Source organism: Peromyscus eremicus, chromosome 3 (genome assembly GCF_949786415.1).
Source record: "Peromyscus eremicus chromosome 3, PerEre_H2_v1, whole genome shotgun sequence".
Taxonomy (NCBI): domain Eukaryota; kingdom Metazoa; phylum Chordata; class Mammalia; order Rodentia; family Cricetidae; genus Peromyscus; species Peromyscus eremicus.
In genome coordinates, this window is record NC_081418.1 from 129,607,768 (window position 1) to 130,761,200 (window position 1,153,433).

The following is a 1,153,433-nucleotide window of genomic DNA, read 5'->3' on the forward strand; positions in this document are numbered from 1 at the left end:
AGCTACATAGAGAGACCCTGTCTCAAAAACACCAAAAACAAAACAAAAGCACTTACTTTATCTAGCTATTGTGTTAACCCATAAAACAAGACATGAAAAACCCACTAGGAACAGCGATGAAAGAGATAAAAAAAAAAAAAAAAATCAAAAAAAGATTGCTAAAACAATGCACCCTTCATACAAAATCCAAAAGCTTGAGTTAATATTTTTTCTCCCTAGGAATCTCATGAACACAGTAGAGTAAGCAGTTATTTATAAGCAAACTGTCATGTATTCACCCCCAAATAAATCACTAGGCCAAAATTAATGGGAAAATAGTTTAATAATTTTATAGCACAAAATAAACCGAGACAGGGAGAAGCAATGAGCTAATTCACAGACCCTGCTGTGACCTGTCTCACAAGCACACATCCCTCCAGCAGGCTCTACAGTCCTCCTCAAGGCACAGTCTCCTCGGGCTCTCACCCTGACTTGTCATAAGCACCGAAGCATCATGGCTGCAGCTCTAGAGGATAGCCCCTCCGTTCTGGAGACACTTCAGCTCTCCTCGGCTCCTCTCAGACTGGACTTCTGACTTCGTTTCTGCTTCTGACCCTGGATCCGGAAGAGCTTCTTCCTCAGGTCCTTCTGCCGCCTCAGCTTCTCCTCTTCCTCCTTCTGCTTCATCTTCACATGCTCCTTGTTGTGCAGGTGTCTCTGCTCTTTGGCCTTTTTCATTTTCTGACTGTGTATTGTGCTCAGAGCATCGAGCAGAGCCAGGACCTGACAAGACAGGAAGTGGTGAGCACAAGCCAGCCGGAGCCTGCCCAAAACCTACGTAGTCAGGACCTCACCACACTGACTGCTGCTATCAAATGAGATTCAATCCCAAGTGGAAATTAATTGAGTGAAAATTCGTCACAACTTGCATGGGGATGTAGGTATGTATGCAGTTTACCTCTATGATAAAGACCCATATTTATCACTATATGGAACCATATATAACTAGCTGAGTGGTTCACCAGATAGGGGTCCCTTACTCCCTATCCAAATATAGGAGGACTATGAGTAACCAAGGATGTCAAGTTGCCTCTGGTTCTTCCTCCAACTTCCAGGTCAAGGGCCCTGCATCAGTCTGGCCCTTGTGCTCCCGATGAACTCAGAATACAGCAGACATGACAAGTGTGCTGCTGGAAGCACTGTTTCCACATCTAAATGCAATGAGAAATAAGTCACTCTCAGACAGTACCTTCCTCTCATGAGGTTCACGTATGACAGCCGGTCTCTGCCTGTCCTTTGGTACTCTGCCTGCCTTTGCTTGGATCTTGGGCTTGTTCTTAAATGGCAGAGCTTTCTGCAAGGCTTTTGGAATGTGCAGTGAATTAAAATGTTTCTTTTGTCTCAGGATTGGCTGAAAAGGAAAAAATAAAACAGAGACTATGTTTAAAGTAAAATTTACATGTACTTAAAACCATTATGTAAGATCTTCTCATGGATTGACTCTTCTACAAACTCAGTCACACCAGCATCTGCTGACTACCAGAAATCAGGATTCAATCACCCATCCGATGTGGGCTGCCTCAGTGGGCATCTATACAGCTAGACAAAACAGTGTACACAGGACATTCACAGGTCTTCTGAAAATTCAGCTGGGCCTACTTGAACAGAGTGGAGCTATACGTCTTAAACAGAACAGAGAAGAGATTCAAAGTAGCTCAGGAGAGAACTTGGGTTTTATCTTTGAGACTCTAGGGTGGTTCTCTTCTAGCATAACAAGGATAGTCTGGCTTCTCATTGTGACTGTCAACCTCTTTTCCCTAACAGTAAGTTTAACTCTGATTCTGACTGAAGGATGGCAGAATAAGAATTAATCAGCACATAATTCTGTGTTCAAATTAAATATTTTGACTTGGATATTTAACCACTCCAGTGATTACTATAAAACAGAGTTCTGCAGGAGCCAAGCCACTGGAGAAAAGCAAGTGTGCAGAGAGCATCTCTGCTGGGTTTCTATTTCTCTAAAGATATCACCCATTATCTTGGTTAAAGAACTCAAACTTTCTGATTAAAAGAACTCAGATAAACCTTCTCCAAAAAGGAGGTAGTGCCTCACTGGAGGTGGGTCCCTGGAGACAGGTCTGGAGGGTCTATGGCCTGGACCCACATTCTATACACTCTGCTTCCTGACTGTGGATGCAATGTGACAAGCCTCTTCTTGGTCTTGCCACCATGCCTTCTTCAGCACGATGGACCATCTCTTCCTAAAATGTGAGCAAACCCTCCCTCCCTCCCTCCCTCCTTCCCTACGCTCTTTCTTACCAGGTATGTGGTCATAGCAATGAGTTAAGTAAATAATGGACCTTGCTGATAACTTCAGAACACACTGCGGACTCTACACTGAAACTGGGCACATGTGCAACTGTAGCCCACGCTATACCTGTCTGACTTTAGAACATTCCAGATGCCCAGAAAAAGAAAGAAACATGGATTTAAAAAAAGAAAGGGGGGGGATTAAAAAGCAATTAACAAAACAGCAGAAATAAATCTTTCCCTAATGTACACAGAGTAGAAAGATGAATTTTAAAAAAGACAGTCCTATTACATGCTGCCTAGCAGAAATACAGTTTGGTGTTAAGTACACCTAAGTTAAAAGTGAAGAGACAGAAGATATCCAATGCCATTAGTAACACAAAACTAACAGAACTCATACTCTTTATATGCTCTGGATCTATTATCCACAGTCTAAACGTCAAGATAATGGAAAAACAGGAAACAATAAAAACTCTTCCATTAATATCATCTTCCCTAATTATTGGCATCTTCACATTAACTAGAATACCATTTCTTATAGGATTCTACTCAAAAGACCTGATTGTTGAAGCCGTTAATACATCCTGTGCCAATGAGTGAGCCCTTTTAATTACATTAATTACCACATCACTAACAACTGTCTACAGCACCTGAATTATCCTTTATCTGCTTACGTCAGAGAAAACAGGTTAAGTCAAAAACTGTTACAAGGGGGGCTGGAGAGATGGTTCACTTGCTGCTTTTCCAGAAGAGCCAGGTTCAGTTCCCAACACTACAACCATCCATAACTCCAGTTCCAGGAAATCCAATGCCCTCTTCTGGCCTCTGCAGGCACCAGGTGTACACATGGCACACATAGGCAAAACACCATACACATAAAAATAATAAAATCATTTTTTAAGGAAAAAACTTGTTATAAGAGACAAAGATATGAATGATAAAAGTTCAACTGACTGTGATGACATAACTGTAAACACACATGTTCCCCACATCTATGCACCTAAATATACACACATGCTACAGACAAAGAGATGGGCAAAGCTCTTAGCCTAAGACCTGAAACTCTCAAGCAGCTACAGGGAAATAACACACTGGCACAGGTAAGTCACTCAGGAAACAAGATGGGTGACTGACAAATGGGGCCTTGTGAAATTCAAAGAAACCTGCTAACCACGTGAGAAAACAGGCTATAGAATGCAAGAGAATCTTGGCCATCTATACATCTAGCAGGTGACTATAAACTATAAACAAACACTATAAACAAAAAAGCAAATAGTCCTACCCCATGAAAAGAAGCTAAATACAGACTTCCACAAGGAAGAAATACAATGACTAATAAATTATTTTTAACACTGTTCAACATCCTTAGCCACCAGGGAAATGCAAATTATAACTACTCTGAGATTCTCTATCACCCCACTCAGAATGCTATCATCAAGATGACCAATGACAACAAATGATACAAAGTGTGTGCAGAAAGAGGAAGATTCATTTACTGATGACAGAGTGCAAATAAACTGTTCAGCCATTATGGAAATCAGTGTGAAATTTTTTCAAAAAGCTAACCAATAGGTCTTCCATATATATGAGCCAACTATACCCCTCATGGACAAACACTCGAAGAGATCTACATCTAACTACAGAGGTACCTGTGTTTATGTTTACTGCAGATCTCTTCACAACACCAAAAAAGGAAACCATAGGACAACATCTATGATGGACACTGATGTGAATTCTCAAAAGTATTAGAAGAAATGGAATCCAGAACTAAAAAGAATTTACATGATTACATGTAGGATTTATCCCTACGATGCAAGGAAAATGAAACAGATGCAAATCAATTAATGTGACTGGTTAAAAAGCCGCTCACAGAAAAATGTTTATTTGGCTCACAATTATTGTGGGATGGCTAGGTGGTCAGAACTTCAAAGAGCCACTACCCAGTCAAAAGCAGAGAACAATGGAACACAGTACAGTGTTCAGCGGGCTTTTTCCGTTCTTATACAATCCAGGATCACCATCTCTCCAGCCCCTCTTGTAACAGTTTTTGACTTAACCTGTTTTCTCTGACAATTTACATATTTGATGCAAACCCTATCAAAATTCCATAGAAATATAAAAACAATCCTAAAATGTGTATGCAAATATAAAAAAACAAAACAATAACAAAAATCAAATGCCCAAGGCAATATTAAGAACAAGTAGAACAAGGTATCCCATTTTTTGATTTAGGAAGGACCACTGTGAAACGCTATCTTCTGGACACGACAGACTGTACTCATGAGCCTACAGTGGCTGTGATCATCTGCACAGGCCTGCACAGGAGCAAGCCAGTCAACATTCCAGCACTGCGGATGGGTTTGGGGGTGTGAGGTTGAGGAGCTACTGGTGTTTGATGGCTACTGGAGAAATAATTCTTCTGGGGGTACAGGCAATGGTAGGGGACGGCCTACTGCCTAGACCCAAGTGGATTCAGTAGATTGTTCTTTAAAAATAAAGAAGAGGACATAAAGGTGTAAGGGAGGACTTGGGAGGTCCAGGGGTATCTGGGGGTGGATATGATCAAGACACACATATACATATATGCCTATTGTGAAATATTTGTTTAACTATGAAAAGATGTGCTGCATTTATTTAATTAGGTAAAGATGTGTTGCTGTTTTATTTTGCCTGCCTATTAGTCTAGGCACATTACTGGTCTAATAAAAAGCTGAATGGCCAATAGTGAGGGAGGAGGTATAGGCGGGACTTCCAGAAGGGAGAGTGAGTAGGAGAAATTTAGAGAAAAAGAGACACCAAGGAGACACCAGGAACTAGCCAGCCAAACACAGAGGAAGCAGGAAAGGTCACAAAGAATGAAAGAAAGGTAAAAAGCCCTGAGGCAAAACGTAGATGAATGGAAACAGGTTAATTTAAGTTATAAGAGTTAGTGGGACAAGCATAAGATAAGGCCAAGCATTCAGTTAATAAGTCTCTGTGTCTTTATTGGGAGCTGGGAGCAGCCCAAAGAAAATTCTAAGTACAGCATATACTCACATACATGATTATATATTATATAATTTATATAATATAAATATATGGCCAAAGAATAAATAAAATAGTCTTTAGAAACTTGAATTACTAGGCTGTAATAATGAAAATCGCAACACAGACCATTAGTATGGAAGGAGAGCCCAGAAATGACTCCAGACCCACGTGGTCAGCTAACTACATGCAAGGGCAAGCAAGAGGACACAGGATGACCCTGTCCATCAACATGTGAAAACTGTCTTGTTAAAAGTACGAAAGTAGCTGGGCAGTGGTGGCGCATGCCTTTAATCCCAGCACTCGGGAGGCAGAGGCAGGTGGATCTCTGTGAGTTCGAGGCCAGCCTGGTCTACAAAGTAAGTTCCAGGAAAGGCGCAAAACTACACAGAGAAACCCTGTCTCGAAAAACCTAAAAAAAAAAAAAGTACGAAAGTAAACTCTTAATCATACAGCTAAATCAACTCAAAATGGCTCAATGTTAGACCTGAACCCTAAATGTTTTCCAGGAGAAAAGTGCCTAGATTATTTTGGATACCACACCAAAACCCCCCCAAACCCCAAGGGAAATGACATTAGAGTGAAAAGCTTCGGCACTGCCCACAGAACAATCAACAAAAGGCAAAGGCAAATGCTAAACAGGAAAAGAGTATTGGTGAGCTGCCCACCTCACAGGGCTTAGTAACCAGAGCTTAAAAGGGGCTCCCAAGCAAATCACACAGCAACAAGTAAGCAGAGCCGGGAACTAGCTCAGTCTAACAATGAGAGTGTCAATGTCTGAAGCCTGGGAGCAATTTCCGTAAGCTCCTCCAAAACAACCTGTCTAGAGCAATGGGCAAAGCTCCCAGCAAGCATTTCTCCAAAGAAAACAAAATGAGTGATGAGAACAGGGGGACAGAGGTCAAAGGATATAAAAAACGGCAGAAATGCAGGATGAATGTGACAATACCCAGAGCAGGAGAGATATGATACACACAAGAACCATAGCTTACACAAATGTTTTGTGTTTGGGACTTTTGAGTGAGGGGGTGAAATGGCAGAAATGCTCAGTTGCTTCACCCACAGTATGTATGTAACCAACCACCTTACCAAATCCATACATATTACAATGTCACTAGTAACCCTCAAATATGACATTATGATTCTGCAAAGCGTTTTAATTTCATTTCCAACTCTGAGAAAACCACTGTCACCATTTTTCTGTTCCGTCTTCAAAACAGCAAATATACAATTGTTCAGATCAAACTCAGCACCAGACTTCACACTTGAAAATACAAGTCACATAAACAAGACATTATAGGGTTGGTGGGTTCGCTCAGAGGTACAGCACTTGCTTAACATATGTGAAGCACTAGGTTTGATCTCTAGCGCCACAAAAACTAAAAATATTGCAAATAAAGCAGCTGTGTGATGCTGTCTAGAAACACAGACACATGAGGCCTGTACCTTGTACAACGAGTCCTTGTTTGGCTTTAATTTGATGCCATGGGCAAGCCTCAGCTGATGCGTTGTCCGCATTCCTGACCAGGTGTCTTTCTCACCCACTGGTTTCAACAAAGACGTTACGGGGTTATAGAAGGCCGGGATGGAGACAGGATACCAAGTTCGCATGAAAACAATATCTAGAAGAAGAGGTTTCGAAAGAAGCTCTGTATCCATTTCAAGCCATACACAGACATGTGCACACCCCAAGTCACCCCAACATCTCTACCTGGTTGAACAGTATTGGAAAGAGAACTTAACCAATTAAACTACTGCTAACTATTGCAGAGCTCCGGGTGTGAGCCCAGCATGTACAGTGTGAACCAGCTGAGTACAAGATACTCCTACTGGACAGGGCTGGAGCTGACCCGCCTTCTGAAGAGCAGACTCCTTCAACCAACACCAGTGAGAATCAGTAACGAATGGTAACACAGTGTCCTCAACACATCACAAGGGAGTCTTACCACTCATTAGCAACTTGTCTTCAAAGCTGGCCCGGAATGCTCCTTCTGGAGCCCGGAGTGCTTTCTTGATCTGTCCCCTTATGCCACTGACAGTTCGAATGACAGCACCTTCAAATTTGGCTACTTCCAAGGCAGAATTAAACATCCCCTACAGGCAGCAAAATAAAAACACTCACATACATACATCATCACTTACAGCACTGGTTACAAAACAAAAAGCAATTCACTAAAGTGAAATACTAACATCAAGAAGTATACCACTCAACTTTACGTTCAGTGAAATAACCTCTTTACAAGAGGAAAGAGGTATTAATGGGTGTGAACTGGCCTAGACCGCCTTGGCATCCTCTTTTTTGCAGTGCTGAGAACCAAATTCTAGGCCTTACAAGCACTCTATCACGGAGTACTACCACTCTCCTTATACAAGCACTCTATCACGGAGTACTACCTCCCTCCTTTGTATATAAACACTATCACGGAGTACTATCGCCCTCCTTATGTAAGCACTCTATTACTGCATACTACCTCCCTCCTTTGCATATAAGCACTCTATCACTGAGTACTACCTCCCTCCATATACAAGTACTCTATTACTGAGCTCCATCGCCTGTCTTATGATCTTTACTCTCTTTAATAGAGACTCCTTCCTGAATGAAATTTTCAAACTACCATCTGTAAACACTGTGTAGTCTGCTGGAATCTTGCCGTTTGTTGCAAACTGCTTTGTCTACTTTCCACTTAACAATCAGACAAATTTAGGATTTTTCCCCTCACTAACACAGCTTTAAAGTAATACAACCCAGTGGATGAGTCTGTGTTGTCTCTGGAATAGTCTCATGTAGACATCACAGCTGTAGATACTAAGTATCTCTGACTTTAAATACAGAACAAATCAATATAAATAAAACAAAAAATATCAAAGGTCAAGATTTCAAATACTTTTCTAAAAACTCTAAACTTGTCCTTTAGAAATACAGGAAAACCTGCTACCTAACCTCATTTGATGATTCCCAGTCAAAACAAAGTCCTACTTGGAACACTGTATAACAGGACCTTCATGCTTGTGGGTGATGTGTATATGACACACAAATCTAAGTTTCTATCCCAAAGACAGGCCACTACAAACATACAAATATTTCAAAACCTGAGAGGAAAATCCACATTGGAAATACTGCTAGTGCTAAATATTTCAGGTAAATAAAGAGTATTCTACTCTTTCTTTAACAATATATAATTTATAACATGAATATATGGATATACAGACCTTAATAAATGAAGTATTCTTGAATATTTTATAAGGAAAACCAGTTAGTTTTAATTTCTTCACAATTTTTATGGATTTATCCAGGTCAAGGACAACTCCAGTGGCAGCAATCCGAAATTCAGGCTAAAAAGAACCACAAAAATTTGAAAATAAGAGTAACAGGAAAAGAAAAATTACAGTTCTCTGTGATACAATGCCAAAATTCCATTCACTTAAACAGCTAGCTACAAAAGACAGAATTTCTTTTATTTCCTTAGTAGGTACTTACTTATAATTTTGTTTGCTTGAGAAATGGTTTAACGTAGCCCAGGCTCACCAACTATGTGGCAGAGGATGCCTTAGAAGGCTGCCTCCTGGGAGATTTTAAGTATGTTAAGCCACTGCAGCTGACTTCAACATTCTTCTGAGAGTGATTTAATGGTAACAGTTTCATAACGATCAATTCGAACCAAAGGAAAAGGCAAATTCAGTTGCAACATTTAAAAATGAGACTTTGGACTTCTGGTGGGCTATTTTTCTTTTTTCTCATATGTTATGTATAGCCAATAATAAAGCTTGCTTTGTCCAGTCAAAGACTATTACGAACATACTTTGTCCACAAAATGTACTACAATAATTAGTATCCAGTGAACACTGCTTAAATACTTTTTAAATAAGTCCAAACAAGGCATAAAAATATACAATGCCATCATTGTCATTATAATTCTCTCTTTCTTATGACTCCCACACTCAAGCCGGGTGGCGGTGGAGCACGCCTTTAATCCCAGCACTCAGGAGGCAGAGCCAGGCTATCTCTGTGAGTTCAAGGTCAGCCTGGTCTACAGAGGCCAGCCTGGTCTACAGAGTGAGATCCAGGGCAGGCACCAAAACTACACAGAGAAACCCTGTCTTGAAAAAACCAAAAAAAAAAAAAAAAAAAAAAACAAAAACCAAAAAAAAAAAAGACTCCCACACTCTACTTAGGAAAGCCAGGCAGGGCAATTCTGACATTCAGATGGCTGAGACAGGAAGATTGTGAGTTCTAGGCCAGCCTGGGTTATACATCAAGACCTTGTTAGAAAGAACAGGAAAGGAAGGAAGGAATGGAGGAAGGAGGGAGGGAGGGAAGGAGGGTAAAGGCTGCAGGAAGACTCAAAGCAAGGAGAAACTAAGTACTACATATTAAAGGTAGCTGATTTTCAACTTAGCTTCACGAATTCAGTTCAGTCTCTAGTTCATTTGAATAATTGATAAAGAATGCATCTCTGATATTTACCATCACACCACTGACAGACTGTATCGCCAAAAATCCAGTTCCTTGTGGGGTGATAGGACCTTAAAGAAAACAGAAAAGAAAAAATAGTAAACCACATATTTTACTCTAACCCCTTTTCTCAAAGAAACAAATCTTTCAAGTTGGGGTTTCATGACAGGAAAAGAACTATAACGACATAAGCCTAAATGGTATAAACCGATCTTATAATTATTATAATCACAATTTACCCCAAAAAGTTGCTCCACAATGCATGTGCTGTGGGGTGTACTTTAGAAGCCTCTGCCTGCCATTGTGGTCTTCAATATAGTACAGTGGGATTGTCTGAAACCTCCTCCATCCTACAGAAAAAATAATTGGGTCTCGAGACTTGAGGATTTTCTTATACCAACGATGTTTCTTGAGGCGCATCTGGAGATATAAACAGTCAATAAAACACTGCGCATGCAAATAACCTGTCTCCAAGCATGCAGCAAAGGGTACCTACCTGCACATATCCCACAGTGCCCTCACTATTGCCCAAACCACCCAGAATAATCGGGTAGTGTGGGTCAAAGTTCTGCACGAATTCACAGGGGATGTTTTCAATCTCAATTCGGACATACATTCCAGGTCGAAAACCCTCATACTGAACTCTGGTTTCATCTTCTTGATCTTCAAATTCAGCATGGTTAAGCTACAGATGAGATAAGGGGACAAAAACAGAAGCACAATAAACCCACGGTATTCTTAATCAACATTAAGATTAAATTTTAAAACATACAAAGGAACCATGGACACAACAATTTCGGTTTTATTGTAATAAAAAGTTATATATATCCTCTTCACCTCTGTACTTCAAGACATGTACCAACAGTGTTTTCTGTTGTTCCAAGTCACAGCCACTAACTCCAACCAAAGGATGTTGCTTAGCGAAGGTGCCTGGGAATACTCTAACTCCCTGTCAATCATTTTATATAACTCTGCTCATCCTTGGTCTTAGAACAGCCTGTCTACCCTCCCTGCCCCTCACTCTCAGCTGATGGCTATTCCTCCTTCCAGTCAGCTGTGTTCTGGTGTTTGTACCCACACAACCTTTCACTATAGCTCTGCACTGTAGGTTAAGGACAAGCAACTACTTGGTAAAAACATTTTTTGGAAACAAGATCTATGTAGTCCAGGCTAGCCTTGAGCTTCAAATCCTCCTGCCTCAGTCTTCTGAGTACATGAATTACACTTGCTCACCACCATGCTAGGCCATAAATTAAGATTAAATAACATTTAAATACAGTTCTTCCATTGCACTTGTATGTGGCAGGTGGCTGGGATGCTGAGCAGCACAGAGGCATCTACAGATTATTTAACCACACCTCTATTCAATGCCAAACTTCTGGCTCCCAAAAGATCTTCCTTCTATTATTTTTCTCATCTTTTCAAAACCTTTTGAGTTCTCTTTCTTTACCAACTACTGTCCTATAGAAATAGAACTGCTTCACTTTGAACAAAACTCCACGTTTCCTAAGAGTCAGTCTCCAGAGCTTTTCTCACCTAGCACTGCATGAAAGCGCTTGTCAGTCACCACAGACCTTCCATGCGGTACCCAGTGGTGGCTTGCCCCAAGAAGAGCTTCTAGAGCAGGAAGATCTGAAGTATAGACTGCTGGCTTCTGGCACACCTGCCCTTGGAAATTTATCTCTTGGCCACTCTTAGCCCTACGCCTCATCTCCACTCACACACACTCCTGTTTCCCTCTGTGCTAACTTCCCAAGCTACCTTACGGCTTAAAGGAGCCTTTCCTTTTCAGGGACCTCCACTTAGGTAAGCCAGACCCATTAGAAGTTCAGGGCAATTAGAGAGAGGTTAAGTTAGAGTGATTTAGCTATTAAGAGAGACAGGCAGTGTGCAGCTACAAGTCAGGGTGTGGACGTCCTACTTAGCTGTCCTTACAATGGTAGACAACTTTCTGCATCTATGTAAGGCACAGTTTTTCAAAGCATGTAAAGTCTATTTAAGTGAGACTCTACACAAGCTGGTTCACTTACTTATCTTACAGCACCTTCTTCAGTGAGTAAGAGTGCTTGTTGTGTGTATAAAAACACACATAAAAAGTCAGGCATGGCTGTGCATGTCTACAACCTCAGCTCTGTGGAGGGTGGAGATGGAGGACTGATGGGGCTTTGGAGGCTACCAGCAGACCTTTGGCAGGGTCTGTCTCAAAGGACCATGGCAGAGAGTGACAGAGCAGGACACGTGTTCTCTCAGCTGTGTACATGCACACAGATGCATTCGCTCACGTGCACACACACAGGGAAACAATTTTCCTGTGTAAATGAAATTTTAAGGTTGTTTCCATGTGATGCACTGTTTAGATTTAGAATGCATTCAGAGGGAAGTGCTAACACATTTAAACTCAAGGCCACCCACAAACATTCTAGGTAGTTTTGATTTTTTTCAATTGTGTTAATGTTTCTTGACTCTCAGTACAAAATATAAACTGGATCTCAGGCCAAGTCCTTCTCTTCCTACATTCTCTTATTTTCTGTCCTTCTAGACTGCCTCAACTGCATGAGTTCCTCAGAGGCAGAGACCACATCTCAGTCATTACTGCTTCTTGAGCATGTGGAGCCCGGTACAAAAGTGGTGCTGACGCCTCCCAATGAGAAGAAAAGGCAATCGCGGTCTGAAGAATCCCACCACACAATTTCCACCCGGGGCTCACAGGAAAGCGGGGAGCCGGCCAGCAGGTAGCGCTGCCTCAGCAGCAGCCAAGGACTGCTTTCTTACCTGTGCTTGCCTCTGCATCTCACCCTTAAGATCATCGAAATACGTGCTTTCTCCTCCGTCATACTCCGCGTCAAACAGCTCCTTCAACTTTCTCTTCTTACTCAGATGCTTTTTCTTAGCACTTTCCTCCTCAGTTGGGTCAGTTTCTTCCTTAACGTCTTCTTCTGTATCTTCAATCTTAAGTTTCCAGAATAAAAAGTATTGAGAAGTTTATGGAGAACGTTCTTTAAATAAATAAAGCAGATTTTTATACAGCGTTTGAGCTTAAGAATTCTTTCTTATGATCATCATGAACAAACAGACTTTGGTGCTGCTCCACTCTTCATCTGGCTGGGCGTGGCAACAGGCATGAAACAAGTGTCTCTCACTTAGATGCTCCAGACACTGTTCAAAGTATATCAGGAAGAATAAGGAATCTTTCTATGGTGCTTTTAAATTCCATCATTAAATAATAGCAAAAGAAAGACAAATAAAAAGCATGAACTTGACAAATGATTACAGCAGAGGTGGGAGGGATAGTGGGTCTCATCCATGAACTGTACAAATCAACTGTTGCCACTCTTCAGGAAGCTATCTATCCATCTGACAGGGAAGTCAAGATCTCTCAGGACATACTGACTGGATCAAGCTGGCAGAGCCACAGCAAAGCCATACCTGAGTATCCGGGCCCGGTTGTCCCTTGTGCACGTCCCCCGTTTCTAGGTCTTCAAAGTCACCGTAGAGCTCCTCTGAAAAAGAGCATTTAAATGTCTGTTCTGTGACACTAGCACGGGCCAGCCTAGTCAACCCTGTGCTCTGCCTTCCAAACTTCATCTCTGTTTCCATCACTCTACGTGCCAGGAGTCCTAAACTTACACAGCTTAAAAACAAAAGCAGTTCACTATTTGCTTAGGAAAAGTAAACCGGCCCAGGACTTGGAACCTCACCTCCTGATGATCATCTTTCACATCTAAGTACTGGACACTGTATGAGAGACCCAAGTGTAGCCTTGAAGGTCAACTCCAAAACAACATCTCAAAGAGTAAGTGAAAAGACACAGCCTGATGACAGCCCATGTGAAGTGTCTGCCAACACAGCACATCGTTCCTGTCCTTGGGGAAAGTGAGACTATGTATGTATAGAGCCTGAAACAAAATTAGGGCTCAAAATAATGCTGAGCTCATAGGAAGAGGTCATTATTTCATCTACTTGTTCACTCTTAGAGCTCTGGGTTCAGTTACAGGCTGTCCTCTTTAAAACAGACAAGTTAAGAAAGAATGCCTTTGGGAGGGCGACATTTACTGTTATTAAGACATATTCACATAACAGATAGGAAGCTCTTGTTTATAACAAAAACTATAAAATATAAGCATATACCTAGAACTGTGTTAGAAATTTACACACTAAATAAATGAAATATAACAGGGCTAGTGTCAGAGCTCATAAGCAGAGGTGCCTGCTGCCAAGCCTGAGGACCTGAGGTCAGGCCCCAGGACCCTCTGACTCCCGAAGGCTGTCTTCTGTCCTCCACACACATGCTAGCCGCACAAGCGCTTTATTCTGTCACCAAGGGGCATAAAAGGAGCAGCATCAGACACTGCGAACAGTATTCTTTAACACTAGGTCCAGCACACCTGACACCCTCTTCTGGCCTTCAGGGGCACCCGGCACACATACATACATGCATGCAAAATATTTATACAAGGAAAACTACCAATACATTTACAAAAGTTGAGAAATGAAACCTAAACCCTACCCAAGGTTTATCTATAGTAATCAATGCTGAATGAAAGCAATAAAGTAGATGTTTAGCGTCCCTCCTTATGGGCACATAAAGAAAATGACCTTCAGAAAAAAATTTGGTAATTGTGAACTGCAAAAAGTGACCAAAGAGTTATCTCAAAATCATACTGTGTGTGTGTGTGTGTGTGTGTGTGTGTGTGTGTGTGTGTGTGTGTTACCGGGAATGAACTCTTCAAGGCCTCTGTACATGTTAGATGAGTACTCTATTACTGAGATGCATTCCAAGCCTTTTCCATTACGAGACAGGGTCTTATTCAGTTGCCTAGGAAGGATGTCCTTGAATTTTCTACGTAACAGTGCTCTCTAACATAGACAAAATACAAAACTTGACATCAGATCCTGTCTCCAGGTTCCTGACTTGAGTTCCTCTCTGATGTCCTTGTAAGCTGAAATAAACCCTTTCCTCCCCAAGTTGTTTTTGGTCATGGTGTTTCATCACAGCAGGGGACACCCTAAGAAAACAAGTAAACTTTTATACATACAGTTTTAAATGAGTAGGAGGAAAGATCTCAAAATGTTAACGGGTCTTTCACATGTAGCAGAATTTTAGTATTATATGTTCTTTCTAAAATTCTCTGCTATGGATATGTACCTTTGCTTTAAATTTTCCAGGACTTTTACTTTCATTAAAACAAACATGCTGAGGATAACCCACACACAGTATCTACTTGTAACTATAGGAGGTTTCTCACTTTCTTTAAAGTCCCCAAATAGCATATAGGTCAGCTAAGGGCAGAAAACAGGATATTATTTGTCAATTCCCCAAAGCATTCACAACTGCCCAATTTTCAACTTGACTGTAAGACGTTAAAGAAAATATGAAGGGTAGGAGAATGGCTGTTGGTAAAGTGCTTGTACTTGCAAGCTCAGAGACCTCAGTTCTCTCCCTAGAATTCACGTCAACAAAAGCTAAGTGATTTGCAATCCTGGTTAGGGAGGCCAATCCCTAGATCTTGCTGGGCAACCCGCCTACCATACTTAGTGAGTTCAGGAAAATAAGAGACCAGGCCTAAACATAAATATATAAATGGGTAGGCAGTGTCTGAGGAAGGAACACCACACCACCCGAGAAATAACAGCTAAGGCTGTCTGCCCCTTGCTTCCAGAGGCATGTGCACACTCAAACACACAAAGAAAATGTGCAGCCCTGACTTACCATCTTCTGCTAAGATCTTGGCTGCATCTTTCTCATCTTCCCACTTCCCCGTCACAAAGCAATCTCTGATACTGTTCATAACCTTACACAGAAAAACCAGCACTTAGTACATTTATATAAAACAACTATTTTTCAGAAATGGTAACAGACAACAATTTGCCTCTAAATATTTTTCAGGACACTTCAAACTGGCCCTGTAATCCTAGTACACACCTATAATCCTAGTACCAGGGTTGTTGAGACAGAAGAATATTCATGCTCAGTCTAGATCACACAGTGAGCCAACTTAGAATACAGAGACTGTCTCAAAAATATTAATAAGAAAGCAAATACACACTTCTGTGGATACATTCATTCCACATAAGTGTGTGAGATATTCTTACAGAATAGCAGAAAAAATCTGCAAGTATATAGAAGGGACATATTCCCAGAACATATAAACTGATGAGGGGTATGTTCTCAGAATAAACAACTCTATAACTAAATGCCTACATTTTAAAAATTGGCAAACAGTATGTACAGGTATATAATAAATAGATAGCAATCACCTGAAATGATGCTTGACAACACTAGCTATCTGAGAAATGCAAATCAGTATCATGATATGACACATTTCACACCTTCTAGTGTGGCTAAAAAAAGATAGATACAAAAAACTCTTGAAGATGTAAATAAACTAGAGCCCACAAATATTGCTGGTGGGAATGAAAACTGCACAGCTGTTTTTTAAAAGAATGGAGAATATATGAGGGAAAAACTTGTTTTCTCTAATCTTATCAACAGTAACTAACATACTGTTCTGATATAGTTTTGTATATAACACTGAGATAAATGAGATGAGCAATTACATGATTTTTCTAATTTTACTCCTTCAATTCAACCAAGGGCTAATTCTCTAGAAGGAATGTACTTAAAGATATAAATAGATAAATAAAGAACATGAAATTGAGGAGAGGCAGTGCAGGGTGGATATGATCAATATACATGTATGTATGTATGTGTGTGTATATATATATATGAAATTATCAAAGAATATTATATTAGGTTCCCTAGCCACCTTTCGAGAGAAAATGACTTCTTCCCCTTCCCCGCCTTTCTGCCAACTAGCAGCCATCTACCAAAGAACAAGCCTAGTTCTAGACCTGAACCCTCTTCCCCTGAACCACCTCCACCTGATAAGTCTATTCTTCCCTTTGCCAATTGTGCAGACTAGTTCTGTGTCAACTGGACACAAATCATTTGGGAAGTGGGAGCATCAGTGGAGAAAATGCCCCTACTGGATCAGCCTATGGGCAAGACAGTGCTGCATTTTCTGGACTGATAATTGATACGCGATAGCCCAACTCACTGCGGCAGTGCCACCTCTGGGCTGGGGGTCCTGGGTACTATAAGAAAGAATGCGGAGCAAGCCATGAGGGGCACCAGTTCCTGCTAACATGTTCCTGCTTTGAGTTCTTGCCCTGACGTGTCTGGATGACGGACTGTGAACTCTAAGGGGAAACCAATCCTTCTTCCCCAAGTTGCTTTTGGTTATGGTGTTTTATCCCAGCAATAGAAACCCTAAGTAAGACACCACCACCCTTACTCTCCTGTCACCATCTGCAAACACCAAGGCTACTTCTAGACCAAGGTCCACAAACCCTCTTGGTTCCTGAGACACCACTGCTGGGTAAGTCACCTCCTCCCTCTCCCACCCCCTGCATTCCTTCCCAGTTACCACCTCCACACCCACAAGTCCAGCTCCAGATTCACGGCCTGTGAATCTGCTTTCTTCAAGAGCCATCCCCTTTCCTATACGCCCACTGCCATCTCTGCACCCACAGGCCTAGCTAGACCAGGGGTTGGGAGCCATCTTTCCCTGGGCCAATTACACAGCTCATCCACTAATTTTATATGACCCACCTCAGGTCATACATCTACACTGGCCCAATCCAAGGAAGGCCAGGTTTTCACTTTCACACATAAAGCCAAAAAAAGAAGTCCACATACCCAGGTCAAATCACCAAAACAAAAACTAACATGAATGGCCATGACAGCATGTTTCCCATCAAACCCAGCAGTCTTACAGAAGTGTTCTCTATTGAGAACTACCTAGGTGAACCACAGCACACAATTTAAAAGCACAATCATAAACTTTATCAAAGAATTCAAGGAATTTAACGAAGGCATAAACAAATACTTCACTAAACTCCATGAGGGTAATGTAAACACCTGAGAGATGTCCAAGAAAATACAAACACATGGCTGAATGAAATGATGAAGATAATTCACAATTTGAAACAAACTGAAGTGAAGATGGAATGAGAAAACGCCAACATCCTGATTAGAAACCTACAGGAAAGCCTGGCCAGCAGAATGAACGAGTCAAGCAGAAGACAGGACACCAGGACTGGAAGATAGAGCAGAGGCTCTGGACTGAAGCAAGGACTATGAAATAATGTTAAAGCACAGGAAAGGAAGATTTGGAAATGTGGGACACCATCAAAAGACCAAATCTCATTACAGGCATAACTGAGGGAGAAGAACCCCAGATCAATGGCATAGACCAGATCTTCAACAAGATCACAGAGGCACGCTTTCCCCCAAATTAAGGAAAGACACATCCATACAGATACAGGAAGCACACAGAACACCAAACAAGGCCGGAAAACAAACACCCCACAGCACATCATAGTCAAAACACTAAGGACACAGAACAAATCAAACAAACCAAATTAGAGCCCAGCAGATGGCAGGCAAGAAATAATAAAAATAAATTAATAAAATGGAGCAAAAAACAAACAAAAACCAATACAATCAATGACTCTAAGGCTGGTTCTCCGAGAAAAGCAAGTACTGGTTAAACTCAGAACCTGTTACTGCTTGTACGCCGGAAACACTGACATGGGGAAATGATCTGTTAGAGAACAAGAAGCCAGTGACAAATATGCAATCCTGAAGTCAGAAAATGTTCTTCTAAAGTAAGTCTTTAATCATTTCACTGCATTTCAATGTGTGTGTGAGGGAGGTGAGAGGTGGTAGGGACTGTGTGTCCAGATGCTAGGTAAGCATTCTGCCAATGATATACTTCCAGCCCCAAGACTTTCCAAAGCACACAGACCGCTCAGCATTACCTCCTCTAAATCCCAATCATGAGGCGCCTCCACAAGAAATCTAGAGCAGTCCAGAGAGTCAGCCTTGTGCTTACACCCTCTGTCCGGCTGGCTGACACGGAACAGCCCTCCAAGCTCTTCTAGGGTGTCTCCATCTTCGTCTTCATTATCCTCTGTCACTAAAGAGACCACCATAAAAGAAAGATGAAAATAAAAACTTCAATCTTAGAGGACTCCTTGCCCTGAACTAGTTAAACCACACATCTTAGAATTTAAGGAACTGTGGTCCCCGTTCATTATAGACATGTTGTGTCCCTGGGCCACTCACTCACAAAGAGCCAAAGGGCCAAAAAGCTATCACTTAATGTGTCTGGAAGACGTGAGTACTGGAGGCTGGGGAAGGGAAGCATTTAAAGGAAAAGATCTTCCAGAAGATCGTCTATGCAGAGCTCCCTTAGAACTTCTGTCAGTAAGTGTCTGAGGTAAAATCTAATGAAGAGCAGTACAGATCACTCTCCAGTTTCCTCTCATGGGGCAACTTATTTCTGCATTTTTTTTCCTAAAAAGAACTGATTAACAAGCTTAACAAACTATAAAAATTAGTGAACATGGGCAAAGAGAACACAGGGCTCTCATTCTTAAAGGAAGGGGGGGTGACTTTCACAGGCAAAAATATGTTCTTAACATTAAATTTAACAAAACAAAACACATTCCATGAAGGACTTTATAAAATGATACAACGGACAATATTCTCATTAAAACTTTCATGCCAAATGAACAATATATTATTATAAGACCAATTTATGGTCCCTATGACATGATTATAAACATCTGCCAAGGCCAGCAAAAGGCTCAGCAGGTGAGGATGCTTGGCATGCAAGCCTGGTGGCCTGAGTTGGAACCTGGAAACCCATAAAAGAGTGGAGAGAACCAACTCCACACATGTGTCCTGTAACCTCCACACATACCCTCGGCATCAGTACTCTCCCACACCATAAATGTGCGCACGCGCACGCACATACATACACACACACACACACACACACACACACACACACACACACACACAGAGTAAGTAAATTTAAAATCTGTTTTTAAAATGTCTGGTAAATATATAAAAGCTGATAGCCAGAAATAATGGATGTCAAAAGTATAATTCCAATCCTATTGTCTACCTCATTTCCTTTTCAGAAAACAATCTAAGAACATAAAACATTTTGAGCTCTGAACAGAGTTCTTTACCTGTCCCGTAAATCAGCTTTCGAAGATTTGGAGCTGCTTGTTGCTGCCTCAGAAAGGCCTCTGCTGCCTTCCTGGAAAGGTCTTCCTTCCATTTGAGGGCACCTGAAAGACCAACACCCACTTACACCTGCTCACTGGCCTCTGCCTCCAACTCCAAAGTTCACCCACCCTAAAACGTGCTCACGACATGTTTAAGTAGTTAACAAACCCAAAGAGCAGACTCGAAAATGTAAACATCCTACTGATACCAACAGTGTGAGATGCCTGGCATTTCTGGAGTATTTACCTGACGTTTCTACGGAGCTGCTAGTCTCTTCCTTGTGCTCTTCTTCCTCTTTGAGTAAAGTTTCAATGTCACTGGTCTCATCAACTATGTTCTCTGACTCGAGTTTCTGCCCACTGCCCCCCTGAGGACTTGCAAACTTTCCCCTGACAAGCCCTTTGTGCTCCGAGTCTTCATCCGAACTGAGCTCCGAGTCTCCAGACTCCTCCTCAGATGGGAATGCCTCTTCGGCGGTACAATGGCCGGAATCAGAAGTGGTGAGGGCCGCTTTTCTCACTGGGGAAGGCTTCTCTGCATCCAGACGGTCCCTCCACTCACGAGCTGCTGACAACCTTGCCCCACTCTCTCCTCCAGCAGACATGGAGTCCCCGATGTCTCTCTCTCCTGCAGCAGAGTCGCCGCCATCATCTTCGCTGCTTTCGTCCGCTTCCTCTGCCGCCTCCTCTTCCCCAGAGCTCCTCTCAAGATCGTCATCGCTATCAGCGAACGCTGGCAGGTCTGCCTCACTGTCATCTTCCTGCTCCTCAAGCTTTGGTCGCTTGCTTCCCCTGCCCGACCCGTATTTACAGCTGGTGGCTTTAGCACCTTCCTCTTCCTCTTCCTCATCACTGGAGCCACTTTCCGTCCTGTCACCTTCAGACATTTCTTCATCATCTCCACTGTCTTCATCTCCAGACTCATCTTCTGTGTCTCCAAAAACGGCTTTCCGACGCACTCGACCAGTCTTCACATCCAGCTGCTTTTCCTCTTTCGGCATCCACAGCCTGTATTTCAAACAAATAAAAACGAGCTCAAACTGTACAGCAGTTAGCTACTCTAGAAATGTCAACCACTATGCCGAGAAAAGGGAGGCTGAGGCAGCAGGGGTCAAGGTTCTAGCCAGCCTGAGCTCCCAGGAAGGTAAGTTTACAAGGGTAACTTATAACTTAGTGAGACCCTGTCCCCCAACAGAAATTTATTTCTGTGGGGTAGAGTTGCTGGTAGACTCTGACCCGGCCTGTGCAGAGCCCTGTGTTCACCTAGCACTACTAAAGAAACAGCACTATCACACTCCCAAAATGACAGCACAAAAAATGACAAGTAACTAAGAAGCAAACTCACACAGCTGCCTAATGACACGCTTGCAAGGCACCAACAGAACAAGGAGACTCTTGTTAGAAACAAACAAAGCGCCGGGCGTTGGTGGCGCATGCCTTTGATCCCAGCACTCAGGAGGCAGAGCCAGGTGGATCTCTATGAGTTCAAGGCCAGCCTGGTCTACAGAGTGAGATCCAGGACAGGCTCCAAAACTACAGAGAAACCCTGTCTTGAAAAATCAAAAAAAAAAAAAAAAAAGAAAAAGAAAGAAAGAAAGCAACTTCTATTTTAGGAAATCTAGTCAAAAGGGAAGCTAGTATTTAGTAAATCTTTAAAAACTGACTCCAGGTCCAAAGGACAATGGAAGCCTGGGTCACCTGTTGTCAGAAAATACTCTACCCATGCTTACAGATGAATGGGGTGTGCCTAGAAGACATGAGACTCGACACTGAGGGTCACAGCCGGGACCATGCAGGCATCAGAGAAAACAGTAATGGGATGGTAACACACAAAATAAAACCAAGTCCAGAGTCAGCAGTGATACAGAAAGCAAGCGGGAAGGGAAAGCTCTTGGTTAAAGAATGCCAGCTGGCCAGAGCTCTGAACAGTGCTCTGTGGGTTGGTGACTCATTTTTGGGGCGCTGCTGAGTTTGTAGAGTATGATGACACAGGCTGAGGAAATGCCTCAGCAGTTCAGAGCACTCGCTGATCTTACAGAAGACCTGGGTTCCATTAAGTGGTACAGAATTATTGAGTTGGTAAAGTTATGAGATAAAATTAAAACTAAACAAAGCTATTCAATGTAGTGCTACATATAAAATGATGAGACCATCAATTATAAAAAAAAAAACCAAAACTGCAATATACCAAAAGACAGTTCCTAGGTCAGAAACACAAATAACAAAACAATGACTATATAAAAAGATTATATATAAAGAATACATAGACAAAGAAAATGCTCAGGATATTTAAATTATAAAGTTATTAATTATGTGTATGTATGTGTGTGCCTACAGAGTTTATGTGGACCATGAGCATGTAGGTGGTCAAAGCAGTCAGAGGGTGTCAGAGTCCCTAAAACTGGAGTTACAGGCATTTGTAAGGCAATAAATGTGAGTGCTGGGTACTAAATCCGAGTCCTCTGCAGAAGTAGGATGTGCTCTTAACCACTGAGCAATCTCTCAAGCCCCGGGAATAATGACTCTTAAATGAACTCTTTAATTTTTCAAGTTACCACGGTAGCCAATAATGCACACTATAATAAATAATACTATACATAGTCTATCATTTTCAGAATGATTATGAGGCGTGAGTAGAACAAAAATCAATGTGTAACAATGGCATATAAGCATACAAGCTCCCAACCCGGGTTGAAAACTGAGCCACGTTAGTGATACCTACCATGGCGACAAAGCAATGTATGGAAGACTTTCAGAGACAAGGCATGTGCCTTTGGACAAGACCTGAGTAAGCAGCTACATACTACTCTGGAATTTTGGTCGCTAAACAATATCCAAGCTTTCCTAGAAAACTAAAAGCAATCAGTAGAAAAGTTTGTGTAGTACTTGAGCAATAATATGAATACTTCTGTTGAAAACAAGTCTATTTTATCGTGAGAAAATATAATATTACGTAATGCTACATAAGTGAAAAACTGTCAAGAAGCACATGAATATACACAGTAAACCAAAAAACCTGGAGTCAAATTCCATGAAAATAAAAACTGTGATGGTAGAATGGTAGGTAATGTAATTTTTACTTTAATTTTTTTTAAATTAAAAATTAGGAGAGAGCCAGTAACATGGGTCATTGAGTAAAGGCACTTGTTACCAAACCTGACTTCCTGAGTTTGATTCCTGGACAGATACAGTAAACAGAGAACCAATTCTAACAATCTGTACGCAAGCACTCACACACTCTCTCTCTCTCTCTCTCTCTCTCTCTCTCTCTCTCTCTCTCACACACACACACACACACACACACACACACACACACACACACACACAAAATGCTAATAAATAAATAAATAAATAAATAAATAAATAAATAAATAAATAAATAAATAATAAATAGCTTAGGAAAACGGTAGACTTACCCTTGATTATCTATATCTTCTGACCCCAGCGGTTTGGAATCAGAAAAAAGTGTCACTCTGCTTGAAGCCATCTTGGCATCAATACTGGCATGGGTGGAGATGAGACTCTGGACCAGTTCATGTGTAGGGCCTGGTTCCTCCTGCCAAAGCCAGGAAAAACGTGCAAGTGAGGAGCACAAGGATTCTGGTGACATGCTGGCTGCATCACTTCTCAAAACTACCCTAAACTTGGGCTAGATACGACTCAGCAGTTCCGACTGCATACTGCTCATGCAGAAGACCTGTGAGCTCATTTTCTAGCACAGCGCCCACGCCAGGAGGCTCACAGCTGCCTGAAACCCCAGCACCATCTGACAGGTCTGCCTCTGTGGCCACCTGAACACACATACGTGCATGCATGTATACAGACGAACAGAGAGACACAGACACATACACAAAAATAATAAATCTTTTAAAAATTACCATATAGTTCTAAAAACCTTTCTCACTGTCTCAAGAAAGAGAAGAAAATTCTTGCAACAAAGCTTAAACTTGATCCCCAACACCGTAAACACCTCTCAATTCACACAGTACATAATCTGGTAACCTAAGCCCTTAGCTAGGAAAACTCCAGATCTCTACACTACAGCCAAGAACAATTTTAACCCAGTAAGATTACCTTTCAAAACCTAACAAAAATCTAAGTTCCCATCACTCCCAAGGCAAAGGGAACACCTTGGAATACGGAATGGAAAGACGTAAGCTGGAGGACAGGAATAATGCTGTGTGACACTGTCCTCTGCATGAGGCCTGGCCACTGTACTCATGAATGGACAGCAGCTGTGCTGAGCTACACAAGGCAGAGCCTGTCAACATTGTCACTTGGGTTGGGGAGGGGTTCATAAGGCACCATCTCTCCCTGAGGAGCAACTGACAGTTAATGGCTGCTGAGGGGGAATCTCTGTTGTTGGTGTGTTTTAACGTGTTAGCATGTAATGTGTTTTGTCCACACATTTTCATCTGTGCACCACTTGCATGCCTTTATGCCTGCAGAGGCCAGCAGAGGGTGTCGGTTTCCCTGGAACTGGAGTACAAGTCAGTTGTGAGCCAACACGTAGATGCTGGAAAGGTCCCAGGTCCTCGGCAAGAGCAGATAGTGCTCTTAACCTCTATAGTCCACATCCAGTAAATAACTCCAAACCTATTCTCATGTAAACACCCTAATTGAACTCAGTGAGTCACTATAAAAAAATGACATGCTGTTGGGTGTTGGTGGTGCATGCCTTTAATCTCATCACTCAGGAGGCAGAGGCAGGCAGATCTCTGTGAGTTTGAGGCCAATCTGGTCTATAGAGTGAGTTCCAGGACAGCCAGGGCTGTTTCACAGAGAAACCTTTTTGAAAAAAAAAAAAAAAAGGACATGCTGAGAAGCTTCAGCAGGAAAGACGAGGGGCGACAAGGAGGGAAGCAAGTATGGAAACTGCTCAACTCCATCCCATGTACATGCTGGAACTAGTCAGAGTGAGTCTGACAGGAGGAGGAGCACTTACTGAAGGTGGCCAGAAGTGTGAGGGAAGGAGAGGGTAATTGGGGTGACAATGATCAAAACATAATATACACATAGAGAAAATTGTCAAAGAAATCTTTCCAAAAGAACCTCAAATTTCTTACACTTACACACACACACACACACACACACACACACACACACACACACACACACACGGCTCTAACTGAGGGAAGAGAAAGTTCAACAGGAAAAGCAAGGAGGACAAACAACACAGAATGTTTAATAAAACCTCAAGAAATCACTATTTTATATTCACATAACATTATATATAACGCATACAGGCACAGGTGTACATATCTTAAATGTACACACGTACACGTACACACACACACACACACACACACACACACACGATAAGAGATCCTAAATGAAGTATGCCATTTAGACTGACAATGTTCTTCACAAGGGCCACAGACTATCTAACAAAAACCCAGGATGAAAAACTTCATGTGAGGGGACGGTCACGGGAGTCCAAGTGACTCCCAGAACAATTCAAGCTATTGCAGTTGTCCTTCATTGCTTCTCAGAGGTTGAAGATAAGTTCCTATTGCTGAAGACACCACGTACTTAGGACACAGAACCTAGAGTCAAGATGGATCCAACCTGAAAGCTCCTTCCTGAGGTCTACTGATCATACTACCAGAAAATACTAAGCAAGCCACCAAGGGAAGGAAGCAATGAATAGTCCTACCCAACTGTGATGCCTATGAACCACAACAACGGCCGATGTGGCAAGATGTCCCTAAAGGTGTAATACTGGCACTCACATCTGGGTGATAACCACCAGCTGTCCACAGGAAGGAAACCAACGAGGGGCTAGTGAAGTCATGGATCTTACAGGACTTACGACCACCACTTTATGAGACAAGCTTAATTCCCAACTGCATTCTAAAACATATCCATATACCCACACAGAAGTGTAGCTATCACCCCTCAAAAAAGTGTAGCTATCACCTCTATAAAGAGCTTCTCTTTATAGCAAATAGAGAACATTATAGGGAACTATAACTGGTCACAATGCAGAGATCAACATACAGTGGGGAGCCCAGTCTCAATGGACATACTACAACACAACTCCTGACCTAAGCTTCAGAGAACAAAGAGGGGCAGAAAGACTTAAGAGCCAGAGGAGCAGCAGGTCTGTGGTTAAGACTGTGTTTCCTAGAAATGGCAGGGCAGCTACACCCTTGACATCTCAACAGAATGGCTGCATAGACAAGACTATGACAACACCAATAGTCATGCTAATGCGACAGGGGGAACTTTCACAAGATCCCACCCACAAAGAGCTATGACAACTAGAACGCCTGCTGAGGGAGAGAGTTAGTCTTTCCCAGGGATGAATCCCCTGATTAATTAATTATCCAATACAAACTGGTCAGCCCTGAAATCAAATACATACAAATACCATCAAACGGACTCAGTGATAGTTACATATTTATAATTACACATGTGAATATCTTTATAAATAACAATAATAATCAAAGAAAAAGAGGCCATCAGCTTGAGGGGGGAGGTCACAGAAGGGGTTGGAGAAAAGGGAAGGGGAAATATGATTTAATTAATTTTGATTTTAGAAGTTGTAAATTAGAAAGAATAAAAGAATAAAAATACCACTAATTACTTACACACACACAAAACACATACCAGCCAGGGCTATGTAGAGAGAACCCTGTCTCAAAAAAAAAAAAAAAAAAAAAAAAAAAAAAAGACAAGAAAGAAAAGCAAAGCCAGAATAAGAGCACTCTGGACCTAGAGAACACTAGTTTTCTAGAAAAATGATGAGCATGGCAGTGGTGCTAACAACTGGGGGCTTCAAATCTGAAGAGCAGGAAGGACACGATTTTTATTTTTTGCTTGCTTCAATGAAAACCATCCTTTATAATCAACTCTTTTTATCATAACTTGGATTAAAAGAAATAAAGCTTTGGCTGGGCGGTGGTGGCGCACGCCTTTAATCCCAGCACTCGGGAGGCAGAGCCAGGTGGATCTCCGTGAGTTCGAGGCCAGCCTGGGCTACCAAGTGAGTTCCAGGAAAGGCGCAAAGCTACACAGAGAAACCCTGTCTCGAAAAACCAAAAAAAAAAAGAAAAAAAGAAATAAAGCTTTAATAACTAGAAGATGAGCGCAATAGTTGACAAAAAGATTTGCAAAGAACAATTCAGAAAAGAGACCCTTTCTTACCATTGCCTGAAAGCCATGGCTACCACCGAGGTCGACGTAGACAGCATCTTTGTCATAGAGCACACCCCCAACTCCAGATAGAGGCGCATAGACCAGCTTCTCCTTCTCATTCAAACAGCGCTTCTTTTGCTGTTCCGGGAGAGCACAGGGGTCTGGGAGAAAACTGACATCACTGACAGCAAAATCCCCTACGCCTGGAAGACAGAACCCAGGAAGCAATTTGACAAGAAGTCAAATATTCACAAAGCAACTGTCAAACGTTGGGAAAACACATGCCTGCATCTGCAGGCTTGAGGCGTGACCCGGAAAAGGCACTGAGGCAGTAGACCTTGCTAGCTGGACAGTATGTGCATCCACTCAACATTTTGGCAGATGATACACAACTGGGTTATTTCTAAAACCTCCAGACCATGGTTCTGCCTTCTTTGGTCATTTCTCAATGTTCTGGAGGAACGAAACCACCCCAAGAGGTTGACAAATACAGTGTGCTTTACAGTAAGAGAATACCTGGCATGTGAATCTGGCTGTTATTTTTCAGGTAGGCCCCTCGTAAATAACCATAAAGAGACACCTTTCGGTCACACTTGATGTTTGTGCGGATGTCCTCAGGGTTTGTCAAATCTTCCATCCTAGAAAAATAAATACAATCACACTGCAGGAAAAAATGTAAAAAGTACTTACACTTCTCGTCACTGACCACTCTTGTTCATGGGCTGGGAGCACAGCTCAGTGGTTCAACACTGCCCAGCACATGAGGCTTGGAGCTCAATCTTGAGCACCACAAGATCAAGACTCACTCCTTAAGCACATCATTTAGAAAACTATAAGATACAGAAATACAGAAGCATGGTTCACCATGTTCCAGAGGACAAGGAGAAAACCATGACTGCCTCCAACCGGCTCCATATGGTAATGCACTCCACAAGACACTGGGTCAGGAAAGAGCACAGAACATGTTTAGAAAAACCCTTTATGGAAGAATTAAGATTAAACGGCTGGCTGAGGTTTTGCTTTATCTTGGATTCCTCTAAGGACGGGATTAGAGGCTGAGAAAACAAAACACAAGTAAAGCAGAGGTACCGAGCAACTGGTGCTCTAGGCCCAAGGACTTCATCACCGTTGCCTCAAAAGTTTCCCATTTTTCTGTTAACCAGTTGGTTTGGTTTTGTTGTTATTGGTCGTTTGTTTTTTTTGTTTTTCGAAACAAGGTTTCTCTGTGTGTAGCTCTGGCTGTCCTGAAATTGCTCTGTAGACCAGGCTGGCCTCAAACTCAGAACTCAAGCGATCTGCTTCTCTCTGCCTCCTGAGTGCTGGGATAAAAGGTGTGTGCCACCTAGCTTTGAGAGAGAGAGAGAGAGAGAGAGAGACAGAGACAGAGACAGAGACAGAGACAGAGGCAGTAGTAGTACATGTCTTTAATCCCAGCACTCCAAGACAGATGTAGGCCAGCCTGGTCTACAGAGTGAGTTCCAAGACAGCCAGGACTACACAGAGAAATCCTGTCTCGAAAACAAAACAAACAACAACAACAACAACAACAACAACAACAAAAACCCACACAAACAAAAAAGGAGAAAAAGGAAAAAAAAATGCTAGGAATCAGCCAGAGGCTTTGCGAAAGCCCTCTAATGCACTGAGCTACATCCCCAGCCCTTAGCTTCACTGGAAATGTTTATAATCGTTCGCCTTAGAAAGCACAGTATCTTCCAGTGACTGCACGTTCTCGAGCCTTAAAAAAGTTAAAATGAAATATACAGACCTGGAAGAAAAGAAACTCACACTTATATTTTACCTGTCTGCCAGGATGTAAGGATGAGAAGTTTGCCATGTGAGAGGCCTAAACTTCATAACTGTGATAAATCGGCCCAGGTTGTGAATCTCTTGGTTCTGATATTCTCCATGTACCATTCCAGAAAGGTAGAACAACTTGGCACCCTAAATATTAAAAAGAAAAAAAGAAGTAAAAATGAAAGTCAATTACATGCATGTCAACCCCATAAGAAGCAGGGTCATTAGGAGCCAATGTCTCAGTGTTTTCAAAGCTGGCTGCTTTCTTCAGGGCTTGTCATGTGAGGGTCTCACCAAAGCAAGCTCCTCTCAGTTAAACACCGGCATCTGTGGAGAAGGCACTGAGGTTCCTAAGCAGAGAAAGGACTTTGTGACCAATGGGCCACAGCAGTACGAGGAGGAGAAATGGCAGGTCCTGGTCCTGAACTAGCAGAAACTTCGGAAGCACTGCATCAAACCAGACCAGTAGAGGATACACTCTGACGGATGTGTACAGAAGAAGTGTGATACATCAAGAGACACGGATAAAGACCATGTGGGGAAACAGGCCAAGGACTAGAAATACACGCATACAGGAAAACTCCAGAGATTTATGAAGAGCTCTTCATTCTGGCTGCTTGAAAGGGTCACAAGTGACAGGACTCAATAATAGCTTTTCTTCCTACCGGGTAGACTTCTGTCCAGAACCTATGCTTTAATCGCTTCTTGGTCTTCTTGAGTTGCTTGTTATGCTTGAAGGAGTCGAGATGGGTGAGAACGCCCATGATTTTAGGGAAGCCGTGTACTTGACAGATGTTTAGAAACTCAAATGTCTCCATTTCAAACCCGAAGCTGGCATCTATAAGCATTAGCACCTAAAAACAGAACACAATTTCTCACAGAAGCCACGACAATCCTCCACCCAGACCAAGAGTCAGCAAGTTACAGCCCATGGGTCAAATCAAGCCACTCACTTGTTTGCTTAAATATTCAAAAGAACGACACAAAAGGTATCTCCACTAATATTCATGCTCTCAAAGCTACAGAATCATTAGTATTTCAGTAATTTTAAAAATATAAGGCTTACCAAGTTTATACTAGTTGTACTCTGAGTAACATTATTAATAAACCCCAAGTTAAAAAATATGTATCTTTAATATCAATATAGTTTGATGGGACTAGAGAGAGGTGGTTCAACAGAGCACTTGTTCTTGCAGAGGACCCAGGTTCAATTCCCAGCACCCATATGGCAGCTCACAACTGTCTGTAACTCCAGTTCCAAGGGATCAGACATCCTCTTCTGACCACTACAGGCACCAGGCATGCACATGGTACACAGACTCACACGCAAGCAAACCATTCATATACATATAATAAAATTAATGAATCCTAAAAAATTTTTAATCAGGACAGACTGGTAACTTTTATATTTTTAGAGTCTTTCTGGTCCAAAGGATAAAAATCTGTAGCTCTTTGACATCTGGTTAAATTAAATACACACACACACACACACACACACACACACACACAAAATCCAGGACATCTGTTATCCTGTCATGCTAGGTTAAGACACAACTAAAAAAAAGAAAAAGTAATGATCACCACCAGTTCCCAAATTCAATTCAGGCTCCATCTTTTTCTTGTGCTTAGTACTATATAGATTTTCCATTGATAAAGCCTGACTGCTTCACCCTATCATAACCATTAAGAATGGAATTTTATGGAATATACAAACTGTTGGGGGTGGGGTCATCAAGCATCTTTCCCAGCTGTGAACCCCATGAGCAACAACAAAGACGACCTGCCAATCTAGTTATGTTCACCACTCAAATGACCACTATGGTGGTAACCAACTGCCTTTTGATTGAATTTGAGGCCTGCTCCACAGAACTCGTGTCTAGCACTGTAAACCTGGTCTAGAGCCCATGACTGGGGAGGTCATAGGCTCTAAAGGAGTCTACTACTGGCGTTTTGTTAAAAGGACACAGTGTCAGACTGCCTTCTAAATGGCTATGTTTAGCCAGTTATGGTGATGCACACCTTTAATCCCAGCACCTGGGAGACAGGGAGAGGCAGATCTCTGAGTTTGAGGCTAGACTGGTTTACATGAGGAGTTCTAGGCCATAGTAAGATCATAGTAAGATCCTGTATCAGAAGTAAAAAACAATACAGATTGGATTAGTCCAACTCTAGGCCTTTTCCAGAGATTCTTTTTGCAATGGGTGGCAGTTAACAGATTCACTGTTGGTCAAAGTGCTAAGAATAATGACTGTAGAGTGCTTGGCCCTAAACAGGACATTGGTTCCACTGTATCATGGCTCAGCAATACTGCAGAAGACAGGGTGAAAAGAACTGTTAAAGCCAGAAGATGGGGAAGAGTGTACTCAAGAACTCACTGTATCTGTAATTACCTGGACACGACTGAGCCCATCACCATTCTCTCATGCATGAGCCTGAGACTCCATGCAGTCAATAGATTCTGGGAGGGGCATTGGTGATAAATTGCCAGTGTTCTAATAAATAACCAAACTCAAATCACTAACTAAATAAATATAAAGACATCAGCCAAGCATGGTGGAACACACCTTTAACTCCAACACTCAGGAGACAGAGGCAGGTGGATCTGTGAATCTAAGGCCAACTTGGTCTACAGAGTAAGTTTCAGGACAGCCAGGACTACACAGAGAAATCTTGTCTCAGGGAAAAAAAATACGAACGAATGAGAGAGAGAGAGAGAGAGAGAGAGAGAGAGAGAGAGAGAGAGAGAAGAAAAGGAAGGAAGGAAGGAAGGAAGGAAGGAAGGAAGGAAGGAAGGAAGGAAGGAAGGAAGGAAGGAAGAGGGTTCATTCCAAGACAAAATACTTAGCTGATGGGAGCCTTGATTTCATCGTATGTAAAGTACACATAATATCTGAATGAGCACATTGGTGGTAATATGAGCTAAGTTTACAGAAAGCTATTAGTATAGTGCCTAGGGAGAGTTCAAGAAATGGCAGGCAATGTGCAAGCAAGTGTGTGTATGTGTATGTGTCTATGCATGTGTATACTGATACAATCTTGCCGTGTGTGCCTGTGTATATCCATATATTAATCTTGCCTGTTATTTTCTCACCCCTATGGTTTCATTTGGTTTTAGAATGCATTCATCATGCACATTCCATTTTTATGATATTAACAATATCATAATTTCAACCACTTCTACTCTACCTGTCCTTAATAACCAGCAGTGTTCCCCTGCAATGAGATACAGAGACCATCACACTGTCACACTCTCCGTCGTGATCCCAGGCCACCTTACTGACTTACCAGATCTGCTACTTTTGCCAGATCGATCATCACATTGATGTCACACCCACACTCAATAATGGTAAGTCTGCGCTTTTTACCTGTAAGGACAAGATGAAAGTTTACCTTTCAAAATCTTGAAAACACTCTGTCATTAACTCTATAATAATTATGTTTCTAACTGTACCCAGTAAAACACCATATACCTCTATAGGAATGTGATAGTTGTATCAATTCCATCCTGGTTTCCTTGCATTGGTCTCGCCTTAATTTTAAAATACAACAACTGCACCCAAATAAATAAAGGTATTAAAAAAGTTACAATCCTAGACGGGGTTTCTAAGGACCATGATCCTACTGAGCCACAGGTCATTCTTTATCTCCATCAAACTTTTCTATACTCTCAATATGGCTAAAAATATCATCAAACATAATGTAACAGGATGTTCATGGGAAAGTCATATGTTCCTGTTCTACTACTATAAATAGAAATATCCCCAAACTAATAAGCCAAAACGTTCATGGAACAGTAACTTTCCCAGTTAAAATATAATGATTAAGGATATCCCAAAGACAAAGAAATGTCTACTCCACGGCTACTATAACAAGGCCCTTCTTTTTCTACCATTACCATTTGGGGAACTGACTTCACTTTCCCTCATTTAATAACAGAAATCAGAAACCCAGTGCTTGGGAGCCAGAGATAGGTGCATCTCTGTGAGTTCAAGTCCAGCTTGGTCTACATAGCAAGTTCCAGGGGTACCAGAGCTACACAGAGAGACCCTGATTCAAAAACAGGAACAACAAAAAAAAAAGAACATACAAATTCTCAGAAGAGTAGCTTTGAGAAGCAAAGCAGATGTCTGTGGTACACGGGAGCTAACTTATTATGAAATGCACATGCTCACAATGACAGGACCAGTGCTAAGTCTTTCAAGAAGCACACTTGACAAAGTCAACCAGTCAGACTAAGGTGGTATACATCAACACTGTTATGTCTAAGAAGTTACCTTTGAAGTTACAGGCAACTCAGTAAAAGCAAATATGTGGTTATACGATGTAACAGCATTAGCATTATATTTTCTGTTTGGGCAAACAAAACTCAGGTTTGTTGGCCCTCAGGCACAATACTTGCCACACCAGCTCCAAGGCAGCACTCCCTACCTGACACAATTGTCACAGGGCCTCTGATCTCAGTCAATTTCTGTCTGGTAAAATTCCGAATGAGGCACCGTATCAAAGTGCTCTTTCCAACTTTTGGAGGTCCCATCACCACTACCACTATTGGTGGAGGTTCTAGTGGAGTTCGGTCAACCACTGGAATGTGATGCTTTTTTGTCTTTAAATCCTGAGTCCTAACGGTTTTGAGGGGAAAAAAAAATAGTTTACTTCCAGAACACAAAAGACCTTAACATGTTAAAGTTAGATTTTATAGAGAAAAGATAATACGATTAACTTTAACTGGCTAATTTCTTTTCTTTTCTTTTTTTTTTTCTTTTTTTTTGGGGGGGGGTTTTTCGAGACAGGGTTTCTCTGTGTAGCTTTGCACCTCTCCTAGAACTCACTCGGTAGCCCAGGCTGGCCTCAAACTCACAGAGATTCGCCTGGCTCTGCCTCCCGAGTGCTGGGATTAAAGGCGTGTGCCACCACCGCCCGGCTTAACTGGCTAATTTCTAACTGTCGCCCCCCGCACCCGTCCAAAATCTATTCTTCACTAAAGATAAAACAGATGACTAAAAAAAATAAAGCTAATAATCATCAAACACACAGTAAATCAGACTGATTTGACTTTAATGTTTAAGAGACTAATATAGGCCAAGACGGAGACAGTCTATAACACAAGCAGAGGTACAGGAGATAAAGTGTTCTATCAATCTACCGGCTATTGAATTTGTGCCCGGGACCTGTTCTCTTATCCACAGAACTGGGATGAGAATAACTCCTAACCTCTTAATGCAGTTAAAGAACTGAATTAAGACTGGGCAGCAGTCGCACAAGCCTTTAGTCCCAGCACTCAGGAGGCAGAGGCAGGGTAATCTCTGTGAGTTCGAGGCCAGCCTGGTCTACAGAGTGAATTCCAAGAAAGCAGACTACATAGAGAAACCCTGTCTTGAAAAAGCAAAAACAAACAAAAGAACTTAATTCAGTAATGTTTAAAAGAAACTGCTGGATATATAGAATGTCTCCCTAAATACAATTATTTTAATACTTTACATTAAATGAAGGATGGGGGGGCACTTTTACCATGGAGATAGTTAAAGTTTACAAAATTTTTCCGTGAACTAACATAAATTCTTTTCTCTTGGGGGGAAAAAAGGCAAAGGACAGATGTTGGAGGCAAAATGCTTCTTTGGCTGGAGTTCTAAAATGTGAGGGAAAGCAATATAGCATTGCCTATGTCCTTCAGATCTTAACTAGACTCACAAAGGCAAATGCCATCTGAGAGAGGCTCCTACTACTTAATGAGATGGAAGAACCACCAACCCCAGCTAAACACACCTGTGAAAGGACCGAGCCATCCGTACAGCAGACTGGACCGCAAAAGCTTTAGGGTTTCTCTTCCGGGCATCCTCTTCATCTCCGAGCTGGAGATCCTGCAGGTACCGTTTCTTTTTCTTCTCAGCTTTAGGCCCGCTGTGCTTCTTTCTGTGTTTCTTGTGATCCTTGGCCTCCATGGTGGCTGTTTATCAACTATAAATAAGTCTTAACCTATATGGAACAGGGTGGCATGGGGTGGGAATATATTATAATCAGGGCAACATGGGGGGGGAGCAAATTTCATTTGTTTATGAAGTAATGATTTATTTGTTCTCCGAACAGAGGTAGAAACTGCTTAGCTATCTTCAAATTCATTTCTTTCTTATGCCATAAAGTAGAAGGGTTACCGGTACCAATATTATCCTTTTATTATGTTTTACATATCTTAAAACCATCAGCAGTGTGCATTTTTGTGATGACAGAAACATACTCTATCTGCGGCTCTCAATACAATGGCCACTAACTACACGTGGTTACAGAGAATTTCAAATGTACCTTGGGAAACTGAAAAACAATCTTAAATTTTAAACTGAAACGGCCATATGTGGCAAGTGCCTACTATCCTGGACAACTCAGGCCTAGCCACTCACTGAACTAATGAAGTGGCTTTCTAATTTAAACGAAAACATACAAGTTTAAAACACCACAACAGTGCTGGCCAGAGCCGTCTCGCAGCAACTGGAGGAAGCACATTTTTCCCTACCTGTGCTCTCCTCTTTTTGCTCCGAAAAACACACCCAACGGAGCTGGGTACCTAGGTCACCTGCTGGAAGATCCCCTCCCCGCCCCATCTCCTCAGGGTCGGGCACCCTCGCACTCCCCGGAGCACCTCTCCGGCAGTTGGGAAACTTGCCTTCCAGCCCAGACGCGCGGCTTGGGAGCAGCCTGTCGGAGGCTTGAGCACCGACCTCACTGGGAACCAGACTGACGGCCCGCACCTACGGGGCTCGCAGATTCGCCCAACCTCACAGCCGCAACTGCTCCGGCCCGCAAGCACGACGCCGGAAGCGGAAGTTGTCCTTCGCACGCACCCGCCGGAGGGAAACGAGAAACGGGAGAGAGAGACCCGCGGACGGACGGCTTTCCAGGGGAAAGCCGGAAGTGAGCTCTTGATTGGCTGAGCGTGTGCGCAGGCGTGTCTGCCGCTTTCGCCCTGGCTCCATGCTCCTCCAAGTCCCTCAGGGAAACCTTCATCTCTCCTGTCCAAGACAGTCTAGACTCGTGGTCCTCAGCCAGAGCGACCCAGCTGCAGGACTCCGGCAGAGGAGAGCTGCGCACGCTGACTCCACGCCAGGGATCCGGGCGGCCCTGTAGCCTCGCCCGCTTGAATACCCGAGGAAAGCCAGAGGGCTCTACCAGTCACAACTTGAAAACTCAGAACCCCACCGCAGTCCAACAGGCTACGGCTCACTGTCTGTCATAAATGCCATCACTGAGAGTGCTTCGATTCTTCAGCTCTCTAGTGCCTTCTCGTGCCAGGACCGACGGGCCGAGGGCAGGGACAAACCGTGCTTCTTGTTCCTGGGCGTTTTCTCAAGAAACATAGCCGCTGAGCATTTTCTATGTGTCAGCCTTGTGTTCCCAGGACTCCTTCCAGTCCCAGTTAATTTGCTACAACTATGCCGGACTCAAAACGCAGCCCCTATCTCAAGAAGAATAAAAAACAGGTTATTGCACCAAATATGAGTGACTGTGGCCTGGGAATATGGATTCAGGTTCCCACCAAATAACATGTCCATGCAAAACATAGCTCTCAGGTCAAAGGCAGCAAGAGCTTATTGTTCAACTGAATAGTAGCGATAATGGGTTAAGAACACGGGTTCATGTTGCCTCAAACTACCTTGTTTTGTACCTTTTCATAGCATATCAACACAAAACAGATGTAAAAATTTATATGGAAATCATGAAACAAAATCAAAGGTTTAGCAATTTACAGTCTGTAAGATCTGCATTCCTCTCTCTCTTCCCATCCTATGACCATCTTTCCAGCGATCATCATTCCAACCTTCCTGCCCTCCTCCCCCAACAAATGCCCCTATTTCAGCAGAAAGTAGTTATAGGAAAGACTACGTTGCTCTTTACAGTCAACAAAAAAGCTAAGATGTAAGAAGATCTCAAACTCAAGACAAATGGCTAAAATGCCTATTTAACGAAGTGGACTCTAGCAGCCAGCCTCCCTCAGTCCCAACCTGTTGCAGAGTCATCCTGGCTGACATACCAGACCCCCTACTCAACTGTCCAGACCACGCTGGGCTTTCCTTTCTCTGTTTCTCTTCCCTATATAACTCAGGCATTTTGGCTAAGCCGGCCTCTTGGTTTCTTAGTCTCCTGGCTTGCTCCTAGCCTCCTAACTCCTGATTCCTCTCTCTTCCTCTTCTCACATGGCCCAGTTTAATTTGCCGGTCATAGTCAGTCTGGACCCTTCCTGACTATGCTCCTCCTTATAGCTATACTAAAAGCCTCAATCCTTTAAAAGCAGCCATGTCTTTTTATTTCTTTTTTGTTCATGGTTTAGTCAATTTCACTATGTATATCTTTCTATTAGGACTTTCACAGTAACCGATATTCATTCCATTTACCTATTACAGTGCACTACTTGGAATGTAAAGTGCTTGGAAACATTTGATATTTGTACTAAAAAAAGTTGATCATAATATAGTGTCACAGCCATATATGAATGGAATGGCAGAAGTCATAAAGCCAGCACAGCTGTTTGACAAAGATCCAGCAAAGCTGACCCACATGATGGCTGCCATGCCACCTTTGGTTTTCATCTCTACCTGTTACACTTTTAATGGGGCACTTTTAATATTTGTACAATCTGAGGATATTGGATTGATGGAAAACTCTTTATGAATCATTTATGCCTTCTCCCAGGAATGCTGCTTCTAAGCTTACCCAGGAAAGTCCTGAACACACTATCCCCCCCCCCCCCGCTTTTAGGGAGATATCCTTATCTACTTGAAGGTCTTCCTTATGCCTTAGAGGTTGTGACACATAAAGAAGCCAGAGGTCTCTTCATGAGGCTATTAGATATTCTTGAAACATCTGTACTTGTACTTACATAGGAACAAGAGAATCAAAACAAAGTAAAATTAAAAAGGTCAACAAGATCCGGTGGGCTAGAGGAGTTGGCCACAGTTCAGATTACAAGGCTCTTCCCACTGTACACTCAGACAATTACGTAGCATACAACTCTGCCCTACATAGAGACATACTGATTAGCAAAGTGTGGAGTGGAAAGATGATGAAAGTATGAGATGTTAGAACCTCCCTCCCTCAGAAGTTAGCTCAATGTGGAGCCACTACAATGTCATATGGCCAAGGAACAACAGAATGCCAGGATTAGACATATAGACAAATTCTATAAGGATATAAATGTGAACATTGATTATATTATGTCAGAATTTGAATAATAACTGCAGTGGCTTTGGCCTGAGGATTTTTCCTGTGCACTCTGACCACTAAGAGTTAATAATACACTGTTTGGGACATGGCAAAATGCCCAGGGTGGTTGAAGATTTTTTGTTTTGGTCTAGTGTCCTTGAAGCAACCAAAGCAACCAGCCTGAGCACAGGCTGTCATATGCCTCTAGATTCTCAAAAATTGGGTTATGGGGTTAATGAGTAAGAATGATAACTCTGTTTATTAATGATGTCAAAACTTGAGGGAAAATGATTGGAAATGATAACTCTGTTCTGTCTTAGTTTATTAATGATGACTAAAAGATGAGCAAAAGAACATGAAACACATGTCCAAAACCAAAAATGATATGATCTATGTTTTGGAACATCATGAATGTATCCCTGCTAACTAAATTCTGTATAAATAAACACTCTGGCTGCTAGTCAGTCAGGCTGCAAGATTCTCCCGACCACCATGGCCTGGCTCACTTCCTTCCCCGCTGACTCCTCATACCCTCTGTAGGACCCATCCACAGCCAGGGATGGCTCCCTGCAATATAGTTATCAATGTACATCTAAAAAGATTGTCAGTGTAAACAGTTGTTTGTATGACAACAGCCTAATGAAGCACTTTAAGCTTTAATTTTTAGAAGGCATACTCTGAAAGATTATAGACACATAAAGCAACCATCCCCATAGCTACTGAAGTGGTTATTTTTGAAACAATTTAGAATCTTTAAAGATTTTAGGCTTCTTAGGATACTTTAAAGTTAATATCAATGGCCATAATTGGACTTATCTGGTGTCATATATGTGGCTTGTTTAGTTAACCAGAGATAACTGTTAACTGTTGTGGGATAATCTTTTTGTACACTGTGAAGATTTTTTATTTGGATAAAAACGCTGAACAGCCAATAGCTAAGCAGGATTTTCAGAGCAGAGAGAATGCTGGGAAGAAGAAGGGCAGGGCTACAGGAGTCACCAGGAGATGCAGAGGGAGCAAGACGTGATAGAGGACAGGTAAGACCACAAGCCACATGGCACACTTAGATTGATAGAAATGGCTTAACATTAGTTGTAAGAGATAGTAAGTAATAAGCTTAAGCTATTTCCTGAGCTTTCATAATTAATAAGAAGTCTCCCTGTGGTTATTTGGGAGCTAGCTGGTAAGACAGAAAAATCTGCCTACAGTTAACTCAAAAAAATTTTATTGAGGATTACCTGGAACACAATCCCCAAGTCAGAGGCCACATCTGTCTGGCTTGCCAAGCCCCAGCCTTCCCAAATGTCAGAGGTCACACCTCACACCCTCAGGCATCTTAACTCCATTGTTTCAGAATGAATTTGAATATCATCTCCGATGTCAGAGGCCACATCTTTCATCCTCTGGCACCCTAACTCCTAGCACCTTTGGGCATCTGCCTTGTAAAAAATAATGTTCTGGAGTTCCATGTCTTATCCATTGGGCTCTGTAGAGCCATTTGTGATAAAGAAATAAGCATGCTAAAATGTCTTTAGTGTGTCTAACTGTGAAAAAAATGTGCTTACTATTTTAGTGCCTTTAGGGGAAGTCCTAACTGACCAGTCATCCTAGTTACCTTTCACTGTCAACCTGACACAGCCTAGAGTCATATGATCACCCAAGACATGAGTCTCAATCAGGGACTTGCCCAGATCCGATTGGCCTGTAGGCATGATTATGAGGTGTGGGTAGAGTATTGCTTGTTAACTGATTTAGGATAGCCAGGACCACTATGGGCAGCACCATTCCCTGGGCAAGTGGTCCTGTGCTATATAAGAAAACAAGGTAAGCATAAGTGTAGTGAGTGAGCCAGCAAGTGCCATATCTCCATGGTGTCTACTTCAAGTTCCTGCTTGAGTCCCTGCCGCAACTTCCTCTCATGATGGACTGTAGTCTGAAGTGTAAGCCAAACAAAAAAAATTCTGTCCTCCCCTAAATTGGTTATGGTCAGTGTTTTGTCACAGCAGAATGAAATGTGAACACTGGTCTTTTGCAAATTTATAATAGTTTTAAAGACATCAATAATGCAAAATCAATGTGCCCATGATACTTCTGAAAATAACTAATTAAAACCTCTATCCAGACAGTGATTCATGCCTTTAATCCCAGCACTGGGGAGGTAGAGGCAGGCAGATCTCTGAGTTCAAGACCAGCCTGGTCTACATAGTGAATTCCAGGACAGCCAGAGCTACACAAAGAAATCCTCAAAATGTCTCAAAAAAAACCAAAACAAAAACAAAAGAAAGGAAGGAAGGAAGGAAGGAAGGAAGGAAGGAAGGAAGGAAGGAAGGAAAGAAAAGAAAAAGGAAACCAAACAACACCAAAACCCTCTGGACACTTCATCTATTTTTCCATTTTGCAGAGCCCTTTAAAAGTCATTGTGCACTAAAACTGTGACTTATCCATATTCTTTCCAGGGTTTTTTTTTTTATCATGAATGGGCTTTGGATGTTGTCAAAGGCTGTTTTGGTATCCATTGAGATGATCATGTTATTTCTGTCTTTGGGATCATTTATATGTGGAATTACATTCATCAATTTGTGTATACTGAACCATGTCAGCATCTCTGAAATTGTTCCTAGTGAATGATCTGGCTTTGGGAGGTAGTTTCGTGTTTGTATAACTTGGCAATTTCATATTTGTATACAATGTACTCTGATTGTGTGCACCATCCATGATCTTCTGTTGTCCCCCTCCCGCTCCTGCTGACTCCCTTCTTCTTCACAACTCCTCCTCTTCCCTTTATGGTGTTTTTGTGAAGGACTTACAAAAGTGGTCACAGCTCCCATGCATTTATCCTTCTCTTTGGTCCATAGTACTCCTTCCGTATCGTCTATAGTAACAGCTGCTGATTATATGACTAGAGCAGTGGAGGGAGGTTCATCCCAAGCTGGCAGCCAAACTTGGCAGTTTCCTCCTCATGTACTCTGGCTTTGGAAGTATGCAGAGTGCAGCACTGACATGGTTGTGGATTCTTCCTCTAGAGAGCCACTCGGGCAAGGCAATGTACGGCAGAGTTAAGAGTCCCTGGAGGGGCACCGAGAGACCACCACATGAAGGAGGTAAAGCTGGATCATGGTGGAGACTCCAAGATATTGGGCATGTCAAAGCCGTAAGACATCTGCCAAGAAGAACTGTATACAGGGAAGGCAGCCAGCCCAAGAGAGAGATACCATGTTGAAAGCAACAAGGCAAGAGTAGTGAGCTGTCCAAATCCTTTAAAACTGAAGTCACAGATGTTGGTTTTTTTGTGGCACTCTTACCCCTCGAGGAAACGTCACGAAACATGACAGAATCCACTAACAAGAGTTTTATTAAGATAAGGGAGAGGGACAGATGTGCAGAGGCCTGTGGAAAGACACATGAGTGAAGTGGGGCCGGGAATCATGGCCCCGGCTTATAAAGGCTGGGTGGCGCCTGCACACAAAGGGCCATGTGGCTACTCCACACATGTGCGCAGATCACATGGTTGCACTGTGCACTTTACGCAACCATGCAAAGCCACAGGGTCCTGGTCATGCGAGACGTTTTGACCCAGAAATGATTAGGTCCCGCCGGGCATGCGTGACCATGCCCAACCATGGGGGCGTGTTGTGAATCCATATCAGCAGATACTGGACACACAGAGCTATAGATAGGATTTGGGGTTTTCCCTACTTGTTTCGGTTTTGCTTTGGTCCAGTATTTCCTCCCTATGCTCCCCATTCCTCACTTCTGGAAGGGAATGTACATTCTGTGTCATTATAGGGTGGAAGATGTTTCCATCACTTGGCAACAAGCCAAGAAAATTATGAGGAAATGTCCTACTTGTCTTTTGTATAACCAAACTCCACTACCTGCAGAAAGTAACCCAAAGGGTACTGGAAGAAATGAAATTTGACAAATGGGTGTGTTTCATTTTGCAGAGTTTGGAAAACTAAAATACATACACCATACCATACATACATATTCAGGATTTCAATGGGCAACTGCTTTGAGTTCTGAAAAGGCTGATTCTATAATTACACATTTATTAGAAGTTATGGCCATCATGGGGATACCTGTACAAATTAAGACTGACAATGCTCCAGCCTATGTCTCCAGTAAAATGAAACCTTTTTTGCATATTACATCATAAAAATATGTTACAGGTATACCACACAATCCTACAGGGCAAGTAAATATAGAAAGATCTAATCACACTTTAAAAGATATGCTAAATAAACAGAAAGGGGTAATAAAGACCCCCAGAGATAAATTGCACAATGCTTTATTAACTTGAAAATTTTTAAATGCTAATGAGAAAGAAATGACAGCTGCAAAGAGATAATGGATAATAGAAAAAACTGCTGAATTAAATCAGCCTATATACTTTAAAGATGTGCTGACCTCAGAATGGAAACCAGGATATGTGTTACATTGTGGAATAGGTTTTGCTTTTGTTTCCACAGAAGAAAAAATATAGATACCACCAAAACTGATAAAAATTAGATTTGAACATGAGAGACCTCTTGATTAGATAGTTCATCAAACAGTGTGACCATTCAATCTAAACTGCCTTATAAGACTAACAGATGCTTTCCATTTGATCAGATATAACCTGTCAGAAAGGAAACTCCCCAAAGTTAGGGTTGGGGCAAGGTTTTGTTTTTGTCTTTCCAGGAGAATGAAGGCATCCAACTAAGAAATCTAAAGAGCACTGGACAAATGAAACATCTGAAGAAAAAGGACAAATCATTCACACAAAAAAAGTCCCAGAAAAAGAGTTAATTGGCCTAATGGTATAGCACATTTCCAACAGGATAAAATTCATAAATCTTCCCAAGTGTTTGTTTCTGTTGTGCTGTACAGACATAGAAGTCAAATGGTCTTTTTGTAGTCCCAGTTCAGTTAAAAATTAAAGCTGGCTTTGGAGTTGGAGTGTAGCTCTCTCCTTCCCTGATCCAAGCATGCTTGTTATAGGAAAATCCAAAATCTCTGTCTCATGTCAGAGGAGCCACCTGATATGGGACAGAAGAAAAACAAAAATTAGGGGACTATTCTCTTACCACCAATCTCATAATTCTTTGGTTTTATTTTGACTCTTTAAAAATTTTCTTAAGATTTTATTCCAGAATGCAGAGTTGGTCAGCATACATGTCAATAAATATAATAAATCAAATAATTAGACTTACAGAATCACATGATCATCTCAGTAGATGCAGAAAAAGCCTTTGATAAAATTCAACATGCCTCATGATAAAAGTCATAGACAATAGGACTAGAGTGAACATACTTCAACCTAATAAAGGACATATATGAGAAATCCACAGCCAAAATCATCCTAAGTGGAGGGATGTAAACAATCTCATTAGAATCAGGAGCGAGACAGGGCTGTCCTCTGTCCCTACTTCTTTTCAATATTAGGCTTGAAGCACTAACTGGGTGAACAAGAAAAGAGAAGGAAACTAAAGGAATACAAAAAGGAAAAAGGAAATCAATTTCTCCCTATTTACAGATGATATGATTTACAGAAGAGTTTCCAAAAATCCCACCAGGAAACTTCTAGAAATGGTCAACAATAATAGCCTCTCCCCAAAGAGAAAGAAAAAGAAAAGAAATAAATTCACTCCTCCATCTTTCCTGGCTCTCCATCATATATTGTTTTGTCATAGTGGCCTTGGGAGCTGCTGTGTGTCAAGCAGTTTACCATTTTGACCAAACAGCTTTATTTGCAAAGTTCATTGCAATGGTTTGTTGATCTGGTTCAAGGCCTCTGGCTTCTGCTACACCACCAATACTGGGCCCTCACTGAAACTTCTCTCAGGTATCCTGCTGTTGCCCCAGTCACAACGCTCCTGTGGCTATGGTTCCTCAGGACTCCTCCCTTCAGGTGATCCAGGAGGTCATAGATGGGGTAGATGCTGGGGTGGGCCAATTCAAAGCCCTGGACATGGGCCTGGGTGGTAGCTGAGTTGGTCAGTTTGGGCCTCCACCAGGACTGCCCCCCCCCCCCTCAGGCAAGAGTCAGGGCCAGCTCTCCTTTGTCCATGCTATAGGAGCCAACTTTCCCTTTTCAGTGGCCTGTGGCAGAGAGGGAGTAATTTTCCCAGGGCTGTCAAAGGTTGGGGCCAGTTCTTCTGTGCCCATGAAACTGGGACCAGTTCTGGGAGAGGGTTTGCTCTCCTGATGAGGCAGCCAGTGAGGGGCAGGACAAGTTCTCTAGTGCCCAGGCCACCAGGGCCAGCTCTCCCATGGCCCCCAGTGGTAACACAGTCATGGGCATCAACACAGAGCAGGTTATGGTAGGACCACAGACCCAGACATCACCATGGCCCTGGGTGGCTGCACAGGTCACTCAGATCGGTATGGACCCCGACAACTGTGTGGACCTCAGACACCAACATGGCCTCTGGTGGCAGCCTAGACCCCAGGCATCTGCATGGCCCTTGGAAGTAACATGGGTCAGGGACATCAACACAGACCCCAGCTTGAATAGGGCCATGGAACCAGACATGATCCTGGGTGGCATTATAGACCCAGACATCATATGCCCAGGTGGCAGAGTAGTCTACCACCTTCAGTTCCCCTTCTCTCCACAGTGCACAAACCACTCAGCTTCTCCTTCTCTCCAATTTCTCCACCACACACCTGTTCATCGTGGTGACACCTGACCGCCCAGGTGGGCACGTAGCTATCTTCCTGCCCACCTGGGGCCAAGGGGCACCGGGAAGGCCTCTCTGTTTGCAAATATTTTATTGAAAATTTTTCAATTCATGTTCTTCAGGGATATTGGCCTTAGGTTTATTATTATTATTATTATTATTATTATTATTATTATTTGGTTTTATCTTTTCCTAGTATGGGTATTAGAGTAATACTGGCTTCATAAAAGGAATTTTTGGATGCTCCTTCTATTTCTGCTTTTTTGAATAATATAGTTATGTATTAGTTATGGGTCTTCCAAGAAAGTCTGGTAGCGTTCTACTGTAAAGCCATGTAGGCCTGGGATTCTTTTAGTCATAGACCTTCCATTACTGTTTCGGTCTCCTTGTGTTACAGGTCTGTTGAGATTGTTGATCACTTCTTGGTTTACCTTTGATAGTTTATCCATTTCTTTTAGATGTTCCAACTTAATGGAGAACAAGTTTTTCTAGTATTTTCTTTTTCTTTTTGTATTTTCTTATAATACAATGAATTTCTCTGGAGTCTGTTGTAATGTTTCCCTATTCATTTCTGATTGTTAATTTGGGTCTTTCTTTCTTTTTTTTTTTTTTTGGTTTTTTGAGACAGGGTTTCTCTGTGTAGCTTTGTGCCTTTCCTGGATCTCGCTCTGTAGACCAGACTGGCCTCGAACTCACAAAGATCTGTAGCATGAATCTTAAAGAGTCTTATTAATAAAATCAAACCTGGAGCAAGGTATTGGGGTGAATGCTGGAAGGTCAGAGAAGCAGAACAAGCCACAGCTACCTCACCTTGCCAATTCCTCAGCCGATCCTGTTTCCTCAGACTGGAAACCTCTTGAGTCCTCATCCAGAATGAACGGCTGCTCAAAAGCCTAGAAGCTTAACCAGCCAAAAGCTTCTAGTTTCTGGTCCTCATGCCTTATATATCTTTCTGCTTTCTGCCATCACTCCCTGGGATTAAAGGCGTGAGTCACCATTTCAGGCTGTTTCCAATGTGGCTTTGAACTCACAGAGATCCAGAGGGATTTCTGCCTCTGGAATGCTAGGATTAAAGGCGTGTGCTACCACTGCCTATCCTCTATGTTTAATATTGTGACTGTTCTGTTCTCTGACCCCAGATAAGTTTATTAGGGTGCACAATATTTTTGGGAACACAATACCACCACAAAAATCTGCCTGGCTCTGCCTCCCGAGTGCTGGGATTAAAGGTGTGTGCCACTACCGCCCTAATATTAATTTATTTAATTTGTATAGATGTTTTTGTCTGCATCTGTGTTAGTGCAGCAAGTGTTTGCCTGGTACCCTCACAGGCCAGGAGAGGGACGTTACATCCCCTGAGACTGGAGTTACAGATGGTTTTGAGCTGCCATGTGGGTGCTGGGAATCGAACCCAGGTCCCCTGGAAGAGCAGCCCATGCTCTTAACCACTGAACCACATCTCCAGTGCCCTATCTCTTTCTTTTTGTTAGGGCCAAAGTTCTATTGACTTTGTTTATTTTACTTAAGAACTAGCTCTTAGAATTGTTAATTCTTTGTATTGGGGGGCAGGTTGAGACAGGGTTTCTCTATGTAGAATTGGCTGTCCTGGAACTTACTCTGTAGACCAAGCTGGCCTTGAACTCACATTGATCTGCCTGCCTCTGCCTCCTGAGTGCTGGAATTAAAGGTGTGTGCCACCACCACCCAGCAATTCTTTGTATTTTTTTGTTTCTGTTTCATTAATTTCTGCATTAAAAAAACATAAGGTCTCACTATGTAACCCTAACTGGCCTAGAATCCTCAATGTGTACCAGGCTTTCCTCGAATTCACAGAGATCCGCCTGCCTCTGCCTTCCAAGTGCTGGGGTTAAAGGTGTGTGCCACCATGCCTGCCTCTGCGCTGATTTCATTATTGGTCTTGCTGTCTACTAAATTTGGGTTTGATTTGTTCTTGTTTTTCAATTTTTCTGAGTGCGTCATTAAGTCATTTATATTTGTTATTTTTCTGGCTTATTTTTCTTTTTCTTTTTTATTTTTCTAGACAAGGTTTCTCTGTGTAGCCTTGGCTGTTCTGGAACTTGCTCTGTAGACCAGGATGACCTTGAACTCACAGAGATTCGCCTGCCTCTGCCTCCCAAGCACTGGGATTAAAGGCATGCACCACCACCTCCTGGCTTTCTGTTTCTTAATCTAGGCACTTGGAGTTATGAATTTCCCTTGCAGGATGTTTTTAATGTGTCCCAGAGGTTTTGTTGCATTTTGTTCCTATTTTCATTTAGTCCCAAGATTTGTTATTTCTTCATTTCTTTTTCAGCCCATTCACCATTCAATAAAGAGTTGTTTAATCTCCATTGGTTTTTTTTTTACTTACTAGAGATTTGTCTGCTGTCTATTTTAAGTGTTACTGCATTATGGACATATAGGATGCATAGTTATTTCAGATTTTCTGAATTTGTTAACCTTTGTTTTGTCTTATAGCAGGTATGCCTATCTTTTGATGTGTTTGAAGGAGACATTACGTTAAAATGCATTATTTACAATGTATCTCTGTGATGTTCCTTGTCATATGTTGTGTGAAGTAAGCCCCTTTGCATTTTCCCCTAAAAAAATTGGTGATGTGTCTGCACTGTTTAGCTGATTGACCCTTTGTCTTGTTGGTTAGCTATGACATTATCATCATGTCCTCAGATACAATGTGGTGTCGCTATTGTTTTGCTGTGTTCCATGCAACTTTTCAACATTTTGGTCCTTGTTTTTCTATTGCTGTGATAAAATACTATGACAAGAAGCAACTTGGGGAGGAAAGGATTTATTTGGCTGACACATCTCAATTATAGTCTAAGGGAAGTCAGATCAGGAAGTTGAGGCAGGAACTAAAGCAGAGGCCATGGAGGAGTGTTGCTTTCTGGCTTGCTCCCCATGGCTTGCTCAGCGTGCTTTCTTATATACCCCACTCACAATGAGCTGGGCCTCCCACACCAATCATTAACCAAGAAAGCGTCAGTTTGACGGAGGCATTTTCTCAGTTGAAGTTCCCTCTTCCCAGATGACTCTTGCTTTTATCAAGTTGAACAACCCCTCCCCCACCCAAATAATTAGCACATTAGTTATAGACTTTATCCCTGTGATCACAGAGTAGGCCTTTATCCCAACTGGAAGTATTAGAGTGTTCATTTGTTCCAAAGTAAGCCAGTTAGATCTCATCATAGAGGGCTTTGAGTGGTCTCAATAGATCAAGTTTATGTTGTTTCTTCCCAGAGCTGTGTCAAGAAAATCCATTTGTACTTCAGTCTATTCAAAGTCAGCTCTTCACACACACAGTACATTTGCAAAAGATATGGTGATTTTAAATGCTACAAAGAAAAATTAAAATAGGAAAAGTTATCAGAAGGATGGTTTGATCTTGGGGGAAAGAAATGGACCTCAGTGAAAATGGCTTCACTGAAGGATGAGGAAAAGTGGGTAACGTCAACCCATTAGTAGTAGGTGATTTCAAAAGGAATTTATTCATATCAAATTTTACTCATATGAAAGCACGACACAGAGAAAAATAATTGTTTCAATTAGTACAATAGCTTTATTTCCAATGCTGAGAGTTTAGGAATTTACAGAAATGAAAACCAATAAGCTGCTTATTCTACATTTTTGCTACCTAGACTCTCCCTCCACTCTTCTCTGGGCTCACCTGCAGTTGCATCTGGCTGAGTTCTTCAAAATAAGGTACAAGCAATTTGGTGCCATAATTTTTGTAATAAGAGTATCTCCTCAATGACATTAGCTTGAACCGGGATATACTAATTCAGTTTACATTCTTGTCAGAATGAAAATGGCTACTTGTAGGCACTAGTCTAGGTGTGTTTCAACATCCCTTGTTCCTGGACCACATTACTAGAGTTAGTCTACCATTAGTATCTTTTTTATTTGAGGCATTCTATTTTCCACCAAAAAGAGCTGTGGCTTTAAAAAGCATCCATCCGTGCATCAAATGATGAAAAGAGATTTTTCCCACAAACCACTGTACAGAATGTTAGCACTTAGAAAAATGACCTCTGTTATTAGCTGGAATGCCTTCAACTCTAAGTATCAGACAGACCTAATACTAAACAAGTAACAGGTACTGTTGAAAATAATACAAAGTCCCAGAAGAAAGTAGTGTAGAGGGCTAAACAGCGCAGCGACATCATATCAGGTCAGCTTTTTACGCTGTGTGCACTGCCATCCTTGGGTCACTGCCCTTCCAGACCAGACTATATGCCAGCGTCATATACAGGTGTAGATAAATGCATCCAAAAGGTATGATCCCTTTTCATGTCTCTTATATTCTCATTTTATAACTTCATCACCGAGATCGATTCCAGTGTTACATAGAATTCTCTAACTTCAACAAAATTGTCAAAATGGAGTTGTCATGATTAGCTCTGACTAATCTGGATTTACTCCCCAAACCATCTGGGGAGGAGGAAAAAGAAATAAAACTCAGCTCAGCAAAGAAGGTAAGTAGTATTTCTTAAAAGTACTGATCAATGTGTTTCCAGGAGGTATTGGGAATAGAACAAAGGAGGTAGAGACACTATACAGGAGTCTATAGTTCTAAATACAAGTATATAGTTACTGAATTACACAGAACTATGGTTACATGCCTCAATAGCTACACACTGAATATATCAGGGTATGAAATGAGCATTTTATTATACACTACCATATTTTTTTAGAGTGCAACATTACCATTGACAACTCATGTTAAGTTATGTAAATACCATTTTTTAATTAACAGCATTTATACAATCGACACAGAGGTAGCTAAGAAAAACCCTTAGAAATATGTATGATTTCTTCACCATTTGGGTAGTTTGGTAATAATGGCCATACTTATTTATGGTCCAGAATAGTGAAAAAATATGTGATAATGTTTTGTATGTGTATGTATGTGTGTGTGTGTGTGTGTGTGTGTGTGTGTGTGAGAGAGAGAGAGAGAGAGAGAGAGAGAGAGAGACAGAGAGAGAGAGAGAGAGAGACAGAGAGAGAATGACATTTGAAATACATACTGACCAACCTATCAAGAAAATGGAAATATTTAGAACTGGACAATTCTGAGGTAATTAAAAGGCTCAATAAACCATCTTGTGGTTTCTTTACTACAGAGGCAGTTTGGTAATGATGGCCATAGCCACTTACTTGTTTTAGGAAATGGAAAGATGGCTGGCTTATACTTTAAATCTGCCTTAGAGTTCATATACACACAGCTTCTCAGAGAGAATCAATGCCCTGACACACGCTCTGCCAGTTTCCCCAGTGTAAATGTTCTAAGGCCAAGCTACCACCATGGGAGTGGGATGGATGTGGTGGAGTCCGGGAGAGATGAGCAGTGGTACCCATCCTACAGCGCTCTCAGCATGAAGGCCAATGGTAGCAGCAAAGAACAGTGAAAGACAGCAAATCATTAGGAACGGTGAGTGCTATTTATTTCCTTTGCTCTTGATATAATTTACCTGTAACTTCACTAATTTTAAACAATGTATTCACAAAATTCCTGAAATTTTAACAATTATCAGCACTTTTAAGTTGGTGTGAGCTGCCTTACGACATCACCATTTGTGTAGAGGTACATGCATATAAACATTTTTACATATGCAAACATATAGACTCACATTCACACATATGTCCATAAACATACATAATCTTATCAACCTACAAAGACACTGGTGGTACTTAGTATATGGAAAGTATACTATTATAAGTTATTACACTAAGGGTTCATATTTTTTCCTCACATCCTTACTGGGTTCCAATACATAAATCAAGCACTTCCTAATTTACATAAATGTTACATTAGCATACTCACACAAGGTCTATAAACATCAGATGTTCTTTACATATATGTTTAATGTTATTGTTACTCACTTTTAAGTTTCATACACTCTTATGAATACAAGTAAAATTAATATTACCCATTATATTTAAAATACATTTTGAAACACATTTGGAAGACACTACACAATTTAAACTCTATAGATTTTTTAACCATATTGTTTATATGAATGATTTCCCTTCAGTACAATCTTTCTAATGAAAGTTTTTATTTTCTTAAAAGCTTTCATATATTTCAACAAAATGGCATTTTCTGGTACTCTGTGGCATTCTTTGGCAGTCTCTAAGCTCATTTTAAAAACTGTACAACTGACTTGACAGGCATAAGCAAGGTGAACATTCAGGATGCTGAAAGAGCCTTCATCCTCGTGTGAATTCTCTGATGCTTGGTGAGCACTGACCTCTGACTGAAGGTCTTCCCACACACATTACACTCATAGGGCTTCTCCCCTGTGTGAGTCCTCTGGTGTTTGGTAAGAGCTGATTTTTCACAGAACATTTTCCCACATTCATTACATTTGTAGGGTTTCTCCCCTGTGTGAGTTCTTTGATGTACAATCAGGTTTGACTTCACACAAAATGACTTCCCACACTCATTGCATATAAATGGTTTCTCCCCTGTATGTGTTCTCTGATGGACAGTGAGGGCTGACCTGTGGCAGAAGGATTTCCGACACGCATTACATTCATAAGGCTTCTCCCCTGTGTGTGTTCTTTGATGTTCAGTAAGGTTTGACTTGACGCAGAATGTTTTCCCACACTGCTTACATTCATAGGGTTTTTCTCCCGTATGTGTTCGCTGGTGGTTGGTAAGGTGTGGTTTTTGGCAAAAGGCTTTCCCACATTCAGTGCATTCATATGGTTTCTCTCCTGTGTGTGTTCTCTGGTGTTGGGTAAGGTTTGATTTCTCCCAAAACATTTTACCACACTCACCACATTCAAAGGTTTTTTCTCCCAAGTGAGCTCTTCGAGACTGGGTGGGATGTGATTTCTTGCTGAAAATTTTCCCATTTTCATGGTATTCATAGGGTTTTCCCCCCATCGGTACTATCTGATGTCTGAAGAGAGCTGACTTTCCCCAAGTTTTGCTACTCACTTTGTACTCTGGGGCAATCTTTCTTGGGTAAGCTTCCTGATGAACAATGTGAGCTGAACCATCACGGAAGAGTTCCTCATATTCATGACGCTCACAAGGATTGTTTCTCGGAAGAAGAGCTCTCTGATGTCCAAACTGTAGATCCACATAAAAGGACTTTCTACAAATACTGCATTCATGTGGCTCCACATGCAAATGAGGTTTCGGAGACACACTGAGCTTCAGACCATCAACGAAAGCTCTTCCACATTCAGTGTGTTTATAAAGCATCTCCCTTAGCTGAGAGTGCTGATTGGTACAAACGGCCACTTCCTCACTGAAGCCTTGTCCATCTTCATTGTACTCAAAAGGCTGATCAGAAACCGGCTGAGTGAGAGCCTGGCAAAGGCTGAGGCCATTTGGTTTCTCATTATATTTATAGGATTTTGCTCCTACAGGAATTTTCTCATACCTGTTATTAGGGAGTGATTTCTCCCCTACATTAAACTCATTCAGCTTCTTTCTGGAATAGTTCTTTTTACTAATAATTACACCTGAAATATTCTTTAAATTCATTTCACACGAGTCGCATATTTTGAGCAGGAAACTTCTTGAAGAAACAGGGTCCATTTCTAGACTGGAAGTTTTTCTTGTGGTACCGCCACCTTCTACGTGTATGATCTTGTTGGTGAGCATGAACGGCCAAAAATGTTCATCTTGATTTTCCTGGCTGCTCTCTAATAGGTCATCCACTTTCCATTTCCTTTCTACAAATGAGAAAAAAAAATCACCACACCTTATGAATCTTAATACTTGTCTTTCTTTTTTAAGAAAGGTTTTTGCAAGGGGTGAGAAAACACACAGAGGGAAAGTCTCTCCACAAAGCAGAGGAGGGACTTGGGAAGCTGAAATATCTTAACACATTTCTGATGGATGTGTGGATTTTACAGAAATTTTCTACTCTATGGTTAAGTGTTTTGTTTTAGATTCAGTTTCCTGGGACTGGAGAGATGGCTCAGTGGTTAAGAGCACTGGCTGCTCTTCTAGAGAACCTGGGTTCAATTCCCAGGATCCGCATGGCAGCTCACACCTGTCTATAACTCCAAGATCTGATACTCTCACACAACCATACATGCAGGCAAAATAACAATGCACATAAAATAAAAATAAATTATTTTTTTTAAAAAGTAGATTATTTCCTGGTAAAAATTGAATCCAACATATTTTCTTTAGCATCCGGGTTTGAGGATAAAAACAAATATGCTGCTGTGGAAGCAGGGATGGGGAACTGGTTATAATATTTAAAACACTATAAATATAAACTTCAAAACCAGACACAAAAAGCTTGGAGTAAAATGCAATTCATAGGGAACTAGAGTGGCGGATTCAGAAGTCACACTATTGAAAAGCTGAGCCCAACAAACAATGAAAACAAGCAAAGTGGCAGCAAAGACCAGCCGCCAAGGGCTTTCAGAGGGTGAACTGCACTGGGTGGGAACGAGACACAGTGAGCCTGATGCCTCACTCAGCACCGGAGGAGGTCCCCATCAGACGCCAAACAAATGAGAGTTCTAGAAACACCCACTACTTCAGGTCCGAAAGGACAGTCTGAAAGGCCAGGTTCTAGAAGTTCTTTTCTTCCCCTTTATTTACAGGAATAGTTTTCAGAAATGCTGTGGGAAAGCATGCTGGAAAAGGTGAAATACACTCCAAACATGCTGTAATACTGGCAGGTGGAAGTTATCTGAGTTGCTATCCAAGGAACAGAAAATTCACCCAGGAGCAGTTGAATGGTTTAAATACGCAGACTATCTGAGAACTGTAGCAAAGGAAGAAGCAGAGTCCAAACGTGGCTGACACCGAGCTCTTCGTATATTCTGCCTCATATGCCATCTGGTCACATCCTGGTTACTCGGAAGCCCTCAGTGTACGTATTTTTCTATACTGTGTGTTTAAGCCTGTCTTTATTTCTAGGTGTTTCATTTACACATAGGTTTTCTGCTTTAACATCTAATATCACCTGTGTTTTATATTTATATGTTGGACCCCTAACAATCATATTTCTATATCTCTCACTGAGACTTTCAGTACACTTTATCACAAAAATCTTGGCTATTCTTAACTGTTGGTACTCAATGCAAGAATGTTAATCATATGCTTAATTAAAAAAAAACTATGGCAGTCTACTGTCCTAAAGACCAACAATTAAAGTTATGATCCTAGCAAAAATAATTCAAAACAAAATAAGCAAACAAATAAAACCTTATATCAATTGATCCACACTTAATGTTTAAATCTACACTCAATATACCCATTAAAAATCTGTATATAGAGGGATGAAAAAAACCTCTCTATAGTGCTAACTCCATATCTGACAGGTAACTGCTCATCACCAGCAATGTTCCTTTCTCAACCAGGCACATTTCAGCCGTGGTTCTCTTGAGAACCTACACATCCTTCAATAAAATGCTACCTTAATTGAAAAATGACGAAAAACAATTAAGAGAATGAAAACCAAACTCTCCTACAACATCCACACCACCTTCAGACTCCACTTGCTCTATCCATTACACGTAGTGTCCACACGGCTCACTGCAACATGAAATAAGTCCTCTGCTTGATGCTGCATCTCTTGCCAGAACCCGAGCCTGGCTCTTGGCAGCCATTACTAGTCTGTTTCCTTTGCATCCTCTGAGGAAATGTCAAGTAGTGATTCTAGACAGCAATGTAAGCATGGATTATCCTTGACTTCTCCCTGATGAGTTGGAATATACAGGAGACTGTGGGAATGTTTACTAAGCACAGGTAGGAAACTTGCTGCAGAACACTTCCTAAATGTACCAAGAGGATGACTCCTCTGAAGCCTGGATCCATAGCTAACCTGACCAGCAGCATCCAATAGACCAGAAGAGGACAACTAAGAGATCCTTCTTTTTGGAAGAAAATCTCAGTGGGAAAGAAATCCTATGCAACCTGGATGATCAGATCTGAGTTCTGGGCCTATAGCCACTGGAGGGTTGTAGAAATAAAATATATGCTAGTAATAGCAAAAATGTGCTCCGACTTAATGGATATAGTAAGCACACAATGTCTAAACACCTCACAGACACAGTATTACTTATTTGAAAAACTATTAAAAGGAGATGAAAATTTAGACAAAGGAGAGACTACAGACATACTTCAGGCACAGAAAAGTGTGCTGGCTGGTTTTCTGTCAACTTGACAAGCAATAGTCATCTGAGGGGAGGGAAACTCAATTGAAAAATTGCCTCCATAAGATCCCACTGTAGGCAAGCTGTAGGGCATTTGCTAATTACTGATGGGGTGCTACCCCTGGGCTGGTGGTCCTGGGTGCTGTAAGAAAGCAGGATGAGCAAGCCAGTAAGCAGCACTCCTCCACGGCCTCTACATCCGCTCCTGCCTCCAGGTTCCCACCTGTTCTGAGTTCCCGCCTTGGCTTCCCTCAGTGGACTACAGCAGGAATTACACCAGGGTAAGAAAGAAACAGACATAAGGGCTTTTTGCGTGTGCTCAGTGAAAAGAATCATGATTCAAGATACATACACCAAATAAACCCTTTCCTCCCCAAGTTGCTTTTGGTCATGATGTTTTATCACAGCTAAATAAACCCTAACTAAGATAGAAATTATGAGGCTTAGTATAAATTTTAGAGAACAAAAAGAAATATAAGGCAAGTAGAACAGAATCATGTAATAGTTGGAATACTTTATTTCTATGGTCTACCATCAGGCTAGTGAAGAAAAAAAAACAAACCGGATGCTTCATGTGAAAAGGGGTGGGGCAACAACAGCCGAGCATGGTGGCACACACCTTTGATCCCAGCACTCATGAGGCAGAGGCAGGCGGATCTCTGTGAGTTCAACACCAGCCTGGTCTACAGAGTGAGTTCCAGGACAGCTAGGGCTGTAACACAGAGGAACCCTGTCTTGAAAAACCAAAAAGAAAGAAAAGGAGAGAGAGAGGAAAGAGGGGGAGGAGGAGGAGGAGGAGGAGGAGGAGGAGGAGGAGGAGGAGGAGGAGGAGGAGGAGGAGGAGAAGAAGAAGAAGAAGAAGAAGAAGAAGAAGAAGAAGAAGAAGAAGAAGAAGAAGAAGAAGAAGAAGAAGAAGAATGGGGCTGGAAACTATGGCATGAGGCACTTCCTTACAACTGAAGTATCTTTTATGTTTTAAAGGGGAAACAGAGAGGAAGCAATATGGATGGGGGCGGAGGCAAGAGGGGCATAAAGACCAAACAGAAAGAGAGAAGAGCAGCAGCAGCCGCAGCCAAGATGCACCAAAGATTTTCACTGTCTGGTCTTTTAAAAGGACATCTACCTATCTCGACTCCACATTTCATCTAACCACACACCATAATACCACCTAAAATTGATGCCTTCAAATAGATACATCTAGTTCCAGCCTCAGCAAGGCATTCCATTCTTGGAAAACTCCAACCTTAAAGTGAACTCCAGGCCAGATTTGAACAGTTACCTCCAACTTTTTCCATTTAAAACTGAATCTATAACAATCCTTTCTCAATCATGTTTGTTCTGTGTTTTCTCTGTCTCAGTAAGTGGCTTCCTAACTTGTCCAGATGGTTGAGATAAAAAATTCAAGTCATGTTTGACTCTCTTGTACTCTTTCTCCAACAGCAATCTCGTGGCTCTATCTTCAGGATATCCGTACAAACCCAGCACTTCTCAGTGCCTCTGAGATGGTCTTGGCTACTACCCTTTCTTCTGGAGTACACAGGAGTTTCTTAGCTGGTGTCCCTTCCTAGCTCATGTCCACTAAACACATCCCCACAACTACTGCACAAGCTAGACAAATCCTTTGAAGCTGAAAATAAGTCTGATGATTCAGTCTGATCTACATTAACTCAAAACAGGGTTTCTTGCATCCCTCAGGATAAAATTACTGTCTCTTCCATGAACCATGGGGATACTACTCACAACACCATTCCACCTGTCTTTCCCATATACCTTACTTTCCAGCCATGATGGTCTGTCCACTACTGTTCAAACAGAACAAACCTGTCCTAGAGGCCTGGAACCTCTAATTCTCTCTGTCTACAATACTTTCAGTCCAGATGGTTCATTCTTACTCCCTTAAAGTATTATATGTAACACAGGCCTCATTTAAGTTTTCTCTAACCTCTGTGCCAAATAGCATAACATCGTCATACTTTAGTCTCCCTTCCGGTGTGTGGGCTCTCCTTATCATACTTACCACCAACCAATACCTGTGTGTGTATACACAAATATGTGTATGTACTCAGGTGTATATGAAAATAAATAATTGTATCTACATGATTTTGCTCTTCACTGTAGAATATATTCTATAATATCTGCTACATTATTTTCTCAGTTACCTAGAACATGACTGTACCACAGTGAATGTTCACCATTATATATCTGTTAAGTGGAATATATGGAAGTACATGGGTATATGCTAACGAAAGGTATCCAAAGAAAATAGAGAGAAGGTGCATAATTTGTAAGATAAAGAGAAATTAACCAAGAAAAAAAATCTAAGATGAAGTCAACTGACTTTGGATTTATGGTAAAAATAAAACACTCTAAAATGTCCAAGCAAAAGAAAAAGTATTGGGCTGGAGAGATAGCTCAGAGGTTAAGAGCACTGGCTGCTCTTCCAGAGGTCCTGAGTTCAATTCCCAGCAACCACATGGTGGCTCACAACCATCTGTAATGAGATCTGGTGCCCTCTTCTGGCTTGAGACATTCATGCAGACAGAATACTGTATACATAATAAATAAAATAAAAAAAAAAGAAAAAGAAAAAAGAAAGAAAGAAAAGAAAAAGTGTTTATGAACAAGAGACAGACGGAGGAATCATTAAGGCAACAGGATGTGGGAAGCTGTCCTTGGTCATTTCCAGAGGTCTGGAGTAAAATAGAACATTTCTGAAAAAATATTCCAGAGGTAATTGTGGTAGTTTGAATAGGATGGCCCCCATAGGCTCATAGAGTTTAATGTCTGGTCACCAGAGAGTAGCACCACTTGAGAGGAATTAGGAGGTGTGCTGTGGGATGTATGGCAAATGTGTTGCTGATTAATCAATAAAACACTGATTGGCCGTTGGCTAGGCAGGAAGTATAGGCGGGGCAAGGAGGAGAATAAAGCTGGGAAGTGGAAGGCTGAGTCAGAGAGACACTGCCAGCTGCCACGATGAGAAACAGCATATGAAGATGCCGGTAAGCCACGAGCCATGTGGCAAGGTATAGATTAATGGAAATGGATTAATTTAAGCTGTAAGAACAGTTAGCAAGAAGCCTGCCACGGCCATACAGTTTGTAACCAATATAAGTCTCTGTGTTTACTTGGTTGGGTCTGAGCGGCTGTGGGACTGGCAGGTGAGAGAGATTTGCCCTGACTGTGGGCCAGTCAGGAAAACTTTAGCTACAGAGGTGTGTCCTTGTTGGAGGAAGTGTTGTCACTGGGGAGTGGGCTTTGAGGTTTCAGAACCTCAAGCCAGGCCTAATGGCTCACTGTCTCTTCCTGCTACCTGTGAATCCAGATGCATACTCTCAGCTACCTCTCCAGCACCATGTCTGCCTGTATGCCACCATACTTCCCACCATGATGATGATGAACTAAACCTCTGAAACGTAAGCCAGCCTCAATCTTTTCCTTTGTAAGAGTTGCTGTAGTCATGGTGTCTCTTCACAGCAATAGAAACCCTAAGGCAGTAACCTACCTTACCCAATGATACAAGGCTACTTTCTCTTGCCAGTGAACTCACTACTGTACCTGGGTGGCATTGGAATCTGTTTTCTGGTATCCAGGGATCTTCTCCTTGCTCTATCTTGAAGATCACATCTGGCTTAGTCACACAATGCCCTGTTAAGACAAAATAACCCAGGCTGGGTGCTCAATAGCTTAGCTTTGTGAACTGAAAAAAATGAAGGAAAATAAAGGCACAGCTTCAGCTAGGGTTCAGGAAGGCCCTCAACATCCTGTAGAGAGGTGAGAATACACCATTGTCACAGCAAAGAGAGATAGATCATCTCAGACCCTAAAGCCTTAAGACTCCTAAGCCTCAAATTGGACATTACAAACATTCCCTCCCAATCTTGGAAATGTGTGTGACTGGTAGCCACTGAGGAAAAACCCTTACCTACTGAGACAAAGTTGCTATAGTTCTCCAGGATCACATCTCTGTAAAGCACTTTCTGAGCAGGGTCCAGCAAATACCACTCTTCCTTCGTGAAATCCACACACACATCCTTGAATGACACGTGCTCCTGTAACAAAGGACTCTTTTCTTGTATGAGGTCATCAGGACTGGGCAACATAAAGAAGATTTAGCAGACCGAGTTTCTTTAGAGTTTACTGAAAAATAATGAACAGCATTACCCGCCCCCTTTATTGCTACACTATGTAGAATAAAAGAAAATAGCTTATACAAACTGAGATTCTGCTAAAGTCTAGGAGTGTTTTAGTTGCTATGAATATGCTGAGGCAAGCAAAAAACACAGTTCCTATTTTCAAAGTGCCTATATGACCTGGTAAGAACACATAAATGTACATTTATTAAATGGACATTGCAAACCTGGGAGTAGATTTCACTTTTTATTGGAAAGTAAAACTTGAAATGGTTAAATAAATGATAGTGATAAACAAGGGACAGGCTCCCACTAAAAAAAGTCCATGGCGATTAAAGTGCTTGCCCTGCAGTCTAACCCCACAGGACAGGATCAATCCTCTCTGCCTCCTGAGGACATCATTTTCTAGAGTCTCATGGACATTTTTTTAAGCACAGTGGTTTTATTAAATATAATAGACAGTTTCATGGTATTTGAACCAATAGTGAACAAGGAGTAAAATAAGCAATATAAGCAGACCCATGGTGACTCAGTTACTGAAACGATTAAATATAAACTTCAAAATAAATTGTGGCTAATATGTTCAATAAAACAGGAAATTAAGAAAAAAATAATGAAAGGATGGGAGAACTCAACAGATACATGAAGGGAGTGATATGTGTGTGTTGTTGGAAAAGGTTAAGATAGCAGACCAAAGGCTATTGTCTTCTGAATAGTTTTCTACTCTGTTTCCTGGTTCTTTACCCACTCACACAAGTGATTACAGATTAGTACACAAAAAACTATTATTAGTAGCCCTATATTCTCTAAAGCTGCTACTCAGAGGTGATGATTACAAAGATGGTGGTTAGCTCTGTCTCCACAGTGTCATCACCCCTGAACGGTGACTGGACTGTGAACAATCCCCTGGGGAGGGCTAGGAACAGATCCCGCAGGCTGCAACTTCACTTGAATGACAATGTCTTCTGCTGTACAGTTTCACAAGGTCCCATTTATCAGCTTTTGGTTGACTATGCTATCAGAACACTATTCAGAAAGCCTCACGTGTGCCTGTTAGCTGAAAAGTACTACCTTTTTCCTCTAATAGGTTCTGGGTATCAAGTCTTAGGTTGAGGTCCTATAACCATTTTTTATTTTGGACTTTTATTAGAAGTGAGAGGGAAGGACGTTGTTTCATTCTTTGACATGCAGCTATTCAATGAGACCACTACTTGTTGAAGAGGCTGTCTTCTCCAATATATATTTTGGGCCTCTTTTTCAAAATTCACATGGATGTAAGATTATGAGGTTTATCTGGGTCCTCAATTCCATTCCATTAATCAATGTGTTTATTTTAAAGACGCCATTATATGACTTTTATTACTACAGTTCTATATTATAACTTAAAACTGGTGATTCCTCTGGCAGTGTATTTTATTGTTTGGGGGGGGATGTGGGTTGTCCTGGGTCTTCTGTTTTTTATATGAATTTTGAAAGTTTTTTTTTTCAATTTCTGTGAAGAATTGTGTTGAGATTTTTCTTTTTTTTTTATTTATTTATTTTTTTTTTGAGACAGGGTTTCTCTGTGTAGCTTTGCGCCTTTCCTGGGACTCACTTGGTAGCCCAGGCTGGCCTCGAACTCACAGAGATCCGCCTGGCTCTGCCTCCCAGTGCTGGGATTAAAGGCGTGTGCCACCACTGCCCGGCTTTTCTTTTTTTTTTTTTTAAGGTTTATTTATTATGTATACAGTGTTCTGTCTGCATGTATGCCTGCATGCCAGAAGAGGGAGCCAGATCTCATTACAGATGGCTGCAAGCCACCATGTGGTTGCTGGGAATTGAACTCAGGACCTTTAGAAAGAGTAGCCAGTGCCCTTAACCACTGAGCCATCTCTCCAGCCCGTGTTGAGATTTTTCATGGGAACTGTACTGGATTGCTTTGAGTAGGGTGGCTAGTTCACAATATTAATACTATCAGTATACGAAAATGGGAGGTCTTCCCACCTTCCTGAATTGTGGTGATATATTGTGTACCCCAATAAAACTTATGTGGGGATCAGAGGGCAGAGCCAGCCCTATATTAGACAAAGAGGCCAGACAGTGATGGCACACACCCTTAATCCTATCACTCAGGAGACAGAGATCTCTGTGAGTTCAAGGCCACACTGGGAACAGAGCCAGGCGTGGTAGCACACACCTTTAATCTCAGCATTTGAGATCTCATGCCTTTGCTTGGGAAGTACACACACCTTTAATCCCAGGAAGTAGGATGGCAGGGCAGAAAAGGGTATATAAGGTGTGAGGAAACAGGAACTCACTCTTGAGGCTGAGGATTTCGTAGAGGTAAGAGCATGGCTGGCTTGTTCTGTTTCTCTGATCTTTCAGCTTTCACCCCAATATTTGGCTCCAGGTTTTTTGTTATAAAACCTTTTAAGATTCATGTTACACTGCATCTGCACTAATTTCTTTCTTCAGTATCTTAAAGTTTTCATTGTAGAGGTCTTTCAATTCCTTAGTTGAATTTATCTTTTTAAAAAGGTGGCATGTAAGAAGGCTCCTGACTTTTTGTGTGTTACATTGTATCCTGATACTCTGCTGGGTTTATCAGCTTTAGGAGACTTCTGTCGGAGTCTTTACCTTCTCTTATGTATAGAATTGTATCATCTGCAAATATTGGTACTTTTGAGTTTGTCCTTTCCTATTTGTATCCTCTTGTCTCCTCCTGGTGTCTTGCTGCTCTCAGGGAGACTTCAAGTGCTATGTTGGACAGGAGTGGATAATCTTAACCCTAAGTAGATATGCTTCAAAGTTTTCTCCACTCAGTATGATGATGGCTCTGGGCTTACTGCACTGTCTTTACGTTAGCATATGTCCCCTGCATCCTTAGATTCTCCAGGACTTTTATCATGAAAGGAAGTTGGATTTTATCAAAGGCTTTTTTCTGCACCTAATGAGATGACCATGTGGTTTCTGTCCTTGAAACTATTTATGTGGTAGATTGTATTTATTGATTTATACATGTTGAACTATCCCTGTCATTGAGATGAAGCTTACTTGATCACGGTAGATGATCTTTTTAAAATGTTCTTGAATTTGATTTGTAAGTTCTTTATAGAAAGCTCTTTTATGTCTGCGTTCATCAGATTGGTCCTATAATTCTCTTTGTTGGGTCTTTGCCTGGTGTTGGTATCACAACAATGTTGGCTTCACAAAAAGAATTTGGGCAAAGCATGGTGGTGCACAACTTTAATCACAGATTTGGAAGTAGAGGCAGGTGGGTCTCTGTGAGTTTGAGGTCAGCCTGGTCTACATAGTGAATTTCATGACAGCAAGGATAACACAGTGAGACCTTATCTTAAAATAATAATAATAATAATAATAATAATAATAATAATAATAATAATAACAGAAGGGTTCCATCCTTTTTATTTTATGGAATAATTTGACATTAATTTTCTTCTTTGAAAATCTGTCAGAACTCTGTTCTGAACCTATCTGATCCTGTTTTCAGTTGGAGATTTTAAATTAATACGTCTACCTTATTGGTTCTTAGGGTCTATTATTATTTATCTCATTCTGATTTAACCTTCTGGATTATACACATTTAGAAATTCATCTGTTTCTTTTGGATTTTCGAGTTTAGTGGAATATAAGTTTTTAAAGTATATTCTTAATGAATCTCTTAATTTCCTCAGTATTTTTTCTAATGTCTCCCCTTTCATCTGTAATTTTATTAATGAATCTTTTCTTGTGGAGGGGGAGTTTAATTTGTTTAATGGCTTGTCTGTGGGAGGCCAGCTCCCACCATTTAAAAGGGTTCCTATGAGGAGGAAAGAAGGATAATAAATTTTTAGATAGAAAGATAGAGAAGAGGAGACAGAAACACAGGATAGCTTTGGGAAGATCTGGATCAAAACCCAGTGGCCCTTCTGCCTCTTCAAAGGGGCTTTTTACAACAATGCCAACAGCCGGGGCAAAAGACCTCCCCCTTGCTAGATCAAAGCACACTGCACAGCCAAGTGTAGACCCTTCCAAACACCTGGTAACCATGCCCATGTCATCCCTTTATGCAGCCCTACTAGGTAAAGCAAGCTCAGATTCTCGGACCCTGAGTAAGTTCTCACTAGGAAACCTCTGTGGGTCTCTACCCTTGTCAATCATCAATTCTTTTTCAAAGAATCAACTCTTTATTTTCTGTTTGTTTGTAATTTTGTTTCTATTTTATTAATTACAGCCCTGGTTATGATTACCTCTTTCCTTCTAGTGTTTTGGGATGTTGTCTATTCTTATTTTTTCCAAGGTTTGTAGGTGCATCATCAAGTTATTTAGATCTCTCAAATGTAATGATGTAGTCACAAAGAGCTAAAAACTTTCTTCTTAGGATTACCTCCACTATGTTCCATAGATTTTAGTACGTTATTTTCATTTTCACTCAATTTTAAGATTTTTATATTTTCCTTGTAGCTAGAGTTTTCCTGCCTGGCCCACAGTGAGGACAAATCTCTGTCACCTGCCAGTCCCACAGCCGCTCAGACCCAATCAAGTAAACACAGAGACTTATATTGGTTACAAACTGTATGGCCGTGGCAGACTTCTTACTAACTGTTCTTATATCTTAAATTAATCCATTTCTATAGATCTATACCTGGCCATGTGGCTCGTGGCTTACCGGCATCTTCACATGCTGCTTGTCATGGCGGCGGCGGCGGCTGGCAGTGTCTCCTCCCACCTTCCTGTTCTCTCAATTCTCCTCTCTGTTAGTCCTGCCTATACTTCCTGTCTGGCTACTGGCCAATCAGTGTTTTATTTATTGACCAATCAGCAACACATTTGACATACAGACCATCCCACAGCATTTCCTTGTTTCTTCCTTGACTCTATTACCATAAAATTCTGTGTTTAGTCTCTGTGAGTTTGTATATTTCCCTTACTTTCTGTCCTAGTTAGAAATCTTATTGCTATGATGAAACAACATGACCAAAAGCAAGCTGACTTACACTTCCACACCATAATTTATCACTGAAGGAAGTCATTAAAGTCAAACAGGGTTTGAAACCTGGAGGCAGGAGTTGATGCAGAGGCCATGGAAGGATGCTGCTTACTGGCTTGCTCCCCATGACTTGCTCAGCTTGCTTTCTTATAGAACCCAGGACCACCAGCCCAGAACCTCCCCTATCGATCACTAATTAGGAAAACTGCCCACAGCCAGATTTTTGTGGAAGCATTTTCTCAATTTGAGGTTCCCTCCTGTCAGATGACTTCAGTTTGTGTCAAGCTGACATAAAACTAGTCAGCACTTTCTATTGCTCTTGCTATCTAGCCCATTCCATTGTGGCCAGATAGAATACAGATGTCCTTTTCAATTTTATTATATTCATTAAATCCTGCTTTGTGTTTATTTGTTTACTTATTTATTTAGTTAGTTTGTTTGTTTTTCTATTATCAGCTTGATACAGTATAAATTCTTATCTGATTAGTGAAATGTTTCATTGAGGTTTGCCCAGTAATTGAGTAAAACCAAAACTTATTATAAGCCACAGTCTTATAATAGGGTCCCCCCTGCTATATAGCCTCCCAGGTTCTGTGGGTGGCAGTCTGATTGTTCTTTGCTTTATATCTAGTATCCACTTATGAGTGAGTACATACCATGTTTGTCCTTCTGGGTTTGAGTTACCTCACTCAGGATGATTTTTTTCTAGTTCCATCCATTTGCCTGCAAATTTCATGCTGTCATTGTTTTTCTCTGCTGAGTAGTACTCCATTGTGTATATGTACCACATTTTCTTAATCCATTCTTCAGTTGATGGGCATCTAAGTTGTTTCCAGGTTCTGGCTATTACAAATAGTGCTGCTATGAACATAGTTGAGCATGTATCTTTGTGGTATGATTGAGCATTCCTTGGGTAAATGCCCAAGAGTGGTATGGCTGGGTCTTGAGGTAGATCAATTCCCAATTTTATGAGAAACCGCCATACTGATTTGCACAGTGGTTGTACAAGTTTGCATTCCCACCAACAGTGGAGGAGTGTTCCCTTTGCTCTGCATCCTCTCCAACATAGACTGTCATTAGTGTCTTTGATCATAGCCATTCTGACAGGTGTAAGGTAGTATCTCAGAGTCATTTTGATTTGCATTTCTCTGATGATTAAGGATGTTGAACATTTCTTTAAATGTCTTTCAGCCATTTGTGATTCTTCTTTTGAGAATTCTCTGTTTAGCTCTTTAGCCCATTTTTTAATTGGATTGTTCAGTATTTTGATATCTAGTTTCTTGAGTTCTTTATATACTTTGGAGATCAGTCCTCTGTCAGATGTGGGGTTGGTGAAGATCTTTCCCATTCTGTAGGCTGTCTTTTTGTCTTATTGACCGTGTCTTTTGCCCTACAAAAGCTTCTCAGTTTCAAGAGGTCCCATTTATTAATTGTTGTGCTCAGTGTCTGTGCTGCTAGTGTTATATTTAGGAAGTGATCTCCTGTGCCAATGCGTTCAAGAGTACTTCCTACTTTCTCTTCTATTAAATTTAGTGTAACTGAATTTATGTTAAGGTCTTTGATCCACTTGGACTTGAATTTTGTGCATGGTGACAGATATGGATCTACTTGTAATCTTTTACATAATGACATCCAGTTATGCCAGCACCATTTGTTGAAGATACTTTGTTTTTTCCATTGTATAGTTTTGGCTTCTTTGTGAAAAATCATGTATTCATATGTGCATGGATTAATGTCAGGGTCTTCAATTCGATTCCATTGGTCTGTATGTCAGTTTTTATGCCAGTACCAAGCTCTTTTTATTACTATAGCTCTATAGTAGAGCTTGAGGTCAGGGATGATGATGCCTCCAGAGGTTGTTTTATTGTACAGGATTCTTTTGGCTATCCTGGGTCTTTTGTTTTTCCATATGAAGTTGAGTATTTTTCTTTCCAAGTCTGTGAAGAATTGTTGGGATTTTGATAGGGATTGCATTGAATCTGTAGATTGCTTTTGGTAAGATTGCCATTTTTACTATGTTAATCCTACCTATCCATGAGCATGAGAGATCCTTCCATTTTCTGATATCTTCTTCAATTTTTTTCTTTAGAGATTTAAAGTTCTTATCAAAAGGTCCTTCACTTGCTTAATTAGTGTTAACCCAAGGTATTTTATATTATTTGTGGCTATTGTAAAGGGTGATGTTTCTATGACTTCTTTCTCAGCCCTTTTATCATTTGTATATAGGAGGGCTACTGATTTTTTTGAGTTGATCTTGTATCCTGCCACTTTACTGAAGGGGTTTATCAGCTGTAGGACTTTCTTGGTAGATTTTTTGGGGTCACTTATGTATACTATCATATCATCTGCAAATAGTGAAAGTTTGACTTCTTCCTTTCCAATTTGTATCCCTTTGATCTCCTTTTGTTGTCTTATTGTTCTAGCTAGAATTTCAAGTACTACATTGAATAAGTATGGGGAGAGTGGACAGCCTTGTCTTGTTCCTGATTTTAGTGGAATGGCTTTGAGTTTCTCTCCATTTAATTTGATAGTGGCTGTTGGCTTGCTGTAAATTGCCTTTATTATGTTTAGGTATGTTCCTTTTATTTCTGATCTCTTTAGGACTTTTATCATGAAGGGGTGTTGGACTTTGTCAAATGCCTTTTCAGCATCTAATGAGATAATCATGTGGATTTTTTCTTTCAGTTTGTTTATATGATGTATTACATTGACAGATTTTCTTATGTTGAACCATCCTTGCATCCCTGGGATGAAGATCATGGTGGATAATTTTTTTGATGTGTTCTTGGATTCAGTTTGCCAATATTTTATTGAGTATTTTTGCATCAATGTTCATAAGGGAGATTTGTCTGTAATTCTCTTTCTTTTTTGCATCTTTGTGTGGTTTGGGTATCAGGGTAAATGTAGCCTCATAAAAAGAGTTTGGTAATGTTCCTTCTGTTTCTATTGTGTAGAACAATTTGAAGAGTACTGGAATTAGTTTTTCTTTGAAAATCTGGTAGAATTCTGCACTGAAACCATCTGGTCTTGGGCTTTTTTTGGTTGGGAGACTTTTGATGACTGTTTCTATTTCTTTAGGGGTTATTGGTCTATTTAAATAGTTTATCCAGTCTTGATTTAGCTTTGGTATGTGGTCTCTATCCAGAAAATTGTTCATTTCTTCCAGATTTTCCAATTTTGTGGAGTACAGGGTTTTGAAGTATGACCTGATGATTCTCTGGATTTCCTCATTGTTGGTTGTTATGTCTCCCTTTTCATTTCCGATTTTGTTAATTTGGGTGTTCTCTCTTTGCCTTTTGGTTAATTTGGCTAGGGGTTTGTCTATCTTGTTGATTTTTTCAAAGAACCAACTCTTTGTTTCATTGATTCTTTGTATTGTTCTCTTGGTTTCTATTTCATTGATTTCAATTTGATTATTTCCTGGCATCTATTTCTCCTGGGTGAGTTTGTTTCTTTTTGTTCTAGAGCTTTCAGTTGTGCTGTTAAGTCATTGGTATGAGATTTCTCCATCTTCTTTATGTGTGCATTTAGAGCTATGAATTTTCCTCTTAGCACTGCTTTCATAGTGCCCCATAAGTTTGGGTATGTTGTACTTTCATTTTCATTGAATTCTAGGAAATCTTTGATTTCTTTCTTTATTTCTTCCTTGACCCATTGGTGTTTCAGGTGGGTATCCAGTTTCCATGAGATTGTAGGCTTTCTATAATTTTTGTTTGTGTTGAAGTCTAACTTTAAGGCATGGTGGTCCGATAAGATACAGGAGGTTATTCCAATGTTTTTGTAGCTGTTGAGGTTTGCTTTGTGACCAAGCATGTGGTCAATTTTTGAGAAGGTTCCATAGGGTGCTGAGAAGAAGGTATATTCTTTTGTGTTAGGATGGAATGTTCTGTAGATATCTATCAAGTCCATTTCAGTCATAACATCTGTTAGGTCCTTTATTTCTTTGTTAAGTTTCAGTCTGGTAGATCTGTCTTTTGGTGAGAGTGGTGTATTGAAATCTCCCACTACTAATGTGTGGGGTTTGATGTGTGACTTAAGCTTTAGTAATGTTTCTTTTATAAATGTGGGTGCCTTTGTATTTGGGGCATAAATGTTCAGAATCGAGACTTCATCTTGGTGGATTTTTCCTGTGATAAATATGTAATGTCCATCCTCATATCTTTCGATTGATTTTAGTTTGAAATCTATTTTATTAGATATTAGGATAGCTACACCAGCTTGCTTCTTAGGTCCATTTGATTGGAAAGCCTTTTCCCAGCCCTTTACTCTGAGGTAGTGTCTGTCTTTGAAGTTAAGTTGTGTTTCTTGTATGCAGCAGAAGGATGGATCCTGTTTTCTTATCCATTCTGTTAGTCTGTGTCTTTTTATAGGTGAGTTGAGACCATTGATATTGATGGATGTTAATGACCAGTGATTGTTAATTCCTGTTATTTTTTTGTGGTAGTGTTACGTTTTCCTTCTTTGATATTTGTTGGTGTGGGATTATCTATTGCCTGAGTTTTCATGGGTGTGTTTAGCTTCTTTAGGTTGGATTTTTCCTTCTAGTGCTTTCTGTAGGGCTGTACTGTTTAAATCTGGTTTGCTGGATATAATAGTCTGGGTTGGCATCCGTGGTCTCTTAGTGTCTGCATAACATTTGTCCAGGACCTTCTAGCTTTCATAGTCTCTATTGAGAATTCTGGTGTTATTCTGATGGGTCTGCCTTTATATGTTACTTGGTCTTTTTCCTTTGCAGCTCTTAATATTTTCTCTTTGTTCTATATGTTTAGTGTTTTGATTATTATGTGGTGAGGGGACTTTTTTTTTTTTTTTTTTTTGGATCCAGCCTATTCAGTGTTCTGTAAGCTTCATGTATCTTCATAGGTATTTCTTTCTTTAGGTTAGGAAAGTTTTCTTCTATGATTTTGTTGAATATATTTTCTGTGCCTTTGAGCTGTTATTCTTCTCCTTCTTCTATCCCTATTATTCTTAGGTTTGGTCTTTTCATGGTGTCCTAAATTTCTTGGATGTTTTGTGTTATGACTTTTTTGTCTTTAGTGTTTTCTTTGACTGACAAATCTATTTTCTCTATTGTGTCTTCAATGTCAGAGATTCTCTGTTCCATCTCTTGCATTTGGTTGGTTATGCTTGTTTCTGTAGTTCCTGTTCGTCTAGTCAGGATTTCTATTTCCAGCATTCCCTCAGTTTGTGTTTTCTTTATTATATCAATTTCAATTTTCAAATCTTGAACTGTTTCCTTCATCTGTTTAATTACTTTTTCTTGGCTTTCTTTGATTTCTTCTAATTTTTGGTTTGTTTTTTCTTCCATTTCTTTAAGGGAATTTTTTATTTCTTCTTTAAGGGAATTTTTAATTTTCTCTTTAAGGGCCTCTATCATCTTCTTAAGGTCATTTTTAGGATTGATTTTTTTCTGCTTCTTCTACCTTGGTATGTTCAGGTCTTGCAGGTGTAGAATTGCTAGGTTCTGATGGTGTCATATAGGTCTTTATGTTGTTGCCTGTATTTTTGCACTGGCATCTACTCATCTCTTCCTCTGCTCAGTGTAGGCGGTGTCTGTGTCTGAAGGTGCCTCTCTTGTTCTAATTGTTAGTCTTGGTCCACTAGGAATTCTTGGTCAAATTGGTGCTGTTGGGCTCTGTTTTTTCGGGAACAGCTTAGTCCAATCAGTGTTAGTGGGTTCTGTCTCAGGGAGCAGTTGTTCCCAATTGGTGCAGAGTATGCTTATGGTTCATAGGGGTTGGTTTTATTTGGGGGGGGGGCAGGGAAACGTAGCTGTCTGGTCCCTGGGAGTCCGATGGGTAGGGCTAGGGGCTAGAGACCTGATCTGCTTGTCCAGAGATGGGGGCTTACCTGTTCCAAGTCAGTGTAGGGTAGGCTTATGATTCTGGTGATCTGGTTCGTTGGCTGGGCGGCACCTTCTTTTGTGTTCTCAGGTCACATTTTGCTTTATTCATCAACTCCTCAGCTGATCTTGTTTCCTCAGACTGCAGACTGTAGGATTCTGAAACCTCTCCCGAATGGATCTCAGTTGAGCAGGTTGTTCAGTAGGGCAATCTCACCAACACCTCCAAGTTGTTGGGTTTTGCAGGATTTGCAGTTTGGCCCTGGGTTGGCCTCAGGCAGAGTGTTCAGATCTGTTCTGGTCCCATGGAGATGGCTCCTTCCCCGTGTGCTGGGATTAAATGTATTCCTGTTCCAAGCTCTTAATCTCCTTGTTTTCACTGACTCCTCAGCGGGTAAAAGCTCAGTTTCTGGCATCTCTGCTGCCGCTCTGCCAAGGGGGTTTGTCTCTTTGTCTTCAGTTGGAGGTGTTTTCCTAGCCTCCTCTTCAGTTTTCACCAACTCCTCAGCCTGAAAGAGGTCCAGCCCAAAGGTCCAGCCAAAACAGCTTCCTCAGCCTAAAAGACCCCTGTTTTGTGTTTTAATTTGTGGAGTTGTGGAGAGAATTACATGTGCTGCTGAAAAGATAGTATATTTAGTGTTTTTGTAGAATGTTCTATAGAACCCCGAGAGACCCATTTGTTATGTGATTTAACTCTAATGTCTGTTTAGTTTTTGTCCACCTCAACCATCCCTTGGTGAGGGTGGAGTATTAAAGTCGTGCATTATTAATGTATTGGGGTTAATCTGTGGTGTTAAATCTAATAGTATTTCTTTTATGAAATTGGGTCCAATGTGTTTGGTACATATGTGTTAAGAATTATAAAGTCTTCTTAGTGAATTGTTCCTCTGATGAGTATGGAGCCTCACTAACTCTTCTAACTAGTTTTGGCTTGCAGTCTATTTTGTTGGCTATTAGAACACCTGTGCTGCCTGTTTCCTGGTTCTGGTTACTAGGAACAGCTTTGTCATCTTTTTACCCTAAGGTAGGGTCTATTGGTGGTGGTGAGGCATGTTTCTTGAAGATATCAAAAAGATGAATACTGTTTTCTAATCCAAACTGTGTCTCTTCATTGGAGAATTGAGACTATTAAAGAGTTATTATTGAACAATGTGTATGAATGTCTGCCATATTGTTGGGGTATTTTTAGGCCTCATTTCTTCTTTTTAATTAACTGTTCTGAAGCAAAGGTGAACTCTTTGGTGTGTTTACCCTTGTCTTCAGACTGAAGTATTCCTTCCTGTAGAGTACTCTCTGTAGAGTTAGCTTAGCAGACACAAATTCTTTTAATCTGTTTTTATCATGGGAAGTTATTTCTTCTTCACTTTGAATAGTTTTGCTGGGTGTAAGAGTATGGTGGACAGTTAATGGCCTTTCAGAACTCTGAATACATCTTTCCAGACCCTTCTTACTTTAAAAGTCTCTTCTGAATAATCAAGTGTTATTTTGATGGGTCTGATTTCTAGGTGACTTAACTTTTATCTCTTGTAGCTTTTGATATCCTTTCTTTATTCTGTCATTCTAATATGTCGTAGGGAGTTTCTTTTCTGGCCCTATTTGGGAGTTCTGTAGGTCTCTTATGTCTAGGTGAGCATCTTTTTCTCTAGTTTTGGGAATTTTCCTATAATTATATTGAAAATATTCTTATTTCCTATCTATAGTGCTTTTATCTTTTTATGCTCGTAATCTGAATGTTAGATCTTTTCATGGTGTCCCAATACTCTCCCACTTTCTGTTTAAATTTATTACTGTCTATGACTGAATGATCCAGTTCCTTTACCTTGTTGTCCATCCTTGATTCTCCGTTTCCCATAGGATTCATTCTGCTGGTGAGACTTTCCACTTGTGTTTTTATATGGCTTATCGATTTTGTCATTTCCAGCATTCAAGTTTGGGTTTTCTTCTGCAATCTTATTTTCATAACTGAGACTGACTTCCTTTTCATCCATCTTTTTGATTTTGTACTCCTGGAGTGTACCCATGTACTCCTTAAATTGTTTGGGATTACAATTGTTGTTTGAATACACTTATTCTTTTTAATTGTCTGAAAATTCTCCCAAGTCATTGTCCCAATGCTTCCCCTGTGCTTTTATGTCAACTTGACACAAGGTGGAGTCACTTGAGAAGAGAAAACTTTCTGAGAAAATGCCTCCATAAGATCAGGCCATAGACAAGCTGGTACTCTATATCGTGGGTGGTGCCACCCCTTGGCTGGTGGTCCTGGGTGTTATAAGAAAGCAGGCTGAGCAAGTCATAAGGAGCAAGCCAGTAAGCAGTGCCCCTCCATGGCCTTTGCTTCAATTCCCACCTCTGGGTTCCTGCCTTGAGTACCTACCTGACTTCCTTTGATGACGATGGACTGTGGTGTAGAAGTGTAAGGGAAACAAATCTTTCTTCCTCAAGTTGTTTTTAGCCATGGCTTTTCACCACAGCTATAAAAACCCAAACTAAGATAGTACCAACTTAGGGTTGGTTATTTGTTAAGGAAACATGTTGTCTTGGTATTTTATGTTGTTTTGGTTTCTGTGCTGGGAATTGTGCATCTGGAGTTTGATTGTTGGTCCAGTTTCTTTTTTTTTTTTTCATTTTTAGTCTTTAAACTTAAGTCACCTTCTTTCTCTCAGCAGTGATTGTCTCCAGTGTTCAGGAGAGGAGTAAGTCCTAGCAGGATTGAGATGTCATTCTCTTTGTAGGACTGGCATTTAGGACTGGAAGTTAATCTCAAATATTCCTCCAAAGGTCAAGTATTGTCCTGTGTCAAATAGGGCCTCCTGCATGGATCTGCAGCTTCAGCTGGGAGTTGTGTAACTCTCCGTGTTTGTGGGTCTCACCCAGAGTCAAATCTGGTCCCTCCCTGGGTCTGAAGTTTCACCTCAAGACATTTGGAGGAGTGGAACTTCAGACAAGCTTGTGGGCAGAGTTAAATCCAGTTCCCCATCCTATGACCAAAGTTTCCTCTGAAGCCACTGAGAGATATGGAATCCGAAAAGCACCAATAGTCAGTTCAGGACTTGTCCCCACCCTGCATCCACAGCTTCTATTGGAGCTGCTGGAAGATGCAGAATTTCTTAATCCCTTGCAGTCTAACCCAGAGTCAGATCTGCTCACTACCCCGGGTCTGCACCTTCTCCTGAAACTTCTGGAAGGTGTGGACCTCCCTGAACACCAACAGGCCTAACCCTGGTTCAGGACCAGACCATACCCTGCATCTGCTGGGCGAAAGCCTATTCTTATACATCTGACAGAGAATTAGCATCTAGAATATACAAGGAACTAAAAAAAACTAAATATCAAGCAAAGAAATTACACAATTAAAAGATGTGTGTAGGACTAAACAGAGTTCACAAAAGAATACAAATGGCTAGTAAACATTTTTTTTTTTAAACACTAAAATCCTTCGCCACCAGGGAAAAGAGGATTCTACCTTACCCTGGTCAGAATCATCAAGAATGCAAATGCTAACAAATGCTGGCATGGGTTTAGAAAAAGGGGAACCCTTGTACACTGTGAGCAGATTGTAAACTAAGGCAGCCACTTTGGATATAAGTCTGGTGATTTAAAAAAAAAAAAGCCTAAAAGTAGAACTCCACTGACCCCAATATACCACTTGTAAACATGCACCTGAAGGATTCTAAACCCTGCTGTAGAGACATTTTACACAGTCTGCTTCATTGTTCTATTCACAACAGGTAAGATATGGAATCTGTTCAAATGACAACCAGCTGAAGAACAGACAATGAAAATGTGGGACATAGACACATTGGAAATTTATTCAGCTGTAAATAAAAATAAAATTATGACATTTGTAGAAAAAATGGGTGAAACTGAAAAATATTACACCGTGTGAGGGAATCCAGGTCCACAATGTCAAAAGCCAAATGTTCTCTCTTATTTGCGGATCACAGCTTCAAATTCTTCCATGTGTATCTTTAACTTGATATGTTTATAGAGACTTGGAAGTGAGAAAGGGGCCTTGGTGGAGGCAGAAGGGAAGAGGGATAGAAGAACACATGCTGTGTGAAAATGGCGGACAGGAATACTGGAGAGGAAAGATACAAACAGGAACAGGGCACAGCAGAGACAGAGTGCTGGAGGAGGAGTAACCAAGACCAAATATGGATGAAAAAGCCACACTGAAAACTACTACTTTATACGCTAATTTATAACCTTTTGTCTTCTATTTTTATGCATTGTTAATATGGGGGTGTGTGGTGTTGAAAGAAAATGGCCCCCAAAGGGAGTGGCACTATTAGGAGGTATGGCTTTGTTGGAGTGGGTGTGGCCCTGTTGGAGGAAGTGTGGCACTGTGGAGGCAGACTTTGAGGTCTCATATATGCTCAAGCCACACTCAGTGTCTCAGTTCACTTCCTGTTGCCTGTGAGTCAAGATGTTCAGTACCTCTTATTCTATGAAAATCAATTCAAAATGGACCAAAGATCTTAATTTAAGACTGACATAAGACCTGCAGTGTAAGAGAAAGCACTTCAAATTAGACACACTAGTCAGAATTTCTTAGAGGACTCTGATGGCTTAGGAAATAATACCAAGATCTGAAATATAGCATTTTACCAAAATTACGAAGTTTAGCCACAGCAAATCAGGGGTGTGTGTGGGGGGGGGAGACAAGAAAAGGGACAACATACAGAATGAGGAAAAAATAAACTTTGCTAGCTATACATATGACAGAGGATTTATACACAGAATACATAAAGAACTCAAAATAACCCAACCAATAAATGAGCTAATGAAATGAATACACTGCTTTCAAAAGCTGAAATACAAATGGCCAATGAACATGAAAAGTTTTCAAAATCTCTAGACATCAGGGACATGAAAATCAAACTGCTTTATGACTTAGAATGTTATGTGAGTTCATCTGATTGGTTATCACCAATAAAATAAAGAACAACAAATGGCAGGCAGAATGCCCTTACTCACTGCTGGCAGCAATATAAATTGGACCAGTCTTGATGGGAATCAGGACAGAAGCTCCTCAAAAGACTAAATCAAGAGACTGGAGAAGTGGCTCAATGGATAAAATGTTTTCTGACAAGCACGAGGACTTGAGTTCAAATCCCAAGAAAACATGTAAAGGTCAGGCATGCTAGTATATGTTTGTAACCCTAGTACTCCTTCAGTGAGATGGGTGGCAGAGACAGAATTTCTGAAAGTTCAAGGGCCAGCTAGAAAAGAGACTCTATTTCAAACAAGGTGGAAGATGAGGGCTGGCACTCAAGGTTGTCCTCTACCTCCACACTCCCACTGTAGCACATGAGCAACTGCACACACACACACACACACACACACACACAGGATAATAAATTGATTTTTTAAATAAAACTAAAAATAGATCTAATACTGACCCAGCTATACCATTTCTGAATATATACCCAAAGAGTTCTATATTGGTTAGGTTTTTTTCAACTTAACATAGCCAGGGTAATCTAGATAAAGGAAACGTCAATTGAGAAAATGCCCCCATCAGACTGACCTGTAGACAAACATGTTCTTAATTAGTGATTGATGAAGAAGGGCATGGTCCACTGTGGGCTATACCACCCCTGGGCAAGTAGTCCTGGGGTGTAGAAGATGTTGCTTCAAGTTCCTACTTTGGCTTACTTCAATGATGAACTATGATTGGGACATATAAACAAATAAACCCTCTCCTCCCCAAAATGCTTTTTGTCATGGTCTTTATCACAACAGAGAGAAAACTAATATAGGCTTTAAGTCAAGAGACCACAGAAGTATTTCCACATTTATATTACCATAGTACTACCAAAAGAGTGAAGTTATAGATCATAATCTAGGTGTCCATCAACAGATGAATACTGAAGAAAATTACATATGCACAATTAAATTTTATACAACCTTAAACGAGGATGAAATTATGCTATGTGCTGAAAAAAGGATACAATATCAGATCACCATAACAAATCAGACTCAGAAGACACACACCACATTTTCTCTCACTAATGGATCTTAGAGTTTCTTTAGATAATGTCTTTTGTGCCATTGATAGTAACTTTTTTTTTTTTTTTTTTTTCCAGAGCTGAGGACCGAACCCAGGGCCTTGCGCTTGCTAGGCAAGCGCTCTACCACTGAGCTAAATCCCCAACCCCGATAGTAACTTTTATTAGATGTACTCAGCTCAACACCCACAGTCTGCTGGATAATGCCACATTTACACATGTGACGTGAGATGACATGAAAGCAGAAGGGAGATGGGGGTGGGGAGTGTGGAAACACATTAGCAGATGAGGCCAGGGATAGAGAGGAAGAAATGGGGGGTGAATATGTTCAATGTGCACCATCAACGTAAAAGAAATGACCTATATGAAATCCAGCACAATACACAATAAATCTATAGCAGCAAGCATGTTAAACAATAAAAGAATATATTTGAAAGGGCTGAAACCCTGACTAATATACCACTCTTGGGCATATGCCCAAATGAAATTGTATCCTACCACAAGAACACTTGCATAACCATATTCACTGTGGCTCTATTCATAATAGCCAGAAACTGGAAACAACCTAGATGTCCCTTAACTGAAGAATGGAAAAAGAAAATGCACATTTACACAAAAGAGTATTACTCAGCTGTTAAAAAAACATAACATCATGAAATTTGCATGCAAGTGGATGGAACTAGAAAAAAATCATCCTGAGTGAGGTAACTCAGAAAGATAAATATGGTTGGTATATATCCACTTATATGTGGATATTAGCTGTTAAGTAAATGATAAAAAAAAAGCTACAATTTGTAGGCCCAGAGAGGTTACGTACAGAGAAAGGGGCTGAGGTATATGGAGAATGACACACATGGATCTCCATGGGAGGAGAAAATAGATTTTATGGGTGGACTGCAAGTAGGGTAGGGGGACAGGAATGGAGGATCAGGAAGGGAGAGGGAGGGGAGATGGGGTTGAGGGAAAGGATGTGGAGAAAGATTGCTAGAACTGAGGGGCACTGAGGAGTGGTATGGAAACCTAATACAGTAGAAACTTCCTAAAATATGTGAAGGGATCCTAATAATAATCTCCAAATAATAGGGTAGATAAAATCCCACCTGGCCATCTCTTGTCACCAAATGAAGCTTCCAGTAATGGGACTAGGTTACATCCAATTGAGCTGTTGACCAAAGGGGTCCCATGGAAACCCTAAACAACCCAGGCTGTTGCCAAGACAATAGGTTACGCTCCAAAAACTGATAGCAAAGCCCCACTGCTGAAGACAATACCCACACAACTCACTGAACATTAGGAGGTCAAGCTGGTGCCTACATAGAACCTTCACCCTTATGTTCTAGTGTGTATAGTGTGGCAGGTACTCTGCAGGCTACCGAAAGAGGAACATAAACACCAACCCAGCCACAAACCCTTTGGTCTACAATCTGTCCTGTCTGCAAAATATGCTAGGGCAATGGTGGCACAAAGCTTGTGGGAGTAACCAACCAATGTCTGATTTGAGTAAGGCCCACTCCATGAGATGGAACCCATACCCAACAATGCTTGGGTGGCCAAGAACCAGAGATTAAATAGCCCAGAGACCTAGGGTAAAATCAAATACTACTGGTCTTTAAAAAAAGTAGTGATAAAATGATTCCTAATGATACTTTGCTATATTCATAGATCAACGCCTTATACAGCCGTCATCAGAGAAGCCTCCTCTTGCAGCAGATGGGAACAAATACAGAGACCCACAGCCAGACTTTATGCAGAGAGAGAGAGAGAGAGAGAGAGAGAATCATTAGAACACACAGCTCAAAATAGGATGTCTCCCTCAAATCCCTTCCCTCAGAGCTCACGGAACCCCAAGGAAGAGGAGGAAAGAGTGTAAGAGCCAGAGGGGATGGAGGATACCAGGAGAACAAGCCCCTCTAAATCAACTGAGCAAAGCTCATATGAACTCACAGAGACTGAAGTATCATGCACAAGGTATGCACGGGTCTGCACCAGGTCCTCTGCACATATATTATGACTTCCTATTTAGTATTTTTGTAGGCCTCTTTAATGTGAACGAGTGGGTCTCTGATTCTTGTGACTTCTCTTGGGCTCCTTTCCTTCTGCTGGTTTGCCAAGTCCAGTTGATGTGATGGTCTTTGATTTATCTTATTTTATGTTATTTTGTTACATTTTTGTTGTTATTTCTTAGCAGCCTGTTCTTTTTCATGAGAGACAGAAATGCAATGGATCTGGAGGGGTGGGGGAGACGGAAGGAACTGTGATCAAGACATATTGTATAAGGTAAGATATGCAGGGATCTGATGGAACTAAGAGTGTAATTGGAATCCCACAAGTAAAGAGTATTTGAAGAAAAAGAATGGCTGAAAATTTCTCCAAAGTGAGAGGCATTACACTTCAAAATCGAAATCCCCTAGAAATATAAGAAAAAGACCTACACCAAACCAAACTAAGTGGTATCAAGTAGTGGCCACTGAGAGAGCCAGTGTCTGGATGCTTTTACTTTAAACGTTAAGGGACAAAGGCAAAGGGCCACAGCTGAGGCACAAAACTGGTAGAAGGCAAGGCGGCACAGGGAAAAACAAACATTTCATGAACTACAGAGCACGGTGACTCTCTGAGTCCTAACACCAAAGACACACTGTAGGGTTGGCCCACAGGAAGGAGAAAACAGGACGATAACACACATAAAGTAGAAAGGTGACCAGAAGGATGCTGCTATAATTTAGCTGGGAAGTTTCTACATCTAATGTAAACTCCAAGTCAATCAAACACTTAAACAAAAAATGAATAGAAGGATGAAAAGACATGAGAACTAGCAGAACAAGATGGCCTACAAGTCACATAATCCACAAGCATTCCTGTCCCTCTCGACAGTAGGTAGAGGAAAGCCAGAAGCCTAAGAGGAAAATGGCCAAAAGAGAGCACACACAGACAGTTCACACAAAAAGTGAACCAACACCCGTGCTGGCTAATTTTATGTCACCTTGACACAGGCTAGAATCACCTGAAAGGACGGAACCCCAGCTGAGAAAATGCCTCCATAAGATGGGGCTGTAGGCCAGCCCGTAGAGCATTTTCTTAATTAGTGATTGATGGTGAGGGCTCAGCCCAAGGTGGGTGGTGCCATCCCTGGACTGGTGGTCCTGGGTTCTAAAGAAAGCAGGCTGAGCGAGCCAGTAGGCAGCACCTTCCATGGCCTCTGCATCGGCTCCTGTACCCAGGTTCCTGCCCTGACTTCCATGAGTGACAGACTATGTGGAGGTGTAAGCTGAATAAACCCTCTCTTCTCCTTCTTACTTTTGGTCCTGGTGTTTTATCACAGCAGTGGTAACCCTCACAAAGATAACACCATTAGACACATGAAAAGATAATGAACTTCACTCAGAGTAAAGAAAACTGCAGGAGAAACAGTATCACTTTTTACTCACAGTCACCCCAAATCCAAAAACTTAACCACACAGTCTACAGGAAAAGCTGAGGAAAAATAAGGATTCTCATGTGCCTGCCGCCACTGAGATTATAAATGGTCACTCCAAAACAGGTATTCCCATGATGGCGATCAAGTTCTGGGAATTCATGAACATAATTACACAAATAACATGATACACACTAGTGCACACACACGTGTTTACACAGTTTAGTCTTTCAACATGGTTTGTAACCAGGAAAGAACAGCAGTAGTTTTTGTTGTTGTTTTTCAAGATGGTTTCTCTGGGTAGCCTTGGAACTCACTCTGTAGACCATGCTGGCCTCGAACTCATAGAGATCCACCTGCCTCTGCCTCCCAAGTAATGGGATTAAAGGCGTGCGCCACCACCGCCCGGCCAGAACATCAGTAGTTTAATAAACTTACTCTTCAACTGTCATGGGATTGTGATGAAAAGAAAGAGAGAGAGAAAGAAAGAGGGAAGGCAGGAAGGAAGGACAGTCGGACAGATAGATGGACAAATGAATGGCAGCAGCTATCTGCGTTGTCAGGGAAACCTGATGCACGCTTGTGAAGTGAAAAAGAATGGCAAATACCGTATACAGGCTTGCCACGCAAAAGGTGGTCCCTGAATGGCAAGAGGTCCCTGAATTTCTAATGGCTGTGAGCTCATTAGAAATTCAGAATTCAGAGGGCACAGCTCAGTGATGAAGCACTTGACTGCAGAACTTCAGAATCCAGCTGGGCTTGTGGTCTACCTCATCCCAGCATCAGGACCACAGAGGCAGGTCATGAGTTAATGGCCATCCTGGGCCACACAGCAAGACCCTGCCTTCAAAGCTCAGGAGCAGAGTACTTGTTGAGTGTATTCAAGGCCCTGGAGTTCATCTCCAAGGGAAAGAAGAAAAAGACGAGGGAGGAGAGGAAGGGGAGAAGGGGGAAGAGAGGAAGGGGAGAAGGGAGGGAGGGAGGAAGGGGAGAAGGGAGGGAGGGAGGAAGGGGAGAAGGGAGGGAGGGAGGAAGGGTTGAGGGAGAAGAGGAAGGAGGAATCCATCTCCATCCATCTCCATCCATCATCTCAGAACACATGTTCAAATGATGTTGCAGGCTCACAGGTGCATCTGAGTTTGAGAAGCCCTTAAGATCAGGTTTGTAAATAAAAAGGAAAAGGATATATAAGAACAGTCATGAATATTTTTTAATTGATTAACTGGAAAATAATTAAGTAGCCATTAACTATGGTAGGATGACAATACATTTAGGTCTGGAACTGCCCCCAAATTTGCCAACTGACCTAGCATAATTATCTATAGAATCCGTTTCATGCTCAGTGAAAATATCTCAAGAGGATAAACATCATCCGTCTACAGGGAAGAGAAAGTGTGGAGTGGGAAGGAGTACATATTTTTGTGTCTTTTGTATTAGTCTCCATCCCCACCCCCAGATTTTAAAATTTTATTAGCACATTATTTTAAATGTTAGTATATTACTAATTCAAAAACATTAAGAAAAAAACATGACACCTGAAGCCCATCAGCAAAACGAAGATCAGAGGATGGGGGCTGAAAGTTGTGTCTGGGGCAAAAAGAGCGAGCTGGTGAGAAATGAGTCACAAAGGAGAGTGTAGAGCATGGTGTTCCACAACAGAAAGCACTTTCAAAATAAGTCTCTCTCTCTCGTGTGTGTGTGTGTGTGTGTGTGTGTGTGTGTGTGTGTGTGTGTGTGTGTTTTAGTTTGTCTGTTTTGGTTTTTGCTTTTTGTTGTTTTTCTTAAATTTTTTTGGGGGGGAAGGCAGGGGAGAAAGAACATGAAGTTGGTGGGGAGGATCTGGAAGGAGTTGAGGGAGGGGAAAGAATATAAAAGAAATACATTGTATGAAGAACATTTTTAAATAAAAAATTTTTTTTTAAGAAATCCATTGTCAACACTACCAAACGATGCTGACAGTCAAGAGAGGCAGAGACTAGACTATTCACTGGCTGGCCTTGAAATGATTTGTTGGCCCTTTGAAGGACTGACTCAGGTGGATGGTGGTGAGGGGATAAGGCCTTATTTTTCAGGTTGGATGTAAATGAGAAATGTATAAACACAAGCTGCCTGCATGCACATTTACCTAGAAGCACAAATGAGCTGCCTGGACATTTAGAGAGCTGCTGTGAGAATACATGGGATGGCGATTCCTCCACCTACTTTAGCGTTTGTCCCTGGACAAATTAGGAGCCCCAGAGCAGTCTACTCCAGCCTCAGTGTGGGGACTGACCCCGGACACACACAGGCTCTGCTCTCGCAGGAATGGTTACAGGAAACATATCACATTCACCTCAGTGTGACTACCAGAAAACACAGAAACACTTCTATAACCTGAATACTCCCGTAAGTTTAAAAATCCTCCATCTAATTCTGTCATCTCTCCTAATTCAAATGTTTCTGTGGCTGTAAAATTTTGCCTGTTTTTACTGTTTCATTGAAAAAGAAATACAAATTCTTAAAACAAAATGGGAATAAAAAAGCCAAAAACTCACCTGGGATTTGTTCATTTTCTGCTCTGAGTGGAGGAGGGAAGAGCTGAGGGAAAAGGAAGACGGATGTCAGGAGAGATTTGGCCTGCCCTGCAGTTCCTGGATTCACCTGTGCATCCCATTCCATGCAAGGTGTTTACTTCAAGTGTGGCCCTAACATACCTCAAGTGTAGATAATTTTCACTGAAGGAATACAAACGCCTGTTTCTTATTATCGCTCAACTTACAGAAAAATTAAAAAGATGAGAAGATATTTTTAATTCACCAAATAATAATCTGATAATCAAGGGGAGGAGGGAAGAAATCAGGACATACTGTTTATCTGACACCATTAATTCCTTGAAGTCAGATAATTCAAGAAAACTTGAGAAAAGGAATGGGCTTTTTAAGGCAAGATAAAAATTTCAAAACGTGTCCCAAGTTGCTTGCTTACAATTCTCTTGATAGCTCTTGATAAGAAACTTTGACAGAAAAGTGACAAATGTACAACCATCTGCAGGACTTGGTTGTGTCACTAAAAACTTGGAAGATATTCTTAGATACTCAGGCTTAATGTAAAAAACCAAAAAGCAAGAAACAAAAAAACTAAAACTGGTTAACTCAAGGACCCACCTACACTGTCCCATGGACATTGATGGCCAGAAAAGCACATCCCTCAGCATCTCCCTCCAAGTCACCTTTGGATGAGTCGGTGTCTAGAGACCACCCCTCCACAGTTAACAAGGGAAGAGGGTGACAGCAATTCCGGACCTGTGGCTGGTGAGCCTTTCACCCCCAAGCGGCATTGTCTGTGCAACCTGCGTGCACCCATCTCTCTCAACTCCAGCTCACCTCTCTCTCCTTAAACTTGTCCCAGACTTTCGGCGGGCACACAGTCCTCCATGGTTTCAGGATATTGTGTCATTACACGCAACAATTGAGCGAATATCAAAGTCAGAACGGGGATCCCGAGTGTGTGAGGGGCAGGAGGCTTGGTGGCTAGCTAGGCCGGCTCTTTTCCTCTTCCACTCCAAACACTGCGCCCTAGGGACCAGTCCAAAGGCCCGCGGCAAGGGTGGGCTCCCTGCGACCCTCACAGGGTATTCCCTGCACAAGAAGTAGTAACAGCTTAAAAAAAAATAAAGAAAAAGAAAAGAAAGAAAGGAAGAAAAAAAAAAAAAAAAGCAAGTATTCGTAATAGTCACATTGTGCAGAAAGGAAACCCGAGTCTCGATTGGGTTATTCTGTCCCAGTAATTCATTCACTCGGGATCAGGCTTGCCCGCTCGCCCCCATATCCCAGCATCTGGCCCCAGGAGACAGAGAACGCACGCGTCACAGCGTCACGCTCACGCCACGCATGCGTAACTCCTCAGGTCCCTCCCTACAGCCCCGCACCGTCCCTGCCTAGTGCACAAAACGCGCACGCACAGCACGAGCTAGCGGCCCTAGGTTTGCGCTGCAGAGGTGCAGGACCATCTGGACCCCGGCAACCCGAGCGCCGGCGCCCGACGCACCCCAGCATTTTCCCAGACGGGTCTCCCGCTGGCCCCTGTTCGCTGGCCGGATGGCCCCGAGCTCCCAGATCCCTCCACCCTTGCCGCCATCTAAGGCTCACCCGCCGCTCTAGCAGTGCGTGGAGCCGAAGGCCAAGAAATGTTTCCCTGGAGGGACGCGGGACCAGGGAAGGACCAGGAGCAGAAATGCAGCATGCGCATGCGCAGGGGAAGGGGCGGTGCGCCCTTCTGTGCTGAGAGTGGGGTCCCTCTGTCCAGTGTTGGAAGGAATGTTGCCTGGAGAACAGAGTCAGCTCTTGTCTCACCCTCTATTGTAAAATGATGCTATTGACAGCGTCTAGGAACCAGGGTTTCCGGACCCTGTAACCAGGCGTTTACAGTGCAAACACAACCTTGCCCGACTCATTTCTCAGGACGGGACTCTTCTGGTACACCATGCCAGTTTTTGTACCTTTATTACTCCTATCTAGAGCCAAAGTTCTGTCAGTACCCTGGGGGTAGGGGGAATCCAATTAGTATACTTTTTACACTCAAAAAGAAGGAAAGATGTTTTTAAATTTATGTTGGAATGTCAACCGGTGTTGGAATTGTTCAGGTCTTGGACATGTTGAGATTTCGTGGGTGTGGCTTCCCTATCACAACTAGAAGACGCAGTCTCACATCAGGCTTCATGGGCCTCAGGCCTAAAAATCTCTGCCAGGTCTTCTACAATGTTGCCTGAGCGTTAGGTGCAGGTGTCCTGTATCAGTTGGGGCTGGGAACTCCACCTTCAGTTGGTCTCTGTAATTTGATAAGTTGATAAGTTGTGGCCTTCAGTAATGGTCTCCTGCTGCTGTAGAAGAAGCTTCTTTGATAAGGGGTGAGCTCTACACTTAACCTGTGGGTATAATGACAAGTTTTGGGAATGCAGTTAGGAATTATACTAATTTAGGAAAGAGGCAGTTGTAGGTTCCATAAGATCCATGCCCTCACCAGCTACATGCTGTCGGCTAGACTTACAGTATCGGGCATAGTTATTCTCCTGTCATCCCTAGATGAAGAATTACAAGCAGTTAACTGCTGAGAGAGGGAAACTTAGTCCTCCCTAGAGATGAGCCTCTGATCGTTTATCCAATACCAGTGGTCAGTATAGAAGAATATACATGTAGGCTACACTGAAGGACTCCGCAGGTTGTATCTATATGTCTATTTATGTATACGCATAGGTAAGAACAATAGTTAAAAGAAGAGAAGCTGTGGATGAAGGGGGGCTAGATATGGAAGAGGTAGAAAGAAGCAGGGAGCGGGAATAGGAGAATTAAGTACAATTTTAATTCAATCAAAATTTATTTATGAATCTGAAACAAATTTATCTAAAATCCTGGTAAATAATCTAAACTGAAAAATCATCTAGCATCCACATGATTATTTCTGGAATAAGAAGAGAGACAAGCCACCAACTTAGTGCTAAATAACACTAAAAGGATAGGTTTCCAATCCCCAAGAAGATCAAGAATTAAGAAATAAGTAGCAACATAGCCAAGTCAAGGCCTGCCTGGGCTACGTGAATCTCAAATCTTAAGAAAATAAATAACAGATAATTGTAGATTTCACCCACATTTAACTCATGTTAGCAGATGATGTTTCTGGGAAATATTTAATATGAAAAGAAATAACATGGGAATAATGTTACCAACTAAACTGTAGGATTTATTTAAATTTCACTTCTTTCCACTAATTTTCTTGCTTCAGGAACAAATCCAGACTACCAGAAGTCCCTGAAGTCAGTCATCAAGTCTTCTTGGTCTCTGTCAGTTCATACTAGTTTCTGGGTCTTGTCTTCCATTACCTTGAGATGTTTGAGAGGAAATATTTCATTGCTCCCATTTCCTTACCCAGTGTCATTCACATTAGCATGGACTGTGTATCTGTTCTGTTCACAGTTATTATTATTATTATTATTATTATTATTATTATTATTATTATTATTATTCCACCTCCCTCCTTACCCTTCTACTCTTTAGGCTGATTTGTTCTATGGGCTGTAATTGTACCTTTCCCAGAATCCCAAATAAATGCAGTTAGGTACCTTCTGAATTTGGCTTCTATTACATAGCAAAATTCAATTTTAATGTAGCTTCTGAGTTTGGCTTCTTTTATATACCAAACTTGATTTTGGATCCATTTGTGTTGTTATTTGGTGTTTTAGGTCAGGGCTTTTCCCTCTTACACTTTTTATTTTGTAATATCATCCAACAATAGTATATTATTCTGACCCTCAATATTCGAATGTTAGACTTTGGGAGCTCTTAGATTCTTTAAATATATCCCTATCACTTTTAAAAAGCATCTCCTGACTTTCTGATACCACAAGATGTACAGACTCAATCTGAATTTTCACTACAGAAACCAAGAACCAGCCATTTCTCAAAGACCTATTATTAGAGTCTTTGAGATCTTAGCTCTCTAATTGTGCTCAGTGCTGTGGGGTATAAGTGTATTTAAACTTCTCAGCAGATAGAAGTAAGAAATATGTATTTACTGACCCAAGTTAGAAATCTGTGTGTGGGTTACAACCCAGTATTGGGGAATCATGAGATATTTGGCAACAGCAAAATGTTTATTGATGTGCAATGACCAAAAGTTCATTCAAGGTCATCTAGAAACACTTGCCCATCCTGTGTCAATAAAACCTCACCCATGCCCTTGGTGGTTGGTTGCAACCACCACAGCCAGCAGAGTAGTGATCCACGGGATTGGCAAGAAAGCAGTTCTGGTCAACCTAAGTAGCTGGTGTTGGTTCAAACTGTCTTGGTGGGATGAGCTTAATTTTGACTAGCACACATACTTACATCATTTCACTGTTCATGGTTTAGCCAGAGAAGAGCCCCTCTTTTCTTTTAGGGGACACTCTCTGAAGCATTGTGGAAATTCCCAGTTAAAGACCCATTCCCTTTCTTGTCTCTCAGTTGCACCCTTCTACACACATTGGCCCCTGGCGCAACAAAGCTACTCTGGGAGAGTAGGTTAGAGGTCTGCTCTCTGGTAGCTTCTGTGTGATTAGCATGGTTGCTGACCAGATCTTACTAATCTCCCTCTCTCTCTCTCTCTCTCTCTCTCTCTCTCTCTCTCTCTCTCTCTCTCTTTTGCTATGGCAAGAGCTTAATAGAGTACCATGAAGTAGAACCATAATTATGGGTGGGCTTTATAGAACATCTACATTGCCTGGTCTAAGAAGTATTAAAGGAATTGGAGCTTTTGATGGTTGAAAGAATTGCAGAGTGGTGGTGGTGGTGCACACCAGCACTCAGAAAGCAGACCCAAGCAGATCTCTGTAAGTTCGAGGCCAGCCTGGTCTACAGAGCGAGTTCCAGAATAGGTTCCAAAGCTATACAAAGAAACCTTGTCTCGAAAAAAAAAAAAAAACAAAACAACAACAATAACAACAAAGAATTGCAGAGCATCATCTGGAGTTGGAACTGTTGAACACTACAAGAAGTAAACTTGACCTGTAGGTTAAAAACGCAGGAACCAAGTGGAAGAAACAGATGAATGAGTACGAATAGTCCCTGAGAGGAAAGTAACCAGGCAAGATGACCAGCCATTTGCTTCAAATTCTGTGAACTAAATCCTCTTTTTGTTTCTTGTTCTCAAAAATCACTGGCATGTTTGATGTTTTAGAGATTTTGTTGTATTTGTGAAGACTTGTTAGTATAAGACAACATGTTTTTCCTTTATCATACCTCCCACTTAAGCAGTGGTCAATAAACCTAGAGTCCAACAGTTCCAGACTATAACTATTGCATGCCAATTTTATGTTCCTGTATTATCAAAAGTCTGTGAGTTGGTGTAGTTAGTTATGAGTTTTATGGATAGTTTCTGGGCAGTGAAAATAGAATTCATGAAACCCTCCAATACTCTTATACTCATGACGAGAGTAAGGCCTGGAACCTAACAATTTACTTTGGACCAGAGAGATATATTATGGTAGTGGAATGCACTTCTCATTAAATGTGACTTTTGGAAGGGTATGTAATTCTGATCAGTTGATTGGGAGGCAAAGCTAGGCTTGCCAGGGTTATATAAGCAAAATATGTATGGTCATTAGGATCCAAGTGGTCAGTAAAGGAAAGAGTGAACTTTGGAATGGTTCCAATAGTGCACATACAAAATGGAGGTCATGGATGCACTTATTAGTGGGATAAGGCACCCTGTCCAAAAGGAGGATATAGGCAAGGACAGGGGTGAGAGATGAGGTTCTGGGTTGGCCTTTGGGGCTGAGGAAGAGGGATCATGTAGAGTAGATGTAGCTATAATTTTCCTGCCTGGCCCACAGTCAGGACAAATCTCTCTTACCCGTCAGTCCCACAGCCGCTCAGACCCAACCAAGTAAACACAGAGACTTATATTGCTTACAAACTATATGGCTGTACCAGGCTTCTTGCTAACTGTTCTTATATCTTAAATTAATCCATTTCTATAAATCTATACCTTGCCATGTGGCTCGTGGCTTACCGGCATCTTCACATGCTGTTTGTCATGGCGGCGGCTGGCAGTGTCTCTGACTCAGCCTTCCACTTCCCAGAATTCTTCTCCTCCTTGTCCCACCTATACTTCCTCCTGCCTGATTACTGGCCAATCAGTGTTTTATTTACTAACCAATCAGAGCAACACATTTGCCATACAGAACATCCCACAGCAAGTAGAGGTTGAGGGAGAGAAAGAAGGCAATGGTGGGAAGACTGAATGGTCAGGAGTATGAGGGAGGGAAGGCAGAGTTAAGAGATATGGTTCAGAGGGGTGCTTTGAGGCCAAGGATGAGCTATTATGTGGGCTAAAAGAAGAGGGTGTGTAGGCAGAGTTTTCTTGTTCCACAGACACTCTCAAATAATCACTCAGGGGCTTAATATTGATTACAAATGCTTGGTAGATAGCTCAGGCTTGTTACTAGCTGGCTCTTTTACTTTAAATTAACCCATATTTCTTATCTATGCTTTGCCACATGGCTCATGGCTTGTTAACTCATTTTCTACATATCCTGCTTCCTCAGGGGCTGGCTGGTGTCTCCTGACTCCACCCTTCTTCCTCCCATCATTCTCAGCTTGGCTTTCCCGTCTAACTTTATCCTGTGCAGCTACTGGCCAGTCAGCTTGTTTATTAAACCAATTGCAGTGACATATATTCACACAGTGTACAGAAGGATTATTCTACAGCATTTTCCCCTTTTGTCTAAAAGGAGGTCTTTTTAACATAGTAAAATTATATACAACAAAAACAGTTATCAAGGAAGAATTATAGTTACAATATCCAGTCTATTTGTATTTGGCAAAATTAGAGAAAATATTGTCTATCTTATCTTGGAAGGCTAAAGTTTTATACCTAATTTGCTTCTATCATAACTAAGGAAAACTATAAGTTTGATTATTTAGTCTTTAACTCCATCAAAGACCCCAGAAAGATGAAATGTTACCTAATGACAGGGATATCAGGTTGCCTGGGCAGTCACTCACAGTTCCTCTGTAACATTGGGGCATCCAACTCTGGCCTACAGGCCTAGCATATCAAAGACTTTCCTGTGAAGCACAGAATTTTGAGGACTGTCCTACCTTGGCTTGGCAAAGTTTGGCAGTTGCCTTTCTTGCATCTTGCTGGTCCAGTTTGGACAGTATATTGTCAGCAATTGAGGCAAGGGCAGTTTCTTTGCCCACATAGCTAGCTTTTGCCATAAAGAAAACAAACTTCATATGGAGTTCCTTTGATTCCCATCATCTTCTCTGAAGTATATTGGTGCTGCCAGGAGCAGATATGTTTCACTGTCAGGGAAAGCCTTAGGTTATTAAATATATTAAATGCCATATTCTATAGGTTTTTGAAGTATTTGCAGACCATCTATCTATCTAAATATATCTGTGTATGACCTTAAAAACATACCTAACATGACTACAAGTTTGACTATTATAGATGACTATTAATCTATTAATCTGTATTTCTTTTTTTGAAAAGATTTATTTATTTATTATGTACACAGAAGAGGACACTATATCTCATTATAGATGGTTGTGAGCCACCATGTGGGTGCTGGGAATTGAACTCAGGACCTCTGGAAGAGCAGTCAGTACTCTTAACCTCAGAGACATCTCTCCAGCCCCTAATCTGTATTTTTTAATTATACATTTTTAAGTGAGCTGCATAAACACTAACTTAAACAAGAGTAGAAATATACAGTATAACTAAATTAACTTAACTTTAAATTTGTCCCAATAAGCTAAAATCCATAACAGTGTAAAATATTTAAGATTAATAGTTGTTTTTTGGATTAAAGTATATTCAATAATCCACCCCTTTATCCTATCATTTCCATATCCCCATTTTTCTTTTTAAAACAAGATCCCTGAATCTAATCTCCTTTGTTCAGCTTTTTTCCTGACAATTACCAATAACAACTTGTAACCAACCCTCCTTAAATGATAATAAATATTTATAATCCATCTTTTGGGAATGTGGGCGTAGTTCTCTAGACTGCTTCCTGTTTTTTGTGGGCACTGTTATTTTTGGGGGACCCTGAGAAAATTTAAGATTATGGTCAAGTCCTGACTGGAGTATCCTGTGAGGCTGTATCATCTCAGCCAGCAGCCTTGAAGCTGTTTTGGGTGCTGAATTTTGAGGAGACTGTAACACAGGCATTTTGAAATGTTGGATCACCTGGGCCATCCATTTTCATTGATGTTTGGTTCCATCACTCTGAAAATACACAAACTGTTAAAAATAACATACATATCTGCATTAATATAAGTATAGACTGTTCATTGTACACAAGTCTGCCAAAGATTGTAGTGGGTAGCTGTTGTGGGTGGGTAAAAGGCCACAGATGACCTACCCATGCCCCACATTGTGTGCCAGATAATGTGAGAAATCCATGGAGTCTATTTAATAAGTAAAGGAATTTATTTGGGAGTTAACTCATTACCATGGGAGATTTATCCTAGGGTCTGAGAAAGCTGAGCTATGTCTCACACTGATTTGTCTGGGCCAAGATCTCAGCATCCAAGGAGGTGAAAAGAGAGCATATGTTCACCCCAGGTCTTAAGGGTCCAGAGCAGATGCTCTTAAACACTGAGCCATCTCTCCAGGCCCTTGCTTGAAAGTTTTTAGGAGGCAAGTGGTCTTAGTTTTCTATTACTGTGACAAAACACTATGACCATCGCTTTTTCATTTCTTTATAGAAAAAAAGGGTTTAATTAGGTATACAGTTTCAGAGTGTTGAGTCCATAATGGTAGAGCAAAGGCATAGTGGCAGGAACAGTTGATCCACAAATAGGAGGCAGAGAGACACAATTGGAATGGTGCCAGTCTTTTGAAAACTCAAAGCCCACCTCCAATGACACACCTGCCTCCAGCAAGATCTTGCCAATTGTTGAATCTTTTAGATAAAATCTACCCCCAGGTATTATTTTTAATTAAAATTGTTTGAAATTTTGATACATATATACAACATACCTTTATCATATATACCCCCCTCCCTTCCTCCAACTCTCCTTGCTGCCTTCTAATACATCTCCCTCCAAACTTTTTAATTATTTTAGACAATAATCTGTTGAATCTAATTAATGCTGTCCATGTGCAGATGGGTGTGGGAACATCCTCTGGGACATGGACAAACTACCAGTGGCTACCCCCTCAAAAGAAAAGTGACTTTTACTTTAAAATTCTGGACATTTGGGGGGTTTATTTTTGCTATATAACTTCAAGACCTAGACATAGGCAGGGGTGATAATATAACTTGAACAATACTGCTCTTCATTCATGAGGTTACACTTGAGGAAGCTCTTCTTATAAATCAGAATCAACAGTCAGCATAGATTCTAATAAACTCCTGAGTGCCAGATACCCCAGACCATCCCTGTGAAGCAAGAGACTTGTCATCCAACAAAAACATGATTCATGGCTTCCTTCATGTTTCAGTTCTACATACTCAAAACTTAACACGTTAAATTAATATTTTATTTCCTTGTGCATAAACCGAGCTATTTCTTCCATGGGCCCTGGCACTGGCTAGAGTCTGTCATTCAGCTGGCTTCATCCAGTCAGTGGTGGGATGAGGAAATCTCATACACACAAATATATATACATATGCTAATAGTAATAAATTATATCGATGGCATGTTATTACGAGATAGTTAGAAAATTATAAATGATATAAGAAAAACTTGTCATTGACTCAGAAGAAAATAGATGAATATTATGGGAAATGATCAATTGAAAATTCAATTCAATTTAATTGAGGCAATGTTTATTTCATATATTTATTACACTCCAAGAAATTTGTTTTAATGTAACAATTCAGTAAGTAAAAAAACACATTTCTTTGGGAAAAATAATTCTAAGCCTAGGCTTTTTCCACATATAAATACAATACACAAAATAAATATACTGCACAGAAATCACCCACCCATATACTGCTGCATCATGTTTGGTAAACAGAACATTTATAAGATTGGGCTCAGGACCGGCTGCAGTGTGTGCAGCTCTGAGTAACGGAGACCTATGTGGTAAAGTGCTGGGTCATCAATGTCTTAGGCTCTCTTAGCCATGTGGTCTGCCTCTATTACTTAGCTCTGCTAGCACAATGTGAGGGCTGCCACAGGCACCATATAAACAAATGGGTTTGGATTAGTGTTCTCAAAGTGCTTTATGTATAGACACTGGAATTTGGTTTCATACAACCTTCATGTGTCAGAAAATATTTAATTTTTGCAATAATTGAGTAATATAAAACTAATCTCACCTAACAGGCTACAAAAATGGGCTGTGAATCTGGCAGATGGACTGTGATTCACCAACCTCTGGCCTTGCCTACTCAGGATCTGCTCCTGAGCCACTATGGGTAGATACACAACCAAATCAAATCAAGGCACTAACAGCAATAAGGTGGGAGCTAAGTAGTGGCTTGCCAACCTTTTTACTGTATGATTCAGGAAATATGAATTAATGAGAATAATATCTAATGTCGAGTTTTTATGTTTTACAGACACTGTTCTAAGTGCTTTAAAATATTAACCTATTTTGACCTCGACAATTCTAGGATGCTGCTATCATTGCTCTCACAGTAAGGGAAGCTGAGGCACAGTGAAGCTGCATGGCATGCCCATGCTGGGTCTGGGGCAAGGTAGCAGGAGCCTAGAATCTCACTTTTAGCCACTGGCCATGGTGCCTCCGCTACCCAGAAAAGGAAGGAAAAACCATGAGGTATTTTTCATACAAAATACAAACACAGATACCACTGCTACACAACATCTACAGTAAGATAAGTAAATACTGCTGCTTTAGAGGCTGTTCAGACTGCTACAAATGCATCTCCAACCCAAAGTTCAGCTGATTAGGATATAGCTGAAAAAATTACAAAAGGATTTAAGTTTCTTCTGAAGAGTTCATTTAGTAACAATGTCTGAACCCATTTGTAAGTGCCAGGAAGTAGATGAAAAGATACACTATGTTTTTAAAGTATACACCAACATATGTTATAGTAACAACACTATCAATGGAAATCACTGTTGATGTGCAAGTGTCCTCACACATTACAGCTATTGAGTTTAGGCACAATGACAGATGAGTCCCATGTGCAAATCACACACTTACAAATATTTTGTAGATACCCATGTACATACCTACATCCTACATATCAAAAACACTTCTTTGTTTAATGGTGTTTCCTGATTATTTTTGCTCTTTAAATAGCTTGATATACGTGATATTTGATGGTTTCTGTTTTTGTTGTTTGTTTCTTTAGGAAGTAAAATCAATCTTGGGATTGGCAACATGACTTACAGTGTGACTGCTGCCTTCAGTATAAATTCTTATAATTTTTGTTAAAAATATTTCAAATATTGATAATGCCTCCATAGGTATGATTAAAATATTAATATAGCCAACTTTCAGTGATGGATGTGTTCTTGATAAACTTCCAAATCTGTTGCAATCTGTGTACTAAGTCCCCTCAATCTTTTTAAGATGAGTGCCTCTGTGTGAAGAGACTTGTGAGTGCTGGGATACCCACGGGAGGTCCTCACTGCGTCCTCTGGATGGTAGTGCTAGATGATACTACAGAAACTTCTGGACATTCATTTGCTGCATTTCTGCCCCATTTTATCTTTCATGTTTTACAGTTTCTGCCACCTGATATTTATAAAAGTTGGCCATATTGTAAAGTTCTTCCTAATAACATCATATAATTTCCTTCTGTATATGTGCTGATAATCCTTAAGAAAAAAATAGCTGACAATTTTTTTCTCGATACTTAGAAGGTTCTCCTTCTGTGTGTACTACATCAGAAGGATGAATTATGGCAGGGATTCTGAACGCATGCTATTTGCTAGTTTTCCCCTTCTTGGCATGTGCCTTCTGATGTGTGGTGAGTTGTGACCTCTGGATGAAGTTTTCCCCACACTCCTGGCACTCATAGGGTTTCTCCCCTGTATGCTTTCTCTGATGTATGACAAAATGTGACTTCTGAGAGAAGGATTTCCCACATATCTCACAGTCATAGGGCTTCTCCCCTGTGTGAGTCCTTTCATGTAATCTGAGGACTGAGTTCACAGAGAAAGATTTGCCACACTCGGTACATTCATAGGGCTTCTCCCCTGTGTGTTTTCTCTCATGTTTGGTGAGGTCTGATTTATAGTAAAAGTTTTTTCCACACTTACTACATTCAAAAGGTTTCTCCCCAGTGTGAGTTCGCTGGTGCACAGTGAGGGCTGACTTCTGGTAGAAGCAGTTTCCACATTCCTTACATTTATAGGGTTTCTCTCCTGTGTGAGTTCTCTGGTGTGTTTTGAGGTGTGAGTTCCTAGAGAAGAGTTTCCCACATTCCTTACATTTATAGGGTTTCTCCCCTGTGTGTGTTCTCTGATGGACTGTGAGGTGTGACTTTTGAGAAAAGAATTTCCCACATTCCTTACACTCAAAAGGTTTCTCTCCTGTGTGTGTCTTCTGATGCACCAGGAGGTATGCCTTCACATAGAAGAACTTCCCACACTCCTTACACTCAAAAGGTTTCTCCCCCGTGTGTGTTTTCTGATGTTCTGTGAGGTGTGGCTTCTGGTAGAATGATTTCTCACACTGGCTACATTCATAGGGTTTCTCCCCTGCGTGGATTCTCAGATGTCTAGTGAGGGATGACAGGTGGTAGAAAATTTTGTTACATTCTTTGCATGGGTAGGTTTTATCTCTGGTATGAACTTTCTGATGGATTGTGAGGTCTTCATTTTTATAGAAAGATTGCCCACATTTGTCACACTTATAGGACTTCTTGGTATGTGTTTCCTGGTGCACAATGAGGGAAGACTTCTGGCAGAAGGACTTTCCACACTCACTACAGTCGTAGCTTTCATGTTGGGTAGTTTTCCGACGTCTGCTGAGTTCTCCTTTCCTAGAGAGAAAGTTCCAAATTCATCAATAGGACTTACAAAGCTTTTTGGTGCTGTACCTTCTCTGAATAACTTTGATGATGACTTTGATAATCCTGTTTGTCAGGTTCATCAGAGCTACACTGTGACTTAATACTGTACTGAATGAGGCTTCTCCTGAAGTCTTAGGGTTTCTTAGTGGCCAGACTGTACTTTTAGTAATGAAGCCTTCCTTACTGCATAGTTCAGAAGAAGGAAAAGATAACTACAAAGTTTGACTCTCTTGATCCTAAATCATGTCCCTCAGGAAGGCATATTTGTTTGGGTCACATTCTTTGGGATTCACTCCAGTGCTAGTTTAACCACATTTCATATTAATTAACAATTTCTCTCCTACTTCCAGCATTTCAAACAAGACTATTCTTCCTCACAGAGCTTCTATCCTACACATTAATTCTTGAACTTGCCTTGCATTTCCAGCCTGGTGTTTGGCTCTGGGGTCAGGAACATTCCGTCTTCTGTCTACAAAGGAATCAAGATTTTAACACCATTATGGTCAAAGGCTGATCTTAGTCTCCAGACAAGTCTGTCAAGATGAAAGCACTCTCGAGTGAAATTTTCCTCTATACCATTAGTGACTGTTTTCATTGTTATTCTAGAGGGTTTCGAGGGGGGAATCATCTAGATCTGTGGGCATGTGTTGATTATATTAATTGATGTGGGAAGAAGCAATGTAAAAGAGAGAGACACTGCCCCCTGGGTTCAGGTCTTGAATTGTGTAAGAACAGAGAAATCCAGAAGAGTGAGCCATAGACATGCACACTGCATTCGCTCTCTCCCAACACCGATATTTCCTGGATATAGTTGCCCACTATTATTTCTTATTCAACTTACTGTTCACTGTCTTTAATAAGATAATAGCATTCTTTGATTCCATGTTCCTAATCAGCAACATATTTTTTTTCTGATCCATGTTCTTTACTTTTTGTCTCGACTTTCACCTCCAGGTTTTTAGAGTTACACTGTCAGAAACGTCAGAGGTGTCTGGATTTATAATCAGGCTCCTCCAGTGCCTGCTGAGTGAGTTTCAGTCTTCATTAGATTTTTCTTAAGATTTACTTATTTTGTATGCATTGGTGTTTTGCCTGCATGTGTGTCTGTACGAGGGTGTCAGATCTTCTGGAACTGGAGCCCACAGGCAGTTGTGAGTTGCCATGTGGGGGCTGAGAATTGAACTCGGGTCCTTTGGAAGAGCAGCCAGTGCTCTTAACCACTGAGCCATCTCTCCAGCCCCTAGACTTCTGTTTTTGACCTAAGAATGCCCTAGTTTCACTTCTGCTTCAGTCGTAAAATGACAGGGCAGAAGCACTTGCAGGGGGACAGGGTTTATTCCATTTACAGTTCAGGCTTGGAGTCCATCACCGCAGGGAAGTCAAGGCAGAAACCTGAAGCAGCTAGTGATACCCATAGTCAAGAGCAGAGAGTAATTGAATGGAGGAACTAATGGACTCACATACAAGTCTTCACACCTACAAACATAGATTACTGTTTAATAGTATTCCTAGCAGATGCCTGAAACCACAGGCTTTTCTATGGCTTTCCTCTAATTTCCTACGATATACTTTCTTCCTCATTAGTAAAAACAAGTACTTTAAGGTTTCATTTTGGCATAGCTGAATTTCCAGGATTGCTGCTCTTGTGCTTTGCAACTGTTAATAAGTAAAATAAGAATCATATGAGCATAAGCAGTATGGTCTTTCCATAATTGATCTGAAACCTAGATGGCTACCAAGTGACTAATGCAAGCAACACACAGTGTGGCTACAGTGGAGAAAAAGATTTTTCATGTTAGCGATGAACAGCAAGGCTACCCAAGAATTCACCATGCTGCTCAGAATGGCATGTGGTTTAAGTTTTATGAACTATTGATTTCTGGAATTTTCCATGTAATATCTCCAGATTGCAGTTGACCACAAATGAAATTGCAAGTGGACTAGCATTATTCTAGCTAGCAGACCACAACCTTGTATTATACTTCATCTGTCCAGAGCAACCTGGATATCAACAATAAAGTGAATTTCTCAGAATATCAATCTCCTCATGTGTTGAGGAATATCCCTGTTGCTTGGGCATTTGCTTTCCATATATTGTCTTAATTTTCACCTGAACAAGAGGACCTAGGATTTCCATGGAGAGAAGAAAAATTGATGTGACTTAAGATTCAAACATATGTAGACAGTATCTTTAACCATTTCTAGAACTACAGCAAACTTTAGAGAGACTACCTTAAAGGGCATTCTTGACAAGTATTTCGAAGGGTCACATGCAACATGATTTTTTCAAACGCACCAGCACGGTTCCGATTTGGAAGTTCTTTTTCTAATATCCATGGCTCTTTTCCTTGCTTCAACTTGGAGATCACACTGCGCTTAACCACTCGATAACCTATTAAAGATAAAGGATATGGCATGGATTCCTTAGAAGTGAGATACAGTTTCAGGAAAACACCTGTGCTTCACAGATTCATTCTTTAAATGAAGAGGTAGGATACATATATTTTTTTAGGAATTCCCAAACAGATTAACTTTGAATCATGAAACAAAGTATCACCTTACTTTACAGAGACCTTACATGTTCCAGCAGACTGGAGAAGAAATGGAAAAGCCTGGAGTTTCAGATGAGGAAAACTGTCTTACCCACAGCGACCAGGTGTCTGTAATTCTCCAGCATCACATTCTTGTAAAGGGCCTTCTGTTCAGGGGTCAGCAACTTCCATTCTGCCTTGGTGAACTCCACGGTGACATCCCTTAATGTCACGGGTCCCTGAAACAACAATTCCAGTTCAGCCTGAAGTGACCCCAGGAGGAAGGCACAAAGGTGGGGAGGTAGAGCAACAGCAGCACGCTTGCTTAGCACCCCTAAGGTCCTGAGTTCAACCCCAGGACAAAGAGAACAGAAGAAAAGGCTAGGACATTAAACCGCCTCGGAGTGGCCTGTTACAGTCGCTCTGGATAGCTACGATAAAGCAATTACACAATTTTGTCAAGGAATTTCTCTTTTGACAAGAGGCAAAGATACAGATCCTTAATGTCCCTATGTGCAGCAGATGCTATGGCAGAAGTATGTTCAAGACACAAGGTGTTCAGATGATGACAATGATTAGCATTGTGTAATAGCTGTTAGATTTTATAAGGTGGTCTAGAAATAAAGAGTTCATAATTGGCAATGATATAGAAGTATGAGGAACAACAACTTTAGGGAAATGTAAATGACATAGAATGAGAATGGTGTGGAACTGGGTTAATTAACTTATGAAGCCAGGTAAGAGAACACAAAGAATGTTTGGTGCTTTTCCTCTGTCCCAACAAAACATATTTTGCACATACATGTAACAGACCTCATGTCATATATGTATTTACATCTATTGCATGAACTTTTCTAGGGGAGACACTAACAAATATCTCCTCACCACAGATAGGACGCCAATGACAGACCAAAGTACAACTTTAACAAAGTTCAACTTGGTAAATCAAAGAGTTTACAGCTCTTTTCAAATTTAAGTTCAAAAAGAGAAAAAAATGTGAGTAGATATTCCTCAATTTCACACCATGTGAACTGCCTTAGACATTTTGGTGGTGCTCACCCACTTTGCAGAAGCAAATGCAGACAACAGGAGCCACTGATGAGACAGGAGTGTGCCATGGAGTTACAGGAGTAGACTAGTGATTTATAGAGAAAACTAAAACAGACCGAGCACACGGCACACAACAGTGATAAGGGCAATACACACAGTATCGCAGACACAGTGAAACCAAGAAGTATGATACAGCTTTTGTGTTCCCGTATTTGTGTGCAGAGGTACATGTGCACATGCACGTGTGGAGGCCAGAGGCTGAAACTGCGTCTCTTGCTCTGTTATCCTCCTTGTGGTAGTTTGATAGGCGCTGGCATTTGAATATGTGGTCCCCAGTTGGTGGTGCGGCTTCGGGAGGACTAGGAGGTGTGGCCTTGCAGGAGGAGGTGTGTCACTGGGGTTAGGCTTCAAGGGTCATGTGCACATGTGTCCATCTTGTTTCTGTTTTACTTGGGATTTTTGTTTTTATGAGACAGGGTTTCTTACTTGGGCCTGAGGTTCACTAAACATGGCTCCCAGTTGGTGTTGCTGCTTGGGGAGGTTTCAGTGGTATGGTACTCCTGAAGGATGCACAGCTTCACCTACTTCCATTTCACACTCTGTTTCACGCTTGTGTTTGATGATGGGAACTCTCAGCATCCTGCTCCAGCCACCATGCATGCTGCTTGCTTGCATGCCTCTCCACCATCATGGACTCTTATTCCTCTGTAGCTATACGCCCAAATAAACTCTCTCTTCCATAGGTTGCTTTTGGTTATGGTGCTTTATCACAGGAACAGAAAAGTTACTAATATACCCAGCTTTTGATGTGGGTGCTGGGGATAAATTTAACTTCTCATACATGCCTAGCAAATGCTTTACCAACTAAACTATCTCCCTAGCTTCTAGGAATTTATTTTATTCATGATCAAATCACAATAAAAGTTGATTTTATTATGATGAGGTATGAGAATGTTGCTCAAGTGTTGGTTCAAAATTCTATTCGTCGGTTAGCAAAGTTATACATTCCTAAAAACCCCTCAGAAGGTGGTCCTGGGGTGTATAAAAAAGCCAACTGAGCAAGCCAGGAAGAACAAGCCAGGAAGCTGTATTCTCCCAGGGCCTCCTCTTCAGGTCCCTGTGCTGACTTCCCTCAATGCTGGACTGTGGCATGGGAGTGTAAGCCAAACAAACCCTTTCCTCTTCAAGTTCGTTTTGGCCAGTGTCTTTACCACAGTGACAGAAAATAAGCTATGCCATTAGTTTACAATGTTTATCCATGTGTTGTGTATGTGAGTATGAGTGCGGGTGTAGGCCTTGAAGCCAGAAAAGAGACTAAGTGAGGGAGAGAAAGTGTTTAGAAGTGGAGAGACTGGGACACACACCCTGAGAGCAGAAAGGAAGCTGTGGGGATGGGTGGAGTGGTGCATGCTGGGAAGTCATAGGGGACAGGGTGGGGTGGGGTGGGGGACGAGTCGTGGGATCAACCGAACAATTTTTGCTTGAAAATGACAAACGAAACCTAATACTGCATATACTTTTCAAACATTTAAAAACAAGGAACAGAATTCACTAGAGAAAATCCACATCAGGTTTGAGCGGCCAAATACAGAATCTGTAAAGCTGACCGGGTCCGAACACAGCAAGGCTGGCTCAGCACTCTAGTGTCCATGTAATGCATTACCTGTCACTGCAGACTCAGAAAGAGAAGTGACACCATCATCTCAACAGATCCCTGCATGCGGCAGGCAGAGGCAGGCGGATCTCCGTGAATTCGAGGCCAGCCTGGTCTACAGAGCGAGATCCAGGACAAGAACCAAAACTACACAGGGAAACCCTGTCTCAAAAAAAAAAAAAAAAAAAAAGAAGAGAAGAGGAAGAGGAGGAGGAGGAGAAGAAATAAATAACCTCAACTCATAATTTAAAACTTTATACAAAAATCAACTCAAGATAGAGCTAAACAAAAAAAAAAGGTAAATCTAGGGCCTGGAGAGATGGCTCAGCAGTTAAGGGCACTGGCTCCTCTTCCAGAGGTTCTGGGTTCAATTCCCAGCACCCACATGGCAGCTCACAACAATCCAAAACTTTAGTCCCATGGGATCCGATGCCATCTTCTGGTGTGCAGACATAGATGACGGCTAAGACAATTTTGAAAAGGAAAAGATTCATGCTATCTGGTTTCAAGTTTTCAGTTTGTCACATCTACCACAGTCTTTCCTTGATTTTCAGTTGTTTAACTTTTACTTAGTTTTGAAATGTTGAAGAGGAACAAGGAACCTCACACATGCTATGGAAGCACCGATTAGTGCCACAGCCCCTTTCTTGACGTTGATAACGATTCTGATGAGTACCAGTCAGAACTGCATTAGTTACTTTGCTGTGATTAAAATATCTGAAAAAAAAAAAACTCAAAGAAGGGAGAGTTTACTGTGGTTCAAAGTTTGAGGGTGTACAGTGTAGTGATATATTGTGTACCCCAATAAAGCCTCCCTGAGGATCAGAGGACAGAGCCAGCCACTAAATTAGACATGGAGGTCAGGCAGTGGTGGAACACACCTATCACTCAGGAGACAGAGATCCGTCTGTATCTCTGTGAGTTCAAGGCCACCCTGGACTACAGGAGAGAAACAGAACCAGACATGGTGACACACACTTTTAATCCCAGGAAGTAATATGGCAGGGCAGAGAAAGGTATATAAGGCCCGAGGAAACAGGAACTTGCTCTCTTTAGGCTGAGGATTTCATGGAGGTAAGAACTAGTGGCTGGCTGCTCTGCTTCCCTGATCTTTCAGCTTTCATCCTGATATCTGGCTCTGGGCTTTTTATTATAAGACCTTTTAAGATTCGTGTTACAGCACGGTCTATCACGGCAGCAAGGTCACGGCAGCAGGAGCTTGAGCAGCGGCTCTCACTGTCTGACGCCCAGACTCAGAGAATAATGAAAGCTCATCTTCACTCTCTTGTTTGCGTTCTGCCCAAGGCTGCAGCCCATGGGTGGTACCACACACAATCAAGGTTGGTCTTCCCACTGGCATTAGCCTGATCTTAAAGTCCTTCACAGACACGAGGAGAGGCACGTTTCCATGGAACTTGACATTCAAACATATCACCTTAAATGACATGAAACTCATAACCATCCACACCTCGTGATCTTAGAATGCAAAATGCATCCAGTCCCAACAATATTCAAAAGTTCAAAGTCTCCTTCGAGACTCAAGCTAATCCTGTGAGACCTTCCAACACCAAAAAAGAGTACATACTTCCAACATACAGTGGTACAGGGTAAACATTCCTATTCCAGAATGTAGGGAGGAAGGGATAGCAAGGAAAGAGATAGAAGCAAGACAGAAACCTAGCAGGGAAAACACCGAATCCTTCAGCTCCATGTCCAGGACCCAGGATGCATGATGGACCCGATGGGCCCCCTGAAGGCTTGGGTAGTCCTGCCCTTCCAGCTCTGCTGCCTGAAGCACACATAAACTCTCTCTTGAGTTGGCTCCAACATATATTTAGAGTTTTTCTCAGCAGATATGCCACAGCCCTAGCATCTCCAGCATCCTAGGGTCTCCATTATAACCTGGGCTTCATCTTCATAGCTTCATGGGCTTAGAGATGAACCCCCTTCATCACATTCTCACAGCAGAGACATGGCAGCGCTGGTCATGCTTACTTCACTCACTTGAGAGTGTCTGCCGGTTTTTCCCTTTGTAGCTCTTTCTCTTTATCATACACTCTTACTTGACAGCAAACCAAAGTCTAGTCTAGTCTTCTCAAGAGGGGAGGAAATATCTTCTAGAGGGGACAGTGTCCATATATACTATTTGGACTGTTTTATGAAGAAGAATGAGCTCTTCTCATTTGCTTATTCAATAATTTATATTAAAATGGCCTCATACACTTATTTTATGCTTTCAGTTAAAATCAAACATTATGGTATTTTTAAAATTATTTATTTATTTATTTATCTATCTATCTATTTATTTATTTATTTATTTCATGTGCATTGGTGTTTTGCCTGTACATATGTCTGTGTAAGGGTGTTGGATCCTCTGGAACTTGAGTTACAGACAGTTGTGAGCTGCCATGTTAGGTGCTGGGAATTAAACCTGGGTCCATCTGGAAGAGCAGCTGGGGCTCTAAACCGCTGAGCCATCTTTCCAGCCCTGCATTATGGTATTTTTAGTGCTTAATACTGTTCCAGCTTTTCCAATGAGGAGCGGTTTCAGGTTTGCCCCCATAGCCATTTACTCCAGTTATTCGGTTACATCATTTCCATACTTTCTGACAATATGGGATCATCTGAGCTTATTTAATGTATACCTTGCCCACTATTAGAATCAATGAAGTCTCGAAAGAGTTTTAGTTACTTTTATCCAAAAAATGACTCAGAAGCTGGGTGTGGTGGTGCATGCCTTTAATTCCAGCACTCAGGAGGCAGAGGCAGGTAGATCCTGGTCTATGCTATACAGTGAGACTTTGTCTTAAAAATACAAAACAAAAAACAAAAACAAAAAAATTCTTACACAACACAAAAACTACTCTGTATGCACTTCTATAACTATTAATTCAGAAATTTCAGAAGAAAACGACAATGATGGTGAGGATATGGAGAACTGGATCCCATGCATTGTTAACTGGGCTGTAAAAGGACACAGCCACCATGGAAAGCTGTTGGGCAGTTCCTCAGAAAATTAATTTAGCAATAAACTCAGTTCACCAACTGGAACTTTGGTAGTATCCTTACTTAAGCTGTCTTTGGTTCCTTTCCTGGGGTGAGTAGACATTTGCTCGTGTGCCCTCATGTCACACAACAAAATGATATGATTAAAAGCCCTAAAATAGGCCAGGCGGTGGTGGCGCACGCCTTTAATCCCAGCACTCGGGAGGCAGAGCCAGGCGGATCTCTGTGAGTTCGAGGCCAGCCTGGGCTACCAAGTGAGTTCCAGGAGAGGCGCAAAGCTACACAGAGAAACCCTGTCTCGAAAAACCAAAAAAAAAAAAAAGCCCTAAAATACTACCAAAAAACTTTCACAGCTGATAAATGCATTCATCAAAGTATCGGAATGCAAAATTAAGACACAAAAATCTTATATACAAATGACCAGCATACTGAGAAAGAGGTCAGGGAAACAATCCCATTCCAAATAGCCTTACAAAGAATATCTCAGAATAAATCTCAATAAGGTAGTAAAGACTTGTATAATAAAAACACTAGCACACTGAAGAAAGGACTTGAAGAAGACACCAGGAGATGGGAAGACATCCCAGACTCAGGGATTGACAGGATTAACATGTGAAAATGGCCACCCTGACAGAAGTAATTGACAGATTTGATGCAATCTCCATCAAAATTCCAACACAATTATTCACAAAAAATTAAAGAATAATCTCAAATTTCACTTGGAAACAAACAAACAAAATCCCAGGATGCCAAAACAACCCTGAACAGTAAAAGAACTTTTATAGGTATCATCATTTCTGATTTTAAGTTATACTACAGAGTTATAGTCACTAAAACAGCATGGCACTGGCATAAAAACAGACGTGCTGATCAGTGGAATAGAACTGAGGACCCAAATATAAGTCTGTACACCTAGCATCACCTAATTTTTGACAAAGGAGCCAAAAATATACACTAGAGAAAAGACAGCATCTTCAACAAATGATACTGGTCTAATAGGGAAGAGTGAAACCAGATTCCTATTTCTCATCCTGCACAAAACTCAACTCCAAATGGACCAAGGACCCCATTTTAAGACCTAAATCTTATTAAAGAGAAAGTATGGAAAATACTTCACCTTATAGGCACAGGAAAATACTTTTTCCACAGGACTCTGATAGCACAAGCATTAATACTAACAAATGACAAATGGGGCCACAGTAAACTCAAACACTTCTTAAGGCAAAGGACAGTGCCATCCAAGTAAAGAGGCAGCCTAGGGAGTGAGAAAAAGCCCTTGCTACTTATGCATCTGACAGGGGATTAGTGTATACAAAGAACAACAACAAAACACACACCACACACACACACACACACACACACACACACACACACACACAACCCCCTAAATACCAAGGAAACAAAAAACTTGATATTAAAAACGGGGCACAGAATTAAAAAAAAAAATCTCAAAAGATGAAATACAAATGACTGAGAAATACTTTAAAAAAATGTTCATCATCCTTAGCCATCAGGGAAATACAAATTAAAATGACTTTGAGATTTCATCTTGTCCCAGTCAGAATGGGTAAGATCAAAGAAACAAATGACAATAAATACTGCATGGATATGTGGAAAGGGGACCACTCATTCACTGCTGGTGGGAGTAAGGACTGATGTATCCATTATGGAAATCAGCATGGAGGTGCATCAAAAAGCTAGAACTAGATCTACCATGTGCTCCAGCTATGCCATTCCTGGGCATACAACCAAAGGATTCTATGTCTTACTATAGAGATACTTGCTCATTCGTGCTCACTGCTGCTGTATTCACAATGGAAACAGCCTGGATGTCCATCATATGATGAGTGGGAAATGAAAATGTGGCACATATATACAATGGAATATTATTCAGCTGCAAAAAAAAAAAAGAAATTTGAAGATAAATAAATAGAGCTGGAAATAATCATTCCAAGTGAGGTAACCTACACCAAAAAGGGCAAATGTCACACATTTTTTTTTTCTCATAATGTGCAGGTTAGCTTTGACTCCTTAGATATGTGCTCAAATCCCGATAGAAAGCAGGAAACTAGTAAGAGGCCACACGGTGGTTCGAGAGAAGGGGATAGAACACAAGTGGTATGAAGGAAGAAAGGAATAATGGAACAGGAAGAGTTAAGTTGGGTGGGGAACAGGAGGGCAGGGTAGAGGAGGGCATATGGAGAGAGAGAACATACACTAAATGCCTTTGAAAAGCAATATGTAACCACTACAGACGCTTCTTAAAATATATACATATAAATCATATATGAAAGGAGTTTAAATGGAGTCATTCTGTATTAGGTCCAATACCTCTCCCAGATACACTGGGCTATTGAATAATAATCCTAGTACTAGGCTTTTTGTCCACTGTGGTCAGTGGAGTCTCACAGACAACCCAAATATTACAGGCTACTGCCATGACTCCTAGTTCCCCATAGAACTTGATGGTAAGACCCTATTGCTGAAGGTCTCATATACTTGAGTCATAAGACATGGATAAATCAAGCTGGGTACCAACGCAGAAGCTGCACCCCTACTGGCTAGCTTTCACAGAGCTGGAAGGTTCTATGTACATCGAAAAATCACTAGCCATCTTACTGAGCTCCAGTAATGACTGTCCTGGCAAGATATGCCGACTGGTACAGTAGCAGCAGAGATACTATGGGGGAACCAACTAGCTTCAAGGCCTGCTTCACAGTAAGAACCTACCCCTGAGTTTTTATCACTGAACCCACAGAATAAGGAATCTGTCAACCCTCATCAGAGAAGCTTCTTTTTGTAGTCCATGGTGATTAACACAGACCCATAATAGGAGATTGCAGCATGCTCAGACCTAACTGGGACAGGTCTTTCACATCCTTTTCTCCCAAATCTCAGGGGTCAGGGAAGAGACTGTAGTGCCAGAGGCAGTGGATAAAAATTACAATTAAAGGGTGTTTTTCAGACGCATTGGGACAACTCATGAATTCACAGTAGTTATGACAGCATGCACAAGACCTGTGCAAACTCATGACAGATGAAATTCCAAAATGAGGAGGGGAGGGGCGTCTGAAGCCACACTCCTAGCTGAGGCGCCACCGACAACTAATAGCTGCTGGGAGAGGAGGAACAGGGTCTTTTGGCATGGGGTGTTTCTAGACAGTTTCTTTGTGTAGCCCTGACTGTCCTGGAACTAGCTCTGTAGACCAGGCTGGACTTGAACTCACAGAGATCCTCCTGCCTCTGCCTCCCGAGTGCTGGGATTAAAGGTGTGTGCCAACACTGAAGAACATTTTTTTTAAAGATGTGGCTCCTTATAGGGAATCAGCTCCAGTGGAAGGTGACATATATCAAAGTATATTGGACTTAATGTTCTTTTTTTTTTCTTTTTAATGAGGACACAAAGTTGGGTGGGCAGGGAAGTGCAGGTGGATCTGGGAGGAGTTGGGGACTAGGTGAACCTGATCAAAATATACTGTATCAAATTCTCAAGGAATTTTGAAAAATACTTTTGAAATGTTAAGATACAACAAATTGAAGGCTCTGACAAGCTCTCTGACACACTCAGACTTCTGTCTCAAAGTAACTTTAACTCCATTCACCTCATAAGGAAATCCAGAGACTCAGGGTCACGCTTCGTAACCAAATTACACAGTAACAATCAGCACCAAACGGCAGCAACATTCATGATACATACATCCTAAGAGCCTGTGTTTCTCGATTAAATGGGCATTTAAGGTGACCTATAGTATAGCTAGCCGAGATTAAAAAGTATATTAAATACCCATAGTTTGCTAATGAGCAGATAATATTACAAAACAATTCCCACTGCAATCCCCTTTCCTTTTCTGATGATAAAATAAGACAGTAAGACTTCAATCAAGACATCGTGAAGATACTTGCACATCACTGTTTACTGTAGCACTGTTCATAACAGCTACGTTATAAAACTAACCTGTATCCAACAAGAGAAAACGGATAAAGAAAATGTGGCGTATACACACAAAGGAATTTCTGCCTTAAGGCATAAAGAAGTCACGTGTTTCGCAGGTAAATAGATTAACAGCAGATAATCACATTAACTGAGTCCAGCCATTCTCAGTGTGACAGATACAGGATGCTTTCACTCATTTGAAAGTCCTACATTATATAGATACACAAAGTCACACATGTATGTATGACACAAAAATAAAAGTGACACTGCATAGGGACAGAGGGGACTAAAGTAAGGGAGGGGAAAGGGATGCCAGAGATGTGAATAGAAATATGGAGTCATTCTGTAACCCGGGTTCCATTATATGCTTGTATGAAACCTTAAGACAATGCTTGCAGTGTTTCCCAATATAATTTAAGATGTTTATCATTGTTATCGGCTTTTTTTTAATTAAAAATTTCACACAGTACATTTTGATCATATTGTTTCCCCTCTTCTAACTTCTTGATCCTTCTCATCTCCTATCCACCCAACTTCATGTTCACTCGCTCTCTCCTCAAATGAAAATCAAAACAAAGCAAAAACAAAACCAATATGACAAAAAACGTACCAAAACAAAACAAAAAAATCATACAAAAACCTTGGCTTGGAATCAGTTTTGTGTTGGCCAACTACTCCAGGTCATGGGGCCTGCCCTGGAGTGTGGACAGAATACCCAGCAGGTATCAAATGCAAATAGCTTCTCGGTTAGGGGTGGGACTTTGAGCCCATTTCCCTTTCTCTGTGCTGGCACTTTGTTTTTCTTCTTCTGGTTTGAGCTTATGTAGTGCAGTCACAGTTTCTGTGAGTTCATACATCAACTCTGTCCCAGAGAGGGAGCTAAAGGTGGCATGGCCTGATTGCTAGGAGCACAGCTAAGGTGTGTAATGTAACAAGGCCATACTGTGTTCTTGATCATTTTAAATCTAGGTATAATGTTCTTATTACATGTCACAAGCAAATGGTATGTGAGAAGCGGGGGGGGGGGGGGGGGGGGGGGGGGGGGGGGGGGGAGGAAGAAGTCAGGTCCAGGTCATGGTGGCTGATTTGACCAGGGATTGCTTTGATGACTTTACTAACTAGTTCTCTCTCCTGAAGACTGCATCCCCGCCTACTGAGTCTTATCTGTATCAGATCTTAGGAATGAGTCTCTTTGCCATCATGAGACATCAAGCAATAGTTGTCTCTACAAGCACAGAATGTGATGCTTAACCAACAAGGAGAACTATGATCTAAAGTGCCCAGAAACAGGGCCGTACCCATGTTAAAGATTCTATTGACTGAATGATTACATCTTCTGTGGTTATGGAGCCCTAGGACATCACTAATGCAAAGCCAAATTACCTTGGTCTATCTTCAGCCTTCCTAATAGCCATTCATCTCCCACCTTTGTGTGTGACCTAACATCTCTCCTTGTTAAAACTCCCTTTTGGAACATACAAACAGACCCCCAGCTTCCATCAATCAATGACCAACAATGTCATCAGGTAGTGTTTGAGGCCTACACCAGCCTTGCTTCACTGTAACCTGCCTCCTGAGACTTTCACTAATGTATTTTTAAGGGACTTGATTTATAACTTTCTTCTGCTATTACAAAAACTTCATTAAATTGTTACCAACTTGGGACATGGTGTTTGAGATAACTGGAGTCTGTGTTCCTGAGCCACAGTCGGTCATATTTTGCTCTAAAATAAACTACCTCTCACACCCCTTCTGACTTGAGTGCTGTGGTTTTGCAATGACATTCTTGATTTCCAACTAGTTCCCTCTTATTCAACTCAGGAGTCTCCTTAATTATTACCTTTGAGAACAGCATTCTTTAATAAACACATGATCTGTTTTTCACTTCTTTGCTTCCAAATTGCTTGACTACACTGCTAAACATAAATCAGAAATGCCAGTCAAATATTGATAAATTTTACATTTATTTTTAAAACCATATTTGTTAATATCATCAGAGACCTAGTCAGAAAATTCCTCAGGTAGTCACGTTCAGTTCATTAGGAAGATCATATGTTTTTCCCAAATCCTAATTCTCACATTAATCAAATTTTAAAATTAGCAAAAAGAAGAAACAAAAAATACTAACAGTTCCTTTTCCTGGAAGTGACAGACTCATTTTATAAAATTAAAAAAAAAGTTTGTTTCTGGGCTTGGAGTGGCCTACACCTTTAATCCTAGCACTTCCAGGGCAGAGGCAGGAGGATCTCTGTGAGTTCCAGTCAAGCTAGAGCCACAGAGTGAGAATCTGTTAATTCTGAATAACCAGTTTTTCTGCCAGTTCTTTCAAATATAAAAGATATTCCAAGATATTTGCATAAAAATCACACAAGTGCTTGTCCTATGGGCACCAACGGCCACAGTTTAGGCTCAGTAGAAGGATCTTATGTGAACATCCCATTCCATCACACAATACATTACAAAGATGTGCACTTAACGGTCACAGGCTAACATAATTAATAATTTCTAGAGTAGCATTAAGGATGAATGTGATGCTCAACTATGTTCATAGCAGCATTATTCGTAACAGCCAGAACCTGGAAACAACCTAGATGCCCGTCAACTGAAGAATGGATAAAGAAAATGTGGTACATATATGTAATGGAGTACTACTCAGCAGAGAAAAACAATGACAGCATGAAATTTGCAGGCAAATGGATGGAACTAGAAAATATCACCCTGAGTGAGGTAACCCAGAACCAGAAGGACAAACATGGTATTTACTCACTCATAAGTGAGTACTAGATGTAAAGCAAAGGATAACCAGACTGCAGCCCACAGCTCCAGGGAGGCTAGCTAGTAAGGAAGACCCTAGGAAGGACACATGGATTGCCCAGTGATGGAGAAATAGATGAGATCTAAATGAATAAACTGGGGGTGTAGGGGGGTAATGGAGGGCAAGGGTTGGGGGATGAGAACATAGGGGAACGGAGGTTTGAGCTGGAATAGGGACAGATTGGGAGAGCAAGGAAAGAGATACCATGATAAATGAAGACATCATGGGAACAGGGAGAAGCAGAGTGCTAGGGAAGGTCCCAGGAATCCACAAGGATGACCCCACCTTAGACTACTGGCAATAGTTGAGAAAGTGCCTGAACTGTCCTACTCTGGTGATCAGATGGCTGAATATCCTGTCATGATAGAGCCCTCATCCAGTGACTGATGGAAGCAGATGCAGAGATCCATGGCCATGTGCCAGGCCGAGCTCCAGAAGTCCAATCGTTGGGAGAGAGGAGGGATTCTGTGAGCAAGGGACATCAAGGCCATGATGGGAAAAGGTATAGAGACAACTAGTCAAACTAGTGGAAACACACGAACTGTGGACCAATAGCTGAGGAGCCCTAATAACTTGGACCTGCCTCAACTGAAAGTACCAGGCTCTGCTGACTCCCCATGGGAGACCTTGCTTTGGAGGAGGTGGGAATGGGAGGTGGGTTGTGGGGGAAAGGCTGGGGGGCAGGAGGAGGGAGGAGAGGGGAATCTGTGGTTGGTATGTAAAGTGAATAGAAAAATCTCTTAATAAAAAAATAAATAAAAACAAAACAACAACAACAACAACAACAAGGATGAATGTGAATGTAAAGTATGACAAGGAATCAGGAAAGGTGAACCACTATTACAAGTGTGTTTTCATTATTTCTTAATCATCAAAAGGTAAGTTTTTGCCGTTCCTTTGAAGACATCCTTCAGGAAACTAGAAGTCTTTTACTTAGCTCTTTGCAAAAATCCAATGATAATAAATTTGGTGTCACTGTCACTATTTTATTTGCAAGCTCTTCACTTTCATGCTACGTTGAAAGTTAAATATGAATCAGTCACCTTATATCTTTAAAGCAGTGGTTCTCAACCTGTGGGTTGTGACCCCTTGGGGGGGGTCAAACAACCCTTTCATTGGGGTCACCTAAGACCACTAGAAAATACAGATATTTACATTATGATTCATAACAGTAGCAAAATTACAGCTATAACGTAGCAACGAAAATAATTTTATGGTTTGGGGTCACCATAACATGAGGAACTGTATTAAAGGGTCACAGAGTTAGGAAGGTTGAGAACCAGTGCTTGAAAGAATTGTTCTTAGAGGGGCTGGAGAGATGGCTCAGAGGTTAAGAGCATTGACGGTTCTTCAAAAGGTCCTGAGTTCAGTTCCCAGCAACCCCATACATGGTGGCTCACAAGCATCTATAATAAGATCTGATGCTGTCTTCTAGAATGAAGGCAAACATGCAGACAGAACACTGTATACATAATAAATAAAATTTAAAAAAAAGGATTGTTCTTAGTTTGGAGCAGAATGCTGACTTACTGTGACACAAATGTTTTATGAAGTGTATCTGGGATGAAATTTCAGCAAGGAAATAAAAAATAGCTTCACTCTCCCACGATACATTTAATTTAATATATAAACACTGTACAATAATATGTACCAAAAATGTACAGCAATGCATTTCATATGTCAACATAACTCACAACTTCTGCTACTCAACTGGTTCACTCTTTCCTCAGCTGCTCCCTACCATCAGTCTCACTGTTTAAAGTCATGTAGGACAGTCATCAACCTATCACAGCTTTCCCCCCATCAGTACAAATGCAATTTGCTCATTAATACTATGACCTTTGACATTACCGAATCCCTTGAAAGGGTCTGAGGGCAGTTGGGACTCTGTAGACCATACTTTAAGAGCAACTGTGTTATTTAACCCTGAAGGTGATTTTAAACCAATCATACTTTCTAATTTAATACAGAGACTCTCTTTCTTTTTTTAGATTTATTTATTTTATTATTTTATGTGTATCAGTGGTTTGCCTACAGGTATGTATATATGTGCACCATGTAAATGTCTGGTACCCGTGGAGGTCAGAAGAGGGTATTGAATCCTCTGGGACTGGAGTTACAGATGGTTTTGAGACACCACGTGGGTGCTGGCAATCAAACCTGGGTCCTCTGCAAGAGCAACAACTGATCTTAACCACTGAGTCAAATGAGTCAATTCTCCAACCCCAGAGATTCTCTTTCGAGAAACCTCACTGAACATATATGTGCACACACAGAGTTAAACAAATTAAGTTACTCACCTTGAACTTGTTCATTTTCTGTTGTGTTTTTAGAAAGGGTTTCTACCCTTTAAAGTTGGGAGAGTGAAGTCATAAGAAACCTTGTCACCACAGCTCCAGGTCTCCTGTGAGAAATTTGCATACAACATTTTAGTACTATCTACAGAGAAGTTTTTTGATCCAATCAGGACTACGATGAAGTAATACTCACCTATCTATTGATAGTTCTAATATAATCTCAATGAGCCTGAGACATTTTTTCTTTTACTAAATCTAAACATTTCAACTGTCTGTTTGAAAAGCATGTGTCCGCTTACCGACTAACACAAAAGTCAGTAAACACTGAATAACAGATTAGTTTCAAAGGGGTATAACATATACAAACTGAGAACCTTATATGTTTACATTGGAGATAACACTTTTTCTGTCAATACTACAACTCCCCAAAAGTTAGAAAGTCATTTCAAAGCTTTCAAACATGACACATATCTTCTCCCTAAATTACATTGTCTCAAAGCAAAAAGAAACTAAAACACTATTTCAAGAACCTTATATATGATACATTTTCACTTACATATGATACATTTTGACTTTGGTTCTGTTGCACAGCCTGCTGCTAACACAGGGACTTAGTTTCAATGCTCTTATCTTTAAAGTGAACGGAACTAGGTAATAGTGAATAACCCTTCATGAATCCTTTAGTCAAGTCTTGACAGCAACACAACAAATCGAGATCCCTGTAATTGACTATCCTCTCAAAACAGGCTAAATCTGGGGTAAAATTTAATTAAGTCTTCATGAACTTTGGCATGACTCCCAAGTCTAGTTTTGAAACAAGTCTACCCCAAAAATAGCGATTTGAAGCGAGATGTGGTGATGCACACCTTTAATGTCCCCCCACCCCACCCCAATGGAAAGGCTGAGGCAGGAGGACAGCAAGATCAAGGCCAGCTAAAGCTACACGGTGAGAGCTAAACCAGCTTGGAATACATAGTGAGACCTTTTTTTTTTTTTTTTTTTTTTAAGTTACTGATTAGTTAGACAACAGTTTTAGTACCATATTCCCTAAACAGGCATATCGTGTATACAGTTAAAGAAAGTAAACGTTCAAATCCAGCCAGCAGGGTGCTTACAAAATGCCTACTATGTAAGTGTAGGGTAAAAGGCAATAAGGCCAGATACAAATGAGCCAATCATCAGCATTAGGAAATCGCCTTCACAACAGAGAACATATATGAACTACGGTTTTCATCTTTTAAAGAAACAAATCTGTCTCTGCCAGTAGACGTGGTGGCACACACCTGTAAACCCAGTATTCAACACCAGGCTCAACAGCTCCAAACTAGTCTGGAGCTACATGACCAGACTGTGCACCCCTCACCCTCCCCAATCTGTCTCATTTCTATTCCCTTTGAGGATGATTACGACATTCAGCTTCTCCGTGAAATTTAATACTGAAAGGTATTTTAAAAAGTAATACTGTTCTTCCAAATAACTGCTCAACAGTCTAACAAAGGCTGGTTGAGGGAATGTAGGGAGAGCCTTAATTAATCGTTCACACTAAGGGATCCAGGGGAGGCTCAGTAATTTTTAGAAAGAGAAGACTCCAGGTATGATCACGTATGCTTCATTGCTATGTTCTCAGCCGCAGCGCAGAAAGCAGACGCAGACAGGACTGCCAGGGACAGGCGGCAACCACCGAGTAGAACAATAGCGGATTAGGGCCACCCTCAGGCACTGGGTAAACAGCCCCTGGGAACGCGACTTCAGGGCCGAGATGAAAGGACCCAGCGCGGGTGATCGGGAAGCATCGGGCGCTGCTGCTTCCCGGGTACTCTGCACGACTGCCCTGCTCCGTGCGCCCAGGGCGAGCCTCACCTCGGTGACAGCGGTGTCAGGGAGTCCCGCGGCCTCCGCTGCAGACGCTCGCTCGGGGGTGGCTGAGAAGCCGGCGGACGCCGACGTGGCGGGCTGACAAGGGAGCGGCCAGTGGGCGCCACGTCACCCGGGCGGCGGCTCAGACCAGCCTCCTCGCCGCGGCCCTCTCCTCCCCTTCCCTCCCCTCCGCGGCCCGCCCCGCGCCCCTCCCCTCCCGCCGCCGCCGCCTCGCGGGGTCCCGCGCTCGCCCGCCGCGCCCGTCGCTCTCCGAGGCCCCCAGGCCAGGGTGGACGCTGCAGTGCTCGGTTACTCTCCCCCCCCTACCCCCGCCAGGCGAAGGACAAAACTTCCGCGGGTGACATGCGCCGAACAGCCCTCCGCGGCGAACTACGCTTTCCAGAAGCCTCCGCGACGACTCCATTTTTGATCACGTTATGAAGTGTCGCCTCACGGATGGGTGCTGCACTGCTTCCCCGCGGGCCTGGTCTTTAAGGGGATGCATGAGCTAGCAATGGGCACCCTGGGCGGGAAGACAGAGGCTGACTGAGCTTGGGCAGTGTGTATTAGGGGAGTAGCTTAAGTACTTGGAAACAAGTGCGATTGCACACCCAAAGACCTCACAGTTTTGTTCTAGGGTTGCTAGCTTTCAAAATTATGTAAATACGAAGCGTGAGAAACTAAAAAAAAATTGTGTGTGTGTGTGTGTGTGTGTGTGTGTGTGTGTGTGTGTGTAGTATATATAAATAAAAAGAGCAGACACCAAGTGTCATACATGTTAATTCCCAAAGAATTGTAAAGCCTTATCCTACTAATACAGATATCATTATCACCATCTCACTAAGAGTGATATACTGACTATGTCAAACAACTTGTGTATGTCCCTGTCGATAACTTCATATTGCAATGTACTAACTTCAGAAATATGGAAATATTAAATCTTTCATAAGAAAATTACAATTAATACACATAAAATGTATACATTATATGTATGTATGGCGCCAGAGCTTTTAGGATCAAAGGCTGAGCCCCGGCAGCCCTAAGAAGCTCACCCACGGGTCCTCAAAGGGCCAATTTAAGAAACAGTGGCACTGCCAGGCAGCAGTGGGACTTTAATCCAAGCACAGAAAGGCGGATCTCTGAGTTTGAGGCCAGCCTGGTTTCCAGAGCAAGTTCCAGGACAGCTGACACTACACAGAGAAACCCTGTCTTGAAAAACAAACAAAAAGAGACAATGGTATCATGGGAACAAACAGCCTGTAAGATTCAGGGTATTGTTGACACAGAAACACAGCTCTCACCTCAAAGGGGATAAGAAACAGTTGACTTTGGAACCAAATTCAGTGACCATGGTCCTGGAACAGAGATTTAGGCTACCCCAAGCTTCATGTTCCAACATGGAAGCAGCTTCATGGAGCTATTTTATTTTATGTACATGGGTGTTTTGCCTGAATGCATGTTTGTGTACCATCCATGTGCCATGTATGATGAGGCCAGAAGGGGGCATCATGATCAGCTGTGAGCTATCGTGTGGTGCTGAGAACTGAACCCTGGTCCTCTGGAAGGGCACCCAATGTTGTTGGATTGTCTTTTACTTTAGCCCCACATTGGGCACCAAAATGTGGTTGTCTGTGTTTGCTCTTTTGGGGGGCCTGCCACCCAGCTCCTAAATAAAACACACACGGAGGCTTATTATTACTTATGAATGCCTGGCCTTAGCTTGTTTCTAGCCAGCTTTTCTTAACTTTAAATTATCCCCATCTATCTTTTGCTGGATCGTTATTTCTGTACACTTTTTCTTTCCTTCTCCTTCTTACTCTGTGTCTGTGTCTGGCCCCTGAAGCCCTCCTCCTTCCTTCCTCGTTCCTTCTCCTTTCTCCCAGATTTCTCCCTCTATTTATTCTCTCTCCTGCCTCGCTATTGGCCATTCAGCTCTTTATTAAACCATCAGGTGTTTAGACAGACACAGTAACACACTTCACAGAGTTAAACAAACGCAACATAAGCAAAAGTAACACACCTTAAAATAAAATTCCCCAACAACCCAATGCTCTTTACCTCTGATCCATCTCCTAGTCACGCCTTTATAGTAACAGAAGTCTAAGTCAGGACACTTAAATACAGTAGTGAAAACATTAATAGATTAAAATCAAGAGGGAAAACCTTTGCTATAAGCCTTGGGTACTATCTTGATGACACTCATAGCCTTTTGGTTGGCGGGGACTAGATGTCTGTGAACTCCAAAGATGTTAGCTTACTCACAGAAGAGGGCAACACAGAATGGCTCTTAAAAGGGCTAAGGTTGCAGGGGTAAGGTAGCACGTGCCTTTAATGCCAGCACTCAAGAGGCCGGCAGAGCAAGTTCTATGTAGCAAGTTCCAGGACTGCCAGGGCTGCGTAGTGAGACCCTGTTTGTCAGGGGTGTGCGTGTGCTCTCACTAAAGATGGTCCACAATGACTTGGCGCTGGACTTGCAGCATTCCAAGCTCTCCAGAATCATTGAAGTTCTAATTAGTTCTTGTCTCTACGAGTAATAGTGACAAAGCAAAGAAAGGAACTTCATTCAGTGTGGCCACATTGGGAAGAGGCACAAAGAGGGCCCTTGTCCAGCCTTCTCAAGGTCCACTTTCAGAATACCGACATGAGGTTTGGTTTAGACAGAGTAGACGAGGTATGCAAAGCTAAGCAATCGTGTTCCAAGTGTGGTCCTGCATGTTGAACCTGTATCGTCTCTGCTCCTGGCCAGGGCTCCAAGTGGGTCACCTAAGTTGTGAGTACTGTGTGATGTTTTTCTCCTGGTTGGCACAAAGGTCCCAGCCTTTTCCTTTCCCTGGAAAAATTCCAACTCATTAAGGTTTATTCTGTGGAGAGTCTGATGGCCTAAGGGAGGGGCACAAGTGTCTCTTTAGAACAGCTTCATTTCTGGCAGGATAGTTACACATATACCCAGTTAGGTAAGAAAGCTAAAAGTAAAAACAAAAATCTCCGCATTTTAACAAGCAAACTCTGACTTCCTGGAGCCTACCCCAAATATGTGGATATCCAGTATACCAGAACTATTCTTTGAAAAGCCTATCTTGTCAATGTACAATTTTGGCATTTGTATTAGTTATTTTTGGTTGCTGGGGTAAAACCTTGTAACCAAGGCAACTTATAGAAGAAATAGTTTATTTTGGCTTATGGTTCCCAAGTGTTAGAGTTCAGACAGTATGAACATCAATAGAAACATTAACTAAGACAAAGGGAATAAAATGCCATTTATTCTGGAGCCAAATATGGCCACCCATGTTGATTGACGTCTTTTAAAATAGTCTTTTCTTTTCCTCTTAATGATCATTTTTATTTTAGCATTACAAAGATTGGTCAATTTGAGTGCCAAGATAAAAGCCTTAGAAAAACCTGTTAAAATGAATTATGGAGAAATTCAGACTCAAACAGATCCCTGTCTCCTGAGTGATAGGATTGAAGGAGTGTGCTACCATTGCCTGACCTCTATGTCTAATATAATGGCTGGCTTTTTCTTCTGATCTCCAGGCAAGCTTTATTTATTAGAGCACAAATAAAATATCACCACAGGAGGGGAACCATGGAGTGTGGGGAGCCTTTTTATCTTCTAGCATCTTCTTCAGTTTCTTTCCCCAGTACCTTAAAGTCTTTATTAGTGGTTAGGTTAGTTCAAGTTTTTGTTTGTTTGTCTGTTATGGCAGTTATGAGGTTTCCTGATCTCTTTTTCAGCTTGTTTGTTGTTTATGTATAGGGAGGTGTAATGGTTTGAATAGAAATGGCCTCCATAGATTCATGTGTTTGAATGCTTGGCCCATAGGGAGTGGCACTATTAGGAGGTATGTCCTTATTTGAGGAAGTGTGTTAGTGTGGGGCAGACTTGAGGTTTCATATGTTCAAGCTATGCCCAGTGTGGCACACAGTCTCCTTCTGCTGCCTAAGGATCCAGATATAGATCTCTTAGCTCATTCTCCAGCACCAAGTCTGCCTGCATGCCACCATGCTTCCCAACACAATGATAATGGACTAAACCTCTGAAACTGTAAGCCAGCCCCAATTAAATGTTTTCCTGGATAAGAGTTGTAATGGTCATGGCGTCTCTTCACAGCAGTAGAAACCCTAAGACAGAGGCTATTTGAATTCAGTGTTAGTTAGTGTCCTGCCACTTTTTGAAAGGAAGAAAGATCTAAGAGCTAGGAGCCAGAGAAGGAAGACTCTAGAGGCTAGCCACCCAGATACACAGCAAGCCCTGGAGTAAGAGTAAGATTTACAGAAGTAAGAGAACCAGAAAAGCCCGGAGGCAAAAGGTAGATGGGCTAAGTTTAAGTTAAAGAAAGCTGACGAGAAACTAAGCCAAGCTAAGGGCAGACATTCATAATTAAGAATAAGCACCCATGTGTGATTTTTTTGGAAGCTGGGTGGCAGGCCCTCCCAAAAAGAGCAAAAACCTTTAACAATTTAATGGTGCCCAATGTGGGGCCCTTAATTCCATGCAGGTCTTAAGAAAGCTGAGTTTTAAAGAAAAAAGGGGGTGGTGGTGGGATACGCTCCTTTAAGAGTTTCAGCCAAACAGTTTCTGCTGGTCAATAAGCTCTTGAGCAGCCAGTACATAAACTAGGAACAAAAAACTAAGTAAAAATGCCTGCCACAGTGCAAGCATTGGCATTCTAGAGCTCTGGGAAGGCGGAATGCAGTTCCTGGTCAGACAAATCTCTGACTGGCCGCAAGCTTCCTCTTGGCTTTCACAACCTGAGAAGTGGGAGGAGCCAGCAGAGAGCCCTGAGAGTGGAGAATCCAGGTGTTCCTTATCAGTCTAAAGTTTACTCGCATGGTTAAAAAAGGCAGGAGATTCACAATAAAGGAGATCCAGACGAAAAACCTCTAAGCAGGTTACAGTATGTTTAACAATGTGCATAGGCTTACAAAAAAAGGGGGAGGGGTACAGTCATAGAAAAAATAATTTAAAAATAATAAAATCTTTAAAGAGAAAAATGAACGGAATTGCTGTGGATATCGCTCTGTATAAATAAACACTGATTGGCCGGTAGCCAGACAGGAAGTCTAGGTGGGACTAACAGAGAGGAGAATCGAGGGAAGAGGAAGGCGGAGGAGGGGACCGCCTGGAGCCGCCTCCAGGACAAGAAAGATGTAAAGTGCCGGTGAGCCATGAGCCATGTGACAAAGTAAAGATTAATAGAAATGGGCTAAATATAAGAGTAAGAGCTAGACAATGATAAGCCTGAGCTAATGGCCAAGCAATTTAAATAATGTAAGAGTCTGTGTGTTTATTTTATAAGTGGGCTCTGGGACTGGCGGGACTTAGAGGGAGCTGGAGAGAAATTCTACAGCTACAAGGAATATTTAAAAAAATCCATGTAAGATGGGAAATACACAGATTCTGTATACTAATGTGTTGATTTTGAATTTTTTGATTGTTAAAAAGCAAAAGATAGCTACAAAGAGACCTGAAATTAAAGACAGACTGTTAAAATAAATCAACCTATATACTTTAAAAATGCCTTAACTTTTAAAAAGTCAAAAAATATATTTGTTAAATGGAAATCAAAAATACTTTGGAGTTTTGTTTCCACAGGAGATGAGAGGCTATGGATTCCTTAAGGGTTAATATGGGTCAGGTTTGATCAGGCGAGACCTCCTGAAACTTGACAGATGATATCTATCAGCAAAGGTTAATGCTGGTCTTCCCAGAACTTGGTCATTATCTCAAAATTTTCTCTCTGGAACCCTAAAGATACTTCATTCACAGACAACAACAACAAAAAAATATAAAAAAACTACACCCACATTCCCAAAAGTTGGGTGTGTGTATAGGGGTGGCTTTTGGTTATTTGATGGGTTATGGATATTTATTATCATTTAGAGTAATATAGAATATTAATACAAACTTAAAATTATTTTTGTTACATTGTATATGTTTCTACTCGTCTAAAGGGTTTTTGTATATCAATGCAAATTTAAAGTTATTTTTGTTACCACATATTATATATGTTTCTACTCTTCGTTAAGGTATTGTACCTATGCAATTTATTTATTAACTTTTCATGACAATGAGACACATCTGCTCCTGGCAATACTAATTCCCTTCAGAGAGATGATAGGCATTGAAGAAACTCCTTAAGAAATTTGCTTTCATTATGGCAAGGTTAGACACTAGGCAAAGAAACTGTTCTTGCCTTTGACTGCTGACAACATGCTATGCAGACTGGACATGCAAGACACAGAGAAAAATGACTGCTGAACTTTGCCAAAACAAGGCAGGATAGTCACAAAATTCCTGCTTCACAGAAGAGTCTGCCAAATATTCTACAGAACACAGAGGAAAGTGACTGATAAACACTGCCACAAGGCAGGACAGTTCAAAATTCCTGCTTCATAGAAAAGGCTGCCAGACACTCTAGACCTATAGGTTAAAGATGGATGCCCCAACATTGCAGAAGAACTTTGGGTGACTTTTCAGGCAGCCAAATGTCTCTGCTGTTAGACAATATTATATCTTTCTGGGTCTTTGATGGAATTAAAGACTAAATAGTTATAGTTACAATTTTTCTTAATTATGATAAAAATGTTAGATATAAAATTTTGGATTCACTAAGATAGGATAGATAATGCATTATTTTCTTTAAATATGCTAACTACACATGGATTAAATATTGTAAATTAATTCTTACTTGATAACTGTTTTTGTTCTATGTAGTTATATTATGTTAAAATTAAAACCTTTATTTTTATTTAGAAAAATGGGGAAATTTAGTAGAATGTTTTAAGGTGTGTTATTTTTGTTCATGTTGTATTTGTTTAACTCTGTGAAGCTGTGTTACTGTGCCTGTCTAAAACACCTGATGGTCTCATAAAGAACTGGTCAATAACAAGGAAGGAGAAAGGATAGGTAAGGCTGGCAGGCAGAAAGTATATATAGATAAAAAAAACTGGGAGGAAAGATCTAAGAGATAGGAGCCAGAGAAGAGGAAGGACTCTAAGGGCCAGCCATCCTGTCAGGCTGTGTACAGCAAGCCACAGAGTAAGAATAAAACTTACAAGAGTAAGAGAGCTGGAAAAGTCCAGAGACAAAAGGTAGATGGGATAAATTAAGTTAAGAAAAGCTGACAAGATACCAAGCCAAGTATCTTGGCTGGGTACTCATAATTGAGTACAAGCCTCTGTGTGTGATTTATTTGGGAGATGGGTGGCAGGCCCCCCAAGAAAAGAGCAAAAAACTCAGACAACAAGCCTGGTCTTCAGAGAGAGTTCCAAAGCAGCCAGGGCTACATGGAGAAACTTTGTCTCAAAACAATAACAACAACAACAAAAACACCACAAACAAAAACAAAACAACAACAACAAAAAAGAATCTGTGTGCCTGTGTACCACATGAATGCAATATCCATGGAAACCAGAAGAGGATGTTGGATCACTTGTAGCTAGATTTACAGGCAGCTGTAAGTTACCTGATTAGGTGAGGAGAATCAAACCCTTTTCCTCTAGATTATAAATACTACAGAGCTATCACAATTATTTTGAAACAGAATCAAGGAGCCAAATGTAAGTGCACACACCTACAGCCATCTTATTTTTAATGAAAAGCTGTAAATACACACTGGCAAAAAGACAGCATCTTCAGTACGTGGTGCTGTCACACTGGAGAGCTACATGTAGAAGAATGAAACCAGATCCTTACTGCTCACACTACACAAAAACCCAAATAGATTAAGAAACTCAATATAAGCCTGGTCCTCTGAATCTGACAGAGGAGAAAGTAGAGACTATGCTTCAAGTTCCAGGCACAGGAAAGGGCTTTCAAGACCAACAATCAACAAATGGGACCACAGGAAACTAAAAGGCTTCTGTAAAGCCAAGGACACCATCATTAGAGTGAAAAGAAAGTGTAGGGAGTGGAAACAAGACTCTGTTAACTGTGTACCTGATAGAGGAGTCTAGAATACACAGAACAACAAAGAGCCCAAAATACTCCAATGGAACTAAACAGAGAGCTCTCAAAGAAGAGAAATGGCTGGGAAATATCTATTAACTGTGTATCTGATAGAGGTGTCTAGAATACACAGAACAACAAAGAGCCCCAAATACTCCAGTGGAACTAAACAGAGCGCTCTCAAAGAAGAGAAATGGCTGGGAAATATCTAAACACACATACATTTGGTTTTTCGAGACAGAGTTTCTCTGTGTAACAGCTTTGGCTGTCCTAGAATTATCTCTGTGTACCAGGCTGGCCTTAAACTCACAGAAATCTGCCTGTCTCTGCCTCCGGAGTGCCGGGATTAAAGGTGTGCACCACCACTGCTCGGCTGAGAAATATTTTTTAAGTGTTCAACATCCTTAGCCATCTGGGAAATACAAATTAAAAACTTTAAAATTTCATCTTACAGTCAGAATGGTTAAGAGAAAAAAAGATGATAAATGCTGGTGTGTTCTTGGGGAATGGAACCACATATTCTCACTGTTGCTGGGAGTGAAAATGCTATAACCACCATGGAGATATCAGTATATCTATCACATGACCCAGCTATACCACTCTTAGACATACACCCAAAGGCCTCTGTGTCTTACTACAGAGATACTCAACCTTGTTCATTGATGCTCTATTAACAATAGCCAGGAAATGGAAGCAGCAGAGATGTCCATCAATGGACTATGAAAATGTGGTGCATTTATACAATAGAATGTTATTCAGCTGTTAAAAATGGAATTGTGAAATTTGCAAGTGAAAGGATGAAGTTAGAAACAATCATTTTGAGTGAGGTAACTCAGACATAGAAAGACAAAATTCTGTGTTTTTTCTCATTAGTGGATATTACCTTTGAATCTTCTAATATGTGCATCCCATTTGGAACACCCATAGAGGTTAAGAATTTAGTAAGGGGCCAGTGATGGGGACAGGCCTTCAAGGAAGAGATAGAACACAGTGTTAGAAAGGGAAATAATGGAATGGGAAGTGTTAAATTAGGGTAGAGGGGTAGGAGAACAGGGTAGAGAATGGAATATGGAGAAGGATAACTAACGCTAAGGTCTTCTGAAAAAGCCATGTGGAAGTCCACTACCATCTGAGTCACCTGAAATCATGGTAGCAAATAAAATCTCCAGTCCCAGTAAGGATTACCTCTTTTTGAGCTGTTGGCCAATGGGTCCCATGACCTACTGGGTAAGCATTACAGGCTACTGCCAATACTCTCAGCTGTCCTCCAGAAGTTGACAGTAAGACCCTGTTGCTGAAGACGCCACGTATTTGACGCACTGGAAGTGAGGAAATCAAGTTGGTACTCATATGCAAGCTTCATCCTTGATGGTTAGAAGGTGCTACGTCTTCTACCGGAGGAGAATAGTAACTATAATGACTGGCCTGACAAGACATGCCCACTGGGGCAATACTGGCACAAATGTCATGCGAGTAACATTTTGATTGGATCTAAGGCCCACTTCATGGGACAGAACCCATACCTGGCACTGTTAGAGGGGCCCAAACCCTGCAACCAGGTAAGTCATAGAGTGAACTCTCACCAGAGAAGCTTCTCTTTGCTGTAGACAGCAATTAACACAGAAACCCTCAACTGGTCAGTGTACAGATAAGTGGATGTGGAATGCTAAGCCCTAAGTGGGGCAGTAATCTTCATGGAAGAGGGGGCAGAAAGACTGTAAGAGCCAGAGATGGTGGATAACACTAGAAAGTGTTTTCCCAACACAACAGGGCAGGTGAACACGTGAACTCACTACAATTGTGCCAGCATGCTACAAGACCTTTGTAAGCAGAAGCCGGACAAAAATCCCAGCATAGAGAGAAGGTGGGCACAAAAATCCCATCTTGAATTTTCTGACTATAAAAAGTTATTGAGATAACTGTTAAAGTTGAAATAATGTTCGCAGATTAAATACTGAACTTCCTGACTCTGATTATTCCACTACAGGTATGTATGATAACTCCTTGTTTTTAAAAGACACGTATTTAGGAATAAATGTGTCATGTTTACAATTCACAAGGGAAAAATGCTCTTTTATACCCCCTTATTTGCATTTATTTTGAAAGAGGAAGAGAAGGGGAAGGATAAAAACAAATGTTTACATTTGGGTAATGAATGGTAATAACCAAGATTTCTTTGTATTATTCTTAAAAAAATTCTACAGTACTCCAATCAACGAAATAGGACATTTACAAGCTCCTGAACGTATGTACAAAGGAATAATACTAAATGGACTCAACAGGGTGTGCATGTGTGGTGCATTTATACATGTGTATATGTATATAAAAATAACAAAGAGGCCGTGAATCTGAGAGGAACTTGGGAAGGACATAGGAGGAGCTGGAGGGAGAGAAGGAAGGATAGAAATGATGTAAATATAGCACTCATGTATGAAATTCTCAAAAATTTAATTTATTAAAATATAAAAATAATTTAAAATGTTATCAACAACTTCTGACTCATTAAGTAAAATAAAGAACCATTAATCCACATGGATACTAGCAAATGAATATATTTTAAGTTTGACGAGGAACAGGTATTTACAGTCACAAATTACCTCCTCACAAAACATTTATTGCAGAAGTAAATATACAGGGGAAAAACAGAGCAGATAATTGCTCTAGTGATCAATATCAAAATCATAATAGTAGAGAAAAATCTAAATTAGAGATCACATAATAGGATAAAATGAGAAAAATCACATCTTGTAATAACTCTTGTCAAAAATGACATGATTTAATAATAATACAACAGAAAATTCAATTCAAGGGCACTCTACATGAATTCTACCCTGAAGATTTAAGGTCATGAAAATCAAGGAAAGACTGAGCAATGTTCCAAACTGAAGGAGTCTAAGGAATGTAAGTAACTGGAATCCCTGAGTCTGAATGGGACCAGTTTTTGTTAAAGGACACTGTAGGCAAGAGTCAACTGGAAAAGGACCTGAGGCTGAAATCCAGGGTGCATTAGTGGTAGCCTTCCGATTACAAAGTGACACCAGTTACTCAGGGTGTTGTTAATTACCAAAAATACTAAAACAGTCCAGGATGGTGGCAGATGGCAGCAAGGCTCTCTGAGATGGTTCGGAGTGGGGGAGGGCACAATTCTTTGAACTTTTGTCTAATTTTAAGACTTAAAAAAAACCCATCAAAGATGAACAAGCAAATGAATAAACAGAACAGGTGCAAAGTCTCATATAACTGCTTTCCTGTAGGATCAACAACTACATATCAGTGCTTAAAAGATTAGGTTTGATGGTGATACTGTGGCTGTAATAGGCTAAAATGTTAAAAATGGCTGCAGTAGCAGCATACTGAAGTGATGTCTGGCTAAATCTTCTGGCCCACAGACAGTGATAAAAACAGAAAAGTATAAATACAAAGATGGTATTTCATCCTATCAAAGTACCCATGAGAAACAGTTTTGGGTGTCTTCGTATGTAAAACTTGGTAATACTGGTTTAATAATACTTGCAAAATGTGCTTAAAACCACCAAAACCCCCCAGGTAAACATATTAATTTTCTAATACATATGACAAAAAAGTTTCCTTCACTTCTGTTTTCAAGTCATACATTTACTAGGAAACAATTAAAATACATAGTCTAATAAATATATTTTAGACCATATATTAATATGTATTATTTGCACAAAATAGTAGGTTTCATGATAACCTTGTTTTTCTGTGTGAGACATGTAGCCCTAGCTGTCCTTGAACTGAGGAGATCTACTTGCCTCTGCTTCCCAAGGGCTGGGGTCGAAGCTGTGCGCCACCACACCAGTTCACTGCGACATTTAAGACACACGCAGTGCACGTCCCTTCATTGTCTCTGGTGCTCTGTTCCTTTGGTCCTCCTCCCAAACAGTCCCTCTTCTATTATCACGCCTTTTCTTCCTTTCCTTCCTTCTTTTTTTCTTTCTTCCTTTCAATTCAGCAGATCCTGTATTTTTTCTTTAAATTGTCTATATATTCTTGCGTTTCTTCTGAGACTAGATCTTGACCTGATTTAGAAGCAGATTCAAGGGGAAAAACTCTGCAGAACTCAGATTCAAGTTCAGCTGCAGCTGGAAAGAAAGGAATATATATATACATATCAAAGACTTCACAGTTAACTAAGCAAATGTCAGTCAAAGAGATGAAACTGAACTGGTAAAGTGTATGTGTAACTATAGTGCACAATCATAACTAAATTGAACTTGCTCATAGGTGTGTACTTAATTACCATTGTGAATATCAAAGTGTTTGAGTTGACTCTTTTACTCAACAGTCATGGACAAAGCTACTGTAACAAGCACAGGAATGACAAGCTGAAATGATATGGTCTACTCCCGACAATCACGTACAGATTACATCACAGAGCCATAGTGCTGAGAACAGCATGGCACAGCACACAGAGAGGCATGTGGACCAGTGCAGCAGAAGGCCACTGAAACCAAGTTGTAATATTTGAGTCCAAAACTACACACTGGAGGGAAGAAAATATCTTTAACAAATGGTGCTGGGAAACTGGATGTCCACACGTAGAAAAATGAAACTAGATCATTCTCTATCACATTGCACAACAACAACTCCAAATGGGTAAAAGACTTCAATGTAAAACCTGAAAGTGTTGGAAGAAAACACAGGCAGTACCCTACAAGATACACACGTGCAGGAAAGGACTTCTGAATAGGATTTGGTTTGCTCAGGAACAACTGACAAACTGGGCCTCCTCCATACAGCACTGGAAACGATGAAGTAAAGAGGAACCCACGGAACAGAGAGAATCTTAACAGACAGCTGACGAGGATTAATATTCAGAATATTCAAATACTGAAGAGTCAAGAAAACCAATAATCCAATTAAAAATGGGCTATGGATATGAACAGAGTTCTCAAAAAGGGAACCAAAAACCAGGAAGTATAAAGGGACCACATGTTGGTGTGGGGAAGGTTGAGAGGAGAATAGCAGGACACAGGTGACAGGAAGTGGGAAATGGAATATCGGGGAGGGGCTCCAACAGGGAGGAGGAAGAAGGTTAATTCAAAAGGAGAGGGACAAACACCAGGTTGTTTGATAAAGCCTCAAGGAAGCATATTTATATTTACCAAAGTGTGTGTGTGTAAAATCGTAAAGGAGGCTGACAGCACTTCGCACAAGCACCACAGATTAACAAAAACTCCAATAACAGGCATGAGAAAGCTCCTTTGGAATGGTTGCTCAATGTAGTCATGGTGACTCCTACAACAAGAGAGACCTTTGATGTGGTCCTTGGTTACCTCCTGGAGGTTCAGCTAAACCCACATTGCCAAAGACACTGGAAACTTAGGACAGAGGACTAGCTGAATTGAGCTGGATCCGACTGGAAAGCTTCCTACCTGAGGGCTTCTCCTAGTGTCAGAAGGTACTATGTAAGCTGCCAAAGGAGACAGCTGTCAGCATCCCTGCCAAAGGAGACAGCTGTCAGCATCCCTGCCAAAGAAGACAGCTGTCAGCATCCCTGCCAAAGGAGACAGCTGTCAGCATCCCTGCCAAAGGAGACAGCTGTCAGCATCCCTGCCAAAGGAGACAGCTGTCAGCATCCCTGCCAAAGGAGACAGCTGTCAGCATCCCTGCCAAAGGAGACAGCTGTCAGCATCCCTGCCAAAGGAGACAGCTGTCAGCATCCCTGCCAAAGGAGACAGCTGTCAGCATCCCTGCCAAAGGAGACAGCTGTCAGCATCCCTGCCAAAGGAGACAGCTGTCAGCATCCCTGCCTGGCTGGAAAGCCCGAGGACCACAACAGCTGCACAGGCAAGACAGCCCAACAGTGCAACAGTGGCATTTGTATCGGGGGGCAACCAACAGTGTCTGCTTGAACCTAGAGCCACTCAACTGGAGGGAATTCCTGCCTGGTACTGTGAACCTAGCCAAGAACCTGTGGCTGGACAGGTCACAGGCTTCAGAGAACCCACTACTACTATGTTATTAAAGTACTACAGATTCCACATGCCTTGTAGACTTCTGACTCCTTATGCTCACAGACATGTGTAGCTCTCATCTGTCACCAGAGAAGCCTCTCTTTGCAGCACATGGAGGCTATTACAGAGACCCACAACTGGTCAAAATATAGAGAATAAGGGGCTATGTGGTGCCTTATCTCCAAACGGAACATCTATATCACAACTCTGACACCTGGCGCTCAGGGAGTATCATGGAAGAGAAGGTAGTAAGGCCTGAGGTCCTGACACCTGCCCTGACACAGTGACTTCTAGACAGGATGAGGATGCTGCATCCATAAACTACCAACAATATGGCTACCATCATAGTATCTGCAAAGACTCCATCAGTTGGCATGCTACCAGGATGGAGGGGAAAACCCACACAAAGCCCCTGACCTTATTTATTTATTTTTTTTTCTGGTCCAATTGACACAATTTATCTGGGAAGAAGGAACTTCAACTGAGAAAATGCCCCTATCACGCTGCCTGTAGTCAAATCTGATAGGGGCATTTTCTTGATTAACGACGGGCGTGGGAGGGCCCCACTCACTGTGGGCGATGCCAACCTTGGGCAAGTGGCTCTGAGTTGTATAAGAAAGAAGGATGGTCAGTAAGCAGCCTTCCTCCATGGCTTCTGCTTCAGTTTCTGACCCCAGGTTCCTGACTAGCCTCAGTGATGGAAGTGTGAGATGAAAACAACCCTTTCCTCCCCAAGTTGCTTTTGGTCATAGTCTTTTCACAGCAATAGAAACCTAAGACAGCCCGATCCTGAGATGAAGAGCGATAGGCAGTCACTGGCTGCTCAGAAGGAGAACCAGTCTTTTCCAAGGATGAGACCTCATTCTAAGTGGTTAGTCCTAAAAACAGGCAAATAAGGCAGCACTAACTGGGCCTACAGGCTGCCTACATTAGAAGAGGAGGCCATGAATCTGAGAAGGGGGGGCATGGGTGGAGTTAGAGCGGGCAAAGGTGGAAATGATGCAGTGACTTATACAGGAAATTCTCAAACATGGAAGGAATAAACATTTGCTGCATTAAACCATGAAAGAAATACCTTCACATCTTTAATTTTGTGTAAGACAATGATTAATTAAAAATCTATTCAATAAACAAGAAAAATCATGTCATTTAATATTGATAATTCATTTCAGAAATTAGTCAATCTAAACTTAATAAATTTTGGTACATACCTTCACTAAGTTTTCTATTTATACTTTTTTCCAACTCCTGATGCATCTGAAATGAGTTGAATATTTGTAATGTTTAAGAAAGTGAAACATTTTTAACTTAGAAATTAATCTTATTCAATGTTACACATTTATTTAATTAATAAGTAGTATCTGCATCAGATTCCTTTTAATCATAAATATCCACATATATGAATTTGGATGGCACCCATTCTCTTGGCATTTGAATAGAAACTTAGAATGTTGTAGGAAAATTGTCATTAGGTGTGTGGTAACATGTCAAACTATACCTATTGCTGTGGGATAGTCTGTATGTCGAATTGCTCTGATTGGTCAATAAATAAAACACTGATTGGCCAGTGGTCAGGCAGGAAGTATAGGTGGGACTAACAGAGAGAACAGGAAGGCAGAAGGAGTCACTGCCAGCTTCCGCCATGACAAACAGCATGTGAAGATGCCGGTAAGCCACAAGCCACGTGGCAAGGTATAGATTTATGGAAATGGATTAATTTAAGCTATAAGAACAGTTAGCAAGAAGCCTGCCATGGCTATATAGTTTGTATGCAATATAAGTCTCTGTGTTTACTTGGTTGGGTCTGAGCGGCTGTGGGACTGGCAGGTGAGAGAGATTTGTCCTGACTGTGGACAAGGCAGGAAAACTCTAGCTACAAATGGCGCCCAACGTGGGGCAAGAGTTTCCACCTAAAACCCGAGAAAAGATTCTAAAACAGAGCTAAAAACAGCTTCCTAATTGTCTCTCTCAAATGAGCAGCAGCTGCCGGTCTGAGCTACTGGTGGGTTCCTAGCATGCATGCGCGCTCGACCTGCAGTATGGCGGGAATTAGGCCTCTGCAAGTGGCACATTAAGCTGTGTGGTGGATTTAGCCTTTGCTAGAATAAAACAAAAAAAGAGGTTTCTGGGCTACATGCTGCTTGGATAAAAGCATAGAGACCCACAATAGCTCCCAGAGCTGGTGGAAAACGTACCACCGCCATGTTGGGAAGCTGAGGTGGGCAGAGCCAGCAGCCACAGCTGCTGCAGTTTAAAACAATAGATTCACAATAAGACAGATTCAGATGAAACAAGACTTTAAGTGCTTTACAATGTGCGTAAAATATATGTAGGCTTGAAAGAGACAAAAAAGGTGATATATACAATTATATAAACAAATACATAGTTTTAAAAAATAAAGTCTTTAAAGAGACAATAAAATTAATATAAAAAATAAGCCACGTAAAGATGAATATTACACAGAGAATCTGGATTGTGTTGTCTTTGGGATTTTTAACTGCAGAAAAACATTTGATTGTAAAAGCTGTTGAGTTATGCCAAAATGTATATTTTAAAGATACCTTGACTTCAAAATTTGGATGTGAGGATGTGTTGCTTTGGAAAGGAGACTCTGCTTTTGTTTCTACAGAAAGCCAGAGGCTATGGATTTGTTCCAGATTAAGATACATCAGGTTTGACCAGCCAAGACCACCTGAAAGGTCTCTGATGACACCATGGCCCAGATGATCCAACATCTAGAATCGTTTCAAGGCAACTGGCTCAGACGATACAGCCTCACGGACTATTCCATGATCCTAAAATTTTCTTTATGTCCCCATAAGATACAGTGCCCCCCTCCAGCAGGAAGTAGTAAGAGAAGCTACGCCCAAATTCCCAAATTATATGTAATTTTACTTTGTTAAGGTTAAAACCTTCCTTTTTGAAAAAAAAAAAAAAGAAAAAAGAAAAAAAAAAAGAAAAGGGGAAGTGCTGTGGGATGGTCTATATATCAAGTGTGTTGCTGATTGGTCAATAAATAAATCACTGATTGGCCAGTGGCCAGGCAGGAAGTATAGGCGGGACAAGGAGGAGAATAAAACTCGGAAGTGGAAGGCTGAGAGAGAGACACTGCCAGCCGCCACGATGACAAACAGCATGTGAAGATGCCGGTAAGCCACGAGCCATGTGGCAAGGTATAGATTTATAGAAATGGATTAATTTAAGCTATAAGAACAGTCAGCAAGAAGCCTGCCACGGCCATACAGTTTGTATGCAATATAAGTCTCTGTGTTTACTTGGTTGGGTCTGAGCGGCTGTGGGACTGGCAGGTGACAAAGATTTGTTCTGACTCTGGGCAAGGCAGGAAAACTCTAGCTACAATCTGTAGTCACAAGCATATTTAATTTCCAGAACCTAACTTAAGCACAACTTTATTTTTGGTTTTTCGAGACAGAGTTTCTTTATATAGCTCTGGCTGTCCTAGAACTCACTCTGTAGACCAGGCTGCCTCGAACTCACAGATATCCACCTGTCTCTGCCTTCCTAGTGCTGGGATTAAAGGTGTGTGCCACCACACCTGGCTTCAGTATAACTTTTAAAGAAATGTACTGGCTTAGCTACAATCCCTGAACCAAGTAACAGTGAGCACCTGTTGAAATGAGAACTCTGGGAACTTTAACAATTTTTCTCCTTTAGCATAAATTACTATGACATTAGTATGCACAGGCCAACAAAACATCTCAGTATTGTGTATTAAATTAAAAGTAAGAATTTTATCAGAAAGTTGAACCCAAAGGAAAAAAGCTATATACTAACCTCGGTCAGGTAGATTTCCATTCTTTTATTTGATGGCTGAAGGCCTGAGGTAGGAATCACTATGTTTTCTCTTGGAATAAGAGTCCTATTGAATACCAAACTATTATGAAGGCCTCCGAGGCAAGGACACTCTACAACAGGCCGTGTACTAAGAGAGCTTAGCAACGATCTATTCTGCTGTTCCTCCAGGAGCAGTTTAGTGCTGGTCTCCTCCAGTCTCTCGTTAGTCCTGTGAAGACCACAAAAGACAAATACGTAATGTCTCAAGGTCCCAAGTGAGTCCCGAGTAAGGGCTGTTTAAAAAGCTGCCATGTGAATACATGGAATTTGCAACTCAACAGTGACTCAGCATGGAAACCCTGTCAGAACTAACTACTGAGTATGACAGGTTTAAATGATTCTAAAAGTGCAGGTATGTTTAGAGGGACTCTTAACTAACAAGTAATTCCAACGAAGTGGGAGGGAGAGACATGGTTGTTGAGATGTACTGCTTAACCAGCAACATTGTTGCCTTCTGAAAGGGCTCGGCTTCCGGCTTCCGGCTTCCTTCCGGAGGGTGTCATCAGAAACAGTGCTAACTGGGGGAGGACTGGTAAACTGTTTGTCTCACTATAACAGATATGTGGCTGGATAATTAAAACATGTTTCACTCCCTGGAGAGATCTAAGTGGAAACTTCCCTCAAGAGAAGTTTTAAGCATTTGCTCCCATTATTCAGGATAAATTAAACATCTGACACCAAGGACCAACTCAGAGCAAGACCAGGAATGAGGCGCTGGGCTGACGCTTCTGTCCTACGCTAACACTTCCCAGTATCACATGTAAACTTTACACAGATCAGAAATCCTGTCGATTATAGTTTGTTTATAGGAACCTCTAACAGAAATACTAAAGATGACTAAATACTAAAGGAAATTAAAATACCAAATGCTGAAAGTGCCCAGAAGAGGAATATCAGCAGTACCTGATCCTTGGGACTAAGTTGTCTTGTTTCCTAAACAAAACACAAGCAAGCCTGTTAACAGTCCTCTTTAAAGGAACGTGGATGAGCAATTGTATAACAATATAAATGTCTTAACTATAAAGCTTCAAAATATCTATGTGAAAGCCTGACAGACCATATAAATAAGACAAAATGACAAAAAAGAATATAAACTATCCCCGAGCCACATTTGGAGGGTCACTTAGAGTATTATTTCTAAACTTGTACTGTCTAGTCACCTTCCCAGCCTCCCGGTCTCACTGAAAATGCTGCTGCAGAGACACATCGGGATCATATTGTCTGAGACTCAATGCCGTGCCTTACTTGTTCAGTTTGCTTGACAGTGATTTTCTAATTCGGAATTCTTCTTGGTAGAGCTGCTTATATTTTTCTAGTTCTATTTTATCGAAGTCTTCCTGAGTCTTCTTTCTGGAGAGCTGGGATTCCAAGTCTTTAATCCGGAGCTCCAGCTGACTCCTCACTGAAGCGTTACTGTTCTCTCTCAGCTGCTCCAGGTTTTCCTGAGAGGCTGCCTGTGCCTACAGCAAATCCAGAGACCATTCTTCAGGAGAAATTACAACCAATCAGCAGTCACTTGTTTTCTTTTAAGTCAAATGTGTGAAAACAGATGCTGATGCTGAGATTCAAACACTTATCAACTACTAGACTTGAATTACAAAAAAACTGAATCTTCTTCATCTTGTTTTTTATTTTGGTCCTGGGAGTCAAATCTAACTGAGCACTTTCCCACTGCAGTGTATCCCAGTTCTGAATGACTTGTACATTAGCACACAAGTAATCTGATGATTCAAAGAACAATAGAATCAGCTCCAAAGTTCAAAGCTTGAACTAGACGACTTAAGAATAACTCAAGAGTTTGGTACATTTTATACATCAATTTGTTTTCCTTCTAGCAATCTTATTTTATGCAAAGTAGCTTTGAAAGACAAATGACTCTCTAAAGAAAGGTCAATGGAGTGAGTTATAATAACGAAGAACACTGGAACACAGGAAGACGACATGTCCTCTTCTAAAACTCTGGGAAACAAACCAGAGCAAACACACACTATGCACGCAGCCAGCTCATATCTGTAGTGAGATGAACCGCATGTATCACAGAAACAGAAACTAACCTGCAAGAAGAGGTTGACCTGTTTTAACTTTTCCACCAGGTCTTGCCTCGCTCGCTCCTCCACCTCCCGCTTATACTGCTGCAGCTCACTCTGCTCCACCAGGTTCTTTTCCATGTGACTTCGGAGGCTGACCACTTCTTGTTCCAGTTTCTTCTTATTCTTCTCTAGTTTCACACACTTCTTCTGTACAGCTTTCATCAATAGCAATTCCTGCTGAAGATACTGATTTTTTTTATCCAGATGTAGACATTTTGAAGATACGGATTCCAATTTTGATGTAAGATCATCAATCTGTAGGAATAAAATACTACAGTTTGGTAATGAAGAAGGCTGAGAACAGAGCAGTATAAAACCAATCACAAATTTTACCTGAGTTCAGTTATAATTTAATATAACCTGCAATGATTCTTAGAATGAGGTCTCTTCTTTCTTTTTGGTCTTTTGAGACAGGGTTTCTCTGTGTAGTCCTGGCTGTCCTGGAACTCCCTCTCTAGACCAGGCTGGCCTTGAACTCACAGAGATCCATCTGCCTCTGCCTCCCAAGTGCTGGGATTAAAGGCGTGCATCACCATGTCCAGCTCATAATGAGGTTGCTAATTACTCAGAAAATAAAGTCAGAAGTAGTAGCAGTCATAAAACATATTCTTTATGATCATTATTTTGTTACACACCAGAGCACACATGTTAGATTTGTTTTTATGGGACTGTCTCCAATCTTTCCTTCTCAAAATGACTCTAAGTCATTTCAGAAAATTGCATGGTGGCACACTCCTTTACTCTGGCACTCACTGGGAGGCAGAGGCAGGCGATCTCTGTGAGCTCAAGGACAACTTAGGACAATCAGGGCTATGTATAGAAACCATATCTCAAAAATGCAAACAAAAAATAACCATTTCCCCCATCTTCACGAGAGAAATTTTAGGGATATACTGAGTTACTCAGGCATCTGCGGCTTCAGTGACTCTTGGTGAGGAACAGTGACATCCTGCAGCATAAAGTTATCGACACGGGCAACCCTCTTTTGAACAACAATTCAGCAGTCCTAAACAAGAATTAGGATTGCAACAGAACTGATCACTTAGGGAATCCCTCTGTAGGTGGTAGAGCGGACTATCCCTCCTAAAGCTCCAAAGGTCAGCTTCAGCTGGCAGCCACGAGAATGAAGTCCCTTATACTGGTCCCAGCTTCAGGTCATCCAGATGAAGCCAAATGGTGGAGAAACGACCTGACTCAATGAGCCTTACCTAAACCAGACTGTAAACCAAAATACATGTTGCTTTGAGATGCTAAATTTTGAAGTGGCTTATTATATATCACTGAGTGGAATTGATAATGGTACTAAATATCTTTTTAAAAACCCTTAAAGATGCAGGGCACCTTTAGATCAGATAGTAAGGAGCAGCAGAAAGGACCTAGAGAAAGAGACCCAAAGGGCTACAGGGATGGACTCTTAGGGAAGCCTGGTGTTCCTTACAGAGACTGACAAGAAGGGCTTCAAGGCCTGTGAAGAAAATGACACCGTAACCTGGACTACTACTCCTTTACAGCAAGTGATGGAGCCGAGAAGAGATACACATGTATACACGGGGGACTTACAGCAAGTGATGGAGCTGAGAAGAGATACACATGTATACACAGGAGACTTACATCAAGTGATGGAGCCGAGAAGAGATACACATGTACACACAGGGGACTTACAGCAAGTGATGGAGCCGACAGGAGATACATATATATATACACAGGGGACTTACATCAAGTGATGGAGCCGAGAAGAGATACACATGTATACATGGGGGACTTACAGCAAGTGATGGAGCCGAGAAGAGATACACATGTATACACAGGGGACTTACAGCAAGTGATGGAGGCGACAAGAGGTACACACGTATACAAGGGGGATTTAACAAAGAACTAAGATTTACTGAGTTCAAATGCCTTTTCCCAACTGTCGACTTTTCACATGTCAAACTGCCAAATGATGTTAAATTTCTGAGATAAGAAATCCTGACACACATGGTCTAAAAATGGAGCCAAGACCGTGACTATAAAACTATTTGGAATGATGTAGGGCAGAGCCTCCAATTCTCTTAAAGTGTACCAAGGGCACTGTCTCAAAAGGCTCATCTCAAAGTTCTGTAGAAGTGGTTCTTCTATGGAAGGACTCCCAACAGAATACACAGGCGCTTCACAGTTCTTGGGAGAAACACAGAAATACGAACAGTTTGCAAGCTTAGACAAAGACCAGGACAGTAGAACTGAAAAGTGCCTCTGGCTCTTGGATAACCTAAGGAAAGGACATGGCGGTAAACACAGGCTACTTCACGGGAAAAGAAGAAAACAAATAGCCGGGCAGGTAGAGCAGGGTCAGGACGGGTTCCTGAACAAGTGGCAGCATGCACCAGAGTCTCCCATTTCCCTCCTTTAAACAGGAGGCTCTTCAGAAATTTAGCAGGATGTTGGGTTTACGGATGGAGATATAACTTGTCTCTTTAGTTCTGGTCTTCACATTAGGAGGAAATTTGTTTAGTTATTCTAATAGGGGCCACCTACTTGTCACATGCTCACCCATGTCCAATAGAAACGGTAAGATCTTACATTTCAAGCCTGAGCCTGATGCCATGTTACTGAGTTCCACATGGCACTGAGAAAGAATAAGTGTTATTTTCAAGTGGGAAAACAGAAACACTGTGGCCCCAAAGCACAGCCACTGGTTTTAAAACATACCCCCCTCCAATTACAAAAAGGAAGAATCCACGCCATATCTGACTTGCTTCTAATGACCAGAGTGATACAAAAGGAAAGCCACATGCTGCCAGTGTGGGGTTAGAGAAGTCACCTCACACTGATGCCGCTGTGCTGGCAGAACCCTATACCACCAACAGCTCAGGCAGTGCTGTATAGGTGTGCCAGCTGCCTGCCCCAGGTGAAGTTCTAGCCAACAACTAGATAATAATCTAATGTGTGTTCTACCATTCGATAGGGCATTACTCAGCAACAAGAAGACATTATGTACAGATGCTTGCTACAACACAGTGTTAAGTCAAAGGAGCCAAAACACACACTGTGATTCCACTGACATGGAACACCAGAACAGGGACCTATAGGGACAAAGCAGACTCGGTGGATCCTTAAGGCTGTGCTGAGAAGGGGACACATGATAGATAGAAGGCATTATTTTAGGGTAGCAAGACATATTCTGAAGTGGTAAAGATTGCACAATTCTATGAGTATAATATGGGGGGATATGCTAACTATATCCCAATAAAGCTGCTACCAACAAATAAATAAACCAATAAAAAAGACTTGGGACTCATGATTTAGGATCATATAATGATGGATTGCAGCTTGGGTTCAAGATTTAAGATCAACAGTATGATTTTTTAATAGAAATTAACACAATTTTCATTGACATCAAGTCCATAAAATGAAACAATTAAAAAACTTCAAAGCATCCAGAGAGTTATAGTACTTAAAATTGAGTTGTTTGGGGCCCCAAAACTGATTAAAAATTACCTTTTTTATTAGTTTATTAACTGGGATATCCATTTCAAATTGACTGTTTTTTATATCTTGATGGAGATTAAGTTCTCTGTTTTCCTGTTCATTTAATTCTTTTTTGGTCATTTTAAAGAGTTCCTTAAACCTGCAAAAGTGCACAGAATAAGTGAAGCCATAAAGAGTACATTCAATAGTTATTTAAACAGATACTAAATTCTATCATATGAAAGAGATAAATTTGTAAATTGTGATCCTCTCTCATTTATAAACCTAAAATCTAAGCCTTCTAATGAAATTAAAATCTTAGGTAAACAATATGAAGAAAAATTTATGCTATGTATGGGAGATAGAACTAATATTGTAAGTGCGTACAGAATACCTGTAATTATTTATATCCATTTTAGTACATTAATATAAAATATCTTTATGTATAAACTGTAACCCTGATATCAGTAGCCAAGGAAAAGATACATGAATACACTTTGTTGCCCTGTTAGCCTCTTCTCCAAGGCAAAGCACACAGAAATCAGCACAGAAGATGTAGTAGAGAGTGAATGCTCAGCATCCAGTCCCAACAAGTATCAAGGAGATTATCCAAAGCAGAAAAAGGGGAAAGGAAAAAACAGTCTTTGCAGTTTGAGTGGAGGGGGGAAACAAAATAGAACTTCAAAAGAAATGAAAGAGAAAAATAGCATATGAAGTCTTAGAGAGAAAAGAAATCTCGAAGTCTTTGGTAGGAATAGCAACAAAATCCAAAAGACGCAAAACTACATACAAAGCACAGGGCTGCACACGTGTGTCACTCAGAGATGGAACTCTAGTGGATAGTGTATGCAAGGCCCTGGGTTCCCTCTCCAGCACCCCCATCCTTCCACACAATCAGTGCACACAAGATAGTTAAATAAGAAAAATGCATTGATTAGAATCAGAGAGAAAACTCAAAATCTCAGCAACAAGCAGAAAAGCAGTCATGTTGGGGGCTGCAAACACTGGAAAACACTCCCCTCGACCAGCCTGCTGACGTGGGAATGAAGCGGTAAGCACAGGGCCTGCATGGCTCTGCACCAGGTCCTCTGAGTAAGTATCACAGCTTTCAGCGGAATATGTTTATGGGAATCCTGAGTGGGGGAAAGAGTGGTCTCTGATTCTTATGCCTTCTCTTGGGCTCTTGTCCAACCTCGATGTGATGGTCTTTGTCTTATATTTTACTAATATGCTTTGTTGTTATTTCTTAGAGCCTGTTCTCTAACGAGACAAAAAGGGAGTGGATCCAGATGGGAAGGGAAGGTAGGGAGGAGCTGGGAGGAGCAGAGGGTGGGAAACTGTGATCAGGAAATGAATTTGTATTGAGGCAGTGGTGAGATCAGGGTTAAATCAGTAAAGAAGGCTGGGACTGAAACGGTAAAACCTTACTCGGTCAGTTCTTTTTCTAACGCACAGTTTTTCTTCTGTTCTTGGTCCAAAGCATATTCCAGAGAGTCTTTCAGCTTAGCAAGTTTCTTCAGTTTTTCTTTATCTTCTTCAGACTTTGAAAGTAATTTTTAAAGGAAATAATTATTAAAAATTATTTATTTTGTGTCTGTTGGGGGCAGTGTGTGTGTGTGTGTGTGTGTGTGTGTGTGTGTGTGTGTGCGCGCGTCCCACCATGTAGGCTCCAGGGATCCTCTCAGGTTGTCTAGCTACCTGGACAAGTGCCTTTTTCTCATGAGCCATCTCACTGGCCCCAAGAAAATAATTTTAAAATCAAAAGCCCAATTATTTAGAAAAGTACAGTATTTTGCAGGAGTTCATGCATATTGTGTTTATATAGATCTATAAACCTGATGCCAGCCAATGTGGACTACATTGGTTAATTTTGACTGTCAACTGGATAAAGAACCCAGTAGGGGATTAGTGAATCTGGGTGTATCTGTGATGATCTGCCAGAGACAATTAGATTATTAGGGTTCTGTCTTAAATGATTCAAAATCTGATGGCACTATCAGGTGGGTATAAAAAGGGAGGAAGTGAGGCCTGGGTGGAAGAAGTGGGTCAGGAGAGGTCTGTCTCTGGAGGCTCTGTCTTGTCGTGACCTGTTCTCATCTGCCCTTTCCTCTGTTTTCACTCTGCTCACAACAGGCCCAGAAACATGGAGCCACGTGACCACAGACTGCGCTCTCTGAATCGGAGTCAAAAGAGCAATGCCACTCTTTCAGGCTGGTTGTGGTGCCAGACATCTGGCAGCAGAAGTCACAGGGAACACAAGGACAGACGCTTGAGACAGCTCAAACCAAGTCAGACTTCCATTGTTGTCTTCTCTGGAATTTAAACTGCCAATTATTTCCAATTAAAGTTTACACATAAACGTACTATGAATATCTAGAGAAGTTAGAGGCTACTGTCTCTCAGCAATTTCTGTTTGCATTTATTTATTTGGTATGAGTGTGTGTGTGTGTGTGTGTGTGTGTGGACAGCTCTTAGGAGTTAGTTCTCTCCTTTTATCATGCCGATTCCAGGGAGCAAACCTAGCTCAGACTTGGTGGCAAGAGCTTTTATCTGCCTGATCCATCATGCCAGTGCTTAGGTTTTGTTTGTTTGATGTTGTTTTGCTTTATTTTGCTTTGTTTTAAAGTTTTTCAGATGCCGGGCGGTGGTGGCACACGCCTTTAATCCCAGCACTCGGGAGGCAGAGCCAGGCGGATCTCTGTGAGTTCAAGGCCAGCCTGGTCTCCAAAGCGAGTTCCAGGAAAGGTGCAAAGCTACACAGAGAAACCCTGTCTTGAAAAACCAAAAAGTTTTTCAGAGAAATCAACTGTTAGCCCAGGCTAGCTTGAAACTGACTATGCAGCCCAAGCTGGTCTTAAACTTTTGGCAATCCTCAACCTTCAGTCTCCCAAATGCTGAGATTACATGTCTCTCCCTCCATCAAAAATAATAATAATAAAGAAAACATAAGCTAGGCATAGTGGTGCTCACCTTTAGTCCCAGCACTCGGGAGGCAGAGGCAGGCAGATCTCTGAGTTCAAGACCAGCTTGGTCTACATAGTGAGTTCCAGGACAGCCAGAGCTACATAGTCAGGCTCTGTCTCAAAAAAAAAAAAAAAAAAAAAAAAGAAAGAAAGAAGAAAGGAAGAAAAGAAAGAAAAAAAACCCCACAAAATGTAAATTTAAATTTGGATTCTTTTAAAAATTTGTATTCTTTTTTTTTTTTAATTTGTATTCTTAACACATTCCTTTAAGACTTCTATATATCAGGGCACCTTTCAACAGTCTCATTTACAGAAGGTTCCTCATTAACATATTATCATGTTAAGAAATATCAAAGTAGGAAATAAAATTGTACAGTTTATATGAAATCTAGATAGAAACTACTCTTTAATGTGTCTTTGGCCACAGAAAAGAATAATCAACATAAGATATTCTAGACAATCGGGTAGATGTGCCTTTGGAATGGACCACACACTGTGGCTTTGGTGGCTGAAGTCAGTAGTGAGAACAACTCTATTTGGTGTCCAATGCATCTATCTTGTGATCTTTTCTAGCATTAACTCTGTTTCTGTTTTTGTTTTGTTTTAATTCAAATTGAAAAACAGTTCACAGAGGGGAAAACACTTGTATTATGATTTGGTATCCATTCTTTTTTTTTTTTTTAAATGGTATCTATTCTTGATGAATACAAATTATAAGCAATTCATTCTCCAAATCTTAGTGAAAGTCTTTGATTACTAAAAAAAATTCAGAAGTCTAAATCAAATAACTTAAATTTCTTACAATTTAAAAATTACTGTAAAGTACTAGTGGGACAATATTGTACTATTGTAAAGTACTAGTATGGACAATGTCCATAGTAACATTACATCTATTAACCAAAAGGCAAAGGTAATTCTCAAGTCCACCAATGGATAGATGTGTAAACAAGATGTGGTATGTATAACACAACAGACTATCACAGTCCTTTTATTAAAATGTTTAGTACTGAAATCATTAATTTACGAACTCAGCCCACTTCTCTAGAGAGGACTTGTGTCGTGAGGACAAACTGTGAAGAGAACACAACACTGAGACTTTGCACACTGCCCACCATGTTCAGGATTACTACAGAGGACTGCTCACTGTGTCCCCATAGTACACCTGTAGGGTAGACCCTCCCTCTCAGCATCAAAGAATCCAGGAAGAGGACCACTTACCAAATTCACACTTGATAGGTTTTCCTGAAGTTGCTCAATTTCCTCTGATTGCTTTTTTATTGTAATTTTAAACTTGGAGTTTTCAAGTTCAAGCCTAAAATTATATTTTAAAATAATTATATTTACAAAGCAATTTAAAAACTACCATATAGTTTCTGAAAATCAACTGAGTTACTACATAAATTCTTAATGGTCTGAAACGCAGATGACTGGGTAACTATAATTTCTCTAGCTGTGTTTTGTGGGTCAGGAGTCAAAGCTGGATCTTCATGCACAGGCTGCACCCTAACTGCATCCCTACTCAAAGGTATGCGCTTCAAGAAACTTAGAGGTGAGGTTCTGCCCTGGCTTCAGAGAGACTACTATCAGGACTGACAGAGTTGCCACAATGTACTGCTTATCTGCTTTATAAACACTGGGACACAGAGCTGCCACACTGTACTGCTTATCTGCTTTATAAACACTGGGACACAGAGCTGCCACACTGTACTGCTTATCTGCTTTATAAACACTGGGACACAGAGCTGCCATACTGTATTGTTTATTTGCTTTATAAACACTGGGTCACAGAGCTGCCACACCGTATTGTTTATTTGCTTTATAAACACTGGGGTCACACTGTTTAAACTGTACTTTTGTAGGTGGTCTTGCATCTTCTCAGCACGCTGTACAGCCTCTCTGTGTTGATCCTGTGCTTCCTGCAACTGGAATAAAGAATAAAACAAACCTTTACTAGTAAGCTACTCTAAGTCTGCACACCTCATTCCCTGACCTGCAGTGTTCAAGTGCACTTCTCTACAGTGAGAGCAAATTTAACTGAGTTGCTGCAACAGGGAGCTTACACTCTCAAAAACTAAAATATTACCTGTCCCTTTACAGAAAAGTTTACTGACGTCAGTTCTGTGACTGACAGTCCATTTGTAAATCATAATCTGCTGTTGCCTGGCTAGCTCAGCCAGCAAGTCTTCAACTGTACTCCACCAGATGCAAACTGACAACACGGGGAAAACCAAGAAAAGAGGGGATTTCTGACAGCAAGCATTTGCACTTCTGTATTCCACCTAATTTTCTGTCAACTGCCATTTTAAAAGTTCTTATGCATATGTGCTATGTATCTATGTATTTATAAATTGCCACAGCTCTGCCAGTTATGATGAACATGGCATTTTAATGATAGGTGGCTGTCTTATGAAATAGTATCAGCGGAGGTATATCCACACAGAAGCCAGAACATTGTTGCAGGACATTTGATCACACTGTGAACCCCAAGATTGTGTTATTTACTGGAAAAACCTTTTTCTAGCTGTGGTGTGGCTTAGCCATAGCACATACCGTTAACCCAAGAGTTTTCTGCTTGAATACTGTAAACCATAAGTCAAGAGGCAGAGCAAGCAACAGGAAGCAGAGACAGGATTTTTAGGAAAAGATAATAGAGTAAGAGGGACTCAGGACAAGAGAGAGAGAGATGTACAGGAGTATAAGGGAGGGACATTGAGTCTGAGGTTTGTTGTTATTGTTGTTTGAGACAACAGAAGAGAAATGGGGTCTTTCTGGGGACTGTTGGCTGAGGAAGGAAGGTCACCGGGACACTTTCTCTGCCTCTCTGAGCTTTCACCCCAGCATCTGGCTCCCAAGTCTTTATTGGTAAAATTGAATGATTGAGATTTTGATAAAAACAACAGAATGCTTGGGTCCAACGCTTCTTCCCACTAGCTACTAGATGTATAGATTCTGAGCAAATGAACTTTCTGTATCTTAGTTTCTTCAACTTTGAAGTGGAAATAATCCTATTCACATTAATGGACTAATGAAAAGATTAATTGGGGAATATAAATAAAGTACTTGAACTGTACATGGCAGTGAGTGAGACTTTAGGTGGGTACTACGGCAACCATAAAAGAGGTCCTTTATGCAAACTGCAGTGGCTCATTCCTCATGTAACTGAATATGGCAGGAATGAGGAAAGTGAGGCCCATACTATATCCCTAGTAACTCCTGCAACTTCCAGAAATTTCACTAGCCACCAGTAACTTTGTCCATGTGGAATGCTTTTTTGGTTTTTGAGACAGGGTTTCTCTATGTAGTCCTGGCTGTCCTGGAACTCACAAGAGATTTGCCTGCCTCTGCCTCCCAAGTGCCGGGATTAAAGGCACACACCACCAAGTCCAGCTTGGTAGAATACTTTTTAGCTCCTTTTTATTCCATACTACTTCAGCTGGCAAGGGTCATATAGTGCAGTGCAAACAGTGTTGACAATCAGAGGCTGAAAATATGGGGCTCTATTGATAAATTGAGGTTCCTAAATTAATTCACTCCTCCAAAGTATGTTGGATTGCTTTATCTTGTACTCTGATGATACATAAAGGTTCTGTAGTATGTAATACCAGAAAGGCTGTAGACAGAGCTTTGCAGTTGGCCTGCTTCTATAGACATATAGATCCCAATTCTGGCTATACAATGGAAACAGACAAATGCAGTTATTTTTTTTTTCTCATAGTGAGAAAAAAAATGTTCCATAGAACATTTATCCTCTATTAGATTATGTGCTTTCCATTTCATATGCAATTCCTGAAAATATATTTAGAATAAGAGCTTATTATAGGGGCTAGGTGTATGACTCAGTTGGTAAAGTGCTTGCCTGGTATGCATGAAGCCCTGGGTTAGAGCCTCAGCAATACGTAAACCAGGCATGGCAGCATTTGTCTATAACTGTAGCATTTGGGAGCTGGAGGCAGGAGGATCAGAAATTCAAAGCCATCCTCAGTTATGTAACAGTTTGAAGCCATGGTTTGAGACCATGTCTCAAAAAAAAAAAAAAAAAAGTCATCACCTTAATGCTTCAAAAGAAGTAATTACTGGAATGGTATAAAACACTTAATTTTATTCTAATGACTACTAATGAAAACATCTTCAGTTTATTCAAGGATATATGCATATCAGACATCAACCCTTTAGGTTAATTTATATCCCAATAAGATCATCTCTCATACAAATAACAAAAGTAAAAGAAACCAACCAAAGAAGCAAAAGCCAATTAAGAGTAATGGAAAATCAGGATGTTAGAGTGAAGTAAATGGAGTCAGAGGAGCCAGGGATGCTTCATGAAAATGTTAATTGTGAGTCAGTTCTAAATTAAATGAGGCAAAAAGAATAAAAACTTTCAGAACAAAAGGCAGCATGAGTGAAGACAGAGGGGTGCAGTCAGCCTAGTTAACTAAGATGATAAAACCCACAGCAGCGAAGGGCAATATAACAAACGGTAAAGTACCCTGTAGATGACGGTTCACGAGCAGGTACTATAGCAACAGCAACTTACAGGAAGATAGGAAGGGCTGACAACATCCTGCTTAGGGAGCAGGGCCATTCAAAAGGACTAAATACCGACCGTATGATATAAAATGCTCAGGAAGAAGAAACTATATATAGACACAGAGACAGACTGGTAGGCCTGGGGAAGATGGGAGGCCTAGGGTGACGACAAGAAGCTCATGGCTAAATCAAGATGATGAAAACGTTCTAATTGACTGTGATGACTATGAAAATCTGTGACTACCCTGAGAGTTGCTGATTTTTTACTTTAAGTAGTGAGCTATGTGCTATATGTTCATTATAGCTCAATTGTGTTCTGTTAAAAAAAATCCAATGGGGTACTGGGGCCTGCTTATAATTTCAGCACTGGAGAAGAGGAGGCAGGGGGATGGCTGGCTGTAAACTGGAGGAGAGCCTGCTCTACGCAGTTACTTCTAAACCAGCTGGAGCTATAGACAGATTCTAAAACAAACAAATACATAAAAAACAGATGGCAGGATCTAGGTACTATTTTTCATTCTGTTTTGGATATGAATACTATATATGATCTGAATATTTCCATGTGGTTATATTTCTAAATGAAAGAAATGCCTAGCTTTGGAGACAGGTTTTAAATTACCTGTAAACATTTGCTCTCTGTTTCTGGCGCAAGGGATTGAACATAAGGATTCCCACGTTCGAGGCAAACACTTCGCCCCTGAGCATACTTCTCAGCCCTTTTCAAAGTTTTACAGGCTAGCCTCAAATTCTTGCCTTGGTCTCCCAAGTAGCTTAGATTACAGGTGTGCTACCACACCTGGCTAACATCTGCATTTTAAGCAACATATATAGCCTTTATGTACAAATTAACTTGAAATCCATTAACTAACTTATCAACGACGCTGTATCCATTCACAAAAGTGAAGATAAGAAGGAAGTCAATTTTCTGAATTTTCCATAAATACCATCTCTGGTTTAACCTACTCTGCCTCAACTGCAATAGAAATTTCTCTGATGAAAGATATATAGTTCTCAATTTTCCCTGGGATAAATATTTTTTAAAAAGGCTTACAAACTTATAAAAAAAAAAAAAGGAGCCAGTGAGATGGGTCTGGGGGTTTGAAGGCACCAGCGGCCACCCTGATGATCTAAGCTGATCTCCTGAGGCCATGTAGTGAAAGGAGGCAGATACTGCCCCTAACACACACACACACACACACACACACACACACACACACACACACACACACACACACACAAAGTTGGTCTCTGACCTCCACTGGAATGAGCCGGCATGCTTGGCCTGTTGCCTCACAAGAAATAAATGCATTTTTTAAGTTAAAGAAAAAATAAATATCAGAATAAAACTGAAGTTTAAGAAATAAGTTCATCATGTGCTGGGCGGTGGTGGTGCACACCTTTAATCCCAGCACTCGGGAGGCAGAGCCAGGCGGATCTCTGTGAGTTCGAGGCCAGCCTGGGCTACCAAGTGAGTTCCAGGAAAGACACAAAGCTACGTAGAGAAACCCTGTCTCGAAAAACCAAAAAAAAAAAAAAAAAAAAAAAAAGAAAGTTCATCATAAAGGTAATGACAAATTATAATAAAAATATAAAAGAAAGCTATTTACTGAAATTATCCTAAAACTATATTATTCAATAAGCTGTACACGAGCAGTTGACCCATTAAATTTCATACGTACTTGACTTCTGATTTCACCTAATTTCTTCTTTAAATCTCGTGTCTCGTCTTCTAAATTACTGCGGTAACGTGAGGACACTTCCAGCGAGGCCTCTGACATCGACTGCTTTTTCAGGGTGTCAGCCAGTTCCTGTTGAAGCTGCCTCACAACCACCTGGGACGATAATTGTTACTGATTTTATAAATCATATTACATATATTAGCACCATTTAGCTCTTCCATATGCTCTGAAGAACATCATCGCACATAGTAGTGTGTGTGTCAGTAAGGCTGGCGGGGATGAATTCTACACTGTGGAACTTTTTTACATATTTAATTTTAATTTACTCATATTTTAAATATTCACTTTTTAACTGACAAGTAAAAACATAAAACTGTACATACTAGCAAGGTACCACATGATATTTTGATACACACATTAATGCTTCAATCAAGTTAGACATAATTATGTTTCCTAACCCTGATCATTTCTTTATGGTGAAATCCTTTCTTCTAGCTGTTTGAAATATACAGTTATGTTCAGTAGCTCCGTGGTTCCCGCTCTTAACTGTAACTGAGCACCCACTGACAGACTGCTTCCCATCACTCTTCCTCTTCTTCTTACTCCAAACTCTGGGATCCACTATTGTCCACTGGAGCTTTTAAGACACCAGCCCTTTAAGATTCGCTACTGTAAGTGAGATCACGAGATCCTTATGTTCCTGTGCCTGGTCTTCAGTATCGTCCTCTGGTCAAGACTACAGGATTTTGTCCAGCTTTGGGCAGAGCCAATGTGGATGGATTACCCCACTCCCCTGTAGCATCTGAGGCCACCAATGGATTGAGGCCCATACAGCTATACACTGTTGCTAATTCATATTCAACAGTAGCCATGAGTGTGGGGTAGTGTTCATGAAGCTAGATCCTTGGCTATTTGGGCTGATGCTAAGTTGGGATGTGTGTGACACCCACAGCCACTAAGGCCCATGTCACAGGGTGACCCAGGACCAAACAGGTATCCATCCCTACATACAAGTCTGTGCCTGTTGCCAGGGCAATATCCACATCCTGCCTTGCTAGGTATCAAGGTGAGACTGTAAGTCTATGTAGCTCAGAATGGTCTCAGATTTGAAGCATCCTGCTTCTGCCTCCTGATTGTTGGATTTAGTTTGCATCATCATGTACATGCACACAGAGACTCAAGGTCTCCAACTTTCTCATAATTCAATCCCCTTCTCAAATCCTTCCGATAGATTCCTACTTCAGAATGAAGGCGAGGCCCTAGGTAAGCTGCTCCAGCACCCACAGCTCTCTCTCCTGCTCACTGCATCTCTGCTACACATGAATCTCGACACTCTTGGTTTTTCATTAGTTTGGAAATGCAGATTCAATGACAAATTAACAAAGTACAGGTAACTACGATTATTTCTGTACTGAACAAAGCTGCATCCTTTACAATCATGATTGAGCCCTAAAATGGAAACAGGATCATGCTATTTATTAAAATGTGAAAATACTACAAATGCTGATATGAAGTACTAACATTTTTAACTTTGTTAAAGTTCACACATCTGTTCCAACTTAGGACTCAACAGAAAGCAGATGCTGTTAGAGATATGGTCCAAAGAATATATAATTTGGGACAAGTATTATCTGACTTAAATACAAGTAACATAGGACAAAATTATATCAACAAGAATATATATGAAGCTACTAAAGGGGAAAAAAACACTCCAAAATACAGTATCTGTATTTCAGTTCCCTGATGAAACCCAGAATGAACAATCAACCGCCTATTTTATGGAATCATAACTGCCAACTACTCATTCAGTCATGAAAGTTTCCACTTACCTGCTTCATCGTGGTCCTAAAACTTGCCAACATAAAAACACTGAAGTTATTGCAGGGCTGGGGTGTGTAGGGCAGTAGTACAGTGTATGCTTAGCATGCTCAAGGCCTAAGGTTTAGTTCCCAGCACCAAAAATCACAATTTAAAAGCTCACACCCTCCCAATTACTATTTCAGCAGCATAAAACCGTATTATTAATATCAATATATAGCGAGCAAAACTTGTAACATAATCTCCTACAATTCTAAAGGTGCTTACTCAAAGTAACACATCTGTCAGGTCTAATTTAAAAAAAAAAAGAATTGTCCCTTCTTTTTGGATTTCAAATTTAGTGCTATGTATGTAATTATGACAATTTCAAAAATTTAAACATAATGGTGGTATTAGGTAGAGTGTGATTTCAAAGCATGTATACAATGTGTAACAGTCAATTCTGAGAGTAACCAACACACTTACCACATCAAATGAAGATCATCTTTGTTTGGGAAATAAGATCTAAGTCGTACTTTGCTGACACAGGTTATGTTTTTTTTTTTTTGGTTTTTTTTTTTTTTTTTTTTTTTAAAGATTTTTATTTATTTATTATGTATACAGAAGAGGGCGCCAGATCTCATTACAGATGGTTGTGAGCCACCATGTGGGTGCTGGGAATTGAACTCAGGACCTCTGGAAGAGCAGTCAGTGCTCTTAACCTCTGAGCCATCTCTCCAGCCCCCAGGTTATGTTTTTAAGGTAATAATAAATACAATCAATAGATTTTTATATTCAGCTAGATTCAACACTTAGTACTAATGAACAGTATTTTGAATTTCCCTGTGGGATGTTTTAAAAATATTTCTCTTTCTTCGGTTTGGAGAGATGGCTCAGCAGTTAAGAGCTCTTCCAGAGAACTTGGCATTCATAGCACCCACATGGCAGCCCACAACCATCTATAGCTCCCATTCCAGGGGATCTGATGCCCTTACCTGGCCTCTGTGAGCACCAGGCACGCACATGGAGCACAGACATACACCCACACCCACTAAGACAGAAACGAAAGTTTAAAATCTACTTCTCTTTTGGTACTCACTTCTCTTTCTGCTTTCTCGTTTTCATACTGACACATTCTCTCTTTTAAGTGACTGCACTCACTGACTAACTCCTTGTTTCTGTCTTCCAGCATCAGTCTGTGCTTCTGGCTCTCAGCTTGGAGTCTGCTTAGCATATCATGAAACTGGTCCTGGATATTCACTATTGTCTTGTCTTTGCAATCAGCTTTGTTGGAAGCATCGTCTAACTGCTGCCGGAGCAGCATGTTCTCACTCTGGAGCTGGGACAGCCTCTCCTCTATGGACTCCTGCTTGCCCATGTATTTATTCACCTTCCCTTGCTCATCTTGATACATATGCTCAACTTCCTTCATCTGGCACTGCGTCTGGTTGAGGTCTCTTTGTACACATTTCAAAGACAAAGTCTTTTCTCTAAGTGCATCTTTTGTATGATGAAACTCAATTTCTAGGCTATTCAATTTTCTTTCAGTTTTCGAAAGCTGTTGGGAAAGAATCTCATTGTTATCTCTTAGGTTAGACATATCAAAATTCATCTTGTCTTGCAAACGAACCCACTCATCTCTTGCTTTCTGGAAAGCAATTTCTAGGTCTCTTTTTGATGTCTGAATTTCAGCATGGTCATGCACAGCAGAAGCCAGTCTAGATCGGAATGATTCGACCTCTGTTTCCAGTCTTTCTTTATTTTGTTTTTCATTCTCCAGCTTAGAACTCAGCATTGTGTTCTCAGTTGTAAGACTATTAATCTGTGCATTATACTGGAATATTGTTTTTGTAAATGTTTCTTCATTCAGTTTTATCATCCTTTGAAGCTTATCACTCTGTTCATGTGCAGTCTTAATATCCTCCAGGTACTTCTTCTCCTTTTCCTGGCTGTGGGTTTTTACTGTATCCAGCTCCAGTCTTAACATGGCAATTTCATCCTGCAACGTTTGGTTTTTATGCAATAGATCTTTTTCTTTTTTATGACTAACAGAAACCTAAGTAAGGAAAAAACATTGTTAGCACAATTTCTTATGGAATTCAAGAACAGCATATGAAATTTTGCAATCTAAGAACTGAAATACATATATGCAACTAAAAAAAAAATCTAATTTCTGAGCTTACAGAAGTACAAATTGCCAAAAGTCCATAAATGTAACTGAAGACAATGACTTTATGAAATTTAGAGAGAAATGATACTTTTTAGAAACTCAGCACTGAGACAGCCTTTCTCTGGATCACAACAGGCTTAAGGCGCAAAGCGAAGATTAGTAAACAGGTTCACACTTCACATTAGGAGATGGCTTAATGCCAGTGAGTGGACCAGAATATGGCTCCTAGCACCCATGTCAATGCCGGGGCTTGTGCAGTCTGCCTGCAGCCCCAGCACACGACAAGTAGAGATGGGAGATCCCGGGGGCAAGCTGGGGCTAGATGTAGTCACGTAGGCCCAGAGAGAGTACCTGCATCAATACGTGACATGCAGAGTGGTCAAAAAGACACTTAACATCAACCTCTGGCCTCTACATGCATGCACATATGTGTACTCCCAAACAGACATGAAACATAGTCACACTACACACACACACACACACACACACACACACACACACACACAGGCGTACGCGGTTTACACTTTAATATCTAACATATACAACCAGTCCAAAGTAAGAGCCTTAGTTCTTTCATTTGGACGAAGAAACTTCCCAAAGTTCTTTTAATTCCCCTTTTTCAGAAAGTTTCTCTAACACTTCTTTTAGTCTGTCATAGGAACTACATTTATTAATAAATGCTTAAATAAGCACCATACAAATAAGTATGCTTGGACACGAGTGAACTAGTCACCACCACTCTGAAAAGGAGAGATTAAAAATGCAGCAAGCTGCAGAAACCCAGTGTCCCGTCTCGTGTGTCCCCCTCCCCCCGCCCCTCCGCTGCCAGTGCTCCTTCGCCAAAGCACTTACTCCTTTACGTCAGACAGTGGGAGAAAGCTTCTGCCTTCTACTCCCGAAACATGTGTATTATGTATATACACACATGGTTCAAAATCCTCTATACTTTCCATGGTGCATAAGGGCGGTTCTGAAAGTATGGAAACATGTAAATGCACACATATTTAGAAAACTAAAAAAAAAAAATACCTCAGAAGTCATTTTCTTCTGCACCATTTCTATCTCCTTTTGTTTACAAAGGTGATTTGCAAGAATCCCATCCTGTAACGCTCTGGCATTCTGTTCTTGGGAAAGTTGTCTCTGAATTTCATTTCGTTCCTCTGAAATCTAGAAATACATTTCATGAAGTTTTCAGTCTCATACTATTGTGATAGTATGACTGCTGTGGATGGGATATCTAAAAGCTTATTTAAGAGTAGAACATTAAAAACAAACCGGAAGCAGCCTATGAAAACATGAGGAACTCTATCCCACACGAAACACTCAAATTTGTACTCCATATTATAGTTAAATTGCTTACAAAGCAAAAACAGCTCTTACATGCGGAAAGAGTATTGTAAACTAGCTTGTTACAAACATTTAACTAGTTTTAACATAATTTCAAAGTCTGCATTTTAAGAGGGCTAGACTAGCACTTAATTTTTCAGAGTAAACTTAATTTACTTTCTATTACCTCACTCAGAAAAGATGTCTGCAGTACCTATCAGTTTCCAAGAGTCATAATAAATAATGTCAGCTATCCATGTTAAAATTGACTCTTAGCATGAGGCACCATCAGTCAACAATGGACTGCATATTCCTGGCAGCCTGACACAATTATATGAACTGGTGATGAGGTTGATGTCTGACATGCTCATGACGTTTGTACAATAATGAAACCAACAGATATTTTCATTAAGTGGTACATGGAGATATATATGTGATGTGTGTGCAGAAATATAATATGCAATTAAAGTGACTTTAAAAGTACAACAAATAAAGGTAGGAATACGAAATTTGCATCAGCCAGAAACGCCTTTAATCCCAGCACTTGGGAGGCAGTGGACAGCCTGGTCTACACAGACTGCCAAGGTTATACGGAGAAACCCTGTCTCGAAAAAACTAACCCCCTCATGCCATCCCCCCAAAACCAACCAAACAAAAATGTCCCCCAAAATAAATTTTTATAGAAGATAAACTTACCTGGTTCAAATGATTTTTCACTGTCTTCAACTCCATATCCAATGTTCTGAGAGAAACTTCAAGCTGCTGCTTCCCTTCAAGCTCATTCTGATACTGCTCATCTTTTCTCCTAAGCTGCTCCATCGTTCTCTCAGAAAGCTGATCCGCGCTTCTCCGCTTCTCTTCCTCTTGTTTCAGTGAAAATCTGAAATTAAACGTGTTTATTTTAAAATCAATCCGATTATACAAACTGAAGTTCACTTTGTGACCTGGACCTCAAGACGGTTGTTAAAGAATTGTTCCTTTTTATGACTCATGAGTTTAATTTCTCACTTCAATCTCTTCTAAAGCCCATATGTTCTTGACGACAACAAGGATGAATAACAACTTCGTTGAATTTCTAGAAGTCTGGTAAATATTACTGGAAAGCAATTTTGAATTTATTCAGTAAAGTTACAAGTTGAAAACTGTCTTCTGTAGGGATAGAAAGATGGCTCAGTAGTTAGAGCACTGGCTGCTCTTCCAGAGGACCAGGCTCAGTTCCCAGCATCCACATGGTGTCTCCAACCGTCTATAGCAACAATTCTAGGGGACCTGATATCCTTCTCTGGCCTCAGCAGGCACTGCACACATGCATGTCTGCATACATGTGGACATACATGTGGACAAAACTCCCACACACACGAAATAAAATTAATTAAAATTTTAAAAACGGAATGTATCTTTTTTACACAGTTGCAATTACTCTCTAATCAAAATAGACTACTTAAAGTTAGCTAATTGTTTAAAAGATGTACCATTTTAAATTCACACCACGTACCGGAAGTAGAATTTTATCTTTATGAAACAGTTCAGGCCTCCCTAAGTACTTGCAGCTTAGGAAGCGCCTTCCGATGTTGCCCACAGCACACACTGACACCACCACAGCCAGTGCAGGCGGAGGTGGTGACCGCTGCAGCAACCTTGGAGGAATGGCTTTTCTGGAACACCTTTGAGAAATCTTGGGGTTTTGTTGTTGTTGTTGTTGTTATTTGTTTTGTAGTAAGATAAAACAAATTAAAAATCCCTTTAAGTAATTAAAACTTCCCTAGAATTAAATGAAACAAAAGCACAGCGTATCGACATCTACAGGACACAGTGAGGCAGTCCTGAGGGGGAAGCTTATGGCTCTCAGTGATTCCATAACAAACAGTAAAACAACGGAAGACAAATAATACACAATGATGTGCCTTAGCAGCTTGGAAATAGAAAGACAAAAGCATCCCAGAACACTAGATGGAGAGAAATAGTCAAGATCAAGGGCAGAAATTAATGAAATAGAAACACAATCCTAATACAAAGAACCAATGAAACAAAAAGCTGGGTCTCTGAAATGCTTAACAAGATTGAGAAAGCTTTAGCCAAGTTAACCAAAAGAAGACCGGAATTAATGAAACTAGAGACAAAAATGGATATTTTACAACAGACGAAAATGAAATTCAGAGGGTTGTAAGGATACGTTTTCAAAATCATTAACCACCAATTGGGAAAGCTATAAGAAATGGATGAATTTCATAATGTATATGACATACTCATGTTAAACCAAAAAGAGATTTTAAAACATAAAAAGATCTACCACAAGCAATGAGACCAAACAACAATAAAATCCAGGTCCAGATGAATCCACTGCAAAATTCCCCCAGAACTTTAAACTAAACTTTAGACTAAAACTGACGTTCCTCAACCGATTCCATAACAGGAAAAGAAATTTCCTTCCAAATTCTCCTTATGAAGCTAGCGCTGTGTTGATACCTAAATCAGATAAAGAAACACAAAAGGAAACATATTCATCAATCCACCTGATGAACATAGATGCAAAACTTCTTATTAAGGTATGCAAATCAAATTCAAAAACACATCAAAAAGCTCATCCACCATGATTAAGCTGGCTTCATCCCAGAGATTTAGGGATGGTTCAACCTCAGTGTAATCTCCTCTCATGACCTGCAAAACAGGCCTCTGAAAAGGCTCTAACATCCTTTCATGATAAAAAGTCCTGGAGAATCTAGGAATACAGAGGCTATATCTCAACACAGCAAGGCAATACACATCAAGCCCACAACTAACATGCAAACAAAGAAAAGTGAAGCTTTTCCACTAAAATCAGGAAGAAGACAAAGAGATCCCCTCTCTCCATACGGATTCACTGTAGTGCTGGAAGTCAGAACAACTAACTGAAGGAGGGAAATAGGATACAAGTGACCAAGGAAGAATTGACAGATAGTATTCTCGACATGAAAGACTCTAAAGTCTGCACCAGGAAACTCCTCCAGCTTATAAAGATGCTCATCAAAGTAGCAAGGTACAAAATCAATAGACAAAACACCAGTCCCCTTCTCATACAGTGACAAACCTACCAAGAAAGAAGTCAGGGAAACAGCCCCATTCACAACAGCCTAAACACACAGACTAAACCTCACAACACAAGTGAAAGATCTGTACAATGAGCAACTGAAGACCCTGAAGAGAGAAATTCAACAAGCAGCAGACAGTGGAAAGACCAACGCCCCTGAACTTGAATCAGTAGGACCAATGTTGGAAAAGGACCATCCTACCAAAGGCAATCTAAACATTCAATGCAACCTCTCCAAATTCCAATGCAATTCACAGAAAATGAAAAAAAAAATCTTAACGTCCACACGGAAACTCGAAAGACCCTGGAGAGCCAAACAACCCTGAACATTTGCACTGTTCTCGCTTTCAAGGCACTCTACGGAGCCACAGTAGACACACACAGTGAACAATGGAGTAGAAATGAGGACCAGATACAAGCTCACACTCCTACAGCTACCTGACTGTTTACAAAGATGTCACAAATACACAATGCAGAAATAACAGCATCATCAACAAATGCTGCTGGTCAAACTGGATACCTACATGCAGAAAAACCTAGATCCTTCTCTCACTCTTGTGGTGGTACTGTGTTCCCCAAAATATTGTGTACCTTAATAAACTTATCTGGGGTCAGAGAACAGAAAAGCCACAAAATACTTAGGCTAGAAAATGTTAGCACACGCCTTTAATCCTAGCATTCCAGAGACAGCAATCCCTCTGGATCTCTGTGAGTTCAAGGCCGCATTGGAAACAGCCAGGCATGGTGACTCACGCCTTTAATCCCAGGGAGTGGTGGTAGAAAGCAGAAAGGTTTATAAGGCGTGAGGACCAGAAACTAGAAGCTTTTGGCTGGTTAAGCATTTGGCTGGTTAAGCTTTCAGGCTTTCTAGCAGCAGTTCAGCTGAGAGCCATTCGGATATGAGGGCACAGAGGCTTCCAGTCTGAGGAAACAAGACCAGCCGAGAAGTTGGCCAGGTGAGGTTAGCTGTGGTTTGTTCTGTCTCTCTGACCTTCCAGTGTTCACCCCAATACCTGGCTCAGGTTTGATTTATTAATAAGACTCTCTAAGATTCCTGCTACACACCCTACACAAAACTCAATTCCAAATGGGCCAGGAATCTCAACATGCATCTAGACCTGGTACCTGAATTAGACAGAGTAGAAAACACGGAGCATGTGTCCTCTGATCTGGAGAGTAAGTGGGCATTCTGTAGTGGATTGAGACTTGGTGAAAACTGGGGCTTAAAGGCCCATATAGTTGTGGGCACTTGTCCAGCAGGAGGGTGTTTCAGGGGGTGCTCAGTGAGACAGCAGAGTTATGATGGCTGGTGTAGCAAAGATGTGGCCTTGTATTGGGGGAGCTGGGAGGGTCCTAGTATGTGGTGGTTTGATTCCAATAGGCAGAGCTATGGCCTCTCATCTCGGGGTGATGATTAACACATGCCATGCCATGACAGGCTTAAGCGAGTTATGAGGGACCTTAAGCAAGACAACGGGGGAAACATCTTCTGTGGCATGAACAGATGCTCCTGGCAGGTCTCTGGGTGGTAAGATTAGAACACCAGACAACGGAGGGAGTGAAGGCTTTCCATCTGGAGAAAGCAAGCACGCAGACGGCAGAGATGGGTGCTCAAGAGCAGGAGAAGCCGGGACTCTGTTTGCAAGCAAGAACCGCAAAGGGATCCTGGGATGGCCAGTTCTGCGTGCCAGAGGGCACAGTGGGCAATCTCTCTGCAGAGCAAGCAGGAAGTATATGTAGATCTTCAGATGATGGAGGTGGAATGCCCAGGATGGAAGGCTGGGGATCAACCTACCAAGCAAGAGGTAAAGTCCTGCAAAGCAAGTGGCGGGAGCCCAAGAATGGTGGGTTTCTAGTGCCAAAGTAAGGCGAGGGTGAAAGCTGCAAAGTAGATTAGGACTCCGTCTGCAGTGGGTGACTGGAGTCCGGGGAGGTGGGGCCGGGATGCCCAGAGAGGAGAGCGGGCCTTCAAGGTAGAGTCAGGCACAGGTCCAGACGGGGGGTGGGGGGGGGTATTAGGGGAGGGGGGAGGTGGCCTTTACTGGCAGCATGTATGGAGGGAGTCCTGGAAGAGGGCAGGAGTTTGAGGTGGCCAAGGGATGATAAAAGGAATACCTCTAAAGGTAATGGGTCCTCGGAGGCAGGGGGGTTGGGGTACCCCCAGAACATGAAGGAAGGCCCTTTCTAGAGACATATGTGGAGAGGGTTCTGGGAAGGCTGAGTGTCTGGGGTGGCTGAGGGAAGAGGATAATAAGCTAATGCGGGCACCTTGTGTGGCAGTGGGGAGACCTGGGAAGGTGGTGGGGGAGGAGGTGTGGCTGTGAGAGGAGGGAAGGCCTTACTAGGAATTCGTGTAGCAGGGTCCCAGGGGTTCCAGGAGAGTTGTGGGGTAGTTATGGGAGAAGGAGGCCGGCTCTGAAGGGTTAGGGGATTCGTGTAGCAGGGTCCTGGGGGTTCCAGGAGAGTTGTGGGGTAGTTATGGGAGAAGGAGGCCAGCTCTGAAGGCAGCACATTTGGTGTTCCTGGGAAGGCAACAGGGTTTGGGGTAGCTGAGGGAAAAGCTCATCCCTTATTCCTGATACACACTGTCAGCAAAGTAGCTATATATAACAATCAATATATAAAAACTAGCAGTCTGTCTATATGCCAGTAATGGACTTCCTGACACAGAAACTTGGGGGAAATCTCATTCACAATAGCTTCAAAACAAAATAAAACAGCATGATACAACTTAGGAAAAAACGTAGTCAAAAGGTGAAAGACACCCACAGTGAAAACTTTACGACACTGAAGGAGATGCTAGAAAGCAGATAGACCTCCCATGGTCATGGACTGCCAGAATTAATTTAACAGATTAAACACAATCTTCATGACATCTAACGACACATCACTCTCCCTCACTCCCTCTCTCTGTAATTTCTATGTAAATATTATAGAAATCATGAGGTTGTGTGATGAGCTCAAGTGTTCACATTACATTATATACTGAAGATTCTTTAAGAAGTAAACAATTACATAGAAAACAACTTATACCAGTATTATAATATAAAACAAATTTTAAAAGTTATTTGATCAGCTGGACAGTGGTGGCACACACCTTTAATCCCAGCACTTGGGAGGCAGAGACAGGTGAATCTCTGTGAGTTCAAGAACAGCCTGGGTTATAGAGGTAGTTCTAGGACAGACAGGGCAATACAGAGAAACCCTGTCTTGGGGAAAAAAAAAAAATTATTTGATCAATAAATACTGAGGGTTTTTTTTTTTAATTTTAATTTAATTTTATTTTTTATTTTTATTTTTTTAAAGATTTATTTATTTATTATATATACAGCATGTATGACTGCAGGTCAGAAAAGGGCACCAGATCTCATTATGGATGGTTGTGAACCACCATGTGGTTGCTGGGACTTGAACTCAGGACCTCTGGAAGAGCAGTCAGTGCTCTTAACCTCTGAGCCATCTCTCCAGCCCTAATTTTATTTTTTTAATGGCTGCTTTTATACAGCCACTAAAACTATGATTTAGGAATCTACAGTAGAATATTTGTTTAATTCCTAGACTAATTCATAGTTAAGTTCACTATATTATTTGCAAGAATTTCACATTTGAGAAGATTAAGAAATTTTCTGTCTTGCCAACTCCATGACTCGTCAACACAGGCCAAAGTTCAAGTACATCTCTGGATCCTAAACAGTGAAGACGTTCCTTTAAAGCTGGGCTATCACAGCTGGGGATGGCTTGGTGGGGAAAGGAGCCTGCTAAGCCAGACACTTGAGCCGGATCTCAGGGACCCACATGGCAGGAGACTGACTCTCCTGAGTCAGCACACGACTTCCACACACGTCCATGAGCACACTCGCGTGTAAGTGAATGTCAGAGGACATAAAAATTGATAAATAAATAAAACCAAGACAGCATACCTCAAATTGGAGAGTTGTTGTTCCCATTCTACCTTTTCATGCTCTAACTGTGACTTTACTTCTTTTGTTTCTGATACTTCCTTCTGTAATTCCTTAAGTTTATTTTCCATTCTTTTAAGTTTTCCTGTAAGTAGTTCACAGTGGCTTTTTTTAAATTCTATTAATCTTTGATAGGAATAAACTGCATCCCGGATTTTCAAAAGACTAACAATATCTGAATCAGGGGGAAAATAAGAGACAGACAAAATGAGTGAGCACATTAAAATACTGCATTTTTATATTCATTCACTTATACACTGAAGAAATATACAGTAAGTGTTTACAATGTGGAACACATTACACTAAGCTCTGCAAATAACGTAGGTGTGATCCTTGGTCTTTTTCAGCTTAAAAAAAAATATGAAATTACACACCTGGGTCTTTGAATGAAACTGGGTAGACTTGGACGTCTTCATGTTAAGCAAATTGAGCTAAACTCAGTCAAATAGTCCATGTTAGATTTCAAACAGAAAACACAAAGCATTTAGTGAGCCTCTCTTTCAGTCTGCTTTTACCCAAAATGAGGTAACAGCTATGGAGCCATGTTTCCACTTAAAACAACTCAAATGAACACAGTTAAAACCTCTCAAATAATTCTCAAGACAATGATCCTAACAGACGGAGTAAATGAACTCCACGAATGTCCCAGGTCTCTCTCACAGGAGAAGGAACTCAAGTAGAGCTCCCTAGACTTGCTGAGTTGAGGTGATTAAGTTCAGAGTCTGATAAACTAAGACAGCTTGAGATCACAACAGACCAGAGAGGAGAGAGCATCATGGAGAAAGAGCTTGCCAGTCTATAGAGGTCCCTGGAGTACTTAGCCAAGCACTGAATAATGGACGTATAGGAAGAAACCACAGGAACAAGGATAAAACATCTGAAAAGGTTAGATGAAATCTCACCCAGTGTGCCCACAGGACCAAGAAGAATATCTATTCTGCTTAGTCAGGCTGGACAAACACAATTTGCCAGATGATAGATACAGATCAGAAAGGAGTTCATCATAGCAAAGGAAAAGAAATACATGCAAAATCCTCAATATTTATTAGCGGTGTAAGGCACATTAAGACCATAATGAGATACATAGCATACACCTATAAAATAGCTAAGATTTAAAATACTGACAAGCAGTGCTTGTGAAGACAGAGCCACTGGATCTCTCTTGTCCTGTGGGCTGGAAAACAAAACAGGGACATGCTGGGGAACCACCTGTCAGCTTCTTAATAAGGAGCATGGGAGAAATGAGGAGGCTTTGGGGATGGGTTTGTTAGCTATCTTGATTATGGTGGTTAAATATGTTTAATACATATGTTGAAACTAACCAAATAACGTTTATATATCAATATGCCTTGCTGAAGCTGTAAAAAAAAATACTGCAAGAGCAAACTTCTAAGACAATAAGTGGGACACAGAAAAGTCAGGAGAAAACTAAAGGATTGAGAAACTTAACCTCACAGCAAAGGGTTAATATGATCAGATCTGAATCTTTGCAACTACACAATTACCGTTAAAAAAGAGACCACGTTTGCAGAAAGTAGGCTAGCAGGGGAAACAGTTCTCTAGTTTACAGTATTCTAGATAGAGACCAGGTGTCTTAGGGTTACTATTGCTGTGATGAAACACTATGACCAAAGCAACTTGGGGAGGAAAGGGTTTATTTGGCTTATGCTTCCACAGCACTGTTCTTCATCAAAGGCATCAAGACAGGAACACAAATAGAGTAGAAACCTGGAGGAAAGAAGTGATGCAGAGTCCATGGAGGGGTGCTGCTTACTGGCTTGCTCCTCGTGACTTGCTCAGCACAGGACCACCAACCAGCCCAGGGTGGCTTTGTGCCCTCTGCCATCAATCACTAACTAAGACAATGTCCTAGAGGTGAATCTTATGGAAACATTTTCTCAACTGAGGCTCCCACCTCTCCGATGACTCTAGCTTGTGTCCAGTGGACATATAACTAGCTGGCACACCAGGTAACCTCACCAGTGACAGTAAGGCACAGAAGAAAAGCAAGATCAATAAAAAGACTGGATGTGTCAGTCCCGCGAAGAAAAGTCCAGTGAGAATGACTAATAAACAGCTCACATACTATTGTAACATAAAGTATATTTCTGACAAGGCCAGCACTGCCACACATCGGTGTTCTAGGGTCAGTGCTAAGCAAGTGTGCACACATTACCATACACAGGAAAGCTGTCCATTTCTACAGTGATCATACCTCTACACTCCATCCTCAGATGCTCAATTTCACACAAAACGCTCTCATAATTGGGGCACTGGAGCTCACAGTCCTCAGAGGCTGTTTCAGATGACTCACTCCAGGCATCAAGGTCGTCCACAGCAGTTACTTGTTTTCTGGCCTATAAAATAAACACTATTTTAAACTGTTCCTCTAATATTTACATTATGCTTGAAATAATGTTTTATACAAGCAGAAACAGACACTTCTTAAAAGAGCTGACCATTGAGAGAAGGATGCTTTTATTAATGGCTACTATTACTTTCTTTTTTAGGGTAAATGTCTTTCCATAACAAGGTCCTCTATTTTTTCACTTTATCTTTCTTATCTTTTAACTTATATATCATTACTTTTATAACATATTTTAAAACAAAATACCAGTTTTTATTATTTTTACATTACCTTATTTTTATTAGATGTTTTCTTTGTGGGCCTAGAATAAAAAACAAACCAATAAAAATCCTTTAAGACTAATATTATATGAAATACAAAGGATATCTAAGATTATTGACTTTTATATAAAACCTCTACATTTGAAATTTATTTCTCTTACTAATAACATTTACAGGCTATTTAAAATAAAATATTTTTCTATAAGAGGATTTGATTATAAACACAGAAAAAAGATAAAATAATTATTAATATAAAAAGAAGGAATTAAAACATATACATTTTTTATTTAGCTGAGGATGACCTTGAGTCTTCTCCATGGGCCACCAGTGCTGGGGATTTAAGTGTGTGCCACCAATGCCCACAGTGGACTGCCAGCAATCAAATATAGGGTTTTGTGTATTCTAGGCAAGTACTCTGCCAACTGAGCCACATCCCCAGGACAGAAAGAATTAAACTTAGATCAAAGTTCTGATGCTCAAAGAAAAAGGAAAAACATGCTACTTGCTTTATTTGATAGAAAGAAATATATAGTAGTTGGAAGGCTTCTCTGGTCCCGCCTGGCCCCCGGAGGTCCCATAGCCACTTATAAAATAATCACTCGGAGGCTTATTATTATTTACAAACTGTTTGGTCTATGGCAGGCTTCTTGCTAGCTAGTTCTTATATCTTAAATTAACCCATTTCTATTAATCTATGTTTTGCCACATGTTCTGTGACTTACCAGTCTGCTGGCATGTTGTTCCTTTGGTGGGGTTGGCAGTGGTTGGCATCTCCCCTCCCTCTGCCTTTCTTCTTCCTCTCTCTCTTTCCAGTTGGACTGTACCACCTAACCTTATTCTGCCTCACCATTGTCCAAACAGCTTTATTTATCAACCAATCAGAGCAACACATATTCACAGCATACAGAAAGACATCCCACAGCAATGTACCATTAAGTTTTGTTTTTTGTTTTTTTCCGAGACAGGGTTTCTCTGTGTAGTTTTGGTGCCTGTCCTGGATTTTACTCTGTAGACCAGGCTGGCCTCGAACTCACAGAGATCCACCTGGCTCTGCCTCCCGGGTGCTGGGATTAAAGGCATGCGCCACCACTGCCCAAGAAAAGTTCTTTTACATTTCTTTTTAGTGTATGTGTGTGTCCGTGCGTGTGTGTATACATGTATGTTACAGTGCAAGTGAAGAGGTCAGAGAATAGCGTGTATAAGCTGGTTCTCTCCTTTGGTCATGTGTGTTCTGGGTTATCAAATTCAGGTCCTCGGGCTTGGTGGCAAATGCTTTCATCTTCTGAGCTACATTACTGGCTCCTATTTGTTGTTGTTACTGTCATTTGCAATAAAAACGAAAGCTTTTGTGGGCACTACAACCTATCTGGGAAGTGCTTCTGAAGTCCTTACATAAGGAAATCTTTTTTGTTCTGTTTTGTTTTTAAGATGAGATCTAACTCTGTAGCCTAGGTAAGTCTGGAATTCAGTATGTGGTCCAGGCTGGCCTTAAACTCATGGTGGACTTCTTGCCTCAGCTTTCCAAGTGTCGAATTACAAGCATAAACTCCAGGTATGGACTGGAAACATTTTTTTCAAAATGATGACAGGTCTTACTTTTTCTGGACCTACAATCACTGCACATTACTATAAGCACTGTTCATGTGCTCACCTCACTGTAGTCCACAATTCTGCAAGACATCCTAAGATGTAGCAGGCATTTTACAAAGAAGTGAGGCAAAGAAAAGACAGCCAAAGTATCCTAGAACACACAGTTGATCAGTGGCAGACCCAGCACAACCCAGGAGCATACTGTACAGTCTGAAAACTAATCCTACCGATCTTCAAGTGTTTTTCAGTGATACAGCAGTAAATGAATCTGCATTATTACTCTACTTTTAATTGTAATTATTAATAATTTCTGAATCTTATGTATGAATCAAATATTTTCTAAATAAAGATATATCTCTCAGTAATTTGGGGAAATTGCTTTGTATGAATTAATCTATTCTGAATAATCAGGCATCATTAATCTATTCAACTGTTACATTCAGGAAATACTGAGCACATGATACACATAATGACATTTGCTACAAGGAAATGTTTTCATACTTTTTTTTTAACTGAATTTAAAATGTCTATGATAGTTTAACTTTTAGGACATCAGTTTCATGTTTAATTCATATTAGTATGTTCCATTTCTCAAGCTATTTAGAATGAACAGTGAGAGATCTTAACACCAGATATAGATGGGCTGAGAGATGCTCAGTGGCTAAGAGCACTTGTTGCTCTTGCAGAGGACCCAGGTTTGGCTCCCAGTACCAACATGGCTGCTCACAACCATTCATAACTCCAGTTCCAGGAGACCCAATACCTTCTTCTGGTCTCTGTGGACACTGCATGCCCATGGTACACAGACATACGTGAAGGCAAATACTCACACATATAAAACTTTTTTAAATAATTTTTTTTGAGATGAGGTTTCTCTGCGTAGCCCTGACTGTCCTGGAACTCCCTCAGGCTGGCCTCACAGAGATCCGCCTGCCTCTGCCTCCTGAGTCTTGGGAATAAAGGTATGTGCTAAAAAAAATGAATCTTAAAAAATTTTTTGATTAGAAATTCTGAGGACAATTAATAAATCTTCAGGGAAATGTCAAGTTTAATACCTCAGACACACACACCAAAACACACCGAGTAAGCATACACTTCTCTGCTGGATTCTGACATCGTGCAAACATATTCTAAACACCTCTTTTAAAGAAGATTCTTAAAATCGCACAGTTTTCTCCAGTTACTGCCCACTTTTCTATTATCATTCCTAGCATAAAAAGCTGAGGAGTTGTCTACACTTCTGTAATGCAGTCAGACTTCCACGGTGACCCTTTATTGAAACTGCACTTATTGAAGTCACTTGCCCTGTCTTCCCCTTTCAGCAACACTGATACAGGTTAGTTCTTTGCCTGGAACATCCTGTTGTATTTCCACAAGTAAGTAGTCACGGCTAACATTCCTTCTCAGGGAGTAAGGAACTCATGTTTTACCTCGTCTCACTCTGGTCCGTGTCCCTGCGGCTGCAAACATCCTGCGTTTGTAGGGAGCCACCAGGTGGTAAGGCAGCTTTCTCCGTCCTTGGCATCATGACAGATTCTCTGGACACCCACGTGTCATTCTTCCTTTTCTTCGCTTCCTTCCTAGGGAAGACAGGACCTTTAAAACTATCCATTAAAACAGCCGGTGTTTTAAAAATAATTCTACTGATAGAAATTAAAGAAAAGTGATTTTGGTGAAATTCTGACTCTTTTCCATCTTAATGTACTAAAACCAAAACCACTAGCTAAACATATGCTCAGCAAATGCATAAACATACAACAATGGCACCTGTGATGTATCTGAGTTGATATATGAGATGTTTTGTCTGAGTACAAGGAAAGCTTTTCAGAAGAGGTCGAACTAAGCCTGTGCCTACCCGTAAGTGTTCCCAGATAGGCCCTGCCCCTCCCAACTCCATAGGCCACCTGACTACACATCCAGCTCCCCAAGATCTCCTCCCCCAACTGCTCACTGCCCAGAGTTTACTCAAGAAAGAGCAACCACACTTGATGAGACCCACTAGAAGGCAACAGAAGAAAACCAGCAAGGCGTGATGTTGGAAAAAGTCTGTTCATGGAAACGGCAGCCTACTCTCAAACCTGCAAACCATCAACACAAGTTCCACGAAACAACCAAGTCTCAGCTTTCTTACAACTTAGTTCTCCCCTGAACCTCGCACATGCTCACACTGAAGGAAGAAAGGTGAGGTGAACAGAAGGAAGGAAAGACACAAATGACCTCAGGTGTGCAAGTTCCAGGACAGAAACCAACAAAATCCTCCCAGACATGGGCCCCCAAATTACTAGTTCCACAGCAATGAACACCACGGAGAACAACCCAGAAGATCACGTAGACAAAAAATTCACAAGAATGATATAACTGTGCTGGAACAACTCAGAGGAGATGAATGTACCCCAAGAAAACAAAAGCAAAGACCTGAAGGAAACACAGATGGTAATCACAGATATGAAAATGGAATTAATACGGAGACAGAATTGCTGGAGAAAAGCAGACTGGGGTGGTGCTGGAAATGAAAAACTCAGGAAGTCAGGTAAAATCCTCAGCGGAAGGACTCCGACAGAAGGGTCCTGTGGAAGACAGTCAGGACTGGGAGACGAGGGAAGAGAACTGGATCACTCAGTAAAAGTCAGAGAGAAAAAAAAGAATAGAACATGAGTACACTTCGGGATACAATAAACCTTCGGGAACTAACCTTCAAAATATGTGCATCTCAGAGGAAAGAAAATCATACCACAGTGAAGGTGTAAAAGAAAACTCCCTAAATCTAGAGACAGAGATGTCCATCCAAATACAAGAAACTTACAGAACTGAAACAGACAGATTAGAAAAGAAACTCCCCACAACACACTACAGTCAAAACAAAAAAAAAGCTGTGAGAAAGGTCAAGTCACATACAAGGCTGGCCCATCAGAACAACCTGATTATTGATAGAACACTTCTAATCCAGAAGGGACTAAAAGATATATTCTAAGTTCTGGAAAACCAAACTACCAACCAGACAACTATATCCAGCAAAAAATAAAACCGTTGCATGATAAAAAGAAATTAATATCTGACCACTAAAGAAGACCCAGCTTTTTACTGACTTCAAGAGACTCACCATCAATGACAGACACTGTCTTAAGGAACAAGGATAGAAAAAGGTATTCCAAGTAAATGGAACTAAGAAACAAACATCATAGTTATTTTAATGTCTGACAAGATGGACTTCAAACCAAAACTAGTCAGCAGAGTTAAAGAGGGACACTTCATATTCACTAAAGAACAGTCCACTAAGAGGGTAGTACAATTCTAAACATATGTGTACCAACCAGGTGTGCCCAGACAGTCTACTAGATCTAAAACACAGTCACTGTGAGGGACTTCAGTACCCCACTCTACCCAATAGACAGTTTATCTGCACAAAACTAAACAAAGAAACATTGGAGTTAAGTGACTTCATAAATCAAATGGACGTAACAGACACTCACAGAACACTCCATGCAAACAGGAAAGACACATTCTTCTCAACAGCCCATAAAATTTTCTCCAAACCTTATCACATATTAGGGCACAAAACAAATCTCCATCAATATACAAATACTGAAATAATATCCTCTATTCTATCAGACCACAGTGGAATAAAGCTAGGTATCAGTAACAATAAAAACAGGAAGAACACCAACTCATGGGGACTAAACACACCACTGAATGATAATTGGGTCAAGCAAGACAGCAACAGGAAGTTTAAAAATTCTCAAAACTGAATGTAACTGAAAATGCAATATGTATTATAACAAAGTTTTCTTAAACTAAGTCATCAAACTAAAATGTAATAAATATATTTCAACTGTAAAATAATCAGTATGCTATAGAGGTAACATAATTTATAAATGTGGTTATTCATTTTACATTATAATTTTAAAATGATAGCTTAATACTTTCCTTATTGAGAAGCACTTAGATTATCTCCAACTTCAAGATATGGTGATATTAAAATACATGTTCTTAAAATATGCATACATATAACATATTTAGGTAAATATGTGAAACATATATAACATATCCTTAACACACATTATGTTAGTTACTTAATATGTGTAACACAATATACAAATATCCTTAACATATGTATGCAAAATGGGTTTGTAAGTCATGTTCTAGTCCAGAGGACCTGCCCCTAGGAATGAAGCTGCAGGCCACAGAAAGAGTGCATTTCAAATTATGATACATGCTACTAAGCTAACTGCAAAAAGTATTTACCATTTTCACTTGTTAACAGTGCATGAGAATGCCTTTACTTTTGCCAACCATAGTTATTTTTTTAACAAAATATTAATTAGTGTAATTGGAAAAATATGTCCTTTTATGTTTTTCTGACAATCATGTAAGGCTGAATATCTAATATATGCATAATATTTATTTAATAGTGAATAGTAGCCCAAATTAGAATTGGTTTTATAGGACAGTAATAACTATACATACATGGCTAAATATTGCCATAATCTTACCCATCATGTTCCTCATTCCCCTTCATAGGAAACTGTTGGTCGTCAGTGTTTCCACTCTGTTGACTTACTCCATTATCAACATTGTCAGCAGCACCATTGTATGGACTTCCTGATATTTTTATTTCATTATTTTTGTACTTTCTTTTTTCTTCAACCTTTAATGAAAAGTTGACAGTATGGATAACTTGTTTTTTTGTGGGGGAGCTGAAGAAATGTCTCCATGGCTAAGAGCACTGATTTGGTTCCCAGCACTCACATGGCAGCTCACACCCATCTGTAACTCTTGCTCCAGGGGATCCAATGTACTCTTCTGACCTCTGCCTGCACCAAGCATGCACGTAGTGCACACGTATACATGCAGGCCAGACATACCCACACATAAAATAAAAATACACCTTAAGAAAATAAAAGCCATTATTCAATGGAAAAGGAACTCTTCTTTTTAAAAGTTCTTAGTTTTCACTGGTTTTTACTACTTGACAGTTTAACCATGACTTAGCTTTGACACGTGAGTCCTGGGTTTTATATACTGAGAAAGAGGAATGATAAGCAGAATTGTATTCCCAGGAGTACTTCTTTAAGGCTGCAGATTTTAAAAAAAGTTTATTTTTAAATACTAAGAGTATACACAAAAAAAAAATTAAAAAACAATTTAAATTTTCACCAGTAAAAATAATGTTTTAGATATTTCTAAATCACTAGACTATAATTAAGAAGTAAAAACTAATTCATCTCATTCTAAAATAGGATATTATGAACGAGTAGACTGAATGTGTATATTGTTTGTCTGCAGTATACTTAATTATGTGCTACACTTACTGAGAACAAGTTAGGGTTTTTCGTTTGTTTTTGTTTTAGTATTACAAGGCTTACCTCATCATACATTAAAGATACATTGGCCCTTTTCCTAAAGATCAGTGAGTGGAGAGGAAGCACACTGTTAAGTGCCAAAGTCAATAAATACCAATTAGAAAGAAGAGCAACGTCAATGCCAACTATAAACTCTGGCGGTGTATTCACCTCTATTAAGTCCAGTCACTATCGTCTCTACTCGTTAAACACCGTGGCTGAAACCATGTAGAGTAGCTACCAGTTTCTGACAGGGAAATAAAGTTAGAAAGTTACTGCATTTACTCCAATACTACAGGCCTCACTCCAGACCGATGATTCTCTTAACAGCCAATTGAGCTTATTTTATGTGCTGGCTCAGAGAATGGTTTAAAGTTATTTTGAGTGGACTGAGGGTGAGTGAATGATGCATGTACACGAATGCACCTGTGTTTACATGAGTGTGTACGTGTGTGGGGGTCCAGAGGCCAGAGGAGAATGCTGGTGTCTTCTCTAACACTCGGCCTCATTCCACTGACACACGTCTTTCACTGAAGCTCAAACTCTTTATTTTGGTGCTGGCTACTGAGCCCCCAGAATCATCTGTCTCTACACCAGTGCTGGGGTTACCGACACGCATGTCCACATTAGGCTGTTTTTACATTACTATTGGGATTTGAACTCAGGTCTCTAGATTCTTATACAGGAAGCACTCTTACCCAAGGAAGAATCTCCCTAGTCCTATATGGTGATATTTCATTTGTACTGAAATGTGATTTTTATTTGTATGTTAATAAATAAAGTTGCCTGGGGATCAGAGCTAATAGCAACCCATAGCAGAAGCAGGGCAGTGGTGGCGCACACCTTTAATCCCGGTCACATGACAGGCAGATCTCTGTGTGTTCTCAAGGATACAGCCAGCATGAAGACACACACCTTTAATCTCAATACCAACCATAGAGACCTGGAGGTCTGTATAGACAGGCAGTGACGAGGAGGTCATGTGGTTGGGTTTACAACCAATGAGAAGGCAGAACAGAAAGTCAATAAAAAGACAGACACACAGGAAGTAGGTCTCTTTCTGAGGGGAAGGACAACAGCAGCAGCGAAGGGTAAGAAAGGGTTTTTAGTATCAGCTCTTAGCTACTGCTCTGACTTCTTGGGCTTTTAACTCCGCATTTGGCTCTGTGTTTCTTATTTAATAAGACTGTTACATCTACAGTCCTATTTTAAATTCTAGAACTAGTTAAAATGTTTTCAAAATGAAGTATTAGAGGCTGGAGAGATGGTTCAGTGGTTAAGAGCACATTCTCTTACAGAAGACCTGAGCTTGGTTCTCAGGACACTACTGAGCTAGTATCTGCATGTAACTCCAGCTCCAAGGGATCCTGTACCCTCTTCTGCCCTCTGCAGGCATCTGCACACATATGCACTTGTCCCCACACACATACACATAACAATAAAAAAACTAATTAAACATTAAACTATAATATACTGGTCCTAAAGGCCAGTCTGAACGATACTCATCCAACATGCTACATTACTGGAGTGAACAGCACGTCAAACCGGGATCAAGCTTTCGCGTACCTTCTGCTGGCTGTCTTCAATGCTGCTGAGTCGTTTCTGCTCTTCTCTTGATACCACTTCTAAGTCTGGCTCTGCAGACAAACGCACACAGTCAGTTAGAATAAAATTAGCTTTATAACCATAGAAAAATAATAATTTGTTTTTTCATCTAAGAGTTTAGGTTAAGTTTAATCATTAACTACAAAGCTAAATATTTACAGCCTTAGGAGATACTTTGAATTATCCAAAACTTCAACAAATCATTCAGAAACACTATCTAGAACTAAATTCATTACATATAAAAATCTTAAGGATTCATGCACAAATTCATTCAACATAATCCATCCTGGGGAGGGGTACTAAAAATAGCAGAGAAACATAAACTCACAGGGCACACAATTCCATCTCCTAATAGTGACTTTGGGTTCTGGAATTACTCTTAGTTACATCTTACACCTCTGTCACTGAACACTACTACATGTGAAATGTTTCCACCCACTACTCTGGTGGACTTCTTTCATTTCAGGACTCGAGTCCACTCTGCAAAGCTCTGAGTATCGTTCTTTCTCTCGACTAACCCGAGGTACTGCTGCTTCTAACAAGCCAGTTCCACAATTTGTTAATCCAAACATCTGACTGGCTTAAGATCATCAGTATACTACTACTAAGGTGAAATGATTTAAAGGGCAAACATTATTGATGCTAATAAACAAAGCTTTATTCTCAGCAAGTACCAGCATTCTAGTAAGCACATTACTCAGAAGACAGGAACTTGCTAGGGTGTAGAGGGAGTCCCAACCTCCAGAGTTCAAGTGAACCTCGCCACAGCCTCCTAAGTGGCTAGGCCCACAGATATGCAGCGCTGTCCAACTCTCCAACAAGCATTTTCAAAGTTGGGGAGGCTAAAAAAAAAATCTTATAATCTCATGATTAACCTTTATGAATCCCTAGAAAGTATCAGGATTCTGAACTGCACACAAGTTTCTGAAACATTGCAGTAAGGACATCTGAGTTGAAGCTTGCATTTATTCTTGTAAGTACACTTAAAAACTAGACAGTGACAATTATGGGGACATGAGAAAAGAAAGGAGCCACCACTGCAGCATCTGGTTCTGCCCCATGTCAGCTGAGAAGCAAGGAGTCAAGTGCAATTACTACCTGCTTTAGAGCAGTGGTTCTCAACCTGCCAGTTGCGACTTTGGTTTGGAAGCCGCACATTAGATACCTTGCATTATCAGATATTTACATTAAGATTCTTAACAGTAGCATCGAAATAATTTTATGGTTGAGGGTCACCACAGCATGAGGAACTGTATTAAAGCATTAGGAAGGTTGAGGACCACTGCAATAGAGACTTCTCTTTTCTCAGCAGTAAACCTACAGTTTTCTAGGGATCTCACCAGAAACCCATTTACACTAAAAGATAGAACCCCCTTGCACACCCCTGGTTTAACCAGATTATAATCCCATTCAAGGGACCTCTGGAGACACCTAATAATCTCATTAAAACGAGAGACAAACAACCCTTTGCGATGTAACGTGAAAGCCACCCTACGGCTAACAATTAGACACCACGGTCCTCTGAGAAGCCCATACCCACATTTGCGAATGTCACCTCTCCTTGAGTGTCTGTCTCTCTTTTATCTCCTCTGCTTAGGAACTGCGTTAAAAAGGTCTTTTAACACATTATGGCTCAATGAGACATGCATACCCATGCTTAGGTGTGCTTTATTCATTCCTGAAGGTCTTTCTCTCTACTTTTAGTAAAAACCTCAATCCTGCTTCATCATGGCTGGTGCTGAAATGCTTTTTTTGTGTGTCAAAGTCACAAACTCAGAATGTGACTGAGTTGAAGTCTCTAAGCAATTATGGGAACTCCTCTGGCCTCCAAGGGTGACAGTGTGGAACTGTTCCTGTTTCCTCACCACTGATGGATACCAATAATACTGTCCCAGTATTTATTTCCAATCTTTCAGCAAAACTGGGAGTAAACAATGTTTAGGAATCAGAAGACTGAGCAAGTCCAATATTTAATGTACCTTCCCCCAGAGCATTACACAATTTACCTGATTTGAATGTCTGTACATCCTTCATTCCTACTGTTTTGTTGAGAAGAGTATCTGTCTTTTTGATAGTAGGCTGGATGGGTTTGGAAACAGTTAAATTGTTAAAAATAATTTGTTAAATTGTTAAATATACATTTAACTAATGTCTATTTTATAATATGTAGTTAAAATTCATGATGAAAATATTACTATACCTCCATGACTGGATATTTCCTGAGGGCCTCTAAAAAGCAAAAGGCAAATTGTATGTAATTAAAAATATAGCAAACCTATTTATGCAGTTACCATGGAACCGAACCCTCATGCTATATTGAAAACAATCAGCTCTGCTACCCTCCTCTGCTTAGGCCACAACATATCAGAAATATGTTTGATAAAGAACAAGAGGGTAAGTTTGACAAAACATGCAGTTAGGACTCAAAGTGAGGTGTTTCCAATGACTGTAACTAAAATAGAAGCGTGTATTTGCCAATGTAAACATGCTGATGAACAGACAGAAACGTGACCGTTAGTTAGAGGAACAAGTTACGACTGTGAAGGTAAATTTCAGAGACGACGGTAAAAGCATGTCTTTAATGCAGCACACCAGAATGGTTTATCACATTATTCTACAAGCATTTATCATGGTCTTCAATTTGTCCTATAATTTAGAAAGTACAAAGAAGGATGAAGAGTTCAGGTGAATGGACAATTCACTTCTCACCAGAGAAGCTTTTTTTAAATGACTAGGTTGGACACACACTTGTAGAATAACAGTTAATGAGAACACCAGGTTTTCCATACCCTTGTGGGCTACTGGGATGCCTACATTTCTTGACTCCTCTAGCTTAGCCACCTTAGAGTTTCTTGATCCACTCATGCAAGAAGGTATGTAAGTCACATCTGAGAAATAATGTGCATGTTTTTAATATTAAATGATTATCAAAAGGAAAAAGTAAAATTGAGTTGTCAGATACCAGAATCATAGATATTAATAAACCTTTATTTCAAAATTGGTTTAATATTTATTTAAAACAACAGTTAAGAAATGAACCATACATCTGTAACATGAATCTTAAAAGGTCTTATTAATAGTAAAAACGCGGAGCTAGATATTAGGGTGAAAGCTGAAAGATCAGAGCAACAGAACAAGCCAGCCACCACGTTCTTACCTCTGCGAAATCCTCAGCCTCAAGAGCAAGTGTTCCCGTTTTACTCACGCCTTATATATCTTTCTGTGCCCTGCCATCTTACTTCCTTCCTAGTGCTGGGATTAAAGGCGTGTACCATCATCCCTAGCTGTTTCCAGTGTGGCCTTGAACTCACAAAGATCCATATGATCTCTGCCTCCCAGGTGATAGGATTAAGGATGTGTGCCTCCACTGTCTGACCTCTATGTCTAATTTAGTGGCTGGCTTTGTCTGCTGATCCCCAGATAAGTTTATTAGGGTATACAATATATCACCACATATAGCCAGGTGGTGGTGGCACACACGTTTAATCCCAGCATTCAGGAGGCAGAAGCAAGCAGGGCTCTGTAGTTCAAGGCCAGCCTGGTCTACAGAGTGAGTTCCCTAACATCCCTTCTTCATCAACTCCAAAAGAGCCTAGATTCTGCTCCTTCCTCCAGTTCCAGGGATCCAACAACCTTACACACACATACGTGCAGGCAAAATACCAGTGCACATAAAATATTCCTAAGGTCAAAATTCAGTATGTTGATATTAACAATATGCTATTCTTAAAATACTGATCTACTCTTAGTAACATTTATAGAAAACTGGCCTCCATTTACTGACTCAGTCATTTAGGGCTCAGAGATTCAATTTGATCCAAATGCTAAATCTAGATGTTTTCTCACTGGATAAAGCCTTCAGATGCTGGTCAGTAACCAACATAAAAGTAGGAAAATTTCTAATAAGAAAAAAAAAAAAGAAAGAAAACATAGCCTTTCCTATAGACTTAGCACATCCACTTGGTCTACTCCACAGACTCTCAATCACTCACTTCTCCATTAGTCTTATGTGGAACAATTTCCCATTCATATATTTAATGTAGATCCACAAGTATGCTATCTAACACAATTTTCATAAGTAGATTGAGGTCTTTATGTTTATGATTATCTTTTTGTTAATTTTGAGACAAGTTCTCACTATGTAGTTCTAGCTGTTCTAGAACTCACTCTGTAGAACAGGGTAGCCTTGAACTCACAGAGATCAGTCTGCCTCTGCCTCCCAAATGTTGTGATGAAAGCCACACATCATTATGCCCTGCTCTGGGATCTTTAATGGTATTACGAGGCATATATAAGTATTAGAGGAAAACATTTGAACAATACATGTGATTTTAAGTTTCTTCCTAAAAAAAAAAAAAAAAGAATTAGTCCCCCATTCTATGGGCTACCTGCTTGCTGTGTTATTAGATTCTTCTGCTGTGCAGAAGCTTGACTTCATGCAGCCCCTCTGTTGGTATTTGGGGCTTTTTCCTGTGCTATTGAAGCTCTATTCAGAAACTTGTTACTCGATGTCTTGAAAAGTATTCCCCGTGTTTTGTTTCTTTGCTTGGATAGGTTTTGCTTTTGTTTTTTCAAGAGGGGCTCACTGTGTAGCCCTTGTTCTGGAACTCACCATGTAGACCATGCTGGCCTTGAACTCTCAGAGATCTGCCTGCCTCTGCCTCTGAGTACTGAGACTAAAGGTATTGGCCACCATGTTTGGCTTCCCTTGTATTTCCTTCTCTCATTTCATGGTTTATTTTAAGGTCTTTGATACTCATTTCAAACTGACTTTTGTTCAAGGAGAGGCATGGATCTAATTTCACTCTTCCACAGGTAGACAGCCAGTAGTTTTGTCAACATCATTTGTTAAACAGCTTTATTTCCACTGCAACTTTTAGCCTTTGTCAAAAATTAGGTGGCCATAGTCTTGCTGGTCTATTTCTGGGTCTTCTATTCTGTCTGCTGGTCACAGGTTTGTTTTTATGCCAGAAGGTCTGCCTTGAGCATCCTCGCTCTATAGTATAATTTGAAGTCAGATATTGTGATACCTCCAGCTGCATTCTAATTCCTTAGGGTTGTTTTGGCTATGTGTGGTCTTTATGATTCCTTGTGAATTCTTAGATCTTTTTTCTATGTTAGTGAAATATGACATGGGGCTTTTGATGAGTACTGCATTAAATCTGAAGGTTAATTCTGGCCATAGTGCCATTTCACAATATTAATACTGCCAACCCAGGAGCATGGATTTCCATCATCTAGCATCTTCTTGGATTTCCTTTTTCAAAGTCTTGACATTCTCACTGGAAAGGTCTTTCACATCTTCAGTTAGGTATGTTCCATGTATACTTAATGCTGTGGGATGTTCTGTATGGCAAATGTGTTGCTCTGATTGGTCAATAAATAAAACACTGATTGGCCATTGGCTAGGCAGGAAGTATAGGCAGGACAAGGAGGAGAATAAAGCTGGGAAGTGGAAGGCTGAGTCAGAGAGACACTGCCAGCCACCATGATGAGAAACAGCATGTGAAGATGCTGGTAAGCCACGAGCCATGTGGCAAGATATAGATTAATGGAAATGGATTAATTTAAGCTGTAAGAACAGTTAGCAAGAAGCCTGCCACGGCCATACAGTTTGTAACCAATATAAGTCTCTGTGTTTACTTGGTCGGGGCTGAGAGGCTGTGGGACTGGCGGGTGAGAGAGATTTGCCCTGACTTTGGCCAGGCAGGAAAACTCTAGCAACAACTTAACTCTTCTAAGCTATTATAAATGGGATATTTTTCTTAATTTCTTTCTCAGAGAGTATACTGCTGGTATATATGAAGGCTACTTTACCAACTATATTTCAAACAGAGGACTGATAATTTTGAGAATTTACAAAGAACTGCAGAAGTTAAATACTAAAGAAACAAAACTACCAACCAACAAATGGGCTAATGAAATGGACAGCTTTCAAAAGAAACACAAAAGGCCAATAACTATTTTTAAAGTCTTGAATATCCCTAGTCATCAGGGAAATGCAAATTAGAACTACTCTGAGATTCCACTTGACCCCAGTCAGAATGGCTGCCATTAAGAAATCTGAGAGAGGATGGGTACATTGCTGAACCCTCACCAGAGAAGCTTCTCTGTGCAGAAGATGGGAATTAGCAGAGACCTAGACCTGGACAATGTGCAGAGAGTGAGGGGCTTTGGAGCACTCAGCCCTATATGGAATGTCTTTATCAAATCCTTATTCTCAAGGCTCAGAGATCCATGCAGAAGAGGAGGAGGTGGAGCAATTCTAAGGGCCAGAGGTGGTAGATGACTCCAAGGAAATAGCGTCTTCCAGACACAAAGGGCTGACAGACACAGGAACTCACAGAGACTTTGAAAACAGGCATAGGACATGCACATGTGCAAGTCAAAGTCCCAGAACAAAGAAGGGGAAGTGGACAGAAAGTCCCACCCCTGACCAACAAGCTGTTCGCAACTGATACCTGCTGGGAAAGGGAAGCCAGACCAGTTTTCTCCAATGGAGTGACACCAGGGATAAAAACCACACTCCAGGACAGGTCCCATGCTCAGGAGTAGTTGGCCAACACAAAACAGACTCCATGATTTCTGTACTTTTGTTTTGTTTTGCTACTTTTTGGTCTTTCTGCTTGTTGGTTGGCTTTTGTTTAATTTTGTTTCTGTTTTTTTTTTTTTTTTTTAAGAACATGAAGTTGAGTGGGTAGAAAAGGAAGGAAAGGATATGACCAAAAAATATAGTCTATGAAAAAAATTTCAGCCAATAAATAAGATAAACATTCTTAAATTACACTAGGAGATACCATATGCATACAAGAAGAAATTCTCAAAGAATTAAAAAGTATTTAAAAATAAAAATGAAAGAGATAGACACAATTATAAGAGACTTTTATACATGGTAATTAAAAACCCAGAATTGATTAGCATCTTTCCAAAGTGAGTTTCCAGGGGAGAAAAAATTGGTAGAACGAGAGCTAAAATGAAGCGACTACATCGATTGAGAAAGACGTCACATCAAAGACAGAAAAGTGGGTGACACTCACCTTCAACTACACTGGCTACGTCTACCTCAAGTAACTGGACTCAAAACTCTTGTGGCAAAAATTCTCTCATTTTATATGTTTCTTAAATAATTTAATATTTAGGTATTAATTTTTTCATTGATAATATTCCTAAATGACAAAAATGCTAATTTTGGCTTTAGTAAAGCCACCAATGAAGACATTATGTCCTTCCATCAAGCATGGTTTTGTTATGACTGTCTACTTACTCAGACACCCTAAATTACTTAGTCTTACATCTGTAAACATGTAAACTATCTTCTAACAAGAACTCTTGCATTATTTACTATAATTTATAGTTTTTAAATTAAATACTATTCCTATTTCACCAACAAGGAAAGTGGACACTACAAAGTGACTCCTGCTAATGTATCATTTATTTCTCTTCCTACTTATAAAATAAGAAGTAAGATTTGGCTATACCTATAAAACCTATGAAATCTTGATGTATGAGTTCTTCTGTCACACTAATTAGACAATTTTGTTAGAAGGAAATTAAAAGTCAAACTATACTGTTATTTGCTTTCTTTGTAATGTGCCTTTCCACTTGATTACTCAAACTAAAATGTAGTATAATACCATGATAATCAGAAAGACGAAATAATTATCCCTAAATAACTGTATGAGGCAGGAGAGATGACTTAGCAGTTAAGAGCACTTACTCCTCTTCCAAAGGACCCTGTTTTGGTTTTCAGCACCCACATGGCAGTTCATAACCACCTGGTACTACAGGTCCAGGGGATCCAATGCCCTCTCTGGTCTCCATGCAAACTCCAATGTGGTGCATATGAACTCTCACAGGCAAACATACACACAGAAGTTAAATAAATCTTTAAAGAAAGAATTATAGTAATCAGATTTAGACCAATCTTTTCTAAAATCAGAACTAGCCAATCAACATGAGGTTAGGTCTCTGGATTCAAACTGGCCAGAAGAAAAGACAGACTAATAAGTCATTCAAATACTATGAACTTCAAACAAAACAGTTTACAGAGTACAAATGACTATGGGCACAAGAGGGAAATACAGTGAAGCTGGTCAGAGGGTGATTTCTTTATCAGTTAAGAAGGCCTGTGTCCTTTACCTCCAGATTTACTTTTTTAGGCCATAGTACATTTTTATTTATTTATTTATCTATCTATCTATTTATTTATTTATTTTAACTTCAGGGATAATATCCCTATTATACTCGTATGTCACATGGGTGTGTTTTGTAAGATATAGAAGGAAAAATGAAAAACTAGAACTCAGATCATAATGGCTTAGACCTGATATGATTCAGGATATCACCTCCTACAGCTCCACTCACTATTCTCCTGGAGATGCTATTCTGCTACTCATCCTAGTCTTTATCAGATTCTAGAAGGGAGTTTTCCCAGGACCACAGGACATCAAAGCATAATTGACTTTTACATGCAGAAAATGAGATGCTTGGCCAACTGGGAGAACTGTTAACTAATGCTCTGAGGGGGAAAAAAATGCCACATTTGTGTTAAAGACTACAGAGGCTGACAGTCACAACTTCTGTGGCCACAGAGTATTAGAACATCACAGGTCCAGAACCACACTATCTCCAATTACCTTCAGAACATCTCAGGTCCAGAACCATCTTAATCGCCATTCAAATCTCACCTCGGGATGTGACCTGAGTCTTTGGTCAGCATAGGAAAGTATGAATTGAAGTTTAACGAAAAAAAAAAAAAAGCCATGCCTGTGTTAAACATTCCACTAAACACTGCACAAGGCTGACTAAAATGTCAATAATTATAGAGAATTAGAATGATGCAGGGCCAGAGCCAAGTCATTCTGAGCTACCTTTATCCACAAACAGCCAGCTGTTTATTGTCCATCTCTGTATTTGGCCCATCATCTTTGTGACTAACAAGGATAATCCTTTTTGGAATGTACAGACTCCATAGATTCCACCAACTCAAAGGCTGAGAACATTATTAGATATCATCTGATGCCCAGAGCAGAGACTTTCTGTAACCCATTCCCCTAATGTCTCTACCGTTTATTACGGTGGGTGGATGTATGTGTATGTGTATGTGTGGAGGGGTGTGGATGGGTGGGTGGTGTAGAGGGAAGGAAGAGAGGACTGGGTGCATGTGCCTGCAGGTACACGTAGAGGCCATGGCTGTTCAGACCCTGTTTATTGCCCATAGTGTTTTGTTTGGGGTTTTTTTGGTGGTGGTTCTTGGTGTTTTTGAGACAGACTCTCTCATTGGCTTGGTACCTGCTGGGCAGGCTAGGCTGGCTAGTCAGCAAACCCTGGCGACATGGCTGTCTTTGCCTTCCCAGTCCTGCTACCTGTTTTGAGTTTTTTTTTTGGGGGGAGGGGGTTATTACTGTGTGTTGTGGGAAATTAAATGCAGGTGCTCAAGCTTGCACAGTAAACACAGAAACAGAGCCAACATCCATCATGTATTTTTACAGCATGTTGACTTATGATTATTTTTTTCTATTGGTATTAAAACTCCATGAAACTGTTGTCACATTGGAATATAAATGTGGTGATGTTTTGTTTGTCCTCTAACAAATAAAGCTTGAGTGAAGAACAGAAGGTGGAGCTAGCCATTAGCTAACCATTAGAGGTCTGGAGGTCTATACAGACAACGGACAGGAAGTGATACGGCTGGGTGGAGACAGGAGCTCAGCCCCTCTTCGGTCTGAGGATTCTGTACAGGTAAGAAGTCTCTTTAGTGGCTGCTCCTTTACTTTACTTCTCTGATCTTTCAGCATTTACCCTGATACCTGACTCCAGGTTTTTACTATTAAGACCAATTAGAATTCGCACTACACATGAATAAGTTATCAACAATCCTATCTGGCTCCAAAACAACCTCCTATTTCTCTAGCAGTGAGGGTTATATTTTTGCGTCAACACCAGCAATTGATTCATTAAAGTCAGAGAAACTGCTCTGTGATGAGTCTAATTCCAAATCCTATCATTCTATGTAGTTCGGGAAATGAACCTCAAGTTCCTATCATTCCCCAGAGAGGGCTGAGTTCAACCTTCTTGTGGACTTTTGTCAGGACATGGCTTTCCTGAGCTCTTCAAAACCAATCTCACTATTTTATTCTTTCTATTGTTTTGGTGTTCAGAAAATTTTTCTGTGAAGTAGCAACATTTTAGAGGACAACAAATTATACATGTACATGTGGCTACAGTGTGAGACGGTCCACACAAGCTCCTGTGTTGCACTTGGTCCCCAGCCAGTGGTGATTCCTAAAGGCTGTAAAAGCTTTAGGAGGCGGAGCTTTGCTAGAGGCAGAGAGAGGGTCCTGAGTGGGTCCTGAGGTTTTAATGCCTAGCCTCCCGCTTCCTGCCCATTCTCTCCTTCCTAACCTCAGACACTGTGTGACCAGCTATCTGCACTCTCCCACCATGCCACCCTGATGAAAGACTGTAACCCTTGGTAAGCTGTAAACCCAAATCCACCCTAAGCTGTTTCATGCCAGTCCTTTGGTCAGGTGACAAGCAGAGCACGTGATACCCAGGTGCATGTTTGTCTACAGGAAACAGCAATAGCTCTGCATGGTCAGGTACTCTGACCCCAGGTCTTCTCACAGCCAGAAAGCAGGAGTGGAGCTGACTCTGCTCCTCCCGCACTTGGGAATGAAGCTTCCTTCACATCTCCCATATCTCTAATGCAGTGTACTTTCCCACCCATCACGATACGCACCCCCTTCTCGCCCATCACCTGTCCTCTGCGCTCTCTGCCGTCCTTATCTTTAGTGCCCTTTCCCTCAAGCTTCTGAACAGCTTCCCATGAACAAGCAGAGCAGGGCAGCTGCTAATAACACTTGGTTTACTCTGTTGCTGAACCTTGGGAATTCATGCACAACTTACCACTGCTTACTTCTACAAACTCAGCTGACAACCCACATCATATTCTAAATAGACATCTGTCAAGTGACTTTTTAAACATAAAACAGTTCTTACCTTCTACGTGTCCATGCACTCTAGTCTCTCCTGTCCGATCCAGAGTCCCAGATAAAACACCTACACCCTTCAGTGAAACACTGGCAGAGATACTCTGTTGAAACAGACATCAAAATGAGTTACATACGGATTTCTTAATCATTTTCTAAACACTGTTAGAAAAACAGGACAAGCATGCACTGAAAAGAAACATGTCAATAAAGGAACCTACATGTGCTCTCGATCAAACCTATCTCGGCTCTGCATCTGGTTACCAACTATGACAGTGAGCAGGGAAGAACACATTCCTTAAAAGACTAACTTATTCTCATGTTTCAGCAAGCTGCTAAGCTAAGAACACGTAACATTATTTCACCATGCAATGTAAGAGGACAATTAAGAAAACAGACATCTTAAGAAATTCTTGTAAGTTCACTTACTTAAATACAGCATGAAATATTTAAAATATGTCCAATGACAGAAATTTAAAGTCAAAGTAAGAAACCTGGCAAGTATAGTAAGAAACATTTTCTGTTTTCATAAATAAAAGCGCACAAAAATCAAATGTAGAATGTGACCCCTTCCCAATCAAAAAAGAAATTCCAAAATATGCAGTAAGCTTTGATAAGAAAGGACATAAATGTATTTCAGTGTTTAAAATGTGCTATGGAATTATTTTGTATACAGTATATTATACATCTATGAATGAATATTCAACTTGGTGCTTCTGAATCATCTCTGGACATTTAGATCAAAATGAACAAATGTGACTCATTGGAACGTTCTTGACTCTCATGGGGCTGGCTGCTGCTTTCATCCTCTAGTTGGGAGTTTACACATCATTCTCAGAGAGCATGCTAACGCCACCTCCACTTTGTCCGAAATCCAAACTCCCTCCTATTTTCTTTATATAAAGCAGTTAGACTGACTTACAACAAGTTGTTTGGTCTTCTGTTCTATGATTACCCTAACCTTCAGCCCTCATTTGTAATATTCAGCATCTCACTGCCTCAGACGTAATGGTAACTCAGTCACAGAAATTTACTCAGGGGCAAAGCATTTAAGATCTCATTAGGAAGACCTTACACACTGAATCACTATATTCTTCTAGGTTTTTTCAGTCAACGGTTTCTTGAGACTTACCATTTCCACACTGGAAATGTGTTTGCCACGTCTACCTTCCCATTCTTTTCGTGACACTACTTCTCTACTGCCCTCAAGTGTGAAACTGGCCCTCAGTGTTCATTTCATTCTGAAGAGCAGTAGGATCTTGCTGCCACATATTTGTAGACATGCTATACTCACAAAATGTTTTTATCTCCTCGCCACTTATCTTTATGGCATAACAAAGTCACTGATGTTCAGATAGGTTAATTTCCCCCCAAATTCTATGAATGTTAAATGCCAGAACTAAGTATGAACATGTCTCCTGGTTGTGGTGGTTCCAGTATGCACAGTCACTACAATTCCAAGCTGTCCCCTTCTCTTTCTGTGGTGGTGTCATTAAAACTGGTCATCATTATTGCTATTTATGTTACTTCAAGCACGGATCCTACACAGGTAGTCAGCGTACTTCACTTCTGAAAATGATTTCAATCTATTAAAGAAATTAAACGAAGATAAATTTAAACAGGGCTGCTGTAACCCCACAAGGTTACATTCACTCTTTTCCTTCTCCTGACGTTTCCCTCACAGATTTATACTTTACAATCCAGCAGAATGACACTCTCAAGTCTCATTTGCTATCTTTTCAGGTTTCCGAGGTAAAACTATAGATCCCGATTTCCCTCTGACCCCATGGGACCTGCACACACCCATATCTATCACAGAATCTTTCAGGTCAGGGGTTGAAATGGTTTTTTAATTTTTACTTAATCCAAAGTGGTTCCTTCTGATGTCTACCCCATTAACTGAATCACACAACTTAGCAGCACTTGGTAGAGAACTATTATCTGTAGGCTGAAAATGTGAGGACACAGTGAGGTAGAAGTAAAGTAAGTGCCTCCATTTACGGTATTTGTCAGTACCTCAGAATCCCAAGGAGACTCTTCGTCTTCGTCTTCTCCTAATCCTAAGGCAGACATCATTTCTGTAAGACACGGTCACACGTGCATTAATGAGAACGTTTATCACTGAATTTTAAACACATGCATGTTTATCTACATTCACAAAATTACAGTAGAGATAACAGCAAAAAGGAATTTCACTGGGTTGAAGCAGTTTCAGGAAAAACTAGTATCAGAAAAAAAGGGCAAGAGAAAAGTATTTATAAGAAACAGATAGTATTTCTGATCTAGAATTCAGCTTTTTATAACAGTATTCAAACATGGAAGTTATTTCAAGTGTTCACTAACTCACCACTTTTATTACTTTTGCGCCAATGGTCGCCACAGGTTAAACTGTCAGGGTTTGGCTGTTCTTGTGAGGCCCTTCCGACAGCATCAGCACCAATCTCTTCCCTTCCGACAGCATCAGCACCGCTCTCTTCCCTTCCGACAGCATCAGCAGCATCAGCACCGCTTCCTTCTCTTCCAACAGCATCAGCACCGCTGCTTTCTTCTCTTCCAACTGCGGGCTTAGTTGGTCCTTCCTACGGGGAAAGCATCCAACTTCAGTATTTCAGTGCAATTTACAGGGGGCTATTTACTGTTCAGTGAAAATGGGTGACAGTAGGTCACAGTAAGATAAAGGTCAGTGCCTTCAGTCTGCGACATACCAAACCGAGTACAGAGGACCTAGAAGGCAGACCTGAGGAATGTGAAGAGCAGTGTATGGGGCTGGAAAGACGGCTCAGCAGTTAAGAGTACTTGCCGTGTTTCAGAGGACACGACTGTAATTCTCAGCACCCACATGGGAGCTCAGAACCATATGCAAGCCCAGTCCCAGGGCACCTGATGCTTCTGGCCTACAAGTATACATACATGCAGCAAAATACTCATATAAATAAATCTTTTTAAAAGAGAACATGACTTAATATTTACATGAAAGGAGAAAGGACCCCTCTCCCCCCAAAACCCCATCTAATCAAAAGCGATTCCTGAGCTTTAAAGATAAAAGAATTTACAAACCATTGGGTCAGGTGACTGGCAGGATGGAGAAAAGGTCTGGACTCTGGCTGGTGGTCCAGGACCGATTTCAACTCCATCTTCATCTTCACTATTAGAATTACTATTGTCAAACAGGATTCTGCTTCCTAGGTTCTCAGAGCCACATTTTGTTTCTATTACAGAACAAAACAAAACAAGACGACCACATGAGGACATCTGCTTTGAGATCAACGGGCAGCAGAAGAACAGGCCTCTGCAAATGACTTACGGTTTTTCTTGGACTGCTGAGCAGCTGTCCACAGCTCTGTTAAGTTAATTTTGGGGACATTCTAGAAAAACAAAAATAATTTCGAAAATAACATATAATAAAAATAAAACAATTGTATATTCACTCTTATTATCTGATCTAACACGAAGAATGTTTCTGAATCCTTCAGACAGATTCAAATATTAATTCTGTCATGTACTAACCACAGACCTTCACTGCGTAAAGATCATGGGATACGAATATCACCAAAATTTTACTTTCCTTATACCTAATTATTACACAATTTTGTGATATCCTTTAGTGTATTACTTAAATGAAATAACCTACAACAAAAATTAATTCACAATTTAGAGTACTTCTGAAAACACCAACATTTAAGAAATTTAAACTACTCTGAACACACCACCGTGACTTACATTTTCATAAATTACTTTTAGAGGAGAAACTATGAGGACTGATTTTTCTGCAGCTGTGGGAAAACAGTGTAAGTTATTCTACCTTGTGTGCCAAAAAGCAAAAAGTAAACTATTATATATACGTAGCTCTTTCTAGGAGAGAAGGGAAAAAAGAATAAGTATTTTTTACTGTGGGGCAAAGACTGGCAAAGCCACACACAGCAACTAAAGAGAGGATGTGACTAAATATGCCAACAGTGAAGAGAAAAACACTGACACAGGGCACTGAAGACATGGGACATGTATCCTGGAGGGAAAGTGTGGACATTAAAATGGTAAGGGAGGGACAGAAAGAGTGAAGAAGGGAGGAAAATACTGAATGAGTTTAAGTGAAGAAGAAAGGAGAAAACCTGTCCTGGTTAGGGTTACTACTGCTGCGATGAAACACCAGGACCAAAGCAAGTTAGGGAGGAGCGAGTTTGTCTTACACTTCACATCACTGTTCATCATCAGAGGAAGTCAGGACAGGAACTCAAGCAGGGCGGAACTTGGAGGCAGGAGCTGATGCAAAGGCCATGGAGGGGTGCTGCTTAATGGCTTGCTCAGCCTACTTTCTTATAGAACCCAGGACCAGCAGCCCAGGGATGGCCCTACCGACAATGGGCTGGGTCCTACCCCATTGATCACTAATTGAGAAAATGCCTTATACTCCGATCTTATGGAGGCATTTTCTCAATTGAGGTTTTCCCTTTCAGATAACGCTGGTTTGTATCAAGTTGACATAAAAAAATCCAGTACAACATTGAAGCCTAAGATTTGTACAGAAGTATTAGAGCCTTGATTCATAGTACATCCGTAGTAATTATTTGTGGTTATAATTTGTAGATATTACTAAAATGAAAAGTTTAATTCTGTACTATAAAATAATGCTTTATTAGTTAATCATGGTTATCTACCATCATCTGAGAGATATAACACCATTATCAGATGAAGGAAACATTGCAAAAATAATGTTTCATTAATGTCCTACTTGGAGAAGATTTGCTAATCAAAATTCTATGGGTAATATATAAAGCTTCAAAAATATATTATTTAATCCAATATGGGGAGGGTCTCAAGATAAGCTTAAGATATTTTAATCATCTCATTGATAATTGAAAATTCACAGTTTCAGGACAGTAGACATATACTGGTGCCTTCTTCTTTTTCATGATACTTTTCTAATCTGCTTTTGTTTTGTTTTGTTTTTTACATGACATTTGCTCAGTGTAGCTCACATGAGTTTACATCTAAACCTCAAAAGCAAATAAAAAGCAAGCATGTTTTTAGAAATTCAATAGACTTTATGTTTTTTATATGTGATATTTCCTCTACACAATGCACCTGAGTTTACATTAAAAAGGAATATAAAGGTAAGCCATAGTTCTCAAAATTCCAAAGACTTTATTTGGGGGTAGAACACTTACTCTTCAAGTATATAGTTAAAACTGGAGGGAATGATGTGGGAAAACCCTCTCAATATAGACTGTAATAAACAGACTTAAGTTGGAGCATTTTTACAATTTCTGGTATTATGGTAATTTATATGCAGACTAAGGATAGAAATAATAGAAAAAGCTCACCTAAAAACTATATCATACAGCTAGGCAGTGTTGGTGTATGCTTTTAATCCTAGCACTTGGGAGGCAGAGGAAGGTGGATCTCTGTAAGTTCCTGGCCAGCCTGGTCTACAGAGTGAGTTCCAAGACAGCTAGGGTTATACAGAGAAATCCTGAACTGAAAAACAAACAAACAAACAAAAAAACAAAACAAAACAAAAACTATATCATACTAAGAGATGTCCAAGAAAAAAGAGAGACAGAAACTGTATGCTGTATGTTTATAACTTTGAACATAAAGGCACCATGGAGAGTCCATGATTTACTATACTAACTAGGCCCATCAGATATTAATTTGGGTATATTATAAAAGTCATATCCATATAATTTACAAGTGTTAATAAGGTATATTTATTGAAGTAATTTTTGATTCAATCTCATATTTTCTGTATTGTAAGAAGTTTTCCTTGATGGAATTTTCCTGTCACTGTGGATTTTCTGGTTCATTTATTTTTCTAGTTTCTACCTCCCTAAGGAACGATCAGTCTTTGATATTCATCAAAATAAAAAAATTTGATTAGTCACTGTTCTACAAAGTAGTTTTCTCTGATCAATACTCCACATAAAACAGTGATAGACCACCACTAAATCTAAGAGCAAACACCAACAAAACAAAACCATTATTTTCACGAAACTTCATTTTACCTTGCTATCAAAATTGTAGTCATCTTCATCTGATGTAGGCCAGGAATCAGCAGGATCGGGTGTATTAGAAGACCTTAGGACGACAGCCAACAAACATCCTAAGCCGAGTTCTTAAAAGAAATCTAGGAACAACCAGTTACCTCGTGGATGTCTGACATCACTTTTGTCTGCACAGCTGTAGAGAACCTGACGACCTAACACATGGGACAAACCCTGTCAAAGATGGCAGCCTTGTAATCAGTCTGAAAATGACCTGATTAAGACCCTTCAAGCCAGGACTGGTGGCACATGCCTACAATCACAAAGTGGGTCAGACTGCCACAAGTTGAAGGCCAGTCTGTTTACACGAAGTGCTGAAGGCTGGGGAGGGTTATGTAGTAAGACCTAGGACCCTGTAGCTTCCAGGTACCATAAAGCAGTATAGGGAACCCTATGAAATATTTAAAGGGTTTGAAAATTATTTTAAGTATACTTAAGTACAAGTTAATGTTGTTGGAAATACATTTTCTAGATATTAAAATGTTAAAAACTATAAAAATCCAATTAATTTTTCCTAAATAGGTCATGTCTTACTTAAGTACACACAAACTACCACTCCCTTGAAAGTCATCATAGGTACTCGGACCCTGTACCTTTTACCTCCTATGAACAGCTAAATACCTTCATTCCTATAGGTTTCCACTCCCAGGTCCCTTTTCTGCAGGGCTCAATGGCAATTTTCAACCTTTAAACCATCACCTTGTGAAGGCACGGATCCTGAGATAAGGGTGGGATCAAATGATGACAGGAAGCAACTGTATCTTCCTGTGAGTGACATCTCTATCCCCTACCACCCACCTGGAAGCTTGTGACTGACCAGGCTTCTGGCTAACCCTACTGTGGCCTACCCATAAGGACATGAGCCGGGAAGAGGCACAGATGAGGGGACATCTGACACAGGACAGACTCATGCACCTCCAGTCTGCTGGTACGTGAGGGGCTCTATACGACCTCCTGTGAATTGGGGTGACAGCGGATGTGGAGCCACATTCCTGTCTGCTAAAGGACTGCCCAGGAGCTCAAACTATTTTTAACGGTTTTCAGCAGAAACTTTCTAAGTTTCCTTAAAATTCTGAAATTCTAGTGGTTTTCACTTTGTCTAAAGAGTGTCAGGAATACTTAGCTGACAAAAAGAAAATGGGAAAGAATAACTTATTTTAGTTGAGAAAAATCAGTTATGAAAATTAAATAAAGGTAAAAAACGGTTAGAGACGAGAAGTGAGCTGGGAGATGATGCAGCAGTTAAAAGCACTCACTATGCACCAGCAGGGCAAACTCTAGGAGTGTAACTACTTCTAAGGAAGACTTAGATCAAAGGTAGCATAACTGCATTTGACTTTCTAAGTTGTCCTGTCCTAAATCTTATTCAGTGCTGCACAGGCCCTCATCAATCTATGCAGAGGGGCAGCAGACTGGATTGGGAGCTGAAGAGATGGCTCAGCAATTAAGAGCACTGGATGCTCCTCCGAGGACCCAAGTTCGGCTTCCAGCACCCACATGGGCAGCTCACAGCCACCTGTAACTCCAGTTTCAGGGAATCTGACCACCTCCTCTGGTCTCCATGGTACCAGGCACACACATGGGCACAGACTTACATGCAGGCAAAACACTCATAAACATAAAATAATAATTAAAAAAAACTTAGCATGAATAAATAAACCTTTGTTAAAATAGAAAGTCAAATCATAGATAAGGTATCAATTAACCATGGGATCATAGGCTAATTAATCTTTCTGAGTGATTGCTGCTTAATGAGTTGTAAGGAAAGCAGAAGGGGGAGGTGGGTTAACAACAGCAGATGCTTTGCAAAGCCCTGTGGCCACTGTAAGAAATAAATGTTAATCATACCACACAATATCTAGCTCACAGCAGAACACTTAACAAATCTCTGTTTCTATCCCCTGCATTCTCTAATCAGTTAACATTTAATTTTAACAATGTTATATATTCCTACCCACCTGGCTAAAGATTCATCTTCAGAACCATTATCCACTGTTAAAGAAAAATATAAAGTACATTTAAAATTAACACTAGAACAATGTGTTATTATTATTATTAATGCTTCTCTTTGGTACTACACCTAGAGGCTATCCTAGAATGAATGCTAACAATACAGGCATGTAAGGTCCCAGGTTCCATTCTCAGTGCATGCACACACATACACACACACTAACAAAAGAAAAAAAAAGAAGTTATTTATTGTTGGAAAAAATATTTAGTAAGCCTACTATGAAAAGATCAAAGGACAATACTGGTATTCTCTCCTAAACTGAAGTCTCTGAAAACACACAGAACAATTTTAACTCTATACCTAGGGAAGAAATTGATAAAAATTAGTGAAAAAAATATTGTAGCTATTTTTAGTTGCAATACTTTATTAGTGACTCCAACAACTAAAATAACATTCTCTTAATAAGTGTAACCTGCTGTAATGTAGATGAACAAAACATCTACATTAAAATAACTGAAAATAATTTTCTTAATGGATTTCAGGGGCTAAAATTAAATATTTTTTTTCAGGAATATTCTTTTAGTCTGTAAATTTCCTTTAACTAATTTCTTAAATAATCCTCAATTCTAGACTGAGAATAAAGAAAAAGGTACAAATGTCACTTATACAGTGATTTTTGTTATATATTGCTCTTCTGTGATCAAAACTTTCTTAACTTTCCATGTTTACCCAAGGAAGGCCACAAAGAGTGATTCTTCAGGAGGAATCTTACCTGGATTACTATTTTCAGAATATTTTAGTCTCTCTCCATCATATTCAAGTAATTGTCTGTTGCTATGTTACAAAAGAATGACAAAAATTACCATTTTAATCCTGATAACCAAAACAATTACTAAATATATTAATTAACTTCATAACAGAACCACAAATGAAATCAGAGCTAATATCAGAATCATATCCCACATCATTCAAATGTACAGGCTCTCCAAGCTATTGAGTGTGCTTCTGAGGAAAGGAAAACGCAGGTGAGATGGTGAAGAACTGAAGGCGGGTTAACTGGAATGGCGGGTTAACTACAATCGCGGGTTAACTAGAATGGCGGGTTAACTAGAATGGTGGGTTAACTAGAATGGTGGGTTAACTAGAATGGCGGGTTAACTAGAATGGTGGGTTAACTAGAATGGCGGGTTAACTAGAATGGCGGGCAGGATGGAAGGTGTCCTCAACACAGTGCTCCAGCCCTGCAGGCAATGGTTTACTCTTGGGTAGCGCATTTCTCTTAGGGTGAAGACTCTTTTCAAAAAATTATGATTTTAGAACTTTCAGTTACCAAGTTTCTCTGAAGATCCACAGAGAAAATACAAATCCATGCTAAGCTATTTCGGAGTTCCAAGCAGAATCTACATGAGTGTGTGTTCATTCACAGGTTCTAACACTGCTGTAGTTAGTTACAAATACTGAGGCTTACCTTCATTATTAGCACTTCAATTCTTTGTGGCTGTTTGAGCCAAATCAGCTACACAGTAATTTGAACTAAATGTATTGGCAAGCATCTCAATAAATTAGGGAACTGTCTCCTATAACTGAACTAATCAATCACACCAAGGGCAGAAAACATAAAGATTAAGACTTGGCTTGGGCACTATTCCTTGCCTATCCACTCAAGCTCTGAACCAATAGTTCTCTCCTAAAACAATGCTTAACTTCTACATTTATCTCTAATTAGCATGGAAGACAAATTGCTCTGTTATACGTGGTCAGTCATGACGAGGACCTGGGTCTTGTAGGAGTGGAATCTTCCTTGATTTAGAGATGTCTGCTGAAAGGCTTCCTTTTTATCCCTATTTTAAACACTGAAAAGCTAAGGCAGGTCCGGGAGCTTGCTGGCCTGCCTGCCTGGCCCAGAAGGTGAGCTTCTGGTTTACCACCCTCCCCCTACTCCTTTAAAACAGGCCCTTCCACCAAACCAGGAGTGCTTTTGGCTGGTTAGCCAAAACCTTTCAGGCTAGGCAGGCTGGCCAGGAAGCCCCAGGACCTGCCTATCTCTGCCCCCTCGATGTTAGGATTACAGACACACACAGGCTCGCCTGGCTATTTACACAGGGGCTGGAGGTTCGAACTACAGTGCTCCTGCTTGTATGGCGAGCACTCTTACCCACTGAGCCATCCCTCAGCCCTGGTACAACCCAAAGGATAGGTTATCCTCCTTTTCATACCAGGAAGCCGGAAGTCAAGCCTAGTACTATGTGAATCTAAAACTATCTCTTTTCCCATTATTCCCACCAATGACTTAACTTTCATTAAAGGAACAGATTGGCCATTTCAGGCTACCCCTTCCCTTCTGCTCAAGCTAATTAAAAATGTCAGACTATTAGAAACAAAACAGAAAAAAATGAACAGTATGTAATGATGATTAGCCACTTGACAACCTAACATCGACATTCTTCACAAGAGTAATTGAAAACAAAAAGTGGAAGGAAAGAATAAGTTGCAACTTCTACTTAGGCTCAACTTCTACTTAAAAGGAAAAGTATATAAGCAGAGGTTTAAAAGGTTACCAAAAATTTAAGAATTCAATGTTGAGTCAAAACGCAAACTAAAGGTTTATAGAACTAAAGCTAATATGAGATCATAGATCAGGTTACAAATATCACTCATTAAAAGGGAATGTGAATCCAAATACAGGTTGTGTTGCTCAGTCTGAATAACTTCTTATCTACCTACTGTAGGTATTGATGTTTTTCAACATCTCAGTAATTAAGTTAATCTTCTTAATTTATATTTCTCAGTGGTTAACATGCTATAACACCAGTTTTTGTTTGTTTGTTAGATGTGTGTGGTGTATGTGTACGTGTGTGGTGTATGCACACATGTGTGTATGGTGCATGGTGTATGTTGTATGCATACGTGTGTGTGTGTGTGTGTGTGTGTGTGTGTGTGTGTGTGTGTGGTGTATAGTGTATGTGTATGTGTGTGTGGTGCATATTATATGCATACATGTGTGTAGTGTATGCTGTGTGTGTATGTGTGGTATATGCTGTATGCATACATGTGTGTGGTGTATGGTGTGTGTGTGTGTGTGTGTGTGTGTGTGTGTGTGTGTGTATGGTGTACGGTTTATGCGTACAGGTGTATGGTGTATGCGGACCTGTGTGGTGTGTATGTACATGAGCAGGTGTGCACACACGCAAAGGCCAGAGGAGGACATCGGGTGTCTTCCTCTATCATGCACCACTTTTTGTTTTGGGACAAGGTCTCTAACTGAATCTGAAATTCCCCAATCCACCTTGGTTGGTAAGCTTCTCTCCACTCCTCATCATTTGGGTTATAAGCATGCATAGCCATGCATGGTTTATATGAGTGTCCATCATTTGGGTTATAAGCACGCACTGCCATGCCTGGTTTACATGAGTGTTAGGGCTTCACACATGCAGCAAGCACACTTACCCACAGTCATTCCCCAGACCCAAATGTTTCTTGAAAGAACAAACTACTATACCTTCCAAGCTGATCAACTGCATGAATACTTGCTTTCTTCTTTACTAAAAATTCCACAATATGCTGTTTATTTTCCTTTACGGCAAGTAACAGAGGTGTGAGGTCATCCTGTAAGACATTAGAAGCAATCTGTAATTCACAAATTGCTGACTTCTCAACTGAACTGTACTTAGGAATTACGTGGGTGTAATCCAGCCAATCCAGCATCTCTGGAAGACAAGTCATGCTATCTTCTGTTTCAGTAGCTCTAAAAGAACGGTAAACTTTAAGCATCATATTGAATTAATGAGCAAAGTTACCTTTTAATAAACCGTACAACAGTGTGTGACACAGCTAGCAGTAGTAAAGGAAATCGCCAACTTTACTCAATCTTCCTTTGAAAATATTTTTTTTGTGGCAAACGCTAACACTAAAGGAGTAAGTTTCGGGGAAGTGGGTTTGAAGGCTTTGTAAGTGTGGAAGTTCCCACTAGGCCAGTGGTTCTCAACCTGTGGGTCATAACCCTTCGGGGCTGCAAATCAGATATTTACATAATAATTCATAACAGCATCAAAATTACAGTTATAAAGTAGCAATGAAAATAATTTTATGCTTGGGAGTCACCACAACCTGAGGAACTGTATTAAGGGTCGCAGCATTGGAAGCCTGAGAACCACTGCTCTGGACTGTGCAAACTTGCTGCTTCTCATCTATTTACTGTGCCAGGATCCCAGGATCCACTGTCAGACACTCCTGCTCCAAGTGAGTCACCAAGGAAATGGCACGGAATGAAAGTCATAGACACAGATGGACGTTCATTGCTTATTAATACATGGTCTGTGGGTCTTCTCTTATAAAATGAAGGAATGCTGTTTCTGTTGGAAAGCGCAGGAGGAAGAGTTCTAGCTTTTGACGATCCTGGATACCTGTTCACATCCACTGGTTTTCATCTGTTTGTACTCTGGCATCATTTTAACTGAGACTCAGGTTTTTTGTTTTTGTTCTTAATCTTAGACAAAATATAAATCACCAAAACAAACGCAACCCTTACAAACCAGTGGGGTAGACCAAGGTCCTAAGACAACACTAATGGCAAAGAAAACCTGTCCAATGAAATTATAATAGCAACAAAAAGCGTAAGTGTAAAAAAGAAGGATTCCAAAACAAGAGGCACCAATGACATGACAGAGAAGACCCGCCCCATGACATGGAACAGTGAAGATGTCAAAACACAAAGAACACAAACAATATGAAAAGTTGTATGGGAAAAACACCCACGGACTCAAAAGGCAAACACGTCAGATCTGCCATGGGTAATCTTAAGCCAGGAGAGCTGTGTGCACATAGGGAACAATTATTTCCAGCCCTGACAAGTAAGGGCACTGCTAACTAGACTGCTCTACCCAGCAAGGCTATCACTTATAACTGACTGAGAAATAAGAACACTTACGACAAGCACACACTGAGACAATTCACAACAGTCAAGCCACCACTACAAAAGATCCTTACAGGAGGCCAGCATGATGGTTCAGTGGGTAAAGGACTTGCCGTACATGTCTCACAACCTGATCCCACAGTGGAAAAAGAAAACAGACTCCCGAGTTCCACGAGAGGAACAGATGAACAGAGGCACTATCATGTCCAAAGTGGCAGAACAGCGGACCCGTAACATTAAGAGGTGACAAATGAGAAGACAAACAGCAATCCGAAAACAGAAAAACTAACAAATTACAATGGACATAAAAGGTCAGGTTTTAATACAGTAATAGTGGGTGACTTCAGCACCCCATTCTAATCTTTAGATAGTTCACTCAAACCAAAAATCAAGAAGGAAACTTCCGAGTTAAAGTACACCGTAGCTCAAATGCACTTAACTGTTCTCCACAGAGTATGTCCCGCAACAGATAGGGAATACACATTCTTCGAAGAAGCCTATGCAAACTTCTCTAAAACATGCCACATTCTAGACCACAAATCAAGTATAACAGTGAAAAAGAACCAAAATAATTCCTTGTATGATCATAGTGAAGTAAAAGTAGAAATCAAAGGCAAAGAAACTACACAAATATCTGGTGATTGGAGAAATCGAGGTGGAGGGGATTTTAAGTTCCTAGAATCAAATGAAAAAGGACAAACACCTCACCAGAACCTCTGGGACACACTGAAGGAGACTCCAAGAGGAGTGTTACAGCTTTGAGTGCTTACATGAACAACTCAGAGTGCTCTCAAACAACCTAATGATGCACTGCACAGTCTCAGGAAAACAAGAATGACCTAGATGCAAGAGCAGTTAAAGACAAGGAATAAGAGGTGCTGAGTCCCTGGAATAGGAGTTACAGATGATTGTGAGCCACCGTGTGGGTGCTGGGAACAGAACTCTGTTTTTTGTAAGGCAACGACTGCACTTAACCACTGCGCCATCTCTAGAGCCCCTAAAACATCTAATTTTTCTGAGAGGGTAAAAAGGAAACCTTTTAAAAATGCAGTTGGGTAAATGGGTGCGGAGGTAGGGGACGGGGAGGGAGATGGGTCAGCAGGTAACAGTTCTTACTGCCAAGCCTGTCAACCCAAGTTCAACCCTGAGTCCCATACGGTGGAAGGAGAGAAGCAACTCCCTAAAGTTGTCCTCTGATCTCCACATGTCTGCTGTGGCACACACACATGCGTCCTACATCCACAAATAAATAAACAAATGTAGTGAAAAGAAAATAAGGCAATGGTTTAATCTGTGAGTTTCTGATACTGATGTATGGATTCTTTTTATCACAATGAATGTACCTTTAAGGGGTAATTATATTCAAACTTAGATTCCACCAATGGGTTAAAACATTTATTGGATCCAGAGTCCTTGTAATCTAATCATTTCTGAAAATAACCTCACAAAAATACACAGAAGTGTGTTCTCTCAATCCGATCATGGTGACAAGAACAACCGTTATAATATGTCACTGATGAATGTACTTTGGCTATTAGGAAATAAAGTCGTTATTATACCTTGTTTTTGGCTTCTATATTTGCATTGTGTGCGAGCAGTTTGGCTGCTATGGATGTGTTCTCACTGTGGACAGCATAGTGCAGGGCAGTGTTACCACTGCTGTCCACCACGTTCGGATCGGCACCATGCTCCAGCAGTATAGCTGCACATTCTTCTTCCTCGCATTGCACGGCCTGTCGTGATTGCATCAAGAAACAGATAATCAACTTAGGAGTTCAAAATAAGCACAGTTTAGATTTCATTATTACTATATTTAAATGAAATAGATTTCTTCTCCCCTAAGTAGTTAAATCAAATCCATCTCAGTTTGAACCGCTGGTCACTATGTACCTTAATGAGAGCTGTGCTGTTCTCGCCGTCACAGGCATCAATGTCACATTTTCTCTCTACTAAGAGAGTCACCACTTCCGGATGGCCATAAGCACAGGCAAGATGGAGAGCAGTTCTGTGAAAATGAGAGTGCTTTTTAGTAAATTACCGAGCATCATCTAAAAGCATATTTCCTGTAATGTAAACACCAAACAGTACGTAATGTCTCCTCTTTCTTCAGGCAGCAGTACATTCATGGACAACCTTGTAGCTGGAGTTTTCTTGCCTGGCCCACAGTCAGGACAAATCTCTGTCACCCACCAGTCCCACAGCAGCTCAGACACAACCAAGTAAACACAGAGACTTATATTGCTTACAAACTGTTTGGCCATGGCAGGCTTCTTGTTAACTGTTTTTATATATTAAATTAATCCATTTCTATAAATCTATACTTTGCCATGTGGCTCTTGGCTTACTGGCATCTTCACATGCTGCTTGTCATGGTGGCGGCTGGCAGTGTCTCCCACTCAGCCTTCCACTTCTCAGAATTCTCCTCTCTCCTTGTCCCACCTATACTTTCTGCCTGGCCACTGGCCAATCAGTATTTTATTTATTTACCAATCAGAGCAACAGATTTGACATACAGACCATCCCACAGCACAACCTACTAGATGTGTGTGTGGTGCTGCAATGAAGCCCTGACACTCAAGCTAAATAAACCATTAGTTCCTAGCCCAGAGCAGCCAATCTGCAAAGAAGTACAGCCTCTGGATTTATCTTGACTTGGATAGCAACACTCTTTAAGGTCTGCTACTCATAAGCCATCACTTAGCCTTTCTCTGCCTCATTTCCTCATCCATGAAATGGACAAAGGCATTTTGCACAAGAGCTTCACAACCTGAGTACACTCCCTAAATCCCATGTTAAAAGGAGAACTGACTCCTCAAACTTGTCATCTGACCTCCACATGCACAGCATGGCATGCATGCATGCATGTACACACACACACAAAAACAAAAACAAAAATAAAAACAAAAACAAAAAAACAAACCTTAAAAAACAGAATGACAGTCTAGCCAAAGGGCAAGCCTACAGTTCACATATGCTTCAAATCTGTGTGGGAGTAGGCAGAGAGGTATGACATGACTACTCCAGGGTGACAGGCCAGCACTGAAGGAAAAAAAAAAAAAAAAAAGGTGATACAGCTAGGTTTCATCCTGAGTGTGGGCTGATTATTTGAGACTGGGCTACTCTAGTTATCTGAAAACAAGAAGCAATTACAACCCAGGGAGCCTGGGGACATGAAGCTACAGGGTCTGGGTAGCAGACAACCACAGGAGATGGGCATGAAGTGGGAGAGGTTTTCACATGGCCACACTGACAAGCAAAGGCAGCAGTCAGCAAGGGCTGTGAAGGACACAGAAGCTGGTGACCCTGCCTTCTGAGCACAGCATGCTAAAACTGACAACTGACCAGACCCAGCTTCAGCTCAATACAACACCAGCTAAAATAGGGTTGCTGCTATTTTGGTGACTGGTGGTGGTGGTTGCTTGTAGCCTTACTGAGCAGTACTTGGGATTGCGCCCTCAAGAGAAAGCTGCTCAGCAAGACTCCCAACTCAAACCAGAAGAGGCATGTATCACAACAGATGCACAAATGCAACTGAAAAACACAGGCAATATGAAGAGGAAAGACAATGATTCCTCTAACAAGTTCACCAAACCAAGAAGCTGAATGCCAGGTAAGGAACTCAAAAGTCCAGCTTGTAAAACAATGAGTGGTTTAATGATGTTCAAACGAGCAGATAAATGAAATAATTCAATTCAGGAGGTGAAAAAAACCAACAATATGGATAATAAATCATGCAAAGATGTTGAAACAAATTAAATAAATAAAATCCACAGTGGAAAATACCATCAGATGACAACAAACAGAAGAATGTCCGAGACTGACCCGAAGTCAAGGACACCACTTTACTGGTACTTACCAATAAAAGAAAAAGGAAAACCATGATCACAACTTTCATTAACTGTGTCATAATTAAGAAATTAAATACGCTGGGCAGTGGTGGCGCACGCCTTTAATCCCAGCACTCGGGAGGCAGAGCCAGGCAGATCTCTGTGAGTTCGAGGCCATTCTGGTCTACAGAGCAAGTTCCAGGAGAGGCTCCAAAGCTACACAGAGAAACCCTGTCTCGAAAAACCAAAAAAAAAAAAAAAAAAAAAAAAGAAATTAAATACAATTTAATTTAAGGAGCTAAAATACAAACTAAAAGTGTAAAACAAAAAACAAAGGTCAATGAAAGTATAGCTGAGAATTTCCCAAATTTAAGGACATCCAAGTATATGAAGCATTTAGAGCCTCAAAAGCCTCTAACGTGAAAAGAAACTCTTTAGCTCCCAAGAGAGTCAAATGGCAAGGGGCTGGAGAGACGGCTCAGCAGTTAAGAGGACTGGTTGGTCTTCCAGAGGATTCCCAACACCCACATGGCAGCTCACAACTGTCTGTAACTCCTGTTCTAGGATTCCACACCCTCACACCAAACCAGTCTCCGAAGAATAACATGAAGACTTCTCAGCAGAAACCCTAACAGCCAGGAAAATGTAGTACCACATAGCCTAAGCCAGTAAAGCAAACATCTGCCAACAAGGATTACTATATCCAGCAAGGTTAGTCTTTTAAAATCCAAGGCAGGAATAAGGAACATCTAAGTCAAGCACAAACTAAAGGAATTCAGGACCATCAGGCCAGTAGGACGGATGTTACACACAAGGAGGAAGGACACCCATGACACATGGTTCATGACAGGAGCAGATAAACAAATGAGAATTTGGAGGTGGAGGAGGACTAACAGTACACCATTAAACCTCTACACCATGAATACAAAAAAACAAAACAAGACCATATTTGAACCAGTGGGGTGGGGTGGGGGAGACCACAGAAACCAGCAAACCCCACAATAACACTACATAGTCTTATTGGCTGGACTAAAAAGCAACTGTGTTCTAAAGGAAACACATCTCACTGACAAAGCCACACAAACTAAAGGATGGAAGCGGACATACCAAGAAAGTAGAAGCCTCCCGTCCCCCCCACCCCCCACACACAGGAAAAAAGAACAGGATACAAATCAACATAAAAAACAGTAACGCTTGGTTGCCCCCAGAGGCAGAATATTAAGTTCCCATTGGTGAAAACACCATGCACTTCAGACACAGGGCCCAGAGGCTCCTGAGCTGGAACTGACCTGAATATCTCCTCCCTGAGGACCATCTTTTATGGTCCCAGAAGGAGCCATACAAGCTTCCAAAGGAGGGAAGCGACCAACAGTCCTACCCAGTGGACCACGACAACAGCAGCAGCATGGAACTATGACCCAAACAGTTCAGCAGTGGCACACATACCTGGAGGTAACCAACAGCACCCTAACTGGACTTAAGGCCATTCAACAAGAAGGGAAAGCATGCCTGGTACTGGACATCTAGACAACTACCCAGGACTAGTGAAGTCATGGATCTTGGAGAAGACCCTACAACCACTACTTTACTAAACCAGCACAAGCCCTAACTACATCCTGAATATTTGTCCTTACACCACAGGTAAGTGCAGTCCTCACCCCTCATCCAGGAGACTTCTCTTTGCAACACACCATTACAGAAAAACCACAACCAGCCAAACTGCAGAGCTGCGGAGTCCAGCCCCAGCGCATACATCTACAAAACAACCGTTTCACCTAAGGCTCAGGATCATAGCAGAAGATGGGTAAAAAGATTTTAAGAGTCAAGGACAGGGAGCTTACTGTGAGACTGTGTCTCCTAGAAATGTCAGAAGTTATACCCATAGTCTCACCGACATGACTGGCCAATGTGAACTGAACAAGGACAACACCAATGGACATGTCAAAGTGGATGGGAAAAGCCAGTGAGGTTTCAACTCTACACAAAGAACTACAGGCAAACGAGGAAAGCGCAGAGTGGGAGAGGGCGTCTTCCCAAGGAAGAGTACGTGGATTGGTTATCCAATATCAAATGGTCAGCCCTGAAAACACACACATGAGTAACATTACACAGACTGAGCAGGCTACACTTAGAAGTACATAATACAAATACGCATGTAACAATAATTAATGAAAAAGAAGGTCATGAATTTGAAGTAGAGCAAGGGGGCTTATGGGAGCATTTGGAGGGAGGAAAGGGAAAGGGGAAATGATGTAATTATATTATAATCTAAAAAAAGAAATCAGTAACTTTTCTTTTTTCTTTATCACATTTTAAATATATTATGGCTAAGATAGACCATACTTTGTGTATATGTATAATCATAACCACATATGTATATGACCTCTCCTTACTTGATATACCATCTTTCCATGTTAATCCATATCTACACCTATACTACCTTCAGTGGTCATATATTCCATCTTATGGATGGACTGCAATTTATTTATAAAATACATTTTCTAGCTTCTTCTTAATACACTGCTATTTTAAGCAGTGCCAACAAAGAGAAATCGCCTCATTATTTCCTAAATATATTTTAGAGACAGAAACATGTTTAAAGTGCGGTAGAATACTTACTACCAACTTGTCTGTTTGAAAAGTCTTAAGCAATGTAAGCTTCAGCATCGGAAGTCACACTGTTCACCATCCTCATAGAGGGAGGCCCTGAAAAGTGCCATTTCTTTTCTCTCTCAACTTACTTTCCTGCTCTTACCACAGACACAAAATATTGTTCTATTGTCCATAGATTATTATGAATCTACAAAAAAAACTTTATGGAAATTAAATTAAGAGTTCAGGGGCTAGGGATCCAGTTCAGTCCCAGAGAACTTGCCTGGCATTTCCAAGGCCATGTGTTTGATCCACAGCAACAATACACAAATGAGTAAATATAACAATAATAATAATAATAGTTTAGATTCAAGGTTTTCCACACTAACTTAAAAAATTCTCTGTAAAATGATAATGGTTTTTATGTGATATTCATATATATGTAATATGAATACTGTGCAAGTATACAGTTGCTTTATCCTTGGTTTTGCTTAGTCAGGTCTTGAGAATGGTTTGTTTTAGGCTTTTAAAAAGCTCAATGGTAGAATGTATCCTGAGCATACACCACCACCTGCATTCAGTCCCCAACACACAAACACACACATGACACAGTAGTTTTGTAGTCATTCTTAGTCTTATTTGTTTTGATACTTTTCTTATTTTTTTTTTTTGATGTTTAAATTACAATCTATCAGGAATTTAGTTTAGTGACATAAACCTGTAGCTAGTTTTCTCCAAACAAATTAACAAGCTTATGAAGATCAAGTTTCCTACTGACAGGGGTATTACCAGAATCAATATCTAAATTCCTACATATATTTGACTGGGTACTTCTGGGTTTTCATTTCTGCTCTGCTCACTGATGTGTCTCTTGGCTGCTGATAATTGACTGATTGTGAAAACTCATGTTTTGATACTTTAGAAAGGTTTTTCCCAGTGTCATCACAAATCAAAAGCAGCATGAGAAACTCAAACTGTTAAATCGTGATATTCTTATTCGGTTTATGTAAGAGTGGTAAGGATACGTTGTTCACATTCTGGGAATTATCAGTCTTCTACTCGAGAACATAGAACTATTTTCCTACTTCAAAATTCAGCAGAAAACACATTCACACAGGTGTACATTATTATATTATTGAATATTACTGGAAGAATTTTTAACCTTGAACAGAAATATTTCTCCCATTATGTATTTTTACAATGTAAAACGTTTTTAAATGTGAGCAAAAAAAAATTAAATTGTTTAGTTAACTCGCTTTACATAGCCAATAAAGGGAACTGTAAGTGGATCTTACTCGAGCTAGAGTGTTTTCCTGTTGCTGTCTTTGCTACTCATACAGGGGCGCGCTCTAGACCCCACCAAGGCTTAGGCATCCAAGTGCAAGGTGGGAAGTCAAGCTTCCTTAGTGAAAGCCAGCCTCTGGCCCTGCCTTTCAGCCCAGAAGCCAGACAAGGTGCATGCTCCCCCACCAGCCACGTCCCGGCCCGCTAGCTCGCAGACCCTATTTATTACCTGTCCTTCTTATCTCTATCGTTCACGCCACTTTTCCCAAGGATAAGGATATGCTGTACTTTGGCAACATCACCCACGCTTGCAGCCTTGTGGATCTTGCCCATATCCTTGTCGTGAATGTGGTACTTGGGCATGTGGGAGCCACTAGCACTCACACGTCCAAAGCCCACGGAGTTGTTCCGCGGGCGGGCGGAGGGGCCTAACGGCGACGGGCCCTTGCTCCTGAAGCCAAAAATCTTCTTCATGGCAAGAGGGTACGCCCCTCACAGGCACCTTCTCCCCGCGTGGCGTCGGCTGCCACCACAACGCAGCCCTAGCGCCTACTGAAAAGCCAGCCTAGTTTCACGGAGTCCCAACGGCAAAGTCGCTGCATGGCTCGGCAGGGTTTTAAAGCACAATAATCACCAAGCAAAGCTGCAAACTAGCAACCCGCGCCTTCTAGTCCCCGCGCATGCGCACACAGGAAACGCTGTCCAGCACGCATGCGCAGGGGCAAGGCTCCGCCCTCCTCTGTTCCTGGAGGTCAAGTAGCTGCAAAGCGGCATTACTAACCCTGGGCTTTCTCCCGAGCTCTCCTCCCTGGCGGTGCAAGTCTACCCTCAGCTAGTGTGGGGTGCAGGCCAGCCTCGGCTTCCAGGAGATCACCGCAGGGCTCCAGCAGGGACGGGAGCGCTCGGCCCGGTGGAGCGAGGACCCAGCACTCCAAGACTGCCTGCTTTTCCCGGTGCCTGCAGATGAGCCCAGAACCTTATACAGCAACTGGAGCCTGCTTCCCTGCTTAGCTTTGACCTTGGATTTTGGTGGCAGCTATAAGGTTCTCGGGGAGCAAACCTATTGGCCTCTAGGCAGGCGACTCCTTTAACTGGGCCATGGACCAAACTAGAGGCAACGTGGATGGGGTTGTGGCGTGGGAGATGAAGGGAAGAGATTTGTGTCAAACCAGACAGTGTATGAGTTATACAAGTTGATGGAAGGTAAAAATCTCTGCATTTGGGGCCTGAATGAAGCAATGTGACCTTAAGTTTTTGGTTTTGGACTTGGAAAAGGTAATTTGTAGTCAATAGTTTTCCCAGTGAAAATTTAAATTCTTAATAATTTTGTTAGTCTAGAAACACAGTTCACCTCAGAGGGTGTGCTGGCTATTCTAGGACAACTTGATACACAAACTAGAGTTATCGTAACGGAGAGAACCTCAGTGGAGAAAATGCTTCCATAATATAAGGCGTTTTCTTAATTAGTGATTGATGGAGGAGGGCTCAGCCCAGTGTGGGTGGTGCCATCCCTGCACTGGTGGTCCTACGTTCTATAAGAAAGCAGGCTGAGCAAGCCAGTAAGTAAGCAGCACTCCTCCATGGCCTCTGCATCAGTTCCTGCCTCTAGGTTCCTGACCTGTTTGACTTCCTGTGCTGACTTCCTTCAATGATGAACAGCAATATGGAAGCATAAGCCAATAAGCACTTTTCTCCCCAACTAGCTTTTTGGTCATGATGTTTCATTCCAGCAGTAGAAACATTAACTAAGATAAAGGGAATAAAATAACATTTATTCTGGAGCCAAATATGGCCACACAGGTTCACGTTATCCTAAATTCCATTCCATGTTCCAATTTTAAGAAGTTGTATAGAAACAGAACAACAAATCTACATACTTTTAAAATACATTGGTGGGTACATCAGATTGGTAGGATTTTTAGCAACACTGGAGGTGATGGTGACTTTGTTATACTCTTCAGATGCCTTTTGATGGATTTCTTAACCCTTTTGATTGATGGAAACTAGGAGTCTGAACTTTGAACATCCCAAAGATTCTACCTAATGGTACCAAAGAGGTTAGGTCACATGCACAGGAGAATAAGATGTCTCAATATAATAAAGAGGTTAGGTCACATGCACAGGAGAATAACATGTCTTAATATAATAAAGAGGTTAGTTCACATGCACAGGAGAATAACATGTCTCAATATAATTTGGCTCCAGATTTGCAACATTCAAAACTCCATTGCTGTAGTTCTGATCAGTCAGTCTTGTGGTCACTGCTTCTTTCTGGGAATTTTACTACACGGTATGGATCTATTTTACATGCTGTACTCTGTTCATAATGATTTGACTATTGTGGATTTATTATTTTTTTTGTAATAAGAATTGATGTAAGTTCTGAAGCATTAGTCTAATTAATCTTTATCAATAAAAAAATCACAAGTCAAATATTGGGATAAGAACCTGAAAGATCAGAGAACTGGGAGCAGCCACCAGTTGCTTCTTACCTCTCCTGTTTCTCCATCCAAAAGGGCTGAGATAATCTCAACCCTGCCTTACCATTTCCTGTCTCCTCTCTGTCTACAGTCTTCCAGTCTTCCAAACCCCTATGGTCAGCTAGTGGCTAGCTCCACCCTCTGACTCCAAGGAAGCTTTATTTGTCAGAACACAATCAAAATATCACACAACATTCCCCCCTTTTGCCTAAATAAAAAGCATATGTTTTAGCTAACATAGTAAAACTATATATAATAAGTACAATAACTATATACAAATATATATATATATATATATATATATATATATATATATATATATTTAGAGAGAGAGAGAGAGAGAGAGAGAGAGGCAATAAATACATTAACAATGCCTAGTCCATTTGCATTTGGCAAATTCAGAGAAAATAGTCCATTACCTATCCTATCTTGGTGAGTCCAAAAAGTTGTACCTAATTCACTTTTTATCCTAACTTGGATTACCAACCAAAACCTATCCTTTTATGTCTCTCAACCCTATACAGTTTACACCTGTTTCATGAATTTCTTTTAAGAATTTGGTAACAAAGAAAACTATAACTGCCTAGTCTTCGACTCCATCAGAGACCTGAGAAGGATATAATATTACCTAAGTAAACAGGAACTACAGAACAAATAACTTCCAAAACTAAGAGATAGCAGAAACAGTTGGCTGCCTGGACAGTCACCCAAGGTTCCTCTGTAACGTTGGGACATCCATCTTTGGCCTACAGGCCTACAATATCTGACAGACTTTTCTGTGAAGCAGAATTTTTGAAGGACTGTCCTGCCTTGTCTTGGCAAAGTTCTGCAGTCAATTACTTTTGTGTCCTGATTGTCCAGTTTGGACAGCATACTGTCAGCAGTTGAGGCAAGGCCACTTTCTTGCCCAGTGGCTGACTTTTGCCACAAAGAAAGTAAACTGAATACGGAGTTTTTTTAATGCCCATCATCTTCTTTGAAGTAGATTGGTGCTGCCAGGAGCAGATATGTCTCAGTGTCATAAGGGAAAAAAAAAAAAAGGATTTTATGTTCTTAAAACATCTTTTTTTAAAAAAAAAAAAAAGATTTATTTATTTTATGTATATGAGTGTTCTATTTTCATGTACACCTGCATGCCAGAAGAAGGCATCAGATCCCACTATTGACAGTTGTGAGCCACCATGTGGTTGCTGGGAATTGAACTCAACCTCCGGAAGAGCAGCCAGTGCTCTTAACTGCTGAGCCATCTCTCCAGCCCCCATTAAAACATCTTAAATGCCTTATTCTGTAGATCTCTGAAGTGTTTGAAGACCACTTGTCTATCTAAAATATATCTCTGTTTGACCTTAAAAACATAACTAACATGACCAAAAGGGTGATTGTAATAGGTGACTACCTACTAACCTGCAATTTTTTATTATCCTAAATCATTTGTAATAATAGCTTTCAAGGACTAGAAATATATTACATTGTTAAATGAACTGTATAGGTACAATACCTTGAACAAGAATAGAAATGTGTGTATGGTGTGTTCTTACAAAAATAATCTCAAATTTGTATCCATATACAAAAATCCATACCAACATAAAATGTTTAAGACTAGTACTTGCTTTTTGGTTTAAAAGTAGATTTAATAATCTACCCCTTTATCCTTTCATCCCTATTTCTTTTCAAAACAAGATCCCTGAAGCTAATCTCCTTTGTTCAAGTTTTTTCCTATTACCAATGACAACTTGTAACCAACCCTCCCCCCAAACAATGACAAGTATCCATAGCCCACCAAAAAACCCAAAACCGTCCACCCCACCTCTTGAGAATGTGGGTGTCATGTTCTTAAAATTACTTCCTGCTGTCTGGGGGTGATGGCATCTTTAGGAGACCCTGAAAAAAACCTGGGATAATTGCAAATTCCTGAGAGAACCAGCTGTATCATTTGTTGTCTAGTTTCTATGTAATGGGAAAATGCAGAGTTTGTCTCAAATCCTAGATAGAGTAGTCTGTGGGGCTGGACCATCTCAGCTAGCCACCTTGAAATTGTCCTGAGCAGTTTGTAGTCCAAAGCTGACCTTAGGGTGGTGTTTGTCAGCTTAGTACCACAGTTCCAGTGGAATCATTGTTGTAGGGCCCCATCCTTCTTTTGGAGACTTCAAAGATTGCTGTTAGGGCATGGTCATGGATCACTGCAGAAAATGTAAACATTTAAAATGTCATATGCAGCAGATCTTGAAGAGGTTAAAGGACCATAATTTGTTATGTACATTCAGAGTACAAAACTTAATTCCTAGTTACCTGGTAGGGACTCAAATCTGAAATCATGTATAGGAAACTAGATGAAGCCTTTTTCTAGAATTAGTTGGTACACTATATGACCATTAATATCATGACAAAAAATTATAACTATATATATATATATATTATAAATTTGGAGATAATATTTAGAGCTTAAGAAAAGTTTTAAAGAGTCAAAATGGCAATAGAATAGTCACTTAAGAGCCAGGCAGTGGTGGCACACACCTTTAATCCCAGCATTTGGGAGGCAGAACCAGGTGGATCTCTGTGAGTTTGAGGCCAGCCTGGGCTTCAGAGTGAATTCCAGGAAAGGTACTAAAGCTACACAGAGAAACCCTGTCTTGAAAAAAAAATAGTTACTTAATTTTGGATCTTCTGACATGAGACAGAGATTTTGGATTTTTCAATAACAAGCATGCTTGGGTTTAGAGAAGGAGAGAGCCATACTCCAACTCCAAAGCCAGCTTTAAATTTTGATTGAACTGGGACTATAAAAAGATTATTTGCATTATATGTCTGTAGCAAACAGCAGAAACATTTGGGAAGATTTATGAAATTTTATCCTGTTGGAAATGTGATATGTCAATAGGCCAATTTACTCTTTTTCTTGGGACATTTTCTCTGGATAATTTGCCCTTTCTCTTCAGATGTCTAATTTGTCCAGTGGTCTTCAGATTCCTTAGCTGGATGCCTTCGTTGTCCTGGAAAGACAAAAACAAAACCCTGTCCCAACCCTAACTTTGGGGAGTTTCCTGTAGCTGGAGAGCTTCTCTCCAGGTCCTGCTGAGCCCCGGCAGTCCGACAGCCCACTTAGACCCAACCAAGTAAACACAGAGACTTATATTGCTTACAAACTGTATGGCTGTGGCAGGTTTCTTGCTAACTGTTCTTATATCTTAAATTAATCCATTTCTATAAATCTATACCTTGCCACGTGGCTCATGGCTTACTGGCATCTTCACATGTTGCTTGTCATCGCCAAGCTGGCAGTGTCTCCCTCAGCCTTCTGCTTCCCAGAATTCTCCTCTCTCCTTGTCCCGCCTATACTTCGTGCCTGGCCACTGGCCAATCAGTGTTTTAGTTATACAGAGTGATATCCACAGCAGTTTCCCTTTTGGCAAGTTATATCTGATCAAATGAAAAGCATTTTTTAGTCTTATTAAGTTAGTTTAGATTGAATGGTTGCACTGTTTGATGAACTATCACCTCTTCTAATCAAGAGATCTCTCTTCTTCACATCTAATCTTTATTAATTTTGATGGTATCCATAGTTTTTCTTTTCCTATGGAAACAAAGGTAAAACCTCTTCCCCAATGTAACACATATCCTGGTTTCCATTCTGAGGTCAACACATCTTTAAAGTATAGAGACTGATTTAATTCTGTAGTTTTTTTTCTATTATCCAATGTCTATCCACAGCTGTCATTCCTTTCTCATTAGCATTTAGAAAACAAAGTTAATAAAGCATTGTGCAATCTAACTCTGGGGGGTCTTTACTCCCTTTTTTGGTTTATTAAGCATATATTTTAGAGTTCAATTAGATCTTTCTATAACTGCTTGCCCTGTAGAATTGTGTGGTATAGCTGTAATATGCTTTATGTCGTAATAAGCAAAAAACTGTTTCATTTTTTACTAGAGACATATGCTGGAGCATTGTCAGTCCTAATTTCTACAGCTATCCCTATGATGGCCATAACTTCTAACAAATGTGTGATTACAGAATCAGACTTTTTAGAACTCAAAGCAGTTGCCCATTGAAATTCTGAATATGTATCTATGGTATTGTGTACATATTTTAATTTTCCAAATGAAAATGTATTGCACAATGAAATATATCCATTTGCCAAATTTTATTTCTTTGAGCACCCTTTGGGTTACTTCCTGCAGGTAGTGGAGTTTGGTTATACAGAGAACAAGTAGGACATTTCCTTATAATTTCCTTGGCTCATTGCCAAGTGATAGAAAAATCTATTTTCAAATCCTTGCTATTGACATGGTGTTTCTTATGAAATTCTGAGGCTTCTGGCCTACCAATAATTGATCAACTTCATCATTACCATGTGCTAGAGGGCCTGGTAAACCCATATGGGATCTAATATGTGTTATATATAAGGGATAATTTCTATTTCTGATTATTTCTTGTAACTGAATAAATAAGTCAAGTATGAATCATCTAGAATAAATTCAGCAGTTTTGATATGTAAAACAACTCTTTGTGCATATTGAGAGTCAGTAACTATATTAAGAGGTTCTGGAAAATCTAATAATGCCATAAAAATAGCATATAATTCTGACTTTTGAACAGAATCATAAGGGCTTTGAGCCACTTATACCCTGCCTTTCCTGCTTTATGTGCATTAGTATAGAATGTAGGGGCGCCAGAAATTGATGTTCCCCATATAATGTGAGAAAGGATCCAGTTAGTTCTCTTTATAAACTGAAGTCTCTTACTTTTGGGATACTTGTTAATCTCTCCCAAAAAATTACTGCAAGCTCTTTGCCAGTGTTCATTTTCTGCCCATAAAGAGGAAATTTCAGCATTACTAAAAGGTACTACAGTTTCTGCTGGGTCTGTTCCTGCTAATTGATGAATCCTCAATTTTCCTTTTAGAATCAACTCAGAAACCTTTTCTACATAGGTCTTTAATTTCTTACTCTGTTTGTGTGGTAAAAACACACCTTCTCTCTGCATTAAAATTCCAGTAGGGGAATGTGTAGAAAGTAAAATAACCAGAATACAATCAAGCTCTAGATCCAAATGATCCACATGTGCATCCTGTACTTTCTTTTCCACCAAAGCCAATTCTCTCTCATTCTCAACTTATCATTTTCTTGGACTATTTAAGTCCTTATCACCTTGTAAGATTTAAAATAAATTACTTATTTCTTGAGTCTTCAAACCAATTGTGAGCCATAGCCAGTTAATATCTCTCAGCAAATTTTGAAAATCACTAAGAGTTTGTAATTGATCTCTCTTGATTTGTATCTTCTGTGGTTGAATTTTTTGTAAACCTATCTTATAACCTAGGTAATTAATAGAATCTCATCTTTGTATTTTTTTCAGGAGCAATTTGTAATCCCCAAGAAGGTGAAGTTTTCTTTACTTCTTCAAACATTTTTTCTAAGGTATCTACATTTGAATCAGCTAGTAAGATATCACCCATATAATGGTAAATAATAGATTGAAGAAACTGTTTACAAATCATTTCCAACAGCTGTTGTACAAAATATTCACACAGGATGAGGCTGTTGAACATTCCTTGTGGGAGAACTTTCTACTGATATCTTTTAATGGGCTGAGAATTATTGTAAGTAGGCACTGTGAAGACAAATTTTTCTCTATCCTATTCTTATAAAGGTATAGTGAAGAAACAGTTTTTTAAATCAATCACTATAATTAACCATCCTTTAGGTAATAGAGAAGGAAAGGGAATCCCTGGCTGTAAAGAATCCATTGGTTGAATCATCTTATTAATAGCTCTTAGATCTGTTACCATTGTCCATTCTCCAGATTTCTTTTTAATAACAAATACAGGAGAATCCCAAGGACTGGTCAATTCTTCCATATGTTGAGCATTTAGCTACTCCTGTACCAGCTGTTCTAAGACCTGTAATTTTTCTGATATCAAAGGCCATTGTTCCACCCAGACAGGTTTGTCAGTTAACCATTTTAAAGGTAGGGTTGTTGGTACCTTTGAAATATCAGTGGCTGTTGTGCCCTGTTTTGGTTCAACCTGAATGGGGGGCATTTGGAGCCCAGGTGCATGTGGAGTTTGGGGCTTGTAGAGAGGCTGCAATAGGAAAATCCCAGACTTGCTCACAGGGCTTGGGGAAGAAAAGGAAAAACCAGCCATCGTCAATGTGATTCTGGCAGGTGCTGGTGACTGCAAAGCCACAAGCAGCTATTTCATGAATTTATGCCCCAAAATTTGTATGCTAGATGAAGCGTTAATCTAATCCCCCTTTATCAATGAAAAATTGGGAGTCAAATATTTGGGTAAGAACCTGAAAGATCAGAGAACAGGGAGCAGCTGCCAGCTGATTCCTATCTCTTCCATTCCTTCATCCAAAAGGGCCAAAATCCTCTCTCAGCCCCACCTTACCACTTCCTAACTCCTCTCTGTCTACAGACCTCTGAATCTCTATAGTCAGCTAGTGGCTAGCTCCACCCTCTGACTCCAAGAAAGCTTTATTTGCCAGAATGCAATCAAAATATCACACAATAAAGTTCTATTGCTACTTATCTTTTGCAGTAGTTGTGTGTTTGTGGGGGTGTGGGGGAAGGAATGTCTCAATCTAGCCTGAGCTGTCCTTGAACCTACAGTGATTCTCCTGCCTTTGTCCTGGAATGTTGGTAGTATGGGTGTAAACCACTGCTCCTGCCTTCTATTATTCTATTATACTTCTCTGGGCTTTGCTCTGAATCTTTTACTATCTGCTACTTGTTCTCTGCTTTTTGACCAGTTGTGGATCTCTGTAATATCCTCCATGTGCTGCACAAAGAAGCTTCTCAGAGGAGAAGTAAGAGCTACACTCGTCTATGGGTATAAGGGTAAGTATTTACAATACAGGTAGAGGGGGTTAGAGATATGGCTCAGCCAATAAGAGCACTGACTGCTCTTCCAGAGGACCTGCATTCAGTTCTCAGCACCCACATGATGATGGCTAGCAATGGTCTGTAATACCATTTCCAGGGATCTTGTGTCCTCTTCTGTCTTCCATGGTCACTGCACAGACATACATGTGAACAAAACACTCATACACATAAAACAAAAGTCAATCTCAAATATGAAATTAAATTTAAGTTAGAAATAATACTAGGTAAGGAAAGTGAAATAATACTAGTTAAGGAAAGTAGCAATAGAAGACCATAAGGTGTCCAACCCCTGACTGATACATCGACAACAAAACCTCTACTCCTAAGTCTCAGAGAACAGTTTGGAAGAGGGACTGGAATGACTGTTAGAACAAGGGGACCAGCACACCTGCTGCTAATGTCCTCTGTCTATGAGAGGGAAGCTGCACCCTAAAATCTCATCAAGGTACTTGTGGTGATATTTTGTTTATGATCTAACAAATAAGACTTGCCCGAAGATCAGAGTGCAGAGCTAAGCTACTAATTAGCCATAGAGGCCAGGCAGTGGTGGCACACACATCTTTAATCCCAGCACCAGGAAGGTGGAGACAGGAAGTTATATGGCTGGGCAGAGAGAGGAATATAAGGAGGGAGGAGACAGGAGCTCAGGTCTTGTTCAGGCTGAGGATTCGGTAGACGTAAGAAGTTTCTCTAGTGGTTGGTTGCTCTGCTTCTCTGATCTTTCAGCTTTCACCCTGATATTTGACTCAGGGTTTTTATTAAGACCAATTAAGATTCCTGCTACAGGTAGTCTAGACAAGAACTGCATAATGACACCACTAATTGATACACCAATGGGGTAGGGTAAATCCCATAAGGCCCCACGCCTAGGTGAACAGCTATAGGCAATTAACGGCTGCTGAGACAGGAAGAATCCGTCTCTTTCAGGAACAAGCCCTGATAGCTTATCTAATCTCAAGGGGTTAGCCCTAAATACAAGCAGCACCAAATGAACTCATCAGGACATATATATGCATATACATGCATGTGTGTGTATGTAATAATAATAATTAAAGTAGACAAGGTCATGAATTTGGAACAGTGAGGGGGACATGGGAGGAATTGGAGGGAGGAGGGAGGAGGTAAAAATGATGTAATACAGTACAATATGAAATTCTCAAAAAAGATTTAAAATAATAGACTAGTTTGCTAGTTATTAAATTTGTATTGAAGTACAATTATCACGTTGTTGTTGTTGTTGTTGTTGTTGTTGTTGTTGTTAGGTAGAGTCTCCTACCCCAGGCTGGCCATTTAACTAGCTATGTAACTGAGAAAGACCCTGAACTTGTGATCCTCCTGCCTGACCTTCCCAGTGCTAGGATTATAGGCACGAATTACAATGTCCAGCTTACGTTATGTTGGAGGTGGAACCCAGGACAAGCACTCTACCAACTCAGCTACATCCACAGTCCCCAAAATATGTATATATATTTCAAGCCATCAAGTCTTATTCTCCAGGAACATTTTCTATTTGTTGAGACCTTGATTTGTGTTTTTATACTTTTATTTCTTCTAGATGCTGTTTTTACCATTGTTAAAGAAGCCCCCCATTTTTATCAAATTTATTTCTTTACTTTGTGAGCTCAGATCATCATCAGGCTTAGCAGCAAATGCCTTCACTCACTGAGTCATCTCACCAGCCCTTGATTGCCTTTTCTGAGAAATTTTACTAATGTGAATGAAGTTGTTAATTTTATCTTTTACCTATATCCCATTGTAAGCTAAGAATTTTGTGATAACTTTTATAGTAGTCTTGGGTTTTCTAGGTGAATAATTGCATAATTAAGAATAGTAGCTTTTGCCAGGTGGTGGTGGCACATACCTTTAATCCCAGCAATTGGGAGGCAGAAGCAGGTGGATCTCTGTGAGTTTGAGGTCAGCCTGGTCTACAGAGCAAATTCCAGGATAGGCACCAAAACTACACAGAGAAACCCTGACTCGAAAACCAAAAAAAAAAAAAAAAAAAGTAGTTTTACAAAATCTTCAACTGTATATGCTATTAATGTTCTTACTTAATAACCTTAAATACTATTTAAACAAATTAAAATTATTTATATTTACTTAAATTTGTATATTAATTAGAATAATTGTCAAGCTTTTCTTTCCTGATTTTAAATGAAATATTATTTGTGTTTTGCCATTTAAAAGCAATGTCTATTTTTTTTTAAGATATAGTATTTGTTACGTTTGTGTCTTAGGGTTTCTATTGCTATCATGAAACACTATGACCAAATGCAACTTGAGAGGAAAGGGTTTATTCAGCCTTCAGGTTAGAGTCCATTATCTAGGGAAGCCACAGTTGGAACTCAAGGCAGGAACCTGGAGGCAGGAGCTGAAGCAGAAACCATGGAGGAGTGCTGCTTACTGGCTTGATCCTCATGGCTTGCTCAGCCTGCTTTCTTATAGAACCCAGGACCATCTGCCCATGGGTGACACCACTTGCATTGGGCTGTACCCTCCCACATCAACCAACAAGCAAGAGAATGTCCCCACAGACATGCCCAAAGTCCAGTCTGATGGAGGTAATCCCTCAATTGAGATTTCCTCTACCCTTGTATTTCTGGGTTTGTGTCAAATTGGCAAAAACTGTGACATCTACTCCTTTGTCAACTTTGATATGAACACATCACGTGAAGCCAATCCCTTTTCATTTATTGTCGCTGAGATCTAATGTTAACATTACAATATAAGACACACTCCAACTTTTAAAAGCCCCACAGTCTTTAAAAATGTCAACACTTAAATGTCCTGAAGAAAAAGAATAAGAAGGTTACATACTTCCTTATTCTGAGAAGGAAGAACCAGGACGCAGTTAAAATCAAATCGTCACAGAAACAGAAAGCTAACTAGAGTATCAGTATGAAAGCACGTCCTGTAGCTATGTTTTAAATACAATTTGTCTACTCAAATTTGACACGAGTCATTTTAATTTGCATTAAATTTCATTGAAATACAGTCCTTTCTCTTAGTATTTAAATCAATTGCCACATTCTCTTATAATTGTTTTCATTAAATCCCTTCCCTATTTGTAGTTATTTTTGTTTCTTCTTGTTGATATTATAATTTCACTTGGTACCTTTTCCTTTATTAACATTCATAGCAATTTATTTCATTTTAGTTTCAATCAGTTTTTCATATCTTTCTCACAGATTTTCCTATGTAATTTTTCAGTGTTAATGGTTTGTGTTAATTGTATCAGTGTTAATTGCATGTGTATGGATGTTTTGCCTGCCTGTATGTCTGCACCACGTGTGTGCTTGGTGTCTGTGGAAGCCAGAAGAGGATGTTGGATTCCCCTGGAATTGGAGTTACGGTGTGAGGTACCATGTGGGTGCTGGGAATCAAACCCTGGCCTCTGGAAAAGCAACCAGTGTTCTTAACCACCATGCCATCTCTCCAGTTCCCTCAATGATATTTTTAAGACTGGAATGTTTCTTAACTTTTTGCTTACTTCTTGAATACTGTGATCTGTTATTGTGGTCCTGTGGTGGAGTAGTATTCCTCTGCCTCTCTTCTGCTTTGACATGAAGTATTAGAATTTAAAGTTTGGTGTTGTCCTGCACAGTTGGGTATTCAGGGGGATGACTCACTAAATTTACTGGGGCTGCATCTTCAGACTTATGCTTATAACTTTCCAGTTAAGAGCCGTGCCCATTTTTCAGAAGCTCGGAGTCTCTTGCTACTTCCAGTACTGCATGGCTCCCAGTACTCAAGGAGATGAAAGACATGTTTCTGTCCCTGATCTGTGTGCTCTCATGAGGGATTTCTGGAATTGAAAAACTGAAGATGTATCTTGTTTTCTTTAAAAACCACAACTTTCTCTTTATCAAATTTTACATATCAAAGCTCTGAAAATAAGGTAAGAAGTTTTATTTATGAAAGAGGAAATAGACCATGATGGCAAGTTTAGAAAAAATTTCTTTCAAGTAATAGTCAAACTGCTTCTATCCAATTTGTAAGAATGAATAATATAGAAGACTTTAAAATTAGCTATGTACATGCATATCATAAATTTCTTTATTTGTTTATGTGCATTGATGATAAACACATACATATGTGTGTGTGTGTGTGTGTGTGTGTGTGTGTGTGTGTGTGTGTGTATGTGTGTGTGGTCCTCTGGAACTGGAGTCACAGATAGTTGTGAGTTACCATCATCTCATAAAATTCTTGTGTTAATCTCACTGATTGAGAATAAGACCACTACCACAGTTTAAAGCCAAATTTGAAGCAAGCTTTAATTAAATACTGGCCAGGTGGATGGTCTCTGGCCAGGTCCATTCCCAGGTGTAAATAGAGGATGTTTTCTGTCCTGCCTGGTCCCATAGCTGTTTTCAAGTAATTATTCAGAGGCTTATATTACTTATAAATGTTTGGCAGTGGCTCAGGCTATTACTAGTTAGCTCTTATATTTAAATTAACCCATTTCTAATAATCTAATTATTATCAAGTGATCATGGCATTACCGGTCTGCTGGCATGTTGCTCCTTGGGGGCTGGATGGCGTCTCCTGACTCCACCCTTTTTCTCCTGTATTTCTGTTTGGATTTCCCACCTGGCTCTATCCTTCCTTGCCATGCAGCTTTATTTATCAACCAATGAGAGCAACACATATTCACAGCATACAGAAGGACATCCCACATCACCCAGGTTCCTGGGAAATGACCCAGAATCAAGTATGGCAAGGACTTAAGAAGGAAAACCATAATTCACTGAATTTCCCATCAGGTCCAGTCAGGGGCAAGTATACATCCTGACATATTTCCGGCCTACAAACCTCCTACCCACATGTGATCAAGCACATCTGGTGCATATGGGTCAAACAAACTTATTTAGGGGAGTGAAAATATGTAACTTGTTATCTCCCATAAACAATAGCCTCCAGCATTTCAGGAACTATCTGTCCTTGGGCAAGGGGCTTACAGATCAGAGGCATTTTTGTTTCATGGATTTCTTTGGCATAGTAATTAAACTTAAAATGTAACTTTGGCTCTCACACTTGCTCCAGTATTTTTTAATCTTTTGATCAGCAGTCATCAGCATCTATTTCTGATAAGAAAAGGAAAAACATTACATACTCAGTGAGGAAATTGGTTATTTATAATGCCTTAACCCCAGCAGTTGGCTGAGTCTGCATCAGAGTTCAATTTTAATCTGCCAGACTCTTCTTCTCCCCACTTTGTATTTTCACAAGTATTTATACTAAGAAAACAGCCACATGTAGCTAGAGTTTTCCTGCCTGGCCCATAGTCAGGACAAATCTCTCTCACCTGCCAGTCCCACAGCCTCTCAGACCCAACCAAGTAAACACAGAGACTTATATTGGTTACAAACTGTATGGCCGTGGCAGGCTTCTTGCTAACTGTTCTTACAGCTTAAATTAATCCATTTCCATTAATCTATACCTTGCCATGTGGCTCATGGCTTACCAGCATCTTCACATGCTGTTTGTCATCGTGGCGGCTGGCAATGTCTCTCTGACTCAGCCTTCCACTTCCCAGCTTTATTCTCCTCCTTGTCCCGCCTACACTTCCTGCCTAGCCAATGGCCAATCAGTGTTTTATTTATTGACCAATCAGCAACACATTTGCCATACAGAACATCCCACAGCAGCCACAGACTCCTAACAGCTGTGGATGTTCCTTTATCTGTGTACCTTTCAATACCTTAGTAAAGAGAGAGCCTTCTAGGCCTTCCTGGTAATGTGGCCTGGACGCCATGTTCCTTTCTTTCTAAACATCTGGAGTCCTTTCTCCATGTGCCTTGGAAACCCTGGCATCTTATCCCCACTGAATAAAAGGCTATTGAATCCAAGTGTCAGGCAGGTACACCCAGCTACATATTTTAGACCTAGAATCTCTAGTTAGCACTCCATATAAACGAGCTTGCCATGATATAGTGTGATTTCCCACTCTCCTGGGTCTCACTCCTTAAGAATCATACCCACATTCCTTATGTTTCTGCCAATACATATTTTAAAACGTCTTGCAATAATTGTACTGATTAAAATGTGCCCTCCTGGCCAGACTGTGCATCTGAGGTTTTGAAGTACACTGAGGTTTGATTCAAGCTGCACGTTAGTTAGGGCAAGAGAAAGTAATTATGGGTATCTCTTTCCCTAGGCTTCTGATCCAGACATTATCAGAGCACTTTCCAGGAAACGAAGTCCAGGTTTCCCAATCCCAAATATCAGGGTCTCATTTGCTTCCCAATCAAGACTCTGTCTTGTTTCTGCATGAAAAACTTGCAAAGGTCATGAAGTCAACTACTGCCTCATCCAGCCGATTGCATAGTTGATTTTGTGTTTTATTTTCAACAACAGTGGCCTTGTGGTTACCAGAAGTGAAATTCTATTAGGGCTGCCATGGAACCCTCTGATTCTCGTACTGTAAACCAAATGTTTCTTTTTATTTCTTGAAGCGCTACACTGCACTCAGCACATTCAATTACATGCTGTAGGCTTGTTGCAGCACTGTTACTATGACAACCAAGCAGCCCTTTGGCTCTCTAGGGAATTGCTTCAGTTAGCACTTTATCGAAACCAGGTACAGGTGGTGATTTAACTACTTGGAGTGGAATGTATGTAATGCTAACATGTAGTTCCACTGGCAACAACCTTAGCAATACCCTCAAGCCTCAACACATGACTGAGCACTACTAAATCCAACTGATGAGAGTCCATCTCCAGAGACCACACCTACTGCAAATTCTGTATCAGGGACTAATCTGGAAACAACAACAAAAACATGCTAGAAATTTGAACAGGAATTTTTTAATGTAAAGAATTATAACATGAGAAGGTCTTAACTATCAAATCAGAAGTAGTGAATGCAAAATTCAGCTATTGTCTCTGGGGCAGAATGACTTCAGATGGAAACTGGAGTTGTGAGGGACCCTTCACACAGTCTGCCAGGGGGAAAGAATCCTGCCTGGGAGCATGGCCCAGCACTAGGTGGAAGGGGGATGCTGCAGACACTACAGGCTGGAACTGATCAATTGGAGCAACTGAGTTGGGTATGACTGGGACCCTGATATTGTGGTGACCCAGAGCAACCCAAGGCTTTCCTACAGGCCCTCATGAAAAAACAAAGGCTGTGGTTATCAGCTCTTAGGTAGCTGTGGCTAGGTATCCTGTGTTCTCTTTGTCAACATTGTTTGACTTAGCTCTTTGCTGACCTTGGCTGTTTTCCTCCTGAAAATAGTATACACGATGCTGTACTCTTTAATAACTTGCTTGGCATAAGTCATCAGCTTATGCGAGATCTCCTGGTCCCAGCTATTGATTTTTGTCTTCTTTATTTCTTCTCTCTCGTCCTCTCACTTGACACCTTGTCATTCCGGACCCTTACTTCTGCGGATTCAGATCATGACACCAAGGTCCTCCCAAGTTGGAAGGGAAGTCACAATATTCTGAAACAGCCCTACAGTGTCCTTTTATTGACTTCTATTGACAGTACTGCTACTAACAGACAACCAGCTGGCTGACAGAGAAGCAGTAATTATGGGGTCAAGCTCTACATCGTGAAGCAAGGTAAAATGGCACACTTGGAGCTGAGAGAAAACATTAACTGATAAATCTCATGAATGAATAAATTTGGTGTGTAGCTGGAAGTGGGTGGGGTGGGGAACATGGAAAATGAGGTCTGAAAGTCAGAGAAATAGACAGCCTCAACTCACACAAGGCATTACACATTGGTGGCCCAAACTCAACTGTGATCCAAGTGTGAAGGGACAATGAAGCGAAGGGTATGAAGACAGACATCTGACTTATTTTAAAAGGCCAGTCTCTAAGTCATGTGAATATATGACTTAATGGAACCAAAGTAGAGTCAAGGGAGGTTTCTATCTGCCAAATGCTAGTAAAGCTACACTCACTCCATCTTCCCCAGGCTTCATTCTGTGGTTTTTCATTCAGGTCATTCTATTCAAAAGTGTCAGTTGATCTGGGGCCACCAAGGGGCTATGTATTTTTTTTTTAAGATAGGTTTTCTCTGTGTAGCTTTGGAGCCTATTCTGGAATGCACTCTATAGACCAGGCTGGCCTCGAACTCACAGAGATCGACCTGCCTCTGCCTCCTGCATGCTGGGATTAAAGGCATGCATCACAGGGCCACATTCTCAGAACTTGTCTCAAAAGAAAGGAAGAAAGAAAAGAAGAAAAAAGTTCAACCTTAAGATAACCCATTATATGGCCACCCCAGGTGTAGCATGTACTCTGCATGTAGCATGACCTCTTTTTCTTGAAAACCTTCTTGAAACTTCAAGAGTACTAGGTAGAATGCCTGCAAGTGACACCGTGCCCTAGCATTTCATAGTCATGTTTGAATAATGCTGAAGTACAAGGAATGTATTGGAATCTTTTCTGAACCCCTAATATCTGGAAATCTTTCCTTCTACTTCATATTGTCCCTACACATTAGTGTAATTCCTGTAGTGGAGATGACACTCCTTTGGCATGGATGTAGGGAAAAGGGGCCAGGGAAGAACACCCTGCCCCTGACTTGACCCCAAGCCCAAGACTAGGGCCAAGGGAAAAACACCCTGCCCCTGGGATGACCCAGAGCTCCTGAGACTTGGAAATCCCCCCAGCCCCCATTATTCAGCATTAACAGCCAAACAACACTTCCTGCTGTGTACTTGGCCATTAGCTCACTGTGCACGCTCTAAGAGACCTATAAAAGCCCTCCCCTCCGCCCAACCCTTTGCTGTCTCTGTTCCAGGTCAGAGGCAGATGCCATTCTCTCTCTTCCCAACAAATCTCTCGTGTGAGGTTTGTTGCATGGTGTGACTTTGTGGTATTCATTGGCTCCTGACTATGAAGATGCCCTTTCACCAGAAAAACCCTTACAGTAGGTGCCCTGGAGGACAAGATAGGAGTCACATTGACAACTGTGCCATCCTGAAGACCATGAAGCTCTTCAAGGAGTTCCTTCATGTTCCCAGCAAGATGCTCAAGATTGCAGCTGTTGGAAAACCCCACCCGTAAGCCCACTTTCAGTAACCTATGCACGGTAGAGCACATTATCATCAGCTGCCAAAATCTGACATATTTCCCTTGTAGCCGTGAATCTCGCATCCTCCCTATGTGCGTGTGCTATACCTTGTAAAAAGCCAGTGCCTTCTCTTTCCAGCCTCTTTTGCCATCTACCCTCACTCAGAGGCAGCCTCTGCATACCCTCCTCCCCCAACAAACCTCTCATGTGAGATATGCTGCATGACGTGACTATGTGGGGTTCCTTGGCTTGAATCCACCAAGGTATCTTCCGCTGCTTAAACCCTAACAGCAGCCACATGCAGATGGTCACATCATCCACCTCTGATTTCTTTTAAGCTAGAGGCCAGATCACCTGTGTTTGATGACTTATTTCCCCGATTCCATAGCCGAATGAAAATTTCTAGATAGGTGAAACACAAGCTTGTCCCATGATGCCTGTGGCCATCTTCCCCAGCCACTACCCAATCCCCTACACCCTTTGTCACACTTGTCTTCCTTTATCAGTCTCTCTCTCAGGTGTTGACAACTTTTGTCCCACTGTCCACTGAGTTTTTCCCTCACATTTTTGTTTTTAGTATACCCTCAGATCCTCTGTGATTCGATGGAGTGACAGAAACATTGTTTTCTGTCCTATTGACTTTTGCATTTTATCAGGAACCAAAGTCCAATGCTAGTGTTTCCCAACATTTTCTACAGAAGAACTGCCCAGGAACTTGTCTAAAATGCATGTTCGTGGGAATCAACTACTAAGAAGTAGATTCAGTAGAGCTGGGTCCCCAGGTATAGAGGAAGTAGGAGTGGTATGTGTTTGTTGTTGTTGTTGTTGTTGTTTAATAGGGTCTCACTCTGTAGCCCAGGTTGTCATTAAACTTATGGGGCAATTCTGTCTCAGTTTCCTGAGTGCTAGAATTTCAGGCATCCACCACCATACTCAGTCCCTGTGGTGTAGCTGTTTACTAGTAGATCGATACGTTCCATCTTGCAGGGAAGCTCAATAAAACAGGAAGCAAACAACTCAAAAGTTCCTGAAACTGGCAAAATTCACTAGCCCGTCCCTCCCCAAGTGCATACAGACAGAAAAGACTGCTCGGAGTCACAAGCCAAGCTGCAAAGAAGACTCAGCTAAGCCAAGCAGTGACGGTTCTCAGAAAGCCCAGCTACCTGGAAGAAGCAGGGATCAGCTGAACTGCCTAGAACAAAGAGCAGCCTGCTGCCTGGAAGAGGCACCGAGCAGCAGAGGTACCTGGAACTTTCTAACCACTTTGAGTAACCTGCAGGCTGTGCAGTGTGATCCAGGTCCCCAGCTTTTGTGAGCTGTCACTCATGCTGGATGGGCTTTGGTGACACAGTTGTCTCAGAGTTACTTTTGCTCCTGTGTAGCTAGAGTTTTCCTGCCTGGCCCACAGTCAGAGCAAATCTCTTTCACCTGCCAGTCCCACAGCCTCTCAGACCCAACCAAGTAAACACAGAGACTTATGTTGCTTTCAAACTGTATGGCCGTGGCAGGCTTCTTGCTAACTGTTCTTATAGCTTAAATTAATCCATTTCCTTTAATCTATACCTTGCCACATGGCTCGTGGCTTACCGGCATCTTCACAAGCTGTTTCTCATCGTGGCGGCTGGCAGTGTCTCTCTGACTCAGCCTTCCACTTCCCAGCTTTATTCTCCTCCTTGCCCCGCCTATACTTCCTGCCTAGCCAACGGCCAATCAGTGTTTTATTGATTAATAAGCAACACATTTGCCATACATCCCACAGCACTTCCCCCCTTTTTTTTCAAAAAGGAAGGTTTTAACCTTAACAAAGTAAAATTACATATAATTTGGGAATTTGGGCGTAGCTTCTCTTGCTACTTCCTGCTGGAAGGGGGCGCTGTATCTTATGGGGAAACAAAGAAAATTTTAGAATTATGGAATAGTCCATGAGGCTGTATCGTCTGAGCCAGATGCCTTCAAACCATTCTGGATGTTGGATCATCTGGGCCATGGTGTCATCGGAGATCTTTCAGGGGGTCTTGGCTGGTCAAACCTGATGTATCTTAATCTGGAACAAATCCATAACCTTTGCCTTTCTGTGGGAACAAAAGCAGAGTCTCCTTTCCAAAACAACATATCCTTATATTCAAATTTTGAAGTCAAAGTACCTTTAAAATATACATATTGGCATAACTCAACAGCTTTTACAATCAAATGTTTTTCTGCAGTTAAAAATCCCAAAGACAACACAATCCAGATTCTCTGTGTAATATCCATTTTTACGTGGCTTATTTTTTATACTACCTTTACTGTCTCTTTAATGACTTTATTTTTTAAAACTATGTATTTGTTTCTATAACTCTATATATCACCTTTTCTGTCTCTTTCAAGCCTACGTATCTTTTACACACATTGTAAACTATTACATCTGAATCTGTCTTATTGTGAATCTCTTGCCTTAAACTGCAGCAGCTGTGGCTGCTGGCTCCGCCCACCTCAGCTTCCCAACATGGCTACATTTACCGCCAGCTCTGGGAGCTATCGTGGGTCTATGCTTTTATCCAAGCAGCGTGTAGCCCAAAAGCCTTTTTTTTGTTTGTACCTGCAAAGGCTAAATCCACCATGCAGCTTAATGTGCCACTTGCAGAGGCCTGATTCCCGCCATACTGCAGATTGAGCGCACACGCCAGAAACCCACCAGTAGCTCAAACCGGCAGCTGCCGCTCATTTGAGAGAGACAGTTAGGAAGCTGTTTTTAGCTCCGTTTTAGAATCTTTTCTCAAGTTTTAGGTGGAAACTCTTGCCACCACGTTGGACGCCATTTGTTGCTGGAGTTTTCCTGCCTGGCCCACAGTCAGGATATATCTCTTTCACCTGCCAGTCCCACAGCCTCTCAGACCCGACCAAGTAAACACAGAGGCTTATGTTGCTTTCAAACTGTATGGCCGTGGCAGGCTTCTTGCTAACTGTTCTTATAGCTTAAATTAATCCATTTCCTTTAATCTATACCTTGCCACATGGCTCGTGGCTTACCGGCATCTTCACAAGCTGTTTCTCATCGTGGCGGCTGGCAGTGTCTCTCTGACTCAGCCTTCCACTTCCCAGCTTTATTCTCCTCCTTGCCCCGCCTATACTTCCTGCCTAGCCAACGGCCAATCAGTGTTTTATTGATTAATAAGCAACACATTTGCCATACATCCCACAGCACTCCTGTACATAGCTCCTAACTCATATTCCTGTAAGGAACTCCAATGAACTCATTGGTTCACCAAGGAGGACTTTGATGGTATCCATGGGCACCCCAGCTGGAATGAGTAGATGTGTGTGCTTTGTCTCCTCAGGAAACATCTGTCACACATCAGTTTGGAATCACAGGTTGCTTTGCTAGGTGCTTCAGGAGCCGGGTTTTGAGAATAACACCTTATGTTAAATGAAGAAGACATGTGCTGCAATTGTATGTGTCAGCTGTAGGAGGAGATGCTGTATTGAGTATCCAGAACCATGCCACACAGATAATCACATCTGACTATGTTAACAACATGTTCTGACTCCAGCATCCTGTTACAGCGTGTGTCAGTGAGTGTCATTGAAGCAGTCAGCATAGCTGATGGGACTATTTGGATACTGATATATTGAAGCTTCTCAAAAAAGTCAAGTCTTGCCTTCCTTCCCTTCCTGTGGGATTCCATGGGAAATTATATACATGCGATTATGGCCAACTACAAATATAAATATCATTTTATTATGAGATATATCCCAATAATATACACAATAGAGTTTTGTAACGGCTGGATGGTTGATGGTCTTCTACTTGCCACTTTAAAAAAAATATTTATTTATTTGTTTGTTTGTTTTTTTTCTAGGTAGGGTTTCTCTCTGTAGCCCTGGCTATCCTAGAACTCACTCTGTAGACTAGGCTGGCCTTGAACTCACAGAGATCCGCCTGCCTCTGCCTCCCAAGTTCTGGGATTAAAGGTGTGCTCCACCACTGCCTGGCTTACTTTGCCACTCTTTACAGCATCAGTTCTTGGGCACATATGCCTACGAGGAGGAAGGCATGGAGATACTGCTGAGCTCAGTCACCATGGGCCAATGATATGGAATCCATATGATAATAATAGGAGGGAAGAAATGCAGGATAGGAATACATATGTGGAGAGAATGTTTGCTTCAGCTTACTAAACGGAGGAGAGAAGCGGTATGAAAGAATTTCATATGCCATATACATACACTGACTGTTTGCTACACGGTAATCCTGCCCACTAGTAAATGTGGCCTAACTAGTAGTGAATACTCTTACCAGTCAGATCAGTAACCACTGGGGGATATGGGGAGAACTGGACAGAAGTAGAGGTCATACAGGAGCAGGTGGCTGTCTATACATGTCTAACACCCATTATAGAGAAGAGTGACTCTACATGCAGGGTGGGTGGCCTTCACTTTTGTGACATACTTCTACAGTTACACTTAACTTCTGCCACGAGTTTTACTGCTCTTCTTACTCCCACTCAGGAGAGCACACACAAAATACAATTGAGTAATTTTATCTATTCTATCTGAATAAAAAATACACCTAAAACTTTAGTATTTGGCAACTTGCAACTGCTTACAACTGATGGTTCTCCACCTACACGTGGTGATCCTGTAGGTTGGGGCCTGTCGAGCTTACCTCTGCTGTGCCAGTTGCAGAGGCAAGCCACAAATTTAGACGAGGTCAAATCCCTGCTCCTTCCTTTGCCCCGGAAGTGTTTATTACTGAGATCGGTCTGGGCACTGGGGAAGGTTGAGAAGGTTCTGGAGGAGAGAAGACCATTGGCTGATACCTGCAATTCCCCAAATTGTCTCCATGGCCAATAGGAAGAATGGATGGTTTCTTCCATAGTTATAATTATGTTCAAATTATTTCACACATGTATTTATTAGACTGTGGTAAAATAGTCACAGCATCAAATTGACAACTTTAACAATTTTTAGTCAGTTCAATAGTTCTAATACACTCACAGTCTTTACAACCATCACCATGGTCTTGTCCAGAAATCCACAGCTCACAAAACCAAACCTTCATACCTGTCAAACAGAAATCCTCCCCTTGCCTTCCCTTCAGCTCCTGGCAACCATCATCGCCTGCCTCTAACTTTTAGCTACACGAAGTACAGCATGTAAGCGGAACCATACGGTATGTCTTATGACAGCTGATTTCACTTAGCCTCAGATCCTCGAGGTTCTTCAGTTCTGCAGCCTGCGTCAGAATGTCCTTTTTTCTACGGCCAAACGATGCTTTGTGCAGGCACTGGATTTTATGCTTCCATTCCTCTGTTGTCGGTCACTTGGGTTTCCTCCTTGTTTTAGCTGTTAGGAACAACTGAGAATCTACTTTCAATTGGATGTGTCTAGAAATAGAATCAGTTGGTCACATGGAGTTTTGTGTGTAATGGCTTGAGAAATTGTCTTTTTCCACTGCGGTTGCACAGTTTCATCATCCCTTCAACAGTGCGCATGCGCCACAGTTCCTCTGCATCCCAGTACATGCCTGCTACTGCACTTTCAACAGTGCGCATGCGTCACAGTTCCTCTCCATCCCAGTCAACACTCCTACTCCTTCGGTTCCTCCTCCACTGCCGCCTTCTAGCCATCCTAATAGGTGGCTTTAGGTTGTCTTTTCAAAAATGTTTAGTAAATTTGGATTATTTTCTTTTGTGCTTATTGGAAACACACAAATCTGGAAAAAAATTTACGCAAGTTCTTTGCCAACTTTTAGCATTGCTATTAGTTATTTGGTTTTTGGTTGTTGAATATTATCTCCCTCCATATTCTGAATATTAATCACATATCTTTTTGTTGTTGTTGTTGTTGTTGTTGTTGTTGTTTTTGAGACAGGGTTTCTCTGTGTAGCCTTGTCTGTCCTGGAACTCTCTATAGTCCAGATTGGCCTCAAACTCAGAAATCTGCCTGCTTCTGCCTCCCAAATGCTGGGATTACAGGCACGCACCACCACTGCCCAGCTTATTAATTACTTACCAAATATATGATTTACAAATAGTTTTCTTCCACTCTCTAGGCTTCTTTTAATTTTTTTTAAGGCAAGGTCTCAGATGTATCCCTCTGGCTTTAGACTTGGAATCCTGCTACCCCAGTCTTCTGAATCCTGGAGTCACAGACAGGAACCCCACACATGGCAAGGCACCTATGTTTTAAGCTTTCTTGAAGTCCAATGATTAGGCTACCTTTTATTTTGTTATCTGTTCATTTGGTGTCACAAAAAAAAGAATCATTGCCTAATCCACTGCCATAATTATGTTTCCTTATATTTAATTCTAAAATACTTTATAATTTTAGCTTTTACATTTATGCTCTTGATTCAGTTTTTGTATGTTGTATTAGATAAGGATATAACTTCATTCTTTTCCACATGGACATCTGATTTTCTAAGATCTATCGGTTGAAAACAATGACCTTTCCTACAATGAATGGTCTTCAGTCCTCCTCAAAGGTGACTTACCATGTGTATGAGGGATTATTTCTGGGATCTCTATTACTACCCTATTGGTCCATGTCTTAGTTAGAATTTCTGTTGCTGTGATGAAACACCATGACTAACAAGCAAGTTGGGGAGGAAAGGGTTATAACAAGAAATCCATGGAGCCTGTTTAATGGATAAAGGAATTTATTAAGGGAAAAAACTCACTGTATATAACAAAATAGTCACAGGTTCTGGAATGCTGTTCCAGCCACCTGACTCAGTTCTGTCTCCAAACCACCAGTGAGAGAAGAGAGCTACCTACATGCATCTCAGGTCTTAAGGATCCATGAGGCCACGCCTCAGGGCCATGTACTTCAAGGTCATAGGCAGGTGGAGCAGTTACCTGCTGTATCTCTAGGGGTGGTGCTTCAAGGCCATAGACAGAACAAGTATCCATTACATCTCCCTCCTTTGTCTAAATAAGAAGGTTCTAACCTAATACGAAACTAGATATAATAGGAACGATTATCAAGTATTGTTCAGGAGAGGGGGAAGAGTAATAACCTAAACAAAAATAGAATAATAACCAGCAAGAACAACATCAAACAAGAGACACATACTAAAATCCAGAGATGTCCAGAACATAGGTAAATGGCATGTTACAGAGATCATTCCAAAAGCTATCCTATCCTGAAGAATCTGAATCTAGTACTTAATATGTTCTAGCTAAGATATGAGAAGATTGTAACTGTAACTATCTAGTCTTCAACTCCATCAAAGACTTGAGAAGAAATATAATAATACCTGAGAAAACAGAAAATGTAAGCAAGCAATTTCCAAAATTCTGGTGAGAATAAACAGAGACAGCTGGCAACCTGGACGGTCACCTAAAGTTTCTCAGCATTGTTAGGGTATCCAATGTGGCTACAGGCCTAGAATATCTGCAGACCATTTTCAGAAGCAGGAATTTTGAAAGACCATCTTACCTTGTTTTGGCAAGGTTCAGTAGTCACTTTTCCTTGTGTCCTGCTAGTCCAGAAAGGTCAGTGTGCATACTGTCAGAAGTCGAGGCAAGGGTAGTTCTTTGCCCAGTAGGCCATTATGTGCCAAGTAGAAGACAAACTTCTAAATGCTGTGTCTTAGAAGATTCTCTTGGGAGTAGATCAGTGCTACCAGGAGCAATTGTATCTCATGTCAGTAGCAATCTAAGTTAATAATACATTTAAATGCCATATTCTCTAGGTCTATGAAGTGTTTGAAGATTACCTATCCATCTGATATATATTTCTGCATATCTAGAAAACCTAGCTAATGTGACTATAAAGATGACAAGTATGGGTGACTATTAACCTGTAATTCTTATCATCCTAAGTAACTCCAAGACTAAGGCTTCACATTATAGAAACAGTCTATAAACAGATGTACAGTTATGGGACAATGACCTTGAACTTGTGACAGTATACAAAAACATCTTAATCAGAGTTAGAAATGTATACTGCAATATGCAATATGACAACAATATCCTTAATGTATATCAATATACAAAATATTGTAAACAGAAGTAGAACATACACATAGTATGACAAATATAATTTTACATTTGTATCAATATATAAAATATTTCAAACAGGAGTGGGAACATAAGTATAATACAAAAAATACAGTTTTGTATTTGTAAAGGTAAGATACAAATTATCTTAAATAGGAATATAAAAATGGTTTACATTTGTATCAATATACAAGAATCCATAACAGTGCAAATTATCTAAGGCTGATATTTTACTAAATTAGTTTACTAGTATATACAATAATCTGCCTTAATATATTATATCTATCCATTCCCCCTTTTTTTCCTTAAAGAGAATATTGAGTCTAAATTTTATTGTTCCATCCCCAACCCTATAACCATCTATCCATAATACAGAGAAAAATGAAACCTTTGGGAGGGGTGGCGTCATTTTTTTTAGAACTGCTTTCTGCTATTTAGGGGATGATGGTATCTCTGTGGGGTTCTGTAAGAAAGCTTAGATAGTTAGGTCTCAATAAGGCTAGCTGTAGAGTCTGCAGCAAGTCTCAGAGTAATGAGTAAGGTTGTCTGAGATTCTGGCTAGAAATGTAATATGATGGACCATCTCATCTTGAAACTGTCCTGGAGAGTTTTCAGTCCAAAGCTGATCATTGAGTAATGTTTTTAGGTATAATGGCATCATTCTGGATAGAGTTGTTGTTGTGGGGGCCCCATCTTCCTTCTGGAAACTTCAGGGATTGCTATTGGAAAGAATTCTTTTTCATTGTAGAACACTTGAACGTTATTAGTATCAAATGGAAAGGTTGGACTTATGATGAATCGAGAAAGGATTTCTAGAAAGCAAGGACTAGTGTGGAAAAAAATAGAATCTTGACAACAATGGTCCCTAGATTATTGGTTTTCTTTTGTCTCACATCAGTTGACTCTTCCAATATAAGATAGAATCTTCTATTTTTTTCTTTTAGCAATATGCTTGGGTTTAGAGGAGGAGATAGCCATATTTCAACTCCAAAGACAGATTCATTTGTAATTGAATCAGGACCATAACTAATCTAGAGTTAAAGAGATATTGGTATTAGGCAATGAGATATTACATTGTAGAGTATATTGGTACCAATAGGTCCCTTTTCTGTTGTAGACATCTAGGTGTCTGCTGGGAGATGTCTTTCTGTATGCTGTGAAAATATGTTGTTCCCATTCATTAATAAATAAGCTGCTTTGGACTATGGCATGGTAGCTTAGAAGCAGGTAGGAAATCTAAGGAGAGAGACAGGAAAGAGAAAGGCCAAGTCTGCTGCCCAAGGAACAATGTGCTAGTAGACCAGTAAGCCCTGGAACACATGGCAAAACATAGATTAATAGAAATGGGTTAATTTAAGATATAAGAGCTAGCTAGCAAGAGGCCTGCCATAGACCATGCAGTTTGTAAATAATATTAAGCCTCTGAGTGATTATCTTATAAGCAGCTGTGGAACCGCGGGGTTGGGCAGAACCAGAGAAATCTTCTGACTACAGATGTCCAAGGCCTTATGATTTCCTGAAGATGAGTATTTCTATTATCCTGGAAAGACAAAAAACAGAACCTTGCCCCGACCTTTGTTGAGGTTTTTCTTGTAGCGTTATTTTGTAGAGTTATCATATCGGTTTCTCCTGTTCAAATCAATTTTTATTAATTTTTTTGGTATCCATAGCTTTCCTTCTGCAGAAACAAAAGCAAAACCCCTTCCCCAATGTAGGATGTATTCTGGTTTCCATTATGAGGTCAGCACATCTTTGAAGTAAACTGGTTGGTTTAGTTCAGAAGTTTTTTTGTTGTTCAATGTCTCTCCACAGCTGTTGTCCCTTTCTCATCAGCATTGAGAAAATTCAAGGTTAATTAAGCATTATGTAACCTATTATAATGAGAAATCCACAGAGTCTGTTTAATGAATAAAGGAATTTATTAGGGGAAAAATTCACTGTATATAACAGAAAAGTTGCAGGTTCTGGAATGCTGTTCCGGCCACCCGACTCAGTCCCATCTCCAAAACCACCAGTGAGAGAAGAGAGCTGCCTACCTGCATCTCAGGTCTTAAGGGTCCATGAGGCCATGCCCCAGGGGCACGTACTTCAAGGTCATAGGCAGGTGGAGCAGTTACCTGCTGCATCCCTAGGGATAGTGCTTTAAGGTCATAGACAGAACAGCTACCCACCACAAAGGGTTTATTTGCCTTATACTTCAGTGTTGCTGTTCATCACTGAAGGAAGTCAGGACAGGAACTCAAGCAGGGCTGGAGCACAGAGGCAGGAGCTGATACAGAGGCCATGGAGGGTTGCTGCTTATTGGCTTGCTTCCCATCTCTTGCTCAGCCTACTTTCTTATAGAATCCAGGACCAGCAGCCCAGGGATGGCTCCACCCCAATGAGCTGGGCCCTCCCCCACTGATCACTAATTGAGAAAACGCCTTACAGCTGGATCTCATGGAGACATTTCCTCAACTGAGGCTCCTTCCTCTGATGACTCTAGCTTGTGTCAGGTTGACACACAAAACCAGCCAGTACTGTCCTTATATTTGTGTTTAACCTAGTATTCTACAACCTTACTGTTTTCTAGGGTTTGAAATAAGAGAGCATAAGGCTCCAGCTTTGCTCTTATTTTTCAGGATTACGTTGAATATTTGGATATATTCCTTTGTAGTTTCCTATGAATTTTAGAGTGGATTTTCTATTTTGGCAGAAAGCATGATTGAGAGTTTGATAGGAACTGTACAGAGTTTTATGACTGCTTTGAGTAGTTTTGACATCTCATCTATGAATATGAAATGTGTTTCTTCTTATTATGCCTTTTCATTTGGAAATACTTTGTAGTGTCTCTTGTATAAGTTTATTTTTTAACCCCCTGGGTTAAATTAATTCCTAAGTATTTCATTCTTTTTAATACTATCATAGATGGAACTGCTTCCATAATTTCATTTCCATATTGTTCATTGTTAGTGTATAGAAATGTACCTAATGCAGGGATGTAGTTCTGCAGTCCAGAACTTGCCAGGGATGTATAAAGCTGTGGATTTTTATTCCCAACACCAAGGAAACAAGGAAATGCAACTGAGTTTTGTGTGTTTTGTTTTCTGCTCTTTTGCTGAACTCTTTTATTAATCTAGCTTTCTTTGTGTGTGGAATCTTTAAGTGTTCCTACATAGGCCATGAGTGGAAAGAGATGATTTTATGTCATACTGTGCTACTCGATGCTTCCCTCCCCCCCGGAACTTACAGTACTGTTTTGAACAGACATGGCAGAAGTGGACATCCTTGCCTTGCTCCTGATCTCAGAGGAAAGCATTCATCTTTTGCCATTGAGTATGTGATGCTCACTATGGGCTTTTTGTGCAAAGCTTTTTTATTATATCAAGGTAGTTTGTTTTAATAATACAGTATTTTTAATAATTCTTTGAGAATTTCATATATTCACATAATGCATTTTGATCAGATTCACCCCCATTACTCCCCATAACTCTTTCCAATTGGTGTAGTTAAACGTTTTTAAATTTCGAAAGGCTTCTTCCTTTCCTCTGGCGGCAGCCATCAGGTGAGCCAAGATGGGTGCATACAAATACATCCAGGAGCTATGGAGGAAGAAGCAGTCGGACGTGATGCGCTTTCTCCTGAGGGTCCGCTGCTGGCAGTACCGCCAGCTCTCGGGGGTGCACAGGGCTCCCCGCCCCACCCGGCCTGACAAAGAGCGAAGGCTGGGATACAAGGCCAAGCAAGGTTACGTCATATACAGGATTCGTGTCCGCCGTAGTGGCCGCAAACGCGCAGTTCCTAAGGGTGCAACTTATGGCAAGCCTGTCCATCATGGTGTTAACCAGCTAAAGTTTGCCCGAAGCCTTCAGTCTGTTGCTGAGGAGAGAGCTGGACACCATTGTGGGGCTCTGAGAGTCCTGAATTCTTACTGGGTTGGCGATGATTCCGCATATAAATTTTTTGAGGTTATCCTCATTGATCCATTCCATAAAGCTATCAGAAGAAATCCTGACACCCAATGGATCACCAAACCAGTCCACAAGCATAGAGAGACGCGTGGGCTGACATCTGCTGGCCGCAAAAGCCGTGGCCTTGGAAAGGGCCACAAGTTCCACCACACTGTTGGTGGCTCTCGCCGTGCAGCCTGGAGAAGGCGCAATACTCTGCAGTTCCACCGTTACCACTAATACATGTAATGTTTGTAAAATTCATACCCAATAAACAATTTAGGACCATCAAAAAAAAGTTTTTAAATTTCACTGATGTCCTCAGAGAAACATAGTTTGGCTTCGTTTATCATCTTTTCTTTTTTTTTTTTTCTTTCTTTCTTTCTTTTTTTTTCTTTTTCTTTTTTTTTTTTTTGAGATAGGGTCTCACTGTGTAGCTCTGGTTGTCCTGGAACTCACTACCTAGACCAGGCTGGCCTCAGACTCACAGAGATATATGTGCTTTTGCCTTCTAAGTGCTAGGATTAAAGGTGTGCACCGCCATGCCCAGCTGAAAATTTTAAAATCAGTACACACAATTGTAGGCTTCATTTGTTTCTCTCTCTCTCTCTCTCTCTCTCTCTCTCTCTCTCTCTCTCTCTCTCTCTCTCTCTCTTTGGTTTTTCGAGACAGGGTTTCTCTGTGTAGCTTTGCACCTTTCCTGGATCTCGCTTTGTAGACCAGGCTGGCCTCGAACTCACAAAGATCCGCCTGGCTCTGCCTCCCGAGTGCTGGGATTAAAGGTGTGCGCCATCACCACCTGGCACTTCATTTGTCTCTGTTGGTTCTTCCATCCCATAGTCTTCCCCATCCCTTTTCTCTTCCCTCATCACACAGCCCCAGCAGCCTCCTCTCTGCTTTCTGGTCACATATTTCCTGTTGCACACTCTCTGCAAGACCTCTCTTTTCTCCTGCGTATTCTCCTTACTAGTTTCATAGCCTATACCTGCACTCACCCCTCACCCCCTTACACATGTATAATAGACATTATAGGCTAGGATAGTGGTTCTCAACTTGGAGTTGAATGACCCTTTCCCAGGGGTCTCCTAAAACCATCAGAAAACACAGATATTTACATTACAATTCATAACAGCAGTAATTTACAGCTTTGAAGTAGCAATGAAAATAATTTTATGGTTGAGGGAGTCACCACAACATGAAGAACTGTATTAAAGGGTTGTAGCATTAGGACAGTTGAGAACCACTGGGCTAGGATCTGCACAGACAGAACACGTTGTGGGTGGTGGTGGTTATTGTTGTTGTTGTCTTTTTGAGTAGTTAATATAAAACCTTCCAGATCCAGCCCATGAACTGTGGACTGGTGGCTGTGGAGCCCCCATGGGACTAGACTAGGCCCTCTGGATACGGAAGACGGTTGTTTGGCTCGAACTGTTTGGGGGGCACCTAGGCAGGGGAATCGGGATCTGTCCCTGGTGCATGGGCAGGCTTCTGGAATCCAGTGCCTGCGGTGTGACACCTTGCACAGCCTTGGTGCAGTGGGAAGGGGCTTGGATCTGCCTAGGCTCAGTGTGCTGGGCTCTGCTGACTCCCCATGGGAGACCTTGATTTGGGGGATGTGGGAATACCGGGTGGCTTGGAAGAGAGGGCTGGGGGGTGGGAGGAGGGAGGAGGGTGGATCTGTGTATGTGGAGTGAGCAGAAAATTTCTTAATAAAGAAAATTGAAAAAAAAAAGACTTTCCAGATCCATCTATTTCATTGAAATTTTTATAATTTTATTTTTTTTACAGTTGAATAAAATTCCATTGTGTGTATATGTAGCACATTTTCATTATCTACTCATCTGTAGATGGGCATTTAGGCTGATTTCATTTCCTCTTTTATTGTGAATAGTGTAACAATAAACAGGAATGTGCAAGTGTCTGTATAGTAGGACAGACTCATTTCAGTATATGTCCAGGAGTGATATAGCTGGATCAGATGGAAGTCGGTTTTTAATTTTTTGAGAAACTTCCATGTTGGGAGGCCTTGTTGGTCAGATGTTGCAGTCTGTGGCCTGGCAGCTCTCTCCAAGCTTGGTAACATGAAGGACTGATTCCCTCCCCAGCAAGGCTTCCTGCTCTCTAACGGCCCTTATTTGGAGGATATCTCTAGGCTGGGATGTCTGACTTATCTCAAGGATGACCCCTGGCGTAGTTCCCTGCACACACTCTTCCCCTGATGCCCACATGACAATTAAGTTAATGTTCTAGCCATTTTGGTAGGGCCATGCTTCCACTAATGATAGAAGCTATATGATAGGAGCATGCCACTTAATGCAAATTAGGGTTTGTCCCCAGGCTTCCCAATTCTATATCCTTCCTAAAACTCGGGAATGAAGTTGAGTTGTCTCACTAAATTTTCTCCTGGAGGGCTATCTCAGTCATATCCACAGCAATCCAAACCCTATTCCCCACTTCAGCTTCCTCCACCCTCCTGGACCAGTGGCCAATAATCCCGAGGAAGAAGGAGAACCTCCATAGTGACTGTATTAGTTTACACTCCCACCAGTAGAGATTAAGTGGTCATCGTTCCCTACCTCCAAATCAGCATTTTTTTTCTTGTTGGGGATGGGGATGGAATTCCAAAATAGTTTAATTTGCATTTCCTGGATGGCTAAGGATGTTGTACACTTTAAAAATATCTATCTGTGGAGCTGGAGTGATGGCTCAGTGGTTAACAGAACTGACTGTTCTTCCAGAGGACCCGGGTTCAGTTCCCAGCACCCATAGGGCAGCTCCCAACTGTCTGTAACTCCAGTTCCAGGGGACCCAATACCCAGGGCATAACACCAATGCACATAAAAAAATTGTCTGCAGTAGGTGTGGTGATTTACACCTTTACCCCCAGTAGTTGGTACAAGAGGCAGAGGCAGACTGATTGTTGTAAGTTCCATGCCAGCCAGGGCTGTATAGATCTGGTCTCATAACCAAAAAAACGAGAACAAAATAAAACACCAGCCAAAATCTTTTTTTTCCCCAAGCAACATCTTATTTGCCGTTTGTGTTTCTGCATTAGAGAACGGTCTGTTCATTTCACTAGTGTATTTATTGATCAGCAGCTTTGGTGTTTTCTGGGGGGGGGGTGTTAATTTTTGAAATTCTTTGTATAGTCTAAATATTAACCCTCTGTCTGAAAAGGATTTTCTCTCACTCCATGGACTATCTACTCAGTCTGCTAATAGTTTCCTTTGCTATATAGAAACTTTTTACTTCATGTGATTCCAATGTCAGTTCTTGGTGCTGTTTCCTATGCAGAGTCTTGTTCAGAAAGTTCCTGCTTGTATCTATTTTTTTGGAGTGTATTACCTGTTTTCCTTTAGCAGTTTCAGATTTTAAATTATTTCTGTGAAGGGATCCAACTTCATTTTTCCGCAAATGGATACCAGTTTTGCAGCACCATTTCTTGAATGGCTTATCTATATCTATCTATCTATCTATCTATCTATCTATCTATCTATCTATCTATCTATCTATCTATTTATGAGACAGAGTCTCTCTATGGAGTCCTGGCTGTCCTGGATCTCGGTCTGTAAACCAGGCTGGCCTCGAACTCACAGAGATCTGCCTGCCTCTGCCTCCTGAGTGCTGGGAGTAAAGGCGTGCACCACCACCACCACCACACCCAATTGTGCTCTTTCTTCTAAGGATTGCTTTGACTATTTGTGGTATTTTGTGTTTTCATATGAAATTTTGGATTATTTTTCCAAGTTCTATGAAGAACATCATTGTGGTTTTGATGGCAACTTCACTGAATTTACAGATTGCTTTTGGTAATATAGCCATTTTTACGGTATAAAGTCTGCCAATTGGGGAGCACATGCGGTTTCTTTTCAATATGTGGTATCTTCTTCAGTTTCTCTTTTTAGTGTCTTCAGGTTTTCATTTTAAATGGATTTACCTGTCAGCCACAAGGATTACTCCTTGGTACTTTATTTTGCAGGGGGCTATTGTGAATGGAATGGTGTGTGTGTGTGTGTGTGTGTGTGTGTGTGTGTGTGTGTGTGTGTTTGGGGGGGTCTCTGAGTAGCCCTGGCTGTCCTGGGACTCACTTTGTAGATCTTGCTGGCCTCTGCCTTGAGTGATGGGATCAAAGGTATGCACCACCAGGCCTGGTGGTTGGAATGTTTTACTTTTTCTCTTTTCCTTTCTTTCTTCCTTCCTTCCTTCCTTTCTTTCTTTCTTCCTTCCTTCCTTTCTTTCTTTCTTTCTTTCTTTCTTTCTTTCTTTCTTTCTTTTTTGTTTTTTTCGAGACAGAGTTTCTCTGTGTAGCTTTGCGCCTTTCCTGGATCTCACTCTGTAGCCCAGACTGGCCTCAAACTAACAGAGATCCACCTGCCTCTGCCTCCCGAGTGCAGGGGTTAAAGGAGTGAGCCACCACCACCCGGCTGGAATGTTTTTCAATTCCTTTTTAGCATATGTGAATGCTACTGAGTTTTGTATTCTGCAAATTTCCTTCAACTATTTATTAAATATAAAGGATTTCTGGTGGAGCTTATAGGGTCTTTTAAGTACAGAATCATGTCATTTGTGAATAAGGATAATTCAACTCCTTCCTTCCCCAATTTTATCCCTTTTATATCTTTCCCCTTCTTGATTGGCTTAACACTTCTTGAACCATGGTATGTTCTACCTATTCTTAATTTCTCCAAGCCCTTCATCATGTCTGCATGATAAGCTTTGTCAAAAGCTTACTCTGTATCTATTGAGAGAATCATGTGATTTATCTAAGGACTGTAACCTTAAACTAAGCTTTTGAAGATACTTCAGTGAGACTGTATACAGTTGGCTTGTTTCTGAAACAAAGCAAAAACCCAAAGTGTTCTGCCAATCCCTGTCTTTGAATTGGAAATTTTAATTTATTTAATTTAAAAATAATTATTCTTTAGAACAGACTACTGTTAATCTGCTGTTCGTTTGCTATGTCATATGGCACCCTCTGTGTGTTTGTGTGCATGTGTGTGTGTGTGTGTGTGTGTGTGTATGTGTGTGTGTGTGTGCATGTGTGTGTATGTGTCTCACTGACCCTGGAGCTGAGTTAGGCTAGCTGATCAGCAAGCTCCTGGTCTTGTCTCTTCCAGTTCCCACACTAGGATTACAAACTTGCTGTTCTATTTATATACCATTTCCTTGACTTCCTCTACGTTTTTCAATGAACAGTTGAATCTAAAAATGTGGTAACTCTGGAAATCAGATGTCCCCTCCTCCACATTTCTTATGGTTGCTCTTTCTTTGTGGGGCCTGGTTTGCTTGGTGCCTTTCTTTCCTCCTGTGGTTTGCTTTTGTTTTTGTTTTTAGGCAAGGTCTCTCTGTAGCACAGGCTGGGCTGGAACTCATGATGTAGGCCAGGCTAGCCTCAAACTCATAGTTACCCTACTGCTTTAGTCTCACTGAGTGCTGGGATTATGAGCCTACAAGGAAGAAGGGTAAACTCCATATCCAGGATCAGTTTTGATAAGTATAACGTATGAGCTTAGGCTTTCTTGCATATTTTCTGAGCCAAGCTTTCCCTGGATATGCTCAATCACTTTCTAATGTTCTTCATCTAAATATTTGCTTTTGGATGTATTAGCTTTAATGTCTAGTTTCTGAAAGGAGAAAAGGGGGAAAGAGGGATGGGAGAGGGTACTGGCCCTTTAAATCTAGGAAGTCACTTCAGATGGATGGGGAAACAGCTTTCAGTGATGGGGGTACAATAATGACTTCCAGCTTCTGTGTTTGCACTTCTGTGATTAGAAGCAGCGATCTCCGCTGAGTACAGATCTTTGATGTTCAGGACGATTTGCTTTTCCATCTGCTGTGGTCCCCATATGCTCCATGCCAGCTGCTCTGGATGAAGGTTCAGATGCTGCGCCAGGCTGGGTAGGGCATGTGGCTGCTGCTGGGCTAAAAGCTGAACTTGCCAAAGTTAAGTTGGCTGTTCAGGCATTCCTCTTCCGGGATTCCAAGGTATCAACAGACTCCAAGCTCCAGCGGAGTTACAAGAAGCCAGAGTCCAGCAGAGCAGTCTCTCTCTAGGCAGGAGGCAGGTTCTCGAGCTGCCTCCCCTGCCTCCTGGAATCCCTGCAACAATTCTGTTTTTCCTGGGGATTATTCTGGAAGCTTTGTGTGAGCCAGTTTACATCGTCATGGTAACCACAGAACCTTGCATTTGATGGTTGCAATGCACTGCACATCCTGCTTCCTCTCCTCTTCCCTAGTATATCCCCCCCCCACACTTTATCTGAACTCAATTATTTAGGGGACAGTACTTCGATTTTCTGAGTTAACCATTCATTTCTCTTCTTCTGCCTCCTTATTCGCCTTTGACCATTTTTGTTGACCCTTTCATAGATGGAAGAACATCTATGTGAGATCCGCTGTGGTCACAAAGTTAGGGATATGCTGGAGTCACACCCCCTCTGCTCCCCCAATTTGAAGGATCCAATGCAAGTGGGGGTTAAATCTATTTCTGTGAACTGTAGGAACAGGGGAAAAAGAGAGAGATGGAACAGGGGAGATACTGATTAAACCAAGATCGACATTGTTAAGAAATTTATTTGCAATTCTTTTTTGCGTTTTTGTTTGTTTTTTAAATAACATCATTCCTTAGATAAAAATGCAATCTTACAGGAATATACAGTAGCGTCTCACACAGAGATGGACCCTGAAGCTCTCCTTGAAGGTTTTCCCTTCTAGATTCCCTGGCCTTACTCAAGGGGGAGAAGGCGCAGCAGGCAGGGCCATTGACAGCAGTATTATTTGATGATTACAAACTGTACAACAATATTTACAACAGTCAGACTGTGGTGTCGTGGAGCCTGGAGGGGCAGGTGTCGGATGTGCAGGTGTATATGAGTGACACAGAAGCCTGTTCATCTTTCCATGCCTCTCTGGGAACAGGCATGGCACATGACACAGGCTTTCTCGGGGACATAAAAGTGGACTGAGTAGACACATGGAGAGTTGGGGGTAGGAGCAGCTTTATGTGTACCCTTTACACGGAGGGAAGTTTCCTTTAGCAACACTGGCAGATTAAAGTAGAATTGCAGTATTATGAGGGAGGCAGACATTGCAGCATTCACTCCTGGGGATCTGCCACCCTATTTCTATTTCCCAATGACTTCTATTCCAACAGGTTGTTCTTAACTGCTCTCATCACAGATGTGTGTAAACCCAGCTGTTTCCCTGCCATCCAGGCTTTGTTCATGGCAGTGAGCAAATAGCACATGTCCGAGCAGGGCAGACAGATGGGTGCATGGTCTGGTAGGAAGGCTGGGAGGTGCATTTCAAGTCTGGGGGATGGGATGCAGATGTGGATGTATGCTGTGTGGCGAACAGAAAGGTGCCCATAGCTTATGGGTCACTGTGATGCCTTCTAAGGGGCCCTCTGCAGGGATTGCTTGCTTACACATCACCTGTCCTCAATTCCCAAGGGTTCTTCCCTGCTTTTAACTTTGGTGTAGTTCTCCACGCTGGGAAGTCTTAGGAGGCAGAGACTGTCTCGAAATAAAAGCTAAAGTGTTTGCCCAGCATGCACAAGGAAGGCCCTTGGCTCAACCCCCAGTACCTTCAGATTGCTCCCCCAAAAAAGGAAAAGAAAAAAGAAATAACCCTCTGATTTCCTATATCCTCTGCCTCCCCAGACTGTCCCTGTAATGACCCTGCTGAGTGGTCCATGAGCGAAGTTTTAGGTGGCAAATTTGCATTAATTGACTCATTTATGCTGGAGTAAGTGGCATGTCACCCGTTCTGTAACCTTTATACATCAAATCACTTAGATTCTGGGAAACTGGGGTTCACAGAATTTCCCATGGGGATGAGGGGCTACACCTCTAAAGCAATGAACATCTGAGACTCTCGTGATGTGACATTTCACATTTTCATTGCATTTTCCTGGCCTTGCCTTCCTTATTGCTAGCAGAGACCTAAGAGAAACGTAACAGAAAAATCTTAATTCAGACTTTACTCTCAGTACTGAATTGATTTGCAATGCTTGACATATCTAGCTACATTCTTCAACTCCCTTTCAGAGATAGGTTAGCAAGTCTTCCTCACATACCGGGAAGGGCCAGGTCTTTATCATATACTATATGGATCAAACCTCTTAAGATGGTTGGAGGAAAAGGGCAAGTTTAAGAATGGTAGCAGTTCCTCACTGTAGATGAATAGAACTGTCACCGTTTTCACCGTTGGAAATTGTTCTAGTTTCTTCCATGTATTCCTCTTTAAGATGTCCAGTGTTTTTCCCTTATAATAGGAAATCATCTACAAATGTGCTGGGCCACAGTCATAGCTATTCTGGGACACATAGCCACAGATTGAACAGGTTGAACACGCCTACCACAGTCCTCCTTTTCTGTGGAAAAAAATCACAAAGTAGCCATCACCTCAGCACTTATGCCTTAGGTGTGTGTGTGTGTGTGTGTGTGTGTGTGTGTGTGTGTGTGTGTGTGTGGTATTCAACTGCTTCCCTGCAAGGTGAAGACACTGTAAGAACCTGCAAATGGTTCCTTTCACCTCTCTATTCCCTTCACTGGGCTTGTAGAGGAGAAGGAGGGGAGAAGGAGGAAGAGGAGGAAGAGTGAAATGCTAAAGGAGGGGAAGGTGCCTGTTACTGACATCGTAGGTAGGTGCTTTTCCCTCACATCCTCCCAGGATGCCTCTCCCCACAGCAGCTGCTCTAGAACATGGACTTTGGTGAGTGAGACCCAACCTCCCCCAACGACTTTCCCATTGGCAAATTCTTTGGCCAGATGCAGTGAAGGGACCTCACAGGGTCAGGTAAGAACCATATCGCTCTAGCTAGGTTGATTTAGCTGGAAAAACACCCAGGGTAGGTATTTATGTTTCACAACTTCCAAAGCAGATTATGGAGCCACCAGCCTTTGCCAAGGCTGGACAAGACAGAAGCTGCTTTCCACACCATGAGATGGGGTCAGGATGTGCCCTTTCCTCACCTCCACATCCCTCTAGTTCTCTCTGTGTTGACTCTTGATTTAGAGCCAGGGCTTTGTTGAGGAACAGAATCAGCCAGGACACTTACAGCATGTTTTGGCTTTCCTGGGCTTTGTGTAGCTCTTCTGAAGGCCAGACAATCCTTCCTCAGGTCCTTGTTCAGTTGTTTCTAGCTCCTGAATGAGGACATTTCAGTTACTCAAAATCCCAGGATGGAGGGGCCATCCATCCCCTTGACGACATTTGAAATGTGCTACGAGAAGGCTAAAAACCCTGAGTACCAGGTTGGACTCCACGCTTGGTCTGGATCCTTGCTCTCTTGGCCTGCCCTTAGGAGCAGTGGAGTGTGTCTCCTGGCTTCGGGACAACTGCCACTTTCCCTCTACTGACTTCCAGAGTGTTTGCAGAAATGTGCTGGTTTTGGCAAAGGAAGGGCTGCCTACTGTGTTCAGTCAGGGTGTCTGGAGCTCCAGACGGTTGAGAGCTATGAGAAACGAACACAGACCTTCTTTTCATAGTACCCAGAATTTGGAACCAGGGTACCAGAGGAAGGTAAACGACAGAGTTGGGCCTTGGATTCCTAGTCAGGTTAAGAAAGATAGGAACCACAACTAACAGGGAAGACATTTACAAATCAAACAAGGTCTAGGAAAGTCTCTCTCTTTTAACCTGAAGATATGAAGAACCTTTTAGGACCTGGAAGAAAGGAACTAACTGGACTTTGTCTGTATAATATGGTCTCACACATGAAAAGATCAGAAATAAAAGAGACAGAGCTAGTCATAGGACAGATGAAAACACATGGCCTACACTCCTTCATGGCCCTTTGGCCCCCAGCTGCGGGCTAATTTCCCTGCCATTCAGGGACTGTCAGGATTGCAGAAGGCCTGGTAGTTATGTTCAAAACAGTCCTTGGGAAAATTCCATGTTGGGTGGAGAGTAGACAGTCTGGTGTAGATGTTCACTGGCTTTCCTACTCACTGATCCCCTCTGTCCTGGAGACAGGCAGCGTGTGTCAATCTTACTCAGGTGGTCCTGAAGCCAAGCATGAAAACCCCATTGGCCACTGAACCTCTGTTCCTCCTAGCAACAAAGGGCAAGGGGCCCATTGTCCCTGATGATGCCATTCTTGCAGGGTGCAGCGTATGAGTGAAAGGCTGCTCTGGTCTTCTTGGCCATAAGGGAGAAGGCAGCCTGTGGGTATGACTGGTGAAGGGGGGTTTGGGGAGCCACACTGGGCAAAGTGCTGGCAGGAGCTGCAGGAGCTTGGCCTGTAGCTTATGTCATTGGTCAGTAGAATCTGGCAATGCAGATCAAAGCTTCCAAAGGAAAACAAGGCAGCACAGGGACACTGAGTATGCATGTCTGTGTGTAGGATCAATGAAAACACCACATTTCCCTAGGGGTCAGATGTATGCAAGAACCAGACAGCCAGTAAGAAGGGCTCCCCTCTCTATAGTCACTATAGTCACATCAACACAGCTGCAGAACTTTGCAGAAACAAGACAAAGGATGCCATCCAATCCTCACATCTAGAAGCCCTTATGGGTACTGCAAAGGATGCTGGGTTATCGGCACATGGAAGTCCAAGGAGGAGCGCTGTTTTTAGACTCTGGTTAATCTGTGGACACTGGGCACCTCTCTCTGCCTTTTCATGAAAGATCCTTGCTGGAATTTCTAGCAGATTCTCACATAATCTCCAAAATAGGCTGGAAGGACACTGGGACCAGAAGATATTCTGTCCACAGGCAAGTTCTGGGTGAATGGTTGAGCCTTATTTCCCCAGAGCCCTTCTTTTCCAACCATTCTTGTTACGATACAATCGAAAGACCTGGTACTAACCGTAAGAGCTGCTGAAGGCAGACACAGACGAGCCGAAATGAAAGGCCCACACAATCTGTTCCTTCCATCCCTATTGAATCCTGATGCCCCGCCCTCGTCAAGATCCCCTGCTTCTCTGCCTTCCTGCTTTGGAAGAAGGAGAGGATGAGTGGTTTCTAGAAGGACCACAGTTCCATCCAATTACCTTTCTCTAGCCACGGCTATGGCAATCTGTGTTTGGGTAAGTCATGTGTCAAAGATGAATCTGGCCTACCACCGCCTGAGTATGACTGTCACCCCATCCTTTCAGTCCGAGCGCTTGGGAAAGCCAGCCACCTCTCCACGGGAGCATCTTGGACAAGTAAGTATCCACAGAGAATGGCAGAAGGCAGCAAGTGAAGACCTGGATGAAACATGTCCTGATCTTGCAAAGCAAGATGTGGCATGGACTGTCTTACCACCCGGTTTTGGAAAGATCAAGGGAAATGGAAACAAAATACAAGATATGCAAAATGGTACCTCCCAGACCTGCCCGCAGAGAGGAGAGGACTGACACCGGGGATACCTTTGTTCACTTTGCAAATGAAAGAAAACCATCTCCTCCCCAACAACATGTAGAAAAAGCACTTAAGAGTTCGAAGGTAAAGCTTGTCACACTCCAAATACAAAATGATTTACTTTACATGCAGCAAAATATACAAGAAGTGAATTTTAAAACAAACGTAAGTCATTATATTTGCTTGGCACAATTGCAATTCAGTTTTAAAAAAATATTTGAAAAATACTGAAACTGACCTGAATTCAAGTATAACAGTTTCTTCAACAGAAACATTATCAATGCAATAAAACGTTACACAGAATATATCGAAGCAAAATGTCTTCTTGAGTTTTTTCCCTTAAATTTTGTGGTTTTTTTAAAATAGAATTTTAATGCTGACACAACTCACAATCGTATTTTAAAATGGATATTATTGCATTGCTTTTGCATATCTCGTGGGACAGGAAATGCCGTTACCGATTCTCGTTTCAGAAGCAGAAGCGGAGACAGTGATTTGTTTTTGCTTTCGAATCACCCCAGATTCAGAACTCCCTGCAGTCAAACTGGAACCGGGATCTACGGACTTTTGTGCGGGGTTGGGAGTGGGGTGGAGGAGGTGCGCACGCACCATGTGGGTGCACACACGCACAGACGACCCACTATGGACACACGTGTGACACACAGACGCTCATCCATCCTCTCTCTTGAACCTATCCACATGCCCAGCTAAGAAAGGAGCCCAGCTCAACCGCCCAGGCGCGCAACACCTTATCTAACAGCCTGTTACCTGCAGATTGTGACGCTCAACCGAACCAGAAAGAAAGGGGGAAAAAGGTGGTGTTACTTAAGGAAATTGTAACAAGTTACTGGGCATACACAGAGCAGGTAAACCGTCCTGTGGTGATATTGAGCCCGCGCTTCATGGGTGGAAAAAGAGGGGTGGGGGAGAAAACCGCACCATTTAAAGAATATAATAAAACCAAATCTGACTTAAATAACCCAAATGTGGAAACAGTGACTGAGGCTGCGCAACTGTAGACGCTCTTCTTCCTCCCTTCCCCGTGGGAAAGCACAACAAATAAAAAATAATAAAGAAACTAAAACCCAGAAAACCGAAACATGCTAACAAGAACCATCAAACCATGAAACCAAGATTACTAGGCAGAGCCTGTGCCCCCTGGCCTGGCTAGCTGAGGGCAGGTGGTGTGGTCTGCACTGGCTCCCGCCACCTGCACCTCGGCTCCTGCAGAGGAAGAGTCCCAGAAGGGACCAGGCCCAAACTGCTGGGAACCTTGCAGCCCTTTCCCGGGCCCCTACCTGGGGCGCTGGCCTACTCCTGCAATAGATCCCTGGGTCCCTACTCCATAGAGACGGCCAGGCTCAGACAGAACATGTGCAAATGACTGTTTATACAAGCAAGGGGAAAACACCCTTTTGCTTAGGGGTGGGGTGGGGTCCTTTGGGCGGTGCTGCCCCCGGGAAGGCGCTGGAGCCCTGCACCACGGCCTTGGCCTTCTCCCCTGAAAAGCCGACTCCGCAGACCGCCCAGCTCTGAGGCTTGTCCCGACAGCAGTGAATGAAGACGCTGTTCCGGTTACCTCCAGGTCACGAGAACAGTGAGGCACTTCTGAAACGAACCCATTAGGAACATTGAAACGAATAAAAAACACCCGCGTCTCGCCAGCCCTGTGGACTACAGGTTGCTGACGTAGGCCCTGCTGTCCGGGAGCGCCTCCTCGCTCCGGCCTCGCCCCAGGGCATATGCGCAGCTCTCGTCCTCTGGGACCACAGCCCTGTCCGGCCCCGGGTCCCTGCAGTTCACAAAAGGTAAGAGGGTGCCGTTGGGGCTCTGCTGGGCGCCCCCACTGAGGATGTTGTCTGCGGCATTCTCCATCTCCTCTATTGTCATGTCACAGGCATCAGCCAGCTCCTGGGTGGTGACCTCGATGAACTTGGGATCTTGAGCAAACTGTCCCAGTCCTTCTGAAATTAAGACCTGAAAAGGAGGGGCAAAAAGAAGACAGAAGAGGGGCGTGGTCACCGGAGTTCCAAGCTCCCCAAGGATGAAGTCGCAGGCTGCCGCGAAGCAGAGCATCTGTGTGTACCTAACTTGTGCATGTGGGTATGTGTGTTAGGATGTGTGTGTGTATGCATGTGTGAATGTGTACATAAGTGTGCGTGTGTGTGTGTGTGGGGGGGGAGTGTATACACATGTTCGTGTGTCTATTTGTGTGCTACCAGGGACACTCATAGGAAAGCAGAGATGGAGTATGGACCAAAGGAAGTGGGCACGCGCAGATCAGAGGCGAGCGCTTTAGGTTGGAGGATTCAAACACCATCATATGACCAAATGAGGAGAAACTTGCAGAGGGGCTGTGGACTCTGCTCTGCCTTTTCATTTCTCCTCTCTGGCCCCCAAGACATCTTTTATGTTGCTCTTTCCAAGAAGCCTTAGCTTTCAGTGTTTAAGCACTGTCCCCCAACCCCTGGCCAGCTGTTTGCAGCTCTGGGGCTCCTTGTACAGGACACATGCTCTGCTTTTGTTTGGGAGAGCAGCAGGTGACCATCACGGGTCCACCCTTCCTCCTAGCTGCTTTAGTGACTAGTGAGAAGGAAGTTTACTAAGTCTCTGAGCCAAGGGGAAGAAGAATATGGCAGAGTCAGGGCGGGCTCTTTTTCTCCTACGCATCCGTCCCTCCTCTTCTGCCTGAGAATCGCTCTCTCCTTTCCTTGCCTGACTTTTTGACGGATGCCTTGCCTGTTCTGGCCACATAATGCTTACTTTTTAATCTGTTTGTCCTTGCCACCACAGTGGGAACTCATGAGAGCTGAAATCCATTTTCCCAGATGTCTCACTATGCCTATAGTCTCTGCACCTAGTAAGATTCTCAGAGATTTTTGAGATGAGTAAAGGACAAACAGGCTTGAGTGAAGAATTAGTGTTTCAGAGCTGGAAAGGACCAGAGTTACTTAATTGAACTCTATTCTCAGGTCGTCTGACCACAGGACAGATGCAGCCTCTGCTTGGCATGTCCAGTGATGGAGGCTGACTCCTTTACTGTCCTCTTATTGGGGAGAGCTGTGTTGGCAAGGTCTTCCCTCTACCAGTTCTCCTAGGACCTTGCCAATAGTCTAGAAACTCTAATAGTTTTTAAGGACCTTGCCACAGTCTTTGGTGTTTGCTTCAGTTTGCCAAAGGCCCCTAAAATGTGGTGCTAGGATTGGAATAGACGCTCTGCAGGGGCAGAGGACTAGTGACTCTAAAATCTCTCTAAAGGAGGAACAGAAGCCAAGGAGAAAAAGTGCCCTCTTAAACTTGGACACTCGTGTGTTAGAATCACCGGAAGATTGGAAATGCCGGTTTCCCTTGGCAATCTCCCAAAGCTCTGGGGAGTTGTTGTTCTGAGCAGTCAGAATTAAGCACAGTGAACCCTGGCCCTCTTTGTAGGAACAAGCCCCAGTACACGTGTGAACTCTGGGATGCAGCAGAACTTTCCTTGGGGTTCACTGGCCCACACTTTACTAACAGCTTTCTCCCTGCTCATCATAGCCAGTGGCTATCGTCTTGGCTAGTCATAGCTGTAATTTTCTGCAGGCTGGGCCCTCCTTCAGCATTTCTCTAGTTTAAACCCTTGGACACCCAGACTCCTTGGGAAGGAGCCAGGCTTCCTTCTCTGTACAAAAGTCTCCTGTTTTCTGGGGCCTCTCCCTCCCCAAGAGTTTGAATTCACATACCGCTTCCACCAGGCTGCTGGCGCTGCCATGGAACTGTCTCCCTGGAGCTCCAGCCTGGCTGGGCACCGTGAGGGAGACAGGCCGGGCTCTCCGGGCCATGCTGCTGCCGCCACTACAGGCAGTGGTCTCCTCAGACCAGGAGCTGCAGTGGATGGACGGGAAGCTGCTGTTGAGTTTCTCGCTGGACTCAGCCCCCTCCAGCCGTAGGGTGGGGATGGGCTGTGGGGGCCTGCCCCGGCTGCCTGGGGTGACAGGGGGTGTGGGGCATGGCTTGGGGAACGTGGTAGGAGAATGGCTTCTCTGCAGGAGGGGGCTCAAACCTGCCACTGCCAATGCCTGTGAACATAAGAAAAGGAGTTACCAGGAGAGTTCAGCCCTCTGCCTTCTGAGTAACTTTGAAACTAATATTTTCCAGTGAGTTCTGCCTAGAATTCTCAAAGCCCAAATCCTGTCTACCTCACTGAGATCTGGTGTAAGATTCAATAATATCCAGAAATATTTTAATGAGCATTTCCTTCTAGTTTCAGGACCTTACAATTGAGCACACTCTGGATCATCCATGGTTGGGACTGTCTCTGCCATCTGTATTATCTGGATTCAGTCACTCTGGCCTTCCCATTAGAACAGAGAGGACAATGATGACGTGTCCTCCACAGAGCCAGAATTCCCCAGTGCCCTCTCTGTGCACTGACCTGTAGGCCAGTGTGACATTAAGTATAATAAGGCTTTTGAGGTATAGTGTCTATCATAAAGGCCTAGACAAAACCAGTAGTCATTATTTTAACTTTTATAATGAAATAGATCCATTGATAATGCCCTGTCAATCTCAAGCAGAGTGTTTTGGCTTCTGTATAATGATTAACGATTTCCAGGTCTGCTTTCTCTACCCCAAATGCTCCAGAGAATGCTCAGGGTGAGCCTGTGTTCCCACTGTCACTGTGACATGTTTGTTGACACTGTGGTGGGAGCATTCATCTCCGGGATGCTGTGGATATCTTTCTGTATAAATAAAACACTGATTGGCCAGTGGCCAGGCAGGAAGTATAGGCGGGACAAGGAGAGAGGAGAATTCTGGGAAGCAGAAGGCTGAGAGAGACACTGCCAGCCGCTGCCATGACAAGCAGCATGTGAAGATGCTGGTAAGCCACGAGCCATGTGGCAAAGTATAGATTTATAGAAATGGATTAATTTAAGATATAAGAACAGTTAGCAAGAAGCCTGCCATGGCCATACAGTTTGTAAGCAATATAAGTAAGTCTCTGTGTTTACTTGGTTGGGTCTGAGCGGTTGTGGGACTGGTGGGTGAGAGAGATTTGTCCTGACCATGGGCCAGGCAGGAAAACTCTAGCTATACCGGGAGACAGAGAGCAGGTTGGAGGTGGCATAATGATACAAAGAGAAACCTCGTTTCCCACCTCTGGGCATGAGGACAGATGGACAAAACCATTTGGAGAAACCCTTTTAGACAGAGCACACAGCGTCCCTACATCCTGCTTTTTGTCCCTCTCCCCAGCTCATGAGAGCCTTCCAGCTATTAGGTACCTGGAAATCTAAGGGAAGCATGAAGTTATTTCATTATGTTGGCAAGCTCATGACAACAATCCCTATTTAGACTGTGCTTTGGCCTTTGAGCTTAAGTTGTATCCGTTTTTAAAATGCATTTTGTACGCATGTGCCCACATACATAAACATATGCATACATGTACTAACACATGGATATACATGTATACACATACGCAAGCACACACACACACACACACACACACACACACACACACACACACACACACACACACAGAGAGAGAGAGAGAGAGAGAGAGAGAGAGAGAGAGAGAGAGAGAGAGAGAAAGCACAGGCCCCAAAGGGAGTTAGTAATTACAAAGGTAACCTGGGGAGCTCAGGTTTCGATCCCCACTTGCTGCAGGTAATGTATCAGCTGTAGCCTGAAGTTTCTACTTGTTCTAAGTTACCAAGAGTGAGTGTGCCACTGGTGTTTTCACTTTCTCAGCTGCACTACGCTAGGATAGATTTGATCTAATTAGTCTCCCAGGCCTTTTCTCCTTGGAGAACATGCCCTCTTTTTTTTTTCCTCTTCCTTAGTCTCTCGAGTGCTGTGATTAAAATCATGGCCACCATGCCCAGCATTCCCTGCTCTTCACCATGCTGTTGGCAGGTGCTGCCATCATTTCTGCACTGCAGTGGACAGACAGACCGCTGCGAAGTTCATCTCCCAGGTCCCATCAAGCCCTAGGCCTGACTGGATCTACTTCAGAGTGTGCAGCATACGGCAGTGTGTGGGGAGGGATATCTGGCACTGTAAGGAGAAAGCTCGAGAGCCCTGAAGCTTCCAGTTAGAATCAGGAAAGGAATCCTCACCAGGGTGTCACAGGGACCTGCCTTTCAGTGCCACAGACTGTGGTGTCTGCAGAGAAGTGGACGGCCCTCCCCAGGGGGGGCTGATGCACAGAGGTACCAGAAGGGGAGACAGAAGGGATCTGCCACCATCCTCGGGAGATGTGGCTTGTGGCCTGTCCACAGGCGTCAATACCTGGTGATGAACCAGATGCCAGGGCACGGCTGTCTTCTGAGAGATGTCCCCCCCTTGATCCTTCTGTCTCTTCAGACATTCCAGGTGGAAGGAGGCCCTTCGACCTGCAGAAGCAGCAGAAGAACCAGAATAAGGGTACAAGGTGATGGCACCAGCCTGTGACAGTTCTGCCACTGCTGAGATCCACAGCGTCTACCAAGGGCCATGTAGTAAAGGCTTAGTCCCCAGTTCGGTACAGTCGAAAGGCTGGCTGAATGTTTAAAAGGTGGAGCCTTGTGGGAAGTTTTCCACCTTTGGTGATGTGACTTTGAAAGAGATCACGGGACACTGGCTCCTTCCCTCCTTAATATTCCTGGCCAGGAGGCAAAGGGCACATTTGCACCATTATGCGCTACCTTGCCACAGGCCCCAAAGTAATGGGCCGAGCTTCCAAAGCTGTGAGCTCAAAATCGCCTTTCTTGTTTTGAAGCTGGTCATCTCATTTGTTTTATTACAGCGATGGAATGGTGACTGAAAGAGGCTTGTTCTCGGGTGAGGTACGAGGGTCAGTGCTACTGGTCCCCAGCTCATTTTACGCCTCAGCTTATCTCCGAGGCATCTGAGTAGCCAATGTCTAAGTCCCGTCCCAACAAACTGTGTCTTTGGAGATCCATCTTGTCACTTTGCATGCCTACCAGCCCCTCTCTAGAGGCCGCCTAAGCAAGGCCCAGACAGTTTCTCAGTTGTCGCTTGGTGTCTGACCATTGCCATCGTAGAGGTGATTACCGTCTATATCTGCAGAACAAGGTGTGAGTTTACCTAGTGAGGCAGAGCGAAGGAAACCCCTCTTTGGAGACTGCTGGATCTCCCTCTTCTCCTCTGGAGATGTCAACTGTCGGTTTTCATCATCCTGGTAGGAGAGTCTGGAACAGAGAACCCTTAGCACATTAGGCGCCACCCATCAGGACAGCGGCTATCCTTGTTGTATTCCAGCCCTCAGTGGTGCAGATCAGATCACAGACTGCTACCACTAATACCCTTCCATTAAGTTTACTTTTTTGTTTTCTTGCAGCGCCGAGGATGGAACACAGGACCATGCGCATACCATGAAAGCAACCTACCACTGAGCTATGCTGGAAGGCTGACTGCGCAGCCTCTTGCCTCTGACTCCACCCCTGCAACCAAGAATGTATGTACGTGCAGGGGAGTTTGGGACATGAGACTCTCAGACTCTTATGCTGCCAAGCCTACTTCCATCCCCCACTAGCTAAGCCCTCCCCAGGACATTTTCCTTTTACTCGGTTCTCTCCACTCCTGCAGACCTGACTTCTGCTTGGCCCGGTACACAACTCACAGTTCAGCAGCTATGCTGCTGCTGGACTCGGTCTGCACGTCTGTCCCCTTGGCACTGGTACCATTCTGTGGGCAGCTGGTTAGAAAGGTCCACATTTCCTCCCTGATCTGTGATCTCTTAGCTTCCTAACTAGTTAGGAAAATCTCCTGGATTCAAATCCGGCTTCTTCGGAGTTAGGCAAATATTCAATAAGAATCTCTCCATCTGGGCCTTTGTTAACTTTAAGGGTCCGAGAAGCTGGTGCATACCAAAGCACTTTCAGGGAAGTGAAGGGTGTCTGCAGTAGTCATAAATGTTTTACCAGGAGCCTAGAGAGGCACATACTTAAGCACACACTTCATAAACAATATTTACTTTCGCAGTAACTTTCTGTTGTCTTCTGCTGTTCTTCTGTTTTATTTATTAGTATCAATTATTATTAACTTAACTGCATATTTATGAAGCATGGTGTGACCATTTGGCATATGTAGATAATGTGTAGTGACTAAGTCTGGGTAGTTAATGTCCATTTCCTTAAACAGTTAAGTTTGCTGACTGATATGTAATAGCACAGTATTTATCAGGTGCACTGTGATAGTTCAACACGTATGGACAGTACGTAATGAACGCCTCCATCTTTTTACATTACTTTGTGTTTGGCATCTTTGAGGTCCTTCTTTTTAGTTATTCATAAAATATATGTTGACACAACTTTTAAAAGCACTGGTCTTAGCCAGGCAGTGGTGGTGTATGCCCTTAATTCTAGAACTTGGGGGGCAGAGGCAGGTGGATCTCTGTGAGTTTGAGGCCAGCAGTCTGGTCTACAAAGCAAGTTCTAGGACAGCCAGGGCTACATAGAGAAAAACCCTATCTCAAAAAAAAAAAAAAAAAAAAAAAGAAAGAAAGAAAGAAGAAAAGAATACTGGTTCTTCTCACCAGCTGGACATTACAGACGCCCAGTGGATCTAGATGGAAGCTAAATATTCCTAAGGGAACTGAACTAGCATCCCTAGGCATGCCAATTGTGCCTCTTCAGGGCAGACTTAAAATCTTCCATAACAAGTTTATTTAAACATCATATATGTATGCTGACTCACACTAAGAAATGCACCTATTATTGATCACATCATTTAAGAATCGATATTTAAAGGTTTCCTGGAAGTGTTCGGTAGTGAGGCAACCCAAGCTGCTGAGGGAATCCTGGGCAGGTGTTACTGATACGCCATTGTCGGGCCCAGAGGAGGGGTGTCAGTACCGCTCCCGATTCCCCCCCTTTCCTACACATAGGGTGGCCCAGGCTTACATCTCTGTGGAGAGCAGGCTGGGCTCACTGCAGTACTCAGCGTCTTCGCCCATCCTCACACTGCAGGTCTCATCTGGAAACATCTCTTGACTCACCGAGGCCCCCCGGCTCTCTCGGGAGTGGCACCTGCAGCACCCAGAGTGGAGAAAGGCATCAGTTTCCTCCAGCCCTCCTGCCTCTTCCTCAGCAAGGAAGACGACACCGGGCACACGCAGAGACACAGTCCCACGGCTCCTGACGAAGCCAGAGATGCCACAGGCTGTGTCAGGGCTCTGTGTGGGAGATTCAAGGAGGTCTGAATCTGCCCCCAACTCACTTACTCTGGCCCAAGACCTTTAGCTCACCCCAGACCTCAGGTTTCTCCTCTGTAACACTAGAGTAACACATTCCCTGCCTGACGCAGAGGCTTAGTCAGTAAAGTGATTTCCACACAAGCACGATTACCTGAGGGCAGTCCCTAGCGCCCACACAACTGGCTGAACGGGTGAGCTCCAAGCTCAATGAGATCCTGTCTCAGCGGAGAGTAACTGAGGAAGACATCTGACCTCAAGCTCTGGACTGTAAACACACGCACGCATGAGCACATGTACCCCACACAAAGACAAGTGGGGAAGACCTAGTTTTGAAGTAGAGTCCTGGACTGTGCAATCAATACAGACCACCACAGGCTAGCTGTGGACAGCTGACAAGTCCCTGGAATCATATTCTATATGCCTTTGTTCTGACCCTGATAAGGCACGGGGAAGACACTTCACACTGGCTTGTTCTCAGCAGGCAGAATAAGCCCGAGTCTGCGCTGAGCCTGGCTACTTCCCGAGCTAAAGAACCCGCCACACCTGGAAGTGCCTTTGAGTAGAATGCTGTCCCTTCTGAGACAGGGCCTCCTGCCCATTCAGTCATTTCTTCTCCAGCTCTGGTCAAGTGCTCTTCCACTTCCTGTGTGTGGCTCAGGACTTCCCTGCAGTTCTGTTCTCATGGGCCCAGCATGTCAGAGTCCTAGGCCTACAGGGACCGACTACTCTTGTTTACTACATGGGCATGCTGTCAAAATGCCTTCTAAGTATTCATGTTTGTACCCATAGATCAGTGCTCCACTCAGCCTCGGTCAGAGATGCTTCTTTTAGCTGTGAGCAGCAGAGACTCATATGTGGTCCAAGTGCTGAGGATAATTTACTGTTGAGAGCTCAGTCCTAAACAAGTCATCTGCATCACTCCTTCAGAGGCTCAAGGAACATCTGGGGAGAGCTGGAGGACTCCACTGTTTGCTGCCTTCTCACAAGACTGGGCCTATCAACACGCCATCATGGCGGGGGCAGGGCTCAGGAGGCTCCACCCCTCCATGAGGAGCTATTGGCTGAGGGGAGGAGAATGGGGGCTCATCTTCAGTGTGTAACCTTCTACCCATCCATATCCAAGCAACCCTAACTAAACTCAGTGGGCCACATACAAAAGAAAGGCAAAGAAGTAGGAAGGAGACTAGCAGGTGTAGAAGGAGATAAGAGAGGGTGATGGGGGTGAATATGATGAAAATAAATTCCATATGTATATGAAACTGTCAAAGAAAAAAACTAAATAAAATGAAGGCTTAAAAAAGACAGTCAGAGATTTTCACAAGGAATGGCAGGGAAGAGCTAGTACTCGGGCTGAGTCCTCAAAGGTGGTGGGACAAGTGTAGTATTGCAGAAAAGGGTAGGGCCACCAGAACAGGCATGGGACAACCGCTTCCTCTTAATAACCTCCTAGGTGGAGCCAGCACACACTCCCTGGGTCCAAGGGCTCAGCCAGCACTGCTGTGGGGTGGTTAAAGCAGCCGGAGTCCCAGAGTACACAGTAGGCAGGATGGATGCCATGGCAACACCCTTCAAATGCACGGGCCATGGAGACTTGCATATGGCCACCTGGAAATGGGACTGTGTGAAAACCAGTGAGCAGGTATGTTGCTTCATGGATCAGGACACTTGGGATTCAGAAGAGATGTCTGAAATTCTTGCTTATATTCTAGGTCAGAGGGCAAGAAAAAGGACAGTCACACCAAGAACCCATGGGCTGGAAGGGCAGCCAGTTAAGAGTGATGAACAAGACACAGAGGGAGGCCCCTCCTCAGGAGCCTACAGCTATGAAGCAGATGAAGAGGGGACCTGCCGAAGCCCAGGGCACGCTTCCTTAAGGCCTCAAGCAGTTATAGCACCCACCATACCTGTGTCTCATAGTGGTGTGTCCTACAGCACAGGTAAGGGGGGAAAGGGTGGGCCGGGGTGGGAGACATGGTCAAGACCCCAGGACCTACTCTGCACTACTGCTACAGAGGTGGACACTCTGGCCAATCGCAACGAGGTGAAAAGCCAGGCTTAGGGATCTGGGAAAGGGCAGGGGCTGGTTGTGTTGTGCAGGCCCAAGTCACACATCTTGGAGGGTCACAGGTCAATATCCTGAGGGGGAATGAGAGGGAAAGGACTGTCATAGGTAAGGCATCTCGGGAGACACCTGGGAACAGCAATGTCCTCATTGTCATGTGTGAGCAGGAGCAGATGTGGGTGGCAAGCTGGCTCCAACCTCTAGTTCAGGGCAGCGGCCTCCACTGGAGACTGGAGGCCGCGGAGAAGGCTGCGGGGTCTAAGTCTGTCTTTCCTGGTGTCCACTGGCTAGGGTGTGCGAACCCTCACGCTCAGGCCTACCCTCCTGCTTACCTCTTAGAGCTGAGCTTCCATGCTGCCTCCTGTACCCGGACAGCAGGGGACAAGGGGGGCCCGTGGCCCTCCACAGTGCTGACTGTGCTGGAGTAGCCAGTGGGATGGGGGAAGCGGCCCAGGGCAGTGTTGTTGGCATTGTTGATGTTGGCGTTGGAGCCCGTGGAGGAGTAGCTGCTGGGAGTGAAAGTGGAGTCCACCAGCTTCTCGTGGGACGGTGACTCCGTGTCACCTTGGTTGTTTCCCGTCTTGTTGATGTGCAGGGGGCGCTGGGTAGTGAAGGTCTGAGGAAAGTTGCTCCTGCTGTCACTTGGATAGTAGCTGACATGGTTACCAAACAGGCCTCCAGCCCTCTGTAGACAAGACAGAGGGGTAGGTGGAGAAGGCTTCTCTCTCCTCCTCCTTCTCTACACCCCCTCCCCACTCCTTGTATGGCAGTGGTTAAGAAGCACGGGGCATGGGAAGTCATCTTGCCCTCCAGAGAGGCACGCACTCTGGGCACATGGGAGAGGGACTTAGATGCTCATGGCTCCACAATCCCCCTGCACGTAGCACCAGGACAGGAATTCCCTCATGGGCCTGGGCAGGCAGGAGGTTGCTGGTCTAGAAGCCTCCCTGGACGTTTGTTCACAAAAGACTGAGGCTGGGTGTCAAGGACAGTCCAAGATGGCGGTCCTTCAGAGAAACCAGCTGCTTAGCTTGGTGGAGCTCGCTGTGAGTGCTGAGGGGTGGGAAGAAGGAATGGAAGATGTGAACCAGATTGTTTTAGTGGACATACCAGCGGCTCGTGGAGCGACAAGCTGTACGGGCCAAATTGAAACTAAGTGTGAAGAGTCTACTATATCGATTATATCACGGCTTCCTTTCCTGTAGGGGCTCTTTGAGATTCAAAGTCAGGAACAAGTATTTTTCTCCACTATTCCTTCTTTGTCCCGGAGCGAGGGATGGGGGAGTAGTGGTTAGGGGCGGGGGGGGGGGGAGGGATAGTGGTTTGCAAGGCTTGTCTAGTTTGATATCTGAAGGTCCTTGGGTCCTGGTGACAGGCCTTAGCGTCTAGGTCTTGTAAGGGTGGTGTTACCATGGTTCTGTATCTCTGAGGCCATTCACTGATGGTATCTCAATGATGGCAGTAAGGATGGGGATGCAAGGCTGGTCATGGCAGGGTGGGCTGGGCTTGGCTCTCTGTGTGCATTACAGCCTGGGAGCCAGACCTGGGGACAGGGATTGGCAAGAAGCAGAAGTGAGGGTGCCAGATGGGAGACTGCAGGCGTATGGCACAGCAGTGTGTGGTTTTTCCCACTGCCTTAATATTACTCCAGGAAAAGAGGAGGAGGAGGCCTAGAGGGTATCACTGTGACTTGGATATTACATGCTCCACCTTAATAAGGCAACCACTGCTTGTCTGGCTACCACATAAGAACCTACACATAATGTGGCCACTCAACCTGATTTTTCTCTCCGACAAAAGCCAGAAGTTTGTATTTTTACTTAGATATGCCAGATATTCAAATACTGGTGAATAAAACAGGTTTCCAGATTAGATGTGGCCCAGGAGTTCCTACTCCACACCTTCTGATGAGAAACTTCTTTAAGAAAATTTCTTTACAGAAACAGGCTCCCCCTGTTCTCTGAGAGCAGGCTGTATTTTGAGCTGCTGTGTCCTAGGAGGATAGCATGGCATGGAGTTGGCTTGGAAAGGAGGTAGGGAATCAGGAGACAGCTGATCAGGAGGAATGTGGCACCCCTCAGAGAGATCAGGCAAACACCAATTTTGCACAGCAGCATCACTGTTCCAAACTGAACTTTGTGAAGACACTAGTCATAGCACTTACCCTGAAGATGTCGTCTTCAGAGGCAGCAGATACAGCCTCCTTCATAGCCTTGTCTAACTCTTCCTCAGCGGTAAGATCCCCAGAGATGGCTCGTCGGATCTCAGGCCCAATGTCATGCAACGTGCGTAAGCCAGCCTGGAACCCAGAGGGATGCGTGAAGACTTTCTACTGATGTTTAGTCAGCCAGGACCCAGTTGCTCCTCCCCAAACCCCTGCCTCTCTGCTTCTCTGCCAGGCAGCTGGGCATCTACACCAGGAGATGGGCTTCTCTGGAAAATCTCCCACCCCAACTACTCTAGGAGACATGAAGGCATATTACAGGACCACCAAGAATCTGCTGTCTCGGGAGCAGATGTGGTAAGGGGACTGGGGGCTGGGGGAAGCTGGCAGGATGGCTGAGGGAAGTATGTGGGCAAGAATGCAAGAGAGGAAGAGCACTGCCCTCTCACAGCCACCTTCAGGAAGATTCGGAGTGCTTATGAGCTTTCTTGGGATGGGACCTGGCCTCTAGGCAGGAAGCGAGACTTGGACCCTGGCTAGGGTCAGGGGAGGTGACCAGGACTTCTGTGTGTGGGCACCTCCCTCCAGCCCCTCACCTGCAGGGACAGTGCGTTCCTCTGCGAAGGCTTGCCCACCAGCCCCTGCTCTTTCCGCTTCTTGAATTTTCGGAAGTACTCTTGGATCAGGAAGGTGGCATAGAACTTGCCTACTGTGACCTCGTCATCTAAGGCGCACAGAGAGGACGGGATGAGTGATTCCACCAGAACTCCTTGATTTTTTTCAGCACCTAAAACTTCTTTAACGTATTAGCTTTAATTTTTTAGTACAAAAGAGAACATGTAAAAAGGCACATGGTTAAAAAGTCACCATATTCCTGTCTGCTTGTCAGGAATATCAGAAATGTGACAGCTCATCACATCACTGGTCTCTTGAGTTATTTTCCAGGAATAAGCAAGCATGTTCTTTTTTTTTTTTTTTTTGCAAGCATGTTCTTATCCTCTTTTTTTTTTTCAAAATTTATTCTTTGCCCATATATTACATCCCAACCTCAGTTTCCTCTCCCTCCATTCCTCACCTCCTCTTTCTCTCAGATCCACTCCTCCTCCCGTTTCCCTTCAGAAAAGGGCAGGCCTCCCAGGGATATCAACTGAACACGGCATACATGTTACAATAAGACTAGGTACATACCCTCATATTAAGGCTGGATGAGGCAAGCCAGAAGGAGGAAAAAGGTCCCAAGAGCAGGCAAAAGAGTCAGGGACAGCCCCTAAACCCAGTTAGGAGACCAACAAGAGAAACAAGCCACACAACCATAACATATATGTAGAGGACCTAACTCAGAACCATACAGGCTCCCTGATGGTCACTTCAGTCTCTGAGCCCCTATGATCCTTTTAGCTGATTCTGTGTGCTGTGTTCTTGTGGTATCCTCAATACCTCTGGCTCCTACAATCCTTCCTCCCCCTCTTCCTTTTAAATTGAGACAAGATCTCCTTATCTTGTCCAAATGGCCTCCAATTCCTGGGATCAAGTGACCTATTCCCTGCTGAGTAGCTGGGACCAGAAGCATGTGCTGATGTCTGTGCCTGGCTGATTGTTTTTTTTTCTTTTCATTTTTCCCCTTACAAAAAAGGTAGGATATTATTAAGGTTACTTCACACCTTGTTTTTCTACCTTCCTGAATGGACATTACTAAGTCTTGTTTGATTCCATTTACCATCAAATGACCAGTCTCTTAATTGTCAACACAATTCTAGTTGGGTGAGAGGGGCTAGTGATAGTGGTGGGGTGCTTCCTTCTTTAAGGCTGGTGACTTCCCTTCCAGCCAGCTAGACTGGCTTAGACCATGGATCCCTGCTGGGCTGGGCACACAAGACCACACATGACATAGTCTTGGTGTTAGGAGTTGGTAGGGAAGCTGTAAATCCCCAAGGGAAGTGTTTCATGAAAAGCAAGTGGTCCCTTTGTCTTGTCCCCTGTTCTGTGTGAGAGGTTGGGCTGGGCCTTAGGACCTGCAATGGCTTTCCAAATCCTCATTGTTCCTTCAGAGTAGCCAACCCTACAGAAGTTCTGGGATTACCATGGGGCATTTCTACTCAGAAGGGACAACGCTAGATATAGAAACCCTGGAGGGAAATTGGGAATGAACTTGAAGTCCTAAGTTCCCTCAGACCTGAGCTGGACATCTGAGTCTACACTGTACACACTTGGAAGCCTACATAGCTTCTAAGAACATCATTGCCTGGAGTGAACTTCATAGAGATGCTTCGGACAGTAAATGAAATGAAGCAGCAGAGCATTAGGTGGCACATGGTGACTCCCAGTACACCTTGCTTTCCCCATTGGAAGTGGGTCTCAGACAGGAAGTCTCACCACTTAAGGACGTTTCCGGAATGTGTGGGCTCAACTAACATGCTAATATGATATACCTGACAAATGAACAGTGTTCACAGCATTTAATGCTATCTTGTTTACTTTCAACAATGTTTCATTCTAAGTGTTTCATGTGAAGATTTCATCAGTTATAGCTTTCTGTACAGGTGTATTGAGCATTTTTATATTGAATGCATTTGCTTTTAACATCCCTCATTGTAAAGCATTCTACTAGTGCTGTGGAAATGACAAGTGTGGGCAGATTATCTACAATTTCGATTTGGGATTGTAATAGGAATAGTATGAAGTACTTGCTATGAAAGGGGGCTTGTGGTTTGGCAGGCATGAGAAATGCTACTCTGGGGGGAAAAATGAGCTTTTAAAAAGATGTGGTAAATCTCAGGCAACTTTCCTTCAGAGCTCTAGAGCAAATCTAGAGAAGTCAGCCCGGTGGCTTATGGGTAAGTCTATACCCATATATTGTAGCGTTCCCACGAAAGTTCTGGCAAACCCCTAAGCATGGAAGGGCTTGCCTGTCCCCACATGTGAATGTGGGATTACAGCAAGTTTCCAACTGGATAGTTCGCATCCAAGCTTGTGCAGGACATGACAACCAAGTAGGTCCTCGGAGCCCACAGAGGGTCCAGAGAAAGAAGGATCCAGAAGCACAGTGGACTCAAGCATGGTAGTCTCAAGGGCTGTGCCTGCACTGCCAATGAAAGCACAGCTGGAGGACAGGAAGGTGGAGAAATCCAACTGGCTGGGCCAGTAGCCCTGGTCTGGGAATGCAGAGAACACTCACCACCTGCAGGGGGTACCACTTGGTCCAACAGCTTCATGCTGGTCCTCTTCCAGATTTTCTTGATGATGGCCCGCAACTCCTCATTGGCTTGTTCTAGGTTCCCTGATAGAAGGAAGTGCAGACTGAAAACATCCCTGATGTGCTGAGAAGGCCCACAAGTCACACTGAGGCATCACATAGTTTCTAGTTCATTCCACTTCCCCCTTCCCTCTCTTTACTTTCTTTCCTTGGGACTGTCCTCTCTTGCCCTGTCCAATGCCATTCTCCTTTCTTTCTGACTCCATTGCAAGCTAGCCGAAAGTCCCCCTGAACGAAAGCCACGTTCCCTTTTGGTTAGTGCTAAAGAGCCTGATGGCACCTGCAGACACTCACGTCTCAGCCTCGACACTGTCTGCCCTGCAGGGCAGCATCCAGGCTGATCCTGAGGTTGACATTTCACAATGACCTCTGTGGTTGTTGGAAAGAAAATGGCCCCCAAAGGGAGTGGCACTATTAGGAGGTGTGGCTTTGTTGGAGGAAGTGTGTCACTGTGAGGGTGAGCTTTGAGGTCTTTTTCTCAAGCTTCACTCAGTATGACAGTCAGTTGACTTCCTGTTGCCTGCAAGATGTAGCACTCTCAGCTTCAGCACCACATCTGCGTGCACACCATCATGCTCCCCTTCATGATCATAATGGACTGAACCTCTGAAACTGTAAGCAAGCCACCCTCAATTAAGTGTTTTCTTTTTAAGAGTTGCCGTGATCATGGTGTCTCTTCACAGTAATAGTAAATCCTAACTAAGATAACCTCCTTGTGCAGCTGCAGGAAATGGAGAGGTTTTGCAGTAAGGACGATCCACTCCTCCTGCACACATACACAACACAGGGGGCACATATGTGTCCAAAGGATCTCTGATGAGTCCCCCAGGGAAGGAAGTGGAGAAATCTAACAGTGGAGGCAGAAACCTGAAGGCCTCTGCTCTGGTAGTTTGGACTTCATTAGATGCATGCTGCCTGAGACACTCATACTGGTGGAGAAGCAAAGCTAAAAAGCAATTGCAAGAGGGGATGTGCTAGTTCTAGGGTCCTCCCAAGGATACCTGCCCTTCACTACCAGTGTGCATGCACTGTGAAATCCCATGGAGTGAGAATATGATACATGGTATGCCTGTGATTGATTATGTCACACAGCACCTACAACCTGACCAAAGGGCAACGATGCCTATGACCTAACCATAGGAGCCCATTAAAAGTCCAGAATTCACATGTATATGTAACTATACTTTGTTCACTGTATATGTACTAAAAAGATTATTTTACAAGAAGTCTAGTACGTTCTCTGGCTAAGAGCAGAAGAGTAAGTAGGACATGTGGGCCCTGACGGGCCCAGATGAATGAATACTGTGTACTGAGCAAAGGTAGCAGTCTCTGGGGGCTAAGAGTCATCCCCAGCTGACTGGGAGCTCGCAGGGAAGGAGGGACCATACACCAACAGTAGTGGGAGAAGAATTTCAGTCACAGTCTGAGTGTGCTTGGGGGTGGCATCTTCCCCTGGCTTAATTAGTGGACTGAGTTTGACCTTGGGAGTCCCTGAGCAGATTGCCCCACGTCTCCATAGCTGGACTTCTGATAGAACTGTGAGCTAGCAACTGGGTGCTCTTTGGAGCTGTGAAGTTTATGGGGTTTGCTTCATAGCACTGGGAAGAGGATATGGCTGGAAGTAACATTTATCGTATGGGAAGTGATGGTGAACAGCATGAGCTACAGGGTCAGACTGCCTGAGTTCAAACCCAGCTCTGGATTGGTACATGGGAGCAAGCAGAGGGACTCAGGAGGAGTGAGTGATGGCTCCTGAACATGTTGAGCATCAAATTTAAACTGAAGCTAAAGCCAGTCCTGGGCTTTGTTCAACTCCCGGGCAGTCCAACATACTTTCAGTTCCCTTCACTGGAGGTTGTTCATAGCTTCCTTTTTGTTTGTTTTCTGAAACAAGAGCTTATTATGTATCCCTGATTTGCCTCAAACACATAATCTTCCTGCATTGGGCTTTCAAATGCTGGGATTACAGATATGTACCACCATTCTGGACTTAGTGGTTTCTGACACATGCAGTTAAAGAATCCTGACTATAACAAAGTGCAAATGAACTTATCTTTTATATTGGGTTGAAAGGAGTACCCCAAACTCATATCTACTTGAAAACTCAGAAGGTGAATTTATTTAGTGTGGTAGTTTGAGTGTAATTGGCCCTCATAATCTTATAGGGAGCAGCACTATTAGTAGGTGTGGCCTTGCTGGAGAAAGTGTGTCACTGTGGGGGTGGGCTTTGAGGTCTCCTTTGCTCAAGTTTCACTCAGTGTGACACTCAGTTCACTTCCTGTTACCTGCAGATCAAGATGTATTACTCTCAGTTCCTTCTCCAGCACCATGTCTACCTACCTGCAGGCCACCATGTTTCACCATGATGCTAGTGGACTAAACTTCTGGAACTGTAAGCCATCACCTCAATTAAATGTTTTCTTTGTAAGAGTTGCTGTAGTCATGGTGTCTCTTCACAGCAATAGAAACCCTAGCTAAGACAGAAGTTGGTACTGGGAGTAGGGTATTGTTGTAATAGGCCTGACCATGTTTTTGTTTAAGGGAATATAGACATTGGGATTGTGGACTAGAAAAGCAGCTGAATGCTTTAAGTGCTTTAAGTACTACTTAGTGGGTCATCCTAGTAGGAGCACGGAAGACAGTGGTGCTGAATGAAGTTTGATGAACTGTTGGGGCCTGGCTCAAGAAGTTTCAGAGGAGAAGAATTTTAGTACGTTGGCTAAAGATTGTTCTTGTGATATTTTGGTGAAGAATGTGGCTGTTTTTTGCCCTTGTCAAAAAAGTCTGCCTGCAGCTAAATTGAAAAGTTTTGGATTAATTCCCTTGGCAGAGGAAATCTTGAAACAGCCTAATATAGATTCTGTAATGTGGTTATTAGTGTGAACTCTAGTGAAGATTTATAATGAAAAGGAACAAGCTGAGCAAGTAAAAACATAAAGTGTACAATTTGAGGAGAAAAAGAGCACCAGGGAGTAGAACAGAACCAAGTCTTAAGTTCAAGGAGACAAACAGATTAAATAATGGAATAAAGGGAGTGGTAACCTCAGGGCAAGATTCCACCCAGCTAAGTTTCCAACTTGTGAAAAGGAATTAAAGAAAAGCTTAGATTCAGGTGTGGTGGTGCATGCCTTTAATGTCAATACTCAGAAGGCAGAGGCTGGAGGATCTCTAAGTTTGAGGCCAGCCTTGTCTACAGACCAAGTTCCAGAATAGCCAAGTTCAGGCAGTGAAGGAAACCATGGAAAACAGAAAGCTGATGAAGATGTAATTGAACAAGGGGGCCATGTTCCAGCCCATGTAAGCAGCAGAACTTGGCAGCTTCAGCCACATGGTTCTGGCTTTAGAGTCAAGGAGCAACTAAGGAAAGCCACTGAGACCAGGCACGTGTCAGGGGTGTCCCTGAATGGAGGCCTAGAGAGGCCATTGTGTGAAGCTTTGAAGAAGCAGCAGCCTGGATTGCCTTGGAGACCCCAAGATATTAGAGATGCCAGAGCTGTGGGGTACCTGCTGAGGAAAGCTGCTAACAGGGAGTGGTACCAGCCCAAGAGAGAGAAGTGTGTTGCAGTCAACAAAACTGAAAGGAGTTGGAGATCTGAAGAGCACTTTGACATCTGACATAGAGATGCAAAGTTTGGAGTTTGCCCAGCTGGCTTTTGGTCTTGTTTTGGTCCAGTATTTCCTCACTATGCTCCCTTCCCTATGTTTTGGAATGGTAATGTATATCCTGTGCCATTATGTTGGAAGTAATGTGATCTGTTTTTTTTTATTTTGATTTTATAGGGGATTATAGTTAAGAGAATGCATGACTCTCAGAAGAGATTTTGAACTTTAAAACACTGTTGAGACTATGATTATACTATGGGGACTTTTGAAGTTGGACTAAATGTATTTTGCATTATGATATGGTTACAAGTTTATGGGGCCAGGGAGTGGAATATGGTAGTTTGAATGTTATTGGCCCCCATAAGTTCATAGGGAGAGGGACTATTAGTAGGTGTGGCCTTGTTGGAGGATGTGTGTCACTGTGGGGGTGGGTGTTGAGGTTTCCTTTGGTCAAGCTTTGCTCAGTGTGAAACTTGGCCCATTTCTTGTTACCTTTGGATCAAGATGTAGAATTCTCAGCTCCTTCTCCAGAACCATGTCTGCCTGCATGCTGCCATGTCCCACCATGATGATAATGGACTGAACCTCTGATCTATAAGCCACTCCAATTAAATGTTTTCCTTTTTAGGAGTTGCTGTGGTCATGGTGTATCTTCACAATAGAAGACCTAACTAAGATATCTAGAAACAGGGTCTTCACAGAGTTAACTAGTGAAGTCATGACGTGTTAGGGTAGACCACCTATCCAATGTGATTGGTGACATTAAGGCAAGAAGAAAAGACCAGAGGCACACAGACTAGGTCATACTGTGAAGAGTGGTAGAGACTGAGGGATGGAGTGAGGTACTTGAGACCACCTGAAAACAGAGAGAGACGTGGAACCCATTCTCTCCCAAGGCCTCCAGAAAGAACCAGCCTGCTAACACCTTACTTTGGATGGTTCCTCTCTTAAATTGTGAGAGGAACCAAATTTGTAATCATTTAGTCAGACCTATGGAACAAATGTATATTTCAAAGGATCCTACACATTTTTAGGTCTGAATCTTGGACCTTGTGCATGCTAGACACCTTCTCTACAACTATACTCCAAGCCCTAATTTAAATTTAATATCTTTTTCTTTTAGTGTTCCAATAGAAAATCTTATTCAGCTTGATACTTGGCTTGGGATGAGGTTTCTGGTTCTCAAGGTACATGTTAATTTTTTTTCTAGTTACTTCCATTTTTTTACAAATGCTTGAAGGGCAAGTGAAGACTGATCAGTCTTATCACGATAAATGTTGGTGTTTTCCCCCATTTCTTGTCTGAGTGTGGTGTTGACTCTGTTCTTACGTAACAAGTTCATAGAAGGCCTGTTTTGGATGAAGGCTCTGCCTCGAATACTGGGGAATTAAATGCCCTTGGTGGCTATTCCCAAGAGCCTTTATATTTAAGAGTTTATCTTTAATTCTTAATTAACTGTATGTCCCACTGGCTGGCTTCTCTCCCCAGGAATTCCCATTTGCTAACAGCGGTTCTCTGTGATTGAGTGTTTGGCAGCCCCTCAGGTGCTGGCATTATTTCACTGAGATCTGGTTTGCCTGCATAGTGCATCTTCAGCACCGCTAAATCTTGGCTTCCATGCACAAGTGCTTTTTAGTCCTTCCTGGAGCCAAAACCTGCATTATTAATTTATAGTAAGCTTTAAGTATCACAACACATCCCTTCTAGTAGTCATTCCATCTTTTCTCCTTGGAAAAGGAAGCCCTTCCCTTGGAAGAGAAAGGAAATAATATTTACTATAGAAAATTTGGAAAGGCCGGAGCTGAAAAAAGGCTCCGTTTCACAGTGATATTCAATATTAATATTAGTGTGTCAGCAGACATTCTTCTAGTTTTGTCTGTTATGTACACACGTGCATTAAGTGTGTATTGAATTCTCTCTCATCAAAATCTCTCATTAGGCTTATTTATACCTACCCTAGATTCAAGTTTTGCACTAACTACTAATGGCATTCCCCCCCCCCTTCCTTTCTTTTTAGTTTACCAGGAGAATTTGATCCATTTTTATTTTGCAAAGGTTGGCTGACCTGTCTCCCTGCCCTGTCTCTTGCAGGATTGGTTCTTGGTTCTCTCATGTCTGTTACTTTCTGGAAGAACGCAACTAAAGAAGGCAGCTCTCTGGGAGACCCTGTGAAGTAAATGCCAGATGCCACCGACTCTCATTATTTCACAAGATGGAAAGTGAAGCAGGACCGTAAGTAGTTACACATGCTGTGCCCCATCGTGTGTGATGCCCAGTGCCCTTCCACCGCACCAAGGACACTGGCTGGAAGCCTGGGGCTCTCAGGTTGTCCTCGTGGTGTCAAACTTTAGTTCTGACATGAGAAGTCTATGAAGCTATCTCTAAGTGCAGGTTCCCAAGCTCAGACACGTGGAGTCACAGATGCAGTGTGTGCTTAGAGTTAGCCTTTCCAGCAGCTCACGGTTCTGAGGCTTGTTCTCTGACCACACTCTTAAGAGGCACTTAAGCTGGGCCTTGGGGAGCAGCAGCGTCTTCTGGGGTGTGTCCACGAAGCCTATCCCAGAGCAGTTCAAAGTACTTCTCAGTGACCTGACAACAGACGCCTTCACCAGGACTGCTTCTAACCCACAGGGCAGCTCTTGGCCCTTCTATTGTGAGCAGACTGAGGGGGTACAGCCTGAGTAGTGTAGCATACATGGGATCGTAACCCTTAGCAACTGCAGGTAATGACCTCTATTTACCACAGTCACTGCTTGTCACTGTCACCTTCCCAACACAGGTCCTTTTAACTTCAAAAGAGAACTGAATATTTGGGAGACATGCCTGTTGCTAATACAAGTCCATCGGTATGGGGCTTGTCCTGTTCTGCGTAACAACCACCTCTTCCGTGTTTTGCATTAAACATTCAGTCCTCAGGAGGCTACCAGGGCAATTTCTAGGGTTTGATGGAAAAGAAAAGTTCAAAATAAATAAGCTATGGCAAGGGGGCCATTTAGGAACCAAAGAAAATGTAAGTGTGATGCACCTCTTGGAGAGTCAGAGTGCAGGCTGTCCATGTTACTCTGCACTGATGCTGTGTAGGCAGAAACATCCTTCCGGTGGGGATGCTAGACCTTCCTCGGCACCCTCCCACCAGCGGTCTATGAGAGCCATTACCTTCTGTTTTGATCCTCAGGGCTGTTCTGACTAGGGCAAACAGGGTAGCATTGAACATGACCGTCCCATCGCTGTTCAGAGGCATATTCATGGACACCAGGCGCTGGAGGGAAAAGGAGACTAAATCAGTGACAAGGACAGGCGGTTCTTAGAGACTCTGCACAACCACTGTGGCAGGAAGGGCCCTAGAAACCTGGATGGGTGCTGCTGGGAATGGGAGGGGTTTGCATGTGGTCACCACAGTGTTTTCAAAGCTTTTCCAGGGAGCAACAGGGCTTTGTGGTAAATACTCCCGGGCCTCCACCTTCCTTAGACCCTTGCTTTCACAAGGGCTCTTTCCTGCCCTGTGCTCAGGACTACAGACACAGTTATGCTCTCTATGAGCAGCAAGAACAGCCACCTGCCTACCAGACAGAATTATCCAACTCCGAAGAAAAGGACTACGAGGCAGCTCTATGGGGAGAGAGTACCCTTTCTCTGCATATAGACACATTTATCTCTACTTCAGTCCTAATCCCAAATTCACTCACCCAAACAGGGTTTTGTTGCTCTCCACCCCCAAAACATGCTCCCTTGGTCTTCTTCTTCCTTGGTGAGCCAGCAGCACCCAGGGGCCATCGGAAGAAAGAGTGCTATAATGCCCATTGTGGATGGCAGTGATGTCACCCCTCAGACCACATGGGGTCTTCCTGGGGATATTTTGCCAAGGGCTGTACTTCTCCAGAGTGAATGCATCATTTTGAATCTTGTAGACACCAAGTTAGAAAGCTTCAGTCCTGGCTCTTGGCCCTAACAGGCCCATGTGGAGGTCATGACCTGTATACTCCAGTTCCCTCTAGGCTGTTTGATCTTACATTTGATTGGTACTTCTTACAGCTTGAATCTGAAATGTCACCCAAAGGCCATGCCATAAAGGCTCAGTTTCCAGCCTCAGCACTCTTGGGAAGTGGTAGACCCTTCGGTAAGTGGGGCTTAGTAGGAAGAAGCTATAGGAAACCATGCCCTTGAGGAGGGTATTGCGATCTTTGTCTCTCTCCCTCTCTGCTTCTGAAGTAAAGAGGCCCTGAGGTGAGTGGGCCTCTTCCACAACTGCAAAGTTCCAAAGCTGCTACAGACCCAAAGCACAGACCTGAGTGATCATAGATTGAAGCCTCCAAAACTGTGAGCCAAAAGAAACTTGCTTACAGGTTTAGCAACTCAGGTATTTGTTACAGCACCAGAAAGCAGAATGACAGAAGGTTCCCATTTCTCATATTTTCAGGATCACTGGAAATCTCCTGAAGTTCTTTTTGGAATAAAGTGGGGGTACTGATGAGGGAAATCTGACTACCACAGAGCATGAATAAAAGTTCCAGGCTTCCTAAACTCTGTTGTCCATGAATGGATTATCCGAGGAGTTCAATCATTGGCTGTTCGTGTTTCTTCCTCTATATGGCCAGGCTCTCTGCTATTGCTTTGCCCAGCTCTTTCTGAGCTCGTCAGGATTCTCTCTGGAAGCACAGATGGGGAAAATGGGGGCGGATGGTGACTGAATGAGGGGGTGCTTCTCAGCAGTTACTTGGCCACATGGCAGGATCTAGAGCAGGCTTTAAGGGTCCCTACTCTCAAGGTCAGTCAGAGGCTGTGTTTATCAGAGCCCAATGTGTTTGTCCCAACCGGTTTTGGATCACAGATTTACTTAGGAATTTGATAAAAAATGGCAGATCCTTGTCTGGGTATTTTGTACTTTGGTAGTTTGTATTTTGGTGATGAGACATCAGTTGTGTCTGCCCTAACGGTTTTCAAACTTCACGTCAAAGTTTCTAACCCATCACCCTAGGTGAGGAGGGTCACCTGATACCTGGGCTGTACGTACAGCCTGATGGCTGAATAAACCTTTTATTCAGATAGAATGCCTGTTTCCCTCACTAGGACACAAGACATTCACTGTGATGTTGTTCTTTTATAGCCTTGGGACTTTGGATCTTGAAGGGTCCTTAAAAATAGAAACTGGCTCACATTTGTTTCTTTAAATACCTAAAATATCTTTATTCCCTTAATAATCACAAAGACAAACAGCTATCTAGCATTCCATATTTATCCTTTCCCCCCAAGGAACCCAGATCATTTCTTACTTTGCAGGCTACACGGTGAGGACACAACTTCCCAAAACCCAAGGGGGGCTGAATTCGACGGAGGAGGGTCACCACATCCAAGTGTTTGATCCGACCCCTAGAGAAGGAAGGAGAGAAGGAATGGCCATCAGAAGGCCAGGACTCATGTACTGGGGTGGGGCCAGGTGAAGGGGCATTCCCTGCAGGGCTGCCCGAAGGCCCTGAGCAGTGCAGAGAGATACACGATATCACTGCAAACCCAGGACGCTTGTTACAGTTTTCATCACAGAAGAAGTTTGCTAGCGTTGTGCTCCAGGTAGAAGGGATTCTGGAAGTGCAATTAAATCCCAGTATGCATTTGTTGCTCAATCGACTAACCATTTGGCCAGAAGGCATTTAGGGATAGTCAGATAACAGTTACGGGTAAATGAGAATTTCCATAAACCTGAGGTCAAGGTGGAGCTGAAGTCTACCTAACCCTAAATGACCCAATGTAAGTGTTACTAGTCTCATCTGACACTAGAGTCTTACTTTTCCATTCAACTGATATGTTCCCCAGCTTTGTGAATGGTACTTGGTCTCCTCTTGCTGGCCCTTGACCCTTCACCCTGGGTCTGATACATTTCAGGGTTTTCAGTTAGTACACGCAATGTTGACTCGTCTTGGGTCTCTTCTACAGGTCATTCAACCCCCTCTCAGCTTGGAGGGTTGGGGGTCTCCCTCTAGGAACTTACTTGGCTTCAGGGTCATACTCGGCCCAGATCCTTTTGAATTCATCCAGATGATGGGGACCAAGGATAGACCAATCCCTCGTCAGGTAGTCAAAGTTGTCCATGATAACGGCTACGAAGAGGTTGATGATCTGCAGGAAACAGTTGGTACTCTAAGAGGCCTGCCAAAACTTACACATTTGCTGTCCAAGCCTACTTCACCAGTCAGTGCCCAGGCAAGTCATAAGCTAACGTTTCTACGTATCAGCAATATGTTAGCATTTAGGATGCCAACTGCTAGAATTTGGGTCTCTCAGACATGAGTTCAACACTATTCCCCTGAGCATTGTGAGGGATGAATCCTACATGTAGATAGAATAGCTACCTTTGTACCAAGTTACTAGGGACAGAGAGGGGCTTTGTCTGGTCACCTTTCCCTCACTCATGAGCAAGGTATCAGAGACATACAAGTTCATGCAGAGCTTCCATACACCTCTGTCTTCTAGAACAATGCTACTGAGACAAGAGCCATGAATGGACCAGATGGAGTCTGGCTGAGTTGCTCTGCACCAAGGCTTCTGGTCCTTCTCAGGGGTGAGATATCTCTACTAATTCAGTCTTCCCAAGTCAGCTCTTTTGCTGGGATTGCCCTGACACCACACTGCCCCGAAACTGCGCCCCCATCTCTGTGCTGTTGAGTCCCACCTCAGCTTACCAGGAAGGCACAGAGCATGTAGAAGCTGATGAAGTAGAAGACAGCAAAGCTGCTGCCACAGGGTGTCTCTCCCTCCGTGCTGTTGCTGGGCTCAGACTCTGGGGCACACTTCTTGCCGGGCATACAGGCCAGCATGATATCCTGCCAGGCTTCCCCGGTGGCACACCTAGACAAGAGAGGTGAGAGAGTCCACCCTCAGCTGGCCACTCTTACCTACACAGGCAAGGCTCCCTCAGCCTCACCTTCCAGGAGGAATTGCTAAAAAGGAATTGAGCATTCGGTGTTCACTGGAAGCTGATGATGTTCATTAAATATGGTAATATAGAGCAGTGTTTTAATTTTTATTAAAACACACAGGAAGTTTCTGAAAATTTGTTCTTTTATCTATATAAAGTTTTTAGATGCAGCCATGTAGACATATTTCAGCTGTAGATCATTTTCACTGCTACACAGGAGTACTCTCCACGAGTGCTTTAAAACACCCGCCCTTGCTACGGGAGTGGGTTTTTCAGAAAGACTGTTTTTGCTGTCACAGTTAACACTGCAGTAAGCATGCAGGTCCATGTCTTGGGTGTCTGCTTAGGAATGGAACGACCAAGTGGAGATGCTTCATGTCTTCACGTTTACCAGGTAGCACTTGTCCGGTTTAGACTAGTGCCATCTGGTCACTGCAGACATATCAGCTCTGGGAGTTAGTGAATTGCGAAGAATGCTCCTTAGATGATGCTGTGGAATGATATTTCAATTTGGCTTTTCTAGGCCAGCCTGGGCTACATGAGGTCCTATCTCAAAAAGAAATAAAATAAATATCTTTCTTAAAAAATGGCTTTAAAATGCTTAGTGGGTTGAGAGTTTTGATTTTGTCTCCTCTTGACTGGATGCTCACAGCTTTGCTCCGCTGACTCATGAGTTGTGTATCTTCTTGTTTATTCAAGTAATTCTTGGTATTTTTTACATTAATTCCTTTGTTAGTTACAGTCACTACAAATGTCTCATTCTAGATATGGCTTGTCTCTAACTTAATTCATTTGAATTGTAACACATTCAAATTTTTATATATATTTGCTCTCTTTTGAGCACACGACACCTGCCGAGTCTCTAAACCCAGGTCCGCATACTCTCAAGGCAGAGCCTTTACCCACTGAGCCATTGCCCCAGCCCAGCCTTCTCATATTATTGCACTGGATAGAACTTTCAACAAAATATTGACTAGAAAAAGTGATAGCATAATATGTCCATTGTATTTACTAACTGGTTATCTCAAGCTGGCCATTTTCTTGGTGTCTTTCCCACCTCACTGATCCTACCCACTGTCATAAAACTGATTTGCTTGCATTTTCTACCTGAATTAGCCTTTGTCTTCAGATGGCAGCACCCCACATTGTAGTGTTTGTGACTTCTTGCTTCTGTTTTTAAAAAAATCGGTACTAGTTCATCTTCTCGGCTGAGTGGAGGTAGAGGGCGAGGGTTCCCGCCTCTTTCTATTCCTGAGAGTTTGGGTGACTCACAATGATTTAGCCCTCGATCACAGATGAAAACACATCAGCGTGGGCCTTGCAGAGGCTGTGATTTTTGACAACTTTTTCAATATCTATTGTAGCTAATGCTACTCATTTATTGAGAGCATTTCAGTGTTAAAATTAGCACTAATCTGCACCTGGCAGGGAAGGCTGCCCCCTCTGATACGCCAGAACTGAAGGGCTGTGCTCACTTTGATTTATGTGAGTGGCAGTCCAGAAAACTACACTCAGGGACATTTTTTCAAAGAATAATTTGTTCTTTAAATTTGTAGTTTCTTGATTTATCAATGTTTTTACAGTTAATACTTGTTTTTTCTAAAAAAAAAAAAACAAAACTATCAAGATCAATTTCTTGCTGCCCAGCTATTCTTGGATGTATGTATGGTCTTCTACTGTTGCTAACTTTTTTCTCTTAACAAAATTTTTATAATCCATATTTTCCTAGATAAAAAAAGCATGTCCTTCGGCTGGGTGTGGTGGCACATACCTTTAATCCCAGCACTTTTGAGACAGAGTCTGAGGCCAGGCTAGTTTCCATAATGAGTTCCAGGCCAGGCAGGAATAGGCATAGAGACCCTGACTTAAAACACTAAGAACAATAATAAAGCACCCACTTCATTTAGATTCCCGTAAAGATTGGCTGACGTTTGTTCACAGCAATTTCTGTGTCAGTGTCCACCTTTGTCATCACTTGCTTCTTTCTAAAGGTCTGACCTTATTTTGCAAACTCTCATTTTGACGGGCTTTGGTCAGCAGCAGAAATAGAAGGATGGTCTCAGGGAGAACAGCTCCATCACTTGGCAACTGATTCCTGGCTCCCCTGGCCTTATTCCTTTTCTGGTGCGGTTTGGCACCTTGCTTTTTTCCTTTGTTTTTAGTACATGATTTCCCCTGGAGCAATAGGCCAGTGTTAGTGTTGCAGGACACCTGAGGGAGGCAGGATTCAGAGTCCTGGGTGCTCTGGTCCTGCGTATCTTCACATTCTTTGTGGGCCTTTTCACAAAATATTGGTGGAAATCATCTTTAAGAGACAGGAAGGTTTGGGTATCTTGCCAGCTTTTTTTGGGGGGGGGGGGTCAGGTAATGAGACAGTCAGGAATATCCTTCTGCCTTTTCCCCAAAGCAACCACATGCTAACATACAAGCAACTCAGAGTAGGATTTGCTTCTGCTTTTCTCCGGTGCCCATGGGTCCATAGTAACAGGGAGGCCCATTCCTCAGTGGAGGCAAACAGCCCGCTTGGGCATGCCATTCTTGCATTTACTCAGCGCACACAGCCCTCCCATCCTTCACCTGAGAGCCAGGGACCACTTCTCAGGCTACATGCTTCTCATAGGAGTTAAAAAGTTTGTGTTCACTGCTTGCTTTAAAGAATGTCTGGCAGCCAGTGGCCAGAAAGGTGTGTAGCTGCATTCTAAAGTAGCTGACCACCTCAGAGATGAGGCAAAATGGGGCATGGAATTCACTCACCTCTAAAAATCATTTCCACATCCATAGTTATGCTACATTCCCATGCTTGGTGTTGTGCTTTTGTTTTATTAGTGTTTATATTTAATCAATGCGTATTTACTTATTAGTATTTTCAAAGAATCAACTTCTAAGGATTAAAAATCTAGTTTTGTTTTTTATTTTGGCAACTTACACTTTTATTTTCACGAGTGAACTCCTTCATCATTTGGGATTATTTTGATGTTCATTTGCCCATCTGTTTATCTCATATAACCTCCTAAGTAAGGACACTTGGGCTCTCATTTTCTCTGGCATCGACCAGTCATCTCATCCTGGCTCCTGCTCCCATTGCTGAGAAGCTGTACTTCCAGCTCAGGCTGAGTAGCGGAGCACCTTAACATTTTACGTGGGGAGACTTTAAAGGGGCTGTTTCTGTGCATAATTTCTAGCCTGCTGTATTAATGTTGGGGAAGCTTTAGAACTTGTTCAATTCTTTATGATTTAAATTGTGGGGGGTGCTTTTGGGGGGGATGTTTCTGAGTGCTCAAAGAGCATGTGTCTTTTTGCCACTTATTGAGGACAGGTCTACAAATGACACCTCTTAACAATTTAGATGGTCTTTCAGCTATGTCAAACTATTATTTTTTTATGGACTGTATATTCAGCACTCACTGTTAGGTGTTCATTTTTGGCTTCTGTCCTATTATTATACATATTTCCAAACAATATTGTTAAGTTTATATTGTTTGTGATCATTATATATTATTGTTTGATTAAACCTTTTCTCAGTATCAAATCCTCCCCTTGGTTTGGTTTAATGCTTCTTACCTGGAATTTTACCTCTACAGATGCTGTGACTGCTGCACACACATGGCAAGCATTGCTGGTATTTCCATCCCCATCTCTTTCCCTTCACTCTCTTTGGGTCATTTTGTCTTACTGTATCTATCACAAACATTCTAGAGTTAGAATTCTTTTTGGAGACAGGGTTTCTCTGTGTAACAGCCCTAGAACTCCTGGAACTCGCTTTATAGACCAGGCTAGCCTCCAACTCACAGAGATCCGCCTGCCTCTGCCTCCTGAGTGCTGGGACTAAAAGCATGTGCCACCATGCCTGGCTAGAATTCTTAGCATCAACAGTAGACTCTCAATCTTAAAAAACTGTGATCATTCAATTGTATTAACTGTACAAAGTAATAGGTTTCACTGTGAAATTCCTACATATGTGTGCATCATGCCCAATCTTTATTTTTAAAGAATTTAAAAATTATTTTTGGGTATGTGTGTGTCACAGCACATGTGTGGTGGTCAAAGAACAACCTGTAAGGGTCAATTTCCCCTTCTACTTCGTGGGTCCTGGGGGATTAAGCTCAGGTTGTCAGTCTTGCCAGCAAGCACAATTACCCCCTGAGTCTTTCTGCTGATCCTAATGCTTGGCTTTTAATGGAAAAATTTAACAAGCTTAATTTTTGTTATCTTTGTTTATATTATCTTTCTTCTTCTCTTTTACTTTATTCCTCTAATTGCTTCTTTATGTAAGTACCACTTTTGCCCCTCCTTTTGATAAACCATTGAAGTTTCCCCTGTCCAGGGTTTTATCTAGTGGTTTGCTTGCAGGCAGTGCTGGGAATCCAATCCAGGGCTTTGTGTTTGTCAGACAAGCACTGTACCACTGAGCTACAGGTGCTCCCCCTCCCCTGCCCCCCGCCGCTCTGGAATGTCAACATTCAATTTCTATGTGTCTAGTTGCTGACTTTCAATAGTTAACATCTATGCTTACAAGCCCTTTCCTCCTGGTCATATAGATGAGTCATTTCAATAGTTAACATCTATGCTTACAAGCCCTTTCCTCCTAGTCATATAGATAAGTCATTTCAATAGTTAACATCTATGCTTACAAAGCCCTTTCCTCCTGGTCATACAGACGAGTCACACAGTCTCATCTACTGACACAGCCTCATGGTTTTTGTCCTTCATTCTGTTCATGTGTTGCACCACACTTCTTGATTTGCATACAGAGAACCACACTTGCATTCAGGTTTAAATTCCACCTGTACACAATGACCAATGCTTTCATTGTACTGTTCAATTCAGTCTGCTAGTTTTCTGTTGTGGATTTTTTTTTTTGCATTTGTGTTAATTAAGGATATTTGTCTACAGCACCAGTTCTCAACCTGGGGGTCGTGACCCCTACAGGGGTTTGAATGACCTTTCACAAGGGTCACCTAAGACCATCAGAAAACACAGATATTTACATTATGATTCATAACAGTAGCAAAATTACAGTTTTGAAGTAGCAATGAAAGTAATTTTATGGTTGGGAGTCACCACAACACGAGGAACTGTATTAAAGGGTCGCAGCATTAGGAAAGTTGAGAATCACTGGTCTATAGTTTCCTTTTCTTGGAGTGTCTTTGTACAGCTGGCCTAAACAAACAAACAAACAAACAAAGTGGCTTGGAAGATTTTCCCTGTCTTCAATGTTTGGGAGGTTTTATACTTTGGAAACCTTTAAGAATTTTTTTAATTGCTCGCATTCTAAAAGGTGAGTATAAATAAACAGTCAAGGATATTTGGAGATAAGACTGGGAGAGGATATTGCCATGCAACCCAAACTAGCTTTGAACTCATGATTCCCCTGCTCCAGCCTTCTGAGTTCTGAGTGTATAGGCATGAGCCACCACCCCTGGTAGGTTAAGGAGTCTCTTGTTAACCTTTTCTGCACTTAGTAGGGCCATTTCAAACTTAAGGCTTACTTCTGGTTTGAAGTTTTGTTGGATCAGCTCATTGTTTTACTCTCTTCATTTCTTCTGTTCTTGTCTGGAATTTCTATTATATGATAAGATTTTTCTATCTCTGCTCTCTTTGTCTTAATCTTTATTTCATATTTGATTTTTCTTTGCACTTTGGTTATACAGTAAGTGAACCTCAGTTGATATTCCAGCTCATCAATACAGTTTTAGATGAATCCTTTCTGTGATACGTCTCATCTATTTAAAAATATTTTAGAAAGGAAAACACAAATATCTCACTTTCGCATTTTCTCTTCCTTCTTTGCTCTGTTTAGTAATGGCTGTTGCTGATTTTCTACTTTAGCAGGAGTGTTAGTCTTTAGTCACCCTCACAATGTGAGGTGCATTTCACTTGAAACCTTTTGGGTCTGTTCCCTCCTTTTTCCTCCCTTTCCATCCTTCCTGATCTTGGCTTCCTCAAATCTTTCGGGATTATTGTCAGCTGCTCTTTGCGACTGAGAACCCAGCTGTCTGAATAAAGTCCTTTTGTGAGCTCTCTGGGGATCACAGACCAAAGGCAAGATGGGCTGAGGGGTGTAGCTGGAGAATTTCTCTCCAGCTCCTGCCATCAAGTCCCGCCAGTCCCAGAGCCCACTTATGAAATAAACATACAGACTCTTACATTATTTAAACTGCTTGGCCATTAGCTCAGGCCTGTTATTGTCTAGCTCTTACTCTTATATTTAGCCCATTTCTATTAATCTTTATTTTGCCACATGGCTCATGGCTTACTGGTACCTTACATCTTTTTTGTCCTGGCGGCGGCTCCAGACAGTCTCTCTCTTCCCTTCCTGTTCCCTCAATTCTCTTCTCTGTTAGTCCCGCCTATACTTCCTGTCTGGCTATTGGCCAATCAGAGTTTATTTATATATAGCGATATCCACAGCAGAGGGGCCTGGTGGATAGCTTCTCTCTGAGGTTAGGTTCCCTGAGAGGGAGCACTTTGCTGGGTCTTTCAGACTCCAAAGCCCTGGGGTGAGATGTCAAATGCTGCTGTCACAGCTTATGAACATAGCAGAACTTCCCCAGAATGCAAGTCCCAGAGGGGTCAGTTCAAGCAGTGGCCCAGGAGCGGTGACCCAGATCTCCCCTGTCCCTTGTATCTGTTGACACTTGGATTGGAGAAGCTCCAGGCTGCTCTCACACCCTCCCTGGTTTCAAACTGTCTGGAAATGTGCTATTCTTGTCTCTTTCTTTTGTGAACTGAACCTCATCTTCTTTAGAAGTCCCCCAACACTTCTAGTTCACCTGTAACACTCTCTCATCCTTTTCTTTTCCATCTTTAATGGTGTTACGGGTTTGTTCTTCGAAAAGGTATTTTCTGCCATTAAGAACTTTAGAAAGGAGGGAGAGACCAGTGGCCAGTCTGAGGTCTGTGACCATCCCCTGCATTTACGTGTGGCATAAGCTTGCCATTGTGGAATAGCAGATTTACAGTAAATAGCTTTGTGTTCTGATGGCCTGTGGTTTGGGCGGCAGTGATGTCAGGCTGATATTAAGGAGACTCATCATTTTGATAAATGCATGTTGAGCTGTAATAAACTTGGGTGTGGGATCAGGTTCTGTAGGGGATGGTGGAGGTGGCATCAGCTGACAGCTTCCCCACCCTCGGCCCCATACGTTCTGGAAAAGGACCTCAAGGACCTGGAAAGCATTTGCCTCAGAGACTAGACAAATAGTCTCATCTATCAGCCTGGGACTAGATGGAGGCTTAGAGGAGGACATCATGCAAAGCAGAAAGGTGGGAAGATGGAGGCAGATAAGGGGATCATGGTGAGCCAAGAGAACAAGAAGATGGTGGTGTAAGACATGAACTCTGGGCAGTGTAAGAAAATGACCTTCTCAGCCACACCCATGGTGGCAGAGCTCTAAGAAGTATGGTGTCTAAAGGATGACTTGGTAAACAGATTGTAAGAGAAAGTAGACACGTTACTCAAGGTCAGTGTGTTGAGGCTTGCCTATGCCCCAGTTCAGAGGCCAAGCCAACATGCTTTTGGTGTTTAACTTTGACCCTCTAATGGCTGGGACAGGAGACTCCCAGAAGATGTGAGTGGTGCCTTGTGAATGCACATGGAAAGTTAGTAAATGACAATGTGACTTCCTGGGAAGGAAGGGAGAAGAGGCCATTCTTTTCCTGCTCCCTTGGCTCTCCCAGGGATGGGCTATCATCCTGTAAGTGTGCGCATGTGCACCTACATCATCAGAGACCCACCTGAAGAGCAGTAGCACAGCCTGGGGGAACGTCTGGAAGTTGTTGTTCCGATTGATCTCTGTGGTGTCGTTTAGGGCGATCTTCCCGAACACCTGAAGAAAGAGGAATTCAGGGTCCAGAGAAGGACAGCATGCTCATCTCCAGACACTGTCTAACAGCCCCTCCGGGACTATCTAGCCAAGCAGTCTCTGATGTGATCCAGCAGACACCTGCTGTCCCCTGATCCCTGGACCCTAGTTCCAGCATGGAAAACTTCAGGAAGAAACGTGCCCTCAGCCCACGGGAAAGGTCTCCCACCCAGGGGAAGCTGGGGCTGAAGGTGGTAAATGGATGCTGAGGTCAGGGTGCTCACTGTAGGAACCAGGGCTCACTGCCTTCTCGCCCTTGCGTCTCCAGGTCCCAAATACACAGGAGACCCTTGGATTTTGCAGTGATATGGAATGGAGGGCCCAGAGCTTGGACAAGCTTTCTTCATTCCCAATGTCAGGGGCCTGCTTGTGTCTTCCCCGGCCCTCTGAACCTATCCTCTGAAAAGCTGCCAATGCTGTCTCCCTGTATCTGATGTCAAGGTAGATCCTTTTTTCCTTTAAAGCGCAAAAGTTTGTCTTCCCTCAGGAACTTTTAGGGATATTATATAGGGAGCTGTTAAGGGAAGATCCTGTCTAGTATACATGCTTGGCTGGGGAGACAGTGCCTCATAGAACCTGCACTCACCTGGAGCCCTGAAGGGGTGGGGGGACTCTGGGTGAGGGAACAGAGAAAGTACAACAGACCCCTGGGAGGCTCCTGAAAATGGCTGCATGTTTGGTGGGCAGTGCTTTCTCTTCTCTCCCCACCCCAAATCAGGCACATCAAATGTGGACAAAGCAGAGGATGCTGGTGGCACACACCCACTTTTTGCATCTCTCTGATGAGACTGTTCTCTCCCGAGTCCCACTGCTTAATTTATGAGTGTCTTCCCACTGCAGAACCCAAGCCTGCTACTGTAAGAAAGGAGGGATCCCTGTGCTGTCTCTTGCCCACGGCCTATAGCATATCCTATTGGGGAAGTTTCAGCTCTTTGGACATTGAGTGACAGGCAGGAACAAACGTCAGAAGAGAGGAAGGACGTGGGAAGGGGCTGCAGTGCTGGGGAATGGGAAGAGACCAAGGAGGCAGAGGTTCTCATACCTGCATCCCAATCACTGCATAAATAAAGAACAGCATCACGATCAGAAGGGCCACATAGGGCAGGGCCTAGAAGGAAGCACAGAGGGGCCATGAGACCCAGGGGTACAGACCAGCAGGATCCTTTCCCAGAAAGCATTGCATTCCCAGTTCCACAGTGGTCAGCTGCTGTTTGTCTTAGGAGGACTGAGCACCAGGGAGAGAATCTGAGAGGTGGGCTCTGGTTTCCCATTTCAGCTGTCTGTCTATCTATCTATCTATCTATCTATCTATCTATCTATCTATCTATCACTCAATCAATCATCTATCTATCCATCTGTCTGCTGGGAATGGAGCTGAGGGCCTCTACCACTGAGCCCCAGTCCCAGTCCATAGTCTGGTTTTAAAAGCACGCTTCAGAATAATGGAGGCAGCATCATATTGTTTACTGAGAACCATCAAGGAGCAGCCCCCTCAGACTACAGTTGTGCATTTGCATAGAGAAGGAAGGGGTGATGGAAATTCCACAACAAGACCACTGTAGTCACCAGGAAAAAGTGGGAAGGAGGCAGCTTATGCCCTGTCTTTATCCAGTTACTTTTACAGAAATGAGCAGTGAGCACTATTATGAAAACAGTTAACAAGGAGAAATGTAAAAAAAAAACATTCTGGGCTTTAATGTTGCTCCCCCACTTTCCAGCAGTTTCTTGATCTGAATGATAACCCTTACACCTGGCAGGGGGATGTGACATTTAAAGGATCCAAGTCTCGTGACATACACGACACAATAGCGTATACAATTAGGTTCCACATATTTTACTCATTCAGAATATCCCCTAAACAGAGCCAGGGCCACTTCTGAGGAGGCACTGTGGGGGTCTCAACACCTTTTGTGGGATTATAGAAACCTGGCTTTCTGGTTTAGGAACTATGTTGCCCATGTACCACTAGATGGCACCAAGAGATCACACAATTTTTTAATGTATGGTGGGCTCTCTTGCTCCCTGATCAAGTTCCATTCTTCAAGGTCACCCCAGCTACTGCCCAATACAAAGAAATGTTGGGGTGTCTCAGGAACCAAGGCAGAATCAGCCTCTCATCTTGAGCCCATTGGGGCCATTCAAATCCTTAGAATCCTTCCTTCACCTTGACCTGGGAAGGGTCTTGGGGTGGGGGAGACCCAGCTTCTTATTAGGGGTTGAGAGGCCAGCAGGGTGGGTCACAGCTGGAAGAACACTGGATCTGTGTGCAGCTGGACTGGATCTCGAGGTCTTCCATCAGAGAGCTTTGGGTGGCGCTGTCCACAGAGCTGTGAGTTTGGAAGGGGACTTCAAATAGGACAGGGAGGTCACCACCCCAGGACAACTGTCCTCTGGGTACAATCAGAACTGTGAGTACATCTGGATGGAGACAGACTCCATGCCCTATTTGAACTTGACTGTTCAGGGCAGGAAACATGAAGACCTAGATGCAGGGTCTAGGGAAGTCTCAGAGTGGGTGTGTGGGAAGAGAAGCTGACTTGTGGGTGGTGTCTGGGAAGCAGAGTCAGGAATTTCTACAGACTTTTCCCAGGAGTCCAAGTGCCCTATCAGCTTTGCTTCTCATGAACTTGACACTTACAAGTAGCATTCTTCAGGACTAGTCCTACAATCCTTCTTTCTAATAAATTCTTAGGAGTGTGTTGAGCCCTGGATTTTGGAATCACAGGTCTACACGCATCCTCTCTTCATTGAGAACGAGGAAAGCCAGGTGCTATCACATGGCATCATACACTCACATAGCCAGGAAGACCAGCATGAGAATCAGCTCCAGCCAGACCTGGGCCCTGTATGCTGGGCTGGAGCTGTTTCTTTCCTGGTTTGCCCTTGGTGAGGAACCCTAGCCAAAGTGACAGTGGAGCACGATGTCCTTCCATCTCCTGGGGCAGTGGAGGTCGTCTCCCTACCGGCTTTACAGGGGGAGGTGGTGTGGCTACCTGGAAGGACTTGATGAAGGTCCACAGCAGGGTCCGGATGCCTTCCCCACGGCTCAGCAGCTTCACCAGGCGCATGACCCGGAAGAGGCGGAAGAAGGTGATGGAGATTCGGGAGTTCTCCTCTGCGCTCTAGAACCCGTTGGCAATAGGGGGTGCGGTTAACACAGCAAGAAGGCAGGGCAGGAAGGGATCCTCTGAGAAACAGCCATTGGTTGAGAGGAGGCAGGCCAGGGTGGGGTCAGCTGCACTAGACATGTCCCTTAGGCCCCACGTCCCTGTTTTTCGAGGTGGGAGGCCAGCACCTTCCTTTCCAGGTCCAAGGTGCCTGCTAAGACACAGCCCTGGGCCCATGGCCTTGTTTCCCTACCCTCCTCTTTCCCATAATTCCTAGTTCTTCAACTATTACAAGCTGTGGAATCTGGGCCCAGAGCCACTGTCCTGGAGGCTCCGGCCCTCCTGTGACGGGAGAACGCAGCCCAGCCACTCCTATCTCATCAGTCGGGAGTTCCACCTTGGGACTGGAACTCTGCTATATCTAGAGGCTTCCCTTTCAGCTGTCTGAAGTTACCTCTGAGCATGCCTTGGACGCTCATCTCACTTCTCTCTGTCGCCACCCTCTACTTCCCACGGCCCTTCTCTAAATGGCTGCTGGGGGATGGTGGTAGTGGGTTGCTGTGTTACACTGGGGAGCCACAGTCCCGTGCCTCACTGCAGCCTCTGGAGTTGCTGCCCTTTCATGGCCCTCAACACATGGCCTCAGAGGCTGTGACCTTCCCTAGAGGTCCACAGTCTGAAAGGACCGTGGATGCCAGCAGGACCAGACAGGAGAGACATCCTGTGGGCGGAGTCCTAGAAAAGGCTGAGCCAACCACTATGGGGTGCCACTCAGGGTACCTGCTCTGTGGTCTTGGACAGAGAGAAGGAGACAGTGACATCATTGAGGTCAGGGGGAGCTGAGGTGGGATTAGAACTCCTGGGCTGCCGGGAATCTATGGCCAAAGGTTCACCACTGGCTTCTTAGTCTGGAGGAGCCTGAGGGTGTGGACACGTGCCTAGCCAGGTCTCTGGGGCACAAGTGTTGCTTTTTGCCCCCATACCTGAGAACAAGAAGTGGCTATGCCCTTGGCGCTCCTGCTCATGTGAGCAACTGGCTGCGTTCCAAAGCTCTGAGAGCTGCTGGGAGCCCGTCCATCTTCCCCAAAGCTAGTGCAGCCTACCCAGCCCTGCCGACAGCAGCACCCGGAGAGAAAGGACCCTAGAATTTCCTGTTATGGCTCCCATCTCAGGCACCCCTTGAAGGAGGGCTCTTACGCTGTCTGTCCTCCTGTCCCGTCCCTTTAACTTGTCCTCTTACAGTGTCCTCTTGGCAGTGTTTCCACACCAGGGTCTCTCTCACAGCATCAGGCCTGGAATATTCCTTAGCACTAAAGCCCCAGGGCTGGCTCCACAAGCCCTCCAATTCTTCCTCTATGGTCTTCTGGACCATCCCTAAGGTTGGGATGGCTTTATCTCATTTCTATCTGCAGGGGTATATGTGATGGACTTTAGGAATATGCAAGGGCCAACAGGCTGGAGCGATGAGCTATTCAACCTCCATGTCAATGCTCCCCGCCAATGGAGGTAGGATTGTTTGGGGTAGATTTTCCAGATCAGCCCCATCCTCTATACTCGGAGTAAAGAAAGGAAGCCAAAGGGTTCTGGTTTTCAGACCCTCCAGATAGGACAAGAGTCAAAACATTTCTTACATTTTAAAATTGGAGCTACCCCAATTGCTACTAAGACCCTAGCCCTGCCAGGCAGTGGACAGACTCACAGGTATGGGGAACTTCTAAGGCCTGCAATGTGGCCGCTGGTCCTACCCAGAAGTCTTTGGCTCCATTAACTGTTTGCTTCTTCTAAGTTCTATTTTCTGTCCTTAGAAGGAGGTTTGCTCCTCAGAGGAACGTACAGGGAGTGCAGAGCTTTTTCTACCTGTCAGTTCTATCATGTTCAAGAAAGGGAAGAAAAATACCCACAACAAAACAAAACAACAGGACAAGCTTCAGTGGGGGACTTCCGCTGTGGGTGTCAAGCATTTGTCAAGCTGGTGTCGCTGGGACATCTAGGTCTGATGAGTTATAAAACAAAACAAAACAAAAATTTCCGAGGCAGCCTTTTGGCCAGCATGGGCTGTGATGGGGATCACCACTACATCTCTCAATCTATCATTCTGGGGTTTGGGGGTCATTAGCCTGGTTTGAAAGGTGTGATGGAACTCTTAGGGGAAGCTATTCCAAGGAGCTCCAAGGTCATATGGTGAGGCATGTCTACCACGCAGACAAAAGGAAGGTATATACCCCTCCACCAGGAGTGGTCCAGTCAGGTTGTTTTCCTGCTTCCCACATGTTACGGAAAAGTGACTTGGTGCAAACGTAACAGACCCGAGGAACTTGGAAAGATGTAAGACTAAGGCTTAGGGTTACAGTAGAGAGACTAGCGGGCCAAACCTGTGCCATAGCAAATCCCAGCTTGTGCCTCTCACACAGCCTTCCACACGAAGCCCAGGGGAGGCTGGTAGTTACAGAGTTGTTAGAACTGCCTTCCCTTCTAGCTGAACCTCACCCCCGCTTGTGTTTTTTCCCTGGAGTCCCCATCACAGTTCCCAAAAGCATCCTTCACAAATTCCCACATTAGCTGAAACGCAGAGTCCTTGGGATGTTTAACAGGAAATAGCATGGGTCCAGTTCTCTCCCAGTGGGTCACGGTGACTCACCACCCAAAGGAAGCTTGGGGAAGTAGAGGAACACCACTGTACACACACCCTTGGACAGCTCGCGTGAGCACAGGCAGGTAAGGCACACAATGGACATGGTGGCCACATGCAATGGGAGCTGGGCTGGGCTCCCAGGGCTCTGGAAGTCGGGGTGGGTAAGAAGTGGTGGCTAGAGGGGGCCACAGAAGCTGGGAACGTGGTCTGGAGGGTTGTTCTTACCATAGAGGGAGAGCATTGGGTATGTTCAGCTGGCTTTAAAGAAAGGCAGACAGAGATAAGCTGTAATGAGTCTCCAACGAAGAGCCTGGTATTCTAGGTCTTGGCTAACAGAGGAACAACACAGTGGTAGGAGAGGGCATAAGGAAACAGTGAAAGAAATACACAAGCGTGGGCCTGGCGGGGTGAGGGGTGCCAGTGAGAACACAAGCTGTGTGTCAGTAGGCCACGTGGTCAACAAGGACCCACGAGATTCTCCTATCCTATTCAGTGACCACCTCTGGATGTGAGTGAAAAATCTCAGCCCCCGTACAGAGGAGGGAGCGAGGCCTTCCAGATCTGCGGGTGGGCCTCAGTTTTTGTTTATTTTTTGTTTTCAGTTAGTCTGTTTCAAGCTAACCTTTTAGGACTTCCACTTTCTACACTCTAGCCTTCTCTATGAAGTAAGGGCTGGCCAAAGGACAAACCCTGCTTCACGTGTGCCCATCATTATGCACATACACAGTGTTGAGCAAAAGAGCTCCAGGGTGACAGCGCCCCCAGGTTAGAGAAAGCTGAACTCTAACTATGACTAAGGAAGAGCTAAGGAGGTAGCCCTCAAGCTTCTCCAGAGGGAGTTTTCTCTACAAGATAAGGCTCAGGCTGGGCATGGCCATGCTTAGAGCTTAGTTCAGACTAGCGATGTGGGAGCCCTTGGCCACTGACACAGGGGTAGATTGAACTTTTTAATCTGGAAGTCCTTGTACACAATTTGGGATCTCATCAATAGTGCCCCAAGAAGTTGTTTTCTGGGGTTAGATTGCTGAACTTGTTTGGGGGCAGGAGCTCATAGGAACAACTCAAGGCCCTTCCTCTCCCAGTTTCCCTAGTAATTTTCCTGGGGAAATACCCCAACACCGGGTTCTAGCATACAACACTCATCCCTGACTGACCTCACCCATTGGTGCTGGAGCCTCGGCCTTCACTTCCTACTTTCAGATGTTGCCCGTGTTTGTTTTGAAGGTGCAAACAATGAAACATGTAATGCGCGGTTTGAAGGAAAGGACTGTTCATAATTAGATATTTTCTTGAAGTCTGAAAGTAACTTCTTGGTAACATAGTTCTTAGCAATTAATTTTTAAAAAAAATTCCCATAGAGTTGGTTTTGATGTTTTTGGGGATGGTAGAGAGAGTGAGTGGGGGAGGAGGATGGAAGGGCTTTCTCTAGTCATTTATAGAACACGTTCTGTGTCTGTGTGGATTGGCAGCTGCCCGGCCAGTCTACATTTCCATTGGGGATGGGTCAGTAGGATTTGTCTACTGGGTTGATAGGAAACACAGAAACAGATGGACAGACACACACACTCACACACACAGGACATTTCTTGTCCAAGCACCCAAGTCCCTGTTCCACCAGCATGAGGCAGATGCCATGATGGTCAAGCCTATGTCTCCTGGTGTATCTTGTTGCTCCACCCCCACCCCTGGTTGGACTAGGGCTTTTCTCATGGATTGCCAGATAAAAGAGTTCCATGTCTCTGGTGATTCAGCAGTGGAATGGGAGAGCCGCATGGAGGCGATCTGCTCTGTAGACATGTCAGGGGCTCTGAAGTGAGCTTGTTCTGGGTTGCTGCTTTGCTCTGAGGAACACCTTAATGTCATCACAGCTACCCATCACTTTCAAGGACCTTGGGTCAGCCCTTAAAGGACTTCTCGACCAATCTCATCCTAAATAAGACCAAAATTGAGGCAATTTGGAAAATTCACCAGCTCAGCTGGCCCCACTAAACCAGCCTCTAGCCAGTACAAATGAATAAAATAGTTCATTTCACCACTTGAACACTGGGGATCCCACATTGGAGGGCTTTAAAGATTCATTCACCATGGCCATCTTCTCTCCTGATGCTATTTTACTTGGCCTTTTTTTGCTTGGATTAAGATATCATCTACTTAAGTTACATTTTACTTCAAAATTTAGGCTTAGGTCTGATTACTTCTCTGGTATTTTATTGTTTTAATTGTAGTGGTATTTGCTCCGCCCATGGCCCTGGACTATACAGCCCAAAGGAGGCGGTACTTCCTGCCGGTGTACAGGACCTCTTATAAGGGGTTGGAGAAGAGTCACATGCCCTTCTCCCTGCTCCCTGCTCCTGCTTGAGAGGTGGATTCACTCCCAGTCAGATCAGAGGACGACTTCTGCTGTCTACTCCGTTCTGTAATTGTGAGTGTATTTCCTCAATTTATATGTTAATAAATTCTGTTACCCATTTAATAGACTCACGTGGATTGATCATAATATTTAATATCATGCCCTAGCTTGATAGTCCTTAGGTCAAGTCTTCACAGCAGGAGACAAGATTTCAGAGCAGCTTGGGGATGAGAGGGCTCTCTGAGAGCTGTCTTAGGCTCCCCAGCCCAGGTAATGACAACTTTGTAAAAAAAAAAAAAAGCTGAGGAACTCTGGGGCAACTTTTTCTTGAGCCTTAAGGCCACACCACCCAGAAAGCTTTTGTTTGGCTAGAATAGTGTCTCCCTAGCATCCCACACACACTGTGCTCACAGTCTCAGAAACAAGCATTCACAACAGAGTCAGGACGCATTCACGGAGTAAGTTCTGTGTGGGAAGAAGCCTAGGCAGGCCGGATGGTGATCCCTAGACAACCTCATGTGATCATCCAGGTCTTCAGTACCTTCCTAGCTGCAAGTGAAAAACCCTGCTGTGCTGTATGGGGGCCTGGAATCATTGACACTGGATCCGTGATGCCCCAAGCTAAGCACTTTAAGCCTATGGTCATGTCTGTCTTGTTCGCTACTTTTTGAGTTCCTCATATCTGTGGGGGTGGACACATAGCAGGCAGCGGTCTCCATGCCCAGCCTTTTCTCCATTGAAGGAAGGAACTGGAGCCAGGGAAGGAGCTGACAGGCTTCATTCTTGGGGATCCAGGAAGGAACAACTGATAACTGGAAGCTGGGCCTGTGGGTCTGTGGTGGGGAGATGCTGAGGGCGAAAGGCAGCACCAGGGAGGGCAGTGAGGGAAACCTGGAGCTGGCACCATAACCTACCCTTTCCTGAAACTGACCCCAACCCGTGTCCTTCTCCTCCTGTTCGCTTTCTTCATCTCTTGTTCCTGTTGATTTGGCCAATGGATATGATGTGAATTCCATCTCCATGCCTGTTCTCCCTAGAGTCTCTCTCCTGCTTCTGCCCCTGTGAGGTCCCCACACAACGCTCTGTGTGAGCATTCCAGGAGTATCCAGCATCCTTTGGCTGAGCATCGGCACAGGGAAGGTGGAAAGCAGGTCTGTATAGGTCAGTTGCAGTAAGTACCAGATGAGGGCCCATGAATGGCAGAAGCCACCAATCCCTACTTTCAGTGATGCTATGCTGATGCCATCTCAATACATGGCTGCAGCCCTGTGGGAGTGTAAGAGTTGATTGATAGGAATGGCTTGAATCATAGACTTGTCACTAGTTAGCTATAAGACTTTGGACAGATTGCTTGCCTTGTCTGTGCCTAGATTTCACATGTGCAGGGGGTCCCTGAGGTCTTGATTCAATCATGAGTCTTATAGTGGTCCTGATGACTGACATGCCAAGGACTAGATCTCATGTTGTCCCTTTTTCCTTTTCCTCCTAACCAGCCAAGATCACAGAAAATGACATCAATCCTTAGTTTATTTTCTTGCTCTGGTCATTTCTGTGGTCCAATACATTGTATCTAGTAACTTCTGTATTGCCTCCCCTTAACTTGCCTAGAATCCCCCGAGGGTTGGTGTTCTTCCCCTGATACTATTCCAGTGCCTGCAGCTCTCCCTGGGGGTGGTCTTGTCCCTGTCTCTGCATAGTCCTCACACGAACCACACCAGAGTCCAGATAGAGTTGAGTACACTGAGGATCTGGGAACCCTAAGAAAGCAACAAGGAACTCTTATCTCACCATACTGGAATTACAGAGGCCAGGAGCTACAAGAGACTCTCAGCCCCCCCACCCCCATCCAACTCCCACCACATTTAAAATTAATTGAGGCCTAGGGACCTGGACTAATTGCTCTAAGGCACCTGGTTCCTGGGGTGCTAGGCTGGAAACATAATCATGGCTTCCTAATGTACAATTTGAAAATGGTTCTCCATACCCATAATGTAAGAAATGAGGTCTTCTAGCACTTTCTATAGTTTAAAACCCTTTCTGAGGCATCACGAAAAAGTGCGCAGAGAGGCTGTTGGCCACATCCTCAAACTGATTCCCATTTGGGATATCAGGGAGCACTCTGGGGGGGATGCTATCAGAACTTCCATGGACAGTCATGGAACACTTCTAGAAGGTGTGATTTCATAAACCAGGACTGGAGAAGACTCAAGGCTCCACCAGAGTGGAGTAATGCCACACTGTGACTGGGTTCACAAAGGAAGAAAAGGGCAGAGTCAGACAGGGTGATGCACTGGGGTGTAGGGCCGAGGCATGGCTCTAAGACAGCCTTATATGGCAGAGTCGGGGCTTAGCGTGGTACTGGGAAACAGCGCTGGTCACGTGGCTGTTGATGGCCTGCACTTTCTCTGACGGCTGCATCTGCTGGTCACCTCCATGAGTCACATTAACAACAGCTGGACAAAGGGGCACTACTGGTGTGCGTGGGCTCTAAGTTACGGGCATACCAAGGAGATGGTCTAGTTAGAGGCAGGGGTTTTGATGTGACTTGCTTGGATGCTGTAGATTTTACTTCATAGAGCTTTACAGTTGACATAGGGCTTTTAAATAGGTGCTGTTACATGAGCAAACATCTGTACACACGGATTTTATATAGGGAACTGTATATTTGCTTTGTCATTGTTTTCACTGAAAACGGAAATAGAGATGCTATGGCAGAATGAGAGCTTTTGCCAGCAGTACGAGAACCAAGAGGAACTCCTGGGGCTGCAATGGGTCTTCTGCCATCATGGGAAGCAGCCGGCTGTCCTTCCTTGTGTTTTCCACTGCAGAGCTCTGCATTGATTCCTGTACCAGTCTGCACTACTATCTACATAAGGATGGCGGAGCCCATGCCTCAGTCTTCCTTTTTACTGCTCTCCCCACAGGACCCTCAGGGCAGCACAGTGCATGTCATCTGTGCTAAGCAGAGTCTGAGACTTAAATAACAACAGGAATATAACTTAGGGTTCACAGACTGCATGCTGGAAGTCTACGCAGAAAGGAAGTTAGCGGCAGTTGTGGAAGACTGATTTTGTTTTTAATTATCTGAGGGTTTACTGGAAGGAGTCAAGCCTAAGGGTTTACATGCATGCATATGCATATGTGCGTGCGCGCGCACACACATGCACACACACTCACACACACACACACACACACACACACACACACACACACACACACACACTGAGACAAAGACAAACTCAAGTTCTCAGAGACAGAGGGGCAACTGAGGTTGGAGCTATAGGATAAGCAAGGGTACAGGCAAGGGGACAAAAGAAGGAATGTATGGAGAATGGAAGCTCCTTCTTCCCAAACCCAGTGGCTACACCGAGGAGAATCAAATCAGTGGAAGAACACGTCAGGTCAGTGTTTTGGGAATGGGCCAGGCTGCATGGAAGGTAGTGGGATGTGTGGAGAACAGCAAGAGAATTCCAAACATCTAGGATCAAGTCCCCAAATCAGGTGCTCTGTGCTGTTATTCAATGGTTTCTATCCACCAAAGGTTTATGCAAACATTATCAAGTCTCTTACTTATGGAAAAATAATGACAAAAACTAAATGGTACGTGTTAAGGACTAACAGCAAGAAGACTTGCTTATAGATAAAGAGAGGATACTCAAACATGCCAGGTAACAAGAAGACATGTGCAAGAACTGTATAGAAGGAGGCAGCTCTGGGGAGGAGAGGGCAACAAGGCCGTGGCTGTGGGGCCTGCCTGAGGCCAGGGAGCCAGGGGCAGGTTATGAAGGGCAAGGGGAGAGAGAGAGCAGGTAGGTGCATAGTCCACTCTCTATGATGGGTTCATGGATATGAGGCTCTTACATGGACCCTATTTCCATGGCAATGGGAAGACAAAACCCACTCAGAAAGCTCAGTAAACTGCCCAGCCACCAGGCTTTTTACTGTTTCTAGAGAGGGAGGACAAGCAAATCCCAAACACCATCAGTACTTCTGTCCCTCAAAGTGCTGGGCGTGTGATACTGATGTTTAGTTAAAGCAGACAGAGTTTGTTCAATGTGAAGACAATCAAGTAGTTTTTGGGAGAGGGTAGGCCATGGCTGACAATGCAGGCAAATTCCTAGCCTCAACTCTGGGTGTTCTGCTCTGAGGGCACACCTTTTTAGGATGTCATGGGGATGGAAAGCCAACAGGAGGAGAGGCAGTATCTGCAGGTGAAGTTTTGGGTTAGGAAAGGTTTGGGTCCCAGCTCCATTGGTTGCCCAGAACTTGTAAAGAACCCTTCATTTTCTCACTCCATAATTCACATAGCTGCACCCTCCTATACAGTATGAGTCATGCCAGGCTGATTATAAGGGAGAGAGAAAAAGATGCGGCAACCAACACATAAAAGGATGTCTTAGTGCAGTTCCAAAGATTAAAAAAAAAAATTAAAAAGAAATCTCCAAACAAAGCAATAAGAAAAAAAATGGAACCAATTTAAACAAATGTAAAAAAATGAAATAAAAATAAGGAGGTGGGGCACAGAAAATAAAAATGATAGACAAAAATAAAGCAGGGAGAAACAAATGGATGTTAGAGCAGGCGGGGTCAGCTGGGTCACAGACACCATGTACTTACGTGTACCTCGGTGATTGCTATATCAACAATGCTACCCACAACAATCAAGGCATCAAATGTATTCCATGCATCACAGAAATAGTGCTGCATGGGGCAGAAAAGCCAGGAAAGAGAGAAGGGGACAAACCAACAAAAGAGGAGAGAAAAAAAAAAAACAAAGGGAGGGAAATGAAAAAAAAAGAGGCATGAAAGAAAGGAGAGAAGAGAAAAAAATGAGAAAAGAAAGAGGTTACGTGGGTATATTAAATACTCTTACCACTCTACAGTTCTGGCGGCTCAAACCTGGGCAACCTGGTTTTCGCAGGATCGAGAGGGAGGCCTGACAAAAGCTAGGTTAGTTCTGAGGCGGGTGGGCCGCCGCCGCCACCCGGAAGGCAGCCAGTGCTGGCCCAACCGGTGCAGCCTGTTCCCTCCGCTCAGCTCTGCGCCCTTGGGCCCAGCGTAGCCAGGACAAGTGGGAAAAAAAGGAGAACAGCTTTCTGCTTTTTTCCCCCACAAGACGACGGCAGGTTCAATAAAAAGCATGACTGGAGGTGGGTAAAATCAGAAATTAAAAAACATAAAAAGAGGTAAACAAAGAGTGTGAGGAGAGAGAGAAGAGTGGAGAGGCAGAAGAGGTGGAAGGAAGGACTGGGGTCCCTGGGGAGGGCAGAGCGATACTCACATTAGTTTCACTGAGAATGACATCAATTATGCTCCCAATCACGATGAGGAAGTCAAAAACATTCCAGGGATCACTAAAGTAACCCTACATGAGGGAGGGGCAGGCAGGATGGGGATTAAAAAGGAATATTAGACAGACAAGAACAGAGCAACATCACCATTAGAATCACTGTCCAGGCATCTGAGTGTTGCTGTTGGGAGTTTGAAACATCAGCATCTCGCCAGGAGCTTGGTTGGGTTAGGAGCAGCAGAGAGGCATTCAGTTCAGCCCTCCTGTCCTGCCATTCATGGGTCACATGATCCGCATTTTCTCTACCGCCTCCACAGAGGACCCTTCTACTTCCTCAGGGCAGAAGCGGCCATGGGTATAGGGACAAGTGTAAGAAAGATACAGCGGTGCTGGGTGTGGCTGTATTCTACTGTTCGTGTATCATCTCCTATAGTACTATAGTTAATATGCAGTATAGCGCATACAGCATTAGTAAAGGACCTATACCCTCTAGTTCCCTCTACTAGAAGGACCTATCAGGAGGGAGGGAAGTCAGTGGCTGATGTCTTGTGGTTGACAGGACTGGAATGCAAGTTCAGAGACAACCAAAGGACCAAATCACTCCAAGTGTCCACAGTAAGCTGGACTCTGTGTAGACAGAATGGGGTTTAGCCTCTCTTTCCTGCACTGGACATGCCCTTTCGCCCCAGGCCAAATTTGCCTTGTAAAATCTTTCTTAATGGATAGATGGGTCTCCTGGTCTAGGAGGCCTTTCTAGACAGTACTCTCAGGGGCATCTCTTAAGTACCATCGAGGGCTCCATGATATAAAGTCTCAGTAAAATGAAAATGTTACCAAAAGTGATGGACATTATAAAGGACTTCCCTGGGCCAGGTTGGTAGAGGTGGGATTGGTTGATGGGTGGAGCTACTGCCTTCCTATAAAGTGAATAAAGGTAATAGAGCTTTGTGGAAGAGAGTTAGGCTCAAAAGGGAAAGACCAGGGTCCCAACTTTACTGCTGTTGCCTGTATACAGGGTTTCATTGATTTTCCATGTACTCACAAGGGGGAAGAGATGGGCATCCACGGAAGACTTTTTGAGGTACACAGACAACTGTGTGGCCAGGAATCCAGAATGCCCAGAGGGCTGGGGACTTCTGGGTAGGCAGCCACCTTCCAAAGAGCAAGTAGCATTTTCAGGTCTTGATTATTGCCTCTGTGGCAGGAGTGCCTTCTTAAAGGGCCATGTCCCAAGACCCTACAGAGCCTAGAGCCACAGCCCAGGAAACCCCAATAGCAGGACAGTCATGTGCCCCTTGGCAGAATGTAGAGAACCTGGGACCAAGGAGACCTGTTTTCTTACAAAAACGACATTTGCTTCTTTTGTTTCCCAGACAATGCTCTCCAACGGGGGCAATTAGCACTGTCCGTGTTTGCTCAGCCAGCCCAGGGCCACTGCTTCCATGTCTGGACCTCTCTGGAGATGGGTGTCTGGAGGTTGGCAAGAGACTTTGGAAGCAGGAAGAGTGCTCAGAGAGGTTCTCAGCTCTTTGCTCTCAAAGGCTGCCAGCTCTCTTTCACATGTTTTACTCAGCAGAGCTGAGCCTATTTCTTCCATCCTCCTCCCGTTGTCCAGCTCCCTAAACTGCCTAGCTTCCCAGCCATCTCCTTCTAGAGTAAACTACCAGACAGGCTGTCCTCAGGCTATTATTCTTAGAAGAGGAGGTCAGGCCCCAGGGAAAGGGGACTCTACATTCCCAGGCATTTCTGCCCAAAGAAAACCTATGCTGCCCCAGGAGGCTTGGGACAGCCAGACTGGGGCTGAGGTTGTCTGGGTCACAGGTCAGATGAGGGTCAGCCTGTGCCAGGGCTCTTTTGCTGGCTTCCTGGAGCAACACCCTGAATATCTCAGGCAGGAACTCCTCTCTTCCAGTTAAGTCAATGCTCTAAGCAGGATACAACCAGTGCACTCCCAGGTTCTTACACACCACTCAGGGTGGAAAGGGGGCACTAACTTGGGGAGGGAGGGCAGGAGTGAATCTCTCAAATGGATCCTACATATGTATGTGCTTTAAAGCTGGAGCTTGGAACATGCTGGAGTCTATCTCTAAATGTGAGTTGTTTGTTTGGGAATAGAGCTATTTCAGAAGGAATATGGAGGAGAAGTCAGAGAAGAGAAGGGAGAGAAACAGGGCCCAAAGCGACACCGCAGGATGTCCAGCACCAACCTAGGAAATGTGGCAAGCAAACGTTATTGGGGTACGGAGCAGGAGGAGAGAGGAGGGCCGGAGTCACGGGTTTCGCGCGAGGCAGTGGAGCTGGAGTCTCTCCATCCAGCGAAGACCTGAAACAAACGGGTGGATTGGCCATGTCTGCAATACCTCTGAGGGAGAAGAGTGGAGAAGGAAGAAGGTGAAGAGTGGGCTACATGGGGAAAAGCCGATCCACACACCGTTATCTGCTAGTACGCACCAGGGGGAAGGGCTGAGCTTTAAAGGGACTCTGTCAGCCTCCAGCTGTGCATCTCTGCTCACCCCTTCTTTTGGATTTATTTTTTATGGGCAGAGAGTAAGAAACGACCCTTCGTCGTCACCTTCTCCCAGCCATAGCTGCATATCACTGGACTGGCTAGGCCTGTTGGGATTAATCACACCTCCTGGTTGCCTGTCCCAGGCTGTGTTACTGGGGCCTTTGCTTGGCTTCTCTGTCCTCTGGCAAATTACCTTGAGGAAACCACTGGGTGCAGAAACCAACTAGTTCCCTTGTTGCCCAAGGCTCCGGTGGACCCAGTATTGGCAGACACATGCACAGCTGGAATGCAGAGGGGCCAGAGCAACTCTAAGAGTGGAGAATCCCTTTAAGAGACAGCTTTTCACCACGACCTATAGACCCACCTTCCCATCCCTCTGTCCCTTGGCCTGTTAGTCCTCCCAGCAGGATCTTGAAGATGTCTTCAGACCCAGCTTCCGGGTCTCCATTCCCTTGGTTGGTTTCTTCTTCCCACTGTTTCAAGAACCATGACCTCCTACTTGCCCCACACCAGTTCCAGAAACAAAGCCCAGGCCCCCCAATTTGGTAATAAATAGGTTGTCCAAGGGAGACACCTGGCCAAGTCCTTCTATGAGGGGCCTGGAAGAAGGTTTCTTCTATATGCTCTGGCATGTAAGAGTTAGGTGTTTTCTTTCATATGCACACACATGCATGCACATGCACCTACTCCCCCCACCTTTCATTTTCCCATGAGTAATTGGGGCTTGGAGATATAACAGAGGGAGGTGGGGGAAATCACAGACCTTCTCTTTTATAGAATCCATTGACTAGGGCCAGCTTATACTTGCCACCAACCTTTTTTTCTGGTGAGCAGGTTTGTATAGTTGGAACATCAGGGCTAGGGAGCATTGTGCTGGCTCTCTTAGAAGTGGCAAACCAAACCTCTGAGTGCCCAACTCCTCAGAGCCAGTGAAGGTGGTGCATACATAAAAGATGGCGCTTGTACAACTAGAAGACTTCTCTTGCTACCTGCAACATTCCACATGCTGAGTGGCCTCCTCTCTCAAATTACTGGCCTTTTAAGATGAAGTCAGAACAGGGGCCTCCCCTCTGGACTAGCTAAGGAAGGTTGGCATGGACCCCAGTGCCAGAGTCTGATTATCATCGCTGCTTAACCTCCTCCCACTGGGCGAAGCTGCTGAGTAATGGCCAGCTAATTGACATATGCTTCAGCAAATCATTTTCAGGAAGGAAAAATAAATAGATCCTCTAAGCTTTTTACAAAAGCTTCATGCTATACATTTCATATGCACAAGGATTTTGGATTCTCTTCTCTTTTGGATTAGCTATATCTCTATTCAGCGATGTCACGGGAGACCTACCATTTTGACAGAAGCAGTGGTAGTAACAGTGTGATCTCTGGAGACAGTGGGTTTAAATCCTATTCTGCCACTTACTAGCTAGGTAGCTGTGTGTGTGAGAGTTTTTTTTTATTATCATGACAAAATATATGTGGGGATCGGTAAGAGAGAAAGTTGATTTTGGCTCATGGTTTTAGTTCATGGCATTGTTCCTGCTGCTTTGGGTCTCTGGTGAGGCAGCTCACAGTGGTAGAATAGGTCTGTTCATCGATGGTGGTTGTGGAGGTTTGGAAAAAAATGGTCCCCAAAGGGAGTGGCACTATTGGGAGTTGTGGTTTTGTTGGAGTAGGTGTGGCCTTGTTGAAGGAAATGTGTCACCGTTGGGGCAGACTTTGAGGTCTCATATGCTCAAGCTTTGCTCAGTGTGATACTCAGACTACTTCCTGTTGTCTGCAAGATGTAGGACTCTCAGCTACTTCTCCAGCACCATGTCTGCCTGCATATTCCACCATGATGATAATGGACTGAACCTCTGAAACTGTAAGCCAGCCACTCAATTAAATGTTTTCCTTTGTAAGAATTGCCATAGTCATGGTGTCTCTTCATGGCAATAGAAACCATAAGTAAGACATTGGTCAAGCAAAGGAAAAGAGGAAGGGTCTCTACACTTCAAAGACACTCCTTCAAGGACCTACCTTCTACTAGGCCTCTACTTCTAAATGTCCAACTGTATCTCAACAGTCAAGATCCCAACCATAGCATTAAGAGTGAACAAATCCCTTAAACATCCTGTGCCTGTTTCCCTCTGGAGGGAGCTCACAATTCACATTAGCTATGGTCATCATTAGCTAGAGTCAACCTGCCTGCCTCATTGTTAAGCAGCATCTACAAGCTCAGCTTTCTTGTGGGACTGAGCAAAGGGGAAATTGAAACCAGGCATCAAGAAGCAAAGTATGCAGAAGAGGAGGGAGGAAGCGGAAGGTTCTGGGCTCGTCAAGGCCCTTCCTGCTCACCATCTGGTCACTAGTCTTGAGATGCTCTTGAGTGCAGTCAGGCTGCCACTGTTGACACTGTGACAGCATGCAGGTTATTATGGCTTAATTTTATACAGATAGCTCATATAGATAGCTCACTGTTAAGTTGTTTAAAAGAAACTATTCAAACCAGAGGAGACATGGGTCTTCCTTGGGCTAGAAGGCTGGATGGGAAGAGTGCTGGGCTGTTAGGTGGGCCTCTGTCTCTGACACAGAGAGTAAGATCATCGCAGAAGAGGTTGTAGGTACACACCTTTGCAGAATTCTGGATTCTGTTTCTCCTCTGCCCAGACCAGAAACCTCCTCTGTCAGGAGCACAAACTTCTCAACAGGTGGTGTACATGAGAAGCCACAAAAACTCTGTACATACTTTTATTGGTATGTCAGCATTATATTACTCGTGCTTAGGAATTTTAAGGTAAAAATTATGTCCTGGCTATTATTTGTTATTTTTGGTCTTCTATGATCCTTCCTGTCTACCTTCATCATCTACCTTACATGGCTCTGGCAAAACCAAGCAAAGAAGCAAAGAGGAAGCCAGGACCTTCTTGGTACCTGATATGGAAGTTGATACAGTTTCAGTCTCTCCAGGGGCACTGGCCCAGGACTGCCCCACTCCTCAGGCCACTAAGGCACAGGAGAGCCAGGGGGGATCTGAGCTGAGATTAGAAGTAAGACTGCTGACAAAGAGAGGTGAAAAGTTAAAAAAAAAAACCCACAAACAAAAACTCGATGCTATGGGATGGAGATGACAGACACATCCAGGAATCAAAGAAATAATGTGAAAAGCAAGAGATGGGGATGGTGTTGATGAAAAAGGTCACTTACGGTAGGTGGGAAAGGGGGAGACTGTGGAGGAAGGGGAGACACAGAACACATAGACGGCAGGGAACAGGGATACTGAGAACAGGGAAAATGCAAAAAAGAAAGGCAGAAAAGAGGGAAGAAGGAAGAGAAAGAGCAGGAAGAGGGAGGGAGTGGGGCTGGATGTGAAGTACCCGAAGTTGGGTGCCAGAACTCTGGACTGACCACGCAGTTCTGAAAGGGAAAAGAAACATCAGGCAACATGAACCAGAGGGAGTGGCCAAACCCTCCTTGCAGAGCAGGGTCTAAAATGAGAGGGACAAAAGATGGCCTATATCCAATCTAGGACATGGGGTCCCAAGAGAGCAGAGGTTCCTAACTTGGGGGAATCAAATGTCTGAAGAAAGATGTGAGGCCTGAGGCTGAGCAGGGCAGGTTGTGAGTTGGTCTGGAGGGGACAGGCACAGTGGAAGGCTGAACCTAGTTCCTAGAAGGAATGATTTTTCTGGGTCCTGGGTTGTAGAGTCAAGACGTGGTGGCGAATTGGGGAGAGGTGCTGAATCCAGCCAGAAACAGCAGTGACTGTGGCAAAGCCTCATTATGTCTGTGAAGAGATGATATTATGGAATATCATGGAATCAATGGTTAACTGACACCAAGCAGAGATAATATAAATTGTATTACATTAGGGTGCCACTTAGATATAACTAATCATGGAGATTAGTGGAGTCTAGTGGAGAAGGCATAACAGAGCACACAGCTGCTCATGGCCTACAGCCTGAGAGGCGGCGAGGATTTCTGCTTTCCCGTCAGGCCGATCCTGTGGTCTGCTAATTCAGAAGCTCTGGACAGCTTCCCACAGAAAGCTGGTTACTGTAGGACAATGGGCAAGAGCAGGCCAGGGTTGGGTCCTTGCCCTGAAGATGTCCTCACTGGGACAGTGATGTGGTACTCCCAGGATGGATGGAGGAATATAGACCTAGGAATGCATGCTTTGCATAGACATCTTCTGCTCTGGATGGAGTTCCACTGGAACAAACTGAAGGCATTCATTCACTCATCTCATTAATACACAATGAGGGCTACTAGGAGCATAGAAATATGCAAGGCTGGAGTCCATAGACCTGAATCTAACCCCCAAAGTTGGTAGTCTGTTCCCTGAAGCCGAGAGAATTGGAGGCTATGGGTTAAGCTCCTTTTGGGGTTTCAGGAGCTTGTTCTTCCTTAGTTGCGCCTGGGTAGACTGGAGGATCCCATAGCTGCTTCTCCCTACTCACATTAGAAGAACTGAACAGATTTATACGAAAGACTCCTCTCAGAGCAGGGTGCTGGAGGCTGGAACCCTGGAGCTAGGCATTGCAAACACCTTCAGGTTCAAGTGCACATTGCCCTACAGTCCATGGATAAGAGGCCCCGGCAGCAATGGGGGTGGTGTGACAGGGAAGAGCAGGCTGCCCTTTCTGAGAGGGGAGGAGCTTGGTCCTGCTACAACTCACTAAACAGTGTGATGGAACGGGCCCTGGGGAAGCTTCCAAAACCCAGTCAGGACACGCTCCTTCCTCCTTAATACCCTTCCTCAGCCCCCACCCTCACTATCACCCCTTGATCCCAGGCCCCACGTCTGCCTGATTTCACAGGTATGATTCAACAGAGGTCATTGGATTCAGCCCCCTGCACCACCTCTGTGATAAGACATTAATGAAATGGTGGGCCGCTCTCACTCTCAGAGATGAGTCCTGAGAGCTACGAGCAAGCTGTCCAGTGTCTCTGTGCCCCGGCTTCCTTCCGTGGGGCATGGCAATCATAACTGCGCGTGGCTCTGCGGGTGTGTGAGGTTTGTGCGACGTCATGCATGGGAAGTACCTCCCAGGTCTGCCTCTGAGGAAGTGCTCAATGCCCACTGTTGCTGTCATTATTGTCTCTTCCTGGTGCCTCCTGCATCATAGAAGGCCCTTCCTGCCCAGGAGGATCCGGTGTTCTATGGCCACCCAGTCAGGGCCACTGTGTTGTGTGGGCTGAGTTCATGCCTTAGCACCTTCTGGTCTTGGGAATCCCTCTCCTCATGTGTTCGGTTTCTTTTCCAGTGGCAGGATCAGAGACAGGGAACCACAGTGTACTTTCCCACTGGGCTTTTACACAGTGTGAATACTTTCCCACATTAAATAATTAAATGTAATAGCTAATACTTCCCTTCCCACACTAAGGCTTTATGTAAGTCATATAATTATTTTTTATCATTCATGGTAAAAGCACCATGCAGGAAAGAAACCTGTCACAATGTTGCAACAATATGCAAATCTCTGAGTACAAGAGCTGTGGCGAGGAGGCCCCTCCCGAGGAGCGCATTTGTGCCTGTCTGCTGGGCACTGTGCACATCAGGCGTCCGTGGGTACACCATAAATAAACAATAATCAGGGGAATGCCTGCTTACCAATCAGCCGCTAAAAAGCAAGCAGGGACTGGCTGTACACCCACAGGTCCCTGGGCTCTCCTAATGAGGTCAGGGGAGTAGAAGGGTGGTGGCATGTCATACCCAGTACCCTCCCTCCCTCCCTCCCTCCCTCCCTCCCTCCTCCACTTTTCTATTTCTATTCCTTTAGGTGACATGTGTGGCGAGTCTGTGGGCCCATGGGTTCCACTGACAGCGAAAGACACTGTGATTCTTAGTAGCTAGGGTGAACAGATTTCAACTAAATTCAGTTAAGAGGCCGTAAGAAGTCCTACCTTGCTTTGTCCCACACATTGGCCTCCAGGGGGCACTGTGGAACTGGGTAGAGCTACAGAGTAGGTCCTGGAAGCCAAAGCCAGCTTTCTGGATTTAGTGGGTGGGAACAGGGACACCGAATATCCTGCTGTGTGGGACAGCTGGGCCTTAAGAGTGACATAGCCACAGGACTTCTGAGAGACATGAGTGTAGGTAAACTGGCCCTGTTGCAACTCCAGTTTTTATTCTAAGGTCTCATATTCGCTCTTCAGCTGTCTTCAGCTTTTGTGAGGACTGAATCTTTTACCATACGCACGCAACCTTTTCCACTTACATTACGGCTAAGAGACTCAGTCCTTCCGACATGTTATGTATAGGTGTGAATGCTTGGGAATTAAAAAGACATTACAGAATGTTTATCATGAAGTGGGGGCTTGTTGGTCTAGAAATGATTCAAGGTCATTAGCCTAAAAATGATGGCTAAGTTCTCACACAAGTTTTAAGAGACAATATTTTTACTTACTCTTGAAGTTGTTTAAAGTGAATTTTCCAGATCAGTGTGGCTTTGAAGAAATACAGTCCTCTGCACCACTCACAGAGGGGGACTAGTACATCAAGGGTCCCCTCCTGCCTCCCTGGACAAGCAGGGCAGCCTCCAGGCTCTCTGTTCATCCTCCCTTTCTTCTCTGTGGCTCGCTTCACTCCCCTAGCACTTTAGCCTGAGAAACGCTGGTTCTTCTTGATCTCCTGTCTGGACCATCCGGGCTCTTGGCCTCCAGACCTCCATTCACGTCTTCCTTCCCCCCAGGGCTGCACCTGTTAGCTCATTCTGGGACGAGGAGGCTCCGGGACAGCTCTCTTGGAACTTCTACTTAGGAGGGCCATATGTAGTACTGACTCTTAAAATAGTTCTCTTGCCCAGACTGCCCACTCCAGATTTTAACAGCTTTAAAAAACCCAATACCACTCCAGATCCCCTTCAGGCTGGCTTCTCCCCACTGTCCTCAATTTCAATGAATTGTAGCATCGGTCCATTCCCTGAGGGACAGGCAGGAAACTTTGAGCCTTCTTTCATTCCTTGTCTTCATCCTCACAGCTATTCACCATCAGGTGATGTCAGCACAATGCGGCCACTACTCCATGCTGCTGTGTTTCCAGCAGGTTCTAGTGGACAGCTCATCCCCCGAGCCTGCACCAGCCTAGTCCCCACTAAGGAACCAACACACTAGTCCCAAGTCCCCTACTCAGTGCTTCAGGGGCTTTCCAGAAGACAGCAGTTCCCACAGGGATTCTCTAGTCATGGAGGGTAAAGTGAGTTTCAGTCCTACTGGGAACCCTATGAAGCAGAGAGGTTAAAGGCCTTTCATTAGGACACCCCTGATGTCCTAGACCTCCTGTGCTGGCAGGCTCATCGACTCAAGTCTTCACTTAGTTGTTCTTGCTGAACCTTCGTCAACAGCAAAGCCGAGGCATTTAAGTGACGACATTATCCGACACTCAGTCTTCTTGCTGAGAGTGGAATGTCTGTGGCCACACCACTCCTTACCAGGCCCTGCTCTGCCCTCCCCAGTCAGATCAGAGCTGCCAACCAGAGCAGAAACCTTGAACTCCAAGGCTTCTCCTACTAACTCCATGGAGTCTGCTGTGTGGCTCCCTCCCTTCAGCTTTTCTTGCTGGTGTAGGGTTCGTTAAGGATTTTAATTGGGATTGTGCTGGATCTATAGAACGAGTTGAGAGGAAATAATGTTTTATCAATGGAGAGTTTTCCAGTCTGGGAATTCATCTCTTCAGTTATTAGTTTCTCTTTAATCCTTGCTATAATTTTTTACTTTTCTTTTTGTTATATTTATTTTTAGACACTGGACATTTTTTAGCACCTATCATAAAAGCTTTCTTAATTTTTTATAATTATTGACATATTTCAGGTCATGATAGAAATATAATCTATCATATAATTAAACGACTGTTTAGTTACCCTTTGAACACTTCAACCAAACCTTTCCCCCAACTTGCATCTGCATATTCATGCAGAACCAAGTATCATCCAGGTCTCTTTAGCCTGTTTTCCCTATATCTAAGGACAGAACTCCTTTGGCATTCACGTATCCTTTTCCACAGATCACCTCTGCATTCTCCAGGTTGTCTGAGAGACAGAGGTCTTTAAACTTGTTTAGATTAACATCTCATATTTCTGTGAATATTTTTGTATGAACGAAGTATGGATTTAGGGAGTTAGGCAGTTGGATTCAAGGCGGAGATTTTCCTTGAGTAAACTTACTTTACATTGAGTAGTGAGGAAAACAGATATGGATGAAAAGATTACAAGCATCAATCACTGTGGGGACAATGGAAGAAAGAAACAGAGCCAACTGGTAGATCAGCCCATCAACCAATCAGATATGGAGAGGATATGGCAAGGCAAACTCAATCAGGGACACCTCCAGATGAGACGGCCCTGGCTATGGGTGGTGCCAATTGCTGTGGTTTGGATACGAAGTGTTCAGCAAAGGACCATGTGTTAACAGCTTGCTCCCCACAGTGGTGCTACTGGGGGAAGGTGTGAACTTTCAGAAAATGGAGCCTAGTGGATGGAAGGAAAGAAGAGGAAGGGGAAAAGGGGAAAAGGAAGGGGAAAAGGAAGGGGTAAAGGAAGGGGGAAAGGGAGAGGAAGGGAAAGGAAGGGAGGTCACTGAGGGCCCGCTCTTTGAGGATTGTGGGATTCCAGCCTGCATTCTTGCTCTGATTCCAGGTTACAGATGTGACTGAATTGCTCCTCTACACAACCCTGCTATGACGTGCCACCACCTACCACCCTCCCTGGAATGTATTGACGGAAGCATCTTGCACTCAAACCTTCAAAACTATGTTAGTTGCTCTGGGCATTTTATAATTATAATGCTAGGATGACTAACACATCCACCTTTTCCATTCTTGCTAACTATCCTTTCACAGGGAACTCGTACCATACATGAGCAGTTGGTGAAAATGAAAGTCCAGAAGCCATCGGTATTCCAGGTCTGTCAGAAGCTACTCTATTGTTCTTGGGCAAACTCTACATAGATATTTCTACCAGTTATGAGGGTTTCTGCCTGAAAATTCAAGGGCACAGTTTCTAGTCTGTTTATCAGTGAAGAATAGAGTTAATGAGGGTGTAGAGGGACCAGGATCTCCAGCATCTTCTTCTCAATTAACTAGTCAACTGTCTTTGGTCACCCACACTAATAGTATTTACTTCTCCACTGTCAGGGGTCCCTTTTGAGGAATTAACAGAAGAGACCCCCTTGCTGTCCTCTGAAGTTAAAGACCAACTCTTGCCATGTGAGACGCCTCTCTTCTGCACCCAGGAAAAGTTTTTATATTTTACCCTGTCTTCTCATTATTGAAAACCAGGTATTGAAGAAAATAAGAAACTCTTTATGGTTTAGGCCATCCTAATTGGTTATGTCTTATGACTTTTCATATGTAGGATATACCAAATGTGTGTTTCAGGCCAAGGCCCCTGAAGATGTCAATCTCATAGACTTCTCAGGGCATGTGGCTTGATGCTAGAGAAACATGATTCAGAAAGTGCATGGCAAGCTCTGGAGATTGCCTCACACACCAGGATCATATCTGTCCACTGTGGGATTATTGAAGACTAAATATTTAAGCCATGTGTTTCATGACATAGGGTGAAGGTGATGACAGCTTCCTGAGAGGTTGAAAACTGAGGGTGAAGCCCAGCCGTCCTGCTCTCCTGGCCTGGCTCAGGATAATACGGGTGATGCTTCTGTATTCTAAGGCATGGAATCTGGCATAGGGCAACATGTGGGTGGCAATGCTTGTGGGCCCCATAGAAGGTAGCCACAACAACTTGGTGCTCTTTTCCAGGCCAGGACACAAACTATCCCTTACTGGGTCTGAACTTGGAAAGAAATATGACAAAGAACATATTTCCTTCTTGGAGGTAGGGAAACACCATTATTATGGTTGTACCAAATGAGGCTCATGAGGAGCCTTTGAAAAGTATTCAAGATCCCTAGGTGTCCTGTGGTTGAAAGGAAGAAGCAGTATTTATGAATACTGTATGGTCTATCTCTAAATGACCCAAAGGTTGTTTCTATCTTTCTGAAAAGTACCCAGCGGAGTCTATGCCAAGGAAGCACCACTGTGAACAGCTCCATGTAGCAGAGAACACACCAGCTCCTTCCCTTAATAACTGTAGTTGATTCTGGACATGTCAAAATTTAAACATGATATAGCTGGAGACTTGTCTTCTTGCCCTCTGCTGTTCTGTGTTACATCTGGTAAAGCTGGTGAAGGAGGGGGAGAGGAAGCTTGGAAAACTGGTTCATGTTTCAAATCTCTAAGTGTGATTCTCCAGCCATGTCCTTTCACCACTCTCCAAGAAAACGTTGGGGCAGCCACAGTAGCTCCTGAGGTGGTGTTTCAGCTGCCTCTGAAGTAGCTGTCAGTCACAGGCCAGTGAGTATCAGAGATTCTGGCCTTCTATGAAGGTCAAGGACTGTAGTGGGCACTACTTCTACTAGCCTGCTCTGCTGTCACCTGGGACAACGGTCAAGGCTGGTGAGGAAGAGTGACAGGCAGTCAGCTTTGTCAGCTCCACCTCATTCAGACACTGCTAGCCCCTTCTTTTTGACGAGGTGCTGTTTGCAAGAAGTGACGTAGGGAAATCTGAAGGCACCTGTTCTTCCTGTGCTGGCGGACAAAGGGGGCAACGGCAATGTCTCTGAGCATGTGTCCATGGCATGGAGTGCTGGGCCCTGAGCAAACATAGCTCAGCCTGGACTTCACACACTCAATTGTTCTGCATGACACATGAAAGGGAGAGGGGTCTATCAGGGACCTTCCTAGATCTGGGGGGCTGGGCCAGGAGAAGTTTGGCTTGCCAGGTGGTGGGAAATGGGAGGAGAAGGATTGTGGCTTAGCTCATGCAAAGACCACAGCTCAACTCATGGAGGAATCTACTTCCTGTTCAACCCAGTCATGGACAAGACTGCGAGGTAAGGTTATGTTTCAAGGAGTTGGCCTGGTTCACCTCCTGGCCAGTGTAGATTTTAGAGCACTCTTCAGAGAAGGGATGGCCCTTTACTGCCAAGTTCTCCCTTCGCATCCCTCGTCCTGTGGACGCATACCCACCCCCATACCGTCAAACAGCTTTTTCTCAGAGGCCTACCTTGGGTTTGAAGGCAATGAGCTTCAGGATCATCTCCACCGTGAAGAGGCCAGTGAAAAGCATGTTGAGTATATTCATGGCAATTTTGAAGAGGCAGCTCTGGCCGTAATGCTAAGTTGGAGGGAAGGGGAAGACCATGAACATGAGGCTGAAGTCCTCTGGCTCTTTATCACCTTTGTCCAGCTTTCTCATGTCTACACATCGAGCCCCCATGTCTACAGGGATCCTCCCTGAGCCATCCTCAGAAGGCTGCCCACCATGCCTTGGGCAGGCAGGTGGACTCTGGAGACACTGCAAGCTCTTGCCTTTCCTCCCATCTCTGATAACTGGGGTGGCAGAGATCTGAGTTCCTGATGATTAGGCATGATGACTTCTGGATGTTTCTGGTACTTGAGAGCCTTGGCACAAACTGACTTCCTTGTAGGTAGGAGTATTGAACCCACTTCTATACCTCATGCCTTATGATGATGACCCCAGGCTTACTCTCTTGGTTCTCCACCTCCTCTATTCTGTTATCAATCCAGGGCCCCAGGGATTCTTCCATAAGGTCTCAGAGGAGCCTCATCCCTGAGAAGGGATACCTGTCTTTCTCTCACTCTCTGTCTCTCTGACTTTCCCAGCTGCAGGCAGATGACCACTTGACCTGGTCTTGCAGTTCCTTCTATTACATCGTTCCCCAGCATTTTCCCTAGGCTAGCCCCCACCCATAGACTGACCTGCATGGCCAGGCAGATGGTGTTGAGCAGGATAAGGACGAACATCAGATACTCGAAGTAGGTAGAGTTGACCACGTACCACACTTTATACTGGTGCTGGTTCTTGGGGATGTACCTTCGCAAGGGCCGGGCCTTGAGGGCATATTCCACACACTGTCTCTGGAGGGGAAGTAGGAGAAGTGAAGGCACATGAGGGAAGAGTAGGGATGACGAAGGGTGCGTGGCAGTAAAAGGTAGGATGCATGTGAAACCACAACCTGGGAAGGTGTTCTCGGGCTCTAGCTCACAGATGTGGCATTGTAATGTCAAGCATGCTTTTCATTTTTCTGGCATCCTTTATCAAGGACAGAGGCTCAAGGACAGAGGCCCCGTCCATCAAATCTTATCCAGTTTGTAAGCAAGGAGCTCAGCTCCTTTTCTCCAACTGGTAATGACTGGTGCATTGCTCAGCAGGTGCGTGGCGCCTGATAAATATTGATTGGCTCATAGCTCTCATTGGTTATGTTCCATACCAGGTTCTCCATGGGGGTATCTCTTGCCTAATTTATTTTTTCTATCCTAAATTCTTCTTCCTTATTGTCCAGTATCTACAAGATCAGAAGACACAGAACTGTCAAGAGAGGAACTCTTGTTCTAACTAGAGTCTTGGGAATATAGAAAATGTCAGGCAATAGCAATGCACAGCACCCAAATCTCTAAATCAGGAAGTAAAAAGCCACTCCAGCCTGCTTGACCCTTGACCTCCATGCTTAATCCCCAAGCCTTGCCGATCTGACCTCCTGCTTTTACATCTTTACTACAATGAACTGCTGTTAGGTCAGGCTCTCTATACCCTCATCTACACTTCCCAACTGACTTCCCCCCTTGCCTTTCTTTCCACACTAAGTCTACACAGCAGCCCAGATGCTGACTCTAAAGTTAAGTAGCAGATATCTAAGCCCACAAAGGGTCCAGCTTTTCTGCCATACACAGAGTTGGGTAGACTGGGCTGTGTCCTCAGGAGCTGGCTTTATTCAGAACATGTTTCTTTTTTTTTTTTAATTTTTATTTTGCAATACAATTCAGTTCTACATATCAGCCATGGATTCCCTTGTTCTCCCCCCTCCCGCCCCCCTTACCTTCCCCCCAGCCCGCCCCCCATTCCCATCTTCTCCAGGGCAAAGCCTTCCCTGCAGACTGAGATCAACCTGGTAGACTCAGTCCAGGTAGGTCCAGTCCCCTCCTCCCAGAGCATTTGACTGCAGAACATGTTTCTACTGGGAGTGCAAAGGGGGCTGAGGTTCCACACCTCTGTCCAACCCCAACAGCACATTAGTCACTGAGGGAGCTGCTAGCACTTTCCTGCAAGCTAACATAACGTATTCTAGACCTTGGTGTCACCATGTCACCCCCTCTTCAGACTCTCTTCTCCCCACCCCTGCTCAGACCTCTGTTTTGCTTGAGAAGCCATCTAAGTGGTTTCTCTTGGCCATCCCAAGCTCTCGTTCCCACATTACTCTCTCTCCTTTGTCAATGGTGCCAACACACCTGGGCATAGAGTAACTTTCCCATTTTTGGATATGACATAAATTTCTTTTTTCCATGTTGCCTGAAACAAACTGCCGCTACATGGAAGCTTAACAAATATTTGCTGATTGAACACATTGTCCTGACCTGGGATTTGTGAGGATTTAATGTCTGTTGGGTCTATGAAATGCTGGATCCATATTTCTGCTGCAGGAATTTGGAACAAACCCCTGTTCTGTCGGATGACAGGACAGAGGACCTTGATATCCACACACGTCTCTCTAAATACCCTAGGCTCCCTTCTGAGTGGATCTTGGACAGCCAACCTCTGCATTTTCTTATGTGGGCCCCACTTTCCTCCTGTCCTTCCCGGAAGGCTACCTGGTTCTTGTCCAGCTCACAGTTCTTGTACTCTTGCTCCCCCTGCTCCTGGAAGGTGACAATGACGAAACCCACGAAGATGTTCATCATGAAGAAGGCAATGATGATGATGTAGATGATGAAGAAGATGGAGATCTCCACACGGTAGTTGTAGATGGGGCCCTTGTCTTCTGTGTGGGAGTCGATGGAGCGGTACAGCAGCCTACAGGAGGAGACAGGCTCACAGAGTGAACTGGAGAAGCAGTGTCACCTCCATGAGATGATAGCACCACTGCTCCCAGGGATCCCTGCAATCAAAGGAAACAGCTCCAGGCTGGGGCCAGAGGGTCTGGGCTCAAGTCCCATCCGGGCAAACCAATGAATCTCTTTGGCACTGAGTCCACAACTGTCAAGTGGAAATGATAATTCCCTATTTTCCTATCTTACAGAACAGCTGGTAAAATATACACACCGTGTCTTGAAACTGTCAAGAGCTGTTGAACTGCAACATTCGTCACTAACATCAATTCCAAATACAGAAATATCAGTAAATATTGAAACAGCTTTGTAAACTGGCATGGGCCCAAGGAGGTGAGGCCAAACAAAAAGTAAGTCTGAGAAAAAATTCATTTAGATAAAATAAAACGAGCATGATCCTAGATCATTCACATCATCTACAGTGGTTTAGATTACACTTATACGTAAGTCTGCCATTCATTACACTCTGGACAATGGGACCAATTGAGCTTGTTCTTCATGGACCAGGATGATTTCCTCTTCTTCTATTGTAATTTCCCCAGTATATGCCTATTCTCTGAGCGTCACTTATATATTGCTATATAGTAATGGCAAATTCCATCCATGCACTGTTGGATGGGGGCATAGCTGTTTAAACCAAGATACAAAGAGCACTAGATGGCCCAGACTGCTACCAGCAATGCTGAGGGGAGACCAATGGGCTGGTCCAGTAGGGAAAATGTCACATCTGCAGAGGTCTGGACGGGACACCTGGCTTTTGTTTCTTTTTTACTCAACAGTGTCAGTGTAGACAAAGCTTTCTCCAAGGAGATGAATACACAGTCTAATCAGACAGACCTCTCAGCCACCTTCACCCATGTCAGCTACACGTGGGGAGTGGTAAACTGGAACTCGGTGGTGATCAAAGGTTTACACCAGAGAAATGCTTTCTGTACTTGACTCTGAAATGCCATAAAGATAATGGCAGGGACTCCCAATCTTGTGACTCATACTGAGCTTGGGAAAAGGAGTTAAGAGGCATCCGTTTTTGGTTGAGGTTTCTAAAATGCTGCGGATGCATTGAGTTGTACAGCACTTGTATAACATACACAAGGCCCTCAGTGAAATCCTCTGCACCCTCCATCTCCAATAATATCTTCATAAGATTTTTTGTTTTTGTGACAGGGTCTCGCTCTCTAGCTTTAGCTGGCCTGGCACTCACTAGGCTGGCATCAAGCCTCTGGCTCCCCAGTGCTGGGGTTAAAGGCATGCACTACCATGCCCAGCTAAAAGTCTATGTTCCTGCAGTGATCATGTTCTAGGGAACTTTTAGAAACAATCTCACTGCCCAAGGACAACACAAGTATGACCTCTGGGTTGTAAATTCAGAGAAGTTGTAAGACCTTGGGTAATAACTGGACAGCCAGTGTCTCGACTCTCTAACGTCAGGGTTGTGAGCCTGGATAATCATACTCACTCTGGCCATCCTTCAAAGGTGGAGACAGTGAAGAGGGCCATCATGGCTGCCAGAACATTGTCAAAGTCAAACTTGCTGTTCTCCCAGCTTCGAGGCTGGATAATGGGGTGGTCAACCTCTCCATCTTTGTACGTGATATAGTTACCCCTGAGAAAGGAAGAGAAAGGTAATCATAGGGTGTCCCACATCTCTACCATCAATGATTCCTGGCATGCTGGGTGGGATGCGACCATGTTGCCCCAGCAATCAGAAAAATCAGTGGCTTGACCTTTGGGGAATGAAGTCACACGTCACAAAAATGAGGTCAGATATTGAGATGGGTGAGAGGACAGTCTTCACTCCTCTCTAACCAAGCCACCAACCTCCCCCGAGTTAATCACTTCTGGCTCGGGTAGCCCGCCAGCTTAAACTCACTTGCATTCTGCCTCCGTCTGTTTGGAACTATCCGAGCAGGTATAGAGCTTTCCCTGGAAGAGAAGAACAATGGGATTAGAGATGCTCCTCCAGGGATGGATTCAGCAGAAGATGATCAATCAGTATGTCCGGAGCACAGTCCTGAGTTCGAGCTTCGGGGACAACAGGTGAACGATGAACAGAGTCCAGATGCAGAGGACACAACCCCCCATTCAGCTGAGAGCGCACTCAAACTCAAAAGCAGGAGCACCAACCTTGGAAGGCTCTGCTCTCTAGGAAGGTCTTGAGAGAAAGAAAGAGGGGATCTGGGCTTGGAGGGAGTTTATGGGAGGAAGTCAGTGGAAATTTACACAGCGGGGGTGATGGGCAGGGAAAGAGCGCTGAGGTGATGGTGAGGGACTAGCAGAACTAAAGAGATGGAAGCTGAAGAGAAGACAGCAGCCAGGCCTCTGGCCTCAGGCTGGGTGCTGTAGCACGGGCATGGTGCTGTTACGAGTCAGTAACTGCTGTGGGCTTTAAGCCAAGGACGGACAGATGGGTACCAGAGGATAAAAGTGATCTGGAAAGAAGGGCAGCTAATCAAAGGGTGGTACACAACAGAGAGCACAGAGGCCGTTAGCTGGGAGAGGCAGAGCAGACTTCCCTCTACTCTCTCGGTCTGGAAAGCGCAAGTAGGTTGTGGTCTGAGACTACACTGCCTCAGGTCTGATTGACAGGTTGTGGTCAGAGGTCACACTGCCTCTCAGTCTGATTGACAGGTTGTGGTCAGAGGTCACACTGCCTCAGGCTGATTGACAGGTTGTGGTCTGAGGTCACACTGCCTCAGGTCTGATAGGCTGTAGTCAGAGGTCACACTGCCTCAGTCTGATTGACAGGTTGTGATCAGAGGTCACACTGCCTCAGTCTGATTGACAGGTTGTGGTCTGAGGTCACACTGCCTCAGTCTGATTGACAGGTTGTGGTCTGAGGTCACACTGCCTCAGGTCTGATAGGCTGTAGTCAGAGGTCACACTGCTTTTCTGCACACTTGACTTAGACTGCTGCCCCCTCTGGGATCTGTTGGCTCCCTTCCCTGGGAATGCTGATGAGAGGGGAAGGAGGCGGGACTTACCTTGAAGAGCTGGACCCCAATGCAGGCGAACATGAACTGCAGCAGAGTGGTGACAATTACAATGTTCCCAATGGTCCGGATGGCCACAAACACGCACTGAACCACATGCTGCAACGGGAAGAGGGAATGGGAAGCAGATAAGGTTTCAGCCTAAGCAGCCTTGAGCTAGTCCCTGGGCCCGTCCACACAGGCAGGCAGATCCTATGCTCCAAGTGAGAGGAAACAGGCCCCCAGACGCCAGACAACCTTTCCAGTCACACTGATAGAACTCATACAATGCAAAGGGCCCCTTGGACTCTGGGTGGTGACAGAGGTACAAGTTCTTCCAAACTCCTGTCTGAGTGGTGAAAAGACCAAACAATGTTAACTCAAAAATGGCTTCTCCCTTGCTTTAACCCTACCTTTGAATCCTACCTAAGTGGAAGGGCACTATGTGGGCTCTGTTTGTCTGCCAAGCCAGCTAAGGAGCAAATGAGGGAAATCCAACTGCCCCGAAGACCGCTCCTTGCAGCCAGTCCTGACTGTTGGTGGGAGAGAAAAGATTTCACGGTTTCAGATGGGAAGTTCCTTCTCAGCTCTCACTTGGTGTGCACTTGTGCAAGGTCTACCCGCTCCTTCAGTGTGTCAGAGACAGCTCTGAGAACCTCTTCAGGTACAGTCTTCCCTTTCAGAAAGACTCCGATGGAATAGGGACACCCCTCTCTGTTCTCCTTTTACCAGTCAGGGTTTACCCCTCTCCTTGGGGTGCTGGGGAAGGTGTCCCCTTCATCTGCCTTATGCTGCCCTTTTCACTCCTCACAACCATTTTTCTCTTCCCTGTATCTGATGGTTAATGTTAATTATCACTTGACAGGTTCTGGAATCACCTAGGAGACATCCTCCAGGCCCAACTATGAGGGATTAATTAGATTCTGTGTGTGCCTGTGAAAGGTTATGTTGATTAGGTTACTTGAGGTGGGAAGCCCTATACTAAAATTTGGGCAGTAACATTCCCTGGGCTTGGGTCCTGGTCCGCATAAAAAAAGAGGAAGCTAGCTGAACACAGGCATTCATCACCCTCCGATTTCTTATCGTCATGTGACCAGCAGCATCAAGCTTCTGCTGGTTGACTTTGATGCCATATGTACTGTACCCTTGAACTGTGAACTGAAGTAAATCATTTCTCCCTTGATCTACTTTAGTCAGAGTACATATTTTATCACAATAGTAACAGGAAAAGAAGCTAAGACACCATAGGTGCTACCATGGGAAATGCTCAACTGATCTCTCTAAAGAGTCCCCTTTGGGTTGTCTACTTTACTTCATAGATAGGGAACATGTGGCTAAAATGTTGACATATGTGCCTGTGATTTTCCTTCCTGGCCAGAATTTCTGATCTGAGAAGCCAGACTTTAAAGTTTCCCCAGGATAATGAAGTTCCCTTCTCAAATTGCTGATAGTTAAATCTTGATTATTCCAAAGACATTCATGTCACTATCTGCACCAGTGGGCTAATCCTGCCAGGACACTCATCATCTTACCACATAGAGTTTATAGCTTGGAAAGATCGATGATTACTTCTCTCCTCTGATAGCATGTATAGCACTTTCCAGCACCATGAAAACTAGCCAGTAGGGATAACGCTTCCAGGTCAGTTTGATTTCTCCATGTTACATGACTCAAGTATGTGGTACCTTCAACAGTAGGGTCTTAGCATTAAGCTCTGGAGGGTAACCAAGAATAATGGCAATAGCCTATAATGTTTGGGGGTTTATAGTACTCCACTGGCCAACAAGTCCAAAAGAGGTAACCTATTCCTGGTACTAGATTCTTTATTTGCTGTCCTGTGGTATCTAGTAGGAGCATTGTTCCTGTCCCTGTTATAGGGTAATCCATTTAAACTGTTTTCATATGTGTATATAATATATCTTAGGAATCTTCTACAGTAGTAGGCTTCCATATGACTTCTTCAAAAGGCCTTTAATGTTAGTTCTCCCATCTCCATAATCCCTCTTAGATCCTGCCAATGTCCCTGACCCATTTAATCATTCCTGTTTCCATAACACATTCTTCCAAGGCTCAGGGGGTGAACCTAGAAGAGGGGGCAGAAAGACTGTAAGAGAGGCAGTGGATGGCTGCAACAAAACTGTTTTATGAACACAACGGGGCAGTTGTACATCTTAACTCACAGAAGTTATGACAACCTGTCCAGGACCTGCAAAAGTTCAAGCCAGAAAAACTCCAGCATGGAGGAGAGAGGTTGGCACAAAGTTCCTTCCTCCAGCCGAGGAACTATTGGCAACTGATGGCTGTTGGGAGGAGGAGAGCCCATTTACCTTAAGGGTATGACTCCTGTAAATCAGCCACGATCCAGGGGATGGCCACATACTCAAGAGTATTTGGGCAGCACGAATCAAGACTCATAGGTTACAAAAAACAGGAGGACATGAAGTTGGGTGGGCAGGGAGGTGGGGGTGGATCTAGGAGACATAAGGGGAGCAGGCATGAATAGGATCAAAATATATTGGATGAGATTCTCAAAGAATTAATGAAAATATTATTAAAATATTTTCAATAAAAAGGTTGTAAAGCTTAAAATATAAAAAAAGAGATGACACTGGTATGACTAAATTGGATATAATGAAAGGTTATTAAAAATTCTTAAGGTCAAAATTCAATACCCTGAGATAAAATTGATGGCTGAGTAGAATTAAAAAAGAAAAGGCCCAGCGAACAAGGCTATTCTATTCTATCCTTTTATCATCAAATAAACCATTTAAAACTTAGTGATTAGATTTCATACAAATGTTAAAATACTAAGACTGTGTGTTTACCAATGGGGTAAAGCCTTTAGCTGGATGGCTACCACCTCAATAACAGAGAAAGCTTATTAAAAATAATTACTTGAAAAAATTATTCCTACTTGGGGGACATGTTTGTTAAATAATGACAAAACTTAGTTTAGTAGACAACATTTAAATCTATTTTAAAAGTTTGATCTATTATACACAATTCTATCCCCCTGCGTATGATCTTCAATCTCCTACCTTGGTGGGTAAGTAACCACACTGCACTAGCTGTTAAAAACTAAAGCTTTTGCTTCCTTAGCAAAAAATGACATTCTTGTTGGCTCTGTGAAATCTAAGATCTACTTATCCTTTTGGAAAACATTTATTATTTCTTTATAAAATAATTATTGGGTGTCCCATTAAAACTAAGTTAATCAACAAATCATCTTGTCCTTTTTTTTTTTTTTTAATTTGACCCAAGCTAGACTTATCTGGAAAGGTGAACCTCAACTGAGAAAATGCTTCCATCAGATTACTTATAATGTGGAATTAATGATTTGTTTGGGAAGGCCCAGCCCACTGGGGGCAGTGCCACTTGCAGATAGTTCTGAGTTGTATAAGAAAGCAGGCTGAGCAAGCTATGAAAAGCAAGCCAATAAGCAGCACTCCTCCATGGCCTCTGCCTCAGTTCCTGCTTTCTGGTTCCTGCCCTGACTTCCCTGTATGATGGACTACAACTGTGAGCTGAAATAAACCCGAGTTGGTTTTGGTCATTATTATAGCTAACTTGGTTGTTAACTTGACTATATTTGGAATCAATGAAAACCCAAACAACCTGGGCATGTCTACGAAGAATTTTCTTGATTGGATTATTTGAAGTGGGAAGATCTCCCTAAATCTGGGCCACACCTTCTTGTGGCAGCCCACATAAAATGACAAGGAAGAGGAAACTTTTGCCTTTTGTCTGCTTGCACCCTCTTTCACTGGCAAGTGCATCTATCCTGTGCTGAGGCATTCCTTTGCTGGTGACAGAACCTACTTCTTTAGGATTCCAATGTAAAACCAACAGCAGCATCTCTCTAGGACTCCCCTGGGACTCCAGCATGAGACTGAGACTGCTGAGACATTCAGGCTCCTGGACTGAACAGCTACAGAATCCTTGACCTTTACATTGTAAGACAGCTATTGTTGGACCACTTAGACCACAGAGCATAAGCCACTCTAAGAAATTCCATACACATAACTCTACCACACTGCTCCTTTAGAGAACCCTGACTAATACAGTCATAGAGTTTATCATAGCAATAGAAAACTAAATAGGACAAAAATTTTTACCAGGTACACAGGCTATTGCTGTGACAACCTGACCATGTGGTTTGTAGAAAGACTTTGAAACCTTGGACTGGAAACACCATTTAGTGCCCATAGCTTTACTAGGATGTTATAGGAGCTTGGATGACAGGAATGCTGTCAGGGATGCAGATGATAGAGAGGCCTGGATTGTGATGTTTCAAAGGGAAGCAAAGACTACCAGGGATGTTTGAGTGACACTTTGAATCAAGAATCTATAGTTCCGGTTAGCTGGAGCTGAAAAATCAGCTGTGTTTAACGAGAGACCGTTAAAGTGAAACCTTTGTTTTGATGGGACAATCAATGCTGGTTATCTGGAGCTGAGAAATTAGCAGTAATTAAGAAGAGACTGGCATCACTGAGGTGAGTCTCCTGGGAGTATTTTCTCAGGGTCAGCACACAGAAGCTGTGGTCCAAAGAGGGCCAAGGCTGCATCTCAGGTTGGCAGCTGAAGGTGGTAGTGGTTTTGGAGGCATGAAGGGGTCATGGAGAGTAGCTGAGGCCTGGCACTGGGTAGAAGGGCTGGAGTCCCTGAAGAGAGGTTTGGAAAGGCCATTGGTGAAGGTGTAGGTGTAGGTGTAGCTGCAGTGAAGACCACATAATACTGAAGATAACAATACCATGGGGTGACCGCCAAGGACCAGCCTAAGCCTATGAGATGAGCTGGAGCTCAGAAGATCCTGAGTGAAGCCCAGATGTTAAAGCATTTGACTTTTCACACTGCTTATTTTTGATTTTGCTTTTATTTGATTGTGACTGTGCCCTGGTTCTTCCCCCTTGGAATATGAAAGTATCTAACTTAGTTTGAATTTTATAGGAGCCCACAGTTAAAAGATGGAACTTTTAAAGAAATACTGGATTTTTAGAGCCTTTGGACTTTCAAATGCTGAAAAATTTAAAGACCACGAGACTTATAAAGTAATACTATGTTTTACATTGTGATATTGATATTAATATGACATCTTAGGGATAAATGAGAAAGGAAACTTCATGGTTTAATAGCATTACGTTTGTGTGTCAAATTAACAAGGAGCCAATTGTCCTGGGTGGTTTGTCAACTTGACATAAGCTAGAGTTATCTGGGAAGAGGAACCTCAATTGAGAAAATGCTTCCATCAGATTTCTGTAGGCAAGTCTATGGGACACTTTTTTGGAATAATGACTGATGTGGAAGGGCACAGCCCACTGGAGGTGGTGCCACCCCTGTATGCATAATCCTCAGTTGAATAAGAAAGCAGGTTGAGCAAGCCACGAAGAGTAAGCCAGAAGGCAGTATTCCTCCATGGTTTCTGCTTCAGTTCCTCCATTGAGTTCCTTCCCTAACTTCTCTTTATGATGGGCAACAACTGTAAGCTTAAATAAACTCTTTCTCAGGTTGCCTTTGGTCATGGTGTTCATCATGGCAAAAGAAACCCAACCAAGATGCATCTTTGTTAAAGAGAGACATAATCTGTAAAGAAAATGAAATTACAAAATTCATAGAAAAATGGATGTATCTGGAAAGTATTACACCAAATGAGGTAGCCCCAACTCAGAAGGACAAAAATTGTATGTTTTCTCTCCTATGTTGGTTGTTAGCTTCAAATATTGTGTTATGTGTATTTATCCTGGAGCACTTATGGAAGTCTGGGAACTAGCAATGGCCTAGTGGATGGGGAATACACTAATGAAGAGAGGATAGACTATAGAATTAAAGTAGAGAAGGGAGACAGTGGGGACAGAAAAGTTTAAGCAGGTATTGCAGTGATGGGGCTGAAGAAACAAGGGGTTGGAGAAAGGGTGAAGCAAAATGAAGTGTGCATGAAGAATCCACATGGGAACTATGACCTTGACACCAAAGCACACATTATAACAAAATGGGAGAGTAGAACACATGTGAAAGAATGGGGTCATGGATCCTGAGAGACGGAGATGGGAACAAGGAGGTTGGGAAAACCAGAGGTAGAGTGGGCTAACCAAAATTAAGGCCATACAAAGAAGTCTTATGAAATTCCACTAGTTTTATCAAAAGAGTTATGAATTCCAGCATGGAGGAGGAGGGGCTCCTGATGCCTGACCCTAGCTGAGGAGCTAATGGCTCTTGATGGCTGCTGAGGGACAGGACAGAGAGTCATTTTTCTTTGAAGAGTGGGGGCTGGCGCTTGGTAGACAGCCAACACCCCAATAGTTACCCCTCTTCCACATGCCCGTATGAGCAGCATTAATTGGACTTAATTTATGAGTTGAGAAGAAGACAAGAAATTGGGAGGAAGATGGGAGATATTGGCAGCAGGTAGTGGAGAGGGAGTAGGAAAGGAGGGGGATGGATAAGGCTGAGATACATTGTATATATGTCTATAAATTTTTCAAAAGAAAACAACTGGTACCACATGAAAACATGGTCTTTGCAGATGAGTGGATAATACATATGTGGTACATATACACGGTGGAATTATTTTCATCATAAAGAAAAATTAATGAAATTTGTAGGAAAATGAATAGAACCGGAGACCACTGTATTATGTAAGGTGATCCGGGCACAGAAAGATAGCAACTGCACATTCTCTCATTTGGACCGTGGCTTCTAATGAAGTCTGCGTATTTAGGTGGGAGCAAATGTGGGCAATCTCCAGGAAACGAGAAAGGAGACAATGAGATGGGAAGACAGAGGCTTCAAGGAAGGGATAGCAGAAGGCGTGAGGTACGAAAGTGGAAGCAGGTACTGAGGGCAGAGAGACACAACGGGGAAGCGGGCAGGATGTGATGGGGGAGAAGTGAGAAGAGGGGAGCTAATCAATTAGAGTGAAGTATGACAGTTCCATAAGGAGAAAACCTGCTACGCTGTAGACCAATTCAAATAATAAGTGAATAAGTAATTAAACACCAACAAAAACATGGTATTTGAAGCACCCAGATTACGATTACTCATATTTGGATCCAAAATAAACTACCTCTTGTTCTCTTTAAGGGAAAATCTGTGGGGTTTTGTTTGTTTGTTTGTTTGTTTGTTTATTCGTTGTGTTGACAAGAGTTTGGAAGACCAAACGGTATGATAGTTAACTCAAAAATGGCTCCTCCCTTGTCTTAGTCCTACCTATCTGAATGCTACCTAAGTGGAAGAGTACTGTGAGTGCCTTGTGACATCTGTCTGCTGAGCCAGGTAAGGAACAAATGAGGGAAATGCTATTGCTCTGAAGGCCAATCCCTGGAGCCAGCCCTATGACTGCCCTGTAGATGCCTCCTAGGAACCAGTTAGGAGAACCATTCAACACTACATGGACGCTAAAACCTGGGAAGGGAGGGCCAGTGGCTTCCTAGTATCTTGGCCCCTCTCTGTCTATATCAAGTCAGTCAACTTCTTTGCTTATGCTCTCTTGATGCAAATTAGACACCTGGCACCCCAGCCTCAGTGTCTACCTTGCCAAGAATCAGGTACACAGATACGGACTCATCACCTGAGGTATCTGCGGGAGGGGGCAGCCCCTTGAAACATTTTGCTTAAGACAGTCAGTCACTCTACCATGGTTGACACTCATCTACCCGTCCTGTAGCCCATCCATCACCTCCGCTGCCACCAGCTAGAGGGAAAGCTAATGTTTACTTCATTGATGGCTGCCCACGCAGACCTTCTCACTTTACCTTTAGCCCCTTGGCCCTGTTGATGGCCCTCAGGGGCCTGAGGACCCGCAGCACTCGTAAAATCTTCACAACATTGATTGCGCTGGACCTGGGAGAGAAACAGGGTGGGCGGTCAGTTCCCCTACCTGGGTTAGAGCAGAGAATGGTCTGGGCAGATGCCGTTCTGACTGACTGGTCTTAGATGGACACTAGATAGATAGATAGATAGGTAGGTAGGTAGGTAGATAGATAGATAGATAGATAGGTAGATAGATAGATAGATAGATAGATAGATAGGTAGGTAGACAGATAGATAGGTAGATAGATAGATAGATAGATAGATAGATAGATAGATAGGTAGATAGATAGATAGATAGATAGGTAGGTAGGTAGATAGATAGATAGGTAGGTAGGTAGGTAGGTAGATAGATAGATAGATAGATAGGTAGGTAGGTAGGTAGGTAGGTAGATAGATAGATAGGTAGGTAGGTAGGTAGGTAGGTAGGTAGATAGATAGATAGATAGATAGATAGATAGATAGATAGATAGATAGAGTAGACTCTGTTTTGGGGACTGAGAACTTCTATCACTCACTGCTAAAAACCTGTGGCCTCTTTGTGACCCTGGGACTTTTCTGATAGTAAAGACACAGAAGGAGGAGAGGGGACAGATCAGGGCTTGCCTGGCATGATTGAGGCCTTCTTTTGACCTCCAGCCCTGGTATAGAAAAGGTTGGGGTACAAAAACCAAGTCATTGGCAATAAAATATGTGAGTTAAGAGGTATCTACAGTGTCAAAAAAGACCTGCATGCAGTCCCCACTGCTGTGACCTGACACCTGAATCACTCAGAACACATTTCTTAATTTGCTGTACCCTGTTTTTTCATCTGGAAAATGGGGCAGTGGTTAGCTCCAAGGATTGTTTCAGGGATTGAAGGAGAATTTACGGACATCAGTAGTAGGGACTTGGCACATATTATAAATCTAGCAAGTAAAATGGCAGTTTTCACTATCTTGCCTGCTGAAGACATCACCACATTATATACCAATTAAATGCACATTGATGGTGAAACTTCAGACCTTGTGATTAGAGGTGGTAGACATGGGGAAGGAATCCTGGAATATTTCCAAACACAATGCCTGGGTCATTGCCCACTACAATATATAAATTCTACCATGGTTCAGGACATGCTTAGACTTTTATGAGGCAGTGGTGTGCCAGAAAAAATTTCAAAGTGGTGTCCCAAGAAACACAGAATGCCAAGGTCATGCCAGAATATCTGGGTGCCTTGGGCTACATCCTGGTGAGGAGAGGTGACAGGTAACCCCATAAGCCCTTCATCGAGATGGCTAGATGGTTTCCATCTGTCCAACCCAAGTAGAAGTCATTAACCACACTCAGCTGTTGAGCAGCATCTGAAGTGTATTCTGACCTGAGGTGCTGTCTAATTAAGACATCTTCTCCAGCATTTGACAAGATGACTCAACCTTGCCTGGGAACCAAAAAGAGGGTCTGATGTGTTGGCAAGTGCTGATTTTCTTCTTCCTATGTCAAGAGGGAGCTAGTACAAGAATTCAATTTCTCTGGTTCCATGGGTCTTTATTTCAAAAGACACAAAGGAAGTTCCTCTCTGTCGCTGTTCCCACAGCATCCCTGGGAGGCAGGCAGTTTGCACCGCATCACAAGGGAAATAATTTAAAGGACAGATTTGAAAACAAAACGAAACAAAACAAAAATCAAAACAACCAAGAGGAATTGTTGGTTCAAAGTGAAACAGTGATCTTGGTAGCACTGAGGTGGGAATCTAGATGTCCAGGCTCCCAGGGAGAAATTTTAGGTAACATAATTGATGACCAAAGAAAAGGGTCTCACTTCCGTGGCCCCCATATCACAACAGAGGCTAACCATGAACCAACCTTGGGAAGGGAGACCCAAGATGCCTGGAGTACAGCCTTTCTTGGCTTAGTCTCCTAATGCCCTGAACACCAAATTTTATAATAGAATTTCCTTGCCTACCTTATAGGTAGGAGTGTGTGTGTGTGTGTGTGTGTGTGTGTGTGTGTGTGTGTGTGTACACACCATGGAAGAACAGATATGTGAAAATGTTTTAAAACTCAAAAGTGCAGGATAAAAAGCACAGCTGTTAGAATAGGTAGAAACTCAGAATCAAATTTCTTTCAAACCTGAGCAAGGTTTGCAACTTGACCTTAGAGGGACTCAAGCTAGAGAGTTTTATAACTCATACCCTGTCCTTGTGCATCTGAACCTCCAGGGGTAAGATCTAGGAAAAAGGCATTCTTTTTAACTTGCCCAGAAGGTTCCTCTGTGCAGCTAAGATTAAGAATCAGTGCTCCCCACTCTCCTCCTTCTTAATCTCTCTCTTCCTCTTCTCTCTCTATAACAGAAGTGCATACCCCCCCACCCGTGTGTGTGTGTGTGGGGGGGGGCTTTGACTGAAGACGGAAGTGGGAATCAGAGAAAGAGGCTGAGCTAGGCCAGGGTAGGTCAGAGCAATGGCAGGTTTTGTCAGCTCTAGTGCAGCCCCAGGCCTTATTGACAATGAAAGAGACTCAGGGAGAGGAAGGTACCGCAGATGTCTGTTTGTTTATAATGGGGCCTGAACCTGCCATGACAAAAATCTAGACATTTAAACAAATTCTTGTGGATCAATACACCCCAGGTATCAGACCATGAAAGATATAGATACAAGAAATTAAGTAGGACCTGGTGGTGCAGGCCTATAATCCTTGCTACTTAGGAGGCTAGAGCAGGGAGAGTTATAAGTTCAAGGTCAGCCTGGGTAAACTTAGTGTGATCTATGCCAAATAAAAAGTAAAAAGAGTGGTAGCTGTTGTTTAGTGGTGGAGCACTTGCCTGGCAAGTTAGGTCCTGTGTTCAATCTCAAGTACCACAAGGAAAGAAGGGAAGAGGGGGAAGAAGAGGAGGAGGAAGGGGAGGAGGGGGAGGAGATAGAATCAAAACAAACATTGTGTGCTATTTGAGGCCCCACCCCATTCCAATCATAGTCACACTGTGAGAGTCCAGCAAGGAGGCCCTCCGGGGCTTGGCTAACTTCTTTGACACCCACTCCTAACTGCTTGCCCACATCTTGGGTTGAGGGACTCACTGGATGCCAAAGGAGATGAGGGACACGCTAACCACCAGCAGGTCCAAGATATTGAAGTAGTTTCGGCAGAAAGAGCCCTTGTGCAGGAAAGCCCCATAAGCAGTCATCTGCAGGAAGGGAGAGAGCATGAGTGAGTGACCTGCCCAGATGCCACGCTTCCTGCCTACAGCATCAGCATCCCATCCCCGGGGAAGAGCCCAAGCACTGCACAGGGACAGCAGGAAGAATCAAAGGTGACACAGTGCCAGGAAACTCCTCCACCATTCATTCAACTCCCAAGGAACTTCCCCAGTTCAGGACATTAAGTAGTTCTGACAAACCCAAACCCTTTCAGATCGGCACCATGACACCTCTCTAACACTCCACTGTCCTTCATCCCAGGCCAACATGGCTTCACCCTGCAGGGTCCTTTGCTGCTTCTGTCTAGGTTATGTTCCCACTGTGTGCAGGCCTCCTAACTTCTTTTCCACATCTCACCCTCCGGGCCAGCTGAGACACTAGGCATCAATGGAAGAATGAGACATGCCCAGATGGGTGTCCAGCCATCCTGATTTGTCCAGGATTTAATTGGATTCACCATAAAAAAAATCCCATACGCTAGAAAACCTCTGTCGTACCAATAGCTGTAGTTAGCCTCTCTCTACACATTGGTCTTGGTAGTGCTTAGGATCTCTGTCAAATGTATAAGCTCAATGCTACTGTCTGGCTTCTGGACTATATATGGAGTCTTTTAAAGAGTAGGAACTATGTTCAGAGGGGCAAGGTGGTACAGTGGTATAAAATACAGGTTCTGAAGCCAGATGACCTGGATTCAAAGCCCAACTCTACTATATTTCATGTGCCCCATGAGAAAAATTAACTTTTCTGTGACTCATTTTCTTCATCTGCCTATTAGGATAATAGTAACACTTGCCCCATGGGTTATGAATATCCATGGAGTAATTATACATAAAGTACTTAGGACATGTTTCTGCACATGACAAGCTCCACCTAGGTGTTCTCTTTCACTATAACTTGGATTTGAAATCTATACTCTTCCCGTACAAGAGAAGTTGTGTGAGTGATATTTCATGTTTTTGCGTGGGTCAGACAGTAAAACAAAGGGAACATTCTCTGAAAATGTTCAGAACGAGAACATGTAAGCTCATGATTGTTGTTTTAGGGTCTCACTAACATTGTCTCCTGAGCTGACGATGCTTGTAAGAAACTGTACCCTGTACACTCCCACTTTGCTGACTGAGGTAAAGGCTCACAGATACCCAGGAGGAGCCTGTATAGAGCTACAGGCCATGAAGCATTTGCCCAAGAAAAAATTTGGAACGGATGGTTGAGAGACCAAGAGCAGTTTCCTGGTCATCTGGAGCCCAGTTTTTCTCTTTGGAATCAGAGCATGTCCAGGGTGGTACACCAAAAGACCAATACAAAAGCCAACATGGGAAAATTGGCAAAAATAGCTCTTGTGACCTAATTCTTTCCATTTATCTCCAGCAGCAGGAGATCACAGGGGACTTGGGAATCTGTGTTCTGCAGCAGTTTTTAGAAGTGCAGAGATTATATAAAGGGTTCCGGGTTAACATGGCTACAGATCCCTCCCAAGGACTACAATCTGGAGGGCTCACTGTCCTACGTCTCTGTGAAGACCTGGGCCCCAGACAGTGGAGTTAAGTGGCTGCCACAGTTCATATTCACCAGAAAGTTTTGGACAGGGGGACAATGTGGCTCATAGCACAACTTCTGTCTCTTGACTTTGGGCTTGTTTTGTCTGGGACCCTAGAAGTAGAACAGCCCTTTAGAATGCATGAGAATGTTGGGTGGGAGCAATGGACATGTGCCCAGGTAAGATCAGAGTAAGAATGGGGTGAGAAAGGGCAAGTAGATACTTGGAAGAGAGAACATTTATTTGAAGTCTATGTGCATTCAAGGCGCCAGAAAAAGCCAGGTCCAGATACCTGTGCAAGTGACCTTCTTCTACCCTGTGTTACTGATTGTCGCCCACCTGGTCCCTGCTTCCTGAAAACTTAAAGCCATTTCCCAGGAAAGACCTGGGCCTAAGCGTCTATATACTGAGGAAGGACTGGAACGAGACAAAAACTTCCAAGTTCTTTGGGCTGTGGGTGAAGTTGTCTCCTACATCCAACCCAGACCAAGGTGAACCTCTAGGGACAAGTCACCCGTCACTTCTGTCACTTCCCTGGCCGGTTCTGACTCTACTTTCCTTCTCTTCTACAGAACAGCCCTTTCCATGATTTGGACTAACTGGTATGCTCCTACCTGTCCTGTTCTTTTAAAGACAAATGGCCCCAGACCCTTCAACAGTCCCTTAGGGCAAATGATGCTCTGGGCACCGTCACAATCAGTGCCGTGGCATGATACAGGGCCTCCCAACTGGGAGGTGTGGGAAGTGGGCTGAGAATGCAGGGAGGAGTATTCAGAAGCACAGTGAGCGGAAAAGAGACTGGAAGCCAAAGGAAGAAGTGGGGGAGGGCTTGCCATGGCAATGCTTGCAGAGATTCTCACTTCCGCTTGCATGGCAATCTTAAGGAGAAAGCACCATTGAAATCCTCAAGTGAAGCTCGGCTTGGGGTCCTGAGAACTGGGTCTCAGAGATTTTCCTGTCCTGGGAAAGATCTGCCAGCACCTGCATGCGACCTCGAGTCTAGGGTGCAGCAGCAAAGGGGCTCACCATGGAAAGGGAGTCCTTTCCAGGAGGAATCTGAATGTCGGCTCTGGGTACCCACTTCCAGAAATCTGTCCCCCGTCTACTCTCTCTGAGCAGGAAAGAAAAATCTGAGCCACACAGGTGGTGAGCAAGGGAAGCTAAGGGCCAGTACCACTGAGCCTCTGAGATATAAGGACATCCTGGTAGGCACACAGATACTGCCCAACTCAAGTCGTATCTGGATGACTCAGAAATGCCAAGCCCACTAAACGGCTGGCCATGATCTGAGGCTTTCGTCAGGAAAAGAAAGGTCTGTGGCTGGCACTGGTGCACACTCAGAGTGGACAGCAGCTTGTATCTACCCAAAGGATGAGCTAAAAGAGAGGCCTGAGATTTTTGGGAGAGGGTTTCCCAGGCAAGCAAGCGTCCCAGGAAGATGCTTAAGCTGAAGCCTGTGCTCAGAGACTATGGCTCATCTGTTCTCTTCAAGAGTAAACCCTCCCCCTTGCTCAGAGGAAGCCGATATTACCCAAGGTCCTACAGCTCAGACAGACCACCAAGGCCATGCCTTGTTTAACAGGTGCAGACGTAAAAGTAATGACCTGTAAAAAGACCTCTCTCATCTGAGCTGCAGGTTACCAGGGAGCTAGAGCAACGGGTTACCAAGGGGTTAGAAACAACCTCTAGTTGCCTGCTATACGACTCAGCTGGGATGTTGGTTCCCAATCCTGCTTCAGGTCCACCATTACTATTACACGGCCCCAACTTCTGCTAGGCCCTCATGTTTGCCTTGGTACTGAGGAAGGTGTTGATGACAAGTCTCCCAAGAGAGGGGCCAAAGTGACTCCTTCATGCTCCAGAGGTTTTGCCTTTCTAGAGCCTGTGTGGCATTTCCTCTATGCAGGAGGAGGGAGAGAGAATTTCAAGTAGGGCTCAGCCCCCGACTGGCTGGAGAAGGTACATGCAAACGTGTGTACCGAGCACCACTGACAGCCAGCATGCGCAGTCAGTGACGGGACAGCACCCAGGGTGACACAGCCAGGGCGTGACTTGTCTAGGCCTAGAACTGCTGCTAAGGGAGCAAAAGGGAGCAGTGTGGTAGAGTAGATTTCTCCTGGCATCTGAGCTGAGGGCGAAGTGACAGCATGAAGTGAGGACACCGGAGTCAGAGAGTGAAGGGAACAGAAGAGTCACCAGACAGAGCAGAGACACAGAGAGACGGAGACACATGGCTCAGGGGGCATTACCTTAAGGATAATTTCTAATGTAAAGATACTAGTGAAGACATAGTCTGCATTGCCTAGGATCTGAAAAATAAGCAGAATTGGATTAGTGGCTCTGAGAGTGCACCCACCACCACCAGGAGCATGTGTTAGCAACAAGACAGACAGCAGCAGAGAGCTGGGACTGGCGGACGGAGGAAGGAAGAGAGAGGGAGATGGGGCTTTACCTTCAGAGCAATTTCAATGGTGAAAATGGTAGTGAAAACAATGTCAAAATAAAACAGAATCTGCAAAACAAAAACAAACAGGATGGGGAGGGGGGGCAGGACACAAGCAGGAAAGGGGAGAGGTCAGTGGATGTTCACCAGAAAAGGAAAAGCACTTCAAAACAAGGTGCATCCCCTGCACACCACCAGAGCCTTTCCACGTGGAGACAGGCGAGGAGACAGACAGGAAAGACTTCCCAACATGAGTTCCCACTCAGGGCTAGCGCAGGTGGCTCTGGCTCGGGATGGCTTCTGCGGGCAGGTAGGGGGAGCTTCCAGGGCAGGCCTCAACAGGATCCATCCTGTCTGGATGCTTCTGTCATCCACCCAATTTACTTATAAACCCAGAGTAGACCATGGGATGTTGGTCAAGAGAGCAGAGAATGGGTTTGTTTTTGCAGGGCCACTTGAGTGCTCAGCTCTCACATGGCTGTGGCATCCCATGTCAGAAGAGGACATTTACACTGCTGTTATGGCCTTGGGCCCTAGGAAGGAGGTCCTCCAGGTCAGCCCAGGCTGAAGACAGGCTATAGCACTGATATTTGATTTCATCTTGGGAGATGGACCAGGTCTGAGGCTACTCCTGCTGACTCAGCAAGATAGCCTGGAGCGGGCAGAATCCCAGAGCTGAGAACTTCGTTTATAGACACGGCTTTAGAGAGTGGCTTTTTTCTCCATGCCTGTGTGGCTGAGATTTAATAAAGCTTTGGGATTTTGAAGCAAATTCTTATTTTATATTTAATACATAGCAATTCTTATTTTAGTATTTCATGTTGATTACTAGAGCCTTGGATAGCTCCCAACAGATTTACTCTTGAAGACTGTCACAGTCCTTATTTTTCTTATAAGGTTAGCCTCACCATTGGCACCTAATTGCCAATGCTCCTTCTTAGTCAGAGGGAATGGGAGCAGGGCATGAAACCAGTGGCCACATTGTTGACTTACAGGCAACTTGAGCTTCCTGGGGAACATCCACAGGCAACAAGATGCCTGACCACTGTCCATTATCAACTAGCCAGATGCATTGGGTACATGCTCACTTGCTCAGTGAAAACTCCCAGGCTGGGTTTTCTAAAAAGTCCTAATCTCTGAAAGGACTCTTCGCTGTATACGGATTCTGAGATTCAGAACAGGCCTCCTAACTGAGCAATGAAGTCAGCAGCAGAAGCCATGGGCCCGTTCCACTCTCAGAAGGACAGGGTACAGAGAACAAAACAGAGTGCATACATGGTTCCTGAAGGAGGTGTGCTGGACGGGGTCCTCAGCAGCCAGCGAGATGCTGCTGAGCAGAATGAAGAAGAGGATCAGGTTGGTGAAGATGGTGTCATTGACGATGCGGTGGCACTGGAGGCGGAACCTGTGTGTGAAGGAGGGAGAGGAAAGAGATGTCACGAAAGGTGGGGCACTAGCTGAGCCTCAGGAGCCTGTCTCTGGGTCCTTCTAATATACAGACAGGACAATTTCAGTACTGCTGAGCCCCAGTGTCTTAAGGTAAACGGACTTAGTGAAGTATCAGAGGAAACCACTGGCTGACACACATGAATTCACACATGAAATCCTGGGGGAGGAAGTAATCGCAGACCAACTGATTAGCAATCCAGGACTCTCCTAATTTGGTGTCTCCACATAAGTCGTGGGGAGCTGGAAGGACCTAGGCTTCTCCTGTAGGTTGGATACAGTCTTATGCTAGGTTCGGATGCAGGAAGAAGCAGTTTCCTTTCCTCGTCATTCTTACACACCTGTTGTTTGGGCTGAAGATGAAAAACGCACTGGCTTCTGGCATGGGTACTGCCTTTTCCTTAAGGTGCAGTTCAGACAGGGGCCGGGGGCGTGGCCCCACAGGCATCTCAGGCTCCTCCTCATCCTCTTCGCCTGTAAGAAAGAGCAAAAGCTCCATTCTCACCTGTGCCTCCTTCCAGACACATCTTACTGCAGGATCAAGACATCACTGGTGCCTCTGAGCAGTAGAATGCTAACCCAGGCAGATGTTCTGCCCTGCTCCATGAGGCTATCAGAGGCTTTGCTGGAAGTATATAGTATTAGGGGCTGTAAGTAGGATGAACAGTATGTTCTAGTTTGTCTAAACTGTTCTGGTTTTCAAACTAAAAATCCCATATGCTGGAAAATCCCCTAATACTGAAAAAAAAAAAGATGTTTGGTTGCCTTGGTTGAAAGGTGCTAGAGTGCAGGCTGGGATGAAGCCCAGGCACTGCCCAGTGTCACCCATTCATCTGAGATGCAGGTGAAAAAGGGGATGGCTCAGTTGACTTGTGAAATCCCTCTGGCCAAGTCTATTCTTGAAACTCCATTGATCAAATGAGGAAACTTATTATTGTTTGGTATCTAAATTTACATGGCCACAAACTGCCTTCTAAATATTGATCTTTATGCCCATAGACAAATGCTACTTTTAGCTGTAATCAGAAAATCTTCCGGTCGCAATGGGTGGTAGTAAACATAGAGGCTCATGGTTGTCGTTGGTGCTGAGAATAATCGGCAGTTGCATGCTTAGTCTTAACTAGGACCTTTATATCTAAGACTCAGGGAACATGATAAAAGAATGGATGGAAGGAATATGTGAGCCTGAAGGTAGGAATAAGGGTTGCAAAACTCCATTGCAGGTATGATCCCACAGCAGCTGAGGTTGCCTCTACTGGGCTATCATTAGTCAATCACGGATGGGAAGAAGAGACTCATGGGGCCCTACTTCTCCATGCTGAATTATTGGCTTCATTGGCTTCTGGGGGAGGGGCAGTCATTGCCATCAGCTGAATATCCATGGAAGAGCCCCCCCCCCCAATGGACAGTTCCAATACCACACTCACACAGACAGCTCTGATTAAACTCAGTGTGTCACAGAACCACACAAAAAGACATGAATGTAGGGAAGGGGGTATGTACGGCAGGGGTGGAAGGGAGATGGGAGAGGTGGGTGTGGCAATCAGAGTAACCAGAACGCACTATATGTTATAAAGATATAAAACTGTCAAAGAGCTAATTTAATTAAAATTCATTTTTTAAAAAAAACTGAACAAATGATACTTCAAAATCCCTGTATGTTCCTATGATTTCCCAGAAAACGAGGCAGGGATAGCAGAGCTCACGCGATGACAGGAGATCTTTGATCATGATTTGGACAATGACATCAAGTGAAGGGCTTCCTTTGCTCTTCCGGCCAGTGGCCAGAGCTTAGGGAAATTAAAGTCGGACAGTTCCTTCTTAGCTTGCCTCACAGCATCTATGGGGGAGGGTACTTCTGGTCAAATGTTCTTGGAAATGCACAGCCTGGGAAAGGTAGTTTGCAATGGCTGTCATACCCATAAATGCCCCAGAAAATGCCTTCATCTAAATCATGAGTCTGCTGCTTTCTGAATAATTCTTCCATTGAGTCTCCCAGTGCTCAACTTCTCCTCCGATGGAATAATAGTAATAGTACACAGGTATTTCAGAACTCTGTCTGGCATGTAGCTGAAGTTACGGAAGTGGCAGCTCTCACACTACCATCTCCACCCATAGGACAGATGCAGAGCAAATGAAATTAGTGTTCAACATCTTTCCCAGTCTCATCCTGCCTGCTCTGAATTCCTAACAAACCATCTGTTCAAATCCAATCATTTCCTGGCCAGTAACTTCAGGGAGTTGTCTAGTATTCTCCAAAAGTCATGCTCACCTAGAATTTCAGAGTGTGACCTTAGAAACAGGGTCTTTGCAGATGTAATTAGTTATGCTGGACTCTATTGGGCCATACATCTAACAATAGTTGTTCTTACAAGAAGGTCTAAAGACACACACAGGTTAGAAGGCCACGTGAATGAAGACAGAGGCAGAGATTAGCATGGTAGGTCTACAAGCTGAGCATTTCTGGCTACCAAAAGGAATTAGGAAGAGGCAAGCAAGGATTCTTTCCTTGCAGAAGAAAAACGGCTCTGCTAACATTTTGATGTCAGACATATGCCAAAGTGTGACAGAATCAACTTCGTTTATTTAAGGTACCCGATGTGTGGTTATTTCTCAGGTTCCAGGAAGCTATAATACTATGTGCTTTGGCCTAGGCTAAGGTCCTCCTTCTTTGAGCTCCCCTCATTGCCTTCTCTGCAGAGCTGACAAGAATGTCAGCGCAGAGACATGAATATGAGACTTGGAGGGGAAAGGGAGAGGGGACTCATTGGGGTAGGAGGGAAACAGGAGAGGGCAGGCAGGGAGATGAGAGTAACCAGAATGCATTATATATGTTATGAAACTATCAAGGAATAAATTTTATAAGAATATTCCTTTAAAAAGAACAAATTATACTTAAAATTAAAAACTAAAACAAAGCCCAAACACCTGCCAGCACTCATGAGGTACAGGCAGGTAGCTCTCCATGTGAGTTTGAGGCCAGTCTGGTTTATACACTAAATTTCAGGCCAGCCGGAATTACTCAATGAGACCTGTCTCAAAACAAAAAGCAGAAAACAAAAAATTCACTAAAATTCTAACCAACTGAACAAACAAACAAACAAAAACTCAAAACCAACCAACCAAACAAACAAAAACACCCACCCCTATTTTCCCATTGGATCCCCAGAAAACATATGCTGCAGAGAGTAGTGTTGGGGAATATTATTTTAAGATGTGTTACATTTGTTTATGTTGTGGAACATTTTTTTTTTAATGATGCAAAGATGTGTTGCATTCTTTTATGTTGCATTTGTTTAACTCTGTGAAGCTGTGTTACTTTGCTTATCTAAAACACACGATTGGTCTAATAAAGAACTGAACAGCCAATAGCAAGGCAGGAGAAAGGAAAGGCGGGTCTGGATGGCAGAGAGGATAAATAGAAGGAGAAAAAGAGGGACTGAGGCCGGATGGCGGTAGCGCACACCTTTAATCCCAGCACTCGGGAGGCAGAGCCAGGCAGATCTCTGTGAGTTCGAGGCCAGCCTGGTCTACAGAGTAAGATCCAGGACAGGCACCAAAGCTACACAGAGAAACTCTGTCTCGAAAAACAAAAAACAAAAACAAAAAAAGAGGGATTGCGGAGAAATCTGGGAATAAAAGAACTAGGATCAAGAGAAGGAGGAGGACTCCAGGGGCCGCCACCCAGCCATACAGCAAGCTATGGAGTAAGAAGTAAAGAAAGGTACATGGGATAAAGATAAAAGCCCAGAGGCAAAAGGTAGATGGGATGATTTAAGTTAAGGAAAGCTGGCTAGAAACAAGCCAAGCAAAGGCCAGGCATTCTTAAGTAATAATAAGTCTCCATGTGTATTTATTTGGGAGCTGGGTGGCAGGTCCCCCAAAAGAGCCAAAGAGCCAAAAGAGTTAAAAAACAAAAAAACTACAGAGTAGCCTTCCCCTCAGTGTCCTGAGTAGCTGTGCTTCAAGGAATGACCTCCCCATCCATCCCTCTGTTATATCCCAAGTGCTGGGGTTATATGTGTGTGTTACCACATCGGTTTTATGTGGTGCCCACGCAGTCTATGGTTAGATAGGGCTTTGTGATTAAAGACAAGCATTCTACCATCTGAGCTACACCCCTAGCCCAGGAGCCTTTAGTTTTGATGATGATTAAACTCCCACACTTTCTTAAGAAACCGAACTACACACACCCACCCTTGACCTATGGAGCCTTGCCAAAGGCCCATGTGACTCTGCCAAATGACTTTGGACTTCAACCTCTGAAACTGTGAATGAGTCAGAGCCTTTCAGCCTTACAGATTCACTGTTTCTGATATTTCATCACTGACAGTAAGCTGACCAACATAAGAACGAAAGAAGTAAAAGGACCATGAAAAGTGTCTACCAGAGACTGAAAAAAGCCAACACTCTATATTCTGCTCAGAACAATACAGCTCAAGATCATTGCCACAGACATAGGAGGTCAAGCTTGGCTCAGGTGAGTATGGGTGTGAAAAGACTCAAATGCAGCATACAGTGTACGCGGGTGGGGCTGCCTCCTACAGGCTATACGAGCTTGGGATGGGCTCTTTTCAGGGTCCAGAGTGGTGTGTTCTTTCACTGTCATTTCATTTCAACTGTAAAAACATACGCAGGAGTAGACAGACTTGTAGAGTGACTCTTTATGTCTGCTTCCAACATCCACTGACATTTGGCTGAGGTAGCTTTACTTATCTTTTCTGCTCTCACTTTAGGAGATTGTTGAAATGTTTTTAAAGCAACTTCCAAACACTCCAGACTCTAGACATAAACACTGTAGTATTTTAGAAATAGGATTACCACCTTATTATGCTAACATGATTAACAAAAATCTACTTAAAATAATTTACTTCCTAGTCCATATTCAATTTTCTCCCAATTATCTCAAAAACATCATTTTAAAATAGAATTAATTTATTGGGGACATAGACAAAATCTTTCCATTGCATTGAGTCAATGCTTCTAGCAAGTCTTTAATATTCTATGCAGCCTTCTCCATAAGCCTTTAGGGTTTTCAGACATCAAACCCTGGACACACTTTGCTCTTCATTGTGTGAGCCACAGACACCAAATCTTACTTCCCTTGCAGGGAAAAGAGAGCAGATGGATGGAGGAGAAAGGGAGCTGCTTCCAGGGAGGAGGCCTAGAGCATCTTTGGAGACCTAGCAGAGAACCAGAGGAGGGAAGGCAACATGGAGTCATAGCTTTACTTAACAACATGGCTTTCTGCCGCCTCCCTGGGTTACCAGCCCAATGCAGTCTGACCTGGCTGGAGAAGAAAGGTCATTACAATCCTCAGTCATTTGCTGTGTGTTGGCTTCAAGCTTGGAGTTTGTGACAAATTGGCGGCTTCAGGAAGCAAGCCTAGGGCTCATGTTGGGATGGGGCTTCCAGAAGCTGGGATGTATATTGGGGGGGGGGGCAGCCAGAGCCTCCGACCTTAAAATCCTCTGAAAGGAGACTGCCTGTCAAGTCACGCATCAGACAGATGCACAGAATCTTGTCAGCAAGAGTTCCTTTTGCGACGAGAGACCTGAAAGCACTTTATGGAGCCACAAATGGGACATCTGTGATGGCAGCTGTCCTCATAGTGAGCAATGCCTTCTGAGTAATGACAAGATGGATTCTGGACTGACTATTATTAGGTGAGCATAATGCAGCAACATATGTGATACTAAAGTTGACAGTGACAGCAGCACACACGGCGGAGTGAAACCTTAAACACAACAGTGGCGTAGGAGCCCGGCTTCTTAAACTACGGGTCGTGGCCCCATAAGGGGACTTGTAGCTGAATCTGGGGGGGGAGTTTACAAAAACTTTGCCCATAGTGAAAGGCTTATGAAACCACCAACATTTAATTCAGAAGCAAAGGCGAGATGAACTGAAGTTGCTTCCGGCAGCACCTGCTCGCGTTTCACACAGCTTTAGTGCGGCCTAGGTTCTGAACACCCAGCAGGCACTTCCACGGGGCATGCTACCACCCCACGCTAGGCCAGCGGACACTGCCCGAGACATTGCCACTCAGATTTAAAACCATTGCTTATCATAAAGTACATACCGAATCTTCTGCTGTTGAGGATACACAATGGTTCGATTGTGGGGAACAGGCAATATTTTACTATCATTCCTCAAATGTAAGAATCAAATTATCTCTCGATTTTAAAAATTACTGTTTGAGCTGCTGACCTGAGTGTCATTAAGAAAAATCACGAAATGAATTTTGGCTTGGGATTAGAATGACATTTCTAGCAATTTCTATATCTGGCCCTAGACAAAGGTTATTGTTTAATACTGTTTATGTGAGATAGTATTCTTAGCACTGACAATTATAAAATAAAAATATTGATCAACTTTGAAAAATGTTGAAGATGCTCTGTGACCTGCAACATCAAATATTCAGCTAAGATTTGTTTCTTTATATAAAAATAAGTCCATCTATCTCATTAGTATGAAAATTTGCATTAGTCTTTAATAACTGGTAAAACAATATGTATATGAAAGAATTACTTTATGATAAATTTTTTCCATGAAAGTTACTACTATTAGAAAATATTCAATTTGTATCCTGCATATTGTCCCACCTTTTCTTAAACAATAAAACAGTAATTTAAAAAAGGATAAGTCAAAGTAATTATAATTCATAAAGTCTTCCTCAAATAAGATATTATCTTAATATTATTATGAGGACACCAGGAAGAGCATTTCCCATAGATGGCAACTTGGATCCAGACGGGAGATGCTTAGCGGTGAAGGTGTTCATTGACACTGAAGAAACTTGTCCCACGGTCCCCAGTGTTTGGCCACTCCCACCCAGCTGAGTCTCCACCCACAGCCTTTCAGTCTCAGAGTCAGGTAGTGCAATGGTACCTGCGGTGTCAGGGTTGGAGTGGGGACTCTTATCCTCATTTTCACTGGGCTGGAGGTCATCCATGTTGATCTAGGCAGTCAAGGGAAGGAAGAAAAATTCAGTTAGATGACTGCCAGGGTTTTCGGGCTGAGAGAAGCCTTGGAATTACATCAAAGTCAGGCGCTGAGCTTAAAAAAAATGCATGTTTGTCCCCGTGGCTTTCAGCTCCCTTTGGAACATCAGAAAGGCCAAGGTCCACCAGTGTGTCTTTTCCTCCCTTTCTATTCCATCTGCCACTCTCTTCCTCCCTCATCCTTTCCTTCTTTCCTTTTCCTTCAGGTAAAGAACGGGAAGACCTCACTTAGTGATGGTCCTTGACTCCTAAAAAAGCCCCTCACCTTGGTAGTGGGTGGGGACTCTCCATCTGCAGTGATGGACTTCAGCTCAATTCGCTCCTCTTTGGTCTCCTCCACCGCTGGCTTCTCCATCACCTCCTGTTTCTTTTCTGGGCTGGCAGTCCTGGCCGGTCAGCAGGAAAAAAACCCAGAAATGGATGTTTACTGGAATGATAGTGGACAGTATAGACAGGAACTGCTTTGTGGTCTTCTGGGGGCAGCATGATCAGCCCTGGGTCTACATGTATAGATCTTTGCTCAAGGAAACACCACACTTGCAGCTCCATTGTAAGTATCACAGGGCTGGGGCACCCCCTCGCTCTGTCTGGCACACATTTGACTTCTTCTAGCCACTTAGTGGCTCCCCTTTTAAATCAGAGGATTCTGGGTCTCACTTAGGATTCTTAGAGGACCTCAGTTCGGGGTCCAGCAGAGGCATGGCATATGACAGTCCTAGCTAGATAATTATGGGATGGAATATAGAACCTTATGTTGTCTTCTTAATACCCCAATGGTACAAAAATAGTGAGAAAACATCATTTTCTGAGCTGGAGTTGTCTTTTCTTCTGAAGGCAGCTTCCCCCTATCTCCTCCTTGTGTTTCCATGACTTCTCTTCCCAAAGGATGGCCTCTCACTTCCTGGACTGGTAGGGGAAATGCAATGTCTTTGCAGAGACTATATATAGCAATGACTAGGAGCTATGGGAGAAGCCACGTTACTGTAGAAGCTTCACTACGGTCTGTTTCAGCCAAGATGGCCACTGGGTGAGCACCATCCCCTTCTCCCACCAGTGGGGATGACATTCTAAGCTTAGAGGGTTACCTGGCCAGCTTCTTTCTCTCCTTCTCTTCTTCTTCCTCCTTTTGGGCAGAGGTGAGGCTCTCAGCATCAGCCAGGTTGTCCACCGCAATGGCCAAGAACACATTCAGTAGGATATCTGTTTGTGTCCGTTCTTAAAGAAAATGACCCTTGGTTTTGGGAAGCATGATGCCCACAGGAGGCAGGGAGAATACAAAGCATGCAGAAGTAACAGTTCCCCAGGAGAAACCCACTTTGAGGGGTAGAGACCAGCCACATGCCTTCTCCTCTTTCCCTATCAGCCTACTTTCTGTTTGGAGTTTTCTAAGTGGGCTGAGACCAGGTGGGCTTTGCAAACGGGAGCAGAGCAGGTCTGAGGTATCAGGCCCCACTTTGCTCTTTAGTTGCTAGGTTTCATTACTCATTTTACCACTGGCTTTGACAGGCAGCAGCAGCATCTCTAGCAGATTGCTCTTAAGACCCACTCACATAACAGGGCACTGAAGAGGTGGCTTGGAACCCCTATAGGTCTGTATATACAGACACCGTTAGAGGGCCTGACGAGAGCTGGATAGACTTCAGAATTCTTACTGAAGTGGTCATCTGTCTGTCTCTCTCAACCTGCCAAGCCCTGCTTTTCCACCAACAGAAACACTATGGACAAGAGAACCACAGAACTAAGAAAGCATGGCTGGAAAGGTCTTGTTTGTTAAACCCAATACCCAGTCCTGGGCACCCATAAATTCATACCACTTCCTACACTGAGCTACACAGAGAGGGGTTTTCTCTAGAAGACTATTGGCTTTTGGCCCTTGAATCTGGAGCACAGGAAGGCCCTTGTGTGCATTTCCCCAGCCAACTCACAGAGACCCTTTAAGCTTGCTTCCTATTATCCCAGTGCAAGCTCAGAATCCTTTATCAGAATGCTTGCAGCAAGATCTGGATTTCAATTTATTTTTCAAATTTTGAAATACACATGATAGGATTTATCCTGGGGATAGGGCCCCAAATATATTTGTTTTCTATACATCTTTTATACATACTTTGACATCAACTTTATACAAACCTTTAATACTTTTGTACATGAGATAATCATGTGGTTTTGTTACCTAATGCAATCTGTAGGCATTAAAAGGTTCTAGATACTGGGTTATTGGATCACGGATTCTCAGCCTGTCTTGCCCTGTAGGTACACAGAGGAAGAAGGCCTTTGATGTGCCAGAGGCCATCCAGCTGATAGAATGCCAATTTTGTCTTCAGTTAGCATAGTGTTCTTGATTTCTGAACTACCCAAACTAAGGGTTTCACTTAAGTTTTGTGCTAGAGGTGTTTCTATCTTATCACCAAGCTCTAGACTCCACTCTCACAGGCTCAACCAGTGGGAGAGAAGAAAAGCCTAGGGCTGGAGGCCCTGGGGTCCTGTTCCTGCCTCTGATCAGGAAGGAGCTATCAGGAAGGACTTGGTAGTTTGTTCAGCTCTGCCTACAACTTTAGCCCCAAGAACACCTTCAAAGGGAGGAAACTGATCAACGCACAGGGTGGAGCTCTCAAGTGAAGTAGCTCTGGAGTAGCCAGGGCACACATCTTCAGACATAGTACATCTTAGTCTGTGTGAGTTTGGCTGCAGAGGCCACGGTGCTTGGGGGCCTCATTTCACGTCATGACCAGAGCATACTTTCTAGTGAGGATGACCCTGAAGTGTGAGTGAGTTCAGGAGTGTGTAGTGCACTGTCCTGTGTCCCAGCTGCAGCATGCACCCAGACCCACACCATGACTGAAATGGTTCTAGGCCAGGACACATTCCCTTCCAAGAGTGGTCTTGCCCAGCTAGCCTGTGGATGGGCAGCCACAGCACAGAGCCCCAGCCAGGGCCTTGGAGCACATATATGACACTGTGGGATAGCAGGGTTGGGGCAGCATCAGCATCAAAGGATACAATTTCCACAGATGAAGAGGATGATGAAGTAAATACAGACTAACATCCCTGGAAAAGAGGGGCCGCCATAAGCCATGATCCCATCATACATCACCGAATTCCAGTCCTCCCCGGTCAGGATCTGAATGACACATTCCCACCAATAAGGGACACAGCGTTAGACCAACAGCAAACCCCCAAACTCCCCTGCCCTGCCCTGCCCTGCCTGCCCTGCCCTGTCCCACTTTGTTAACAGAAATGTCCCGAATCTCATTTTGACTTTTCTTCCCTTATTCTGGCTCCCAATTATTCTTGGGGACTACAGGCCTGGGCTAGTTAACCCCTACCCACAGACAAAGTGCATGGCCATCAGCATATAAAAAAAGCTTTGTGATCAACACATTATGTTGCTCTTCACATACAGTATAAGAGACGGCTGCCATTAGTTCCCTGGGTGGCAGTACCAGGCAAATATGATCACGAGGACAGTGACTGGCTATACCCACGTCTGTTAAACATAACCATTTGGCACCATCATTGAGATTTAAGCAATATAAAATATACACAGATTGTTCCCCTTTATCTATAAATAAGTTTATTTTGAAACTCAAATACATGTTATTCTAGCTGTCATATGCTGAAACATTCATGAAAGCACAACCCTAGACCAGCTGTAATCCATCCAGTGGCAAGGATGCTTGGGCAAGGATGCTGGAGAGTAAAGGCAGGTCCTCCACCTCCCCACAAGGTCAGTCTACTTTTCTTTCTGTTTTGTGTGTTCATACAGGTTTTGTTTGTTTGTTTTGGCTAATGGGTGCCATGGCCACACAAACATTTTTAAACCCATCAATTAGATTGTTACATCCTTAGTCTACCCATCTACGCAGCTCCCTGGAAGGTTGAGAGACAAGAAGCAATAGAAAGACCTCCCAGGGATGACCTAGGCTGGCATTACGGCCAGTGAGAGGGTCCTGCTTTCACCACCCCACCTTTTCAAGGCTCCTTCTTGCCCACCTCCCACTTCACTACTGAACTCCCCCCACCACCACCCCACAGTGAGAAGGGCAGCAGCGTGTCCTACCTGAAACACAGTGAGAAGTGACTGCGGGAAGTTGTCAAATGTGCTCCTACGGGTCTGCATCTCATCAAAGTTGAACTTCCCTCCAAACAGCTGCATCCCCAGGAGGGAGAAGATGATGATGAAGAGGAAGAGGAGCAGCAGCAGGGAGGCGATGGAGCGCACTGAGTTCAGCAAGGACGCCACGAGGTTGCTCAAGGAATTCCAGTACCTGGGGACAGACATGGAGTTCAGCTGCCTGTCCTCTGCTGCCCTCCATTAGCCCTCACCTGTGTGCCCCTGCTGGCTCTAACGCACAGCTCCATTCTCTGCCATCCCTCCGCTCCCTTTTCTGGGTTGGGTAGTGGTGTGAATGGACTCACAATTAAGATGAGGAGTTACAAATTCAGCATCAGTAAGAGGCAACAGTAAGGAGAGAGGGCTCAGAGGCCAGACATTCCCACCCACTCTACCAGCTGCTGAAGACCTGGGACAAGTCATTTGCCCCTCCCCGCTCTCCTGCCTTCCTGTCTGGAAAGAAATGGAGATAACAGGAGTGGGTACATCCTCATTAGGTAACCCGGAAGATAATTCCCTCTCTCTCCACAAGACAGTGCCCAGTATTCTATCTGTCACACAGTTAATTTAAGTTTATGATCATCATAGACCCTTGTGGTTTTTAACAGAGAAAAAACTCCCATCTCCAAGAATGCCAGTCTGACCAGATTGCAGGGGCAGCTACCTGGGGAGATAGGAAGAGTATTACTCATGGAAGGAGTGGGCAGAGCTTAGTGATGGCCTCACCTTCCCTGTCATGGTGGTCAGCTTTTAAAAGTCATGTCTTTGGAAATTCTGATCCTCTGTCTGGGCCCAGATAGCTTTAGTTTCAGTAAGAACCCACAGGATTCTGATAATTTTAGATTACAGCTAACCCATCACTCTACTGTGGACAGCTCCAGGCAAGAGTTCTCCAGGCAGTCCTCAGTTTATTAGCTCAGTGACCGTAGGGAGTAAGCATTTCTTCAAGAGCCCACCAGAATGATACCTTCTGATGGCAGAGCTCCCCACCCACAACCCAGATTATTGATTCAACTTCACACGACTATGACCATCTCGAGTCTTATTCACTATAATTATCCCAGAGTAACCCTTGCTGTTTCTTTTTCTTGCATAATTTGGCAGTAAACTACAGAGATAAAACCATTAGAATGGCATGCTGGGCTTTACAGTCAGACCTTGGCTCTGGAGATGCCTCTGGTTCTTTGATACTGTCTTAAGATAACAGGTCCATTACATCAAGGATGTAGTAACTTTTGTCCTAACCCATAAACTCAGCTCTTTTTTCTGAATCAAATTATAGGCTCCAACTGGCCTGGCTTCCCCTCCAGACCACCCTTCCATCAGCAAAGTCACTCCCAAAACTGAACTGTGTGTAACCATAATCTATTTCCCTCAGCCTCACAGTAACTTGGTGTCAGTTCTTTACGCTAGAATTGGTTGTTCTGAAAAGCCCTGATGTGTGATAGGCTCCCTGGAGTCCCTAGAGGTCAGAGTTGGTGCTGATCTGCTTAATGCAAGAAGTTAGAGAAAGATTTGGGCTTGGAACACCTTTCCCGTTTACACCTGAAACACAGCTCTTCCAAAGCTGCTGGAGAGCAAACGCTGCTCAGATGTTAACCATGTCCTAAATGCTTCTTCTCAGGTCCCACAGGTACCATGAAGTCACACTCTCCGACGCTAGGGCTTGAGAAATTCAAAAGCAGTCGATGCAGTGCTTGTCAACAAACTGGTATTCAGAAACCAGCAACTTTGGAGCCTATTAAATGTCCAATTATACAAGGTGGAGAGCGTCTGTATGCAGACCGAGTTCAACTGTCACGGAAGGTCATAACAGTCAAGGAAAGTCGTGAAGTACACAGGGGTGAGGGAATAGCATCCTGGGCTTGAACTGAGGTTCAGCTATATCTGGGAGCCATGGGGTCATCAGGGAAGACAGTCAAGGAGTCTCTGAACCCCAGAGGGTAAGTGGATCTGGGAGGAGTTAGGAGAGGAGAAGGAGGTAATTATGATCCAAATATATTCGATACGTGAACGAAATTCTCAAAGAATTAATAAAATATTATATTAAACTGTGATTTAGAAAACAGAACACTAGTGTGGTTCTGAGGTGAGGAAGCTGGCTGTGTGAGCCCAGCAGACCACAGCTGACGATGGGGCACGTGGGGGTTGGTTTCCACCATGGGCAACATGATGAGATCTGTAGGTACTAGTCAGTGGCGCTGGCAATACAGGTGAAGCCCTCAGGCGGGCCAACCCTCTCAATCTACGTCTCGAGGTTACAACTGCTGAACACAGGATGACGACGACGACCCCCCCCACTCCAGAACCACAGTCCTTTTTAGGAAGCTAGCTGGTGCTAAGCCTGAAGGTTTAATGACATATCAACTTTTAGCCTAACTGATCAAAACCATGAACTACACAGACCCACATACCAACCAAGAGAACTTTGGAGAACAAATACTTAGGTCTCCAGCTGCAGATCTCATAGAAAACCTGGGAGACATAAACATCTGTGGTCAGGAGTCCACACACAGCACAGCTGGGACCTCCAGGCCCTCTGTGTAGTGGGTAGCTATTCCAGTTTTGACCTTGAAACACTGCCCCTGGTGTGACAGCAGGTAACTGCCATACCTGCCTGTGACCTGCCCCTGGGGCGTGGCTGAGAGGGAGCCCTTTAAGACTCGAGGTGCGTATGTGCTTGCCCCTTCTGGATACCTCGTGGTCCTGGAAGCTGGATGGCAGACCAAGCCAGGTTTCTTCACTGAATGGTACCTCATCTCTCCTGGATCCTGTAACCAACCCCTATTGGCTGTAAGTTACCCCAGAAATAAACCTCTCTTGATTACCAGATAAATTATGTGGAATTGCCTCATTAATTACAGTTATGCCTCTGCCTCATCACTGGACACCTGTGTTTCTCCCACTGCATCATCCTCTCCAATGTGTGTTTCTGTCTACCTGTCCCCATCCACCGGCTCATTGCTTTTTCCTGAACTGTGGTACACTTGAGGGGGTCTGAGCTGGTCCAGTTCCCTTCTCCCTAAACCTTCCCCTCCTCTCCTCTTCACTCTGCCTCACTGGCCTTCTTCAGTTTTTTTGCTCACTGGTCATTCATTCTTTATTGTTAACCTTTTCCCTCAGTCTCCAGGGTTGACTCAATGCTCTCTGTTCAGGGACACTTTGTCAACATCTCTTTCCCCTCTGGACATCTGTTTTGGGATTTGGGCCTCTGTAGAATTCTCCTTTCTCTTCTATAATGATCTGAGACTCTCTAGAACCTTTCAGCTCAGAAATCTTTTGCTTCAAAGAGCTGGGGGCCAGCCCTTTACCTTCATGCTGGTGTCGAACGGTGCTGAGCTTGCTATAAATAAAAGATGGTGGAAACAACAGGACTAACTGCTGAGGAGGCTTGGCAGTGTTCCACCGTATTCCTCTGTTCCAGGGAGGGTCACCACTGAAGGTAGCCTGCCAACCATTCTTATGCTGAGCAGTGGAAATGTTCTCTTAGTTTTGGTGGCAAGTTACCTATTGCTGGAAGAGTGTTTTAAAGAGTGTAACATGGTGCTTTGTGACAGAAGAACAGAAAGGAAGGGATGAGAATCAAGTAAGGCAATATGCAGTAGGCAAGTACAGCTTCTCTCTTCTCCTTTGACCTGCTACAGGGGCCCCAGCAGTGGACATCCTTGGACCAAAACTGCAGTGAACTTAAGCCTTGGTCCTTGAGGATGCATCAGACTCTGGAGGTATGACAGGAGCATAAAGTGGTATCTGATTGGTCAGAAGGAGCCATAAGGAATTCTAGTCTGTCTTGGTTAGGGTCTAGGACAGTTTGGGCTCAAGGCACAGTTCCTGCTGGTACCCATCTCTGTCCTCTCCATCCTGCATGGAGAAGAAGACTTGGTCAGGATACCACAACTGCCTGGTCTTGACCTTGGGATGGCTTTGGGAAGGTGTTTCTTTGAGGTTCTAGACCAGAAGTGCTCAGCATTACCTGACTGACCCCCCAAAATCATAAATGTGATAGGGTTTGAGAGGAGGTACATTCAAGTAACCTTTACTGCATCTTCTTAAGCTCCTATAGGTGACAGTTACCACCCAAGGGAGTAACTTCCCTTCCTCCCCCAAATGAAAGCATGTGGCTCTTGGGTCTGAGCATGTTCTCCATAGACTCTTGCCTAGGAACTTCACAAAGACCAGATTCCTGTTTATTGGTGGTCTTAAAGGAAGTGAGAGGCTCCATGGGCTCCTGAGCAGAGGACTTTAGAAGGTAGTAAAGAAAGCTGGAAGGATTGGGGGGGTCTGGTGGGAGGGGTTGGTAAAGACTCTGGGCAAGGACTTGGAGATCTTTACAGCATGGAAGATTTGCAAATGACACTCACATAAGGCTTTGTGCACCCCATATGTGGTCATGATTTAGGGTGAATGTGTCTTCCTAAGTCAGCCTAATGACACATTTGAGAGTGTGGGAGGCAGCTGTAGGGGAAGAACAGGGGACTAGAAGAGTATTTTGGTTTATAACAAATGCAGTAGAAACACTAACAGTAACAGATGCTAACATGCACTAAAGCACTCTGTGTGTTAGATAGGGTAGTCCCAATGCTGGCATCCTTTAGAGCAACTCAGCCTCAATGACCTAAAACGGGATGAGCAGAGGAATGACTACAGATGAGCTGACTGAGTATAGAGAGTTAAGTCATTTGTCCAAGGTTGCACTGCTTAAGTATCACACTGGTGACAGCTAATGGCAGGTCCATCTCTCAGAACATCCTCTGGAGCTGATGTGCCAGGCTGTCTTGTTGTCTGAGTCCCGAGATAGGACCTAAAGGATTGCGTTCATACGCTGCTTGTTAGATGGTGCTGACCGTGTTTGCTTTTCCTGAGGTCTGACAAACACTATTTTAACTTTCAAGTTTTCACTGCCTCTTCAGCAATTCTCACATGGCCCATGTTTGAGGTTGGGTTTTGTTTTTTCAGCTTTGTTTAGGAAAGGAGTTTCATTGCTAGATACTGTCATAACATCTTGGAGCAACTGCCCATTGATTTCCTTTTAATTAGTTTGTGTATTCTCATTGTGAAAATACCAACAAGAAACAACTTTTTAAAGTTTGGCTTGACCAGAGGGCATCCCATAGCCCCCATGCAAGAAGAACTAGCAGTATTTTCAGGCCTCAAAGAGTCCAGAAACAGAATAATTCCATTGTCTAAGTGGGGCTTCCTTCTTCAGGTCTCAAATCATCTGGAGATGCGTACATTCAGATGTTCACATCTGAACAGTGGTAAGGTAATGAAAGACAGGCTATTCGTGCAGAGTGCAGATTGCTGGGGAACACTTGCTCCCTGTGAACCTGTCTCCAACCTTAGATTTGAAACGCATACAACATGGGCTGGGTGTGGGCACTGTGATCCTGCCAGCCTTGCTTGGAGATGGGGCATCTGTGTGCCGTCCTTCCATTAAGCAAGTATATTTCTCCTTCTCAATTCTCTAGGAGTTTACCTCACAAAGTCTTACTACTAGTCACACTTTTTTCCCTAACAGTGCAGTGTGAGCAGTGTCTCGTTAGAGCTGCTAAAATCCTTAGGAATGGCCAGAGTTCCTGGTCCATGCTTGAGTTCTCATGACCTCACTAACCTCCCCTAATAACAGTAACAACACTGGCTGAACTGAAGACAAAAGCCTCTGGTTGGCATCGCTGAACTTAAATCCAAGTGCCTCTCACTGGAGTCTCAACAATACTGTGCACTCAGATGGCCGCCCAGAGAATAATGACAAGAATAGTGACAGCTAGGATGCCTCATAGGGCCTGGTGACTCACTCAAAGGAACACCCTGTGTGAGTTGTGACACACTTGTCCTTGACCTGGAGGCACAAGTCTCCATTCTCATTTCCTAACACAATCCAAGAGAGGGGTTCAATGCTCTTATTTCCAAAGATTGCTCAGAAATCAGATTCCTAAGGGATCTGGGGACTTATATCTGGAGAAGTTTTGAAAGACTCCTTCCAGCTAGCCCTATCTAAATTTGTTTTTGTAAGTAGACCACTTCACACATATGTATTATGTATTACTGACAACCAGATACGTATCTCAAAGGTTCTTATGAAATGATGCTCATGGGGTTGTGAGGCCCTCAGGTGTTTTCCCAGTCAATCTCATCCTTTTATTAAAAGCAATGGTCATAACAAGGAAGAACAGAACTGTGTCATCTGCAGTATTGTGGAGGGAGCTGGAGGATATTACAGTATGTCAGGCATGGAAGAAAAGTGCCACGTGGTTCACTTGTAGGTCGGGCCTGAAACACTGATCTCAATGACACAAAGAACAGGGCAGTGAGGCAGCAGCCAGGGTAGAGGGGGAAATTGAAAGAGAACAGATCACAGCAGGCAGTGTAAGGTACAGTCACCTCTGATGCTTCTAACACGCAGCAGAACAACTGCCAACAACAGTGAACTGCACATTTCCAAGTGTTTAGTAGAGAGGATTTTGAACGTTTTTAGCAGAAAGACTTAAGTATTTAAAGTAAGATGATGTGCTCCATTCCGTCATCCGATCATTACATGTTGTACACCCATACTGGAATGTTACTCTGTGCTCCATAAATATGTAAACTACCATCTTCTTTAAGAAGAAAATAGGTAAAAAGTAGAAAGCCCCAAATAAACCAAAAAGTACACCAAACAAACAAATAAACCAAGAACAATTAATATGAGTAGTGGTGAAACTGGAACCCTTAAGTCGTACATCACTGGTGGAATGTAAAATGGTCTGGTCTCTTTGAAAGACAATTTTATCATTCCTTAAAATCTTAAAGGGTTTATTGAATAATGCAGAGGTTGCATTCCTAGATATATATCCAAAAGAAATGAACATTATACAGCTCTATAAAAACCTGGACACAAATGTTAATATGGGCATCATAAGTAGGTAACTAAACTCAATGCCCATCACTGAGGAATGACTATGATGAACGTGAGATAGCCATACAGTGGGATATTATCCACCAAGAACAGGTGTGAAGCTCCGATCCATGCTAAAACCTGGATGTAACTTGAAGACACTAAGTTAAGTGAAAGAAGCTAGACACAAATGACCACATCTTTCATTATTACATTTAGAATGTAATAATGTCCACAATAGGCTACTGTTGCCCTTATTTATTTTTCAGGATGTTTCTGATGGATAAATCTGAACAGTGAGGAGTGGCTACCTAGGGCTAGCATGGAGTCAGGGTTGAGAAATGTGTATCAAGTTTATTTGGGGAATGATGATGAAAATAAAACCAGAATGTGGTAATGGTTGCAAAACTCTGAATCCACACACAGAGAAATGAAGTGTACTTTTGAAAGTGGTGAGTTTATGGCATATAAGTTAAATCTTCACAAAATGGTTTAAAAATGATGATGTCAGCCCGTAAATTGATTTCACCAGGCCAGAGTGAGCTCTGACCTGGAACAGGCTGCCCACTCCCTGGATTCCTGCTATACCCTCTTCCTGAGGCTCTGCCTGCCCTGTAGTGAGAACGGTGACAGTCTGTGGATGGGCCAATGGACAGACAGTATGTGTGTGGATGGACAGATCAAAGACTTCTGAGGTATAGTTCCTACCCTCTTGACTCAGAGTTGGCCATCTCTGCTGCATTTGTAGCGACCCATGCCTGTCAGAGAGACCTATTTCTCAGCCATTCCTAACAGCAAGAACAGCCAATGAGACCAGAAAAGCCCTTGATGAGATTTCTGGAAGAGATTTTTTTTTTCCATTTTAAAAAGTATACGTATTTATTTATTTTGTGGCGGGGAAGGCGAACATGTGGAGGTCAAAGGCCAACCTTCCAGTGTCAGTTCTCTTCCTCTACTACGTGGTTTATAAAGATCGAACTCAGGTCTTCAGGCTTGGTGCCAGGCCTTTACCTTCTGGACAATCCTGCTGCCCCTCAAGTTTTAACTAATAAATGAATTGTTTATTTAGAGAGAGCAAGTACACATGTATGGAAGTTAGAGGAGTCAGTCCTCTGCCATGTGGGTCTCAGGGATTGAACTCGGGCTGTCAGACTTGGCGGCAAGCCCCTTTGCCCACTGAGCCACCTCAGAAGTCCGTTTTTCTCCTTTTTTTTTATTGTGTTAAAACACATAAAACCTTAAAATTACTTTAAGCTTACGGTTCAAGGATATTAAGTATATTCATAGTGTGTAGCATCCATTTCTATGATTCTTTACATCTCATATTATTGAAACTCTAGTCTTTAAATAGTAACCCCTTTTCTCCCCACCCTCTCCCCTTCAGCCACTGTCCTATTTTCTGTTATTCTGATGCTATGACTAAGAACTTCAAATAAGTACAATCAAACAGCGTTTATCTTTTGTGACTGGCTTATTTCGCTCAGCATAATGTTCCCAAAGTTTATCCATGTGGTACCACGCATAAAAACTTTCTTTTAAAAGCTCAGTAATATTCCGTTGGATGTAAATATTACCTTTATTCCATCCACTCACCTGATACTTGGGGCACCTCTACCTTCTGGCTCTTGTAAATAATGTCATTATAAACATGAGTGTACAAACATCACTTCAAGACCTGGCTTTTAATGCTGTGTGTAAATACCCAGAAGTAAAGTTTGGGGGTACTTTGTAATTCTATTCTTAATTAGTTGAGAAACGGCAGCTCTGTTTTTCACAGCAACTGTACCATTCATTGCCCATTTCTACCACACGTTGTTGAATCTTGACTGTCAACTTGGGGAAATTTAGAACCACTTAGAAACAAACCTCTGGGCTTATCTGTGAGGCTTTTTGCAGAGAGGCTTAACTAAGGGGGGTAGGAGCCTTCTTGAACGGGGGCAGCACCATTTTACACACTGGAGTTACAGAGAAGATTAAGGAGAAAATAAGCTGAGAACAGCGTCTATCCCTCTGTGCTTCCTGACTGCTGACACACTGTGCCGGGCCACCTCACCCTCTGGGTACCACACCTTCCCACCGGATGGACTCTGAGCCAAAATAAAGCCTTCCCTCCTTAAGCTGCTCTTGTCAGATTTTTGGTCACGGGATTGAGAGAAGTAGCTAACACACACTCAGAGTGCCAGGGTCCCCAGCTCTTCCTGCCCTACCTTACACTTGCTGTTTGTTGCCCTGTTTGGTTTGGAGTAGCATCTCTAACAATGGGTCTGCCTGAGATTTGGGGGAGCAAAGACGCTGACCAAACCCTTTCTTGCTTTTCTAGAACTGATAATACCTCAATGTCCAGAAGCCATCTTGTACCCTACAGTTGAATCAACACCAATGCTGGTCAAGCCAAGGACAGGAGGTGACCGAGTCCCTGATGTTTCCTAAAGCCACCTGGCTACCTACCTCTGGACTTCTTGTTACACAGCAGAATAAATGCAACCAGGTTAAATGACAGCAGTCTGGAGTTAAAGGCATTTCCGAGTGGCACACCACCCAAATGGACCACAACTCCCCTTGCTGCAGAGGCTACCTTCCAGAAACTGCAGCTCTTCCCTCATCCAGGCTCATCCTCTCTGACCTCCAGTAGACTTCTCCTGAGGCCCACCCCCACAGGGAGAAGAAGAGCCACACACCTGGTGATCTTAAAGATCCTGAGCAGCCGGACACATCTCAGCACAGAGATGCCCAGGGGAGACATGATCTTGGTCTCCACTAGGATGGTCTCCAGGATGCCCCCACACACGATGAAGCAGTCAAAGCGGTTGAAGAGGGATACAAAATAGGCCTGCAGGCCTAGGCTGTACATCTTCAGGAGCATTTCTGCAGTGAAAAGCGCCAGGAGGGCCTTATTGGCTGTGTCTGGCAGGTGTAGGACAGGGGTGGCATTCAAGCAAGGAACCAAGAAGAGCAAAGGGGAAGGGGAGGAAGAAAAAATAAAACAGTTACTGTCATAGCTGGAGAAGAAGACCCATTCCTTCATCCCTCCCTTCTTCCCCTCCCCCCTCCCTCCTTCCCATGAGACCTCTCCCAGCTACTTCTCAAAGAACAATCGGGTCCAGATTCTTGTCATTATAACCCTGCACTGAGCATCCACCATGCATTAGAGGCTTAGCATACATTGTTTTCCTTAATCCCCATAGAAACCTGAGCGGCTTGGTGCTGGTTTTATTAAACCCAATCCTCAGAGATGAGAGAGCAGATGCAGAGGGGTCAGTGACCCATCCAAGCCAACAGCCAAAGGTGAGACCAGGCTATCTGTGCCTTGTTACCACTAGACGACCTACCTCCTCCCAGGACCCCCATAGCCTGAACCATATCTGCTTCACTCCTCAGAGATACTTAGACATGGTTTGTGATTGTCTTCATAGGGGTCCAGGCATGACAAGGGGTCTTAGGCAGCCTCTGGGGACACTGTCCCTTGTGCAGGCTCTGTTTGCTTCTTGCCTATCTTCTTATGGTCTGGGGGAAAGCTGCCTGGAGCTAGAGTAAGGCCAGAGGAACTGAAAATGGCTTCTGGGAAGTTGGCAGCTGAGGGTCTGAAATAGCCAGATGAGCTCCAGCGCCTGTCCTGCTACTGGGACTCCATGATGACTATGGCTGTGGGGGGGGTGTTGAGAGGCACATCAGTGCTTGAGGGTCATAACGGTTTATTACAAGGGCCTGGATTTTAATACGAGGCCTGCAAGCTTCCAGGCCCTTGGTCGGATGTTCCAGCATGGCACCAGTAGTCACCAGCTGCTTAACTGTCAATCTCCCCCCAATAGTTAGTCCCTCCCCAGGACCCAGGGCTGAGTTAGCAAGAGTGAACAGCACCAAGCCAGGAGCTGCTCACCTTGTACTTCTGTGAGCCAGTGGGGCTGGTTGTGATGTTCGGAGGCAATGGTGAGTGTGTTGAGGAACACCAGGAAGATCACGAGCCAGTAGAAGACGTTGGACTTGACCGCCGCGCGGCACTTCCTTCTGCAGAATCTATTCCACCTGCGCCAGTAGCGGCTGGAAAAGGGCAAGGAGGGAAAGATGGGGTTGGCTGGGAGAGCTAGACCTCTGCCAACCCAGAGCACACGAGGTGACATCTCACCTGTCACTGGCCTGGCCTTACTACACACCCTGGTGGTGGTATGGCCAGACCTCTACCAAGCTGTTTAGCTCTCTCTGTGGCCTTGGGTCTATCTATCCTGCATTTTAAAGCTTCGGTTAGAAAGAACAGGGATAATTTCACGGGATTCTTGTAAACATGCATCAAATGCCATATACGCCATCTGGCATGAGGCTGACGTGGCCCAACAAGTGGAGTTGCTTTTATTTTCTCAGCTGGGGATATACCTCAGTGGTAGTCAAGTGTGTATGAGCCTTGGTTTCAGTCTCTAGTACTGAGAGAGAAAGGAGTTTCCAACTCTTTTTAATTTATTTTAATGGCATTATCGGAAACAGTGTGGCAAGCCTAGGGGGAATTAGTCACTGTGCTGGTGGCGGTGACAGCAGTGGTGAATGGTTACCATGAATAAAGCCTTCTGTGGCCTTGGAAATTTTAGGACTGTCTCGGGGCTTCTCCAAAAGTCTTTAAGTATCTCTGTCAAGCATGTGTTACCCTGATATTGAGGAGGAAACTAAGGCCATTGAGGTTCAGCAGCCTGTCCAATATATAGAATGGCTGAGGCGGGGTGATGCTCTCCCCAGCCCCGCCCTTCCACTGGACCGGTATCACCTCTCCACGCAGAAGAAGAGGCTGATTTACAGCAGAGGTTCTTTACACTCATGGGCTCTTAGGATCTGTTAAAAACTCAATGAACATTTAAAATTTATGTTTAGAAAGATGGGTACACCTCTGACACACACCACACACACACCACACACACACACACACACACACAGCACCCCTAGAGCTCAACTATCGTCACACAGTATTCCTCAGTGCTCTTGGTCAAGGACTGTCGGTGGCTTTCCAGTGTGGCCATGTGTAGAATGACTTGGAAAAGCTTTAATGACCACTCAGCCACCCCTCCCCTCGTACCTCACCTCAGCACCAAATCAATCTGATTGAAAAATGATCAACTGGGTGCTAGGTACATTCAAATACCCAAAAGATGGAACTGGTACTTCTTAAACTCCCCCAATTGGTTCTAATGTATAATTATGGCTGAGAACCATTAAGCTGGGGATTCCAAAGAGACATTCCCATTTTATGGATCTAAGACAGAGGGTTTCAGTGCTCCTCCCCCCCCCCACACTACACAGAGCTCTGCTGGGGATTCAGAGGATGATGCTTTTAACAGCTGCCTGGAATACAATAAAGAAGTGTGGAGAGTCAGACCACACACGGCCAGGCCAAGCCCCAACATGGGAAGACCCACACAATCAGATTTTATTTCAGAAACCAGACACCAACAGACCCAGACACATGGTGAGCTTTCAGATCAAGGTGGAACCAAGAAGACAGTTCCAGCTGTCTGGATTAGTGATGATGTAAGAAAAACTTTATTAGTAGCACAAAGGACACTGAGGCTACAGAAGACTGGAAACGAGTCAACAGGAGACTGGAATTCAAGAGGAGAGAGAGGTCCTAAGAGGGTTGCCAAACTGCCTAGCTGGTGGTCTGGGAGTGTGGCACCCACAGCCGATCAAAATCCAGAGAGGGGTGCTCTTGGAGGGAGGAGGGGCGGGAGAAGGGCAGTGCATTTAGCTTGGAATGTGGTTCATGGTGGTGGCTGGGCATGTATGCAGAAAGATCATTAGGCATGCAGAGTCCTTGCTCTGGTGGTAAAGAAGGCAGAAGGAAGTGAGACAATACCCTGGTGCAAAAATCACAGGGATCTGCATTTCCATATGATAATTTCTAGTTGTCCCTTTCTCGTCTAGCCTCTATGCAAGCATGTGGGAGAGACCTGCAAACCTAATTCTGCAGCCCATGAGTGGACGAAACAGCTGATAGGCCATGATTGGCACTGAGAAAAGGAACAAAATGAAAATATCACAGCATGATTCAAAATAAGTAATAAGAAATACTTGAATAAAATTCTTAGTTTGTGTGTGTGTGCATGCACATGTGTGTGTTGTCCTGGGCCAGGATGCAAAAACCAGCCTTCTATTTTAGGGCAATGAAATTGACCTGTAGTCCAACATTCTGAATATGTCTACGTCATTATTCCATATCTGCAGTCTTCTGTCCAGAGATAATCACAGAAAAATTTAGTCATTTCCTCTGTAGAGTTGCGCTGGTGGTGCATCAGTTGAATCATGAATGGTCCTCAGCGGCACACAGTACCACATGCAAGCATGCCAGAAGGGGTACAGGACTGGCTGTATATGTTACATCCTTTGTCCCTAAATTCAGCTCTCTACTCCTTAAGAGAGACCTTTTCAACATCACCAGCTCCATGCCAAGGACAGATTGTATTCTGTGGTCCCAGGGAGACAGACCTCTATATGAATAGCTCTGTCCACTTGCCTACATTTCCTTTTGGGGTATTGAATGGTTCTGTCCACTTACCCACACTGCCTTTTGGGGTATTGAATGGTTCCCTCACTTACCCACACTGCCTTTTGGGGTATTGAATGGTTCCCTCACTTATCCACACTGCCTTTTGGGATATCGAATGGTTCCGTCCACTTACCCACACTGCCTTTTGGGGTATTGAATGGTTCCCTCACTTACCCACACTGCCTTTTGGGGTATTGAATGGTTCCCTCACTTACCCACACTGCCTTTTGGGGTAGCTTGGCTTCATCTATGTCTCTAACACTGTCGTTTTTCTCTCTACTGTTCCATGGAAAATCCCGTTACCAAGGCTTAACCGAATTCTACAGTGAGAATGGAAGAACCAGAGGCAATCTAAGAACTTGAATTCTTCCCTGAGAACTACCAGGGGGAACTTGGCTTTGGGCATGCAAGCGGAAGGACAGATAGATTAGTCTCAGTGTTCTGGCCTGATCCATCCTTCACTGGAGGCCCCAGCTTTGTGGGGGACACTCAGCTTAGGTGGTGCTTTAGGGGACTTCACTATGCACAGAAAAGACACCATGCAAGTCAGACATTAGTCTGCCCTTCAGGGTGCTTGAGACATCTAGCCATGGCACATGCAAGTGTGAGGATAGGGGGATATGTGGAGAGGGACAAGTGGCTAGGACAACGAGTCCCAGGTGGATGTAATGGGAAGTGGCCTTTTATATTTGCCAGAACTTGATACTGCATAGTCCCGTATTATCAGAACACATCTCTTTCTTCCTATGATTATTAATGTAGGATAATTTAAAAAACATGTATTAATTGCAAAGATACATTTTAAAATAGACACAATCCCATACTGCAGAGACCACTGATAATTGCCATGCAGACTATAAGGCAATCAAGGTTGCTTTTACCTACAGTAGGTAGAAACTGACTTGGAGTCAGTTTAATACCAAGAATTAAACCACGCCTCTCTCTCGTTTATTAGTGGACATCGGTTGTTATAAAGTCAGGCCCATCCCATGGGTATAGAACAGCTCTCTGCCAGCTCTTTTAAAGGTGGCTGCTACTGCACAGAGCCGTTCTGGAGAGTCACATGGATTTTGGGTTGTGGTGGGGATGGGAGTAATTACTATCCAGGGAAAGTATTTAAAGATAATTGTACATCTCCTACTCTTCAAATGTAGTTTTGCTTGACAGCTGGTTTCCTGGCAACACTTCCTACTATATAAGAAATGAATAGTTTATTAGAATGTGTAAATTTATTTGTGTGTTTACATATGCACAGAGGATATAGAAATTAAATGATAAAATAGGGAGGAGAAATTCGCCTTCTGTTCATGTTCTCTTTGCATTAGCTGGAAGTCATTTACTCTAGAAATACAGAGACGGGGCGGGAAGAATGGAAGTGAACGTGTCTACTGTACCTAACTGTCTGTAGCGCTGTGCTCTGTTCCCTCTCCCTTGGCTCCTCTTATCTTCACCCCACCCCCAGCACAGGGCTTTGGCTTTTTTTTTTTTAGCAACACAGAATACCCTCCCAACTATGAAGGCTTCCATCCTCTGGTCCTATCTTCTAGGTCCTGCTCATCCTTAGGGCTCTCCTCAAACCCCAGCTTCTCTGCAGTGGACGTTCTGCTCTTCTAGCCCTGGCCTCCCTGCAAAGCCTGTCTACATCACACACTTGGTTTGTGCAGTCAGAAACACTTATGTAAGAGCTGCTGTGGACAAGGTAAGATAGCAACAGTTAACAGACCCAGTCCTTCCCGGCACAAAGGCCGGCCAGGGCACAGCAGTAGGCGAACATACTACATGCTGGGACACTCTGCAATAGTGTCCCTAGGCCACATCTTACGTACTCATGGAGGGATCCAGAGAGGTTTCCTCTGGGAGAGGACTTCCATTGCCTGCTAGCAGCAGTTAACTTTTAATGTTTGGCCCCTGACTCTTTACTGAGATAATCAGATCCACAAGAGGCAGGGACCACGTCTTCTATTTTGTTACAGACCCATAGTATTGAGCACAGTTTGTCTCACACAGTACGATGCTGGCTCACAGGTTGTGTGAGACATGACAGAGAGACGTGCCCCAGGTCCAACTCCCTGAAAAAAGCAAGGCTTAAAAAGCCCTGGCCTCAGGAAGGGGAAAGGACAGAGCTCCTAAACTGCTTCTCTTGGCATGCCCATGCTGACAAGTCCAAGACATGGAAACAGTAGACACTGCAGGCTGTCTATTGCTGGAGTAAGTTTCCATCTTCAACAGAACCAGGAACAGACAGCAGAGAAAATCCGCTACATTTAACTCTTTTATGAGTAAGTAGCCTAAAAATGGGATCTAGAGATTGGGGCAGACTTGTGTGCCTAGTTGTTTATGGCACAGCAGAAATGCAATGACGTGGGAGGCAGTTCTTACTGAAGACTAGGCCTGACAGCCCTCACATTTTGGAACCCCATGAGGTTTGCTCTGAATTCTTCATAGTTATGCTAGGAAACATTCCAACAGGTCTCTGGATCACTGATGCACAGTGAGTCTCAAATGTAGCCTTTATTTTCCTTTACATGAAAACCTGAATTATCAAAAAAACCCAAGCATCATCTAATTTGTCTCTTTTTTCCCCTGCAAGCTCTATTCAACCATTCTTTCAAAATTAACCATGACTTTGTATCATCTAGTCCTGCACCTAAAATAGGCCAATTTGAAGCTCCAATTCTATTATTGTCATTATTAGATTGTTTCCCAACTGAGAGAACTATTTGGGAAATGTTGATAATTCTGCAAGTGTTTTCAATCTATTACCAGCCTTAGCTATTGCCTAACCAGACACCATCAGTGAGCTGAAGGATGTAGGTTAGCAAGCGGCTTGTGATACTGGTCAGGACTTCTAGGGTCCCCTTGCCTGGGTGACAGACACTAGCAACATGTGGCCAATCCAAACTTAAGATATACAATAAATGTAAGGTACATGCTAAGTTTCAAAAAGTCTTGGTGCAACAAAGAACACAAACTATCTCACTAAAATGTGTTATATTAATTTCAGTTGAAATGACAATGTTTTCATTAACACTGCTCTAAATAAAAATGTTTCATTTCCTGTTGCTCCTTTGGACTTCCTCAACATGGCCACTAGAATAATTTTCAAAGCATGCACAGAAACAGGTTCAGCACATGAGCCAGGACTTGCCCTGCAGGATGGCTGAGCCTATTCCTGAGCTGTGACTCTGGGCTTCTTTAAGCCTCAGGGATCATCTACAGGTGTTTTTAAATGACTGTGCCAACCCACTGACAAGAAGCCACTTGTGAATACAAGGTCATTTTTTTGCTTACCTTAAATTGGAAATGCAGAGAGAGAGAGAGCACCCCTCCCCCAAAGTAAGCAATTAGAGCCCCATGGCTGGCAGATGCAGCATGGACAAGGTCCCAAGGATCAAAAGACTGTAATTTTTCAAGGACATACCTGACACTGTGGATTACCCAATGCAAAAGGAAGGTTTTAGAGTCTCCTGATAACTCATGAGTGTCCACCAAGTATGGGATCTTCTCCACAAGTCTCCAGATTGTGTTTATTCATTCATTCATCTATGGTTTCCTCATTTGCATGGAGTGAGAATAGAATTTGGGAAATATTTTCACTGTAAAATTTAATCTCTTTACTATTACTATATGGGGGCTGTGGAACTGTTCAGAGAAACATGTACTTGTCAAATATGACATTTGTTTGAATGTCTGTCAAGTCTACATCTTATCAAGACCAGGTGATCCATCCATTCATCTATCCATCCATCCATCCATCCATCCATCCATCCATCCATCCATCCATCTATATTACTAAATTCTTATTATATACCAGCTACTTCTCCACATGCAGAAGATGAAGAATGAAGATCTAGGGAAGATTCTTTTGTGTTTAGAGCTCTCTTTCATGTAATAAAAGCCTGTACTGGTAGATCTGACCCTGGATTTTTATACTAAGGAGGCCTTGGTTTGAAAGAACAATAGGGGAAGAAGAAGCATACATTTTCCAGTCCCAGCGGAACATGGGAGAAAGGAGGTGTCAGAATTGGACCAGTGTCACGTACCAGAGTCCTCACTTAATCTTCGTACTTGGGTGTTGAATGCCATGAGGTTAGAGGGACTCACTTAGAAACACCTCGATGTTACAAGGAGAGGCTCAGGGAGCTGGACAGTGATCAGAGAGCTTGGGAGTCAGAGAATAGAAGTGGGGATTTCAAGGCTGGAGGGGTATGACACAGGGCACATGACATGGCCTATAGTGGTGGATGTCTAACCTGGACAGACTTGCCGTATGTCGAGCTGGCCCACGTATCAGAGCTGGCAGGAGTCAAGAGACTCTTGAGAACTCCAGGACCTCATTCACTAAGCTCTGATTCTGGGATTGTGGCATTCTCCCAACCCCCTGGGTATCCAGATCCACCTTAGACAGGAGCTGGGGAAAAGGAACTCTGAGCAACTGCACTCGTGACCTCCAGGAACTGCTTAAAACATACTGTTGGTAAACACCTGGCTGAACTAGTTTGGAATTACTCATACTCCGACTACATATGTGATGAGGCTCGGGAGGCAAGACTACGTTATGAAAAATAAATGGCCAATATTTTTTGGTATCTAAGTCTTGTTTGTGGAATTAAATTTACATTCCCATCTTACATATACAACCAGTCAAGCACTCAGGGAGCTCTCAGAGGCAACCCGTGGGGTAGCTAGGTAGGTACTGAGCAGACTCCAGTGTGCAGACAAAGTTCAAAGGAGGCAACAGGCCTTTGAGCCAATAGCTAGAGTATAACATGGTAAGTGCTAGGACTATTGCATGACAAAACATGTGGGAATGGAGACTGATGAGAAGACCATTTTAGTGTGCTGTGCCAAGGGTACCACAGATGCAGTAACCTTTGAGCAGATTGACAAGTCTGATGTTTCCAGATAGAGACATAGATGGTGATTTTGGTGGAGGAAAAGCCCCACAAAAAGTCTCTGTGCAAGAGAATATAGAAATTTGGGAACCTACAAGGAGTTGCATGTAGAAGAAAGTATTTGTGCAGACGTGCAGAAGGTAAAGGCAGAGACAAGCCACAGGGTGGATATTCTGGAAGCTTCTGATACTGTCTCAAAGCAGTGGCAGAATCTACATTCTGTCTGTAATCCTCAAGTTGTGAAGTATGCCAAGTAGTAACAAATGTTCGCACATTTATTTTAACTGACTTTATCTTATACAGGAAGTAGACACCACTCAGAGCCTATCCAAAAGAACCCAAGTTTCAACCCTTACAAAAGGAAGCAGTCCTAGCCCCAGAAGGACCCAAGCTGATAGGAATTACCTTGGCCATCTGACACAGTAGCTGGGGATCAAGCTACAGGGACAGAAGGGAAGAGGGGTAGTTTGCATCTCACTCACCTGAACTTGGACTTGGAGATCCGGTGGCTGAAAGAGTAAAAGGAAATATTAGCAAAGACAACATATTCACTTTTGTCCACATCAAGAGTATTTAACCATCCCCAAGGAATTTGGTGTTCCCCAGGACGATATGTGGGCACTGGAAGGATTTGTGGGGTAAGTTATAATGCTATAGAGAAAGAACATTTTGAGTATTTGAATGTGGCTGGCCCAGCTGACGTCTATAAATCCAGTATCTTCTAAGCATGGGTAATCCTTTGCTAGAGAGCAGAGCACACAGTCCTGAGAGGATCAGTATCTGCCCACAAACTCCATGAAGGGCTAAGAACAACACCCCTATAGGAAAGCCATGGAAAATGGAAAGTCTCTCCTGCAGACAGAAAGACCCCCACCAACAGAAAACTCTCCGTGCTGACCTCACTGTGGTCTGCCTGGATCTCTACCAGAGCTGGGTTAGGAAGCACATGAAGCCACATGAGTCAGCTGGAAATGGGAAGGCCATCACTTCCCTAGCTCAGAGCTGCTCACTAGATATGAACACATAGCCTCAGGCTCTAAAGGGACATTATATGTGCTGAAGTCAGGTGTGGCCTCGGAGGTCTATGGCAACTTTGGGCAGAAGCACAGGTAGGGTGTCCTTGAAGGATCGTTACATGGGAAGGATCCCGAAAGATAGCACCTTCAAGGGAGGCTTTGAGACTGTCCAGTTCATCTAGGACAGGTTCCAGGAAAGCTACACGGAGCTGGGAGGTGGAGAGAGGGCAAGAGAGAGGCTTGTTAATGAGAAGTAGAGAAAAGTGAGGGAGGAGGGAGAAAGGGGGGAAGAGAGAAAGGAGGGAAGAGGGAAGAGAAAGGAGAGGGGGAAGGAGGATGTGAGCAATTGAGACAAAACATTTTGGAAAACCCCAAACATCTGAAGGCACATGCCAGCTTAGCTTTGATGCTAAGAGAAAGGTGAACCCAGGCAAAGCAACAGGGTGAGTGAGACTTTCCAATCGGCCGCACGCAGGACCTGCAAAATGACAGTACCAGGGCGGACGGGGAAATCTCAGAAAGCTCCACCCTTAGACGAAGAACTACATACAGGCAACCAATGCTGCTAAGAGAGGGTGAATCCATCTTCTCCAGGGACGAGGTCCCTAACAGGTTGTCCAATCTCAAGAGGTCAGCTCTAAACACATCGCACACGAGCAACACTAAATGGACTCAGTGAGTTATATATTTATTAATATATACCAGCAATAATCAAAGAGAACAAGGTCATAAAATTGGGAAGAGTTGGGGGCTAGGGAAGGCCTTGAGAGGGGAGAGGAAGGAGTGGGAATGATGTAAATACTGTACTCATGTAGGACATTTTTAAAATGGCCACAAAGAATAGAATTCAAATGAGGAATGGCAATGAACAGAGACCCTTGAAGAGATTTTGGAAGGTGACTGCTTGACGCCATGTTGTCCCAGTCAGGCAAAAAGCAAGCTATGTCACGTAACAAGAAAACATCAACCCTTCCTGATATTATTTTTTATTAAAAAAAATAAAGCAGAAGATGTGGCAGGTGGCAAAGTCATCGTGCATGAGATAATTATATCTCCAGGGCACTGAGAAGCTGAGCCAAGTGCCTTTATTGCTCCGAACTGTTAGCTAACAACCTTTTCCACCCCCAAGACTGCCTGCTAGGCTGCAGGGTTTAATCACATGTTAACTGAGCATGTGGGAGGGGGACCTAGAGCCCAGGGCAGCGTCTTTCATCTAGAGGCACCGTTTAACAGGGGAAGAAATGTTTGCTAGCTGCTCAGTGGAGACAGGGAGGCAGGTTACGGATATGCTGAGCTCAGGGATCTGTAAGAAGGCCGAGCTGGTTCCAGGCTTTCTTGCAGAGGGTCTCAGTGGTTTCTGGCTCAACTCAGACCCTTTGCCCCCTGCACGTCTCCCTCTTCTTCTCAGTCAAGTTAATTCACAAGCAAAAGTGAGACCTTAGAAACTCCCCACGAGGAACTTGAGAGTTCTCTTAAGGGAACGAATCTGTGATATGGGATAAGGGGAGATCAGAGCTGAGTGGGTATTTGTCCTCGTTCACAGGGGGCCACTGTTTGGTGTCCTTGTACTCTGGGCCAAATGAAATGGTCCATGAGTCTCCTGCCTATTTGGCTCCAAGTCCTGATGTCTAACCCTGTACACCTCATATGAAGAAGGCTTCTTGTTGCTATCAGGAGCCTGTGAGCATGACTTTAGGTTCTCTGCATCCGAAACATTCCTTTGTTTTTAATGCAAGCCCATTTCCTCGGGCCCTTGGCAGCACTTCGGTCCTTGCACTAAGGAAAGGAGTGCTGTCACTCCAGGGGGTCCTAGAAGAGCCACACTTAGAACTTTACAGAAGATTGAAGGCTTTGATTCCCGGGCAATCCCTGTATGCAGGAGCAGTTAGCTACGAGACTCCACAAAACAGAAGGACGCTACTGCTCACAGCCCACTGTCTCCTGTCAGTAGCGACAGACTCCATGTTTGGACAGCTGTTCTCACTGTGGAGAAAGGGGCCAGAGAGTACTGAGCACCTTAGCATGTCGGCCTTCTACTGATGTTTGAAATCTGTGCAGCCTGTAGAGTCCTGGAAACAGCAGAAGCCTCCAGTGTACCCAAACCCCAGTGGGCTTGAGTAGTTTGCTCCGAAGTTTCTGGACTTTTCCATCATTCATATTCAAGTGCAACGCCATCCCTACTTCACATCTCAGGTAGATTTGTTAAGAGCAAGGAAGTGGAGGAGGTTAATAACTAGCCACACATGAGAACTCCAGAATACACCACTGGGTGGGGACTTAACTATTTATCTATTTATCCTCAGGTGCTCAACTGGACCCTTAGGGCCAAGCTAGAAGACCAAGATTTTCCTCCCTGATGTTGACATTCGAAATTAGAGACAACCCTCAAATCATTTTCCCTGTTAAGCTACTGGCTTTGTATTTATCATTATCTGACAAATAGATGAACTCCTTGGTAGTTGTTCATACGTTCAGCTTCTTCTTCCTTCTTTGAGTGATAAGTACTGTACACTTACTACCTACTGTGCAAGAGTTTTCCTGACTTGGCCCCATTTTGCCTTCAGCACACTCAGAAAGATTGCTGACTCAGCTTCTCCGACTCCACAGCTTGATCACAATCCCAGCTGTTAGGACGAGAGGGAGCATATCCTGGAGTTTGCCCAAGCTGAACATGGCTCCAGATACTGGATGCTAAACCCATCTCTGGCCTGAACTTCTTTCCTGGAACCCAGGCTTTGCCTGTAGAGGATCGTCTCGATCACTCTGTCTCTTCCAAGGCTTCCAGGCAAACAATAGAGTTGACTTCTAGTTTTCAGCTTGACCTTCAGTGATGTCCTTGTGTCCTTTGACATAAGGCAGATTACCCACTTGGCCTTGAGCTGGGTCACTGTGGCTAATCCCAACCAGATTCACATAATTGTTGTTTTTTAGTGTTTTTAGGCTATAAAAAGTACCAAAAGTACATTTTAAAGATGCCAAATGTACATGGACAGTGTCAGTCTCCAGAATGTCCACGGCTGCAGAGCTAGTGGTCCCTTGGTGGCCTTCCCATTTGTATCTTCCAGGTTATCCTTCAAGTTTCTACAACACCCAGCCTTCACCCCGTGAAAGATGACAGATCTTAGAACGATTCCTATCACTGACCAGTGTTCTCCTGACTCCACATTCTCTACAGAGCCACAGGCCCCGAGAGCTAAAAGGAATCCTTCATGTCACATGGGTCTCTGCTATGCAATTCCTCAAGCTGTAGAATGTCTTAGTCATTTGTGATCTCACATGGAGCCAAATGTGCCAAGGAGGTGGAAGAAGTGCCCCTTTAAGCAGCCCTGGAAGGCAGTGTCCAGCCTTGGTTTCTGCTGGAATCAGTGGTCCATCCTGTCCCTTTCTTGGGAGAAAGGAGCTGTACCTTAGAAACGGTGCTTGCTTCACGTCTGAGGTCAGCTCCCTTTCATTTTCCCAGGCAGAGGAAATCTACTTCCTGTGCTCAATTCCTTTGCAGTTTCTTTAGCTTCTGGGTTTTCACCGGCTTCTCAGTGGCTTGAAGACCACCCCACGGCAGTGAAAGCCATCCCTTTACTCCCGTGCCAGCTCCTCCCTTCCCTGTCCCATTTCTCTCTCCTTTGCATGGCCTCAGTGTTCTGGGTGATGCCCTGCACTGGCACATTCCCACCCTTCCTGAGACTGGCTCCCAGAGTCACTGTACCCCCAAGCCCCTTAGAGTAGAGAGCTCCAGGACACCCTGACGACTGGCCCATTCTTTCTGTCCCCACATTACAGTTCTACTTGGGGCTGCCATCATCCCATACATGAGCAGCCACATTGGCTGCTTCATTAGTCCATCACCCTCTTTCCTAATTGTTCCTAATGTCAAAAATGATCTTTCGAGAGTACAAGACTGATGGAACTGACCCCCTCACACAGCTCTGTGTTCTTAAAACTCTTCAGCAACTTCTCACACTCCCATAACACAGACCAAGCTCCTTATGGAGCCTATCAGTTCTTGCCCTGCACCTGAACCACCATCCTTCACACACATGCTGGCCCCTGGCACTTAGTATTTCTATTCATTCTTAGTTTTCAGCTTAAATTTTAATCCTTCAGTGAGTTTTCCTAACCTGTCAATCTAAACCAGGACTCTCCGCAATTGAGGACACATTACATTTACTTATGCATCACAACACCCCAGTTTCTAGGGCCTCTTCCACATGAGGTGGTCAGCTCCATGGAGTCAGTGCCACTTTTCTGGATGACTACGATCTCTATAGGCTGTGACCACCATTAAGGTTCCCACAGAGAGGGTTTTCCTGACATCTCCCTCCCACATCTCTCGGTGGAACTGTCTGTTTGTCTGCTTCTTTCTATTCTGTGTGTCAGTTTCCCCAAAGTTTGGTCCTTGTCTCCTGCTTCCTACACCTATCTGAATAAACTCTGTCCTATGACCTTATCAATGGCCTCAAATGCCAGTCTCCATCTCTACTCAGAACTGAACCTCAGAACTTCTCACCCTGCCATCCACACAGCACCTGCGTATCTTTTAGGCTGGACCCCCCCCCCCTTCTAATTTTGCTTCAGCCTTGTTATCAATTTAGCTTATCAAATTTTGGTGAGTCTTTCCTTTATCTCTTTCTCTGTCACTGCATTGCCTCACATTACAGTCCTTTTTTCTACACCCCTCTGCCACCCACGTGACATCTTCACCCCAGCCTTCTTACAGGCAAGTCCTCATCCCGATCTCAAGACTTTTAGCTCAAAGCTCATAAAACTATGATCTCTCATTCTGCCCTCAGCCTGCTTCTCTTCTCAAGCCGATACACTGATAGCAACAGCGGCAATCTTAGCCCATCTGTCTTGTGGGGAGATGCGCAAAGATAGCAGTTGATGAAGTGTATATTCTAATTCTGGTGCCATAACTATCTTTTGTATGCAGCATAGATGTGTATCAACCTGGGTATGTGTAGGAATGAGAGCAACCATTTCTGCATAACTCAGAAGCAGGGCACATCCTCCTAGGAGGTGACAGATAGAGCAGCGATGCCCATTTCCCTCCACAGGGGATAATCAGGTTTGCTTTCCAGTCTAGCATCATGGACTCCAAAATGTACTGCTAAGTGAGTTCCTGGTGCCAGCTCCCTGGCCCCTCCTGGTTTATACCTTGGGCCATGCCCCAAAGCCAGCATTATAATAACCTTGATAATCTGTTCTCCAAACTTCCCATCCTTGATGTCAAGCAAGGAGAAAAGCCTGGAACTTATGGGCTAGAAGGGTGCCGTATGCTGCCCCTATCATTGCTATCTGGGGCCACCTCTAGAAACTCAAGTGCTTATTTTGTAGACTTCCAAAAGAGAAAAGAAGAAGAAGAAAGGCTGGAGTGCTGCTTACGAATGTAATTAGCACCATATTTTAACAACACTCTGACAATAATTGCTTCTCAACAATGCTGAGAAATCTGCAGTGCAGACTCCCTGGTGCCACTGTCAGAGTGAGTGATGCCACAGCCCTGTGGACCCTGGAACCTGGCTGCACAGCTCCCCAGCCTTGATCACCTCCCTCTTTCGGCTCACACACAGGCACACTCAGATCGGCCTGCAGCTACTGTCGTGAGAAGGCTGGGTCTGTATGGCAGGGAGTCACGCTACAGGGGAAAGTGCTGTTCTACCCCAGGAGCATTTGGAGTCACAGTTTGTTTGGGCTAATCCTACTCCGAGCTCTCTGTTTGCAGTTCCTTCCAGTGGTCAAGACAAGGTTACAGCTATTGCGCTCATGGCCATAGGAAAAGCGGTCATCGCCTCCCAAAGTGAAGCCTGGGTGTGGCTACCTAGTGCCATACCCCTTTATCCCCCAGGCTTTGCTTTTGTGACGCTAGTAATCAAATTGGTTTTGTCAATTTTAGTAATGAAACCATTTTCCCCTTCATTTAGGGAGTGAGGGTCATTGACATGGATGATTTGATCCTGTGTTCAGGACTGTGACAATCCATATGTGAACTGCTCCCATGGACAACAGCTCCTGCTCTCTCACATCTGGCTAAGTCCAAGGTCAAAGTCCCTGGGAGCCAGGAACCGCGAGGAAGCCTTAGCTGCTAAGAAGGACTGCTGCCTCCTAGGCTAAGGACATTCCTGGTAGTATGCCAGGCACTGGCTCCCCGTCATTAGAAGGGCTGGTCAGAGCTGCACAGGACCACAGGATCATCCCCCGACAGTGTAGCTCCTTAGCTGGTGATTTTCTCTAAGACCATGTTTGTCAGAATGGAAAAGGTGACCATGTAACAGCAGGGACCTTGACCTACTAGCTCTTATGAAAAAAAAAATAATGAAAGGGAATAAGAAAAAACAGACATCAGAGCACCCCTACTTCTGTACTTCTCTGATGGAGTGAAAGGGTCCATTATCTGAGTTTGGTGGCCCTCCCAGAAATGCTGAAGATGGGCTTTATGTTGAAGAGCCCACTACCACGTATGAGATCATCACCCCAGGCCTCTCTTCCCTCCACCCAGGGTACAGGTTATCAACCAGGGTTCTGATTCTGCCCCTGGAGTGAGGGGCCATCCTACTTGACTCCATGAGCCAGTTTCCCAGGCCACGCCCCAGGAAGAACTCTTTGCTGTGGGTATTCACGCAAGCCTCGCTCCACCATTTTCCTAAGTTTGCTGTGGGTACTCACGCAAGCCTGGCTCCACAGTTTTCCTAAGTTGGCTATGGGTACTCACGCAAGCCTGGCTCCACAGTTTTCGCCCTCGATGTCACCTCCAGCCACATTTTCAGTGTTGACAGACTCCGTCTCACTTGTGGGCATGCTCACTGTGAGTGAAGGGGAGGCATGGAAGGCATTGAGGGTAGGGAGAGAAAGGGAGAAGAAGAACGTTAGTGTATGACATACCATCCTAGCCCAGGGCTGGCTGGGCACCACCTGCTGGCCTGTCTGTGGGGGCCTGGCCCTGGCACTGTCCTCATCAGGCTGGGCAAGCCAGCTGCCAGGACGCTGTAGATGAGTGGGATTGTAGGAGGGACTCTGGTGATCAGACCGTTTACCTTACAGGACACATCTGGGCAAGAATGATGGTCACATCCTTCTTGGGCCCTCAACTTTGTAACCTCCGAAAGGCGGTGGAGTTTCCCATTTGCATCCTCAACTGACCACAGGGAGAGAAGCTCTTAAAACACGACTCTGCCGCCATCTTCCTTTCTCTCCCCTACCAGCTCCAACCCAAGACTGGAGTCTGGCTTGTTTGCAGAAAGGGCGCTTCTGCTACTCAAACAAATTTCCTGATGGATTTGGGGACATTTTTTTTTTCCTGCAGTGCACTGTGTCATAAAGCAATGACACTTAGGACCACATCTGAGGTGGTGGTCTTGAGGTAACTAGCCACTGTCAAACTCACGTGTTTGGCCTCATACAACATGGCACACACAAAGAATGGAAGCATCTAATTGTGAGATCCACAAAATTAGGCTTAAATGTGGGCCAAAGAGAACCTGCAGGGATACCATCTCTTTTCCTAGAAGTCCTGGACCCCCATCTAAACAGAGATACTAGCTACCTGATTGTCCCAGAGCCAACCTGCCCAAGCAATGGCCAGCATCTTACACTAAGGCAGCAGCAGCCTAGGAAGGAGTTTTCCAGCTTAGACTCAGCATGGTGGCTTAGGTCATTTATTTTAGTATTATTTATTCTATGAAATTAAAGTTTAGCTCAAAGAGTTCTTCAAAGCTCCCATCATCCTTTTAATGTAATATGAATCCATCCATCTCTCTCTATATATACACTATATATATTATATAAAGTAAACATATATATATATATTTACTTTAAAAAATAAGATATGGTCTTGATATATTCCAAGCTGGCCTCAAATTTGCAGTCCACCTGCCATAGCCTCCTGAGTGTGGCATTAGTGGTATACACCACAACTCCCAGGGAGCTCCTTGGTTTTACCAATCCTTCTTTAGAGCAATGTGGACCAGCACTCCTTCCCGAATAAACCTCATCTGGTAAGAAATCACTGGCCTTCAGCAGCCACAGTGTCTACAACTACGGAGACTGTGACATGAGTGACAAGTCTCCATGGACCACCACAGCCCAGGGGAGACGTTCACTGGTTACATGGTAACATTGTAGAGATGGACTTTCCAAAGTTTCTTTTCTTCTGGTTTAAGACAAGTCAGGCAGATGAAGAGTTTCATTTCAAACACGGAAGACACAAACAGAGAACACATGATTTACTGTGTTTTGACTGTCACATGGAATAGTTCTCTTTGACTTAGGATTTGGCCTCAAAAAGGTTGAGAAAAAGAATCCAGACACCATCTCACAGACATTAAGGGCTGGAGGAAACTGTAAAAATTACCCAGCTCTAGCATGCCCCCCTTATGTCACAGGAAAGGGAAGTGAGGCTTAGAGACTGGGTATGATGGTCAAAGTCCATGGTGTGCCTAGAAAGGACTAGTGATTGAGCACTGTCCCTGCCCCATGCTCACCTTGACTACTCCGGTGTTGACCAAGTCTCTACTCTACATCTAGGGTAAGTCAATGACTGGGAGGCTGAGCCAGGCTCTGGACACACCACAGGATGGCATAGAATAGACCAGCAATGTTGTTCAGATTTATAGCGCTGACATTCACATCACAGCCTAAGGTCTTTAGATGGGACTAGTCATTGGAGGTGACTTAGCACTGGGAACTGGGAATAGGGGCCTTCAGAGGTTTCCACGGGCTGTGGACAATCCACATTAAATAATAAGCTGTAAAAGTGAGGAGCATTTGGCCTTTCAGTTTGTTTATTTTTAGCCACTCCGGACTCAGGCCCCTTTAACTCTCGGAGGTCTGAGCTCCATGTAGAAAGCCTCCTGACTTTGTGATACTTGGCTCTCAGAGAACCCCTTGTATGTGAGTACAGTAGTGTGAGAGTAGTAGTGCTAGGCTTGGAAAGACACCAAACTTAGCAAGAAGTTGCCTGGGCCTTAGAAGTAAGCATATCCTCTACAGTCAAGGCCCTTCCAGCAGCGGGGCTCATTCTGCATTTACAGTGACTGGTTGTGGCTGTCACTATCCAAAGGAACGACTCCATCTTCTATCATGGAACAGTTGGTGCTGGTTGTCAAGCTCACTGACTCGATCCAGTGGAAGAGATGAGGGTCAGGGGTCTTCCCCTCGCAAACACACACACGTGCAAACATATCCATACCAACAGAAGAGCGCTGGTGTGCACCCACACAAACACACAGGCGCACACACCCCAGACATCAAGAGCAACGTTCTCCCATGCAATCTGTACGGACCAGCACACACTTACACACAGAGAGCACAGGAGACATTACCATGGGTTTCTGTTGAGTGACTAAACCAAGCAAACTTCCCTTTCTTCTGATCAAGCAAGCCCGCCGCTGCGCCTCCTTTCACAGACAAGATGGCCAGTGTCAAGGTCAGGGACAAGACATCAACAGAGAACATGCAATCAGCACAGGCAAAAGAAATAACCAACTTCTTACATGAACACTTTTATCTCCAAAAATTAATAAAACAATGAAAAGCATAAACCAAGACGTATAAGAAAACGTAACAAAGTCTGGTGAAACTTTTTAAGTCACATGAATTAACAACATAAAACAAATGATGGACCCTTAGTGGAGCAAATGGCCGACTCTAGAAGAGGCTCCCAACCACACTGGCACATGTACCTGGAGACTTCCTAGTACCTGTGTCACCTGAGTGAGGCGTGTCCCTTTTACAGATTTAAGTAGGTAACCACTAAGATTAAGCTAGTGCCTGATTTCACCCATCCCGCTGGCTAGATGGCTCAAGCTCCTTCCTCCCAGGGACCATGACCGCCAGCTACAGTGGGCTCCAATGCTTCCTTCCCACTTGTCCCCGGATGGTGTCATTTGTCTATTTGTCTACTTCTCCCCTTGTCTAGCTCAGTCTTTGTGTTTCACTCAGTAAGTGGCTATCCAATGCTGCAGTCTTGGTTACATCCAAAGCACATGTGCATCTGCTTTACTTCGGATTTCACAAATGCTTACTGTGTTTAATTCTGTATATACTATGCATGCAATTCATATACAGTACATTTCATAGTCTGTTTTCTTTTGAAGAGGAATAACCTGAGAGTCTGGTTCGAGTGCAGAATAACTAAGCTGTCTTGGGAATCCACTTCTCATCAGAGTTCAGTTTCCTGTGCATAGAAAGCCTTAGGCTCTGCTCATGTCTGGGCTTAAATGCAGAGGAAGGAGCCAAGGGACAGAGCAGTCTGTTCTGTGCAGCAGCCTGACGTCCTGAGAGCCAACGCGTTAGCTAACTCCCCAGAAAGGGGGTTTCTCTTGATAACACTCATACTTGTGTGCTTCTGTGACAAAACAGAGCAGCTGTCAGAAATAAGTGATGGGCATGTACTGAGCACAGCTTATTAATGAGGAGCAGCAGTGGATGGATGCAGGAATTTACCAGACAGTCCTATAAGAAAGTGATCTGATGCGGACAGACAAGTGGCCCCATGTGCTCTGGCGAAGGCTGTGAAGGGAGCATCTTTCATCCTAGTCTCCTGCAACTTAGATGAGAGCCAATGAACTTTCCGTGTTAGTGGGGATTCAGAAGTCTGGCTAGTCTTTGAAAGAGGTCAAGCTCATTGCCAACCTATAGGGAGGTCCACGTCTCCAGTGGGCAAAACACAGCATAGAATAAACAACAACTCTCAAATCCATTCTGGGGCTTCTCTTTCTTCTCAAAACTCCTTCCTGAATCAAACATTGGAAGCGAGTCAGGTCCTGTTTCCCTTCTAGAGAGGTACATTTTAGAATGAGAACTAAAGCAAAAAAAGGGAGCCTGTGAGGACCTTGCTTTCTGTGGAGATGTGAAGAGGAAACAGAAAGCTGCCCATCGCCAAGCTCCTGGGGCTGGTGTGAGGGTACAAGGATTCCAGTCAGTGGTTCAAAGCTCAGAGACCTGTCAACCAGGAGCATTAGCCAGCATTTGGCTTGACAAAAAGTGTGTCATATCTTGTTCGATATTGGAAACAACCATAGGATAACTTTAAAAGCCATAAGAAGAACCTGATAAACATATGGGTGTTCAGATGGAACCACCTGTGGTCAGGATGCTCATGGTGGGATGTGGCAGAACCTCGGGCTCAGTTCTCTATGTGCATGGCCTGCATGGTCTCCATTCAATCTGCTCTGTGGGTCAAGTCACATCTCTAAAGGTTCCTAGCTGAAATGAACATCTCTCACCAGAAAGGAACATTTATTTAGTATATTCCATAGGCATTTGGGAGATAAAACAGCTGAAAATGAAGTGATCCTGTCAGTAAAGGACCCCACGGCCATGCGGCAGTTGCTGTTCTAAGGGAGGCTTCTGGGGAACTCTGTGCTCAGATTGTGTAGGCCAAGAATCACAAATATGAGACACTTGTCCCACAGGTGAGCTGGAAAGCTTCAGCACCTACGGTTACTTGGCTGAAGAGGCTGGCTGAAAGATGGGGAAGACCTCAGGGGTCAGAGGACACCCTATTCCAATGTGATTATGTGATTGCCTGTGTCCCTCCAGACAGGTGAGGATATACCCTTTGTAAAAACACAGTGTGTGTGTGTGTGTGTGTGTGTGTGTGTGTGTGTGTGTGTGTGTGATGTATGGTATGTGTGCCTGTTCATGTGTATGCCATGATAGCCTGTGTGTGGATGGAGGTCAGAGGTCAATCTCAAGTGTCTGACGGGAAGTGGAGTTTGCCAATTTGGCTAGGATAGCTGGTGAGGAAGCCCCAGGTGTCCACTCGTCTCTGCCTCCCCAGCACCAGGACTTGAAGCGCTTATCACCAGGCCCAGCTTTGGTGCCGGGCTCAGGCTCAGGTCCCCACGCTTGCGTGGTAAACACTCACTGGCTGAGCCATTTTCCCAGCCCGACCTGATGCAGTTTTGAGGGAAGACGCTGAGGAAGCAGCTGAGATGAAGCTCATTTTCTGACTTTACTGCTAACAGGCACTATCACCAAATGTGGACCTCTGGGATTTGGGGAGGAAGATTCTAAAAGAAAACAAAAAATAAAGATTTCTCGAGAAAGCAATCCATAGTTGTCGTTGCAAGTGATGGGTGGCATCACTATTTTCTTAGTTTTAGCAGCAATGGCTAAAATGAGTGGTACCAACTCTACTCTTTCTTTTTAATTTAACACATGGGGTCCTGTGATGCTACCAGGATGCCTGAACTCCTTAACTTAAAGAATCTCTACTCTGCCTCCCAGACCGCTAGAAGCCACCATAGTCACTCAGGCAATGGCTGTTGCATCCCTGAATTAGTGTGTTCTAACCCTCCATCCCTCTAAACATCGACTCTCAGTAGCCACTCTTACTGGAGCAGCACTTAGTAGTCTGTCTCCGTGTCTCAGGAGAGGTGCAGTTAATGTCTCTCCTCAGTTTGCTTGGATAACAACTGGGTAGATGCCATGGTCATCGTAATAAATTGTAACAGTCTCCATATGTAATTCCTCCATAAGACAATGTGGAGACCACACAATACTATACCTCAGGGGAGGTATATTAGATCGAAGCTGTTGTCCAGCTGTGCTGGTGCTTCCTGGCATGTTTGGGTTTATAAACCCTCTGAAATCTTATCCACTGAGCTCTGGGACTCCACCATGAGACATCAGGTGGTGTCTTTAAATTATGGTGGTACAGTTGATCTGGTAGTCTTTCTGCTGCTACGGTCAATGAGGAGGCTCACTGCTCATGACCCTCATGGTCCTCTATAGGAAGCTAGGTCTCCATAAAACTCCCTCTGGATGGACCCTCATGAAACAGATCCTCAAGTGGTAGGGCTGATCCCGACTGGGCCAGTGATTCAAAACTCACGTTTTCCTAAAAAGGAAATTAGATCTTGTTTGGTCATCACAATATCAGCATAATATATTATGTGCACAAAAGATGGACAGATGCATCCACAGAAGTAAAAAAAAAAAAAAAAAACTCATTGGGGTTTGGTAAAGGCCTGAGAGTCAAAGCAATCTGTGCTTTGGTAAAGGAAAATATTAGTATGTCACTTAGCAAGGGAAATGGAAAGATTCTGGGGATTGCCTTCTTCCCCAAACTCAAGGCTTGGAAGAGATAAAGGGAGAAACAGTCATATATAAGACATGTAGGCTGGCTGGGTCTCAGATTTTCTTAGGTATTCTTACCATTTAAGAGGCACCAGAGAATGTGAAATGAATTTGGGGAGAAAGATGAAATATGCTAAGTTCTGAAACTTTTAGGTCTCGCAAACAGCCCTGACTTTGTCCCACTGGTGGAGTTCCCTAAGGTCTTCATATGACATCAGCGGGGATGGCCAGCTTCTCATGAGACTTGCAAAGAAAAATGTTATCCTCATTTTGCAATGTAGCTGTTAGGCCATTATGCAAACTCAGAGAACTCACCTGCTACTTCCAACCCCTCCTCACCTTCCCCGCTGAGAAAGAGTTATTACCACACCGACATAGACGTTACTGCCGGTGGCTGAGGGTGTTTCCCCATGAGGGAGGCAGAATGCTGGCAGGAGTCCCGGGTTACTCTTGGCATCCAGCCTGCTGGGCTGCAATGGCTCAGGCTCGTCCACTCCTATATGGAGCCTTGCCATTTACGTGGCCAGATGCCCATTTTATTACATTTTTATATTAAAAATGGTATAGATAGCATTTATTTCCTCAAAGTACTAATGACAGTATGGCCCTGCCTTACGGGCTATCCTCACTTTAACTTGGGCATCTCATCTGTTATGGACTGAATTATGCCTCCTAGAAACTCACATGCTGATGTCTTAAACCTTCTTACTAGAATGGACTTTTTTTAAAGTGGATAGGGTCTTTCAATATGTAATATAATTAAATGAGGCCACAATCTAACATGACTTGTACCCCAACAAAAAGACACTTGGACAGAGACAGAGCAGAGGTCACAGAAAAATGCAGCGTGAAGACAGTGCTTATTAGGCAAGGAGAGGGGTCTACGATGGACCTTTTCCTTACAGCTTCCATGGAGACAGCCTGATCTATACCTTGATCTCAGATTCCAGCCTCCAGAATCAGGAAAACGATCCATTTCTGTCATTTAAGTCTATAGAACTTTACTAGGAAGCCTAGGCTACAATGGTACCTGTTTCCACCCATCCTGAAGAATTCTCTAGGCAAGCTGAGCTGCCTTACCACTGTCCCTTAATGTACTGTCTCTCAGCTGCTGCCTACATGGCATCACATAGCACCCATCTCTCCTCCGGGGAGGGTCTGGTCCCTCCACCTCACACCCTGTAGGTCTGCAAACTGCTGCTTTAAAGCCAAGTCTAGACTGCCACTTATTTCTGTGGATGGAGTTTTCCTGGGTCCCAGCAGTGACCCTCTCCCGAGGCTGTTGATTGGCCGCCTCATTTTAGACAGCAGAGCTGAAGACCTGTAAGAAATACTGCAGGCAGGCGGTGGTGGCACACACCTTTAATCCCAGAGATACTGCAGGGCCATGAAAAACCAGGGGCCCTAACTGGCTGGACCATCCCAGGCAGTGCTGAATCCCTACCCACTCATTCATTCTGGGAGGCCCAGTTCTAGCCTCCCGTAGCTTCTAGAACCATCCACTGCTCAGAGTCCTTTCTCATCTCCTAGAACACGTGTGTGCCACTTACACTTTTAAGGAAAAATCTAGATGCCAGTTCTTGTCCCACCGTCTACCACCCACAGGACTTCAGGTAAGCTACTCAACTTTTCTGGACTCTCATTTCCTCCTCCACAGAAAGATCATGATATTATTTACTCAAAGATCTTTTGGTATGGGTTAAGTGAAATAATATTTGTAAAAAGGACTTTGTAAAATGGTAACTGACATAAACACTCGCTAGTATTATCAACTCATTTTAAACTGTTTTTCTTAAAGTTTGTTATTTCTTAAGTATATCCAAACTTTTTCAAGGCTAGGGACTTGGTCTTGGAATCCTCTGAACCCACAGTCACATTCTATGCAACAGCAGAAGCAATGTTTTGCACTGTCATGGTTCTCAGGATACTCCTACGTGCTGCCTGCCCGCCATGCTGGCACTCCAGGAGGCTGACCTTTGCACACCATATCAAAGGTTCTTTTTCCAAGGCTGGCCAGTGGGAAGCACTAGCAAGAGTCTATGGGTAGGTCAAAGGAGATGGGGCTCAGGTCCTTACTCTGCTGCTTCTGGGCACAGGGCATACTGGCTGCATCTCAATGCCAAAGGCCATGGGTCTGGCCATGTAGCCCTCTTCACACAGCTGTTCTCTCCTTTGTACCTGCAGGCAGACCCATAGAAAAAGCTCCCCTACTGCTAGTTTACGGTGCTGTTCTGACTTCCTGAATCCTCTGCCCAACTTTCTTGAACCCTGAATCTATCTTCATCAAGATTTCTTTAAACCACCTGTCTAAAAGCACTTTCTGTGAGGACCTGACAGATGTGCTCCTAGGGTGCCATGCAAGGAGGTTAATCCCCAGTGACAATCCAACAGAAGACAGGTGCCTGAGGGGAAAGTGGGAACATGGCGAGAATGGATGGCCGTGAGTCCGGGGCTTATCGCCACATCAGGTAATGCCTGGACAGCTTGCTCAAGTCCACACTGTGAACAGTGAGAGATAACTGGTAGCTCGCTATGGTGCAGGGCCAGGAAGGAGGTGGATGTCCTAGAAGTAGATGCTACTCTACTGACTCGGGAGGAGCAGCAGCACGTCCCATGTGACTGTCTTTTCTCTTGCAGAATAGATATTTGTGTTCATTGTTTTTCTACAATTGACAAATCAAACACACAGCCAGAGATTTCTCACTCTGCAGGCTTGTGCCCAATCTGAAATCCAGGACCTGCCACCTCCAGTGCTACTAGTCTAGGACACATAAAGGTACTCCTGGCCTTGGATATTGAATGGCTCCAGAGCACTGATACATTTCATGACAAGCTGAAGTTCTGTGCACCTCATCTCTTATGTGGGCGAGTTCATATACATGACTGGTGAAAGGCTTTCTTAGGAAAGTGTGGATAGGAAGAATCCAAGGCAGAGGCAGTAAGAGAGAAGAAACAAAGGTGTACCACATGACAGCAGCCTGCCCGAGTAGGAAGGTCACAGGAAAAGGCACCACTACTTCCAGAACCTTCTCAATCACTTCTTGTCAGCCCAGCCTAGCTTAGCCTCCTCCACATAAGCAATTAAGCCCAGGCTGATTCTAAGCCAGCAAGGTAAATATAAAATAAGATCAAATATTTAGAATCCAAACAGAGGCCTTACTTATTAAAAAGGAGCAATACAGGTATGGTGTGCCATCATCATAATTATTATTGCTGCCGCTAACTGGGAGTAGGTATAAATGGTTGCCCCGGGTCTGCAGCTATAACTCTAAGAAGGAAACCAAGGTTGCTGTGATCCCAGCAGGTTATAAGCATCCAGCACTCCAAGCAGAAAATCCCTTTCCAGCACGATGGCACTGGGGCTGCGGGAGGCAGAACAGGAGGAGGCGGGAGGGAGTTCAGCTGCACCAGACGAGCTGCTGAATGTGGGTGCACATCTCTCCTCTCCTTTCCCACAATGCCTACCTTCATTAGGAGTGACAGGGCCAGGTACAGCTCCTCTGCCGCCCAAAGGGATGTGGCACAGATCCTCTGCACACAGACAGAATGGCTCTTTTGTAGGGCTCTTCTGTGAACCCAGGTATTTTAAGCATAAAGTTCTTCCCAGGTTAGAGGGGCTGTTTTTCTAGTTACCCAGGCTTAGAAGAATATGTCGTCTACCTGGCATGGTGTGAAAGGAAAAAGAAAAGATGTGTGTCCCTGGTCCCTTTCTAGTTTGGCCCAGGGCTATGTCATGTCATGTCACATGTCTGTTTTAGGCTTTGTCCTTCAGCAGTATAAACAACAGTATCTTCTGTCCTAATCCTAAAAGTCCAGTTTTTAAGCATTTGCTATATGCTAGCCTCTCTTCCTTGTCTCACACATATGAAATGAGAATACCACGGGTGAGGTATTACAGGGGCCCATTTTACACGCGAGGAAACAGGCTTGGAATTTAATCACTTATTCAAAGTGAGCAGCTAATTAGGACCCAGGAATCTGAAGTCAGGTAGATCGGGTGCCAAGTCTCCTCTTAGCTACTGTGTATACCAGATGAACTGTTTTTTTCTAATTATGAAAAGGGTAAGGGTGTTGTAGGTGCCCAGGTCACTGAAGGAGATGTCCCTTATTTGGTGACCCTGTCACAGTCTCCATGCCAGCAGCTCCGAGCCAAGAGGGAAGAAAGGGATTGGAGCACCATGAGTTTTAGAGACCAAACTTCTTCAGGAAAAGCCACCACAGGATGGAGTCCTGGTCATGATGGGTGGGACTAAAAAAGGCTCTTCTCGGAAGGGAGAGGATGGTCAGTCTTGCGGACTGTGGGGCGTGCAGATGTTTGTGAGCTGTGTAACAGCACCGGGGCCTCTTGGACAAAGTCAGTCAGCTCTGCTGCTGTTGCCTCTTGCATTGTGGGGGTGATAATTGCAAGGATAACTCACTGAAAGGGACCAAAGACATGAGCAATCAGGCACACAGAGACTGGCTGGACAAAGGGGGAGAGGAGAAGGTGCTGGCTAGCTCGATGTAACCAGGAACATGAAGCTGGAGCACCAGCCTCAGGAGCCTCAGTGGGGTGGGGTACTGCAGCAGCCTAGTGCTTCCAAGGGCCACTGGGGAACTGACCAATGGGGGCACGGCAGGAGATACTTCCAGAAGTATAACCACTAGTGGGAACATGAGGCAGATGAGAAGGCAGAGAGAAAGCAAAGCAATTAGAGTAATTAACCATTCAAAGGTAATTAACAGTGTTGCACCCACGGCACCTCAGACCAGCACAGGGGAGTTACACAGCTATGGGCGTCAGCTGAGGGCGAAGAGAAGTGCCCTAGGTTCTTAGTAGGAAGCACTTCCTCTTCGCAGCCCCCGACACCCAGTCAGAATGAGGACAGTGATCCTCTACAGACTAGCACTGTCTCCTCCCTGGACCGGACACACATCCACTCTGGAAAAGGGAACTCAAAGAGATGGACAGCACCAGAGCGGTCACTCAGAGGGTTTGAAAGCCCAAAGATGTACAGAAGATTGAGCTGATCTGTGTATTATTTTCCAGGGCAGGAAACTGAGGCTCAGGAGGGAATGGAGGGGTTGCCTGAGGACACTGAGCTAATTCAGACTGAAGCCAAGACCAGGAACCAGGGCTCCTGACTTGCTCACTAGGACTTCTCATCCATCTCTCCATCATCCATCTTTCCCAGTGGGCCTCTTGCTCTGTCTCATCTGGCAAGAGATGCAGAGAATGGGTTTTAGGGTCCAAGGATACATACCTTGGGGAGAGCTAGTGCATGCCTCCTGAGAAGTAGTCATCCACTCTCAAGTAAATGATCTTAACCTGACCTTTTCATCTGAAAATGGAGAGATGATCCCGCCACTCTAGGAGGGCTGGGTGAGTACTGAAGACAATCCAACTGAGATGGGTTTAATTAATCATGGCTGTCAGTCAAAATACTAAAGAACAATATAGTATGTGTGGAGAACACTGGACACTATGTCTACCGGGCAATGCAGGAACGAAGTGTAGGCTGACAGAAGGAACCCTGGGGTCACATATCTTGTGTCTCAAAGGGCAGCAGGACTCTAGGCACTTGGTGGCGATGATAGCTGGCTTAGGGACAGTCCCTAAGAATGACAGCAGCCGCCTGGTCCTTTGGGGGCTGGCTGTTTCTTAGACGCATCCATCCCTGCTGCCTTCTTAGCATGAAATATTTAAGAAGCCTCTGTTGTGTGCTAACATAAACTCATGTCGTGGAATGCTTAAGGCTTTGTGAAAAGACTGCAAAGTCTCAAACTTTGGCTAACACGAAGAAGATTTAAGCCCAAGAGGAAAAACAGAGATTCTTTAACTCTCCATTATGCCTCCTGAATTTTTTTCTTTAGAGACAAGGTTTGTCTATAGCGTCAGACTCTCCATCCTCCCATCTCAGCCTCCCAAGCGAGCCACCACACTGGGCTTGGATTATCATTATCATCATCATCATCATCATTATTATTATTGTTATTATTTTCAACCTTAAGCTGAACCAAGGCTGCACCAGAGTTGGTGTTCTGTTCTGCTCTTTTAGCCTGATCTCTAGCATGTCAAAAAAAGTTATTTGTGACCACCATCTGGGCTCTGCGGTGGGCCATCTGGCTTTGCCAGTAATCAGTGAGGTCAAGCTGACATCTTGGAAGACTACTACTACAGATTTCTGTGTTTTAACTAGAAAGAGATTTAGATTCTATGAACCAACGAGACCAGGAACAGGGTGATGCACAGCTTCAGCTCCAGTTTGGTTTTAAGTAGATTAAAGTCTAAGTGTATTTTTCAATATGCAGCAATTGGGTTAGTCTAATGACAAATGTCATTCCCAACTATTGCCAGAGCAATATGCCATTTCCATTAGGAGTGAAGTTTCCTGGCCAGATTAAGACATGGAAAATAATTTTTGGTTATCAACAATTCCCTTCAGTCTCACTGATCAGATTAGGCCTAGCTACGGAAAGAGGAATTTACAAATTAGATGCTGTTCTCTATTTATTACCAAAATGGTCGCTTTCCACTCCATCTAGGAGGTATAGCAGAGATCTCATTAGGTCTCAGCTGCTGATAACACCCACTCCATAAATCAATCTCCTTTGCAAGCCAGTGGATGAAATGAGCATTATGCTGAAGACCACAGAGTGGATGAAATTAAACCTCTGTACCCCTGGAAGGAAGCTAGATGAGCCTTTCAAGCCTTAAATGCCTTCAGTGCTCTGGACCCAAAGAAGCCACAGGGCATCTATCCTCACTCGTCTCTTAACCATTTGCTGACTGCTATTCTTGGCTGGCTAGCTGGCATTCTTGAGACAGAGTGAAAAGCCAGAGGTATTTCCAGAGCTCAACCTTCACATATTTGAAGAAGAAAGGGAAAAGAGGTAAACATGTAAAGAGAAGCATTATCGAATAGCCTTGCCCTCCCAGGGAAGTGTAAAAGAAAGGCTGCCAGACTAAAAAAAAAAAGGGGGGTGGTGGTGGAAACTTAATTTACATATCTGATTCATTATATATTCTCAGCTGGACCAAATCTGGCCTACTCTGGCTTCAGATCTGACCGAGCGGCAACTCAGGCCCGAGTCCCTACTCTTCCTCTTTTTCTCTCCCTTTCTAATCAATATTTACTGTCCACCCATGCTCCCCCAGGCTCTGCTAGTGCTGGGCCAACAGAGGTGCTGCTTCTAAGAATGGACAGCCCAGCACAGCATCAGATAAACCGCAAAGAGACACAAGTCACACTGAGGAAGTGCTATGCAGCAGGTGGGCGAGCATGCTGGCCTGAGTGAGGGGAATACAGTCCTGCAGGGGAGGGCAGGTGAACAGAGCTGCACTGAGCAGTGGGAGAGGAGAGAAAGGTTTAGAGTTAAACAGTGGGTCAGGCTTTCCATGCAGAGAAGTTAGGTGTGTGTGTGTGAGTATAGGGGGGCAGTTGGAGGAAAAAACAAGATGGTTTTGGGGGTACAGACGGTTGTGCAGGGATCCAATGTCATTCCAGCGGTCTAGGGATGGCAGGATTCTAGACATTCTTGAATGCCTCAGCAGTCTGAGACTAGAATGAGCACTCCAGGTCTGTTCAAGATACCTTGGGCTAAAGCTAATATGCATCACCCAAGCACCATGGAAACAGCTCAGCAGAGCTGGAAGGTTTGTTTTTAACAACCAATCTTCCCCTTCATTGTATCACCGAGGGAGTGTAGAGAAGCAAGTTAGAAAATATAATTATATATATCAGTTTATTTATTCTTGAAGTTTGCATACTTGCAAACAATGAAACATGACCATATCTATCCACCACTTTCTCCCCTCTAAATCCTACGAACATGTCTCCCTCCCAATTTCACGTCTTAGTTTTGGGTAACTCATTAAGTTCAGTCTGTGCTGCCCGTATGTGTAGAGGTGTAGGGCCATCCACTGGCAAATGGGAAACCTAGCAGTGGCTGTACACTGGAAAAAGAATGATTTGCACCCAGTAACTATCAACTGTCGATAGCTGTTCAGCGAGGGTGGGCCCTAGAGAGCACCTTCCCAGGATGGTGTTATTCTTGCATTGATATATTCTCAACTCCTCTGGTCAGTGGGAAAGGAATTGAATTCACAGGACAAGGGAAAAGATTGTGGAAATCATAGGTAGATACAAATGATTTTACACCTTCTCTAGGCTCCACACAAAGTGCTACTGTTTTCAATAGAGCTTGGGATCTTTCTGGGGGAACACAGGCACTCTGCCTCATCACTAGCAGCTGACCCCTTAACTTCCTTATCCATGCTGAAGGGCAGAGTAAGCTGGGCACCTGGCCGCAGGGACCCTCTGCCATTGACTGACTTCTATGCCTAACACCTGTCCACCCTCTGCTGGGCACAGACGACACCATAAGCTTCTGCTTTAGCAGGACCCAGCTGATCTCAGTGAAAACTAATAAATACAGGGAGAGGCTAATGAACACTCCAACAAGAAATGGGTCCTTGATTTCTTTCCATCCTGTGCCTGATTTTGTGTGTGTGTGTGTGTGTGTGTGTGTGTGTGTGTGTGTGTGTGTGTGTGTGTGATAGAGAGAGAGAGAGACAGAGACAGAGACAGAGAGACAGAGACAGAGAGATGGAGGGAGGGAGAGAGTTTTAGAGGACTCTGTTAACATGATAGCTGGGCACTATGGTCACATCTCATGGATCACGTGATCTGCTTATGCAATGAGTGAACCTGCTGATGTGTACCTGGGGATGGAGGAGGGAAACAAAGCTTTTCCCCAAATGCCAGCCTGACATGCACGGAAGCATGTCTCTTCACTTCAATCTAAGCAATGAGGACAGCTCTGGTCTATCACACCTAAGCAAAGGTCAGCAGCAAACCTAGGTGGCTGAAGTAACTTCCTGGTCTCCCACATGAGCTGCTAGATTTCTCAGAGTGAGGCCTGGGGCATATTAGTTAAACTCAGTCGCGATACTATTTTTCTATTATTATTAATTAAATCTGTTACTTGACAATTGTATGTAATATATTCTGAATAATCTCACTTCCCAACTTCTCTTTTCTCCCTCCTGATCCAATCAACCTTCATTCCCCACAATTCCTTTCCTGTGTCCATGTCTTTTTGTTTCATGATCCACTGGGTTCAACTAGGGCACTCCTCTGAGTGACCATGAGTATGACACAATCCAATGGACCCTGGTGGGCTCACTAGTGCGTATACATCTGAATATAATACACTTCCCAGAATCCATCAGCAGCTATCCTTCACTAGGGAAGGGCTAGAGTCCCAAGAGCCTCAGCCCATTCATGACTGGCTATAGACAGACCCAATGCAGATAAGTGCATCACTGAGTTCATGATTATAATGACCGTGTCATACCCCTGATGACTTATCCTTAGTGAATGATTTAAGGGCCAGCCAGAAGTCCTATGTCCAGAAACCTTAAAAAGTCTTAACATTCTTTACGTGTGTGTGTGTGTGTGTGTGTGTGTGTGTGTGTGTATGTAAAATAACCAAAACCAAAGAAACTCATCAGAATTCAAATATATGTTTTCAGAAATGATAGACATTTAACCTTACAAAGTTTATCTAAGCTGGGCATGGTGGCACATGTCTGTAATCTCAGTACTTGGGAGGTAGAGGCAGAAGGATCAGGAGTTCAAAACCACCCTGGACTAAATGAGCTACCATCTCAACTCACACCCCTTCCCTCAAAAAGCCCATCTATTCGTTATCCATCCAGCGAATCCTGAAGATCTTTGGTGGGAGTAGTTTCTGTCGGTCTGAGGAAGAACTATGAATGAGTCTAAACTGCAGCAAATGCTTGTTTATTTGTAATGGAGTAGATGGCTAACATTTTCCCCCGATAGATCAAACCAAAAATTCTTTGGTTTTGGTCTATCCTGATGACCTCTCCAGAGCTCGTCCATGCACTGTGTACATCTGGGACTCAGTTAGAAAGCTGACTTCTCTAATAATTAGTCCAGGAAGTGGTTTCTCATCTGGGGCTCCCACTTTATTACCCAATTCTGAAGGAAGTTTTCAGGGCTTAGGGGTCTCACTTGAATTGCTGGGGCCTGAGGACCTGCATCTGGTTCAATGGCCTCATTCTCCTGGGAGCACTGGGAGGTCAGGGTGGCCTCTGGAGCATGCTGACTTCAGAGTGCTCAGTCAAGAGCACCAAGGAAAACAATGCAAGTGGAATGTCTCCTGAAATCTGAGCCAGTTTTCAAGGACCTCTGTCACTGGTAAAGACATGCGACTACCCCGGGCCATAAGATGACTACATTTTTAAAAAATATATTTTGAGAGCAAATAATTATGTTCATGGCCTTGACATATCTAACATAAATCAATGATATTCAGATTATGCTTGTAAACCACATGGGGCTCTTTGTGGACGACCTGCAGCTCTCCTAGGCCCTCAGATTTCTGTATTTCAATAAGGCATCATCCCGAGTCCTGCAGGGCACACAGCAGGCAAATGGGTCTGCTGGCTAATGATGATTGCAGAAGCGACACTACAGAGTCACGTGACCAGCCACCGCTCGTACAAATATTTAATCTCCCTTATCTGGGGAGAAGCTCCGTGTTTGGTTCTACTGTATACCCATCTTTATCTGCTCATCCAAATAAATATGTCTCACAGTAAATTTCAGAAGGCTGCATCTGTACGTAAGTTGTCTTGGTGATGTGAGAGAGCAGTTCCAATGTGAGTAGACATTTAACAGATGCATTTTTTTTTATCTTGAAGAGAAAAAAATTCCCAATTCTCTCTTTTTAAAAATTGTTTTTATTAGTCTGTGTGGGTGGGGGTGCATGTGATCAATGTAACCACGGAGGTCAGAGGCCAACTTTGTGGTGGTGTTTTTCTCCTTCCAAACCATTGTGTGGGTTCCAGACAGAGAACACAGACCGCGGGCATGCACAGCAAGTACCTTCACCTGCTGAGCCATAGTGCTGGCTCCCCATCTCTTTATACTCAGCTTTTCCCTCTAGTGCCTTCTATCAGAATAGAGACTGGACCTGGAAAATGGACTGTGTCCTTGGAGCAGGGCATCTCCACCAATGACAATGAGATGTGTGTATCAGCAATAGTCTTCCAGGGATGCCTTGCAAACAGGTGCTCACTGAAGCCTAGAGGAAGGCTAGAAGTAGCCAATGGGGTGGTGAGATCTCATTCTTTACCAGACAAAAGAGGAACTTGGAGACCAAGACTGCTCCCTCACATGGAAGCTACAAATGCCCTTTCTTGTTTCTTGGGATGTATGGTCTTGGGATGGCTCTTGAGTATCTATCACATCCTTCTTTGTCAAGGCTGTCTATGAGCAGTTGCTGTGGGAAGGCCTGGTGCTGACATGACTATGGATGGTGGAGACAATTAAAGACTGGGATCCAGCTATGGTCTTGTCTGGGCCACAGCTACATTGGACTGATGGAGTGCGTCTCTACTTCCCTCTTTTATGGGATCATGAAGGCCTGAGTCCTCGGATCTCTGGCAGCTAACCCATGCCAGCTGAAGAGGAGGACTGCGATCATGCTTAGGGCCATCCTAAGAAGACTAAGAGCCCAAGAGACTGAAGAATGACAATGAGGAGCCCCCAGGCTTCGTTCAGCGTTCCTGCCAGTGGTTCCTCACCTCACTGGCATCTAGCAGCACTGCCCTTCTTCCCTGGATTCCTGCTAGTTCTCTGGTCTCACTTTGCAAATCTTGGCGGGCTCTTTTTTTTTATCGACCAGTTTCCAAACCTTGGTCTCAGTTCTTGGCTTTACTTTATCTCTAGTCACTCCTTCCCTGGTGATTTCACTGACAAGTGCATTTCAGTGCCTTCTCTGTGCTGCTGACCTCCCAAATGACAGCTCAGTGCCAAAGCTTTCCCTTGAACTCAGTCATTGCCAGTCACCTACCTAACATTTCCTTTTGTACATTTCATAGGCATGTAAACCTAAAGGTCTGAGTTGCCTGTCTTCATATCCTTGCCCCATTTGGCTCTGTTTTCCTTATGCCAGTAAATGACAACTCCATTCTTACCCTGACTTGGAATATCATCGACGTTTGTCTCTCATGTTCCATATTTTATCTGTCAGCAAATGATGTCATCTTGAATTCTGACCTTCCTGCCTCCATTACTGCCGAGATAACATCCCATCATTTCCCAAGGCATCTTCTCTCAGCTAGCTCCTGCCCTGGTGGCCTCCATTTCCCTCTACACATGGTGGCCACAGGGATCCTGTTAAATGCATGTCAGATTGCATCACTGCTCTTCTCAAAACCTCCAGTGGCTTGCTGGCTTACTTCCAGCCCAAATCCAGGACCTCATGTCAACAAATTACACAATCCTCTCCTAGCTTCCCTGGCATCCTCTCCACCACTTTCTGCCTCACCTCTACCCAAGACCCAACTGCACGAGCTTCTTTTCTGCTCTCAGATGTACTAGCCATGTTCCTTCCTTTTACATCACCCTTCCCTCTCCCTGGAACGATCTCTTTCCAAATACCTACGTGCTTCCTTTTACCTTCAAATCTTTATTTAGATACCACCTTCTCAGTAGTGTGCCATGACCACCTTATCTAACACCAAAACCCAGCAATACTTATCACTCTGACATACTGTTTAATATATTCTCCACCCGTTCGAATAGAACCTCTCCAAAGGCAGGGAGTTGTACCTGCTTTCTTCACCGTTATATCACTAGAGCCAACAACAGTGCCTGCAAGGGTAGACATTTAATTTACAGCGGGCTGGCTGGCTGGCTGGCAAGAATAACTGGAGTCTGTGTTTATATAGAGTTAACTGTTTGTACATAGTTTACTCAATTTTCTCTAATCTTTTAAGGGAAAATCTCCCAACTAAATGCTTTTTCTCTGTTATCTTCCAACCTCTAATTCTTCCACCTCTCAGTGGCTTTCTTAGGAAAGCTGACTGACAGGTCCACCTATGTTTGTTCAGCTATTACACAATGATGTGTCTCTGAGTTGTCTCCACAACGCAGCGAGCATTGCCTCCAAGTGACTGGCACTAGTGGCCATGGTCTGTGCTGACAGGGATGCTGGCTGGGGCAGAGGCGGAGTCACCGGAAGTGTGATGAGGTAACCGCACACCTTCTCTCTACTTCGTGAGCGGGGTGACAGCTTGGTTGGTAAAATGCTTGATGCACAAGCCTGAGGACCTGAGCTCCATTCTTGGCGTCCACACAAAACCCAGGCAGAGCAGCCAACACTTGTAATCCTCGTGACGAGGAAGTGGAGACAGGCAGATCCCTACAGCGTTCTGGCTAACCAAACTAGTCAACCAGCCCCAGGTCCCAGCAGAAGCCCTGCCTAAGGAAACAAGGCGGACGCACCTTAGGAATGATACCTGAGGTTGACCCATCCTTCCCATCCTTCACATGCATGTGATGGTGTGTGTATGCATCCACACACATTTATCACAGATGTGCATGCACACACACATACAGTCTCCTGCGCTCTCTCTCTCTCTCTCTCTCTCTCTCTCTCTCTCTCTCTCTCTCTCTCTCTCTCACACACACACACACACACACACACACACACACACACTCAGTCACTCACACACAATTTTATTTCTGAGTTGAAAAGAGCTGGCAAAAATCCGACAGTGTAATCTTTTAGACATTTCAAAAACTAGAGCTACACTAATTAAAACACAAGCATTTCTCCCCTTGTACTTGCTTCAAAGGGCAAATCATGAAGTCCTAAAGAGAAGAATGTATTTTCCAAGCCACAGAATTGCCTTTTCTGCAAGTAAACTATATATAAACAGTAAACTGTCTATAAACCTAGAATCCAGTTCATCTTTTCATCCATCCACAAATAGACTAAATGTTTACTCTTTGCAAGGTCTTCCTTGAATCCAATCATTAAATTTCATCTACTCCATATTTATTGGGAATCCTATGGGTTCGTTCCAACTTTGTTCTGGAGTCTCACATTCCCTTTTATCATGTCTAACTACTGTACTTCCCATTTCTTGCTTCTTTGGATCTTCATTCCCCTGACTCACCCCCTGGAACAACCCCTCCATCTTTGCATTGAGTTAGGCTCTAGAATCCCACTCCAGTTTTCCTAGGACAGGGCTGACCAGGGACAAGAAGCATACTCCAAATGTTCCTCCAGCCATAAGGAAGCAGTATGGGGTGAGGTGACTCTCTGGAGTCTAACCCTATCCATGTTTGGGCTTCAGGAAACCTTAGCAGTGACCAGCTACTGGACAAGCCTGTTAGTGCAATCTGCTCCAACAGCAAGGTATGCCCCAGGCTGGGAACTCTCCTTGGAATTCACTCTTATAAAGGACAAGATGGAGAAGCAGCGTGTGTTTTTTGGAAGCTCTTAATTTAACAGGAAACATAACCCTGTGTCTCTGTGAATGGCAACTGGCTGTGAAGCATGTTGTGAGTATTGCACGTTTCCACATGACACATCCTAACAAAATATTTATCCTGATTAATCCTGAGCAAGGGCAGAAAGAGAGCCAAAACATCAACCTCTGCAAGCCCTTCTGTGACTCACAGGCCAACGGACTTGTGTACTATTCCACTCAATGCCACAAACTAATCAACTGCCCTGCAGTTTCATCAACAATGTAACAGAAGCTGTCATGCATTTTTCCAGAAAAACCCTCAGTGGCACCACTGCTCCTTGTAATAATCTATCAAAGGCCCTATCTTCCAGCTTGCAAAACTACTTAGTGGAGCATGAAGGCTTCCTTGGGTTATTAAATTACATTGTTACCAGTCCCTTGCTGTTTCTGTGTTTTAATTTTGTCTTTGTACCTTGAGCAGGGTTACTGGAAAGGGAGTAGTTGACAGATTTATGACATCGGTCTTTGGAGCGAGAGAGCGAGAGTCTGCTCACACCCTTGGCCGTCTTCTCCCTCCACCTGTTCTTCTCAGGCAGAATCTCTTCTGAGTCCCTCTCTGCTTAGGTGCAGATTCTATCTTGCTACCCTCACCCACAGGGCTCAATGCTCGCCCAATGTTTAAGAAAATCTGTCTTTAAATCATGCTGCTTGGAAGGACAGAAATACAACTATTCAAACATACAAAATGCAAGAGAAATGCTGAGCACAGAAGAGGCAGGATATTAGATCCACAGAGATCAAGGTCACAGGAAGCATGCACTGTTGGGATAATCTTTTTATACACTGTGTAAAGTTGTGTCTCTGTTTTTATCTCACCTGCCTAAGGCATCTTCTGATTGGTTTAATAAAAAGCTGAATGGCCAATAGCTAGGCAGGAAGAGGACAGGTGAGACTTCCAGGCAGAGATAGGAACTCTGAGAAAGAATCTCAGGCAGGAGATTTGCCAGCCAGACATAGAGGAAGTAGGACATATGGTACCAAGGAGCAGTAATAAGCCTCATGGCAGAACATAGATTAATATAAACGGGTTAATTTAAGTTTTAAGAGCTAGTTGGGAACAAGGCTACACTAAGGCCAAGCTTTTATAATTAATAAAAAGTCTCCATATCATTATTTGGGAGCTGGTGGTCCAAGGAAAGACCTGTTACAATGCACAGTAGTTAGAGCCAACCCAAAGGTTCTAAAACTCACAGTGCGTCACAATCCTTGGTTAACTCACCCTAGGGCTCCTTAGTCAGTGGGCTTGGGCAGGATCCTAAGAGTTTGCATTTCTACTAAGTTCCATATGCCACCATTGATTCAAGGATCCCACTCTGAAAACTACTGGGCTAATCAGATTTAAGTTTGACTTTCCATGATTTGTTATTTTAAACATTTACAGTTACCTGTTGTTCACATTTTTATCCCTTCTGTGGGTTTTCCAGCAATATGCCATGAGAAAACCCAGTGGAAGAGATCTGGCTCTGTGTTTATAATCTAAGTGGGTTCTGTGGAATTCCTGTGTTTCCTCCAACCTTCCCAGAAGCATTTTCTTGGATCCTTGACTATAACTTACCAACTCAATGAGAATGTTCACTCCGTTCCTCTGGAAAAATCTGGAGGGAACCTGGAAGGCCACTGCCAGTGTGGAGAGAATCCTGCCCAGCACACATTTTTCCCAAGCAGCTGGCTAGTGGAAACTGTTCCCAAGGAACAGGAACAGGATGCCTGTCCCCACCTCAAGGGACAGAGCCCACAGGAGAGGCATGTCTCACTTACCTTAGCACAAACTCAACTGTGTTTTCAGGTCAAAGCTTCTAAATGGAATATGAGGTTTTCTACATTAATGGCAGTAATTGCCCATCTGACTAATTCCTATGACAGCAACCATTAACAGTGTTCCTCCAGGAACATCAACTATAGGCTAGAAAGAAAGGTCTGCATGAAATACCTTCTCCTGGCTCACTGCTCTTCCCATCTCCCAGACCCCAGTCAAAGAGAAGGTAGTTGCTCACTGTTTCGGGGCTTGTCTTCGTCCATGCCCTCATCCTCATTCTCAGGGTCAATGTCTTCTGCTTGGGTGATCCAATCCAGGTAGCCTTTGAGATCTTCTTCTAGCTGCTGCTTCTCTCGAAGCTTCTGGAAATCCCCCCGAGCTTTGGCTTTCTCCCTCTCTTTGGAAAACTCTCTAGTGTGAGAGGGAGGGTAGGGTAGGGCAGGGCAGCACAGAGAGTCCATCCAGGAGGGAAGACGGAGAGAAGGGGAGACAAGGCAGGTATTAATTACTTTGTGCAGAGAACCCTTTCCAAATCACCCCCTTTCTACAGACAGCTACCTCCAGCACCCAGTTCTGTCTTCACTCCCACGAGAGCAGGGAGCACTGAGAGCATGCCCTTGACACAGGCTGGGAAAATCTATAGGGAGGTGGGCTGTCCATTCACTTTCTAGATCATAATAGGTTTTGCCTGTGAATAACAGCTATTCTCCAAAGATCCGGAGACCCCTTCCAGTCACTCTACTGGCCCTCTACAACAAGGAAGCACGTGTCACCCAGGATTAGGTCATACCTTTTTAAAAAAATGACAAAGCATCTTCAAATGACACAGATTATTGGGACCCAGTGATAACAGAGCCCACTTACTTGTACTGGGTCTCTGAGCCAATAATGCCTTCTCTTCCCAACTCTGGCTTCAGGGATGTCTCCTTGATAGTATGATAACAGCTAAGTTTGGAATATTTACACCATGAAAGCTAGCCAATGCAATTGATTGATCAGGGCATTTCCCCACAGAAGGGCAGTAAATTTTTACCAGTACCCCCATTGTCTAGGGGCCCAGTAGGTTTGATCTCTTCAATCTCTGTCCTCATGGCTACAATTCACTCTACAGTTCTTAGCATGCCTGGAGGGAGTTCATGGGGATACCCATAAGGATTCCAAACACAAGAAAATACCCTGGGGCCCACTATTTGGGTTAAAGTAATCTATCCAGGATAGAAAAATATGTAAAATGCAGTTGGTATCAAAGTTAATGTTGCAGTTTAAAGCAATAATCAACAGATATTGTAGTTTGCTTGGGACTTGCTAGAAGAAAGAGCCATAGAGGACATTCTTATTTATCTCTGACATAGTCCTTCTTTTTCTCTAGCTCTGAATTCACTTTAAGCAAGGCTAGGGCTTGGAGCAGAGGCAATGACAGATAAGTTAGTTCCCAGCTGCCACTGCGGGTGCGAGCCCCTTCTTTTTATGGGTAGCAGGAGAGTTTGTTTTATTTGGGTTTTTGGCCCACTGAAATTGGGGTTCTTGGTGGTAGGGTGGGGATAGGGGTGGGTGGGGTGTGCATGTGAATTCTCTGGTGTCTTGACTAATCCCCGGGCCATGGTTCTTGCCTTTCTTCTCAGTAAGAGCCCAAATCGGGACAACCAGCTATGGAACCCAGTCAACAGAGCTCCACGGACAAGCTCGGTGCTGCAGAGGAAAGGCACCTTGGAGGCAATCATGTCACCTATAAACCTTGGGGGACAAAAGGCTCAGTGAAGCCCAGTGTCATATATGGGAGACTCTGTCACCACATACCACCCACCCAGTGTTTGCATTTTGTCTGTGGTGTTTGGCAACACTCAGGCTTTCACACTCTCACTATTGTGGTGAAATGGGGTTGAGAACTGGGAGGAGCCCAGGGAATGTTTTAATTGGGAGAAGGAGAATCATCGGGGGCTCTCAAGCTAACGAGGCTTCTTCAACTATGTCCTGAACAATACTCTGGTTTGGATTGATTTTTCTTCCCAAATCTGATTAAATACAATTATAATTGGATTGAACTTGCTATTTCTTGGGCTTTCTGCCAAGCAGTGGGCACTTTTATTTCCTTCCCAGAAAGTTGTATGCCAGGGAAGAGGCTCTAGATTGGCAGATCATGGTGAAGGTAGGATCTGGCTTGGCTTGGCTCACCTGATTTTGTTATTGGGATGGCCTTGGAAAGATGCTAGCCCCTCCTCGCCTTCCCTTCTTACTTTACACATGCCTCCCCTACCTTGACCTCACTCTCCAGAGACAACAGATTCAGAGTGCACTCCATCCCTAGGTAAACAAACTAAAAACAAAACAAAAAACCCAGCACCTTGAGGATCCTTTTTTACAATCTTTCTGCAACACCCATGTGCTTTCTTCCTTCCTTTGCCCTAGAGTGGGTTTGGGTGAGTTTCAAAGGGATGACGTTTCTAAGGGAGTCTTTTAGTTCTGGATAATTTCAGAGAGTTCAGCTCTGGTATCAGACGCCCATCACCCCTCTTATAGCGTTGGAAGAACAGGCCCTAGATTCATCTGGAGTTAGGAAGTGGTACTGGTCCTGTTTTACAGCATCTGCCCTTGGAGTGGAAGCTCACTGTCTACACCTTCAGAACCGTGGGAAATCTACATGAGCAGTCATAGGGGACAAAGGCGAACAGGGTGGTTGCATGTTTCTATGAGACTTGCCCTCTTTTGCTCCTGTAGAGGAAGGGCACACTGTGGCAGGATGAAGATGTGGCCTAGGCAACAAGGCAACATGGGGCTTGGATAGTGCCACGGGCAGGGATGCAGCCAGGCTGTGGCTGCGTGGAACTCCAGGCTGCACATGGTGGTGATGCACTGGTGACAGCCACCAGTTCTCTGTCCTTTCCTGGATGCTGGCCATGTGACAGCGATGCACTGCGTGGCAGCCTCTGGGTCTCTCTCCTCTCCTGGATGCCAGCCATGTGCCTGCTCTGGAGTCTGAGCTGATGAAGACATGAAACCCCAGCCTGACAGGCTGTGCCCAGCCCAGGGGCCAGAGCCAGCAAGACAATCAGTTACTACTGTGGGATTTGTCACAAGGCAGGAGTGCGGCTGTCACTAGCAATGGCCAAGATAAAACATGGGAGGAGGGGTGGTCGGTGCTCAGTCACATAAAGCATGCAACAGGGTGTGGTTGGGGCGAATCACGTGGGACACTCAGCCCTTTGAAAATCAATACTTAATAGAAAAACCATAACTCTGCTATTTGGAGGCTTGCTAAAATTTGTTCGCAACCCCCCAATCAATGCTCATGGCACTTTCAGTCATGTGTAGATATGCATGGAGTGGCAAAAAAAAAACCCACAACCCACAAAAAAAAAAAAAATGTCCCATGCTCCCTGTTGAGGTCAGACAACATAAAATACTTTAAGGTGCCCTCCATAATTCAGTTGCCATAATATAAGCAAATGTCTTTCTTCAGGGTCAATCTATTGTGTGTGTGTGTGTGTGTGTGTGTGTGTACTTTTGTGCTGTTTATTAGAGATTTTGCTGCTTAAAAGGCCCCAAGCACAGCTCTACTGATTGGGAAGGCTGTGACTTGTCTTACAGAGAAACTGTTAGACAAGCTCATTCAGGCACGAGTTCCAGTGCTGATGGCTGTGAGTCTAAGGTTAACACACGGGTGACAGTTACTAAATAAGTTGTGGACAGAAACACACACTGGGCGGTGTTTTAATGGGTTGTCAATGTGACCAGATACTCATTAGCAGGAATCTAACTCTGCACTTCGCATTGGTGGTCCAGCATTCACTGGTACATTGTCCAACATGAATCGGCAGAACATAACCACTGAACCGTGAGAATCTACTCCGGATGGCCACTTCTGCTGCTGCCATAGCATGTGCTGGCCTCCTTCTCGCGCTGGATTGTTTTGTCTTAACACTGGCATCATATTCCAGGTATCCTTTCAGGCTGTAACTGTCCCACCCATCGGGGACTCTGCTTTTGTAAGCAAGAGACATGACTATCTCCTGATGTGGGAAAGGATGGGGCAGTTACCCAGGTAAGAGATTCTAGGTACAGACTCATCCAAAGGCCCAGACTTCAGAGTACAGGCTTCTACTCCCCCATCCACAGCTTCAAATACAATTTCAAAAGTTTCACTGTCAACTGTTGCTTCTATTCTAACAGGTTAGCGACTGGGCTTTCTGGATTTCCAATCCAATTGTTACCTGTATCGATGCAGTCCTGTGCCTTGCATAGGGTAGTTTTGAGGATCACTACATAACGTGGAAGATTTCTGAAAAGAGTCCAAGAGCTGTGTGTTCTTCACACTCTGTGGTCCCATCAGAAGGCAGGCTTTCTGGATATGTGAGGGTTGCAGATAAAGGATGTAGAACCCTCAGGTAACCAAAATCTTGGAATTTCTACTTTAAAAACAGAAACTGTATAGAATGCCATCCCTACTCCGAGCAGCACACTTTAGCCTTTCCTTGCTGGCTAAAGGACACAGTTTATGAGGATGAGTTATGTCATTGGGCTGTAAAAGAGTATTATTCATTGGTGGATATAGGGTTCACACCCCAACTCTTCAGTCACAGAATACCTCACAGCCACGGTGACATGCCTCTGCTCTCAGGGCCCATCAAGTTCTGTGGAGTTTCCAGTCTGAACACCTGGCCCCACTGGGCCAGCCAGGTAGCATTTTCCAGCTTGGACCTTTTCTGTTCCCTAGCTGTGTCCAGATGCTTGTGGACTGCTTCTTCCACATCTCTCCATCACCCTTCCATTTTTATAATGTCTGACTTTTACCACCCCACTTCCTCCTGCAATGGGTTAGGGCAGGAGTAGCATGAAGTTATAGGAAGAGCCTGTGGACTGATGATATTCTGGCCCAGCCCTCCACCCTCTAATTTTCCCCATCAGAATGGATGTGGCTTCCTCATCTAAACCTCATTCTTTTATTCTGTGAAATAGAAATATGAGTAGCATCCAGTTCATGGAGTTGTTATGGACACTAAGTAAACTAATATATGAGATATGCAGAGCGCAGGCCTTGGCACAGTTTGGGGGAGACTGTTCATGCTATCCTTGGGGTAGTGCATTTCATGGGCTCTAAGACTTTCTGAATATTCTGGAAGGTTGGTCTAATTAAAGTCTAATTGTTGAATGAGTGGGTGTTTCCCCAAACACTTGTGGTTAACTATAACACTGTTTTCCGGATTAATCAAGTTGCCAACTCCAAACCATCACCACTGTGGTCAACCGACAGGAGCCTGTTTCCAGGTTTGACACTGCCCAGGTTAGAGGCAACATGCTTGGAGAAACTGGCCCTTGACACAAAGCCAGAAGGGGTAGACAACTGTTTACAGACACCTGCCTGGCTGGGCAAAGGGTCCATGAATGTTCCTGGAGCTGCCAGAAGCATGCTGTAACTTTGAGGATGGCCAGGTACTAGAAGGCTCCAGAACAGACCAATTGAACTCTGGATCACAGATGCAAAGGTTAAAGAGCCTCTATATTCCTGTCCCATGCTAATTAAGTGTTCTGAAAACCATTAAGCGTCAGAATTGTGGATTCTGTACATCTATCCTCATTCGATCTAAATGAGATCAAGGTGTGCTATCAAAATGACCTTCCCTTCCACATCATTTGCTGCTGCTCTGTCACTAGCAGGCTGGTCATTCCTCTGGGAGGAGGGGACAGCGAGCTGAAGAAGGGGCCTTTGGAGGCTGGTCCTCATTCTCCATATTGGCTTCCTGGAGGAATTTTACATGCTAAGATTTGGTTCCTAACATCTGAGGAAAGAAAATGGAATTTAAGGTTTTTTTTTTTTGTTTTTTTTTTTTTTTTTTTGTTTTTTTGTTTTTTTTTTGGCTTAGAGCTCTGGACTAAGCTAAAACTAAGCTCACTCAATGTAGATGAAGCAGGGGCCATAAGAAAAGAGGGGCCAAAATAAGACTCCAGGCCCAGGTCTGCTGAGTGCCAGCAAAGTGACTTCTCTTGGCTCGTGCTACTTATCTTAAAAGAAAAGTCAGAGTAAGCATTGCAGTTCCAGCACCGCCAGGGCCACATCCTAGCCCTTGCTCTAAGTACTCTACATGGACATTCCTGTTCACTCTACAGTGACAACCACCTACGAGCTGATGTTATCTTCATTTTTTGACATGGAAAACGAAGGCTTAAAAAGATGAAGTTGCCAGATACTATGCATCCAGCAAATACAGAGCTATGAAAGCCAAATTTCTGTCTTCAAAGGGGATAATGAGTTTGATTTTTTTCCAATGCTGTCTGTGAGATTCATGTATAAACAACAGGCCATTTTCTTGTGTTGGAAGATGAAAACGAACCCCCTGTCCCCTCCAGGCAGCTAACTAGGAACTTATATATTAATCTGTCTCCCTTTCATCTTGCTCCCTTATGTGGTCTTACCTTGGCAAAAGGCAAGATGCCATCCAGGGCCATGGGAGGGGTAAGGGAGAAGTAGGTTCTTTCCTTCAGTCTATTCTAGACTGAACCCCATGCCCTGGCCATGTCAGTCTGCACTGACAGTAGCCTTCCCTCTTCCTGAACTGCCCCAGCAGGAAGTCCCTAGGTGTCTGGGAAGACTATGAAAGCAGCAGGCCTATCCCAGCAGAGCAGAAACAGATCCCCCACCTGCCTCCCGCTGTAACAAAGTCAGTAGGTAGGTCCCCTAAGAGGGCCAGAGGGTCACCAGGAGCCTTTAGGTGTCAGGTCTTGGCATGGCTGACATGAGCTAGTAAAAACATAAGTGGCTTCCATGGTGAGAAGGGGGCCATCCTTGGGGTCACTTGATGTCCCAACCATGAGTGATTCTTTCATTTCTAACTGCATCTGAGCAAGGGCTGAAAACAGGTAGGTTTGTATCTGTGGCCATCTAGCTAGATTTAAAGGAAAATAAATTACGCCTCATCTGTAACTTCATAATAGTAACCTGTGGCTTTAAATAGTTACGTGTCCTTTGCATTCAGAAAAGTAAACATCAGTGATAGACTGCTTGGCCTTGACATGAGAACTAGTATTTGCCTGCATACATATGTACACACACACACACACACACACACACACACACACACACACACACAGCCAGAGTTTTAGCTGTTTCTGTTTTTGACAATGCTGGGCCAAAACTCCAACTCTTCCTTCTCTGCTCTGTTCACTAAATAAAAGTGATTTAAAGTCTGTATTATTTGCCTGCAGATTATAACTGGCTCATGACATCAGATCAGTATTTCTTTTCAAGGACACTGCGAGTGTTGTGTGTGTGCGTGAATGTTCTTATAGATTCCTGCTGGGAAGCCCTTCCCACTCAGGGGTCTTTCTGCGCTGCTACTCAGGGTGAGTGAGCAGGGCAGAAGGGGAAGCAGCCTGACTATCTGAGCAGCTACTAGAACTGGGAAGGGCTTGGTGTGTATGTTGGGATAGGGGTGGGACTGAGTGTTTCTTTTCCAGGGTCCACCACTCATACCAATGAGTTAATTCCTATGCAGTCGACCCTCTTCACAGTCAGGCCAAAGACCTTCACTTCGAGGCTCCTGAGTGACCCTTTATCCCAGGTTCATCAGAGCCAGAAACAGAATAGTGCCAGGAATAGCAGAAAGAATAAATAAAAATGAATGGAAAAATCAAGACCATTTCCTTGGTCCTGCTTACCCGCTAAGAACACCGAGAACCAAGTTAAGTACAAAAAATGACCCTATGATGATTAGTGTAACAAAATAGATCCAGGGCCAGTCCCTTCCTACGGCATCATTGACCTGGAAGAATGGAATGATAGTTAGTCAGGCACACACAGCAACCGAGCACGGCCAAGCGCCAGCCACCGGTCCCCAGCGCTGAGCTGAGCAGCGTGGGACCCGGGATCCTCAATGTGTAACTCAGAAGGCCAAACTGCCTGTGCAGCCAATGGTCAGAATCTGTGCTTGCATGGAGAATTTTTTTTCCCGTTTTCCTGGGCCTGTTAGGGTCCTGTCTCTGAGGATTCTGCATTGAACGCAGTGGAACCTGGGACCTTGCTCGGCTGCATGGTAAAGAGGACACAGAAATGGTCAGCTTACCCGCTCAAAACACCGAGAACCAGATTTAGAACGAAAAAGGATCCAAAGATGACCAGACTGACAAAATACACCCAGGGCAACTCATAGCCCATAGCGTCCTGCATCTGGAAAGACGAAGGAGAGTTAGGACAGGGCAAGCAGAGTAGAGGGCGAGACAGACAGGCGGGAGTGTGAACAGATCAACAGGAAGCAAAGGGGCTCAACTGGGGTTTGGGTAAGTGGATCAGCAGCTGCCATTTTACTTGGCTTCCTCCCTATTTAAATTCCTTCCCAACAACCTTGACCTGAGCTGTAAGGACCTGTGCAGTGTCGCTCAGGAGTGGGAGGGGGGTCTTGCCTGACTTCTCCTGCTGCTTAGTTTTCTGGAAAAGAAACAGAATCCTAGTGCCTTTCTACTCACTTGTCTAGGAAGGTGGGTCACCTCACAAAACATGTTTTTTTTCCATCCTAGAGCGGGCTTAGCTCATTTGGGCTTCTGTAGCTATTACATCTTAAGCTGTACCCTAAGGAGGGCTGACCTTGGGTTGTGAAAAGGGCTAGCTTTACTGACAGGGCTGGAGACTGCAGCTTACGTCACATGAGAAAGTGATCTCCATTCCTGGGCTCTGGGCAAGAGTGCTCAACGTGAGTGCGTCACAGGCAAATGGGCCAGGAAAGGCAGTACCCTCCCTGGCTTACGTATCAGAGAAGGGGCCTTATCCCTGACACCACAGCCTAGATGGAGGAGGTGCCGAGCCTGTGACTGATGGGCTGATGGAGACACTCTGTGGCAAGTCAAAAACACCTGCAGGAATTAGAGGCAATGGAAGCCAGAACTGGCTCCTTCGGGCTGTGGGGAGTTTGCTGTGAGAACCTCTTCAGAACTCCCTGTCCCCTGATTTCCACCCTCTCCCTACAGTTCCTGGATGTGGCTTGTCAGACGTCCCCTATACTTCAGGCAGGAGGCAGTGTGAAGACAAGTCACAGGACAGTGTTTCTATCAAAGAGGAAATATATTCTGATTCAGCTTCTCAAATCTATTTCTTCTGATGTTTTCCAAGCACAAAACACACTTTACTTTTGGTTTACTAACAATGAACCCCAAGGCTGTCTTTTGTGAACATAGCTTATAAAACTCTAGATTCCAAGGTACCAGCTTCCTGATTGATTTCCATCAGCAGCTCTCAAGATGTGGCCTCAAGTACCAGTATCATTAGGTGCTCATTTAGAAATGCTCACATTCCATCTCACCCTGGAGCTCTGGGGGTGGTAACCGCTCTTACAAGCACTATAGATTAACTGGATGTGGGATAGACCACAAAGCTTGGGGACCCCCTGACACGTACCATTGTCTTCATGCTACCAGTTGTATCTGGAAGGACGTAAAAATGCATCCCCACTACACTGGGCCCTAAGATGGGGACAATTTGGGACAATCAACCAAAGTAGACTCCTAGGTCTTGTCTCATAGCCTAGGAGTTCAGTGTAGTTAGTCCGTCTGCATTAGGATTGTAGTCCTGGTCATCCCAAGTGATCTTCCCAAGGAATATGAACATTTGTTAACTGCTGCCTCCATTTGATTTCTATCTTTGTGCCTTGATTGAGTTATAGATGTGTTCTCTGTGTGATAGGATCAAAAATGGAGAAGCATTCAGAGACCTGCCTGCTCTGAATGGCTTGTTGTTTCATAGTTAGAGACGTTGTGTAAACAAATGTGCCTGTGGCTTACTGGCTTGAGCTGAGTCAGTGCAGAAGAGTTCCCCACATATGTCCACAAGGCAGTGAAATTCAATTTAACAATTTGTTGAGCATCCCTATTCCAACATGCCTTGCTCTATTTTTCCATAGCATTTATCACTTTATGAGTGTGTGGGCTCCTTACATGTCACAACAGGCATTTGTTGTCTTAAATGTCATAGTGTAGGTTTCATGGGCACAGGTGGCTTTGGTTTGTTTAGGTCACTGGTGAATCCCAAGTGCCAGGAGCAGTGCCTTGCATTGGATAGGTACTCATGGAATGTTTGAGTGGGATCAATGAACGTAAGACCTGCTAGGCTTTGTACTGTAAATAGGAAGTCCCTGGTAGCTGGGGACACAGACATAAAAAGCAACGATAAAGACAGGGTAGGAGATGCAATTGTAGGAGGAAATAAGAAGTGGAGAGCAGGAAGCAGAGAAGTACGGCTAGATGAGGCTGTAGAAACAAGGGCCAGATTGGACAGGGCTGTGTGGACTTTGCAAGATGGCATCACTGACAGCAGAGGGAGCTATGGAACAGGAAGGAAGTCAGGGGGTCCAAATGACCCAGTGGTAGCAGTAGGTAGCCCCCCCACCCCACCTTCCAGACTTGGCCATTGTTAGAACCATATACATAGCTGTAAAGCCTTCCTGGCCATGGAATGGTTGTGAAGGAAAGAGTGGAGTATCCAGGAAAGCAGCAGTGACTAGCAGAGGAGGGGCAGTCGGTCTTTATACGGTTCTGTCCTCAGGGCCCTTCCTTGACCAGGAGGAATCGCTGAGCTAAGAGTACCAAGGCCACCGGACTAGAGGAACTAGAAGTTCAGTGTGTCTCCAAGCTAGGAAGAGGAAAGCAAGAGTCAACACAAGCAGGAAAGATGAAACAGTACTAGGGAGAGAAAGGCAAGGGGGCCACATACCCAGCCGCAAGGCTTTGTCATGCCAGGGCCTGCACATGCCACTGTAACACGGGGCCTGCACAGGAGCCTGTTGCCTGCTCACTAGCATCCACCTTTATTCACCAAGTGCTTGCTGTGGGATGTGCAGGATGTGGGTGTTGCATTGGACTAGAGGCTGTAGTAAAAGAACTGGGTGGAGAGCAATCCCAGCTGGGGTGCTAGGCACCTGCCAAGAGACGGATTCTAGGGAAAGCTGGGCCTTGGGTGATGAGCATTTTTTGTGGTTAATATAAGTCAGAAGCAGGCTCTCCCTTTTCCTCTAAGGGCTTCTGTTGTGTTTAGGGAGAGCAGGAAAAGCTGGTGGGAATAACAGACTCTCATCAGGAAACAGGCAGACAGAGCACTCCAGGCACCATGCCGCAGTGTGCCACCCCTCTGGAGCCCATACCCAGCTCCTGGGTTACCAATCTGCCCTAAGGAAGCTGGAGGAAGCCACTAGCCCTACCTCTGGCTTCCTTCCCTCTAAACTGCCCTGTTGGCAGCACAAGCCCCCTTTTGTCTTAGAGGTTCCCTTGGGTTCTTGATTAGTCTGGGGGTCCTATCCTCTGGGTCACTCAAGACTTAGCTTCATCAAGGACTGCAGTGGAAAGCACCGCTTGGCTCTTCCCTTTATTCCAGGCCACACACTTTCAGGCGGACTGGGTGGAGAGGACACATTGGTGGCTGTCTCTTAAGCAGGGTGATGCTGGAGTGACATGGTCCTTATCTCCGATCTGCGAACAGATCTTCTCAGTAAAAAAAGAAAAGTAAAGCCACACTGAAAAGGGACACGGCCTGCTGTCACCCTTATCTGGAGAGGCAAACAGAGCAGGTCTTGGGTCTGCCACAGAGAGAGCTCTGTGGCTTTCCTAAAGAAGGTGAGAGATGTCCTGGCTCCTCGTGTCCAAGGTCAAGCAGTTTTCAGGAGCCCCAGACCTTAGACTACAGATGACTCTTCCTTTGCTAAAACAAACACAGAGCCTTCCTATTCAACCCAGACCAAACAAAGGGAATACTAGAGGGAAAATACCAAAGACCTTTCTGAAACTAGCATCTAACTGGGTGAAAAGACCCCTGCCTTGTACCTTCCTTAGGGGAAAAAATAGGAGAGGCAATACCTCCACCATAAACTTCTTAAGGCCTCTCTGATCCAAGCTTATTTCCACGGATTTTCACATCATGTGTACCTTCTCTTCAGTACAAGCACTGTGGATCTAGAGACTAGATGGTTTCCACAAGTACCAAGAGAGGCCATTGTCTGACAAAGAGCAGGTGCAAGTCATAAAAGCCACAGTGCTTCCCACTCAGTGTCTCTGGTGTCAGTGAATGTCCTCAGGGCAAGAGCTCACTGTGTGGTTGCTCTTGATGACCTATGTTGCCTGGAACATGAGTGGCCACCACATGGGTCACAGAGTAAGAAGCAAGCTGAATACTGCTCCAGCCCTGTGCACCTACCCATTCTTTGCTGAAAACTCCCTAGGCAGCCAGAACAGTAAAAGCCTCATTCAGGGAGGAAAAAACACCCGATCCTAACATCAGGCAAGCCAGCAAACCAAACTGCATGCATTCAAACAAGCTCTGGAAGCAATGAGCTGGTGTCCTGACCTCATGCGGAGCGTATGAGCAGGGAGAGTGATATCCTGGTCTGAGCACCATGTTGGGAACAGCTGACTTACAGATGGAAGAACTGCTAGCAGGTGTATGGTCTTAGATGATGCCTGAAACTATATCCCACTGCCTGAAACTATATCCCACAGCTACCAGACACAGTGAGCAAGAACGCTCTGGGCATCATAGAGGTTTCTTAGGTTTGCTAAGACAGTAAAACAGTTTACTCCAATAGCCAAAGCTACTAATGAATGCTTTCCCAAGGTATGGGCATCTGTTCTCTGGTTCCTTGTCTAGCTTCAGGACCCAAATTCCCATGTCCTCCCAGAGTGCCAGGTGGTCCATCTCCTGTACATCCCTGCCATTCTATCAGGGAGCCTTACTCCTTTGTGAATACTGCATGCCTTATATTCTGAACTCCTGGAAGGCAGGTCTTACTCTTCTCTGCCCCTGCTTCTGGAAACATAAGAAATGCTCAATAAATATACGTTAAATTGAATTACTGAACTTCAAGAATTCATCTAATACTGGTAAAATGAATGAAGGGAAACAATGGATGAATGGATAGATGAATGGATAAGTGAGCAAGTAGATGAAGACTTTGAGAAATGCTAATTCTCCTCATTGTTGTGTTTATAATCCACCAGCACACTGTTTGGGTAGCAGATTCTCTGTATTAAACAGCTATTTGGCTCAAAGGTTATAAAAGATTCCCACATCTGAAAAAAGATAAGAAAACCAATGGAGATGGTGTTTGACTCTAGATTTTTCCTTCTCTTGGTGCTTTTGACACGAGGGCATTCTGGGAGTACATGGTGAGGCTTTGGTTTAAAGAGTCATTTCCTAAGAAAACTACATAGGAGCTTGAGTTTTGGTTTAGTTTCTTTTCCCTAGAAACATCTATTCAGCTATTTGGGTATTTAAAATGACCCCAGCTCTTGGGGTTCCATTCATTGCTACACGGGGAAGTCTTCACTGCTCCTCTCTGGGTCATCTAGACTTGTATTTTACACTTGAAGGGAAAGGCATCCTTCTGAGTAAAAGACCCACATGCCCATGTTCCCTGGGAACCAGCCTCAGACTGGTTCAAATCCAGCAGCATACTAGCACTGTGGAGATCCAGCTGGTCCCATTTCTAGGCCTTCAAACTCAAACTCACATCATCACAGCTTGGAGAACTTCCTCTTCGGACACTAAGTTCCTATCTGGGACTAGTGGAGGCAGCCTGGATGGTTTTTATACTTAGAAAGACTATGTTTGATGCTAAAACATTTTGAGATCCGAGTCTCTTTGTTAGTGATACAAATCTAGAGTTGAGGAGGAGGACTGCCTAAGGGAAAGAAAGGAGGAGAGAGAAAGAGAATAGAAAAGGAAATGGCCATAGAAAGGTCAAAGTAATTAGAGGCAGGAGCACTGAGCTAGGAGGTGCCTCCATCATGAATAACCACCAGAGAGCACAGTCTCAATGTGTGTGTGCGTGCTCACATGCACACACAGCTCACATAAGCACACGTGTGCACACCATAGTCTGATTGCTTTGGAAAGATGCTGGGAATGTCGAAGTGAGAGACATCCTCAGATCCTGGAGCTCTTTCACCTCTGACAATTTTTCTCTCCCTAGCCTGAGCTCCATCACACCCCCGGGAGAGAAGAAGGTACAACACAGCTGCTGGAAATTGGTAGTTACTGTTGTGTGCTTCTTCCCAGTCCCCACTCTGGCTGTCACTGTGACAGCATCTTAGGGTCACATCTGGCTGGGATGGTATCAATGACTTCCAGTGAGGCAGGGGGAGGGAGAGAGAAAAGCAGATCAGAAAAGTACACCAGGGCCATCAGCAAAGTAAATTATACTTATTCCCTCCTGCCTGCACCTGCCCTCAATTTGATGCTACAGCCAGCTTTCCAACATACTGAAGGCATGGGCCGAGACTCCCACGATGAGACTCTGAAGCTCAGCACCGTACAGTCATATGGTTTACGGCCCACAGGTAGAAATTTGCTAAGAGACCTTTCTGTCCATGGCTCATCAGGACAGGAAGTAAAAGGTCCTTTGTGCAAAGTAGAAGGGATAGTGAGGGCCACTTAGGAGGTGGACCTGCTCTACTAAGTAAAATAATTTGTTTGTCTAATTATGGAAAACCCAACTTCCATCTTCTCATTGTCTTCAAATTATAGAAAGCCAGGTTCTTATTGAGAGCAAGGCTGAAAACGTTCCCCAATGTTTCCTTTTAGTTTGAGGAAGATAAAGATGACAACCAGTGTTGTCCACTGACAGGACATTGACCAATAGCCCTGCCATGGCACAGGCTTCTGTGTTACTCAGCTCAGAATCTCCTCTATTCTCTAGACCGAGCTGCTTTGGCCGAACTGGATCTTAGTCATTACCAAGTCCTCAGTGCCTAGAGCACCCTGGCTCACAAGGACACCCAGTAAACATTTGCTGGGAACAAGGTAGGGTCAAGCTGCAAGTCATCACTTCGAGAGAGGTACAAACTTCACAGTAACACTGTGCTCTGACATGCTAACAGTGACGTCAAGCTGGGAATGGGAGGGTTTGGGATTTACAGGAGACGGTGCACGTGAAGACAGTGGGAAGCTACATCTCTGTGCAGCTACAAAACTTGCTTGGATTCTGGGAGAAGTCAGCACTTCTCTTGGCCCTGCTTTGCTTTCTGGCACCCGAACACGGGATGTTCCTTTGCTTCTCTCTCACCGCCCTGCTCTAGTTTGCAGACAGGAGTATGCAGCCTCTCAGATGTTTTCACCAGGGCTGAATGGATTTGACTGTTTGAGAAACTTGGGAAAGATGTTATTTTCAAGACTGGCAGCACGCTTTATTCACCCAAAATCTGAAGAGCAACACTGGATTCTGGCAAGTCATTTCTCATGCTGAAGTGGGAAACACCACACCACAAAGATGGTATTATCCATGCTTTTTTTTTATATATATATATACAGATAATGGACTCCATTCTGACAGAGTGAAGACAGCTCAGATATGGTATGTGTATTACTGGCACTTCAAGGACTCAGTGGTGGGCAGAGCAGTGGTGGCTAGTGAGATCTTCTGAGGGCCATTTTTAAAGTTAAAGGAAATATACTCAAGATGGGTTGGCACTCGGAACGTGTATTTCTAAATACGCATTGCACATCGAGCAGAGAAGTCTCTGGCTGACTGTGAGAGGGACTTTGACGGAGTAGTCTAATATGTTAAAACTAACATGAGAATCAAAACACAGCAGCATGCCACAAGGCTACATAAGTCAGTTTTCTTTGTGGTGTTTCCTTTTAGATCTGCCTGTAGCTTCCTTTTAGGTAAGAGACAGGTAAAGGTGAGAAGCAGAAGGAATTCCAGAACAGGAAGAGGAGCGGGACGGAGCTCTTCTGCCAGGTGCAGCCCAGCTCACGTGCACAGCATCAGCTGCACACCAGTGGCCCAGACCATGGTTGGCAAGCCAAAGGGGACCCTCGCTAAGGCTGGTGGGGGCGGGGGGGAACCTTACAAAAGTGGACATGCCAGGCTTTGTTCCTCAGGAAAGTGCTAGAACAAATCAAAGACATTCATCGACCACCATCTCAGCTTGTGGGGGACATGTGTGACCCGATATAAGGGGTAGGAAGATGAGATGTTAAGAGAGGCCTCAGGCCCTCCACATGCCCACCCTCTAAGTGCCCCATCTGCGTACCCAATACAGCACGTCTGTCCAGCCCTCCATGGTGATGCACTGGAACACCGTCAGCATGGCGAAGGCGAAGTTGTCGAAGTTGGTGATGCCATGCTTGGGCCCGTCCCACCCGGGCCTGCACACGGTCCCGTTCTGACACTGCCGCCCATGGCCTGTCTCCAAAGCACAAGGGGAAGGGTCCTCTTCTGCTGGAACATCACCACCAAGGAAACAGGAGACAGAAGGAGGAGGGGCAGTGATGGGCAGAGAATGAAGAGAGGAAGTTAGAGAGAAAAGTAACAGGACAAGGCTGACGAGTAACCATAGCACCCAACGCACGCATTTCGTTTAGTGCCCTCACACGGGCATTGAAAACACATGAGCCCAGACATTCATTTCAGGGGCACAGTGACATAGGTCAGTATTTTCAAGCAAGTGTTGTGAACACGGCATTTTAGTCACAATTGACTTCACAGACACCAAGGTATTGTCTAGTCTGCCATAGCATGGCATCCTGTCCAAGCGGCCAATTAGAAAGTAGTAACGATGCATCCATTTCAAGTGGACGCTGCTCTGGAAAGCAGGAGACAAAGTGAGGAATTCAGTTTGTGAAACGGAGGGTTTTATCTTGCCTCTGTAGAAAGTGATGGCAATAACAAACAGAAGACCCGAGTCTGAACAAACAATTGCCTCTGCCGCCGCCGAAAATGCAACTCCAGAGAGAGAATTTGCCTGCGGTTCTTCATTTAGAGATAATAAGATACCCAGAATCTCCTCTTCTTTTATAAGGCTCCAAACCATCACAGTGGGATTATTTGGCCCATGGGATGCAGGCTGTTTACGGACGATGACTGTTGGTGTCTGAGGCTCCTAATTGAAACAGTTTACTCTCAAGAAAAAGAGAGGCGGAGAAATGTTAACCCTTAACTGTGTGAGGATTCTTAGGAGAATGGAGGCGGGGGCTGTGGTTCAAACGGTGTGCCAGTATTTTCCTGGGGACAGCAGTGGCACCCACCACTTCCTCTTCTATGCCACTCCCGTGTCCTTGTTAGTGGTCCATTCTTGCTTCTGTCCCCAACTCCTAACAAGCTGATTTGTTTTCCATCTTCAGAGCTGGCCTTTCCTTTAAGCGTCATATAAATAAAATCACACCCGAAGAGGCCCTTTGTAGGCCCCTCCCGTCTTCGGCACAGTGCTTCTGAGTTCAACCACGCTGTCGCATCTCAGTCCGGCCTGTTCCTTTGTGTTGCTGAGCAGTGTATTTCACTGCATGTTTATACATTCTCCAGATGATGGGCATCTGGCACACTCCCAGGTTTGGGCTGTTCAGAATAAAGCTGCTTCCTGGCTTATTCTCTCTGCCTGGTGCTATATTCAGTGACCGAGGGGAGAGGTCTACACTACTGATCTCCGAACTGTCTGAGGGTAGCAAGTGTCCATACCATTTTCTTATCCCCGGTCTGGCTTCCAGAGGCTACATAGTAAGGAAGCTGAACTGAACTACCCCTCGTTACAACTTTTTTTTAATGACTTTTAAGATTGTCAAATCTTTAGAGATGTGGATTTAAAGCTGTTGAAAGTAGAGAAATGAAAGTTATTTTCAAACCTAAATAATACGTTAAAAATAGCAAAGCAAAGCTTCTAAAAAATGAGAGTTGAAAAATGGGGAAACCAAGAGCCAAAGAGACCATTAATTCCACTCTTATTCTGGAACCAGCTTTCTAGAGTCAGAGGGAACAAAAGAGAGCATAAAAAGATAAAGGGAAACTTGTATTTCGCTTGTGTTTATTTTTCACACAAAGAGGCGGGTATCTATCATACTGTGGCTCCTAGGTGGACAGTCTGTTCCAGATCTTCAGTTACTAAAACAGTAGAAATGGGGAAGGGGTGGGGTACTGCCAAAGCCAGCTCTAAGTGCTCACAGGGAGGAAAACGGATTCGGCGAATTTACAAATATATGTTAGAAAAAAATGGCACCAAGGGGCAGTGATCTCACGGATAGCAGGAGGAAAGGAATAGGCCTCGGGAAGATTGTCCACAGGCTCAAAGGCTGCTGTGCTATTTTAAATCTCCCCTGAACAATAAAAAAAAATCACAGAACAATTAAGAAGCAGCGATGATCCAGTAAAAATAGGTATCTATAAAAAGGAACACTTGAAAAATGTGAACGCACAGATCAGCAGGTCCCAGTGACATGCACGCCAGGGCGAGGGAAGTAAGCTTAACCATGGGATGTGCTGGTTTTCTTCTGCAGGGTCATGAGGGCCTAGGTAGGAAAATAGGAGAAATAAAGCTATGTGGACTATACACTTTAGAACAGAATTGAAGAGAATAGTCAGTGTGGAAAGACCAAATTAAGTCTTTGGTAAAATAAAGGAGGTTTTAGAAACGGACTCAACTTCGGCAAGAACGGAATCCTGGGGGAGCTTTCGGCAATGTTCCAAGGAAAAACTACCAAGACAACAGCAATTACATTTTGTAGGTCTCATCTTGAAGGACAAAATAGAATGGTAGTGATTTCATTGCTAGGTTTAGCCAACAAATTCTGTGCCAGTCTCAGGGGTAATTATCGTGCTGGGGAGAGCTACTGAGCGCCTGGCTCCAGATCCACCGGACAGATGGGACACCAGAAACAAAAGGTATCGGCATATGGCAACTTATCTGCTGAGCAACCAGGAGGATGCCTTGCAGTTGCTGGAGAGATTGCTGGAAGACAGCCTCTTCTGAGACCAGCACCATTGGACACTGGACATAGAAAGAGAAGCCTAAAGACAGAACAATAGCTCCCTGGCAGGCTCCAAAAATTCCTTGCAGGGATCTTACAAGAAACATGGATTAGAAAGTTTAGAAGAATATAAAATTCAGTCTGTGAAATAATATCAGAGTTTAAAAGGAAATATACATACATACATACATATATATATACCATTAATATTATAACAAAGACTCACTAAGCCTTTTGTAAAATTTAAATATGACAGAAAATATGTTAATTAAATCTGAAGTCTAAAATATAACAACAACAACAAAAAAAACAAAATAAAAACCCAAGCAAACAAAACATTCCAAAGGTTCTATAGAACTCTGAAGCACGCCGATGCTGGTTCTGCAGGGTTTTGGACTTCCTTGTCTACAGATAGGAATGTGACAAGATCCCTGTAAGCTGTGGCTTCCTTACTGGGAATACTCACCTTGTGGGAACCAAATGATGGGTTTTTTTTTTTGTTGTTGTTTGTTTGTTTTTGTTTTTTGGGAGAAGCTAGAAGACTCTGTGTTGTGGGCAGACAGTGGGAAGAGTGAAGAGGGAGGAAGTGGGAAATTTAACTGCTCTGTTCTGAATGTGAGGCTGCTGCAGCCAGGAATCCTTGACCTCTTTCCCAGTAGTGGCTCTGGCTCCTACAGGAGCCTCATGGCACCTTTCTGAGGGACATCACTCTCATTGCCCTGACACCCTGGTCATTTGGTTTCCACCCAGGAGACTAACTGGCCTCTGAAGCTGCTGGATAGGGACTAAAAACCCATCACAGAAATGATGTCATGAGTGTTGTGGAAGGATGCATGAGGTACCTCCAATGATTTTCCGGACCCTGTTTACTACCAAGGCCAGTATGGCCTTAAGCTGACCCCTTCAAAAGTTGAAGCCCAGTATGGTCTTCTAAGGACAGACAAAGCAGGTCTTTGGTTCTGGAGGCGGCTTTCTGTAGGACTTCTGGCTGTACTCTAGGAAGAGGTTGCCATCTTGTTTTCTTGGACTGTGATACTCACCATTTCCCTGCCATTTGAGGCTACTGAGGCCCAGTAACAAACCTCATGATTGTAATAATTATTCAAGGCTGCATTCTGCTCACAGCCTTGCAGGACCCTCGCCAGCAGAAAAAGACATACTTCTGCCATCATCTTTCCTTTAAGATGACAGAGATGGCTGAAGGTTTTAAGCAGCTGTCCATGGTTTCGTGGTACACCACATCAATGTTTGATGGCACGGTACAGTCACTGTCTTTGGTTCTATGACAGAACCTGTTTCTCCCTGTTTCATTGGTGAGTGTCCCACCATGAGTCACTGCCAACTTGATGGGGAAATCACTGAGATTCTGTGTCTCTGTGACAGGCTGGCAAGTTTGGGTTCAGTGGGTCACTGGTCACATAGTGTAACTGCACAAATTTACTCACGATGTAGTTCATCCTTAAGGAGCTCCATTAACCTAACTTAAACAAGCTGTACCATTAACCTAACTTACTGGTTCAGGGTTAGCTAGAGATCAGTTAGGTAAGTTACTGGTTTGGTATTAGCTACAGATCAACTGAGAAAGAGGAAGGATTTGAATTAAAAGGAGACATTGATCATTATGTTGGCTGGTATTCTTTAAAGCTGGGTTGAATGTCTCAGAATTTTGGCTGAATGCAGGAACTTGCTCTTCCAATTAAAAATTATGTATCAGCTAACATATTTTAAATTTTCACCATTTTCACACAATTACAACTCAAACAATTTGGAAATTCTCTTCAGAGTGAAAAATTTAATCTTACACAGAATCTTTTTTAAGTAAAAATAAGATGATTTTGTAAATATAGATTTATAGGTGTGGTATGTCTTGCTGTGACTCTCTGATGACTGAGCAACCTTGAAGATGCCTAGTCAGTCAACCTAGTCACAATAACCTTTGCATACTAGGTAGTGATGTTGGCTTCTGGGTGGGAGTTTTTCATCTCTCTCTGTCAAACAGATTGGTGCCATCACCCACTAGACCTAACTTGCCGCTTGGGCTAGATGGGAGTGAGAGGACACAGAGGAAGGAAGTCTTAGATACTAGTGCTTCAGACATGTGCTCTTCCTTTTCCTGAATAACGCCCAAATGAAAATGACAGACCTGTTTTTAAAAATGAAACAATGTAACAGCTAATAGCTTTGGAATCCAATGTTGTGTGTTGTATACACGTACGTGTGTGTGTGTGTGTGTGTGTGTGTATGTATATATATATATATATATATATATATATATATATATATATATATATATATATATATATATATGACTACTTTGTCTGTTTAAAGCCTTACCAATTTCTGTTTTGTTTTTTTAAGAAAGAGAAGGGTTAATAGTTCTTTTACTTTACTTTATGTATCTGAACATTTTGCTCCCATGTATGTCTGTGTATGATCTGTGTATGATCTGTGTGCCTGGTGCCCTCAGAAGCAGAAGAGGGTGTATGATCCCCAGGAACTGGAGTTAAAGAAGGTTGTGAGCCACCATGTGGATGCTAGGAATTGAACCCAGGTCTTCTGAAAGACTCAGTGCTCTTCACCACTGAGCCACCTCCCTAGCCTCCTGTTTAATTTTGTTAAAGGTCAAGTTAAAATACTAGTCACTTAAGAGAAAAGTCTATAGTTTATCCTGCAAGCCAAAACTCTGGTGCTTAATGAGCCAGCACTGCCTGTTAAATTCATTGATTTATGGAAGGAACACAAAGAGGGGAGGCTCAGAAATGCAGGATTGATGGTTGTGACATGGAGCTGAATGAACCTTTTCTTCAAGGAACATAGATTTTACTGGTGGCAAGGGGGTGTTCAATGGCAGCTTCTTCATTCATTCTCTGATAGGGAGGGACACTGGGGGTTCTGCCTTTAAATGGAGAAGAGAATAGTAGCTGCAAGGGAGCCAGGGCCAACTCTAAGAGGGTAGAAAGATGGGTGGTGATGGGGGTTGGGGGTACAGGCTCCCCGAAGGGCTTGGATGCTGGACCGCATTGGCGTACTGCTGGATACACACATTCATCAGTTCATAGTGGCAGCTCACATACACAGAATCAGCTTCAAGAGTGAGAAACTGATGCAAGACGGGTGCTTAGTCTTTAATTGCCTCTCCAATTGTGTAGATCCTTGACGTGGTGTATAGCAGTGCTGGACAAAGCTTACACCTCCCGTTTGAGCAGAGATCTGCAGTCGTGAAAGCAGACACCGGAAATGAGAGGGGGGAAATGCCGACCCCTGCCTTTCATTGTGCTCTGAAGTGTGGGAAACTGAATGCCTCATCCGGTTCAGTAGCACAGGTGGCTGCAGCCATCCACTCCAAGGGAAGCAGCTATGAGGAGAGCACCCTCCTCCTGGGTACCTGCTGCCCAGAGCCCCACCTCTTACCTATGATGCCTTCCGGGTTGTAGCAAGTCTTGTGCATCTTCCCCATGAAGAGCTCCAGGCCGATAATGGCATAGATGATGATGACGAACAGCACGAGCAGGGCGATGTGCAGCAGAGGCACCATGGCCTTGATGATGGAGTTCAGGACCACCTGGAGACCTGCGCAACAGAATCATCAACAGTAGCAGCGGCAGAACCTCGGCCTCCTCTTTTGAGCCAGTGCTGCCTTAGGTACCATGATAACACGGCCTCCTGCAATCTTCTTAACAACTCGAGCGGGAGTCACCCGTCCCGTGTTTCAGATGAAGAAACAGAGGCTCAAGGTCACAGCCCATGAATGAAAGAGCGGGAATCTAAATTCAGGTTGGCTTGACTCCAAATCTGTCCTGGAGGCACATCCAAATAAAAGGATCAGCAGATGCTGTGCTTCCAAGGGGGAGAACATGTTGTTTTCATCTGCAACTATCAAGATTTTAAATAGCCCATCTCAGAGACAGTGTGTTTTCTCCTAGAGCTCAGCACAAAGAGAACTCACTGTGACTACCCACAACCACACAGGACTTAGTCATCTCACCAGGCTTCTCTGTGGTGGATTACTAGAGCCTATCATCAGCCCACCTGCTCTAAAACATAGATCAGCCTGATGGGAAGGAATCCAGGAGGGTGTGATATCCAGTGAAGAAACTACTTTCCCAGCAGGATACATCTGAGAACTACCGTATCAGGACCAACGGTGTAGCTCTAAAGGTACCCTTTTAGTAGTAAATAAGGGGACCACTGAGTAGTACACAGTTCTACCAGGGGATACATCATCTGAATGTCTCACACTCAAAAGCTCCATAGAAAGGGACTTCTTATTTAACAGCATGGAGTTTTGGTTTGGGAGATGAAGGAAGTTCTGCAGATCAGACGACACTGGAGCAAATATACAGAGAGCCCCTGAGCCACACTCATCTTCTCAGGGTACCCCAGAGTCCCCAGAGTCGGCAGCTTGTTCTGCTGTTCTACGGGAGAGGGGTGGGCATTTAAGGGGTTGCACTAGGGATGCTCACTAGGAATGCTACCAGGAAAGGGCTGTGGCAGATGGTGAGGGATGATGACAGCTTACTCTGGAGCCTAAAGCAGTTCCTGCGAGCTTTCTGTGAACAGCAAGTACATTGGCGTCCACGTTCCAGGAGAGCAGGGTGAAGACAGTCACACAGAACACCATCCCGAGGGCACCTCCAGCACCCACAGGACAGCAAAGCCCCTGAAGTCCCACACGGGGCTGGCATGTTTATAGTGTCTTCATAGGACTGGTCACCTTTTCCCATCCTCTCAGATACCAAGATCTTTCTGTTCCGTTCTGTTCTTTGGCACTCATCCATGGCCCTGTAACCCTGTATAGATAGCTACAGCGCGCCACATTTCTCAAGCCCCTAAGCACTCACCAAAGCTCTGAGCTGTGGCCAGTAGTTTTCACAAGACTAATTAGAAGAACTCTCCCCAGCTATTAAGCCAAGCCAAGGAAAAGGAAAAAAAAAATAAAAAAGAAAGCTAGAATAATGTTACCTGTGAATTAATGTGAGCACTTTGCAGGCTCCCATTAGAGCAAGATGTTTTCAGATCCAAATGATTCCATTAATTAGCAAGTTGTATACACATTAGCATTAAAGTCTGCCAGGCCATGAGGAAAGCTGAGTTGCAAAGCAACTTCCAGGAAAGGCTGATAGGTGCTGAGGAGCCTCCTAAGTAATCCCCACAGAAGCTAGGAACCCCATCTTGGCTGCCGGGCCACCAGGGCGACATCAGGCCTCCAGCACCAGCCTCAAGTGCCAAGAAACAGACAGGTGACAGACACAGAAAGAGCTGTGACCTGGAAGGGAGCCAGACAGGCCACACAAAGAGCCACTCAGGAACCTGCAGTGCCTCTTAGGAGGAAGACCAGGATGTCCTAGTGCTCTGCAAGGCACTGTAGGGCGCAGCCCATCCCCCTCTCCATACAGTCCCTGCCCTATCCCTCTCTCTGGATTTCAGTCAAGTAGCTTTCCTCTTAGATTCAAAGATGCCTCAGCCATGTGCCACAGAACGTGTGGTACCGGAGGACTAAAGCGGAGCTCAAAGTGCCTGTGGCTTACTAACATCATGACTGTCGTAACACTGACCAAGACATGTATCCCTCACATGACTGCGGTGCTTCCTATGACAATCACATGACACACACAGTTATGGACAGTATATCATACTTAAAGATGATAGTTGATGGCGGTGTGACTTCTTAATGTGTTCACTGTACTGTCGGAGTTTGATCTCTGGGGGTCCCATGGATGAAGGAGAGAATCGACACAAGATGCCTTCTGACCTCCACATGTGTGCTGTGGCACACACACACACACACACACACACACACACACACACACACACACACCACTTAACAAATGAATGAAATAACATGTTTAAGTCATTTTGAAATGCTCGTGATGTACGGTGTGGTGACAGCAGTAAGTACAGCATCTTGTACTTGCTCCATCTCTGTGTGAAGAGGCCACCTCCAGCAACTGACCTGTACTAAGGAGGCTTGTGATAGGACATTCACTCAATGATGGAAACACCTAGTGTACCTTTCTCAGACACAGCATCATTAAGGATGGTGCGGCTGTATTTCTACCCCACCGCCCAGCCAGGGGACTAGTCCTTCCCCTCAGAATGCCTTCTCTGAATTTTCTCGGGCACCAGTTCTCGAGCTCTCAGCCCAAGCAGCTCCCTCCCCAAGAATCCTGCAAGCCCCCCATCAGAGCCATTTCCTCTGATATATGCCCTCTCAGAATCATTTGCTTTCCTTTGTAACATTCCATTTAAATTGTATGTTTTGAATGCTGTGTGTGTTACGGGGATTTAAAACACTTTATGCCTGTCTTTCCAATTGGGTGGCATTTTGTGTAGATAGACTGCCTGCTCTTTTCATCACCCAGGGCTGCCTGCCTGTGAAGAGCATCCCCCGACACTGGGTAAATATTTGCTGACAGCATGAGAAGTGTGTCCTCTGAGTGGCTGTACCACAGGGCCGGGTTCTACAGTAGTGGAGCCAGTTGTCCAGTTGGTGTAGGATGGACAGGTGACTTCATGAACCATGAGGCACCACCAGGAAGATACCAACCGGGAGTCATAGCAGCCCATGTGTTTCACTCCATCATCAACAGCACCAATGAGGTATACGCTCTGTTCCTTGTGCCCCCTATCTCTTTGGTGGATATACCATCCACGTGAGCATCAGCCCTAAAGGTGCATTCCCCAGACTCTCCTGCCAACCAGATTCCAAATCCTGCTAGCTTGATTTTCAACTATTAATAGATATGCATAAATTATTTTACTATATAAATAATACATGCTTATTACAGAGAAAAAAGAAAATGCTTATGAAAGAGAAATTAGAAAACATAGTTGGGAGAGGTACAATCACTCACTGTCTCAACCTCAGAGAGAGAAGATCACTTAGCTTTTCATGTATGTTTGGGGGGACTTTCAGTCCATGACTTTCCCCCCACATCACCAACCTCTCCGATGTTCAGTTAATCAACTTTCCAACTCTCATGCCTTCCCTGTCCTCATGCAGCAGCCAGATTGCTCTTACCAAAGGACACACGAAGGCATGTCATTTTTGAAAGTGCATCGGTGATCCCTGTCATTTACAGAGACAACTTCACCTCCTCCTGTGCTGTTCTGGCTTCTACGGTTCCTAGTTTCTCTTTACACTCTAGCAGCATGCCCAGCCATCTGGAGGTCCCTGGCTTCATGCCTCCCTGCCTGAAACGCTGCTCCCTGCCTGCCCTATCCAGAGCTCCTGGAGTCTCAGCTTGTCTTCCCATCTTTGTATTCAGCAGTGTCGCAGAACTCTTAGAGGGAAATAACACTAAGCACAGGGTGTCTTCAGAAAGCAAAGGGGCAGCAACCAAGGGGTCAGCAAAGAGAGCATCTGTGCAGAAAACTGAAAGTTACATCAGCAGAGAAGACGCATGAGGTGGGACAAGGACACAGGCGACAGGGCTTGTGGCTATCAATCATTCTCCATGACTTAAGGGGCTGTTCTGAGGACAGTGGAGATAATTGATTTGGTATGACCACAGGATGGAAGGAGGACTAACTAGCAAGTATCCAGGAACAAACAGAATCTTCCAAGAACATACCTGTGTGCAGGTGGCATGGCGTCTCAGGATCCCCATGGCAACTCACTGAATGAATGAATGAACTCTTGTGAAAGGGCTTGGGGGATTGCAAAGACTGGGTGAAAGATTCCACGGACACATCAGAGCCATGGGTCCCCCCTGAATCATGTCCTGAGAACACCCGAGCTGAGGTGCAGCCATCATTACTCTACCTGACCTTCTGGTCACAACTCTGAGAGCTAGATGCTACGAACCATGGCTGACAAAGTGTCACAAAGAGAGGAAATGGCCCGATTACAGGGGCACAGCTAGTGGATGGTGGCATTGGGAGCGGAAGACAATTCTGATTCGGTTTGTCTGGGGTAGGACGTGAGTTTGCATTTCTAACCAAGTTGCAACAAATGCTAACGCTACTTGCTGGTTCAGCCACCACTATGCAAGGCAAGGAAGGCCCCAGAGCACCTGGTCAGCCAGGAGCCACAGCAACTGCAGCCACAGCCTTCCTGAGAGCTCTGAAGCAGTTCCAATACCGCGGTAGGTGCGGGTAGATTCTAGTAATATCACACCTTTACATGATTTGTAATTAGTAAAACGTGAAATATCCACGCTAGGTAGATACTGAAAATCACACCGCCAGCCTGACTATACTACAGACTTCTCTATTATGTTGTTTGTTTACTTAGTTTTGGACATATAAGCACTGTAGAGGATGACATATTCCTGTACCCTTCACCCGGGAGCGTAAGTGATGGGCACTGGGGCCACTACTTCTGGCAGCAGTAAGAGCCATTCAGCAGAGTTATGGGTTAGGCCAATGACAGTATCCAATACTACAGTATGAGAGACATGTGCTTAGCGTACTTTTTCTCAGACAGTGGCCTCTACCATTATCACTCTTGCCTAGTCAGCATCCTCAGGGCTGCTCACCACCTCTCGCCAGCCAGCCTAGGCCTGTGTCTCCACCACTCTTTCCTCGCCTAGTTGCCCATGATACATCTTCTCTTAAAAACTCTTCTTGTCCATCTCTAACAACTGTAATTTTAGTTCTTCTTGACCTGGATAATTAATTCTTCTCCTTTATTCCCTCCTTCCAGGACCCTTTTAAGTCAGAAGCAAAGAGGCAGGCCTGTCCACAAGCACTTTCCAGCTAGATAGGGAGGCAAATATGTGGCCGGCTGTTTGCAAAGCCAGCTAGCTAACCATCGTCCCAAGAATTATAGCTGAGTGCGAGTGATGTAAGTACAGCTACTTATGTATGAAATTCTCAAATAAAAAATTAAAAAACTATAACCAAAGACTTACCTATTACTATAGAAACTTCCTAAAACATAAATACATACAAAAATTTAAATGGAATTAACCTTTGACAGGGGGACAATACCCCAACTAGACACTATATGCTAACAAATAAAAACCCCAGTAGCAGGAATGAGTTTTATCTTTTTTTTTAATTATTTGCCAGTGGAGTCCCACAGACCCCCAAACATTACAGGTTATTGCCATTGTTCTTGGTTAACCCCCATAATTTGATGGTAAGACCCTATTGCTGAAGACGTACTCTAAACTTGAGTCATGAAACATGGAGAGATGAAGTAGGCATTTGGAAACCTCATCCCTACTGGCTAGCTTTCGTGGTGCTGGAAGTGCCAATGTATGCTACCAGAGGAAAAACCAAAACGAATCATCAGTCTTCATCAATCCAGCTGCAAACCATCTGGGCACAGCAATGACTGCCCTGGCAAGATGTGCCACCTACTGGGACAACGGTGGCATGAAAGTGGGTCACCAGTCACTTCCTGATTGGATTTAAGGCCTGATTCACAAGATGGAATCCGTACCTGGCACCACCATTGAGGTAAAAAAAAATAAAAAAATAAAACCTGTGGCTAGACAGTTATAGGCTCCAGGAAGAATGTACTACTATTAGTCCACTAAATGAACATATTTAAATAAACCAAGCCCTAGTGACTTACCACTATACCTGAAGATTGGTGGGCCTTCATCAGAGAAGGTAGATGGTAATGAACACAGAGAGTAAGAGACGGTGGAATGCTTAGCCCTAAATGTGATGTTGATGTCACAGCCCTCCAAGGCTCAGGGATCCCCATAGAAGAGGGAGAATAAAGTGGTAAGAACCCGAGGTAGCAGACTCATATAAGCACTCAGTGTTTTCTGGACACCGAAACACAGAGGCCCATGTGAGCTCACAGCAGCTCTGACAGTACGCACAAGACTTGCTCAAGTTTAAAGTCAGACAAAATATCAGCACGGAGAGGGGAGGGGAGCATGAAGTTCCGCCCCTAGACCGGGACCTATTGGCATTGAGTAGCTACTGGAAAGGAAGGGTGAGTTCTCTTTAAGGATATGACCCTTGGTAGGTAGACCACATTTCAGGGCAGGCCCCACAGTAAAGAGTATTTAGGGAACACAAACTGGGTTTGGAAGAAAGAAAGAAGGAAGGAAGGAAGGAAGGAAGGAAGGAAGGAAGGAAGGAAGGAAGGAAGGAAGGAAGGAAAGAAGGAAAGAAGGAAGGTAGGAAAGAAAGGACCCAAAGTTGGATAGGAGTTGTAAGAGGTAAATATGGACAAAATACATTGTATGAAATTCTCAAAGAATTAATCAACATATTTTTAAAAAATAGTTCAGTAGTCAAAGTCAAAATCTACACCAACATTTTCTTTGCCTTCTCTTCTAACTTTACATCATGCATCTCCTACCATGTCCTACCAACCCATCAAAGTCACAGACCTAAACTTGAGTTTGTCTCCTTAAAATCAGTCCCTATAAACATGAAAATGTGCAGTCATTTAGGCCTGCCTGTTTGTTTATTTGTTTGTTTTTGTTTTTGAGACAGGGTTTCTATGTGTAACAGTGCCGACTGTCCTGGAACGCTCTCTGTAGACCAGGCTGGTGTTGAACTCACAGAGAGTTGGTTTCTTTTGAGACAGGGTTTCTATGTGTTATCAGCTCTGGCAGTCCTGGAACTCTCTCTATAGACCAGGCTGGCCTCGAACTCACAGAGATCTGCCTGCCTCTGCTTCCCGAGTGCTGAGATCAAAGACATGTGGCACTGCCTCCCGGCTTAGGCCTGCTTCTTAAACACAGCATCTGTCATTGCCAGTTTCCACTGCAGCCACTGCTGTTCCTCCTGTGTCCTGCTTGGATCGGAACACAGGACGTTCTCTCTATTTCTTATACCCCAACCCATTCTGCTGCCTCACCCATGATTCATTCCTAAATGTTGCTTCCATCACATCACGGCCCACACCAGAAGCCTGCAGAAGTTCTCCACCTAGACGGCAGCTACCAAGTCCTCTTCTACAGGATTTGCATGTGGTAGAACTGAAAACTTCTTTTGAAAAAGGATTAACTCTCAGGATAGTAGGTCCCAGCAAGAAATGAGCAGCACATTCAGATCAGGAGCATCCCCAGGGCTCCCCTTTCTATGTAGGCAAGGGCAAAAGGACCACAGGCAGAGTAATATCCTGGGGGAGGCAGTAATCAGCCTCATCCTGAAGAGGTGACAGGGAGCAAGGTGGCAAAGACGACCTGGTGATGCTCCCCAAGGAAGGATCTGGGAGCACAATATCGGGGTTCTACAATGCCCTCTTCCCTCCTGAGTTTCCACTTGCTTCTCCATCCACTGAACCCAACCGGAAGCTGGCAGGAAAGGCAGCTTCGTAAGATTGTGCCTTCAGCTGGCATACCTGGCCAGACAGCAGAGCGGGGAGGGCTGGAGAGCCAATAAGGCAAAGCGAAGACGAGCTAGAATGGGGAGCAAAGTGTCAGCGCTTCTATGTGGCACCATCACCCACCCATTAAAGTCAGCAGGTGTTTCTCTGTTTGGAAGCCGGCTGAGCTTTGTGAGTCAATAGCTTCCTTCTGAGGGAGTGATAATAAACAACCTTTGACCCTAACTCACTAGTCAACTGTAGGTCCTCATCCCAAATCTGTACCTACCCCAGGGTAGAGCACATGAGCTACCAACACTGGTGGATGTGCTAGTCATGAGCACCACGAATTATGACTACTGACTCATACTTGCTTCTGATCTATAGACACCTGTTCATACTCACTAGAAATTAGAGACATGATGAATCTCACAGAACTGAAGTCTGACTTCCTTTAGCTAATGAGACAATAGACACTTTTAAATAGTCTCATAAGCCTAACAGCTTTTGAAAGAAAATAGGTCTGAAGCTTGGAAGGGGGATAATAGCTTGTTCTTAGGTTAAGGAGTAATGGCTGCACAGAGCTTAGGGATGCTAGCGTATTCTCTTTCTGGAAGAGTCTTCCTGTTGCACGGGAGGAGTTCTTGCCTGTATAGTTTCCTGAAGTCCCACATCTTAGGATTTTGGCCTGTTGTCATGTAGATGTCCACGTTCATTTATTTTCAGTGTAATCCTTCCATTCAAATGTATTTCTGTACACAATAGAGATTTACTGAACTCCAAGAGAAGGGGTATCCCTGGGAAAGACGGTGGTTACCCTGCTGACTAATGACTTTGAAACAGAAAGGATCATTAATTAAAGTATTCACCTTCAGTGGGCTCTTGTATTTTTATATTGGCAATCTGGGTTAGAGAGAGAGGCTCAGAGAAAAGGACATAAAAGAAATCCTGACGTTAGAAGAAAACTGAACAAGGAAGAATGGAGACAAGGTGACTGGAGCTAGCTATGCTTCCTGAAGATTCGCACACGCTAGACACTGTGCTAGTGTGTTCTGTACATTACTCTACTGAAATCCCCCCACAGCCCTCCTAGATAGAAATGAACCAAGGTTTGGATGTCATAAATAACTTGTCCAAGTCTATATATCTTCTTAATGGTAGAGCTGAAGTTAAAACTTCGAAACTCACACTCCTTAGTAACAATCCAAGCAAAAAAATGACAAATTGCAAATAAGCCCCGCCCATGCTGCTCCATGTCAGATGACATTCTCTGTCCTCTGGTCCCCAGTGAGGCCTCATAGTGCTTAACAGCACATCTCCCATGACAACTCTGATTGACCAGACATCCCCCCACCACAATGTACCATCCTTTCCCTCCTCCTGCTGCTTACAAACTGTGTCTTTCAGACATAAGCAGAGCAGAAGCAACCCGCCTTGGGCAACTTCCGGGGGCTCAGAGGCATCATCAGTTCCTACTATTTCTTATTCTCTTTTAAAAACTGCAAAAGTAAGGGCGTTACACAAGGTGATTTGTCACAGGCCAAGCAACCAGCTTACTGCCACTCAGGACAAAAGAGAGCATTCCTAGCTCCTGTCCTTCTCTGTCAGCATCCTCCATTGTGTCAGGATAGTCACTGCACTGACAAGTTAATATGTAATTAATCATATGATAACAATTGTGAATAAATGTAGAAGAAACATTTAATAAAATTCAATAACTGCCAATTCTTTAGTCTTATACTTTTCTGGATTGCTCATTTTTCTCCTTTTTTTAAAATAAATATTTTTATTTTATAATTAATTTAATTTTACATATCAACCACGGATTCCCCTGTCCTCCCTCCTTCCACTCCCCCAGCCTTACCCTCCCCAATCCACTTCCCATTCCTACCTCCTCCAAGGCAAGGTCTCCCCTGGGGAGTCAGCCCAGACTGGTAGATTCATTTAAGGCAGGTCCAGTCCCCTCCTCCCTGCACCAAGGCTAAGCAAAGTGTCTCAGCATAGGCCCTAGGTTCCAAAAAGCCAGCTCATGCACCAAGGACAGGTCCCGGTCCCACTGCCTGGGGGCCTCCTAAATATTTGAAAATAATCAACTGTCTCACTTATCCAGAGGGCCTGGTCTAGTTCCATGAGGGCTCTTCACCTATTGGTTCACAGTTCATGTGTTTCTGCCAGTTTGGCTATTTGTCCCTGTGCTTTTTCCAATCATGGTCTCGATATCTCTTGCTCATACAATCCCTCCTCTCTCTCACCAATTGGACTCCTGGAGCTCCACCTGGGGTTTGGCCGTGGATCTCTGCATCTGCTTCCATCAGTCACTGGATGAGAGTTCTATCATGATAGCTAGGGTATTCAGCCATCCGATCACCAGAGTAGGTCAGCTCAGGTACTCTCTCGACCATTGCCAGTAGTCTATAGTGGAGGTATCTCTGTGGATTTCTGGGGGCCTCTCTAGCATTCTGCTTCTTCCTATTCCCATGGGGTCTTCATTTATCATGATATCTCTTTCTTTGTTCTCCCACTCCTCCTGATCCAGCTGGGACCCTCCCACTCCCCTAAGCTCTCTTTCCCTCGACCCTTGCCCTCCATTACCTGCCCCTCACGTCCAGTTTGCTCATGTAGATCTCATCCCATTTCTCTTGTCGCTGGGCAATCCCTGTGTCTTTCTTAGGGTCCCCTTTACTAGATAGCCTCTCTGGAGTTGTGAGTTGCCATTTGGTTATCCTTTGCCCACTTATGAGTGAGTACATACCATGTTTGTCTTTCTGAGTCTGGGTTACCTCACTCAAGATGATACTTTCCCCTTCTTATTGAATCTTCTTTCTCTACCCTCTCTACAGCTCAATAATTCTGTTTTCAGCTGAGTCAACATTGACTGACAATGTTTTTCTACTTTAGCTTTTGTATCCTTCAGTTCTAAACTTACATCTGGTTGTTTCCCACATCTTCTGGTTCTTTGGGAAACTACTGACTTTGTCTTTGATGTCTTTAAATGCAGCAAACAACATTGCACATCCTCTAGCTGGCTAGTATCAGTACCTGGGTCTCCTGTGCATCTCCTTCTCTATAGACTTTGCTCATTTTCACTTATTTATTTTGCTTCCCTGTGTACCTAGTTATTTTGTATAATGAGGTAGACCTTATTTTCAAAAAACTGCTTTTCAAAATAATTTGACAGCTTTGATGGTGTGGTATCTCTCCTGAGACATTTCACAATTGTTACTGTCAAACATCTTTTCCTAGTGCTACACAATTCAGAAGGTTTTCCCAGCATATCAAATGCTGTGTTCATTGGGACAGTTGGTCCAAATTACCTCACCTGACATTTCCAAAAGAAAGAGTAGCCTGAACTCCTGAAGAGCAACATCACATGGGGAAATCCCCCCACTGTTTTCCTGCAGACATCACTCTTAGAGCTAGAGAATTTAGTCTATGAATGCCCGTATAGATTCTAGAAGGTTCTCTGGGCCATACCTTGGCTACTTTTAGAAAAAAATTTCTGGAGACTGGTCATCTGCAGAGTGATCATCTATGATAAGGTTAGACAGAAGGGCAGGCAAGATGGTCTAGTCATCTCATTGTAGGTTTTATTCTTTTCTTAAAAAAGCAGAGAAAGTACAGCTTTGAGGTAAAATGATGAATTTTCTCATGGGTTTGGTGGTAAATCACTCACTACAGTGCTACCAAACTGAGGCACCAAGCTAGCCCTTTACATCTTTATACCTATTTCTCCAACAAATACTTTTCTATCCATTTACAACTTTCTCTCTCCTAGATGAGATACTGTGAAATCACAAACTATGTTTTTGGTTGCTGTCTACTCATGGTGATGTCTGTCCATTCTCCTATACAGTTTAAACAAAATGTTCATCATATCTTCATTCTGGTCCAACTAACACATCAATAGAAACTCTGCTACTGATAATTTTCATGAAGGGGAACCCTCAAAACTTAAAAAAAATCATATAATAAAAAAACCTGTATGTTTTTCGGGTTGGGAAGATGGCTCAGTGGAAATGGAATTTGAAGGCTGAGGGGATTAGTTTTTCAACTGATCTACACCAACAAGAATAAAACCAAGTCTACACAAGCTCAGAATCTGAGCTGCTTGCTGAAGAATTAAAAAGCTTAGCAAGATGGTAGATTTCAGAGTCTCTGTAGCATATTATCCATGATTCCAGTGCTCATAAAAATCACCAGATACACAAAGAAATGGGAAAATGTGATATATATCCAACAAAAAATAAGACAGTCTAGATGTTAGACTTAACAGACAAATATTTTTAGATAGTTGTTATATGCATGCATGTATGTACGCACACACATGCATGCACACTCAAACACACATAAGAAAATATATCTAGTGAAATAAGTATATTGTATTAAAGAGGGAACAGAGGCATGCCATAGGTATTTAGGGGACTATATTAAATAATGGCACCCAATGTGGGACCTAAAACCTGAGAAAGCTTTAAAAAAAGATTCTAAAACAGAGCTATAAACAGCTTCCTAGTTGTGTCTCTCAGGCCAGTTGTGAGCTACAGTATGGCGGGTTTACAGTGGTGCGTGGGCTTGAGTGTAGCATGGTGGATTTCTGCCATGGTACACAGTGGCATCTCCAAGTCACACAGTACACTGCATCCTGACAGATTTAGCTTTTCTTAGTACAGGAAAAAAAGAGGTTTCTGGGCACGCTGCTGGATGGAAGCACAGACCCACTGCTTCCCATAGTCGGCAGTGAGCCTGGTTCCCAGAGCTGGCAGTAAACGTAGTTCTGCCATGTTGGGAAGCTGAGGTGGGTGGAGCCAGCAGCCAAAGCCGCCATTTCAGTCCTAGTAATGCTGCAGTTTAAAGCAATAGATTCACAAGAAGGAAGATTCAGATTGGAACAAGACTTTAAATGTATGTAGGCTTGGAAGAGAGAAGAAAGTGAATATAGACAGTTATATAAAGAAATAGTTTTAAAAAATAAAGTCTTTAAAGAGACAGTAAAGGTAGCATAAAAAATAAGCCACTAAAGATGGATATTACACAGAGAATCTGGATTGTGTTGTCCTTGATATTTTTAACTGCAGAAAGACATTTGAATGTAAAGGCTGCTCCGTTAAACCAATATGTATATTTTAAAGGTATCTTGACTTCAAAATTTGGATATAAGGATATGTTACTTTGGAAAGGAGGCTCTGCTTTTGTTTCCACAGGAAGCAAGAGGCTATGGATTTGTTCCAGATTTAGATGGATCAATTTGATCAATCCAGACCTCCTAAACCTTAACAAATATTACCTATCAACAAAGGTCATAGCCAGTCTTCCCAGGACTTGACCATTATCTCATATTTTCTCAGGATCCTCATAAGATTACCAGCACCCACTATCAGCAGGAAATAGCCTAGAACACTATGCCTACATTCCCAAAAATAGATTATGGATGTTTGTCTATGTTTAGGTTTTTGGTTACAAATTGTTATTGGTCATAGTCAATCTCTTTCTAAAAAAAGAAAGAGGGTATGATATAAAAATATAAGATATAGATATGATAGGATAAAAGGGTAGATTATTGAGTCTACTTTTAAAGAGCAACAAGTTGCTTAAAATATTTTACATTGCTATGGATTTTAGCTTACTGATACAAATTTAAAGTTATTTTTGTTATACTGTATGTATATTTCTACTCTTGTTTAAGGTATTATGTTTGTGCATCTCATTAAAATTATAATGTATAATTAAGAAATACAGATTAATAATTAGACATCTATGATAGTCAAACTTACAGTCATGTTAGTTAAGTTTTCTAGGTATACATAGATATAATTCAATTAGGTAGATAATCTTCAAACATTTCAAAGATCTACAGAATACGACATTTGAAATGTTTTAAAAACTTAAACTTTCTGGACAATGAGACATGTCTGCTCCTGACAGCATTGATTTACTTCAGAGAGGAGGATGGGCATTGAAGACACTTCATATGAAGTTTATCTTCTTCTTGGCAAAAATAGCCATTTGGGCAAGAAACTGTTCTTGCCTGGACTACTTGACAAAATGTTGCATCGACTAGACATGTAGGACCCATAGGAAGGTGACCACTGAACTTTGCAAGGCAAAAATGGTCCTTCAGATTCCTGCTTCTCAGAAGAAACAGTCAGACATTCTACAGGACACAGAGAGAAGTGACTAAGAGACTCTAGGCCTATGGGCTGAAGATGGATGCTCCAACACTGCAGAAGAACTTTGGGTGACTGTCCAGGCAGGCAGGCAGCTGTCTCTTGTCATTCTACATTTTTGAAAGTTGCTTACAATGCACTTCCTGTTTACTTAGGTAATATTATATCCTTCTGATGTCTTTGATGTAGTTAAAGACTAGATAGTTATAATTATGGTTTTCCTTAGTTATGATAAAAGGTAAGTTAGATATAAAACCTTATAGGATAAATAGAATATTTCCTTGAATTTTACAAATATAAATAGACTAGATATTATAACTGTAATTCTTGCTTGATAACTGTTTTGTTATATATTTTACTATGTTAAAGTTAAAACTTTCCTTTTTAATTAAACAGAAAAGGGGAAATGCTGTGGAATAATGCTTTTGTACACTGGTTTAATAAAATACTGATTGGCCAGTACCCAGGCAGGAAGTATAGGCAGGATAAGCAGACAAGGAGAATTCTGGGAAGAGAAAAGCTGAGTCAGGAGATGCCAGCGAGCCGCCCAAGGAGCAACATGTAATAGGACATATGTAAAGCCACAGAACATGTGGCGATACATAGATTAATAGTTATGGGCTAGTTTAAGATACAGAGCTAGCTAGTAAAAGCTTGAGCCATGGCCATGCAGTTATAATTAATATAAGCCTCTGTGTGTTTACTTGGGGAAAAGTGAGTGGGAGGGATTTGTCCCGACTGCTGGCAGGCCGGGACACAGGAAATCTTCCAACTACAGGGAACCAAATTAAAATTCTATAATTAAAAATCAACTTAACTAAAGACTAAAATAAAAAACTCATTGAATAAGCTCAAGGAAGATAGAGACAGCAGAAGAAGATAAAAAACCAAACAAAAGTAAGTGAACTGGAATGATAAAAGAAACTATCCAAGCTGTGGAACACAGACCAAAAAAGAAGTTGAGAAAAAAAGAACAAATCTTTAAGGAAAAACGGAATAATCTGTGGTGGCTAAACATGTGCACTTGGAGTTCCGAAATAAGAGTGAGGGTGGAGCAGAAAACAGTGTCTAAAGACGTCACAACCCACTTACACAGCAGAGACCCAGAACTGGCAGGTGAACAGGCACATAAAAGTCTGTGTTTCAGTTTCTTCTGTAATTTACTTAAGCCATCTGATTGTTTATTGTGAAACAGTAACATAGGGTATGATTATAAAATATGTACACCAACAGGACAGAAGGTTGTAATGAAATTATGCTATCATAAAATTATAAGAGTATTCCATTTCCAACTGTACATGTAAGATCTGCTAGTTTCATTGACTATAATCTGTATTTCAGAAAAGCTGGTACATTCTGGATCTTGACTACATCCCAAAGGTCCATGCATTAAAGGTGTGGTCCTGGGGATGGCATTGAGAGGTGGTGGAAGCTTCAGAGGTGGGACCTAGTGCAAGTCTTTGGGTCACTGGAGTGTTGTTACTTTGAGAGGGATTGTGAGACTCCAGTCTTTCCTCTCTCTCACTTTCTGGTCACAAACTGAGATTTTTGCCCTGCTTTGTGCACCTCACTGTTATGGCCCATCCCCCACAGGCCCAAGAGCAACTGCACATAGTTCTTTCCCAGATAGAAAGTATCACTGAAATCAGAACTTAACAATAGCAATTAGTTGGATGAACCTTGAGTGGTTGGGGTACATGCAGAGAGGGAATTACTGCAGGGAGTTATGTCTACCAAAGTTGCTTCAGTCCTGACCTTGATTGAGCAACAAACACCTGGAATTTATCTTTGTGTATGCTCTGCAGGGGCAGCTAGTCTGTTTTGAATTTGTTCTAAAGTCCAAAATTATCTGTCTTTGTGACTGAGAATACTGTTACTTTCCTGTATCAGTTATGAAAAATATTCTAATATTATTAGAATTATACACCTTAGGCAGAAATCATCTTCCTGACCATCCACAGCAGTATGTGTGCCCAAAGATATAAAGCACACTACCAGTGGGCTGTGGAAAGAACCCCACAGCTGTTCTTTTTAGGGAGGTAAGTGGTGGCACCTGAGAAAGTTACAGAGAACAATCTGTTTCCACAGCCAGTGACCCCACAGACTTTGCCTAGTGGGGCTCCCCAACAGAGTTATTCATTGGGTGGGCTGACCTGTTAAATACTAGTTGTCACCTGCTGTATACTCCCATGGCCTCTGGTAAAGCCATTACTACCAGCAGCTCTCAGCACTTTCAATGACATAGAATTTCATTGCCATTGGGAGTCTGTCTGTCGTTTGTTTCATTTTGCTATAATCAGCTCTTAATTCCTCCTGTGTTCATCTCCAGGACTATACTGTCCCTACTTTTTTAATGTCCTTCCTTGTTTGTTCACTGAGATTCATTCCAAATTCTACTTCCTCTAGGAAGGCTTTCTGATCCTCAGTTCCTACTCTTGGATGTATGGCATCACCAAAGCTTACTCATCATGGCACTCCTTACTCCTTACCTAAACAGTTTTTGGAATGTCTTGTTTTTATTCTACATATCATTTTTATGAGTATTTTTTCCTACTACAAAACCTTTGAGAACACACTTAGCAGAGATTCACGCCTGCATCTTGGCCAGCAACTTCTCCCATAAGGTAAGGTCTGGAAGAGGCTGACTCACAGGGCTGTACTCTCACTGTCATCCCTCTCTCTGCATAATCTTCAATCAAGGTTTTAGTGACATTTAGTGCATATATTTAAAAAAAATAGCAGCAACTTTTGGGGCTCCTCACCCATGTAGTTTAGAGTTGCAAGTTTCATAAACCATAGAATTAACCTTTGTTTCTAAGGAACTAGCACCCTAGACATCATATATCTACAACTACAGCTAACACAATTGCCATGGAGAGCCAGAGCAATAGAAGAAGTTTGGACTCTGGACTGGTAAGCATAGCATGTGAAACGGTTGTGGCTGAGTAGACAATGACAGTTTAAGCTGCACTTAGGAGGCTTAGCTCCGTGTTGCTTTTCAGTCTGAGATGCTCGATAACCTCTGCCCAGGGAGTCCCCTGAGCAAAGCGAACAACCACTGCCCTGCTCTGGTTTACCACCTTGATACAAGCTACAGTCATCTGGGAAGGAAAACCCCAATGGAGACAATGTTTCCATCAGACTGCCCACAGGCCAGTCTGTAGTGCAGTTTCATGACTAATGGTTGATGGGGACAGGCCCCTGGGGGTGTGCCACCCCTGGGTAAGTGGTCCTGAGTTGTATAAGAGAGCGGGTTGAGCATGCAATGTGCAGCAAGCCAGGAAGCAGTATTCCCTGTGGCTTCTGCTTCAGTTCCTGCCCCTAGATTCCTGTCTTTAGTTCCTGTCATGGCTTCTGTCAGCAATGGAGTGTGACCTGAGAGTTGTAAGTTAAACTAAACCTTTTCCTCCACAAGTTGCTTTTGGTCATGGTGGGTTTTTTTTTTTGTGTGTGTGTGTGTGTGTTTTTGTTTTGTTTTGTTTTGTTTTGTCTTGTCACAGCAATAGAAACCCTAACCAAGGCACCACTTCCTGCTTTCATCTATTCTGCAAGTTTCCCCACCTGGGCTAGATATATGTCTAACCATTGAACAGAGATAAGGGAGTATAAAGGGCACAACTCTGTGCTTCAAGGGCCTTTACTGCAGTAGAAGAGACAGGAGACACATGCAAACATCGAAGACAACCAAGAATGATAGCCTTAATTCTTTAAAGGTGGTGTGGTAAGGCAGAAAGGGCAGCTGGGAGACCAGGTCTAGCCCCGACTCTGCTGCTAGTTAATTAAGTCCCTTCCCCGCTCCCCCCTCCCCCGCCGCCCATTCTACACACATACAGAAAGGGGAGAACCACTTGGCAACATCCTAGGGCTTTATGAATTTAAGATGCTATCAAGCAGCAAGAATGCACTCAGGTGCTCAGCATAGAGCAGATAGGAGGGGCTATTTATCAAAGGACAGTCTGTTTCCCTGCCTCAGGCCATGTGGCCACCTAAGTCACAGGCTGACATACTGACCCGAGACATACAATCTCAGCCAACAAGCCCAGATTTCTTCGCAGATTTACAGATTGAACAGGATGAGAAAGAAGAACCTTATATACTCTACAGTATAGAGGCTGCTTGCCCAAGAACAGGTTGCTTGGGGTTTGCTGCAGACAAGAGGTACCTAAAGCTCCTGAGCTCAGAGCCTCTACATGAGGAGAGAGGGAGTGTCCATGTGGCTGATATCCTGGAGGGCAACAAGTCTCCCCATACCCAGTTCTGAGGGCTTGGCCTCAAACCCTGGCAGAAACCTTTTTCTAGATGGCAGGTATCAGGTCTCTGCGTGCAGCTGAGGATGCCCCATGAGTGTGAAAAGAGGAAATGGCTGGGGACTGAGCTCTCAGAATGTCCAGTGATGCTTTCTTGACATTCTTTAGGGAAAATACAGGGAGCAGAATTAATCTCAGGAGCTAAGGCAGTCTAGGGGTTAGCCTTCTGTGGCTCAGGTTCCTCTGTTGTAAATGTGTTCCTTCCTATCTTGGCATGCAAGATGCCCACAGCCTGAGGGGCGCTGTCTCTATGTGGGCTGTCTTCCTTTGACTGTGCGATGACTGGAAATACTCTCTGGGTTTCTACAGAAGCTGGGCCTCGTGTGTTTGGTGCATTTGCACCAGAAACCCAACTTTAAATCAGAGATTTGTCAATAAGAAAACTTTCCACTCATAGAAACTAGGTTTCTCCGCAAAGTGCTCCCGGCAGTTCAGCAGAGGGAAGCGGGCGTTACGAGAAGAACACTGTCGCCAGGAACGGGGCTTCACTTACTTGGGACTCCAGACACCAGCCGCAGGGGACGAAGCACGCGGAAAGCCCTCAGTGCCTTCACATCGAATCCAGCTCCTTTCCCTCCGAGAGCATTGGCCCCATCAGCTTTGGTTGCTTGTTCTAAAATTGCACTAAAAAGCCTAGAAGAGAGGGGAGAGAGGAGCCATCAGGACCCCAGCTGCTTGCTCAGCTGGGCTCCAACCCAAGAACCCAGCCTAGACTGCTGGAGTCTCGCAGGTGTGGCCACTGGAGGCCCGTGAAAGGCGACGAGTTGATATTCCCTCAGCGGGTGTATCACACACACGGGGAGGGGACACTTTCCACGGAGAGTGCTGAGTGAGGCACGGGGCAGCCTTTTGCTGTCAGTGTGTTGGTGTACTTGGTCTGGGCGAGCTAGGGTCCTGACACCACTGCCCAGGCACAGGGACAAAGCAGGGAAGTCCACTCTCTCTCTTGGGTGCTGTCATCACTGCTGTGGAATCCAGCTTCTCTGCCATGAGTGGCAGGAGCCATGTGCTCCCGGCCTACACCTCCATCCTGATGACCACCTTGGAGCCAAGTGCTCCCGGCCTACTCCTCCATCCTGATGACCACCTTGGAGCCACGTGCTCCCTGCCTACTCCTCCATCCTGATGACCGTCTCAGTGTGATTTGTTCCAGAGAACAAACAACCCTAGAAATCCACCTCGCTTGTGCGGGAGACCACCACCCAGGAAGGAGCCACATGTTGAACAAATGGATGAACGGCTGAAGTGGGAGAGCTTCAAGCCGGACCCACCAACATGTGAAAGCACAACACTGAAATGCACAGATTTCCGCTCCAACAATGTGTCTGTGATTGTGCATCTCCAACAAACACAGAACCTACTGTGTGCAGGTACTGTGCTAGATACTTAGGCTGGAGCAGAAGAGACATATTCTGACCCTTGAGGGAGTTCACATCTCTAGGGGCAGTCAGGATCTGAGCTGTCAGTCACTAGACCTCACAGAGTGTGATACTTGGAAAGAGGAGGGGGCTGTAGTGACAAGGGGAAGAGACCAGCCTTTGAATAGGAGGTAGCTCAGAAAGGAACTCTGCTCTGGTGATACTTTAGAAGAGGCACAGAAAGTGTGTGGCCTCTGTAGCTGTCTGGGGACCACTCCAGGCCGAGAAGTAGTTGGGACAGTGATCTTGGGAGATGCAACGTGAGATGTTAGGGGCCAACACTGTCGGTACAACTAAAGCAGAGAAGATTGAGGGAAGATGAAATTGGATAGGAAGGAGGGGCCCCACAGGAACCTTGAGCAGAAAATGGACACAGTCTGAGTGAAGTCTAACTAAGCCCAATGGTGCTAGCCAGGGCAGGGACAGAGCAGGCTACCACAGTGGCCCAGGGAGAAAGGCTGGGGCTCAGGCCAGGTGGTAATTTGGGAGATTGTGAGCATCGGATACTGGATTTATTTTTAAGATAGAGCTAGTAGGATTGGCTGTTGGACTAGCTGGTAAGTGTGAAGTGACAGGATTGAGATGGGACTCCAACTGTCTAGGCGGGAGCAGTAAGAAGGATGGGATATGGTGGTATAGGCATCCACATTCTACTGCCACCTTCTACAAGTCTGGGCTGACTGTTGGATGTCGGATGGTTTTTCTGAGCTGGTGTCAATATGTCTGGAGGTCAGAAGGAGGTCTAGAATAGACAAAACTGTTTTCTGTACAGGGCGTATTTAGAGTTGGACAATATGAGGTCTGTTTGGAAGCTGGATGGGAGAGGACTGGGTCGCAGGGTCCTCCCATACTATGGAGGCAATCAACAAATCAAAGAAGGAGACCGATGAGGAGTGGATTGTGGGCAGGAGACTTGACACTCCATAGAGACTGTAAAGAGAGATGGCCATGATCAACTGTCCAGAGCTGAAGATACATATGGGAAACTAACCACTTCATTTAGCACAGCCAAGGCCACTGAGACCTAGAAAACATCGGATTTGGGAATAAGAGGGAAGACCTAGTAGAGAGGCCCGGGAAAGAGTGGCAAAAGCTGGAGCCAGAGAGAATAGCAAGCCCTGCCTGAAAGAAACACAGGCAAGCCCAAACGCGAGCCAAGTGAGCAGCCTCTCCAGCAGCCATGCTAATAAAGTAAAGGAAGGTGAAATTAACCATGGAGACACATTTTATCCAGACCAACACCATCAAAATACAGCATTTCAACGTGAAGGAAGAACAAGGAGATATTTGTCATCCTTTGTGTTATATTCAATTTTTGAAACATGTACAGTGCCCCTCAGTTTCTGCTGCTGTGGCTGCATTTGACTAAAGGTTAGTCTATAGAAACTCTTTAAAACTTCCTGCAAATGTGAGCAGAGAAAAACAAAAGTGGGTGTGGCATAAGAGTTCTGGGTGAGATGGGAGTCACCTTATGAAAAATCTGGTGATGCAGAATGCAGAGGACTCACATCCTTCAGAAGGCAGGAAGTGGGGGGGGTGTTCTGTGGCACCCTGAGGATGCTGGCAAAGTTCAGTTGAACAAAAGCCAACAGACCTTCTGGTGGAGAGAAAGGAGAAGCCCAGCTGGGCGCTCACTTTTCTCTCAGAGACCTAGAGAGGTACATTATAAGGTCATAGATGTGGAATGGAGACACAGGAAAGCCTCTTCTGTTTGCACTTTTCCTTGGGGAAAGTCTTTCCCAGGGTACCAGATGGAAATCTGAAGGGAGGGGCATTCTGGAAGAGTCTGAAGAGGGTAGTGAAGCTACAGAAGAGTCACCCAGGAAAGTGAAGAGGGGATGGAGAGGGAGCGGGGACATGAGGAAGGACTGCTGGGTATCACCGAAGGCCAATTTGACACTGGTGATCACGAGCAAGAAGCAGAGCTGTCTTCAGCTTTATGGATTTCTGTGTTCAGGTACCCAAATTTCCATGTGTTGGATGGGATCTGGGTAGGTGCTTTTCTCCTGGTGAACAAGTCAAGCAAAGACAGGAGCGTGAAAGCCAAAGGTCCATGCTAGTGTGGCTGTGATGATGGAGAGTGGCCCTAAGCTGATTGGCAGGTGAAAAGGACAGGCTTGGAGAAGGAAAGGGTCCATACAGAAGGTCGCAGGGTGAGAGAACTATGGGAGTCATGGCATTTGAGGGAGGAAGCTGGAGAGAGACGGTGAGGTTAGGAGCAGTATGCGATGTGACACTTTAACAGGGGAGGGTATTTTATTAGTCATGACAGAGAAACTAGCTATAGACAGAGGAGGGGCAGTTGAGAAAGGACAGGGGTCAGGATCCCTGCGGAAAACAGTTGAGAAGGGAGAGGCAGGATGGCAAGTGAGTATTATGAAGAACCAGAGTGGCCTGTGCCTTCTTGGACAAGGAAGGGGGACTCGCAGGTGAGCAGAGGGTGGTGACAAGGAGAGGGTGCAGAGTCTGATGACACATATGACAAAGGTAAGGAGGCATAATCTGAAGGTAGAAACACCAACTCCCTCCCACACCCCCAGTAGAGGGAAGCCTCTGCCCCCTGAGGGACTGGGGGGGGGGGCAGTGCACTGGGGAGAGCCAGGTAGGGAAGGGGGCAATCAGACACAAAGCCGAGGGTTCAGGGCATGGGGAGGTAGGCCACCTGCTTGCAAATGAAGTTTAACTAAAATGCACTTCGACACTCTCATTTACACACTGTCAGGCTCTTGGTACAGACAGGCCTGAGCAGTGAGGGCAGACGCTGTATAGCTCTCAGGCTGTTACCATCTGGCCCTTTCTAGGCAATGTCTGCAGACCCCTGGGATAGGTGGGTGTGTGGGTGGTCTCAGCAGGACAGGAGTGAAAGGAATGGCTTAGCCAGAGGATACCTGATTAGAGATGGCTCATAATTCTAGATATTTGGTATCAATGGAGAGAAATAGGGAGAAAAGATTGAGCAAGTCCTTCATTCCTAGAAAGGCTATAACTGTCAGCAATCATTGTCAGCAAAGTGTGCTGAGTGATGTGGCCACATTCCCAAGTCCGGGGTTATGGAAGAAGCCCTGTATTAGAATTGGGTCCACTATCACAACCAGCCAAGTGATGGCCAGGGCAACTTTAGATCTCGAGTAACAGCCCCCTTAAGTGACTCATGTACCAGGGAACCAGTCTGGAAAGCAAGGCTCAGGTGTAGCTGGAGGCTTAGCTTTGCAGAAGCTCAAGGCTAGGCAGGGCCAGGGCCACAGGGGTCATGGTCTGGGTAAAGTTTTCAAAGTCTCTCCCATGGAAATCCTCAGGGGCAGGGACATCTCTGACAGCCTGGCCATGGCTGAATGCCCCAGGCTCTGAGCTATATACTTCTTGGGGTGCCTTGGGATAAAACTTTATGAGGGTTCTGGCTAAAAAAAAGCTTTAGGTAACATTTACAAAATGCCAACTCATGTACCCCCAAAGGGAAAAAGAAGTTTGGCAGCCTTGGGCAGATCAGATCTAGAGTCTTCCAGTTCCTTCCCTCTGCTGGGCAATCTGAGTGTGTGTGTGTGTGTGTGTGTGTGTGTGTGTGTGTGTGTGTGTGTGTATGTGTATGTGTGTTGCACTCAAGTGCCCTGACTCTCCGTGTGTTGCACTCACGTGCCTGAGTTTCCGTGTGTTGCACTCACGTGCCTGAGTTTCCGTGTGTTGCACTCATGTGCCCTGAGTCTCTGTGTGTTGCACTCGTGTGCCCTGAGTCTCTGTGTGTTGCACTCACGTGCCCTGAGTCTCTGTGTGTTGCACTCAGGTGCCCTGAGACTTTGTGTGTTGCACTCACATGCCTGAGTCTTGGACAAACGCTCCAGGATGAGCAGAGTGGGTCCACAAGGGAAAATTCTTTCCACTGAAATCTAGATCCCTGAATCCCAAACAATGAGATGCCAGTTTGCAAGTTGGTCAAACAACATTCCAGATCTAAGCTCGATTTTGTTCACAATGTGTATGGAAGAAAGCAACAGACTTACCGGAGTAAGGGACGTTCACAAAATAGAGTTCCATGAAGGGAGCATATGTCTAAGACTTTCTTCTCCTTAGCCACACCCCCTCTAGCTTAGAACACTTTAGTAAGGGTCTGCTTTTAATATAGGAGGGATAGAAAACTCAAACATGTTGTAGGAGGTGTTCTTGGCTAGGGGCACCCACTGTATATAACCTGGATTAAAAGCTGTGTCCCTGATTCCTCAGGGCTTGGTTCCAATGTCCTGCTTGGCTGGAAGCATGACAAGCCAGGCATTAGAGATTTTAAGAGAGGAAGATAACAAGATTCCAGAGAGCCCTGAGAATCAGATACAGAGCCACCATCCTGACAGGGTGTGGGGATACAGCGGTAGGCTTTGTGGCTGGCTAGAATCTCTTGAATGGGGATCTACTGAGGAGTCCTTATTTCTTGGGTTGTTCAGGAGCAAGTGGCACACAGAGAGGACTCTGAAGTCCCTTCTATATTCACTCAGTCACCCTTTCTTCCTATCAGACCAAAGAGACCACTCCACTTTGGGAAGGAAACACCTCTTATCTCAGGCCACCAGGATGGCAATCAGACACATGAAGGGCACTTGGCTGTAGTCAGAGTCCCCTCTGATTTGTAGGAGGTCTTAAGAAACCTTCCCAGAAGTAGCTTCAGAGGAAGATACAGGAGGAATGATTTCTCAAGATAGAGAGGCAAAGGAGAATCCATTTACTACTGTAAAGGGGCTAAAAGGAGGCATGGCTAGAGAGAATTGGTAACTCACATCCTCTGAGGACAGGGAATGTTTTTCTAGTTAGAAAGATAATCTAGGATTTAAACTTAATGAAAACTCATAGGCTAGTACCCCTGGTAAAGGAAATATAGCTAATAAATATGGCTTCATGTGAGATCAATGAGGGGTACCCCAAAGGCCATAGTAGACCGCAAGCTGAGCGAGTTTTATTTGATAGACTCCCAAGTCTGGATACTTCACATCTCAGCCCAGACCCCAGGAAGGGATAGGATATGGGCTGACTCCTTGAGAAGTTGTCTGAGTTATAGCAGTAAGGAGCCACATGCTAAGGGGTGAAGCAGAGGCCAAGAAGGTACTAACAGACAAGCGTTGGCCAGTGATGCACTATCTTCTGTGGCCTGGCCAGGAAAGTGCTGAATCCCACCTCTAAGGCTCCTGGTTGAGGTCCCTCACTAGTCTGCTTTCCACTTCCCATGCTCCAGCTAAGGCCAGGAATGGGCCAAGCATATCCAATGACACTCAGCACCTTCAATAAGCATGAGAAGAAACATAGTGTCTGCCTAAGGCAAGCGGTCCCTGCAGGTCACAGCGCTTCCACTGTGCCCAGAAGCATTGGCTCCTTTCCGCTTGTGCCATGGGCTCCCAGGACACTCAGATCTTGAGAAAGATACCAAATTTCCAAAAGGTTTAGAGGGTTGGGAGCAACTCTCCATTGAGACAACTGCTAAGGCATGCTTGGCTCACTCACGCCTTAGTTTACTCTGCCAGGAGTCAAAGCAATGAAACCCCTTACACAAGTGTGTCCTTCCCAATCTTTGAACCAGATCTAGACCTGGCTGATAACTGATGACCTCAGTGCTCCTTGTCTCTCTTGAGTATACCCAATGATCATGTGTCCAAGTGCATCATTCACTGACCAAACCATATGAGATAAGACAGAAAAAAAAAATCTCAACCCTTAGGAGCTGCCTGGATGGCCAAGGACAAGGACATCCCCACGAAGATATCCCCACGAAGACCTTCTTTGTTCCCGTGTTATTTTCTGCAATGACAAACAATTAGGTGCTCCTCAAACTAATGAGCAACGGGTGCTCTGGGGAAGCCACCAAGGCCTAGGTCTCCACAAGGATAGCACAAAGGAGTCACCAAAAATAAGCTCCAGGGATAAGAGCCTCCTGACATCCTGCACTTGGCACTGGAGCCTGCCAGACTCAGGAAAAATAATTGGCAGAGTGGCCGTCCTGAAAGTGACTGCCAGGTTTCCAATGGTGCCAGCTGAGGGGGCTGGCGTGTGGTTGGTGGAAGCTGCTGCAAAGGTAGCTCCATTTTCAAAACACTCAGGTCGAGCTGGAATTCCATCACTGTCTTAATACTGTTTGCTTCGCCCATATACGTGGGCCTGTTAGGAACAGGGGTCTTATGGATAATCCTTTTGGGGGGTTGCTAACTTCTCTTTATGTTTTCAAGTGTCTGGACAAGGCAATACTTTACTCCTGGTCAAGAGGGTGAGCTCTGAGAAGCAAAACACAGAGAGACAGGAGGGGCCCTTGGTGTTCATTCTCATGCAGGTACTGACTGTATCTTGTCCCACTGTCTGGAGTCTGACCTCAGTGGGAGTGGGGGCTGTCTTAAAAGAAGGGATGCACAGGAAATGAAATGGGGAGAGGGTCAGTCATTTTAATCAAGAATGTAGCAGGGCTTTTGTGTGAACAAAGGTTGTATGGGTGTGTGTGTGGAATGAAAACATTTGTATAAAACTTTTACAAGTTGGGGAAGATAAAAAAATCTGAATTCCTTATCATAAAACACAAGTAATATAGTATTTGATAGGAAGGACTCAGAGTAAATGTTTCTTACAAATACTATACGCTTCGTCCACATACGTGGGCCTGTTAGGAATAGGGATCTATCTTATGGATAATCTTTTTGGGGAGTTCCTCTCATTTTTGAGCATTCTTTTTCTTCACACTAACTAAGATAGCACTACTTTTCTAGCCTATCTTGTAGCAAGAAACTGCACTAGGCAGGGGTACCTGTTTAGTAATGGTTGACTCAGCATGCCTGAGTTTGGCCTCCAATACAAGGAATTCATTATTCCATGGATTTCATTAGCATGGGTTAAGGTGAGCCTGCCTCCCGGGGGTGGTCCCTCAGCCAGGACATTGGAACCAGTTTCCACCCCTGCCAGAGATTTACTCTCTTGACCAGGATGAGTTTTCTCTTAACAGGCCTTCATTGCTACTTTTACATTCTGCCTCCCTAAAGTTTGAGGTACCGTGGAGTCATCAAGGAACCAGTTAGAGATCAGAGCCCCCCCAAACACTTGCAGAATCACTGGCTTCCGGCAAGGGCAGAGCTGGCGAGAGTCCCGAGGACATTTCTGGCTTTTAGTCAAGAAAGAAACTGGTCACTGTTCTCTGGAGAATTTCCTAACTTCTGGATAAAGAGATCATGGCTTCCAATTTTTTAAACTTAAAAGTTATGTGAGCTTCTATTTGTCTTTATAGTTTTATAATTTTAATTTTTGAGAATTTCATACATATAAACAATGAAATACCCTTCCAGCTCTCCCATATTCCCCCAACACATCTCCCTCCCAACTTCATGTTTTTTATTTATACACCAGAGTCCAGTCAGTACTGCCCACATGTGTAGGAGCGTGGGTCCACCCACTGGAACATGGAAAACTTACCAAAGCTCACACTCTTAAACAAGAATAATTCTCCTTCTCCTGGCAGCTATTAACTGCTGACAGTTCCTTGGTGAGGCAAGGGGCCTGTGGACCATCTGCCCGGTAACTGCCTGTTCTTGTGCAGGTGAGGACAGCTGCATGAGTTCGTCATGCTACAGCCCTGTCATGTCCACAAGAGGGTAGGTCACAGCACTCCTCCTTCTCTGACTCTCAAATTCACTCTTCCTCCCTTCTACAATGTTCCTTAAGCTGTGGTGGTGGTGGTGGGGGTGGGGGTGGGGGTGGGGGTGGGGGAGGTGGTGGAGGTGGTGGTCATGGTGGTGGTGGTGGTTGTGGAGGTGGTGGTCATGGTGGTGGTTGTGGAGGTGGTGGTCATGGTGGTGGTGGTCATGGTGGTGGTGGTGGTTGTGGAGGTGGTGGTCATGGTGGTGGTGGTCATGGTGGTGGTGGTGGTTGTGGAGGTGGTGGTCATGGTGGTGGTGGTCATGGTGGTGGTGGTGGTTGTGGAGGTGGTGGTCATGGTGGTGGTGTTGGAGGTGGTGGTGGTGGTGGTGGTGGTGGTGGTGGTGGAGGTGGAGGTGGTGGTGTGGTGGTAGTGGTGGTGGTAGAGGTGGTGGGGTGGTGGTGGAGGTAGTGGAGGTGGTGGTGGGGTGGTGGTAGTGGTGGTGGTGGAGGTGGTGGTGGAGGTGGTGGTGGGATGGTCATGGTGGTGGGGTGATCATGATGGTGAGGGTGGTCATGGTGGTGCGGTGATCATGATGGTGAGGGTGGTCATGGTGGTGAGGGTGGTCATGGTGGTGAGGGTGGTCATGGTGGTGGGGTGGTCATGGTGGTGAGGGTGGTCATGGTGGTATGGTGATCATGGTGGTGAGGGTGGTCATGGTGGTGGAGGTGGTGGTGGTTATGGGGTTGTTCTAGATACCTTGTTTAGGGCTGAGCTCTATGTTTCTTATTCTCAATGGCTTCCAATTTCTACTTAGATTCCCAACACAATATTGCAAAGTAGTATGTTTGGGGAAGGGAGTATCTGGTCTTGGTATGGTTATCTATCACCTCTGACTCTCAGACTTCACTGTTTTCTTTGCACCCAATTATCTCGAATAGTCTGGGTTTCTGGAGCCACATCACAAAGCCCGCCATGGAGGTGAGGAGGGGGATGGTCAGTGTGCATGTATGTGCTGTGGACCACAGTCTGGCAGCAGAGTGCATGTCCTCAACATGTCCCAAACTCATAGACTGCATGTACTACAGGCTGAGTAATGACTCAGGGATATGGCCGAGAAGTGGTCAGATGTGGGTTGAAAAGTGAGTAAAAGCCTGTAAACATGAAAGTCCTCACCTGCAAACAGAATACTGATTCCAGTAAGAACACTCAGAGTCATGTACGTGTGCGCGCGCATATGCATGCTCATGTGTATAAATACACACTTCTCTGCGTTCACGCGTATACACATGGGTGTCTGTATATGCATGCATATGCACACATACACTGACATGGGAGGGGTGATACGTTTGTAATTTCTCTCTTGGGAGACAGTCTGAATTCAAAGTAATTTTTAACAGATCCTTTCATGGTGCCTGAAGACAAGTTCAGTTAGATCAAATCAGAGGTAGGAATACAGAGGGAAAGAGGCATGGGTGGGGAAGGTTAAGAAAAGGAACAAAACTGCACTTACCCTACAACCACAATTATAAAATCTAGTAAATTCCAACCATTGCGGAGGTAAGCGTTGGGGTGAAAGAGAAGTCCATAGGCAATGACTTTTAAAAATGCTTCCACGGTAAAAATTATGAGAAAGAGATATTCCACTCGTTCCTAGGAAACAAAAATAGAAAAGAGAGAAAAGTCATTAAGTTCAGGGGTTTGGGAAGTGCAGACCTGCAGAGCTCACAGGTGCCCTCACACTCAGCACAAGGCTTCAGCCTGCCATTGACTGTGTGCTCAGTGTGCTCCCAACAAAGCACGTGACCTGTACCCTCACAGTCACAGGTGTCATCACCTGTAAAAGTACCCTGTGCTGCTCGCTCGGCAATGAAATGGCCTAGTGATATGCTTCCCAGAATGCAAGGCTGTGGCCAGCAATGGTGAGCACAGGTGGTAGAGGGCTGGACATGCAGCCTACAAGCTAAAACTCCATAGCCCACTCCAACACCAGAGCTCCAGTTCATGGAGAGGAAAGAATTGTGTTGTTCTTGTTTTCAAACACCACCATTGTTAAAATGTAAATTAAGGCAATACAAACATTCACACTCTTCCTTCCACCCCCAAAGTCTCTTTTAACCAGATAACAGTTTGTTGTGCCTTCTGAAGTGAGAACTCATATGGGCTTGATCTCCAGGGCAATAATCCAGGATAGCTGGGGCTGCTGAGAAGCAGGTGAGCGGAACCCTGGCAATACTGTGCCATGATTCCGTTAACAAGCAGCAGGCTGGGTTTGGTGAGGGGACTAGCTGACATCCAAAATAAATACAAAACACTACCCCAAAGAAAATGAGGGTGTCAACAGTAGCCCAAACAGAGGCAATGTGTGGATCCAGACATTTGAGATGTCTCTTGTGGGAAGATAGCTCTCTGTCTAAAGACATACTCTAGGTGAGCAGAAGAAACCAACCTACGATGAGTTGAGCAGGTACTAGGTGGTGAACATGAAAGACGGCTTTTTTCTCAAGGGGCAGAACTACCTTCTCTCCTCATTACCTAGAAAGAAGATTGGAGCTTAGCATGCAACTCTTATCCTAACCACACTCAACTGACCCGGCTCCCGGTGCTCACATCTTTTCCTCCTTAACTACTGTTTCCCTCTCAATACCCTAGGAGACTGCTTGGGTGCCTTCATGCTCCACCGCTCATCTCTGCAGGATCTCAGGCTGCCTTTTCCTGGAGCTATAAAACACCAGGGACAGTCTCTCCCAGGTCACAAAGCAGGCCAGGTCAGGTCACAGCCTCCAGGAGGCATTCAGCTCAGGATCCTGTTACCCATTCCCTGCTCCTCTACCAGGGTAAGGAGAGTTCATTGAAGACCTCTGGGCCCACACATATACAAGCTACATCCCAGAGAGGACCACTGCCCATGAAGGCCTGCCACCTCCCATGATGGCCTTCTGTGGGGGCGGGGGTAATCTGAGCCAGGGGCTCTGGGGGCCCAGTGGGAAACTAGGCCAGAACAGATGGCCGGTGCTTCTTGTTACTTTTCCCATCCCTAGACATTTAGGGAGCACCACGCTCATCGTGAGTAATCCTGGGCAAAACAATTTGAGGCTTTGATGCTAAAAACTACAGATTCTAGGCCCCACTCAGACCTGCTAGAGTAGGGCACCTGGCTATAGTACCTAGGAATGTGTGATCTACACAATTCCAGGGGTGTAGCAGATACCTCAAAGTCTAAGAACTACCAACCCACATGCTGCTGAAGCCCTCAAGCAGGCAGTGCTAATGAGGAGGGAGTGGACGGGCCAGGCGGGTTTAATCAGCACCTCAGGTCCTTTACTTCCTACTTATTTTAACACCAGATGGGCAGGTGTGACTGCCTTGCTCCAGTGAGCAGGACCAATCTGCCCTGCATGGTAGTGTCAACATCCTCATATGAGACGGTGCTGGGTTAGAACAGAGCCCTGCAGACCGAAGGGAAAAGCAGGCTACAGAAGGCACTAGATAGCTGTCAGTCACTCAGTCCATCTCCACACTACCCCAGGGGTGTTCAGAGCTTGCATTTTAGCACCAGATGACAAGTCCATTCCTATTCATACTCCCCCAAACCTCTACAAATTCATTCCCGTCCGTACTCCCGCAACTCTCCACAGAATCTCACTCAGTTGGAGTTATGAGGAGAAGAAAACTAAAGGGAGCAAATACAAGTTGGGTGGGCACCACTAGGTTCCATGTGTTCTCATGTGCTCATAAATACTCTCACTGGCCCACCCACATATCCAACTACTACATATGCATGGACCTTTCTACCCATCCATCCGTTCCATTCACCATGTATGCATCTACCCATCTACCCATTCATTATCCATCCATATACATATCCAAACATTTATCCATGCCTATGTTCATGCTTCCGTCCACTCTCCCATTTACCTATCCACCTCACTCAGTCATTCATCACCACTATGATACAATCAGATGAATGCCAGAAACTGACCCTGGAGCTTCCTCTCCGCTGTCTAAACAATAAGCTTTCTGGAAGAGACAGCATCAGGTTCAGACTTTACCCTTCCTCAGGGAGAACTGCTGCAATGTCCCAAAGACTCCTAGGGCCCTATATTCTGGGAATCCTGAATTCCTAGATGGCTTTCATCAACTGCTGGAACACTTGATTCAGACTACCTGGCACCAAGAAGTCTGTTTGTTCCCACATGCACAGGCTTCTTTCCTGGCATGAGAAGAGAGCATCCTGGGGAGGTGGGCCCTCCACTGTGGTGCAGATGCACAGCGCAGGTTTGCACATCCTAGGTGTGACATACTGCTCTGCTCCGTGTGATGGGAGGGTGGGAGATCTGCCTCCTCTTACTGAGCACTGGCTTGGGGAAGCTGTCCCAGTACAGCCTCTTCTTTGTTCCAAGCCATTTGAATGAATCAAAGCTTCATGAAGAGGGTCACAAACATGTTTGTGTGTGCTGTTGCATGCCGGAGATCCTGGCTCTGAGAGAGTCCCAAACATGTTTGTGTGTGCTGTTGCATGCCGGAGATCCTGGCTCTGAGAGGGTCCCAAACATGTTTGTGTGTGCTGTTGCATGCCGGAGATCTTGGCTCTGAGAGGGTCCCAAACATGTTTCTGTGTGCTGTTGCATGCCGGAGATCCTGGCTCTGAGAGGATCCCAAACATGTTTGTGTGTGCTGTGGCATGCCGGAGACCCTTTGGGGTGGGGGCAAGGCTCTGAAACCGACCTCGGGGTCTGGTATGACGGAGCAGGAGCTGCACATGCACGGACGGGGCTAGCACAGTGGTGAGCGGTGCTGCAGGCAGGCACATCGGCTGGGGAAGAACAAAGTCCGGGTCTGAGCAGACTCTGTAAGGGTGGAGAAGGTGGGGAAGTGGGAACAGCGTGTGGCCTGGAGGCCGGACATTCCAGGAGAGAAGCTGAAGGGGAAGACAGAGCCACGGAGAAAATTCAAGCAGCTATAACACAGTGTGTGGGGAACAGACCCACAGGGTGGCAAGAACAAGAGAGTTAGGGCGTTGGCAGGCTCCTTGCCCTGGGGTGCCTGCTGTGGGGCCGACCTGCAGAACGCCCTGGTGTCTGTCCACTGATGTGAGCATGCCAGAGTGAAGGAGGAATCCATGCAGAAGCTACAGACTGGACAGAGATAATGGAATGTTTTCTCTGTCAAATGCAAATGGACTAGACATTGTTTAGGTATTTATTGCTTATATATATTGTATATAGTTACTGTAGTTATTGTATATAGTTTTCCTTATATTAGTTATAACTTTTTTCCTTTTTTCTTTTTATCAGAATAAAAAGGGGAAATAAAGGGATAATTTATTTGTGCTGAAATTTGATTTTATTTGTATGTTAATAAATAAAGTTGCCTGGAGATCAGAGGTCAAAGCGAGCCATAAGCAGAGTCAGGCAGTAGTAGCACACGCCCTTAATCCGATCACACAGCAGGCAGTCTTGGTGTGGTCAAGGACCCAGCCAAGTGTGGTGACACGAACCTTTAATCCCAGTACCAACCATAGAGACCTGGAGGTCTGTATAGACAGGCAGTGACGAGGAAGTCATGTGGTTGGGTTTAGAGCCAATGAGGAGGCAGAACAGAAAGGCAATAAAAAGACAAGTCAGACAGGAAGAAGCTCTCTCTCTGGGGAAGCTATTCTGGTAGTAAGCTAAAGTTAGTCGTGGCTATTGCTCTGATCTTTTTGTCTATTTCCTCTGTATTTAGCTCTGTGTTTCTTATTTACTAAGACTATTTAGAATTTTGTCGACAGGACAGGACAGGACTGGACAGACTGTTGACAAGACATAGAGAGTTCTGTTGACAGGCAGGACTCAGTGAGGCCCCCTAGGGAGGGCACAGACTAGGGAGAAGTCTGGAGAATGGTCCAGTATAGGAGGAAGACAGGGAAGCATGTGCACACTCTGGCAGACCTACTAGGACCCTGCATAAAGTCACAGAGTGTCTATAGACGGTTTAATTAACCTCCTCTGTGACACTGAAAACAGACTGAGGCCAGCGAGAAACAAGACAAATGCGAGGATGGGAACCCAGGCTTCCTGATGTTCATTCAGCCCAAAGGTCTGCTCAGCTCGTGTTGTCTCCCAGGAGCCACAGAACCCTTCTCCCTGGTTCCCACTCACTCTCAAGAATAGGGTCAAAGCCCTTGTGGTAAGTTGTCTAAAGATCTAAGACAGAGCCGGGCGATGGTGGCGCACGCCTTTAATCCCAGCACTCAGGAGGCAGAGCCAGGCGGATCTCTGTGAGTTCGAGGCCAGCCTGGGCCAAGTGAGTTCCAGGAAAAAGGCGCAAAGCTACACAGAGAAACCCTGTCTCGAAAAACCAAAAAAAAAAAAAAAAAAAAAGATCTAAGACAGAACTGAAAGGGACCCACACCTTTAATCCCAGCTCTTGGAAGGCAAAGCAGGCAAATCTCTGAGTTCTAAGCCAGCCTGGTCTACATAAGGAATTTCTGGCCAGCCAGGGCTGCACAGTGAGGTAAACAGGGGCAAGTGTGGGAATAGTGTAGCATTTAGGAGAGCAAGAAAGGGTAAACGTTCTATGATGGGAGACAGAATGCAGGCAAATGCCACCATCATGAAAGAGGACATGAAGCTAATTGTGTTTGTTTGAACTCTTCACACACACACACACACACACACACACACACACACACACCATCTTTCTGAGGATAAGTCCACAAAAATGCAATTGACAGTGAAAGTGTGAAGCTCTGTGGCTTCGGAATAGCTGTTCCCCGAGATACACAGTCTGGGACTGGGCACGTGTTTGTTGGGCTACCTTAATCTAGCTGTGCGATGTTCTTATTTATGAGTTCACTACAATAATATGAGAACAAAATGCAGAGTCCAGGAACTGATAAAAGGAGGTCTGGACAAGAATCCAGAGATGATGGGACAGCTGCCTTTTAGTCACAGGCCTGGGACCCAGTCATGGCACAGCCTACAAGATCGGACACACTTGGCAGCCGGCTGGTTGACCCCTTCAGAGCATACACTCAATTGCCACAGAAACATTAAGGGCCCACAGAGGATGAGCAGAAATCAAGTCTGTCAAAGAGCATTCTTTCAGGTGCTCAGATGCCTCTGGGCCCGAAATACACACACAATCCCTCACAGCCCTCCCAAGGCCTCAGTTCCAGCACCAGAGGGCTGTGTGTGTCTGGATTCTGAACAGCACACAGTTCCCTGGAGACATGGTATAAGTCTGACAAGTGACCCATCCCTTTCTGTGATCCTGGCACTTGAGAAATGTCAGAAGCCAACTAGAGCAGACTACAATCCCCGCTCGCACTGTTCTGGTGGAGGACGTATTGACACCTGCTGCAGAGGCTAATAGAGCTTCTCTGGGCTTCCTGGGGACTCTATCTGTTCCTCTGACGGGGGGGGGGGGGTCCTCCCTGCCTGGGTGCAGCATGATGGCTGCCTTCTTCCTATCACTTCTCTTGCAACTCAGTATCATTTCCCCTCATCCTTTCCTTTCAATTGTCTCCTCACTTTCTTCTTTGGCCATTTTCTAGCTGGTCTACTGACAAATGGAGGCCCATGGTTGCACTCAAGTCTGAAATATTCAGAAGAACTGAGTAGAAAGGGCCATGGGTTCAGGAACATGACATTTTCCAAACACCTCATAGAACTCAACATGGGTATGTACAGGATTTCTTCCTTTTTCTATTCATCTTTCATTTATGTATGTCTTACCAATTCAGCTACATGGTAGGCTCTCAAGGGACACAGTCAATGATGATAGATCAATCCTTTTGACTCCAGCACTGAGTGGCTTGTGTCTTTAGACAAGTCACTTCACTTGTCTGAATCTGTCCTGTCACATGTAAAATGAGGAGAAAATCTGTATTTCTGCACTGAGCCCTGGGCATCCCAGGCTGTGGAAAGCACAGAGACAGGGCAGGAGAAGCCAAAGGCAGTAAGACTCTTAAATGTTAGCAGGGCTCTGCTGGCTCAAAGTGGTTTCCAAGGGTCCTGACCCAGGGGAATGGAGTCCAGAGGGCCAGTCTGATGTAAACAGAAAGCATGTACAGAATGCAAGGGCCTCCCTTTTACTGGCCAGTCTGGAAGACTTTTGTCAACTTAATATGTTGGTGTCTGTCCGGGATGTAATCCAGAAGCAGGAACACTGCTCTGTGACCTTTCTTGTAACTTGGAATCCCACCTCTTGTCTCTCCAAAGTGCATAAGGATAGCAAACTCAGATCTGGTTAAGGCCAGGGGGATACAAGGACATGGAGGATATCTGTCATTAGTGAAATCATTGTTCTTTGTATGTTAGGGAACACATTCATGAGCAGAAGCCACATCAGAGTAGGTCTTCTACGATGGGGACAACCATAGAGGACCAGACACGCTATTCACATATGTGTGCTTATGCAGCACACACATACCTAAAAGAGCTAGGAGGTAATAAATGCCACCACCCAAAGTTAAGAATTCACACCAGACAGCTTGTGGGTACCAATGTAAATTTATGTAAGTGTATTTATCAAAGCTGCCAAGAAGCCTGCCCCAAGCCGAATTGATGAGCTCAGTTGCACAATTGCATCTCAGGACAAGGTACACAGACAATGAGTACAATAACCCCATTTCACACAGCATGCCATATTCCAGATTGCTTCATAACGTGAGCACCATTCACCCTGACCTCTAAGCACAGCCTTCTGTCTATTCTCCAGCTGAGACCAAGAAACGGAAAGACCAAGAAACCTTAGCTCCATGCTCTCTGGGTCTTCTCTCACACATTCATTCTATGCCACTAAATCTTTCCTGAGGTCTGCTCTGCCTGAATCCACATGGCTGCTTTCTCGGGACATTGATGGGTTTGTGGGATATATAAAACCAGAAGAATTAAGGCTCACATGCCCACTGCTCTCTGGACAGCAGAGAAAGCCCCATCTGGATGAATATCTAGTCCAGATATGAGCTACATTGCAACTGTTGCTGTCAACACATTGACTGAAAGAAACCCCGAGTTACTATGCCTATTAGTATATGAAGAGCCACCTTCATGCATGATTATCAAAGTGGGCAGCATAGACACCACAGTGAAACCCACACCTCATCTGGGGTCCCCACTGGTGCCTCAAATGCTTTCCTTCTATACCCAGAGCAAGGAATAAACAGAATATGGAAAACGCACGTGATGGAATATTATCTAGCTGTAAATAGGAATGAAGCTTTCATATATGCTACAACGAGGGTAATCATTAAAAGTTTAAGAAGCCAATCAGGAAAGAGGGAATATTGTGTGTTCTACTCACATAAAACACCTACACTGGCATTCACAGACACAGAAAGCACGTCAAAGCACTGGCGGCTGGGAAAGGAGATGGGGCCATGTTTAATGGGTGTAAAGTTTCAGCTTGGGGCAAGGATGACTCTTGGGGTGTACCTAACCCCACAGAGTCAGACACTTATCTGTGGTCAGAATGATAAGTTTTATGTTGTGTCTTTTTGCCACCGTGAAAATGGAAAAGAATCATTCATTCTTCAGGACACTGAGTGCTTCCCAGCCCTGTGGGTCATTTAAAGTCCTGAGGTAAGAACTAAAGCTGGGCATGTTCCACCTTGTCAGGGGTGGACTCCTCAGAGGTGGGTTAGGAGGCTGTCTGGATGTGGGTGGGGAGTCCACATTGTGGAGAATGTAAGTGGGGAGATTGGAGGGTAAGCCTCATTCAGAAGCCTCATTTAGAAAGTGTGTGGGGTTTCTAATAGTTTGGCCTTCTCAGGACATGGCTGTAAAGGGCAAAGGGATAAGAGAAACAAACAAACAAACAAACAAACAAACACTTAATGTCCCAAGAGTAAAAGTAGACTTAAAAAGAAAAATACTATTAATGAGGGCAAGGGGCAAGCCCAGCTGAATGAGTGGACAGTATGCTATCACTGGCTTTTCAGTAGTTATATGCACCCCCACATCCTACACAGTGAATTGCTTTGTGTTTGCCTTTTATGCAGAGTTGAGTGATTTACCAGTTTCCTCCCTGCACACCTCCTTCCCTAAGGGCCCATTTTACTTCAGTGCCCAGGAAGAGCAGGCCGCACAGGGGCTCAAATTAGAGTGTGGGGCATGAGACCTGCTCACCAACTCCCAGGCCCACCCTACCTTGGGTCTGTGTCCCCCTTGAGCACATGGCTTTCTAAGTGTAACCCCCTGCCAGGAGGCAGGCTCCTCCATTCCTGCTTGATGTGCAGCATTTGAACCATTGACCTCTGTGCTTTGTTGCCTCTGTCTTGGAGACAAAAGGAAGCCTGAATGTCACCCAGGACAGTCTCCTCCCTTTCCATTGAATCTCCCCACCCAGGGACACTGATCTCATAGGAGTCTGCTGGAATCCTTTCCTCTCTTAGGTGAAAAAGATGATCATTTCTTCAGGGCAATGGGTGATAAATATTGCCAATTAGAGCTGGATCACATAGGGACAACAGGTATTGGTGTAGTGAGTGTGGACTGGTGTGTAATTTTCCAAATTAGAGGCATATGCAGCCAAGGCTTTTAGCATTCTACTATCTCCCCACCTTCATTTGAGGTGAGCAAGAACTAGCCAGGGCAACAGGTCTATTCTCTGCTCATCCCACTGCTACCCCCACTCAGTATTCTAATAGTCGTTGACTATTTAGATACTGTCTAGTTAGGGTTTTTATTGCTGAGAAATAAAACATGATACCATGACCAAAGTAACTCTTATAAAGAAAATATTTAATTGGGGTGGCTTGCTTACAGTTTCAGAGGTTCAGCCCATTATCATCATGATTGGGAACATGGTGGCATGCAGGAAGACATGGTGTTGGAGGAATAGCTGAGAGTCCTACATCTTGCATGAAACAATAATTTGACTTACACACTTGGAGGTATCCTGAGTGTAGGAAACCTCAAAGCCCACCCCCACAATGACACACTTCCTCCAACAAGGCTATACCCACTCTAATAAAGCCACACCTTCTAACAGTGCCACTTTCTATGAGATTATGGGGGCCAGTTACATTCAAACCACCACAGATATTAAAGCAGCTTTTTGCCTGGTTTACAGCTATCTAGGCAATTTCATTGTTCAGACACCTTCATTAGTTCCTCGGGCACTTCAAGTGATTCCAGCTTTCTGAGTGTGGCTCCAGGATCCATCACAATCTGGCCACATCCCTGACTACCACTCATTGCTCCAGCCAACCCAAAACCTCATGACCCCCAAACCAGACTGGCTAGTTGTGAAAGGTTCCTTTTTTCCATTCCTCCCTCCTCCTTCATCACCTGCAGCCTCTTTCTCATCCTGAGGTGTAGCACAGTGTCCCCCACCTGCCCCCCTTGCCTCAAGGGGTTGAAGGAGCCCATCTTGGGCCCGCAGCACCCTTGGCACACAGTGCCATCACAGCACACTTTATGGTGCATGTGGTTGCTGTGTTCTTCTCCACTCCAGGGAATCAGCATCGACAGAGCAGAAGCCCATGTCTTTGTCATCCATGGCTCAGAGGTGCCTTTCCACGAAAGGCAAAGGATTAGAAGAAAAAAAGGCCCTGCGTTCACACATACCAGGGATTAAGCCACAGCTACATAAATTGTTTAAGGTCCAGTTTCTTTGCTGGTGACATGGGAATAATCATACATGCCTTGGGGTCACCCTGAGAATGAGAAATCAGAGCTGTCACTCTGAGTGGTAGTTGCTGCCATGCATACTTGCATTCACGGCAGCTGGCACACAGAAAGTGTGCAACACACCTCTGTTGAGTGGACCCATCATCTCTGCGCTAATGGCTCTGAGTATCCTCCCAGAGGCCCTGGCCCTTTCTTCATCCTTAGGGGCACTGCTGAGGGCAGCAGTCAGCAACACAGCCTGATGCCTCCATCTCTCCTCCTCCCTGGCCACACCAGCTGTCCTCCCTTCTAAGTGGTGGCATATTCCTGGTCCTCTTTTGATTGTCATTATTTCAACAAAAACAAGGGGCATGAGGCCCCACATCTGCTTTCTATTATCAAAACCACATGAAGGCAATATCAACCCCCCCCTCCCCCCGTGTTCCGTTTGCTAAGTTCTATTTATTCTGAACCCTCCTGTGCATCTCCTTCCTCAGCCCTTTGATGCACAGGAATCGGTTCCATTCTGGTTTCACAGGCTCCCAGCCACAGCTGTGTGCGTTCTCCTGTATCTCCGGAAACCTACTGTCCCTTGGTATGAACGAGGGGACTGAGGAAGGTCTTACGTGGAGGTCCCATGTCTTCAGGAGGTTTGATGACCACATGATCATCGCCACAACTCCCTGGGCAGGACTTGATCTTCCAGTCAGTCCTTTCGCATCCATTTGTAAGTGCATTGAGTCTCGGAGCCCCATTCGGAAAAGGAAAAGTGAGTACTTTTCCCTTCTTCCCGGTCCTCTTTACACCACACTCTCACCATCACCTCATCATTATCACCGTTATCTCCTCCATCTTCACCCCATTACACCACCATCACTGCCACTCATCACCACCACACTGCCCCCAAGTGATCACTGCCACCGTCACCCCTGTCTGCAGCCCATCCTCCGTAGAAACATTTCCTCTGTCTGCACTGCCATTAGCAACAGTCTGAGGCCGGATTCTTCAGTCCCTATCCCTAATGGCAACGTTGAATGAGGGGTGCAAACATCATCTCCGTGACTACATATGCAAGCTCATCAAAGAGGGTTAGAGCATCTTCCACAACACGACGTAGTTAGGGAGAGGTAGAGCTTGGACAACATTCCACTGTGGGGGTTTATAGAGAAAGCTGAACCCCATCAAGTTTCTCCTCCACTAACCTAGGGCTCTAGCACTTTTGTCAAAACGAGGATGTGTTTGGAGTGAAATGACTGGTCTCTGGGTGACACTCAGCAACGTAAGCAAGCCTGTGACAGAGTCCCCTAGACCAGGACACTCAGTCCATGGATGGTGTTTGGACGCAGGACTGTAGAAGTCACCACAGCTGTTGTACAGACCCCATGGTCTTTCCCCACAACTGGTCAAACTCACCACCCTGTGTGGGGTACAGCTAGCTACAGACCAACCACTGGTCTCATTTCTCATGGGATTCTGTTCCTTGTCACCACCCACTGTGGTATGTGACCCAATCTAAGAGACGTGGCGGGAAGGAAAGTTTTCTGATTGATTTTCTGGTACTGGTCACACTCACGTTGAGACACAACTGGGACCATATGGATACAGGGTGAGGACAGGAGCAGTTTGCTGATGGTGACAGGAACAGAGTGGAAAGACCTCAAGTCTAACACAGGTTGCTAGGTGGTGAGTTAATTCTGATGTCGCCCCAGTTTGGGGGCTCCTTTACTGAGACCCTGTCCTCACTGAAAGCTGTTCTGGACCTGCATTTTCCACCTCCATCCCACACAGTCCACTTCACATTAAAATCCAGTTCACTCTCACACATCAGGAAAAAGCAAGAGTGCCTAAGCCTGGCCCGAGAAGAGCATTTCAGACCCTGGTCTGACTAGACCTCCACTATGGCCTAGACACATCAGAGGGCAGCCTGCAGGACTCCAAGCTCAGCTCTCCTTGCAGCATATGATTGACAGTGGGGTCACGCTGCAGGAGGCAGGTGCTCATAGTACAGTCCTCGAAGCAGCCAGGCTGGGCCGCATTTATCCTACCATCAAACACCCAGGGATAGAGAATGGGGTACACAGACCTGGTGCCCCCTGTCTTATCTGAGTATTTTCTTTTATCTTGTTTTTATTTTTAAGAAATGTTCTGTTCATTTTACATACCAACCACAGGTGCCCCTCTCCTCCTTCCCGCTGTCCTCCCCAGCCTTTCCCCCAACCCACCCCTCATTCCTACCTCCTCCAAGACAAGGACTCATATGGGGAGTCAGCAGAGCCTGGTACATTCAGTTGAGGCAGGTCCAAGCCCCTCTCCCTGAACCAAGGCTGTGCAAAGTGTCCCACCATAGGCACTGGGCTCCAAAAAGCCCACTCATGCACCAGGGATGGATCCTGATCCCACTGCCAGGGGCCCCTTAAACAGGTCAAACTAAACAACTATATCGCCTATTCACAGGGCCTAGTCCAGTCCTATGGAGGCTCCACAGCTATTGGTCCACTGTTCATGGGTTCCCACTAGTTTGGTTTGGTTGTCTCTGTAGGTTTCCCCATCATGATCTCGATGGCCCTTGCTCATAGAGGGGATGAGAACAAAAAGGAATGGGATGATTGAGCTGGAACAGAGACGGAGTGGGGGAGCAAGGAAAGAGATACCATGATAGAGGGAGACATCAAGGGAACAGGGAGAAGGTGCTAGAGAAGTTCCCAGGAATCTACAAGGATGACCCCACCTTAGACTACTAGCAATAGTGGAGAAGGTGCCTGAACTGAGCTACTCTGGTAATCAGATTGGTGAATACCCTAACTGTCATTGTAGAGCCTCCATCCAGTAACTGATGGAAGCAGATACAGAGATCCACAGCCAAGCACCAGGCCGAGCTTCAGGAGTCCAGTCGAACTGGGTATTTTCTTACCTTCAGAGGATGAAGAAACTTTTGAGCAAGGAATGTCCTATCACCTCACACTGAGTGCTGCATTTTTTAACAGAGATCCCTAGTCCTGACTCATCAGGTTCTAACTCTCTTCCCTCCCCACCTGCTGTCCCTTGTCAACTTCCAGTGCCACAACACCAGTTAAGAGACTTAATTCCTACCTTCCTGCTCCCACTAAGGCCACAGGGCCCCTGGCTTGTGAGGCTCCCATTTCCCACCTGTATTCACCCCCCTAGGAGAAGATTGTTCTGCTTTCTCCAGACCTGGAGACCTCCTTCTCCTGTGCTCACTCTAGCCTCTGGCCAGTCTGTCTGTCTGCTTACTTAGCATATTACTATCTGGCTCCACAGCCTGTATGACAAGCTTCTGAGGGAAGCTAGTGAATGGCTAGAACCTGGTTCGCTCTAGGAACTGAGTACTCTAGAGTTACATCACAGGATATTCTGTCCCCACAATGCATCGTGAAGGGCCAGGAACACACATGACTTCCCAACATGAAGGACAGCGAGAGTCACCAAGGTTAATGTCCCGGCTCTAGCCTTCCTCTCGTGCCCGGAGCTCCTCACAGCAGACAGCATGCTTTCCTGTCCCGAACTGTTTCACTCAGCACTTGGTGTACAACTCCAGGCACAGTGACAGATGGCTTCCTCCTTAGACAACACTTCTCCACCCTCACTATGTGAATTAAACAAGGAGCCCCATCATTGTCAACATGGAGAACAAGGACTGGGGACTCTCCACCCCTGAGGCACAGACACCAAGGACTCCACCTGTAAGGACTGTATGTCCTCACTCACGTGTGGAGATCAAGTCTTTCCTGTAGAAAAGACCCAAATAATCACTAGAGACTGGGGGTGCAGGCAAAGAGTGTGGCCTGCTAATAGGCACCAACACATAATAATATAGGAGCAACCAGTTCTGGTGTTCTACAGCACAACACAGAGACTGTGCTGTATAACCGGGCACAATACAGTCACTAAAAGCACAGCACAGTGACCATGGTCCCTAGCCATGTATGCTATACTCACTAAAAGCAGAGACAAGGGATCCTGACTCACCCAAGTATAAGCAATTTGAGGAGGTAAAAATGCTAATTACACTTAGTTTATCATTATATCTTATAGATATGCTCACAATTACCTTATTGCAGCCCATAAATATGCACAAATATCACTTATCAATCAGGAAATTAAAGAGTATCAGATGCTGCCTCTGCCCTATGGCCTCACAGTCTGTAGGAGGCTGGGCGGTGTGCATCGTGCAAACAACTGATCATGCAGGGCCACATGTGGACAGGCCACATGTGGACAGCCCTTCAGTGATCACTACAGACACCAGATGTGCAGGACAGGAGAAAGGGTAGATTTGCTAGGCCTGGTGGCTGGGGTGTATGACGTTAGATAGTGGAGTCTTCGTCACATGTGGGCAATAAGGTTTCCCAGGAGACACAAAAGGCAGAGGCTTTTTGCCTTAGTTTTCACTGTAGAACAAAATGGTAGATGTATTTGGTGAAAAATATATGAATATGTGAACATATCATAATGATGATCATGACAGGGTTTGCTGCAACAATGAACTAGCTACTGACATTTTGTATTTATTATAACCTAGAATATGTGCTAAATAATGCCAGGTGGAAAGAGAAGGCTTAAATTACAGCAGGTTTTGAGTGATAGCACAGAGTCCAAATGTTATACTAAGGATATTATACCTGGGTTTAACACCCATTGTGAAGGGCTCAGGCTGTAACTCAGTGGTGGAGGCCCTGTGTTCAAATCTCAGTGAGATGAGAGAGAGAGAGAGAGAGAGAGAGAGAGAGAGAGAGAGAGAGAGAGAGAGAGAGCGAGCCACAGTGATGAAGTGATGACGGTTTGAGACTGAAGGATAATAAGTGTTTTAGGAAGATAATAGGTAAAGCAAAGTTTGGATGCCCTCGACTGAACAGGGAGACACCTACAGCGTGCCAGGAATGGAATAGTGATGGTTGACTAGAGAGGGCATGAGCAGCTGGGAGAGCAGGTATCCTGTACAGCCCACAGGCCACAGAGGAGCCATGGCTAGAGGGCTGCCTGGTTATCCCAAAGGCAATCTAATTTTAGAAATGTTTCTTGTGAGCTTTAAACAGTCATAACTTTGGCTTTCTGTTGGTGTCTCCTTTTCCCTGTAAAAATGGGCCTGTACGTCTTGCTGATCAGTTCAATTATGGTGATATGAAACAGAAAGCAGGAAGCTGTGGGGACATGCCCTAAAATGGGGTAGTTAGTAAAGGTGACTCATGATCTCTTCCTTCGGGGACCTCAGCAGGCGGGAGGTGAGCTTTGGGTTGTCTCCCCAGGTGAAGATGAATTCAGTGGTGGGAGTCGTAGGACGTGGTTGGATTAGAGATCCCTGCAATCACCCTGATGTTTTCAAGGCCGTGTCACAGGGTCTTCATTGTAAAGCGGCAGAGAGGCCACTGCGGTGGTGTTTGGTATGGCTTACTTGGTCGCTGTCATAGTGGGGAGGTTGAGCACTGACCCAGAATGTGGCTCAGTCAATCTGAACTCCTAGCTCCTGGTACACGCTTCCCGCCAGGTCCTGGGCCCAGTGCTTTGCATACATATCTTTACATATCTTTGCCCCCTGGGAGGCAAGTTGACAGTCACTTTTTACAGGCTCAGAAGCCCGGCCTGGGCCCACCTTGCTGTACCGACCCTCACAGCATGGCAGAGCACACTGAATTGTTGGGTCCCATATGGCCACTGACTGTTTCTCCCTCTAGAAACACAGCTAAGCAACCACTAGGTTAGAGCAGTTAACAGCATTGTTCTCAAAGTCAGAACCCTGGGCTCTAATTTTAGTCTCACTGATGTCACCTGGTGACCTGGGAGAGGTCACCAGCCTCTGCGGATCTGATTTCCCTCATCCGTGAAATGAAAAGGCTGATTTATCCGTAGCTCCTAAACTTGGCTCTCTCAGACACCTAGACATGCTCTGGGCCTCCATCCAAGATCTGTTGATCCAGAGTCTTCAGGATTTGGCTATCAGAACTTCTGGCAAGCTCCCCAGCTTGGAGAATGTAAATAATCTCCATGGCTACTTCCAGCCACAGTATTCTCTTTTTTCTTATATGTATTTCCCACCCATGGCCCTCTTTGTCACTGGGGAGGGAGAACGCAAGCAATCAGCCTGAGCTCCATGTGTGGGGTGTGAAGAAAGGGCTGCCCACAGAGTGGCAGTGTGGGGCTGATTCGCTGGGTGGACAGAGTCAGCATCAAGCAGCCTACAGGTAAGAGGCGCTGGTGGGCCAGCAGCCAGCAAGGACAGCATGCTGACTATGCTCCGTGTACACCGCTTCATGTCGAGGACTATGAGGAACACACAGAAAGGTCTGTCTGTACTCGTGGGGACTGACACCCCACACAATGTGACCACTATAGACCCAGGAATAGACAAGTAGCAAGTACTGACTGAAGAAGAGACTGGAGCTGCTCAAATGTAAGCAGTGTTTACATATAAGACAGTCCAGCATTGGTCCTATGCCGTCCTGGCTCCCCTGGACTGGGCAAGGGATGAGTAAGTGGAGGTAGGCACTCTGAATGATGTCTTTGCCTCCCAGGAGGAATAATCTTTCCTGCTCACTCAGGATGAACCTTAACAGCAGATCTACGGCAAGTTAGGAAGACTACTGTCTGAGTGTTTGTGCCCGCCACACCCCCAGTGCCTATGCTGAAATCTGAACCACCAGGCTAATGGCTCAGATCTCAGGCCTTGGTAGGATTAGCACTGCCGTCCACTACCTAGGATGGGTTGTGGTGGGTTGTATGTGGTACTAAGTTCTTGGGTTCTATCAAATGGCACTAGAACCTCCTATAAGTTTCTCGACTTGATACACAGAGCCAACCCCTGCAAATAGGGAACAGAGGATGATCCAGAATGTGGGTGCCACTTAGAGGCTATGGGGGGGGGGCGTTTCATGTTCATGAGTATATTTCATCAATCTTAATCCTGCAAGGAAGGAAAGCGTGTCTGTCTTCCAATGTGAGAGGGAAGAGGCTGAAGTCGACTTAGCTGCTCCATGGTAGACAGGTTTATACCCAAGTTCTCTGATTCCAAGCTCTGTCTCCAGAGCAGCCTGATGGGTGCTGAATGAATACAGGGCCCAGCTTCACTCTAAGAGCCAAGCAGGCACGGCTCCTTCCTAGTCTCCTGCTACAGAATCTAGGCCTCTGTGGTTGGCATAGTGTCCCCTTTCCTCAGAGCCTCAAGATGAAACCTTATCTGGAAATAGCCTCTGCACACAGAACTGGACAGTGTGAGGTCATGCCAGAGGAGGAGCCTGGGAAGCCACACGCTGACAGAGGCAGCGAATGGAAGTCCAGTGCTTTCACAAGGAAAGCCAAGGTTTCTGGCCATAACCAAAGCTAGGGGAAAGCTCAGGACAGCTCCCTTGAGAGTGGCCCTAGCTATACCTTAATTCCAGACTCTGCCCTCCAAGATATTTATATCTTTAGGAATACTTTGTCTTAAGTACTACCTTTTTTTGGTACTTTGTTACAATACCCTTAAGAAATAAACACAAAGCCATTACCTGTGAAGCTCCAGTCCGTCTACAGTGTAGAGTCTACACAGGCCACAGAGGAGGTTCCAGCATGGGATAAACACTCCTCTCCCACCCCCACCTCCCTGCCCACCTCCCTTCAAAGCTACCACCACTGCAGACTGGGGACATCTCTAATTTTTTTTTAAGGAGCTATCCCATGTCCTGTCACTTGGGGACACATGATTGGGACCCATGTTAGAGAAGCAGGCAGCAGCAAATATGTGTTGGATGGCTGGGCCTCGGGGCAGGGCTTCTGCTACGCTGTGGAGAGCTGGACTCCCCTCCGAGACAGCCCTGTGGCTAGATGGCTTACTACTCCGGGTTTAGCTCACCAGGTGCCTGTGGCACTTGGATCTCACCTCAGAGTCCCCAAGGTGATGCATGCTGTCAGGAGCACAGCTCTCTGCCATTGTGGGGAAAGTACAATCAATAGCTCCCCCCCAAAAAAAAAATTGAGCAAAACAAGGCTGGGGAGATGTTCCGGTGGTTAAAGGGCTTGCTGTGTGAACATGAGGGGCCTGTGTTCAGATCCTCAGAACCCACAGGAGGCTGGACACAGCGGCACATGTAATCCCCACACTCCAACCATGGGATGGTAGGCAGAGGCAGCCCCAGGAACACCTTTAATAGCAGCAGTCTGGAGGCTGAGGTAAAAGGATTACAGGTTCAAGGTTAGCCTGGGCTACATAGTGATTCTCATCAAGAGTCAATGTTCGTTCCCTCACCTCTTTAAGCTGAGCTGGCTCTGTTACTTGCTGTTTGACCAAGGGAACACTGCAGAAGTGACAACATACGTCTAAGCCTTGGGCTCTCAAGGTACTGGAGCATTTCTCTGTAGGAACAAGCGTCCGACAGACTTCCAGAAACAAGGACACAATCATCCAATCATGCCTGGGCTAGTTCCATCCAGCATCTCACCAGTGCAGTAGATATCTGATGAATGACCTGGCTCAGACCCCTACGCCACCATCCTAGGGCCAGCAAAAGCACACCACCGAGTCCAATCCCAATGACCAACTTAGATGTGAGCTAAATAGAGAGTTGTTGTTTAAAGCCACTATATACGTGATAGAAGGGGGCACCATTTTCCAGCCCTAATTTACATAGTTCTTCTATTCCCTTTCATAGAAGTGGGGCTTCCCAGTACCTGGTGCTTTACCCAAATCAGTCCCTCTCCAGCCTCAGGCCTGTAATACCTGCTGTTTCTAGCCTGACACTTTATCCATTCTTTTTTTTGTTTTGTTTTTTGTTTTTTGTTTTTCGAGACAGGGTTTCTCTGTGTAGCTTTGCGCCTTTCCTGGGACTCACTTGGTAGCCCAGGCTGGCCTTGAACTCACAGAGATCCGCCTGCCTCTGCCTCCCGAGTGCCCGGTCACTTTATCCATTCTTAAAGAGTCAACATTCCATATCACTTTGTTGGCCTTGATTGCATACTGATCACCTTGTGAAATTTCTTGCTATTAATTTGTTTCTCATAGGGTTAACTTTACATGATTTATGACATGTTGCCTTCTCAATTAGATTGCCGTCTTTCATGGGCAAAAGCTTGTCTTCCCTTCAGACTCCACTTCACAGGGTTGGTCTATTTTTTCTTATTGGTGAGATCTGGCAGCCCCACAGAGACCTGAACACAAGCCTCCTGGGTCGCTCCTCCTATCCCTTTCTGAGCTGCATTCTGCTTCCTCCAACGCTTTTCCACCAGGTCTGTGCTCATATCTAGGTCTCACCACAAAGGAGTTTTCAAACACGGGGAATGGTCACTGTTTCAGCTCCATTTCTGTTGCTGTGATAAAATATCCTGACAAACACAGCATAGAGGAGGGAAAGGTTTATTTGGGTTACAATTCCAGGCTAGATCTCATCCATCATTTCAGGCAAGTCAAAGCAAAAACTGCAGTGAGTAGTCACAGCTCATCCTCAGTCAAAAGCAGAGAAACAAATTCACCCTTGCTTCCCACTTGTTCCCATCCAGCTTTCTCCTGTCTCACAACTCAGGAGCCACAGCCTAGGAAATAGTACCACCCACAATGGGCGGGGTCCTCCTACACCAATCAACAATCAAGACAGTCACTCATTGGCTTGCCCATAGGCCAACCTGATTTATATAATTCCTCATTAAGACTCTTTTCTATGGGTTGCAGAGACAGCTCAGTGGTTAAGAGTGCTTACTGCTCTTGCAGAGGACCTGAGTTTGGTGTCTAGCACCTATGTGGTGGCTCACAACCACCTGGAACTTCAGTTCCAGGGACTCTGATGCCCTCTTCTGGCCTCTGTGGGCTCCTGCACGTATATAGTGCACATAAACTCATGTAGACTCATACATATACGCATAAATTTAATATTAAAGAAAGACTCTCGGGCTGGACAAATGGCTCAGCAGTTACGAGCCCTTGCTGTACTTAGAGAGAATCCTGGCTCAGTTTCCAGCACCCATGGGCAGTTCACAACCATCTCTAACTCCAGTTGCAGGGAATCTGATCCCCTCTTCTGGCCCCCTCAGGCGCTGCACACACATACTGCACAGATGTACATGCAGGCAAAATATCCATACACATAAAATAAAGATAAACAGATCTTTAAAAAGGGAAAAGAAGAGTCTCTTCTCAGATGAGCCTAGGCTATGGTGGACTGACAACTAAAAACTAACCATCGCAGTCTCACAGCCCCCACACCCCCTTGTAAATACCCTAGAAAACCAGAGAAGCACCCAGCCCAAAGCAAGTAAAACCTCACTTGCAAAATCACTGGTTTCTCAATCTGTTAGGAATTTCTTGACCTCTCCAGAAATGTCCCCCTTTTATTCAGGTGACCTCCATTTGTCTCAGGTACTGGCCTTGGCTAATGCAGGCTCCCAGTGCATTTCAGTCCTCGCTAAGGTCTTTCAAGTTAACTACAGAGCTTTGAGGGGAAGACAGATAAAAAGCTTAGCATTGCAAATGAGGAGAACTGAGCCAGTGCAGAGAAGGAGGAAGGCATTTAAAGCAGGCCCGAGGAGGCCAGCTGCTAAGGGTAAGGCGGAGGGAAAAGGCAGAGGCCCCGCTGGGCTCACCCTTGGCCTCACTTTTCTTATGTGGCCAAGAATAAGTGAGGGTCAGGCATTTTGCTGGCCCTCCCTCCATCTTCCATCCTCCTTGTGAGCTCTGTCCCTACCCAGGCAGCACCCTCAGCCGAGCAGGTTTTCCTATGGGCTTGATTGTGTGTGTGTGTGTGTGTGTGTGTGTGTGTGTGTGTGTGTGTACATGCACACACGTGTTACTCTGGGGCTGAGGTTTCCATCAGTCTGATGACTTTAGGCCTGTCTCTCACAGGAGAGCTCTGATACTTGACCCTAGCTGGGACTCTCTCCTTCCTACTCAGTTACCCAGGTCAGGGGCCCTATATTCTCTTGGGGTGCAAAGTAACTACAAAGAGCCGGCTACCATACTGCCAAGACCCTTTACCAGTGTGAGTACTCTCCCTTCTCTGTGTCTAGGCCTCTAAACCATGGCCTCTGCCTGCTCTCCCAACCATAAAGTTGCCTCCTTGCCTCAGACCTTGATACTCCACAAACTAGCAGCAGAGGCAGGCACGCCGAGGAGCCCAGAACCCTGGAGCTCCGTGACACGCTACTGCTATACTGCACATGCTCTCAGAGCTCTAGTCTCAGCATGACCTGAGACTTGCCCCATCCTCAGTTGAGCCCTTCTGCATAATGCTACACTACTTTTTGTTCCTTTGGAGCCTCCTGCTCACCCCTGCACTGTCTGTGAAGCCCCATTCCTGTCTCTCTCCAAATCCCTGCCTGCTGAGACAGTCTCCGAACAAAGGAACCAAAAAGCCCAGTTCTGAATTCTTGGCACCTACTACAGCTTCCTTCCTGAAGCTGCCAGCCGCCCAAGTCCCCACCTAAGCACTCAGTTTTTGACCATACTTGGACACAAACCCAGTTTGTGGTGGACACATCATCACTCCTGGCCTACAACCCATAAAATCTCCCTGCTTTCATTTGGGGGCGCAACTTCTCAATCTCTGGGACCTGAGCACTGCCCAGGAGTTGCTCTGTTCAAATATACCTGTTGCTATTCTTTTTCAGTTCAGTTTGATCTGGCTTACTGCGCCAGCAGAGAAAGTTATTATGGGGTGTGGGGGCAGAAAACCTATTACTTTTCATCTCCTAGTTCCCCGACACCTCTCAGCTGACCTACTTTTTAGACAAGGCAGCAAACATTGAAAAGTCTGCTGCATGCCCCATAAAGACAATCCCTTTCTCATGTCTGGAGAGTTTTAGTTTCTCTTCCCTTCCACATCTTTTTCCCATCCTCTTGACCCTTCTAGCCTTTCTTTCTCTTTTCCCAACCATTCCTTCTGCCTCCTTTGGTCATTCCATATTTACTTTCCATCCAGAGAGGGATGGGCATCCTGTCTCTAGGAACTCAGCTAATTGAGATATTTCTTGTAAAAATTGCCTAAAATTTGAGCAGACTCCAACAATGGAGATGCTTAACACTGGCCTGTGCCACTGGCAATGAACGTGAGCTCTCGCTACTGACGGTCTGAGGGAAACTTCTGACTAAGATGGGACTATATAATGAGCAAGGGTCACCAAAGGGGCATGGGCATTTTATTTGGGGGTACCTGAGAGAAGAAGAGAGAGAGGGAGCAAGACACATATGAGTTTGATCCACTCACCAAACCACAGCCCCCAAGCCAGTGTCCCAAATACCTTGCCACTGATGTTACTGGAATGACCTAGAATGAAGGAGAAGTTTTAGCCTTCAAGCTAACATTCTTTCAGTGTCTACTGTCAGCCTTCTGGTGCTATAATGAAATATCTGAGCTAGTTGACTTCTAAAGAGAACAGGGTCATTTTGACTCATAGTCTTAACGTTTCTGCTCCATAGCCAGGGAAACCCCTGCTTTGGGTCTCTCATGTGAGATGCTAGGGGTCAGTGGCAGGGAGCATGTGGGACAACAATCCTTCTCCCCACCCCCACCCCATGGCTAGGAAGAAAAAGAGGAAAAGGGAGGTGCTGGGGTTCCACAAGGTCCTTGGAGCCTGCCTCCCCTCCCCTCCCCCACAATGATCTCAAGCCGTCCTGCAAGTGCTCCCCTTCTTGAGTCCTACCACCCATACTTCAACACTGGAGCCTGTGACGGGCACTCAGCATGACGCCCTGACAGGAATAGGTGAGGGAGTACCTCCTTAGACATTGTCTTTGTCTTTCTCAGGAGACCAGCAGCTCGAGACTCGTCCACACAAACACCTTTCAGACAAAGTGCCTGAAATCTGGTGCCACAGTGTCTAAGAAGAGTCAGTGAAGACTCTAAGAAGAGCCATTTCCCTGTTGGGTCTACTGATTACCATACACTAACTACCACATCTACCATCTCTGCCAACTCATCCTAGAGCTCTACCAGTGTCTCCACAACATCACATGAGTTACTTCACTTATGCCTCACAATAGAATTACCAGTCCCTATGTTCTTCCAGAGGACCTGGGTTTGGTTCCCACGACCACCTGTAATTCTAGTCCCAAGGGATCTAATACCCTCTTCTGGCCTCTGTGGATTCCTGCACACACAGAGAGCACACAAACTCATGAAGGCTTACACATTACACATATGAATTATTTTTTAAAAAATAAAAAAGACACCTTTCTCAGGTGATTCCAGGTTGTGGCAATTTAGCAAGTGAAAACTAGCCATCAGTCAGTGCCCTCTGACCCCTGTGTGAATACTCTAGAAAACCAAATAAACACCCAAGCCGAAAGCAAGTATATCACTCCTGCCCCAGAGACGAGGAAAATGAGTTAATACAACACAAAGCTAATGTGCTCAAACCACACAGATTATCAGTATGAGGACAAACGTATGCATTTCTGGCATCCAGCTAAGTTCTATAATTTAATCTTAGCTTTAATTTCATCTATAAAATGAAAATAACAAAAATGAAGCTTGAGTCACGTGACTGGGCTACATACATAAAAGTGCTTCGTAAACTGTAAAGTGTGTCATGTAAATACCAGGGGGCATCTGTCCCAATGCAGACCTCCACTTTGTGGCCATGAGGGCTTCTTAAAAGTATCATAGGCTCACACGATTCTGGAGTTGGGAGGGAGTTCAGATGTCACCCCATACAATTTCCCACAAGGTCCATGATTCGATGAGAATCAGAAATTGAAAGAGACTTACAAATAACCTGGTTCTTGTCAGACCGGGGCAATGACCCACCCAAGATGAGATGGGAAAGGAGGAACCAGCTGGCTCTGAAACCCAAACATCTGGACTTCTGTCCAGTGCTCAACCCAACTAGGAGGTGCTGCTGACCCAGTACCTCAGCTTTACTTGCTGAGCTATGACAGGACCTCAGACCCCTTAACATCCCACCAGCACTGACGGAAGTGAATGCCCTTGGTTCTCCACCTTGTGTCCAGCTGGCCACACAATTAATCATTCAAATAAGAACCTTTTGAAAATGGAAAAGGAGTGCTAGTAACAGTTGTGTGGGGACACAGGTGCAAAGTAGACAAACTGGAAAATACGGTCAACATCCAAGACAGGTCTTGGCTCTTCTAGGGTAGAAGTGCCGCGAACCTAATTTGGAAACAGGCTTGCCGTGATCCTCCATACAGATGGTGGTGGGACACTCAAGGGAAAGAACCACAAGTCTCTGGGTAAGAAAAGAAAAAGGCACCCCTGGCTTATAGGTGGTCTGCAGAAGCAGAAAACTGTCAGATCTTTCCCCCTCAGTCCACTGGCTGGGATGCCCAGCGCCTTCCCACTGGGAAGTCATGCAGGTCTGCTCTGCTGCCTGCCTTTTTTTCTGATCTCTTTCTTTATGCTGAATAATTGGTTTTGCATTTATTTAATTAGCCAATTATGAATGTGTTCAGGTATCTTATGGAGGAAGAGTCACTTGGTTTGCTCAATAATCAAATAGGCCGCTTTAGATTTCTGGTTCTGAAAATTTACAGCCACTTTATTTTCTAGATGGCAAGATTTAAAAATGAAGGTCTCGTTATGACGGAGTTCCAAGAGCAGAGGAACTGAGAAGGGCATTCTGCTCCTGGCCAGGCTCACCAGTTTGCTCTGTTCCTGGCCAGGCTCACCAGGGTACCCTGCTCCTGGCCAGGTTCACCAGGGTGCTCTGCTCCTGGCCAGGCTCACCTGGGTGCTCTGCTCCTGGCCAGGCTCACCAGGGTGCTCTGTTCCTGGCCAGGCTCACCAGGGTGCTCTGTTCCTGGCCAGGCTCACCAGGGTGCCCTGCTCCTGGCCAGGTTCACCGAGCTATCATATAGTGAGAAGAATCATGATCACAATCATGTCAGAGGAAGCTAGGAATGTGGCTCACACACAGTAGTGGTGGCTCTCAGCCTCTGGGCCATACTATTGGGCTGTCCTGACCACTGTCTTCCATCTTGAAGTCCCGTCAGATGGCTGTTTCCTATGAGGAATCCCATTGGTTCCTTGAAACAAAGAGATTTAACCAACAGTCTAAAAGGTCACGTATGGAAAGCTCTAACTGGTATTGCTTCTGATTTCTCTTTGTTTTTCTCACTTACTTTTGTCACTGAGGATGAAACTCATGACCTCACACCTTATCTGAGGTACCATGCTGAGACACATCCACAGCCCTTTGAATTTGCTTTTACTTTCTTTTAGCTATCATGAATGCAGAACTGAGGACTGTGCACGCCAGTTAAGGGCTCTACTACTGAACTCTCCCTCAGCCCTCGATCTAGTTTTCACCTTGAGAAAGAGTCTCACTAAGTTTCCCAGACAGGCCTAGAATGTGCTTTCGCCTCTCTTATAGCTTGAGCTCAGGCTACTGGGCATGCCTGTCTGCCTTTTCTTTTCTTTGCTCCTTTGTTTTCTCATCTATGAAACAACGTTTTCAGAAGCTCTCTAATTGTTAAGGGAACTGAACAGACCATCCAGTAAAAAATGGCTGCAATACCAATCAGCATAGAAAATCAATTACAACATGCTCTTTGGTTAGCTTAAATTTTCTTATTCTCTGGACTGGGAGTGTGAGAACTGTATTAATGACGAGTCTTTCATGATAACCCACGAAAACTGGACCAGCCATGGCAAGTCTTACTGCTGACATGAACGTCAACTCTGCTGGCCACTTTAGTTCTGTGGCCATTTCTAACCATATCCACAAGACCTGACCACAGGAAGCTCAGTTTATGCAAGCCTCTCAGTGAGAGGCTGGGCAGCAATGTCAAATGTGGAGCATTGTGTAGTCCTTACAACTTCTGTAGGAAATAGATGTGTGTTCTCCAGACAGGGAAACTAGGCTCAGAGAGGTTAAGTCACTGGAAGAAAGTAAGAGGGAGGCAGGATTAGAACCCAGCCCCGACCTCTCCTCAGCTGTTCTGCCCAGCTCCCAGGCAGCTGATGCCAGCCAAGTATGTCTGTCCATCAGTAAGCCACCATCCAAGATTTCAAAGTACTTAAGAATGTTCCAGAAACCTGCTTACAGAGTCCTTGCGAGCAAGACAAACTTCAATCTTGTCCTTTAGAGACCCACTTACAAGAAGTTAAGCACCTTGGTCCTGGTTACCTGATTCAGGACTGAGACAACCAGCCCCTGTGTGAGAGAAGAGCCCATGACCAGGCAGAGCACAACCCAGCAAGGAATAGTGTCCCTTCATCAGACACCAGCTCTGAAGGTCCGCAGTCAGCCCTCCTACCCCTCCTCCTGCTTCCAGCATCACAGCTGGGGCAAAGGACAGGCTGTGCCTCCCTCGGCCAATCTCTCACATAAATTAACAGTGACAACTGATGGTGGCGCGTGGCATGGGGGGGGGGGGCGGAGGGGGGGGAGGTCGGTCACAGAAGGAAGGCAGAGAAGCCCTCTTGGGAGAGAGAATGAAGGGGTAATTGGAATAGTGGAACTCTCAGCTCAAGTCCCTTGGTGGCTCCTTAGCTTTTCCTCTTCTGATACTCATTCCACTCATCAAATGGTATCCACACCATCTTCCCTAACACAAAGTACTAAGTCAGCTACATTATCTTGACACTGAGACGCACAAAGCTGTAGCCAAGATGACCGAGTAGGACAAAGTTGGCAGCATCCACAGCAAGGCTCAAGTAGAGGTCAAGCTGGAGCCTGTGAGAAATACAGAGATGGTCAGGAAGTGAGCCTTGAACAGATATGCTCTGGCCCTGACATCCACTGGGATGTGTCTGGGATGCACACGCTGCCTCAGTCTAACTGGCTACTTCTCTCCAAGGGATTGAAATTGGAATCTCTTCAGAAATGAGGTATTCTACTCTCATGCCCCACTGCAACCATTATTAACAGAGGGCCACTGTGTGTCTACAACATGGGTTCCTACTAAACGGAAGTATTATTCTTTCAGCCTCCAAATCAAAATACACAGACAACGTTGCACCTGGAGGGTCTTGGAAAATCCCAGGCTGTGTGGCCCTTGCTTGTGCCCTAGAGTCTAGTTGGTAGTGGCAGTGATTCCTAGTAGGCCTGGGATGACAGGAAGGACCATGGAACGGACGCTGTGATAGCTAATCTTGGTTCTCAACTTGACTGCATCTAGAAACAACTGCAAACCCAAGCTGCTGGGCACTCCTGCGATTTTTTTTTTTTTGAACACATTATTTGAAGCAGGAAGAGTCACCCTAAATCTGGGTGGCACCTGGTGGCAGCCCAGGCGAAAAGATGTGGATGAAGGAAATGTTGCTGTTGCCTGCTGCTCTCACTCTCACTGGCAAGTCCATCTATCCCACGGCTTTGGCATTCCTTCACCAATACCAGAACCAACTTCTCTGTGATTCCAGAGACTGACGCCCAGCAGCTCTCCAGGAATCCTCCAAGCCTCCAGGGTCAGATTGGGGCTGTGGAGACGCCCAGCCTTAATGGACTGAACAACTACAGAATCTCGGCCTCTCCAGTGTGAGACACCCATTGTTGGACTACTTGGAGCATATCCTGTAGTAAGCCAATCCAATAAACTCCCATATCTGTCTGTCTGTCCATCCATCTGTTGATCAACTGATAGACAGATATAAATCTATCCATATTATTTCTGTTTCTTTAGAGAACCCTAACTAATATAGGTCAGCAAGTTACTGGCCTGCATTTCCTAACTTATCACATGCACAACACCATCCCTCAGCTTTGTCCAGGGCTGATATTATAACACCAATTCTCATACTAGGTTTGCTCTGAGGGTTTGTAGGCATGCTTCCACCAGGGCCCAGGAGGTGGAGAACCCCTCTGCTAAGTCCCTTTCAATGGTTAGAGCTGGGTAATTAGCATTTCCCTCTGGGGTGAGCAGGGGAGAGCCCCCAAGGGTGAAGCTTTACAACACCAGGTAGAAGAACCTCCACTACCCCTGCTACCCAGTTGGCCAGCTGCTCAAGGCATCAATCAGTTCCTTGAAGGCAGTGATCACTTCCATGGATGGGGTCTCCTTGTGGATCATTTTACTTCTGGGAGGAATCCTGTGCCCTTCTGGGATGGTCTTGTCTCCAGGAACCTGTTTTCTTCCTTTCCCACAGTCCTTCTCTCTCAGCCCCAGTACTCAAATTCTGGCCTCCTCCATGAAGTTCTGGTCTACCAGGGCAAAGGTGACGCAAGCAGAGCTTTTTTGCCAGGGCTTCCTGGCCGTCTGCCAGCCCCACCTCAGTCATGTTCTCTCAAAACCTGCTCTTAGGACGGAACAAGTTAGTCACTTCCACCTAACCTTGAAACTAAATCCTGAAGGTCCCTCTCCCTGGGAGTAACTGAATTAACATCCATCCATCCATCCATCCATCCATCCATCCATCCATCCATCTATCCATCCTTGTATCATTTGAAAAAGGGAATAGTGCTCCGCACCCCTAGAGGCAGAACAGTGCCAGGATCCTGTGGCAGCCACACACAATACTTTGGGAACTTTGTAAAGGGCTCCAAAATCAAGGGGCTCACATAATCCTAGCAAAACCTCCTTGACCTTAGGGCTCAATGTTGCAAGAAGCTGGTGGGATCATACACTCAGGAAAGAGGCAGCGCTTTAGTTCTGTGATGGTAAAAGTAATTATTATAACAGCATCTACTTCCTCACTGCCTACAAGTCCAAGGAGGGCAGGACCTGCCCTGTGTGGATTACCGCAGAAGCCCCCTCAACAAGTCATTCTGCCCCAGGGTAGCCTTCCCAGGTCTGGGTATGCCAGAAGAAAGCCTACCAGTCTTGGAGCCTGAGTTGCAAGCAGGAAAGGTGGCCATTTACAGGGGAAGCAGGGTGTAGTGACATGTCCGCTCAAAATAACTCTCCAGTCAATTCCTGAGTACTCGACACTGACACCACTCCCTTCTCAAGGGCTCTCTCAAGGAGAAGTGATTTGTAACCGAATTAGACTCCTGGGAGGTAGTGTGCATTGCACATCTCTGATGAAGAGTACCCTCACCTAACCTTCTCATCTGATGGGACTATCTCACAGCCACGGTACATGCCATGAAGACAAGGGCACAGAAATTCAGGGCTCCTTGCTGTGAGAGGCTAGAAGAGGCCTTCAGTGTTGACCTCCTGGGGAAGAGAGTGCCAGGCCTGTCCCAGAGATGGTATTAACTAGGAGGAGGACATCATTTTAAAAGCACACCATGGACTATAATGGCAGTCAAGGAGGAGATCTCTGGCCCAGACACGGGTATTTAAAGCACTTCCACTGGGGGCCTGGAGGCCAAGGTTAGTTAGTAGCAGTGAGTGGGTCAGGCTGTAAAGTTTACTGTGCTAGGAAAGCACTGGGTAGGACTGACAGGTGCAGAGTACTGGGTACAAGGAGGGTCACTCCCGAAGGAAGTCCCGTTTGGTTCCACATCAGAATGGCTTGAGCTCTTCTTGCTCCTTGTCTCCTTGCCTGAGGGCTTTATGTCCAATGCTCTGTAAGATGACCTCAGCACCACACTAATCAGCTAAAAACCATGTGTTTGTGATGTGCATATGGATATGTTTTCAAAAGGAAAAAGCACCCATAAGTCAAAAGGAGCATCTATGGCAGGAAGCTTCAGCAATGGACTGTGAAGGGCGCTGGATTCACAGTAAGAAGCCCTGGGCACACTGTCCCAGGCCCCAGTCTCTCTATCTCTGGGTACTAATGAAACCTTATAGACAATAGCGACTTCTGCAGTAGGTACCAAGGGTTTGTTAACTGCCTTCCTCCTGTGGTGACAACCCCTGGTCCAGGGGATTGAATCCCAGTTGCCACTGGCAGGACTCCAGGCTAGGATGGATCAGAGCATAGCACTTGTGAGCCTGGTTTCCAGAGAGAAAGACTGCATGCCCCCTTATCAGCACATTAATGCGGGCAAGTAGCATCAATACCATGCCTTAAGCTTCCTTATTTATCCAGCGGAGGCAACAGAAGCCAGCTCAAGTGGCTGTTAGAACTTATGAATCTTCTTGCTGATCCCACCTCTGTCTTTTCTCCACCCTTTCCTCTGCCCTCCCCCTGTGGAGCTTTGACAGTGTGCTTCACACCGTCTCAGCCCCGAGCACAGTGATCAGCAAGAGAAGAGAGAGCGAACAAGCAGCAGAAGGTCTTGCTTTTACTGAGCTTGGACTCGGCCAGAAGAACTGGGCATTAAGTGAGGGACAAACAAGGCATTTCAAAAATAGCAGTGAGCTGTTACCAGCTCAGCGGCATTCAAAGGCAATTTGTACGCAAAGACAAAAGGGGGGAGGGCCGGGACTGAGTCCTCTATGTGCACTGGGGATGCCCTCCTTCTCACAAATATGTAAGCTGGCCCTCACTCCTCTGAAAGGTCAGGAAGAGAAGGCCATCATGGGCATGAAGGTCACTAAGATCACCAGGAGAGGGTGGCAGATGAAGAGGCCTGAGGAAGAGACTGGGGGGGGGGGGGGCGGCGCTCTGCAGGCTGACTAAGAAAAGCATGTAAGAGAGATCTGCTGTCTAGAAAAGTGAAGGAGAAAACCATGGTGGAGGGGGTGTATGGAGCAAGTAACTGTGCTCCGGCAAGACCAAGCACACCCACACAGACTATGGAAGGTGAGGGTGGAAGGGGCCCCTGAGCCACAGCTCTGTACCCTCTCCTGCTGACCACTGTGCAACATGCCACCAAGTCAGAGTGGCTGCTGCTGCTGCTCATTCTCTTCTCCCTGGGCTTGCGAGGCTCAGAGTATCTTCCCACATGGAAGAAAGGTGACTGCCCCCACTGTAATGATCCCATTTAGAAGAGAAGTCCACCTTATTGTGGAGGGTCACAATAAGGGTTGGGGCCACACTGGGAACGTGGACAGCAAAATGGAGCTATGGCTTTGGGACCACAAGTGGGCAACTCTCATCTAAGGAGAAGAAACAGAAGAGAAGATAAAAAGACAAGTAAAATTTCCCAGGGAAATCTGAAAATGCAAAGGAGAATAAAAAGGTAAAACAGCCAGGAAGAGAAATCACAAAGAGAAAGCACAGAAAATGTAACAATGGACGGACACTTGGTGGTTCAAGTCCCGAATTCACAACGCCCTGGAACCCACCCAGCAGAGGGAGTGTAGCTGGGTAAGAGGAGTGCATGGTACACTCAGTTGTGATCTCTAAATCCTTGGCACCTCATGCTTTGTGGCAAAGGCCTGGTGGGCACAAATTCAGCACAGCACTGGCCAACATTTGACTCCAAAAGCCCAGAAGGCAACTCCAGGCGATGAGCGCTATACTGATGTCTCTGAGAAAAAAGTTGGCCTTGGAGAAAGTATGTCTGTGACCAGAAACCAGAGTCACTCCTGGCATCAGACCTCCCTCTGGCTAGAGATCACATCTATCACTCAGGTCTGCCCATATTCAGTAAGACGTAAAATGCCTTTTGGAAATACCAGCTTACACAACGATAAAAGGTGTCTTTGCTACAGGACTTCTCAGAGCCTCTGTACACTCTGTGATGGTCAGAGGAATAGGCTGGGGTATAAGCATTAGGACATCCCAAGTTTTATCTCAGAATAGCTAGTCATATCTCAAAAGACACTGGCTTTCCCAAGACCAGTGGCTGGGAGGCCCTGGTCTATGCATAAGGACACTAGTGGAACCTGTTAACTGTGCAAACCTGCCCGAGGCCTCTTCCTTCAGCCTTCAAAACCCACAGACTGCCCACTAAACACCAGTGATCAAAATCTGTTCATCCCAGGTAGCTGGTACCCTTCCCATGGCTCATGACACATAACCTTTCGATCACCGTGGTAAAAATCTCACAGTCAAGCTCAGACTGTGAAGGACCTGAAAGGAGGCCATGCTGTGCAGGTGGTCAGCCTTTTAAGAGAAATACTCAAAGTGACAAGAAGCCAGGAGGATCAAAGTAGCCAAGTGACTACCAAGCAATCATGTAATTCTCATAGCTCAGGTGACAGTGTTGGCCCCATTTTATTGGCAAGGAAAGCAGAGCTCAGAAAAGCCAAGAATCTTACCCCAGGCCCTATGGCTAGCATGGAGTGGGGATGTCAGTGTGGGACGGCCTCACTCTGAGCCCCATTCTCTTATCGCTACTTCATGCTACGTGCTGCTGTGAGTGAGGAGATATTCAGGGGGAGGCTATTTGAAAATTCAAGAGTCTTAACTTTGGAGGCCTTTGCAGTCCCACAGTAGAAGAAACTGTGTGCACAAATAATGAGCAGACAAAATGGTGCCCAGGTCAGAGGGAGAGAAGCAGGTCTCCACTAGGGGTGAGGACAGATGCATGGAGGGCCCACATCTGGGTTGGACCTCAATGGTCAACAAGTTCCCCTGACTAAGATAGCCAGGGAGGGCTTTCTGCATGAAAGGAACATGGTGACCACAGGGCTGGAAGGGGTAGGGTAGCTTTGGGGACTTGGGTGGCCATGTGGAGCTGAGGAAGAAGAAGAGGCAAGATGGAGGGGGGCGCATCCAGCTAAAGCCACCACTAACTGTAGCATGAAGATTTGGCAGTAGTGGGGAGAGTGGTCTCGGGACAACTGGGCTTGGGGGTGGCATGTCAGTGGGCTCCAGCAGCCTTGCTGGCAACAAATTGGTGCAATAAACTAATCCTTTCATTTCAGCACACTTTTTTTACAGAAGCAATAATCGGTGTGGCAATTTCCACAGAAATGGGGGAAGAAACTTGGGGGACAGTTGGGGTCTGGGGAGTCACAGGCACACTGAGCTCCATCCAAGAGCTCATGGATTTGATGGTCATACTTCTGCTGGCTCATACTATCAATGTCACCTGCACTCCTTGTGTTAGGCTTGACCAAGCGGCCCGCCGTCCACTCTTCCCTGCAGGTGTACCCTCTCACCTGTTCCTGCAGGGCAACAGTGGCCCTCCTCGACAACGAGAGAACCCAGGGCTCCGAAGCTAGATTTCTCTCCCATGCCATGCCCTTCCTCAGGTCCCCGCAGCTCGCAAACGTATCAAATCAATTTCTATAGGCACCTGTTAAGCCGCTCTTTTACATATCCCTCCAGATAGCCACTCTCTGGCTGAAATGATTTGCTGAGTATTCTCTGAGCACTGGAAATGGTCAGACTAAGCTGGGCAAACGGCCAAGATCAGGCCAGAATGTGAGTCCCTTTATCTGCACCTTACTGCTCTCTCTCCCAAGTTTCTAAGCAGAATGTGCAGCCAGGCCCGTGGCTTGAAGACGTGCGGTTAGAGGGCTTGTCTCATGGCAGACTCGTATTGTTCACACGTTCCTTCTTCCTGGAAAGCAGTGTGTGAGCAACCACATCTGCACCTGCTGCCAGGACTCAGAAAAACAGCACTTAGTGGAGGGCATCACATACCTCAGCACCTGACCTAATTCTCCGGGAGCCTGGTGTGAGACACTTGCACCCAGTATAGGAGCCCTCTAGACGCGTGCCTTAAAGAGACCAACACCCATCCTGCTCCACGGTCCTCTGGGTGTCTGCCTCCACGGCACCTTCACAAGTTCCACTTTCCAGAATGTTTTCCCAGGTCTTCACCAGGAATGAGGCTAACGGAACCTTTGCCCTGCTGGCCCTGCTGAGAAACATCTCTTAAGTGTCCAAGGACAAATGTCAGGGAGGCCAGTGTTTGTCATTGTTCCCAAGCAGCAGCTGGTGATGAGACTAGCCAGCTGTACAAACCTGTAGCAATGATCACAAAGGGACCATGCTGGTGCTTAGTTAGCATGGCTGGGTAAGGCGTGAAGGTAACACCTGTGCCAGGCTGGTGTTCACTGGAACCACAGCATGGGCACCAGCTGGTTTCATTTGCTGCCTGTCTGGCTGGGCAGGAGAAGTCCATACTTGTGATCTGTTTTATTATCATGCCCCAAACATGAGAAACACATAGCCTAGCACACGGTTGTAAGCAGCGCCTACTGCTACAGAGAGAGAGAGAGAGAGAGAGAGAGAGAGAGAGAGAGAGAGAGAGAGAGAGAGGAAGGAAGAGAGGGAGGGAGGGGGAGAGAGAGAGAGAGAGAGAGAGAGAGAGAGAGAGAGAGAGAGAGAGAGAGAGAGAGAGGAGAGAGAGAGAGGGAGGGAGGGAGAGAGAGGATGCACAGAAGGTTTATGACAAAGGTGATAACAACTGGATCATCGTCAAGAGGGAGGGCAGAGGCCTTGGCCACTGTCTTCTATCCTTCCTTACAGATCATTCCCAAGAACCAGTCCAGGTTGTCCCATTCCTTGCTAAGTGCTGAGGTTGATGTCCACAGGTACTCAAGGCTACTCAAACACACTTGCACCCACAAAGCCTGGCTCAGGGGCAGAGTGGGTCACAGGTTACACAGGGGCCTGGGCTACCACTTGAGTTCTTAGGAGCCTACTGGTTTTCTCCCGGGGCCTGCCTTCCAGCAGGACCAAGGAAAACCTGCAGAAGAGAGGCTTCCTGTCTGGGTTGCAATAGCATGGGGCGTGCTCTCCCTGAAGAGCCTCTGGTCTGCAGCACCAATCAGCATTAAAGGGGACCTGGGGCAGCAGCATGGGCACCTCGGCCATGAATGAGGACCAAGCTCCAAGGAGAAGGCAGCTCTGGAGCCCAGAAAAGACTTTTTCTGCCTCCCAGTGAGAGCCCCGGGGAAGATGGGGATCTAGATGACCCCCTGGCTTTCTTTCCATCGCCCCAGATGAAGAAAAACAGACACAGCAGTTGCTGCCCTGCCCTAGGCATTCCTGTGGAGGGTAGATTCAGAGACAGAGAAAAGGATCACAAGAGCGGCTGGGGAATCACTCACTGGGTTAATGCCCCCACACTGTCAAGGGCTCTGCAATCTTATTCTCCCTAGAATTCCCTTCAGTGTGCTCAGGGACTTCTAGGGCAGTGATTTGAGAGGAAGAAGACATGGTTGCCTCCTAAAGCAGCCAGAAGGCCCCTCCAGAGACTGCTGAGTCAGGGAAGCATAGCAAATAGTTCAGTACCCTGGGGCCCCATCTGGCTTTTGGTCATGCACACCCCCTTATAATAATGCATCTGGCATCCGAGTCTCTTCACCTGCACATGCTATGCACAATCCCTCCCCACACAATGCACCTTGCATCTGCAGAACAGCCTTCCCCCAACCCACACCTGCACTAGGCTACACATTTTTCCACCCCTCAACAATTGAATACGTTCCTCCATCCTCCGTCACAATCAAATTTAGACAGTTTCTATTCAAGTGTATTCCCAATGTTTGGAAATGAAGAAAAAAGGACTGATCTGGCCTGAACTAGTTTTGGATGCATGCACAGTAAGGCAAAACTATATCCTCTAATAACCTTTTAGGGAGAAGCTTCTAATTACCAGTTTATGTCTATACATAATTGGACATGCATATGATTAAAATCAGATGCATTATGGGAAAGGACATGGATAGTACAGAAATGATTAAATAACCCAATCTATCAATCAGAATGAAGAATGACCCAAACTATGTGTCCCTTAGTAACCAGGTCCATGTTTCCTTCGATCCATAAAAACCCCTTGGGTATCTCACTCATGTCAATCCTGACAGTCGGCCCTCTTTAAGGTGGACTATCCCTTTTCTCCAAATAAAATCATCTTGTTTCTTTGAAAATCTGCAAAAGCCTTTATTTTTAATTCTTTGGCTAAGAGACTCAAAACTTTGGAACATCTGACCCAGACCCAACCATCAGTAAAATGTCTGTATCATGGTGGGGGGGGGTGCGGGGGATTGTGGGGGGTGAGACAGAGGAGACAAGAGCAACTTCCCTTGTTCTGTTCCTCAGGTTTTGTTTGTTTTTGACTCAGGATTTCACTTTGTAGTCCTGGGTTGGTTGGTTGGTTTGATTGTTCATTTGTCGTGAGGTCTCACTATGTAGCCCTGGGTGGCCTGGAACTCTAACAATGCAGAGCAGGTGGCCTCGAACTCAGAGATCAGCCTGCCTCTGCCTCCCAAATGTGGCCTCTTCGGTATTTTTAACAGCTGTGTTCACAGAGTCCATCAAGTCACCTAAGCTTCTGGAGGGAACAAGGTTTCTATGGTAATGCTGGGTGGTTTGTGGGAAATAGGAAAGTAAGTACTCATCTGCAGCCCCTCACCCTCAAGTGCCTTGTCCCCAAAGGTCCCAAGTTCTATGTCTTCCTGGGAGTTCTAGCTGGTCACTTTTCCCATAACAACTCAGGACAAGAGTTGCTCACCTGACTGCCTGACCACACTCCCAGGGAAGGGAGAGGCAAGGCATACATGCTCTAACCCTTCTCTTTCTTCTTCCAAGTGGTGGCTGCTCCTGAGTTCCACACAGTTGAGGAGGTTGGGAAGAGGTAGGCTTTGCTCAGGTCACTTAGAAACACACAGCATTCATATCCAGGGAGTCTGGAGAGGCACCATGATGGTGTCATTTGTACTGGCATGCATGGGAAAGGGACTGTTTCTCTTGCCTGAAAAGTTCTGCATGAGGCGGTAGGAAAAAAAATCCATGCCATAGTAGAAGGCACAAGGAGAAATGAAAGAAAGGAACCATCCTGAGCGCTGGGGTCACCTTCTGAAACACACACACACACACACACACACACACACACACACACACACACACATTCATACTCACACATACACAAATACTCATAAACACAAACATGTTAGTACATATTCACACACATACACATACATTTATAAACGTACACATACACACAGACTTACACACATATTCATATACGCACATTTACACACATATATTCAGACTCACATATTTATAAATGTACATATTCATACACACATTCATATATACATATTTATACACACATAATAGTCATGCATACACACATTCATAAATACATATAATCACACAATCACCCATGAATGTTCACATATACTCACTTATAGAGATACACATACTTATACACACAAATACACATACATACACACATCATATACATTCACACATATGCACATATTCACACATGCACTCACACACCATTCACACTCATACTCATACTCACACATACATAGTCCAGACGCTTTTCACTCCAGACATATTTTTGCCAGCTCACTTTAAACATTTAGTTTTGGCTTCCTTTGCACAAAAGGATTGACAGAGATCGTGACCCTTTAAAAAACAAAGCCATATTGCACACTGAGTTCCTTGCTAAGGTCCATTTCTTGAACACCTCTATGGTAAGTGACTCCTGAAGTGAAACACAGCAGGCTTGGTGCACAGCCAGAGACCGTGTCCAGGATGTACGTGGTGGGGCTGTGGCAATGCATGCTGTAGCAAGTGAGGGGATGAAGATGTTATGATCACTGTACCCAAGTAACTACCCTAGAGTGACCCTGTCCCTCTGGCCAAGTCCAATAGTCACAGATTGCACAATGCTGCCATTTGAGGCTGGCAGACAAACACAAGCCAGAGTCTCTGAGGACAGCAAGTGCCAGCCTGTTGAGGCCTGTAGCTGACGGGTGGGAGGGCTGCACCAACAGGAACCCCTCCTGCTTAGAGTCCAGCCCCCCAGTCCCTGCTCATGCCTCTCCATGCCCTGTCCCACCCATGCTTCTTCCTCTTTTGCCAGGTTTTCTTTCAAGTCGTGTTTCCTTCTGTCCTCTGCCCTGACATCAGTCCTGTGTGCACACCTGAGAACCTTCCAGTGCTGGCCGGAGGGAACAGGGTTGAACTGCTTTGTTACGGGGAGCACTTCAGTGTCAGGAAAGAGGGTGCAGGATCCTAGAGGAACAGTAAGAGGGGAAAGTCCTGCAATGAGGGGCCTAACTTCAAATTGTACTCAAAAGTCACTGATAACTTCTGTGGTTCTCTCGGGACAAGTGCCAAAGTGAATTAAAAATTATGGGCAAAACCTGAAATGGGAGCCTTAATGAAAATTCTACACTTACTGCCATACACTATGGGTGAATATCCGTCAGCAGATTTCTCTAGGGAGTCCAAACCACAGTACCACCTTTGTTCTAATCTCATGCTCTGATTGTCTTGGACTTCACTAGAGGTGATCAGAATAAGAGCCTGGTGTCTGCAAGAGGAGACCAGAGAGCTGAGCTAATGTATTCTCACTCCTATGAGGAGGCTCTGAGGCTCATGAGCCCTGGGAACGAGCTTTGTCACCAAATAGGGACTTGAAACCAAATATCCCACCAGAGCTCCTTGCATTATAGCAAAACCAGACTGTCATCCAAGGACATTTTTAAAAGTCAGAAGTCTTGAGGGGGGGAACCTGGGGGGTGGAAGGAGGGAGGACAGGGGAATCCGTGGTTGGTATATAAAACGAACAGAAAATCTCTTAATAAAAAGAGAAAACAAAAAACAAAAAAAGTCAGAAGTCATGATAAAGACCAGGCAAAGTCAACACAAGGACTATTTGATCACATGCGATCATACAGAAGGCAACAGACTGTGGCCAGGAGCTGAAGAAACTCATGTTTACGTCAAGAAGAGAAGGGACAGCATAAGTAGAATAAACTGGCTCATGATGGACAATGGGCACAAGCTAAAGCTACCTGGGACCATCATCACTCACACACAGTCAAGAGAGGTACTCAGCAATGAAATGTTCTGGTGGATGATAACATGCAGCTTATCTGACGATACAACTGCTGTCCCAGAAATCTTAACAGAAGACTTCAGCAGTAGAACCTCTGTCTAAGAAAACTGATTTTTTTTTCCAAGTGTAAAGTGGAATGGATGATACTTGGCTACCTAGCAAAGGAGGAAGAGGAGGAGGAGGAGGAGGAGGAGGAGGAGGAGGAGGAGGAGGAGGAGGAGGAGACGGTGACAACAGAAGTCTTCACAGATTATAGAGTGGCCTGGGAAACTGCTTCTGAAAATATGCATAGACGTATTTTCCTCTATGTCTCCATTAAGCTAAAACAAAACCAGCTGGGCTGTGGCTCAGTGGCAGAGCACTGACCCAGCACATGTAAGGCACCATGTTCCATTTTCAATACAAAACAATACAAGTAAAAGGCTTTACAGCTGGTAAGAAATCTGACCGGCTAGGAGCCACAGGCCCTGAGGAATGGTACCACACTGTGTAGGCAGAGTTTTCCCATCCTGGGAGTCACTTCCAAATTACCACACAGAGGTTTATATTAACTGTAAATGTTTGGTCAATAGCTCAGGCTTATTACTAACTAACTCCTACATTTTAAATGAACCCGTATTCCTTATTTATGCTCTGCTGCATGGTGGTACCTTTATTAGCGTGGCATGTTCATCTCCTGCTCCCTTTGTGTCTGCTGGTGACTCCTCAGACTCTGCCCTTCCTCCTCCCATCATTCTCAGTTTGGCTTTCCTGCCTAACTTTATCTGGTTCAGCTATTGGCCAGTCAACTTTTTTATTAAACCAATTATAGCAACATACATTCACACAGTGTATAGAAGGATTATTCCACAGCAACACTGAGTTCTTTTTTTTTTTGTTTGTTTGTTTTTGTTTTTGTATTTGTATTTCGAGACAAGGTTTCTCTGTGTAGCTTTGCGCCTTTCCTGGAACTCACTTGGTAGCCCAGGCTGGCCTCGAACTCACAGAGATCCGCCTGGTTCTGCCTCCTGAGTGCTGGGATTAAAGGCGTGCGCCACCACCGCCCGGCAACACTGAGTTCTTGATCAAACCAGAAACACAGTGAGTACACGGAAGACAAGCTCAATTAAAGTTTCCATTCCTCAGCCAAAGAGTCAGGAAAGAGAACACCTATCAAGAGAAATATTTTCTTAAAAGTTGTCATAAAATTTAACAAAATTCACTGCTGTGGTTTGATTTATGCTTTTATCATCTTCTTTTTTTTCTAGATAGACTCTCATTATGTGGCTCAGACTCAAACCTGTGATCTTCCTGCCTTCCAAATACAGGGATTACAGTATGTGCCACCAGGCTCCCAAGTTTTGTTCTGTTTATTCATTTTTGGTTGTTTGTACTTCTATAGTTTGAATCTTAACTGTCCCCTAAAGGCCTATGGTGCTATTGTGAGGGGGTGAGACTTTTATTAGAGAGTGGGGCCTAGGAGAAGGTGGTTAGGTCATGGGGTGGAGGGGGTGTCTTTGAAGGGGATAATGCCATCCTCTCTCCTGACATTCTCTCTTTGCTTTCTGACTGCCACAAGGTCAACAGGCTTCCTCCAGGTTCCCCCACCATAATGTACTATGGTGTATTAAACCTGAAACATGGAGCCAAGTGGCCACAGACTGGAACCAGAAGCCCAAACAGACCTTTCTCTTGCTATGTCAAAGAGAACACTGTGTCACGATGAAGATTAACACATCTATTTGTTATTTTAACCATTTTTTTAAGTGTCTGGTTCTATAACATTACCTAATTTGCATTGCTGTGCTACGATCATTGTTATCTATCTTTAGAGTCCCTTCATCCCAAACTGAAGCTTGGAACCTCTCAAAGGATAACATCCCATTTCTGTCTATGAGTTTAAATTTTCTAGGTACCTCCTCTAGGTAGAATTACACACTCTTTGAACATCTGTGACTGGCTTATTTCACTCAGCACAATGTTTACAAGATTCATTTATCTGTATTGTGACAAGCCAGAATCTCCTTCCACTGAAGGCTAAGTCATACTGCACTATTTATATCTACCATTTTTGCTTATCACCCATCAGTGGTATTGAAGGGCACTGTGTCTACTCTTTGGATGCTGTAGATAATACTGCTATGAACATAGGTGTGCAAATATCTTCTCAACCCGCATTCAGTTTTTTTATTTACACCTAGAAGTAAAATTTCTGTGTGATGAGGTAAAGTTAATTGTGTATCTTCTCTTCCATAGGCCCCAAACTTCTGCATGCTTCTTCTAGTAATGATCAACAGCTCCGGTTTCTGCACATCACCTCTAATGCTGCTTATTTTATTTCCATTGTGGCTGTCTTAATGGGAGTGAGGTGATGTTTTACTGTGGTTTTGATTGGCATCTCTTCATGGCATCTTGGCCATTTGCACATTTTCTTTGGAAATGGACCTCTTCAAGTCCTTTATCTTATTTCGATCGTTAGTTTTGCAAATTTTGGTGATACTTAGAATTAAATCCAGGGCTTCATGCATGCTAGGCAGGCGTTCTACCACTGAGCTATATCCTATATCTTTACCTATTTTTAAATTAAGACAGAAAAGTTTAGACAATAGTCATTCTAATCCTGCCATTTACCAAATGGTTCCACCCCCACCCCCCCTCAGCACAGGCTGAATAGGCTATTCTAGACTTTTGACCTAACCAAGCTATAATGAAGCACCCAAGCCCTCTTGTAGGGTGGGATCAAGATTAGCAGAGAGTTAGGGTGTTCTTTCCCACTGGGTGGTAATGAGGCATCCCAGACCCCCTGTAGGTGTTGTGAAGAAACAGAACTTCTATCCTGAGAGGAGTTAAGATTTTCTTAGTTGCCCAGTGGCAATGAGGCTTCCCTGCATTGTGGAGTAGTAGGACTTCCTCTTTCTTCTTTCAGGGTGGTGCCACTAGAGGCCGGTGGGAACATGAGCATGAAGAATAGCAGTAACCAGGAGCCCCTCCCCTGATGAATGTGAGCAGACACCAAATGGGAAGCTGGGCTTCCATCTCCACCCGGCAATAACAAAATGAAAACATGCTTCTTGCCTGTTGTGTCGGGGGTCAAAGGAAGCAGCTGTAACTGGTTTAAAATAATAACCAGGATAAAATAATACATAACATCCAGAATATCCAGATTGAAACAAAAACCATCCATTACACCAGGACACTGTTCATCTGATTGAGAAAGGTGATCAACAGCTCCAGCATGAAGTGACCCGGGTTGTAGAATCATCCAACAAGGATAAACTCAAGCAGCTATCACAAACATACGTTGTCACACAAATACTTGCACGCTTAAAACAGTGACACAGTGAAGCAGGGAATTCTCAGAAAAGAAACAAATGTCTCTGAAAAGAAAATGGGAGTTCCCGTGCTGAAAAACACAATACAGGACATGAGAAGACACAGGTCAGGCTCAGAGGAGAAGCAGAGGAACCAGAGGAAGGATTTGTGAACATGGAGCTAGAACAATAGAAATGCCCACTGAGAAGTGTGACGGGTAGTGTTACTAGATTAAAATCCCCTGGAGGTGGGCCTCTGGGCAGATTTATGGGAACTGTGTGGATGACATTAATTGATGTGGGAAGACCCATCTTAATTTTGGATGGGAACTGGGCTGTATAAACGAGAACATAAGCCGAGCATCAGCACATGAGCATTTCCTTCTGACTGCAGGCACGTCTGTGGCCAACTGCCTCAGGCTTCGGCTGCGGGGACTTCCCCTGCGCTGGTGGACTTCCACCTGGAACTGTGAGCTGAACAAACCCTTTCTCTCTTAAGTTTCTTTTGTCGTTGAATCACAGCAGTACGAAAAACAAAACAAAACAAAACAAAAAAAACATAAGTGCAACATAGAGAAAACATACTTTAAAAGTGGACTGAGTTCAAGAGACCTATGAGATTATAATGAAAGACCTACCATCCACGTCATCCCAGTCCCAGAAGAGGAGAATGGGGATAGAACCACTCAAATAAACAACGGCTGGAAATGCCTTAGATCTAACAGAAGACACAAACATACACAATTCAAGAAGCTGAGTAAACTTGAAACAGGATAAACCCAAAGGAAATCTACATTGGGATGCATCATACTTGAACAGTTGATAATTAAAGCCAGTGAAAAAGTCTTAAAAACAAAGTTTCTCAAGGGAAATGGCCCCTTACCTAGATGGGAAAATGAGATGAATGACAGCGGATTCCTCATTAGAAACCATGGCTGTCGGAAGGAAGTAGCACAACATTTTTCAAGTACTAAATGAAAAGAACCATCCACTAGAGTGCTATACCCAGGGGGAATATTTTTCATAAATAAAGGAGAAATAAGGCTAAAAGTGCTTACACAGATGAAAGAAAGCTCAGTGAAACTATCACCCACAGACCACCCTAAAAGAATAGCTAAATTCTCTAAGAGGAAAGAGATAATTCCTTTAAACAAAAGAAAAATGCAACAAATATCTTTTAAGCCCCCTTGAATTTTCTAAATTGAGTGTGATGATTGAAGCAAAAGCCACGACTCTGATGTGTTTTTCATGCATGTGGAGAAGATATCCAAAGGAATTATAATCTAAATGAAGGAAGGTAACAGGAGATAAAACAGCTTCACTTCATCTGAGTGGGGGAAAGGTAATATCACTATACCAATAAATATGACAAAGTATGCATATATAATATTTAGAGCTATATATAGAGATACTAGATATAAATAAAAATGGGGTTCTGGAAAATGTTCCCATAATCTTTAGGAAGGAAAAAAGCCATTTATACAACATTGATAAAACGACAAAATGATACAGGTGGAGCACAAACTATCTGCCAAGAGCCAGGGATGGAGAGGAGTGGATATGAGTGACAGGCACAAGCGGGTCCTCCAGAGCAATGGGACAGTCTGCACCATGATCGCGGCAGAGCTCACAATCTACACAAGATAAAAGAGAAACAACCATACATACACATACCAGTGCCCATTTTCTGGCTTTCATCTTACACTGTAACTATGTCAGAAGTGACTACTGGAGAAAACCGAGGAAAGGGCACAAGGGACCTTTCTGTCCTCTCCAAACTTTGTATGAACCCATCATTTGCAAAAATTAAAATCTAAAATGACTTGGGTCAGTAGAACCGATCTGGGTTCCTTCCCTGGTTCCTCCTGATTTCTCACAGTGGGCGGCTCAGCTCCAAAGAAACAAGCAGAAAGCCTTGTTTGGCAGGTGGGAAACAGAGGCAGGGGGCTTCTCAATTAGAAATGGAGCAGTCACCCAATCAAATCTACGTCCTTAGCACTGTGGCAGGATCTTCCTTCAAAGTTCCACAGCGCTCACCTTCCCTGAGCCTCTCCAGTCTTTGATGATGCTCGGCCTTCCATAAGCTAAGTCGTGAAACCAGAGCCATAGGTGATGTCCAGTGGGATTCTCAAATGACTCTTTCCTCACACATCACCAAACAACCTCCCAGAAGTCAGCCAGGTGCATCATCTGTCCCTGTATCTGTCTGTCCCATCTTCAAGTCAACCTAGCTCAGTCACTAGGCTGCCCCAAGTTCTTACTTCCTAGGCATGGACAGGGTCTGTGCTGGGAGGAGCAAGTGACACTAACCAGGGTTCTACTAAGACGGAATTTCTCCTCCAATGAACAGGACCATGCACCGAGTCAATGCCCTAATCTTGCCTTAAAAATGATCATAATGCATATGCTGGGTGCTTGCCACCCCATGCCTGCTAAGTGGATCATTTGTGACTTGGCTGGTGAACTCTAGAGAAGTGAGACACACAGAATGTCAGTCTGTAGCAAGAGAACATAGGGTATGTGTTTCTCTCAGAAAGAATTCATGGGGCGTCAGTCTTATCGGTCTTTCTGCATGAAACGTATTTTCCTATATCCTTCTCTCAAGACTAGCTTCCTGTGTGTTCTCTAGCGCTTCCCTCTGAGGCACAAGGGACCCATACAGCAGACACAGCTTAAGGTGTCCACTGTGTGTGTAATAATCACTTTCAAAGCAAGATCATGTCAGTGACACTGAACACAGCCCAGTTCACTGAAGGGGAAATCCTCCGTCCTCACTGAGCCTCACTGATAACGGTACATGAAGATGCAGAACCTCTCCCATGGCCTGGAAGGAAAAACTGATCCCTCGGCTGAGAGGAATCTTTGGGGCAGTGCAAATGTCCGAGTGCCATGGCAGTGTCTATAAGTAATCATCTCTGCTCTCTGGGAGCAGGGAGAGACACCTGTTCTTGTGTTCCTGAGAAGCCAGCAGAGTCCACCTGCGGCTCGCTTGGGATCTGTGGGACAGGGGTGGGAGGGGAGGAGGAGGAGGGCCCTTCAGATTGCCGGAGTCATCTTCTCATCTGTTATTTACCACTGCCTTCTTAATCATATAGTGCCAATACAGCTATAAATTATCTGGTCTCTCAGCAGCTGCCAAGAATGATAAAAGCTGTCACCTCATCAAGAAAGTTTAATTAAAGAGGGGAAAAAAAGCCAGAGAAGGAAAAGCAGCCTTGGGATGGCAGCCCAGACCTTGAGTCTCAGAGGCAGAGAGGCCACGGCAGGGTGGGGGTTGTATACTCCAGTCTTGTTTCTAGAAACCACCTGCACACTCAGCACCCTCGCCCTCCCCCCATAGCTGGTCCAGGCAATGGCACAGGACTAGTTAGCCATCAGGCAAAGACTATGGTCAGAAACAAATGCAGCCTGGGTCTTCAGAGCTGGACCTGCTCTGTCTTCACTTTGGAGGAAGGGCTGACTCGGGGAATCCTGGGAAGTCTGTAGCTTGTCCTTTGCTCTCCAGGCCTTTATCTCAGGCCCGTATCTCTATGAGCTGCTACCCATATACCTGACTGCCCCTTCCCTTCCACATGATGACATTCTAAGTTCTCTCAGGATGCGGCTGAGTTTTTTTTTAACCTTACTTCAAAACAAAAAACAAAACCCAAAGAAAGCCTTGCTCTTTGCACAGGCTCATATGGGGGAGGTAACTAATGAACCTACTGTTCATAAGGTCTTATCACTGACAATGACCTAAATCATGACCCCCTCCCCAAGAATAACCTCAAAGAGACAGAGACATTCTGGTAGCTACAGTACTAAGCCCTCCTGTGACAGGAGACTGGGAGGCAAGGCTGAGGAGGCTTCCGCTAGCACTAAGATGCTCCAGGCTGGCTCCCAGCAAAAGAACAAGAAAGCTGAGCACACCTTGCTGCTGGCGAGTGAAGTCCCTGCTAGTATCCTGCTGCCTGTCTCCACGGGCACCTTAACGTCTAGAAATGCATTTCACTTGGGACGTCAGCAAGGCCAGCATTGCAATTCTCACCTTGTAGAAACCAGAGAGGGTGAATGTTTGGCTTAGGCTCACACAGTAGCAAGTGACAGAGAGAGACCTGAGATCTCCTGCCCTTTACTTTCCATATTCACTTACTTTCACACAGAAAGCAGTCTGTAGCTTTCCCTGCACACCTCTCCAAGCTAACACCTCTAGCAACTACTGCACCAGCCATGTCAACCTGTAGAAGCGCACAGCGTTGCCCCTTCAAACTGATGCTCCCTGCCAGCCACACTGCACACTGCACACAGCACTCTATTCTCGCTTCTTATCATCCTCCAAGTGCCAGAAACAGGAGAGGTTTCACCTGAAAAGCCCAGAGCATTTTTATTTAGCAAAGATTCAGAGTGATCACATGTCAGACACATAGGTTGATACTTGTTTGTAGACATTAATTCAGTGAATCTTACAATGAAGCAAAACGAGCATTACACCCTTTCCAGGAATGGGAAACACACACACACACACACACACACACACACACACACACACACACACACACACACACTCGTGCACGCAGAAGTAAAGCAACTAGCTATGAAGACACAACAGAGCAAGGAAAGTGGCCAGGGTTCACTGTCTAGCTTCCAGGGCTGTGTTTTACTATCACACAGTCCCACCTGCCTAGGAACATGGGGGCGCCTTCCTGTCCCTAAGTCTCAATGTGCTTTGATCTCCTGTCTGGTGGTTTCTGGTGCTCTGTTCTCCCATCTGCTGGACCCCCAGCCTCACTTTCTTTACCACAGTTTGTTAGCTCACAGGGGAGACCATCTGACCTACCCCCTCAATGACTCGTTGGTATGGCCCTGAACTTGGGATCTTAACCAACCCCAAGTACTTCACCTTTGCCCTCTGCTAATCAGCAAGTCTACCACCAAAGTTGGAATGCTCTGACCAGGTGCAAAAAGGTGCTCAAAACTGTCTTATAGAGGATGGGTTAGAGGCCTGGTCCTTTACATGGCTACTCTATCCCCCACCTCAGCACCATGAGGTGGAGAGCATTAGGCCCCCTTCACTGAAGTGGGAAGTGAGGCTCCAGAAGTCAAAATTTGCTTGTAAGATGGGTCATGTGGGATGCAAATTTGGCCTTGCATCCTGAGTGAAGGGTCACTGTAGCAGTCATGAGAGGCCCAGCCTGGGCACTGACCTTAGGTCAGTGAGGGAGGGGAAGAGTAGACACACAGAGGGAAGAGATCATGGAAGGAGCAGAATGCTGTGGTGTGCAGAGAGGGAGAACACAGACTAGTCCATGTGGTTAGAAGCTATGCCGCTTGGCCAAGCACTTCCGTGCGCCATGCCGTTCAGTTTCATAGCAGCCCTGTGAAGGTTACTGGGTTACAGATGAGGACCCGACACTCAGCCAGGCCAAATCAAATAGAAGATACAGTGAGTAGTGGAGCCACCCTCAGACCCAGTGTCCACATGTCTAATCACGTGACAGAGCAGAGGTCTACTATGGGCCACACACGACCTGCTGCACAGGTGCCATCTGAGATTGGTGGCTTGCTTTGCTGTTCTCAGAGCTGCATACAGGGAGTTAGCCTGCACCATAGGAGAATGGTGATGGAACACAAAGAAATGGCCTTTTTCCTGGAGCTAAGCAAAGCTACACTTGGACTCTGTGGTCAAATGGTTTAACCTCAGTTCTCTCCTGGGTAAAAAGATTCCAAGCAGACTCAGGGCCCTTCCCCCACCTCAGCCCTGACAGTCACCTTCAGGGAGGGTGTTTTGTTGTTTTGTTTCTAATGGGCTGTGACTGCTACAAGACTATCTAAATCTCTTAAATCCCTGACTAAGTGGGGAACTGAACCCCTGGTGCATAAAACAGATGCCGGTATTAAATCCAAACAGCCAGGAGACGGGCAAGCTAGGGCTCAGTTAGCAAAGAACAGCCTATTCTGAGTAATTAAGGAGCCGAGGATGCTGCACAGCAGCTCTTGGGTGAAACAGAGGATGCTGTGGAGGAAGGATCTGAAGACACAGAAGCTGCTGTCCTCTCAGGTCTGTGACAGTGACAGCAGCCTGGGCCCTGAGATAGCATCTCTGTCACTACTGATACAGGGGCATCTCGGACACTTCTTGGCTCCCTAGACTCATCTGTCCTCTCCATACCTGTGTTTGTTTCTGAGCTATAGCTGGGTTCAATGGAATTCCTGGCCGAGTGATAAAGAGAAGCCAGGGAGGTGCAGAGTAGGACCTGGGGGTCCTGTAGAGAAACCATAGTGTATTTGAGGCTGAGCAGCCCCTGACCTGCCTCTGGCTCTTCCTTGCCCTCAGTAATGTGAAAGGAATTCTGTCAGGGAGGGTAAGAAGTCCTTCTGGAACACCCTGCAGCAGGCTGTCAGCTCCTGGCAAGGGCTCCACTTTCCTTCTTAGAGCACTTGTTCACGTATCTCCCTTGTGTTCCCAGCAGTCCCTGGATCAGAACCCTCCGATCTTTTATTCCCTCCTTAGTCAAAGTGAAGGTCAGAAAAGTTAAGTGATGTACTCAAGTATGTCAAAGAGTGGCACCTTGGTCTCTAAGAAGGAGCTGTCCCATCCTCATACAGCCTCAGAGCCATAGCACAGGCCCAGCTCTACCTGGGAAAGCAGCAGGACCTCCGTGTTTAGAAAAGCAGTCACTCCTGGGCAAAGGCACCTTCCCCTGCACAGCTGTAGGCGCTTCCAGCTTCCCACTCCAGTGCCTGTCAGGGCCAGGCCAAGCGCACTTCATCCCTAGTCTAATCGGTTTTCAAGGTGATATGACTGGCCTCCCTCTGGGTGCCAGAGTAACATGTTCAGGATTACTCATAACAATCCTGCTCTGTACATCAGAAGTGGCGAGGCGCGACTCAGCCCTCTCATTCCCCCAAGACGTTTTCACCCGCAGCCTGCTCCTCTTCTGTTTCCTTTATTTCCAGAGTCTGTCCCTCAACAGATCCTGGAGCCAAGCAGCTCCTACAGATGCTGGAGGGGCTGGACAGAGTCTTTAAGACATTCACAGCCCTAGATGGAGCTAGGAGTCACACCTATGAAAAAAGCTCTCAGGGAGTCTGCCCCAGACCTTGGAGACCCAGCCAGGAGTCATAAGAGTTCTCTGGGTGAGCTGCCCCAGATTTCTCCTCCCGCACAGTCACTCATGCCCAGGTCGGGCTGGGAGTCACACTCATGTTCTTGCTGTTTTGGTGAGTTGCCCCCAAACCCACTCCCAGTGTTGTCTCTCTGCACCCGAGCACAGCACGAGTCCGGTCGGTGACCAGGTGTTTTTTTTTTTTTTTTTTTTGGTGAGTCTGCCCCAGGCCCTGCAGGCAGAATCAAGTGTGTCCTCTCTCCATAAGTCGGCTCTGGCTCTTGCCCTGGGCTGTACCTCCACGCCCAAGGCCAGCCAGGGGTCACACTTGTATTCTAGACTTGAGTTTATCATAATTCCCTTGCCTTAGGCTGTTTTTCAACACCCAGAGCCAGTTAGGAGCTGCATTCATGTACCTTCTCAGTTGGAGGCTGGAACCCCAGTCTCTCCAATCAAAACCAACCCGCAACATCTGAAGGACTAACCTACAAACTCTTCCTACTTGCTCTGAAATCAACCAAGCTTGGGCAACAGCAAAAACAGAACCTATCTTCCATTCAACACAGGCAGACACACAACTAATAAAATAATCTATATACCTAAGTCCCATGGAAAAATAAAAAAAAATGAGAGGCCAAGAAAATATGTCCCTCCCCAAAGAACACTATCTTACAGAAAAATTACCTCGGTGAGCCTCAGGACACAGAATTTAAAAGAACAATCGTAAATATGATCAAGCAATTCAATGAGCTTAAAGATGACATGAACAAACACCTGGGTGAACTTCAAAAGGACAGGAATGAACTCCTGATTGCAGTGCAAGAAAACACAAATCTATAGAGCTGAGTGAAATAATGAAGACAATCCAAGATTTGAGAAGACTGAGAAATCAATAAAGAGATGGAAATACTAACGAAAACTCAACTGAAATGATGGAGTTGAAAGACTAAATAACCCAATTAGAAAACCCAGGGGAAAGTCTTACTGGTGGAACGGATCATGTAGCAGATAAATGTTAAGATGTAAAGATAAAGGGATTAGACCACACAATCAAATAATATGATATATTCACACACACACACACACACACACACACACACACACACACACACACACACACTCAGGAACTTTGGAACACCGTGAAATACCAAATCTATGAATTACAGCGTAGAAGAAGAATTCCAAGCCAATGGCATAGAGCAAATCTTCAAGGGCGAAAACTTCCCCGAACTAAGGAAAGGCACACCCATACAGATACAAGAAGTGCACAGAACACAAGTAGACGGGACGAGAAAAGAAACTCTACACATCATATTATAAATGAAACAGTAAGCACATAGTGTAGCTTGAGTTTTCCTGCCTGGCCCACAGTCAGGACAAATCTCTCTCACCTGCCAGTCCCACAGACGCTCAGACCTGACCAAGTAAACACAGAGACTTATATTGGTTACAAACTGTATGGCCGTAGCAGGCTTCTTGCTAACTGTTCTTATAGCTTAAATTAATCCATTTCCATTAATCTATACCTTGCTACATGGCTCATGGCTTACCGGTATCTTCACATGCTGTTTGTCATCATGGCGGCTGGCAGTGTCTCTCTGACTCAGCCTTCCACTTCCCAGCTTTATTCTCCTCCTTGTCCCGCCTACACTTCCTGCCTAGCCAATGGCCAATCAGTGTTTTATTTATTGACTAATCAGCAACACATTTGCCATACAGAACATCCCACAGCAACATAGAACAATGGGAGGAAACTGAAAGCCCCAGGAGAAGAACGTCACATATGAAGCCAAGCCCAACAGAATGACAGCTGACATCTCAATGGGAACGTTAACAGCCAGAGGAGCCTGGAGCAACGCACTCACAGTTCTAAGAGACCACAGACACCAGCTACTTTACCCACTAAAACTACCTGCCATAGTTGAAGGAGAAAGAAAAACTTTCTAAGATAGGACCATGGCCACCAAACCTGCCCTACAGAGAATATTGCAACCAGTACTTTGGACTGAAAAGAGGAAGAATAAGCCAAGAGACCAGAGAGAGAAAACAAATGATTTTTATGATAACTGAAACACATTAAATAGGACTGAGAGATAGGGCATGGTGGCACATACCTTTAAACTCATGAGGCAGAGGCCTACAGATCTCTGTGAGTTTGAGGCCAGCCTGGTCTACATAACTAATTCCAGGCTAGTCAGGACTACATAATGAGACCTGGACTTAAAAAAAAGTATGGGATTGTAGAGATAACTTAGGGGTTAAGGACACTTGCTGCTTTTGAGGAAGATTTGGGTTCAGTTCCCAGCACCCATATGAAGGCTCACCATAATCTGTAACTCTAGTTCCAGGGGCCCCAACACTCTCATCTGACTCTGTGTAAGAAAAATAAGAGAACTCCTTAGAAAAAAAAGATACTCCTTCCTTAAACCTCAATGCAGAGCATGGGTTTGGAAAAACTTTGTCAGTTGTTAAGTTTATATTTAGAGATGATCAAGCAAACAAACAAACACTATTGCTTTTATAAAACTGCATAAAGTAAAACTTAGTACAATTTTCTTGGTCAGTGGACTCACAGAAGGTGTTTCAGATTCCCTAGGGAGGCAATATATGAAGTGGGCATCAGCTCTAAGTGGGCTTTGCTACTTGGCAATGCCATTTGAAAGAAACAATAACTTTAAAATAACATATCAATATTTTAAAGCATAAAAGTAAAGTCTTCTCTTCCTACTTGTGAAGAGGCCAAACAATCCTCTTCTTCCTCATTATCCCTCCAACCTCTCCTGAGTTTACCTTATCTGTTGGGCAGATATGGAGATTAGGAACAGCAGTCACAAGGGGACAGGGTAAGAGGCCTCATGAACCAATTATATCAGCCTGACTGTGTCATTATGACCAAATATCTGACAGAAACAGGGAGGAAGAGTTATTTTCTCACAGAATTAGGGGTTTGGGGCCATCATGGTGGGGAGAGTGTGATACAGCAGCTCCCCCACAGAAGTCAGAAGCAGAGGGGAATAAAAACAGGATGGCACTAGGGCAAGACGTAGCTCCTAAAGACACACCTTCATTGACCCTTCTAGGCCCCACCCCACAAAGCTCCAACAGTCCACTACTTCAGTCAAAGTTCTAGTCCTTCAATGGACTAGGCCTTAACTAGGTCAGAACTCTCATGAGCCAATCACTCCACCCCGGGAGACACCCTCCTAGACATACCCTGAGGTATGCTGTACTAATAATCTCCTGGGAAACTCTCAACCCAATCAACTGTCAATCAGGGCTAACCACCATGGGCCAGTGGGGTGTCAAAAGAGGGACAGACACTTTCCAAAAAAGCCTGACAACCTGAGTTCATAACTCAGAATCCACATGGCAGAAGGAGAGAACCAATTCCTGAAAGCTGTTCTCTGACCTCATGGTACACTCATGAACATCCCCTGTACCTTCCTGCCATGCGTAAATGAAGGTTAAAAAGAAAAAGATTAACCATCACATTATCTCTATTGGCCCCCAGACTTCAGCGCCTTCCCTGCCACATCACAATACCTGCAGGACAAGGCATACTGTTCTCATGGCCTGCTGCCACATGTTCTAATGTTGCCTTCCTTCCAAGGTCTTCCCCTCCTCCTCAATCCTGGGCCCCAAAAGCTTCAGGTTCAGAAATCAGTGGGACAGCTCCTGCCGACACCGATCTACTCCCCCACAGTGGTATGTTTCCACCCCCAGTGGTTTATAACTCCTACGTCTACAACACTTACTGCTTAGTGTATTGAGCTCCTACTCATGCCAAGCACTTTGTACACCTGAATTTCCAGGATCCAGAGCCACAGACTCTAGACTTGCCAAGCACTTTGGAGATCAATCAATAGCAATGAGCATTTGAATTCAGATTTATCCCCTCCAAAGTCTGTGAGTTCCCTTCCCTACTGTGCTGCTACTTCAAAATCTCTCCTGGGCCCTGCTGCAACTCACCTGAGTCATCCCCAAACTCTAAATGCCTTTGTCTCTGCACAGCTGCGATGGACTGCCTATGGTTGGAGTAGGCCTGCTGTGACTGAGCTCATACATACACCCACTGAGTCTGCAATGAGTATAGTGATCTACCCCATTGTACAACTGGGAGACTTCTAGAAATTCTAAACAAATAAACTCTAAAAGCAGAAAATCACAGCCTATTTTTGCTGTTCTTGGTGGTAACATTCCACATCTCCATGTCTAATGCTGGAAGAAGTAGCATCCATTGGGTTCTCAGCCCAGATCTATAACTAACCCTACAAGTTGACTTGTGATTGACTTGCAGTTTCAAGCCCAGAATTATATGTATGTGCATAGCTATGTTCTTCTAGGGAAAGTACAAAGCTTGTATCAGATATTCAGAGAGGCTCATTTCCTAATTAGGGTTACTATTGCTATGAAAAAATACCATGACCAAAAGTGAATTGGGGAGGAAAGAGTTTATTTGGCTTATGCTTCCACATCACTGTTTATTACTGAAGGAAGTCAGGGCAGGAACTCAAATAGGGCAGGACCTAATGCAGAGACCTTGGAGGGTGAGCTGCTTACTAGCTTTGTTCCTCATGATGCTCAGCCTGCTTTCTTATAGAATCCAGGACCACCAGCCCAGAGGTAGCCTCACCCACAACGGGGCTGGGCTCTCCCTCATCAATCACTGATTAAGGAAATACCTTACAGGTTTCCCTACAATCCAATCTTATGGAGGCATTTTCTCAATTGAGGTGTTCCCATCTCTCAAGTAACTCCAGCCTGTGTCAAGTTGACACAAAACTAGCCAGCACACTTATGAACACCAAAATAGTAATGAAATGCCACTAAGCTGGACTGCTGTGTGACACGAAAGTGCCCCACTGGGAAGGGGGCTGAGACTCTGTAGCAGTCTTCCCAGGCCTCCAGCTGGGACTTCTAAAGGACCAGATTCCTGGGATGGTGATCCTTCAACACTTTGTTTTTATTAAGTGTTCCTGTACTTCTAAACGGAATGGTTCAGCCAAGCTTGGACTCATGCCTTCAGAAAACCACTAATGAAACATTAACTAGTCGAGGAGGCCCAGTCCATGCCAGAGCTCTGGGTCAGCAGGAGGCTGAGGCGGTTGGGTCCCTAGAAAATTTAATGGGTGGTGACAGGGCTAGTCCTGGTGACAACAACTCATCCGGCTCATGGGAGCGCTAGGTTTTGGGAGCTGTGTCTTGGAGGCCCATGAGCCTCAGGAAGCAAGCCACTGTTCAGCCGACTCCAATCCCAGAACATTCCCCAGGCCAGAGACCCCATCAGTCCTGTGCAAACCACTGGTTCCCCTGGATGGTCTTTCTGCTCCCAAACCACAGAAAGAGAGGAAAGAATCTTCCTTCTTGTTGAACAGCTAGCCACATCTTCAGGCTCAGAAGCTTGCTGTGATACATGCAAGAAGAATTCGGCTGCCCGTATTTCAGCACTTCCCAAGGTAATGCTTCTCATCACCTCTTTCTGCCACTCTGCCTCTCAGGACACTGGGAACACAGACACTGAGGCATGCACAGTTTAACAAAGACAGAACCCTAGGAAGTAGCCCCAACTTAGCCAAAGCACTCTCCCCTAGGGGCCCCATGTTTTTAAGTAGGACACTGGACTCAAAGGCCACAACTGTACAGAAGGTGTCATTACCATACCTTCAATTGGCCAGCCGGATACTGCTAAAGTTCAGTATCAGGAGAGCAGACTACCATAAAGCCAGATGCCCCTGGCTCTACTGAGCACCAGGATCTACTTATCACAGACCTTGACAAATTAGTCTCTGAAGACAGAGCACCCTAACACCAGATTGAGGTACGTGTGCCAAGTACACTGTAAGCTCTCAGTGGGAGGCAGATATGGCAGCAGAGTGGCCTGAGGCTCAGGCCTATGTTAATGTAAATGCTGGGGAGAAAGTGTAGTCAGCATCCTACCCATTGCCTGCCTTTTCTAAATCATAGGTCTCATGAAGGTGCCCTGGGTCCCTTCCCTGTGAGGAATACAGGGGAGGTTTCAGGTCACGTGAAAGAACAGTTCATCCTAGAAAAATCTCACCTTCATTATAACTCCAACCTCTGTCCACTAAGGGCATACTGATTCCTGCTGCCTTCAACGCTTGTGAATAAAAAGTCCTTTTCCCTTTACTGAGCTCAATAAAGCCAGAAATTTTCACATGAAAATGTCATTAGGATCCCAAGAAAACAGAAAACAATGCAAAATGCAGAGAATGAGGCAAGTTGGCAATGTGGCACACTGGCAGGCTGGCCTTGCACTGGGATCTAAGGCTCCCAGACGAGTTCCAGAGGGCACACACCCCTTTCTCACTGGTGGCAGGCTGGCTGGTACTGTTTCCTGTGTTCTTCTCCATGTTTGCAGCCCTTTCTGCTGGGCTCCGTTCAATCCCCTACCGGACATCTCAGGACCCCAGAGGAGAACCCTCCAGAAGCCAGGGTGTCCCAGCATTGAAAACTCTTCAGTTTACCCAGCCAGTGAATGGGATAACACCAGTGTTGCCAGGGGAAGAGAGTGGCTATTTTCTCCAGGCATCGGGAGGCTTTTGTAAGTTCTAAATCAAAGGTTTCCAGTTTAAAGGTCTCCCTGGAACATCTCACATTCATCCTGCCTCTTCCCCAAGCATCAAGAATGGAGGACTTTTTCTTTTATTAGCCACACTTACTTTTACATAGGCCTTAGATTATAATGTGGCATTTATCACGGCCAAGAACATGTTTTTCCCATGAGAAGGGAGGTGGTACCCGTGTTCACACCAGAGCAGCCCCATCAGGAGCGGGGGATGTTAAGACTGGACTGCAGGGTCCCAGCTTCGAACCTGGACCACCATTGACTGGCCCTTGAATTCTTGGAGAATTGTGTGTTTTCTCTTCCTGTTTCCCTTCCCAGTCAGTTCAGAGATGCAGCCATTCTCCAAAGGGCTGTGGACAGCAGAACGTTAAATCATCTGCCCTAGTAGGCAAGAAAATCAGTACCCAAAAGGATTGAAACAGGAGAGAAGAGGGAACTGAGTACCATCAGAACATCTGTTTCAGGCATTTAACATGCGCCACTGAATTCTGTAACAACCCTGAGAAACAATACCTCCTCTCATCTCACATAAACCAGAAACAGGCTTGTAGAAGTTCAATGGTTTGCTTTGGACCATGTAAGGGGTGGGGGTAAAATCTGGGCTACCAGAATCCAAAGCTCTTCCCACTCACAGCCTGCTCAAGATTATACTGCTGGTTGACCACAGTGCAGAAACAAGCAGGACAAGGGCAGCTGTCCTTGTAAACAAGCTGACTACTGGGTACATGGCCTTCTCCGGAGGAGACACAGAGCGGCCAGTCTGGCAGAAGACAGGCCCATTGTCCATAGCTAGAGTTAGCAATCACTTCATGCTGCTTGTCCCTCCTCATCTCAGCCAGTATTCACTTAAAGAGGTTTCCTCAGCCAGGCTGGATTTCCACTGTCTGCCAGGCAGGCATAGTGGTGTCTAGGGGGCCTTGCTGCTCCCAATAAGATCAGGTGTCCATGGAAGCTGAAGATGCAGTCTGAGTTTCTGGCTATGACTTGGGACACTGAAGTGCATGTTAATTCAGAAGAATCTATTAGGATAAACTTTGGCTGAGAGCTAGGTATTGGTCAGTGCCTTAAAAGTGGGAAGTACTCCACTGCACTAATACCAAAGTGCTTTCGGAAGCCAGTGACTGACCAATGATACAGATATGATACAGATTCTTAAAAATGCAGATTGTCTCAGGAATTTAAGTAATATAACAAAGACCAGATGTCCCTTAAGAAACTCCCTCTAGTCACCTCACCGTACTGAATGTTTCCATAAAATCAACCCCTAAGACATTCAGCCAGTGTGCTCACAGGTAAGGGCTGGCACCCAAGCAGAAGGCAGCAGATTGTACCCAAGTGCCTGCTCCCGTGAACACTAGATACTATGTACAAAGAATAATGCAAAAAAAGATTGTCACTTTTAAAAACAAAAATCTCTAGGAGACATAAAACCACCCAAAGACAAATTCCCAGTAAGGAATGATTGGGAAAGCTGGATTAAGAAGGAATGTAAAGTATGCTCTTGGCCAATAAGTGGTCTCTCAGAAATCTACTGCCAACAAATGAAGACATCCAAGGTCCTGGGAAATTGGATAGTTTTCTTCCTACTGATAACAAGACCTTCTTAAATGGGTCCAGACAGCTGGGAAGCTAGCAGGGCCCTTGTAGCTTCCTAGAAGAAACTGAACTACAGTTGCCAATTTTCCCTAATGAACACATAGCTTTAGAAAACACAGAGAAATAAAGTTATATGAATACACAAAGCCTAATTATCCAAAAGAACACATAGCTTTAGAAAAAAACAGAGAAATTAAGTTATATGAATACACAAAGCCTAATTAGTCAATGGAAAGAGTTACTATAGTAACTATAAAAAGACTGTATTAGAAATAATTCGTGTATTTCCGTGGCTCTTTTTCCCTTTATCACGGACACTTCATTATAAGCCAGCATCTGGGGGATGCTGGCTTTAAGATGATCACAGTTCTTCAGCCAATCTGATAAAGATAACCTCTGGCTCACTTCGCTTTAGAATTGAGTTTGAAAACAAGGCTAGCATACTCAGTTCTAAGCCTACGGTTGAGAAGTCGATGGACTGTGCTGGGGTCTTGAGTGAAGTGGCTCAGCAAAGGCCATGGAGGTCCCGACCCAATCTGGCAGCCGCTGGTCAGAAGGCGACCAAGCACCTGTCAGGTGGTGGCTAGTACTGAAGAACTGAGTTTTAACTTGTATATCATTTTTATTAATTTGAACTTAACCAGCTACACATGGGTAATGTTAAAACGGGCATGTTCTGTATGCTGACACTCAGAGTGACTTTTTTTTTTTCATGGTAAAAAGGGACTTTCTTCAAATTTCATTAGCTTGTAAAAAGAAATTCTTATTAATCTGAGCTCTTGCTTACTTTTAATTTCCTCCTTTGGCTTAACTTCAAATATTGGAGAGGGACACCTACATCCCAATGTTTCCTAACACTCAACCTGACCACCCTTTAGTCATGCCTCCTGCTCAATCCTATTAAACTGTTCCTCTAAGATCCCCAAGTGATTGCCCAGTCTGAGACCCTGCGGCTCTTCCGGGCCACCTCCGTGTCACTGAGCACCCTCCCCTTGCTCTCTCCACTCTTGGCCTCCTGAGAATCTACTTGGTCTTCTGTCTGTCTGTGGTGCTCAGAAGCCTTCTGTGAAGTTACAAGCTTTCAGAAGATCAACCCTGGGTCTTCAAGTCCTCTCACTCCACATTTGTTCCCCCACCACCTCTCAAGAACACCACCGACAGCAGGCCTCTGGGAATACGTCCAACCCGCAGCATTCTTTAAAGCCTCGCTTTCATGGAGCCTCCACTGCTCGAGCCCTTCCAATCCAGCCACTTCCGCTTTGCTCCTATGATGCTAGTCTTGGTTGTCAAGCTGACACACCTAGAAGAGGGAACCTCAAATGAAGGCTTTCCTCCATCGGACTGGCTTGTGGGCATATTTGTAGGGCACTTTTCTTGACTGCTAGCTAGCGGTGGAGAGTCCATCCCACTGCAGGAGGTACATGTGCTAGGCAGTGGGCCTGAGAGGTATAAGAAAGGGAGCTGAAAGCCAGCCTGGAAGCAAGCCAGTAAGCAGCACTCCTCTGTGCTCTCTCCTTCAGTTTCTGCCTAGAGGTTCCTGTTTGAGTCCCTACCCTGATTTCCCTCGATGATGGGCTGTTACCTGGAAGTTTTAGCCAACTAAACCTGTTCCTCTCCAATTTGCTTATCACAGCAGCAGAAAGCAAACTAGAGAAGTTTCCAATGCATTTTTTCCCACAAAGCCTATCAAAGTGTATCAAATTTAATTATGGAAATTTTATTTTTCTTCCTCAACAAATTTTTAAGACAAGGATGCATCTCACTCATCTTTAGTCTCAATAAGTAGAACAATCCTAATCCATGGGGAGTGCTCAATTACTAGCCCCAAATGTCAAACACCAGCCAAAATGAGACTCTTCTCTATGGGTCACAGAGCACATCCATCATAGGTAGGGTGACTGTATGTCCCAGCTGGCTCAGGGTAGTCCCCCGATACTTCACTTGTCCTTGGTGTTCTACTTAATTCTTACAAGTATCCCCAGTGAAGTGCTAATTATATAGTTGCCTTAGTTATAAGGCTTGGGTCTATGGAGTCTTTTATGAAAAAGTCTTAAAGATGATCCGTTGATGAGAAATTGATTAAAAATAGAACTGCCTGGAAGTACAGAAAGGGTCAGATGACCCTTCATTTTCTTCTCTAGTCATGAGCTTCCACGAGTCTATGATTTTCAGAAGTATTTTTTAGAGAAATTAAAAAAAAAATCAGTCATTTTAACTTCCTCGGCCTGGGAACTGGAGAAACTGTAGGCAGTTTTCTGTTCATGCTGATAAATGAGAAATAAAAGAAAGAACTAGACACAAACTGGAGCTTGCCCAGCAAAGACAGAAGGAACAGAGTGACTCAGGCCCATAAGAGTTAAAGAGAATGATGGTTGATTGCCAGAGATGCCAGAGTGGGAACGAACACTCAGAATATACTGCCTCCCAGAGGCTGGTGACAGGAAGATTTTCTTTTTTAAACTTGTCAATGAAAAGAAAAACAAAGGCCCAAAGTGTGGACAGCTAACCAGCAGTCTGCAGAAGCATTTGTCAACAAAATGAGGCAAAGTCAGGAAACATTTGTGACAATCCTAAACGTTTATCAGGTTAAACATAGGGGGTTATAAAATGAAATATGGCATTGATTATTTCAAAAGGTCATTCTCCTTCATTCACAGAGGGCAAGCTAACAATCTCTCTCTTTACTCAAAATTTAGACAGTTGGCTTCTTCTATCAAAAAACAAAGAAGACAACCAAGTAGAAAACAGCCTTTGCTCTCCAAACTCTTCTCCCTCACCTCTGCTTCCCAGTTAGGAAGGAGTCTGGGTGACTATGTTCACAAGCCCCTTTCCTACCCACACAGAAACAGCATTGCCCAGCCTCCACCTCGTGTGTCCATTGGCATCCTGGCATACCTGCATCCTGGATCCACTGTGTTTTCAGATACAGTAGCCAAGGCTTTACCTTCCTTTCTCTGCTTTGCATGGAACATGAAAGTTTGTTCATCGCTCCCTAATCTCATACTACTGTCCTTGGAGCTTCCACGACTCCATAATTCCTGCTTTCCTCCTTCTTTCCACACTCAATCTTGTTGGTCTCTTCCTACACTGGCATTTATTAAATGTGATGCCCTGGGAAGTCCAAACTCCTCATACTCCAGTTGTTCTTTCCAGACAACGAGCAGCTTTGGCTGTTCCCGTGGATTCAGTTACACCCAGAAGCTGATGATCCCAAGGCTATGTTTCTCTACTATACCATCTGAGTTTACAACCAAAACTGTGCTGTACTTGGTTGTGTAACAGACATAGCCAACTTCATTAACCCAAAGATGAGCCATGAAACCATCCGTAGATGTCTTAGATACAGCCAAGCTGATGAACCCAAAGACGAGCACTGGAACCCCTCAGCTGCACTTGAAGACATACGTCACAGACATGGCCAACCTATCAAGCCAAAGATGAACCATGAACCAGTCAGCTCTCCCTGACTCTCCTGGGTTCCTCATTCTTTCCTCAATTTCAGCACCAAATCCAATCATCATGCTCCATGATTCTGTATGTCTCCAGCTTTTTGGAGGTCTAATTAATACCACATGTGACTGAGGTGTGTATCTTGATGATTTGATATCATATACATTGTGAAACAGTTGTCACAATCAAGCCACTTCTGGTATCCACCACTCACATAGCTTTTCCTTTGTGAGTATGGTAGAAACGGTATTTATTTGTGAAAAATTCCAAGTATGTGCTTTTATTAACCATAGTTGCCAATTCTACATATTTGTTTTCTAGAACTTATTCATCTTGTAATTGAAATTGTAATGACCTGGATGGCCTGGAACATACTATGTAGACCAGGTTACCTTCAAACTCACAGGGATCTGCCTCCTTTTGCTCCAAAGTGCTAGCATTAATTGTATATGCCAACATGTCCAGCTCTAGGTGAGATCTAATAAGATCTGATTTATACCATGGTGGTGTCTCACTGCTCTGAGGACACAGACCAGACTTCTGCAGATGACTTTCAAGACCCTCTTGTCTTGGCCCCTGACTGACTCTCTAGGCCAGCTGTCCTTACCTTCCAAAAGCTATCCTCTATTTATTTCAGATCCTTAAAGTTGCTGGTCTCCCCCTGGCCCTGGAGCCCTCAAACAGGACCCTCCAGGTACAACCTTTAAACCTTTCTCTCTGCCTTAGGAGCCGCCTCTAGGATTTGCCTACTTTGGAAGCCTTCATGGAGGAAGAGACAGTAGGTAGAGTCTCCCATAGGTAACGGTTGTTTGGTTAAGGTTGAAAGATTAGCAGGAGCTTATCATGCAAATAAGGAGGCAGTGAAAGTTCCAGACAGAAGAATCTACATGTCCTGGAGTAAAAATACATTAACAAGAGTAACATGATGCATCTGAGCTGCTACAGGTAGTTGTGGATCACTGGGTAGAAGGAAGATGGGGCACAGAGTTTGCAAGAGATAAGGGAGGGAGGCAGGAGCCAGGCTCTATCCCCACAATCAGGGGTGTGTGTGCGTGTGTGTGCACGTGTGTGTGTGTGTGTGTGTGTGTGTGTGTGTGTGTGTGTGTGATAATTCTGTAGTTGATGCACAAGGGCTATAGGTGCATATGTATGTGTGTGTGCATGGCACATGTATGTGTGGAGATATTCACTAGGGTAGCATTTTCCAGTTTCCATCATATGACTATTTCTACCATGGTCAGCTTCAAGCTACCAATGATCTGTTACTGAGGGTGAGTCAGGAGGGATGTGCAACATAGCATACTATAGTATTCCTGCTCTACAGAACCAAATCAATGTAAATAACCTTAACAGCACAGCCAATAAATAATAAAATAGAGTAAAATGATTTGGGAATGGTAACTGCTGAACATTATTACCTTTGTTTTTAATATCATTTATTAGACTATGCATTTATATGATTTCTATGTCCTTGTGTAAAATTTTATTCAATGTCTTTACATGTTAACATGTATATTAACGGACTCCAGCTACAGTTGCCAGGGAGACTTGCTGTGCTATAGGGACCGGCTGAGGCATGGCAGTCAGCTTTGACTTCTGTTCTGAAATGGAAGTGGTGGGCAGGAACTCATCTTTGGTTTCCATGATGTTCTCATGGTACGGCAAGGGTTTCTTAAGGCCAGTCTTAGCACGTGGGTCCCAGGGCACATGTTGATTCCTGGCACACCTTGTCTGAGCAGGACATTGTGTACACAGCATTAGTATAGCAGTAAGTGGGATCTCTACTATGGATCACCAGACCATCTACATGGATTTAGCCACCAGTCCTTAGAGTTTCCCAGATAAACAACCTTTTAGGCCTTGGCCGAACTCTCCATGATAAACCACAGCATACCATAGTAATCCCTCTGTACTGCAGGCCAGCCTAGTCACACAGGCCTCTTGTGGTTGCCCTCGGGCTCTACTGTGTCCTCAGAGAAAACAAACACTTCTGGACTACCTCAATCAGTTCCTAGATCCACCGACCCATCTCACCAAGAATATTCTGTATGCTAGTGCCTAAGATGATGATTTCTGTCCCAATCATTGTACCTCAGACCTCACCTCCAGAGTAGCCATCTTCAGCTAGCCTCTGTGTGAGGAACTCACCCAGTCAGCTTTGGAGATGCCATGAGCAACCAATTTCCTCTTCCTGGAAATCTGCATCACCATCTTGCCACTGTACACTGCCAAAAGGAAAGCTATATAATTTAATTTTAACAATGGCTGTATTTAACAACCCATTTGCATGAATCCTGAAACTTTAATCATTGGCTGTCACAGGCCATTCAGGGGTAGCTCCACTGTGTATATTACACGCCGTGAGCTCAAACCCACTGTAACTATGTGGAATCAACAGGGGTTAGGCCCAGGCAATGGTAATTTTTAAAAGATCCCCCAGGTGACTGAAATGTGCACCACGGGCCAGTACCACTGACGTGTAAGCCCCAATACGAAGTTGGATAGACATAGAAGGGGCAGCTGAGGTTGCCGACCGACCTAAGACTTAAAGAGCAGCAAGCTTATCCAGCATATGCTTCAGCAGAGTGACCCCCCCAACCCCCGCTTCTCTGACGTTTGGGTTGACTGAGGGGGCAGGGAGACTAGCCCGGTCAGTAGTAGTTATGCCAGTAAAGGAGGTCCAGGACTTAAGCAGGACTCATTAAAGCCTCAAGGGACACAGACATACCGTGCGGGTAATCACTCTGGCAATAAATCCCCCAAACTGAAAGGGATTCGCTAAGCCTAGCAATGGACTGTGTTCAGATCTGGAGATCTCAGAAACGTTGGGCACTGCCTGGCCTCTGGTGGCTCCCGTTAGCAAGGGTGATAGTCCATCCTGCTTACTCTCCCTGAACTTCTCTTACCTTCCACTCTGCTCAGAGAAGGAAAACTGCACAAGAGGACCATGATAACAAAACAAAACAAAAAAAAACCAACTGGGTTTGGTTCAGCAGCACATATACGAAAATTGGAACAAGACCCAGATACACACCCATGGCCCTGTGTAAGGATGACATGCAAGCTTGTGAAGCAGTCTATACTCTTAGTATCTAATACATAGAAACATGCTGTAGGAGGCTGAAGGTCATTTTGGAGTGCCATCTTAAGTACTGAGCAAAATATAGAAGGTGCTGAGAAAAAGGGACAGATAGCTCAAGAATGCAATAACTTGAGACTGAGCTTGGAGGTTTTGGAAATGATGTACTGTCTCTCTGGAAAAAGTTCTCAGTCCCCAGTGTTTCTACTAGAAAATAAAGAGAGATTACTGCCTGGGGTTTCTGCTGGTGAAGAGGAGAAAGTGAATGTGGGTTAGATGGAACAAGTATACCAAGTAGTTTTTGGAACAGCATCCTATCAGACTGGGCATGGCCTTTCAGTGTTTCTTCATCTGACTCTAAACTCCACAGACAAAGCTTGCTCTCTTGCAAAGGCAGGTTTTGATGTAGCCATTGTTAAATTTTGCTATGGGATAATGCTCTTGTACACTGTAAAGATTTGTCACTCAAATTGGTTTAATAAAACATTGATTGGCCAGGAGCCAAGCAGGAAGTATAGGTGGAGTGACCAGACTAGGAGAACTCTGGGAAGAGGAAGGGCAGACTCAGGAGTCATCAGCCAGAAGCAGAGGAAGCAAGATGAGAATGTCTAACTGAGAAAAACCATGTGGCTAAACATAGATAAGAATTACAGGTTAATTTACGTGTAAGAGCTAGTTAGTAATAAGCCTGAGCCATAGGCCAAACAGTCTGTAATTAATATTAAGTCTCCGAGTCAATTATTTGGGAAGCGGCTGCGGGATATTTGGGAACCGGCAGGTGGGAGAGGAACTTCCACCTACAGAACTTGCTACATCAAGTAAAGAGTCATTCGAAGACTGTGGGGGACCAAGAGGAACACAGTTACTGACAGGTAACTTGACTGTCGACGGTGGATACCCACAGAGGTGAAGTGGAGGCAGGGAAACAAGAAGACATTAACCAGCCCCCTACCTTTTGTCTGGTTCATTCTAGAATGTACACAGTAAAATGCCATCTGAGCTGTCCCACAAATAGTTTTTGTTTACAATTTATGACAATTATTTTTTATGATTTATGAGAGATTGCACTACTTCTATTTAAATTTCTATATATCTCATGAGGTTTTCATGCTTAACATTTGGAGAGTGGAGCCAGTTAACATTTAGGGAGCTAATGTTTCCAACTTGAACTGCCCAGTCTGGGTGTGTGGAATTTTTATGCAAGTTATAAATATTTGGCACTTATTTTTCTTGAGATAGAGTCTTACTGTGTAGACTATATAGACTAGATTGGCCTGGAACTCACAGAGATCTGTCTGTCTAGGCCTCCTAGTGCTTGTATTAAAGAGTATGCCTCCATGCAGCTGGCATAATACTTTTGGTATGCACAAGGGTCTATATTTTTGTTTGATCTAATAGGTAATAAAAGGACCAATTGGCTCCAGCCATAGCTGTAGTTGCTGCAGATACTTCAACGTTTGGAGCATCTAGAGGGTTGTGGTACAAACACGTACCCCACAGACACATGTTGGAATCTTGTGTTTCTGTGAATAGTCCATCTCAGTGTATACACCTTTGCCCACTGCGGCAGAAATGATCCTTCAGAAAATGCTGTGACCCATTTACTCTGGACCAAGGCAGAAACAGTGCACATTCCATTGTTTGTAAAGTTACCTGCTCTTTATTTTTGTTATTTTTCCTACATGCTTTATATATATTTCCCACATAAGACTTGCACAAGATGGAGCCAGTCAAAATTCCAGCATGGATGGGGGAGGGGAGGAGCTATTGGCAGCTGATGGCTGCTGGGGGAGGGAGTCAGTTTTCTTCATGGATCTGGACCCTGGTAGGGTCTGTCTTCCAGGGGATGACTTAGACCAGTACACATAAAGGCGGCACCAACCATCATCAGTGGGGTGAAAAAAGGACATGAAGTTCAGAGGGAGTCATGGGAGGATCATGGGAGAGGCAGAGAGGAAGGTGAGGGTAAATATGATCAAAATACACTGTATACATGTATGAAAATTCTCAAAGAATACATTTTTTAAAATGTTAAAATAAGTAAAAATTTTAAAAAAGAAAAGAGTTGCTGAATTGTTTAGTTGTCAAATAGTATCTTGGAGCAGTATGGTTTTATTTATAAAATATTATATGTTTACCTTAGAATGCCACATTTCATTGAAAAATTATTTCATAAATTACAAGTGGAAAATATTTATCAAGGCAATAATGTGAGATGATGGCTAATTTTGTTTAATGTTTTATGAAGTTTTCATGAATAATCCAAGACTAATTGTTAAGAACACATGTATTAAATTTATGTAAGTGTAATAAAATTCTTATGAATGCACTTTTCAACTACTTTCTTTACAGCTTTTCATGTAAATTAGCATTTTGGTTTTGAGACTTCACTAGAGGAAATTGTACATTCTTGGAAATTGATTCCTTATTCCCTCTTGGCAGCTAATGGGTTTTTACCGAGTTTAAATGCAAATTGTACCATAACAACAGATGACACTAACATAACTACCATTCTCAACCATGTCGTATACCCCCCCTTCTCACCATCCCCCCAAAATGCAGTGAAGTTTTGTATTACTTTTTCTGGTGGAAGGGAAACAGAGTGGCAAAAGATGATGCTCCACTTAAAACTTCGGTCTACAGAATTCCCTGACCTCCTGTGACATTAACTTAAGTTCTGTACTTCTGGACCACTCCTGCCGGTTTTTTAGTTTGTTTGTTTGTTTGTTTGTTTGTTTTTTTAAGAACTTCTTTATTATTTCTATTTTTTCAGGTGCACAAGACTGTCTTCCCTTTTAGCCACCTGTCTTGTCTCCAACCATTCCTATTTGGTGGCTGTGCTCTTGGGAAAAGACCACGTGATCTTCCTGGGTCTACTCAGTGTTTACGATACCTGCTTCCTCTGCTTGCGTCCCACAAACTTTCCCTCGTCCTCCTTCCTGCTGCACATCTCTCCATGGATGAGATTGTGTTATCTCCCTGGCAACTTCAGCCATCCCTAACGATCTGTCTCTGTCTGCCTTTAAAGTTCTTCCCCTTCGTCTTTAAATAACGATGGAGATGGAGCTGAGTTATACCTAAAGCCCACACATTGCCGGATATTTCCCCAGTACTTTACAGAAAACACCAAACAAAAATAACATTTTAAATGTGTTGGACCACCCCCTACACACACCTTTTAGAATGTAAACTTGAAAGCAGGAATGATGCTTTCTGCTTGGTCTATTGTGCCTGGTAACTTGAAATACTCATAAATATTGATAATGAGGTGGAGTGCACACATGCAAAAGGAGGGGGCCTGGGTGAGAAAACAGCTGTGCAGTGCAGAGAACAACCACCTGCACAAAGGTAGTGCATCAGGGGGGAGACATCCTATTGTACCCATTTTTGCTAGGTCCCTTCATGGAACATATACTCAGTTCCAGGATCCACAGCAACACGGGAGCAGTAGGACCTGGAGAACTCAGCACAACATTGCAAGGTGATATGGATCAGAAAGAACACACTGGTAGTTTGAAAGAAAATGGCCCCCCCAAAGGGAGTGGCACTATTTAGGAGGTATGGCCTTGTCAGAGTAGGTGTGGTCTTGCTGGAGGAAGTATGTCACTGTGAAGGCAGGCTTTGAGGTGTCATACACGCTCACGATACCGCCCAGTGTCTCAGATCACTTCCTGTTGCCTGCAAGATGTCGAACTCTCAGCTACCTCTCCAGCACCTTTCTGCCTGCAAGTCACCATGTTGCACCATGATGATAATGGACTGAACCTCTGAAACTGTAATCGAGCCACCCCAATTAAATGCTTTTCTTTGTAAGAGTTGCCGTGGTCTTGGCGTTTCTTCACAGCAACAGAGACCCTCCCTAAGACAGACACATTGGCAGAAAGGGAGGAAGATGCACAGCTAAGCAAGCTGGGAACAGAGTGGAAAGATGGAGAATACAGAACATCTTTGAACAGATAACTCTCAGAGAATCAGTGTCACACGGTTGCCTAGACAGACACCTGCAGAGACCTTGGGCTGGGTGGAGGAGCTGCTGACTTGTGTGATGCTGGATCAATGGAGGCAAAAAGTTTGCTTGTCTAGAGACACGGCAACTGTGTGAGAGCTTGAGATCTCTTATAAAGAAAATTCTTATAAAGAAAAACATTTAATTGGGGTGGCTCGATTACAGTTTCAGAGGTTTAGTCTATCACCATCATGGTGCAACATGGGACTTGCAGGCAGACAAGGTGCAGGAGAGGTAGCTGAGAGGTCTACAGCTTGAGAGCCTCACTTCTGAAGGATCCGTGACTTCCCTGCACATCAGCCCCTCTGGCAGGAGGTGTGGCTGGGAGGTGAAAAGCTGTTCATTAAACAGCTCTGCTCAGTGACTGAAGCAGAAAGCTAAGCCAAATTACACCCAGGACTGGCTCCTCCTTTTCCTCCTCCTAGCCCATTCTCCACTGGTATGTCCTGTCTGGTTGCTCTGTGAAGGCCACTGGGGTAAAGGGCATGTGACTGGCTTTATTTCCTTCTGATTTCAAAGTCTGGGTCTCCGTTTTCCCAAGAAGTCATGGGAAGAGGCCTCTCACTTTGACTGCCTCTGAAGTGGAATCCTTTCTGGGGGTGATTATAATCACTAACCTTAGCTTCACTGATGAAGCAGTGAAATTCCCCCCTTTACCCTGTTGCGTTCTTGGCGCCACCTCCCCCATGTTTGGAATTTGACCCTTCTATTCATAACTGGCATGACTTACTCCAGAGTCAAAGCTGACCCCTCACTCAACCAGACACCAAGACACTGGGGTTTAGAAACTAAGGCAGAAGGGCAGAGCCCTCCCTCTCCTCCGAGAGTTGCTCTGCACTGCTGATCTTGCCAGCCAGGAGCGGGTGATCTGATGAAGGCAGCAGTAGCAGACAGAAGGGAAACTCCAGGCTTCTGACTCACTGTCGCCTGAAGACTCCAAGCTTCCTCCTACTGTTCCTCTCACTATTTGCCGCTGTTTGCATCTTCAACATTCTCCAGAGGTCCACGTGTGTTGCAGACGTGGTCCCAGCTAGTGGGGCGGTTGAGAGGCAGTGGAACCTTGGACAGGTGGGACCGGGCATAATTGAATTAGGTCACTAGCAGCATGCCTTTGAAAGAAAAACTGGGACTCCATCCCCCTCCCATCTCTTTGTCCCCCGGCCACAACTAGATGCACAAGCCTCCTCTGCCACATGCTCCCACCGGGAGCAGCAAGGCAGGGACAGCCAAGTGCTCTCATGCTCTGAAGCCAGTAGAAACACCCTTCTTCTCAGCTGATGTCTCGGGTATTTATCACACTGACAGTAAAGCTCCTTCTTCCCGACTTTTCCAACCGCTGCAGAGGCCGTCTGCATGGGACACCAGCAACAGTGCCATCTGCTTGGTACTTAGGATTACCCAGGCATGCCTAAAAGGCAGAGCACCCCATTCAGTGATGAGAAAGCTAACCCACGCAACACCCATGACAGTTGGTTAAATGCAGGGTTGCAGACTTTAAGATGCAGGATTCCAGCCCGAAGATAAACCACTCCTCTCACCTACTGGGGCCCTGGAGTTAATGGCTTCCTGTTTTGATCCCCTGCCCCTTCCTACAGAACTCAAAGGAGCTGCTGAAAGAGAACCCTACGAATAAGCCCATCCCAGATTTCTGAGGAGCGCTATTCGAGTCAGTAGGTCCCATGCTAATTCAAGCTCCCTTCCACACTCATGGGTTATTTTCTTATTTAATGATCTGGTAGAGGGGTACCCAGGGCAAAACAGCTCCAGAATTTGACAAATTAAGAGTCTTTCCTCTTACGGTATTTGACTTGTCTAAATTCTTAGCACACACGGCGGCGGTGGCTCTTACATCTTTTGGTTCACATCCCCGATACCCATGTGAGCCACAAATCCTACCCCTTGTGTGAGTCAGACCCAAGCAGCACTGAAGTGGGCAGGTGAGCGACTGGATCCCTTCAGCACCATGGGAACACTGTAGATCCTCCTCAGAATAATGTTTAAAATGCAATAAAGAAAAGCAAATAGAACCAACTTAAATAGAATAAAGGACTGCAATAAAAACAAACCATATTGAACTATAGCTATCAAAACATTTACAAACTAAGAATGCATCTGCTTCTTTCTTAAGGCAGTTAACACCAAAATTGAATGGTTTCTCAACATTTCAAAGTAGTACTATACTTTTGAGATATCTGCATCCAACTTAATGTGATTTAAAAATAATCATGGTTTCTAGCAGTAGACAAAATCATAGAAAATGCTAATGCTGCAGTTTATTGCCTCCATTCATAAAGAAAACACAGGAGGAATATCACCTAGGAGTCGGAAAGTAAAGATCTAGCCATTTTCCATCCCAGTTCAAGGACACTCTAGAATTCCACCTAGAAACATCCTGGACCATGGTTAAGAACCGGTAACCAGAGCGAGTGTGTGTTCAGAGCAGAAAGAGACTCTCTGTAACTGGATGGAGGCAGTACCAACTTGGAAGCAGTGGGTAGTCCCTGGGAATTAGTCTCTGCAATTAGTCTCCCTGATTCTCCTGGAAGTCTTCAAAGGTAATTGTTTGGATTTTCTCACAGCATCCTCCCAAGTGCTCATGATGAGCTTCTCCAGCATTCCTAACGGTCAATCCATTTATACTAATTTATTAGTAAAACTGCCAGTGAGAAATGCTGTCCACTGCTCTGCGAATCCTTCTCTGTGAGGGCAAGCTGTAGGATGTGTATCCTAGCGATAGCTTGGGCCCCTAGGTAGCAAGCTTGGGAGGCCATCTTAGTTCACTGCCACAAGCCAAGCTGCCCAACAGTAAAAATGCTCCCCCAAATTGGTAGCTGTCACACGGAGGACAACCTGGGAAGGTTCTCAGAGCTGGTGCTGAGGAGGTACAAAAGCTACAGCAAGCCTGTCAGGAACACTGATGGAGCCTAATAGGTCAATTATTTAAAGCAGCTAATTTATATGGTGTTTCTAACCCAAGGCTCCTTCGCCTGTCTCCACAAACCCACTGTTGGGTGTGACTCAGATTGATGGCTCTAAAGTCATCAACTGACAGATCATGACGGGTCCTCAGGGACCATCTCATTCGTGACCTTAACCATGAGTTCAAATACCCTTTCAAACCAGCAGTTAGCAGTGGACAGTTAGCCCCCGAGAAAGTGGCCAGAAGCATATTCCACATGTATACAATCTCCAGAGTTTCAAGGACCTTTGAAGCATGTCCAGGTCAGAACCTTCTGACTTCATTCCCTCCCCACCTTTCTTTATTCATAAATAATAAGGCGGGGACCGAGGAAGTAAGGAACCTTCTCACATATTAGGCAGCCAAGCCGAACACCTCTGTTCACAGCAGCGCATGAAGAGGAATGCTAAGGACTTGAACCTGATAGGAGGCCAGGCCACCAGAAATTGTTTCTCTTGGCCCCCATCCCTGCCTGACTTGACGCCAACAGAAAGCCTCAGGCCTGGCCCAGAAGGAGGCCGCACCTGCTGCACATTTTCCTCAGGATGTGCCCTGGTCTCAGAACACCATCCATCTCACTCGCTGTAATGAGGACAGTCCCTTACCCCAAGTGGGGCTCCCAAAGAGGCTGGCCCTGTTATTTAAGGCTTTGTCTCTCCACAAATAATAAATGCAGAGAGCACAGGCCTGGGAAAGTTAATTAGTATTATTATGTCTGTAATTCTAATGTTGCTCACTGGCGGAGCTCTTTCGTGCCAGCTTTCAGCCCAGAACAGACTTTTGGGATATGCACTGGGATAAGCCCTGCTGAAGCGGGGCTTTTCTTGTATCTAGGATGGGCAGTGCCTCTGCTTGGGGCTGAGGAGCCTAGAGGATGAAGCTGTGGGGGAAGTTCTCAGTGTGGAACTCCCCGCCCCCCCACCCCCTGCAGTGTCTCAGTCCCCAGTAAAGAATCAAAGTGCTAAGGATGCAAACGTTACATCCATCTTATTAAAATAAGATAACACAGTGGATGCTGGCTCGGATGGCTGTGTCTTCATTCTTCAGGGAGGAAAGGGGCTTGAGGAAACATCTAGCATCTCACCAAGCTATTAAGAGCCCAGTTTATAAGAGAAAGCAGACTGCTCTAAAAGAGGTGAAACTCCGTTAAGTATCACCAGGTAGAGAACAATGACACTCCACACTGGGACACATCCAAACACACAGATGAAATGCTCAAACATCCTCTCATCATCATTTCATCCTTTAGAGGCTACATTTATATCAGACCGTCGTCTAGAGGCAGGGGGTAAGTTCAGGTGGTAGAATGCTGATGTAGCATGCACGAAGCCCAGGGTTTGATCCCCAGCACCACATCAACCAGAATGGTGGCACATACCTATAATCCCAGCACTTATAAGGTGGAGGCAGTAGAATCAAGCAAGGTCAGCTTGGGATATGTTATACCCTATCTCATAACAAAACACAACTAAACACTGTTGTCTAGATATTGCTTTCCAGTTGTCCAAATCACAAGCATTCTCCCCATAAAGAAACAGGCTGCTTTACACGACAAAGCAGCAAAAACAAGTCCAAAAATGACACCAAAGTGGCAAAGTCTGTTCTGCACTCAGCAGATTTGCACCACACACGTACCAACCAAAGTGGTTACCCCAGGGACAGCATCTCCCCTCAAGAGCGCATGCTCAACTAATAATACTTCTGACACAGAAGAGGCGCCGGGGACAGTAGAGCCCTGGGCTGTGTGGATACATGTTGAAACTGATTTGAACATTCTACGGATGGCGGTGGGAATCAGGGACCCAAACTAAGAAGAACATTCTGACACTGTGGTCAGCTCTCTGTGACAGGCAGGATTAGCTCAATGCCACTTCCCCATGCCTCTCCCCTGTATGTGCCATGTGCACTTGAACAAGTTACTTCTACTTCTAGGTATGTCTTCTCACCCATGGAATGGGAACTGGATGAGACCACTCCTGAGACTTGAAAAGTCTTATAGCTCATGAGAAAGGCAAGAAAAAAAAAAAGCCATCTTGGTTGGCTCTGTTTCTGGCTTCCTATTCCCTTTACACTTTTAACAACACACATCCCTTTCTTTGCCCCAAGCCCTGGGTGAGTAAAATTCTCAAGGTTAAAAACTGTTTCTACTTATGCTAAAACGTGGAAGAGAAAACCGATAAAGGGATGCAAATGGTTACTTACGCTTTCTCTAAAAGGCTGAAGGAGCTAAATAAAGGGTTCGTGACTATTAGTCCGGGACAACCTATCATCACTGTTGCACGGACAAATTGTATTGCATGTCAGATGCACAGAAGACGCACAATAATTTATCAGTCAGGACCCAGAAAATTGTACAGTACATGAGCCTCTGCAGCCCCACGCATCCCTGCCACGCCGTCCTCCCTGCTCTGTTAAAGGGACACTGCCAAGAAAGGCCCTGAGTTAGGCCTTGGTTTAAAAAAAGCGCTTCACTAAAACACAAGATGAAGAGAAATATTTCCATGACATTTATTGGGAAACAAGAGAAGGAAGAAAACAGTGTTTTTCTCACTGTTCTCCTGCCCTCCCGTGGATTTTACCATTCTCTAGGTAGTTTCCTAAACGCAGCTACAAAAAAGAAAATTAAACTCCTATTGTAAACACGGAATTGGCCAGGAAGATGGATAAGACAGAACATCCGTGGGGCCTGCTTAAAAAAAAAAAAAAAGCAGAACAGAAAAGAAAAGGGGATAAAAGAAAAGGAAGGGAGGGAAGAGAAATGGAGGAAAGAACCCCAAGAGAAAGCAAGCCAACTGCACAGTGGCCAGGGCCAGGGACACACTTAGTCAATGTCCCATGTAGGAGGCAGTCCTCCCAATGGAGAAGCATATTTTACCACTGACAGTATTTGGAACTTGCAGGATGCAATGACATTTTTTTTTAAAGACCCGAACTTTTGTCATTTTTATTATTACTTTTAAATTCCCCATAGACAACAAGTCCCTAAAGACTGCAGAGGGCAGATGGCTCCCATCAACTCATCCTTGGAAGGCCCTTGAACTCATTAGTCGGCCTAAATGTGTTAGGCTGGACCACTGGAGGGATATGATGTCCTGGGGATGGATTTATGAGAGGAATCCCCCAGCCCTGGGATATTATGATGGAAAAGCGAGATTTTTTAAGGACTGCGGACTGAAGAGGCCATAACAAGGCTGCTGAGTCTGTCTTTCCATCAAGGCATTTCACCCATCCCAACAGAAGGGCCTGTGGTCTGGGACACACACAGAACCCCTTGGAAGCAGGGCCTGTTTTTCCAGCTTCTGCTCCTGAGACTGCCTTGATGTTGGGAGCTCTCTCCTAAGACCTGCTGCTCCACCTTCACCGGGGTCTTGCTGCATCTTGTCTAGCTTCCATCAGCATTAAAGCTGGAAGACACAGAATCCTAAAGAAGGGCAATAATATCCATGATCTACTGAGGTAGGTGTGTGTGTGTGTGTGTGTGTGTGTGTGTGTGTGTGTATGTGTGTGTGTGTATGTGTGTGTATGTGTGTGTGTGTATGTGTGTGTATGTGTGTGTGTGTATGTGTGTGTGTGTATGTGTGTGTGTATGTGTGTGTATGTGTGTATGTGTGTGTGTGTATGTGTGTGTGTGTAGGTGTGTGTGTGTGTGTGTGTGTGTGTGTGTGTGTGTGTGTGTGTTGGGGAATGCATGACAGCTCTGCAAAGCCATGCACCTAGCCCAAACCCGTCTGCCCTCCATTGGGACCACTGGAAATCCACACCAGTCCACCTACTACACCGACTCTCCTGGACCCCTCAGGACTACTTCTCACCCTGCCTTCCCATGGAAGAGAAGGTGATACTCCCATGTATACAGGAGACCCTGTATCTTACTCTGAGGATGGCACACAGAACCAGAAAGAACTCTGGGAGCCACAGGTGATTTTACATCTTTGCCCTTGCTACTGGTATGACTTGGGGCAGCCACAAAAATGTCTGTGAGCCTCATTTCAGTCAGCAGTAAAACTGGGCCCACGTGTAGTGCTTTTAAGTGAGCAGTGCCAGTTGCATGGACAAAGATGCATTGCCTTTGTGCACAGGGTCCATGGCTGCAGTGCAGGAAACGGGGGTGATTTTCAGAATTTCCCTGCTGTCACCCATCACCAAAAGGACAGTTTGAAGGATACCAATGGGGAGCAAATGAAACACTGATCTCTCCTTGTGAAGGCCCTCCTGCACACCAGTGGTCTGTGAGCCACGACAGCAATACACTTGAAGTCTGATGAGATGGGGACTGCAATACCCAGTAGCCCAGTCTGGCTTCTGAGCTTGGCCAGTGTGGTGCCTTATGTCAGTAGCCTGGATGAGCACTCCCAGACCTCCAAAAAAAAAAAAAAATGGAACTGAGAAGCAGAAGGCCCCCTGAGAGGGAGGGCACTGAACCCTCAGAAGCCTTGCTTCTGTGGAACCTACAGAGGCTGCTGGAGCTGAAATGCTAACTATGGGTTCCTAGGACAGCCCATTTAATTCCTCCTTTTGTTGGCTGGATCCCAGCCCTCCCTTCTCCTCCAGGCCCCTCCCCAAATATCTCACCAGCTGGGGAGTTGCCCCACCCCTAATTATTAGCCCAGGGCTGCCAAGATGCAGCTCCACCCCCGCAGAGGATGGCAGCAGAGCACAGAATGTGACAATGGCAGCAGCAGGTGGCCCTTCAGAAAAGGCCATATCCTCTCTCTGTGATTATCCATCTGCAGCCAGGCAAGCCTGGGCAACTCTGCTCTTAGGGGTACTGTCCTCTCTCTATGGACACACATGGGGGTATCTAGGCAAAAAGGTGAGCTGGGAACACACTCAGCTGGCCATCAGAGAGACTTCAGTCCAGGACCATGGTATTCTGGTTAGAGTCCTCTTAAGTGAGTAGCCAAGCCCTCCATAGCTCCCACTGGTGCAGAGAACTCCTGTGACAGGAAGGGTCCCTAGTCTGACAAAAGGGCAGAGCCTCCTGGCCTGTCACAAAAGGGCAAGGCAACCCTTTAGAAGGAAGTGACAAGAATCTTTAGGAGCAACCCAGCAATCCTTGTGTATTTACTTGTCCCCCTGTCCCTGAGCTAGCCACCCAGCAACTGCTCACCTATTGTTTGTTGAAAACTTAGTATATCCCTGTGCTGTGCCGTGTGCTGGAGTTACAAAGGTGGAGAGGCCCTACCCACTCCAGCCATCCCCAAGCACAGGTCTCCCGGGAGTATTACACACATGATTTCACAGCGACTTTGCCACAAGCCTGACAAGGAATGCCTTCGTCACAAATGGGGCTCTCAGACTTGCCCCAAGTCACCAGGAGGTCCCAGACCTGGAGTCTGGCCTGGACTTCTGCTCCAGTGTGTTCTCTAGTATGCTTTCTGCAGGGACAGAGCTAGTGCTCGCCCAAGCAACGGCTAGGGTCCAAGGGGAAGCTGGGACGGTGAGTTCAGTGACTGCTTCCATGGGAGCAATCTTGGCAATTCCTATGACATTTATCAAACAGCCCCTGGCAGGGAGCTCTGTGCCGGGGCAGGTGGTGTAAGTGGCATGGAGCCCTGCTTCCCTGCTGGGTGGGATTCTCCACCCTTCTAGCTTGTTTATTGGATTCTTCTCTAACACTCTAAGTTGGTTTAATCTAAGGTCCCCCAGGTGAGAAGGCCCCATCGGGCTTCACTCCTCTTGATCTGGTGGTCTACACCAGCACTTTCTCTGCGCTGTAGTCAGCCTGAGTCACCACTGAGCCCTGGCCAACACTGACGCTGGGGGAATCTTGTTAATTACACCTTCACTGGGCTGGTTAGATTTTTGTCAACTTGACACAAGCTAGGGTCATCTGGGAAAAAGGATTCTCAATTGAGAAAATGCCTCCATAAGATTGGGCTACAGGCAAGGTACTTTTGTAATTAGTGATAGATGTAGGAGGTCCCAGTCCATTTTGGATGGTACCACCCCTGGTCAGGTGGGCCTGGGGTATGTAAGAAAACAGGCAGAGAAAGTCATGGAGAGAAAGCCAGTAAGCAGCACCCCTCCGTGGTCTCTGCTTCAGTTCCTGACTCCAGGTTCCTTCCCTGCTTGAGTTCCTGCCTTGGTTTTCCCAGTCAAACGGATTGGGTGGTATGATGGGCTGTACATTGTAAGAAAAAATATACTCTTTGTTCCTCATGCTGCTTCTAGTTATGGTGTTTCTCACAGCAACAGAAATCAGACTAATGACAATCACTGTGAGAAAAATCTCTGCCCCAGATAGGTATATTAAAATGTATATATTCACCAGGCTGAAGGACCACCTAATATCAGTAACCATGGCAATTATGAAAAGCATCCTTAGGGTATAATGTATAGAAAGGTGAGGCAGTGGAGGTCAAGAAAGACCACAATCAACAATTTCACATTAACTATACACAAGAAGTCAAAAGGAAACATGCAACCCATCTATGATGAGTTATTAAATCTAAGAAAGTGTCAGTATCTGCGGCCTTGAGGACTTGCAGTCTGGTCCTTACACTCTGCAGTGAGTCAGCTAAACCTGGCCAGTTTATGACAAAAGACTTGCTCATGGTTCCATAGGGCCTAGAAAAGGCACCTCTTGTACTGTGTGCCAGGCTTGTGTGGCTGAGGTGGGCACTGGCTGCACCTTACAAGTCATAGCTCCATTGCACGTTGGCACCTCTGCAGAGCACAGGGCACTGTCTCAGCTGTGCTCCTTCCTTGGTGGCCAATGAGCCAGAGCAAAGTGCTTTCCAGGGGGAAGGGGAGCAGGCAAGAGATCAGCTTGACCTTTCCTAGGCCACAGACCCTGGATGAATCAAGTCTTCTGGTATTTTCCCATCTGAAAGTCAAGCCAGCACTGGCACCTACAAGGTTGAAAGCTCTATGTAGTAGGTAATATAAAGTACAGGTATACCCAGCACTCAAGAGCCAGAGGCAGAAAGATCAACAGTTTGAGCCCATTCTGGGCTACATAGCAACAATACAACAAAGCTAACAAACATGTCTATGTGGGGCCGGGCGGTGGTGGTGCACGCCTTTAATCCCAGCACTTGGGAGGCAGAGCCAGGCAGATCTCTGTGAGTTCAAGGCCAGCTTGGTCTACAGAGTGAGTTCCAGGATAGGCTCCAACAGCTACACAGAGAAACCCTGTCTCGAAAAAACAAAACAAACAACAACAACAAAAATGTCTATGTGGTGTTAGGCACAGGTGGACAATGGAAGCTCTTTATGATTGCTGCTGGGCAGGTCACAGAGAAGATTGCCAAACATGGAATTTTCCTGCCATAGATACTCATGTGGAGCCACCCAGCTTTCCAAAGAATCCAGAATCTAATAGTTGGGTGACTGTGGTCAGGCCTCCATCTCTTAGCTGTGCTAGCTGGATTCAGCAGGGCTGTTAGGGACAGAAGCTGGTCTATTGTTGCCCGATGCTGATGTATCATTCCTGCAGCTGTGGTACTGCCTATTCTTAGATTCTCTGACTTCTAAATGAATGGTATATAGACCTCTCTGAAGTGATGGAGGAGGGGTAGTACCACCACGAAAGTGGGGACCTCTACATGGGTGTGCGCCGGAGAGACCTGGTCATGCTGCCAAGACTCAGGAGTGGGAAAAATCACCAGGTCCAGATTTCCACACTATAGCCTGGCCCACAGGAGGCAGCATGGTATAGGCTATGATACACTATTATAGTGTCAAAGGATTAGTGGCTTTAATGACATGTTCAGGCTGCTTCGCTGACACATCAGCCTGGAAAATAATGACTAACCCAGTCTCAGGAACATTAGCAAGACTTAGGAGGTCAGGGCAAATGTAAGAAAGCCCAAGTGAGGCCCCAAACACCACAGAAACAGAAAGGGTGAAGCTAGCAGTCGCCACCACAATGACAACTTCAGTATAACCCAATGTAGTGCCAAATTTCCTACCTGATGCAATTAACATTCCAGTATTATTGACCATTACAGCATACCAAAGAAGACTGCCGGGACGCGGTGAAGAGGGGAGAAGACTGATCAGGAAAGGAAAAGAAAATAAAAACCAAATACTGTAAATGAAAGTGCCCATGGAAAGACCACTAGCTGTAAGACCCTGCCCAAAGAGGAACAATGCCCGCCCGGCAGCTAAGCTTCACCTTCTATGAAATAGAGGTTGGCGTCCGTAATCCTTCAGGATTCCGCTTGTTCTTGCATGTCAGAGCTCCCCTGGGACCTCTGCAGAGCACAGGGAAGAAAGACACTGTTCCTTCTGCATTATCTTAACTGTGCTCTTTCCTTGGTGGCCACCGAGGCACAGCAGAGTGCTGTCCCGAGGGAAGGAGAGTAGGCAAGGGATCTAACCCACAAGTAATAAGGAATTGCAATGTCCTTTGAAGGGACATAGCAAAACCCCACCAGTCGCAAGAGACGGAAGTGGAACCTCATTTACTAAGCCTAGACAACAAGACAGATGTGACTTACAGATTGTCCCCTGGCTTATAAAAGTATCCTCATATCGCCCCTGCTGCTCTGATAACATGTCCTAACCAAAAGCAACATCAGGAGAAATGTTTATTTAGCTTGCAACTCCAGGTGACGCTCTACTCTTGCAGGAAGGTCTAGGCAGGAATCTAAGGCATCCGAGCAGAGAGGGAGCGGACACACAGACCATGCTTACTGCCATTTCTCGGCTACTGTTCTCTAACCGTACAGGCCAGGGCCCAGCCAGTAAAACCACTCCCATTCAGAGTGCCTTTCCCCCTCAGTGTGGTGGTATTTTATTTGTGCCGAAATGTGATTTTATTGGTATGTTAATAAATAAAGTTTACCTGGAGATCAGAGGTCACATAGCGAGCCATAAGCAGAGTCAGGCGGAGGTAGCACACATCCTTAATCCAATCACATGGCAGACAGAGTCTCTGTGTGGTCAAGGACACAGTCAAGTGTGGTGACACACGCCTTTAATCCCAGTACCAACCATAGAGACCTGGAGGTCTGTACAGACAGGCAGTGATGAGGAAGTGATGTGGCTGGGCTTAGAGCCAATTAAAAGGCAGAACAGGAAGGCAATAAAAGCGCAGGTTAAACAGAAAGAAGCTCTCTTTGAGAAAGCTACAGCGTGGTGGTAAGCTAAGGCTAGTCGTGGCTATTCGCTATTTCCCTGATCTCTTGGGCTCTGTGTTTCTTATTTAATAAGACTGTTTAGAAATTCGTCTACACCTCAATTAACAATCAGACAACCCCCCACAGACATGCCCACAGGCCAAACCATTCTAAGTAACTCATTAATACTCTCTTCCTATGTGATTCTAGGCTATATCAGATTGACAGTTTCAACTAGCCTTCACAAAGGGGCAGCACACGGCTTTTCTTTTTCTTTCTTTCTTTCTTTCTTTCTTTCTTTCTTTCTCTCTCTCTCTTTCTTTTTTTTTAAATAAATAGGCTCTAACTTATTACATGTTCCTTAAGAAATGACAGGGAAGCTTCACCCATGATACGCAACAATATGGCTGCCTAAACAAGAACTGAACAAGGACAACATGAGTAGATATGCTGAAGTAGAGGGGGGAAATCTCGTGGGGCCCCGCCCCTAAACAAAGAACTGTAGGCAACTAAGGACTGCTGAGATCTGGAGAATTAGTCTTCCTCAAGGATGAACCCCCTAACCCCTGAAGTCATATACTAAAAAGACTCAGCAGGTTGCTAATTATATACTTATGCATACATATGTACATAATAACAACTAATAAATGTGTTTTGTTAATTGTCACTGTCTGGTTCTGAATGTCTCTGAAACTATTGTTGACATGGAAGCATTTGGAGATGGCATCTGTGGGAGGTAATTAGGATTAGATGAGGTCAGAGGGCCGGGTCCTCTTGGTGGAATTGGTGGCTTTCTAAGAAGAAGAGAGACCCAAGCTAGCAGCTAGCACACACTTGGTCTGCTTACAAGTCGGTTTTCTGTCATTGTGGTGAAACACGTCAGAAGAACAATTTACAGACAGGAAGGATTTACTTCGGGTCACGTGTCCTATGGCTGGTTGGCCCCATTAATTTGAGCCTACAACGCAGTAGTGCGTCATGGTAGAAGTGCATGGAGGAGCAAAGTTGCTCACCTCATGGCAGCCAGAGAGAGGAAAGAGAAAAGTGAAGGGCTGGAATATCCAAATCCCTTTCAGGGCACAGGCCCAGTGACCTAACCTCCTTCCACTAGGCCCTTAGGCTTTACCTCCTAAAGGTCCCATCACCTTTCAACAGCACCATAGGCTATGGAGCAACCCTTTAACACAGGACCTTTAGGGAGCATTCAAGCTTTAAAGTCTTACTGTCTTTCCTTGTAGAGTCCTTTGCCATGTTATGCATGATGAAGCAAGAAGGCCTTCACCAGACACCAAGCAAAGTCTAACACTACAAGCTAAACAGCCTTCTATTTTGTTGTTGTTGCTGTTTTTTTTGTTTTGGTTTGATTTTTTTTTTTTTTTCAAGACAGGGTTTCTCTTTGTAGCTTTGGAGTCTGTCCTGGAACTCACTCTGTAGCTCAAGCTGGCCTTGAACTCACAGAGATCTGCCTGCCTCTGCCTCCTGAGTGCTGGGATTAAAGGTGTGTGCCACCACGCATGGCTAGTCCTCTTCGTTTTATTAACAGTTATAAAACAGAATACAATCACAAATGGAAAGGCAAAGGGGAAATGAGGCAGGTGGGGCCATTTTACAAATACGAACTCCACTATTTCACTTCCCTTCTACATATGTCAGTGATTCCACACTAGTTACTTAGGACTCCTCTCTTCTCGGGGTGGGCAAGAGCTACAGATATGCTTCCTGCCCCCCTCCCCAGGAATGCTGAACCCTGCCTTCACTTGCTGCCTGGCAAGTTCTTTCTACAACTCGCCCCAGCTTGCAGCCCCCTCTCCTGCTTGCTAACCCTGTCATCCTGTCTAAGTCCCCATCCCTGACGTTTCCTCTCCTGGCTTATGGCTGTAACCCCCACTGGAACACAGGCATCAGGAGAGAAGTCCTGTCTTGTGCTCTGTCATGCTGAGGGTCTAGAATACAGCTCCACACATGGAGATGCTCAGTGAACATTTGTGGAATAAGGGGATGGTGAGCTGTGAGGATCGTGAATAGGAAACAGTGGCTGTTTCCCACAAGGGACGCTATAAAGCACTGAACAGCCAGGACAAGTGGGGATCTTCCTTCACCAAAGGTCTATAAAGACCAACCAGATTCCTTCCTGTTATGATGGATTCAGGTTGTAATCCTTTGTTCGGCCAGATGCCCAGATCACAAATGTGTCCTAAAGCCATAGGCCAGCTCTGTGCATAAAACACAGGTGGGTAGAGACCCTCCATTTGTTTGATCAGTGAGTTGAAAAACTTCTGCAAACTGGACTAGCTGGCCTTTCCTAGGGCTGGTCCCACCCAGTGCATTAACATTGTTAAGGAGCCTCCAAAAGGAAGTTGCATGAAGAAGCCCTAGCCCTCTCCATCCTGATCAGAGAGCTGTAACCACTCACGGGACCCTGGACCTCTGTAACTGACTGGACTTCCCAGCAACAGGCCAGGCCTGGAGGCAGATCTACATGATAAGACGACATGCCAGTGTAGGGACTGGCCTTGGAATGGCGAGGGATAACTCAAAATGACAATCTGGTGAACAATACCAAAGTAATGCTTTGGTTTACTCTTGTGGAAGAGTGTGTGTGTGCCTTTATTCTTATTATTACTCTGATTATTTGTGTGATGTAGGGGAGAGGCGTGCAGGCAGGAAGGGGTGGATGGGTTGAGGAAAAACAGAGCACTTTTCAGTATACTACATGCCATCAGTCCCAAACTTTATGGGATCACATAAGCTACTGCCTGAGCTCCGCCAATGGTCTGAGGTGCATCGAGTCAACCTGATGTTGCTATGAGAACCAGATTCCTCCCCAGCACCATAGCAACAGACTCCAAAGTGTGTTAAGCACACAGTCTGCTCACACTTTCCACCATAAGCTGGGAAAGAGAGCAGCAGGAGTTGTGGGGGTGTGCACATGGATATTTTCCTAAACCAATTAGCTGAAAACTCAAATACATGAGCTCAGTTTGAATGGAGATGATCACAGGGGCCACACATCTTTATTAAAATTCCTCAGAGGCACGGAGAATGACTCCACCACTACCGAACTTTGGGGGTCTATCTGTGGCTTTCTACAGCATATCATCCTATCCACAGCGGCTGTAATCAGGACAAGGTACTTGACTGAGAAAGGCTTCCTTCCCAGGTCACAGAAAGCAACCACCAATCCACAGACAGCCGTCCTAATGCTTCTGACCAAGACTCTAGTTCCTTATGCACTTCGTGGTGATGCCACACTTCCCTACCATCGAAGAGCAGTTGAAAGTCTGGGAAATGGTGGTGCCTGATCCCATCCTAAAGATCAGTGCCAATGGGCTTGGCCTGGTGGTAGGACTGCCCCAGGGTCAGGGCGGGAAAGTGGTTCTGGGAAGAATGGGCTGCCAAACAGCCACAGCACCATCCACACGGTGCAAGTGCAGTAATTTTTCCAGGAGTCAGAGCTAAGAAAGGAAGTGATCCTTCAGCACGTGTGCCCCAGATGCCACAATTCGTGGCTGGGCTGTCTATACCAGCCAGTGCGAGTATATTTGTTGCAACTGGGCTGAAGCAGTAGGTCCCAAAATGTGATTCTCAGGCGGTCACAGCATCAGAGAATGGATTTAAAATGCAAATCCAGACGTCTCCCGCCAGCCCTGTGACTCAGAAACTCTGGGGTAGGCCCAGCAGTCTGTGTGAACCAGGTTGGCAGCTGATTCTACTGCAAAGGCGAGCTGGGGCCCACAGCCTTAAACAATCTGTGCAAACCTCCATATTTTCCTCCTTCTCAACCCACGTGAGTACCAGGTCAGCCATCAGCTAGGATCACAGACTCTCCCAGGTAGAAGAGGCGTAAGATCTTCCTGTCCAATTCCCCCCCCCACCCCCACCCCCCCCCCCGGTAAGGCCTGACATCATCCCTCCCTAATGATGCTGCTGGGCACCACATGCAGCTTTTTGCATGATGAGCACTTGAATGTACCATATAGAGCATCTGTCCCTTTACTGCTGACCCAGGAAAACTAATTCTCCTTTCTGCATCCACTTACAGTTTTCTTCCTTCATATACTAGCAGTCAGTGAATATGCTGTCCCTTCATTTCCCTGTCTCCATGTTAAACATCCCTAGGTCCCTCTGTAGTCCCTGATAAAACAAGGTGTCTAGTTGGTTCTACTGGATCCCTCCCTGCCTGTGATCAAAATGAGATGAGCAAGACCACCGGAAGCATGGACAAAAATATCCCAGCCATAGCTGACTTACACAGAGCATGGGGACTGTGCCCCCTCTCCCCACCTGGACAACAGGAACAGCTCTCAAGGACATCTTGCTTTGCTACAGTCACATCACCTGACCCAGGCAGCAAAACCCACTGGTCTTTTTAAATAATGCTGTAATTAAAGTCCTCTTCTATTTATATTTTGGAGCTTGAGCATATAATTTTACATTTCTAATAATAAATTTATCTCCTAGTTCTGGTCTAGAATTTTTATTCATATACCATTAAATTTATCCTCATACCAAGTTGAAAACATGATGCTCTGTATAATTATTTTCTTCTTAAACCTTATGACTGTACTCCATATGTTTTATATTTTACTATTAATATAAAATGAGCATTTCAACTTGTCAGCTTTGAAACCATTTTTATTAGCTTATATGAGTGATAACATTTATTGATTGATTTAAACACCCTCTCCTGATGGGAAGTTCTTTCTCTTTTGGCTGTTATACATAATGCTACAGTGGACAACATTATCCATAAAATACAAACCTAGCTTCTTAGCCCAGATTCCTGAAGGGAAATGACTGGTAAAGAGTAGGAACATTTCAAAGACCCTGATGCCTATTAGCAAACTGCTTCCTGAGGTTGCAGTTTTTCTCTGTTCTGTCCACTGTGTTTGAGAACCTACTCCATCGCAGTTTTTGCTACTCCACAATGATTTTTTAAAAGTCAGTTCAATACGTGAGAACAGAGTCTTTAATTTTTTTGTTTTACTACTACCTTATCTAAATATATACACACATGTATAATGATAATTATATTGGCTTACAGTTTGTGAATCTGTTTGTGCCTCTTACCAGACAACGGGGCTGATTAGTTTCTTGTGCTGTTTCTAGGGTCTCTGTCAGAGCAGCAGCCCTGAGCAGACATTTGCCTTCCATTGTGTGGAAGAGCACCTTCCCGCTTTGGACTTGCTTTTTATATTCGCCTGTGTTTTATATTTCAGGCTTTACATTTTAGGAGTTGCATCTCTTATGTTTCCATTTATGTCTACCTTTATGTTTAAAAAAGGCCCTGCTGATGCTGCAACCAGCTAAATGCTGCTCCCCTCCCCCATTCTTACAGCTCTCGCATTTTCAATACATTTTACATTTAGCTCTTTAATCTGTCTGTGATTTGTTTCGGGTCAAGGGAGCAAGTCAGCATAGAAGGCAATTTTCTTCCTAAGTACTTTTCAGCACCCTCTCCTCACCAACCCTGAACGGGCCTGCCCCTTCCTTTACTGTCGCTTCCCACTAGTCATATGTGTCCCTAAGAAGACGCACCATGCCACGTTTTAGTCGTCTATGGCATACATCAGCTGGAGGTAATTTCAAATTGGTTCTGTCAGGGAGATCAACCTTGTGGGCTGGTGCATAGCACGTGTGCTTTGCCTCTCACAGGGTGACAGAGATTGGTGGCTGGTGCCTCTGGCTCCCACTCTGAAAATGGTGCTGCACACTGAGTTTCACTGGACACCTTTCTTTTTAAGAACTTTATTGTCCACACTGAGGTCACCTCCCCTGGGGTTTTGTTTCTCTCCGTGTTCTCCCTAGCTGCCTGCATGCTCTTTCTTCTATGCCGCTCTGTCCAGCAATGTGCTCTCTTGCTGCGGATGTATTCCTCCCTACAGTATGTACGTGTTTTCCTGGGTCAATTCTGTCTGTTTATTCTTCCATATAAACTATAAAACTATTTTTGCCAAGTACCTGTCTTCCCATATCCCACCAAAATCAGAAACCAATCAAATAAGCAAACACTCTGAACCAACCAATCAAACAAAACATCCTAAGCTGCTGATTATAACTTTTTAGTTAGAGTCGGTTGGGAATATTTGACATCTCCATGAGGTCCAGTCTTTCCGGTACAAATACGTCTCTCTTTACTCAGACTGTACTTTAGTTGAGTTTACCACCATGTAGTCAGGTGTGTTTAAAAATATCCAGTCTAAGGATGCTCTGGTTTTATAATTTCTATATATAGGAATCATTTCCCCTCTATTTTCTAAATGGGCAATTTTGATAACTAAAATATTATTGCTTTAAAATATTTATGTCAAGTGTTTTTGCTAATCCTAACCATTTTCAGTTAGACTCTTTAGGATTATAATCATGCTGTTTGCAAATATTAACAATTTTTTCTCTTACTTTCCATTCCTGCGTCACTGTACCCTCCAGATCTTTCTATGCCTTTACGTTTATGTATGCATGCATGCATGCATGTATGTACATATGTATGTGTTTATAGGGGAGAATGGGCATACTACAGCACACATGTGGAGGTCAGAGGACAACTTGGCAGGTGGATCCAGGGGACCAAACTCAGGTTGACAAGCTGGACAGCTGGCACCTCCCCCATCAAGTCATCTCATTGGTAGAGTATACAAACCTTTTTGATCTTGATTTAAAGGGAATGTCTCCAGGTTTTCATTACTAAATTTCTGTTCTTAGTTCGAAATGGATTTCTCTTTATAGAAAAAAAATCTTGAGCCCACTGAGTCCAATTAGTGCTGCCTATATATGTGGGTGTTGGGTCATCCGCCGTAGCATTGGGATCCTACTAGTGGTCACACTCCTAAAGAAACCTACTAAAGGCCACACTCCTTCCCCTGGTCCCAACAACTATCAAGTGCCAGTAGCTCCTCAGCTAGGGGTGGCACCTCAGGAGTCCCACCTCTTAAATGCTGGAAAGTTTTAACTGGCTCCATGTTGTTTGTGCAAGTTTTGTGAAGGCGACCACAGCTGCTGTGAATTCACATGAGCAATAGCCAGGTCGTTTCCAGGGGCTAGCATTTCATAGACCCCTTCCCACCCTCACATCCTGTTCAAGGGGTAGCATTTCATAGACCCCTTCCCACCCTCACGTCCTGTCCAGGGGCTAGCATTTCACAGACCCCTTCCCACCCTCACGTCCTGTTCAAGGGGTAGCATTTCATAGACCCCTTCCCACCCTCACGTCCTGTCCAGGGGCTAGCATTTCACAGAACCCTTCCCACCCTCACATCCAGTCCAGGGGGTAGCATTTCACAGACCCCTTCCCACTATCATGTCTTGTCCAGGGGCTAGCATTTCACAGACCCCTTCCCACCCTCACGTCCTGTTCAAGGGGTAGCATTTCATAGACCCCTTCCCACCCTCATGTCCTGTCCAGGGGGTAGCATTTCATAGACCCCTTCCTACCCTCATGTCCTGTCCAGGGGGTAGCATTTTATAGATCCCTTCCTACTACCCTCATGTCCTGTCCAGGGGGTAGCACTTCATAGACCCCTTCCCACCCTCCTGCTCTTCTTTCTGGCCCTTCTTTCTAGATATTTTGACCATGTTTATGGTAACAGGTATAAAACCCCTTCCACAGAGCAGGTCTCATCCAATCAACCCAATCCGAACCACTGTTGCTGGTTACCCTCCTAAACAGTATTGCCAATATTACACCAATAGGTACATCTTGCCTGGCAGTTCAGTCTAGTGCAGCCACACATAAAACCACTGACATCTTTTCTCCCCCAGCAGCCAGGATAGCACCTTCTAGCACTGAGATTTAGCTAGTATGAAGAGTTTCCTGGTCAGTTCAAGATGGTTTTCTCTGTGTCATGCAACCAAATTATGGAGTGTCTTCAGCAATAGAGTCTTGCTATCTAGTTCTGGCGGATAACCCAGAGCAATAGAAGTAGCCTGTAATTGATGTGGATGCCTCTGGAGCCTCTTTAACCAATACCTCATAGGGAGGTGACCCATGTGTGCCATTGAGATTTTCATTTAGTAACTCCTGTCTTCTGCGGTAAGCATTATTCACTAGTGTGAGGGACTTTTGTTTAAAAAAAAATTCTTTCAAAGAAAAAGTAGTTTTCCAATTAGTGGGGTGTCCTCAGGTTTCCCCATACATCCTTAGTTTTAGTTAACGCACCCCACCTTTCCTTTTCCCTACTCCCTGTACGCACCCCACTTGAACTTTACTCCCAGTCTTCTCCCCTTCTGCCACATGTTCTAATACCTCCTCTTACTCTATTTTTATATGGGGATCACAAGATCACAGGTTTCCAAGAAGGTTCTTACTGCACAGTTCACTCTGTTAATACCTTTCCTTACTCCCGTCGGTTCTCTTAGCTGCTGGAACCCTTGTCCGCCAGCGCCACTCCTCTCCACGTCCTCTTCACATATACTCCACCATCTCCAGTCCCTGACAGCATCCTTCCTGCCAACGGCCTGCTTCTTGTTCCCAGCTTCTGTCTATTAAATGCCCCTCGTTAAACTAAAGATTTAAAGCCAGGACCCTCATCTGAGAAAAAATACAAAGTGTTTGTCTTTTTTACCTTACTTAATATTACATATATATGTATATACATATATGTGTGCTTACTTAATATTTTTATATATATGTATATAAAGGGTGAGCTTACTTAATATTATATTTTTACAGTTCTAGTGTTTTCTTAATTATTGCCCATTTATTTAGATTTTTTTCGTGTGCATGTGTGGCAGGTGCGCATACATATCTGTGCATTGATGCATGCTGGGATGCACAGGTGGAAGTCGGAAGTCAGTTCCCCTTTCCACCACGTGGGTCCTTGGGGTTTAACTCAGACTTGAGAGCAGACACCTCTACCTGTTTACCTAAAGTTCCGATTTTGACTCTTACTAGCATGTAAAATTACTAGCAATAACACTCTTGATCTTAAAATCTCTTCAGTGTGTGTTGCTATGTTTCCTTATTAATTTCCTTGTTCTTTATTATTTCTGAAGTTCCCAAAGTAATATAATTTATTTCATAGCACCAGCTCCTTGGTACATTTATCAAATCTATTCTTAAACTAGTTCCTAAATAATTAATTCAATGTTAGGACTTTCTATATCACTTCATTTTTTCTAAAGGCTGTTTTTATTTTTAAGTGTGTGCTTGTGTGTGTGTGTGTGTGTCTATATGAGTACACATGAGTGTGGGCAGCCATGGAGGCTAGAAGAGCAGTAGGTGTGCTCAACCACTGAGCCACCTCTCCAGCCCCCAAATTACTTTATTTTTAGTGCATCTCTTGTATAGAATATGGATGGATTTTATTTTTAGCCTAATTCGTCAATTCTTAGGGTTTTTTTTTAGATTATATTATTACATCATTTCTTCCTTCCCTTCCCCCCACCAAAACCTCCCACATATCCCTCCTTGCTTGTTTTCAAATTCATAGCCTCCTTTTCTTTAATTGTTGTTACATGCCTATGTGTATGCATATATGCATATATATTTCTAAGTATATAACCTACTTGGTCTATAGAAGAGTATTTGTATGTGTGTTTTCAGGGGTGCCATTTGGTATTGAATAACAAATTGTCATGCTCTTCTCTGAGGATGACCATTTCTCCCATTCTTTGAACCTACTTATATCATAATTAATATGCTGGGCCCTTACTTTACCATTTTTCCTATGCTTACTGATATTTTTGTGCATTTACTTTGCATTTTTTCATAGAATATACTATGTTCTATTTGGGGCTTTTATTGTTTTTTGGAAGCTGAAACCTGATTTTGAACCTTTACATTTGAATATATATACACAGCCTAAACTTCCAACTTTACAGAGTTCAAAACAGCTGTGACTTACAGCTTCCTGCACCGAGACAAGCTAAAATACATGTAAATACCTGATTTCCCCGGCATTTTGTACTTCCTTGCCATTGTTAACTGTGTATATGTAGTTTCTATCATATATTTTAATTACTTCTCAAGATACTTTTTAGAATAAATTCTGATTGGGAAGGAGTGAACCCAGAATCCAGGGTCTCACACATGCCAGGCAAGCACTCATACCAACAAGTTATACACCAGCTCTCTAATTCATATTCTGTAACTACAGCATAGTTATTTTATTAATAGTATTAATAGAGTTGATACAAGTTGTAATTTATTGTGTGCTTTTCATTTTCTGTGTCATGCTTACAGAAGCCGTACTTTCTTGATGAGGTTCACAAAGGTTAAGTAAATTTTGCTCAATTCTAAATTCAGCAGCAGCAGAGGCAAGGTTCATTTGCAGATGTCTCTTCTCTTGCTTGTTATGGCCTAACTCTGTTTATTATTGGCTTCAAGCTGACCTAATTCTTAAATACATTTTTACTTATGCTTTGACAATTTCATACAAGTATTTTGGCAATGTGTACCCCCTCATTACTCTCTCTTATTCCCCCTCCTCATTATGGACCTCTTATTTTCCCCTAATAACTTCCCCTCTACCACCTTCATGTCTTTTTCTATGATACACCAAGTTTAATTTGGGCTGCTTGCTTGAGCATGGCGGTGGGTTATTTATTAGATCGTGGGCAACTTATCAGTGATTACACCACTGGGGGAAAATGATTCTCCTTGCCCCAGCAGCCACCAGCTGCCAAAAGCCCTTTGAGGAGCAGTAGGGACTTATCAGTGTCTCCCCATCCATGCTGGAATGTTTACAGGCTCAGTTTTGTACAGGGAACTGCAGCTGCCATGAGTTGAAGAACTCAGTGGCTATGATGTCCAGAAGACAGGATTTCCCAGCATTCTGTTGCCCGCTCTTTAACCAAAACTGGGGGATATAAACACAAATATTTAGAATGCAGTTTGCCAGTGTGTCCATTTAGTAAAATAACAGCAGTTGGGTCCCCACTGTGGGCTTACGACCTCCCTAGTCACGGGCTGTTGGCTAGGTTTACAATACAAAGCGTGAATCCCTCCTTTGGAACAGATCTCAAATCCAATCAGAAAGCTGTTGGTTACCACCACAACTGCCATGCCACTATTATACCAGTGGACACATCTTGCCTGGCAGGTATTACGGCATGCAGAATTTACTCCTGGGTAAGACTGTGGGTGACTTGTCTCCCCTAGTGGTATGCATGACAGTTTCTAGCACTATGAAATCTAGATAGCCAAGAGGAAACTTCTAACTCTGTTTCAGCTTGATTTCTCTTTGTCCTACAACCAAAATCGTAGTGTCTTCAGCAACAGATTCTTACCATCTAGTTCCTGGTGGGCAGCCAAGAGTAAAGGCAATGTCTCACATTGTTTGTATAGTTTCTAGGACCAATTTGTTCATTTTGTACTGTCTTAGGGACCTTGGTTTAGATTCATTTCAGACACCTGGATCATTAAGGACTAACTGATTCACTGTCTCATGGGGGAAGACATAACCTATTTATTTTCTGAGGCCTTGTGTGACAGCTAGTTTTTGGTTGTCAACTTGACTACACCTGGAATTAACTAAAACCCAAGAAGCTGGGTACACTTGTGAGGTATTTGTCTTGTTTAGATTATTTGAGGTGGAAGACCCACCCTATATTTGGGCTATACTGTCTGGTGGCAGCCCAAATGAAGGGACATGGGAAGAAGGAAGCTTTTGCTTTTAACCTGTTTGCCCTCACTCTCTTGTAATTTCATCTACCCTGTTCCCAAGATAGCCCCTTTGCTTGTGCTATAACTTACTTCTTCAGGATCCCAATATACACTGAAAACTGACTGGCAGCTTTCTAAGACATCTCTGAGACTCCAGCACCAGATTGAGACTGCTGAGACATCTAGTCTCATGGACTAAACAACTAGCAAATCCTTGGCCTTTGCATCAGGAGACAGCCATTGTTGGACTACTCAGATCAGGGCCTGTAAGCCACTCTGATAAATCACACGCACACGCACACGCACATGCATGATTTTTGTTCCTTTAGAGAACCCTGATTAATACACCTTGTACATCTTCATGTGTCTTTATGGCATTTCCCTATGTGAATTTTATCTTTTCTGTCCAGTTTTAGGGAGCTATCAATGGCAGCCATGAGAAGTGCAGTCCAAGAATGTGCCTCTCACTGCACACATCTGCCTTCTCTTTGAGGCATCCCTTTACTGATGCTGATTTACAGTGTGGTTTCTGGTTTCAAGCTTGTTGGCGTATTTATAGTACTTTATTTGGAAGTTCTTAGCAAGCATATCAAGCATGTTTGGTCTCCTGTCATGTTAAGTGGGAAGGCAGCAAAGATTTTGTAAACATTTTTTTTCTATTTGTGGCATTGATCACTTCTCCAGAGTTTATGTCCTCAACAAATCTGAGTAACTTCCATCTTTGTAGTTGTGTGAAGTCTAGTGATAGACCTAAGTAGGCCTGAATCCCATGACTGTGAACTGTTACCCTGTCTGCAGATTACCAACCAGCTAATCAACTACACACCCATTTCTCCCAAGAAATACTGGGAAGTGTTCTTCCTCGAATACCTTCCTAAAGTCAGCTTGGTCTTTGGCGTTCTTTTGATGTAAGTACCAGTCACCCCTGCCAAAGATAAACTAGAAGATGATGTGTTGCTAAATAAACTGACTTCTTTCTAGAGCATACACACACTCATCACCATCTTTTAAGGAATGCATTATAAACAGTCAGGACTAGAACCTATGGACTCTTGGCCTTCTCTGTCCCTACACAGATTCAGTAATTCACGAGGGCACGGTCAGAAGTTCTGAGAAAACACCAGGACTCCAGTGTTTAGTGGGTCCTCTGCTTCCAGGCAAATGGGGCTCTAGCCAAAGAGAGGACTATTTCTGCACCCATTTCATCAACTGTAGTGATACATCACCATTCTTATCTTATTTACACAGCCAGCCTAAATGTTCCTCTCACATGAAGTCTCTTCGCCAAGCTGCCACACTCAGGCCCGAGGGTTACATAACCGCACAGATTTCAGTGGTGTAAGACCTCACTCCCACCCTCTTCTGCTGGAGCTGGACCTTTGTGACAGGACAGCAAGCTCCTTGTCACCACTGTTCAGTCCTGAGTTACGTGGTACCTCTCAGAAATGCCTGGAAAACTGTGCTTCCCCTTTTACACTAACATCATAATGTCTTTCCCTTATCCTTCCATACATTTCCCATAGACCTTACTAGCATACCAATTATTGGGGGGGCTATAGGGGTTGAGGAAGTGGCTCAGGGTACACAGTATGTGCTGTACTGTACAAGTGTGAGGACATGAGGTTGAAGCCTCAGAACCCACCAGACACAGTAGCACATGCCTGTAATCCCAGAGCTCATACTGCAAGATGGGAGACAGACAGGAGAACCACACACTCACACATGCACATGCGTGAGCACACACACATACATACACCAGGTAAGAGAAAAAGAGATCAAAGAGAGCTTTCACTCTGGTCTCTCATTTAGAATTGATACTACAGAGGCAGGACGCCCTAGGGCTGGGATGGATTACCATGGAGGAGGCTTACAGACATCCTCACACTCTTTTGAGCAGCAATTCAGGCTCCAGGTATAACCAGGCATAATAAATTATCCATGATGTTGACTCCACAACTTCCAGCCTGAAACACTCCTTCACTATTGCTCAGGGGACTGGATTACTATGTGTACTCTTAGCTTTCTCTCTTCCAAAGGGCATATAACTCTGTTTCCTCCAGCCACACATCCCTACCTCTAACAGAGCCATAGCACACAAGACCACTGTCACCAAGAATCTCCAGAAGTTAGCCCCTTGAGGCTGTAAAAGACCTTCCAGGCATTCTTCCTTCACATCCTGTCTCTGCTTCTACACAAACCATCAACAAAAGAAAGAATGAATTCTGGAAAGTTCTGTACATGGGGGAGGGTAAACAGAATCTCAATGCTAGGCATTTGGCAAACAGCATTCAAGCTCCCCTCCCAGGGGAGCTGGAGCAGAACTCACCAGAAAACTGGTGTTTGCGGACAGATAGGCAATCACAGCCTGTGATAATTGAAGCTGGTTTTGTTAGTGTGGGTTAGTAAGTTCCTCAGAAGGGACTGTGGTGTTAGGTGAGGCATAAAACTACATACATTTATATAAAACAGTGATTCTCAACCCTCCTAATTCTGTGACCCTTTAATATAGTTCCTCAAGTTGTTGTCACCCCCAACCATAAAATTATTTCATTCTACCTTATAATTGTAATTTTGCTACTGTTACAAATCGTAATGTAAATATCTGATATGCAGTTTACCTGATATGTGGCCCCCCCAAGGGGTCGCAACCCACAGGTTGAGAACCGTGGATATAAGTATTGTGTAAAATCCAGAATATGGGAACCTATTAAAATAGGAAAGTAGAAAATGATACAGAAAGGGAAATATTCTTATGACTTCCAAAGTTTCCCCATCCCATTCCTGAACTCTATAGGTGGGTTTCTGGAGAACAGCAGGTCTCCTGTCAGGAAGTGCACCGAGCCGCTTGTTTATAGCCTCACAGTAAAACAGAGAGCATGGCCTCTGGGCCTGAGGAACCAGCCTGGCTCCTGTGTCAACACTGTCCCTCTGGAAAGCTGAGAAAACAACATGTGAGACCTTAAGAGTCACTCCTGACAAGAGGAGATGTACATCCTTGCTCCAGGCACCTGATCACCCTGGGACCACTGCCACAGGATCTGACTGGCAGCCTGGTGCAGTCCCCCATGGGATTGTAATAAGGAGTCTTCTGGCTAAAGGTTGCCTTAGAGTGAGACCATCTCTTCCCACGCTGTCCACAGCTGAGGAGAGGTGTGCAGAGCTGCAGCCCCCAACAGAGCCTGGGCCAGGGCCAGGTACACCTCAGCTATTCTTCACTTGCTCCCACATTCTCCCTCATTGCACCCAAAGCCAAAGACCAGTGGTCTGGTCTACACTTGCCTAGAAAAAGGAAATTTAACCCAGGAAGGTCTGCTTTCTCTCCAACAACACTGAGCCCCAACTATATATTCTGCATAAAGCCCATGTGGAGAACACACACACACACACACACACACACACACACACACACACACACACACTATGGAAGAGCAGGGCAGCCCTAAGCTGCATGGTCTTCAAATAAACCCAGTGAAATATTGAGGACAGCTTGCACAGCTCCACAGATGAAGACTTCAGCAGGGCCAATAAAACGAACAATAAAACAGGACCGAGAGGTGTAAAAGGGGGTTGCATCCCCGTAGCAGCCCCATTCAGTGAGCTCCTTCAGTCAGCTGCACCTGGCCTGCTCCCCACCTTCCTACACCACAGCAGCAGGCAGTACATGCTTTATGCTTGGCCCCGTCCCAGGGCCCTAAGATCCTCCCAGCTCATGCCAAGGTCCTGGAGAGTGGGGGCTGTTATATGTTTATATGTATATCCCCAGAGCTCAGCACAAAGGAGGCATGCAGCCACTGCTCTGAAACACCTACTGTGTGGTACACACTAAGCAAGTACCTTACAAATATGACATCTACTTTGACAGCCTGTATATTCGTTATTGCTATGACCAAAATGCCTGAAGCTTCAAAGAAGAAGGATTTCCTTGAGCTCATGGTTTTGGAGAATTCAGTCCATGGGTGCTTCGTCCTTAGTGCTTTGCCAGAAAATCATGGCAGCAGAAATCGGGAACAAAGAAAGTTACTTATCTCCTGGTGGACATGAAGCAAAGAAGTCGGGGGGAGGGTGTATGTGTGGCCAGATAAAACCTTCAAAAGGCCTGCCTCCAGTGGCCTACTTTCTCCAGATAGGCTCCGCCCCCTAAAGTTTCCAGAACCTCCCCAAATAGCACCACCATCTGGGGACCAAGGATTCCACACATGTGCCAACAAAGTTCATTTCATATTCAAACCATAACAGCCTGAGTGGTTGAAGCTTTTATTCTAACTTACAAATGAGATTCAACAGGACTGTTCTGTTTGATCAAGGCCACGGTTAATCTGAGGCAGAGCTGTACATCACACCTTGCCTAACTCTAAAGCCTGTGCCTCTCCCATGCCATGTTGTAGCCAGTGCCTACTGCGCGGAGGAATTGCAGCTCTTCACCTTTTATCTTGGTTCTCACCAGCTAAGGAATCCTCCCTGGAACCTACAAGATCTGCAAGGAATTAGTTCACTGCACAAACAAAAGCCTGAGGAGCCACGACGTCACTATCTCTCAAGGAAAAGCTGCTCAAAGGGAGGCAGCTCAGACTGGGGCAGCAGCACCGTGGCTCCTGAACTTCCGGCTCCCGACTTCTTTCTCCACTTTACACTACAGCATGCACCATTTGTTGGATGCACTTGGGGGTGTGTCTCTCATGAGTAGGGAGGTGCCTAAGCTTGAAGGAGCCTGAAAAAGCTGGTGTTTTCATCTAGATAGTAATGTGATCCAAGACGGTAACAAACCTGACCAATGGCAAGGTAGGAAGACACCTGGGAATTCTTCTTATGCTACAATTTGATTTTCTCCCCCCAAATATCAGAATGTGCCTGATCCCCAATGACTCAGAAGCAAAGTTAATAATTGCCATTGGAGCTCTGATTCCTCTACAATGTGGCCCCAGTCTGTAATACACTGGGAAAAAATGCAAGCAAGGACGGGATAACCTCGGGATTCCTATTGTCCCTCTGCATTGTACTCTCTGATCAAAATGAAAGACATTTAAAGCATACAGGGAACTGTCTCAAGGCCAAAGTACAGAATCCATATTTCTGCCACTAAACAATGAAAAAGCTTGTCCATGGACCTGTGCAGTAGACAGCAGGTTCTGCATTGAGTTAACTGTATTGAGTACACAAGTGTATCTTCCACAGCCATCCCAGTTTCTCTCGGACAAGTAGTGTCAGAAGGGAAATGTGCCCAGTTTCAAACACTCCACTGAGTAGGACACCACAAGGACTGTACCCTCCTCAGGATCTTTAAGGAGCTCTTCAGCCAGAGATGCAGACCTGGCGCTTACAAGACACCTACTCCAGCCATCTTCATTACCAGAGGAAAGAACTCCTGCAACTGGAAAGGTGAAGTCCCCTGCTCAGGGTCTAAGGAGACACCAGCCACAACTCCAAGGCTCTCTTAATTCTAGCACTAATTACTCTTAATATTGGAAACTCCACAGCACTTCTATGTTAGGGTTATAGTACTGCCCACAAAAATGTGGGAGTGAGGATTTTTTCCAGCAGTTTGGTGTGCTCATGAAAGAAGACACGAGGCTTCCTTAGAGCCGCAGGGAAGTTCTGGCCCATCTTGGGTCCATTCCAGTATACTAACAGGGTCAGTGGATGAAGCCCATGGGGCTCCTATAGACTGAGTTCTTGGAGGACCTTATGGATAGCAAAGAACTTGCCAGACCCAGGAAGGGCAACAAGAAGCATTTAGGGAGGCGTTTCTCTCACCACATGGCGAGCCCCTGGCTCTTGCTTCAGTGAGTTTCCTCTCACCACAACAAATACGGAAGATGTCAACTTTAAAAATGAAAGGTTTATTTGGGCCACAATTTTGAAAGGTCGAGTCCAAAATCTTTCGGTTGTACAGTGAGACAGCATATCCTGTTAAGTATGAGGTGGTGCAAAACTTCTCACCTGGTGGACAGGAAACAAAATGGAGAAAGAAGAGACAAAGGTCCACAGTCCCTTGGAGGATACATCCAATAACCTAACATCCCATTAGGCCCCACCTCTCAATGGAGCAACCTGAGTGTCTGATACCAGGACCTGTGGAGGACCCTTAAGTTCCAAATTACGGCAGTTCTCATTGGCTTAGATGTGTCTCCTGGGAGAGGACTGGGCTTCCCTTCTAGGAATTCAAAACCAGGAAGCCAGAGCCAGGAGCTTAAATTGAGCTTCTAAAAAAAAAAAAAGAAAAAGAAAGAAAGAAAGAAAGAAAGAAAGAAAGAAAGAAAGAAAGAAAGAAAGACTCTTGCTATATTTCCCAGGCTGGAACTTTATAGCCTTTTGCAATCCTCCAGTCTCAGTGTCCCGAGTAGTGGGACTACAGACATGTGCCAACATACCGGGCATAGGAAAGTACTTTGCTGTGTGCCCCAGGAAATGATGAAGTTGCTGTAGTGTGTGTGTCTGTGTGTAAATCTTTATGTGCTCTTTGTGCTTGTTAAAAGTGGACTCTTGGAACAAGGACACCCTTCCTGTCTCCTCCAAACTCCCTTGTCCTGGATCAGGCTGGGTCCCTGGGTCTACAACAGGGAAAGAAAAAAGGAGCAAATTAAGAACATTATGCCCTGGAGAGCAGCTAGGAGGCAAACTATTTCCAACAGAAGTTGCCGTTGTCTACCCCGTGGTATAAAACCGTCTGTGGTGGGAAAGGCAATTGGGAAGCTCGTCTATGGTGAGCAAACGCAACGCGGAACTCGAATTGACTGCCTCCTCTTCCCCAGTCAGTTTCCGCTGGATGTTAGCAAGTCCGGATTTGATGATGACTTATCTGCTACTTGCTATTTGTTCTTCTCCTTGTACTTGCTGTAGTCTTAACCTGTTCGCTACTTCAGAACGGGAAGTATGACTGTCGTGGCTCATCCTCTGGACCATACACACCATTGCCACTGCTGCTGCAGTGCTGACCTCAGCTACGCAACCTCCAAAGTGAGAATTCCTCCAACAACCCCAATTCCCGCTCCTGCTCCGAGCCACTCTCCCCATCAGAGCCAGGCTCCAGCCTATGGCCCCACCCTTCACAGGCCGGCAGCCACTTTCTAATCACCTGTTAACCTTCTCAATCCCTCTGACCTCTCACCCAAGGGCTTGTCCTCCAACCCATCAATCACCTCCACGTTTTTCTTCAAACGCTCTCCAACTTCTCTGCAGGCCTGAGTTCTTTGTTCTCAATTCTTATCTTGAACAGTTTGTGTCTCTCAATATACAAAAAAAGAAAGAAAGAAAAAAGAAAAAGAAAGAAAGTACCGCTTTGAAAGAATTCAAAAGCTATTTTGACAGGATTAATTTAAGAAACTTCCATGTAGCATCCCAGCAATCCAGGAAAGAGGGCAGGTTGCATAAGAATGCCTGAGAAAGGTACTAGATGATACCCCCATCATCTCCATGGCAACAGGCCCCCAAATTTTCCTGAGCGGCTTACTTAGGCAACAAGGACAGTTGCCAGGATGAAGGTCTACCCACTGGCCACCAGAAATCAGGCAGGATTGCTGAGGCCTCCGGAGACTTCAGGAGCAACCAGCAAGCTGAGCTGGCACAGGACCCAGCCAATGAGACTGCAGACAATGGAAGGGAATGCAAGAGCTTGAGATCAAGGCAAGGAGCAAAACGGGAGGAGAGACAGTGGGTCATCAGCGACCCCTGGTGACAACGGCCTCAGCTAACCTTAAAGACACGCACTCTGGAAACTTTTAAGAGCTGCCAAAGGCCCTTCTCAAGGGAATGACATGAAAAGTCAGTCAAGCAGGTGGCAAGGAGAGAAAGCAAGCAAGGCATCAGCAGAATACAAACAGGACACAGTCCGGCAGCAGCGACAGAGCTATCTTCTCTGAGGAGTAGGAAGGGAGGGGGCAGCAAAGGAAGGTGGTGCTGGGAAAGGGAAAGGGGTGTAGGGGGCCTGGCCCGGCCAAGGCAGCCTCCTGCGACCCGGGACAATTACCAAGTATGGAGGCACTCTGGGCTTTGTGAGGGAAGTGACACCTAGTGGCCTAGAACTCTAAACATTTGCTCGAGGTCAGCTTACAGAGCAGTGCACTGTCCTGCCGCCCGCCCTCACATTACCCACTGGTTTCTGGCCAGCTGGGACTGTGCAGCTTTGAGGAAGCCAAGTATAGCCAGTACCTTGTAACTTAGCATTTTTCACTTTTCAAATTCTTTCTTGTGGGCTCTTTTTGTCTTCCAACAAAATGGGCATTTATTAGTTATCAATGTCCAAGATTATGGGTACTGGATTTGGGTACCCGTTAGTCGCTAGTACTGATGCATACTAGGTGCACCCCGAGCAAGTCTGTAAGTCCTAGTCCAACAGATGGAAAGGGATGTAAAGAAGCTGAAGAGAAATGATGTAATCACATGCAAAGAAGAAAAAATGTGAGCCGACTATGAGTGCGGGGGAGGGGGGCATGGACACAACCAAGAACCATTTCTTCTCCTGGAAGCACCTGCTGTAATCTTTTCTCGAGTGGAGGAAATGCTGGCTAGGAGCATTTCGGATGTGACTGCTGAATCAGCAGCAGGAAAGGCTGCGGTTTTGTTGTGATTCTCTTTTGTGGGGGAAAAATAAAACAAGCAGAGGTAGACGGAGACCTTCCCTCCCTTTGATTCCCATAAACCTTGGCCCAATGGGTAATTTTGCTATTAGCCTCTTTCTTCACTAATTAGTCATTATGAACAGCTGGAAAGGGATTACTCACCTTGAGAAGAAGGAACTGTGTGCCTCAGAGAACTGTCACTTAGGGAGGAAGGCAGAAACAAGATGAACTGAACAAAACAGGCCCCCGAATTAGACACGTCTTGACTAGGGCCATGAAAGGAAACAGCTTTATTTGCCTCCACCTAGCCAACACGACACCCTCTGGTTTCTGGGTAGTCCCACTCTCTAGCATTCACTTCCATCGGGGCATAGAAATAGCAGCTGCCTTAAAGCAAGGTAATGCTTGTAATTTTAGACATGCTGGCAACTAGAGAGTACAGCTGGGGAATGGCAGGTTGTTCTGGATGGAGCAGAAAAGCTAATCTTGAAAAGAAGGCAAGCCCAGTTCTAATCCGGTCTAAGAGAAACACACGAAGCCTAGAACAACCCTGTGAATATCATAAGGCTAGTTTAAAACACCCAGGCAAAGCAGACCCGGTGGAGAGGAAGCCAAGCGGGGCAGATGCTACACTTCGGAGATAACAAGGAAAGGGGTGAAGCTGTGTTGTAGCACTGGCAAGACATGGGCCCCAAGTCTGTGAACATGCTCTTCCTTGCCCTTATCTACCGAGGGAGAATGCTGCTGAAGGGAAACGAAGCAGCTAGAACATATCGTGGATCTGGAGGAAGGCACATCCGACAATCAAGTCCAACTTCCGCTTGCTTATGTAAGAACTGCTTTTTCTCATTTGCAAATTAGGCCACTAATCCCACAGGTCAGAGTCACTGTTGGCCCTGGGGTAGAAGAGGTTGGCCAAAACACAGGTCATTTGCTTCTCGGCTACACATTTCTCCTTCATCTGAGCTCCCCAAAGCGAGTGCCCTCAAGGCATGTCTGGTACACCAGGCTTCTGCTCCTGCCAGCCTCAGGACAGAAAGACGGGGCCCAGGGCTACAGAAACACCCAGGCCATTGTCTGCCTCCCTCTGTTTCTAGCACACTTACAATGTGAATGTTTTCTTTGTCCACTCACAGGTAAAAATGCTGGCACACTTTGCCCCTCGTATTGCTCTTGGGACCAACTCTGGACAGTTCCATTTTGCACCCTACTTTGAAGGAGAATTGAGCAGTCGTAGTTCTTGTCTTGTTTCCTCTGGTGATAATGAGATCACAGAGGTGTGTGACAAATGAGAGCCCCTTCACTACCAAAATCCACATCCCTTTAAAGATGTCCCCCTTGTCCCTAAGCCTCTTCATCTACCTTCTGCTCTGGGCCACCAGGTAGGCTGGCGCTGGGCCCAGTGCACTCCTTAACAGGAAGCAGAGGAACGGCTGGGCTTCGGCTGTGTAATTGGTGCATATGCCTAATGATCTGTGGGGCAACTTAGGTTCTATTCAATTTGATTCAATTTAACTAAATGAATTCAATTCCGCCCTGTTTATTGAGTGTCCAGCTAAATGCAATGTCTTCTCCTGGCTCCTAGGGAGCAGGTTAGGAAGGAGTGGGTCAGTGGGCTGGAGCAAGACACACTCAAGAAGATGTTTCCTTATCCTAGTTGCTTGGTCTGCTTTGAAAACAATACCCCGCTCCCCGGGGTGTCCACCATGATGGTAAACACCTTGGGGCCCTGGCTTGCAGCAGCTCTGCTTGGGAAGGGTTCAGGTTCACCACAAGTCTAAGCAGTGACTGGAGAGTGGCCCTGAGACACGGGAGGAAGCACAAAGCCGGCCTCCTGGCCTGCTCCACCAGGGCTACTGGAGAAGGTGCAGGCAGGAGACAAGGATTGGGGACACTCTGGCAATTGAACTATGCCACACATACACAGAAGGAAGGCTTCCATGGCTCAATGGTTTCTAGAAAACAGATTCCATCTAATCTTCCAGCAACTTCCACCCTTCAGAAGCAAGTTCCTAGGGAGCCCTCTTTCCCTAGTTCCCTGTGAGGCCTAACCCGTGTCTGTGTCTATCTCTAGACACTCCTTTCTCTGAATTCTGTAAACCCAGTGGCCAGATAAGCTACTAGACTAGAGTTTTACACCTCCCTTGTGACCACATCCATAGGCTCTCTGGCCTACAGAAAGGTGCCAAAACAACCTGACAGAGATGGGGGGAGCGGGTAGCCATCTGCCATTGCACCCCCTCCCGGCCCTGCACCCTGCTGCTCTCCACACAATCTATACTGCCCCCACAGGGGAATGCAAACAAAACCCCCAGCATAGGCCAGACCCAGGCTTAGCTTCTCTCACCCTAAAGATCCTCACAACTCCTGTGTGTAGCTGATACATGGTTTATACCACACCTCCTCCAGAGAGCCCTGACTCTGAAGTACATTACCTGAACCCCAACCCCACTGAGGCACTTGACAGATTCCAGAAAGGGCAGAAGCTCTGGACTTGGCCCTCTGGGCAGTGTCTTGATCAGAGCAAACCCTTAGTGTTTTCTCCCTCTTTCCCCTGGGCTTTAGGGTAGGATTTCCTCATCCAGAGAGGAGATAGGTAGGGCATAAGTCCTTGCCCACTCCACAAATCTCTAAGACAGTGGTTCTCAACCTTCCTAATGCTGCAACCCTTTAATATAGTTCTTCATGTTGCAGTGACCCCCAACCTTAAAATAATTTTCATTGCTACTTCATAACTGTAATTTTTCTACTGTTATGAATCATAATATAAATACCTGATATGCAGGATATCTGATATGCGACCCCTGTGAAAGGATCATTCGACCCCCAAGGGGTCACAGCCCACAGGCTGAGAAGCACTGCTCTAAACTCTGTCCTACCCTGCCTGGATGCAGACCTCCCCATAGAACCATGCCTTGCACATGATGGAGTACCCAATCCACCTTTTCTTTCACAGCAACGACCCATCTATCTCTCGTGTATGCTTTGTAAGTTGAAAATCCATTTGTCTTGAAAAGTCTCATTGGACTCGAAAGCTCTGACAAAGTCTATGTGAACACCAGGATCCAGTTTTCCAGACTGGCAAGGCTGAATGAGGTTCAGCGAGACTGCTTTTCCAGAGCTTGCCTCCTAAGCACAATGTAGGTCAAGGTGAATCAAGCTCGCTTCCCTGACTCTCACTGTCCGCAGCATCCATATCCTCCAACAGGTAACCAAAGCTTGTTCTGCTCAGCGGTCCTTAGGAGTAGCAAATCTCTCCCCTCACAGATTGAAAAAAAATGGAGATGTCACAGCAAAGGGGGGACAACAGCGGCAAGGCAGAATTTACCTGCTACATCTCATCGAGGACCTCACGCCCTACCACATGTTACCCCATCTTCCTGCAACCCGCACGCATCGGAGATGAGCATCTTATTCTGTGTAATTGATTATGACGTTGCTAACATAGCAATTTAATTACAGGGCAACTGCATTTCCAGATGGTCTGTCGACGGAGGTCCCACTATTTTGACCCCCCCCCACACACACACCCTTAAGTGGAAAGGAAGCCTTGTTAGCAGAGCAGGAGAGGGAGGGAAGAGAAGAGATGCAAAGCAGCCTTTTCCACGGTATCTCTTGCCAAACTGAAGTGCCAAACGTAGGCCATCAGGCCAAGGTCTAATAGCTAACACCCCAGGCTGTCCACCTTCACGCCACACTACTTTAGAGGAAACAGGAGCCCATGGAGAGAAAGGATGGCCCTGGAGACATGGAGATTGTGTTGCACTGGAGTAAAGGCAGGCACCACAGCCAGCATGCTCCTGAGTCAGGTCCCTGAAGGCAGGGCAGTCACTCAGACCTTCTGGGCAGACAGCCAACCTGGCGATACAGGAAGTCCTAGCACCCGTTCTCAGGCCTTCCCACAGCCAGGACTTGAGCGTCTCCTTGCTCCACACTCCCTGTTGGAACATTTCCGGGCCTGAACACATATGTGGAGAGGCAGCAGGTGTGTCACAAGGACAGTTCAAGGGATGCAGAACTGCAAAACACATATGGCAGGAAACATGGTCCTGGGCCACCATGCCAAGGAGAGCTGCGCATGCTGCATGCGCTCACAATTCACCCTTGAGTGAATGGCTGTCATAGATACCAAGGACATGCACTGTAGGAAGCAACCTACTCCCCACCTCTCCACTCTTCCAACCCCCCCTCCCCCTTAGTCCCATACTTCTGAGATGAAAAGCGGGTGAGTCCAGGGAATAAGTGGCTCACCCGCCACAATCCAGCTCTCTCTCCAAGGAAACCAAGGGACCTCTGGGTCCAGGGAATAGTCCCGAGGATACTTACCTTGCTGCCTCTGGGCCACTTCAGCAGAGACCAGGCAAAAGAGGTTTCTACTAGCCAGAGGCTGTCAGAGGCTGGGTTTGGGGCAGGTCTTTGGACCAAATGACTCGGTCAAAGGCAATTTTGTTCTCTTTAATCCAAGGCACACCAGAATGGAACTGTAGATTTTTGGTTGCTCACACTGGAGAAGGCTGCTTTGACATCAAATGAGTAGGAAATAGGGATGCTGCCCAGCTTCCTGTAGTGTGTAGGATACTTCTGATAACAGAGTCATATATCCCCAAGAGTCAACAGGCTCACGACTAAGAGCACCCAAATTACCGTAAGCGAAACAATTCGTTCTGTCTTCAAATGGCTTTCAAAGGAACAGACCAGAGCTGAGGCAATAGCTGGAACCACTACGAAGCTCTTCAGTTTACCCTTCTGCAAAACCATATGGGCATGCGAAGCACCTTAATCATCCTGGGATGTTCCCATCCATCCTTTCAAGATGAGAGAGGGACTGCTAGGTTAGGGAAAAGGATGTGTGAGTGAACTGAACTGCCCTTTCTAAGTCAAAAGACTCTGCGATGATTATCAGGTGATGGGCCCAAGAGAAGAAAGAGGAGAGTGAGAGATGCCTGCTGAAGGGAGCTAAGCTCAGCAATGAGTCAGGGAAGACTGGGGATTCTTTCAAGCCAATGAAAATGGAGCCTGAAGGGAGGGCATGTCACCCATTTAAGGAGGTATCCCATTGTCCAACAATTAGGGACTTGGGCTTTTAGTTCACAGAAAACAAGACAACAACACCAACAAAAACCTGGCTATCCAACCCAGCCCCTTGGTCTGCTACTTATTACCATCACAAGGGTGTACAAACTTGTGTTCCTCCCTGACACTTCTTTCTTGGACTTGGAAGGGACCATGAGGTAGTGATTAAGGACGCAGAAATCCTGGCTCATACTCCAGCACTGCCACTGAATGGTTATGTGAATTTGGCAAGTTACATGACTCCTGCAGAGCCTCAACATTCTCATTTGTAAACTGGGAGAACACCAGTGCCTTCCTCACGAGGTTGCTGTGGAGCACACAGCGTAGCATCCGATGTGAAATGAGCTCTCAGTCTATTATTTTTAATATTGCCACAGCCACTGCTGTGTGTGGAAGAACCAGTCTGGGGTTCCTCTTGACTTTGGTCCTCAGCAGACCAAAGTGAAGTGTGTGTCTAGCCTCACATAGCATGGGAGAAGGCAGCATCTGCAGCAATAAAGAACTGCTTGTAAGTCATCAACAATATGTAAACGGAAGAAAGGGGCCAACTTTTTACTGGAGTTTCTGAGACAGGTCATTAACTGTGTAAACACAATTCCCAAGGTGAATACCATATCCAAAGACCCCAAAAGGAACTCTAAAAGCTTGCAAATGAGGGGGCACCTCTGTTTCCTCACTCCATTTCTTACCCTGGTCCTTTCTGGAACCATTGTGTTTATGGAAAGTTATCCTTCCCTCCTGAGTCTCAGACTTGCAAACTCCTGGTGAGAGGGCAGTACTTCCTGTACACTCACTCAGGCAGAATCCTTTCCAAGGGAGCTGGGGCCAGGCCCTGTGTGAGGCTCAGCACCCAAGACACCCTCCTACCCCTGTCCTGTGGTGAGGACCCAGCGGCCTAGAGAGCTGGAGGGGTTCAAGACTGCACAGCCCCTGAAGCCCGGAGCTGGGATGTGTATGCAGAGCTGTGTGGGGCTGTAAGCGCTTCCACAGCCTCCTCCTCCTTCAGTTGTTCAAGCCCTAGAATTCCCATGCATGGCGAGGCCAAGCGTGGAGCTAGGCTTCCAGACAGGAGGTGAGCAGTAAGAGAAATGGGAGCTCTTCTCTTTGTATATCACACCCCACTTTGAGTTCATGGGATCCCTTTCATTCTCCTCCTTAACTTCAAAAAAAGAGTATGCTGGGTGGCCTTTAATCCCAGCACTCAGGAGGCCGAGTCAGGCGGCACTCTGTGAGTTCGAGACCAGCCTGGACTACAGAGCGAGATCCAGGACAGGCACCAAAACTAAACGGAGAAATCCTGTCTCAAAAAAAAAAAAAAACAAAAAAAGAGATTATTACATTTGACCTCATTCTGGGAGTCTTCAGATAATCTGTCAAAACATCCCATCTAGCTAGAGTTGAGCCCACACTCCTACTGTATCCTCTATCTTCCAAGAACCACATCCTTCCCAAACCAGGCTGCAGTTCCTGCAGGACTGGAGGTGTTATCTGGTCACATCCTGAGCCTAGCCTCATTCTCACTTGTACTGGTAGTGACGCTGGTGCTGAATGGCATCATAACCTCAAGTGCCACCATACTTTCCCCAGGCCTCAGTTTCCCCATCTGAAAGATGAAGAGACTGGAAAAGGTTACATGGTCTTTTCTGGGACTACCATATTTCAGTTTCCTCTGGATTTGGAGACAGCCATTTTAGTGTCCTGAGCTAACTGAACTCCAAAGTGTAAACCTGGAGGTAATGCCTAGCTCCAGGAGGCATTCCATTATCCACCCATTTAGGAACTGGGTCAACTTCAAAGAGAGGTTTTTCTACAGGAATCTGAATGCTGACATTACTGGGTCACATCCTCATCCTTTTTTCTTTTTCTTTCTTTCTTTCTTTCTTTCTTTCTTTCTTTCTTTCTTTCTTTCTTTCTTTCTTTCTTTCTTTCTTTTCTTGTGTGTGTGTGTGTGTGTGTGTGTGTGTGTGTGTGTGTGTGTGTGTGTGTGCTGGGGATGGAATGAGCATGGGCCCAGCACACACTCAGCTGATGTTCTACCACTGAGCCATATCTATGGCCCACTTATTCTGAGGTATCCAGGCAGGAGGATGCTCAGCAGCTGATTTCCCAGAGTTCCATGGGTCCTGGAAAGGCACTTGTCCTCAAGGTACTCACAGCCCCTTCTCCAGAGAGCCCCACATTCTGGGTCCCCAAGGGATAAATCCTTTAAGCAGTATTGCAGGCATTCTGGACTCAGCGTGCCAAACATTCTCTGGATTCCTCTGATGCATAACCAGGCCTTAGTTCATCCTCCTTTTCCTGTGCTGACCACTCCTGATCCTTGTTCTCTAGGATCCTAAGCCCCATTCCCATGGGGAGACTTGGAAAGAAGACATGGTAACAGCCTACAGAAAATGGTTTCTTCAACATGCAGATCACTTCCACAATTGCATCATCTTGCTGAGCTACTGAGAAGCAGTACGATGGAGTCATGGGCTGGAAACCACCAGAAGGTCCTCAAATTCTAAATAAAAGTATCTGGAGCCCAGTGACCAGGTTCAGAATGCTGGCCTGCATTGGGTGGCAGGGCAGCAATCCTCCATTGCTGCTGGGGAACAGAAGACCTGTGGGAGAGGTCAGCCAAAGCTACCACTCCAAGACCCTCCCTACTTAGGCCCTTCATCCCTGGAAGCTGGCCTAGGATGTTCCCACTCGCACAAGAGAGAAGGAACACACAGGCAGGGATCATTCACAGTGACTCCTGCACCACTGTGGTCTCTAGGACATGCTTCTGTACATAAGCCTTCCTGAACATCTGGCTTACACTGGCTTGCCCTGTGGCTCCTGGATTCCTGGCTTCGGAGAGTCTCCAGGTGACCAGCTGTCACAGAGGCATGAGACCCAGAGCCCACTGATTTGGTGACCTGGGCTGACTGTTTTCATGGTCTCCCTTGAAGGTTTTCAGAGTCCATGGGTAGATACATGGGGCCTAACGCCATGTCCTATCCACTCTCAGAAAGCAGAGACCAGGTAGCTAGAATAGGGCTTGAAGATCTGTCTTCAGGACAAATGAAACAGTGGATTCTATACATGGGCTCAGCATCCAGATGTTGGCTGAAGAGCAAAGCTGAAGCCGTCTGGAAGGTGGACTGCCTGGGCTCCAGAAAATCCCATTTCATTCTCTCCTCACCAATGAATGAGGTCAGCATGGCATGGGAAGGCGAGGAAAGGTGCTCTCACTTGCTCACTCACAAACACTGCCTGCCAATGGAGACACCTCTGAAGACAGCATGGTGAAAAAGCTTGGCCTCTGCCAGCGGGAAAAGAAGGAAAGCAAAATGGGAGGTGGACTAAGAAGAGGTTAGAATCCCAAGCCAGAGGGGTGGCTCTTCTCGACAACAGAGACCAGATAACTTTGAGGCCTCCAGTACTCTGGCTAAAGGAAATGAACTCAAATGGAACCAACACTTAGAAGAGCATTGACACAAGCCATGGCCACCCCAAAGAAAGGTGAACAAATGTCACATGTACACTGTTTCCCACGTACCTTTGTAATGCTTGTATATAGTTCCCATGAATTACATGCAAACAAGGGTTTTGTTCACATCACATTTAACTCCTGACTTGTAAACATTACCTTTCAATAGAACTTGCCATGGAACTGCCAAATCCATTCTTTATCATTCTGGAGACGAAGGAAGGTTCTGCAAGGCTTGCAGGGTCCGTGACTATGCTCCAAAGTGCATACAAGACAGCTTCAGAGAAACTGAAGAACCATTGGCAGAGCCCTACTCCTCTAGCACACTTAATACTTAAAAGTAGCAAGTCCACTGTTCCAAAGCCCAGAGAGCAAGGCCTGTGAAATGGAAGCTGGTTCCAGGCTCAGGGAAGAGGTGGAGCATAGTCTATATAGACAGACAGCTCCACAGACACAGATACCAGCCTTCCTTGGCTCCTGTTATGGCTGGCGAGGCCATAACCATTATCCTACAAGAGAGCCAGGACACAGGACAGATTTCAGAGAGCCTGGGCCTTCCCAGTACCTCTTGAGGTAGGGATAGGAAGCATTCTGTGTATCTTCAGCACAACTTCAAATCCTCCATTTACCTGCTACTATATGGCTAAGGTTCTTTGCAGACTAAGCTGGGTATCAAAGGAGTTAGCATCACTGAACTGGTAAATTGTTTTGTACTTCTCTCCCTCTACACCCCCTGGACTTTGGAATTTGGTCCATCAAAGAATGGAGAATTCTACAAAGTTCAAACCCACACAATTACACCTCATTCCTCTTTATGGCCTCAAGGACATTGGGCAGTATATGAGCCAACGAGGCAATCACCTCCATATCTCTGTTTAGAAATGAATTATTTCTGGTGGTCAGCCTCTGTCACTGTCAGGGAAAGCCGTCGGCCATTTGCACAGTCTTCAAAATTAAGTAGACCATTCCAGGATGCCTTGGCACTATCTAGCCAGGATCTTGAGGAAGTTATTTAACAAGGCTGTATGGTTCAAATTCAGCTCATAGAGAAGACAGCAGATACTCACAGACTCTAACCTCTACAATTAAGTGTGAAGGTAGCTCAGTTAACACATGTAATAAAGCACTTGACACTTGACTGTCATAACATTTCAGAACTCGTTGGTGACCAATGTCCTCATCCACCAAGAATCTTCCTATGCCTTGGCCTTTCTTCTAGGTCCCCAAACTTCCCTGTGATACAGCTTCTAAGGAGTGAAGGCCTGGCAGTCAGGTAAAGCAAGCCTGCACCTGCAGTGGGAACTGTGTCCAGCAATATGAAGTGTTTGAATGTCACCCTTGCTCTCCAGACTCCCATAAAACTCCCCTTTAACCTCTGTGCACTCCAAAATACTTTAGACAGCACTGAACCCTGCTTCTGTACACTGAGCCTTTTACTGAGCACCAGAGGTTCCCACAATCCACCTGCTCAGCTTTCTTTTGGTTGTCATTAGCATGTACTTCCTCTGCAGATTACTCAAACCCAGAGACACATGGGCTCATAGCCAGACAACTTGACCTTACATGGTTCCCAGCATCATTTTTAGGCCAGAGATAATCGGGAAAGGCTAGAATCTACGTCTACATTTTTTGTGAAGCTTGGAAAACCCCAAAGTAGTCCCTCGAGGCCACAGCACACACTCGTAACAGTATTTAAGCTGGAACTGAATTTATGTAATTCCCTCTGCTGTTGATAATCATGGTCTTGACAGAGCAGGTAGCAAGGGCAACATTAAAAAAGAGGGGATGCTTCTGAGTCTCAACTGTATCAGCTGAGTGAGGGACATGGGGCAAGTTCATGGAGACCCACCTGAGATGAGGCAGAAGTTGAGAAGTTGAGCATTCCATCCCAGGGTGGCTGCAGAGCCAGCACCCAAGAAACAATTGAGGTAGGGAGTTTAGACTGTACCCATCTATATGTGCCTCATGCATAATTAGCACTCGACAAAAGGAGTTGAATATACTTTCAGATTGTCTTGCTTTAGCTTCTGCTTATGACAAAGAGTATGTGTGGTACGTGTTCTTCTATGTCTGGCTTATTTCACTTGCCATGAAGTTCTCTGGTTCCAACCATTTTGCTGCCAATGATAGGATTTTATTCTTCTACATGGCTTAATAATGCTCTATTGTATATACAGAGGACACTTTCTTTATTCATTTTAGCTATTATGAATAGTGTCAAAACAGACATGGCATGAAGGTATATATCATTGGTGTGTTGAGTTAACTTCCTTTAAGATGAATGCTAGGAAGTGAGATAACTGGATCATGTGGTAGGTGTGTTTTTACTACTTGGAAGAACCTCTATGCTCTTCTCCACAGTGACTGTACTAATAGCTCCTTCTCTAGCCAATTACGAAAACAACCACCTAATGCCATTTCAATCAGCTCAAGATCCATATTTTCCAGGAAGCTTTATCTAATTAACAGGATAGATATATTCTGCAATGCTCCAGCACAGTCCCAGCCTACACTCTCCCTCAAGTCACCTAAAGGAAATTTACAAAGCTTCTTGACTGCTGGTTGAGGCAGAGTGTTGCTATTGGAGCCTCAGATAAAATGCTAGCTAGATATAGTCCAGGAAAAAAATCATTTTTATAAATATGTGCCAAATAGCACATGAAATATACTAAAATTACATGTTCTCTGAAATTCACATTTAATTGGGCATCTTCTGTTTGTTTTAGTTCTCTTGGTTGTTTTGTTTTAATTTTTTTTTTTTGCTAAGCCTCACTATCCATCTGTTTTGCTTACACATGAGAAAAAATGGAGAAACAGGTCTATGAAGTCCAGATAAAGAGAGGTAGCAAAGCCAACGCTGATGCACTCTAAAGATCCTTATAGACCTTCCCTGGGACATTTATACCCCATTCTTCACAGCAGATCATCAGCACCAAGCTAGGAGGTAAAGAGTTGCTGAAGGAAGAAGAACTCTGGCATAGGAATCCCAAGTTCAGAATAAGAAAACCTGGCTCTTAGGCTGTAGTGTACTTCTTCTAGTAATGTGGCCTCTGAGTACATTGCTCAGCTCTTAAAGTTTTAGCTGTTTTTTTTCTTCCCCTATTTCTTTTAATCAACCGAACTGACAGAAAGATTAAACGAAATGATACATACAGAAAGTGCTAAGTCAGCAGAGGAGGCCTGTTAGCCCGAGGAGACATGTAATAGGAAATTAGCACCTCAGTTTCACAGTCAAGAGAGAGACAAAGTATAGAAAGCAAACATAGGTGTTCTTATCCCACATAAGAGCAAAGGTCTCTGTGCACGCAACCTGATGGTACATCATGTTAATCCTAGGAGCATGGATGTTCACAATGACAGTCCTGTGTGTTGTCACAAAAGACTTCAGGATACCCACCTTCTTTAAGGAGGCAGGGAAGTGCTCCAACGAGGCAAACCTATTAGTGCCCAAGGCCTTCAGCAATTGACACAGCCCAGCCAAGACCCCTGAGACTTGATTTCTAAAATATGTTCAGCACTCTGATGAGCCAAGTGCTAGTTACATTCCAGAGCTTAGCAAGTCTGTGTTCACACTATTGACTAGTATGCCACTGATAAACAGTATCCCATTGATAAATAAACAAAACTATGGGTGAACAAGTCCCCATGAAATTCCAAAGGGCTGGAAATGTGAACAGAACTCAGGATCTATTGGAGGCTTGATTAGCTCCCCTTAGACGTGACAGCGCAGAGCAGGACAAGGAAAGGGGGCTGGTATGAATCCCAAATAGACAGAATAACGCTGCTCCCTTGCTGAGGGAGATGTGGAATGAGTTAAGAGTGGGTCATATGGCAGCAAGTTCGAGTGAACAATTGGAGGCATACTGCAACCCATCAGATGATCCTCTTGTGTGGAAGCAGTTTCCAAAGATTATTTGCAAGTGATTGGATATTTAATGAGCCATCTCATTGCTCTCATTTATAGAATAAGTAGATAATTGGGGATGGGTTTTTTTCCTAAACAAATGGCTCATCACAACTCTGGTGTGAGAAGCAGGAAGATAGTCAGAAATTGGCCTAAAGAGAGTGAGAGATGGATGCCCCGTCACTCAAGGTGTTAGCCAGAGCTAAATGCAGCCCTTCTGGAACGAGCATGTCAGGGGTCAAGCTAGACTGAAATAAACCAACAATGAACAAGACATCACAGCTAGGCTAATAGGCTACCCTACCAAAAGACATGCTTTTCCACTCTAACTTCTTAACATTTAAGCAACTACCCCTGAATGTAGGCCCTGTGGCACGGGCATATACTGCTTAGAATCTCAGTTGAGGGTAGGAGAGTGTCAAAGGACAAACATAGCCTTGCCCACAGGAAATTCACTTTCTAAATTACTAGACAAAATCATCAAGGCAAGAAGACAAGTGCAGACATGCAACATCACCATAAGGAACACTGGACAGGCCACTTCTTTCACAGGAGCCTCAAGACCTGAGGCCATCTATGCAAAATACAAATCTGGAGAAAGCTGAGACTCCCTAGCTGCTTCAAAATTGATTCTTGGAAAGGCAGGCCCTCCCAGGTCTGGTTTAGAACCATAACGAAGCAGACATACAGGGGTTCTCACAGATCTGGCACTGGGATCCCTAGTTTGAACAAAAGAAAAAGGGGGAGTAATGGCTCTGTACTGGACTCTCAAAATGTTACCTGAGCCCCCCAGTGGCCCCATGAGGTAGACTGCACATTCTCCTTTGCAGGTCACTCTCCAGAGCACAAAGCTGGTAGGTCAGGGTGGAACTCAGGATCCTACCCAGTGCCCAGCTCTCTCCTGCTGCTGTATACCGCCTAGTGAGAACAGAAGGGGCTGCTGTTCCAGGTCACAAAGGGAGGGGTGGTACATCGAGGCCTCATCCAGGCTTATACGTGAGCACAACCTGCATGCCACATGCATCTCCTTCCCCTGTGTCACATTAAAAGTCCAAAGCAGACTGGGGAAGCAGGGCTCCAAGGCAACAGCAGAACTGCTAATTCTCTAAATTCTTCTGCACATGGGGGCTACGTCTGTTTAAGCTAGAGGTAGCCATGTCCCCACTAGGGTCCAGCCAGATCTCATCAAAGGCCTTATGGGAAGGTCTTGAGTCATAATTTTCAAGGGGAAAGGTTGGTTCAGAAAACATTTTTCAATATAGATTCCTGTTTGTTCATATTTTTTTCCTTTACAAATCACTGAAGGTGATGGTTAGCCAGCGGGTAAGGTGGTGAGGCCCCAGGGCTCACGTTCTCTAGTGGTAAATCTAGATTTGGGCACAAAAATATAGTAAGGGGTAGAACTTTCTACCTGTAAAGCACACTGAAAAGAACTTCAAAAAGAAGTTTATCTGAAATACAGCTATTTGTTATATATAACTATAGCTATATATGTTATTAAGTTATTAGTAAAAAATATAAGATTTTTCTTAACAATGATTTTGACAACAGCGAAAACAACCCTCTCTCAAAACACTCTCAAAACAGGAAATAAGTTAGATTCACTATGATGCCTTCATATAATGTGATTTTCACAAGTGCTAAAATAATACTGTAGATTTATATTTAATGGTACAGAAGGATGTTCATGGTATATCATTAAAGAAAAAATAGTATTGCATAGTAGTTACATATAACAGAATTTTTAAAAAGCATATGTTTCAATGCTTGACTAGCACAGACTGGAAAAACATAACTATATAAAACATACAGTGTTCATGGAGCTGGAGAGATGGCTCAGTGATTAAAAGCACTGTTTTTTTCTTCTAGAAGACCCATGTTTGATTCCCAGTACCCACATGGTGATTTACAACCACCTGTAACTCCAGTCCCAAGAAGTCTGATACTTATATCTAGCCTTCAAGGGCACCATGCATGCAAGATGTGCACAGACATACATGCAGGCAAAATATTCACATGCATAAAAGAAATAGTAAATTTTTAAATAAAATTAAAAAAGACATAGTGTCCCAGAGTCTGAGGATTTTTCTCACCTTTTAATTTTTTCCAAATTTTCTATAATGATTATATATGAAAGGGGAATTATGACTTTAAAATTAATTCTTTAACTTAAAAAGAGTGATATTGCCCATATCTAGGGGACAAAAAGAGGGGGAAAGTCTTTTCTCATAAAACAACTTGTAATTCATAGCAAGATTATCAGCCTGGCCCATAAGGCCTGTTCAAGGGTTCTAAGGTGTCAGGATGGTATCTCCATTTCGGGAATGGAGGGACAGGGATAGATTAGCTGGAAGAAGGGATAGGGCATGGGTCCATCATTTGCTTGATAGTTCCTCTCACTTCCAGGGTACCGTTCATGCCTCAGGATACTCTTGTGCTTTCCAGACCCTGGCCCATGCACTGTTTGCACCCACCATTCTTTTCTCCTGTTACCCACCTCAAAGTCTTTTTTTCCATTGCACACCCTATCTCCTTAGCCCTCACCCAGTCCTCAGAGGTAACAGAATGAGATCTTCCAGAACCATCTGTGGTCAGTGTGGAGAGAGGCAACCACTTCCATTATACCAACTGCCATGGCAATGGGATGGGGCATTTCTTCAGGAAGAACTCTCAATTCCAATACATCCAAAGCCATGGTGCATGGTGCAGGACCTGTAGGCATGCACTTTCCCACCTTTAGCATCTGTGTCAAGCTATTTATGGCCCACAGTGTCCATCTTAGTGAACCTAGTTCTTGATTCACAGATGTACATCTCATTAATTTAAAGGCTCTGACTTGTTGGTTCAGAAGAGGAACACTGTTAATTAATTGCCCTTTGCCACATGTACAGCAGACAAAAACAGCAGCCCCTTTCCTACTTTGCATCTGATCAATCCAATTATCTAAGTAGACTATGACAGGGTCCAACCAAGTCCATCCTACTGTAGAGAAGAGAATGTGCTGGTAGCTGTTGGGGGGATGGATGCGATAGAGAAAAGTACATAGAGAAGACAACAGTACTGAGATCTTGGACCTAATCTTGGGTGGTCACTCTAAAATTAAAGCAAGAAAGGAACACAGTTAAGGAGTCTGACCTGGTGACCACGTGTAAGACACTGCAGGGTGCTGGTACCACAGGCAGAGACCAAAGCTGGGTCACTCACTCATCTTCTACAGCCCTAGAATGGGCTCCCCAGGGCAGCTAACATGGGTAAATCACCCATGATAACCTGCCCTTGGGCCTCCATGGGCCACTGCAAAGAGCTCAGGAGGCTGAGTGTGTTAAAGGTGCTTTGTTAAACTGTAGAGTGCTGTTCAAATGTTAGCTATTATTATTAAATGGCTGAGACAGTATTTTGTCAGTAGCTTAGTTCTGCTTGGTTGAGCACTATGCTACAAACATTTTACCAAATACCAAACATGACTTTTTATTTAGGGAAGAGATTCAGGAGCTTTCATGGAACACTGAAAAATCAAAACGGCAGCTAAAAACACAACTACTTAAGCGTCCAGACAAGAATCTTCATTCTGGTGGGCTTGGGGAAGGTCCCTAGACCCCTCGAGCCCACACTAAGGGAAGGTATCATCTCTGGTGGGGACCTCAACTCTGAAAGGTGTCTCCAGGGAACTACAAAAGGCTACAAGGGTGCTCACATGGAAAAAAATTGATTCTGGCTTCATCTATGCAGGTTTATCTTGTGGTTTATCCTGAATGTTCACTGATATCAATGGGAGCAGACCCTCTCAGAGTACACAAGAATTTTAAGTGCACAAGTGTTGACAACCTGGAATCACGAATCGTTGACCTTGAAAGGCATACTGTAGAAGACTGCCTCTGTACCAATTTTCCTCCAATCAATCTGCAGGCTTCTCAGGTTTGGGTGTTGTTCCCCTCGTACCTAGCAAAGAGCTTAATGTATAGTCAGATTTCCACACATAATATGTGGGAGAGATGAATGAACACATTATAGGTATGTGTATGATTGGAAAGATAGATGATATAGATGGATGGATGGATGGATGGATGGATGGATGGATAGATGGATGGATGGATAGGTGTGTGGGTGATAGATGAATAGATGGATGAGTGAGTGGATAGATGGGCAGATGGGTGTGTGTGGAAGATGGATAGACAGATGGAGGAATAGGAGAGTAGGTAGGAGAAATAATGGTCATGTAGATGAATAAATGAATGAATGAATGAATGAATGAACTGTAGGTGAACGTGCTTTGGTGGATGATTGAAAGTATTTATGGATGTATAGGTGGGAAGATAGATGGATGAAAAGAGAGATGAGTGGGTAGGTGGGTGGTAAACAGATGGGGCTGGGTAGATAAGTGATGGATAGATGGGTGAGAAGATAAATGAGATATGGATGAAGGGATGGATGGATACTTAGACGGACAGATGGGTAGCTGATGGGTTGGTAGATGATTGGAATGATGGACAGCTGGGTAGATGAATAGATGAGTGGGAAGAAAGGTAGCTAGCTAGATGGACTGGAAGACATCTGGGTGGGTGGATTAATACATAAATAAATTGTAATAATTCTTATCCAATATCTAATCTAAGGGATGTCAACCTGTTTCTTCTCAACTTTTTGAGACAGCTACCACTTCCTTCTGCTTCCTGTCCCTAAAAAGATAAACTCTGAAGACTCCATGTGTCCCTCACCTGCTCCCATATCTGCTCTCTGCTTCTTTGGCCTACCAGTTCTGACCATAAGGAGGTTGTTTTGTTAATTCCTGATGCTGATGTGACCCAGAAATCTCTCCCTCAGGCTGCCAGGAAGGCTCCTGAGGTGGAGGAAATGGCTAATGAATTGGCCCTATTTCTAGGCCAGCAGCTCGGGTTCCTCCCTGGGTAGAGGATGAAAACTTTCAGGGATGAGGGAAAAGAACCTTCCCAGAAGGGCAATAGATTTCTATTTAAACATCTGTTTGCATTTACGTTTTCCACTAAGCACAAAAGCTTTGCTTTCAACCCTCACCTCCCGGTGACTGCACTATTCTTGTCATCTGAGTCACATATCTCTGGGCAGCCAGACCTTCTGACTCACTGGGGGTTGGAGTCTGGGATTCACAATACCACAAAGCTGCTAAAAATAGGAGTCATGTACCTGGGCAGCAAAATAGGACAGTGACAAACACAGCTCTGTATTAGAACCACTGCCCTGTCGATCACATAAAAATCAAAGAGGGACTACAGTTGACCTTGTTCGTGTTCCCTCAAATTGAATAAGATCATCTCCAATCCTCTGGAAGTCAGCAAAGCCGATGAATAACACACAGAAAGTCAGTAGACAGTCAGAATAATTATTTCTAACGCCTCCTGGATGTTTTTATTAGAAAACTCTATACCTTACATTGCAGAGGGGGCATTTCCACACAGTGGTAGGGAAGCAAACCTCCATCCATGCTTTGCTAGTGGTTTTTCCCTTGAGAATCAATGTGGCTTGAAATAGTTGGTGAAATTGTCACTGAGAAGCAAAGAGGATATTTGGTGCTCTCACCTCTCCCCTCTCCCTCTCTATCTGTTATTATTTGTAACTTCTTTGGCACTAACAAATTATCTGTATTTAAGGAATACTGACCCTTGGTGGGGAACATACACATCACTGTATTTCAGTAACAGCTATGAGAGCTTACTTCATTCTGAATGTGTACTTCCGAACTCACCATGAGACTTTACTTGTGATGCCTCGCCTGATTCCAGTACAAGCTACTGTGAAATAGGCAGACATCTCCGCCCTAAGCCTTCTGGGGAAATGCTGTACTCAGGGTAAGTGCTTATAAGGAGTAGGGTCCTGGCAGGCTTTCACATAGTGTTTTACTCTTTAGTTGCAAAGCACATGGCAAGCTCAGAGATTCATCTGGTCTATTTCCTGTGAAAAAAAAGCACCTGAAGCATCACCTAGTAGGTGGCTACTCACAGAGAAACCCTTCTGTCTTCCTGTGTCATTGTACAACTTCCCACGTATCTGATGACATTCTGTGGAACACGCTCAGCGTAGAGGGGAGGACCCAAAGAAAGATCATCCCTGGAGACTGTCTTCAAGAGGAAGGGAGTGGTGTTGATATAAAGAGTGTAGCCATTTGCTTGCACTATGCTTCCAATTCCCAATGTCTTCAGCGAGTGGGAAGCAGCAAGCCTGTGGCACGGGCCACTCAGTTAGGAGACACAAATTATGGGGACCACTTAGAGATCACAGCCCAAGACAAGGCTTCTGGGTGAATGCAGGTAGTCATAGTCATGCTAACTAGCTGCAGTAAAGGCAAGTGGCATGGCTGGCATGCAGCTGAAACTAGGCCTGCCACACTCAGTTCACCTGCAGGATGATGCTGGGGCTCATCTGAGACTACCACTCACTGGGAAGCACATGTAAGGATCTCTGAGTTGGATGTGTCAGTCTTGGGGCCTTTGTATAGGCCTATGAAGGTGCATCATATCAGAAGTCCTGGAAACACAGCTTAAAATAATTAGCACACACAAGGAAACCCAAAAACACTACATAACCATTTAAGTAGGAGGGATATGCAATTGGCAGGAGTTGGTTATGACAGGTCTTTGGTAGTCACCTTTTCATTTAAAGCTTGAGATGGTTTGTTATCTTTAACAATAAAAGCAACAGAGCAACAGTGAACAAATTTGCTGGAAACCACATGGCTATGAAGAAATGAAGTCTCAACCTACTAGGAATCAAGGCCATTCTTGTTTCACAATAGCTCCATTCCTCCCTGGAGAATTTGCCCTCATCATCAGACAGGGGTTGAGCCATATTAATGAAGCAACACAGTGTCCTTCAGAGTCAACCTCTGGCAAACATTTTCTTGCTTTTAGCTCATCTCAAAGCCTGCAGTGTCATTACTATGAGCTGCTAAGTGCCAAACTGCAGTAACACGGTGGCACCTCATTATCAGGTGGAATAGGAAGTGGTAAGAATGGCCTAATGGGGGATTCCATCCTTTTCACTAGACATGGGGCAACCCAAGGGAAACAGGTTTACAACTAGAGAAAACCTATTAGCAGTAACTTTGTCTTTCAAGGCAGGAGGCAGTGTTAGAAGGGACAGTACATAGAAGTTGACTTGTCGAGATTGGAGAACACTGGGAGAACCAGATTTCACCTACTGCTCTCCTGAGCCAGGAGGTCAACCAGGGCTGGATTGGGAGTACAGGTTATAGAGTCACTGCTGTGGTTTAAATATGGAGTACCTCCCAAAAGGTTCATGTGTTAGAGGCTTTTTTCCAGATTGGTGATGCTGAAGGGTAGGTGGGATCATTAGATTAATGAGGCCAAATGGGAACAAGTTGTGTCAGTGGGGCCATGTTTTTAAAGAAAACTGTAGGACTTCCACCCTTTCCACTCTCCCTTGACTTCCAGGCCGTGAAGGAAGCAGTTTTTCTGCAACACATGCTTCCTGTCATCGTCGTCTGGCATGCCCACCTGACCCAAAGCAGTGGGTGAGCCTGATCATACACTGGAACCAAAGAAAACATTTTCTTTTTATGCTATCTCAGGTGTCGCATTTCAGACAAAGAAAGCTAAGAGAATTACCCAATGCCACACTGAATCCCAGCTTTGTCTCTCGTTACACGATGGCCTTGGTGTATCATTTCCTTTCCGGTTCTATTTCCTCATCTACTGATGATTAAGAGAGATTCTGTAGTGCCTGCCGCGGCCCATCAAGGCTACACTGCATACTGTAATTGTGACCTCAACAACCTTCTCTCAAGTGGCATTAGAGCTAATCTTGTATGTTTTCTTTGTATAGAAATGAAACTAAAGGTAAGGAGTTTTCCTAAGGTTCCCGATACAAATGGACAAATTGTATTCCCAGAGAAACCTGGCCATAGCAATCCTCTTGCAGTCCTCATGAGCTCCCACTTTGCCGTCTTACCCTGCTCCTTTCATGTTTATCCTTGCACTTGTGGTTTTAATTTTTTATTTTAAAATCATTCAGATTTACAGAAAAGTTGCAAGAATGGTGAAATATTCCACCTCCCCTTCAGTCAGTTGCCCAATTGTCCAACTGTTAACATTTTTTTGGTTTTGCTCCATCATTTCTGCAATATATACACACACACACACACACACACATATACATAAATACATATAGATTTTCTGAATCATCTGAGACTGAGTTCCAAATGTGATGGCCTTTTATGCCAGGATTCTCAAACAACATGATCAGCAAAATCAAAAAACTGACATTGATGCGGCATGGTATCTATCCTGCAAACCTCAAATTTTACTCCATATCTTTTATAGCTCAGATGAAAAAAAATAATCCAGGAATCAATCCAAGATCATGCATTGCATTTAGCTGTTACATACAGAGCCTTCTTTAATATTCAATGGCTCCCTCAGGCTCTGCCTTTCATGACCATGGCATTTAGAACAGAATACACAGGGATATTTGCAAACTATCTTTTGGTTTGGATTTGCCTGCTATTGCTTCCTGGTTAGATGAAGATTGTGTGTTTGGGGCAAATCTACCACAGAAGTGACATTGTGTTTATCTCAAGGAGTGAGATCAGGAGTGTTGGTGTGGCCCGTAATGGGGAGGTGGCCTTTAGTCATTTTGTTAAGGTGATGTCTCATTTCTCCATTGAAAGGTTACTGTTCAACTACATCAATAATTTATACAAACATCATGCCCTCATTCAAGGACCATCTGCTAGTTTTAGAATACTTTGACAGTTCTTTAGAAGCCATGGGATGGTGGCCAAGGGGTGACATTCGAACACTGCTGTTCCATTCACATTTGTTACTGTTCTGTGACCCACAGTGAAGTTTTCCTCGTTTCCACCATTTACTTACTCACTAACTCACTGACATCAGCACAGACTTGTGATCCTGCTTTGTCTGTTCACATCATCGCTCCTCTTGGGCTGCTTTGTCTGTTCACATCATCGCTTCTCTCGGGGTGCTAACTATCTTAGACCAGGTCAGTGGGGGTTCCTTCAAACGGGCCTCTGTGTCACATCCTTGTCCTCCTATCCTTCTTAGAGACTTTCTCACACAAGATACTGTAGGAGGTTCTCTTGGAGGAACTTTGTTTTTTATTTCTTTTAGTGGAGAGTCAAGGTCTAGATGACAGATGTTATAGAGTGTGGTTGCTTCTTAATCCTACACACATAATCACAAACGTATATGTATGTATGATGTAGATGTACAAATATAACAATAGTATGGCATTTCTTTCTTTTTTTCTTTTTTGTTTTTTTGAGACAGGGTTTCTCTGTGTAGAATTTTAAAATTACAACTAGGATACTGAAGGGCTCCTTTGCCCACTTACCTATCAGAACCTTTGTATTTCCTATTGCTTTAGGCACATTTTTAATATTAACTGGATATAAGAAAAATGTAATGTTTGTGGTAAGCACTTTCACAAATTTTGTGTTTGCTTCTTTATTTTTGATGGAGATATCTCTAACACCGTGAAGCGGAAACTGTCATCAACATTTGTAATTTCTTCTGTTTGGAGCTACATAAAGTCCGATCCCTGGCAGAGATTTGATACTCACCTCTGTTTTCTTCTTCTTTCCCCATTAATCTATTTAATTAACTTAGACAATATTGTGGGAAACTGAACAAGATGAAGCTCTAAACCTCTTTGATATCTCCTTTCAAATAGGTAACCGATTGTCCTAGCACCATTTATTATATAATCCTTCCCTTCATCACTGATTTATCATTGTTGTTTTTAGAAATTGCTTTTGATATCTCCATCTGGCCAAGTGGTTTGTATAAAGGTTGCAGGGTAAAACTGTTACTCTCTCCTAATCTTATGTAATTTAGAGCCTCGGAAAAATCGCATACTAGCTAAGCATTTTGGCCTCTGTACCCAGAAAGAAGCTCACAGCTCTCCTGCCAGTGCAACAGGAGCAACAACAGAGCTTCTTCCCAGGGCATCATAAGGATTAAGGGGTCTCTGCACTTAGAATGTTTGAAATGACGTTTAGTGCACAAGGAGTGTAATGAAGGCCAGTCCTTGTTTTTGGAGGGATCTTTGCAGTTTTTAATGCTAACCCTTCTGTTTCTAGGATGAGACACTGGAACTCACAAACGTGAGATGACTTCCCCAAGATTATGCATTCCAGCCCTCTACACTGTGCACCTCCCACCTGAAGGTGGGTCCCTTCAGGCATCTCCTGCATTCTTATTACCTCTGCTTTTATGCTACGCAAATTCCATTATCTCACCATGCTGGGAAAGTTCCCAGTGTTTAAATGAATTTGGTAGAATGCATGGGCCTTTATGCTGACCCCACTCAGAGTCCATCTACAGCTCCAGTATTCACCCACAACAAAGACTGCCGCAGTGGTGGCACGGCCTTCAAATGGCGCTCTTTTTGTCCTCAGTTTAGCCCTCGCCCCTTCTGGCATTGCTTTCCTCTGACATTAACTTCGCAAAGTACGCCTGGACCTGTATCTTTTCCATACACTCGAGCGTTTACCCCATCACCACACCACATGACACAGCACATCCACAGCTGGTCAGCAGATGATAAAATTACACTGGCAGTATTCGAGATAGGAGGACACTTTAAGACTCTAAAGTGACAAGCGAGGCTAGGTGACATGGAATGTATACAACAGGACAGGCTTTCTTATTAGGAGGCATAAAGAAGCTGTTTTATCACTGAGCCTAGCACAATGCTTCCTTGCAGTGACAATCTGTCATGGTGCAGCAGGTACAGACACTACAGACGAAGGAAATATGCCTTAGCACGGTCCACACTTGGGTCCTGAGTACGACAATACAGCCATTATACTACTAAGACTGAGTACCTAAACCTGCTACAGAGTTCTGTTTGAACACGTACAACTAAACAGTAGACCCTGCTGATGACGCTGACCCATTCATCAAAGTCATTCCAACATCAAGTACAGAAAAAGGACATGATTCTGGGAAAGAAAGTGTGTTAAGACTAAAAGGCGGGAATATTGAGTTAGCATCTAGCACGGGACAGCACGTCTGCATGTTCAGTGGTGGCCCAGTGACCAGGAGGTACTGCATGCACATTCATCCTGTCACTCAGAGGTCTTTAGTTCCCATCAGAGCCGGCTCTGTCGATGCTCATTGTTTCCACTGAACAAATGAACTGGAGAGGTAAAAACAGAACAGGGATGACAACACATGGCACTTAATTTCACCCAACTCTTATACAGACAAGTTCCTCTTCGTGGCACTTGCTCTTAGTCATTCTGTGGTGGCTAAGTGATCTTGTCTTACCTCTGCTGTCAAAATGCATGTTGCAGGTGATCAATGGCACAATAAAGAAGCATCAACAGTATTAACAATGACTTTCTAATGGAGGGTGACACTGTGAAACCCCTGTCTAGTCACCTGCTTCAAACCATACCAGGATGGTAAATAAACAGCCCAAGAACAGACCCTAGGAAAATTTGCTGACCCAGTACCCAGCTTTCACCGGAACCAATTTGTCAAGAAATATGGCCATCCACATTCCCACACTGGCTTGAAGAGTGTCAATTTGCCAGTCTTTACTTTCATATCCCAAAAGCCTTTCCTGGAGGCAGTGGGAACGGGCAAGAATCTCACAGTCATGTGTGGCTTGGCTTTAATCCATCCACCTCCACCATCAGCTCACTGGAACATCCATTCTGGAGTCAGAACTATGTGACTCTGAACAAACTAAAATTAAAAACCAAGAGGGAAAATGCTAGCCTCCCAGTGACTACTGTGATGTTATCCTGAGAATTATGGTAAGCCGAAGTCCAAAGGTCTAGTAGACAGAAATGGGCCACCCATGGGAGCTAAGGATTCCCTGGGAGATTCTATTGACCAGGACAAGAAGCAGTAAGAGACCACATTGCTTATAACACCTTTCAAAGTTCAGGAATTACTTAGAAGCAAGAAATCCAGCCAATACCCTCTACTCAGCATAACTACCAAAGTAGCTGGCAGTCCTGATTCTAGATCAATCTAACGTGACTACCCTAGTCTCTGCCTACTGGTGCAAGCCTACAGACCCAGCTACTTGGGGAGGTTGAGGCAAGAAGACTGAAAGCTCAAGACCTGCTGGAATGCATTGAAAGGGCTGTTCTTAAAATATCCACACATCCCCAAAGGCTAGGGATGTAGCTCAGGGGTGCACACTTGCCTAGTTAACATAGATAACACCCTAGGTTCTATCCCTAGCATGGGAAGAGAGAAAGAGACATTATCCCTTGGGCTGAAGTTGTATCAAATTTTCTCTCTGCAAAGAACAAGTACCACATGCAGAGTGCCCACCATAGGTGAAGGACCAAGGGAGGTAACTTCATCTTCCAGAGCCGATTTTTCACTTGTAAGTACTAATAACAAGGACACTGAATTTTTATCTTCCATAATAAAGTGACATTCCAAGCTTATTATCTTGCTTGCAACTACACTATTACATCACACATCCCCCAGCCATCCTTTTTCTGCTCATCCTTCAACCAGCCTTGTCATAAGGTGAACTCAGCCAATCAGGTGCATACACCCTGAACTCCTACACGGACACCAATGCCTCTTAGAACTGCAGGCAGCCTCAGGGTCTGTTAGAAATGAATGGAGCATGGCGGCCATCCATTCACAAACTGTCACTGTACTGTGGATCACAATGAACTCAAAGCCATAGAGCTAGTTACTGGAAGAATAAGGTACCTTTACCATCCAGGAGAATGCTTGCTGATAAACTGGACATGCCTAATGGTGTGTTTCTCTGTATGACTTTGCAAGGGAAACATCAGCATAATAGAAACTGCAGAGGATGGATACAGCTATTGAAAACATAATAGGGTAAGGACCTCACATCCAACACCTGAATCCCAAAAGGTTGATCTAGACTTCCTTTCTGTGAATTAAACCAAATGAAGTTTATTTTTTTCATCTTGTGTGGAACTCTGGAGGGAAACTGTCTACTTTGGGCAGTTTATAGGGACCAAGTACTTCCAGCTTACTGGTCTCTCATCTGCTACTGGTGGTCCAAGACAGCTACCGTCTACCTTCCTAGCAGAAGAAAAAGAAAAGAATGGACCCCGTCTGTATCTGTCACAGCACTATAGAGAAGATGTGGACTAAATCCTGAGCCTCCTGGCTTGCGGATGTGTTTAGAGAGCTTCCTGTAGTTTGCTGAGACACATCCTAGTTAGGACAATTAGACTAGACTAACTCTCAGATACCTTCCAACCACGAGCCACTCCGAGTCAAAAGAACTGGAGAGATCAAAGAAGCACCATGCTAATTTCCGCTTCCAGCAGTGAATCCAGGATACTGATGATGCAGCTAAGCCGAAAGACTCAGGTGGGATGTGGGCTGTGCCCTCCACTGCCAAGGACAGTGCTGAGATTTGCAGGGGTGTTCACCAGGTGAGGCAGCATATGGAGGGCTGAGAGGCAGGGGCCTTGCCTGACGAAATTTGTGAAAAATAGAGCCTGCCATCTGAGAGCAACAGGGTAGCCCCCTCTACCAAGTTGGGGACCTACATGATCTGCAAGAGGATGACAGACTGATTTCTCCCGGGAGAGGAAGGAGCCTGGGGGTGTCTGTTAAGCTGTGTGACTCAACCTCTTAGGTCAGTCATAGAACCTCCTTAGTGTTCTCGTTTCTAAAATTAGGAATAGCAATTCCCTCTTTGCAGGGTGGTGGGGAAGACTGAGTGACTACTATAAACACGCCCACCATGCCTGGTGAATAGCTGAGACCCACCAGTGCCTTCCTACCTGTGATCACTGTGTGGAAAGCCAAGCCAGATCCCTGCCACCTTCCCCAGCCCTCGAAGCCATGCCAGAAAAGTGGTTTATGGAGACTTGTTGATTTCCTTTGCATATTTTTAACAATTGGAGGGTCCAACAGTAAGTCTTCCCCATGTCCTCTAGCAGCCAAGCTCACAGGGAAAAAGGTGCCTGATAAAGTCTCAGTGTCCAGCAAGCTGATCCCAGGCAGAGGCAGGTGCAGGGAACATTTTCCTAGGAACACAGGTTGGAGGCGTGGCTAGGTGAGCTTCAGGCACACAGGGACTGGTCGTGGGCAAGGTGCAATGGACCTAGTGTGTGCTCTGGGCACCTCCTCAGACGCCGTCAGGCAAAGTTCTCTAGCAGTCAATGTGGTAAGCCCTTCCTTGGGCTGGAAATGAGGAGTTATAAACATCTAACTGCCTCCAAGGAGAAAAAGAGAATGTCAATGTGCACACCTTTGGGCTCCCTGTACACCTCCTGCCAAGGTAAGGCCCATGGAAGTACCTGGGCAGACACTCAGCCCTCCTCCCGGGAAGGAAACAGGCTTAAGAGAGATACTTTTAAGCCAGAGTTGGAGCCTGACTCACATTTCCAGACTTGAAGGGAAGGCTTGACAATCTTCTGGACATTCTGGACATGAGGATTATAGAGAGCCAGATGGCTTGTTCTCAAACAGGAAACATCCAGAGGACTCTATAACCCACTCACCAGATCAAGGGCAGTGCTGTCCTGGGAGTGGGAAGTGCAGCTCAGATCTCCTGCAACTGTCTTTACCATCAACCCCACACCACCATCTCTGCTGGGAGGATGGGGTCCTGTTCAGAGTGTCACAAAGGCCTCCCCACCCCATGCCACGCTCCAGAGACTCTCTGAAGGAAGACTCCAGAAACCCCCCAATGGCTTCCCACTACATCCTCCCTGACATCATCTAAGTCCACTCTGATCAATCCACCGGTCCCCTAAGGCCTGCCACAGCCCCGGGGAAGACACAAGAGGATCCATTAGAACGCCATGAGCAACTAGGTAAGCTGGCATCTCTCACAGAAGGTAGAGGCAGCACCAGGCCTGGTCTTCTGAGGGCTGCCAGGGGATAGGTCCAGTCAGAATGTTCAGAGACGTAAGACAGTGGGAGAGAGCAGTGGGTATAGTTTAGGCCAGTGGAGAGCTTGCCCTGATCAGGGTTGTGTGCAATCCCAGGCTGATTGGCCGTGCTCTACATTTCTAGTTCCAGTACCCCATCTTGCTCCCCGAAATCTGTCATTCCTCTCCTGTTCTTGCCCCAATGGAGCTGGATACAGTAAACACACATTTATCTGGCCCCAAGGAGAGGCCATCTCCTACATATGGTTGTCAATTAAGTTTGATTTTTTTTTTCATTTTTACGGGTTGTAAGCTTAACAATCATCTTCTAAACTTCACATTTACATAGAGATGTGACTTCCCAGACTGAGACAAAAGGAACACGCCTGTTGAAAAGGCACAGCAACTGGAGAGCGGGGCGGGGGTGTGCCCACGTGCCTATACCCACATAGAGGAGAAAAGAGAGGGTGGAAGGGAGGGAGGGGAATACGAGGCCACAGAATGTGGCTAAGGCTTTGGGCCTCACTGCTCCCATCCCCTCACTGGGGGCTCCTGTGGGGTTGGCTTAAGTGTAAATGTTGTACCATTCCTGCAGCTTGGCTCCACACATCTGCGGCATCATGACTGCTCCGGCTACTAGGAACTTCTCAAGGTGCAGGGAAGGAAACACAGTCCTGGAGTTGGTGCTTGCCCACCCCAGTTATCAGTCACTTTCTACCATAAAGTCGAGAATATTATTACTACTTCAGTTAAAAAAAAAAAAAAACTTAATCGCCACCCAAGTGTCCACCTTGCAGGCAAGTGGGCCCATCCTCAGGTCTTTGTCACTATCTCTGATTTATCATCCAAACAGTTATACCTGCACTGGGGATAACTTGCCAAGATTAAACTATGCACACACAGCCGAAAGGCAATGCCATTACCCAGAAGAACGCCTTGAATTGATTTTTTTAAACTACTTTTATTTATTTTTATGCGTGTGCCTGTGTGAGTATCTGTGTGTGGCATGTGTGTCTGGGTGCTCACAGAGTCTAGAAGAGGGTGTCAGATCTCCTGGAGCTAGAGTTACAGGCAGTTGTGAGCTGTCCAAAATGGGGTACTAGGAACTGAACTCAGGTTCATAGAAAAGCGCAAGCTCTTTCAATTGCTGAGCCATTTTTCTAATCCCTTGAATTAATTTCTTAATAATGTCTTATAAATAAATTAGCTTTGGTCACTAGAAAAAAAATAACAAGCCCTGCAGGAGCATCTAGATCCAAAGAATCTGGCCAGTGTAGGGGTCCTCCCAGGAATCCAGCTCAGATGAAATGTCACTTTGTCAAAGAGCCCTTGACTCTAATACCACATTCATTTTCTTTCCTCATAACACATAACACCATTCAAGCTGTCCTATTTGTTTACTAGTATTTGTCTATTATCACTCTTCCACCCCCACCCACTTACACAGCATTATGTGTGAGTCCTGTCTAGGCACTGCTCTATTCCCAGAACCTACACGAGTTCATATGGGACCCACGGTTGATGCTCATTAGTTCTTGCATCATCAAGACTAATTACCTGACTGAACCATGCTAGCATAAGGCTGGACGTCAATGCCTTTCACCATCCCATCAGCCTTACAAGAAGTTCCACGTCTCCACTGTACAGATGAGAAATTGGCCCTGCCTGACGCAACTTTCTAGGCAGGGGCTCTGAAACTAACACTGTCTTAGCTGAAGTCAGACAGCAGAGCCCAGTCATAGCTGACGAACAGGTGGGGCCAAGATTTGCACAGTCCCTGTTCCTTCCACAGCACCCCTGGAAGCCAGAAAGAGGCTCTTGGATGGACAGAGAGGGTTCAAGGAACCCAAGAGGCTGCAGGAGCTGCAGGACAGGGAGACAGTCACAGCTGCAAGTGACAACAGCCACAGTGAAGCCTGAGTGGCTGGCTGCCCCTGTGGCTAGCAGAGGCTAGACCCCCCCCCTTTCATCCTAGTATCATAGCAACTGTAAATATGTGTTGACAGGCTGCAGCATCCATGACCTTAAACCACCTGCTGCCACAATGTTCTGGCCCTTGAAACCCTTCATAGGATGAGGGCCACAGGGGAACTGGCAGGGCTGGCTCCCATGCTTCTTAAGCACTTAGGATAGAGAGCGGAGAGGCATGCAGGGTACAGGTGGACTCTGGTTTCCAGGTACTCCAGCACTTGCCTGCTCCTGATCCCAGAAGCAAGCCTATGTGTCTGACCATGGCTACACCTGAGCTGCTGATTGCATGAAGAGCTTTTCTTGAGTCCGAGATGGGTGACAGAGGAGCAGGAACTGACAGCCCCAGAGAATGTGATGGTGACATCTTTTCTGAAGAAGAACATGGCCTTAGAGTAAAAACGCCCAAAGAAGCCATACGCCATCTTCCTGCATAGCTGCCTTTGGAGCCCCACAGTATCCATTAATCTACCAGCAAGGTAAACCAGAGGAGCTGGGCACAAGGGTGCACATCCTGTTAATTATGGTAATTGCTATTTAATGATTTGTGTACATTTCTCAGACTGCAAGTTGTACACAGCTGCCTGATGGATGAGGAATCAAGACTGGGGTTGCTACTTTCATTTTTCTTTTTCACTAAAACATGCACTCATATATATACATATATATATGTATATATATTCACATATTCATTCAACAAACAAGTGGGAAACAAATAAAAGTAAGTCTAACCATCAGACACAGCAAAGCTGACCTCCAGGATTTGGACCACTGGAGTTTGGAATCCAGCCCCCAAAGATCAGTAACATAGTGACTTGTCCTCTGGCAGGGGATATCCCATGGCCTGAATAGGAGACCAGTTCGAAGTAGAATTGGAGAGGTCCTCTGAAAAGGGAAAGAAAAACCATGAGAGTGAAGAGACCAGCCTCCAGAAAAATCTTAGGTCCAGAGACTTGAATACGACAGGGGTGGAAGCTGGTGTTGAGACCAGAATAGCTCATGGGGGCTTCCTCAGCCTTGGGAAGCAACGTGTACCTTCTGTGAAATGTCAAAATGACTCATGTCCCGTGACACAGGGAGGCTCCAGCAGAGCTGTCACAGGTCCTGCCCCCTCCTCTTAGGCACTCCTACAGTCTTTCTTCTCAGGGCAGGCATGGCCTGCCTCAGCCCATACAGTCCCTATGGCCCCTAACACTTGGAGACAGCAATCAAATTAAAATGCACAGGGGCTGCAGAGATGACTTACCGCTCCTCTGAGAAGGCTCTGAGTTTGGTTCTCAGGACCCTTATCTGGTGGCTCCCAACTGCCTAACTCCAGGGTGTCCAACCCCCTCCTCCTCTGGCCTTTGTGGGCACCCACAGATGTGGCAAACATTCATATAGGCACATAAGAAAATCAAAAATAAAGTATAGAGGGAGCAAATCCAAGAGTAAGAGAAGTATCTGTAAACTGGTCTTCCTAGAGGGGAGTGCAGAGGGAACAGAGTGGCAGTTGTGCCCCCTACTGAGTATCTGGCAGTGTGCCCGTGTCCCCAAGCCCTCCCACCCTAAGGATCCCCTCAGACTGGGGTCCAGGTCAGGCACATGGTATGGGGTGGGCCACGGACAAAAACAGCTCAGGAGGAGAGGGTGTTGAGTAGAGATGCATTCCGAGGACTAGTCTTCAGAGCTGTGCTGTGTCTTTACAAGCCTTTTCTAGGAATGTGAAGTCTATTCAGTCCCCTTCTTGTTCTGTGGCATGTTAAAAGCTCTGTCACCTGTCCTCGCCAGACAAGGGGCACAGTTCCCATGCCCTTGTCCTAGGAACTCACCATGGTGTGATGTGAGCTGTCATGGGTCTAACAGAAGAGCCACCTCCCCAGGCCGAGTCCTCAATACCCTACTGTCACAAAAGGAACTCAAGTCTGAATTACTTCATTCTCAGACCCAGAGGAAGACAGATAGGCAGCTACTCCTGGCCTCCCTTCCTCCCTCTACTTCCTCAGCAAAGTCTCCTCTGGATAATGACCCTTGAGGCAGGAGTTCCATGTGTATCCTGGTGTGTGCAGCCTGCCCCCAGCACTATGCCTGACCCAGAGGCAGAGCTGAAAAAGGTGAGGATGGCTGGTGGGAGATGGGTAGGTGACATCTCTCCTTACCCTGCCCCACACCCTAGGGATAAGGGCAATTGATCTCAGTGTCCTTGAATCTATCTACCTCCGATCTCCTAAGAATGAAGTTTCTTGCCCTGGAAGTGACTGTGTCTGAGGATTTGGTGCTGGTCACATCTGGCCCACGTGCTCGCGAGAGTCCTCCACTGTCACCTTGCTTAAAATCATTGTTTCAGTGTCTACAGAGTAAGATGTTTCTTCTGACTTGCTGTCACCTGTCAGGTCTGTAATTACACTTCACAGTTCTAACAAAAGCATCGTGTGTGCTCTAGAAGGGTAAAGACAGGCAAAGGCCCTGTAGATGGTCCCTTAACACTTTATGCACGCCATCCAGAGAATCAGGAAAGAACAATTCTGTACCTGCCCAACTGTGGGCCAATTATTCTAAGTGACTTCTATCCATTGACACAGGCCCCGCCCCATGTCCCCCTGAGCTGTGCCCCTGAGCCCCTGCCATACACACTCACAGTGTCTGCACAGCAGAGCAGGAACATATATTTCCTCAGGCCCATGTCCCTAGCCGCTCTCTGCTAATTAAAACAGGATGTCAGTACTCATTCCTTAGGATGAGTTGAAGTCATGGTGATAGTGCCTCTCCCAGGGCTGTTTCAATTTGATTATGAAACAAAAGGGATGTGTGCTATTCTCTGTGCTCCTGAAGTCTCTCCACGCTGTCTGATGAGCAAGGAACCTACGGGTGGCAGCTGTCCCTGAGCTGGGTTCTCTCTGCCTTAATTTCTCAAATTCATTTACTAGGAGGCCCTCCTAGTACAGCCCTGGACCACAGCTCTCATTCTCTCTGCCATGGTTTGCGTGTAGTTGGTCCTTCAAGGTTCCCATATTTAAAGTTTGGTCCCCAGTGTGGCATCATGAGGAGTGATGGGACCTTTAAGAGGTAGAGGTGTGGAGTAATTAGGTCATTGGGGATTCTGCCATTGGAAGGGACTGATAGATCTCATTGGAACCTGGTGAATTCTCAGCAGACATCCTTTATTTAAAAAAAATGCAGGTTGAACCCCTTCTCTCTGCCTGTTTTTGTCTCACAACATTTCCCAAAGCCACTCCTTCCAGTGTGATGGCCACAATGCCCCTTCCAGAAGCCACTGTTCTACTTTCAATCTCTCTTCCCCAAACCATGAGCTAAAAAACCTTTCATTTATGCATTACTCGGTCTTAGGTATTTTGTGATTGAAACAGAAAATGGACTACAACATCAAGACATATCTTTGATTCTATTAGTTGCTGCAATAGATATTTTCTGGGATCTTTTATGTATATTTTTAAAGCCATGGTAATACATATTATAAAACTTTTCTGTTGTGCTTATGTTTAAGTATGTAAGCTCAGCAGTTACACACATTTGTATTATTATGCAACCAGTACCCAGAATTCTCCTAACCTTGAGAAACTGAAATTCTGTCCTCATTAAACATGAACTCACCACTCTCTGCCCATCTAGGCCCTTATAACTGCTATTCTACTTCTATTTCTATGGAGTTGACTACTTGGGTACTTCATGCATTTAGGATAGTATCTCCTGGGGTCATCACATCACGCATGGACTTACTTCTCTTTAGAGTCTGACTAATACCCATTGTAGTAACACATTATATGTATACAATGCTTTGTATTTACTTGTCTGTGGACATTTGGAGCATTTCTACCCTTTGTATGTTGTGAATGATGATGCCGTGATCAATGATATACAGATATCTCTTTGAGACCATATTTTCTATTATTTTAGCAATATATAGAAAAATTCCTATTTTTATTTTATTTTATTTTTAAATCCATCATACTGTTTTCTGTAGTGGCTGTACCATTATACATTTCCACCAGAAATACACAAAGAAACCAGTTCCTCCACATCTTAGTCACCTTGGTTTTCTATTTCTTGTTTGGGTTTGGTTTTTAAACAGAAGTCATCTTAGTCGATGTGAAAATGATCCCTTTTTTCTTTTATGTTTTGAATACTATGCTGGGCATTTGGCTTGAATAACCTCATTTAACCCACAAAATCAAATTGGCAGTCGGCTAGCCATGGCTACCTTCTCCCCTGTGACACTGGCTGTCTTTCTGTGCATATATGCTTTCTCCCAGAGCACACCAGCTTGTATATAGTACATGTGTACATGCATGTATACATACTCATATGGGGTACACTGAGGCTCTGACATAGCAGACGCATCATTTTCTGTGGGTGAACTAAAGAGCCAAAGCATCTCTTTGGGGCCTTAGGGGTCTCTAAAGCTTGGCAGTCACACACATGCCACTCTCCTAAGCCTGAGATCAAACCTCTTTACCCAAGACCACCAAGGCTTTCTAAAGCAAACTCTTGAGCAATGACCAGCCCTAACTGGGGTGGGTGCTCTTCTGTGGTGCACAGAGCAGATGTCTTGAAGGCCTGTGCTGTCTGGGCCTGTGTCTGCACATAGCAGATGCATCACAAACATCTCCTACCTTTACAAGAATAGTCAAAGAGCTCTCAACATTCACCACCTGCCCTACACACTACACACACTGACTTCCTCTCAGAGAAGCCTGGCGGAACAGACACATTTAGCCACAGTTTATGAATGAGGAAACGGAGATCTCAGAGAAGCACGGCCCTTTCTCCTAAGGATACATAGCTAAGTGGCATCAAAGACAGAAGTTGACTCTGAACTGTTCCTAACTGTTCTGTGTAGCTGGAGAATTTTCCTCCAGCTCCCATCACCAAGTCCCGCCAGTCCTGGAGCCCACTTATAAAATAAATACACAGAATCTTACATTATTTAAACTGCTTGGCCATTAGCTCAGGCCTATCATTGTCTAGCTCTCACTCTTATATTCAGCCCATTTCTATTAATGTTTACTTTGCCATGCGGCTCGTGGCTTACCGGTACTTTACACCTTCCTTGTCTTGGTGGTGGCTCCAGCCGGTCTCCCTTTCCTTCCTCCTTCCTCAATTCTCTTCTCTACTTGTCCCGCCTATACTTCCTGCCTGGTCACTGGCCAATCAGTGCTTTATTTATATAGAGCGATATCCACAGCAGTTCTGCCCTACCATCTCTGTGGATAGATGAGCTTTAGATGTCTGCCCCACGTTGTCAGACAACAACAAACATGAACAGTACTGTCTTCTGGCACTGTGACGTTATGCTGAGGGTTGATGGTGGAAGGCCCAGGAGAATCTCAACACCCGATCAACACAATACCGACCTTTCTGTTGTCATTTTGCCCCATGAGGATGGGATTTTACTGGAATTTGGTTGATATCGAGAGACTTTGGCCAAACAACCATGCCTCCTTGAAATACTTTATTTTGGGGAGATCTAAGTAAACATCCCCAAGGACTCTGTTTTGGGGAGAGAAGCAAGACTTTATTGATTACAACTCAAACCTAATGACTTGAGCACGTCTTTGCTCGGTCAGCTCTATCTGCACATATAAAACAAAGGCTTGAACTGGATCTTTATGCAGTCTACTGTTCTTCCTCTCTTAAGCTTCTTTCTCCAGGTCCATGGAGGAGGATGGGGGGTGGCTTGAGGAAACGGTTAGCTTTAGGCTCCATGCTGGAGGCACAGGGCACAGAGGCACATCTTCCTTTCTTTCCTTAATAAAAAGTAACTATAGCCTGAAGGGCTTCGAGAGCTCATTGACAATCCTTCCTAATCAAGAAAGGCCAGTTGCCAGAAGGAAAAGCAATCCATAAGTATGTGCCATGTTCCCCCAGGCATCCGTCAGTCTAGCTAAGGGAGACTGGCCTTCTGTCATAAATTCAATCTCAAGCACTCAGTTCTCCCTCCTGGGTTATCGCATAGACAGAAAGCAGGCGTTCTCTGTCAGGAGCGTATCAGGGAGTCACACTTCCCCAAGTCCTCTGAATGCAGAGGGAAAGCCGTTCCTTCTCTACTTCAGACCTCAGCCGTTCTAAGAAAGCTCTCTGTACAGGAGAAGGTAGAGGACCTGCATCCTCTTCTCTAACGCCCTTCAGAATGTGGATGGTGGTCCTTGGGGGGCTAATGGGAAGGGAATATGGTGAGGCATCAGGAAAGAGATGGAACCTTGTGAATTTTGACAAGTCACAACCTCTGCATTTCTTCTAAAGGCAAGATGGCAGGGCTGAGGGTAGGGTGGCCCTTTCCTCACTTTTCCTGTGTGGGAAAAACAGTTAGTGTCTAATAACAGTCACTGGAGTAATGTCATTTTCTACAACAATAAACCACAGGGGGACCAAGTGGGAAGAAGGTATTCATGGGGAAAGGAAAGGGATACCAGAGGGTAACTGGGGCTGAATATCAGCATAATACTTTGTACACGTATATAAAACTGTCAAAACTTCAAAGTTCCTATTTTAAAATATCAAGTATTACATGACAGTAATCCCAGCACTTGGGGAAGTGGAGGCAAGAGGACCAGCAGTTCAAGGCCAGCCTGGGCTACATAGCAAGTTTGACGCCAGCCTGGGATACAAGATTCTGTTTTAAAAGAGAGGGGCAGAAGGAGAAAGAGGTTGTTAAGCTGGACTTGGTGTGTTTACAACAGCCCCTCTGCTGTTTTTAAAATGTCCTGTCCTTGTCATGGTGGACGATGCTTTAGCTACTTTTCTTATCACTGTGACCAAACCAAAGACCAAAACCAAGAGAGAAAGAGTTGTTTTTTTGTTTGTTTGTTTTTCCCCAAGAAACGCATCTACGGTGGTGGGAAGGCACAGTGACAGAAGCATTTTGATGTGTGACAACAACCAGGAAGTGGTGAAAGGGGAAAAGCAGTGCTCACCCGGCTTTCTCTTTCCCCTGCCTTAGACGCAGTGTGGGGTGGTAGCCCACGAGACAGTGCCACCCATGTTCAGGCCCCCCTCCTCGGTTAATCCTCCCGGGAAATGCCCTCACAGACACACTCCCAGGTGCATCTCCTAGGTGATTCCAAATCCAGTCCAGCTGACAAAGAATATTAACCATCGCAGACAGTACTGATATAGTTTGTATAGTGTTGATAAATAGCTGAATATACTAACAGTGCTTCCAGGACAGAAGACAAGAGTCAGCGGGGCTACAGTCTCAGAAGATGCTGGCTCCCTGGAGCAGGCAGTGGCAGGAGATGACATATCAGTAAGAATTCTCAACTCTGACAGATGTTCCCAAGGCATGGAAAGAGGGGGAAGAAGGATGAGGGCTGAGCTCAGCAGTAGGATGCTAGCCTAGCATGCATGAAAACCGGTTTTCAAACCCTAGTACCCAAAAGGAGGGGGGAGGTAGAAAGATCAGGAGTCTGCAGAAAGTTGGTATCCATAGCTGCAAACCCCATGCTCACAGAGCTGCAGCTTCAAGAGGAGAGCTATTGATTCTTCTCTGCTTCCACAGCATGGGAAGCACATGAGATGTGTAATGGAGCTGCCTTGATGGTAATTATTTCCTTATCAGACAGGGAGGTGATAGATCATCTCAGAGGAGATGCCTTAATTGAAAAAGTGCCAGTAGATAAAAAGCAGTAAGAACCTTTTCAGCCAAAAGTACAGTTCCCTCAGCCCTGAGTGGGGCTGGCTTTCCCATCAGGCCCCTTTCCTAAGGGAGGAGGGAGCCAGTGCATTTTCATAATTGGAAACAAAGAGCCTGCCTTCTTTAAAGTCAGGGAACACACTCCTTGGTGTACTAAGGAACAAAAAAAAGCCATTGTCATCCCAAACTGCCATGTATTTCACTTTTCCTGGTTACAAGAGTGGTCTTTAGAGGGGAGAACTGTCCAGGTCCTTACTTCTCTGTCCCAAGACATTCAAGCTGGGTCCAGAAGGCTCTGGGAGAAATCTAGCTCAAAGAATATGGGCTCCCTCTTCTCCCTCCAGATCCAAGCGAAGCCAGCTGACTTCCAGCACCTTGTGGTAGTTACAGTCAATATTGGTCACTACAATTTTTATCTGGAGTGTCCCCCAAAGGCCACATGCTGAGGCTTGGTCCCCAAAATGGGACTATTAGGAGGTGTGATATTTTGAATAAGAGTGGTCCTCATAGGTTCATTTGAGAGCTATTTGAGAAGGATGAGGAGGTGTGGCCTTGTTGGAGTAGGTGTGGTCTTGTTGGAGGAAGTATGTCACTGGGAGGTAGGCTTTGGGATTTCAAAAGCTCATGCCAGGCCCAGGTTCTCTCTTTGTTTGTGGATCAGGACGTAGCTCTCAGCTACTGCTCCAGTGCCTGCCTGTATGCTGCCTTGCTCCCTGCCATGACGATAATGAACTAACCCTCTGAAACTATAAGCAAGCCAAATTATAGCTTTAGTTTATAGGAGTTGCTACGGTCATGGTGTCTCTTCACAGCAGTAGAACAGTGATTGAGACAGGAGGTGATGGACTCCTTAAAGGTGGGAACTGATAAGGAGTTAGGTCCCTGGGTGCTTGCTTTTGAAGGGAATGCTGGAATCCCAACCTTTTCTTCTCCCTTTCTCTTTATTTCCTAGTTCATTCGATGATTTCTTTTCTTTGCCATAAAATCCTTCAGAGGTGATATTTTGTCAGAGGCCCATGTAATTGGACTACTATATAGTGTAGCAGATCCTTCAGACTCTGGACCTTTTTGCTTTATGAGCCATTTGCTTCAGGGGCTTTGTTACAGTAATAGAAAACTGACAAGGTGTATATCACCATTCACTCAGCTTTTCTTATAGAAAACTGACAAGGTGTATATCACCATTCACTCAGCTTTTCTTATAGACCCTTAAGAGTCACCACTCTAAATATGCAGGGGGATGCGGAGGGTTGTTCAGCTCAAAGGGTGGGGCTTTCAGGTATCTTCCAGACATGTTCCTGAAAAATCCTGGCACTGCATGAAACAGTTCCCAGGGAGCCACAACGCCCGCCACCCTCTTACAGCATATGGGAGGAGAGAGATTCTGATCGTTTACATAATCCTGAAGAACCTTTACTGCCTGAATACTCTGCCTTTTAGTTTAGGAGGTGAACTATATGTTACTTAAAATTAACCATGTTAACCATTTTTAAGTTTGCAGCTCAGTGACATTAAACACACTCACACTGTCACTTCTGAATGCCATCATGAACTTCAAATTTACCTCCAGAGGCTATTTCTAGTTTTATCAGCCAAGTACTAGATGCCATGGTTTTCTTTCCTGCCCACCATGGACAGGACTGCTCTTGCCCATGTGCACATTTGCATTCCTGGTTAAGTAAGATTCCGGCAAGTCGCTAAAGTGCTCTGGGCCTGTGATTGGTTCCATATGAACATATGATGAACAGCCATGCTTCCTATGCACTGGCTGCTGTGTGCTGTGGTACGGGGGCATCGTGGAACCCCTCTTCTTAGGCTAGGACTGCTGACTACCTAGGTAAATAGGTCAGCTCAGGTCCTGTGACATGTTTTTTGTTTGTTTGTTTGTTTGTTTGTTTTGGAAGGTAAAGGTAGGGATAGTGGTAATCAACGGTTCCTGCAGCCTCCAGCTGCTCTGCTCATCTTGGTGTTCATGCAAACAGTTCATTGTAGGCTTGCAAGCCTGGAGAATACAGGGCAGCTTTAATTAATTCTAGTACATGCCTTGCAATGTTTACATTCCAAATTACCTTCGAGTCAGAAGTATGCAGCCCAGAACCACAGTTTAGGGCAATAAAATTCCACTGGCCACGGCTTCTAGCATCTGGAAGTCATTAGCTGAAAGAGCCCAAGTTTGCTATTTGGTACAGTTAGCTACACTTCAGGATAGAAACAGGTACTGTGGGCTCCCCCTGAGCTGCCAATATAGACTGTCTCCTGAGCAATGCAGATGTCCTAGATGCCGAGCAAAGAAACCTGGAGAAAACAACCATTGTGCTTATAATCAGGATCAGTTTCCTGAAAGTTTTATACTTTGTTCCAGACCCAGCCCTGAGTTCTGCTGAAGAGGGATGGGGTGAGTTTTCCCTGTCATCTCCCAAGCCTGCTGGACCTGTGGTACATCTCACAGCCTAGACCAGGACCACACTGAAGGAAAAGGAGGGCTTGTGAGCAGAAAGACTCAGATTCCACTCTGTCCATTCTTCTGCATTTGGACAGAGCTCCATGCCACCACCGCAGGCTTCCGGTTACCTTCTCTATCATTTCCCTCTTCAAATCTCAGGAAATCCAGGTTGGTAGGAAAAACACTTAACATTTGCTCCTTTGGAAGTCAAATTTCCAAATGACTCAACAATACTGGAGGGCTTACAACATCTCTGAACTAATCAAAACGCTATGAAAATCCCATTATTTGTCAATGTCATTTTCCTCCTACTCATTAGAAAGCCAGTTGTATTTGTTGATGATATATTTCAAGAATTCTACGCTCTCAACAATCTGAGGGTGGGGATAGGATGCCTCCCCGCTTTCCAGTTAAAGAAACAGAAGGAGTGAGTGCAGGCACCTTTATTAAGCAGACAAGGGTTGAGGCCTGTTCCTTAACTCATAAAATGATACCACAGCTTATCTGGTGGGTTGCCACCCCTGTGACGGGCCTCTATATACGAGGTGCTCCACACACAGCAGCCAGACAGTGAGACAAGTTGCTCTATGAACCAAGCAGCAAGAGTTGAACACAGACCTATTGACTCCTAGGTCACCCGGTCTCAAACCATAGATGTGCTAGGTTTTCCAGAATAGCTCCTGCTGAAACTCTAGAGAGAGTAGATACTCAGAGCTTTGGAACTCTCCAGAAGCTCCTGAGGCTCCTGAGCGGTCTATGGGTCTCAGCTGCTCTCTCCATATGCTTTTGCTATATTCTCCCATTTCCCTTGCCATCAGTACCTCAACCCTAAGAGCCACAGGTCCATGCTATGCTTCTCCAAGGCATCTTTAGAGTCCACATAAAGATATAGACAGACTTGGACTTTTTGTGCCTGGTTTACTTCATCGAACACAGTGCCCTCCAGGTTTGCCCACGTTGTCACAAGTGGCAGTATTTGCTTCTTTAAAGCTGAACAGTATTGGTGAAATTATTAAGGCCACTCCACGTAGTTAAAAGGGAGGTTTATTTTGTGGGGTAACTTACAAGTGAATGGATAGTTTACAGAGTCTGGGAAAGGCATAGCGCAGTCTGGCAGTGTTCTCTGGAGAACTCTGCTTGGTCTACCTCCAGCGTCCCAGGGTCCAGGAACCAAGAGAGCCAGCGCATCCGGATCTCGGGTCTTCAGGGTCCTCTCTCGGCCCCACCTTGTAGGCGTGACAGTTACCGAAGCTTCAATGGGGGTTGCAAAAATATACAAGGGAGATTACATTGGCTTAGGGGAGGTTCTATACCTTCCCTCAACCTTTGTACCTGAAAGATCAGTCTACGAAAGGAGAGAAAATATTTGTAGAGCACATATCTCACAGAGGTTTAATATTCTAAATATGTGAGGAGTTTGGAGAACTCAATAGCCAGAAACCAAATGAACGTTTTCAATGATCATCAGAGTGATGCCACGGTGCCACACGCCATCCTCACTTGACAAGTAAGATGCCTAGCTCCTCTCTCCAGCCAACTTGGGCAATCATGGGCCTGAATTTTCATGCTGATATTCTAGCAGGTGGTGTTTAGTGGTTACTATAATCACAAAGTCCAGGCATGGGAGCTTCTTCCAGAGAGTAGCTGCATCAAAGCCATAGGACTGGCAAGAGGGTGTGATCAACACAGATGCAGATTCACAGGCCTCCTGAGATGAGTGGTGACCCTTAGAGACACGGTCAAGGTCCTTCCCTTGAAATAAACCCACTCAAAGGGGTCTGGGCAGCTCCATGGCTTCTATTTCCAGACATTACTTTTCAGAGTCTGCAACAGTGGGTAATATTGATCTTCAGAATTAGAACTTGCTACATAAAAGTGAACTAAAGGAAGAGAGGTTTGCACCTCTTGTACTAGAAAATAGACTGTGCATGTTCATATACACTAGAGAGCAGGTAAGGCCCCTCAGGGCTCTAACTTCAGCAGCCATCATTTCAGAGCCACTAAAGGATGAATAGTCTTTCCCCGATGATGTCCCATATGGCTCTGGTCCTTTGCAATAGATGGTTCTATAATTTTTAGGGCATACCCTTGGTGGTTCTGATGCACAGTAAACTCTGACGAAGGAAGTTCAAAGCCACTATCTCAGCCCAGCACCTCTACAGAGGCAGAGCTCTGTAGCCAAAACCCCCACAAATGCCAGGAGGTAGGCATCTGTGCTCAAACCCCAGCTCTGCAGCTTTGAGAGGCTGTGGGTCCTGCACAAGTCCTTGAGCAGCATGGAGCCTTAATTCACCTCAACTGCCAAATAAAGGAATTAAGCTAAATCAGCGGCTTGAAGATTTTCTTTGAGCAATCAAATCATTTTCCCAAAGGAACGTACTCAGAACCTGTGTGTAGGAAAGAGGATAGAGCAGAGCAGGCTGGACATACAGGTGAAAGGCCTTCCTCTGAGCCACCTGCATCTAGATCAGACTCAGAGTTGTGCATGTCCCAAGCATACACCCCAGGATGGGAGGAAAGGAAAGACGCCATGCTCAAGGGCAGACGTGAAGGGCTGCTAGCAGAAGGGTGGTTCCTAGGTTCAACTGAGGGCAGGGTGGCCAGGACAGCCCAGACTTTCTCCACATCTAGTCACCGGGCAACAGTCACTGTTTAGTGGCCCGTCCCTGCAGCAGTGCAAACAGACCTTGAAAAGCCTCTTCAGTGCACATGAGACAAGAGGAGGGATGGGCTTCTGCTCCATTGACCAAGCTAGGATTTGCTCTCCCACCAAAGCACATCTGTGCAGTAATGGCCTTGATAAGTCCTGTGGCAAGCGAATCAGTGTTCAGCCCGTTTTGTTTTTGTTTTTTTTTAAGCCAGCAAGCCTACAAGTGTTGTTTGTTTTTAGATGAGAAGATCCTTTCACAATTAAAATCTACCCAATATTCTCTTGGAGACCATTTATGATATATAGATGTATAGTTTCAGATATGCTGAGAATGTGACTGTGGGAAAATAAGGAGCATTTTGAGGGTTTAGAGGTAGGGAGAGCAAAATAATTATTTGAGGGGTTCTCCCTCCTTTCAGTTTTATATTCTGCAGGATCAAAGGTCACCAGGAATTAACTTTCTCACTATGTATATCCCAGGACTCAAGCTAGTTATTTATGATAACTCCCCAAGATCGTTGGAGCCCACAGGTACTGCTGTGGCAGCCAGAAGACCCTCTTGCCATGTTCTTCTGGGATATCCACTGCTATCCCTGAGGGTACCATGCAGGCTGCAAGGGATTCCTGTCTGTCCATTCAGAGCTTACTTCCCTGGACCGGAGGCTGAGAAACATATCCCTGTAGAACGTAACCATGGTGTATGGAAGGTCTAACGCCCCATTCACAGCCTAGTCACTTGACATTCAGCACAGTGAGTCCTTTATGGAAAGATACACACAATTAAGGACACGGACCTAGAATGAGACTGCCTAGGTCCAAACCTAATTGCTGCTCTATCTAAGGTAATATAATTTCCAGAAACTTCCTTAACCTCTTGGTTCCTTGATTTCTTCCACTGGAAAACAGGGAAGGACAATACGAGGAGTAAATTAGCTAGCATAAGCAACATGCTTAAAATAGTGCCTGAGGCATAATGAATGCTAGAAAGACATCTGTATTATTAGCATTATCCCCAACCGTGCCTGCCAGAAGTCAGGGGGGATTTCATAAGGGATGCAGATGGGCTGACGGAGTGTCTGAATCTCCATGAATGCACCTAGTGGGACAAGAGCTAGGATGATGGAGAGCATGTACAAGGTATGCCCGGTTGGGGGTGGGGTTAATGAGGCACACTGTCATATGGGAAGGGAGATCTGCCAGGAGCTGAGAGATCTGAGCTCCCTAGCACACTACCATGAAACAAAGCAACCTTTGCTTCAAGACCAGTGACAAGTCCCTGAACCTCCCTGAGCCTTAGGTTCCTCCTGGGTAAAATGATGAAGTTAATGAAGTGGCCTCAGAGTCCCTCCAAAGCTACAGGGTACAGGGAGGGGCTGGGGGTAACAGAAAGGACCAGATGGAGTAGAGAAATATGCCTGCAGTGTATATACTCGCGTGGGGTTAGGGTGGCTGGATGCCTCCTGAGTTGTCTCTGCCAAGCACTTCTCTGAGTAGCTCAGGGTGGTGCCAACACTGGGGCAGATTTCCTGCAAACACAACACAGCTTCCATGTGTCCACTGAGTAGCTGTTCAACTGGAGAAGTGCTTCCTGCTCCACTCAAGAACGAGGCTCTGCAGAGGCAAGGCCCCTGGATGCAGCCACTTCTGTAGCTTGGCTTATTTGCCTGGGCCAGGTGCTGTACTATGCAAACTTCGCCTTCACTCTGCATTTCAGAGTATGGGGTGTTTTTAGAACCAGTTGTCAGTGCAGGGTAGAAGGATCATTCTCGAGGATGAATGAATGTGCCTGGAGCCCTCCAGGAATTTGCTGAGGGGTTTGGACTCAATATGTCCTCTGTCCCTTCATAAAGGGAGAGGGAGGTAGAAGCTGCCTTCCCAGAACCTTGGTCACAAGAAACGGTATTGCCGCACCCAGCTCTGTGAACCCTGCCTATGGGGTTGAACTGTTCAGCACTGGGGATGCTACATGGCACAGTCTTCAGATAACCTGCTACTAGGGATCTTCCTGTAGCGCTGGGCTAACGTATTGAACAAACATGGGTTTTGTTATTGCAAACTGCCACTTTACAAGAGGACCGCCTGCTTGTCCAGAGAGGTCTGTAGTTCCAGACTCCCCTAGGCCAGGTTACTCTCCAGACATCTCGAGCTTTCTCAGTTCCCCAGCACCATTTCATACACACACGCATGGCAGCACATGAATATACATACCCTGGCTGGCAGCTCGGCAGACCCACCCCTGCACTTTACACTTCCCACTGGAGTTCTGAGCCCTCGCAGACATCTCTCACCTGTCCTTGTCTGAACTCTAAGAGCGCCCTGACAGAAATGACAAACTGCCTCCCCCTCCTGCTCCCTGGCAGTGAGGGAGGCCAAGCTACCCCACCCTACACCTCACCTGCTTGGCTAAGGAGACACATTTCCCTATGTGGGGGAAGTGGCTCTGCAGAAAGCCCCCTCAGCTTCTCTCCAGAACGCAGGAAAAGTCAGAAGCAGGGAAGAGTGGGGTAGCAGGACCTAGCTCTTCCCCAGAGAGGCTCACTCGCCAAACCTGGGGGAACCACACTCGTTTCCAAGGCCTCCTTTAGCCTACAGATACCTAGGCATCAATTAGACCTAGGGCCTCTCCGGGGTATGGCCACCTAACCTGTGTGGAGACAAAAACATGGACAGATTCTACTCTGGGCACCAATGCCCTGCATTTACATCCTGAAGTCCCAGCACCACGACTGTGACTATACTTAGAGGCAAGGTTTATAAAGAGGTAATTAAGTTAAAATGAGGTCGTTAGGGTAGGTCTATCCAATACTGCCAGGGTCCCTCTCAAAGAACAGCTTAGATATTGACAGACACATAGAATGAAGGTGACATAAAGACACAAATAGAGAAGCCCGAGAAGAAACCAACCCAGCCTTAGACTTCTGGCCTCTAGAGCCGTGGGAAAATCAACTTCAGTTAAATGACATGGTTTTTAGTATGTTGTTCTAGCAGCCCCAACAAACTAATTCTCAAGGCAATAGAATGCTAGTCCTAACACTCAACCCTGTCACCTCTGAGGCAGACTATAGTCCCCACCAGTTAATGCTCACAATTCTCACACCAGATGCCTGTCTCCATCCCTGGCTAGAGAAGACTAAAAGAGATCGGAAGCAGGGCATCAAGCCCAGGCAGAAGGTTCTTGGAGATGGTCCCCACACGGTAGTGTTCCCAACACCAGACCTGTTACCTTGTGGCACAAAGAACCAGCTCTGTGGCTTCGTCTGTGGCTGTCTGTCTCTACATTATGATGCTGTTCTACACCTATGAAGCCCCTAGGGATGGAATGAGTTTTTCACCTCTGTGGAGGCACCAGAATCCAGCCCAAGCACTTAGCCTACATCCTGGCACTGAGGGAGAGCTGCTATGCCTGGCGACCCTAAATTAAAAGCAAAGGGCTGAGAAACCAAACAGACCAAAATACCATTCTTCTCACGAGGGAATATTTACTGAATAGTTTATATATACTGAATGAATCTTATGTAAGAGTCAACATGTTCAAAGCACTAAAAATAGGTCTGGATACATTCTGGGGAAGAAGCTAATGGTGTATTTAACCCTTCTGAAGAAAATGTAGACATGCCAAGGAAGGGAAGTAGCCATTCCTTACCTGCATGCACTTCCCATCCCCCACTACCAATGGCTTGCTAGGGGACCTCAAAGGGTAGATCAAAGGCACAGGAAGAGTAGCCACAGACAGCAAGGCAGAAGTGTCCTCAGGCTTGCATGGGCTAGAGCCATTAGGGAGAAACTTCTAGGAACAGATAACTGGGGGAAGAAATGGAGAGTGTGTTTGGCCTTTGATTCTCAGCAAGAGCGTAGACTAAACCTGGTGGAGGGGAGGCCTTCAGAGAGGAGACATGGCTGAGCAGTCTTGGAGTTACACTGAGCCTTGAAGATATAGACTCTCGACCATAAAGCTCCATGACCAGGAGTTTCCAAGACAGAGCTCAGGACGGCGTTCTAATAAGACAGCGGCAAAAGAAGGCGCACAGTAGGAACTCAGTGTGTGCTCCCCAGTGCATTGGTGGTCAGACCTCAGTCCACAAACACTAGCTGTGCTGGTTATTCACTAATAACTTGACACAAACCTAGACAGACCAAGGAAGGAGGAATCTCAACTGAGAAGCCACCTCCATCAGACTGGCCTGTAGGCATGTCTGCCGGGCATTTTCTTAACTGCTAGTTGATATGAGTGGGCCCAGGTAGTCCTGAACTGTATAAGAAAGCAGGGTGAGAAGGCCAGGAGAAACAACCCAGTAAGCAGCATTCCTCCATGTTCCTGCTTCAGTTACTGCCTCCAGCTTTGCGCTTGAGCCCCTGTCGTAACTAACTTCCCTTTATGACAGACTTTACTAAACCGTTCCTCCCCAGGGTTGCTTTTGGTCATGGTGTTTATCATAGCTACAGAAAGCTAATTAGGACACTAGTCACTCACAAACACCACCTAGCCTCAAAAGCAGGATCTTTTGCCAGAAAACTAAACACACATGAGTAGATCAAAGTTTTCCAATTTTCCTAATAAATCCATTGGATTATACTCTTTTTGTAAAGTAACTGACCCAGAAACACAGCTCTCGGTCACTTCAATCACTTCCTTTACTGCAGTGCCTACCCCCAGAAACCCAATTCATCCTAAAATTCAGCTGATGAATAACCAAGCAATACGAAAGCAGACCTGGGACCTGGGGCTCCTGAACATGCCAAGGACAGGCTTGGGCTCTCTCTAGCAGGCAGGGCCTGCATTCTACAGGTTCAGGGTAGGTGATTCTCTACTCCGCTTTGCTCTGCAGGATCCTCTACTGCTGTGGCTCAGAAAAATGCATTGGTACTGTGAACATAGGGCCTTGGGTAAATGCTGGAGGGATGGTGTGGGCCCTTTCCTGGGACTCTTATCTCCACCTTCAGTCTGCTTTGAGCATCTCTGTGGCTCTCATGGAGAGAAAAGGGGCTGCAGCTTGTCTCTGGCTCCTATGAGCATAAGAACCTGCCTATTTCCTGAGCTGGAGCAAATCATGGACCTGGAACTGTGGGAAATTCTGCTTTGGCCTCTGTTCAGCAGCTGACCCCAAATGAAGATCATGCCTGATAATAAAATCTAAGGAATAAAGCCTAACAAGTTTCTAAAAATCTGAGGACCAGAAGGCTTTGAAGACCTACAGATAGCTAAGTAGGATAAAGAGCTGTTCTTCTAGGAGAGGGCTTTTACTGATGCCTAAATGGTGATACAAAGGATGAAGGCCACCTGATCTTCTGTCCCCTACCCCAGTTGCTAGCCCTAGTTCTAAGCACCTCCCTGAGACAGTGTTCTTGAGAATGTTAGATATCACAGTGTCTTGAATAGACCAAGCTCTAAACTGGCTCATAAAAAGCAACACATCCAGCCGGGCAGTGGTGGCGGACACCTTTAATCCCAGCACTCGGGAGGCAGAGCCAGGCAGATCTCTGTGAGCAAGATCCAAGACAGGCACCAAAACTTACACAGAGAAACCCTGTCTCGAAAAAAAAGGAACAGATGGACGATGGCAGATGGCAGGAGGCCACAGACCTGAGACCCCAGAACTAGTGTCTGTGTAGACCCAAGGTGACCTATGGTAGTCCACACCATCACAGATAGCCTGGATGCTCTCTCTTCCCCATAACTACTGTTACTCTTGTCCCAGGCTACTGCCCTGAGACCTTTCCTTAGCCACCACTGTCTTCCTATTTCTGTCCCCTGACTCCCTCTCCAGGGGCCTTCTCTAGCCATCTTTAGAGCTCAGTCAGTTCCCATCTTTAAGTTCTTCAGCTCAGGATGGCCCCAGTGACATGTTAAGCACTTAACTACACATCCTTTTCTTCTTCTCCTTTCTTCATGGTGCTGACTGTGCTCCAAGATCAAACTACCAAGGTCAGAAATGGGTGAAGCTCCCTGTTATCTGTGGTACCAGTAGCTCAAACCTGTGTAAACAGAGGGCACTCAATAAAGATATGCTAACTGAATTATCAGGATGGCGATCAGGACCTGGCTATTTTCTCAAGAAAAGCTTTTATTGCTAACAAGTATATCTTCAACTTGACACATACAAACTTATTCCAGCTCTCCCTGTGGAAGCTTTTGGTTCAAATACAAGTTAAAAACAATTTACCACCACCCCCTCCCGCCCCCTTTGCCTCTAGGTATGCCTCGGGCTTCAAGGCCAGAATTACTTATTCCAACTCTTAAACCCTGTAAGTTCCTCCTCTAGCCTGTCAACTCTATTTGAGTCACACTTTGACTATGATGGTAATGCGATATGGTGTACACATGGAAGATCTAGGATGTACAGAAATCCTATGGGCCTTACCTCCTTTACTTCTTGAAACATTTTTTGTGAGGCAAGTACCACTGAGGCATCTACTTAATGAAAGATGAGTCCAAAGCTCAAAGAGGTTGTGTGCTTTGTCCTGGTCCCCCAACACTCATTAGCATGGACCTGATGGACCTCAGAGCCACTCAGTGACCAAAAGGTATAAAATGTTTCTCCCTGCAAATGAGGATTGTGTCTTCCCTTGCTGTGTTTGGGAATCTGTGGGTTATCTGGGCAGTTTTAGTATAATAACAGTTCTAGCAATAGTGATCAACCTTCTTCACGTCTATCTCAGGGTGCAGGGGGTGTCTTTCTGAAGATCACTGGGTGATTCTGATGGCCATTTGAGATCACAGAGACCTGACCTTGCATGAATGCCCACTCACTGCCCACAGCACTAAAGTAGGTCATATCTGCATCTGACATGGGGTCTCCAGTCAGTACATGTCCCCAGTAGGCAGCAGCAAACCTTTGGCTGCTGTGCCGGCCCTCCTTCCTCCCCAGGACCAAATTCCCTTTAGTTCAGTAGAACTCAACCATGGCTGCACTTTAGGGACACTCCAAGGACTTGAAAAAGCAACAGATGATGATGATGAGTGGTGGTGGTGGTGGTGGTGGTGGTGGTGGTGATGATGATGATGATGATAGTAAAAATAAAACAAAATAAAATAAAGCCCTGGTATTTGGGGAAGGTGAGCAGAACAAAGAAAGATGTGGGCCTTGGGTCACAATGTTTGTATTTTCCAAGGTCCACAGTGAGTCTACAGTGTAGCTTATAACCCTGTCCTTTTTAGGATCAAAGACTGGACATTCAGTGTCGGCCTTTGAAACTTTCCCACATAAACAGAGTGTACTCTCCTTGATAGCTCTAGCTAGTCTCAAAACTGAAACCTCTAAAGTCTTCGGTGCCCTCACTAGCTTGCCCTGGCTTCTTTAGGATAAGCATATAAAATAGGACTTACGGTCCCAGATCCCCAAACTTAGGAAGCCGAGTCTCTGGAAAGTGGCTCATTCTTTAAGAGGCTGTCCTCCATGCTGATCTGAGGACAGACTAGGAGGGACAGTGGAAGGTGGGGGTTCATTGGTGAGTCATCTGTGGTCCAAAGACGAAAGCTGAGTGTTTCTGGCCACACAAAAGCAGTGTTGACTAAAACTCAGTCCTGTGTCTGACAAATGGTGCTGTGACCAGCACTGGTGACTCTGAAGCTTCTAGACTTTGCTTTTTTGGTTTCCCAATGCCAGGACAAAAAATGATTAATTTAATACTGGTCCCTGAAGCCTCTTTCACTTCAAGGATACTTATATTTTAAACTCCGGCTCTAATCATGGGATGGACCATTTGCTTCTTGCTGAAGGGCCTTGTGGTCCTTGCTGGGCACTTATGCATGGAAGACAAGAAGCCAGGTCTTTTCAAAGCTTCCCTTGATTTAAAAATCACAACAACCTTTAAATGTCATGAAATATGAACCAATGACTGAGGGGTCACCAACTGGATCAGGCCCTCTGAGTGGGTGAGACAGTTGATTGGCCTGATCTGTTTGGGAGGCATCCAGGCAGTGGGACCGGGTCCTGTGCTCATTGCATGAGTTGGCTGTTTGAAACCTGGGGCCTATGCAGGGTCCCTTGGCTCAGCATGGGAGGAGGGGACTGGACCTACCTGGACTGAGTCCACCAGGTTGATCTCAGTCTGTGGGGAAGGCTTTGCCCTGGAGGAGATTGGAATGGGGGGCGGGCTGGGGGGAAGGTGAGGGGGGCGGGAGGGGGGAGAACAAGGGAATCTGTGGCTGATATGTAGAACTGAATTGTATTGCAAAATAAAAATTAAAAAAAAAAAAAAATCACAACAACCCAGTGAACATCGGGAGAGACTGGCTGTCTTCTTTAGAGGAGGAAGAAGAGACTTTGAGAGGTTAAGTCCCAACATCGTAACACATGTGAGCATTTGAGCTAGAGTGTCAGACTCAAAGGAAATGTTTGTAACCACTCTTTTTTCCCTTGTACTCACTTATCAGCCAGGAAGGGGGCACATTCTAAAAAGAACCACTAGGGTATGAACTCGAAGATGTAACCCCGTCAGGCTGTTTTGTTTTTCTTCTCATGTGTGTATGGTGTGTATATATGGTGTTTCTCGGGAAAGATTAGGATGTCAACACGGATTTGTACACATCTAATGATTAGACACAGATACAAATGAACATAATATACACAGGGATATACAGAGAGTGCTGAGAAATATTCATATGACACAGGAGTGCACATAACCATCTATATATGTTCATATTTATACTATGAAGAAGAGAGGACCCAAGATTCTCAAGGATGCACCTTGAGTGACTTAAGAGACTGCAATGTCACCCACGAACTTCACAAGCATGTGGTGATGGTGGAGAGAATACACATCTGGGTGAGACAGAAACAACTGCACACACCACTCTTCTGTCTGTGCACCCTTTTAGAAGGCAAGGATTGAAGCACATTGTCTCAGACATCCCACTGTCTCCAAAGAATTAAAGCAATAACCACAGTGACACACTAGAGGGCCAGGCTAGTGCGCTCATTCACTAAAGACAACCCTGTAACTCCACAGTGACTGGGTATCAGTCAGCATCTGAAAGCCAATAGCTCTCAAAGCCCACACAGTGCTAGGATGGAGCAATCCCTCTGACCCATGCTGCTCTCGTTCAGACTGTCCCTTGTCCCACACGCTATGTGTCCTGTCTCCAGAAAGTAAATGTCAACAGAACTGAAGGGCCAGACGATACTCTCAAACATCTGCAGCCAGGGTTTACCTCTTCTGTCATCTCACTGGAGACATGTGTCCCCCACAAACAGGGATCTTTCCCAAGGCTAGATGGCGATGGAGACAAGCACTTTATTTTCAGAGCTGTTTGTGTATTTATGTGATCTGAGATGAGATGGTTCTGATATAAGCTAACCAACATTTTCTCTCTCCCTGGAGGATTAGGAAGAACCCTTGCTGAGGGAAGCAATGCTGGTAAGTCTCAAGCAGCGATGCTTACAAGGGAGAGAAGTTTCTGCTCCTTGTAAACACTTCCCTACTGGTGGACCACAGGCTGCCTTCCCACCCTGGGAACTCTGTATTTACGCTCAGCATTATCCTGGTATCCCTCCCCTCCCTATTCCTCTACAGCAGTAAATTTGCAAGGTCTGTAGTGTCAGAAGGTATTTTAATAGGGGGTGGGAACAGAGAACTTCGTGGAGTGGGGGGCAGGTGATGTCAGTTAAGTTACCTTGGGTTGAACTTGGGGTGGAAAGAAAATCTGGACCTGCATCCCTTTGGACCCTCCAGCTGCCCAGTGGGTCTTAGGACAACGCCACAAATGGTCTTGCACTTCCCAAAGAGCCAGAGGCCAATGCCGAGCGAGGCTCAGTCTCTCTAAACATCAAGCCCTGTATTGTCTGTGGCCTTCCCTTTGAACCAGGGAGACTTGATTGCTATGAAAATGCCTCGGTCACTGTTTGCAGCTCAGGGTTCTGGCTTCTTCCAGCTCTAGGTTTTACAGCTGAGTAACTAACTGTTCCTCGGGTCCATTAGAGCAGAGTGCCCATCATATCCCCACTCCATTAGCATGGACAAACACTGGTGCTCACTTCCCATCTGTCAACATCCCTTCTCCACTCCCTTTTCATTTTCCCATCCCTAAGGCACAGGGAACAAATCATCCATTTTGGTGACACCTGATGAGAAACCTCATTTTCCCAGCCACTCTGGCATGTGACATCTCTTCATTCTCCTGGCTTTGGCAAAGGCTGTTCCCTGTCACCCCATCACAGGGCTAAGAAGGCAGCATGATCAGAAAAGAAATGAAATCACCCTACATTTTGACAGAGGACACATGCCCAGAGGTCATGCTGTGTGTTCCCAGGCAAGGTCTATCACTTCTCATTCACCTCCAACATGGACAATGCCATCCACATGTGGTCACATTACATCACATAATGGTTACGTCTGTGTCTGATCTGTCATGAGCACATGACAGGTGCTGCTATTAATCTGAACCCCTAGATTCTCATTTTTAGGTTTTGGGAACTTTACAGATAATCTAATTTTTTTTATTACATACCAATCACAGATCTCCCTCTTCCCTCCTCCTGCCCCTCAACTGAAGAATGGATTAAGAAAATGTGGTACATATACACAATGGAGTACTACTCAGCAGGAAGAAAACAATGACATCATGAAATTTGCAGGCAAATGGATGGAACTAGAAAATATCATCCTGACTGAGGTAATCTAAATTCTCTCCATACCACTTGTCCCCTAATACCTATTTGGTATCTCAAGTTGAGCCAGAATCATCCCTATCAGCAGCCATCCACTGAATGGTTACTATTTTAGGGCATTCTGCTAGAAACTTGGAGTAAAGAGAACTGCCAAAAACTTCCCTGTGCTAGGAAGAAAACAAGGGCACACAGGAACACCAGCCAGGACCTGAGGTATGGTATGCATCCAGGAAGGGCCGCAAGCCCACAGGAAGGATGCTGAGCTGAGAAGTGGCCATGGAAGCTTCCTGGAGGAAGAATTCTGAAGCTCTGAGAGGTGCTGGGGGGTGTGAGGGCATTTAAAGTGGGGTTGGCAAGGGGAATTAAAAAGGAATTATTTTACTGTGTTGGGACATTGTTAGCAGAAAGTAATAAGAATAGGGTGGGGAGAATGTGAGTCCAAAACGCCTTTTAAGGAGGTTCCTAGGGCAGAGTGGACTGGGGAGCAGACTCAGCAGGGGCACCCATGGAAGACTGGCTAGTGCAGCTCTGCATAATGTATGGAGTCTCTATGACAATCCTCAGAAGACGTGATGGAAGAGGAGTGAGAGAGGAAAGGTGGGAAGAAGGGACAGGGGAGGGAAGAAGAGGATCGGGAAGTAGAAGGGAGAGGTAGAAGAAAGCAAGGGAGCCTGGAAGGGCGTGGGGGTGGAACGAGGGAGAGCAGGAGAGAGGGCAGAGGGAAGGAGAAGGAAAAAAGGAAGGGTGGAGGGGAGTGTGGGAGGAGACCAGGGGTGGGAGGGGAGGAGATGGGAGGAAGTGCAGGGCCTGGGGAAGGGGGAGACTTCTAGAACCATTCTTCACTCGGCATGTGTATCACCACCATAGAGAAAACAAGTCTCACATGAGGTGGATGCCATCAGTCCCTTGGGAGCCCCTGTTGCTTCTGGGACAGGAGAAGGCAAATAGGAAACAGCCTGGGCTATCTCAGGAAAGTGCTTCCAAATGCTACCACAGACAATGTGTCCAGCTTTAGTCAGCCAAGTCCTTGCATTTCACAGCATGACGCTTCTGTGACAAGATTTAATAAAAATTTATTTACACCAAGCACAAAACCAAACAAACATCTTATTTACATGCAAGTAGCCAAAAGTGTTACAAATCACCAGTTCCACCTTGTCCTGCTCATGCAGAAGGAGCTTGCAGTCCCCACAGGCCACCAGTAGGTGGTGCTGGCAAATGCCATGTGTAGGCTGCGAGGGGAGCCATGGGACCTTTGAAAAATCTGCCTAGTTCCATGTTGAATCCTAGGCTATTGTTCAGATTTTGAGACCCCTCATCAAATAACTTCCATTTCCAAACTTTTTTTTTTTACTTCAAAGAAAGGATTTTTTAATATTCTTATTTTCATAAAGGCTATCATTTAAGAGCCTCTTGTACCAGAGGTACTCCTAGGTGCTTCAGATACTTTAAATCTGTGAAGCAAGTCTATGATATACTTGTTACTACCTCACAGCACAAAGGAAACAGGACTCACCCAGTTTAAATGCCTTGTGTGCATGATTGGCAATTGGTCAAACTGGGGACTTAAGTACAGTCTATAGAACATCCATGTGACCACCTTCCCTTTTTCACAAATAACTTTGCTTATGAAGGCCTGAGAAGGCTCTCTTACAGGAGTCAGCAAGACATCCCTGCATCCCACAGATACTGTCACCCACGTGGATCATACTGGAGTACTTTGTCAGATCCCTGTAGCAGCTGTTCCAGAAAAGGTCATCACTGCACACCGCTCAAGTCCTTGACTCTTCTCATTCTCCATGACACTAAGCAGCAGAGCCCCGTCAGACAGGAGGGATCCTGGGAGTGCAACCTGAGCATGTTTCCTTAATAAAGTCAGAGAGCTTTCTGGCCATTCTCCACTGATAGTGCAATTAACCATGCTCTCACTGAGGCTTCCACGGCATCTCCCACGGCTTTGTGGTCATCTTCCCAGGTCTGTATAGTTAAACAAGCAAGTTCCTCGGTACAGCTCTCATCTCTTTGTTCCAAAGAGGGCACTTCCTCTGTCCCCATCAGTCTTTCCTCCTGACCTTCTGAGGTATTTGATCCAAGGTTTTGCCAGGGAATGCCACATCATGGGGCTTGCAGAAAACAGCCCATCTAGAAGCCTGAATCTGCCCTGCTGCACCTAGGAGACCCAGGAGGCAGTGCCATTGTGTCTTCCCCTCCACTTGGTCACAGTCAGCCCCCAGTCCCCAATTGCCACGACATCTGCTGAGGTAGCAGGTGCTGGCCAGAGGGCTCTCATCTGCCGCTGCCTCTCCACCTGTCCTCACTTACCCACCTGCAGACTTCAGCTCTGCTGGGCCAATTAAAATATTAACCCTTCAGAGTGGGGGCATCTGGTCCTAAGTGTCCAGAAGCTTTCCCTGAGCTGGCTGTTTCCCTGGAGTTGGCATAAATTCAGAGAAGTACTGAGTGGGTCATCGGGAAAGCTGCTTCGCATCAAGCGTTACAGCCGGGAACCACACAAACGTAGACTGGTTGCTTACCTTCTCTAAATTTGATACCTTCTTGCTCAAGGCAAATGGGCTGGATTGGGTGACCTCTACACACAAACATTAGGTGATTCTATGAGCCTTGACACAAAATGTCCTCTTACCAGTAAAGAGTAACTTGGGCTCAGTATGAGCATATAATGTCAGAAGAGAAAAGCCGTCCCTTTGTAAACAGAATACCTCAGCTAGCCACTCAGAATCCTGAAGTGTTATCTCTCGTACTTGAGAGCCTTGGACCATCACCCACATGGCCAAGTCAGCAGCCTCTGTGAGCACAGATGTCTCCCTAAGGACAGGGACTCGCGGCTATAGCCTCTCTGCCTAGCACTGCCAGCACACTGTCCACACTCAATACAGGTCCAATTTCCTAAACAGACTAAGCGTGAGGCCGGCACACATTTATGAGATTTTTCAGTTCTTCTCTAAGCCTGACCTGCAGAATTTCACAAGAATTTAGTTTCTGATAACTCCAACGTTGAGTTTTTTCCAACAAAGCTGTGTCTGGAGGTGGCTGGCTTCCCCTCCAGCTACACCATCACTGGACAGTCAAGAAAACTCGAGATGGTTAACAGGTTCATGCTCTGACACATTCTCCCGAAGAGATGCCACTTGCTGACCACTGTGAGCTCCTCTTTCCAGATGCTCACACTCCCTATAGTCTGTCTGCCTCCAGACACAGCAAGAGAGGAAGCTCAGCACTTCCTGGATGCTCTGGCTCATGACCACTCTGCTCACCACCCAGGGCTTATCTCCCCATAGTAGACACGTTGGGTGCATCCTTAATCAGAGACATTCAATTTAGTGAAGCCCTAATTCTTCCCATTGGCCTTTGATAATTCAGGGACTAGTGAACACCCTCAGATGATGCCATTAGTTGGTGATTTGAAATAGTTTTTAGCTAGAGCTGGCCAATAGAATCACTTGGGGGAATTTGAAGAAACTCGGATGCCCAGATCATGTCTGTGGAGATTCCAACTGAATGGCAGCAGTGATTTTCCAAGTATGGTCTCAGTTCAGCAGCTCAGCCTGACCTCAAGCTGATTAGAAATGCAGGTTCCCAGGCTATGCCCCTGAGTCACCAAGAACCTGTGCCCAACAAATCCTCCAGGTGACCTGAGAGCAGATGGTCCAAAACAGGGTCTGGAAATTCTTCTTCAAAGAGACTGGATGGTTATAACGTCTAGCTACAGATGAGAACTATTACTGTAAAAAGCAAAAGACATAGGGATGCTGCCAATGGCACCTGCCCCCTTCTGTCAGAATCAGCAAGCTTTCCATGGGCAAGGCCACAGGGGGACCATGTGGGCTGAGGCAGCTACATGCAGGGTGTTCACTCAGACTCAACCTTCCTTAATCCCAGGGCCAGACAAGCCAATTTATCTTTAATGCTCTGTTTCTGTGGCAGTGCATTCTGCACAGGACTGTCACAGTGGCAGCCATGATGGCACATGTGCTGAGATCAGTCATAATGTATGAGGATGCCTTGGTTCCTGCTCCTCTCTCTCTCCCTTGAGGAGGTCGAGTGAGAAGGGAATCCATTCTCAGACACTCCCTGGGAACACTCCTTGGGAAGAAGGGAGAAAGTGGTTAAAAGTATGAGGAAGCCAAGACACCCATAGTGTCAACATTTGTGTCCACAGCTGCTGGAGAAGTTGAGGCAGGAGGGATGCCACTGGGGGGGGGGTCCCGTGGCACTTCCTGCATCTGTGCCCTGGTGCCCCCAGTATATAAGGGTCAGCTTATATGGCCCTTACCCCCAAATTTTGGATTTTATCTCCAGAAAACAAGAATTTAAAAATCTGCTTAAAGTCCCACTGGGATTGTCAAGTGCTTGGGACAGAGGTATAAGGGAATGTCACTACCAACTTTTGTTCTGGCAAATGCCAGCCATGGTACATCCTCCTGGAACTAAGGAGAAATAAGTTACCCTACTGTGAGCATCCCTTAGTGACAGAAAGCATAACAAAGAACTAAAGGCCATCCTGACACCACGTCCAGGAAAGAGCTGCCTCAGGGGCTCTGAGGCTGGGGCGACACTACCACTCACTTGCCACCTACCATTAGGGAGCTCATAGGTTAAGGACTGTGGCACCCCCATTTCTACAGTTCCAGCCACTCTCTGACAAAATCCTCCTTGAAGCCAGAGAGACTGCTGCGTGGACAGCCCTACATCACTGGTGAAGTCTTGGCCCACCGGGGACCCCTTCCTATCCAGCATCCTGCTTCTGGCATCTTTTCATCTGTTCATTCTACCCAAAAGAATTCTGTTCAGTGAAGACCGGAATGTGGGGCAGCCCCAGAGCTTTACCAAAGAGCTCCCTCCCCAAGCAAACAGCCAGCCAAAACTGCTGGTCTAGGTGAGCTCTGCCTCCAGTTCTAAAGCAAAGGTAGACACGCCGGTCTCGTCCCAAGGCCTTCGGTGAGGACAAAGGACACACAAAATACAGAAATAGCTAAGTACAAGTGTCAAGGGCCCAGCTCTGGGTAAATGCCCCTTCTTGCTCTAGCCTCCAGTAGGGGTTAGCTTTAGGTAGAGTCCAGACACCAGAGACATTTGCAGGCCTCTGCTTCTGGTTATAAAATGAGGCTGCTGAAGCCCTAAAAGGTAGTGGTTCGAAACATACAAAAGCCTGAAATACTGTGTAGTTTTAAAGCACCACCCCATCCCCAGTGGGAAAATACTGAACACCACCCTCTCCCCCCATGTGGCATTCTTGGAGTTACCACTTCTCATCCTCCAGCAAAGGCCTGCCTGGAAGGCACATACAAGCTACAGGTCGAGAAAAGAGCAGAAATAATGTCACCTAAGAGAGCCCAAACACAGAACAGGCAGAAGGAAGCTGGCGGGCAGGGTAGACAGTGGAAGTCTCTAGGTACTCTATCACAGCCCGCTCCTAGAACACAGCCTCTCCTAGAACTGGGTCAAGCCACTTGGGGAAGGGAATTACCAGGAGACATCCAGGAAGCGCCGATGTGCCACCAGCACAGGCCTATGGAAAGACGGTGAATGTTTCCTCGGGGCCAGGCCCTGGACCACCCTACCTTTCCTTCATAAGTGAGTCCAACCAGCCCTGTGCTGGTAAATGTAACACCTATCTTTGGGGATGGGCAAAAAAGCTCTAGGTGTATAGCATTCGCCCACTGCGGATCTTCCACGGTGGCTTCATGTTGGCTGGCCATAGGGTGATACCGAATAAAAGTTTCAGGTGTGTGCCATCCTAGCTCCCCTGATCCGAGGATGGTGCAGCTCCTGCTGGGTAAGCATACACAGGTGGATTGGAGAGGTAGAAGCACTTGCCAGAGCGGGAACAAGGGCCGAAAGCAAGCTGCTGCCAGTACTTAGTGGCTGTTTGCTTTGCAGGGGATCTAGAGAGAAGACAGGCTGGCAGGAGCCAGGGTTCAGCACAGTCCTAGGCCCGGTCACTAATGGAGGACGCCCACCCGGGGAGAGTCTGGAAAACTCAGGAGACCGTGTTGTGGCTACAAGGAAGATAGCCAGTAAGAAGCTATGCCCTGAGAAAAATGAAGTTTGGGGATCACCCACAGAAGCTAATTATGGCCCAGCTGCGGATTCACACTCAAGCTGAACTGAAGGCTGCCTGTGACTCAGGCAGGCAGGCAGGCAAATACAAGAGGAACCCCTAGAGTGCAAAGCCCTGAATTACGCTCATTTACAAAGCAACGGTAATGGCTTGCATGTGTGCATGTGTGACATAAGCAAGCCTCACTTTAATGGAGCTTTTCAATTATTTTTGTCTTTCTGTCCTGGGAAGCGGAATGGGCGCAGCTAGGTCTCTCCCTGAAACACTGACAGTCACAGGCTACAATCGGGCAGTGTGGTCAACTGCTCCTTGCTGCACCCTCGGCTCCTCATCCCCCCTGCTGCCTCTTCTTTCGGCAGCTCTTCTCATTCACTCCATCTTGGCAGCAGCCCCTTGTGCAACTAAAACCATAAGAAACTTTTTGTTTGGCTTCTAATTTAGAAGAAATTCCAGTAATTCAGTTCCTGATTTAAAAGGGGGAGGACAAATTTTACCCCCCCCCAAAAAAAATTCATTTCCCCCTATGCAGACTGCTGCCTTCAATCACAGCTCAAACAGCTGAACAGCGTAGACCCTGGGTCCCTCAGGCAATCTTCCTTAAGGCCAGGGCTGAGGGCCTGTTCTAGAAGCCCAGCTCCAGAGGAGGTTGGGACCACTACCTGGTGGGCCTCTATTTCAAATGCTCCTTTTGATGAGGCAACTGCTGAGGAAGCCAGGGATGAGAAGTCTCATGCCCATGCCACTCCCAATCATGGGGCCTAGGTCTAAGGTCTGCAGGATGCTTAACCACAGCTTCTCACTGACAGGATGGTCCTGGTGCACTTGGATCTGTACATCCTGGGACCTCTCCATTCAAGAATGGTGACAGCACCCTCCATTGGGAGCTACCTCCATATGTGACATCCTGGACCGCCATTCTGGATCTCATGAGCCGAAAAAAAAAATCTACATTTTAACCAGATTCCCTGGGCAAACTGGACCTCCATAAAGCCTAAAAGGCAGACTTGAGGTCTTGAGACCAACTAACATCTACTGATTTCCTGCTGTGTGTCAGGCTCTAAGCTTGACGCTAATGAAAGTCCCTAAGTAGGATTCCTGCCCCAGTGAACAGGTAAGGTAGACTGGCTGGTGTCGCTGTGGGCTGGATGGGACAGGATAAAGGAGGAAACTCTTAACTCTTCTGAGACCAACTCTGTAGCCTCCAGTGCCTTTGCGGTGTGCTTCTGTGGCTCACTGACTTCTGGACTTTCTTCTTACTGCTTTCTCCTTTTTGCCCCTCCACTATCAAAGCTGAAAAGATATCACAGCTACAAAAACCCATTTGTTACTCTGTGAGTAAATTCTGGCCATAAGATGAAAGAGAATCTTGGGAAGGACCTGATGCTTGAAAGGACCCAGCTTCCAGCAGCACTGACTTGCTCTCTGCACTCAGTCAAAATGCAGAGTTTCAGGCTCCACTGTAGATCTAAACCTGTATTTTAACAAGGTCCTCCCTAGGGATACTGGGGTATACTGAAGTTCAGGAGGTCTTATCAGGGCTTCTGGGAAAACAGAACGCAGAACATTACTGACACTACTTTGCTATTCCTGCCTTGAAAGAGGCTATGATGTCTGGGACTACGTCCACCTCCTTATAACCAACAGAAAATACGCTTGGGTATGGAAAGCCAACAAGGCGAAGTAAGCAGAAAGAGATGAGGGGCCTTGGTTCTCAGCGGCATCTCAAGCTGTTAGGTCCATTCCAAGGCTACTGCCACACTTAAGTATCATATGACTTGAATATACTCAAATCCTTTAGTGTGAGGAAGGGTCTTGAAGCAGATGACCAGGATGAAGAAAGCCAAATCCACTGAGACTGGTCACAGCCTGATAGTCAGTGCCCTGTTCCTTCAAGATAGGAGGGACAGGGTAGCAGCAAGCTCAGGGCACAGCTGGCCGACACACTGGGTACAGAGATCACTTACATTCCTCTCTCCCATCACCCCCCTGGACAGGAACAGCTCTCGTTACTGGGTGATGGGGCAAAGTTCACAGTGACCTCCCCCTAAAGTTTCTGCACAGACAGGGCTTTCTGGGTTGCTGGCGGCCTGCCGAGATCAGGCTATGTTCTCCTAGAAGTTACCCCATAGCAGAAAACATTTATTCAGGCAGTGCCTTGCCCGGAGAGACTCTAGGGTGGAGGATGACCGTACGCTGGGGTGGACAAGTGAATATCACCATTTGTCCAGTACCACCCATGCAGCAGAGACCAATAAATGATGTACTCCTGGGCATAGAAAGGGGCTTCCCTATACATTTATTGGGATTTTAATGCACAGGAGTGTGTTAAAATCATATCAAAGAAATTGTGCCCAATAACTTATTGACAAGACAGACCAAGAAAGGGTGTAATTCCCTCCTGTGGCCCCCCATTAAGTGGCGGACACTAACACTGTGATGGCAATGGCCCCACAGCAACATGTCATCTGATACTTGGTGTGTGTGTGTTAAGGATCCATGGACAAACTCCCAACTTCCCTAAGACTTCAGCTGGGCTAAGTCTCTCACAGTTGATGCAACAATTCAACTGATGTCTGTTCATCCACTTGCACCTCTATTTGGGCCTGGAGCTGCTATTTCCTGATCCCCACTCAGTTCTCCCCTTTTATCTCTGCGGCTAATTAGTCTTAACTCTCAAGTCTGATTCTCTTGCAGTCTGATTTCCACAGCAACAGCTTCTTCCCTAAGGTTTGGGTTCCTTATCTTATTGCTGCAGACCTATTACATTTCTATAAGCCCACTACTGAGACCTCTTGAACTGTGATGTTGCCTCTTTAACTTGTATCCATTCTGTAAGTGTGTGTGTGTGTGTGTGTGTGTGTGTGTGTGTGTGTGTGTGTGTAATAGCTGGGCATAGTACCTGACAGGAAACCTCCAGGCTGTCATTTTCCAGTGACTTGTGATATGTTGGAAACTTAAGCCATGCAGAGGTATTAGGATTGGCAGACCTCAGATGGCTTCACGGAGTGGTCACCTTTCAGAGATTTTCACTAGTCCTTCTGGTCTCTACTGTCCTGATTTGGGCACCTAGTTTCCACATAACCCTTGGGTCCTCTATGCTCCTACCCTTGCATACCTCAGATAAACTTGTCTCTCTTAAGCTGTGAGTACTCATTGTCTCTCCAAACAGTTTCCTAATCAGAACTGATTCTGTTGGGAGCCCCATTCTTTACAGTGCTGGCCTCTACTTTTAGTCATTTGGCTAAATAAGCACACGCTTACAGGATGGAAGCTTAGATTCACCACATCCCACAGGGCTCCCGGGGTCCAGACAGATGCCTAGGGTCTTCCTGGGCAATCAAGAGTGATAGCAGGTGGGTTCCGGGTCACCATTTCTTCCCCATGCACTTGATCCAAAGTGTTTCCTGCACTATTGAAGGTCTTATCAGAAGAGAGGTATAGTTGGCCGTTTCCTCTGGATTGGACTTGACCATTGCCACCTTAGATTAGAGTGAGATATCCAGTAGACGTGGCCCATTGGCATTCCCTCAGAGGGAGAGGCTCACAGGCCACTGACATCCTCACAAGGCCCCCTCCTCCGTGAGGTTATTAGAGGTAAACGATTGATGGATTCTTCAGAAGTGTTGCTGCCCTGAGGTTGCCCAGAGGACTTTCCAGTAATGTGGTCTGCCATCAAGCTACCCATGCTCCTGTAGGTAACTTCAGTAAACCCACTGGTTTGATAAACTAGACCTGGATGGTATCATTTGTTTGCTGTACTGGTGCCCTCAGTAGCTGGGGCAAATAGGAAAAGTCACGGTTCAATGGAAATCTTTGGTAATAAAATAGTTGCTGGTCTGTGACCTTCTTCAAAACAGATTTTTTTTTTTTTTAAAAAAGTAGACTCCCAGAGAAGGGGCAGACCTGCAGTCCCAGCCCATACTCACTGTCTTCTAAGGCATGGAAGCAGCTCACTCTCCTTCAGAAAGGGTGCAGCAGCAAAGATCTCGTCCTTCCTAGAAAGGACGCTAACTGTGTGTCCTGAGTAACGCCCTGCCTTCTCCTTCAGGCCTCAGCTTCCACTCTGGAGATGTAGCCATTGGAAGCTTCCTCTGGCCCCTAATATTCTGCTTTGCTTTTCTGAGCATCCATTTTGGGTGACTCAAGAAAAGGTCTATGGTAAACATCCATCTATGGAAACACTGGGCCCCTCCCTGCAGGGTCAGCTTCCTTCTCTACACTGAGAATTCCCTGTAGCAAGCGGGCTTCCTCCTTATCTTGGTCTGATCATGATAAAAACCATAGCATAGTCTGAGACTGCCATCTTCTCTTGGAGAGTAGTCCTAGGATTTGGTAGTGCTGAGGTGGTGAGAGTCAGCCTCATGCTGTTCCATGAGTCCAGGCTTTTCATAAGTACTCACAGAGGTGGTGGGTCCTCAGTGAAAACCAGGGCTGTGTGAGGCTGTATTGTGTGGTACTTTTTCCTCTGGGCATAATAGGATGTCATCTTGGATTTTTGTCCTAGTAGCCATGACAACTAGAGTAGAAAAATGCAATGATATTCAGGCCTATAGTAATAGTAGGTACTACTGACACTCTCTAGAAGATGCAAGATGGGAAAGTCTTGAGACATGCACTTAAAATTCTAGCCTTTACCCCCTCAACCAGCTACAAGTGATCTTGGAAGATGCTAGAGTACATTGGATGTAAGGTTAATTGAAAGCAGGATGCTGTAATTCAACTTCACGAGGTCCTCATCTTGATGGGCTAGGACTCTACAGTAGTGTACTATTTGGGAGTCACCATGCTCCTGTGAGTAACCCATCACCTGGGCTCTGTAAGAAAGCTCAATAAACTGACTCTTCTCACCAAGCTAGACTTTGATAAAATCATACTTTTTCTGTTGCTGGTGCCCATCTGGGATGAAGAGACGTTTGTTCTCATCTCCCTAGGAAAACTTAGCATGCCAGGCTTCAAGACAGAATAGGGTTGGGGAGCTGCCTGTGGGGTGGATAGCAAGGGGGGATACCTATGGAGGTAGAGAGAGAGAGACAGAGGACTGGGCATGTGAGGATGGGTGAGAGAGCCCAGAGCAACACCATTCAGGTGGCATGTACACTAGACATGGGAATGAGCCTTTCAAAAGGCTCCATCTATAAGACTATTAAGGCATGATGAGGAGTCAGGGCAGACAGGCAGTCAACAGACACACAGAGCCTTATGTAAACTAAGGAAAGGCAAGAAAAGCCATGTGTTGCTGGGCTTACACTGAGCCCATGGCTGTGCGCTCACAGGACAGGGATTACATACTCAATGCACTGCAGCAACTAATTTCCAAGCAGATCAAAATATATCAGAAAATAAAACCACCCTGACAGCAGAGAAATGTGGAGATGTGTTAAGAGATAATTGGAATCCTTTCCCCCGACTCCACCACGTCTCTGCTGCCACTGGTGCCAGCGCTGAATCACGGTTGTCACCCCATCAAGAGGCCGTGTGCACTGGAGGAAGGATGCAGAGTGAGTGTGCCCGCCAAGCATGCCACCACACTGGTCTGGGGGGTAATCTACTGACAAGAACATTCATCCCATTCCCAAATCTTAGAACTGGGGCCAGAGGGGTAAGGTACCTCATACCAGCTAGGGGCCACCATGCCAGCCAATCCTTCTCACCTCCATCTCCTGGGGCTCCTTTAATCAAGACCGCTGTCCTCTACCCTGCAAAGTACCTGACCTCATGCCCTACAATAGTCTATCCTGGAGTCAGATGAGTCTAGTTCTATGGTCTCCTAGTTAGGTGGCCTTGGGCAAGATCCCAGAGTTCTATAAGCCTCGGTTTCCCCCATCAAAGAGAAAATAGGCAAGTTTTGATGGTGGAGAGTCCCTGAGAGCATTCGAATGGCATGTGTACAGCATCTGTAACTGGTAGAGTTCGCAGTTAGACATCACAGCTATTACCCTTATGAAGGTGACCGGAGGCCACAGATTTCCTGATCTTTCAGACTATAGCCCTGTGCCTGCTTAGGAGCAAGCCTAGAGTAGCAGGAGAGTCCTTGGATGTCTCTCAATGGTTAGAAGGAGCATCCACCTTCTCCAACTCCATCTTTCTTCTATTAACTAAAGAAACAGGCATAGCTTAGGAACATTGACAGATACTTCCAAGCGAACAAATGAAGCGACCTGGGTTCTTCTTGTTGAAAGATCTCAGACATTTTCTTATCTTTTGAATGATTTCTGGGGGTCCTCAGGACTTCCTTAGGTGGCTGCTGGGTGTGCAGCTTAGAACAGGGTCCATAGCATAGTGACTCAAGGCCATGAAGAAGGAAGATATATAGGAAGCAACTCGATCCTTGGGGGGATGTTTGCTGCCTTAGTGGCCTCAGCAGTATCCCATCTCTCCAAAGTCCTGTGAGGATGCTCTCTCAGCAGAATGCTCTGATAAGAGCAAGTATGTAGATGGGATATTTATGCAAAAAACACAGGTTTTCTGTACCCGACACTAAACAGCCTTTAACTCTACCTCTTCCCTCCCACAGATACTACTCCTCTCCCTATCTATAGGTTAAGAACCAAACAAAGGTCGTGGCTGTTAAATGAATTATACTCAACTATTAAATGGCTGCACCACGCCTGGCAATTCTCTTTGGAGTTTTCTCTGTGTCCTTCCCATGAAAGGATCTGTTTATACCAAAATGATAAATACCTATCTGAGCACAGCACCTTGGACTTAAGTCTATGGGGTTTTTGTTTGTTTGTTTGTTGCTTGCTTGTTTGCTTGTTTGTTTTAAATCTAGTGCAAAAGTGGGGAAGTGGGGAAGAAAACCTGAACATCAATAGCTGCCTCTGAGATATGACGGGGAGTACGCATGCCATGCCCCCAGCCCTTCTGTGCAGGGTGACATGGCAGGAGTGGCTCACTCCTGGGTGACAAAGCCCACTCTGGGCCCTGTGAAGCAAAGTGCTGCTGGACTTCCGGACAAGAGGAAGAAAGGACATATGAAAAATAGTGTCTGCCTCTCCCCTGAACGGGGCCCAGAGCCTGGGGAGTGAGCTAGAAGCCACCAAGCCAGCACTCTGGTTCTCTCTCTCCAGCAACCCACACCTAGTGGCTGTGTGACTCTCTCAAACATGCTAATGACGTCACCTGTCCCTCTCAGGTGGACTAAGGCTTCCCCAGGAGAATACCTGCAGATCTTCACGGTGACAACACAAGGCACCATGACATCAGGATGACAGAGGCATTAGCAGACAAGGAATCCTGCTCCATCCTGCAGGTCTATGGCCCGCCTTAGCCCAAGGAAATCCAGTGTCACTCCTGCTCCCTGGTTCTCCACTGCCCCAGCCATGGGTCCTGCAGGGCCATGACCTTCCTGTGTAGAGCACTTCATCAGTTTTGAGTGTCCCTCCCTCATTTCCTCCAGGCTACTCCTTTTCTCTCACCAGGTCATGTGACAAGGTAGCCATCTATGCCAATAAACCAGCTGAAGGGCTGCCAGGGAGGCTATGGAGCTCCTGGGCCCGGAGTGTGAATCTCTGGACAGCACAGAAGCCGACAGGGAGGGTTAAGGTAATAAGTGGCTCTGTCCCTGCACTCAGAATGCTGCTGTCTCAGAGAAGGAATACTGAGTGGATCTTTCAGAGGCCGAGTCAATGTGCTTGGTATGTTTTGCATGTACACATGCAAGGCTTCAGGGAAGAATAATTTGCAAGTAGGGAGCATGTTGTAGAATATTATTTTAAGATGTGCTACATTTGTTTATGCTGTGAAACATTTGTTCAATGATGCAAAGGTGTGTTGCATTCTTTTATGTTGCCTTTGTTTAACTCTGTGAAGCTGTGTTACTGTGCCCGTCAAAAACACGTGATTGGTCTGGTAATGAGCTGAACAGCCAATAACAAAGCAGAAGAAATAGGTGGTGCTGGCAGGCGGAGAGAATAAATAGAAGGAGAACATTAGAAAGGAAGAGAAGAAATAAAAGAACAAGGAGAGGAGGACGACAGGAGCCAGCCACCTAGCGAGCTGCGGAGTAAGAGTGGAAGTAAGATGTACAGAAGTAAGAAAAGGAAAAAGCCAGAGGCAAAAGGTAGACGGGCTAATTTAAGTTAAGAAAAGCTGGCTATCAACAAGCCAAGCTAAGGCCGAGCATTTATAATTAAGAATAAGCCTCTGTGTGTGATTTATTTGGGAGCTGGGTGGTGGGCCCCCCAAAAGAGAAAAGAGCCAAAAGAGTTTAAAAAAGGGGGGGCACTCCATCTCAGGATGCACTTTCCAGAAGGGTTTAAACTAAACCAACACACAGTCTCTTGCCCACACACCTCAGCCCACTTGCCTCTTTTTCCCTCTTTGGCCTGTGGTCTACATCTTGAGGGGGGAGGTCCCCCAGTACTCTGGCTTCTGGGTTTGAGCAATGAGAAGCTATACAGATCATGACACCTCTAATTTGGTGTTATGTTCTTAGCAACAACCCTTTTCCACCTTAGGATCCCTCCTTCCTATCTCATTCCCTCATGATATCAAAACCATGATTTTTCTGTCCTTGCACCTTTGGACATTGGGGTGGCAATGATGTCTATGCCAGCTGGCACACTGGCATCTCACTGCCTTTGCTGTTTTCTTTACTCTCTGCAAAGATGCCCTTTGGTTTTTTTTTTTTCAGCTGAGCCATCTGTATAGATGATGCTTCTTATTGTGACACCAATGGAACACTTGATGCTCAATGTGACATTTAGTTAGGAGTCTCTATAGAAAGCACTGAGTAACTGACCCACTCCTAAAAAGAGGACAGACCTGCTCTCATATCTCAAACTGTCTGCACAGTATCTTCTGTCCTACAGGGCTGCATGTACTTCCAAATCCAGAAACCAGAGACTCAGAATTGCTCTCCCTCAGCCACAGCTAGAGACATCACTGGCACTGCCACCAGCAGCCTACCTAACTCCTGAGGCTCACATGTGGATGGCAGCATGCAGCAGGGCTAGCCTAGCTGATTTCTTGCAGCTGGTCTGTAAATCAACCCCTGATTCCCACTGTTCCCTTCCTGGTTTTGGATTAGCATTCCCTCCACCCTCTACAGAATGTGCTTTGCATATTGAAGTCATTTTGCTCATTGCTCACCCTTTCCTGAGTAGAGGTAGAGGCATTTTGTAACTGTCAGTGTTTTGATAAAGCCTAAGTATTTAATCATATGCCTATCACCCTTGCTCAACACAGGAGCTTTTGGTGCCTGCCACCTGGACAGCCAAGAAAAGGCCAGGTCCTGGAACACCTAGACCGTATACAAGAACCTCAAATCTGCCTAGCCAAAGTTTGGCCAGAATGCTCAGCACGAATGTGCAGTGTAAGATTGAGTGGGACAGTAAGGACCATTCCGTTCTTTCCCTTGCCTCTTCCGGAACTAAATCATCTTTAGCAGATGGTGTTTCTATCCACGGTCTCCCTGGGAAACCTCCTCACTGCCTAGCAACCTCCAGCCCCGGGAAGTCCTCACTGCAGCCTTTACTAACTGCCCACGACTCTACTGGCCCACTAGCCAGGGCACTCACGGAAAGAGGCCCTGGAGGAACCCTCCCACAATGTAAACTCCATGAGTGTTTCCTTCTGGCAGCCCTTGATAATCCCCTCAAACACAAGGTGACCCCTACAATCCCCAGCCTACCCAGGAGCATCTTCTTTGTAGCCATTCAAAGCTTCCTTTCTGAAAAAGAAGCCAGTTTTCAAAGCCTAGGATGGGATTCCACACAACCCTCTGGAACTAAGGTGGCTGGGGCAGTCTGTGAGCGGATCAGAGTCAAGCCAGAACTCTGCCCTTTCTTCCAGGACTATGGACCCTGCTAGAACCCCAGGTTTCTCAGCCTCCCCTGGGCTTTGCCTCTCTTCACCCCAGCCATGTCCTTGAAAGCTAACTCTTCAGAGGAACCACGTCAACCCCCTCCCAGCCTCTCCCTTTCCAGAAACCACCTGACTGAAATTTGTAAGAGCAAGTCAAGGTTCAGTGGCAGAGGAAAACAAACTGGTCCTTAGAAAACACATAGGCTGTTCAGAAATGGAGGCCCATCTGGTTACTATTCCAGCAGAAAACCAAAGCTCCTGAAAACCTGCTTCTTACACAACAGCAACATGGGGGGGGGCACAGAAATCCTGTTTTTAAACCCTCCTCATTTTCTATGCAATCTGAACAGTGTCAGCTGTTGGGCAGCGATCTGAGGCCAAAGGAACAGTGTCAGAGAAGCAAGGCTGGGGACAGCAGCCATCTTCTGAGATTTCCTCCCAATTACAGGGGGACACTGACCCCAGACGCGCCCACTGTAAGAATCCCACCCTTAGAGACCTTCTAGCCCCCTCCTCCCCTTCCTCCTCTTCCTATTTCTCCTCCTCAGTGGGAGGGGGAGGCAGGAAGAGGGGACAGAGAAGACTCCAAGCATTCCCTAGTCCTGAGACAAAAGAACTCCAGGACAATAGGTTTTCTCTTTTACAGTTCAACTCCTTCCCCTGGACACAGTCCTAAGCCTAGACCAGTGCTGAACATTCCTTCTTGTTCCTTTTCTTCCAAACCAAGTCTCAGTTTCTCATCTGTACAATGGGTTTGTAATGTCTGTCTGTGGGTGGTGTGGAGGGGTTATACAATTCAATTTGTGAGTTTACGGAGCCAGCAAGTACCAACCCTGCCTGGGTTCATCACTAGGGCTTTCGGTCTCATGTCACTCCTACTTTACCTGGGGATACGAACTACAGGTTGAGCATCCCGAATACAAGCCCTGGAAATCTGAGATGCTCCAGAAGCCGCTGTGTTTTGAGAACCAGCATGATGGCACAAGAGAAGGTTCCCCACCTAAAGTGTGTGCTGGTCATAGACACGCTGCAGGCACACTAAAGCTACACTATAGCTACGGCAAGGTTCTTCAGCTGTGTCTAACACATGTGTGAAGCGTACGTGAACTCTGGGTCAGAGCTAGAGCTGCACCCCTCCAGACGCCTCACTTGCCTCTGCAAGTGTCCGAAAGCCCAGATCAGAAGCTCAAGCACTTTGGTACAGACACGTGCCACCCACACCTACTGTGCTTGTTGTAGGAGGGAAAGGAGAAGAGGACAGTGAGCAAAAGCCACAGGCCACTCCCACCGCAGTTCCTTGTGTGTACCCACAAAGAGCCAGGTGATCACCTGGGCTTTGGAGCACAGCAACAGTGCCCGCTGGAATTCCTGCTCTCATGAAGCAATCAGGGAGACACTACACAACAAAGCAGGGAAAAAATTCATACAAAGCCACATAGTGCCCAAGATTCTCCTTCACTCCCTGTAGGCTTCAAAAGGAAAAGAACAAGGTGCACAGACCCTAAGAAGAACCCCAAACTTACAGACACGCCTGTCTCTATTGTTCTTAGTAACTATCCCCATTTTTGTTTTGTGTTTTGTTTTGTTTTGGGGTTTTTTGTTTTGTTTTTTTTTTGTTTTTTTAGTTCTTCGAAACAAGGTTTCTCTGTGTAGCTTTGGAGCCTATCTTGGAACTCGCTCTGTAGACCAGGCTGGCCTTGAACTCATAGAGATCTGCCTGTCTCTGCCTCCCGAGTGCTGGGATTAAAGGCGAGCACCACCACTGCCCGGCTTTGTCCCCATGTTTTTTAATCCCTCAGCACAAAAATGAGCAAAGAAAGGCTAGGGATGGAGAAGCGTGGAGTTCAGGTGGTATAGCCTGCAGGGAAGAAGAGATACAGGTCCAGACCTTCCCAGCTCCCAGTCCCTGCCCCTCCTCCAGCCTCGTCCTGCTCAGGCTTTAATACATCAACTCCAAGTTTTCCTAAGGGCTTCACATTGACTTACTGGATCTTTATAATGTTCACGGAAGTGGGAGGGTTTCCTTTTTATCTTTCTGCCTCATAAGAAACCAAGGCCCAAGGTTTCTCATTCAGCACAACAGAGCCAAGTCTATTTCCACTACATGACCATGATGGCTCCTGCTTCTCTCTGACCCCAATATGTCTTCCATAAATGGGGCAGAGACATAAAGACATATTCAAATCTGGCAAGCACTGACCTCAAACCCCAAACTCCACCTACCAAGCGTGCCTGGAGTACAAGCCGATAGTGGAGGAGAATGAGAGCAGGTGTCCAAGGTTGGAGTGTGCCCAATGCATCCCCATGCCCCTCACAGCCCTGGATCGGTATGCCCAGTTTTATGACTACGGACCCCTGCCAGTTGCTAATGCTCCAACCCATGCTCTGTGCAAGATAATGAGGCCATATGCTCCCACCAGCAGCAGCCCAGCACCGAATCCAAAAAGTATGCCCAGGAGGCTCATTCTGAAGACAGAGGAGGGGGAAATGAGGCCACTTTGGGAAAATGTGGCTCTGAGGCCTCTGAAGGCACGCACATTGTGCTCTCCTTCCTGCCCACTCCTCATGGCAGCCTGTGCTTTAGAGCTTTGAGACAGATCAGGAGAACTGCTAGTCCATCCACAAAGCCCAAGGATGAAGCATTTAACTCTTCACACTTTAGATACAATATGGGAGTTCTGATGCCCCCACTGTACAGAGCAGGGTACAGAGACGGGGCAGACACCAAGAAAAACACGGCAGGGTCTTCGAGAAATCCACAGGGAACCAGAGACCTCTGAGGAGCCCATCATGACCAAAGCCAAAGCCACCCACTTCTCCCCTTGGGTAGCAGACAAGACTGGGGTAGTGGTGGTGGTGAGGGAGCCATGGGTAGCACAGGAAAAAAAGGGGGGTCAGAACCTGCAAACCTCAGTCCTCCCTCCTCACTCCTGAATTCAACCCATGCCTGCCCACAAGGCTGCACTCTGGCATCTCCAGATGAGACAAGGCTGCATCAAAGCTGCTGCACTATCTGCAAAGGAGCCTGGCAAGGAGATGTGTGGCCCAGCTACCACAGAAAGAAAGAGGCTTGATTACCTGAAAAGAAAGGCTAGGCGTGGGAGGAAATGACATCTGGGTACAGGACTCCCTGGTCCTTACAGTCTACCTCCCGCACTATCCTGAGGTGTAAGCAGGGAGAAGATGTAGACGTGGAGAAATTTCCCTTCCTTGATGTAGACTCTCTATCATAGAGGGACGCTCCAAGCACCTATGGGTTCAGAGGGACCCAGACCTGAGATTTTTTTTTTTTTTTTTGCCTGAAATAGGAATGAGCCAAGCGCCCCAGTTTGCTGGCTCCCAGCTCTGTAATCAAATGCTGTTGGTTGGGAGCCAAGAGTAGAGATCGTTACCAAGACAGCCAGACAGCAGGGGTCATTAGCAGTCCCCTCCTAAGGGCCTGGCAGGACAGTGTGACTCCCTGCTTCAGAGAGATCAAGGGCTCACACCACCATGCCAGCGGAGACACCAATCTTTGGACTCACTGTCCTGGAATCCCTGCTATTGTTGCCTAATTCTCCAGGTCACTTGCAGGCGAGAATGACCTCAGTTCCACAGGAAGGCACCCAATGGCCAACTTTGAAGGAGAAATCCAGAAGCTGAAGATACAGTCTAGGAAGAGGCAGCTCGGACTCCTGGCAGAAGAGAGGGATTTGCAAAACAACAGACTGATGTGGGGTTGGCCTGGCCAGAAGCAGTAGCTCAGAGCTGGGCCAAGTGGACGTGGAGGAAGAGGAAGGCAGGATTGGTACAGAGCTAACCATGCCCACCGAGAGCACAGGGGACATGCAGCCAAAGATACTGCTTGAGGAAATACTGACTGTTGAATGAACCATGTTCATATATACCAAAAGGGCTAGGTGACCTCAGGCCTGCCATTCATCCCAACCTTGTTCTAGAAGCAGGGAGTTCAAGTGGAGGAGGTCCAGGGGGAACACAGAGGAAATATGAGGAAACAGCCATGCCTAAGACCATTTCTGCCTGGAACAGTCACAAAGGTCCTGTGATTTGCCATACAACTTGAAGCTTCAGGGTGAGCAAGTTACATCATCTCACAGTACAGAAAGAAGAGACAGTCAGGTAGAACGCTCTCTGTGGCCCTTGTTAGTTGGGAGTTCACGGCCAGCCCGGTCTACCTAGTAAGCTCCAGACCAGTCAGGGCTACATAGTAAAACCCTGTTTCAGAAACACAAAAACAGAAACCTCACAGAGACCCTCTGCTTCTGCCTCTAGAGTTCTGGGACTAAAGGCGTGTGTCACTACACCTGGACAGGCCCTCTAGATCTTTATGCATCTACCAGCCTCGGGAGCTTACTACTCTTTAAGACATAATCATATCATGACCCTCCTTTGCTAAAGCCCCCCTTGAGTTTCCCAGTTCACTGAGAGGAAAAGCCACATTCATCTCAAGGACTTACTGTAAAACCTCAGGTGGTGTTTGTTTCTTCCCTCCACCGCTCACTGTCCTCATCTCATCTCAAAGGACTCCAGCCACACCTGCTTCCTCCCTCTTCCCCACACTCTCTTGGCACCTGCTGTTTCTTCAGCCCTTGAGTGTCCTTTCCCCAGATAGGTACAGAACTTACTTATCACCTCGAGTCAGCCTTTGCTCCAACATCGTCTCACCTGGACTTTCTCCGTGCCTTCTATTTGAAACTGTAGTGTCATCCTGAATCATCTACATCCTTTCACTTATCCCCCTCTGCATCTAACCCAACATATTCTCTCTCTCCCTCTCCCCCCCTCTCTCTCTCTCTGTCTCTCTCTGTCTCTCTGTCTCTCTGTCTCTCTCTCTCTCTCTCTCTCTCTCTCTCTCTCTCTCTCTCTCTCTCTCTCTCTGTCTCTCTGTCTCTCTCTCTCTCTCCCTCCCTCCCTCCCTCCCTCCCTCTTTATTTTCTTCCAGGAAAGCACAAGTTCCCAGTGGGCAAAAAAATGTTGTGAGATTTGTTCACCGATGTAACTACTGACACACATACAATAATGCTGGCACATCAAAGTCACTTGCCAAATATCTGTTGAGTGAACAGCAGCTCCCTCTACCTATAGGAACTTAGAGAATAGATAAAAAGGTGGGATGGGGGCTGGAAAGTTGGCTCAGTAGTTAAGAGCACTTGTTGCTCCTGCAGAAGACCTGGTTTCGCTCCTAGTAACTGTAATATGGCTCACAAATATCCATAACTCCAGTTTCAGGGGATCTGATAACATCTTATGACATCCACAGGTACCAGGCACACATGTGGTGCACATACATACAGGCAAGCAAAGCACCTACACACATAAAATAAGAAGCAAATCTTTTTAAAAAGAATGTGTTGAAGTCTGGCTAGAGGTCAACTTCCAAACTGTGGTCTCTTTTCCTGGTGGGCTTGCTTTTTACTCTTCCTCATGACCAACTTTTGGACTCAGCATTTGTCCCACATTCTAGAGACCTACCTCCAGCCTTGGAGCACCATGCTAGCTTCCTCATGACCAACTTTTGGACTCAGCATTTGTGCCACATTCTAGAGACCTACCTCCAGCCTTGGAGCACCATGCTAGCTTCCTCATGACCAACTTTTGGACTCAGCATTTGTCCCACATTCTAGAGACCTACCTCCAGCCTTGGAGCACCATGCTAGCTTCCTCATGACCAACTTTTGGACTCAGCATTTGTCCCACATTCTAGAGACCTACCTCCAGCCTTGGAGCACCATGCTAGCTTCCTCATGACCAACTTTTGGACTCAGCATTTGTCCCACATTCTAGAGACCTACCTCCAGCCTTGGAGCACCATGCTAGCTTCCTCATGACCAACTTTTGGACTCAGCATTTGCCCCACATTCTAGAGACCTACCTCCAGCCTTGGAGCACCATGCTAGCTTTTGGCTACCACCTAGCTTCCTCAGGATCTGACTGACTGACCCTACCAAGCGCAGATGCTAGTCTGCTAGACTACAGCCACTGGCCCAAGTCAGGTTCCTGAGCTGGCTCCCCGTCCCGTCATCCACCTCTGACCACAGATCAATGACCACTAAAAAGAAGAGACTGCTCAACCACACTGAAAGGCAGAACCCTTGCTCTCACTGGCCCAGGGTCTTTTATTTTATTTTTTTCCCTTGGAGATGAGGGAGGAAACAGATTGGGACTCAAAACACACCAGGTGTTTAATAGAGGGCCAAGTGAAAAGGGCTTTCCAAAGTGCATGCCAACACAGCAGCTTGCTACCGTTTTCAGCCCATTGCCTGCATTATGGCTTCTGGACTCCACACAAGGCAGGGGGGAAGGTGGCTGGGCGTTCCAGCTGACTGTCATATGGCTTTCAGATCTCCTGGTGGGAAGACAAAGTCCTGGACTCCAGGCTCCTGTCTTGGCCTCTCCTGGACCTCTAAGCTCCCTGCTGTGCTCCTAGGGAAACCCCTGCCAATCCAAAGACACCTCTCCAGCTGCCCCCTCCCTGCCACTGCTCTGCCACAAGGAACTCAGGTAAAGTTCAGATCTAAGTGTGAAGCGCCCCACACTTACCAAGTGACCATACCACATCTCGGCCTCTCAAAGACACCAAGGAGATAAAAAGATGACGGCAAGGTGAGGCAAGCCCTTTGCCTCCAAGGAGGGAAGGAGACAACGCGACATCTCATTAACATAATTTCCATACTAGTGCACAAGGACATAGCCTATGGTAGGGTTGCAGAATGATGCATAATGCAAAGATCTTCCAGGCTCCCGCTCCCCACAGGAGCAGGTAAGGGACCACTCTGCAGAAACGTACCAGTACAGAGGTATTTGTGCTGCATGGGTTAGATGGGGATCCCACAGATGTGTAAGAAACTCTCCATACTGTTATGTCTGCTAGCTCATGGTGACATTTACAATAACTTCTTGTTCAGTGGTTACCACCAGCAAAGCATTATACTAAACACATGTGAGGAAGGCTCAGCTCAGGGGTTCTTCAAAGTTTATTCAGAGAATCGAGGGCCCCAGAGACCTCTGCAGCTCCTCTGCAAGGGTTCCTGGTAATTCGAAGACGGGGTTTCCCTTTCACTCCAATGTCCTTACAAATGTCCTTTCATAGAGGCTACCTGACCTGTCACTATAAGACACTGAGTGACAGTAATTACAAGGATCCAACTGTTTGCATGAGCAGGACTCTAAAGAAACATACAAAAAAAAAAAAAAAAAAAAAAAAGGAAAGTAGGGTCCTTCTCACTAATTTTTTTTTTCAGAAAACAGTTGTTTTTCATTAAACATATTTATATTTATCTCTACTGAGTTCATTATATTTAGTAAGTTAAATTTCAGTTCATGGAACAATGCAACACCTGTATATATGGAGTCTTCAGTCATTGCTGAAAGCTAAAGGAATCCTGGGAGCAAAAGGGCCGAGAGCTGCTGCATTGGCTACAGCATTCTCAGGACCATGCTCCACAGTTCCATCTCAGCCCTTGTCTTCTCCTCACCTCTATCTGGTGACTGGGAGCCTCTCACCAACTCAGCAAGCCTGGGCCATATCTGGGGCATAAAACCAGACAAGTGATAAAAACTTTAATTCAGCTGGCTCACATCCTTTGTCCCCACACCATTAGAACAGGAAAACTAGAATAGGAAAGCTACTGGAGGTGTGGCTTCCATCCTAGAGTCATTGTTCCCCATGAGTGACACTCTGGGTTGGAGCCCCAAGACTGCATAAACCAGCCTGGTGGTGCACACCTGGAACCCTAACACTCAGAAGGAAGATACAGCAGGATCAAGAGTTGAAAGCCAACCTACACAACAAGCTTAAGGTCAGCTTGGTACACAGCAAAGGGGGGATGGAAACAGAGCTTCTCCAGCAATCAGGATGGAGGGACAGGCTTGGCCAGCAGTTCTGTGTAGTTCATTCTTACAATACCACTAAGCTCAGAATGCCTGGTCACCCTCTGCTTTGACAGAGAGGTGGGCAGTTCTCAGTCGTGCAAGGAAGAGCTATCGAGTCTGTTGAAGATCCCAGGCTTAACCCTAATGCCGGCTGGCACAAGAGTTCTGAGGTAGGCATGACTCACCTCCCTTGCTCCACCCATGATCCACGTGGAAGTGTCACGGAACAGTAGACGTGAATTTGACGTAAGTGAGATGGCCGGGCCTACTCTGTTTAATATCACATCCCTGGTGTTTCTGGCTCATCCTAAATACTGAACTCCCTTACAGAAGATGTGTGATGTGGGTGACCCTCAGGTCCTCTGAAGGCTGCACTGTCACAGAGTAGCCAGGAAGTGTCTTTCCAGGCTACCTCAGGTCCATCTGCTCAGAGGTCTAAGCAGGGAGCTTGACCTCTTGATTGACACTTTCCTCTCACTCTGCCACAGACCATCTGTACAGGCACCAACCTGACTGCTCGGGCCAGCCGTCCTCCTGCAGGTGCAAATGGGCAAGAGCAATGATAAACAGTCTGAGCCCAGGAGTGGGAGCCCTTCCTAATCACCCCCTGGCATGACCAGACCCAGGGAAGCGCTTTGCTTCCTTCTCTGGGAGAAGCTTCTTTCTCACAGCAGGCTTTGTGCCTACAGCAGCATTCTGAGGCTTGGCCTCACTCCTTCCCATGCTTTCCAGGCCTTACAGTGCCTCAGTAAGATCAGTGTGCGTCCAGGCCCTTCCTGCACACTCTGCAGATGGCATAGAGAAAGGAAAGCTGACTTATCCAAGGTTACACAGCATGTCAGCCAGGAAGGACATCCAAGCTCCCTGCATCCAAGTCACTGCCTTCTCACAACTAACACTCCTTGGCATTTGTGGGGTACAGGACCACTGTAACTTGAGACTGTGCTGCCCCTGCCTTACATCACAGACCTCTTGCTCTTCAGAAAAGAGATGCCAGGATAAGCTGGGCATCCCTTCATCTAAAAGTCCTTCAGAGAAACCATTGTCATCCAGTGTGAAGAAAAGAAAGCATTGGCCACCTTCCTCTTAACAGCTTTCAAAGTGGGCGGGTCAAATTAGCAGGTCCAGCGCCCTAGTTCAAGGCAGTTTGCATGGAAAAGAGGCAAAGGTGCCAACAGACACAGCTCCATGCTGGCTTCTTTTTAATTGATTAATTAATTAATTAATTAATTAATTTTACAGCCTGGCTGTAGTTTTCCCTCCCTTCTCTCCTCCCAGTCCCCACACTCTCCACATAACCCTCTGTTCCCACTTCCCCAATCAAATCCTCCTCTGTTTTTGTTTAGGAAAGGGCAGGTCTCCCATGGATATCAACAAAACATGGCATATCAAGTTGCAGTTGAGTAAGACTAAGCATCTCCCCTTGTATTAAGGCTGGGCAAGGAGACCCAGTATGAGGAGTAGGGTCCCAAAAGCCAGGAAAAGAGTCAGAGACTCCCCCACTGTTAGGAGTCCCACAAGAAGACCAAACTACACAACTGTCCCAGGCAGGCTCCCTGGTTATCAGTTCAGTCTCTGTGAGCTCCTATGAGCCCAGATTAGTTGATTCTGTGGGTTTTTTTTTTTTTAACCCCAATCTCCATTTCTGCACTAAAGGTAATTCAGAAATAAAATGCTGGGACTGGAGAGATGGCTCAGTGGTAAGAGCCTTTGCTGCTCTCCCAGAAGAACCAAGTTAGTTTCCCAGTACCTGTGTCCAGCAGTTCACAACAGTCTGTAACTCCAACTCCAGGGGTATTGGATGTCTCTGGCTTCCACAGGTCCTTGCATTCTTATGCACAGACAGACAGACAGATAGACACACAGACACAGACACACACACACACACACACACACACACACACACACACATACACACACACACACAATCTTTAATAATGCAGGGTTAGTGAGTTCCACACAGAGCTCAAGATGAAGAGGAACAGAGCAGGTTGTACGAGGAAGAAATGGAAAGGCTTGCACATATCCATGAGGCTCAGCCTGAGTCTTCAGCAGCCCTCTGGGAAGGGCCTCGTGTCTCAGCAGTTCTCTTCTGCTCCATCCTCTCCTGCCCACCAGCCTGAGCACCTGGAGTGAAGGCATGTCTGCAGGTCCCCAGGCATGAGGATCATGAGACCAGATCAGTTCTAGGAAAGGAGAGTGCCTGGCACTCGGAGCTGCAGAGGAGAAGCCGTGTTCACAGAGCACTTGACTTCCCAGTCCTGCTCATTTTCATTCTAAGTGTGGTCCAGCCAACCCAGAGAGTATCCACGGAGGGTCAACCCAGGAATGCCTCGAGGCTCATCCATCCTGTGCCTTATGGTACAGATAGCCATGTCAGAATCCCTTAGACCTGTCCCTTCATTTTCTCCTGCACTCAGCCCACAGCCTCACTCCTCATTTTCAAGATGTTCTTAATGATTCTATAGATCAGGCACATGAGATAGGAGGTTTCCTATTTATGTATGAAGCTGATGCTAAAAGAAATGGTCATAATTTCAGTTAGACAGGGATGGTTTAGACTTCAGAACCAACATCTGGCAGCATGCACTGCTCACACAGCCAAAGACATGAGGGGAGGGGTGGGCACCAGCAAGTTCTTAGGACCTACTGTGGGTTTCAGAGAACCCATGTGTTCCTGACAGGCAGGTAACAATGTTCTGAAGAGAGAGCTATAGAGATGATGTTATCTTTTTCTAAATAATGTCATTGCCTGACTGGAGTGTTCAGTGCTCTGGGCACTGGCCAGCAAATAATACTTTGTCCTTTTAAAGTTCAGAGTCAATTAATAAATAATACATAGGAATCATACAGATTAACCCAGAATAAAGCTTTATTACAAACAAATTCTAAAATATAAATGGCTTAGATCAACTTCAAGGGACCTAGTAAGTATTTCACCTAAAATTAAATCTATTCACCCTGGCAAAATGTTAGGGCTGTGAAGACGTCCCCTCAGGACCAGAGCAGGCCCCAGAAACTTGATGAACTCTTCTTTGAGGATGGATGAATTTAAAAGAGAGTTCTAGAGGGCCTAAGCTTGTGGGTAAACCAGGTTAAGCCCCTCCATGTGCTGTTTAGCTATTGTTAACTTGGCAAACCCTACAGCTGTCCAAAAAGAGGGACCCTCAATTGAGAAATCCCCTCCATCAAATTGGCCTGTCTATGGGGTGCTCTCTTAATGATTGACTTGGGAGAGCCTTGCCTACTGTGAGCAGTGCCATCCCTAGGCAGGTGGTCCTGGCTTATGTAAGAAAGGAGGTTGAGCAAGCCATGGAGAACAAGCCAGTAACGAGCATTCCTATGTTGTTTCTGCCTCTGATCCTGCCTTGAGTTCCTGCCTCAATGAAGGACCAAGATCAGGATGTATAATCCAAGTAAACCCTTTCCTCCTCCCCCTCCAGAACCCCCAACTCCCTTCCACTTCCCACTCAGGATCTGCCCTCTTCCCTTGGCCTCATTCCAGGCAGTCCTGAAATCCCCAGAAACTTGTGTATAGTGTCAGAGCTAAAGATTTAAAGAAGCCCTTGACTGCAGCCAGATCACAGAGGCCACTCTGTATAAACCAAGCCTTTTTTGGACTTTCTGTTTCAGGCGCAGTGAGTATTTGCACACTGTGAACCCCATAAGGCCACCCTGTGGATAAACACATCCATGCAAGCAGCCGTCTCTGGGAGAAAGACATCATTATTAATTGGGGTTCTAGTTCTCCCTGTAACTGCAGCAGGCACTGAGCTGACTTGATTTAATGGTATGCAGGCACTTCCAGAACTCCAGTGGACACTTCACAAATAGTGATACAAATTTTAACTGCAGAATGGACATGAACTTAAGACAGCCTTTATCACCACACCCATGGACCTGAGCTGTTTCAAGTGGCTGGCCACTTGGCCCAGCCTGCCACAGAGTGAATTTTCATGGGGTGGAGTCACAGGAAGAGACAGGTTTTGTTAGCTCTCCCTCACTGATGCCAAAACCCAAGAGAATGGAAGTGACTGGGATCTATTGGACCTGGTGCCAGACATCCGGCTAAGCCCCGCCTCCTGCCCAGTTCCCACTCGGACTTGGCTCTGATCCCCAAAGTGTTTTCACTTTATGGAGACTAGGAAGATTCCATTCTCGGTAGTACTCCAGGGCAGCTGTTTCTAATTACTTGTTGAAGAGCAACACATAACCAAAGGGAATTCTGGTTACAGAGTAATTTATTTTTCTACCCACCAGAAGTTATATACATTCATTCATACAGGACCAGCACTGGGCTTGGTTACACTGGCCTGGATCCAGGTCAGGAAGGTTGGTAATGGGAGTACTCAAGTGTGACAGTGCCACCCACATAAGCACCAGGGCACCTGGCTCCTTCCTAGTGGCTCTACTGAATAAGTTCAACCTCCCTGACTTGGATATTTCTGTTGGAAATCTTGATGTCATTTCTTGCCCCAAAGCAACCAACTGCCATCCCAAAGGGGGGGGTTTCAACAAGGTCAAGTGTGTCTTTTACACCTCACCGCTCTAAAATATTGGATGGAGCTCCACTAGTCATCAGCTGTCCACCCTATGCCTAATGGCAGCCTTGGGAGGCCACCAAGGAAGCCATCTTCTCCACCTAATCTTGTATTCATTCAGTCACAAGTATTTTGGTGCTTGCGCGGGCTCTTCAGAGTCATTTAAGAGCGAGCTTTCATTCCTCAAATAACCACTGAGATGAGAAGTAGATGACCACACACACACATGCATACACACATACAAAGAGAATGAGAGGAGAGAGAGAGAGAGAGAGAGAGAGAGAGAGAGAGAGAGAGAGAGAGAGAGAGAGAGCGCCAACGCAAACACATAAAACCTATGCCACTCATGCCTTTATCAAGTGGCTGGGTGGTGCTAACTGAGCACAGAGGGTCCTCCCCGCTGCTTCTCCTGGGGCTAACTGTAAGTAGCTCACATTATAAAGTTGCTCGCACCATCTTGCATCACTAAGTTCTCAAAGTACAGGATCCACCATGTTAGATGCAATGGTCTCTTTCCCCAGGAAAGCCACCCTGGGCTAGTTGAGAAACTTTCAAGGTCAAAGATAAAAAAGGCATTATCTTGAGTATCTTTTCAACCCCACTGTGAACACAACAAACTCCTATAGCACACAGAACTTCCACCATAGCCATGAGAAGTGAGAAGGTATTCTCACAAGGAGGATCACTGGCTGGTTGGCTGGTTCAGTAAGTGCTTGAGGAGCTTTCTGTTGGTATCTCCATAATGCTCAGGCCTGGGCTTGAAACAGAGCATCTGAGTCTTCACCCCTCTGTGGTTAGCGACCTCAGCACACTAGAAATGACATGCAATAACTACTAATGAAACTAGGTGCCAGTCGGATGCAGCAGCAGTAGTTAGAGCCAAAATGCCTTGAGGCCTGTTGGATGTCAGGCATTGAGCCAGAACGATCGTTCTCCAAGCAGCGACACGAGGTCTGTGCTGCCATGGTGCTCACTTCATTGATGAAGACACCAAGACTGAGGGGCTGGTGTCACTTTTTCAAGTCCCAGAGTTGGTAAGCAGCAGAACCACAATTGTATTTAGCTGGACAGAAGATACAGGCAAGCCTGTGACTCTCTTCTTTCCAGCATATAATTAGATATTGCTCTCTTTCAGAGTTCATCCCTAATGAATCTTTGGGAGCATCTCTGTACTGCATTGAGGCTAACTAGGCCTGCCTCACCTCCAGAGAAAAGGAAGATTCACTTCTGTCCCCCAGTGGAAATCATTACCTCTCCTGTGTCATTTCTTATTTGGCTTGGATGTCACCTGGGAACATATAGCATCTATTGGCTCCTGTGACAGCGGCCTTACCATTTCACCTATGGGCTGCTAACCTGAGAAACAGGGCGTGGTATATAGAGACAACCAAGCACTTTCCCTATGGAAAGGGATAGTCCCCTGGGTCAACATGCAGGAAAGTTCTCCTTGAAGGACACACAGGATTCCCAGCATTATGGTGCTGGCTCTTCATACAGTCATTCTTCTTCCTAGCTAGTTAGGAACTGAGCATGGGACAGAGAATGCTCACTGAATGTTTTATAAAGAATATTCCAGAAGCCAGGAAGTGGCCATCACAGGGCTGTGTAATGTAAACATAGCCTAAAGGAAGCATTTGTCCATTGCTTCAGCAGACCTTTGACTAGAGCCTTTTTAGGTCATATTAGCTGTTGAGATGGTGGTATTTCTCACACAGACACAGACACAGACACACAGAGAGACACAGACACACACACAAACACACTTGGGGTGGGGGTGTTATGGGTTAAAAAAAAGTTTTGAATATAGAAAGATAAAGTCCAGCTCAATTTTAGAGTAACTTTTCTTGAGAATGGGAAAGGTTATCTCTGAGATGATATAGGCCTCTTTTGATTCAACAGGTCAGTAATTACTTATCTAACACCTCTATGACACCTGCCTTATAGTGTATCCCTGCCTTCACACACTCACTGTATCTGGTTAGAAATATAAGACCATCATGTCAGATAAACACAGCTTTAGTTCCTATGAGCAAATGTATGGCATATCAGCAGTTACCAGCAGTTATATATGAATATTCCTTACTCCTCACGAGCCTACAAAGCACTAACAGCCTACCTAAACACCCAACTATCCAGACAAAACACCCAAATGCCAGGGTTAGCCCTATCACTTACAAGCCATGTGACCTTGTGTAAGCCAATTCACCTCTTTTATCTTAAATCAACAACAATGCTTCTCACTACTACATAGAAGTCTTCTATGTTTACACAAAAGCATTCTTTTCTTTTCTTTTTTTTTAATTTTTATTTTGCGATACAATTCAGTTCTACATATCAGCCACAGATTCCCTTGTTCTCCCCCCTCCCGCCCCCCTCACCTTCCCCCCAGCCCGCCCCCCATTCCAATCTCCTCCAGGGCAAAACCTTCCCCACAGACTGAGATCAACCTGGTGGACTCAGTCCAGGTAGGTCCAGTCCCCTCCTCCCATGCCGAGCCAAGGGACCCTGCATAGGCCCCAGGTTTCAAACAGCCAACTCATGCAATGAGCACAGGACCCGGTCCCACTGCCTGGATGCCTCCCAAACAGATCAGGCCAATCAACTGTCTCACCCACTCAGAGGGCCTGATCCAGTTGGTGACCCCTACATGAACAGCCTGGACATGAGTGGGGGTAGTGAAGGGCGAGGGTCGAGGGAAACAAAAGCATTCTTGAAAGCCAGGCAACTGTATTAGACTGTTGGACAGGCCAGTCATTGTTTTCATTTACAAATGAGGAAACTGAGGCCTGCAGCAGAACCAGGTGTAGGGTCTGTGGCCTCACAGTCTGACCAGAGCCTTTCCACTATAGAATGTGTCTCCATTCCTGAGGATAAACAGGAAGCACCACTCAGGTCTGCAGGCAGAGCTCACCCCGGGAGGCCACTGTGTCAGGGCATAGGCAGCAGCATTCAAACAAAGCGACCCAGGTCCCACTCATTCATCTTCTCCAGTCCTTGGGTGTCTTCAGAATTCAAACAGATGCCGTGGGCCCTGTCCTTCCTCTGACCTACTTTCTTAGGCTGTTCATGTCTGATGATTGATCACATATCTAACCCCTCACAAGCAGTCTCTCCCCTGCTCACCCGCTCTCATGTCAGCGTGTGGGTGGTGGGCAAAGGCAAGGAGAAGGGCAAAAATAAATAACACAAACACAATGGAAAGATGTGCAACTGGAGCAGCTTTAACCTTAGCTCTTTCCTAAGACTTTGGGCAAACCTGCTTCATTATTAGCTTCTGTTTTATCATATTTAAAAATGGAAATAATGATGTTTGCCTCGAAGAATTGTGAGGAGGGTGAAACGGCACAATAAATAAGAGCACAGAGCCCATTCACCCACCCTGAGGCCCAGTGAGTCTGGGGCAAACATTGTCTTCACTCGGTACCTTTGCTCCTTCACATGTGGAGGAGGCAAGCTTCTAGAAGAAATCAAGTCAGAAACAAAGCTGCTGGGGGGAGCCTTTCCTCTGCCACCGCCGCCATTACCTCCTCCTGTTCCAAGGGACACAGCACAGGCTGCTCATGCACACTGCGTCTCTCTTTTGAAGCATTATTTCAGAAACACTGGAGGTGTTCCCTGAGGACTGAGACACACATCTATTAGAAGCCATTCAAATGCAAGCTGATGGCCAGCAGGAACTCCATGTTGGTCAAAACATGGGGGGACGGTGGGATGAGGAGAGAAGTAGAAGGACGTGAGACAGGTAGTCTGAGCGCTATTGATAGAATGAAGGACAAGTCAAAGAAAAATGGTCAAAAGACGGGTGGGGAAGGAGGGAGCCAAAGGCCAAACACGGCCCACTGAGCCATGGTATGGGGCAGGTCAGGGTAAAGACATCACCTTGTGTCTTGGCCAGTATCTATCACATTGGTCATTTAGCAAGTTCAGTGTTGAGTGGCCTGGTGGACAGTGGGCCAAGCTTGGATGTTGTCCACAGAGATTTTAAAGAAAGTATTGCTTTTTACAGCAGCTGTTTTAGCTCCATGGGACTCACCTCCTGGTCTGGGCTGCCCATAGCATGTCCAAAGCAGGTCTACCATTAATTCTGAGCTACATGGATGGCTCTGGGTTAGCCTCTGCTTACCTCAGGAAAGTGACAGACACTTCTCCACTCATGTGGACTTCATCAGAAGACTAGTAACATGCAATCCAGACTCCTACTCTCTCCACTTTGCAGGTCTGCTGAGGTCATGTATTTTTTTAACCACTTTATTCTAATTAACGCACAAATGAAAACATCGCACAAGCTGGTTTAAGGAAGCCACTCAAATACTTGCTCACCTGCAAACTTTATACATCTCCGTGGACTTCGACACAGTTAGGATGGCCATTCTGAAGCCATGGAGCTTTGCTCAGGACTTTATACTTTTCACTATCAATTACATTTTTATTCACTTATCCAATACACACACACACACACACACACCTCACATTGTGACAAAGTTAAAAACAAATAGCTTTATATTATCTTGCATGACTCGTGCCCGTTTGCTTACATTCGAACCTTCTCCATCACTTAATAGTACATTTTTTTTTTAATTTCAAGGGAAAGAATTTCCACTTCTACTCCATTCTTGTAATTCCTGTGAGGGAAGGAAACCACGGCAGGGGAGTCAGAGTCTGTGGAGCAGGTGACCAGGCAACACAACAGCAGCTCACAACTTGTCTGAAGAATTATGGTCTGGGCCATTTGTGAACCCCAAGGATTCTGTTAGCATTGATTCTTGAACAGCAACAATATTTTCTAACTGACCCAGCAATTTAGCCCTGACTGTGACTGATACAATCCTTATGAGTAATAAAGCAGTTTGAAAGAAATTTAATTCTTCACATATCACTGTTTCAAACATTTCAGTTTTAATTTTATCCACAATTTGCATTTCTTTCCAAAATCCATGGAGGCCCCTGGACCCTTTATGCTAAGCCTTACTGGTCATACTGCGGGCAGCCAGGTCTTTTGTGGCCCTGGTCTGAGCTTGAGCCTACACTACCCCTGCAGATGCTCAAAGGCCCCAGCCAGAAAAACAGATGGACACAGTTGCTGAGCAGCAGTGAATGGCACCTGTATACTCAGCCTCTGTGGAAACAGCCGGACAGGAGCCAATGAAGCATCCCAAAAACCTGCTCTGGGAATACCACTGAAATTGGAAAGGAGGTAGGGTATGCAGGGAGCAGAGCAGGAGGCTTGTGGAGGGAAGAAGAACACACCAAAACCAAGAGGGAGTTAGATGGGCTGGAGGGATAAGATCGACCCGAGGGAACCTGAGCGTCCTGGGAGAGAAACAAAAATGCCTGTGGCTGCTAAGAGGAGCCCAGAAATGGTGTAGTTATCAGGGACACAAGGGACCAAGAACACTCTCCAGAAACCCAGCATCCAAGGCCCTTCCATGAAGAAATAAGCACACATTTAAAAAGAATGGAATCAGGGAGTGAGGAGCACATGCCTTTAGTCTCAACACTCCAGAGGCAGAATCAGGCAGATTTCAGGAAGTTCCGGGCCAGCCATAAAAGGCCAGAGGTACATAGTGAGACCTTGTCCTTCAAAAATGAATAAATGAAATGCATGGAAGGAAAGCCTTGGGGACTGGAGAGCTGTCCCAAGCTCTGCTCCACTCAGATAACTACTGAAGCACACAGTGGGTAAAACACTTGCCTTATAAACCTGAGAACCTGAGTTCAGATTCCCAGAATCCACAGAAATCCAGACATGGCAGCACACATCTACAATCCCAATGCTCCTATGGTGATGTGAGAAGCAGGGACAGGAGAGTCCCTGGAAGCTAGTGGGCCAGCAGCCTGGCATGCTACAAGAAACCTCATCTCAAACTGCAAACTATGAGAAACCCCATCTCAAACAGGGTGGAATGTGAGGACCAACACCTGAGGTTGTCCTCCGGCCTCTACATTAAGGCCATGGCACATGCTGGCTTACATTTACATCCATGCATACAAACACACATGCATACAGAGAGGAGTGGGGAGGAAGAGGGGTGGGGAAGGGTTGAAAACACAAAAGTCATCCTTGGATACAAGTGACTAAACTACCCACAGGACCAAGTAGTTCAGATTCCTTCCCCTTCACGAGAGTGACCTCACCCAAGCTACTTCATGGCTCAATGTCAAAATCCCATCTGTACTACCTGGGCTGTTGAGGACTTGTCGGAGGAGCACTTTGTTAGTTTTGTTTCAGAATGGAGTCAGACTTTTCAATGTCTTTTGAGACGTGACAGGATCTTGGTGGAATTTCTCCCCAAACTCCCCGGTTTCCAAACATTTTAGCCACCCCCACCATAATCATCAGATAATAAAATGTAAGAAACTTCTAGGTCTGCAGTTTAGAAACCAGGGTGAGGAAATACGATGCCTTTCTGTAATGTTCCAGTTATTTCTAAATTCAATAAAGGCATTTTTGCATAAACCATATGTATATGGCTCAGCACCATTATTTCTGTAAGATGAACATATCATCATCAACTAGCCATCCAGTCACTCCTTCACAGGAATGACTTGTTTGATGTTGCACCGTACTACTTACACTGGTTATTCTCGAAAAAAAACATTCCTTATTAACAGCTTCCTAGTTCCCAGTGCTTGAGCCTTGATCCCAAACTGGACTGTCTCCCTTTGGTGACAGCTAGAAGAAAGAGTCTATGGAGCCAGCACTATTTCATGGATTTTAAATAAACTTACATAACACACACACACACACACACACACACACACACACACACACACAGAGAGAGAGAGAGAGAGAGAGAGAGAGAGAGAGAGAGAGACAGACAGACAGACAGACAGACAGACAGACACAGACACAGAGAGAGAGAGACAAAGAGAGACACAGAGAGAGATACAGAAACAGGGAGACAGAGGGGAGGAAGAACAGTCAAAAATGCATTTATTACTTTAGGTTTTGAATATCACAACTTATCATTGTCACCTTTATGCCAGTGGAAACATTCACAAGTAAGTATGTAAGAGTAGAGGGGGAAGGGAAAGGAAGGCACTATGGGTCTTAATTCAGTCTGATAGCCAATTTGTTAATGTTCTATCAAAAGATGTTCTTTCCCAAAGTTCTGCTTAGCCGTAAAAAACAGTGTTGTTGGCTAGCTTGATGCATACATACATCTGTACTGTGCTTTGAAGCTTAGAAGTGAAACTGAAGACTGAGGCAGGATTAAAGGTACTGTATCTAGGTCTTGCTCAGGTCATTTCTTAAGGCAATATGATGAAAGATGAGGTTCTGTAGGCGGCAAGAGAACTCATCTTTTCTTCCAGCTGGCAATACCTGAAAGGAGGTCAAATATTTACCCTTGCCAACAGAGTACTCGAGCCTTCTTCGACTTAATACAACCCTCTGCCCCATTCCCACAGGAATGAGTCTGAGAGACATCAAGCCACCAGCTAATGCAACTGCGTCTGTCATTCCTTCTAGTGAACAGCAGAGAATCAACATTTACATGCCATTCGGTCTTGGGGTTCTTGTTCCTTGGCTCCATCCGACATTAGTCATCTTATGGGTCTCGCTGGAGAGGAACAGAGTGCTTCTCTGATGATATCATCCAACTGAGATGGACAAAGTGACCACTTTACCAGGCCCCGAGCATGGCAGGTCACCAGAGGAAAGGGCAGAAAGGAGAGAGCACTCCAGAGAGGGAGATGATTGCATGAACACATCCAGAAGACCACACCTTCTCCAATTCCATGCATTAGCATCGATAGTCTCCTAAGGCCACAGCATGACACAGTCTGGTGACCCTTGGCCCATTAACTACTGGATTTGCCATATACCCCACACCACCAATAAGCATACGAACCAAAATATTGACACATTAACACAGCAAGATTCAGAAGTGGTTATCCACCAGAACTCAAACCAGAAGAACAAGAGTATCCCAAGGCACTGTAACATCCTCATGGTATTAGAAGCTGAGGACCACAAAGGCCCTCTGCATAGGCTGATTTCCGGACTCCAGGGGAGAGACTTTGTGTCTGTGGCCTCTTCAGTTAGTAGAAGCTCCTGCAGCAGGGTGAAGCAGCCTCATGTGGAGGGGCATACTACTCTTCTCCATTTTCTGAAGAACTTGGTTCAATTCACCTATCAGTTCTGCTTGGGTTACTGGGCACACTCAAAAGCCAATGGTTGCCATGGTAATTCTGCTTTGTGATGGAATCTAACATTGTCTGATCTCTTATACACTGCCAGGATGTATTTGGGAGAACTGTTTATGGAGTAACTCAAAAGAAGTAAAGACTGAAAATAGCCCAGAAGTGCCAAGTTAGAACCAGGGAAACATCTACTACAAAAGCCCACTGGAGAAGACGCCAGGAAGTAGGCAGAGGTGAGGGCAGGGTATGGCAATCTTTCTATTTTGCACTGAAGTCTCAAGAAAATGAGTCAGTCTACAAGCAAAAACTGATTATCCTCTGTGGCTACAGTTCTCTCCTCCAGTATATCTCTAATATAAGTCTTATTGGTATTACTCTATTGCTCACAGAATTCACTATTAAGTGCATGGCTAAGTATAATCTTGACAGTGAGATCCACAGATGAAATGGTCTACCTTAACACCTCTTCCCCAGTCAGCCACACTGGCATCACCGGGGAGCTGGATAGGGAGTTGGATAGGCTGACTCCACACCTGCTGTCTCAGCATCTGCATCTTACTACAATCCCCAGATGATTCGTGCCTACAATGAGGTTGGAATGCCCTAAGACACACTGGGAGTTCTCATCTGAGAAGCCTCTGGGCTAGGAAAGTCTTGGTAGAATAACTTTGATACTGCATGATAGATTTTAAGGTCAAATTGCCTGACATCACTCCAGAAGCAATTCCTGATGTACAAAATTATTAACTCTTGAATAATTCAATATTCTTGTTTGTAAAACTGTATCACCTGCCTCACAGAGTCCAGTGAGCACCAAAGGAGCTCATATATGCAAGGCACTTAGAACAGTGTCAGCCATGTTGTCAACAGTACAGCTGTCCTCAGTATCTGAGGAAGTATAGTTCTAGAATCCTTCAAGGATCTAAATCCACAGGTGTCCAAGTCCCTTATTTTTAAAAATGGCAGACTATCTTCTCTTCATTTGCATACTGCTATGCTCTGATACATTTAAAAACATCTACATTTAATATCTAACACTATGAATTGGTGTTATACAATACCATTAAGGTGGAAAAAATAACCAAAGTCTGTGCATGTTCTGTAAAGGTGAAATTTTCTTCAAATATCCTCTATTGACTATTGGTTGAATCTGAGAATAGCAAATATCCAGCAGCTAGATAATGGAAAGATGGTTGTAAATAAGAACTGACTAATGGAAACAGAAGTGGTTTCTACTCCTGACTACTGCCATATAACCCGACAGACAAGTCCTTTGTGAGATGTATTCCATTACCAAACCTCCATCTGACATAATCCCGCCAGGACCCTGTTCCCAAGGAAGCACACAGATAGACCCCATAAAGCAATATACTTCATCCCATCATAACCTGAATAAACCTTGGGTGGTCCAATAGGAATGCTCTTCAGATAAAAAAGGGAGATCATTTCTCCCTGGTTAACTGATCCCTCCCTTTCCCACCAGAACAATAAAAAGTTCTGAATATATAAGCAAATAAATATATAAGTGCAGCCTGTAGAGTCCATTTACTGTAACAATAATTACAGAAAAGAGGCCACAGATCTGACAGGGAGTGGAAGGAAGGGGAACCTGATGGGTTGGAGGGAGGAGGGGGAGGAAAGAAATGACGATACAGTTACATTTTAATTTTCTACAGTTCAAAGTAAGCCAGTAATTTAAGAATAAGTTGCCTGTGATTTTATGCATTAATCAATCAGTCCAAGTTGCTCTCATGCTTGGCAGCTCTGTCCTACAATGCCAGGTTGAGGCAGTGACCAGCTGCTAATCTGGGTGTGAAGAGGAGAGAATCCAGGCTGGGTAAAGGCCATATGGCTTTTCCAACGTGGTAGCTCCAGATGTTGGCTTGTTACTATAGAGCAACTGAGTTAATTATCAGATTCTGTGGAATTAAAACCCTGGGACATGGTGGGGGGATGGAAATAAAAAAATCAAGACTGTATGGCGACCATGTCCTTGTACACACACACACACACACACACACACACACACACACACACACACACGCCCCAGGAACCTTTAGAGAATCCAGCACAGAGACAGCTGGAAGGGAAAAGATGGTGTTTAGAAAGTTAAGGAACACTGCTGCAGAATTCTCCCCTAAAGGGAGTTTCCATGGGGTCCCCAGAATATGACATCAAGAGGCTAACATTCCTAGGGATGTCAGCCATGGAAGGGTATGGAGGCTTCTATGACAACTAGTATGATTCTTTCCCAGAATTACTTGTTGCTCCCTTGTTGCCTGAACCAATGCTCTTGGGAGGGAGCTTCTGCCCTGTCCTCACCCTCTTGCCAATCTCTAATGTCTTCTCCTTTTCACTGAAATAAATTAAGTTATGTAGGTCAACTGATTTAAAATTCTCAAGAGCAGGTAGTACATTACAAACAAGAGGGACATACTATGCTATTCTCTGGGCTGCATATCATGTATTAAAGTGCAAACACACAGATGATTTCATCAGCATAAAAATGGAGAGTAGTACCAAAGAGCCATTTCTAACCTTGGATCCCTGGTCACCAGCAACCTCCTTAGGGATTCAGCTCTGTACTGCCCATTTCTCTGGCAATTTTAAGAGACTGTCAGGTGCCTGGGGTCCGTCTTACCTTTCAAGGCAAATGCAAACTATCCCTATTATCCTCAGGATCCCACCACAGGATGCACAGCAGCCATCTTGACCACAGCCTGATGTTCCAAGAGAGGCAGTGTCATGTGTGCATTTTTGCGTGCTGAGAACACACATTTGTTCAGTGACACCAAAAATATAATTTAACAGATACCAGAAAGGGACAGGAAGAGAGAACCAGTCTCAGCATGTGTTTTCAGCATCTCATCTCTTCTGAAAGAAAGTAGGCAGCAGAGGCTTCCAGGCAAATACTCCATCTGAAAAAGCTGCATTGTTCACCCAGCAGGGTACCCTTGGCAGTCACACCTTTCTGAGCTGAGAAAGAATTTCTATCCATTTATACTAAAAAAAATTAAAGACAATGCTCATTAACACACCAGGGAAAAGCACTAGAATAACACCCCAAAAGTGTATCTGATAGGGATGGGATTGGTGGGAACAGGGACAGTACACACTCAAATGACCTTTGCTGACATCATTCCGGAGTCCCTTCAGTCTGCACCAGCTTCAACCGGATGTGAAAGGGATAGGTTAAAGTCAGACTGGAGCCTCTGAAGTCACACTGCTGCTGAAGAGATCACCCTGGGGTCTAGGAGCCCCATGGGAGAGGGCGGCATTGCCAAGGGAGCCTGCTCGCCAGCATGGACTCTCTTCCGCCAGTAGTCTCCCTTCCTCATCTTGCTTAGTGTGAGCAGACAGACTTCAAAGGTCAAAGTGCAAACGTCTATCGCCAGCCTCCTTGTAAGAGTCATAAAGAGGTCAACTTCTATCAGAACCACGTTGTGGCCCAGGGTTTCCAGAAGCTCCCATGGTGTTGCGGTTCACCTTCCGCCAGCTTCTGGACCTGACATCAGAACTAACCCTGTCACCTCGGCCTGAATCTGCAAAGTGGCAGATTGCAAAATAATCTGAAGCGGGTTCTCAAAATGCACAGCGAGTATGAAAAGGAGCAGCATCACCCAGATTTCACAGACAGGGCTATATTATAATAAATGGAGGGGAAACCATAAGTTACCAATGTAAAGAACACTCATGTGGGGAGCCCTGGCAGACAGTCTGCCCTCAGCAAGGATGTGAGGCATGCACGGGACAAAGGACATTGCCGATTCCTAACTTGAACTCAGGTGTGAGTGGTGACAGGGCGGAAGCTCACCGAGACTCAAGAGAGAAGAGTCACAAACTACTACTGATGGTAGACAAGATAAAACGCCAGTGCCCCGGAATTAACGCTTCCATCATCAAGAACGGACTGACCCAAGACAAGAGTACAGGGCAGTGAGCACAGGGGCATCCAGTACCACTCTCCAATGAAAGGAGCTGGGATGCCTGGAGAAACAGTAGATTCCAGGGCTAGACAGACCAAACAGGACGTACCTGAAGGACCCTGGGGTTCGAAAGTAGAAAAGGATTGTCGGGTGTCAAAGAGCTGTAAGGAGCTCTCAGGGGGGTAAACTATGAGAATCTGAGCAGAACCAGCCTTACTGAATTATCTCCCAAAAATAAGCCAACTAACCATGATATTGACATAAATTAATACTGACCAAACAGAAAGAGATGGAAAGAGCAACAGTTCTTCTTATCAGAAAACTCATTCATAACTACAGAAGGGAAGGGAACAACAGGAAAATCTTTCTCAGGCTGTAGCAGTGAGCTCAGGTGTTGCAGGCAACAGCCACTGATGAATTCTAAAATCCTATGGAAAAGTTTGACAAGAGCCAGGCTATTTTCGAAGCCTCCTGCTCTCTCCCCTAGGACATGCACTAGGGGGATGAGAAAGAGCAGCACCACAGTGAAGGAAGACATCAGACACCAGCAGTCACTGAGCGATACAGGGCAACAGCACAGACAAAAGCATCATCTTCCCACTGCTAATACACACTGAAGGGCGTATCACCCCTGTAATACCGGGAACTACTCGCTCAGTCTGTAGAATTGTACGTGCTCAGTCTATTGTAAGGAAATAAACCCAAACCAACAAACAAGCTAATGGATCTGCAATCTTCAAAAGTCATGGTGATAAAAACAAAGGAAGAGAGTCTTACTGGCCCCAGTGGGAGGTGATGGGGGAAGAAGGGGAAGCAAGAAGAGATGATTAAAGGCAATACAGATCCTGAATTGGAGCTAGGATCAAAACAAGGATGTAACTGGAAAAACTAGCAAACGCACGACAAGTTCAACCAAGAGACTTGTAAGCCACCATTAATTTCTTGGTTTTAATCATTTTAATATGGTTCTGCAAGATGCTGAACTTCTAGGAGGCAGGCTGAAAAGGGGATAGAGGAACTCGGCACTGTTTCATAATCTTCATGCGACCCTAAAATTATTTCAACATAAAAACAGGGGTGGGGGGAGTCACGCTGACTAAACAGTGTGCTTACTGACACAGGATATGCTCTGGGAAAGTCTTGATCTTGTCAAGGACCAGTAACTGGTCAGGAAAACATACACTCAGTAGCACCACTATGCACAATGGTTTGCATGTTAGTATTCTCAGACCCTGGGTTCAAGGTCTGCACTAGACAAGAGAACATACTGATGTCACATGGGCACTGAGAAATCAGATGAAGTTCTGGTGTCTGCTCTAACTTCACATCTACACCAAAAGGGCCAACCTATTTGTGACCTTGGGCAGCTCACCTGTTGTCTTTATACTCAGTTATCTCATAATTAAGTTGGAGAATAATTTGGACTCTACCTCTTCACAAGGATTGGCTGGAATGAACTATGTGGAAAAGTTTTAAAAAAATCACAAAAGCATTATTCAACTCTATAACTATCTTATTGTTCCTAGATTTAAAAGGTTCTTATTTCATTGTTTTCAGTCTTTGGTGAAAACTGGTTATCAAACATACTCATTCAACTTCAGAAACTATTGCATGTTACTAGGCATCCACTATGTTGAAGGCATTGGCTTAGATACTATGGTGAATATTAAAAATGAATGCACATGACTCTAGATGAATGAGTTTCCACCCTTTGGAAGGTGATGATAACCTGTACATCAATAAATGACAACAAAAAACTAGATGTGGAAATGGCCAGCTGCCTGGCAGGTATCCCACTGGACATGTGGAAGAAGAACTCAGGCCAGTTTTTCTTCATCATTCTTATCACACAGAACCATGTGCTTATTTGTGCACATTATTCCAGAAACTTCCTCATAAAATCCCACAGGGTAAATAAGAAAGAATTCCAAGTTTGATAATGGAAAAGGAGATGAATCTCCTGAGTCAGCCACCTAAGACTGAGTAATAGCCCCACTACTCGACCTCTCTGGCTCCTACCATCCTTCCTCCCCCTTTTCTGGGGGAGTTTTGGCTGTGGTCTCTGTATCTGTTCCCATTAGTTGTTGGATGAAGCTTCTCCTCTGATGATGACTGGGCTAGGCATCAATCTACAACTATAGCACAATATCATTCGGAATCATTTCATGATTTTTTCTTTCTTTTTTTTTTTGTCAGTCGTATTTGGTTCTACCCTAGGTCTCTGAGCCATCCAGCTTCAGGTTCCTGGCCATCCAAGCAGTGTCAGGCATGAGCTCCCTCTATTGGCTGGGTCTCAAGTTAGACCAGTCATTGGTTGGCCACTCCCTTAAGCTCTGAGCCACAACTGCTCCAGTGCATCTTGCAGGCAGAACAGGTTGTAGGAGGGGGATGTCTCTGACTCTCTTGTCTGCTCTTGGGATATTTTTCCTCCTACTGGGTTGCCCCATCCAGCCTTGATATGAGGATTTGGGTCTAGTCTTATCGCATCTTGTTTTGCTGTGTTTGGATGATATCAATGGGAGACCTGCTCTTTTCTGAAGGGAAACAGAGAAGCAGTGGATCTGAGGGAGAAGGAGGGGGGAATCTAGGAGGAGGGGAGGGAGGAGAGGCTGCGGTTGGGATGTATTGTGTGAGAGGAGAATAAATTTTTATAAATAAATAAATAGCCCCAGTTGAATTCTGGGGCAAGGAAGGTCCTTAGCCTCTGCAGTGTTTCCCTGGAAAATGGGGATAAAGATGTAGTCACCTTACAGGCTTCTTCCAAAGACTGAAGCAGTCAACAACAATCAAATGCAGTGTCTTGCACAAAAGAAGAACTGTGTAAGAGTTATTACCTTTTCTTGTCTCAGATTAACTTTTTGTGGCTTTGTGTTTTACAGTGAAACACACATGCACACACACAGAGGGAAAGAGAGACAGAGACAGAGATAGAGACAGAGACAGAATTCTAGCTGCAAATGCCTCTTTGCTTCAAAAAAAAGCTAGCGCCCCTGAGTCCAAGAAGGAAGAAAACATATCAACAGTGGAAAACTAGCTGGTCTTGAGGCTACTGGAATTCAAGGGGTTGTGGGACTAGGTTTTCCAAGCCTGAGTCTTTGAGGTTGTGTTCTCAGCTTTCAGGGTCATGGGTTCTTTCAGAGGGACTGACTGGACCTGGCACACATAACTTCTTACCAATAGTAATGCAGCTTTCAGATCCTGGCCACACACCTCCCAGAGAACTATCATGGTACCCTGGAATAAACCAGAGCAACAAAAACAAAAACAAACAAACAAACAGCCCACTCTCTCTCTGTCCTCAGCGTGGCCTTAGTCTCAGCCCCAGGCTCTACTCTTGCTTCTCTCACCCACCAATGAAATGGGCCTTTCCCAGGTTCAACCACAATCTGGATGTGGGACCTGGGCTGTAAGGCAGCCCAGCAGCCCCTCATTTCCTGTGCAATGTTCCAAGCCCACACCAATGGGAAACCATTCAGAACAGGGGAAAGGAAGAGCCAGATCCACAATGCAAACCATATTTCTCCAACCTCTTCCTCCTCCTACTGTCCACTTACATTTGGCCTTGAGACTAAAGATGATTACATCTCATCTTACATTGATTTCTCTGAACTCTTGCTAGTGTACACACACACACACACACACACACACACACACACACACACACACACTCCACCCCCACGTGGCTTCTGTCATAGAGATCAGTCACCCTCGTAACACAGTAGACCATGTCACTCACTCCTCAGCTCAGGCGTTCCAATAGCTCCTGTCTTGTTCCAAGGGAAAGCTGATGAGGTCACCACAGCCTCTCAGGTCTTGCTCCACGTGGCCTGCCTTCCCACTTACAGCCCTTGCTCAGGCCACTCCTGATGCACTTCCTCCCTGCTGTAAACCTCATCACATCAGGGATATTGCCTCGGGACAATTGCTCTCAAAGTTCTCTCTGCTTGCAATAAATTCTCTCAGTAGCCACCTCACCAGACCTCTTGGTCCCATGGGCCTCTGCCAATGCTCAAACATCCTACTGGGAAGCTTTCCCTTGTCATTTTACTGAAATGTAACCCCACCACCACCACAAACTACGTTCTCCTGCTTGTCTTCTTCAATAGCATCAATCCCATCCAACAAACTGCCTTATCCTTTGTGTATTATTCACTATCACTCTCCAGTGGAACCTCAGTCTCCTGTGCAGGAGTTTGGGGCTGTTGTACTGTTATAGCTATGGCACCTGGAGAAGATAATAAATACATCGCCCACATACATAAGCACACATGTATATGTTCCCACAGAGGCATATTACAGAGCCCTGCACTCTGTTTGAATGCTTAATGACTCTTCTAAATGAGGCTGTGAAAAGAACTATGCTACTCCACATTGTAAGACAAAAAAGCTAAAGCTTGGGGTTCAGGCTACTTGTCAAGTGAGCCAGTAAGGAAAAGAGATGTTGAGTGTGTTCTTCAGGACAGCAAGTCCTGTACCCTTCCTACCAGTCCTTGCAACCTCTCAATTCTTGTATTCCCTGTGACCTGGCCCTGCATGCTAACAGGTCTGGGCACTTGCTGTCCACTCTACCAGGCTGGCCAATCCCGAGCCATACCCTTGCCATGGCTATGTCCTTGTCATCTGTGTCTCTAGGGCATATGTTGTCCATCAACAGGCAGATACAGATAGGAAGACACATACATTCACATAGGCATAGAGCACTCCCCCTTATCACGGAGGATATATTCTCAGGCAGTTAGAAGGTATCTGAAAACTTACATGGTACTGAACTCTACAGATTTGGTTTTTCCTATAAGAGCATTTACAGAGGAGGCACAATAAAGAAATTAACAGTAAACAGAGAAGCTTTATAACAATACACAGAAATAAACACCACTATCACCTGTCTTCCACTTTGGAGCTGTTATTGGTGGAGTGAAACGTTTTTGAGCACAGTCACTACAACATCATGACAGCTCCTTTGTCACCAGGATGGCACTGATGGCTAATGTGCAGGTACTGCATACAGAGCGGATACCCCAGACAGGAGGAAGAGTCACATCCCAGGTAGGAATAGGACAGGACAGAGCACAAAACTGTCATGGTTCTCAGAATGCCATGGAAGTTAAAGCTTATTAATTGTTTACTAATTTTTCCATAATTTTCTACTTACTATTTTTAAATCATGATTGACTTTCTATAGAGAGTTAAAAGGGAGAACTGGGGTAGGTGGACGTGGATGTGACATGTGACACTTGCCCTGATGTTCCTTTAACCAGGACAGAGACAACACAGAATAAGGGGCCTGGGGAGAGATGGCATCCAGAATCACCCAATCAGGGGTTGCCAAATTTAGGAAAGTCAAAGTCATATTTTGAAAAATAATTAATGTATTTCTACTAAATCAAAGACGCCCCTCATAACATATAAAAACATATGGAGAATAGTTTCTGGTGTGTAACCAATGCCTCCCCTTCACTGTTGGAAAGGCTGATTTCCCTCCACCTGAACTAAGAGGCCATCAAGCACTTTCCCCTCTTTCCTGGCAACTGGGGCATATCTGATTCAAGTCTTAAGGGAACGAAAATCACAGATGAGCAGAGTGGATCCGCCATAGTTGCCCCTACCCTACCCAAGGGGCCATGCAGACATAGTGCCAGAGGAAAGAAGACAGAAGGACGCAGCTGGCAGGAAAGGAAATGGGGGAAACTGACCCAGAGGCTCAGCACAAGGCCTGGGTCTTCTTTTCCATTCTTCTAAAAATCTATGACCTACCCCTTGCGAGCTAGGCTCCTGGTAGACTGCAAATCAGATTTAGCTCCATAGTGTTGTGGCATTCAAGGATTCAAGGGTCATTCTGCTGACTTGAGCTGGGAATGAGCAATTGGGTAGGGCAGTTCAGATCACAGAAGCTGGAGCAGAACAGGTATTAATTAGTTCAATGTCTGGGCAAAACTCCCAAACCTAGGTTTCCTCATCAATAAAATAAGAAAGAGAAGGATCTAGTTCATGGAATTACTGTTACTTGTGTATGTATACCAAGTGATTAACCAAGCTTCTGAGAGACAGTTCAACCATCACTGAATGAACGTTTGTAAGAAAGCCCAACCTAGGCTGGGCATGAGCATATGCCTTTAATCCTAGCTCTCAAGGGGGAGAAGTAGGTACATCTTTGTAAGTTCATGGCCAGCCTAATCTACATAGCAAGTTCCAGGCCAACCAGGGCTACAAAGTGAGACCCTGTCTCAAAACAATAAATGGATGGATGGATGGATGGATGGATGGATGGATAGAGATAGATAGATAGATAGATAGATAGATAGATAGATAGATAGATAATAAAGGCCCAACCTGAATAAGTTGATCTGGAGTCTCCTATACAAGGGTTTGCTAAGGCATCTTGGGACCAGGGAGGGAGAGGTACTATAGCCACCTGAACTCTTAACAGCAAAATGCAATCCTGAGAGTCTATTGTTCCTTGTGTAAATGTTTCCCAAAGACCTAGAAACTTTTCCTCTACTGTTCCTTTATCCAGATGCCAGTGTGCCACATGGACACTGGACAAATGACAGAGAACAAGGAACCAGATTACTGACAGTTAGACATACCTAATATATTTTAAAACCATTAAGAAAGAAAAAAATTCTACCACTTAAACTCCAGCCTAAAATCCATTAGAAAAGGTATCTTGATGTTATTTGAAACTGAAATGCAGGGTGTTGTATGCCTTACAGTCAACAGACTCAATAGAACACAGGACAGTGTGTTTAAGGTGGCTCCTCCGTGCAGTAGGCAATGCATCAGTCTCATTGTGCAGGTAGAGAATCCCTTGCCTGAAATGCTTGAAATCAAGTGTCTTGGAGCACAGACATTTTCCTTGGACTTTCTAATATTTGTACATACATAAGATTTCTTAGGGATGGAATCCAAGACAAAACAGGAAATGTGTTCATTTTTCATATACATGTAACTTGAAAGTCATTTTATACCATGTTTTAGGGCTTCTAAGATTAGATTTTTACTGCAACTTGCCACACATGGCATCATGATACACTCAAAACCTTTTGGATTTAGGATGCTCAACCTGAGCATCAACCTGCATGTCACACCCAAACCAAACTGATACCTAACGTGTTATCAGATAGGATGTCTCGCCCACATGTCACCCACTGACTTCCATCACGAGGTCCTGAAGAGGCTCTGTGAGCTCTTTAGGAGGGAAACAGAGAGTAGAACCACAGTGGCTCACCATGAGCTAAGCATGTGCACCACCTCCCATGGTGGTACTCCGTCTCACTGGATGACATCAATATCATCATTCGACAGACCCAGAAAGGTGAAGTAACATGCCAAATGTTAGAAAAAGTGAAGCTGGGATTCAACTCAGGCCAAAGCCTATGGCTGAGCCACGTGACTATGAGAAATCCCTGTCACTAGATAGGTTCCCAAGTTTGACACTGAGGTACAAGAATCTTTTTCCCCTAAAATGCTCTAAAAGGTAAGCTTAGCCAGAAGGCAGATCATTAAATATATGCTCTTAAGGAGGACTGTGAGATGCTGGTCTGTTCTCTCTTTGGCTCCTAGCCATGATGTAAGCATCTTCCTCCATCATGTGCCCCTGCCAAGATGTGCCCCAGCACAAGTCCAAAGAAACAGGGGCCAACTAACTATGGACAACATCCCAAATTGTGAACCAAAGGGAACCTTTTCTCTTTAAGTTATCTCAATTTCTCTCTGGGGCTCCACTTTCAAGTGTCTAGTTGATGAGAAAGCCATTCCAACAGCTCCGTGGGAGCACTTGTGTCTTGTTGGCAGGCTAGGTTTTCATTCATGACCAGCTCAGTTTGAATCTCATTCTCATGAAGTCTTGATGTTCCATAAAGACCAGTAAATCTGTTGCCTGCTATGTTACTGAGACATCATTTTTAAAGTAGCCCTGGGCCACTGTTGTCTTGAGTCTCAGTAGAAGTTAAAGACATTAATTAAGTCAGCGACAGGAGCCACAACACCAGGATCCCAAGCAAAACCCTCCAAAGAATCTCCCCTTCCCCCTTCCTCCACTGAGGTCTCTTTGCTCAAGGCTCAGTGGGTAATGTTTATCAATTTCATTTACATGAAACAAGATTCCTGTGTAACTGAGTTCTAGACACAGGAGAACTTCCTAACCAGTTTCTCTGTGTACTCTGACAAGAGCAAATTGTTTTCAGTCTGAGTTCTGGTTAATAATTTATGCTGTCAGTTTTTGTGTAACATGAAACCAAACATCTGAGTGATTGCTCACCTTAGCTCTTAGCTGCCGCCTTTAAGAGAAGGCATCAGAGTATGGTACTGCAGGCAAAGCAGGAACCCCAGGCTTTACAACTCTCCTTATGTAACACACATAAGTGCTGAATAAATGCTTTCTAATGATGCAGCAGATGAAAGGGCTCCACACACGATCTTATCCATGTTGAGGATATCCTGGCAAAGTGAGCAATGTCTCCCAGACAGAGAAACAAAGGAACAGAGGTGAAGGGATGCACGTGAGATCAGAAAGCAAATCAGAAATGGAGCCTTCATAAGCTCATGCTCTTCACTCCAGAGATCTAATGTTTATTCATTCATTCCAAAAAGCCACAACCCCAAACATTCAAGTTCTCCAGTCCTGCAACATTTGGGTGTGATAAAAAGCACTTTATAAATTGTGCTAGAAGAAAATAGCCCTTACAGTTGGCTCTAGTACATACTATTGCTTTCAACCGAACAATCAGAAAACCACTTTTCAATAAAGCAAACATTGCATTTTCTCCCCCTTGTGACAGCACTAGCAATGGCGGGGCAGTGCTTACACAAGACCTCCCTCCATCTTTGCACCCCAAGGTACTTTATAATTTAATTATCTCCAGCTCTGAGCTACGTTCTTCAAGGAAGGAAGCCAAGCTGTCCTTGTTTAATCCAAAAATGAATGGAAAAATAGACAAGTGCCCAAGATGTCAAAGTGAGGCAACATTTGAACTCAGTCTCTAAAGTCACCTTTTACCACAAGGCAAAAGCCTCTCTCTCCATTTTCTCTTGACACTACATGGAGTAGAACTGGCCATGTCTTGTACTGCCACGAGAAGACAAGCACGAGGGAGGCTGGGAAGTGAGGGGCCCATGCAGAAGGGAGACTGGGAGGGAATGGGTATGTTCTAAGCTTTAATGTTGGATAACTATGCTTAGATTCTTGGCCAGGCACACAAGACCTAGAATACAGATACATGCATGTGACTTATTCACAGAGAAGTGATAATGAAGAGTTGAGAATCCTACTTTCTCAAGGAGATCACCTGTAATCACCATGTTTATTATGATAAGAGATTCCTTTCTGAGCTTGCAGTTGTGAACACTAAAAAGCAGAACTAGAAAAGTGAAACAGGACAGGGCCACATAGGGTGGGTGACGAGAAGTGGACGAGCAAGCAGGAGGCCAATCTGTACCCCATAAGGCCATGTCAGAGAAGTGATCCTACCATCCACACCCGCCAAGGGAAATTGCAGACATCACGTCTCGAATTTTTCTCTGGTTTCTCAGAAACACTCTCTCCCTTCTTTAAACTTCCAAAGACTTCTCTAGTACATCTCACTGGAGTTAGAGATACCTGTCAGCTTAAACTACAATGTATTTGCATATTATTGCCCACTCAAAAATTATTTATTGAACTCTTACAATAGACCTTCAACTCTTCAAAGTATGTTTCTCGAGGGCAGGAGCCATGCCTTCCTTGTTTTCAGTGGCTCCTGGCTAGGCTCACAGTCATCCTGTGAGATACAAATGAATTCTGGTGCTAGAAAAATGAATGAGTGTAAGGCAGGAAAACAGAGGAGTTTGGGGCAGAGGCCTTAGAAGTGAACAGATCTAGTCCCCAGGACTGTTCAGCTTTGTAGCCTGGAGACAGGCTACTTTACCTGCTTCCTAATCTGTGACACAGGGACAGCAATGCTGAGCCCTGCACGGTTGCTACAGCTAAAGGAAACAATGCATGTAAGCCACTAGGCACAGTGCTCACCCAGGGAGCATGCTGATCAACAAATGTTACCCGAGTCAGGATCCTTCTTGAGCAGCTTATCAACATGAGGGCCAGGAAGGCCATCCACTTCAGGAGACAGTGAACATTCCATCAGAGGTAACTGCACTATGGACACTTTAATCAGTAGCTATCAGGATGCTAGTTCAAATGGCAAGTCAGTTTCTACTCAGGTTCAAAAGACACTGGTGACCACCAGTACCCTTTCCAAGAGGCATTTGGACCACTCACAGTCACAGCTGTCTGAAACTGGCCTGGAAGGTATTTTCCATGCCTCGTTAAAGCTGTGATTCCCCAGAAAAATAGATCTCAAAGGTTGGTGAGGTGCGGCTGCTCTGTCTTCCTTTCCACAGGAATCTCCAGCTACCACAGGAGCCCAAGCCTTCTGTCATAGCTCTGGATTCATTTTCTACAGCTTCTCTCTAGAGTGAGAGCCTTCCCTTAGACATCCGCATGTGGACACACCATCCAGGACACTCTTGATCCTGTGGGCAGGCAGGATGTCCCTGGCATTGCACAGCTCAAGGTTTTAAATCATGTGTGTCTGTTGAATTGTTCAGCATTTCTACGTATGTCCAGCCAAAGCTGTCAGGGTCATGACATTGCAGACTGCAGCATCCAGGGTCCATTGGAAAGCAAACATCTCCCTTAAAGGGAGCTAGGGCCTGCCTCCTTCACTCTTCCTCAGTCATCAGCACCCTTCTCTGCCCCACTTCTGCACAGGTCTCTCTCTGTGAAAGCACAGCCCAGCAACAGCCCACAGAGGCTCTGCCATTCAGACTCACCTTCACGTACAGGAAGGCCCCAACACAATTTTCAAAAACTAACACTTTTCTTCCTGTGTTTACAGATGTGTATGGATGTTTTGCCTGTGTGTATGTTTATGCACCATGTGTGTGCCTCGAGCCTATGGAGATGAGAGGAGGGTGCTGGATACCCCAGAACTAGTTACAAATGGCTGTGAGCCACCATGTGGGTATTGGAATACCAAACCCCTGTTCTCTGGAAGAGCAGTCAGTGCTTGTAAACACGAAGTCACCACTCCAGCCCTCCCCTGCCTTATTTATTTCAAATGTTTATTATAGAAATTTAGTAGAGCCCAATAGAGAATAAAAGTCTGTCCTTTTGCTTCTTGAACTCCGAATATACCCTCTGGACTTCCTGAAATACTGTGTCTCTCATCTACACCTATACATGTCCTAAAATTAAGATCATATTAATTAACATTCTATAATCTACTGTTTCATTTAGCAATCCAATTGAGTATCTTCCTATGCCACTACACGTACCTCCATATCACCAATTGATAGAGATATGGCATTTCTTCGTGTGGACTGCATCCTGACTTAGTCAATTCCCAAAGGACTAACAAATACAAAAGAAAAAGTAAATCATCCCAAGTCTGGCACCATCATGAATGAGACTTCCAAAACATCCTGGTAAATAAGTTTCAGGTACCTCTAATTGGTGGTTCTTTGGTTTTGGTTTTGCTAACCAAGAGAAGAATTCAGTAATTTTTTTTTTCATTTTTTTAGAAATTAAAATATCATTACATCATTTCTCCCTTTCTCTTCCCAATTCAACCCCTCTGATTGTTTTCATAGGGTAAAATCTTACAGAATTGTTGAACCAAATGGAAGGAATACTGTTAACACTTCTGCATGTGCTGTCAAACTACTACCTAAAAAGTAAGCCATCAGCTGGGGGTGAGAATGCCCAACTCACAATACCTTCATCCATACGCTCATCAGTGGCGTTCATTCTGGGCCAACAGCCATCCTGCCTAGCACCTGGAGGCCTTCAGAAGCACTACAGATCAGCATGCCTTGGCAACCACCCTCCAGAGCACAGGCCTCTGGAAAAGCTAGGTCCACATCCATCCATCTCACATCCACTACCGGCGGCTGGAGCCAACCCCTATGTCTCCCAAGCAACTGGCTCCCATATACCTTGTCACCCCCTACCACCTCCTAATCCACAAGCAGAATGAACTCTGAAAGAAGGAAGCAGCGGTAAACATGTCACCATCCCACCTGCCATGCTTCTTCCTCTACCTGCCCTCCAGCGATGCTCACCTGTCAATCTCTCGGCTCGCTGTGCCGCCCACCAATCTTGCTTCTCCTCTCTTTGTTAGACATTTTGATTTTCAATTGACACAGTAATTGTACATATTTATGGGGATTCCCTGTGACAATTCAACATATAGATGTATAGTATGTGATGGTCAGATCAGGGAAACTGCTGGATCTATCACCTTAGACATGGAAACATTCAAAACAGTCTTTACTAGTTGTTTTAGAACATTCAATGAATCGTTATCAGCCCGGTTGTCCTGCGGTGGTACACAACATTAGGAGTTGTTCTAGCTGTGTCTTCTTCTCTCTCCCTGACACATGTCACAGCTGCCTCTGCACTTCCTGTCCCTTCACTAGAAGTCCCTTCTTCTCTTTACAGGAAGATAAGTTCCTTCTCGTCTTCCAAGTCCCAGAAGGGTCTCTCCTGGCCAGCAATGTAAGTCACCATGTTACCCTGTCACTCTGTTCTGTTCCTCTTCAGTTTCTTTTGCATATGACTCATCAAAACATTAAGATTTCCTATTCACTTATGCCTAGATCTCTATTTTCTGCCCTCCTCCCCAGGCAGAGAGAGATTACAAACCCCGGCTCCCTGCTATGGCACCAGTGCAGGCCCAGCAGCACAGCCCACAGCCTCCCTGGTCAACACTTGTTGAATGAATGAATGAATGAATGAATGAATGAATGCACAGGAACAATTCCAGTAGCGCTCTCACCGAGTACACTATTAAAGCTACATCTGTTGTAAAACACACTGCTGACCACCTTCAGGATCAACTGGGGAAGACAAAAAACACCAGGCAGGGGGGGGCCTATGCTGACTGGGATCCCTGGCAGCCTACATCACCTTTCCTACACCACTGATCTGTCAGAATCCAACCAAAGGTCACACTGCTATCCTCATACACCAAGAAGTAAGCCCCTATTAGCAGACCCCGGGAGCTGTGTCCTGTAGAAAGATACATCAAGAAGAAATCACAACATATTTGAAAACAGCTGAGAACATCTTCTCAGTTACTATATAGGAAAAATGACTTGTCTAGTTTGATCAACTATGAATAGGCAGCACAGCTACTTTTCAGGGTTTCAAGAACCAACATATATTAAAAAGACAAAAATATAAAACATGAAAGTCACATCCTTAGCTTTCAAACAGAGTGAGGGTGTGCATGCAGCCCTTTCAACTGCACTAGCCACTCCACACCTGCAATCCCACACCAAGCAGAGGAGAGGGTTGTACCAGCTGCCTATGCTATGTCAGCACTCTACCTGGCACAGCACATACATTATCACACAGAATCCACAAGACTTCAACAATGTCCTTTCCTTACTCTTACAGATAAGGAAACCGAAGATCGGAGTCAGGACTCCAGCATCTCTAACTGCAAACAGTGGTCCTGGGAGCACTACCAACCACAGCACTACCAACTTGAGAGTGGTGTTCTAGGTCCTTGGGAGTCTGGTCCACCTCCCCATCTTAAACTGACTCCAAGGATGAGAGGCAGAATCCTGTCTGTCCACTGTGGAGCACATCGGCCTCTTTGGATTCTCATGACAGCCACAACATACGGGAGCTCATCCAGGGTCAGAAAATGTTGTTCAAGGCCAGCTCCCTGGCTCTCCTTCCCCATGTCCACAGGCCCCAGGCATTAGATAATGCACCTCCCTTGGGGTCTTAGATCTAACCTCTGGAAACCCTATTCACACATAACAGTTTGCACAGTGTGAGAGGGAAGTTTCCAGAGATTCCAATACTCCATGGAGAATCCCTCCTAGATATTTAAGGAGGAGTCCAAGTCTAATCTATGTCATCACCCAGGGACAAAGCTAAGCTGTAGGGTAACAGTCTGCAACTCCCTCAAACTGGACACAGGATAGATTGGGTCATTTCTACTTATAGCTTAAGGGAGATATGCTTAGCAATACTTGATTCCAGATTTTTAAAAAATAGTTCAAAACTCACGATTATTTTCTCGTTGAGCAGATAATAAGAAAGGAGAGATCTGGGCTGGAGTTAGAGCCCTGTTTGTGGGTGTGATGTTGGAACCATTTCTGTCAGTTCCACTGGATTTGGAATCACCTAGGAGATACAGTCCTGTGTGTATCTGTGAGGAAGTCTCCAGAGAAGTTTAATTGAGGTAAGGGATCTGCCCTGGATATGGTGACACCACCCCATGGGCTGGGATCCTGGACTGACTAAAAAGTGGAAAGATAGGAAGCTAGTTGAGCACCAGATATTCAACTCTTCTGCTTCCTGGTTATGGACTCAATGTAGCCAGCCCCTATCACCAACTGTTTCCTGGGCTGTGACGGGCTGAATCCCTCCAAACTGTGACCCATGACGAACCCTTCCTTCCTTAAGTTGCTTTGGTCAAGTGGCTTGTCCTGGCGATGAGAAAGGCAGCCAACACAGTGGGCGCCTGCCTCAGCAAGTGCTCTGGCTAGCAGAAGGAAAGCAGAGGAGACATTGTGCTAAAAAGTAATAGTGGAGTCAGGAAGGAAAGAGAAGATGGAAGAGACAAGGCAATGTGGAAGTGAAGCCCCTTGGCGGGCTCCTTATCCAATTTTTACATGACCAGCAGCCCACAAGCCTGAAAGGAAACGGAGTAGAGAGGACATGCCTGGGCATACCTGTGCTTATGATGGTCAAGAAGGGGGAAGAGTGAGTCCTCTAGGCTTCTTCAGCTGTGCTGAGTCTACTGAGCATGGGTTCCACTGAGCCCCTCCCCTCCAAACCCTAGGCAAACAAACATCCAGTACCCATTTTCTACCTACAACTTCCCACCATTGCATCCAGTGTCTTGCTCTTCCCAAAGGGTATTTTTCAGGCTAGACTACGTGCTAGACTATGCACGTATACACACACACACACACACACACACACACACACACACACACACACACACAGAGGGGTTCGGGGCAGGGGAGGCTGCTAGGGAAGATCAGTGATCCCCTGGCTAGCAGACACTGAATGACCAAAAACCAAGTTGAAATGACCCGAACGCTCTGAGCAAACTACAGTAGACATGGGAACCCCACTCACACAAACACACACTTCTTTTTTTTTTTTCCTGGTGTTCTAACACAACAAATCTTAAATATATTTCATGTATTGCAATAGCTAGACACTGTTTCCCAGAGTGAAATTAAACACAGCATTGTATTTGGAAAAGGCCGCCTGGCTCAATTTCCCTCCCAGCACTGCCAGACAGCCCTGCCACTTGGCAGGTGGAGAGATGGGCTGGACTTGCGACTTTCTTCCATGCCCCTAAGGTCTACCAGCCTCCTCTGCCCAGGTAAGCACTCTGGGCACCATAAGAAGAGGTCTGTCCATAACACTGCACGGTCTTCAAAGGGAAATCCCGTTCTCTCCCCACCCCAGACAATCCAGAGCATAGTCCTATACTACCGGCAATCCACTGCCTAAGAGAGAGGAGGGGTTTGCAATGGAGCTGCTTTCTGTGGGGGTAAGGACACTGTGTAGGATACAGTTGCATCTTTTGGGACGTCACTGATGATCCAGCACAGGAAAGCAGCTGGGGAAACTCTCTGCCAGTGTTTACTGCACATTCCCAAAGGGCACCTCAAGAAATGGAAGGCAGTAGAGAAGCAGGGGGGGCAGGGCAGGCTGGTGACGGGGAACCTGAGTTCCTAACATCTAATGTAGATACAGAAATCAAGACCCAAAAAATCAGCTTGCACACTCTAACCCTAATGCAGCAGTCTGCAAGAAAAAAGTGCAAAAGCGAAGTGAGTCCAAGCAAAAACCTAGCTTCCAAGAGCCAGAAAAACCAAGATCTGAAGGGTGTGCTTCAACATACACATAAAAAGAGCATGTCTAAATACTAGAGGGATTTAAAAAAAAATTTATTCAAAATTTTCTCTAAAATCTTAAAATAAGATCACTCTTAATAATCTGAAATTAATATTAATTGTATTAAGATGCACATGACATAAAAGCCACCAGCTTACCCATTCATTCTTAAGTATTATACATTTCATGTTGCTGTCTGCCCTCATCACCATCTACTGCTGAGTACCCTGAAGGAGAAATCCTGCACATCAACTCCACATCCCCTCACCGTAGTCTCTGGCAGCCTCCATTCAACTTTGTGTCGCCAGGACTGTGCCTCTTCTGGGAATTCATGTAAATGAAGTCATTTCTCCTTTTGTGACTGGCTTATTTCACTTAGCATATCCTCAAGTCCATCCCCGTGATAGCATGTGTTTTAAGGCCCAACCATATTCCACTGGGTATCTATACCACATTTGTTTACTCACGGATCTGTTAATGGAAACTCGGGTTGTGTCTACTTTGGGGCTATTACAAACATGAATATACAAATATTTTTTGAGCAGCTAAGCTTTGAAAATCCTGTGGTGTATTTCTAGACAGTGCTTCTGCACATTAAACCCAGAACATGTCTTCCACTGTCCCCTGTACGGCGAGGAGAGCAGGTCCCCTGCTAAAGCTGGCGTCTTTTCCTCGTCTGTTTCTCATCCACACTACTGACTCTCACTCTGACTATCCGTTAGAACTATCTCTGGTGCTTCTAAACCACACAGAAGCCACAACTGTGCAACGTCCTCTGAATCAGGAACCTCTGGGTGGAGGCAGAGGAAATGGGTATTTTAAAAAATTTATGTCTCTTACTTACGTGTGTGTGCCTGCAGGAGTCCACAGAGGTCAAAAGAGGGTATCGGATCCATGAGAGCTGAAGTTAACAGGCAGTCATGAAATGTCATGTGGCTGTTGGGAACTGAACCCAGGTCCTCTGCAAGGGCAATAAATGTTCTTATCTAGAGAGCCATCTCTCCAGCCTCCAGAAATAGGTATTTTCTGCCAAGACTGCTCTAGTGATGAATGGAGTGAAGACCACCATTGTAAGCCTTCTTCCTGGGGCTCTAGATTTAGAAAATCTCTGGCCTGTGAGTTTGTGTCTTTTCTCATCAAAACCCAGAAGGGTTTGACACCCGAGCAGTTACCCCAGGGAGCTCACTGACGGCATTTAAGTTGAGAACGTTGTTTGAACAGCCTCCTCGGCTAAGCCTCTTATCTTACCGTGCAGCAAGAACCCAGTATTTCTTGGAAGAAACACATTGATGAGCAAGCAGGTGGGCAAGGGTGTCTAGGCCCATTCAGTCCTCAGGTGACTGTAATCTAGTCATTCAGGCAGTAGGGGCAGCAACAGCAACCGGAAAGACGTGACCAGAATGACTCGTATGCCAGCTAAGGTGCTGGATCCCTGGCTCACTTGAAGTGTACAAAGACCTGTGACCATCCTTTCATCTTCCCACTGCACCCAGCAGCACTGTGCCCAGCATCCCCTCACTCTCACCCAGAAGGGTGCCCAGCTACTTCAGTTTGGGAGACAATGGCAGGGCTCTGTCTGGTTCCGTTCGCTTGCTTTCCCTCTGGGACTGGTTCCGCAGGTGACATCATAGAACTCATCTCAGTGCCACATGTAGAAACCTGACAGACAAGGAGGTTATGACAGTGTCCATATAACAGAGGATCCAGGTATGCTGGGGGACAGGAACCATAGTAGGGGTTAGAGAAATAGAACCTGAGATAGAGCAGTCAGGAAGAGGGTAGGGTAGGGAGGTCCCATGGGAAAAAAGGTAAATGCAGGTAACGGAGTCAAGCTGAGGAAGACGGAGATGTGCTCTGTACACAGAAAACATGGTCCCCCTGTGCATGGCTGGGCATGAGCAAGCCCAACTCTGAGTTCTTCCTACCGCCTCTCAATCATGCTCAACCCCACCAACCTCTGGAACTATCTGCACAGCAGGATGCTTAGCACCATTCCTGTTGACCAGAAGCTGCTTGGCTTAACAAACATGAAAGCTCACAGCAAAAGTGAGGGAGAGGACATTTCACAAGAGGAAGAGAAATAAAGACCAAAGTCCTGAATGATATCAAGAAATTCAGACCAATGTGTCTCTGGCATGTCTCTGAACAGAGAACCCCAAATATGTAGCTGGGCAGGATTTGTCTCTCCCCGTCATTCTGCAAACCCCTCCTGAGCGTCTGCTGCATAGTGGCAAGGCATAGGCCTGGAGTGCCTCCAGTATATCTCATTTTGTTTCTCTTCTTATGGTGCTACAGATAGAACCCAGGGCCTCAGGAATTCTAGCCAAAGATTCTATCATGGATTCAGTCCTAGCTCTATATGCCAGTTTTGAATCTCACCCTTTGCACAATTCCTCACTCACATGGGGGATGCTACCTGCATTTCTTCTTCAGCCTCTCTCAGGCAGGATGAGACCTTTCTGACAATTCTCTAGGTTTAAAAACCCAGCAGTACATAAAGAGAAGAGACAGAGTTCAAATGAGCCCTACATATCAACAGACACCATGTACTAATCAGAACTGTGTGCCCAAGGATTAACACCACGCCAGGCAGAATGATAGGTGCTACTTATCAATGCCACTTTCAATTTAAAAGGTCATGGTGTCATCCAAGGAGCGGTCCTCCAGCTCAGGCTCTGTTTGCAACACAATTTGAGCATGTTTATAGATGAGAAGGAGCACACCACATCACTGAGAGGACACAGGGACAGCATCTTCAGAGGTCCTGTGACTTAGGATTCCAGAACTACACCAGTGTTGTAAAGGAGGAAATGAAAAACTGGGGGAGGGGTTTAAGTGAGGAGGGGTGGGGGAGAGCACTACAGAGGGAAAGGAAGAAGGGGGAATAAATAGCACTCAGCTTGTTTTTAAAGCATAGTGAATATTATTTTATGTTTGCTTAAAATACATATATAGTGCATATGTGTATTCATACAGATAGATAAAGATGATAGATAGACAGACAGACTGGCATATGATAGATAGATAGATAGAAAATAGACAGACAGACAGACAGACAGACATAGACAGATAAACAGATTGGCATATGATAGACAGACAGCCAGACAGACAGACAGATAGATAGATAGATAGATAGATAGGCATATTATAGATAGATGATAGATAGATAGATAGATAGATAGATAGATAGATAGATAGATAGATAGAAAGAAACAGACAGACAGACAGTTTAAATGAAGTAACACATTTGGGTGGTAATACTCTCTCCCCAAGAGCCATAGACTATCTAACAAAACCCCCACTACCAGACAACAAAAACTTCTCCTTGAGTTGTTTGTCAGGGGAGTCAAAGAGATTCTCAAAATAATATAGGATATTGCCATTGCCCTTGACTGGCCAACCTAGAACTTGAAGACAAGACCTTATTGCTGAAGACACTACACTTTGTACACAGGAGTTAGAGGAATCGAGCTGGAACTACCGGGAAGTCTCCTCTCTGAGGACTAGCTCATAATATACATGGGTGCTATGCAAGTTGCCAGTGGAGAGAAACAATTAACATTCCTATCCACCTACAAAGCCCACAAACCACAACAATGACCAGCACAGCAAGATATCCCCAAGAGTACAATAAAGGTGCTTAGATCTTGGTGGTAACCAACAGTTGTCTAACTGGACTTAGGTCTGTTCAATAGGCTAGAATTCATGCTTGGTACAGTAAACCTAGTCAGTTACTCAGGCTGGAGAGATCATAGGTCCTGGAGGAGAAACTACTAACATGACTTTTCTAAACCAGTATAATTCCTAGCTGCATTCTAAACACTTAACTTCATACTCACAGATAAATGTAGCTTTCGTCCCTCATTAAAAAGCTTCTTTTTTGAAGCAGATGGAGACCATTACAGTGTTTCACAATTGATTAAAACACAGAGAATAACTGACTGTGCCCAACCCCCACTGATACATAACCAATACAACTTCTAGATTTAAAGCTCAGGGAACACTGTAGAAGAGAAGGTGGAAAGACTGTGAGACCCAGAGGACCAGGACATTTACTACAAGATAGTGTTTTCTCTATATGACAGGGAAGCCATGCCCATGAAACCTCAAAAATACAATTGCCTAAACAAGACCTGAGCAATGACAACGCTGTAGATATGCCAGTGTAGACAGGAGAAATCTCCTAAGGCCCCACCCCTGGAGAAATGGCTGCTAAGACAGGAAGAATCAGTCTTCTCCAGGGATGAGCCCCTTCATAGGTTACCCAATGCCAAGCAGTCAGCCCTAAACACTTACACATATGAACTCTAAAGGCCATATGTGTATGTATGTGTATGTGTGTGTATGTATATGTATATATATATGTATATATAGACTATACATATATGTAACAATAATTAAAGAACAAGAAGTCATGAATTTGAAGGAGGAAAGGGGGACATGGAGGAACTGAAGTGAAAAGAGGGAGAGGTGGAAATTATGCAAATACAATGTGCATACATGAAATTCTCAAAAAACTTTTTAATTCTAAAAATACACCTGAAATTAAAAGACTGTTTCAGCTATGGCAAGAATCCTATATTAATGTCGTTGTGCTGATAACTGCTCCCTATCAATAACTAGTTGTTAGGTGTTCTTAAGCTTATTTACAATGATTAGCATACCTGATCTCCTTTACCAGGAGTAACAAAATGCTTCATCTGTTGAAAATGAATGAATCATCCATTGCATATTAACATGGAGCATTTCCACAGATGCACTGGCAAGTACTAGGGGGACCTGAACCTACATAGAGCAGAAGACATAAGAATCAGTCTGTGTAATACTCACTTGAGAAGCTTATCTCCAGAGAGAGGCCCAGGGGCTGGGGTGTGAGGAGACGGACAGCATCTTACAAATACCCTGTGTGGTTCTGATTTTATAGTATACAGATGTGCTGCCTTCAAGCTCTATAAAAACTGTGAGCAATAACGCTGTGGCACGCTGCTGAGAATTCCGATGCACTGACCAGAGTCTGCAAGGATCAATACCCCTTCCTTGGCCAACACAGCAGGAAGGCCAGGGAGTTCAGGTCTCAGAAACAGGCTGAGCTCATGGGAAGGTGGCTGTGGGAAGCTCCAACTCCACTGCTCATTGCAGAGCCGTGCGGTATCACCCTCAAGACAATCGTGACAGTTAGGAGCCACCTTTCTGGAAGCAACACTTAGTCACGGTGGCAGCATGCCATGTTCACATAGCACCTTAAATGCAAAGAGCACAAAGGGGTTAGGCATGCTCCTGAGGCCCTGAGGCATCTCCAGAAAGAGGGAAGCTCCAGGGGCCTGGAGCGTGAGCCTGTGCAGGCTCCTGCACCGAGTGAAGGGATGTGGTACACTTAGTCTATGTCCTGTCCTGTCCATCTTTCTCAGTGACCCTGGCAGGTGTTCCACCACTCTTTGCCAGGGCTTCCTTCCTTGTAATTCAGAATAATAACAGTATTTAGTTCATAAAATTAGACTGCAAATTAAGTGATAAGCTGACATAATAAGAGCTAACACTTGTGGAACTGTGATTTTATTCTAGATCCTGCCTCAAGCGCTAGACACACACTGCCCTGGATGGCTGGGAATGAGGCTCAGAAGTCAGTACCATTGCTACCCAGGATTTGTAGTGAGGAAACAGAGTTGAAGTTCCAGCAAGTCACCCACAGCACAGAACTTCTCAAAAACAGGAAAGCGGAATGCCTCACAGACCCCTGTGAGACAGGAAGAGCCACCAAGAGTCTGGATTACTGCTACTTCCATAGGGAAACTGAGGCACAAAGAAGCAGGAGCAGATGGCTGTTCCTCCTCCAAGAGTCCTGCAAAGCAGTGAAGGATGGCGAATGACAGGAAAGTGGACAGGAGAGTAGGGTGGGCCACTGACTCTCAGCCTAGGCAAGGTACAGGTCATCGCACTGTGGGTACCGGTCCTTTGACTGGCAGTACCAAAGGACACAGGAGCCTTGTGACTAACTGCCATTAAAAATCAGCACCACCTCAAGACCCCAGAAAGATCAACCAGTTCCTATTCCTTAGCCTATGACTGCCACTTAAGAATGTGAAGGGGACAGGCTACTGGGAGGCAGGGTGTAGGAAGCTTGTGGGCACATTAGTAAACGGGGACACATAAATAGAGCCACAGGCTCCTTGTTGGCAATGACTACAGTCCCTTCCTTTAAGACCGGGTCTAGGAGACCTGTGGAGGAGTGGGGACTCTAGCCTTTGAGCCCTGCAGGGCCAGGAAGATAGTTCTGCACCAAGTGTCTGTCACAGAGCACTGGGTAGGGCAGACACACAGGAGAGCTTCACTCATTAACATTGGTGTTGCCATGACAATAAGCTGTTGCCAGGTAGCAGCGAACTAGAAGAGTGAGAATTAGCAAAGCCTAAAAATAAAGCTGTTGTTTTTCCCCATCTAGATGTCCATGGCTAACAGGCAGTAAGCCCGCCTCCTCCTCTGCACACAGCCTCTCTCCAGCCAGCCCCCACTGTGGCCTGACCCCCGGAGCACACAAGACAGACATCACCCAGCTCAGAGCAGGAGCATCTGACACTGAGACAGATACTGACAGGCAAAGACCACACCCAAAAGCATTGAGCAAACCCAGAGGGCTTGCTCCCTCCCTCGGGCCTTGAGTGCTAACCACCGTTCCTGGCTGGATTCGGAACAACTAACTCCTCTGTTCCCAGAGGTGGGAAATGACAAATGTTCTTCTCCCCAGCACTATACTTGCCTCTCCAAAAATGCTCAAAGGGTCCATGTCCCAAAGGCAACAGTGGAGCCAGACGCCTGTGGCTTCTTTGCTAACTACACTACCACCTAGAAGTTACTGTGGTGATAATGAAGAAGAGGCTGGAAATGTATCTGAGGCACACTATCTTAGGTCTTCTGACTTGGTTATAGTAGCAACGATTCAAGGACCCAGCATGACTTTTGTCCACTGTCCCTCCCGCCAGACCAAGTTCCAGGATGGCAGACACTGCATTTAAAGGAACACTTTTCTGGCCTCAACACCTGGTGTCATCCCAGATACATCATGAGATCATGATAAACACGGTGAAGGAAGGGAGGGGGGAGGGGGAGAGGTGCCTGACGCTAACATGGCAGGCACAGGCAGCAAGGCATGGACAACAGTGCCATCTGGCCTAAGAGAAGAATTTCTCTCTGGAATTCTACGCTTTGCATTCTAAGAACCTAATCCCATTCCCTAGCTAGGTCTCTAGCCTCCGACAGTGAGTTACCATGTACATAGCTGTGTCTTATGCTAACTGTATCTGACGAACTAAAATACAGAACCTTGGTGGCATGATTTCTCTTATAAGTAATGTTAGTAAGATCTCCTCACACATAGGCTCCACCCAGCTTCTCTAATCTAAAATACCATTTGCTCAATTTAGACAGAGGGTGCTCACATGACTCTGTCCTCTGGGTGACGCTAGCAGAAGCAATTGCTTTCCTGGTGTCTTTCCCTGCAGCCTCGCTCTCAGCCCCCTCCACCACCACCACCACCACCACCACCACCACCACCACCACCACCACCACCACCACCACCGGTGTGCTCAGCAAAAGCACAGCAGTGACTACTAACACCAGCGCAAGAAGGAAAAGTAATTCCCCTTGTTCCATAAAACACACAACCCGGAGAAAGAGATCAACTAATTCTTGGTTCTTTATTCTGGATCATCCCAAGTTTAAGTTTGAGCAAATAACTAAGCGCAGAGAGAAACTGACAGGTTCAAGAGGGAGCTAAACCACTGGGGATACGAGACCAAAACCCTTTCACAACATCTCCAAATCACAGTCTCCAAGTGGGACCACACCTACGAGTTATTTTCCACTCTTGGGAGAGTGGAAAATAAGCCCAACTAGCTAAGTTATGAAGATGGGCAAGACCACTGTCAGTAAGAAGCCTTCATGCCCGCTCACAGCTTTACAATCTTTTTTAAATTTTATTTATTTATTTTACATCCTGACCACAGTTTCCCCTACCTCCTCTCCTCCCACCTCCCCATCCCACCCCCAATCTTATGCAGTGATGTCAGCTGGCCTGCTGATAGCCCTGTCTCTAGAAAAGGGAGGATCCCAGACTCTCTACCGAAGAGTACACTCCAGACCTGTGCTGGCCAGGCTATGTGTTCACAAAGCCGACGGTCCTGTACCCAGGCTCGACCTACCAATCTGCCACTGCCACTGGCCTGTGATCACATGTTCAGAGAGGAGGTAGCATCTTGCAAAACACCAACTCCCTAATCATGCTGGCCTTGAGCTGAAGCCCTGGGAGGTCTGATGCAGTGGATTTGCTGATGGATGCTGAGGGCTAGAGTACATTCATGCCAACACCTGCCCTGGCCCACAGGTTTTCAGCAGAACATCCCCTTGACCACAGAGCATAGGAAAGTGGGTCTGAGGCTGACCAGAGAAAAGGCCTCTCTTGGATGGTTTGTGGTAAAATGCACCCTGACTTAAAGCCCTTCCTTAGGAAACCACTACCTTGGTGTTCAGGAGACCAGCCTATCGCCACTCCCCAACGGTGTACGTCCCTCATTGATGGCACAAAATTCCATTTCCACCTGCATGTTAAAATGCAAAGGACTCGTTCTCCTGGCTCAGGTCAATCCCAAAGGTCATCCCTGTGATGTGCTGGTAGGTGATCATGAGATACGGGTTGGACAGACGAATGAGGAGAACCCTAACTCGACCCTAACTTCCCTTGTCACACTGCCTTGTTCCTGACTCACGGGTCACCCCGCACACAAGGGATGCCAGCACAAGCACAGGCGAACTGGGATGAAGACTACCTGCCACCAAGTCACCCTCCCCACTACCAGTCTCTCAGGGTTCAGGGTGGAACCCAGGAACTTCCTCCCGGGAAAAGGAGACAAGGCAAGGCACTTGAACACTTTCAAAGAAAGTATGGCCACTCCAAAGCCCTTGTAACCAGCAGTCTTCCCTTCTCCACACAAGAGTACTCACTATTTGGGGTCATCATGCCAGCCCAGCTTCCCCTGAACTCCCCATGGTAGGGTATGTTCCTACACCCAGCCATGGCTCCCGTGAGAGCAAACCCAGTGCTCCCAAGGAAGTTACAGAAACAACAGGTCCCAGGAGGACACGGCTCCCTGCCCGTCCTGCCCTTCTCCTGCACAGACCGAGCTGTTTCCTTACTCTGCAGCTGCCAGTTTTAGAAGGGGCTGAAGTAAAATTTAAATTTCCTCTGCCCTCCCCTCTTCCTCTCCGGTGCCCTCCCCTCCCCTCCCCTCCACTCTTCCAGCACGTGTCCCTGTGTTTTATGTAGTGCCACTTGCTAAATCTCCAGTACAAACTTCTCAGCAGCAGACACACACATTTTAAGAGTGTGCATCACTTAAAATAACTGGATTTTAAACCTTCTGGTTTTAGTTGAGAATTCGATTTGAGGGCTGGAGAGATTTGGGCTCTTAAGAAAACAAAGAAATGGCTATTTTGAAGAAATGTGTGAGTAATTTTTAAGAAACGGGTGGCTGAAGGATAAAAGCTTGCTTTGTGCCCAGCAGATTCTCCTTCGGAAGTACAAATGTCCCTCCACGCAGTTTTCACAGGGGAGTTTTCTGAAGCTCATGATGACTTTAGACCCTACCTCCTTTCGCTGGATTCCTAAACTATAGCTTTTACCCTCAGCCAAACAAGTGCTAACAGGACACTCTGTGAAGTGTAGTTAACAACCACCATAAGCCAGCTGCTAACCATACAAAGTGGCACAGTGTCTGCAGAGAAGCCTCAATCTGCTTCACACACACACACACACACACACACACACACACACACACACACACACATACACACACACCATGGAACAATTTGTCTTCTGAGAACCATCAAATCTCAGGCACATGACAGCCCCCCTTGGTGAATTTCTTATTACTACAACCTTCAAACACACACTCCAGGCCTGCTGTGGGGAGAGACTCGCTCGTGTCTATTTAATTTTGGTTTGCTTTCCAACCACACAGATTTATAGAAGGGATGCTTGCAAAAATCTTCAAGATATTTGATTGTTGTTTTCATGAATGATCATGCACGTGTACAGCCCAGATGTCAGTGAGTCTTAAGACGCTGACATTGTTTGTCACAGACCAGGGAAGTAGAAGACCGAAGAACAAGAGGTGACGGGAGGTATACTACCCTCTGTCGGATGTATGCCATGCCTGGCCCCTGTCCAGTGCATGTCCTCTGTTTGATAAGCAAGGGGCAGGGTGAGTTGCACGTGGCTTAGTAACCATGTTCAGGTAACAGGCTTCTCCAGGTAGATGGAAGTGGGTGATGACATACACTTGAGCTTCACTAAGCTGCCCACTCCAGGCCTCAAACGTGACCTGTGACTTTTATCTTAGCTGTTGAATAGAGTCATGGTACTCCGGCCATTAAATACTCATCTCTTCTTCACTTGATAGTAAACAGCCATTTCCCTAACTCTCAAAGGCCCCTAGCCATCTGCCCCTAGAGCTGGCACTAATTGCATCTCTCCCACTGAAGCAGGGTTGGGGGAGAGGAGAGGGGCGGCTGCAGCATCAGGTGTGCCTGCATGGAGGGGCCTGCTCCAGAACATGACTGCAGCACCAAGCATTATTACATGGGATCTCATCAAGATCTTACCAAAGGCTATCTCAGTCCACACAACTATCCAGCCAAAGCCAGGGCAGCCTCTCAGAAAGGCCCAGACCCTCGTCTCCTCTCTACTGACCCATGCTCTATCCAGCCATCCCCTCTTTCAGCAAACCATAACTTTTCTGCCTTTAATCAGTGTGTGTGTGTGTGTGTGTGTGTGTGTGTGTGTGTGTGTGTGTGTGTAGACTTGGAGAAAGTGAGAGCGGGCATCCTACTGTGTTTTATGTTCCTTTACTCATCAGTTCAGAGCTCACACAGAACACAGTCTATCCTAGGTACTTCAGAATACTCACTGGAATAAACATGTGATTTCTATGGTCTGGTAATCAGGTAGCCATGGCATCCCACACTCTCCAGAACCCCTGGCCTTCTAGGTCTAGCGGGGCCACTGCCCTCCATACAACCCTTTCAGCTAATCCCTCCTCCCATCTATCTTTTTCTTTCTAACTTCACAAATCAACAGACCACATAATCTACTTTAACACCCTGGCTAACTGAATCATCTTGTGTCATTTACTAATCTCCATACATGGAAAAGCTTGTCCTGTCACCCTAACTAAACTACTCACATATATTTTTTTAAAGATAGGGATATGGCACATCAACAAGCTTTTTCTGATATTCTGGGAGATACTGACCTATCTTATTATCCTAAATAGGAAAAACTATAAAGCATTATCTTCCATCTCAAACCATTTCTTAAAGCATCAACAAAACCCACTTCCACCGTATTCCCTAAAATGTAACAAGCATGCAGCATGACACCTATTATACAGCATCCTATAAACAATCCCATGAAGGATCACACTGGATGCACAGCACTCAGAGTGCATCTGCTAATCCCTCAGTTTAATGTGTGAAATCCTTTCCACTGGCTTCGTTGGCCCTTTACAGGGACTCAAGAGACAAGCTCTTTCTAGGAGAAGCAGCAGGCAGAAGGAAAGGGAAGAGAAGCTGTAGACGCTGCCGGCTTGGCAAACTCTTTGACCCTTGTGGCAAGGACCCTAGTGCTAGGAAGGACTTCCTAGATATCAGCCACAACCTGGGAACATCCCCACTGTGTGTGCCCTGTTAACACAGCAGGCATCAGAACACCTATGAGGGAGTCTTCTGTCTTACCAATGTTTTTGAAATATAACTTGAGATATATCTTTACAAAGTTCTCTTGAGCTCTGGGGCTGTAACTTTAATTTTTCTAATAAAAGAATCAAGTTAAGTCATTTTACTCAGAGATACATATAAAATATGAAGCTGGGGCATTTAAAACAATGGTATAGGAAACCCACTGCAGGATAAACACACTTCCATAACAAAATGATGGGTACCTTACACGTCCCCTACGGACTACTTGGGTAGGCTACATAATGATTGGCAGAATTAACCAGAGTAGGTCTCAGAGCTTATGCAATGTGAAAGTGGCCCTTCAAGAGGGTGAAGAGTTAGCAATGCCGGGCCTCTCTCTAGAGGGCATTGTTGTGCGTAAGAAAGAGCACAGGTCATCTTACTTCACATTTATATGAAGACACAATGAAGAGACAGCCTCTGTGATCCAAGAAACAGTTCAAATCCGGCACCTTGATCTTGAACTTCCCGAGATCCAGAACTGTGAGCAACAAACTTCTGTTGTTTATGGGCCACCTGGTCTGCTGTGTTCCATCACAGGTGTCTAAACAGACTGAGAGCACCAAATCTGCTTCCTACTTCCTGTTACATAAACACCAACCCCCGACAACCACCAGTTGTCCACTTAGCATCACTAGTACTGTGCTAAGAACCGGGGACACTGTGACGCTCCTAGCGTGTGCAGCTTACCATCTACAGGGGCAGCAAGCATGCGGACAACACAGACCCAAACTGTTCTAAGTGCTGTGGGGGACGAGAGCATGACACAGCAAGAAAAGGGAATTCTGTTCAGAGCAGGAGCCGGGAAAGCCTCTTCAAGGGAAGGGGCAGGAACCCAGACTGAAAGAGACAGAACAGGAAGAGTGTGTGTGTGTGTGTGTGTGTGTGTGTGTGTGTGTGTGTGCCACTGGACAGTCCGCCTCCTCCCTGTAACTCGGCTACCTGCCGCTTTCCCAAAGCCCTACTCTACCAGTCTAGCTCCTATGAGGAAATGCAAGAACCTCACCTCTCAAGGAGACAGGACACACCCATTACACCGCACAAAAGAACCTTCCGAGTCTAATGCACAAGAATCCTGCAGTGTGGTTTTACCCTATCCTTTAAAAGGCTGAAAGGAACGTTCTTATTTAGGAAGAATGGCAGGCAGAAAGGAGAGAGAAGCGGGACCGGAAGCCTTGCTGGGTGGGAAAGCACTCTAGCTTCACAATCTTCCAAAACATGTGGCTGAGACCCCTCTCCCCTGGGAAGGGATAAATGTTCTTTGGGGCAGAGTGTAAGTATGAGTGTGTGTTTTAAATAAGCATTCTGGGAGAAATGTAACTAGTCTGTTTCTGATTCATTCATAACTCACCAAATTATTGTTTTGCAATCACCATTTGATGTTCAAGAAACTGCCCAGCCTCCCTAACCCCGTCTCCCCCCCTTTGAAGTGGCAGCTGTGTGGACGTCACAGAGCCTGCACTGTACTGAAGAACTGAGCCTGGGGCTCTGGCCCTGAGCTTTGACAAGAAGCAGACCCTTGAAGTCACAACATCCCACTCTACCCTCCTGGGTTCTGTTTAGCAAGCTCTCTGGTACAAAAATGTTTCCCAGTTACATATCCAAGTGGACCACAGCGTGAGGGGACAAGAGGGAGAGAGACAGCTTACCCCAGTCCTGCCACTAACACACTGGAGGAAGCCTAGGCATGCTGGCAACGGGATGAACACAAGGGGGCGTGCCCCCAGCATGTGCCACCTCCAATTCCCGAGGCTTGGTGGAAGCAAGGAAGCCAGCTGAACACATGACAATGTGACTTCCAGAACTATGACTCAGTCAGCTCTGTGTCTAACACATTCTCTATGGGAACTGTATGGCCCCCAGCAGACAGCAAGAATCAAGTGGGGCCACTTCTGGTTGTCAGGATACCTGGGTGAGGAACCGAAGAAAAAGGCCAACAAAACTCCATAACTGAGAAGTACTGTACCCTTATAGCACCCCAACTGAGAGACATCACACCCCAGCATTAGTCCAACTGATAGATACGATACTTTAACATTACCTCAGCTGAGAAATATTGCAAGAAGTCCATATCTGCACCTGCTGCCTGTGGCACTAGAGAGGATGGCATTGAGCACGGGGAACTGGAGAGCCCTGCATCATTCCCCTGGTGCCAGCTTGCTGCTTCTGTGGCCTGGTAATCTAAACACACGTGCCTCACTTCAGACAGGGGACATATAGCCATAACACCAAGATGGAAATCAAGTTACTTCTTGGTGTTCCAGAAAATGCTGCTAGGATTCTATGATGATTCTGTTTCAAGCTACTTTCTTGGCATCAGGCACCAGGCATTCCAGAAGCATGGTGTCTCTTCATGAACTGCAGACTGCTTTGCCAGGCAGACACCTGACCCCGAGGGGCCTCAGCATCCTCAGGGCCTCACTCATCCCCTGTTCCTGGCAGAGGAACAAAGCTTGGAATTTACACACAAAACACTTCCAGATTAAATGAAGGCTCCGAGGACTGTGTCAGAAGGGATGCCCCACTCTGCGGGATTGTAGGAGGTTGGATTAGGTTTATCTTAGAGCAGCAAGGAATGCTGCCCAACTATGAAGGTCCAATAAGCAACATGAAGATCCTCCAGCCAGCAGTTCTCAACCTTCCTATGCTGCCACCCTTTAATACAGTTCCTCATGTTGTGGTGACCCCCAACATAAAATGATTTTCGCTGCTACTTCATAACTGTAATTTTGATACTGTAAATATCTGATATGCAATCCCTGTGAAAGGGTCATTCAACCCCCAAGGGAGTCGCAATCCACAGGTCGAGAACCGCTGCTCTTAACCAAAATAACTCCTATTCATGCTAATAAATGTGGGAACTGCCTTTCAATAATCCACATGAAGATTTAAAATGTGAAATATCTAATTCGCTGAACTAATGTGCTAAGCTATAAATGACTGTTCTATATAGTTATTTAGATCTTGTGCAGGTTTTAGCTCAGATAAAAGTTTCCAAGTGCACAACAGCACTGATTACCTGAGGGAAAGGAATCGAAACTGTGGAAGGAGAAGGGAGATGCCAACGGAGAGCCATAAGCATCATGAGTGCTGCAGGCTTCAACGACAGGCCAGGAGGCACTCAACGGTGTACTCAGCAGGCTGTGCCTCAGTATCCCCGAGATGGAGCTGGATGGTCACTAAGGCCTGTCTACTCTAAAACTCTGTAAGTCAATGTAACCCATCATCCTTATCAACGAGGGGCATGCGACTCAAGGTCAGCATTGTCACTGCCCTAATTACAACATATAAAAAAGAACCCATCCATTTTGTGCACATTGAGGAATGCTTTGAGTTAGTACTCTGAGTTCCACCCCCATTCCAATAAGGAAAATTAAAATATTGGAAGCATGCCTGCCATGAAGCAATCACACATTCTCCCTTGCTGAAGGGCCCAGATAGCATTCAGGTGTCTAACCCTTTGCCAGCACTGGAACTGAGATTCTAATGCAACCAAACCAAGAAAGACAACTTGTTCTCCTCACCAAAGAGGTGTGTGGTAAGGCCTTAAGAGACAAAGCTGGTGCCGTCTGCTGTGGGCCACTTGGAAAGGCTTCCTACTCTTAAAGGACTCAAAAAAAAAAAAAAAAAAAAAAAGATGCACTCTCCGATTCCTTCCACTCTGCACTCTGCTGCTTCCAGGGGTAATGAATGCCACAGATATCTGATTTCCAGGGCCACTTCCCAAGGACTGAGCCTCCAACACAAGGTAGCAGAACGCTAACAGAAAGACAAGACCCTGCAGACAAAGCTGACCTGCTGGTTACCCGGTCCTGAGGACCACTCTCATAACTTGCTGATACCTGACACACTGACTCAATGCTAGGGAGGACAGGGGAAGCCATACACAACTGACCTGACATGCAAGTATTAAAAAAAAAAATTACATTCATATAAAAGATGAGTAAATTCCAAGTATTTCTCTAAAGGCTGAATCCCTTTAGCATTTCCAAGATTGGCAGCAAAGACAGTGTGTGGTCTTCTGATAAGTGTGGGAGAAGATGAAGGAAGAGGCGGACAGTGCAGGTTACAAACTGCTCACATGGTACTTCAGGGAGTAGTGAGACCTCTCATAGACAGGCACTCCTTGGTTTACAATGGCACTGTGCTGCAGGAGCCTGGTCAACTATCAGAGAGTACCAAACTGCTATCAAGGAAACGGCGAAAATGATCACTCAGCCTCAGTCACAGAAAACCCAACCGAGGCTCTATCTCCATCCACTGCCACAGCCCGTAACCTATCCTGCCACAGCACCAGAGAGATGGAAATCCAGAAATCCCAGTGTGGAAGAGGAAGAGGCTAGATGTGACATGTTCAGCATCAGCAGCACTCAGGAGTCTCAGCCAATAAAACTGAGAGTTCAAGACCAGCCTGGGCTACAGAGAGACCCTATCACAAAAAAAAAGGATGGTAGCAGAGAAAGAGTGAAGAAGAGAGAGAAGAAGAAGGAGAGAAGGATGGGCGAGAAGAAAAGGAGAAGAAAAAGAAAAGAAAACAGAAATGGACATACTTGTTTTAACGTTCGTTAACCCTAGTTCCCCAACAGGAATGAAGCTTTGTTAGGGGAGGGCCTTGTCCCTTCACTGCCACAGCCCTAGTCTCCAGGACTTCTCACCCTCCTACTAGGGACACTTCTGGCCAGATCTCTCTTCATCACAGGGCCCCGTGTGCAGATCAAGGTGAACAGCAGCATCCGGACCTCCACCTAATGGAGGCTGTTGGTACACCTGCCACCCACGCTGACCATCCAAAGCACTTCTAGACTCTGACAGTTCTCCCCTGGTGGGAAAAGCTCATCTCTGATAACCACTGCTCGAAAATGGTCCCTGGAACTTTGTAGGTATCCCATAAATGTCCACTAGAAGATGTACCCTTCACAGAATAAGGTAAACCCTGTGAAAGTGTTAATGACATCAGTGATCCCCCCATAACGGGTTTCTAGACCCCACTAACTATCAGACTCCAGAGATGCTCAGGTCCTGTCACCTTTGGGTGTGACTGACACACACCTTTAATCCTCTCCGACATAAAACTTGGTGCCATCATGCAAATGGTACATAGTTGTCATACTGTAGCTCAGGGAATAATGACAAGAAAAAAAAATGCCTGTACCTATTGACTACAGACCCAATTTTTTTTCCTTTTTTTTTTTCCAGTCTGCAATTGGTTGAATGTGAAAACTGCAAACCATGCATAAAAAGGGCCAATACACTCCCAGAGAGGTTTTTGTAATGTGTTACCAGCCTTCTTTGTGGCTCTGCTGATACATATCCTCTTGAATGCACATTGGATTTTAAAAATCAAACAAAGGGAAGCCCTGAGCCATTCATTCACTCAGCTTCACCCCACCTTTCTGCAGGCACTAGGTGCTGGCCTGCAGAACCGGTGTAGGCGTGAAAACAATGACAAAATAAGCAAATTAAATCATCTCAGTCCTCCTAAGTGCCATGATAACTGAGTGACTCCCATGCATTAAGAAGCAGGTAGGACAATGGCCACTCACACAGGTGACTGGAGAATGCTCTCAGGCGGTCACACTTGCACTGAGAGCTGACAGGGGAGACAAGTGGCCAACACCTGTGGTCTGTGGCTGGAGCAGTGTACCAGCATGGAAATCATCAGTTGAGCTGATGTGTAGTGGGGAGTGGCAGGGGGAAGCAGGCAGCATGGCCTGCTGTGGGGGGTGCTGGAGAATCCTGCTAGCAGCCTGTGGAGACACAAGAATCCCACTGCAACTGCAGCCACTCCCTGTGTGCTCAGAAAGGGCACACTTACAACACACTGGAACATCTCATTCAGGTAGCCAGTACACATACTACACAGGCTAACATACATCAGGAAAAGCGCAGAAAAGAGGTTAGGGAAAGAGATCACAACACTGGATTAGAATTTATAAAATACTGAAATGCATCCTCACCATGAAAACATTTCATGAAGTAAAATGACAAAACATAAAGGCACATCTACTAAAGCTTGTCACATCTCCATGAGCCTGTGACAATAAATGCCAGCCCCAGCAGTCACTAGTGACAACACTTTGTGAGCAGTATCCCAACCTCCTGAACTTCCCGAGGACCACCTGCCCAGATGGGCCAAGTTTTCACCTCTCCCTGCCACACCCTGTAAGAACCTGGAAGACAGGGAAGAAAGCCAAAGTCAAAGATGCTGAAGAATTTGCCTTTTCCCACAAACCTGGTTCAAGTCTTCACAGTCTGGAGATGTGGAAAAACTCATTAACATCACACAATGTAGAGATTACCCCCCCACGGATGTGCAGCAACTATACAGTACATGGGTCTGTAATTAATTGTTAAATGGTGAGTCATCTTTGAGGCTAAGGGACACATTTAAATAGCTCTAAGGTGAAGCCTCCGGTTCCAAGGAGACAAGGAATTCTCCTGGTCACAAAACAGCAGCCTCCTGAGCAGCTGCCTCGCTTCAGGGAAGCATGGTTGGGCACACCAGTGCTGCAAGCCATAGGCCTTACTGTAGGCCCCCGGCTGCAGACACAAAGCTGAAACACAGGGGCCAGAGACACTCTGGAGCACTGGCCTTCCCAGGACAGCTGCGTCTCTGCCTCCTCCACTGCTGACAGTCTCGACAGGACCCTTCCCACTCTCCAAGCCTGGCCAACCCATTACCCTGGAGGCTATCCCACCAAGATTGGAAGTCCATTTCCAAACAAGGGCCTTTGGGTCATAAAAATTCATTAAAGAGGAAATAAAATGGAATCAAACTGACTAAATGTAGATCAAGGGCAGACTCCTAATGAACTGGCAACTTGGCTCGGGAGGGACCTTGGTGTTGCCAATCTACACACCAGACTTTCTTGGGCTGAACCGGTTTGCATGACTTCGTTTAGAGAGGCTAATTTTCTTTAAGCCATCATCAACCTTCCAGATTCAGAAATTAATAAAAATCGTTTCAGTTTGGTGCTTCTGGTAAAAATTTACTATATCCCATTTGCCCTATTCAGTCATTGACTTAAACATAGGAAAATCTCACTTATCAAAATGTTTTGTGGAGATAGCAGGTCTTATCCTTGAAAAATTCCAAATTGCCGAATTTTGAAAAAACAAAACCATGGTTTCAGTACCTGTATCAAACATATTATAAACTAAGACCTAAATGAACACTAATAAGTAAAATTAAATTAGTCACTGAAAATTGCTATCCATAATAGGTTTTTATTACATAATAAATAATTACATTATATCACTAAGTCTTAATTCAATGGGAAACACACACTGTGACAGATTTCCTGGGGTATAATTTAGATTGAAACTGCAGAGCACTCTGGGTTTAATTGGCTGTTCTCAATGGTCCACAAGAGCTTCCAGTGGTACAAGGTACAAGGAGGCACAAAGGATAGAGCAGGGGACACGGTGATCATCCAGAGCAGACAGACACTCTCAAGTGTGGCATCCCAGCCTCCATGGAGACAGTAAGGCAGCAAGGGATTTCCATGTCTTCAGTGTGTGTTATGTGAGGCCTGAGCAGAGTCAAGCACCCTGGGGCATGCTCCTGGCTCTGACAGCTTGAGGCCCCAGCCTCAGATGAGGATGGTGGTCGCTGTACCCGGAACCAGCTGTGCCTGGTGGAGAGCTGGCTGTGGAAGCAGGGCTAGGCACAGGATCACTGACCCGCAACAGGTGAAAAGAGCCTTTGCACAACAGCTTCTGACCATCCATTTTGAGTAAAAGAGGAACTGCTCACATATCCTGGCCTGCTTGAAACCAAAGATACTCTGATGGCCTTCACTTCTTATCACCGGCCCTGTCCTAACAGCAAGAAGATGGAGCAAAGGGGTGTGTGTGTGTGTGTGTGTGTGTGTGTGTATGTGTGTGTGTGTTTGTGTGCGCGTGTGCGTGTGCGTGCATGTCTGTAAACTGTGGAAACAGACCGCAGCATTTTCAGGACACAGAGTATACACAGCTTATGGTACACATGGTCCTGACCTGCAAGAACACTGACCCTGCTCCTCTGACTGCCCATTCTCCTGGTCCCTCCTCACACCTCCTATCAGACTCCAGTTGACCAGTGCAGCCTTCATCCCTTGCTGGAGAGATGCCTGTTTTCCAACAGGACTGCTGCCAGCCTTTAGTCTCAAGGTGGTTTAACACGGAGGGAGTCTGAGGCTACAATTCCACATTATTCATTTGCAAAAATATTGTCTTCCATTATGATTCATAGCAACTATATAATGTTTCAGCTGAGTTACAGCTAGGCAGGCCAGCCTGGAAAACTAAGTGCCAGTCACAGCTTTCTATGTTAGAAACATCAACTTAATAATGAATGAAAAAGTAGTTCAAAAGCTGAGGACTACATAAATTACTTTTATGTGTAAAAACTCAAAATATCTTAGCAATCAAACTCATTCAGATTTTCATCACACCTAAGCTCGGGAATCCTGACTGCATTTTATCATAACATATCACCTGAGGAGAAACAAGGAACCCTGGACCATTTCTTTTGCTAGGAAGACTGTTAATGTTAAGAGTGAGCTGTCAGCCAGGTGTGGTAGTGCATGCCATTAATCCCAGCACTTGGGAGGCAGAGGCAGGCAGATCTCTGTGGATTCCAAGCCAGCCTGGACTACATAGTAAGTTCTAAGACAGCATAGAAAGATTCTGTCTCAAAAAAAAAGTGAGCTGGCAGTTCACAGGGGCTCAAATGAGAGAGACAAGAAGAGCTTCCTAGACCTTCAGAAAGTTCAAGGTCCCTGGTCCAGATGTACTGCAGTAAAGCAGCCTGCCTTGTCCATTTAAAGCCCCAAAGTATCTCAAGACAAATTTCATCAGAACTGCTCGAGTCAAAGTTATCAGAAGAGGCCAAAAGGTCCCCCTAAGTTAGACACTCCTGAAGTAAGCCTTGCTCTACCAAGACTAGTCCCTAAAGACACAGCAAGAACCGTGGCACTTGGTTCAGAGTAGATCCCGTGAGAGCTTTGACCACACATCTCTTCCCAAGGCTGGGTCTTCCAGTGATGTTGAATCAAGTGAAAGCACAGACTTTTAAGTTACTGGAGTCCCTTCCAGGCCCAATACACAGATTCTGCTGGTGGGAAGACCCCATGGATTTGGACATTCCCTGTCCTGTGCACACAGGGAGGGTACAGACTCAGAAATGCATTATCTTGCGGCTTCCTAAAGTCAGGTAAATTCACGACTGTTTTCTCGAGACTGCTGCCCCTCACCCTCACCTGCTCCAGTTTCTCACAGGAATGCTGACTTAACCTCACTCAAGTTGTCCAACACTAGAAAGCATTTTAATAGAGATTTTGCTTTGCTTGTGACAATAATATTTTCCAAAGAAGCCTGTTTCTGAATTAATAGGGACACTGAATCGTAGATATGGAGCTAGAAAAAGCCCTAGACACTTTTAAACCACCTACCTCTACCACAGCAGAAACTGAAGCCCAGAGACTTACTAGTATGGGTAGAAGTAACACAGCATTAGCCAGGTGCATGTGACAGAAAATAGAATTCTCTAATTGTGAGTGGGTACTTCTAAAAAGAAAAATGTGGTGAGGTCCTAGGAGTCACTCTAGCTCTCTGCCCTCCAACTGTGTGACAGGGCAGATTTGGGGACCTCTCTGAGGATTTAGGACACTAAGATCTACTCCTCAACATTTGCCGCATGAATGAACCGAATGACAGAGCATAGCACAGCACATAAGGATGAGTGGTCATTGTACTCTGGTTGCTATTATCAGTGATTTTTAAATACTTCACCACACACACACACACACACACACTCGCACACGCACACACACATATGCACACGCGCACACACACACATGCACACACACACATGCATACACACACACACATCCTCTTTCATGCAGAAGAACACATTTGTTTCATTTTAAAAACAGCATTAGAACATATTCTCTATTTTAGTAACTTGAGACTTTTTCCCAGATCCTATCAGAACCAAAAAGATATCCTAGTCAATATTTGCTCTTGGGAAAAAAAAGTGTCCCCTGTGTCCTCAAAAGACCTTAGCTTGGACAACATTCCTATTTTCTCTGGTGATGGAATTTGCAGATTCTCCAGTGTAAAAATAAGGCTGCAGGGTAAATCCTGAAGAACACTGTTGGGGAGGGGTTGGGTGGACCCAGAGGCTCCTCCGTGAAGTTTTCCATGACAGGTCAGGCCCCTGGGGATGAATGTTCTTACGTGGGACAATGTAGTAGAGCCAGATGAACATCTGCTGGTGGTCAGTTCAACCCAATAAAGTCCCAAATTCCTCTAGTCACTGCAACACTGAGTTCACTTTGGGAAAATATATGTGAACACTCACAGAGTGGGGGGTCGGGGGTGTCAGAGACTACAAAATTATCAATAAAAAGCATTAGGGAAAAAAAGAAATAAGTGACCGTGAAGTGCTCAGCCACAAGTGTGACATTTATATCACACCCCATCCTCAAGGCCCAGGAAGGAATGTGAGAGAGTAGGTGGAAAGAGTGTAAGAGCCAGAGGTGGGGAGGACGGGAGCAAAACTGCGTCCTCTGGGCATAACAGGACCATGGCACTCATGAATACACAGCAGTTATGGCTGCCTACACAAGAGCCACACAGGATCAACCCACCCACATCCAGCATGGAGTGGGAATGAGCCCCTACTGAGGAGGTATGAGCTACTTTATGGCTGCTTTGGGAAGGAGAGTCATTTTTTTAAGGATGTGGCCCCTGGCAGGTTGATAGTGCTCTAGTGGGTGACTCCACACCCAGAAGCACAAATTGGAGTCAGTGGGCTATGTTTTTTAAATAAAAAAAAAAACACAAAGTTAAAGATAGGGAGGTGGGGGTGGATCTGGAAGAAGTTAAGGGGAAGATGTAGAGGTAAATATGATCCAAATACATTATATAAGATTCTCAAAGAATTAATAAAAAATATTTTTAAAAATACATCCAGGAGAAGGACCAATCCAAGACAGAAAAGAATCAAACCTTTGGGGACAGTGAAAGGCACAGGGTCCATGAAAGTAAGGACTGGGTATATTTCTGGTTAACCCAGGGCCAAGAAGGCATAGCCAGAGACTCCTGGTGGGACTTTCAGTAGTCATGAAAGACATAGTCCCATCTCTAAAAGGGATGTGGTCTCAGGACTGAAGTTGACTCCTGGCACTCTACATGCCCAGGCAAGGTCATGCCATTACAAACTGAGGACCAGCACAGTTCTAGATGAAGGCCCAATCCAAGCTATTCCTGCTTCCTTTGCTTGACCACTCGCCATCACCATGCATACAGGACCCTGCTTCTTCCACAGGCAAGCTCTACTCAGCCTTCAACAGTTACATTAGCCTTGAGCCTCTCCTGACCTTCCCAAGTGGGTAAATAGCTTCTTGCAATAGATATGCTACTGATACCCACCAAACATTCTGGGTTCACAGCTAGATGCCATGCCAGTCTCCTGGAGGAGGCAGGGCCATGAACTCTTAGGAAACTATGGGCCAGTTCTCTGCCTGTAACCCTAAAACTTGGTTGCAATTTTCCACACCCTTTCTTGTTCCATATCTGTCAGCTACAAGTCATGCAGAGAAAATATCAAGACCCAAGTGGACAGTACAGTTGCAAGGAAGGAGCCTCAAACCCTGAGTTACCCTTCTGGCTTTCCAACAATGCACCTGGGATGTACATATGGGAGCAACATATAAACAGTTCTCCTGAAGCCATCAAGAGTTGGGGATATTTGTTACTGTGGTGAGGCTCTTCTGATTAATGCATCATTTCCCAAGGCTTTCGTGGCCATCTGCTTATCTCCTGCCCATCTACCTTGCCTACACAGTTGTATGTCAATTCAAAACAGAAGTGCTCATTTCCCCGTCAGATCACCTAGTCCAGGAAGGGAATGGCACTGTCCTTATTCTATTTCCTTATGCTTCTGCCTCCCATCTGAAACACTAAACACAAGCTTTCATTACATGGATAATGAAACAAGAGTGGATGACAGAGTCCAGTTGAGCCAACACAAGCAACCATACCTTAAAAAATTAATATAACAAAATCAGCCACAACAGAAAGCCCAAGGTTAGAGTCTCCCCTGGAGAAATCTATGCCTCAGCTAGACATGTGGAAGGGTCTAGTCCACAGAGGAAAGAAGTCACTGTTGTACAGAGACTTCATGCCTTCTTATGTGGGGACTGATGTGGGATTCTGGCTGTGTTGTCTAAGCCACAGAGGTCATGTCTAGCTTTCAAAGGCTGCTTCAAGATCGAGGACTGTTTCCCATCTGCAAAATTATCCTACACTGAGAAAGAACCAGTAGGGGAGAGGGAACATTTGGCTGGTCTCAGCTACAGTGACTCACCTGACCTACGAAAAGTTCAAATACAACGGCATGAGACTGTGACATCCCCTGCTAAAGTGACATGCTCATTAAGGGCTCTGCTAATGAGTGATATCGAAAGAAACAGAAGGGAAAAAGAAAAAGACCTCTTAAGAATACCAGGGAAAACTCATTCATTACAGGGACGTCAGTGACCCTTGAAGTCACCAACAAGATAGCAGAGGTCCTTAATGATCTCCTCCTGATCATGTTCAGACTGGGATTCTGAGCCCAGGTGTCAAGCCCAGGTGAAGTATCTTTTAGATTACTCCATTAAGGGAAGAACCCACTCTTTGTTAGTGAAGTAAGATCTTCTTTTGCATTAAAAATGAGATGATGTGAACGAAACCCTTTAAAATTTACTTGAAAGGAGATCTTTCTCGAGCATAATACATTACCATAAAATGTCTTATTCCTTATTGCCTCATTAGTAATATTGTACTTCTGTGTGAAATGTGGCGTTTAAACATTGCTAACAGATTGAAACAAAAGACTTGAAAATACTGTAAGATAGAGAACCATAAGACATTCCTGCCAGGCAGCATTCTCCTAAGTGAGGTTTGTTATTTGGCATGTGCCTGCTCAGTAAAAACCTGCACCTTTGAAGGAGGGAGGCTAATCCATCCCATGTTCCCAACCCGCTGTGTTTTCCAAACATTTTCATTCCCTCCAGCCAGGGTTTAACTAGTCTTGAGTCCAGCCTTGGGCTTTCTGTTGTTGCTGAGTTTGTTATATTAATTTTTAGGGTATGGTAGCTTGCGCTGGCTCAGCTGGACTCCATCATCCACTCATGTTTCATTTTCCAGGTGATGAAAACACCTGCCAGGTGTTTTAAATGGGAGGCATACAGGGTAAGGATAATACTGCCCCCTTTCAAGAGTAGGTAATCTGATAGAAAATGGGCATTTCTGTAACACAAATCTTAAAAGGTCTTATAAAAAAAAAAAGAGCCAGATATTGGGGTGAAAGCTGAAAGATCAGAGAAGCAGAATAGCCAGCCACTAGCTTATCTCTATGAAATGCTCAACCTCAAGAGAGTGAGTTTCTGTTTCCTCACACCTTATATACCTTTCTATGTCCTGCCATATTACTTCCTGAGATTAAAGGCGTGTGTCACCACTGCCTGATTCTGTTTCTCTCATGTAGCCCAGTGTGGCCTTGAACTCACCAAGATCCAGATGGATCTCTGCCTCCCAAGTAATAGGATTAAAGGTGCATTCCACCACTGCCTGACATCTATGTCTAATTTAGTGGCTGGCTCTGTCCTCTGATCCCCAGGTAAGCTTTACTAGTGTACACAATATATCACCACACATTTCCATTTTGAAACCGAAGAACAATTGTGCAGACAAGGAGGATGGACAGGAGGTGAGCAGATGACCATGGAAGCCTTGGGAAAGGATGCATTAATTAGAGGACCATTGCTGCAGCAGCAGCTCTTGCATACCTCTCATCCAAAGTAAGTTCTTCCCCCTGTTCCTGTGGTCACCAGTGGCATCCAACAGTTGCATCCTTGCTAAAAGGTGACTCTGTCCTCACTGTATCAGAATGACGCTCCTTCATGGGGCAAAGGAGAATCTTGCATCTCCATCATGCCTGATCCAAGGCTTGAGGAGAACCATCCTCTCTCCATGCACCACCACTCCTCAGGCTTCTCTTCCAAAATTCTGAGCCATTTGATAATTTCATGTGTAGAATTTATACTCACACTTCCTTTAATGGATATGAAGCAACTCGTTTGGTATCATCTGTGTAGGATAATCTGCAGTTTTTCATAGTCCTCAGAGATCACCTCTGAATTATTCCACTTTCTGTTGCTACCACAAAATGCCTGGCACTTAATGACTTAAAGTGGGAGCGTTTTATTTGGGTTCATGGTTTCAGAGACCACACTTGGTGGGTCTATGGTGAAACAGAACATCATGGTAGAAGCTACATGACAGTACCTTGGAGGCAAAGAACAGGAAGAGCCAGGCACCCTTAACTGCCTCCCACTCAATCCTGCATCCCTGAGTCAAGCCCTCAAAACATGAGCCTCTGGGTATCATTTCAGATCCAAACCATGAAAGCTACTTACACTTGGTAGTTACAAATAAAACATCAGACATTATAGGGCCTGTGAATCTGGTATAATTTAGGCCAGAAACTGAGCATCGAGTCACTAAAATAGAATCTCTTTCTCCTTTCTTCTCTGGAGATAGGGATGAATAGGACAGACAAGATTTAATCCATCCAATGAATCCATTAGTGTAACAGGCTCAAACCCAGTATTTGCAAGCTTCTCATTGTCCTATGAAACCCTCAAAAGCTGAAAACAAAACAAAACCAGACTGTCTCCAACACATAACACTGTAAAATCAAAATGAATATTTAACTCAATATCTACAAACACTGTAGGAAAATGCAGCTCAATTCACTGAGTTATTGACCAGTGTCATAGAGATTATGCTGAAAGACCAAATTGAGTAATTTATTCTTAGCAAAGCTCATTCATCTAAAAAGTACAACAATGCCTTCTAATTTCATTACAGCAAACACATTCTCTGTGATGTGAGCTGTAGGTACATTGTAATACGTTTCGTGTATTACAGTGCACAGTTACCTAATACCAGGGGCTTTAGGCATTTACAGGCCTAAAGCAATCAGGGAAAGTGGTGGGATCTACAGGTGGGAACCATTCTTATAAGAAGTTGTTTTGCTTTGTTTATTTTAACTGTAAGTGGAAAGACGTCCTTGCACGCTCCTCTTCTTGAGGTACTCATTTCCTCTGACAGACATTCTTCTCTGACCTGAGCCAGGCTAGAAAGAGATGTAGCCCCAAGTTGCTGTCCTTCTGCCAAAGCCAAGGTTCCAAGGACACAACATCCCAGGACCTTTCTAGGGTCATAGACTTGACTTGGCTCTGAGATCAGGAGAACATGCAAGGGCCGTGTTTCAGGCATGAGGAATTCAGTGACCTGAGCAAAGGGGAGGCATCATTGCATCTGACCGTCCTTTAAAGCAGAGGAGTGAAACCCATTCACCATATCTCTGCCTACTGGGGCTTGGCCATTCCCATTCTCTAGAGTATTGGCAGACTTGGCTCTGCTCCATCCACTGGCTTATGGGGACTGACCTATGCCCTGAAAAAGATAAGCCTCACACTCCCCTAGGAGAACTGTCCTTCTACTTTGTGACCATGATGTAGGAACTCCGAGGAAGGTACAGATATGGTCCTGGTCCAGACACTCAGCCTGGGGACAAGGTACAGTTCTGTGCACTCCTTCTGCCACCTTGCCACTCTAAATGAAGATCATCAACGTAGCTCATCTCCTCTGGCCCAAGGGAAGTGGCTGCCATGGAGAAGGCAGCTTTCTCAGGGAGAAGAACAGGGTAAAAGTGCTGGACCTGAACTCTGTCACAGTAGGTCTTGTCCAAGCCCCACCATCTAGAAGCTGCAGAGAGCAATCCTAAAAGATCATTTAACCTCTCCTAGTTCCTCATCCACAAGACACAAAGAACAACATGCCTTCACAGAGGAATGGCAATATCACTATAAATACCAACTGGGAAAGGCTCTGGAAACCGCAATCAGAATGTCAACGTAGAATGAAAGTGTACCAAGAGTTTCCATGTGGGGTCTGCTGGCAACCGTAAAAGCACAGAGTATCAGCAGGGTACAGGATGGCCGATGGCTGGAGTACGCCCATAGCTGGTTTGAGGGACAGGACCTAAAGCTGACATGGATAGTACCAAGAAGAGAACAAAGAAGTGTCCCATGTACTTAACATGACAAGCTTTGGGGTCACAGACTTGAATACAAAGCCCTAGTTCAGGGCCCTGATAAGTCATGTGACCTACTCTGAGCCTTAATTTCCTGTTCACTGAAGTGAGGCTAATAAAAGCCACATCATAGGACTGTCAGGAGATTAAAGGTCATGTCTGCCAGTGCCTTGGCATAAAGCCTGGCTTACAGCAGTGAACCAAGGAATTATATTATTAATTTATATCCAATTTATGGTCATTCTATGGGAATCTGTAAGTACTGAATTCCAGGCAGAAGTATGAACAAGTCAGGATCAAAACATCCACAGGCCATATGTATGTTGGACTCTCTGTCTCCCATTTCTTCATCCTCCTGTCTCTGCTCTTCTCTCTGGCTATCTATTTTCCTGCTCTTTCTCTCCTATCTGTCTGTCTATCACCCACCATCTTCTAGATCCTTGTAGGTTTCTTCTCTCTGACTCTGTCTCAACCTCAGCATCTCTTTCTCTTAAGATTCTCATATCTAGAATCCCAGAGGACTTTCTTCCCCGCTTCATTTCTTTAAAATAAAAATTTACAAGTCGGTACGGCCCAGTGGCAGAGTACCTGTCTACACATGCTAGGACTTTGGTTCACCCTCAGCTACTGCAAAAATAAAAATGAGATCCAAGTTCGTTGGGGCAGAAGGCACAGTGACCACTGCAAGGCACACCCTCCACCAGTGGCATCTCTCTGTGTCTGGTTGCCACTCGTGGATCCTCTTGCCCATCAACCAGCTCTCCCCATGTGCCACTCTCATCTAGCTGCCCTGGCCAGGACACAGGGACAAATTTTCCCTCTAGTCTCTGAGACAACTGAGGCTGTGACTAGAAGGCTCGGAGGAATGCAGGCCAGGCTATATGATCAGTGCACTTTAGAACGGGAAACCTCTGCTCGACCATCAAGTTCTAACCAGTCCTTGGCTGGACAGCTATCTCATAAGACAGTAGAGCCTTGAGAGCAGCTCGCCAGAAACCACAGGCACAGACATGCTAGGAACAGCTGTTGACATGGATTTCCTCATTCCTCCCTTAGAGCAGGGTCAAGGCAAGTGCTTAAAATGGAAGCCATAATATGTTCAGGGAATAACTGATAAGTCTGTCACTTCCATCAGCCACAGACATTTGTGGACACTCATCCCATCAAACCATGGTTTCCACTGCTGCAGGACATCAGGCTAGCCCTCAAGTAGCAAGCTGGAAGCCAAGTGGACCAAGATCACAGGCACAAGAGGAGGGAAGCAGTGCCAGGGCCACAAGTAGGACCCGTGGGAGTGTCCTGCTTAGCTGTGACAGAGAACGGCTTCAGTTCCCAAAACGTATTTCCTTGCAATCTGGAGGCTCAAGTTCAGAGGTCAAGATATGGATAGATAGGAGTGGCTACTTCTGCAGCTTCTTGCCTTGACTTTTTGAGGTGGTGTCTCCCCTCTGTATCCTAGCATGGTCTCTCTTCACACTTCTACATCCTAGTCCCGTCTTCTCACAGGGACACTCACCACGCTGCATTAGAGTCGATCCTAACAATGTCCTTAATTACCTCTTTAAAAAACCCTATCTCCAATACTGTCAAATTCTGAGTATCGGGGTTTAAGACATCAGTGTACGAATTTGGGGAGAGAGAACTCGCCCACAGAGCCATGCGTGGTCATGCACAGATGAGCGTCAGGGGCTCAGCCAGGTTCTGTTGCATGAGGGGAAGGGAGAGTGAAGGGGAAAAATAGGGGAGGTGCCACAGGCCAGAGGGACTACCCCCATCTTGCTGTGGGGTCCCTTGTCCTAGCTCTATCCTGTCTGCCAAACATTGGCACAGGGAGTGAGTTAGGCTGTAACAATAAGGTGTGAGTGACAAAACCAGAGAGCTCAAGTGAGAGGAAGCCTGGGAGGTAGTGGAGATGGTGACTATTGAACATACTGCTTGGCAAGACATAGTGGGGGACCTACAGTTCTGTTGGGTTTTAAGTCCAGCTGGCCCAGGAGAAATGAGTCACCGATCCTGAAAGCCTGAGGCTTCTGCTGGAGTCATGCTCCCTAAGGAAGTCTGTTCAACCTCTCTCTTGAAGACTCTTACCCCAGCTAAGAAGCAGACACTTGGAGAAAGGGGGACATTCAGTTCTTAGTGCCTAATATAGTGCCTAATACTGAGTCCTTTGGGGGATAAAGGACAAAGGGGAATGAGACACTGTGCTTCTCACAGAGGTGGCTTAAAGGACAAGGTTCTTTGCATGTTTCGCCAAGTCACTTCATGCCCCGTCTTCCTCAGTGGATATAAGCTCCATGAGAGCAGGATTTGGCTTTGCTTCCACTGGACTTCTAGAGCCTGCAACTGTGCCTGGTAGTTGGGAGACAAGCAGGAAATGCTTGCTACACAAATAAACCAACACATAGGAAGGTACTCATGGCATGCATTGACTCTTCCATATTCTAGATGTAGCAGAGGCAAATCACAATCTCAGGTCAATGTGGTCTACACTTAGCTCTGGCTACAAACAGCAAGGAATCTATACCCTTGAGTCTTAACCCAAGATGACAAACATATACAAGCTTACTAGAGGGCAGTCATTCAGTCGTTCTGGGGCAGACCAGAAGTGGCTGGAAATTGCTGTGCCTTTTTCAGTGGGCCAGCAAGATCCCAGGAAGGAGAGGGAGAGTTTCTCTCATCTACCATGAGCATCTTGGGGGACATGCTAAGAATAAAGGCATAATTCAAAACACCCAGATCTCCCAGCTCACAAGACTTGATGAAGAACCAGCTCCCTCAGCTACAAACACGGAGCCAACGTCCTGCTCCTGCCTGCCCCTCACACACACCTGAAAATCCTCTAGAGCAGCCATATCCGCTCTGGCATTTGCAGTGCCAGGAAATCAAGAGCAGCTGGCAGTGGGGGACAGAGTGGAGAGGACATTCCTTTCAGATAAGGAATGAGCCAATTAGGAAAATTACAAAAGCTTTCAAAGCAGGCACAGGCTGGCTCTCCCTTTCTGCCTCTTTTTCACTAAGACATAATTCATTAACAGTTTTAACATTCGCCAGAAGCAATTTGAAACATTGTCCACATCAACTTTTCACACAACTACAACCAAGAATCCTATGAACCTCTGGGGACAGCTGATGACAGACCTCTAATTCCCCAGCTACTTGCTAGAGTTCCAGTTCGGGGATGCCCTAGAGACCGGGCACATCATTTCATTTCTTAGACCCACAAGCACAAAGGTGCCTTTTAATATTTATGGGGCCATAAAGCACTGATGGTCTGATGAAAAATGGAAATTTGGAGAACCCTCTTTATACACACACACACACACACACACACACACACACACACACACAGGGTAAGGAATCTTTTTACACAGGTGATCCCCAATTTACAGTAGTTTGAGTTAGGATTTATAATGTACTTCCAACAAGATTTATTTTATTTATGTGTACGTGTGGGAAGGGGGTATGTACATGTGAATAAAGGTGTCAGCGTAAGCCAGAAGATGTCAGATCGCCTGGAGCTAGAGACAAAGAGGGTTGTGAGGAGCTCAACACGGGTGCCTGAAACTAAGCTCATGTCCTCTGCAAAGGACCAAGAACTCTTAACCCCCGAGCCATCACTCCAGCCCTGATTCTTCAACTTGATGACAATGCAAAAACAATCTGTATTGAGTAGAAACCACGCTTCAAACTTTTCATTTCAGTCTTTTCCAGGTTAGTGAAACCTAGCCCAATCCACAAAAGGAAACAACCAACAGTATGTGTGCTGGCTGGCTGTGAGGTCTGGCCATCGAGGTGTATTCAATGTGTTTTAACCGAGACACTTTGATGTCAATGGATTTGGACAAAAGTGATGTGTGTTGAAGAACACCTAGACATTCTCAACATGTCACTCAACCTGGCTGTAAAGCAGAATCATTTGCATAACTTACCGAGTTCTATGCAGTCCCTCCCCATAAGCCACCAACACATGGGACTTTAGCTCAGAAGCTTGTAAGTAGTTCCTGTCAACTGGGCACCAGCCTGAGACCAAGGCTTTAGGAACTTCTAATATGGGGACTCACAGACCTCAGTTGAGAAGCATCCCCACTTTCCTCCAAAGTCAAGAAGAGAGGGAACCTTCCTTTTGTTTCTTTCAGTTAACTCGTTCAACCTGATCCTCACAGATATGGGAAGGAATACTTTCCCATTTAACATTTAACCAGTGAGGAGTGAAAGCTAGTCTGAGGGCTGAGCTTGCCGCATACAGTAGTCTGAAGGGGGAGACTGAGGAAGGAACCAGGGGATCCCTTCCCAAGGCTATCCCCATAAGGAGGCACCATAAAATCCCACCCTGCTGGGCTTTGGGGCTTCTGGGTAGGCAGTCTCCTAAGCTGGCACAGGGCTTCATATGTCGTAGTCACAAGTCTCTCTGTACTGTGTCACCAACGCCTCCTAATGTCCTCAGGTTCCTTTAGAGTAAGGTACAATACAGGAATCTGCTTGCGGCAGATTCTGCTCCACAGTGGTGTCTGGACAAATTGGAGACAAGGGGCGTAGGGCTAAGCTGGCTACGTCCCCTACAGAAACTTCAGTGGAGAAGCCATTTCCCTAGGATGAACTCTGGTTTTATGACCTTGGTAATATAAGACACCAATGACATCACTATGCCTCACCAAGAAGCCAAAACTGTAAATCTCGAGAAATCTGAGCCAATTTCAAGTTGAGGTGGCACAGGAGGGGGGAAATCCCAATAAGAAGAAAAACTATGAGAAGACACTGGGAAAAGACCTAGTGGAAGAAGCAAGGATACTATCAGCAAAGAGTCCAGGATAGGACCTAACAATGTGAGGATGCTGACGCCTGCTTCTGCTCAGCACCTCCCCACTAGCTCACATGATCTGAAGTGGGGTGGGCTTCTCACTGGGGATATTATTACAGAAGACTATATGCCTTCAAGGCAGCTACCATCTTTTATTTAAGCAGTCTTTAATGGAAGTTGTGTATGCGATACCCTTACTCCTGTATCTTCTCAATTGTTTCTTCCTTGTTTCTCCCTTTCCTTTCCTACTATCGAGACTTGGCTTCCCTTTCCAGGGTCTTTTCGCAGTCTTGTCCAGCTTTAGCCTGGTGATAATCACCTTGCCGGGGTGGATCCCCACATGGACAGTTGTGTCATTAGCCTTTTCTTGCTGCACTCATTCAATGTAGATGACGTATTTCTTCCTGTGCACATGGACCACTTTGCTAATCTGCTGTCTGTGGACAACCTCAACTTCATCATCCTTTCAAATGGGCATAGACTGAACATTGTACTTCTCTCTCAGCTTTTTAGAAAGAGGGGAAGACACGGTCTTCTTTTGAATGTGAGAAGGTGTACTGAAATGCCATTTGTGGTTCTTGCTTTGGTCAGAAGTCACAAAGGGGTTGAACTTCATTTTGGTGGCTGCCTCATCATTTTTTTTTCCAGAGAGAAACTTGCACATCAGCTGGCCAATTCCTTCTTGATATCTTTGTGATATCTCAGACAGCCACCCAACCTCTGTTTGAATGTTTTCAGGGGTGGAAAACTTATCTTCTCTCTATATGATCCATTTCTCAACAGCCCCTCACTGAACTAACATGTAGCCTATATAGGTCAATTCTCCATCAACCACAACTCAGGCCCAGCTTACTCCCTCCCTATAGAATCCTCTGAAAATGCATCTTCTTGCCTGGGTCCTCAGCTGTTCAACATGGGCCCTGGGCATTGCACCCATTACAATGCATTTCTCATCTATAGAATGGTAACAACAATCATATGCACCCCATGGGGCTATGGTAGAGAAAGTAAACAAGCTGTAATTAAACAATACATGTATCAGTCACTTATCGTATAACAACTTCAAGACGTTGGCTATTATTACTCTTACTTTTTTGTCTGGTCTATTCACTCTTCATCTGTGGATGCAGCTTAAGGTTGTGCCATATTTTAGCAGCACTGATCACAAGAACAATATAAAATGTGCATTCCTTTGTTTTTCCATGTGCTCATCTTCAAACTGATTGTCTCTGTCACAAATTTGGGCAACAGGGCTTTGGAACCTAAACGTGGGCACTCCAGTGCTCTACTGTGTCTCAGCTGGCACACCAGTCTGCTATACTTATACCAGTGACCTGTGGTGAACCAGGGTCTTAGTAACTCCATGAGTAAGCCTGGAGACCAAAGACTGGAGATTCTCCCCTCCCCTCTTTGACATGATGTGGTTTCAGCTCCACATTTTAAAGAGAATGGAACTGATGCAGATGTTTTCTGGCTCCCAAAATCTGGCACTCTGACATACATAAACATCATCATCACATTTGCTCTGCACCCAGGACTGGCCACACCCAGTAGGCCTTCAGTAGACTTCTTTACTAAGCAAGTCCACAATCTCACTTGACAACCTCATGGGACACATCAACTGGTTTGGGGCTGTGCTGTGTTTAAATTTACTCCGCAGCTCTACAGCCAGTGCCCTTCCCTGAGTTTTTACTTTCTTCCCTATATGTAGGATATTCTAGAAAGCAGCACTCTGGATAGTTGGGGGAGGGTACTTTGAAATCAACCTAAGAAGCTATACACAGAAGTCAAACACCCCAGCTTACATGTAAATCAAGTCAGTAAGAAGAGGCCTGGTGAGGCCTGAATGTCTTCGAGCAGAGAAGATCTTAAGTTTCTCCTCCCAGTGATTCATTCCCTGGTTCCATTCTCCACTGACTCATCCTGTGGGGACAGCTGACTCCCTGACAAGCAGAAAGAAGGGCTCTCTTGGCTTGCTATGACCAGGCTCTACCTGGTTCTTAGTGAATGCTGGTTCTAAAGGGGAACAAGAAGTAACACTTCCATCCTGGTGTCTTCCTTACCCAGCCCAGGTGGAGGTTTGTCTTACTCCAGGTCTTCTGCCCTCTGCAGACACCAGAAAGGAAGAAGGACTCAGGGCCATCCCTCCTTCCTTCACCTACCATGCATTCAACCTCATGATACATAGATACTAAGGGGGCCACAAGAAACTGAAAGACATGTCCCTCTTCTAGCAGGCACTGGTAAAATGCCTGTTCAGGGGGCAGTGAGTAGATCTACCTAACCTAGGTAACAGTAGAGAACGAAGCTTGGGGCACTGAAGAGTAAGTTAAGAAGTTGCTATTTTTCTTCTGTCAGATAAAGACAAACTAGAAGGTTCAGTCTAAGCAGGATAGAGCAAAGAACATGGGGAGGCGAGCCCCTGGGCAGTCTAGCAGCAGTAGATACAATCCTTTGAAGGTTAAACAAGCCAAAGGCAGGAAGCTAAGAGCTCTCCCAGAGGGAAGGCTAGAGTCTAACGTGTGGAATAAGCCCTTTCTTAGTGGACAGCTCCTGCCCACTGCAGTCACTGTTCAGAGATTCTGACTGCTCCTGACTCTGCTCATCCCACTTTCTCACTTCAGTCACATCTGTTCCTTCCTCTGAGAACCCATGTTGCTGAATCTCTTCCAATTTGTGTGTTCAGGTCTAGAGGATATTACAGAGGCAGTCTAACAATTCCAACTGAAGTCTATAATTCTGGAACTCCTAACTAAGCACTCCATACAATAATAGGCTAGAGAACCTCAAGGATGTTTAAACCTCCATCTGCATGTTGCAGGACATTGTGGTGCATGCCTGTAGCTACTAGGGAGCTAAGCTAAAGAGTGTGAGGCCAGCCTGGGCAATAAAAGTAGAAGTAAGGTCTTTGCTGAATGTGTATCATGCCCACACCATTGTAAAGTCAAATACCTCCTATGCTGAGGACTATTTATGTTAGGCTGCTCTGCCTACAGAAAAGATGCTCAAGTCCTCTAGTGTCTCATTTTCCTCTCAGGCCCCTTAGAGCTCACTGCTAGGACTCCGGCTAAGACCTGGTCCTGAGTATCTGACTCAGGACCATACATGAGCATCTATCTTGCTGAGACCCAGGCCATAAAGGAATCTATACAGTATACCCAGGGATCAGGAAAGAAGAGATTTTCCAGGGGCAGAGATGCTAACAGGTTTTAAACCAGCCCTAGAGAGGACTAGATGTTAGATCTTAGTGTCCAGCTTCCTAAATCCAGACACTGTAAGACCCATGTTTACATCCCAAGTCATTCTTTAGAGCCACCTGTGCATCCTGAGTGCTGTGAAGAGCATGACCCTACACTCAGCACTGACTCTGAGCTGAGTTCACACCATGTGTAAGGATTTATACTTCCCGTACGTCTGTTTAAGGAAAACAGTTGACAGCCCACGTCCAAAGAGAGCCAGTGAACCCTAGTTTCCCTTCTTTCCCCAACAGCAACTGGATCTTCCAGCAGCTTCTTGCCATTTCTGTTAAGGTGATAGTACTAGTGACCATAAGAACGACAGCCCTAGTGAATGCTTGCCAGTTCCCCCAGCAGGCAACTTTCCTTTAACAGGAGGCTGAGAATCCAGGTCTAAGGCACAGTGTCCATGAATGGGGGAATCTGCTCCCCTGGTTATATCTTTCCTTTGTGTCCTCAGAACCTGAAGCTCAAGGAGACACTTGCAGTCATCCCCTTGACCTCCCAGCCTCCCTCATGCGTCTCAATTCCATGAAGGACTTAAGGGGAGCACCTAAAATGGAAGGACCAGAAGTAACAACAAGGAATGACCAGAAGGGGAACTTGCAAGCTTTCTTGGAGGCAAACTCTACTTGAATTAGATGTTATACTTTTTAAAATCCCTCTTCTGTTAAGAATGAGTGCATCTCTGGCTGCTTTGGTTGCATGTACAAACCCACAAAGGAGAAGCTAACAAGTGAGAACAGCTATATGACATTGTCAAGGCTAGGAGCAGGCCCTCTCCTGGCTGCTAAGCACCTGAAACTCATAAGCAGACTGTGATGGGCAGAAATTCCAAGCGAAGATAAATTCTCTCCCATGAAAAGGCTCTCTGGATGTTGAGAAGGCTGCCTAGACTAAAAGGCACTCAGCAAGCTCAAGGGGATATCCCAAATGTTAAGAAGGGACGGGGCTCTGTGCCTTATAGCATCGCACATTTCAGGTAAGGTACCCTGGCCTGGTTAAATCATGACCTGGGTGGATAAATGATTCATCCCACAACAACACTACTTAACTATGAGACCATCAAGAACTCACCCTGGACTGAACTGGTTAGAAGTTGCACAAACGTAAGCACATAAAAGGAGCAGGGACAAATGTGGTGTTTTCACCATGCACCACCCTCCTGAGTGAGGATTCCACCCTAAGATTTTGTGTGTCGTGACATGTTCCACAGTACCAAGAAGAATGCAACACCTTGGATCTTTAAAGGATGGAATCAAGAGGAGGTGCTGGCCAGCTTCTAGCTAGGTGCAGAGTCCCTCACAAGCAAGTAAATCACCTTCAGCCCCTTGCCAGGTACTCTGTGACAAGGAGGGAAGTTTGACTGATGAAGGCTCTCAGCTTTCAATTCTACACTCATCTCTGTCCACACCTGCCCATAGCCCCTTCCCAAGCAGCTGGAAGAATCCTTTAAAAACTGTTAAGTCTTGCATAAGTCTCCTGTAGGCATCCACAGCTGGTGTAAGATCACCAGCACAGCAACCGTCATGTCCAGAAGCAACTATTTCAGTCCTGTCCTCCTCGACCTCCGGATCCTACAGTCTCTCCGCCCCATCTTCCACCGTGATCTCTGAGTCCCCACCCTTCACTGAGGAGCTACTGACAACTGATGGTTTCTGGGAAAGGCAAAGTCGGTTTTTTTTAATGGGTGTAGGGAGCGGTGATGACTGGATGACCACACTCCAGTGGGTGGTCACATTCTCATTAACAAACAGGCAGCACCAAAAAGAGAACTGGAAGTTGGGATTTGGGGCCATTTGGGAAATAGAGGTAAGTTAGGGAGATAGATGGGTGATAAATATGATCAAAATACACTGTATAAATGTATGAAATTCCCAAACATTGAACTAAAATTTTATATTAAAAAGAAGATTTTCAAAAATGTTAAATCATAGCTTCACTTAAAATCCTCCAGTAGTTGCCCATTTTGTTAAAGGGAGAAAATCAAAGTCTTTAAAATGGCCTACAAGTGGCACATGATTATGCCCATCGCCACCTCTCTGGCCACATCTTTACTAACTTCAGTTTTGCTCACCCCCTATCAGTCAGGCTGGCCCCTGCGGATGCTCACCCACCCAGGCATGCTCGAATTCCCAGCCGTCGCCTGCAAGCTCTGCTCTGGCAGTTTAACTTCTGATTCAGGAGGTGGGCTTCTCATGAGCCTTCCAACTCAATTCAATATTTCAAGCCCAAATCCCACAACTTCCTACAATCCCTTCACCACTTTCTTTTCACATTTTTCTTCACAATCTTTGCCACCTTCCAACTCAGTTATAAGCTCACTTGTAAATATTTCCCATCTCTCCCCACTAGAACACGAGTTTCAAGAAAGCAAGGATCTGTGTCATTTTGTTGATAGCTGAGCCATTGGGAATTAGAACAACATCCAGCATACAGTCAGAATTCAATAAATAAAAGCCTTCCTCCTTTGCTAGGAGACGAACTCTTTGCTCTTAAACTGATAAACAATGGTGAGGCATTTGCCCTGCATTGCCTGTCAAACTGCAACTCTGGATGTCGGTTGAGTTCTTCATAGCAACCTCAGCTATTAAATGGGACATGAGCAAGAGAGTTAAAACGCACTAATAAAATGATGGGCCTGAGTGATGGTCCTTTGCAGATGCAGGTAATGAGGGAAGGTTCCTAGGCGCTTCCTTATAGATACAGGACATGACAGCCTGGCGAGCACTCTGGTCTAAGAGTGCTAACTAATAGATCATCGCTCCAACCACGGCATCCTAAACCATCTATTAAAACAAAAGAGCCCGAACTAACTTCAGGGTGCAGAAAATATAGAAGACAAAGTAACAAATTAAATGATAAAATGAAGAAGTAACCAACCAACTCAAAATGTGGACAATTCTAACCAATTTCTTCAATAAACAAATGATATTCCCAGTAGGAGGTGGGGATCATTACAGATCCAGAGAGATCTCCAAGACACATAACCTGATATCACATGCTCATTCTGTTATCCCAGCCCGATACTCCAGCAGGCATCCCTTGGGAACCTGCCAGCCAGGCCTGCCAGAGAAGCAAGTAGGCTAGCAAAGAAGGTAGGTGAGCTTCAGATCTTTGATCTCCCTCCTCTGCTCTATATCAAATCCCGAAGTCTCATCCCCAGCTCTGTAGCAGACTACCTGTGTGGCCTCTCCTCATTCTCTGCCCCCATTCCCAGGGAACTAAGCAGATCCTGATGGAACACCCTCCTTTCCCCCCTCCTGTGGACCTTCTCACCTCCCCATCCCATCATCATTCCTAAGTGTCAGCTACCAATACCTAGAAACACATTTTACCCAGAAATCCCAATGGCCAAACCTAGCAGGATCCTAGAAGAATTCCCTACCAGGCAACACACAGCTTCCTCATCTTCCTAAGAACAGAGATAGCAATAGAAGCTAAGGAAGAAAATACCCACCCAACAAAGACAAAACCAGACCAGCACCTAGAATTACAATTATCCCAAACCCAGATGCCTAGATGCCAGCATAAAATCAGAATGATTAACAGTCAGGACCATTCGTTGAGGATTCTGTCCTTTTCCCAGTGTGTATTTCTGGTTTCTTTATCAAAAATCAAGTGACCATAGGTCTGTGTATTTATGTCTGGGTCTTCAATTCAATGTCACTGATCAATGTGTCTGGTTTTGTGCCAATATTGTACTTTTTTTTTTTTACTATAGTTAGCTCTGTAGTAAAATTTGAGGTTGGAGATAGTGATACCATCAGCACTTCTTTTATTATTCAGGATTGTTTTAGCAATCCTGTTTTTTTTTCTGTTTTCATATGAAGCTAAGAATTGTCTTTTCAAGATCTCTGAAGAATTGTATTGGAAATTCAATGGGGATTATATTGAATCTGTAGATTCCTTTTGGTAGGATGGCCATTTTTACTTCAACCTGAGATTAGCAAAAACCAAGAAATAAATAATCCCTGACTAGCAAATCAGAACACACACACACACACACACACACACGCACGCACGCACGCACGCACACGCGCAAAAAGAGACAGACAGAGAGACAGAGAGACAGACACAGAGACAGAGACACAGAGACAGAGACACAGGGAGAGACACATAGAGAGCAAATAAGAATAATAGGGATAGTAATAGTAGGAATCAATAAACATTGCTCACTGACAACTATCAACATCAGTGATCTTAATTCCCCAATAAAAGACAGGATCCATTCTTCTGCTACATCCACAAAACATACTGATATCACCTCGGGTAAAAGGATAGAAAAAGAAATTCCAAGCAAATGGACCTAAAAAATAAGACATTTTAATATCTGACAAAATAGACTTCAAATCAAAATCAATCAGTAGAGATGGGGAAGGACACTACATACTCAGGAAAGGAAAAATCCACAAAAAAGACATTGCAACTCCTAACTCTCAAACCCAAATACAAGGGCACCCAAGTTCATAAAAGAATCACCACTACAGGTTAAATCACATATTGATCCTCACACATTCAATAGTGGGAGACTTCAATGCTGCACTCTCACCAATAGATAGGTCATTCAGACAGAAAGTAAACAGAGAAATGCTGGAGCTAACTGACATCATAAACCAAATGGATCCAACAGATACTTATAGAACATTTCTTCCATACACAAAAGAATACCCTTCTTCTCAGCAGCTCATGGAATTTTCTGCAAAATTGACCACTACTAGGACACAAAGCAAGTCTCAACAGATACAAGAAATTTGAAATAAATCCCCACATCCTGTCTGAACACCACAGATTAAAGCAGGATCTCAACAACAAAAGAAAGAACAGAAAACTTAGAAACTCATGGAAACTGAACAACTGAACGAAAAATGGGTAAAGACAGAAATAAAGAATGAAATTAAATACTTTCTAGAATTCAATGAAAATCAATACACAGCATACCCAAACTTATAGGACATAGTCAAGGTGATTCTAACATCAACTTATATGGAGAAAAACACTAAACAATTCCACTAAAATCAAGAACAAGACAAAGTTGTCTGCTCTCTCCATGCCTATTCAATGTAGTTTTTGAAGTCTTAGCTAGAGCAATAAGACAACAGAGGGATAGCAATAGAATACAAATTGGAAAGGAAGAAGTGAAAGTAACTTTATTTGAAGATAACATGATAGTATACATAAGTGGCCCTAAAAATTCCACTGGGAAACTCCTACAACTGATAAACACTTTCAGCAAAGTAGGAGTATACAAAATTAACTCAAAATCCAGTAGTCATCCTATATACAAAGGACAAAGGACTGAGAAATAAATCAGGGAAACAATACCTTTCACAATATAATATAAAATATCTTGACATAACTCTAACCAAACTAGTGAAAAACTTGTATGATAAAAACTTGAAGATATTGAAGAAAAAAACTAAAATGATATCAAACATGGAAAGCTCTCCCATGCTCAAGAATCAGTATCTATTAGAGCCCAGAGTCCTTACCACAGTAGGTTCTGAAAAATATAGCATAGCTAAAACACAAAACAAGGATCTTAAATTAGCTTTTATGAATATTATAGAGGTCCTTAAATAAATTAGTAAATCCATTAAAGAAATCTACAAAAACACAAACAATGGAAGGAAATGAATAAAATACTTCAAGACCTAAAAGTGGAAATAAAATCAATAAAGAGAATCAAAACTGAGAGAAATGGAAATGAAAAATTTAGGAAATAGAACATGAACCACAGGGGCAAGCCTCACCAACAGAATACAAGAGATGGAAGAGAGAATCTCAGACATTGAAGACATGATAGAAAAAAATGGATATATTGGTCAAAGAAAATGTTAAGTCTAAAAAAATCCTAACACAAAACACGCAGGAAGAATCTAAATAGATCCATCAGTGTTACCTACACAAACCTGAACTCCAAATGGATCAAACACCTCAGCATATAACCAGATACACTCCTATCAGATACCTGATAGAAGAGAAAGTGGGGAATAGTGTTGAACTCATTAACACAGGAGAAGACTTTCTGAACAGAACACCATATCAGCACAAACACTAATATCAACAAGTAACAAATAGAGCCTCATAAAACTGAAAAACTTCTGTACAGCAGAGGACACTATTGTTCGGATAAAGCACAGCCTACAGAATGGGGCAAGTTTTTTGGTTTGTTTTTTTTTAACCAGCTACATATCCAATAGAGAGCTAATATTCCAAATATATAAAGAACTCAAAAAACTGGATATGAAAACAACCCAATTTTTTTTAAATAAAATGATGTACAGATCTAAACAGAATGCTCAAAAGATGAAACTCAAGTGGTTGAGAAACACTTAAATGTTCATCATCCTTAATCAACAGGGAAATGCAAATCAAAACCACGCTGAGATTTCATCTTACACTAGTCAGAATAGCTAAGATCAATAAAACAGATGATATTTCATGCTGATGAGGATGTGGAGTGAGGTGAACACTCATCTATTGCTGATGGGAGTGTAAACATATACAGTCACTATGGAAGTCAGTGTGGCAGTTCCTCAAGAAGATGAGTATTGATCTACCTTAACATCCAGCTATATCACTCTTGGGCATATACTCAAAGGGTGCTTCATCCTACCACAGAGACACTTGCTCAAGATGTTCATTGCTGCTCTATGCATAATATCCAGAAACTAGAAACAACCTAGGTATTTCTCAACAGATGAATGGATAAAAAAAATGTGCTACATTTACACAATGGAATATTACTCAGTCATTAAAAAATGAAATCTGCAGGTAAATGTATGGAACTAGAAAAAAATCATCCTGAATGAGGTAACACCACAACCTAGAAAGACAAATATAGTATATAATCACTTATATGTGGATATTAGCTGCTAAGTTGACGATCAGCAAGCTACAATGTATAGAGTCACAGAGGTTAAGTAAGGACTAAGGGACTAAGGGAAATAGAATAGATAGCTATGGATTGATTGGGGGGGTGGGGTGGAATGGGAAGATCAAATAGAGGTTGGGAGGGAAGAGTGGAACAAGGGAAGGAAATAAGGAGAGACAGTTAAAATTAAGGGCCATTAGAGGGGTAGTATGGAAACCTTATATAGTAGAAGTTTCCATATATATATATATATATATATATATATATATATATATATATGAAGGTGATATAAATGAAATTGCCAAGTAATAGCAGAGACAGAGCCCCAGCTAAACATCTCTTGTCACCAAATAAAGATCCCAATATTAGGAATGGATTACATCTAATTGAATTGTTGGCCAAAGGGGTCCCATCTGAATTTTCAAATAACCCAGGTTGTTGCCAAGACTCTATGTTGCTCTCTACAAACTGATGACAATTCTGAATTGGCAATTCTCCATATTGCTGAAAGCAATGCTTACACAACTCACTGAACATGGAGAAGTTGAACCAGTGCCTACCTAGAGTCTTCACCCCATAGGATGGTGTCTTTGGTACAGGAAGGTACTTTGCGTGCTACCAAAGGAGAAACATAAACACTAATCCAACCCAGCTACAAACCCTTTGATCTACAGTGGTGTCCTGCCTGCAAGACATACTAAAGCAACAGTGGTGCCAATGTTATGAGAGTAACCAACCAATATCTGATTTAACTTAAGGCCCATTCCATGAGATGGAACACCTATCCAATGCTGCTTGGGTTATCAAGAACCTGAGATTAGATAGCCTAAGACCTAGGGCAAAACTAAATACTACTATTCTACTAAAAGAACATAGCAATAAAATGACTCCTAATGACATTCTACTATACTCATAGATCAGTGCCTTGCTCAGCCATCATCAAAGAAGCTTCCTCCTACAGCAGATGGAAACAAATACAGAGACCCACAGTCAGAGAATATGTGAAGAGTAATAGACCTTGGAACACACAGCCCTAAATGGAATGTCTCCATCAAATTCCTCCCCTCAGGGCTCAGGGAACGCTGCAGAAGAGGAGGCAGAAACAGTGTTAGAGCCAGAAGGAATGGAGGGCACCAAGGAAACATGACCCTCTAAAGCAACAGGATCTATGCACTTAGGAGCTCACAGAGACTGAGGCAGCATGCACAGGGCCTGCACAGGTCTGCATCAGATGGGGTTCTAGAAGTGAAAGAAGAAGTGATGCGTGCCCCCATCCCTAGCCCAGAAGCTGTCTCCAACCCATAACCACTTGCAAATGAGAATTTAGTTTTCTCCAAGGGGGTCCCACTGGGAAAACAAACTACTCTTAAGGACAGGCTGCATGCCCAACAGAAGATGAATAACAGAAAATGTACTCATCAGAATCTTTGGAGGGTTCTTGTCTCACAATGTTTATAAGAGTTTTTTTTTTAATCTTTTTAAAAATTTTTTAATTTAACCCTACAGGTCCTTTGGGTATATTATGGTATACTGAAAACCACTGAAGCTGGAGCTGGAGGTGGAGACAAGGAGACCCTACCTGTGAAATTTCCACACTTTCATTATGTTCAGAACCTTCCATTACAGAAACAGTTTTAAATGACTTCCTATTTTATAGAGAAACTTAATGAAGCACAAGTAATCTTCAAAGTTCATAGAAGAGCTTTCAGTCTCCATCGTTTCTGGGTGAGGTCTAGAAGGGAAGGAGCCAGCTACCTGATGAGCATCCCCTCCTTAGTTAGAGAAAGCCCATCTGGTCTAGGCCCACACCGCCCTGAGCACACACCATCTAATCTGATCTTGGAGGCAAAGCAGGGTCAAGTCTGGTTAATAATTAGATGAGAAAGAAAGCCCCTCTGCCTTTCATCCTAAAGAAAGGCCACCTACTCTGGGGGTTTCTTAACTGCTTGAGGGTACCCAGAAGTCCGGCCCTTTGTCATTCTGGGTCCTTGTTCCCTTTCCCCATGTAAGGACACACATTGCTCTCATTTGCTTCCTTTCCCTTGGGCAATCCTCTGCCACTACGGGGAGGTATTCCACGTCTAAATAAACTGTGCAGTAAATCTGTGAACTTGCATGGAAGGTATTAAACCCATCCTTTGATGTCTGGTGTTGAGTTTAGGGAAGTGTCGGGGTAACTTTCATTGAATTCCAGGCCCTTAAAAGGCAGGTATTACTGTCCCTGCTTCCCAGATGAGGAAACAGTGTGCAAGTTAGCACGTCATTGAGAGGCTCACGCTGACAGCCAATGTGTACACGGTGCTCATGGCAAACACTGGTCTAACACAAAGCCACAGCCATTCATCTCAGCTTCAATCCAACTGCAAGAGACAGACAACTGTTTCCCCTCTACTGGGAAACTGAGGCACAAACCAAATCAGGTGAGGATGGCAGGTCCTGTGACAAGGAGGATGTGTTCAGAAAGGAAAGAAGGTGGTCCCACTCTTGGCAGAAGACGCCTGGTATATAATGTTCATTTCACAGTGTCTGCTTGCAAATGGTGCTCTAGGTGTGTCGAGGATCATAAACAGGGTGACAAAAGGTTCTGGCTTACCTGAGCCAGTGGGCGTATACCTGGTGTTCCCATACTGCTATTAACAGTATCTCAAGAGAGAAAGTTGATAAACTGTATGATGACCTTAATCACAAGCTCTGATGGGGGGCCGATCAGCACTTAATAAAACTAACTAACACCAGATGAATAAAAAAGTCTTTCGGGTTACGCAGCAGCTTTCTAGGAAGGGAGGGCTGACCAGGACCCTGTCTCCATTTTTCTTAGGAACTGCGTGGAAGTCTGTGCCTGGCAGCTCTTTCCTACAGCCCTGTGAAGCCCCAACACAAACTCTTACCTCCTGAGCAAGCCAGGAAGCCAGCACACCAGTCTGTTCAGTGAAAAAGCATACCGGAGACAAGGTGATGCATGGAGATGTTTGCACTTTCTGTTATTGCTCCTAAGTAACTGTCCTGCGCAAAATTCCTGCGCCCCTCCCCCCAGGCTTCACCAGGGCAAGCTTCACTTGGCAACAGTCACCAAACCTTTCACCCAGACACCCTGCCATGCCCCTAACTTGGATAACTGTCACCTACCTTTGGCTTAGGCACCTATCATCCCATCTTTCACCCCACTCTGTGGATGGGCAGATTATCCCTACCTTTCACCTGTGAGTCCTGCCACCCCACATCTCACTTGGGCAATGTCACTCCGCTCTTATCAGCCCTCACAATACATCCCTGTCTCTCTTGGGTTAACGCCAGCCTCCTAAGCAGAACCGTCCCTGCCACTCTGTCACCATGATGAATCTCCTCCCTGTCCACTCGGCCCTCGCCTCCCCTGCCCAGGCTGTGAGGCTCTGACAGGCTCCCTTTCCTCTCCTCTCTCTTTCCACAGTGTCCTCCCTCCAGACAAGGTTCACTAGTGCACGTCTCTGCTGATTCTCTCCACTCTCGTCAGGCTGGGCAAGACAATTATCTTTCTTTTATTTGTGTCACATCCCCTCTCTGTGGCACTGATAAGCATGTTTCCCTAATCTTGTCACTATTCTAACTGATTGCTATAAAAGAACAGCTATCTATATGACTTAGTTTCTTTTAATGAAATAAAATAAAACAAAAGGAAGGATTTGAGTCTCTTCTTTGAGTCTTAAGTCATTTCCCTGCCATCTCTGTAGGTATTCCTTTACCTGTTAGGTTAAAGTGGTGGAATATTTGGACATTCAGTCTTAATACTTGCATTCTGAGCTATCACAAAGAAAAAAAGAGACATAAAAATGTGAGTTTTACTGTCATCAATACTAATATTAATTTTTACAGCTAAGATAATTCGGTCTTGATTCATTACAACCATATGGTACTTATTGGACAAGCACATTACTACTTAATTAGAGAACCAAGAGCTCCCGGTGACAAGAATCTGGAAATGCTCCTCAGAGTGAACATTACATGAGACAGGACCTCTGGCTCACAGCTAGAAGGGCTGAAATCACTGCACCATTAAGCTTGGGTGGAGACGAGCATCCCTTTGGCTATTCCATCAGCTCCAGTGTGGAGGGAGGCAGACACCGCACTTACTCCTCAGTGCTGAAGTCCCCACATCTGCTTCAGATCTTCTGCACTATTACATACAGTGATTCATATGGTATCAGTTAGGGTGGTGCTAAACACTAACAAATGAACCCACCATTTATGTGGTTCAACACAACAAGAGCTTGCAATCAAAAGCATCCTGACCACTTGCAGGTTAGTCGTGCTTGCCTGAGGGCCATGTCTCTTGTGACTCCCCCTACACTACAACCTTCTCCCAGGCCCATAAAGTCCACACAGAACTCCATCGGGAAGGCCTCTCTCCTATGTGGTCTAAGGTATTCGCATACCTAGATATATCCCGCTCACAACACTATCTTCTACAGAGCACTTAGGGTATCTGAAGTCGTCTGACTTCATTAGGATGTTTGTGTCACTTCTCTCTTTCTTCAAAGTAAATGTCCACCTTCTTCATATTGTTCCCCCACTGCATTTCTAGCACTCATCCCAACGAGCATTCAAAAGACATCTGCGGGGGAAAGGGGAAAAAGGAGAGGAGGAGAGAAGGTCGAGGAATTTTAATGATATGGTCACCTACTCGGAAAGTGACAGAAGAGGGCCCCCGTCTGAGATTTTCCACTAGAAGATCCTGCACACTTTTTCCTTAGCCAAGGTCACTCACCCAGGTCAGGCACCCCAGAGAGCATATGCCTATGGCTTGCTCAAGCAGTGGCAGTGGTGTGTTGTCAGCCCTGCCCACTCCATTAGCCATCTGGCTGGAGGCAATTCATGAGAAGAGAGGTCCCAGGCTTGGTCTCTCTGGGCCAAGGCTCTCGATTCTAAAGAAAGTTCTGTTCCAACAGACCCACCTCTGACTTTAGCCAGACAGGGACAGACTTGTGACCCTATCAGGTCACCCTACCCCCAGTCAGCCTTTGGAGAAGAGGCCAACTAGTTTCCCAGACCCAGGCCAACTCGCCCACTTGAGATACACCAGGGAAAAGCTGTGTGATGCAAACTTGCCCTCAATGCCAAGGACATCTCTCCCTGCCAGATAGGATTATCCAGGACACAGAGAGTACCCAGCCTTTCTCCCTGTCCCCAAGCTGGAGTTGGTGTCACTCTGGCTAGAAAGAGTCCAGCAAACACTCCCTGGAAGCCCCTTCAGGCCTGGCAAGCAATGCCAGCTTTCTCTATGCCACACTACCCACCTGCATCCAAGTCACCTGTTCTAGCCCCCAGACTTCGGATGGTATACCAAGTCCCTCATCTCCCTTTCCACTGGATATGGGAAGAGAGAAAGCCCAAAGCAGGCAGAGTGGAACTCAAGTCTGCCTCCATTATCCACAGCCAGTAGGCTTCTCAGACACACTTGGCAGCCCTGGGGAATAGGAGGCAGGAGTCTTCCATCTCAACCCCCTAGCTCTCCAACCAGAACATGATGTCTTTAAATGGTGACTCATGTTTGCAGTGAAAACTGACTAATTATTTTGATCTTCTTGAAGTCACTTGCCTCATTAGTGATACTCTCCATCCTGGGCCAAGACCCAGCACTGAAGCAAGCTTGGCTTAGTCAACGGAACACGAGGCGGGGCAGCCAGACCTGTCCTCTCTTTAAGTTGTGTTCCAGTTCCAAGCTCTCTATCTAAAGGGAGTGTTTCTCCCTTGGGGCTTGTCCCCATATTAAGACCATACCCTTTCCCCCCAGAGCCCTTTTTCTGAAGCCGTATTAAGAAGAATGAGACTGAGAAAAAATTCCAGATCCAAAAATTCAAAGAATTCTGAAATGATTCAGCCTTGCACAGACAAAAGTCATGGCAGAATCACAGACCTAACCACCAATCACAGCGGGGCCGGGGGTTTTCATCTCCTAAGCATCTACTCAACATCATGCTAAGTGCTTGAGATAAAGGGCTAAGAAAGCAGGCCCCAAATTTACAAAGGCCTGGATGGGAGACTTCCTGCACCCTCCTTCCCTCCTGTATTCCTCTGATCTCTCTCCCTGGTCCTAGGGACTCAGACACATGGAGCGACATGAACTAGTAGTGACTGTGTTTCCTCACCCGGCTTCTTCCAATATAATAGGCAGCAGTCAATAGGTAAAGCCAGGAAACGGTGCCTGGATCCATATAAGCTACTGCACTGGCAGAGACTTCAGGCAAAGGCAAGGAACCAAGAGACCAACTCGGAAGAGGTCTCAGGGCACAATCCAAGAGAGGGTGGTCCAAACAGAGGCCCGATTCCTCCACAATCAATAGGTTAGTAATCACATGGTATGATCTAATGTGAACACTCTACGCCACAGGCACATTCTCCAATTTCTTGGTATTTTCACAACTCTAAGAGAATGGCCAATAAGGAAAAGTGTACCATGTCTGTAAGCTCAGTGTACAGTTCAGACAGCAAATACTTAGACTTCCCAAAATGACATCTGTGGAAATAAAAACACAACAAGGTAATTCACAGGTCACCACCCTGGGCCTTTACTTCAAAGAGGAAAACCTTGGCTTACACGTGTGCTAATGGCAGCTAAAAGGAATTGTGTTGCTGCCTCCACAGCCCCCGGGAGGTCTTGAGCTGCTAGTTTCCAAGGCAGCATCCTAATTCCTTAAACTCCCAAAACCTGAACTCCCACCAAGGTGGGGCAAGCCAGAGTGTTAAAAACAGAAGCTGGGCCCAAGCCACCCTTCCCCCAAAACAAAGGACACACTCTGACTCAGCAGGGCCTAAGCACTCTGCTCTCCAGGAAGCGTACACATCACCAGGGGTGTGGGGGGTGTGGGAGACTTCCTGGCTGGGCAAATCTGCTTTTCTATTGATCCAGAGACAAGAATTTCCTATTGATTTAGAACCAATTAATTGATATGCCTTCTTACTACCATGAGTACCGCCCGGAGTTCTCAGGGGACCAGAGGGGAATGCATCCCCACCCTCTCCAATACCAACACCCTGGTATAAAGCATCATTACTGTGCATTCCAAGTTCTGACAGGGCTATATCCTCTAATAGGACTGAAGGGGGGCAGATAATAGCGGTCGTGACACAATCAGACTCCAATAGTGACATCAGCAGTACAAAGCAAAAGCCAGATGCATTCAAAGGCTGTTAACTACCTATACTGAATTTGTATGTGTTGTCTTTTGCCTACTTCCTGAATTTGTTCATAGGCCATTACATACCAACAAGCATTTTTTTCTTGCTAATGGCATCAGTTAAAGATTAGGCTGAAAGATCTGCATATAGGTCTCTGCAAAAGACAGCCTTGCAAGAACTCTAAGCTCCAGGAAAGCCAAGTGATTCAAGCCATAACAGACATTAATCATCAGCTTACAGAGGAGAAACGTGTTCTCTGCTTTATATATGAATTTCCAACCATCTTTCATCTCTTCTAACTCATCCTTCAGACAGCTACCAAGCAAAGACTCCAAGACACAGTTCTGCTTGTTTTACTGTTACAATTAGCACTCTCTGTCACAGCACACAGGATGAAGGAATACACAGGGCTCCAGATGACCTGACCTCTACCCTCCTCCAAGCTGTGTGTCCTTCCAGTCCCCCTGCAATACGCACAGGTGCCCCTTCAACCACTAAGCCACTTGCCAGTTTCTGGACTCTTCCTACGGGAGCTTTGTTTCCAAAGCCACAAAGTAGCTTATTTGGCCTGTCCACGGAACGTAATAATAACCAGCTAAATCACACATACACACACACACACACAAACACGCACACACATTACAAGTATCAGTTCATTTGCAATAAAGAGGAGAACCTGGGAGAAGAGAACACTGAGTAAGTTTTCCCCATTTGAAGGTTTTTTTTCCCCTCAAGAACAGGTAGCAGCCATCACTATAGGAAAAAGCTGAAACTATACAGAAACCTGCAAAGTTAACAAATAAAATCTGGGGCAGCTGAAAAATAAGAGGTATGACAAAGAGCAGAGAGAAAGGGAGCTCAGATTCTGCACATAATCAGCATCCACATTTCTGGCTGACTCCTGAGCTACATACAAAGGCATGAGGCACACTCCAAGCAAAACAGCTTAAGTTTAGCAGAATTCTGGGCTGGAAGATGGCTCAGTTGGTAAAGGCCTTTGCCACTAAGCCTAAGTTTGGTCCTCAGAACCTATAAGGTAGAAGGAGAGAACCTCGACTCTCATACGTGGTCCTCTGACCTCCACTCTTACGTATTGGCATTTGTGTGAACACACACACACACACACACACACACACACACACACTGAATAATTAAGTAGAATAGAATTTTTTTTTGAAGTTTACAGCTTCTGCTCACTGTGAGGTACACAGATTTGGGGTTTCAGTTCAGTGAAATTAGATGTCTGCGAAAGTAAAAACAAACCACACTTCAGAGGAATGAAACATAATTTATAAACTCTACTATGTATCAATGACAATGTTCATAATATAATCCAAAATCATTGGACATGTAAAAATACAGCATACACGTAAGAGACAGGATAATAGAGAGCAAGCCTGGGATGACTCAGGTGTGGAATTAGCAGAGAGGATTTGTCATCCACACCTTTGTACATGAAGCAGCAGCTACTGGGGTCCCCTCATCCTCTCACTGGCTCCTTCTCACTCATCTCATCTCAGCATGGGCTCCCCAGGAAACCTTCCTGTTCCCCTTCACTGTTGCTGATCACTCAGGAACTTCCTGTTAATGCCTTGTTAGCTAACTTCCTACACCTCTTCGGTTTTCTTAAGGGCAAGGAGTAGATGAGTTTTATTCCTAACGTCAATACACAACCCAGGGCTAACGGGAAATGTCGACTGAAGGAAAGAAGCAGTACGCAATGTTATCCAGAGTTGGAGTAACACTGCCTCAGTTAGTGCCTTTGTACTGTTCTCACAGTTGAAAATGCACAGGTCCGCACTGTGACAAAGAGGATGCAGAGACCTGCTCACAAGCTACCTATTCTCAAAATCAGAAATCTACTGACCTCATCTCTACACTACTATACACCCCTGCTCCCAGGATGAATCGGACTCTATCATCAGCTCCTAATGCCTACTGACCCTCCCCATAGACTAGTAAATGTTAGATAACTTTTACTGGTTACTGTCTTGGGCACAGTACTCTTAGTATTTAACAATACTAAGTCATTTCATCTTCCTAACAACTCTGAGGAAGGTGTTGTTATTATTACCGTCACTCTACATATGAAAAGCTAAGACTAGGGCTGGCATGTAGCTCAGTGGTATGGTACTTGCCAAGCATGAACAAGGCCCTGGATTTAATCTCCAGTACTGCCCCCATCACACACGGAGGCTGTTGGAAGGGTTATTCTCAAGATGAGTAATTGGTCTACTTGTACCAGGAGGAGGAGGGAGAAGAGGAGAAGACAGGGAAGAAGAGAAGGAGAAAAGATGAAGAGCTAAGAGCAGCCTTTGTCCCCTTTCCTTTTTAACCTGCCCTAAGTGTGACACTTCTAACCTAAACATCGTGTCGAACACCAGAAGCCGCACGAAGAATTGGTCAGCCACCTAAAGATAAGCTGAGCACACGCTGCCTGCTCATTCTGTTCCTCTCACCTGCAGAGAGTGCAAGCGAGCACCCCAAAGACTGACACCTCCACCCCGCTCTTAAATGGGACAAGGAAGGGACAGGCTACAGAAAGGCTGGTAAATGTGCCACAGAGGCTCATCACTAAACAGTGCAAAATGTGTGGTGGCCTCGCAGTCAGAGTGCCTATGTGGCACATTTCCCTGAGGTGGGGTCTCTGAGGAATCACTGGAGGGGCTGGAGAGGTGGCTCAGTGGTTAAGAGCACAGGAGTTGAAGTCCCAGAACCCACATGGCAGCTCACAACAGTCTGTGATTTCAGTACAAGAGAATCTGACACCCTCTTCTGGCCTCCTTGGGCACCAGGAACGCATGTGATGCACAGGCATACATGCAGCAAAACATCTGCACACATCAAATAATAAAGTAATAACAATATTTTTTTTTTAATCACTGAAGCACTGATGAGATTGGTGGGCAAGACACTTCCTTTAAGCTTCATCCTGTCCTGCTTGGTGGCTTGGTTGGTTGGTTGGTTGGTTGGTTGTTTTGTTAATTTGATACATGGTCTAATGAGGCATAGGCTGGTCTCTAACTCTCTCTCCCCCTATCCCTCCCCCTCCCCACCTCTAGCTAAGGATGACCTTGAACTTCTAGCCTTCCAGCTTTTACCCGAGTATAGGTATACACCATCATTCCAGGTTTATGCAGTACTGAGCTGGAACCTGGAGCCTTGTGCATACTAGTCAAGTACTCTACAAACTGAGAGGCATCCCCAGGCCCCCAGCCATGCTCTATCAAAAGTTATTCCTTCACTGGTCATGTATCCTCTGCTTAGAGGCCAGTTCCATTCAGTTTTCTTGCTCTCTGAGCTCTTATTCTGGTCCTCATTTTCTTGTACCGTTCTTTCTGAATCTAAGAGTCAACAATAAACTTAAATATCACCCGCCAAGATAAAAGACAGGAGACCTAGAAGTCCTCCTAAGTGTAATTCACCCGTCACCAACAAAAAGGACCACTTTCATCAGACCTCTGCGAAATGAGGACACCATGCACTGGAACTCTTTTAAGTACTTGAACTCTAGGTGCAAACACGCACGCACGCACGCACGCCACTCTGAGTCCGTCCAGAAGTTATCCAAAAGGTAACACTCACCAAACATATACTTTTTCCTTTAAATGGAGAAAGGATCACTGAAAGTGTCGGTTCCTTACTAAAGCCAGGTGATGTTCACCCTGTTGTCGAGGTATCAAGTTTAGTGACGTCCCCAACATCTCAGAGCAAGGCAGTTGCTCAAATTCTAAGTCCCCTTCCTCTTAATTGCTTCTATCACTGAGCTGTCCATGTTAACACTCGATGGGCTCTGGTTGCTTCAAAGCAGAGCTTCCAGAGAAGGCAAAGCAAGGCTAATTCTGTCTGAGAGCAAACTGGAGGACTCTCCTCAGCAGCCACCTGAAGAATGCTGGGCTTCATTAAAGCAGCGTCTTGTCAGACTCTTGCCCATTTTTCACTGTTTGATTAAAAGCTAAGGCTTTCCTGGGGTTTATTTGTGCTGGCAGGAAGCACAAGTGAGTGTTTGAATCACTCACTAGTAATCCAAGGCTCCAGAGAGTCAATCCATGTTTATCTCCCCCAATTCCATAAATCATAGCACTCTATTAAAACGCTATCATGTGCATAATTAGCAATGCTCATGTTCTTATTAGAACTAAAATGATTTCCTCAAATCATTAATTGCTTGTTGAAATGATAAAGGCACTGCCTTACAATACAGTGTACAAATCAGAAAATGTTCGAGGGAGGACTGGAAGACACACCTCTGTGCTTCCTGCCCCTTCCCAGGTGTGATCATTATGACTACCACCACTACCTGTGAGCCCTTACACTGTGTGCGCACCATCCACGTTACCACGCTTACCCCTCGTCTTAAGAGGCTGGTGTTAACTCCCTATCTCTAATGAGGAAAGTGAGGACAAAAAGATAGCTTGGTCAGGATGACACAATTACACGGTAGGGCTTAAGGCAGAACCCAAGGTTTGTCTGACTCCTGAGCCTAAATTTAAACATCCTCCCTCAATTCTTGCTGGATCTTTTCTGTGACTTCCCTCTGATAACACAGACAGTTGGGTTTTGTTGTTTATTTGTTTTACATTCCATAAAGCCAAGGTCATGGCAGCAGATGACAAAACAAAGACAACTTAACCGAGTGTCACGTGGGTAGCATACGAAGAGCCAAGGACAGTGAAGACTCCTGATTAATCTATAATTAGTTCTAGCATTTGAATTAGTGGACCTCAGAGATCTTCCCTGTTCATCTCTTTCTTGTTCTTCTTCTTCTTCTTGTTCTTCTCCTCTCCCCCCCCTCCTCCTCCTCCTCTTCTTCTTAAGACAGGGTATCATTCATTATGTAGCTTCAGCTGGACAGTAACTCACTATGGAGACCAGGCCAGCCTCAAACTCAGATATCGACCTGCTCCTGCCTCCCAAGCCCAGGGATTAAAGGCATTCAGCATCACAGCAGGCCATCTCTCTCATTTTACAAGTAAGGGCTATCCAGCCAATCAAAGGTAAGGAGTTAGCCTTAGGTAACAAAGTCAAACCTGGGTTTCCAGCTATTGCTTACCCATAAAAAGTGTCCAAAGAAAGTAGCCAGGATTACTATTGTTTTGGCAATCACAAAACAGTTTTACCAAAGAACTAACTGGATGATGAAGCAGAAGACACACTGAACCTCTGTGGAGGAAGCAGGGTCTTTCAAGCACGTAGGGCTGAGAAGAGCAAGAGGCATGTCCCAGGGACAGAATGAAAACCAAGCAGCATGATGGAAGTCAGTATGGCAGTAGACAATCTGCTTTTCCAATTACTCAGCCAAACACAGAGAGAAAGATGTTGTTCTTGATATCCACCACATATGGTAGATGTCACTTCACTTCGGTCCATGCTTGGACTAAGGTGGCGCCAGTTATGTTTGAGACCAGCCACAAATAGCCTGTGCTTGCACTGGGGCTGTGACCCTGACAAGCCATCATTATCATCACTGAGGCCAAGAGAAGTGCACAACCACCAGAGTCCTCGCAAACTAATCCAACTCCAAACTGTGGGGAGGAGAGCCAGCCCCAGCCACGGTAAACACGTTCAACAAATTCTCCTTGCACCTGACCAGGTTTGAAAATATTTCTGGGCCCCATCTTCTCTGTGAAACTAAAAGCCATTTTCTTTCCTGCCTGGAAAGCAGAAAGGGGCTACATCTGATGTGAGGTGTCCCATCAGGAGTGATGAGGAGAGGAACATGACTATTTCTAGGCTGTCAACAATGGTGCCAATGCAGCACACAAAAAAGGAGCACTGGATGTGGAGTGCAGCCCATCCAAGCCATCTGCTTCTTGTACATGCCATGACACCTTTGATTCCTTCCTCTAAAAAGAGATCCTCCACCAACCTGCCACATAGGCCTACCATTCAGCTTATGAGGAAATTGACTGTCAGTTTTAAAGATTATATCAATTTGAGCCATCCTGTTTTTAAAGTGGGAAGACATATCCATAAGTCTTCCATGTGTAGGGGCTTATGGCTGACACCAACTCTTCTACTTCACAGAGATCTTCAAGAATGTCATGGCGCCGGGCGGTGGTGGCGCACACCTTTAATCCCAGCACTCACGAGGTAGAGCTAGGCAGATCTCTGTGAGTTCGAGGCCAGCCTGATCTACAAAGCGTAATCTAGGACAGGTGACACACAGGACAAAGCTACACAGAGAAACTCTGTGTCGAAAAAAAAAATACAAAACAAAAAAAAAGGTCATAGCTTTGCATTGGCATCCAAGAAGTAGGCCATTAGAGCACAAGAACAATGATCTTTCACCTCAGCAAAGGTCCTGTTCACTACACACTCATCCATGCTGAGGACAAAGGTGCATGGCTAATGACAGCTGCCCTCTGGGAAGCCCCTCCAACAGCAGCAGTGTGCTAGGAGTCCTCTGTGTGCTATCTCTAACTTTACTGCAAGGAAGGCAGGCCCTCCTCAGACTTCTGTCACCCACTAATGGAGGATAGGTAGGGCCACCCCTGCTTTACACCGTCTCCAGGACTCCATGCAGAGAGAGCAGCTCTTGCTTTATTTACTTCTGCGGATGTCCATTGTGCAGGTTAGGAAAGGTGCCTCAGAGCTTCAGAGTTGGCTCCTCGCCTTTTCCTGTTTTGTTTGGATTTTTTTTTTTTTTTTTTTTGCAGATAATAAGAAATGATGGGCCATTTCCCTCTTTAATGGTCTGCTTCCAGCCTCTTTATGGAAAGCAAACTGGGCAGGGCCTATTTCCCGATAGAGGCAAAAATCAGCATCTTCATCCAGTTTGGACCGAAAGATGAACCACCACTGCCCATGCTTGCTGGGACTCAGTGGAGAGAGCAGAGAGGACTACCATAGAAGTGGTGGGTATATCTCATAATGAGCGTGACCAACTGGTGTGGCAGCACACACCTTTAATCTGAGCACTCAGGAGAAGAGGCAGGCAGATCTGAGTTTGAAGCCAGCCTGGTCAACACAGCAAGTTCAAGGCTAGCCAGGGCTCCATAATGAGACCCTGTCTCAAAAAACAAAGAACAAAAAACACAACCACCTCTCTCCTGTTTAGGTATTTGCTGAATATTGTTCTTTGTGAGTTCGAGCCCTGGAAAAGGGGATGTAAAGATTTGCAACCAAAATTAAACCCCTCAACCCTAACACTAACAGCAAACCTACAAAATAGACATTTTTATACTGATTTCACAGATGAGAAAACTGTGGCTTTCTTGTTTAAAAAAAAAAAAAAACCAAAAATTGAACTCAATGACCTCACAATCTGGTTGGCAACAAAATTAGAACATACCAAACAAACTGAGAAAAGCTGGGTATCAAAGCTCTCGGCAGAGGCTGCAAATGGTCTTGGAGGTTGGGTGTATTAATTGAGCACTTCTTCATTTAATAATCAACAACACAAAACATAAGTTCCAAGTTCCTGCTCTCAGCTACCCAGGAGGTAAATGGCTCACAAAGTCATACACGGTTTGCAGCTCCTTTCTCTGCTGTTAGTGCTCAGAAGCCGAACCACTAGACACCAGAGAGAGCCCTTTGTTTTCCAAACAGCATTCTTACACATCCTTCTACAGGGCAAGCAATGTCCCAGAAAAGTGCCAGTGACTTTTACAAAGGAAAAAAGTAGGCTATAATCTCCATCATTTTTCATGGTTTGAGGCCCCAATTCCCCGTGGATTCATTTGCCTGGCTGGAGCATTTATCTTTGCTGCCAGGCAGCTCCATGGCAGAATCTGGACTGCATACAGAGGCACAGAAACACTGGTACCTCAAGACAGCCCTGAACAAAATGATGAAGCAGGCCAACGCAACTGATCTTCAATGCCTCTTTACAGCTCTGTGCACCCCTGACCTGTACCCCCGATCTTTGCACCCCTTCTCTGACATCTGTCTGCAGCCCAGCAGGGTTGAGTGAGTAGCCTACAGAGTTCCGCATCTTATTTACTTCCAAAGGCCCTTTTCATAGACCATCATATCAGCAATGCAATTCACAAGATGCTGCCAGACTACTTACTAAACCATGGAAGATGATGACCTGCCCTGTCCCTGTATTTACCAAAGATAGATGGCCACCAAGAGAGCACCCCATCAGTATAGGCAGAGCTACCACACCAAGTCAACAGGAAAACACATTCTCAGCTGGAAGCAAAGGAACCTGACATTGCGTTACTCTTTGCAGCCTCATCTGGAATAAACAGGCAATTTCCACTTAGGTAGCTTGAAATATTAAAAAGAGTTCTCTAGCCACCATTCTGCCCTTTATGAGACACTGGGGTGTGGGAACTCGGGTTGGAAATTATTATAATGATGCATAGTATGTTTCCTCTCAGAGGTATTTGTACTTTCTTAAAATTCAAAATATCCTTCAAGACTCCAAGTATTAAATCTCAATAATTATATCCCAGAAAGAAAAATTGTACTTAGGGAACAGGAAAGATTTTGGCTATTCCTCCCTGAAACCCATTCTGCCTAATATCAGAGCAACTATAAGGATACATGAGGGTGGATGGCTGGTCCACTTAAAGAAAACAATCCTGAATCATGCTAGCATGTTCATTCATCTGATGGGCATTTTCTATATGTTAAGAAAGCACTGTGATTAGCAAATAAACCATGTTCTGTGCTTCCTGGAAGACTAGGGGTAGGGTATGTTTCCCCATACTTAAATGAAAAGAAAAAGGTATCACCCCTGATAATTTGCCACTGGAGAAGCACACCTGAGACTTGCCAACACATCAGAGCCAAAGTATGCCCAGCAGAAATTGAGGAATAATAATGTGGGACAGATAGGCTCTACCAGAGAACTTACTACCATTGTTTAGTTAAATTGACAGTGTCCAACTGCCTTCTAAATATCTCTGTCTATACCCACAGGCAAAAGCTACTCTTGGCCTAACATAAAAGCTTCTCTTTGCAGTGAACTACAGTGAGTTGTAGAGTAACATGGCTGTTCAAGATACTGAGGCTAAGCCACAGTTGAGTGTTCAGTCCTAAATAAAACATTTATACTAAGACATCTCAAGCTCAGGGAACATTTTGGAAGAAGGGTCACAAGGAACATAAAAATCAGAAGATGGAGAGAAAGGCTGGGAAATGCCATCTTCTGGGCATGACACAGCTATTGCAATCTTGAACTCATAGCAACTAGAGTCACCTAAATTGGGCCTGAACAAGACTGACCCTGTCAATCATCAGACAGAGATGGGAGAGCTCATGGAACCCTACCTCTCCCCACCAAACTATTGGCTACAGACAGATTCAGGGAAATGGGGAGTCAAGATCTGTTGTATACCCCCTGGGGAGCCCACCAGATTCCAAAGGACAGTTCCAAACCCATGGTCATACAGATGACCCTGGTTAAACTCAAGAGGTCACAAAACAAAAGACATGAATATATGAAAGGGATTTCTAAAGAGGAGGGGTGGTTGACAGAGGTGCTGATGTTTCAAATGTATTTTATACATGTATGAAAATGTCTAAAAACAAATTTAACAAAATGGAAAAAATAAAGAATTCTCATACTGGAGTGATATAATTGTTTTTATATAATTGTTCTGCGGTTCAGCTGATAAACTAAAAAGTCACTAAAATTTTATACTTAAAGTAAGTTTTGTTGCATATGTACTATACATTCAATACCAATTAAGTGAATTACTACAAAATTTATTATACTACACATAAACACATGATAAAATAAAGAGATTCACTCTTTCAATACGAATGTTTAAAAAAAGTGTAGGGCAGGAAGTCAGTAGTTTCTTAAACTTAAGATTCCTGCAAATCAGTCTAGAAAAGAAGCAATGGAAAGAAAGGGCCAGCAGGGAGATGGCTCAGCAGGTAAGGCACTTGCCGCACAACCAAGAGCACCTGGGTTCAGATCCTCGGCACCCACATGAGGCTAGCATGGCTGCACACACCTGTGACCCCACACTGGAGAGTAGGAACAGCACAGAAGTGGGAGCCCACTGGGGCTCGCTAGCTGCCAGCCGAGCCAAGGAGGAAAAACAGAGGTAAGTTCTTGGTTCAGGGAGAGAATGAAGGGAGGACACCCAACATCCTCCATGGCCCCTGCAGACATACATGTGTACATACATACATACATATCTCACACACACGCACACACACACACACACACACACACACACACACACAATTAAAAAGCAGGAAATACTGAAAAAAAAAGAAACTGCTCTTATGCACATAATATATACTAAGGGAAAAAAGATTTGTGGAATAAATGAACAGCACAGACTTATTTGATTTATGTAAAATAATTCCAAAGGACAAAGCAATTTATCAGCCGTAACCTGTTGGCTTTTTCCAGTTGTTTGGGTTTTTTAGTGTTGTTGTTTTGTCCCCCATGAGACATAAAAGTCAAATAGATCTGAAAGGTTCACTGCAAAAAGAAGGAAGAGGAGGAAAGAAAGAAAGAAGAAAAAACAAAAAGAACTATGTTGTCCTCCATAGTTGTTACTCTCCTGGGTAACTAAGAACCACCATGTAAACAAATCTCTGTGTGTGTCTCTGACAGCATCTCCGGGACAGTTTAACTGAGGTGGGGAAATCCACCCTGAATGTAGGCAGGGCCTTCCATGGGCTGAGGTAGTGGACAGTACAAGAAAGAGAAAGCAAGTTGAACGTCAGCATTCCTTCCTCTGCTCCTGACCACAGCTGCAGTGTAAATGGAACTTCACACTCCTGTGGCCATGCCTTCCCAGCTAGGCCTGCTCTACCACAAAGGACTGTCCCTTCAAACTGAGACCAGATCAGCCCCTCCCTCTTCCCTTAAGTTCTCATCCAGCACTTGTCACAGCAAAAAGAAGAACATCATATATCTTTCTTACTCTCATTTCTCCTCCCTAGTGAACTTCTTTTAACCCCTTAGCTATATCTTTCGGTATTTAATTCCATATTTACAATAATATGGCTCCTGGTGCTTTTTTCACTTCTTCCCCATTATTTAAGGTGAGAATTGAAATTTACTTCCCCATCACTTCCCCACCCTCCCCCAGGTTATAGCATGTGTACGTCATGCCAATGTATTTTTGTGTTTTCATTGTCACGGCTGGAGAGAATCTCTTTTCACAGATTCTGTTTGTCTCTCCCCTATGCTGGAGCGGAACTTCCTGAACTCAGTGTTGCCCTTGCCTTGACCTCTCCTCACAGTTACTTCCTCAAATAACTCCCTATTTGTTACAGACTTTGTAACAATCTGAAAATGCTTTTGTTCTACTTTCTTGATGGAGTGATAGTTCAGTTGGGTACAAAATTCTCAACTAGAGATCATTTTCTTCCAGAGTTTTTAGGACATCGCTCCATGGTTTGCTAGCCTCCCATGCTCCTGTTAAATCTAGCTGATTGCTAATCTCTTGCAATACAGGTTTCTTATTTTTAGACACTACAGTTACAGTTGTCCCTACTTTCCTGAAACTGTGATTACGGACCATCAATGTTGGCATGTTCATCTGCATGAACACACAGGGAGCCCTTCAACAAGAAAATACATGTCTTTCTGCTCCAGATGGTCACTACCATTTCTTCCCTCTGCTTGTTCTTTTATCCCTTTCTGGAATTCCTAGCATTCAAATGTAAGACCTCTCACTCTGATTGTCTACCTGTGTTTGTTCTTCTAGTTTCCATCTCTAATTTTGTGTTGCTCTTTCCTAGAGAGTCTTAAGTTTTGATTTATAACCATTCATAGCCCTCAGGGGTAGTATTTTTTATTTTCAAAACTTCCTCATTTTCTGAATGTTTCTTCTATACAGAAATTAGCTCCCATTTCTATCTTTCTAAAGATGGGGTTAAAGGAGATATCTATTTCCTTTTTCTGTGTGTTTGTTTCTTCCCTAAGATTCTGCTTTAAATAAATATTTGACTTTGGTTTCTAATTTCATTTTAAAGGCTTTCTCAGATATTTAATGATCTTTGTATTTAGAGTGAAATAACAAAGGCTTAGGACAATATTCTGAACGGCAGGTGGGACTCCTTTCCTGGGCTTCACTGTGGATGGCTTTGCTGGGTAGACATTTCTGTACCTGTGGGGTCTCCTTCTGCAGGCTGAGCTTCTCTAGTCAAAGAGGAGTTCAAACCTTCTCCCTGAAGGTTAGAAGTTGGTATTCTGTCACATGGAAAACAGCTAGAAAAAGCACCTCTGTTGAGCTCTACTCATATCCTGCCCAGTCCAAAGAGCTTCTGCCTTATGCTCACTGGAGAATAGCCTTCCAGTATCCAGCTAATATAAAGAAAGGAACTGTTAAGATAAATCCACATGAGTCTATTTAATGGGTAATACAGATTTATTAAGATATAAGTTGAGGAAATACATTTACAAATACAGAACAAAGTAAACAGCTGAAGTCATGCTCTATTCTGACCAGAAGCAAATCTACCTGGCTGTCTAATCATATCAGAAAGCAGGAAAAAAGGGAACACATGACCCACCTTCCTTTTCTTTTAAGAGGTCATTTAGGAAGGTGAAAAACACTGGCTCCTTCCGGCTGTATAGCCCAAGGTCACGGGCAGAGCAAATATCACTACATTTCCCCTTTTTGTCTAAATATGAAGGTTCTAAACCTAATGCAAACTATAAACAAAAGTGGAACTACAACCAACAAGAACAATTTCAAACAAAAAATACATGCTAAATGTCCAGACCATAAATAAATGGCATTTACCATTTATTTATGTATTACCCATTAAATAGACTCATGTGGATTTATCTTAACAGTTCCTTTCTTTATATTAGCTGGATACTGGAAGGCTATTCTCCAGTGAGCATAAGGCAGAAGCTCTTTGGACTGGGCAGGATATGAGTAGAGCTCAACACTCCAATACATGTCCTATCCTGAAGAATCTAACTCTAGTACCTAATATGTTCTTAGCTAAGATAAGAGAGGACTATACCTGTAACTATCTAGTTTTCAACCCCATCAAAGACCTGAGAAGGAAAATAATATTACCCGAGAAAACAGGAAGTGCAAACAAGCGACTTCTGAAAAACTGCAAGAATTGACAGAGACAGCTGGCAGCCTGGACAGTCACCTAATGTTTCTCAGCACTGTTGAGGCATCCATTTTTGGCTACAGGCCTAGAATATCTGACAAACCATTTTCAGAAGCAGGAATTTTGATAGACCATTTTACTCTCTCTTGGCAAGGTTCAGCAGTTGCTTTTCCTTGTGTCCTGCTCATCCAGAATGGACAGTGTGCATACTGTCAGTAGTCGAGGCAAAGGCAGTTCTTTGCCCACCCGCCACTTTTTTGCCAAGAAGAAAACAAACTTCCATACTGAGTGTCTTTGAAGTCCAACAATCTCTCAGGAGTAGATCAGTGTTGGCAGGAGCAATCATGTCTCACGTCAACAGAATTCTAAGTTATCAAAACATTTAAATGCCATATTCTCTAGGTCTATGAAGTGTTTGAAGATTATCTATACATCTGACATGTGTTTCTGTAAATATGGAAAACTTAATTAACATAACTATAAATATTATAAGCATGGGTGACTATTAATCTGTAAGTCTTATCTACCTGGATAACCTAAGGACTAAGGTTTCACATTAACAAGGTAAACAATCTGTAAACAGATGTACAGTATAAGGACAATGACCTTAAAATTATGATAATATATAAAATATCTTAAATGGAGGTAGAAAGGTATAGTGCAATATGACAACAATATCCTTATGTATCAATATACAAAATATCCTAAACAGAGGTAGAACACACAGACAGTATGCATGACCCCTCTCCCTTTCCTTTTAAGAGGTCACATACAAAAGGCAAGAAGCACCACCTCCTTCGAGCCAAAGGACATGGGTGGATCAAATACCACTACAAGGAACTGGCTGCAGAAAAAGGTGAAGTGGGGCGGGGATTAGCATCTAGTGTCTAATTATTTCTTACATCAATTCTCCAAATTTTAGCCCCATTTTAAACCATCATTTCCAAAACTGCCTGATGACACTAATCCCCAAATTTGGAAAAGTGATGAGTTACATTTTAAAGATTTGAATTTCCTCCTTTGCAGCTTAGGATTCAGTTACCTTACATATGGCATAGTCAGTTACTACTTTTCCATCAACTCTTCAGCTCTCAAAACACTGTTGCCATCTTTCTCTACTGCTGCTGCATGCAAAAGGAGAACCTCCCTGAACCTTACTGGGAGAGCCTCCCAGTAAGCTCTAACCTTAACTTGTGATCATGGCCAAGGAAGGCATTGTTGTGGGGTAAAATGGACACACACATCTATTTCAATGAGGCACTGGAGACCAACCTCCTCTACACAGCCTGGCCTCTGGACTTCCTGTACACATGAGTCTACATAGGAAAACCTGAGTGCTAAAAACCAAACTGACTTAACTGAATTCAGTCAAAACAAAACACTGGAAGAGTAGTAGTCTTCTGTGAAATCCACAGAACACAGTGGTTATAGTTGTTTGGTTGTTAGATATCATCACAAAAAAATTTAAGGCAAAATATGTTATCAACAAATATTTCAGGGATTATCAAAATGCCCTCAGTGAGAGAACTTGACACCAGGTCTGAATCCAATCTCTGAGACCCAAATAGTGGAAAGAGAGAAGCAACTTCCAAGTTGTCCTCCAAACTCCATACATGCCAGGGCATATGTGCCCACACACTCACCTATACTCATACTAATAGATATATAAACAAAATGTAAAAAAATTATAAATGAATACTTCAGATACTAAAACGTAAATACCAGATGAAAAAGTGAACAAGTAGAAACCAAGCCCTGCAGAAAATGTGTGTGTGTGTGTGTGTGTGTGTGTGTGTGCGCGCACACATGCATGTGTGCTGCTAATGTGTTCTTTGTCTTGCATTTTTATCTTTGTGGTTTAATCATTTTTTAAAAATTTATTTACCATCATTCTAGTATGGTTTTGTAAAAGACCATTAAATATGAAATATTTATCTGCATTTCTTAAGTACTGAGACTAATTTTTTCTGATTTCCAAATCATGTTATTATATATCTACAAAATATACCATACACTTAGAACAAAAGATGAAACATTTTTACAGTTTAATAAATATGATGGAACAAAGTCTCAATCCAAGACCATCCAGATCTAGCAATATATTATTGCCAGTCTCCAAGGAGCCCATCTCTGTGTGCCCTTGCCCATGACAACCCACTCGTCCTTCCAGCCAACGCCAATGCCCTTTGCAATAATCATCTGGAGATAGCACTTAGGATCTGGGATGTCCTACATGTTATGCAAGTGCACTACCACTGAACTGTATCCCTAGTCGTTTTTATTTCTTATTTTATTTATTTGCTTTTTAATTTTTTTTTATTATTTACCTTTGGGTTATAGCTCTCACTAAGTGGCTTAGGCTAACTTTGAACTTACTCTGTAGCCCAGGAAGTCCTTGAACTTGCAATGTTCCTACCTCTATCTCCTAAACAGCTAGGACACAGGCCTGTGCTCTATCCATTTCTGACTTCAGAGTTCTACCTGTTTTCACATGATATAAAGTAATCCTCCTGGACATAGTCTTTTGTCTTCATTCACTTATCTGTATGTTAGTCAGAATTATTAATGCTACATGTAAGCTTTTAGAATTTTCCATGCTAAGGAAAACACTTTACAACATTAATGATAAAAATGAAAGGTCTGGGAAGCTATAGAGGATATGTGTGAAAAAGAGAGAAAAATAATTTGCTCAGAGTTTGAGAGAAAATTCTATTTCCAATTTTTTCTCTTAAGTGCGAAACATAATTTCACATTTCAAAGCACGAGAAAAGTGACCCCAAAATGGCTTTCCAGAGAAGTCTGGCTCATTCCCCCTCCAAGGCTTGTCCACACCCCCTAAACATCATCTTCCCATCCTTGCTAGGAAAGGAGATGGCACATGCTGGTTCCAGTTGATAATGCCTCCCAAAGTGGCCATAGTCTTCTCCCAGCATGCATACATAGCACTCTTCAGTGAGCCAGAGCCCCACAACATTAGTCTCCTCAGAGGATTAACTCATTCTATGAGAAAATTAGATTGAGGTCAGAAACTCCTCAACAAACAATCTAGTCCTTCTAGACAGTTCTATAAACACCAAAGATCAATGAGGAAAAAAAAAAGAATGGTCATAAAAACTCGTTGAGTGGGGACTAGGAAGACAGTACATTCAGTGAAGCGCTTGCCCCACAAACACAAAGGCCTGAGATCAATACCCAGCACCCATGCAGAAACCAGCAGAGAAGCACTAGCCTGTAACCCCAGTGCTGGGGAGAAAGACGGGTGGACTTCAGGGAATCACTGCCTGCTAATGTTACTTCCTTTGAAAGCTCCAGGCCCATGAGAGAGCCTGTCTCAAAAAAACAGGTAGATGGCACATGGAATGACACCTGGGGTTGCACACACACGCACACACACACACACACACACACACACACACACACGAGAGAGAGAGAGAGAGAGAGAGAGAGAGAGAGAGAGAGAGAGAGAGAGGAGACAGAGAGAGGAACTGACTATAGATTCTAAAAAAACAATCCAAAAGATGCATTAAGGTAACACAACTGGGTTTAATCCTCAGCGCGTGCGCGCGCACACGTACACACACACGTATAGGTCATAAAAATAGCTGGTTCCAGGCTCCTTGTCTGTGGGAAAATGGTTCCATCATCCCAACAGTCCCAAAAAGTACTGATACCCTAACTCCTGCTGGCTATAGGCCACTCACTCCAATCACAGGAATGTCTGCCACAGAATATGGGCCTAGGGTCTCTGATTTTTTTTCCTGTGGAATAAAGTCCTTACACATCAATATGACTACATGTGAGCACCAGTCCTGGGTGTGTATTCCATAATGCCACCAAGAGAAAAGCATTACTCTCCTGGTGTCCCTAAGCAGAGATGACACCTACATGTCAGGGAGCCAGATGCATCATCAGAGGACATGGAGCCTATTGTTAAACCAACAGAGGACATCTGCAGTGAGAGGCAAAGTCTTCTTGATGTTAAGAGAACATCAACACAGAATGTTAGGAGCCAGGGAGAAGAACGGGGACAAGAAACAAAAGTACCAAGGACTGCTGAGAATGTAATTAACCTAGAACCCGGGTCCAGGGGTGGATCCCGGGGTCATCATTGCCATCTTCACTTAGCTTTCCTCATAGAGTATGTACTTTTCTTGAGGTGCTGGGTGAACCCAGGCCTCCCAGATGCCAGCAAATGCTCCGCTACTGAACTATACTCCAATGTCCTGCAAAGCACACACCAGGGAATTTATTCAGGATCTACTCCACATCTCCCAGCAATACAAGTTAAAAGTTGAAGTGTCAGATAGCATTTTGACACCAGACTGCTGCATCCCACCCTGGAGGAAAATGCAGAACTCCAGTCTGAGTTTCTCCCATTCCTGGTCATCAAGGACCCTGGCTCCTTCTGACTAGCAAAGAGTCCATCCACCTCCACCCACAAAAGGGCACATGACTCCTCTAACATGAGGTGGTAGTGTACCACATTCAAAGACACTGAAAGTACATGGCGTTTGAGGTAGAGGGGAGTTATTGCTTAACGGGTACCAGGATTCTGTTTTACAAGATGAGCAGTTCTGGAGATGGGATCTAATAATAGTTATACAACACTGTCTATATACTTAAAGTCATTAAATACATACTCCCAAGTGGTTAAAACAGCAGGTTTCACCACATGTATATTTTAGTACAACAACAACAAAAAGCGGCCTCCATCCTAAAATGAAGAGTTGCATAAGGACGATGTCACTGTGAAACTTGAAGAGGGCCAGATCAGACAAGTTACAATGACTCTTTTAGCAACTTCAGACTCAAGAATTAAAAGGGTAAAGCAACCACTGCACTGAGTCTTAGACACTAAAGCTGATGATTAAAGTTGGTCAGATCTGAGACCTTCTCCTAACCCTATAGTCTGTCAACCTTACTACCCTAGCTACATACTGATAGACAGCTAGGTGCCCAACACTAGTTAGTTGTTGCCATTTCTGAAACTAATTCCTCAGCTTCGACTTCTACTTTGATTTGTTTGTTAACACGTGCAATCTCTAAGAGAATTAAGTCATGGAATTACCTAATACAAAAATCCACTGGACACTCTGATCAGCGGAATCTACCTGTATTTCCTAGGAACACTTAAGTCCTGTGTATGAGGTGGGAGCCAGAAAAGAGGGCTTCTTAGAATCAGGATGTCTCCATTCTCTGGTTCTGGTTGCCTGTCTTCCACGTCTCTTGAATTTACCATCATATCTAATTGCTATCCTGTTTTATTTTTCTAAAGCAAAAGTTCCCAATAAATCATGAAGAACTTAAGACATAAATTGAGCTGTGGTTCATAGAGACAAAATGATTGGTCTTAAATGGTAAACTCACATGAAATCTTTCCACTAGTGGTCAGTGTCCCAGGTCCCTTCGGTGTTGTTGCTCTATATCCCAGGATGCTACTTTATTCTACACCATCTGACACAGCTCATCATGTGATTGCATTCATGAAAAATTGAAGGAAAAAAGCCCCATGGCTTCCCTTCGAAGGTACAACCAGGAAGCTAAGCATTGCTCCTACTAAATTGCCATCAGGTAGGTCTTGATGATTCTACAGCACTCTATAACTATAAGAGAGGATAAGAACGGCAGTATTTTATTCTAGACAATCATGAGCCTAGCTGAACCATCTGTTACTGAGAAAGATTATAGAGACCAGGTCCTTAATAAGCAGAGTCTGCCCTTTTGCATGAACAACCCCACCATAACCTATGTATCATAATAGGGTCCATAAGTGTGGTGGTTTGAATAGGAATGGCCCCCACAGATTCATGTATTTAAATGCTTGGCCTACAGGGAGTGGCACTATTAGGAGGTGTGGCCTTGTTGGAGAAAGTGTGGCCTTATTGGAGGCAGTGTGTCAGTGTGGGAGTGGGCTTTGAGGTCTTATATGCTCAAGCTGGGCCCAGTGTGGGACACAGTTGCTTTTGCTGCCTGCACATCAAGATGTAGAACTCCTAGTTCCTTCTCCAGCACCATGTCTGCCTGCATACCACCATGAAAATAATGGACTAAACCTCTGAAACTGTAAGCCAGCCCCAATTAAATGGTTTTCCTTTATAAGAGTTGCCACGGTCATGGTGTCTCTTCACAGTAATAGAAACCCTAACTAAGACAATGGGCACATGATTCTCTAGAGAGATACCTATCTGATGCTCTTTTTAGACATCACCATAGTTAGCAACGAAAGACTAAGTTCTTCTCACATGCAGCAGGGCATTGAGTACACTAGGTTCAAAGTCTATGTAGAACGGGTCAATGTAAGTCACTTAGGCCAAGTCCCTGCTGCTTTCAGATCTCTGTGAAGCATACCACAACCCTGGGCAGCACAGGTTAGGTTAGCCGACAGATAACAAGCCTCTGCCCACACGTTGGCCTATATCCTCTACAGCAAGGCAAAAATCAGTGATGAATGTTACCTCTGGGCAGCTGCCAAGGGCCTGAGGCCAGCCTGCCTTCTTGCATCTTGTATGCTTTCTTTGTGTTGGGGACACTTGCCTTTACTGTCAGAGGGTTCACTCGCCATGTACTTAGGGTAGAAGGCGATAAGCTTGATGGCTCTCCCAGAGTGGCCTGGTGTCATCCCTATTTTGCTGTAGCTAGCAGTCTGTGATGGAGGTCAAGACCAGGCACCACCCTCCCCTCTTAATCAATACAAAGCCACTTCTGCAAACCTGGCTCTTCGCCCAACTACACGACTCACTCTATGACAAGTGTTTGTTCTCTGGCTGGGACATACCCAGCTTCCTGGCCAAGTCCCCTGGTCTGGCTATTGCAATGGATATGACAGGGACTTAGTCCACAGCCAGTGAGTCTTTTATGCAGAGTTGCTCCGGGAAGAGGAAAGTCTATTTTGGGATCTGCTACTCTCAGTCTATGCAAATGTCTCAAAAGTGATGAATGTAGCTTTCAACTACAAAAAAAAAAAAAAAAAAAAAAAAAAAAAAAAAAAAAAAAAGGTAGTCAGAACTCCCAAACTCCATTTTCTAAATCCCGACAGTCAGCTAGCAGTGCGTACGAAGTACACAGGTCGCAGTAAATGTGGCCTCAGCTTTACTTGGACTTGAGCAAAAGTTAGCCTAGCCTTAGTTTCCCCAGTCTATACAGTCAGGAAACTACACTGGATCACTGCTGTGTTTTTTCCCAGCTTGAACTATCCCCGAGCTTCGATCTCTGCCACAGTGGGGACCGGCTGAGACCAAAGGAGCCCACACCACTGGTAGTTTGTTGTGAATACAGCACCAAGCTTTTCCCACAAAATCTCCGAGTTTTCTCATCCTTCCCCATAACTGTCAAAAACTGACATCGTGAAGCCAGCCAGAAGAACCAGTTGACACAAAGAAAGCATACAGGATCCAAGAAAGCAAGCTACCCCCGGGTCCTTGGCACCTGCCCAGAGGTAACATTCTCCACTGAGTTTTACACATAATCCTCCCAAGATGTTTACCCAAGTGCTCTGTACTTCAGGCCACACCGTCACGAATACTGTTTTAAGAGATTGATGGAACAGGAAACAAGAGGGAACGAGAGTTGCCACCTCCACTTTCCCAAAGAAACTGAAAACTGAAGTTGGTGACATCACTGTTTCCTGTGGGGTTTGTTTGGTGTGTGTGTGTGTGTGTGTGTGTGTAAGAGAGAGAGAGAGAGAGAGAGAGAGAGAGAGAGAGAGAGAGAGAGAGAGAGAGAGAGAGAGAGAGAGAATATATAGATAGCCTTGGCTGGCCTGGAACTCACTACATGGATCAGGCTAGCCTCGAACTCACAGAGATCTGCCTGTCTCTGTCGCCCAAGTGCTGGGACTAAAGGTGTGCGCCAGCACTGCCCAGCTGTGTAACTTTAAAACCACCCATTTAAATAAGCATCTACTCCAAGTCAGCCCCCGCCCCCAGGGTTTTCCCTAAAGCTCTTTCCATCAGGATTTAGAGAGAATGGAACTGGCCTTGTCTAAGACTCCTAAGGAGAGGAATGACTAGCTACTTCTCTTTAATACTCCAGCCCACCCTGCCCTACCTCAAGCTCCCGTCCTACCCAAACCAGGACTCAGTCCCAACCTTACAAATATGGAACAATCCCAGGCTGATGAACAAGACCTGCCAGCCCCTTTCTGAGGGATGTACCTCCAACCCACAGAGTCTATGAGTACATGACTGCTGGATCTCTCACTGCTTCTTAAGCAGTCTCTCTGTTCCTGGTTCTGTCACAGGGTCACATCTGGGTTCTTACCTTGCTTCCTGCTTGCTGCCTTGTCCTCATAAGGCCAGCTTAATTTTAAGCCCCACCTGCTGTCCACACTCCTGAGCCTCTGGCTTGCTGGCATTCAGCAGCCTCTGACTCCTTGGTAGCCCCGATTTGGTGTTTTCACCAGCCTGGGCACATGCCTATGAAGAGTTTCCCTCTCTACTCAAGACTAGCTCTCATCTGGCCAGGTCCCATTTGCTGCCCTGAGCTGAAGGAAAATTTCCTCCCATATGTTCCAGGTACCATCTCTTCTCAAAGACAATCCTGGTCTAAAAACATTCTGGTGAAGTAGTTAACAAGCAGTTTGGAAAACTAACATTCTGTTTGTGGTCTCTTTCTGTCACTATCACCAACAGAGAAGACAACAGGCTCACTTCAGCTCATGATGCTAGAGGTTCCAATCCATGGTTTGCTGGCCCCATCATTTTGGGATGTGGTCAGCAACATGCTGTAGGTTAAGTATGGAGAGAAACAAAAACACACCAACAAAAAAAAAAAAAAAGGAGGCCTCAGCCTCACTGTTCCCCTTCAGAGGCACACTCCCAAGACTTCAAGAACTCTCACTAAGCTCTACTTCTTAAGGGTCCCAATACTTTCCAGAAGGGCCCGCTGGGACCAATGCTTTAACACCTGGGCATTCAGGAGCATTTAAGGTAGAGGCTATAGCACTGTGAAAACCTGAAAAGGCAGAAAAAAGCCTGCTGTATGCAACTGACAATTCCTACAGCCAGGATCTTCCTAGATTCCAGCTTCCCAAAATACTATTAATAGAAATGCCTTGAAATCAGAAGTAAATGGGTCTTGGGCTTTTTAAGTGAATCCAGAAGAGACCATGACATTTCCCATGATATTTTGCCAAGTCTTTTTCATTCCATTGGCTTTGAGCCTGGGCTGGATGAATACTCGGCCTGCTTCTTCACTGGTCTGAACATGGGCATCAATCTGCATTTCCACAGGGTCACAGGAATAAAGCAGCAAATCTCAAGGCAGTTTAGCTATCCTTTCTCCCTCAACCCCAGACACACAAGCACCTTTTGTGAGTCCTAAAATGAAGCAAGCTCAACAGGTTTCTAAGGAATTCTACACGACCCCAAATGTTATCTTGTAAGTCTTCCACTACTGTTCAAGTGACCCCCCAACCCCAAAAGACCACATTTTCCCAAATCTAAAATATCACCTCCCAAGTCTTAACAGATAACCTCAGGAAAAACTGAATTCTATACAAAATATTACCAGAAAGGCAAAATAAAAAAAAAAGGAGAAAGAGGAGGAGGAAGAGGAAGGGAGAGAGGAGAAAAGGAACTATTATGGCTGATCTAGGCCTGACACAAAGCAAGGGTCCTAGATACCCAGCAACCCCCCTTGAGTGGTGCACAAGACCAGAAGGCAGTTAGTACAGCACATCCTGTTCCTACTCAGTCTTGCCATCACAGACACCAAACACATCCACCCATCTTCTTCAAACCCTTCTTACTCCATTATCTGGGGTAGACATGGAAGCAAAAGGTTCCATACATTAGAGAGAATAAGCCCTGTGTGATTTGAATAACACAGAGTCCGGTTCAATTCTTGGCTCCTCCAACTCCTAGTTCTGTGGTCCTAGCTCGGTCACTTTGACTCTGAATTGCTTCTTTGCTGAATGAGAGCTGAAAACATCTCCTTTGCAAAACTAATACCGGGATTAAAGATTACAAGATTACAAATTGAAATGTTCCTAGCAAATACTATATGCTCTAGAAGACTACTAGAGGGTGATGTTGGTGTAACCAAAGGTAACTAGGAGCTAAAGAGAAGAAGTGACATAGAACCCGAGTCTATAATGTACTCCTCAAAATCAGGAGCCCGGGCTGCTGCTGGAGCGGGACTTAACAGAATACACAAAATGATAATGGGCAGTTGGTGAGTAGTGGCTGGAAGACAAGTTCAAATGTTTCCTTGTTAGTGTATGAGGTGAGTCTTAAAATCAAAAGGTCTATTTTTACAGCGGGTCTTCCGAATGCCATATTTTAATAGGACATGCCGACAACTCTTGGTGATCATCTGTCAGACTCAGGTCACAAAAGACTCACTGGATTTCTGCAGAGATGATGGATCGCTGCAGAGTGATGCACTTGGGCCTTTCCCCACCTTCATATGCGTCATTTCAGGGACTTTCTTATTTGCAGGACTCCATGGGTGTTATAATAATGTGTGTGCATGCATGTCTGTCTGCCTGTCTGAGCATAACTGTGTCTATAGACACATCATACAAACAAAAACATGGTCCCCGTCGTTGCATGGATTCCCCACTCTTGGCATCATCCTAATTCTTGCCAGATGTGCCTAGGTATACTGTTTTCCAGTGTGGTTTTGCACACTGGCAGTGCTAATTCCAAGATCAGTGATAAAGACCATGAAAAAAAAAGCATTAGAGACAGAGTGTGGAAGTGCTAGGTGCTATGCGGCCAGAAGAGGGATCTTGTTTAGGCCTGAGATTCCATGGGAAAGGTCCAGAAGACAGGATGTCCCACCAGAAAAGCCCTCTGGGCTTTTGCTGATAGCTACCCTTTATTAACAGCCTATTCCTCTAGGGTTGAAATATTTGCTTTCCATATTCAGTCCTTCTGTCTGCCTGCTCAGTGGAAGGATCATGAAGAACTTTGCAGCCTCTCCACTATTGCCTTTGTTTTGTTGAAGGGCTTTGTAGGGACCCGGCTGTGAATTTTAGAGGTCCTGACTCATTCAGGGTACATGTCTCAGGGTTTGTGACCTAAGCCAAGACCAAATGTGAGGGAAGGGGAGTAAGGACGAAGACTGAAAAGTAGGAGGGTGGAGAACCGTATACATGCAGAGATGGTTTAGGAAAAGGGGCGCCCACTCCTGGGACCCCTGGACCTTCCTGTCATCACAAGTTGGTTCTGATGAAGTCATAGCTCTACCTCATCTGTCCCTGTTCCCCACCCTAGATCTGTAAAGCGCAAGGCTTTATAGGCTGAGGCCAGCAGTGGGAAATGGCAGCACACAGCACAGCCTCGTGACAATCCCTGGAGCGCTGTGGCCTGCTTGTTTAATGTTTTAGAGACTTCAAAAGGGTCCAGCTAAGTTTCAGGAAGCCAGGCTGACCAGAGAGGAGGAGTCAGATAGTGCACCACTGAGGACAGGAAAGCCATGTCAGTCCTGCCCTGGGAAGGGTGCCCTCTAGCCAGCCTGCTTTTGTGTGACCTAAACGCAGTGGAAGGATTATTGACAATGGCTTTAGGCAACAAAATGCTAACTCCACCAAAGCAGACTCTTGGCTTTATTGGTATGGGGTATCACCAAAATGCTCTTCTACAAAATACTTCCCAAGGGCCTGTCATACCGTTTTATGGCATGAGATGTGTTACTTTCTATTGACTCAGACAGAGTGGTGATTGGCAGAGGTAACCCTAGACTTCACTGGAGAAATGCGGATAAGAAGGAACAGAAGGAGGATGTACTCCCCGGACAACAATGTGCAAAAGGAAACCAGTAAGGAGACCATTTCCTACCATCCCCAAAAATATAAAGGCTGATCTTGGTAATTAAATAGGCCGAAGGTGTCCTTCCAAGTGAATCATTTGGGAAAGAAGCAATACTGTACCTATGCTTATCTTCTCTTAGATTCCCCAACCAAAACGTATTTACATGTCTCCCAATGCACACTGCTTGCTACCTAATAAATATTCGTTTGATTAATGACAGTCTCAAGATGATTCTTATTTTCCTGTTAGTGACAGCTAAGTTCACGCGTCTCTTTCCCAGGCCAGAGAATGTTGGAACACGAAAGAGCCGGAGTCTCTTGGCATGACCTATTCATGGTTCCCTTCACACGGCCTGTCTCCTGGCCTGACCATGAATTCTTCCATGGCTGCTTCATGGCCTTTCCCTGCACAGCCTTTCCATCCAAACACACCCCAGTACCCAGCTGTGACTGCGCAAGGGTGATAACAATGGCCTTTTCTTCCTTCACCACCTCTGGTGCTGAATTAGTAGCACTCAATAATAAAAATAACAATGCTTACCATTTGAGAAAGCTACACAAAATTTCCAAGCACTTTTAAGAACATTATCTCTAATGAGATAATGCTTCTCACAAAAGTCTGTAGTTAAGTAGGTGTAATTAGCCCTAAGTAACAGATGGAAACTGAGGCTCAGGAGGTTAGGAGACCTGCCCCGGGGCACACAGCCAGGTCAGCACTTCTGTCCCTGTTAGCACTCTCCTCCGCAATCTGGGGCCTCTCCAGACTCCTCAAAGCGCCATTAGCAAGAAATGATCATTAAGCAAATTGAGACAAGAAAGAGAAATGCCAGGAAAATGCACACTTTCCACCAAACCACAAGCTTGGTGATACCTGGCCTTCACAATTATTGGGGGTGAATCTCCAGTTGTCCTCAGAAGATTGGGAACCACTTAGGCCAGTAGACACTATATCTTTTATAACTGGATGTCCCTTGCCCAGGGACTAGAACATAACAGATGCTCAATTACATGACAATTGGCCAGTGAATGCTGAAAAGCAAGATACAAATGAATAAACCTGAGGTAAAAGGTGTGCTGTGGCCATAGATATAAAAAAGAGACTTCAAATCGAAAGCCTTCCACAAGTTCAAACACCTGGCTTTCATGTGTATAATTATAAACGGCAGAGAACAAGTGGAGGTAAGAATGTCCTCACCCCCCAGCCAGGCAGATGGGGACCAAGTGCTTCCGGACACACAGAGACCTGGAGGCCCGCTCGCTAATCAGACAAATGAAGTCTAGGTCACCAAAACCCAATGTACAGAGGTGGGAAATCTCTTCCCAAGACCCACCTCCATGTCCCTCTCCATTGGGGCAAATTTTCTAAGTCTATCTTCCCTTCTAAAAATGGCAGCTTGCACCTTCCAGGGCACTCTCTCAGTGAGATCTACTCAGGCCTACTGGCAGCCACAGAAGCACTCTCTTGGAAAGCTAACGATCCTGTGGTCGATCAGTTTTCAAAGCTCCCCCTTCTTAGCCAGTCAGGACACCTGCTCTTTTGGAGGCTGGTAGCAGCTGATCAGCCATCATCCCAGCCCTTGGGACAAACCTTAGACTCCTCATCAGGTCGATGGTACCTCTGCCCACGCTCCTATCCTCCTTCACCTGACTCTAGGTATGACAAACACCCTGAGTTCCTCTTGCTATCAAGCCCTTGCTCTGCTCTTCTGTGCTCTACATGCAGGATTCTCTACAGGTGTTGTCCACCTGGCCCCTTCCTTTTCTCTGGACCTTCGTTGCTGTTCAGGTGAACACCTCCTCAGAGAGCCCTTCCATGCTTACCTACCCATTGTCAATGGCGCTCTCTCTTTACCTATTTTGCCTTGTTCTCTGTGGCATTTGTGGTGCCCTGCCTGAGCTTATCTTGTTTACTACTCTGCCTACTGGGTTTCTGGCAACATCGTTGGCTCCTTTGCCAAGAGCCTGAACACAGGCTCCCTAAGGACAGAACCTTGTATTAGGCAGGAGGTTAGCTCTGAGCAGGACTATGCAACAGGCCTCCCAATAAAGGACTACAGAATACTAGGCGGACCTGCTCAAGATCCAGAAACAAGATATAGACATAATGGTGGTACCTGACTGATGGTCAAGGTATAAAGACAGTGGCAGTGGTCAACTCCAGATGGGCCAGCTCAGGGCCTCAAAAACAGGATGTAAGAGATAATGCGTGACTGTGATCCGTAACAGCTAGGTCAGACTAAAGCAACTTCAAGACTTCCTAGTCAGGGGAATAAGCAGAGTGCCACTACCCTTTCCTGCAAGTATGCATGTCAACTTTAAGAGTGCTTAAGCCCCTATACACATTCTCGCAGCTTTCTATATTTACTTAGACAGAATTCTGTGTAAAATGGGCTTCCCAGAAAAAAACCGAAACAAAACAGTTCTTTTCCTGGAAGTGCCTACGCTGAGAGACGCACAGGGGACAGGATAATGGGGAGAGAGAGAGAAGCACCGTGCTAGGCTAGAGGCTAAAGCTGCTCCATTCAGCCCACTCTACCTGAAGAGCACGTCGCTGCGTATTCCAATGGCTCTTGACTGCTTACTCTGCTACCAAGTTTCTTCTGAAGTCTCACCTGTCGGGAGCACAGGAACCAAGACCACCACTGAGGTAGAGACCAAAGGAAACAAGAGACCTCCCCTCGACGCTGGCCAGCCTTTGTGCAGCTCTGCATTCCCAGCACACTCCCAGAGCACAGCTGCCATGCAGTCCACAGCTGAGCCAATGTGTACACGGGTGTCCTGGTATCTTGTCAGCAGGCTGATTCATCAGGAAGGGAGGCACAGATGTCCAAAATATCTAAGAATCCCCTTAACCACACTCTCTTCTGGACAAACAGAAGGCGAATGCTAGCCTGAGGTCACGCAGTAAGTTGAGGAACAAGGAAGAAGTCCAGAGATAAGTGATACTGATGCGAAATGGGTAAAGCCCATCAGTCCTAACCTCCCAGGAGAGGGGCACTCAGCCCTCACTGTCCCCACACCTGCACAACCAAGGCTGGGTGGTCACTCCTGAGGTTCCCACCAGCTGCCAGCCATTGCACCAGGTGCTGTTCGCACGTGATTCCTACTCCCACCTGCTGTGAGCGGATGCTGAACTGTGCCCTTCAGAAAGGTCTATTTATGATCTCATTGTCAAGCCTGGGAATGTGACTTTACTTGGAAATAGTCTTTGCAGATGGATCGGGATAAGACGAAGCTGTCCCACAGTTTAGTGGGCCAGTCCAGAGCCAATGGGTGAAAGAAAGGTAGCTGGATCCAGAAGAAATACCAAGTATACAGAATGAGCCCTCCAGCCATGGAGTGAGGGACACTCGCTCCAGCCTGAGCACATACAAAAGTACTTTCCTAATCAGTGCAGTTCAGCCAGCTCTCCAGAAAGCAGGTGACATCCTCACCGCTCTCCATCCATCTTAGCGAGGTCAGAAACTAAATTTGGAACTTGGCTTTTGCGTCTTTTACATCTCTAAGTTATCTTGGGGCTAAGGGAAAAGGTTCACAGAGGAATGTACCAGAAACACAGAGTAAACATTCCAGAGACAGAATATCCACGGAGCTCTAATAGCAGCAGTAAGCACAGTTGTGGGGCTTTTTGTATGTTTCCCAGCATTCTTCCACATCTTCTCACTCGACTCACCACAGCTCACTGAGTTATTATCTGTATTTCACAACTAAGAAGTCTCAAGTCCAAGGCGGTACAGTGATAAGGCCTAACTGGTAGTCAGTGGCAGAGGTAGAAAATGCCCCAGGACCATACCAGTCAGTTTAACTTCCTCTTTGTCCAGTACACAGCCTGTTAGATATACTTGTGTGGTGTTTCCACAAAACCTGGGCTGCTCAAAAGTCGCCCGTGAAGCCTTACTGCGTAAGAGAGCCATAGAGGAGCCTCTCTACCTTGAGAGGGAGGGGAAGGATGCCTTCAGGATGGTGCCCACAGCTGAGTGCCCTTGCAGTCCCCCACCTGATGCTCCCAGCCCTACCACCGCCCAAGTACTGACAGGTCCCAAGGAGGCCTGGAGCTCACAGGCAGCTTTCAGAGCTCTCTCTTTCTGGCTGTAAACCTGTCTCAGGAAGTGTGCCCCTCACTCCAACTCACAATTTTTTCTCTACTTAGGAAAAGGACTAGAGCCCTGTGTGATTGAAGATCTCAGCTAACATGAGTCACTGATTCATGGGAAAGCCAGGTCTCAAAGCCAAGCCCACTTCTCATGCGCCAGCGGATGATCTGTGCCCTCCCCTGATGGACTAGTGGACCCTAGGATATTCAGAGACACAGCACACCCTGAGGAGCTCCACTCCTGATAGGGGCTACAGCTCCTCTTTTGGCACCCCCAGTGAAAGACAACCATGTACATGGTACACACACAAGCCATGGGCTCAAATAAAGCACCTCTTTCCAAGGAGACTCCCTCCCTCCCACACCTCAGGAAGGTCATGCTACACAGCAGTTAAGGGTACAGACTCAGGAGCCACCTGCTCAGAAGGGACCTCAGAACAACTGCTTTGATTTTACCCAGTCTGTGAACTTCATACAAGTTAGCTCACTCCCCTGTGCCTCTCCCTCGTCTTTAAAAGAGGATGACTATGGTAAATATGTACACTTACTGTTATGTCAGTAAAATATATAAATAAATAAGTGAAGGGATGATTGTAATTATAACAGAAGTCTGATGGAGTTGTTGAAAAGACTAAATGAGTTAACACATGTCGTGTACTTAAAACAGTGCCAGCAGTGTAAGTGCTGACATTAAAGTTGTCAGAAGGCCCAGAGCCAACTGCCTCAATCACACAGGAACTAGTGAGAACAGAGGGAGTCATGGGGGAAGGCACCCAGAAGCCAAAATCAATGCTGCTGCATCTCTAGTGCTAACACACCCATTCATATGTAAGCGGGCCTTCGAAACCTACCTTCCTTTACTTTGAATAGCTAGCAAGGACCATGTGTGAACTTCCCCAGTCTACAGGAGAGGAGCAGGAAGGGAAGATGGGGGAACTGGAACAGTGGACCCCAAACCTTTCACACCACGACACACTTCAAAGGCACACTTCAAGTTGCTCCACCCCCACCCCCCCATGGCTTCACAGTATTACTGCAGGTCTAAACACTGAGTTTCCTAGTGATGATACAATCCCCGAAAGAGAATAAAATATGTTCACTATTCTTCTTCTAAGGATCCAGGGATCTCTATTTTCTAGTCTAGAAGGCTTTCTTCAAATATATATGTAAGTGCCAAGGTACCTGGAAAAAGGCTCCACTACATGAGGAGTCAACTTGATGCCGTATTTCCCCTAGAATTAATAAGGATCGGTGAAAACAGAGCAAGAGGGGGCATCATATTTAGACTTCAAAGTACCTCCTCCTGCGCTCCATGGGCAAATGCATGGCAGACACTGTCTGCTCCATCTGAAATATTTAGTGTGCAAACACCTAGTCAAACAATAACCTAGGCACCCTGAGGGTTGATTAACCACGCTTCTACCAAGGATCTTGCATCCCACTTGAACTGTCATGCTCTCGACTAGCAATCGAAGGCTCTCTGCTGTTTTTTTGGGTTGGTTTGTTTCGTTGTTGTTTTCCTGCCTTACCTTACCAGGTCCTAGCCGGAACCCAGCCCCATCCTTCTTCTGATGTACAGTCCTTGGGGTAAGCCCCTAAGCTGTGGTTTAAACCTCCATGCTTCAACAGGACAAAATTACCACGAAGCCTTCTGAGGACTCTGGCCCTCCTCAAGCTGTGGTGACACAGCAGGAATTCACACTTCCTCTGCCTACTCCAGAAATGGGAGCACCAGAAGACATGGGAAGACAGGCACCTGTGGCCCGGTGGATAGGAGCACGAAACCAGCAGACACAGCTTCTTCATAGCCCATCATCATTTCACACTAACCTTCCATGGGCAAATGGTTTATAGTCTCTGAGCTCTGGTAGCCGAGTCAATAAAACAGAGCAATAATCATATGCAGCCCATATCATCACTATGGTGTCTAATCACATTTGTGTTCAAAAGCACACAGGACAGTAACTGCACTGGAGGCCGCTGAGGGACAGCTGTTTCCTCCTAGGCAGGAGAATAGAATCTGCCTCGGGCCCGAATGGAAACCCAACTTTCCAAGCTACACAAAGCATAAGGTTAATCCAGTCTGACTGGTCAATGACCTGGCTAAGAAATACCCCACCGCACCCCCGGGAAAGTGGATTCATCTAAAGAGGTGGAAGCATAATTATTATCTTAATGAGATAGCATGCTTTTCCTTCCCAGAATCCTCACTCTCTGCATAGTTTCTATGAAGCTGCCTTGAGCTCTGCTAGGCCTGTCCTCCTTTCTAGATCTAGACGCAGACCTTCTCCTGTTTCTCTGTTCTGCCTCTTTCTTTCAGGTGCTTTCCAGAGCCTAAGAACGCTTTCTCTAGACCTGGGGCTTTTTCACTCTTGCTCTAAAGCTAACCCCCTTTGCCACGTGGCTGCTTGCTGAACCTCCATGTGAACTCAGAAGCTGATGCCTTTCTCTCCGCCTCCTCTGGACAGCTGCCAAAACTTACAGCTTTCCAGGCCTGTGGTTTCCTTTAAAATGCTAATAAAATTGTTTTCAATCTTCCTTCAGAGCCATCCTCAAATTCCTTAATTGAGGAGACTAAGAACCCTAAGAGGGGTCCCAATTTCCTCAGTAGCATGTGGCACCAAACATGGAGCGGCACAAAATCTCTGCTAACATAGATCTGTCAGCTCTATTTGTCACTACCGTGTTAAAGCCAAGAGGCGGGGCGGGGCTGTGGCTCAGGTAAAGAGCACGTGTCTAGCAGGCCTAAGACCCCATGTTCCATTCCTAGCATCACAACCTCCCCCAACCAAAAAAAAAGTATCTAGGTCGGCTCAGGGATACTGGAGAACAATTTGTTTAACTGCGTTTAACTTCAAATGCATTGAGTTTGCTTTTGAAAAGGAACAAGTTTGATCTTGTTTTGTTTTGGTTGGCTTTTTCAAAGTATCTGCTAATACTGTCACAGTTTCATCTTTGAAACACTTTTCACAAAGAATGGAGCAAAGGGTCCATGCTATACTTTTGTTCGGCTTTAGTTCGAATTCTCTCTCTGCCACTTGTTCACCGAGTCTCTTCACTTCTGTAAGCCCTCACTTCCTGGTCCACACACACAAAGAGGGAACAAAGCCTGGCGGTGTTCAGTCATTTGTCTAGTCATTGACTCCACAATCATTTATCAAGAGCCAGGCGGGTGCCAGTCAATGGAGATCCAGTCCTGAGTACGAGGAACTAAATCCCCACTTTAAGGAGACAAATAAATAAAAATGGCCATGTGCCACTAGGGGGTTATAAATAGTACATGCAAATCCCTAGCACCTGGAGGAGTTGAAATCAAGGTGCTATGTCTCTCTGCCAGAAGAGACACACAGAAGTTAAGGGCTTGACCTCAGGCCACGTGCAGGTCTCTCCCAGGGCACTGTCTATACGCCCTGACTCCTGCACGGCACACCTCTTATGACAGCCCCCATTCTGATTCTGCTCACACCCACTCACTGGCATTTTTTTAAAGGAGGGCTTGCTCTGTAGAAGTCTTTCCATGTGTACTGGCCTAAGTTTTCTCTCACCTTCTGCAGCCTTGTGCCGCCTCTCTCCGTGAGTGAAGAGGTATGCAGAAGTGAGCAGGGGCGGCGGCATGGCTCATGACTGTACTTATGCAGTGTGTGCATTACAGCTCTCGTATACTCACAAAGGATGGCTGCTGAGTGGCGATGACACACAGATGGCAGCCTGAAAACCCGCTTGTCACGCCATTGTTGTAGCTGTACAAACCCAGAGAAAGACAGCTCACTCCCAGGCAAAACTCACTACGATGGAATTAACTGCAGATCACTGAGAGGAGTGTAGAGAAACACACACAGACATTGTTAGTCATTCCTCAGACCTGGCCAGCAGGACTCACACTCACCTCAGAACTTGGAGTGGTCAAAACCCAGGCCAGGCTTTAACATAGTACTACCCCAGAGTGGGGACACACTGAGTCCCTGAGCTGGCTGACTAGTGGCAGGGGAGGAAGGTTGAAGTCCACAGGGTTTTCCCTCCCAAGCTCACTCCCTGTGCATCAGCATACCCAGGTTAGAGCCCCAGCCACACAGCCATCCTCCTGCATGAGAGTGATCCGGAAGCGCCTTCTGATCTCCTCTGTTCCCTTCTGAAGCAGAGGCCATCCAGAGGCATCCGCAGATCCTAGAATACTCCCAGAAATCTGGGTGAAGGTCTTTAGTTCTAAAGGACAGAAGTGTTTGCTGGCCCAGGACACCAGGGCACGGCTCCATGCATCTCACAACCACCTCATCTAACCTTCACAGCAGGTTAGGGTACAAGTTAATTGCCCCGATTCTATAACAGTGCATGGGACTGTAAGGTCCGGAGCTTGTCGCTCCAAACTCTGAAGAGGAAAAAGCCAGGTTCATATAATCCTCCGTCCTGTTCTGCTTTCCTCTCGGATGGCACCTGGAGCCTGGCTCTCGCTTAGAAAGTACGTGGTACATATTCTCCACAAAACATCAAATGCCAGCATATCCTCTTAACATTCAACTCCAGCCAAGTCTTTGTGAACTTCAGGGTTTACAGAGAGCCAGGCATTCTGCACACACAATAGGTTCTCCCGGCCGGCAGAGGCTGTTCACCAGACATAGCAGACTTAACCTACAGAGTAACAGTTGTTGGCAGGTGGGGCTCACAGTGGCAGGGCTATAAATGGTGTACTTCATAGTAGGTGGCATGGTCAGAAACAGGACAATGATTAGTAAAGAGGGAAATGTCATGTCACTGGCCAGTTCAGCCTCACTGTACTTCAATAGCATCAAGAAGAGGTAACCAAGGTGATGTGACAGCCAAAACGTATGCTAGATGCAGCATATGATGCATAAACTTACTTAAACAAAGGAACTACCTCCAAAATAAAAACACAACTCTACTCTGGATTGTTTTTTATCTGTTCACAAAAGTAAGCGAAGTGTTAGAAATGGGGATGGGTGGAAGCTGGTAGAGCTGTAGGAGAAACCGAGAATAGAGGCAGGCACACATGTGAGTTTACAAGTTCTGTACCGGGGCGAGTATGCTTTGCTAAATAAATCGCTCTTGCTCCCAGCAGAGTGGGAAAGCTCAGGCAGTTGACGTGTCATCTTTCTGTTTGGAGCCTAGAGAGAGCTGTGGGTAGACAGAAACCGACTGTGTAGGGAGCTGAAGGTGGAGTCACTCGTACAATAGAGAACATTCTAGATCGCTTTTCACAAGAGCAGTGCATGCCCCCCCCCCCAGCTTCAGAAGCAATAAGGGAAACAGCTAAAAATACAGACTACATGGGCCCCACTCCAGACTCAGGGCCAGGGTAGGGCTGGGAACATGTATTTTGTCAGGTGCCGTACAATTCTCAAGCCAGAGAGTTTGAGAACCACGGCTTCAGACACATCTCTGTCTCTTCTCTGCTGTGCTCAAATCAGGACCCTGAAATGGCAATTCTTTACTAAGATAAATAAAGAAGCTATTAAGCTGCTGGGGGAATTCTCAATCTTCATTCCAGGGGCAATGAGCAATTTTGTCAGGGGACTATTTTGGCCAGAGAGCCTCAGTGAGCAGTTATGATAAATCCTCTGTGTCAAGACAGGTGAAGCGCACACTCAGACTAACGTCCCCTTCTCCTTGTAGGCTAAGTTCACCTCAGCATCTCAGTCAGCACCGTCTTCTTGTCACCAGACTCTGATTGCTATAATGACAAGCCTGGCCACCAACCAGTCCCTACCAAGTACTCTTTAATTCCCGGTCTCCTTTGCCTACAAGGCTCCACTGAGGGACTTCACTTTTCATGAGTCCTTCTCTGACCCAACTTCCTCCACTACTCTGCAAACAGCAGTGCTCACAGTCCAAAGTGATCTTCTGTTTCTAGTGCTCTCTGTCCTGTGGACCCTTCCTCTCCCTCTTCTCCCCTCTCCCTTATCTCCCTCCTCATCGTGAGCTAGAGTTTCCAGCCCTCCCGCCACCCACATGTATCTCCATTCACATGTTCCACAGATCCTCACTAGGCCAGTCTCCCATGTACCTTACATGTGACCCTCCGGAAATCCTTTTAGATTATAACACAAGGCATACATATCAACATCCCAAGACCAGCATGCAGGTGGTCACAAAAGGTTGTCCCTAATTCCACCACCCCGTCTCTGGGCCTGCTGTTACTGTCAGCTGGACCTTGCGACATTCCATTCTCTCTTCGTACACACTAAGCACAATCTAAACCATCTCACTCACTCTGCAGGAATCTCTCCCGTTCTCAAAGACTCAAGGGACTCCCCAGTGACTGCAGTTAGGTCCATAAGCTGAACCTCCTGTCACCTGGTTCTTCCCATTCACCCAAAACCAGTACTGCACCCTGAAAAGTATGGGCCTCAGCTCCAAATACCTATTTTGACCTTGAAATCACCTCTCATAATACTTTTCGCTGTGCAGACATCTACCTATGTATCACTTTCCCTATTAGTCACGGGTTCTGTCTCTTAAGGTATCCCAAATGCCACACTTGACTCCTGGTGTGAATGTTTACTAAATGACTACATAAGCCCAAGATGTACCTCTGAAAGAAGAGCCCGGAGAGAGAATGCCAGAGAGAAGTGGCCATGAAAGTCTAGGGAAAAGGCAGTGTTGACCTGGGGAGGATGAGTAGGACAGTGATAATAACAGCAACAGTTACAACCCCCAGAGTTGGCAATGCCCCATCTTCATCCCCTCCTACAGCGCTCTCCTAAGAACTGCTCCAATCTGACTCATTCAACACTCACCCCAAGCCTATGAGGCAGACACTACTGTGGCTATTGTTCCCACTTAACAGATGAAGAAACTAAGGCACAGATAATTTAAACAAATGACTGAGAATGGGAAGGGGCTCAACACAGTCTATGCACAATTAAAACCTCCAGACAGGCAAGCATAGGAGGTGATGCAGGCCCATGAGCCTCCACTGCAGGAAGTACTACCCAGGTGCAGAAGGGAAAAGCTGGAAAAGCAAGTCCTAGGAGTCACTTCTCAGGAAAAGGTTTTCCTTCTGTGTGAGGGGACAGAGATGAGATCAAGGAGAGAGACAAAAAGAAAATGAGAGGCCTAGGATCAATCGCTGGTGGTGTTCCTGTATACGGAGGAAAATAAGTCAAAAGCACTGAGGGGAAAAGGGGGTGAAGACTTTGTCAAGTTAAGACGTGTTAGAGGAGGAAGAGCAGAGGCCACAGCACTCCCAGGGTGATCTCCACAGCAGAGCACTCCTCCCCACATGTGGGGGTGGGGCTTGGCTGTTTGGTCTGTAGGGTCCTCAAATCCATCCTTGGTTCCCACCTCCCCCACCATCCAGTTGGTTACATGCCCCCATCTCCAGGGCAGAGAATGGGGGTTAGAGGCATAGCTATCTCAAAGAATCATTTACTTGCCATAAAATCTACCCATCACTGAGTATCCAACTTGTTTTTTTGTTTTTTTGTTTTTTTGTTTTTTTGTTTTTGTTTTTTTTTGTTTTTTGTTTTTTTTTTTTTTTTGGTAAGTTCTAGTCTTAGAACATTTCATCATTCTGTTGTGGTTGGAAACAAACTGCCACTCCTCCAGCGTCTCCTGCGTCTAGCCACCCCAAGAGCAAGTTCAACACTGACTCCTTGTGATCACCTACCAGGTCTCCATTTCACACAGAGAGAGGCTGAGGGCCTTATCAAGCCAAGGATGCACTGGCCTGAGAACAGATAGGAATTCTGTTTCTAACCAGAGCTGCTTTTGAAGTTTCTCCAGATTAAATGACGGGACAAGAGCTCCAAGGAAGGACAGCAGAAGAGAGAGGCAAACACTTCAAAGAGCTAGAATCAATGGAAGATGTTCCTGCTTTGGGATGATACCTTAGCTCATACTATCTTGACATGGGAAAGATTTCTTTAAGAAACAAGGTCATACCTCCATTGGCTGCATGGACTACGGCAAACACTTTCTGGCTACTGACTCTAGCCATGTCATCATTCAGTACTTGGTGCCTATCTATGGGACCTTGGGAAGCTATCCCCAGTACATGACCCCTGTACTAGCCATGAGACACAGGAGACCTCAACCCATACACACATATACAGAACATCTTCCCCAGGACAGGTCTGTAGCTAATTGCAAAAACTGAGGAAATTGGAGAGAACTCTAAAATGTGTATCTCATATAGCGGTTCTCAACCTTCTTAATGCTGTGACCCCTTAATATAGTTCTTCATGTTGTGGTGACCCCCAACCAAAAATTATTTCATTGCTATATCATAACTGTAGATTTGCTACTGTTAGGAATCATAATGTAAATATCTGATACGCAAGATATCTTATATGTGAACCCACAAGTTGAGAGATTTAATCTCTTTGGAGATGTTAAAGACTCTGAGAGAAAAGGGATCCCCCTTGACAACATCAGCAGCCACAACTGCAGGGAAGAGAATCCCATACATTCTTGTTTCTCCTAAATCCACTTCATGCAAGAGTCCAGTCTCATCTAATAGAAGGCACCAGCCACAGGGAAGATGGTGGGTTTGGTGACCAAACACGCTTTGGGAAAATCACATGAAGACTACCAATGTCTTGGCAAGGCTGGGAGAAAGTCGAGATTTCTCCGCAGGCTTTTTCTGGAGCTCTCCAGGCAGCCCCGGCTCTGCCAAGTGCATTCCAGAGCTTGCCTCAGATGCCCAGACCAGCAAAGGCCTTTGCATTTGCAATGACTTCACACTCAGCCAAAAGTAAACACGCTCTCTGCTTTTTCCATGGACAAATACTAACCCCAAATTGCCAGCGTTGGCCTCTGTGCAATCCAAGTGGAAAGCCGCCTTTCCCAAGAAAATAAAGCCATTTTAACTCAATGATACCTCTTGGCCGCAAGAAAAAACTTTGCTAAAAGCTTCCTAGAAATTATTTATCATGCAATCATGCAGGATGCTATGATCACACAAGCAAAGTCTAACAATGGAACAGTGGCACTCAAAATACTCACAACTGATGATAAAGAATGCTGGCTCCAACACCTGCACTCAAGACTTGAGCAGTACATTTGTAACACACACGAGACCCACTACTCTCATACCCATACATGCACACAGCTCACCGCCACCTGATTGGAATATTCTTTCTACAAGTAGACTCTGATAAGGCAGGTATTGACCGGAATAAAAAGCAAAATGTCCCAAAAAATCTGAGCTGCATCGAACGTCGGCACCTGTCAAACATACATCTCACTTGTCTCCCACCTTGCACTCAGAATGGTCTAAGTTCGGGTGCTTCACAAGTAGTAAGAAACGCAGAGGCTCCAGACTTACCAGGTTGGAGTTGGTGGCGTTGGAGTCATCTTCTGGAAAAGGAATATAGATCGCTAAGGCCACACAATTGGCAAAAATAGTCAGTAAAATAATTATTTCAAATGGTCTGAGAAAGGAGTTAAGGAAATCAATGCCATTGTTAACACAAGTGAAATAAACATATATCTATGTATTTTTTTTAATGAATCAAAGATTTGTAAGAATTCTGTTTAAACAATGCATTCCAAGCCCCTTGTATTCTGAAGAGAAACATATGCCTTTTAAGTGCTTCTAGTGGACCCCAGCCAAAATTTTTTCCTAATATGTCAAGAGCAGTGGAGGCCAGTCGCGTGCCAGAGTAAACACAGATTTCTAAATACTTCTTCCCCTCTTTTATTTATTTAGATTACATTTGATTTCATTTTCTTCATGTGGGCTTAGGATAAAGTGCCCTTTCTGCCCCAGGAAAGATTCCCCATAGGGCCCCAATTCCATGACAGTTCGTTCATGAACTGTCACCAATGGACCCAAGCACACATGGTAAGGGAGAGCAGTGGGGTGGGGTTTTAAACAAAATGGCACTTCATGGAAATCTACAGATTTTGCTTTTCAGTTTTTGGAAGCAAAGTTGAAAGTGTTCTACCTCCCTTGGGCTTAGGACTCCCCAAAGCCAGGCAGTATGTGCACTGTGGGTTCAGAGGTAGGGACTGTCTCCCCTTGCCAGCTTAGCTCCAAATAGGACATGGGGCACACTGGCTTTAGTGTACAAGGCTCAACTAACTGGTCCTCTTACCACAAGTAGTTATGGTCTGGGCTATAGGGCATCAACCCAAGGCCCACTCACTAATAAGAGCGTAGTCTGATGTTCTCATGGAAACACCAGGGCAGGACACAGTGAGCAGTAAGCTAATGTGATAGTACTCGTCTACTGAGACCACGCCACACCCACCACTGAAAGCAAGAAAGGGAATCTTTACAGGAAGTCTCATTTTGTGTTCCCACAACTAAGTTCCTAGCCTCTTTCACAGAGCCTCTTCTAAGTAGCTTCCTACTGCAATGACAAAACTCTACAACCAAAAACAACTTGGGGAGGAAAGGGTATATTACAGCTTATAGCTTGTGGTCTATCATGAAGGTAAGTCAGGGCAGGAACTCAAGCCAGGAACCCAGAGGCAGGAACTGGAGCAGAGAACACAGCGGATGCTGATTACTGGCTTGTTCCTCATGGCTTGCTCCACCAGCTTTCTTCTACAACCTAGGACCACCTGCCCAGGGGTGGCATTGCCCACAGTGAGCTGCGCCCTCCTACATCAATCGTTAATCAGGAAAATGCTCCACAGACTTGCCTACAGGCCAATCTGATGGAAGTATTTTCTTAGTTGCAGTTCCCTTTTCCCAGATGACCTGGGCTTGTGCCAAGTCAACACAAAACTAACAGGCACAGACCCTAACGAGGTAGGGAATGGATAAAAACTGCAGGGTAGAGGAACCAACTAAACTCTTACAGAAATAACAAACTCTGAACCAAGAAGAGGCCCTAGAGATTACCTGTTCCAAACCTTTCAGGCCCAGAAAAGCTAAGAACTATGTCACAGGTGAGTGATCATACAGCACTGGAACCAGATTTCTGCTGCCATGTCCAGTGCTTTCCTCAAGCATTCAAGCTTGGATTCACAAGCTTACTAGGCAAGGGCACAGAGTTCTGCACTCAGGGGGGAATCTGGATGACTGTTTTCATGACGGATCCCCAGCCTCATGGCAGAGCTGAGGATGCCTCGTAAAATGTACCTTCATCCACATGTGTCTTGGTATCACAAGATGACCTGTGAGGAGGGCCTGACCAATCTCTCCTTTACAGACATGACCATCATCACACCTGCCCAAGATCCCCAGAAGGCAAGGAGCAAGGCCAGCCTCAGAGTCCAGTCATAGCAATAGGTTCACCCTTTACGACCTGCTACCCTGAGATGGCCAGGATTCAAGAGCAATAGAGTCAGGAGCTAGTGTCAGGGAGGTGACAGCAAGGACAGGATCTAGCATTTCTCCAGAGCCTTCATGTCAAGCTCTGTGATGACTGCCCCACCCCCAGGCGCCAAACGCCTGGAAAGAGCCAGCAATCTCTACTGCTAATGGAGGACACTGAAGCTTACAAAGGTTGTGGTGTGCCTGACGTCATCAAGTTAGCAGCTAGAACAGGACCCAGACCCAGAAAGTAGGTTGCTGAGTCAGTTTTGAGACCACTTTGTGCTGATCTGCCTGAGGTGGCCCTGAGGGCATTTCAGAAAGCTAGCTCTCCTCGCCCTCCGGCTTCATCCCCTCTTCCTAACCATGCCCCAGCCTAACCGGGACAGTGACAGCCTAGGTTGCAAGGTTCCATTCTCATCGTCTGGTGCCCTATCAGGAAGGGGCACCGGAAGGTAGCTGAGCCAGGCCCCATGAATATCCACTCATCCAGATGTCCTCACTGCCTCTACAGGTCAGGGAGCCGAGCTTGAAGTGTCTCAAGTGCTGCCCCTACATCCCCTGCTACATGCACACATACACACAAGCAACCTACCCATCCCTACACACTAAAGCTCCAGGCTGACGCTGGAGGAATAGACTATATGTCAAGAAGACAAACAGGCAGATGGGGGAGCAGCTGTAGCTGAGATGCAGAGGAGCACCCAGAAAGCCTGATGCGCTCGTACCACCCTCCAAGAACCACTGTTTAAACTGCCCATCTGATGACAGCACCAGGCCCCACCTTTTCAAGAGCTGTTGAGTACATAAGGCTCTCTCCATATCTGTTCTAGGCAGTCTGGAACTTTCACATAGCTAATATCATGGGCCACATTCTCTCCCTCTCCCCAGGTGGGAAAGCACCTTCTCACAGGAGGGTCAGCTACACTAATCATCCCGTAAGGGCTGCAGACTCAGGTCCCCTGAAGACCTACAATGGAATGCACTGTCCTGAGTATCAAGTCGATCGCTATCTATTCCCACCCAGTAACTACTTCCATCTAGTAACCATTTCTACCTAGTAACTATGTATTCCCACCTAATTACTATCTAGTCCCACCTAGAAATTTACTATCTAGTACCACCAAGCAACTATCTAGTCCGGCCTGATAAATCACTATCTGGTCCCACCTAGTAACTATCTAGTATCACTTAGTTTACTATCCAGTCTTGCCTAGTCCTTGGCCACACTATTTAGTACTGTAGTACTGGGAGTTTGGGAAGAGTATGCATTTTGAATGTGGAGAATCCGGATTGAAAACAAACTGTGTCACCACCTGCTCTATGAACTAGGGGAAGTTTCTTGAATCTTAGGGTCTCCCTGCTCTCCCTTTCATAGTGGTTATCTACAGGGTCCCAGTTCTCTTGCTCCATGGCTCTGAAGGCAGCCTGATGGGATTGACCGAGTCCAGCTTCTTACCCACTCATGGACTACATGCGGCTTAGCAGACTGGACAGTTTGGGAGCAGCCCTTGCTTAGAACTGCATCCTGTTATAGTTACTATTGGAAAATGAATTCAAATATTCCAAGGAGGAGTTCTGTTTGCTCCACAGAACTTCATATTCACCTTTGGTCATCTTCTTTTACCTTCCAACCACTACCAAAGGTCTTTAAATCTTTCCCTAGAAACTCACAAATGAAACTGAACACTCCATCCAGCTGGAAAAAAATTGAGTTAAAAAAATTTTGAATTCAACTTTTTAAACTCAAATTTGAATCTGAGTTAAAAAAAAAATACCCAGCACTAAGTCTCAGGGTTTTAATAATGTCTATTCCTAGTCGTGTGACCTGAAGAGTTTCATGTGGCTTATTCTACCCCTGGTGATAGTCAGGGCTGAGCTTTGAGGTATTTTCCAGTGTAACTTAGTGCTCAGACATTAAGACTTGTGTCCATGGTGACAGCCCACCCTTTTAAAGACATATTTTCTAAACGTCCCTCTACTCCTGTCTGTGTGTTTGAAGTAGATACGTATTACTATAGATGATGCTTTCAACTTTGGCTATACCATAGCCTTTCCTGGAGCACTCTGCAGAATGTCTGGGGGACTAGTGGAACCTGTAGCATCCAGAATTTGATAAACCTTCCCAGGTGCTGCCAATGCATAGCCCAGGCTGAGAACCCCTGCTGCCAAGCCCAAAGCCAAGAGCTAGAGCACCAACCACTATGTTCTCATGCATCACACTAGAAAGAGGTCAGGTTGTGAGCTACCACAACACCATGCTATAGGAAAGAAAGTTATGGAGCAGCATACAACAACAGTGGATAGCTACATAAGCAGGTAGCTCGGATACAAGTTCATATTCCACCTTGATTATACACAAGTTCTCTCTAAGGTTACTTGGGACAGGTCGAGTATAGAAATCATAGAAAAGAGGGTAGATTATTGAATCTACTATGAAAAGAAAAGTCAAGAGAGGATATAGATATGATATAGATGAAAATGTAGATTATTCAGAAATTCTTCTACAGTCGAGTATCCCTTCTCTCAAATACTTGGGACTGAAAGTGTTTCATACTTAAGATTTGTTTGGATTTTTGGAATCTCCTCAGATTCATAATGAGAAATCTTGGGGATGGGACCCAAGTCTGAACTTGAAATTCATTTATGTTCTATATACACTTTATACATACAGACAACACAAATATTTGTGCCTGCTTTTTGACTGCAACCTGTCACATGGATCAAACGGACAACTTCCCATTTGTGCTGATACTATAAAAGTTTTAGATTTTAGAAGAACTAAGATTTTGAATTTTTTTGTTTAGGGATGTTTGTAATCCTAGTAAATTCCGGGACCTAGTGGGAAGGTCTAGTGGGAAGGTCTAGAATTCTAACTTTCATCACTGAGGCAGTACATACAAGATAGACTTAACATCACCAGCACAGGTCTACGCCTGGTATCCCCAGAGGGCCGGCCAGCCCCTAGGTGCAGGTCCAAGGAACACCTTGGCCAGGCCCCAGCATAAAGGATATTTCCATTCAACGATGCTTATGCATGCCCTCCGGATGGGGTTCTTCAGAGTCAGGCAGAGCAGAGCACGAGGTGGCCGTGTGGCAGTCGTACCACCCTGCTTCTTGGGTTTCCCATACTGCTGCCGCTTCCGCTGTGTGGAACTGACGGTAGAGATGGTTGCATTGCCAGCACTGCCCATGAGCTTGGCCTGCCGGGCGGCATCAATGGCTGCCTGCCAGGACAGCGCTGCCCCTGGAGTGGGGATGTGCTCGGGGGCGAGCCCTGCTGCTGCATTGGCATTCATGTTGGCGTGAGCTGGACGTGGGCTCCCATAGTTGGAACCTGCGAAGAGAGAAAAGACAACAGTTACTGTGGTGAGAATAGGCGCACTGGGGACACACTTTGGATTCCAGACACAATTTTTGAAAAAAAAAAATCTTTTTATTTTTTCAAGCTGTTGCAGGAACTTGGGAGGTGACATACAAGAACACTAATATGTATGCTGAGAAATACAGCCAGGAAATCTATTCTAGGCCTTGCTGACCTAGTTCAACTGGATGACCTTGGACACGTCACTCTCCTCTCTGGTCTCACTGACTTGACTTAGGTGGACAAGAGGCGAGATTGCGTTCACAGCACTGAGATGGTGAGAAAGTGTCCAGGGGAAGGTGCAGTTAATGCAACATACGGGCCCTAAAGTACTTCTTTATAAATGGTTTTAGATGAAATGGTTACTGGAGGAAGGAAAAGGAGGCCATGAGGGTAAGATACAGGAACTAGGAAGAAGGGGAAGTAAAGGAGGGGCAGGTGTTCCAGCACAGGAGCTGATGATGCAAACGCACAGTACCCTGAAGAGCGTGAGAATCTCGGCTGCAACTCAAGCTCCAACAGCAGAAATAAACTTGCGGTGAGGGTTAGGCTAAAGTAAGTTCACATCCAGTGATCTGGATACTGAATGCTCCCCTCCAAGACCACCCCAATGTGGGCCCAGGGAGCCACGATTGGGAGGTATTGGGACCTTTGTGGTAGGGCCTTCCCAAGCCCCTTTCTCCTACCACTGCGATGATTAAGTTACTTTAGTAACTTAGCTGTTGCTCAGTTAAGATGAGTCAGTTATCTGTCTCATGCGATCAAAAGAGACCAACCAACACGCTTGCACAGTGCACAACACACTTGCCGGGTTCCACAGTCTTCCCCATAACAACAGTCACTGGCAATAAATTTCAACTGTAAGCCAAATGATTGACATCAGATTCCACAATGCTGATGGAAGGATTCTGAGACTTTTCTGGGCACAAGAGGAAAACTTATCATAATAGATTATCGCTGCCTACTGTGGACAGAGGATAAGGAGTGAGAAAGGAACAGATGCTATCTACTTATCACCCACTGGATATCAAGGCAAGCACATCAGGCCTTCTTTGGTACCAGCTGTCATCAGCCACCTGCACAGCTGCTGTCTGATATTGCAGGCATTAGACTTTAGCTTTATTCCACAGATCCTGGTAAAGTATCTCCATTGAACCCACTTCCCTGGCATATTCATCTCACCACACAATCCCTTTACTCTCTTCCCTTCCTCTTCCCAGTGGCTCCAGGCAGCTGCTGTACCCCAGGGGCACAGTACATTTACCAGAATATCAGGCTTGTGGAGAATAGATGTTCCCTAGACTGAGAAACCCTCTGTCACATCTTGTGATTTCCTGCCCTGTTCTCAATATATAGATAATGAGTATAAAGTAAGGAAGGCCCCATGAAGGCTGGGAACTTGGGTTTTCTTATTAAGACCCCAGAGCAGAAAGCTGAGAGCATGGGTTTGGATTAGTCGAGGCAGCTGAAGCAGAGCTGCTCTCCTAAGCAGCAACATAACTGTCTTCATTCAACACACAAGAAAACAAAGGAGCGCATGACTCATTAAAGGTCACCACATGAGGCAGTGGAAGATTCTGCCACACTCAGAACTCTGGTGAACTGCCTCACTATACTCCTCCCTCCTCAGATCTTTCAACACTCCACACACATGCACACGTGTGTGCACACAAGCACAGGGACACCAACACACCTCCTCCTGTACTTTCTGGGCTGAGGAAAAAGTGGTATCTATATTTAATGAACAGCATCTCCAACACTAACACCTGTGGTGGCTTCTCGGACACCTCCCTGGTGACTGAGAGTGGAAAATATCCCTGCTTCTTTCTCTTACACTGGTGTGACCACTTCCAAAGTGGCCCTGTGCCCCATCTTGGTTTGCCAAACTGGGATGTAGCCTCATCCTCTCCTGCTTTGTTCTGTCTATGGCATGCAATTTTGACTTTGTAGACTCTATCTGGCACTGACAAAATTTAGTGGGTGCTAGTTTAGCTCCTGGACTTATCTTCCCCTACATCTAAAAGCAGCCATGTTCCCCTACTGCCAGCCTTGCGCACCCCAAACCCCTACTCACGCTCATGCATCCCGATGGCCCCTAAGTTGATCACCATCACTGCTTTCCTATCAGTTGCCTCATTTCCCAAACCAAGCAATGCTAGGGCTTTGGGATGACTCTGAAGAAAAAGGTGGAAAGCACTCATGTAAAAACCAGCAAGAGGTCCTGGGCACCTTGAGCAAGAGGCCAGATCTTCCTGAGAAAGCCAGGGGGCCCACCAATGCCTGAGCCTCTTGGATGGACTCCTGGGCACCCTCACACTCCACAGGGTTCTTTATTTATATTGAGACCCATTTCCAGAACACCAGGATACCTCCGGAACGTACATCTGGAGAAAGCACGTGGAGAAAGCAGAGGCCTGAGAGTTCAAGGGGGTTGGGATGTCAACAACAGGACAAGAATACAGCTATCCTAGAACACTGCTATAGCCTTTGAGTGATGAAAGGCACTCACATCATAAATGGCCACATGCAGGAAAGGAAGAAGTGTATTCTAAAGGTCAGTCTCCATGAGTGCTCTACTTTAAGGTCACTGTGACCTTGGACTCTCCAAGACACTTTCCCATCCAGACCTGAGGTTCTAGGAGTGTCTCAAGGACACTGACAATGAGAAGTTCAACTACCCAGGAGTCCCAGGAGTGGGGAACTTCCATATAAGTAGCAAGGATTCTGAATTCAGAGTAACACCACGAAGGTAGGGCAGCCCACATTGTTTCTCTGATGGTTTTTGTTAGCACAAAATCACCACCCAATGCAAAGACCAATTTTCAAATTATAAGGCTGATTCAAAGCTTTGCTTCCTGGCTGCCAGCTGAACCAATGCCACCAGCTAAGTCTGATCTGGCTCCAGCCTTACTGGGCTATACCCACTGATACTCTGGTGCCCAAGAAAATCTCAGAATAGCAGCTCAGCAGACTAGACCACATGGAAACAGGTAAGAGCTCTACAGCATCAACCTCTTCCAGATATAAGAAAAATTATTACTGTCTAGTGACTGGGCTCCCTTGAAAAGAGTAGCATCCATGCCTACTACATACAGGTGCTGCCTCTTCTCAGAAGGACAAGGACATAGCAAGACCCCACCACACCCTTAGCCTCATACCACCCTGCCCTGCAAGGGCCTAGAGAGACGTCCCAGTCAGGGAATGGACACATGCTTCCTCACTTCCTCCCAGTCAGAAATATGTCCAGTGGTGAAACAGTGAGCTTTTTTAAAAAAAATTCATTCCCAACCCCAGAAGATGCTCAACATCTATTGTTAGTGACTATAACAATAATGGTGTCCCGATAAGCAAGAATGTTGTCACGGTTTGTATTCTAAGTATCCCCTAAAGGCTCATATGCTCCATCTTCATTACATGAAGGTGGAAAACCTTCAAGAGGTGGGATCTGATGAAAGGGACTTGACTCACTGGGGATATGTCCTTGAGGGAATGTAATAACCCACTCCTTCCTGTCCTTTTCCTTCCCAGCCACCAAGAGGCAAAAGGTCTGTGCCTGCCCTTCTTCCTGATCATGATGCAGTGCCTCCCACAGATCTGAAAGCAATGAGCCAATGGGCCGTGGACTGGCTCTTCTACACCTGTGAGTCAAAGTAAGCCGTTCCTCCCTCTTGGCTGTGGCCTCTGGTAGTTTCACAGTGACAGAAAGCTAACTGACATGGAGACAGACCACAGACAAACATGACAGGTTACTAGATGGAGTCTGTCCATCTCCACCTTGAGCGCTGAGTCCTTCCATTTGCTCCATGGATGGGGAGGAGCTCTGAGGAAAGAGAAATGACTAATGGTCTCTACTTCCTATGCCACCACTCTAGTCCAGGCCACCGTCCGGTGCCTCCACTCTAGTCCAGGCCACCGTCCTATGCCTCCACTCCAGTCCAGGCCACCGTCCTATGCCTCCACTCTAGTCCAGGCCATCATCCATTTCCTGCCCAGAAATGCTGCAGGAATCCCTGACATTTCTCTCATTCCAGGCTTCCCCGTCTCTAACCAAGCCTCACTCATAACTAGTCACAATGACCTCTCGGGAAACACAAATACTAAATCAGGCCCTGTCGGGCTCCTGCTTCAATCATTTTCCAACCCAAACTCTCTGTCGTGGTTCTTGAAGCCTGTGCAAGCTGGCCCAGGCCAATGTCCCTGAGCTTATTACAGAATGACCTCCTTTCATCCCTCAAACGTGCCCAGCTCTTGTCTGCCACAGTGCGTTTGCACATACTTAGAATGTTCTTCCCTCTAGTCTTGGTTTAGTGGTTCCTTTCCATACTCCAGACCTGGCTTGAAACAATTCTGCCATAAAAGCTCTAATCCAAGGAAGCAAAACCCAAGCAGTAGCTTTCAGCATTCCCGCCCCTCCCTCCTCCATGCCACCCTTGAGTAAAGATGCCCAGATCCCTGGGCAACAAGAAGGGATCCCCAATGAGCCACCGACACGGAAAAGATATGAGCTTCAACAGCATAGTCTCCTTCAGTGGTCATGTGCCTTCTGCCCAAAATAGAGCTGGTGACTCCTGAAGAACACCTTAGTGACTTCTAGATCAGAAGACAGTTCACCCAGGAAGGAAAAGGCTGCAAACTGATGTCCTACTGGAGTCTTGGTCACTCAAGAGTCTCTGAGGACACAGCAAAGGCCTTCTTTTTGTGTCAGAAGTCACCCAAGACCTTTGCAGCCATCTATCCAAATTTTACATACGTCAGTCCTCCATGGTGACAAGGGCCCCATATTCTCCTAAAAGCACAGTAGCCTGTGGTGGTATTTTATTTGTACTGAAATGTGATTTTAATTGTATGTTAACAAATAAAGTTGCCCGGGGGTCAGAGCTAATAGCAAGCCATAGCAGAGCTGGGCCTTCGTGGCACACGCCTTTAATCCCAGCACTTGGTAGGCAGAACTAGGTAGATCTCTGTGTGTTCAAGGATACAGCCAGCATTGGAGACACACGCTCCAATGTGTGTCTGGAGGTCTGTACAGACAGGCAGTGACGAGGCAGTCACATGGTTGGGTTTACAACCAATGAGAAGGCAGAACAGAAAGACTATATAAAGACAAACAGACAGGAAGTAGGTCTCTTTCGGAGAGGTCTCTTGGCTGAAGAGGATAGCTGCAGCAGGCAGGTAAGGCTCTTAGCTCTGATCTCTTGACTTTCTTCTTTGCATTGGTTCTGTGTTTCTTATTTAATAAGATGGTCGGTTACATCTACAGTAGCCATCCTTAAACGGGAACTGCACTGGCTTGAACCAGTGTAAACCTGGTGACTAGAAAGCGAGAGGACCCAGTCTCCTGATCTTGACTCAGTCAAGATTCTGTCCATCGCCAGTTCAGAGGGGCTTATCCAAAGATGAATCCAGTGTGCCTTCAGGGTCACCCTGTGGCATGGAGTGAAGCAGAGGCTATTTTAGCTGCTCTTCCAACCTTTTTCTACTGCCTTCCTGGAGTACAGAGGCCAAGAGCTGTGACAAGGCTTGGTCTCCCTGAAGCCAGAATTCCTAATGTGGCTTGGAGACTGAACAACCAAGACCCAAAGGGAAAGCAAAGCTGGTGAGGAGGGATCTGCTCACTGGTACAGAGGGCTGGGGTCCTGCCAACAGCCTCCTAACCTCGCGGGGCACAGGGGCTGCGACTGCCCAGCTTCCTAACCAAATGCAGTTCCTTTGATCTGCTCCACAGTGCTGCTTGGGTATCACTCCTACGAGTCCATTCTAAGGTTGTCTCCCCCACTCCCCCAGCCCTTTTGGCTCACTCCAAATCCTTCAATTCCTGTATCGAGTACTTTTCTTCCTAAAATGGCCACAGCAGCTCGAGACATGTCATCTTACAGCAACATGCTATGCAGTACAACTTTGTTGCTGTTGTTTGGGTTTGGGGTTTTTGTTTTCTGTTTTCTGAGACAGAGTCTCACTCTATGGCCCTGGCTAAGCCTGGAACTCACTGTACAGCCCAAACTAAAGGCAATTCTCCAGTCCCAGCCACTCAAATGGTGGGATTACAGGCATGAGCCACCATTCCCAGGTCCAATTATAACATTTAAAGTAGTGAAAATGGAATGTCATTTTGAACTATCCAATATGGTGGCTACCAGTCAAATGTGTCTGTGGAGCGCATGAAATGTCTCTGGTACAACTGAGGAAGTACATTTTAAGTTCTATTTCATTTTAGTTAATTTCCACCTAACACAAGTCTGGAGACGACCACGTTGGACAGTACTCCTGGGCACTCAGAGAAGGGCACACTGAAGACTGAGGTGTGAAGTAGGAAAGAGGGAGAAGGGAGTAACCAATAAGGGGTCTGGATGTGATAGATGGGTAGCTCTTCTGATCTTAACATAACCACTGCCTGAAAAAACAACAACAACAACAAAAAACTACCAAAGCATCAGGATTCTCAGCTCCAATAGACAACAAAGCCATGACTATCTTTACCTGTCTGACACTCAGAAAATAAGTGTGGAACAATTTTCTTCAATGGGCAGATAGAAACCTGACATTGCCCCTCAAGCTGGGAGGTGAAATTGAAATGAAAACTTCCCTTGAGTGTATCAGCCTTGGAGCTGTGCACCCCAACTGCCTGAACACAATATAGCAACATCCCAACTCTTCCTCATTTTTCCAGAAGAGATGAGATACAGAGGACAGTCCCGTGCCCACAGCCATCACATCTGCTCCATAATGAAGGGACAGCAAGGAACAAGGGCATCTGCAGCATCTCCCCAACTCAGCAGATCAGTGCTGCCATAAATAAAGCACCTTCCTCTGCTGACCCACCAGAGGCAGGAGGGAAGGCCAGTGGAGAAGCTGAGCATTCCCAAAGCCACACCAACCAGAAGGTGGCCATGCCAACAGCAACCACACCTTCTCTATACCCCTTGCCGCATAGCAAGCCAAGAAGATGACAGAGGAGAAGGAACCCCAAAAAGGAGTCCCATGGAGGAAAGCCTGATCAAGGTTAACCTTTCCCCCTAGACACTAATCACAATGCCACTTCACCCTTGGTATCAGCAGGCATGAAGGGGGAAACTCACAGATGCAGCTACATCTCAGGCTTCAATCACTCAGAGCAAACCACAATAACAGTAAAACACTCCTCTGTGTCTTCCGTGGCACGGAAGAGAGAACCTTCCATTTCACCACCACCCAGTGACAACACACCTAAATTCATTGAGTTCAGTGAGTCTACTGAAAGTCAACAGGAAGTCGTTGGGGTAGCTGGTGTCCAGGGACAGTGTCAAAACCCTGGCAGAATGGCCGAAAGTTCAACCCCTTATAACTTTCACGTTTTAATACATTTTCCAAATTCTGTACTTTAAATGATTCTTTGGTAAGGGAGGACAGGTCTGATTTTGTTTTATAGACTACAGATTCCACCAGAATTACCACAGCCAAACCAGTGCCAGACTCCTGTCCCACTGTCAAAAGCCCCCTCTAGAAGGGCACAGTTCCACCTAGCAAACACCTACCTGCTGTCACAGAGAGGAGCAGGGAATTCCATACATCCTCTACATAAACTCCTAGTGACTTTGTGGCACCTACAGCCAAGGCTCTAGACACACAGCCTGGTGTTTCCAGCAGTGACTCTCCAGAACAGAACTACGTGGGCTGAAGGTGACCAAGGTTGAAAGATTGCTGAAAAGAGGCCAGATCTTTTCCTTTCTCTTTCTATGTGGTTCAGAGACAATTTTGTTCCCACTGATGCATTTCCACGAAAAAAAATATCAGGATGCCACATTAGAGGTGAAACATGTTCCTCTATCTGTCAGAACACCTAGTTGAACCAGGTCTCAAATGGACTGTCTATCCAACCACAAGATTTAGAAGAAGTCCAAGAAGAACCAGACATCAGAAAGGGTGTGTGTCTTTCTACGAGTTGCACAGCTATGTGGTCTCACACTACTGTGAAAAATTTTCCTGAAGATTAAAACATTCTATCCTGCAGAAAGTCCCTTAAGCAGAAGGGTAAACAACTCAGAATAGCTTCAGGAAGTCCCTGAAACTGACCAGATTTACCAGGCCCCTCCTTGCCAGAGTAAGCAATAAAAGCTTAGCATCCCCCTCTAAGGAAGTAAGCTGAGCTGCAAAGAAAACTCTATAAAGAGAAAAACTGTAAAGACTCTGAGACCAGACTGGTTGCCTGGAAGAAGCAGAAAGCAGGCAAGCTGCCCAAAAAGCTTTAGACCCAAGGCATCAGGAAAAGATACTCGCTGCCTCCAGGCTGTGCACTGTGCTCTAGGTTCCAAGCTTTGTCAGTTGTCACCTATGCTGGAGTAAGCTTTGGTGATGCAGCTGTCTTTGAGTCATGTTCTGCTCCTGTGAGAAATCCCTCACCCATACGCCTGTGAGTAACCCCCCAAAAAACGCACTGGTTCACCAAATGGGACATTTGTGGTATACTTACTTTGGCCTGTTGTGGGTTCCAGTTCCCTGTCTGGGGTGAGTAGACGTGTGTGTTACATCTCTCCAGGGAAAGTTTTGTCACATAACATGCATCCAGGCCCCTGATTCTATAAAGTACCAAGTAAATAGATATTTCTCTGGGTCTCAGTCAACTGCTCTGAAAAATAGAATTAATAATGCATTCCTTGCAGGACAACCAAGACTACTAAATGAGATTATGCATCTGAAAATTCTACCCAAAGAACAGTAGCTATTAATAAGAACTGTTCCAGATACCCACACAGAGAGCCTCAGGACACAAAGGAAGACTACCTTCTTTCAATGAAGAGAAACATGAAAAGTGTTGTATTATTTTTAAATATTTTCCCTACACACATCTTTTGGTTTAAGCACTATCTCCTTAAAATCGTTGCATTCCACACACACAGATCAAGTGTCAGTTTGTGAGGGGAAACTACAAGTACAGAGAGATCCAGAGGCCCCACAAAATGATGTTCCCTTTCCAAGGAGTCCATTGAGGAAAGGCTCTGAAACTGTTCCACTATTGAGGTTGCATGGCAGAGAGGAGGGGCGCTACCCCTCACATTCACACACTGGAAAACAATATATGTACAGAAACAGAGTCACACGGGCCTGCTTGTCTTATTCCTGGATGTCTCTCATCCTCACTAAGGTGGAAGAAGGAAACATCAATCCCTTGTTGCCTCATATTCCCTGTACATTTAATAAAGATGCTACGTGCAAAGTATAACACTCCCTTCATTTACAATGGTTACACTCATTTGTCTTATTAACCTCTAAAACCCCCGCCAACAGGCAGACAACAAGGTGGAAGGCAACAGCAATAAGCCCACAGGTAAAAAGCAAGCTCCATACCAATACAGAACTGTCTAGCTCTAGACGCTCCCCATGCTTGGTGGGGAGTCTAAGATAAAAGCTCAGGGCTCTGAACCCTACTCCCAGCTCCTTCCCTTCCACCCTGTGCTCACCCCTGAAGTCCTCTCCTTAGCTCTCCTTTTCCTTGTCTTCAGAATGAAATTCTAAACACTGTAAGAAGTCCTCCGTCTCAGCACTTAGGCTCCAGAGCTCTCTGGGCCAGGCATCATATGGCCCTCATCTTCTTGACAACTAGCCTGACCCTACCAAGGCCTCTCCTGCCCATTACTTGGGCTAAGTGTCCCAGCATCCCCTCCCTCAAACAATAGTTGGACTCTTTCCAATGGAAAAGCAGTGCCCAGCTACTCTACTCACTGCCTCCTGTTAGCCTAGGCATAGGAATTCACAACCTCCTGAAAGCCTATGCATAAGAGTCAAACGCAGCCCATGGGCATTCATCTGGGAAGGGTAGCAAGGAAGACTGCTGGGAGCCATCCCCGGCAGTGGACAGGTCCCAGCAGAGGATGTAAAGAGTTGGCAGGGAAGGATGAGCCATCCTGGGCTCATCACAGTTTACATGCAAGTCCATAAAGCCAGAGAGGCACTATACCACAACTAGTATGTCTATGATCAATAGAAAGTATCAGGTATTAATAAAAATACAGAAAAGCAGAACTACCACACATTCTTGTTGGCAGTATGGAATGGTGCAAGCCACTGGAAAGCAGGATGGAAGCTCCTCAAAAAATTAAATATTCAATTATTATATGACCCAGCAATTTGACTAGCGGGCATACATTCAAAATTATTAGAAAGTAAACACTCCAACAGGCATTTGCAGACCAGGGTTCATAGCAGCACTGTTCACAAAAGACAAAAGACAGAACCAACACAAGTGTTCCCCAATGGATCAATGGGTTATCAAAATGTGCTCTGCACTGGAATATTGATCAGCCCTGGATAGGATATTCTGACACATGCTTCAAGATGAAGGGAAACATGATATGTGAAATAAGCCAGATATAACAGGATTCCATCCCTAAGCATTATACACATTCCATCAGAGAAGGAGGGAGTAGGAATGGTCATTGGGCATTCACTTGTGCATCCAGCCACTCAGTCTAACCAGTTGAATGAGATTCTGCCCTGATTGCTCATGGGATTTTAGAGAGGGGCTAGAGTAACTAGGCTAAGAAAGACAAACATGGGGACATCCATCTGTGCAGCTGCGGGAAAGCCATCATCCATGCGAGGTACATACTGGCCAGTTTACTGTTTTGAGGTCACCTGAGCTCCTATTGTAGCCCTCGCCAACGCTCTGTAAGTAAGCCCAAAAAACTCTGATAACTCAATAAGAAGGTAGAAGCTTGCACTCTAAGATGCCCAAGCCATCCTTCTGGCAGGAATAACAAGGGAATTTGCACCAATACTGAAGTGAGCCCAGGATCTGCCCTCCACAAGCACTTCCTGGGAGCTTTCAGCAGTGACACGGGGCCAGGGAAGGATGCAAAGAATCTTGGTTATAAATTACTTTCAAATATCCAATAAATCATACATGCAGAGGCACAAACATGCCTTCACAAGTGAGTCAAACCAGACTCCTGTCTAAATACATCTCAAGCGCCATTAAACATCAGACGTCAGAGCCTCGGCTGGGTACCTTCCCAGCTTCAGTCTTGCCCAACACCACCTGCGGGGTAGACCACAGTACGGGCACTATGCCCCTCTGGCACCTCTCCCAGAGCTGGCCCACATAGAGCACAAAAAGAGGCTGAAAGGAAAAGTATCGGCCCAGGACCCCCAAGACCAAGTTCTCAGCACAAAGGAGATTTATTTGCCCCCGAGGGACAGAAGGCCAGGAATAAGAGACAAATACAGGAGATAGAGAACAAGGGAGAAGGGGAAAGGAACAAGGGATAGGCGACAGGGATGTCTGTCCTGGAGGGGAACAAAGGACTGCCTCTGGATAGAGGAAAGACATATGTGGCACATGGGAAAATGGCGGTTTATAAAAGAACAAGGGGAAACTATGTTAGGTTGAGGTGTTTAATTTTAATTGGGCATGTTAATTAGGTGGGCCAAAGGAGGCTTCTGATTGCTGGACTTCAATACTTTGACAGCTGGACCTTGGTAGTCAGCCTCAAGAGGAGGAAGTGGCCAGATAAGGGAATAGACCTTGAAGGCTAGCAAAGGGATATAACCTGATGGTTTTTAGCAAGGGAGATGGTGTGGAGAGAAGGACAAGACCTGTCAGAGCCATGCTCACCACACTCAAGCTGGCCAGAGTCCCTTCACTGGTGATGGATGAAGGAATGCTTTTTCAGTTCTACATCCTGACAACTGCAAGTCTGGAGACTGTAAGCATCATTGCCATTACTGACAGCACACTGAGGCAGAGAGATGCCCTGTCCAATGAGACCCAGGCTAGGGCTGACTTATCTGCCACCAACCCTCCAACTTCTTTGGCACCTTAAGGCCACACTGGCGATCCCGTGTACTCAGGAAATTCCTGAATGTTCTCTCTACATGCATCTCTCCCATCCTCCCTGTGCTCTGAGCTGCCCTCTGACTTCTGCTCAAATGTTTCTGACACTTTCTGAACCCAGGCATATTGGGGGGTCCCTTTACTTCAACATCTTTTTTCTTTTAGGACAGAGGAAGCATTTGATGTGCCTTCATCTTTGGGTGTGGCCAAGGCTTTTGGCAATGGATACCACCTAGTAGAGTGTCCTTGGAGAAATCACAAAGCAGAAACAAGGCCTGTAACGTCTGCCAGGCTCTCTAACCTGTGACTCTGCCCCCTTGTTTATATTCCTCTCCTTTGTGTCCTCGTGATAATCAGGGAGGTTATAACCTGTAAGGCAAAGTGTGTCTGGTCTTGCTCTAGGAAGATGACAAAGAGTGGAGACTAATGTATAGCATGTGGAAATACTTGAGCTTAGGGGGATTGTCCAGCAAATGATAACAGCAACTACCACCCTAAAGGAAAAGGAGCATGACTAGTGGTCAGAGGCACAGTTGATGATCATGAAAGCCCCCAGGGCCTGCTCTGAACTGCCAGTTGTTAGCCCCAAGACCTCAGCATGCTGCTCAAGCATTTCAAGACACCACGAACACTTCGCCTGGTGCAGCATCTTCCAAGGTCACTGTGGCACTGCTGGCATTGTTTGGTGATGATAAAGGCTTCTGGGGCCCAGGGCTACAGAAATGAAGGAAGATTCAAGGAAGGAGCCTGGGAAGGCTCAAGACATGGACTTATCCAATACCTGCAACTCATACCCATATTTCCACTGAGGTGCACATGATTCCAGCCATCTCTGCTTCCTGGAGAGCATTCTCTCTTGAGTTCATGTTTTAGCATAGCTAGATACCTGGATCTCATCTTCTCTCTCCTAGTAAGTCCCTTGAACAAGTACATAAGACTTGAACAAAGTCACATCCTTCCTGCATGCAGTTACTCAGCAGCAAATAGAAGTTCACCAAATGATCTCTAAGGTCCTGCACGCTTTCCTGATACTCACAGATTCTAGAATTCTTATGTGGGTGGCAGAGGAATTTATTGTTTGGAACATGCTGTCAAAAGGACTCAGCTTCCCAGATGGATCCGGAGGCCCCTCCACACCCACACCCACCCCTGAAGTCCCTCCTTGAATGATGACATAAACTTGACTGCAAAGTCACTGCTATGTCAGGCAGACACTTCCTAGGGTGTTCTCCAATCTCTAAGACAGGATTTTGAGAGTGGAGAGCAACATCTACACCCCTACCCACCCAGCTTTAAATGGCACTGGGACTGATTTACCTGCCCTTCCTGGTGCAAGGAAGGAGCAAGAAGAAGTGGAATACAGACCACCCACTCCACACACAGTAGGTGGCTGAAGAAACCCCCATGAAGTCCCCATTTGTGAAGCATAGAGGACTCAACACAGCTTTGGTTCCTGGGGTCCCTGCTGCAGACTCTGCACCCTAAGCATCATGACAAAAATTTAGGGTGCTCCAGGAAACTATAGATGGGGCTCACATTCACGATGGTAAGTGTTTATTTAGCCCAACTGGGATTATGAAACTCAACCCACAGATTCAGGGCAGTGATCACACAGCTGGGGAAAGGGATTCCCGCTGGGAAGGGTGTGCGGCTCCTTTACACTCAAGAAAGGGGTCCATGAGGCAAGGCCCTTCCATGACCGCAGACTTGCTCTTGAGTACATGTCTTCATAGGCAGTTGTGCACACATAGACACATTACCAATGAAGGATGTGGAGGCATAGAGCATTGCCACTCTAGTCTGTGAGTCCATGGCCTTTGCCATATTTTGTGCGTATCTACCTAGTACATCTGCAGCCTCCCACCCTACTCAGGTATAACCTACAGCAGAACCCGGTCCCCTCCCAGTTTGTAGCTTCACAGTATAAAGTACAGGGTAAGGGACCCAGAAATGCATGTGTGACTCTCAGGGTCCCCTCACAGCAGGAACTGTGGATGATGCAGTTATACAAAACAGTCTTTGCTCAGGGAATCACAACCTACTGGAAAAGACTGACCACAGCTACACAGTCACCTACCCAGACACTTATAGTCACACATATACATACACACACACACACACACACACACACACACACACACACACACACACAAGGGTGAATGCCCATCCAGGGACATTTCTCTTCCAATCTGTGACTTAATTTGGACAGGAAGCCAAAGCAGCTAAGGCCAGATTAGCCTGAAGGTTAGCTACAGGCAGCTGGAATTTCTGAAATGTGGCTGACCTGAGTTTGAGGCCATCCCCTCTCCAGACTATGGCTTAGTGTATGACTGACAGTTTCTCACTCCCCTTCAACTAAGGCTCCCATAGCCCATGTCCAGAAGCCCTGACTCGGATAGGGGAATAACTCAGGAAATGCAGGTGACATTAGTAGAAAGATGTGTATGGGAATTGGGCATTTACATGGACTCAACTCAGTACGAGTCTCAACTCTCTACCTTACAACTGCAGGATATTCCCTAAATTAACTTACCCTCTTAGACCCTGAGCATTCTTATCAGTAAAATGGAACATCTTAATATAATAAGGATCAAATATGGAACATTGCATTAGTGCTCATGCCTGCTTATTGAAGGATAACTATTCCACAGCAGCACTGTCCCAAGCTGACAATGGTAAATTTGCAGTCATGCCCTCCTTCCCAGACACTACAGGATGCCAGTTGTCCTGCAGCCACTCCTCACAGCCCCTGCACAGCAGGGTCGGACCACCTGTCCCAAATAAAACAAAGAGCATCTCAGGAGATCTTCCCCTCAACGCCACACCCTGGGCTACAAGATTTACCCCCCAGAGCAGCAGCCCATCTCAGTCCCCATACATAATTCATTACAGACCACCTGGGCACAGAGAGACATACTTGTATCTTGTCAGCAGCGTGCAATATTTTGCCATATCAGATATGAACTGGAGCACAACTGAAGTTTCACATGAGCCACTGCGTAAGTTACACAGAACCCACAAGTGCATGTGGCTCAGGGTAATGCCAGTTTCATTCATTTGACCCAGGGAACTTGATGCAGGACCTGGAGGAAGTGGGCAGGCAAAAGCGTGGTGCCCGGCCATCTTTCTTTCCACTACTCTGTCTCTCTGTTAATTAACTGCTACCCAGGAGCCATGCTCCCAAAGCCTCGTCTTCCTTTTTAACATGCTCCGGGCAGCTTCACTGCTCCATGAGCTGAGGAGAGAAAGCATAATGAAGATACCAGATGAGAAATGAAAGCTAGGGACGGGGGGCAGACTCAGCATGGCAGAACTGTGAGGCCCAGGAGAGCACCTGCCCTCACCACCATCTCCCATGAGAACGCAAGCCTCTTGCTGTAGGCTCTGGTTAGGCCAAGGAAAATCCACTCAAGCCCAGGACTCCAGACCCATGGATGCCATTCCATTAACCCAGGGTGGAGTCTGAGGATAGAAGGTACAAAATTAGATGCCTTACTGTCCAACTGCCTTAGGCTGGCCAAGGCCCATTGTTGTACTGAATAGAAACTCCCAGTCTCAAAGAAGTCCATGTCCAAGTTGCTGTCCTGATTGTCCAAATGGACCTGATGTAACCACCTAGATCCTGACCAGGAGTCAGGAAGACAGGGAGTAAATGTTACTATGCTAGCCTGGCAGACAGAGAGGGTGCACCTTCCAGAAGCTAGAAAAGATGAAAAATGAACTCACCCCCTATAGCATCCTGAGGGGCCTCAGGTCTCTGGACCCATGTGAGACATTAGTCCTCCAGAAGTAAAAGATGATGAACCGATGCTATTAACTAAGTCTGCCCTAATTTGTTATAGCAGCAGTGGGGAAAAGACACACCCTGCACCTCTCTGTGTAAAATCTGTAAACTGCAAAGCAGCAGGGCAGGATGGAATCATATTTCCAAAAGATGCTGGTTTTTCCGCCAGAGCGAATGAGTACCTCAAACTCTGGTTTCAGAGAGGAAGCACTCACTCTCCATTTCTGCTAGGGTAGACTGGGTCAGCCAGCCTTGCAGTAAGCAATCCCCAGAGTCCGAGAAAATGTGGACCAGAAGGAAGAATCTCCCAGTATTGGCTTTAAATGAACCAAGGAGACAGGGTGAAGCTCAGCAGCACAAGTGAGCATGCACAAAACCCTAGGCTCAGCCCACGACTGAAACACCAAACCAAACCACTGACTTATTCTACGTTCATTTATTTGTTTGTTTATTTATTGAGAGGGGGCAGAGGACAACTTGCAGGAGTCAGCTCCCCCCTTCCACCACATTCATTCCAGAGCCTTGGGGGCAGGCATCTTCTTCCACTAAGCCATTTCACAGTCCCCAAAATGTTTCCTTTTAAAAAGGCATTTCCTCAAATATGATAGAAAAAAATATCCAGCATTACAAAATATCAAGGAAACACACTAGAGTAAGCTGCGACCTCACAGCCATTGAGGTGGCTGCTACTATCCAAAGACAGAAACGGAGTGTTGGGGAGGCTACGGAGAAGTTGGAGCCCTTGTGCGGTGTTGGTGGGAATGGGAAGTGGTACAACTGCTGTGGAAAATATATGGCAGCTCTTCAAAAACATAAAAATAGAACTCCTCCATGATCCAGCAAACGCACTGCTGGAGGTGAATCCAGAAGAATTGAAGGCAGGGACTCAAATGAGATGTTTCACTCCCATGTTCATACGCTAGTGAAGGGGTGAAAATAATCCATCTGTCTGTCAAGAAGAGATCAAGCCCCAGCCTATGATTATACGCACAGGAGGGAATATCATGGCTCTGCCTTAAGAGCAACGGCATACAACCCATGCCACGACAGAGATGAACTGAGGTCATTACAGGAGGTGAGACAGCACGCCGCTCACAAAAGGACAAGGCTGAGATACCTGCGGGGGTCGCCCTCCTATAAACAGCAAGCAACACAGCGCAGTGTCCAGGGCTGGAGAGAGTAAGCTATGGTTTAGAGTTTAGGTTTTCAAGATTGACATTTTCTGGTGATGTTTTTCACAACACCTGAATACACTTAACACTGCTACACTGTATTCTTAACTATCCAGATGGTGAAGTTCATGCTACGTGCTCTTTACTGTGAAATGACGTTGTATTGCATCCTAAAACACTCAGCCCAGTAGCACCAAAGACTCAGACCCTCTTCAAGTGCATCCAGACCTGTGCCTGTACCTCTGGGCCCAAATGTGCAACTACGTGTCATTCCAAGTACCTCATACTGGTCCCCAGCTGTACACATGGCAGGGCCCAATAAACACCTGCTGGTTCAATTTTTCAAGAGTATGGCCATTGCCTCCTACTAACAAATCCTATTCCCCCAAAGGGCACTCGATCCACTACCAACCCTTGGCATGGCTAACCCCAGGCCAGGAAGACCAGGGGAGGCCAGAGACATAGAGCTGGTTCTGTGTATGCCCTACCATGCCATCACCCAGTGCTTGCCCGGCTTTCTTCATATGCACTAATCAGGTTAATGCCAAGAGCACAGTAGCCAAGGTTAAAGCAAAATGACTCACCAAGAATGAGGAAAAGCTTTCAGACTGTCTCAACTCTAAAGCAACATCTCAGCCCAGCAGACTCCACAGAAGCAACAGCGTTGGTCTGGAGCGCAGGCTCTGTGCTTACACCATCCTGACTCACTAACTGTAGCAGAAGACTAGCCCCAGGTCTACCTGGTTCCATGAAGACACTGAGGAACCCCTCCACGCTGCAATTACACAGAACAAACACCTCAACTAAACCCTACCAACTGGAATGCTGGCTTCCCCAAAAGCAGTTCAACCAACTTGAGGACGGTGAAAGGTCCTGCTCCTCACGTCCACAGCAGCCTTGAAAGACCAGGAGCGGCTGCTTGCCTAGCAGGCAACACTAGAGATGAGCCATCTTTCTGAAGTAGTTAATAAGAACACCAGTCAATACTTAGACAGTAGCTACGGGCCAGACATTTTCCCACAATTGAGCGTATGTTCATCTACTTGATCCTCACAACATCCCGAGCTGGGCATTATTATTATACCATTTCACAGATGAGGAGCCCGAAGTAGAGAGAGATTAACTGACTTGCTCCCAGGGTGAACCAAGCAGCCTGGCAATGGAAGATACGCTTGGACTTCACTCATGGTTTTAGCTTTCCTTGGCTTACAGGTGCGGGCTTCTGGTGTCCTCCCTCCTCCCACCCCCAATGTCCCTCATATACACAAGGATCAGAGAACCCCTTCAGGCTTGTCTTCTTCAAGGCAAAAAGGGTGCTGACTCTTCTGCCTTTGCAAAGGTTCTCCCTGCAACTCTACTTCCTTAATTGTTACATCAACACAGAGTTCAAATCCAGGCCCAGGACTGTGTGGGTGCTGGACAGAGGGAAAGGATTCTCCTCCATCATGCCAGGACTCGGAACAGAGTGGCTGTCACTCCAGCGGCACCCGTGACACTGACAGGAGATTCAGGGACCTGATGGCCCATTCTGTGACGTGGACAGAGCAAAGGGGAGCTGATCAAGAGTCAAGTCCAGGCAAGCAAAGGGCGGGGGGGGGGTACCAACCAAGGAGTGGGTTTAAGATAATAGAAGCAAAGAACCCACAGAGTTCAGCCGGAGAGTCCCCTTTGCTCTGTCCACGTCCCTGAACATCAGGTCCCTGAATCTCCTGTCAGTGTCACGGGTGCTGCTGGAGTGACAGCCAATCTGTTCCGAGTCCTGGCATGATGGAGGAGAATCCTTTCCCTCTGTCCAGCACCCACACGGTCCTGGGCCTGGATCTGAACTCTGTTGAGATAACAAATTGAGAGGCCTGGGAATATACCTGAGAAACAACAGGCCACAGCTAGGCACCGCAACAACACGCTACTGGGGCTTCTTCGTGTTCATGTTCCAGGATTTCTGCTGCCCCCCATGTCCAGCTGCCCGAATGGCACGTAAGAATTAATTATGTGATATCCAGGTGAGGCCCCAGGCCCTCCCATACCCATCCCTGCATCTGCTCACCTATAGCCTTCTCCCTCTCTCAACACCTTAGCCAGCAAGGAGGACTCTGAACATCTAAGACGGAAGAACTGCACACAAAGTAACCAGGGTCACTGAGTCCCCATATGGGAGGCCACTAGGTGAGGAACTCCTGCCCCAGACTGTGACATACTAAAAATACTAATTCTTATACTAATACTAACAACAATAATAATAACATTAATTGTGTGAAGCTAATGAGCTCTAAGGGCTGCTTCTTATAGCTCAGAGCCTTCCCTAAGTAGTACATGGCAAGAGAAACACATGCCCAAGCAGTTACAGTGAAGTCCAAAAAGCCAAGGCTGGCTTCAGAAACAGATGCTCTGCAATGCCCATGAGGGTAAGGCCTAATCAATGTCAAGTACATCTTGGCCACTACTACTAGGCGCCAAGGCCAGTAAACCAAAGTTTACCACAGTCACAAAGTTGTATCATATTGCTGGGAAGAGAAACTGATGGGCACTCAGTCTAGTTTAATTGGAAAGGTTAGGTGCCCTTGCACGCAGAATGTGCTAAAGGTTTCTGCTAAATGATCGACCTGGCACTGTTGCCCTAGAAAGCCCTCCAACCAACAGGAAGTAGTGACAGCCGTTCCTCCACCGTGAACAAGTTAACTAACAGACAGCTGAGTGAGGGAGACCTAATGCAGTCTGAAGCCGGGAAAGGAATCCTACGAGAGGCAACATCATGACCCTCTTGAAGAAAAAGCAGAAGTTGACTGACTGGGAAAAGTGGCAATGAACAAAGCCTGAGTCAATGTCGCCTACCTGAGAGCTAGCTGCCAACAGGACACTTAGAGGGTAGGGCTGGTTGGCAGAACAACCCAATGATGGTGGCCCAACCATCAAGGACAGTGGGCAAGAAGCCAGAAAAGCACTTGGTATAGTACCAGTGACGAGATCCGCTGTGTGTGTTTGCTCTCTGGTGACACAGTAGGTAATGATCTAGAAGAAGCCGGACCAAGAGTGAAGACTGGAGCCAGAGGCTGTCACAGCTGTACAGGTGTAACAAATCAGAGCCAGCAAGTGGCTTACATGGCCCTAGGTGGGCAAACGTCTAATGTCAGACCAAACCACCTGCACAACGAGAAGTAAACAAAAATGTTTAGAATGTCTCCTGGGGCCCCGGCTTGGCCAGCTTGGTGATAGCATCACGAAGTAGTATTTCCAGACACAGAAGAAGGGCTCTCCAGGGTGGAGAGACTGATCAGATCACCCTGGGATAACTAGTAACCAGCAAAAACGAGGTGAACCGGACACAGATACCTGGGCTAGGACAGTGAAAGCCCTAACCATGCCACGAAAGTTCAGCAATAGGCACAGCTGCCACCACCAGGCAGAAGACAGCAGGCACAGAATGGCCAGCACCAGCAAGGACAAGACACTTGAGTAGGTGTGGAATTGGTGTTCACAAGCCACACTGGTGACAAATGACACGTTGGCAGTAACTGATGCTGGGCCCAGATTCCAGGGCACTGAGCGGCGGTTTCACTGAAACTTAGATGTGACCAAAAGCTCTTCCTTTAGCTCTCACGGTTTTAAGCCTGAGTTGAGATAGTTAAACAAAAATGTTAACTGTGCTGTTGACACAAATAAATCGAGGAGTAACAGCTAATGTTGGGTTGAGTCAGGATTCAAATGACCGCGACATGCTAAAAACACAGCCCAAACTGACAAGAGGAAGGAGATGAGGCATGCATGGTCAAGGCCTGGGCTTGCATGAGAAAGGCACACTGATTGGACAGAGGGTAGGAGGAATACCAGCTTCAGAGCCATGGATCCAACAAGGACTCTGAGAGTTAGAACTCAAACGCAATGAGTCAGCAGTGTAGCTCATCTGTCCAAAAGGCAAATACCGTCTTTGCTTCCTCACTCTGCGTTCAAAGACCAGAATAAGGGAAAGAGAAGGCTGAGTCCTTGGGACAAGACAGCTCATGCTAAAGTCTGGTACCTCACAGGCAGTACCATCCAACAGGAGCACAGGCTAACGAGACGAACAGAAGAGGAGGGGCAGGAGGGTGATGGGTGAAGACAAGGAAGCAGAAAGGACATGAAGGAGATTGGGTAAAGAAAAGGACTTCAAAGGAACATGAGGGGCTGGAGACCTGACTCAGTGGGTGAAGCACTGGCCGCACAAGGCCCTGAATTCGTATCCCTGGCACCCATGTAAAATCTGGGTGAAAACGTAGGCCCATCTATAATCCCAGCACTCAAAAGGCAGAGACAGCAGGGACAGGGAATCTCTGGAGCAAGCTGGCTAGCCAGAGTACCCACAACAGGTGAACTCCAGTTTCAGCGAGAGACCATGCCTCGTTGAGTAAGGTGAGGGGCAATAAAGGGAACAAGCATGGTCAACTTCTGGCCTCCATACACACAAGTGCATGTATGCCCACATACACAAGTGTGCCCATACACATGCAAACAAGCGCACAAGTGTGCCTGCACACACACACACACAAAATAAGGAGGGAGGGAGAAATAGACAGTAGATTCTCCAAGGAGCAACAGCTCCCGTCCACTGCAAATGGAGAAGGAAGATCTGATGGGCAGAAATAACAGAATGGCAGATTTCTGCTCAAGATAAGAAAGAACATTCCAAAGACAAACGCTATTGAAAACTGGATTGACTGCTTTTGGAAGACAACAGGGTCCTCAACTGGATGCCCTGTGTATAATGCCAAGTCAAGGCCAAGTCCATACCAAGAAGGAGACTAGGCTACACATCAGCAGCTCCTCAGCTTCGGTATTTCAAAGGCCAGTAACATGTCTTCTTACTTGCACTATGAAGTTCTCAAAGACTAACTGTCATCTACTATCAGCATCATTGCCCCAACTAACGCATATTCTTTCACCAAAGAGCAGGGCAGATAAACACCAATAGGAAGAACAATCCTTTCTACTGAGCAAATTGAACTCTATGAAAACTAGCTATGGCTTCCAACTCTAAAGCTACGGGAAACATTAATCACAGTCCCACCTGTCTTATTCATTGCTGTATTCCCAGGGTCCAGCATTTAGTAGACACTCAATAAATATTTGCCCCATGAATGACAAATGAGTGCATGCACTTAATTTATAAAGCAATGGCTTCCACAGAGTCAGACAGCTTCTCGGCCTCATCATTAATGGATAGCTATTGACAGCTTTGGCTGTTCCTGGCACTGAAACATGGCACAGTAAGGGCCATTAACTTCCCACAATCCATCCTCTGAGAACTGAGAGAAACAATGCCTTGTGTCTTATTGTCTTGGGGTTTCCAAGGCTTTTCTCCTGCATCCTCTCACTAAGTTCTCTTTACAATAAACCAGTAGATACCATCATTTCCAGCTAGAGGAGCCAAGGACCAACAATCTTATCAATGCCGCATCAGAGATGGCTGGGTAGGTAAAAGCAGACCCAGCCTCCTACTGTCTGATGAAGGCTACCTCCATTCACCTCAGCTGTCTCCCAGGAAAGGAGAGATACAACTGGATCCTCTACCACACTCCAGGAAGTCAGAAAGCTCTGTCCTAGCCACAGAACCAAACACACAGACCTCCACAGCATGGGCTGCTATAGCAATGCTGGGATTTGCAGACAGGGCCTTTGTGGGGAAAGCAGAGATTGGAGATGCCCACGGCTTCCGTTAGCACAAAGCCAAGAGCCTTTGTTTGCCTTTACCACACCATCTGTCCGCAGGCCCGCTGGTGCCGGTGATTTAAATCAGGAGCCCCGCTGGTATGAATTTGGTCTCAGGTCTGCCCAAATGCCTGAGAAAAATCCTCAGAGGAACGATGACAGTACACAGGAAACCAGTAACTGGAGCTCACCTTTCATTCTGCATTTGAGCCGGGTCACCTGGGGCCACCAGATAACTTTTTCAGCCTGCAACAAACTGGCAATTCAGAAAACCAAACAGTACATGATTAAACAAACCCAAGGGGCGAAAGTCAAGAAACAGCAAAAACTATTCTCCCAGACGTACCCAGTCAATTCAGCATGTGTGTGTGTGTATATGTATGTATGTGTATATATGTATGTATGTATGTATGTGTGTATGTATTTGTATATGTATAAGAATATGTACTTACAGATAATATACATATCTAGGGCATGAAGTAGACTTGAGTGCCCGTGGCACCTCTTTTCCAGTGTATGACTAGAACAGGGTCCATAGTGCTGAGCAACCCCCAGCACTGGCTCTGTGTCACCGATAGTGTCTTGGCCAAAGAAAGCCAAACTAATATCCACAGTCCAAAGCACAGTAGAGCATCTCTGCATGGCAGGGTCAAGGTGCCAGAAGCATCCGTAGCAGATGGCAAAGGCAGGTGTGTATGGGCGGGAAGAGAGGACGATCCAACATCATGATCATTACTGCACTTCCTAGCAACACCATGCTGGAGATATTGTCTGAGTGCCACACAGAAACTCAGGAGACAGCAAGCCCAGGCTTGTTCAAATCAAAACAAAGATTGAGGAGACCCAGCTGGTCCACACAACACAAGGAACAACACAGCATTGGATCTGAATAGGACAAGTTCCACTCAAGACTGTGAAGGGGGAAACGCAGCATTCCATGCACAGGAGTACAAGGCCAGTGTCTGACTTCTTCAGAAAGGCGTTTGTCTAGAGATAGGAAGGATGAAGGACAGGGCCCTGCAGAGAGCATAGCAGGGCCTTTGAAGTTATACATGCTTGAATCAGAACACCATTGCTATCACTCTACCAACACAGAACCTGGGCAATGCACTGTATCTTAACCTCAGCTCAACTTGGTTCACCCACATTTCATTGCTGGTCATTATTTTGAGCATTAGGTACAAAGCAAACAGGCTCTGTTTCACACCTTTCAAGGCAAGGGCTTTGTTTCTTCTGTATGGTCACTGTGAGACTGGGTAAAATAACATCAGTGAGACATTCTGCACTGGGTAAAAACTCAGTGCATGTTAGTTGTTACTCCACTGATAATGACGGTGTCCAAAGGTCAAAGTCTAGATTCTTTTTTTCTTTTGAATTATGAGATATTTTCAATAGTAGCTCATTATCCCTCTGGAAAATGTCAAGACCTTGGAATACATTCAGTTCTGATCTTTGTATCCAGCCCATCTCACATAATCCACCTTGTTGTTCATATTCAAACCACCTTAGTTTTCAAACACTCTGAACCTTATTCTTCTTTAAAATAAGATTAAGGCATCCTTACAAAACATGCCCCTTGATAGCAATTTCAATGAGTATCAGTTGAGAAGCAAATATCCTATATTTGTTCTTTATGTAAAAAGTGTCTTTTCATCCTAACTTATAAATGATATGCTAGCTGTACTCAGAACTCAAGTTTGAATCTCACTTAAACACTTTAAAAATACCACCCTGCCCTATGACCTCTGCTCTGGTGGGAAAGATTTGTTATCTGTGGGGAGGGAATCCACCTCCCCTACTGCTTTATTACCTCTTTTTAATGTTTCAGTTGTTTTCCATACTGGTAAATACACTGTTAATTATCCACTCCATATTCAACACACTGTTACAATATAAAAATTGGTACCTTTCCTAAATTTCAAAATATTTTTGGCATCAGCCTTTAAAGTAATGCCTTTACATCACTCCCACCACTGTTCAGAAGTCCATGAAAAATACAATGCATCTTTGCCCTCTTTCTTTATATTCTTCCAGTTGCTTTTCCACAAATAAAGCATCTCTTTGCTTTTTATCTGGACAATTTCCTCAGATCTATCTTCCAATGCACTGATTTTACCTTCTGCTATGTTTAACCTAGCCATTAAGTTATTTGCTGCAACATGTTTGGTTCTAGAAGTATATATATTTGAGTCCTTTTTTCAACTCTTCTCCTTTTTAGGTTTTTTTGTTTTGTTTTGTTTTATTATTTTAGTTTTCATTTTTATTAAATTTGTCCTCAGACAATTTCCCACATGTATACAATGTATACCAGCCACTCTCCTTTCCCACCCTCTCCCAGCTCCCTTTCACAACCCTTTCTACTTGTCCTCTTCCCCACAGTCCTCTCTCACAATCACATCTATCTGTTTTGTTTTTTTGATCCACTGAGTTTGGCTATTTGGTGCCTCTTCTAAGGACTTCCATCTTACCATAACAGCCTATGTGTTATTTTTCTCATCACTGTAACCAAATACATGACAAAAAGCAACTTAAGAGAGTAAGGGTTAGTTACAGCGAACAGTTCGGAGGAAGGCAGTGTGTCGTGGTGGAGAAAGCATGGTGACAGAGGCAGTAGTGTCCATGGCACCAGCCAGAAAGCACAGAAAGAGGACCACCAGTGCTCATCAGCTCTTTCTCCTCTTTCCTTTGTGTTCATTCTGAGACTCCAGCCCACGGGTCCATGTTCAGGGCAGGTCTTCCCTATCCAGTTAAGGTCTCAAAGATACGCTTAAATATGTATCTCCTAGGTGATTCAAAATCAAGCAAAGTTGACAATGAAGACAACCCAAAACAAGGCCTCCTCCTTATTATCTGATACAAACCTAATTACCTTCCCAAGGTCCATTTCCAAATGCTAGTTCACCCAGGCTAGGGTTCCTGCACAGGAATTTGAAGAGAGATAATTCAGCCCACAGTAATATGCATATACTGAATTTTCTTTATTCACTCATTGACATCATACATTTAGTTGTGTTAAATTTTTATCATAAGCTTCCAGAAAAGTGCAAGTTCAGTCATGCCCTGAGAACTTCAATGACAGGTGATTTCATCATTGTGAAACATCACAGTGTATTTACACAAGCCTGGCTATGTCACTAGGCCACATAATCTTGGGCCAACCAAAGTGTGGCATGTGTCCACAAATTCAAATGCTACACCTGTAAGTGGCATTAGCCTAAGGTTTCTCTTTCTTATGGGAGATTTGCAAGCCACTGACAAGCATCCTTGCTATTTATGCTAGGGAAGTAGAAAGCTTTTCTCTTCTCACTTTCTTATTTTTGTTGTTAACATATTTGGGAATTTCACATCATGTACCCCAATTCCGCTCACCTCTCAGTCCCTCCATATCCTCTGCTCCTCACTGTAGTGCCCCCCCAAACAAAAATTTAAAAAAAAAAACACATACAAAAAGAAAAACAAAACAAAAAACTCTTTCTCCTCCATCTTTCCCTCCTCTCTACCTCTCCAACACCTCTTTATTCATCCTGGTGGCCTTGGGAACTACAGTGCATCACACTGTCTACCCTTTTTCCAATCAGCTTTACTGGCAAATGTTCATTGTAATGAGTCACTGGTCTGGTTCAAGGTCTCTGGTTTCTGGTACACCATCATCACTGGATCCTCACTGAAATGTCTCTCAGATATCCTGCAGCCACCCGAATCATGGAGATCTTGTGGCTATCATTCCATAGGACCAGTCCCTTCACATCAGATCCTAGACCAAGTAGATGTTAGGGTGGGTCAACCCCAGGTCCAGCTGTGGGCTTGGGTGGTAGCTGAGCTGGTCAGTCCAGGCCACAAGGGCTGCCTCCCTCAGGTGAGGGGCGGAGCCAGCTCCACCAGGTCTATGCCATCAGGGTCAGCTCTTCCCCTCCAGTGGTGAGGGGTGTCTTCTCACCTTCTCAAACAAGAAGTTCCTTAAATTCTGGCCTTTGTCAAGGGCTCCATTCCCATTCCTCCAACCTCAGAGGCCTGAAGCCATGCCTCTCACCCACCTCCAAGTTTCAAGCCATATCCCCCATACCTTACATCCAGATCCCCAGAGCCACACCTCTGTCATCACCAGGGCACTAGCACTTGCTACTTTTGCTTAGTCATTCCTATGTTCAGATACCTATATACATACATATTTGCATACATATATACATACATACATACATACATACAATCTCAAGGTAAAGCTGATGTCCTTATGAGGCACCAAATACACACTCTCAATGGATCAAAAAAAAAAAAAAACCAGATAGATATGATTGTGAGAGAGGTCTGTGGGGGAGAGGACTGTTATTGGAATTAAATGACACAACTCACACAAAATTCCTAATTAAGACCTAGCATCATGCATATATATATATATATATATATATATATATATATATATATATATATGCAAGGAAATGTGGCTGTTCTTATTTCCAAATCTCAACTCAGCCCAGTCTAGTCAATGTTATTCTCCTTCTTCCTAAAATAATAATAATTAAAACTGTAAAATATAACCTTACATACCATGGTCTAGACATATATTAAAGGTTCCTTTTATCTTGAAAAAGACAAAAGGAAAAGTTTAGACAATAGATATCTACAACCAACTGGGACATCCCAATAGCAGCATCATTTTAGTATGTAAGATAGTTCAATATCAAACTCTTGCTGAGGTCAGCTAATAATTCAAATTAAACACAACACATGAAGCTCTCAGCAATCTACCATTCAAAAAGTCGCACACACAGCCATTTATCGTCCTTAAATTAAATTTTCCAACTGTCCATTCATCTCTCCAGTGAGCAGCATACTGGACTTTGACTAAGCATAAGATACAGCTGCTAGCAGCACCCATAAGGACCCGTGGCCCAGCTGAGTTCTAATCCTGACTGTGACAGGTTGTCCTGCCCCAGCTGGTGCTTCATCCCCCTTCCAGTTTCAAGGGCATTTGATCCCAGTTCCACTTTCAATGCCCTCTTTGGAGCACAGGCATCCTCCAAACACAAGTCACTGCGCATGCACAGGGCAGGAGGTGTCCTGAGCCCTCCAAACAGTGAAGAGTCACATTATACAAAGCAAGTATCATTTTAACTGGGTCACCTCATGGGAAACAGCAACAGTCCAGCGCAAATGTAGCTGACTCCAGGATAAATGGTAACCAACTTGGGAGGAAAACTAGAAGCAAACGACTGCAAGTACGTAAGACCTAGTGCTGGGGAGGTCTCTGTGTCCCTTCCCCATTTCTCAGAAACTGTCTAGTGAGTGACAATATATTTGCTTAATGAAAGAATGAACTATAGGAAGGAAGGAGGGAGAAGAGAGGAGAGAAAGAAACGGGGTTCCTCCAAGCAGCTGGCTCTACCTGAGCAATGCAGCCACTAAGAGAGCAGGGAGCACGGTATAGTGTTTTTGTTTTTTATTTATCATGTCCCCTCGGAACACATTCAAAGCAAGAACACTTAGCATGTGTAACATCCCGTCATGACAATAGACCCTCTTGACATTACTCTTCAAGTTTCTGCCCTAAATTAGACAGTGAATCAGAAGGTTATGTCTGTGGGTGGGCTGGAAAGAAGAGAGCGGCAACATGTGAGCATATTGGGGAAAGACTGAGAGGTTAAAGCAAGCACGCCGACATGGTCTTTCATCCTATCAGGAAAGGCAGATCCGGGCTAGTCTTTCACTGCAGAACAGACAGTGACAATTCCCAACTGATAAAGGAAGACCCTAAAATAGGCTCTGTGTCTCAGGCTGCCCTGTGTCCCTGAGAAAGAGCCATATGTCAACTGGATGTCAACCCAAGCATTTTCTCTCTGACCCCTCCCTGACTTTGATCTTCCAGCATGCAGATAAACACATATGACAGTCTCTGGAGACTGTGTCTAAATATACCCAGCCCTGTTTATACCAAAACAGATTCCCTGGCTATGCGTGGTGCAGGCAGGCTCGAATACAAGCCCGAGCACACCAGCTTCCCAGAGGAACCTGGGGATGGAGAAGACTAAAACTCTGGGCCTCAGTGGCTGATCTGCATCTGTGGGTGGGACCAGAATGGATCCATCGTTTTGACAAGGGTACACATTCCTAACAGAACTTCCCAGAAAGAGTTCTAGGTCCACAGCATCTACAGGTTTCTTCTGCTCACTTAAGCAACAACAACAGGAGGGGAAAACCCCCACAGCACAAAACAAACTATCCAAAAAGAGAAAGGATATAATCACAGAAAGAAAGCAGACCCTCCAGAGTCAAGCTCCAGCTTTGCTGTTTGTTAGCTGTGTGACCAATGCAAATTACTCAGGCTCTTAGAATCCCTGACTTCTCCTCTTATAAAAAGGGGCTAACAGTAGGTCTCGCCACATAAATCAGAGGTGAGGATTACATGAGGAAAGGTGTGAAGCACTTAGCCTAGAGTTGCTGAGAGCCAGGGCAGGGCTCACGCTGTGTCTGTCCCCACGAGCAGCTACCCCACACACAAGGAGTGTGGGATGGAATCCAAGAATGTTATTCTTCAGAATGACCCCCTCACCATGCCTTGCAATCACAGATTCCCAGCTGCAGAAACAAATCCAAATGAAGGCCCAGGCTAAAGAGAGCAGGGAGAGAGAGACTGCTGGCTGACATGACTCCAAACTGTTTAGAACCAAAGGAATGCATTAAGGCGCTTGCACCCTGAGAGCTGATTTATGTTAAGTAAATGGCCCCAAGTCAGTGGCAGCCTCCACTTGAGCTCTCTTCGAACTCTTGCCATTTAAATTCATGGCCTACTCCCGTCACACTTGGGTGTTGGCAGGTTGAAAGGCGCTTCCATGGCTAAGCTCTTGAGAAAGCCAAATATGGCCAAACTCAGACCACTCTAGGTGGACCACAGAGAGGCCCCCCACGGGTGCCAGAGACGGTGAGGGGTGACTCACAGCATTAGCTGCAGTCTTCGAGGCATGAGTGGCTATGGGCTGTTTTCATTTCCAAGCAAAAATTTCCATCTTATAAACCCCAAAGTATTTTATCGAAGCAGTGGGGTCTAACTCATCAGCTTGCTATAAAAAGGGCAGCCTCGTAAGCAGGGAACAGACAGCTATTTTGAGTGCCAGCACTAGTATACAGGCCTGCCTGAGAGAGCACCTCAACCACCAACGGGATGGAATTTTCCACCCCTCAAGGAGACCCCGGAGAGGTCCCTGAGAGTTCTTAGCAAGCAAGAAGACCAGGGTCAGCGTCACCTCCTGCTGACTACCACACTACCTATGGCAGATCAGATGATTCGAGCATGTTTCCTGCCCACGCCAGGAACAAAGCTGTCACAGGATCAAGTGAGAATCAAATACGTGTGAGAAATTCTGGAAAATACTGAGAAAGAAAGCACACTAAAACTATAAGTAACTGTCAGCAGATATTAGAAACTCTTGGATATAATTCACCTTTAAAAGTATGTCTGTATTTATCACTTAGCTGAATAAAAGGTTAAAGAGGGATTTTTTTCTTTAATTCTACATTATACCTACCAAACATATTTCAACTGATTTTCACTCTAATTGAATGGGCTACTTGTTTGACAGACCTGACTGGCTCAACCAACTGTACAAAATACAACCTAAGCACCTCTGTAATTCTTCGTGGGACAGTCAGAAGAGCAGACGCCTCCCGTCCTGCCTTACCACCACCCCGCCTGCCATCACTAATCAATGGCCGAGACAGCAGACAGGCTACCTATTTCATCTATACCCTGTCTCTGGCAGCCATCGCTAATCAGTCACTGGGGGCTTTCCTGTGAACTTAGCTAGCAGTTCTAAATCCTTTTCAACACAGCAGAACAGGGAGCCATAACCAGCTGCAAATCTGAAACCTACCTGTCACCTTAGATATTTCTTCTGCCTGACTTACTTTGAAACCCTGGCTCAGAAGACTCATCCCCAGACTGGCTTCTAGGATTATTAATTCTCCCTGAACTTATTTGCTGATGCCAGAAATTTCTGGTTAGGAGACAGAATCCTTCATTTTACAATTAGAGAAAAGGCTGAACATGCAATACTTTAGAGAGAAGATAAAATGGTAAATTTATATAAAATGTAAATAGACGATTCCAGCCTTCCTCTGTGCAGGGCCCAGGTGGCCCAGCCCTTCCCAGTGGAGTCTTAGCCACTTCCTTAAAAGGACAGGTCTCCTCTGAACGCCTCTTCCCCACACAGTGGACCTCCAGGGACAGCCAAGCTCATCCAAGACACACCCAGGACTGCCAGGAGGAAGAATCCCACTGCTGTGAGGCCTCTTTGCTGTGGGAAAAGAGAGGTAAAGGGTAGAAGAGCCTGGGTCCCTCAGGGTGAAGTGAGGAAGTTCCACAGCAACGGGAGGCTCACAGGCCGCAAAGGTAACAAGCACACAGACAATCTTCAGCATCACAGAATGTCATCCCCACTGTGCCCCCATCTACCATGTCAGAAGCTGCCGAAATGCTGAACTAAGCGTTTGCAGAGTTGGTGGTCGATAGGCTCGTAGTATCAGAACAGTGCTCTGAGCCCTGCCAGACCTTCAGAGTGCAGAGGTCCACTCATCTCTAACAATGCAGCTACAATAAAGGGACACCAGTGACCTCCACACCTCTAGTGTGACAGGCATCCATCTGCTTCATCCATCAATGTGCCTAACACTTCACCTCTCTACAGCTGCTAGTCGTAATGCCTGACTGTCAAAACCCATCATGTGTGTTTTTACCTCCACCAGGGCTACTCAGAGTCACAGGAAGCAGTCAGGCCACACTGGTTAATGACTGAAAACTGACACCTGCTAGAATATCCTGGCTTTGGTTCCCTGGGTGAAGACACAGAATAAGTTCACCTGCTATACTTGGTGTATGGTATATACCTGACATGCACAACTTACCTAATGCTATAGTTTAGCTTGGATCTGGAATGTTCCCTAAAGACCCGTGTGTTGAAGGCTCCTTCTCCAGCTTGGTGGGGAAACTTGGAGGCAAGGCCTAGTAGGAGATCTTAGGTCATTAGAAACAAGCCCTTGAATGGGACACTGGGACCCAGCATCACTTTTCACCCTCTCTTTGATCCTCCTCCTCTACTCCACCCCTCCCTCTCCTGACCATGAGCATTTTTGCTCTAATATGAACTCTCATGAGAAACTAAATCACTAAAGGTTCCAGAAGAAGCAGGGCCAGTGAATCACAGAACCGGCTGAACTTCAAACTTCCAAAACTATAATCAAAGTTACCCCTTTTCTTTATAGGTTTATAATCTCAGATATTTATGACGGTCATAAAAAGCTGATGGACACACCTAATATACTAAATACAGGTTTTAATGTAGACCTAATGTGTGCTTTTTATACCAAATGCTATAGAAAGGAGCAGCAACAAGCTCATAACATACAAGGTTAAAAGTCTATAAACAAGAAATTTCTATCAAGCAGGCCAGAACTCACTGGTTTAAGCTGGAGTCAAGGAAATAAACTACTAAATAATTCATCTCATTGGTCTCTGAGTTTCTCCTTACAAGCACGGCCTATAGCATCCAGTCTTTGGGAGAACTGCTTAACAAACCAAGTGAGGGAGTTCCCACAATCTCATCCCCATTAATGCGGCTGGGCTTCCACACTCTCTGCCTTGCTGTCTCCTCAACATCCTTGTGATGGGAGCATGAGCATTGCCAGTGGCCTCTAGAACACAGATCCACATTTCCAGTCCTTACACTGTGCCAGTCCACGCTCACGCCTAGCGCACGCCAGCAAGGAATAAGGAGTTTATTGCTTTTACGCTGAAGAGAAAGGCTGAGCAATGTGAGCTGAGCACACAGGAAAGGGGATTCTTCTATTCCAGAAAGGGAGAAGGCAAACTCGAGCCATGAGCTGAGATGGCGCAGCTGAGAAAGCCAGGGTGTGGGGTGGATCATAGGCCGGAGGGCCAGGGCTGGATTAGAGGCTGTACATGCGACAGGAGATGTATCTGTGAGAGCCCACAAAGCATAGAGCCAGAACTGAGCTCTGGCATAAAGCCCAGAGCCTAGAGCAACTTCTCTTCAGTGAAAGGGGTCTAAAGCTTCCACCTGCCTGCCCGCGGAAAAGCAGGAACCATGGAGAAGCAGGTATTAGCCTGGACTTTTTCCTGCTGTCTCAGAATGCTAGCTGGAGTCCCAAACCGGAGACCCGCCAATAACACGTTCGTCACCAACCGAGACATGGGCTAGGGAGCTTGTAGTGGGACTGGAGGAGCTGAAATGGCCCTAGGATTATCCCTCTACCAGCTGCACATTCTCTATAAGTACAGAGCTAGAGATATGGAAGCTAGCAAGCCTGAAGTACGAACTCAGACAGCCTTCCCCTCCCGCCGCCCAAGCATATTAGGATGTGGGCCTGAAGGCAGGCATCTTGGGGGAATAGAATGACACAAAACAGAGGCCAGCCTCTCAGGCCCTGCATGCTACCTACAAGTAAGTAACAGAACCTGGAACCTCCCAATGTAACAGAATGGAGCATATTCCTGGAGCACCCCTGTCTTGGGTGCTGAGTCTGGAGGATGCATCTAAACCAAGATGGTACCTATTTTCTACCTAGAGAATCTCCATGGGGGTTCTGGCAAAGCAATGAGAATGAGTAACAATGGGAAGCAGCCTGACTCTGCGTTCTAACTAAATATGGTGTCCTCCACCAGACTGACCGGATGATACAAAAGCAGCTGGCTTCAAGCCACCAGAAAGTGCTTTGCCCCAGAAGGCTGTCTCTCAGCAAGAGGTTGCAAAAGTGAACCATGGTCTGGCAGAGGCGACATCACCATCACCATTTCAGGGTTCTCGGCAATGTGAAGGAGTCCAGGAGGAGCCTTTGGAGACTCCCAAAGGTGCCCTAAGGAAGTGCTAGTGTGGGCTGACTAACAACAGATAGACGGCGGCCAGCCAATGTCGGGCAGAAACAGCACCAGGGGAAAACACTTTGGCCCTGGGTCCTCTAAGTCTTTCCCCTCTCCCTAAGCCTGGAAGCCTCAGCACAGGAAAGAGACAGAAGGGGGAAAGAGCCCTGACCCTTTCCCTCCACTCAAATCTAGAGCCTCTATTCTAGCAGACTAGGACTGTTAAGTACTGTAAAATGAGTCGCAATTATTGGTCTGAGACTGTTCCAATAACTGGGTGAGAGTAGGGAGTGAAGACAGTAAGGACCATAGCAAAGACCTGGAAGAGGGAGTCTACCGAGTTAATGTGAACACCAGCAGTCAAAAATTAAGTGACTTCTTGACGTATGCCAAACTCAGTTATTCTACACACAGGCGGTCCTAGTCGGACTGGGATTCTGTGTATGAAAGTGTTTTCTGAGGAGACTCAGAGAACTGGCATGCTGTAGCACTCCAAATCAAGAAGTAAACTTGTAAATAGTTTCCAGACAAAGAGAGAGACCAAAAACACCCACTGGAGTTCAATGCAAAGCATCAGGTCACAATTCAGTCAACATTCAAAGTGCTCAGGACTCTATGGGGCAGATTCGACACTCACAGTGTTCAGGACTCTGTGGGGCAGAAATCACAAGACAGGTGGGACCCCCTCTGCACATTCTATCACACAAGGAAACAACGCACGATCTACAAATGTGTGGACCCAACAGCAGGCTAACTGTTCCCCAAGAGCCAAGTCCACAAAACAGTGTTGTGAATGATTAAAAGCCTGAAATACGGAATGAAAAGCATAAAGTGGAAATATTATTTGAAAAATATCAAAGCAGAGCTTTTAGGAACAAAATGTCATTGAAAACAAAACCTGACTTAAAGGTGGACACCAGCAGGCTGGAAGACAGAGGGAAGAAGCTGTCCAGATAGTGAAATACAGACCATGACAGAGCATTTTAGAGAACGGGAAAAATCAAGACGTTGTTCAATGTATACTTGGTTTGCTTGATTTAGTTTTCTGTGGGTTTAGGGGAGAGATTGTGGGGCAGGGGTTTTATTCTGAGAGAGGTCCTGCTTTTTAATCCAGGCTGGCCTCCAATTCTAATCCTCCTGCTCATCCTCCAGAGCCTGGGAATAGAGTTTCAGAAGAAGAAACTCAACTAAGGGCAGGCAATGTGTAATAAGATAATGATTGAACCCAATTTGAACATTACACGATATATCTGGTATGATGTGTAATTTTATAAGAAAATAGATAATTGCAGAATTTTCCTGAGTTGATGAACAATATGAGTTTGCAGACTGAAGTCTCACCAAGTCCGAGTAAGCTGCCAACCAAGGCTTTGTACTTAACACAACACTATAAAACTGTAAGGACAAAAACAGCATCTTTTAAAATTTCAGAATAGCACCAAGAGCAGACACTTCATGGAATAACAGGATCCAGAAAACAGTGAGATATCTTTAAAGTGATGTAGAACAATTTTTGACACAGTTCTATACCTGTCTAAACCATCATTCCAGAGTAAAAAAAAAAAAAAAAAAAAAAAAAAAAAAAAAAAAAGTCCCTGGGCTGGGTATTGCAGGCCTGTGATCTCAACTACTAAGGAGGCTAAGACAGGAGGAGCCCAGGTCCAAGTTCAAAGCCAGCCTGGATAATCCTAATAACTCAGTCTCAGATTGGGCATGCCGAGGATATAGCTCAGCGGTAGTCGCACACATATGCTCACACATGTACCTCCATACATACAAACCCTCATATATAGAGTGTGTGTGTGAGCATGCGTGCGTGCGTGCGTGCGTGCGTGTGTGCATTTATGTGTGTGTGTTAAGAATCCAGAAGGAAGAAATGCAAGATGCAGGAAGTCACCTTCCCCAAGACTTTCTAAGAAGTGGGCGTGATTTCTTAGTCACCACAACTGCATATAAGACAAAGCAACTCTGAATCAGCGTCCCTCAGTAGTTTCATACACGAAGCCACAGAAATATGAGTCAGGGGATAGGGAGATGGCTCCATGAGTAAAGAGATTGCTGTGCAAGCTTAAGGAACTGAATTTGAATCCCCAGCACCCACGTAAACAGCTGGGGATGGCTGCACATGTCTGTAACCTCAGCATCGTGGGGCAGAGGCAGCCAATGTAGGGAAGAGCAGTCTAGCCAAAAGGGTGAGCTTCTAGTTCAACAGAAGACCTTGTCTTAGAGGAAGAAGGCAGAGCTACAGAGGAATGCAGGTCCTACACCTTTAAAGTTCCAAGCTCTCTGGTACTGGTTTGCAAGTTAGAGAGGGGTGTTTTACATTCTTCTTGCTCAGCCTCAAAACATTTAGTGCAAACTCAGCTCAGGAGTCTTCTTTCAGCATCAGAGTCCATTTTACAATTTCCCACTGCAGCTGACAATACAAAAGGAACCAGACACAAGGTTTTCTCTTTCTTTTGACATTCTCAAATGGCCCATCATGAATAGGTTTAAAAGAATAAACGAGTTCTTAAATAAACGGGAGGCAGGGCAAGGAGGGTTCAGAACCACTGACAGGGAAAATACCAAATATACCAAAAACCACAATGACAAAACCTAAGTGAATGTCCCTCTAAACATAAAAGTCGTTACTTCCGGACATGGCTGCACCTACAACAACATGCTTTCTGGGATTCCAAGCTAAGCCGCACTCTTCTTTCCTCACACACACTTTGCTAGCCTCACCCGTAAGCGATGCACATGAATGCACACACTCCTGCACACAAATCGAGAAGAATTTGTGGCGGTGGGGCCAAGTTTTGGAACCTGTCCCCAAGAGTTCTGGGTTTAGAATTTCTGTTGGACTGTTGGAGTACTTGCAGGCCTGGGAAACACAAATTAAATCACCTTCATTATAGCCGTTTCTCCTCTCATTTTCTCTTCCTTCCTTCCTTCCTTCCTTGCTCCCTCCCTCCCTCCCTCCCTTTCTCCCTCCCTCCCTTCTTTCCTTCCTTCTTCCTTTTGGTTTCATTTATTTGCTTGCTTGCTTGTTAAGCCAGGCTCTCCCTAGGTAGCCAGACTAGTGTTGTTTAAGACAGAACAGCCCCAGTCCTAGGACCCTTGATCCTCCTGTCTCAGATTCTCAAATGCTGAGGTTACAGCCCCCATACCTGGCTTATCCTCTTTCAAGCCAATCACAACCTAAACATAGCCACTTAGCAAGTGCTATCTGTGCCAGCCAATAAACTGACCCGAGAACAGCCTGGGATGGCCCTGGCACTGTGGGACAGCCAAGATACCTGCAATGATCCAGCCTATCGCTCTGCTTCCCCTCCCCAGGGACCCAGACCATCCCTCTCCTCCACCCCCCCACACCCACCCCGCCACTGTAGAGACCCAGTCCATCCCTCTGCTCCCTCCTCTGCCCCCTTGCTGAGACCCAACCCATGCCTCTGTTTCTCCCCCCTCTTCTGAGATTCAGCACACCCTTCTTCTTCTCCCCATACAAGTACATATTTCTTTGGGTCACTGTCTTCTAGATTTCTTTTTCTCCTTTGCCTTATGAAAGCCAAACTCTAAAGAAATGCCAAAGTCAGTTGTCTAATGTGACAGCAGCTGAAATGGAGATAATCTGTCCATCTGGACCCTAAGTTCAATTCACAACTGACATTCTCAGATGAAAACAGTTCATTCTGCCCAAGTTTACTAGATTTGGGGGGGGGGGACAATCCCAAAGCAAATTACTGCCCAGACCCAGCACAAGATAGAGCTGGGTCAGCACTGCCCTTAAGGTTCACCAGAATAAGGTCAAATTCTGCAAGTAAAATTCCAGATGAAGCCTACCAGACAGGGTGAGATGGTGGCCGCCCAGTGACCATGCAGTTTCTGGTAGGATTGTCAAGCAAGGCTGTCAGACAAGTCTGCCTACACCCTACCACGACAGAGGAGAAGAGGCAAGGCTCTGAGGCTGGGGGGCTATGTGCCTCTCACAGTGGCTGGTACTCCAAACGTGCGGATTGGCTTCTGGATTGAGAAATCAGCACTTCTCATCATTTGAGGACACAACTGCCCTCCATTCAACCCAGAGGCACCGGCCAGTGCAGAAAACCCGATGAGGGTGTGGGCACCAGCCCTCCCACCACCAATTCAGAGGTATCAGCCTCGGGAGTTACCCTTCTTGCTACTTCTGGGAAATCCCTCCTCTTACCTACTAATAATGTTGGTCAGACTCTCCCTCAATCACAGATCCCTGCACACATTTCAAAGATGGGGCCAGGACCTTAGGGGTACCTCCTGACCACTAACTCCCTCCTGCAGGAGAGTAAGCCCAGAGCCTTCCAGCAGAATACATTTCCATGGCATCCAAAGAGTTCTAATATTGTCCTTGGCATTCAAAACTCATGCTTTTTCATGAAACACTCCAGACATACTTTTCTCAATTACAGGAAAATACAAGCATTGCAAATCTTAAGGGGTCCAACTGAGATTTTCCCATGGTCACAACATCTTGGTCGCAGTGTTATAAGGTGGTCAGGACAAAGAAAAAGTAACAAAATGCTCCATTTTTAGGAATTTGATATTTGCTATAATTATAAGGATAGAAAAACCATAGGGCTTCAGTGCCACATGGGCTAGCAGGTCCTTTGGAAAGCCAATACTTCAGGCTGAAAGCTGGGACAGTGTAGAGGAGGAACATGGGAGTTCCAGAGTAGAAGATGGAAGTGAGTGGTCTCCAGGTAAAGATCCTAAGGATGGCACTCCCTGTGTACCTTGCTGGGACATTATTCTCTCCTGTCACACAGGACTCCCGTGTCTGTATCCACATTCCAAGATACCGTTTGTTCCATGGTTGAGAGTCCATCATGTGACTGTGGTTTGCCCTTCATCCCCAGCAGTCCCCAAGTTCCTTCCTTCCACATACAGAACAGGCCTTAGATCTCTCAGGCATGCACTCTACCTTCATTTCAGCATCTAGACGATGCTGGGCAAGCCAAAGTGTGAGGCCAGTGAAGTTCATCTTCATGTACTTGTGCTTACATACACACGTACACCTATACACACATCCGGCCTCACCATTGAGCCCACGGCTAGGCAGCTGTGCCAGGAACAAATGCCAAAGTTAACCAACTGACAAAAAGAAAAAGGTTGTTTTGCTTTACAGGTATGTGGAGTTTTTTTCAGCCTATGGTCGGTTGGTGCATTAATTTTGACCAGTGTCAGAAGTGAATGGCAACACAAATCTACTCATCTGATAGCCAAGAAGTCAAAGAGGAGCTGGGGCCAGGGGCCCAGTACTCCCTTGGAAGGCACGCCTCCAATGACCCAAAGACCTCCCACTATGCCTTACCTCTTAAAGGGACTACCACCTCCCTAAAGTACCAACAGAGAGCCATCTTTAACACATGGACCTTTGGAGGACAGGATTCCTGGAACTGCAACCACCCTGCTGCTCAGGCTTGTCATCTTGTGTTCCATGCTTCCCAGTAAAAACCTTCCTATCCTGTACACTCAGCCAGAGAACGTCAACAGACTACCTGGCCACGGGAGCAGAGGCAGGCTATGTAGCTCAAACTCCCAAGCCTTGGCCAGCACCACCTGTTCTGGGACCCTCCACCCCACCAGCCACTTCACCTGGCCACTGCCACCCCAAGTCTCCTAGGCTGACTCTAACTTCCCTATCTCCTGGAAGGGCCAGAGTCTTCTGGCCTGGCTAGCACTTGTCTCGCTCGGCCACACAGTACTGGGAAGCCTTTCTCTGGAAATGCTGGCCTCTAGAACAAGCCAGCTCTCTCGGGAACTTGGGAAGCCTTAGTGATTTCTCTGGATGTCCCTAGAAGTCCCTCTGGCTCTTGCCTTTTCCATTCTCCTCGGCCTCAGCCTGCATTCCATCTGCTCCATCCCCCCACATCCAGCACTCCTCCTGAGGGCGCTGAGGGGCAAGCTTCAGCTCTCCCTACAACAGCACTCCATATTTTCTCACCTTCTGATGGCTGGTACCTGTGCTGGAAAGCAGACTCCTTCCTACTTTCCTGTGGTTAAGCTTCCATTCCTGTCCATAACTGCTGTCTACTTTCTTCTCTCAGACCTTCATCAGCAGGTCTCTTGTTCTTCCTTTCCACCCATCCTATGACTTCTCACCAGCCCAAATCCTTGAAAGATAGGTCCTAGAATTCCATCCCACACTTCTGCAGTGCAGAGTTTAACTGGACAGCAGCTCTACCCTAAAGGTCACTGACGACCAAATGATACCCAAATCATCAAATCTAGGGAGTTTTCCACCACCCTTCCCTTCCATCCCCTTCATCCAACACTGACAGTGAATTGGTTCCTGAAACATCATACCATCTCGACCCTGCGGGAGAAAAGCTCTTTCCTGCCCTATAACCACTGCCACCATCTCTGCCACTGTCCCCTCTTCCTAGCCTATAACAACAAGGGCTCCATCTCAACCCTGAATCAGTCTTCCTCTGTTGTCTCCCTAGCAATTTTATCATTTCCATGGCTTCAACTATCACCTCCGTGTGTGTGTGTGTGTGTGTGTGTGTGTGTGTGTGTGTATGTATGTGTGCGTGTATGCATACGTGTGTGCATGTGAGCAACATGAATGCACAGGCACACCTGTGAGTGTGCTGTTAGTGCACCTGGAGAGAGAGCTCTAAGTCTGGTGTCACTCTCCACTTTACTCTCCGGAACAAGGTTTTCTCGCTGATCCTGGAGCTCAGCCATTGACTGGGCTAGCCAGGAAGCCTAGGCAAATGTGAGATTCTTGTGTCTACCTCGCACAAGCGCTCGGTTACAGTTACGCCCCACCACACTCAGTATTCTATATGCCTGTGGGGGCCTAACTCAGATCCTCATGTCTGCACTTCACCCACTAAGCCGTCTCTCCAGCCTTCCCCTTATTGTCTGAGACAACATCTCTCACTTAACCTAGAGCTCACTGATTCGGGCAGAGTAGCTACCTGGTCAGCAGGCCCCAAGGGCCCACCTGTCTAAGCCACTTGCCCCCTTCACTGCGGTTGCAAATACATATTACAGCACTAGGCTTGACATGGGTGCTGGGGATCCAAACTCGGGTCCTCATACTCACTAGCAAGCACTTTACTGACTGAACCATCACCCCAGACCCATCCACTAGCATCTTCTTAAAAAGCATTCTGCTCTGCACACATGCTGGAGTCCTCAGGCTGTGCACTGGGGAAACCTCTCCTTTTTGTCCTGCATGGACAACACCAAGAGCCTGAGAACTGGACTGCACCCAAAACCTTGGCTAGCCTGCCTCCTTTTCAGTCATACCAACCCCTCACTCTGAATGTCTTCCCTTTGTCTACCAAATGGGAGCAAATGCTCCAGCCTCAGACGAGGGCCCTCCACAGTTATTCTGGCATGTTCTCCCCAACTGCTTTCCCATCCAGTATATACAGGCCCTGCATACTCCCCAAAATCAGCTAACTAGTCCTTTAAAACTCAATATGCCACAAACACATCAGCACATTACTGCTCTTTATGTCGGGAATGTCTACCTCTCACCTCTGCCCCATTCTGTCTAACTGGTCAAGGCTCCCACTACCAATCATCCCAACTGGCCAGACTGGGTCCTTATTTTTATTAATTAGTGTTTGAGAATTTCATACATGCATATAATGCATTTTGATCAAAACTACCCTGTTGTGGAATATTCATTTAAAATGAGTTACATTCATTTATGCTATGGAATATTTGTTTAATGATACAAAGGTGTGTTGTATTCTTTTATGCTGCATTTGTTTAACTCTGTAAAACTGTGTTACTTTGCCTGCCTGAAACATCTGATTGGTCTAATAAAGAGCTGAATGGCCAATAGCTAGACAGGAGAGAGAAATAGGCAGGGCTGGCAGGCAGAGAGAATAAACAGGAGGAGAAATCTAGGGAAGAGAGCAAGGATCAAGGAAAAGGAGGAGAAGAGGATGCCAAGGGCCAGCCACACAGCCAGCCATGCAATAAGAAGGAAAGAAAGATATATACAATAAAGAAAGATAAAAAGCCAAGCAGAAAAATGTAGTTAAAGAGAAAGGGGATTATTTAAGTTAGAAAAGCTGGCTGGAAACAAGCTAAACAAAGGCCAGGTATTCATAAGTAAGAATAAATCTCAGTGTATTTATCTGGGAGCTAGGTAGTGGGCCCCCAAAGAGTAAAACAACCAACTACACTACCCCATTTCCTCCCCTGCAACAGCTTCTCTATCCCCGCCACTACTTTTCATTCCCAACTTAATATACTTTTTTTTTTAAATTAAATTCATTAAGTCCATTTAGTGCTGCCTATATGCTCATGGGTATAGGGCCATCCTATGAAGCATGGATACCCTCTCTGGGACCAAATACTTGAAGAAAACTGACTCTCCCTTCCCCTTAGCAGCCATAATTACTAATAGCTCCTCAGCTAAGGGTAGGACTTCATGAGTGCCTCCTCTAGCCATGCTCAGATTTTGGCCTGCCTGATCATGTACAGATCTTGTGCATGCAGTCCCAGTGAGTTCATGTGTGTAACGGTGCTGTTATGTCTGGCAATTCTGTTTCACTGAAGATGTCAACTACTTCTGGCTATTATAACTTTATATCCCCTCTTCCTCAATGATCCCTAAACTTTGGGAGGAAGGGGTATGATACAGATGTCCCATTTAGAGCTGAGCACTCCACAGACTCTTATTCTCTGCAGGTTGACCAGTTGTATTAATTGTGAGCTACCTATACAAACAATAGGCTCTGATAATAGCTAAGAGATACACTAATCTATGGAAATAAAGGTAAGAACTCAGGGAGCAGTTTATTACTATGTCATTGGACCCTTTTCAAGAGACTTTTACCTTCTTTGAACACCAAGCCTAATCTGTATTTTCATTCAGCTGAAGAGTATGTGTGTCTGTGTATGTGGGCAGATGTCTTATCTCTGTTAGTAGAAGGGATGTCTGCAGCCCTTGAAGCCTAAGATCCTGTAAATAAACTGCCTTGCAAGAAGCAGATGCCCTGTGACTTTTTGTTAATAACTAACCATCCCACTCTGTGTGAAGCTTGGAGAACTGTTTAGGATTATCTTCAACACAGCTGGTCTGAGATACCTCATTTTCAGAAACATTTCACAGGCAGTTTATGTCCTGGTCTTTCAGATAGCTGGGCACAGGTCAAAATTTTTGCTTTTTAAATATTTGAAAACCAGAGCATAAGATCATTTCCAGTGTAGACCAAACATGAGTCCTGAGTCACGGTAATCCACTTGGGACCCCAGGATATCTCCTAAAGCCAGGTGAGATAACCAGAACATCAACCTGGAAAAACCCAAGTAATACTGCAACCACATTCCAACTCTGAACAGGGGTCAGATGCACCTGTCCTCAAGATCAGGGAGGGTAGTGAAGGCAGAGCCCCACAGCATGAAATCTACCAGTGTGGGGGTCAAAGCACATGCACAAGCCTTCACACACCTCTACACATAGGGACACAGCCAAGGCAGCAATGAGCACTTGCTTCTTTCCTTGTCATCCAAGTTCAGCACTCACAGGCAGAAGTCCAATAAATATATTTTTACTTTCAAGTAAAGTGATTACTTTTAATCATTTTAATGATTAATCAATTAATCAATTTAATGATTACCTCAAGTCTGAAAAGTGGCTTTCAGCGTCACTTGCTCATCACCCCACAGCACATGGTCTGTCAGCTCTGCACTCTCCTTTGATGCCTTCCTCTTTTCATGACCCACTACACACACACACACACACACACACACACACACACACACACACAAACACACTTTCCTGCCTTCTTCCTTCCCGATTCTTAGCTGTCATGCACCACATAAGAGCCCTAAGATGCTATTCTCCCCAAAGGCAGCATTATGGCTAGAGGCAGCGACCGTCATCAACCAGGCCACATGGCACTGCTCAGCCAACACTGATGCACACAATCTACCGAGACCGGAAGAGAGCAGAAACAGATGAAACAGCTCTGAAACAGCTCTGTCTTCCAATATCCATTTCCTGTTGAGTTACAGAGCTCAGTGAGCATGGAAGTGAGAGCTGAACTCGAGGTGAGATATCCATTATTTGGGGATTTGGACAGAGATGGCCAGTCTTCAACAGAAAGCAGCTGTTCAACTGTTAAACACTCAATGTCAAATCTCAGATATGGGTGTTGGGCACCCAGTGGCACACTGGACCCTCACTCCTGATATAGTGGGATTTCCTAAGGCCATATTCTCAGCCAAAGAGAATCAAATTTGGGAAGCCACGTAAGGAGATGGCTAGCACAATTACTTTTACAGTTCAGACCCAAAGGAAACCAAATACGTGCCTGTATTCCGACCTACAGCACAGCATTATCGCAAGAGCCACAAGTGGAAACATCCAAGTAACCAACAGATGAGGAGATAAAGAAACTGGGAAGGACTTAGGAAGGAGTATTCAGCAAAAAGAAAGAATGGATTCTGGCACATGCCACAGTATGATTGAACCTTAAAGACACTTTGCCAAGCAAGCCAGCCAGCTAAAAAACAACACTTAGAGGAAGTATCTAGAATGCAAATTCATACAAAGAGAAAGTTGCTTCAATGCCATGAAACTAAGGGAAGGAGCTGGGACACAGGAAGATACTGTCTGATGAAGATGTTTGTGATAGTGATGGTTGTACAACATTGTGAATATAGTCAACACCGCTGGGTTACAGACTTTACACTATAGATTTTAAAAGATCATAGTAATCTGTAAGTCTCACAGACCTAGCATTATTGACACAAAAATATTTTAAACTCACTTTATTTTCTTTGCAATTTTTTATTTTTTATTATTTATTTTTTTCATTCAACATAATTTGGTCACATTCTTTCCCCTTTTCCTACCCCCTTCAGATCTTCCCTACCTCTCCACCTACCAAACTTCTCTCTCTCTCAAAACAAAAGATGAAAATCAAAAATAAACAACAGCCAAAAATAAAACTCTCAGAAAAACAAAAAACACTAAGCCAACCCAAAACAAAAGTACACACACACACACACACACACACACACACCTGTTTTGCACTGGCCAACTACTCCTGGGCTTGGGGCCTGCCCTGGTGTATGGTTAATGTACCCAGTGACACTCCATTGGAAAAAAAATGCATTTTTCCTTCCCTGGCAGGTATAAATCAAAGCAGCTTCTTGGCTAGGAGTGTGAGTTTGTGCCCATTCCCCTTTTCTATGCTGGGATTTTGTCTGTTAATCCCACTCCAAAATGACCTAGACTCTACCTTTTAACTCACACAGATTATCCCGAACATTCCAACATGTCTATGCATTTACTGTGTATTATCTACATGGAGAACTCCACCTGTAGAATTATTATTGCTGTCAATAGAGCAGAAAAAGCCACAGAAACAAAAGTAAATGCTTGGGTGCCAAGGCCTGGAGCAGGACTGAAGTGTGTCCACCAGAGAGTAAGGACTTCCCTTTGAGACAGATGAAGCTGTTTGAGAACTAGATAGTGGAGATAATTTCAAAATTCTAAATACTCTAAAAACTATGTTAAGTGAATATATGTTATATCATGTGAATTATATCTCAACAAAGATGCTATTTAATCCGAGCACTTGGAAGATACAGGCAGAAGGATCCGGAGTTTAAGGCTAGCCTCAGCTACATAGCAAGTCTAGGCCAGCCTGTCTCAAATAAACAAATAAACAAACAAACAAAATTAAGTAAGTAAAGACATATAATGCATGGTCCTGGGAGTTCATGGCCAGGACAAGGAAATGTACTAGAAAGCCGCTAGAGGGTAGAGTGCTGATTTCCCCAGAGGGTCCCTACCCAAGAACAAGGCTTAGAACTAATCCTAACTAAACTGAAGGACTCAAAAGAGACTGGCAGAATCTGTGGACTAAATCATTAGCCAGAACACCGCTACAGGGAGAAGAGGCCAGAGAAAGCCCCATATCCAGTTCTAGAAGACCCAGCCTTCAGCTCTTCATCCACAACACCCTCACAGCAAAAACAAAAGCAAATCTGAGGACCACTCCACGGGACTGCAAATGTTTTCCCAAAGTGGGAGCAGATTTCTCTTTCAGTTCTTCCCCACATGAAGTGCTGTAGTTTTGATCTGAAATGTCCCCAAAGGCCTTGGTGTTGAAGGCCCGCTTATCAGCTTTCAGCCATCTCCGAAGTTACCAACCCTTTAGGAGGTAGGGCCTGGTGGGAGGATGTTAGGTCACTAGAAGCTTGCCCTTGAAGAGGATATTGGGACTCTAGCTCCTTCTTTTCTCTTTGCTTCCCAAGTCCATGAGGTAAGTATCTTTGCTCCACACACACTTCCCGCCATGATGTCCTGTTTCACCACAGACCCCAAAGCAACTGAGCCAACAGGTCACAGAAACTATGCAGCAAAACAAACCTTCCCCCTTTCTAAGTCCGTTATTGCAGATACTTTGTAACTGCGAGCGGACTGACAATGGAGAAGTAATAGAGCAAACTGTATTTGTTCTATTTTTAAACACCAGCAGCTACAGTTTTCAACTTCCTGGGAATGTTGTGAATACCCACCTCATTATAAAGATGAACTATACTAAGCACAAGCATGCCACACACTGAGAATTATACCTGGAACACACTGAGTGTTCATTAACTATTAGGTAATGCTCCTGACCCTATCTAAAATATAAAAGGGTGGATATGCTTCAGTACAGACATTTCTCCCCATTACATAAGAATCAAAACATGGATGGCTCTACAGATCCTGGGACCAGAGGCTGAAAGTGCAAGGTGCAAAGTAGATGCATACTTTTTGATGATGAGATTGTTTTTATTTTAGGAAATTAAAAAGTTAATCCTGCAACTTAAAATGGGATACTTGAGCCCTTCTCTATTTGATAAGTACCTTAAAGCATCACATGAAGCTACTGCCTTTCTTTATCTACAAACAACCAGAACTTTTGCCATTTAAAAAAAAAAAAAGAAACTGGTCTATTTTCCAAAAGCAAGGTGTATTTTTGAAGCAAAGTTTTCCTTTCCAGGCCGTCTGTCTTTCTGTACAGGGCAGTGATGAAGCGGTCTGGGAAACCGGACATTGGAAAGAAAGCACAGCAACAAGTAGCATCCACTCCTCTTTTATCTATACATAGCCCGTGCATCAGAAGATTGACCCATTTGGCTTTGGACTTGAAACTGAAGGCAGGGAACCATGCGCTGTATCCCTGGGAAGGTGACAGCATGGCAGCCGGCCCTATAAGGTAACCCCACCCCCACCCCAGTCCTGCCTCTCATGTTGGAATAGCAGCACCGATGGAGCCTTAGTCCTAGGATCTTACCGACCAAGAGTGACCAGCAGCGTCAAGAAGAGCTCTCAAAGTCAAAACACAAGACCCATCTTAACTAGGTTTTCTCTTCTTCCTTCATTATTGAGGTATAAGTAAGTCACCCTAACTCAGCCTCTTGCTTGTTCTTGCGTTTTCATCTCTAAAATTCCGGAGTGTCTCAGTCCCCCAGTAACACTTAGGAAATGCTGTCAACATTGTTTCAATGATTTGTTTTCTCAAATTCTGATAATCCGTACCTCTCCAACCCAAGCAGCTTGGTGCATATGGGAAACGAAAAAAGCTTGATGAAGCATCTATTAGGAAGGGAGCGCAAAATCCTGAATTCTGTGTTTCTGTGGACACATATGGACTTTCACTCTGCAGTTTAAGAAATTATTTTTAAACCTTTCCAATGATAGATACCTCCCACCCCCCTCAACTCTGTTTCTAAAAATCTAATGCCTCGGGCATTAATTTAAGTCAGTACCTAAGTGGAGGCAGGAGATCCAGGAAGAGGGAGAGGTAGAGAGAGGTTCAGTGCACGAAGCCCAGCCTGGACCCTACACAGCAGCCTCAGGTGCTTCCCTGCCCTCAGAAGGTCAGGGAAGGAGGAGAATAGAGCCTAGGACAGTTTCTAGTCACACCCAGCCCAAATGACCCATTTGGAGCCTCTATTTTCTCAAGTGAAAATGGGAATTTTTCCTGAGGTTCCTTTACTCATCAAATACTTTGAGCCTAGAAAGTAAACTCTGGAGACATCGTATTTATTCCATGCTTGATGGGCCCTTCTAAGAGCATGAATACAGAAATTCTGTCTCCTGCGCCTGTGTGTGTCACACACACACACACACACACACACACACACACACACACACACACACACGCACGCAAACGCACACATAGCCACACAGCATAAGACCATCTAGCAGTTAATGTGGCATGGAGATTTTGTGGGACTTTGGAAGGATAAAGACAGAGGGGCCAAGTTCTTGCCCATCAAGCCCTGCTTTCTTTATCCTCTGCTCAAAGCCAACATAACCATTGCTTTGGTTCCCTGGGGAAGAAAGGGTCTATTTTCAACCCTCACTAGACTCTTGGAGGCCGAGGTCCAGACTTGCTCCTTAATGAACCCTTAATTCCCTTCTTCAGCTAAGTCGAGGAATCCACAAGAAGCAAGTGTCTCCCCTGTGACCTCCCTGTGACCTCCCCAAGCTCCCCACAGACAGCTCAGCCACCAGGGCCACTTGTCCATTTCTGTCATATTTTGGGACCTTGGCTTTCTAAAGGACCAGTCTTTTCACAACGGCACCCTCTGTGAGGTGACCCTGGACCCCCAGTCACCCCACTGGGATCCCTCTCCCACATAAAACACACTGAGAACATAAGCAAAGCCCTGAAACGTCCCCAGGGCCCCATATTCAGCAGAGAAATGGGGACAACACAGAGTCCGTTCCACTTCACTTGTTGCCATGACAAGCGACTGTCTCCGAGAGTTTCCACGCTGTGGAAGCAGCTCTGGTCCGCTGAGGTCTCCTGACATGCATCTGCATGGGATCAGCAAAGCAGGGGCAAAGTGCAGCCGACTGTCCATCAAACACACAGGTCTCAGCTCCACCGACCTCTGTGTCCACCCTCTGTTTGGCTCTGTCTGCAAGAGACCTGGCTGCAGCTTAAGCACTGAGCTTTGAAATGGCACTAAAAACATCTCATTTTCCCTGAGGGATTCTGTCACTGTCCTGTCACTCCTTATTTTATTCACTACGTAACCTTGAGGAACAGTAAACAAGTGTTTACTAAATTATTTCAATGCTGATAGCCATGACTCCAAATGTCATTTCATTAGCAGAATGTTTAGCATGTTGCTAAGTATTTAGCGCCTGATATTTCACTAAACAATTCCCCATGCCTTTTTTCAAAAAATTCAGTTATGCTATCCTCTACAGTGCCCAACATTGACTTAAGCAACAGAGAAGACAGAATCTAAAATCAGACTAAACTGATTGTTTTGCTAATCAGTCTTGTTGCTAATGTCTTCAGGCCATGTTTCCCCAGCAGGCCATGGGCTTTCTTTAGTGGGCACTGAAGTAAACTCATCTTCATTTTTTGGGAGATGGCAAGAAAGAGATGGTATGGCTGCCTGCTGGCCAGTAACCCCTGCATCCCCCAGAACTGGAACACCAGGCAGGCAGAATTACTGTAAAAGGAAGAGAGCACCACCCCACCAGCTACTCTCATGCCCTCTGAGCCAGGCTCCTCAGGCCTCACAGAATCTGCCAGAACAACCTGAAAACCAGGGGCAGCAGAACTAGAGACAGGAACGTCAAGAGATGGAAAACAACACTGAACATCAGAATGGACCTCAGGGACTTCCTACCTAGGTCTCCAGATCCTTCCTGCCACCAACCTGCAGGAGACGGCTGAGGCAGAAATCATCTGTGAAATGTGCCCACCACTGTCTTAGTTCTCCCCCTAACAAAGTTAAGAAAATGCTGTGGAGCCTCTGATGAAAACAGGTCAGCATCCCCAAGTTCCCAACTTCAGGTTGCCTCTGGCTTGGCTAGCTTGGGGACCTTGGGCCCACTAGTTTTAAAACTATCCCTTTCAAGTCATGAAGGAAATCAGCATGTGGCCAGCTGCCCATCCAAAGGCTCCCTCAAGGCTCTGTGAGACGTTGTCCATATCCAGGGTAAACAGGAGTCTGAGGTAAGAAAGTGCAATGCAGCCAAGCAATCCAAAGGGGAAGCTCCATGGAAGGCTGGGGGGGGGGGGGTGCTCCTTCATTCTGCAAGGCCTCAGGTGAATAGTGCCATGGAGACACATGCTGGTCTTTAAGGTACTCTGCACCAGGCCATGAGGGAACAGGTTCTCCATCTTCCCAGTGTCTTTCCTCAGTTCCATGGCCCTGGAGACCATGGCCTGACTCCTAAGCCCTGTAGTGCCACCTACTGGGGGAGGCAGAAGTCAGATCTACTGTTAGTCCTCAAGAGTCTGTTCTGCAAGATTATAGTCAATTGTGCATCCAAGCCCTTGCTATGAGCTCCTACTTATACTATAAAGTAGAATACAAAGATCAGCAAGGCTTCAAAAACCTCTATTTGGTATCCCCTTGGGTTCCTTCAGTATATCCTATTCATGGAAGAGGCCACCCAAAGCAGTCTTGGGTAGAAGAGGCAATTTAATGAAACCTAAATCTTTTCCAAGACTCTAAGAGATAGTGGGGGGAAGGAGGGGCACTCCAGTGGCTCACCACTATGTTGACAAAGCACTGTTATCCTGCGGCATCTGCTCTCCCAGAATGAGTCTCTACTTAATAGGAGATTTAAATTAACACACACATACACATACACACACACACACACACACACACACACACACCATTTTAGGAGACTGTATAGTCAACATTCCTTTGCATAACACCCAGCGTGAGGTGCATTAAGTCCTATGTAATCTGTTAACCATCATTACATGTATTCTATGGAAATAAGTAATCACTGATTCTCTTACACTGTGTTCGTATGTTGAAAAGCACCCAACCATTCCCAGGAACAGCATTTGGAACTCAAAAAAAAAAAAAAAAGACCCCTTTCTCCAGCTTCCTCCCTGTAACTTGCAGAGAAAGAGAAATTGATGCCAAGCCTTCTTCTAACCATCACAAGCTGAGGGGCAAGCCATGCAGCTCTCAGACCATTTGAAAAGAGTTAACTGCGATCGTTATATTATTACTTTATTTTAAATAATTGCTATTCTCTCGTAGGGCTAAGTCGTGTAAAAGAGAAGCACAGTGTGTTTCCCCCTCCCCTCTGCCTTGTCTCCAGCGGATAGGGGACATTCTGATGTTTTTGTGCTAAATGGTTGACTATTAAGAAATTCCCGTGCTAGCTGAGCCTGCACCGGATAATCAGTCCAGAAAAGCAGAAGGCTGGAATGCGACCAGAGCTGATAGGGCACCAGAAGTGAGGCACAGCTTGGGGATCCAACCTCCAGCCTGAAGCCTGAGGGCAGGGCCCTTCCCTTCCTCAGCTTCCAGGTTATTTCAAGGTGCTGGCCTCTGACCTCCACAGTCTGAACCACACACACACACACACACACACACACACACACACACCACTGTGCACACACACCACTGAAAAGCTTCAGGAAGGAGGCACATTCAGTCCTTTCAAGCCAGTCAGGAGAGAAGAATACAGCCACCTGGCAACTTCTCTGCTTCTGCACTCTGATTGGTCACCGCTGCTGCTCTGAGGTCATCGCTTGGCTCCTCTTCTCTCTGCCTTCTGAAACTCTAGCCCCCAACTATGTTTCATCACCCATGAGTTACTAAGCCAGCCACTTCTTTCTTGTAAATATTCACACTCCTCCAGGCCTGTCCTTCCCACCTCTACCCCCTTCCCGAACCCTCCTCAAAAGCCCAGCCAATCAACGAAAAGAAGGTGGGAGCCTGGGGGGGGGGGGGGGGGACAAGGACCCTGGTGCTCTTTTACCTAAGAACCGCATCTAGGGATGGAGGCGAAAGTGCTCCTGTGAATTATGTAACCACTGCAGCTCTGAGGGAGAGTACCATCCAGGTTGCTATAGTGTTTGCGGGCTTCCTGCTGGAAAGGTAGAGTTCCTGGCCAGGGCTCCCTCCACTTCCCCTCCACCCTTCTCCAGAACCTGTAGGGTTGGTGCTGCCGTATTTAATGCCCGCTCCCTGCAAGGAGCCTGGGGATGATGCTGAGAGGCCAAGCGGCCAAAGAAAAGAAGCAGAGTAAGGATGCAAGCTAAGAAGGGGGTTATCCTACACTACCAGGTGCCCCTGCAAACTATGGGCATACCTGTTTTCCAAAGACGCCTTGCCCTCGGTAGTCACAGCTAGGACAACTCTACCGAGTTCTCTGCCAAGTTGCTTAGACTGAGGACATGGACAGAACCTGAGAGATCTAGCCCACCCCCACTCTTCAAAAATATCACCCTTTCTTTTATGTCTCATTCTGTCCTCCTCCTAATCCATCCAGAACTCCATCAGCTAGGAAAGGGATTCGAGGGCAGATGAAGGAGGAGAGGGTAGGTACTTCAGAGACAAGGGTTGCCCTTAGGGCATGAAAGACCAGTATCCATGACCCTTGACAAGTCTTCTTAAGGAGGCCAAAACCCAATGCTGCCACCCAAGATGGGAAGCAGAAAGAGCGGGGCCCCAAATCAGCTTTTGGATGGAGGAAGACCAGACAGTAAAGCAGCTCCCCAGCAGCCCTAATCCGCCAAGGCAAGGGCTCTGTCCCCAGTTAGTGAGGATAGGGCGAAAGGAGGAAGGGGCTGCGGCCTGGGACTCCTACAAGGCTGGGCTCTGGAGAGTCATGAGGAAGTAGTACCCTGGCAAGGCAAGGGAAGACACAATGTGGAAGAGGGATGGTAGCCGCTGAGGGCAAAAGGAGAAAGGGGCCGGTAAAAGAGGCAGAGAGCCTGTAGAAAGGGCATCCTGAGACTACAAGACACTTCAGCTTGATCACCTCAATCACTGAGCAATGTCAGAAAATAACTTGTCGATAGGGACTGAGGAGGAGAGGGAGAAAGTTTCCAGGAAGTGGGGAGTTACCTGAAAGCCTTTCACCATCAGAGGGGGAACTGGAGACACTTGATGCCCAGCATGGAGATGCTTAGAGAACACTAAGTATGGAGCCTCGGGAGCTAGTCACACCCTTTCATGATTCTCTGAAAACATGAAAAAGCAAAGCCCACACATCCCTGGGCTCCTAGCCGCTTCCATCCTCAGGTGCGAGTCCACACGGGAGTGTCAACAACAACACACCTGGCGTGGGCTCGCTCGGGGTCAATGGCAGTGGAGAAGTGGGCGGTGTTGAGAAGCAGAGATGGAGAGAGACGAGGCGCGCTGAGACGCACAGCTGCAGCCCCCGCCCCCACCCCCACCCGCGACCCGGAGCGCACTGCCCGAGGAAGTGGCTCCGGGAAGAGTGGACGCGGGGCAGCCTGGGGGCCACCGGCGCGGGACTGGTCTCCGCGGGGTGCGCGCGCGCGCGCGTTCCCTGCCGCGCCCCGGTAGAGCGAGGGACCCCGAAGCAGCCGCTGCCCAGCTTGCCGCGGCCCGGCCGGCCGCCCGGCCGGCCAGCCAGCTTTCGAGGCAAAGGCGAGAAATCCAGGCAGCGCCGACACTTGGGGAACTTTCCCCCTCGCCCGGGATTTCATGGGAACCACATGCTCCGAAGAAGCCCGGCCGCGGAGGGGGAGGGGCGGGAATTTTCCGCTCCGGCTCGCACGGCGGCTCGGCCGGCTCCCGCGGGCTCCCGCGCACGGCGTTGGCGCCCCTCGCGCACGCGGCGCGGGCCGCTCCACAGGGGCCCGCCGTGGGCAGCACGGGCGAGCCGGGTGCGGCGATGGGGTCTCGCTTACCTTGGTGGTTTTCCTCTGGAACGTACATCCTCGTGTTTTCATTGACCATTGGCCAAAAACTGCTTGGAAAGGAGAAGCCACAAAGAGGAAGAAATGCAGCAACAGCCGCGAGCGGGTCTGGATGAATCCCTCCTCCGAGGCCGGCGGCTTTCGCGCAAACCGAGGAAGCCGTGGATCCGCAGTGTTTCTTGCTCCCTTCGGGTGATTACCTGATCCCCATTATTGCACCAAACACCAAAAACTGCTGCTTTCCACTACCGCCTCCTTTCGTGAGATTGTAATGCATCCTCAGTACATCCGGGCCCCTTCCAAGAATTTAGCACCGCACCTCTGGCGGCTACACCATTTGAAAAAAATAATAATAAATGGAGAGGCAGAGCGAGAAGAGGCGCAAAGGCGAGGCGAGGGAGAGCGGCGGGCCCGCGGCGCTGGGTGGACCCCGAGCCGCCAGGGGGCCGAGGCGTCTCCGGCCCGCCCAGGGCGATCGCCGAGAGGCCCCGACCCGCGTTCTTCGGCGACGGCAGCCGCGAACACCTGAGGGCGAGCCCGCGGGAAGCGCCGCCGCCGCTCCGGGCCGCGCCGCGCCGAGCGCCGTTCTGGCAGGGAGCTGTTTCTGCAGAGGCAGCGAGAGGGAGACACCGGGCGCGAGAGCGCGGCGCGGCCTCCCTCCTCCCTCCAGCCCCGCCGCGCCCGCGCCCGCCCCTGCCCGCGCCCGCCCGCCCGCCCGCCCGGCGCGCCGGAGCAGACGCGCTGAACGCTTCCAGATGTGGCGGCGGCGCGCGGCGGGGACCGGAGCCCGAGTGGAGCGGCGGCGCCACGCGAGAAGCCCTGGCTGCGAGACGGCGGGGAGCGAGCCCGGGAACGGACACACCTCCAGGAGCCGGGCCTCGGCCTGCAGACCCCCACCCTCCCGAGGCCCCCCGCGGCTCCCTCGCGTCCCTTGGGGGGGCCACCGCCACGCCAGCAAGGCCTGGGAGGGGAATCCCGGGAACACGGAATACAATGTGCCCAACTCCCGGCCTCTTTCACATCGACCGAACGAAACAGCAAAATGAGCCGTGATTCTGTTGATCAATTACAATCAGAGCGGTTGTAGAAGTGACACATACAGGCGAGGATGGGCAGATGGGCGGGGAGAGAGAAAGAGCCCAAGAGGCGGAGCCTCGTGGGCAAGGCAGCGGCGGTGCCCAGATGTCTGAACAGATTAATACAGCCAGGTTTGCTCCCTCCTTGGGGGCAGGCGAGCACGTGTGCTGCCAGTGTACCTTTACCTACTTAATTATTTCTGCCACCCTAGCGGGGAGCTATGAAGCACTTCTCTCCGACACCCGCTGTCACAGTTAATATCCAAAGCACCTCCTGCAGGCACGACCCTCTAGATGGGGCTGGTGAGCCCATTCTGGGAGGGCCTACCACTGGGAAACCCGGTCTAGATAGCAGCCCTTAGCCTGCCTCATTCCCTGTCTCCAGGTTCCCTAACTGACCCTATCGTCTACCTACGTAGCTTTAAGTAAGGGGCTCTGTCAGCTGCAAATCTTCAATCCAGACCTTTCTTCTGACCCAGACGCCAGCCAACTTGCCCTCTCCACTTGAAACCGAAACCTCATATATCGGGCCTGCTCCTCACACAGCCTTCCCCCAACTCGGCTGACCCTTCTAGCTGCTCATGTAAGAACCCTGGAGTCATCTTGTCTTGATTTCTCCCGCGGCCCCACATCAGTGTATCATGGAATTCACCTTAGACAGACTGCAGCGTAACCTGCCTCACTTCTGCTGCCATCTTCCAGGGCTGAGCCAGTAGCTGGTTCTCTGGTCACCCTCCTCTCCTCAAGTACGTTCTCCTCGCAGCAATTGGAACAACCCACTTAAAATGGTGCTCTTCTAACCCAGACCATCCAATGGCCTCTTTTGTCACTTAAGTGAAAGTCACAATAACCTACAAGGACTGCAGGAACGGCTGTGTATGACTTCCATCGCCGGTTCCTACTGTGTTCCCTCGCTGCTCCTCCAAGCACGCCAGAAATGATCCCCTCGTCCCGCACACACAAACCTCTTGTCTTCTGTTCTACTTGTCCCTACTTCCTGCAGTGTTCCTTCCCTAGACATCTTCTGTAGAAGATGCTTTCCCTCCTTGGAGACCTTGCTCGGAGTTCACCGCATGACCCCCATCTTGATCTTACCCCAAGTAAACACTGCAGCCTGACAAACCCCCCCACCCCCCACCTCCCCACCCCACCCCGCCCCCAGCAGTTCTTATCTCCCGGTACTCTGCTTCTTACACTGTATTTCTTCCCTGGCTAACATAGTGTATAGTTTAGTTGTTTGTTACTTTGTTCTCTCTCTGTCTCTCTCTGTCTCTCTGTCTCTGTCTGTCTCTCTCTGTCCCTCTCTCTCTCTTTTTCTCTCTCTCCCTCCCCCCTCTTTCTCAGAAGTTGCACAAAGGCAGATGTCTTGTCCATTTTGTTCATCAGTATATAGAGCGATATATGGCAGGTAGCAGGTCCCTAATACATTCATACTGAGTGAATGAATGAATGAGTGTCCCAGAAGCTTCAGGAATACCATTCACTGCATCATCTCAAATTGCCTCCTGGCCACTGCTTGAGGCCTAAACCCTTACCACTCCTCCTTTCCCTTTGTGCAGTGGTTTTGGCACCAGATTAAAATGCAAGACCCCCCAGGGTAGGTCTTAAACTCTATCATCTTGATTCTATGTCAATAGTGATCTAATGGTTTGTTGTTGCTGTTAATGTTCTAAAGGGTGTATCTTTGCCATCCTGGTATGTGATTACCCAACTTTCAACCTCCGTCTGAGAAAGAAAATTAGAAATTACACAGCCCCATTTAGGGAGATTATTGGACTGCATTTCAAGGGCGAGTGTAGCTGATTGCATAAGCCAATAATAAAATTGGTTTGCATTTCCATTGCGCCCTGTAGCACAAGAAGAGTGATGGCTAATATTGTCACATACTTTGTGCCAGCCATGGAGTAATGCTCTACAGGCATCGCCTCACTGACTGCTCACTGCTACATCGTAAGGTCGGAATTATTGCAGATGGCGGAAACTAAAACCCATGTTCCATGGCCAGGGGCACCCACCTGGGATTTAGTCCAGGAGAATCTGACACCACATTCATGTTTCTTGTATTATCCTGCTCTCTGCTGAGAGGATGGCCAAGGGTGACATGGCAGGCGGTAGAGTTTCAAGAACTGACTACAAAATATGCTTCACAAAATACCATGGAACTGAGAACGAAGCACTTGGGTGTTGGGGGTCACAGGTTTGACAGCCTGACTTTTCCGTAAGTAGGCGGTGTAGAAACCTAACAGGCAAACATTACCTCCACACTGCTTCACTTTCGTTTTTCACTTCTCTTTTCAGCTGTTAATGTGTTCTTTCCTTTCCAGAAAAAGTTACTTCCTAAATATTTGGTCTTCAAAGTACGCCCATATCCCACTTTCTAACTTTGGAACCCGGTCCTGGATGTTCTTCTGCAAGGTAACAAATTCTCCACCCACCAGAGACCATTTAGAATTGTGATGTGGGGTGTGGGAGGTGCAGGAGCAGAAGGAGCAGCCTGCCTCTCTTTCCCTGACAGCTTTGACCCTAGCTACAAATGTTCTCTCTTCTCCTGCTCCCCAAGTCTTTCCCTGTGCGGGGCCTGCCACACAACAGTGAACCTGTGCACATGCCACCCCATCCCCGATACACACACACACACACACACACACACACACACACACACACACACACCACTTCCTACATTTTAAGAAAGTGAACTGTGCTCTCTCCTCTACACAGTGCTTTGTACATATGGACACTCAATGTCTACTATGTATAGCTTACTCTGGACAAGATTCTACTCTTTGGAAACAAGATTCTATTCCTTTGGAAACAAGAGTGCAGCAAATAAGTTAATTGCAGTGTATTTATGTAACTGAGAAAACCCAAAAATAATCTAAATAACAAAATACCAGTTAAATAAAAATATTTCAGAATTATTTGTGTCCTTGTGTCTTGTGCGTGTGAAGTTGCTTGCTCTTTAGCTCAGCCCTGTGACATGATTCTGTTCCCATATGACAAGGGAGAAAACAAAACCAGAAAGGTTTATTCACCTGCTTGTGTTTTCACAGACAGTAAGTGTGGGGTTTGAAGCCCAGCTTCTACCTGTCTCTGAGCCACTCCACATATAAACTAGGGCAGATCAATGTAAGAAAATCCAACTGGCATAAATAATACTACAGAGAAATATTAGTGATGAGAAAAAACAGTTACAAAATACCAATAATATATGGTTCTCTCTTTTTTTAAGATGTGAATTCTTGAATTAGGAAAAAGACAATAGAGGGTCCCACCAAAATGCTGGCAGTAGCTCCCTTGGGAAGCTAGAAGAATAGGTCAGTTTTTCTTCAACTTTCTTCCTGTCTGACCGTAGGTATGGGATCCAGGCCACCAAGCAGGCACTCTGGTTTGTAGGCAGCTTCATCCCAGTCATAGGGACTAGGTCACCATTGCTTTGCCAGGGAGGACAGAAGCTAAGCCTCAAAGTATCCTCTGCCCACCTGACAACCACTTAGCCTCAACTTACCACCCACTTGCAGAAGTTCCCTTTGATGGTCAGTTTTGTCGACTCGACAGAAGCTGATCACAGAAGATGTAATTCTCTATGCGTGCTGTGACAGATGGATTAAATTAGGTTAATTGATGTGGGAAAGACCCACCTTAACTGTGGGCCTCACCATGCTGTGGGCTGGGGACCCTAACTGAGTGAGAAGGAGAAGGCTGGAGGAGCAGGACTCATCTCTCTCTGCTTCCTGACTCCTGATGCTGTGACCGGCAGCCTCAGACTCCTGCAGCCGTACCTCGCCCACCATGATGGACTGAACCCTCAGACTGTGAATCAGAATTCACCTTTCCTTCCTTACATTGCATTTGCTGGATGTTTTGTCACAGCAACAAGACCAAAAACCTCAACCATTCCCTGAACGGTGATTCAAGCCCCAAAGCAAATGTCCTCACTCACCCACGGTGCCTGGCTGAAGCGCCAGTCACTCGGCTGGTGTCAGAGTGCTGCTGGCGAGGAGGTAGTGGGTACAACCTAACAGCAACCTTCCTGGACAGCATCTTATTATTTAATCCCTAGTTCATGGGTTTGTCTGTGTATAAGAGTGGGCATTTGAAACCTGTTAAAAATGAGCGAAGGCAGGGAGGACTCAGAAGGGTCCACAGGCTGCTTTCTTCTGCCGAGGGTCCCTAGAGCATGCTCTGTCAGAGGCCAGAACCTGGAAGCAGCACTGTGTGTAGTTGTCCTTCACTGGTCAGCTTAGCTGCCGGGGCCTTCTTCTTCAGAATTCTCTTCTTCACATGACCCCGGGTCACAGATGCCTACAACAAATCTCTGGGGAAATTTGAGTGGTGGAGGCAAAGCAGCAGCCTTTATCCTGTGAAGTCCGTGTCCACACTGTCATCCATAGACCAGGGCATCCTTCTCAGGGAACCCCGCTCCTTCTCCTTTCTCCTCCAGCTATGGAGTCCTGAGTGAAACATGTAGCCAGCGTTGCAGAAAGATTCCAGCTTTGTTTCAGAGTCGAAGTCCAAAGAGATGAGAAATGAATAGGGATTGTAGCGCCTTCGTAGCTTTCCGTTCATTTTGACCATGATCGTTCCCACCTCTCATTGGCTTTTTTCACACTTCTGGTCCTGCTGGTTCACAGCAACTATAGACCCATCATTAGTTACAGAGAGAGCAGCTTTCTGTTGGTTCTTCCCTAGCCCCCCAAGTGGACAGGCAAGGTCCAAGCCCTATAATCAGACTGCTGCTCCTTGTTATGTATAGTGGGACTCCTTCCTCCATCAACCCTTAAATGATGGGTCAGGGCAACGCATCGCCTTTTTGCTCGCTTAGAATGTTGAAATACTGAGTATCATCATTTTATAGAACCTAAAAATAAAGAGGAGGCCACTCCTATGTGAACTCATTTCCCAAGGCTTTTATACAAAGTGGTCACTAACCAAGGGGTTCAAACAACAGTAATGTGTTCTTCCTTCTTTGGTGACTACAACTTATAAAGCAGGCAGGTCATGTGTCCTGCTGGGGCTCTAGAGAAGACCCAGTCTTCTCTTCTTCTAGCTTCTGGTGGTCAGCAGTATTCCTTGGCTCGTGGCCACATGACTCTGGTCACACTGCCTTCTCCCTTAATGGCCAAATCTCCTTCTGCTGTACTCTAATAAAGACACTTGCTATTGGATTTAAGGGTCATTGGATAATCCAAGTTGATTTCTTCATCTCAAGATCCTTAGAGTAGCTACATCTGCAAATGCCCATTTTCCAAGTTACACCCACATGCTCTGTGGATTAGGATACTGGCTTGCATTTGGGCAGACCATCACTCAGCTACCACACACCCTGATCTATGCTAATGGCCCTTCAGTCACATTCCTCTGCAGCTCACATCTAATACCTATGAGCTCTGTAAACTATAGGAAACTCTCACTGAGGCTGTTTCTTCATCATGACTTAATTGAGTGGTCATTGGGGGCCAGCATAGTCACTCATGCTTGTTTTAACGTATGTCATCATTTTTGCAATTAATATAACTTTATCAAATGACTACTGAACAACAACTCTTAGTTATCATTTTCCCCTGAATTGACCAATGATGTTTATAAAATGACACTCAGTGCACTTCCCAACCACTCTACCTTTGGATACATCTTTTATACAAGTTCTAACTAATAAAGTGTCGGTAGAAATGACAGGTGTCACTTCTAGAAAGATTACTTTAAGATTTTTATATATTATTTTAATCTTCTGAGGGTTTTTTTTTGAGTGTATGGATGCCTTGCCTGTGTGTGTCTGTGCACCACATGTTTACAGTGCCCATGGGGACCAGAAGAGAGCGATTTTATGTGCATTTGTGTGACGGTGTCAGATCCCCTGGACTGGAATTACAGATGGCTGTGAGCTGCCATGTGGGTGCTGGGAATTGAACCCAGGTCCTCTGAAAGAGCAGACACTGCTCTTAACCACTGAGCTATCTCTCCAGCCCAAGGTTACTTTTTTTAAAATGCAATTCTTCTGTCTCTTCTTCTACCATGAAATTCAAATGGTATAGCTACAAAATGGAGAAGCACCCATCCATCCAGAACCCTGTGGTGACCTTGTGAACCTTCCACTAGCTGGTTCTGGATGTAGAATGTAATTGTAAGGATGCAGGTGCTGAGGGGGGGAATGGGGAGTGCTTTATCCAGGGTGGGGAAAGGAAGTACTACAAAAGAGGAGATAAAAAATCACTAAGAATGTTTGAAAAAGTCGTAAGGAAACATTATTTTATATGCTTACTTAAACATACATATGTAATAGATGTGCACTCAAATGTGAAATTCTCAAAAATATAAAAATTCAAATTAAAACATTTAAAAGTCACAATTTTTATATGAAGCCCCAGGAATCTGGAAGTCATTGTCATAGTATAACATTGCCCTTTGTGACCAGCAGACTGGAATAAAACAACAGCTCGCTGTGTGTGACCAGCATGCAATGAGGATTTGCGAAGTTGCCCTTGTTAAATTGACTTCCATTCCAATCAGTGAAGTGTCAGTCAATTGGTCCTCAGAAGAGAACAGGTGATAGCCCTAACAATCTTGTGATAGTGGCAGATAACAGAATATTCATCTCATTTTTTTTCAACATGTGAGTTTTTATTTGTTTTAGGGAAATTAGTGGCAATATCCATTACAACTTATTCCATAGTTTAAAAATAAAAAACAAAATGGTTTTGCCTCTTAAAATCTGCTGACAACCCAGACACACTTAGGTCTCTGTTCCTGTGAAGGAGCTTATGCCAACTACTTTCAAGTGGAAGAATCGAGAGTATGTCCACCAGTCTCCCACGTGGGCCTGCATAGCTGGGTGGTTTCGAACCTCTTCAAGCATTATGAAGTAGCCTTCTTGGCATATGTTGAATCTGTGTACAGACATGAGCATTTATATGTATTCCATCTTAGTCCAGAGAGGCCAACCAGAGGAGACCAGAGCCCTCTTGCTGCCTCTCCTTTCTCTCACAGATATGTCTCTGCTGCTGCCTTTTGCTAGCATCCTCCTGTAGACGGACACCCTCCAGGAGTACATTGACATGTGGGGATCCAGAGAGCTCTGTAACCGACACCACACTCCTCCAATTATCTGCCTTTCCAAAGGGTATACTTCCAATATGATTTTAATTACTTTGAAAAGCTCATAATGTGAGTACATTGTTTTGCTCAATTATACATTAATAATTTCTGTAATGAGACAGTGGTCACTAGAGATTAAGAAGGGCAGAGGGAGGAAGGAGAAAGGAAGTTAAATAAGAGGTACAAGATGCAGGTAGGTAGATGGATGGAATTTGTTCTACTGATGTATAGCACAGTAATGTAATTAACAGTCTAGAATTAATAACATATCCCAAAATAACCAGGAGAGTTCAGAGGTTTTCAACACATGGAAATGATAAATGTTCGAGGAAATAGAAATGTTAATTGCTGTGATCATTGGCTACACATATATACATGTTTTTAATCCATGTATACATTTCAAATTTTTTTCTTTTTTGTTTTTTTCAAAACAGGGTATTTAGCCTTGGCTGTTCTGTAACTAGCTCTGTAGACCAGGCTGACCTCAAACTCACAGAGATCTGCCTGCTTTTGCCTTACAAGTGCTGGAATTAAAAGTGCGCACCACTACCACCCAGCTTACATTTTAATTTTTAAGTGTAAAAAAATTGAAAGAATATTGAATGCAAAAACTGTAACAAGGAGCCTTATGTTTACAGAAAGTTAGCTAATTTCAATTTCTCTATCACTTTTTGATGCAATATGATACCATGGTCAATGAAAGATTTTCAATCATACATACACACACATATATGATTCATATATATGTGTGTGTATGTATATATATAAATATATATATATATATATATACATGTATGTATATGAATTGTTTTTTTTTTTTAAGGAAGAAGTGGAATGCTCCAAGGAGAAAAGGAAATAATGCAACATCTTTGACTACCAACCACAGGGCTCTACATATTTTTGAAAGGACAATAGAAAGTGTGTTAGTTACTTTTCTGTTGCAGGGATAAAATATCATGATCAAAAGCAACTCTGGATGGAGAGATTTTGTTTTGGATTGTGGTTCCAGAGGAATAGGAGTCCATCATGGTGGGACAGTATAGGGGCAAGCTGCAGGCTTAAGGATGGGAACAGGAAGCTGAGTGATCACATCTTTAACAGCAAGAGCTAAGCAGAAAGAACAAACTGGAAGAAAGGCAGGGCTGTATGCTTTCAAAGCAGGGTCCTCGGTGACATACTTCCCCCATCAAGATCATACCTCCTAACACTTCACAAATGATGCCGCCAACTGAGGACCAAAGGCTCAAATGCCTGAGCCTGTGGAGGACGTTCTCACTCAAACTACCACCGAATGATATCAGGTAGCTACAGCACTTACGTTTCATTGGAAACTTTTTGACAAATGATACAATATTACCTTCAATTGTCAAAGCACTGGAAACTGCATCATTTACAAGCATGTATTATGCTAGTTGGAAATGACTGATGGAGCACATACTTCCTCACAGTTGAGAAACTGATTCAGAGAAAGGAGGGCACAGCTGAGACCCTGGAAATCCCACCCCCAGCTGCAGCTACGGCTAACCCTGCCTGTGAACACCACACAGGATGCTATGCTGGTGGGAAGGAGGAGTGTGAAGACCTGGAATTGTGAGTGAATGTTCCTGAAACAAACACCTCTGGGCCCTCAGTCTCACTGTCTTCTCTCCACAACATGACCTAAAACAATTTACCTCCCTTGTCAAGGAGGTTTATCTCCTTGATACCCTTGCAGAACCAAGTACCAAGAAACACACATTTGTTATCCTCAGGATGCTGCCACCCATGAACGTCTGGACAGCTTTTTAACTCTGGGTTGCTTGCATTTTATACCATGAGAAAATCATTCCATTTTAAAATATGGTTTTAATCCTGAAAGACCAAACAGAGCTAACACTGGACTGCACTGTCGACTCTTCTGAAGGTTTCACAGTCTAAGCTGCCAAAGCAATTCTCTGAGTCTGTCCTTCTTTGGGGGTTTATTGGAGAAATCTGGATGTACTGTGTTTTTGTTTATGGTGGAGAAGCCAAAGGTCACACAGTAGAATGAGCGCTCACATCAAAGCTCTGGCTATTGCTGTCTGCCTTGTATTTCCTTTAACTATAAAACCAGGGAACTCCCAAGAACAGGGTTTGGGTACAAAATAAAGTATTAGTATGAAAATGCTTGGTAAGAAAAGTATAGAAATAGCAACTTGTTTATTACCAGGAAGATGAAATGTTCCACGTCTTGACAGTCTCTCCTGCCACGCAGTAATTGTTCCTGATGCCACCTGAATATCATCACCACGACTCCAGCCCTCTTGGTTTGCCCTCTTTTCCTTTAGAAAACAGAACAACTGGTGACCTTTTTCAAAAATCATAGAAATACTAGAAATAGGACCAGTTTCTTAAGAAGTGAAGGGCACTCCCAAGAATGGGAGTGGGTTAGCGCGCTGGGAAAGAGCATGCACTCAAAAGCGCTGGCCCGGAGTCTCCTGAGGCTTTATAGGTCATTTACACACCATCTATCCTCTTCCAGATTTGCATATCAGCAGCTTTTTTCACACTTTCTCTGTGTCATGTAGCCGAGGTGTGTAAGGCATTCCAGTTTTTTCTGTCAATTGGTTTCTTTTTTTTTTTTTATGTGTGTAGGTATTTTGCCTGTTACTGTCTACACACCACATGCATGCAGTATCCACAGAGTCCAGAAGAGGGCGTTGGATGTCATAGGACTAGAGTTACAGATGACTGACTGACAGCCACCATGAAGGTGCTGGGATTCAAACCTAGGTCTTCTGGAAGAGCAGCCGGTGCTCTTAACCACTGAGCCATCTCTCCAGCCCCAACAGATTTCTTTTATATGTAAACCTTGGTGTCTCTCTCTCCCCCAGCCCCACTCTTCTGCCCCAATTCCTCCCTGAGAACTATAGTCACAGGAATCTTTAGGGGTAGCAGAAGGATGATGATCTCTCAGTCTCCTGTAACTTCTCCCATGCTGGTGAGGGATGGCATCCATGCCTAAGAGGAGACACAAAACTTTTCCTGTTTTACCTCTAAGTTGGAGAGGAGGCTTTGGCTTTCCGGTGATAGAAGTTGGCTGGAAACCCAGCTTCATAAGGAGGTTAGTCTGAAGTGGACATACATGGGTCCCTGTTTCTTGAGTATAAGGCTGCACTATCTGGCCCGAGAACTGGCTCTGTTGGTCAGAGCACCTGCTGTGCAAGCGTAATGACCTGAGTTCAAATCCCTAGCACCTGCGCACAAAGCCAACCATGGCCGTGCATGTGCCTGGAACTCCGGTGCTGGGGGCAGCAAGAGAGTGAGGCAGAGAGGTCACTGGGAACTGCTGCCACCAGCCCAGACCCAGATTTAATGAGAGACATTTTCTCAAGGAACGAGGTGGAGCAGTATAAAGCAGAACACCTGACATCTTCCTCCGGCCTCCACACTGGCACACAAGCACACACCTCATACATGCATGTGTGTATATACCACACAACACAGACACACAGAGAGGAGGGGAAGGGAGGGAAGGAGCAAGGAAAGGAGGGAAGGAGGGAGGGAGGAAGGGAGGGAGGGAGGGAGGGAGGGAGGGAGGGAAGGAAGGAAGGAAGGAGGGAAAGAGAGTTATAAAAAAGCCAGGGCTAGCAAGATGGTTCAGCAGGTAAAGGCTACCAGGACCCGCATGATAGAAGAAAAGAGCCAACTCGTCCTCTGAGCTCCAGATGTGTACTATGGAACACACTCACCCACATATATGCACAAGTATACACACAAATAAACGTAGTCAATTGTTTTTTTAAAGAACTCACTATTTGCAGAGAGAGTGTTTGGAACCAATCTTCATAAATGAAAATCAAAGGTATTTGATATTTTTTCAGTGTCCAGCCAACTGCTGACACTTCTCCAGTGCTCAGCCAACTGCTGAAAGAGGTTTTCATAACCAAATTCTGCCAAATTTTTCAAAAAGTCAAATTAAATTTCAATTATTTTGTCCAAGTAACCAATTTGATCTTGAAATTTTCCCTTAAAGCTCTGAAAGCAATCCAGAGGTGGGGCTGGGTGCTTGGGTTAGTACCCACTTCCACATCTTAGTAGCTGGCAAAGGCCCCACCCTGGCAATGTTCTGAGACAAGAGATCAGCACACTCTTTCCTCTGAGGCTCATTGATGCTGCCAAGGCTTGGAGGCATGGGGCTAAAATCATTTCCCATCACAAACGGGCCTTGCTTGAGCCATTTCCCATAGCTTTGAAATGTGCAAATCATGAATACTAAAAACAAAGCAGCTCTATGTCCATCTTCAAGATCTCTTGGTACGCTCACACTGGCAAAGTCAACAGCTGTGCCCCTGGGCATGGAAGACCCTGCACTGCTTGCAAGATACTTGGAGAGGTGTTGTAGGGGAGGAAAAGACAAACTGATTCCTCCATGTGTTCACCAGTATCCAGGTAGACAAACTGCTCCACCTTGCTTCCTCTCCAAATGCACTCCGCCCCAATCCTTCACAAGCACTCCGGGCACACGTTGGCATCCAACATCAACGTAGTGTTCCAGGAGGCTCAAGGCCCCAAGTCATCACTTACTCCGTCTTCTTGCCCACGTCCCCCTGCCAACTTTCATCCTTTGTGTCTTATCATTTAAGACCCAGTCCAAAAGTCATGGCTTGGACTCCTCTTCCTCTGCACTCAATCAGCTGTACCCTTAGCACTACTAAAACATTGGTCCCACTGCTGTGAGCATTGATCTCCAGCTAGAGTTTGAGCAGTCCAAGGGCAAGAACCCTGTCCTACTTACCTTTGAAGTAAAAAGTGTTTGATAAACATTTGATGGATGAATGAATGAGTGAGTGAATGATTTCTTTGTCACTGAAGGTAGTAGAGGGTTAATTCAAACTGATGGATTGCTAATGGTGCAATTTCAGGCTGATGAAGGAAAAATTTGAGGACCAAGAGACCTGCCCTACTTCCTTCAATCACTTCACAGAAGTATCTACATGAAAGACTGGCCTTGAGCTGGTAGATAATGTTCCTGAAAAATCTCCCTGGGAGGTTACCAGGGAATCAGTTCAAAAGGAGGTTGTCCTCTCATCCTTGTTCAGTGAGTTACTTAGCTGAACAGACCCTTTACTGGGGGCTGAGACTCTGCATGAACACTTGGGCTCTTTATCTTGCCTCTAAGGGGCCTGCCTTGTGTGCATGAAGCCTCACAGACCATCAAACGCAGTCTCTGTCTTTTGCAATCCATACCCACAAAAGGTGTGTTTACTTTCATAACACTCACAGATGTACTTGTCCATTTTCCTTTCCTTGTATCTGTCTTTTATAAGCTCTGTTTTGACAAAAGTCACAGAGAAGAATGTACTGCTAAACATCTGGACCCAGGCAGCCATGACACTGCTGTAGAAGTGGATTGGACCCCTGAGAAATGACTTGGATGAGCAAAAAATCAGTTCAGAAATTAAAAAAAAGAAAGGTCATAGAAGCCAGACCTGGCCCTACAGTGACTGGAAATAGACACTTAAAGCTGTCTAAGTAGTCATTGTGACTCCAAGATGCCAGGCACAAACCTAGGTCCAGTCATCTCCAGGAATAGCTACTGAATCATAGCTCAGCATTCCTCTCCTTTTGTGGTTCTTTGGCTTGTCAAAAACTTGCCTTACATATACTGATTATTTTTAAAATATTAATTACTTTAAAAACAAACGTTGTATCTTTTCTTAATTGTGTGCATGGTTGGGGGTATGTGTACATGAGTGCAATTGACTCCAGAGGAAAGAAAAAGGTGTGAAGTTCCCTGGTGCTAAAGTTGTGGGTGGTTGTGAACCACTCAACATAGGTGCAAGGAATTAATCTCAGGTCCTATGCAAGAACAGTATGTGCTTTGAACTGCTTGGCCATCTCTTAAGTCCCATGAACTTTGTATCTTAAGTGACTTAGTGTGTCAGCAAAGGTAAGAAAGCAATTACTCAGGAAGCAACTAGCAGAACTAACTGACTGCAAGCAATAAGGAGGCTTCCTAAACTGAAAAGTTTGGGTCACCCTTTCAGTGAAGGTCTGCTGTTATGGTGTTGGATTAAGTGGCTACCCACACAATGTCATACTCATGAAGAGGAAAGTCGCAGTAGCCCTTAGGTATCCTCAGTCTCCATTAGAGTGTCATAGTGACTCAAATTCCATGAATGGAAATGTAATCTTTAGGTTAAACTGTGATTCATTAAGTATCCTGTTTTAAAGTGTGATACCCCATTGAGAAAGACCTCTTCCTGTCTTTAAGTCACCACAGCTCAATAGATTCTTATCCTCTCAAGATTTTCAGCTCCAGTATACCAGGGGCTTGGGCCATGCTAAGTGTACAGTTTGTGTTGTAATTGGTTTGTCTGTGTTTGGGGGGCTGGGAAGAGGTATGCTGATTAGCTTATTCGTCAACTTGACACAACCTAGGGTCATTTGGGAAGAGAAAAGCCTCAACTGAGAAAATGCGTTCATCAGATCGGCCTGTAGGCAAGCATGTGGGGCATTTTCTTGATTAATATTGGTATGGGAGGGCCCAGCCCACTGTGGGTGGTGCCATCCCTGGGCTGGTGGTCCTGGGTTGTATAAGAAAGCAAGCTGAGCAAGCCAGTAAGCAGCACCCCTCCATGGCCTTTGCTTCAGTTCTTGACTCCGTGTTTGTACCCTGCTGGAGTTCCTGCCTAACTTCCCTCAATAATGGACTGTGATAGGGATGTATATACCAAATACCCTTTCCTCCAAAAGCTGGTTTTTGTTGTTGTTGTTGTGGTGGTGGTGATGGTGGTGGTGTTTATCACAGCAACAGAGAGCAAACTAGAAAAAGGCATATAGGAGTACAATAAGAAGGAAACGTGGATGAGAGGGAAAAAAATACCAGAAGGTTGTTGGTGTTTCCAAGAAAACTACTACAGTCAACAGACAGCCTTTGATTGTACACACACACACACACACACACACACACACACACACACACACACACAATATACCTATAAGGACTCTGTGTTCTAGTGGATTAGTGTAGCCTCACTCAAATTTTAATATGTATTCTAGTCCAGATTCTGACTCCATGATCTGGGTAGGACCTTGGTTTCTTGTAGATGATTGTGATACAGCTGACCATCTAAACTATACATTAGTAAATGGGGAGGATGGTAAGCAGGCTAATTTTGACTTTCAACTTGATTGGATCTAGAAATGCCTAGAGGATGTCCTACAGCAATGGAATCTGTGGGCAAGATAGAACCCAGGTGGAAGCTCAAAGGCACACACAGGGGCAGTGGCCACTAGAGACCCATGGTGAAGATTGATCTGACCCAGAGTAAGCCAACGAGTCCAGGGAGTTTCCCCTGTACACAGTGAAGCTGCAGACAAGAGACCAGAGCTGAGTCCGGGTAGATCTGACACTCAGATGATGAGGAGAGACAGACTTCTCACCCTAAACAACAACCCCACAGAGAAGACAGCTCCTCAGCTCTACTACAGCTTAGCCTTCTCCTGAGCGTTGGAAATGCCTCCACTCAAAGAAGAAAAGATGCATGAACTTAAAAATAAAAATTAAAAAATGTGAAAGATACTAACAAACTAACTCCAGATGTGCAAGTCTTAGCATAGAAACAAAAACAATAAGAAAATCCAAGATAACATGTCCTCCTCCAAAATTATTGATCCCAGAGTAATGGCTCCTAATGAGAAGAAATTGGAAGAACTTCTTGATAAGGAATCTTGAACAATAGTTAGGGCTGGAGAGATGGCTCAGAGGTTAAGAGCACTGGCTGCTCTTCCAGAGGTCCTGAGTTCAATGCCCAGCTAACAGCTCACAACCATCTGTAATGAGATCTGGTGTCCTCTTCTAGAGTGCAGGCAGAACACTGTATATATAAATAAATAAATAAATAAATAAATAAGTAAGTAAGTAAATAAATAAATAAATAAGTCTTTTTAACCTTTTTTTTAAAAACTAATAATTATAATTATGTTCAAACAATGTAAAGAAGCCATGAATATGCAACAAGAGTGCAAAGGCAAAGAACTGAATGAAATAAGGAAGTCAATCCAAGACATGAAAAGTGAACTGCTGAAGAAAACCAAAACTGAAGTAATACTGAAAGTGAATATTCAATAAGCAAAATTAAAATCTCAGTGGAAAGCCTCATCAACACAATGGATCAGGTGGAAAATAGAGTGACATGAAAGAGTAGAAAAATTAGATCATTTAGTAAAAGATCAATGATGGAAGAGCTCTGGGACACCATGAAAAGATCAGATCCTTGCCGGGCAGCGGTGGCACACACCTTTAATCCCAGCACTCAGGAGGCAGTGCCAGGCAGATCTCTGTGAGTTTGAGGCTGGCCTGGTCTACAGACCAGTGAGATCCAGGACAGGAACCAAAACTACACAGAGAAACCCTGTCTCAAAAAACAAAACAAACAAACAAAAAGATCAGATCCTCAAGTTATGGGCATAAAAAAAGGAAAATACCATAGCAGAGGCATAGCAGATATTTTCAATAAATCATAGAAAAGAATTTCCCAAACCTACTGAAAAAGATATTATCCAGGTACAAGAAGACTGCAGAACACCAAATAGAGAAGACCAGAAGATAAAATTCTCCACAGAAAATTACAATTAAAACACTAAAAACACAAGCTAAAGAATAGACATTGGGAGCTGCAGAAGAGAAAGGTCCAGTCACCTATAAAGGCAATCCACTAGAATAACATCTGATTATTTGATAGAAACTTATAAAGCCATAAGGATCTGGAAAGATGTATTCCAAGCCCTGAAAGACCACAACTGCCAACCCAGAGTAGTATAGCCAGCAAAACTATCTGCTAAAATAGGAAAAGAATAAAATTGTTCCATGATAAAAATAAGCTAAGGAAATTTATAACCAGTAAGCCAGATTTACAGAAGATCCTGGACAGAATAGTTTCATCTGAAGACAAGGATAAACACAACAAAGATGTCATAGGGATAAATAAACAATACTAGGATAAGAGATCTAGGAAAATACTACGAAATCAGCAAAATGACAGGAATCAATACTCATCTTTCAGCAATAACACTCAATACTTATGGTCTCCTCAATGGTGAAAGAGGTTTAAGTGGAAAGAGGGGTAGGAAGATGGGGTAGAAGAGGAGCTATGAGAAAGGATAACTAACAATAACAATATCTGCAAAATCCATCTGGGAACTTACTACTTTATATGGAGTTACCCTACACAGGGAATAATGTTCCCCCCAGAACTCATAGTAAAACATTCAGTGCCAGGTGTTAGTAAGGAATATGGCCCCTCAGAATGTTAGTAAAGAATATCCTGGAGACTTCCAACACAAAACATTGCCATTGCTCTTTATTGCTAACCAGAACTTGATTGTAAGATTCAATTGCTGATGAGACAATACTCTTTGTCCCAGAACATGAAGAAATCAAGTTGGTAATGACCACGAAGCTTCCTCTTAGATAGCTAACTCTCATTGTACTGGAAAGTGCTACGCAGGCTGCTGGGGGAAAGAAGGGGCCGTAAACAGTCTTACCCACCTGTGAAGCCTGTGAGCTACAGTAAAGATTGGTATGGCAAGATATGCCCATGGGTACAATCGTGGTTTGAACGTTATGTGAGTGACCAACTGCTTTCTGATCAGATTTAAGCCACCACCACCATCACCACCACCACCACCACCACCACCACCACCACCCCACACACACAGAGTGAAACACATGCCTGGTACTGTAAATCTGACCAAGAACCCACTGTTTATGGAGCACATAGGCCCCATGGATAAACAGACATGGTATCAAATCGCCCTCTAAGTTTATGTCTTTATACCCATAGATTAGTGCAGCTCTCAGACCTCATCACAGAAGTGTCTCTTTGCAGTGCACAGTAGACTCAGTACAGAGCATATATGTCTGTAGAGTGCTCAGTCACAAGTTGGACATCTATATCACAACACCCCCAAATCTCAGAGACCTTTACAGGGGAGAGGGTAGAAAGACTGTAGGAGCCAGAGCCAGAATGAAATGGTGTCATTGGGATATGACAAGACTGATACTATCATGGATTCACAACAGTTGTGGCTGCCTTCACAAGGCCCGTACAAGAACAAGCCAGCAAAACATTCCATCTTGGAGAAGGAATGGGTTCATGACACTTTCATACTTCTGTCTGAGGAGCTCTTGATAGTCGATAGCTTCTGGGGGAAGGAGAACTAGTCTTCTTTAAGGGTATGGCCCTTGGTAGGTCAACTGTGATCCAGGGGATGATCTCTAGTCATGAGTATATAAGCAGCACAAATTGGACCCAGTGAGTTGAAAAAGAAAACATGAAGTTGGAAGGGGTGAAGTGGAATCATGGAATCTGGGATGAGTGAGGGGAAGGAATAGGGGTAAGTATAATCAAGATATGTATAAACTTCTCAAATAATAAATACATTTTTAAAGCTGCATCCCAGGCACAACCCAATTTTAAAAATATAATGAGAAGAATCATGTAGTCCATGAAAGAACAGGGAAAGATATGAGATAGGGGAAAGTACAGGGGGCTAAAGGGTTAAGTGAGAATGGGTTGAGAAGGATGAAAGGGGAATAGTGGGTGGGCAAACCAAAACCAAGAGTACCCAAAATGCCTGATGAAAACTCACTAGTTAGGAAGCTGACTTCAAAATATAACTCTAAAATAGAGTTCAAATGGGATTAACCTGCACGGGTGGACAGTGCCACTCCAAGAAGACTAGGGTTATTAAGTGAAAATCATAGTGCAAACAAGGCATGGGATACTTTTCTAGGAGTTATTGGTCAGGGAGGCTCCAGAGGTCTCCAAAGAAGGACAGGTTATTGCGGATGCCCGTGGTTATCACCATAACTGCATGGTAAGACCCTGTTGCTGAAGACACCACATATTTTGGCTACAGGACATAGAGAAAAATCAATCTCACACTGACCAGGAAATTTCCTCCCTACTGGCTAGCTTTTATGGAAGCAGAAGGTGCTATGTAGGCAGCTGGGAGAAAAAGGATCCAGCACTGGGTCCTGCGTGCTACAATACTGACTAACCAGTCAAGATGTGATGCCCACTAGGACAATCGTGGCTGTTATGGAGTAACCAACTAGATTCTGACTGGGTTTGAGGCCTGCTCCTCATTTCATGGCTGACCCTGTTACTATTTTCCTAAATTGTAATGTAAAAGTGCCTCCTGAATATTTGTGTTTATATCCATAGACTTCAGCTGCTCTCAACCTTGGTCCAGGAGTCTTTTTACAGTGGGCAACAGTCAATGTTAAGATGTGTAACTGGTCAAAGTGCTGACAGCAACTGACTGAGTGCTCAGTCTTAAACGGGACACCCCTCTCAAGACCTCCACCCTACCATCACCAAGGTTCAGGGGCCATGTTGGAAGAGGAGGCAGAAAGAAGGTATGGTCCAGATGGTGGAGGGAATGCTGTAAAATGCAAACTTCTAGGCTTGACATGGCTACTGTACTCAAGAATCCACACCGCTGGGGTTACCAGCATAAGACCTGCACAAGATCAAGCCAGTCAAGATATTGGCATAGATGGAGGAGGTGTTCTGTAGGCCCCGCCCCTTCCTGGGGAGTTATTGGCAGTTGATACCTACTGAAGGAGGGAGAATCATTCCTGCTGTTGTTTTTTTCTTAGTGTATATCCACTGGTAGGTTTCTCATGCTCTAGTAGATGTCCACATCCATACACATATAAGCAGCACTAATTAGACTTAGTGGGTTATATTAAAAATATGACACAAAGTTGGGAAAGGACAATGTTGAAAGTGGAAATGGTAAGTGGATATGATTATGTTTCATTGTATACATATATGAAATACTCAAGAATAAAAAAAATTAACATTAAAGAGAAATGCCTGGGGATTCGTGAAGCATGCCTCTAGGTCGTATCCATGTTGGCATTTTCAAAGATGAGTAGATCATAAGAACTCTGACCTAGCCAATGGATTGCCTCTGGAAAGATATCATTTCTAGGAGGTAGATGAAGGGACAGGGTGGGACCTAGGTGGATGAAGTATGTTACTGGGGGCCATATCTCTTATAGGCCCCTTCTGGTATCCTTTTCTTTGTTTCCCATCTATCAAGAAGTGAACAATGGGGCTAGCAATATAACTCAGCAGGTAAAGGTATGTGCTGCCAAGCCTGATGACCTGAATTCTCTCCTTGGGACTCACGTGGTTGAAGAAGGGAACTAACTCCTTCAAATTGTTCTCTCTCTCTCTCTCTCTCTCTCTCTCTCTCACACACACACACACACACACACACACAATTTTAAAATACAATGTTTAAGAAAAGTGAACAGTAGCCTCCACTGCACAGTCCTGCTACTGTGATGCTCTATCCAAGCACAAGGGCCAAATCTGTACGCAGTGAATCCTTTACATTGTTCTGTCGGATAAAGGGTATGGATCTGGATGGGAGGGGAGATGGGGAGAAACCTGGAGGAGTAGGGTGAGGGGAAAACGTTATCATAATGTAGTGTATGAAAAAATATATTTTCAATAAAAGAAAAAAAGGTTCTGTCAGGCCTTGCGGGTGAGAAAAACTAAACTTGAGGGCCACACAAACTTCAAGCATTTCCAAACTTTGTGCTATTCATCTGGTGGAGCATAATTAGAACCTGGAGCCACAGTGGATCCCTCTCAGCTACCATCCTGGTAAGACACAGTTCTGTAGTGCACCCCTACACCAAGTGGAGAATCCTGCCCCTTCCCAGGGAGCCACATCCGGGTTGGAATCGTCCTATTCTCTCAGTGAACCTCCAGAGGCCCAAGGTCATTTTGGTGTAACCCCATGCCTTGTAACGAAGAGTTTCCAGGCTGAGTTGGGTCAGAGGTACTGTAACCTCCAGCTGACTCTGAAATACCATGAGAATTTCTGTCAGGGATGGCATGCCCGGACAGTAGAAATTCTACTGCTTTCTGCTGCCATGTGCAGGAGATTAACATTCCTGGCCAGCCTACTCAACAAGAAGGTCTTTCTCCTCTCTCCCTTTAAAGAGCTTGAGGAGGTAAGAGTATACCACGACTGACAGATTAACATATCTCATGACAGGATGGGTCATTGGCAGACTGGTATCTGTTCCTGCCTACAACAGGGCTCAGGGCTCTGGGAGCTTCGGCTGGTGGAATTTTGTCCGGGACGAATAAGTATCATCCCCATAAACAAAGTAAATGCTATGTGCAGCAAGCCCAGGCACTCAGGACACACATACCAGAATGTTTTAGGACTAGCAGGAAATAGGTTAACTGTGCTGAGCACCCTCCTGCTCCCTGTGGTCTGTCCCTAGCACGTCTGCCTCCGATGGGCACCCGGAATCCTGCCGTACTAGGCCCTGCTGTTGGTAGACCAAGCAATGCCTCTATGGCCTGCTTCCTTTCTCCTAGTACAGAGTTACCTGGCCACTAGAAGATTACCTGCTAATGACTGGTGGTGTTACCATCCTCCAACATTTGTTCTTTAAAGCTAGGGAGGCAGAGAGGACAAACTCTAACCAGCTATTCAAATGTCCTCTGGAGCTGAAAGCAGGGCAGCACCTTCAAAACATGCTGTCCTTATCCCGCCAATCAGCACACTGCAAGGTGACCTCTGAAAAGCCTGAGTGGAGTGCCCCTGCTCCTCACTGTCCACTCCTCTGTGAGGCTCTACTGCCTCCACGGGAGAGGGGCTTCCTGAACTAGGACTGCATGTCATTGCTTCACAGTTCAGCTACAAGCTTTCCACATAGCAAGCACTAATGCTTCCACAAAGTGGTAAACTGCACATGACCACGATGTAGCACCTTGATTGGAGAACTCACAGCTTCTGGAACTAGAAGAGTCCTTGAGAACCATCCTAACTCAACCCCCTGTTTACCAACAATGAAAATAAGCTCCAACGGATGTTTAAATGAATGATTCCTAAGACAGCAAAATTAAAAACAGAAATCTGCCTCCTCCCCTAAAGCCAAAAATCCATAGTGTCTTCACCCACGAAAAAAGGCTTAAATCACAGCCAAAGAGATTTAGAATGGGCATGAAGAACTCATTGGCAATAAAGATGATTAAATACTAGAACAGACAGCCACAGGGAATTTTGAAATCGCCCTCCCTAGAGACCTGTTAAAATAGGACAGTTAACCATCTGTCTCAGATGATTTAAGTACAGTCCTGCCTCGGAGGTAGGAAAACAATGAGCTAAGTCCCTCACCTGCCTCATTCTGGCTTCTATAATCACACCTGGGTATACACACATATGCTAAGGGGACCCCAGGTTGAATTTGGTTGTGTCCCCACTGGAACTCAGATGAGTCCATTCTGATGAGCGGGCAGGAGACCACAGGGCTCTGTTTGGCTGAAGTTGGAAGGTACCTGCAATGGGAGACTCTGTGCTGGGCCTTCCTGAGGGAAAAGAAATAGGAAATGGAGATGTCTATTTCCCATCAGCCAGGGACATCTTGTAACACCTTGCCCATGTGACTCCCAACTCCTGCCATGAAACAACAGACTGCAGCTATTGTGGGCAGACTCAAGGACTCTGCTAAACACAGGCACACAGTAACTCACTTCAGTTTCAATGACACAGTCTACCATACCACTCGGTAGCAGTCAAGAACAGCTTCCCTGATCCTTTTTTTTTTTTTTTAATTCAGAATATCTCTGTCTTAGAACAGCCACCAGCCTCCTGGATGTGGCAAAGGACAACTCTGCCCCCTGGGGCAGGTAGGCCTCCATCCACCGACAGGGGGAGCACACACCAAGAGGACCATGCTTTCTCTCAATTAGCATACAAAACTATGAGTTTCATAATGACATTTTTATACACCTACACCATTGTACCCTGCTCATATTCACCTTCTGTCCTCTGTCATTTCTCCAGTTCCTCCACTGAAACCCTCTCCCTTTTCCTCTCATGCCATATGTGTATAAATAGTTCCATCTTGAATACCATCTTCCCCATTCCCCTCTCTCTTAGGCTCTCTCCTTCCCCCTCACAGTCCTCCTTACACTATCATGTCCTATGCATGTGTGTATATGTGTGTATGTATGTGTGTGTGTGTGTGTGTGTGTGTGTGTGTGTGTTTAAATATGTAGTTTTGCTCATGACAGACATGCTATTTGTCTGAGTCTGGCTTATTTCTCTTAGCACGCTGATCTCCAGTTCCACCCATTAGGAAGAGCTCTCTTAATACTCACATTGCTAGTTCCTAAATCTTCTCCTTCCCCACAAAGTTGGATGAAGTTTCTCACATCTTACACCTTGCAAATTAAGTTTATATACAGAATTAAAAACACCTGTTTACATGACTCTCGGCTCTTACACTCAAAGTTTCCTCCCCCCACCCCAGCGCTCAGGATGGAATCCAGGACCTGGTGCATTTGAGGCAAGCACTCTACCACTGAGCTATGTCCCAGCAGCACCCCATAGATTCTTTGAGGACAGGGACTGTTATCAAACACTGATGTCCAGAACCTGGTGCATAGGAAACACTTGGGAAACTATTTGTTGATAAGTGGATAGATAAATGAGTGGATGCAAGACTATGAACTTGACTAACACTAGGCAACATATTATTTCCAACTAATCAGAAGCTCACAGCAAACCACACTGAGTCCTTTGTACTTGTGTGTTTGGGGGGGGTTACTTTAAAGTAATGAAAAGAGGGTCATTATAATATACACATATACTATATGACACAGCATATTATAATATACTGTATCAGGTTTCTCTGCTGCCCTCATCTTGTCCCCAATCCTGGCCTTTCCACCTCCAGATGTTGGCAACAGCTCATGCATTGTCTGTTCCTTGGAAGTCTTCCATGTGGTTCTCATTGTCTCCCTGGCATCGGACACAGAAAGTGTTCTCTCTCTTCCACATACCAGGAAGACACAGGAGGATCACAGCCTTTGATGTGAACCTTAGCTTGCCACTTACAGGATGTGGGGGAGCTTAGGCAAGTCATGAAGCCTGTCCCCTGTCTCAGCACCATCATGTATGCAATGGGAATCCAGCTGGAAACAGATTGAGCCCGGCAAGCCCTGGGAGGTCCTGTGCACACATTCTTCAGGTTCCTCTGTTAGTGGGAGATGGGGAGCCCAACCATATCAGGCTACTAAGACTCTCTCAAAGATGTTGTGGACACATTACCACACCAGATGGATGCTCTTGACCAGTGCCATGGAGTGTTCCAGGCACTCTATTACCCTCCTCTGCAGTTTAAAACCAGCCTGATGAGGCTGGGAAGGTGGTTCAGACAGCAAAACGCCTGCAGCCCAAGCATCAGCAAATTTAGATCCCCAAACACCCATGTGGAAGCTAGGTGTGGTGGTTTGGGTCTGTAATTCTAGCACCAGAAGGCAGAAATGGGAGTATCCCCAGAGATTACTGAGCAGCCAGTCTAGCCAATCAGTAATCTTCCAGGGTCAGCAGAAGACCCTGTCTCAAAAAATACAGTGGAGAGCAATCAAGGAGGAAACCCAATGTTAACCTCTGGCCTTCATATACACAAGAATCTTAATGCACATGCACACACACAAAAAAAAAAAAAAAAAAAAAAAAACCACACAAACAGAAAGAAAAGAAAATCAGCTGACCAGGCTAGCAAACCTTGCTCTTTCACCAATAAGCACCCCAAGGAGATCTAAGCCCTTGTGGGGTGTGCTTTATAGAGTGAGAGATTCTCCCTTCCTGACTTGTATTATTTCCAACACAACAGCTTTGAAACTGTTCAATCAGACTGAATTCTATAAATATTTCTGATGTGAAAAACCACATTCACATCTTCTACTTAATCCAGGCCCGAGATGGCAGCATCACCTCAAAGATGCAGAATAGGAAGAAACCGTAGCACAGTTATTTACCCCAGCCCTGATGTTCTGAGCCACTTGTCTATAACTCAGAGGACACGACAAGGTCGCTAATAAACACTACTGAACTGTGTCTCGGGTTCCGCATAAAAATATTGCAGCCCCAGTGAACACCAAACAAGTGTAATGGATTGGTTTAATTCGCATCTGAACACAGTCTCCTAACAACATTGCTGTTTCCAGCCAGGTTTTACACTTGCCAGTCTTTCTGAAACATCAACTGTCTCACTCCAACTCCAGTGTCAGTACGATGCAGTGGAGGCAAAAGCAGATGCTAATTTTGTCTTCAAATCTTTTTGTCAAGAGCAAAAGAGGCCGTTCTTAACGTGCATATCTTCAAGCACACAGGCGAGCCTCCAGGCTGGCTCTGCCAGGTTCCCCGGGTCACTCAAAAGTCAGGAGATGGAAGGGAATCGATGCACATGTTAGGGCTTCTCTTGGACATGGAGGCTGACGTGTCATACTGCTGTATGCACATGTAAAACCTGAAAGGAAATAACTTAAGCAGAGATGGGGGATGCTGGGATTGAAGAATTTTCCCTAGGTTGCACCCAGAACATGTCCCCATGTCCAATTACTGTGACTCAGGCCGGCAGTGCCTACCAAGGTCACCTGGGTCAGCCCTGCTTAGTTTGGTGGTATGAGGAATTTCAGATGGGAGCATGTGGTCACACCATTTATCCCAAGCCACATACAGACACACATGGAGACACACATATAATACCACACACATACCACACATACACCCAGACCATACACCTTACATACTACACATTCACACCACATACACATACCGCACACTGTCTACATGCCACATATACCACGCATGCATACATGCACACACAACATGCATATCACACACATATCTACACCACATACCACAATATCATATGCATGTACAGATAGCACATGTACACATCACACATTATACACACACAAATACTGCATGCATAACACATATACCACACAAGCATACATACATCACACACACACACCACACACAAGTATCACATACACATATCATATACCATACCTCATGCATGTATACACACCATGTACATACACCCTATATGCCACACACAACACACACACTGCATGCATACCACACATCTCACACATGTACACATGTGCGCACATGCACGTGCATGTGGGTGCATACACACACGCACACACACACACACACACACACACACACATACACTACATTTCTGTCCCAATATGGAGAGATGGCAAAGACAATCATCACATGCTCAGAGGAGGATTGAATAGAAAGAGCCCCTGCTGTTCTTCACTTCTGTAAACCAGCTGCTCCTGCAGAAGCTGGGATTCTCCAAGTATCTTGGAGAAAAGACTGTGTGGGATTGCAATAACTCTTTACAAAAATTTATAAATCCAAAGGTCCTAAATCAGTGGTCCTCAACCTTCCTTATGCTGCGACCCTTTTATACAGTCCCTCATGTTGTGGTGACCCCAACCATAAAATTATTTTGTTGCTACTTCATAACTGTAATTTTGCTACTGTTATGAATCGTAATGTAAATATCTGATACTGGATATCTGATATGTGACCCCCAAAGGGGTGGCAACCCACAGGTTGAGGACCACCACCTTAAAGGAAGCCACGGAGCATTTACTCCAAAACTGGTGTCTGCATACCCCTTTATGTGCACTGAAATCTACTGGTTTCTTGGGTTGGGGGTATACTTTAGGCCACAGGGTCTTTGAATCTCCCCCAGTGAATCATCTCTGCACTCAGAACCTTTATTGTGGGGTACAGAAAGTAAGCGAGGGAGAGGGATAGAACCCAGGCGGACTGATGGCAAAGCTTCCTCCCACCGTAGTGATGAGGAGAATAACAATAAGCTCTCTTCAGTCTTCTTCTCTTCCAAAGACATGAGGAAAGAAGCAGAGAGGGCAGACAGGAGTTGGCTTGTGGGAAGGCAGCTGGACTTCTGAGCTCACTCATTCTGCCCCCAGAGCATGTGGTCCCTCCCCACCTGCCTCCTCACCATGCAGCCTGCTTACCACACTACTCATTCACCATCAGTCAGGGCCGCCATTTTCCAGGCAGAAATCCCCCTGGACACCACTCTGATCATGATGAAATCTTTTCTGGAGGGAATTGGACACCCCCAATTGTTAGGAGCATGTTCATGGTCTGGCTGGCTGGGGAGCCTCAGGCATGGTCATGGGCAGATAAATAGCTGGGCTCTGTGTCTTTTTGTCACAACAGAAGTAATATCTTGGGAGCAACTCCCATTGGGGTATGCTCTGGGAAGGTCTAAGGACTGTTGTCCTTCTTTAAAGACAGGCTGTGTCTGGGGAGTGTTGGCTTGCCTGTAGGTCCCTCAGACAGAGGGAACAAAAGATAAAAGACAAGAGAAGAGGACAAAGATGACCTTTGCCTTATGACAACATGTTTTTAGGGGTCCCCCCGACCTGTTGCCTCTCTCTGATATCTATATATTTGATCCTTTCTGCCTCACTTAGGTTCCCTGAGTTCAAGTCTGGACCAACCTCATTGCTCAGCCCTTCACCCCATGGATGATGGCCACATGCCTCTGCTCATCAGGTGACTGGCTGAGGTCCTAGTCCTTTCCAGGCAATTCTGCCCTGCTGGGGCCTATGCCTGGACTCTAGAAAGATAAGCATAATTTTTTTAAAGATTTATTTTATTTATTATGTATACAGGTCAGAAGAGGGTGCCAGATCTCATTACAGATGGTTGTGAGCCATCATGTTGCTGGGAATTGAACTCAGGACCTCTGGAAGAACAGCCAGTGCTCTTAACCACTGAGCCATCTCTCCAGCCCCAGACTAGCATAATTAATCCCATCAGCAAGGCAGACACCCACCACCAGAGCCACAGATCCAGGCCAGAGGTCCTGTGTGTAGACCAAGTACAGCCCAGGCAGGACACTTACGGGGACCATTGGAAAAAATCAGACATCATAGCTTCCCAGTGAAGGTCAGATCAACACAGCTGTTAAGTGTGGCTCAGAAGCATGCTGTTGGCAAAAATTATCTATGAAGTTCTTGGTTTATGAAAGTAAGAAAAATTTAAAAACCACAACACTATGCTGCAAAGATTCTGTCTTGACAATATTCCTTGAATAGATGTAAATGTGAAGAAATTGGCTGTAGCTGATTCTTAGGAAGAATGCTTGGACTCCTCAGCGTTACACTCATGCTAAAAAGAGAGATTATTGGGCCTTATTCAGACTCCAATATTACTGTTTTTAAATATGTCCTCCCCCATTCAGATGTCCATCTTTAACAGTAAAGATTCTCTGAAGGGTAATCCTAATTAGTCTCATCAATAAAAACGAGGAGTCAAATATTGGGGTGATAACCTGAAAGATCAGAGAAGCAAAGGAGCAGCCACTAGTGACTTCTTACCTCTCCAGATCCTCTGACTAAATAGGTGGCCAAGATCTGACAAATAAAAATTCTCCTCATAAACAAAGGAGACCCTCCAACTTCCCCAAAAACATCTAGTGCTTTGGTGACCTGCATTGTGACCTTGTCACCAAGACTCATTGAACCCATATGTCTGCAAAGCTTCCACTTCAGTGTGTGGCCACTCTCAGGGTTAATAGCAACAAAGAGAAGCCATTCTATTACCATATGGGCTCTGCACAAACCCAGGTATCTTTTGACAGTAAGTCTTCCAGGCCCTGGTACCCCTTCCTTCTCAGGCTGTAGCCACAGATGACCGAGTCCAAGAGCAGTCTGACTGGCAGGCAGAGAGGTACATAAGTAGGCTCCTCGGAACAACAGGTGACTGATCTGAGATACTGGGGACATGTTTGTGATAGGACATAGAGTCACAATATTACTGCCATATCAATCCTGAAGTCGGGGAGGAAGAGGATCCAGAAACAGGGCAACAGAATCCAATTAGACACAGCTTCAACTCAAGGAGTAGTGGTTCACAATGGGGAATAACAGACCATAGCCAAAATTCAACACAAAGCCACAAAAAGGATGAGGTGCATCACTGTTTTGGCTTAAAGTAGAGGAGATGGCACCCAACCCTCATCAGAGAGGCTTCCTCCTGACTTAGAAGGGAATTAGTACAGTGACCCACAACTGGAAAACATGCAGAGCAGGAGGTTTTGGAGCACTTAGTCTTAAATGGGATGTCTTTATCAAATCTCTCCTCTCAAGGCTCAGGAACGTGAAGAAGAGGAGGCAGAAAGACTCTAAGAGCCAGAGGTGATGAAGGACTGCTAGGAAACAGTGTCTACTAGACACAACAGGACTGATGCACATGGCCATACACAGACTGTGGCAGCATGCACAGGACTAGCACAGGTTCAAGCCAAAGGGGGTCTCAGGACTGAGCATGGGAAGTAGACACTGGGTCCCCTCCCTAACAAAGAAGCTATCTGTAATCGGTACAATTGATACCTGCTGGCAATGGGCAAATCAGTTTTCTCCAATGGAATCTGACTGGGATATGAGCCACACTTTAGGGCCACTCCCATGCCTAGGAGAAGCCGGCCAACATAAAATGAACTCAATGTATTTTTGCGGATTCCTTTGGTTTCATACTGTTTTGTTTGGTTATTTTTTGTCATGTTGGTATTTTATTAGTTTTGATTTTTGTTTTGTGGGATTTTTGCTTCTATTTTGTTGTTGGTTGGTTGGTTGGTTGGTTGGTTGGTTGGTTGGTTTTGAAAGAAAGAGAATAAAAAAGGACAAAGTTGGGTGGTGGAGAGGATCTAGAAGGAATGGGGGAGAGGAAAATGATCAAAATGTATTGTGTGAAAAAATGTTTTCAATGAAGTTTTTTTTCAAGTGGAGAAGGCAGGATATAAGACCCCCTCCCTGGTAGAAGGCTTCCTCAGCCGCTGTCCTAGAGTCCCTGTGGCCCTGGAACACAGTTAAAAACTATTTGACCATTTAGTCAGATACTCTTTTTATTTTAAAAACAAATCCTGAAATTCCAATGCAGTCTCTATGTCATCCTTTAACACTGGAAAAACCAATACCATCCCCACTGCTTTGCACATAGAAACTTGACAGATTGGAGGACTTAAGTGGTAGAGGTGAGTGAGGTCCTAGATAAGATGCATAGGTGACCCTCTGAGGACAAGGAACAATGTTCAACAACCCAACCTTCCCTCTGGTCACCCCTCTTAACTGCTCCAAGCCCACTTCCTTCTTGGGAGGAAGGCTCTTCAGCTTTTCGTATCTCTAGAGTCAATAAGCTAGATTGCTCATCACACACGTTTGCACTCACCAAGGCAACGTCATGTAATTCTTCACAAAACTTGGTGCTGGTGCCTCACAGGGTCTCCTCAATTAAATGTGGGCAATGAGTCACTTAGATAAAGAGCATCAGGAGCATAAGTGTTAGTCTGATTGGTCTAGAGAGAACAGAGAAGGGTCTCTGGTTTTCGGCGTCCACACATCCCAGCCTGCCCTGTTCTCCCCTCTCACACTGCAGATGCTGCTACACTGAAGTTACCGCAATGCTGGAGAAGGTTACACAATTGCCGTGATGCAATGCTCTGGGCAGAGGGATGCTCATAATTCAGGCGAAGACAAACAGGAATATATTAATAGCAGCCTTAACAAAAAGAGAACTTATCCTCAGTCTCTGGAAGTTGAGAAGGTCCGCAGATAGACTGTTAAGCAGTTAGGAACTGGAGCAGAGGAGTTAAACACGTAAGGTCAGAGAGAAGTGGAGAGAAGAAGACGGATTACAATGTAGCATCTGAACCAGTGAACTAAAAAACGTTTATGTGGTCTGGGAATGCCAGGCAAGAAGGAAAAGACATTCTTCCAAGCCCCCTTGCCTGCCCTTTGGCTAGCATGTAAAGAAAAGAAAAACACTTTTTCAGTACAAGAAAACTTCATCAGGGAGTATTTTCCTTCTCCTTATGACCGCCCCCCCCACTCATTTTTTATATTGCTGGACCATAAACAGCAGTGAACAACACAGATAACAGATTGGATTTAGTGAAATGCTATAGTACCTTTCTTGGAGAAGTGATAAGGGTTAGAAAAGATATTCTTTTAAACCAATAAACCCAAAAGAAACACATCCTTTGCAGTGTTCATTCTTTTAAAACATGGTAGCATGAGTATTTTGACTGTGTTCTTCCAGAAACCCAAAATATCCCACACAGCTCTAGTGAGAAGCTAAGGCCCACCAACTAGACTGACCAGCACTGCACAAGATTGCAACTCCTACAATGAACTCTCAAGGATGTCTGAATAATCAGCCTGCAAACCAATAGTCACCTACTCTTAGGGGTTTGCATGAAAAACAAAACATTCACTAAAATATACATTTATATGCAATGTTTAAAAATCCACCAGAGCCTGGTTATACAAGTGAAATACAGCCCTGGTGGCACCTGTACTTGCCATTCATTCAGGCTCCCTCCACCCCTCATCCTTGGCCACTGTCAACATCTGGCAAGGATTGTGTCCAACAAACTGCCTATGTCCAGGCTCAGCTCCCAACCTCCATCACCTCAAATCTAACATCATTCTTCTAAAGCAACATGGGACCCCCTGAAGGACTCATGAAGCTCCCTTCTACCAAAGGATAGTCCAAAGCTTCATCAGAGCCTAGTTCTTTACCCACTCCCTTCTGAGTCTCACCCCATTCAGCCTCATCTTTCATCTCCCCTTCCCAACAGCAACACGCACATTCCACCATCTCTCTCCTCTGCCAGACTGTTGAATGGTTATCATCCATTCCTCTGCAGCCAGCAACTGCTCCTATCCGCTCTGCGGTCTTAAAGCCCAACAAAAAAGCCAGCTCCTTTGTGAAATTTCCCTACCTTCCCATGCAGTTGATTTAACCCTTGGAAATATTGTGCATCTGTACCCATGAGAAAAGTGAGTTTCTTCCTTATTGTCTCCCATGTCTGCATCTTCTCCCTTCTCCTGGCCAGGAAGTGAAAGTGTATTCGGGGCCCAGGACAGTGCCCCACAGCAAAGGTGACTGATAAAAGGGATAGGCCAAAGAGTCAGAAGTTTATAACCCAAGCAAAGACAAAAACACACGGAGTTGAATGTTGGGCAATAGAGATAAGCGGGAGAATCAACAGGAGTCATCACATTTCAGGGAGATGCTTGCAGACAAGCTTCTCCAGGAGGAGGCCTTTGAGTGACCAGAGCAGGAAAAGCATTTGAGTCAGAAGTCACAAGATGGAACAGCATTCCAGAAACATGAAACAGAGCAAAGGAAAGTGGGAAAGCTCAAAGCTTGGAGCTTTGGATGCAGAAAGCAAAGCAAAACAGAGCCACTTTTGGAGACTCAGAGCAGACTGGCTCCCCACAAGAAGGTCTGCGGCTCCATTCTGCAGATGGCAGGGAGCGTGGGACTCTTCACCCCCATAGTCACACACACAGCACCTGTGCCACAGGCTGTGTTGGTCAAACTTTCCATTACTGTGACAAGTCCCTGAGGAAACAACTCAAAAGGAAGAAAGATTTATTTAGTTTAGGGTCTCAGAGACTTTAGTCCAGTGGTCATCAACCTTCCTAATGCTATGACCCTTTAATACAGTTCCTCATGTTGTGGTGACCTCCAACCATAAAATTATTTTGTTGCTATTTCATAACTGTTAATTTTGCTACTGTTGAGAATCATAATATAGCTATCTGATATGCAGGATATCTGATATGCAACCCCCAATGGGGAAGCGACCCACAGGTTGAGAACCACTGCTTTAGTCCATAGTCCCTGAGTCCTGTCACTTTGAGTCTAGCAGCATGAGCAGAGGGGGGCTGGTCACTTCATGGTGGTCAGGAACCAAAGAAAGAATGCCTGGAGTCTCAGGCTTCTCCTTGCGTTTCATCAGGGGTCCCGCCTATGAGATGGTACCACCCATATTTAAGGCCAGTCTTCCCATACAGTGAGTCTTCTCTGGAAACAGCCTTACAGGTACACCCCAAGATGTTTTACTAATTGCCTAAGCTCTTCTCAGTCTAATCAAGTTGGCAATCAAAATCAACCTTCATGAATCTGTCCTTTGGCAACTCAACATTCAAACGTAACTCCTTATATCATACTTCATCTCCAAGACAATAACAAAGTCATAATTCTGCAGGGCATAACCATTCTGAGTACAACCAAAAATGTACTGCTTCCTTCTTCCAAAGTCTTAACAGTTTTAGTATTGTTCAAAAGTTCAAATCCAAAACATCTTGAGACTCAGAGACAACTCCTAGCTATGATTCTCTTTTTAAAAAATCATAAAACAGTCTATACACTGCCAACTCAATGACACAGAAAATACATTCCCACACCAAAAGGGATGAATAGGAGAATAGTAAGGAAAGATCAGACAAATGCAAGACCCAAACACAGCAGGGCAAGCAGTAAATCCTGCAGCCCTTTAGCTCCATCCAAGACACCCATTGGCATGGTGTTGGCTCCCAAGGACTGGGTATCCTTGTCCCTATGGCCTTGTCACTTGCAGCCCAGGTGCTAGTGACCTGACTCCACTCACTAGCTGCAGCCTTCCTCAGCACATATTCCTTGCTCTCAGCATCTCTGACTTCCTGGGGTCTTACATCAATTACTTTTTGTTGCTGTGATAAAACACCATGACCAAAAGCAATTTATAGAATGAAGAGCTTTATTTGACTTACGGTTCCAGAGGGAGAGTCCATAATAGTAAGGGAGACATGATGGCAGACACAGAGTAGGAAGCTGATAGATCACGTCTTCAACCACAGGCAGAAAGCAGAGAGTGAAAACTAGAGCTGGGGAAGGCTATACATTCCCAAAGCTGGCTGCCAGTGATGTACTTCCTCCAGCAAGGCTCCACATTCTCAACATTCAGTGACCTTCCCTAACAGAACCATTACCTGGGAACCAAATATTCAAATGCTGGAGCCTGTGAGGGACATTTTCCCTTAAAACCACTGCAGGTCTCCACTGCAGCTTAGGTCTCATCCTCATGGCTTCACACCTTTGCTCTCTTGGGGGTTGCCTACAAGAATTCTAACCCTGGCACACATTTCCTGCCTCACCCTCTAGGCCTTCTAAGTGGAACTCTTCATGACCCTGTAACTCTGGCATTCTTCGTGTCTACAAAGCTAGCATCACATGGGTGATGCCAGCAACTGTTCAGGAAGCACTTGGGCTATTAGCCTTAGAACAGGGCTACATCATTGACCTCTCTTGTTCAGAGCTTCCAGCTTCTTAGATTGAAAAACTACCAGGGTCTGTGGCTCGTGGGCATGCAAGGTAGCCATGATGTACTATGCAGCTTTCAATTATGTAAGACATTCTAAACACACACACACACACACACACACACACACACACACACACACCGTCCTGTTCCTTTTGAGGAACCTGAATAATACACTTGCTTATCAGATGTTTTCTTGGGACAGGAGATCAGATGGCATGCCTCAACTGGGCTGAGATACCTCTTCGATCAATTCCTCCAGATGCTGCAAGGAACATGGAACCATGGAACATGTTTCAGCTGAAGGTCAGTTTCCCTCAATGAATCTAAATAAGAAATAATTCTTCTCATCAAAATAGACTCTCCTCTTTTAAGTCAACAAAAGACAGGCAGAGATTATAGTTTAGATGATTCAGTTTGGATCTGGAACACTCAGCATAACTCTTTTGGGAAATGCTAGACACTTTTAGGGAACAGTGAGAGGTTTTCAGGTCACTGGGGATGTGACCTTGAAAGCATTAATGGCATCCTAGCCCCTTCCTCTTTGTCTCACTTTCCCTCCACCAGAGTATGTCCTAACATATATTCTCACCATGATGTGTTGCCTCAGTACAATCCACAAAGTGATGGGACCAATTCATCTAACACTAGGACCTCAAAACAGTGAGCCAAATGTTCTATACTGATTATCTCAGACAGGCAGTTATTTATAGCAACAAAGAGCTGACTAGTCCACTTTTACAGTAGCTGAATCTGTATCCCCAACCTAAGGACATTATAGACAGATGCCTGGACCAAGTGGATATTGCCTGGAAGAGACTATTTCATGGGGCTAAGTGGAAGTTGGGAGATTGGCTCATTTTCAATTTCCTCATAATGAGCCTCCAGTTGTCTGGATAGGCCACATATCATTCTGACATAGTGTTCACAATGTAGCAAATTAAAAGACCTCAGCAAACACATCCTGATTGATTGAGAGTCTGTTTACTTTGAGCCAATAGATGTAAACCTAAACTCAATCTCTCTCCATTCTCTACCACAACGCCTCACAAACTCCTGTGCTGGATACTAAGAGCAGGCCTTGGCCATTGCCTACTCTGACCTCTTCATCCCCTCTGGAAAGATCGATCAGGCTAGAAACCCAGATTTCCTTCTGTCCCAAAGCTGTCTCCCTGACACTTTGAAGGAATTTGTAATCAGGGTGGCACCTAGCCAGCAGCAGGAGTGCCAAGCACTGAAGCTGCAAAGAAGGTCTAGGTGGATGTGTGCTCCTATCACGAGCAGTGTACACTGACCAAACTGAGCCACGGGGATAGCTAGAAGCAAGGACGCCTGGAAGCAGGGTACCCAAGAGAGGGAGAGATGCCAATGAGGAATCTCTCAGTCAGCAGGTAGAGGCCCCTCCTGGGAAAATCTTAGGCTCTCAACTCCTATTCTGTGTCCATAAATTTCATTTGACAGGAGACATGATGTGAAAGAAGTAAAAAGTGAGAAAAAACAAAAACGTGGAAGCATTCTCGCCAGAACTCAGTCTGTCCCCTCGCTCCTCCGTGTTCCAACCCCACAGCCCGCATCCCAGGAAGAAAAGGCCTCGCTCCTCCCTGTTCCAACCCTACAGCCCGCATCCCAGGATTCCCTTGGTGGCAGAAGCAGGAGCTGCTGAATGAGGCGTGGGTTTTAGAGATGACTCAGATGTATATTAACCTGCAGAACACTAGACATACCGCACTGCCAAAAGAGGGGCTATTTATCAGTTTGATTGCTTTCTTCCTTTTCTTTTCCACAGTAGACGAAGAACAGATAATAATTTTGAGTCGCGGTGCAAAATGAAAATTCAGGGCTTCCTGTTCAAAATATACTAAGAATTTCAAGACTGAGGCAACGGAGTATGAAGTCAAGCACAAAGCCCTTCTCAGAGGGGGACTGTACAAGCTGCAAGTGCTAGGTAGAACCTACCTTCCAGAGTGTTTTCTTTTTGTGCGAGGTGTAATTTATTTTTAGGTACTCGCTATGGGCTGAATTTGTTCCCAAAATGGATGTGTTGGAGAGTTACTCCTCCAAATGTGCTGATAGGACATTTGGGTCTTGAAAATGACACCCACTGACGGACTCAGGTCACCATGAGAAATGCTGTGGGGTAGATTTGCACTCCCTTGCCCTAGCACCTTCTGTGATGTCACGGCCCACCCAGCCTGTGGCACCTCGGTGTTGGATTTCTTGGCTTCCGGAATTATAAGAATAAGTTTATGTTCTTTGTAAACTACCTTGTCTTGAGAACTATATTGCAGCAGCACAAAGCAGCCAGAAGATGAATCTGCCCCGTACACAGCCCCAGACTGCTACAAGTGGAGTGCCTTTGGGTGACCCTGAGCAAGCCACTGAAGCTCCGATCCTCAGCTTCCCCAACTGTAGTACAGAAATGATGACTGTGTGCAAGCTGTGCTGGTTGGTGTGGGCATAGATTCCCAGGAGAGGGGCCTGGGACAGGAGAACCACATTTTTAAGGTCTGTCTAGGCTACAGAGTAAGTTCAAGCTCAGCCTGGGCTTTCATGTTTTAAAACCTTCACATTAATTGAAATTCAATCTCAAAATTTTTAAAAATGGAAAAGGGGGGAGCTGTGGATGTAGCTCCATCATAACACTACGTGCCTTAGTTTTAATCATCAATATTGATAAAATCAATTTATACAAAGCCACCTACATGAAGCACATAAAAGCAGCCTTACCAGCTGTTATATTAGCTAGTATGAATAAAGAGATGCCCTGGATGCCTGTCGGTGACTAGTGAACCAGTTGTGCATGGCTGATCTGGCCCCAGAGACTGCTCTATGAAAGGCTTGTGTGTGGCCCAAGAACCTGCTTCTGGCCAGAGCAGAAATCACTAGTTGGCAAATTGAGGTTCCACACAGGGAAGAATTTTCTGTCGCGCCATCTGTGGAAGGAAGCTAATGAGTTCTCCATTTCCAAGGACATCCAAGGAGGCTGAGCCACCACCTTGTCAATATGCAGAGCAAATTTATGTATTAGGCAGATGGCACTCAAGTTTTCTCCCACCCTGAGACTCTATAGGTTCTGAGTAGTTTCAGGGCTTCTGTTCTGTAGCTACAGTGACTAATTTTATTCCTTCCATGGCCCTCCACCAAATCAGCCTTCTGTCTTCCCTCCTTTCCCGCTCAACCACTCCACTGCAGCCAAGCACACACATCCAGTCTTCAGGAAGTCTGAGGTTTTCCTCTCCTTTCACACTCTAGGCAACCGATAGCGGTCCACCTGTGCCTGGTGCTCAAACCTTCTTCTCTCACCCTCACCTCAGGAAACGTATCCTGCTTAGCATCTTCATTAAGGAAGGAGCCCGCAGCATGGTGTGGTACAGAGACAAGCAGCCCTGGCACCCAAGTCAGTATCCACAGACGGCGTGTGACCCTGGGCAGTTTAACCTCTCTGAGCTTCATTATTGTATCAGCTGAAAGATCTGGATCATGCCAGTACCTGATTTATGGGGTTATTCTGAGGACATTTGCTGGTGGGATTCTAGTCCTGTATTTTGTTTGTCTTTTAAAGTATGTGTGCGGTACGGGGTGTGTGGGGTGGGGAGAGGGGGAACTCTGAAAAAAATCCTGCCCTCTTTTATGCCTGTATTGGACACTATTGTGAAGATTTCTCTACAGTTTGCATCATGGCGCTTTCTTAGTAAATAATAGGCAGAGGAAGTGCATACACGGCTTCTCTCAGCAGAGAGGGCAACAGAAACATGGCCTGGGAGATGGCTCAGTGAGGGAAAGCGCTTATTGTGCAAGTGTGAGGACCGGGGTTCGGATCCCAGGACCCGCAAAGCCTGAGGCAGCGGTGTGTGCCTGTAATGCCAGCACTCCTACAGTGAGGTGAGATGCAGAATCCTGGAAGCTCCCAGGCCAGCTGGCCTGGCAAATGGACTCTCCTACAAGGTGGAAGGTGAGGGCTGATGCCCAGGGTTGTTCTCTGCATACACGCCAAAGCCTACAAACACCTACGTTTACACACATAAGAACACAGATACATCATACACACACAACAAAGAAAAGGATTTTAAAGACCTGTTTGTTTGTTTATTTGTTTCGAAAAACTGAAACATAAAAAAACCATCCTGCCACTGACATCTTAAAGATACCATTATATGGTAAATGTTAAACACATTTAAGGTATATATTTCAAATAATACTTAACATATTATGGGTACTGTATACATTAGTCTGTGAGAAAATTAAATGAATTCCATTTCTGACCTTCACCCCACCCCCGGGACCCATTTTCCCCTGTCCTGTGCCCAACCACCAATCATTCCATCCCATGCCACCCAGGGCCTCAGAAGACACACAGGGACTCAAGAATCACCCAGCTTGGTTCCTACTTCCCCTGCCCCCATCAATAGCATCCACAGGAATTCTATTTGACCAGTAAAGAGGGAGGCTATTCCCCTCTTGGCTGTGTTAAAAGGAGGGTCCAACTCTGTAAAAACAAAGTCAACAAATCATTGTCAGGACTCGATCAGGCCACTGCTTTGGCAGGCTCCATTAGTCTGCCTAGAAAGCCAGGTTAGAAAGGAAACCTTGCCTTAAGGTTTAACTGTGGAAGCCCCAAAGCCTCATGTGTTTGAACAATTGGTCCCTAAGTGGTAAGCACTTTTGGGGGAAGGTGTTGAACCTTTAGGAGGTGGAGACTTGCTGGGAGAAGTGGGTCACTGGGGGTGGACCTTGTCATTTATAATGGTCCCACTTCCTGTTCATTTTCTGCTCCCTGACCGGAGATGCAGTGTGAGCAGTGGGCCTTCCTCTCCTGCTGCTGCACCTTCCCACTGTGGTGGAATTTGTCCCCTCTAGTGGTGAGTCAGAATAAATCCTGCCTTCCTTACATCACTTCTGGTCGGGCTTTTTGTTGTAGCAACAAGAAAAATAACCAGTATACCCCAACATTACAGTAAGAGAAACTCTCTATTGTTTTCTAAGATAGTTCTATTTCAATATAAATTTTAGTGCTACATTTTAAAAATCAGATTCATCACATACCAAGTAAAATTTTCTGCCCATCAGTTAAACTGAACTATTTTCTTCTCTAATCATGTAAGTCATGCTCAACCTAGAAAGCCCCAACCAGGTCTGCATGTCAGCTACTGATGTGGACAATGCCTGTGCTTGGTCTTGTCCTAGGTATTATCCTTCAACTGGATCCCAACTGCCTCTCTACAATCCAGCTTCCTTCTCCTACTTACACTAGCTTATGAGAAGACTTCAAATTCCAGAAATGTTGTGAGCCAGAACAAAATCTAAATTGTATTAACTTAAAATCAATTGGATTACTTTAAGAATACAAGATAGAACTACTCAAAATTTCATCGCTTGCTGATTATCTTACCATCATCTCTCTTCTCGGAGCTGCTTATATCTCTTGTATCTACAGGTGGGAAGCAATGCTTTACGACTGCAAATGTCTTCCACATTCATTGATGAGCACGTCAGCATTGTGATGTCAAGTAATGACAAGGGTAATGATAAGGACAGCAAGCTCGGGCCAGTGAGATAGCTTAATGGGTAAAGGCTCTTACCACCAACCCATGAGTTTGATCCATAGAACCCAAATCAAGAAAAGAGAACACATTCCTGAGGGCTGTGCTCCACTTCCACTCACATGCTGTGGCTCGTGTGGCACATCCCCCACACACATAAATAAATAATGAATGTAAAGACAGCTTCCCTAGCCTGTCTGGCTACATGGTTCCTTGAACCCCGAAGCCACCAGACTTCATGACTGGCTTCTCCAGAGTCTTACTTCTCTGTACCATCAAGCCACCTGGCTCCTTTGGCATTTTGTGTCCCCATGTAATCAGATTGGACCTTTTCTTTCCCACTCCATAGGCCACCAAGCATCTCCATGATTTAAATTCCCTGATCTGACAAGGTACCCTACTCTTCCCAAAGCACACACCCCACCCTCCCCCATGCCACGAGCTAGGGCCCACTCCTCTCCACATCATAGGCTATCCAGATCTTCTGAGATCCCTCTTTCTTGCACCATGAGGTAGGTCTCACTCCTTTTCACCCTATAGGGTACCTAGCTCCTCTAGAACCTTACTCCCCATTCTGCTAAAGTAAACCCCACTCCTCCCTACTCCTTCTTACTCCATAGGCCTTCCAACTCCACACACAACTTTCCAGGAGTTTTATATCCCTAAACTCCAGTGGGTGAGAGTTGACTCAAGGTAGGGTACCCAGGGAAGGAAAGCCACCTGGTGGCAGAGGACAGGACTAGCAAGTGGTGTGCTGAACCTTGACTAGTGACTATTAGCACAAACACTGGTTGACTCTCTCCTTTTTATTTATCCTTCTCTTATACAATACATCCCAACCACAGCCTTCCCTCCCTCCACTCCTCACAGTTCCCCCTCCCTGTAGACGAACTTCTAAACAGTCTTATTAAATAAGAAACACAGAGCCAAATACAGGGGTAGTAACCGAAGAGATCAGAGAAATAGCGAATAGCCACAACTAGCCTGAGCTTACCACCACTCAGTAGCTTCCTCAGAGAGAAAGCTTCTTCCTGTCTAACCTGCGCTTTTATTGCATTCCTGTTCTGCCTTCTCATTGACTCTAAGCCCAGTCACATCACTTCCTCATCACTGTCTGTCTATACAGACCTCCAGGTCTCTATGATTGGTACTGGGATTAAAGGCGCGTGTCACCATGCTTGGCTGTGTCCTTGACCACACAGAGACTCTGCCTGCCATGTAATCAGATTAAGGGAGAGTGCTACCACCGCAGGACTTCTGTTTTATGACTTGCTATGACCTCTGATCTCCAGGCAAACTTCATTTATTAACGTACAAATAAAATACCACATTTCAGCACAAATAAAATATCACCACACCTCCCACTTCCCCTCTCCCTCAAATCCACTGCTCCTCCATTTCCCTTCAGAAAATACAGGCCTCCCAGGGATATCAACCAAACATGGCATAACAAGATGCAATGAGACTAGACACAAACCCTCATGTCAAGGCTGGATGAAACAACCCAGTAAGAGGGAAAGGGTCCCAAAAGTAGGCAAAAGAGTCAGAAATGCCCCTACTTCCACTGTTAGGAGTTCAACAAAAATCACAAGCTAAACAATCACAGCATGTATGCAGAGGACCTAGCACAGACCCATACAGGCTCCATGATTGCTGAGCCCTGCTTAGTTGATTCTTTGGGCCATATTCTCCTTGCATCCTCAACTCCTCTGGCTCCTACAATCCTTCCTCAACCTCTTCTACAGGGTTCCCTGAACTCCATCCAATGTTTGACTGTGGGTCTCTGCATCTACTCTCAGCAGCAGCTGGAGGAAGTCTCTCTGATGACCACTGGGCTAGGCAACAATTTATGAGTATAGTAGAATATCATTAGGAATCATTTCATTGACTTTTTGTTTTGTTTTGGGTTTTTGAGGGTTTGTTTGTTTGGCCGTTGGTGTTTGGTCCTACCCTAGGTCTCTGGGCCATCCAGCTTCCAGTTCCTAGCTACCCAGGCAGTGTCAGGCATGGGCTCTCTCTCACAGCATTGATTCTTAAAGAAGACTAAGGGTAGAGCTTATATCCCTCAAATATCAATCCCACAAAGAAAAAGAATGTCTCAACCCTCTTACAACTTTTCCTCCTGAACATTAGGCATAACTACAGTAAAGGTGACTTGAAAAAAAAAAAAGAAAGAAAGGAGAAAGAAAAAATAGAAAGACATACGCAACCAGCAACAACTTGAGATATTCAAGTCCTGACATAGAAACAAAAACAGCATAAAAAGCCACAAAAAAAACAGCTCCTTCAAAAATTTCTAGTTGTATAGTCATGGCCCTCAGTGAAAATGATCTGGATTCTAGACACAATTGATAAAAATGATTAAAACTATATTTAAATAACTTGAAGAAGATATGAATATACTCCAAGAGAACACCAAAAACAAAGAACTGAATGAAATGAGGAAGTCAACACAAGATCTAAAAGCAGAATTCAATCAAGAGATAGCACTAGTGAAGAAAACCCAAATTATAATGATGCTAGAAATGAAAAAGTCAATAAATCTAAAGTAAAATCTCAGAGGAAAACTTCACTATTAGAATGGACCATGTGAAAAACAAAGTATCTGCAATCAGAGGCTTTTCTCTGTCCCACCCCATTCTGCAGTTGCTTCCCAAATTATCACTCAGAGGTTTTATATTAATTATAAATGCTTGCTCTGTAGCTCAGGCTTATTACTAACTAGCTCTTACAGATAAATTAACCCATAATTCTTATCTATGTTTAGCCACGTAGCTTGGTACCTTTTCTCAGTACAACATTCTCATCTTGCTTCTTCTGCATCTGGCTAGTGACTCCTCAACTCTGTCCTCCTTCTTCCCATCATTCTCAGTTTGGCTTTCCTGCCTAACTTCTTGCCCAGCTATCAGCCAATCAGTGTTTTATTAAGCCAATTCAAGTGACAAATCTTTACAGTGTACAAGAGGATTATTCCACAGCAAAAATCAGAGGTGGGTGGGAAAGCAGAGGAATTGAATCAGTTAACATTGGTCAGTGATTAATTTTTTAAAATATGAACAGATATAGAAGAGCTTTGAGCACCGTGAAAAGGTAACATCTTTTAATTATGGGCAAGAAAAAAGGAGACTACCACACCACAGGCACAGAAAATATTTTTAATATAATCATAGAAGAAAATTTCCCAAACCCTGAGAAAGACATATATCCAGCTACAAGAGGCCTACAGAATACCAAACAGAGAGAACCAACAAAGGAACTCTCCACAAGCTATTACCGTTGACACAAAAACACAAAATAAAGAATGGATATTGAAAGCTGTGAGAAAGGTCAGGTCACCTATAAATAAAGGCCTATGAGAATAACACCTGATTATTTGATGGAAACTTTTAAAGCCAGAAGGGTCTGGAAAGATATATTCCAAGCCCTGAAAGACCACAACTGCCAACCCAGAGCATTAGACCCAGCAAACTTATCTATTAAAATAGAATTACAAATAAAAATATTCCACGATAAAAATAAACAAGAAGAATTTATAACAAATAAGGCAGATCTAGGGGGTTCTAGGAGAAATTTTTTTTTTTTTTTTTTGGTTTTTCGAGATAGGGTTTCTCTATGTAGCTTTGCGCCTTTTCCTGGAACTCACTTGGTAGCCCAGGCTGGCCTCGAACTCACAGAGATCTGCCTGGCTCTGCCTCCCGAGTGCTGGGATTAAAGGCGTGCGCCACCACCGCTGATCTCGGAAGCTAAGCAGGGTCGGGCCTGGTTAGTACTTGGATGGGAGAAATATTTTTATCTGAAGACAAGGATAAACACAATAAAAATGTCACAGGAATAAACAAACAATACTAGGTCTAGGAAAACACTACAAAACCCACAAAATGGGAATTACATCTTCCAATGATAATTCTGAATACCAATGGTCTCAATGGGGAAGGAGGTGAAATGGGGCCAAGATGAGAGAGTAGGGTGGAGGGTGGGGTGAACTAACTAATGTAAGGATGCTTGGAAAAGCCATATGGAAACCTGCTACTTTATAAGCTTCATATTCATATAAAGGGAGACATTACAACAGATTCCAATGAAATTCAAAAAAAATCACAAGCACATCCTACTAAACTGAAAAATTGAATAGAAATGCATACATTTCTAGATACATATGACACACCAAAATTAAACCAAAAAGAAATAAGTTATTTAAATAGTTCCATAAGCAGCAATGGGATAGAAACTGTAATTAAAAAAAAAAAACTGCCAACTATAAAAAGCCCAAGACCAGATGGATTCACTACAGAATTCTACCAGAACTTCAAAGTATTAACACCAATACTACTTTAATTATACCATGAGATAAAAAGCGAGGGAAGGCTTCCAAATGCTTTACAAAGTCAGTATTGCCCATTACCCAAACCAAATGAAGACACAACAAAAAATAAATATTACTGACTGATCTCCCTGCTGAATGTAGATACAAAACTCTTAACAAAATACTAGCAAAACTAATTGGAGATCATATCAAGAAGATCATCCATCATAACTAAGTTCATTTTATTCCAGAGATGTAGAATAGTTTCAATGTACGTAAATCAGTAACTGTTATCCATTACATATGTAGACTCAAAGACAAAAATCATATGATTATCTCAATAGACATAGAAAAGGCCTTGGCCAATTTCCAGCATCACTTCATGGTGAGACTAAGGATGGTGGGAACATACCTCCGAATAATAAAGGTTTTATATTACAAACCTATATCCAACATCATGCTAAATGGAGAAAAACTCAAAGCATTCCTAGTAAGATAAGGAACAAGACAAGGTGCTCACCCTCCCCTCTCCTGTTCCACAAAGTGTTTGTAGTCTTAGTGAGAGCAATACAATGAGAGAAAGGAATAAAGTGGATACAGTGGGGGTGGAGGGAGTCAAGGTATCCCTATTTGCAGACAGTGTGATTCTATACAAAAGAGACCTGAAAGACTCAATCAAAAAGTTCCTAGAAGGGCTGTTCAGCAGTTAAGAGCAACTGCTGTTCTTGCAGAGGACTTGGGTTCAGTGCTCAGCACCCACAAGGTGGTTCCAACCATCTATAACTCCAGTCCCAAGGGGATCAGACACTCTCTTCTGATAGCCTCTGGCATCCAACACACATGTGTTACACACACACACACACACACACACACACACACACACACACACACACACACCACACCACACCACACACACACACAAAAAAACCTCTCATACACATAAAACATACAAATATTAAATCATATGTTTTAGAAAAACTCTTAGAGATGATAAACGCTTTCAGCAAAGTGTCAGGATACAAAATTAACACGTGCAAATCAGTAGCTTCCTTATATACCAACAATAAACACCTGAAAAGAAATCATAGAAACAATTCCATTCACAAAAACTACAAGAAAAATAAAATGCTTTAGAATAAATCTAGCCAAAGAAACAAAGGGCATCTATAATGAATACCTGAAGACCGTGAAGAAAGAAATTGAGGAAAACACCACAAGACAGAAAGACCTTCCAGGCTCAGGTATCGGAAGAACTGCCTTTGTTAGAATGCCCAACCCACCAAAAGCAATCTGCAGAGTCGGGGAAGTCTCAGTTAAAATTTCTTGGGGGAAAAAAAATCTCAAAATTTATCTGACCAAACAAATGAAGATAGCCAAAGCAATCTTGAACAAAAGGAATACTATAGAGCCAGGCATGGTGGTCCACACCTTTAATCCCAGCACTAGGGAGGCAGAATAGGGTGGCATGTGAGTTTGAGGCCAGTCTGTGAGTTTACATAGTGAGTTCCAGGATAGACACACACACACACACACACACACACACACACACACACACACACACACAAAATTAATCATGAGGTCTCATTCTATACAATTTCAAATCATACTACAGAGCTATTATATTAATAACAGGATAGAACTGGCACAAAATCCAATGCTTAGGTCAATGGAATAGATGAGAGGGCCCATATATATTCCATACAACTACTTATATGATTTTTTAAGATTTATTTATTCATTGTGGCTTTCACATCATCCATCTCGATCCCATTCATCTCCTGTCCCTTCATATCCACTTTCTGCCCATATAACCTCATCTCCAAAATAAAATAAAATTTAAGAGAAAAAAATCTCATTGTGGACGCTGTAGTGTGACACAGTTTACCCTTTAGTCCATATATCTTTACTTGCAAGTGTTTGTTGCAAAGAGTCATTGATCTGGTTTGAGGCCCCTAGTTTCTGCTACACTATTGATTATAGGCCTTCACTGGGACCCTCTTGGATATCCTGATGTTGCCCTGTGCCCGGGAGATTCTACAGTTTTGGATCTGCAGGACCAGCCCCTTTACATGCTTCAGCAGATCATAGATGGGGGTAGATGTTGGGGTGGGCCAACTCATAGCCCTGGTTCTGAGCCTGGGTAGTTGCTGGGTTAGCCAGCCCTCCAGCTCTCCCCCATCCTCACCACCAGGTTGAGACCTAACTAGCCCACCCTGTGCAGCAAGGAGTAGGGGGCAGGGCCAGTTCTCCTGCTCTCATGCCCTCAGGGCTGACTCTCCACACCTGGACCAGAAGGGCCAGCTCTATTGTATTCCCTAGGCGAGGTGCAGGGGCCACTCTCCTGAGTGCTGCCGCTGATGAGGATCAGTGGATCAGTTCTCCCACTCTCGTGACCTCAGAGCCAGCTCTCCCACCTGCCACAACAGGTGGGGGAGTGCATCTCTCCCACATCACCATTTGGCAGATGAGGGGCAGGGCCAGGTCTCCCCCGCTCATGTTCTCAGGGCCAGCTCACCTGTTCCCTGGTCAACAGGGTCAGCTCTATTATGCTGCCCAGGCAGGGTGCAGGATGTATTCCCCTGAGTGCTGCAGCTGGTAAGGGGAGGGGGAGCTCTCCAGCTTGCTGCAGGTAGCCAAGTGCGAGAAGGAGCATATTTCCCTCACCCACACCACCACATGGCAGATGAGGGCGATGGGACCAACTTTCCCACTCTCACACCTTCAGGGCCAGCTCACCCCTGGTGGTAGCAGGAGCCACCAGCATCAACACAGACTGCAACATTTCAGCAGGGCCACAGACCCAGTTATCACCATAGTCCCATGGCACCCACCTTAGCCTGCTCCTCACCGCCTTCCCCTCTTCAGATAAGCCTCTCTCCACAGGACATGAACCATTCTGTCTCTCTCTCCCATACCATACCACACATTTGCTCACCATAATAGTGCCCTTTTGATGCTGGGCAGGCCTGTGTTTTTTCCTCAACACCCAGGGTAGGCCGCCCCAGGGAGGCTCATGGGTCTCCTTCTCCCACACAGTCATAACGGCATACTTACATGATTTTTTTATAAAGATGCCCAAAATATACATTAGAGAAAAGACAGCATCTTCAATAAATGGTGCTGGGAAAATTGGATCTAAGCGTGTAGAAAAATGAAACTGGAAACTTCTCTTTTACCCTCTACACAAAACTCAACTCCAGATGGATCAATTACCTCAACATAAGACCCAATACTATGAAGTGAAACAGCTATAGGGAAAAGTAGAGTGTAGACCCCAACTTACAGCAGACTTCCTGACTAGGAGACCTGCTAACACAGAAAGAAAGATGGCCACTGTGGAAATCAGCTTGAAAGTTTCTCACAAAAGTAGAACTAGAACTACTAGTTGACCCAAATATATTACTCCCAGACATATATCCAAAGAACTCTATCCTACCACAGAGACTTGACATCCGAGTTCACTGTAGCTCTATTCACGATAGCTAGAAAATGGAATCAGCCTAGATGTCCATCAACAGATGAATGGATAAAGAAAGTGCGATACAAGAATATAATGGAATATTGTTCAGCTATAAAGACAAATGAAATCATGAAATTTATAAATGAATGAATCTGGGGAAAATTATGCTGAGTGATGTCACCCAGGCTCGGAAAGACAAATGCCTAATGTTGTCTCTCACATATGGGTCCTAGTTTTAAATCTTTTCTTTGGTGTGTTTAAAATGGATGTGGAAGCTGGGAAACCAGAAATGAGTCACTAGGGAAGGGGTGACAGATGCGTGGGGTGGGGAGAGATAGTAAAATACAGGTAAAAAGAAAGTAGAGTGGGACAGTGAGGTGGAAAGACTCAGCATGGAGGGGGCAGGGTGGGGAGATGAGGGATGGCAAAAGGCTCAACCAACATGACAGGATCATAAAAGACTATAAGGAGCTGGGGGTGGGAGGAGGGGGTGGTGCATGCCTTTAATCCCAGCACTCGGAAGGCAGAGCCAGCTGGATATCTGGGAGTTCGAGGCCAGCCTGGTCTACAGAGCGAGATCCAGGACAGGCACCAAAACTACACAGAGTAACCCTCTCTTGAAAAACCAAAAAAAAAAAAAAAAAAAAAAAAAAAAGGCTATAAGGAAATCTATGCTCTTCCAACCCAAAGGAAAATTAATTAAAGGGCATTTACAGAACACAGGTGGTATGATATAATGGGGATGGAACAATTATCAGGATATCAGGATTAAAGGTTTAAGTGGGAATAAGAGGATTAGAAAGAGGGGATGAGGGGGGTGGGTTAGCCAAACCTACGAGTATATGAGGCCTTACAGTAATCTACTGGTTTGTAACCTAAGTAAAAACAAAATGAAATGGCTACATAAACCAGACCAGAACAATGGCAATATCGACGGCCATGTTAGTGTGGAAGGGGGATATTTTTGTTGGGTCCAACCCTAAACAAAGAACTACAGTCAACTAATGACCACTGGGAGAGGAACTGGCCACTCCCAGGGATGAGCTGACTCATTGGTTATTCAATACTGAGTGGTCAGCCCTGGAACCATATACACACAAACAACAGAGACAGACGTAGCAAGTTGTATTTGTATACATTTGTGCATATACATACATATTTAACACTGGTAATCAGAGAAAAAAAAGTTATCAGTTTGGAGGGGATGGGAGGGGTAGAAGGGAGGAAAGGGAGGGAAGAAAGAGATATAATTCTGCTGTGGGATGGTCTGTATGTCAAATTGCTCTGATTGGTCAATAAATAAAACACTGATTGGCCAGTAGTCAGGCAGGAAGTATAGGCGAGACTAACAGAGAGGAGAATTGAGGAAACAGGAAGAGAGGAGAGACACTGCCAGACGCTGCCATGACAAGCAGCATGTGAAGACGCTGGTAAGCCACGAGCCACGTGGCAAGGTATAGATTTATAGAAATGGATTAATTTAAGATATAAGAACAGTTAGCAAGAAGACTGCCACGGCCATACAGTTTGTAAACAGTATAAGTCTCTGTGTTTACTTGGTCGGGTCTGAGCGGCTGTGGGACTGGCGGGTGACAGAGATTTGTCCTGACTGTGGGCCAGGCAGGAAAACTCTAGCTATATAATTCTATTTCAATTTAAGCCATTTTAAAATAATAATAAAATACAGAATATATATATGTGTGTGTGTGTATATATATATATATATATATATATATATATATATATATATATATATATGGAGTTAAGACAGAGCTGCTGTGCATTGGTGAACAAGGTTGCTCCCAGAAGACGTAGGTTATTAAGTGAAGATCTCATTGCCAGGCACAGGACATCTCCTACGAGTTATTGGTCGGTGAGGCCTCAGAAGTACCTAAAACAATGCAAACTAGCTAATAGTTAACCACCATAACTATAAGGAGAGACCCTATTGCTGAAGATACCACACACTTTGGACATAGTGCATAGAGAAATCAACCTGACTGACCTGGAAGTTCTCTCCCAGCAGGTTAGCTTACATAGTGTCAGAAGATGCTGTATATAGGCTGCTGGGGTTGGGGGAGGGGACACCAATGGCCTTATCCAGCACCAAACCCTGCATGCTACAGTACCAACCTTCCTGTCAAGCTATTCCCATTTGTGCAATAATGGCACGGAGGGGTAATCAACCACTTTCTCACTGGCTACGAGACCTGCTCCACAGAAAAGATTTCGTGTTTGGTACTGTAAACCTGGTCAAAAGCCCATGACTGTTATGCTTGCTTATAGACGTATGGAGGTAGGAGGTTGGGGTAAACTGTCATTTGTTTTTTCTTTTATTTTTAATGTATATGTTGTCAAATTGCCTTCTAAATATTTATGTCTATGTCCATAGATTTATATTGTTCCCAGTTTTGGTCAGAGAAGCTTCTTTTTGCAGTGATTAATGCAGACTCCTAACTGGCCAAAGTGCTGTGTATAAGTAACTGTGTGCTCATCTATGGCTGTGGCATCTGTAGCAAGCCTGCCCCATCCATTGTCAGGGACTATCCCAGAAGAGTATCAGGAAGCATGCAGGAGCTGGCAGCCTGGGAGGAGATCTGTGAGACCCTGACCTCTGTACATTCGTGGCTATCACACACATGGAATCACAGGAGCTATGGTTACCACACAGGACCAAACCAGTCAGTTCCAGCATGGACAGGGGAGGGAATGCTGAGGCTCTACCCTTGGCAGAGGAGCTACTGGCAGTTGATGGTTGTTGAAGAAGGCAGAGTCTCTCTCTTTGGGGGCCATGGCTGCTGGGAGGTTGCCCATGTCCCAATGGGTGGCCCCACATCTATGCACATATGGGCATCACTAAGTGAACTCTGGAGGTTATCAATAACAAAAAGAGGACATGAAGTTGGGAAGGAGGTGGTGTGAGAGGCATGAGGTGAGTTGGAGAGAGGTAGTATGGGCTATATATGATCAAAATATGCTATATAAATGTATAAAATCTTCAAAGAATAATTTAACAATAATAAAACGTTAACAAAAGAACTCTATAAGAAAACTCTACACATCCAGACTTGACTTATCACACTGATTGTTTAGACTTGGGGTCTGCAAACCTGGCCACTATTCTATCTTTGCATGGCCCATGAGAGCTAAGAAGAGTTTTTCTACTTTCTTTATTGATTATATTAATTTGTTTATTTTATATGTATGCATGAGGAATACTCATGTGTTCCACAGCATGCATATGAAGTCAGAAGACAGTTGGTAGGAATCCTCTCCTTCCATCATTTAGGTCTTGGGAGTCAAACTCATATCAGCAGACTTGGTGGCAGACACCTTTTCCTGCTGAACCATCTCACTGGCCCTGGTTTTTATATTTTAAAAGATTATTTTTAAAAATCATCTTACATTGGTACAGAGTATAATATTGTGTTGAGTCAGTTTAGAAGGCAAATCATGAGTTTTCTAATTGGTTGTGCTAGGCCTGCAAGACAACCTGTGAGCCACCAGCTGCCTCTTTTTGCCTTCTAGGGTTAGGCTAGACATAGAAGCTGCTCTTAGTAGAACACATAGCAAACAGAATCCAATCATCTCCTCACCAGAGTCATATAGCACCACAGAACTGATAACAGCAAAAATGTCTTAATAGATATAAGCATTAGATGAAAAGGGAAACATTAAAAAGATACATTGACTAAAGCCATCTTCATATCACAACTTCAATTGGATATTTGGCAATTATCCAAGTAATTGGATCAATTTAAAGTAGTCAGAATACTCGTGTTTCCCCCCACCCCAGTGAAAACTCCATGTGGGAGCTTAATAATATATATTGCCAAGATTAGCTCGGTTGTTATGAAGCTAACTGTATCCGTTCACTTTTTTTTTTTTTTTTTTTTTTTTTTTTGGTTTTTCGAGACAGGGTTTCTCTGTGTAGCTTTGCGCCTTTCCTGGGACTCACTTGGTAGCCCAAGCTGGCCTCGAACTCACAGAGATCCGCCTGCCGCTGCCTCCCGAGTGCTGGGATTAAAGGCGTGCGCCACCACCGCCCGGCTTTTTTTTTTTTTTTTCCGTTCACTTTTAAAAGGATGGATATTCATGTCTGTGTCATTCTGAAACCAAAAACATGTGAGTTTTTGAGGGGATGTTATTTAATATTAACCTATAAGAATCACCAGGGTTCTTTAAATGCTCACCAAAAAGGCAACAAAGAAATTTCACAACTGGAAACAAGATGAAGAACAGATTTCAGCTGGGCAGTGGTGGCATATGCCTCTATTCCCAGCACTCAGGAGGCAGAGGCAAAAGGATCTCTGTGAGTTCGAGGCCAGCCTGGTCTACAAAGCAAGTTCCAGGACAGGTTCCAAAACTACACAGTGAGACCTTGTCTCAAAAAACAAAACCAAAAAGAACAGACTTTAGTCCCTTTCTTTTACCATATGCCAGTACCCTCCCCTCACCTGATGTCAGAATCTAAGTTAGGCCCCTGCAGCTGCCACTCCTTCCTACTTGATCATCCTGTCTCTGCCCTCACTCATTTTTACTTTGCCAGGAGTATTTTTCTGAAGCTTAGATATCATGCCCCCCTCAAAGAAAGCCTTCTAAGGTTGGAGATATAGCTCAGTGATAGGGTGCTTGTCTAATATGCATAATGCACCACCACTGGATATCTAGCATGTTGGTGCATGCCCATAATTCCAGCACATGGAAGTGGAGGTAGATAGATTGGAAGTTCTAGGCCATTGTTTGCTAGATACAGAAGATGAAGTCCTCCTGGGTTACATGGAATCATGCCTCAAATTAAAACCAAATGCAGTAAAAGATTTGGAGTGGTTAGATGGGGTGAATATAGCAAAGTTCATGATATCTGTACAAAAATGTCATAACAAAAATCCTCCATTGCACTCCCCATTGTCTAGAGGATGTATTCCCAATTCACAACACCCAAGGCAGGACCAAGAAGGCTCCTAACCTTCCAGTCCCAGCATTATCTGAGTCCTCAATGAATGCAAAGCTTCTACATCTCTGGTTCTCAAACTTTAGTACACACCATAATCTTTTGGGAGCTTTCAAAAAATCTCCATGGCCAAGTCATGCATATCATTTAAATCAGAACATCAGAGGAGAAGGCAGCACTTAGCACATGAGGTAACTTCAAAATCCATAATGACACCACCTACCATGCCACCCCAGTATCCTGTGGCATCCTACAAACCTGATCCCAGGAAGAGACCCTCCAAAGCAAGTCCCACTCCCCTGCCTGCCAACCATCCCAACTACTGTATCACCCAGGGGCCACATGGCAACCTTGCTCCAGACCCCAGGTAGAGACCCGTAAGCCCAGCCTCCACTCTACCTGAGGATAGTGCACTTTCCACCTTAAAGAAGCACTATCCATTCTCAGTGTGACCTCAGCCTCTGAAACCCAAGGACCACCTTTATAACCCAGGAAGCCCTCCAAAGACCCTTGAAGATCAGCAGCAAGGATCTTCTGATGCCACAGAAGGGTTCCTGTCATGCTCAGGAGTCTCATTTACCCCTAGTTAATCTTGGAACACTTTTGACATCCCATTCATATATCAACACAGAGTTGTGCTAAGACTAAACCTAAGCATCATTCACCTGGTCCACAAACTTACAGGGTGGGGTAATAGCAAGCAAAGATCCAAACACTTACTTAATGAAAGTGAGACCAGATATGCATACCAAAAAACAGTACCAACAACCTAACTCCAGATGCCTAGGACCCATCACAAAAACACACACATAAGTAACCAAGACAATATGTATGTCTCCTTCAGAAATTAGTGTGCCTGTAGTATGTCCCCTGAAGAAAGCAACTTAGTTGATGAATAAGAGAATGATTTCAAAATAGAAGTGTATAAATACATTCAAGGAACTAAATGAGGATAAGCATAAATTCTGCAATGAAGACTAGAAAACGTGAAGAAACAATTGAATAAAATAATGAAAATCACTTGCAGTATGAAAATAAAATTTAATGAAGATATAAATTTAAAGAAAATTCAATTTCTGAAGAAAAGCCAAATTGAAATAAAAAAAATCAGTCAGTGAAATGAAAAAAATCAATGGAAAGCCTTACTAATAGAATGAATCAAATGGAAGAAAGGCTATCAAGAACAGAAGACAAAGTAGAGAAATTTGATTATTCAGTCAAAGAAAGTGTCAAACCTAAACAAACAAAAATAACCCCCCCTCAGGAAAGGAACATGCAGGAAGTCTGGTAAACCACTAAAAGACCAAACCTATGATGGCAGTTACAGAAGAAGAAACCCTGGTGAAAGGCATACAAAATATTTTCAGAAAAATCAAAAAAGAAAACCTCCCAAATCTAAGGAAAGAGATGTTTATCAAGGTGCACAGGCACACAGAACACTAAGTAGACAGAAATGAAAAAGAAACTCCCTGCATCACACACATAATAAATATACAATAATCATAACACTGGAGGTACAGGACAAAGAAAGGATATTGAGAGCAAGAAAAGAGAAAGACCAAGTCATATATAAAGGCACTCCCTTCAGAATAATACTTGCCTTTTCAGTGGAGACTTTAAAATCATAAGAGCATACCTGGACTTAATTTCTACAAGTTCTGATAGACCACAGGTCATTTATATCTAGCAAAACTATCATTCTTAACTGAAGGAGGAAAAAAAAGCTTTCTATGATAAGAACAAATTTAAGGAATTCATCACTACTAGCCCAGCTCTACAGAGGATACTAGAAGGAATACTTCAGTCAGAAGAGAAGGATAAACACGTTCAAGAGGTCACAAAGAACCAATAAAACAATACTAGGACAGGCAACTAAAAGAGATCTGAGAAAATACTACAAAACCAACAAAATGGCAGGAATTATATACATCTTTTAATAATGACTCTTAATATTTATGGTCTCAATTATTCCATAAAAAAGACAGAATAGTAGACTGGATTAGAAGATAGCATCCATCCTTTTGCTTCCTCCAAGAAACACACCTCACAATCAATGATAGCTACTACCTTAAGATAAAAAGATGAAAAGGGGTATTTTAAGCAAATGGAACTGAGAACATAATTACTCTATTATCTGAAAAAATAGACTTCAGACCAAAGTTAATATGAAGAGATAAGGCGTGGCATTTCAAACTCCTTAAAGGAAAAATCCACCAATAAGATATTACAATCCAGCTGACCATAGTGGTACATTTCTTTAACCCCAGCACTCAGGAAGCAGTGGCAGGTGGATCTCTGTGAGTTTGAAGCCAGCCTGGTCTACAGAGGGCTACATAGAGAAACCTGTCTCAAATAAAAACACACCAAATACAAAGGCACCCAACTTCATAAAGAAGTACTATTAGATCTAAAGCCACAGATTAATCACAACACAGAGATAGTGAGTTACTTCAATATCTTATTCGCCATTAATAAACAGGCCATCTAGAAAGACACTAAGCAGAGAAACTCTGGAGTTATATGACATAATAAGTCAAATGGACTTAGCAAATATCTACAGAATATCCTACTCAAACACTGAAGAATACACATTCTTCTTGGCAGTCCATGTAACATTCTCCTAAATAGAGAGAATGTTACATATTAGGACACAGAACAAGTTTCAGCAGATATATGAAAATTGAAACAACATCTTGCATTCGACTGTGACAGAATAAAGCTGAATATCAACACCGATAAGAACCACATAAAGTATACAAACTCATGAAAACTAAACAACACAGTATTGAATGGTAACTGGATCAAGGGAGAAATCAAGAAAGAAATTTAAAGATTCCTAGGATTAAAATAAAAACACAACATCCAAAAACTGTGGGACACAATGAAAGTGGTCCTGAGAGGAAAGTTTATGGCTCTAAATGCCTACATCAAAATATTTGAGAGATCTCAAAAAAAACTTAATGATGCACATAAAGGACTTGGAAAAACAAGAACAAACAACCTTCCCCCCCGCCTCCGCAAAAAAAAAAAAAAACTAGATGGGAAGAGATCATTGAATTCAGGGCTAGAATTAATGAAATAGAAGTGAAAAACCATACAAAGATTCAATGAAACAAAGAGTTGGTTCCTTGAAAACATTAACAAATGGATAAACTTTTAGCTAGATTAATAAAAAAAAAAAAGAGAGAGGTTACAAATTAGTAAAATTAAAGATCTAAGAGAGACAACTGAAGAAACTCAGAGAATCATAAGGCTAGACTTTATAATCTATATTCCGGGAAACTGGAAAATTTTTAAAAATTGGATGGATTTCTAGATATATATGACCTACCAAACAAAAATCAAGATGAAGTAAATAATTTAAATAGAGCCATAATATACAATGAGATTCAGTAATTAAAAATTTACCAATTAAAAGAGCCTAGGACCAGAGCAAAATTTTATCAGACCTCCAAAAAAACAATTAGTACCAATATTCCTTAAATTATTTCATAAAATAGAAAGAGAAAGAACATTTCCAAATTCTTTTTAGAAATCCATTATTACCCTGATTTCAAAGCCAAAGATATATCATGTATATATATGTATATATGTGTGTGTGTATATATATATATACATATATATGTATATATGTGTGTATATATATGCCAATATCTCTGATGAAAATAGATGCAAAAATTCTTTTTTTAATATTTTTTTATATTTTAAGAAATTCATACAAGATATTTTGGCCATATTCTTTTTCCTCTTCCAACTGCAAAAATTTTTGATAAAAACTTGCAAACCAAATTCAAGAACATATCAAAAAGATTATCTAACATTTTAGATCTGGTTATCTTTGGTATGTGACACTTACATTTATATGCAAATTTATAGTAAAGTTTACTTTAAAAAAATATCTTCCATAATTAAGTTGCCTTCATCCTAGGATTACAGGGATGGTTCAACATACATAAATTAATAAATATGATCCGCCACATAAATAGAAACAAGGACAGAAATCATCATTAGATACACGGCCTTTGACAAAATCTGACATCCCTTCATCATAAATCCCTGAAAAATCTAGGGGTGGATGAGACATATCTCAACATAATAAAGGCAATATACTGTAAGCCCACAGCCAACATCACAGCAAAGAGTAAAACTCAGGCCATTTCCACTAAAAGTAGGAAGAAGACAAAGATGTCCACTCTCCCCTCGTTAAACACGGTGCTTGGAATTTCAGCTTTGCCAAGTGAAGACAAGGGGAGTACAAATAGGAAAGAAGCCAGTGTCCTTATTTGCAAATGATATTGTTCTCTATACAAAAGTCCCTCAAGTGTCCACCACAAATCCCTTCAACAGACTCATCTCCTAGGAGGTGAGAGCCCTGCACAGGGAAAACATTAAGACACTGAAAAAGGAAACTGAAGACGACACTAGAAGATGGGAAGACCTCCCTGATCTCGGATTGGTAGGATCCATCTTGTGAATATGGTCATCATACCAAAAGCAATCTGCAGATTCAACACAATCCCTCTCAAAATTCTAGCCCAGTTCTTCAAAGAAATTGAAAAACAAGAATTTAAAATCTCATGCAGAACACACACACACACACACACACACACACACACACACACACACACAATGGTCAAAGCATTCCTGAATGATCAAAAAAAAAACTGTTGGAGGTATCACATCCTGTATCTCAGGTTACTCTATAGAGCTACAGTAATAAAAATAACATGGTACTGATAGAAAAACAGACACATCGAACAACGGACTAGAATGGAGAACCCACATATGAGCACACAGTCTTACAGTCACCTGGTTTTGACAAAGAGACCAACAATACACATTGGAGAACAGACAGAAACTCTGAAACACAGTGCTGGTCAAACTGGGTAGCCACATATAGAAGAATTAAACCAGATCCTTATCTCTCACTCTGTACAAAACTCAATTCCAAATGGATCAAAGGCTAGCTTTTTGTCAACTTGACAAGTTAGAGTAATTTGGGAAGAGGGAAACTCAATTGAGAAAATGTCCCCACCAGACTGGCCTGTGGAATTATTGATATGGAAGGGCCCAGCTCACTGTGGGCAGTGCCACCGCTGAGCTGATGGTTCTAGGTGCCATAAGAGAGCAGGCTGAGCAAGCCACAGGGAGCAAGCCAGTGAGCCGTGTTCCTCTGTGGTCTCTACTTCAGTTCCTACTTCCAGGTTTTCCTGCTTTGAGTTTCTGCCCCAACTTCCTTCAATGACGGACTGTGATGTGGAAGTAATAGCAAAATAAGCCCTCCCCCACAAGCTGCTTTTGATCATTGTGTTTACCACAGCAGTAGACCCCAAAGACAGACCTCAACCAAAGAGCTGATACTCTGACTCCGATAGAGGAGAAAGTAGGAAATATGCCTGAATTTAGAGGCCCAGGAAATGAGTTTCTGGACAGATCCTGGGGGCTCATGCACCAAGAACAACAAGTGATAAATGGAACCTTAGGAAACTAAAAACTTGTCTACAGTGAAGGAGACCATCGTCTGAGTGAAGAAGAAACCTACAGAATGGGAAAAAATATTTACCAGCTATGCATCTGACAGAGAGTTAGTATCTAGAATATATAAAGAGCTAAAAACAGCTCAATTAAAAAATGGGGCATGGAACTAAATAGAGTTTGTTCTCCAATGATGGAATGCATATGGTGAGAAATACTTTTATAAATGTTTAACATACTTAGCCATCAGGGAAATGTAAATTAAAACTCCTTTGAGAGGAAATCTTACCCTAGTTAGAATGGCTAAGATAAAAAGAAGAGACAACAAATGCTGGCATGGATATGGGTAAGGGGAAACAATTATTCACTGCTGGTAGGAGTGCAAACTGGTGCAGCCACTCTGGAAAACATAAAAAAAAATAAGCTAGAAATAAATATACCATATGATCTCGAATATACCACTCTTGGGCATCATGTTGGCTAGTTTAATGTCAACTTGACACAAGGTTGGGTCATTTGGAGAGAATCTTAATCAAGAGAATGCCTCCATACAATAAGCTGTAGACAAGTCTGTAGAGAATTTTTTTGATTAATGATTAATGTAGGAGGTCCCAGCCCATTGTGGGTAGGGCCACCTGTGAGCAGGTGGTCCTGGAGAACAAGTAGGCAGCACTCCCCCATGGCTTCTTTAGTTCTTGCCCTTCCCAGGTTCTTGCCCTGCCTGAGTTTCTGTTCTGCCTTCCCTCAGTGATGGACTGTTACCTGAAAATGTAAGCTGAGGTAAATCTTTTCCTCTCCAAGTTACTTTGGCAAAGTGTTATATCACAGCAATAGAAACCCAAGTAAGACAGACATAGACCCAAAGGACTCTATATCCTACTCAGAGACACTTGCTCATCCGTGTACCTTGCTGCTCTGCTCACAATAGCCAGTAAATGGAAACAAACTACCTATGTGTCCATCAGTGGACAAATGAACAGTTTTAAATGTGGTACATTTACACAATGAAATATTAATTAGCTCTTAAGAAAAATGAAATTAACAGGTAAGTAGATGGAGTCAAAAACAATCGTTCTGAAGGAAGGTAACCCAGATCCAGAAAGACAAACATAGCACATTTTCTCTCATATGTAAATGTTAAATTTGAATCTTTAGAGATGTATGTGTGGTGTTTTGGACGAAAAATGTGCCACTTAGATTCAGGCATTTGAACACATGGTCCTCAGTTTGTGGCACTGTTTGGGGATGTTAGGGGAGGTGTAGCCTTGCTAGAGGATGTATATCACCAGGGTTAGGCTTTGAGAGTATATAGTCATTCCCTACTTCCAGCTTGCTCTCTTTACTTCATGTTTAAAGATGTGATCATTCAGCTTCCTGCCCCTGCCACAATACCTGCTGCCTGCTACCATGGCTCTCTGCCATGATAGACTCTTCTCCTCTGGAACTGTAAGTCAAACTCTTTGTTCCATAAGACACTTTTGGTCATAGTGTTTTGTCACAGCAACAGGAAAGTAATTAATACAGTGTGTTTCATTTGGAATAGCTATAGAAGTCAGGAAATTATGATGGGACCATAATAAGGGGCGGTCCCCAAGGGAGGGGAACTAGAACACAGTGACATAAAGGAGTAATATGAAATAATGGAACAGGAAGGGTTAAATGAGGTAAGGAATGGGAAGGCAGAGTAAAGGAGAGAATGTGGGAAGGATTACTAAAATAAGGACCTTTTAGAAAAGTCACATGGAAACCTAAGCTTCTAAAGTATGTTGTGTGTGTGTGTGTGTGTGTGTGTGTGTGTGTGTGTGTGTGTATACACCTATAAAATGAGTTTAAGTTGAGTTACCCTATAATGAGGCAATAATGCCCTACTAGACACCAGAGGCTAACAAATAAAAGGACCAGTGCCAGGAATGAGCTTCCTCTTGTGGAGGTGTTGGCCAGTCATTTCCCATAGGCACACAAACCTTATAGGCTATTGCCATTTTTCTGAGCTAAACTCCAGCCTAACCTATTACTGAATACATATACATATGCATATATATATATATATATATATATATATATATATATATATATATATTTGAGTAATAGCATATGGAGAAATCAAGCTGGTACTCACATGGAAACTTCATCCCTGCTAGCTAGCTTCCATAATGCTGGGAGGTGCTGTGCATGATACTGGAGGGGAAAAATAACCCTCAATCTCACCTAGCTGTGAAACCTGTGAACTACAATAATGACTGGCCTGGCAAGACATACCCAGTAGTGCAATATGTGCAAATGTCATGGGAGTAACCAACCACCTTCTAATTGGATTTAAGGCTTGATCCACAAGATGAAACCCATACCTGGCACCAACAGGAGGACCAACAACCTGTGCTAAAAGGTGGGTCATAGGCCCTAAGGGAGAACCTACCACTATTATTCTTCTAAATGGGCATAATATTAAACCTAATGGCTTATTGTTATACCCATAGGTAAGTGATTCTCTTAACCCTCATCACAGAAGTATCTTCTTGTAGTAGATTGCAATTAATACAGAGACCCACGCCTGGTCAAGATGTAGAGAATAAGAGATTATGGAATATCAGCCCTAAATGGGACATCTCTATCACACCCTTCCTCCAAAGGCTCAGGGATTATTGTGGGAGAGGAGGCAGAAAGATTTTATGAGCCAGAAGAAGTGAATGTCCATAAGGAAACAGTGTTTTCCAGGCAGAGCAGGACAGTTGTACCCATGAATGCTTAGCAGTTGTGACAGTATGGACAAGACCTGCAGAAGCTCAAGCTAGACAAAATTCCAGCATAGAGGAGGGATGTGGGCATGAAGCCCCACCTCCAGCTAAAGAGCTATTCTCAACTGATAGTTTCTGGGAGAGGGAGCCTCAGTTTTCTTTAAGGCTGGGGTCCCTGGAGTCAACCACACTCCAGTAGATACCCACAGCCCCAAGAATATACAGAGAACACAAATTGGACTCAATTGATTTTTTTTAATGACTTAAAGTTGGGTGGGGAGGGGAGGGGGTGAACTTGGGAGGTGTTGGAAGAGAAAGGGGTGAATTTGATCAAAATACTTTGTACAAAATTCTCAAATAATTAAACAATTCCTTATTACTTCTAAAATAAGGTCATGAGACTAGAGAGTTAGCGTAGTGGTGAGGAGCACTCGAATTTGCAGAGGACCTGAATTCATTTCCCTGCACCCACATCTGAAGGTTTTTAACCCTGTTACTCCAACTCGAGGAGATCCAACTTCTTTCTTGTGGCCTCCTAGGAAACCACACACCTATGGCAGACACAGAGACATACACACATAAACATAAATAAGAAGAAATCTTAAATATATATATATATATATATATATATATATATATATTATAAAGTCATTCATTTCTATTTACAAAAAAAAGGGTTTCCTTTTGAAGGAAGTGCTCCATCTTGCACTGAACCAATGGCCTTGGTGGATGGTATTGGTGGAAAGACCCTTGCCAGGAGGACAGGAAATAGGAAATCCAACCCTGTATGCCATTGCCAAGTAACAACAGCCAGTCACATGTTTGCATAAAGGGTCTGCTGTGTACATGTGCTTTATTTGCAATCTTTTATTTGAGCTTCCATAATCACCCAGTAAACATTATTAACAACCTCATCTGATGGAGACGGAAGTGACAGTTTGCGCAGACACATAAGTTACTCCAGTTAGCAGACCCAGATCTAAACCCAGCCAGGGAACTTGTTCTTGATCCTGAGGCTACTATATATGCTGTCCAACCAACTCTGCCTCCAAGCTGCATGCAGCTAGCCTCCTATTGAAATTTGCCAACCTCTGAGTCTGACTGACTCGTCTGTGTGAGCTCTGGTCCCTGGTACGTCTTTATAAATGCCTTCCAGCAACTCCAGAATGTGGCCAGAGATGAGAACCTTGGCTCCTGATCTCTCTATTCCAACCTAATGGGACCACTCAAAAGCCACTTCTCTGAATTGCTAATTTCCTCTGTGCAAAGAAAGGCAGAACCCACTTAGTTTGGCCATAATTCTAGCCTGAGTGCCTGGAAATCATCCTATTCCCCCTCTGCCCCAGTATGGGGACTATGGCGGTCCAGCCCCTCGATAGTCCCCTCCCAAGGTCTGGAAAGAATTTACAACCAGTTGATAATTTAATCTTTGATGAAACTAAGTGAATCTACATACATGAAACTCCCTGGTCCACACACTTTATTATTTTGTATCAGTTCTCTCTCTGCACAGCTTCTATTCTGCTCTCATGCCTAGCTCCTTTCTTACCTGATTTTTCTCTACATTTATCTGCTGTCCTCTCTAAGTTCTATCTTAATTCTCTAATTCTTTCATATTAGTTCTGCCCCATCTAAGTCCTCATCCATCTAGTTCCTTCCCATCTCAGCTCCTCTCCCATCTCCTTCTTTCTCATCTTGTTCTTCCTCATCTTGTTCTTCCCTGTCTGGCTCTTCCTCATCTTCCATCTCATTCCTCTAGTACTCTCTTCTAGCCCTTCAATTCTTCCCCATCTCAGTTCATTCCTCTCCAGTTCTTACCCATCTATTTCTTCCATTCTCTTTTCTCTTCTCTGTCTTGTCCTCAAGTTCTCTCTCTCCAATCCTCCTCCAAGTCTCCTTATGCCTCTCCTTATACCTCCTAGTTCCCCCCAAGTCTCTCAGGAATCCAGTTTATAAACACAAGCAATAGCAATCCTCTGGCAGAGCAAGGTCATCAGGCTTGAATTCTTTCAGGGTCATAAAAGGAGACAAGAGTTTTCCTCAGGCAGTGACCATAAGCCTGTATGGGTCCAGCAATGGCCTTTAACAACAGAGAAACTACAGGCTTTAGAAGAGCTGGTAGAAGAACAGTTAAATGCTCAGCATATTGAAGACTTGGCGGTGGGAGCTGGAGAAAAATTCTCCAGCTACACATCAGGCTTTCTTTTACAACCCACAAAGGGAGTGGTAAAGGAGGAGGTCAACTGAGAGCTAATATTGGTTAGTATATCAAAAAGGAATTTATATACTCAATCTACATTCCTAGAAGTGGTTAGGTAAGAAGTTAGGAGTCTATAATGTTAGTAAGGCTGTATACAAAAGGAGGGTCTCACCTTAAATTGCACAAGAAATTAAGCTATCTGCCTGACTTAGGAGACAGGTGTTGTTTCCATAAAGGTGTTACTTTAGTTCAGGAGATCATTTGGCTTTGGATACTTGATGAGAATTTTAGATAAATACATATAGTGGTATTTTATTTGTACTGAGATGTGATTTTAATTGTATGTTAATAAATAAAGTTGCCCGGGGGTCAGAGCTAATAGCAAGCCATAGCAGAGCTGGGCGTTCGTGGTGCACACCTTTAATCCCAGCACTTGGTAGGCAGAGCTAGGTAGATCTCTGTGTGTTCAAGGATACAGCCAGCATTGGAGACACACGCTCCAATGTGTGTGGAGGTCTGTACAGACAGGCAGTAACGAGGCAGTCACGTGGTTGGGTTTACAACCAATGAGAAGGCAGAACAGAAAGTCTATATAAAGACAAACAGACAGGAAGTAGGTCTCTTAGCTTTAAGAGGCTAGCTGCAGCAGGCGGGTAAGGCTCTTAGCTCTGATCTCTTGGCTTTCTTCTTTGCATTGGCTCTGTGTTTCTTATTTAATAAGACGGTTGGTTACATCTACATTTGGTGCCCAACGTGACAAGAATCCATTAAAAACCGCTTGACTTGGCTTGGTGGCAGGTCCGGTTTCCCGCTGGGCAGCCGGCTCCTGAGCCCGGGTCCAGGTCGGCTTGGCCTCAGGTTGGACTGACCGTAGCCCCAAGCGGTTAGCTGCTTTTGGAGCTACTTGCTTAAAGCCGGTGCTACAAACAACTCAGGCCTGCCCTGCCAATCAGGGCCCCTGCCTGTAAAGCCAATGCACGTGGTCAGAGCTTAAGGAAGCCAGAGCCAAGGCTTGACTCCGCTCAAGCGGGAACACGTGGCTGGATTTAAGCTCTTAGCCAGAATTTGTGGCTATGCTTTCTCTCTCTCTCTCTCTCTCTCTCTCTCTCTCTCTCTCTCTCTCTCTGGATTCACACCTTGGACAGTAGGTGGCTGTTTTGAAATTCCCTCAGATTTCTACTGTTCTACACAGACTTGGTAAGTCACTTAACATATCAGATATTTTAAAGGAAACTATTTAAAAGAGAAATTTTTTCCACATTTAAGATTTTTTCCACAAATACACTGTTAGGGGTTCTTGAAAGCACACAAGAAAATCATTTTAGGAACCAGATAATATATATACAAAAGCTAAAATATCACCAAGACTTCTTAAGCCATGCTTAACTTTTGGAAAAGTCCTTGACTGCTGTGGAATGTTCTGTATGGCAAATGTGTTGCTCTGATTGGTCAATAAATAAATCACTGATTGGCCAGTGGCCAGGCAGGAAGTATAGGCGGGACAAGGAGGAGAATAAAGCTGGGAAGTGGAAGGCTGAGTCAGAGACACTGCCAGCCGCCATGATGACAAACAGCATGTGAAGATGCCAGTAAGCCACAAGCCACGTGGCAAGGTATAGATTAATAGAAATGGATTAATTTAAGCTGTAAGAACAGTTAGCAAGAAGCCTGCCACGGCCATACAGTTTGTAAGCAATATAAGTCTCTGTGTTTACTTGGTCGGGTCTGAGCGGCTATGGGACTGGCAGGTGAGAGGGATTTGTCCTGACTGTGGGCCAGGCAGGAAAACTCTAGCTACACTTGACTTTTCCAAGTAGTAGCTTTTGTGATAGTAGCTGGGTTCCATTACATTTTCCTGTGGCTTGCAGCACCCTAGCCTCAGGTCCAAGAAAATAGGGGGCTCCTAGAGCTCCATCTATGGCTCAGCCAGCATTTCCCTGAATTTTACAGCCTCTAGGAGAGAGAACTTGGGACTGTGATAAGCTAACACTGTCTCATTTTGTGATGTTTTATCACTAACTGAAGCAAAAGCCACATCATTCCTTTGTTAGCAAAGGACTGCATATGGCTCCACAGACAGTATGCCATGTTGGTTCTACCAGATGGTGACTTTCCATCTTAAGGTGAGGGGACAGAGTATACCAGATGCAGCCAGCCTTTCCTAGACTGACCTAGGCTTCTACTCACTGCCTTGGAGTGGCAGATGTGAAGAAGTGGACAGTCCAGTCTGTTCTCTGAGGAAGGGAACAAGAGAAAGCTAGGCAGGTGAAACTATAGCGGTCTAAGCAGGTGTTCCTCATGTAGGGAGACACTGGGGCTAGACCTGCAGTCTCTGAGAAGAAAATCCCCCTAATTCCAGATGCTTCTGAGACATCCTTTCCTAGTCTAATGTGTCCCAACACCAGTGGGGACCATGGTGGCTTTAAGATGGCACCTATGACATTACTTAGACAAGTCTCTAGATCCTCTATGAGGCCTACATCCCAAACCAGATGGGAAGAGTCTAACATCATGGAATAACTAGACCCAGCCTGTGGCCATCAGGACTTCTCCACTGTGGTCTGGGCACAAAGATAGGATGCAGTGTCTTCATTTTGTTACACTCCACAATTCATGTCGAGTAACTGAAGCCTCTCATGCTTCTGCTGTTCTCCCAGGGAACCCCAAACTTTTGACAAAGCCCCCACCTCAACTTTATCATGATTACCTGTTCATATGTGAGTGTCTAAAGAGGTGCTGAGCTACAAGAGGGTAGGGTTGTACCTATGTCACTCACAGAAGTATTCGCCACTCCCAGCCTGGCATCCTTCCCAACATAAAGCCGTAGCATCGGACAAGCAGGCAATTAAACATAGAGGTTACCTAGCATACAAGTAACTACTTCCTCTTTCACAGAGGAATGACCAGGATGGGTTTCTCTCTCAATTTAGATTAAACACAGCTCATTTATATTTAAAAAAAAAAAAGATATTTGCCTTTCTGACAGCTCCTTATCTTCTTTTATAAGTCCATACAATTCTTAAGAAAAGCAAATAAACTCAAACAGCAGTGTTTGAGATTTTTAATAGGCACATTAATGTTAGAGGTCTTAGCAATAGCCCTGCCAGTATCCTGGGCCATGGGGTGGAGTTTCAGTCACCACTCTTGGAAGTCTCCATTACACAGCCAGGGTCAAAGTACTAAATGGGAGAGAATGGTTAGCATCACCCGGAAATGTGGGAACACTCTGCCCTTTCATCCTCACACCACCTCAAAGAAGACAAAGAACAATACCTCCATCAGACGTTACCTGTCGAGAAAGCTCAGCTGCCTCCAGACGCTCCTCCTTGGAAAGCCTCATATTTTTTGATTATATCAAAACACTTAAAGTATGCCAAAGAGCTCTTTCAGCAATCCTCACAATAGCCACAAAAATAAATGTTGTTATCTTCTTATCACAGATAAGAACTTGTGTGGTTTCTGCATTCCTTCCACAGGAGCAGAGCCAAAACCTCTTGAGGCTGTGTCCCCGCCAACAGCCGTACCTCCAAATTCAGCCACCACCATTCCTGAAAATGCCAGAGTCTTGCGGCAACATATTCATGCAGATCATTATTTTGTACTTTTTGTGTCACACTCCCTGACCCAAGGTACCTAAGGACGTCACAGACACAGCAGAGCCTGGAGATGGTAATCATAGAAAATCACAACCATTAATAAACTAAGAATGTAGTGTGGCACAATGCCTCCGCACATTACCTTTGTATATTTCAAATACTATCAATAAACTGCTCATTTTTATTCTGGAAGCCATGCTGCCCTCTTGCCCAGGATATAAATCTTGCTATTATCGAGGGCAGTGGTCCACAGCTTAATGTGTGTGGAGACCTAGCTTTGTAGTGGGCTCTTACATTCTAAACACTTCACAGATGTTGTGCCTCTTAGTTCTCATAACAGCCCACGAAGCTGGCACTATCAATAGCTCTGTTTTATACTGAGGAAACTGAGGGCCAGTGTATGCAGAGCCCTCCCCAGGTTACACAACTTGGAGATAGAGCCAAGATTTAGACCTGGGTCCCTTAGGGTTCAAAGATCGTTTGTGGAGATTGTCTCCAAATAAGAACATTAAACTCTATGAGTAAATTCTCTGTAGTTTGAGGAGCTTGAAGGAATTCCAAACCCCAGAACAATCAGTCACCTGAGGTAAATCAGAAATATTTCTGGTCAGTAAGGTATCTCCCAATCACAAGACCCAAAGTAGCAGTGAGTTAAATGGTGCTAGAGTAGAAATACAGGGCAGACAAATTGCAGCATCTTGGCTGGGCAGTGGTGGCGCACACCTTTAATCCCAGCACTCGGGAGGCAGAGGCAGGTGGATCTCTGTGAGTTCAAGGCCAGCCTGGTCTACAGAGCGAGATCCAGGAAAGGTGCAAAGCTACACAGAGAAACCCTGTCTCAAAAAAAAAAATTACAGCATCTCTCCAGGGAGGATCTAGACTCTCTTGTCCTGGAACTCAATCATAGCAAACACAACCTTCTCTTACCACCAGTCGTGTCCCTGCCCACACTTTCTCCTCTCCAAATTCTGGTACTTGCGTATGTATCAAGCTAAATTTCTAATTTCATATTGTGGGGTTTTTGTTTGTTTGTTTTACATGTGTGCTAGTCTTTGTCATCTCAATTAGATTTTAAATTCCTTGAGAATAGAAACTGGGAATTTGTCACCCTTTCTGATATATTATTTGTTCAGAATACACACAGATTGTATGTCTACTGGGAAGGTACAATATTATCAGCATAATGTCTTCATTGATTTGTTTAAATGATACAGACCAAAAACTTCTTCTGTAAAGGCCCAGATAATAAATGCCATTGTTGTGAGGTGAAAGCAGGCATAGACAACACAGTGCTATGACTGTGTCCCCATAAAATTTGAATTACAAAATAGAAAAAAGCCAGATTTGGTCTGTGGGCTCTTATAAGGTGAACCCAACATGGACTATTGATAATGGGCTTAGACGACTAACCAGGGACATAGTCTCCACTCACCTTGTATCAGGCAGATTCTCTACCTGCCTGTTAGCCCTTTGGCCCCCAAATTCTCAATGTTTTCAGGTCCTAACTTCAGATAAAACATGTCATTTTTTAAAGCCTCTCGCCTTGGACTTAAGATCAGTTCAATACAATCTTTCCACCTCCTCTTCTGAAAAGAAGCCTGAGCCCTGAGGGGAGGGGTAAAGATAACCCACTTAAGGCTTCATGCTCCAAAGTCTCTCACTCTTTGCACATTGTCTCATTGTGAATCTCTTCATTAATTCCCATCTACTGAAAGAAGAAGCTTCTCTGATGAGGGCTGAGCTGTGCTCTGATCTATGGGTATAGGGATGTATCATTAGAAGTCATTTTATTGTTATGTTCCTTTAGCAAAATAGTAATAGTAGGTTCTCTCCTAGGCTCATGGCCCATCTAGTCTCAGGTTTTCAACTACTTTTGCAGTGTCAGGTATGGGTTCTATCTGATGAACTGCACCTTAAATCTGATCAAAGGTGGTTGATTACATCTATAAAATCTGTGCCACTATTACACCAATGTGCTGTGAGATGTCTTTCTGTATGCTGTGAATATGTGTTGCTCTGATTGGTTGATAAATAAAGCTGTATTGGCCTATGGCAAGTCAGCTTAGAGGCAGGCAGGAAATACAAGCAGATAGGCAGGAAGAAGGAAGGCAGAAGAGAAGAGACGCGAGCCAGCCACCCAAGGAGCAACATGTAATGGGACACAGGTAAAGCCACAGAACACATGGTGATACATAGATTAATAGTTATGGGTTAATTTAAGATGTAAGAGCTAGCTAGCAAGAGGCCTGTCATAGAGTATACAGTTTGTAAATAATATAAGATTCTGTGTGTTTACTTGGGTCTGAGCAACTGTGGGACCAGGTGGGACACAGGAAAACTTCTGACTACACCAGCGTATCTTGCAGGCAGGTCTCTGTTGTAGATTGCAGGGTTTGTATGTGAAAGAGGAGGCAGAAAGATTGTAAGAGCTTGAGGTAGTAGATGACTCTAAATAAACAGTGTCTTTCAGATAAAACAGGACTGATACACATATGAACTCACACAGACTATGACAGAATGAACAAGATCTGTACAGGTTCAAAACAAAGTCCCAGCACCGAGAAGAGGAAGTAGACACAAAATCCCTAACCAATAAGCTATTGGCAATTGATATATACTGTGAAAATCAGTTTTCTCCAATGGAGTGACACTGTGTATCAACCACACTCTTGGTACCCTGTGCCTAGGAGTAGTTGGCCAACACAAAACAAAGCTCCATGTTCTTTGTGGGTTTTTTCCTAGTTGTTGTTGTTGTTATTGTTGTTGTTGTTGTGTGTGTGTGTGTGTTGTTTTGATTTGGTATGTTTGTCTTCTTGATCTTCTTCATGTATTTTTTTGTCTGTTTTTATTTTTGTTTTTGTTTTTTTCTTTTTTGAAAAAGAGAACATGAAGTTGGTGGGTAGGGAGGTGAGAAAGATCTAGGAGGTTGGGGAAGGGATTATATTATGAAAATATAATCAAAATATATGAAAAAATTTTAAAGTAAAATGCATTTAAGAGTTCAGTTCAGTACATACAATTCTGTAAGTTCAATTTCCTTCAGTCTGTACATATCCATTTAAAAAGAGAGAAATTAAGTGTCAGAGAAAGCTACCACAGTAGGCTGTTACTGCATGTGGTAATTAGGAAACTTGCCCACAGTCTCTGCTACTCTTTCCTAATGCTCTTACAGATTGCAGGCCAGTTGGAATATGTGCTCACCTGGATTGACCATCTGGAGAGGAGGTGGGTCTCTCTGTAGTCAGCCACTCAGTGCATGGCAAAAGTAAACATTTCTTCCTCTCCACAGTATCTGTTTTCCTTGAGAATAAGGGAACACTTTTTTTGGGGGGGGGGAGGGAGTTCAAGACAGGGTCTCTCTGTATAGCTTTGTGCCTATCCTGGAACTCACTCTGTAGCCCAGGCTGGCCTCAAACTCACAGAGATCTGCCTGGCTCTGCCTCCCGAGTGCTGGGATTAAAGGTGTGCGCCACCACCACAAAAAGTGAAAGAAGAGTGTCTCTTCTTGTCCAAAGCCCACAGCTTCAGTTCTGGATGGCAGTAAGACATCTTTAACAGGTTGCTGTCTTAACCTAATTTCACTGCTCACAGAAAGTGAGCAGATTGTTCGGCCTTGTTTCTGGACTTGGATACACGTCTGTAAAAATTTGATATGCATTTGATACGCTCAGAAGGCATGTAATAGGAAACCACAGAATTGGAAGCTGGGAAGCAGACATTGAACTTTTTTATCTGCTGTGGATATCGCTCTGTATAAATAAACACTGATTGGCCAATAGCCAGACAGGAAGTATAGGCAGGACTAACAGAGAGGATAATTGAGGAAACAGGAAAGGAAGGGGGAGATTGCCTGGAGCTGCCGCCAGGACAAGAAAGATGTAAGGTACCGATAAGCCACGAGCCACTTGGCAAAGTATAGATTAATAAAGATGGGCTAAATATAAGAGTAAGAGCTAGACAATGATAGGCTTGAGCTAATGGCCAAGCAGTTTAAATAATGTAAGAGTCTGTGTGTTTATTTTATAAGTGGGCTCCAGGATTGGCGGGACTTGGCGGGAGCTGGAGAGAAATTCTCCAGCTACATTTATCCCACACAGAAATAAGCTGACATGCCCAGAACTGTATTTACTCAAACCAGATAGTCATTTGGAAGATCCCTACATGGTACTATAATAACAAAGCAGTGTAAAGAACAATTTAGTAACAACCCCCACCCTCCCTTCCATCCAGGACAAGACTCTTACATGCAAAACCAGCCACGTCCTCAATGACATGACACATGTGATTTCTCAGGCACAGCAGGCTACCTGGAGACATATTCCATTAGTTCTTCCATGGTACACTAAGCAAAAAGCAGGAAGATGTGTCTCCTGAAGTCTCAGCTACCACCCCCCCTTTCCACACCATTTCCTCCTTCTTGGTAATCAAGTAGCTAGTCAACTGAAACCAAAATCAAGAGTATGAATTGCCACCATTTTGTATTACCATTTCAAGCCAATTATCTCTTCCTGTAGAATTAAAGATACTTTCTCACATCTCAGAACTCAAAGGATGTTATGGTAGAGATTCTGTGCCCCACTAAATCTTCACTTTACTCCCTAAAAATGACATTAAAATTGTTGGAGTTTATGAGGCTGGTGAAGAGGCCAAGGGATATCAAAACAGAGTCTGTGGCCAGCAAGATGGATCAGCAAGGAGAGGTTCTTCCGCACAAGTTTGACTGCCTGTGTTCCATCCAAGGATGGATCTCAGATCTTAAGGTAGCAGAAAAGAATGGACTCCCAGGAGATGTCTCCTGACTTGCACACTGCTTGTGAGTTTCTGTACTTACACACACACACACACACACACACACACACACACACACACACACACACTGTGGGGAGAAGAATAAAATAAACAAGCAAATTTTAAAGAAAGTGTGTGTGTGTGTGTGTGTGTCTGGTTTCTCCACCCTACTGCTTACATCATCAACCCTTCTCCAGCTTAGGTTAGCAGAGGTCTAGTCTAGAGAGCTGCTGAGACAGACTAGACAAGTTCTGGCCCTTTCACGGGTTACCTCCTTCCCTGCCCAAAGTCCACCGAACAAGTCTCTTTCTTCCTCGAATCCCTAGTTCTCACCTTGCTTCTGTCTCTTTTTTCTGATATGCCTTCCAAATGACTAGTGCTCAGGGATCACTGCAGAAGAGAGGGGGAAATGTTCTAAGAGCCAGAGGATCAGGGAGTGTGCTGTGAGGTTGTGTCTCCTAGAAAGATCAGACAGGTTACACCCACGAAGCTTCACCAACATGGCTGCGTGGTGGTATTGTATTCCCCAAAATATTGTGCACCCTAATAAACTTATCTGGTGTCAGAGACAGAACAGCCACTAAATACAAAGGCTAGAAAGTGGTGGCACTCATACCTTTAATCCTAGCATTCCAGAGGTAGAAATCCATCTGGATCTCCGTGAGTTCAAGGCCACATTGGAAACGGCCAGGCATGGTGACACATGCCTTTAATCCCAGAAAGCGAGCCTTTAATCCCAGGGAGTGGTGGTAGAAAGCAGAAAGGTATATAAGGCATGAGGACCAGAAACTAGAAGCATTTGGCTGGTTAAGCTTTCAGGCTTCTAGCAGCACAGTTCAGCTGAGAGCCATTCGGATATGAGGACACAGAGGCTTCCAGTCTGAGGAAACAAGACAAGCTGAGAAGTTGGCCAGATGAGGTTAGCTGTGGTTTGTTCTGTCTCTCTGACCATCCAGCATTTCACCCCAATAACTTGCCTCAGGTTTGATTTTATTAATAAGACTCTTTGAGATTCCTGCTACATGGCTGCCTAAACCAGACCTGAACAAGGACACCACCAATGGCCATGCTGATATAGAAGGGGAAATCCCATGGGGCCTCAACCCTAGACACAGAACTACAGGCAGCTAAGGAATGCTGAGAGCAGGAGAAATCATCTTCCCCAGGGAAGAGCACACCAACTGGTTATCCCATAGCAAATGGTTGGCCCTGAAAACATGTACATACAAGTAATACCTATTACTTGTATGTAATATATCTAGAAATACATGTACTTATCAGTAATTAAAGAAAAAGCAGCCATGCATTTCAGAGAGAGCAAGGGGGTACATGGGAGAGGTTGGAGGGAGGAAAGGGAGGTGAGAAATGAGGTAATTACATTATAATCTCAAATGTTTTTTAATGAAAGAAAGAGATTAAACTATGTTTTCTTTTGATGGGTGGGTTGCGTTCTGCTGTGCTAAGCTACCTAAGAAATAAGTGAGCCATGCATTGAAAACAACCAATAACCCATTTCTTCAAACTGTTTCTCTCTCTACCATTGTTTGGAATAAAATTCCCAGCAGGCTGGGGTAAAGCTACTTTATAATACCCAGTTCTCAAAGCAGTCTTGATCCGCCTCTTTTCCACTACAGCCTAACTTACAGGTCAACTACAGAACAAAGAAGAGAACAAGAAAGCAGGTTGTGTATTTGTATTTTTAAATTATTATGAAAAATAAGGCTGGTCACATTTGTATGCAAACATTCATACATGCTACAAAGACCATTTTTTTGTATATTGTATTTGCAAGCACGTTTTGCATTTTGTATTTACAGTTACCTTGTTGAATTATGTGGCCAATTTTGTCCTGTCATCACACTAGTATAAATATCCCAGACACAGACAGTCTCTTTCATCATTCTACATACTTATTTTGAATTGCAGTATCTAACCCCATAGAACAAAGTTCTGGCACATATTTCTATCATAATGTCAATTACAAGATAATCATGAGCCCTGAAGGCACGCTGTTAGCCTGCAGCATCAGGCTGAGGACTATGGGGACACTGTGGAATCCTGCCGCTCTGTGGAGCTGATGGAAGCAGAAGGGATACGGATTAAAAGACCTTTGTCTGTTCGAAGTTGTCCTTTGCCGATCTTATATACCTACAGTATAGACAGGAGCAGTGATAAACTGATTCTAAACACACAGGTTATTGCAACAGAAATACACAGACTCCTGGCACCACCCTGAGAGACCAGACTTTGGGCATTTAGGGGCAACAAAGAGAAAGAATGATATTCTGTGGGCCAGAGAGATGAGCAACCTGCCAATGCTGAAGTCATTTCAACATCATTTGTGTTTTTCTCTTGCCAAGTGTGATTTCTGATCTTTAGGGCTTAAAAATTATTTGAAAAAAATTATAAGCAAAAATAAACAAAAACCCTTTCCATCTCTCCTTATATCCCTTATAATTTAACTCTGAAAGATTAGAATTCACTACTGTGTGCTCCTTTATCTCAGCTTGGATTTGAATATGCTGTAAATCCAGGGCTCTTTAAAAACAGATGTTTAATGTCGAAAGTCAACTGATTCAGGTTTTGTTCAATAGGGTGAGCATTTTCTAAATTTCCATTATGCACAAGGCTTGGAGCAAGTGGTGCAGAGACAACAAAGGGCATAAAAAAACAAACCTATGAAATAAAAATGTTATTATATAAAACTAGTAGTTACTTGCTTCATCTGCTTATTTGTGAAGAAACTCTAAGCGAGGTTTGTGCAAGTGCGAACACGGCCTTAAGCTTTCTGTAACGATTCTCTTTTATCATGGTAATTCCTATCGTAGCCTCTTTAGAATTAGAATTATATAGATATCATGTAAATACGTTAATAGCTCTAATACAGGGCCTACTAAGTTAAGTGCCACAAGAAAAGTGATAATGGAGGACACGCGGCTTTCAAAGGCAGAAAGAGTTCTGCAGAGAAGCAGGCAGTGTGTGAGCATTCTGGGGAAAGGTCATTCAAGGGGAAGGTGAGGAACACAGATGGTAATGTGCGAGGAACTCGGGTGCAAACTGCCAAGCACAGGACTGTTGAACAGAGATGGGGTGCCACCTTCATTAATCCCAGCACCAAAGACAAGAAACAAATCCTTCACTAAGATTTGCCTGTGTGAATCTGTAAGCAGGTGGCAGGATGCTCTTTTTATCTCTCGTGAGCTCAGGCCTGGGAACAGCATGGTGCTGAACAAGTCATGGAGAAGGAATGGATAGATTTCGTGCAGTGTGCTCTCTGTAGGAATCCTGTGACTGTGGCCATATTGGTAACTCAGGTGATAAGGCCTGGATGTTTTTATGAATATTTCTGGTATGATAATGCAGTGATTCTTAACCAGTGCGTGGGGGGGGGGGATGTCGAACAGCCCTTTCATGGGGGTTGCCTAAGACCACTCACTGGAAAACACGGATATTTACATTACAATTCATAACAGTAGCAAAATTACAGTTATGAAGTAGCAACAAAATAATGTTATGGGCCAGGCGGTGGTGGTGCACACCTTTAATCCCAGCACTCGGGAGGCAGAGCCAGGCGGATCTCTGTGAGTTCGAGGCCAGCCTGGGCTACCAAGTGAGTCCCAGGAAAGGCGCAAAGCTACACAGAGAAACCCTGTCTCGAAAAACAAAAAAACAAAAATAATAATAATAATAATAATGTTATGGTTGGGGTCACCACAACATGAGGGACTGTATTAAAGGGCCGCAGCATTAGGAATGTTGAGAACCACTGTCATATTGGCTCCTGTATTGCCTGACTTCTCTGTTGAGCTCAGAGCAGTCTGTTCTTTGGAAAGCGGGATTTATTCATCTCACTTTCAACATGGAAAGACTGAAAAATTAAGAGACAAATGGTCTGTTGGGCAATGGAGAAAAGCTAAGGAAAAACACTGTCCTCAGTGAGGAAAACACACCAGAATCTGTGTGCTCCTCCAAGTGAACAGAAGCAGAAGAGCTGGGGAAGGGCTCCGGAGTTGACCAGGAAACTCTACTTTGCCCATATGACAAATTAAACTTTGCTGCCCGGTGCTATCCTCCAAGGAAAACAGCCACCGTTTTGAAGAGTGTAGATGCACCTACTTGTGAGAGTCCATCAGCTGGGCCTGTGGACTACTGACATTCCCTCCAGGTAGAAGGGTCAGGGCAGATCACTGGACCTCCATCTACTCACATTCAGCCATTCCTCACAGTCATTTACATGCAATTTTGTCCTAGTGCGTATGGCCTTAGGGTCTAGTGAAGGGACTATAGCATACAGACAGGGGATGAATAAGTGAGAGGGCTTCATCTAGTTGACAATGAGGATGACCCAACATCATCAATGCTGGGTAACAACTTTGCAATGTTACTGCTTCAGGGTCACTCACGCTCCTGCCAGTAACCCCTCGCCTGTGGTCTGTAACCAAGCCCAGTAAACTCATTGGTTCTCCAAGGTGGACTTTGACAGACTCAAACTTTGGCCTATTGTTGGGACCTTATGAGTAGGGTGTAGATGTTGTTTGTCTCCAAGGGGAAGGAAGTTTAGTGACAAGCTTACTTTTAGAAGTATGTGACCAGAAGCACAGAGCTGAGTAGAATCAGCAGTGAGTTAATGGGCTAACCTGAGACAGTGTCTAGTCAGCTTTGTTTGGCTGCTGAAAGGGAATAAAAGGCCATAAGGACCAAATAATGTGTAGACAACATAGTTTCATTCTTCTCAAACTGCAAGTCACAGTCCTTCAGTGGATCATGAAATCAACTTTACAGAGTCACAGCCAACATTTTTAAATGAAAACAGTGTGTGTGTGTGTGTGTGTGTGTGTGTGTGTCCAGCTATCTAATTCCATATGTATTTATTTATAACAGTTAATATTAGTGATGGTTGGTTTTGATGTCAATTTGCTACAGATTACAATCACCTGAGTAGGGAGCCTCACCTGAAGAAATTTCCTGATTGCCTTGGTTGATTAATCGGTTGATTGGTGTGGAAAGATCTGCCCCAAGTGTGGGCAGCACCTTCTAAATGCAGCCCGGATAAGAAGAGGGTGTGGCAGAAGGAGATTACTCCTTTTGCTTGCTGGTCTCCCCTGTTCCCACAGAGTTGATTTGCTGTGGTACTGCTATGAGAACCAGCGTTTCCAGGCTTCCATTGCTGAGTAAGGAACAGCGGCTGCCCAGGTACCCAGGTACTCCGTGCCATATTGGGACCCATGAGGCAGTCAGCTCCGTGCACTGAGCAACCACCAGGTTCTCAGCCTTCCAAGTGTGAGACAACTGTTATTACTGTCTTCATGTAATCTGACTTAATAAATCACACACACACACACGTACACACACGCACACACGTACACACACGCACACACATGCACTCATCCTGTCCTATCAGTTCTATCCCTCTAGAGAACTAATACAATATTACTTCATGAAATTTTTAGCTCATATCAGATACCAGTTATCTCAACTTCCTTTCCTGTGACTATGACAAAAGAAACTCAAGGGGAAGAGGGTTTAGTTCACTTCACAGTTCAAAGATAAATCAAGGCACCAGGAGGCTGGAGTAGTCAGTTATAGCTCCCATAAAGTCAGGGAGCAGAGAGAAATGAAGATTTACCATCTCCATCTTCTGTAGTCCAGGATCTCAGCCTGACGGAATGGTACCACCTGACGGCTCTTCTCACCCCAACTTACCTCATCAAGCTAATTCTCCAGCTGACTAGCCTAGCTAACAGTGCACAGGTGTGCTCAGAAGTGACTCTCCTGGGTGATTCTAAAGCCTGTCAAGTAGACAATTAACACTAACCTTTACACTAATATATGAATGTACATCCTGGGTTAGACTGCCAATGAGCCTCAGGCCCAGTTTTAAAATGTCTGGAAGGTCCTGATGTACTCTCCTGCACTGGGAGGCTAAATTTACATTTGATAGGACTGACAATTCAAAATAGAGTTTAACCAAGAATATCAATAAAAAGAAAATTGTGGGGCTGGAGAGATGGCTCAGTGGTTAAGAGCACTGGCTGTTCTTCCAAAGGTCCTGAGTTCAATTCCCAGCAACCACATGGTGGCTCACAACCATCTGTAATGAGATCATGCAGGCAGAATACTGTATACATAATAAATAAATAAATCTTTTAAAAAAATTGTAACTATAAAGATTATATTGTCATTATTACCTTGAGAGGCCACTTATGCTCCTATTTCTGCCAATTAGGTCAGAATTCATAAATGTGGGTTTAGGGTTTCTTAATGCAAAACAAATGGTTTATATCAGTGGTTCTCAACCCTTTAGTCTCAAGACTTAATACTTTATAAATTAAGAATTCTCTCCAAGAAGTTTCATTTAAGTGAGTTATGCCATTGTACTGTGACTAAAGCTGATAACTGCAAAGAATTCATTCATTTGTAATAAAGGTAGAATGGGTTGGCGAGATGGTTCAGTGGAAAAAAAAAGTGTTTATCACACAGCTTGGAGGACCTGAGTTCAGATCCCCAGAATCACACAGCTGGATGCGGAAATGCCTCTCTGTAATCCCAGCACTCTGATGGTGAAATGGGAAGCAGAGGCAGAAAAATCCCTAGTAACTTGTGGGCAAGCTAGCCTAGTGTATACAGTGGTGAACAAACTAGCCTGGTGTATGCAGTGGTGAACAAGCTAGCCTGGTGTATGCAGTGGTGAAGAAGCTAGCCTGGTGTATGCAGTGGTGAACAAGCTAGCCTGGTGTACGCAGTGGTGAAGAAGCTAGCCTGGTGTATGCAGTGGTGAACAAGCTAGCCTGGTGTACGCAGTGGTGAAGAAGCTAGCCTGGTGTATGCAGTGGTGAACAAGCTAGCCTGGTGTACGCAGTGGTGAAGAAGCTAGCCTGGTGTATGCAGTGGTGAACAAGCTAGCCTGGTGTACGCAGTGGTGAACAAGCTAGCCTGGTGTATGCAGTGGTGAACAAGCTAGCCTGGTGTACGCAGTGGTGACAAGCTAGCCTGGTGTATGCAGTGGTGAACAAGCTAGCCTGGTGTACGCAGTGGTGAACAAGCTAGCCTGGTGTACGCAGTGGTGAACAAGCTAGCCTGGTGTATGCAGTGGTGAACAAGCTAGCCTGGTGTATGCAGTGGTGAACAAGCTAGCCTGGTGTATGCAGTGGTGACAAGCTAGCCTGATGTATACAGTGGTGAACCAGAAATCATGCCTACAACAAGGTAGAAGGCAAGGGCTGACAGTGAGGTTGTCCTTTGATCTATACATGCAGGCCATGCACAATCCCATGTCTGTGCTCACACACACTTACACACATGAACAGGCACACATACACACCACACACACAGCATACACACATACACATCATACTAATTTAAAGCGTTCTTTTTAGTTTGTGGGTATTTGTGTTTCGCCTGTGTGTATGTACATTCACTGCACACCTGGTGCTTGGAGGCCAGAAAAAGGCTTGAGATCCCCTGCAATTGGAGACAGAGACTGTTGTGAGCCTCTAAATGTAGATGCCTGGAATCAGACACAAGTCCTCTGCAAAAGCAAAAGTGATCTCAACTGCATGCCAGCCCCATGCCTTCGTTTGTCTCTGCATCCCAAGCACTTGTATTAAAGGCATTGCTATAAATTTTTAAAAATAAAAACAAGGGCCCTAGTTCAGAGAGAGACCCCATCTCAAAAGACAAGGCAGCAAGCAGTGAAGGAAGGTACCCAATGTCAGCCTTTGCCTAGTTCAGAGAGAGACCCCATCTCAAAAGACAAGGCAGCAAGCAGTGAAGGAAGGCACCCAATGTCAGCCTTTGCCTTCCCCACACATTCATCTGTACCTGCACACACACATGTGAATACATAATCACACATAAACAAGTACATGAAAAATAGTAAGCTGGGGGTGGTTGTGAGATGGAGACAGGAGGATCAAGAGTGCAAGGTCAACCTTGGCGATAGAGTGAGTTTTAGGTTAGCGCTGGCTACATAAGCCCATCTTTAAACAACACAAAATAAAACCAACATAAAGCTATTAAATAAGGTATGAGTCATGAAAAAAATTATCTTCCCATAACAAAATGAGACATTTTTTAAAATTATCTTTCATGTCTGGCCTACTAGACAATGAAATTGTATTTGTTTCTACCTACAATCTGTGGCCATATACATCTTCTTTCACATATATGAACAAGCCCTGGCCTCCGAGGCAATGGAACTGTACAAGGGATACATCATTAATGCCATTTTCAGGTAACTATGAGTATTCTTTGGTGACTGTCTTAGATAGGGTTTCTATTGCTGTGAAGAGACACCGTGACCACGGCAGTTCTTATACAGGAGAACATTTAATTGGATTATCTTACATTTTCAGAGGTTTGGTCCATTATCATCACGGCAGGAAGCAAGGCAGAATGCAAGCAGCCATGGTGCTGGAGCTGAGAGCCCTTACTTACATTTTGATCAGAAGACAACAGGAAGTGAACTGAGACACTGGGTGGTATCTTCAGCATACATGAGACCTCAAAGCTGGCCTCCACAGTGACACACTTCCTTCAACAAGACCACACCTATTCCAACAAAACATACCTCCTAATAGTGCCACTCCCTTTGGGGGCCATTTTCTTTCAGATCACCACCATGATTTATCAAAAATTGACAAATTGCAGTTTCTTGAAGGTTAGTTATCTGGAATCCCATCTATCAACTTTTCATATTTTGTGGCATATTGAAATCTATTGGTCTGCCTTAACCTTGAATGGATCTCTTACCCTATACATGATTTTGTGACACATTTTATTATCTGAAAAACATTGAGTCACTGAGCTAAGAGAGAGATATCTTTCAAATGTCAACAGTTTCCATTAGATGGTAATTTTTTAAAGTGCACTCATTAGTATCACCATTGATCTCATCAGAAAAGATTTAAGTATTGACACCGTCAAGGTCCTAGCCCGTTTCTTAAAATTAATCTCAGAAATTATCATTGGCAACAATAAGTATCCCTTGTTTTCTTGGAAGTGACAGGAAAATCTTAGTTTTGAAAAAGGCTGCCCAGAGCCAGGTTGTGGTGGCACACACCTTTAATCAGAAGCAGGCAGATCTCTGAATTTGAGGCCAGCCCAGTCTACAGAGTAAGTTCCAGGACAGCCAGAGCTACTCAGAGAAACCCTGTCTTGAAAAAAATAATATAAAGATTTTTTTTTTAAAGAAGCCTTTCCAGTATCTATCTGAATAACCAGTGTGTCCATCTTACTTTCGTGTTAAACTAATGTACTGTGGAAATAAAAATAAATCCCTTGGGCCGGGTGGTGCACACCCCGGTAATCCTAGTACTGGAGACCCCAAGGCAGGAGTGGGGGTAGGTTGAAACCCGCCATCACTACATAGCTAGACTCTGTCTCAAGAAACAAGCCTCCTCCCAAAGCCAACAAAAACCAACAATGCAACCACAAATTCAGCCCAACTCAAACACAGAACATTTTTTCTAGAGGCAAATATGGCCTGCAACGGCTCTGTTTTACCCACACTTTCTACTTTTTCCCCCCGCATTATTTTAAAAAGCATGCCCGGGGAATGAATTTTAACAAAATTAGTAATTTTATCAAGTGGCACCTGGCTTTAGCTGCTTGTCAGGTTTTCCAGTGAATACACAGCAGCAAAAATACACTGACTGGTGGGACACTTTGGGGCCTGCCTTGGTTCAGTATCTGTGCACACATCACACAGGTCTCAGCATTGTCATGGACAGTCCTAACATTGCAGGCTTCTGAGAGCCTCAAGGAATCCATCATGGATTTTGGGGTGCACCCTTTAAGAATCCCCAGAGTTCTTTTTTTGGAGTTATTATGTTTGGTTTGGTATCGAAGGGCCAAAGAAGAGCTATGCCAAGGCGTGGGCCACATCCAAGAAGGAAATGTACACTACTCAAAAGCTCCTGTAGGAAGAAATAGCAGGGAAAAAAACCCACTCCAGAAAACAGGCCTGGGCTTCTCGTTGCCAAGGCGACAATCCTCGGGGAGAAGGCCCGGCCTTCGATTGGCGAAGCCTAGCCTGGGTCCCCAAGAGCCGGAAAGTCGCCCAACTGCGGTCGCTCGCTCGGCGGTCGATTGAGGGGGCTTCCTGGAGGCCGGGCAAGAGGGCGGGTGGGAAGATGGCGGCCGCGGCTGCTGGCGGGCCGCCTGGGAAGGGGCACGATATCAGCCTGGCGGCCCTGCGACGCCACGACCCCTACATTAGTCGCATCCTGGATGTGGCCAGCCAGGTGGCTCTGTACACTTTCTTCCATCGGGCCAACAAGTGGGTGCGTGCGGGCGCGCGGACGGCGGGGCGGGGACGGGGCGGGGGCTGCAGGGCATGGATGGGCGGGCGGGGCCCGATCCCGGTGGCGGGCGGTCTGCGCGACCCACCGCCCAGGTAGGGGAGACGGATAAAGGTGTGGGCGGCGCCGCTGAGAGCCCGGCCCCAGGCCTCGAGGCCGACGACAGAAGGGCTCCGGCGGTGGAGGGCAGAGTGGAGTCCCAAGCTTAGGTGGGCGCAGCCAAGTCCAGCCTCGCCGAGCTGGAGATGCCAGAGTCAGAAATGTGGGGCAGGGAACCCCCTAAGAGCACGCTTGGGGGAATCAAGAGGAAATGGGTATGCGTGGGACGCCCCGGACTTTGATGCAGAGTCCATGGTTGGTAGCCTAACCATTTCAGTGCATTTCAAAAGACCGAACCCCAGCCTACAGTAGTAACTGGGTGAAGTTTAGTTTCCCTCACATCTAGAATGGAATTGGAACGGGAGACAAATTAGTTCTGGCCCAGGTATTGATTCATAGAATTTATAAACCGTACCTTTGCATATAAAGGTGCCATTTCCCCCTTTTTTGTGTGTGACTTTTGTACCAAATATTATTCACCAGTATACAACCATTGGTCTTAATACGGGTTCAGTGGAGTATGAAGAACAGCTTACAAGGATTTCAAATGATTTTTTTTTTTTTTTTTTTTTTGCTGTGTTCGCCAAGTCCGAAACAAACATCAAAATTTATGCAAGGAAAACTTTGATTATTGAGGAAATTCAGGTTTAGGTAGGCTGTTATAAAAACGACCCGAAAACCAGAAACAAAAAGGATGAAGACTGAAATGGAGATGGAGCTTGGGACAGCACCTGGTTCCATACCCAGCACTCTTGAAAAAAGGCCAGGAATTATTAAGATAGTTGCAAAGAATTTTTGTCTGTTCTCCTAGTAGCCAAACCCGAAGGAGAAATGTGCAGAGTTCTGATGTTCAGGGTTCTGAGTATTCCTGGCTCGATTAACTAAGGCTGCTTTTCACGGTCACCAGAGGAAATTACCATTTGGGTCTTAATATAGGTGCTTTCCTTCTCTCTAGAGCAATGGTTCCCAACTTTCCCAATGGTGTGCCCCTTTAATACAGTTCCTCATGTTATGGTGACCCCCCAACCATAAAATTATTTTGGTTGCTAATTCATAACTGTAATTTTGCTACGGTTATGATCGTAATGAAAATAATTTTGGAGATAGATGTGTGTCGGGGTCGCAACCCACTGGTCGAGAACCACTACTCTAGAGCTGCATAATGTTATTTGGAAGTAATTCTGTAGTATAGAGTAGGGCCCAATAAAAGTTAATGGTGTAAGTTGACTCAGCGGGAGGCTCCGTACAGAAGATCAGAAGCTGTTCAAATGTACAGTGGAGCATCCCCCCTTGGGTGGCCCGCTTCCTAAAGCCCCTTCACAGTCAGTCCTGTATGACAGAGACCTTTAAAAGCCTTACCTAAGCGTACCAGTTACCCAGCAAGGTCCAGCATCAGAGGTGTCACAATGCATTATTTACAGGAGTTTTGTTTTCCGGCCTCCTGGATTTGTTTTCTCCAGATGGGTCATAATTCATTCAGTAAAAGGTCATTCTTTCAAAGTACTAATCTTCTAGGCTGTGTGGTTGCCTGGCAAAGGAGAAAGACCTAGTTCAACAACAGAGCAGTCAGTGGGGACAATCAAATTGTCACTGCTGTTCCCCTGTGCTATCACTCCGATCTCTGGAGGGGAGCCTTTCGAATGTCAGCTTAATCAGAAATGTAAGAATGAAAGAGAAAGTATTGCAAGAAAGCAGGTTGGGTATGAGCATAGGAGTCCTTACATTAGAAATCAACGTCAGGTGAGGAATGGCGGGTGCAGAGGATGAGTTCCTGTAAAAAAAAAAAAGATCAAGGTACTGCAGATAGAGCACAGTGGTAGAGCATGTGCTTAGCATGTGCACAGCTCTGGTTTAATCCCCAAGGCACACACATACTTGCACAAAGGATTAAGAGTTTTGCCATGACTAGAATAGGAATTTTAGAATGATATTTACTCTTTTTTGCCAGGAAAGCTGCCGAGGTGGCTTTGCTGTCACGTGTGCAGTGGAGAGAGAAAGTAGACCCACTTTTTATTATCTTAGAATATTCCGTAAAATAGAAATTGCTTTCAATTGTTCCAGATGTAGCAATGTATTTACTTCTAATAATTTATGAAACAGCATTATTTATACTCTTCATTATTTCAAACACTGAACTCTGTGTGTGTGTGTGTGTGTGTGTGTGTGTGTGTGTGTGTGTGACCTTTATTTTTAGAGTTTAGGCTAAAATACTCCAGAACTGTGTACTTACATTTTTACTTGGAGGATTTGAGGAGAGCGCCTGTTTTACTATTTGCCATACCCTAAATTCACTGCTTTGTATAGAAAGTAAAAAAAAAAAAAAAAAAAAAAAAGTTTGAGCTAGCAGCAAATACCTTTCCAGAGCTCCTTTTAGCCAAGTGAGAGCTCTTAAAATGTTTTGTTTTGTTTTAATTGAAAGATTTGAGTTAAGGGTGAGACAGGAAAGTCAGTGAATTATCTCAGTGTGAGCTGGCAGAAACCTCACTCCTGCCTCATATTGTAATCACTGAGCCATAGTTCCTTCCCATGAGCAACTCCAAACACAACTCAAGTTTGAGAATTGTTTTTGTGAGTTATAGTTACAATTCTGATTTTGGATTATTCTAAACTAAAATAAGGGATTAAAGTTTTTTGTTTTTGAAGTAAAGAAAATTTTTGTTGTGGCAAAAAAATCAGTTGGAAGCAGTTAGCGTATATGTGCTGATAATATGGAAGATCTGATTTGCATTCCAAGGAGAACAGGCCCAGGTCAAATACTGCAGAGTAGGAAACTGTTTGGTCTTATAGCCAAGGAGCCTGGCCGTGTGTGCACAGAGGTCCCTGCACAAGGAGCCTGGCCGTGTGTGCACAGAGGTCCCTGCACAAGGAGCCTGGCCGTGTGTGCACAGAGGTCCCTGCACAAGGAGCCTGGCCGTGTGTGCACAGAGGTCCCTGCACAAGGTGCCTGGCCATGTGTGCACAGAGGTCCCTGCACAAGGAGCCTGGCCATGTGTGCACAGAGGGCCCTGCACAAGGAGCCTGGCCGTGTGTGCACAGAGGTCCCTGCACAAGGAGCCTGGCCGTGTGTGCACAGAGGGCCCTGCACAAGGAGCCTGGCCGTGTGTGCACAGAGGGCCCTGCACAAGGAGCCTGGCCGTGTGTGCACAGAGGGCCCTGCACATCTCTGCTTCAGTTCCCATCAGTGTAACTCAGAGTCCCAGATGCATGACCTGGACAGCTTCCTTTTAAAGTGTGTCGAGTACCTAGGCAGCTGCCAGCTGTGGCAGTTCAGCTCTGAAGGGGTGTGCGCAGAGGCCTAAGAATGTGCATTTCTAAGGGCTCCCACATGACGATGCTGCTTCTCATCTGGAGACTACTCTCCAAAACCCACTGCGCTAAGTCTCTGAGAAAACAGCTGTACTCAGGTAGATTACTTGAAAAGATCATGCTTTCGATTCTGTGCCTTTAAAAAACATCATTCTAACTTTACATCTTTTTCTTAAAGTGTATATCTTGCATCCAAATTATACAGTACTTAGTTTTAAATAATTTGAGTAATAAATATTTAAAAATATTGGGGCCTTAAATAGGATACTAGAATGCTAAAATTAAGTGATGTAAATACCAAAAGCACATATTAAACTCTGAGTTACTATAATCTGATTACTAGTTAAACAGAAGAACCGCGTGTGCATTGTGTAGATGAGCAGGATCCCTCCTGTCTTGGAGATGTAGAAGGGATGCCAAAGAACTCAAGCTCTCCCTATAACTGGACTACCTCAGATTTTCTCTGGCAGTTCTTGAGTCCTAACTTGGTAACATTTCTGTGTAATGTTATTTCAAGTCTTTGGCCAAAGTGACTCTGCATATTTCATGCCAAGAAGGTGTTTGTTCACTTGAAGACTCTAGCATAATCCTTGTCTGTCTAGCAATCAGAGCACAGGTATTGACAGATCACCTGGTCTCCTAGTGACACAATATGACAATGAACACAAGATGAAGTGAAGGGTAATGAGGTACAGGTAACAGTTAATTTGACAGCTTGTGGGCATGCAGTTAGGTGGATGGAGGAGAAGGCTACACACTTACCATCTCCTTCTGATGAAGTCTGGAACACACTTTCTCCACTCCAGCCAGGTGGGCCACTCATTGTGTGTTTGGGAAAGAGAATAGTGACCAAGTGCTGCTCACTCAGCAGGACCTGGTCATGTCAAACCCATGCCTCCCCCTTCCTGGTAACCCCTCTGTTCTGTCCGGGCACTTCGCCTACTTGAAATTGCGTGTGGTTTCCTGGTACTCTGTAAGAAGTTCATGTTTTCTGCCATAGAATGAAGAGAGAATACATATGGTATGTGTTTGCTTTATTTTTAGGAGAAGACTGATGTGGAAGGAACCTTATTTGTTTATACAAGGTAAGAATATTTTATTTTAAAAAAAAAAATTTTTGAAATAATGTTTTAGCTTAGTTTTGTCATACATTAAAGGGCAGTTTTATTTCAAAGAAGTACAACAACCAAATCTATCTGAAATTACTAGTTGGCAAGAGGAATAAAATAACACATAATGTGACCTGGTACATTCTGATGGTACTAATTTCAGGATATATTTCCAACTTAAATCTTAATATTTGGTTTAGCGGTACATATCCATCGTCTGATTCCAGTGAATGGCACACAGTTTGTGAACACTATGCGCTGCCAAGAGATTAGAGGTCCACTGTTGGCTAAATTAGGCAGTGGTTGGAAAGGGCTTTGTGGCTCACCTTCCCTCACCCTTAACTGCTTAAAAAAGCATGCCCCAGGGTTGAATCTGTCTCGTCTCTCAGTCTTCCATTGTCTAGTTAATAATGTTTCAGAATTAATTTCATTAATAAGTTCATGCTTTTAATAATTTCTTTTTTATCAATACCATTAACATCACACATGCACGCAGACACACAGTATGTATATTGTCTTAATGACTACATTTTATTCATGCAAATTTCCACATAAGTATCTTACTTGAATTCTGTCACCTAGTGGGAGTACATAGATGAAATATAAAACTAGTATACACCCTGATTGAGGTAACAGTTTTACTGGAGGAAAAAGTATACAAACATACTTACCCATATTCAAGTTTAAGATAAACACAGTGCAGGATAAACCACCCCAAGAACTGGTGGCTATAAAAGCCGCACCGGGCTGCTGTGCTTGTGGGAGCATTGCAGAATGACAGGTCTTGGCTTGGGCTTCGGGTCAGGAAGTCCCAACAGGAAGAAAGGCAAAAGTATACACAGCCTCCTGTTTAAAGGGACAGTGGGGATTTGTTCTGGTGTAGAGGGTTTATATTAGCCTAAGTGATGCCATTAGCATAGAATGCAGACTAAGGATTCTGAAGTTTATTTTTCCAGCAGTAGGGAGTAACTGAAGGCTTGTGAACATGAGGATGCTTAAGAAGCTGTGAGAAAATGCGTCGAGAGTCAGTGTGTCAGCATCATGAGGAGGCACTTGTTCTAAAAGAAACTGGAGTTGGGCAGGATGTTAGGAGGATGACTGCCATGAAGTAGGTAGGAGTTGGGACCAGATTAACTGAAGCTGAAATGGAAGTGCATGGCTAGAGAGCACGGTGACATTGACACATGAAGCCTCTAGGTAAATGGCGGTGACCGAACTGAATGACAAAATCTTTAGTAGAACTCAAGCAGCCCGGGTGGTGGGGGTGGTCAAGGATCTGGGGCCTTCAACTTGATCTCTTTGTGAAGTTCACCCCCCGACACCCAGGCCTTTGGTCTTCAGGGTTTTGAAGTAACACTTTTGCAATGGCCTCGTTGAGTTCAGGTTAAGGAATCTTGGCACTTGGTCATCTTTGGAAAGTTTGGCATTGTCTAAGAGGAGCATCAAAGGGAAATAGATATGCAATTGATGGTTGAATTTAAGGCCCATAGGGCCATAGACAGCAGAACTAGAATAGCCTTAAGAGGCCAGTGGGGGCGTAGTACAGAAATGGTGGGGGGAGGGTGTCAGCTGCCCTGTCATCAAGGGGGAGGGTGTGCAAAGGATGAATAGCTAGCCAGGCTACAGGCAACAAGTAAGTCAGATGTTTGGGGTTCTGAATCTCCAAGAGTATTAGCATAGTAGTCAGTGTTATATTCCAGAACATTCCAGAAGCACCCAGTGGATTTGTTCAGCATGAGTACTCCAGAATGTAAAATGTAAAGAAAGAAAAACTAAAGCACAATGTGTATTCTTTCTCATTTCTGAGAAGGATTATTTTGAGGAGAGAGATAGATTAATATATATTAGTGATGGTTTTAAAGACTTTTCTGCTGAATTATATATACATTTATTTTCTCTCTTGTACCCAAACCAAATATAGCTTTGTATTTTTGGGTATTTTATTTTTGAGATGGTGTCTCATGTAGACCAGGTTGGCCTCAAACTAACCATGTAGCAAAAGATAGCTTTGAACTTGTGAATTATAGCCATGTGCCAGTTTTATGTAATGCTGGGAATGGAACCCAGGGCTTTGAGCATGCTAGGCAACTACTGTACCAACTGAACTACAACCCAGCACTTAAGTATGTCTTAATGTACTCTACGTTGCTAACAGAATGATAAGTTACACCACTGAACTGAGAAAAATAATCCTTCCCTGTTTCTTTATCCGGTTCCCCAAACTATCTCATTGAGATAACCTCTGCAGCTTCCTCCCCTTCCCACACAGGCATGGGTGCCTGGTCTAGAGAGGTCTTTTTCCCAGTGTGGAATGACAGCAGTTTGAGCTAAGTTAACAAAGCTGTCTATGGTACACCTGTACTTGTCTTTCAGAAGTGTTTTTAGTGTACCTGACATCTTTGTTTCTGGGCCTGTTGAATAAACTGTGCTATAAGTTCCATACCGTTTATGCCATAAGATGTTATGCTATTGAAATACATGAAGATATTTCATCCCGCATCAAGAAGTATTTCTCCTGCCTCCCCATGTCTTCCTCTTTGTGATAGAGTTCGTGGAGACACAGTCACTAGAATTTCTGAATTTCATGTCAGGGCCCTCTGTCAGTCTTCCGAGTGCATTTTCCTCTCCTCTTAAGTTTAAATAGAAATGACTGTTTGGGGAATTGAGGCTATGCCTGTCAGTGCTTTACCTCTTTGTAGAATAAGCTCATCAAAGATTGCCTTCCATCAATTCAAAGGTTGGGGCTTTAAAAATAAAATCCTGTAAGTGGTAAAGTAGCAATGTTGTACTTTATCAGTATAAAGGAGTTAAAGGAGAAATAAAACTGATTTTCTTCCTGTTTGTTACTGCTAACCCCAGCAGCCCAGCTTAACTTGAATGAATGAGTGCTGCTTGCTTTTGTTAAATGAGGATGTTGTACTTAGGTGTCACCAGAAGTTTCTTGGTTGAATTATGATGTGGCTGTCACCTCAGCACAGGCAAATGGACACATGATTGTTAGTTTACACTGTGTATAACATGGGTCCCTGTGCCTGACAGATGGGGCATTCAAGATTTATTGAATGAATGAAAAATGAAACTCACTAAAGGTCACTTTTTCACTGAGAGAAGTTTTATAGTAGCTTGTCCAGGAAGCGGTTTGCTTTGTATTGAAGAAAATGCAGCGTCCGCCCTGCAGGCTGTTACATGACCTTAGTTTGTACCTCGTCTCACAGGTTTGTTGACAGAGTTGCCTCATTTTCCTGAAGTTCTCAATTCCAAACTAGCATTTACACTTTCAATGAAAATTATCTTTTTGTAATGATGTATATGCTTTTAACTCTGAAACCCTTTGAAAGTATCTAGGTTTTTTAAAGACTTATTTGTTTGTGTATTTTGTGTATTTGAGTGCTCTGTCTTCATGCACACCAGAAAAGAGAATCAGATCCCATTACAGATGTTGTGAGCCACCACATGGTTTCTGGGAATTGAACTCAGAACCTCTAAAAGAGCAGTCAAGTGCTCTTAACCACTGAGCCAACCCTCCAGCCCCTGTCAGTGAGATTTTTAAAAGCAATTACTGTCTTTGTCTTAAAGGAATGTACAGTATAGGCAGGGAGATAAGATATACACACGAACTATGCACAGCCTCGCGTACAGTTAGAAACAATGACCTTAAGGACAGTCTGTGGTGCATAGATGTTGGTATGAGATCCCAGGAGTAAAGCAGTGGTGCTTCCTATGTGTGCAGACTGCTTGTGAGAAACAATGTACACAGCAAAGTTAACAGACACGTCAGAATGTGGCTATACTGCAGGTATGCTATGCTTAGCAATGTCTTTCCCCTGCTCCGTGATTTCCAGGTCTGCCTCTCCAAAGCACGGATTCACCATTATGAATAGGCTCAGCATGGAAAACAGAACAGAACCCATTACTAAAGACCTGGACTTCCAGCTCCAGGACCCTTTCCTTCTCTACAGAAATGCCACATGTGAGTCTCTCAATACAGTGGTAGTCATTATTTCTGAAGTCTAGCCAAATGTTGAAAGCTGTGTTTAGTATCGACAGCTAGGGGGTTAGCATTTATTAGCTTGGAAGTGACTTTTTTCTTAGAAAAGTTCAAGTGAGAGTTTCCTTAAGCACTGTCTTGAGCAGCTCTTCTGCCTGTAGAATGAACCAGTCATTGACTTCAATCCTAAGCAGGAATTGGGGAGGTGAGTACTTGGTCAGGAGACAGGAGAGGGACACATGGGTGGCGTCACTGAACACAGAATTAATAATTTGGTAGGTGGCAGTTTTCCCTCGTGTGTCACCCCTGACCAAACACAGGAAAGAGTGATTGAGGAAGAGGGTCTGTATTTTTGAATGTGTAATCATTAAAAAGTCAAAGTCCAAGGAATTTTGATCTTTTGAGTCTCTTAACTATTTGTAATGGTGAGATTGTGGTAGGTAACTGAATGGTCCTTGATGGACTTGAGATGAAGTAGCAGTTGCTTGTATAGAATTCTGTCCTCATCTCAACCTTGGGTCTTATCTGACACCCGTGTCAGACTAGAGAGAGACCAATGAAGCTGTCAGCTTCAGGGCATCTTCACCATAGGACCATACTGCTTGAAAGGTAAGTATGTGCCTGCTCTTCGGCTTTGTGGGTAACTTTCAAAGAGACTTTGCAATCTAGTAATGGTTTCAACTCTTTGAGTTTAAGATACAGGAAGTTGATACTAGGGAGATGGCTCAATTGGTAAAGAGCTTGAAACATGAGGACCTGAGTTCAACACTCTAGCGTGCGCAGACACACACACACACACACACACACACACACACACACACACACTTGCATACAACACACAAACACAAAAGAGGCTAAGGAGATGGCTTGGTATTTAAAGTGTTTACTCTACACGCGTGGGACCTGAGTCTGGATCCCTAGCACCCAAATACTAGTCCAGTGTGGTGATATGTGTCTGTTGCCCCAGTACTGGGGGGCAGAGACAGACAGGTCCTGGGTCTTGTGCCCATTCAGTCTAGCCTAAATGGTTAGCTGCAGGTTCAGTGAGAGACCCTGTCTTTAAAAAAAAAAAGTGGAAATGTAGAGGAAGGCATCCTGATATCGGCCTCTAGCCTCTATACACGCCTGCATTGGTGAGCACACTTGAACACATGTGCACACATATACACTACACACCTCCTTACACACACAGAACTTGCCTACTGTATACTACTCAAAATTTTAATAATGTGACTCAAGTAATACTCAGTGATAATCCCAGTGAATAGTTTAAAACTAAATGTAACGAGCTGGGCAGTGGAAGCGCACGCCTTTAATCCCAGCACTGGGGAGACAGAGCCAGGTGGAGCTCTGTGAGTTCGAGGCCAGCCTTGTCTACAGAATGAGATCCAGGACAGGCACCAAAACTACACAGAGAAACCCTTATCTCGAAAAACCAAACAAAACAAACAAACAAAACTAAATGTAACAGTACATTAAATATGATGCTATATTTAATTGTACATAATTAGGTTGTCATGATAAATGTCTAATCCTTAAATATTTATGAGAAAAAAAGAGCTATTAAAACTGCAACAATGAAAAAAAACCCTGCAACGTGACTTACCAGTAGTATGTCCTATGAAAAAAAAGGTTTTGCAATATTTTTAAAAAATAGTTTGTTGCTGTTTCTTCACTGTGCTTATAGTTATGTCAAAATTTACATTCTTTCTTTAAAGTATATCATTTGGCTAAGGAGCTATCTCCGTTAGTAAAGTGCGTGCTGTGCAAACATTATCACCTGAGTTTGATTCCCCAGAACCCACTGAAAAAGCTGGGTGTAGTGGTGTGTGTGTGAAATCCTAGGAAGCTGGGATGGGAGGCCCCTGGGGCTCACTGGCCAGTCAGCCTAGCTTATAAGGTGGTGAGCTCCAAGCCAGAGAGCCGGTCTCAAAAAACAAGGTGGCCAGCTTCTTAGAAAAAATGACACTAGTTCCAGGACACCCAGGGGTACACAGAGAAACCCTGAAGACACTAACAGTAGATGTCTGGCTCGGACACACCAAAACACTATGTCCTGTGTCAAATTAACTTATTCAAATGCTAATAATGAAGCCACAAAAATGAGTGTAGATTGATGGCTCTGCATTTAAGAGCATTGGCTGTTTTTCCACAAGTCCCAGGTTCAATTCCCAGCACCCACATGGCAGCTCACAACTATCTATAACTACAGTTTCAGGGGATCCAACACCCTCTTCTAGCCTCCATATGGACCAGACATGAAGTGGTGTGTGTGTGTGTGTGTGTGTGTGTGTGTGTGTATGAGTATGTAAAATAAACCTTTAAAAGTGAATATAGAATAAATGAGTACTAGTGACCTATCTTAATCATTCCTGGTCACTCCTATTTTGGACAAATAATTGATCTAGTCACTATAGATATTTTGAGTTCTTATATATTGCATTATGTCATAGACAATACCAAAAATATAAAATTTCTTTAATACATTGATTTTAAAAAAATACCTTTCCTATGTTTCCCAGGGCCTGTGTGACAGAAAATGCTATGTGGCGTTAGTGAGCACACAGGAAGCTAGGTATGTCCAGGACAGTGATGAACAGCCACCTGGGACTGTTGACCTTGAAGTATAGCTTATCTGAAGGAACAGGATTTGTGTTTAAAGCACACATTTTCAGAGTCTTAGCACAAAAAGGAAGAAAGAAAGAATTTTTAGAAATCTTATAATTTTATATTGGTTAGCATTTTGAAATGATACTATTTTGGATAATAGGGCTAAATAAAATGTGTTATTAAGTTTACCTTTAGCTGCTTTTTTGTCATTTCTAATGTAAAATATCAGGCATGGTTTGTACCTGTGGGTCTTGTATTGATGAGCCAGCTCTGTTCTCACTGGCGTTTTACAGATGAGAAAAGCGAGGTTTGGGGAAGTGAGAGCAGCCCAGCATGTATAGCTACAGCCCTGACCCTGGCTGCTATTCCGCACCCTTGCTCTGCCTCCCCTGCAGTTAAGCATGACTGTGAATGGAAGTCAGTCTTTGGAATGCATGTGTGCTTGTTTCTAACAAGCCCCTATACAGAAAAATGAAATCAGTTGAGCAGAGATTTGAAGGCAATGTCTTGGCCCTCTCCTGCATTCATTTTGCTCCATTTTGTTCTCCTCGACATTGGATGCTGATTGCCTTTGAGTTCAGTTGTTTGGTCTTGGCTTATTTTTCAGAGTTTCTCAGTCTCTGACATCCAAAGTCCACAGAAGGTTTATCATGTCGGCCATCAGGGTCTGGGTACCTCTCAAATGTTTCTTACAGCTCAGATGATTATGTGCAGTTGCATATGGCTTTCTAATCCTCTGATAATGCCCCTTTGGCCAGGCAGCCTCGCTTCATGCAAGGTTGTTTTCATGGTGACTGCCTCCTTGGGGTCCATATGGACCTCCAGAGGCCCTTGGCCTTCTGCTAGCCACACAGCTCATGAGTAATATCTGCCATTGCAGTAGAGTAGAGCTGGACTGCTTCATGGCGAGTTTTCTCAGATAATTTTTTTTTAGACTCATTAGAGGAAGAAAAAAGTCAATTAGGTGAATCTAGAAGAGCAAAATAAGAAAATAGAAAAAAATCCCAAACTCTCTTCATTTAATTAGTAAAGAAAAAAAACATTTGATAAGTAATTTTGAATTTTAATCAAATAGAAAATAAATTACTTTATTGTAGAAAAAGGTTTATAATTTGAGCTTATTGGAGTTTATTGAATGATATTTGACCTAAGTGAGCTTTCGTGTGTGTGTGTGTGTGTGTGTGTGTGTGTGTGTGTGTGTGTTAGGGTTTTTATTGCCGTGAAGAGATACCATGACCATGGCAACTCTTATAAAGAAGAACATTTCATTGAAGTGGCCACTTGCGTTTCAGAGGTTCAGTCCATTATCATCATGGCAGGGAGCATAGAGACATGCAGGCAGACGTGGTGCTGGAGTAGTAGCTGAGAGTCCTACATCAACAGGAAGTTTACTGGAAAACTGGGTGGTATCCTGAGCATAGGAAACCTCAGAGTCCACCTCCACAGTGACACACTTCCTCTAAAAAGGCCATACCTACAAATATACTGTACCAACAAAGCTACACCTCCTAATAGTGCCACTCCATTTGGGGGCCATTTTCTTTCAAACCACCACTCTGTGTGTGTGTGTGTGTGTGTGTGTGTGTGTGTGTGTGTGTGTGTGACATATGGATGTGCAGGGGTGTACACCTGTGAGTGCATGAAGAGACCAGAGGAAGATGTCAGAAATCTTCCTCTATTTTTTTCCTGCCCTCTTCCTTTGAGACAGGGTCTCTCACTGTCCTGGAAGCTTGCTGTTTTCTCTAGGATGGCTGGCCCACCAGCTCCTGGAATGTGCCTGTCTTTAATACCTCTCCTCCTCCCTCCTTGGGTTATATTCATGCAGAGCCATGCACAGCTTTTTAAAATAAGATGTAAAAAGCAAATAAGATAGTTATTAAATCAGAAGTGAAATTGTGTGCATTCATTCATTCAACAAACATTTACTGACTGCCAGGCACTGTGTTGGATTTTCTATGGGTTATCCTATGAAATTCTTGTAACTTTTTCTTGGAAATTCTCTGTTTTCTGTTTTATCAATGAGGATAATGGGTATGGAGAGATAGCTCAGCAGCTAAGAGCACTAGCTGCTCTTCTAGAGGACCTAGTTAATCCCCAGTACCCACATGGTGGCTCACAGTAGTCTGTAACTTCCAGGGGCTCCAACTCTCTCTTCTGGCATCTCTGGGCACCAGGCATACAAGTAGTGCACAGATCCACATGGAGGCAAAACAGCCATACACTTACATTTTTAAAAATAATAAAAAGTCCAAAATATTTTGAATGCTGAAATGACAGTCTAAAGGTTTAGATTTGAGATTTTCAGTTCTTCTTAGCTGGGCTAAGATCACGTGTAGATTTTGGGTTTTCAGGTTGGAGATGAGTAACAGGTTCTAACAAGTGTTCTAACATGAAAAAAAAACAAACAAAACAAAACTGAAATCTGAAACACTCTGGTCTCAAGTATTTCCCATAAGGAACATACAGCCACACTACCAGCGTGAGTCCAGCATTAATTCAGAAATGTAAAAAAAAAGATCTGTGCTCTGAAAAATCTCCCCTCCCTTCTCTCCCCCTCTGATCCCTTCTGCCTTCTCCCCTCTCTCCCCTCCCCCCCACTTCTCCCCCTCTTCTTTCCCTCTCCTTTGAACCTCAGGGCCTTGGGTGTGATGGACAGCACCATCACACTTAACCACATCCCAGCCCCTTGTTAAATGTCTCTTGTATTAACCACCTAGTAATGCTCACGTGCTAGGGTTAGGAAGTCCGAGAGCCAGTGAGACCTACGTCTCCCCTTAGCATCTGCAGTGATTCTTTGTTTTTGTCACAGAATTCACCTTTTAAATAGCCAGTTTTCTAGCAGAGATGCAATTTTCTAACATCTTTTCTACAGTCCTTTTTCCAACACAATATATAATAAGTAATCAATAGTTTTAAAATAAAATTTCAAGCATTTTCTTGATGGCTGTTATAAAGAACATATTTAATTTATTCCCGAGCTTCAGCTAAATTGTACCTGTAAATATAAAAATAAATAACAGCAGTATGAAAGTCAAATTGACAAATAAAGGTTGGGCATAATTTGGAAGGAGCATTGCTCACTATACTTAGAATGTGTTCTGAAAAACCTTTGCTCTGCCATTATACTACCATAAATCAATAAGTTACTATGTAGGCATGAGTAGTAAGTTTCAGGTCCCTTGTGGACAGAGACTGTATCTTATATTTTAATTGTGTTCTGTGATTCCACATGGGCCTAGAAAATAAATGGATCAGGATAAGGAATAGACATGCACAGTAGACTAGAAGTAATTCCCAGATCGTTTGTACCAATGCCAGAATTGGTTGGTGTGTGGGGGGTGATGTCTAATGATTTTGTCTCGAATTCTAATCATCAGTGTGCTTAAAACAAAGCTTTGAAGATATTCTGCTTGGAGTGATTGATTTATAATAGCTACAAGGTTGTCCATCGTTCAGAAATTTTTCCTATTCCCCAACTCACAGTCAGTGTGACGGTCCTGCCTCTCAGACTCATACAAAGCAGTGACCAAGGCTGAACTGTGTGATTCCCTCATGGATTTGGGCTTTTCCTTGGGTTTTTTGTTTTGTTTTGTTTTGTTTTGTTTTGTTTTTTTAGACAGGGTTTCCCTGTATAACCCTGGCTGGAACCCACTATGTAGGCCATGCTGGCCTGAAACTCACAGAGATCCACCTTCCTCTACCTCTCGGATGGGATTTAGCCTTCTTAAGCCTCCTAGATTTCAAAATATTTAGAGGAATAAAAGTCTTCCAGCTCAGCCGGTTCTAATGCCCTGAGATTTGATACCTCTAACCTTAGAGTCACTCAGACAGTTGGTATAAAAGCAGCTGACAGGGTAAAAGCAAAGCCTATGGGAACGCACTGCAGAGCAAGTGAACGCCTCATTATCTGCCCATAGACAACTGAGCTTATGTTGTCCATTATAGGATATCCACTGGTGTATTGATAGTCTCGAGTAGTACATTTTTAATTTTTAGACTTATTTATTTTAATGTGTATGAATATCTTGCCTGCATGTATGTCTATGCACCATGTGCAAGCCTGGTATGTACAGAGGTCAGAAGAGGGCTTTGGATCACAGATGGTTGTGAGCCACCATGAGGGTGTTGGGAAATTAACCTGGGTCCTCTGTAAGAGCAATAAGTGCTCTTAGCCTCTGAGCCATCTCTCCAGCCCTCTCAAGTAGTCATTTCTAATCCTGTTGGGGCCATAGAATCTGGTGATTCTTCTTCACTTCTCTCCCTTCCTCCCTCCCACCCTCCCTCCCTCCCTCCCTCCTGCCCTCCTCCTTCCCCTCTTCAGGTATGTTTTTGATTGCCTTCCATGTACCAGGCTTTGGGCTTCATCCTCAGAATGTCTATGCACACCATTTTACAGACTTAAATTCTAGGAATGCAATTGAGCTCCTCAAACCATTGAAGGGCAACACACATCTTTAAAGTAATTAGATAGCTAAAAGTCCTTGACATTCTTTTTAGACAGAAACTTGATATTTGCAAGAATAACAATAGCATGCTTTTCTCTTCCAGACCTGCCCAGTAAGTAATATAAGATCCTCATGGGAAACTCATCCAAGCCACAAATAATGCAGAGCAGGAGACAAAGACCTTGACTTTTCACATTCACTCCGAACAGGCATCTATACAAATTGAGGCTCTTATTGTATGTGGTAGGTGTGATTGCTGCCCTTGGTAACCTTTAAGGCCTCTAGTGTGCTTCTTGATAAGAGAGGAAGAAGGTCTCTAAAAGTCAAAACTTATTATATGGTCAGTGTCTTATTTAGGGTTTTTATTGCTGTGAAGAGACACCATGACCATGGCAACTCTTATAAAGAAAAATACTTAATTGAGGTGGCAGCTTACAGTTCAGAGGTTCAGTCCATTATCATCATGGCAGGGAGCATGGCAGCATGCAGGCAGACATGGTGCTGGAGAAGTAGCTAAGAGTCCTACATCTTACAGGCAACAGGAAGTCAACTGACACACTGGGCGGTATCCTGAGCATAGGAAACCTCAAAGCCCACCCCCACAGTGACACACTTCCTCCAACAAGACCACACCTCCCGTTAGTGCCACTCCCTATGAGGGCTGTTTTCTTTCAGACCACCCCACTGAGTGAATCTCAGTTTGTGTGAAAAGCTGGCTTCTTTATTATGGCCCTGTGCACAGAGAGCTGACATGCTGTAACAAGTGATTAAGGATTGCACACCTCCTACAACTCGAGTGATGAAACTTGTCACTCTAGCCTTAAATCCAGAATTACTGCTGATTCTGTCAGTACTCTGCTCATGCTGAAAGGATCTAAACTAAAGGAGACAACTTATGTAAAAACTGGCATTCTGTCAGTTACAGAAAGCTCCAGAAGACGTCAGGTAAGGCAGTATTTCACTTTGAGTACTGGCTGTCATGATTTTGGTTTCCACGCATCATAGCTCCTGAAACAGGTTCCTATCAGCACCCCACACCACCTGGGCAAGCCATACTCCTTTCCCAGAGCACCCAGCGTAAGGATGGTGCACTTCTACTGTAGAATGTTAGGGCACTCACAGGTGGGACTTTTGCGAATTTAATTTACACACACACACACACACACACACACACACACACACACACACATCTTGAAGCTCACCCAGTGGAGTAATATTGGCATGCTTGGGTAAGGAAGAATCTGTGAGGCAAAGTGATACATTACAGGTAATATGCAGCTACTGTGGAGTAAAATCTAAATGAAGTCACTTCTGCTTTGTCCTCAGCCATACAGATGCAAGATTCTTGGCATTACAAGGAAATAAGCATTCACATAGTGATGATGTTTCCATTCATATGCTGCGTTTGTGGCTTGTGGTTGTACAGTCTTTTATATTTTGTTTGAGAGAGCCAAATTTGCTGTGATAAAAAGCCTAAATCTTGGCAGAGAAAAACTGTATTCCAGAACATTCCCCTCCATGCTTTCTGAGAGAAGCCTCGTTCACTCGCCCTGCCTCAACATACAGGGAGTAGGCAGGATAGCTGCACAGTGTTGGTGTACATTTTGCATTCTATTTTTATATTGCTGGTTTTTGTTCAAAACTCCTAAGATAGTTTCAGATAATCATGTTCTGGAATCAAGGTTAGTTGATTCCAGAAGGAATCTTAGGTTAGGGGTCCAGGAGAAAGAGTGTAATTAGGCCATGAGCTGGTATTGGAATCATCCTGTACACAACCCCTAGTTCTCCTCTCGGACCAGAACCGAAACATGACTTGTTTTCAACATGAAGAGCTTTGGGAACACTCAGTATCTCCTGTATCTACAGCAGATAAAGGTCAGAATGACTGAAGTACAGAGCCCCGGTTCACTCCTCTCCTCACTGGCTACAGAGCCTTTGCCCCAAACCTTAGCAGCTTCTCAGTGATGTGCTTCAGCGAAGCTGCGCTGTCCTCATCAAATGCTGCCTTAAATCATCTGACTCAAATATGAGGAAGTCTGTGCTTTGGGGGCTTTTGTTTTGAGGAGAACAATTTTTGACCTATAAAAATGTTGTTTTATGTTTAGCTCTAAGCATTGCAAACTCTAATTATGAGACAGGATTTATTTCCCTTTGTTGATGCTCATTTATGATAATAGCATTTCAGAGTGTTGTTGGAATAATTAAGGTAACTTAGATGCTTGTAAGCTCAAGGTTACGTTATCACAGGTGACTAGCATGTGAGGATCATAATTGTTTGCTGCACCGAGTCCTGTGATCATCTGTAAGGAAGAGAAATGTGTTCTTTGTCTCCCAGTTGCGGATGGGAGTAGTAGTCAGGCAAGCAGAATGATAGGGTAGAACTGTTGCGATCATAAACACTCGTAAAGTAAGTGCATTAGTGTCTGCCGAGCGCCAAGTCAATGGAATATGTGGTTTCTGGAAACTCACATCTGAATGGCCAAGTCCTAGCACTGAGACTTACACCTAAGACTGTGAAATACTTCAAGCAAAGTCGGCTCTCAGCAACGTTAGAAGAATATACAGGTCTTAGGAGAACAGCTGCTTGCTGTCTGGTAGAGTGGATCATTTGGCAGAGGACTCCAGCCTATCCGGTCCATGATGGTTAATTAAGCCAGAACTGATACTAACTGTGGCAAGGGTTATCGGTAACAGTCTTTGGCTAGAGACACTTGCTGACTGCACATGCTGCTGTCTGTGTGCGTTGTTGGAGTCCTCCAGGAGCTGTGGTCTGATGCAGGGAAGAGATGTGTAAATGTGTAGGTAGGACGTTTTTAATACAAGGATACCCAGAAAGACTGGGGGCAAAGAACACCACTGAAGTTTATCCCTGGAAGAGTGCAGACAGTGGGACTCAAGGATAGATGGGAGCTCAGAGATGTAGAGGAATGTCTTAGGGAATCCATTTGATATTTGTGGCCCAGATTTTGAAATTTATCAGCAAAATTATGAATAAAATGGAGATAAACAAGTGGTCAACCAAACAGATTGTTCCTATTTCTATTACTCTTAATCTAGGATTTTCCTGATTCTTAATTTTTTTATTTTTTTATTTTTTTTGGCATTTCTTTACTCTGTTAAACTTCTTAGAGTAAATAAAGTAACTTTCCCCTGAGAGAAATAAAATGAGGAATTTAGTGTATGGTGAAGATTGCTCTGACTTTGACAGGATGTCAAGTGTCCCCAGTGAGGAGGACAGTGACTCTGAGATCGGAAAGTCTAATGACACGTGATCTTTGTTATAAATGAAACTTTCTAAAAGCAGAATATATCTTTTACTTTTAAAGTAACACGTTCTCATTGATGATTGGAAATGCATATTGATTCACATTAACGTACTGCTTTGGCTGTCAGGTTTGGAGCTATTTAGTTTTAATGGCATCAGCATTCTAAAACAGTTGGTTTATTTGGAATGGACAGTTTGTTTTTACGGCTCAGGTTTTCTCCTCTTTGCTCCCAGTGCCATTAAATAGCAACCGCTTCTCGTCAGCTGTGAACCTTCCAGTATCCCAAGATCATGGGATCAGGACTGCTGATTTGTGAGGTGCAGTAAAACTATGTCATATGAAAAGAACCAGACCCAGGGCCAAAGATAACAATGCTATGTAGCTGCTCTGGGGCCAGTGAAGATTTTGTTTTACAAGACGTGTCCGTGTTTGGTCAGTAAAGCCAGAGCGGAAGGTGAATGAACGAACATTACTTTAAAGGCATGAAAGAGCATGCCAAAGGGAAGCAGAGTTTTGTAGAACAGGACTGATGCAGAGCCTGCCAGCCATGGCCTCGGTTCCCCATCTATGGAGCCAGGACACAGCCCTCAGGTGCCACTCCAGACATTGCAACTGATGCAAGTCTCTCCAGCTTCCCTCCCTCCCCCAGAGTCATTTCCTTCCTTATTCTGAAAGTCCTGGCCAACTCTGGTTTAAAAAATACAAATTTCAGGTAATCCACAAAGTAAGATGACTATGAGGTCAAGGCCAGCCTGGACTATATAGCGAGTAGCTTTCCAGTGTAGGCTACATAGCAAAACCCTGTCTCAGAGCAGAGGGCTGGTGGGATGGCTCATCAGGTGAAGGTGCTGTTGTCGGGGTTGCTGACCTGAGTTCGATCCCCAGAGCATGCATAGCTGAAGGAGAGAACTGACTCTGGCTGGTTGTCCTCTGACCTCCATGCACACGCGGTGGCATCTTCGTGCCCACACACATATACACACAAATAAACAAAATGTGATCAAATCCAGACAAACCCAAACACGGACTGATTCCAGTCTTTCGTAGCCAAGCTTGGAAATCAAATCAAAGCATGTAAACGTTTTTTTGAGACTTTGTGTATCATATTTGGAGGACTGTCAGGAGCATATTTTAGAGAAAATAAGTAAAACTGGGAAAGTCATTTAGCTGGCTCGTGGAACCTGGTGTGGCCACAGAGGCTCCTGGGAGGGGGAGTCCCTGAGCTGCACACTCCTTGTGACTGCAGCTCCTTCGTGAGTGACTTTCTCCTTCTAAAATGTGTTAAGACTTTCAGATGGGTGGGTACTATATGTGCTTCTGCCGGCCTCTAGGAAGCAGACATCTTCAGCATGGCCAGATAACAGCTTGAACTAGGTAAATGGGACAGTAAAAAAACAAAAAACAAAAAACAAAAAATGTGTTTGAACCAAGTCCACCAAACAGGTGTTTACACCAATTATACACTGGGGTAGAGATTACTTTTCCACTCATTTGAGGAAGACCAGAACCTAAGTGGGATCTGAAGAAACTTACTTTTTTTTTTTTTTTTTTTTTTTTTTAGTTATTTTCAAATGCCCATAGTTTGCAGAACTGATTTCTGCCAGGTTCCCAGTAAAGAGAGAACTGAGAGCTTTCGTGGGCAAACGAATGGCCCGACCCTTTTACAGGAGTAAGTGAAGAGGAGGAAGAAAAAAAGGAGAGAGGGGGGAGGGAAAGGAGGAGACTTGGATGAGAAAGCATAATCAAACCGGAACTCCCAATTAAAGTTTGCCATACATCCCTTAACGCATTTATATACCGCTCACTAGCTATGTAGGTATATGCTTTCTTTTAAAATTTTAGCCCAAATCCTTATTAAATGGCTTTGAGTTGAAAAGTACTTGGCATAAAATAGAGAATGAATGGTAAATGTCTCAAAGGGTCATATTAAATAAAAACATTTATTAGGAGCATAAACAGGATGAGGCGGGTCCTCTTTTCATTCATCCAGAATGAACTGCTGTGCTCTACTAATGGGAGCCAGTGGGTGCAAGTGAAAATGCGCATTTAAGTGACATTTGATACTGCCTCTAATGACCATTTAATTGGCCCATTGAGACTTGATTGGCTTTCAGGCTTCCTGCTGAAGAAACTAAAGAATTGATGTCATCATCAAGAATAGTCAGCTTGCTCACCCTTGTCTGTATGTGCCCACAAAACCCAGACATGGACTATAATGTGGACATTTTGCACTCCTCAATCTCTTAAGGAGTTGGAAGCACAATGGGAGACAGGTATTTTACCACAGAAAGGCTGTTTTCTGTGGAGAACCGTTCAAGCATGGCATCAGGAAAGGGCAGTTCAAGCCGAACTTCCCCACAGTGTGGTGAGAAAGTCCCAATAAAACAAGGGATCACATAGACATTTGGGAGCATGTGCTGGGGAACCTTCTAGGATCCTCCTTCCTAGTGGAGCTCTCAACACGCTTCCCTTTTCTCTGCTCCGCTCTGGGTTTCTTACCTCCAGGAGAGATGTAGAAACAGTTGAGTTGAGCTTCATGTACCACCTTGCCCTTGAACTTGCCCTCTGTTTCCTCAGACAGGTGACTGGAAAGCGGCTGGTATGGGGGTGTGGACGGCTGAACGAAGGCGCGAATCATGGTGACTGCCAGTTGGGTGCTAACAGCTAATTCCACAACTAAACAGTCATCCCACTTGTAGTTTTTCCTTGTACTCTTCAGAAACTCAGAACTGCTTTCTGTGGCCACCTTTGAGGGCCATAAAGCGCATAGGGGCCTAGCACTCAGCCTGGAATTCAGGCGTTTACTTTCAGGTTAGAGCTCTGAAAGCACACTCCTTCCTTGGTTCTTCTCTGCCGAACCCTTCTGCCTTTGCGGCTGCCTTCAGATCTGTGCAGACAAGCCCTTCCCCCCTGGAGCCCTTGGATGGAAATGTGAAGCAAATGGCTTCTGTCAGCCTGTCAGCTCATCACCTCCTGAAGGCCTGATGAGTCCTGGTCTTTGTATATCACCACGAGCTGTCTGGCACAGCCTCTTGTGTGGACGGATGATAGGCCTGGTGGGGGTGGAGGCTTGGGCCCCCGACGCGGAGAACTTGAGCTGGAATGTGGATGTCCATGGATTCACAGTGCCACTGAGCTGCAAAACTATTTTAAGGAGAAGAAAGCACAGGCCCAGTCCTCTATCTTGGTGCTCCTTTTAGTAGCCAGGAATGCTGGTAAATTTCTGTTTTATCTTCCTCTCCTCTTGCCTATTTAAACCTTATGTTCAAGCTAAATATTAACCGGGTAAAGAGTTGTTTCAAATGATCCCATCTGAATGTTAGAAACCATGTTGCCTCGGGTAAATCTCCATGAGGAACTAGATAACGGCAAACCCAGTATTTCCTTCATAGTGCTTTAACGTTTGAGGGGTTTCTGTTTTTCTGTCCGAAACCTGTATGTCAGTGTCTCGTGGTGATGAAGATGTCAGAAGGGTTTGTTTGAGCCAACAGTTTCCTTGGCATCCTGCCCTCATAGAACTGTAGTTCTGTGTGTCAAGTGTCACACAGGAGGAAGAGTGGCACCTGGAATGCTCGTTAGTGTAGTCCCAGTAAGACGCCCATCGCCATCTTCTCTGCCACTGGCGTTAGTGTCTGATTGCACCATGAGTTCCTGACTTGCCATTTGGGAAAACTTACTCTCAAAAAAGGCAAGATTTCAGGGCAGCAAATGGTCCCCAGCACCTATTATAACTGAGACAAAGAAGCCAGGCTCATGGGGCTGAGTGCCAGTGAGCTGTGTAGATTCCTCTTCCTCACAGACTGAGTGCTAGGGATCCATGGCGATTCCTCACAAACTGAGTACTAGTGATCTGTGTAGATTTCTCATGGACTGGGTGCTAGTGATCCCTGGAGATTTCTCACAGACTGAGTACTAGTGATCTGTGTAGATTCCTCATGGGGACTGAGTGCTAGTAATCTATGTAGATTTCCTCACGGACTAAGTACTAGTGATCCGTATAGATTCTTTATGGAGTGAGTACTAGTGATCCGTGTAGATTCCTCATGGGGACTGAGTGCCAGTGATCCAGCCTGACTTGCAAGGACAAGAGGACAGGAGTCTAGGGGGTCTGAGTTGGGAGTGACTTCTGGTAGGTGGGAAGTAGCCTGGAACCTCAGTTTCCAGAATCACATTTAATCTTGACGCAAAGGTTTTATTTTGGTGTGAAAGCATACAGCACATTGATTTGAGAACACTGATGTTCTCAATATTCTTAGGTTTGTCATAGTGCTGTGGCTGGATGTGTGTGTTTCTGTCTCAGAGAGTACCCTGGTTGAGAAAACCTGAGGTGTCATCTCCTTGCCCCTTCCATATGTAAGTGTCTGAGGTAAACGTTCTGCGTGCATGGGCTAGAGAGATGTCAGGGGGTAAGAGCACTTTCTGCTTTTCTAGAGGACCAGATTTGGTTCCTAGCACCCACATCTGGAAGCTCAGCTACCTGCAACTCCAGTGCCAGTGGATCTGACACCCTTTCTGGCCTGTGTGTATACCTGCGCACGTGCGCATGCACGCACACACAGACACACACACACACACACACACACACACACACACACACACTAAAATAAATCTTTTTTTCAAAAGATTCTGTCTGTACTCAGTCAGTATAAAAATGAAGTTTAATGTCTCAACTTTTGGCAAGTTAGTGATTTGGATTCATAAAGCTTTTTTTTTTGATACCTGCTTAAAATAGCATTAAAAAGACATTTCCTGTGCCTTTGGATATTTATATCAGTACTGTCCTGGGGCAGACAGTTCATGTCTGCACATGGTGAGATGAATGAACAGAAAAAGGTGTTTTTAGACAATCAATAGCTATCTTCATACAAAATAATGAAATGCTTTGAAAGTTCATATTTTTTGAATTTTTTGTTTTCCTTTAAAATACTTTTTGCTAATTTTCATTCTTCTATCATAATATTACTGCTGTTTTCAATGAAGTTTTTAATGTCCATGTAGTTGATGTATTATTTATAAGATTATTTGCATATATTACCAGGACCTCAACTAGATATTTACAAATGTATCCTGCAACTATTTTAGCCTCCACTACAAAAGTGATGGAGCTAGATACATACTAAATTTAATAGATAACTTATTTGAAAATTATTAAATGAATCAATCACAGTTATACTACATTTCTGTTCATTGCTAAATGGTTACACCATAGTCATACCTAACCTTCCAACATTTGTAAATTTTCTGTATGGACATCTTAAAATAAAACTTATTTTTAAAATATATTTTTTCTAGTTCCCTATCCTAATAACTCACTGCCAATTTTTCAGTTAACATATTCTTTGGAGAAGGAGCGGGAAGGAGGTTTCTAGGCATAATTTGAGCATCAGGTTTCTGAATATTTAAAAATAAAGATGAAATGTGTTTATGAAATGTGCAAATGGAATATAGAAACAATGAAGTCTCAAAGCCAAGAAGTTTAGAAATCCTGGTCTCGTTTTCAATCTGTAGCCACTTGTGTAAGAAGCGTTTACCAACTGCCTGTCGAGCTAGAGGCTGCACCGTTGGAGAAGCAGGCTTCAGTGTGTGCACCAACTCCTCAGCACTTCCAGGATGGATGCTTTCCTTCGACATGCAACTCCAGTGACTGGCTTCATTTATTTAGTAATAAATCGAACAAATTCATTCCACAACTAACTAGTATATATTTTCCTCTAAGATAGAAAGGGAGTTTCTTTCATTGTGTGACTTTGAAGACGCTTATGGCTTGTTTGATGTGTTTTTTCCCAGTGTCCATTTATGGAATTTGGTTTTATGATAAGGAAGAGTGCCAAAGAATTGCAAAACTGATGAAAAAGTAAGTATTAAAAGGCCGAGTGTCTCCTAGTACCAGGCCTTTGACTCGCATCTCCAAGTGTGCGGAGCAATGCTAACTTTACCAGGAAGTGTTTCTCAGCCATCATCTCCAACGGGACCCCCAAAACACTGGATGCTGCTTACTAAATGAAAAAGGAGAAAGAAACGGCTTCTGTGTTTCTCTAGGTCCACTGCCTGCATGACATGCCTTGTTCTGCCCCGAGTGCTGTGGGTGGTTCCGTCCATGGGGGGTTTCTTTGGTGTTTTCTTCATTTGTAAATAAGTAGTATTTTCTCTGGATGTGTCCATCAGTAAAAAGAACATGCAGAGTCATCCTGAAAGGGTGCCCCTGAGGCTTTAATACTGCACTTCCTGCCTACCCTTTAACAGCTTCCTAAACTGTGTTCAGAACTCAGAATCCCCAGTGCCTCAAACACCAAGTGCTTAAAATTGTCTTTAGTTCTCCTCTGTGGGAAGGTCAGAATCCGTGTTAGTTCAGCAATCAGTGCAGGTGCTCTCTCTCCCCACCTCCCTCTCCCCCCCCCCCCCCAGTTGTCTCTCTCTCACATGCTGGTTCTGAGCTACTTCTACATTGCCATCCAACTTTCCTCCTCTCAGCTTCCCTAGTTTGCATCGAAACGAGGCCCAGGTGAGGCTGGTGGACTCTGCCCAGTTATAGGCTTGGCTGTTCAGTTTTGCTGCTGTTTATGCACATGGCCAAGAGCCTCAGGATGGAGTGAGTTCATGAAGCTGGGTCTCTGCCTAGGCTAGCTGCTCCCCACCCGGATGTGATGTTCTGTCTGTAAAGAACCAGTATTCATTTCTAAATCCAGGGGCACTGGAATGAAAAAGTGACCCTCCTCCCAAGGGAATGAAAACCAGGGAACACATTCTTATAAATAAAATTGATTCCTGAAGTTCTCGCTTGTGAGAGCTAATTTTAGGCCACCCGCTCAAGTCCCAGATGGTGATTAAGTGTGTTCAAACTGGTATTTACCACCATAACAACTAGTTCCTTAAACATTTCATGTTGTTGTAAATTGTTCAAGGGATAATAATAGCAGGATTCATATGGATTAAAAAATACCCCGTAGCTCAGCCAAGAGGTCATGGTAAAGCTGGTAACATTCTGCAGTGATTGCCTGACAGCGCAGGCAGGAAAATGATTGTTACTAGCAATGAGCAGTTGATTAGCAAGGATTCAGATCCCTTCTCTAGTTAGAATAAAATCTCTTGGTAACTTCACAGGTCTTGCTTTACCGTTAACTTCATGGCTTTAACAAAAGAATTTGGGCTGAAATTCAAAGCAAGCCAAAGAAGAGTTTTGTTTTGTTTTGTTTTTTAATGTTTCCCTGCAGCACTTAGGACCATGTGGTCAGTGTTAGGATGTGACCTTTTTGGTACCTCCAAATTGCCAGAAAGCTGCCAGATCTGAGGTGGTCCTGTCCACCTTGCTTGACTTTGAGGTATTTGGGAAGGAGGGGGATCTCTGTGTCATGCCGGTCATTCCTGTTGAATGTCTGTTCTTTGGAAGGCTTCCTCCATGTCAGCGACAGTTCTGCTGCTACAGTGTAAAAGCAGCTGTGGCTGATGTGCCTAACAGTGAGCAGTCTTATTCTCTTTACAAAAACAGGTTGGGTAGGCTGTCACCCACAGGTCATAGCTTGCTGACTCATACCCTGGATTTGCATATGTGGCCAGTTGACTCAAGACCTCATCTCTCATTCTCTGTTTCAAATGCCTGAGCAGTCTTTCTAAGATGGCTGTAATGGGATGAAACCCTGGGAGAGAACTGGAGTGACGGCATTGGTTTTGACTAGTTCCCTGATATTTCCCTTGGTTTTCTAGCCTCACTCAGTGTGAACAGTTGAAAGCCTGTCATGGAGCTGGAGCAGGATCCTCCCCAGTGACCCTGAGTTCAGGAGAGGGCAGAGAAGTAGATATCTTACAGATGCTCACCAAGGCCAAAGATGAGTACACCAAGGTGAGTCTCTGTTCTTCCTATGGCCGCACTTAACCACAGTGACAAGATCATCACTGGGAAAGACTTAAGGATCTTTGAAAGCCAATTGGGGGAAATCAAGATCTCTTTGCTTTTAGTAGACTGTAGACTGTTTTCTGCAGTGACTTAAAAAATAGCCTAAGAAATCAATAGCCTTCCTACAAACAAATCGTATTCGGTTAGAGGACTTACTACCCTTACAGTGGTAACACGTAGATAAATCATGTCTTCATTGGTGGGGCAGGCCTGTAATCCCAGAATTTGGAAGCTGAAGCAGAGGATGGTAAGTTTCAGACCAGCCTGGACTACTGAGACTTGTCTCAAAAACTCAAAGCATGGGCCCAGCAACAGGGCCCAGTGGGTAAGGGCACCTGCCACCAAGCCTCATGACCTGAGCTTGATCCTTAGGACCCACATGGTGGAAGGAGAGAGCCAACTTCCACAAGTTGTCCTCTTTTGACCTCCACACATGTGCTGTGGTACCCCTCCCCAGTGAATAAATAAAAGATAATAAAAATTGTAAATCAAAATAAAAAGCATAAAAGTAGACTTGAAGAGACGGAAGTGTGTGCCCTGTTCTTAGCTAAGGAGTAAGAAGACTGGATGTAAAGTTGTCATTCTCCTTCAGCCTCTAAGTCTGAGGTGATTTCTAAAGAAATACTGCTGTTTTCTTTTCTTTTCCTTCTCCTGGAACAGACAAGCTGACTGTAGGGGAAACAGACAACTCCCCAGCATAGTGGGGAGGGGGGAGGGACTGTAAAAACCAGCAGTATTGACTGGAGGTAGAATAGGGGCCATGAAGCAGGCTCTGCTTGATGCTAAAAACTGGTTATAAACGTGTAGGAGGGTACTGTAGATTGTTGGTATTCATACATAGTAGCCAGATAGGCCAACAGGATAGCTGAAGCCAGAATTAGATGCAATTATAGATCCAGTTTATGATATGATAAATAACTGTTTCAGGTCAGTTTTATAAATGGATTCTTTGTGTTTTTGTTTGTTTGTTTGTTTTTTGAGACAGGGTTTCTCTGTGTAGTTTTGATGCCTTTCCTGGACTCAGTCTATAGACCAGGCTGTCTCGAACTCACAGAGATGCACCTGCCTCTGCCTCCCGAGTGCTGGGATTAAAGGCGTGCACCACCACCCGGCTGAATGAATGGATTCTTAAGTAAGCAGTGCTGAGGCACCTGGTACCCATTTGGAAAAGTACAGAGTTCAAACTGTGCCTCAAACCACAGCCCAAGATAAATCTCAAATGTTAGAAAATTCAAGTTCCAGAGGAAAACTTACTTGGATCTCTTTGCAATCTAGGAAAAAAGAATCCTTTTTAACTGTGCCTTAAAACTCAAAACCAGTTAATTTCAACTATATAGAAAATTAACATTTTGCAAACTTAAAAAAAATAAAAAACAACAACAAAAACCTGGACAGTAGTGGCTCACACCTTTAATCCCAGCACTCAGAGGCAGAGGCAGGTGGATCTCTGTGAGTTCAAGGACAGCCTGGTCTACCGATGGAGTTCCAGAACAGCCAGAGCTGTTACACAAAGAAACCATGTCTACAAAAACAAAAACAAAAACCAAAAATGAAATGTAACAACTGAGAAGAAATATTCACACCTAAAATCTAGGAAGTGGGTTAAGTCCCCTAAAAATTGAAATATAAAGGATTAACACTCTCTAGAGAAATGGGCAAAATAAAATAAAATTAAGGAAAAAATAATCTTAGAATTTGGAAAATGAGTAAAAAAAATATAAGAAAATGTAACTGAATATTACATTGTGGCATCATTAGGAAAATCATGACTTCAAGCCACAATGTTTGAACTAAACAGTCTTTGCAGATTATACTTCAAGGGTGAAAAGAACAACAAATTAGAAGCTTAATTCAGTGGTCTTATTATTAGTAGGAATATTGACCTTATAATTTTTCAGCTTTTACAGATACAATAATTGAGAAATTACATTAGTGTGTCTAGAACCAATCCTTGATATAAGAGAAGAAAATCAAACTAAGTTAAAGTTGGTATCTTAAGTGGAGACATCAAAATTAGTTCATGTTTTGTTTCTTATCTATGGAAACAAAAACTGAAAGCTCCTAGCTCCCTGAAAAGACTCATAAATGATTGACAGCCAGTAGCAGTTAGCACCCTCGTTGCCCAGGGTCATTTCCTCCTAAAAAGTGTCAGAGTGCCAGTGGCTCATACCTTTAATCCCAGCACTCGGGAGGCAGAGCCAAGCAGACCTCTGTGAGTTCGAGGCCAGCCTAGTCTACAGAGCAAGATCCAGGACAGGAACCAAAACTACACAGAGAAACCCTGTCTCAAAAAAAACCAACAAAAAAAAGTGTCAGAGCTCTTTGACGAAGTTCCTGATTGTGGGGCAAATGGGATCCTACTCAGTGTCCACTGCCGCCAGCTTACGAGAGCACCAACCAGAACACAGCAGCAGTGTGGACTGAGTGCAGGACATACAATCATGAAGCATGTGGACCATGGTGATGGGTGGGAGAGACAGCGTGGACGAAATTCAACCAAACAAACTAGTAATAGCCTTTCCTTTGAAAGTGCTCAGACACCAGTTCCTGTCTCTGACACTGATATTTGGGGGGTGTTTGTGTGTGTGTGTGTGTGTGTGTGTGTGTGTGTGTGTGTGTGTGTGTGTGCAGTCACAGACAAGCCACAGTTCACATGTGGAGGTCAGAGGACAGCTTTCAGAAGTCAGCTCCCTCTTTCTGTCATGTAGGTTGTGGGTTCTAGGAACAAACTCAGGTCATTGGAGGTCCAGGAATTAAACTCAGGTTCCAGGCCCCTTTTTCTCACTAGCCATCTCATAGGCCTCACACTGGTAATAGTCTGTCTCTAAGCTTGCTATGTGAACTCTTGGACTCTTCCAGCTTTCCATTACATGGTCTTCTTGGTATTCTATAAGCATTTGAAACTGACTTCTGCTTCCTGAAGGTGCCTTCCTGCCTTTCCTCCCCTTCCTCACCCACCCAGACAAGGTCAGACTTTCAAGGTCCATTTCAAGTCCTTCCTGTCACATGAGTCGTGCCTGACCCCCCCCCCCCCAGCTAATGTAAACGTTAGTTAGCGTCAGTCACATAGAGAGGCCGTCTCCTGTCGGCTGGTGCCTCTCATGTATGCATGTAGGCGTTTTAACATACACAGACAAGGTACAGATCATCAGTAGAATGGGTCTGGTATGATCAAGTGGAAAATGGAAACAGTAATAAAGAACAAGCATTTTCCCCTCAGAATTCTTGTGAAGAGTATCTCCATTTTTGGACATGTTTAAGAAGACATAGTGGAGTTGGTATGAAAGAATTTCATGTCTCTTGATAAGGATTAAATGAAAACTTCTGAGATCCCTTCTGTCTCTGGAATCTGGTGGGGAATTCAGTCTGATTTTTAAATTAATTTTTTAATTTAATTGAAAAGTAAAATTTGTATAAATTAAGGCATACAACATGATGTTTTGATACCTATATACATTATGGAATGGCTAAATCAAGCTAATTAATGTATGCATTACATACATAGCATTTTTGTGGTGAGAACATTAAAATCTACTCTGAGTGCCTTTCATATATGCAGTTTTTAGCTGTAGTCACTGTGATGTGCGGTGGATCCTTTGGATTTCTCCTGTCTAATGTCTTATGAACATGCTCACAATAGCCTGTACCCCAAGCCTCTGCTAGCCACCATTCTCTCTGCCCTTGTGAGTTCTTCTTTTCTAGATCCACGTGTAAGTGACGTTGTGTGGGATTTGCTGTTCTGTGACGTGTTGACTTCACTGAACACATTTTCCTCGGCTTTTATCCTTGTGATCACAAACGGCAAGGCTACTTTTTTCTTTCTTGAAAATTGAATATCCCGTGTGTGTGTGTGTGTGTGTGTGTGTGTGTGTGTGTGTGTGTGTGTGTGATTTATCCATTGATCTGTTGACACACATTTAATTGATCCATGTTTTTGCTGTTAATAAATGGTCCTGCAGTGAACAGGGAAGTACAAATGTCTCTTGGACATATGGCTTCATACTCTCTAGTTATGTGCCTAGTAGTTGGATTGGTAGGTCTTCTGGTAGTTATGTTTTTTTATTTTCTTAGGAACTTTGGTACTGTTTTCTACAGATTGCCAGCAGTACTGTACCAGGATTCCCTTTGTTCCATAGCCACATCAACACTTTACTATCTTTTGACTTTTTTAAAATTATTTTTATTTTATGTGTATACACCATGTGTGTGCCTGGTGCCCATAGAAGTCAGAGAGGGCATCAGATCTCCTGGAACTAGTGTTATGGATGGTTGTGAGTGCTGGGAACCAATCTGTGTTCTCTGGGAGAGCAACAAGTGTTTCTAACCTCTGAGCCAACTCTCCAGCCCCTCTTTTGCCTTTTTGAGCTTAAGTATTCTACCTGGAATGATGTGAGGTCTCATTGTAACTTTGATTAGCATTTCCCTATGATTAGGGTTGTCATTTTGAGTCCAGACTGGGCTGTATAGCAAGGCCCTGTCTCAAAAAGAAAAGGGAGAAAAGATCTAAGGAGTAATGTGTAATGGCAGGCAAAGCTACCTCAGTGTATAGGAAAGGTGGGGGAAATCTGTTTTCTTTGTTTAAAATAAAGAGTCATTCTGTAGAATTAACACACCTCTTTGTAAGTGGTAAGAGGGGCTAGCGACTCCTCTGGCCAGCACTTTCTAAGTCAGTGTCTTGTGTGGCCTTGCCTTGCCTTGCTTGCCTTGCTCTTAGGAAGACAGCAGTTGACCCATGCAGCGACACCACCAATCACTGTCACTCACTTGACAAGAATGTAAAAATAACACTTTATGACTTAAAAGCAGTTCCGCACTCTATTCAGTACTAATGCCTAATGGCCAAAAAATTGACAGGACTCTTGGAAAATGTAGTTAGACCTTTGTGTGGTTGATTTGACAGACAGGTGCACACAGTGGCACCCAAGCCCAGGCATGTGTCTTAGAATAAGAGACTATGCCCCAATAGCTAGAAAACCCTTGAGAACTGTGGGCTCCCGAGATGACATGGTGCCTGTCACTCATGCTTTGTCAGATGTGACGACTGTTTCCAGGCATGAGGCATTGACTGGTCGGCTGAAGCAAATGCTACAGAGAGAAGGCCCTGTGTATTGTTTTACTTGATGTTTTAACAAAATGAACCACAGCGTTATTGCCAGGCTTTTGTCATGAGTCCTACTGTTGGCGATGGCACGGTTGGTTAGGTTAACAGGTGATAATGAGTTAGGATTTGAAATGATGAGGCTTGTCTGTTTATGAAATTCTAATCTGTAGTAAGTGGCTCAGAACACTTCATTTAAATTATCCTGTTTATGCAAGAAGTCATCTATTAAATAAAGGTGGTGTTAGCAATTTTTAAATCAGTGGTTTGAGACAGCATTACTTTTTAGTTTGTGGACCAAACAGGTTTAGATGCTTGAGTTAAGTATTTTTAGCAGCTCCCTGTATTCTACTCTATATTATTTCTGTGATTGCTCACTATCAAAACCTATTAGACTGGTTGTTTTGAAACTATTTCTTCTTTTTTTTTTTTAATTTTTTTTTTTTTTTTTTTTTTTTGGTTTTTCGAGACAGGGTTTCTCTGTGTAGCTTTGTGCCTTTCCTGGGACTCACTTGGTAGCCCAGGCTGGCCTCGAACTCACAGAGATCCGCCTGCCTCTGCCTCCCGAGTGCTGGGATTAAAGGCGTGCGCCACCACCGCCTGGCGAAACTATTTCTTCTTAAGCAAACACATAGCCTTCCAACTATCCACGAGCATGTGGGTCCTCAGGGCTAACTGATGTAGGTGGTAATATTTTAGGACACTGAATTACACACACCAAAAAAATTGTAGTTGATTCTACCCAAATATAGTTCCCATCAGAAAAGTAGAAGAGATTATCCTTCATGCATGAAAACTTATTTAAAGACTAGCCATCTACCAATTAGATAAGCAAGAAAGGCTGTAAACACACTAGAGCTTCTTTTATTTCCATCAAAAATGAAGTATTTGGTTTGTTTCCATTCCAGTGTAAGACCTGCTCTGAGCCCAAACAGATAACCAGTTCTTCTGCCATCTGTGACAACCCTAAGCTTATCAAACCTGTCCCCGTGAGACCCAGTGGCAGCCAGAGGCTACAAGAACCCCCTCCCAACAAGGTATGAGTTGACTGCTTTTTTTGTTTTGTTCAAAACATAGTTTTCATCTTTTGGAATTAAAATATAATTCTATCGCTTTCTCCCTCTCTTCCCTCCAACCCTCCCTTGTAAACGCCCTTTGCCTTCTCTCAAATTCATGGCCATTATTTCTTTAATTCCTAAATATTATATGTTCCTAAATATAGAAATACAACCTGTTCAGTACAGGTTATTTGTTACATATATGTGTACGGTGTTACTCATATGTACATGTTTTCAAGGCTTACCATTTGGTATTGGATAACCAGTTAGTGTGCTCTTTCCTGGGGGGTACTCTTTCTCCTGCTCTCAGCATTTCTTAGTTCCTATAGTTCTTTGTCTAGGAAGGAGGCCCCGTGAAATCTCCCCTTCCATGTCAGCATGCCTTCTGTTGGGTGTCATGGTCCTTTATTCACAATAGCTAGGAAAAGGAAACATCCTAAATGTCCTTCAACTGATGAATGGATAATGAAAATGTGGTACATATACGCTATGAAATACTGTTCAGCTGTAAAGAAAACTGAAATTATGAAATTTTTAGATAAATGTGTAAAACTAGAAAAGATAATATTGTGTGAGGTAACCCAGACCCAGAAAGACAAATGTTGTATGTTCTCTCTCATCTGAGGCTCCTAGACCCAGATCTCCCAATATGAGATTATAACCTGGAGTCACTACACAAACCAGGGAAATCCTCTGCTTTCATCTATGGCCTCTGGGATTCTCAAAGAGCTTTACCCATGTACTGCAGGGGAGGGCCTGGCCCTGCTGAAGGATACCTAAGGTCGGTGGAGAAAGGCAGGGTCTTGCTGCACTGTGCATCTGAACTGTGGAGCACGGGTTCTCTTCCTCAGGGATTGTCCAGTTGACCACACACTGTGCTTGTGGCTCATGAGCCAAGACTGCTTAGAAGATCCTACATTGTTCAAAAAACAAGTGTCAGGGGAGACAGAAGCATACACCTTCTGGGAGAGGTCCCTCCTCAGGCCACTGGAGGAGCAGCCATCATAACAGTACAATAAAACGTGACATTTCTCAGCATCGCTGTGTACCCTGAGCAATGCCAGGCTCTGGGCGTGCGGCAGAGTGCCTGTTCTGGATTAGCTCTGGGCCAGGGAGTAGTGGAAGGCCCACAGGCCTGGGGTGGTTGTGTGTTGTGTGCTATACACAGCAGTACAGCAGAGACAAAATTTGCTGATCAGCAGGCCCATTGTTGATTGTAAAGGAAACGTATCTGTTCTTTCATCATAGTTATTCCTAAGTAAAGAAATGTTTTGCAAGGAATTAATTTAAATCAGTTCTGAAAGTGAGCATGAGCCAAAGACAGAAAATGACTTGACGAATGAAAATCTTGTTTTGAATTTTTCAAAAAAGAAGTATTTTCTAACTTATTTTAGCTTTTCATTAGTTTCCATGAGAATTTCTCTCATTTGAGTAGATAACCCAAGATACATTGACTTTAGAGTGGGAAAGAGGACCAGCTCAGGGGCAGGAGTGGTGTAGCAGCCAGGCATTGTATACACCTGGTCCTTGCACATTAGATTAAAATACTCATTTCTTTCTAGCCTTGCTCTCTCTAATTCTGTGAAAAGCTGCCAGGAACCTGGAGCTCTTACGTCCTGCTTATTTCCAGTACAGTTTGTTCTCAGCAACCCTAGATGGACCCTGGCTGTAGAGATGGGTTTCCATGAAGTATGTGCAATCTTATACTATAGAGTGTAATTTTGTCCCCTAATCTGGGAGCTGCAGACCCCTCAAGGATCACATGCATGTCTTATCAAGTGACCAGGTACTGTGATGTAACAACAGCCTTGGGGGCAAGGAGGAGAATGCTGTGAAGATATTAGACATTTCAGAGGTCTCGGGCTTTTCAAGTTGATAAATTTCACCCGTCACTGATCCTTTGTAAACAGAAGAACTCATCAGTTAACTGAGTTCTGCTTCACAGCCCTCCTGCCATAACAAAACTGTGTGAACCTATTTTTGGATATCTTTTTTCCCCCAGACCTTGGACCCTGAGCCCCAACACTTATCTTTGACAGCTCTATTTGGGAAACAAGACAAAGCTCCCTGTCATGAAATTCTGAAACCCTCCCGGCCCTTTGCCCACCACCACCACCACCACCACCACCACCACTACCACCAGCAAGAGCAGCTTCCAGTTCATCAAGGAGTTGGATGCTTCCTGTCGTATGAAGAGCCCAGAATGCTGTCACTGCCTGTGGAGAAGCAACTTTGCCCAGCCATTCAGAAACTCATGGTGGGGAGCACAGGGCTGCATCCGCTGCCACAGCACCCTGAGCAGTGGCCCTGTGAAAGTGGCAGCCCCAGTCCTGCAGGGGCAGTTCTTTCTGCCCCTGTCCAGCTGGGGTCCCCCTGGAACGGTGGGACTACACACTGTGCACAGAGCACTTGCAGAAACCACAAGCTATTCGAGCAGCTTCAAGGTGCCTCAGGGGCAGCGCATAAATATAAGTCCTGTGCACCTGCCAGCCCAGCTGTGGCCACTCAGGTAGCTCCGTGCCACAGCGTGGCCCAGTCACAGCTGGTGTATTTCAGTGGCCCCCTTCCTCCCCCCACACCAGGACATCAAGTTCTCAGGAAGGAGCAGTGTGCACTGCCAGCACAAACACTGCCCCTCTCTGGCAGCCGGGAGAACAGCCCCAGTGTGCTCCCTACTCAGGAGCTGCTAAGAAAGCTCCAGGTAGTGCATCAGGAGCAACAGCTGCAGGTGGCCTCCCGGCCAGCCTTGGCAGCCAGGTTCCCCGTGTCAGCCCAGAGCCCAGGGACAGAAAAGCCTTTGGAAGCCTGGGCCAACAAGACAGCCAGCATGGAGAAACAGGCTCCTCTAATGCAGGTAAATACGTCCTGGGAGAACGATGCTATAGTAATGCAATAGGATTTACTCTGCTACAGGGAACTTGTGTCACGTGAGCTTCCATTTAAACAGCTACCCAAAGCCCCCTCAGTGTGTCTCTTTGTCTTTCACCTTGCCTTTCTGTCTGGAAAGAGAAGCTTCTCTCTGCTTACAGTCTGGTGTCCTCTGCCATTTAGAGGTGGTGTGTAAAGTTAAATCTTTACCATGTCATGAAGCCTGAAGAGCAGCCCAGATGTGGGAAAACACCTAGTCTTTGACTATGAAGACCCATGGCAGTTGGCTCTAACATTTTAAACATCTGGCTGATTCTCGGCCTTCATCCTGTGGGTGGTTATTGCTTGCTTGTTGGCTCCATGCGTGATTGTGGGTGTTTCCTACGTGTTAGTAGCCACTTCCCTACATAATGGTGGAGAAAGCAGACTCCGCATCCCACAGCCGGCAACCGTGTGGGTTCCTGAAGTAAACAGACACAGCAGTAAAGATGCTGCTGTTTTTGTTGCCTCCTAGGTGATCAGTATTATGAGGACAGGCAGAAACAAGTGTACCACCCACAAACTGCCGGAGAAGGCAGCACAGTGTCATTTCTGGACATAGTGTGTCTTTCTGGGAGACAGTTGTCTGTACCCATTAGCAACCAGGACCGTCAGAAGCCGGGGTCTGTGGATTGTCTGCCTGTAGTGGCATCTGAGGGTCTGGCATAGAGTCCCTGAAACCGTGCTGCCGTTAAAGATTGGATAGTTACCCTTACTCATTTTATATATATGACAGTGTTGGTCTTTGTCACATGTTTTATCACACAGCAGCTCCTTAGAAATTCTTCCCATTTTTTAAAGCAAAGGCCCAGGGCACAAACTGTGTATGTTTGGGAGTGTGACCCGAGTCAAGGTGTTTGTTTTGAATAAATCCCAGATGCAGGTGCTTTCTGTTGCCAACTGGAGCTTTGTCCTCCCTCTCACAGCAGGGCAGAGTGTTGACCCCTTTGTAAATGTCTGCTTTCATTTCTCTTTGATGATTTAGAATGAGAAAATCAGGGCTAATAATCAGACTAAATGTCTGCGTATACAGTTCTCTTTGTTTTTAGTTCTCACAAAGGTCAGGATCCAAATAAGGAAAGTGTACATTCTGCCAGCCCACACCATGCTCCTCCTGACGCTGACCCCTCCCTTAGGAGCATCAGCTCTCAACACCTCTCCTTGGGATATCAGATAGGGAAAGCTAAAAGAAACAAGAGTCTGTCTTCCTCTAGGCCGTTTTCTGCCCCCAAAGATGCCAAGGGAGTGACGATAAAATTACAGCCACATCTAAATTGCTGCTTCTCTGCTTCCTTCTCATGAGTGGTGGAGGGCTTTGAGGCTGAGAAGTAAGATACTTTTGTTACCTGACTTAGAGACACACGGTAGCTGTAGGAGTCAGTCAGACCCAGTTCAAAATGTCACTTGCATAATTGGGAAAGCCATTTGAATACTTGGCTTTAGACCTGACAGCCAAGGGAATTAGATCGACTCAGCAGACAGGTGGGTCATGGTGCTCCAAGCTCCATGTGCCCAGACCCTGCTCTTCATCCCATGATCTACCCCCTTATCCTCTCCCTGTCCCTACCCCCATGCCAGCCAGGAGAAGCAGAAGGCATGCTCTCTGTAGATAAGCAGAGAAGGACCAGAGGGGGCAAACCCACAAATCACAGTTCCTCCTAGTCACAGTCTCCTTGAAGAGCTAGGCTTGAGAGCTGTGTGTGCATCTGACAAGTACATGCAGCCACTCCCACTGGTGACAGGACCTCAGGGCAGGGCAGTGGACAGCTAGTGCTGAGTAAAGCCAGCAATCCTAAATGCGTGTTATCTGAAAAGTAACTTCTCACCAGGGGTCTAACTGCATACACAGAGGTCATAGCGTCACGGGTGATTCCAGAGCTGTGTAGTGGCCATTGAGGTAGAACAGGAACAGATCTGTCAGCCTTTCTCACCCACAGCATCTGGGATGATTCCCACTGAGCACCCCTCTACCACCATTGTGAGCAGGGCCTTTCATCGCTGGAGTGACATTTTGTGGGTTGTTTCCTAACTCTGCTTTGTGTGCATGTCTTTGCTGTGAGCAGATCACCTCATCTCAGTGTGTTCCTGCTCCAGTGGCTTCTCTGCTGATGCCCCCTGTGGTTTTCACACAGTCCACCTGTGCCCCACTGAGGGAGACTGATAATGGGCTCATGCCTCTAGGAAGCCAAGAACTTCCTACTGCCTCCTCCAGCCTCCTTCTGCCCCTGCAGAACTGGGAATCCTCCACTATGGCCAGCAAGCCCCTCACCAGGCTGCAGCTCCAGGAGGCACTGCTGAACCTCATCCAGGTAAGACTGTTGACCTAACTAACAGTGGGCGCCATGGCGGACGAAGTTGGCTGGTGCCTTCTTTGGATGCCATAAGAGTAACCCGCCATCACCACCACCAAACAGCTTCCACACAGTTAACGGGATGATATTTAGAATACTACTTGTGGCCTGAGATGTCTCAAGCCTTCAAGAGATTTGTGACTTGGAGGAAGGAGCAAGGCCTCCTAGCTACCAGCTGCAGACAAGAAGGGAGCATGTGATGAATGATGAGCTAGCCAGGGCACTCTGGGAGCTCACTGTTGGGAACATTCCAGAGTCATTGCAGGTAAGTTACAGTTGTAAGCCTCACCAGCTCTGACCGCTGTGAACGTGGTTCAGCTATGCTTCTAAAACTGACTGCTCAGAAGAGGGTGGGATGATAGGATGCCTTGTCAGCCCTGCCTTCCGTGTCTTCTCTATACTGTGGTAGTGACTCATACCGAACTGTGTGCCGTGCACTATTTTAAGTTTAATAATTCACTCGATGCTTATAGGAAACCCTATTAATATGGGCCAACCAGATCAGGTAAAGGTGTTTGCCACCAAGCCTGATGACCCACAAAATGGAAGAAGACAGAATATTGTCTTCTGATCACATCTGTGTTGTGGCTTATCCATGCCTACACACTTACTCTATACACAGAAAAAAAATAAACAAGTATAAAAAATTTTAGACCCGTTTTTGTCTGATTCTACAGACAAGGAAGCTGAGGCTTAGGTTGGTCTGGTGTTACACTGAGCCTGGTTGCAGTGTTCATGCCCCCTGTTGTGTGGACCGTATAAATTAATGTTCCAAGACTAGACCTCCGCGTAGTGGAGCACACTCCCGAGTGAATGATAGGCCTTGGAAAGGGTAATGCTTGAAACCACACAGAAGCAGACACCTCAACTAATGTGTTTAGGAATCCTCTTAGCTTAGGTGGTCTTGAAAGTGTTTATAGCACTCGGTCCATCACCGGACAGCTGCAGGAGAGCAGGCCAGCCTCTGGTTGTCTGCTTCTCCTGTTGATTCTCATCCCTAGTGAAAACATTTCTAAGGTAACGTGTTTTAGAGAACAAAAGGGATGGGACTGGAAGCAAGCCTCTGAGTTTGGGGGTAGAATGGCAGTCCAGGATGACTGAGCCTTCCTAATTAGATTATGTCACTGATCTTAAATACACACCACGATAGAAATACGGTCCACCTCTTCACAATAAGTTCATGAGAATTTAGAACAAGTATCTGCACACTTATTTACCAGAACAATAAGGAAAACCTTAGATCTTAAGGATTCTTGCTTTTCTGACTCCTTGCATCTGATCACTTACCCCGAGGCTGTGTGTTGTGACTTAGCTGTTTCACGCCTCTCCATGTTGTGGAGTTTGTCTTCCTGATCCATTGCTAAAAGTCACTCGGGCATCTTTGTAGGAAAAGCAGAAATAACATCTCTTTATCTGTGGTGTGAGAACGACACTGACTGTGGGATAGGGAGGGAGTAACCGGGGAGGGGGATGGAGTGACTGCAGAGACTTGGTTGATTCGAGTGGGAGGGGACAGCCTCTAGCATTAATCAGGAGAAGCACTGCCTATACCCAGAGTTCTCCCCATCTTAGACAGAGAGCTCAGAGACTTCCCACAGGTCATGGGAACAACCATGCTGCCTTTGGGAAGGTACCAATGAGCCATGCTGTGGGTAAAATCCCTATGAACGTCCCAAACAGTGCACAGACATTGGGGCAACCTAGAGAATTTTTAGGAGGGACCAGCCAACTCCTAAGCCGTTGCCAAGGCACTGTGACTCATTCCTCCTGGCCCATCCTACACACAGCACAGCTGGCTTCCACGTGGCGGGGTTGCTGTCTGTGTCAGGTGTTAGGAGCACATGGACTTCACATACGGCTGTAAAGTCCAGCAGCTCTGGCCCAACCTTGCCTCAGCCCCTTCACATCCACACACATAGGCCGACCCAGCCAGCTGTCAGTACAAACAGCAGAGGTAGTTCAGCTCCAGGCAGGAAGCCTTGGCTTCTGCTGCTCAAGTAACGGTCCCCTGGCCTGTTGGCTTTGTTTTCCAGAATGATGACAACTTCTTAAGCATAATCTATGAAGCCTATCTCTTCAGTGTGACACAAGCAGCCATGAGAAAAGCCACGTAAGCAACTCCATGAGAGCAGAGACTGGGAGAATTGGCTTTCTAGGTCCTTCACGTGAACTGGGTGACCAAACATGTTTCTACCTTTTTGACAAAGTATACTAATACAAAGTAAAATGGTTTTGGACTGTCGAATATCTTGGGGGTTTTTTATTTCTTGTTCTTGAAGAATTGCATCCTCCAGTATACAAATTGAGTGGGTAGATGCTTTGGGCTCCGGTCATATAAGATTAAATTTTTTCATACATTTATGAGGCCATTTTAAGAAGAATTGGGCTCCTCATGGAAGGGGATGTTCTCTCGGAGCTATTTATTAATAGCTGAAGCTAAAGAGAGCAATTTCCTAGTGTTGAGCTCTGTGTGCCATGGTGCTGATAACCACCAGAGGGCAATATTACCCCACAAGTTACCTACTAAGGGTTTCATGAGCTCTTGAAAGCAATGTTGACTTTGTTTTAAGAAAGTCAGCCTTTCGTTTGTAAAGCTCCACTTGGCATGTTTGATCTGAATCTTTGTAGAAAGACTTTCTGAAGGCATTTCTAGCCAGTTTCTATCTAAAAGGTTTCAACAGTGGCCCAAGACTTGAAGCAACACTCAAATTTCTCAATCCAGGGTACTTCTTAAGACCCAAACAGTAGGATCAGCCTGCTCTCGCTCCAGACAGACAGTCTCATTTAGAAAATGTGCTGGGGTAGGGGGGGTCGCATGAGAATAGGTAGTAGCTATTCAGGGCCAGAAGGTCGAAGATTCTCCAAGCTCTATAGCAGTCCTGTTGCGGTGTCATGTGCAAAGAGATAAGAAGCACAATCCTAGAGGGAGGCGAAGAGCCTTGCAGTCCCCAGAGGGAGCATGTGGAACTGACCCCTGCAGAGCATGCACAGTGACTGAAGCTGCATGGTTTTACCATCATAGTTATTCCTGGACCACGAAAAGATCGTTGGCTTAGTGCTTCCTAGAAGAACCTTATTCTGTCTGTGGAGAATTTAAAATGGAGGCTGGGGTGGGGTGCAGACTTCCTTACAGCTTCTGATGCTGGGACCAGAAGTGTCTGAGCTTTGTTCATCCTCCTAGCAGCAGGGAAACAGCGCCTGTCCTGAATGCGGGCACGCTTTCCCTAAGGAAGAACGGGGGGGGGGGGGTGGGGGGTGGGGGGGGGGGGTGTGTGCTGTAGAGGAGCTGACCTCTGCTCACCCTCGCTGTGCACTGGGCTTTACCTGCATCTACTGTGCCGGCCTCTGGAAGGGATGCCTCCCATGTCATCCAGCACTGCTAGGAACCCATGTAAATCTCTCAAACACTTGACAGTAATTATACATGTCTCCATAGTCCTATAAGGAGGAGGAAGCAAGAGGGACATCCATGGTTCTGTGGTCCCCAATCAGTAAAAACAGCATAACTTTGTTAACATGTCTACTAAAATTGGAGCTATATTAGGCTGGGGGTGTACCTCCATCATAGAGCACTTGCCTACATAAGGTTCTGGGTTCAGTCCCTAGCACTTAAAAAGGCTATTTGGCCAATGACCAGTCTTTAAAAATGTGGTTTGATGATACAAATAAAATAAAATAATGGAAAACATTTAAAAACTCTATAATTGCATGTTTAAAGATGCTTCTGTAGCCAGGGAAAGATTAATTTCGTTCTTAGCATTTCTAATATATTTGTGTCAATGAATAGCTTTATTTTATGAAATAATTTCCCTTTCTTCACATGAATAAGTAAAACTGTAGCAGCAGCTGTTGCCACCCAACAGAGCAAGCCAGGACGGGAGTTTAGAGGACATGCAGCCTTTGTAGGCCAGTGCTACAGTGATCTGTTTTGACAAAATGGTACATTCTCCATCATCCACTGTAGTAGATCACCTTAAAAGCAAAGATGGCCACCTGCAGGACAGTCAGGATGGGTGCTTACCTCCTTACCTCAGCAGGCAAGAGTTGCCTTCTACAGAGCTCCGTGGACACTTGAGCACAGGAGAAATGGATCAGGCGGGTTTTCTAGGCATCCAGGACTGAACTTCCTATGTAAATTTTCATTTCATCTTCCCATGCTCCTCCTGAACTCAAATTCAGCTTCCGCTTGGAGGTCTCTGCCCTAGCAGAGTTTTAACCTCCTTGGATTTCAGGTAGAGCCTGTAATACTGTGGCTAAAGGCAGCTTCATCCAGTGCAGTGAATGGCACCTTGCAGAGCCAAGGGAGTCAGGTGGCCAGGAGTAGAGGGTGGAGCATGAGTGGAGTCCCTTCAGCTCCTGGACAAGTCTCTTTACAGGACACCTTATTGATGAATTGAGAGACCTCACAGAGTCCAGAGGACTAAACTGTCATGGTCCAGGGCTGCATGCCAGCCATTGGGAAGGACCTACAGCTGCGGGGGAGGTGGGAGCTTCCTGCCATTGCCCCGACAGTGTGTGCCTGAGGGCCACCTTGCTATGCCCCCCCACTGCGATGGTGCAATGGAAGCAGTCATGTCCCTTCTTCATGAAGGAACTCGTGGGCTGGAGCACTGCTGGTATGGTAACCCTGCGCCTGCCCCGGACTTGCAGGGAAAGTTCTGTGTTAAGTTCCTGTCATTGTGACAACAAACCTGAGTAAATCCACTTCCCGGGTGAATGTTTTACTGTGGGACAGTTTCAAGGGTGTTAGTGTATGTTGATGTGGGATCTGTTGATGTGAGGCAGAAAGCCATGGTGGAACAAAGCTGTGTGCCTTGGAGCAGCCAGGAAGCGAAGAGGAAGAGAAAGGAGGTCTGTGCTGGCTAGATTTATGTCACCTTGACACAGCTGGAGTCATCGGAGAAGAGAGAACCTCAGTTGAGAAAATGGCTCCATAAGATGGGGCTGTTGACAAGCCTGTAGAACATTGGCTAATTAGTGATTGATGGGGGAGAGCCCAGCCCATTGTGGGTGGAGCCACCCCTGGGCTGTGCTTCTGTGTAATATAAGAAAGCAGGCTGAGCAAGCCATGTGGAACAAGCCCATAAACAGCACCCCTCCATGGCCTCTGTATCAGTTCCTGCCCCCAGGTTCTGGGCCTGCTTGAGTTCCTGTCTTGGCTTTCTTCAGTGACGAACTATACTGTGGACATGTAAGCTAAATAAACTGTTTCCTCCCCAACTTGCCTTTGGTCATGGTGTTTCATTGCAGGAGTAGTAACCTTAACTAGAGCGGGGTCCCAGTATTCCCTTCAAGGGCCTGCCTCCAAAGGCCTCACTTCCTTTCACACTGGCCACTGCCTCCCAGTAACATCACACATTGGGGACCAAAGCCTTTAACATAGGTCTTAGGGGGACATTTCAAATCAAAACTACAGCAAGCAGCATTTTACTTGCTGAGTCAGAGAAGCAGTGCTGTTCAACAATACATGCAGGCCCCACACATTCTGGAGACACACCACTCCATCTCCCCACTTAGACCAGGCAAGGTGGCCGCTGCAGTGGGAGGGAACCTGTGTTTGCATCTTCAAGAACCATCTAGCATGATAGCCAGCCCTACTGCTGCTTCCAGCCCTTTCAAAAGCTAGGCCTGTAGCTCCAAACAAGACATACTACCACCCGGAAGGCTCCGGGAACATGTGGAAGAGGGGCTCGAAGTATGTAAGAGCCAGAGTAGAGTGAAGGGCCACAAAATGCCACTGTCTGGAATTGATGACTGTTGCGGCCATTCAGTCACAGCTGTAGGTACCCACACTGGCCCACACAGGACTTCCCTGTCAACAGGTCAAGGAAGGAGAGGAGCTCACGGGGCCCACCCTTTATCAGAAATACTAGCTGTGACTGGTAGACTCTGGGAGAGGGGAACCACTTTAGTTATCCTTAGATGTAGACGCACTGCAGAGCCCACCAGAGTCTAACAGATAGTTCCAAATCCATGGGCACACAGATGGCCCTGTGATGTCAGTGAGTCATAAAGCAAAATGAATAGACCGGAGCACAGATTTGTGGGGAAGAGGGTTGACAGGGTTGATAGGAAGCAGCTGTAAGAGTGGCAAGTGTGCATCACATGCACGTGTGAAATTGTCTAAAAGCACATTTAATTCTTAAAAAAAATAGCACATAAAGTATAGAAAATTTAGCATTAAAAAGAGAGAAAGGCCCAGGGCAAAGCGGGCCCCAGGCTGAAGGAGTTCCCTAAAGACACACATTGTTGGTATCATTCTGCTTTCAGACCCTGGGACACTGTTTCCTCTTGAGCAAGGCTGGGTCAAATGGACAACAGTATGCCTCTCCTCAAGAAACCCCAGCCCTGAGCATCTTAGCGTGTCCTGTTCTCTCATAGTGTTAAAGAGCAACCACCAGTTTTGTATAGGCCTTGTGTGTGATGCTATGGATGGGACGTGGACATAAAAGGTGAGCATTCGGCCCCAGGCCTTGTTGGCTTCAGCCAGCCCGTGTGCAGAGAAGACAAACCTGCCTGGGGTGCTGGGGCGAACAACGGGCTCTCCTGGCCACGTGGACAAACATTCTGCTCACTTGCAGCAAAGAACCCCTCCCCCTTCAAATAACGTCTGCTTCATCTAGACATGGGCTCTTTCCCTGTCTTTGGAGGAGTCAGTTTGCTTCCCAGCTTTGGAGTATTGAGTCATCGTTAAGGTTAATTTATCACTTGCAGCCAGCTGGTTGTAGCCATGCTTTGTCATGTGAAGTTGGCTGGCTGCACATATTGGTAAGCCTCTCCAGTGTGGTGCTGAATACTTGACTTGCAGATTGCAAATGCTTGGCACCCCAACCCTCTTACAATTAGGGAGCCAGAGGGGTGGTTACAGATTCTTGGTGTGTTTAACCCAACCTTGCTTATCCAGACAGATTTTCACCAAATTTAGTTCTGAGTAATGTCTTCTAACAGCTTAGGGCTCCAAGAAAAGTACACAAATAAAAACCGTGTGTGCAGACTGTGGTCTTAAACATCAACACGGGGAGAAAAGCAGATCACTGTTGGTAATGAATGGTCTCCAAGGGCCAGGCAGACAGCATGGGGGGCAGGGGGTGCACTGAGCCAGCTCTGAGTGCAGCTTAGGCTGAGTCCCAGGGCTACTGGAGATGGAAGTGAGCAGAACTCAAAGCCTGGCAAGTTGACTAGGGACATGACAGAAAGGAAGTAAAGGGTGTTCTAAGTAGGCAAGAGAAGGGTTTGTGAGTCAATGCTGACAATTTTCCTCAGAAGTCTGAGGACCAAGGGCAAAGTCCTAGGTATTTGTGAAAAAGCCAAGGTGGTGCCCCCTAGTCATTCTGGGAGAGTCAGGTGACACTGGAGGTAATAAGAGCCCAATTTTACAGACACTGAGCAACCCAAGTCCAGGCCTTCTCTGTGGCCTGTCTAGCGACTGCACACCTGCCAGCCATTCAACAGGTCCAGCTCCTTCTGGAGAGCTGTCCTTACTTCCCACCATCTGTCTGATGTACACAGCACATTGGCACCTACGCCATTCCAAAGCTTGAGACCAGGATGGCAGGCCCAAGATCTGGGCTGTCATGAGCTCCTTGTCCCAAGTGATGCTATGCCAAGAGCTGCACTGAGTGAGAATGACCTGGACTCCAGTCCCGTCCCGTCTCCTCCACCACATGAGTACTGGAATTGCTGTCTGGGGGGTTTCATGAGCCTAGAGTCGACACGTAACTAAAACCACACATGTTTTGCAATAGTGATCCTGTTTACAGCAGTTCTGGAGAATGTGTACCACTCAGCCTCAAAGCAGAGGCATGGCCCAGCTCCTCTTCATTGCCACCCAGAGTCCTCTCTTCAATAGCCCACGTGACAGTTTTGCATTTTCTACTCACGACACTTTTCCAGGCTCATTGGTTTCTTAAGTCTGTGTCCCCACTGTGTTCTTCCAGTGCTTCCGGAGGCAGAGAAAGGAACCTCACACAATATCCATAGATAATGAGCCCCCGAAGGATAAGGGGCTCTATTCTGTGGCCAGCCTCCTCATGTTGATGGCCACACCCCATCCGATGCCACTGTTCCCTAGGTCAGACAGCTGTGTTAGCTGAGAGGCAGCCATTCCTGGCTTCCCATCCTCCTCATTGCCTTTCCCAATCCTCCGTTCTTCCTTTACTCAAAAGGAGTGTGCCTGTGCAGCCCCAGATATCCAGGGAACACATCTGTTTGCCCATCCACTGGGAACGGGCTGTTTCCCAAGCTCCTTACCACACACTGAGTTGATAGCCACTCCATTTGCTTGTGGTATCAATGTGTACCAAGCCTCTGTGCGCAGGCTGTGGGTAGCACTGGAGACACCTCACAGTCCAGGAAGAGGAGGATTAATTATAAAACAATATCACCAGGGTAATCATTATTAGGCCTGCAATATTGTGAGGAACATAAATCGAATAGGAGGCCAGGCCAAAGGGTTCCAGGAAGAGGTAATATCTAAGAAGCTCCTGAAGAATGAGAAGGAGCTCATCAAAGGGACAGGGGTTGGTGTTCAAGGCACAAACCACATAGGCAGGGAGCAGCAGGCACCCTGTTTGGTGTGGGCAGGAAACAGTACAGACCAATGTGCTAGAACTTAGAAGAGGAGGTGTGACTGAAGAAAGCAGTCTGGGCCTACAGACAATGAGGTCATGTGTGGATTCCAGCAGAAAGGGATGCTCAGATCCTCATCTTCCCTCAGCTCCCTGGCAGCTGAGAGGGGCAAGCACAAGAGAGCATGAGCAGCTGTGGCGGTCAGACATCCATCTGTGAGGAGCATCCATGTAAATCAGCTTTGTGGGAGGCAGGGGAGGGCTAGACTGTCTCACAGTTTGGTTTGTGTCCATGTCTGTTAGCTCCGTTGCTGTGAGCCTGCAGGAAAGCCTGAAACTCCCATCATGGTAGATGCATGTAGTAGAGGAAGCGGCTCACTTCGTGGTAGCCGGGGGACAGAGACACACAGGAAAGACCTGGGCATCCCAATATCCCCTTGAAAGGTACACCCCAGGAACCTAACTTCCTCCAACTATGCCCCTAGCCTCCTAAAACTTCCCTCATCTCCCATTAGCATCAAGAGAGGGGAACAAAGCCTTCCATGATGGTCTTTTGGAGACCTATCTAAACCCATAACAGCGGCAGAGACCCCACTGGAAGGCTGGGGCTGTGGCATGGTAGTTGGGGTGTTGTTTTTCTTTGTTTTCAGAGGTGCAGTTTTTAAGATTTAGAAAACAATACTGGTGAGGTTTCATTCTCGATCATCTGTAGTGGGGAGTCAAACACACCCACCAGGTGCCCTGCCTCGATGACTAGGTTCATCATAAGGAAATGAAATGCTGGCTAGAGCTAATGGTAACAGTAACAGATACCCACATCAGACACTGCTCTCAGACCTCAGTAGACCATTGACTATCACTGAAGCCCTTCAGGTGTATTGTCTCTCTCATTTGACAGCTGAGAGACTTGAAGTCCAGAGTCGATTTCTCCTCAGCGCACCATTTCCCTCAACTTCTGTAGAGGCGGGGCTGTTCTTCCCATGGTGCTACTTGTCATGGAAACAGGAGGTGAGGCTAGCCTGGACTTGAGTAAGTAGAGGACTTGAGTAAGTAGAGGCCACACAAGTGTCTCGAAGACCCAGAGCCTCCCCAACTGGTGATAGCAGGACAGGGTGGGCCACAGGAGCAAGGAGTCTGGGTTTCCAGGCCCACAGAGACAACCTTCCAGGGCCTGGTCCAAACATTCTGTGGGCACATGATTGCTAGGTGATGGGGGCCCTGTGCCGGTCCCACTGCTCAGTAATCTCTTTCTGGAAGCCCCCTGCTTCCTCAAGTGGGAGCCTGTGCATTTCTCCAGTTACCAGAAGGCATTGCTACAAGTCCCACAGCTCCTCCACCTGCCCCAGCTACAACTTCCTCCATCATTCTTTGTCTTAGGACCTGGAGAGGGGAATCTGGGAGCTAAGGACACCCCTATCCATCTCTGTTTGTCCCTAGCTGCCAGTAAGGCCGTGCCCTGACTGCATGTGAACAACCAGGCACAAACAGGCAGCTTCTTGTGGAGGAGGGTGGATGCCTCAAGATGTGGAGTCTGCCCATTTTTTGCTGATGACCAGCTTCCTGAACCTACACACACACACACACACACACACACACACACACACACACACACCTCAAATCAGTTTTTCCATTTGAAGAATAAGGTAGATGTTGTGGAATATTAGTTTAAGGTGTGTTACATTTATTTATGTGGTGGAATATTTATTTAAAGATGCAAAGATGTGTTGCATTCTTTTATGTTGCATTTGTTTAGCTCTGTGAAGCTGTGTTACTTTGCCTGCCTAAAACACCTGGTTGGTCTAATAAAGAGCTGAACGGCCAATAACTAGGCAGGAGAGGGTTAGGCAGGGCTGACAGGCAGAGAGAATAAATAGGAGAAATCTAGGCTCTGTAGAGGAAAAGGAGCAAGGGGGAGGATTGAGAAAAGGAAGAAGAGGAGGATGCCAGAGGCCAGCCACCCAGTCACACAACTAGCTACAGAATAAAAAGTTTTTTTTAAAAAACAGGTATATAGAATAGAGAAAGGTAAAAGCCCAGAGGCAAAAGGTAGACAGGATAATTTAAGAAAAACTGGCTAGAAACAAGCCAAGCTAAGGCCAGGCATTCATAAGTGAGTATAAGTCTCCATGTATTTATTTGGGAGCTGGGTGGCAGGCCCCGAAAGAGTTTTTTTTTTAAAAAAAAAAAAGCACAGGTAGAGACTTGATAATAAACATGTCTCTGTAGTCTGAGACTCCAAGAGTCATGAACTAGGTAGTCCAATACTTCATAGATGGTGACATTAGACAATTGGTGGGCCAGGGATATGGTCCCTGCCTTAGGAACCACATGGAACATCCTCCAGCTTGCTCACCACCCTACTCTGATGAGGAGAGGAATGACTTCCCCATAGCATGGCTGTGAGGCCTGAAGTACGCATTGGGAAATTTTCCCATGGACAGAGAGAGGTACTACAAGTTAAGGATGCTGGAGCATGAAGCCCTCTTTCTTCTTGGGTACCATCCTGCTGTCTACCAGAAGGGCAAAACACATAACTTATCCTAACGAGGATGCTTCTAACTGTGAACCATTAGTAATGTCACTAGATAGACCCTTGGACTGTCCTTGGAAAACAAGAACAAATGGTTATTGTACATACCACCATGGATACCCAACCACACATCCAGCCCTGGGGACTGCATCCCTCAGCCATGGAATGAACACCAGCCTTAGACCAACTGCCTGGAAGACACCAGGCTGTGGATGAGTGGTTCCACCCAGGCTGGGAGCCGGACTTCCTGCTGGGCTCTGCTTTGCTGCCTGTGATGAAAGCCGAGTGGTACAAATGCTGGGCAGCACTTTTCTCTGCTGAAGGAAGGCTTGAACCACGTGTGATATTTTCCAGTCTCCATATCTAAGCTCTCACTGTTTGGGCCCATCCTTTTGGTTAAGATGTAAGGTTAGAGAGGTCACTGCCAGCAGTGGCCCTCGTCCCCAGTGGACAATGGCCATCACTCTCTCTCTCCACAGGTGCCCAGAGGCAACCTCTTCAAACCAGGAAGGGGACTCCTGGGAGTTCAGAGGGTGAGCTTCCAGTTCCACTCAGCTCTGCCACCTGCTCAATCTGAGAACTTTGCTTTCCTAAGCCTCCCTTGGAAAGCCCAGCGTGGGTCCTCCCTGAACAGGTTGTGTGGGGGTGGTTCCAAGCCAGTATAGCGCATCTGCACATGGGAGCAGCTGAACAGCCCCTGCCCACTTCTCTGAGATACAACTTCTCTTGTGCTCAGCTTGGTACAACTGCACAACCTTAGCCATAGGTGCTGGGTAGGATGTGAGTGTGAAGAGGAATCTCACAGACACCAGCTCAGAGGGGAGTTGTAAGCTGCCCAAAGAGGCAGCTTTGGGGTGCAGAAACAGGCCCCCGGTGTGCCTTCAGCCCTCAGCAGCCTCCTTTGGGCTGGACCCTTCCCTGACACCACACACCTTCCTCCTCCAGCTAAGGGCTCAGGCATTAGTCAACCCTTGGAAGTCTGGGTTTATTTATAAAGCTGCTGCTTCTCCTTGTGGCATCTAAACACGCCCTACAGGCTTTAATTAAGAAAGCAAAGCCTAGGAGGAGAGAAGGAGGAGTTGGGGGCTTTTTTTAAAGGGCCAATTCTCCAGCTGCCCCCCCCCATTTTTTCTTTAATTTATCAACATCTCCAGAACACAAATAGACAAAAATGATAGAATACACATTTGGACCCTTACACATACACACACACACACACACACACACACACACACACACACACACACACACTTCTTTCATTCTGGGCATCCTTGGCTTTAACACCAGCACCTGCCAGCTATCCCTAGTGGATGCACAATCAGAGAGGGGCAGTCACCTTGCATGGCCTTTCCCCTCCTCTAAAAAATTCCTCCTCTGAATGCCCTGTACACTCCAGCCAGAGTTATCTCCTGGCTGTGGAGAACCGACCCTTCACTCCCTCCCCCCACACCCCAGGAAAATGGGATGGGTGCTAGGACCAAGGAGGATGATTCAGGATCCGTTGGAACATGGCCTCTCTGTCTGGGGCTTCCTAAACAAATGCCACTGGCTGGGCCCCTTTAACAATGGAAACTTACTTTCCCACAGCTCTAGAGCCCAGAAATCCAGACCAAAGTGTCACAGGGCTGATTCTCTCCAAGGCCAGGGAGAACACTCTGCTCTGTGCTGGCTGGCAGCTGGCATTCTTTGCTTGGGAAAGCATCACATTGTCTCTGCTTCCATCTAGACACATTGTTCTGTGTCCAAATCTTCACCCGCCTCCTTTGTGTAAGGACATCAGCTGTGTTGGATTAGGATCCACTTTACTCCAACAGGACCTCGCCTTGATCGATGACAGTGGTCCTGTTTCCAAATAAGGACATACTCCAGAGTCCTGAAGCCAGAACTTCAACATGTGCGTCCAAGAGGGGACATGATTCAATTCAAAGCAACCATGCTTCTGGAGTTCCACAAAGCAAAGGCCCTTCCTGCATTAACAGGTGACCTTCAGGGACTCACTGGTAGCATATCAGATGTTTCTGGGAAGACATAGGATTTGGGCCCATTGACTATGCTAATGCTATTTTCAGCTGGAGACTGAAGCCAGATTTGAAGCACAAGTTCCTCCAAGCTGGACTTAGGGACACGTATGTAAGTTCCTGGACCTTCCCAGCATGAGCTGCTACCAGCCTGACTCCTAATGTCATCGATGCTTTTATTGAAGTTCATATAAATGTGATTATGAGACTTTATTATCTGACATCTTCACTCATCAATCACCATGTTTATGTGCTTTGCTTTGTAGTATTCAGTTGTATGGATGTTTGAATTGTTGGACCTCAATAAACCTTAGGTTTTCCTGGACTTTTGATGTCTGTGAGTAAATCAATGAACACTTTTTATATAGAACTCGTGTTGGCCCTCTCAATTTATTTATTCCCAAGGGTAGAGCTGGGGGACGTAGAGTTGTAGATGTCCTCCAGCCCCAAGGCTCTTCCTTGGGCTACCTATGAACTCCAGTGGCTACACATCCACATCACAGCAAGGTATTGTCTGCCCTTCCAGCCACTCTGGTGGAGCATGGCTCACCCTCTGTACTCCTGCTGCAGATGAATGACTGTAGATGAGCTTGTGGGAAAAGCATGACCAACATATCTGCCCATTTCCCCATGGGCTATTTGCTTTTCCATCTTGGTTATAATTCTTCATAAACTCTCACATGAATCATTGTTGGCTAGGACAGAAACACCTTCTTGCCGTCTGTTGTTTACCTTTACTCTCTTAATAGCGTTTCTTGACATAGTGCACATGCTCAGCATTTTAATGAAATACGTTATAATTTTTCTATTAGAGATTTTTGCACTATGAGAAATCTTTCCCTATATTTTTCATTTCTGTCAGTGCTGTTGCTGTTGTGCTATGAGTTTGATTCTGTTTTCCCACCAAATGCTACTTCCTGTCCTTGTTGCCATGCATGTATCTAATCAACCACTTCTTGCCACCATGTTCTACGATGCACATGTACCTGCTCCCTTTCACACCAGACATACAGCTTCCCTTGTGACCTTGCCTCCAAAAGCCAGTGTCCTTTTATGAATCCACTGTACAGGTGGAAAGAGGATGCTCAACCCAGCCAATCTACAAGCATTTAAAACCTTTGTCTCTACAATTGATGGCATCCTAATATAGAAGCTCAGGCTCCCACAATCCACCACTTACCTCGCCCTTTGCAATGTTTCTCTTAAATGTACCTGACACTAGGCAGAACACTTTGAACCCATGTAAGAAGCCAGGAGACTGGCTCCCAGGCATTGGTCAGCACCAAAGACACCTGAGAAGCCAGGATGCCCACACCTTGGAGGTTGAACTTAGTAGGTCTAGGCTGTCCCTGGAGCTTCACTGGCTATATCCCTAAGGCCTATGAAAGGGGCGCTCACTAGCTAAAGAAGAGGCCTAGTGTACACACTGTGGGCACCCTGATGGGGTGGGTGGCAGGCAGCTGTCCTTCCCCACACTGCTTCCATTCTAGCACACCCTAGATGCTCTGGCATTGCCTGTGTAGGTACGTTCTCTTTGGGGGGGTGTGGCCTCAGCCCCATCCAGGAGGGAACTGTGATGGCTGTAACCTAGACAGCTGTCTTATTTCCTGCTGCCTCCAGCATGGATGGAGAATGCTGTCTGCCCAAAGACAGATAAACAGAAGTCTTTTATTTATCTCTCAAACTGGGCAGTTTTGCAGTTTTGTTTACCAGACACAAGAGATCTACAGACTGATTAGTCACTCTCCTCCATCAAGATGCTATCATGTGTGCAGTGCCTGGAACAATGGCAGCATCTAGACAATCTGAAATTCAAAGAATGACAGATGATGACAGCGCAAGGACTTGGGTCCTTGGTAACACCTTTGACCTGCATTAACCAATTCTGGGACCATCTGCCTCTAGCCTTCTGGTGAGATATTGAATTTTCATTATTTCAGTAACCTTGGCCATGATGTTCTATGACAACAGAAAAATAACTAATATAGTGTGCATACATGTGTCCATGTGTATGAATATGTGTATAAATGTTTGTGTATATTCACATGTGCTCGAGCATGTGTGTGTACATGCATAAGTGTTTACATGTAACTGTGTGTGAATGCATGTATCTTTGTGTTTGTACATACGTATATGCTCCTGTGCTTGTGTGCATGCACACTAGTGTATGTGTGTGTATGCAGGCCTGTGTATGCATGTATGTGTGTGTTCATTTGTACTCAGGAGGTAGAAGCAGGAGAATTGGGAGTTCTCAGTCACCACTGGCTGCACAGTGACTTCAAAGCCATCCAGGGATGCATGAGATCTTGTTTCAAAAACAAAAATAAATCAGCATGGTCTCACCTAAGCAATGAGACTCTGAAATGATGGCTCTGACCAGATTATCTCAGATTTCAAATTTTAAATCCCTGACTAGGGACATTCAACTAGTAAAACCACTGCAAATACACCCACATTGGAGGAGGAAAAAGTCCTCTAAAGAAGATGTGAACACAAAACCCCAGCTCTAACCAAGAGGCTGTTTGCTATTGATACCTGCTGAGATGGGGAAACTGGTTTTCTCCAATGGAGTGTCACTGGGCATATTAACCACACTCCAGGGCAAGCCCCATGCCCAGGAATATTTATCTAGCCAACATAAAATGGATTCCATGGTGTGTGTATGTGTGGTGTGTGTGTGTGTGTGTGTGTGTGTGTGTGTGTGTGTGTGTGTGTGTGTGTGTGAGTCCCACCTCTCTTTGGCTTCCTGTGGTGAGAGAGTCCGCACAGGCCTCACCAGACTCCAGCATCCTGCTTCTGGGCATCCTGACTCCAGGACCATGGACAGAAACCAAAGGTTCCATTCAAGTCTGCTGTCACAGTAACAGAAAGCAAACTGAAAGACCCAGCTTAATGCCGCTTGACCCAAGGGAGGGAGCCAGCCATGGGAAGGGGAAGGCACCATTGCAGGCAGAGCCCCCGAGGGGGCCACAGACTCCATGGCAGAGGAGGCCCTGAAGCAGAGCATACCCAACGTGCCTAAGGAACAGCAGGGGCCAGGGCAGGGAGGGAGACCGAAGTGCGGAGGAAGCTAGAGCCAGTGGGCACTGGACCTTGTGACCTGTAGTTAAAAACCTCTTCATGTCAGAGACAGCCACAGGGCCCCCCGAGCAGAGCAAAGACTTACATTTTCAAAGAATCCCTGAGTTTTTAAGATACAGGTTGATGTGGGGTGGGGCCCTCTGTCAGACAAGAGCCACAGGAAGTACAGGGACTTCATGAGACAACCCAAGCACAGCTGACTGACAGTAGTTCTTGGGGAGGCCAGATGCAAGGAAGACAGAAGAGGCATGACAGTGACCAAAGGACGCCAGCTGAAGCTGACAGGGAAGTAAAGGGAGGTGGCATCCCAAGGGCCAGCACAGGGCTCTGAGGCTGCAGGGTAGAGGGCCAACTACATGGGAGGACAACTACATGTCAGATTGCTGTCCAGGTTCCTGCAGTGGGTTTCTGCTGGTGGGTTAAAGGATGGAAAAGGGTACTAGACTCCAAGGGGTGTTCATGTCAATGAACCTCCTGAGGTGCACATGAGGGGCAAGCAGAAGAACCCCAAGGTTAGGCCATAGAGAGTGACTGGCTGTAATCTGGGGGTGGAGTGGGGAACAGGATTTTGCCCAATGTGGTGGTTGACCAGATGTCCATTGAGGACTGAATAGACAAGCAAAACATATATATTTGTGTTAGAGTAATACAGCCTTGAAAAGAAAGTGTTCTGGCATATATGACATGTGTACACTAAGGACACTGTGCTAAGTAAGATAAGACATTGATAAAGGATGAAAATGACATGATTTCACTAAAATGAGGCAGTCAAAATCAGACAGAAAGTGGAGTGGTGACTTCTAGTGGGGAGGGGGTGGGGGGATAGGGAACTTTTGTCTTTTCCTTGGAGCAGGTCAAAACTCTCGAGTGAGCTGGGTGGTGGTGGCACATGCCTTTAATTCCAGCGCTCGGGAGGCAGAGCCAGGCGGATATCTATGTGAGTTCATGAGTTCGAGGCCAACCTGGTCTATGGAGCGAGATCCAGGACAGGCACCAAAACTACATAGAGAAACTCTGTCTCAGGGGGGAAAAAAAGCATCTCTCAAGTGAGTAGCATTGTCTGCAGAGGGGTGTATGTGCACAGCATGTGAGGTTAAGGTCCCAGGCCGCCAAGTGCATTGTTAGAAAGCTCCCAGGCAAGTGGACCTCCAGGTTGCTAAGGTATTTCCTGTGCTTGCTGGCCTTGATTGGCTGGCCTCAAAGCTCCGGGCCTGGAAACATGAGCCACGCCACTTCTTTTCCTCTCTCCCTCTCAGTGCCCACAAAGCCTAACCCCACACAGTAGGTTGGCCACGCCCTCCTAGGAATGCTCAGCAGGTAATGAGGGTCCTTCAGGGTCTGGGCCCGGCTCTGCACAAAGTCAGCTACTAGAGTGGGGCATCCTCATTCTGTCGAGTTCAGAGGCTGTTCTGTGGACAGCAGAAGGGTGAGCTGGCCCAGCGGCTCAGAGCTGGAATCAGGGTAATCCTGCTGAGGTCACCCCACTCCTGCACCAACCCCTCCTCTGGCAACAAGAAGGGATTAGAGGAGAGGCCAGTGGATTAGAGGGGGTACTTGCTCACTGCCTCTCCCTCTGGACAGCCAGCAGCAAAGCCCCTGATCACCTGGGACTGCCCCTGTGCTAGCTGCAGCTGGAGGCAGAGCCTTTTACTCGGGACCAGCCAGCAGGCAGACCACCTGCACACCCAGGGACCAGTGGCAGCAAGTGCGATTCACAGCAGGGCCTCTGTCTTCCCCTTCCCCATTCACGGTGGAAGCACCATGCCAAGATGTTCCACTCTGCCCTCCAGCCACAACTGGGACCACTACGGACAGTGGCCAGCAGTCTGGACCTTCCTGAGGAAGATGCCAATCATCCTGTGGCTGCTGCTGTTGGATACCTCCCTACCTACTGTGAGGGGCCAGACCAGAATTCCTCTGGAAACGTGAGCCTTGAGTTGGATCCTACCCTGAAGACCTTTCTGGTGGTCTCCTCCCTCTGGCCAACTGCCCTGCCTCTGAAAGACCCTTTCCTTCCTGACTCCTGTCCTCCTCAGATCCTTGCTGATTTTGGAGTCTACCTGCTCCTGCCCTCTGGCTTTATGTGGTTGATGTCAGGGTTTGATGAGGGTGCAGGTATCCAGCAGGGAAGTTAAGTACAAGAGAGGGTGGGCTTGGGCTGCAGGGGTTCTAGAAGTGACTATTGTGGCTCCTAAGGACTCATTGGGTGATCTGTGCTTGGACACTGAGAAAAGGTAAAGCTGTTGTAAATGGACAGGCAGGATGGTGCCCACGAACAGCAGGACCTTGTCTAGGAACTCAGCTAGGATGGTTCCAATGGTCTCACTCTTTCTATACCTCCCTGCCTCCTTTAAGGCTTTGGTTCTACACCCAGCCATTGAGACTGGTGTTTGGAAAGAATTGGCACCCATCATTTACATCTAATACAATCTCTCTGGGTGTTTGTTCTTTAGTCTGGAACATTCCAAGCATCTTAGACTGACTCTTTACAGTTCACATCTGGGCCTAACTGCTAGAGCCTAGCTGACAGGACAGAGACCCATGCAAGCAGTGTTTGAGATTTGGGAAGAGTGGACTTCGGTGACACTGGGTAACCCTTCCTTGCCCTGCTCAGCACTGTACCAATGATGCCTTCAGCCCAGGCAGTCTCTTAGTGGGGGAGGTAATATCACAGGCCCACAGAAGAAAGTGTTGAAATCCGTGCTGCTGAGCCAGCCTGGCTTTTGAGACATTCCCTGTAGCCTTGCAGAAGCTGAGCAGTCTATCTCAGAAGGCAGGTTCCTTTGCCCTTCTGAGCAGCAGAGCAAAAAAAGATGCCTGGCATCCAGGGAGGCCATCCACACAGAAACCTCTAGAGCAGCATGGGATAGCCACCTCCATGAAGCCCTGCTGCTGCTTTCCTGTCCCAGGAGGACAGAGCTCTGTCACCCATTCTCCCTCCCCCACTGGGTCCCTTGCTGTCCTCCACCTCTGTCCTGTTGTGCTTCCCACTCATCCCTCCTCAGCCATAACCACTTGCCCTCCACATCTACTCTACACAAGGGTGCCAAAAGCCTCCTGGTGACGACTGTAGCCCCCACACCTTGTTTTCTCTTGATACCCCACACCTTGATTTCTGAGCACAGTGACTGGCTTCCCATGGGCTCCTGGGTGATTTCTCTGCCACCTTCAATAGAACCTTGCCATCTGCAGGTCCCTGAAACTATGGGTGTCCCGCGGCCTGTCATCACAGATTAACCCATTCTGCACACTTTCCTTGCCAAGAGTCCATTTGCCCTTAGTGTCTCAATCCTACTCATGTCCTTAATGGCTCCAGCCAGTCTCTTACCTGTCAGACTCCCATACTCAGTGTCTGTGCACACTTCTTTCTGAGCATCACAGGAGCTTGTCAAGGGTGCAGTGTTTCTGCGGCTCCTAAAGTTACGGAGTGTGCAACTGACCCGATGATACTCACTAGCCTTGTGTCAAGAGGCTAACATTCAAAACGCATCACCTTCCTCTCTCCTTGATTCACTCAGGCCACCTTCCTTACATTCTCAGCAGTGGTCAACAAGCCAAGCTGGAGGCCTTGAAGTCCTTTGCCACTCCTCCAAGCTCTCTACCTAAAATTCTCTTCCGAATCTCCTCACCAAGCTAACCTCCATCTCACTGTAGATGCTGAACTCTGATCCTGCCTCCTCCACTTCGTCCCTCTCCATCATTGCCATCCTCCTGCAAAGGAGTACCACTCTACTCCATGGGAAGGCGTGTCCCTAATAGTCCATGGCTACTGTGGAGATAGTGTGACATGCAGTCAGACCTCAGTAAGTGCCAGTGCAAGTGGGTGTTGCTGACCTTAAAGGAGCCACACTTGCTCTGGCTATACGGCCCAAACAAGACCTGGGAGCCTGCCTACCTTCTAGGAAGGAAGGAGGGGTTAGGGTCCCAACCAGGTTACCCTCCTAGCCTGGCCTACTCCAGACAGGCACTTGGAGTCATTCTATCCTGGCCCCACTGTTTGAGGGTTCAACAGGTCGGTGTCCCATGGTCTTGAGTAGACACTCAAGTAGTCACGGATTGACCATTGAAATGTGCAGATTGGCTCAGGAAGTTGCAGATTGGTTCAGGGTGTTCCCCTCTGGTCTAGACCTCCACAGACTCTCCCTCCCCCTTCCTTTCTCACTGAAAGGTCCTTGAGACCATGGGGTTAGAGTCCACTCTGAGCCTATCAGCTCTGTGGACCTCTGAAGCCCAGTAGAGTGTGTGCACCACACCCTGGAGCAGCCACAGTTTCTCACCCTGTCCAGGCTGCAATTTTGGGGGGATAGGAGCTGTTCTAGTTTGCTTTCTGTCACCGTGATAAACACTCTGACAACAAACAACTTAAGTTAGAAAGGGGGGAGTTTACAGTTCCAGGTTACAGTCCACCATAGCTGGCAAGGCAAGGTAGCAGAAACTGAAAAAAGTTCATTCCATCACATTCACAGTTAAGAACAGAGAAGCGAGTGCAAGCATGCTTCCTTGCTTGCTCACTTGTGCTCTGCTCAACTTCTCTAGTGTTATATAGTTCAGGACTGGTGCCTAGGGAGTGGTGCCATCCACAGTGGGCTGGCTCTTTCCAGATCAATTAATTAAGACAGTCCCCCAATAGACACACCCACAGCCCAATCCAATGTAGACAGTCCCTCACTGAGACTGTCTTCCTGGGTGGTTCTAGGTTGTGTCAAGTTGGCAAAAGCTAACCATCACAGGAATGCTGGGTGTTGGTCATTGTGTGAGTGTATGTGTGTGTGTGTGTGTGTGTGTGTGTTACAAGTATGTCTATGTGTGAGATGCCTGCTTTGCATGTACATGATGTGGCTGTCACCTTTAAGGATCTGAATTCCGATCATGATGAGAACGTACACATAGGCTTTCCTGTCCTGCAGAGTGAAGCTATGGGCCGATACCTTCGGCAGGAATTTGTACAACACGGTGACCAGATACTCAGGCTCTCTCTTGCTGCAGAAGGTCAGTGGCCTCTCCCAGGGAGCTCCAGCATGATCAGAGGGTCTCTTCCCATAGGGAGATAGAATTCTCAGCATCAGAGCTGTAAGGGGTCTGAGAGACCATCTCTATCAATCTTATCATATTCAGATGGGGCCCTGGGAGGCTTCACTCCTACAGCACACCAGTGTGGACAGAGTGAGGTCAAGAGCATTCTGTCAGTTCAGATCTTGGGAAACCAAGGACAGATTAGACCTAAGGGATTTATTGGGTGGGTAATGGGAGCTTGGTGTGGATGCCTGGGAAGGAGCCAAGTGCAGATCAGAGTGTGGGGGTGGGGGCAGAAGGGACAACAGACAGCCAGGAGTGTGAGCGCAAGCAGCAGGTATCAATTTCCTCTCTACAGGCAGAGCAGTTCCAGAGAACCCCAGAGCCCAGGCTGTGCCCAGGGATCTGCTGGCAAGCTGAGCCCATGCCTGGCTCCCAGCAGAAGTGAGCTTGACAGAAGGGCAACCCAGCTGCCCTTGTTAATTAAGTGCCCAAGAACAGTTCTATGCCTGGCCTGTGCTCAGCCCACTCATGAGCTGGCATCCTTTCCTGGGACCTGACTCCCTGGACGTGTAGCCTTCTGTTAGCCCCAGAACCCAAGAGATGATTGCAGGCTTTCATTCAAATTAGCACAACTCCAAGAGTCATGTTCTCCATCTTGCAAAGGATGGGATCCCCAGCTTTTACTCCAGCCCTGAGCACACTGCCACCCTCCTTCATCCCCTTTGTGCTACAGAAAGTGGGAGGAGCCAGGGTGGACCCTGGGGGCTCCCACAGGCTTAAAACTCCAGGAGCCCTCACAACACCCTATTCTGTTGTGAACAACAGCTTGTCTGTTTTTCCTGTTTGAACCCTCCAGCCCCAGGGGAGGAAGACGAGGAAGGATTGTGTAGTCTTTGTGGGTGAAAGCATTCTCTAGAATATATGCATTCTACAGCACTGTCAAAAGCTGTAGATGTGGGCCGGGTGGTGGTGGCGCATGCCTTTAATCCCAGCACTCGGGAGGCAGAGCCAGGCAGATCTCTGCGAGCTCAAGGCCAGCCTGGTCCACAGAGCGAGATCCAAGATAGGCACCAAAACTACACAGAAACAAACAAACAAACAAAACTGTAGATGCATCCCATCTTACAGAGGAGGACACTGAGTACCTTGCTAAGATCACAGGGCCAGCAGGTTACAGGGCTGGTCAAGAGTCAGCGGTGACTCATTGAGGATTGTCCCTGGGCAGACGGGAATCTGAAGCCAGTTCCTAGGCTCCATTAGCCTCACAGGCATCACTTTTGGAACTGCTGCGCTGGGTCCCTCAGTGGGATACAAGCCCAACATGGGACAGGATGTTCTCAGGGGCAGGGCAGAGGTGAACTGACACTGAGGCTGCTTCTCAGCTGCCTTCACAGCAGGTGTCAGGGACGCTGTGGACTACACAGAGCAAGGACAGGGACTGCTGGTACTCCATCTCTCCCCGTGTCCAAGCTGCCAGCTCACTGGCTCTGACTGGTGTCAAGTTTAATTGCTGCCCAGTGTCAGTCAGCTCCCATTAAGGACAATAACTTCCATGGGTCTGGAGTCCTGAACAGAGGGCCGTTTGAAGACAGGCAGCTTAAGACTGTGATTAGGAGGTCATGGGGTGGGTACTGTAGAGGAGCTGGTACGGTCTCAGGAAAAGAATGGCCCTGGTGCACTCGGGCATTCTTCCTTCCACTTTGTCCTGCCCAGAAGTACAAGGATGCAGAATCCAGTCTGAAGATCAAAGAGGTGGATGGCTTGGAGCTGGTGAAGAAGTTCTCAGAGGACATGGAGACCATGCTTAGGAGGAAAGTCGAGGCTGTCAAGGTGCCACTGCCCATTCCCCAGCATTCAGGAACTCCACTGATTGTAGATGGTCTTCTCCTGGCTGAGTGGACAGCAGAGTGTGTTATATTAGCCAGGTCATCACAGTGTCAGGGTAGGCATGTCACTCAAGGAAGGGGATACCTCCTGTTCTCAGCAAGGCCTTGTAGACAATTGGGGACGAGGTCACCTGCGCACCTCAGAGCACCTAGGAACCCTGGGGGTCGGTCCTCCTGGCTGAGAAGGCAAGAGAAGAAGGCAGAGGGCTGAAGAGGGAGGAGCAGAGCAGGGAGCTTGGGCTGGGGTGGCAGAGGACAAGTGATGGTGACTCTCCTTTCCCTTCCTGCTCCCGCCCTCAGAGCTTGGTGGAGGCTGCTGAGGAGGCTGACCTGAATCATGAGTTCAATGCCTCTCTGGTGGTAAGTCCTCTTGGGAGTGGATGCTAGGCTGGCTGGCTCTGCCCCAACCTCATGGCAGCTGGAGTACCAGCTGTGAGTGGAGCAGAGCTGCAGCCACACAGGCTCTGTCCCCGTGCCAGGCTGTGCCCTGGCTTTGCCAGCGAGGTCTTCTCTCCACCTCCTGAGGCTATCCTGTAACCATGTGTGGTGGGCCAGCAAGCACTGAGAAGCAGATGGGAGAGGGGAGGTTCCGCAGGGGAAACTGAGGCACAAACGAGTGTCTCTGAGCTGAGAGATCAGAGGAGGCACAGGAAGAAAGCTCAGGTCGCATGAGGATGCAGCGGATACAAACCCTCTGTGTCCAGGGGACAGCTAGATGGGATATCACCCCAGAGAGGCCAGGGTCAAGATCTTGGATGCTAGGGGTCATGGCTGTTTCCCATTACTGTGGTAAACACCACAGCCAAAAGCAACTTGGGAAAGGAAGGGTTTATTAGACTTACATATCACAATCACAGTCCATCACTGGAGGAGGCCAAGGTAGGAAATCAAAGCAGAAATCTGGAGGCGAAACTGAAGTAGACCCATGCAGGAAAAGTGCTTACTGGTTCGCTCCGTGTGCTTTCTTATACAACCATTCATCATCTTCCCAGGGTGGCACTGCCCACAGTGGACTGGGCCCTCCCATAGTAATCGTTAATCAAGGAATGCCTTCACAGACTTGCCTCTGGGCCAGTCTGATGGAGGCATTTTCTCAACTTAGGATCCCTTTTCCAAGACGGCCCAAGCTTGTGTGTGAGGGCTGGAGTCAGGGAGGGACAGAACTGGATCTGAGCTTTATAAAGCTAATACTGACCAGAGGACATCAAGATGGAGCTGGGAGGGGTGTTGTGGCCACAGTTCTAGAGGGAATCAAGGTATGAGGTTTATGATGTGGAGGCAGTAGGGAAGCAAGTGGGTCTGTTTAAGTTCCCTTGGGTCACAGCCTTCCTGCTCTGTGGGGGGAGGAAACAGCAGGACACAGGCCCACTGGCAGGGCAGGGCCGCAGAGGCTCTTTGACCCATCTGGGTCTCTAGGACCCTCACCCCTGGAAGAAACTGATGTGCTGACACCGTCTTTCGCATCCATCTGGCTGCTTGAGTCGCGATCTGTCTCTGGCTTGTAATTTTCCACCCACACTAAGCCAAGTGGAGAATCAAAGCGATAGCTGGGACAATTGGACCCCACCCAGCCAGTGAGCCCTCAGACCCAGCTATCTTGATGGATGTTGTGACCTCATCGCCCCTTCTTTGCCTGAATTTTCTGCCAAGTGCAGCGTAACTGGACACCACCAACCCTTCCGGCCCAGCCTGGCCTCATGTTTGGTCCTCTGACCCTTCCTGCTCCCCTCCCTCTCTTCCTCTTTCCTTCTCTCTCTTACTCCCTCTCCCTCTTTGCGCCTGCGCTGTCTCCTCTGGACCTGTTCCCCTCTGTCCCCAGTTTAACTACTACAACTCAGTACTAATCAACGAGAAGGACGAGAAGGGGAACTATGTGGAGCTGGGAGCCGAGTTCCTTCTTGAGTCCGATGCGCACTTCAGCAACCAGAGGGTGAACGTCTCCCTGAGCAGTGTACAGCTACCTACCAACGTGTACAACAAAGGTGACTGGGCCCTCACCGTTGGGTAGTCTAGGGGGTAGGCTGGGGATCCTGAAGTGCTTTAAACATTCTGTGTCGATTTTTCCAAGAAGCCCTACGGGGCATTAGCTGTGTCTCCAATCTCTTTGATAGGATGAGAAAAGAAATAATTCCGTACATGTAAGGAGTGTTCTGTTTTCTGTTGCTATGACAAAATACCAGAAGCTGAATGATGTAGGCGAGGTTTCCCTAGTTCAAGGTTTGGGAAGCTGGGTCCAGCCAGCACTGCACTGCTTTGGTGAGGTTCCTGGCTGCGTTCCACTGTGGCAGAGGGTGTCATGCTGGGGGTCTGTGCAAGGGGGTGCAACCATGCATGGAAGCAGGAAAAGAGTGGGAAAGCAGGTCTCTCTCTTCCACAGCAGCCCTTTCAAGAGAACTCACCAGAGTCCATAGAATTCTAAAAACTCTGCCCTAGGGCAGCACCCACCATGGTTCAATCACCTCCCTCTATACCCCATCCTTTGTCACATGACTCTACTGAGCACCACACATCCAAACACAAACTCTGGGAGCACACACACATGCCACATCCCAACCTCAGCCCGTGGGCTGGGAGAGAGCTGATGCTCTGGGTTAGTGAGCATGGGCTATATGTGAGCCTGGTGCAGTCCTCAGGGAAGCAGGGGAAGCTTGCCCGTGTTTACACGTGTAGGCTGAGTCACGGGCATCTATCGTCACTCTCCCTGAAGTTCCTTGCATGATCTCACTTTCAGACCCAGACATTTTAAATGGAGTCTATATGTCCGAGGCCCTGAACCCTGTGTTTGTGGAGAACTTCCAGAGAGACCCTACGCTGACCTGGCAGTATTTTGGCAGTTCAACTGGGTTCTTCAGGATCTATCCAGGTGAGGACAGCATCTGTCACCTCTGTGCTTGTTCTCTGGGAATAAAGTATGAAGACAGGTCCTAGCACTCGAGGGCCCTCATAGCCAAGGCATTTTCGACCCACACGTGGCCTTCTTACAACCTACTGTGATAGAGTCAGTGGAAGCTGCTAAGTGAAATTCCACTAAGCATCACAGTAGCTGTCACCAATGTTGGGGGAGCGCCTGTCCTGGGAAAGCCTGTGGACAGTGCCAGGGAGGATCCTGCAATCCCTCCCTTTAAGGGAATCTTCCTAGTTGGAGGGCAGAGTGCCTTGTCCTCATACAGAGCAGGGAAAGCTGTCTTATCCACACAAGTGTTTGCCACACAAGCTTGAGGACCAGAGTTCGGATCCCTAGAACCTGTGGAAAAACTGGGCATGGTGCACACCTGTAATCCCAGCAGTGCAGGGGTGGAGACAGGGATTCACGGCAATCACCAGGCACCCACTCTGGAGGAACTGGTGAACTCCATGGATTCTGTGAAGACTGAGTCTCAAATAACAAGGTAGAGGGCAACAGGAAGAGACACGCACTGCCGGTCTTTTGCCTTCACAAGTGTACACAGTGGTGCTAGCCCCCTACACACACACACACACACACACACATACACACACACATACACACATACACACACACACATACACACACACATACACACACACACATACACACACACACATACACACACACATACACACATACACACACACATACACACACACACATACACACACACACACACACACACACACACACACACACACACCACATGCCAAAAAAATAACCAGCCAATGTTTGTGGGTCTTTTCTGGTTTCTTGCTACTTAGAAAAATTCACCTCCCCATCTTATGTTTCTATGTCCAAAAAGACTTTTGGTGTCCCCTCTTCTGGACAGACACTGGAATGATGAAAATGGGCCTCTCTTTGGCTCCAGGCTGGGAAGTCAACCCCTCTCACAGGGTGCAAAGGGCAAGTGTGGCTCCCATCTCTACCCTGTCGTTTTGTCAGACATTCCCGGTTAGCCGTGGGTTTCCACTTCAGTGCCTGGGTTCACTTTACCCTCCCTGATACAGAGGCCCCGATGCTCAAGCAGCTCATACTGTCCCTAGACTAGAACTTCTGTGAAGAGCCCTCTGGGTCCATTTTTAATGAATTTTTTTCTTCTTGTTGAGCCTCAGGAGTTATCTGAAAGAATATTCTGAGTATGAATTCCTTATTGGCTTAATGATTTACAAATATTTTCTCCCGTTTTGTGGGTTGCCTTTTTAATTTGTTGATATTATTTTGTAATCTTTTAATGGATAGTGTTTGAATTATCCCACCTTCTTTTATTGTCTATGCCTTTGGTGTTATGGCCAAGAAATCGTTGCCAACTCCGGTATCATGGGAATTTTCTGCTATGTGTTCTAGTAAGAATTTTGCAGTTGTGAATCTTATGCTTAAGCTTTTGCTCATTTTGAGTTACTTTTTTATGTTGTGTTGGTAAGGGTTCAGCTTCTTTCTCTCACATGTGGCTGCCAAGTTTTCTCCAGACTATTTGTTTAAGGGCTGTAATTTGCTCTCCAATAGACTTAGCGTGCCTGTCAACAATGATTTGATCATGTTTCAAGGGTTTATTTCCAGTGTCTCTCTTCTATTCATGGGTCCCTGTATCCATATGTATGTTAATAACACACTAGTTTGATTACCATAGCCTTGTAACAGTGTTAAAATCAGAAGATGTGACTCATTAGAGTGCTACTCACTTTTGTATCATTGTGACAGAACACCCATCCAAACAGCTTATGGGAGCAAAGATGTATTTTGATTCATGGCTTCCAAGTGTCCCAGTCCACTGAGGAAGGGAGGTTTAGCAGTGGCCAAGGCCCCTTACCTTACAGCAGACCTGTAACAGAAAAAGTGTCAGAACTGGAGGCCAGACTATATGACTTTATGACTGTGTGCCTGCACATATGCATGTGTGCCACATGGGTGCAGTACCCATGGAGGCCAGAAGAGAGCGTTGGATTTCTTAGAACTAGAGTTACAGATGATTGTGGGTGCTGGGAACTGAACTTGGTCCTTTGTAAGAGCAGTAAGCTCTCTTAACCACTGAGCCATTTCTCCAGACCCCCAACAGTTTATAGCTTTTATTATACAAAGTTGTGGTGGAATATTTAACTAAGTAAAGATGTGTTACATTTGTTTATGCTGTGGAATATTACTTTAATTGATGTGTGTTTAACTATGAAAAGATGTGTTGCTGTTTCACCTTGCCTGCCTAAGGCACCTTATTGGTCTAATAAAAAGCTGAATGGCCAATAGGTAGGCAGGAGAGGGATAGGTGGGGGCTGGTGGAAGAGAGAATAAATAGAAGGAGAAATTGAGGTATAAAAAGAACAAGAGAAAGAAAAACGAGAGGAAAGAATGAGGGAGATCACACCTGGGGCAAGAAACCAGGCAGCCACCAGCCAGCCAGACACAAGAAGCAGGAAAGTAAGATACACAGAAGGAAAGAAAAGTAAAAAGCCTGAGGCAAAAGGTAAATAAAGAGAAACAGGTTAGTTTAAGTTAAAAGAGCTAGTCAGAAACGAGCCTAAGCTAGGCTGAGCATTCATAACCAATAAGAAGTCTCCTTGTCATGATTTGGGAGCTGGGTGGTGGCCCAAAAGAAAAAGCCTGGTACACAAAGTCTTTTGTTCTTTTGTGATGTTACTGAAAATTGAATCATTTTGGTAACTTCCTCTTCAGGTTGTCCATAGCAACTGATTTGGCTTGCTGTTGCTGAATTTGTTTATGAGGCCAAACACCTGCTTTAGGAGGCTTGCCACAAACCAGAACTACAGTGTGTGAGCGCAGCCATGTCCCTCCTCCCTTTCACCTTTGCCCTTTTTCTATTTCCGGCCGAATTGCTCTGACTAGAACTTCCAGGACCGGTTTAAACAGAATTATTTTAAAATGAGTCTGTTTTAGGACAGCTAAGAGCAAGTGCTTTCAACCTTATGCTGTGGATTTTTCCATCTGTGGCTTTTGTTATGATGAAGTGGTCTTCTCCTGTTGCTAGTTCATAGAATCTTTTTGTCGCAAAAGTGAGTTGAATTTTGCCAAATTCGTTTTCTACTTCCTTTGGGACGATCATGCTGTTTTCTTCCTCATTCTGTTAAGGCAATGTTTTCTGTCAGTCAGTTTTACAGGTTAGGAAATCCTTACACTCTAGGAATAATGTATTGCCCTTTTAATTTGCTACCAGATGTGCTTTGCTGGGCTCTGTTGAGGAATTGGGCATCAATGTTCTTGGTGGATATTGTGCTATAGTTTTCTTGTAGCATCTTTCTGTGGCATCAGGGTGATGCTGGTCTCATGGACTAAGTTAGGAAGTAATGTCTTCAATTTTTCAGAAAATTTTGAAGATTGGTATGAAGTTTTTAAGTGTTTGGTTCTGTTGGTCTGGAGGCCATTGGAATCTGGACTTCACTTTGTCAGGAGATTTTTAATTTTTGTTTCTATTTCCTTAATAGTTATTTAGAATTTAGGCCATTTTCTCATGATTTAGTTGAGGTAGTTATTGTGTTTTCAGAGTTTGTTCGTTTCATGTAGGCTCTCCAATTGGTTGATATATAACTGTGCACCAGCCTTTTCCCCACAGAATTAGAATGAACGCCCCCTTTTAATTTTTTTATTTCAGTAATTTAAGTCCATTTTCTTAATAGCTTTGTCAATTTTATTGATCATATCAAAAAAACTAAATTTTTATTTCACTTATTTTCTCTATAGTTTTCTAGTCTTTTATTTAATTTCTGTCCTAATTTAATTTTTTCCTTCTTATATTTTTGTATTTTGTTTCTCCTATTTTAATACTTCCTTTTAAAAAATCACTCTATTCTAATTCACAGAAACCTCATACAGGGGGTTTAAGGAAGCTACTCAAACATGTGTCCCATCCCAAGCTCCATACATCTCAGTGGACTTCTGTCTAGAGAAAATGGCCGTTCCGAAGCAATGCAGCATCACTCAGGGTGCCGAACTTTCTTTATCGGTTACTTTATTTTATCTTATGTATATTGGTGGTTTTTCTTGACATGTTTGTGCACCACAGACATGCTTGGTACCCACAGAGAAGGATATCAGATCCCCCGGGACTGGAGTTATAGATGGTTGTCAGCTACCATGTGGAACTAGAACCTGGGTGCTTTGGAAGAGTGGCCAATGTTAACTGCTGAGACATCTTCCTAACCACTATCAATTACATTTTATTCACTTATTAAACACAAAAAGTCTACTACAGAGTTGAAACTTTAAAAGAAAAATAAAGCTTTCTCTACTCTATCGTGACATGTGTACTCTCGCTTATATTTTATCCCTTCCCATAATCTAATCCCATCATTGGTTTGGTCTCCTTTCAAAGTTCTATGCTATGCCCCCAACTTACATCTATACATGTATGCATTGTAGGTTAGTATCTGTATCTTTCTGAGTTTGGGTCAACTCACTAAATACTGTACTTTCCAAGTCTGTTCATTTCCCTGCAAATGTTATTATTTCATTTGTCTCTACAGATAAATAATATTCCATTTGTATATTAGCACACTTTCATTATTCACTCATCTATCGATGGATTGCTAGGTTGGATTCATTTCCTTGGTATGATAAATAAAATAGCAATAAGCATGCATATGAACATATCTCCATGGTAGGATTTTAGTTCTCTGGGTGTATGCCCAGGAGTGAACTAGCAGGGTCTCATGGTCGTCCTGGTTCTTTGTCTGTTGAGGAACCTCTGCACTGACTTCCATGCTGACTGTAGTAATGCTCACTCCCGCCAGCAGATAGACTCTGCTTTCCCAGTATCTGCTTTAGATCTCTTGATGGCAGCCATTCTGTCTAGGATGAGCAGGTGTCTCAAAGTACTTTTAATTTGCATTTCCTTGATGATGAGGGATGTTGAACACTTTCAAAAATCACTATTGGCAATTTGTGTCTTCTTTGGAGAACTGTCTGTCCATTTCATTAGTCCATCTACTGATTGGCAACTTTAGAGTTTTTGAGTGTTGAATATCGGAAGTTCTTTGTAAATTCTGACTATCAGCCCTCAGTCTGAAGTATAACTGGTAGATTCTGTGGGCTCTTTGCTCTGCCAATGCTTTTTTCTGCTGTGCAGAAACTTTTTAATTTCATGTAGTCCATCCCACCTATCAAAACATGGGGCTTGTTCCTGTGATGTTGTGGGGGTTTTGTTTAGTTGTTTGTTTTGAGAAAGTTCTTGCCTAACTTGTGTTTTGAAGAGTATTCTCTGTTTCCTTTGAGCAGTTTCAGTGTCTCAGATTTTAATTAAATCTTTGATCCATTTCCAACTGAGTTTTGTACAAGGTGAAGAATACGGATTCATTTCCACGATTCCGCTGCTAGATGTCCAGTTTTACTGGCACTGTGTGTTGAGCAGGCTCTTTTTTCCATTACATGCTTTTGCCTCCTTTGTCAAAAATTAGGTGGCCATAGTTCTATCTGCATGTTCCCAAGTCCTCTGTTTGCTCTCATTGGCCTGCCTGCCTGGTTTTATGCCCACACCAAGCTGTCTTTATTACCTTAGCGTCGTATACTCTGTGTGCCCTTAGGGTAAGCTGAGGTCATTGTGATGCCCCCAGTTGTGTTCTTGCTCAGGATTTGCTTTCGGTATGTGTGGTCTTTCATAATTCCATGTGCACTCTTCAATTGTTTTTTTTTCTATATCTGGAAGACATCAGAATTTGATATATCTTGTATTAAATATATAGATTAATTTTGGTTGAATAACTATTTTCACAATATTAATTCTGCCAATCCAGGAGCATGGAAGATCTTTCTGTCATCTAGCATCTTTTTTCTATTTCCTTTTTCAATGTCTTAATGTTTTTATAGTAGAGGTCTTTCACTTATTTGGTTAGGTTTATTTTTTAGATATTAATTTTTGGAGCTATTATGAATGAAATATTCTTTCTAATTTCTTCTCTGAGAATTCATTGTTGGTATATATGAAGGCTACTGAATATATATATATATATATATATATATATATTCAATAGATAGAGGATAGATAGATAGATAGATGATAGATAGATAGATAGATGATAGATAGATAGATAGATTTGTATCCTGCACCTTTAATGTAAATGTTTATTAGATCTAGAGTTTTCTAGTAGATTCTATAGTCTGTTAAATATAAAATCATGTTGTCTACAAATCAGGACAGTCTGACTTCTTCCTTTCCTATTTCTATTCTCTTTATGACTTTCTCTTGTCTAATTGCTATACATAACACTTAAAGCACTATATTGAATAAGAGAGGGAACAGTGGGCATCCTTGCCTCATTCCTGATTTTAGAGGAAATGCTCTCAGTTTGTCTCTGTTTAACATAATGATGGCATAGGTTTGTTTTAATTCCCCTTTATTATTTGGAGCTATGCTCCATCTATTCCCTATGTCTCTAGGACTTTCATTGTGAGGGCATGTTGAGCTTTGTCAAATGCCTTTGTGGCATCAATTGGGATGATTTTGTGATTTCTGTCCTTAATTACATTTACTGATTTGCATTGCTGAATCAACCTTGCATCTCTGAGATGAGGCTCACTTGGTCGTGATGTATGATTTTCTTAATGTGTTTCTGAATTTGATTTGCAAGTATTTTATTAAGAATTTTCGAGCTGGGCCTGATGAGGCATGCCTTAAATTCCAGCACTTGGAGGGCAGAAGCTGGAGATCTCTGTGAGTTCAAGGCCAGTCTCATCTACATGGAGAGTTCCAGGACAGCCAAGACTATGCTGAGAGACTCTATCTCAAAACAACAAAAACAAAACCAAAACAAGAATTTTTGCATCTATGTTCATCAGAAAATTTAGTCTGCAACTATCTTTCTTTCTTCCCTTTTTGCCTTTACCTGGGTTGGGTACCAAGGTAACACTGGCTTTGAAGAACAAGTTTGGTAACGTTCCCTCCCTTCTACTTTGTGGAACAAAATAAGAAGAGTTTGTAGTGAGCCTTGGGCGACTGATAGAATTCAGCAGTGAATCCATCTGGTCCTGAGCTCTGCTGTCAGGGAAGACATTTAATTACAGTTTTGACCTCATTGCTTGTAACGGGGACCTGCAAGTTATTTATGTATTCTGGTTTTAATTTTGGTAGGTCACATGCATTTAGAAATGTATCCATTTCTTCTAGGCTTTTCTGCTTTGGGAGTGTAAGTTATCCAAGTGTTCTCTAACCATGTGCTAGATGTATTTTATTGGAGTCTGTTGTAACAACTTTTCCTTTCTAATTTTGCTGATATAGGTCTTCTCCCTTTTTCTTTTTGTCAGATGGCTAATGGCTTGTCAATCAGACTAACATTTTCAAAGAACAAACTTTTGGTTTCATTGATTTATATATTGTTCTTTTAGTTACTATTTCATCAATTTCATCTTTAATATTCGTTATTCTTTCTATTTACTAGTTTTAGAATTGGCTTACTGTTGTTTTTCAAAAGTCTTGAGATGAGTCATTAGATAATTTGAGATCTCTCAGGGCAGGTATGTGTGCTTGTGTCTATGTATTTGTGTGAATGTATTCCATATGTATACAGGTGCCCATGGAGGTCAGAAGAGAATGATAGATCCCTTAAAGCTGGATTTATAGGTAATTTTGAGCCACATGATATGTGTTACAGATCTGTTTAAATTATTTATCCCACCTGGTTCATTTAGTAGGTCCTATACATCCATAAAATGATCTGTTTCTTTAAGATTTTCCATTTAATTTAATAAATGTTTTAAGGTATATCAGAATTATTTTCTGAATTTCATTGGTGTCTGTCATAATGGCTCTTTTTTCATATCTATCTTTACTTAATTTGGGCCTTTTGTCTCTTTTATTTAGGTTGGTTAAGGGTTTCTCAATCTTATTTATCTTTTTCAAAAAACAAAACTTCTTTGGTTGTGTGGCCTTCCCCTGGAGCGTCATCAACCCACCAGCGGATATACCCTTAAAGAAAACAGTCTTAGCCGGGCGGTGGTGGCACACGCCTTTAATCCCAGCACTCGGGAGGCAGAGCCAGGTGGATCTCTGTGAGTTTGAGGCCAGCCTGGGCTACCAAGTGAGTTCCAGGAAAGGCTCAAAGCTACACAGAGAAACCCTGTCTCGAAAAACAAAAAACAAAAAACAAAAAAAAGTCTTTCCCTCTCCTGTTAGCTATCAATTGTAGGCAGAGTTTCTCTGTGTCCCAGCAGCCACTTCCCAATAACCTCAAAGAGGCTTAATATTAATTATAAATGCTTGGCCAATAGCTCAGGCTTATTACTAACTAGCTCTTACAACTTAAATTAACCCATTTATATCAATTTACATTCTGCCACATGGCATTACCTCTCTTTCATCATGCACTTCCTGTTTCCTCTTCATCTCTGGCTGGCAACTCCTCTAATTCTGCCCTTCTTCTCAGAGTGCTTAGTCTGGTTCTCCTGCCTAACCTTATCCCGTCCAGCTATTGGCCAGTCAGCTTCTTTATTAAACCGATCACAGTGGCATATATTTACAGTGTATAGGAATATTTCACAATCAATAGTTCCTTAGTTAGGCATGAGACTTCATGCCCACCCACCCCCTCCATGCTTGAATTTTGCCTGGCTTGTGCTTGCACAAGTCTTGTGCTGTCTCAGTTATTATGAATGCATGTGTACAACTGTCCTGCTGTACCTGGAAAGTACTGTTTCCTGTAGTCACCTACCCCTGTCTTTTACAACCTTCCCACGTGGTCTTCTACAATGATCCCTGAGCCTAAGGAAGGTGTGTGTGATACAGCTGTCCCATTAAGGGCTGAGCATTCAGCAGTTGTTCTGTGCATTTTGGCCAATTGTGGGTCTCTGTGTGTGTTAATCACCATCAACTGCAGAAGAAGCTCCTCTGAGGAGGGTTGAGAGATGCATTAAACTACTGATATAAGGGCAAGTCATTAGAAATCAGTGTAATGCTATGTCCATTTAACAGAGTAATGGTAATAGGTTCTCCCTAGGCATATGACATGTCTGCCACTGATTCTTGGCCCTGATGTTGTTGCTATAAATTAGTTTCATCCAAGCTAAGGGTGGTTGATTACTCTCATAATATTTATGTCATTCTTGCACCAGTGGGCATGTCTTTCTAGGCTGACCATTGCTGTAGCTGGCAGGGTTTACAGTTGGGCGATGTTGGTGATCACTTTTCTCCTTTGGTAGTTTGTATAATGCTTTTTAGCACTGTGAAAGCTAGCCAGTAGGGAGAAAACTTCCAGGTCAGTATCAGCTTGATTTTTTTCATATTCTGTGACTCAAATATGTGGTGTCTTCAGCAATAGGGACTTACCATCAAATTCTGGAGACTAAACAAGGGCACTGGTGATATCCTGTAATGTCTGGGGATCTATGGAACTTTACTGAACAGCAACTCCAAAAGAGGCAATCCATTACTGATACTGACCTTTTTGTTTGTTAGCCTGTGGTTTCTAATAGGGGATTGTTGCCTCATTATTGCATAACTCTGCTTAAACTCTGTGTGTGTGTGTGTGTGTGTGTGTGTGTGTGTGTGTGTTTGTTTGTTTTAGGAAGCTTCTACAGTAGTGGGTTTCCATGTGACTTTTTCAAAGGGTCTTTAGTGTTAGCTATCCCTCCCTGTGTTCTCTCCTCTACACTGTCCTTCCTCCCACTGACTTCACTTAACTCTTCCTGTTCCATTATTCTCTTACCCCTTTATACTACTGCAATCTAGTAAAGGTGTGTGCCACCACTGCCTGGCCTCTAGTGGCTAGCTCCACACTCTGATCTTCAGGCAAGATTTATTTGTTAAAGCACAGAAAAAAATATCACCACAATCTCTCCTCCCTTTTGATCATTCCCCATGGCCCCTTACTCATGTTCTGACCTCTATAGGTATTCCAAATGAAACACATATATCTAAATATTCAAAACTACCACCCACAATGAGAGAAAATGGGTGACACTTGTCTTTCTGGGCCCAGATTTCCTCACTCAGAATCATGTTTCCAGTTCTGTCCATTTACCTGCAAACTTTATAATTTCTTTTATTCTTATTTTTCTTACTTTTTAAAATTAAAATATAATTACATCATTTCTTCCCTTCCCTTTCCTCCCCCATATTCCCTCTCAAATTCATGATCTCTTTTTTTTGTATTATATACACATATATGTGCACATTTATTCATAAATATATAAATATAAACTTTCTCAGTACATTCAGTGTTACTTGTATATATATATGATTTCAGGGCTGACCAGTTGGTATTGATAACCAATTAGACTCCTCCCTAGAGTAGACTATTTCTCACAGTCTCGGCATTCCTTATTTGCATGTACTTTAGGTGTGTGACCTCGTGAGATTTCCCTCCTTCCGTGTTAGCATGTCTCTTAGTGTTCAGGTCTTGTTTAGGCAGCCATGTTGTTGACGTACATAGGTGAAGTGTCCCTATCATTGCTAGGAGACACAATCTCAGAGCTGATTTCCTGGCCCTCTGTCTCTTACACTCTTTCTGCTCCCTCTTCTGCAATGTTCCCTGATCCTTAGAAGCAAGAATTGTGTTGTATATGTATGCCTCGGGACTGGGTATCCCATGACAGTTGCTCTCTTATTTAGACCAGTTGTTGCTTTCTATAATGGCCTCTGTCTGTTACAAAGAAAAGTTTCTTTGATGAGGTGTGAGAGCTACACTTATCTGTGGATGTAAAGGTAAGTGTTTAGAATGCAATTGGGAATCATGCTGGTTTGATAAAATGGTGATAGAAGGTTCTCCTCTGAAACCCATGGCCTTACTAGTCCCCAGGAAGCCTGATAGGTTTCCAGTACCAGACATGATTTCCCCCTATTGAAGGGGCCTTAAGTCCAAATAGACAGCTGCTGGTTACTGTAGCAAATATCTTAAAAGTTCTTGTTAATAGAAGCAAACCTGAGGTGAATGCTGGAAGACCAGAGAAGCAGACAAACCACAGCTTCCTCACTCCGCCAGTTCCTCAGTTGATCCTGTTTCCTCAGACTGGAAGCCTCTGCGTCCTTATCCAAACAAATCGCAGCTGAACTGCTTCTCGAAGGCCTGAAAGCTTAACCAGCCAAAAGCTTCTAGTTTCTGGTCCTCACATCTTATATACCTTTCTGCTTTCTGCCATCACTCCCTCGGATTAAAGGTGTGAGTCACCATGCTTGGCTATTTCCAGTGTGGCCTTGAACTCACAGAGATCCATGCCTCCAGAAGGCTAGGATTAAAGGTATGAGTGCCACCATTTTCTAGCCTCTGTATCTAGTGGCTGTTCTGTTCTCGGACCCCAGATAAGTTTATTAGGGTGCACAATATTTTGGGGAACACAATACCACCACAGGTTACAACCAAGACATGAGTGCCATTATTGCACCCTTAGGGATATCTTGCCATACTGGTCATTATTGTGGATCATGGGCATCACAGCTGGGTAGGACCATTGGTTGCTTCTCTCCCTTGGAAGCTAGCACAACACCTTCTGGCATGTTGAAAACTAGTCCTCAGGAAGGAGGCTTTCAGGCCAGATCCAACTTAGATCTTCTGAGTCCTAGCTGAAGAGTATGGTGTCTTCAGCAATTAGGACTATTAGAAAGTAACCAAAGGCAAGAACAATAGCCCATATTGTTTTGAGAGTCTCTTCGAACTACTGACCAACAACTTAAAAGGGAGTTTCTCATGCATGGCACTGGGACTTTCGTTATGGCTCATGGGGAAAGCATTGTCAGCCCAAGTGGCATAACTTCATTTACATGTATTAATTTACACACATATATATGTATATGCACATATATACTGATTATTATACTTAATTTTAGGTAAATAAAACATGATTCTTTATGGCTTTCTCAAACATCCTTAGTGTTATTTTCCCCTCTTTATTCCCTCTCCTGTATTAACCTCCCTCCTCCTCCCCAATTAAAGCCCCTTTTCCTGTTTTTTTCCATTTCCCTCTTCATAGCACCTATATCCTGCTATTCCCCTCTCCTGTGCCCCCTGCCATGGCCCCTTTTTATTTTCCTGGTTTCTACAATTACTCCAGATTATATAGTCACATATGAAAAATTGGAGCTAGATAAGAGAGAGAGAGAGAGAGAGAGAGAGAGAGAGAGAGAGAGAGAGAGGAGGGGGGAGGGAGGGAGAATGCATCATTGTCTGTCTGGATCTGGCTTACCTCTTTCTGTATACTTTCTAGTCCTATCCATTTACCTCCAGATTTGATGATTTCATTTTTTTTTATAGCAGAACAGTGTTCCATTGTGAGAATATACCACATTTTCAGTATCCATTCATCAGCTAATGAACATTCTGATGAGAAATCTCCTGATTATGTTTCTATTTCCTGACTATTGTGAACAGAACACCAAAGAACATGGAAGTATCTCTATAGTAGAATATAGAGTTGGGGGGGGGTATATGCCCAAAAGTGACATAGCTGAATCATGTGCTACATCTGTTTCCAGCTTTTTAAGGGACGTCCACTGTGATTTTCATAGTGGCTGCACTGGTTTGCATTCCCACCAGCAGTGAATAACTGCTACTGTTTCTCCACATCCATGCCAGCATTTGTTCATCATCATCAGCAGCAGCAGCAGCATCACCATCATTGGTTTTTTGAGACAGTATTTCTCTGTGTATCCCTGGCTGTTCTGGAACTCACTCTGTATACAAGGCTGGCTTTGAACTCACAGAGATCTGCCTGCCTCTGCCACCCAAGTGCTGGGATTAAAGGCATGTACCATTACCACCTGGCTTATTCTTTTTAATCTTAGCCTTTGCTATTGGGGTAAGTTGAAAATCTCAAAGTAGTTTTAATTTGCATTTCCCTGATAGCTATGAATATAGAACATTTTTAAGAAATGTTTGTAGCAGAAGTTTTCCTGTGTCCCACCCAGCCCATCACTCAGAGGCTTATATTAATTATGAACTGGATGGCCTAGGGCACAAGCTTCTTGCTAGCTAACTCTTATAGCTTAACCCGTTTCTATTAATCTATAAGTTGCCACATGGCCATGGCATTACCAGTCTGCTGGCATCTTGCTGCTCCTTGGGCAGCGGCTGGCATCTCCCCTTACTCTCCTCTCTCCTTTCACTATCTCTCCTGGATTTTCCCACCTGGCTCCATCCTGCCCTGCCATAGGCCAGTGCAGCTTTATTTATCAACCAATCAGAGCAACACTTATCCACAGCATACAGAAAGACATCCCACAGCAAATGTTCCTCAGCCATTTGTATTTCATCTTTTGAGAATTTTGTTTAGTTTCACATCCCATTTTTATCAAGTAGTTTATTTTCTTGATGTTTAATTTTTTAGTTCTTTGTATATTCTAGACACTAATCCTTTGTCAGATGTATTGCTGACATTTTTGGAGTCTGCCTTTTCACATGAATGATAGTATCTTTTATTTTTCTGTTCCATGAGGTCCCATTTATTGATTGTTGGTCTTAATATCCTTGCTATCAGGATTCCATTCAGAAAGTCCTTTCCTGTGCCTACAACTTCAGTGTATTCTATACTTTGGAATGGAATACATACAGTGTACCAGGTCTTTTGTTGAGGTTTTTGATTCATCTGGAGTTGAGCTTTGTGCGGGGTGAGAGAGAAGCATCTAGTTTCATTGGTCTGCATGTAGCTATCTAGTTTGGTCAGTACTGTTTGTTGAAGATGCTATTTATTCTCCAATGCATATTGTTGGCCTCTTGGTCAAAATTCAGAGGGCTGTAGGAGTGTGGGCTTACATGTGGGTCCTCAATGACTAATGTGTCTGTTTTTACACCAGTATCACACTGTTGTTGTTGTTACTATAGCTCTGTAATGTAACTTGGAACCTGGGGATACAGCCAATGTGTTTTTCTTCCAAAGTTCAGGACTCCCTTGAGCATTCATATAAAGCATATCTAGCAGCAACAAACTCCCTCTGCTATTATTTGTTTATCAGAAGATTGTCCTAATTTCTCTTTCACTTCCTACTTTTTAGTATTAATTAATTTGTGTAACTGTGATAGTGTAATATTTCCATACATACACACTTTTAATAAATCAGCCCACTGACTTCTGGCCTCCTAAATTCTGATGAGAAGTCTCCTGATTATCTTATTGATGAATCCATTCTTTCTTGCTGCTTTTAAATCATCTCCCTATCTTTGACTTTTGAAAGTTTGGTCATAGCATCTCTTAGAATCGGCCTCTTCCTGTTGATTTTACTTAAAATCGAGGGGGAGGTTTATGTTTGTATACATCATCAAATGTTATACTTACATATTTCTGTACTCTATGAAATTTGAGAAGTTTGGAGCCTTCATTCCTTCAAACAGTCTTTCTCTTTGTCTCTTTCTTCTCCTTCTGGGACTCCTCCAGTGCGTTGGTGGTCAGCCTGATGGTGTCCCAGGGATCCCTTAGAGTCTCTGCACTCTGCCAGACTTAGTTCTTTCTTCTTCACACTCAGTCATCTCTATCACCCGATCTTTGCTTTCATTGACTGTTTTCTGTCTGCCAAAATCCACCTTTGAGACTTTGGAGTCAGTTTTTCATTTTAGCTGTGGTATTTGCAACTCCAAAATTTCCTTTTTATTTCTTTTTAACTTCTTTTGTTGATATTTCCTTTTGCTCATATGTTGTTGCTTGATTTTCTCCATCCTTTCTTTTTGGTCCTTTGGATGTCTTGGAGACTATTGCAAAGTCTTTGTCTAATATATCTGTCAGTCATCTGGTGTTTTTCAGAGATAGTTTCCATCAATCCCAGCCCCTAAATGGGCCACACTTCCCTATTCTTTTGTATTCCTGGAGTTTTTGTTTTTGTTTTAATTGAAATGTGAGCATTTAAGTCTAATATTGTAGCAATCCAAGAACTCAGATTCCTTTCTCCAGGGTTTGCTATTGTTTTGCCTTTTTTATTGTTTTAAGCTGACTCTGTATTGAAAGATCAGTCTGAAGTATAGATTTAAGGTCTTGGATTTTTCCCATCACATGTGTGATCACTTTGTAATTCTCTTTAAAAATGCAATTGTTTTATATGTTCTTCCCTTTAATGCGTGGCTCCAAAAAAATAGCAAATGAATGGATGAGAAGGGAAATACCTGGTCTTAAGATTCCCTAGAAGTAACTTGGGTCAGGAGGAGGAACTCGCACCACAGTGGGAAGTACGACAAAGATGGCCGGCGGTCTTCACACACGCATTACAACAATCAGATGCATCAACCAGAGCACAGAGCCTCTATTTTGGGGGAGCAGGGTCTTTGGGGCCAACCTTGACTCCTGTAAGCTATGTGCTAGCTTTTCTAAGAATACATGCACAGCTGCCTGCCACAGGACTGACATGGGAGGTGGGCAGCCACTATGCTAAGAGCTGAAACTGATAGGCACTAACTGCAATTTACCATCAAAGATTCTCCCGCAAGTTGAAAGCCTTTAATAGACTCAAAAGTTCCAAAATAGTAATATCAGACGTATTCAAACCATGCAATTATTGTCTAGGTGGGCAGGCCTCCAGTGCCTGCCACACTGCCATCTTATCTTCCAGAATACTTTCTCTGCTTTGCTTGTCGTTAAAATTATAAAGCTGGCTTAGTATGTGTGCTTTTAGGACTAGCTTTTTCATTCAGTGTGATGCCACCAGACTCTCTCTGTCTCTCTCTGTCTCTGTCTCTGTCTCTGTCTCGTGCGCATGTGTGTGTGTGTGTGTGTGTGTGTGTGTGTGTGTGTGTGTGTGTGTGTGTGCTGGTGCTGTGAATGACTCCAGCATGCTAGGCAAGCGTTCCACCTCTGAACTCTGTCCCCACCCTGTGAGTATTCTTATACATGTTTTGTTTTTAGATGTATTTCAGGAGTTTCTCTTGACTCTGTATCTAGGAATAAATTTTCTAGGTCTTAAGATATCTAGGTATTCAATTTTGGCAAGAAAAACCACAAATTATTTTCCAAAACACTTGTATCCAATTATATTCCCCTAAAGTGATGAGTAAGATATTCTACTGATTCACACTTCCTTTAACTGAGGATTGTTAAGCCTTGAAATTCTCTGTTAGTCTGTGATAGTATCTCTGTGGTTTGACATCGCATTTTCTGATCATGCAGTAGTAGTAGCACCTTCCATTCATTATTACCTGCATACGTTCCCTCCCTGAGAAAGGCATATTTCATTTTGCCCACTTAACTCCTGTATTTTCTGATGTTAACCTTTCTTTCCATTCCTATTTAATACCATGACTTGATTTTAGCAAATCTTTTCATGCACTGCTACATTAGACTCATTAATATTTTATTTCAGACTTCTGTATTTATATTTGTAAGAAATACAGTCATGTCCATTTTCTGGCTCACACCTGTAATACCAGGACTCAGGGGGCTTAGGCAAGAGAACTGAAGCCTAACCTGAACTACATAATGAGTTCCAGGCCAGATGGAGAGAAGGAAGGGGGTACATGGTAATCCCAGTGTGCCAACATAAACATAAGCAGTTAGAACTAAAATGGATGAAACAGGACACTAAGAGGTAAAGACAAAGAATGATTCCTGAAGAGCTGGAGTGTAGCCCAGTGGTAGAGCGTTTGTCTAGCATGCACAGGACCTTGGGTTCCTCCTCCAGCACTAAACAACAATAACAAAGAGTTCCTATAGACATCGAAACAACTTGGAAATTGATTTTTTATTGTAGAATGTTATAAATAAGAAGAGAACATGATTATATATACAGCAGACATTTAAAAGACACTAACAGGCAGAGGCAGGCTCACAACTGCCTGTAATTCCAGCTCCAGGGGAATCCTGCACCTTTGGCCTCTTTGGACACTGGCAATCATGTGCAGACATCCACACACAGACCCACACACATATATCTAATTAAAAATAATAAAATACATTTTTAACTCAGTTGCTCTGTGATCTGTCTGGTAATAATGGGATTTAACTGAGATCAATTTTAGTGGCCTGGTACATCTCAAGCTTTCCCATCCTGTGTGTGCTTGAGAGGGCATGTGAGATCCTTCTGCCAAAAGAAAATCCCGAGCCTTTGGCGTGGTCGTATTGCTGTTTTGCTTCCATTTTCCTTGTCGCTGTTGCTTTGTGTGCTTATTGTGTCTGACTTTTAATTAGCCCCATGGTACTTCATTTTAAACTTCTTTCTTGCATGTCATAGAGGGACACTCACATGGTGTATTTTTTCCATCTCTTTTTTTTTGCCTTTTAATGTCATTTTATCTTAACCATGTCTCTTAAAAATACTTTATAGCTCTTAAATTTTTACCCAAAGGGACAATCTTTTGTTCTCACTGACAAATGGTGTTTGCATTTTTTTTGCATGTTAGCGTATGTGTTCTCCTTAAGTTCTTCACTAATCCAAATATTTTTATTCTTTCTCTTTCTTTTTAAATGGTTTCCCTTTTTGATAAATCTCCCTTATCCATTGTCCTCTCCCTTCTCTGTGTATCCATTTGGAAATGAGCACCCGCCTGCTCTGTTCCTTCTGGTAAATACTTCACCATCTCATCACACATATTCAACACAACAGAACATTACAAATACATATGATTATCTTCCTGCCAAAAGAATTCCTTTCAAGAAAGCCTTCGGAACCGCTGTGCTCCTGATCCTTCTCTGTCCTGACTTCCACTCCTCCACAAACTAACATTTCAACATTTCCGTCCCCACACATGGTGACTCGACTTACACATTGCGGCACCTGCTCACCACCCTTTGAGCATCCTGGGCTGTTTTCATTTTCCCTCTTCCAGAGGTAAACTCTCATAGAGTCCTCCCTGCTGGTAAAGTGCCTCCAAGTGTGTCTGCCTGCAGATGTTTCTCTCAGCCTCATTCTCCAGTGGTGCTTCTGATGGACAGCGTTTCTAAAGGGATAGCCCGTTCCTCTCAGCATCCTAAGAATGTACTTTACCCTCCTAGTTTCCATGGATGTTGAGGAAATCTGCTCACAGTGTGGCTGTTGTTCTTTTTCCAGATGATTTTGAGATGTGACTGCTTTCCTTTCCTGGGATGTCCTGCAGCTTTATGCATCTGCATGGGGACATCTTTTTAGCTGGATTGGGATGCACTGTGCCTCCTGGATACTTAAGTTGGGTTATCTATTCTAGAATACTCGCCAGTGTCTCTTTTTTATCATTCTTTTTTGGTGTGTGTATGTGTGTGTTGTATATGCATATGTATGTTGTATGTAGATGTGTTGTGTGTACATGTGTGTATGTGTCTTGTGATGCATGTGTGTATTGTGTATACATGTGTGTACTGTGTGTACAATGTATGTGCTATGTGTGCATGTGAGTATGTGTGTGTGTGTATTCTGAGTACATGTGTGTGCTGTGTCTACGTGTGTGTTGTGTGTGCATGTATGATTGTGGGTTGTATGTGCATGTGTGTGTGTATATGTGTGTGCAAGCACGTGCCTGTGTAGGGGCCAGAGACTGACATCAGGTATCTTTCTCAATCATCTCCAATTTTTCTGGGGACATGGTCTCTCACTGAACCTGGAACTTGCTGATTTGGCTGGACTCGCTGGCCAGCATGTTCCCAGGATCCCACTGTCTCTGTGCACAGCCCAGCACTGGGATGCAGGCACAGGAAACCACAGCTGGGTTTTTACATGGGGGCAGACACCCTAACCCATGTTCTCACCCTTGTGTGTCAAGTGCTGTACTGACAGTCCTCTCTCCAGCCCAGCCCCACATCCCTTCATCATTGTCTTCCTCACAGCTCGCCATTTTTTTCTTTCTGTGCCTCTAGCAGGATATTTACTAATCTTCTCGTTGTAGAACCAACAAAACTCTGGACTAATCTTTCAAATGTTGAATTTTCTCTTTCCCTATTTTATTTTCTCACTAGTATGCTTCTTTTAATCTGCACTTTTTTCATTTTTAAAAGTTCTATAATTTTAAAAACCATTTCTCCTTCTTCTTCCTCCTCTTCTCTTCCTCTTCTTCTTCTTCACAGGGTCTCGCTGTGCAGCCCTGCCTGGCTGGCCCCCAACTCAAAGAGATTCCCCCAATGACCTAACTTCCTTCCACCAAGCCCCCACTTCGAGATTTCCCTCTGGACACCATGAGCTGGGGACCAGGCCCTGAGTGCACGAGCACTTGGGGGCATTTCAGATCCCGATGATGTCACAGGCCCAGCCTGTATGTTGTTTTTGATGGTCCCACCCTCTTTAACTCTCGAGGAGATAAATCCAATGGTCTCGATTTCACTGCCTCTCACACTCGCTTCTCATGGCTTGGGTCATCTGTGTGTGTGTGGCCAATGCTACTTGTAAGCTGAGGGAACCCTATAGGCATGAAACCATAAGGGAAGGAGGGATAGAGTTGGGGGGAGGGGAAGAGGGCAGGAAGGAAGGGAAGAGGGGGAGGGGAGGGGAGGGAGGATTTCCTTTTGAGTTTCGACTTGAAGGTAAGGCATCCAGGTTTGCTAAAGCCCTCTTCTAAGGTTTTAAGTTCGGCCAAGACCACCAGCTCAGCTCTCCTCCACACTCTTCTGAGATGGAGTTCCCCACTGCTGTTGGTCTGAGATCAGGTTTCCCCCAACCTTGCTGCCATCAGTGTGGCCTTAGGAAGGCTTCACTCTCTGGCCACCTGAGTCTAGGTGACCATGCCACACAATTCCCCCTGCATCAAGCCTGCCCTTCGCTCCTGGCCCGCTTCCCTTCAAGACCTCGGCTTCTGGCTGCTTCATTCCCCATCCTCACCCTTAGGGACTCCATTTGTACTTGGTGAGTCTTGGGGAATGGCCCTGAAGCCTCAGCCTCCTCAGATCCCACCTGCTAGCAACCCAGAAGCCGCTAGACTGCTGGATTCTGCCACGGTGCTTTGTCTAGCCCCAGCACAGCGTATTACAACCCATCTGTTCTTTCCACTCACTTTGAACCCATTATTCCTGATTATGGAGGTCTTTCTCTGCAGAGGATTTGTGGATCACGCTGGTGCTTTTTTGTGCATTTATCCCAACTAATGATTAGATGAAAAGACAAAAATCCACCCCCTGCACTCTGCTAGGGTTCAAGTGAGGCCTCTCATGCCTCTCATCTCATTCAGGAGACAGCTGTTGAACACCTACTCTGCTTGGTGCCAGGAGTTCCTGACACCAAATTACTTGGTAACATTTTTTTCTCGGCCCCAGGAGAGACCACACATGCTAATGAGCCACCTGACTGGGGTGAGAGCAGGTCAGAGCTCTGGTTCTCAGTGCTATGCCCATGGCCAGATGGCTCCCACAGCTCTTCCTCCACTGATGTGAGGTTTATCCCCGCAAATGAGCTCTGGCACATGTTGGGGATCCCTACTCTGGATCTGACAGTTTGGATGGGAAGTTTCTCCTGGTAGAAGTGGCCTCCATCCTTGCTAGCTGCCTCAGTTTACAGGGTGGAGTTTAGCATCCTCACCATAGTCTCCATATTAGAAGCAGAACCTATCCTGGCGGTCATGGCCACTCCGGGAGCCAGCAACAGCCAGGGCCCCCAGGCAGCTCAGTGAGCTGGTGGGACGGTGCAGCCTTTGTTTCCCCAGGAATAAAGTGGAAGCCCGATGAAAACGGAGTCATCGCCTTCGACTGCAGAAACCGTGGCTGGTAAGTGCTCCCAGAGGAGGACTGCTAGGCCCCAGCATTTGCCTTTGGGCTTTGCCTGGCGTTTTTGCCCCCTCCTCTACCCAGAGGCTTAGGAAGGGACTTCAGTGGCTTAATCCACCCCAGGAATAGGAAGACTTGCTGGCCACACTCCTCATTCCCTCCCCACTGTCTCCAGCTCAGACCACCCTCCAGAAGCCATGCTATCTCCAGATCAGGCTGTCTCCAGCTCAGACCACCCTCCAGAAGCCATGCTATCTCCAGATCAGGCTGTCTCCAGCTCTGGCTCTTGCCAAACTCTTTTCCTGGTAGTTCAGCAGTATATCCGAGTCCCCTCCTTTCCCCCTGCCAGGCCCTCAGGGACCCTGGCTGCCCTCTGTCAAAAAGGAGGAGGCTTCCAATCTCATCGCCCCAGTAACCTCAGTGTCCAGGGGTTACAGCTACACAATGAAACCTAGGTCTAAACTTGGGGGAACCCATGGGGCAGACCAAATAAATGTAACTGGAGGCTCCCAGCCAGGTGGCAGGACCAGCCTTGGCCCCCCTCCCATTTACTCTTCTTTCTGCTAAAGGTACATACAAGCGGCCACCTCTCCCAAAGACATTGTGATTCTGGTGGACATGAGCGGCAGCATGAAGGGGCTGAGGATGGCTATCGCCAAGCACACCATCACTACCATCTTGGACACCCTGGGAGAAAATGACTTCGTGAATATCATTGCGGTAATGGTGGCTTCCTGTTCTGCAGCTGTTCTTACCTGCTCTAGGGAAATACTCTTTTCCTGAAACAAAAGGACTGTGTTTCCAGCCACGGGTGCTTCACGCCACACAGGGACACCTTCCTCCACGTTGGAGACTCCTGAACTAGCACCCATGGTCTGCCTGGGGGTGGCTTCCCAAAGTCCCTCAAACCGTCTGAAATAATATGTGAACACGCACAGCCCCTCACTGAGGCCACATTCTCCATCAGTTTCTCAGTGTCCGACACAGGCCCCAGCAGCGCCGCCATCCCCTCTGTGGGTTCCATGGCAGCATCACTTCTGGCTGCCTCCCCATCCACAGGAGGTCAGATGGGCTCTTGGACCCTTGATCTGTTATCATTCCAGTCCCCTCGCTTTCCTTATCTCGTAAGTGCAGGCACATGGGCAGAAAGGAGGGACATGGGAGAAGGGGGGGGGACCACTTCAGCTCCATGGAAGCAGAGTTGACAGCCACTCTGGGGTGTCATTTTGAAGGCCATTTGATCCAAAGGTCCTTATCAGTCTGCGTAGTTGCTGCCGTTTCTAGCTGTTAGTGGAGTTTGTGTAGCATGTAGATGTGTCTTACTTCAGAATGATCATGCTGGGGGATCCGGGCCCTGAGTTGCCCAGCTTGTCCAAGGCTCAGCTTGTCCATGGCAGTACTCCTAACATCACACACACACACACACACACACACACACACACACACACACACACACACACCAGGTTGGCTCCCACCTTCATCCCACTGCCTGTGCCAACAGGACGGCCACAGAGACAGGTTCCATACTCTACCAGGGAGAGGGGGTATGCTATCCCCCAAAGCCTGCAGCTCTTCCACCCCACACTCCACTCTGCTTCCTCGGAGAAACTTCTAGAACCTGTCCCCTGCATCCTCCAGTGTACCCCGGAGCTCTTTTGATGTAGATATTGTGTCCTCTCTCTTCCCTCTTACTTAAGCAGAAGGTAGATTAGGGGCCCTGAAAATTTGTATTCTAACTACCAGGGAGATTGGGGGAGCAGTAATAGTTCATGTTCCCCCTAGTCCTACCCCTATGGATAGCTGAATGACTGTCTACATGTATGCAAAGAGCAAGAGTCCATTTGTAGCTGCCTTGGTGGCCCACACATATTATCTCAGCATTCTGGACATTGAGCCAAGAGATTTAAATTCCAGGCCAGCCTGGGCTCCATAATGAAACCCACTGTCAAATACACAACAAGAAGAAGTAGTTAGGAATCCCCTACCCAGGCTGGGGAGGGACCTATGCTAGGGAAGCTCTGGGCCTGGTGGAAGGTAGCTTGGCTGGTCTGAGTGCACAGAGGAACTCCCTCAGGGTGGCAGGTTCTCAGCACACCCTAGAAGGTGCCCCTTACAGCAGAACCAGGACTTGGGGAGCAGTTTTAGAGTCAAGATCCTCTGATTGCTCTGTTCAGATACCCCCAAACAGTAATGCCCAGATGAGACATCTGTTTTCTCTCTATCTTTTTAACTGTGGCTTGCAGTACAATGACTATGTCCACTACATTGAGCCCTGCTTCAAAGGCATCCTCGTCCAGGCAGACCGAGACAACCGAGAGGTAAGTGCCCACCATGTCCGAAGCTCGCATCAGGGTAAGGGGTGGTGTCTATGAAGATTCTGCGCTCTGCCCACTGCATGGCCCCTGGGAAGAGCGAAGCAAGTCAGCGGTTAGCCTGGACTGTCCATCTTCTGGCTAGCCTCATCCTTGGCCCCACCTTCTAGGAGGAGACATAGATTGGTACCAAGCCATTCACACTTAGTTCATCTTTGGGCATTTGAGAAATACAGACTCAAGTGGATGTGATTGGCTGCACTGTGGAGCTCGGGCCCTGCAGTCAGGCACTGACAACACTTCTTAGCACCCTCCCCAGTTAGGATTCCTGGGTCCACTTGATCCTCCAAGCCTCATCTCATGTTAACCCCAACAGCATTTCAAGCAGTTGGTGGATGAACTGATGGTCAAAGGCGTGGGTGTTGTGAGTCAAGCCCTAATTGAGGCTTTCCAGATCCTGAATCAGGTACCTGCTGCTGGGGAGGCCTGGGAAGGTGGAGGTAGAGGGAGGCCATATTGCGACTACAGGTTGTGGCCTGTAGTGACAGCCACACTCCTGCTCCCTCAGTTCCAAGAGTCCAGACAAGGAAGTCTCTGTAACCAGGCCATCATGCTTATCACCGATGGGGCGGTGGAAGACTATGAGCCCGTGTTTGAGAAATATAACTGGCCAGATCGCAAGGTAACTCCCACTGCAAGTCAAGGGGGAAGGGGGCCTCTCCCGACGCCAGGGGAGAGTTCTCCTAAACCATGTAGTCTTCCATGCAGCACAACTCCATGTTCAGAGTTCTTTCCCATTAGAGTTCAGGTATGTTCTAATTGAGTGTCCGAAAGCTACAGCAACCTAGGCCCAGATGAGGGATGCCAGAGGCTGCAGGGCAAAGGACCAGCATGGTTCCGAGACGTAAGACCTGCTCCATGCTCACCAGGACCCTGGCAGTTCATGTTCTCACCAGGGCCTCTGGGTTTTCTCTGACCCAAGAGGGTGCAACTGGAGAACCCAGAACAGAGACCTGCTTGGCCCTAGATCTAAGCCCTTCATAAATGGCACCGCTGCTGCCTGCCGCTGCTGAGGCCATCTCTTGTGGGCAGGTCCGAGTTTTCACTTACCTTATCGGAAGAGAAGTGACCTTTGCTGACCGCATGAAGTGGATCGCCTGCAACAACAAAGGTAAGGGAGTGGAGGAGGGCGCCCTGCAGTCCACAGTGAGCCAGTGGGAGAGCAGTGCATCGGGGCAGGCTCTGGCCAGAGGCCTCTTCCGGGAGCAGCACAGTGTTCAAAGGTCTGCCCCTCATGCCTGCTTGTTGGAGAAAGCGAGGACAGACTTCTCTGAAGCTGGAGGAGACTGCCTGTCACCCATGTGGGGATTCTAGGCTTGTAGTTACCTGAAACGTAATCCAGAGGCCACTTATCCAGGGTGTACACAAAAGAACTGTCTCCTCAAACAAAGTTTGTACCAATGCACAACACAGAAGACAGAGCAGGGGCAAGAAAGGATCCACATCTCCAATGTCAGCCCTCCTACGCCCTCCTTCATTCCCTCTGTGGCAAACTGACTCTGTTCAAAGACAAAAGCAGAGGGTCATCTTTTCTTTTTCTGGTGTGTGTGCACACATTGGGGAAATGCATGCAGGTGTGTACACGTGTGTGGAGGCCAGAGGACCTCAGGAGGAGTTGTTCCTCAGGAGGGGCCATCCAGCTTGGTTTTTTGAAACAGAGTTTCTCTTACCAGCTGAGCTAGACAGGCTGGCTGGAGAGCCTCAGGGATCCACCCGTCTCCATCTCCCCAGCACTGGCATTACAAGGGCAGGCCACCACATGCAGCTTTTTTACAAGGGTTCTGGGTGAGGCTTGGGTCTTCGTGCTTGGCAAGTGTTTTACTGGCTGAGCTTTTTCCAGCCCCATTTTCTTTTTCTTTTTTCCCCTATTTATTTATTGATTGATTTTTCTGAGGGAGGTTACATTTTTTAATTTTACATTTATTTATTTAGTGTGCAGTTGTGTGTATGTGTGTGTGTGTGTGTGTGTGTGTATGCATATATGCATGCCCACCTCTGCACATACGTAAGCACATGCATGTGATGGGGGTCAGAGGACCACCTCTGGAAGTCAGTTCTCTCCTTTGAGAGATCCTGAAGTTTCCAGGGATTAAACCTCTTAGGTTGCCAGACTCCTTAGCAAATGCCCCTACCCATTGAGCCATCTTATCAACCCTACTTATTAGTTTTACAAGACAGGCTGTCACTAGATAGCCTAACCTGACCTCAAGTCATAGTAATCCTCCTGCCTCAGCCTCCAAGTGCTGGGATTACATGTACAGGGCACCACACCCAGCAGGACAGCATTTTCTCTGGAATAATGTTTTGCGTACCATCCATTCTCTGCTATCTGGGATCAGAACCCAAGACCTGGGCTTGCAATGTAATTCTGTTTATTTAACGGAAATTCACTGAGCATGTGCTTTGTACCTGTTGCTGTTTGAAGACTGTGGATCAAGGGTGATGGGACAAATGGGCTCAGTCTTGATCTTGGCGTAGCTAGCACATGGACTTCGGTTGCAATGTGACGGGGATGTATCATGATGGCACCGAGGCACGGGCCCGGCAAGGTACAGGGAACAATGGGAAAGATACTTTCCCAGCTTGGAGATTTGGGGGAAGGGTCTTGCATGTAGAGGAAACAGTGTCCTCTAGGAGTCTGAGGCAAGAGGCATGGAAGGAAGGGAAGTTGTCCCATTTTGCTGGCGTACGGAATGAATGGCTTGGGAAGGTGGTGGGTAATGAAACCAGAAGTTACTAAACCATTCACAGCCGGTTCCAGTAGCACTGTGCCTACCCTAAAGAGAATAAAGCAGCCTGCTCCGTAGCCTGAGGGAGAATGGTGATGAGGGAAACCAAGAGCTGTGGACACAGGAGGACAAGAGTCACCATGTTGTTGGGATCCCTGAACACATTCTCAGAGAGCATAGCAAGTAGGGACTTGGTGGGCACCACTGCTGCAACTGAGGCCCCTGCTGTGATTTGAGGGAGTGTTAGCAGTGAGACGGTGCCTCCAGGATCTTCCAAGCTGGAGCTGGGTAGGCCTTTGTCTTGTACTAGGGAGCAAAGCAGGGCCTCCAGGAAGTAGAGAGGCCCAGCTCGAAGCACCCAGCAGCTGGGAGTGTGCATGGGCCCTGTGCAGGGACCCAGTGGAGCCTCTCCTTTGCAACCCGTGATCACACAGCCTTGCCCTCTCCAGGCTACTACACACAGATCTCCACACTGGCTGATGCCCAGGAGAACGTGATGGAGTATCTACATGTGCTCAGCCGCCCCATGGTCATCAACCACGACCATGACATCATCTGGACAGAGGCATATATGGACAGCAGGGTGAGCATGATGATGGCTCCAGGTGGGCAGGGAGGCCCAGAGTGAAGGGGAAGAGCAAGAGGTCAGGAGAGGTCAATAGCCTGTCTCCACAGGAGGAGTCATGAAGGGCGGTGAAAGCCGTCCATGCCCTCCTTACCCTAGCAACCCTCATCTCACCACCAGCTTTGTGCCCAACTGCCCCCCCCAGGCCTGAACCCTGCCCAACAGACACCCCACCCTGTGCTCCCTCCCACTCTGCATTGCCCCCTTACTCCTACCTGCCGTGGGAAGAAAATGTCCGCATCAACGATTCACGACACTGCAGCTTCATCCGGGCGCTCCCTGAATTGCACGGTCTGGGAAAAGCAATGTCTTACACAGAGGAATACGTATCAAAGATGGGAGGTCACAGAAGATGTGTGACTTAAGGAGACCTTCCTACCTGCCTCTTCCCCAAATCACATCCTGGATGGAGCCACCTGCCTTAGTGACAATACACAGACTAGGATTAGGGCCTGACAACAGTGGCTTAGATGGGACAAAAGAAGGTTAGACATTTAGTGGTGGGCATCTCAGAGCTGATGAGGCTTCTGGACCCAGGGACCCAGGCTCCTGCCAGCAGCCATTCCTACTCCCCAGGCTAAGCCCCCTCCTCCTGGGTCTAGGGGCTGGGGGTGCAAGGTCACGCTTAGCCATTTAAAGAGGACTGCTCAGGGGTCCTCCTGGCTCATGCATTGGCTTACCTCTTTTGACCAGAACTCAACCCTGTAATGATTTCCAAGAGGCAGAGTTGGCTGAGAAGATACACTTTCAGCTTTTCTCCTGTTCTCTCCTGAGGACAGGGGTATATTTACTCTAGTAAGTGTGATATAAACTCACTGTGTCTGAGGACAGGGGCACACTTACTCTAGTAAGTGTGATATGAACATACTGTGTCTGAAGACAGAGGCACACTTACTTTTGTGGGTATCAGTAGACATAAACTATCTTGCCAAGCTGGGGACAAAAGCTTCAGGAGTCCCTTCTAAAGTCCCTTCATCGTCAGAGGAGCACCTGGCCAGCTGGAGTGGGCTCTACCCTGAGGCATTGTCCAGGAGATGCCATCTGTCCCACACTGATGGCCACTCCTTGATCTGAGGCCACAGGGAGAAGCCTTGTCCACCTAGGTAGGTGACCCTCTATTGTCCAGGCGGTCAGTGGTCACAGACCATCTGTCCCAGGATGGAGAAGTGGGGGAGGGGCAAAAGGAAGGCCAGGAGAGAGAGGCTAAGACCTCCTTTACAATGTTTTGACTTCCCACATTGATGCTGACACTCATCCCTTCTGGCTTGTTCCTCTCACATCTGTCCATGCCCTCCACCCCCAGCCCAGCATGTGCTCCCCCTGCCTCTCACACATGTGAGTATCAAGATCATGCTGAGGACCTGGAAAGAAGAAGTCTGAGAACGTGAAACGCAGTGAAAGGAAAGGAGCCGTGGGTAGTGGTGGCCCCACCTAGGTAGCAGCTGGGTGTGAGTCTCACGGAGAGTTGGAAAAAGAGGGAAGAGTGGCAGAGACAAATCCTTGCTTCCATACGTCACTGTGCAAAGCATTTTTGCACACCTGGGCTCACTCCTCCACTGAGCTCTGCCCTTTCTTCCCTGGCAGCTCTTCACCTCAGAGGCACAGAGCCTGATGCTCCTCACCACAGTGGCCATGCCAGTCTTCAGCAAGAAGAACGAGACGGTGAGTGACTGTTCCCCATGCCTCAGCACGTAGCTTAGACCCTGGGCCTCTGAGCTTCACGGTCAGCTGCAAGGCGGGTTGCAGATGACCAAGTCCAGTACTGGGCCAGCCATACAAGAACCTCCTGTCAACTGTGGGGCTGAGAGCCCATGCTTTCCCAAAGCTCTCAAGCCTCGGTGGGAGTGTGGGGGGTGCTGCCCCCCCCCCCGCTCTGTTCTTAAGGCAGAAGGCTATGGAGTTTTCTGCTAGCCTTCCAAATTAACCACACATAACTAGCCAAAGCAGGTAGACTCTGGCTTGTACATGAAGGCCTCTAGTGAGGGGATTTCCAGAGCTTTCCATAGTCTGTTTGGTCAGAAACTGCTTCTTTACAGGTCCCTTGTGCTATAGAGGCTACATAAGTTATGGTCCTTATATTTCATCCTCTGGCGTGAATATTAATATTTCACTTAGCTTTGTATTTCATTTGAATGTTACTACTTAAATATTAATACAGGACATTAATCTTCCTAACAGCTGAGCTTGCCCCTGGGGCCTCCTCTGACAGTCTACATTTTTATTTGTGGGGTTCAGCCTACAATCTAACTGCAAAGAAGATCAGTAAATGTTTCCTCTTCCAGTCTCTGGGGAGGCCTGGAGTCTAGTCTGAGAAGCCCAGTTTCCCTGACTCTTACATTTTTCCTTCTAGCGATCCCATGGCATTCTCCTGGGTGTAGTGGGCTCCGACGTGACCCTAAGAGAGCTCATGAAGCTGGCACCCCGATACAAGGTGTGTAGCATGAATCTTAATAGGTCTTATTAATAAAATCAAACCGGCCGGGCGGTGGTGGCGCACGCCTTTAATCCCAGCACTCGGGAGGCAGAGCCAGGCGGATCTCTGTGAGTTCAAGGCCAGCCTGGACTACCAAGTGAGTCCCAGGAAAGGCGCAAAGCTACACAGAGAAACCCTGTCTCGGAAAACCAAAAATAAAATAAAATAAATAAATAAAAATAAAATAAAATCAAACCTGGAGCCAGGTATTGGGGTGAACACTGAAAGATCAGAGAAACAGAACAAGCCACAGCTTCTTCACCTCACCAATTTTTCAGCTGATCCTGTTTCCTCAGACTGGAAGTCTCTGAGTTCTCATCCAAATGGATCTCAGCTGAACTGCTGCTAAAAGCCTAAAAGCTTAACCAGCTCTAGTTCCTGGTTTTCACACCTTATATACCTTTCTGCCATCACTCCCTGGGATTAAAGGCTCACTTCCTGGGATTAAAGGCGTGAGTCACTATGCCTGGCTGTTTCCAGTGTGGCTTTGAACTCACAGAGATCCAGGCCGATCTCTGCCTCCCAAGTGATAGGATTAAAGGTGTGTGTGCCATCATTTTCTGGCCTCTATGTCTATCTAGTGGCTGTTCTGTTCTCTGACCCCAAATAAGTTTATTAGGGTGCACAATATTTTGGGGAACACAATATCACCACAAAGGTGAGCCTGAGTGGGATCCCTGGGGGGTGGATGGGGGGGTCTGAGCCTCAGCTTTCCATTGTTGTGACCCAATATCTGAGAAAATCGGCTTAAAGAGAGGAGAAGAGATTTACCTGAGTTCACCATTTCTGTGACTTCAGTCCATGGCTGCTTGACCAGAGACCAGCAGGGGGAAGCGTGACACTGACTTGTATGATTTGTGTTTAAAACTGCTAGGGGCTGTTGTCTTCAATCATTCCCTCCCCTACCTAGTCATCCAACACATCTAATGCCCTCAACCCTTGACTTTGGCAGCTTGGGGTACATGGATATGCCTTTTTGAACACTAACAACGGCTACATCCTCTCTCATCCTGACCTCCGACCTTTGGTAGGTACAGATCTTTGCCTTGAGATTCTAACAATATGAGATTTAGGGACAGTTCACAAAAACAGTTAAAATTCATTGGCTAGTACAAGAGAAAAACGGACATCATTATACCTGTTTTCAAACTGTTTATTATCTAGCAGGATGTACATGGCAAAAATGCATGAAACCACACCAGGGAGCAGGTAATGCAGGCTGGGGTTGTGAGAATGGAGTTCTGCAGGACAGTCCACTTCCCATTACTGTAACAAACATCTGAGACCACCAGCTTATAAAGAAAGAACTATATTATAAAGTCCACGGCTGGTTGAGCCTATTTTATGCTGTGGTGGGGTGCATGCAGCGTAACATGATGGGAGCATGTGACAGAGAGAACCTGTTGGCCCCAGGCAGTAAAATGAGAAATAGACTCCAGTCCCATAACCCTCTTTAAGGACATTAAACCTCTCACTGGGCTTCATCTCCTAACACTCCACCATTTTCCAACTGTGCCATGTGAACCCAGCCTTCTACATAGAGGCCTTGCTGTTTAAGAGCCAAACCATGAGGGAGAGATGGCTCAGCAGTTCAGAGCACCTGAGTTCAGTTCCCAAAACCCTTTTCAGTCAGCTCGTAACCCCCTTTAACTCCAGTCCCAGGGGATCCAATACCTCTGGCTGTCATGGGCACCTGCGTTCACATGTACCATACCCACCCACACATAAATACACACATGTACACTTAATTAGAAATACAATAAATGTTTTTGAAAAGCCTAATCACTGCAGACATTTATCACAGACCCTCCCTGTCCCAGTAACTCCATCCCTCCTACAACCTGACAGATGGACCGGCAGAACCCAGAGGGCCATGCAGGAAATATGAACAATGAGTTCACAACAAAAATAGCAAGGAGGCCCTCTCACAAGGGCAGTGAACGGCCCCCTGAGCTTGCCTCTGATGCTGCCCAGGGCCCCTGTCCCTTCTGACTCTGTCCAGGAGCTGTGGGTATTCTCATATGAGTTCCCCTGCGCACCAGGTATCTGAAATCCCTGCCTCCAGGGCACTGGCTCTGTCCACAGTGGCAATGGCCACACTGCTGGTGTGATGGCTGGAGGGGTCGGGAGCTAAAGTCCTGGGGGCATCTTGAACCCACTCCTCTTCAGTCTTCTCAGGAACCCCAAGAGAGTCTTGGGTAGCAGGGGAATTTACAAGGGGGCTTCTCTGCCCCAGGAGTCATTTTGGGAGACCAGCTGAACCAAGGCGCATGCCAATTAGCTCAAGCGAATACGGAATATCCCCCTGAGACATTTGACCGAGCCACTTAAGGCAAATGGTAGCACTCAGAACGGAGACACACTGTTGAATCCCCTCTGTCTTCCCAGTTCAGATTTGATAGGGCGTGTATCAGAACCTATAAAGGACAGTCTTATATTAACAGGTTCTTAAGAGACCGATGAGTCACAGTGAGAGAACATGGAGTTTGATCCCAGAGTTGACACATAGAACGAAGGGGCATGGACCAGAAAACCACCTGTCAGCATCCATCTAGGCAACTCACATGAATAATGCTCTCACCTGCCAAATCATGGTGTGGACCTACTATGTGCCTGATATTACTGTGCTGGTGGGAGTGCTGTAAACACAAAGACATATCTAATTAAGAAAAGAAAATGTATGGAGGCACATGGCAGGCAATTGCTTACCAAAGGACACAGTAAGGCTAGTGCCATGCCCTGTGTCAGAAAAGCAAAAGACATAATTTCAGAAATCAAAATGATAGAGGATATTCTAGCAATAGAATTTTAAGAAAAGGTCAAGAGGCATGCTGGGGCCTTTCTACATCAATGGCCCTAACCAAATGAAATTATACATTTATTCTGAGAGGCTAAGGATTGACTACAATCTGTCAGGTGTTGTCAGGACTTAGGAAATGGCACTGGAACGTTGCCAGAGGAACAGCTCAGGCATAAGAGGGTAGGGCATCCCTGTCTGATGAGTGTGGACATCAGAAAGGCCGTGGGTAAGGAGGCAAGGTGAATAGGGACGATGTTGCGACAGTCCTACTACAATCAGGACAGAAAAAAACTGGAACATGAGTAAATGAAACAACTCCAGAAGCAAGATATGCAATGACAGTGACTTCAGCCACCCAGACATCTACTGGGGAGCCATTTACAGGAGTAGAGGGTGCTGTTTTTAATGTACCCTGATGATAACCTCTCCCCTTTACTGATGGCTTCACTAAACTAAACCAAGGAAGTACCACAGGCATAATTAGAGATGAATGGGGGGGGGGGGGTAAGAAAGCAAGAAAATAACAGAGTGTGAGAGGGAGAAAGAACAAGAGAATAATACCACTCGGAGAATTGGCTCATGGATCTACGTCAAATTTTGGAGCCAGGTGATTATTAAGCACTGTTGATCTGCCCTTGGATCTGACCCAATTAAAAAAAAATCTCTCAAGATGAAATGCTTCTGCAGATGCCTTAAAATCTGGCAGAGAACATGATTGCTCAGAAAGTGTTCTAAAATGATCATCTGAGATTAACAAGATGACATGGATGAGAAATGGGTGGGCGCCCACGTGTGGGAGTATACCACACGAGAACACCGAGGGGATTTGCCTGGCTAATGGCGCCATCTGGGCTGCCAAGCTGGCCTGGCTGTCCAAGCAGCCAACAGAAACAGTCAGAGCTGTACTGTACTTCAGTCCACAAAACGCACCTCTCACCTCCTGGCCAGGCTCCATGTGCAATATTGATTTCTTCCCCAGCAGCTCCGTTTTGGGGGTGACACTGACAGAACTAAGCATCTTCAGACAGCTATTTTCAGACTGGAAATGTTTAGCTGGAGACAGTCAAGTCTGAGGAGTGACAAGGCTGAGCGTCTTCGTCAGGAGGAACACATTCGGGGTGGTTCCAGAAGAAAAACTGACAACAATAAGTAAAAGTTAGGAGGGAGAACTTTCTAGTAACAAGAGCTATGACAAGCTGTCTCACAAACTCGGAAGATCCCTGGCATGAGAAGTATGCAGCCCTCAGGAGGCTGGAGCCCATCTGTGGCACACATCGGCCAGGGCAGCTTCACACCGAGTAAAAGTTTGGCCTGGGTCATCCTGGGCGATCATGGGATGCTTTAATTTTATGAAGGTATTTGAAAGATTTTAGAGTAGAGGGAACAGGGTGGGTGCTAATCCCACTTTTTCCATCCCATCTGGCCCGCTTCAGTACAGAGAAGGCAAGAAGCTGAGACCCAAACCCAACTACAACAGTGTGGACCTCTCGGAAGTGGAGTGGGAGGACCAAGCTGAAACCGTGAGTGGGGAAACGAGGGGGTGAGATGTTACTCACCCAGTTAGCCCCGCAGCCAGCAGGCAAGCCCTGGGTGCGCAGGGGATGCTGGACAGCTCTGCAGCAGAGCCATCGGGCTCTGGGCCTGCGACTTTTTCAGCAACTGTGGACCTTTGAGTCACGGGGGTGACTGGGGCAGACTGAAATTGTGCTTGCAAGCTCCAGCATGGTTTCAGTGTTGTGCTTAGTTTCCAGTCTCCATATCACATTCTAGAGGAAATCATGTCTCAGCAACACAGCACTGTACCCCAGAGCATCCATCTCCTCAGAAGGCTTCCTCAGTGAAAGCCCAGAACTGTGAGCCAGTGGTACCAGGTCCATCTTCCCTCCTAGAATTCTGCTCAGGGGAAAACGGAAGAGCCAATGTCCTAGGGATCCTAAGACACAGTCAAAGCCCCAAATCTACCAGGTGAATAGGCACTAACTCCCTTTTCTTTCCTTTTAAAGCTGAGAAATGCCATGATCAACGGGGAAACAGGTTCTCACTCCATGGATGTGAAGGTGCCACTGGACAAAGGGGTAAGGAGCTAGAGACAGTGCCCACAAGGTCCCAGCAGGCGATACTGAGCCTGGGTTGGGATTCTACTATGGCCTTGGGAACCAGAACGTGAGGAGAGAGGGAAGTTGTGGGGAGAGGCATGTAGGAACTGCACTGTTGATCTCATTGATGCTCAGTTCTTTTTTCTGTGTTTGCTTGTTTTTGTTTTCGCTTTTTGGTTATTCAAGACAGGGCTTCTCTCTGTAGCTCTGGCTGTCCTGGAACTCACTCTGTAGACCAGGCTGGCCTCGAACTCACGGAGTCCCTTCTTTAGAGAGCACAGCACATGCAGATTGCCCAAGTCACCCCCAGCCCTTCTTTCCTCCCTCTGCTGCCTGCTGTTTGGCCCTTTGGTTGCTTTTGATAGAAAGGGAGAAAGTGACAGTTAATTTTGCACACTGCCAGCAGCTCTGTTAAAACATGTCACATGGAAAAAGGTTGGAAATAGTCACTACTTCATATAGCTGATTTTTATCCAGACACAGAGAATGAAAACAAATACCCTTACTACAGAGGATCAAAACCAGAAACCCCTCCTGTCTGTACAGACCTGTGTGTCATTCGAAAAGACCATTTCATCCTTCTTACTTAAAAGATTCTGTTTAGTCCTCTGAATTCACATCATCCCTTGACATATTAGCAAATGTCACCTCCTCCTGTATAACCACCCCCACCACCTCCTTCATTACCCACCTGCCCCCGCTCAAAGAACATAGCATCTGTCTGCAGCAACTAGATCCGAGTCCCTCCCTGGGCACAGCTCTCCACAGAGGCCGGACTGCAAAGCACTGGCCAGTGTCCCTTCTAGACAGGGAATTGGTCTCCACATCACATTCTGGAGGAAATTATGTCTCAACAACACAACACTATCCCAGAGCATCTCCTCAGAACGCTGTGGGACTTCTGCCTCTTCAGACACACTGGGAACGTCAGTAATACCAAGTCACCTGACAGAACCGGTACCAAAAGAGTCAGGGTTCCTTCCCTGTGCCTTCAACATGCTCTATGACTTCTTCCAAGTTACAGCGTGCCAGGACATTGAACCTAGCACAAAAAACCTAATGTGCATAGGGCCACTTAGCAGCCAGAACAGCTGTGCTATGCCCAACACACTGGCACCCCCAGTGGGTGGAGTGTGCACTCACCCTCTTCTCCCGGGGCCCAGGGTTATCTCAAGGCATCTCCATCCTTCTCAAAGCCACCAGGCAGAATCCTAACCAGAAACAACAGTCTGAGCTTCTATGGAAAGTTCTTCCTGCCCAGGAAATATGCTCATTACTGCCAATAAACCATTTCAGCGTACCAAGACTTCCTGAAACATGCACACATCAGAGAAGCGGGATGGTGGTGGTGATGGTAACTGTGATATCGGCATCTTAGGGCACAGCTGCCCTGTCTTCCTACTGCTAATACCACCGATAATAGCAGTCCAGATTTGTCAGAAGTCAGAGTGAGCACAGTACAGATGCCCATTTATTCAGCAACCTTATCTACATCTTACAGATGGAGATATCAGAGAAGCCAGAAACTAGCCTAGGATCATAAAAAATCACAAATTCTAGACATCAGGCCTTTGAGCCCTGTGTGCTTGGAGTGCCAGTCTCAAAGACTTCCCCAAGTGTCCGGAAAAACATTTCTTTTCTCTATAAAATTAGATTATGGAGTAGCAGGTTTCCTTATGACATTTCCTACATAGTTTTAATTAGTCCTCCCCACTCCCCTCCCCCATCTTCCTATCCCCCAACTATGGTTCCCTTCCACTTTTGTATTTCATTTGTCCTATTACCCTCTCTCCTTCAAAGTCTCCTTTGCCCCTTTCTGGTTCCCTAGCCTCTATCCACACTTGCTCCCACATAGATTCATACATCTATATATTTGTGTGTGTGTTACACATATATTATATCATTATATATAATATGCATGTGTGTATTATAATTATATTACATATACATCCTATACATATACACATATACATACATATATGTAATTAGAAGCTAGGACCCACATGTGAGAAAAAACACACAGTGTTTTTCTTTCTGGGCCTGGGCTACCTCACTCAGTGTAATATTTTCCAGTTCCATCCTGCTCTTTTCTGGCTATTCTGTCCTCCCCCAAGACCCCTCCCCATCTGCTTCATATCACATGTATCCCATGATCCTCTTTGCCTCCCTCCTCTACCATGTGGCCCATCCTGTCATGACTCCCTTTCCAGTTTCATAACCTTTGCACATGGACACATTTATATAGACACCCACATGTCATTTTAAATCTAGATCCCACATGACTGAAAACACAGAGTGTTAGTTTGTCTTGCTTAGGCTGACTTATTTCACTTAACATGTGATCTCCAGTTCCATTCATTTCCCTGCAAATGTCATGATTTCACTTTTCTTCAAGGAGTTCCAAAATTCATGTGTGTGTGTGTGTGTGTGTGTGTGTGTGTGTGTGTGTGTGTGTGTTGTGTGTACCACCTGTTCTTAAGTCATTCATCTGTTGATAGAGATCTAGGCTGGTCCATTTCTTGGCTACTGTGAACAGAACAGCAATAAACAAAGAAGGACAGGTGTCCTTGTGGTGTGTTAACTCAGATGCCTCAGGCACACACGAAAGGGTGGTATGGCTGGGTCATATGGAAGTCCTATGTTTAGTGTTTTGAGAAACTGCCCTACCAATCTCTATAGTGACTATACAAGTTTACACTCCCACTGGCAGTGTATAATGATTCTAGTGTTTGGGTTTTGTGGTTCTTTCTTCTTGGGGAGGGGTGGTTCTTTGCAAGTCTAGAAATTAATTCCCTGACTAACTTGTCCCCATTCTGTAGACGGTCTCTTTCACTGGCGACACCTTCCTTGGCTGTGTATGTCTTTTAAACCGTGTGATCCCATTTGTCAATTTTTAGGATACTTTTCTATGCCATGGGAGTCCTTTTCAGAAAGTCCTTCTTACATCTGTACTCTGAAGTCTTTCTCTTATGTGTCCTCTAGCAGTTTCTAAGTTTTAGATCTTGCATTCAAGGTCTTGATTTGTTTTGAATTGACTTTTGAGCAGGGTGAGCTACACAGACCTAATTCCATTAACTTGCATATAGAAAACCGGTTCCCAGCACCCTTCGCCGAAGCCTGTCTTCTCTCCAATGTGTGCTTTGATGCCTTTGTCAGAAATCGGGTATCTGTGTGGAGTGAGCTCCAAACTCTCTCTTCTGTCCGCTGGCCTGTGTGTCTGAGTTTGTACCACTACCATGCTGCTCTTGTTACCATAACTGTAATACAAGGTGAGATCAGAAATTGTGATGCCTCCGGGATTATTCTTTCTGCCAACAAACATTTGGGATAATCAAGTCTCTATCAGTGTGGTGGTTTGAATAGGAATGGCCCCCACAGACTCTTGTGTTTGAATGCTTGGCTCATAGCGACTGGCACTGTTAGGAGGTGTGCCCTTGTTGGAGGAAGTGTGTCACGTTCCCCCCTCAGATAATCTCTCCTGGAAATACCCTCACACACACACCTGGAGGTACATCTCTTAGTTGACTCCAGATCTTATGAAGTTGGTGACCACATTTGACCATCACAGGGGTCTTGTGCACTTCCATGTACATTGTAGGATTCCTTTTCCAGTTCTATGAAGAACATAATTGGTATTTTTGAAGACTGATTGATTGATTGATTGATTTGTATGTGTGGATGCCTGTGTGTGTTTGTGTGCATCATGTCTGTGCAGTGCCCACAGGGACCAGAAGAGGGTATTAGATCCTCTGGAACTTTAGTCACAGGTAGTTAGGAACCACCATGTGTATTCTGTGAACCACACTCAGGTCTTCTGCAAGAGCAGCAAGCACTTTTAACCCCTAAACTACCATTGGTGTTTTAATGGTCATTGCACTGGATCTGTAAATTGCTTTTGCAAATAGTCGTTTCACAATCTCAATTTGCCAATCCACAATTGTGGGAAAGTCTTCTGTCTTCTAGCAGTTTCTTCCTCCAGTGTCTTTCACCTCCTTGGTTAGGTTTATTCCTAAAGTTTTTAAGCTGTTGTGAATGGGTTTTCCTCATGATTTCTCTCACAATTAGACCATTATTGGTATGTGGCAAAGCCACTGACTTTTGTCACTTGAATTTGTGGCCTGCAGCTTTGCTGAATGTGTTTATAGTTGTCAGAGGTTTCTAGTGGCCTTCAGGGTCAGTTAGGGTCATGTCAACTACAAATTGGGATAATCTGGCTTTTCCCTTTTATTTATTTTTCTTGTTTTATTTCTCTAGATAAGACTTCAAGAACTATAAGCGTGGATAGTGAGACACTCTTGTCTCATTCTAGATTTTAGAGGAAAAATATTCCACTCTTCCCCATTTAAACATTGTAGACAAATTTCTAAATGATCTTAATAAATAAAAAGAAAAACACGGAGCCAAATATAGGGTTGAAAGCCTTAGAGAAAGATCAGAGGAATGGGACAAACCACGAACTAACCTCACCTCACCAACTCCGCAGCTTCCAAAGAGAGCTTCTTCCTGTATACTCGTGTTGATCTGCCTTTTCTGTTCTGTTCTCTCATTGGCTCTCTTAGCCCAGCTACATCACTTCCTCTTCCTACACAGCTCTGTCACTTCCTGTCTGTCTGTATAGACCTCCAGACCTCTATGGTTAACTAGTGTTGGAATTAAGGCATATGCCGCCACAAAACATGTTGGCTATAGTTTGCTATATAAAGCCTCTTTATGTTAAGTATGTTTCTTTTATTCCTAGTTTCTTCAGGGTTTTTATCACAAAGGGATATTAAACTTTGTCAAAGGCCTTTGCTGCACCAATTGAGGTAACCGTTTATGTGATTTGTGTCCTTAAATCTGTTTCTTGTGCTGAGTTACACTACTGATTTGAGCCTGTTTAACCAACCTTGAGTCCTTGGGGTATAGCCAACTTGGTTGTAGTGTAGGAGCTAAATGTACTCTTGAATTTAATTTATAGGAGTTGTATTGAACATTTTTGCATTATGGTCATCAGGGAAATTGGCTTATGGTTTCCTTTTTTGTTCTGTCATTATCTGCTTTGGGTATCAGGGCGATGCTGATCTAGTTCCTCCTGTTTCTGCCCTGTGTAACAGTCTGAGCAACATTGGTCTTAGCTCTGTAGGATACATTTGTAGTTCCTCCCATTTCTGCTCTGTGTAACCTAATGTAGGAACATATTAAGATCACAGACCACAGCAAAGTTGCTTTCCTCCTAGGAATGCAAAGCTGGTTTGACACACATAAATCAATAAATGTAATACGCCACATAAATGAGCTAAAGGACAGAAATTATATAACCACCTAGACAGACGCAGAAAAGGCATTTGACAAAGTTCAACATGGCTTCATAATAAGGGTACTTGTGTTGGTTTGAATGGGAATGGCCCCATAGGCTTATATGCTTGAATGCTTGGTCTCCAGTTAGTGGAACTGTTTGGGAAGAATTGGGAGGTGTGGCCTTGTTGAAGGATGTATGTCACTGGGGCTGGGCTTTTGAGGTTTCAAAACCCCCACACCAGGCCTAGTGTCTCTCTTTCTCTGCCTGCTATCTATGGATCAGGATGTAGCTCTGAGCTACTGCTCCAGCACCATACATGTCTATCCGTGTACCACCACATTCCTCATCATGATGATAATGGACTAACCCTCTTAAGCTGTAATCAAGTCCCCAATTAAATGCTTTCTTTTAGAAGAGTTGCCTTGGTCATAGTGTCTCTTCACAGCAGTAGAACTGTGAATAAGACAGGACTGCAGAATTAGGGATAGATGGAGTACTTCCAAATTATGAAGGTGGAATATGACAAGCCTATAACCACCATTATACTAAATGAGCAGAAACTCTGGGCCTTTCCTCTGGCTTCTGAAAAGAAACAAGGATCCCAAGCTCTCCATTTTTATTCAATGTAGTTCTCAAAATTTTAGAGCAATAAAATATGAGAAAGAAAAAAGAGATAAAAATAGGAAGGGAAGAAATCAAACTATCTCTATATGCAGACAGCATAATTACATACTTAACAGACACTATAGACTCATAATTACATGCTTAACAGACACTATAGACTCCACCAGAAGGTTCTTTGATAAAAAAATATATACTTTAAGTTCCACGATGAAACTCAGCATGCAAAAATCAGGAGCTTTCTTATATGCTGATAATGAGTTTTCAGACTGGTGTCTTTGCCAGTGAGGTGTGTCTCTTGGAAATAACACAAAGTCAGATTTTAAAAACTCCACTCAGCAGTCTGTTTTTTCATTTTTTTGTTTTACTGAGTTGGGGCCATTCACATTTAAGGTTGTTACTGAGAGATATTTACTAATTCCTGTAATTGTTGACAATTGTTTTTCTTGCTGAATTATTTGTCTTTATTTTCTCCCCTATTGGTATAGTAGAGGTTTGCTGGTTTACTGTGTTGGATATATGGGTTTCTTCCTAGTTCTTCTTTATTTATCTATTCCTTTCACAAAACATTCTTTCCTATATTCTCATAACTGAGACAGTCTCTCCCCTTCCTCTCTCTATGATACTCTTTTAAGTATCTCCTGCATTGTTGGCTTGGTGGAATTAACTGCTCACGTTTGTGCTTGTCTTGAAATGCCCTTACTTCTCCATCAATTTTTAAAGATACCTTTGCTAGACAAAGGCCTTGTTGGAGGAAGTGTATCACTGTGGGGATGGGCTTTCAGGTTTCCTATGCTCAGGATACCGCCCAGTGTCTCAGTCAACTTCCTGTTACATGCAAGTCTGTAGGACTCTCAGCTATTTCTCTGACACCACATCCACCTACATGCTGTCATGCTCCCCACCATGGTGATAATGGACTGAACCTCTTAAATTGTAAGCAAGCCTAGAATTAAATGTTTTCCTTCAAGAGAGTTGCTATGATCATTGTGTCTTGTCACAGCAATAAAAACCCTAACTAAGACAACATCTTTGCTTTTTATTTTTGACTTCCTATATATAATATGTCATACGTCATAGTGAAGATATTCTTTGATCATGTCTATTCGTGGTTCTAAATGTCTGTTGCATTTGTGTGTCTATTTCTTTCTCTAAATCTAGGGAGTTCTGCTATAATTCATATTATCTATGCCTTTGGTATTTAGTTTCAGCTCTTTATTCTCCTGGAGACTCTTAGGTTTGGTCTCCTAAATATATCCCAGAGTTCTTGGAAGTCGTGATCATGTTCATTTTTATCCTTAGTAATGTTTAAATGCAGTGGTTCATCAATCTTGTCATGCACTCCTGATGGGTTGTTTTTTAATATGTGGTCTATTGCTGATGCTTTCTACTGTGGGGTTGTTGTTTTTTTTGTTTTTGTGTTTTTTTTTTTGATTCATTAGGTTCTTAGTTTCTAACTTTTCTAATTTCTTTTAAGTCCCAATTTCCTTGCTGAGTTTTTCTCTTCCATTCTACTGACTTTCTCATGAATGTTTTCTGGCTTTTCCCTCTCTGTTGCTGTCTTTTCTCTCGGTCCTGAATTAAATTAATTTGATTATTTATAGCCTATTTCAGGTCACTGATCAGTGTTTATTAATTTATTTGTTGACAGTTTTATTCTGGTTAGTTTATCTCTACATCTTATCTTTTTCCTATCCTCACCAATGTCCTCCCCATACCAAGTTCCTTATCTCACTTTCATGGATTTTTGTTTTTGTTTTGTGAGCCACTGGGCTTATCCAGGGCCACTCATGTGGGCACAGATGTAAACCCATCCACTAGGAAATGAGTAACTCTCCAGTGGCTATATCACTGAAGAATTGTCTGTCCCTGGCAGGCACTGACTGCTATTGGTTCTGCTGGGTGAGATAGGGACAAATGAGCCCTTTCCCCTCTATGAATGCTTGAGTCTAGTCTTTTGCCATAGGAAGCCACAGTTCTATGAGTGCCAGAAAATATCATGTTCTATTTTTTTTTTTAGCCTGTTAAGTTTTCAGGTTTATTTTCTACCAAGTTTTATAACTCTTCCTCTCTTTTGATGAAACTGTGTGTCACACTAGACAACAAACCCACATGCACATTCTTTTTGTCAAAGGGAAATAAAAACCTGCATCTCGGTGAAATTTTACAGTTCAGTGAGTTACAAGGCAGCGTGGTGACATCCCAGCCTTGTCGGTGTGGGAACAGGAGCATTGACTCAGTGAAAGCCAGGCTAATGTCAGGAAAGAGCTGGGTGCTCAAGGCCAGCTGGGATCCTTGCTTCCTCTATGACACGAGACAGACATTTGGACACAGTCAGATGACCAGCTGCAGAACTAGTCAAGAGTTCCAGAAGTCACAGCAAGGAGAAGAGACCTGAACAAATCCTGTAAGCCTCAGTCTCACCCAAGACAGCAGTCTCATTGGTTCCTAAAGAGTCCATAATGGCAGGAAGGCATGGTAGCAGGCAGAGGTAGACATGGCAGCTGAAACAGGAAAGAACTGGTCTCATTTTGTCTGCACACAGGAAGCAGAGAGGTCTCTACATGCCCTTAAGATGGCCCTCCTACCCATTGTCCAGATCTAACGTTCTTTCTGCCTTTGGCAATGTTCTCTTGGAGGAGGGATGGGAGTGTCCTGTTTAAAGCTCAGCAGCTACTTGTTCTCAGCACCTTGACCATGAACCCTTACATTTACCACGCTCTGTAAAGAGAAGCATCTTTGACCAAGGCTGAGGTCAGCACTAGTGTCTGGATAGAAACAAATATTTATAAGACAGTCTGGGATTGTCATTATCTACCTATACATGGCGCTTCTATTCAGAATCTGTTTTTAAAGTTGTTTTTAAATTAGCTTATGAGGTAGTGGGTTTCCATATGACTTCTTACTTCCTTAATTTTGGTTAACTCAGTTGTCAACTTGCCACAATCTAGAATCACCTGGGAAGAGAGGCTCCAAGCTGGAATGTCTAGATCAGGTTTTCTTATGGGCATGTCAGTGCATGGTTGTCCTGATTCCATTATTTGAGGTGGGAAACCCATGTGAGTTTGAGTTCTAGACTCTGAGAGGAGAAGGTGGGCTGAGTGCTGGCAGGCATGCATTCACTCTCTCTCTCTGCTGCTGCTGCTGACTGGATGTAACTAGCTCAGCTTCCCCTAAAAATGATGGACAGGAACCTGGCACTGTGAGCTAAAATAAGCCCCTTCATCCCCTGTTGCTTTCGTCATTGTATTTTATTGCATCAACCTAACGGAAAGTGGGACACCATATTCTCCCAGGCCACACCCCTCCCTGTTTAAATCTGGCCATCCTTCGTGTTCCCTCTATTCTCACATCACACATGCTCTGCCACCTGCATCCTCCTGGCTATTTTTTTTTTAAGTTGGAAGAATTTTTTTATTGCTGCTTCAGTCTTGCTGCTGGCTGTGGATCTGCTTAAATCACTTATTTCATCTTGGTTTAATTCTGGCTGGTCATATGCATCTAGAAATTCCTCCATTTACGTTAGATTTTCCAACTGTCTAGAGTATGTGTTTTTAAGGTTGCTCTTAGGGTTTTCTGGATCCCACTGGTATCTGCGCTGTGCCCCCTTTCAGCTCTGATTTGATTAATGTGGGGTATTCTCTTTCGTATCGTTTCTGAGCTTGTTCCTTCTGTTCCGTTTAATTTCCACCCTGATATAATTATTTCTCCCATTTATTACTTTGGAGTTTGGTTTGTTCTTATTTTTCTTCCTTTTCTTTTCTTTTTCTTTGTTGTTGTTGTTGTTTGAGGCAAGGTTTCTCTATGCAGCTCTGGCTGTCCTGGAACTCACTCTGTAGACCAGGCTGGCCTCAAACTCACAGAGATCCACCTGGCTCTGCCTCCCGAGTGCTGGGATTAAAGGTGTGTGCCACCACCTCCTGGCTGTTTTTATTTCTCTAAGTGTTGTTTGAGTTCTCGTTGTTTTTTGTGTCAGTATTTGTTTTTAAGACTGCCTTCCTTCTGTCCCATAGCTTTCTGTATGTGTGTTGTCCTTTTAATTCCATTCTGGAATTTTTTTTTTTTACTTCTTCCTTGATTTCTTCAGTGATATATTCATCATTCAATAGTGTGTTGTTTCAAATCCATGAGTTTGTGTATTCTCCACAGTTTCTATTGTTATTACTATCTAGCTCTACTTCATTGCTGTAAAGGCTGTGAGCATGCCGTGGGGCTGAGGGCTTGCCATGGGGGTTGTGGGCTTGCCGTGGGGTCAGGACTGCTGACTTTCCTCAGGCTGGCCCTTCAGCTGTGATTTTTGCCCCATTTCTATTCCCCAAGCTCCCACCCCCATCTCCTCACCCCACACAACCACACACCCCATTGATGTTGGTTAAAGTTAATTAAGATGTTTCAAGTGCTGAGCTGGCCACCTGGGCTGGGCAAGCCTAGACCTTAAAGGCAGCCCCCAAAAAGCCAATTTGCTGAACTGTGAGCTGTTTCTGTCCTGAGTGTCCAAAAGGGGGGCTGGGATGGTTGGGGGGTGAGGCGTGAGGGAGGCACATTGAGGTAACAAGCAACCAAGGGTGTGGATGGGGGGCAGGTGGCCAGCGCCACTCTGTCACCTAGCCAGGACACTTTTCTTTTGCTTTCAGAAACGTGTTCTATTCCTGACCAATGACTATTTCTTCACGGACATCAGTGACACACCCTTCAGGTGAGGGGATAATGCCACACAAGCCAGGGATTCAAGACAGAGTAGAAATACCACCAACTCATGATAGAGCTGTCAGATTTGAAAGATCCTGGTCAGCCATTATTCAGGAAATGAGATCTAGATAGGCTTTGCCAGTATGGCTATGTGTCCAATTCTGCAGCCGAACTCTTAGTTTGAATCCCAGCTCCACCACTTTAGAGGCTTTGCGACCTGAGTCAAGGCACTTACCGTCCCTGTGCCTCAAATGTGTCATCTGTGAAATGTGAACGATGATGATAGCAGCTACTTCTTGACTATGTTGATGATGTCATGATACAATCTACACAGATGTTGGCGGCGCAGGGTGGTAGGATGAGAGGGTGAAAGCAGAATAGCGCCAAGGTCCCCGCCATCATTTCCCAACACAGCGCAGCTTCCCTGCTCTGACCGCCCACTAGAACACCCGAGAGCGGCGCAGGATTGCCAGCTCCTCAGCCCAAGCAAGCCGATTGTGTCAGGACTGCGAGGCAGAGCCCAGGCGCCACACCTTTCAATGCTCCAGATTCAAGTCTAATGTGCTACCAAGAGATGGGGTTCAGTAGGTCAGGAACCTCCTAGGGGGGATCCTGAGACCCCTGAACATTTCAGGTGGTCCCTGGAAGCCCCCTGAACATTTCAGGTGGTCCCTGGAAGCTCAAGAACTTACTTACTCCTTAAGTAACCTGGGGGCTTCAGGAATCATGGTCTGTGGCATTTCCAGGGTCCTTCTTAGGAAGAGTGACTGAGAGACTAGCAGTACCTTCCTGGTTCTCAGGGGAGTGACCTGTGAGGCCAGGATTTAGGAGGAAAGCTAGAAAGGTGTGCCATTGCCCTGTGTCCAAACACTCCTTGCTTGGTGAGCAACTAGCTAGAGCGGATGTGACCAGTGTGCACACGGCTCCCTTTTCTTCTCTCTAGCTTGGGAGTGGTGCTGACTAGGGGCCATGGAGAATACATCCTCCTGGGAAATACATCCGTGGAGGAAGGTAGGTCAAGCCATGTACTAACTGTGATGTGGTGTGTAGTGGGGGATTCACTCTCCCGGTTGCTGAGCAGGGTCAACCCAGGATGGAATCAGGGTGAACATTTCCCATTGGGTGGGGTGGCAGAGAGGGGCCTCACCCCTATCCCAGCTGCCCATGACCCCAGCTGCCTGGGCACCTTGAGAGAATCAACCTTCATGAGGGTCAGGATGTCTCTGAAAGCCCTGAAAGATGGGACATTTCTATGTCTGTCTATTCTTTCTCATCCCTGGGGTGCACCCCATCACCCCATCATCCTGCCATCAGTCAATCATAGTCCCCTCCATCCCTAGACAATCATAGTGGCCTCCAACCGTTCACCCTGCCTCCGTCTTTGACTTCATCCACAGAATCTAGAAAAGCCTCCCCTGGTCTTGTCCTCCCAACTCCCCCAAGTTTACTCTCTTAAGCTTCCTACCCTTCAAAAGATGTGCTGAAGGTCTGACTCTTGGAAGCTGTGGCTGTGACCTTCTCGGGTAGGGTGTTGGCAGACATAATCGAGCCAAGATGAAATCATTAGGATGGGCCAGACTCCTGAGATTGGTGTCCCTAGAAGAAACAGACAGCTGAGGACTAGAGCAGTGCCTTGGCAGTTAAGGGCACTGGCTGCTCTCGCAAGGACCTGGGTTCTGATCCCAACACCCACATGGCAGCTCACAATTATGTGGAACTCCAGTTCCAGGGGATCTGATGCCCTCTTCTGGCCTTGCACATATGGTACATAGACATACATGCAGGCAAAACATCCAGACACATAAAATAATAGTAATTCAAAAATTAAAACTAGACAGCTGAGGGAAGAGGCCCCTGTGGTGGCAGGCCAAGAGGAAGTACTCAGCATAGTGAGGACCGGGGCAGGGAGCTGGCTAACGGGGAGCTGGGAGAGGCTGCCCTGAAAATCTCTCCTCTTGGACCCTCCCTCCAGCTCACTCTGGCCCTATCAGATGCCAATCTAGATGACACTGCCCCCTCCCACTTCCCAGGGTAGCCCTACCCTGCCAAGGTGGTGTGCTGATGCCTGCAATGTCCTTCCACAGCAAGAGGCCTGCTCCTGGGGCTCCCCTGCTCTGTCCTCAGTCACCAAGCCCTTAAGTTCCCTGGGCCCTCAGTGTGCCTCTTCTTCCTCCCTTCCACTGCCCAGTTAGTCCCTGTCACATCACTGCACGTCACAGAGGGAGCAGTCCGTCACCCACTCGTGAAGTCACGCAGTCTTACCTCCTGTTTGCCCAGTCTCTTCCTACAGTTTCTCAAAGCTTCACTGAGTACCTACTTAAATGTTTGAGCACTGAGCTACCAAGAGCCCATTCGCTCATTCCTTCACCAAGTGTACTGAGTGCACAGTCAGGCTAAGAGCCCAGCGAGGCTCCAGGGCTTACTGGGCAGGCACAGCCCACCCCAGGCTGGTCTCTGGCTGGCCACGGTAGCAGCCATGTCTGGTAAAACCAGGGAAGACAAAACCACGGCTTTCAAAGTGTTAAGAGGATGGAGCTTGCAAGACACTGGTATCTAAAGAGGTTTAAGGCTGTGGCCACGAAAACCTGTTATGTAGCAAGATGCTAAAGGCGTGCTCACAAAAGCCCTTCCTGCAAACGGGTTGGCGGACCTGGGGTGTGTGTCCACAGCCACGGGGTATCAGCCTGAGTATGGACTCTGCTTTCAGGCCTGCATGACTTGCTTCACCCGGATCTGACCCTGGCCAGCGACTGGTAGGCAAGGAGGTCAGGGTGGGAGGGAGATAAGGAGGGTTTGAGGTAACATGTGCTCTCTGGGCTTCCAGGATCTACTGCATCACGGATATCGACCCAGACCACCGGAAACTCAGCCAGCTGGAAGCTGTGGTCCGCTTCCTGACAGGGATGGATCCAGGCCTGGAGTGTGAGTATCCAAACCCATGCCTCTGTACTTGTCCTCTGGGTCCCAGCAGTCCAGGGCTTTCCAGGGGTAGAGAGTACCATCCACCTGTCCTGGGATCACAAAGGTGGCTTGAGAAAAACAAGAAATCCCGAAGAAACAGTCAAAGCTGGCTGGGGCAGTGGGCTATGCAGGACATGGGCATTCTAAGAACTAGAGGCCTGTACCAGGGATCCTCATGTCAGAGGCCAAGATCCCCTTTATCCCCTCTCAGCCCTCCTGCTTGTCCAGTCTATCCCCACCACCTTAAAGTGGTCAAGGAGCAGACGCTGTCTTGAAGTCCTCAGTTCTGCCAAGCGTAGCATTTGGTCAGGCAGTCTCTTCAATCCTTTGGTCTGGGAGGATTTTCCAAGTCTAGGCACTCGGGCCTCTGGCCAGTTCACTTGACCATGGCCCTCAGCAAGCCCCTCCCTCCTCTTCAGTGGTCCTGCTCCATATATGTTCTCCCCGTGAAAAGACCATCTCCTGAACTGACCTACCAGGGCATCCGTCTATCTCCCCATCAGTCAACAAGACTGACATGAGCATGTGCTTGCACCAGATCTGGGTCAAGGACTGAGATACAGACAACCCAGCCAAGGCCTTGCACTTATGAAGCTGGAAATTTGGGGGAGAAGCCAGGCAGTGATCAAGGCTGCACACATATGTAGTGTTGCAGTCATGACAGGTGCCGTGGATGGAGTGCTGGGGAGCAGGGTGGAGGCAGAGAAGATCCCAGGTATCTGGGATCTTCTTTGAAGGCAATGAAAATATTTTGGAAATAGATGGGGTGGGTTACACAGTGGTGTACATTGAGTTGAATACTATAAGTTGGTTTTGTGCAACATAAATTTCACTTCAGTGAAAAATTAAAACAATTCTAAGAGAGAGGGCGGAGAGTGGCATCTGTGTAGAGTGGAGGAAAAGCAGCCAGGCCAGGGAAGCAGCAGGCACTGGGGCGATGAGACAGGGCAGCTTTGAGTCAGCTCAGACCTGCAGCACCCACAGCCACCAGCATGTCCTGCATCAGGGAGCAGAGAGGGTGGGAGCTGACACAGGCCGGGCAGGCCCTGGCTGGATCAAAAGAATAGCTAGACTCCACAGTGTTAAACTGGAAGGGCCTTCAATGTCAACTCACATCTATTCTGTGGCTGAGAATCTGAAGACAGAACAAGAGGGTTGATATCTTTATGGCCACCCGGATGGCTTTAATACCCGGAGACACCAGCAGGAGTCTCATCCTTCTCCTGACTTCGACAGGGTAGGGGTCTGTGCTGCGGGCATTGTTATTGTCATTGGACAGACTAGTCTCAAACTTGCTATGTGGCCAAAGATGACCTCCAGCTTCTGGGCCTCTACTTCCAAGAGCTGGGATTCCAGGCTTGCACTGCCACCACTGAGCTACACCCGCAGCTTCTAGGAGCTGTGCTGTTCTTAATGGGGTGGGGCCTGGGGTAATAGATGACGTGTGGCTGGTTCTGTGACTTTACCCCCAGGTGATGAGGAGCTGGTACGGGAGGTGCTGTTTGATGCAGTGGTGACGGCCCCCATGGAAGCCTACTGGACAGCACTGGCACTCAACATGTCTGAGTATGTACAGGAGGGGTGATGGCTTTGGAGAGCAGGTAGCACATTCGGGCGTGTTCTATCCCTGATTTAGTCAGATCCCTCGGAAAGACACCACCCCTTCCAAAGGAACCACGATGAAGACAGGGACACGGGGATATGGTGGACACGGGGGTGAGTATGGCCTTCACACGACTCCTGTAAAGCAGGCTCCCACCCCACAGCTCCTACCAGCTCCTCACTCAAAAACACAAAGTGCATCTTTCCCAGCCACAAGCCTTAGTCCCCACCGCAGCCCAGTCTGTGCCCTGGGCCGAACGTGTTTTCTAGGTTGGTCTCTCACTCCCCAAGAAATGCCCCAGTAAGCGCAAGACTGACAAATGGAGATGTATTTCCAGCTTCGAAGGAAGGCTACCACAGGCTGGACCTCAGTGCTTCCCAGACCCTGAGATTTCCCTAATTCTCTACTGGATTTTTCTTGCTGACATTGTGTTTCATGGCTAGACAGAAAATTAGGCACCATGTACACGGCATGAGATGGGGGTGACATTAATGAGGTAAGGTCTGTAGCGCTTGCTTCTGAAGAGGAAGGTTCAAAATCAGAGATGTCAAGCCTCCCTAACACTCCAGTCACTGCTGCTCCTTTGACAAAACAATCTCCTATTTTTAAAAACACGTGTGCAATGTGCTCCATTTCCTCAAGAGAGGGCCAGAACACAGTGTCCGTGTACATGTCCTCCACATGTGCATCCCGTTTCCACGGAAGGCTGTTCAGCAAAGGTTCTGAGGGCTGCTCTCTGGTTAGAAAAGTAGGTCACTGAAATGGAGCTTGAACTGCAAATGTTTTTGGTGCAACTTTGAACCATATAAACATAGGTATACAGATAAACCTAGAATGAAGAAAATCTACAGGGCCAGACACTAGCACACAGTGTATTGAAGGGAAAATGTTCTTTACTAGCTTCTACATTACCAAAAATTGGTCTGGTGGGGGCTGGGAAGATGGCTCCACAGAGTGTTTGCCACACAAGTGTGTGGACCTAAGTTTGGACCCCCAGAACCCACATAAAAAGCCAAGCATAGTATCCCACATCCATAACCCCAAACCGGGGAGGTAGAGATAGGCAGATCCTTAGGGTCACTGGCCATCCAACCCAGCCCAATCAGGGAGTGCCAGGGTGAGTGAGTGACCTTTGTCCAGAATAAACTAGGCAGAGAGCAATTGAAGAAAACACTCAACATCAACCTCTGACCTCCAAATGCATACGCACATGCCACGCTCACACAAACACACGTACACACATAGAACACACACATAAAATTGAAAGCCAGCATGTTGTGGGGGTTGGAGGCTCTCCCACTGAAGATGCAGACCAGCAGGCTCCATCCCATTCCTATACCAAACGGTCAGAAAGCTCTAAAGCAGCCCGACAAGACTTCTAGCCAGTGAGAACTGGAGAAAGAAAATTGTCTCTGTTTAAAGATGCCATGAGTGGGGGTGTGTGTGGATGACTCCATGGTAGAGCACCTGCCTAGCATGTATGAGGCCCCAGGCTCCATACCCAGCATGGTAAAATCAGTAAATATTATATACCAGGAAACTTCAAAAGAATAGGAAAATCACTATAGCCAATAAGAGGATTTGGTAAAGTGGAAGGTTATAATATCAATGTTAAGAAAGTAATAATACCTGGGGCTGGAGAGATGGACTAATGGTTAAAAGTACATATTGCTCTTACAGAGGAATTGAGTTTGGTTCCCAGCCCCCATGCTCAGTGGCTCACAGTTGCCTATAACTCCTGCTCCTGGGATCTGACGCCATCTTCTGGCTTCCATGGACACCTGCACTCACATGCATATACCCATACAGATACATATTCATGTATGTCATTAAAAATAAATAAAATCTTATTTTTTAAAAATTAATAATACTTATGCATATAAGTAACCCCCCAAAAAAGAGATACGATATGAAAAGACTCCTTTAGGATGGTAAGAAATAAAAATATTGTTCTAGAACTGTAAGAACACATTGAGCATACAGTGTGAGAACTGCTAAATGAAACATTGGGCCTAGGGCACCAGCCTGTGATTCCAGCTACTCAGAGAACTAAGGCAGGAGGATTGAAGGTTCCAGGCCTGCCTGGGATACAGGGTCAGATGCTGTCTCAAAAAGTAACACAGGATACAGCTCAGTGGTAGCAAGCATGAAGCCCTAGGTTTAATCTTGGGATGTAGGGGACTAGGAAACAGTTCTCTAAGACAAAGAAGTAGGCCTGAGCACATGGAAAGACTCATGGTGTCTCTGAGTAGAAAGACAGACACCATGAAGCTCCTCCCTGGTGTAGACTCAAAAGGAATGCCTTTGAGACTGTCTTTCTGTATCCAGGTGACTGCTTGTAAAGTTCATTAGAAGAACAATCAAGAACAGCCCAATGTCTCAATCCAGGGGATGGTCCTACCTAGACTTAAAGACATTATCAAACCTCTGACCATCCTGAATTGTGGTGCTGGTACCCAAAAGAGCAACCAGACCCAGGGGGCACACACGTGGACTTGTGCATCCCAAGGCCCTGTGTCACGTTAACGAGGGAAGGTGGGCTTAATAGCTGGTGCGGAGGCCAGTGGGACGAGCACCGCTGGATGAGTCCACACACCTGGATGAAGTGATTCATATTCACAGGAAAGAAGTCACGTCAGTACTAACAGATACTGCGATCCAGCTGTGTTAAAATCTGGGTGTCAGCAAGCCTTCCTAATGCTGACTCAAAGCTCAGAAGCAATGCAAGAATGGCTGATTAACTTAACAACTTGGAAATGTCTGTACGAGCAGGGTGCAAAGAAGGGGTGAGCTGGGAAGCTGCAGCCATGAGCAGGGGGAGGTGCCATCTCTGCAGCTACAGTGTGGACGACAAAAAACTTCAGGAACAGACAAATAGAAGCACAGAACCGTACAGGATCAAAAGCCAAAAGAAAGGATCAGCCCTTAAATGTGTGTTGACCCAGATCTGAATAAAAGAAGTGTATATAAAACCACTCAAGATGGTGCCTCTTGCCATCCAGTGCAACTGAATTTGGCAGCATCCACAGGACACTTGGCAAAAGTATGTATGCTGTAAGCAGAAACTGATCAAGTTGTGACCTGTGCTTGGTAATCACACTGCTGGAAAGGACGCTGGTGTGACTGGATGTGGGTTAGGTCCCACTACGTTAGCATCATTAGGAGCCAACATTTCCAACCAAAGGAAAAAGAGACACAAGTTCCAAAAATCAAAAGTGTTTACATGTAAAAGGTGAATATGAGGGACTGGAGAGATGGCTCAGTGATTAAGAGCACTTCCTACTCTCGCAGAGGACCTGAGTTCGGTTCCCAGCACCCAGATCAGGCAGCTCACAATTGCATATAATTCCAGCTACAGGAGATCAAATGCCCTCTTCTGGCCTCTGTGGGTATACACATAAATAAAAATAAATCTTTTTTTTTAAAGATGAATCTGAATTGTACACATTCACCTGAGTTCCAGATCTATTTTCTCTTAAAGCGGTAAAGAGGCTGCCTCTAGCCTGCCCTGCTGGGGAACACAGCCTCTGGGGCACCCAGCTGTCACAGGGATTGGTAATGCAGGTCCTCATTAAAGTGAATCTGGGGACATCCCTGACTATAGGACATGGGCAGGAAATGAACCAGGTGAACCAGGAGCCTCCTGTCACACTGAAGGGAGAAGCTAGCAAGACTAATGGGACTCAGAGGCCCCTGGAGAGAGCTCATGAGCCAAGGATGGGGTGACAGCAGAGGGCAACCATGTCTGCAATGGGCTACACTCCAGAGCCTGCATCTGTGAAGAGACTGGAAGACAAAACCCATTCATCAGCCACCTTTGGAGGTGCAAGACAAACACTGATTTAAACAAGCAAGAGCATCAATTACTTATCTTGTCTCTTCTGTACCAATTGTTCCCTAGGATATAGTTTTTCTGTAAGGAAGTAGTTCCAGTAAAAGCAAACTAAAGACAAAATTGGAGGGGTGTGCCTGTTAGTATCCCCCAGACAACAGTGTGCATTTGCCTGTCAGGACCGAATCGCCTGTGTATTCGCTTCATAGCATTGTGATAAACAATACCAGAGGAAACTATCTTAGGAGAATGTTCGTTTGGCTTCCAAGTCCATCGTGTGTCAGGCTGACCCACAGCTGAAGGGCCTATGCTGAGGGAAATACATCATGGCGTAGTGCAATGCATGTGGGGATGGAAGGCACCAGGGTCCCAGGGTCCCCCTTAAGGACGGCCTCTCTCACTGTGCCTCACTTCTCAAAGGCACTTCTCAAAGGTAGGACCACCCAGGGAACCAAGCCTTCCATAACCAGGACTTTGAGGGACATTCACCCAAACCATACGATGTAAAAGCTCATTGCTGGATGCAATCAGGCCCAGAGGTCTAAAAGGTAATTTACAAGAAATCCAAGGGACAAAAATGTGTGCCAAACAATACTTTAGCAATTGACCTCACCCTGACGGGTGGTCTGGTGTGTGCAGGAAGTGGTCCACAAGGAGAAGAGAAGCCGGGATAGGAGACCAAGGTTTAAAAGGCTAATGACTGCCACCGGCATGGAGTTCCCTCCAGGGGTGACAATAAATGGTCTAAAGTCACGGTGACAATGGCTGTGCCATTTGCAGAGTGCACTAAAAGAAATACACTTTAGACAGGGAAACGATATGGTTCCAAACCAGGAAGAGAGAAAAGGCCTACTAAGCCACTGTCTGAACAGACCACAGTAAGATTCTGATTCACCAGCTTAAACTCACGGGGCATTGGGCTGTCTGGTGACACCAGGCATCATGGATCTTTTGGAAAGGTTTGACAGTGGCACTGAGGTGTTCGCTTTAGTTCCTTATAAGTTAAAGTATTTACTGATTAAACACCTAGGATTTGCTTGAGAATATTCCGTTGCTGTGGTGCCTTGGGAAGCCTGGGTTGTTGTTTGCAAAGCTAGGTCATGGGAGAGGTCAGTAGGACTCCAAGAGCAAATTGGATTGGTGCTTTTTAGAGATGGCGACCCCAGGGTCTGACCCAGTACAGCTAATGCAGGGTGCTGGTACCTGTCACATTTAAACCCTGAGTAACCCAGACACCCACCTGCAGAGGCCCCATTCTCTCTAGACCTTCCTCTCCAGGGACTCCCTAGACAGCTAACCAACTGTTACCCAGGCCTGGTGCTGTCCCTGGGTTCTGCCAGTGTAGACCATCCCTAGCCTCCGGGCCCTGGCAGTGAGTTTTGTCCTGCCTCGTGCCCTCACGGAGCCCACAGACCCAGGTACTGGAAGAGACAGCTTACACGTTGTCATTGCTTTGCCTCACAGAGCATCAGAGCCTGGTGTGGATGTGGCCTTTCTGGGGACCCGGGCTGGTCTCCTAAGACGAAGCTTGTTCGTGGGCTCTGAGAAAATCTCTGATAAGTGAGTCCTGGGCACCCTGGGGTGTGGGGCCTCTGGGAGGGAGGAAACAGATCCAAGTCTTGGGTCCCCTTGGGGGATGTAGAGCAAAGACGGTCTCAGTATGCTGTGTCCTGTGACTCCATGAAGGGCAGAAGACTGGGTTTCAAAGACCAGAACAGTAAAAGGACCAGTGGCCCGCTTGTCTTAGTGTGCCATGGAGACCTACGGTGGCCCAGGAGAGGCCTATGAGTCTAGAAGTGTAGGTCAGACATTCCACTTATAGTATAGCAAAGGGAAGCAGGGATTGTGTCCTTCCCTGGGTCTAGCCTGGGCAACAGTTAGGTGTTCTAATTATCCCTCCTCCTCCGTGGGTTCTTTCCCCACCCTGGGAGGGGCTATCCTTGGAGTCCTCACTGCACACAGACCACAGTGAGGGTCTTGCCTGCTCCGGAACAGATTTACGTTGCCCGGTCCCCAAGTTGTATACCACTGCAGCTAATGGCTCCTGAGGATTGGGATTTGCTCCCCACCACGTGGGGCATGCAAGGCAGAGGCCCCAGGTGAGCAGTTCTCGGGCACTGGGTGTTTTGTGTTTGCCAATGTCCAGAGATGGTTTGGGTTGCTGCCCTGGGAAAAGTGGAGAGATGACCATGGATGGGAGCCAGGGGTGCTGTTGGGTGTCCTCGTTGCTCAGGACAGCCCCTGAAGCGGTCATCCAGACCCACAGACCCTACTAAGCAAAGTGCAGGTTGTGGGAGAACCCTGCTAGGGACTCCACATACTGCCCAGTTCTCCACCCACCCCTGGCAGCTGCTCTCTTCTGGATGATTCTGCATAGAGGGCAGGAGCCCAGAAGAGGCCAGGGTAGTCCCACCTGCTGTCCTAAAGTTCAGAAGCCTTAGGGAAGCGAAGCCTCAGACACTGGAGAACAGTGACCGCTGAGCTGATGGGTGACTTTAAATACCCATCTTTCCTCCCACTCACTCACTGCCCCACTCACTACGTCCCAGTGCATTCAGCCACGGAGCATCTCTGTGCCTCTCTCAGGACTCAGTGAAGAGTCCACACACACTAAACAGGGTTGGAGGCTTTCTAGGAAAAGCAATTTGCAGGTTTCCCCTCTCCTTTCTTCTTTCCCTTCCCTAATCCCCAGAGATCTGGGGAGAGGAAAATGGCACTGTCCTAAAGGATGGGAAGACATGGTAACGCAGATGGGCCTTCCTTGAGTGATCAAAGACTCTGGGAAGCTGGGAAGCAGCTGCCTGAAGGGCCACAGGTGCACTGTGCATGCCAGAGAACTCCCTTTCCCTGGACCACAATGCAGTAGGCAACCTGGGGACTGTGGAAGAGCAAATCTGCTTCCAGAGCAGCAAGCCACTCACTCAAACATCAGTCCTCTCCCTGTGAATTACCCACAGGTGCCTCTTAATCTTGTACCCACCCAGTTTCGCCCACTTCCTAGTCAGCTTCTGGACCAGCCTCCCTCTGTAGGATTGTGTGCGCTCAGGGAAAGCAAACCCATAATTAGCAAGGAAAAGCTGCTCCAAACGGAGACTAATGTTGCACACCAAAGCCTTTCGAAGTAACCATTTAGGGCAATCTGTGCCTCTTTACCGCAGTGATAGAATAGACACTATGATTTCCTCGCTCAGATCTGCCAGTGAGCCAGATAAAAAGAAATTATCTATACCCAAGGGAAGTGTACTTTGTTGGTAACACATCTGTATATTCCCGCTCTGCTGGCCTCCCCTTGCTCCAGATGTTCTAGTGTTTTTTGCTTCTGGAAGAGGCAGGGATCACCTGGAGCAATGCCTACTTGGGAGCTGATGGTTGTTTTCATTCTTTTTTGTTGGGAGATCTTGAGACAGGTCTTGCCATGTAGGCAACATAACTGAGAACCGTGGACATCTTCCCTAGTCCTCAGAGTGCTGGGAAAGCAGTGCCCTGCCTATGCTGGGGCGGGGGGGGGTTTCTACCTACAACTCGGCCAGTGCAGAGGGGAGTCTTGGTCTTAGCCCAGCCAAGATGATCAAATATGGCACAAGGAAAAGGGACAAATGTCTTCTCAGACTTGATGAGGCACCAATCCTATTCTCGCAGGAAGTTCCTGACACCTGAAGATGAAGCCAGTATTTTTACCATGGACCACTTCCCGCTGTGGTATCGTCAGGCCTCTGAGCAGCCCCCAGGCAGCTTTGTCTTCAATCTCCGCTGGGAAGAGGGTCCAGGTAACCTAAACCTCTATGCTCTTCCCAAGAGTGGGAAATGGAGCCGGGGTGATACAGAAGAGAGGAAGAGCAGCAAGCCACTCACTCAAACATCAGTCCTCTCCCTGTGAATTACCCCAGGGCTCCTTCCCTGCCTTTCCTCCTGACACTGAAGCTTGGGACATGCCTGGTGTTGCACACAGAATGTAGGACTATGTGTTCTCATTCGCATCCAGCACTCAAGCTCCAGCATGGAGCAAAGGAAAGAGATCTGACCCAGAAGCCAAACACGCTGACTCTTGGCCCACATTCCCCATGTGAGGTCAGCAGGGTTGATCTTGATCACCAAGAGGCTTCTGTTTCTAAGAACCAGAGCGGCTTCAAGGCTTCCAGAGCTGCCCAGATGAAAGTCCCAGGCTCCGCCTTCGGTCTTAACCATGTGGCTCTTCCCATCTCCACTCCCCTCAGGTTACCCAGAAAGCAACTCCTGGGACCTAAGGGAGACAGCCAGGGCCGGCCAGCAGACCCCCACAGACCCAGGCCAGTGGACAGGGAGGGGAGGTGGTACCAAGCTGAGGACTCCCACTCCCAGTCCTGGTCACTTCGGAGGACAGCAGGAAAGCACACCAGGACCTTCACTGTGTGTGAGGAAAATCCGACTACTGAGAACCCAGGAGGCCTAAGGCTCCTTAAGTGCAGCCTTACCCTCTTAGTTACCTTTGAGGAAATGGTGGCCCAGAGATGCTGAGGGGCTTGCCCAGGGCCCAGGAGTCTAAGAAGCAGCAAGTATCCACCAATCCAGAGGGGCTGGGATTTAGACAGTACCCACTTGTGGAATGGGTGAATGGGGTGGGCAAGAGGCTAAGAGGGCAAGAGCAGGCCTCTCAGAGACGGCAGCTCTCTCTGTCTGTCTGTCTCTCTGTCTCTGTCTCTGTGTGTGTGTGAATGTACATCTGTGTGTATGTATGTGCATGAATTGATGAGGGTGTGCAGGAAGTGGTGGCCTGCAGAAAAACACCACTGTGTGTGTGCACGCATGCACACATAGGGACAGAGGGACACACACACACACACACACACACACACACACACACACACACACACCATGGAGAGCTGCGCTGGGGCTGTGAGCTTCAGGAAGCCAGACTTTCCAGGTTTCTCCCTCTCGGCTGAAGGCAGGAAGGGGGAATTCTGCTCTCCAAGCCAAAGCTTCCTTACTATCCACTGAGCCTGTCACTGCATCCCGTGCCATTCTCTCCACCCACACACCCGTGTCTAATGTGCTTTACAAACATGTCCCTGCTAAAACCCCATGACATAAGTGCCGTTGATACTCTCTCCTGGGGAGAAGCAAGGGCTCAGAGACGTTCTGTAACTCTCACACAAGTTGCTCAGCACAGGAGCTGTTTATACAGCAAGCTAGAGCCAAGCTAGGGCCGGGTCTGCCTCACTCAAGTCCAGGTTCTGTTGACACCCTAGATATAGGGCAGGAAGCAGAGAGTGAAAGGAGGTATTTTCGTGTTCTCATGCCCAGGACCCACAAGGGAGGTTCTTGAGGCCAAGCTGAAGGTCTTCCCATGTTGTACACCTTCAGCAGAGAGGCAGCTCCTCCCACCATGTGAAGGGTTCCCCTCAGGAAAGACACCCACGGACTCCATAGATGTTCCCTGGGTGAGACCCTGGGCCCCGCCCAGCCAGGGTGACAGGCTTCCTCCTGCCTGTACTGTCACCAGGACTGCCTGCTGGCTGCTAGTGGAAGCTTTATGTGTCCACGAGGTAGGAGGGCAGGTGGGTGGGGAACTGAGCTGCCAGGAGAAGAGAGGGAAGCTGGCAACCCAAAAGGGGACTGCCGAGGAGGGAGGCAGGAGCTCGCTCCCTTCCTACGCCCTTGCACACTCGCTCAGCCCAAGCGCATGCTTAAAGCCATGTGGACACTTCTGGGCCTCCCATCCTCCCTAAGAGAAAGAAACTAATTTCATTTCAATAGGCATGGGGGTGCTGAGGAGGCAGAGGCAGAGAGGGGCGGCCTCCTGGCTGGCCTGGGGTCTGGTAGATTGAGTGCTGCCCCCTTGAGTTGCCCCTGTAGCTTGAGTATATACCACCTGCCCGCACACTGGCACCGAGGGCCTGGGGCTGGGACTGCTGCATTCCTCTCTCCTCTTCCTGGCCTTGTGTGCATGCCGGTTCTGGGTCATGTGACCGTTGACACAAACATTGAAATTCCCAAGGTCTCCAGAGATTAACTGAGTGATTCCCACAAGCCTGTGCTAGCTGGAAGGCAGGCTACAGAGCTAAACCTACAGAGCCAAGGACTCCTTCAAGGGTCCCCATGTTCATGACTTGTAGATAGTTCCAGAAACAAAGTGAGGGGTCTGGTCTCCACTGCTGCTCTGGTTCCTTTGGCTTTGCCTTGGTAAGTTATTGGAATCAAGGACAGCTCAAGCGTCACAAGTCCAGTGTGGTTAGATTCTCGAGACGTGTTGAACATAGCAAGGTATCGGGGAACTGTAAGAACACAGCCAGTGTGCGAGCATGCTTGGCCCCATTACAGAGGCTCCACTGCTCGGCAATCTCCATAAGGCTCTGAGAACTGGTTGTCACAGGCAGTGTTCACCAAGGGGACATTTGACAGAACAGGACAGTACATGATCTTGGACCTTGTAATGGAGTCTGACCTATAGACAAGAGACCTTTGGAAAGCTGGCCCAAGGATGTGGATGGACAGAAGTCAGAATCATCCAGCAGCCAGCCAGAAAGCTGCTCTCATGTAGAGCTGACACCACCCTCTTAATCTTGCCCCCAGGATGGCCTGGTTCTTCTAAAAGAAGTGAGAGGCACCCCAGGCCTCCAGGAAGCTGGCAGAAAGTTGTAGAAGGGCAGCAATGAAACACAAAGTCATTATGGTGTTGAGTTGGGTGCCACCAACGAGGATCCCTCATAGATGTGCCAGATACCATCCTGGTTGCTGGGGTGGCTCATCCACTGCATCTGGCTCCTGAGCAGGACCATCACTGTCACCTCTCTGTGACTCATAAAGGCAAGGCAGGGTCACTCACCACCCAGGCCTGGGCTGCTTACAGCCTGCCCCTCAATAGGAGGGTGCATGTTTGGCTCCCGTACAGGTAGATTTTATTGTCAACTTGACAACATACAGTCTCCTGGAAAGACAGGGAACCCTAACTGAAGAATTGCCTCGGTCAGATTGGCCTCGATCAGTGACACAATCTTGTCAATTAGAAGGGCCTAGGCCGCTGGGCGGTGGTGGCGCACGCCTTTAATCCCAGCACTCAGGAGGCAGAGCCAGGCGGATCTCTGTGAGTTCAAGGCCAGCCTGGGCTACCAAGTGAGCTCCAGGAAAGGTGCAAAGCTACCCAGAGAAACCCTGTCTCGAAAAACCAAAAAAAAAAAAAAAAGAAGAAGAAGAAGGGCCTAGGCCATTGTGGACAGTGCCATCCCCAGGCAGGTGGGTCTGAGTTGTGCAGGAAAGCAGGCTGAGCACAAACCAGGGAGTGTTCTAGAGAGCAAGCCAGTAGTCAGCATCACTCCATTCATTTCTGCTCCCTGCTCCTGCCTTGACTGCCTGCCCGCTCCAATGTCCCTCAATGACAGTGTGTGACCTGGAAATGCAAGCTGGAATAAACCTTCTCCTCTCCAGGCTGCTTTTGGTCGTGGTTGTTTGTCGCAGCCACAGGAAAACAAACCAGGATAGGACAACGTGTGGGAAGACCGGCTGTGGCCGGGTCCTGCCGCAGCTACAGAGGAGCTAAGCAGGAGCAGCAGGCAGACGGGTTTGCTGCCTGGAAATGGAGCAAAGTCATGGTGTCACCATGATGCTAGTGTCAAATCGGCTCAGGCTGGCAGAGGCTAAGGACTGATCTAGCAAGTTCTGATTTGTTCAGATGCGGGGACAGCAAGGGACCTTCAGGACACAGTTGAAAGACAGGTGGTGGACAGCAACAACCCATGACAGCACCAGGACCCTTCCACCACCCTGCCTATTTTAGGGAGTGCTTATCCTGGAATTCCCATTTGCCTCCTATTCCAAGAAAGAGACAGACTCACCCTCTACCACCACCCCCCAGGGCACAGAGAATAATGAAAATTCTCATTTTCGCAGACAGCACAGGCAAGCCAGTGGCGGTGAGGGCCAGTACTGCAACAGCTGTGACAGTGGATGGGAAGACGGCCATTGCAGCAGGTAGGCGCTACCCTGAACCGCTGTGGTGGGAGCTACAAGGCAATGTCAAGGCGAGGGCTGGCAGGGCGGGGCTGGCTCAGCTGGAGCACCTGTCTAGCTGGCCTGAGGCCATTTCCATCCCCAGCACCACACACACAGGAAGAAAGAATAAGTTGCCCTGGATATAGGGATTCTAAATTTTCTCAGGAGAAAAGCTGGGGGAAAGGAAGTGGATGCTTATGTCATTTTGTTTATAAAACCATAAAACCAAAAAGATTCACAGAGTAAAATGAAGCTCAGAGAGGTTAAGAGACCTGCTCAAGGTCACACAGGGCAGGGACAAGCCAGGCTTCCATCCTATCCCTGGGACCCTGCTTTCCTAAGACATTACCTTGAGCCTAGACCTGGGCTCATGACTCTGCACTTTCTACCTAGAATTCGGGGTGACCAGGAGAGGCCATATCACAGACGAAGAAACTGAGGCATGGAGCAGTTATTTGCCCAAAGTCCCACAGCTAGTAGTAAAGCTAGAACCTGGGCTCAGGCCACCTCTCTTTGGGACCCAGAATCACTCTTGTCCTGAGTTTGCCTCCGCTTGCTTCTAGAAGGAAAGCACCCAGTGGCCCCCACAAGCTTGGCCTGACTTTGCAGTTTCTTGATGGCTACAACAGGCCTTAGCATCTGTCTTCCTCTCTGAGCCTCTGTGATCATGCCCTCCACATTCCTCAAGAAGCTGTACAATCCATGGTCATTCAGCCTGGTGGAACTAGGGTACCAGGCACTTGTCTCATACCCCAGGAGCCTGGCCAGATAGGAGGTCAATGGCAGGCAGGACCCTGGCCTCTTCCCAAGGCTGTGAGCATCAAGGGGGAGGACCAGGAGGGGCAGGCCTGAGTTTCCTCAGGGAACCTGTGCTACCCAGTCAGGGTTCCTGTGTATTCCCTGGGCTGAGGTAGGAGAAGGTGGCTCAGTGACATGTCCACTCCAGCATCCCTGGCAGTCTGTAAGGTACCTCCGACCCTGTAGACGGGATGTACTACATCCCAGCAGCCCTTCACAGTGCAATTCTTCCAGAGCCCATGGCGTACTAGGGCCCCAGATGTGAGGCCCTCTTATCTCCCTAAAATCCTCCCTAGGTTTAGTCCCACAGACCCCTGGCTACCTTGTTCTGCCTGGAGATGGCCTTCTTGGCCCCGCTACCTTGAAGACCTGGGAAAGGAGAGAAGGGATGTGAGGCCAGGCTGCTGGCTGTGCTTCCCCACACTCCCCAATTATCTGATTTAATTTTTAACTCAGAGCTGAGTTAGAGCCAGGAGGAGTTGCCATAGAAACCATGTCCCAGTGCCTCTAGTTGAACTCCTTCAGACAGTCCCTGTGACGCTCAGGGTGCCTGGCTGTGACAGAAAAAGCATGAGGCGTTAGAGCCCTGACACCCTGAGTTCACCTGCATCTCATCCTGTATTTTCCTTTCCCTGGTCCCTGGCACAACCTCCCCGATCCTGGGACCAGCTGGGACCTTCAGCTCAAGGAGGGGTAGGTGGCATGTCTGCTGGCCCTGGAAGCTGGGGCCTTGGGTGCTCTCCAGAACGGGCTGCATGGTGTGTCAGCAAGGGCTGTGTCAGAGACCTGTCCTGCTGTCTGGAGGGGCTTGGGTCACCTGAGGGGTCTGGAGACACAGGACTGTTACCCTCTGTGCATCTCTCTCTATGACCCGTGCCTTGGGCTTTGGTGGTAACGTATGCTGTGCTGTCCTGCTTCTGCAGGGGGCTCAGAGGAGGTTAGATTTGGCTTTGCTACAGAGGGACTAGAGGAGGGTGACCCCCACCCCACCCCCTGTTCTGACCACGCCTAGGAAGAAAGTCTCCCTGGCTGCATGGCTTTGTGTACCCTGAGGGTTCACGTCTCTCTGATGTCCATTCCTGACTTTGTGAGTTGTCAGGCCAAGAAAGCTTCCAAGGTGAAGGTTCCATGTGCGTCTCTGAGGATAGAGTTCAGAACCAGTGGGCTAGAGGCCAGTCCTGCCGTGGGGGTAACCGGGCCGCAGGGAGTCAACTTTTCCTCCAGGGCTGGAGCAGCAACCCCAGAGGCTTTCTCGCTTCTCCCCACACTGCGATAGCAGCTTTGCACCCCTAATTCTAGCCCCACTGGCTGACAGAGGCATAGTCAGAAGCCTGGCTGTGGGGTACTTGTGTAGACGGTCCCAAAAGGCCAAGGCAGCATTTGTGAAACTCCAGCAAGGCCCCACAGACCCCAGGTGAGGCTACTAAAACCGAGGTAACAGGGCAGCCCTTTACTAATCGCCCCACCTCCTGGCAAGACAGGGGTCCTCGGGCAAACACAGGCCATCTTCTATGCAAATGCAAGCCTCCTGCCACATGGGTTGTTGTCTGCCCTTGACTGCCAGGACAGATGGGTCAAGAGTTGGATGGATGCCCTAACTGCAGAGAATAGCAAGGTGTGCTCACCTCTGTTCCACAAGCTTTGCTCTTCCCTGAGACTCACATTTGTTACTGCCAGGCTGAAGCATGGATAGGTTTAGAATCCCAGCTCAGCCCTGCCCAGAGCTTATCACCCTTGTCCTGAGCCAAGTCCTACCCAGGATGTCCTACCAAGTCCTACCTTCACATCCCTCCCAGCCCTGAGGTCCTGGGTACTGAGCAGGGGGCCCATCTGTCACCTAGGGCTCTCTGCATCAGGGTGACATTCCTCTAGAAATGGCTTGGCTGCCTGGCGAAGCAGGGAGACAGGGCACCATTCTCCCAATGCCCACATCCCCTCCCACCCAATGAAGCAAGGAAATACATAGGAAAATAGTCTTTATTGGTCTTCTGAAACAACAAACCAGAAATATAATTTTGCCTTTAAAAATCTTCTGTCTCAGGCTAAAGATATCACCACTTTTAACAGCCTCCCTCCCCCAGGCCCTTAGAAAATCCCAGCTCTGGGATTGGCCCGCCAGCCAAAAGAGGAAGGAAGACTGTGGCCCGGCCTAGAGGACCCCGTGTGATCCTGAGTGGCAGTCTGTGCCCTCTGTCTGCCAGCCAGGGAACAACCTTGAAAGATCTCCCGAGACTCCCAGTGCACACCCCTGCTAGGAGAGCGGGTGGGAGACGAAAAGGAGGAGAGCTACCAGGCTGCCCCATGCCCTCGTAGACCTTTCCTCGGTGCCTCAGTGTCTAGCGGGCCTCTTTCTGGCTACCACCAAGACCCTTCTCAGGGCAGGGTATCAGCCTGGCATCTGCTACAGAGGGAGACCAGTCTCTAAGGAGGGGACAGTTGAGAACAGAGGCAGCAACCCTGAAAATGTGCACAGCCCAGGGGGCAAGTCTCCATCCCGGATAGGACTGCAGCCACGGGTTAGCTTGGACAGCCCAGCTGCATTTGCACGCTCCCAGGAAACCAGCCTATGAACCCCTGGGGAAGGAAGCCCCGTCGCTGAGGACTCTGAACAGAATGTAGCCATCCTGTTCCTGTTCCCGCAGTCTGTTGGGAATGTGTTGAAGGCAGCCAGCCTCATCGAGGACCCACTGCCTAACATCTGCTCTCCTTAAGGTGAACCCACCAATTTCAGAGCATAGCCCAGACCCAGCCTTGAGGTCATGAACAAAAGATGCAGATGGCAGAGGAGGCAGGAGAAGCAGAGGAACGGAAGTGAGGCTGCAGGCTGCAGGAGTGGAAACTGCCTGGGACCTGGTAGGGTGGGGCTTCCCAGGCATACCCAGGGGTCTGTAAGTGAGCTCCCAGAAGCCTGGAACCTGTCATGCATACACACACAGCTCCTGCATCTCTGGTAAACCTAGCGGGAGAGGTGCTGGGGTTGCCATGGCAATGGGCAATTCCTCCAGCAGCACGCTTTGGCCCACTTTAGAGGGTCTCAAAGGATCCCTGTGTTATTGTCCAGGACCTAACTAAGCCCTGATGACATGGGAAGACTGTAGTCAGGAAGTAAGAGGGACTGTGACCTCCATGCTGAGGGGACAGCAGGCCTCGCCCCCAAGTTCTCATGGACTCTGTCTCCATCTGGCGTGTGTGTGTGTGTGTGTGTGTGTGTGTGTGTGTGTGTGTGTGTGTGATTTTGGTCCGTGGGACTCGTTTAGCGATGCCCTGTATGTGACAGTGAATTAGTGTGTAGAGTAAGACCCTGTCTCAAAACCCTACACTAAAACAAAGAACATACAATTAGTAAACCTGGAGCAATGTAGTCAGAAGAGTCTATAGCAGATAAAGGGACCTAATGGTATCCACCCAAGGAAGACATTATAGTCACTTTGGTTTTTCTAAGCACTGGACCCAGATCACAGGGCTGGGGGGTGTTTGCACATAGGCACCAGCCGCTGACAGCTGGACACGCTTCACACTACAAGGACCTAAGAAGATCTTTCTGGCTTCAGAAAGAGTCACAGAAATCTACCTCTGGCTCCCCTGTCCCTCCCTCTCAGGCCCTAACACAGACTGAAGTGGGAATGAGCAAGAGGTAGGGAGGGTCTCCAGCGCTGAGCTGGCTCTGGACAGGAGGAAGTGCTCAATGCAGAACGTGTTTCTGGTGTAGGTTCTTTCTCCCCTGTGGCCAGAAGCCTGAAAGGAGGCTCAGGTGTTCCAAAGACCAGGGGCCCAGAGAGGGCCTTCCACAGGAACCTTTCGCCAAGGGGAGCTTCTAGAAACTTGGAAAGAGACTGGAAGACTGCTCTACTGGAGGGCAGACGAGGGCCAGGGAGCTGAGGGAGGCAGTACCAGTGTCAGGCTGAGGCAGGGCCTGTGATGGAGGGAAGGGCAGCCCTTTGGTAGCAGTCCCATGGAGTCTCCTTGCTGTCCTACCTGGGCCAGACAGACAGCTCTCATGCCACAGAAGAGATCTGTTTCTGATCTTCGTGCTCACCCTCGGGGTCCCCCATCAGCGGCTGGCGCTTCTTGAGCTCCCGGTGGTACTTGGCCATGAGGGAGGCATAGATGCAGCCGTAAGCAGCGGCCACCACCATCATGATGCAGACAATGCCGCACACAACGCCCGCGATGATCACCGTGCCGATGGCTCGCCGCACACTCACGGGCCTGTACCTCTGCTTTTGAGGGCAGGCAGTGCTGGGCTCAGGCTCAGGCTCAGCCCCTGGCTTAGGTTTAGCAGGCTCTGGGCTAGCCTTGGTGCAGGGTGGCCCTGGGGCATCCACCCCAGCAGAGTTGTTCTCATCCTCTAGCTGGGAACAGTAGTTAAACATCTCCATGGGGACCGCACGCATGTCCTTCCCCCTTAGTTCCTTGGGTAGTGTACAGGCAAGCTGGTCCAGGCGACCCCCTGCATCCGGGGAAAAAAAAAGAGGTGCTGAGCAGGCATCTGGAACTAGGGTGACCTCCCCTCCTCCCAGTCCTCCAAATGGGGAGGCCCAAAAGGTACAATCCTGACAGTAATGTAGTCAATCCTGATTACGGAAGAGTAAGGGGAGGTAGTACCAATGGACCAAGGGCTATGAGAGAAGTATGTCATAGAGGAGGCTACCCCTGCTGCCAAAGCCACTGAAAATGGACATTGCCATTACTTTTATTTCACAGAGAAGCTCACATCCATCTCATTCAAGCTTGTCCCTCCAAGGTCACACTGACTTGCAGGAAGACAGCAGTTCCAGCTGGAGGCATGCTCAGGGCACGGCCTTGGTACAGCGAGCCACGTCCCTGCCCAGACTGTACATCTATTTTTCTGCCCAGGACCCAACTGCTCGCTGGTGTCTGTGAATCCTTGTCACTGTTTTCAACACAGTACCTTGGCCTGTGTCCCTTCTCACAAAGAGAACAAAAGTCAAAGCCATTGCCTCCTCCACTCCTCCACACAGGGCTTTGATGGCCTGAGAACACCAAGAGGAGGGCATCCGCCTAGGTTTGTCAGGTGTACTAGCACCGAGATTTCTCGGGAGGAAATCCTGGATACACAGAAGACTGGAGCTGATAAGACAGCCCCCAAACCACCTTCAATGACACTGAGGAAGCCAGACGGGGCAGAGGGAGAATAGAAGGTCCTAACTTGGTAGGGTAAGAGAGCCAGGACGAAGGACTATAACCTGACATCCCCCTGGGAAGTCAGAGCTGGAGTCAGGCTTTCTTTCAGCTTCTAGAGAGGCTCGGCTACATCACTTCCAGCTCCCTCTCCCAGCCCAGCTTCTTCGAGTCCAATCTCACAACAGACATCCATCTTACCCCAGGATGCTCAGGATGCTCATGGAAACACTGAGGTTTTTGTTTGGTTTTTTAAGGGGAGCAAGGCTGAAGATGAGGTCTGGAAACTGGCTCTGGCCTGCTGTGTTAAGGACAAGGACGCTCCCTACAGCCAGCCCCAGGTCTTTAATTCCACCTGGGTGGCTCTGGAAAGGCCCTGCACGAGCATGTAACCAAGGCCACCTTTGGTTAGAATGACACAGAGTCATCGGGGGAGTGAGAAAGGAATGACCTCATTTTCCTGCACCAGAGACCCGAGATTGAATCTGGCTGTGTTGTCACCTGGAAATTATTTAACTTACTTAATTATGTCTGAATATTCTTAGCTGCGAGATAAGGATATCTACCTCAATTAGCTGCTCGAGAGATTAAAATAGATAATGTGCACAAAGAGGTATTTGTAAACTGGGAACTAGACAACAGCATTAATCATTTCTCCACTTCAGAATCAGAACTATCGTAGTGACTAACATCTCAAAGTACTTTATAGTTTGTAAAATGTTTTTAATTAATGCATCTGAGTAGCATGGAAATGCTGAGTTAGTGGCTGGATAGGAAATGAACGGTGTAAGAGTAAGGGAACACATTGTGTTATTTTCAGAATTTCAACACCGATTTGTTAATTCTACATACACCAAGTCGCTGCCTTGTGCTGGGCACTGGCTGCGTCTTACTGTGTGCCCTTGATCTTACGAATTCCACCAGCAAATGAGTAAGTGAGCCAGAGCTCCACCGAGCACTTCCTTTATGCTGGGCACTTTTCAAAAGAGCTCCTATGCACTGCCCTACTTAATTCTCATGATTGACCTTCTCCCCTTTTACAGATAGGCCACAGAGATGTTAACTAACTTCTCAAGATCACACAGCTTGTAGGTGGCAGGGCCAGAATTCAAGCAAGACCTGGCAATTTTAAACACTGCTTATTTATTTGGCCTCCCATTCCATCCCTGCCCTACCTCCCAAGTGCTGGGATTGCAGGTATGAACCTGGTTAAGCATTCATTAGATCAATTCATTTGTTCACTATAGAACTTTCTCAGGCTAAGAAAGGGAGAAGGGTCTGGATAGATGGCTCAGCAGGTAAGAGCACTTGCTGCTCTTGCAGAGGACCCAGGTTCAGTTCCCAGCACCTATACTGGGTTGCTCATAACTGCCTATATATAACTCTAGCTCCAGGGGACACCTTCTTCTGGCTTCAGAGGGCACTGTATGCACGTGGGCATACACACATACCCATAAAGTAAATAAATAAAGCTCTTTTAAAGTTGGGGAAGAAACCTCATGAAGTTTAGGTTCGTCCTGGAATACACAGTGAGTCCCAAGCCTGGGCCATGAGTTAGGCTGACCACCCTGATGACCTGGAACCTACATGGTGAAAGGAAAGAACCAACTCCTGAAGCTGCCCTCTGACTTCCACATGTGCTCTGGGGCATACGTGCACAGATGTGCATACATATGCATGTGCATATACACATTCATGCACGCGCGTGTGCAAATAAATAAATAATACGTTTTTTAAAGGAGGGGGAAGGGAAAGGAAGCAAAACTGAAACCAGGTGCTTATTAAGTTTTCTGTCAAATCTTCTTGGGACAGAAAGCTGGCACCACCTTCCTAGGAACATGGTGGTGTCTGTGGGTTTCAGTTACATTCCACCCTCATGTAAGAGGCAGGAGGCCTTATTATCCCCAGGACAGGTTGCTGTTTCTCTTCCTGTCCTGCAGGGAAGCCCCAGAAGCATACCAGTGGGATAGAGAGCACAGAAAAAAAGCACCATGTGTCTCTAAGTCCCCATGGAAACCTAAGAAAGGGAGGCAAAGGTACAGTATGCCCTTAGTGAGTCTTAATGAGCAGAGGGGGGCAGTGCCTGGCCTCCGCTGCCTGCAGGGAAGTGCTGATATTTAGGGTGGGGGATGTAGTTCTTCTTTCCCCTGACCTCACCCCAGCTCCTCACACCGGTGGGGTGGGTGGTAGGGCTCACCTCTGTAGGAGAACCACTCCAGCCAGTGTTTGAACTCCCGAAGGTTACAGTCACACTCCCATGGGTTGTCCCCAACCTGAAGCAGCTGCAGACTCGCCAGGGGCTCGAATGTCAGCCGGTCTAGGCTCTGCAGACGATTGGAGCGGAGGGACAAGGATCTCAGAGCCAGGAGACCGTCAAAAAGCCCTGGGGGCAGCTGGGCCAAGCCATTGATAGACAAATCCAGGTGGCGAAGCAGCGGGGAGTGATGGAGCAGGTCCCTGTCCAGGGTCCTGATGCTGTTGTTCCGCAACTGGAGCTCCGTCAGATTGACCAGGTCCTGGAAAATGGACCCAGGGAGCTGGTCCAGGAAGTTGTTGGACAGGTCCAGCCGCTGCAAATTGGACAGGTTGGCGAATGCCCAGCTGGGCAGGGTGCTCAGTTTATTGTTCAGGAGCAGAAGGCTCTGGGTGGCAGCGGGTACATCCGGGGGCACAGTGGTGAGGCCCAGGCCACTGCAGTCCACCTCCAAGCTGCGACTGTCACATGTGCAGGAGAAAGGGCAGGCAGGGAGCACCTCCACAGCACACAGGGCAATCCAGCAGGTGATCCCTAGGGAGGAGTCCAGAGGAGAAAGTAACAGACTCGGGTTTTCCTGCCTCAGTTTCCCCCTTTCTGGCTCATGCCCTAGTACCTTCTTGGCCTCATCTCCTTTGGCACAAACTATAGTCAGTTCACAAGTATTTACTGACCATACAGGAAGGTTGGCTCAGGAACCTGAAACATCCATGTTAAAGGACGTCACACTGTGACCAAAAAAGTTCATCAGTGAGTGGAGTGGCCTAGAGGACAGGTTTACAGGTTCTCAGTTCCTGCTCATGGCCCCCACTGCTAAGTCTCAGGACTTAGATACCCTAATGCTCCAAATGTTTACAAAATACAAGATTTTAGAATACCAGGGAAACTTTTCAAAGTCAGTGGCTACAAGGCTTGGGTGCTTCCTGTGGGAACCTCATCCTCACCTGAAGCCACATCACACTGAGATATGCTTTGCATATGAAAGGGGAGCCCAGAATGTATACGCCATACAGCATTTTAAATGCTGTCCCATTTATCTGATTCTCATGGCTAAGGTAGGACCCAGGCCCACCTGAGACCTGCATCAGAGCACTGTGGTAACACCAGGATAAACCAGCTGCTTCCAACACTAGAAGTCTGTCCAGGGCTGGCTCCATCTACACTGAACTCTGAAGCTGCCAGGCCCATCCTATACGTCTAGCCTTGGGATGCAAGGTAGCATTTCTGAGTGGATCAAGTAACAGGATTCTTGCCATGTCCTGTTTTGGCCCAAGACCCTTCTGAGTAGAGGATGTGGGTCCAGCCTGTGGACAGCTTCTGAAAGCAGCCCCCTCTGGTGGTGGCCCTGTAGTCAGCCCCGCTGAGGCCTGCCTTCCTGGGAACCTGGGAAAACAGCTCACACAGTTCTGTCTCCATTGAATCAACTCCACCTTGAGTCCTGAGGAAAGCCTCCAGATGGAGAAGTTCAAGGCCAGCCACAGCCCAGCTGGCCCTACTTGAATGGCCAGCAGCCAACCCGAGCAGGGCACCTAGATGAGACAGTCTCGTCTGTCTGGTGGGTGTCTGGTCATCTAAAGTCCCAGAGGGCAGAGCTGGAGGGGACAAGATGACACTCTCCCTGCCCTTTCCTGTGGGATTAATGACAGTGAGGGATACGCCATGAGGCTGACACCTGAGCCATTTTGTTCTTGATGGGAAATGAGCACAACTTAGCTATTACAGTCACCTGGAGACCTCTCCTTGCTACCTGAGGCCACCTGAAATGACCTCCACCTCTCTGAGTCAGCCTGCCCCGTACCACACACACACACACACACACACACACACACACACACACACACACACACACACCATCTGAACAGCAGCACTCTTTATGTTTTCCTCTCAAGGAGAAGCCAAGTGTGATGCACACATCTGTACTTAGTATTTAGGAGGCTGGGGCAGAGAATCACAAATCTGAGACGAGGCTGCACTACATAACAACTATCTAAAGAAAATGGAAGAAGGAATGGAGGGGGCTTGGAAGGAGGAAGAGAAAGAGAGAAAGAAAGAAAATATTGAAAGAAACCAAATAGGAGGAGAGAGAGGGGGAGGGAGGAGAGAAGGGAAGGAGAGGGGGGAAGGGAGGGGAGGGAAGGGGAGAGGAGAGGAGAGGAGAGGAGAGGAGAGGAGAGGAGAGGAGAGGAAAGGAAAGGAGAGGAGAGGGACTCAACCCATCAGTACCCCTTGAGAAGGACAAGCAGTATCAGGAGCCACACTCCACACACTTGGTGGAAAAACTGGCAGCTGGACGGGGAGAAAATGACTCCTTTGCCCCCACCCCACCTCCGCCAAGTTCTGAGCTGCAGCAAAGCTCTAGAGACAAGAAAACATAATCCTGTGCTGAGAGGTGTCAGAGTGATCCTAGGATGAAAGGGATCTGAGTCCCTCGGATCAGCCATTCACCTGGTGAATAATTCAGGCCGCTCCATGCTAGGGCAACCGTACAAGGCCAGGGGAGGTCAGGCAGAGTGACGACGTCCCTTTGGGCCATTTCTTACTTCTTACTGTGTAGCCGTGGGCAAACCAGCCATGGCTGACCTTATCCCTTTGAAGAGAATTTTCATGGACAAGGCTGCTTTCACTAGCATGTGACCTTAGTGTGCCGTGTGTGCAAGGAGGAATGGACCTGGTCCCTACGATCCCTTCTCCACTGCGGCACACTAAGGGCTCACTAGTGCCTCTACAGAGCTGGGGAGACTGCGGCATACAGATCCAGCAGACAGGATGGCTGAGGCCAAGTGGGATCGCAGCTTCCCTTAGAGCTGATCTCTGCCCCTGCTCAACCCATGCTACACATACTACAGATCCCAGTTAAAAGTGAAGCTGGACCACTCTGCAGTAGAACTCTTGGCTTGTGACTGCCAGAGAACAAGAAGCATGAGGCAAAGCCAGCTGTCCAGCCTCCGTCTCCCAGCCTCAGGAAAGCGCTCTGGACTGGTGTTACTTAGCAAGGCCCCGAGTCTGAGCCCCCAAAGCGAGGCCTTGGGCATCCAGGAAGGTCAGACATCAGCCGTCATTCTGTCAGCTACACCGCCCCCGCTCCCACGCTGGGCCCCATACTCACAGGAGACCTGCTTCCACTGCAGGGCAAGCTTGCTCCTCTGCTCTGGGCCACTGCCTGGTGCCAGCATGGTGGAACCCACACTCTCTGCAGCTCTGGAGAGAGAGAGAGCCCCTCAGCATGCACCAACTGTCAGTCCTGAGAGAGAGAGAGAGAGAGAGAGAGAGAGAGAGAGAGAGAGAGAGAGAGAGAGAGAGAGGTGGGTGGAGCAAACATTTGGAGCCTGTTCCAGCCCAGGGGTTAGGGACAAGGCACAGGTGTCTCTTTACATCCTTCATCCCCTCTCCTGTTGCTCTCACTGTGATGCTCCGCAGGGAGGGGTCAAGGGGGTCAAGGTAGATGTTTGCCCCCTACGGGTGCTGGAGGGCACAGGAACTGCCAGCGGAACCCCAGCTCAGCCCCCTCTTTCCCTCCCCTGTCTTTCCCTGACTCCCCTGGGGCCTCTCTACACTTTGGTGGACTTTACCAATGATTTGGTTGCAATATTGCTTCCTCCACCCAGGCTTACCACGTCACAGGTGGGGAAATCAAGGCACATCTCTCCTAGGGAAATGAGTGAAGCCCCAGCTCCCATCCGTGCGTCTCAGTTCTCCACCCGGATGCACCCGTCCCCAGCTTACCATAGCTGTGGGGAGACAGAGGCCAGGCCCTGCCCCTGGTAGTGCCTGCTGGCAGGGTGTGAGCTGCTGGGTGGCCCCCTGCTCCTGATCCCACTGTCACCTTGAGGTGACTCACAATGATGCGTCTTCTGCCGACTAGCCGATCTATAGCTACTTCAGCTCGGAGGTTCCTGCTCTTCGGCCGCTGGCTCAGGAGAGAGTGAAGCCTAGAGGGGGTGAAATGGCAGAGGGCTGGAAGGCAGCTAGCTGTAGTCAGCAGGTCACTCTTCCAGGGGACAAGTGGGCTGCTTACCCTTTCTAGGGCCTGCCACAACCCAGTGTCTCTTAAAGGGGACCCAGGCCTCCTTAGCACCTCAGCTCCCCCCAGACGTGGTTAAGAGCTATGAGATGAGAAGCCAGAACCTGCACCCTCCATCTCCTTCAGAGAGGAAGCTAGCACCATTCTAAGACGCTAGGGTCCGTGGGAACCAGGAAAGGGTCAGTTAGGGGAGGCTGTGTTGTACCCCAGCTCCCTTTAGTGCCCAAAGGGCGCTGTTCTCTGGAACCACTCCTCATCGGACAGCGGCAGCAAGTTCGGCCTTCTTTGACTACCAAGTTCATGGCCCCTGTATAGTTCTGGCTGCAGCCCTCACAGTTCTGTTTAGTCCTGGAGCTCCCAGCCAATGGCAGGGTGGAGCTGACACTGAAGAGGTGAGTGGAGCAGCCAGGATGCTCGGGATTCTGTGTCGAAGCCTGAGCACCCTGACCCAAGTTTCCCTCGGGTGTTTGGTTTGGGGGAGGCTCCCATTGCATGCTCCCATCCTAACCCCATTTTGCTGTTGTTTTGTTGGTTGTTTGAGCCCAGGCTGTCCTGGAACTTGTTACATAGACCAGGCTGTTCTCAATTTCACAGAGATCTGCCTGCCTCTGACTCCCAAGTGCTGGGATTAAAGGCAGGCACCACCATGCCCAACCCCATTTTCTATTCTCTACCTCCACTCCATCCTACCCTAGTGATCGTCAGGAAGCCACCAAGGGGGCCTGTGCTGCTGTGACCCACGTGGCCCTCAGATACTCTGCTCTGCTTCCAGCAAGGGCAGCTTGCTCAGTGCCCATCTGCCAGCCTTGACTTCACTGCCCCCTACTTCCCAGTTAGGAAGCAACAGCGGGGATTGCAACCCAAAACTGAGCATGACTGTAACTCAGCACAGCTGTAGGCTAAGGGTAGCAGCCTGGCCCTTGCTGCCGTATGTGTGGGCCCAGGCACTCAGTGGTTACAGTGGCTTGACCTCAGTTTTCCTGGTACTGTCTTGGCTCAGACTCACAGGCAGAGTCTGTGGGTTCAAATCCATGTCCTCCATCTCCTTCCAACACACTGCTTAAACTCTGCCCCAGCTTTCCAACTCTAAAAGTGACAACCTGATGCTCAGTGGGTGGAAACTGAGTGGGCACGTGTGAGGTACACATCACCTAAGGAATTTTGGCAAAGGCTCCCACCTCGCCTTGAGCCCATGATGGGTGTCTCTGTCATCAAGCGAGGTCAGTCCCACAGATGCCTGAGCCTGACGCAGGCTGTGGCCAGTCACAGGTGCCCATTCCATGTCATGCTCACCATAGTCTGATTCGGTTTATTTCTGCCCCTCACGTGCAATGCCCAGACAGACCTGCCATCTGAGCAGTCTCCCTCCCACTATGGCCCCCTAACCCCAACCCCCATCAGTCACACCACAGGTCACAGCACCTGTTAAGTCGTAGGCAGATTACAGCCACCCAAATGCATAGCTATAACCAGCTCACCAAGGTTACATGGTAAGTGAGGATGGGTTACAGGCTCTGAGCCAGACTGTTTACCCACTTCCTGATGGCTGTCAGCCTGCAGGGGCCCTAGTGGGGAAATACTTGTGTGTGCACAGAACTCTCAGACACAGCCTTGAAGCGCTGTATGCAGCAGAGTGAGGCGGGCACATAAGGAGACATGTGCGACTAAGCATATCACAACACGTGTGCTTGCACACATGCACTCCCACACACAAGTACCAGATCTGTGCATCTAGGCATGAGCTGGGATACAGAGGCACATGCATGCACACCCACACACATACACATGCCTCGCTGGCAGCATTCCAGCACGTCTTAGCTGCCATCCTTCAGGCAGCAGAGGGATGCCTCACAATTCCAGCATACCCCCAGCAGGGGGACACGGGGACACTTGCAGCCTGGAGGGAAGATCTGCTAAAAGCCCCACAAGGCAGCCTCAAAGCCAGGTCAGTTTTCTCGTTCAGGTAGGGCTGAAGGCCCCGGCCAGCTCCTGCTCCCATTTCTGTGCCCTCCCACAGGGGACGCCAGGCTGCGGAGGTTGACCTCCACCTGAGGGTCCATGAAGGCTCTTCCTCCCAATCTGCCCCCACAGTGCCACCCTGCAACAATGCTCAGGGGCCATTCATAACCAGCACAGACCGGGGTGCTGTTTCCTGAGGTGGCAGGAAGGACTCTGGTGACTGGTATCCTCTGGAGAAAAGAGGACATGCCTAGGAGAAGATACCCCGGCTTTCTCTAGGTAGCTGATCTACCTCCTCTGATTTGTGGCCTCCAAGGTGATGTCAGTGCCTTCCTGATCCTCTGAGAGAGGTGGGGGAGGGGCACTTCCTAGCCTTTCCACCCTAAGTCCACTCACACACCTCCCAGCGAAAGACCCTTCCGCCCTGAAACAGCAGAGACTCCTCAGGAAAGGGGTGACCTACATCGGGAAGCAGCGGACAGCTGCTGCTGCAGGCACTGGCCAACTGCTGGAATAAATTAACGCTCGGTGGGAGTGGGAGACAGAAGAGAGTTAGAGGTCCTGGCAGAAAGGTTCTCTGTACACACACACACACACACACACACACACACACACACACACACACACACTCATCTTGAAGCTCATGGGCACTGGATTCGGGATCTGCTCCAAAAACTAACCTGCATTTTGTCCTAGCCCCAGAAACAGAGAGCAGAGGGACAGGGCTGGGCCCAGCAGGGTCCCTGGACTCCTCTAGGCTCCAGGTTGAAGAATGGGGCTGATCAGCTAGGAGCTGATAAGTCAGAAACATGTGGTTTTAACTCTGATGGGCTAATAAGATCAGAAAGCCCCAGAACCTTTCGGAAATGCTGAATCTCAGGTCCCACCCAGGCAGGCTAAGTGTGAATCTGTCAGGTACCAAGATCCCAGGCAATTTGAGGACATATTCAAGGTTAAGAAGTATAGACCAGCCCTCTCAGCCAGGCTCTAACAGCTACCCACCTCTAGCCCAGGGAACTGGAAATACCATAGGCTGCATACAGTGAGCCTGGAGGAGCTGGGACAGAAAATGGCAGATATAAAGGAAAAGTAAGTCTGGGGCTCACCCAAAATCTTAACTAACCTTGCCTAAGGCAGGGCAAGACAACAGCACCAACCTGAGGAGCTTCTGCAAGCCTCTACATGGGAGGACGCTGATGGCCACAGTCAAAGAACTACAGTGTTCTTGGCGTTCATACAGCTCAGGGTTAGAGTTGCTATCGATGTCATAGGGAAACTGAGGCATGGAAAAGCTTGGGCAAATGGAAGAATATAGATTGGATCTGAGTTACCTGGCCACAAAGCTGCTAACTCAGTTGCCCTCATCATCTTCTGCCTCAGCCCATCCCTCGGGTAAAGGCTGAGTCAGAAACAGGGACAGACAGCCCTCGTTCATGTAGAACGTTACAGTTTATAAGGCATCTCCTCACCACTGTTTCACTGGAGCTGAGCAAACAGCCATTCCTGTCCCCATCCTACCCAGAGGCTGGAAGAAACCTAGAAAACCACTCCTGGCTGAGAGCGGATGGATGGAGTAGGGCAGCCGGGGAGTGGAGGGTTGGAGCAGCAGGCAGGTGAGGCGGTGGCAGGGTGCAGGCAGAAGTTCCTCGTGTTCCTGCTAGCCCAACGGCTCCTCTACCCACTAGAGATAGGGCGTGGGAGCTGGTTCCCCTGGAACCCTAGCTGCCCCCTCCCCCAGCAGTCAGCCAGGCTTGCTCTGCAGAGCATCAAGGTTAGGATGACGGAGCGTACCTGCCCTCCAATTTCTCCTACAGATGGAGGCCTACTCTCCCTATGATGTGGGCTCACACTCAACTAAAAACCAAAAACAAACAAAAACCAAAAGAACCCTCACCCCAGGCCTGGGAGCCACAGGATCCTCTGAGCTCCTTCTCAGTACCCCTCAAATCAAGTGTCCACAGCATGCATCCTGCCCATGCTCTCAGATTCCTGACGCCTGGGCCAATGGCTGTGCACATGCTCCCAAGTACCCATCTCCCCTGGGTCAAGGCTTCTGCACCAGAGCCCCAGCTCCACACACCGGGAGGGAAGCACAAGGGGCATGTGTGGTCTACTCTACTCCTTTGTTCCTCAGGGAGGCTCAGGGCCAGTGGGTAGCTGAGCTAGGACAGTAAGCCCACAAGTCATCCTGCCCCATCTCAGAGGACTTTCAGGGAGTCTGGACCTCTGGTCTGAGCAACTGGAATTCCATGTAGCCCAGAACACAGGAAACTGGGTTGCTGTCACCTGCCTGGCCATGAGGTCCTTCTAGGAAATACCCCACATCTGCCCCATCAGTCACTCCTAAGCACACACTGCCCAGTAAAGCAGTTTCTAACCCCCTTCTAGATGTCTGCTTGGAACGGCCACACACCCTCCTTCCAGGTTCCCCTCCGTACACTGTCCTCTTGCTTCCAGCTTCTTGAGCCACATTTCCTTGTCAAATTCTCCCTCTCTGACAGAATCCCTGGGAAGCAGAACAGGAAGGCCCTTGAGTCACCCAGCACACACCTGGGTCGCTCTGGGAAGCCAAAGAGTCCACTGAGGACCCAGAAGGTTCCCACCATTCACTGCCTCCCCAGGCAGGAGCCAAGAAGGATCACCTACCCCACACCCAAGCTTCATTCTGACTCCCTCCTCTTCCCAGCATTGTACACATACAGACACACACACACACACAGACACACACACAGACACACACACACACACACACACACACACACACAACCACCCATTCCAGCTCCCTCCCTCCCCACCCACCTGACCAAAGCAAGACCCTGGCTCTGGATCTTGGCACTTGGGAAATGAGAATAGGGTAAGCTTGTCCTGAGAATAGGGTAAGCAGACAAGTCCTCTAGTCAAACCTCAAAGAACACAGCAAGGGGGCTTAAGAAGCCCGCCTCTTTGCCTGCCCTGCCTGCCCGGCTCCCTCTTCTGGCAAAGCCAGAGCCCTCCTGCAGTGGGAAGGTGGGGGTGGGAGCGCTGGGCTCTTCTTGGCAGCTTGGAAGCTGATGTTGGATTTCCCTACCAGCTGGACTTCCCCCGCCCAGTGCCACATGCTGGCTCCTTCCCCTCCCCCCACCTGCTGTAGTTATCTAAGCTGTGGGCCTGTCAATCTGAGTCACACAAGGCAATGCCCAACAAACCCTGGCAGCCTGGTGCCAACATCCCCACCACCACCCTGGAATGCAGACAGCTGGGGGTGGGAGGCAGAGCAACCAATCAGAGCCCAGCCCCAGACCTGCCGGCCATACAGGAATTTGAACTGCAGATTCCTGGGCAGAATCCAGCGTTATGAAATGGGCCTGGGGCTCCTGAAAACCAATGTCCTGATCCGAGTCGGGCATCCATGCCCATGAGAGAGCCAGGCAGCCAGGTGAATGTGACCTGGCTGTACACTGCCCCCTACACTCAGTGCCCAGCGCTCCTAAGGCATCTGGCCCACCTGCTGCAAAGGCCATTATGCAGTGGCAGGCCACCTAAGCATCTCTAGTTCCTGGCTTGTCTGGCTCTTCAGTGTGCTAAAATCAAGGCCTGGGTTTGTAAGGAAGAACTACCAGATACCCCTCCTTCACTCCCAGCCACACCCCCACCAGGGAGGCTCCGTCAGGACTGCAAAGACTGTCTCAACTAGCAAGGGCTCCTTTGCACCCTTGCCCAAGGACAGCTACCTGAAGGCCAGCAAACCCAGCCAGAGCAAGAAAGGTCCAGCCCTTGCCTCCCTCAGTGGGTCCTCCACCCTCCACTCCCACTCCAAGCCTCTCTGTATACCAGCCTGTCTCCAACACCCAAGCTGTCTCCCTCTCTCTGGTAGCCGCTCCTCCTGCTGCAGGGACATTTCCCTGCTACCCGGGGCCATCATGTGGCACCAGAACCGCTCTCCTCCCTGCCCCCTCCTCCCTAACCCCTCCTTAGCAGAAAGCACAGCTATATCCCCAGCACTGAGGGGTCAGAGTTCCTAATGCTCTGTACCTTTGGGTTGCCCAGGAGTCTGGTCCTAAGTATCGGGTCCCCTCACCCCACCCCAGCAACTGCCCTAGGAAGGAAGCCCTGTTAATCTGCTAATCCAGGTGGCCCAATGTAGATGGCCCCTAGTTCCCATACCCAAGCCATCCTCCTTTTGCGCTGGCTCTTTCTCTCCCAGAAACTGCTCACAACTCACCTTTTTGCACTGGGACCTGATGCTCAGACCAGGTAGCTGGACATGGGCAGCTTGGAAGGCAGAACGCGGGGTGTCGGGTCTGGTTCAGGGCAGCGGGAGCCTGGGCAGCGCCTGCGAAGGAAGCGGACCCACAGGCTGAGCTGCCGCTGCCGGGGAGGGGGCTGCGGGGTCAGCGACAAACTGAAGCCAAAGAGGGAGGGCGGGAGGAAGACAGACCGAAGAGGGGGAGAGGCAGAGGGAGCAGAGAGCGCGTGCTCAACAGCGAGCGAGCAGAGGGAGGAGAGCGCGCAGCGGAGTGACAGCTGGGGCGCATCTGCGATGGCGGGCACGCGCATCGGTCGCCAAAGCTCTGTGGTAGCAGGAGAGCGTTTGTAGGTGAATCACCCCTGCCCAAGATCAGAGGTAACCGAGCCTCCTCTCACCTCCCAGCACTCTCACGAGAGGCCGCCTCTGTCTGTCCGTTTGGAAGGCAGGACCTTCCAAGGGGTACAGGACTCAGATCACAGCCCCATCGACTGACTTGGAACCCAGACCTTGGATCCCAGACACCAGGTCTGTCTCCTGTGTCAGAGCCTAGCTGTGCGAAGAGCCGCCTCCTTAAAGGCTGAGTTCTCTTGCAAGAGGAGTGTTGAGGATCCTCAGGAGGGAACCGAGGGCCCTCTAAACACGGGGATGAACCTCTAGATGTGACCACCCTTGGCCAGGACTATTTAGGAGACCAGGGTGTCAAATCAGTCAGTTGCAGCCTGGAGGACCAGGTGCCCAACAAGCGCAGAGACCATGTGCCTCGGTGCCCACAGGGAACCCTGAAGGAGCCGGCTCCTGGCTTGTCTAAAGGATGGGTTAGACAGGTGAATGGGGCAAGCTGCAACAGAGAATCCAAAAGCCTCTACGAAGCAAGACAATGCCCGTCTAACAACTGTTGTGCACCAGGATGAAAAGCGTTCCATCCAAAGCTGAACTGAGCCAGGGGCTAAGCCAGCAGAGAGCCAGGCTTCCCAGCCTGCAGCATAAAACGCCCCTCATTCCTTTCCATCCTGAAAGTCTGCCTGGCCAGCAGATGGTCTAGCTCATAGGTAACCCAGCAGAGGTGTGTGCCCCAGTGTCCTTCCTCCAGGGTCATTCAGGGCTGGGGCCAAGGCCTCGTGATTCGGGGCTGTGAGGAGTCCTCATCTACTCTGAAGTCCCCTGCGCCTACCCTCCCAACAAGGCAACCTGCCACTGCCTGAACACGCTCCCACCTCCCGTCTCAGGAAAACAGACCCTTCAGGAGCACGATGCTCTCTGCCCACAGTGATCTACCCCAACCTAAAAACTCAGCTCCAGGATGGCAAGACGGCTCTACTAGCAGGTCACAGCATTTGCCATCAAGCCTAATGGCCTGAGGTTGACCCCCCAGAACCCACACGGTAGAAAGAGACAGCAGACTCCCACAGGTTGTCCTTGGGAAGGATGGACACACACACACACACACACACACACACACACACACACACACACGTAAAATTAACATCAACACCCCAACATCCCCTCTGTAGGGATGTTTTCTCTGGGCTATTTTATGGTTCTAATCACAGAGAATTTTGTGTGGTAGCTTTCTGTCTTGTATTGTGAGCTATTTAGGGGTAACTGACCTTACCCTCTCCCTATCCCCCACAGCTCTAGGCCCTCTTGTTAGCTGTCTATACTTTTGCTAACTAGCTGGTAACCTGGAGCCTTGCTGAGTTCTTGCCTCAAAGAATGAGCAGGTGGGTTGGGCTCTGCAGGTGCCTCCAGCCCTGGAATCCTCTGACCCTGGTGCTCACTAAGTACCTGTCCGATCCACAGCTAATGCTGCAGAAATCAGGTCCCTCCAGCACCGTCTCTGTTCATCTAGTCATAGGCCAAGAAGGATCATCACAGGTGCAGAGGCCAGCAGAGAAAGGATGATGCTCCAGAAGGAGAGTGTGTGTGTGTGTGTGTGTGTGTGTGTGTGTGTGTGTGTGTGTCTGTACTTGTGGTGTGTGGGGGGTCTGTGTGTGCCTGTAGTATATGTGTGTGTGTGTGTGTATGTGTGTGTGTGTGTGTGTGTCTGCTTCTGGTGTGTGTGTGTGTGTGTGTGTGTCTGTACTTGTGGTGTGTGGGGGGTCTGTGTGTGCCTGTAGTATATGTGTGTGTGTGTGTGTATGTGTGTGTGTGTGTGTCTGCTTCTGGTGTGTGTGTGTGTGTGTGTGTGTGTCTGCTTCTGGTGTGTGTGTGTGTGTGTGTGTGTGTGTGTGTGTTGTTTTGTCATCCCCAGTGACTCAGCTGCACCGTAGAGCAAGGATGTATGTCCTGCTAAGGCTCCAGCTGCCTGTGGTCTTACTGGGGTGCTCTGTTAGGCTATAGGACCAGCTGAGGACAGTAAAGCATTGGGGTCTTGGAGGAAACACAAGATTCCTGTGGAGAGACAGCAGGAGGGGAAGGCAGGAGGTAGCCTGGGGCAGCGAGGGTGAGGACAGGGGAAGGACCCAGGTAAACTATGACAGGTGGAAAGAGGTCTGGGATTTATCCTTTCTCCGTGGCAGGTCCCTCACAAACTAAGGTCAAGTTAGAAAACAGGGACCCATCGGATCCAATCATAAGGGAAGATCTCTTAATTACCCCCAGGGAAGCCACTCAGGAAGCCTTCCTACCCTGGCCTTGCCTGTTTCTCCTCATCAAAAATTCTAGGCAGATGCAGCCGCACAGCAGGTAGCAGGAGGTGACTCAGGAAGATGGTCCTCCCAGGCACTCTGGTGAATTCCTAGAGTCCATCCCACCCCACCCCAGCAGAGCAGGGATACTAGGTCTGAAGGCTGAGCTCTGTCTGTGAATGTGCTGTGTCAGGAGTAAAGCCTAGGAGTATGGGAGTTTGAGTCACTGACAGGGCAGCTCCATTTCTAAAGACGATCTGTGTCCCATCCTCCCTCCTGCTCCTTCACCCCCCCCCCGCCCTCTCACCCCCACCCCACCCCCACTCCCTTCCCACTTCTGTATCAGCATCTTGCCCTTCTTGTCAGAAGGAGGATTCACTTCGTTTCCCACTTAAATCTCTCATTTCCAGTGGATTGCTAAGGGACTTGGGGCACACGGATAAATCTCTAAGTTGACAAGTCGGTGTGAGCGATGAATTGGAGCTCCACAGGGGAGGAGGGCTCTGGGAAGGTCTGAACCTTTGCAGTCAGGGAAGTGAGATCACCCATAAATTTGCCCCCCCCTCCCGCCCGTCAAGTGCTGACACAAATGTACTCAGAAACATTTCTCGAACCCTGTTATGTGACAGCGTGATTCTAGATCTAAGAATCAGAGCTTGGTCCGCTTGCCCTCTGTGAACCCCACTCCATGGGGTGAGATAAACAAATCATGTCACTTAGAAAATGAAACAGCAGTAAGAGAGAGAACGAGGAGGGGGAGGAGGAGGGACAGGAGGGAGAGGGAGGAGGAGGGCTGTTTCATCGGGGAGAGCAAGGAAGTCTCTGCCAGGTGATGAGGTTGAGTTGATTATAAGGAGCTGAAATCTGATTATACCACCAGTTATACAGAGTTCTAGGTAAGAGCATTCCAGAAAGAGACAATTGATGAGAATGTCCTGGAGTAGGAAGGAGCTGACCCTGTTGAGGAAAACAGTGACTCAGGCTGAAACCAAAGACACCAGCAAGGCTGCCTCATGGGTGTGCAGGATGGGGGACAGGAAGGTGGGATGGGGGACAAGAAGTGATGGGTTTGGACCTTCTGGGAGATGGCTGTGGTCATATGGAGAATGGATCATAGAAAGGCCAGATTGGGAAGCTGGGACCCTAAAGTCACAGGGCAAGAGAACATTGGCTTGGCCACAGTGGCCACAGCAGAAATAAGCAGTGTATATACTCATTTCTGCATGGCGTCCTGGGACCAAGGTCTTCAGAACCTAGGTGGGCAAAGAGAAGTAGCAGCCATGGGCAAGACTGAGCCTTTAGGTGCAGACTTCGAACCTTTAGATCAGGCTTTCGGGCAGAGAGTGGGGTCAGCTTCTGAACATGTGGAAATGCTTTTGGTTGCTCACCGTGACCCAGTGGCTCAGGATAGACAGCTGGCTTTGTGGTGGACCCACCACCAGCCTGCCCTTTGCCAAGCCCTCACTTCTATCCAAGAAGTCCTGAAGCCTGACTTTCATGGAGGCAGAATCAAACCCTACCTTCTCCAGACTTCCCATATTAGAGTCACAGAGCCTCCTCCAGCTTGGAAAGTGCATGAGTCCGTGGGACACACCCTAAGCCACAAAAGAGAGAGGTAGAGTCCCATTCTAGAAACAATCTGAGACCCTTTGACCACTGGAGCCAGGGATGAAGTCGAATAAGCTTCCTTACATCCCAAGGAGTTGACTCTCCTCAGCATCAGCACCACTGCCCACTGATAGTGCTTAGAAGCAGAGTTCAGCCCTGTTTCTGCCAGTGAAGAAAATCTGTGTGCAGTGAGCTCCTAGGGTAACCCTCAATAAAAAAGTGAGGGAGTAAAATGGGGGTCCCTGCACCCTCAGAGAAGGAAGTGGGTGATGAGGAGCACCACACTGGCTGAGACAGAGCATTTGCCCACTTGGGATGGCATGGCATGTCTGTATTTCTCACGGATCTACCTGCCCCCTACCCCCACCTACCCCTTTCAGCCACCTGGGCCTTTAAGCCCAGCTGTCCCTATCACAGAGGCTCCTCAGTCCCACCTCAGAAATCCCAAGACTGTGAGAGAAAGGAGGGGCCTTCTAGGGCCTTGGGTTTTGTTGTTGTTTTACCTGTAAACGCAGATTAGCTGTGTAACTGTATTGTCCAACATGGAAGTTGCCAAGTGTATGGGGTTAGCCACATTTACATTAAGATAAAATAATACTAAAAATTCAGGCCCTCAATCCCAAGAGACACATACGGAGTCTCCAGCATCCATGGTGGTTAATGGCTACAGTTTGGGACACGACGGGTGTGGGACATCCCCATCATCTTATAAAACTCATCTATGTGGGAAGGCTTTGGGCTAGGGTCTCCCAGAACCTGCTACAACATCACGTGCTCCATGAGAAATGTGGGTTCCCAGCCCTAGCCTGCCTCCTGGGTGAGAAACTCTGGAGTGACTTTCAGCTACCCTTCAGGAGGCTCTGGTCTAGAATCCAGATCCTGCATCTCCTGTCCCCTGAGCCTCAACAGTGGTGCAGGCTTATACAGAAGCTTCACAAGTTCAAGACTAGCCTGGGCAACTCAGCAAAACCCTGTTTCAAAATGAGAAACACTAAAAAATCTGGGTCTGCAGCTTAGTGGCAATGCCAGTCTCAGCTCATTGCTGAAGTAAGCCAGATCCGGGCTGTGGCCCTGGAAAATCCAGTGATACAGCTGCACTGGCTGGAACTCTGCTGGCGTGACTATTCCCTGATTTCTTTCCCCATCAAGCCTCCCCAGGCTCATACCAGGCTGGATTCCCACCATCTTTTTTTTTTTTTTGGTTTTTTGAGACAGGGTTTCTCTGTGTAGCTTTGCGCCTTTCCTGGAACTCACTCTGTAGACCAGGCAGGCTTCGAACTCACAGAGATCTGCCTGTGATGCAGGTCAGGGCTGGAGAGATGGCTCAGAGGTTAAGAACACTGGCTGTTCTTACAGAGGTCCTGAGTTCAATTCCCAGCACCCACATGGTGGCTCACAACCATCTGTAATGAGATCTGGCGCCCTCTTCTGGCCTGCAGGGATACATGCAGCCAGAACCCTGTATACATAATAAATAAATCTTTAAAAAAAAGAAAGAAAGAAAGAAAGAAAGAAAGAAAGAAAGAAAGAAAGAAAGAAAGAAAGAAAGAAAGAAAGAGAGAAAGAAAGAGAGAAAGAAAGAGAGAAAGAAAGAAAGAAGAAAGAAGAAGGAAGGAAGGAAGGAAGGAAAGAAAGAAAGAAAGAAAGAAAGAAAGAAAGAAAGAAAGAAAAAAGAAAAGAAGATACAGATCTACACCCTTGTGCCATACTGGGGCACAAGTGCATCCTGGAAGAGCCACAGGGCACACTCAGAATTGTGATGGGCATCAAGTGACTTTTATGCCACCAAGGCAGGTGGTATAATGCTTGAGAACCCTGAGCTTCCCCATGCTCAGTATGAGAGGCCTGCCAACATGCTGCAGGCCATTTTGCCTGCCAGACCTCCCGTCCAGACACAGAGGGAACAACTCAGAGCTATGCCTTAGAGGCTCAGGGCCCCAGACCAAAGCGAGGTTTGTTACTTCCTGGCTGGCAACTTAGCTGAGCCATGGAACCTCTGTTCGGTTCTGTTCCCTCAGCCCATGAAGTCTAAATGAGGCTAGGGCCAGTCTATGAAGGATTAAACACCTCTATGCCTATAAAGGTGCCTAACTCACCCAAAGCCCCCCAAATGCCTTTAATATTATTCTGGACATTAAGAAGTTGGCCTACTTTGGAAACTCTCTTTCTGTTCAGCATAGCCTGCCTTTTCTTTCTATTCTTTGGCCCCAAGTTCTCCTGTCGCTCTTTGTCCCAGATTTCTCTTAGTATGTGAGTGCCCCCTTGGGTTCTCCAGACCTATTTGGGAATCAAAGAGGCAGATGGCGCTTGTGTTGGGAGACATCAAAAGGGAAGCGTTTGTGCACTGACGGCATTCCTGGTCTCCAGGAAATGGCCTTGCAAACTTGGCTGGTCTGGTTATGGCTCGGCCTTCTGCAACTCTCAGTTTTCTTCCCGTGTGCCTACTGGGACTGTGCCTAGGGTAGGTGTTACACAGAGGGTGTCACCCTAGGTCTGAGAGCCACAAGGCCGGCGAGTTTCCGGACTCACAAATCTGCCACTTCTGCCCCCATGATCTTGTACAAACAATGTTCTCCTCAGCCTCTTTCTTCACCTGGGTCACGGGAGAAGAGACACACAGCTAGGCTGCCTTGAGCCCCCAGGGACCAGACAGGAAGCTATCCTCATGGTTCTCTGGCCTTAGAGCCTTCCCCTTCTCAGGCATCTCTTGGTATTGCTTCTCCCACAGAGAGAATCCACTGGCCTGGATCCCGTTCTCCAGCCAGACTCCTGCTTCCAGAGGCCCTAAATTCCCCTTGCCGATGACTGACGCTCCACCATTCCCTCCTGCCCGTGCTTCTCTCCCCACAGGCCCTGTTGATAAGCTTCCTCTCTTTAAGTGGATTCTATTATTTTCTTCTCTCGCTGTTTCCCCCTTCCCCAAATCTCCATCTGCTCTTGCCTTTCCTCCTTCCTGCTCTCCACAGCTGTGGGCATCCAGATGCAAGTGGACTACCTCCAGCGCCAGTTCTGGGCAGCCATGAAGCAGGTAGGCATCCATAGGGAAGGACTGTCCCACAGCCTGGCCCATCAGTCCCACAGGAGACACCTCCACTCTGTTTCTGCCTTCCTGACATTCTCTGGACTCTGCATATTGGGCCTCTTCCTGCTCCTACTCCAGTGCTCTGTCCCTTGGTCAGATCCAGGACAAAGGGTAAAATAGGGATACTGCTGTTGTCCCCAAACCACCTTGGCCTTGCCTGTTACAGAATAAAGCAGAACTTCACTTGGCCCCTCCCTGTAAGGCCCCCCCATACACACTCACACACACACACACACACACACACACACACACACACACACACACGCAAGCACACACACACACACACACACACACACACACACACACACACACACGCAAGCACGCACGCACACACCCCAGAAGCCTTCACTGTCCTCTGCATGTCCTTCTAGCCTGAGTCATCGTCACAGGGAAAAGTCCCCTCTACTCCTTCACTCCGGGCTGCCAGGTCCCTGCCTTGGGCACAGGGAGTTGCACAGTGAAAACAGAAAGGCCACAGAGGTGAAGGGGACCAATAAGAACCCACTTACCATATGAAAGCCCTAACCATGTGACAAGTGGCCTGTGTTCGTCCTCAGAAGAGCACAGCCTGCTGCTCAGTGCCCTGCCCGCTAAGACATACCTACGTGTGTGTACATGCCTGTCTTCACATACTCCAGGCACATATACTCCATTTACCACAGGCAGATTCTCCACATACAATAGGCACTTCACAAATGCACCACATAGTGTATATATACAGACACACATACATGCACACACACACACACACACACACACACACACACACACACACATCACAGACCTCCCACGTACAAGACACAGTCCACATCTATCCACATATAGCACACTCTTCATGACCATAGCACACTGCAGACATACAGATATACACATGCACACAGAATATACATACCACATGTAGACCACACATAAAATGTGTCCAAACACTCCACATTCACACCACACACAAACCTACCTTTAACACCTACGCACTGAACACATATAGATACACACGCACAGGATGCTACACATGGACACACACAGACACGCATGCACTTGCACCCACGAAGGAGGCACACACCGTTCACAGTGTCTCCTCTTGCTTCCAGTGTGGCACTGGAGAGGGGCCATGCCCGGAGAGCTGCGAGGACACTGTAAGTTACTCCTGAAGGAGCGCACAGGTGGGAGGTCCGTGTCCTGCGTCCCCCTGTGGACTACTTCCTTCTCTCCAAATGTCCCCTCCCTGACCCTGCCTGCGGGGCTCATCCCCCCCCCCCCAGCTGTTTGGATGAGCAGGAGGGCTGGAGCCAGCTGTGACCTCCTGTCCCCGCCTCTCCCCCAGGATCTGGACTGCTTTGTCATAGACAACAACGGCTTCGTTCTGATCTCAGAGAGACCTCAGGAGGTAAGTGACTGAAGAGGCAGAACTTAGAGAAGAGGGCAGGAGGAGGCCAAGACCCTTAAGCAGCTACATCAGCCAAACAGACCAAAAGCTGGGGCCTCCGTCCCACTCTGGAGCAAATCGGGGTAGAAGAAAGGAGTTATCCTCAATCCAAATCACAGGGCAAGATGACAAGTGCGGATCCCTGTTACCTGTGACTAAGCTGACCTCTCTGAGACGTGGTGAGAGGAAGTGCCACGTCACATGTGGTGAGGAGCCACTCAATAAGAACACTGCTCAGGAAGAACACTGCCACCATGTGTCCTGCCCCCTCCCCCCACACAACCAGGAGGGACTTTTGAGCCCTACACACCCCTGCTGCCTGGGTCTTGCCCTCCTCTACCCATCCTCCCATCCCTCTCTTCCATCATGGTACCCAGGGGGACTTTCCCATCCCTCTGCACCTCTCCTTTCTGGGACTCCCTGAGGAAAATTCTACTGTCATCACCAAGTCAGGGTGCCAACAGGCTAGCAGGGGCATGGGAGCAATCCTTCCTTCCTTTACCCAGCAGGCTGCCTTCCCCCCAAGCACCAACTCAGACAGAAGAGGAAGCCACGATGGTAATTTTATATCTGCTCAGCCACAAATCAGACCCTAAAATTAGCCAGAAATTATACTTTAAATTACACTTTTTAAAAGAAGCCTGTTCAACCCTGGGCCAAACCTGAACATAGACACCTGAACCAGTTCTTTGAACAAGCCCACAGCCCTGAATAACCTCCAAGAGGAACTTCATCAGAAGGCGTATGTTCAATTTGTCTAGCAGCTTCCAAGACCTGGGCCTCAGTTGTCTCCTCCTGAACACCACAGGCTGGGTCACCTGATGTCAGGGCTCAACCCCAAGCTGGAAGCTCCAGATGCCTGGATATTGACAGAGTTGCAGGGGCAGAGCTGACTCTGACCAGAGTCCTGGCCAAGGTAGTCTCTGCCCCCAAAGCCATACTGTAGCCTCGTCTGAGGCTGAGGGTCCGTGGAAACTGTCAGAACATGTCAGGAAGTAGGCCAAAACATCAGGAGTCTGGGCACAGATAGAATCGGGAGAGAAGGGGACCAAAGGGCCATGGGGCTGGCTCCCCGGGAACAGTTCTTGAATAGCCCGCTTCACATGCAGCAGGAGCTAAGAAGGGAAAGCAGATCTCACTGTTTCCTCCTACCGGAAAGGCTTGGGTTGTCGTCAGGACGCTGCCCAAACTTCAACCAGTCATTAGTCCTGGCATCTGGGCCTCGGATTCTGCCTGCCTCCTCCCCTCCCTTTTCCCCCCACTTTTTTTTCTTTCTCCCATGCCCTTCTTCACATAGAGGCAGTCCATTCTGTCAGAAAATGGATGAAAACAAACGTTGACCCTATGGCTGAAGAGGCCTAAGGACAACAGTGTCTCAGTCACTCAGATCTTAGTTAGTCCCACTGCCATATGACCATGACTAGCTGTGGGTCTCCTGTGGAGTAGCTCAAGGGTCTGAAGGTGGCCATGAGCATAAGGAGTGGCAGGGGAGCCAGGTGGTTTAGTCAAGTGAGACAAGATTACAGACAGGCCCAAAAGTATGCCAGGATATGGGTCAGGGAGCCTACGGAGGGGCAGAGAGCATTTCAGGGCATCAGCCTTGTGAGCTGGTGGTCCCTGACGGTGGCTGGGCAAGAGCTGAGACAGAGGACACACGAGTGAGCAGGCACCGTTTCAACAGGATCTGCTATGGATACTGAACATCTCATGTAATGTTCATGAGCTTGAAATATTAATGGCCTCCTGATTTTTTTCCCCTAACCATTTGAAAACAAAAAGGCTGTTCTTTGCTCAAGAGCCCACGCAAGTCCCCAGTAGGCCAGTCGGAGCTCTCATCCCTAGCTTGCCGATCTTTGCCCGCAGCCCAATCTACCTGAGACACGCAGCAAAGGGCCACCTCATAAAGGAGACCCCAGGGCTCCTGAATAACACATTGGGTTGATTTGCTCCCATTCTACCCAGAGGATACCCACCCATATGCTCATGAAGTATAATCCCAAGACATCCCAGAAACAGTCAGTTTCTTCTGAGACTTATATTTGATGCAACATACATTTTCATTCTCTATTTTAAGTAGTTAGCTTATGTGCCTTCATTTTCTCAAGTGTTGTATTATCTTATGTTTTGCATAGGCTTACAAGCTGATCCAAATCCTTTATGAAATTAGACAAAGTATAAATGAAACTAGCTTCTAGCACAGCCGTTCTCAACCTGTGGGTCTCAACCCCTTTGGGGAGTCGAACAATCCTTTCACAGGGGTCATCTAAGATTATCAGAAAACACAGATATTTACATTATGATTCATAACAGTAACAAAATTTCAGTTATGAAATAGCAATGAAAATAATTTTATGGTTGGGGGGTCACCATAACATGAGGAGCTGTGTCAAAGGGCTGAAGCATTAGGAAAGTTGAGAACCACTGCTCTAGAGGCTTCTGTCAGCCCCAAGACATGCCCCCAAACACACACACACACACACACACACACACACACACACACACACACACACACACACGAGGTTGGTGAACTCAGACCAGCTTTGTCTGGGGTGGGGTACAAGTCCCTACCACCTGGTCGCCATCCTGAGTCCTTCAACACCCTGTCCAGGTTTCTCTGTCTCTACTCAAAACAGTTAACTGCCTCTGATGCACCTGGCCGGGTCTCATAGAATTACAGCCAATCCTGCAGATCTTCGAAGGCCAAGGATAAGGAGTGCTGAACCCCTGGGTTAGCTCTAGCAGTCTTGTCAAGACTGGAGTTGAAGCTCCTTCACGGGCCTCAGTATCTCTTCCCTCATCTGGACATGCCTGGGACAAGCTGTAAGCTGAGCTGTGCTGGGTAGTGAGGCCACCAGACCCACAGGCCTGGGACTCAGACCAGTTTGAACACACAGATAGGAGCACCTGGATGGGTATTTGAGGCACAGCCACACAGCAGGAAAGTTAGCCCTGCCCTGGGGCAACCATCTCACAGCGGGAATCAACTCACTTCTAAATTCTTTCCTGCCTAAGCCATCCACTGGACTCCAGGCTCGAGGGCAGATCTCATAGGACCTTGACTCCATCCTAAACTCATAGCAAACTCGATGCAGGCAACCCTAGGCCTTTGGCTGTCCCAGAGCTCTGCAGCATGTTGGCTGTGCTATGTGCAGATACTCTCAGGTGGAGGGTGCCTTGGGAAGCCCTTGCCAGCTCCGTCCCTCACGTAGTCACATGTTAAAATCTGGGTCCTGAAGTGATGAGGGACCCAAAATCCACATTGGGACCTTCCCTTTGCAGGTCCAGAATTTCAGCCTGAGGCACTAACTCATTTGGACAAAATCCAACAGTAGCTATATCTGTTAGGAAGTACGTTGTCCCTGATGCATTGGCTTAAGCAAAGCACAAGTTATCTCATAGATCAAAGCAGCCTAGGCTTAGTATGGCTTCCTGGAGGCACCAGGTATCCCCATCCTCATGGTGGCACCATAGCAAGGGAAACTGTTGACTTCTAGTCCACTTCCCAAGCAGGAGGGCAACAGTGACGTTTGGGTGCCCCAACATAGTCCTCTCACTTTAAGCAGATTCCCAGAAGTCCTCATCTAGGTTTTTCTCCATTTCATTGGCCAGCCCTCAATACAAGGGTTTCTGGGAAGTGTAGTCTTTTGTGGAGCACATGGCTACCATTTTTGCAGCCAAGCTGCCTCACTAAAAGAAGGGCAGTGGACATTTCCTGCTGAGTGACATGTTCTAGGACATGGAGTTTTGTTTGCAGAGGCAGAAGTATTTTCCAAGGTGTGCTTCCTTACAGTCAGACCTCCCACCTCAGAACCAGGCAGGGCTCAGCAGGGCTGGTGATGAATAAGCCTACAATCAAGCAAGAGAGCAAGATGGGCTTACAGGAATTTGGATCAACTGTCCCTGGTCTGCACCCGGCTTCCCTGTCTTTTTTTTTTTGTGTGTGTGTGTGTGTAGCTTTGGTGCCTGTCCTGGATCCCACTCTGTAGACCAGGCTGGCCTCGAACTCACAGAGATCTGCCGGTGCTGGGATTAAAGGTGTGCACCACCGCCCAGCTCCGGCTTCCCTATCTTAAAGAGCATAAGTTTCAGGTTTCACACACGCACACACGCACCTCCAATGAACAATCACGAGCAGAGTAGTCTGCAGGGATCTTGCTACCTGGTGATGGAAGAAAAACAAACACACACAGAGACACTAGAATAGCAAAGAGCTACCCAACTGAGCAGAATCATCCAAGCGCAAGGCAGCGAGAACTCCAGTCGCCTTGGAGGGTGCTGGGCAATAGTTGCAGGCGCCCCCAGATATTGATTGATTAGATCATGAAGGGAGGAGAGACGGTCCCGTGTTATTTTGGAGGTGGAGAGGTTGCATAACACTTTCCCAAACCAAGCTGTCTGGGATTATTTTGGCAGCAAATCTAGGGAAAGGGAAAGGGATGGGTGGAGATGGTCGAGACGCCCAAAGAGGGCAGAGCCCAGGAAGTGAAAGACAAATGCGATCAGTGCAGAGAAGGGACAGGACATGGAGGGCAATGAAGAGGCCAGTATGGGCAAAGCCCATGGCAGAACTTGCGGAGAACAACCTGTGACATCATACACTACCACCCCCATTACCACAACCACCATCACCTCACCGCTGCCACCATTATTATCATCACCACCACCGCACACTACATCGCCAGTTACACCTCCACCATCTCATATCATCACTGTTGTAAATTAGGTGCTCTGCTCAACGGCAGCAGCTTACACCTCACTTGCTGCCACCGGGTGTGGCCCATTTCCACCGTAGCAACTCATAGCGACACATGTCCCCTTCAAAAGGACCCTCTGGACATCACAGCGCTCGCTCCCTCCCTCCCTCCCTCCCTCTCTCTCTCTCTCTCTCTCTCTCTCTCTCTCTCTCTCTCTCTCTCTCTCCCCCTCTCTCTCCATCTCCTTCTCCATTCTCTCCCATTCTCTCTGTCTCCTGGCCTGTCTGTCTCTATTTCTCTCTCATGTCCCCACTCCAAGACGGCCCTTCCACTCACCCCTCTCCCCCAGTAAACCTCTTGCATTAGATCTGTTGCATGGAGTGATCTCTTAGTGGCACACCCTGGCTGGAGCCTGCCAAAGATACATTCCCATCACATAATCCTAATAATCACTACTACCTCACCATCACCACCACACCCGCACACCCCCACACACACACATACCACCAACATCAGCACCCCACCTCCACCATCACCACCATACCACACCCAACAAAAAGCACGTGCAACAAAGGGGGCCCACAGACTCATTTTCTTGAAGGTCCTGATTCACGTGCGCTGTTCTAAGGAACCCTGTACCCCTTTTTGAGCACCCTCTGGGCTGATTTCACAGCCAGCAGCAGATGACAGCATGATTTAGACAGCATTGCAATGGGCAGTTGGGGGCGGGGCTGCAGGGGAAGAAGAGATGATTCCATGGAAGAGCAACTACAGGCACTGCCTGGTGGTAGCTCTGGCTCCCTCTCACAGATGGGAAGACTTCTGGGGGAAGTGGATGGTGCTCTCATGACGCAGCTTCTCAGCATGGGGGTGTTCAGCCGGTAAGTGAAAGGCACCCCTCCCTGGTCCTCAGATAGCCCTCAGGGTCTGACCTCAGATGATGCTCTGGACAGGCCCCAAAGATGCCTTTCTGAAGCCAGAGACTGAAGCCAGTCTCGGGATGGGTGTGAGGTTGTGTGACTATCCCTCAAAGAAACTCTCCAGGCTCGGCTCAGGGGTCACAGGAAAGCGCAGACCAAAACAGCAAGTGTGCAGTCCGTGTTCTTGAAGCCATCCAAGCATGGGAGTGCCATTCCGGCATGAGCTGGCTTCTGCTCTGGCTCACCGTTCTAGCTTGGGCGCCCACATGGACCCCAGCCAGCACAAACCCTACCACCCAGGCCTCCAGGCCAGGGCATGGAGTGGTCTTGGCTTCAACACAGCTTGCTTCTTCTGCGTTTCAGTGTGACCATGTATGACTACCAGGCCATGTGCAAGCCCCCGGACCATCACCACAGTGCAGCCCAGGCCCTGATCAGTGTGAGTGTCACCCCAGGCCTTCCTTCCCGCTACTGGGGCACATCCTCTGCCCTGTCCTTTGCAATGTCACCTGATCCCATTCCCATCTGCCTCAGACCTTCTGGCTCAGGCTATTCAGGACTCTGCTCTGATGTTCACCCCTCCCCCTGGAGCTGTGGGGCTGTCTTATCGTTGGGGGTGCACACCTCACTCCCAGGCTGACATTAAGATCTTCAGGGGTCCCCAGCACTGGTCCACCAGAGACGGGAAATGACCAGAGTCCTGAAGGGTTTGTCAAATCCTACCTGTGGGGAGTCTGACCTACAGAAGGCCTTGAGGTCCCTCTGCTCTGGGGCTCCTTCCGAGGGACAGGCAGGTCGGGTCTGGAGGGTGGCTGTGCAGGGACATCACCTGGTGTTTCCCTGAAATAACTCCGCTCTTCCTCCAGCCTCTCTCCGCCTCCCTGATGGTGGTCCGGTGGCTACTGCATGAATTCCTGCTGTGAGTAGGGGGTAAATGAAGAACCGCCCCCATGGGGTGGGGGTGGGAATAACCCATGGTCAGAGGTCAGGGAGGGGAGGGCTCCCTGCTCCAGGGAAGTGAATCATGAGGCCAGGACCAAAGGAGAGGGCTCCCGATAGGTGGGACATGAATCTAGGGTTGGGGGGCCCAGGTGAAGAGAATTCCCTTTGGGGGAGGACTGGGTCACGATTAGAGGTGACAGGCAGGAGAGGATTCCCTGCATGTAGGGACTGGAGTATGAGGATATCCTTAAGAGGGGCTGCCTACGGCCCACCAGATAGCCTGGCTCCCTAGCCAAGGGAGGAGGGAGGCATGCAACTCCACCCTCCACCCCCCTCCACTCATGTCCTCAAGCAGAAAGACAGCTTCCTACACATGCCAGCCCCCAAGACTGGTGTTCCGTATCCTGCAGGTTCCTGCTTCAGTGGAGTGCCTGGGGATCTTGGTATGACAAAGGGTCAGAGGGTAAGTTCTAGGAGGCAGCTGTGGGCAGCGTTTTGGTAAGCTCATTGGAAAGCTTTTGCCAGGGGGCGGGGGTGACGGTGGGGTGGGTGTCGCAGCCACGTTCATGTTCATAATCTCATCTCACCACCTTCCCCTCACTCCGGGCTCCCTCACCTCTGTGTGTGACATCACATCACCTCCGAACACCTTCGCTCCATGTGACATCATCACTGCCCTATGACATCTTGCCCTCGTGTGATGCTGTGCCTTTCCTGTGCCATGTCCCACCCTGTGGTGGGCACATGCCCTGGGCAGCCAAAGCTGTCTTTCATCACTGTAAGTAGTTCCGGCTGAGAGAGCCTCATCCCAGCGCTCTGGGGGAGCTGTAAAGGGCTTCCCTTAAGTCTGTCCTGGGAGTGAGCATAGGCAGGCTGAGTTCCTTTTTTCTAGAACACTCCTTGATTGGGATCGGGGAGGGGGGGAGGTCCCCAAATCCATCATCTACTTTAAAGTACCATTTCTGGGGAGCAAGAAAACACGGAACTCAGGCCACACAAGTACAGCCCTGCCTTAGGAAGCAGCCGTCTCCTCCTGAGAGGTTACAATGATTAAAGGGAGGTACGGCCCATCACGTAGGATGCCACCAGGTCACCCTAGAGAAGGAAGCAGTGGCACCTGTGCCCAGGTACCTGCCAGCCTCCAGGTTTGAGGGCGTGTCCTCTAGGATAATACTCCTCCCATGAAACTGTGCCTAAGGACAGAGTCCCCAAAGACAATGACATATTGAGGCAGCCCTGACACAAAGCGAAGGAAAAGCTTTGTCCCAGCTGCTGGTGACGCTTGCTGCCGGCCTGGAAAGGGGGGACACCTGGTCTTTATGAGCCAAGAGACACAAAGGCACTTAGATTCTGAAGATGTGGGGCGTCCCGGGCTGTAAAGACGCCTGACTTCAGCCCACCCTGCTCAGTTCTCTCCGGGTTCTGGACATCCAGCGGCCGGAAGGCTCCCACTGCCTTCTTGTTTGGCTTCCTTATACAAACAATGTCCCCTCCTTCCCCTCTGCCTCCTCGGCTGCTGCTGCTGACCAGGTCAAGTCCTTGGGTCTGAAGTTCCTTTGGTTAGGCCCCTTGGTGATTCCAGGCTGTGGTGGGAAGTCATCCCCAGCCGTTCTCACGGGGCCTGGCTGGATCAGTGACAGAAGCCGTGTGTGGCAGTCTGCTCAGACTCACCCCAGGCTCAGGATACAGACAAAGACGTCCCTGTCACCTGCACGCTCTGTCCCTCACTTCTGCAGGGCAGCCAGGAGACTCACTAGTGACCTCAGAGAAGCCATCTGGTCCTACCCCTGGGGACTCTGACAGGTACCAGCACTAGGACGACCTCTCACCAGTGGCTCCGGTGACAGGAAAATAGCTCAGCTCTAAGCCTGAATCCCTGGGAGGAGAGGAGCCAGTGTGAGGTGTCTGTTCTCGGGGGCCCAGGACCAGGAGTAGGGGCGCCCAGCAGCAGGAACAGGAATGGAAGCTAGCTGTGCTGTGGGCACTTTTCCAGCCCACGTGGACTGTTTAGCCCGCAGCCTGCCTCCCCTCTTAGATTCACGGTCTGTGAGGGAAGCTTCTGGGTCCAGGCATTGAGGAGACCTGTGATTCTCCTCACTCCTTGTGTGACCTTGCAAAAGCAAAGCCATGTCTGCACCTCCATTTCCAGGCGTTTCCAGGCCACAGCTGCCTTCCCTACCTCCTTTGCTGCTGGGCAGAAGGGGCAAAGTGTGCTTTGGGACAGCCGCGCTGCACAGTGCCCACAGGTGCTCTGCAGAGAGATCTCAGGGGCCCCGGCAAGGGCCGTACAGCAGCTCAGCAAGGCCCGCAGACTCCACTGAGCTTTTGCTGAGTGCTGGCCACGGTATCCCCGGCCCTTGTAGCAAACTGAAGGATGCTGCCCTTGCAGATGGGCTTTCTCAGACCTGTGTGATGTGTGATAGCCCTCCTCACTAACATTCCTGTCACCCGCAGCCCACAAGCACAAGAAGCAGGACCTGCTGCACCCCTGTGACACAGAATACCCAGTGTTTGTGCACCAGACAGCCATCCAGGAGGTCAATGGGATCATCGAGTGTGGGGCCTGCCAGAAGTAAGTCCCCATGCAGTCACCAAGCCTAGCCAGGGTGCAGCTTCTCGCCCCTGGCACCCACAGGAAGGTCCACAGCAGGAAAGGATTGACACTTCAGAGAAAGGCCACCTTCCTCATTTCCCCATTCTTCAGTACAGGGAAAACCCAGGCTGAGGCAGGAGAGAGAGCAACAACAGTTTGGTGGTCTGCTTTAGGGGGCACACGGACAAGGGGTCCAGAGGCCAGTTCCCATGTCTGTAAGTCTCTCTAAGTCCAAAGCCATGGGGCCTCCCTTAGGAATCCCTTGCTTGCCTGCCCTCTGCTCAGGCCAGACCAGCCAGGGCAAGCTAATGCCTGGGCCTTGCACACTTACGCCACCGGCTGGAAAAGAAGCAGGAAGTTCTGTCCTGTACAAAGTAGGAACTATGCACAGGTCTGGGGTGTCCTCAGCAAATGCACAGGATTGGAGGGGGCTTGGCCCTATATTCCCTGGGGCATCGCCACCCCAAGCCTAGAGTTTCTAAGCAGGACTCAGTCAGGCTAGCTCCTGGGTAGAAACTCCTAGCTCCATCCAGACTGGCTTGGAAGGCCAAGCCTGCTGCTTCCCACTCCAAACCCTGGAGGAACCTGCCCGGAGACTTCTGTCTCAACCCAGGAGGATAGTACCTCTAGGAAGCTCCCTCAGCCAGTCTTGCTGCTCACTGGGACCCCCAGCAAGTCTGGGGAACCCCAGACCCATGCCAACTATTTTGTAGTGTCAGATTCTGGCATCAGACAGATTTAGGTTTCTGTCTCTTTATCACGTGTGACATCTTATGTGCACACAGATCAGCCTTCCTGAGACCGGCACTATTGATGTGCTTATCTCAAGGCTTGAAGGAAACGCCAAGGGGATGGCAGAGGGTAAGGGCTTCCCAGCAGACAAGCTTGACTCTTTAAATCCAGCTCTGGTCCTTTCTACCTCCAGTATAGCCTTAGCCTCAGTTTTGTCTGTGCAGAACGGGAACTAGACCAAGTTCACACAATGCTGTGATGATCACATCTGTGGGTTTATAGGTGTGATATATACCTGTGTGTGCGTGCAACATCACCCACCCCATACGAAATGCTTGGTGGCAGCTGGCACTGCTGTGTACATAACACCTGGCCAACCCTTAAAGGCCTTTCCCTACCTCCCACCCCCACCCCAAGCGGTGTATAGGAGCATTGTGCCACCTTGTGGCCACGCACAGAACTGCAGGTTCTCCAGCTCTCAAACGGACATACTATCCCTGCTGGGAATGGCCCCCTGCATATTAATGACAGCTCCTTCAACCTTCTCCAGGCTATTGGGAAAGAAGGGATGCCATGTGTAAAAGTACTGGGCTATTGGCCTTAGTCTGCCTGTGGCTACGTGTCTTTCCCGGTGTCCTGGAAGGTCTCTCCCCCAAGATCTTCTCCTGGGGCTGCACCCGTCCTACTCAGAGCCCACCACCCTCTCTACTGCAGGACATTCGTGATGCAAAAGATTCCCAGCAGCAACTTGCTCCTCCTAGTGACAGATCGTACCTGTGACTGCAGCATCTACTCTCCCATCCTCCAGGAGGCCACAGAAGTCAAATATATCCTTCGCATCCTCCAAGGGGGAGGGGCTGGCTGAGAGACCATGGAGGAACTCAGATTTGGGGCACAGAGTCCAGCCTGTCGCCCACCCCATTCCCTTCCTTACAGCATGACTTAAGGGCCAGCCCCTCTGCCCCCCCACACACACGGGGGGGGGGGTGGCTGCCCATCCTGAACCTGCTCCCAGGGCCACTGACCTCCCAGATCTTGACCCCCAGGATCTCTAGAACTTTGGGGAGTTGTGACCTTGACAGTGAGCTCTGCACATAATGCCTCTGTCAAATGTAACAGGATGCGCTCCCAGAAGCCCCGGCGGCGACCAGGACCCTGCCATGCCTTCCATCCAGAGGTGTGTGCTGTGGACAGAGGGGCCTGGTCTTCACTCCCCAGTTTTGTCCTGTGTGGGATTACCTGGGATATGAATGTTTCTGGGTGTTGGTGACACCACTGCATGTGTCCGTCATACTGGGAGACCCTGGCATTCACATTTACGTGGTATAAGAAATTAGATTCGCCAGGCCTGTCATCTCAGCGCTAGGGGGCAGAAGTAAGCAAGGGAGTTCCAGGTCAGCTTGTGTGGGGCAGGGAGGAAGGAGGGGGAAGGTGAGAGACCAAGCAGAGAGGAAGGAAGGGAAGAGAATGGAACAGGGGACTCAGGGAAAGCTGTACTTCCTAGGGCCTGGGGCCCACTAAGTGTCCCTTCCTGTGCTCACTCCCGCTACCTCAGCACCCCATTAGTTACTGGCTAGTGACTAATAGCCAGTGGTATTTATTGACATCTGAGCTGGAGGCCTCACTACCCAGTGTCAGCTGGGTGTGGCTGCCACAAACTACCTCCCCTAGAGATGCCCCTGGAGGTGAGGGCTACTCCACACCATTATGAGGAGACGGGCCCCAGGGACTAAGTACACAGTCTCTACCACCCCTAAAAGCTCAAAGAAAGGTAGATTTCCTCTCCTCTTTGGAACTTCCCCGTCTCCCAGGTTCGTCTGGGTCAAGCCACACTGGGCATGCCGGCCCTTGGGTTGTGAGGACCAGCCCACTCCTAATGCCCCTTACCTCTCTGGCTTCACAGGAGAACGCCCAGGACTGTGGTGGTGCTTCAGACACTGTGGCTTCTCTGCCTCTGCTCCTGCTACCGCTGTGGGTCTGGCTGCTTCCACCACAGCTTCTGTGGTGACCCCATCCTGTCTGACTTTCACAGAAGGGGACCCTTACAGAGACATCCTAAAAAGTCGCCAGCTGATGAGGGCCCAGCTCACAGCAGCGAGGTGTCTCCTGGCTTTCAGTTCTGGGCTACCAATCTCTGTCTGTTGGAAGGATCCCCAAGGCTCTCCAGGGTGCCGAATACCAGCTACCGCGTCTTCTACTCCTGCCTCTGCTTCAGGACTCCAACAAGAGCTCAGCTGGAGGAAGGGGAGAAGTTACCAACGATGAGAACCAGCCAAAGGGCTGGGTGTTTCCCTGGCTGGTCTACTGCAGATCTGAGTTCTGGGGGCCAGGATGAGCAGCGAGACCCATGCAGAGGCTGTGGCAAGAGTACACTCGCCACATACACAGGAGTCCTTGGGAAGGCACTTTCATCCATCCCAGATAGTGCAAGGGAGGATAGGCAGAGGGAGAGACGGGAAGACTCAGAGAGGGACCAGGAACCAGGGAAGAAATGGAAAGGAAGTAATAGCAACAGAATAAGCATTAAATCCTGTGAGCTATCATCAGAATGCTACGCCTGAAGAACTCCATCCTTTTTATACTAATAATCTGAAGGAGAGTGGGGAGGGGTATGTATATGGGAGCATCTGCAGGGAGGAAAGGGAAGGGAGAAATGTTGAAATTATAATCTCAAAAGGGAAAAAAGAAAAAGAAAAGCTACGAGGCTGAGCCCTGCAGCCACTGCACTGGACAGTAGTGTGGTCCAGGGGAGATGCTGAGAAGATGCAAGGCCGACCGAGGTCCTCATGGACCTCACTAAAGTAGGGTACAGGTGAGGTCTCCAAGACCCATGGTGGGCTTTCTGTGGCTCACACTCTACAAAAGTAACTACTTGGCTGTCTTGGGGAAGCCCTTGAGGTTGGAAACAACACATAGAATCCTTGCCACAATGCCCTGAAGTAGGTCTACAATTTACCTGCCCCTTTTTGGCATGTCTGATGTGTGCAATTGTGTATGTTTGTGGACCTGTTTGTGCAGAGATGCAGAGGCCAGAGGACGATGTTGGCTGTCTTCCTCACCCACTCCCTGCCTTCTTTTTTAAGACAGGGTCTCTCACTAAACCTGGGGCCCTCCAATCCAGCCACACTAGCTGGCCAGAAGCCCTAGGGGTCCTCTGTCACCACCTCCCCAGTGCTGGGATTACAAGCATACCCCATTGTTTGAAGGGTCCTCATACTTCACTAGCTAAGGCTCTCAAGCCCTATGAACTACCTGTCCTTTAAATGAGGAAACTAAGCCTGGCACAGTGGTGAACACCTTTAGCACTCAAGAGGCAGAGGCAGGTGAATCTCTTCGTTTGAGGCCAGAGTAAGTTCCAGGACACCCAGAGCTACACAGGGAAACCCTGTCATGAAAACAAATAATAATAATAATAATAATAATAATAATAATAATAATAATAATAATCAAAGAGGACACTAAAGCTGGGAGAGGGGAAACTGGTTCTGAATGTTGGCTTTGGACCACGTCACAGGCACGTACCTAGAGCTATCTAACATGCAGTCAGCACGAGACACACTAACCTCTCCCTGGCACCCTGCTTCATAGCTTAGAGGACAGAAAGATCAGAGGGGCTGCCCAGCCCAGGTGAGGTATCCAACTGTCACGGCTGAGCTTCCTTCCTCTTCATGCCACCAAGACACTGTTGTCAGGCATGGCGGGGTAGGTCTCTCCCAAGTCCTGCCACAGTACCCGACTTCCTTGCTTTGTCATTAGTGATGTAACTACTGAGCAGCACTTGATCTCAACGACGAGCACTAAATGGGCTCTTGGGGGTGCTCATCTTCCTCACCCAACCAGACAGAGCATTTGAACCAACTTATCAACTATTTTGGCCACAGGATAATATTGCTAAGTGTAGAATGCCCGGCAGCTCCTGGTTATGAACGTGGAGCTCCTGTGCCTGGCACTGCTGAGGGACTATAAGCTTTAGAGCATCACCAGAAGCAGTTGAAGGAAAGGCATTTCCAGTAAACCACTGCTCTGTCCCTCCGATGCAGAACAGACGACACCAGAACTCCAGCAAGATGCTGGCAGGTGGTAGCCTAGCTTTGGCTAAAGACCCTGGCCCTTGACTTCTGGAGAAGGAAGTTGGTGCCCCTGCCACTTAATGGGGTATGGCATTCTGGCATCTTTATCTGTGTCGCCTTTGATGCTGCCAGAAGCACGAGAAATGTGCTAGCTACTGAGCTTGCATGTTTAATAGAACCACCTCAAATAAAAGGCTTCAACACCATTTTGTTATGCTAAATGAAGTTCTGGTTCAGGAGAATATGGGAGTGGACATATCTTAAGGTCAGAAAAGTATAGAGGTAAGAGGGGCTCAAATACAACAAGAGAAGTTAGAGCAAGGGCTTGGCAGAAACCAAGCCAAGATCGATGGCATTTCGGAAATACTTTTTACAGTGGACCATACATCAGGAAAGCTGCAAAGGATAGACTCTTTTATTTTTGACAGGTGAGAGCACATGGGACCAGGGAAGGAACCGAATCATGTCCCACGGCAAATGACAGACTAAGGAGGGCATGTACCTGCCTCTCTATTCTGAGGCTAGTGTAGCCAAAGGACAGACAGAAGAATGCCAGGACATGAGGCTGCAGCCCAAGTCCTCCTGGATGGTTTCTGAGGGGCTGAGCCACTGAGTACTTAGATTGGGGGTGGGGAAGAACCAGACAGCTTGTGCTGTTTGTGAGGGAATGAAGTGCAGCCAAAGCAGAGCATCTGAGCCAGTGTTGTTCCTGGGCTATGGCAACACCATCTAGAGCTCTAGGGAGTGCAGGCAGCCCCAACAGAGCACGGGACCAATGTGCATGCATGCAGTCAGGTTCCTTTGGCTCTTAGACCCCTAGGGTCACTTCCACCAGGTGTAGAGAAAGCTCATCTTTTTCTAAAGACAGAGTCTGTGCAGCCCAGGCTGGCCTTAAACTTATGATCCTCCTGCATCAACTCCTGATAGCACGAAGTTTCTACAAATTCCTTAAACTTCCTGTCTAAATTAGGGTGTTAAGGATATCCCTAAAGTGAGGTAAGGTTTTTAAAAGGAAAAGGAGGGGGGGAAAGCAATAAAAACACAACAAAGTTCATCTTCCATTTGGCTCTTTTTATTAGAGAAATTGAGAAGACAGCAAGTAGGGAAATCTCATGGTGAATGGAACCAGTCACATAGATGCCTTTCTGGAACCCCAACCTTCTATGATCCCCAAAAGTGTGCTTTGTGACTTCAGCAACTTAGAAAGGGGAAATACTGAAAAAGGCCACTATTTACTGATGAAAGAATGAAGGTGTACAGGTTCCTAACTGGCCTAGGGCCAAGAAGAAAATGAAACACGTGCGCAGAGCAAGCCAGCCTCAGACTGCTGAAGGTAAGGCATTCAGGTGCCAACCTGACGAGCTCCCGGGGGCACCAGGTCAAGTGCACATAGAGGCTGTTGTAGTGAGCTGCGCAGACGTACGTGGGCACACACGTGCCCACACACACACACACCCAGAAGGGAAGTTACTGGACTACACACTGGCGGTGTTGATTCTTTTCCCTAAGAGTTTGTGCTATGGTGAACCAGATTCTCCCTGCTTTGGGAAGAGGGATGACTAGACCCAAAGACCTCTATTCTGTAGGGTCATGGGAGAGCATCTCATACTCTATCCCAAAGAAAAGGACCAGAGAGGAAGTCTGGCTTCTGATATGTGCTGTTGCTACCACAAACCTAGGTGAGCTTCCTTCCAGATGGACATTGTCCTGCTAAACTGCTTGAAGAATTAACACTGTTCTTAACTCTGCCTGGCACGAAGCTGTTCACCCAGAGTCTTCTGTTTGGTCTACCTAGGGCAGTGACTTTATCCACAGCCAAACACTCCTAAGTTCTTCCAGGTTTTACAATGGGCTCTTTCCTGGATCCCCAGCTGTAGTAAAGGAAGGACAACAACGACGACCAAGAAAACAGTACTGAATAAATAGGAGCGCCTGAACACATTCCCAAGCATCCCTTTTGAGATCCAGAGGCCCCACGTTACACTGTGATACCCACCAACCCCAGGATGTGATGCCTGCCTGAAGTCTTGGAGACTCAAGTGCTTGGTTTCTTACTGAGGAGCCAAGATCAGAGTTTTATAAGCCAGACCCAGCTCCTCCCCAGTCTCTAAAACCCATAACAGAGAAATTATTTGTAACTCCTAGCAGCAATTCAAGATTGTGGCTTTAAGTCTATCAGACTACCTGGCAGTAACATACCACTTCCTTTTAAACTCTGTACCACACTCCTTGCAAATGGCATTCAGTGAGTGCTAACAACTCCACAGTAGATACTGCTGCCTTTCTGTCCAAGGAGAGCAGAAGATCCTATTCTGCCACACCACGGTTACCAAGACAGTGCACCAGAGAAAAACACCATCATTCCTAGTAGGTATGGCTCTCCACAACTGCCTATTTGATTTCATCGGAATCTCACTAGTGGCTGGCTCTCTAAGCCAGGAGCTATGATGCCGTTTGGTTGGGGGGGGAGTATTTTTTATTTCCAGGAGGAAGAAGGATAGTTAGGGCAGTGATTCTCAATAGAGCAAAGTCTGCAGAACGGCTCAGGACTCCACAGAGAGGGTCTGGAAAATGGCGACGCCTCTACTCAGAAAAGAACCAGACAGGCCCTATGCTGATGCTCCCTCCCTCCCTCCCAGAGGTTCTCCTCCCCTTCTACCTCTTTACGTCGACAGTAGGACTAGGTGGCTCCACTCTTCACAAAGGGCCTACATGACAGTCTCTCAAATGATACCTTCTCTAGAGCCATTCCACAACCTCTGCTGCTTCCACTGAGGAAGCACACACCACTTCCTTTCACTTCCCTCCTCCTCTGAATGCCTACAGCTCTCAGTCTTGAGAGTGGCCGGGAAATCCCTGGGCTGGGGCTGTACCCTCTGCCCCAGCAGGGTCCAAGTGTTATCGGCCTATGGAAGGCACCTTGGTGCACCAAGACATCGTGCATTCTGGGGCTACCACCTCATCCTCCTTCCATCCCTTTGTGCAAAATTGAAACAGTGTGTGGTACTTGCATGTTTCATTCTTTAAAAAAGTCTCCCTCCCTCCCCTGCCCCTGTTTTAAATGTTTATATAAATTCTTATTTAAACAGTAAATTAGAAATCTTATTTACATTAATTTCTTTGTTCTCCCAAAAGAGTGCCTAACCTCACACTCCTACCCTTTGTTGGATATAAATGTTCACCTAAGTTGGTTTTGATTACGGTTTTAAGGAGCTCCAGTAGCACAATCAGTTGGCGCACGGTACTCATGTATTACTGCTTTAAGGAGAGAGAGGGAGAAGAAAGAACCACCCACTAAACATGCCCATCTTCTACAAATAAATATGATCACATCAGAAGCCAGTCTGTCAGGCAAGGTCTTGCAGAGTTGCCCTCAATCGGTAGATCCCAAAAGGAAGTCAGGGATGAGCCATTTCTCCTTTGCTCCAAATTGATGCACTCCATCCTTTGAGGTATGGTTTATTTTTGTTTTTCTCTTCTTAGTCTTGTACCCCATGGAGCCCTTGGGCCATCACGAGGCCCATGAAGCTGTCCAAGTTTTGGGGCTTCTCTGGCACTGGCACCAACAGCCAGTAAGCAGGCCTGTGGGAGCTGCAGGCCTGGGTTCAGGGTCACAGTCCCTGGCTCCTGCCGAGTTTCACAGTGCATCCTCTTCAGTGCAGCCCCCACCAATCATGAACCGGAATTCCTGCAGGTTAGAGACGCCGTGGAAGTGAACGAAGGCACCAGCAACCACGAAGATGTGGAACAGCTGATGAGAGTGGAACTGGAGGGAGAAAGGGTGGAAAACCCATCATTACCAACCAGCAGCCACCAGGAAGAACACTGCTTCCCAGCTGGAAACCCATTGGTACCAACCTGCTGCAGCCACCAGGAAGAACACTGCTTCCCAGCTGGAAACCCATTAGTACCAACCTGCTGCAGCCACCAGGAAGAACACTGCTTCCCAGCTGGAAACCCATTAGTACCAACCTGCTGCAGCCACCAGGAAGAACACTGCTTCCCAGCTGGAAACCCATTGGTACCAACCTGCTGCAGCCACCAGGAAGAACACTGCTTCCCAGCTGGAAACCCATTGGTACCAACCTGCTGCAGCCACCAGGAAGAACACTGCTTCCCAGCTGGAAACCCATTGGTACCAACCTGCTGCAGCCACTAGGAAGAACACTGCTTCCCAGCTGGAAATCCAACCTTACTAACCTGCTGCAGCCACCAGGAAGAACACTGCTTCCCAGCTGGAAACCCATCTTACTAACCTGCTGCAGCCACCAGGAAGAACACTGCTTCCCAGCTGGAAACCCATCTTACTAACCTGCTGCAGCCACCAGGAAGAACACTGCTTCTTCCCAGCCTGCACTGACAGTGGGAGTGCATACGATAGAATTCAAATTCAAGGTGGGTCCAAAAACACCTCACATTCTACTGCGCCCAAAGCCAGCTCTCCCCAGAGAAACACAGGTACTACCATTAACACAGTAAACTTAGGAGCAAAGTCCATACAGACCTTGTAGTTAGACCACCAAATTCCCCAGGACCCCTGACAACCAGCAGCAGGGTATGGTTTACTGATAGACACTTGAGAAATGACAACATTCTCTCATGGTCTCAAAATGAAAAAGCACAGTGCTATTTATCAAGACACTGGAATTAGAAGTATTACTGAGCCAGGTCATGGTGGCACATTCCTTGAACCACAGCACTTGGAGGCAGAGGCAGGCTGATCTCTGTAAGTTTGAGGCCAGCCTGGTCTACAAAGCAAGTTCCAGGACAGCTAGGGCTACCCAAGAAACCCTGTCTCAAAAAAACAAAAAACCAAACAAACCAAAACAGAAGTGTAACTGAGAAGAAATGAAGGGTAAACTAGCTGACCTGAAGCTCTGCAGATGGAGTTCAGGACCATCTTCATTTACTTTAAGGACATGGTGGCCAGCTCAGCGTACAGCCATGAGCAGTAACGAGAAGCAGAACCTACACGTCCCATCTCACTTGAAGAGCCCTCCAAATCTAAGACACCACTGACAATGTCTCCGATCCTCTTCAGGTAGAAATGTCCATCCATCTTTGTAATTCCTCGTTTTCTTTTCTCCCGTCTCTTCCCTCGTCTCTCATTATTAACCACAGTCTAGCTATCTCCCTCTGCTCCCTTCCCCCACCAGACACATATAGACTCAATCTCCTAAGCAGTATCACTGGGTTTGGGTACCAAAAAGGATCCCAAAAAGGATCTTAGGGCCTGCAAGATGGCTGGACAGGTCAAAGCACTTACTGCACGAAGCCTGGCAACCTGTGTTCAATCCCTGGAGCAACCGTGGCAGAGAGCCAGCTCCTCCTAAAAGGGATGCTTTGACCTCCACGGGCACCATGGCATGAGCGTGCCTGTTCTAAACACATGCATCAAACACACACAATAATAATAACTAAACTACACCAGTGACTCAGCCCTCCCCCCAGAGCCCCTCCCCTTGTTTTTTGCTGGTGTTTGTTTTGTTTCTCGAGACAGGGTTTCCCTGTGTAGTCCTGGCTGTCCTGGAACTCTCTGTAAAGCATGCTATTCTCGAACTCACAGAGATCCGCCTGCCTCTGCCTCCCGAGTGCTGGGATTAAAGGAATGCACTACCATCAGGCGGCTGGCTATTGCTATATTCTAAAGGTATTTTGAGATTTGACTGCCTCTGCCTTCCGAGTCCTGGGATTAAAGGTGTACACCAACACACCCAGTTTCAGCCTTCTCTTTTTAAAATTGATCTCAGTAGAAGATTGCCCTTTTTTCATAGTGAGAAACAGGATGGAAAACAGACAGAATGACCAATGACTTCACTGCAGTACAGCAAACAAGAGCACAGATCGACGCTAAAACCAGCTTGACTCCATGCCTATGTTTACCACTGAATGGCCACTTGCTTTAGACAAGCTGTTGGGCCTTCCTGAACCTTAGCTCCCTAATCTGTAAAACGAAAAGGAGAACAACACTTCTGCCTTGTGGACTGACACTCGATGAACTGCTGCATGTGCAGTACTCAGTACTGTACAAGCCAGGCACTGAGTGCTCCCTGTCCAGAGAAATCAGACAACAAGGGACAGAGCTAAGACCAGAACACAAGTCTCTGAACTTTCAAACTTTTGATTACATCACTCCCAGTGTGCTACTGGCACACTAACAGGAACAGGAACATATACCTATCACCATGGACCACACTTACCCAGATGTCACATTTGCCAGGAAAGAAGCGTTCAGGGATGCGGGCAGCGTAGAGTGCGGCTCCTGTGATATAGAGGCTAGCCATGAGCATTAGCCAGCCTATCTGCCCTATGGTAGCAGCCTTCAGGAAGCCTTCTGAGATGACATAGTGCAAGGTAGGGATGATTCCACTCAGGCCTAAGCCCACAAACACTCCTAAGACATCAGGAGAACAGAAGAGAACACACATGGAAAATAAAAAAGTCAGTATTACAACATAGTACTATTTACTTTGATCAACTTAAAATTTCAAAGTACCGTCATTCTTGTTTTAAAGATAAAGACGGTCCTTCAGACTCTGAGACACCATCACATAAGCTAACACAGCTATGTTCTGTTTACAGATATGAGAAGCCTCACAGTAAGCCAGGCCGTGTAAGCAACCCTGAGGGCTGGTCAGAAACAACCCCATTGGGAAGAGCTTTGGGAATGGAAAGCATGAGGAGTCAGCTTCCACTTCCTTGAATGCCACCCTTTTACAGGCAGACTGCAACAGGCTGTAAGCCTTCCCACAGACCCTAGGACTCGACCCGGCATCGCCAATAAGCTGTTGGCATGCCACAACATACACAGGAATGCATACAGGATGCACCATCAGAAAATATGCACACCTAAATGAGAGAAGGAAATGGCAGGCTAACTGCATGGAATTCAGGGACCAAGCAGACCTACTAAACCCTATTCCACCCCTCGACTGTCCTCTAAGGCATGCTACACTCCTGCTCTTTTCCTTTGCATATGAAGGAAGGCTGCTAATAGTGCTTTTCACTCTCCAAGTCAAAGTTCAGGAGTCAAACTTAGCCTTGAGGGTTATAAATAGTAGAATGCTCAGTTCCACTCAGCAAAGATGTTCTTATCTCACGCACTCAAATAGGTTTAACCCCACTGACCTAGTGAAGAGCTACAGAGCTGGTGCTGGCTACTGGATGCCTTATGTGGATGTCTTTAAACTGCTACAATGTCATCAGCATGAGGTTAGTTCTGTTTCTAGTACTCTAACTGCATGCAGATGAACCAGGGCTTAAATTTTATAACAAGAAAAAATATGTGTTGTAATATCACTTGGGAGACACTGGGTATTATTTTGGGAATAGAAAGCAAAAGACACATCTTCAGACAGCACAGAGTCCCAGTTCATAAGGATTTTGTCAGAATCACTCAGCACAGGCTACTGCTTTCAAAATGCCACATTCAAAGAAGAAGACTGCCAATGTCACAGGGCACTCAGTAGGCATTACTTAAATACCAAAGGCCCCTACATCAGAAGAGAAGTATGGCATCTACTTTGTTGGCGCATAGTCAGCAATGAACTCAGGTCTTATTTATCAAAGCAATTTAAATTAAAATATAAAATACTAAATATAAACCCAGAAGAATCAGTCACCACAAAGTACACTAAGCTGAAACAATTACAGAAGTCATTTTATTGTAGTATTTCCTCAAATAAACAACATTGCCTGGATGTGTGTACACCATCTTATCAGTGCCCCTCAACCCTGTGCTTTCTAATAACCAACCACCAGGTTAGAAGTCCCACAAGAATGGCAGTCACTTCAATTCCGCACTGTGAAAGCATAGCATCTATCTGTAATAGTACACCGTAAATGACGCATGAGAACTACAAGTTCACATAGACTCACCTGCTCTGACCCCCCGATACTGAGGAGTAGCAAACATGTCCCACTGGGAGACGATAATGGCTGCAATGCCCAGCACACAGATGACAATCAGGTAGATGAAGCAAGGTTGTGGGTTACAGTAGAAAGAATAATAAAGCCAAGGAACAAAACTTCCCATGATCAGAAGAGCAATACCAGAGTAATCCAATCTAGGATTGAAATTTAAAAGAACTCCATTTAATGCTAAAAATTATCATCTGTTATAGGCTCCAATTAATCCCCCATGACTTAGGACATCAGCAGCAACTACGAAGCAAACTGGGTTGTCTGCATCCATTAAGGGAAGACGTGCCCACGTGGTAACATCCAGAAGAGGTTGTTCCTGCCCCACTGGCCCTAGCGCACAGATGGTGACAGGAACAGCGTGAGTACTTACTTAGAGAAGAGTCGGGAGACCCCTTCTGAGTGGCAGTAGACTGTGTGGAAGAGCCATGAAAATGAAAGGCAGAGAATGGCTCCCAGGAAGAACAGCCCAAAGACCACTTTCTCTTGCAGAGGGGCCACAAAGGATATATTTGGGCGGAACATATAAAAGATCCCCAGGCACAGGAAGAATACACAACCTAGGAAAAGAATGCAAGATGGATGAAATGTGATCTGTGGTGTTGTGTGCTGTTTTCAATTTTTCCCAGTAGCAGTAACACCAGAACCATAAATTCTGTGAGAAAAAATTTCAAAATAAAGAAGTTTATCCAAGATTTTAGTTTATTTCAATACTGTGGTGTCATATACACTTCAGCTTCATAAACTGTAAAGACTTTAATGACTAGTTCAGGCTGCAACAAGTGGCTGCCCAGGATGCACAAGCCCTGGTCGGATCTCTAGCACTACATACACCAGGTGTGGTGGCTACACCTTCATCCCAGCGCCTGGGAGGAAGAAGCAGGAGGATTACAAATTCAAGACCATCCTCAGCAGAGGGAATCTGAGGTAGCCTGGTATAAAACCCTGTCTCAAAAAAGGAAAGGAAAAAAAAAGGAAGAAGATAATTTCTCATTCACCTGAAGACCACAATCCAAAAAAGAAGCCAGAGTACAGGTGCAGCATGAACTGTCACTTGGGCACTTTGACACATGCTGTAGGTGCGTCCAAGCTCCATTTCACATTTGCTTATAGATGCCAAAGAGCCTTGTGCTGTGTCTCTGGTCCTCACTAGTGACCCAGTACATTAGTGTCAGAAATACCACACTTAATTGTCTGTTTGGAGACAGGGTTTCACTGCCATGTGGCCCTGGCTGGCCTGGAGCTTGCTCTGTAGACCAGGCTGGCCTCAAACTCCGACATCTGCCTGCCTCTGCCTCCTGATTTTGGGATTAAAGGCCCGCTCATTCCTAGATTTTATTGTTTAGTTGTTTTTTGGTTTTGTGGGGGATTAAACTCAGGACCTCCTAACACGCTAGGCAAGTCCCTCACTGAGTACCCCCCTCTTAACTCTTTCTAAAAAAGATTGTTCTATTGTTATGTGGATGGGTCTTTTGCCTACAAGTATGTCTGTGCACTATGTGCATGCAGTACCCATGGAGGCCAGAAAGGGCACTGGATCCTCTTGCTGGAGTCACAGATGGTTTGTCAGCTGCCGTTTGGGTGCTGAGACCTGAACTCACGTCCTCTGCAAGAGCAGTAAGTGCTCTTAACTACTAAGCCATCTTTCCAGTGCTTTTTTTTTTTTTTTTTTTTTTTTTTTTTTTTTTTGGTTTTGGTTTTTCGAGACAGGGTTTCTCTGTGTAGCTTTGCACCTTTTCCTGGAACTCACTTGGTAGCCCAGGCTGGCCTCGAACTCACAGAGATCTGCCTGGCTCTGCCTCCCGAGTGCTGGGATTAAAGGCGTGCGCCACCACCGCCCGGCTCCAGTGCCTTTTTAATACTTAAAACAAAAAAAATTTTTTTTTTGAGAGAGAGAGCACCATTCTACCAGGCTGATTTTTGTACTTTCATTTTGAGATACTTTCACTAAATTGCCCAGACACACTCTAACCCAGGCAGACCGTGACTTTATGATCCTCCTGCCTCAGCTTTCCTTATAGCTATGCCACTACACCTGGCTTATACTCAGTACTTAAACTGGTCTCCACAATAAGATGCCATATTCTTACTGCTTAGCAAATAAGGAAGGCACAAATAGGAGCTGGTAAGTGATTCTGTTTTAACATTTTATTTCATTCTAATCAGATAATTTTAATTAAAAAATTATCTGACTTAGATGCTACCAACAAATTTGATTGTTCTCACTCTACTAGCAGGGAATTGGAGACATGGTAAAAACTCACCCTAGGTAAGAAATGCAAGTCAAATGGAGTACATCCAGAAACGAGTACATTCCCAGGTCTGCACAACCGTCAGGACCAACTGCAAACCATCTTCATCCTGCCCAGCAGCGCCCTTGTACCTGGTGTCACCCAACATTCTCTGCTCCCTCCAGCACAGACAGACAGTGACCTACTATCAGGCTCTAAGGATTTGCTTCTTCTGGACAGTTCATGTACACAGAATCATACAATTATGTAGCCTATTGGATCTCTTCATTTAATTAGCTTAACAGCTCGCTCAGCATGTTGTAACAAACATCAGTAATTCACTCTTCTTATAGCTAAGTTCTTTTCTTTTTTCATCTTACTTTCACTCATTTCTTGTGTATGTGTGTGGAGGCCAGAGAACAACTTGTAGGAGCCAGTTTTCTCCTCCTATCACTGTAGGCCCTGGGGGTTGAACTCTAGGTATCAAATCTGGAGACAACAGCCTTTACTGACTGATCATCTCACTGGCCCCAAACAATGTCCTGTTGCATGGGTGTACCACATTTGGTTTATCTATTCAGCAGCAGGTTGCTTCTATTAATAAAGCTGCTAAAACATCCATGGACATCTTTTGTTGACTCCTCAACAGAAGTAAAATTGCCAGTGACTGCTAACTTTCTGAGGAACTCCCTACCATGCTGTTTTCCACAGGTACTGCCCCATTTTTATCACTATTAGCAACATTTCTCCATATCCCCGGCCAAGACTTACTTTCCACTTTTTTGGTCATAGCGATCCTGGAGGGAATAAAGTGGTATCTCATTGTACTTCTCAATATGTCTGTCTTGTATGTCCCCAAATGACTGATGAAAATAAACCTTTTCCAAGTACGTGTCTGTCATCTGTGTCCTTCTCTATAGAATGTCACAGCACATGTCTGTCATCTGTGTCCTTCTCTAGAGAATGTCACAGTACATGTCTGTCATGTGTCCTCTATAGAATGTCACAGCACATGTCTGTCATCTGTGTCCTTCTCTAGAGAATGTCACAGTACATGTCTGTCATGTGTCCTCTATAGAATGTCACAGCACATGTCTGTCATCTGTGTCCTTCTCTATAGAATGTCACAGCACATGTCTGTCATCTGTGTCCTTCTCTATAGAATGTCACAGCACATGTCTGTCATCTGTGTCCTTCTCTAGAGAATGTCACAGCACATGTCTGTCATCTGTGTGCTTCTCTATAGAATGTCACAGCACATGTCTGTCATCTGTGTCCTTCTCTATAGAATGTCACAGCACATGTCTGACATCTGTGTGCTTCTCTATAGAATGTCACAGTACATGTCATCTGTGCTTCTCTAGAGAATGTCACAGCACATGTCTGTCATCTGTGTCCTTCTCTATAGAATGACTCAAAGAGGATGAGTCATTTCTATACTGACTTGCAAAAGTCCTATAGTAGACCAGATACATATGAATTGTAAAGATTCTCTCACTCTGTGGGTTGTCTCTAACTTTCTTGACAATATTTTGTGACATATATAATTTTTTTTTGTTTTGACAAAATCCAAATTTTTCTCTTTGGCTGCATATACTTTAGGTATCAAGTCTAAGAAACTGTTATCTGCTGGGTGATGGTTGCACACGCCTTTGATTCCAGCACTTGGGAGGCAGAGGCAGGCTGATCTCTGAGTTTGAGGACAGCCCAGGACAGCCAAGACTACACAGAGAAACCTTGTCTCAAAAATAAACAAACCAAACCGCAAAACAAAAACAAACAAAAAACCCTGTTACCTAACTCAGGTCACAGGGTTTTTCCTAAAGGTTTATAGTTTTAACTCTTGTATGAGGCTGGGACCGAACTTGATTTGATTTTGTTTTCAAGACAGAATCTTACTAGACAGCCCAGGATGACCTGATCCTTACAATCTTGTCTCACTTCCCAGGTGCTGGGATTACAGGCATGTGCTACCATGTCTCATAGAATTCATTCTTCATTGTATGACTGCCTCAGCTGTACTGCTCCTTTTACTGAAAAGATTATCCTTTCTCCCCACTGTAGTCTTTAATATAAAAACGGAAAAATATCTATTTCATATTCTATTCATATCAACTGAAAATAATCTAAGCAATGACTGAAAAACATCTTACTTTCTCATATATCTTCCTTTTGCTGCTTATTAAAATACCGTGTACTTCCTACAGTAATGCTTGCCTTGCCTCACTTGAAGCCACTGTCTAAAGGTCTAGGAAAGAAGGCAGGCATGAGGTGCACACAGCTAACTGCAGCACTCAGGAGCTGAGGAGGAAGGCGCCTGAGTCCAGACTAGCCTGGGATACACAGTGGAACTCTGTCTCAAAACAAGAATATAGGACAGAAAAAGATGAGTTGGTTCTAATAGAGCACGTTAGGTTGAATAAACCAATAAGAAATGACCACTAAAAATCTAAGAGGAAGGAGGTAAATTCTATCCAATTTTTCAAGAGCTGTACTTACTCTCAAAATACATTAATATCAAAGGAAATAAAGTAAATCACTAATTTCATTGTACCACTGACCACTGACATTACATACCTAGGAGATGTGTCCAGATGTTGCCTGTCTCTGTGTGTATTCTGAAAATGCTCTTAAAACAGGCCCGGAAAGAAGGCATAGGAGGTCGGTGTCCATGCAGAAGGAAATCATTATCCTTAAGCCAATCTGGTAGCACATCATGAGGGATTACTCGCCATCGACCTTCCCAAACCTAGTTATTCATTGAAGAACGTTATCAAATACTTTGTTGTCAAACGAACTTTGTCATTTAGCAACATTGTTCCCAAACAACTTTTACCATAATCTTATTTGGAGAAAATAAAACAGACTGATAAAAAATGTATTTCTAAACGGCAGTCTTTGTTAGGAACAGGAAAGCATAAACAAGTATACCAAATGATGTCCTAAAAGACCTTGCGTTTAGTCCAGCTAAAGGAATAGGAATTCAAAGTTCCAGCTACACAGACCTTCATTCATCAACAAGACTTCACCGCAGAAAAATCAGTCATTAAATATAACCATTTTATACTTAACGCTCTTGTCACTTCAGAAGAAATGTATAGAATCACACTTTCAAGTCTTTTTCTAAAAAGTCTCCCCTCTGCTTTCTGCTACAAGAAAACTGAAGTGTTAAATGGAAAAAGCACTGGGGTAAGGAAATTTAGGGGTCTCTTATCAAACTAGTATGAGTTTGATCAATCACAAAAATCTCCAAGGCTTAGTCTCCTTGCCTATAAAATGAGGGTAACAGCACTTCACTTAATGAATTCTGAAGATCAAACAAATGACATACAGACCTCACAACATCTACATTGCTAGCATTCCCCCTGGGTTGGATGCAATTCTGATTGTGCAGAGGCGATCCTTTCACCAGGAAGTTCCAAATAAGAGGTACTTCCTTACCAGACCGTCAGGTCTCAAGAGTTTTTTTCTTTCCCCTTCCTTTTCCTGCTGTCTCTCCCCAGGAGCAGGGGAAAGGGTTAGGACCTTGATACCGCCTCCTAAGAAAGTCTGTTCCTCACTGCACCCTGTTTATCTTAACCCTCAGATCTTGCTTAAACCTCACACCATGATGATCACCTTCACTCAGGATCCAGCAGCAGGCAAAGGAGAAGAGCTTCCACTACTGCAATCCACAGTGCTCCCACCTAATACCCAATAAAGCTCCACTACTGCAATCCACAGTGCTCCAATCTAATACCCGATAAAGCTCCATTACTGCAATCCACAGTGCTCCCACCTAATACCCAATAAAGCTCCATTACTGCAATCCACAGTGCTCCCACCTAATACATGATAAAGCTCCACTACTGCAATCCACAGTGCTCCCACCTAATACCCAATAAAGCTCCATTACTGCAATCCACAATGCTCCCACCTAATACCCGATAAAGCTCCATTACTGCAATCCACAGTGCTCCCACCTAATACATGATAAAGCTCCATTACTGCAATCCACAGTGCTCCAATCTAATACCCAATAAAGTTACACTACCGCAATCCAGTGCTCCTATCTAGTACACTATGAAGCTCCACTACCACAATCCACAGTGCTCCCACCTAGTACACTATGAAGCTCCACTACCTCAATCCACAGTGCTCCCACCTAATACCCAATAAAGTTACACTACCGCAATCCAGTGCTCCTATCTAGTACACTATGAAGCTCCACTACCACAATCCACAGTGCTCCCACCTAGTACACTATGAAGCTCCACTACCGCAATCCACAGTGCTCCCACCTAGTACACTATGAAGCTCCACTACTGCAATCCACAGTGCTCCCACCTAGTACAGTGAAGCTAATCAGGACTCAAGACTTCTCCCCACTATCCCTCAGGGGTCTTAGAACAAAGCAAACAGCTAAGCCATATCACCTGGGCTCTCCTCTCCACCACGTAGAGACTGTCACTTACCAACTCTGTAGCCCTCCTTTCACTCCATCACCTATTTCCTGTTCTCTGCCCTCGTATTTCCTTCCTGACAACTATAAAAAAGTGTTCCTCTATGTGACACTTCTATTCTCCCAAGGGAAGTACCAACTTCAGAACAGATGCAGCCCTCCTACTTATTAAATCAGTCTTATCCCCTCCTTCCCTCTCTTATCTCTCTCACCTTCCAGTTCAAAACTCAGGGTCTCTGCTCACTGACTCTAACCTGGTCAGTCCATACATATCCCTAGAGTCAAATAAAGTAAGCCAAGATGACTCTCGTCTTCACTGTCTCCTGCTAGCACTTCAGTTGTCCCAGGCAGCTATGCAAGACTGTTTCCAAGACCTCCTGTTGACAGAAAATTCTGCAGATGCCTAATTCTTTAAATAAAGTGGCACAGTGCAAAAACCCATGGATACTTATTCAGACGAGAACCTATTTTTCTTAAATATTTTCATTCTTCTTGTAAAACTGTATTTTCCTCAGATGGGGGTTTCACTATACTGCTTAAGCTAGCTGTGAATTCAGGGACTAAAGTGATCCTCCTGTTTCAGACTATCAAGACACTCAAACTGGATGCAGTATCACAGCTATGAAGGAGGGAAAAGGAGACCACAATACATTTTTAATGCCAGCCACCTGCCTCTGAGGGGTTAAAAAAAAATTTTAAAAATGGAACTTATAAACATATACACACACATACGTGAACACACAAGTGGGGGAGGAAGGTTTATACGGACATACCTAGCTGTGATAGTTAGTTTTAATTGCTACCTTGATACAACCAAGAAGAGGCTCTCACTAAGAGATTATCTAGCCGGGCGGCGGTGGTGCACTCAGGAGGCATATTTGTGGGGATTTGTCTTGATTACATTAATCAGGTTGATTACATAACCTGGTTACATAATTAAGAAAGCCTGTCCATTGTGGGAAGCACCATTCCCTGAGTTTGGGTCCTGAACTACGTAAGAGTAGAAAAAGGAAGCTGAGCACAGGCAGGCATACATTCTCTCCACTCTTGACCATGGGTGTGATTGTTTCAAGTACCTGATGCCAAGGCTCCCCAATGAATGATGGACTCCAACTTGGAACTGTGAGCTAAAAATAAACCCTTTCTCTCCTAAGCTGTTTTTTGTCAGCGTACTGCACCACAGCAACACAAATGAAGAGTAGAAACTGGTGCCGTAAGTGGGATCTGCTGTGATGAACCTGACTACATGATTCTTGCTCCATTTGACTTAGTTTTTGCACATTTTTACTGGAGTGTGGAAGAGTTTAGCACTTCAGGCTAGAAAAGCCATTGAATCTGTAGACAAAACTTAATGGGCTGTCCTCGTGGGAGCATGGAAGAATGCTGAACAATGGAGACTTGGCTCATGAGCTCTCAGAGAGGAGCAAAGATTCTACCAAGAACTTGCATAGTGGCCATTAATGGGATATCTGGCCAAGTATCTGGCTTCATTCTGCTTAGGTCCTGAGAGCCTAAGTGAAGTTGACTACTTTGTAATAATAAACTATAACCTGAAATTACAAGCTAAAATAAAATCTTTCTCCCTTAGGTTGCTTTCTTTCTATCAGAGTATTAATGACAGCAACATGAAACTAAACTAGGATAGTAACCTAGATACTTGCTTATCTGACTAAAAAGCATACCAGTCTATTTTTTTTTTCCCAACAAGTAACTTCAATTCTAGCTATCATTTCAAAAAAAAAAAAAAATCCTACAATGGGTCCTAGGGACTCAGACAATGGACTGAAAAAACATTTAAGAGACAATATATAATATGTATATGTATATATTTGAGACAAATACACACACACTCTCTCTCTCTCTCTCTCTCTCTCTCTCTCTCTCTCTCACACACACACACACACACACACACACACACACACACACACACACACAAGCTGAACTGAAAATACTAAATGTGCATGAAAACATTGAAATGTCTACCTCAGCAGTTTGGTTACCTGTGGAACCTCTAGAAACAGCAACTATACTGTCCATATTAAACAGAAGAATGGGTTTGGTGTGGCTTTTTAATAACTCTAGTACAACCACTCCAAATTGTTTTATTCTGTCTTATCTAATCTATATTTATTCTGTTAACCGGTATCAGGAGAGATTCATATCCCAATTGCACATTCTGGTAACACAGGAACTTGATCAGTAGGTTTTACAAATGTTTCTTGAACAGGTTAAAGTCAGGAGAATTATTTGTCCCCATCTTACCATTGATTTTCCCCCCAAGCAGGACAAAAAGCAAAGAACTATCCCCTTCTTTCAGTGTCTGTTTGGGAAAGGCAATCTTACCTTACAAACAAACTCTTCCATTCTCTCCATAGCATGGTGGGCTTGTAGGAGAGGAGACATGCCCATAAACCCTTCATCTTCCTGGGAGTTGTCATCTTCACACTCAAAGTCCTCAGAGCTCTACAAAGACATCACAGCAAGAGTCAAGGACAGGATCAAGCAACATGCTTTCTTTGCAGATGCAAATGTTTAAAGTCAAGCCTAAGCAACAGTCAGTAGCAGTAAATTCATTGTAAGCCGATTAGCATTAAAAACGAAGCCACACATAGTGGTGTGCGCCTGCACCTTCAATCCCAGAAGAGGCAGGTAGATCTCTATGAGTTTTAAGCCAGCCAGGGCTACACAGTAAGACCCTGTCTCAAACAAAACCAAAATAAAACAAAACAAATGCAAGCCTGTCAAAAACACAATCCCTTCATTCTGAAGGGTCAACAACTGTCTACTGTAACAGCATCCCATGCTCGCTTGCTTCACAGTCTGTTCCTTGAACAGCTTCATTAGTTCCCTTTTGGTTTTAAGAATTACTTTCACAGGCCAGTAAGAGCTGGATAAGCAGAATTTGATCCCTGGAAGCCACATAATGCGGAGAGAACCAACTCCACAGGTTGTCTGCTGACCCCCACATGTGTACCCAGGCACATGTGCCCTACCTCCAACTCCACAAGGTTGTCTACTGACCTCCACATGTGTACCCAGGCACATGTGCCCTACCCCTTGCATCATGCACTCACACACAAATAATTTTAAACCACCTTTGACAAAGTCCAACATCCCTTTGTGATAACGGCCAAAAAGAAACTAGAAGCTGAGACAGGATGACTATGAAGGCCAGGCCAACTGGGCTACATAATTAGACATTGGCTTAAAAAACAAAAAGTAGGAAGAAGGAAAAAGAAAGAAGAAAATAGGAAGGAAGGAAGGAAGGGAGGGAGGGAGGGAGGGAGGGAGGGAGGGAGGGAGGGAGGGAGGGGGAGGGAGGGGGAGGGGAGGGGAGGGGAGGGGAGGGGAGGGGAGGGGAGGGGAGGAGGATGAGGAGGAAGCAAATTTCTGCTTACAGACCTCAATTTAGGGGCTCGAGAGACAGCTTAGTAAAGACCAACCTGGGCTGCATGAGACCCTGTCTCAAAACAAACACCAGTGACAACAGCAACCAAAACAAACAAACAAAAACCCATACAATTTCAACTATCAGGAAAGGAAAACACATAGGCCATGATCCTCATCTAATGGAATTATTCTAACTGAATATGTAGCTCTGAAATTTCAGGCCAGACAAAAACATAGACAAGAGTGAAGAGAAGAGAGGGAGAAGCTCAGGTGCACTGGATCATGCCTACAATCCCAGCACACAAGAGGCTGGGGCAAGAAGAGTTCAAGCCCCAAGCCAGCCTGGGCTACACTGTGAGACCCTGCTTCAAATCCCGCGCCCCACCCCCCATGTCTCTAACAGAGATGTGGTTCCAACCTCAGTGAGTGAGAGGGCTTGAAAATGCATCAGCGGCAGAGAAGTGGAGACAGCTGGTGCAGATGTCAGTTCTTTCAAGGAGCTTCACGGAACAGAGTACAGCTAGGTAGGGGTCACAGCAGGAAGAACTTACTTCCAAGCTGAGAAGGGAAGAAGCTGAGAGCTCATACAGGATCCCTTAGAAGGCCTGGGGATGCACTCTGAATTCACTGAACAGCGTGCTCTCTCTCCTCCCTCTCTCCCTCCCTCCCCGCCCCCTCTCTCTCCAGGGTCTATGTAGCTCTGGTGGTCCTGGAACTATGTAGTCCAGGCTGGCCTCAAACTCACAGAGATCTGCCTGCCTCTGCCTCCCAAGTGCTGGGATTAGACGTGTGTGGTACTATGCCTGGCTGGAGACTAGCTTTTCAAAGAGGATGAATATAGCCTCTCTGCTACCATGAGCAGCAAAGATGATAGAAACGGTGAAAGGTTTATAGAATTGGAAGGAATGAAGGAGAAGTCTTGGCCAGTGGTTCCTGTACTTTGTTTTAAAGCAGGAGATGAAGAGAACGCATAGAAATGCCGAGACAGAGACTGGATGCTTACGAAGAATGAAAAAGGCGATGTAGTTTGAAAGAGAAACAACATTTGGTACCCAGGTGGTGGCAGTTTGGGGAGGTTTAAAGGGTGCAGCCTTGCTGCAGGAAGTACGTCACTAGGAATGGGCTCTGAAATTAAAACGTGTTCAGTCTCTCTATACTGTGCTTGGGTAAAGATGTGCACGCTCAGCACTCTGTTCCTGCTTCCATGCCTGCTACTTGCTGCATGCCTTCCTGTCACAATACTCCTATCCCTCTGGAACGGTAAGCACAAAATAACTTCCTTCTCTAAGTTGCTTTGGTCATGGTTATTTTATCACAGCAACAGAAAATTAATACAGATACTGAAGCCACTTTGTGAATATGATGATAGTTTCTCCCAAATTCAGGTATCTGGGACTTGAGAACATAGGCACAGACCGAAGGGACAGATTTAGAGAGGAATGGACCAGGGTCCTGGCTCAATCTTCAGAACAGGCTCCTAGAATCCCAAATCCATCTTTTAAAAAACTATCCTATTTTAGGTATACAAATGTTTTGTCTGTATGTACGAACGCTCACCATATACATGTCTACTGCCAGCCAAGGTCAGGGGTTGAATCCCCTGGGACTGGAGTTACAGACCATTTGTAAGCTGCCATGTGGATGCTGGGAATTGAGTTCAGGTCCTCTTCGAGAAGAACTATTCTTAACCACTGAACCAACTCTCCAGCCCCACCAAAATCCATCCTTATAAACCATGGTCTGTGTATTTATTCTCTTGTCTTGTTTTGCATGTGATGATTGGCAGAGTCCAGAAAGACTGACAGGTGGCTCAACAAATAGGGGAGCCCCCTGACAGATTCCAAGGCAAGGCAGTTGGCAGAGTAGCAGTTGGTAGGCAGGAAGAGGTTCCCAATACAGGAATGCGCTTCTGCAAGAGGCTAAAGGATTCAGCTGTCACCCCAGGAGCAGCACACTCTAACCGCCAACTGGTTGGGTTAGCAGTAAGTCTTTTAAGTAGAAATTAGATCTCAGCTTCTTATCTGTAAAACAGTACTAACTGCGCCCAGTTTACAGGGTCAGTCTAAGGACTGAGTCCATCACTGTCCAGTTTGTAGGAAAGTGCCTGGCACAAACGTGCTCAGTGGAAGAGTTTCTCCTTGTCCTCATCTATCCCTTCGGCCCTTCTTGACCATCCACCCGCTTGACAGGACCATCAGCTAGTCTGGTGCCAGCCTCTCCTATTGCCTGGGCATGAACTGTGGCACCTGACCCACAAGGAGCGATCACGTTCACACAGTGTACCTATGAAAATTTTTTCATAGACAGTCTCATCACATTGTAGATCAAAGCCATCCTGGAGCTAGCCTAGGCTGGCTTCAACCTTGCTGCACTCCTTCCTCAGGCGCCTCCTCAGTGCTGGGATTAAAGGATGGGCTACCATGCTTGACAAGATTCTTATTTTCTCTCTCTCTCTCTCTCTCTCTCTCTCGTGTGTGTGTGTGTGTGTGTGTGTGTGTGTGTGTGTGTGAACATTCCACAGTCATGTCTGGAAGTCACAGGACAACTTTGTAGAACTGGTTCTCTCCTTTCACTCAAGGTCAGGATTGCACACGTACTCTAGTCACTGAGCCACCCCACCAGCTCCAGCAAGAGATTCTTAAGTGAAATTCTTACATTTGGTCCAGCATGGATAAACACCTATGCTATCTTGTTAAGTGAGATAAGCTAACCACTGAAGCATGAATATTCTATGATTTCATTTACCTGTAGTCACATTTGACTAACAAAAAGCACAATGGTGGTTCTCAGGGGCTGAGGAGCATGGCAAAGGAGAGACCATGTTTAACAGGCACAGAGTTTCAGTTTAGGAAGACGAAAACAGTCTAAAGATGGATGAGGTTTATGTACTTAGTACCACAAAAATACACTTAAAAATCATTTAACTCTTGGATTTTACATCATGCACACCTTACAACAATTAAAAAAAAAACTAATGCATTTATTAACCGTTTTAAATCTAAAATTAAATGAATGGGTCTTTTTGTGTGCGTTTGTTGTTTTCAAGAAAACAGGTGGGGCTGGAGAGAAGGCCCAGCAGGTAAGACCACTAGTTTTTCTTCCCAGAGGACCCAGGTTCAATTCCTCGAACCTCTATGGCAGCTCACAACCATTTTTAACTCGAGTTCCAGAGAATATAACATCTTCTTCTGGCCTCCTTGGACACCAGGAACACATGTGGCACACATACATACATACATACATACATACATACATACATACAGGCTAAAGACATATGCATAAATTAAAAATAGATCTAAAAGAGAATACATTAAGACTGAATAGGAAGTAATGGTGCACAACTACAGTCCCAAAATTCAAGAGAATGAGAGGCAAGAAATGGCTGAGAGTTCAAGGTCAGACTAAAAAACATAGTGAGATCCTGGGTCAAAACTAAAAAGGGGAAGGGTGTAGCTCATCAGCAGAATACTTACCTAGCAAGCATGAGATCCCTCTCACATACATACATGCATGTATACACACACACACACACACACACACACACACACACACACACACACACACACAAAACACACACACATAAAAGAGGACAAAGGTAATTACCCCAAAATAAAAAAGTTTCAAAGAAGACTGAAAAGTAGTTTACAGAATTCTATAGAGATAATGCATGTAGCCCACCAGCACGGGACTCACTGAATGGGCAGGGTCACCATTATACAGTCAGGGAGATAGGTTTACCTATCATGTGCACTACGTTCTTCCTAACAGGAAAGAAGGGAATGCTCTAGAGATTTTCTTGGCAAAGGTCTATAGAGACTATACACTATACACTAACTTTTTTCCATTAAGTATTGGTGAATGAACCCAGGGCATTCTCACTAGGCTGTAGGATGACTAGAAATAGCCAGATACAATGATAATTTTTTTTTCTTTCTTTTTCTTTCCCCCCTGGAGTGAGGACCGAACTCAAGGCCTTGTGCTTACTAGGCAAGCACTTTACCAATGAGCTAAATCCCCAACCCCACAATGAGAATTTTTAATGTTACTTGTGCCTTCCATTCTTCATTTATCAAATATAATTATGTCCACATTAACAGTAATACTCTATGCTGGATAATATGGACCATGTAAACATGAAGAAGGCCACACTTCATAATTTAAAAAAGATGAGATCTACACTCGTGATTTTAACTTGAAGGGGTTGTTTGGTACCAGAGGAGATGATCTCTGCTGTAGGCTGAACCAGAGAACCAGGAAACATACAAGACAGAAAGCAATGCCTGCTTGTCTAGGGGAGCCGATAGTCAGGAAGTGCTAAGAGATTAGAAACATAAACAGGCCTCTTGGGTGGGTTCAGGTCACTCAGCAACTGCTCTCACTTTCTGATCTTGACTTCTTTTTCACAAGTGTTGTGTGTGGGAGTGCAGGGTGGGGAATGAATAGGAACAGGAATTGGAGCAGGTGTATGCATGCAACAGTACACATAGGAAGGTCAGAAGACAACTTTAGATGTAGGAAAGCCTCACCTTTCACAGTGAGACAGTATCTTTTTGTTGTTTTACTACTATATAGGCCAAGCTAGCTCACCTGCACACTTCCAAGGAACTGACTGTCTCTGGCTGCCATATCCCAGAAGACAATCCTGCTACATTAGCCATGTATGTGGGTTCAGGGGACTCAAATTCAGGTCCTCATGCTTGTGTGGCAGGCATTTTAACCCAGTGAGCCATCTCCACAGCTCCTAACCCTGACTTCTTGTCCTGCTTTCCTTTCTAGGGGACTGTAAAGTATCCGGCCTTTTCCTGAAAGATAGAAGAACATGATGGTGGCATTGACAATTGCAGTAATCCCTGTGCTGCACACAGCAGCAGGGGACCCATCTGGCTACTACATTGGGCGGACACTATGGTTTGGCCTCATCTGCCTATACAGCTTAGTGATTTATGTAGTCCAGGTGCCCTGGCACAAAATCCGTGAAGAGTTCAACTGCCATGGAAATAGCACCTACCCTTGTCTGGTGGAGTGTTATGAACAACTGTTTAGCATTCCTATCACAGGAATGTGGTACTACTTCTACTTCATCTTCATAGCCCTCTTCTTCCTCATGGAATTCTTCATAGCTCAGATTCGGCATAAGCACATCAAGATAAAGATTAAGTCCATGCCGCAGGAATCAGAGAACATAGTGGAAATGGAGACGGGCTCCACGGAGGCAATCAGGAAGCAGAGCTCCTCCCAGGTACTCTTCCTGAACTTCCACCAGGAGAAGAAGCTCTTATATTTGTATCTGTTCCACTCCCTCCTGCAGATCAGCATCCAGACTGTGTTTTTATGTCTGCTCACAAACAAACACCTGCCCATAGTGAGTCAAGGCAAGACCCGCTGCAGCACCAATAGCTGCTCCACCCTTCACTGCCTGATCAGAAAAACCGCTGAGAAGAGGGTCACCATCTATGGCCTCATCACCTTGTCCATCATTATCATCTCCCTCGGGGCAGGCTACTTCCTCTACAGCATCCATCATTACCTACTGGAAGTTCAGTCAGCTTCCAAGATTCAAATTTACTGACGTTTCTAAGAGATAACACACTTCCTGAAGGCCTTTCTCCTTCACACAAGGAACTTTATGTTCTAAATTTTGTTGTTTCAGAAAGAGCCTCTTCCTTCTGACCTTCTTTGGGTTTTGATTTTAAGAAATAAACATTTGTCAAGCATGGTGACATACATCTTTAATCACAGCACTGGGGGAGGGGGGGTAGAGAATGGTAGAGTTCAAGGCCAGTCTAGTGTACATGGTGAGTTCCAAGCCAGCTGGGGCTACTTAGTAAGATCCTGTCTTAAAAATAAAACATCAATAAGATATGATTGAAAAAAACATTCACCATTCGTTTTTATCTCTAGTGTTAGGCTGGGGTCATGTGACCCTAAGAGGCGAGAGCATAACCTCACAATGACTATTAGGCCATGGAGCACACCAGCTCATTTCCTCGACAGGGTCGCCTGTGAGGCGGCTTCAGCTCCTTTTCTTGAAGCACTGAAGAGAAGTAGCTGTGAAGACTACCTGCAGGCAGCAAGGAAGCTACTTTAAACCTGGGTCTGTCACCTCTCAGACCTTCACTCCACAGGAGTCTTCAGATATCAGCTGCTCAGTGGGGTCAACTCTTCCTGTGGTAAAGCTCAACTGTAGCTGAAAGCAGAACTGATTTTCGCTTTCTGAGCAGGCCTCGTGGAAGACAGGAATAAGGTCAACCAACAGGGTACTGTGCCAAGGTGTGGTCACACGCGCCTCAGGCTGAGGTCCCGGCGCCTTCTTCTCCAGTCTGAGATAAAGAATCTGGATGCCAGCTCCTACTAAGATGTCCATAACCCAAGGGTGATTCTCTAGGAATCACCATCCAGGTGAGAAGTGGACAGGGCAGGCGGGACAAGACCTCTACTCATCCCTCATCCGTAAGCAATGAAACAGAGGGTGTCAAGCTCCACTAACAGATGAAGGCTGGCTCTACGGGGTGACCACCCACCTTCATTACCCAGATGGACAGGGCTGGGGTGGGGACCAGGTACCAGGAGAGACCACGTGTGGAGAGCAGGGTAAAGAGCAGGAACAAGGAGGTGGTCCTGGGAGCCACTTGGGAACGAGGTGATGTGGAAAGCCAGGAGTATGCAACCCTGCCAGCTCCTCCCACAGCTTGAGGAAGGGTGTGTTACAGCACACAATTAGTGTGCTGCCCTATGGCTGCTTTCCCACAATGCTGTACCACTCAGTCAGTGTGAACCACTCTTCACACTAATCAGAAAGCAAACACGAGGGGGGGGGGGGGTGTCAGTGAATGGCAGGAAAGGAGGCTAAGCAATGTCCCAGGATTCACAAGCTGCTCAACCCCACAATCAGCTCTGGGGAATCTTCTCAAGGGAAGAGTCATCCCTCTACTTGCCAGCCACACTAAAACAAAGGAAAAATGGGAACAAAATCTACGTAGAAATATCTGAGACTAGTGGCCAAGCAGCATAACCTAAGACGGAGTAAACTGGCATCCCAAATTACTGCCTATTTTTATTAAGAAACAAGGTGTGTGAAGGAATCACTCCTGATTTACAGAAGTGCCTTAAACAACAGAAGTATATCTAAGTGGTACAGCACTTACCTAGCATGTACAAAGCCCTGAGTCCAACCCACAACACCTTAAACCAAACCAAATCAATCAATCAAATACCAAGTAGGGTATTACTTTTTCTATTAGAATGTATTAAGCATATTTTAAAAACCCAACTTTAATCAAGGCCCCCATATTGATTCTTCTTCTAGCAGCATTAATTGTTATTACTGTTTGTTTGGTTTTGTTCAAAAACAAAACATTTTTTTTCATTTATTGTCTTGTGTGTGCATGTGCCTCACAAACCAAAAATAGATTTAAAAATAATAATTTAAATATAACATATATATAAAACTAGTTTACCAAATCAAATGTACGACTTTAGTCTTTTTGAGACAAGGTCTCACTATGTATTCCTGGATGGCCTAGAACAACTCTGCAGACCAGACTAGTCTAGAACTCAGGAGAATTGCCTGCCTCTGCCTCCTGAGTGCTGGTATTAAAGGTGTGCTCCACTACACCGGGCTTAACTATGGTTTTAATTTAGTTTAAATGTGTACTGCTACATACATGCACCTCAATAAGGTTTTTCTATGTTGCTGTTTTAATATTTTTTGTTTTGCACTTTGGATGGGGTCTCACTATATAGCCCTGGATGGACCTCATTATGTAAACTAGGCTGTAATGTTTCAAAATAGCAAGATGAAATCACTAACCACTAGGAAGCACAAGCCTGCAGTCTGAGATACAATCTCCCAGCACCACATCACTGAATGAACATAAAGGTCCACAGTCCACATCAACACGCCTGTAACACTGTCTGATGCTGCTCACAAACACTTCTGCTACCATGATGAACTGCTTAAGTCTTCCCTTTTTCTCTGAGAGTAAAATAAAATTTAAATAAAACATTAAAATCTACCTTCTGTCCTCAGGATTCTATTGACCCCAAGATATGCACTGGAGATAAACAATTTGAGAAATTCCACAGAATTTCTCCAAAATATCACTGACAATGTTACAACTCAAACATGGCCGGCTCTGGGGCTGGAGAGATGGATGCCTCAGATGTACTCAGTTAAGAGTACTTGCTGTTCTTTCAAAGGACCTGGATTCAGATCCTAGCACCCACATGAAGTCTTCTAACAGTCTGGTAGCTCCAGTCTCAGAGTCCAATCCCTTCTTCTGGCCTCCAAAGCTATCAGACACACAATGTATTCACATATATGCAGGTAAAACACTCATAAGCACAAAAAAAAATTAATTAATCTTTAAAAACAAACATTTATTCTCTCTTAAATAAGACAAAACAGAATGACTATGATTTTAAGTGCCAGCAGAAAGGTGCAACTATGAAATCAAATAATATCTGAGCTTAATAAGAAACCAAGTTTTGCCAGGCATGATGGCTCATGCCTTTAATCCCAGCACTCGGGAGGCAGAGGTAGGCAGACATCTGTGAGTTCAAGGCCAGCCTAATCTACAGAGCAAGTTCCAGGATAGCCAGGGCTGTTATACAGAGAAACCTGTCTCAGTAAAAAAACATAAACAAAAAAGAAACCAAATTTGTTTGGACTGGACAGATGACTCAACGGTTACAAGAACTTGCTGCAACAACCATGAAGACCAAAGTTTGGGTCCAAGTATCCAAGTAATAAGCCAGGAATCCCGCCCATAAAGCTGGCAACTCCAGGTCTGAAAGACCTGAAGCCCTCCTCTGGTCTCTATACACACTGGTGTATGCGTGTGGGCATGTGCGCATACAGAGATAAACAAATGTAATTACAAATGTAATTTTTTTTTTTTTTAATTTTGGAGGCTGGAGAAAGGGCTCAGTAGTTAAGAACATTACTGCAGCCAGGTGGTGGTGGCCCACGCCTTTAATCTCAGCACTCGGTAGGCAGAGGCAGGCAGGTCTCCGTGAGTTCAAGGTCAGCCTGGTCTACAGAGAGTTCCAGGACAGCCAGGGATACACAGAGAAACCCTGTCTTGACAAACCAAAACAAAAAGCACTGTTGCTCTTGCAGAGGACCTGGGTTCAAGTTTCAGCACCCACAAGGAGACACACAACTATATGTCTCTCCAGTTCTAGGGAATCTGGCACCTAGAATCTTCTGGCCTTTAGAGGCACAATACACACACGTGGTACTAACATATGCAGGCAAAACACCAATACAGAAAATTTAAAAAATACTTTGACTAAGTCAACATCTCCACCTTCCCTCTAGAGAAATCACACATTACACATATGTATTCTTTTGAAACATCACCCCTCATCTCCATGTTTGTCTGCAACCCTCCACACTTTCAACTTACAGTTTTATAATAGGAAGAACCAACAGATGTCTCTAAAATGGGCTCCAAATCTCCTTGGTGGCTGTCATTATTATCTCCCCTTGTATCATCAAGTTGGTGCCCTTTTCTGAGCCTTATATCTGGCTCTGGAGTCCTGGTGCACCCCAATCGGTGTTCTGCTGGCTCGTTCATGGGATACCAAAGCCTTTCTTACAAAGTGATCTTTCTTTCTGTCCCTTCTTCTTGGGAGAATGGATTTTTAAGGGCTAGTGAGTTGACCCTAAGGAGAGAAAAGTTAGACTCATGAGTGCTGGGAAAAAACACATGAGCTACATTATTATACTCTAAAGAACAGAAAACTCCAACACAAAAGAGGAATATTCTTAAAAATTTATACCCACTGTTAATAAAGACTGCCAAAATTTATCAATCAACCAAAAGACAACATGAGTAATATTTTCATTTATGTTAATTGTAAAATATGTGGTTATATGAATTAATGCACATACAATAATTACTAGAAAGTATTCAAAACCATGCTCCTGGCATAGAAACACATAAAGAAGAGCTAACGGTTTAGCAAAAAGACTTACATTTTACTATGCTCTGTCTATGTCTTTTTTAACCCTATCATTTTGTTTTCAGTTAAAAGCATGTCTAACTGAAGCTGGGCATGGTAGTGTATGCCTTTAATCCTAGCACTCAGAAGACAGAGGCAGGGGAATCTCTGTGAGCTTGAGGGCCAAGTCTACAAAGCAAGTTCCAGGCCAGTCAGGGTTACATAGAAAGACCCTGTCTCAAAAATAAAAAAAAAACAAAACCCTAAATGTAAAAAGAATACATGTAAGCTTACATACTATACCATGTTTTACATATGCAATTTCATTTAAATAATACCAGGATTTCATTTTATTAAATTTCATTAAATAATGACCAGAATTATTTTTATTTTACAAGTGAGAAATCCAAAAACTCCCATACATCTTTAATAAAACAGAACAAAATCTCTAAATTCACACAATGTGTATTACCAGCAACATTTTATATTCAACATGCTTACTATCTGACATTTTTAATTGCTCCAGTCTCTAGACTACCATGAAAAGCAAGAAACCTGGGACCAGAACATATCTTTTTTATACCCACAACCCCAAGAGATGTACGCATATAAATATCTAACAAATGGCTGAAAGGTATTCAATGGTCTTGAGTGGTAAAAGCTTTCATAAATCATCTTTCTCCTAACTAGTCTGTGATAATTTTATTCCCCAAAAGTTCTAGTCTTTCAAGTTCTTCTCATCTAACTCTCATTCTGAGCACACATTCTGAGTACTTTAGACAATCGGCTGAATGATAAAACAGACTACCATAGTTAATCCACCTAGAAGGAGAAGATTCAGGAACGTACGATGCACTGCTGAGCTGAGACACACCCTTTTCACTGGGGAAGGGAAGAGAGGAACGAAGAAGGCCGAGATACCATCAAGACAAGACAAGGCTGTAGTGTGTGCCAGCTGTGTAAGCCTAAGTTACTGCTCATGGAGACACACCAACTAAGAACCAGCCAAAGAATCAGTCTCTGTGATGACCTGAGTTTACTGCAGAATTTCTCTAGTCACATTCAATTTATTAAGCAGGAAGCACAAGGAGCTAGAAAAATGGCTCAGTGGTTAGGAGCTCTCACAGGAACCAGGTTCAGCTCCCAGAACCTACATGGTGGCCCACAACAATCTATAATGCCAGTTCCACGGGATCTGATGCCCTCTTGTGGCACCACAGGTACCACATACACATGGTGCACATACATACATGTGGACAAAATATTCATAAATTGTTTTTAAAAAAACAACAACAAAGACTGTACACAGCTCAGTGATAAAACACTTGCCTGATGTGCCCAAGCCCTGAGTGTAATTCGTACACATGCATGCACGCACACACATACACACACAAGTTTTTATCTATCACCAAACTTGAGAATCTATCAACCACATAAGGACAACAGCAAATTAATAATAAATGACCACTTTTTAAGGGAAACCATGCTAACAGTTCATATTTAGTTAATTAAGCTATAATTCCAGCTACTGGGAAGAAGGTAAGGGCATGAGGGTGGAAGGTTAGAGGCCTACCTAAACAATTTGGCAAGACTCTGTATCAAAATAAAAAGTTTTAAAAAATTTTTAAAAAAAGAGGTCTGATGCATCATAATGGTAGAGCTTGAATATCATGGTCAAGGCCCTAAATTCAGTCCCCAGTAGCAAAGCGGGAAAAAGAGGCTTACAGTTTACAAAGCTATCTCCTACCAACCACGGCTAACATTTACTGAGAACAAATGGTTAAGTTCTGTATTGAATAACTTATATGCAGCTGTCTCACACAACTCCAGTTTACTAACCCCCATTCAGGAGATAGAGAAACTGAAGACCAAGGACTACTTATTAAGGTGCCTGGGCACAAAGAACAAAAACTGGCTTTTGAGCCTTAAAGTCGGCTGGTTTATATCACAAATAATTTACATAATCAAGATCTTCATTGTCAGCCACACTCAGGCTTACGGGAGCACACTCAGGCTTATGGGAGCCTGAGGAAGGAGGATCACAAGTTAGAGGGTAGCATGACTATACAGTAAGCTCTAGGCCAGCCTGTGCTACAAATCTTCATTCTCAAACCAAACCAAGCAGAATAAAGATTTCTCAGAGTATCCTCTGAGAAATAGGGGTATAGTGGCTCATAATCCAGTACTCTGGAGGCTGAGGCAAGAGATAGCTCTCTAGCCAGGCATGGTGGAACCTGCCTTTAATCACAGCACCTAGGAGGCAGAGGCAGGGGGATCTGTATGAGTTTGAGGCCAGCAGTGTCTACATAAGAGAGTTCCAAGACAGCCAGGACTACATAGGGGGAGAGACGCTGTCTCAAAAAACAGAGAGAGTGAAAGAGAATGAGAGAGAGAGAGAATGTGAGAGAGAGAGAGAGAGAGAGAGAGAGAGAGAGAGAGAGAGAGAGAGAGAGAGAAAGAGAGACAGAGACAGAGAGAGAGAGAGAGAGAGAGAGAGAGAGAGAGAGAGAGAGAGAGAGAGAGAGAGCGAGCGCAAGCTTAAGTTAGCCGGCTCTCTGTAGGAAGTACGAGGAAAGTGGCCCTGATGAAAAGTACAAGCTGCTCACATGGAGGGCTTATGGCTGGTATGAGATAACCAAGCTAGACAGACGGGAAGAGAACAGGGCTCTTAGCTAGTGACCACAGCTAGCTGGCCTGTGCAAAGTCCTTGAGAAACCTACCTAAGGTACGACTATCCTTTCATATATTCTTTCTTTTCACACAGCTAACTGGAACAGATTTGATTATAAGGAACGATGATCAGCTCCTACCTAAGAGACCCTACAGACAAGGAGCTAAAATATGAGTAGCCAAGAAAGACTACAGCTACATCTTGGTGGCTGGGATACAGTTAACTCTCTGCCACAGTACAGGTGCAAGCTGACCACGTACATGTGAGAACACAGAGAGCTGGGGGAAGTAACAATGGTCAAGTGACCAACAGTCAAGGTCAAGCTAGGGTGAGCCAGAGATGGACAGGGGGGTTCGATCACCTCTAACCTGATGGGCAGTGCATGAACAGTGGCATGGTTATTTCCTTGGTTGGGCCAGGGGTACCAATGCGGGGGCCCTCCATTGGCTCAGCCCAAGATAGCTCGAAAAATTCAGCCATTTCAATAGAGATGACCTCGGCCTTTGTCCATTCTCTCTAGAAAACCCTAAGCAAAGGAAATTGAAAGGCTTTTTCTCCTCTCAGAATATCCTCCCACTCTCACAAGTTTCATTTTTCTGCTTTTTTTTTCCCTTTTTTCTTTTTTTGTGGTTTTACAAGACAGAGTTTCTTTGTGTAGCCCTAGCTGTCCTAGAAAGGTGTGTAGATCAGGCTGGCCTTGAACTCAAGAGATCTGCCTGCCTCTGTCTTCTGAGTGCTGGGATTAAAAGTTTGCACCACCACAGCCCAGCTGCAGTAATTTTTAATAAAACTTGAACTCTGATTTGCATACTCCCATAAGAATCCATGTCTTTAACATTCATTGGTGTGAGACAAGAACACCTGGAACCATTTTCCCCAGGTCCATCTTGGATGGCTTGAGAACCCAGCATCTTAGGTCCTTGGATCAGGATAGGAGACTGCCACACAGAAGCCTTATAAAATATGTAAATATGAGCCAGCCAGATGTCTCAACAGAAAAAGGCATTTTCTGCCAAGCCTAAGACCTGAGTTCAATCCCTGTAAATATGAACCAGCCAGATGTCTCAACAGAAAGAGGCACTTTCTGTCTAGACCAAGAGCTGAGTTCAATCCCTGGGACCTATGTGGTGGGAGAGAACCAACTCTGCAAGTTGTCCTCTGACTTCTACATGTGTACTGTGGCACCTCCACCCTGTACACACACTATATATATAAATCTAGTATTTTTTAATGTGCACATATTTAGAATAGAAGCCAAGTCTCCCACAGCAGAAAAAGGTTATTAATAATATGGGAGAAAAATAAAATAAAACCTAGAATGAATCCTATGCTGAACTAGAACTGAAGATATCAGTGTGAATTCAGTTTTTCAATATATGAAGAGATATATTTACTTTTCATTACATTTACTTACTTATGGGAGAGAGGGAGTCATGGAACAATATGCAAGAATTGGTTCTCTCCTACCATGTGGGTTCCTGGTATCAAACTCACGTTGTCAAGTTTGGCAGTGTTCTAATGTTGTGGTAACAACCACTGAACAAAAGCAACTTAGGAAAGGAAATGACTTATTTAGCCTTACACTTCCAGGTCACAGTCCATCTTTGGTGAAAGTCAAGCAGGAACTAAAGGAAGGAATGTGGAGGCAAGAACCATGAAGGAATGAGCTTACTGGCTTGCTTTCTCTGGCTCCTACTCTGCCAGCTTTATTACACAACCCAGGACCACCTGCCCAGGGGTGGCATTGTAGGCTGGGCCCTCCTATATCAATCAATAATTAAGGAAATGTCCACAGATGTGCCCACAGGCCAATCTGGTCGTCTAGGCAATTCCTCAACTGAGGTTCCCAAGTGATTCTAGGTTTTGTCACGATGACGACTGAAGCTAACTATGACAGGCAGTAGGCATCTCTACCCACTGGTCCACCTCTAAGGCCCGGTCTGGAATCTGTAAGTGTAAAGATTACAATGAAGACAGAAACTGTCCCTAGACTGAAGGGAGTAAAAGAGGCAAACAACCTATGACTTTGAATTGAATCTTTACTTTTTAAGAACATTAGTGCAACAAAAAAAATAATAACTAAATTTAACAGTAACTTTCTGTGTGTAGTGTGGTTATAGGAGATCAAGTTATATGAGACATCAGACTGGCAATTTATTCTTTATTTGTAAATGGCTATAGAAGAAAAAAACTTGTTTACTTACAACTTTTCTCTAAATTTGAGATTGTTTCCATTTGGGTTAGAGGGCAGTGGATAAGACAAGGTCTCTTGTAGCTTAGATTGGCCTTGAGCTTGCTATGTAACTAAGAATAACTTTGTATTTCTGATCCCTCTGTCTCCATCTACAAAATCCTGGGATTACAGGTCAGTGGCATCATACCCAGCTTCCATTTTTAACCACTAAAAATTGTTTAAAAGTATGGCTTTTAAAAAAAATCCTTTCAGCCTGGCGGTGGTGGCGCACGCCTTTAATCTCAGCACTCAGGAGGCAGAGGCAGGCGGATCTCTGTGAGTTCGAGGCCCGCCTGGGCTACAGGGTGAGTTCCAGGAAAGGCGCAAAGCTACACAGAGAAACCCTGTCTCGGGGGGAAAAAAAATCCTTTCAAGCCAGGTGGTGGTGGCATATTCCATTAATCCCAGCAGGCAGAGGCAGGCAGATCTCTGTGAGTTCCAGGCCAGCCTGGTCAACAAAGTGAGTTCCCAGACAGCCAGAACTGTTACATGGAGAAATCCTGTCTCAAAAAAAAACAAAAAAACTCATTCAAGGCCGAAAAAAAAAAATTACAAATTACATGGGTATAATCTTGATAAGAAATATGTAAAACAAATGTAGACAAACTACAAAGTTTTTTTATGAAAATATAGTCATTATAATAGAGAAATAAAATATATCTCAAAGTACTTCCCAAAATAATTTGTGGGGAATAACACAACCAAAATTCTACAGTCCCAAGGCTCCTTCCCAAAGATAATATAAACAGAAAAACGTGCTGAAACAAAGGCAAGCCTCTGGTGGAGCTACCTGAAGCTGAACAGGGAGTCTGAAAGATCCTGCCTTCAGCGATGAAGCTGCCCAAGAGTCCCCCAATGTTTCTGTAAGTGACTCCAATGAACTCACTGGTTCACCAAGCTAGACTTGAGTCAGTACCCTACCTGAGGTGAGCAGACTTTGTTCATGGCTTACGGGGGTGGGGGGTGGGGGGTGTGCACACGACCTTCCTAAAGAATTATTAATTTTCAATCAAATAAGTTTTATTATATTCACTACCCTACATAAGCTAAAGTAGAAAGGCCTACCAATGTTTTAAGTATTTCAACAACTGTTAAGAAAAACACATATAGCCAGGCATGGTGGTACATACCTTTAATCCCAGAAGAGCCAGGCAGATCCCTGAGTTCTAGGACATCCTGGTCTACATATCAAGTCCTATGCAAGCCAAGACTACATAGTGAGACCTTATCTCAAAAAAGAAGTTGGGGGGGGGGCAGCACATTTGACAAAGTTCAACATGCCTTCATGATAAAAGTCCTTAAGATATTGGGAACAGATGGAGGATACTTCCAAATAACAAAGGTGATTTAAAACAAACTTATGCCAACATTGAATGGAGACAAACTGAGAGCATTTCCTCTAAAATCAAGAATGAGGTAAATATGCCCACTCTCCCTTCTCTTATTTGCTATAATGTTCAAAGACTTAGCCATACCAATTAGACAAGAGAAAAACATACATAGAAAGGATAAAAAAATAGGAAAAGAAAAAACATCAAACTACCCATTTGTAGATGACATAATTATTTACTTTTCAAAAAGATCTATAGGATATACCAGAAAACTCTTAGACCTAATTAATATACACAGTAAATTTGCAGAATACAAAAATCAGCCTTTACCCAGGCTGACAAGATGGTTCAGCAGGTAAATGCATCTGCTGCTAAGACTAATAACCAGAGTTCAAATTTAGGACCCACATGGTAGAAAGAGTCAATTCTTGCAAGTTCTCCTTTGACCTTCCTACATGGTGTAGATAAATGTTAAACACACTAAATAAATGTTAATTAAAAAAAAAAAAAGCTGAACGTGGTGGCACATGCCTTTAATCCCAGCACTAGGGAGACAGAGGCAGGTGGATCTGTGAGTTCGAGGCCAGCTTGGTCTACAGAGTGAGTTCCAGGATAACTAGGGCTGCACACAGAGAAACTGTGTCTCAAAAAAGCAACAAACAAACAAACAACAACAACAACAACAAAAAACCAGTGGCCCTCATATATATCAATAATATACACTCAAAGAAAGAAATTAAGTAAAATAACCCATTTACAGTCACTCAAAAAATAAAAAAAGTATCTGGGAATACACCTAACTAAAGAAGACAAAGGCCTCTATCTACAGTGAAAACTTTGTGGTATCAAAAAAAGGAAAACAGAGCTGGAGAGATGGCTCAGAGGTTAAGAGCACCGACTGCACTTCCAGAGGTCCTGAGTTCAATTCCCAGCACCCACATGGTGGTTCATAACTGTCTGTAATGAGATCTGGCGCCCTCTTCTGTATACATAATAAATAAATAAATCTTAAAAAAAAAAAAAAAAAAAAAAAAGGGAAAACAAGCCCGGTGGTGGTGTTGCATGCCTTTAATCCCAGCACTAGGGAGACAGAGACAGGTGGATCTAGGTGAGTTCGAGGCCAGCCTAGGCTACAGAGTGAGTTCCAGGACAGGCACCAAAACTACACAAAGAAACCTTGTCTCAAAAAAAAAAAGGGGGGGGGGGGGATCAGATAAAAAGATACTAGATGACAGAGAGATCTTTATCACTCCTGATCAGTAGAATCAATACTATGAAGATAGCTACATTGCCAAAATTAATAAATAGATTTAATGTGATACCAATCAAAATCCCAATGTCATGTTTACAGATTTAGAAAAACAATCCAAAAAGTGACTGGAACCACAAACAGCCAAAGCAATCCTTTTAAAGAGTAAGAACACAGTGGGACCTCAAAGTATACTACAAAGCTATACTGATAAAAACAGCCTGTTACTGGCATTAAGAACAAACAGGTAGACCAATGCCAACAACGAGTTGACAAAGCTACACCTAATTTTTTACAAAGAAGGCAAAAACATGTATTAGGAAAAAGCTTACTCAACAAATGGTGCTAGCTAGCAAAAGTAGATATCCACCTGCAGAAGAATGACACTAGATTCCTATCTTTCACATCGTACAAAAATCAGTTCAAGGCCTTAACTTAAAATGTGAAACATTGAAAGTTCTAGATGAAAACATAAAGAATATTTTTCAAGACATTTGGGTAGGAAAGAATTTTCTGAAAAGAACATTAATAAACAGCACAGGATTAAGCCCCAGTGCCAACAGGCGGGGAGCTACATTAAATTTAAAAATTTACGCACAGCAAAGGAAACTCTCAGCAGAGCACAGAGAGCCCGCAGAATGGAAGAAAATCTGTACTTGCTATGCTTCACACAAGGGACTAATGTCCAGAGTTTACAACTTAAATACCAAGGAAACAAAACTGTCAATCAATAAGTAGGCTGAGAAACTGAATGGATAGTTTAAAAACAAAGAAACACAAATGGCCCTTACTACTTTTGAAAAGTGTTCTAATATCCCTAGCCATCAAGGAAATGCAAATTAAAACTACACTGAGATGCCACCTAGGCACAAACGGAATGGCTGTCATCAAGAGATCTGACAGCCCACTTAGGAGAAGATGTAGAGAAAGAACCCTTACTGGCTGCTTGTCGGAGTGCAAATTAATACAGCTGTGAACTAGCTTGGAGGTGTCTCAAAAAGATTAAAACATTAACTCCTATATGACCCAGCTACTTCCCTCCTGGGCATATACTCAGAGAACTCCATCCAACTGTGAGATATTTGCACTCCCGTATTTACTGCTACTCTAGTCACCACAGCAAGGAAACGGAACCACCCTTGTTGTCCATTGATCTGGTACCTATACAATATAGATTACTACTCAACCCTAAAGGAAAAAGTAAACCAAGACTGCAGAGATGGCTCAGCAGTTAACTGCTGTTCCTCCAGAGGACCCAAGCAAGTTCAGTTCCTAGAACCTACACCAAGCACTGGCAGCCACCTCTAACTCCAGCTCCAGAGAATCTGATGCTCTCTTCTAAACTTCAGGAACCTGGGTAAACACATGAATGTACCTACAAAGAGACACACATATACACGTAATTAAAAATAAAATAAATATTGGGCTGGAAATACAGCTCAGTAGTAGTGCTTGCCTAAAATAACCTCATCTATTTTATGTGTGGGCCCTAAATTCAATTCCCAGCACTGCAAATAAACAATCTTTTAAAAACTGAAATTACAAACTCTTCAGAAAAATGGACATAGAATGTATAATATTAAGCAATGTCACCCAATCTCAGAAAAGGGGGGTGGGGGGACCATTCTCTGTCATAGGTGCATCCTAACCTGTATTATATACAAGTATAAATATAAACAAATGTGTGTGAGGGTAGAGTATAACATATAAGAGAGAAAGAAAGGGTAATATTACTATTAGATGATAAGGAAGGAAAGAATGCAGGGAAATGCACATGAGTAGTCGAAAAGGATAAAAAACTAAATACTTTTCTAGTTTTGGATTTGGAGGGTAGAGGGTTAGAGAAGATTTAAGAGAATAAAAAATGTACACTGAAAGGGTAAAATCCAAAGCAAGGCTCCATGACTTCAGAACAGCTACTCTAACTCTACAGAACGTAACCTAAATGATAGACACTAGATCTAGACAAGTGCTTATCTGAGTGTTTTTTATTTGTAAGTTCTTTACAATAAGGTGATGTGAAAAAAGAAAAGGCTAGAGATACAGCTCCATAGTTAAAGTACTGACTGCTCTTCTAGAAGACCAGGGTTGGATTCCCAGGACCCACATGATGACTCACAACCATTCCCAATGCCAGTTCCAAGGAGATACAAAGCCCTTTTCCTGTCTCCTCAAGCAGTGCACACATATACAAGCACATATGTGCACAGACATACATGCAGGCAAAACACCTATACACATAAAATAAAAATACATAAATCTCAAAAGAAAAAAAAAGTTTAATCCTTTAAAAAAAAAAAGGAGGCGGTGGCTAGACATGGTAGCATATTTATTTGTTTGTTTGTTCGTTTTTTCCGCCCTGGCTATCCTTTTTTTTTTTTTTTTTTCCTTTTCGAGACAGGGTTTCTCTGTGTAGCTTTTAGAGCCTATCCTGGAACTCACTCTGTAGACCAGGCTGGCCTTGAACTCACAGAGATCCACCTGCCTCTGCCTCCCAACTGCTAGATAGAATTACAGGCATGTTCCAACACAGCAGGCTGATCTCTGTGAGTTCCAGGCCAGTCTCGTCTACATAGCAAGTTCCAGGCCAACCTTGCAATATAGTGAGACCTTGTAACAAAATCAGGAAAAAAAAAAAAAAAAAAGATGGGGGGGGGGGGGGACCCACGACATTTAGGTTAACCTTCAGGTTACCAAAACTTATCAAAATGAAATGTCCTAATCTTAGAAGGTTCTAGAGAATCAAATTTTTACTATAGTTTCCCTATTTACATTCTACCTACTTGAAGAAAATGAATTCCTACTTAGAATGGAAGACCTTGAAAACAAAAGCAAACAAATCTAGTACAGTAATTGACAAGAAAGGTTTCTTCTGAACACCAAAACTTAACTCTATCCTAGAGATTAAGTACCTAAGTGAAGGGGAAATGAGAGACACAAAAATTGTAAAGAGAGCTGGGCAGTGGTGGCACACGCCTTTAATCCCAGCAGAGGCAGAGTTCGAGGCCAGCTTGGTCTACAGAGGGAGTTCAGGACAGCCAGGACTATTCACAGAAACCTGTCTTGAAAAATCAAAAAATAAAATAAAAAATTGTAAAAAGAAAGACACATTTTCAGGTTTACATTTACTAATAAACTTCTAGTAGTCAGGACTGGGGAGAGTTGTTAAGAGCACTTGCTGTTCTAGCAGGGACCAAGCGTCCCTAACTATCTGTAACTCCAGGTTCAGTGGTGCCTTCTTCCGGCCTCTGCAGACACTACACTTACACAGGAAACAAAGTATTAAAAAAAAGTCATGATAATCTGCTGTGGGATGGTCTGTATGTCAAATTGCTCTGATTGGTCAATAAATAAAACACTGATTGGCCAGTGGCCAGGCAGGAAGTATAGGCGGGACTAACAGAGAGGAGAACTGAGAGAACAGGAAGGTGAGAGGAGACACTGCCAGCCACTGCCATGACAAGCAGCACGTGAAGACACTGGTAAGCCACGAGCCACGTGGCAAGGTATAGATTTATAGAAATGGATTAATTTAAGATGTAAGAACTAGATAGCTAGAAGCCTGAGCCATTAGGCCAAACAGTTTAAATAATATAAGCGTCTGTGTGTTTATTTTATAAGTGGGCTGTCGGACTGCCAGGGCTTGGTGGGACCTGGAGAGAAGTTCTCCAGCTACAATAATCAAGTTAGAAAATTCATACTGTTGATGAGAACATAAAATGTATATATGGATAGCACAAAAGAGCAGAAACAACCAGAGAAGGGGAGAGAAGAGAAAAACCGTATTAGAAGAGTGCGGGCTGGAGACAGTTCAGTAGTTAACAGCATATACTGATCTTGCAAAGGACCCAAATCTGGTTGTCAGTTCCATGTCCAGCAGCTCACAGCCAACCCTCTGTGACTCCAGCTTAGGGTAAGGGGGATGGGGGCACCTCTGGCCTCTGAAGGCACCTGCATTCACATGCACAGAACCCACACAAAAAATTTGCATATTCCTAATTTAAAATAACAAAAATGAATTTTTTAAAAAAGAAAATGAGTGCTGGAGTGCTGGAGCTAGAGAGATGGCTCAGCAGTAAGAGCACTGGCTGCTCTTCCAAAGGACCCAGGTTCAATTCCCAGCACCCACATTTGGCTCATAATCATTTGTAACTGGTCTCCAAGAGCACCAGGCATATATGCTACATAGACATACATGCAGGCAAACATCCATATACATAAAATAATAATAAAGATGAGTGCTATTTAAATTTCTTGAGGTTTTCTTCCATGTATGCATTTTACATATTTTTCCCATATATTCCATATGTATGTATGTATGTATGTATGTATGTATGTATACACACATCCCCTGACTCCAACACTCAGAAAGGTTGACATCAACCTTCTTGATCCCTAGCTACCTGTTTGCAGCTGTCAAGCATAGTTCAGAATCAAGTGCCTCCATCAGCTCTGCCCCTACTTGATGGAAGTCCTATCTTAGGCAGTAAACACTTAGGGGAAAGAAAAACAAAAACAAAAAAACAGTCCTAAGAATTCTTGAGGCAGCTTAAGAGGCAGTGTTTCCACACCTAAGGGACACAGGCTACCCATCATCCTATGGAGCATGGAGAGAGGTTGTGGTTTTTTGTTTGTTTGTTTTCTTCCAGACCTTCTCTGTGTAGCCCTGGCTGTCCTGGAACTTACTCTGTAGACCAAGCTGGCCTTGAACTCACAGAGATCCACCTGCCTATGCCTCTTGAGTGCTGAGATTAAAGGTGTGCCCCACCACACTTGACTGGGAAGATTTTTGTCCAGGGTGAGAAGCAGAAGAACACTTTCAAATAAAGGTGAAGCTGCCCAAGCCTAAAAGGAACAGAGAGCCCGGGATACAGCTCAGTGGCAGAACACTCACCTAAGCATGGACAGTCCCTAGCTTCAATCTCCAGTACCCTACCCCAACAGAGAGCACAGTCTTTGGGAATAGAATCAAGATACAGGATAACTGGATTTAAGTTTGCAGAAGATAATCAGGCAGTAAGATAGCTAGTAGAATCAGGACAAAAATTAAACACTGACCTCAAACGTGATTCCTTCAAAGAAAACAGCATTTGGATCACTCTGCATAACATTTACAATTTAGACTAGAGTACTGGTTGAAATCAATAGAGCAAGTGCACAGCAATTAGGAATTCAGCAACTTCATGTGATCCGAAAAAAAGCCCCACAAAAAGCAAACATATGGATCCCAGGGTAACTGAAGGCACATCCCAAACTATAACTTCCTGAGGAGTACCACCAAAGGCTTGTAGGGATCAGAGGATGCCCTGAGTGACTATGTATTACTTACAAGGACCCCAATGCCTCAGACCCATGGAACTGGCAAAGGCTTCCCAGGTCAGGCTTCAGGGAATGGGCAAAGCCTCCTTTTGGTCTAGTATCACCAGCATCCTGCAGTTTCCTCCTGCTAAGTGACTGTACCCCAAGACTGCCCCTCTACAAAGACCTCCTACTAAGGCAAGCTACCCCCTCCTGGGCTGTATATGATAAAGAGGTTCTGGACTGTGTTGTAGCATCAGAACAAGCCCAGCCTAGTCCAGCTTTTCTGTACTCATCTGTGTGTCTGTCCTTGCTTCACTCCCTAGCTACCCCAGTCAGGTTTCCAGGATCAAGTAGTGCAGGACACAGAAGAGGTAAACAGACTTTACTAAAACAAACCTGTTAATCACTAAGCAAATAAACAAGTCCCTAACAACCCTGAAAGAAGGTGCAACATGTAATCAGACCTGCCACAATATCTTATCTAATGTCCAGTTCCCAACAAAAAACTGCAAGGAATATACAATAGTAAAGTATATAGTCCTTTACTATCGTAAGAATACACGTCTCTAGCGGGTACAGCAAAAAAGTGCCCTCTTGGAACCAGCAGTCCTCATCACACACCAAAGCGCCAGTACCTGAATCTTGGGCTTCCTTGCTATGAGAACTATGAGAAAATAAAATTCTATTCTTTACCCAATCTAAAGCACTTTGTCATAGCAACACAAAACAGATTAGGAAACGCATTTAATTTCAACTGCATTATAAACACACTGCTACAAAGCTCTCCAACTCACTCACTGCTTTATGATTCTGAAGTAACAAATTGTCTTTGAGGCTAGGAACATAACTCAGCGGGCAGAGTACTCGCCTAACATATACTAAGTCCAGGGCTCCATTTCTAATGCCACATAAATTGGGTGTAGTGGCATGTGTTTATAATCCCAGCACTTGGAAAGCAGAAGCAGGGTCAGAAATTCAGGTCCATCCTCAGCTACATAGCCTGGGCTACAAAATGTGCCTAAAATAAATAGATGACGAATGAATGTAAATGTATGTTTCTGACACTGCATAGCATTAAGGTAGATAATTATTTTATTCCTTCATCTTGTAATCCTACAAATAAAGCAGATGAATTATATAGAAACTGTTTCTTGCTGCTAAACTCTAGTGACTTCCTCAATTCTGTTATTATACTGTTCAAATTTTGATTCTTTTGTTTGTTTTTCAAGACAGGGTTTCTCTGTGTACTTTTGGTGCCTGCCCTGGAACTTACTCCGTAGACCAGGCTGGCCTTGAACTCACAGAGATCCTCCTGGCTCTGCCTCCGAGTGCTGGGATTAAAGGCATGTGCCATCACCACCTGGGTTCTTTGGTTCCTTTTTAATGACTATTTCTTTGTTAAAATATTCATATAGTTTATCATAATAATTTTGCATTTAATACACACCATTTTCTTTATGTAGCTCCAGGTTACCAGCCAGTGGCTCTATTCAACACAAAGGGCTCTCCTTTGGCAATTTTTATAAAGCAGGTCTCATGGTAAAGATCTCTCAGCTTTTGTTTCTGTAGGAATGAACGGCTTAATTTATTTTTGACAGTTTTGATACAGAAATTCTTGGTAAATACAAGTTTTGTTTTGCTTTTCAACAATTTCAATGCATCAACCCACTTCTTTCTGGTTCTAGGGTGTGGTGATATATTGTGTCCCCCAATATACTATGTTCCCCAATAAGTTTATCTGAGGATCAGAGGAAAAAGCCAGCCACTAGACAGAAGTCAGGCAATGGTAGCACATGCCTTTAATCCTATCACTTGGGAGTCAGGAATCCGTCTGGATCCCTGTGAGTTCAAGGCCACACTGGGGAACAGAGTCATGCTTGGTGACATGCCTTTAATCCCAGCACTAACCATAGAGGTCTGGAGGTCTGTACAGGCAGACAGGAAGTGACAGAGCAGAGCAGGAAGAAGAAGTGATATAGCTGGGCTGAGAACGCAAATGACAGAACAGAACAGAAAGACATAGGGTATATAGGAAATAACGCTCTTTGGAGACTGAGGTGTCGGTGAGGTGAGGTTAGCTTGTGGCTTTTCCTATTCCTCTGATCTCTCTCAGGCTTTAACCCCAATTTCTGGCTCCGTATTTTTTATTTAATAAGATCGTTTAGCAATTTGTCTACACTAGGGCTCCTCTTAAGAAATCTGCATTCAGGGCTGGAGAGATGGCTCAGCAGTTAAGAGCTGCTAAGCAGTTTAAGCTGTTCTTTCCAGGAGACCGGGGTTCAATTCCCAACACCCACATGGCAGCTCACAACTGTCTGTAACTCCAGTTCCAGAGGATGTGACACTCTTACACAGACATACATGCAGACAAAACACCAATGCACATAAAGTAAAACTCCATCATTTTTGGAAGCCAGTCTGGCCCTGAATTTACTACGCACCTGAGGCTGCCCTTGAGCTCTTGATCCTCGTGCCTCTATGTTCTCAGTGCTGGGGTTGCAGGCATTTGCCAACAGGATCAGCTCCCACACCAATCTTATCAGCTTCACGAGCTATACACAGGCCTGGGCTTGTAATTAATTAGGCCTCACTTATCATTTACCTCTCAGGTAAAAGGTCTCCTTTTGGGCAAAGGCGAATTTTTCCACTTTTACCTAAATACAGCATACCTCACTCCTCCTAACAATTATACTAATACTTTACGCTGTTTAATGTCTTCCCAGCTGTTACCTCTCTTCTGGGATTATTTATTTAGGTTCTGTGTTTGGGTTTTTCTTGAGATAATGTCTCACGCAACCCAGCTGGCTCAAAACTTACTACGTAGCTGAGTGACTCTGCTGTTGTTGGTTTGGTGTGATCTTTAATTACATTTCTTTATTTGGTGGGTGGGGCACATACAGGCCAGCCTGTGAAAGTCAGAGGACAACTTGAGGGAGCTGGTTCTCTACAATGTCAGGACCAGGAAATTACACTCACACCACCATGCTTGCTTTACTCACTGAGCCACCTCACTGGCTGCCAAGAAGGACTGAATTCCTGACCCTCTTGCCTCTATCTCCCAAGAGTTAGTATTAAAGACTTGTACCATCATGCTAACTTTCCTAAGATTGTTTTCCTATCTCCCTACTCACCCCAAACTATCAGCTCCTTATGTGTCAACCTACCTTGTTCACCATCATGAACTGAACAGCACAAAGTTCCCAGTAGAAATTCCTTGGTTGTACAAAACCACATTCCTTTAAAATTCCTATGTTAAACCCTAACCCCCAGTATCTCAGGCCATAGTTTGGATTTCATTTTTACATGTATGCGTGTTTTGTCTGCATGTATGTCTGCGCACCATGTGTACAGTGTCCAAAGAGGACAGAAGAGGTCACTGGATCCCCTGAGACTGAGACTCAAACCCAGTCCTCTGGAAGAGCACCAAGTACTCACTACTAACTGCCAATCTTTCTAGCTTCTATGACTATATTTAGACAAAGGGCCTTTAAAGTGGTAATTAAAGTAAATGAAGCAGTAAGAGTAGGCCCCTAGGCTGGGTGTGATAGCTAGGTCTCTAATCCCAGTACTTAGAAGGCTGTTCGAAGCCAGCACGGTCTGCAGAGTGAATTCCAGGCCACTTCAGGCTACGGAGCTAGAATCTGTCTCCAGAAAAAATGAGGTGGGGTGTTGGAGGGTGCCTGGTCCTAATTCAATCTGACTGGTGTTCTTTTAAGAGAAAGACACTAGGGATGCATGCCCAGAATAGACACTATTAAGACAAGAGAAGCCCATCTGCTGACATTTTAAACTTGGAATTCTGAACTCAGAAAACAAATTTGTTGTTGAGCCATTTAGACTATGGTTATTTTATTGGCAGCCCTAACAACTAACATACCTGCCTTTTAAAAGAATAGCACATGCTTAACTATTTTCTTTCTTTTTCCCTTTTTTTTTTTGTTGTTATTGTTTTGGTTTGTTTTGTTTTGGGGGTTGTTGTTGCTGTTTTTTGTTTGGTTGGTTTTTGGCTTTTTTTTTTTTTTTTTTTTTTTTTTGGTTTTTTGAGACAGGGTTTCTCTGTGTAATTTGGAGCTGTTGCTGTTTTTTGAGACACTCCTGTGTCAAAAAAGTAATAAAACACAAAAATAGCAGCAGCTGGAGATGTAATCCAGTGGCAGAGCCCTGTATTAATTCCCAACCCCACCAAAACAACAAATAAACAGAACAGGGTAGATGACAATTTATTGACATAGAAAGAAACCCATAAACATCATTTGTTTAATATGCTACTGTAAGTCAACATAACATAGCTTCACCTGCTGAGCTCCCAAGTGCTATTTCACATGCGGAAGCACAATTCCATTCCATAGCCAAAAAGGGAGAAATTCAATATGGAGAAACCAAGTTAAAACCAAATAAACTCAGAAGCTTTACATTTACAGCTGGTTGGACACTGCTGCCCCAGATCATCTAGGTAACTTTCCTCAAGAGTTGACCATCTGCTTTCCTACCATTATGCCTGAAATATGGACCTTCTGGCAACATTTTACAAAGTTATGATCTCACTAAAGAATCCCACCAATCATGAAGTTTCCTAGGTGCCCTAAGAAGTTTGTAAAATTTTATATATTCTTATAATGACTGATATGAAGAATGCAAGTGTAAAACCTAACAAAATGGATAAAAATGCAATTTCATGAATGCCATGTTGTGACATTAATACAACTACAGCCAAGACCTCTCTGGATGGGATGTCAAAACTATGTTATCATAACTGCATGTTTCTCTGAAGTCACTATGACAGTGGTTGCTGTCTTGACCTTTTCCTTTTCTTTAAACAAGACAATTTTGCTACTTAGGCGAAACTGGCCTAGAACTCTGAATTCATGGGCCTTAGCCTCTAGAGTGCTGAGATCACAGGTAGGAAACACCACAGAGAACTCACTGCTTAGACTTCTTCCTAGGGCAAGAGGAGAGAAAAATAGGACTGCGCCTCTGAAGCTAAGGCTATAGGAGCAACAGACCTTAGCACAATACACCATGAGGAAGAAGGTACAAAATACATAGTTAAAAAGATTATATACATGTCCAAAAAACAATTAAGAAAAGAATGATTTTAATTTTTCAACTATTCACATGATTTGCAATCCACAAAGCTTTGCCCAAAAGCCACTAAAGCAACTAAAAAAGTCTATGGAAAGATTTTTTTTTTTTTTGTTTGTTTGTTTCTAAAGAACATGAGGGTTTAGGAGAACGTTTTGGTTTTGGGTTTTTTTTTGGGGGGGGGGATGTTTTATACTTTCTTTTGTGAGTGTATATGTGCATGTGTGCCATGATGTACATGCGGGTCATAGGACAACTTGTAGAAGTGGGTTCTCTCCTTCCACCATCTCCCTGAACCAAAAATGTTGAGTACTCATTTATCTGCAGGTATTATGTGTAAAGGTAGGTGTGTGAGTGTGTGAGTCACATGCCAGAGGACAACCTTGGCTATCACTCCTTGGAAGCCTTTCATCTTGGTTTTGGAAACAGGATTTCTCACTCTGTACTTGGCAACTATGCCGGACGGCTGGCCCATAAGCCTAGATAGAGATCTGCCTGTCTAATCACCATGCCCAACTAACTACTTAATATGGGTTCTGAAGCCTGAATTCAGGTCCTTATGCTTGCATGGAAAGCCCTTTACCAAGCTAAATCTCTAGAAACGTGCCACAACCCTTTTTTTTGGTTTTTGAGACATGGTCTCATGAATCCCAGGCTGGCCTGATCATCCTATATGTAGCCAGAGGATGCCTTTGAATTCCTGATCTGCTGGCTTCCACCTTCCAAGAGCTGGGACTGTACTACCACAGTCAGCCTCTAAGGAGGAGTTTAAAGTAAAGATAAAGCTCTGGGGAAGCTCATCACCATAAAGGTATGAATTCATAAACTTTGTAATTTCTGTCTTTGTGCAAGTCTCTGCAAATACAAAATAACAAAAATACCTGTTTGCTGCATAAACATTTCATCACCTAGTAGTTCCAATGTCTGTCACAGTTTATGACTGTGACCAACCGTGTTATAGACAAGAACTCTGTCACCTGGACATGGTGCCACACACCTATGATCTAAGCATTCAGGAGGGCCAGGCAAGATGATCAAGAGTCCAAAGGCCAGCTTGGGCTATATGGCCAGACTGTCTCAGGAAAAATAAGGGGGGAGGGGGGGGACGACAATCCTAACGGTAGTAATGAATGTTGTATTTAAAAAAAAAAAAAAAAAAAAGAAAGATAATAGGCCAGCTCAGCAGTTATAGAGGCACTTCCTTGGTGAGCATGCCTGATGACCTGAGTTTGATTCCTGGAACCCACATAAAAATAGAAGAGACTTGATCTCAAAGTTGTCTTCTGACTTGAAATGTGTGCCATGGCATGCATGCTCCCTAACCAATAATGCATACCCACCACACACATTTATTTTTTGTGTTGTTTTTATTTTCTTACACATTTATTTTAAAAAACAACAACAAAAAACAAAAAACTAACAACCCAATGTTTTCTAGCCAGGTCTGAAAGATTTAGCCTAACATAAAACAAAGATTTTAAAAAAGTGATGGTGACTGTAGTCCACATATATCCCCCTCTTTTCCAACCCTTCCCCCACCAGACACACACCTCCAAAGTGATGGTATGTGCTATTATTTGATATACTTCTTCTAAATCTTCAAATGTGTGTCTTTGAAGTTTTAGGCAAGCCCACAGAAGTCTACATAAAACCAAAGATGCAAAAATATGGAGAGCTACACGCTAAAGACTGGATTCCAAGTTCTAAAGGCTGAGAAAACGGAGGAGAACGCTGCCGACAGGGAAGCACCATTTTTGTGAAGGACAGCAAGGGTAAGTGGGTTGTGAAAGACTACTGGTTCAGGAAGATGCAGCAAGAAATCTCCAAGAAGCCAAACATGTCCAAGGAGAGAGCCAAAGCTGTAGTACTTTCAGAAAAAGCTTCAAAGCACAAAACAAAGAAAATAACTGGCCATCCAAGAAAGCCCAAAGGGAAATAGACTAAAATAGAAATGAAGAACTGTGTGTGTGCACACATGCCCCACTTGTCAGGGGGAGAGAAGGAATACTTGCCCATGCAGACCATGGAGGATATTAGGCATCTGATCACTCTTCACCTTATTTCCTCAGAGACCACTGAACCTGGAGCCAGGCTAGCTGCCAGCAACCCCAGCAACCCTCCTCTTTACCTCACAGTACTGTTAGAGTTAAGGCCCATTTGCAGTTAGGCTTTTACATGGGTTCTAGGAGTGCAAACTCAAGTCTTCATGCTTATACAGCAAGTAATCTTAGCCACAGAGCCATCCTTTAGCTCAACAGTTACTTTTAGCAATATCTACGCTAATATCATTTAAAAAGAAAAATATCATTTAAAATCATTTAATGATTGATATCATTTAAAAAGAAAAAGGGAAAAAACCTGGGCTAGTGAGATGGCTCAGTAAATAAAGGCTCTGACCACCAGAGTTCCTGGTGGCCCTATTATCCCTGGGACCGAGTTCCGAGCCTGCAGAATGGGGCTAGAACAGGCTCAGAGAAGGCCCAAGTTCAACTCCTAGAACCCATATCTAACTCCAGCTCTAGGGGAGTTAACGCCTTCTTCTACACTCCATGGACATCTGTACTCACACATGCACAAACACTCAAAGACATACACATACAAATAAACCTTTTAAGTAAAATACAAATCAACATTTAATATGAGCCACTTACATAAAAATAATTACCAGAATAGCCTCTTATATGATATAATTCTGAATAGTTTTTACTTTCTATTTCCTGACTCATTTTAGTTTTGTACACTGAATATGCTTTCCCCTCATAACACTTCTTTTTCTTTCTCTCTTAAGGGCTGGATAACAAAAATTTTAGGCTTTACAGTTCTTGAGTCTCTATAACAACTATGAAACAACCCAACTTTGTACCCCAACAGCAAGCACAGATATTACCTAAACAACTGCATGTGGCTATATCCCAGTAAAACCATATTTACAAGAAGCAGCAGGAAGGACTTGACCGGGAGGCTGTAAAGTCTGTCAACCTCTGAAATAAAGGAAATGAAAGCATTCTTTTTGAAAACAAAACATGACTTATACTAAGTGCACTACATGAACTGATACTATTCATGGAAAAAAAAATCCCTTCATTTTTAAGCTTGAACAATTAACACAAGGATGGAAAAACACAAATTCTTTAAGCTCTGGAAACCTTACTCGCATCCAGAAGATAAAATCTGCTAGGTAGCCCAAGGCCTGAAACAGAAACTGGTGGGTAGCCAGTTACAGACAGACACTGGGAAGACAATCTTTCATATTTAATTTGAATTTCTCAAATTTTATAATTTACCACCCATCTGCTAGAGCCTACGTGCAGTCCTTGCTACTGAAACAATTTTAGTTTACAGTTCATTCACAATCACCACTGTTACATTCTACAAGCAGTGTAGAAGTGAGCTGGATGTGTGACAAGATCTTAAGGTGACCTCTGGTAAAAAGACACTTGTAACTTTAGAACTGACAAATTTATAATTCCCCCCTTTAAATATTAAGGCTTTGAGCTTTATTTTTTTTTGAGTGGTGGTGGTGGTGGTGCACACTTTTAATCCCGCCACTTGGGAGAGAGAAGCAGGTAGATCTCTGAGTTGAAGTCCAGCCTGATCTACATAGTGAGTTTCAGTGAAACCGTGTTAAAAAAAAAAAAAGCTTTGAGTAGAGAATTTGTCCATAATACCAGGACTCTGGAGTCAGAAGCAGGATTAAGAACTTAAGTCTTGCCTGAGCTACACAGATACAGCTTGTCTCCCCCCAAACAACAACAACAAATAGCTAAGTCGAAGGAGTTCTTTTTAACTTTTTCATTAGGATTCTTCTTGTTAGTTTGAGGCAAATGTTTGGGCTACAGAGTAAGATCCTGTCAGTCCCGTCCCGTTCCCTGCACCCTCCCCCCCCAAAAAATTTTAATTGGAAACAGTTTTATGACCAAAGAATTTTAAGTATAATAAAAGACTTAATTTTAAGTATAATAAAAGACTTCACAGTATTTTTAACTTGTTTCTTGGGGAGTAGGGATGGACAGTCTGCTTTGTGAAAACAATAACACAAGAATGAAAGATGGCTAAGCGAGTAAAGAATCCTGCCATGCAAATTTTTAAGGCCTGGCTACCTGAGTTTGATTCCCAGAACCCACATAAACGTAGACCAGAACCAACTCTATAGTTGTCCTTTGGCCTCTAGTGTGCCATGGAGACATGCGCTCCCCCACACACATCATGGACACATACAATAAACTGATAATTTTAATTTTTTAAAGTTTTTTTTAAAAGCGAAACATTTGGAGTTTTAAAAAAAGGAATAAAACTAAAAGATCATTCTACTGAAATATTAAAACCTCTAGTGAAGCACTGTACCTACCAAATCCCATTTGGACATGTAACGTTTCTACCAAAAATTCACTGCCCAACCCTCTCAAGAAGTTTTCAAACTCCAAAAGCAAACGTTTAAATCAAGCCCTCCCCCCCCCAAAAAAAAAGCCATAAGAAATGCATCAACTGTCTAATCCAACGCTCTCTCCCGACCCTTCAAAACTTATTTTATAACCGTTAGCAGCAATTCCCTGACCAGCTAACACCGGCAGATAAGGGGCTGAGAACTGGGCCCAAGAACTATCCGGCAGTGGCTTCCAGAAGCGCCACCTAAGGAGAGGTGAGGGCAACCTTCCCATCCCAGTGGCTGGAAAAACAGCGCTGAGCACGACCGGTCCGAAGCAAGCCCGGCCAGAGAAACCCCTAGAAGTGGCAGAAGACACCAACTAGACTTGGGGCGGGAGGGTTCTCGGCGCGGGCCGGCACGGGGACACCCGCCCCCGAAGGCGAAGAGGATCGGAGCCAGGGGCTTCGGACCCCCCGCCCGGTGGTGGGCAAAGGACAGCGGGCGCCCGCGACCGCAGCCGCACGGAGGGAGCGCGGCCCCAGCCCCCTCCCCACCCCCCGCCCCGGCCGCCGCTCGGGCCCCCGCACCAGGCGCGCGGCCGCCGGTCCGAGTTCCGGCCAAGCTCAGAGGCGGCCAGGCGCGCGCTCCCGGCCCGCGCCGGGGACACCTGTCCCTCAGCCCTCACCTCCCTCCGACCCCGGCGATCTGCTGAGCCCGGCAAGCCCCGCTCGCGCCACAGCCCCTCACCCGAGTTGGCCGCCGCCTAGCCGCGCGGCTCGGGCGCCGTGGGAAGCAGCGCCTCGGGGAGGGGAGAGGGGGGCGCGGAGGGAGGGGGCCGCTCGCCGGAGCCGCCACCGCCGCCGCCGCCGCCGCCACCGCCGCCGCCACCGCGGTACCGCGTCGGGACTGTGCTCGCGCCGCCGCGACCGCCGCCGCCGCCGCGTCTCCCCGCCCCCGCGCCCGCGCGTCGCCGTGACGCGCATCGCACGAGGCGGGTCGAGCCAGTAAGACCACACCCCGTGCGCAGCCGTGCTGGTCTAAACCGAAAGCCTCCCCTCCGGGGGGGCTTTAGAACCACGGTGCATCTTGGGAGTTGTGGTTCGGCCGGGAACACAATGTAAACAGTGCGGGCAGAATGCCCCTAGCCGAACTCACCCAGCTTCCTGAACGTTTCCCGAAGAGATCAGAAGAGGAGTGGGCCGCCACTCCGGCCGGGGATGCTTCCCGCGATGTCCTTGGGTGCGAGCCAGAGTTTAAAGATTCGGGCCGGAGCGTGTGTTTGTGTCAGCGGCCAACATAATGCTAGGCGTCGTCTTGTGAAGGTTTCGGAATTCCGAAAGCGTTAGTCAACTCTTCCTCAAACAGTAGGGCTTGATTTTATTACTGTATTAACGTATGATGAATATGCCCTACTACTTCTAAAAGATATTACGAACCCTTAAAATGTGTAATCCAGATTTATTTTAGATGGTCTTAAAGTAATGGACGATTACAAACAACTTAAGCCTTGTGTCTGTTTACACAGAAGGAGTGATTTGCGACGGAGTGAGCTTTCCTTTTGAAATCTGCCTTAGTAAGAACCAGAACAAGGAAATGTAGGAGCTGGTTTGCAGAGAAAAATGGTTTCTTCCTGTTCAATTGTAAGAGGAAATTATCTTTCGCACTCTTTAGGTCAAAACTTAATACCTATTAAAGTAAACTCAGAAGCTTTAGACTTTAGAGGAATCCTATGCCGGCAGCCTATTGTCCTTGCCCTTGGACTACAATAGGGTCTCATACCCAAGAAGCTGAAGTCTAATGATGGGGGGATGGGGGAAACAGACATGGAAAACTCTTCAACCCAGAAAGGCGCTAGAGAGGTTGAAGCAGGAGGATCTTGCGTGTTCCAGGTTAGCCTGAACTACAGCGCAAGTTCCAGTCCAGACTTGGCTTTATAGAATAAGACCCTGTCTCAACAACAACAAAAAGACACAAAGGTTTGGAGACTAAGATCAAGAAAGACAATTGTGCCTTTCCAGAACACATCAGAAACCGAATGCAGGCATTTGAAAATTACACATTTGACCCATACCTCTAGATATAGCTCAATGGTAGAGCACTTGCCTAACACTCCAAAGGCCTAGATTCCATCACCAACTTCAGAGGGGAAAAAAAGGTCCACAATACCAGCTTAAATAGGGGAAAGATGAGAAGATTTTTCAGGCTTAATGTAAGATGTCCCCTAAAAATGATAGACTTATGATAGAAAGACCAACCAAAAAAAGCCTTTCAAGATCTCACATCTTGCCAGGTGTGGGGGCTCATACCTTAATTCCCGACACTTGGGAAGCAGACATAGGATAACTGCGGTGAGTTCAAGGCCAATCCCAGGCCACAGGATGAGTTCCAAGTCAGCCAGGCCTAGAATAAAACCCTGCCTCAACAAAAGAAAACAAAACCCCTATCAACTCTTCCCTGCAGCTCTTTCTTTTAAAAACTGTACTTTGACCAAAGAACTTGACTCTAGGAACAATCCACCTTGTGCTGAAACAGGTTTTTAAGAGAACACCGCCATTCCCCTCCTACCTCTCACTTGGTCTCTGGTGAAGTGATCTCATTGTCAATCACTACATGCAATTTCTGATGCTTCTATAATGATGAAACAAACCACCTTATTTCCTCAAAATGCTCACACCTTCTCAGCTAATAAGGATCTTTGCTGCTCTCTGGCCCTAAGGGACATTCCTGAGTCCCTTGCCACACTGGCTTCACCCTTACCCTTACCTAAATGGCACCATGAAGTGTTTCAAAGCAGATTTTTTTCAGATCTCTTTCCCTGACCATGACTTAATTATTGATTTTTATGAGTTGTCTCCTGATTAGCTATTCGCATATCACAGAGAATTCCACAATATTCAGTAGCTTCCAGTATCAGCTATGGATCTTAATGAGAATCTCTCTTCTTGTGTGTGTTTGTTCGTTTGTTTGTGTTTGAAGCACTAGAGATTGAATTTAGGGCAGTGTAGATGTTTAGGCAAGTCTCCTACTACTAAGCTACATCCCCAACCCTTCTTTTCCATTTTTTTTTTTAATGGGTTCAGATGCCATAGCCAGAGGACAACTTTGTAAAATCTGTTCTCTCTCCATCATGTGGGTCTGGGGGTTGAACTCAGATCATCAGGCTTGGTGGCAAGTACCTTTACCCAGCTCACGTGCTCAGTCTCTCTATATTTAGGTGTTACATTTTTCCATAGTGGGTAAGTCCTGCATCTCCTACAGCAACAAAAGACACTTCCTCCTACCCTTCCCCATACCAGTCACCATGACCCAACAGTGCCCTCTGGTACAGCCAGTTTTCTACAGGCACCTCTATAATTTGTTAACAAGGAGGACAAAACACTGGTTGAGTAACATTCATAATCCAGCTATATAGCTTCAGTGACTTGTTGCTGGCATAATGACACTGAACTTGCTCTTTGGACAGACTTAGTCGTCATTGTGATAGTCAAGTCAGTAGCCAATGATAAATGGAAGAAATATCTAAAATTCGAAAGTCATAACCAAATGGTAGGGCAACTCTTAATTCAAAATAAAACGAAAATTGTAGATACCATTGTAAATTTTAACTTCAGTTTGAAATTGGTTCCGGTGCTTCTCCTGAAGCCCTGGGAAAAAGTTGTTTTCTGCTCAGAACTGCTGTTTTTCAAACTTTTTAAGATTGGTTTTTATTTTTGTGTAGGTGTTGTGCCTGCATGTATGCCTGTTTAGCATGTGTTTACAGTGCCTATAGAGGACAGACAAAGCATTGGATTCCTCATGCGTGTGCTGAGAATTGAACCCAGGTCCTCTTGACCACTGAGCCATCTCTCCAGTCCCATAATTGCTAATTAATTCATAATTAATGGAAAAATTATTCTGCCATTGGAAACCAAAATTAGTATATAGTCTTGAGAAACCTGTATCTGTGGCTTAAAATGTACAAGCAAAGCATGGAAGTACATACCTGTAATTCCAGGACTGGGAAGGCTAAGGCCAGCCCGAGTTATATAGGGAGACCATGTCTCCAAAAAAAAAAAAAAAAATAGAAAATGTCATGAGTGTGCTATGTCAGAAACATAGACAAACATATTTGTGTCTTTCCATGTGTCAGAATTTATTGAGTAGCAATAAATTCACAAACTATGGAGGTTTCAATGGCAGCAGTATGCTTAGGGTTCCCACTTCCCATGATAGCACTGACTAAGACAAACAGATTAACTCTCAGATCGTATATTATGTGTCACACAGTAAGGGTGTGTGTGTGTGTGTGTGTGTGTGTGTGTGTAAAATCTAGACAATATAAATGGTGGGCCATAAAAAAATAAACTCAGCAACAATTGAAAAACATAGAAATAAAAAAAAAAAGAAAAACATAGAAATAAAAAAATATTAATAAGTAAGGGTCTACTGGGCCTGATGATCCAGGTTCAATCCTAGAATCCACATGGCGGAAGTACTGACTCCCAAAAGATGTCCTCTGGTGTCCGCAGAAGCACTGTGGCAAACACATGAGCACAAAATAATAAATACACACATAAATAATTTTAAAGGGCAAGAAACATCACATCAGTCCCTGTGACCATCTCATAAATAGATAAAATTAGCAAGTCTAGCCAGTTATCTAGGATGCCATGGTGTTAACTGATTTGAAAATGTCTGTTATAAAATCTGTATGCTAGATAAATTTTATTATGTCTTGGGACTGTGGAGATGATTCAGTCATTAAATGCTTGGCATGCAAGCATGAAGACCTAAATTCTAATCCCAAACAGACATGTAAAAAGCCAGCGAGGCACACTCTTGGAATTTCAGCACAGTAGGATCCCCTTGAGTGCTGAGAATCAAACCCAGGTCCTCTGGAGGAAGAGTAGATGCTCTTGACCACTGAGCCACTTCTCCAGTCCCACAATTGCTCTATTTAATATATAAATTTATTCTGCCATTGGAAACCAAAATTAGTCCCTGGGACTTGCTGGCTTGCCAGTTTAGCCAAACCAGTGAGTTTCAAGTTCAGGGAGAGACCTTGCCTCAAAAGTAAAAAAGCTGTTGAAGAAGACACTCAGTGTTGGCCTCTAGCTACACATATCAGACCCCTATAAACACGTACACACAAGTCCAAAAGCACACACCACACACCCACAAGAACTGTACTCTGTGATACTTGCAATTACACTGTTATGAGTCAAATATCTATATTGTTTAAAAGCATATTAATCTTGGATTTGAAAATTTGCAAGCGATGCATCTTTAAACACTTGTAGAAATGTCATAACATACTAAATTCCCATTTGTGCCAAGTTGCCCCAATGTTGAAAACCAAGAATTAAGATCAGTATAAACACTCTCATAATTATATAAATAACATTAGCAGCTCCTCTAACACAGGTAGTTAGTGTAGCCCTGGGGAAGACTCGTAAGACGGAATATTATTGCTGGCAGTGCTGCGGACTGACTCATTGCTCAAGTGTGGCCTGTGCAGCCTCATCAAACAGCAAGCGTGTCTATAAGTACAAGCAGCTTTTGTTGTTCTTGGTCAGCCCCAGGGCCTCATATGTACTGGGTAAGCACTCTACCACTGAGCTTCATGCCCAGCCCAAATACATGTTGTAAGTAGACAAAAAGGACACAGACAACTTTATGAACACACCTGTCAGTGGGAAGGGGTGGGAAATAGGTGTGAGAACTAAGCAGAGGTAAACATTAATCTGTCCTTTCCAGTTCTTCCCTATGACAGAGACCAAGGAAATGACCAAATGTTTAACATTTAGTAATGCTTAATGATCTATACACAGATATGTACTAAAGTGTCTCCAGCCTTTTGCAGTTTATAAAATCGACTTTTTTTTTTTTTGAGAGGGTCTCTCCCTGGCTGTCCTGAAACTAATTCATGGAGATCCACCTGCCTCTGCCTCTTTGTGCTGGGACTAAAGGCATGCACCACCACACCTGGTTAAAATCATCTTTGCGTGTCTATATTCCTAGCTCGTTAGCCCATTTCCACCCTTAGGTATCTTTTAAACATTTTCCCTGATAAACTACCTCTATTTCTATCATTGAAAAGAAAATGAAAGCTTTAATCATAGATACATTTGTAATCTCAAAGTGAGAAGGGTTTGGGTAGGAATTCTGGGACTGATGAGATATTTCTTCCCCTTAAAATTGTGTATGTATTATTTATTTCAAAAATGGCCAGGCATGGTGGTGAGTGCTTTTAATTCCAGCACTCAAGAGGCAAAGGCAGGCAGATTTTTGTGAGTTTGAGGCCAACCTGGTCTACATAGAGAGTTCCAGAACAATCAGAATTACAAAGAGAAACCCTGTCAAAAAAAAAAAAAAAAAAAAAAAAAAACCTGGAGAGATGGGAAAGTGGATAAAGGCATTTGCCACTAGGCCTGGCAACCTGAATCCAATCCCCAGAAACCACGGGATGGGGTAGAAGGAAAAAAATTAACTGACAGGTTGTCCTCTGACTTCCATGCATGTGTACACTCACACACATATGCACAGACACACAAAAATAAATAAATGTAGCTTTTAAAAGAATCTAAAAGACAAATGAAACAAACGGAAGCCTTCACTGAGGTGTGCCTTGCATAAAGTAAAAGGCAGCCCTCTGTGAATCAGCAACTTTCTCCCAGGCCTTGCTGCAGGCAGTCACTGATATTTTTTGGGTCATCATCCTAGCACTTGGGAGACTAAGGCAGGAGAAGAGTTATGAGTTCCAGCCCAGCCTGAGCTACAGAGTAAGACCTTTTCAAAAAAAAAAAAAAAAAAAAAAACTATCAAGTTTTAATATTATTATGAAAAAAGTGAAGACATGTGTCCTACACAGTAACTGCTTCGTCTGCCACCCACCGAAACAGTGTGGGAGAGGGGGGACAAACAGTATTTGTTGTGCTGAACTCACCTATGTAGTGCAGGCTTGCTCCGTACTGCTCTTGCCTCTGCCGCTGGAGTGCTGGCATTTTAGGCACTGTCCACTGTACCTATTGTTGGGCTAAAATTCAAAATCCGGAGTATCAAGAGGTTCCTCCACCTCGGAGTAGTTTGATGAAAATGTACGGCTAAACCAGAACTTGGACACAGGTTCGTTTTTGTTTTGTGGAGGGGTTGTTGGGCGTTTCAGACTTGGATTTTTCTGTTTGTTTGTACACTGGGGTCAGGGATCAAGATCTTGTCATATAGTCTAGACTGGCCTCAAATTCAAAAATGGCAATCCTTCTGCCTCAGTTTCCCTGGTGCTGGAATACAGGCATGCACCTCCCAGCCAAGTTAAACCCAGGTTTGTAGGATAATTTGATGTGAATTCTATCAAATTACTAAGTTTTTGTTCATGCACTGTGCAATCTGGCGAGGGGTGGATTTGCAGAAGTGGAAACCAAGAACTGGCGGGCATTTGCTGAGTGAAAACAGAACTGATCTGGAACTGAATTCAAAAGACTAAGTGATCTCCCTGTGCAGGGCTGTGGGGCCGCGGGAGTCCTCATAGCTGGCTCTCTGATTACTTTTGCTTGGCTGTTGGCTTAGATAAGAAGCAAAAGCAAAAAGATATAATTCCTTCTGAAAAAAAGTAGGATGATCAGAAGTCAGTCCTTCTTGAACTCTGTTTAATAAGGTCATGTGTCAAGGCAGTGGGGGTGGCTTAGTGGGAGCGCTTGCCCAAGGCCAGAGGTTCCGTCAGCAGGACTGCAAACTAGCAGTTCATACAGCTGTCATGTCACTAGCCAGGTGTAGCTGTGCCTACGCACCCTCACCCACTCCTAACCCTGACCCCAAACAACTGGAGAACAGAAACGGGGAGGGAGGGAAACAGTGTAGGAGAACAGAAGAAAGGCTGGTCGTGTCTCCAGCCGCCACCTGGCCTTCTTGCGAGGGCTTTGGCTGGCACCTGCAAACCTGTCCCAGGACTTGGTCCTTTTGCTCGCTAGTCTCTGTAATGGCTTAAACTTCTTTACTTCGGGGAGCCTGGTCTCAAGAATTTTTCTTTGGGGCTGGCGGTAGAATACCATGGCAGAGCACTTGCTTAGATGCATACAGCCCTGGGTTCAAGCCCCAGATTACGCAAATTTGTGTGGGGGAGGGTTGACACATCTATTTTTTATAGTTAGACACACACCATCCTGTCAGAGACACATTTGTGCAAAGACGAATGCCAAGTCCCACATGGAACCCACCCTTCCCCTCCCAGTAGACACACAGTGACACGGGGGCCTCTCATGAGTCAGAGCTTTCCCCGGCTGGCAGGCACGGTGCCCTTAACCTCTGCCTCCGTGGGGTTGCCACACTTCCTTCCACCCTCCTGCTCCCCACAGCCCTTCCTGTCTGCACTCTTGCCTGCCTGCAGATCGAAATGATGATAGCACTCACGGAGTATTAAAGCAGCCCTGGCACACACAGAGTGATCTCCAAGTGTCAGGCATCATTGTTATTAGGACAATGATTGCCTGGTCTTTTGGCTGGCTCCCGCAGCATGCCATACACAGTAGATAAAGGACTGGCATTACCCTCACCTTTACCTGCAACCAAGAGGTAGATACCTGATTGTTGTTGTTTTTGTTGCTTTTGTTTTAGATAACATCCTGTTACGTTGTCTTGACTGGGCTGGTACTCACCATGTAGCCCAGGCTCACCTCAAACTCATAATAACCCACCTATCTCAGCTTCCAGTGTTAGGATTACAGGCGTGTGCCACCGTGCCTCTTGAACAACTGATTCTTTTTCATCCTTGTTTTACAAATAAGGAAACAGAAGCACACACAAATCATTTTCCCAAGATCATGTCGCTAGCAAAAGAAGAGCCGTGTCAGGCACTATACATGTACATGTATAGTGTATATGTATACGTGTACATGCCTATAATCCCAGCACAAGTTTGACACACCACGATCTTGACCAATCCGTGGACTATCCTGGAAGTCTAAGGAGAGCCACTAGACTAGAGAAACAAAGATGATTTTCTGTTATTACAGTCTCAGGACTTGGAATATGTCTGTGCAAGAGAAATAGTCCTTTTTTGCCAGTGGCCATGTCAGAGGAGCAGCAGGTGGCAATTGACTTCAGGGTGTCAGCCCACCAGGAGGAAAATCCCTGATGGGTGAACCTCAGATAGAGGCAAGGCCTGGAGACCACAGACCACAGAATGTCTTTTGCTTCTGCTGTGCCTTCACATGTTTGCTGCTGCCGTCTTTCTCTAGTATCTGGCATGGTATGAATGGGTGGGGGGGGATCCCCACTGCCTGTAATGTAGTGCGCTAATCTCATGGAAATATCTTGTTCTACTGGGCATTTTTACCTGTGGATTATTATGAAGAAAATTTCTTCCTAAGTTGTACTATATAAATGATAATAATAATGTTAGTTTAAATAGAGTTTTGATGATTAAAAATATAAACAAGGAAATGTCACACTGCTACAACACATGAGTTCCTATTGAGGAGCCATGTAGACTGTGGCTTAGGTTAATGATTAAGGAAAACAACAACTGAGTACCAGTTAGTCCAGCTAGCTTAAATTCTTTTAACCTTAATGTTGGGAGATGTGTTCACAGGTTTCAGAGTGTATCACAGCTGAAACAAAGCTTTGAAAATAACTTAAAGTTAGACTAAGATGTTTTTGTCAAATAGCTTTGAGGTAAAAAAAAAAAAACAAACAAGAAAATAATATAAAGTTTTAGAAAGGCACATAGTTGAATACAGAACTCTTTAAGGTCAGGGAACAAGAACAAAGCAGCCCAATTATTTCTAGCTGATGCACCTTTCTTGCTAGGATTGCTTGATGACCAAAAGTGATGATTAATTCCTTTTACCCATTTTTGCCCTCAAATCTCCTGGTATAAGAAACTATTGATGAGTGGGTATGCACCCTAAAGATTTAAAGGAGAGCTGACTGGTTCTTTTTCATATATAAAAGTTTAGGTTTGTGATTCCTTTAAGATTCCTTATAAGATTACCTTTCAAGACAAGTAACAAAGTAATTGGCTCTTTCTTTGTAACTGCAAAACGCAGCCTGCCTGTAAAAGATCTACCTGAGGAGAATAACTTGCTTGCCCACACAGTTAATCTATAACAAGTTGCTTGGGTATGAATGTATGTGGGTTCTTGGTATAATTTGTTTTTCACCTGTAATACATAAAATGTTTGATCATGTAAGGGATAGAGAAAACATGCTGTTTTTTACTGTTTGTTTTGTATTCATTATAATCATTCACTTGAAAAATGGAGTATAACCACATTGTGATTCCTGTATTGCCTGAAAGATTTTTTTGGGGTTTATAAGCTGTAGAAAAAAGTATACTGAAGGAGAATGAGAAGAACAGAGGATAATAATAAAGAAGGAAGCCATCAAGAGAACATGTGTCTTTTTCCCTAACTCTCTCAGATAGAAAAGTCTTAATGTACACTGATGCGGTGGATTCCTTTTGAGCCCTGGTCTGTCTGGAGGCTGGTCCCCCAGGCAGTGATACTTTCTCTCCTTTTTACAAACAAGTTTGTCCAGTACACTAAGAAAAGAGTGGGCTAGGGTGCTGAGGCCCAGGTGCCATTGGCAGTCAAATAAAAATCTTCTCAAGATTGATTTTGTTTCAGGGGACAGTTATACTCCAATACTAGTGTCCTTGGAAGTCAGAGGCATCATATTCCCCTGAAGCTGGAGTTACAGGTGATTATGAACTACCTCATGTGTGGATGCTGGGAACTAAAGTCAGGTCCTCTGGAAGAGCAGTGTATGCTCTTAACCACTGAGAGAGCCATCTTTCTAGCCCTGAGATTTTTTTTCTTCTTTTTCTTCCCCTACAAATAAAGAAAACAAGTAAGAGGTTTGGATGGATTATTTTTTATTTATTTATTTATTTTAGATAGGCTCTTCCTGTGTAGCCATGGCTGGCCTGGAACTTACTATGTAGGCCAGATGGCCTCAAACTTATTATGATCTTCCTGCTTCTGGCTCCTGAGTACTGAGATTACAGACATACACCACCACAGCCAGCCCAGGGTCTCAGTCATTTATGTACAAAATCAACATCTGGAGAGCTTATTAAGAATTTTGATTCCCACTGAACAGTGGTGGCACACACCTTTAATCCCTGCACTCATGAGGCAGAGGCAGGTGGCTCTCTTGAGTTCAAGGCCAGGCTGGTCTACAAAGGGAGTTCCAGGACAGCCAGGGCTACACAGAGAAACCCTGTCTCAAGAAAAAAAAAAAAAAAATGTTGATTCCCTCTTACTGTGAGCTGTTTGAGGTTGACCTGTGAAAATGATTCACTGCACTCCCAGAAACCCCACCAAGTCACATTAAACAAGAGGTCAAATATTCACGCTCACTTTAAGACTATCAGTGAAGCTGCGAAGACCAGTGTACACATTTTCTGAAAGGCCAAGTATCTGATAGACTTCACTCTAAAGAAGCAGTGTGTGCCATTCTGGCAGGATAATGATGGCGCTGGAAGCCAAATGATGAAACCTGGCGCAGGATTGGTAGCCCAAAAAGAGTGCTGAATTTTTCCTGCACATGCTTCAGAATGCAGAGACTAGTGCTAAGTGTGAGGACTCAGATACAGATCCTCCAGTCACCAAATACATCCAAGTGAGCAAAGCACTCCTGACGCTTCACCACACCAACAGAGCTCACGTTCAGGTCAGCCCATACCTGAACTCCCTACCACACTGAGATGATCTTCACTGAAAAGAACAAACTCTTCCTAAGCCAGAAGAGGAGGCTGCATGGAAGAAAAAGACATCCCAGAAGAAACGAAAGAAACAAAAACTTGAAGCGCAAGGATAAATTCAGCATAAAACACATGCAAATAAAAGTTTTTGTAAATGTAAATGATGTAAGAACCAGACAACCAGACACAGTGATGCACTTTGGAAGACAGAGGCAGAGGCAGGCAGATCTTAAACTCTGGGCCAGGCCAGGGCTACATAGTGAGACCCTGTTTCAAAACTAAAGTCTCCACTGGGCTAGTTAGCACAGGTCACTCAGGAGGCAGGGGCAGGATTGTTGGACTCCATAATGAGACTGTGTTCTAGTTTTCTTTCTGTTGCTGTGATAGAACACTCTGACCAAAAGCAACTTAAGGGAGGAAAGGGTTTATTTGATGCACACTTCTAGGAAACTCAGGGCAGGAACTCAAGCAAGAACTTGAAGTAAAACCATGGAAGAATATTGGCTGCCTCGCAGACCCATGCTTAGGCAGCTTCCATTCTTTTCTCTTCTTCTTCTTCTTCTTCTTCTTCTTCTTCTTCTTCTTCTTCTTCTTCTTCTTCTTCTTCTTTTTCTTCTTCTTCTTCTTCTTTTTCTGAGACAAGGTTTCTCTGTGTAACCCTGGTTGTCCTGGAGTTCACTCTGTAGAGCAGGCTAGCTCTAACTCAGAGATCCATCTGCCTCTGCCTCCTGGGTGCTAGGATTAAAGGTGTGTACCACTACTGCCCAACTTAGGCAACTTTTTTTTTCAGCCAAGGGAATGGTACTGCCCACAGTGGACTGAGACCTCGAACAGCAATTAGCAATCACAGTCATCTCCCAATCTCCCACAAACATGCCCACAGGCCAATATGATGTAGGCAGTTCCTCAACTGAGGCTGTCCTCTCCAAAAACTCTGGGTCAAGTCAAGTTGACAGTCAACAGAACTAGAACAGACCTTGTCTCAAGGGGAAAAAAAAAGGTTATCAGGGAGGTCTCTGAGGCCTCTTAAAACAGTATACACAACTGCAACAGATATTGGTAGCCCACCTAGATGTTAAAACCCTGTTGCTGAAGGTAACACATGCCTTGTCTGAATAGAGGAATCAGGCTTGAGCTAGTCTAGTATCTTCTTCCCTCTGGGCCAGCCTCATAGTGCTGGAAGGTGCTATGCTGGGAGAAAATTGTCTGCAGCAGTCTTACTCAGCTGTGGGTCCTGTGTATTACAGCATCAACTGGCCAGGCAGAATGAAGCCCCTCTGCAGTAGTGGCGAGCCCGTTATGGGAGTGACCAACCATTGAGTATCCAACCCAGGGCCTTATGCCTATGAGGCAAGCTTTCTGCCAACTGAGCTACAGCCCCAAGCCCAAGATCAGGAATTTGAGGACAACCTGAGATACATAACCAAATTCTGTCTCAAATAAAATAAAATGCAGCCCCCCCCCAAAAAAAGAAAATATCTCTTAGATTTATTTTAGTGTTTGGTGGGATAAATGAAAGAAAAACTGTTTTTAGGAATTCAGTTAGAAGTTTCAAAAATTGGGCCAGTGAAATGACTCAGTGGGTGAAAGCATTAGCCACACAAGCTTAAAGATCTGATTTTAATCCCTAAATCCATGTTTAAAAAAAAAAAAGAAAGAAAGAAAAAAGCCTAGCAGGGCAATGGTGTCACACAGCTTTAATCCCAGCACTCAGGAGGCAGAGGCAGGTGGATCTCTGTGAGTTTGAGGCCAGCCTGGTCTGCAGAGCGAGTTCCAGGATAGCCAGGGCTGTTACACAGAGAAACTCTGTTTCAAAAAACCATAATTAATAATAATAATAGTAATAGTAATAACAATCTTCTTATTTTAAAGAAAGAAACTTAGACTAAAGGTCCAGACCAACAGGCTGGAGAGATGAGTCAGAGGTTAAGAGCACTGACTGCTCTTCCAGAGGTCCTGAGTTCAATTCCCAGCAACCACATGGTGGCTCACAACCATCTGTAATGAGCTATGGCGCCCTCTTCTGGCCTGCAGGCATATATGCAGACAGAACACTGTATACATAATAAATAAATCTTTAAAAAAAAAAAAAAAAAAAAAGGTCCAGACCAACAACTTTAGATCTTGCTCACAGGAGAAGAAAAAAAAAAAAGCTTACACTTACATTGGCTGATGCTGGGAACTACTATTTATCCTCTACAGTTAGTGATCTGCTTTGCACAGATTTCCCTAGTTTATTAAATTTTTTTTAGATTTTAAAAGACGATTTTAGTTGTGTGTGTGTGATGTCAGTGTGGGGTGTGTGCACGTGCTGAGCCATCTCTACAGCCCCTGCTTCCCCTATTGTGTTCTAAACTGCCCTGACCCATGCTTTTCAAGTGCAGTCTACTAACTAGTCCGGATCCCCTAAAGGAACAGAACAGATAGAATGAAAATATCAACACGGGGTTTGGCTTACAGGATAATGTTCGAGAAGTCCAGCAATGGCCGTCTCACACTGGAGAGGCCGAGAATGCAGTAGTTGTTCCGTCTATGAGCTGGGGGTCTCTGCAGTCCCAATCAGACCCTGGAGGCCTGGAGGGTTCCTGGAGAGCTGCTGGTCTTCAGTCTGTGTTGGAATCCCGAAGAAGCAGGCTATAATGTCAGTGAAGGAATTCGGGAGCAACGGGAGGGAGGGACTTGCCGGTGAGAGTGGGGGCGGGGCGGCAGGCAAGAGCAGTTTCCTTCCTCCACGTCCTTTTACCTGGGCGGCCACCAGAAGGTGCCACCCAGATTCAGGGTGGGTCTTCCTGCTTCAAATAATGTGATCTAGAAAATCTCTCACAGAAGTGCCTGGCAGCTTGGGTTTCAGTTGATACCAGGTGCAGTCAAGTTGACATCTGAGATTAGCCATCAATCACATCCATGTTCAGATCAAAGGCAGTTGCTGACTTGGCAGGCTAATTAGCACGCACTTTATAAGTAGCATGTGACTCCATTAGGGACATCAGCAAATCTCTAGGCTGCTTTGCACTGCTGCTCCATTGGGAAACAGCTTCCCTCTGGAGAGTGTGTCAGTCTGTGCATCATCTCCCAGCCCGTTTCGTCTATGATTATGCTTTGGGCATTTCCACAGCTCTGAGACTGTCATACCTTACCACTGTCACATGCCCAGGTACCTTTCTGAATGACTACAGTGAGTTCTTCAATGGTCTTCCTGTCATCAATATCTCTGCCAGTCAAATGTGTTCTATGTACGGCTGTCAGTACTAACTTTTAAGCTGTATTAAGTCCAAAAACTCTTCAGAGCCTCTCAAAGTCCAAATTCCCTTAAGCTGAACTCCAGGTCCTCCACAATCAGTCCCTAAGATGCCATTCCAAAAATTTACTTCGATTACTCTGCATACCAAGTGTTATCTTCCAGCCAAACCAACTTCCTACTACTTCTGACAGCGGAGAAAATGGAGCCCTTTGTATTCTGTACTGTGTAGCATGAATCTTAAGACCACCTTCATTGCTTCATTTTGTAGGGAAGATCTGAATGTATACATTGGTAGCAATCCAACATGTACACTCTGCTAATGGTGTGTTTGTTTGCTCCAAGTTGACCTTCAAACTGGATGTTATCCAAATGGAGGCTCAGGAAGAATGCAAAACTGGGTGGCCAGAGTATATTCAACCCTCTGAAACCAAACAGACGATTATGAAAGAAAAGTGGACTCTCAGAGTCAAGGCCAACTGCCTGGCCAGAGAGACAAGAGGGACTGAACTTTGGATTGATTTATTGCCTCTGTTCTGATTCCCTGTAATATGCTAATGGGAATGGTTTGGGGAGAGCAGATTTCCCTCCCAGATTGCCAGCTCTCTGAATAAAGTACAGTTTAAAGATTCAATTCCTGATTTTTATTTATTGTCAACAGGCAACACAATCTGAATTCTGATTTAATTGCCAGGATATGTCATTTATTTTCTCCTTATCCATTCTCTATTACTCATCCCTCGGAAACCCAGCCTGGTGGCCCACACTTCTAATTCCAGAACCCTGAAGACTGAGGCAAGGGGATCATCAGGAGTCTGAGGCTAACCTAGGCTTTGTAATGAGGTCCAGACTAGCCTGGGCTACAGAGGCACAGAAAGAAAGGGAGAGGGAGTAGAGAGGAAAATAATGAATGAATTGGGGTAGAGTCATCAGAAAGTGGACTATATGACTCCTGAGGAATATCCATATTCTATTTCTTGTTTGGGTATGTTTTATTGCTGTCCTTTTAGTGGAGAGTGCTTGCTCTAGGTCAGGCATGGCTGGTACTGATGCTACATCATACCCATGGCAGACAAGGCACCGGGCCTCGTGAAGCCTATTTCAGTGAGTAGTTCAGTATAAATGAAAGGTTTACAGACTAGGGATACAGTTCAGTCAGCAGAGTGCTTGCCTAGTATAGACAAAGCCCCGAGTTCCGTTCTCAGTACCACATAAACCAAGCATAGTAGCCCACACCTGTCATCCCAGCATTCAAAGGTAGAAGCAGGAGGAGCAGAAATCCAAGGTCATCCTTGGCTCCATAGTGAGTTCAGGGCAGTAAAGGTTTGGGCTGGGAACATGGCTTAGCAGGTAGAGCACTTGCTGCACCAGCGTAAGGACCTGAGTTCAAGTCCCCAGAACCCCTGAAGAAAACACAAGCATGGTTTCCTGTACAGCCTGTAACACCAACACTGTGGAGGGCGGAGACAGGAGGATGGGTGAGGCTTGCGGACCTCCAGGGTAGCTCCAGGTTCAGCCAGAGACTCCTTCTCAAAGAATTAAGATGGAAAGGGATAGAGAAGGATGCCTGACATCCTCTGGCCTCCATGCACGGGCCGGCACTCCTGCACATGTACACATACACCATAAACACATACATCTAAAATACTTTTCAATTTAGAAATTCCTACCTTTGTTTGAATAAATGAACAAATGGATTCTAAAGCTCATAGGAAAAATGATAGGACTAGCCAAAACAATCTAAAGTGGGACAGTCAGAGGGCTCACATTTCCCAGTTCTAAAGCGACAAAGAAACTTGACCCCCAGCACGACTCAATAGCATGGTGGCACCCACACCTGTGATCCCAGCACTCAGGGAGGAAGAGACAGAGGATCTGAAGTTCAAGGTCACCTTAGGTTTATAGGGAGTGAAAACAGTCTGGGCTACATGAGACTCTGCCTCAAAAAGCAAGAACAGTTCATCCCAGCATTCGGGAGGTGGAGACAGGAGGATCTCTGTGAGTTCCAGGCCAGCCTGGTCTACATATCAAGTTCCAGGCTAGCCAAACAAACAAACAAACAAACAAAAAGCCAAGCTGTGGTGGCATTTGCCTTTAATCCCAGCACTCGGAGGCAGAGGCAGAGGGATCTCTGTGAGTTCAAGGCCAGCCTGGTCTTCAGAGCAAGATCCAGAAAAGGCACCAAAACTACACAGAGAAACCCTGTCTTGAAAAAAGAAAAAAAAAGTGCCCTTAGACAATATGTATGGAGTGCCTGAGGAGGCCAGACGAGGGCATTGGATCCTTTGGAACTGGAATTACAGATGATTGTTGGCCACCACTTGGGTGCTGGGAACAAAACCTGGGTGCTCTGGAAGAACAGCCAGTTTGTGCTCTTAATCACTGAGCTGTCTCTACAACCTTCGACAACTAGTTTTTGAGAAAGGTAGCACTTATGTAGCCCCGGCTGGCTAGGAATTCACTTCATAGTCCAGACTGGCCTTGATCTCAGTAGAGATCCACCTACCTCTGCCTCCAGAGTGTTGGGAGACCACACCCAGCTAAGCTAGTCTGTGGCTTCGGCTGTGGCATTGGCTGTGGCTGCCATTCTTGCTGCTACTGCTTCCTCCTCATCCTCTTCCTCTTTTTTTTTTTTGGTTTTTCAAAACAGGGTTTCTCTGTGTAGCCCTGGCTATCCTGGAACTCTCTCTGTAAACCAGCCTGACCTTGAACTCAGATCTACCTGCCTCTCCCTCCCCAGTGCTGGGATTAAAGTTGTGCACCGCCACCGCTAATCATTTATTTTTAAACACTTCCCCCATACTTGAACTTTAACCCGGAGTATCATGCATGCTAAGTAAGCATGCTATCACTGAACCATCACCCCAGTAATAGTTCGATGCTCCCCTCATCTAAGTCCATAGCTGCTTCCAAGTCACTTAGCCTTAATAGGGTCCATGCTGGGTCCAGAGATTGTCGGTCTCTAGAACTTATTGGTAGAGACGGAGTAGAGTGACTTAGTCATGAGATACATTGGCTCACAGCCAGGCTGTTTCAAAAGGGAGAGTAAATTAAAGGGGCTGATTTGAGCTGGGACCAGCGGGGACTGGCTCATGGCTCCAGAGGGTTTCAAAACCTGTCTTGGCTGGAGAAAGGCAAGAACAGTATCTCTTCCAGATATCAGCTTCCCTCTGCTCCAGTTCTGCTCCAGGTCCGAAGGCTAAGCCTCTCCCTGCCACTTAGATCTCCAGACAGGATCCCTTTCAAAAGGTCGGAATGCAGTCAAACTCCACCCCCCTGTGTTTTAACTGTAGGTGGAAAGATGTGGGTAAAGGTTCCTCGTGTGATTTTTCAAGTATTGGGGTTTGGTTGGTTGGCTTGAAATGGGGCCTTGACGTCTCTGCCCTCCTGTTTCAGCCTCCAGAGTATCAGGATTGCAGTCATCTACCACAGCTGGCCTAAGCTGGTTTTCCCATAATTTGATTGAGTTCCTCCCTCCTCCTCCTCAGCCTCCAGTTTAATAATTTTTCTGTCTATTGATAGCCTTTAGATTCTTTTAGATTCCTTGTTCTCAGTTTTTGTCAACTTGACACAAACCTGGACAGAGGGAAATGGGAGCCCCGTTGAGGAATTGCTTTATGGGGCATTTTCTTAAAAACTGCTAGTTGACGTAGGTGAAGCCAAGCCCACTGTGGGCAATACCATCCCTGGGCCAGTGGGCCTGGGCTGTGTAAGAAAAGTAGCTGAGCAAGCCTGTAAGCAGCACTCCTTCACGGTCTCTGCTTCAGCGTCTGCTTCGGGTTCCTACCTTGAGTTCCTGCCTTGGCTCTGTCAATGAGGGGCTAGAGTCTGTGAGTCAACTCCTTTCCTCCCTGGGTTGGCTTCACTCAGTGTTCTATCACAGCAGTCATAAGCAAACTAAGACATCATCCAATTCTGCTATGGAGAATTCCTAGCACATAGACATCTATGTACACCTACCTATAGGATAATTTTCTTTATTTTAAACTCATTTATGTATGAGAATATATGTGTATATGTTGACAAACGTGCCACAGGCACATTGTAGAGGTCAGAGGACCACCTTTTATTCATTCATTCATTCATTCATTCATTCATTTTAGAGACAGAGAGAATCTCTGTGTAGCCTTGGCTGTCCTGAACTCTCTGTGTCTGAGAGTCAGTTCTTCTCTTCAAATCAAGGTCATATCATGTGTCTTGGCAGCAAGCACCTTTACTCAGTGAGCCATTTTGCCAGCCCCTGCATTTGTTTGTTTGTTTGTTTGTTTGTTTGTTTGTTTGTTTTGAGACAGAGTCTCACTATTTAGTCCCAACCGGCCTTAAACTTACAGTAATCCTCCTGCGTCAGCCTCCTAGATGCAGGCACAAGACACCATACCCAGCTTCTTAGAAAACTTTGCCTGCCTGCCTCCCTCCCTCCCTCCTCCATTCCTCCCTCCCTCCCTCCTTCCCTCCCTCCCTCCCCCCTTCTTCCCTCCCTCCCTTCCTCCCTCTCTCACTGCTTCCTTCTTCTCTCCCTAATCACGGGATCCCCAGCTTACAGCAGCACTCTGCCTAACACCAGCAGTTCAGAGCTGATTCCTCAGACGAGCGTGGGAGCTGTGCTTTGACAAGCTGCAGTCTTGTAGTCCTGCCTGCAAGCTTAGTGCTTGATGCTGACCCAGGAGCATCTTAAGTTCAAGGCCTTCTGAGAACAGAGTGAGTTCCAGATCAGCCTCTGGCCTCTTGGCGGAGGGGGGGGGGCACCCCAGGAGCCCAGGGAGACAGGTGGCTTAGTCAGGAAAGTGTCCGCTGTAGTGAGCACAAAGATCTGCATTCTGTTGCAGCACGAATGTATAACATCATATGTGGCTGTGGTTGCCTCTAACCCCAGCTCCGTGGTGACAGAGACGGGAAGATCCCTGGAGCTTCCCAGCCAGCCTGTCTAGCTGATTGGCCTCCATATTCATACACATACATGTGCATGGATACCCACAAACACACATACATACATGTACACACATATCCACAACACACACACACACACACACAAAAAAAAAAAAAATCAATACCAATCTAGTCACTACGAAACTCTGTAGCCCAAGGTGACCTTGAACTTGCAGCAATCCTCCTGCCTAGGCCCCCCAAGTGCTGGGATTAACATGTTTTTTGTCAATCTAGTGGGAAAGGAGGACATTGAAGGCCATCCTGCCCAGATAATCATTGATTCCTTCAACCCAGTGTCCCCTGGGTCTCCTGACCCCCGTACCCATTTTTGATGTTTTGTTTTGTTTTGTTTTTGAGATAGTTCTGTAGTCCTGGCTGGCCTGGCACTCACTATGTAGACCAGTTTGGCCTCAAACTCAAAGTAATCTATCTGTTTCAGCTCCCCAAGTGCTGGAGTTACAGTCATGGACCACCACGCCAGGCTTCCTGTACCATTTTCCCAGACAAGGGAGCAGGAGAGTAGTGTTCCCGCTCCAGAGGGGTCAGTATGGGGAAGTGATCAGTGCTTTACACATGCCCAGGGCTACCCTTTTTGGTACTTTGCTTCCTGCTTTTTCCATCATTCACAGGTGTGTGGGGTGTAAGCTGCAGAGGGGCTACCATTACATGGCGGATTGCAGACCTGGCTTATCTGAGGACTCTCATGTGGAAGGTTCTCAGAAGGAAAAAGACATGTTTGGAAGGAAAGAATTGACAGAAAAATATACTTTTCTGTATCAGTGCCAAGTGGAGTGTGTAACACAGGCCAGGAGGAGCCAAAGAGGGGAAGGAACCCAGCCAGGGAGCATGTGGTGGCACTGCTGTTTTTAAAAATGATAAACGGCACTGTTTACTGGGTGAAAAGTCATGAGACACGACAAAATCCAGTATCAGAACTTTATTGGGGGGGGGGGGACAAAAGAACCAGGCCTGGGGAAGAAGCACGTGGAGAGAGAGAGAGAGAGAGAGAGAGAGAGAGAGAGAGAGAGAGAGAGAGAGAGAGGAGAGAGCAAAGAAGAGAGAGGAGGAGTCTGTGTTTGGCTTTTTAAGGATTCCCATGCACATGTTCAGGTGGGTATACGGTGTAGCTCTGCTCTGATTGCATGATTGTGCTGTGCACATTTGTGCAATCATGTAGCACACGGATGCCATAAGACACAAGACCCCTTGCTTAGCTCCTGAACTGCGCATGTGCGGTCATGCAGCTGGAGTGGTGGCAGAATCTTAACATTCCAGACTTTTTGCTTATTATAAAAAAGTGGGTGAACAGGAATAGGGGCGTTGTTTCTCCAGGAAAAGCTGCTTCCAGCTGACTTGGTGGGCGTTGGTTGACTCTTAGGGGGGTAGGGAAGGGGGTAGACAGCCATCCTGGGGTCGTCTACTGCTTTTGGGTGCTGTCCAGGTGGATCCAAGCTGGTTCCTGACCTGTGCAAGCGGATTCTCTGGAGCTTGGAAAATTTTTGAACATATTAAAAAGCAGCCATGAGAAAATCAAAGTCTTGGGCTAGTAACCATTGTAGTGTTTAGAGCTCTGCTTATATTGGTTAGTGTAAATGAGAGAGAGAGAGAGAGAGAGAGAGAGAGAGAGAGAGAGAGAGAGAGAGAGAGAGAGAGAGAGAGAGAGAGAGAGGAGAGAGAGAGAGAGAGAGAATATTTTTAATTTTTACCTGAGATAAGCCTTATCAGAGACAGATTATTTTAAGGCACCTGTTCCCATTATTAGTTTAGCATCCAGGAGACACAGGTGATCAATTGTTGAGAGCATTTAACAGTAATAGATGGTTATATTAAAGTCTGTTTTTGTTTTGTTTTGTTTTGTTTTTTACAGAGCCCAGACCCTTTTTGGCCTGTGGGTGTAAATACCTTTTAACTGTTACTGTTCCTTACCACCTGGGTATATCTGATGGTCCTTGGACTCCAGCTCTATGGTGATCCTGTAACAAGTAGCTGAGTAGTTAATTAGAAGAGATAACCAGGAAGAGCAAAGCTTTGTGGTGTGAAACCTCATTCTTCTGCAACTGGGAACAAGGCAGTGGATCCTGATGTCCTCTGGAACTTGAGAGAGAGCAGGGCCCTATCTATGTAACTGTACATGAGAAGCACTGCTGACCAGTCTGGAGTGAGGCACATGGAGGGAGCAAATGAAATGAAAGCTCCTACCTTAGCTGGAAAATCACTTCCCATTAAGTAACCCTGAAAGTACAATTAAGTCTGGTGAGGTGGGTAAGGCCGTCCCCCTTACATACCCCAACAAAAGGGAAATAAGAAGGAGAGGTGGGACCCCAAAACTCCCTCAGGACTGAATAAGTGGCTCAATGTCCAACAGGAAGGAAACAGATAGCCCCATGCTGTATCCTGGGTTCCCTGTGAGCCCATGGCCAGGCCTAGGAAGTCTGCTGGAGGTCTTAGTTTGATGTCCCCATGCCACTGGGTGCACGGGTGCAGTCAGCTGACCAGTTAACTCTCTGGGTGTCATTTTGAAAAAGGCTCAATTGATGGTCTAGCATGCACTAGCCCGCATGGCCTTTTGTAGCACACATTTAAAACAGGGACCTGGAAGCCCTTATGCAGCCGCTCGGATAGCATGTTTGGCAATATTTGGCAATTTTGTTCATGGGCTTTCTCATCTCTCCCCTGGCACACCTTAAATGCCACAGATGAAACTTCTGCCTGTGGGGTCAGGAGCCTTGCTCTCCAGATGCTTAAGTTTTAGCCCTGATGTCAGGGAGCTCTGGGAGACAAGAGACAGATTTTATTCCATGTCTTGATTTTTTTTTTTTTTTGATAGTTTGCTAGCGTGAGGGCAGCTTTAGGAAGACCCACCAGGAGGCAGGCTGTAAACCGATCTCTGGCTAGAGAGCCGTCCGGATTATTGTGATCCCAATGTGGGTCCTGATCGTAAACTTATTTGCATGCATCCTAGCCTGTTTCCAGACCTGTCCGTGCTTAGTGGCCTGCCTGGTACCAGAGAACAGATAAGATAAGGTTCTTTGGAGTCAGAGATCACTCAGGTTTAGGAATGCAGGTGGTCAGGAGAGAGAGAGAATCAGAAAGGGAGGGTTTAGAGCTTAGGTAAAAGCATGGAGATAAGGTAACTCTTTTCATTTGCCCATTCGCTGGCATAAGTTAGATAATTCCCATGAAATATCAGGGTTCAAGCAGCCATTACATGGCCAAATTTACTGGTGTCTGGGGATATTTAAGGAATTTCTCAAAGGAGGAGTGGAATCAAGAGGAGGAAGCCTCCATGTCCCATGACTGCAGCCAAGAGAAAAAAAAAAGTAAAAAATTAAAATAACAAACAGAATCCCAGGCTCCCATCTTAAGTATCCCTGAGGATGGGTAATCTGTAGACTGGCATAAATTATCAGCACAAGTTATCCTAACCGTTGTCACGAGAGGGGCAAGGGCTGGGGGGCGTATGTACTGGAGGACTCCCTGAGAGTCCAGACAGCATTCAATACTTCGTCAAGAGAGAATGTGTCATGGTACGCAGCCGAGGACCCACCAGGGGTCTGGCACAAGAAATATATCTCAGACTACAGTCTCAGAAAATGGCGAGGGATCAGAAAGGGGAAATCACTAATCTGGTTAGCGGATATGTTGTGCGTAGCGGTCCCAGAGGCAGGGCAAATGAAAAAAGTGGAGTGGGCAGTTGTAGGTCCAATAAACCAGGGTCCCAGATGCAGAGCCTTGGACGCAGAGCACTGGGAGAGCCTGTCTGGTCACAGCACCAATGTTGTTTTAAAAAAATGAATAGCGGCACTGGTTACCTGGTGAAAAGTCAGGAGACACGACAAAACCCAGTATCAGAGCTTTATTGGGGGGAGGGGGGACTAAAGAACCAGGCCTGGGAAAGAAGCACATGGAGAGAGAGAGAGAGAGAGAGAGAGAGAGAGAGAGAGAGAGAGAGAGACAGTCGGGGAGGAGAGAGCAGAGAATAGAGAGGAGGAATCTGTGTCCAGCTTTTTAACGATTCCCCGGGGCGGTGGTGGCACACGCCTTTAATCTCAGCACTTGGGAGGCAGAGGCAGGTGGATCTCTGTGAGTTTGAGGCCAGCCTGGTCTACAAAGTGAGCTCCAGGAAAGGAAGGTGCAAAACTACACAGAGAAACCCTGTCTCGAAAAACAAAAAACAAACAAACAAAAAAAAAGGATTCCCGTGCACATGCGCAGGTGGGCTTATGGAGCTACGCCATGCATGCGCTGATTGTGTGACCACTGCACATATTTGTGCAATCATGCAGCACATGGATGACGTAAGACACAAGACCCCTTGCTTAGCTCCTGCACTGCACCTGTGTGGTCATGCAGCTGGAGTGGCGGCAGAATCCTAACAGGCACCATGGGAACCTTGAATTTATCAGGAGTGAACCTTGAATTTATCAGGAGTGAACAAACTTGTGTGTGTGATTCTCTCAGCCAACTGTGCTGTGGGAAAGAGGTGGAGAGAAGCCAAACCAGAGGTTGGCCAAAGGGAGGAAGGAAGGTATCACGGCCTGTGCAAGCCCAATGGTATGTACAGACTAAGATCCTGTCACTGCCCCATGGAGGCACAGGAGCTCTTAGAGGGCAGTTTGCCCCAGTGGGGAAAAGGAAGGGTTCTGTTCTTCCCAACAACTCCCTGTGGCAAGTGCCACCTAGAAAGTCACACAGCACACGCTGAGGGCTATTTCTCTAACCAGGTGATCAGAGGCAACATGGAATTTGTGGATGCTGGTGATACAGAGGAAACTGGAGGTCCTGGGGGAGTTCTTAGTCTCATTAATCAATGGATTCAAATGGAAGCACAAAGACAATTTTACTAGCATTTGAAGGAAAAAAAACGCAGGGCAGGCAAACTATAAACTTCAGCTCCTGCCCAGAGGAGAAGGGAGGAGAGAAAGGAAAAGGCCACGATGCCCTGTAAGCTGGATTGGATCTCAGACACATGGCCAACAAGAAGCCACAGGGTGGGAAGGGAGACTTTGAAGAAAGAATAAGGAAGTCAAAAATGCTGGGGTGGCGGTTGATGGAATGAAGGAAACATGCTGAGGAAAGAGAAGGAGGGAAAAGAGAAGTTTCACTTTTCAGAATAACTCAGAGACTGGGCTGACTTACAGCCCTGCATCTTCGGCCATTAAGTTTCTGCACTAAGCTCAGGGATTCTGGGAAGGGAAAGTATACTGTCTCATTAAAGGACTAATTATTCCGCCCATCTCTTTAGCACTGCTTAAGGTGAACCTGCCTGCCTAGGGATGATCCCCTAGCCAAAGTGATTAAACTAGCCCAACTGGAATGTAAGTCCCCACCCAGGCCAGAGGACAGAATCTCTGAATCTCTGGCTCGGGTGGTGTTTTTTCTACTCTGATATGGTGAGGTTTCTATGATTGGCTGTGGCTGGACTGAGAAAGGAGAGAGAGGGGAAGGGTGGTGATGAGTCTGAATGCTGGTTTGGGGGCTGTGATGAGATGTTAGCTTTGGAGTTTTCTCAGAATAAAGAAATAATGGAGCTGGTTGTGGTGGTATACACCTGGATAACTAGTGAGACAGAGATATAGAAATCATGAGCTTCAAGCCTGGTCTATATAGTGTCACCCTGTCTAAAATCCTTCTTTGTACCAGAAGATTAAATTAAATGATTGAACCCAAGTGCTGGCTAGTTAGTTAATTTGTTTGTTTATTTGTTTGTCTTTGTCCACTTGTTACAAGCTAGAATGATTTGGGAAGATAGAATCTCAATTGAGAAAGTGACCCTACAATTCAGGACCACCTGCCCAGGGGTGGTACACCCTTCACCTACCCACTGCACAGTGGGTACTGAGGCCCGTGTAAGCCAAATGGTATGCACAGACTGGTGGAGCAAGTCAGCAAGCAGCATTGCTCCATGGTTTCCCCCATCAGCCCTGCCTCTAAGTCTCTGCCCTGACTTCCTTCAGTGATGGACTGTGATGTGGAAGTGTAAGGGAAAAATACCCTTTCTTGCTTAGGCTGCTTTTGGTCATGGTATTTTGTCACTACAACAGAGACCCCAGCTAAGACAGCCCAGCACAGTGGTGGCACCTAAATGAAGTCCCAGCAGCTCCAGAGGATGAGGCAGGAGAATTCCTATCACTTGAACCCAGGAGTTGGAGCCCAATTTGGGCAACATAGAGAGATCCATTATTACAAGTGGTCAGGGTCTGGACTGGGTGTTTTCAGGTTCTTGGCCTCTTACTCAATGAACTGAAATAATCGCACACAGATCTGCAAAGTAGCAAGGAAACTTTATTCAAAGAAAAAGCACAGAACAGACTCAAAAGGAATGTGTTGTTCAGGGAGAGAATGGTCCAGAAGAGAGAAGGCACTCAAGGGTCCAGTCACTATTTGGAGCTTCCTCTTATAGGGTTCAAGAAGAGGAGGAATTTGATTGCTAAGGGGCAGAGTCTGAGCATTTCTCTGCTTTTATCAACAAAATCTGATTATGTAAGTCTTCTTGCTCACAGCACATGTCCTTTCCCATGAACGATTTGATTTCAATCATGTACACACCCATGGGCCAAAGAGCAAACAGAGAATTCTCCCTAAAGATTCCCTAAGAAGACATAGTTTGCCTTATTGAACATACACCCAAAACCAATGCAGGTTGGACTGGGGAGCATTTGCCCCATCCTGTGTTGCAGGATGTGTGTGAGTAGAAACAAGCACTATCAGGGAATTGCTAAAGGTAACAACTTATTCCACTGTTTCAAACACATGTGCATACAGCTTGATGCAAGAGGAGGTCCTAATAGGTTACCAGAGGCATTGCTCAGAGGGGAGGTTTTGTATGTAGTATGTACAGGTGAGGGTCTCAGGCTGTAAAGCACCTTCTTCTGAGCCAAGCAGAGTCCTAGATTGCTAAACTATTCCATATGCGTCCTTGCCTCACTGTGTCTTAAGCCAAGCCAGATAACATTTCAGGTAAGGCAAGATATAAGGGCAATATTTTAGAGAAAGTTGGTTGGTTTTTGATGTTGTTGTTTTGTCTTTTTTTTTTTAACAGAATAAAAGTCAGGAAAATTATGAGAACATGAGAAAGAAAAAGGTGTCTCTCACCCAGCATCCAGTTAAAGACTTTTTTAAATTTATTTTTATTTTATGTGCATTGGGGTTTTGCCTACATGTCTGTGTGAGGGTACCAGATCCCCTGGAACTGGAGTTACAGACAGTTGTGAGCTGCTGGGTGGGGGCTGGGAGTTGAACCTGGGTCCTCTGGGAGAGCAGCCAGTGCTCCTAACCTCTGAGCCAACTCTCCAGACCCCAGTTAAAGACTCTTACCAGCTGAGAAGCTATATTAACATTTTCTGTTAAAACTGCTAACATAGCATTAACATTCCTTTCACTTAAAGCAGTGATTCTCAAGCTGTGGGTCACAACCCCTTTGCAGGCATATATCAGTCATAACTACAGTTAAGAAGTAGCAATGAAATAATGTTATGGTTGGGGGTCACCACAGCATGAGGAACTGTCTTAAAGGGCCACAGCATTAAGAAGATTGAGAATCACTGATGGAAAGCTATTTTATGGTAAAAATAGCAGTGAACCCAGCTTATGGCTTGTGTGTTTGTAACCCTGAGTGCTGGCTCATTGCTTCTCCAGACAGCTATAACCTAAAACACAGCTGTTAACTTTGTTAACTTTGCCTACAGTGAGGATGTTCTTCCTCCCTCCCTCTCTCCCTCCCTCTCTCCCTCCCTCCCTCCCTCCCTCCCTATGACATGGACTCTTATTTTGCCAAGTGCCCCTGAGGAACCTTCCAATAGCCTCCTTTAGGTTTCTTAGCTACTCTGGAGATATTAATATAATAACTTGAAAACTCACCCAAATCCTGTTAGAGTTGTGGATCCAAGTTCTAGGGTACCTGCTGAGGTTCCCGGATTATTGCGTCACAGGGCAAAGATTTGTACCGAGGGACGTGTGATAAAGTAATAGAAGAGTCCACCAAGAAAGAGAAGGACACTCCTGAGAATGGGGGTGGTCTCGTGAGCCCAGAAGAGGCACGTGATGAAAACATGGAGCCACAAGTCTCATGACAAGTTGCATAGCACCTGCCTCTCTTGTATGACAGCATGGGCTTTTCTCACAACTGCTGTTTGTTACCTGTAGCCCAGGTAGGCAAGGGTTTCCAGTCTTTTTGGTCAACTGGCTTCTTTCATACATTTTTTTTGTTTTGTTTTTTGTTTTTCAAGACAGGGTTTCTCCATGTAGCCCTGGCTGTTCTGGAACTCACTCTGTACGGTAGGCTGGCCTTGAACTCAGAGATCCACCTGCCTCTGCCTCCCAAGTGCTGGAATTAAAGGCATGCACCACTACCGTTTCTAAAGTATTTTCTGCATGTGTATATGTATATGGTATGTGTGCATGTGTATATGCATGTTCAAATATGTAGGGCATGTGTGTGGGCAAGTGTGCATGCACATTTCTCCTCATATGACTCCATATGATTAGTGTGAAAATCAGTAAGCTGCAACTCCTCCTTCGAGAGTGCTTAAACCTATACTAAAATATCTTTATTAAACCCCAACTCTACTTCATAAAATGGCTTGTCCTGAAATTATTTTCTATGTCAAAGCTAGAAATCCCAGTTTGACCTGAGTCGAGGTCCCTAAAAGTCTAGGGAAAGAAGCTCTTCAGTCTGCTGTAGTCGGGGAGCTGTGCCTCCTGCCTCTGTCCAAAAATGCTGATATTTCAAGACAGGCTCTCCTGTACCCCAGGTTGGTGTTGAACTCACTGTGTAGCCAAGGCTGGCCTTGAACTCCTGATTGTCCTGCCACCTGCTGGAATTTTAGGATAACACCACTGTGCCCAGTGTCCTAAGAACTTCAAGGGGCCCTGTCTGGAATGTTACAGGTCAGGATGAGAGGTCCTCATTGTCCTAGTTTTCATATGAGCTGAACTGGCATTTTTGAAAGACATGCAGTCACAGTGGCCAGTATTCTGTTGAGAGTGAGTCATTTTCTTAACATCTCTTGGCTTGGATGCTATCTGAAATTGCGTTACTGTGACCTTACTTGAGGACACAGTGACTCAATATCTTGAGGAAAAAGTTCTGTGAGACTCTAGTAGGACATGTGACAGCCCCATGCACCAGAGTGTTCTGGAGCAGGTCAGAACCAGTCACCTGTGTGTGCCCACAGAGTCTTGGCAAACACTAGGACCTGCATGTCCAAGCACTGGCCTATTTTGTAGAGCTGATACCAAACTTCCCCCTCCACACCCCCCTTTCCTGAGGACTATGAGTCCCTAGCCAGAAGTCACATGGACAAAATGTCCCAAACCTCTGAATAGCCATTGTTCTCAGAAAGAAAATTTGTGAGTCAATTGTGTAGAAACGGAAGGCATGTGCTCAGATAAATAAGGCCATGTGTAATCTTTGTTATTCAAGACAGCCCTAAAGAACTTCTTGTGTCCCTGTACAATGGTAACCAACCGGCCTCATGCCTCACCACCCGTAATGAGAGAGGCCTGTGCCCCAACCCTAAGCCCTTGATGTGGCTGCCTAGGCCTGGGTGGGGGAAAGAGGGTGCCAGACCCTAAGGGGAGGCAAAACCGGCTCAGTCTTCAGTGGCCGCCGGTGTAGGCCTGTATCCCTTTAATTTTTCTGTCCTTTTGAAGTTCCTAAGGTCTTTGTCCCAGAAAGACAATGGTAAACAGACAGGGGAAAAAAGGCTCCTGGTTTTTCAATTCCTGGCTCTTAGAAAAGACCAAGATCAACGTTAGGGAGAAAAGTGGATTTCTAGGGATGCACAGAACCTGACCTATCTAGATACCCAAGAACGACTTACTGTTGAGTCCCCTCTTGGCGATGGGGAGATGTTTCTTTTCAATAAATTTTTCCCTACTCTAAAAATCTAAATGATTAAAACCACACCTCTTCCATCTGATTTTTCTCAACTCACAACTTTACATGTGACTAATTTTTAAAATTATTATTATTATTATTATTTTCTTTGAGACAGATTCTCATTCTGTAACCCAGTTATGCCAAAAACTTGTGACAGTTCTTGTTAATCCCACCGGTTGAGAATAAGACCACTACCACAATTTAAAGTCAAATTTGAAGCAAGTCTTAATTAAATACTGGCCAGGTAGAGATAGACTCTGGCCAGGTCCATCTCTGGGTTTCTAAAAAATGGCCCTGAATCAGTGTTTACAGCAGCTTAAGTATTGCCCATTAGGTCCTATCAGGGGCCAGCATACATGCTGACTTATCTCCAACCGACATCCAATCAGCGTACATCCTGACACATTTCCTGCCTGTGAACCTCCCACTTACAATGTGACCAAGAACATCTGGTGCAGATGGGTCAAACTTGTTTAGGGGAGTGAAAAACATGACTTGTTGTCTCTCATAAACAATAGCCTGCTGAATTTCAGGAACTCTCTGTCCTTGAGCAAGAGGCCTGCAGATCAGAGACATGTTTGTTTCATGGATCTCTTAGGCATAGTAATTAAAACTTAAAAATGTAACTTTGGCTCTTGGACTCTCCTGTCCCTGCTCTCTACTGGGATTACAGTCATGCACCATTACCACACCTATCTTTAATATTTATTATTATTGTTATTATTGATTACTATGAATTATTATTATTGATTAATTGGAGACAGAGTCTCACTATGTAGCTCTGACTGTCCTCAGATTCACTGAGAGCTGCCTACTTTTGCCTCTGAGTGCTGGGATAAAGGCATGTGCCAAAGTGCCTGATAATTTTTACTTCTTAAAATGTTTCCTTGGGGTTGGGGATTTAGCTCAGTGGTAGAGCGCTTGCCTAGCACGCGCAAGGCCCTGGGTTCGGTCCTCAGCTACAATAATAATAATAATAATAATAATAATAATAATGTTTCCTAGGTGCCAGAAAGATAACTCCACAGTTAGAAATGCTCATTGTTCTTCCAGAGGACTCAAGTTCAGTTCCCAGCACCCACATTGGGTAGCCAACAACTGCCTACATTTTAGCCTTCTTCTGGACCTTGTGGGTACCCCCCACATGTGTGGCAGACACACAGAAATAATTACTTACTTTTTTCCAAGACATGGTTTCTTTCCTGGAATTTTCAGGCTGACCTCTAACTTAGAAATCTGTCTGCCTCTGCCTCTTGAGTGCTAGGGTTAAAGGCATGTGTCACCATGCCCAGCAAATAAAAATAAATCTTAAGGTATGTGGGATCCCACAGTGACTCCAGTTTGTGGCATGATTCCATCTTGACTCAAGGTCCAAGAGTTCAAGCTTGCTCCTTATGGCTGGATAACAGGATGTTTGGCCAAAGGCATGGTTGCCAGATGTCTTGAGAATTAAGGAGGTGTTTATGCTTGTTTGTTCCTTGAACCATGGTGTCCTTGAGAGGGGGAGGTCGTTTGCCCCCCTCCAGTTGCTTTGGGTATAAAAAGCCTGTGAGAAATAAACTCGGGGCTGCTGTGGTATTGACTCAGAGCCCTCCCGAACCTATCCTGTGTCTCTATCTTTTCTTTGATGTCTCTGTTTTTTCCTAACTGTTTTTTCTCAATCCTCACTGCCCTATTCAGGACTATTCAACAGGTTGGGCAGGACCCGACAAAGGTAATGTTCCTGTGCCAGGGATGTGCTCAGTGGTAGAGCACTGGTCTAGCATACCGAGTGCCACCCTCAGCACTTCAAAGAAACGAACAAACCAATCATCATATTCTCTTGGCCTTGGTAAAAGCTCAGTGTATATATACTTTGTCTTTGTCTTTCTCATTTTTTCCTGTTTTTTGCCGTTCTAGGGATCAAAATTCAAGTCTCAAGAATTCAAGTCTCAAGAATTCTTCACAAGTATTTTACCTCAACTATATCCCTGCCCAGTATTTCCATTTTGAAAGGCTTGTATTTTGTAAAAGCTGTCTACATCTTATTTGAGTCAGGATGCTAGATAGCTGGATAGGTACTGACAGGCTTGAAGGACATTGAGGATAGAAACCTTTTCCTCCTCTTTGGACCCCCATCTTCAGTTTTCTTAGTCATACACCAATTTTTAAGGTCCTCAAGATGTAAAGGACCATATGAGGGTCAGTGAGTAGCTCAGTGGGTAAAAGCACTTGTCAGGCAAGCTTAACAGCTTGAGTCTGGTCGATGGAACTCATGTAAAAGGAGAGAACTGACTACATGAGTTGTCCTTTGACCTCCACATAAATAAATAGCCATATGAACAGGAAGAAGGTGGGTATATTGATGGCATATATAGATGGCTCACACCTCTAATCCTAACATTCAGGAGGCAGAGGCAGGCAGATCTCTATGCATTCCAGGTTAGTTTAGTATACTGTTATTCCCACAGGGAAAGAATTAAGACCACTCTCACAATTTTTGAGCCTATTTGAAGCAAACTTTATTGCCAGTGGCCATGTCAGAGGAGCAGCAGATGGCAATTGAAGTTCAAGGTGTCAGCCAACCAGGAGGCAATTCCCTGATGGGTGAATATCAGATAGGCAAGGCCCCAAGACCCCAGACCCCAGAATGTCTTTTGATTCTGCTGTGCCTTTACATGTTTGCTGCTGCTGTCTTTCTCTGGTAGCTGGTATCTGAATGGGTATGGGGAGATCCCCACTGCCTGTAATGTAGTGTGTTTATCTCATGAAAACATCCTGTCCTACTAGGCATTTTTTTTTAATTTTTTGGTTTTTCGAGACAAGGTTTCTCTGTGTAGTTTTGGTGCCTGTACTGGATCTTGCTCTGTAGACCAGGCTGGCCTCAAACTCACAGAGATCTACCTGGCTCTGCCTCCCAAGTGCTGGGATTAAAGGCATGCTCCACTGCCACCTAGCCCTATTTGGCATTTTTACCTGTGGATTATTATGAAGATAATTTTTTCCTAAAGCGGTACTGTCTAATTGATAATAATAATGTTAGTTTAAATAGAGTTTTGATGATTAAAAATATAAACAGGGAAGTATCACACTGCTACAACACATGAGTTCCTGTTGAGGAGTCATGTAGACTGTGGTTTAGGTTAATGATTAAGAAAAACAATTCAGTCCCATTTAGCCCAGCTAGCTTAAATTCTTTTAACCTTAGTGTTGGGAGATGTGTTCATGGGTTTTGGAGTGCATCACAGATGAAACAAAGCTTTAAAAATAATAACTTAGACTAAGATGTTTTTGTCAAATAGCTTTGAGGTACAAAAGCCAAGAAGACAATCTAAAGTTTTAAAAAGGCACATAGTTGAATACAGAACTCTTTAAGGTCAGGGAACAAGAACAATGCAGCCCAATTATTACTAGCTGATGCACCTTTCTTGCTAGGACTGCTTGATGACCAAAAGTGATGATTAATTCCTTATACCCATTTTTTCCCTCAATCTCTTGGTATAAGAAACTATTGATGAGTGGGTATGCACCCTAAAGATTTAAAGGAGAGCTGACTGGTTCTTTTTCATATATAAAAGTTTAGGTTTGTGATTCCTTTAAGATTCCTTATAAGATTATCTTTCAAGACAAGTAATAAAGTAATTGGCCCTTTCTTTGTAACTGCAAAATGCAGCCTGCCAGTAAAAGACCTGACTGAGAAGAACACCTTGCTTGCCCACACGGTTAATCTATAACAAGTTGCTTGGGTATGAATGTATGTGGGTTCTTGGTATAATTTGTTTTTCACCTGTAATACATAAAATGTTTGATCATGTAAGGGATATGGAAAACATGCTGTTTTTTACTTTTGTTTTGTATTCATTGTAATCATTCACTTGAAAAACAGAATGTAACCATGTTGTAATTACTATATTGCTCGAAAAATTTTGTTGGGGTTTATAAGCTGTAGAAAAAAAAGTATACAGTAGAAAAAACACAGAAGAATAGAGAATAAAAAAGGAAACCATCAAGAGAGAGTGTGAGTCTCTTTTTCCCCTAACACCCTAAGACAAAAAAGTCATAGTACTCACCAACTCTGTGGCTTCCCTTTGAGCTTTGTGCTGCCGGAGGCTGGTCCCCCCAAGCAGAGATACTTTAGCAAATACTGACCAGGATGATGGACAGTGGCCAGGTCCATACCCGAGATTCCCAGAGAATGACCATGAGCCAAGTTAGTCAGGTGTTTTTAAAGGCAAAACCCCAAGGCTATTTACTTTCTGCCTTTGTCCAGTTAGGGGCAAGCATACATCCTGATGTATTTCCTGCCTGTGAACCTCCTGCCTACATGTGGTCAAGCACATCCTGTGTAATTGGGATAACCAACCTTGTTTACAGAGGAGAAAACATGTGGCTTGTTGTTGTATTTTAAAAACAGTAGGAGAGAGACCTTGGTGGGTTGGAATCGATGGAACCCATGGCGGGTGGGGGAAACATGCCATGCAAACAGCACTCAAGTGGAGAATTTTATTAGTGGTGTGGGAGAAGGGAGAGGGGAGAGGAAAAAGGGGCACAGAGGGGCCTCATAGGGCGCAAGAGCGAGAGCGGGGGGCTGAGAAGAGAGAGAGAGGAGAGAGAAGGAATAGGAAAGAGGGAAGAGGGGAGGTGCAAATACGACCTGGACCTTGTGGGAAGAAAAGAGGAAGAGAGAGAAAGTGGGTGGGGCCCCGCCTTTTATGAGGTGAGGCAGCACATGCACAGAGAGACCTGCAGCCATGAGCACATGACACCGTCAGGGCCCTGAGCAGGCCAAGGTACCTGTGCACTGCAGAGCGTGAGCATATGCGCCCAGGGATGACGCACCCTATAGGTCCCCAAGGGGCCAGTCTGACTGCTAAAACTTGTCATCTTACATGAACAACAGCCCCCAGAATTGTAGGAAATCATCTGTCCTTGAGCAAGTGGGGCTTACAGGTGAGAGCAGCGGTCTCAACCTGTGTGGGTCATGACCCCTTTAGGGGTGTTGAAGGACCCTTTCACAGGGGTCAGATATCAGATATCCGGCATATCATATATTCACATAACAATTCTTTTTTTTGTTTGTTTGATTTTCGAGACAGAGTTTCTCTGTGTAGTTCTGGCTGTCCTGGAACTTGCTTCGTAGATTAGGCCAACCTTGAACTAACAGGGATCCACCTGCCTCTGGAGTGCTAGGACTGAAGGCATGTGCCACCATGCCCAGATCTACATTATGATTCATAACAGTAGCAAAATTACAGTTTTGAAGTAGCAATGAAAACAGTTTTATGGCTAGGGGCCACAATGTGAGGAACTGTGTTAAAGGGTCACAGTATTAGAAAGGCTGAGAATCATAGGGTTAGAGTAATTTTTGTTTTATTAGATCACTTAGGCACAGTAATTTAAACTTAATTCCAAGGCTACAAAGTGATGCTCTGTCTTAGAAGAAGAAGAGGAAGAGGAAGAGAAGAAGAGGAGGAGGAGGAGGAGGAGGAGGAGGAGGAGGAGGAGGAGGAGGAAGAAAGATCCCAGCACTCAGGAGGCAAAAGCAGGCTGATCTCTGTGAGTTTGAGGTCAGCCTGGTCTACAGAGTGAGTTCCAGGACAACCAGGGCTACACAGAGAAACCCTGTCTCAACCCCTACACAAACCAAAAAAAAAAAAAAAAGAAGAAGTAGGAAAGCTAGGGACATAGAAGAATATAATATAATATTTCATATATATATATGAAAAATCCAGAGGACATAAGAAGGGAAAAAAAGCCCCCTCACCTAGATCATCTTGAAGCAGAAAAGCAAGAATTCCAGAAGAATTAACGACTGTTTAAAACATTTCCGCCTTCCCAGTTATAAGCCTGAAATTTTCTATGAATTGCATCTCAGAATCCCCATTTACAGTAAGAGCCATGTCCTAAACCCCTGGTATAACTTTAGTGGCTTCTGGCTTAGTTTATTAGATTGTAATTTCATCCAAGATAACCCAGAGTGGATTATAATATCAGTTATCAAAAAAGGACACAGAGGCAAGGAAGGAAGCTATGGGAGTTTGAATGCAATTGGCCCCCATAAGCTCAGAGGGAGTGGCACTACTAGGAGGTGTAGTGGGTAGCCATTCCAGCTTTGATCTGGAAGTTCCAACCCCCATTGAGACTTCGGCAACTGTCACACCGACAAGGCGGGGCCAAGGGAGGCACCTGGAGACCTGAGATCTGGATGGGCAGCGCACTGACTCGGTTCTGGGACCTTGGACGGTGAAGGTGGGCCAAGCAGAGCTCCAGAGAACACCGTTGGACTGTGATACACCTTCCCCAGACCCCGCGACCTACCTATCCCTTAACTTGTAAGTTACGCCATTAAATAAATCTCCTTTTAACTATGTGGAGTGGCCTTAATAATTTCACCAATAAGGAGGTGTAGCCTTGCTGAAGTAGGTGGCCTTTTTGGAGGAAGTGTGTCACTGTGGGGATGGGCTTTGAGGTCTCCTATGATCAAGCTACACCTAGTTCAGTTCACTTCCTGTTCCCTATGGGTTAAGATGTAGGACTCTCAGTTCCTGCTCAGCACCATGTCTGCCTGCACACCACCACATCGCATCATGACAGTGGACTAAACCTCTAAAAATGTAAGCCACTCCAATTAAATGTTTTCCTTTATAAGAGTTGCCATGGTCATGGTGTCTCTGCACAGCAAAAGGACCCCTAACTAAAACAGATGGGATCCCCGGAAATCCATTAAACAATGAGATCCCAAAAACCTTCTCAGATCTCAGACATAGTTGCTCCTTGAGAAGCCTACACTCCTGCCTTCCTTTCTTCTCAGCACTTCCCTTTTAGCATGAGTGTTTATGAATACATTAAAGTATCATCAGTCACATTCTGAACTCTGACTAGTCCATCCTGAATTCCTTCCAGCATCAAAGCCACAGATCAGTGTTGTCCTGAATTAAGTCCTTAGAGTGTAGGGGACTTCTCAAGCTGCTGAAGGTGGCGGTGTGGAGCTGTGTCTCAGTCCCTTACTGCTGACAGTGTCAGGGGTTTTTAAGGGCCACTACGAGAATGCTACGCCCTCCTTTTCAAAAGAGTATCTCCCACTCTGAGTGGAGACATGACATTCTAACCTGCCTAAAACCTAAGATTACCAAGGTATTCTGCTATCCCCTGCCTTATGAATTAGTCCAACTGGGCCTGTCAATCAACTAGACAGAAAACCACCCCTCAAGGAAGCTGAAAGGCTGGAAGCAAACTCTAATAAAACGGTCCTCAAGCTTCCTTCTGTGTCCTTTTAAAACTCTTATTAAGGAGATTAAGAACCTGCAAACCTGTGTTCCCTAGAAACAGGAGCCCATGTTTTGCAACCAAAACTATTATCAGTGTTAGGGTCAGAGACTGGGCCCTGGCAGCCCTAGCAGACCAGGACCTGCCAACTATTCTTAACAGGCCAATTCAAGACTCAAAGTAACAATAAAAAGCCGAAAGAAGAGATTTACTCAATGGTGCCACATTGGGATGAGAAACAGAGGTTCAGTGACCCCCACCTAACAATCTTGAGAGTCCTAATGTTGGCTTCAGGTCTGAATAGAAGGCACCAAGGCGAGCATAACTAAAGAGCATGGGCCGAGGCGGGGTCTGCCCATGACCAGTGACTCTCCTGTAAGGTGGGGCCTGCCCATGACCAGTGACTCTCCTGTAAGGTGGGGCCTGCCCATGACCAGTGACTCTCCTGTAAGGTGGGGCCTGCCCATGACCAGTGACTCTCCTGTAAGGTGGGCCCCGGCTAAGGTGGGGCCTGCCCATGACCAGTGACTCTCCTGTAAGGTGGGCCCCGGCTAAGGTGGGGCCTGCCCATGACCAGTGACTCTCCTGTAAGGTGGGGCCTGCCCATGACCGGTGACTCTCCTGTAAGGTGGGCCCTGGCCGAGGTGGGGCCTGCCCATGACCAGTGACTCTCCTGTAAGGTGGCCCTGGCCAAAGTGAGATCCTGCCATGACCAGTGACTCTCCTGTAAGGCGGTCAGACAGATTGTTAGAACTGTGTCTCTTTCCAGTGAACAAGCCTCCTCTGCAGCTGGCACCAGGCTCCCAGCCTCTTCTTGTTCCCAACATGGGATTCCTGGGGGGATAGTCGGATGTCTTGGGATCCATTGTTTTAACAGCTTGATAACCAAAGAGAGAGGTACACGTTGTGTGTTTACAATATCTTCATTCCTGCCAGGATGGTTCTGAAACTCTCTGACATTAGCTGGTTAATTGGGAAGCCAAATTTCTGTACCAAACTTTGGGCTCTTGCAGGGACTAGTTAATTCTCTACAGGGATGCAGAACTCTCACAATCCTGGAGCTGAAATGAGTCTCCAGAAAACATCTAGTTTTCCTCCTGACTGTACACTCTGCTAGGTTATTCTAGACAATGAAACACTTGTAATTTTTTAGGTCCCTCCAGGGAATGAAACCTGTGACTCTCAGTGACCTGTCCTGGTAACAGATAGACACTCTGTTGACAGTCATCCTTTATTTCCACCTCTGGATCTTTTGTTTTAAAAAAAAAAAAAAATTGGCAGGAAAAAAAAGGTGTTTTTCACTACTTTGCCAGATGAAACAATAAAGACAAGAGAAAGAGAAAAGGGACTTGCTTGTGATTATTGGGTCAACTCACAACAGTCCATAGCAGAACTGACATCCTCAGGCAGCATGAGCTCAAATACAGTTTTCAAAGCGCTTTCTCTTCTCCGTAGCTCCGAAGCCTCCCAGGATGCAGAGGGCAGGTAGAGCTGGCACCAACTCTGGGAACACTGAGAAAAGGAGTGCCCTGTGAGCCCTCCCTCCACCACTCTCCCACCCCCGCCCCCGCCATTTCTTCAAGGCTCCCAGCAGTCCGTCATGAGAACTGGGGTTGCAATTCTGTCCTGATCTGAGATTATACGGCCACACCTTGAGGCCTATCACAAAGTCAGGTGACTTTCACAAATTAGCATGCTCTTTGAGTGTGACTTCTGTTTTTGTTTGTTTTTGTTGATGTGGTGGTGGTGGTGGTGGTGGTGGTGGTGGTTTTTTGTTCATTGGTTTTTTAAGATTAATTACACTTCTTTATTGGTTTTTAAGATTATTATTTAATCACATTTCTTCTTCCCCTTTCCTTCCTCCAAACTTTCCCATATACTTCTCCCCACTCTTTCAAATTCACGGCCTCTCTTTTCATCAATTGCTATTGCATGCACATATGTATTTCTATACACATATATATTCCTAAACATAACCAGTTGAGTCCGTGTAAGTTATACGTATGTTTTCAGACTGACCATTTGGCACTGGACAACCAGATGGTTCCCTGCTGCTCCCAACTTCACTTAGTTACCTGTAGTGCTTTGTGTGGAGTTGAAGCCTCTCCCTACCTCCACCCCTTGTAGTGGGTAGCCATTCCGGCTTTGGTCTGGAAGTTCCAACCCCCACTGAGGCTTCAGTAACTATCACATCTACAAGGCGGGGCCAAGGGAGGGCCCTGAAGACCGAGATCCGGATGCTCTGCGCTCTCTTCCTTCTTGGACCTTGGACGCTAGAGGTAGACCGAGCAGAGTTCTCCAGAGAACACCGCCGGACTGCGCTGCGTCTTTCACAGAACCCGCAACCTACCTATCTCTTCATTTCTAAGTTACGCCATTAAATAAATCTCCCTTTTAACTACGTGGAGTGGCCTTAATAATTTCACCAATACCTCTCAAGCAGTTTGGCATGTTCCTTGGCATCCTTCTTGATCGGCTCACATTTGGGCAGCTGCTGTGCAACAATCCTTTTCTATACTATGATATGTATTACTCTCATTGGTTAATAAAAAACTGACAGGCTGGTATCTGGGCAGGAAGTTAGGCAGGAAAGCCAAACTGAGAATGATGGAAAGGAGGGTGGAGTCAGGAGAGATGCCAGCCAGTTGCCAGGCAAGCAGGGTGTGTAGAAAATGAGGTAACAAGCACATGGCAATATGGGTTAAATGTAAGAGGTAGCTAGTAACAAGCCTGAGCTATCAGCCGAGCATTTATAATTCATATTTAGCCTCTGAGTTGGTTATTTGGGACCAGGCAGTCAGGATAAGAAATGTCTGTTTACAGGCAGTCATGTTGATGAGATTATATGGGTGTAACTTCTGATGTTACTAGGAGACACAATCTCACAGCAAATTCCTTGATCCACTGGCTCTTACAGTTTTTCTGCTCCCTCTTCCACAATGTTCCCTAAGCCTTAGGTATAGGAGTGTTTTGTAGACATATCCATTGGGACTGGGCTCCACAATTCTGTTTTGATTGGTTGTGGTTTTCTGTGATGGTCTCCATCTATTGCAAGTAGAAGTTTCCTTGATGAGGGGTGAGGACTACCCTTATCTCTGGGTATAAGGATAAATGTTTATAGATTATTGTTAGGGATTTTGCTGGCTTAGTAAATAGTGGTTGCAGATTCTCTTCCAATAACCATGATATCACTAGCACTGAGTAGTCAGCTAGGTTCCCAGTACCAAGCATAGTATCCCTCTTGTTAAGTGGGTCCTAAGTCCAATTAGAGAACAGCTGGTTACTGCTAAGGTATGCATACCACTACTGTACCCATAGGGTTATGGTGCCATGCTGGTTGTTGATGTGGTTAATTGGTATCAGTGCTGGGTAGGACAGTTGGTTGCCTCCCTCCTTTGGAAACTTTCATGGCACTTTCTGGTACCATAAAAGCTAATCCTCAGGGAGAGGACATTCAGGTCAGTTCCAGCTCAGGGGTCTCTGGGCCCTGTTTCTGAAGTATGTGGTAGCTTTAGCAGTAGGGACTTAGCTTCCACCTCTGGGGGGAGCCAAGGGCAATAGCACTTGGCTGTATGTTTTGGGAGTCTCTCAGACAGCCCTGGCCAACAACTCAGAAGAGGGTCATGTCTGGATTAGGATTTTTGTTAGGTGGTCTTTGGCTCTTGGAGGGATCCCCGTCAGCCCAGGCCAGAAAAGTTCATTAGAAGTATATGTGTATATTTATACACTGAACTATGTGCATTATAGTTTTTTAAGGGAAATAGTTAATAGTATGATTCTTTGTGTCTTTTTTAGACATTCATTTTGCTATTTTACCCACTTCCCTCCTTCTCTTGTATTTACCTCCCTCTTCTTTCCTCAAGGAGCCCCCTTTCCATTTTCCCTACTAGGTCACTCGTATTCTGCTATTTTGTTGTGCTTTGAGATGATATTTCTATGTGGCTCCAGCTGGCCTCAGACTTAAAACAATCCTACTGCCTCAGCCTCCCAAGTGCTGGGGCTACAGGCATATAACACCATCCCTAGCCCTGGGGTTTGTTCAGTGAACAGCCCAGGTTTCTAAGTTCAGGGCTGTTGATGGCAAAAAACAGATCACCTGGGAGGCTTTCCCAAGAGGGAACTCGGAGCTACCTTGGCTTTGGCCAGCAGAATATACAGGATGACCGGCTTCGTCCTGCTGGGATTGTGAGGCTCCTCTTGAGCTAAGGCCCTTCAGATGTATCCAGTTCTTTGTGTAGCATGCTTTTTTTTTTCATGGCTGCACTTTTTCTGGGCTGTATATTTTTCCAGAGCTAGACAAGCCAGATCAAAGATGCAGGCTGAGTGAGGTAACCCAGACCCAGAAGGACAAAGATGGTATGTACTCACTCATATTAAATGCAAAGCAAAGGATAACCAGGCTACAATCCACAACCCCAGAGAAGCTAGGTAACAAGGAGGACCCTAAGAGGGACATGCATGGATCACCCCAGGAAGCGGAAAGGGTTAAGATCTCCTGAGTAAACTGGGAGGGAAGAGTAGAGGGGAGGAGATGGGGGTGGGATCAGGAAGGTTCAAGATGGCCACATTTAGGGAGAGACGGAGAGGCAGGGCAATGAAAGAGATACCTTGATAGAGTGAGTGTGGGGTTAGGGAGAAATCTGGTGCTAGGGAAATCTCCAGGAATCCACAAGGATGACCCCAGCTAAGACTCCTAGCAATAGTGGAGAGGGTGTCTAAACCGGCCTTCCCCTGTAATCAGATTGGTGACTACCCTAATTGTCATCATAGAACCTACATCCAGTGACTGATGGAAGCAGATGCAGAGACACACAGCCAAGCACTTGGCCAAGCTCCTGGAGTTCAGTTGAAAAGAGGGAGGAGGGATTATAGGAGCAAGGGGGGTCAAGATCATGATGGGAAAAACCACAGAGACAGCTGACCTAAGCTAGTGGGAGCTCGGGGACTCTGGACTAACAGCTAGGGGGCCTGCATGAAATTGAACAAGGCCCTCTGAATGTGGGTGACAGTTGTGTGGCTTGATCTGTTTGTAGAGACCCTGGCAATGGGACCAGGACCTATCCTGGGTACATGAACTGGCTTTTTAGAACCCATTCCCTATGGTGGGTTGCCATACTCAGCCTTGATGCAGGGGGAGGGGCTTAGTCCTGCCCCAACTTGGTATGTCAGCCTGTGGTGACTCCCGAAGGGAGGCCTTACTCTCTATGAGGAGTGAATGAGGAGGAGTGGGAGGAGGTGGGGACGGGAAAAGGGGAGGGAGAAGGAACAGTGGTTGGTATGTAAAATGAAAAAAAAAATTAATTAAAAATATAAAAAGAAATAGGGGCACTAGACCCCTTTTCCCTAGCTGGCAGCTGATGCTTGCTTATCTCAGAACTCCAAGGGTTGGAAAGTTATAGGTAGTCTGCTACATGATTGAGCCCACGATCAGAACTGGGGCTGTTTCTGACCATTAATCATTATATAAAGCTTTGTGTCCTAAACTGATGAGGTGAGGAATCTGAATGAGACGAGTGTCTGCCTCTGTGAGGTGGAGGGCATTCTTGGGGGGCGGGCTTTAAAAACCTCTGTCTTGTGTCAAATCAGCACGCCAGCATTTTTGCCTTTTCTCTACACTGCATCCTTCTGTGGAATGGCATATTAAAAACTGCTCCCAGCATGCAGAAGGGAGAGGTGGTGGATCTCTATGAGGTAGAGGCCAGCCTGGTCTACCTAGCAAGTTCCAGGCTAGCCAAGGCTACCTAGGAAGACCTTGACTTGAACACACAAACCTGCTTCATTTTCCCTGGTCTCTTGAATTTGTTACGTTATTTCCTAAGGCTAAGCTTAGGACTCAGGTTTGCCCAACCCACCCAAGTCCTCCTCCTTAAACGATCCCCTGACATGGGCCCCGCCGAGCACAGTGAGATTAAACACCAGTCCAGAGATTCTTTAGGGATGGTCTACTTTCATGTACTTAGGTAGCTAACCCAGGACAGGTTCGGGTTCCCTCTTCCAGCTCTAACCTGAGCGTGCAGACATTGGAGATGAACTTTAGATCCCAGCTCAGATTCATGAGAACGGGAGAAGAGACCAGTCAGGTAGGGCAGGATTGACAGGCTGTGGCTCTCGGAACATCCTTGCTTGAGGCCAGGGACACCAGGACAGAAGTTCTGGTTCCTGGTCCCTTGCTATCTCCCCTGCTTGCCTGGGAGTCACAGGTGACTGAAACTGAGAGGGGACACCTGTGGCTGGCCAGCTGCCCTGACCGGCTTACCATCCTCCCGGCCTCGCTTTGGTTTCTGCCAAGACTGAAAACCCAATGGTACCCCACTTCCCAGGACCCCTCCTACTACACAGGATTCTCTGTTCTCTCTTTTAAGCACCTATGAACTACAACAAACTTGTCTCTGAAATTTTACCCTCTGTGGCCCGTGAATTTCATCCTTGAAATTCATGAGACGAGAAACTGAAAAGCATGGGTTCAGGATGACTTCCGTGGTTGTAAAGTTTTCCAGGACTCTAGCCCCTCAATCTAAGCTTATCAGGAGCAGCAAAAGGCTGTTATTCTCGAAAATACCCCAAAATATCTGGTATCAAGACCTGTTGCAGGGTGCACTTTATTTTTTATGTGTATTGGTTTTTTACTTGCATGTATGTATGTGCACCAAGTATGCCCACATGCATGCATGTCTGTGTACTATGTGCATGCCTGGTGCCCATGGAGGCCAAAAGAGAGCATCAGATCCCCTGGGGTTGGAGTTACAGGTGGTTGTGGGCCACCTGATGTGAGTGCTGATAACTGAACTTGGATCCTCCGCTTAAGCACTGAGCCAGCTCTCCACCCTGTCTAAGCTGGTAGAAAGGGTGTGTACCATACAGAGTCCCTAGAACATTCACTCCATTGTTCCCGATCACTCCTCCCTTCCTTCTCAACGTGGTGCTGACCCCAGGAGCCTGGCAGCTCTGAGTTCGGCTGTAACTATGGTGGTCACTCTTTCTGCTTTTACCCCAAGTAGCCACCCCTGGGAGGGGGAGCTTTCCATTTCCTGTCCTAGGAGCACCTCTGTTCTGCATCCCACCCAGCATGCATCTCTTGAATCTCCTGCCCCTCCCCCCACCCCAGTACCTCAGCACAAGTTGCTCCACCAAGGCTGGGGATGGGGCCTTCAGAGGCTCAAAGAATATCATATAGCCCGGTGTGGTGGTGCTATACTTGAGAGGCTGAGACAGGGTTGCTGCATGGTGGAGCCAGCTTGGGCTGCATAATGAGACTGTCCAAAAAAAAAAAAAAAATCAAAACAAGAACCAAGCAAACAAGAAAGTAAAAAGGAAATTTCACTTAGTCCAAAAGTATATATGAAGGGGGCTGGGAATGTAGTTAGCTGGAAGAGGGCTTGTACAGTGTTCAGAGCCCCGAGTGTTGCACCCCCAGCACTAGGGAGGTGGAGGCCAGAAGATCAGGACCTCAAGGTCATTCTCAATGACAGAGTGAGTTTGAGATCAGTCTAAAACAAAAAAGTGACTTAGGATGATGTATGGTGTAAAGTCCTGGCACACAGACTTAAAAAAAAAAAGTGACTTAGGATGACTTACAGTGTAAAGTGAGGTCCTGGCACACAGACTAAGAGGCCAAAGAGCAAACTGCTAAAGGAAGCGAGCAGCTCACATCATCATCCTGTCTGCTCAAAAGCAAACATGTCAAAGCCTTGCTGTTTGGTTTGATTTTTACTTATTTTTGGTGTTAGAGACAGAATATAGAGCTTCATCCCTGTTAGGCAAGTGTTCTACTACTGGACCACAACCCCACCAACACTTAGGGATTTTATTTATTTTTAATACTTAAAATTATATTTTATGTGTATGGGTGTTTTACCCACATGTGTCTGTGTACCATGTGTGTGCAGTGCCAGAGGAGGCCAGAAGAGGGCATTGGATCCTCTGGAACTAGAGATATAGGTGATTGATTATGAGCCACCTTTCAGGGACAGGGAATTGAACCCAGATTCCCTGGAAGAGCAGCCACTGAGCCATCTCTCCAGCCCATACTTACGAGTTTTGAAGACTATTTTCTAATGCTTCCCACTCTCAACATCCAAGGAAGACAATGGCAAGATAGGTCCCTTCCTGAGAACTTGGGAGAAGTGTCCTCATGGAGTGTCCCCTACAAGGCACTTCTAGAGAGTGTGCTGAAGGAGAGTCACCTACTGAGTATTTAGTGGGCTGCCTCTTACCTTAGACATTGACTCTCCACACTTAGCCCTGATCTTTCTCTTTGCTTCAGAATATGAATCAATGTACTAACTTTTTTTTTTTTTTTGGTTCAGTTTTACCTGTCTAGCAACTTCCGATAGAGGGTCTCCAGTCCCTCTGGCAGGTACTCCTATCAAGTGAACTTTGCCCATCACTCTTCCCTTTGGTAAGAAGGCAAGATGACAGAAGCCAGCCAGAGACTTAGTGGAAAACAGGTTCGGGGCTCAGGCTTCGGGTGGCTCCATTCTTTAATTACACAGAGACCCACTGAAGGACAGAGACTGGAGTTCATACCGAGGACTTTTTTGTGAGGCAAGAGTTGTTGCTTAATCTGAGACTGAGCTAGCCTGTGGGAAGTGTGTAGGTGATGGTGTTATGCCGCCCTTGCCAAAGTGCTGGGAGAATTATGCAAGATGTGCAAACAGCAGCGGGCACGGAGTGAGCACTTGGTAAGTGATGGCTACAGTCTGCTTGCTTGCGGAAAGACAACCTTAAGTCTACAAACTATCCCGATGCCTGGAGGAAGTGACGGGGGCGATGGGGGGGGGGGCAGGGAACAAGACCACTCAGGGCTAAGCACACTCCTGACACACAGCAGCTTCACTGGCAGGTGATCCACTGTGATCTTTGCTTAAAAACAAAACAAAAAATGGGCTAGTGAGATAGTTCAACTGGTAGAGGCACTTGCTGACAAGTTTGATAATCTGAGTTCAATCCCCGTGATCCACATAACAAGTTGTAGTCTATCCAGGGCTACACATTGAGACTGTCTAGGGAGTGGGGAAGAGTTGATTAAATTTGTTTGCTAATTCCATACATGTATAATTTTTTTTTTGGTCTTTTGGGGACACGGTTTCTCTGTGTAGCCCTTGCTGTCCTGTAATTCGCTCTGTAGATCAGGCTGGCTTTGAACACTCAGAGATCCACCTGCTTCTGCCTCTCGAGTGCTGGGATTTAAGGCGTGTTCCACCACCGCCCAGCATAAAATGCATTTTTATTACTTTTACCCGTATCACGTCTTCTCCCTCTCACCCATCTACCTCCCCCACCCTCAATACAATCCATTTTACACACTCACGTCTTTCGCTTTGTTGTGTGACTCACGGAGTGTGACCATCTGTGTGACCATGGGTTTGGAACTGTCCGTTGGGAGACTCCTCAGCTCCTCAGTAGGTACACAACAAAAAATATTGACTCTTCAGTCTCCCAGATTCTATCGATAGCCAGGAGGCCCCAAGAGCCTCTCCTGTATCCATGGTTGACTGTTGACAGGACCATTCTTACGCAGGCCTGGTGCAGGGAGATGCTGGGAACTGATGACCGCAATGGCTGTGTCGTGCTCAGAAGATGGTGTGTTGCGGCCCTTCTTCCTATCTTCCCTCTTTTACATTCTTTTCACCCCCTGAGCTTTAGAGGGGAAGGCATAAATGTCTTACTTAGGGTTGATCATTCAAGTGGCCCTTATTCTTGGTACTTGAAACGGCTCAACGTTTCAACCAAGGTGTGAGCCACTAAGACATACCTAGGATTGATGGCACAGCGACACTCAGTGGAAAAACTAAGAACTGCATGCTAGTCCCACGTGGGCACTGGGATCCCAGCCTTGAGCCATGCTGGAGCAGAGACTGTGCTAAGGGCCCAGGTTATCTGTTACCTAGTTAGGTCCACTCAAACATTCCTTAGCAAGTTCAATAACAAGCTGAGAAAGAACACATTGCATTCTATAAATGAGAATAGTTATTTCCTACTTGAAAGTCATGTCCTCCCTGCCCACAACCTGAGAGGAAACTTGTTCTCCTAAAAGAAGTTAGTTTAGTTTGGACTAGCATGTATGAGGCCCTAGGTTGGATTCTGGCACCAGAAGAAAAAAAATGGACAAAAGAAGGCTAACTAAGCTAAGTGTGATGTCACACATCTATAATAAGGCAGGGTGGTAGCAAGTTCAAGACCAGCCTGAGCTACAGAAAATCCTGTCTCAAAGTCACAGGGAGCAGGGGCGACCAGCCAGAGGGTATCAGCAAGTTTTCACATGCTCAGTATAGCTCTCTGGGAGTTGTGATTTACAGAGAAGTCTTAGCAATCTTTACTCATACCATGTATTTCTTCTCAGCAGACTCTTACTTGGAAAAAGTAGGAAAAAATATGAACAACTGTTATAGTTTGGATACAGTGTCCCCACAGGCCCATCTGTTTAAACACTCACTTGGTTCCCAGCTGCTGATGGTGTTTAGGGAAGTTGTAGAAACTCTGGGACCTTCTTCGAAGGTGTGGATCTCTGTGGGGTGGGACTTGATGTTTCTAGTTTAGGCTACTCCTGTCTCTCGGCTGCCTGGTCCATAGCGATGTGAGCAAGCAGCCTCCTACTGCAGCCACCACGGCCTCAAGCTGTTCCAAACCACAAGCCAAAACAAATCCTCCCTTAAGGTGGTCACAACAGGAAAAGAATTCATACACTGCCGAAGAAAAACCATCTGTAAATCATTTACAATAATGGTCTTTCCAATAGAGTCCACAGGAAAACTAATACATTTGTAAGAGTTTCCTACTCTCAAATTTCTATTTTATTTTATTTGAGACAGGATCTGTAGCCCAGGCTGGCCTTATGTGATCCCATTCCATTACTTCAGGCAGTAATACAGAGGCGGCTACAGAGAGCACTCTGCTGTTTGTGCTTGACCAAGGACCAATGCACACATCTGCATTGAGAGGCTACTGGGGCTGGAGGTGGCTCGGGGTGTGGCTCAGTGGTAGAGCTTGTGTCTGGCACATGTGAGGCACTCAAAAAAAAAGGCCAGTGAGATGGCTCAGCAGGTGAAGGTACTTGCTGCCAGGCCTGATGGTCTTAGTTCCATACTAGTGGAAGGAGAGAGTCAACTCCCACAGTGATGCTTTGACCTCTACCCATGTGCCATGGTGCCTGCATACACACACACACACACACACACACACACACACACACACACACACACACACACACACCCCTGTGGGAAAGTACTTACCTAGCATTCAGTGTGATGGCTAAAGAAACTCCATTTCATGCTAGGCATCCATCTTGGTACCCACTAACTATTTGCCTCTGACTCCAGTCCTTGGAAAATAAGCTCCTAGTAACCCGGAATCAGTGATCCAAAATGTACAGCCATGACTCTCTACTTGTTATGATATGACTAAATACTTTTTTTAAATTCTGTAACTTGTTTACGTAGATACCCAAAGACTGTTTGGGGTCACTTTAATTTGGTAGAACAGACCAGTTTTTGTTTGCTTGCGTAGATTTTGAAAGTGGTTTTCCCCTTTAAAAATCCTCCCCTTGTTTCCCTTCTCACGGCAATCTCAAATTCGGCTCAGAGATTGTTCATCCTGCTAGCAGCTGATCAATAAATCTTTAATTACAGAGCTGGAGAGGTGGTTCAGTGGTTAAGAGCACTGGTTGCTCTTCCAGAGGTCCTGAATTCAATTCCACATGGTGGCTCAGAACCGTCTATAATGGGATCTGATGCCCTCTTCTGTTGTGCAGACCTACAGGAAGACAGAGCATTCATATACTTAAATAAATAAATCTTTTTTAAAAAAACTTTAATTATAATTAGATTGACTCTATAATCTTTTCCCAGGGATCACAAACTCCATAACATTTGGAGGCCCCAGCAAGATCTCTGGGAGACCCCAGACTCAGGACCAGGATAGGCCCCAGAGAGAGCAAGTCCAAAGCGAACTTGATAGTCCCTGGGGAGCCCAGACTGCAACTGCCTCAAATTTGCAAACTGAAAATAAGAACTGGCAGCCAACATGCTTCTGAAGCTCAGACCGATTCCTGAGTTGTTCTGTGCTGTTTGGAGTCTGGACATTTGGAGAGACAAAAGGGGGGATCTGACGAGATTGCAGACCTAGTCTCTGGGGCAGAGGGGATGCTCTCCTGTCCTTCTGATTTGGATGTATGAGTGAGCCACATGTCTGAGTTCACCTGGTCTTCTCCGACTGTCTTGTTGCACTATCCTTTTCTGTTGTTCTCTGTTGTCTGTTGTTTTGTCTTTTTAAGCTTTGTTGCAGAGAGGGGAATCCAACTGAACATAGCCAATTCACCTCTGAACTGCACACTACCTTTTCAGGATTTCTGAGAGGCAGACTGCTCCTGGCTGCCTCTAGGCCAGCTCCTCCTTGGAGCTTGCTCCCTCTAGCTTGCTCCCTCTAGCTTGCTCCATCTCAGTCCTCACTGGCTCCTGAAGCCTGATGTTTACACCCCACAGGTACAGCAGCCACATCTCTATGCCCTCCTGTTTGCAATCCTTTTCCCTTGCTCTCTTTCTAAAAGATGTCTCTTCTTTCCTACTTTTTCTATCTCCTAGCTGGCTCCTGTCTCTGACCATGGTGCCTGTATCACCCCAACCCTGTGCCTGCGCTGGGCGGGGGTGATACGGCACTCTCGACTCATAGCCCTCCCAGGCACCATAAGCCCCCTAGTGCACTGCCTATTCCTACCACAGTGCCGCAGCTAGCCCACACCCAGCTAGCCTTCTCTCAATTCTGCTTTTTCTGTTCTCTTCCTCTAATCACTGGATTCAGTTTTGCAGGGACTCAGGTGTCTTTAGGGTCTGGATAATGTTATTAAAAAGCTGGCTCTGGAGTTGGGGTATGGCCTCCCTCTCCCGATCCAAGCATGGTTGTTCAAGTATTTCCTCCAAAATCTCTGTTCTAGGTCAGAAGGCCACCTGACTCTAGCACAAAGAGAAAAGAAAAAAAAAAAAAGCCCAAGAAATGTACTGGGTGCTTTAAAACAACTAAAATATAAACTTTCTGTACTTTAAGATTTGTAAGCTTGAGATGGTTAAAAATCCATAAAGCAAAAATCCATAAAGAAAACAAAAACAACCTGATGCCAACATTTTCTGAGTTCCTGTAAATATGTCGTTTTTATAGTCTTCTGTTTAATAACAGATACTTACATTATTCTGCAACTGAATGACCGCATAAGAAAAAATACTTACTAAGCTTTTCAGGTTGTCTGCCTCCATCTGTAGATACACACACACACACAAACGTGATAAAATCAAACCCTCTCTAAAATCTCTTAGTAATAACTCCAGATAGGCCTGCTTAAAATGACCAGACTTGGACTCCTTAAAGTTAGTATTCCTTCAAATAAAGGAGATAGGCAAAGTCATCGAACCTTCGATTGAGCACTCAGTCGCCTCTCCCAGCAGGTCCTATGCAAATGGGGCATCACTGCATGAGGCTTTAAAGTTTTCTGGAGAAACTGTGGTGTATAGGCTAAAAACTGGGAACTGGAAAGACGGCTCAGCAGTTAAGAGCACCGGCTGCTCTTCCAGAGGTCCTGAGTTCAATTCCCAGCAACCACATGGTGGCTCACAACCATCCAGAATGAGATCTGGTGCCCTCTTCTGGCCTATAAGCATACATGCAGACAGAACACTGTATACATAATAAATAAATAAATCTTTAAAAAAATATATATAGGCTAAAAACTAAGACTAAGGAGGGGTCCACCCATGCAATGAGAATACTGTTATATATTGTGGGTAAAGACTCCAGATACTGTTTCACACCCCCTTGGGAAATTTTTCTTACAACAAATGGTAAGTTTATTTGTTACTGTCATGTTATTTAAGTCTTGTAATCAAAAAAGGATTCCTATAAAATTAGGATGGCTAAATGTAATTAAAAATGTCCAGCTCTTTGACCTGTTCCCCCTTTCCTGGTTCTTGTTTACAAAAAATGTTCCCCCATTCAAGGTCATGGGTATTCCAAACTCTTTCTCTTGGGATCTGTAAAACCATTGCCGGGGGTGAAGGTGAGGGGGGCCAGAAAAACCTGTAAAATTCCAAGCAAAAAAAAAATTAGTTTAAAACTTGTAACATAAAGGTTAATAGTTAAAAACCTATACCCAGGTCATCTTGATTTGCTAGTGTATGCTTTTTCGTAACTCAAAATCAACTCGTTACCTCCTTTTTAGACTAAGGAGACAACAGATCTCCGAGATATTTTGGATTAGGGTGGATTTTTAGATGATAATTTTTGTCCTAAAAATTTTAGATTAAAAACAATATATGTTCCCCCCAACCACCATCAATGCCTGAGGCAGGTGGGAGAGTTGGCCCTGAGGTCCCAAGAGCGGGAGAGCAGGCCCTGCACTTTGCCTGGGCAACACAGTAGAACCAACTCTGTTGGCAGAGGTGTGGGTGAGCCTGCCCTGAAGCTGTAAGCATGGGAGAGCTGTCCCCACTAAGGTGGGGGTGGGGGAGGGCTCCTCCCCTTACCCCCCACCCCTTACTGTCTGTAACAAATGAGCACGATGACCCTCCCCCTTGCCAGCCTCAGCACTCAGGAAGGCAGGCGGGCCCTGCCCCTTGCCTAGGCAGCACAGCAGAGCTGGCCCTTATTGGAGGTGTGGTGACCCAGCCTGAGGTTGTGAACAAGGGAGAGCTGTCCCTACATATCTCCCCAAGGGAGAGCTGACATGTGGTGGCATGGGCTGCAGCACTCGGGAGAGTGGCCCCTGCTCCTCGCCTGAGCAACACAGTGAGCTGGCCCTGATGGTGTAGGTTGGGGAGAGCCGCCCCTGAGGGCATGAAAGCAGAACTGGCCCCATCCCTTGCTCATTGGTGCAAGGGTGAATTAGCCAGGGCAATGCTGAAGAGCTCACCCTGGTGGTGATGCCAGAGGAGAACTGGCAGGCTGACCAATCCTATAGCTGCCCAGACCCAGAACCAGGATTATGAATTGGCCCACCCCAACATCCACCCCATCTATGATCTACTGATGGGGCCTGACCTGCAGACCCAAAGTTGCAGGATCTCCACAACACAGGGCAACAACAGGATATCCAAGAAGAGTCTCAGTGAGGGACCAGCCATCCATGGTATAGCAGAAACCAGTCCTGGAAGCAGACCAATGACTCTTCACAATGAACACTTGCAAGTAAAGATACATGGACAAAGGGGTTCACGGCACGACTCACTGTGTCACGCTGCAGCTTCCATGATGAGATTTTTATTTTTTTCCTTTTCCTTTTCTTTTCTTCTCTTAGATTTTGTTTTATTTGGGGGTGGGGTTTGCAGGAGCAGAGGGTAGATGTGATGGGACAGGGAAATGAATGGGATCAAGATGTGAAAGACACACTGAATAAATAAAAAGTTAAAAAAAAAAACCAAAAACATGTGCTCCAGTGTGGAGGTGCACACCTTTAATCCTAGCACTTGGGAGTCAAAGGCAGGCAGATCTCTGAGTTTGAGGCCAGCCTGGTCTACAAAAAACGATGTCCAGGACAGCCAGGACTACACAGGAAAACTTTGAATGAAAAAAAAAAAAAAAAAGCTTCCCATGATAGAGAAAACTGCTAGCTGCCAGCTCCTAGAAGCAACCCTACGGTCTCCTCCAAATAAGACAACAGGGCACAAATGACTCCCCTTTAATTATGGTAATGCTAACTGCTGGCAAAGAACTGCCATATGCCTCACCTGCCATCAGGACCCTACCCAAACTGTGGACAAGCAGGACACAGAAGAACTGTCTCTCTTTGCTTCCCAAGGTAGCCAGTCTCTCAAGCTCTTCATCCACAAAATCTTAGGTCTTCTGTGTCTGGCAGCTAAAGGCTAAAGCTGCCCTGTGTGGCAACGAGAGGCTTAATGCTGTCCTGTGTCACTGCCGAAGACCAATGACCTCCGCCCCCAAGGCCACCATGAAGGAGCCTAGGGAACCACTTAGGAAAGGTCTGTCATTTTAATTGATACAGAAGCCAACTGGATTATACGTCCTGCTCAGATTTATCTTTCTGAGATCTCTGATGATATTGATGGCTCACTGTAGCAATGACTGCTCTCAGTAATCAACCGCCTACGTAGCATGGTAAATAGTTAGGAAAAAAATGTCATTTATAAAGGTCTAGGAAAAGATTTAGGATGCAAGCTGTAAAGGTCTAAGGATAGAAAAGCTTATAGAAAATAAGTTATAGAGGATCTAAGAAAGTAATTTAAAATATATAAAGGCCTGAGCATATGAAAGCTTAAGTAAGTTGTGAGGGTCTGAGAAAGTGATTTAAGGTATGTAAATGCAAGTTACAAAGGCCTAAGAGAATGATTCAAGGTACACATAAAACAATGAAAAATGTTTCAGATTTCTTTCCCTCTCGCTATGCTATTATTATATTAAGACTTCAAAAGTTCAAGGTTTTTACATTAATCAGTGGAGTTAAGATTTTCCCCTAAGCTCCTTAACTTTACCTTCTGTTTCTAGTCTAGATTTCCAATTAACTAAAGACTACAAACTGCTCCAAACACACCAGCCTCAGGTGGTCCTTTGAAACTAGCAGGCCCTGGACTGAAAGCTAATGTAAACCAGATGCTTCTGACAAAATTTCCTACCAGCTTGAGCCCCAGCTTTGGACCAGCATTCCAGACTGCTTCAAAGCTACCTGAACTTCACTAGCCCCAGGTGGGCCACAGAACCTGGACAGCAAACCAGATGTAATTTGTCCCTTCCTGGCCTTTGACTGGCATTCCAGCCTTCCTGGGCCCTAACAACAATGTCCTATTTCAGCTGAGAAGCAGTTACAGAAGAGACGATGGTGCCCCTTATCATTAACAAAAGGCTAGAATGTTAGATCCAAAGAAACTAGTTCCCTTCTACCAAAGAAGCCATTTTCCTGTCACTGTTAAAAATGACAAATGGCTATCTATGGCACCTACGAGCATACCAAAGTGCATGCTGGCCTCCACGCTCCTTCAGTACTACAAGTACCTGTTAAAATCAGAGAGTTACAAAAAGGATTACTCAAAATGCGGGCTGTCCATCTTGGTGTCCACCAGCCATTTGTCTCTGACTCCAGTCCCTGGAAGATAATTTCCCAATAACCTTGACTCAGTGATCTCTAGCAAAAAATGTACAGCCATGACTCCCTACTTAATTCTGATATGACTAAATGTCTTTCTAGCTTCTGTAACTTGCTTACGTAGATACCCAAAGACTGTTTGGGGTCACTTAACTTGGCAGAACCGATCAGTTTTTGCTTGCTTGCTTAGATATTGAAAAGTCTTCTTGTGGTTTTCCCCTTTAAAAATCCTCCCCTTGTTTCCCTTCTCACGGCAATCTCAAATTTGGCTCAGAGACTGTTCGTCCTGCTAACAGCTAATAAATAAATCTTTAATTATAATTAGATTGAGTCTACGGTCCTCCCCCAGGGACTACAAACCCTGTAACATCAGGATATCCTGAGTTTCATCCTTAGCACCAAAAAATAAGTAAAATATCAAATGAGAATCATGAGAGATAATTGTGTGCCCAAATAAGGAGAGGGAGAGAAGCCTCAGTAGAAGATATTTAATGTCAGAGGAACACTGTACATCTGGGCAGAGATGAGGGACACACAAGGCAGCAGGGCTGACCTGCCAGCATGCCCTGTTGTTCGTGAGGCCTCCCTGACAGAGGAAGCGACAGCAGCAGCAACAACAGCTTCCTGCCCCGTGCAAGCAGGCAGTACAACAAGGGCTTCATCCCCAGTCAAAACCCAGGTTTGCTTCATGTCTTCCCTGGTGTGGCCGGATAAGTGACCTTCTTTCTCTTGGCCTAGGAGCTTGTGGCCGGAGCTGGTGACATTCTCATCAGAACACAGATCCAGAGTCCAGGGAGGCACAGGTCCCTTACAGTCACCAGCCAGAGTGACTTGAGACCTCTCCCCAGTACCGGGGAAGGAGCTTTCCTTTCCTGCAACTCTGTGTACTCAGATGGGAAAAGCAGCAAGGACTGGGACCCTTGCTAAAGCTGTCTCCATGCTGGGGAAGACCTGGGCCACCATCGGGGTAGTCAGGCCTCCGCCTTCCACAGGGCCCCTGGGTCTCCTGGCCAGGGTCACAGGTACTCATCTTCCCCAAAGGACTGCAGGTTTGAAACAAGCCCATCTCCTTCAACTAATCACCGCCTCTTCCCCAGAGGCTATGGCGCACAGACACTCTCAAGCCCCTGTGTCCTGAGAGCTCTGGCCAGAAAGCAGGGAAAAGCCCATTTCGCTCCCACCAGCTAGAGATGACCAGCAAAGCCCAGTCCTCACAGAGGGCCAGCGTCTCTTCAGTTCTTCCTCTCCATTTTCCTCTCTCGCGTACGTATCACCCATCCAGTCATTTGTACAAATATAAAATATATTTAGATAGATTTATATAATATAGACTTCTGTGAGGCAGAGAGGAGTGGGCTGGAGGCATGGGCGCCGTCACTTACAGACATACTGGTCCACAATCTCAGTGCATTTTTTGCACCGGACGAAGCAGCACCAGTGGAACCTGCAGTGGCAGCGCTCCACCTGGACGCTCTTGAAGCGGTCATAGCCGCGGCCACAGCACATGAGCTCGCAGCCATCCATGCCCTCCGAGGTCTTGTTGCAGAGGCGGCCCCGGGTGCCCAGCGAGCCCGTGGTCTCGTTGCGCAGGCAGTAGTCAGGGCTGGGGTCCACGTACACCAGGTCCTCCGGCGTGGGCTGGTTGAAGCGGCTGTTAGCCAGCTCCAGCTTGCCCTGGCGGGTGATGCGCATGGCCGCGGCGCTGTCGTACTTCTCCTTCAACCGGTCCCCCACCTTGCGGAACTCAGCCAGCTGAAGCCAGCAGGTCTTGAGGCTGCAGGACCCGGAGACTCCATGACACTTGCAGGCGACATCAGCCATCTTATACACAGCCTGGGGGAGGAGAAAGAGGAGTAAGAGGGAGAAGCCTTCCTTCACAGACAAGGTTAAGTAGGTGGAGAGGTGGGCCAGTGGACTCAGCAGGAGAAGAGCCTTGCTGCCAAGCCTGACAACCTGAGTTTGATCCCTGGAGCTTACAAGGTAGAAGGAGAGAACCAACTCCTACAGTACTCCCAAATATCCATCTTCAAAAAAAAAAAAAATCTTTTTTAAAGTGTGTGTGTGTGAGAGAGAGAGAGAGAGAGTGAGAGAGAGAGAGACAGAGACAGAGAGAGAGACAGAGACAGACAGAGACAGAGACATTGGGTGAACACGTGCCACGGTGCTCCCATGGACACCAGAGGACTTTTGAGTAGTCAGTTCTTGACTTCTACCTTGTTTTGAGGCAGGATCTCTCTTGTCTCATTCTCTCATGATATTATTCCTGTGCACGCAAAGGTCAGAGGACAGCTCTGAAGATTTAGTTCTCTCCTTCCACCTTTCCGTGGGTTCCAAGGCTCACACTCGGGTGCTGTGCCTACTGAGCCGCCTTGCTGGCCCCTCTGATCTCTGCTGCTTCACCACATGCTCCAGGCTAGCTGGCCCACAGACTGAAGGGTGATTCCAGGCTTTGTTTCCCACCTTGCTGCAGAAGTGCTGAGGTTACAGATGTGCATTACTGCATGGAGCTTTTATAGGTTCTGGAGACCCTAGTGGGTTTACTGGACTTGGGTAGCAATTGGTTCTACCCACTGAACCATCTCCCTGATCCTTGAACGTCTGATCCTTGCGCTTCTAGCTCCTGAGTGTTGAGACTGTAGGCTGTAGTGTTGAGGGTGTAGGTGTCACCCTCACCAGTTGATATAGTGCTGGGGATCAACCCCAGGTCCTTATGCTCAGTAGGCAATCGCTCCACCCACTGAGTTACATCTCGCCCACCTCCCCCCCCCATCCGCCATTTTCTTTAAATGGAATCCTCTTATGTCGTGCAGGCTGCTCTCAAACTTTGGGGCTCAAGTGATCTTGCCACAGTCTCCCGAACAGCTGGAACTACAGATGTGAGCCGTTGCTCCTGGCTCAAATTTTTCTCTGTTGATCCAATTTTCAAACAGATAAAACCCAACAAAACATGTCTAGCTTTTGCACAATATGGAGCACGCGTCGGAAAAGAAAGGATTCGTTTTTTGCACATGCTGTCATGGCCTGGGTTAGCCCAAAGTCCTCCCAGGCCCTACCAAATTCCTCCCAAACTGAATGGTTTCCGTCCTAGGGTTGACATTTGGTTAGCAGAAACTTCCTAGGAGCCACCACATCTGTCAACGGAACCACCCACCCCACCCCTCACACTCAGCTGGGGGAGGCTGGGAGTACGGGGTAAGGTAAAGCCTATGCCAGTGAGGAGGGTGGTGAGTCCACCCATAGGAGCATTTGTTCCAGAACAAACTGACTTGGGAAGTCACTGAATCTTAACATTGTGGAGTGGACTTGAACTTGGGCTGCTTCAAAATCAAATTTATAAAGCAGAGTAGAGCACAGAGCTGGTCACTAAGTACTTTTCAACAAAAGAACACTGATGTATCAGCCTTGGCAACTGTCCCATGGTACAGAAGGCAGGATAAAAAATGTATCTCTGCCTCAGAACATTTCCTGGCCACAGCTGTTGTCCCCAACAGAGTCGGGACTCATTTCTCCAGGGTTTCCCTTAGATTTCTTTTCAAGAGTTCCCGGATCGTGTCTTTATTCAACGCTGAGAAGAGACTGCCACAGGTGCCAGAAACAGCAGCCACCAGCAGCTCTTGGACTGTTGAAAAGGTTGTTTGCTTACTGGGGAATTATTCCCTGGACTTTTCAGTGGAGAAACAATCTCTAGAGAGTCATGGGAACCCATCGGGCCCATGCAGAAGGGAGCTAGCACAATCACTTCTGAATTCCAACCTGGTAGCCTAAGTTAGCTTAGCACAGGAAAGGGAGGGAGGCCTTCCCCCAAGGTTAAAGGCACCAACACTTAGCCTGACAACTACCAAGGACAACCTGCCCCCAGCTCCCCTCTCCACTCTCACCAGGAACTTCACAGAGAGTCTTTGCAGTCAGCTTCTGGCCTAAGTCACAGGCCTGGGTTCTAGCCTGCCTCTCTCTAGAAATGGCCCTTGGCTTACGGAAGCAGCAGCATCTGGTGATGTGGAAAGGGAAGTGTTAAGGGTCTGTGGCTGTGCACATAGTGGCTGCTGAGCCACCAGGGGACAGGATAAATGTCTGTAACGGGAATAAACACTGGGGGACAGGGGGGGGAGGAACCAGCTCACAGATACGGACAGGATCCTCACACAAGTCTAAGGAAAAATGCTGTTTCCCTTCACTATTTAGAAATCCACCCTGTCCTTGCCCTAGTTGAGAACACTGCAGAAATTGTAGTATTTGTTCCTTTTTGTGTGTTTTATTATGGATATTTCTGCGAAGAAAGAGAACGGAATGTTAATGTGAGGCCCTTCCTGCTTACTAAGAACACTAATACAGTATGGGGCTGGGGCTGTAGTTCAGGCTAGAACATTTGCCTAGCATGTGTAAGACCCTCAGTTTGATCCCCAGAGCCACAAAAGGTGACAAAATGCTATTTTAAAAAAAGTTGCCGGGCGGTGGTGGCGCACGCCTTTAATCCCAGCACTCGGGAGGCAGAGCCAGGCGGATCTCTGTGAGTTCAAGGCCAGCCTGGTCTCCAAAGCGAGTTCCAGGAAAGGCGCAAAGCTACACAGAGAAACTCTGTCTCGAAAAACCAAAAAAAAAAAAAAAAAAAAAGTTTCAGTCCCAGTTAGTAGTGTGGTAGTCACACCTGTAATCCCAGCACTCTGGGAGGCTAAAGGAGGAGGACTGCCATGAGTTTGTGGCTAGCCTGGCTACATAAAGAGACCTGTGTCATTCTTAATACCCCTTCCCAATTTTTTTTTTTTTTTAAAGATCTGAGCTTGGTGGCTAATGCCTATTATCCTAGTACTGGAAAAGCAGAGGCAGGATGACCGCTGTGGGTTCAAGGCCAGCCTGCAACATAACCAGTTCCAGACTTGCTAGGGCTACACAGTGAAACCCTGTCTCAGGTAAGTGTTGTTTTCATTTTTGCTTTTTTGCTTTTGGGGGTTTTTTGCCCCTCCTCCCCCAAATATTGAAGTCCCAGGCCACATTTATCTTATATAGTACCATACTTGGTACGACGAGTATGTACCAGTGTTAGACACAGGCTTCCACCCTCCCTGAGTGCTTTTTTTTTTGAGATAGAGTTTCACTGTGTAGCTCTGGCTGTCCTGGAACTCGCTCTGTACACCAGGCCGGCCTCGAACTCAGAGATCCATCTGCCTCTCTCTTTTGAGTGCTGGGATTAAAGGCCTGTGCCACCACCTCCTGGCAGGCCTTTTTATCTGCATCGATATCCTTGTGTGGTTGAGCAGTACCAGCTTGCTGGTCTTGCCCCTCTGTCCAGAGGAAGCTGCCAGAGTTGCTTATGGGCCCAGAGAGGATTCTGCCAAAGCACATGGGACTTCTGCTGGTGGGCAAGATGGCAGATGGCAGATAGTCTGTTGCTGTTCTTGCTTATTTTGCTCTTAAAGTACTAGTCTGGGCTCTTTTCAACGCTGCCACTGTGCAATGCTCCCTGGAGAACTTCCTGTGGGTATGAGGAGGTGGGAGCTAAACATACCGCTGTCCCAGGTGGTGATTGACAGCTGGAGTTCCTTGGACAGTGATTAAAAAAAAAAAAATAGAGGGACAAGTATTCCCACCCTGGAGCGGTCTGTGGCAGAGGGAGAGACAAAGGGCTGAGGAAGAGGTGTGCAGTTCTGGGGAAGGAGCTAACGCCTGGGAGCCAGACAGAGCAAGGCAGGAAAAGAGGTCATCAAAGGGCCAGACAGACAGAGGAAGGCCGCAGAGAAGGGGCCAGGGCAAACAAATGATTAAGGGCAGTAAAACAACGAGGGGCCAGCCAAAGTAGGGTCAAACTGGGAAGCGAAGGGAGGGAGACCACGTCTCCCTCCACCTTCAGTCCAGTCGGAATGCTGCCTGCCTGCTGACGTTGCCACAGTGCCAGATAGGAGCTCAAAGCAGGGCTGCCACACAGCCCCTCCCTCGTTCTGTGAAGCAGACCTCTCCCTGACCCACTAGGAGACAACACAGAAACTGCTCTCGTACTCATGTGCCGGACCGTGCAAAGCCAGGCAAAGGGTGTTACAAAGAACCACAGCCAGGGTAACCGACCTTCACCAGAGAAAAGGAGGGTGAGAGATACCTGAAGAAAAGCGTAGCATGCTCCACTCAGGTTCAGGCGCAAGAGGCCTATAGGGAGTGGGAAAGACTTTAAGGTCTGGGTGGCCTTTGAGCTCAGACCTATTTTGTTTTGTTTTTGAGGTAGGGTCACACTCAGCCTGGCCCTGAACTAGGCTCAAGTAATCCTCCTGCCTCAGCCTCCTTTGTACCTGGGATTATAGATGTCCGACCTTGAAAGAGGATAGAAAGTGGGCATTCAAGAGCTGAAGAGACTTGTAATGGGCCACAGCAGGGCAGCCATGCTCAGAGACGCCATCTGAGGAAGCTGTAAGGAGTAAAGGGTAGAACTGCCATTGTGCTGTCCCCAGAGGTCGTGGGGACAATGGAAGAGGTCAGGGAATGATGACAACCGGGCATGTGCTGCTGTGACAAGTCACCCGCGGTTTATCTTCTACTAAACCCAAAGCTTAGAAGACAGTTGTGTGCTGTGTGATGTATGGCAAATGTGTTGCTGATTAATCAATAAAACACTGATTGGCCGTTGGCTAGGCAGGAAGTGTAGGCGGGGCAAGGAGGAGAATAAAGCTGGGAAGTGGAAGGCTGAGTCAGAGAGACACTGCCAGCCGCCACGATGACAAACAGCATGTGAAGATGCCGGTAAGCCACGAGCCATGTGGCAAGGTATAGATTGATATGATAGAAATGGATTAATTTAAGCTGTAAAAACAGTTAGCAAGAAGCCTGCCACGGCCATACAGTTTGTAACCAATATAAGTCTCTGTGTTTACTTGGTCGGGTCTGAGTGGCTGTGGAACTGGCAGGTGAGAGAGATTTGCCCTGACTGTGGGCCAGGCAGGAAAACTCAAGCTACAGTTGTGTTTCCTCACTCCCACTCCAGCCTAAAACCGCCCATACAGAGTGCATCCGCCATTACCCGAGTGTGTCTGGGCCGGGGCTCTGTATCTGCTCACAGCAGCTCTTCAGAGTCAGACCCAGGCTCACCTGATGCTGTAACAGACCGTTCTCCCGGGCTAGGGTTAATGGCCTAAACATCCGATCATCATGAGGAGGGCTGGTCAAGAGCAAACACTGCACCTCAGTCCTGGAGGGACCGATGTCCCTCTGAAGTGATACAGTTAGAAAAAGGACAGTCAGGAGCCAGGAGTATGATGTCCCAGCCCGTGGGAGGTTGAGGAAGGAGGATGTCGTGAGCCCAGGAGTTTGAAGTCAGCCTGGGCAACAAGTAAGACCTTGTTTTAAAAAAACAAATACAAGCTGGTTGGAGGTGGCCTATGCCTTTAATCCGAGTACTTGAAAGGCAAAGACAGGTGGATCTCCGAGTTCAAGGCCAGCCTGATCTACAGAGCAAGTTCCAAGACAGCCAGAGCTACACAGAGAAACCCTGTCTCAAAAACTCAACCAACCAACCAACCAGACAATCAAACAAAAACAAAACAAAAGGCCAGTACTCAGGAGCCAGAGGCAGGTGGATCTCTTGAGTTTCAGGCCAGCCTGGTCTACATTGTGCATTCGAGCCAGAGCTACAGAGTGAGATCCTATCCCAAAACAAACCACCACCAACCAACAAACAAAAAACTACTCCACATCCCTAAAAAGAAAGACAATAGCTGGGCGGTGGTGGCGCACGTCTTTAATCCCAACACTTGCAGAGGCAGGCAGATATAAGTGAGTTCGAGGCCAACATGGTCTGCAGAGTGAGTTCCAGTTCAGCAGGGCTGTTACACAGAGAAACCCTGTCTTGAAAAATAAAAAAGAAAGAAAGGAAAGGAAGGAAGGAAGGAAGGAAGGAAGGAAGGAAGGAAGGAAGGAAGGAAGAAAGAAAGACAGACAACTACACTAGAAGTGGGGCCAGCTCAGGGACAAGGGTGCAGGTCCACACCCTTGGCTCCTCGGCAGTGAGGACAACATGGCTTACCCGGCGGCCAGCCTCGTTGTTCTGCAGGTTCATGAGGGCTCGGCCTTGCTCCTCTGATCCCTTGGCGAAGTTCTTCTCACGCTCTCGGGCATCCACAAACTCTTTGGCAAAGCGGTAGCCGTACTCCACATTGTCCCCACAGCCACCCCACAGCCAGTCTCGTGGCAGGTCCTTGGGCCTGGCAGTCCGGCTGCAGCCACAGGTGGACAGCTCACCCTCTCGGCAGGCGCGGCTGATGGCATTCACCACACCAGCAGCACTCACTGCATAGGTGAAGGCCGTCTCCCGGCTACCTGCAGCAAAGGACAACAGAAGCAGGTCACTCTCCTCTGCTGACGACGGCCTCTCCTTCCCTCTGCTTGGCTCAGGCTTGCCCTGTGGGAACCAGTGTCCCAGGGGAATGCCTGCCCTTCCCACAGCACGGAGGGTTAGACACTCTTTGCAATGGGCTGACCTTGGCCCATTTCGACTTCTGCCTCTTGGCCCCAGCTCTACTCAGACACCCCCCAGGCCTGGTCAACACTCAATCCATCGTACTTTTTAGGACCCTACAGCCACTCCTTGGAGGAGCTGTAAGGAGAGGGAGGGTGGGCTTCCTGCAACTTATGGACCATTTGGGGCTATCAGGATGAGACTGAAGAAGAAATTAGGAGATTAACAGAACAAGCCCGCACCCAAGTAAGAATGGCTTCTCCTTCAGACACCATTTCTCTGCCACCCACAAGCTACACATCTGTGTGTCTGTCCTCTTCATGGCTGTCCCTGTCTAGTGGGACCCTGGCAGAGGCCAGGCACAGAAAGTGAACTAGAGAATAGTCCTACATTTTCCCTGGGCCTCACGATGTCTCTCAATTCAAGAGCATCAGGGCCGGGCGGCGGTGGTGCATGCCTTTGATCCCAGCACTTAGGAAGAAGCAGAGGCAGGTGAGTTTCAGGTCTACACAGTGAGTTCCAGGACAGCCAGAGCTACATAGTGAGACCCTGTCTGGAAAAACAACAATAACAGCAAACAAACAAACAACCTCCCACGGTGCAAGCTCTGTTGCACTGTGGATTAGAGTGTTATTGGGTGCAGATGCTTTGGAAATCAGCCTAGCAGCAACTGAAGGGGTTGGCAGAGTTCCCAGATGACCCCGCAATTTCATTCCTAAAAATATGCCCA

General features: G+C 45.1%; 13 protein-coding genes, 3 long non-coding RNA genes and 2 pseudogenes across 31 annotated transcripts in view; 7 read left to right on the forward strand and 11 right to left on the reverse strand.

Annotated features, from left to right (window-relative positions):
• Positions 1–303: 303 nt before the first annotated feature.
• On the reverse strand, positions 304–35,609 carry Bms1 (BMS1 ribosome biogenesis factor). The gene is made up of 23 exons (XM_059258461.1): positions 35,442–35,609; positions 34,550–34,759; positions 33,215–33,405; positions 32,072–32,151; positions 29,452–29,640; positions 28,791–28,933; positions 27,506–27,627; positions 26,999–27,192; positions 23,266–23,405; positions 20,097–20,857; positions 19,811–19,912; positions 18,590–18,747; positions 15,477–15,558; positions 13,193–13,266; positions 12,539–12,715; positions 10,263–10,451; positions 10,006–10,186; positions 9,779–9,837; positions 8,524–8,646; positions 7,260–7,407; positions 6,760–6,935; positions 1,229–1,390; positions 304–762 (listed from the first exon to the last, which is right to left on the reverse strand). The coding sequence occupies exons 2-23, from the start codon at positions 34,723–34,725 to the stop codon at positions 538–540; spliced, it is 3,852 nt and encodes a 1,283-aa protein (XP_059114444.1). The 5' UTR covers positions 34,726–34,759; positions 35,442–35,609; the 3' UTR covers positions 304–537.
• A 14,032-nt stretch (positions 35,610–49,641) lies between these two features.
• Positions 49,642–81,732, reverse strand: Znf248 (zinc finger protein 248). The gene is made up of 4 exons (XM_059256864.1): positions 81,694–81,732; positions 58,718–58,844; positions 58,351–58,440; positions 49,642–52,347 (listed from the first exon to the last, which is right to left on the reverse strand). The coding sequence occupies exons 1-4, from the start codon at positions 81,706–81,708 to the stop codon at positions 50,846–50,848; spliced, it is 1,734 nt and encodes a 577-aa protein (XP_059112847.1). The 5' UTR covers positions 81,709–81,732; the 3' UTR covers positions 49,642–50,845.
• Positions 81,733–91,432: 9,700 nt separating this feature from the next.
• Positions 91,433–98,860, reverse strand: Znf25 (zinc finger protein 25). Its single transcript, XM_059257104.1, has 5 exons — positions 98,786–98,860; positions 97,263–97,389; positions 96,916–97,011; positions 95,034–95,088; positions 91,433–94,589 (listed from the first exon to the last, which is right to left on the reverse strand). Exons 1-5 carry the CDS (start codon positions 98,858–98,860, stop codon positions 93,527–93,529), a joined length of 1,416 nt encoding a protein of 471 aa, XP_059113087.1. The 3' UTR covers positions 91,433–93,526.
• A 25,390-nt stretch (positions 98,861–124,250) lies between these two features.
• Positions 124,251–201,994, reverse strand: Ankrd30a (ankyrin repeat domain 30A). The gene is made up of 34 exons (XM_059258462.1): positions 201,562–201,994; positions 195,520–195,634; positions 195,189–195,362; positions 192,217–192,323; positions 189,490–189,551; positions 188,725–188,758; positions 186,728–186,800; positions 184,030–184,090; positions 183,783–183,934; positions 183,073–183,196; positions 182,742–182,803; positions 180,736–180,829; positions 172,524–172,622; positions 171,935–171,963; positions 171,741–171,813; positions 169,696–169,766; positions 167,281–167,435; positions 164,221–164,370; positions 161,211–161,241; positions 160,788–160,929; positions 158,534–158,747; positions 152,243–152,426; positions 151,250–151,387; positions 149,150–150,106; positions 146,254–146,406; positions 141,899–141,969; positions 141,266–141,359; positions 138,513–138,625; positions 137,115–137,244; positions 133,602–133,892; positions 132,793–133,007; positions 131,488–131,716; positions 128,904–128,949; positions 124,251–125,817 (listed from the first exon to the last, which is right to left on the reverse strand). Exons 1-34 carry the CDS (start codon positions 201,804–201,806, stop codon positions 125,684–125,686), a joined length of 5,022 nt encoding a protein of 1,673 aa, XP_059114445.1. The 5' UTR covers positions 201,807–201,994; the 3' UTR covers positions 124,251–125,683.
• LOC131907337 (uncharacterized) lies at positions 179,335–184,146 on the forward strand. The gene is made up of 2 exons (XR_009378370.1): positions 179,335–179,475; positions 183,944–184,146. It is a non-coding gene; the product is annotated as an uncharacterized LOC131907337 (long non-coding RNA).
• Positions 201,995–231,224: 29,230 nt separating the features above from the next.
• On the forward strand, positions 231,225–231,880 carry LOC131906482 (large ribosomal subunit protein eL15-like). The gene has a single exon (XM_059257106.1). The coding sequence runs from the start codon at positions 231,266–231,268 to the stop codon at positions 231,878–231,880; it is 615 nt and encodes a 204-aa protein (XP_059113089.1). The 5' UTR covers positions 231,225–231,265.
• Positions 231,881–243,082: 11,202 nt separating this feature from the next.
• Positions 243,083–734,532, reverse strand: Cacna1c (calcium voltage-gated channel subunit alpha1 C). Its single transcript, XM_059258469.1, has 47 exons — positions 734,429–734,532; positions 437,666–437,805; positions 427,643–427,782; positions 408,866–409,024; positions 402,751–402,935; positions 394,399–394,502; positions 386,987–387,159; positions 364,284–364,374; positions 357,044–357,070; positions 349,021–349,181; positions 347,822–348,047; positions 338,216–338,423; positions 337,156–337,276; positions 335,244–335,358; positions 334,424–334,544; positions 334,046–334,115; positions 327,499–327,631; positions 326,987–327,116; positions 325,721–325,780; positions 325,518–325,577; positions 321,612–321,718; positions 318,505–318,592; positions 310,769–310,876; positions 309,658–309,710; positions 309,244–309,390; positions 307,551–307,752; positions 305,664–305,822; positions 304,948–305,058; positions 291,391–291,474; positions 290,727–290,810; positions 283,985–284,017; positions 281,014–281,142; positions 279,063–279,128; positions 277,893–277,984; positions 269,920–270,085; positions 269,229–269,356; positions 268,516–268,612; positions 266,402–266,504; positions 259,565–259,666; positions 256,986–257,113; positions 256,390–256,524; positions 254,558–254,910; positions 251,871–251,996; positions 250,054–250,157; positions 249,256–249,359; positions 246,708–247,043; positions 243,083–244,968 (listed from the first exon to the last, which is right to left on the reverse strand). The coding sequence occupies exons 4-47, from the start codon at positions 408,987–408,989 to the stop codon at positions 244,666–244,668; spliced, it is 5,757 nt and encodes a 1,918-aa protein (XP_059114452.1). The 5' UTR covers positions 408,990–409,024; positions 427,643–427,782; positions 437,666–437,805; positions 734,429–734,532; the 3' UTR covers positions 243,083–244,665.
• Positions 499,685–500,380, reverse strand: LOC131906483 (small ribosomal subunit protein uS3-like; annotated as a pseudogene).
• Positions 626,515–646,671, forward strand: LOC131907342 (uncharacterized). Of its 4 annotated transcripts, XR_009378374.1 has the most exons (7): positions 626,515–626,704; positions 641,673–641,860; positions 642,026–642,109; positions 642,876–642,932; positions 643,836–644,080; positions 644,481–644,634; positions 646,484–646,671. It is a non-coding gene; the product is annotated as an uncharacterized LOC131907342 (long non-coding RNA). The 4 variants fall into 4 exon arrangements; XR_009378371.1 differs by having other exon boundaries at positions 644,481–646,671; XR_009378372.1 differs by lacking the exon at positions 641,673–641,860 and having other exon boundaries at positions 626,520–626,704; positions 644,481–646,671.
• Positions 679,225–679,646, reverse strand: LOC131907340 (large ribosomal subunit protein uL24-like; annotated as a pseudogene).
• Positions 734,533–739,299: 4,767 nt separating the features above from the next.
• LOC131906484 (voltage-dependent L-type calcium channel subunit alpha-1C-like) lies at positions 739,300–793,170 on the reverse strand. Its single transcript, XM_059257107.1, has 2 exons — positions 792,706–793,170; positions 739,300–739,706 (listed from the first exon to the last, which is right to left on the reverse strand). Exons 1-2 carry the CDS (start codon positions 792,752–792,754, stop codon positions 739,300–739,302), a joined length of 456 nt encoding a protein of 151 aa, XP_059113090.1. The 5' UTR covers positions 792,755–793,170.
• A 407-nt stretch (positions 793,171–793,577) lies between these two features.
• On the forward strand, positions 793,578–796,678 carry LOC131907343 (uncharacterized). Its single transcript, XR_009378375.1, has 3 exons — positions 793,578–794,373; positions 796,115–796,205; positions 796,509–796,678. It is a non-coding gene; the product is annotated as an uncharacterized LOC131907343 (long non-coding RNA).
• Positions 796,679–874,051: 77,373 nt separating this feature from the next.
• Dcp1b (decapping mRNA 1B) lies at positions 874,052–914,618 on the forward strand. Of its 5 annotated transcripts, none has more exons than XM_059258463.1 (9): positions 874,052–874,227; positions 878,695–878,735; positions 882,602–882,729; positions 898,856–898,922; positions 900,770–900,905; positions 906,966–907,094; positions 909,118–909,969; positions 912,086–912,331; positions 914,407–914,618. In XM_059258463.1, exons 1-9 carry the CDS (start codon positions 874,078–874,080, stop codon positions 914,485–914,487), a joined length of 1,830 nt encoding a protein of 609 aa, XP_059114446.1. In that variant the 5' UTR covers positions 874,052–874,077; the 3' UTR covers positions 914,488–914,618. The 5 variants fall into 5 exon arrangements, with proteins under 5 accessions (XP_059114446.1, XP_059114447.1, XP_059114449.1 ...); XM_059258464.1 differs by having other exon boundaries at positions 912,155–912,331; XM_059258466.1 differs by having other exon boundaries at positions 912,254–912,331.
• Positions 914,619–930,315: 15,697 nt separating this feature from the next.
• On the forward strand, positions 930,316–1,038,475 carry Cacna2d4 (calcium voltage-gated channel auxiliary subunit alpha2delta 4). Of its 4 annotated transcripts, XM_059258472.1 has the most exons (38): positions 930,316–930,494; positions 933,477–933,558; positions 935,299–935,415; positions 935,772–935,831; positions 937,291–937,453; positions 938,203–938,334; positions 958,860–958,920; positions 959,490–959,640; positions 961,164–961,238; positions 961,609–961,698; positions 961,801–961,914; positions 962,325–962,403; positions 964,471–964,604; positions 966,231–966,308; positions 966,997–967,077; positions 968,072–968,146; positions 971,353–971,439; positions 971,923–971,994; positions 982,549–982,610; positions 983,547–983,614; positions 985,311–985,356; positions 985,428–985,525; positions 987,037–987,130; positions 992,464–992,559; positions 994,639–994,766; positions 998,863–998,943; positions 1,024,568–1,024,629; positions 1,025,772–1,025,816; positions 1,026,005–1,026,067; positions 1,031,611–1,031,681; positions 1,032,084–1,032,159; positions 1,032,587–1,032,639; positions 1,033,073–1,033,125; positions 1,033,420–1,033,440; positions 1,035,117–1,035,234; positions 1,036,702–1,036,814; positions 1,037,082–1,037,164; positions 1,037,891–1,038,475. In XM_059258472.1, the coding sequence occupies exons 1-38, from the start codon at positions 930,331–930,333 to the stop codon at positions 1,037,993–1,037,995; spliced, it is 3,351 nt and encodes a 1,116-aa protein (XP_059114455.1). In that variant the 5' UTR covers positions 930,316–930,330; the 3' UTR covers positions 1,037,996–1,038,475. The 4 variants fall into 4 exon arrangements, with proteins under 4 accessions (XP_059114455.1, XP_059114453.1, XP_059114454.1 ...); XM_059258470.1 differs by lacking the exon at positions 1,033,420–1,033,440 and having other exon boundaries at positions 930,331–930,494; XM_059258471.1 differs by lacking the exon at positions 968,072–968,146 and having other exon boundaries at positions 930,331–930,494.
• Lrtm2 (leucine rich repeats and transmembrane domains 2) lies at positions 1,002,954–1,010,331 on the reverse strand. The gene is made up of 3 exons (XM_059256440.1): positions 1,010,265–1,010,331; positions 1,007,102–1,007,692; positions 1,002,954–1,004,212 (listed from the first exon to the last, which is right to left on the reverse strand). The coding sequence occupies exons 1-3, from the start codon at positions 1,010,329–1,010,331 to the stop codon at positions 1,003,758–1,003,760; spliced, it is 1,113 nt and encodes a 370-aa protein (XP_059112423.1). The 3' UTR covers positions 1,002,954–1,003,757.
• Positions 1,038,476–1,041,113: 2,638 nt separating the features above from the next.
• Adipor2 (adiponectin receptor 2) lies at positions 1,041,114–1,092,808 on the reverse strand. Of its 5 annotated transcripts, XM_059258476.1 has the most exons (9): positions 1,090,968–1,091,059; positions 1,088,742–1,088,835; positions 1,067,450–1,067,708; positions 1,056,993–1,057,112; positions 1,052,786–1,052,957; positions 1,048,351–1,048,537; positions 1,047,936–1,048,123; positions 1,046,258–1,046,451; positions 1,041,114–1,043,823 (listed from the first exon to the last, which is right to left on the reverse strand). In XM_059258476.1, exons 3-9 carry the CDS (start codon positions 1,067,618–1,067,620, stop codon positions 1,043,695–1,043,697), a joined length of 1,161 nt encoding a protein of 386 aa, XP_059114459.1. In that variant the 5' UTR covers positions 1,067,621–1,067,708; positions 1,088,742–1,088,835; positions 1,090,968–1,091,059; the 3' UTR covers positions 1,041,114–1,043,694. The 5 variants fall into 5 exon arrangements, with proteins under 5 accessions (XP_059114459.1, XP_059114461.1, XP_059114462.1 ...); XM_059258478.1 differs by lacking the exons at positions 1,088,742–1,088,835; positions 1,090,968–1,091,059 and adding an exon at positions 1,092,786–1,092,808; XM_059258479.1 differs by lacking the exons at positions 1,088,742–1,088,835; positions 1,090,968–1,091,059 and adding an exon at positions 1,092,527–1,092,611.
• Positions 1,059,896–1,063,753, forward strand: LOC131907347 (uncharacterized). Of its 2 annotated transcripts, none has more exons than XM_059258480.1 (2): positions 1,059,896–1,060,021; positions 1,062,816–1,063,753. In XM_059258480.1, exon 2 carries the CDS (start codon positions 1,062,859–1,062,861, stop codon positions 1,063,606–1,063,608), a length of 750 nt encoding a protein of 249 aa, XP_059114463.1. In that variant the 5' UTR covers positions 1,059,896–1,060,021; positions 1,062,816–1,062,858; the 3' UTR covers positions 1,063,609–1,063,753. The 2 variants fall into 2 exon arrangements, with proteins under 2 accessions (XP_059114463.1, XP_059114464.1); XM_059258481.1 differs by having other exon boundaries at positions 1,059,896–1,060,014.
• A 51,934-nt stretch (positions 1,092,809–1,144,742) lies between the features above and the next one.
• The window catches only part of Wnt5b (Wnt family member 5B), a 15,343-nt gene continuing 6,652 nt past the window's right edge, over positions 1,144,743–1,153,433 (reverse strand). The window contains exons 3-4 of the mRNA XM_059256865.1: positions 1,152,272–1,152,564; positions 1,144,743–1,146,102 (exon numbers count right to left, since the gene is read on the reverse strand). Of these exons, the coding sequence (XP_059112848.1) occupies positions 1,145,644–1,146,102; positions 1,152,272–1,152,564 (752 nt within the window). The 3' untranslated portion in view covers positions 1,144,743–1,145,643. The remainder of the gene's footprint in view (positions 1,146,103–1,152,271; positions 1,152,565–1,153,433) is intronic.

Excerpts from the sequence above, each read along its gene's own strand:
- Znf248 (XM_059256864.1), bottom strand. Across the intron at positions 58,441-58,717 it reads TAGCAACTTTGTCTCAGTAG|GGCATTGTGTGACTAAGCCA; the intron begins GTAAGGGTTTTT and ends TTGTCTTAACAG. Across the intron at positions 52,348-58,350 it reads CAGATTCCAATGCCACCCAG|AAAGGAAATGGAAAGTGGAT; the intron begins GTACAGTAGTGA and ends TCTCATTTGTAG.
- Ankrd30a (XM_059258462.1), bottom strand. The coding sequence starts at position 201,806 with ATGAAGAAGATTTTTGGCTTCAGGAGCAAGGGCCCGTCGCCGTTAGGC. Across the intron at positions 192,324-195,188 it reads ATATAGAAGCCAAAAACAAG|GATGACCTCACACCTCTGTT; the intron begins GTATAATAACGA and ends AATGTCTTACAG. Across the intron at positions 189,552-192,216 it reads GCAGTTGATCAGCTTGGAAG|CAACAGACAATTACTTGAAT; the intron begins GTATAGTAGTTT and ends TTTGTAACATAG.
- Lrtm2 (XM_059256440.1), bottom strand. The coding sequence starts at position 1,010,331 with ATGCTGGCACCAGGCAGTGGCCCAGAGCAGAGGAGCAAGCTTGCCCTG. Across the intron at positions 1,007,693-1,010,264 it reads GCAGTGGAAGCAGGTCTCCT|GGATCACCTGCTGGATTGCC; the intron begins GTGAGTATGGGG and ends ACTCCTCCCTAG. Across the intron at positions 1,004,213-1,007,101 it reads GGAGTGGTTCTCCTACAGAG|GGGGTCGCCTGGACCAGCTT; the intron begins GTGAGCCCTACC and ends CCCCGGATGCAG.
- Dcp1b (XM_059258463.1), top strand. The coding sequence starts at position 874,078 with ATGGCGGCCGCGGCTGCTGGCGGGCCGCCTGGGAAGGGGCACGATATC. Across the intron at positions 874,228-878,694 it reads TCCATCGGGCCAACAAGTGG|GAGAAGACTGATGTGGAAGG; the intron begins GTGCGTGCGGGC and ends CTTTATTTTTAG. Across the intron at positions 898,923-900,769 it reads ATTGCAAAACTGATGAAAAA|CCTCACTCAGTGTGAACAGT; the intron begins GTAAGTATTAAA and ends TTGGTTTTCTAG.
- Adipor2 (XM_059258478.1), bottom strand. The coding sequence starts at position 1,067,620 with ATGAACGAGCCAGCAGAACACCGATTGGGGTGCACCAGGACTCCAGAG. Across the intron at positions 1,048,538-1,052,785 it reads CATCTGGACACATCTCCTAG|GTTGTGTATTCTTCCTGTGC; the intron begins GTATGTAATGTC and ends TTCTTTTCCTAG. Across the intron at positions 1,048,124-1,048,350 it reads GTCTCCCGACTCTTCTCTAA|ATTGGATTACTCTGGTATTG; the intron begins GTAAGTACTCAC and ends TTTCAATCCTAG.
- Znf25 (XM_059257104.1), bottom strand. The coding sequence starts at position 98,860 with ATGCATGGTGGCTGGAGCAGGATGCTGAGAGTTCCCATCATCAAACAC. Across the intron at positions 97,390-98,785 it reads AAACAGAGTGTGAAATGGAA|GGACCCGTGACATTAAGGGA; the intron begins GTAGGTGAAGCT and ends TTGTTGTTTCAG. Across the intron at positions 94,590-95,033 it reads CACCAGGCTGGAAATGCAAG|GAAAGGAGAACTCAGCAGAC; the intron begins GCAAGTTCAAGA and ends CTTTCTCTCTAG.
- Cacna2d4 (XM_059258472.1), top strand. The coding sequence starts at position 930,331 with ATGCCAAGATGTTCCACTCTGCCCTCCAGCCACAACTGGGACCACTAC. Across the intron at positions 983,615-985,310 it reads AAATACATCCGTGGAGGAAG|GCCTGCATGACTTGCTTCAC; the intron begins GTAGGTCAAGCC and ends CTCTGCTTTCAG. Across the intron at positions 987,131-992,463 it reads CTGGCACTCAACATGTCTGA|AGCATCAGAGCCTGGTGTGG; the intron begins GTATGTACAGGA and ends TTTGCCTCACAG.
- LOC131906484 (XM_059257107.1), bottom strand. The coding sequence starts at position 792,754 with ATGGTCAATGAAAACACGAGGATGTACGTTCCAGAGGAAAACCACCAA. Across the intron at positions 739,707-792,705 it reads TCCAGAGGAAAACCACCAAG|GTTCCAACTATGGGAGCCCA; the intron begins GTAAGCGAGACC and ends CTCTCTTCGCAG.
- LOC131906482 (XM_059257106.1), top strand. The coding sequence starts at position 231,266 with ATGGGTGCATACAAATACATCCAGGAGCTATGGAGGAAGAAGCAGTCG.
- Bms1 (XM_059258461.1), bottom strand. The coding sequence starts at position 34,725 with ATGGAGGCCAAGGATCACAAGAAACACAGAAAGAAGCACAGCGGGCCT. Across the intron at positions 32,152-33,214 it reads CCCTGTGACAATTGTGTCAG|GTAAAAAGCGCAGACTTACC; the intron begins GTAGGGAGTGCT and ends TTGTCCTTACAG. Across the intron at positions 18,748-19,810 it reads AAAGCTGATTTACGGGACAG|TGACAGAGGATAATGAAGAC; the intron begins GTAAAGAACTCT and ends TGGTCTCTTTAG.
- Cacna1c (XM_059258469.1), bottom strand. The coding sequence starts at position 408,989 with ATGGTGCCTCTGCTGCACATCGCCCTGCTCGTGCTGTTCGTCATCATC. Across the intron at positions 348,048-349,020 it reads CTGGCTCACAGAAGTACAAG|ACACAGCCAATAAGGCCCTC; the intron begins GTGAGCAGCTCC and ends TACACCTGCCAG. Across the intron at positions 277,985-279,062 it reads ATGCAGTGATTGGGATGCAG|GTGTTCGGGAAGATCGCCCT; the intron begins GTATGAGAACCT and ends CTCTTTCTTCAG.
- LOC131907347 (XM_059258480.1), top strand. The coding sequence starts at position 1,062,859 with ATGATGGTGGCATTGACAATTGCAGTAATCCCTGTGCTGCACACAGCA.